Genomic DNA, 1,014,817 nt, shown 5'->3' on the forward strand with positions numbered 1-1,014,817 from the left:
GGACAAATAAATTGCTCTTTTACCTGAAGAAGTGTTTGGAGCCCTGGAATGGTGGGAAGGGAGGAGGTAAAAGAGCAGATATTTCATATCCTGTGCTTGCATGGGAAGGGGAGAGTGTTGGGGGTAATTGAAAGTGGAGTAGAATGCCACTGAGGAACTGCCACCTCAGACGGCCAGAAGGGGAAGATATGTTTGATGTTATCATGCTGGAGGTAGCAGCAATTGTGCAAGATGATTCATAGAATGTGTAGGCTGGTGGGGTGGAAGGTGAGGCCAAAGGGAACCCTTTGAGGTCCTGGGAGGGAGAAAAAAGACTTGTATTTATGTACTGCCTTTCTCAACCACAGGACACCCAAAGAGCTTTACATCTAATGAAGTACTTTTGAAGTGTGACCATGGTAGGAAATGTGGCAGCCAATTTGCAGACAGTTCCCAAAAACAACAGTTAGTGACCAAGTAATCTGTTTTTCTGATGTTGATTGAGGGATAAATAATGGCCAGGACACTGAGGATAGCTTTCCTGTTGCCCTTAGAAATATTGCCTTTGGATCTTTTACAACCACCTGAGTGGGCAGACTGGTCTTTGGTTTAATGTCAGGCTGGCACCTCCAATAGTGCAGCATCCTTGAGCGTTTTTATATCAAATTTCCAGCACCTGCAAGATTTTACTTTTGTAGTCAGCTAGATAGCTGATTTGGCCTAAGGGTTGCTTTTGGTGAAATATGCATCAGTTGAATGTTTTTTCAGTTCATGCAGAATGTGCTTCACTTGGGAAAAGGGTGAGTGAGAAGAGACTGATGACCCCATTTATGCCCTTTAAAATGGCTTATGATTTGGGTAGGGAAGCAAGATTGTTTTGTTGGCTAGAAAGGGGTTCCACCCCTAATCCCTATTCAGCACACATCTATAATTGGATGAAATCACTATTGGGCTTGGCTGATGTGACCCAAAGTTAATTAACTTGTCATTGTTCACTGCTTGGCAACAGCAGAGGGCTGCTGGCATAAGTGGAAGATTTAGCACCTTCAGGTGAAAATCATTGGAGGGGATAGGGAGTGAACATTAAAAAAAGCTAATTGATCATAAAGTTGCTTGCTCTGGATTTTTGATGTGAAAGTTACTCAGCAGCACTATTGAAATTCATTGAATTTTAGGCTAAGCCAAAATTAAGACTTTTACGTGCTCACCTAGGAAAAACCGTTAATCCAATGAAGCATTGCTCTGAGGTTTCATTTTTATACTTTATTTCTCTCAGCCTGCACCTGGAGGAGCTCTAGCTTTGCATACCCCAACACGAAATGAAAGTGCAATGGGAATATATTCTGGTGGTAATGATGCACTGATGAATGGACTAACAAGTCAACAAAGTCAGGTAAAACAAACGAGGAAAGAATTATGTGGTATTGTCTGGACAGACTTTTATTAGCAATAGGGTTAAGAGGAAAGCAGTGCAGTTTATCTACCTCTAAGCACACCATTAAAAAGAAATGTAATGATTAAAATAGATTGGAAAGTTAGCTTAATGTGGGTGGCTGTACCCAAAACGTTAACCTGGTTTTTTTTCCCCCCTTTATGGATACTGCACAGACACAATGGGCCAGATGGCCTCCTGTGCTGTCATCATTCTGCAATTCTGTGAAATGTGTACATCGAAGGTATCCCAAGTATACCTAGGAAAATCAACTCTATGATTAAGTTGCTGATTTGTACTACTTTAGGGGGAGGTAGTGGCATAGTGGTATTGTCACTGGATTGGGATTCTAGAGACCCAGGGCCATCCTCTGGGGACCCGGATTTGAATCCCACATCAGATGGTGAAATTTGAATCCATCAAAAATCTGGAGTTAAAAAGCCTGATGACCATGAAACCATTGCTGATTGTGGTTAAAAACCCATCTGGTTCACTAATGTCCTTTAGGGAAGGAAATCTGCTGTCCTTACCTGGTCTGGCCTACATGTGACTCCAGACCTACAGCAATGTGGTTGACTCTTGCATCGCTGGCTAGGCCAGCATTCCCACATCCCATGAACAAATTAAAAAAAAACGAATTTTGTAAGCCATTTGTTTGGAAAGGGCTGTTTTAACATTAATGCTGCATTGGTAGATAAACCCTGTTAGCATTAGCAATGTAACAATGCACATTAATGAAAATTATTTGATTTTAAACTTTACATGTAGTTCCTTGAGGCATCATGTGCGCGTACGCGCCCAATGGTGAGAGCTTGAACACAACACGCCCGTTGTAGACCACTACTTTGCTATTTAGTGGGATGTAATTCAATATTTTGATTTTAGCTCAGCAGATTTCTATTTAAAATATACGGCAACGATATTTTAAGTGGATTGAAGCAAGGGATATATTAATCCACGTAACTTGTTTGAATTTAGTGCAAACGGGATTTTTATAACAGATTAAATATTTGTTCATTCTAATATCTATGGATAATGTCAACCCAGTTCTTAGTGGGCACAATTTTTTTATTCTTTCATGGAATGCGAGTGTTGTTGGCAAAGCCAGCATTTGCCCATCCTTAAATGCTCTTGAGCTGAATGGCTTGTCACACCATTTCAAAGAGCAGTTAAGAGTCAACCACAAAACTATACAAGGCACGAGTTAGACCACACCTAGAATACTGTGAACAGTTTTGGTTCCCTTTTCTAAGGAAAGATATACTGGCATTGGAGGCAATCCAGAGAAGGTTTGTGAGGTTGATCACGGGGATGGATGGATTTTCTTATGAGGAGAGGTTGAGTCGGTTGGGCCTGTACTCATTGGAGTTTGGAAGAATGAGAAGTGACCTTATTGAAACATATAAGGTTCTTAGCATCTACCCTGTCAAGCCCCCTGAGAGGTTGTTTCCCCTTGTGGGAGAGTCTAGGACCAGAGGGCATAATCTCAGAGTAAGGGGGTGCCCATTTAAAACCGAGATGAGCAGGAATTTCTTCTCTCAGAAGATAATCTGTGGAATTCTTTATCGGAGCGGCTGAAGATAGTCACAATCGTGGGTACTTTACCTCCTCTGACCTTCAGTTTGTTCCTATATTCTGGAACTTCCCTTAAGCTCCTCTTCTTTGCTACTTTCAGAAGCCTCAAACCTTTTAATCACCTTTCCTAACTTAACGATTAATGCTCAGTGTTGAAGATGCAATATAAAGGCTTTTGTACTGCATCAAGCCTATATTGTATTTGTGTGTTTGATATTGTGCACAATGTGGAAACATTTCATTTTCTAGCCCCATTATCCCTTGTTAAGAAATGATCTAAAATGTAGAAACAAGCTTTAGAAATAAACTAAAAATTGAACTTACTGACTTTATTTGTGGTAGCTAACATAATTTTCTTTTCAGGTACTAAGCTTGATTCGAAATTGTCGAGAACAGGAAGGCATGAGCATTGACTACATGAGGAGAACGCTGAAGAATATGACCATCGTTGCCATCAAGTTAGTGCTATTTTGTGCTAATATACTAAGTGTCAAGTTAAATATTCAAAGTCTCATGGCTACAGTTTTGTTTCCATATAGGCAAGCAGTAGAATTTCTGAGCAATGAAGGACACATCTATTCAACAGTGGATGAGGATCATTTCAGGTCAACAGATGCTGAATAAGTAAGGAATGGAGCTACTTTTTAAATGAGAAGATATGAAGCTAAAATTCTGAACTATTCTAAAACCTGCAGAGTCTATCTCATGGTTAGCTGTTCATCTCATGGGTAACAAGAGAATAGTGTCACCCTTCAGTAAGATGTAAATAAAATCCAATTTTAAAGGGGTGAAATGATGATGTGGCTCGTTGTACTTGGATTTTCCATGTTGTTTGATTATAAACAACTGAATTTTCTGTTTTGTAATCCTGCACTTTTATTACTGTAGAAAATAAACTGAAAATTGTTTTTGACCTTAACCATAACCTACTTCTACAATATTGCAGCAAGGAGGCTTGTTACTGTGCCTCTCATCTTATTGGAGGGGCTATACTGTTGCTAATGTTTAGACATAAAATTGAGGTTTTGGTTAAAATTGGGCCATTGTTAGCACAGAAAAATAAGCATCTGTAAATTGTCTTAATGTCCAATGTAATAAAGTTTTTTTTGGATTTAATTGAAACTGTATCAAGTCAATCAAAGACAGCACAAAATATAGTGTGCTGATTTTAAGTGGTCATTTTCTATTAATGTGATACATTTGTTAAGCTTTGCGTGTGCCCCTGTTTATCAAATCTATAATGATGATCTACAATAGTTTTCTGAATCTGGGTATTTCTCTTATCATTCACCAAGCTGGAATGGGTAAAAGGTACATCGGTGATGCATAAAACGTTAGTACCTGCCACTCATTTGTATATAGTATAAGCTGCCCAGAAAAATAGAGACAAGCAAGTTTCAGGTTTTGCATATCTAAATGAAGATAATTGGTAAATGTCCTGAAAGAGCCGGACCCCACTGTTGGATTTGGGGTGTACCCCAACGATGCACTGGGGAATCCCTCTGGGAAGTTCCCAGGTAAGGGTTTGCACAGCAAATGCCCAGAAGTACACACTTCCTCTGGGCAATAGCGCTGTGCTGGGAACCATCTGAAAATACAATTTTTAAATCGCAAATTTTGGATCGTTCCACTGGGGTTATACCAATGGTTACCTAGAAAAAGTTAGAAGAATTAAAACATCTTCTAACTTCTGAGTAACAATTGTAAAGACCCAGGCTGACCCCACAAGACACCCCAACACCCCTGGAACTCTGACTCTCACTCCTCCCCCATCTGTGCCTCCAACTGCCTGCCCCCTGGACACCCCCAAATCCTATGCACTTAGCTTAGACACTTACCTTCCCCTGGCCTGTTAATCTCCCTGGCCTTTTAGCTGCCGTAAAGCAGGTAAGTTTAGTGCTGTAAAAAAAGGGGGCGTAGCCGCCTTGAATACACTGGGGCCTGGGAGGAGTCTTTCGATGCAGGCCCCAAGCAGCTCCGGTGAACGGAAGTGGCAATGTAATTTTCAATACCAGGTAAGTAGGTATTTCTTCTAATTTCTGCGGGCCAGCACTTTCTGGCACTAGTCGGAGGTTACAGCCCATTGCTTCTCTTTGCACCACAGCATAAGCCTGAGAATCAAGTGGTGGCATATTTTGATTGGAATTTAACTGTGTTTTTGTTTAGTCTTTGCTTCTTCCTGCATCTATCCATTTCAGTTCTGTATGGTTGTTTAGAAATATTGAATAAGGAAAGGAGTAATTATGCTGTTATCAGTATAATGTTTGATTTATAATATGTACGTTAGAGTACTAGTGATAAATCAATAAACCATTGTATATTACATACCAGTATTAAATCCTCATTGGCTTGCATATTATACCTTGGTATTTACAAGGATTCTGTAATTTAAGTAAATTATAAATAGTTTAACAAAAGCTTACATTTTTATAGTGCCTAATAATGTGGGAAATCATCCCAAGACACTTCACAGGAAGATGATAAAACAAAAATTGACACTGAGCTGAAGAAGGACATTTTAGGAGACATGGTCAGGGATAGGTTTTAAGAAGCATCTTAAAGGAGTGAGCAACTTTAACTCATCCAAAAGTCTCCTGCCTATAATCTAACTTTCACAAAATCCTTTTCACCCATAAGCCCTGTGCTCACTGACCTACATTGACTCCCAATCTGGCGACATCTCAATTTTGAGATCTCCATCTTTGTTTTAATCTCACCATGTCCTCACCTCCTCCCTAACTCTAACAACCTCCAACTTTACAACCCTCTAATTTCTGTTGCTCCAACCTGGGCTTTTGTGCATCTCTAATTTTAATTGCTTTGTTGGTGGATGAGCTACCTAGTCTCAGCCCTGGAATTCTCTCCCTAAACCTTTCTATCTCTCTAAGACACTGCTTGAAACCTTTTTGACCAAGCTTATGGTCACTATTCCAACACTTACTTACTTGACTCTGTATTGTTTTGTTTAACACTCCTGTGAGCCGTCTTGGAATGTTTTGCTATGTTAATGGTGCTATATAAATGTAATTTAAATTGTTTAAACATTACTTTGAAGGCTTCTCATTATTTCAGTTCTAGTTTGTTAGAGCCTCAACCAGTAGCCACTACTCTCCTGTCCTGTGTCAAGTTCTAATTAGCCATCGTTCCTCACCTTGCTCACTTCTTGGTTCTTGGTTCACAGTGCCTCAAATTAATAATGCATATCTTTGTACTTAAGCCCTATCTATCTTTAACCTCCACCAAAGAGTCTACAGAGGGATATAGACAGGTTAAGTAAGTGGGCAAAAACATTGCAGATGGAACATCATGTGGGAAAGTGTGAGGTTATGCACTTTGGCAGGAAGAATAGAGGAGCTGAATATTATTTAAATGGAGAACATAACTAGGAGCAGGTGTAGGCAATTCAGCCCCTTAAGCCTGCCCTGCCATTCAATATGATCATGGCTGATCTCATTTCAGCCTCAACCCGTTACTAATTTAAAAATCTGTGTGTCTCCTCAAATTTATTCAGCGTCCTGGCACCCACTGCACTCTGAGGTAGTGAATTCCACAGATTCACAACCCTTTGAGAAAAGTAATTCCTCCTCATCTCTGATTTAAATCTACCACCCCTTAGCCTAAAGCTATTACTTCTCATTCTAGAATGCCCCACAAGGGGAGACATCCGCTCCACATCTACTTTGTCTATCCCCTTTAGCATCTTACACACCTCAATTAGATCTCCTTTCATCCTTCTAAACTCCAGCGAGTATAGGCCTGAACTGCTCAATCTCTCCTCATAAGACAAGCCCCGCATCTCTGGAATCAATCTAGTGAACCTCCTCTGAGCCGCCTCCAACGCAACCACACCCCTCCTCAAGTAAGTGGACAAAAACTGTACACAGTGCTCCAGGTGCAGTCTCACCAATGCCTTGTACAGTTGCAACAACACTTCCCTATTTGTATATTCTATTCCTTTAGCAATAAATGCCAAAATTCCATTTGCCTTCCTTATTACCTGCTGTACCTGCATACTAGCTTTCAGCGATTCATGCACAAGGACACCCAGATCCCTCTGCACTGAAGCATTCTGAAGTTTCCATTTAAATAATAAGATACCTTTTTATTCTTCTGACCAAAATAGATAACCTCACACTTATCCATGTTAAACTCCATCTGCCATATTTTAGCCCATTATCTAACCTGTTCATATCCATTTGTATATTTCTTCATTGCAACTTACTTTCCCACCTATTTTGGTGTCGTTTGCAAATTTAGCTATAGTACCTTCTATCCCTGAATCCAAGTCACTAATATAGGTTGTAAATAGTTGGGGCCCAAGGACCGAACCCTGTGACACCCCACTAGTTACAGCTTGCCACCCAGAAAAAGACCCATTTATCCCGACTTCTCTGCTTTCTGTTGGTTAGCCAATCCTCTGTCCAAGCTAACATTACCCCTAAATCCGTGAGATCTTGTCTTGTGTATTAATCTTTTGTGTGGCACCTTACCAAAGGCCTTCTGGAAATCCAGATATACTACATCTACAGGATCCCCATTATCCACTTTGTTTGTCACATCTTCAAAGAACTCTAGCAAATTTGTCAAAAACTATTTACTCTTCATAAAACCATGCTGACTGATGGATTGCATTTTGACTTTCCAAATGCCCCATTACTACTTCCTTAATAATGGATTCCAACAATTTCTCAATGACAGACGTTAAACTAACTGGTCTATCGTTTCCTACTTTCTGGCTCCCCCTCCCCCCCAGCCTTTGAATAAGGGCATTACATTAGCATTTTCCAATCCGCTGGAACCTTTCCAGAATCCAGGGAATTTTGGAATATTATAGCCAATGCATCCACTATCTCTGCTGCTACTTTCTTTAAGACCCTGGGATGTAGGCCATCAGGTCCTGGGGACTTATCTCTCTTTAATCCCAGTAGTTTGCTTAGTACTTTTTCTCTAGTGATGGTGATTGTTCGAAGTTCCTCCTCTATACCCTCTGCACTACCTGTTACTATTGGGGTGGTACTAGTGTCCTCCACCGTGAAAACTGAGGCAAATACTGATTAAGCGTCTCTGCCATTTCTGTGTTCCCCACTATTAATTCCCCATTCTCACCCTCCTAGGGACCAACATTCGCTTTAGCTCCTCTCCTTTTATATACTTATAGAAGCTTTTGCTATCAGTTTTTACATTTTGCGTTAGTTTTCTTTCATAATTTGCCTTTGCTCTTTTTATTTTTTTAGCAACCCTTTGTTGATCTTTAAAGGTTTCCCAATCTTCCAGCCTGCCACTGACCTTTGCAATTTGGTATGCCTTAGTTTTTGCCTTTGTTATCTTTAACTTCCTTGATCAGCCATGGATGTTTTTTCCCCCTCTTACCTCTTTGGAATATATTTTACTTGGGAGGAATTAAATATCTCCTTCAATATCTGCCACTGTTCATCAACTGTCCTACCTTGTAGTCTTCCTGCCCAGTCCACTATGGCTAAATCTGCCCTCATGCCAATGTAGTTACCTTTGTTTAACTCCAGAACGCTAGTATGGGACTCAAGTTTCTCGCTCTCAAGCTGAACTTGAAATTCGAGCATGCTATGATCATTCCTCCCTAAAGGATCCTTTACAAGAGATCATTAATTAATCCCATCTCATTACACAAAACCAAATCCAGAATAGCCTGCTCCCTGGTTGGTTCCACAACATATTGCTCCAAGAAACAACCTCTAATACACTCTATGAACCCTCCCTCGAGGCTACCCTTGCCAATTTGATTAGTCCAGTCTATATGCATATTAAAATCACCCATGATTATTGCCGGGCCTTTCTTACATGCTCCCAGTATCTCCTGGTTTATACTGTGCCCTACTGCTTGGGGACCTCTAGATTATTCCCACCAGGGACTTCTTTCCCTTGCTATTTCTTATTTCTACCCAGACTGACTCTATGTCTTGCTCTCCAGTGCCTATATCATTCCTCACTATAGCACTGATCTCTTCCTTTACTAACAAAGCTACACCACCTCCTTTTCCTTCCTGCCTATCGTTCCAAAACACTGAGTAGCCTTGGATATTTAACTCCTAAACCTGTTCTCCCTGTAACCATGCCTCAGTAATCGCTACCAAATTATACCTATTTATCTCTATTTGCGCTGTTAACTTATTAGTTTTATTCCGAATGCTACACTCATTCAGATACAAAGCCTTTAAGTTTGCCCTAATGTCAATTTTCCCTACTCTTACATGATTCTTTGGTGCAATATGGCATTCACACACTGTCCCTTCCTTTCACTGTTTGGTTACAATCAGCCTCATCACTAACCTGCATTCTTACCCTCTCCTTAAGCTTTGATTTTTTAATATTTCCATGCAACTGAATCCTCTCCACTATTTAGTTTAAAGCCCTATCTACAACCCTAGTTATGTAATTCGCCAGGACACTGGCCCCAGCATGATTCAAGTGAAGCCCGTCCGAATGGAATAGCTACCTCTTTCCCAGTACTGATGCCAATGTCCCATGAATTCGAACCCATTTCTGCCACACCAATTTTTGAGCCACACATTTACCTCCTTTAATCTTATTGACCCTGTGCCAATTAGCTCGTGGCTCAGGTAGTAATCTGGAGATTATTACCTTTTTGGTTCTGCTTTTTAGTTTAGCCCCTAGCTGCTCGTATTCCATCAGCAGAACCTCTTTTTCCTCATTCTACCTATATCGTAGGTACCTACGTGAACCACGACAACTGGATCTTTCCCCTCCCACTCCAAGTTCCTCTGCAGCCCAGATGAGAGATCCTTAATTCTGACACCAAGTAGGCAACACAGCCTTCGACTGAAGAAAGCTGCAGCACAGAGGGATTTGGGGGTCCTAATGCATCAATCCCAAAAAGCTAGCATATAAATTCAGCAGGTAATAGGGAAGGGAAATGGAACATTGGCCTTTATTTCAAAGGGAATGGAGTATAAAAATAGGCAAGTCTTGCTAAGGCTATACAAGGCACTAGTTAGACCACACCTAGAATACTGTGAACAGTTTTGGCCCCCTTATCTAAGGAAAGATATACTGGCATTGGAGGCAGTCCAGAGAAGGTTCACTAGGTTGATCCCGGGGATGGAGGGATTTTCTTATGAAGAGAGGTTAAGTCAATTGGGCCTGTACTCATTGGTGTTTAGAAGAATGAGAGGGGACCTTATTGAAACATATAAGATTCTTAGGAGGCTTGACAGGGTCGATGCTGAGAGGTTGTTTCCCCTTGTGGGAGAGTCGAGGACCAGAGGGCATAATCTCAGAGTAAGGGGGCACCCACTTAAAACCGAGATGAGGAACTTCTTCTCCTGAGGGTAGTCAATCTGTGAAATTCTTTACGCAGAAGGCTGGAGAAGCTGGGTCATTAAGTATATTCAAGGCTGAGGTAGACATTTTTAAGCGGTAAGGGAATCGAGGGTTTTGGGGAAAAAGCAGGGAAGCGGAGTTGAGGATTATCAGATCAGCCACGATCTCATTGAATGGCTGAGCAGACTCGATGGGCTGAATGGCCTATCTCTGCTCCTACGTCTTATGGTCTCATTGCTATGTCCCCACACCATTTTCCAATTCTATGGTGTTGGCCTCTTGTGCAAGCTCCACTGCATCTCTATTAGCAACTGTCTTCAGCCACCAAGGCGCCACACTGGAATATTCTGTCTAAATCACTCTTCCATGATACCATTTAAGTCCCATCTTGGTGAATAATGTTGTCAATACTCCAATATCTTTTGATGTTTCTGTCCATGCTTTTCCATATGCCTCCAAACTTATTGATAAATGCTGGCCATAAAATGAGTTCCTGTGATGGATAATGCCATAAAGATCAAAACTCCAATTTGATTCTTGGTCTGTGCAGAAATTAGCTGGTCTCAGTTACGTTCTTTTGTATATAACACCCCTAGATTATTAAGGGAAAGAGTATGGTTCCTGCTTGTGACACTCTGCCAATGAGTTGTGCTGGAGTGGTGTGTATTTAGATGACAGGATTGGGCTTGGCTGGAATACTTTGTGGCTGAATAGCATGCTTATATTTTGCACGTGAAAAATGGCCAGTTAGGTGTGATAGCAGAGAGCTGCTGCTGCCTGTGGTATCATATCCCAACCAGAGGACCTTTTGACATGATTAGGCAAATAAAATGGAGGGCATGCGTCTGCAAACCGATGAGAGGCTGAATAAATTGGGCCTATGTTATTTGGAATTTTGAATGAGAGGTGATCTCATTGAAGCATACAAGGTTCTGAAGGAGCTCGATGGGATAGACACTGAGTGGTTGTTTCACTGACTAGGGAATCTAGGATGTGGGGATGTAGTCTCCAGATAATGGGCTGACCATTTAGGACTGAGATGAGAAATTTCTTCACTTGGAGGGTTGTGAATCTTTGGAATTCTCTATCCCAGAGGCTTGTGGGTGCTCCATTGTTGAATATATTTAAGGCTGGGATAGACAGCTTTTTGGTGCCAGGGAATCCAGGGATATGGGGAGTAGACGGGAAAGTGAAGTTGAAGCCGAAGATCAGCTGTGTTTGTATTCAATAGTGGAACAGACTCAGCGGATTGTATAGTTACTCCTGCTCCTGTTTCTTATATTCTTAATTAAAACTGACAAGTGCTACTGAACTTGGAATCAAAGTTTGCCACTGTGGCTAGTTGACTATTGTTGGAATTATTCTAATTTTTTTAGACTTTTATGTAGGGACTAAATGAAAAGTGCTTTCCTTGATGAAACATTTTAAAGGTGGTTCAAGTCAAGTCTATAAAGTAGTTATCTATGAAACCAATTTTCAAGGACCTTTCTTAAATGGATTAACTCCTGTTACATGGCTTGTGGGCTGGAACAGGAGGCGGGGCTGTATGGCCACAAGTGCTGTTTTAAATTGGGTGCATTACCCTGCGATCTGAGGTTGGCTCAAGAGTTAAATGGGAATTGTCCAAGGTTGAAGAGTGACATATCTAAATCTTTCCTCTTGGACTAAACCTTGATATGGCCATCTCAGAACATTTTTGTTTGCTACAATGTGGCTGTACAAAACTCCTTTGGGAGAAAGGTTGATGGAATATGAATGAACAGTAAAATTAGAAAATGACTTGATGAAAAGCGATTGAAGTTCCATTTAACCAATTTATCCTCTTCTGCATACATTTCTTTTACTGTTTTGATTTATAAAAAAATATTAAACACTTGAGTACTGATCTTGGAATAAGTAATTTAAAAACTTGAGTGCTCCACATATTTAACATGCAAAGTTCCAGAATCTTATTCCCACAAGTTTCTGAAGGAATGCGGTACTCAGTAGCTTACAGTATGCAATGTTGAACAAGAGACAGACTTGCATATATAGTCTTTCATGACTACAGAATGTCCCAAATGCTTTGCAGGCAACAAAATATTTTTGTTGTGTAGTCACAAGTAATGTAGGAAACACAGCAAATTCCCACAAACAGCAATGATAGTAACTGGATAAACTTTTTAGGGTGCTGATTGAGCCATCAATGGCACTGGAGAGAACTCCCCTGCTCACTCTTGATGTAGTGCTGTGGGATCTTTTGCGCTTACATGTGAGACAGCTGGGTCTTGGGTTTAACATCTCCTCTGGAAGATGGTGTCTTCCATGGTGCACAACACACTCAGTACTACACTGGAGCCTAGATTTTTGTGCTCAAGCCCTGGAGTGGGACTTTAAACTCAACTTTCTCAGCTGACACACAGTAAAGCCAACAGTACATTGTTTACAACCCACTTTAATTCAGTTGTAAGCATTTGAAGCCCAGAAATGAAGCTAGTGTGTGGCTGCTTCATGGAATGGTGGAAACAAGATCCTTCTGGTGATTTTTAGTAGCATCCTTTACAGGCTGGATTTGTTAAATAAATCTGAATAAATAGTTGGTAATTTTAAAGCTGTTATCTGGAAGAAATTGAATTTTTTGTTTAAATAAAATGAAGTTGGACATAGAGTGAGTAGATATCCTCTATTCTCTTCATGTAGCATTCTCAGTTGTCCGAGGGTTGCTCGTTATGGCAGTCTTTCTGAGATGCCATGATATCACAATGGGGCAAGAAGAGGCAGGCCCCATGGGCTACCTCAGCCTCTACAGGGACTGAACCCACACCATCAGTGTTATTATACACTATGTTCTAGACAACTGAGCCAATTGGCCCCCTCCTCCTCTACTGAGCCCATCACTATTAGTCCAGGAAGGCTGATGACATTCCAGCTTCATTAGCCAATGCCAAACCAACACAAACCCATATCCTGGATATTAGGATAGATGCAACCAGCTTGCTAACTTCTGTCATTGCACCAACCAAAGCTTGTGCAAATCAAACTAAATTTGAGGGCTATAGGTGTGCAGTTTTAACAAGTGTCACCCAGAGCTTCGGGTCTCTGGATGGTTGGAGACTGGACGAACCCCTGAAGATGCACTATGGGACCCGCTTGGAAGCCTTAATGCGAGAACTCCGGGAATTGCCCAGGAAGTTTCCCCTGCTCCTCGGCACCTTCCAAAAGACTGTTAGTTTCGGAGCCTTTGGAGGCTTACTTACTGGAATATGGCAGCTAGCACCATAAAAAGAGGGCATGGCTTCTGTGCAGCCAGTTTTGAACGAACCTCCATTGGAAGATTGTTCAGAAAATTGGGAGAAAGGTAAGTGTGTATTATTTTTTTGTCCGATCAGGTTCAGAAATAGGGTTTCCGATCCTGATTGGAAGATCTGGACCTATATGTTCATGCTTACTAAAAGCCATATTTTTGTAAAGGAGGAAAAACCTTTAGGATTGTATATCGAACCAATATTTACTGTTTGTCACTAAAAACCCATTGTGGTGACTGTCATAAAATCTAGTTGTGCGTGTAATTTGCAGTCATGTATATCAAATGTCCTGTACATGTAGGAATGGAACTTCAAGATTTTATGTATTTAAGAATTATAGAGTTATAAATTAAATTATAGAGTTAATTATACATGAGTTCAATTTACTATGTAAATTTTATGATGTATCAAATTTTAGTTAAGGCTATTGCAAGTATTTGGCCATTTCAAGTGCAATAAGGATTGCGCAAGCTGTCTAACCTTTGTTTTAAAGAGTTGGGTTGAAATGCTATTTTTGAATCAACTTGTCATTTAAAAAGGATTAATGCTTGCAAATATTAGGCTTTATTGTGTTTACTTTGATAGTTTTTATTTACTGATCATCAGCTTTCATAGCTGTTTGGTTTTTCTATAAAGTGCTCTAATTGCATCTACAATGACAATGAGAGAAATACACTTAATACATATCCTGAATAGCATCAGATATTGCAGTTAAAAAGAAATCTCATTGCATATTCATCAAATGTCCATTTAAAGCTGATTGGTAGAGATTGTCAGAATTCCTTTTTGATGAGGCATATTTGTTAAATAGCTACAGTCAGTGTGAATGTTTTATGTTCTGTGTGATGTGTGTTGAAGGGAGTTCAGGGAAAGATTTTAGTATTGTCTTGTGAGCTGTACCATGCTCAACCAGACTGCTTGTGCTAGCCATGCAGTCTGTGGAAGGAATGGCCTTAACACAAAAATAATATAGAACAAGTTAACTTTATTTACTACTTCTTATACATAAACCACTTATGAAATGTGGAACTGTGTGAGCGTTTACTCCCCTTCCCCCTTTTGTTAATTTTCTTGTTCGGAAAGTGTTGTATCACAGAACTCTTTCTCATTCCAACCCCACTTCAGTGTTACCTGGTCAACCTTTGAAATTTTAAGAAAGCTGGATCCATGAATCTATAAATGGTTCTCTGCATAGTTATCTTTGGCCTTCCATTTTTTTTTTCTCCTAGAAAGTTAATTCATGTTGAAATATGTTTTTGCAGATTTTGCTTCACTGAAGTGACTTTTTTTTTTACTTTGAAACCCAGGTGGTAATCTGAGCCTCATCTTTTCCTTGTCCACTGCCTCCTTTCATACGTGTCCACCGCTCCCTTCAATTAATCCAAAGTACGTTATTGGAGGTGATCAGGAAATGGGAGCACTGAATAAGATTTCCTTGGATACTGGGACCAATTGTGCATCCATTGCTGTCCTAGCTGGGTTCAACGGAGCAAAGACTAGGATTGGCCAGTAATATCCGTACCATGCTAGTTGTTGCATTTAATCGCTTTGGAGGAGTGTTGTTTGTTGTTTCAGTGCCTGTGAATGTGTAGGTGCCATGCAGTGGGTTTCATAGGAGGAGTTTGGTGGGGTGGCCTACAGGAGAGCACTGATAAACATGCACATTGTGCTGCTTTTTTTCTTTTTTCATGGGATGTGGGTATCACTGGCAAGACCAGTATTTATTGCTCATCCCTAATTGTTTTTGAACTGAGTGGCTTGCTAGGCCATTTCAGAGGCAGGTAAGAGTCAAACACATTGCTGTGAGTCTGGAGTCATATGTAGGCCAGACCAAGTAAAGATGGCAGATTTCTTTCCCTAAAGGGCATTCGTGAACCAGATGGGTTTTTACAACAGTCAACAATGATTTCATGGTCACCATTACTGAGACTAGCTTAATATTCCAGACTTTTTATTAATTGAATTCAAATTCTACCAGCTGCCATGGTGAGATTTGAATCTGTGCCCTCAGAACATTAATTGTCCAGCAATATTACCACTACGCTATTGTCTCCCCTTACTTGGTGCCATGCTTGGTGCGTTGGTAGCCCTTGCACAGAGCCTTTTTTCACTGTCGAGAGAAAAATGAGGGGTCTGACTTCAGTGTAGCACAGGGCATCATGCAGAGTTTGTAGCCCATCTATTCTGGTATGGAACTGGTGGCTAACTCCAAGATGGCACTTTTGGACCCAGCTGAGATGCAGCGTCTTCTGGTTACTGTCTTAGCTTCCAATGTAGCACAAGGGAAAGCCATTCAACATCTCAGTTTTGCAGTGAAAGCTCAGATAGAGGTCATGAGATTCATGCTTTCTGTCATACAGGCTCAGGCTGCTCTATCACATTTGTGGGTGTTAGTGGCCAAAGAGGTGTGCAGGATCAGGTAACAGTCCAGCAATCGTTTCTCTAACAAATTATGAGGATCGGTGAGGCACTGTCCTGGGAGAGTGCCTGTGGTGGACAGGCTTTGGGGAGGCAGGAGGTAAGTTGCTTGCCTCAGAATTCCCAGCCTCTGACTTGCTTTTGTAGCCACTGTATTTATATGGCCGGCCCAGTTCAGTTTCTGGTCAATGGTGACCCTCCAAGATATTGATGGTGGGGGAATTCAATGATGGTAATGCTGTTGGATGGTAATGCTGTTGAATGTCAAGGGGAGATGGTTAGATTTTCTCTTGTTGGAGATGGCCATTACCTGGCATTTGTGTTTTGTGAATGTTACTTGCTGTTTACCAGCCCAAACCTGAATGTTCTCCAGGAATTGCTGTATGCGACTTGAGTTCCTTCAGTATCTGAGGAGTGAAGAATGGAAGTGAACTCTGTGCAATCATCCATGAACATCCCCACTTCTGACTTTAGGATGGAGGGAACGTCATTGATGAACCAGCTGAAGATGGTTGGGCCTAGGACACTACCCTGAGGAAATCCTGCAGCGATATCCCAGGGCTGAGGTGATTGGCCTCCAACAACCATAATCAACTTTCTTTGTATTAGATATGACTGCAATGGAGAGCTTTCCCCCTGATTTCCATTGACTTCAATTTTGATACCACAGTCAGTCAAAGTTGCTTTGATGTCAAAGGCAGCCGCTCTTTCCTTACCTCTGGAACTTGGCTCTTTTGTTCATGTTTGCACCATGGTTGTAATGAGCTGTGGAGCGGAGTGCCCCTGGTGGAACCAAAACTGAGCATCGAAGAACAGGTTATTGCTGAAGTAAGTGCCACTTGATAGCACTGGCAATGACACCTTCCATCACTTTGCTATGATTGAGACTGATGGGTGATAGTTGACCAGATTGGATTTGTCCTGCTTTCTGTGGACAGGACATACCTGGGCAATTTTCTTCATTTTCTGGTAGATGATAGCGTTGTAGTTGTACTGAAACAGTTAGGCTAGGGGCACAGCTATTTCTGGAGCACCATGACAACAGCTGGGATGTTGTCAGGGCCAATAGTCTTTGCTGTATCCAGTGCCTTCAACTGTTTCTTGATATCATGTGGAGTGAATCAAATTGGCTGAAGACTGGCATCTGGGATGGATCATTCACTTGGCATTTCTGGCTGAAGATGGTTGCAAATGCTTTGTTTGTTGCACTGAAGTGCTGGGCATTCCCATCATTGAGGATCGGATGTTGGGGAGCTTCCTCTTACAGTTAGCTTTTTAGTTATCCACCGCCATTTATAACTGGATATGACGGACTGCAGAGTTGAATTGTCATAAGCTAGCTTACATGAACATTCTGGTTGACTTTGATTCATTACAATAACCAGCAGCATGAAGCAGCCATCCCCCTGGGAACAAAGCAAACATTGGTAATTTCCCAATGTCCTTTATAATGAATTAATATAACAATGTATTTTTTTACCTTGCAGTACTACCAGCCATGTGCACACAACAGATACATGAGTTTCAGCTGGGTGAAAGAATCATCACAATGGCTTTGATTTTCAATGTGTTAATCTGTCACCATTCAGCAAACATTATTTTCAAATCTGCAACAGGCTCTGGGATGGGAGTTGATTATTTTTCTTTGATCCATCTTCAAAAGATGTATTTTATTTCTTTCCAAAGCAACAGTTCTTTTGTAATACAGTACTTTGGGTTGGACGATTTGTTTTATATCAATGAAGCTAAGCTTGTAGTCAGCTGGAAGCAGGTTCCTGAACAAGTTGTTCATCCTTGATTCCTAAGGGAGCGATAAGCAAAACGAAAAATAATTATTTTAAAAATTGAAAGTGGATAAATTAAATGTTAATCACTGGAACTCAGCCAAATATAGACTATGGAATTCAGGCGGATTGTAAAATGTAGTCTAGTACAACAGTTAAGCAAAATTTCTGATCTGGAGGCGTCAGGTAGCCTTTCTAATGCTAGTAGAAAGCTATTGTTACATTGATCGACATTTGACTTCCACGAAACATCAAACCATTCGACTACCGCTAAACATCAAACTATTTGCTTTAACCATTCTCTTTAGTTACAAAGATAATACGCAAAATATTAGTCTTGAACTCATATTTGTTGGGGGAACCAATTGGGAGAAAGTTGAAGAAAACCCCGGGGAAGAATACTGGAAACTCCAAAAGGCAGTCAGAGGGGCATGAGGGAACTAGAAATTTGGTCAGTTGTGCAAATACAGCAATAAGAAATTCTTCCATTGTAATAGTAAAAGTGTTATCGAAGAGGAATAGAGATTCCTAATGGAATCAAATCGGATTGAAACGGAGTAAGAACTGATAATATAATTCTAAATGATTACTTCATGCAAGTATTTACTAGGTAAGACCTAAGTAACGTTCCTAATTATAGATATAAAATTTTAAGGAGCAATAAACAGGTGGAAAAAGAGGGTGGCGTGACTATTTTAATAAAGGAATATAACAGTATTAAATGTAAGGATGTTCTGGGGGCTGTATTAAGACAAAATCCAAATGGGTAGAGTTATGCAATAGGAAAGAAAACTGCATACGTTTTTGGTGTGCTTTACAAATCGCAAAACTCCAGACAATGGAGGACATCTGCAGACACTTTGGAGAGATATGCAAGGACAATAGGTAATAATAATAGGTTATCTTAACTATTCCATGATTGTATGTGGTCAAAGTAGGAAAGATACTTTAGAATGTTTCTTAGCTTGCTTCCTGATTGTGTCTCAATCAAACCAGCAAATTTGCTTGATTTGGATTTTGGAAATTAAGTACGATAAATACGTAACCTGAGATTAGGAGGATGAGTGGAAAAAGTAGAACAAGATAATGAATTGTCAAAGAAAAGGTTCAGAATTGCTGAAAAAAGAGACATGTTGTCGAGGCTTTTATTTTGTACTCATCAGGACAATTCGCAAGAATACCAAATGTAAACAACAACAAATTATACTTCATGAGAAGAGAGTGCTAATTGGTTGGACTCTGATTACTAGAGGCATTGCCATTGCCATAGAGAATGCACTAGTTAACTGATGACTGACAGTTAACTACCAAGCTTTGTTTAAATTTAAACCAGGCAGGTAGACTCTGATTGGTTAAGGCATTGCCCTGGGGAATTAACCAGAGAACGGCTATTGCCTATTTTGTTTTGTTGATTAGTTGAAACAGACGCAATGCATGTACATGTGTTTTTTAAATTTGCTCATGGGATGTAGGCATCACTGGCTAGGCCAGTATTTGTTGCCCAGCTCTAATTGCCCTTGAGAATGTGGTGAGGAGCTGCCTTCTTGAACAGCTGCAGTCCATGTGGTGTAGGTACAGTGCTGTTAGGGAGGGAGTTCCAGGATTTTGACCCAGTGACATTGAAGGAACAGCGGCAATATATCTCCAAGTCGGGATGGTGAGTGGCTTGGAGAGGAACTTCCAGGTGGTGGTGTTCCTATGTACCTGCTGCCTTGCCCTTCTAGATGGTAGCAGTTGTGGGTTTGGAAGGTGCTGTCTAAGGACCCTTGGTGAGTTTCTGCAGCGCATCTTGTAGGTGGCACACACTGCTGCCACCGTTTGTCAGTGATGGAGCAAGTGAATGTGGAAAAGGTGCCAAACAAGTGGGCTGCTTTGTCCTGGATGGTGTCAAGCTTCTTGAGTGTTGTTGGAGCTGTACTCATCCAGGCAAATATAGAGTATTCCATCACTCCTAACTTGTACCTTGTAAATGGTGGACTGGCTTTGAGGAGTCAAGGGGTGAGTTACTCACTGCAGGATACCTGGCCTCTGACCTGCTCTTGTACCCACAGTATTTATGTGATCCAGTTCAGTTTCTAGTCAATGGTAATCTTCAGGTGTTGATAGTGGGGGATTCAGTGATGGTAATGCCATTGAACGTCAAGGGATGATGGTTAGATTCCCTCTTGTTGGAGATGGTCATTGCCTGGCACTTGTGACGTGAAAGTTACTTATGAGCCCAAGCCTGGATACTTTGTCTTGCTGCAGATGGACATGGACTGCTTTAGTATCTGAGGAGTCATGAATGGTGCTGAACATTCTGTAATCATCAGTGAACATCCCCACTTCTGTCCTTATGATGGAGAGAAGGTAATTGATGAAGCAACTGAAGATTGCTGGGCCTAGGACATTACCCTGAGCAACTCCTGCAGTCATGTCCAGGGGCTGAGATGATTGACCTCCAATAACCACAACCATCTTTCTTTGTGGTAAGTATGACTCCAAACAGTGGAGTGTTTTCCTGCTGATGCCCATTGACTTCAATTTTGCTAGGGCTCCTTGATCAACTGCTGCCTGATGTCAAGGGCAGTCACTCTCACCTCACCTCTTGAGTTCAGCTCTCTTGTTTATGTTTGAACCAAAGCTATGATGAGGTTACTAGCCAAGTGACCCTGGTGGAATCCAAACTGAGCATCAGTGAGCAGGTTATTGCTGAGTAAGTGTTGCCTGATAGCACTGACAACAGCACTTTTTCCATCACTTTACTGATGATCGAAAGTAGACTGATGGGGCGGTAATTGGCTGCGTTGGATTTGTCCTGCTTTTTGTGGACAGGACATACCACATTGCCAGGTAGATGCTAGTGTTGTAGCTGTACTGGTACAGCTTGGCTAGGGGTGCGGCTAGTTCTGGAGCACAAGTCCTCAGTACTATTGCCAGAATGTTGCACTAGGTTAAAATGAAGTACTTGAATCTGATTTGTTAGCTCCACACAAGCCTTTCCAATTCCTCCTTTTCCATGTATTCAAGCCAACCATAACTTCGAAATACAAAACCTTCTTACAAAAGTATTCCTCTATTATTAAGTTTTTAATGCAATCTTCCCAAATTTCACCTGAAACCAGCAACCTATCTTAGAATTTGGACTGGCTTGTGTATAGCTGCATTATTTATTGCATTGTTTTGACTGCATTATTGATTGAATGATGACATGGATTGCAGCATTACAATGTGCCGATTGCTTACATATTGGGCATACTTTCCTCTGGTCTCTAATGTGCACAAAAAATTGGAGCATGATATTTCTTGTAAACAGGTTATACATTTATGATTTGACTGAGATCTAGATTACAGGCAGTGCACATCTAAGGGAAAATTCTGGAAACACTCAGCAAGTTAGGCAACATCTGTGGTGAAAGAAACAGATTTAGTGTTTCAGGTTGAGGATCTTATGCCAGTTCTCTACAATTGCGCATGTAATGTTAAAACCAAAGAAAGTTTAAGGCACAGAAAGAGGCCACTCAGCCCATTGTGCCTCGCCAGCCTTAAAAAGAGAAAAAAAAAGCTAACCATTCATTTTTAATCCTACTTTCCAGCACCTGGTCCATAGCCTTACAGGTTACAGCACTTCAGATGCAGATCCAAGTACTTTTTTCAAATGAGTTAAGCATTTTCGCCTCAATCACCAATTTAGGCAACGAATTCTAGATGCCCATCACCCTCTGGGTGAAAAAGTTTTTCCTCATGTTCCCTCTAATCCTTCTACCAAACACTTTTAAATCTATGCCCCCTGGTAATTGAAACCCAGCTGGGGGAAACAAGTCTTTCCTGCCTATGCTATCTAGGTCCCCTCAATTTTATACACCTCAATTAGGTCACCCCTCAGCCTCCTCTGTTCTAAGGAAAACAACCCTAGCCTATCCAATCTTTCTTCATAGCTGCAATTTTCAAGCCCTGGCAACATTTTTGTAAATCTCCTCTACTGCCTTCAGAGCAATTATGTTCTTCCTGTAATGTGGTGACCAGAACTGTACACAAAAATCCAGCTGTGGCCTAACCAATGTTTTATACAGTTTCAGCATTACATCGCTGCTTTTGTATTCAATACCTCATCCAATGAAGGAAAGCATTCTATATATTTCTTTACCACCTTTATCCACCTTCAGGGATCTGTGGACATGCACTCCAAGGTCTCTCACTTCCTTAACCCTTTTCAATATCCTCCCATTTATTGAGTATTCCTTTTCTATGTTTGCCCTCCCCAAATGCATTACCTCATACTCTCTTGATTGAATTCCATTTGCCACTTTTCAGCCCACTCAACCAAACCATTGATATTCATTCTGGAGACAACATCTATCCTCTTCACCACTATCAACTACATGGCGAATCTTTGCTTTCCTCTTTATCAGTTCAGATGAAGAGTCATTCTCTGAAGAATTAGCTTGTCTCTTTTCAGTAGCCAGCAGACATACTACACAAGTCCAGCATTTTCTTATTTTATTGTTCATTCACATTCATTGTTGTACTTACCCACCAGGCTGCTCAGCTGGTTTTGCAAATACTAAAACGCCCATCTTTTCACTTTCTGCAAAGCCATCAGGGCAAATCCTTCTTCTATCTGTTCGTAGTCATGATCACTGTCATCATCTGATTCCTCTGTCATTTCAGTGAAGGAAAGAGGATAAGAAAATATTAAAATTGTAAACTATCTGACTTCATTGGTGATCTGAACAAAGTGCATTAGGAAGGAAGTTAAATTTTCTTCACAATTTTTAAAATGGCATTACCTATACTTCTGAACCTGCCTTATTACTATAGTTTGGTTTGAATTGTTTTCCATACCCATCTTTTTTAATTGTCTTCTACCTTACCCATTTCTGTAACATCAGTAGTCAATCATTTCAACACTGAAAAGCTCAAATTTCTCCAGTTTTTCTTCCTCAGTTTTCCAGCTCTAGGGATCAGCCTTGCTATTGTTCTCTGGACTACCTCCAGCACTCATATGTCTTCACATTTAGAACTCAACACGATACCCAAGATATAGTTTGACCAGGGCACTGTGAATGATTTCCTTTTGACTTGCGTCCTGCTGATTAACTGTACAGTTCAACATTCTATTTGTTGTGTTAATTGTTCCTTTGCAATGGTTGGTTGTGTTGCGTACACCAAAACCATTGGATCTCTTAACTTCATCCTTGGCTATTTCAACACTGTCTATGAAGTATGTATCTCACCTTTTTTTTTCCTTCACATGCACTAACTTGGCTTAATTAAATTTAACCTGCTATATTTTGTAGTTCCTGAGCTAACTCCTCAGGGCGAACTGTCCTTCCTACTATGATATCATGGCTAAGAGGATTAAATTATGAGGACAGATTGCATTGACCAAGCTGGTGGTGTTCCCATGAACATGGAAGATTAAGGGGTGATCAAATGAAGATATTTAAGATGATTAAAGGATTTGATAGGGTCACTTTAAAGAAACCGTTTCCCCTAGTTCAGAAAAAGAGGGGCATAATCTTCAAATTGGAACCTGGCTGTTCAAGAGTGATGTCATAAAGTGCTTCGCATGAAGGGGAGTGAAAATCTGGAACACTCTCAAAAAGCTGTCAAGACTAGGTTCATGGTAAATTTCAGAACTGAGATTTTTGTAAGGTAATGGTATTAAAGGTTACAGAATAAAGGCAGATTAATTCCAGGAAGTTAATTGTTAATTTATCCATGCTGGATTCATTGTAAAAACCTGCACTGTGTAAAGAATGGGAAGCAAGTGTAAACTACTGCTGACACTTGGTGATATGGTAGCATAGTGGTCAAGTTACTGGACTCGTAATACAGAGGTATAGATGAATGATGCAAAAAATTTGAGGTCAAAACCCACCATAGCACTTAAGTAAAGTAAATCTGAGATTTAAAAAGCTATATGAAACTATTGGATTGTTGTATAAACCCATCTGGCTCACTGATGTCCTTTAGGGAAAGAACTCTAATAGCCATACCTGTTCTGTATGTAACTCCAGATCCACAGAATTGTGGTTGACTCTTAACTGCCCTCTGAAATGGCCTAGCAAGCCATTCAGTTGTATAGGGATAAACAATAAATGCTGGCCTTGCCAGCAATGCCCATATCATTTGAATGAATAAAACAGAACTGAGTGGTTGCTCTCTATAGGCGAGTGTAATATTTGAAATGGGCATTTTGGAACTTTCAGAACCCCCTCTTGAATTACAATACCTCTAGTTTGTGGGGCCTGAATAGATTTTACAATGTAACAAAGTGGGCTCAAAGATCTCTGCACAGCCAGCCTGTGCTAACCCAAACTTTATTAATCCACAATTGAATGAGTGCAGTATATGAAAAGGCTCCCTCTGTGAACCACTAACCACTAATTGATTGACAACAATTGGAGCGTATTTAATGAACAGCATGCTTTATGGAACATTTATTATCTGTTATATGTGCCACAGTAAACGTCCAAGTTTTTCATAAATTCACACTAAATTAATTTAATAAAGTGTCAAATTTTCTAATAGTTAGACATAGTTAATATTACTTGCTGTCTGTCATTTGTTGACGAGTCTCAAAATTTTGAATCTAGGACTTCTCAGCCAGAAGCAGAAGACCTAATTAACAATGGCATGGAGACAATAAATGATCGATTAGCGTCACCACAAGCTAACTGAACAGGCGATTTTTGTTGCTATGTTTCAATGGCTAATTTCTCAACTAGAGTTTGGAATTTGTCAACTAACTTCTCCAAGCAGCCAGCACAGGGCAGCTTTGTATGTGAATCCGGTTGATGTTAATTTGCTTTGCACAACTGGAAAAGCAAATCTCCTTATAAACACCTGAAAAGAACAATTAGAACTCACTAAAAAGAATCCTTTTCTAGTATCTCGACTTACTTTCAGGGGCTTCTGGAGCCATCTTTGTTTCCCCCTTTTGTGTTTTTGTATATTCATTAGGAGCAGCTTGTACAGATTGTATGGAGAAGGATTTTCTCAAGCTTGGCGGCACTGCTTCATTCTCAGCGATGATGTTAGGTTTTAGGGGCACAGGAATTCCCTTGGTGAAAGAATGAAGAAAGGAGTTAACTTTACTCAGCCATTTCACACTATTTTGATTTCTATTTTTTTACTACGTATTTTCTCATTTCACCTCCTCACCTGAAGTCACTGATTCTTGCTGAGGGTTATAGTTCCAGAAACATCTACAGTATCTCAGCCATACTTTTATTTCTGCATTTGGTGATGAGTATCAGTTTACCCATGGATCTAATCTCTACACACAGGCATTTTCCATCAGGGGTGACTAGAGTGATCTGGACGAAGGGTGTGGCCTGGCCCATTTTCAACTTCCTCGCCAAGTGCTCTTATAGAGTCATTGTCCAGAAGGAGGACATTTGGCCCATTGAGTCGATGCTGGAACTTCGGCCAATTCTGAGGCCATGATTGCTGCCCAGCTCAGATCAGCTCTCTCAACACAGGCTGGGTTCAAATTTGGCAGTTTCTGCATTCTATAATTTAATAATGTGGATGTACCCATTCGGCTCTCAGTGGGAACTTTCAATAAAGTGATAAGCAACTATTACAATCTGAAGTATCCTTCTGCTTTTTCTTTAACTTTTCAGACCTACACTTGAAGATTGTAACTGCTCTATCGAGTTACTTTTTGGTCCTTTTATTTAACACTTTAATTTCCATTCTGTTCTCTGTGCCTTCCAATTCAGACTTCAGGGTGGGATATCTCAGGCTATCTTTCCCTTACATATCGATACACTTTTCTTTTGGGGGAATTCTCTTCCTAAAAGGCTTATGCTTCTCCACTCCCTTTCCTGCTTTAAGACCCGCTTTAAAGCCATCTCTTTGACCAAGCTTTTGGGTGCCTCTCCTATGGCTCAGTGATAATTTCTCTCTTGCCTCTGTGAAGTGACTTGAGACATTATTCCACATTAATGGCACTATGTAAAAGCAAGATGTTGCTGTAACATTCTTCCTGCTTTTTGTCATAATGGTTCTATTACTTAATCAACTTGCAAATTAGATCTTTGGTTAAAGGACATTTACCCTAAAATAAAACTTAGCTTCCTACAACACGGCCACCTCAGAGTAGATACAAGGGTCCTTAAATATTTGAAGCACAGTGTTTAAGATCAGAATTATATTGTTGGAATGCAGAGATCAACCAGCAACTAGCATCAGTTCAGCAGAAATCAGACGGCATTGCTTCATTAACTATTTACTAATGTCTCTCAATAACTTAGTCAAATTTCACACATGGGAGTGAAACCAGACTAGATTGTCTACTGTGAATTGAAAGGAAAAATTCAACCCTTTCTTGTTAGTGAAACATGATCCTTCAGTATAATACATCTATATTTTCCATGTAACTGGGCATAGGGATTTCTAGTCGAACAGAGGCAAAACTCCATCTAGTAGTTCTTCTACCATCCCAGTAGTTGCATGATACAGTGGTAATACCATAGCAATCAATCTCTGATTCGCAAATTTTTCCAGAATTGAGCTTTCATTTCTGGGTCAGTTGATATCGATCCAAAGTGACCTCTTTCCTCCCAAGTTTGCTACACTTGCCACTTGTGTTTCAAGTTACTCATATACTGTAAGATGTATCCCAATGTGGAGAGTGCTAAATCAGAGAAATTAAGAGTATTGTTATATAAACATATTTGCCTCAAATATTGTAATTTGTTTCTTTCTTGTGAACTATTCTGTACCAATCTGTCTATAATGTAATACCATGGAAACTCCTATACCAATCTAAGTTCATTGGTTTTAAAAAAAAGGTATTGAATGTCACACCACTAAGTGGTGTTCCACGCACTGGGAATTTGAATGCCCCAGAATGGGTGTGGGGTGAGTTAAAATTTCCAAAATTGGAAATGTGAACCCAACCCCGCTCCAATGCACCCACAGGAATTCACCAACCCACAACCATTACCATCTAGAAGGACAAGGGCAGCAGATAGATGGGAACACCCCCACCTGGAAGTTCCCCTCCAAGTCACTCACCATCCTGACTTGGAAATATATCACCGTTCCTTCTCTGTCGCTGAGTCAAAATCCTAGAACTCCCTTCCTAACAGCACTGTGGGTGTACCTACACCTTATGGACTGCAATGGCTCAAGAAGGCAGCTCACCACCACCTCCTCAAGGGCAACTAGGGATGGGCAATAAATGCTGTCCTAGCCAGCGAAGCCCACATCCTGTGAATGAATTTTAAAAAAACTTGTGGTTTTAACGATGATGGGGTAAATCATTTAAATATTCTAATGAGTCTGTAGGCCTCATATTTTATAGACTTGCAGTTTTAATATCTGCAGGCTGCGTTTCCAGGGCTTTGGAGGCAGGAAAGGCAAGATCCAGCAGGTAACTGGTTTTCCAGCACCATTTGTGGTCAGGAGGAACAAGAGTGCTTCCTCTCCACTCCCCCAGCTTAACCTGCTTCCATCCCTGTGACCAGCCAACCATCCCCCAGCCTCCACGATGTCCCACCTTGGCCTCTGGGTTGCCTCCACGTTTAACCCCTCCCTGGCCTTCAATATTACCCCCCCGCCCCCCACCCCATCCCATCACCACCTCCCTTCTCTGCTCCCTAACTCTGGCTTTCCAATACATGCCTCCCCTCTCAATCCAATCAGCTGCTGGCAGGAAGTGGATAAAGAAATTCCATTAAATTCAGCAGGACCTCCGCATTACCCACACATCAAGGCTTTCCTGCCAATATGACCCAGCACCATCCCCCCTCCACCACCACCCCCCCAACTCCCTCCCTATAAATATCAGTTTCGCCCACCAGTTGATTCAGTGCTAAAGTACTATATTTCCTTTGTTTAGAATCAGATACAGCTAATTCAGAATGATTGCTATGATGCAAATACAGATAAAAGCTTTACACGTTCAGCTCGGGCAGCATCCGCAGAGAAACACAAATCAGTCAGTATGTTTTCTTCTCATTTTCAGAATACAAAAAAAAAGGGTATGGCCAGTAAGCCAAGTCTCCCTCTACGTCTGCTGTGGTCATAACTATATATATTATTCATAACTATTTATTATATAGTATATATTATACATTTTATATATATATATATATATACACGCTGTATATCTTGACCCTGAAATATGTTGTATGAATCATTAGACTACAAATATTTTAGTGTGTGTGTATATGAACGCTGTTTTAACCTAGAAATTAATTTTACGTGATTAAGTTAGCACTTGTGCAATGTAATTTCAGGGCTTCTGACATCCTTTTTGGTGGATTCAAAACAGTGTTTTTTTATTCATTGGATGTGGGTGTCACTGGCTACGCCAGCATTTATTGCCCATCCCTAACTGCCCTTGTTCAGAGGGCATTTAAGAGTCACATGTAGACAAGGATTGCAGATTTCCTTCCCTAAAGATGAATTTTTACAACAATTGATTCATGGTCATCATTAGATTTTTAATTCCAGATTTTTATTACACCAACTGCCATGGCGGGTTTTGACCCTGGGTCTCTGGATTACTAGTCCAGCAACAATATCACTACGCCATTGCCTCCCCCCATTAATGAGAGAGCTCCAATTGATGATGAAATTAACAGTCTGGATTTAAAAATGTTGGAGAGAGGGCATCTCCATTTTGTGTGAATTAATATAATGCCATATGGTGTGCTTATCCTTTGAGCCATCAGAAAGCAATAGAACATTTAAATCATAACCAATTAAGATAATTACTATGAAAGATAGAATTACATTAGTCAGAATCTGAAGAGGCCCCATCATAAGGCAAGATAAACTCATAATCCTTGTATAGAGCCATCAGAGTCACGATGCTACAAAGACTGTATTTCACCTTCAGATGACATTCAAAACAAATCTGATTTAATTTTAATGCAGCGTAGACTTTAATTGAAAAGCTTGCTGCCCCTTTCAAACTGCAAGACTTCTGATCGGCTCTCCAGTTTCAAGAGTACCCACCATCCTTAACTGGACAGTGAACCTGTCTCCATGCCAATTAGGAAGGCACCCAGTGAAAATCCCAATGATTCCCCTTGCGGGCAGGTTCAGGGCCTGGAAAGAGCCCTTGTCTCTGTTTCCTGTCCCCAGATGGAAAATACAAACATACGAAATAGGAGCAGAAGTAGGCCATTCGGCCCCTCGAGCCTGCCCCGCTATTCATAAGATCATGGCTGATCTGTTTGTGTTTCAAAGTCCATATTCGCATCTACCCCGATAACCTTTGATTCCCTTGCCTAACAAGAATCTATCTACCTCCACCTTAAAAATATTCAATGACCCCACCTCTACCGCCTTCGGAAGCAGAGAATTCCAAAGATGCACGACTCTCAGAGAACAATTTTCTCCTCATCTCTGTCCTGAAAAAGGGCAAACCCTAATCTTATAACAGTGCCCCCTAGTTCTGGACTCACCCACAAGAGGAAACATCCTTCCCATGCCCACCTTGTCAATACCATACTTCAATCAAGTCACCATTTACTCTTCTAAACTCCAGTGGAAACAAGCCCAGACTGTCTAACCTTTCTTCATAAAACAATCCGCTCATTCCAGGTATCAATCTATTATTCTTCATCTCCACCCAAACCGATTCTACATCCTGATCTCCTGAGCCCTGATTTCCTGACACGAATGCTATCCTTGGTGAACGGTCCAGACACCCCCCCCTTTCCCCAGTACTCGTCCCAGTGCCCCACAAACCGGAACCCTCTTCTCCCATACCAGTCTTTGAGCCACTCGTTCATCTCTCATCTTATTTGCCCTTTGCCAATCTGCACGTGGCTCTGGCAATAATAGAGATTATTACCTTTTGAGTTCTTAATTTGGTACCTAGCTTCTCATTCTGACTATGAGAACCTCCTTCCTTGTCCTGCCTATATCATTGGTACCTACATGGACCACGACAACTGGATCCAGTCCAGCATGAAATTCTTTAATCTTTGCCATATGTTTAACAACCAAACACTCAATATTATTCTCTGTGAAGTGACTGCATAATCAGTTTGTTTTGAAAGCTGGTATCAACTAAATGCTTGACTCTGACACTACTCAGGATAACATAACAAGACTGACATAGTGCATTTGACTCTAAGAAGTATATTCTGCTTAAGTGAATGTTTAAAGATTCAGACAATATGCACTTCATATAAACTTTTCAATTAAAGTCTATTAAAATTAAAATGAAATTGAATGTCATCTGAAGGTGAAACGCAGTCTTTGTACTGTCAAGTGAATCTGATAGCGCCATACAAACATATGAGCAAGGAGCAGGCTTCAGCCCTGCCATTTAATAAGATCATGGCTGATCTGATAGTTTTTTAAAAATTTGTTTATGGGATGCAGGTGTCATTTATTACCCATTCTAAGAGTTAACCACATTGCTGTGAGTCTGGAATCACTTGCAGGCCAGACCAACAGATTTCCTTCTCTAAAGGGCATTAGTGTTGTTTTTACAACAATTGACAATGGTTTAATTCCAGATTTTTATTTAATTCAAATTTAATTCTACCACCTGCTGTGGTGAGATTTGAACCCAGGTCCCTAGAGCATTACCCTGGGTCGCTAGATTGCTAGTCCAGCGACAATACCACTACACCATCACCTCCCCTTAAATTTGAGTAACCTCAAATCTGCATCCCACCTACTCCCAATAAGCTATCACCCCCTTGCTTACCAAGAATCTATCCACCTCTGCCATAAAAATATTCAAAGATTCAGCTTCCACCATCTTTTTAGGAAGTGAGTTCCAAAAACTCACGACCTTCTGAGAGAAAAAATTTCACCTCGTCTCCATTTTAAATGGATGACCCCTTATTTTTATACAGTGACCCTTAGTTCTAGATTCTCCCACAGGAGGAAACATCCTCTCCACGTCCACCCTGTCAAGACCCCTCAGGATCTTATGTGCTTCAATCAAATCGCTTCTTACTCTTCTAAACTCCAGCGGATACAAGCCTAGCATGTCCAACCTTTCCTCATAAGAGAACCTGCCCATTCCAGGTATTAGTCTGATAAACCTTCTCTAAACTGCTTCCTATGCATTTAGATCCTTCCTTAAATAAGGTGACCAATACTATACACAGTACTCCAGATATGGTCTGACTAGTGCTTTGCATAACTGAAGCATGACCTCCCTACTTTTGTGTTCAATTCCCCTTGCAATAAATTATAACATTCTATTACTTGCTGTACCTGCATACTAGTGTTTTGTGATTCATGCACTAGGACACCCAGATCCCTCTGCATCTCAGAGCTCTGCAATCTCTCACCATTTAGCTAATATGCTTCTCTTTTATTCTTCCTGTCAAAATGGAAAATTTCATATTTTCCCACATTATACTCCATTTGCCAGATCTTTGCTCACTCAATCAATTGTAGTGTCCTTATGCCCTCTTCACAATTTATTTTCCTACCTATCTTTGTGTCATCAGCATATTTAACAACCGTCCCTTCAGCCCCTTCATCCAAGTAATTTATATAAATTGTAAACAGTTGCAGTTCCAGCACTGATACCTGTGGCACACCACTCATTACATCTTGCCAATCTGAAAAAGACCCATTTATGCCTACTCTCTGCTTCCTGTCAGCCAGACAAGCTTCCACCCATGCCAATATGTTTCCCTCTACACCATGAGCTTTTATTTTCTGCAATAACCTTTGGTGTGGCACTATATCAAATGCCTTCTGGAAATGTAAGTACAGTACATCCACCTTTATCCAAGCCCATGTTATTTCCTCAAAGAACTCCAATAAGTTGGTCAAACATGATTTCCCTTTCACAAAACCATGTTGACTCTGCTTGATTACTTTGGTCTTATCCAAGTGCCCTGCCAAAGCTTTTTTAATAATAGCTTCTAACATTTCCCCTATGACAGATGTTAAGCTAACTGGCCTGTAGTTTCCTGCTTTCTGTCTCCCTCCCTTTTTGAATAATAGAGTTATATTTGCTATATTCCAATCTAATAGGACCTTCCCCAATCTAGGGAATTTTGGAAAATGAAACCAATGCATCAACTTTCTCACTGGCCACCTCTTTTAAGACCCTAGGATGAAGTCCATCAGGACCCGGGCACTTGTCAACCTGCAGCTCCAACAATTTATGCATTACCACTTCTCTGGTGATTGTAATTTTCCTGAGTTCCTCCCTATCTTCCATTTCCTGATTTATAGCTGCTTCTGGGATGTTACTTGTATCCTCTATAATGAAGGCTGATGCAAAATACCTGTTCAGTTCCTCTGCTTTTTCCTTGTTTTCCATGATCAATTCTCCATACTCACTTTCTTTAGGGCCAACGTTCACTTTGTTAACTCGTTTCTTTTAAAAACGTTTGTAGAAACTCTTACTATCTGGTTTTATATTTCCGGCTAGCTGTTTCTTGTACTCTAATTTTTCCCTCCTTATTAATCTATTAGTCATCCTTTGCTGTCCCTTATATTCTGTCCAATCTTTTGGCCTTCCACCTATCTTTGCACAATTATGTACTTTTTCTTTAAGTGTGATACTATCTTTAACGTTTCTAGTCAACCACGGATGCTTTGTCCATCCCTTGGACTTTTTCTTACTAGTTGGAATGTATCTGTTCTGGATATTCTGAAATATCCCCTTAAATGTTTGCCACTGCATCTCTTATCGACCTATCCCTTAACATGGGGGTAGTGGTGGCATAGTGGTATTGTCACTGGACAAGTATTCCAGAAGACCCAGGTTAACTCTCTGGGGACCCAGGTTTGAATCCCACCATAGTATTTAGTGAAATTTGAATTCAATAAAAGTCTGATCATGACCACTAAATGGCCTATAGGTCTACATGTGACTACAGACCCACAGCAATGTGGTTGACTGTTAACTGCCCTCTGAACAGGGGGCATTTGGCGATGGGCAATATATGCTGGCCTAGATAGTGACGCCCATATCCAATGAATAAAAAAAAGGGTTATGAGTTTATCTAGAACTCCTCAGATTCTGATTAATGTAATTGTTATCTTCCATAATAATTATCTTAATTTGTTATGATTTAAATGTTCTGCTAAGGACACCATATGACATTATACATAAACCAGGAGATCTGCAAGAAGAAATCTTCCTGTGTAAGTTCCTTGGGCAGAAGACTAGGTATCCATCGGAAGTACAAGACCTTGGGTGGAATTTTACTCCGACTGGATTTTACAGTCCGAAGTCGATCAGCTTGCCGCATTTTACGGCCCCACTCCTGCCGCGGCGGGGCTGTAGAATTCTGCCCCTTATGTTGGAATCAGCCCTTGCCCCTATAATAACATGAATTGCACTCAATACACAAAGCAACTTGTTCCTCTCTCACTTCAGGTACCATGTGTTAAGAGGGCATTGGCAACCATGGACTTCCATTTGATTTATGTTGGTCCATGATTATGTTTGGTAAGCTACTGCAGTGGTTTGCTGTTGCATTCTGCAGAATGGCTGACTAAGAGACTCTCTCGTTCTTATCGCCTGACGTCAGGTATTGGAAGAATTTACAAGCTGAAAGTCAATCGGTTTGGCCACATTATGCATGCACCTTCCATGGCCATCAAGTCCTGGAGTAGAACCTAAACCCAGAGCTTTTGACTTAGAGACAGAAAACACTACTCACTGCATCACAAGACTTCCCATCAGGTGAGCAATGAAATCAAAGATCTGATCAATGTCATTTATAATTGATGGGCTGGTAGGGCTCAAATATACTTTGTTTTCTCTATACATAGAATCAGGTAGCTGATCTTCGCCATGAAAATGGTAGCAGCACCTTCAAAAGGAAATTGGATATATGCTTGCAAAAGAAAAATTTGCAGGGCTCTGGTGAAAGAGCAGGGAAGTGAGACTAATTGACTCTTCCAAAGATTAGGTATAGGCATGATGGGCTGAATCTCCTCCTGATAAAAACAAAAAACTACTGCGGATGCTGGAAATCCAAAACAAAAACAGAATTACCTGGAAAAACTCAACAGGTCTGGCAGCATCAGCGGAGAAGAAAAGAGTTGACGTTTCGAGTCCTCATGACCCTTCGACAGAACTAAGTAAAAATAGGAGAGGGGTGAAATATAAGCAGGTTTAAGGTGGGGGGAGAGAAGTTGTGGGGGGGGGGGCGGGTGGTTGTAGGGACAAGCAAGCAGTGATGGGAGCAGATAATCAAAAGATGTCAAGGATAAAGGAACAAAGAGGTGTTGAAGGTGGTGATATTATCTAAGAGAATGTGCTAATTAAGAATCGATGGCAGGACACTCAAGGTACAGCTCTAGTGGGGGTGGGGTGGAAAGACTGACAGGGCATTACAGGTAATAGATTTAAAAATAATGGAAATAGGTGGGAAAAGAAAAATCTATATAAATTATTGGAAAAAACAAAAGGGAGGGGGAAGAAACGGAAAGGGGGTGGGGATGGACGAGAGAGTTCAAGATCTAAAGTTGTTGAATTCAATATTCAGTCCGGAAGGAAGATCTTCCTCCCACAGCTTCCAACCCAATAGTCGCCCAACCTCGGACGGCCCGCTTCTACCTCCTACCCAAAATCCACAAACAGAACTGTCCTGGCAGACCGATCGTGTCAGCCTGTTCCTGCCCCACGGAACTCATTTCTCGTTATCTTGACTCCCTTCTCTCTCCCCTTGTCCAGTCCCTTCCCACCTACATCCGTGATTCCTCTGACACCTTACGTCACATCACCAATTTCCAGTTCCCTGGCCCAAACCGCTTCCTCTTCACCATGGACGTCCAATCCCTCTACACCTCCATCCCCCACCAGGATGGTCTGAGGGCCTTTTGCTTCTCCCTTGACCAGAGGCCCGAACAATCCCCATCCGCCACTACACTCCTCCGTCTGGCTGAACTTGTTCTCACACTGAACAATTTCTCCTTTAACTCCTCTCACTTCCTCCAAATAAAAGGTGTGACTATGGGTACCCGCATGGGCCCCAGCTATGCCTGTCTCTTTATGGGGTATGTGGAACATTCCTTGTTCCAGTCCTACTCCAGCCCCCTCCCACAACTCTTTCTCTGGTACATCGATGATTACTTCGGTGCTGTTTCATGATCTCGTCGGGACCTGGAAAAATTTATTAATTTTGTTTCCAATCTCCACCCCTCCATCATTTTCACATGGTCCGTCTCTGACACTTCCCTTCCCTTCCTTGACCTCTTTGTCTCAATTTCTGGTGATAGACTGTCCACCAATATCCATTACAAGCCTGCCGACTCCCACAGCTACCTCGACTACAGCTCCTCTCACCCCGCTTCCTGTAAGGACTGCATCCCATTCTCTCAGTTCCTTCGCCTCCGTCGCATCTGTTCTGATGACGCTACCTTCAAAAACAGTTCCTCTGACATGTCCTCCTTCTTCCTTAACCGAGGTTTTCCACCCACGGTTGTTGACAGGGCCCTCAACTGTGTCCGGCCCATCTCCCGCGCATCCGCCCTCACGCCTTCTCCCTCCCAGAAATATGATAGGGTCCCCCTTGTCCTCACTTATCACCCCACCAGCCTCCGCATTCAAAGGATCATCCTCCGCCATTTCCGCCAACTCCAGCATGATGCCACCACCAAACACATCTTCCCTTCACCCCCCCCGGCGGCATTCCGTAGGGATCGTTCCCTCCGGGACACCCTGGTCCACTCCTCCATCACCCCCTACTTCTCAACCCCCACCTATGGCACCTCCCCATCCCACGCAGAAGATGCAACACCTGCCCCTTCACTTCCTCTCTCCTCACCGTCCAAGGGCCCAAACACTCCTTTCAAGTGAAGCAGCATTTCACTTGCATTTCCCTTAACTTAGTCTACTGTATTCGTTGCTCCCAATGCGGTCTCCTCTACATTGGAGAGACCAAACGTAAACTGGGCGACCGCTTTGCAGAACACCTGTGATCTGTCCGCAAGAAAGACCCAAACCTCCCTGTCGCTTGCCATTTTAACACTCCACCCTGCTCTCTTGCCCACATGTCTGTCCTTGGCTTGCTGCATTGTTCCAGTGAAGCCCAACGCAAACTGGAGGAACAGCACCTCATTTTCTGACTAGGCACTTTACAGCCTTCCGGACTGAATATTGAATTCAACAACTTTAGATCTTGAACTCCCTCCTCCATCCCCACCCCCTTTCCGTTTCTTCCCCCTCCCTTTTGTTTTTTCCAATAATTTATATAAATTTTTCTTTTCCCACCTATTTCCATTATTTTTAAATCTATACCTGTAATGCCCTGTCAGTCTTTCCACCCCACCCCCATTAGAGCTGTACCTTGAGTGTCCTGCCATCCATTCTTAATTAGCACATTCTCTTAGATAATATCACCACCTTCAACACCTCTTTGTTCCTTTATCTGTGACATCTTTTGATTATCTGCTCCTATCACTGCTTGCTTGTCCCTGCAACCACCCCCCCCCCAACTTCTCTCCCCCCACCTTAAACCAGCTTATATTTCACCCCTATCCTATTTTTACTTCATCCTGTTGAAGGGTCACGAGGACTCGAAACGTCAACTCTTTTCTTCTCCGCCGATGCTGCCAGACCTGCTGAGTTTTTCCAGGTAATTCTGTTTTTGTTTTGAATCTCCTCCTGTGCTGTTTTATTCAATGATTCTATGATTAACTGTTCAGTAGTGCAGTGGTTATGGTACTGAATATATAAGTTCGAGGTTGTGTGTTCAAATATCACTATGGTAAATTTAAAACTGAATTCAGTAAATCTGGTAATTTGTGAATAGCGTGTTACCATGTCAATGGCTGGGGGTGGCATTCTTCATACCTATGGTAACTTTAAAAAAAATATATAGTATGTTTTTTGTTTCTACTGGTGGCACACATTTGCAAATTACCTTCCTATCATTGCACATAACAAAACTCATTCCGTACATGGGTAGAAAAAATTAGAGAGACATTGCTTCCAGCAGGTTAATACTATGTAAAGTGTTAACAATTGAAAACACAAGTGATATCAAACCAATTTGTTAATTATTAATTAGCACTTTTCTTAGATAATATCACCACCTTCAACACCTCTTTGATCCTTTTGTCTGTGACATCTTTTGATTATCTGCTCCTATCACTGCTTGCTTGTCCTTACAACCACCCCACCCTCAACTTCTCTCCCCCAGCCCCCCCCACCTTAAACCAGCTTATATTTCACCCCTCTCCTAACTACACTCAGTTCTGTTGAAGGGTCATGTGGACTCGAAACGTCAACTCTTTTCTTCTCCACCGATGCTGCTGAGTTTTTCCTGGTAATTCTGTTTTTGTTTTGGATTTCCAGCATCCGCAGTAGTTTTTTGTTTTTATCTCTGTTGTTAATTATTATGTTCACCTGTTCCTTAATAATTAAATTCAAAGTGTGAAAGGAGTAATGATATGTACAATGGAATCTTGAGCCCTTTGGGACATTCTATTATGTTAAAGATCCTATATAAATGCAAATTGTAGCGGTTGTTACTGAGATTAGCATGGAAGAAGCAATGAAAAATAGAAAAATTCAAAAGGTATCAATTTAAAAAGTAAAATTACATGGTGTGATGCCAGCAAAAAAAGGCATTAATGTGTTTCTTTGATATTTCTTTGTTCCCAGATTTAAAATAAATGAGTTTAATTCCTTCACAGCAATACTGGACAAAAGTTAGTTCTGTTTCAATAACTTTCTGATTTGAGCTGTCCGCCATGCTTGGTGCTCAGTGTCAGGTTCCAAAGGTTCTTAGTTTCTGTGCAGTGTTCTATGTCTTAGTCGTTGGCAACCCCATGTGGAATTAAAGGTCGTCTTTCTGAACAGACTTTTGGTTCCCCTCCTAATCTCTCCCAAATTGTCTCACTGTCCATTCCCTGCCTATTTCTATATGTGAGGATCATTGTGTTATAAAATGTGAGATATCTGCAAGTTGTTTGTTGATGCTTTTTAATTGCTTCACCACATTGCTTGGATATTGAAAACAAATATAAATTCTCACAGAAACGCAATATACTGCACGTGTTAAAAATCAAATAAAAACAGAAAATGCTGGAAATATCCAATTGCTACTTGCCACAGATGCTGCCAGACCTGTTGAGTATTTCCAGCATTTTCTGCTTTTTCAATAAATTCACAGCACCCTTTTCAAATCTCCCTGTGTTGATTTTATTCTGTTCTTCATATACCTTTCTAAGGTATGTGCAGCATTTTATGTTATCAATATTAAACTTAATCTGCAGTTTGTTTGTCTAATTGCATAACTGATTGACATTATCTCCTTTTATATTAAGATCAAGCAATTGAGAAAGCAATTAAAGAGAAAAATCAGTAAATGGAATTTAGAAGCTTTCTGTATGCCAGCATTAACAATTTACATATCTATTGTGTCTTTTGCAAAAAGTTACAAGGCATTATACAGGAAGGGAATTAAACATTGGGGAGAGAAAATTTAGAGGAGGTGACTAAAGAAGTGATCAACAAGATAGGTTTGGAAGAACTTTTAAAGACAATGAGAGGCATTAAGGCAGACAGCCAAAAGAAAAAAATTAGACAGAAACACCCTACCAGTCCTCGGCTTGTTATTTACCTTGGGGGCCCTTGCTATTTTCAGACTTCAGTCAGAATTCACAAAATGAAAGAGACAGAGGTAACTCTTCAGATCTGAAGAAGAGTCATACGGATCTCTCGTGCTCTATAGATGCTGTCAGACCTGCTGAGTTTTTCCATTTCATTTCTGATTCTCAGCATCCGCAGTATTTTGCCTTTATTCACAAAATGAGAGCTTTCCTTTGCTTAAGTGTCCAATTAACACTAAGTAATTGTTTCTCTTCCCACTGGAGCTGTTTGAGTGATTAGCACCTCAAAGCTTGGTGTGTTGACTTTTGAGAGGACTCAGGTGTTGGTAAAGCTGTGGGTGTTATAATGAAAAACACAAAGCCACTGAAAAACGGCCACTTTTCACGTAAACTTTTTAAAAGTTTGATACTTATGTTTTTCAATGCCAATCAAACTAAATTGTCTCCCATTAGTTTACACATGAGGGGAGACAATTATTGGCAGATGTATGTTTCCTGAAAGGAGCTTATAATGACTGTTAGTCATCACAGTGGGTTATCGTTTGTAATACTCTAACTGAGCAAGCAATTGAGCAATGACAATAAAATCAGAATATAGCTTTGCCCTGTCAGATGCAAGGCATTCTTCAGTGCAGCACACGGTGGAAGACTGATTTTGCGCAATGAAGCTGGATAGTATGGTTTACGGAGCCCGTGTTTTAATCTACAAAAGTAAATCTGTAAAAGTACAACAAAAGACACAGCTTTAAAAAAAAGAGCAGAACATAAGTATGTTTTTGATATGCGGTAGAAAATCACAAGGTAATTATTCAAGGAAAAGCCATTCAACTCAAATGGAACATACAGGCTTTAACAGGTAGGGAAGGACAGGTTCTGAGAGGGCTGATAAATCCATTGTGGGATCTGCAGATTCTGCCACATGCAGGGCAGGTGGTGCTCAGGATTGGATAGATGAATTGTTTGGAGGTTTGTGCGCTTTCTCCGACGCCTTTACTCTGTGTGCCCACAACAAAATCTCTTGATGTGTTTGGTGCCTTCCTGAATGAACCTTCTCCATTTGGGCCTGCCACAATCCTGGAGTCCCATGAGTTGGCGGGGATTTTTGACATCTTCAGGGATGCTTTGAGGACATCCCTAAGCTGTTTCTGCTGTCTCCCTAGGAGTCTCCTGCCATGACTGAGTTCCAGATAAAGGTGTTGCTTCAGGTATAAAAACAAAAAACTACTGCGGATGCTGGAAATCCAAAACAAAAACAGAATTGCCTGGAAAAACTCAGCAGGTCTGGCAGCATCGGTGGGGGTGAGGGTTGGGGGGGGTGGTGGGGGGGGGGGGGGGGGGTGGGTTACTGCACCACAAGACCTAAGCTAACTACTTATCAACCTTTCAGTCACCCTCTTGGTATCATCTTTCTTGACTTGGCTTCGTTTTTTTGATTACACCTCCTTGAAGTGCTTTGTTATTTTTTTTGTCTGTTAAAGATGCCATAAAAATGCAAATTGTTGGTGTTGAGATATTTCAGGGTCCCTGATCTTTTCCTTCCATTAACGTGAGCCTAGGTTTTTATCTAAAGGTGTCCATCTGTGCCGACTCCTCTTAATTCTCCGAGAATTCTCTGACAAAATTGGAAAGATGCTAACAAGTTCAGAGCTGGCACAGGTATATGGAAGACCAATAAAATTAAACAACTGTCACGAACTTTACCAAACATGATGTAGGCTACATTGATTGAACCTGTCAGTCCGTAAACCCAAGTGATATTTCCCTGCTGTCAATATTTTAGTGAGTTAATTGAAAGCATCAATGAATGGTCAGACCTCTGTCCCTAATAGTTAGACTGTGACATTTGCCCAATGCAGTCGACAAAAGCTTTGAGATTGATCACGCATTGAGGAGATAATGGGCCTTGTAAGTATAATGAATATGATAAGCCTGTGATTTTTTAAGTTGGAGGTTGATGAGTGGCAAAGAGTTTGAATTATGTGATGATTTATGACTTTGATTTTGTCATGCTTTTCTATTCAGTAGCAGTTACTGTGGCAACCTTTGCTTGGAGCAGTTCCTTCCACACTAGGTTTAGGAGTTCTTTTGACATTCTATCCCTCACAATGATAATCCAGATTTAACCGAAAATTGAAAGACTTTTGTGGAATTTGTGCTGATATCTCAAAGACTGCTGTGCCACACGGGTGTATTAACCTCTAATGTCATTGCCTCTCTGACATGGCAAGTTATGTATTTGGCAAAGAAATATAAATCAGTAACAAAAACAGAATTACCTGGAAAAACTCAGCAGGTCTGGCAGCATCGGCAGAGTAGAAAAGAGTTGATGTTTCGAGTCCTCATGACCCTTCAACAGAACTGAGTAATATTAGGAGAGGGGTGAAATATAAGCTGGTTTAAGTTGGGGGGGTGGGGGGAGAGAAGTCGGGGGCGGGGTGGGTGGGGGGTGGGGTGTTGGTTGTAGGGACAAGCAAACAGTGATAGGAGCAGATAATCAAAAGATGTCACAGACAAAGGAACAAAGAGGTGTTGAAGGTGGTGATATTCTCTAAACGAATGTGCTAATTAAGAATGGATGGCAGGACACTCAAGGTACAGCTCTAGTGGGGGTGGGGTGGAAAGACTAACAGGGCATTAAAGGTATAGATTTAAAAATAATGGAAATAGGTGAGAAAAGAAAAATCTATATAAATTATTGGAAAAAACAAAAGGGAGGGGGAAGAAACGGAAAGGGGGTGGGGATGGAGGAGGGAGTTCAAGATCTAAAGTTGTTGAATTCAATATTCAGTCCGGAAGGCTGTAAAGTGCCTAGTCGGAAGATGAGGTGCTGTTCCTCCAGTTTGCATTGTGCTTCACTGGAACAATGCAGCAAGCCAAGGACAGACATGTGGGCAAGAGAGCAGGGTGGAGTGTTAAAATGGCAAGCGACAGGGAGGTTTGGGTCTTTCTTGCGGACAGATCGCAGGTGTTCTGCAAAGCGGTCGCCCAGTTTACGTTTGGTCTCTCCAATGTAGAGGAGACCGTATTGGGAGCAACGAATGCAGTAGACTAAGTTAGGGGAAATGCAAGTGAAATGCTGCTTCACTTGAAAGGAGTGTTTGGGCCCTTGGACGGTGAGGAGAGAGGAAGTGAAGGGGCAGGTGTTGCATCTTTTGCGTGGACATGGGGAGGTGCCATAGGTGGGGGTTGAGGAGTATCAGTGTCTTCTACTGTAATGCAAGGATTGACTTTGCAAAGGCTATGCAGCTGTATCTTGTTTAAAAATATACCATCCCTGATCACTATCCAATGACCCCCCTGGTGTGTGGTACATTTATGTGAACATGTGGTCAGGATAGGATCAAAATCCCATTATGGTAGCTGGAGAATTTAAATTCAGTTAATTAAGTAAATCTTGAATAACAATCTAGTAACAGTAATGGGGGCCATGAAACTATTGGATTGTCATAGAAATCCACCCAGCTCACTAATGTCCTTTAGGGAAGGAAATCTGCTGTCTTTACTTGATCTGGCCTGTAAGTGACTCTAGACCCACAGCAATGTGGCTGACTTTTTCTAAAGTAGCCTAGCAAACCACTCAGTAGTGTTCAAGAAAGTGGCCCATCACCACCACTTCGAGGGCAATTAGGAATGGGCAATAAATGCTGGCCTTGCCAGAGATGCCCATGTCTTTTGAATGAATGAGAAAAGAAACCTATGATTGACTAGCTTTATATTAATTTCATATTTAGGCTCAAAAGAGGGGAACCGTCATTTAGTTGGGACGGCCTATAGATCAAAGCTTAAGATCAAAGGGAAAGAGGGGAGAAGATTGATGATTTTGTTTTAAAAAGCAACTGTTGGGAAGGTGATCATGATTGCCAGCCACAATCAGTTGTAATTTAACATTTACTTTGTATGGTCCCCAAAGTACAATTCAGTTCTGAATAACTGGTAAACACCTTACATTTGTATTATACTCATCATGGAAAAGAAGATTTCAGATCATCAGTGGATGTAGTATATTTGGATTTTCAGAAGGCATTTGATATGGTGCCACATGAAAAGTTATTGAAAAATTAACGGCTCATGGATTTGGTGGTGATATATCAGCATGGAGAGAGGATTGGTTGAAGGTCCAGAAAACAGAGTAGGAATAAACAGGCCATTTTCAGGTTGGCAGGCTTTTACTAGTGGCAAAAATTGGCATTGGGGCTTCTGCTTTTACAATCCATATTAATGACTTGGATGAAGCCCAAGTTTGCTGCTATCACAAAGTTATGTGGGAAAGTAAGCTGTGAGGAAGACACAGAGTCTACAAAGGGTTACAGATAGGTTAAATGAGTGGACAAGAAGGTGGCAGATAGCATATAATGGGAAGAATTTTCCTGTTGGCGAGTGGGGGCGGGGCCTGCCCGCCAACGCGTAAAATGATGCGCGGTGACGTCGGGCGGGCGTCCCGATGTCACCGCGCGTCTTATGGATTGTCAGTTCGGCGGGAGCGCAGCCGCGTTTGCTGCGTACCCGCCAAACTGTCAAAGGCCCATTAAGGCCATTAACAAAGTCATTAAAGCTGTTAAGAATGCTGAAGGAATCGTTGAATTTGTTATTCATAGTCGGGGGCCCCTAGCCAGGTGGCATGTTGTCTAATTAGCCATTTTTCATGTATAGGACTAGACAGTGGGAATGATTGAGCTATTGAAATGTGAAGGTATCACAGCCACGATGCATCCTGTTCACTGTCACAGCAGCTGCCTGGTTGACTGCAGCTGTACGTTAAACCACAGATGGTGTCCAGGAGCAAAAGCCCCAACAAATTTCTTAACCCACGGGTGTTGTTTTTTCCTATGTCAAAGCATAAATTATATTATTATTCATGAATTACAGTTTTGGTCTCCGTGTCTACGGAAGGATATACTTGCCATGGAGGGAGTGCAACAGAGGTTCACCAGGCTTATCCCTGGGATGGCAGGATTGTTTTACGAGGAGAGGCTGAGTAGATTGAGCCTGTATTCTTTAGAGTTTCGAAGAATGAGAGGTGATCTCATTGAAACTTACAAAATTCTTACAGGGTTCAACAGGGTAGATGTGGATAGGATGTTTCCCCTGGCTGGTGAGTCTAGAAACAGGGGCACAGACTCAGAATAAGAGGCAGGCCATTTTCTTCACTCAGAGGGTGATGAATCTTTGGAATTCTCTATCCCAGAGGGTTGTGGAAGCTCAATCATTCAGCATATTCAAGACAGAAATTGATAGATTTCTGGATACTTATGATATTAAGGGATATGGAGATAGCATAGGAAAGTGGTGTTGAGGTTGATGATCAGCCATGATCTAATTGAATGGTGGAGCAGGCTCGATGGGCCGAATTGCCTATTCCTACTCCTGCTCTGTTGTTCCTAAGAAACAGAGGGCACAGATTTAAGGCACTTGGCACAAGAAGCAATGGAATGAGAGAATACTTTTTCACGCAGTAAGTGGTTAGGATCTGGAATGCCCTCCCTGAGAGTGATTGAGGCAGGTTCAATTGAGGCTTTCAAAAGGGAATTGGATCATTATCCAAAAAGGAAAAATTTGAAGGTCTATGGGAAAAAGGCAGGGGAGTGGCACTAGGTAAATTGCTCCTTTGGGCCAGCACAGACATGACAGGCCAAATGGCCTCCTTCTGTGCTATTACCATTCTCTCTCTCTCTGTCTATATATATATATATATATGTATATAAATAAATAATGAATAATTCCAATAGAGCATTCAGGAGAAGCATCTGTTTTCAGAGAGTGCTAAGAATGTGGAACCCGCTGTCACATGCATAATGGAAGCAAATAGCAGAGATGCCTTTAAGGGGAAGCTAGATAGCTACATGAGGGAGAAAGAATGATATGCTGATGGGGTGAGATGATAGGAGGTATGTTTGGAGCATAAATAATAGCAAAGACCAGTTGGGCTGAATGGCCTGTTTTGGTGCTGTTAATTCTATGTAATTCTGCATTCAACACAGCTGCAGTTCTAACACATAAAGAGCTGGGGGAGCTCATGAGCTTTAGAAGCAACTGCCCTTGGCAACAACACCAACAGGCAGTGCAGGACCGTGACACAGGAATAGTTGTGTATTTTGTTCACACAGGGAGCCTTCTGGAAATCCTAACACACACCTGAGGGCTTCCCCATCCTAAATTCTGAAAGATAATTTCAGCTACCCAAAGGAAACTAGGACAAGGATTAGTGACACAGGATATAAGCATATGTGCCAACTGTGGTTCAATTAGTAGCATTCTGCTCACTGAGTCAGAAGATTCTGGGTTCAAGCCCCACTCTGGGAACTGAGCACAAAACACTCCAGTGCAGTGCTGAGGGCGTACTTCACTGTCAGAGGTGCTGGCTTTTGGAAGCGATGTTAACCTGAGGTCTCATCTGCCTTCTTGGGTGCTGGCCACAAATGATCCTATGGCACTCTTTCAAACAAGAGAAGGGGAGTTATACCCTGTATGCTGGACAATATTTATCCCTCAATCAACATCACAAAATCAGATCATCTGGCCATTATCACATTGCTCTCTGTGGGAGTTTGTTGCACAAAATAGCTGTCGCATTACCTACATTACAAGATGACTACATTTCAAAAGTATTTAATTGGATGTAAAGCACTTTGGGACATCTGGTGGGAAAGGCGGTATATAAATGCAAGTTTTTTTTAAAATCTAAGAACACAGGAATCTGATAACAGGTGGATTCAGGGTCACCTTGCAAATTCCTCGGGGCCCAGTGACTCTAGTTTGGAAACCTACAGTAAGCAGTTATGGGAGATATGGTCAATCAAGTGTTCAAAAGATCAAGGCCATGGGTAAATTTGGATATAAATTTTCCAACAAAATATTTACAAACCCTGTGATGATTGGTTTGGTCTCAGGTGTTAATCAAGCTCCTCTCTGAAGACTATGCAACTTCAGGTTTCTTTTTTCTTCTCCGGGATATGTTTTTGTAGCATAAATGATGAGCTCCTTGAGTTAAAGGTGTTGGGGCTGGGAAATTAAATGTTTTCTGTTTCAGGCATCTGGTGTCAAGGAAGCGCTAGCACTCTGACACGCCTGACCTGGGTTTGCAAAATGGGGTTGCACTCCTAGCCGGCTGCAGACCTAAGTTGCTGCTATGCTGCTCCAACTATGTAAGAACACATTTGATTGCCCGAGGGAGATGTTTTTTTTTAAAAAGAAACCTTCTTTAGATTTTATTAAGTTTCACTGCCGAGCTAACCAGTTTGACAGATCTCTGTGTACGTGTCACAAATCTTAACAAGGTGTCTCAGACTTCATATGTGATTGGAGCAAAGCTGTTCCCATTAAAATAATAATGCCCTGATTCAAACCGCTACAACATAATGAACATGGCATTTGTGGTAATCAAAAATAGATGGAAAAATGATTAACGGTGATGGTTACTTTTACTGTTATTGAATCTACAAGCCCTATTTCCTCATTGTCCACAACTATGGCTCAAAAAATATTTAACAGTAATGAGGCAGCTCCATCAGGTTCAAAAAGTTAAATATCCACATGCTTTTTGGTTAACTTGACTGAAGTTAATCAGATCCTACATCTTCCACCCGCGAGAAAGCTGGATCACTGCAGAACAGGAGTGAGGGCTCCATCGTGCCATCTGAGACTGCAGGAGACCTAAATAAAATGCCTGATTTATTCACAAGTTACTTGAGTGACCGATCATGCAATAATCACCTGAAAATGGGTACATTGCAATATTACAGCATGATGTTATCACAGCAACATTTCTAGGCATTATGGGAAAAATTGTTGCCATTGCTCCAGGGTGATGATCACGTGGAACTGATGGGCTACACTTTATAGAACCCGTCTGATTTTCATTTCAAATGCTTTCAATGGCTGGTGAATTGGACGTGAGAATTGAGTGTTTGTGTCAAAAGCGTGCAAATCAAGCATTTGAGTCGAGTGCTTGTGTCATGTGTGGGCTGAGTATGTGAATTGAGCGTGCAAATCAAGTGCACAAATCGATTGTGCAAATCGAGTATGCAAATAAAATGTGTGAGGCAAGTGTGTGAATCTATTGTGTTAATTGCGTGTGCGAATTGTGTGTGTGAATCGAGTGTTTAGGTCGAGTCATAATGAACCCACCTGGGAACTGTAGTAGCAGAGAAAGATGGCCGGACATCTGGTTGTCAGTCAGGGCTAATTATGAATGTTTGACTGAACTCCAAGTCTCCTAACTGCAGGTATCTGTTTGGACAGACTGAAATGGAGTGTTTACTTTGCTTGATTGATATCTATGCAAGGTTATAATTAGTTATTCTTTCTGTGATCTCTTTTGTCAATGCCTGTATTTTTTTTGGACAAGTTTGAGGTGTGAAGTGATTAAAGCTTCTGTTACTAATCCCACAATAACTCTGTTTGACACTTTATAGGGTTGCAGGAACAGCAGTTTTTTTCGAAGCAGATTTCTGAATGGGTGTTCTTGTTCCCCCTTTTTTCTCTCTCTCCCTATCTCCACAATATTCTTGATATTTGTATTATATGGCTCATTGGTTCTGAAAATAATGCATCCTGGGTGAATAGGCATGGAGGTAGCATGGGGAGTGGGTGTGTGTGAGGGCTAGAGGGCCTAACCGCTTTTAATGCAACTAGGACAATGTGCCAGCGAACCAAAAGGGGCCTTCTAACCAGGCCCTTGGCAGTTGCTCACCTCCATGGTCACCTATGATCTGCATCTGGGGTCGGTTGGCCTAACATCCTCCCACCCCCGCCTCCCTAGAGCCAGGCTTGTGTGTAACTGGGGCCCTTCATAAACAAGCAGCTCAGCCAAGTAGGAAAATGTCGATTCGAGCTGTTTGCCTCCATAGTGAAAATCCAGCTCAAAGTGTCTGCAGAATTTCTAATCATATTGTTTCCTCTAACTTCTATTACACTGTAGTGACCACTTCTTTTGGCATTAACCTATGATCCACAGAATAGACAATGGGTAACAACAACAGCAGCAACGACAATAACATATATTTATATAGCACATTTAATATAATAAAACATTCCAAAGCCCTTCACAAGAGTGTTATAAAGCAAAATTAGATACAAAGACACTTGAGGGATTTTTCAGAAGTTTGCCAAATGCTTGGTAAAGAGTTTGGTTCTAAGGCATGTCTTAAAGGAAGAGGAAGACATGGAGAGGCAGAGCGGTATAGGGAGGGAATTCCAAAGTTTATGGAGCTGAAAGCATGACCCTCAATATTGAAGAAATTAAAATCAGAAATTCTCAAGAGGCCAGATTTGGAAGAGCGCAGATGTCTCAGAGGGTTGTGGGGCTAGAGAAGTTTACAGAGCTAGGGAGGGATGAGGCCATGGGAGGATTTGAAAGCAAGGATGAATCCAAGTATTTGCCTGAGTTATGTTAAATTTTCAATGACACTCTGACTGGCCATGGGAGGTAGGGAGAGAAATGGAACTTTAAGAAGGTTTAAGCAAGCTCTTCTGAGAATGAAAGTAAGGCACATTGGTGGGGTAGAGTTGAGGGACCTTTAATCAGAACCTTACTGAACGGGCCGATCTCTACTAGCGGGAGTCGAGATCTGTCTAACGAGAGCTAGGAAGACTGGGCGCTCAAGTCATGTCAAATCCATCCTCTCAGGTTGTAATAACACAAGCATTCCCCTCCTCACCCCCACCAATTGTTTTAAGTCTTCAACACCAATTTCTTTGTTTCAATACTTTTCTGGCTATATATATCTGTGTCCTTTGTCCACCAGTTTGCTCCTGTGCCCCTCAGCACTCTCTCTCTTTTTCTCTCTCTCTTTCTCTCTCTCTCTCTCTCTCTGATCTCCACAATATTCCCACGGCAGTGCAAATGTTGCAGAAGGAAGGGTAAAAAGTGTTGCAGAGAGAGGTAGAAACAGTGGACTATGAAAGGAAGGAGGAAAAGGAGCGTGCAAGAGAGTTAAGAAAGAAGGCACGGTGAGACAAAAAGAGAGGCGAAGGAGACAGTGAAACATAAGTGAAAGAAGAAAGAGGAACAGAAACAAAGGAAAAAAATTGAGAATGGGGTCAATATAGTTGTGCTAGACAATATTTTGCAACTGATAATTGTGTGTCAATTGAGGGCATTGGTTGGATTGTTACTTGAGCACATATAAAGAGACACCTACTGACAATGTGCCGTGGCTGAGTTAGGAGGTATATACTTAGATTTATTCAGAGTGAAACATTATAAAGTGAGTAAAGATCTCCAGGGAATGAAACTCTAGTCTATGCAAGCACTCCTCATAATTACACCCTTTTAGTTCTGGTATCATTCTAGTGAATCCGTACTGCACTCATTTCAAAGGCCAAGATATCCTTCCTGAGGTGCAGTGCCCAAAACTGAACATTGTACTTTTCAAGACACCAGATAATTCTTACCTTAGCGGGTAAAGGTGGTTGTTGCTCTTCATAATCTGGAAGAGAGCGACAAAGGGGTCCAACTGGGGTAGGGTCTGGTGAGAGAATAGATATGCTATGTCTTTTGGGTGGTCGCGGTGGAGGACACAGAGTTGCAGTAGACAATTTCCGCAGATTATAGTACATGACATCAGTCAACTCTTCCACCGAGGCTGCATTTTTAAGGCTATGGTCTTCTGTAGGACAACCTTCCAGGTGGCAGACACTCATGGTCACCCAGTCGACTGGGATTGAGAAGCACTCAGAAGGGCCGTCTAGAAAACTGACAACCAAATTGGGCACCTTGATTATCTCCTCCAGCTTGATTGTTGGGAAGGATGTTAAAATATCGATTGGTAAAGAAGGATCTCTTGATGTGGCTTTCACTTGAAAAGGGAGTTTGAACTTATCACATATTTCCATTATTTTGTATCTCTTGGTGTCATGGACTTCTTCTACAAATCGTCCCTCCAGGTACAAAGGAAGCATCATAGAGTCATCCTCTTCCTCATCCTCCTTCTCATCCTCATCTTCACTTTCTGGGCTCTTGCTGCACATGAGCACATCAGTATTTTGAAGTACGCCATTAATGGTCATTTGCATAGTAGTCCTAAACATGGTGACTATGCGGTCGCCCACACATAGAGAAGACAACCCATCTTCATTCCACATGCAGTCTTTTGTAACCACAACATTCAAAGGGTCCTCTTGGCTGATGGCGTTGCAGAGATCAAACACAGTCGCGAACTCCCTTGGCCGCCTTTTGAAAGTTCCCTTGTAGGTTGTGCAAATTAAGAAATGCCGGCTGACCTTGTTAAGCATGGATGTAGCGAGGACTTTCTTCAACAACTGCTTCTTGTGAATTTTCAGAACTCTGCCCTTCCTCAGTGAGTGAAAAAACTCTCTCTTAAAGGGGGGCTGCTGTTCTGGGGCATCCAGGATTTTGACTAACATTGGAAATTTCTCATGCGGCTGGTTAACAATATCAGACAGTGACAATGGTTGGATGAATGTCATGTCTTTCTGTTCCTTCGTTACATCCCTCACATCGACCTCCAGAGTTGAGGGTATTTTCACTGTCTCTTTTCTGTCTGCAGGAAAATTTGATAGCTATTTTAATAACCTGCTTCCAGATGTTATGCATAAAACCTCAAATGTCTCTAGCATTATTCACAACATGAAACGTTTTCTATCAAATAACCTCTGAAAAATGCCCAATTATCATCTCTTTTTGCCTTGCACCGTGATCCTTTTTGTCATTTAATCAACCTGTTTCCGCCTTATCACAGATCTTCCCTTTTGTTCTCTCCTCCCCATCCCTCCTCCTTTCCCTCCCTCTGTATTTGTTTAAAATCAGTTACATCGCTAACTTTTTCCAGTTCAGATGAAAGGTCATCAACCTGAAACGTTAACTCAGTTTCTCTCTCCACAGATGCTGCCTGACCTGCTGAATATTTCCAGCATTTAATTTCAGATTTCCAGCATTTACAGTATTTTGATTTTGTATTACTGTATAAGTTATCTGTTGTAAAGTTATAATGTAAAAACTTTTGTTAGGCAATGACACCAGAGTAATAGAATTATGGAATGCACAGAAGGAGGCCATTTGGTCCATTGTGCTTGTGCTGGCTCTTTGAAAGTGCTATCCACCTCCCCTGTACTTAGCCCATAGCCTTGTAGATTTTTTGCCCTTCAAGTATTTATTCAGTTTTCTTTTGAAAGCTACTATTGAATCTGCTTCCACCGCCCTTTCAGGTAGCGCATTCCAGATTGCAACAACTTTGGTGTGTAAAACAATAGGCTGGATTTTATGTGCCCCAGCCGGGCGTGTTTTCAGCGGGAGGGGGGCACATAAAATAGGGCGGGTGCTGACCCCACCGCCTTCCTGCCCACCCCTGAGCTCACCCCCATGCATAGAAGGTGGGTAGGTGCCAAAATCTGCAGCCTGCCCACCATATTAAAATAAATAATCAAGAGCCAATTGAGCTAGTTAAACAAGCAGGAGCGGGCAGGCCGTTTTTGTTAAAATGTTTTTAAAAGGGCGGGATGGAAGTGGGTGGGGGGGGGATACTATCTTCTGGGGCTATCCTTTGCTCATTGCGAGAGCAGCCCCCACCCACCCCCCCCAAGATAGTACCACCCCCTTTCTTCCTACCCACCTATTCTCCAAAAGCCACCAACCCCATCCCCATGCCCCTCTTCTTAAGCTGCCCGAACTCTCCCACCCAATACCCCGGACTTACTCTGGGGCCCATTGTCTTTCTCCTTGGGTGTTGGTGCAGTCCCGGCAACACCCACTAATGACACCTTGGTGCTGCCACCGGGACTGCTGGCAGCTCCGGAGAGTGGGACTTCCTCCCCAGTGAGGGGCAGAAGTCCCACTGGCAGGCAATTTAGCTCCCCCCACAGCACATTATGGCTGCGAGGTGGCATGGAGCATGTTGGCTTTCCGCCAACTTTGCTTCCAAGGAGGTGAGCCATCTGCACCATACCCCAACCCCGCAATATGCAGCCCAATGTTTCTTCATGTTGCAAATCTGGTTCTCATTACAGAAGGGTTATGGAACAAAAGATGTGTTTAAGATAATGATCAGCCCTGATCTAATTGGATGGTGGAACAAACGACAAGGGATTGAATGGCTTACTGGATATAGTTACAAGCCAGGATGATGTGTGACTTGGAGGTGGTGGTGATTTTTTACTCCTTTCATGGGATGTGTGCATTGCTGGCAAGGCCAGCATTTGTTGCCCATCGCTAATTTCCCTGGAACTGAGTGGCGTGCTAGGCCATTTCAGAGGGCAGTTAAGAGTCAACCACATTGCTGTAGGTCTGGAGTCACATGTAGGTCAGACCAGGTAAGGATGGCAGATTTCCTTCCCTAAAGGGCATTAGTGAACCAGGTGGGTTTTTACAACAATCGATGATAGTTGTCATGTTTACCATTACTGAGATTAGCTTTAGATTCTATATTTATTAATTCTATCCCATTTGAACCCATGTCCCCAGAGCATTAACCTAGGCCTTTGGATGACTAGCCCAGTGAAATGACCACTACACCACCATCTTTAAATGGAGTGTTCCCATGCGTCTGCTGCCCTCGTCCTTCTAGGTGGTAGAGTTCAGGTGTTTAGAAAGTGCTGTTCCTATGTTCCTTTGTCACTGTGTAAGTAGGAGACCTGACTGACTGGAGTGGAAGCTGGTGTATGTGAGTGTGCATATGCTTTATTCTCCTAGAGTGACAAACAGCAAGGACATGCAGTGATGTTGAAATCCTGCCTATCTACTTAAAAGGTGCTGCCCAGAGGGTGAATGATAAATCAAATGGGAAGCCTCATTGTTTGCATTGAGTGTTAACAAGCTGAGTAGCCTAAGAGCAAAACAAACTAAAAACTATCCTGATACATTCTGAAAAATATTGAGGAGGGAAAACAATGTGCAAACGCTTTTTTCTCTTTTCCTGTTAAAACGAGAAAGTAATGAACTTTAAATGCAGCATAAAATAATCAAATGAGAAAATATACTTTCCATAATTGTAAGAATCTATTATTCTCAATTTAGTTCCACAATTAGATCATCTGTATTGATTTAGATTAGGCATTGTTTCCATTTATAATATCGTCCAAATGAAGAAAAGAGCATGCATTTATATAATGCCTTTCACATCCTCAGGATAACCTAAAATACTTTTTAAAGTTCATTCTTAGGATGTGGGCACCACTCTCGAGGTCAACATTTGATGCCCATATTTAATTGCATTTGAGAAGGTGGTGGTGAACGGCACTCTTGAAACTGCTGCAGTCCAAGTGGTGTAGGTACACCCACAGTGCTGTAAGGAAGGGAGTTCCAGGATTTTGACCCAGTGACAGTGAAGGAATGGCCGTATAGTTCCAAGTCAGGATTGTGTGTGGCTTGGAGGGTCACTTCCAGGTGGTGGTGTTCCCATGCAACTGCTGGCCTTGTCTTTCTAGGTGGTAGAGGTCATGGATTCAGAAGGTGCTGTCAAAGGAGCACTCTCTCTTTCTCAGATAGCAGTGAAGGCTGGGTCATTGAATATTTTAAAGGCAGAAGCAGATGGATTCTTGTCTAACAAGGGAATCAAAGGTTATCAGGGGTAGGCAGGAATGTGGAGTTGAGGCCACAATTAGATCAGCCATGATCTTATTAAATGATGGAGCAGGCTTGAGGGGCATACTCCTGCTCCTAATTCGTAGGTTCTTATGGACCTTGACAAGTTGCTGCAGTGCATCATGTCAATGATGCACACTGCTGCCAGTGATGGAGGGAATGAACATTGAAGGTGGTGGATGGAGTGCTGATCAAGCGGGCTGCTTTGTCCTGGATGGTGTTGAGCTTCTTAAGTGTTGTTGGAGCTGCACTCATCCAATAAGTGGAGAGTACTTCATCACACTCTTGACATGTTCTTTTCAGATGGTGAACAGACTTTTTGGGAATCAGGAGGTGAGTTACTTGCCCTCAGCCTCTGACCTGCTCTTGTAGTTACAGTATTTATATGGCTGGTCCAGTTCAGATTCTGGTCAATGTTAACCCCAAGCATGTTGACGATGGGAGATTCAGCGATGGTAATGCCATTGAATAATTTATAGCCAATGAATTACTTTTGATGTCTCATCGTTGTTATAACATTGTGTAATGCAGCAGTCAATTTGTGCACAGCAAGGTATCACAAACAGCAGTGTCCAATTTATCTGATCTTTAGTGATGATGATTAAAGAATAAACTTTGGCCATTGTTGCACTGTGAAAACTTTTCTGCTTTTCAAGTAATTCCACGGGCCTGAGTTTGCATCTGAAAAATAGCACCTCCAACAATTCAGCAACCAGTGCTGCACTGAAATGCCAGACAAGACTATCAGCTTGGATCATCCAGATTGGAGTTCAAAAACACAAACTTGGACTGAAGTGAGAGTGTTAACAGTGAACCAAGGCTGATATCTTAAAACAAATTCAAAAATAATCAATTTGTTGCCTGTCTTTTGTTGCATTGTCCGTTAACCATTCAAAGCCTTGTGCCTGTTGGGAAGAATCTTAGCATAAGACAGTACCTTCAGAGGAGAGTAGGAGAGAAAATTGGAGGGTCCAAAGCCCTACAGTTACTGTAATAAAAACAAATTAACTTGTTCTATATTCAAGAGTGTTTGTGAAAATGCCTTCTTACAGAGAGTTAATGGGAAGTAATTAATGTATATTTTTACAATTCATTCACACATTGTGAGCATCACTAGCAAGGCCAATATTTCTTGCCCCATTCCTAATTGCCCTTGAGAAGGTGATGATGGGGAGCTGCTTTCTTGAACACAACTGAATGGCAGAGGACAGTTAAAAGTCAACTGGAATCACGTGTAGACCAAATCTGGTAAGGACAGTAGACTTCCTTCCCTGAAGGACATTAGTGAATTAGGTGGGCTTTCAGCGCAACCCGATATTATCATGGCCACCATTATTGATCCTAGCATTTTATTCTAGGCTTTATTTAATTAAATTTGAGTTCCCCACCTGCCATAATGGGATTTGAATTTATAGGTGATTGTTAGGCTCGACCTATGGATTATAAACTCAGTAACATAACCAACTGCAATAAACCTATTGAAAGCATTGAAGTAACTAGCCGCCAATATAGCAGTGATTTTAGCATTAAGATGTGTTCATTACACTTCTGAAATGCTAAAATAACAGGAGTAGCTGGCCACTTAAAAAGGTTTCGCAGCAGAAACTTGCAATGATTAAAAGAATGATAAGCTAGTGCCCAAACCCAAAACAGAAGAAAGCATAGTGTGGACTGTGAGATCCATTCGTTCACAATCACTTTGCCATTGAGTCAACTCAACCCATTTCAATTCTTAAGGAAATGTCATGCAACCCGTTTTCTTGACCCATAGGAATTCATCAAACAGACTCCCAAGAAATCCATCTAACATTACCACTCCTTGTTCTGATATTTCCAGTAGCTCAATATGTTACATAGAATATTTGACCAGGTTCTTACTGAATGAACAAACTGAGATGTGCCTGAATTACCTTCTTTACCTGTACCTATCTTACGTTCCCCATTTATACCTCTCGCAAGGCAGATTTAGATAAAAAGGCTCTTTAATGCACTTGACCTCATCCATCCACAATATCAATACATTTGCCCATGAAAACACCTCATTACTTCTTTAGATAAAAGCAAAAAACTGCGGATGCTGGATTTTTATTTTTTTCCTATTTTTAGTTAGTTATGTTGAAGAGTCATACGGACTCGAAACGTTAACTGTGTTCCTCTCCGCAGATGCTGCCAGACCTGCTGAGTTTTTCCAGCTATTTTTATTTTTGTTTCACTATTCCTTTAAATAGTTGACCTGGTCTTCCTGGAAACCAACTCCAGCTGTTGATTACTTCATAAGTAAAGAATCACTTTCTGACATCTATACTAAATTTCCCATCCACAATCCTAAAATGTGCATTCTTGCCATACTTCTTTAATGGGTCTGAAGTTTATTTACTTTCCTTATTCCATTAACTATGTTACAGACTTTTATAAGGTATCTCTTCCTAATGTCTCTATCCTAGTTTAGTATATTTAATCAACCCTCTAGCATTGAGAATCAGCCTCGAAGCTCTCCCTTGTATCGCCTTTGGGGCATCAATGGCACTTTTGTGTTGTGCTGGACATGAAGGGCAAGCTTACGGGGGAAGAGTGGTGAGAGTGTCTAGGAAAAGGGGGGCAAATGTCTGGGGAAGAGGGGTTAATGTCCGGGAAATGAGAGGGGTAGAGAGGAGTGCCCGGGAAATGGCGTCGGTGGAGGGGGATGGGTGGAGTGTGGAGAGTGTCTGGGGAAGGGAGAGTTAATGTCTGGGAAAGGCAGGGGATAATATCTGTGGAAGGGGGGGGATAATGTCCGGGGAAGTTGGGTGGGGAACAGTATCGGGGAAGGTGGGAGGGGAGGGGAGTGTTTTGGAGGGCAGGGTCGGTGGTGTTGACGGTTAACTCAGGGTACTGGTGATAGAAGGGAACAGTCACAATCGTGGGATGTGGTAGGATGATAGGTCTAGGATGAGAGTCTGATAGGTGAAGATCTCACCAGGTGAGCCTCAGAGTGGGACAAGACAGGTGGCTTGGATAATGGGAGGGGGCAGGGTCAGGGTGGGCATGGGGACAGTAACAGTTGTCATCTCTGATGAGAGCAAAGGCATGTGGAGGTGGATCATGATAGGCCTAGGTTAGCTGGTGTAGGTTCAAGGGTGGCAGAGAGGAGAGGAATGGTGATATTGGGTAGGTTTATGGTGATGGGGAGAAGTTGGTGGGTGACAGAGTGAGGGTAGAAGGCCGGGGAGCAAGTTTGAAAGGTGACGGGCACCGTTTTTCCAAACTGACCTTGACCACGCAGTCAGTCACTCTAGGTGGGAGGATGGTCTTTTCAGATGGGTGGAGTTCAAAGTCAACACATGTGGTTGACTAAAGGAACACCTTAATAATTATGAGGCAACTTGATGTCAAAGATGCTCAGTTGTGCCCTCCTCTCTATAGTGAAGGGTGCATTGCAGCAGGTTTGTTCCAGGCTCATGGGTTTCATAACATTGAGATCCCAGCAAGGTGCAGAGTTGCCATTCCTGTGCCATTTGCCATCAGCTGCAGTCAGAGACGGGTGAAGGGAGGGAGGCAGGTGGAATGCCTCCAAGGAGCATGGCTGGTGAAGGGCACCAACTTGCAACTCTGAGTCTCCATCCTCCCAGGTGAATGGTCATAGCTGACAAATAATCATGCAGTTAACCTTGCTATGTTGCTAAGGCATTGGTATCTCTATAGAGTTTTGAGGGTGTTATGGCACAGCAAATGGTAAATGCAAAGTTGCTCAAATCCCAAAGGGAAACTTGAAACAACTGCCACAACTGTTTTGCTATTTGTATTTTTATTTTGAAATACGTGCTTGAGTTCAGTAGTAATAAGTTCACTGAGTCTTAGAGGGTTTTTACAAAACTAAATTAAACATTTATTAATAAAAGAAATAATTTTAAGCACATACATAAGTCTACAAATTACTACTATGATAACTCCTAGCTCCTCTAATTAATCTCACTCCCAGTTATGCCTCTATTAATGCAACAGTAAAAACACATTGATTTTAAAAGACCCAGGCAAAGTAACACGACATCCTGAACAGTCGAATTCAAAGTGAGTTTTCTTAACTTCAATTCTTGCAGACAGCAGTTTGGGCACAGAGGCTGGAGGCTTTTTCACACTTGTTAGATCTTAGAATGCCTTCCCTTGCACACAGCCTTCTCTCCTTTATACATGTTTTAATCTTTGAATGTAAATTTCCATTGTTTCACGGGAAAAAATTTCCCCCCGTTGAGGGGTTAGTGTGGGGGCGGGCACGAACCTGATCGGTGCCCCCAATCAGGTCCGCGCTGCCATTTTACGTGGGCGGGCCAATTAAGGCCCGCCCAGCATGACACACACCTGTGAGCGCTGAGCGCTCCCTGTGTGGGAGGGGGAGGATTCGCGCGCATGTGTGCGAAAGAGCACAGAAATCTCCCTGAGGCACAGAGCTGCCTCAGGGAGATTAGTTTAAGTTTTAAACATCTAAATAAAGGAAATAAAAATTTTTTAAGACGTCCCCTCATGTGACAGTGTCACTGAGCTGGGACGTGTCAATGACTTTTTTAAAAAATTTTTATTCAATTTTTAAACACTTCATGAAACCTCATCCCGCCCATGGATGAGGTTCCATGAAAAATGTGAAGGCCGCCTGGGCTCTTTGCCTGCCTGCCAACCTTAAGGTTGGACGGGTAACTCAGTTTATTACTTTAATTACTTTTTAAATGGCCTTAATAGGTCTTTGACAGTTCAGTGGATACGCAGCCGACTCGGCTGCACACCCGCTGAACTGAAAATCTAAATGACGTGCGGTGAAGTTGGGACGCCCGCCCGACGTCACCGCATGTCATTTTACGCGTTGGCAAGCAGGCCCCGCCCTTGCTCGCCGACCCAAAAATTCTGCTCACTATGTTTTTGGACTTTACCTCTCTAATAATAAAAATCTATCATAGTACCAATTTTACCAGTAATCTTTGCGAAAAATTAATGCACTGTTTCTTAACTTCTCCTGGTTAGGTAAAACATCTCACCCCCTCTTTGAATTCAAGCTAATCTGGTCTATTTAAAAATGGAAATTTTCTCTTTACACCTCACATTCTAAAACTTTACCCATGTTTACCTATTTAGCATTTCAAACCTAGCTTCTTTTGTTACATCAAAGCCTTCAGACCAACTGTCTCTAATTCAGTTAAGTCTCTCTCTCTCTCGCACACACACACATACACACAGACAAAGACCACGCTATTATTCTACTTTATAATAAATTCAAATAACATTATGAAAATTTATTATGTCTTCCTGACATTCCCCTCCTTATTGATAAATGAACCATCATAATTTAAAAAGATGGCTTCATTTTATTAACCCATCTTACACTACCTCCTGTACTTATATGTATATTTACGCTATTACATTACCAGATGCATGTATTAACAATATATATAAAAATCCTTCCATCAACAGAAATCATTCCAATTCAGTGTCCCAGGTTTATAAATGTCCAATTTTCCCTTTAAGCCTTAAACTCTTGACAATGCATCTGTAATCCGACATGTATAACCTGTAGATTAAATAGTTGCAGTAATAAACTCCATCAGAATAGCCTTGCACTTCTATTTTGAAATTTGCCCAGAAACTTTAAAGGATTGTGGTCCCTATAAACAAATGTTCCTGACGTATTGTTTGCAATGTAAATTTCAAAATGCTGCAATGCCAGCACCAGACCTAAAGTCTCCTTTTCGATTGTTGACTGTGTTCCCTGTTGTACATTCAACTTCCGTGAAAAATGCCCTATAGGTTTCTCAATTCCAATGTACTTGTAACAATACTTGTAACAATACGGCCCCAATGCCTATATCACTTGCGTCAACGGTCAACTTAAATTGCTTGGTGTAATTAGGTACTGCCAAAACTGGAGTCATAGTTAATACAGTTTTCAAACTGTCAAATGCCTTCTGACACCCCTGGGTCTATTGAAACTTCTTGTTCTTTTTTAATAGTTCAGTCAACGGAGCAACCACACCGCTAAAATTTGGTACAAATTTCTGGTAAACCCAGTCAGGCCGAGAAACCTCAACACTTCTCGTTTTGTTGGGGGCATGGGGAAATCCACACCTGCTCTCTGCCTTTGAACTTCCTGTCCTCCTTATTTCAACTTATGAGCCTGTGACGTTGCTATCACACAATCTGGAAACAATCCAGGATGCTCTCTCTGCAATACTTCTGTTGAAAACACTTCTACAGGCTGCTCAACTACCATAGGCATCACCCACATCTGAGACCCAGCTATATCATGACCCAAAATAAATTGAACCCCTGCAAGGGCAATATTTTCACTGCTCTGACAATCACCTCACCTGTTTTCCACTTACTATTTAAATTTACCTTACACAATGGAATAGGTTTAGCATCTCCATGAACCCCACTTATTATCACCTGTTCCTGCAATACTCCCTCTGAACAACAAATGTCACTATCCCACAACATTAAGGATTGACTAGCCCTTGTGTCTCTTAAAATTTTAACATCTTTACCTACTCCACCCTGTACACATGGAAAGACCTCCCCTTCACATACAAAATCTTTAAACATTTCTGCAATCTGCTCCTCAGAATTCTCTTAGGTAAATTGTAAACACATACCCACTTCTTTACCTATCACTGATTCTTCCTGTTTTACCTGTACACAAACCATTGGTTTTTCCTGTGCCTGAACGTCAGAACCTCCCAGTACTTTTACTTCCAGAACTTTTCTGTATCCCAAATAATCCCAACAGATTTTCCCTGCAATTTCCAACACATTGACTTTGTGTGTCAACTTTGTTACAGTGAAAACACCTCAATTTTTGAGCGTCACTTCTACCCTCAACACCTTCCTTTTTATTCTGAGAAAAAACTTCCTGGGAATTTCCAGCTACTCCTTCTCTTCCCTGACTACCCACCTTCCTTTCACCTTCCCACTTTCTATCCTTTTCTGATTTAAAAGGGTGATGGAAAAAACGTTTAGCTCTATGAACTAACTCAATCATCAGCTATCTCTACTGCTTGTCTTACCATTTCAACCCTCTGTTCCTCCACATGGGTTCTCACTACCAAAGCAATCGAATCTTTAAATTCTTCCAAAAGAATTACTTCTCTAAGAGCTGCATATGCTGTCTCTATCTTTAATGCCCATATCCTCCAGTCAAAATTACTTTGTTTTACTCTTCAAGCTCAATATAAGTCTGCCCAGACTGTTTTCTCATATTTCTAAATTTCTCCCTATATGCCTCAGGAACAAACTCAAATGCTCTCAAAATAGCCTTTTTTTTTTAACCACATCATAGTTCACCAACATTTCTTTTGACAGTGAAGCATAAATCTCATGTGTTCTACCCAACACCCTGGATTGTAACAACAATGTCCAGTTTTCCTGTGGCCATTTCATCTGTTTAGCTATCTTCTCAAATGAAATAAAGAATGCTTCAACATCCCTTTCCTCAAACTTTGGAAGAGCTTGTACAAATTTAAACATCTCCCCACCTGGGTTTTAGGTTTTAGGCTTTTTCATCAGTAGAACTTTCCACGGAACCTGAGATCTCTTTTTTAACTTCCAGCCTTTTAAGCTGGTATTCCCTTTCTTGTTCCTTCTCTCTTTCCCTTGCCTCTCTTTCTTCATCCTTTTCTCTTACCTGGAATTCCTGTTCCAGCTGGTTTTCTTTTTCCTGCCTTTCTGCATACCCCCTTTCTTTTTCTGTTGCATCTAGTTTGTTTTCTTATTTCCGATTCTTTTGCCTTTTTGTTTGCCTCCAATTCAAGTTTTCTCAGTTCCTTTGCTTGTTCAAATTCAAGCCACTTCATTTCTAACTGATGTCTCGCTACCTCCAGCAATGACTCACTAGTGCGAGGTATCACTTCCAATTTCAAATGCTGTGCTATTACTTCAACTATGTCTGCTTTCTTTGCCCCTACAAGTAACCTCAACTGTAACTTATCCACCTGCCCTGTTAACTTGCCCTTAGATACTTTTTGTAACTCGATCAGAATTATATCTTCTACTTCCAGAAAAGTTTTAGCCATGGATACAGCCATTTTTTGCAGTCTCACCACTTTAAAAAATACCTCACACCAACCCCTGAATTCAAAGTGCTTCTCGTACTCGTAACCTTAAGATTCACCAACTCCAAACAAATCAAGGGATTCCAAATACATCCCGCAAAGAGCCTCCAATTTTGTTATGGCGCAATAGATGGTAAATGCTGAGCTGCTCAAATCCCAAAGGGGAACTTGAAACAACTGCCTTAACTGTTTTGCAATTTGTATATTTATTTCGAGATGCATGCCTTGAATTTATTAGTAATAAGCTTACTGAGTCTTAGAGGGTTTTTACAAAACTAAATTAAACATTTATTAATAAAATAAATAATTGTAAACACACACATAACTCTACAAATTACTACTATGATAACTCCTAGCTCCCCTAATTAATCTCACTCCCAGTTACGTCTCTGTTAATGCAACAGTAAAAACACACTGATTTTAAAAGACCCAGGCAAAGTAACACGACACCCTGAACAGTCGAATTCAAAGTGAGTTTTCTTAACTTCAATTCTTGCAGACAGCAATTTGGGCACAGAGGCTGGAGGCTTTTTCATACTTGTTAGATCTTAGAATGCCTTCCCTTGCACACAGCCTTCTCTCCTTTATACATGTTTTCCCTTTGAATGTAAATTCCCATTGTTTCACTGTTTTTGGACTTTACCTCTCTAATAATAAAAATCTATCATAGTACCAATTTTACCAGTAATCTTTGGGAAAAATAAACACACTGTTTCTTAACTTCTCCTGGCTAGGTGAAACATCTCATCTCTTTCAATTCAAGATAGTCTGGTTTATCTAAAAATGCAAATGTTCCCTTTACACCTCACATTCTAAAACTTCACCCATGTTTACCAATTTAGCCTTTCAAGCCTAGCTTTTCTTCTTACATCAAAGCCTTCAGATCAGCTGTCTCTAATTCAATTAAGTCTCACATATCAGAAATACATACACATACATAGACGCAGACGCCCACTATTACTCCACTTTACAATAAATACCACATCACATTATGAAAATTATTATATCTTCCTGACAGAGGGTAGTGGAGATAAGCAGAGAAGTGTCTATGTGGGTCGTCTTGCACAAGGCTGTCATCACCCTGGTCAAAGAGCGATGTCTCCATATGCAGTCATGTATGAACGGGAGGAGCACCCATCTCTGATTCTCCAGGATGTTCTTTACCTGGAAGGGGTGAGGTGGGGATGCCATGTTTAGATGGAGGCTGGATGAAGGGCTTAGAACTTGCCTACTGGCTTTGAGATGGAGGGAAACCTGTAAAGGACATGGCCACTTAATGTATCACTTCAATTCATTCACACATTCACTAAGGCATCGATGATGCAGGCTGCAGGCAATCCTGCCTTGGTAATGGCTCTCATTCAGATGAGGAGAAGGAGGGCCCATCGCAGGTTGGCACAGAGCCAGGAGGAGCAATGGCCTGAGCAGCAAGAAGCAGTGGGGCCTCTATAAGGTCAAGAGGCTGGCGAACATGGGCCACTGCAACAGTGAACATTGGCATGACCATGGGTGTATCGCCAGCAGTGCTCTTATCTACAGGTGAACAAATGGCAACATTAGAGGTACCCTCATCTGCCCTGGAATGTGGTGGGTCACATTTACCAGCTTCTGCAGGAGAAGGACTCTGGAGGAATAGTGCGGAGCTCCTGGCCTGCAATGAGTGAATGTGTGTTCGTGTTCCGTTTAAAAATGCCGCCAAGGCCTTTGACCCCATGAGGTCGTGGCGGGGCAGGTGACTTCCTGCCTGCCCCACCACAAGATTGGCCAAGCTCCTCACAGATACATAATTAATGAGCTAAAAAGTGGAAGATCATGCGTGCTTACCTGCCCCGCCGCCCAGCGGGAATCACATCAATTTTCCCACCCACCACTGGAAAACTCCGCCCATAGAAACTTATGACAGAAGCCATGCCTTTGCTGGTTCTTGGAAAGAGCTGACGTACTTTGTCCCACCGCATCCTTTTCCTCCCCTAGCTTTCTCACCTTTACCATGAATTGTTTTTAAACTGTGCTGCGCTCAGGCTAACCTTAGTTTCTGTTCTCCTTTTTCTGCAGCTAACTTTAGCAACTTCTAACTAGAAATGCAAAGTGGAGGTTTTTATCTCTTAAAATTATTTCCAGAATTTTCTGCAGTTGCTCGTTCATGATGACTGAACAAGTCAAATTCTTGTAGATTTTTACCTTTGCATTTTTGCCCATTTTTCCAGGAAAACTGCAGGTTAATGACGTTCCTTATCATTTTTTCATGCTGTTTTCACATACTAATCTTATTCCAACACCAGTAGTGACATATTCCCAGTAGATAGGCATGGCATTGCCATTCAGCACCACTTGGACTGGCATTGGGCAAAGCTCTGTGCATATATACTCAGGCACATGCACAGAGCATATGGCTTCCAAGTTCTGTGAGATCTTTAACAAAATTTTAGAATCAGCATTTTTTTCTGCAAAGATGGAGGCTGTTCAGTTCACCAGGCTAATGATAGCACTCCGAATCAATAAGCCATTTAATCCTGAACCCCTGTCCTTTGTCCATACTCTTAAATCTTTATTTTTCAACTATTTATCCACGTCCCTTTCAAAAGCTATTGGCCCAGATTATAAGGCGGTAATGACAGCAAAACCCTCCATATTTGCCCACATTACTCCACTGAAACTGACAGCCACTCCTGGAGTCCACGCACATGCAGAATAATGTGGAATTCCAGGAGCTGCAGTCAATGATCTACACTTCTCCAGAGGGTGTGCTGTTGAAGCACCCCCAGATTGCATTCAATGGCAAATCAACTGAATTGACAAAAACATGCACTTTTACACTTTGTATAAAAAAACCTTGTTGAATGAAGTGGAGTTGGGTTTTTAACAGTGTACTAACATCATAATTACTGCCAAACGCCCTCACTGCCCCTGAAATGCTAATTTTAAATTCATGGAATGTCAAATTTCTCCGTAAGAAGTTACAGATATTTTTTCTTTTGTTAAAAGTTTATCTATATTTTAGCTTCTATTCAATTCAATTAATCATTTATTTTGCTATCAGAGAATTTAAATCAAAAGTGAAGGATATTAAGTGCTTTTACCTTTCTGGTTTGCTGTGTTCAACGTGATTGGCTGCTTCCCTTCTTGCTGACATCAATTGCTTGGATGCCTGGAGAACCCCTTGACTTGGAGCCTGATTTAAACTGCCTTCGGGAAGGGGAAAATCGAGCCACAGAGATCATGAGATCTTTGTGGGCAGCTTTCTTTGAGGTCAATGGCGAGTGCCCTTGCTTTGTTACTGACTGCAAATTCAGGGCCTACATTTCATCACCATTTCTGGTTGGGCAGTTTATGTAAAAAATAACCTCCCAATCTCTCCCTTTGCCCTTGTTGTGATGATCTTCAATTTATGCTCTTTAGTTTCCAACACAAGCAGCTTTTCTGAATATACTTTATCAAAATTTTATCTAATTAATTCCGGACACTTCAAAATCTGGATTTCCTCAAATAAAAAGAAGTCTCAGTTCCCCAGTCTCTCCTCATAACTAAATCTCCTCATTAATGGTGGCGGCTGACTGAACCTCTTCTGCATTGTCTCAAGCAACCTAATGTCAGGTGTCCAAAAGGGGTTGCCATAGGTGTCAGTTTGACTTTGGGTGACAGTGGAAAACAGGCGACATTGATTCAGCCATCTGAAAATACATTTCTCTCAATTTTCCATTGAAGACGATGGAAATGGAAATTAGGAGTAATGTATAGATGTTCATTGTACACTGTCGTCTTGAGCCAAAAATACCCCAATATTCTAACTGAGCAATGATTTGCATGCTTTACTTGTGAGAGGCGCTGATGAGATAAGCTTTAGTAAAAGACTGGTGGGTTGCACACTGACATTTATTGTGGAAAGCAGTGGAAGACCACCTCTTTAATGTCGCCTCATCAACAATACCAGTCCACACTGACTACTTTGCAGTGTATTTTGGACACAAGGGCTCACAAACACTTTAGAACACGTAATGAAAACTGTCCATTTTTCTCTCACTCCTGCTTCTCTCGCACTTAAGGTGTAAATAAAATTCTACACTTGAGTCACACAATACAGTTGAACAGTGTTTTTGTTGGGATCAGAAATAAGCGATAAGTGTTGGCAAAATGTTCACTTACAGTGCATAATCACTTGAATCTCATATACAGGTGACAGCACCAGTGCCCCAGTAAAATGCTTGGGCATGCAGACGCCCTTTGTTTCAGCAAGCCTTACTCTCCGTTTTGACAGAGCTTTTGACTCAATGATGTCTTTAAGTGTATATAGATTGTCGTCTTCACATTCATAAAACTCCCCTTTCAGTGTAAATGGTAGTGCTACATGGACCTGCTCAAAATCACCATCGACAATGCAATCTGCGTACATCTGTCCCTCACGGTACTCAGTTGACAAGACTGTTATGGGCTCTCCCTTTCCAATAACAGCATGGTCTGTGGTGATATCTGTGAGGGACTGAAAGGAGATTGTTTCTGAGTTCTGATTTTCAATTCCTAATGACTTGATGATTTCTTCCACTGATGTGAAAGGGAATCCATCAGGAATAAGCTTGAAGTTCCCTGCAAAAAAAAAAAAGAAATTCCCTGGTTGTATAATTGTTGAGAATACGATTGTTTCCCACAACATTACATTATTGATTTTAAAAAGTAACACAGTCAAAAGACGATTAGAGAGTTAAATGACGACCCGGCCTCAATTAATCTCTTTCTGAATTAGTATGAAACCAAACTCATCTGTGGGGAAAGGACTAATTGTAAACAAAGCAATATGAATTGATGGTGCAGTTGCTACAACATTAGGTCCATAAAAGGAAGTGAAACAGCAAATTCCTTCAAATCACTGAGAGTGAGTTCAGGAGTTTAGAACTCACCACATGAGGAACTGTAGACATGACTCCATGTTTTGGCCGTTCAGTGCACAGCATTGCTCCAAGCCAATGGTCTAAATACAGTTTTACTGTGGGAAGGCCAGTAGTGAAATAAACACAAGCCATCTGCCCACATCTTCCTGCCCAACTCCCATTTGTTTCTGAATGGGCTTCAATTTAGGCAACCAACACTCCTACAAGGAACTGGCAGGAACCAGTTAAAACATGAAGATCGAGGGACCTAAACGCAAGGAGGACTCAGATGCCATTTTAGTTTTGGGGAGCACACAATATTTCCCCACTCAACCTCCAACCTGAGGACCCACTCACTGCCCCTGAATGGAACCGCATGACCTGTGTCCCTTAAAGAGATCATTGGAGGCTGTACTGGAAGACTTTAAAAATGTGCTTTGTGAGGCTATTTTTACAGCAGGATCAATATAAGTTCACCTCCTCTGTTGCAATAAAAATTCTCCCAATCATTATCTTTTAAATGTTGGTTTAAAGAATGTAAAAGCAAATATGTATTCCTCAAGAGATAAATGAGGGTCCACTCCAAAAGCTTAACCAGAAAGGGTCATACTCAATAAAGAGGCAAAAAATCCAGCTGAGGAGCCATGCAGTCAAGTAAAACCCACAGCTTGAAACACATAGTAGCTAACAGCTGCTAAAATGTACATTTTCCACAGGTGCTAAGCTGTCTTTTTTCCAGAAGTTGATAGACCTTATATGCACTTCCAGCGTCATCTGTTTATATTTCAAAGTTCCAACACTATTTAATGGCCAAATCGGAATACTCATTACAAAGAAACAAAATTTGATGAGAAGGTGGTGTTAATCTGTGAATTTTAATATGTTCTCTTGGCCTCAGAACCCCTTTGTCCTTCAGGCATTCAGGTCATGGAAGTGACCAATGGCAACACTTTTTTCTTCTGTCGCACTGGAAATAATTACAGCCAAGAGAGGTGTAGGATTCTCACCCTGTGAGCTATCTGGTGGGATGCCTCTCATCTATCAGTATTATATGTCCTGCTTGCATATCCTCTGAATTTCCCTCCCTTGAATGTTCTCCCTTTTCCTCGTGGAAATGCTGATTCTTCTTGGAGTATAGTTCCGCCAGCCCTCTGGTACTTTATGCCCATCCCTAATTGCCCTTGAGAAGGTGGTGGCGAGCTGTGTTCTTAAACTGCTGCAATACATGTGTAGGTACACCCACAGTACTGTTAGGGAGGGAGTTCCAGTGACAGTGAAGGAATGGTGATATATTTCCAAGTCAGGAAGGGGTGGGGGTGACTTGCAGGGTAACTTGCAGGCGCTGGTGTTCTCATGTGTCTGCTGCTCTTGTCCTTAGAGGTTGCAAGTTTGGAAGGTGCTGTCAAAGGAGCCTTGGAGACTTGCTGCAGTGCATCTTGTAGATGGTACACACTTGCAGCCACTGTGTGTTGGTGGTGGAGGGAGTGAATGTTTAAGGTGATTGATGGGCCGTTGATCAAGCAGGTATTGGTTGACAGGCTGCTCAACAATGGAGAGCATGAGAGTTAAGCCTGTTCTCAATTTGCAAGTGTGTACTTTCAGTTGAAGTCATCAGATAATGATCAGGAGTGAGAATCCTAGAAGATTATCCCTCTCTCGTGCCCTAGTCCTCAGACTAAGTGGAACAGAGCAACTGCTGTCCTGGTTGGCAGCACAGACTGCCTTCTCTGGTCTGTATAGTAGCAGTGCATTTCCTATTGAGTTTATGCACTTAGGCAGTGATCTGATTTTACTCTATAAGCACTGATCCCACATTTGTAACAGAGTCTGGTATAAATGTAGGAAGATAGGAACAGGAGTAGACCATTCAGCTCCTTGAGCCTATTCAATGAGATTATGGCTGATCTGTATCTTAACTCCATTTAACTGCTTGGCTCCATATCCCTTCATAACCTTGGCAAGGAAAAAAATCTATAAATCTCAGAATTAGAATCAATCATTAATTGAGTGAGCATCTACTGCTTTTTGTGGGAGACAGTTCCATACTTTTACAACCCTTTGCCTGAAGAAATAATTCCTAACTTCGCTCCTGAAATGACCTGGCTCTCAATTTAAGCTGGTGTCCCTTTGTCCTAGATTCCCCCCACCGGCAGGTTAAGTTTCTCTCCATTTACCCTATCAATTCCTTTCAAGATCTTAAAAAGCTCTGTCAAATCATCCCTTAACATTCTATGTTCCAGGAAATACAAGCTTAGTTTATGTAATCTCGTTTCATAATTTAACCCTTGAAGCTCTGCTGAGTCCTAGTGAATCTGTGCTGCACTCCTTCCAAGATCAATATATCCTTTCTAAGGTGCTGTACCAGGAGCTGTAAACAGTACTCCAGAGATGGGGGTTGGAGAAGTGGTGGGAGATCAATGTTGTAATGCTATCACTGACACATACTTCCTTCTAAGGTGACTCTGCACTGGGAGTGTAGGATCCTGTAAACACAAGGGATGAGCTATCAATAGGAAAATAGGGGAAAAAAATAGATAAATTGGACCAATTAAATGGGAAGGAAGGAATTATAAGTGAATGAAAAGAAACAAAAGAAAAGAAAAAAAAACAAATTTTAAAAGCGTAGAGAGAAATGAAGCATTGAATCTGTATTGCAGAATCCGTGACTAGGGGCAATAAATACGATAGTCACTCATCAATCAAAAAAGGAACTCAAGAGAAATTCTCACCATTGTGAACCCTTTTGAAAAAGAAAGATTTCCAGATGTGGCTATTGTTAACTGCTTCAATGCTCTCCCAACGAATGTATCAACTTGAACAAGGGTACAGCTTCACCAACGCTGCCAGTCCATCAGTGTCTTGTCCAACTGCCAGTTCGTAACTTGATGGGCCGAACATAACAACAAAGTCTCATATTAGGAAAGAAGGCTGAAGGATGACCTAACAGATGTCTTTAAGATTGTGAAAGGTTTTGACTGTGTAGATGTAAAGAGAATGTTCTCACTTGCGGGGAAGAGCAAAACTAGAGGCTATCAATATAAGATAGTCAGCAAGAAATCACTTCTTTACTCAGAGAATGATGAGAACTTGGAACTTGCTACCATTGGGAGTGGCTCAGGAAAATAGCTTGGATGTGTTTAAGGGGAAGTAGATAATTACTTGAGGGAAACAGTAATATATGTTGATAGATTGAGAGGAGAGTGAGTGGGAGGTAGCTCTTGTGGAGCATAAGCACCAGTACAGACCCGTTGGGCTGAATGGCCTGTTTCTGTGCTGTAAAATGCTATGTAATTCTATAAATATTAAGTAGGAAAGCAAACAAACAGAACTGGCTGATACAAAACCAAACAGGAACAGAGTCTGACCAAAAAGTTAAAGGGAACAAGACAGAGACCAGTGAAAACTAAGCAATGCTAAGAAGTTTTCAACAGGCAATCGATGAAAAATCATCTCTCTTGAGGCCACTTAATTGACAAGACACGTTTGAAAAGAAGAACAGGAGTAAAATTGAAATTTTTGATGTCATTTTGTAGGATAGTAAAAGAAAAAAAATCAACACTTTGAAAAAATAACCTGTATTGACAAGGCTTTAACTACAATGGCGAAATAAAATGAAGAGAGATCTGCAGGCCAAAAAGGCATACTTGCAACAAAAAGACAGTGAGAAATGTGTGACATGCAAAGGTCGGTTGAAAATAAGAAATAAAAGTGCTAAAACACCACAATAGAGACATGGATTATAAGCAGCACCGAGCAGGTTTTAGCTACATGGTCAGTCAATGGTTTAGAGGAGTGAGGGAGAAATTGCAGTACAAATAAAAAGGAACAAATGCTGGAAATAAAGAGCAAGCCAGGCAGCAATAGTGAAGAGAAGAGACAGAAAAATATCTCAGTAACCTTCACCATCCATACAATCCTCCGAGGATGAGTTCCTCCAATTCTGGCCTCTTGTACATCCCTGAAATCTTTCTTCCCTGGTTGTATGTTCAGCTGTCTAGGCCCTAAGCCCTGGAATTTCCTTCCTAAACTTCTCAACCTCCCCACTTCTCTTTTGTTCCTTTAAGAGGCTCTTTGGCACCCACTTCTTTGACCACTTGTCCTAATCTTTCTTTGTTGACACAGTGTCAGCCTGATAATGCTCCTGTGAAATGCCTTTGGCATGTTTTACTATGTTAAAGGCGCTATATACATATTTATTTTCATTCACAGAATGTGGGCATTGCTGAAAAGGCCAGCATTTATTGCCCATCCCTTAGCTATTTTCCCTTGAAGAGGTGGTGGTGAGCCGTCACCTTGAACCGCTACAGTCTGTGTGTTGAAGGCACTCCCACAGTGTGTCGAGTAGGAATCTCCAGGATTTTATCCCAACGACAATGAAGGAAGGGCATTATATTTGAAAGTCAGGTTGGTGTGTGCTTTGGAGGGGAACTTGTAGGTGGTGGTGAACACCCTCAACAGAAACTTGCTGAATTGCGTCTTCTTGCTATAGACTCTGTGCTCACAGTTAACAAGCCAGCTCCATGGAAGCTGTGACCTGACCAGCCTAGGAATAAGCTGAAGCTATGTGACCCGTGGTGGAAACACTACAACCAGGCACACTGTATACTTGGCATTGCTATAAGCTGTATTTCCTGTTATTTCCTTTCTTTAACCATGATCCTCAATGTAACCAAGGTTGGGTTTTGAATCTAGTTCTTAATGGGTGTAGCACAGGCATCCATTATTTGTATTGCCTAGAAGTAACACATTATACGCCCTCAAAGAGATGAGAGGATAATTGGTGTTGGGAATGTTACACTGGTGAATCAAAGATTCATAAAGATTAACAGCACAGAAGATGGACATTGAGTTTGGCTGGAGCCCTTTTCCCTGCACCCTTCTATATTTTTCCTCTTCAATGATTGTACTCGAAAGAGTTGCAATCTGTGACTGTTGATAACTCGAAAGAGTTTCAAATGTTAATCCAATTATGTTTTAATTGATGCTTAACTCTACCTCATTAGCAACTGTTGTTAAAGCATTCAGTGTTTCAATAACCCACTGCTTGAAAAAATACCTTCTATGTTTTGGGGTTGTTGGTTGCATGGGGCAGGGCAATATTCAGAGTGTTTCAGTCTGTTCTAGGGCATTCCGTAAACCCGATACAGGAGGAATTCAATATTCACAAAATTTGGAAATTTCAAATCTAAAACATTCCAGTTGACTGTTTACAAAGACTATAACACAGCCTCATTGAAAATTCATAAGTATAAGTCACACATATTGAACAGTATTAGTGACAAAATAATGAGATGGAACAGTAATGGTGTCCTTTCTAAAAGGACAAAGTACCTGAATAGTTTAATGAGAGGTCAAATACGCATTCATTGTCCATATTTTCACAGACTACTTTCTGGAGCTCGACATGTATTATTTTCATTAGCTCTCCTGTTGACAAGCAGCATTCGTTTCCTGATATTTCATAGACTGACCCTGTGGAAGACAAACAACACTCAATGAAAAAGGGAAATCAGTGATGCATGAGAGTGTAACAGTTAGAAACATTTCCAGTACAGGGAGTTTTGCCCAAAGCATCATGAGGTGGAATCGCCTAAACAGTATCACACCATTCACCTGCCAAATTTAGTTTGAGGTGGGAGGCCCTGTGATTACTAGTTCATTTGAAAATGCGTCCTTCAGCCAAATGAGTTTAAGAACCATTGCATTTGAAGATAGTGTTCAAGAAATTTAAGCCTTTCCTGATCTGTACATTTTTGGCCATTTTTTTTTGTCGTCTTGAAGGACCTTTCATCGAAACTGTTTCACAACATCTTGAAAATTTGCCAAAAGTGCAGCAACACATGGAACATTATGCAGTTCTCCATTCTCACTGCGTATATCTGGTGGGTCAGTCAAAGGGTGTCAAGTGTTTAAATTCTGTGAGATGTGTTTGTAGCATCACTTAACCTTTGTTTAACTGTGGAGGAGGCTGATCCATCTGGGCAGACACTTTGTGGATGTGTTGCTAATGTGTACATTTGCTTTGTTGGCAGCCCATCCTGTTTTGACAGGTTTTTGCATGAGAATTTTTTTGAAGTTGGCTTAAGTCCAAAAATGGACAGTGGGAATGAGAAAGAAGGTAAGTGACGAGTTTAACTTTCTAATTTCTAAAGGAAATAGATTTAAGGTAAGGGGCAGGAGGTTTAGAGGGGATGGGAGGAAGAATTTTTTCACCCAGCGGGCGATGGGAATCTGGAACTCACTGCCTGAAAGGGTGGTAGAGGCAGAAACCCTCATAACATTTAAGAAGTATTTGTATGCGCACTTGAGATGCCATGGCATACAAGGCTATAGGCCTAGAGCTGGAAAATGGGATTAGAATTACTTGTTTGACCGGCACAGACTCGATGGGCCGAAGGGCCTTTTTATGTGCTGTAGACCTCTATGACTCTATGAAATGTATAAGGGTGAGAAACTGGATTGTTCAGATTAGATTAGGCAGAAAACATAAGGTTCAAAAAGAGGACAGAAGCAAGAGTGGTTGAGAAAAGGACAACAGACAAGCAAAATCATGTACCTAACATTTTAAACAGAAATAGTCATTTGGTGGTACAGAACTTGAGTATTGTTGAAAAAGAGTAATGTTGTTGAAGCTTTACATCTTGCATTCATCAGGACAGATTCGCAAGCATGTCAATTATAAAGGGAACAACAATTTATACTGCATGAGAAGAGAGCGCTGATTGGTTGGCAAGTGGACTCTGATTGGTAGAGGCATTGCCATGGAGAATGCACCAGGGAACAGTTAACTGCCAAGCTTTGTTTAAATTCAAACCAGGCAGGTCGACTTCGATTGGTCAAGGCATTGCCACGGGGAATGAAACAGGGAATGGTTGTCTCCCAAGCTTTTGTTGAGTTGAAAAAGGCGCAATTAGTGGACATGTTCCTTCCCTCTGCAAAGCTCAGGGCCCTGTGTGTGAATATATGTACTTTCCAGCACTGTGAGCCCGACTGATAATCTTAAATTGGCTGTCAGTATAATTCTTTGCATTCTTGGCGTGCCCCTAGCCAAGCTGTTCCAGTACAGCTACAACACGGCTATGTGAAAAATTGCCCAGGTATGCACTGTACACAAAAAGCAGGACAAACCCAACCCGGCCAATTACCGCCCCATCAGTCTACTCTCCATCATCAGTAAAGTAATAGAAGCAGTCATCAACAATGCTATCAAGTGGCACTTGCTTAGCAATAACCTGTTCATTGACGCCCAGTTTAGGTTTCACCAGGGCCACTTAGCTCCTGACCTCATTACAGCCTTGGTTCAAACATGGAGCAAAAGAGCTGAACTCCCGAGGTGAGGTGACAGTGACTGCCCTTGACATCAAGGCCACATTTGACAGAGAGTGGCATCAAGGAGCCCTGGCAAAACTGGAGTCAATGGGAATCAGGGGGAAAGCTCTCCGCTGTTTGGAGTCATACCTAGCACAAAGGAAGATGGTTGTGGTTGTTGGAGGTCAGTCATTTCAGCTCCAGGACATAACCGCAGGAGTTCCTCAGGGTAGTGTCCTCGGCCCAACCATCTTCAGCTGCTTCATCAATGACCTTCCTTCCATCATAGGGTCAGAAGTGGGGATGTTCACTGATGAATGCACAATGTTCAGCAGCATTCGCGACTCCTCAGATACTGATGCAGTTGATGTCCAAATGTAGCAAGACCTGGACAATATCCAGGCTTGGGTTGACAAGTGGCAAGTAACATTCGTGACACACAAGTGCCAGACAATGATCATCTCCAACAAGAGAGAATCCAACCACCGTCCCTTGATGTTCAATAGCATTACCATCACTGAATCCTCCACTATCAACATCCTGGGGGCTAACATTGACCATAAACTGAACTGGACTAGCCATATAAATACTGTGGCTGCAAGAGCAGGTCAGAGGCTAGAAATCGTGCGACGAGTAATACACCTCCTGACTCCCCAAAGCCTGTCCACCTACAAGGCACAAGTCAGAAGTGTGATGGGATACGCCCCACTTGCCTGAATGAGTGCAGCTCCCACAACACTCAAGAAGCTTGACACCATCCAGGACAAAGCAGCCCCCTTGATTGGCACCACATCCACAAACGTTCACTCCCTCCACCGCCGACGCACAGTAGCAGTTGTGTGTACCATCTACAAGATGCAGGAATTCTGCAGGAATTCACCTAGGCTCCTTCAACAGCACCTTCCAAACTCACGATCACTACCATCTAAAAGTACAAGGGCAGCAGATGGATGGGAGCACCACCACCTGGAAGATGCTCCCCCAGTCACTCACCATCCTGACTTGGAAATATATCGCTGTTCCTTCACTGTCTCTGGGTCAAAATCCTGGAACTTCCTTCCTAACAACACTGTGGGTGTACCTACACCACATGGACTGCAGCGATTCAAGAAAACAGCTCACCACCAACTTCTCATGAGCAACTAGGGATGGGCAATAAATCAGGATTGTTTAGCATGTGTTGTCCAACCGTGCAATCACATCTAATGTTGGACACAATGGGCGGAATTTTCTGCTCCCGTTGGTGGCAGGCTTGTTTGGTGACTTAAACAGACAACATGATGAGAAGGTCAAAAATTGGCTTTACGCCATTGTGAAACCAGTTTGCGATCGTCAGCTCCATCCATCAATGGCGGGGCCGTGTTTACCACCGCCGCACATCAGGAACCTAATTTCAATACTTTAGCATCTTATTTTAGGCCCTGCTCATCAGCTGGATCATCTGGGCGTGTTGGTGTGATTCCACACCAACGTGTTTCTTAACTGTACATAAGCGACGTGCATCTAGCGAGCTGCACATTGCTCGGGATTTCGAGTTTTGTTTGCCTACCTTTCTTTGGGCAGCACTCACAGCCATCAGCACCAGGCTTCGCAGGGAGCTCCACATCACCTTTAGGGGGTCTCACGGACAGGTCTCTATCTACCAGACCAGCCGTAAGGTGCGGGTGGCTCTTAAATAGCTGCAGGGCTAGGGCTTGCTTGGGGAAGGGGGAGAAGTGGCCTCAGGCAAGGGAAGAGGCTGCAGGAAGAGGTTTTACTCGGGAAGGGGGGTATCCCAGGGTGTGTGTGTGGGGGCACATGTTGACCTGTGCAAGTGGCCTCAAGATAGTGAGGGCTGAGGAGGCAATCTCCAAAGGAGATGAGGCCAGATGGAGATGTGAGATTGTGAGTGGTGATGTTCCTTGAGCTGGCAGTGAGTGAGATGCCAGTGAATGTGTGATGGGCTTGTGAGTGTGAGTTTAGAGTGATGAAATGGTTGCCTTACCCTGGCAGCACGGATGAGATCATTCATCCTCTTTCTGCACTGGATGGCCAACCTCTTCTGTGCAGAACAAAAACAGAATTACCTGGAAAAACTCAGCAGGTCTGGCAGCATCGGTGGAGAAGAAATCAGTCAACGTTTCGAGTCCTCATGACCTTCTGCCGAAGGGTCATGAGGACTCGAAACGTTGACTGATTTCTTCTCCACCGATGCTGCCAGACCTGCTGAGTTTTTCCAGGTAATTCTGTTTTTGTTTTGGATTTCCAGCATCCGCAGTAGCTTTTAGCTTTTTGTTTTTATCTCTTCTGTGCAGCATTGGCAGTGACCATCACTGCCACCACCTCCCAAGCCAGAATGGTGAGATTGTCGGACCCCCTGTGGCCAGACCAGGAGTGGAGGACATCATGTCAGGCCTCCAAAAGACATTCCAGTATCAGGTCACTGAATTGTTCTTGGCTTTCAGGGCCATGTTTTCACTGGAGCAGTCCTAGACTGCAAACATTGACAACTGTGTGCATGGCTGCTGCTTAGATATGGCATCCGGAGTGAGGAAACGGTGAGGTAATGGCATGGCGGGCGATTCAGAGGCCACCTACCAGCGAGGCGGCATGTTTCTTGTGGCTGCATAATTAATGAGGTCGGAAGCGAACGATACGGGTGATTCCATCCTATGTTTTGAGTTTTGCAAGCATCGTACTGTTATAATCCCGGCTGATGTTACTACTGGACAAGCCAGATCACAGGGTAGAACCCGGCTTGATAGATCCCAGCTTTTATTTCTTGTTTAGAAAAGAGGAGGGCGCCTACTGAACAGAGTTACAGGAGTCAGCTGATGAGCTTTTAACAAATAATAAAATATTTATTAAACAAGATAAACTGAACTATATTACAATATTCCTTCACCCACAACTGTAACTTTATAGATATATACAGATTCGTAAGGGTAACACAAGTTACAAAAGCTGTCTTATACTCTAATGTTCACACTAAGTACACAGTCCATGTAAACCAATAGGTGACCTGTGGTCAGGCACACCACACTGTAAAGAATATATCTTTTTATTTCTGTTGAACTGTTGTAAAGAACATATATTTTTATTTCTGTTCGACTATAGATTAAAATTACAAAGGCTACAGTTTAAAGGACATGTCTACTGGAACAAGGTGAGGGATCTATACAATGTTGCTAGCCTGGAACAGAGTGTGCCATGAAAGACAGGATGGTGCCAAGGAGGAGTCCGGCCTAACAGGGAACCGCCTGGCAACAACATTTTAATTGGCTCCTAACCAGGTGACCAGGGTTTGTGTGAGAGCTGTGCAGCAGAAAAATAAGCTCCTAGCCTGAAAAGAGAAAAGACCTAAAATCTCTTTCTCCTATGTGTGTAAGATTCCAGTAATTCTACAATAATAGCTGGCTGTTTTTTTTCTTCTCATATCTCTATATCCTGCTCTCTCTCTGAGAAGCCCCTGTCAGTAGGAAAAGGGGAAAGTCACCATTAGAGACATTGAAAAGCAAGTGCTCAAGCAGTGAACTAAAGACTGAAAATGCTGGGAAGACCACCTCGTGTCATCAACAAAGAACTGAAAGGAATTTGGAAGACATCGATCAAAATCAGCCCATCGAATGCTGTACTCTGGAATTGGCGCTATTGAATTGTTTTATCCCACCCTTAAAATCCATGTTTTTGTGTGTCTTATGTGTCTTGTATGTGTGTGTATAGGGATTTAGGAAGAGGTATAGTTTAGGTTATAGAGTTAGAAATTAGCAGTTCATATTTCTTTCTTTTGCCACTGGTTAAAGACAGTTTGTTCGATAAACAGTTATTTACTTATTAAGTTTACAAACCTAGCGCTCGTATTCTGTTAACCTAGCTTAAACAATTATGTGGGTTGATCAAACTTTTCACATTTGTCGCAGCTCGGGGAGCAGCAGGGCTCGATATTGCAGCGCACTATTCCCAGTGAGTCGTGACAAAACTTGGAGGCTCATCCCGAGATATTTTGGGACAAAAGACAACGACAATTTGGGTTAAATTCAGTTAGTAATAAAAGCTAAGAGGAAACACCAGGTTTGTACTGTCAAAAATAAGATGGAGCTGGAAACTGCTAAAGCTTTCCTGCAAGTGGAAGAGATGTCTCCCTGCCGATTTTACAAGGGATCCCTAAAGCCAGGTTAATTGAATTGACAAGTAAATTAAGAGTAGGATTGCCTGTCAAAGCTAGGAAGGCAGAGATAATCGAAGAGATTGCACAGCATTTAAAACTGGAAGGAATACCTGAGAGATTAAGTTCTCCAAGTGGTGATTCATTGGAATGGGCTCAAATTCAGTTGCAAATTAAAAAAATAGGAACTAGAGGCAGCAGAAAAGGAAAGAGAAAGGGCATTCCAAGGGGAACAGGCAGAAAGGCAGGAGAGAGAGAGAAAACAAGAAATGGAAATGTGATAACTTGATCTCCAGAGGGAATTAGAAATGGCGAGGTTAGAAAAGGAGGAAAGAGAAAAGGAGAGAGACAGAGAATTCCAGCTTAGAGTACTGGCAGTTAAAAAAGAGACACCAGTAGGTGACGCAGGACTTATTTCCAGATCAGAACCCAGTGGGGAGATGTTTAAATTTGTGCAAGCCCTTCCAAAGTTTGAGGAAAGGAATGTTGAAGCATTCATTATTTCATTTGAGATAGCTAAACAGATGAACTGGCCAAAGGAAAACTGGACATTGCCCATGCAGATCAAAGTGACAGGTAGAGCACGGGAAATTTATGCTTCACTGTCAGAGGTGGTTTCTAGGGATTATGATATGGTGAAAAAGGCCATTTTGAGTGCATTTGAATTGGTCCCTGAAGCATACAGACAAAAGTTTCAAAATTTAAGGAAACAGCCCAGGCAAACTTACATTGAATTTGAAAGGGTTAAACAAAGTAGTTTTGACAGATGAATATGAGCATCAGGAGCTGAAACTACCTATGAAGTTCTCAGAGAGACCATTCTCTTGGAAGAATTTAAAAACTCCCTACCTTCTGTAATAAGAACCCATGTTGAAGACCAAAGGGTTGCAACTGCTCGACAGGCAGCAGTAATGGCTGACGGTTATGAGCTGATCCATGAAACTAAACCCTTTTTCCATGACCCCCACAAATTGGAAAAGGATAGAATGTGGGAGAGTGAAAGGAAGGCAAGTAGCCAGGGTAAAGAATGGATGACTGGGAATACCTTGAGATCTCCTCCCCAGATCAGGAAGGAAGGTACTAAGGGTGGAGGTGAAACTCAAAGGCCTAAGTGTTTCCATTGTAATAAAGTGGGACACATTCGTTCAGAATGCTGGAAATTGCGAGGGAAGCCCATGAGACTTATTGGAGTTTATGAAGAGTGAGTCTGAAAAGGGAACTCAAAAAGAAAATGCCACGAATCAAATTGTAGCTTTAACTACAAATAAGGGACTTGGGGTAACCACTGCTGTGAATGCAGGTGAAATGAATAAGGTAGGTGAGAGATATAAAGGGTTTTTGTCTAAAGGAAAGATAACCCCTTTTTCATCAAATGATGCAGCTAAACCCATGACTATATTCAGGGACACAGGAGATACTCAAACTCTTTTGCTGGAGAAGGACCTAGTTTTCCCTCCAGAGAGTTCAATGAAAGCTAAAGTATTGGTAAACAGGATAAGTGGAGAGTATATCCCGGTCCCGTTGTACAAAGCGCAATTGGAGGGTGATTTGTTGTTTGGATCGGCGGTTGTAGGAGTGTTTAAGAAATTACCCATGGATGGAGTCGATTTACTCCTGGGGAATGATTTGGCAGCAGTGAAGGTTACAGCTTTGCCCTTAATTACGGAAAGTCCCAGAGAGGCTAAAGAGATGGAGCAGTTACCAGAACAAGTTCCCGGTATTTTTCCATTGTGTGTGGCGACCAGAGGAATGGCTAAACAAACTCCATCATCAGAGGTCAAAGTAATACCACGAGCCGATGTTAGAGTAGCCGAAACTTTATTTAAGGATGAGGATAATTCAAAGGAAGTGTTTGGCATGTCTTCATTAATTGAGGCTCAGAAAGCAGATCCAGAGGTAAACAAGTTAGCACAGTCAGCTCACACTGAAGCTGAGGCGGAAGGAGTTCTGGAGTGCTATTACATTAAAAATGGAGTTCTGGTGAGGCAGTGGAGACATCCTCACAGCCCTGCGGATGATGAATGGATGGTTGTTCATCAGATAGTGGTACTGCCCAAATATCGTAAGGAGATATCGCGAGTAGGAATACGGAAAACCCAAGCATCGATACACAGATATTTTGCCTGGCCAAGACTTCATAAGGACGTAGTGCAATTTTGTAAAATGTGTCCTACATGCCAGGTAGCAGGTAAACCTCAACAGGTAATCAAACAAGCACCTTTAATACCATTTTTGAAGAATCATTCAGTCGGGTATTAGTAGATTATCTAGGACCATTACCCAAAACAAAAGCAGGACATCAGTATACCCTTACAATCATGGATATGACAACCCGATTTCCAGAAGCTGTACCTTTAAAGACATTTACAGCTAAGGTGGTAGTGGAAAAGTTAACTCAGTTTTTCACTTGTTATGGCCTACCAATTGAAATACAACCTGACCAAGGTTCTAAATTCATGTCTAAAGTTTTCCAGGGCATAATCAGCAGTTTGGGTATCAAACAACTAAAGTCTACTGCCTATCACCCACAGACACAGCTTTAGAGAGGTATCATCAGACTCTTAAAACCATGATTAAGACCTATTTCCATGAATATCCAAAGGATTGAGACAAAGGATTAGATTACTTACTATTTGCTACCAGAGATTCTCCAAATGAATCTATTGGATTTAGTCCATTTGAACTGATCTATGGTCATGAAATAAGAGGTCCATTAAAATTAATTAAGGAATAGCTCCTAAAGCAGAAAGAGGAATTCTTCATGTTGGATTACGTGTCCATGTTTCTAGAAAGACTCACAGGGGCATGTAAAGTAGCATGAGAGCATTTAAAAATTTCACAAGCCAGAATGAAAGAATGGGCAGACAAACATGATACAAATAGAACATTCCAAGCAGGAGATTAATTATTGGTATTATTGCCTTTGCAGAGGGAACCTCTGAAAGTGAAATTTGGTGCCCCCTACATGGTAGTTAGGAGGGCTAGCAAAGTGACTTATCTCATAGATATTCCTGAGCATAGGAAGAAGAAACAGTTATGTCACATAAACGTGTTGAAGCAACATCATTGCAGGGAAGATGGTAAGAAAGAGCAAGTGTGCCAGGTAGTAGGAGTAATGGAGGATGACAAAGACAGTAAGAGTAAGGTAGAAGGAGAAGTAGACAGTGCGCAAAGTGAACCTCATACAATTTGACTAGCCAATATGACAATACTGGGACTGTTAGACACTGTGTTCTCATTTAGAGGAAGGACCAAGGAAAGATCTAATAAGGTTACTTAGGAAGTATAAGGGAATTTGTAGGGATACACCTGGATGTTCTACGTTAGCTCAACATGATGTGAATATAGGAGACACAGTGCCGATAAAATAGCGGCACACACGCGATCGGGGGCGCCAATCGGATTCACGCTCGCTCCTGCCCGCCCCCACACAACCCTCTCCCCCAACGGGGGGAAAATTCAGCCCCACGTCTCTAATAGTGATTTTCCCCTTTTCCTCTGACGGGTTTTTCAGAGAGAGAGCAGGTTACAGAGATATGAGAGAAAAAGAAAACAGCTAGCTATTATTGTAGAATTACTGGAATCTTACACACATAGGAGAAAGAGGTTTTAGGTATTTTCTCTTATCAGGCTAGGAGCTTATTTTTCTGCTTCACTGCTCTCACACAAACCCTGGTCACCTGGTTAGGAACCAATTAAAATGCTGTTGCCAGGCAGTTCCCTGTTAGACCGGACTCCTCCTCAGCACCATCCTGTCTTTCATGGCACACTCTGTTCCAGGACAGCAACATTGTATATATCCCTCATGCTGTTCTAGTAGACATGTCTTTCAAACAGCTGCCATTGTAATTTTAATCCACAGTCCAACAGAAATAAAAAGGTATGTTCTTTACATGCCTCTGCCCTTAAAAGAGATGAAACGCCATTTCAAAAATGCATTTCATCACAAGGTGTGTGACACATGGACAATAAAACATGAGACATACTTCCATTCATCCTTCCTTCCCCCTTATACAGTCTTTTACAATCTTCAGCATTTCTTACCACTTCAACTTATTTCAGTATTTTACACCCAGGACCATGCAGTACACCCAGTACATAACTGGTCTGGCCTACATGTGACTTCAGACCCACAGCAATGTAGTTGACTCTCAAATGCCCTCTGGAATGGCCTAGCAAGCCACTCGGTTCTCAAGGGCAATTAGGGATGGGCAATAAATGCTGGCCCAGCCAGCGATGCCCACATCCCATGAGCGAATAATAAAAAAAAGTTTACAAACCTGTTAACCTAAATTAAACAATTAGGTGGTTTGATCAACCTTTTCACATTTGTCACAGCTCGGGGAGCAGTGGGGCTTGATACTGCAGCGCACTATCCCAAGTGAGTCGTGACAATGCTCTGGAACCAAGCGACAGATGTCACCCCAAACAGATGCTAGGGATTTCTCATCAACTCCCCACATAAGCTTGTCACACTGTGAGCCAACCAGTCTCACTGAACTCTGACTTTCATGTTGCCCAAGACACATAAAAGTGATGTCCCTTTTTTGCCCTATCTTATCTATGACCGGTTCTGTACGACATACAAATGGTTGGGTGAGTTGCTACAACCAGTTCTGAGCAAATTTTCCAAATACATGGTGAAGGATTCCTTCACCTTTGTGAAGACCATACAGGACTTGCATATCAATAGCGATGCCATGTCCATATGCTCATTTGACATTGCTAAACTATTCACCAATGTACCACACAAGGAAATTTGCAATGTGTCACTATATCATGGCGATCTAGATGTGCCACCATTGTCTGAATCTGTATTCATTGAACTTATGAATTCAGCAACTTGTGCACTTGAGTTCAGTTTTAAAAACACCATGTTTGCCCAAATAGATGGTGTTGCCATGGGATCCTCTCTAGGCTCAAATCTCACAAATATTTTTGCCGGTTTCCAGGAGGAACACGTCTTCAATGGAATGAAACCTAACCTCCTACCTCTTGCATATTTCTGATACATGGATGATACATTTGCTATATTTGAATCTGCAGCTGCATGTAAGAATTTCCTTAAACACCTTAATGGGCTCCATCCTGCACTCAAATTCACCTTTGTAATGAAGTAGTCAAATGAGGTTCCTTTCCTTGATGTGCTAGTTGAGAAATCTGCCACCATGTTCTCTACTACTGTCTACCGCAAGCCTACCTTCACTGGTCAATATACGTGTTGGGATTCCTACAGTTCCACACACTATAAGATTGGCCTTGTCAGCAACCTCATAAATAGGTCCCAAGTCATTTCCTCACTGTGCGAGCTTGATGCTGAAATAGGGCACATCAAAGCCATCCTGCGGGATAATGGCTACCCCGATCAGATCATTGCTAGCTGCATATTGCACAAACTCATGAATGGGCCTAAGGCCGCCACTTTTGGTCCTGAAAAGTGCCCAGTCAAAAGTTTGAGCAACAGGTGAAGCTAGCCGTTTCACGCTGCTAGTATGCTGACAACACGAGTAGTATTCTCTACTAACAGGATGCTGACATCAAGCCAAAAAGACGTTCTGGCTATCACACAAATCAGCAATGTGGTATATGAATTTCAGGGCTGGTGTGATGCCAGGTATGTAGACCATACGTCCCAATGACTTGCAGACTGTATCAAACAGCACGTCCCTTTTGCTGTTTGTAGTTAAGGCATGCGTATTGCTTTGTAAAATTCCTGATGATGTTTGATGAGCTGAAAACTTTCTAAGCTGACCAGTCCAATTAAAACATTCAATTTCCATGACCATATTAGTACAATTTCTGGATTGGTTTCTAATCTATTCAATAGTTATCATTTTCAGAGGAAGTGAAGATTTGCTGTTGCAATCCATTCCACAAAAAGGGGAACTTGTGGGTGACTTTTCCTGTTCCTTAGCCCAAAGGTTTCAAGGCCAAGTGTGCCTTGGCTGTGATCTTTTGACTCAGCACAGAATTGGTGTTAAACCAGGGAATATAGCAATAACATAATGCATTAGGACACTTGCCACGTTAGGGTGGTAATATGGTTAGAAGGGGCAAAGGTTCAGATTCTGTTGTTCAATCTGAACAACCCCTGTCCTGATTCAAGTAAGCTTAATTGCTAAGGGGAGCTTTCCATCCTGAAAGTTCCTGGCTCAATCCCTGATCTGAGCTGAGCTAGCTGATCTTAGCCACGAAAATAGTGATGGCTCTTCAAGCAGAGGGGGAGTTTCGCCCAGGGCTCATGCTCCAGTTTGATATCTGGAAGCTGCTTCTTGCATTGTGATGAATGTCGGATGCGGTTGTGATTCTCACTGTCATCATGAGGAGAAGGGAAAATAATTAACCAACAAAGGTACATATTGCTCAGCAAAACACAACTACTGTTCTTTGCATAAAGGTATAATCAGAGGTCAGATAACTTTTGAGGGAACCCTGACTAACGTTTCACTGCTTTTGTTGAGAAATTAGCTGCTTGGCTTTAACCTGAGCAAATTTGGGATATGAAAAGATTTTTCTCAAAACTGTTGAATTGTAACTGCATGGTACTTACAGCACAAAAACAGACAATTTGGCCCACCAGATTGACGAGCTGGTTATGTTTCACACAAGCAACAACCCAGATTCATTCCCAGTCTCAAAAGGCATTTGTTAATAATATATTAGACTCTGGAAATTTAATAAGACTGCCTTATAACTATTAGCCCTCTGAGAAACAAAAAAAATCAATTTAGCTAAGATTTGTGTTTCATCTAGTACTGTGTTGTAGCCTAGATCATGATGGAATATTAAAAGGAAATTTAATCGACAGGCAACAAGAGGAGCTGTTCTTCTCTAAACCGTCATCTATTTAAAGTCTAGCCTCCCCACAACTTTATCAACATGAGGAACTTGCACATTTCATGACGTCCCAAAATGCTTCCCACCCAGTTAATGACTTTTGAATTAGTCACCGTTGTTATCATAGTTATAAGCATCTGGCACATATCTGCGTACAGTACCACCTACATAGTGATGTAAGAGAACACATGGCCCACACCCGGGGGTCAGTCTAGTGTTGGACAGAGCCGGGTGCACAAGCAAGCATGGAGACAGATCCTGTCTTGAATCCTTTACTGTATATATGTAGATAGTTCTTGTAGTTAATAAATACATACAGTTAAACTACTTAAGACCACAAAGACTTCACTGAGATCTAGCAAACGGTATCCAAAACCCTACAACAGTTATGTGGGCAAATGCAGAAGAAAATTCCCACACAGCAAGATTCCAAAATGACAATGGGCGGAATTAACCGTGCCCACTGGTGTCGGTAGTCATGGCGGGCGTGAGTGGACAATATGGCGGGAAGGCCAAAAATCGGTTTCACAACATCGTGAAACCAGCTTGCAATCATCCGCTAGGCCCATCAGTGGCCCTGTTTTCCACCGTCAGACATCAGGAGCTTCATTGTACTATATCTGCATGTCATTATAAGCCCAGCTCATCAGAATCATCCCCCAACACTGGATCATCCGAGCATGTCAATGTGATTGCACACTGATGTGTTTCACATCCGCATTTATTAAGTGTGCACCTGGCGAGCTGCACGTTGAGGGGAACTCGGAGGTGAGTGCACAGTAACATCGTGCAGCGCTCGTGAGGGTCGCCTGTTGGACTTCAAAGTTGAAGTGCCGTGCATTCAGGCAAGAGCACAGGCAAGGCACTGGCTGACAGTGCAGTGCCGGGGCAAGGGCTGCACTGCGGTTGGGGCGAGTTGGTTGGGGGAGGGGCAAGGGCTGCCCCGGGGTTGATGGTAGTGCACAAGCACGTGGCGAGGGGGGAATAGGGGTATGGAAATGGCCACGCCTCTAGCTTATCTGCCCACACAAGCAATGCAGAGGCCTGAAAGTGTCATCAAGCGCTCCAGAGCTTTTTACCCCTCGGGCACAGTCTACAAACCAATGAGCGTTTTAGCGGACTGCAGAACAATTGGATGACTGCGCATGTTGTACAATCTCCTTGCAAAAGCTAACCGTGGAGCAGTCACTGGTGGAGGCGCTCACAGCCCCTTGCAACGCCATCAACCCAGTTTGGACCAGTCTCCCACATGGTTCAAGCTAACAGTGCAGCCTTGCAGTGTGGGTTAGGAGAATGCCTGTGCCTGAGCTGAGAGCACAGCATGCAGTCCAGTGGGCAAAGCTGCTGCCAATTGATCAGGTGAAGTGTGGCGGAGTTGGGTGGGGGTGCCAGGCTGCGCACATGCAAGTGGTGGCCAACACGCTATGGGATGCATTAAGGGACCTTCAGACTTAACCAAGAGAGGTTCTTAGGACACCCAAGCTAACCCACGTGTTTCATCCTGCAGGAGGAATATATCAGGAGCTTGGTGACCTAGTGTATGCTTCATGGCTTACAGAGAGCGGAGACAAAGGAGAAGAGAGCGAGGGAGGCGCATGGCTTGGGCAGAATGAGGAGCAGCACCTTCAGGAAGAAGGGGCACCTGGGGCTCCCATGCATGCCGCTGAAAGCCACAGCGAGCAATCACTGGTCGGCACCTTTCTAGATCCAGAGTCTATTGATAACGCGTGTTATTCCCGCAGATGACTGAGAACCAGTGTTGCTGAAGATTGCGCATGTCCAAGGAACTGGTTGGTCACATCTGTCACCTGCTGCAGGGTTTGGTGCCACGAGGACATGGAGGGCATCCACTGCCAGTGGCTGTGAAAGTGAATTTGGCACTTAATTTTCACACCAGTGGCTCCTTTCAGGGCTCCACAGATGTGGGATATCGCAAGCCTTCATGCACAAATGCATCCATGATTTCCATGGACGCCATCTTCATGAAGGCACACAACTTTGTGCATTTAGCCCAGGATCAGGAAATCCAGGATGCAAGAGCACTAAGATTTGCCCAGCTCTCAGATTTTCCACAGGTGCAGGGCGTCATCGGCTGCACCCATGTGGCGCTCAGATTTCAATGGCAACAAGCGGTCAACTATGTCAACCGCAAGAGCTTCTACTTGCTGAATATTCAGTTGGTGTGCGACCACCACAAATGCATCCTGCATGTCTGCGCATGGTTCCCAGGGGGTGTCGGCGACTCCTACATTGTCAGTAGGTCTCAGATCCCTGACGTTCTCCAGGGTCCACAGAGGCTGCAGGGTTGGCTCCTCAGGGTCAAGGGCTACTCGTAGAGGACGTGGCTGATGATGCCCGTGCGATGGCCTCAGACTGCAGTAGAGCGAAGGTATAACGAGGCTCATGCTACAACTCGCACCTTGGTGGAACAAACCATTGGGATGCTGAAAATGAGGTTCCAGTGCCTGGACCAGTCTGGTGGAGCCTGATGCAATACAGTCCACAGAGGGTGTCACGTATCGTCATCACCAGCTGCACCCTTTACAACCTGATGCCGCAACAGGGAGAGGAGCTGGCTGAGGAGGAGATGACTTTGGAGGGGATGAGAGTGAGGAGGTCCTCAAAGATGAGGATGACCATGATGAGGCCATTGCACTGGAAAGATGAGGCAGTCACGCTCGCGAGGACCTCATAGCTGCTAGATTCGTGGAGGATTATGAGGACATGCAGTGAGGAGACATCATGGATCCTCGCATTGCATCTGTGAACGTTTGACTCCAGTCTGGCTGATGGCAGCGCACATACCCTCTGTGATTTGGCTCCAGTCATGGAGACGCAGCGGATGCCCATAGTCACTACATTCCAGGAGGATGATGACGACATGTAGTGAGGACACTCCATAGATCCTCATATAGTTTGTGTGAATGTCTGACTCCTGTCTGGCTGATGGCACCTCACTTGTGCTCTGTGAACAGGGTCATATCATGGAGATGCAGCAGGGAAATTTTAACTTCTATCTATTCTATCCTATGGCGTCCTTTGTGAGTTGAACCCTTCAGGGCCACACTGTCACCGGACACAGATGCTGATGAGATGGGAGGCCAGCTGCACCTCAAAGGTGCTGGGAGCACACAGAGAGAACGATGGAGCTCTGTGCCGCCAACCCAGGACATTCTGGCAGCAATAATAAGCCCCATAGAGGTGCAGGCATGACTGCTGTGTTCAGTGATTGTGAAAGCTCACCATAAGTGTGCTGAGAAGGTTGCAGAAAGCACAGGGAAGAGGCCCTGGACTGAGACACCTGCCTTTATCTTGTGCAGGGACCAGGGTTTCACATCTGAGTGATGTGAACACTGCAGATCAGAACTGGGAGCCCTAGGCAGGGAGACATTCTTGGGAGTTGATGAACAAGGTGAACGTTATGTACAAATGATTAACACCCACATCCAGGCTGTGCAACAGCTGTGGCTCAGTTCATAGCACCCTCGCCTTTGAATCAGAAGGTTGTGGGTTCATGTCCCCCTCCCGGAAACCAAGAACTGTGAATGTACTCGAAAGAGTTACATGCGATCTGTTGATAACTCGAAAGAGTTACATCTTCCTAACCCTGCCGCTACATCTTGGTGATTCCCCCAACATCCACAGTGGAGGTGGAGGCAGCCTGCTGACTGCTACACCCTGTCTGTGATGACCTTGGCAGGCGTCCTCTGAAGGGCCGAGGCCTGGAAGGCCCTGGCCTGCTTTCGGGGTCCTGCTGTATGGCAGTGTCCGCGGCCTGTGGAGCTGGATTTGCTGGGGTCACAGGAAGAGGGGATTTGGATGGGCTGGACACTCCCAGACTCACCTGGATGGATGGCCTAAGGTGTGGATTTGCTGATCCTCCTACGTATGGGTACCCAAGAGCCCCTGGCTGACTCCTTGAGGAGAAGAGGAAGCTGGAGTGAGATTGAGCTGCGGCGCACCCCTCTCATGTTGATACTGTTGGAGGTCAATTACAGCGTCAGTGATAGAGTTCAGCCCATGCAGCAAACCAGGACCGATATCCTGGACCAAGGTCTCCATGGTGGCCACCATCCTACCAGTATCCCATGCTCTGATAATGCCATATTCCAAAAGTACCAACCACCCTGAGGGTCATCCTGCACTAAAGATGCTCACGTCTTGATGAAGGACTTCAGCCTACAGCTTTCTGACTACCACAAATCGTTATAACAAAGCAATATTTCAATAAATCTAGGAATGTAGAATTGCAGAACAAAATACCTCAGAAGTAATAAGATCTCCCTAATAATAACACAGCGAAACCTCTGCACATCACATGGACCCGAGCCCCTGTGCTAACTGAATCACCCACACAAATAAAATATTCCTCTGAGGTTGGGCAAAACCTGTTGGGTAGATCCACCATTCAATTATTTTTTTTATCTCAGTGTAATGTTCATTATTTTTCAAATTTTAGCATTTGACATTAAATAGGGATTGGTCCTGACCAGAAATATCACACTGAGTCGACATGCATTGTTTTACCATGGAATCACTTTGGGACCTGTAGTGGGGGATATGCAAATGGAATGAGAACCCCAGGAGGTGGGTTTTTTCCCCTCATTTTGTCTGTTGCTTTTGTTCGGAGGACCCGATTTCCATATGAGGAGGGCCTGAATCAGGTGAGTGTTTTGGTCACTCAGTGGCAGGACCCTTTTAAGATGGCTGCTGGTCGCTCATCCAAGTTAATGACCCCATTTTGAGGTTGTTCCTGCCTCACTAACGTCAGGCGGAGGGAAAATCAATCCCATTGACATCTGAAATTATGGCTTAGAATTTCCCAGCAAACAGGACAAACTGAATTTGACCTTCCCCCTCTGCCAGGTGGGCACTTTTTACCACATCAGTGGACATTGGACTCATACAACCCACCCTTCCAAGGCTACCAAGAACTTTGCATGGAGACCCACTGCCCAAAGAGTCTAACATAGAACCCGCATGAAACCTTGGCCCAGCTCGATCTTTAAATATATTGTTTAGCAAAATGAACAGATCAATGCTCCAAACATATACATCAGTACCCAGATAAAGAGTAAACAGAGCAGTGATGAAACAAACCCAGGTGTCACAGCAGAAAACTTGCAAGGATGTTGAAAATGACATTGCAGACTTCATTAAAGCCTAAATCTATCTTTGTTCAAAATTATCACTTTGTATTCACCCTTTCAGATCACAGTTAAAGCCACACTTCCATCAATTAGCAGATTCCAGATATATTTAGCCTTTAAAGATTTGCCAGAGTTTCAGAAATTTCATCATGAGAATTTTTTGAAATTGTGAAACGATTATTTCTTGCGTGACCTCAGTCAACATCCCACAAATTTACTGCACTATGCAAATTATACACGGTGTTGCATTCTGTGGATAGCACATGCTGCAACCACAATACGCATGTGGTGGGTAAGCTATATATTGAATCCAATCAGGGTTTACTTGTTCAGAACATCTTTGTATAGTTATAACTGCAGTCACACACAGTATGAGGTGAGACATTTAATACCCAGTTCTATGGACTGGTTTCATTGACTGGAGGGAATCAGAAATATCCTCACAGGGGTATTTGCTAGTATTGTGGGGGAGTGTTTAAACTAGAGTGGCAGTGGGATGGGAACCTGAGCAGGGAGACACAAGAGGGCAACAAAGATAGCGATGAAAGGCTAGAAAAGGAGAGAGCAAAAGCGGAAGGCGGAGGAAACAAGGGCTAGCAACAAATAGGGCCACTGTACAAAAATAGATATGTAAAAATGTTAAAAAGACAAATCTAAAGGCACTGTACCTGAATGCATGGAGCATTTGTAATAAGGTAGACAAATTAACAGTGCAAATAAATGTAAAAGGGTACGATATGATTGCAAGTACAGAGACATGGCTGCAGGGTGACCAAGGCTGAGTACTCAATATTTAGGAAGGACAGGCACAAAGTGAAAAGAGTTGGGGTGGCGTTGTTAGTTAAGGATGAAATCAGTGCAATAGTGAGAGAGGGTATATTGGCTCAGGAAATCTAGATGTAGAATCAATCTGGGTGGAGCTAAGGGCAGAAAACATTAGTAGGAGTTTTCTACTGGCCTCCAAACAGTAGCGGTAAGGTAGGGCATGGTATTAAACCATAAATTAGAGATGCATGTTTTTCTTCATTCATTCACGGGATGTGTGCTTCACTGGCTGGGCGAGCATTTATTGTCCATCACTAGTTGCCCTTGAGAAGGTGGTGATGAGCTGCCCTTCTTGAACAGCTGCAGCCCATGTGGTGTAGGTACACCCACAGCGCTGTTAGGAAGGGAGTTCCAGGATTTTGACCCAGCGACAGTGAAGGATATATTTCCAAGTCAGGATGGTGAGTGGCTTGGAGGGGAACTTCCAGGTAGTGGTGTTCCATCTATATGCTGCCCTTGGAAGGTGCTGTCAAAGGAGCCTTGGTGAATTCTTGTAGTGCCTCTTGTAGATGGTACATACTGCTGCTATTGTGCGTTGGTGGTGGAGGGAGTGAATGGGAAGGCAATGGCATAGTGGTATTGTTGCTGGACTAGTAATTCAGAGGTAATGTTCTTAGGACCCAGGTTCAAATCGTGGGGTGTTCAAAAAAAATCTGAAATTAAAAGTCTAATGATGGCCATGAAACCATTGTCGATTGTTGTAAAAACCCATCTGGTTCACTAATCCCTTTCAGGAAAGGCAATCTGCTGTCATTACCTGGCCTGGCCTGACCTGGTGTGACCTCAGACCCACAGCAATGTGGTTAACTCTTAAATACACTTTGAAATGGCCTAGCAAGCCACTCAGTTGTATCGCTGCTACAAAGTCATAATAAAGAAATTAAACCGGCACTGGAAACGACAACGGCAATCTCAGCCCTGGCGACCCTGCAAAGTCCTCCCTACTAACGTCTGGGGGCTAGTGCCAAAGTGGGGAGAGCTATCTCACAGCCTAGTTAAGCAACAGCCTAACATAGTCATCCTCACGGAATCATACCTTACAGATAATGTCCCAGAGTTGCCCTGGGAGTCCTCAACATTGATTCCTGAAGTCTCATGGCATTAGGTCAAACATGGGCAAGGAAACCTTCTGCTGATTACCGTGTACTGCCCTCCCTTAGCTGATGAATCAGTGCTTCTCCATGTTGAACATCACTTGGAAGACGCACTGAGGGTGCAGAATGTACTCTAGGTGGGGGACTTCAACGTCCATTTCCAAGAGTGGCTCGGTAGCACCACTACTGATCGAGCTGGCCAAGTCCTAAATGACATAGCTGCTAGACTGGGTCTGCGGTAGGTGGTGAGGGAACCAACAAGAGGGAAAAACATACTTTACCTCATCCTCACCAACCTGCCTGCGGCAGATGCATCTGTCCACGACAGTATCAGTAGGAGTGATCATCGCACAATTGTTGTGAAGACGAAGTCCTACTTTCACATTGAGGACACTCTCCATCGTGTTGTGTGGCACTACCACCATGCTAAATGGCATAGATTTCGAACAGATCTAGCAACTCAAACCTGGGCACCCGTGAGGTGCTGTGTGCTGTCAGCAGCAGCAGAATTGTCCTCGAACACAATCTGTAACCTCATGGCCCAGCATATCCCCCACTCTACCATTACCATCAACCCAGGGGATCAACACTGGTTCAATGAAGAGTGCAGGAGAGCATGCCAGGAGCAGCACCAGGCATACCTAAAAATGAGGTGTCAACCTGGTGAAGCTGTAACACTGGATTACTTGTGTGCCAAACAGCATAAGCAGCAAGTGATAGACAGAGCTAAGTGATCCCACAACCAACGGATCAGATCTAAGATCTGCAGTTCTGCCACATGCAGTTATGAATGGTGGTGGACAATTAAACAACTCACTGGAGGAGGAGGAAGCTCCACAAATATCCCCATCTTCAATGATGGGGAGCCCAGCACATCAGTGCAAAAGATAAGGCTGAAGCATTCGCAGCAATCTTCAGCCAGAAGTGCCGAGTGGATGATCCATCTCGACCTCCTCCGGAGGTCCCCAACATTACAGATGCCAGTCTTCAGCCAATTCACTCCACGTGATGTCAAGAAACAGCTGAAGGCACTGGATACTGCAAAGGCTATGGGCCCTGACAATATTCCGGCAATAATACTGAAGACTTGTGCTCCAGAACTTACTGCACCCCTAGCCAAGCTGTTCCAGTACAGCTACAACACTGGCATCTACCCGGGTATGTGGAAAATTGCCCAGGTATGTCCTGTACACAAAAAGCAGGACAAATCCAACCCAGCCAATTACCGCCCCATCAGTCTACTCTCCATCATCAGTAAAGTAATGGAAGGGGTCATCAACAGTACTATCAAGCTGCACTTGCTCAGCAATAACCTGCTCACTGACGCCCAGTTTGAGTTCCGCCAGGGCCACTCAGCTCCTGACCTCGTTACAGCCTTGGTTCATACATGGACAAAAGAACTGAACTCCCGAGGTGAGGTGAGAGTAACTGCCCTTGACATCAAGGCAGCATTTGACCGAGTGTGGCATCAAGGAGCCCTCGCAAAACTGGAGTCAATGGGAATCGGGGGAAAACTCTCAGCTGGCTGGAGTCATACCTATCTTAAAGGAAGATAGCTGTTGTTGTTGGAGGTCAGTCATCTCAGCTCCAGTACATCACTGCAGGAGTTCCTCAGGGTACTGTCCTCAGCCCAACCATCTTCAGCTGCTTCATCCAATGACCTTCCTCCCATCATAAGGTCAGAAGTGGGGATGTTCGCTGATGATTGCACAATGTTCAGCACCATTCATGACTTCTCAGATACTGAAGCAGCCCATGTCCAAATGCAGTAAGACCTGAACAATATCCAGGTATGGGCTGACAAGTGGCAAGTAACATTTGCGCCACACAAGTGTCAGGCAATGACCATCTCCAACAAAAGAGAATCCAACCATCACTCCTTGAAGTTGCACGGCATTACCATCACTGAATCCTCCACTATCAGCATCCTGGGGGTTACCGTTGACCAGAAACTGAACTGGACTAGCCATATAAATACTGCGGCTACAAGAGCAGGTCAGAGGCTAGGAATTGTGCAATGAATAACTCACCTCCTGACGGTAACAAGGGTGCCACAGTAATCATATAGACTACAGTACATATAGACTGGGCAAACCAAATGAGCAATAATTCTGTTGCGGATGAATTCCTGGAGTGTATATGAGATGCTTTTTTGGACCTGTACATTGAGGTACCAACTAGGAAACAGGCTATCCTAGATTTGGTATTGAACAATGAGAAAGGGTTGATTAATAATATTGTTGTGCGGGGTCCTTTAGGGAACAGGAACCATAACATGATAGAATTCTTCATGAAGATGGAAAGTGAAGTAGTCTATCCGAAACTAGGGTCCTAAATCTAAACAAAGGAAACTACGAAGGTTTGAGGCATGAGTTGGTTAAGATAGATTGCGGAACTGCATTAAAAGGCATGGCAGTGGATAGGCAATGGCTAATATTTAAGGAACAAAGGTATGCATTGCAACAGTTATACATTCCTTTCTGGCGCAAAAACACAACAGGTAAAGTGGTCCATCGATGGTTAACAAAAGAAATTAAGGATAGTATTAGATCCAAAGAGTAGTCATATAAAGTTGCTAGAAAAGGTAGCAAGCCTAAGGATTGGGAGCAGTTTAGAATTCAGCAAAGGAGGACCAAGAGATTGATTAAGAGGGGAAAAATGGAGCCTGAGAGTAAACTCGCAAGAACCATGAAAGCAGACTGGAAAACCTTCTATTAGTATGTAAAATGAAAAAGATTAGTGAAGACAAATGTAGGTCCCTTACAGTCTGAAACGGGAGAATTTATAATAGAAAACAAGGAAATGGCAGAGCAATTAAACAACTATTTTAGTTCTGTCTTCACAGAGGAAGACACAGATAACTACCCAGAGATACTAGGGAACCAAGGGTCTAGTGTGATGGAGGAATTGGAGGAAAGTATTACTAAAACAATAGTGCTGGAGAAATTAATGGGACAGAAAGCCAGTGGGACTGAAATGATAATCTACATCCCAGGATGCTAAAGGAGGTGGCCATGTGGATGCATTGGTTGTGATCTTCCAAAATTCTAGAGATTCTGGAACAGTCCCGGCAGATTGAGGCTGGCAAATGTAACCCCACTATTTAAAAAAGGAGGGAGGGAGGAAACAGCGAATTACAGACCAGTTAACCTAACATCAGTAGTAGGGAAAATGCTGGAGTCTATTATAAAGGATGTGATAACAAGACACATAGAAAATATCAACGTGATTAAACAAAGTCAACATGAATATATGAAAGGGAAATAATGTTTGACAAACCTACTGCCATTTTTTGAGGATGTAACTAGCAGAATAGATAAGGGAGAACCAGTGGATGTGGTGTAGTTGAACTTTCAGAAAGCTTTTGATAAAGAAGAGGTTAGTGTGCAAAATTAAAGCACATGGGATTGGGGGTAATATATTGGCATGGACTGAGAATTGGTTAACAGACAGAAAACAGAGTAGGAATAAATTAATCTTTTTTGGAGTGACAGGCGGTGACTAGAGAGGTACCACAGGGATCAATGCTTGGAACCAAGTTATTCACAAGATATTTCAATGATTTGGATGAGGGAACCAAATGTAATATTTCCAAGTTTGCTGATGACATGAAACTTGGTGGGAGTGTGAGTGGTGAGGAGGATGTTAAGAGGCTTCAAGACAATTTAGACAAGTTGAATGAGTGGGCAAATACATGGCAGATGCAGTATAACATGGATAAGTGTGAATTTATCCACTTCGGTAGGAAAAACAGAATGGCAGAGCATTTTTTAAATGATGATAGATTGGAAAATGTTGATGTACAAAGGGACCTGGGTGTCCTTGTACACCAATCACTGAAAGCAAGCATGCTGGTGCAGCAAGCAGTTCAGAAGGCAAATGGTATGTTGGCCTTCATTGCGAGAGGACTTGAGTACAGGAGCAAGGATGTCTTACTGCAGCTGTACAGGGCCCTGGTGAGACCACACCTGGAGTATTGTGTGCAGTTTTGGTCTCCCTATCTAAGATTGGGTATACTTGCCATAGAGGGAGTGCAGCGAAGGTTCACCAGATTCCTGTGGTGGCAGGATTGTCGTATGAGGACAGATTGGGTTGACTAGGCCTGTATTCACTGGAGTTTAGAAGAATGAGATGGGATCTCATTGAAATGTATAAAATTCTGACACAGCTGGACAGACTGGATACAGGAAGGATGTTTCCTCTGGCTGGGGGGGTCTAGAACAAGGGGCCTGGGTCTCAGGATACGGGGTAGGCCATTTTGAACTGAGATGAGGAGAAACTTCTTCACCTAGAGGGCGGTGAACCTGTGGAATTCTCTACCACAGAAGGCTGTGGAGGCCAAGTCACTGAATATATTTAAGAAGGAAATAGCTAGATTTCTGCACTCTAAACGTGTCTAGGGGTTTGAGGAGAGGGCGAGAATATGGCGTCGAGATAGAGGATCAGCCATTGGATGGCGAAGCAGGCTCAAAAGGCCGAATGACCTACTCCTGCTCCTATTTTCTATATTTCTATGTTTCTAGAAAGAAATTTTCTAGATCTTTTCCTCTTATTGTTGGCCATACCTTCAGTTGCCTCTCCGCTCTCCAGTCATAAAAACCGACCTCTTTGACCAAGCCTCTGGTCATCTCACCTAATCTCTCCTTATGTGGCTTGGTGTCAGACTTTGTTTTATAATGCTCCTGAAAGCACTGGGGATGTTTCATTATGTTAAATATAGGTTGTTGAAGTTGTTACTGTCGCTGCACTTTCTGTGTTTTTTTTGTTTCTCAGGAGATTACATACCTGTTGGTGGATTGGATGGGGGTTAGGGGTCTAGTCATGATACTCCAGGTGCCTTGTGGGTCAGAATTGGTGGATCGGACGATCTTTTCTTGTTCATCATTTTTGCATGTTTGTATGATCAATATGGGGGGTCCAATTAGCTCAGTTGGTTGGGTGGCTAGTGTGTGATTCAAAATAACGCTGAGTTCAAGTACCGTTCTGGTTGAGGTAGATTTGGGACCCGCCTTGAGAGTGGACGGCAATAGCCAAACCACCACTGACATAAACTGCCAAGAAAAACAGCTCATGACAAAGTATCAGCAGACAATGAGCCAAGGACCCGTCTTTGGGCAAAGCACTCATGGAATGGAATGATCAATACTATCAAAGTTGAGCATGGGCCAGACGCTAAGGGATTGTGTAAGATAAACTGGATGTTTGCGCTGTCTGGGCTGCAGGATAATGTCATTCGCACAAAATGGTGTTGACTTCAGATGCATCTGCCCTCCTGAGTTAAAGTCTTACTAAAAGATTAAATAAATAATTTATGAAATCTGTGTAGTGCAGCCTTTGAGAGTGGAAACTAACCCAAATAAATATTATTGAACTGATTGTTTGAGCAGTTCTTGTTCACAGTACTCTTGAGAGTTAGCGTTAACGGTCACCAACTATCCGTTCATACTTTTCCCCTTATCTGGGAGCACTGACACTTTGGTTCGCTCTTCTCGGTTTGATTTAGAATCCAATGAACTCATTGTATCTGCTTCATCTTTGTAAACACCAGAAAACCTTTTTTTTTAAATCTTAGCACAAATTAGTTCTTGAAAATTAGTGATGTTCCAAAGAGTATTTTGGAAAAAAATGGCAAGGGGGGAACCAAACACCTCTTCATTCATTGAAGAAGTAAATTTGAAATTTCGTTCCAATTTATTTTCTGTGAAAATATTTTGAATGAGCGGTAAAGATTTCTCAATTGTGAAGAGACATATCTGAAAGCTTTACCGGGTGGTGGATGAAGTGTAGAAACTGAGCAATAGAGAGGACGGGGCCGGGGAGAGGTGGAAGAGCACAAATTGAAGAGAAGGATTTTTAAAAGGCCTTTGAAGGTAGGGAAGGGAGGTAATAAAAGTCTTGGGAATAAGTTCCCAAGGGTAGGAGTATAGTGGCTGATGGAACAGCTGCTGGTGTTGGAGAAGGGAATGAGACATGCGCCAGAATCTTCCGTTTGGCGTGTAAAATGATGCGCGGTGATGTCGGGCGTGCATCTTGACGTCACCATGCGTTATTCCGATCTTCAGTTCAGCGGGCGCACACCGGAGTCGGCTGTGTGCCCGCCGAACTGTAAAAAGCCTGTTAAGGCCATTAATTAACTAATTAAAGTGATTGTCAGGGTTGCCCATCCAACCTTAAGGTTGGTGGGCAGGCGAAGAGCCCAGGCGGCTTTCGCATTTCTCATGAAACCTCATCCACGGGCGGGATGAGGTTTTATGAAGGGTTTACAAATTAAATAACATTTTTTATTAAAATTCATCAACATGCCCCAGCTCATGTGACACTGTCACATGAGGGGATATGTCTGAATAATCTTATTTTTAAAATTTCTAACATCTTTTGAACTGAATTTAATCTCCCTGAGGCACAGAGCTGCCTCAGGGAGATTTCTGCGCTCTTTCGCGTACATGCGCGAAAGAACGCAAGCCCCAATTCTCCCTCCTCCCCCTGCTGCACAGGTAGCGCTGAGCGCTTCCGGGTGCACGTCACGCTGGGTGGGCCTTAATTGGCCTACCCACGTAAAATGGTGGTAATCAGCTCTTTGGCCGCCCGCGCCCACGCCCGACCGGCCCACCCCACGGGGAGAAAATTCTCCCCATAGGCTTACGCTGGAATGAGCGGAATGTCTAATGAGGAGAAGTTAGACAGACTAGGCTTGTTTCCACTGGAGTTTAGAAGAGTGAGGGGTTGAAGTATATAAGATCCCTAAACGGTATTGGCAAGGTTGACGTGGAAAGGATGTTTCCCCTGGTGGGTGAGTCCATTATTAAGGGGCACTGTTTTAAATTTAGGGGTTGCCCTTTTAGGAAAGAGATGAGGAGAATTTTTTTCTCTCAGAGGGTTGTGCGACTTTGGACTCTCTGCCTCAGAAGGCGGCGGAGGCGAGGTCATTGAATGTTTTTAAGGCAGAAGCGGTGGCGTAGTGGTATTGTCATTGGACTGGTAATCCAGAGACCCAGGGTAATGCTCTGGGGACCCAGGTTCAAATCCCATCATGGCAGAATGTGGAATTTAATAAATATCTGGAATTAAAAGTCTAGTCATGAAACCTTTGAAGGACATTAGTGAACATCTGATTCACTAATGTCCTTCAGGGAAGGAAATCTACTGTCCTCACCTATATGTGACTCCAGACCCACAGCAATGTGGTTGACCCTTAAAAAAAAATGCCCCCTGAGCAAGGGCAATTAATGCTGGCCTAGCCAGTGACACCCACATCCCATGAATAAATTTAAAAATGTAGATAGATTCTTGTTAGGCAAGGGAATCAAAGGTTTATCAGGTGGATGAGAATGTGGAATACCAAACACAAACAGATTAGCCATGATCTTATTGATTAAGGGGCTGGCTGGCCTACTTCTGCTCCTATTTCATATGTTCTTACAGATTTGCTAGGAAGGTGCAGTCAGGGACATGTAGCTGGAGGATAGTTACTGATGATGAAGGTCATTAGACCTATCTTCATCCATCCAGAAAGATCTTAAAGTCTTCTTATTTCTTCAACCAATTCTTTCCTAAAAGGTTCCTGGGATTTTGCCTCAACTGGTTTTATCTGGACATCATTCCTGACATAATTTCCTAAATTCACTTTTTAATAGTTTGAATATGCGTCCTCTTGTTCTAAGCTCTCCACTCAGCTTAAAATCATATTCCAGATTTACTTTTCCCTTCCATTAACTTTATCTTATATACCTCTTATATCAGCACTTTGGGCTTCCTATCCAGGCAGATAAGCCCAAGTTTCTCCAGTCATCAATAACATTAACGTAAAATATGATGCCTCTAGCATAGTAAAATGTTCCAAAGCGTTTATAAAATGCATTTGACACTGAACCATGTAAATAGATATTAAGGCGGTTGACGAAAAAAGTGGTAAAGGAGGTAAGGTTTAAGGAATGCCATAAAGGAAGAGATTGAGGTAGAAAGGCAGAGAGGATCAGGGAGGGAATGGCAGAACTTATGGGCTAGAGAGCTGAAGGCTCAGCTGCCCATTGTGGAGTCAAGGAATAGGCCAGAATTGAAGTTATGCAGAGGTTTCGGAGGGTTGTAGGACTCACAACTCAGACATTTGACATGCAGGACCAGCCTTGTGACTCTTTGCTGCACTGCTTCCAATGCTTGTGTCTCAGCTGCTGAAGTTGGGCACGGTATTCAAAATATGATCTAACCAAACAATTATACAGTTCATATAACTTTCCTGTGACTGTTTTGAATGTAGTTCAACATTCCATTGGCTTTGCATTAACTCACTGTGAATTCAAAAATTCCAGAAGGCTATGTTCACACTCTCAGGATTAACTTTCAAATTTTGAGGTTATGCAGTTCAAAGAATGGTATGGCTGTGTACTGGCGATGTCACTATCTAGTATTCTAGAGGCTTGGATTATTGATACAGAAAGAAACTAGAGGCTGGACAAAGTTAAAAAAAAAGGACTGAAAATATGGCAAAAGCAGAATATTGCGCATGTTGGAAATCTGAATTAAAGCCAGAAAATGCTGGAATTACTCAGCAGGTCAGGCAGCATCTGTGGAGAAAGAAACAGAGGCCAGGATTTTCCGTGCCTGCTGGAGTTGAACATGTTCAGTGGTAAGGGTGGACAATATGGCGAGAAGGCCAAAAATCGATTTCACGACGTTGTGAAACCAGTTTGCGATCGTCTGCTCCGCCCATTGACGGAGGGCCGCATTCCCCACCATCAGACGTCAGGAACATCATTGCAATACATCAGCATATCATTATAAGGCCAGCCTGCCGGACTTACCCCCCAACCCCCTGCTCGCTGGATCGTCCGTTCACATTGGCAGGTAAATACTCCAACGTGTTTCACAACAGCATATATAAGGCATGCACCTGGCGAGCTGCACTTTGCTCGGGACTTCGAGGTTTGTTTGCCTACCTTGCTTTGGTCAACACGTGCGGTCATCAGTGCCAGGCTTCACAGACAGCACCACATCACTTTTAGGGGGAGCTCATGGGTAGGTCTCAACCTATCAGAACAGCCATATCTGGGTGGCTTTTCAACAGCTGCAGGGCGAGGGCTTACTTGGGGAAGGGGAAGAAATGGCCTCAGGTAATGGAAGAGGCTGCAGGACAAGAACTACTGGGAAGGAGGGTATCCCAGGGTGTGTGGGGGGGCGGGGGGGGTGGTGGGGGCATGTTGATCTGTGAGTGGCCTCAAGATGGTGAGGGCTGAGGGGGCAGTCACCAGAGGAAATGAGACCAGATGGAGATGTGAGGGTGTGTGTGGGAGAGTGAGTGGTGATGTCCCTTGAGCTGCCAGTGAGTGAGATGCCAGTGAATGTGTGATGGGCTTGAGTGTGCGAGTTTAGAGTGTTGAGATGGTTGCCTTACACTGGCTGCATGGATGAGATCATTTATCCTCTATCTGCATTGGATGGCCAACCTCTTCTGTGCAACATTGGCACTGATCACCACTGCCATCGCCTACCAAGCCGGAGTGGTAACGTAATTGCCCCCTCCTGTGGCCAGAGCAGGGGTAGAGGATATCACAGTGGGCCTCCACAGCGCCCAAAGGGCGCTTGAGGGTTGCAGTCTTCTTGCCTTTCGGGGCCATGTCTTCTTTGCTGCAGTCATGGGCTGGGAGCACTGAGCGTGGTTGTACTTTAAATGTGGCACCTGGCATGGTGAAGTGGTGAGGTGACGGCGTGGCAGGCGAATGAGAGCCACCCACCATGAAAATGGCATGTTTCCTAGGTATGCATAATGGGGCAGATTTGGATGATATGGCGTGAAAACCCGCCATCATGGCCGGTGGGTAAAACGTCCCTTTACCCGCCTGTTACCGCACTTAGTGCAAATCTGGGACAATTCCACCCAGAGTTAATATTTCAGGTCAGGTCAACTCTTGTTCTGACAAGATTGCACTCTGGTTAATGTGCCACGTATTCTGGAAAGGACGAGCCTTAAGGTTTGAAAGAATGAGCTCAATGAAATCTCTGATGAATTAAATCAGTTCAACTTCTTATAATTAGTCTACATTGTAAGAATGCACAGAAATATGTAAACTAAACTGCTACACTGAAGGGTCTTTGCCATGGACTTTTTGTTTGCATGTACATTATTCATCAAGGTCTCATTGACTGTTCAAATGTTGCATTACTTTGTGACCCAAACCATAGCTTCTCTTTATCTGCTGTGCACTGTGACATTTTAATAGTTCCAATTCTAAAATTGAAACAGGGATCTGTGAGTCTGGGGGACTCTTCCTCAAACCTGGAATATTATTCTCTTGATTTCATTCACATATCAACTGCCTTTTCAGTTTTTAGCTCTGAATGCAGATTTGGGATTGGAAGCCTGTTTCTGCATTAATAAGCCTCTTTGTGTGAACCACCCACTGTGCAGAGCAGAGCTGGCGTAATCCCGACAGGAGTACTTTTTGCATCAAAACAAAATTTAACTCTTGAGTTCATTGAGCGAAAATCTTGAAATGGAACAATTTCTTATTTTGTTTTGTAATGCAGTGGTTGTTGATTTGAGTAATTTCTAAAGAAGATTACTCGAAGGAAAAGTCTGCAGGACTATGGGGAACAAGTCGGGGCCTGGGACTAAATGGATCGCTCTTTCCAAGCACTGGCACAGGCATGATGGCTTCCTACATTGCTGCAAGATTCTGTGATTAACCTTATACAATAATCACTTCTCAATATTCTAAACTTGGTGGGGTTCTGATTATCTCTTGAGGCTCGACGTTAATTATAGCACAGCTATCTATAGTTTTACATATCTCACAGCAAGCAATGTGAGGAAGAAGGCTGCTGAATTAACCTGTCCCCCAGTTAACCTTGCCATTTGCAGTAGCTTTTAGGTATTCAGTCTTTGAGCACAATCTCTCCTTTTCCAGCAATGCAGCCACACTTATTCTGTATCCCTTACAACAGGAACATTCAGTTAAACAGATAACAATGGTGGAAAGCTGCTTTGCTTGACTGAAAAGACAGTAAATGAGCTTTCTCTAGGTCTGCACCAGGCCAACTGGATCGGCTATGTGGAATGAATAATGTAAAGTTGAGTAGATTGCAGTGCATACCTGCAGAGGAACCTGTCCAAGCTGACTCAGGGCACCTTCCCCAATACAACAACGTCTTCTATTTGGATAGTTCCTTTAACATTGTAAAATGCCCCAAGGCCCTTCACAGGAGCTTTATCAAACAAAATTTGATATCAAGTCACATAAGGAGACACTTGCCTAGAGAGGTAGATTTTAAGGAGCCTTTAAAAGAGAGAGAGAGGTAGAGAGGCAGTGAGGTTGAGGAAGGGCGTTCCACAGCCTGGGGTCTAGGCAGCTGATGGTGGAGCGATGAAAATTGGAGAGGCACAAGAGACCAGAATTGGAGAAACACTGAGATCTTATAGGGATGGAGCGCTGAAGGAAGTTACAGGGGTGGGAATGGAGGTGTGAGGCTATGGAGGGATTTAAAAGCAAAGATGAACATTTTAAAATTGAAATATTGCTGGAGCAGGAGCCAATGTTGGTCAGTGAGCACAGAGATGATGGGTATATGGAACTTGGTGTGACTGAGTATACGTCAAAGTAAAGGTGCAGATCATTCTATGACAAAACATGCGTCAATTCTCTGTATATTTTAGTCATCAGTGATTGCTGCACAGTCGACTGCTTCTAATAACTATTAATGTCCTCCAACTAAAGAAAAATAGTCTTTTAATATTCTTCTATTGTTAATCCTTCAGCAGATTATTGAGGAAATGGCCCCAGGAGTAGTGAGCCATACTGATGGGATGTTTCCTGTTTCGATTTACACATGGAGGGTGGTGGATGGGGGAAATCCGACTTCAATGGAACAGGAGGAGGTCATTCAGCTTCTCGAGTATATTGTGACACTCAATGAGATCATGGTTGGCTTGAGACCTAACCCCATGTACCCAACTTTGCACCATTTCCCTTAATACCTATGACTAACAAAATTTTCTCAATCTTGGTTTTATAATTTACAATTGATTTAGCATCAATTTTTGTTCACAAAAGAGAGTTCCAAACTTCTATCACCCTTTGCATGAAACATGGTTTCCTTATTTCACTCCTGAAAGGTCTGGCTCTAACTTTTAGTCAATGCCTCCTAGACCCCCCAACTAAATAGTTTCTCTCTATCTACCCTAACTGTTCCCCTTAATACCTTGAAAACTTTGATCAAATCACCCCTTAAGCTTCTAAACTCCAGGGAACACAGTTCTAGTTTTTGTAATCTCTCCTCACAGTTTAACCCGTGGGAGTCCAGCTATCATCCTGGTAAGTCTACACTACACTCTGTCCAAGGCCAATATACCCTTTATAGGGTGCGGTGCCCAGAACTGCTCACAGTACTGCTGCTGTAGACTAATCAGTGCTTTGTGTAGCTGTAACATGATCATTTTCTGGAAAATGCATGTGAGGAGCTGTCAGGTAGAACCAGGCTATCATTTGACCTCAAGTTCGGCAGTAATGCTGTCTATTGCCCAAGGTATTAAAAATTACTATCGGACGAGGTCCTGGTGTTGTTGATGGCACCATAGCATAACAACAACCAATCAATTACATAGAAACATAGAAAATAGGAGCAGGAGTAGGCCATTTGGCCCTTTGAGTCTGCTCCGCCATTCATTATGATCATGGCTGATCATCCAACTCAATAGCCTGCACCCGCTTTCTCCCCATATCCTTTGACTCCCTTTCGCCCAAGAGCTATATCTAACTTCTCCTTGAAAACATACAATGTTTTGGCCTCAACTACTTTCTGTGGTAGTGAATTCCACAGGCTCACCACTCTCTGGGTGAAGAAATTTCTCCTCATCTCAGTCCTAAATGGTCTACCCCGTATCCTCAGACTGTTACCCCTGGTTCTGGACTCCCCCGCTATTGGGAACATCCTTCTTGCATCTACCCTGTCTAGTCCTGTTAGAATTTTATAGGTTGCTATGAGCTTCCCCCCACATTCTTCTGAACTCCAGCGAATATAATCCTAACCGCCTCGATCTCTCCTCATATGTCAGTCCCACCATCTCAAGAATCAGTCTGGTAAACCTTCGCTGCATTCCCTCTATAGCAAGAACATCCTTCCTCAGATAAGGAGACCAAAACTGCACACAATATTCCAGGTGTGGTCTCACCAAGGCCCTGTATAATTGCAGCAAGACATCCCTGCTCCTGTACTCGAATCCTCTCGCTATGAAGGCCAGCATACCATTTGCCTTCTTTACCGCCTGCTGCACCTACATGCTTACCTTCAGCGACAAGAGACAAAAAAAGAAAAATTATTGTAAGATGAAGCTGAGTTCGTGAGAAGGGTCCATCTCAAAGCCTTGATCTATTTTTCATCTTTCAGAGGCTTGTCCTTGACCCTCACCCTGACCCTGCCTCATATTTCCAGCTTTTTCTGTTTTTTATTTGGAAATATGCTGCCTCTTCTTTCCACCTAAATGTTATGCTGTTACTTAGGAACCCACATCCAAAATAATTTAAAGTGGAATGTACAAAGTGGACACACAGCCTCCAAGGCATCCAACAGTATTTCCATCACTCTTCAGCTACATGAAAGGAAATGCTGTACTGGACACTAGTTAGACCACACCTAAGAGTGTGGCTTAGCTGCTTGGGGCTCATATACTGCTAAAAACTTTATCGTCCTTGAGAAAGTTCAATGCAAGGCGCTCGCCTTGTTACAAACAATTACTTGCAAGATGCTAGTGACTCCCAGTTGGTCACGCTGGCACAATGTCCAGGACAGAAGAAAGGCCCACAGTTTGACATGTTTCTATAAAATTTTGAATGGGCAGTTAAATATTTCTAAGCAGTACATCAAGCCCCAAAGTGACTGTGCTTGAAGAATTCACAACCAACAGCTCCAACTGTATACACCCCAATGTGATTCCTTTGCCAACTCCTTTTTTTCAAGAACAATTAAGGACTGGAACAATCTTCCACAAACCTTAATCTTCGAGCCCTCTAAGGATTCATTTAAGGAGAATCTGTTGAACATTCTTAATTAACGTGACCATCAACTGCACGCATTGTGCACCTCCTGTGAAAATTCCCTCGTGGAAGATTACAGAGGAAACTCTTACCAAGTGTCAAGTGTCAATCTTGATATACAGACTTTTTTTTGAAAAACAGAGCAGTGTTCTGCCCTTAAACACATTGCATCTGAGTGGAGTAATATAGGAAAGAGAACAGAACACAGCAAATGGAAATGAGGCCTAATAAATAAATAAATTGTCAAACAGAACACAATTGTAATGGAACTTAAAAGGTGTAAATCGGAGGCAGCCCCTGGTTTTGCATACCTTGGAAATAAACTCCGGAATGGATCTCCAGAATCCTGGGAAGAGTGGAAAGGTCCAAAGAGCAAATATAGTCTTGTAATGAGGTGATCTGTGAATCTGGATAGTAGCAGTCTGCCATTGTACATAGCCTAGTCACACTTGCATTACCAGCTTCTCACCATGCACCTCAGACGTAAGTAAGACAATGTACTAGGAACTCAGTTGATATGATTATAGTTTCAGAGAGAGAAAAAAAAAGCACTTCTGGTTTGAACGCTGATCATCATAAACTACTGCAAGAGATGACAGTGAATCTGGCGACGTGCCAATAGCCAAAAAAAGTACTCAAAAGAGAACCAACACCAGATTGGTTTCAAAATACTAAAATGATTTGCAAAACTAGTGCTTTGCTGTATTATAATTGCAGATGAGTGGCTCCTCCCCCCCCCACCATCACCCCCACACCTAAGCATTTTTCCTTTCCCTTTTTAAAGGCTGGTGTACAGAAGCACAGATGTAGATGTCCCTATGACACCACCTCCCCAAACCCCGCCACCTCAATACTTCACCAGTGTGATTCTTCTACATGAGTAACTCAAGGGTCTCTATTGTGAATATAGCCAATAGCTCACTATTTGGCAATGGGGAATCCCATTGACTCCCAATCTTATCCTTAACCCACTACCAAAAATGAAAACATTGTAGCTGCTAGAAATCTGAAATAAAAACATAATATGCTGGAAACATTCAGCAAGTTGGGCACCATCTGTGGAGAGAGAGAAACAGAGTTAATGTGTAGAATCTTGTTGAAGATTCAGCGGTTTACGCCTGCTGGCTAGAGAGCCAGCAAGAGGTCCGCACTGCCTCTTTTTGCCAAACCACGAGCCAATCAGGCAATCAAGATCCCGGGGCAGAAGCCTTGCCTGCTGGGAGCTGCTGGCCAATCAAAGGCTGGCAGCTCTTGGGATCGGCAGCACTACTGGAGAGGCCATGGTTGCTGCTGGAAGGACAGGCACCAGAGTCCCAAGATAGTGCGGGGGTGGGGTGGGTGTTGGCAGCATGGGCAGGGAGTTGGCCCTCAGCAGCAGGCTCCCTACTTTCCAATGTTGAGTCCCTTGATCAGGCACTGAGTACCTTCGATCGAGGGACCCCCCCGCCCCGGAGGTGATAAACCAGCCGCACGGTTTTAGCTGTCACACACGCTGCATGGCTTCTTGCCTGCATGCAGCTGAGTTAATACCAGGGATGAAGCCTTAAAGTGGTCATTAATTGGCCACTTAAGGGCCTCAGTTGGCAGGGGGCGTGAGGAGGTTGACCGTGGGCCTGCCCCGCCCAGAACTTAATTCTGGCACAGGCGGGAAGGTGATGGGGTTTGGTACGCCACCATACCGCACAATTAAATGCCCTTCCCACCTCCAAGCTCGCCACCAGAGAGAACAGAAGATTCTGCCCAATGCCTCCACATGTTTAAACACTATTACTTATGTAACCTTTTCCAACTCTGATGAAACTTTAATTCTGTTTCTCATCTGCAAATGATGCCAGACCTGCTGAGTGTTTCCAGCATTTTCTGTTTTACGTAAGCACAAACAAAGACTGAATAGCCACTAAGTTTGGCAATGGGGGGAGTGCATGCACCCTGTCTGATCTATTATTTTCCTGAGACTAATTCCAGCACCCTCCCTGTCAACCTAACTATGACCAGCAACTGAGGTCGCAAACAGGGACTGTGTGTGTGGCCTGTATGGTACAGCAGAACAGAAGAGATGTCTTTACTCCCTGAGTTATCGTCAGAGCTGTGGGAATGGCAGATTCAATTGTGGCTTTCAAAAGAGAATCGGATCATTTTCTGAAGAGGTAATATTTGCAGGGCCAAGGGGAAAAGGCAGGGGTGTGCCATTCCTCATGCAGAAAGCTGGCACAGACACAATGGGCCGAATAGCCTCCTTCTGTGCTGTAACAATTCTATGATCCTATAACTAGCTATCCCTAATTGCCCTTCTCAAGGGAGTAAATGCTGGCAATAAATGCTGGCCTAGCCAGTGATGCCCATATCCCATGAATGAATATAAAATAAAACTGCATTAGATGCGGTATCAAATTGTTTTTTTTGGGGTTTGGAGTTCAATGGCTGACCTGCATTTCTGAAGATAAACTTTCCTACCCTGCTGCTAATGTAGTGATTGCACCAGTGGGGGGGGTGGAATTTTCCCAGCCCTGCGGAGGCAGCTTTGGAAGCGGAGGGTGGGAGTGGGGGTGCGGTGTGGGGGTGGAGGAGAGATCAAGAAATTTCTAGAAAAAATGTCCGGATAGCTTCTTGCTGTATTCCTGCCTCCTTGTGATTTTTCTTCAGGCAGTTGACGGCTACCCACCCGGCAGTGACAAGGAGCCAATGAAGGTAATAGTTGAGCCAGCTAACAGCCTTTTAAGGAGGGATTGGAATTTTGCCGGTAGCACACAGGAACCCCACTCTGCCTGCACCTTGCCTGCCGTGGGAGGTCAGAGCGCCATGAGATGCATTTGCGGTGTTCAGTTTGAATGGGTAAGTCTCAGGCTATCCCGTTGGAAAGGCTTCCAAATCCAAGCACTTTGCCACCAGATATTGCTGACTGAAGGATTGCATGCCAGTCCCATCATCAGCATCCCACCCCAATCTGGTGCTTCCCTCTCCTGCTCTATGCAGCTCAGCATCACACATCAGCCTTCATAGCGGGACTGCCACCGGTCCACCCTTCACTCAGGACATTCTGATTGGCCATCCTGCCTCCCTGGGCTAACTTTTCCTCCTGATTGGATGGCAAACACAGAGCTACTTCCCTTAAAATTAAGCCGGTGGCTGTGCTCAGGCAGTGAGCAGGTGGGACCTGGAATTGGGCCTGATTCCTGATATTCAGTCCCACATAGGGTCATGAAAATTTGGTACCCGTACCAAAATATCTAGTTCTGTCAGGTCCTTTGTGGCAGTCGGCTCTCTCTTATTGAAAGCTTAGACCCTGGCCTTAATTAGACCTGGTGTTGGAAACCAGAGCCTGGCATGTCATCGAAATACGACAGACCAGACTTAAAGGTATGAGGACATTAAAGGTAGGTGATCACATCTACATATTAAAGGAAAGAGAATTTCTGCCTTTCTAGAGACTTGAGCACATAATCCAGGCTGAAACTCCCCAGTCTGAGGGAATGCAGCACTTACAGATGAGACGTTAATGTAATCCTTCCTCAGGTGGACAAAAAAGACCTATTTTGAAGAAGAGCAGAACAGTTGGGACAATGTTTTGCATCAAAAAAATCTCTAGACAATGGATTATTTGCTTATTATCACACTGTTTATGGGAGTTTCTTGTGTGCAAATTGTTCCCATTTTCCCACACTACAATAGCGGTTAGACTTCAAAAGTGGTTTGCTTCCGGTTGACCGCTTTGGGTCATTTTGAAATCCTGAAAACACAATGTCCACCTGTAGACAACACCCAGTTCTACCTCAGCACCACCTCACTTGACATCCAACATGTGGTCTGTGTTGTCAGACTGATTGTCCGACATCCAGTACTGGATGAGCAGAAATTTCGTCCACTTAGGTGCTGGAAAGACCAAAGCCATTGTCTTCAGCCCTTGTCACAAAATCTGTTCCTTAGCCACTGACTCCATCCTTTTCCCTGGCAACTCTCTGAGGCTGAACTAAACTGTTTGCAACCGTGTTGAATTAGACCTCGAGATGAGCTTCCAACCATATATCTGTGGATTTACCAAGACTGCCTATTCCCATCTCTGTAATTTTGCCTGACTCAGCCTCTGCCACAGCTCATCCGCTGCCTAAACCCTCGTTCATGCCTTTGCTACTTTTAGACTTGACTATTCAACTGTGGCTGTCCTGGTTGATCTTCTATCTTCACCCTTAACACTCTTGAGCTCATCCAAAACTCTTTTGCCCTCAACCTAAGTTGCAAGAGGTATTGTTCACCCATCACCCCAGTGCTCGCTGACCAATATTGGCTCCTGGTCTGGCAACTCCTGTTTTAAAATTCTCATCTTTGTTTTTGAATTCATCCATGGCCTCGCCCATCCTTATCTCTGTGATCTCTTTCCAGCTCTACAATCCTCTGGGATATCTGTGCTTTTCCAATTCTGGCCCCTTGTACATTCCTGATTTTTAATCGCTCCACTATTGGCAACCTTCAGCTGCCTAGGCCCTTACTTCTGGAATTCCCTCCCAAAGCCTCTCTGCTTCTCTATTTCTCTCTTCTCCTTACAATATAGCTCCAAGACCTTGGCCATCTGTCCAAATATCTCCTTATGTGGCCCGGAGTCAAATTTTGTTCAATGAAGCTCCTGTGAAGTGCCTTGGGATGCATCACTATTTTAAATGTGCTATATGAAAGCTTTTTGTTGTCATTGACTTCAGGAAGGCAACTTGTTTTAAGATGCAAATTGTCATATGTTTTGATTTCCCATACCAGTCAAGCTAACAGCTTGTCCAAGTAAAACAAATTTAGTGCAAATTCATTGCCAGTTATGAATAGATTTGTCCTGAGAGACACCCAGGAAATGGGTTGATCTTGCCCGCTGAGTTTTTATTGAGAACCCTCATGCAGAAAGAGGAGCTTTTCAACTCTTCCATTTGGGCTTTATTCAAACTAAATCCAAGGGGCCCCAATTTACACACCACAACGTGCACTCCCTGGATTGGCTCCTGTTCCCTTTCTGTGTTTCCCTTTATTTTTCCTTCACTGAGGTGAGTGAATACTCACATTGCTCCAAAGTGAACTGGACGTCAGTGGGTTGTGTGCTGACGGGAACTTCTGTGCTTCTAATTGTGGTTTCTGAGTCATTTCCCTTTGCTAAGTGAAAGTTCTGTAGCACCAAGGCAATTCTATCCTAGCTCTCAGCCACACCACAAACCACCATCCTGAGATCATGCATGTTGTTTTCCTAGGGTTATGACAAAACTTCTTTAAAGTTTTGAAAACTGCAGTTGAAATGGCACATTTCTTGTTTTACTGGAAACTTCTGCTTTTGTTGCAAGGTTATAGGAAACGGGTTGCTGCAATCCTGAGGAGCGGCCATTTATTACTTCATTCCTATTCTTGTAGCAGCCCTCAGGACAATGTTTGGAAGGACCTGGGAGTGATAGGGATCTGGGGGCCAGTCAGAAGAGGGAAAGTGATTGAGAAGGGCAAGAGGTGGGGTGGTAAATGAGGGGGAGGGGTCATTCTGAAGAGGAATAAGTGATCAGAGTAGAGGGGGAGATTGAGAAAGAGAGAGAGACAAAGTGATTAAGAGGAGGAAAAGCAATAAGGCAGGAGGGGACCTGTTAATAGATCTGGTAATGGGTCCTCTGTGTTGGTTAGGCCACATGTGAACAATATAACTCCAACTACATTCAGGGCAGTCCAATTTTGGGGCATAATGTCTGTTTTAGGCAAAATAAAGGCATGTGCCCTGGGCACCTCTTTGTCTTCCTTTACTAATATGGTGCATGAACGTACATCCGGCACAAAATGTTTGCGCACATTGTCTTGACATATTGGATACTTTGGCATCCATTTTATGACTGTGGCATCAACCAATTCCCAGGCCAATGATTCCAAGCTTGTCTCTATAGCATTTCTAACACTCCTGGCCTCTGGAATACACATGAAAGTGACATGGGTGCCACAATGTCTACATTTCACTCTCTCTTTCCAGGGAAAAGGTTTGGTCCCCTAGTTGGCGTCATCTCCTTGTCAGCCCAGTTGAGATCAGGGCCTTGGCACATGAGAAATTGGGACAGAAAGCATAATTCTACCACGCTGGCAGCCAGTGAGTTAGAACCCTCAACCCAGAGCATGACTGCTTCCTTGAAAGGGGAATTCTGGAATTTAACTATGAACAAGTGAGACTAAGATAAAGGCAAGTTCCTCCATCCTAATCCCAGAAGATGTGACCCAATCATGATTATTTTTCATTCAGCGGAGGGGTAGGGAGGGGTGAGGTTGTGATCACTGATGAAGTGACAACTAATTGAGAGTAAACAGAGAGCCACTGCACTGGTGAAAAATGTTGTTTTGCTTTCATTGTTTTTGCAAAATGGAAACCATGCCAAAGCACTATGAAACTGTTGTGAAAAGTGATACTAATTAATGATTTGTTCCCACTTTGCATTATTATTTTAGTGCTAAATTAATACAAGTAATTCCATTCTTCATTCATAACAGACCACAAAACTAGTAGGGATTCTCCGAAAGAACTTGTCTGAACCTCCCAAGTGTTTTCTTTCCACAGACTGAAGTCTCTGCAGCTTAACCCAGTGTCTGCTGAATCTGTTGCCATATATAAACTTCTCTGTCTTGTAAAATATGCAAAACTTAGGCAAAAGCTATACTAAAGTATTGCAAAGCATCATCAAATAGCTCTCATGCCCACATGTCCGTCCTTGGCCTGCTGCAATGTTCCAGTGAAGCTCAACGCAAACTGGAGGAACAGCACCTCATCTTCCGACTCGGCACTTTACAGTCTTCCGTACTTAATATTGAGTTCAACAATTTCAGATCGTGAACTCTCTCCTCCATCCCCACCCCCTTTCTGATCCCCCTTTTTCCAATAATTTATAATTTTTAAACAAATATATTTTTCTTTTCCCACCTATTTTTAAATTTATTTCGATCTATTGTTTCATCTCCATCTTTTAGCCCATTTCGATCCCTTCCCCCCACCCCACCCGCACTAGGGCCATCTGCCACTAGCTCGTCCTGCTTTCTACTCTTAATGTCCCCATTAGCACATCCTTTAGATAATATCGCCACCGTCAACACCCCTTTGTCCTTTTGTCTATGACATCTTTGGCAGTCTTTTCTTGGCCTCCACCTATCACTGGCCCCCTATCGAGCTCTACCTGTCCCACCCCGCTCTACCAGCTTATATTTCACCTCATTTCTATATTTCTTAGTTCTGATGAAGGGTCATACTGACTCGAAAAGTCAAGTGTATCCCTCTCCGCAGATGCTGTCAGACCTGCTGAGTTTTCCAGGTTTTTGTTTTTGTTTTAGATTTCCAGCATCCGCAGTATTTTGCTTTTATCTCAGTAAAGGATCTATTCTGCCTACAAATTATGCAGAAATATGACTGCAGTTCTCAAAAGTTCAAAATCAATGAAGACACAAAAAGCATCCTAAGAATAGTGGAAAAGCAGAGGGTAAAAGGAACGGAAATTAAACAATCACTGTTACTAGACAAAAAGTACTAGGAAAACTAATGGGACTAAAGGCTGACAAGTCTCCTGGAGCTGATTTTTTAAAAATTTGTTCATGGGTGTCTAGGCCAGCATTTATTGCCCATCACTAGTTGCCTTTAAGAAGGTGGTGGTCAGCTGCCTTCTTGAACCGCTGCAGTCCATGTGGTGTAGGTACACCCACCGTGCTATTAGGGAGAGAGTTCCAGGATTTTGACCCAGCGACATTGAAGGAAAGGCGATATATTTCCAAGCCAGGACAGTGAGTGGCTTGGAGGGTTACTTCCAGGTGGTGGTGTTCCCATGTGTCTGCTGCTCTTGTCCTTCTAGAAGGTAGTGGTTGTGATAGCCTGCATGATAGCAAGGGTCTTAAAAGGCAAAATAAAGGCACATTTCCTGAGCACCTCTCTAGTCTTCCTGAAAAGAAGTGGATGCATTGATTGTAACGATCCAAAATTTCCTGGATTCTGGAAAGGTCCCAGCAGATTGGAAAACTGCAAATGCAGCACCTCTATTTAAGAAAGGAGTGAGACAAAGCAGGAAACAATGGGCCAGTTATACTAACATCTGACATTGGGAATATGCTAGAATCCATTATTAAGGAAGTAGTAGCAGGGCATTTAGAAAATCATAATATAATTAGGCAGTGAACATACTTTTATGAAAGAGAAATTGTATTTGATAAATCTATTAGAGTTCTTTGAAGATATAACAAGCAGGGTGTATAAGGGAGAACCAATAGATGTAGTGTATTTGGATTTCCAAAAGACATTTGATTAGCTGCCACATAAAAGGTACACAAGATAGAAATTCATGGTATTGGGGCTAATATATTAGTCTGGATAGAGGATTGGCTAACTAATGGGAAACAGACAGCCTGGATAAATGGGATATATGGGTCATTTTCAGGTTGGCAAACTAACTAGTGGAATTCCACGGGGATCAGTGTTGGGGATCAAGTATTTACGACTTATATTAATGACTTGGATGAAGGGACTGAGTGCATTGTAGCCAAATTTGCTGACATTACAAAGATAGGAGGGAAGCATGTTGTGAGGAGGACTCAAAGAATTTGAAAAGAGATACAGCTAGGTTAAATGAGTGGGCAAAAAATGGACAGACGGAATATTGTTACGGCTATGTGAAGTGGGGTAAAAATGACACCCCTGTCATACCACTCCAAATCTGACTAACAGGGATTTTTTTAATGTGAATTTAGAAGGATGAAGGTATTTACACAATGTTTGAGCTTCACCATTTATGTACTGATTCTAAAGAAACTAGTCTGGCAGGTTTTCTTGAGTTTAAAACAAAAAGATTATTTTTTATTGAGTTAAAAATCCACCCAGGTAAGGATATAAAAATATTTAAAAAGGTAAACCCCTGCAACACACCTGTCTTAAGTCAGTGTCTTTCCCTGCTTTTAAAAATAGTCATTTTTAAACAGTTCAATATATGTCTGTTCAGCCAATGAAATTACAGATTGATATCATTCATGGACAAGCCACATCATTATGACAGTATAATGTGGGGTTGCCCACTTTGGTGGGAAGATTGGAAAAGCAGAATATTTTTTATATGGAGAGAGGCTGATACTGCGGTAGAGAGGGATCTGGGTGTTCTTGCACAAGAATCACAAGAAGTTAGCACGCAGGTACAGCAAGTGATTAGTAAGGCAAATGCAATGTTGGCCTTTATTGCAAGGGGGATGGAGTATAAAAGTAGGGAAGTATTGCTATAACTGTATAGAGTATTGGTGAGGCCACACATAGACCAGTTTTGGTCACTCACTTAAGGAGGGATATATTAGCATTGGAAGCGGCAGCTGAAGGCACTGAGGTGCATCCGTGAGGCTGAGAGTTTTGTGGATAGCACGTTTTTAGACGTGGTCACCCCACAGCTTACAGAAGTGCAGACAGAGAGGGAATGGGTGACCATCAGTCAGAGGAAAGGTGTCAGGAAGGTAGTCAGGAAATCCTCAGGGTGCATCTCGCTTGAGAACTGTTTTTCTGTGTTGGAAAATAGTGAGAGTGACGGTTCCTCTGGGGAGTGCAGCCACACTCATGGCACTGTGAGTGGCTCAGCTGCACGTTGGGGGGGGGGAGGAAAAAGAGGGTAAGAGCAATAGTGGTAGGAGACTCGATAGTAAGGGGAACAGGCAGGCGTTTCTGCAGTCGTAGACATAACTCCAGGATGGTATGTTGCCTCCCTGGTGCCAGGGTCAAGGATGTCACTGAATGGCTGCAGGGAATTCTAAAGGGGGAGGGCAAACAGACAGAGATCGTGGTACATATTGGTACCAACGACATAGGTAGAAAGAGGGATGAGGTCATGCAAGCAGAATTTAGGGAGCGAGGAAACAGATTAAAAAACAGGACCTCAAAGGTAGTAATCTCTGGATTACCTCCGGTGCCACGCGCCAGGATATAGGGTCTTCAGGTGAGACAGGAAAGGAGGTAAAAGAGGAGGGGGTATCACAATATTGATCAAGGAATCAATTACAGCAGTAAGGAGGGATGACATCTTAGAAGGCTCCTCAAATGAAGCCATATGGGTACAACTGATAAACAAAAAAGGAGCAATCACATTGCTGGGAGTGTATTATAGGCCCCCAAACATTCAGAGAGAAATAGAAGAGCAGATATGTAGGCAAATTTCAGAGAAGTGTAAAAATAATAGGGTAGTAATAGGGGGATTTCAACTTTCTCAACATTAATTGGGTTAGTCATAGTGTGATAGGTTTAGAGGGAGCAGAATTCTTAAAATGCATCCAGGAGAGCTTTTTAAGCCAGTACATAGAAGGTCCAACAAGAGAAGGGGCGGTCCTGGGCTTAATTTTAGGGAATGAAGCCGGGCAAGTGGTAGAGGTATCAGTGGGGAAGCATTTTGCAGATAGTGATCATAACTCCGTTAGATTCAAGGTTGTTATGGAAAAGGACAAGGATGGGCCAGAAATCAGAGTTCTAAATTGGGGGAAGGCCAATTTTAATAAGACCAGATATGATTTGGCCAGAGTGGACTGGGAGCAGCTACTTTTAGGTAAATCTGCGTCAGAGCAGTGGGACTCATTCAAGATGGAAATAGGAAGAGTACAGGGCCAACATATTCCAGTAAAGACAAAGGGTGGGACCAATAAATCCAGGGAACCCTGGATGTCGAGGGATATACAGGATTGGATAAAGAGAAAAAGGGAGGCTTATGGCAGATACCGAGTGCTCAAAACAGCGGAAGCCCTAGAGGGGTATAGAATGTGTAGGGGGAACTTAAAAAGGAAATTAGGAGAGCAAAAAGGGGGCATGAATAAACATTGGCAGGTAAAATAAAGGAAAATCCAAAGTTATTTTACAAGTACATTAAGAGTAAGAGGATAACTAGAGAAAGAGTAGGGCCCATTAAGGACCATAGTGGTAATTTGTGTGTGGAGCCATTAGACGTAGGCAGGGTTCTAAATGAATACTTTGTGTCTGTGTTCACAAGTGAGAGGGACGACATGGGTATGGAAATCAGGCAGAAGGACTGTGATATAGTTAAAGAAATTAGCATAGAAAAGGAGGAGGTTCTAAGTGGCCTGGCAGGCTTATAAGTAAATAGACCTCCAGGCCCAGATGAAATGTATCCCAGGCTGTTGAGTGAGGCAAGGGAGGAGATAGCAGGGGCGCTGGTAATAATTTTCAATACCGCTCTGGCCACAGGAGAGGTGCCAGAGGACTGGAGGACAGCCAGTGTGGTACCGTTATTCAAGAAAGGAGGAAGGGATAAACCAGGGAACTACAGGCTAGTCAGTCTAACCTCAGTGGTGGGGAAACTATTAGAAGCAATTCTGAGGGACAGAATTAATCTACACTCGGAGAGGCAGGGATTAATCAAGGACAGTCAGCATGGTTTTGTTAAGGGGAGGTCATGTCTGACCAATTTGATTGAATTTTTCGAAGAGGAACCAGGTATGTAGATGAGGGCAATGCATTTGACAATGCCAAATGGACTTCAGCAAGGCTTTTGATAAGGTCCCACATGGGAGACCGATAACGAAGGTAAGACCCCATGGGATCCAAGGCAATTTGGCAAATTGGATCCAGAATTGGCTGAGTGGCAGGAAGCAGAGGGTGATGGTCAAGGGGTGTTTTTGTGACTGGATGCATATGTCCAGTGGGGTTCCACAGGGATCGGTGTTGGGTCCCTTGCTGTTTATGGTATATATAAACGATTTGGACTTGAATGTAGGAGGATTGATCAGTAAGTTCGCGGATGACACGGAAATTGGTGGGGTGGTAAATAGTGAGGAGGATAGCCTTAGATTACAGGAGGATATAGACAGGCTGGTCAGATGGGCTGATCAGTGGCAAATGGAATTTAATCCGGATAAATGTGAGGTGATGCACTTGGACAGGACAAACAAGGCATGGGAATACACAATGAATGGTAGGACTCTGGGAAGTGCTGAGGATCAGAGGGACCTTGGCGTGCATGTCCACTGGTCCCTTAAGGTAGCGGGACAAGTAGATAAGGTGGTTAAAAAAGCATATGGGATACTTGCCTTTATTAGCTGAGGCATAGAAGATAAGAGCAGAGAGGTTATGCTGGAATTGTATAAAACGCTGGTTAGGTAGAGTATTGTATACAGTTCTGGAATCCGCATTTTAGGAAGGATGTGATTGCACTAGAGAGAGTGCAGAGGAGATTTACCAGGATGTTGCCTGGGCTGGACAGTTTTAGTTATGAGGAGAGATTGGATAGACTGGGGTTATTTTCCCTGGAGCAGAGGAGATTGACGGGAGACATGATTGAAGTCTATAAAATTATGAGGGGCATAGATAGGGCAGACAGGAAGGAACTTTTCCTCTTGGTGGATGGATCAATAACCAGGGGGCATAGATTTAAGGTAAGGGGCAGGAGGTTTAGAGGGGATGTGAGGAAGAATTTTTTCACCCAGAGGGTGGTGGGAATCTGGAACTCACTGCCTGAAAGGGTAGTAGAGGCAGAAACCCTCATAATATTTAAGAAGTATTTGGATGTGCACTTGGCATAGCCATGGCATACAAGGCCATGGGGCTAGGGCTGGAAAATGGGATTAGAACAGTTATGTACTTGTTTGACCAGTGCAGACTCGATGGGCCAAAGGGCCTTTTTCTGTGCTGTAGACCTCGATGACTCTAAACAGAATAAGATGGAAATATTCATTTCCATGAATATTGGTTAGGCAGGTCAGGCACAACTGTGGATGAGAAGAACAGAGGTAATGGGGAGAATTTTTACTTCCAGGAGCTAGTGAGTTTGGGTGCCGGCGTGGGATAAAAGCGCTAAAATTGAGAGCTGGATTTTCCCTCCAGCGGCAGGAAACAGATGTCGGGACTGTTCCTTGGTGCTGAACCCACTCCTGGGAGGAAGGGTGTTGGGGCGGAAACAACCACCAGAGGGTAGCCAACTAGATTTTGTGGGGGTGGGGGTTGTGGGGGGTGGTGGTTGGAGAAGTCCCTTTGTGCAATATGGCTTGTCATAGTCTTGTGACCTCTGATGTCATCCTTGGTGTACAAAGGCTTGAGAGCAAATGGCATTTTATTCTCCACATGGAACATGGTGTCAGGAGTGTGCAGTTGAAATTGAGTGGATTTTGATAGCTGTAGGAGAGCCAGCAGCTCTCAGAAACAGGAGGGAATAACTAAAACTTCAGTCTGCAACTTTGCACAGGACATTGGTCACTGGGTAAGTCAGCATGAATATTCCAGTACCAGCTCCTGTGGAGATGAAAGCAGATTTAAAAATAAATTGGAAATTCTTTCAGTATCAATGGAAAAACTATGAAATTACCACAGAGTTAAATAAGAAACCTGAACAAATAAGAATAGCAATTCTGTTAAAACTCTGCTGACAACATCAAGTCTCAAGGAAAAATATATATTGTGACTATTGGAATGATGACTGCAGCAGGAGAGCATCAAGTTAATGTGAAGTGTCAGATAGACACTGGTGCCATGTGCAACATCATGAGCTTTGCAGATCTGTGTGAAGTTGCTCAAGATGGTGACCCTAAAATGAAGCCATCGAAGGTAACGTTGAGGCTATATGATGGAACAATTCTCATGCCAAGACGAGAAAACAAACTGAATGCCCAATGCAATGGAAGAAAGAAGATTTGCAGTTACAAATAGTAAACGCTAAGCAAAATCCACTCGTTGCAGCTGAATCAAGCCAAAAGTTTGGACTAGTAACCCTCCATGTACCAGAAGAGGTTTGCAGTGTTTTGAATGACACAAAGCCATGGACTGCTGAACAAATCCTAAAAAATAACAAAGATGTTTTCACAGATTTTGGATGTCTTCCTGGTGAACATCATCTTGAGGTAGATAAGAGTGTGTGACCAACTCATCATCTACAGCTCTCAAGTCCAGCCTGAAAGACAAGATAGAGGAGCTTGGAAAGATGGAAGTAATCAAGAAAGTGACGACTCGTCCAGACTGGATTAGCAGCATGGTAGCACTGAAGCAACCAAGAAAGCTGAGAATGTGCATAAATCCAAAGGACACCAATAAAGCTTTGAAGAGATATCATTACCCCATACCAACCATTGAAGAAATTTTGCTGCAACTTGCTGGGGCAAAGTCTTTACTACCCTAGATGTGAAGGATGGATACTGGCCAGTGCAGTTGAATGAAAGCAGCAATTTCCTGACTACGTTCTGGATGCCATTTAGGAGGTACAGATGCTTGTGCATGCCATTTGGTTCCATTGTTCTGGAAGAGTATCAACACCAACAGCATGAGATAGTTAATGATCTTCCAGGAGCGGAAGTGACCGTGGATGATCTGCTAGTCTATGGATGTGGAGATATGATGAAAGAAGCCATCGCAGACCATGATCAGAATCTAGTGAGACTGCCAGAGAGAGCTCGCCAGATGAACCTGAAGCTGAAAAAGAAGAAACAGCAACTGAAGATGCCTGAAGTCAAGCACATAGATCATGTACTGATAGTGAAAGGAGGTCACCCTAATTCTGATAAGGTGAGAGCAGTAGAAGAAATGGAACAACCAACAGAGGTGAAGGTGATGCAACAATTTGTTGGGTTGGGAACTATCTAGCAAAGTTCTTGCTCAATTTGTGAACCTCTGCATAAGCTCACTGCAAAGGATGATCAATGGAATTGGGGCACAGAACAAGATGGTCAATGGGATTGGGGCAGCTTTCACTCTCATCAAACAACTAGTGACAACAATGCCAGTGCTGAGGAACTACAAGGTTAACAATGAGGCCACCCTGCATTGCGATGCCAGCAAATCAGGGCTTAGAGCAACCCTCATGCCACAAAGATGACTAGTTGTGTTCGAATCCAGAACATGAACGCACACTATGCACGGATTGAGAAAGAGAGCCTTTTGTTTGTGTGCATTTTAATCAGTGTCCAGAGGCAGGGAACCAGCACACCAGCCAGTGGGGCTAATTTTTGGCACTGCCTGCTTCCAACCCCAGCCCTGGTGGGGGCTGGGAATCCAGCCCTGACAGTGCGTCAGGAAGCTAACTCCAACACACTAACTCCTGCATTTACCTGTGAAGGCATTAGGCTGTGTGCGTGAGCAACCCTCTCAGAAGAGGCAGGCTGGTGATTTCAATATGTCAATCTCTCATGAAGAGAGATTTTAATGGGAGTTTTGGGTTTTAGTTTTGGGCCTTGCAGAACTGATCAGTGAAAACAAGGTAAGAGCACAGTGTACCATATTTCCTTCTGTTCGGCTCCCTTGATTGCTGCCATGTTTTCGTCTTGCTTTCGCTGGCGAGTTACAGGAAAGCCCTGGAAATCCATAGACCCAAATTTAAAGTAGAAATTGCATGTCAATATTGCTCTACTCGAGCAATTAACATATTGAAACTGCAACCCGCCTCTTCCGAGGGATTTACTCATGTAGTTTAACACATTACAGTGAAATGTAGAAATCACTGGATTGGAGTTGCTTCTGATACTGTAAAGTTTGTCAGTTTTAACGCTGCGCACTTAGGGCAGGATTTTTCTGATGGGGTTTCCTGTCTCCCCGCTTGAAGAGTCGTTGGGAAAAGCATCCCCACCATTCACAGCAGCCCTGCAGCCAATTAAAGATCAAAGGAACATTAATTGGCTGGAGGCAGGTCTTCCACCTCAGTGAGGGTGCAAGTCCCACTTCAGAGCTGCAGACCAATCTCTGTCATCCTATTGCAAGCTCTGGAGTGCCAGCAGCATCAGTGGCAGTAGTGGCCAGGACTGGGACTACAAGCAGTACCCAGAGTCCAGGGCTGGGATTTTCCGTGCCCACTGGCGTCGGGCGTGCTCGGTGGTGTGAGTGGACAATATGGTGTCATCGTTTTCACGACAGTGAAACCAATTCGCCGATGGTGGGCCACATCGGGAACCTCATTGTAATACATCAGCATATCATTATCAGGCCTGCCCACCAGAATCATTCTCCACCACCCCGCCCCACCCCTGCTGGATTGTCCGTCCACGTCGGCGGGAAAACACACCAACGTGTTTCACAACAGCACTTAAGCGACATGCACCTGGCGAGCTGCACTTTGCTCAGGACTACAGGGTTTTGTTTGCTTCGGTCAGCACTCGTACTCATCAGCACCAGGCTTCACAGACAGCACCACATCACTTTTAGGGGGACTCACGGTAGGCTTCGATCTACCAGATCAGCCATATGTGGGTGGCTTTTCAATGGCTGCAGGGCTAGAGCTTGCTTGGCAAAGGGGGAGAAGTGGCCTCAGGCAAGGGAAGAGGCTGCAGGACGAGGACTGTACTGGGGAAGGAGGGTATCCCAGGGTGCGTGTGTGGGGAACATGTTGATCTGTGCAAGTGACCTCAAGATGGTAAGAGCTGAGGAGGCAGTCTCCAGAGGAGATGAGGCCAGATGGACGTGTGAGGGTGTGTGTGAGAATGGGTGGCAGTGAGTGAGATGCCAGTGAATGAGTAATGTGCTTGAGTGTGAGAGTTTAGGGTGATGAGATGGTTGCCATACCCTGGCTGCACGGGTGAAATCATTCATTCTCTATCTGCATTGGATGGCAGCCTCTTCTGTGCAGCATTGGCACTGATCACCACTGCCATCGCCTACCAAGCCGGAATGGCAATGTTGCTGCCTCTCCTGTGGCCAGAGCAGGGGTAGAGGACAGTGGACCTCCACGGCGTCCAAAGGATGCTTGAGGGCTGCAGTCTTCTTGCCTTTCGGGGCCATGTCTTCTTTGCTGCAGTCCTGGACTAGAAGCGTGGCTGTACTTTAAATGTGGTACCTGGTGTGATGAAGCGGCGACATGACAGTGTGGCAGAGTGAATGAGAGTTCGCCTGCCATGGAAACATCGCGTTTCCCGGGGATGCATAAATAATGTGGTGGGTTTGGGACGAAACAGTGTGAAAACCCGCCATCGTGGCTGGCCGCTAAAACGTTTTACTCGCCCGCTACCGCACTTAGTGCAAATCTGGGACGATCCCACCGCAGGATGAGGTAAGTGCGGGTGAAGTTTCACAGCAGGGAAGAGGGGTGAGGCCCGAGGGGAGTGAGTTGCCTTGATGGTGAGGACGGGGAGAAGGACCATCGGTTGGGGGTCAGACCTTGAGGTGGAGGGGCACCCAATGAGGAAAGGGACCTTTTGAGGGAGGCACCACACCTGCTTCATGCCTGAGGCCTGAGCAGGTTGACTTTCCAGGCTTTCCTCGTGCCGCTGACCCCTGAACTCCTCCTGCCAGCCTCAAAATTGAGGATGGACCAGGAAGCAGTCCTTAAGAGGCTGGATCTCAATGGGGCGAGGGCAGACAGGCTGTCCCAGGCCCCACTCACCCAGCATAAGATTGCAGACAGGTCAGGGGTGGGTTGGAGGGTGGTGGGAGGCTACCTGGGCCTCTTTTTCTCTTGATAAAAGAAGACTAAGGGGTGACCTAATAGACGTATTTAAAATTATAAAAGGTTTGGATAGAGTAGATGCAGAGAGAATGTTTTCTCTAATGGATAAGAGCATAATTAGAGGCCAACAATGTAAGATAGGCACCAAGAAATCTAATAGGGAATTCTGAAGAAATGACTTTACCCAGCGAGTGGTAAGAATGTGGAACTTACTGCCACAGGGTGTGGTTGAAATGAATGGTATAGAAACTAGACAAGATATGACGGAAAAGGAAATAGAGGATCACGCTGATCGATTTAGATGAGGAAAGATGGGAGGAGGCTTGAGTGGAGCATAAACACTGACATGAACTAGTTGGGCTGAACGCTTTGTTATTTTTGCCTTATATCCTATGAAATACTTTGTAATATGTAATCCCATTCCCAAACCCACACATTCCAGAAATTAAAATTCAGTCCTAAATCTTACCCCAATAAATATATCAGTGACCAGAATTAAATGTGTGTCAGGTGTTTTGTAAGGAGTTACATTCGGCAAGGCAAGCAGGAAAGAGAGTTGTACTTTTTAAATTGAAACTGCATTGAAAATTTCATGTAGATGGAGCATGTGATGAGCACAAACTATTCGTGTTACTCGTAGTCTAGCTTCCTCTAGGAGGAAGGGAACTATAAGGTATAATAGTGTGATAAATTTTCTGTTTTTCTTAGAACTCACTGAAGGTTTGTATTCAGTTTTTACATGTTTGTTTTAGCGCTTGAAACAAGTTATTTCCACGTGTATGGTATACGGATATAACACTAAGGGCAGAATTTTCTGTCTGTCAGGCGGGCGGGCCCAACCCAATCTCCGGCGGGCGGGGAGCCGATCCCCGCCGGAGAAGTGGGCCCCACAGCCATTTTACGTGGGCGGGCCAATTAAGGCCCGCCCAGCGTGACGTCCGGCGGGAAGCGCTGTGCGCTCCCTGTGCAGGCTGTGGTGGGGGGGGGGTGGATTCCCCAAATGTGAGAGTGAGCTCTTCCGCGCATGCGCACGACAGTGCGCACATCTCCCTGAGGCTAAGTGCAGCCTCAGGGAGATCGCTGACACTTTAAAAAATATTAAAAATAGAAAAAAAAATTCCTTAACATGTCCCTCTCATGCGACAATGTCACATGAGATGGGACATTTTCATAATTTACATAATAAGTTTATTAAACTTTTTTAAACCCTCCATGAAACCTCATCCCGCTGGTGGATGAGGTTTCATGTTTTATCTATTTGCTGCCGGGGCTCCTGGCCGACCCGCCAACCTTAAGGTTGGACGGGCAGGTCCTTTAATTGTATAATTGATCCTGTCAATGGCCTCAATTGGCCATGGACAAGTCGGTGGGCCTGCAGCTGATTTTGCTGTGCCCCCGCCTTCCTGAAAATTTAAATGGGGCGGGATGACATTGGGGGTTCCGCCCAACATCATCCCGTGTCATTTTACGTGTTGGCGAGCGGGCCCTGCACCCTGCTCGCCAACGGCAAAAGTCTGCCCTAAGTCTCACAGCACAGAAAGAGGTCATTCAGTCCACCATGCTTATGAAAGAACTCTTTGAAAGAACTATCTAATCAATCCATTCCCCTGCTCTGTCCCCAAATGTTTTCCTTTTCAAGTATATGTCCAATTCTCTTTTGAATGTTACTATTGAATCTGCTTCCACCAATCTTTTGGGCATTGCACTCCAGATCAAAACAATTCGCTGCAAAAAAATTTTGATCTCACCCCTTGGTTCTTTTGCCAGTTATCTTAAATTGTGTCCTTTGGTTATTGACCCTCTTGTCAGCAGTGGAAGCAGTTTCTTCCCATCTAGTGTTTCAAAATTCTTAAACACCTCTATTGAATTTCCCCTTAACCTTCTTTGTTTTAAAGAGAACAATCCCAGTTTCTCTAGTGTCTCCACATAAGTTCTTCATTCATGGCATCATTCTAGTGAATCGCCTCTGCACCCTCTCCAGCCTATCTCAGGCGTGATGCCAACAATTGGACACAATAATGCAGCTGAGGCCTAACCAGTGATTTTTTTTTTCCTGAAAGGTTTATCATAACTTCCTTTCTTTTATACCCTATGTACCTATTTATAAAGTTCAGAAATATTTTTTATTCCAGTCTGTTATTTGAGTTTGAGAAGGCACTATCTGCTTTTTCCTTCAATCTTCTACCCTCTGAAAATGCTCTCATTGGTATAGAATTCCACAGGCACCAATACCTTCTGGTGTTTCTTACAAGTGACTGTCCTTCACATGTGTGCCCTGACAGTGAGGGTCTGTTGCTATCTGACTATAGAGGTAGTGCAGTTGAGCTTGATTCTGTCCTCATCTGACATCCGCTTTCCTTTAAGGATCACTGCATAGTCTTCAGGAGCGAGAATCTAAACAAGATCTCAGTAATCACTTTAGGTGTGAGGGATCAAATGATCCAAAAAGCTTCACCTACAATTCATTTTTAATGTGTAGCGTCTTTTATTATTAACTTAAAATGGTGGCCATTTTCCTCACAGCAAGGTTCCAGAAAGAGCAGAGATAAATAAGGGAGGAATGTTGGCTAGGATACCAGAGGAAATTTCCTGTGTTTCATTGAATAATTGCATAGGATAACTAACATCCTCCTAACTGTTGGAATAGAGAATGTGTTGCTGAGGCAAACTTCGACTGTGTGATACTCCAATCGTGCCATGACTAGAGTGTTAATCCCTCTCTGACTGTAGCCCACAAATATGCTTCAGGCACTTGGGGTCTGAAATTGTTGCCTTTGTTAATTTTTGCTACAAGTTCTGCTGGACCAGGGCCTCCATGGCGTCCGCCATCCTTCCCATGGAGACCATCATACATGCACATGTGGGCACCGCTTCATCTGAGAGCAGACGGATGTACTCCTCCGACTTGCATGCCACTCTGTTGAGGGCTTTCAACAGCTCTGCATGATGTTCCCCCACCTTCTGCTGACTCTCCACAATAAGTTGAAAGACAGAAGCCGGAAGCTCGTCATCTGACTCGGACCCCACAGATGCCTCTTCCCCAGCAGTCCCTCGCGCGCCAGGGAGCTCGGCTGAACTTGCCTCCTCTTGCTGCGGACACTGCCTCCTCTTGCTGGCGGTGACCACCAGATTGTGAACCCGAGCCTGCTCTAGATTTAGGTTCCACCGAGGTGTGTGTTTCTGCGCTGGTGGAGGGTGTGGGTAGGCGCTGTGACGGGTCCTCTTGGCTGGAGATGAGGACATGAATGGAGCTGAGGGACTGGCTGGCTGAGGGCATTGGCTGCCATGGTGGGATTTGATCCCTGTCCCTAGGACATTAGCCTGGGCCCCTGGGTTACTAATTCCAATGACATTATCACTGCACCACCACCTGCCCCATCTTGCATGCTAAATCTTTAAGTTCTTACGAAGAAACGTTCTTGTTTTGGCAGTACAACAAAACTAAAAGCCCTATTTGATCTTCGGTGATCTAATGTATCCAACAAAAACATTGTATCCAATCACATACTTCACTAAGACCACCTATTTCCACCTCTGTCACCTTGCCCAACTCCACCCGTGCGTCACCTGAAACCCTTATCCATGCCTTCGTTACCTCTAGACAGGACTATTCCAACCCACTCCTCGGTCAGCCTTCGACATTCCATCTTTTGTAAACTTGAGGTCATCCAAAACTCATATCCCAACTCGTACCAAATCCTGTTCACCCATCAATCCTGTGCCTGCTGACCTATATTGGATCCCAATTAATCAATGTCTCAAATTTAAAGCTCTCATCCTCATTTTCAAAAGCCTCCATGGCCTCGCCTCCCCCCTCCCTATCTCAATAACTCCTCCAGCCTCACAACCCTTGGAGATATCTGTGCTATCTCTGATTTTAATCACTTGACCATTGGCAGACTTTACTTCAGCTGTCAAGACTGTAAGCTCTGGATTTCCCTCCCTAAACCTTTCCGCCTCTCTACCTCCCTTTCCTTCTTTAAGATGCTCCTTAGAACCTCGTTCCCTGTCCTATTATTTCCTTATTTGGCATGAGGTCAAAATTTGATTGACAACACAACTGTGAAGCACTTTATTGTATTAAAACATGGTAAAGACGCTCTATAAATACAAATTGGTGCTGTTATTAGTGCTGCATTGGCAGTCAGAAATCCCATCAATCTGTAGTGCAAGAAAAGGACTTTGCCTTTCTGGGAACATAGGAACATCATGAGGATTTCCAGCCCCTTAACCCTGTTTCAGAATTCAATCAGATAAGGCTGTACCTTAACTTTATTTACCCACCTTAGTTCTATTTCTTCATGTCTGTGCTTGACAATAGTCCATCAGTCTCAATTTTGACTTTTTTGTGGAGAGTGTTCCAGATTTCCACTACTTATTGTGTGAAGAAGTGTTCCTGATATCACCTAAACTCTAATTTTAAGGTTATATCCCTGTGTTCTGGTTTCCCCCACCAGAGAAACTAGTTTCTCTCTATGTTTTTTTAGTCATTCACGGGATGTGGGCTTCGCTGGCTGGGCCATCATTTATTGCCCATCCTTAGTTGCCCTTGAGAAGGTGGTGGTGAGCTGCCTTCTTGAACTGCTGCAGTCCACGTGGTATGGGTACACCCACAGTGCTGTTCGGAAGGGAGTTCCAGGATTTTGACCCAGCAACAGTGAAGGAACAGCGATATATTTCAAAGTCTGGATGGTGAGTGACTTGGAGGGGAACTTCCAGGTGGTGGTGTTCCCATGTATCTGCTACCCTTGTCCTTCTAGATGGTAGTGGTTGTGGGTTTGGAAGGTGCTGCCTAAGGAGCCTTGGTGAATTCCTGCAGGGCATCTTGTAAATGGTACACACTGCTGCTACTGTGCATCGGTGGTGGAGAGAGTGAATGTTTGTGGATGTGGTGCCAATCAAGCAGGCTGCTTTGTCCTGGATGGTGTCAAGCTTCTTGAGAATTGTTGGAGCTGCACTCATCCAGGCAAGTGGGGAGTATTCCATCACACTCCTGACTTGCGCCTTGTAGATGCTGGACAGGCTTTCGGGAGTCAGGGAGTGAGTTACTAGCCGCAGGATTCCTAACCTCTGACCTGCTCGTGTAGCCACAGTATTTATATGACTAGTCCAGTTCAGTTTCTGGTCAATGGTAACCCCCAGGATGTTGATAGTTGGGGATTCAGTAATGGTAATGCTATTGAATGTCAAGGGGCGATGGTTAGATTCTCTCTTGTTGGAGATGGTCATTGCCTGGCACTTGTGTGGCACGAATGTTACTTGCCACTTGTCAGCCTGTGCCTGGATATTGTCCAGGTCTTGCTGCATTTGGACATGGACTGCTTCAGTACCTGAGGAGTCGCAAATGGTGCTGAACATTGTGCAATCATCAGCGAACATCTCCACTTCTAACCTTATGATGGAAGGTGATTGATGAAGCAGTCATTGATGACACAGTACCCTTTCAACAGTTATAGTAGCTGACTCAGAAGTAAGTCTCATGATCTGGCCATTTAAGTCTTAGAATATGTATTCCTAGCCTATATGCTACATTTCTGAATTTTTTGATTATTCTCCTGCAGACAGAATTTGAAAATAAGTTATTTTTAATGTTCTTTTAAGCAAGGTGTTCCCACAGGTATTTTAAAAAGGTACCTAAATTAAAGTGGTTAATATACCAATGATTTCCCTGAGATTTAACATTAAACAATTCATTCATTTTTCTTAGTAATCAAAGCACGCACCTTCCCATTTATTGTATTAAGAATCCCTTTCTTTCTGTCAAGCGAGAGATAAAAAGTGGCTTTTTGAAACAGGAAGGTTGAACAGGTTAACAACTTTGGATAAAGTGAGTCTTTCACTGAGGCAGACAAGTTAGTTGAGAGACATTTTGTTTCACTGAAATAAGATGACGGGGACTGATGTGAGGAAGCATTGTTTATTCTTTATTTTGTATCAGTACGTGAAGGTGAGTTGCTCCGAGTGAACTGAGTGAATCTATCATAACTGTTGTTCTGTATATTCACTCACTGTGAATTGAAGCAGCTTAATAACGCACCAGAATAACATGGTAGAATATTGCTGTCGGTGTGCTGGGGTCAGGCCCGACACGCCGAGGCATAAAATGACGCGCGATGACGTCGGGTGTGCATCCCAACGTCATCATGCGTCATTTCGATATTTAGTTCGGCAGGTGCACGCCGGAGGTGGCTGCACGCCCGCCGAACTGTCAACAGCCATTAAAAAAGCAATTAAAGCTGTTAACAACGCTGCCCGACCTACCTTAAGGTTGGTGGGCAGGCGAAGAGCCCCAGCGGCCTTCCCGTTTTTCAGGAAACCTCATCCGTGGGCAGGATGAGGTTTCCTGAAGCTTGTATAAAATAAATAAATAAATTTCCGTGACTTCACATACATGTCCCAGCTCATGTGACACTGTCACATGAGGGGACATGTTTAAATAAGTTTTTACTTTATTGCTTAAAAACTTTTATTATCTACTTATTCTCCCTGAGGCAGCTCCGTGCCTCAGGGAGATTGCTGCTTTCTTTCGTGTACATGTTCGAAGGTGCGCAGGCCTCGACTCTCCCTCCCCCCCCCGCCCACACGGGTAGTGCTGAGTGCTACGGAACGCGTATTACGCCGGGCGGGCCTTAATTGGCCCACCCACGTAAAATGGTGGCATGCAGCTGATTGGCTCCGCGCCCGCCCCTGCCCACTCCCACCCAGCCCGCCCAACATAGGTAAGATTCAGCCCCAAATGTTTGCTCAGTCTACCATCAAGATAGATGTGTACAAAAGACACAGATATCTGGTTTCAGTCACAAAAGGGATCATATTGTTACAGCTCAAGTTGTGCTATTCTACGAGTAGACACGGGGAAGCATCAGTAAACTTCCATTGGAAGTGATATCCTCAGATTATTTATAAATGCTACTGATGTTACTGAATCCATGAAAATACGTAAGGCAGACCAAAATTTGTAATATCCAATCATTTCCCCACTCTGCAGTGAAGGTACAGCAAAATTTACCTTGTATTTTTATTACATCTGTTCAATTCAAAAGATGGAAAATATTATACGCTGCACAGCTTCACACGGGTTAAAATGACACATTCGATTTATTTACACTTCTGTAAGGGATATGGGAAGAGAGCGGGAATATGGCGTTGAGATAGAGGATCAGCCATGATCATATTGATGGGGGGGGAAGAGGCGATAGTGTAGTGGTATCGTTGCTGGACTAGTAATCCAGAGACCCAGGGTAAAGGTCTGAGGACCCGGGTTTGAATCCCACCACAGCAGATGATAGAATTTTAATTCAATGAAAGACTGGAATTAAAAGTCTAATGATGACCATGAAACCATTGTCGTAAAGACCCATCTGGTTCAGTGTAATGTCCTTACCTGCTCTGGCCTACACATGACTGCAGATCCACAGCAATGTAGTTGACTCTTAAAATGCCCTTTGAAATGGCCAAGCAAACCGCTACAAAGTCACAAAAAAGGAATGAAATCGGATGGATCACCTGGCCAGGACCATCGACCTAGGCACCGGAAAAGACAACAGCCACCTCAGCCCTGTCGACCCTGCAAAGTCCTCCTTACTAATATCTGGGGGCTAGTCAAGCAAGCAGCCTGACATAGTCATCCTCACAGAACACAGATAATGTCCAAGACATCACCATCCCTGGGTATGTCCTGTAACACCGGCAGGACTGGCCCAGCGGTATACAGTCAGGATGGAGTTGCCCTGGGAGCCCTCAACATTGTTTCTGGACCCCATGAAGTCTCATGGCATTAGGCCAAACATGGGCACGGAAACCTCCTGATTACCACGTACCGCCCTCCCTCAGCTGATGAATCAGTGCCACTTGGAGGAAGCACTGAGGGTGGCAAGGGTGCAGAATGCACTCTGGGTGAGGGAATTCAATGTCCATCATCAAAAGTGGCTTGGTAGCATCACTGCTGGCCGAGCCTTAATTGATATAGCTGCTAGACTGGGTCTGTGGCAGGTGTTGAGGGAACCAACAAGAGGGAAAAAGATACTTGACCTCATCCTCACCAACCTGCCTGCCGCAGATACATCCGTCCATGACAGTATCGGTAGGAGTGACCACCGCACAGTCGCTGTGGAGACAAAGTCCCGCCTTCACATTGAGTATATCCTCCATTGTGTTGTGTGGCATTACCACTGTGCTAAATGGGATAGATTTCAAACAGATCTAGCAGCTCAAGACTGGGCATCCATGAGGCGCTGTGGGCCATCAGCAGCAGCAGAATTGTACTCCAACACAATCTGTAACCTCATAGCCCAGCATATCCCCCACTCTACCATTACCATCAAGCCAGGGGATCAACTCTGGTTCAATGAAGAATGCAGGAGGGCATGCCAGGAGCAAGTCTTAAACTTAAAGTCAATGAGACTACAAAGCAGTCAAATAATTGTGCAGCAGCTAGAAAATTCAAGATAACGTAGAAGAATATCAGAGATTGGAGGAAGCTCTCTATACAGCTTAGGCAGATGCCTAAGAATAAATGTGAAAATAGGGAAAAGCCTAGCATGTGGCCACTGTTGGAAAATTAGGTTACAAAATACGTTAATGCAAATCACCAGAATGGACTCTCAGTTTCTCACAGGTCTAACCGAATGTTCGTCCTGAAACATGCAAGAAAATTAGTTATTGCAGATTTCAAAGTCAGCCCTGGATGGTGACTGAAGACCAAGATTTCACAGAGTCTCCCAGCAGAACTTGATGACAGGCTTATCACATTTCAGCGGTTTGTAATCAAACATCGACAAAAGAATGGATACAGATTGGCCTGTATTGGGAACATGGAGGAGATTCCCATGAATTTTGACATGTTAGCCAGTCAAATAGTGAGCAAAGTTGGAGAGAAAGCAGTGTTAGTGAAGACAACTGGCAATGAAAAGAGTAGATTAACCATTGTGCTGTTGTGTATGTCTGACAAGACAAGGCTTAAGCCAATGGTGATATTCAAGAGAAAAACCTTCCCAAAACAGCAATTCCCAAAAAGAGCAGAGTCGCCCACATTTACGATAAACGATGAATGGATGAAGGTAGCTTGAAAATATGGCTGAGAGCTTCTGACCAGGAGGATTACGGAAAGAGAAAGGTCCGCTCATCTGGGACATGTTCAGATCACACCTTATCGATGATGTCGTTGCTGAAGTTAGATCACAAAACAGTGATATTGCAGTGATTCCCGATTCTCTAAACAGCCTTGTTGAACCACTGGATGTCTCTTTAAACAAGCCCTTCAAGGATCGCATGAGAAAGAAATAGAATGACTGGATGATTGGAGGAGAGGAGGCATTCAACAAGAGAGGCAGCATACAGGCTCTGACGAAAAGCAACCTTGTGTGAATAGACCATAGAGGCCTGGGATGAAATCAGAACAGAGTATGTCATCAAATAATTCAAGAAATGTGGGATATCCAATGCATTAGATGGCACAGATTATTATGTGTGGAATGATAATAGCCAATGACGATGTGATTGCTGATGAAGATGATGTCGATGATCCATATGATGATGCCAGTCAAGAAGCTGATTGGGACGTATTACTTGGTTCTGAGGACATGGAGGAGGGTGATTTTTATAGGTTTTAATTTGCGTTCAGTGCATGCTCTGCTGCTAAGTAGTATTATTTTCCGTGCTGTAAAAAACTGAATGAAATTGCATAAATTTGTATTTATGGCTTTTATTTTTGATGAATTTGATGAATTTAGTGTACACAAATTATGTCTGTCTCCATGGAGGTTATAATTTATTTTATAAATAAAAAATTAATAATAAAAATACTTTTGGGTCCTTTTACTGTTAGGGGGTTGGGCTTGCCGGAACAATCTCCAACCTGGCAACTCTGCGAAAGCGAGACAATGGGAGAGGGTGGATTTCATCCTCTCGAAATTATTACTAGTGTAAAAGCTGGTTTAAAATTTCATTTGGCTTAAAATTTCATCTCAGAAACTTGACTTTTACATGAATATATATGGCATTTATCCAATTGCCTTTTAAAAGTTATTATTGAATCTGCTTCCACCACTTTTTCAACCAGCACATTCCAGCTCATAACAACTCGTTGGGTAAAAATAATTCTCATGTTGGGAAATAGTTTCTCCTTATTTACTCGACCAAAACATTTCATGATTTTGAACACCTCTATTAAATTTTCCTGTAACTTTCTCTAACAGGGGTTAGAACTATCTGTCAAACAGGGAGTAGAGCTATATGCATTGCTGCCAACAACATTGATTAGCAGTCAACAAACTAACTTGGTCAAACATCAAAAGGAACTTCTTGAATACCTTCCAAAGTCACAGAAAGCTGGCTGGCACTTGCTTGAACAAATCAGCAGTTATTTTTAAGCTTTTTTTGGTTAAAGACAATCTTAAGTTATGAAGATAAACACCTGACAGGGCACAATGGTAAATGTACAGGACAGAGACAGAGGTGGTGGGGAGAGGGAAGCTTGTAGATCTGCAGTCCAATCTTAAACTGATTTACCTGCAAGCATGTAGAAGGCAATAGGGTTGACTGAATATAGAGCAGTCACTATGATTGTATGGGAATTTCCTAACGACTTCTTCCAAACCATCTGAATCAACGGCTCCCATTGAAATGATGGGTGTCCCTTTGGAATGTGCACAGGACACTCTGTAATATAGATCACTGGGTCCATGGTACAAAATACATGATTAAACCAATACACAGAACAATCAAGAGCTATCTCAATCCATTCTCTTTTTCAAATATAGGCAATAGAGCAAAGCTTCTAAAGAAACTAATCCAAGCTCCTTGCCTTCCCTTGTGGGGTAAAGAGTTTTTAACATTAGAGGAAAGTGTCAAATCTTGCATAAAATTTCCAAGACTTTAGGAACCCTGATAAAAGTATATTTTCAGATATTTCTCAGAAAAGCGCACTGCAGCCAATCTGAAGTCAATTAATTATGAGATGGCCTCCTGGCTGAAATTCTAGCACTGCTCACATTCAGATCTGACACCCAAGTCACACCATCACTTTCGTACTGATATAAAAAGGTGGCAACTTAACTGCAGGCTAAGTGATGACTTCGCTGTTTATTTTATATCTTCCTGTATATAAAGATCTCCCTTATACACACAGCAGAATGCTGAAAATTGTAAAACTGGATGTTGCATATAAAAAAAATCAGATGAATAGAAACAGAGAATGTTACAATTCTGAACTAAAAGTAGGAAGTACTGAACCTATGCAACAGATCAGGCAACAGTTGAAAGGGAGAACTTAGTTGGCTTTTCAGGGAGAAATCTTTCCCATAAGATCATAAGAAATAGGAGCAGGAGTAGGCCATTCAGCCCCTTGAGCCTGCTCCAACATTCAATAAGGTCATGGCTGATCTGATTGTGGCCTTAACTGCACTTTCTGGTCTGCCTACTATAATCCTTGACTCCCTTGTCGATCAAAAATGTAACTCAGCCTTGAATATATTCAATGACCCTGCCTCCGCTGTTCTCTGGCGAAGAGAATTCAAAAGATTAACGGCCCTCTGAGAAAATAAATCCCTCCTCATACCTATCTGAAATGGGAGTCACCTTATTTTTAAATTATGCCCCCAGCTCTAGATACACCCACAAGGGAAACATCCTCTCAACATCTACCTTGTCAAGCCCCTTCATAATCTTATATGTTTCAATAAGGTCACCTCTTATTCTTCTAAACGCCAATGAGAATTGGCCCAATCCTTTTCATAAGATAACCCCTTTGAAGAGGAGATGTTACACTCTCCGATCCCGCAACGACCACAGAGACTCAGGCTTCCTTTTAACCGGTTTTATTCAAGCTTATGCAAGGGAGCCACAATCATTCCTAAGAATGAAGACCCAGCTCCGTGATTGATTACATTTCACTACTTATGTACTTTTTCTTATCATAGTACATTTGAATACATCCAATCGGTAACTGACACACCGGTTCCATACTAACTCTATCCTAACAAGCACATAAACATGTGATTTTGCTAATCAACTATTCTAAAGGATGTATACATAATTATATTATCCAATCAAAATTAAAACACGTACACAAAGACCTTGGTTCTTACAACTCAAGACTGTGTTTCATCAAAGACCCCTCTTTGTCCATTGTTCATCTTCCCATATCTAAGCTAAAACCATCTGCCCCTTCCCTATCTGAGAGAGGAGTACATTTAATCTAATTTATGTCATATTTTTGTCTCCAGTCTGACTCTCAAGGCAGTGCAATGTTCACCTGGTAATCTTCAATTCTTAATATGTTTAGCAGTCATGTCTGCCTGGAAATTTTAGGGATTTTTCAGTAAATTCTTACTGTATTCTCTTTTAGCATTTTTAATTTCCACCTAACACCTTCATCCAGTAATGAGCCTAGTGAACCTCCTCTGAGCTGCTTCCAATGCAAATATAGAGTCATAGGGGTCTACAGCACAGAAAAAGGCCCTTCGGCCCATCGAGTCTGCGCTGGCCAAACAAGTACCTAACTATTCTAATCCCATTTTCCAGCACTAGGCCCATAGCCTTGTATGCCATGGCATCGCAAGTGCACATCCAAATACTTTTTAAATGTTATGAGGGTTTCTGCCTCTACCACCTTTTCAGGCAGTGAGTTCCAGATTCCCATCACCCTCTGGGTGAAAAACTTCTTCCTCACATCCCCTCTAAACCTCCTGCCCCTTACCTTAAATCTATGCCCCCTGGTTATTGATCCCTCCACCAAGGGGAAAAGTTCCTTCCTGTCTACCCTATCTATGCCCCTCATAATTTTATACACCTCAATCATGTCCCCCCTCAATCTCCTCTGCTCCAGGGAAAATATTCCTAGTCTATCCAATCTCTCCTCATAACTAAAACTGTCCAGCCCAGGCAACATCCTGGTAAATCTCCTCTGCACTCTCTCTAGTGCAATCACATCCTTCTTATAATGCAGATTCCAGAGCTGCACGCAATACTCTAGCTGTGGCCTAACCAGTGTTTTATACAGTTCCAGCATAACCTCCCTGCTCTTATATTCTATGCCTCGACTAATAAAGGCAAGTATCCCATGTGCCTTCTTAACCACCTTATCTACCTGTCCCACTACCTTAAGGGACCAGTGGACATGCACGCCAAGGTCCCTCTGATCCTCAGTACTTCCCAGGGTCCTACCATTCATCGTGTATTCCATGCCTTGTTTGTCCTGCCCAAGTACATCACCTCACACTTAACTGAATTAAATTCCATTTGCCACTGATCAGCCCATCTGACCAGCCCATCTATATCCTCCTGTAATCTAAAGCTATCCTCCTCACTATTTACCACCCCACCAATTTTCGTGTCATCCGTGAACTTACTGATCAACCCTCCTACATTCAAGTCTAAATCATTTATATATACCACAAACAGCAAGGGACCCAACACCGATCCCTGTGGAACCCCACTGGACACAGGCATCCAGTCACAAAATCATCCCTCGACCATCACCCTCTGCTTCCTGCCACTCAGCCAATTCTGGATCCAATTTGCCAAATTGTCTTGGATCCCATGGGCTCTTACCTTCGTTATCAGTCTCCCATGCGGGACCTTATCAAAAGCCTTGCTGAAGTCCAAGTAGACTACTTTAAATGCATTGCCCTCATCTAGACACCTGGTCACCTCTTCGAAAAATTCAATCAAATTGGTCAGACATGACCTCCCCTTAACAAAACCATGCTGACTGTCCTTGATTAATCCCTGCCTCTCTGAGTGTAGATTAATTCTGTCCCTCAGAATTGCTTCCAATAGTTTCCCCACCACTGAGGTTAGGCTAGCTGGCCTGTAGTTCCCTGGTTTATCCCTTCCTCCCTTCTTGAATAACGGTACCACACTGGCTGTGCTCCAGTCCTCTGACACCTCTCCTGTGGCCAGGGAGGTATTGAAAATTATTACCAGCGCCCCTGCTACCTATTCCCTTGTCTCACTTGACAGCCTGGAATACATTTCATCCGGGCCTGGAGATTTATCTACTTTTTAGTCTGCCAGACCACTTAGAACCTCCTCCCTTTCTATGCTAATTTCTTTGAATATATCACATTCCTTCTGCCTGATTTCCATACCCACGTCGTCCCTCTCATTTGTGTTTCTCTTGCTGAAAGTCATATGTTCATTCTAACACCAGTACCTTTTAATGGCTATTCATTTCTGTACAGAGTTAATTGTGGAATATTCAGCAGAAAATTCATGCACAGATCCCTAGTTCTGAAATAAAACAAAATAATGTTGGGACTGCGTAACGAGGTTAATTATCATCTGAAACAGAAAGATAGATTCAGATAGTAAGTTGGACCCTTTACCATTATTGGAAGCTCTTTATTCCTCATTTCAGTTAAAATTCTGTAATCAGACACAACAGTTAGTAAACACATGAATGAGCAGGAAATAACATGGTAATATTTGCACATTTTGTTGCTTGTCACAAACTTGTCCATACATCTTGAAAAGAGACATCTGAAAGGGGCATTGATGCACACACATACTCAATGAGACAGGGGGATTAAATCTGAAATAATACTTCTAAATATCCAAACAGATCACATATTCAGGATTGTGAAGGGCAAGTTTAAGATAGGCACAAGTAAATTCTTTGTTGTACACAGAGCAATCAATAGTTGGAATGAGATGTTAGAAATGTCCATGAGACAAAGATATTGGACTTGTTTCAGAAACAACTAGGTGCTCCAACATGGCTATGTTAGGAATGGGATTCTGGAAGGATGACGCAAAATGGACCAAAGCACTTTCTTCATCCTGACCGGCATTTTGCCATGAGGGATTTATGAAACTGTTGCTGAAGGTTTCTTCCATTCTCTTCTCAGCTGTTACTGTGAGTACTTAACAATGTGACTGTGTGTAAATACCACTATTATAAAATTAACACAGCTAACAAACTGGATCACTTTAAGGATTTACACTGAGCTCCTCTACTGCCTAGAATGTGACTTGATCTGGGGTTGGTTGGGGAGCAGTGTGAATTATCGGAAGCTCCACTAAATTGTGCCATAAACAAGCTGAGCCAGGGAGGGGGGGAAAGGGCAAAGAGAAAAACCCAATTGAATCAGTAACACTCCCTACAACTTCAACTCAATTTAAAGTCAGGAGTCATAAAACTTAAGCATTTTAAAATGTTTTATTGTTTTCCATAAATGAGCAATATCCACCATGAAACAGGTTGCGATTATTCCAAAGGGTTTAACTTACTTTATTTCATGTGTTCAACAATGACATCGGCAAAAATCCAGCATTGATATAGTCACTCTTAGGAAAATACGATTGATGCTATCACTGAAGCAAAAGTATCAGGCCCCTTTAGACAGCACAACAAAGACATCAGCAAAAATCCAGCATTGATATAGTCACTCTTAGGAAAATACGATTGATGCTATCACTGAAGGAAAAGTATCAGGCCCCTTTAGACAGCACAACAAAGACATCGGCAAAAATCCAGCATTGATATAGTCACTCTTAGGAAAATACAATTGATGCTATCACTGAAGCAAACATATCAGGCCCCTTTAGACATCAAAACAATGACACCGGCAAAACTCCAGCACTGATATAGTCACTCTTAGGAAAATACGATTGATGCTATCACTGAAGCAAAAGTATCAGGCCCCTTTAGACAGCAAAACAATGACACCGGCAAAACTCCAGCACTGATATAGTCACTCTTAGGAAAATACGATTGATGCTATCACTGAAGCAAAAGTATCAGGCCCCTTTAGACAGCACAACAAAGACATCAGCAAAACTCCAGCACTGATATAGTCACTCTTAGGGAAATACGATTGGTGCTATCACTGAAGCAAACATATCAGGCCCCTTTAGACAGCACAATTTAAAAAATTTTGCTGAATCAAAACCAAAGCCACAAAAAATTAAGAAAAACATGAATAATTTGTTGTAAAAATTTATGTGTAGAGTGAAACAGATCATCAAATGATAGTGAGATCAATTTTTATCTCAATGTGGGAAAGACCGATATAATTTACCTGTGATGTAAAAATCAAGAAAGATTTTTTAAAGCTCCTAATTTCCCACCATCATTGTATATGTAAGTAATACATATAATTAAGAATTTAATGGTTGAGATAAAAGGCCTGCACAAGACATCAATGGGCATCTTATCCTGCTGCCATGCCCTTAATGGCATTCATCAAAAATAATGTTTGAAGACCTTTTCCAATGTAGGTAAGGCGCCAGTAGTCTTGATTTGCAGTCACTTGCAGAATCCGCCCATTTTCTAATGCATGGCTTCCATCTGAAACGCTGGCTAAGGTTCAATAGTCTAGAGCATATGTGGACTGACATGTCAGATGCAGTTAAAAGGCCACATGAGATGTGTCCATTCAATCCAATCTGTGGATCACCAAGCATTCTTGATAGCTTTAGTCAAAAAAGTACAAAAATACACTTTTAGGTTTTTGGTCACTCAGGGAATACATGTTTTTTGGCTCACCCAATGACAAAGGGTTAAACAGATTATTTATTTGAATCTATCCATTTTCCATTAGCTGTCATATTAGTAGATCTCAAGTTTGTAGTCCAGCGCAATTCAACGTACAGAAAGGGCTAGTGCAGCTGTTTAACGCTTGACTCCAATTGGTCTATCCCACACTATCTGCTTTCCAGGAACTCCATGTAATCAAGTGCTATGTCATAGCAGAAGCAGTACTGTTCCTGAATAATAGAAAACAAAGATACAGATTTAGCAAACTTCTAGATCTAGTTTCACCATCAAACATATCCCAGCACACCCCATTTCCATTTAGTCTTGCTAATTTCCCAATTCACCTTGTCGCCTCATGTTTGTCCTGCTGTACATTTCCAGGGATGCCAGTCATTCTCTGGCACTGAGCTGAAATAGCCAATTTTCACAGGTGAACAAAAGAGTGCAGGTGGCATAGTGGGGAGGACACCACAAGTGACCCTAATTTTGGCTTCATCTGACAACCACACACATGGGGAAGAATTTTAAGGCCCCTCCTGCCAGCAGGATTTTCTGGTCCGCCGAAGTCGATTTGAGTTTTGAATAGCTTGCTGTATTCTCCAGCCCCATCCTGCCGTGACAGGGCCGTAACATTCTGGCCACGGACATTTGACAGAAATCACGAGATAGTGTCAGCAATGGGATCCCTGCATATTATTTTCACTCCCAACCCAAAAAGTGTTCCCAATTGTGGCACTCCCAACTAGTGTCCAATCAGTAAACTCAGCACAGAGTTGTTATGATGCAGTGTCTGAACGGGTGGTGAAAGCAGATGCAATCGTAACTTTCAAAAAAGGAATTATATGCATGTTCAAAAGGGAGAAATTTGCAGGGCAGTGGGGAAAGTCCAAGGGAGTGGACTAATTGGACAGTTCTTTCAAAGAGCTGGTACAGACATGATGGGTTGAATGGTCTCCTTCTGTGCTGCGCAATTCCAAAAAATTGCATAGGTTTACATAGGATATCTGATACTGAAACAGGCCGTTTGGCCTAACCAATCCATGCTGTGGGTGTTTATGTTCCACTTAAGCCTCTTCCCATCTTTTCTCATCTAAACCTACCATCATAACCCTCTATTCTCTTCTTCTTCAAATGCTTGTTTATATTCCCTTTAATGCATCTATATTATTTTCTTCAACCACATCTGTGGTAGCGAGTTCCACATACTCTCCATTCTTTGGGTGAAGGAGTTTCTTCTGAATTCCCTATTGGATTTTGTGCTGACTATCTAATATCGATGGCCTCTAGGTTTTGCTCTTCCCCACGATTCCCTCTGTGTCCACTCTGTCGAAACCTTTCATAATTTTAAAGACTTCTCAATTTGGAATCTGGGATCTGAAATGTTCTTGGCAAAATTACTCAATGGTTAAACAATCTGAGCCAACAAGTGTGAAGAGTCCCTATGAGGAGAGAGACTGTACAAGATATCAGGCAAATAGAAACTCTGAGTTAGTGGTATTTATCAATCATTTATTTTGGAGTGAGTGTTGAGCATGGCGATGACTTTCTGCAAATATCTGATACCCAGCTCCCAGTGACTAAAACTAACCGTCTGCAAAGGGCACCTCGTTTGAAAAGGAAACCACATTCTTTTGAAAACCACAACTGGCACAATTTATTACAAATGAAATCCTTTTATTCTGTCTGTGCTATTTCAAACAATCATGAATTAGGATTTTACTGGTAACAACTAGTTCTATGTTACAATTATCATATAAGCACTCTGTTATAATAGGTAAATACCATTTATTTGGAGTCATGTCAATATTTATTGCTGCAGTCAGTGTTCTACTTTCCAGTGGAACGTTTGCAGGATATTCCTTGTAATTTCTCAGTCAGTTTAGGCTATATCAATGGCAATACAGTGCTACGATTATTTTTGGGCTGGAAAAATATAAACAAAATAATCAGTCTGTACCCCAACCTCTAATTATGATGTGGTGCTGCCTGTCCTAAAGAGTGAACTGTCTCAGCCATAGCTCAGTGGATAGCATTCTCGACTGAATCAGAGGGTTGTAGTTTCAAGCCTCGCTTCAGAGATGTGGGCAGATAACCTAGGGTGACAGTCTGATGAAGTACTGGAGTGCAGCTCCATTTGAGATGCTGTCTTTCCGATCAGATGTTAAACCAAGGTCCTTGTCTACCTTCTCAAGAGCATGTAACAGATTCCAGGGCACTATTCAAGGAAGAACACCAGAGATCACCCTGGTATCCTGGCCAATATTTGTACCTCAACCAGCACCACAAAAACAGATTATTTCGTCATTATCATATCGCTGTGTATAGGACCTTGCTGCACACAAATTGGCTGCTGCATTTCCTACATTACAACAGTTACAGCACTCCTTTATTGATTGTAATGTGCTTTGGGGTACCCTGGGCTCATGAAAGGCACTATGCTAATGCAAGTTATTTATGTCTTTTGTTCTCTGAATGTTCCTTCAGGTCTCTGAAAAATTGGCCCACCCACTCTGTTTACTCTAGTTTAGTTTTAGGGGCAGGGAACTCCACTAATGCCTGTATTTTCACTGTTCTTGGCAACACTTGCTCTTGCTCTATGATATGTCCTAGATAAGTTACTCGCACTTTCACGAATTCACTTTTGGCAAGATTTATTACCAAATCAGCTGACTGTAGCTTTTTAAACAGGGCTTCTAGCTGTTTCAGGTGGTATTTCCAAGTGTCACTATATATTAGTACACCATCAAGATAAACCACAGAGTTAGGAACACTGGTACTACTTGGTTCATTAGCCTCTGAAAAGTTGCCGGGGAGTTTTTTTTTAGTTTGAATGGCATCACTCCGCATTGGAAAAGACTGTCTGGTGTGCCAAGGGCTGATATTCCTTTAGCTCAGGATGTTAAAGGAACATGCCAATATTGCTTTAACAGATCTATTTTGGTAAGAAATATGGCACTGCTAACTCTGTCAATACAGTCTTCCAAGTGAGGAATTGGGTAGGGAATCTGCTTTTTTTATTGAATTGACCTTTCTGTAGTCTATACAGAATCTGGTTGTACCATCCGGTTTAGGCAAAAACAGAACAGGGGGATTCCGGCTGCTTTGGCTGGGTTCAATGAGGTGATCTTCCAACTTGTACTGGATCTCTGCTTTCAAGTGAGCCTCTTGTTTTATAGGAGGGGATTCTCCTACATCCACATCATGTATGACTAAGATTGTACATTCTAGTTTGTCCCTACGGATTCCTTTAAATTCTGTAAGTAATCTCACTAGACCTTCTCATTGTCCTGCCTCTAACTATGAAAATATGGTGCCTAACTGTCTTAATATTTCAGTGTTAGCTAACCAGATAGTCGGAGGTTCAATTTGTGAACTGTCTAAATCTCCTTCTGGCTCACTTTCACTGCTTCTTTCATCCTCCACTGTGCTTACTACCTGATGTACCTGCTCTTTCTTATTCTCCTCTCCACAATGGTATTGTTTCAACAACATAAACAAAAAATGCTGGAAAAACTCAGCAGGTCTGACAGCATCTGTGGAGAGAAAGACAGAGTTAACGTTTCTTTACCACTTTACCGTGCTTTCAGAGGTTCCTCTTGTAAAGGCTATAACACTACCACTTCATCCCATGGTTGCAATATTGGGTCATAACTTGCTTATTTATTCATTCCTCCATCTTTGTTTGTGAAACTTTTACATGTTCTTGAGCCACTTTGCAGGCTTCCATGAGCTATTCCTGGAATACAGACACCTAGGCCAGGATTTTTCAGTTGGCGTGTGGGGATGGGCTCGACACGTCAGCACGTAAAATGACGCACGATGTTTCATTCAGCAGGCGCTAGCCAGAGTCGGCTGCGCGCCCACCGATAACTGATAGGCCTATTAAGGCCATTAATGAAGTAATTAATGTCAAGTTAATGCCGCCCATCCAAGCTTACAGTTGGCGGGCAGGCAAAAAGGCCAAGCGGCCTTTATGTTTTTTAGGAAACCTTATCCATGAGCGGGATGAGCGTTCCTAAAGGTTTTACAAATTAAATAAAAATTTTTCCTGAAAAATAAAAGCATGTCCCATCTCATGTGATACAATCACATGAGGGGTCATGTTTCATTAAATTTTTATTACACTCATAAATTTTTTTCAAAAGCGCTTCAATCTCCCTGAGGCAGCTCCGTGCCTCAGGGAGACTGAAGCGCTCTTTCGTGCGCACGTGTGAAAGAGTGCTGGACCCAAATCTCCCTCTTCCCCCCGCCCACACAGGTAGTGCTCAGCGCTACCGCTCGCGTATTACGTTAGACAAGCCTTAATTGGCCTGCCTGCGTAAAATGGCGGTGTGGAGCTGATCACAGAAGGCAGTCGGCTCCGCAACTGCACCCCACCTCCCCAGCTCCCACCTGACACGGGAAAAATTCAGGCCATAATCTAACATAGAGGATAAGTCCCTCTGTCCTAAAAACTTTTCTTCGATTAATTTCAAAGGACCCTCATGCCCATAAATTAATTCAAAAGGGCTAAAACCAGTAGATTCATTTGGTGAATCTCAGGCTGCAAATAAAAGAAAGTCCAGTCCTTTGTCCCAATCATGGGGATATTCAGGACAATGTGCTTTAACCATTGTTTTGAGAGTTTGATGGTGCCTCTCTAAAGCTCCCTGTGCCTGTTGATGACAATGCTGTGGACTTTAACTGTTTTATACCCAAACTACTCACTATGTTTTGAAAAATATTAGACATAAAATTGAAACCTGGGTCTGGCTGGATCTCCACTGATAATCCATATTGAGTAAAAAATTGGGTTAACTGCTCTACCACTACTTTAGCTGTATTTGTTCTTAAAGGGATGGCCTCTGGAAATCGAATCGTCATATCCATTATAGTAAAGATGTACTGGTGTCCTGCTTTCGTTTTTGCTAACGGTCCCGCATGGTCTACTAGCACCCGAATAAATGGTTCCTCAAAAACTGGTATGGGAATTAAGGGTGCCGGTTTGATTGTATGCTTGGGTTTTCCCACCATCTGGCACGCTTTACAAAACTGCAGCAACTCCTTGTGAAGACACCGCCAGTAAAGCTGTTGGTTTATCCGCCCTTGAGCTTTCCCTATCCCTATGTATCCTGCCATAGGAATTTCATGTGCTATCTGTAATATCGCTTTACAATATTTGGGCAGTACAACTATCTGATGAACAACTGTCCACTCTTCATCTGCAGGTCTATGAGGTGGTCTGCACTGCCTCATTAGTATCCCATTTTCAAAATAATAACATTCTGAAACTTCCTCAGCTTCAGCTTTAGTTTGCACTGATTGTGTTATCTTATCTAACTCTGGATCAGCTTGTTGAACTAGAGAAGATTTATTAAACATTTCTTTCGGATTATCTAAGTCTTTAAAGAAAGTTACAGCTAACCAAATATCTGCCTGTGGTATTATTTTGACTCCAGATGATAGACTTTGCTTAGCCATTGCCCAGGTCGTCACACACAAACGAAAAATTCCTGGAAACTTTTCCTGTAACTACTCCACCTCTTTAGCCTCAGTTGGGCTTTCCAAAATTATGGCAGAAGTTGCTACCTTCACTCTGGGTAAATCATTTCCCAAGAGTAAGTCAACTCCATCTATGGGTAACTTCTGAACAACCCCTACTGTCATTGTCCCAGACATTAGGTCACACCCCAAGTGCACCTGGTACAAAAGTATGGATATAAACACCCCGCCAATACCATTTATTAAAGCTTTGCTTTTAATGCCCTTTCTGAGGGAAATTTTATGCCTTCTCCCAGAAAAGTGTCTGAGTGGCTCCCATATCTCTTAAAATGATTATTGGTTTAGCTATTTCACTTGAGGGGTAAGGAGTTACTTTTCCTCTCAACAATAATTCTTTATAACTCTCATGTATCTCATTCACCTTGCCTGAACTCACAGCATTGTTCACACTTGGTTTCACAGCTGCAGTTAACACTACAACTTGATATGTTGTATTTTCAATTAGGGCTCTTTCTCCTGAATTGCTCTTACATACCCAATAAGTCCCCTGGATTTCCCATGCAACTTCCTGCAATCACCACAAATGTGTCCCACTTTGCTACAATGGAAACATTTAGGCCTTTGAACATCACTTCCACCCTCAGCACCTTCCTTTCTGGTCTGAGTAGAAGTTTCCAGGGTATTCCCAGCTGTCCCCTCTCAAATTCAATATAAGTCTGCCCAGGCTGAATGTCTCAGTGACCAACTCATATGCACTAAGAATAGTCTTTTTACTGCATCATAATCCACAGAAACCTCTTCTGCAAGTGATGCATAAACCCCATGAGCTCTACCCATCAACCTACCCTCCAGGAGCAATGTCCAGTTCTCTCTTGGCCACTTCATTTGCTTAGCTTCCTTCTCAAACAAAATAAAGAATGCCTCAACACACCTTATGTGAGAAATGGATTTCTTTGTGTGCGCGCGCGTGTGTGTGTGATTTAATTAAACTGGACAGAGAATAATAGGAGACAGGTTGTCTAGGGGGCTTAAAACATGAAAAGGATAGAGGTGTTAGGTTTGAGGTACAAGTGAATGGGTTAGACCCAACAGTTGCATTTCTAGACAAGTTGAGAGTTTGTTTGAATAACAAAGAGGAGTCAGAGGTAACAAGAAACATGTTTGCATCTTTCAGGAGTTCTATCGGTGAATAGGAATGGGGATATTATATTTTATTGACCCAAAAGCAAAGATAAGATGGAAACATGAAAGATGTTATAATTGGATTTGAGTTTCAAAGAGGTGTGAGAACAATGGAACCTGAGATGAAAGGGAAAAAAGGCATTTTAGATTTACCATGGAGAGCTTGGGGGGATGCTGTAGCTGTTTGAGCTGTTGAGTCGGAGGTGTGAGATGTAGCAGCTGGAGCTACAGATGGAGCTATGGCTGAGAGAGGATGCAGTTTGAATCAACCGTCAAGGTAAGCCAGAAAAGTCTTCTGCTGCAAAAAGCAGTTATATTCTGAAGTTTGGAATCTCACAGCAGAGTGGAAGAGGGTTACAGGTCATGTAGTATGCCTTTATTGAAGCAGTTTGCCTTGGGTAATATTACTGGATTTTTTTAAACCTAAGCATCTATAAGGGAGTGTTGCCTGGAAGGCGTTTACTTGTGAGTCTGACCAAGTAGAGAATCTTTTTGGTGGAATTTTTGTAAGACTCACTTTGACTGTGTATTTGTAATCTTGTGTGCTTAAGTTTTCTTCTGTTCTTGTTAATAAAACTGTTACTTTTTAATTTTTAAAATTCTTTCAATAAATAACAAACTTATTAGTTTATTATAAAACCAGTCTTGCCGAATAGAAAGGCAAAACTTAATACCATACAGTGTATGGAATATGAAAGCATACTAATTACTCTTTTGAATAACCTAACCTCTAACCTAACCTCTCATACATGCATGCACACACACGCACACAAAAAAAGGAACTCTGCCAAAGGTTAAAAGTCAATGGTTCAAGGGAAAAAGAAAGATGGTGGAGTCCTTGAAATTGCATCCGGGTTATACAGTTGGTCTCACAGCACTGATTGGTGAAACAGTCAATGACTCTTGCACTGCTTTTCAGGTGGACTCAAGGAACACGTGCAGGTACTCTATACCAGCACGTAGCAACTTAGGAGCAGCTTATATTCACTTCCTGTGGACTGGCTCTGGACTGCAAAAAGGCTGCTGTCTTCCTTTCATAAGCAATCGGTCCTATTTCTTTTCAAAGCAAAACCAAAGCCAACTTTTAAACACAGTTTTTCCAGGCATGGGTTTTTTTTCAGAGCAATAAACTACAATGTGTATATAGTTGTAAATAGTTCACCAGGGTCAAGAGGTTTCCAGCTTCTTTAATACTGCTTAGTTACCTTTTCTTGTAAAAGGATGTTTTTTCCAGGAATAGCAATCAGAGTCCAACATTAACCCTTTAAGGGACAGTATCTTTTAAAACACAAATTCTTCCAGAATGTTCTTAGTCCTTGAAAATGAACCATTTTCTGTGATTTAAATGTTCATGACAGAGGGAAAAGCATGCTTCATCTCATCTGCCCCAACCTGCCTGACTGCTGCAGATGCATCTGGCAATGACAGTATTGGTAGGAGTGGCCACCACATAGTCCTTGTGGAGATGAAGTCACGCCTTCACATTGAGGATACCCTCCATCGTGTTCTGTGGCACTACCATTGTGCTAAATGGGAAAGATTTCGAACAGGTCTAGCAATTCAAGATCAGGCATCCATGAGATGTTTGGGCCATCAGCAGCAACAGAATTGTACTCAACCACAATCTGTAACCTCATGGCCCATCATATCTCCGACTCTACCGTTACTACCAAGCCAGGAGATCAACCCTGGTTCAATGAAGAATGCAGGAGGGCATGCCAGGAGCAGCACCAGGCACACCTAAAAATGAGGTGTCAACTTGGTGAAACTGCAACACAGGACTACTTGCATGTCAAACAGCATAAGCAGCAAGCGATAGACAGAGCTAAGCAATCCCACAACCAACGGATCAGATCTAAGCTCTGTAGTCCTTCACACCCAGGCATGAATGGTGGTGGACAATTAAACAACTCACTGGAGGAGGAGGCTCTACAAATCCTCAATGATGGGGGAGGCCAACACATCAGTGCAAAAGATAAGGCTGAAGCATTTGCAACGAACTTCAGCCAGGAGTGACGAGTGGATGATCCATCTCAGCTTCCTCTAGAGGTCCCCAGCATCAACGATGCCAGTCTTCAGCTAATTTGATTCACTCCACTTGACATCAAGAAGTGGCTGAAGGGACTGGATACTGCAAAGACTATGAGCCTTGGCAATATTCTGCCAATAGTACTGAAGACTTGTGCTCCAGAACTTGCCATGCCCCTAGCCAAGCTGTTCTAGTGCAGCCACAACACTGGCATCTACCCAGCAATGTGGTAAACTGCCCAGGTATGTCCTGTACACAAAAAGCAGGACAAATCCAACCCAGCCAATTATCGCCCATCAGTCTACTCTTGATCATCAGTAAAGTGATGGACGGGGTCATCAACAGTGCCATTAAGCGGCACTTGCTTAGCAATAACCTGCTCACAGATGCTCAGTTTGGGCTCCGCCAGTGTCACTCAGCTCCTGACCTTTCTGCAGCCTTAGTTCAAACATGGACAAAAGAGCTGAAACTCCATGAGAATGACTGCCCTTGACATCAATGTGGCATTTGACCAAGTGTGACATCAAGGAGCCCTAGCAAAACTAGAGTCAATAGGAATCATGCGGAAAACCCTCCACTGGTTAGAGTCATACCTAGCACGAAGAAAGATGGATGTGGTTGTTGGAGGTCAATCATCTCAGCTCCAGGATATCACTGCAGGAGGTCGTCAGGGTAGTGTCCTTATCGTAAGGTCAGAATTGGGGATGTTCACTGATGATTGAACAATGTTCAGCACCATTCACGACTCCTTAGATACTGAAGCAGTCCATGTTCAAATGCAGCAAGACCTGCACAATATCCAAGCTTGGGCTGACAAGTGGCAAGTAACATTTGCACTACACAAGTGCCAGGCAATGACCATCTTCAACTAGAGAATCTAACCGTCATCCCTTGACATTCAATGGCATTACCATTGCTGAATCCACCACTATCAACATCCTGGGGGAATGGCTACCATTGACTAGAAATTGAACTGGCCTTGCCATCTAAGCACTGTGGCTACAAGGGCAGGTCAGAGACCAGGAATCCTGCAGCGAGTAACTCACCCCCTAACTCTCCAAAGCCTGTCCACCATCTACAAGATGCAAGTCAAAAGCGTGATGGAATACTCCTGCACTTGCCTGGATGAGTGCAGCTCCAACAACACTCAAGAAGCTTGACACCATTTAGGACAAAGCAGCCCACTTGATTGGCATCCCATCCACAAACATTTACTCCCTACGCCATTGACACACAAGATGCCCTGCGAACACTCACCAACGCTCCTTAGACAGCACCTTCCAAACCCACGACCTCTACTGCCTAGAAGGTCAAGGGCAGCAGACACATGGGAACACCAACTCCTGCAAGTTCCCCTCCAAGCCACACATCATCCTGACTTGGAAATACACCACTGTTCCTTCACTGTCACTCAAAATCCTGGAACTCTGTATCTAACACCATGTGGACTGCAGCTCACCACCCCCTTCTCAAGGGCAAGTAGGGATGGGAAATGAATGCTGTCCTAGCCAGCGTCACTCACATCCCATGAACGAATAAAAATAAACTTATTTTATCCCGAATTATCGTTTTGAGAAACTTTCCCACCTCCGAGTATAAACTCACTGACTTGTAGTTGCTGGGCTTATCTTTACACCCTTTTTTGAACAAAGGTGTAATGTTTGCAATTCTCCAGTCTTTTAGCACCACCCCAAGTCTAAAAAAGTGAAAAATTATGGAGGCCAGTGCCTCCATAATTTCCACTCTCACTTCCCTCAGTATTCTCCATGACGGATATCCTCAGTATCCTAGATTCTCACACTAATCGAGTGATCCCAGTTTTGAAAGTTGGAATTGACCTAGCTTCAGCAGCTTTTTAGGTTGAGATAGTTGCAGAGTTTTCCTACCCTTTGCACCCCTAAATGTAGGATACATATAGACATACATATCCAAACATCTTAACAATTACTATAGCAGTTTCTCATATGGCTCAGAACCAACACAAAGTGCTTCACACACACAGACTGCAGTCCAATTACTTTCAACTTGTGATTGTATAAATCTAGTCATGTTTCTGTGAAAATTTGGTTGATGCATCTTAGAAAGCATTTCTGGTTTGATCTGCACAGCGACCACTCACCAGGGATTCAACCATATTTGGCTTGCTGTTGCGTAATGTCTTCACCGCATGGAAAACATCCACCATCTTTTGGTATTTAATCATCTCCTGGATGATGATAGAGGCACAAAGTGTTCCACTGCGTCCTCCTCCATTCCTAAAACCAGACAGTCAAAGATTATCTAGACCATTTACCTTTCCTCTCTGTTAAATTCCTCCCAACCACCAACATTCTTCCTTCATTTGGGCAGTTGAATACATTTATGACTACCATAAATGCAGCAATGTAATGCATTGACAGACCCTTTTGGCTGAATCTTCAACTCTCACTGGTGCTGGGAACGGAGGTGAGCGAGTGCTAAAAATTATTCTGCTGGCTGATATGCTGGTTTCCCGACTCTATCCCGCCCCTGGGCCATTTTACCAGAGGCAAGATGGGAGGTGGGGGGTGGGGAGGGAGGCAGGAGGCAAGATTACCCGTCTGTGCCTGATGGGTAGCTGATTCAAATAACGAACAGCCACTTAAGGCTAGCTGAAAAAGGCATATGGGACATTTGCCTTTATCAATCGAGGCATAGATTACAAAAGTAGGGAGGTCATGTTGGAGTTGTATAGAACCTTGGTGAGGCCACAACTGGAGTACTGTGTGCAGTTCTAGTCGCCACATTATAGGAAGGATGTGATTGCATTGGAGGGGGTGCAGAGGAGATTCACCAGGATGTTGCCTGGGATGAAACATTTAAATTATGAAGAGAGGTTGGATAGACTTGGGTTGTTTTTGTTGGAGCAGAGAAGACTGAGGGGCGACCTGATCGAGGTGTAGAAGAATATGAGGGGCACGGACAGGGTGGATAGGGAGCAGCTGTTCCCCTTAGTTGAAGGGTCAGTCACAAGTGGGCATAAGTTCAAGGTGAGGGGCAGGAGGTTTAGGGGGGATGTGAGGAAAAACTTTTTTACCCAGAGGGTGGTGACGGTCTGGAATGCACTGCCTGGGAGGGTGGTGGAGGCGGGTTGCCTCACATCCTTTAAAAAGTACCTGGATGAGCACTTGGCACGTCATAACATTCAAGGCTATGGGCCAAGTGCTGGTAAATGGGATTAGGTAGGTAGGTCAGGTGTTTCTCACGCGTCGGTGCAGACTCGATGAGCCGAAGGGCCTCTTCTGCACTGTGATTCTGAATGAGCAGGCTGAATGAGTAGGCCTGCAGGCTCTCCCTGTATGCCTGGGTGCAGCAGAAGTCATTGTAGAGGGGTTCCCCCGCACTCCTAACTACCCCCTCCCCTGCCTCTCCCAGTGTAGACTGGCTGGAAAGGCATTTTTAAAATTACAAATTTAAAAAGTTGGAGAGAGGGCACCTCTGTTTTGAAGTGCTCTCTCCTTCACTTATCTCCCATTACATCCTGCTGCTGCTGTCGAGCTGGAAGGCTTCTGTTTGTCCCTCCAAGGTTAATTCGACATTGAACCTGCCCTCTGGCCAGTAATTGGCCATAGGGAAAAATCACAATGAGTGATTTTTTTTCCCCACACAGTGCAGGCTTCTGACTCCCATGTGAACCCTGCAGAGAACAGTGTTCAGAAACACATAGGGAAAATCCTACTCTCTGTTACTATGCTGTGGGTCTGATATTCCTAGATTTCTCCTCTCTTCCAAAACGGAACTCTGAAGTCCTTCTCTGGTGTCCAGTTTGACAGCCAATAAAAATCACTATATGGGAGGAACAGCTAACTTGAAGTGATTGAATTTTCAACTTGGACTCTACAAATGTGAGCCTAGTTCAAAAACCATGCCAGCATCTGCCAAGCTTAAATAAAGTCTAATAACAACAAATTGAAAAATAAAACAGACTTTAGGTTTTCGCAAGGTGTTTTACTTACTATAGCTTGCTTATATTAAAACTGACAAGGTAGTGTAGATTTTCCAAAGTAGCTTACCTCGTTTGCAAGCATTGTACATTATCAAGTCTTATTTAGGGAAATTGTCTCAATTTATTATTTTCAAGTTCTTCACTGTTGCTGTTAACTTACATCAGGTTGATCTAATCAAAATATTGTCCATAGTCCCTGTTAACTGAACTCTTATCAATCAACAAGTATATTTTTACAGGCTAAGGAGCAGGACTAATCTTGACCCTTCTCTCTCCCTATGTGGTGTAAAACAATGACTAAAAAGCTAAAACGAGGGACAAAATTGATTATGAAAGTAAATTGACAAGAAATATAAAAACAAACAGCAAGAGCTTCTACGAGTGTATAAAAAGAGAGTAGCTAAACTGAGCGTGGGACCCTTGGAGGATGTGACTGGACAATTGATAACAGGTAACAGGGGAATGGCAGATAACTTAAACCAATATTTTGCATCAGTCTTCACAGTGGAGGACACTATAAACATTCCAAAGATATCAGATAAGCAAGGAGCAGTCTCTATCACGAGGGACAAAGTATTTGACAAACTAATAGGACTAAAGGCAGACAAGTCGCCAAGACCTGATGGCCTGCATCCAAGGATTTTAAAGGAAGTGGCTGCAGAGATAATGGAGGCAATGGTCGAAATATTCCAAAACTCACTGGATTCCAGGAGGGTCCCAGCAGGTTGGAAAACCGCTAATGTGACACCCCTGTTCAAGAAGGGAGGGAAACAAAAAGCAGGAAACTATAGACCAGTCAGCCTAACATCTGTTGCTGGGGAAATGCTAGAGTCCATTATTAAGGAAGAAATAGCAGGACATTTAGAAAAGCTTAATGCAATCAAACAGAGTCAACATGGTTTTATGAAAGGGAAATCATGTTTGACAAATTTTCTAGAGTTCTTTGAGGGTATAACAAGCAGAGTTGATAAAGGGGAACTGGTAGATGTAGTGTATTTGGATTTCCAGAAGGCATTCAATAAGGTGCCACATAAAACGTTACTGCACAAGATAGCAGCTCATGGTATTGGGGGTAATATATTAGCATGATGTTTGGTTAACACACAGAAGAGAGTCAGGATTAATGGGTCTTTTCAGGTTGGAAAGACGTAACTAGTGGAGTACTGCAAGGATCAGTCCTAAGGCCTCAATTATTTACTCTCTATATTAATGAATTGGAGGAGGCGGCAGAGTGTAGCGTATCCATATTTGCTGATGATACAAAAATAGGCAGGAGGGCATGTTGTGATGAGGACATAAGGAATCTACAAGAGGATATAGATAGGTTGAGTGAGTGAGCAAAAACTTGGCAGATGGAGTTTAATGTAGGAAAGTGTGAGGTCATGCACATGAGGAAGAATCAAAAGGCAGACTATTATTTAAATGGAGAGAGACTCCAAAAAAAGTGCAGCACAGGGGGTCTGGGTGTTCTTGTGCATGAAACACAAAAAGTTAGCATGAAGGTGCAGCAAGTAATTAAGAAGGCAAATGGAATTTTAGCCTGTATTGCTATTGGGTTGGAATTTAAAAATAGGGAAGTCTTGTTACAACTGTACAGGGTGTTGGCGAGGCCACACCTACAGTACTGCGTACAGTTTTGGTTCCCATATTTAAGAAAGGACAAACTGGCATTGGAGGCAGTTCAAGAGATTCACCATGCTGATTCCTGGATGAGGGGGTTGACTTATTAAGAAGGGCTTAATAGGTTAGGCCTTTATTCATTAGAGTTTAGAAGAATGAGGGGTGGTCTTATTGAAACGTACAAGATTCTGAGGGGGCTTGACAGGGTAGATGTTGAGAAGATGTTTCCACTCGTGGGGGAATCTCGAACTAGAGGACATAGTTACAGAATAAGGGGACACTCATTTAAAACTGAGATGCGAAGGAATTTCTTCTCTCAGAGGGTAGTGAATATCTGGAATTCTCTACCCCAGAGAGTTGTGGAGGCTAGATCACTGAAAGTATTTAAAGAGGAGATAGATAGATTTTTGAAATATTGGGGAGTTGAGGGCTATGAGAAGCTGGCATGAAAGAGGAGTTGAGGCCTGGGCAGATCAGCCATGATTTTGGTGGGGTAGGCTTAAGGGGCCGAGTGGGCCACTCCTCTTATTTCTTATGTTCTTAACACTTGGACAGTCTTTCAGTCAGTCATCCACCTAACAAGTGTACTGAGAGTTTGAATACTAGGCTGAGGTCTTGGTCTTTTGGCTGAATGGTTGTTGCTCTTCCAGTACATCTGCAAGGTTAACATTTGGACTCACCCATCTCAAACACCTAACCTGCAGAATCACCTATTTCAAGCACATGAGAAATAGCTGATGGTTAAATTACTCACAAACAGTGAACTATCGTTCGTCCTTCTCCACATTCTGCCCACCATTTTTCAATTTGCTTCAGCAGATTTAGGAATGATTCCTTGGATTCGGGAACATCTCTGTGTGGAGACCATCGGAGGTATTGGAAATGTTGCATTATCAGTTGACCTTCCTGTAACTTGAGACAACATGAATAACTAGTGTTAAAAGGATAATTTATGAGTTCAATTTAACCTCAAACTGTAATTATGTATGTTATAGCTGCTGAAATAATCCCCCTCTTTTTTCTTAAACTGATTTAATCAGTACATTTTAAAGTGGAAAAAGTTTAAGATTTGTAAAATATTGTTCTGGTTGGATTCAACATGGAGTGAATTTTGAATTGTTTTAGATAAATTAACAAATAAATGATTAACTTCTGCTGTATGATTCTCTTGTTGGCAGTACAAGGGGTTACTGTTAGCTTTCCAATCTTCCTATATTCTCAAGAGTTAGTGGTAGCTCCGTCTCACCAGTCTTCTAGGAAGCAGGCAAGCCAGTTGCACAAGTGAGTGAGTTAGCAAAATCACATGCTGAATTTTCCCCTTATTTTTATTACTGTTGTACAGAGTGGCACTGCAGTATCAAACGGGTTGATGCTTTGGGGGTTAACTCAGATCGAAGTTGACCTCATCTTTGTAATCGATCGAAATCTCTGTTCTGCCTCCTCAGAAGGTGCATCACAGAGGTGGTCAAGGAGTCAAAGATGGTCGAAGAGAGGTAAATTCAGGTTACATCAGGAAAGGCGGCAATGAGGTAGAGATCTGGTTATCATTAGCTGACCCTATGGGCAGAATCTTCACCTTGGCAAGTGGGGGCGGGGCCCGCTCGCTGAGGCGTAAAATGACGCGGTGACGTCGGGTGTGCGTCCTGACGTCACTGCGCGTCATTTAGATTTTCAGTTTGGCGGGCGCGCAGCCAACTTGGCTGCGCGCCCGCTGAACTGTCAAAGGCCTATTAAGGCCATTTAAATATCAATTATACTAATAAACTGAGTTACCTGTCCAACCTTAAGGTTGGCGGGCATGCGAAGAGCCCAGGTGGCCTTCTCATTTTTCATGGAACCTCATCCACAGGCGGGATGAAGTTTCATGAACGCTTTTATAGTGTTTTAAAAGTTTTTGATAAAATGAATGGACATGTCCCAGCTCATGTGACAGTTTCACATGAGGGGACGTGTCCTTAAAATTTTTGTTTACCTTTAATCAATGTTTCATAAGTGAAAGTAATCTGCCTCAGGGAGATTTCTGCGCTCTTTCGCGCACATGTGGTAAATGGCGGTGCAGACCCGTCAGGGGTGCCAATCGGGTCCTCGCTCGCCCCCACACAACCCCCCCAACGGGGGGAAAATTCTACCCTATGTCTACATATGATGTGATCAAGGGGCGGCAAGTGAACGGGAAAAAGAAGACATAAACGGATGGAGCTTGGTGACATGCCAGAAGTGACTGGGCATTCCAGGGAATGTACTTGTTTCATTGGGACAGGAGGGAGTGGAATAAGCTGAGGGCATTTTGATGAATGCTTTTGCGTCCCATTTCTGTTTATAGCTACAGCAAAGCAGCCAGCCGCCCCTCACAATTTTGCCACCTAAAACAATTTCTTGTGCCATATTAATACATGACCAATTTGTTGAAAATGATGAGAAAATTCATCACCTCTATTTTATCTAAAGGAAGGAAAAGGGAAATTGAATTCATATTTTATTGAATACTTGGCCATTAGGTTTCAATGGGTAAAATGGTGGGTAGGTGGGTAAAAATACAAAGTGATCACTGCAATTAGCCCATGCTGAGCTCTTTGGCTTCATGTAATGATTCAGTGCTCCTTCTGAACTGGCATGGCTATTCCATCTCATAGACTCACAGAATCTCACAGTGCAGAAGAGGCCCTTTGGCCCATCGAGTCTGCACCGACACGTGAGAAACACCTGATCTACCTTCCTAATCCCATTTACCAGCACTTGGCCCATAGCCTTGAATGTTATGACGTGCCAAGTGCTCATCCAGGTACTTTTTAAAGGATGTGAGGCAACCCGCCTCCACCAACCTCCCAGGCAGTGCGTTCCAGACCGTCACTAACCTCTGGGTAAAAATGTTTTTCCTCACATCCCCCCTAAACCTCCTGCCCCTCACCTTGAACTTATGTCCCCTTGTCACTGACCCTTCAACTAAGGGGAACAGCTGCTCCCTATCTACCCTGTCCGTGCCCCTCAAAATCTTGTACACCTCGATCAGGTCACCCCTCAGTCTTCTCTGTTCCAATGAAAACAACCCAAGTCTATCCAAACTCTCTTCATAAGTATTTCATCCCAGGCAACATTTGGTGAATCTCCTCTGCACCCCTTCCAGTGCAATCACATCCTTCCTATAATGTGGCGACCAGAACTACACACAGTACTCCAGCTGTGGCCTCACCAAGGTTCTATACAACTCCAACATGACCTCCCTACTTTTGTAATCTATGCCTCGATTGATAAAGGCAAGTGTCCCAAATGCCTTTTTCACCACCCAACTAACATGCCCCTCCGCCTTCAGAGATCTATGGACACACACACACCAAGGTCCCCTTGTTCCTCAGAACTTCCTAGTGTCATGCCATTCATTGAATACTTAATACTCCTTCCAAAGTGTATCACCTCACACTTTTCAGGATTAAATTCCATCTGCCCATTTGACCATCCTGTCTATACATTCCTGTAGCCTAAGATACTCAACCTCACTGTTAACCACCCGGCCAATCTTTGTGCCATCCGCAAACTTACTAATCCTAACCCCCACATAGTCATTTATGTTGTTTATATAAATGACGAATAATAGGGGACCGAGCACAGATCCCTGTGGCACGCCACTGGACACTGGCTTCCAGTCACTAAAGCATCCTTCTGTCATCTCCCTCTGTCTCTTACAACTAAGCCAATTTGGAATCCACCTTATCAAATTACCCTGTATCTCATGTACATTTGCCTTCTTTATAAGTCTCCCATGTGGGACCTTGTCAAAGGCTTTGCTGAAATCCATAATCATTGTCCATTTTAGAAACATGCTGAGAGTATATCCTGAGTGTATAAGCTGAGATTAGCATACTGCAGTTCGCGTTAGGCATCCTGGAATTTAAATTCAAATCCATCAAGTCCACATTCTGCTGAAGTCAAGCTAAAAAAGGCAAGTGATTTTCATTCTATAAGCAAAATCAACGTTTTTTCAAACTTCCACAAAATAATGAAAACCGACAACATGAATAGCAGGATCCAAAATAGCAAACATTAAAAACTTCAAGACAGCAGGCTTCGAGCTAAAAATACATGTAAGAAAATAACAGAAGTGACAGACGGTTAGATTTGAAAACAAATCCATGAGAACAGATAATGAAGGGGAAAGAAAATAAAACAGGTCAAGTCAGCATTAATAAATGAAAAAAAAGATTGAAGCGGAAGCTAAATAAACAACATGGGGCTGTATCTTACCTATGTCAGGCGGGCTGGGTGGGAGCGGGTGCGGAGCTGATCGCCGCGATTGGCTGCATGCCGCCATTTTATGTGGACAGAGCAATTAAGGCCCGTCCAGCATAACGTGTGGCCAGTAGCGCTCAACGCTACCTGTGTGGGCAGGGGGAGGAGAGAGAATCGGGGCCTGCGCTCTTTCATGCATGCCTTAAATAAATTCAAAGACTCCATTACTTTCTGGGGAAGAGAAATCCACACACCAATGAACCTTTGAGTGAAAAAGATTCACTTCATCTCTGTCTTCAAAGGGAAAACTCTAATTTTTAAACTATATTCCCTAGTTTTAGTCTTCCCCAAAAGAGGAAACATCCTCCAGCTATCAAGTCCCTTCAGGATCTTATATGCTTCAATAAGATCACCTCTCATTCTTCTAAACTCCAATAGGTATAGGCCCAACCTGTTCAACCTTTCTTCATAAGACAACCCCTTCATCCCAGGAATGAGTCCAGTGAACCTTCTCTGAACTGCTTCTAAAGCAATTTTTTTTTTAAACAAGGAGACCAAAACTGCACACAGTGCTCCAGATGTGGTCTCACCAATGCCCTGTCAACTGTAACACTTTTATATTCCATTCCTCTTGCAATAAATGCCAACATTCCATTTGCCTCCCTAATCACTTGCAGTACTTGCATATTAACTTAATACTAACACAATGGGCAGAATGGACCCAATCTCCGGCAGGTGGGGAGCCGATCCCTGCCGGAGAAGCGGGCACTGCCATTTTACGTGGGCGGGCCAATTAAGGCCCGCCCAGCGAGACGCCCAGCGGGAAGCACTATGCTCTCCCTGTGCGGGCGGGGGGGATTCCCCAAAAGCGACAGTGAGCTCTTTCGTGCATGCGCACAAAAGAGTGCACATCTCCCTGAGGCTAAGTGCTGCCTCAGGGAGATCGCTTACACTTTGTAAAATATGAACAATAGAAAAAAAAAATTCCCTAACATGTTCCTCTCATGTGACAATGTCACATGAGATGGGACATGTTCATAATTTCCATAAAAACTTTATTAAACTTTTTAAAACCCTCCATGAAACCTCATCCTGCTGGTGGATGAGGTTTCATGTTTTATCTATTTGCCGCCGGGTCTCTTGGCCTGCCCGCCAACCTTAAGGTTGGACGGGCTGGTCCTTTAATTGTATAATTGATCCTGTCAATGGCCTCAATTGGCTTCCTGAAAATTTAAATGGGGCAGGATGACATTGGGGGTTCCACCCGACATCATCCCGCGTCATTTTACACGTCGGCAAGCGGGCCCCGCCCCCTGCTCGCCGATGGCAAAATTCTGCCCAATGTGATTCATGTACTAGGATACCTAGGTCCCTCCATACCACAGAGTTCTTCAATCACTACATTTAAATAGTATACTGCTTTTCTATTCTTCCTGCCAAAGTGAACAAGTTCACATTTACCCACATTATACTCCATCTAACAAATTTTTGCTTACTCACTTAACCTGTCTATATCCCTTTGCAGACACTCTACTTCCTCTTGACAAATTACTTTCCTATATATCTTGGTGTCATCAGCAAATTTAGCTACCATACATTTGGTCCTTTCATCCAAGTCATTGATATAGATTGTAAATAGTTGAGGACCCAGCACGGATCCCTGTGGTACTCCAATAGTTACAGCTTTCCAATCCAAAAAAGACTCATTTATCCCTATTCTCTGCTTCCTGTTAGTCAACCAATCCTTTATTCATGCTAATATGTTACCCACTACACCCTGTTAGTCAACCAATCCTTTATCCATGCTAATATGTTACCCACTACATCATGTGCTCTTATCTTGTTCTCCTTTATCCACCTTGAATGTTACTTTATCAAAAAAACTCTAACAGATTAATTAAACATGTTTTCCCTTTCACAAAGTCATGTTGGCTCTGCCTGATCAAATCGTGATTATCTAAGTAACCTGCTATAACCTCCCTAATAATGGATTCTAGCACTTTTCCTTTGACAGATGTTAGGCTAACTGGCCGATAGTTTTCTGCTTTCTGCCTCTCTCCTTTCTTGAATAAAGGTGTTACAATAGCTATTTTCCTATCCACTGGAACCTTTCCGGAATCTAATGAATTTTGGAAGCTTATAGCTAATGCATCTGCTGCCACTTTTTTAAGACCCTAGAATGCAGGCCATCCAGTCCTAGGGGCTCGTCAGCCTTTAGGTCTAATAGTTTCCTAGCACCCTTTCCCTGCTGATGGTGATTGTATTAAGTTCATCCCTCCCTCTCACCTCTTGATTTTCAAGAATCTTTGGGAAGTTTCTAAGTCCTCTACCATGAAGACAGACACAAAATACCTCTTCAACGCCTCCGTCATTTCCTTGTTTTCCATCATCAATTCCCCAGACTCACTGTCTAGAGGACTAACTCTAGTTTTAGTTACTCTCTTCCTACTCAAATACTTGTAGAAACCTTTACTATCTGTTTTTATATTACTAGCTAGCTATCTCTCAGAATTGGCTTCCCGCCTCTTTATTATCTTTTTAGCCATTCTTTGTTGGTTCTTAAAATCTATCCAATCCTCTTGACCTACCATTAATCTTTGCAGATTTGTACAGTGTTTCTTTCAATTTAATACTATCCTTAACTTCCTTATTTAGCCACGGATAATGCATCTTTCTCAAAGAGTCTTTCTTTCTCATTGGGATAAATCTTTTCTTAGTGTTATTAAATAGCTCCTTTAAAGTCTGCCATTGCAACTCCACTGTGCTACCTTTTAGCCTCGTTTCTCAGTTCACCTTAAGCCAACTCTGCCTTCATACTTTCATAATTTCCTTTATTTAAGTTTTAAACATGAGTCATGGATCTATACTTCTGCATTTGAAACTGAACATGAAATTCTATCATGTTGTGGTCGCTGTCACGTAGAGGCTCATTTACCATGAGGTTATTGATTAATCCTGTCTCATTGTACATTACGAGGTCTAGGATAGCCTGCTCCCTGGTTGGCTCTAGAATGTACTGCTCTAAGAAATTGTCTCTAAAACACTCTGAACTCATTTTCCAGGCTACTTTTGCCAATCTGATTTTCCCAAACTAGACATCCATGATTATCGTGGTACCTTTCTTACACACTCCATTTATTTCTTCCTGTATGCTCTGTCCTATAGTACAACTACTGTTCGGGGGCCTATAAACTATTCCCACAAGTGACCTCTTACCTTTACTATTTCTTATCTCTATCCAAACTGATTCTACATTTTACTTTATCAAGCTAAGGTCTTCTTTCAGTACTGAACTAATGCCATTCTTAATTAACAGAGCTACCCCACCACCTTTTCCTAGCTTCCTGTCTTTCCGATATGTCAAATGCCTTTCATCATTTAGGTCCCAGCCTTGGTCACGTTTCAACCATGTCTCTGTAATGCCTATCAGGTCATATATATTCATCACTTTCTGAGCTAACAATTAATCTGTTTTGTTACAAATGCTATGTGCATTCAGATACAGGGCCTTAAACTCTGTTTTTTTACCCTTTTTGGTTTCACCTGCTGGTGCACTCTTATGATTGTATGTTCTGTCCCTTCCTGTCACACTCTGGAACTCATTACCCAAATTGCTGACCTGTTCCATTTCTTTGTTGTTTCCCTTTACTATATCTCCTATCACATGATCCCTTCCCCCCACTATTTAGTTTAAAGTTCTCTCTCCTGCCCTAGTTATACGATTTGCCGGAACACTGGTTCCAGCACGGTTCAGGTGTAATCTGTCCCAATGGTACAGCTCCTACTTTCCCCAATAGTGGTGCCAATGCCCCATGAATTAAAACCCATTTCTCCCGGACCAATCTTTTGAGCCACGCATTTATCTCTCTCATCTTATTTACCCTACCCCAATTTGCTCGTGGCTCAGATAATAATCCAGGGATTATTACCCTTGAGGTTCTGCTCTTTAATTTAGCCCCTAGCTGCTCATACTCCCTATGCAGAGCCTCTTTCCTTGTTCTATCTATGTCATTGGTACCTGCATGACCATGACCACTGGACCCTCCCCATCCCACTGCAAGTTCCTCTCCAGCCCAGAGCAGATGTCTCGAATCCTGACATTGGCCAGGCAACATAACCCTCTGGACTCACGCTCATGACTGCAGAGAACAGTATCTATCCCCTCTGACTATACTGTCTTCTATCACTACCACATTCCTCTTCGTTCTCTCCACTTGAATGGCATCCTTCACCATGGTGCCATGGTCAGTCTGCTCGTCTACCTCTCAGTCCTTCTCCTCATCCACACAGGTAGCAAGCACCTCATACCTGTTGGACAAAGTCAGGGGCTGAAGTTCCTCCATCCCTACATGCTGGTTGCCCATACCTGCCTGACTTACAGTCACACCCTCTTGTCCCTGACCATTGACTAATTCTAAGGTTCTGCCTAACCTTAGAGGAGTGACTACCTCCTGGAACAAAGTGTCCAGATAACTCTCCTCCTTCCCTTCCACAACTCAGACTCTGGCTCAGCAACTCTGAGCTGAGGTTGCCTAAACTGTAGACACTTTCTGCAGACATGGCTATCTGGGATTGCAGTGCATTCCACAGATTCCCACATGGTGCAGTCATGGCACACCACCAGACCTGCCAGTTCTATCGAATCTTATTTATTTAATTAGTCAATTAGTTGATAATTTACACAGATAAAGTAATAGAAAGTTGCACTCATCTAGCTTGGAGACAAGGAAGAGAACTTACCAACCACTGGAGGCTGAAAGAAAAGTAGAAAAGGGTGCACCTCTTTGCCCCTAATTTCCACCTGAACCAAATTCCCAACTCCTTACTCAATCGTTGTCTCACTCAGTCATAGTCTCATGTCCGCAGAGAGAGAGAGAGAGAGAGAGAGGGGGTCTCTGATGAATCACCAGCTAGCTCAGCTTTCTGCTACAGTAATGAACACCTATTGAGGGTAACTACTTTTATCTGAAATAACTGCCACTTCAGGCAGCTCCCTGTTTAACTAGGCTATTAAACGGACCAAGTTTGAATGTAAGAACCTAACTCTTAATCTACAGTTAAAGTTCAGAAAAGCTTACCAGGATTTTGCACCTGAACCAAATTCCCAACTACTTGGAACTACATCTCACTTAGGCGTAGTCTCGTGTCCGCGCACCCCTTTCCTATATTCCACTGTAAATACAAGCTCTTTCTTTATTCTTATGCACTAACTGGTCATGGACTTCACCAATAAGTCAGTTACAAACACAGCCGGTATATATCATAACTTTAACTTTTAAAGGAGTTTACATAATTAGTTGGAAAAACCTTTCATTTGTTTGGAGAGTGAGAAGACTCAGAGGGGCTAGACATCAATGCCAATGCCAGTGATGAGAGGATGCAGCTTGACAGGATTCTGTCATCTACTTGTTAAACAGGTTTGGACAACACCTTTTAGGTAAAAGCAGTATACCTTAAAATAAACTGCTTCACACTATTAAGAAAGAGTTAAAAACAAATGTAAACCAAAATGTTTGCAGTATCCTATTTAATGTTTTACAGAGCAGTTAAATGGCTACATTCAAATTTTTCAGAACAGGTGAAATTATATAAGTTCAGCTATTAACTTTCTCCTGCACTATGATTCATTCTGTTTCTAGAAACAACTAATGCAGATTTTTGTCACCCCTTCGGCAGTAATCTGGCCAAACATGTCTCCTATTGGTTTTCATTTCATTTTTCCTGAGGAATGATAATTGGGCAGGTTCTACAGCAGGGGTGGAAGGATGATCTGCTTTAGTTTAATAACCAGGCAGTAAAGTTGAAAATTTACCTTATGTTTACTTGCCTCTTGAACCCACTTACACTGTTTACCTCAATCTCTGGCATGCTGCTGGTGAACAAGTTCCATTGACTCTACTTTCCACCTTGTGTCCTCTTGCATATAAATCATTCTAAACAGCTGTGTGATGTTATTACAGATGTTAAATGTGTGCAGATGTGTGTCTGCCACTCTGACGCCCAACAAATTTCCATTTTCAATCATCCTACTGAGTGGGTATTTGATAAATTGATGGGATCCACTTGCTCAAATATATAAAAGCATGAGAACAACTATAAAAGCTTCCATTTTAATAGTGTGTACCACCCTCAAGTTGCACTGCAGCATCTCACCAAGGCTCCTTCGACAGCATCTTCCAAACCTGTGATCTCTACTACCCAGAAGGACAAGGGCCACAGATGCATGGGAACACAGACGACTGCAAGTTTCTCTCTAATCCATGCATCATCTTGATTTGGAACTACATCGCCGTTCCTTCACTGTTGCTGGATTAAAATCCTGGAACTCCCTCCCTAACAGCACTGTGGGTGGACCTACACCAAATGTCTGCAGTAGTTCAAGGTGGTGGCTCACAGCCACCTTGTCATGGTGAAATAGGAATGGGCAACAAATGTTGGCCTCATCAGTGATGCTCACATCCCAAGAAGTAATAAAAATAGAACTATGTCCTTTCACTTGTTGCCTGGAAGCCAGGATTGTAACTCCAGAACAGTTTCCCAGGTTCAGCCAACTCTCCGCAGCCATGTGGGCTGTACATTGGGGGTGCGGCTCATTTTCATTTTGGTGTCAATGGAATGAAAAATTGGACTGGGGTAGAACAGACAGGTGATCCTCAACTGCCCATTTTCCACCTGCATCTAGAGTGAAATTTAACTCATGATTAGCAAATGTGCCAATGGCCTACAGACAACAGAGAGGTGGGCTGCAAATGGACCTTGGTCTATAGTATGAGTACAGTGGCTGAAAACTGAAGCTTAGCCAAACTGTATGCAACAGCTGTATGTTGACCATAGCATTAAAAAACCATTCTCATGGCATTATGGAATAAATACAGGGTATTCCAATTGTATCCTGGATTCCTAATCTAAATACATTATAATATGCCCAGAAACGTTCTTGAAAAAGCAGCACCCAGGGCTCTGAGCCACAGAGTATGTACCATTTCCCTTAAACAAAAGCAAAATACCATGGTTACTAGAAATCTGAACTAAGACCGGAAGATGCCGGAAACACTCAGCAGGTCAGACACTGTCTGTGGATAGAGAAACAGAGTTAGCATTTTAGGTTGGCGATCTGTTGTTGGGTTCTGATGAAAGATGATCAATGTGACACATTAGGCTGCATTTTACATGCCCCAGGTAGGCGTATTTTCATTGCGGGGGGAGGGGGGTGCACATAAAATAGGGTGGGTGCCCACCTCACAACCTTCCTGCTCATTCCCATTATATTAGGTGGGCAGGCGCTGAAATTGGCAGCCTGCCCACCATATTTAAATAAATAATTAAGGGTCAATGGAGCTTATTAACAAGCCATTTGACCCTGATAATGCGCTGCCCACATCATAAAACGGTTGGTCTGGGCAGTTGGGCAGGCCACTTTTTAAAAAAACTTTTTCAAAGGGTGAGAAGGGGAGGGTACTATTATCAGGTGGGGAGGGGAGGTCCTGGTCCCCTGAGATAGTACTCCCTTTCTTCCTACCCGCTGCTGTATGAAACAGTCCACCACACCCCCTCCCTAAACTGCCCAAATCCTCCCTGCCCAAGAGTCTGGACTTAGCTTGCTCATGGGCCATCGTTGCAGTCCTGGCGGTGCCCACTAATGTGCTCTTGGCGCTGCTGGAGCTGCCGGTCAATCAGATTGGCCGACAGGACCACAGGCAGGGCTTGCTCCCCAGTGAAGGGCAGAAACCCCATACTGCCCCTATTTAGTCCATCAACAGCACATTATGGCTGCGGGGCGGGAAGGCATGAAGTAGGTCAGCTACATGCCAACTTTGCTTCGGGGCAGGGGTGGCGTATGGTGATCCGTCCGCTCCCATGTAATATGCTGCCCATTAACTCTTGTTTCTCTGTCTCTCTCTTTATGGACGCTGCCTGACCCATTGTGTCTTTCTAGCATTCTCTGTTCCTATTTGCCATCTCACTTAGTAGCTCTGAAAAAATAAAAGTTACAGAATCTTACCCGGGATAAATTCTTGACACGGAATAAGCGGCTAACCATCTCCTCATTCGTCATGCATGAGATGAACTCCACTTGTACGGGCCCATACTGCTTAAATCCTCTCTCTGGCCAATACTGTAAGCATGGCTGCACAGTGATCGGAAAGAAAAAAAAAGGCCAAGATTACCATGTAAACAAAATACACGGGAAGTTGTAAAAAGGCGATTCGTATTTCCCAAGTCAGGAAGGCAAATTATATTAGATACCACAGTGCAGCAATAATCAGGAATTATAGGATTTTAAGGTAGCAATATATCTGCACCACTATGAAAGTCTAACATTTTCTGTATTATTTAAAAACTATCAGGTTCAAAGGCTGAGTGTATCTTATTGTTATAGTACCCATCTGATTGTATTCTTTTTGGTTTAAAAATGTGGCATATTTTGCAGTGTAAAATAGATCAGTAGAGCTCTACAAGCTGCAAATAGCTGTGTGATATTATCATGTGGGTGTTTATTTCCTGTGCTTGCTATATGCATACAGGGGTTAACCTATTTAAAATAAATTGGTATTGCCTCCCTTAACATAGGCCTGAATTTTACCCTTGGCAGGTGCGCACTTCAGCAGGCCAAGGACCAGTCGGAAAACAGGCAACCAACCACGATCGGCTCACGATTTCATTAAGGTCCACCCAGCGTGAAACGCGTCTTCCCAATGATCAGGAAGGATCAGGCAGGGGCCTGTCGGGCATCGGGTCCAATGGCAGACGGTTTAAAAACAGCACAGGCAACTCCTTGAAGGCTGCCAGGAAAGAATCATATATTCTGCGTTCTGGCCTCAACAGTGGCTGGAGACGCTAGGCGGGAGGGCAGATCGGGTGGGCACTTGGCCCTTCCCTGGTTTTTGGACGAGTGCCTCACGGTGCTTTTGAAGGAGGTGGCTGCCAGGAGGGACACCCTCACTCCCAGACATGGAAGGAGGAGGCCACCGCAGCAGACAATAAAAGCTTGGGATGAGGTGACAGCTGAGCTCAGCAGCCACAACATTGTGCGGCACACATGGGTGCAGTGTTGCAAAAAGTTCAGCGACCTGGTGAATACGATCGTGGTTGGTTGCCTGTTTTCTGACTGGTCCTGGGCCTAATGAAGTGCGCACCTGCCAAGGGTAAAATGCAGGCCTATGTTAAGGGAGGCAATACCAATTTATTTTAAATAGGTTAACCCCTGTATGCATATAGCAAGCACAGGAAATAAACACCTACATGATAATATCACACAGCTATTTGCAGCTTGTAGAGCTCTACTTATTTATTTTACACTGCAAAATATGCCACATTTTTAAACCAAAAAGAATACACCAGAAAGGTGAGTATCGTGTTGGCATGGATCAGTGTTGAGAAATGTTAACATCCCCCCCGTGAAGCTCAGGGATATTAGATAAAAACAAAAAGCTACTGCGGATGCTGGAAATCCAAAACAAAAACAGAATTACCTGGAAAAACTCAGCAGGTCTGGCAGCATCGGTGGAGAAGAAAAGAGTTGACGTTTCGAGTCCAATGACCCTTCAACAGAACTGAGTGTAGTTAGGAGAGGGGTGAAATATAAGCTGGTTTAAGGTGGGGGGCGAGGGGAGAGAAGTTGAGGGTGGGGTGGTTGTAGGGACAAGCAAGCAGTGATAGGAGCAGAGAATCAAAAGATGTCACAGACAAAAGGATCAAAGAGGTGTTGAAGGTGGTGATATTATCTAAGAAAAGTGCTAATTAAGAATGGATGGCAGGACACTCAAGGTACAGCTCTAGTGGGGGTGGGGTGGAAAGACTGACAAGGTATTAGTTGTAGATTTAAAAATAATGGAAATAGGTGGGAAAAGAAAAATCTATATAAATTATTGAAAAAAACAAAAGGGAGGGGGAAGAAACGGGGTGGGGATGGGGAGAGGGGGTTTAAGATCTAAAGTTGTTGAATTCAATATTCAGCCCGGAAGGCTGTAAAGTGCCTAGTCGGAAGATGAGGTGCTGTTCCTCCAGTTTGCGTTGGGCTTCACTAGAACAATGCAGCAAGCCAAGGACAGACATGTGGGCAAGAGAGCAGGGTGGAGTGTTAAAATGGCAAGCGACAGGGAGGTTTGGGTCTTACACCTCTTTGATCCTTTTGTCTGTGACATCTTTTGATTCTCTGCTCCTATCACTGCTTGCTTGTCCCTACAACCACCCTACCCTCAACTTCTCTCCCCCCGCCCCCCACCTTAAACCAGCTTATATTTCACCCCTCTCCTAACTACACTCAGTTCTGTTGAAGGGTCATTGGACTCGAAACGTCAACTCTTTTCTTCTCCACCGATGTTGCCAGACCTGCTGAGTTTTTCCAGGTAATTCTGTTTTTGTTTTGGATTTCCAGCATCCGCAGTAGTTTTTTGTTTTTATCTCTGTGTTTAATTGACTGCCACCGCTCTTCAAGAAATGCCTTCCTTGAAGAAGTATTGCTCTGTTCTCTGACAGGATTTCCGCCTGTCTCTTCTGCCTTGTCCACCTTCAGTACTTTCCATTTCTTTCCTGGTGTTTGACAAGGTGTTTACTAAAACCCGCTTTCACAGTCATATTTCCTTTCTCAGTGACTGTCTCCATCTCCGACTCACCCCACGTGGATTTCAACTGAAATTCCATCCCTCTTGTTTCGAACCCACCCAGGATTACAGGTACCTCCGGGACATAAAACGTTTCTCGGACTGCTGTTCCCGTCGCATTCTGAGATCCACACTCAGTGCCATGCGCCGCCATATGAACACACTCGACCTCTCCCTCCAGCAGCACCGCCGCACCCTTTTTCAAAGCTGCGCGTGCCCCCAGTTTCATTTTATTCTTCGCCTCATCCGACGCCTCAACAAGAAACTTTTTCTCTTTCTCTCAAGTGCTAAGGAACGCAAGCTCCAACAACTCATCGACACCAACACCCATCTGGGACCCTCCACCCCTGCTTGTCCCTCCGTCCCCACCCCATCTTCCAATCCCAGCCCCAGCTGCGTACTCACTATACCCCCTGACCTTCCCCTCTCCGATGCTGAACGTTCAGTGCTCAGCAAAGGACTTAGTTTCAAACCCTTATGCCTTCATCTCAATGAATTTCGGGCTCGGTACGATGCTGAAATCTTCTTCCGCCGTCTTCGTCTCCGTGCTCACTTCTTTGGGCAGGAGTCCTCTCCCCGTTCAACGGATCCTTTTACCCACCTCCAATATTCTCCCTCCACCTGGACCCCTCCCTCTGGTTTCTTACCTTCTCTTGATCTTTTCATTGAGAACTGTCGGCGTGACATTAGCCGTCTCAATTTCTCTGCTCCTCTCACCCATTCTAATCTGTCTCTCTCTGAACTTACTGCATTCCGTTCTCTCAGGTCCAACCCCAACATTGTCATCAAACCCGATGACAAGGGTGGTGCTGTTGTTGTCTGGCGCACTGACCTCTACCTCGCGGAGGCTGAGCGTCAACTCGCAAACACTTCCTCCTACCTCTCCCTGGACCATGACCCCACCACGGAACATCAAGCCATTGTTTCTAGGACTGTCACTGACCTCATCTCCTCTGGAGATCTTCCTCCCACAGCTTCCGACCTGATAGTCGCCCAACCTCGGACGGCCCGCTTCTACCTCCTACCCAAAATCCACAAACAAAACTGTCCTGGCAGACCGATCGTGTCAGCCTGTTCCTGCCCCACGGAACTCATTTCTCATTATCTTGACTCCCTTCTCTCTCCCCTTGTCCAGTCCCTTCCCACCTACATCTGTGATTCCTCTGGCACCTTACGTCACATCAACAATTTCCAGTTCCCTGGCCCCAACCGCTTCCTCTTCACCATGGATGTCCAATCCCTCTACACCTCCATCCCCCACCAGGATGGTCTGAGGGCCCTTAGCTTCTTCCTTGAACAGAGGCCCAAACAATCCCCATCCACCACTACTCTCCTCCGTCTGGCTGAACTTGTTCTCACACTGAACAATTTCTCCTTTAACTCCTCTCACTTCCTCCAAATAAAAGGTTTGGCTATGGGTACCCGCATGGGCCCCAGCTATGCCTGTCTCTTTATGGGGTATGTGGAACATTTCTTGTTCCAGTCCTACTCCAGCCCCCTCCCACAACTCTTTCTCCGGTACATCGATGATTACTTCGGTGTTGCTTCATGCTCTCGTCTGGACCTGGAAAAATTTATTAATTTTGCTTCCAATCTCCACCCCTCCATCATTTTCACATGGTCCATCTCTGACACTTCTCTTCCCTTCCTTGACCTCTCTGTCTCAATTTCTGAAGATAGACTGTCTACCCAATATCCATTACAAGCCTACCGACTCCCACAGCTACCTTGACTACAGCTCCTCACACCCCGCTTCCTGTAAGGACTCCATCCCATTCTCTCAGTTCCTTCGCCTCCGTCGCATCTGTTCTGATGACGCTACCTTCAAAAACAGTTCCTCTGACATGTCCTCCTTCTTCTTTAACCGAGGTTTTCCACCCACGGTCGTTGACAGGGCCCTCAACCGTGTCCGGCCCATCTCCCGCGCATCCGCCCTCACGCCTTCTCCTCCCTCCCAGAAACATGATAGGGTCCCCCTTGTCCTCACTTATCACCCCACCAGCCTCCGCATTCAAAGGATCATCCTCCGCCATTTCCGCCAACTCCAGCATGATGCCACCACCAAACACATCTTCCCTTCACCCCCCCCTGACGGCATTCCGTAGGGATCGTTCCCTCCGGGACACCCTGGTCCACTCCTCCATCACCCCCTACTCCTCAACCCCCACCTATGGCACCTCCCCATGCCCACGCAGAAGATGCAACACCTGCCCCTTCACTTCCTCTCTCCTCACCGTCCAAGGGCCCAAACACTCCTTTCAAGTGAAGCAGCATTTCACTTGCATTTCCCCTAACTTAGTCTATTGCATTCATTGCTCCCAATGCGGTCTCCTCTACATTGGAGAGACCAAACGCAAACTGGGCGACCACTTTGCAGAACACCTGCGGTCTGTCCGCAAGAAAGACCCAAACCTCCCTGTCGCTTGCCATTTTAACACTCCACCCTGCTCTCTTGCCCACATGTCTGTCCTTGGCTTGCTGCATTGTTCCAGTGAAGCCCAACGCAAACTGGAGGAACAGCACCTCATCTTCCGACTAGGCACTTTACAGCCTTCCGGGCTGAATATTGAATTCAACAACTTTAGATCTTAAACCCCCTCCCCCCATCCCCACCCCGTTTCTTCCCCCTCCCTTTTGTTTTTTTCAATAATTTATATAGATTTTTCTTTTCCCACCTATTTCCATTATTTTTAAATCTACAACTAATATCTTGTCAGTCTTTCCACCCCACCCCCACTAGAGCTGTACCTTGAGTGTCCTGCCATCCATTCTTAATTAGCACTTTTCTTAGATAATATCACCACCTTCAACACCTCTTTGATCCTTTTGTCTGTGACATCTTTTGATTCTCTGCTCCTATCACTGCTTGCTTGTCCCTACAACCACCCCACTCTCAACTTCTCTCCCCCCGCCCCCCACCTTAAACCAGCTTATATTTCACCCCTCTCCTAACTACACTCAGTTCTGTTGCAGGGTCATTGGACTTTAAACGTCAACTCTTTTCTTCTCCACCGATGCTGCCAGACCTGCTGAGTTTTTCCAGGTAATTCTGTTTTTGTCAGGGATATTAGAGTCTGAGTGCCAACTGTCAATGATGCCGGAGCTGGCCAAGGGGGTGAGCCCTGGCTACTTGGACTGAGTGCCTTGCAGCTGGAGGGCCATGACTCGGATGTGCCCTGCAAGGTATTCCTCAGGTGGGTTGGCCAGGCTGCAATGGCGCTGCAGGTAGAGAGTGGACTAATCAATGCTCCTCTATCCTTTCAGGAGAAGACAAGCCACAACAACACTGAGGGGACATGGACAGGCGGAGGCCCCCCAAACCTCCTAATATTGACCAGATTTTAGCAGGATGCCTTTGAGCTGGAGAGCCGCCACGCACCTTGTTCAGCTGGTTGTGAAGAGGCTGGGGTGTCTGGCAGAGGTAAGAGTGGAGTGCACAGAGGTGAGAGTTTCAGATGGTGCAAACATCCTTGTGCAGTTTCCTAACTGATGGGAGCCTCAAAATGAGTCCCCATTGATCATTGAAAGATGATGGCACCATGATGCAGATCTCCATTGTCTCACCAGGGTGCCTAGCATGCATAGTGACAGTGTGATGACTTAAATTAATGACATGTCATTGTTCTCCCTTAGATTCATCAGTAGGCACTCATTCGCAGGACCCTGAAAAGCCACCCCTGATGCCAGAGGACCACCGGGCTTCAGCTGCACCTGCGTCACATCCGCTCTCTGAACCAGGCACCAGTGCAGATACCAGCACCTCAGTGGGCGTTAGATCTTCGGCTAGAATGTTGGTGCACAGCGGTGAGGGGACTTCACACTTGCTTAAGGTGCAGGCGGAGGCAGAGTGCCCAGGGCACCAGCAGTCAGAGGGCTGCTGGAGACCAGGATGCTGAGTTGAAGGCAGATGATGATGAGCCTCTGGAGTCGTCAACTAGGTGGCAGATGCTGGATGTTCAGTGGGATGTGCGGGCGGATCTGGCAGAGATCCATGAGGGTATGCATGCCATGGTCTCCGTTATGGAGGAGTCCATGCGGAGCATGAGCACTGCGTTGATCCCCATGGCCGACGTACTGCCTCCTCCATTGAGAGTGTGGCGACTCTCATGGAGAGGCAGCTCCAAGGACAGAATCAGGGGTTCCTAGGACTGTGCTTGGACCTCAGGTAGTCAATGCCAGTGTGGGAGATGGATGAGGCACCCTATCCCAGCTAGGTGCCCATCCCATCAATGGTGAACAGGGAGGTCCAGAGCAACCTCACGTTGGCGCACGAGTTGCTCATCATCTCTGCGGGATCCTCTCAGGCCGCTCCAGATGACGGGAGCAGCTCCTCCACCTCTCTGCCAGTGTCTGTGGCATCTGATGAGGCTGTGATAACTGGGGAGATGCCAGCTGTGGCACTGGCCGTTCCCTCCAGCCACAGCTCCACTGGCCAGGGAGACGACCACCAAGATCATCGATGCTAATTGGACAGCAGAGTAGCAGGCTGCCTCCAATGCTGCTGCCAGCGAAGGGGAGGCACCAAGACCCAAAGAAGATCCCCCACTGACCCCTGGAAAGAGCTGGAGGCATAGAAGTTGAGGGCCACTATGACCTTCAGAGCCACTGGCATGGTGCTTCCACCCACACAGTTGGAGGTGATCTCAGGCCCAATCATCTCACAAATGGAGGTCACGGTCTCCCTGGAGAGGCGGAGCCTCATTCCGCATTGCACCTCGGACATATTGAGGTAGGTGAATCGCTGCCTGTAAACTCTGGCAGTAGGATAGTGGTGTCTTCTACTGCCCCTTCAGCCTTGGTCTACCTGCTGGCCCTGGGCCCCTTGTGCCTGCGCTTCTCCTCCCATTGGTCGCTCCTCTGGAAGCTGTATTGGGACACCTGGCCTCCTCTCCCTTCTGCGCCTCTCTTCCTCCTCAGAGGAGGTGCACCCAGCGGAGACCACAATCCCCATTACCAGGGTAACAGAAGGCTGACTGATACCTCGAAAGCCCCAAACAGACGAAGTCCTCTGGGGACCTTTGAGATACCAGTGAGTCCTGAAATGAATCCTGGAAGTGCTAAGAATGAAGCTCAGAACTGAGATGAAGCTGTGTCAGGAAATTATGATAATTCTCATAATGTTATTGGAATCTATTATAAAATAGAGTAATAGTGCAATGTGTCTATATGTGTCTGTGTGTGTTGGTGAGACTCAATTGAATTAGAGGCAGCTAGGCTGAGTGCTTTGATGTAAGAAGAGAAGTTAGGTTTGAAATGTTAATTCGGTAAACATGGGGAAGTTTAGAAACACAGGTGTCAAGGGAACATTTGCATTTTTAAATAAACCAGACTAGATTTTTTCAAAAGAGGGAGTGAAATGTGTCACCTAGCCAGGTGAAATTTAGAAAGAGTACATTTATTTTTCCCAAAGATTAATGGTAAAATTTAGCGCTATGAGAGATTTTTATTATCAGAAAGATAAAGTTCAAAGACATAGTGAAACAATGGGAATTTGCATTCAAAGAGGAAAATATGTACAAAGGAGCAAAGGCTGTGTGTAAGGGTAGGCAGTCTAAGATACAATGAATGTGAAAATACTTCAGCATTTATGCCTTAAATGGCTGCCTTCAGGGACTGAAGTTAAGAGATAAAAGCAAAAAACTGCGGATGCTAGAAATCCAAAACAAAAACAAAAATACCTGGAAAAACTCAGCAGGTCTGGCAGCATCTGCGGAGAGGAGCACAGTTAACGTTTCGAGTCCAAATGACCCTTCAACAGAATTAAGTAAAAATAGAAGAGAGGTGAACTATAAACTGGTTTAAGGGGTGGGGTGGGACAAGTAGAGCTGGATAGAGGGCCAGTGATAGGTGGAGATAACCAAAAGATGTCACAGACAAAAGGACAAAGAGGTGTTGAAGGTGGTGATATTATCTAAGGAATGTGCTAATTAATGGTAGAAAGCAGGACAAGTAAGGTACAGATAGCCCTAGTGGGGGTGGGGTGAAGGAATAAAAAAGGCTAAAAGGTAGAGATAAAACAATGGATGGAAATACATTTAAAAATAGTGGGGAAAGAAAAATCTACATAAATTATTGGGAAAAAAAGTCTGATGGCTCTCCACTTCTTCCTTGAGCAGTGGCCCGAATAATCCCCATCCATCAAAACTCTCCTCCGTCTGGCTGAACTTGTTCTCAAACTGAACAATTTCTCCTTAAACTCCTCTCACTTCCTCCAAATAAAAGGTGTGGCTATGGGTACCCGCATGGGCCCCAGCTATGCTTATCTCTTTATGGGGTATGTGGAACATTCCTTGTTCCAGTCCTACTCCGGCCCCCTCCCACAACTCTTTCTCCGGTACATCAATGATTACTTTGGTGCTGCTTCATGCTCTTGTCTGGACCTGGAAAAATTTATTAATTTTGCTTCCAATTTCCACCCCTCCATCATTTTCACATGGTCCATCTCTGACACTTCCCTTCCCTTCCTTGATCTCTCTGTCTCAATTTCTGGTGATAGACTGTCCACCAATATCCATTACAAGCCTACCAACTCCCACAGCTACCTCGACTACAGCTCCTCACACCCCGCTTCCTGTAAGGACTCCATCCCATTCTCTCAGTTCCTTTGCCTTCGTCGCATCTGTTCTGATGATGCCACTTTCAAAAACAGTTCCTCTGACATGTCCTCCTTTTTCCTTAACCGAGGTTTTCCACCCACGGTGGTTGACAGGGCCCTCAACCATGTCCGGCCCATCTCCCGCGCATCCGCCCTCACACCTTCTTCTCCCTCCCAGAAACATGGTAGGGTCCCCCTTGTCCTCACTTATCACCCCACCAAACTCCGCATTCAAAGGATCATCCTCCACCATTTCCGCCAACTCCAGCATGATGCCACCACCAAACACATCTTCCCTTCACCCCTTTACCTACTAACTCTGCGATATCATATTAAACAGAATGGCTACAATCCCACGCTCAAGAGCCATAGAATCATTTATGGCACAGAAGGAGAGTAAAGGTCCCTCAAGGCTGCTTCTTAGGAGTTAGGCAACAATTTCACATTTCAACATAAAAATAATAGTCTGAACTAAAAAAAGATGGGAATGCACAGCAGGTCGGTTAGCATTTGAAAGAGAAAGATCCTGCGTGGAATATCATTCACCAGACCATTATGAGTCTTGTTTGAAACATTAACCTGCCTTTTCTTTTTTTTTGTTGCTCAATTCAAATTTGGAACTTTTCTTTCCTTTCATCACCAACTTACCCAAGCGGAGTTTAGCTGGTTAAGTTGGTTCAGCATGATTACTGAAGTACATTTGTAGTCATACACAAGTCTCCAAAAGTCTGTTGTGGTGTTCTGCAGTGGATGTGGGGTCACCACAAAAGCTTCTCCTTGGCTGTAGCTCTAAATAGAAATGGGACACAAAAACATTTCAGAAATTAACCTTTTTTTGCAACCCTACAGTCTTCTTAATTTATGGTTAATTTATTCGGTCCTTCCGTAAAGCTTCTCATCACACCATGCACCAAATTTGGCAGAATTTAATCATTTTACAAGTAAAATGTATCTGATCATTAGGTAAAAGGTTTGTTTAGCACAGGAGGCCTCCAATTGGCCCATTTGTACTGGCTCTTTGAAAGAGATATTCAATTGATCTCACTCACCTATTTTTTGTCCTGCAAATTTTTTCCTTTTCCAAGTATAAATCCAATTTCCCTTTGAAAGTTATTGCTGTATTTACTTCCACCAGCCTGTCAGACAATGCAACTCAGGTCATAGCAACTCAGAGTTCTTCTCATCTCTCCTCTGATTCTTAAATGCGTCTCACTGACAGTGGAAACAATTTCTTCTTCATTACTGTCTCAAAACCCTTCATAACTTTTAACACCTCCATTTAATCTTCCTTTAACCTTCTCTGCTGCAAGGAGAACTATCTCAGCTTCTCCACATAACTGAAGGCCTTCATCCCTCATTCTAGTAAATCGCCTCTGCAACCTCTCCAAGGTCTTCACATCCTTCCCAAATCCTTCAAAACCCCTCCAAAATTTTGAACAACTTTGTTAAATAAAGAATAAAATGATAAAAAAAAGTACCCACATCCATCAAGGCAGCATTGATGTAGTTGTTACTTTCACCATCCACAGCATTGAGGAATGGAAGGCATCTATCAGGAGGGAGGACGTCCATATTACGGTTCTTCTCTTGGTTCCGAGGTAAGAGAGCAATGCTGCACTCCTCAGCATCCAGGTGGGGAGTCACTGAATTAAGGGCCTGAAATTTTAATAAAGGTACATGGTTCAGTGAGCTATCTTTGCGTAATCAACATCTTATTGAGAAGGAAAGCCCAGGCCCATACTTCAAACATGCTGTGGGCTCAGTAGAGGCAGAAAGACATTTATACAGCACCTATCACAACCTCAAGACATTTGTAATGCTTTACAATCACTGAAGCACTCGTGCAGTCCCTGTTGTAATGAGAACCAACCTGTGCACAGTGAGGTCCCATAAATAGCAATTAAATAAATGACTTACAACCTGTTTTAGTTGTTAATTGACAGATAAAGGTTGCCCAGGGCACCGGAAAGGAACTCCCTCACTCTTTGTTGTGCCATGGGATATTGTACATCCACTTGCAAGGGCAAATGGGGTCCGGTTTAAAATCTCATCCAAAAGACTACTTCAGTACTGCATGGTTTATCAGGTTAGATTTTATGTTGAAGTCTTTGGAGTGAGACTTAAACTCACTGCCCTCTCTCTTGGCTGATACAGTACACAGATCAATAGGCAATGCCTTAGCTGATGCAGATTTGGTTCTGAATGAAGTTGAACAGTGAACAGCAAGCACTCCAGCTGGCCACCTTTCTAAAGTGAGTACATAGAAAATACACCATTTGAGCAGGGAATGAGTTCCCTCCCATGTAAATTGTTTAGCACAGAATGTGGTGTCACTCACCTGGAATTCTTCTTTTAGCTGTGAGGAGTTACTCTGAGGGTCTATTCTAACCATTTCTTTGTAAGTAGATTTGAACTCACAGACTGAGATGGAGGTATCACCACACAGGCAGGCTTCCAAGATAGCATCGTGAATGAAAATATACTGCTCCTTTAAATAAGAGAAGTTCACTGTGTTATTATCCAATAGATTTCATTCTGAATACAGCACATCTATAAACTGTATTCCTTTTTCTATTTTCGTAAGGGATGATCTTATACCTTCTTGTGTCTAGGATACTTCAGATGCCACAAGCTATGATCTTGAATAAGGGACTATGACTTGTAAAAGCAAGTGATTACATGAAAGTGCAGTGGGACATGGGTTTGCAACTCAACCTGAGTGCATATCCAACATTCCTTCATTTTAAGTACCTAAAAGCCCGAAGGAGACAAAAGTATCAAAGTTATATAATTCATTTTCCCATAAAATTTAGATTTCTGACACTTGCATTTGCCAGTAATTTAACATCTATAATCAATGAGGGCATTGAATTTATTTAATCTAAATGGCATATTGAAAACTAATCTAATTGTCAATATTTGGAATTTTTTTTATATTTTGAAATTTCTTCCTAGCTGTTAATTTTATTTAAAACAAGTCTAAAGACAAATGTTGGGTTTGAAATCTATTTTATTGACCACAGGACAATTTTTAACTTTAACTTGATACTGTCTCTGTCCAACTGGTGTTGTATTTCTGGGAGGGTCTGAGAACTTTGGAATTATTACATGGAAAATTATGCACTCTAATTAATTTTAAACAGCATTATTTTTCACAATGGATTGTCTTCCTCTTTATAAAAGATTAGAAACCTACATGAAAGACTCGCATTTATATAGTGCCTTTCATGACCTCAGATCATCCCAAAGCATTTTACAACTGATGAAGTACTATAGTTGTAATTTAGGAATAACATCCATGCTTTCTTCAGACCAACAAGACCCAGCTTATACTCATTCTCTTTGCTAATTCACCACCCACCCCACCCCACAAACTGCTGCTACATGTTTCTCCCTTCTTCTCCCCTTCTGAAACTCCCAATGTGCACCCCCACCCCCCCACTTCAGATTCCACCTGTTTTCCCTTGTGGTCCCATAATTATTGCTCCCAATGGGCTGTTCTGTAGATGTTGATGAGAAGAAACCAGCTCCCAAGAAGGGAGCCAAGAAAGCCTTAAAGAAGCCGGCAGCAAAGGGCTGCAAGAAACAGTGAAGGTTGGCGAAGGAGAGTCACTTCATCTACATCTACAAAGTTATGAAGCAGGTTCACCCTGAAACCGGCAACTCCTCCAAGGCCATGAGCATCATGAACTCGTCCGTGAACGATATTTTCGAGCGCATCACGGGTGTGGCTTCCCGCCTGTCCCATTACAACAAGCGCAGCATCATCAGCTCCCGGGAGATCCAGACCGTCATGCACCTGTTGCTGCCCGGGGAACTGGCCAAGCACGCTGTGTCAGAAGCGACAAAGACAATGACCAAGTACACCAGCTCCAACCCCTGCCCCCAAGTACTGCTCCCATCTTCTAATCCCTCTGTCTTCCAAAGGCTGCTCCAAGATTACTCTGTCCATCCCCACACCACTCTGCCCAAGCACTGCTCCTAGCTACTATACTCCTCACATCTCAGATGCCAGTGGTGGATGCTTCCCTCTCTTCGTTTCTGAGAGGCAAAGAGGTCCCTGTTCCTTTCTCCTCCTTTCTCAATTCTCCTAAAAACTGCTGGTTCCCCTCTTTCAGGATCACCATTCACTAAATTTTTACCAATGTTGTTAACAACACACTAAATCATGGACAGGAATCCATGACTTTTCCACAATTCCTAGATAAATGAGAATATAAGAAATAAGATCAGTGGTAAACCATTCGACCCCTCGAGCCTGCTCCATCATTCAATACGATCATGGCTGATCTTCTACCTCAACTCCACTCTGCTGCCCGCTCCTGATCTCCTTCAATTCCAGAGAGATCAAAATCTGTCTAATTCAGCCTTGAATATACTCAACGACGAAGCATCCACAACCCGCTGGAAGAGTGAATTCCAAAGATTCACAACCCCTTGAGTGAAGAAATTTTTCCTAATCTCAGTCCTAATTGATTGACCCCTGATCCTGAGACTGTACTGCACATTCTAGGTTCCCCAGCGAGGGGACAACCTCTCCCTGTTAAGCTCCTTCAGGATCATACAGTGTACAGTGCAGTCAATCATAGTAGGAGCATGAGCAGTGGGATTGCAGCTTGGGGGAGGGGTCTGCCCTGTGATTGCAGAACAATTGGAAAATAGGGCTGACTGTGGTGATCTAGGCCAGGTAGAGGTGGGAATGCTACATTTGGTCACAGTGTCCCTGGACTAAGTGGGTGGAACCAAAGTCAGGCAGGACTCCTAACTAAAATAAAAACAGAAAATTCTGGAAAAAACTCAGCAGGTCTGACAGCATCTGTGGAGAGAGAAACAGAGTCAATGTTTCGAGTCCATATAACCCTCCTTCAGAGCTAAAGAGTAGAATTGTGATGAAATTTATACTGTTTAAGGGGAGTGGAGCAGGTGAAGCTGGATAGAAGGCCAGCAATAGGTGAGGGGTAAGGAAAAAAAGACAAAGGGAGTGTTAATGGTAGTGGTAAGGGCTAAAGACGGTGCTGATAGTGGCATAATGATAAGAAAGCAGAATGTATTAATAGCAGAACAAGGGTGAGCACTCTGTGTAAGAACAACATGGAACAAGTAACAGATGGTCCTTTTGGGGGTGGAGTGGGGTGGGGGGAGGGGGGTGGTGGTTGGGGAAAAAGGTTAGAAAAAGGGATATAAGGGGGGAGAAAGGGGGTATAAAAAGGGGATAAAACAATAAATAAATCAAAATAAAAATAAGTAGATAAAAAATAAAATAAATTTTAAAAAAGGGATAAGAAAGGGGTGAAAGGGTGTAGTCAGGGGACTTCTGGCTATACTGGATATAGTTATTCATTGTCTGTCCAAACTCACATATAGGCAGAATGGCTGATTGAGAGAGCTACAAGCCAACTCTTGGTGCTTACAGAGCTCGCCAATGAATCTGCACCTCAAGGAGAGGAGAAAGCAGATCAAATGCATACAGATTTCAGCAGCAACAATACGAGGAAAACATCAGAGGAACTTTAATGACCAGTTGAAAATGACAGCAGATGGAAAAGAAAAGCCAGCAACTCCTGGCTATTGTGAAGTTTGCTTTTGAACTGCACCTTATGATGTAACTGTGATAATCATGAAGCTAGAGAAAACTTCCCTTCCTGTTAACTCTCTAATTTTAGCTTTTTCATGAAGTATTAGACAACTTATCCATCACACTGTAGGCTCATATTGCCAAATAGCAGCATATTACTTCTATAACCTAGATTTTAACTGCCCGTGAGGGAGTGGACTGAGCTGGGTTAAACCGTTCAACCTCTTGCAGCTCAAGGTACCTTATTTGCATATGCAAGATGTTAACAGGTGTGGGAAAAGGACGCCTATTTTCATTCCTTTCCCAACAGTGGTGGGCCGCTCACTTTTAACCAGAAATGCATGCACGTTTCTTGCCTGTCACATTGGAGGCTTAGCAGAAGAGTTAGCACCTAAAAAACGGGAGATACATGGACCAAATCGAAGATCAATTCCTAAGTGCCTTTTTCCACGCAATTCAAACACAGGTTTCGATGCATGAGTACTTATCACCAATTCTCTGCCACTTCCTTTAACTTCTCTTTTCAAACAATGCCAGACTTACATTACATAGAATGTGGAGCACAGGAAAAGGCAATTCGGCCCAGTTTACCTGTGCTGGCATTTATATTCTGTTAAAACCGGGATGGGAGGAGTGCGCAGTTTGACTAGCCCCACTATTCCACAGGTTGCACCATTAGTTTAAAAGTTTGATTCACTCATCAAAATGGCCAGTTGTTTACCTTCGCTACTGTTACCCAGGATAAGAGACTTTGAACCAGGCTTCTTTTAATAAACAGCAAGCTTATTAGTTTATTATAAAACCAGTCTTGTTGAATAGAAAGGCAAAGCTAATAACGTACAGCATGAAATATGAAAGTATACCAACTCCTCTTGCGGAATACCCTAAGTCTCTCTCACTCACATACACACACACCCCCAAAAAAAAATAGGAAATTCTGCCAAAGGTTAAAGTCAATGACTGGGATTTCCAGTGCCCGCCAGCGACGGGCGTGTTCGGTGGTGTGAGCGGACAATATCGGTTTCACGACGGTGTGAACCCAGTTTGCAATTGTCCGGTGGACCGCGTTTCCTGCCATTGGACATCGAGAAACTCATTGCAATAAATCTGTATATCAATCATTATTAGTCCAGCCCGCCGGAATCATCCCCCTGTCCCTGCTGGATTGTCCGTCCACCTCGGCACTGATGTGTTTCACAACAGCATATAAAAGGCGTGCACTTGGCAGGCTGCACTTTGAGGGGAACTCAGAGGTGAGTGCACAGCATCAGTGTGGAATTCAAGCTTGAGGCGCATTGAGGGGGGGTGGTCAAGGGCTGCCTTGTGGTCGAGGCAACTTGTGGGGGTGGCAAGGGCAGCCCTGCCATTGAAGTGACTTATTGGGGTGGGGGGGGTGGGGTGGGGGCAAGGGCAGCCCTGCTTTTGAAATGAGATGTGGGGTGGGAGGAGGGAGCAGCAAGGGCTGCCTTGTGGTTGAATATAGCGCACAAGCATTCGGGTTGAGAGGAGTGGGGGGGCGGGGGGGGGGGGGGGAGGTGGTGGTGATGGGGTGGGCAAGGGAAGCGGCTATGCATTAGGCATACCTTATATAAAATGACCATTCCTCTGCAATTGAGACGGTTCAAGCGCAGCCATTGATATGACTGGAGCTGGGTTTCTAGCTTATCTGCCCACTCAAGCAAAGCAGAGGCATCAAAGTGCCACCAAGTGCTCCAAAGATTTTTACCTCCCCACCCTCGGCAAACATTGCAAAGTCATAAGCGTTTTAGTGGACTGCAGAACATTTGTAAGACTGAACATGTTGTACAATCTCCTCGCTAAAGCTGGCCATACAGCAGTCACTGCTGGAGGGGCTCACAGATCCTTGTAACGTCAGCATCCCAGTTTGGACCAGTCTCTCCTAACAGCGCAGCCTTGCAGCGCAGGTTAGGAGAGTGCCTGCGCCTGAGCTGAGAGCACAGCATGCAGTCAATGGGCAAGGCTGCAGCCAATCGGTCGGGTGGAGTGGGGCGAAGGTGGGTAGGGTCTCGGGTAGCCATGCAGCTCCAACAACACTCAAGAAGCTTGAAACCATCTCGGACAAAGCAGCACGCTTGATCGGCACCCCTTCCGTAAACATTCATTCCCTACACCACTGATGCACAACGGTAGCAGTGTGTATCATCTACAAAATGCACTGCAGGAATTCGCCAAGCCTGCCTAGACAGCACCTTCCAAACCCACGGCCACTACCATCTAGAAGGGCAAGAGCATGAGACACATAGGAACACCACCCCTTGCAAGTTCTCCTCCAAGCCACTCACCATCCAGACTTGGAAATATATCACCATTCCTTCACTGTCGCGGAGTCAAAATCTTGGAATTCCCTCTCTAACAGCACTGTGGGTGCACCTACACCACATGGACTGCAGCGATTCAAGCAAGCAGCTTACCACCACCTTCTCAAGGGCAATCAGGGATGGGCAATAAATGCTGGCCTAGCCAGCGATGGCCACATCCCATAAATGAATAAAATAAAAACGTAGATCATCTTAGGAGTAGCTTATACTCACCTTCAGCTGTGGCCTGCCACTGGACAGCAAAAAGGCTGTTGTCTTCCTTCTTCTTATCAACCAAAACCAAAAACCAACTTTTAAGCACAGTTTTTCAAGGTATTTTTTTTCACAGAGCCATAAACTACCATGTGACCCCTTTTGCACACAGTCCACTGGGGTCAAGAGGATTCCAGCTTCTTTACATCTGCTTAATTACCTTTTCTTGTAAATGGATGTCTTTTCCAAGAAAATCAATCTGAGTTCTTGCTTTAAGTCTTTAAGGAACAATGTCGTTTAAAACACAAATTCTTCCAGAATGTTCTTAGTCCTTGAAGATGAAACATTTTCTGTGATTGAAACATCCATCACAATTCTGCACGAGTCTCCACCTGTTCCATCTATCCCGTCTCAGCTTTTCAGCATATCTTTCTATTCCCTTTTCTTTCATGTACTCATCAGGTTTCCAATCGTAAGAAGGCTTACTATGTGATGTGAATATCCCTGAAACTGCTTCAATTATGGTGGGCCAGAGGTTCGAAGGCAACAGGCAGTTATTTCACTGCCATAATATCACATTAGAAGCAGAGAATTCAGAAAGGCATTACAGACAGGAGAGAGTGAGTCAAACTGCACTGATTTCCTCTTACCATCTTTCCGTAAGCAGAAGGTGTATTGAATTAATTTTTTTTTAAAGAATAGGTGTCGTGTGTTCCCAATCCCTTTCTCTTTATGATCTAACTTTACTAATAACCCACAGCAAATTTGAGTTAGGATTAACTCAGAAGGTTAGTTTATTTTACTCATTCAGAAACCATGAAAAAGAAGTGTTAGCAATGTCCCACTCTGCACACACACAGTAAAGGAGTGTGGGGCAGGGGGTGGGTGGGAATAGAAAAAGGGAATTTTACAATACAAGGTACAAGGACCATAGAAAAATGAACATTGGTTTATGTGAGTTCCAGAGTTCAAAGTCAGAGTCCAATGAGGAATTCTTTAGTGTAGGCATTCACGTTCAGCTGGGAAGTTGTAGTATTCACTTTTCAGTTGGTGCTGATCACACAAGATGAACTAGGTACGCAGAGATTGAATCAGTTTTGTAGGCGATTATATGAAATCTTCCAGCAGAGCCAGGATAGATGGGCAAGTTGGTGTTGAACTTGGAGGAACCTGCTTCTTGGCTCACCAGTTCAATGTTAAAACAGCAGACTGGCTGTGAAACCAAAGATGTAATTCAAAACTGTTCAAGAGGCCAGAGGCTAAGGTCATGTGACATGTCCTATTACTAGTTAATTGCAGCTTAACAATCAGTTTCTATGCTTCTGGCCAGAATTCCATTTTTTTCTCCCTAGGAGAGAGATGAGGTGGTTAATAGCATCTCTTCCAGTATAATGAGTTTGATCTCCCCCTTTTCTGATAGTTCAGGATGGGAGAGCCAGTTCATCTACCTCCTCTGCTTTTGTTGTTTACAAGGGGTTTGCACAATGAAGTGTGAAATTCCAGAAGCTGAGAAAAGATTTTTTTTGTTCTTGAAAGTCTTGGGGATAGCTCCCAGACAAAGGGCCACCCCAGTGGTCAGCTGACCTGTAGCACCCATTGTTTGTTTGTTTAGCAGAAAAGTCCATTTAAAAAAATAGCAATAAGGATGAAGTTTTCGAACATATAGTGTTGGGTTTCTTTTTATCTCACAGGAACCCAACAAAGGCAATATATGGAAACTTTTCCAAACAATTACACAAAAGTTTCAACCTCACCTTCTGGCAAGTATGAAACAGAAACAAAGAAAATTTCTGCATGATGGCACGGATATTGAGTAACTTCACAAGGATGGCAGTGAGTCAGAATTTAATGGCCAAGCTGAATGTGAGCCTCCCCCATTTCCAGCTGAGGTACAGTGAGCCATTCATCAGATAGCTAGCCATAAGGCCACGAGCCCAGACGATATAATGGCAAAATTACTTAAGATGGGAGGAGAATCGATAGTGGACAGGATGGATAGGCCTGAATTTTACACACATGTGCACGTGCAGTCTGCGGGCATGGAAGCAGCCGCAATTGCCGCTTCCGCCCGTGATCATCAGAAGAACGCGATTTCATGCTGGTCGGCCAAATAAGGGCCGGCCAGCATGAAATGCGCCCCCACATTGGGGAAGGGCTGCAGGCAGGAATGTGGTGGGCACTGGGTCCAATGAGGGCCCAGCAGAGTGTTTTTAAATGGCTGAGGCAGCACCCTGAAGGCTGCCAGAGTTCCACAGGAGGCATGGAGGAGGGGGGGCTGTCCGAATCCGAGCTGGAAGTATGATGTCAGCACCTGCTCAACATGCGAGGCAGGAGGGCAATGCAGTTGGGCACTCTGCCCCCCGCTTCTTGGATGAGTGCTTGTACACTCTCGTGGAGGCAGCGGGTGCCAGGCGTGACATCCTGATGCCACGGGATGGCAAGCGGGGGCCACCCCACCAAACAAAGAATGTAGAGGTGGCAGCCCAGGTCAGTGGGAATGATGTGGTGTGCCACAGCTGGATTCCATGCCAAAAAAGGTTTAATTATCTTCTGCGCGCGGGAAAGGTGAATACCAATTTGGCATAGTACTGTGTGGAGAAATCTTGAAGGGTGGCAGTCCCTCTTGGCACTGAAGGGTGTAAGGCTCAGAGTAACAGAAGCACATATACCTGTACCTGCTTAAGGCTGGGAGATCAGACCGGTAGCCCTGGATGCATATAACGGTGAGGTGTACAAAAATGATGGACACTTCAACCAGCTTCCTGGGGCGGGGCTGGAGGGTGGGGTGTGGGGGGAGGTGAGCATGGTATGGTATTGAAGATAGTGAGTAGACTAATGAATGGACCTTTGTCCGTACAGAAGAGAAGCCATAATGCCACTGAGCACACAAGAATGGGTGGTGTGGTGGCCAATCTGCTCATCCTGAGCAAATATGAGATGGATGCCCTAGACCCTGACTGCGAGCACGCACCAAGGTCATTAGGTCGCAGACAGGCAGGCATTTCGGATGAAGGTAAGAGGACAGATGCAGGACAGGTGGAGACTGCAAACACTGTCAGGTCCTCTCATCTCAGGAATCACCAGTGATGAAGCAATTATGATGGCACCATGATGCTACTGTCCATAGCCTCACTAGGCCGCCTAGCATGCACATTCAATATATGATGATTACACCGCTGACATATTGGGCTGTAACTTCCGACTAGCTTGGGAAAGTGCTAGCCCACAGAAATGAGAAGGAATAAATGCACAGTTATCTGGTCTTGAAAACTGCGTTGCCACTTCCATTCGCTGGAGCTGCATCAAGAGAATCCTCACAGGCCCCAACAAAATCTGGCTTTAACAAATTCAAGGAGGCCACGCCCCCTTTTTACAGCACTTGCTGCCATAAAAGAGTTAAGTTTAAAGGGCCAGGGAAATTGACAGGCCAGGGGAAGGTAAGTATCTAAAGTAAGTAAATAGGATTTGGTTGTTGGATATGTCCGGAATTTGAGGATGGTGTGTGTGTGTGTGTGTGTGTGTGTGCGCGCGTGCGTCCAAAGGTCCGGGGAGAGGATGTGTGTCCGGAGGTCGGGGGGAGAGGGGACGTGTGTGGGTGTGTGTGTCCGGAGGTTGGGGGGGGTGGGGGGGGTTTGTCTGGAGGTCGGTTGGGGGGGTTGGAGGGGGGGGGGAGAGTTGTGTGGAGGTCAGGGTGTCAGAGGCCTGGGGGTGGTGGGAGGGGGGTGTATGTTTGGAGGTTGGGGAGGGAGGTGTGTCCGAAGTCGGGGGGGGGGGTGGGGGGGAGTGGGGCCGTTTGGAGGTTGGGGTGGGTATGGAAGTCTGGAAGTCAGGTGGGTGGGGGGGTGATGGTGGAGGTCGGGTGGGGTTGTTTGGAGGTCGGTGGGGGGGGCGTAGGTTGGGGTCCGGAGGTCGGGGGGGTCCGGAAGTCGGGGTCCGATGTTGGGTGGGGGATCCAATATTGATGGTGGGAAGGGGCTGCTGAAGTCAGTGGGGGAGGGGAGGTGGGGTTGTTGGTGGGAGATTGGGGAAGGGGGGTTGGGGGAGTCCCATGGGGTCAGTCTGGGTCTTTACAATAGTTACCCAGAAGTTAGAAGAGGTTTTAATTCTCCTAACATTTTCAGGGTAACTATTGGTAAACCTCCAGCAGGAACATTGAAATTTGCGATTTAAATCGCCTTTTCAGATAGTTCCCCATGCAGTGCAATTATCCAGAGGAAGTTAGCGCTTCTGGGCAATTGCTGTGCAAACCCTTGCCTGGGAACTTGCCAGAGGGATTCCCCAGCGCATCTTTGGGGAACCCCCCCACCAAATTGCTGGATCTCCAGCAATCCAAATGCTGGAGAGCACGGAAGTTATGGGCCACAGTGTTCCTCCCTCAGATACGCCATTGTCCAGAGGCGCATGGGACCGCGAGGACCTTCAATTGACACCAGAGGCAGAGCCACACACAGGTCCCCTGTGTCACACCCTCTCTCACTACCAGGCACCAGCTCAGATACAAGGACATTGGTGGGCTATATTTTGTTGGCTCAGATGATTGTGCACTATAGGGAGGTCACAGCAAGCTTGCATGATGAGCTGGCAGAGGCAGAGAGTGCCCATGGTGGCAGCTGCTGGAGAACAAGATGAGGCTGAGTCCGAGGCAGATGATGAGCCTCTGGATCATCCATCAAGCGGCAGATGCTGGATGTCCAGCAAAATGTATGGAGAGACCTGGCGAAAATCCTTGAGGGCTTGTGTGCTATGGTCTCTGTCATGGAGGAGTCCTTGAGGAGCTTGAGTACTGCATTAACCCTGAGCACTGAGCACACAGCCTCAACCATTGAGAGTGTGGCAACTCTCATGGTGAGGCAGCTCCAGCAACAGAATCAGGGGTTCCAGGGTTTGCGCTCAGACCTGCAATCCCACACACCGGCAGATGGATGAGGCACCTAATCTCTCTGCTAGCTGCCCATCCAAGAGTGGTGAGCAGGGAAGTACAGACGTGCCTCACACTGGCGGACGAGCTGCCTGTCGTCTCCGGGCACTCCTCTCACAGCGCTCTGGATGAGGGTGGCAGCTCTTTTGCCCCTCTGCCAGTACTGTGGCATCTTTTAAGGCCGCGATGACTAATGAGTGCCCAGCCATGTCGCTGGTGGTTGCATCCCCCCAGGCGAAGCCTGCTTAGGCCCCATCGGCCAGAGGACAACCGCCGAGGTCATCAGGGCCGACAGGACAGCATAGTCAACAATCTGTCTCCAATGCTGCTGCCAGCAAGGTGGTTGGGGGGGGGGGGGGGGGGGGCTGGGGGGGGAGCGTGGGGTGGTAGAGAAACCAAGTCGCAAGCATAAGTTTAAGGCACCATGAGCACAGGTTGAGGCCATCATGAGTGAGATTCTTTCATTTCATCAGTGTTATGTCTTTTGTGTGACAGTAACAACAAAATTATGTTATGTGGCTTTTTTGCAACTCTAAAGATATAAATCTAGATTTTGTTTCAATGCCCTGAGTGTCCTTCATGTTTTCCATGCGAATGCGTGATGACATCGGGGTGTGCGCCCGACATCTTCTCGCAATATCTTACGTTCTTCTGGGTCGGGAGCGTGCCTGCTACTAGCACGTAAAATTCTGGCCAATATGTGTGGCACTGTGGGAGACTGGTGATTGCTGGAGGACTGATTCTACCTTTATCCCTCTTCCAAAGAAAGATGACCCGAAACATTGCACAAATTATAGAACAATTGCTTTGATCTCCCATGCTAGTAAAATCTTGCTTAGGATCACCCTGGAATGGATCTGGGAAAAGACAGAGAGTCCGATGAGCAAGCCAGATTTCAATGCGGAAGAGGAACCAGAGATCAAGTTACTAATATTCGAATCACAAAGTCCAAGAACATCAGCAGCCAATATACATGTGCTTCATTGATTTTGAGGAAGTATTCAATTCGGTCTCACATGAGAAACTCTGGTTGACAATGTTAGGCATATGATACCCACCACATTTAATCAACTTGCTAGCCACGCTTTATCGTGAGCAATGATCTAGAGTCAGAGTTGCCAGTACCCTCTCAGAATGGTTCAGAGTCAAAATGGGTGTTAGGCAGGAGTGTTTATTCAACATCCTAGCATAAATGGTTATGAGAAAGACACTTGGTGGATACAAAGGTGGAATACCAATTGGCGGGCGGCAAGTTTTGAATCTTCAATACGCTGATGATATTATTCTGCTCGCTAATTTAGTGGAGGAGTTACAGGAGTTGATGGGTCATCTTGATCAAGTTAACCAGAAATACAGTCTCCTGATCAAAGGTGATGGGGATGGGTGGTAAAGACCTGCAAGATTCTGATTAACAGAGATCAGCCTGAACAGGTTAATGCCTTCCGCTATCTTGGGTCATTCATCATGGAAGATGCAGAGTCTACCAGAGAAATTTGGGCTAGACTTAACAAGGGTCATGGCGTTATGAACTCATTTTAAAAAGGTATGAAGAAGCTACAGCATCTCGATTAAAACAAAAATTCATCTTCTGAAAGCCCTTCTGCGGCCAGTGACAATGTATGGCTGCAAAGGTTGGACCACCAAGAAGAGGCTTGAATAAGAGCATTTGAAATGAAAGGACTCAGATGGATATTACGTGTGTCATGGACGGACAAGTGGACAAATGAGTGGGTGCCCAAGAAAGCTGGTGTTAAGAGAAACATGTTTGAGGCAATGATATCAAGGAAGCTCATGTATTTTGGACATGTGATATGAACAGGAGGGGAGTGTTTGGAAAAAGAGGTAATGCAAGGCAAAATACCTGGAAAATATGCACAAGGAAGACCCAATATGGCATGGATGGATAATATCAGAACGTGGACTGGCCTCTCTATGGGACAGGCAGTGAGGCAGCAGAGAATTGAAATCAGTGGAGAAAAATTGTTCCTAGTACGGCCAACCCTCGGAACGAGGACAGATGAAAGACAAGACAAGACCATCACGTCACATGTGACAAAGTTTAATTCCAGTGTGACATTTACAAAATTTCAGACAGTTTAATCCCAAATACACCGCTGGACTGGATTTTGGTCATACATGACGGTGCCAAACCAAAATGGATTCTGGTCAAAGAAAATTGGCCCTCGAGCCTCACCAGGATACTCGGTGGGACTTGCTGGTGATGGTCCCACCTCCACAGGTAGCTTTGCCCAAGTGAAGTAATAAATCTCAGGCCTCTTGCCCCACTGACAGCTAGGCCTCAGTTAATTCCCAAGAGGAGAAAGCGGATTAATGGTGGGCGGAGCGGGGGTGGGGATCGATTCCTATGAAGTCAGAGGAGCACCCCTGGGACCTCCTGACATGGGAATACTTTCTTTAAACTGAGTTTTTGTTAGTGGGCGCACAGCCCGACATAGGCCTGAAGCCTGCACTGCTCATTGGTAACAGGTTTTTTGTTGGGATACTGCAGCGGGTGTTAGGCTCTTGATTTACTGTTTAAAGGACACCCAAAAAAAAAGGCCCCATGAATTTAGCACTGGGGCCAATGCCTGTCCAGATTGGATGCAGACAGTCCAACTATAGCGTGCTTTGTGCACATTTTATGCCCCAAAGAATGGGTGCAACACATACCAATTTCTACCTGCCTATGTTTACAATGTTCATAACACAAATGAGAGATAAATATTCCAAATTTCCTCACCTCCCCACATCGCTTCATTTGCCAGGTTAATCAATGTACTAAATGCTTGGGGAGGAGGTTTCATGCAGGCTTTAACCCTTACCTCAGTCTGAATCATGTTAATTCTCCGTGAGTGCAGAGTCTTCACACAGTTGTAAACATCAACAACCCCTTCACACTCTGCCATGTCCAACATCACGTCCAAAATGATGTAGCATCCAGTTCTCCCTGCACAAGTGCTGCAGTGCCCCAAACAAAAAGCAGATATTAAAACTTCTTGAGCAGTAAACTGGCATGTGGTACAGTACTTAACAATCTATTAATACTACCAACATGACATAATTAAGTGTGCCAGTGATTGAATTATTCATTGCACAGAGATTAAATTTGTGAAATATAAACATTTTATCAGCTTGTTAATAAAGTGTCTGCCATTAAATGCTCCGAGATTTTGTAAGCACGCTTATTTACTGCATTGTGGTGATGAACTTGCAATATTGGAATAAAATGGATATTAGTGATCATAGTGAACAAAATGCTGGTGAATGTTTTCTCTGGTACGGTGTTAATTACTTATTTTAATAGTGCTGCATTTATAGAACACAACCGTCACAAGCAATGATGATTCTGCAATTCCCCACTCCAAATCTGCCAATTGATAATAATGTTGCCTGATGTGTGGCCAGCAGAAAATCAACCCTGCTCGGGAAACAAAAGATAGGATTGAATTGGTTGCTAAATTGGCTTTATAAACTGCGTAATACTGTGGGTGGCTCCTGATGCACAAGTCTGGCACAGCAGGTGGTAGCACCTCACGAAATATGCCAGATTCACCAACACCACCCAGAAAAATTATGGGCCCTCCAAGCCACTGTCTTTAGTGACTTTGATAAGTTTACTTTGGGGGCTGTGTGAGGGATTCAGGAGCACTGACATGAGACTAGAATAGCACAAAAGTCAGCTTTAGAAAGGGACTGGAGAATGGTAGTATATAATTTTTTAAAATATGTGTAAGCATGGTTTAAAGGGAGTTAATTGAAAGGAATACTAGGATATATAGTCAGAATAGTAAAGTATAAATCTCCAATGGCTATTCTGATATTGTAACATATACTGGTTAGGCAACCTCTGGAGAATTACTGACTGCATCTAGCATTTATCTGCAGAGCAAAATCAAAAAGAAAGAAAGACTTGCATTTATATAGCACTTTTCAGGACTACTTGATGTTCCAAAGTGCTTTACAGCCAATTAAGTACTTTTGAAGTGTAATCACTGTTTGTAATATAGAAATGCAGTAGCTAATTTGCATGCAGCAAGCACCCACAAACAGCACCAGATATTCAGTTATTATGTTGATTGTGGGATAAATATTGCCTGGACACTGGGGATAACTCCTCTGTTCTTCTTCGAAATATTGCCATGGGATCTTTTGCATCAGCCCGAGCAGGCAGATGGGATCTTGGTTTAACATCTCATCTGAAAGACGGTAACTCAGTTTTGCACAAGAGGGTCAGCCTTGATTTCTGTGATCACGTGGAACTTCAACCTAAAATCTTGTGATTCAGAGGTGACAGTGCTACCAACTGAGACATTGTTGACACATCAGCAGGAAACAAAACAGAAAATGTTGGCCAGAGAGCAGCATTTGTGGAGAGGTCATGAAAAGTCATAAGCCTGAAACGTTACCTCTGTTTCACTCTCTACAGACGTTGCCTGATCTGCTCAGCGTGACCAACATTTTCTGTTCATATTCTTTGGAATACCATATCCAGTTCTGATTGACACACCACATAAAGGATATACGCTAGCATTAAACCGAGTGCAGAAGAGAGCAACAAGATTCATGTCAAGTGCAAAGTGGATGAGGAAAGATTAGCAACACTAAGCTCCACAGTCGAGAAAGAAGACAATTAAGTTGGGAAGTCGATCTCATTGAGTTTTATAAAACATGGTGTAGGTGAGCTGACCCCAGAATTGTAATTTAAATTAATCTTGGAATTCAGGCTAGGGGAAGTAAACTCAAATTTGTGAAAAGGAAAATTAAAATGGATATTGGCAATAATTTCAGAGTGATAAATATTTAGATTAATTGGCGGTGTAAGGTAGCGGTGGACAAGATACTTGAGACATTCTAAACACAGTTTGGCATTCTATTGGAGATTTCATCATAAAACCCTAAAATGATACAGCTCAGGAGGGGACAATTTGGCCCATCATGCTTGTGCTAGCTCCTTGGGAGAGCTATCCAACTAGTCCCCCACCCCATTCTTTCCCCAAAGCTCTGCAAATTGTTTTCCTTCAAATATTTATCTAGTTCCCTTCTGAAATTTATTATTAAATCTACTTCCGCTCTCCTTGCATCCAAGGGTTTCGATAAGTGAAATAACATTTTATTCCTCGTGACCTTTTTGTTTGTTTCTGTGACTTCATCTTGCTTATTTTATTTTTTTAAAATTTGATTTTATTTGATTATGGGATGGAGTTCACGGTATCAGAGTGACAGGCAAGTTAAATTCCACCCGTGCAGTTGTTTGAAATTCACGTTTTACAATGTTATCTTCCAATCACGATTCAGTGGCTGCTGAAGGTCCAAACCAGCCAGGGTTCACCTCCCCAATCCGACATCCACTCCATGTGCTATTTCCAGCAAGGATCACTAGCTATGGAGTGGCAGTGGGAACTTTGGCTGGTTCTCCCATTTCCGTATGGCTGAGGCTAGGTAGCTTCCAAACTGCTACCCAGAAATTGCTAAGATTGGCAAACCCATCACAGAGAAGCAATCAAATCTCAGACTGTCTGGTCTGTGAACAGCTTCGTTACACATCTGGCAGCGCATTTAGCCGAGAAAGCAACAGGAAGCTCACACACTACACCAAGGCCTGAAGCCCTTTCCCTTTCAAATGGCTCACTTCAGACAGGGTAAACAGTTCACTCTTGCTTTAATACAAAAGCCACTTCCTGAAGCTGATGTTTGGTTCATTTGGTCTTTAGTGAGTCACTGACCTGCAGTGAACAACTATTGGCCCTGAGTCAGGAGGATTAGAATTCTTGATACGTCGAAGAAATGCGAGGAGGCCTGTCGCATGATAGGGAACTCCATGTTCTGGCCAGGCTGTGAAATGAAACTGCTGCACTTCATGTCTGGCTGAATAACCTCTCTATAAGAAATAAAAGGGAAACTATAAGTGAGTGTGTCAGCAGTGTTTAAGACAGAAGAAAGGAAGCCCACAAGAGTCACTTAGATCATCAATGCTGGAAGTTAAAAGGACCTAATGATCTTTGAAATGGTTGGAACCAACAAAGGAAAGTTATCAGCAAACATTTTCATTTTCTTTAAACATTGATTCGAATTGCAAACAATTATTTTAGTTTTGAAGTCTATAAATATGAATATTCATTGAGTTGAAGCCAATTCTGATCCTACAGCTTGACATTGGAGCCTCGCTAGAAAGTGGGGAGCAGATTTGCCAACCGAATTGAAAGCAATGAAATTTAGCAAATTTTGGGCCTTATAGGTTGAATTTTGGTTTGTTAATTATCATCAACTCTGATGAAGTTATGCCAGAAACAAATGCACAAGGGCTATTTTAACTTTGGCTGATAGTGAAGTATGGGTAACATCGAGCTGAATGGCCAGTAAACGCCCTGCCCTGAAGTCATTGGTGCCACATAGGCAATTTATGCACAGTTGTATCCCTAGTGGCATTGGTCAAGGGAGGAATGTTCTCTTGGACACTGGTAGGAATGCCTGAGCTCTTTCAAACAAAGCCTGGGACCTTTTGCACCCACTTCAACCCACAGAATATCAGTGTAATGGCTTTTTTGAAAGAGTGATCCTCTGATGACACAGTTCTCTCTTAGTACCGAACTGGAAAGTCAGCCTAGGTTAACGCATTCAAACCTGTAGTGCAGAAATTTGCAGAACTTGCTGCAGAATCTGATATGCCAGATCCTGTCTTAATTATGGAAAATAACCATTTGAGGTGAGTACAAGGGGGATTTGACCAACAGATTTTGTAAAACACAAATCAAAGCTAAGTGAAGACAATTAGCATGGGGATGCGCATTAGATAGGCTGTTACGCAGACAGGTCTGGAGAGCTTTCATTCTGTCGTAGTGCAGAAAACAGATCAAACATATGGCAATTTTTAGGTTAAAACATTCAACTTATGAAGTTTCTTGCCACAGAACTGAACTTTTGACCCTTACCCTTTCAAGAAAGAAGGTTCTGACAGTATATTCTGCTCGAAACTCTGTTTCCATGAGAGTAACCTTTATGTCTCCATACAGCTCTGTGTCATCAGGCCAGTATTTACAGCATTTGACCTGTGGATATACACAAAACACATGGTTTAATCTTTACACAACTCAAATTTGTTTGCCGTTGAAAGCTGTTAAATATGACTATTTTTCACAAAGTTTACACTATGTTAATGAGGAGGAACAAATACACATGGGATGTACTAGAGCGAACAGAAGTACTATTAAACCAAAGATTGTCATTCAATTCTTGACTGCAGACCAATAGGCAGACATATTCAGATTGGTTGCCCTCAAATAAAAAATACTGCCTTGTTAATACAGACTTTTAAGAAGGATCTACTTGGATTCCAGTCTTAAAGGGCAGTCTTTAGATGCCTTTAGATGCCCTTGGAGGCTAGTAGCAAGGCCTGGGATCAGAGACATGCAGAAAGCCCATCCTAGACCCAGATCTCTGATACAGAAGCTTGGTGAAAACGGCTCAAGACTGGTAGACCGTAGAATGGGAGCAGCACAGTGAGGGACAGGGCATATAATACCTAGATTGCACAGGGCAGTAGTAGTAGTAATGAAAAACCTTTGGAAGCCATTGCAAAGAGGAACTAGGGAAAGGCTGGTAAACATGAAAAAGCAAAAGGAAAAGGGAAGGATTCTGAAAAGCAACATATGGCATTAAAGCAGCGCTGTCTTCTTGAAGGTAGGTTTTGAGCATCTTATTTGTGCGGCAGGCAGGAGAGCAGAGTATTGTTTTTTTTTCCAGGATGTCACACACTAGTGATAGAAATGATGTGCCCCAATTGATATTTTACCAGGCATATTACATGCATGAAACTTTGGCTCCACATCCAAGTAGATGAGTTTTCCTGCTGTCAACCTGCCCTCGGAAAGTTACCCCCCCCCTCTCAATAAGTCTCAGTGCACATGTCCTAGGGAAATAAATTGGCTGTCATTCCCACTCCACTTGCAACCTCGTGACCCCTGCTGGGAAGGGCATGAACCCATAGGTGGCAACCTTGATTGCAGTGCTATCTGTGGATAAAGAGTCATCTGGCACTCACTTGAAGAGCTGACACTTAGTGCAAATCTGTTACGATTCTGCCCTAAGTGCCATAGCGGGCAGGAAAAAGGACGTTTTACCCACTGGCCACAATGGCAGGTTTTCGCCCATTCTAGACTCATTAATTATGCATTCCCGGGAAGCACACTGGATGGTTGGCAGGGCATCCTCTGATTTGCCCACCCCGTTGTCACCTCAGGCCTTCAGTAAACTGACCGCCATATTTAAAGGCCCTCCCTGCATAGAGCTAGCACTCTTCAAGGGATAGGAAGCTATTGGGAACTGATGGCTGCCAAAGAGAGGAAATGTGCTCCCCCAGATTAAGCAATGCCTCCCTCAATCGCCTTCTGGACGCAATAGAAGCCCGCCGCAATGTCCTCTAATCACACTGTGGGCGAAGGCCAACAAGTAAAGTCATCAATCCAGCATGAGAGGCGGTGGTAGCGGTGGTCAGCGCCAATGCCCTGCAAAAGAGGACAGCCACCCAGTGCCGAAAGAAGATGAATGATCTCCTCTGTTCCGCTAGGGTAAGTCACTCTTCTCATCACTCACAACTCATGCTCACAAACCCATCACACATCCACAGGGATCTCACTCACTGCCAGTTCAAGGGACATCACTATTCACTCTCTCACACACACTTTCATTTGTCCTGCCGATCGTGTCCTCATCCAGTCCATGGCAGCACTCACCACAGTTATGATACGCAGGTGGTATTTGCCAGGCTGACCAAATCCACAAGGGAAACTAGGCCACGCTATCACAGCAATTTTGCAATTTGTATTTATTATGAGTAGGCTTCTGCACTGAAGTCACGAGTAATGAGTCTACCACCATCTTTAGAGATTTAAAAGATTAAAATTAAAACATTTATTAACAAAAGAAGAACAAACTTAAACACAATACACAAGATTGCAGTTACACAGTTATAACAGTTCGCAAAATTTCTACTGAACCAGGGACCCAACTACACACCCCCTTTAAGGCAACAATCCAAATAGATTCCAAATTTATAATTCTATAAATTTATAATTTCTAGCAATTTTACCACACTGGACAAGCACCCACTGGACAATGGACTTCCAAAGGCTTTTAACACAACTTTGGTTACTGGAACAACAAACTTCCGCAGATTGGCTAGAGGCTTTTCCCAAGTCTGTTTCACATGGTCATCTTTCAAGATCTCACACATCTACACCTCACCAGCCTTCCATCCTTCTTTAAATGTATTTCTCCCTTTTTGATCTGTAATTCCCATTGTTTCAACTTGTCTTTAGAAATTACTTTTCCCAGAATATAACAATCTTTCATGTTATCATTATGGCCAGCACTTCTGGGAAAAATCAATTTAATAACCTTGCCTTATTTATCTTGCCAGTTGTAAACATTTTCCATGTCCCTTTGGAAATCAAACACTTCTCCACTTATCTAAAAATTCAAATTTCATTCACACCATAGCTGCTGAGACTTCACCTGAGGTCATCTCATCTCCATTTCAAATGCCTGTTTTACACCCCACTTCTTTGATAATTTAAATCTTGCAGTCTAACCATCTCCAGTTTAATTCAATTAGCCATACACACACACACATTACACTCTCTCCATCCGTATTCATGCAGGACAAGCTGGCGCACAACAAAAGGAAGAGATCACAGACTGGTGGAGGAATGCCTGAAATCAAGGACCTCACACACTGAAAACAGCTGGCCGATGATGATCTGGACAGTTCCTGTGCTGATGGTGAGGTCGGAGGTGCTCAACCAAGTGAGGATCCAGCAGTGCAACATCCATCAGACAATCATGCTGTGAGTCACTTCCTCTGTTCCGCAGTCCTGTGCCATGCACCAATTATCTCTTCTTGCTTTCACAGGCACATCTGGGAAACAGCCGAGGCGGTCCATGACCCAAGTCCTCGACTCAAGCCCTGAAGAAACCTCGGAAGAAGAATATGATGACACCCTCATTGAAGACCCATTACAGCACTCACCCACACCCTCCACCAGTGTAGAGACACACACCTCGGTAGGACCTAGCTTTAGAGTAACCTCAGGGTCACAATCTGGTGAGCACATCACACTGATCTATAGCAGGCGGTGGCAGGAAATTCCCAAGCGTCCAGCATTCGGAGGACTGCTAGAAAGCAGAAATCTGCTGAGTCCAAGTCAGATGAGGAGCTTCTGGACTCGATCATACCTCAATTGCTGGAGCTGCAAAGGCAAGCTTAGGAACATCAGGAAGGGCTGTCCGCTGCACTCAGATTGCAAGGCACAATGGAGGAGTCCGTCCGTCTTCAGTTTGAGGTGATAGTACCAGCATACCAATGCAGCGAGGTCAACATGGGTAGGATGTCGGCTGCCATAGAGACCTTGGTCCAGGATATCAGTCCTGCAATGCTGCGTGGACTGAATTCCATTGCTAATGCCATAGTTGGCCTCCAACATTGAGAACGCGAGAGGGATGCAGGGCAGCTTGATCTCACTTTAGTTTCCCCATCTCCTCAACAAGTTAGCCAGGCGTCCTTAGGCAACCAAAGGGAGGAGGATCTGCAGGTGCACACCCCAGGGCCATCCACCCAGGTGACTTAAGGAGTGTCCGGGGCATTCCATATCCCTTCTTTCTGTGACCCCAGCAACTCCAGCTCCAAAGGCCAAGGGGGCTGCCACGGTCACACAGCAGGACCCTGAAAGCAAGCCGTGGCCCTCCAAGGTCATCACAGACAGGGTGTCACAGTCAGCAGGCTGCCACCACCTCCACTGTGGATGTCGGGGGAGCATCAAGAGGTAGCAGCAGAGATAGGAAGGTTAAGAAGATGCAGTTGCACAAAACTGGGCACGGGTGTTAATCACTTGTACTTAATGGTCACTATTGTAAATACACTTCCAGGAATGTTTCTTTGCCTATAACTCCTTGTTCTGATGAGCAATGTTTGTGTTACTCAGATGTGAAACCTTGGACCCTGCATAAGATAAAGGCAGGTGTCTCAGGCCAGGGCCTCTTTCCTGTGCTTTGTGCAACCTTCCCAGCACACCGATGGTGCGCTTTCACAATCACTGGACACAGCAGTCATGCCTGCAGCTCAATTTAGCTCATCATTGCTGCCAGAATGTCCTGGGCCAACAGCACAGAGTTACGTCATTCTTTCTGTGTGCTTTCCGCACCTTTGTGGTGCAGCTGACCTCCATCTCATCAGCATCTGGTGACAGTGTGGTCCTGAAGGGTTCAGCTCACGAAGGATGCCATAGGATCAGGAGAAGTTAAAGTTCCCCTGCGGCATTTCCATGATATCAACCTGTTCACAGAGCACAAGTGAGGTGCCATCAGCCAGACAGGATACACATAAGCTTTGTAAGGGTCTATGGAGTGTCTCCACTACATGTTGTCATCATCCCCCTGACACCTAGGGACTATGGCCTTTTGCTGCATCACTATGACAGGAGCCTTCTCACAGAGGGTATGTGCGCTGCCATCAGCCAGACAGGAGTCAAAAATTCACAGATGCAATGTGAGGATTTATGGTGTCTCCTCACTGCATGTCGTCATCGTCCTCCATGAATTTAGCAGCCATGAGGGCCTCCCAAGCACATCATACCCTATCTGGCCTGTACAATGGCCTCATCGCCGTCGTCCTCACCTGATGTCCTCCTCATCTGAGGGGACGTGCAGCCCCTCCATCTCCTCCTCAGTCAGCTCCTCTCCGCTTTGCAGAGACAGGTTGTGAAGGGCACAGCGAGCGACGATGATGAGGACTGTATTGCAGGGCTCCAGCAGGCTGGCCCAGGCACCGGAACCTCATTATCAACATTCCGATGGTTTCCTCCACCAAAGTGTGAGTTGCAGCATGAGCCTCATTGTACCTTCTCTCTGCTGCAGTCTGAGGCTGCCGCACGGGCGTCATCAGCAATGTCCTCTGCGGGTAGCCCTTGTCTTCTAGGAGCCAACCCTGCAGCCTCTGTGGACCCTGAAAGACGTCAGGGATCTGAGACCTATTGAGAATGTAGGAGCCATGGACATTCCCCGGGAACCTTGCGCAGACCTGCAGGATGCATTTGTGGTGGTCGCACACCAGCTGAACATTCAGCGAGTGGAAGCCCTTGCGGTTGACATAGTTGACTGCTTGTTACCATGGAGATCTGAGCACCACATGAGTGCAGTCGATGGCACCCTGCACCTGTGGGAAACCTGTGATCTGCGCAAATCCCAGCGCTCTTGCTTCCTAGCTTTCCTGACCCCAGGCGAAATGCACAAAGTTGTGTGCCTTATGGCATTCGTGACGTCCTGAATGCATTTGTGAGTGGAAGCTTGCGACATGCCACAGAGGTCACCTGCGGAGCCCTGAAAGGAGCCACTGTTGTAAAAATTGAGTGCCAAGGTCACTTTCACGACCACTGGCAGTGGATGCCCTCCATGTCCACGTGGTGCCAAATCCTGCAGCAGGTGGCAGAAATATGGCCTGCCATTGACGGGTGGAGCAGACAATCGCAAACTGGTTTCACAATGTCGTGCCATATTGTCCACTCACACCCACCATGACGCCTGACGCCAAAGGGGACAGAAAATTCTGGCCAGGAGGCTAGTAGCCAGACCTGGGATCAGAGACATACCTCATATTTATAGTTTTTAAGGATGTGAAGTGAGAAAATTGGAAGGTGCAAAAAACCTCATTGCAAAAGAAGGGACTTTGTGAACAGATTTGCAATATGCTACAGCATGGAAAACCCCCAAATAGAAATTGAACAAAAACCATGTTCGAAAGAATCACCGTGGGTCTTTTTCTAACAATTTTCCCGGCAGCTATCGCTCCTCTCTCCCTTTCTGATGGGATGTGGCTCCACAGGCACCTGTGGCTCAAGAAGCAAAGGAAGAGTAGGGGAATAATCGCAGTGTCCTGACCAATATTTATCCCTTAATTAACATCTTAAAAAAAAAAATTATCTGGTCATTATCACATTGCTGTTTGTGGGAGCTTGCTGTGCGCAGATTGGCTGCTGCATTTCTTATATTGCAACAGTGACAACCACTTCAAAAAGTACTCCACTGGCTGTAAAGTACTTTGAGGTGGTCGTGAAATGCACCATATAAATGCAAGTCTTTCTTTCTTTTAATCAGCTGCTTTGATAGTAAGTTGTTGACATGTTCTTTGGCCACAGTGGGAGTCGCATCTCTGTCTGATCCTGACCTGGCCCAGCATTCACTTGTGCACATCTCTAGCAAGTGCTGCTGAATAGCATTCAGAAGGGGAACCCTAGTTGATTTTCCACTCCCTAAACCAGGAGCAGCACCTCTTCTGCCATCTGGGCTGAGATGACCTAATTAAGCATACACCGTGTGGGCGAGGTCAAACTGCAAGCAAACGTTCCTGATTTGAGTGGCTCAGCTACACATTGAATAATATCACAGAGGCAACCATTACAGTTGACTCCTTTTAAATTTTAAAAGAAATTAATTGTTACCCCCTGCAGAGAAGAAAGAACTGCAAGTTTAATTTTATGAAATGGTGCTTCCGGCAGGCAGTTTCCCTCACGAGGTCCACTTAGTAGGAATTCACTTCCAGGGCCTCCTGTCTGGGAAATCATTGTTTCTGCAAGGCTGATTTCCTGATCTGTGCTCTGGGCCATAATGTACCCCAAACGTTTGAGAGTATACACCAAACTCATTATACTGAGAATCATTATACTGATTAGTGGCAGGGACTTTGCCACTGAGTGACATGGTCTGTTCTTACACATTAAAGACTGCAAAGCTGCCTATCTTCATGGCTCTTGAATCCTGTCTACAATTTAGGAGTGTTCTGACACAATACAGATTCGCTGTGGCAGCAGTTTTATTCCATTTACTGTATTGACTATATTAAAAACAAAAGTAAAATTAGCAATTTAGCAAGAATTGTCACATCAAACTACTTATCCCCTCCTCCTATCTACAGCTGGTGCTACACAACACGCCACCAATAGTCACGTGTTGAAGTTCAAACATCAACACAAATGTGCGCACACATCGACACATACATATGCGCGCATGCGCGCACACACACACACGCCAATGCACAGACAAATGCACATGCACTTTTGTCCTTCATGAAGCTATTGGACTGGCTCCAAAACTTTGATCCAAATAACTACCCTTGTGACACCCCACACAGGCTCAATTAAAAGCCCTCCAACACACGCATTGGTTTAGGTTTTCTTTCTCCTATGCCCGGAGTAAGGAAATATATGTTTAGTAGGGCGTTTAGATGGATGGGCATTGAAAGGGTTAAATTGCTTTGGCTTCAGCTGGAAACATTGTCCTCTGTGATCAGCTGTTTTTTGATCAAATGCTGCAGGCACAGGATAGCAAATAGCTGGAGTGACAAAAAAGCTGTAAAACTCTGCACATGGATCTCAAAGGAACAGTTAGTGATTGATGGAAATTTGCTCCATAAAATGGGTGAGAGGAGGGGAAAAGAAGAATACATAAGGAAGTGAATGAGCAGAGGGTCTTGCAGAAAGCTAAATACAGCACCAGGAAAGTGAACAAGAATGAAGCAGAGGAAATGGGAAACAGTCTCAACTACCCAAAGAATAGCAATACAAGACTCAATTGCCTTTTGTAAACCTCTGTTTAAATATGTAGCACATTACTTCTTACTTGTGTCAAATAAAGTCATAACTATTACCACTATGATTTTTCTTATTCACTCACGGGATGTGAACATCATTGGTAAGGCCAGCATTTATTGCCATCCCTAATTGTCCTTGAGAAGGTTGTGGTGAGCCGTCTTCTTGAACCACTCATTGGACCATTTAAGAGGGCAAGAGTCAACCATAATCCTGTAGGTCTGGGATCACATTTGGACCAGACTGGGTAAGGACGACAAATTTACTTCCCTAAAGGGCACCAGAAAACCAGTTGGGTTTTTAATGACAATCTGGTAGTTCCATGGTCACCATTACTGATATAAACTTATTATTCCTGATTTATTTAATTAACTGAATTTAAATTTCCCGGCTGCCATGGTGGGATTTGAACTCATATCACTGGATAATTAGTCCAGACCTCTAGTGAAGTAACTAATCACTATGCTACCATATATACTGTCAGCATCAAACAATTGAACAGAGAATCAAAATTTATACTGGATGCCTTGGGAACAAGAGTAGGCTATTCAGGGGAAGATGGTGGTGTAGTGGTAATGTCACTGTACTGTAAATCCAGAGGCCCAGGCTAATGCTCTGGGGATATGGGTTCAAATCCCACCATGGCAGCTGGTGGAATTTGAATTCAGTTAATAAGTTTGGAATATAAAGCTAGTCTCAGTAACTATCATCAGGCCTGCTCTGCAATTCAATTAAATCATGGCTAATCTGTACTTCAGCTCCACATCCCATAATTACTTTAACTAACCATAGCAAATACAGGAATATTGTGCCCGATTTTCTGTCCATGAATCTGAATAAATGGAAAACTGGCTAGGCTCCACCCACTTGACTATTCTATATTTGTTGTGGCAAAGTGATCCAGGACACACAGATGCAGGATTAGGAAAATCCACCCTGGAAAACCCTTTTGTTACCTCTAGACTTGACTTTCAACTCTCTCCCGACTGGTCTCTTGTCTTCCTCCCTCCATAAATTCGAGCACATCCAAAACTCTGTTGCCCATATTCTAACTTGCACCAAGTTTTGTTCCCCCATCTCGCCTGTCCTTGCTGACCTACATCGCCGTCCGGATCAATGTCTCCATTTTAAAATTCTTTTACTTGTTTTCAAATGCCTCCACATCTTCATCCTTCTTCACTAACTCTGTAACCTCCTCTAGCCTGACAACCCTCTGAAATCTCAGTGCTCTTCCAATTTTGGTCGCTTGTGCAGCCCTGATTTTCATTTGTCCACTAATGACAGCTGTGCCTTCAGATGTCTATGCCCCAAGCTGTGGAATTCTCTCCCAAAATCTATTCATCTCAGCACTTCTCTTTCCTCCTTTAAGATGCTCCCTAAACTCCATCTCTTTGATCAAGCTTTTGGTCATCTGTCCTAATATCCCTTTATGTGGTTCGCTGTCAAATCTTGTTTGATAATGTTCCTGTGAAGCAACTCAGGATGGTTCATTACATTAAAGGCATTATCCAAAGCAAGCTGTTATGTTTTGTTAAGACATAGGAGCTGGATTTTCAATGCAGGGTCAAAAAACATACAATTCCTTCAAGGAGAATTGTATGAGTTAGTTTCAGGACAGGTGCTGTGATGTTAATACCTCCAGCCCTGAAAATGTCAGACACATACTGTAGTGGAAGGGATGTGTGGAATGCAGGGTGGGTGTGATGAGGGAGGGGGGTGGCAAGGAGGAGAATGGAACTGCACAGCACGTTCAAGGCACAACTTAATGACTAGAGAAATTGGAGATTTATGAAACACTGGACAGCAACAAAAACCCTGATATATTGGGAACGTTTTCAGAGTTTAAGACAGACACTGTTAAATTGCAAATGACAGAGGTGCAGCAAACTGGGAGAAGGCGATTAAAAATAATGGGATTTCTCTCACTGCTTTCCTCTCCCACAATACAATTACAGAACATTCTCAATTCCACAAGGCCCCAGTTCCTGTTGGCTTTAGATTGATCTGAGGGATAAATCTCAGCAGATCCAGTTTACTCAGAAACTACATTGGAAATGACAGCATCAGAGAGTAAGAAATGCTTTGAGAATCAGATTCTCTGTCATGTCTGGGCTTCCCAGTCACAGAAATGGTGGGAGATCAATCTTTGTCATGACTTTCATCCAGTGAAAAAAAAATCATTCTTGTTAGTCAACTACTTCTCATGTTCCCGACACCATCAGAGATGCACTGATAGACAGGCAGACAGCTAGGCTCAGTGTATCGATGAGCCCAATCAGACCATTCTCAACGTAACTGCATTATCGATAAGGAGGGAGTCAGAAGTTGTCCAAAATCTTCACTGTGTCAAGGCTTAATGGAAATGAACAATGTTTTTTGTAAGAGAACAAACAGTGTGAGACTTCAACAGTCTTTTGCTCTCTCTGTGACAAATTGTGCTGCACTGTACCTACCCGCCCAACCTCCACCAGCTTGGTAAGCATCACAATACTCAAGCAGCGCTCCTGCCACATCATCCTCCAGAAGTTGTACACCATTTCTTGTTTTGGTCCTAAGAAAGGAAAAAGCATTTCATATTTGAATCACATTTTCAGTTGATAAGCATAGGAACAGGAGGAGGTCATTTAGTCCCTCAAGCCTGTCCAACCATTCAATTAGATCATGGCTGATCGGCGACCTAACTCCACATACCTGCTTTTACCCCCTATCTCTTAATACCTTCGGTTAACAAAAATCAATCAATGTCAGATTTCAAAATTAGCAATTGATCTAGCATCAATTACCATTTGAGGTAGAAAGTTCTAAACTCCTATCACCCTTTGTGTTGAAGTGTTTTCCAATTTCACCCCTGAAACACCTGGCTCTCATTTTTAGACTATGCCCCTTCATCCTAGACTTCTCTGCCAATCAGAAATAGTTTCTTTCTCTAGCTTCCCCATCTGTTCCTCTTAATGTCCTGAAAACTTCAATCAAATCAACCCTTCATGTTTAAATTCAAGGGGATATAACCCTAGCTTGTGTAATCCCACATTTAGTTTAAACCTTGATGTCCAAATAGGTACATTTCGCTGCACTCCCTCCAAGGCCATGGTGTTCTTCCTTAGATGTGGGTCTGGATTTCACAGGGGGCGGGGGGACCTACTGCTCACACCCCCCCCTTTGCAAGAGTCGGCTGGCAGCTGACGCACCTGATAAAAGCCCGCCCCACAGCCACAACAATCTGATTGGCTGGAAGCTCTAGCAGTCCCAGCAGGGCCAGAACTCAGTAGTAGGTGGTACTGGGACTGTAAGGAGGCCCACTGATGAAGAAGGCCTGGATCCTGTAGAGAGGTAAGTCAGGGGTATTGGACAGGGAGGGATCAGGCACACCCTGAAGGATGTAACTCCTCCTTCCTATCCATCTTTTAAACAGTTGCCTGCTCATTCCCACTCACTTGCCTACGCCAAGCATTTTATGGCTTGGGCAGCGTATTATTCAAGTCAATTGGCTTGGTAACAAGCTCAATTGACTGTTAATTATTTATTTTAAAATGTTGGGCAGGCTGCTAATTTCAGCACCTGCCCACCTACCGTGTTATGGGCGACAGCTTGGGCATGGGCAAGAAGGTGCTAGACTTGCCAGCCCTTGTACTTTATGTGCCCCCACCAAGCTGAAAGCACGCCCAGCAGGTGACCATAAAATCTAGCTCATGGCATCCAGAACCAAGTACAGTACTCCAGATATGGTCTACTTGGGGGTTGGTACAGTTAGCATGACTACTTTTTCTTCGTCCATTCACGGGATGTGGGCTTCGCCGGCTGGGCCAGCATTTATTGCCCAGTTGCCCTTGAGAGGTGATGGTGAGCTGCCTCCTTAAACCGTTGCAGGCCATGTGCTGTAGTCACACCCACAGTGCTTTTAGGAAGGGAGTTCCAGGATTTTGACCCAGCGACAGTGAAGGAAAGGCGATATATTTCTAAGTCAGGATGATGAGTGACTTGGAGGGGAACTTCCAGGTGCTGGAGTTCCCATCTATCTGTTGCCCTTGTCCTACTATATGGTAGTGGTCATGGGTTTGGAAGGCGCTGTCTAAGGAGCCTTGGTGAATTCCTGCAGTGCATCTTGTAGATGGTACACACTGCTGCTGCTGTGCGTTGGTGGTGCAGGGAGTGAATGTTTGTGGATGTGGTGCCAATCAAGCGGGCTGCTTTGTCCTGGATGGTGTCAAGCTTCTTGAGTGTTGTGGGAGCTGCACTCCTCCATGCAAGTGGGGAGTATTCCATCACACTCCTGACTTGTGCCTTGTAGATGGTGGGTAGGCTTTGGGGAGTCAGGAGGTGAGCTACTTGTCACAGGATTCCCAGCCTCTGACCTGCTGTTGTAGCCACGGTATTTATATGGCTAGTCCAGTTCACTTCTGGTCATTGGTAACCCCCAAGATGTTGATGGGGGATTCAATGATGGTAATGCCATTGAACATTAAGAGGCGATGGTTGGATTCTTTATTGTTGGAGATGGTCATTGCCTGGCACTTGTGTGGTGCGAATGTTACTTGCCACTTGTCAGCCCAAGCTTGGATATTGTCCAGGTGTTGCTGCATTTGGACATGGACTGCTTCTCCCTCGTATTCTTGCCCTCTAGACATAATGGACTGCATTCCATTAGCCTTTTTGATATTTTCAGTACCTGTCTGACATTTTAATAGTCTATATACATAGACTCCTCAGTCACTTTGGAACTCCAAGTTTCTAGCCTCTCACCATTTGTAAAGTAGTCCATTCTATACTTTTTAGATCCAAAGTAGATGACCTCATACTTGTGACACTGAAATCCATTTGCTACAATTTTGCCTATTCACTTAATCCATTATTATTGCTCTGTAATTTAGTTCTTCCATCTGCACCGTTTACAATAGCATCTATCTTTCATCCATCGGCAAACTTGGAGATGTGGTTCTCCATCCCGCCATCTTAGTCAGCATAGCAACAGCAACCACACTTCAAAATAAGTCAATGGTTGTGAAAAGCTTCGGGTGTCATAATAAGGCATTATAGAATTGCAAACTCTCTTTACTTTCTCTAATTTACCTCACAGGAAATCTCTCATTTAAAAATTAACAACTGCTCCATTTGCTATAGGTTTCCTCCCATCAAACCCCAGCTGATGGTGTGGGATGAAATCCACTCCCTGGCCTCTGCCTATACTAATTTGTGATTCTTCTACTCATGTTGCTTCCCTTCTTGGCTTCTATTTGGAACTTAACTCCAGTGGGTCAACTGATGGCCCCAAATTACATTAAGGTGACTAAAAGCCTGAACTTGTGTCCTACCAACTCTGTCTTAAAGAACACTGCTGCTCGAATGTTACTAATTACTTTGGCATTATTAATACTCCTGTCTATTTTACCAGATGAATTTCAATCTGCTTTGTAATGCCTGGAAAGAGGGTAAGTTGGAAAGGAGTGTTTGGTGTAGAGAAAGAAAGCTACAAAACCACTTGCTTGACAGCCCAGTTTTGACATTACTAGCTTTGTTTATGGTTCATTCAGTCGAGCCACCTCCAGCATGAACTCAAAAGACATTTCCATTGTATTTTTTTCCACTCTTAGCACTCAGCTTCTAATAAATTCATTTTTCATATTGTACATTGGGTAAACAGTGGTTCTCGTCATCATTTCCAGGGCAATATCACAACACCACACCCTTCTCCACACTTTTACAAACCAATTCAAAGGTCAGCCCTTTCAAGGTGGTGAAACAATGAAACTTGCAGATGATCTGAACCCTCAATGAAACTTTTTGGGGGCTTTCACTGCTGCTTGTTTAAAACGATGGTACATCCAGGGGTTAGTCATGTTGGGTTTCCTTATCATTTTTCTGAAGCAGATGCATTGTTTTTTGCAGAGAAGATAATATTGGTTTTACTAGAAGCTCATGTCATTTTTGTAATTAGAAACAAACCCAATAAAATAGCAAGAGGGAGCATGTGGTGAAGATGCAAATGTTACACCCAGTTCTTCAGCGGAACATTGCAGCTTTGGGGACTGTTGGAAGGAGCATTATCCAGTAATTTAGATATTTAATTGGAGACAGTAATTGGTACAGACATACCAAATTCCACTTTTGTGCAATGTAGTGCAACTAGTGAATTTGAAAATCATCCTACTCTGCATGCAGACTCACAATTAAACATGTAGTTTTAATAACAATGTTAAATTTCTGTCATTCTACACAAGAGTTTTGCAGACTTACCTTGTGTTGCAATGAAGTGCTTTGCTTTGTGATAGCCCTATAGAGATTACCAGAAAAACTGTATTAATGAAAATACATTCTGTGTATACTTCAGAACAACTGCATGCACAGGTCTACATAATGCAACCCAAACTGTGTCATAGGTAGACATGCTGGCTTCATCCAATGTTTACCAATACACGTGATGCCTGTAAATGAGGACATAGTTAATGGGCACTTTCAGGAAAACAGCCCATTGATTCTCCCTTAGAACTGATGGGCTTTGATTATAAGGAAATTATATGACCAGTTGCTTCTATTTCTATGACAGTGCCCCAATTAGCAGTTGCATTTACTTTTTCCCTGCAGTGTCTATACCAATACTGAAAAGGCCACAACATTTCAAATGTTCTCCAAATCTCAGTGGCCAAAGACAGTCATTACACAATGACTCAATTGAAGTAAATGTACTGGCTTGGCAATGACTTATTAGATTAAAAACAAATTTTAATCAGTTCACTTATAGCTGTGCAAAGTACAGCAGTGTAACCAATCATTAAATTAGATGTTGGCTAAGCCTGCAAAAAAAAAAATCACATTTCATTCTCGGAAGGGGACCATGAAAGGCATTTTGGGTAATTCCTGGGTGGGAGCGGGTGAGAGAGTGGATTTAATAATGTCTGACTCAATTTGCTCCCATGACTTCATAAAACTGGGCTTTTGAGAGCATGTTCAATGAACATTTTAGAAAATCTGAACTTAAATTAACTGCAATATATATTTTTCCCGAGTCGAAGCAGACTAACAGCCTTTCTTGTACCATGAGTATATCTTAATTTCGGTCCTTTCCAAAGGTTCTACATGCACAGCATATAATGAGATATCAGGCATGTGTACATCAGTGGACTGAAGTAGCTAAGCTTTCACTTAAATAAAGTATTATTTAAACTTTTATAAATGTATTTTCTTTTACTATTTGTAGATTTTCTGCTCTGCGTCATCTAAAGCAGAAAGTGAAATTAAAACAGGCCAAACTATCGTTTTGATCTATTTCAAATGTATTTCTAAATGGGTTAAGTTCACATTCACAGTACATCGTCAAAGTTATTTTAGCTTTGCACTGAACAGGGGTTGAAGTTGAACAGAATTTGACTAGCTACAGTTTGGAATTTTAGCTTCGTTATGACAAATAAAGAATATTAATGGAGACCTCTGTAATGCAAATAGTAAACTGTTCGATCTGAATAAGAGTTGAACTTCTTGCCATACAGGGCTCTGACCAACAATCCCACTCAGTTCAAGAACAGAGATAACACTCGATCTGGAGTGGTACTGACAAGCCAAAGAATGCTGGTCCCAATCACTTTTCATTTTGTGCCAGCTCTTTCAGCTATTACAGCAACAAATGCAAGACCATATTGGAGGAAGGAATGGGAAAGAGGCCAGTCAACCCAACAAGCCTCCTCTATCCACTTGGTCCAAGGGCTCTTTTGATTGTGCATCAGACTCTTGCCATTTTTCACCAAATTTTCAATCAAAGTGTTCTGATAGCAAGTGTGGTTTTGGTTACTTTCTGCCAGGAAAAGTTCTAGTATAGGATAAGAAAAACGGATCCATGATGTTACCTCATGGTGTACTGCAGAATTGAAATTTTTTTTCAAAAAAAGATTTTTTTCCCCCATTTTTATTGTGGGATTAGGGACACTTGAGGATAAATTTGAAAGAAATACCAGTCAAAGATTAAATATTTATTTGCACGGTCCATAACATTGAGTATTGGGAAATTTTTACTTTCTTATGATGCGTTGCCTAGTTGCATAGTGAATCTCATAATCACGACGATAAAGTCTGAATTGTAATACAAGAGACTTTCTAACTCTTGCTTTCTTTACATTTTTATAGTCTTTAGCCAAATCAATAGCAGAATGCACACACCCACAGCTTCCAACAACCACATTGCAACATGCATCCAAGTACTGAATTACCTCCATCAACTTCCATGTGGTTAATGTTCCAAGCAACAATGCAGTTCCTCAGGTCACACAGAACACACTCCTAGTAGTTAAATGCACTCAACTTCGCTATAATATATTACCAAGAACTAACCTAATAGGTTGTAAATGCACCTAACCGGTTGGTGGGAAGCTGATGACTTTGGCTGGATTGCCCATTTTGCATTCCTCCTGATTTCACTTCCTATTGATCACAGTTTCCCATTGGCAGGGTTAAATTAAAATGACTTCCATCTGCTTGACTGCACTGGATGATGCATTCCCAATCTGACACACTGCACCACAATTCGTGTTTCCCAAATGAACACATCACAACTATACCATTGTTCCCAAAATTGCCACATCTCAATTACACTGTAGCTTTCTTCACACAGACACCCTCAGCATCAAGATGCAATTTTAGTATTAACTCAAGGCATCGACAAACATCTTCACATCATAGCATGCATTAAGCAATAACGCTCAAGTGTACGGCCACTATTCTCCAAGTACCACCCAGCTCCCTTACCTACTCCACAATGCACACTTCAAACAATAAATGCACCCTTCAGTCACCCCAAGCACTGATGTAACCGCTTCATGAAATACACTACTTTTGTACTAGCAACAAGTACTCAGAACACAAACATCAGTTGCACGCTAAGCAGCAATATACTATCAACTCCACCGTCATATCAATTGGAAGTCCTCATGCTACCTCAACTCCACCACCGCATATGCCAGGGCACCATCAGTGAATGCATCAATCAGGAAATAGAATTAAGGGCCATTATGAATTTGGTGTCTGGCAATATTAAATCCTGCAACATTTTTGGGTGATGCATTGAATAGCTGAAAAAATAACTGGACAGCCAGTGATTTTAAAGTTGGTGCAGTATTGATTTACTTTGTGTTTTCACTGTTTTGCATGCCTTGCTCATCACTTACAAAGCATACCAAAAACTTGTAAAAGACACAATCGCTTTACTGCATCTACTATTTATTTTGAATCTAATTAGATTCCATGAATCTAATCTTCGATTTGTGGAAATTGGATATGGTAGTCTAGATGGGCTCCTGACTTGAGAAGGTGGATCTATTTGCCTTAGTTATGTGGCAACAATGCTTCTCCAGCCCACCACCCCATCTCACCTCCAGTCCCAAGCTCCACTACATTTGTAGAGCACAACTTTCTTGTAGCTGCACAAACAGCTTTATTCAAATAACTCTCATTACCTCTCACCGATGAACTGCAAAGCAAGAGAAGAATCTGGATAAAAAAATACCAGAGGGGAGGCAGAGGCGGTGGTGTAGTGGTATTGTCGCTGGACTGGTAATCCAGGGACCCAGGGTAAAGCTCTGGGGACCCAGGTTCGAATCCCACCACAAACAATGGTGGAGTTTGAAACCAATAAAAAATATAGAACTAAAAGTCCAATGATGACCACGAAACCACTGTCGATTGTTGTAAAAACCCATCTGGTTCACTAACGTCCCTTTAGGGAAGGAAATTTGCTATCTTTACCTGGTCTGGCCAACATGTGACTCCAGACCCACAGCAATGTGGTTGACTCTTAAAATGCCCTATGAACAGGGGCAATTAGAGATGGGCAATAAATGCTAGCTTAGCCAGCAACACCCACGTCTCATGAGTGAATAAAGAAAACTATCAGGATACTGTTGAATTTAACTGCATTCTTATCGCCCATCCTCCTTTTAATTGAAGCAACACTCAGTGAAAACATCAAAAATGTCATTGACATTCCAAAGCGCTGAACAGTTGAACATATGGGCAGCAGTTACATCAGTGTTTTCCCAGATAGAGAGGTAGTCACATGTGTCAATTTCTAATGGACATGCAACATCAACTCAAAATTCTCCACATATAAAAAGCTCCTTAAACTGGTAAGAATAAACTAAATGTGCACAAATTAAAAAATAAGACAAATATACAAATACATTTCAACCACAAAAACTGTCACATTCTCAATTTGGCACATTGTGTCATACTTACTTCCCCGTTTATCCGTATCTACACTCCAAATGAGGAAGGATTGTAAAAACCAACAAAGACACAAGCATGTAAGTGAATTTAAAGACCATATCCAACACATCATCAAAATAAGGAACGTTCTCATGTCCAATCTATTTTTTTTCCCAGCAGCTGTACAAAAATCTTATATATAACTCGTTGGAGAGCAAATCTAATTCAAGAAGTGAAGTATAGAGAACACAGCAAGAATCACAGCCTTATGCAATGAATCACAGTTGTTAATTGTTTTAGTACATTTTGCACCCTCTTTATTCTTTGAAACTTAGCTAGTGTGTCGCTTAAGTCGCCATTATTTATTGCAAGTCTTGATATGTGTTGACATGTAGTTAAAGCATGGTGGGAAGGGGAAGATTGAGGAACAATCACAGCTCATACTGACTTAATCCAATGCCTACACATGCACTCTCGACAATTATCATTACATAGCATTCAGGAGCAGGAACCTTGATCAATTTTCTCCTCCTTACCGCAATGGTGCTAAGGCCAATTGTGGAATTCCTACTTTTAGTCCAGCTTACTCGGACCAAGAATTGAAGATGAGACAATCCTATTTCTTTGGCTCAATTACTCATTGGATGAACTTGTTCCGAAACATGCATTAAGTTTGTTCATGGAGACCAAGAGGCCCTTGTTCACATTGCTTTGCATCTTGCATATATCAATGCTGAATAGTTAAAAGTGGCATGGGAAGCAAAATCAAGGAATGAATGATATATGTGAATGAATTTTAACTATGCTTTTTATCTAGAGATCTGTATTTTATGACCTTATCCTCACTAATTATAACTATGGGCGGAATTTTCCAGCCCCGTCATGGCGGGGATTGGACCTGGGCTGGAAAATGTGGTGAGCCATTCAAATGTCTATTCACTTTGGCAGGATCCTGCCAGTGGGAGGGGCCGGAAGTTGCCGCCTATATTTTAACAATGATAAACTGCAAAATGAGAACATTCAAATGTCAACTTAAAAGCTTTTCTTTCCCCGGCTTGTTACTTGATCTGCTTTCTGGTTGTTGTGAATAGTGGAGGTTGGTAACACTTAAAGCCCCATAAAACTTCCACTTTTAGATTTGGCACTTCCATAGGTTTTATTAGTCAACGCAATAACCCTTCCCCTTGCAGACTACACTCATGTGAACAGATACATTCCAAAGTCAGGGTGACCTGGCATTCAGGTTTCACCATTGTAAAACAATCCAATTGGTTTTAAGCCAAAGCTGCAGGTGTCTTGATTGGCTTCAGCATCATCAGAAACAAAGTTGAAATAGTCAGAAACTTCATCAATTGCGAGGAAATTAGCTAAAGTTTCTATGTTGACACACTAGTTCGCAATAAGTCAGAAATAATCGTCTGAACAAACCTGAATTGAGCCATATTTACTTCTATTCCAAACACCCTAACCCTGAACAAATTTGGAAATGGAAGTGATTGAGCTAGCCAGTTCCTTTAAAAAAGGAAAACATGGACAGCAGATGGGAAAAATGGTGCTCTCTGTTCCATCAAACATTTGAGTCTTTTAGATAACAAGAACAGAAAATGCTGGGAAAATTCAGCAGGTCTGGCAGCAACTATGGAGAGAGAAACAGAGTTAATGTTTTGCGTCTGTATGACTTTTCTTCAGAGTTAATGTTTCAGACTCGAAGAGTTAACTCTTTTTCTCTCTCCACAGATGCTGCTAGACCTGCTGAGTTTTTCCAGCATTTTCTGTTTTTATTTCAGATTTCCAGCATCTGCATTATTTTGTTTTTATCTTAGTTTTATTTGAGTCTTTTAGGTTTCATGAGCTGGGAATCCTCTGTCATTAGGAAATTTGCAATAATTTTTGATAATTTATTTGCTGGGGTTTGCATGGGTGGCGAAGGAGAGAAATGCATGCATTTGATGATTAGCAATCAAAAGAACTTCTCGAATCTGTTTGTCACTTTCAACCTTCTGTCACTACACAGAGTGGTGCCTGTTTGATTCTCTGGTAATTTGGTGGTGATTTGGATCTGAATTCCTGATATCATTTCAGGAGTCTTTGTAATCTGGCAAGGAACCAGCAGTTCCAAATCTAAAATCTGAACTAAATCCAAGTGTTTGTAACTATCATGACCAAGACATTGAGACTGTGATATGAAGGAGTCAAATTGATTTTCAGCCTTAGTTGCTGATTGGTCATGAGTTAATCTGACGTTTGAGCTTATTTCGTGATCACAGTTATGCATACATATCTGCATGCTAAAGGTATTATTACAGCTGTTAATTACTTGACCCTCTATCTGCCAATAATATTGCAAGTTATTGCATGACTATTATAAAAACAGTGTAACCTCAACTGAAATTTGGCCTTTTGTGAATTAGCAATGCTGAGGAATTTATAAATTTACTTAAAAAGTTTGTGTTCATCTCTAATATTTAGAATACAAAGTAGAATTGTTTGTGAAAGAGTTTAATGAATTTGAAATGGATTATTAAAATGTCAATGCAACAATGAGTGTGGAAGGTGGGGAAGGGGAGCTTTGTCATTGCTCATTGTTAGAAATGCTGAGCAGAATCTTCCAGTCACGTCAGCAGTGGGAGGCTTGGTGGGTGGGGGAACTTAATTTGGCAGGAGCCAAAAATCAGTTTCCAACAGCAGGATGAACTTTGGGAATTAAGTTCTCGGGACTTTAAAGGTGAGTTGAATTTCCCGACGAACAATGTCAGGAAACCCTTTTGCATGCATTAGCAAGTCAAGCATGCTCATTAAAAGGCCACCTTGCCAAATTAAGTTCCCCCTCCGACTTAACTTCCCTGCCAGTGAGAGATTAGAACATTCATATTTATGAAACAGGTGGTCTGGATAACTGGAGGGGTCAGAGTGGGCATAGGGGTGGTAATGGGTGTAGACTCAGAGGGGAGAGAAGGCATGTGGAGGTTGGTGGTTATAGGTGCAAGGGTAATGGGGTGAGGTTCAAGGGTGACAGAGGGGAAAGGAATGGTTATATTGATTGGGTCAAGGGTGATGGGGGGAGTTGGTGGGTGACAGGGGAGGGTAGATGGTGGAGGAGCGAGCCTGAACTGTGACGCATGCCACTACAATGGTGGGCATTGACCCAACCATGGGTATATCATAGGTGGTGCAGCTATCTACAGATGAGTGAAAGGCAATGCTGGAGGTGCTTTCAAATGTCCTGGAACGTGGTTGCGCACTTAAGCCAGCTACTCCACTGCGATTTGCGGCCTCAAGGACTTGGAGGAAATTCCATGTTGGTGGCATTAAAGATCACACCACCTAAAACCTATTTGCCAGTGGCTCCTTCCATGGCTCCACTGGGGACTTGTGCAGCATCTCCCAGTCAGCAACACACGAGTGCACCCAGGAGGTGACAGATGCCCTGTTCAGGACAGCACACCAATTTGTCCAATTCTGCCTGGATCCTAAAAGCCAGGCTGCAAGACTGTTGAGTTTTGCAGCAATCTCAGGTTTCCCGCAAGTAGAAGGGACTACTGAGTGCACTCATGTGGCCTTGGGAGCCTCCTGGCAATAGCCAGTCACATTAATAGGAAAAGTTTCCACTCTTTGAACGTGCAGCTGATATATGGTCACATGAGGCAAATCCAGCATGATTCTGCTCAGTTCCTAGCAAGCTCTCACGACTGACTCCCAGGTGCCAAAGTCTTTTGAAGGACCACAACGATTGCAGGGCTGGCTCCTTGGAGACAAGAGATACCCCCAGAAGACCTGACTGATGATGCTAGTTTGTCGTCCACAGAGTGGTGAGGGAAGGTACAATGCCACACATGCCTTCACTTGGTCCACGATTGAGCAGACGATTGGCCTCCTAAAGATGAGGTTCAGATGTTTGGATCGCTCAGGCTGGGCTCTCCAATACTCACCACAGAATGTGTCCCGGATCATTGTGGTCATCTGTACCCTGCACAACAAAGGGAGGCACAGAGGACCAAGATGGTTCCTCTGATGATGAGGATGGTGAAGAGAATGGTGCTGATATGGGCCAGGATGTCACAAAGTCACATGCGGAGGCCTTTGTAAAGGTACAACACGGTTGGCAAGCCGGTGACAATCTGATAGTTAACAGATTCCAGGCAGAGTAAGTTGCCAAGACATTTCCTTTACTATTTTGTTTTCTATCCTTGCTGGCTCCTTTTTTGGTTACAGACATTAAATTTTGCTCTACTGTACCTAGATTTATGACAGCTGAATTAAATTGCATGACTTAACATCTGCCCTGCTGGTGGTTTGATCCTTTGCATGCGCCAAACATAGCCCTGGCTCTAAACGTACACATTGCAATGTGCACAGCGCTCCGTCCTCCTGCGACCTCTGGCATCTGTAAATAGACCAAGCCTTCACAAAGTCTGTGTGCATGGCAACCTGGAAGCAATATCAAATCTAACCTCAGCAGGGATGCACTGATGTCATCCTCACACCTGCTCCCAAAAGGGGCAGAAAGTTCTTAGGCAGAACCAGATATATGGATCCACAGGGAGGAGCAGCATGAGAACACCATTTGGCTCCTCGAGGTCGCTCCACCATGCAGATTGATCAGGGGGCATCGTGTTCCTACCTCACACCTGCCGGCCCGATTGCCACTCGCCTATAGTAAACCCATATGCTTTGATATTATTATGTCAAAAAGTTTCGAGGTTAGTTTGGCATCCGCTCACAGAGTGCCCCACCTGCATTGTGGGCTGTTAAGTAGCAAGCACTCTGGACCATCCATTCACAGAGACTCATATCGTAGAATTTTTACCTCGGTGGACTGGCGTGCACCCGAATCGCTCGAGCATAAAATGATGCTCATTGCCAGCGGGTGAGCGTCCCAACATCAATGCGCAGTCACGCGATATTTCGGTCGGCAGGCTTGTGAATCAGCAGCACATTCTCCGATAATTAAAAGGTCTATTAAGGCCATTAAAAAGATAATTAACTTAAATTTTTTGCTGCCCATCCAACCTTATGGTTGGCGGGCAGGCAAAAAGGCTAAGCGGCCTTGCATTTTTTGGGAAACCTCATCCACGGGCGAGATGAGGTTTCCAACATCAAATAAAAATAAAATAAATTTTTAAGATTTAATTTATAACATGTCCCTACACAAGAAGGGACATGTTTTATTAAATTTTAAAAACTTAATTTGTTATTTTTAAAACACTTTATCTCCCTGAGTCAGCTCTGTGCCTCAGGGAGATTTTCAAGCACTCACTTGCGCACATGCACGAAGTTCGCCACTTGCCCTCCTCCCCGGCCCGCATAGACAGCGCTGAGCACTGCTGCTTGCGTTTCACACTGGGCGGGCCTTAATTGGCCTGCCAGCATGAAATCGCGGTCTGGCCCTGATTGCAGGCGGCAGTCAGCTCCCCATCTGCCCCCATCCGATAAGGGCAAAATTCTGCCCATAGAGTCATAGAGTTTTACAGCATGGAAAGAGGCCCTTCGGCCCATCGTATCCGTGCCAGTCATCAAGCCCCTGTCTACTCTGATCCTATTTTCCAGCACTTGGCCTGTAGCATTGTATGCTACGGCGTTTCAAGTATTCATCTAAATACATAAATGTTGTGAGGGTTCCCTCCTTTACCACCCTTTCAGGCAGTGAGTTCCAGATACCCACTGGGTGAAAAAAATTTTCCTCAAATCCCCTCTAAACCTCCTCCCCCTTACCTTAAATCTATGCCCCCTGGTTATTGACCCCTCTACTAAGGGGAAAAATTTCTTCCTATCTATGCCCCTCATAATTTTGTACACCCTAGTCAGGTCCTCCTTCAGCCTTCTCTGCTCTAAGGAAAACAACCCCAGCAATCTAGCCTCCCCTCATAGCTGAAACGCTCCAGCCCAGGCAACACCCTGGTGAATCTCCTATGAACCCTCTCCAGTGCAATCACATCCTTCCTATAGTGTGGCAACCAGAACTGCACACAGTACTCCAGATGTGACCTAACTAACGTTTTATACAGCTCCATCATAACCTCCCTGCTCTTGTATTCAATGCCTTGACTAATAAAGGCAAGTATTCCATATGTCTTCTTAACCACCTTATCTATCTGTCCTGTTGCTTTCAAGGATCTATGGACACACATACCAAGGTCCATCTGATCCTCTGTACTTCCTAGGATCCTACCATTCATCGTGTATTCCCTTGCCTTGTTAGTCCTCCCAAAATGCATCACCTCACACTTTTCAGGATTAAATTCCATTGGCCACTGTTCTGCCCATCTGACCAGCCCGCCTATATGGTCCTATAGGCTAAGGCTTCCCTCCTCGCTATTTAACACATCACCAATTTTCATGTCATCAGTGAACTTACTGATCATACCTCCTACATTCATATCTAGATCATTAATACACACTACAAACAGCAAGGGACCCAGCGCCGAACTCTGCAATATGTCACTGGAAAGAGGCTTCCAGTCACAAAAACAACCTTTGACCATAACCCTCTGCCTCCTGCCACGAAGCCAATTTTGGATCCAATTTGTCAAATTGCCATGGATCCCATGGGCTCTTACCTTCTGGACTAGTCTCCCATGCGAAACCTTGTCAAAAGCCTTACTGAAGTCCATGTAGACTACATCAGCTGCAGTACCCTCATCTGCACACCTCATCATGTCCTCGACAAATTCAATCAAATTTGTTAGACATGATCTCCCCCTGGCAAAGCCATGCTGACTATCCTTGATTAATCCTTGCCTCTCTAAGAGGAGATTAATTCTGAATTTTTTTCAAGAGTTTCCCTACCATTGATGTTAGATTCACTGGCCTATAATTCCCTGTTTTATCCTACCACCTTTCTTGAATGATGGTACCACATTAGTTGTCCTCCAGTCATCTGGCACCTCTCCTGTGACCAGAGAGGATTTGAAAATTAATGTTAGTGCCCCTGCAATCGCCTCCCTTGCCTCCCAGGGCAGCCTGGGATACATCTCACCTGGGCCTGGGGATTTATCCAATTTTAAGTCCGCTAAAACCGCTAATACCTCCTCTCTCTCAATGCTAATTTGTTCAAGTATATCACAGTTTCCCTCCCTGATTTCTATACCTACATTATCCTTCTCTATAGTGAACACAGATGCAAAATACTTATTTAAAACCTCACCTACGTCTTCTGGCTCCTCATACAGATTGCCACTTTGGTCCCTAATGGGTCCTACGCTTTCCCTGGTTATCCTCTTGCCCCTAATATACTTATAAAATGACTTTGGATTTTCATTTATTTCACCCACCAGTGTTTTTTCATGCTCCCTCTTCACTCTCCTAATTTATTTTTTGAGTAACCCCCTGCACTTTCTATACTCCTCTAGGGCTTCTGCTGTTTTGAGCCCTCGGTATCTACCATAAGCTTCCCTTTTTTACCTTATCCAATCATGTACATTCTTCAACATCCAAGGTTCTCTGGACTTGTTGATCCTACCCTTCACCTTTATGGGAACATGTTGGTCCTTCACTCTCACTATTTCCTTTTTGAATGACTCCCACTGCACTGATGTAGACATTCCTACAAGTAGCTGCTCCCTGTCCACTTTGGCCAAATCATATTAAAATTGGCCTTTCCCCAATTCAGAACCTTTGTTTCTGTTCCATTTTGTCCTTTTCCATGGCTACCTTAAATCTTACCTAGTTATGGTCACTATCACCGAAATGCTCCCCCCACTGACACTTCTACCACTTACCTGGCTTCGTTCCCTAAAATTAGGTCCAGCATCGTTCCCTCTCTTGTTGGACTTTCTATGTGCTGGCTTAAAAAGCTCTCCTGAATACATTTTAAGAAGTCAGCCCCTCTAAGCCTTTCACACCTTGTCTATCCCAGTTAATATTAAAATCCCTTAATATTATTACCCTATTATTTTTACACTTATCTGAGATTTGCCCACATATCTGCCCTTCTATCTCTCCCTGTTTGGGGGTCGAGAGTACACTCTCAGCAATGTGATCGCCCTTTTTTTTGTTAAGTTCTACCCATATGGCCTCATTTGAGAAACCTTCTAAGATAACATCCCCTTTTATTGCAGTAATTGACTCCTTGATCAATATTGCAACACGACCTCCTCTTTTACACCCCCCGCCACTGTCTCACCTGAAGATTCTATATCCCGGAATATTGAGCTGCCAGTCCTGCCCCTCCCTCAACCATGTCTCTATGATAGCAATGATATCATATCCCCATGTGTTAATCAACACCCTCAACTCATCTGCCTTACTCGCAAGACTCCTTGCATTAAAATAAATGCCATCCAGCCTTGCCATGCTCCCTTGTGCCGTAACTTGACTATATACGCTCTGCCTTCCAGACTGGCTTGGTTTTTTTTACACTTGTCTGTGCATTACCCCCTACTATACCTCCACTTTGTATCCCATCCCTCTGCCAGATTAGCTTGAAAACCACCAACAGCACAAGCAAGCCCCACCCCGTAAGGGAGTTGGTCCCATTCTGGTTCAGGTGCAACCCATCGGACTTGTATGGGTCCCACCTTCCCCAGAATTGGATCCAGTGATCCAGGAATCTAAAACCCTCCCTCCTGCACCAACTCTTTAGCCATGCATTCATCTGCTCTATCCACCTATTCCTATGCTCACCAGCACATGGTACTGGGAGTAATCCAGAGATTACAACCTTTGAAATCCTGCTACCCAGCTCCCTAAATTCTTGTTGCAGGAAACTCATGCCTCTTTCTACCTATGTCATTAGTACTAATGTAAACCACAACCTCTGACTTTTCAGCCTCCCCCTTCAGGATGCCCTGCAGCCGTTCAGTGGCATCCTTGAACCTGGTCCCAGGGAGGCAACACACCATCCTGGAGTCGTGTCTGCTGCCACAGAAACACCTGTCTATACCCCTCACTATTGAGTCTCTTATCACTATTGCTCTTCCTCTCTTTCTCCTCCTCCTTGTGCAGCTGGGCTCTGGCTGCACTACCCAGAGGAACCGTCACTCACACCGTTTTCCAACCGTTCACACCATTTGCCCTCAAGAGTGTGTTGGTCTTGATTAGACCATAAGACATAGGAGCAGAAATTAGGCCATTCGGCCCATCGAGTCTGCTCCGCCATTCAATCATGGCTGATAGTTTCTCAATCCCATTCTCCCGCCTTCTCCCCGTAACCTTTGATCCCCTTACCAATCAAGAACCTATCTATCTTGGTCTTAAATACATTCAATGACCAGGCCTCCACAGCCTTATGTGGCAATGAATTCCATAGATTCACCACTCTCTGGATAAAGAAGTTTCTCCTCATCTCTGTTCTAAAAGGTCTTCCCTTTACTCTGAGGCTGTGCCCTCAGGTCCTAGTCTCTCCTACTAATGGAAACATCTTCCCCACGTCCACTCTATCCAGGCCTTGCAGTATTCTGTAAGTTTCAATCAGATCCCCCCTCATCCTTCTAAACTCCATCGAGTATAGACCCAGAGTCCTCAAACGTTCCTTATATGTTAAGCCTTTCATTCCTGGGATCGTTCTTGTGAACCTCCTCTGGACCCTCTCCAGGGCCAGCACATCCTTCCTGAGATACGGGGCTCAAAATTGCTCACAATATTCTAAATGTGGTCTGACCAGAGCCTTATAAAGCCTCAGCAGCACATCCCTGCTTTTATATTCTAGTCCTCTCGAAATAAATGCCAACATTGCAACTGCCTTCCTAACTACCGACTCAACCTGCAAGTTAACCTTAAGAGAATCCTGGACTAGGACTCCCAAGTCCCTTTGCACTTCAGATTTTTGAATTCTCTCCCCATTTAGAAAATAGTCTATGCCTCTATTCTTCCTACCAAAGTGCATGACCTCACACTTCCCCACGTTGTATTCCATCTGCCACTTCTTTGCCCATTCTCCTAACCTGTCCAAATCCTTCTGCAGCCTCCCCGCCTCCTCAATACTACCTGTCCCTCCACCTATCTTTGTATAATCTGCAAACTTAGCCCAGGATGCCCTCAGTTCCTTCATCTAGATCATTAATGTATAATGATTGCAACTGAACAGCTTGGTAGGCCTTTTAGGGTCAACCACATTGTTGTGGGTCTGGAATCATGTATAGGCCAGATCTGGTAAGGATGGCAGACTTCCTTCTTTAAAGGACATGAACGAATCATAGAACCTTAGAAAAGTAACGGTGCAGAAAGAGGCCATTCAGTCCATCGTGCCTGCGCTGGACCTTGTCCGCAGTCTTGCAGGTTACAGCACTTTAGATGCAGATCCAGGTACCTTTCGAATGAGTTGAGCCTTTCAGCCGCAACCACAAACTTAGGCAGTGAATTTCAGATGCCCACAACCCTCTGGGTGAAAATGTTTTTCCTCATGCCCCCTCTAATCCTTCTACCAATTATCTTAAATCTATGCCCCCTGGTAATTGACCCCTCAGATAGGGGAAACAAGTCTTTCCTGTTTACCCTATCTAGGCCCCTCATAATTTTGTACACCTCAATTAGGTCACCCCTTAGCCTCCTCTGTTCTAAGGAAAACAACTCTAGCCTATCCAATCTCTCTTTTTAATGACAATCTGGTAGTTACGTGGTTACCATTACTGCTACTAGCTTCCTATTGCAGATTTATCTGTTTATTTAACTGAATTTAAATTCCCTGCTGTCATAGTGGGATGAAACTCATACCTCCTGTATCATTAGTCTAAACCTCTGGATTACTAGTCCAGTAACATAACAACTATTCTACTGTACTCCCTTTTTGGAATAGCCAGCTCCCTACTTTCATCCCTTATCATCTGGAGACCTGGTTGTGGTTGAGGCAAGGTTCCTCAAGTGTCGACAGGTATTCTGCACCTTCATCATGCAGCCATTCTCCACACAAGCGCAGTCAGCATTAATCAACAAACTATGCCACTATTGAGGGTAGCACAGCTGAGTCTGAACCTGTTCTCACCTGATGTCCACACTTACGCATTATTACAGGTTCAAAGACTACAGTGTTTCTAGAGTAATGTCTTTAGTGAACTGAATGTCACATGGGTCCACCCAGCCCTGTGCCTCATGGCAGAGGTCACATGACTAGAGCAAGCCAGGACATGTAATAATGATTGTATTTCAAAACTTAAACATGCATTATCCAGCAGGGACTCCTGGGTAGCGATCAGGAATCTTGATTGATTTCACCTCTTCCTTACTCTGGGCCATAAGAGTTAATTGGCCCTATTATTTTCCTGGCCAAGTCCAGCTAGTACTGTGCAAACCAGGGATCGAACTTGGGACCTTTTACTACATCTACCCATGAGATGATTGAGGAAGCATTTATCACACTTTAACATACAGGGTCAGTTCATCACCAAAATTGAATGAAGTTTTAAAGTTTGTAATTCCAAATGAATCAGTTCAGATGATTAAGGGAAAGCAGGTGGCAGTGAGAGCTCATCTGTCTTTCCAGAAGCAGCTTTAATATCAACAGCACAATATCATCCCAAAGTTTTGTCACAATCAGATCATATTTAAATTCAAGTAAAAGATACATTGGTAAACTTCTCATATGTTCGTTGGTTCACTGAATAGATTATTTTCCCACTACAGTGCAGTTAAGGATTTTTCACTTCAGTTTAACTTCACCTAATTAGACTTTACATATGGACAATTTCCCAGTTGATCTCCTTTAAATCACAAGGAGGCTCTGCACTATGTCAGTGGAGTGTCGTTCAAAGGGAAACTGTCTGCAATAGCTCACTAATACAATTAAAATTGATAACTTAATCCAACCAGGAACAGCTGCAATATCTGACTCACTAAAGTTTGATGGAAACCTGAGAAAACCATTTGAAATTATTGAAGTAAAAAAAGTGTTGACAAACACACAGCTGCTTCCTAAGATGGTGGTTTTCCACAATGGTGCAGGTTCTGATCATAGAAATTCTTAATTTATTAACCCTTAGTTTTCTCTGGAACAAATAAACTCTGCTGGTTGGCAATGAGATGACTCATCCATTGGCAACCATTCCAATTTTGACTTGGGCCTAACTTAGTGACTTCCATAAGGTGATCATTCAACCCTCAGGTCTCAGCTTTAAACTGGCTGAAATAAACACACACACACATGAACATTCAAACTTGTTCAGTTGACTGAAAGTTGCTTTGAAATGCACAGTGGGATCCAAGGATAAGAAGTAAAGAAAGTCCCAGGCCTGAATTTTCAGGTGGTAGGGTCTTGCCTCCCGCCATCCAAAGAGTTGGCGGGAAACACATCCTCGCTGAATCCGACAGCCCCACAGCGAATTTATGCTCCAATGAGTGTTGAATGCAGGTGGGATGTCCGCCCCTCACTCGGGAGGAAGTCCCGTCTTAGAGTGCTGCCGGCCAATCTGATTAGCTGTCACCTCTCGAGTCCCTGCAGCGACAGCACTGCAGTGGACAGAAGAGGAACTGCACCAATGAGTGTGAGACTAAGGCCGGAATTGGCCGCTCCTGTTGGCGGCAGGCGTCATGGAGGCTGTGAGCGGACAATATGACAAGAAGGCCAAAAATTGGTTTTATGGCGTCGTGAAACCAGTTAGCAATTGTCCGCTCCGCCCGTCAATGGCGGGCTGCGTTTCCTGCCAGCCAACATCAGGAACTTAATTTTAATGCATTTGCATCTCATCATTGTGGCAGCATGCCGGAATCGTCCTCCCCACTTCGAGTTTACCTCACATGTCGCCGTGACTTCAGAATGGCGTGAGTTATGCCTGCCTTTAAAAGGCGTGCATCTAGCGAGCTGAACTTTAAGGGGAGTTCAGAGGTGAGTGCACACAACCTTGAGCAGTGCTCATGAGGATCGCCCGAAGGGCACCAAGAAGAGGCTCTGCGCGTTCAGGTAGGGCACAGGCAAATTACTTTTTTCTGGCTGTCTTTCAGTGCAGTACCGAGGCAAGGGCTCTAGTGTGGGTGGGGCCGGGAGGCAGGGCAAGGCAGCGCAGACTGAAGGAAGTACACAAGCACATGCTGGGGCGGGGGTAGGGTGAGGGAAGCGGCCATGCACTTGGAAAAGCTTGTCAAAAGCGAGCATTCTTCAGCAGCTGAGGTCATTCAGCAGCAGCTCCATTGACATATTTGGAGTCAGGCCTCTGAAGCATTTCTGCAACTCAAAAGCATGAAAGTGCCTACAAATGCTCCGGAACTTTTCGCCTCTCAGGTGCTGACTGTAAACTAATGTGTGTTTTAGGGGGCTGCAGAATAATTTGACGACTTGGCAAGTTGTAGAATCCCCTTGCGAAAGGTGGCCATGGCGCAGTCACTGGTGGAGGCACTCACAGCCCCTTGCAATGTCTTTATTCAGGTTTGGACCAGTATCCCTCATGGTTCAAGCTAACAGCGCAGCCTTGCAGTACGAGTTAGGGGAATGCCTGTGCCTGAGCTGAGAGCACAGCATGAAGTCAATTGGCTGAAGCTGTCGCCAATTGGTCAAGTGGAGTGGGGTGGAGGTGGGTGGGGTTTCAGACAGCCATGAAGCGCACTTCACACTGGGCATCCAAGTGGTGGCCAACACTCTCCAGCATGCATGAAGAGGCCTTGAAATTTAACCAAAAGAAGTCCTTATCACACATATGCTAACCCACGTGTCTCTGTCTCTTTGATCCTGCAGGAGGAGAACATCAGGATCATGGCGCCTGGTGTTCTAGCAGTATGTCTCATGGCTTACAGGAAGAAGAGAAGATGGAGACAAGTGCGATGGAGGCGCCTGGCTTGCCAATGGGAGGAGCGCCACCCTCAAGATGAAGGGGCAGCAGGGCCTCCTGCACCTATAGCTGAAGATCCACAGTGAGCTGTCGCTCCTAGGCACCTTGCCAGACCCAGGGTCTACAGACGATGCTTATCATTCCTATAGATGACTGCAAATGAGCGTTACTGAATACTACGCATATCTAGGGAACTGTTCGGTCACATATGCCAACTGCTGCAAGATTTGGTGCCATGGGGACATGGAGGGCATCCAGTGCTAGTGGCCGTGAAAGTGACCACGTGCTCAATTTCTACGCTAGTGGCTCCTTACGGGGTTCCACAGGTGACATGTGCAGGATCTTGCAAGCCTCCACCCATAAGTGCACCCAGGGAGATCAAGGACGCCTTCTTCACAAAGGCACACAACTTGGTGCATTTTGACTGGGATCAGGCATGCTTCACACCCAGTCTTTCCTCAGGACTGGGCTCCATTAAAAACAAACATGCAAAAACTCTTCATATATTTGACTTTGCTTTTATAACATGATATTGGTTACCTATTTTCTCCTGTATAATTAACGATTACAAATATAAGACCTCAAATGACATCAGGCTTACCAAAATATTTCTTAAGTACCTGGAATATATGTGCCTTAAAATGACTAGCCTTTCACTCTGTAATCTTTAAAATAGGAAATTTTAACATTGTAAATGCTTAGATTACTCTCTGAAGTGATTCACTAGAGTGATCATTTGTGCACTTTTCAATTCACAAATTCCAGTGAAATAAACAGCGAAATTATAGTGATCTATTTAAATGTCACCAGCCATGTTATTACAATAATCTAATGTAATCCTATATAAATCCTATATCAAACTAAGCACTCAGAGCACAATTTATTTTAAAAAAATATTAAACAGATCAATCCCTTTTGCCTTAATTTCCTTTTTTACCTGCTTTCTTTCTTATTTCTTTCCCCCTACATTACAACAATAACTACACCTCAAAAGCACTTCATTATCTCTAAGGTATTTGGGGGTGACCTGAGGTCATGAAATGCACTTTATAAATACAAACCTTACTTTATTTCATCTCTCCTGCTTCTAACTGTAATTTACCCTTTTCTTCCTACTTTCATTCAATTTTTTCTGAAAAAGAAATTGGGCCCTGAATTTCACGCTCCCCCTCCGCTGGGTTTTTAGGGCGGGGTTTGGGGATATGTGAAATTGCAGGGACAGGATTGCCTCTGGGTTCCCGCCTGCCCCTACTTCACAGTGATTTTACAGGGGTGGTCAAAGCCTCAGATGGGAAGCCTCAATTTTTAGGCTGGTAGGATCATTGCATGTGCCACCAATTTTCCCCTTTCCTCCCCTTAGGACATTGACTCGTGAACAGATCCAATGGTGCAAGCAGCTCATTAGTGCCATGCCCTAATGCCCATTCTTCATTCATGAACTTGGACAACGAATGCAGTCAGACTATTTTCTCTTAATCTAGACATGTAGCAACTTCATTTTCAGCAACTGGGGAAAGTCATGCACAAGTACAAGCTGTATAACTTACATCTATATAGCTCACATTAACATAGTCAGAACTGGAATCTCCCAGCAATGGATGTAACTTGACCCGATGACAATCATCTGTAACACAGTATTTTTAAGAGCTCATTAGAATACAGAGTGTTAATAGTTTGAAGTGGACATAATGGAACTCATACAGATGAGCATGTCTGTGTAAATGTCTGTAGAGGGGATATTCATTATCTATTCTTTAGAAACAAGTGAACTTCTCCCCACTAGAAAATACATGCGTCCTTTTACATTCAGTGCTTTGTAGAGCTCAAAATTCAATCCTGGTGAATAAATATTGTAATGTTTTTGCCAGGAACACAGCTATTGATCAAGAATTTTATTGTTTAAAATGAGCAATTTGCAATCCCATGCTCCTCAGTCCATTTAATCATTTAATGTTGATAAAATTCTCAACAAAATATTCATTTTGTGGAAATGTGATAAGACTTATAAACACACTGCTCTCTCTGGAACAATGATGGAATGGCAACAACTGGATTTAGTGTTGTGACCATTAAAAAAATGCTTCTGGCAAGGCTCATGTGACTGCCTAGTTGGGCAAAGTACCAGAGGGTTACTAATACCCCCAGGGAACCCCAAGTCAGCAGGAATCAGTGTTTTTCGAGGATAAGAGAAAAAGGAGAAAACTTGAACAAAAAAAACTTTACAGATTGACCATTTGAAAGAAAATTAGGAGAGAAAAAACAGGAACTCATTCCCATAAAACCGGGAGCCAGTTCATGACCGTATCAAGATCTTTTCATTTAAATGTTATACATCAGGATTTCAAAACGATGGAAATGAATGAGGTATGCTATAGTGCACTGGAAGTCTATAGCTGGGATTTTATGTTGCAATGTGATGTATGGAAGATTTTGATATGATGAAAATATGTTAAATTTGTTCCAGCAAACTGCAATTTCATGCCTGGATTTGAATTAGTCTGGGATTGAGTTTACATTCACTTGTGTTGCAGACCGTGATGGGTGGAGTGCGCAGTTAATTCTAGCCACACTTCTCCACAGGTCGCAACAATAGTTTAAATGTTTAATTCACTCACAAAAATGGGGAATTGTTTACCTTTGATACTGCTGTACCCAACATAAAAAGTCTTTAACCAGGCTTCTTACAATAAACACAAAATAACTGATTTATTATAAAACAAACTTCTTTTTTAAAACAAGTTGCAGAGCTGGTTAACATACAATTTATATGTGGTAGTGTAACGATTTTCACCTTTTTAAAAAATAAATCCCTACACCCACACACACAAACACAACACAATACAAAACAAACAAGGTCTCTTTAGAGGTTGGAGTAAGGTAATGGGCGGAATCGTCCATGCCCTCTGGCGTCAGGCATGCTCGGCGGAATGAGCAGACAATATGGCGAGAAAGCCAAAAATCAGTTTCACGACGTCGTGAAACCAGTTTGCGATCGTCCGCTCGGCCCATCGATGCCGGGCTTCATTTCCCGCCATCGTACGTCGGGAACCTCATTGTAATACATCTGCATGTCATTATAAGGCCAGTCCGCCGGAATCATTCCAGCTGCCCCTGCTGGATCGTCTGCCCACATCAGCCAATGTGTTTCACAACAGCATATATAAGGCATGCACTTGGCGGGCTGCACTTTGAGGGGAACTCAGAGGCGAGTACACAGTAACGTTGTGCATCGCTCACGTGGGTCGCCTGTTGGACTTCAAGGTTGGGGCGTGTTGGAGGCGTTGGGGCGAGGGCTGCCCTGTGGTTGAGGCACTTTGGAGGCGGCGGTGGGGGGGGGAAAGAGCTGCCCTGCGGTTGAAGGTAGTGCACAAGCACATGCGTGTTGGGGGAGGGGTGAGGGAAGCGGCCACGCATTAGGGAAACCTTGTATAAAGTGACAATTCCTCTGCAGCTGAGATAGTTCAGATGCAGCCACATTGACATGTGTGGAGTCAGCTCTCTAGCGAATCTGCCCGCTCAAGCAACGCAGAGGCATGAAAGTGCCACCAAGTGCTCCAGAACTTTTCACCCCTTGGGCACAGACCGCAAACTAATGAGCATGTTAGTAGACAGCAGGATAGTTGGACGACTGGGCATGTTGTACAATCTCCTTACTAAAATCGGCGTGGAACAGTCACTGGTGGAGGTCCTCACAGCCCCCTGAAATGTCATCATCCCGGTCCGGACCAGTCTCCCCCGTGGTTCAAGCTAACATTGCAGCCTTATAGTGTGGGTTAGGAGAATGCCTGTGACTGAGCTGAGAACACAGCATGCAGTCCAGTGGGCAAAGCTGCTGCCAATCGGTCAGGTGGAGTGGGGCGGAGGCGGTTGGGATTTCGGGCAGCATGCGGCGCACTAAACTCTGGCCATCCAAGTAGTGGCTAGCACTTTATGAGATGCATTAAAGGGTCTTCAGACTTAACCAAGAGAGCTTCTTAGTATACCCAGGCTAACCCAGAAGGAAAAAACAGTAAAAGCTGGGAATTAAGAATACTGGTCCGAATTGGTCTTGTGTACCTTAAAATGGAACACCAGTACAAACTGGGAAATAAGAGTACTGGTTCGAACTGTTTTTTCCTTCTGGGAACCCACACGTATGTCTCTGTCATCCTGCAGGAGGAGTACATTAGGAGCATGGAGCCTGGTAAACTAGCTGTATGCCTTGTGGTGTACAGTGAGCGGAGACGATGGAGGAGAGAGGGACGGAGACGCCTGGCTGAGCAGAGGAAGGAGCAGGTGGGGCTCCTGCACACGCTGTTGAAGGGCCACAGCGAGCCATCGTTAGTCAGCGCCTGGCTGAACCCAGGGTCTGTAGATGCCGTCTTTCATTCCTGCAGATAATAAACAACCAATGTCGCCAAAGTCTGTGCATGTCTAGGGAGCTGGTTGGTCACATCTGCCAGCTACTGCAGGATTTGATGCCATGAGGCATGGAGGGCATCCACTGCCAGTGGCTGTGAAAGTGACCATGGTGCTCAATTTTTATGCCAGAGGCTCCTTTCAGGGCTCCACAGGTGACCTCTGTGGGATATCACAAGCCTCCATTCAAAAATGCATCCATGAGGTCACAGATGCCATCTTCGCGAGGGCACACAACTTTGTGCATTTTGCTTGGGACCAAGAGATCCAGGATGCAAAAGCGATTGGATTTGCCCAGATCTCGGGTTTCCCACAGGTGCAGGGTGCAATCGATTGCACTTACGAAGCGCTCGTATCTCCGTCACAACAAGGGGTCAACTATGTCAACCGCAAGGGCTTTCATTTGCTGAATGTGCAGCTGGCATGCGACCATTTTCAAATGTGTTTCACTACAAAATGTACAGGAAAAACATATAAAACATATATATAAAAATTCAAATGTGTACTCACCCATTCTTACTCACTCCTTATACAGGATCTCTGTATAGGTTCTGATCTTTCTGATTTCTACATTATTTTAATAAAAATTACATTCTGGATAACCACTCCGTCTACAGGTAACTTCTGGGCAACCCCTACCACCACCGGTCCTGACATTAGGTCACACTCCAAGTACACCTGGTAAAAAGGTACGGTTATATGCTCCCCACCAATAACATTTATTAAAACTTTGGCTTTTAATGTGCTCTCTGGTGGAAAAGTTATGCCTTTCCCTATCAAAAGTGTTTGAGTGGCTCCATATCTCTTAATATAATTATAGATTTAGCTGTCTCATTCAAGGGATAAGAGGTTACTTTCCTTCTCGACAAAAATTCTTTATAACTCTCATGTACCTTAGTCACCTCCCCTGAACTCACAGCAGTGTTCACACTCAAAGTCACAACTGTAGTTAATGCTACAACTTGATCTGACGTGTTTTCAGTTGGGGCTCTTTTTTCTGAATCATCCTTATGTATCCCAAAAAGAGCCATGGATTTCCCAATCAGCCTCCAGCAATTTGCCCAAATGTGTCCCACCTTGTTACAATGGAAACACTTAGGCCTTTGAATATTAGCTCCACCCTCAGCACCTTCCTTTCCTGTCTGAGTATGAGTTCCCAACTGTCCCTTCTCTTCCTTCGCTACTTCCCTTCCTTTCACCCTCCCTCTTTCTATCCTTCTCGGGTTTGTGGAGGCGATGGAAAAAGGGTTTGGATTTATGGACCAGCTCAATCACCTGCCATCTCCGCTGTCTGTCTAGCTGTTGTAACCCTCTTGTCTTTGACATGGGTTCCAACTATTGGAGGAAATGAATTTTTAATTTTTCTAGGACGATTATTTCCCCAAGAGATACATACGTGGTATCTATCTGTAATATCCATATCCAATGGTCAAAATTATTTGCTTTACCCCATCAAATTCAATATAGGTCTTCCCAGGCTGTTTCCTTATGTTTTGAAACTTTTGCCTGTCTGCCTCAGGGACGAACTCATATGCACCAAGAATAGCCTTCTTTACTGCAATGTTCTGTTTTCTTTTGGCCACTTCATTTGCCTAGCCACTTTCTCAAAAGTAGTAAAGAATATCTCTATATCCCTTTCCTCAAATTTTGGAAGGGCTTATACAAATTTAAACATCTCCCTTCTGGGCTCTGGGTTGGGTGCAGTCCTTCCATCATCAAAACTTTCCCCAACATCTAAGGCCTTTTTTTAAATTCCAGCCTTCTAAGCTGGAATTCCCTTTCTTGTTCCTTTTCTCTTTCCTCTCTTGGAAATTCTCTCTCTGGAGTTCAAATTCAAATTTTTTCATTTCTCTTTCTTTTTCTTCCAATTTGAGCTTTTTCATCTCCCTTTCTCTCTCAAGCTGCTTCATTTGCAACTGAATCCTATATAACTCTAGCTGTGATATGCCAATTTCGGGTGTCCCCTCTTTTAATTCTAAACACTGAGTAATTAGTTTAATCATATCATCCTTACGAGATCCTGCTTTTATTTCTACCTTTAATTTATCTGCTAACTTTCTCAGTTTAACATTACTCAAGGGTTTCAAATGATCTACTATTATGTCTCCTACTCCCAGAAAAGTCTTAGCAACTTCTAAAGTCATTTTATTTTACTAATGTATAAGAAACCTGGTATCTGTCATTTTATCCTTTTCCAATTAGTATTAATCTGCATCCAATAGAGGATAGAGTAAATAGGGAGAAACTATTTCCACTACTGGGGGAGTTAGTAGACAGGAGGCACAGATTTCAGGTAATTAACAGAAGAACTACTGTAATGAAAGGATTTTTTTTAATGCAACAATTTGTTATGATCTGAAATTCACCACCTGAATGGTGGTGAAAGCAAGTTCAATAATAACTTTCAAAACGGAATTAGATAAATAATTGAAGGGGAAAGAAAGGGCAATGGGGAAAGAACAGGGGAATGGGGTTAACTGGATAGATCTACCAAAGAGCTGGCAAAAGCACAATGGGTAGTCAAATAGACTCTTTCCATGCTGTATCATTCAATGATCCTATATGATAATTTCTGTGAGGGCCTCGCTGATGGGGCATTAAGCAGCCTGGGGCTCTGTGAGGTCATTTTTTGTTAAAAAGGAATGCTACCTGGGCCATTCTTTTCCATTGGATTTGATCAGATTTGTAGTTAGGGCCTTTCTAGAAGCTGCTGTATTTTCTAGTGCATGTGGGTGCCAAAGTATGACATGAGAGGCCTTGTGACAGCTGGCCCTTTGCAAGTGAAGTGCCCTCTCACTGATCTTGCAAATTCCAGAAATGGATCAATGTTGATGGCACCAGCGGGTGTGATCCCAATGCAAAATGGCAGGATTTCTGCCTATGGAAACTTGGAGGTTAACTCGTTCAATAGTGCTTCAAATACATATTCTCTGCTCACTTACAGGTAATGATGTTTTCATGTCGACTTTTAGAACGGTTTTCTTTCTTCTTTGACATTTCCCGAGATGAAACTTGACCCTCAAAGAAGCTCTGGGGACATAAATATCTAGTTAAAAGGCTACACAAGAAAACACACAACCTTTCTCTCTTTCATTTGTTATCGCTTCTTCACCTGATGATGTTGACTCTTGAGGTGGAATTTAATGCCCTCCCCTGAGGTAAGTCTGGAGAGATAGGGCATTTAACCAGGCAGGAGGGTGGGGGTTCCACTGACTTCCTACCTCTGCCCCACTTAAGTCTGGGGTGGTATTCCCACTTAAGGGCCACCACCACTGGCGTCCAACCAGCAGCAGGCGAGGGACGTGCCATGTGGGAAGCCTGAAAAGCAAACCCTATCAGAGTTGCTTGCGGGCTCCTGAGTGGGAGGTCCCTCGTTCAAAGGCACTCAGTGCCTGATCGAGGGCCCCGACATCATGATGGGGACGAAGGGGGCTGCTGAGAGACACCCCACTTGCCCTTGTTTCTAGGGTTGCCAAGTCTCTTGGATTGCCTTGGAGTCTCCAGGAATTAATGTTTAATTTCCAGGACATTGCTACAAGCAATTACAGGAGAATATTCATAGTGCTATTAAAAAGGTTGGATTTGTAAAATTTTCTTTGAACTCTTTTGTTTATTGGCTATAAAGCTGTTGGAGTTGGGAACAAAAAGCTGACTGACAGTCCAGATTTATTTAATTGGATAATAAAGTGTCTACTCATTATCCAATTAGTCTGGGAAGATGGTGAGCCGCATGGCTGGTTATGTCGGCTGACCAATGCAGGAGTGTGGGCAGGGTGGTTGGAGACAGGAGGCCATGTGATGACACCTCCAAGAATATAGCTAAACAGAGTTGGCAACCCTACTTGCTGCTGTCCCTCCTTCTCTCCCCCACCTCTACGATCCCCATCCCGTCCTCACTCACCTTTAGCCTGGGGTCCCTCGGCGATCCTGGGCGCACTGCCAGCAGCTGCCATTGCTCCCACTGGCACTACCTATAATGCACAGCTGCTGTTCTCTGATTGGTTGGCAGCTTTTTGGGGCAGGATTTCTGCCTCCCACTGGCCAATTAAATGTCTTATTCGCAAAGGCAGCGACATGGAGCTCTTTTTGTCATGTGACATCTTTTGGTTATCTCCACCTATCACTGGCCCTCTATCCAGCTCTATCTGCCCCACCCCCCCCTTAAACCAGCTTATATTTCACCTCTCTTCTATTTTTACTTAGTTCTGTTGAAGAGTCATACGGACTCGAAATGTTAACTGTGTTCCTCTCCGCAGATGCTGCCAGACCTGCTGAGTTTTTCCAGGTATTTTTATTTTTGACATGGGGCTCTTGTTGGTTCTCCAGCCGGTAGGTAGGAACCCCACTGACTACATTAAATACTGCCCTTGCTGTGGGTACAATTCCAGAGCAATGATACCCCACTTATACCTGACCCAAGTGGCCTTTATTCTTGTTTACACTCACACACTGTCAGCAAGCTATTTGATCACAAAGGTGTCACAGCTGAACCTTATTCTGGTCTTGCCCGATGTGAAATATGGAACTCTCTTCCCAAAAAGCAGATGAGGCTGAAAATGTCAAAACTTGAGATTTAAAGATTTTTGTTATGTAAAAGCTATTAAGTGATAAGGTTAAGATAGCAGAACAGGTCTGAGGAGATGAATGGGCTACTCTTGCTTCTAGGCTGAATGATGCCTATACCCACTCAGTCATCAAGGAAGCTATCCTCACATGGTAAATCATTTTGGACAATCATAGATAAAGTCACAACATTTTTTGAAGCTTGCCAACAATATTACAAGAGAAACAATTAGTGTCCTACAAAGCACATTGAAATCCAGTGATTAGTTTTTCTAAAATGTTTTAATTATATTCTCAAAGCTGAATGGTGGCCTGCCATTCTTGCTCACGCAGATCAGAAAGCCTTGATCTAATAATTTCCCCAGGCCCAGCACCCCCATAGTTGCCTTTGAGACTAAACAACAGTAATTTTTCCTGATTGTCAAAGAGTTCCAAATGGAGCAAAAAGACATGCAACACTCTTAGAAATCTTACTTTTGCATATAGGGCTGAGAGAACTTATCGAAAAGCATTTGCAAACCAAATGTACATGACGAGAATTGAATGCACAGATGTAAATTTGCCATTGCAAACAGGAAATTATTGGTCAGTTAGGCTGAGGGAGCAGCAAAAATCATTAAATTGTTAAACATTTCAACATATTAAAATGGGATTATAGTGTCAAAAATTAATTCATATGTACACAACTTACGCGCAGTGTACATTTAATTCAAAGTTGCTTAATTCCAGCTATATAAAAATTAAAGTTTTAGCACAGAATTCCTACTTTGCTGTGCCGTTTTGTAGCTGAATTAATATTGGATAATTTATTTTATAACCATAAAACTGACTTTGAATAATCATGAGTAGACTATGTATAATAAAACACAAATGTATCTATAACAGGACACTGTGTTTATTAGAATGCCTACAACTAAATTATAGATGTGAAACTGGTCAATTATCTACCGATAGTCAGTGTTTTGTTGTAAAGGAATGACAAGAACTACATTAGATTTTCATGCTGCTGGCTTGTCTCAATAGCATGTAACCTCCCAGTATAATTGTGCAGCCTTGTTGTTCCCAGATGAAATGGGCAGCCTCAGTTTAGTGGGCAAACCAGTTTACTGGCATTAAATAGGTAACATCACTTACAACAGTTACAGGGGTGAGAAATTAGGGAAATAAATATCTCCCTGGTATAGTAGGGACAGGGAGATGACAACACGGGAATAGGAGCAGACCATTCAGCCCCTTGAACCTGTACCACCATTCAGTCAGATCATGATTGATCCACCTTGGTTCTGTAGCCCTCAATACATTTGTATAACAAAATCTCCATTTTTAAATTTACAACTAACATAACCCCAACAGCTTTTTGGTTTAAGAGCTCCAGATTTCCACTACCTTTTGTTTGAAGAAATGGTTTCTTGGTTCCTGACATCATCCGTGAACTGCTTAGTTCTAATTTTAAGGATATGCCCCTCCCATCACTGCTTCCCCTCCCCAATGCCTCATTTCCATGCTGCAAGCAGAGGAAATAGTTTACATCTACCTTTTAAATCTTTAGTCATCTTAAACACCTCAAGTAGACTATACTCAAGGGAATACAAGCCTAGTCTATGCAAGCTCTCCTTGACCTAGGTTATTTTATCAGAACAAAAACAGAATTACCTGGAAAAACTCAGCAGGTCTGTCAGCATCGGTGGAGAAGAAAAGAGTCGACGTTTCGGGTCCACACGACCCTTCTGTTTTTGTTTTGGATTTCCAGCATCCGCAGTAGTTTTTTGTTTTTATTTTATCAGAAATCAGCTGAGGCAGGCTATCTGGGTGAGTGGGGAGAAATATACTCACCTCCTGGCTGTGCTGTATCTGACCTGGAAGTCCTTGGTCACTTCTGGATATCTGCAATGAGTAAATGTTCCATATCCCCTAGACTAACTTTCCTAACTTTGATGAACCCAAAATTCAGAAAAGAGAATGCTGGCCGAATTAATTTTCCCTGTCAGTGGTCGCAAATCCAGCTCCAGATTTTATCTCTGCGATATATTGTCAGTCTCTTTTTGGAGTAAGACTGAAAACAGACAACCAGAAAAGCATCTTGGGGCCATCACAAAATCAATCCAACAATTTCTATCAAAATCAAGGAGATTTTGTTTAATTCCTTTGAATGGAAACATTTAGTTCAGTGCAATAGATTTGTCCCAAGACATTTGAAACAATCTTTGGACGCAACATGGAAACACAAGCTGGTTGATACTCTCTAAAATCCTCACCTCATACTCTTGCTTGAAGCCATAGCCCTCTGCTGTCTTCATTTGGTTAATGTGCTGTAGGAGGTCAGCTACTCGGACTGCAGGGTGCAGCTGGCCAGTCTGGTAAGGAGAGCCAGCTCGACCACGAGGGCTCAGAGAGGAGCTTCCTAACAAGCTGCTTGATTCATTCATCATATTGTGCTGTTCATCTGTTGGGGAGTTTGGCGGGTTTGGAGAGAAAGAGAAGGGAAGAAATCAGAACTGTTAACAGCTTAAGGAAGCAAAAGCTCACAAAACAGAGCACGCATCACAGGAGGCAGCCCTGACTCAGTGAAAGCACTCTCACTTTTCAGTCCGAAGTTCAGGGTTTTAAAGTGAACTGCATAACATTTTGGCTCTTTGTGACAAGGTCATTAATAAGAATATTTTTAAAAAGCATTTGTAATTTTCTACACATTGCAAAGAGAAAATATTTTCTCCCAGTGTGCCTTAACTTTTCTCAAATTTTACTGAACAATTATGTAAAGGGAGCTGAACTGCATCTAGCCCATGTGGTGTCATATCTGGTCAGATTGGATGATTTTCAACAATGGTGATGTCCCTTAGTATGAATCGTTTACCAAAAAATTGTAATTTTAAAAATTATTTATTGTTGCATTGCTCCTTCCTTAAGATCGATGGAAAATTATCTCACTGCTTATATTCCATTCTTTTAAAGAACATTGATTGAATGTGGTCTCTTAAATGTAACAGCACTGAAATACCAGGATTGAGAAAGGGCAGCTTAGGACAGATGTTGCGGAGCATTTCTTTACGCAGAGGATGATCAAAAGTTAGAATGGATTGTCTGGGAGGGTGATTGAGGGTGTTAGACTCATCTAAGGCGCAGCTCGATTCTATAAGGGGGAAACAGTAAGTTCGTTCTGTAAGAATGAGATCGGCTCAGGTTTGAAAGTTTCAATTAAGAAGGCGAAAAAAATTACTGACATGTCCACTCATGTGCCACTACCACACAAGCTGGGGCATGTCAATTTCTTTTATTTAAACATTTTGTAAAAATTTTAATACCCTCATGAAATCTCATCCCGCCTGTGGATGAGGTTTCATGTTTTTTCAGAAGCTGCCAGGGCTCCCGGCCTGCCCGCCAACCTTAAGGTTGGATGGGCAGATCCATTAATCATGTTAATTACTTTTTTAATCCTGGCATTGACCATCACGCCTATCTACTTCCACTGCCTTCTGCACGAATATCTAGAGGTTCTCCTGTGGGTACTCTCCTACTCCTCTATTTTCCACTTCCCACACAAGGACTCCAGTGCAGTGTATGAAAACTTTGGAACCTGCTCCCTCCAAGAATTTACCATGTTTTACAGGTCATATTCACTTTCTAAATGGCTGCTAGCGTCTGCTCCAGGCACAACGCACCTGCCCTTTAAGAGGCACACATTAGCTTTAAACAGTGCTAGAAAGTTACGATTTTGGGCTCCCTGCTAATGCTTGCAGACAATGTACAGTGAAATTAGCACTAGCTGCACTCAGCAGTCATTCAAATGAGCAGGCAGCATGAGAGTTGGCATGCTGCCTAAATTGACTGGATGCAGGTTAATCATTCTTCGGAATCCTTGCACCCATTTTTGGCGACTTTCCAATTTAGCCCCCATAATATTTAATATGGCTGTTTCCAAGCAAGTATCTGAAACTTTACCAAGATCAATTAAGTATTTCAGAATGAATGGTGATTAAGAACTGTACTCTTTAGCTAAAGCCTACTGTCATTCATGAAGAGAGACATCAGAGTGCAGGGAAGATATTTTTCAGAAAATAATTGGTAGATATAAAAAGGGATGTCCATTAGTAAGAGAGAGGTAGAAAGAATTTATAATAGATGTTACCCTTCTGAGACGGCTTACATCTGGTGCTGCAATTGTATGCCCCAATGAAAGAAGTCTCAAGCTTCTCGTCCTCCTGCAGGGTGCTCTGGTCAGTGAAGCTCCTGTCCATGGCATTCATCATGTGTGTTCTGTCATGGCGGGAGCTTTTCACAGTCTTTTTAATTCGGGTGGGTTTCCTATTAGAATACAGGTAAATCAGTCAGCGCAATGTAGCTTTAAAATATGCAACTCTTTCTACAAGTCAGAATGCAGTGACAAATAAAGGGCATGACTAAAGGCACCGCCAAATAAGTTTATTTTACAATCAATGCAGATTATCAAGGTTTCAAAAAGGCAGTAAAAGAGAATACAGGCACAAGGGGAAAATGCACCAAGGGCTGAATTTTATGGGCCCAGACAGGTGTGTTTACCACGGGGGAGCACGTAAAATGGGGTGAGCGCCCAAATTCACCCCCATAATATGTGGTGGGCGAGGCATGCGCCGAATTCGGCAGCCTGCCTGCCATGTTTAAATGAGCAATTAAGAGTCAATTAGGCTCGTTATCAAGCCAGTTGACCCTGATAATACGCTGTCCACGCCACAAAATGTTTGGCATGGGCAGCAGGGTGTGAGTGGGAAGCCAGATCTTTCACATCAAGTTGTTAAAGGGTGGGAAGGAAGTGTAGGGTGGGGTCGCTCTTCAGGGTTGTCTTTTGCCGATCGCGGAGCAGGCATTCCTTCCTACCCGCTCCCACTACCCCTGCCACTACTGGCCCTCTCCCTGACGTACCCAAACCCTCCCAGCCCAAGACCATGGACTTACCCGCTCCAGGGATCCAAGGCCTTAGGGTTCTCTCTTCATTGGCAGTCCCAGCAGCAGCCACTGACACCTTCCTGGCGTTGCCAGGGCTGATGGAGCAGCTTATCAGGTTGGCCAGCAGCTCCAGAAGGCGGGACTTCCGCCCAAATGAGAGGCAGAAGTCCTACTCGGCCCTCATTAATCAGCCCTGCAGCATTTTATGGCTGCGCGGAGAGATGGCGTGGAACATACGGCTCCATGCCAAAGTAGTTTCCGGGGACATACGGTCTGCCCCCCATGTGTTATTAAGTACCATAACTTTCAAACCAAGCTGGACAATAAGTGTTCTCATGACCAAGGGTAAATGTCATGATGCTGACTACAATCCACCATTCCATTATTAGTTTTGTGCATTTACAAATTTAAAACTAATCTACTTATTTTAGTGTGCTCGCATTTTCATCGACTTTAGGGGAATCAACTTTTAGGGATGCAATTTGTTTATCCCTCTTTGGCTCCCAAAGGAATGGCAACAAACTCACTCCGCGCTTGGAACATAACCTTCCTGCAAAACAGAACCAGTACAGATTACAGGTTATGGCCTTCAGTTCTGTGTAGTATCTATGGTTACAAACCTAACTACAGCATTTTTTTTTTATTCATTGGATGTGGGCGTCACTGGCTAGGCCAGCATTTATTGCCCATACCGAATTGCCCTTGTTCAGAGGGCATTTCAGAGTCAACCACATTGCTGTGTGTCACAGAAGCAGGATTGGAAATAAAGGTGCTGCATGAGACAACAATGACTTGATCTTGGAAGTTCCTCCTCTGCACTTAACCCTCTATTTACAATATTTATACCAAAAATATGATGATTCATTGGATAAATTTTCACACAAAGGATAGTAGAAATTTGGAACTTTCACTTCTAAAGGGAGTGGATATTTGGACAATTGGAGCTCACAAGACTGAGATAGGTAGATTTTTAATATAATGTAAAAACAGAAAATGCTGGAAAAGCTCAGCAGCCTGGCAGCATCTGTGGAGAGCGAAACAGAGTTAACGCTTTGAGTCTGTATGACTTCTTCAGGGGAAGAAGGGTTATAGGGACTCAAAATGTTAACTCTGTTTCTCTCTCCACAGATGCTGCCAGGCCTGCTGAGTTTTTCCAGCATTTTCTGTTTTTATTTCAGATTTCCAGTATCCACAGTATTATGCTTTTATATACAGGTAGATTTTTGTTAGGAATAGGTGTCAAGGGATATGGAGCAAAGGAAGGCAATTTCTTTTTATTTATTCATTCATGGGATGTGGGCATTGCTGGTTATGCCAGCATTTATTGCCCATCCCTAATTACCCTTGAGAAGGTGGTAGTGAGCTGCTTTCATGAACTGCACAGTCCATGTGGTGTAGGTGCACCCACAGTGCTGTTAGGAAGGGAGTTCCAGGATTTTGACCCAGTGACATTGAAGGAACAGTGATATAGTTCCAAGTCAGGATGGTGTGTGGCTTGGACAGGAGCTTGCAATTGCTGGTGTTCCCATGGATCTGCTGCCTTATCCTTCTCGGTGGTAGAGGTTGTGGGTTTGGAAGGTGCAGTTGAAGGAACCTTGGTGAGTTGCTGCAGTGCATCTTGTAGATGGTACACACTGCTGCCAGAGTGTGTCAGTGTTGGAGGGAGTAAATGTTTAAGGTGGTGGATGGGGTACCAATCAAGCGGGCTGCTTTTTCCTGAATGGCATCGAGCTTCTTGAGAGTGTTGTTGAAGCTGTACTCACTCATCACACTCCTGACTTGTGCCTTGTAGATGGTGGACAGGCTTTGGGGAGTCAGGAGGCAAGTTACTCCCTGCAGAATTTCCAGCCTTTGACCTGATCTTGTAACCACAGTATTTAAATGGCTGGTCCAGTTCAGTTTCTGGTCAATGGTAACCCCCAGGATGTTGATAGTGGAAACTTTAGCAACGGGAATGCCACTGAATGTCAAGGGGAGCGGGTTAGATTCTCTTTCATTGCCAGGCATTTATGTGGCGTGAATGCTACTTGCTAAATGGAGTTGAGGTGCAGATCAGCCATGATATAAACCAATAGTGGAGCAAGCTTAAAGGACTGATGGTCTATTCCAGCTCCTATAAGTTGATTAACTGGCAACATAATAAGCAGCATAGGTCACAAAGCTCCCATGTTAGAGCTTGCCTTATTTGTTCAGCTGCGAACACAGCATCTCTCAGCTGACCAGTGGAAGATATCAGGAAAGGTTCAGTGGCTAATGCTTGGAAATGCATGCATGAACTGTCAGAATCATTAGTGGCAGACTCCTACAGTTGATAACAAGCCTGTCAACAAGACCAACATATGAAGAATTGCCAGTTGGCGTGAAGCAGCTGCTAGCAGTCAAGAAACACCCCAGCATGGGTGGAAGAAAGGGTGGAAAATCAAGTAAGAGGAGCAGGTACAGATACTGCATTTACAATTGCTTACGGTAACTTGAGCAGTTGAGAGATTGACTCCAAACCAGTAGGCTGCAAGTTGAGATCATTGGGCTATCTATCATTCTATGACACTCACTTGCGTTGGGCAATGTTTATCACATCACAGCCAAACTGCAAAGTGCAGCAGTGTCCTTCTATTGCAAGGGCAGGGGGGGGAGAGAGAGAGGGGGGTTGGTGGTGGAATCAATAACAGGGGTGGGGTGTTGCGCGGGAGAACATTCATTAAAGCATATTTGGGTAGTTTGCTGAGAGCGATTTGCATCAGTGGTTGGCCACCTACATTGATAGCAGTCATGGTGAAGACAATGACTAGTGTCCATCTTGGTTACTTTTAAAAGCAGGATGGAAAGTTGCCTATCAAAAAGGCAGAAACAATATATACCTGAAACCAAAACTGAAACTGTTAAAGATCACAGGAACCGCTTAACAACAGTAATTAAAATGGAATCAGCACAGTCATGGGCCCTGCATGCAATCTACAACCATGGAGATCAATTGCAAAGGAGAATATTTCTAAATGTTTGTAAGCATTCAATTTTCTGAAAAATAGCCAGCCCAAGAACGGTAATAAGATGGTCAATGAAGTGAATAAAACATTGAGAGAGCCATCATTAGTGATGTTATTTGAATTTTTCTTCTATACAGAACATCATGGATCAAGCAATGAGACAGATCATTACAACCTTGTCCAGGGACAGAAAAATGTATGTGTTTAATCTAACTCAAATTTAACCTTCATGACATCTTGACATCTAGCTTGTCTGTGTACAGGTAAGGAAGTTCGAAAGACTTTAAACCAGCAAATGTATTGCTGTAAACAATGGTTCAGGGCACTTATGGGAAGTAGGAATAGCAAAAGTTGCTCCCCCTGTCAAGTGGAGAGATCAAGGGCAGCAAAGGAAAGAGCAAAAAATTCTCCGTGAATTATTTGAGAACTGATTAATTCAAGAAAAGATGGAAGGCTTGAATGAAGAGTCATTATTGTTTTGAAAATTCTAAAATTTAAACCATTAATGGCATTTTCAATATCCAATCATTGAAATTTGAGCTCAGTTATTTAATATTCAATTATTAAAGGAGTTTTTAAAAATTCATTCCTGGGATATGGGTGTCACTAGCTAGGCCAGCATTTATTGTCCATCCCTAATTACCCTTGAGAAGGTGGTGGTGAGTTGCTTTCTTGAACTGTTGCAGTCCATATGGTGTAGGTACTTACAGTGCTGTTAGTGAGGGAGTTCCAGGATTTTGACCTAGCAACAGTGAGGGAATGGCAATACAATTCCAAGTTCCAAGTCAGGATAGTGTGTGGCTTGGAGGGGAACTTCCAGGAGGTGGTGTTCCCATCTATCTGCTGCCCTTGTCCTTCTAGATGGTAGCAGTTATGGGTTTGGAAGGTGCTGTCCAAAGGGCCTTGTGGAGTTGCTGCAGGGCATCTTATAGATGATACACACTGCTGCCACTGTGCATCGGTGGTGGAGGGAGTGAACGTTTGTGGATTTGGTACCAATCGAGCGGGCTGCTTTATCCTGGATGGTGTTGAGCTTCTTGAGTGTTGTTGGAGCTGCACTCATCCAGGCAAGCAGAGTATTCCATCACATATAAAAACACCAAATACTGGAAAAGCTCAGCAGGTCTGGAAGCATCTGTGGAGCGAGAAACAAAGTTAACATTTTGAGTCCTGAAGAAGTTATACAGACTTGAAATGTTAATTCTGTTTCTCTCTCCACAGATGCTGCCAGGCCTACCGAGCTTTCCCAGCATTTTCTGTTTTTATTTCAGATTTCCAGCATCCACAGCATTTTGCTTTTATCTTAGTACTTCATCACACTCCTGACTTGTGCCTTGTAGATGGTGGATTGGCTTTGGGGATTCAGGAGGTGAGTTACTCACCACAGGATTCCTAGCGTCTCACCTGCTCTTGTAGACACAGTATTTATACGGCTAGTCCAGTTCAGTTACTGGTCAATGGTAGCCCCCAGGATTTTGATAGTGGGGGATTAAGCGATGGTAATGCAACTAAATGTTGAGGGGCGATGGTTAGGTTCTCTCTTATTGGAGATTGTCATTGCCTGGCATTGTGTGGCGTGAATGTTACTTGCCACTTGTCAGCCCAAGCCTGGATTTGTCTGGGTCCTGCTGCATTTGGACATGGACTGCTTCAGTATCTGAGGAATAGCACTGAACATTGTGCAATCATGAGTGAACATCCCCACTTCTTACCTTATGATGGAAGGAAGGTTATTGATGAAGCAGCTGAAGATGGTTGGGCCTAGGACACTACCTTGAGGAATTTCTGCAGTGATGTCCTGGAACTGGGATGACTGACCTCCAACAACCTCAACTGTCTTCCTTTGTGCTAGGTATGACTCCAACCAACAGAGAATTTTCCCCGATTCCTATTGGCTCCAGTTTTGCTAGGGGTCCTTGATGCCACACATGGTCAAATACTGCCTTAACTCTCACCTCACCTCTGGAATTCAGCTCTTTTGTCCAAGGCTGTAGTGAGGTCAGGAGCTGAGTGATCCTGACAGAACCCAAACTGAGCATCAGTGAGCAGATTATTGCTAAGCAAGTGCCACTTGATAGCACTGTTGATGACCCCCTTCTATCACTTTACTGATGATTGGAAGTAGACTGATGGGGCAGTAATTGCCTGGGTTGGATTTGTCCTGCTTTTTGTGCACAGGATATACCTGGGCAATTTTTCACATTGCCAGGTAGATGTCAGTGTTGTAGTTGTACTGGAACAGCTTGGCTAGGGGTGCAGCAAATTCTGGAGCACAAGTCTTCAGTACTATTGCTGGAATCTGGTCAGGGCCCAAAGACTTTGTGATATCCAGTGCCTTCAGCCATTGTTTGATATCAAGTGGAGTGAATTGAACTGGCTGAACACTGGCATTGGTGATGCTGGGGACCTCCGGAGGAGGCTGAGATGGATCATCCACGCGGCACTTCTGGCTGAAGATTGCTGCCTATGCTTCAGCTTTATCTTTTGCACTGATGTGCTGGGTTCCTCCATCATTGAGGATGGGGATATATGTGGCGCCTCCTCCTCCTCCAGTGAGTTGTTTAATTGTCCACTACCATTAACGACTTGATGTGGCAGGACTGCAGAGATTAGATTTGATCCGTTGGTTTTGGAATCACTTAGCTCTGTCTGTCGCTTACTGCTTATGCTGTTTGGCATGCCAGTAGTCCTGAGTTGTAGCTTCACCAGGTTGACACCTCATTTTTAGGTATGCCTGGTGCTGCTCCTGGCATACCATCCTGTACTCTTCATTGAACCAGGGTTGATCCCCTGGCTTGGTGGCATTGGTAGAGTGAGGTATATGCCAAACCATGAGGTTACATATTGTGGTTGAGTCAATTCTGCTGCTGCTGATGGCCCATAGCATCTCATGGATGCCCAGCCTTGAGTTGCTAGGTCTGTTTGAAATTATCCTATTTAGCACAGTGGTAGTGCAACACAACACGATGGAGGGTATTCGCAATGTTGTCATGAAAGTATAATAATTCTCATAATATTATTGTGATTTATTGTAGAAGTAGAGTAATAGTGGAGTTTGGATAGTTTGTGTGTGTGTGTGTGTGTGTGTGAGAGAGAGAGAGAGAGAGAGAGAGAGAGATTGAGAGATTGTGATTTAATTGAATTGGAGACAGCTGGTCTGGAGGCTTTGGTTCATCAAAGGAAGCTAGGTTTAAAATGCTAAGTACGTAAACATGGCTGAAGTCTTAGAATGTAAAGTATGAGGAGAATTTGCGTTTTTAGATAAATCAGGGCAGTTTGAATTTCAAAGAGACGGTAGGACGTTTATACCTACCCAGAGCAGTGTGTTTATTTTTCTCAAAGATTACTGACAATATTAGCACTATGAAAAGATTTATGTTATAAGAAAAGTAAAGTTCTAAAGACATATGAGAACAATGAAATTTAGATTAAAAGGGAGAAACATGTATAAAGGAGAATGAGGCTATGTGTCAGGGAAAGCATTGTAAGATCTCCCAGAAGTGTGAGAAGCCTCTAGTATTTGTGCATTAAACCTGCTGTCTACAGAAGCTGAGGCTGGGAAAAGCCACTTTGAATTCAGTGTTGACTTGCCTGGATCTGTTTAAAATCTATTTTTTTTTATTGTTGCCTAACCGGGGGTATAACTGGAAGCCAGATTAATTAGGGGGTTTTAGGAGTTATTACAGTAGTAATTTGCAGACCTATGTATGTGATTGAAATCTTTTCTTTGTTAATAAATGTTTAATTTAGTTTTCTAAAAAATCTTTGAAATCTTGGTGGACTTATTATTTCTGGGGCAGAATTTTTCTGTTGGCATGCGAGGGGCGGGACCTGCATGCCGACGCGCAATAGGCTTAAGGCCCTTGAAGCTCCAAGTGACCTGGATTTTATGGCGCCCGTGTGATCTTCGGCTCGTTGCACGGGCACAATGGCAGGCAGGTATTTGAAATTTGCATGAAGCTCTTCCACAGGTGGGAGAAGAAGGCTTAGTGGGTTTGCAAATCCAGACATTTAAAAGTTACTGCTCAGAAATTAATGAAACTTGCCTGTGTGAGGTGGAAAAGTTGCAAACGCATAGCAGCTGCTTGGACTGAACTCATAGCCTTCAGGTCAGCACTTTTCAGTGAGGATTTGTTTTGGGGCTTGTAGATTTCAGGAAGCCTCTCTGAGCCTGGGGATGGGAGGTGATCTCTCCACTGGAGACACCTCGTCTGAGGAGGAAGGGAGGGCTAGAAGGGGGAGGAGGCCTGGAGTGCACATTCAGTCCGCAGAGGAACCACCTTTGGGAGGACAGACGCAGGGCCAAGAGGTGGTCCAAGGTGCAAGAGGCCGCAGAAGATGGCACTATCCTGTTGCCAGGGTGTACAGAAGGCGAAACAGTTACCTCAATATGTCTGAAGTGCAATGCCAAAGGAGGCTCTGTCTGTCAAGGGAGACAGTCAACAGTATCTGTCAGGTGATTGGTCCAGAGATCTCAGCGAACCGTGTGGGCGGACACCCCATGCCAATGGCTCTAAAGGTCACAGCTGCCCTCAACTTCTATGCCTCTGGGTCTTTCCAGGGGTCAGTGGGTGATCTTTGCAGTGTCTCACAATCAGCTGTCCACACTTGTGTCAAGCAGGTCACAGATGCTCTGTTCAGGTGTGCATTGATCTTCATCCACTACCGCTGGGGCGAGGCCAACCAGACACAGCGAGCCAGAGGCTTCGCAGCGATTGCTGGCTTCCCCCGCGTCCAGGGTGCAATCAACTGCACACGTGTGGCCATCAAGGCACCAGCAGGTGATCCCGGTGCCTTTGTCAACAGGAAGGGCTTCCACTCCATGAACTTGCAGATAGTGTGTGACCACAAGATGCAGATCTTGCAAGTCTGTGCAAGGTACCCAGGCAGCTCCCATGTTGCCTACATCCTCAGACACTCCCAGGTGCCAGGGCTCTTCAGTGTTCCAGCCCGGCTGGATGGATGGCTGCTGGGTGACAAGGGCTATCCCCTCAGAAGGTGGCTCATGATGCCACTCCTCCATCCAAGATCAGAAGCTGAGTAGCGGTATAATTGAAGTCACGCCTCCACAAGGGCTGTGATGGAGAGAGCAATCGGGCTTCTCAAAATGCGCTTCAGATGCCTGGACCGCTCAGGGGGTGCACTCCAGTACCCCCCAGATCGAGAGTCGCTGATAGTGGTTGCATGCTGCGCTCTCCATAATCTTGCGCTGCAAAGGGGGGACGCTGTGGACGAAGAAGATGTAGACAGAGTGGCTGCGGCTGAACATGATGAGTCCAGCAGCGAGTCCGAGGATGAGAACGCACAGGGAAATGATGAGGGGGCACACGTTGACCCGGGCTTACTCCGGGGAGGCAGGGACACCCGGGACGCTCTAATCCAAGGAACCTTTAGCTAGCACAGAACACATGGATCTCCAACACAAGCCTGGCCTGTAGCCTCCATCCTGGAGACATTAGTGCAAAATCTGTCAGGATAGGAGCATTGACGACGGGCCCAGTCAATAAATGTAAATGGCACACAAATCACTGATCAAATCTCAGGAATCCATGTACCTGCCCAAGTAAAGCGGCACCCCCAGCCATTTTAGATGACATAAATTTAACGCTGTAACAAAAGTCTCTTGACATAACAGAAATAAAATGGTGTTGCACTTCACACACAATCAGAAGGAACTCATAAGGGGGCCAACAAAAAACCACCAGTGATGAACCCGAGCTGTGCCTAAGGTGCCTTCATTTTACATTTGTGGGTGCTACGTCTTCGTGGTGCCCCCTCGCTGGCACTGGCATCTGAGACAACCTGCTCACTCTGCTGTCCTGTTGGCCTCGATGACCTTGGCGGATATCCTCTGACCCGTTGAGCCTCTGCTGGCCCCGCCTGGGAGGGAGCTGCCAGCTCTGCAGCTGGCATCTCCCCAGTTGTCGCAGCCTCATTGGGTGCCGCGGTCACTGGCAGAGAGGCGGAGGAGCTGCTGCCCTCATCCGGAGCGTCCTGAAAGGCGCCAGCAGAGACGACAGGCAACTGCTCCGCTGACGTGAGGTCCGTTCGGCCCTCCCTGCTCACTGTAGATGGATGGGCACCAAGGTGGGATACCTGGTGCCCAAACCACCACCCACACAGGCATGAACCACATGAGGTCAATGCTGCTGTGAGGGATTGCAGATCTGAGGGCAACCCCAGGAACCCTTGACCCTGTCCCTGGAGCTGCCTCTCCATGAGAGTCGCCATTCTCTCTATGGAGGAAGCTGGGTCCTCAGCCATGAGGCTCAATGCATCGGCTACGGTCCGCGTAGACTCCTCCACCACTGACACCAAGCCAAGCACAGCCTCATGTATCTCCACCAGATGGTCCCACACACCCGGCCGCATCTCATCAGTTGGCTGCATAGCCGATGACTCCAGAGGCTCATCATCAGCGACGGACTGAGCATGTGCCTGGGCCCCTGCAGACCTCCGACTGCGGGCACCATCAGCACTCTGACTCTGCCAGCTCCTCCAGCGACTGTGAAATGCCCTCACCGCTGTGACCTGGGATACTAGCAAAGATATGATGCCCACCGGGGTGCCAGTATCTGGTGCCTGCCGGGCAGAGATGGTGTGATGCTTCCGATGGTGCAACTTCATGCCCCTTCGGTGTCAGAGGGGATCCCTGCTGCTTTGGGTCCCGGCTGTGCGCCGCTGATGTCGAAAGGAAGAATAATAACATTCGATCAGTTAGCCTGTGGGCAATGTCAATGTACGTGCCTGTCCCCCGGATCATCATTCGCTCATCATTCCACACGCAATGGGCAAGCCATGTTGGTTACGTCACTCACTCAACAATTAGCATTGCCATGGGTGTTGGGAGGCTACTGGTGACGTGGGTGCTGGCCATACATACCTGCCCGTAGAACCCCAGCCTCTCCGGCTCCAGTGGGCCTGGGCGCATGGAGCCTCCTGCTCAAAACAGCTAAGCAGCAAAATCTGGCCTGGCCACCGCCAGTCCTCAGCTGCTCGGTGTTATGAGAACTCTTCTCCTGGAAATGAAAAAATAGCATTGATAAGTGATACTTGTACCGTCAATCTCCTGGTGGCTGGCCCACGTCAAGCCCAGTTGCCCATTGCAGGGGTGCAATGCATCCTGCCCCTGCTGCAGGCCAGCACTCACACAAATATGCTAGCTGTGTCCTCCCGCCGCCCCCATCCCCTGGCCACATGCTGCCTTCATCACAGTTGGGAGCACACAGTTATAACTGTCATTGCAAGGAGGCACAATGATGTGAAGCGCAGAGGGCAGCAGATCCATCTGTGCCATGCCACCTTGAACATCCCCATCATGTCAGCACCCTGACTTCGACATGTCCTGGAGTTCGAGCAGTGCGCCTAGGTGCAGATCCTCCAGGTTGCCCCCACCACATGCTGCTGGTGCAGAACCCATCTCATCACAACCCTCTCAGGCTGACGAACGCATAGGGGATATCTGTTGGAATGCCCAGCTAAGGACACATGCCGTCAATGACTCATTGCACTCAGGCCACTCAGACATGGGTGGGGCGCCAACAGGGGAGAAGCTTACATGATGGGTGAACTGAACAATGCCAACATGCTACTCACCGTTCCAGTGCGCAGCAGGTCATTGAAGCGATGGCGGCACTGGGTCCATGAGTGCCACACCATGTTGTGGGAGCTCATGCCCTCCACTACCTCCTCCCACGCACGCTTGGTCAAGTGGGGTGGTCTCCTCCTCCCGTCCTCGGGGACAAGCACCTCCCGCCGTGCTGCCACCTCCTCGAGGAGGGCAACAAGGTACACATCTGAAAACCTGGGTGCACAGTGACCACCCGCCCTACCCTCCAGCATGGCTAGCCTTGATGTGCCTTGGCCCAAACCTCTGGCCATGCACAACAGCCTTGGAGCGGCAGCAGCTTGGCCTTTAAACAGGCCACCGGGTCGCCATTCGATTCGGCGGCAATTGCCAATCTGCCTCCGCCCGCCCACTCTCGCTGTCCCCAGTAGTCGCCAAACACGCTGGGCGGGCCTTAATTGGCCCGCCCGCGTAAATGGCGGCGCAGTCCCGATCGCTGCCGGCGATCGGGTCCATTACCACCCACGCCCGCAAGCCCCGCCCAATGTGGGGAAAATTCTCCCCCTGAATTCAGGGCACATATCTCAAAATAAATACAAATTACAAAACCGCTGTGATAGCGGGATCAAGTATCCCTTGTGGATTTGATCCGCCTGGCACACATCATCTGCCACGTTATAACAATATGAAGACAGGACTTTGTCTCCAAAAGGATTGTGCAGTGGTCACCTTCCCACCCTCAGTGTTTCCTGCAAGTGTGTTCAACATGGAATGATACTGATTCATCAGTCAAGGGGGGTGACGGTACGTGGTAATCAGCAGGAGGTTTCCTTGCCCATGTTTGATGCCATGAGACCTTATAGGGTCCGGAGTTGATGTTGAGGACTCCCAGGCAACTCCCTCCCAACTGTATACCACTGTATCGCCACCTCTGCAAAGTCTGTCCTGCTGGTGGGACAGGAAATACCCAGGGATGGTAATGGTGGTGTCTGAGACATATTTGTAAGATATGATTCTGTGAGTATGACTATGTCAGGCTGTTGCATGGCTAGTCTGTGGGACAGCTCTCCCAATTTTGGCACAAGCCCCCAGATGTTAGTAAGGAGGACTTTGCAGGGTTGACAGGGTTGAGTTTGCCATTGTCATTGACAATTTATAAAAATTAGTTGGATGAAGGGGGCAAAGGAATGATTGCTAAGTTTGCTGATGACACAAAGATAGGTAGGAAAGTAAATTATGAAGAGGATGTAAGGAAGCTACATGTGACATAGATAGGTTAAGTGGGTGGGCAACGATCTGGCAAATGTAGTCCAATGTGGGCAAATGTGAAATCATTCATTTTGGCAGGAAAAATAAAAAAGCTTATTATCTAAATGGTGAAAGATTGAAGAGCTCTGAGATTCAGAGGGATCTGGGTGCCCTAGTGCAGGAATCACAAAAGGTTAGTATGCAGGTATAGCAGATAATTATTTAAGCTAATAGAATTTTATCATTTGCTGTGAGGGGAATTGATTACAAAAGTAGGGAGGTTATGCTTCAGTTGTACAGGGCATTGGTGAGATGATATCTAGAGTATTGTGTACAGTACTGGTCTCCTTATTTAAAGAAAGATGTAAATGCGTTAGAAGCAGTTCAGAGAAGGTTTACTAGACTAATACCAGGAATGGACAGGTTAGGCTTGTATCCACTGGAATTCAGAAGAGTAAGAGGCAACTTAATTTAAACCTTTAAGATCCTGAGGGGTCTTGACAGGGTGGGTGTGGAGAAGATGTTTCCTCATGTGGGAGAATCTAGAACTAGGGGTCACTATTGAAAAATAAGGGGTCGCTCATTTAAGACAGAGATGAGGAGAAATCGTTTCTCTCAGAGGGTTGAGAGTTTTTGGAACTCTTCCTCAAAAGACAGTGGAAGCAGAGTCTTTGGGCAGAATTTTGCCCTTGGCGGGGACGTTTAGGAAGCTGACCGCCACCCACGATTGGCACCACACCGTGATTTTACGCAGGCAGGCCAATTAAGGCCTGTCCAGCGTGGAACATGAGCGGCAGTACTCAGCGCTGCCTATGCGGGTGGGGTGAGGAAGGCGAGCGTGCCTAGTGCGAACTTCACACATGCGTGTGAAAGAGCGCTTCAATCTCCCTGAGGCATGGAGCTGCCTCAGGGAGATGAAGTGCTGTTTAAAAAAAACTAATGAACAAAATAAAATGTCATAATACACATCCCCTCATGTAACTTGGTCACATGAGCAGGGGCATATTTTTAATTCAAGTGTAAAACGTTAATTTTATTTTTATTTGCTTTAGGAAACCATCCCGCTAGTGGATGAGGTTTCCTGAAAAATGTAAAGGCCGCTTGGCCTTTTCGCCTGTCCGTCAACTATTAGGTTGAACAGGCAGTGAAAAATTCAGCACGATTGCTAACGTAATGACTTTAATGTGCCTTTTAATTGTTGGCAGGTGCGCTGTCAGCTTTGGCACGCGCCCGCCAACCTGACTATCACGAGAGTGCACGTTGACGTCCATATACTTAGATATACTTAGATAAATACTTGTAGCTTCTGAACTAAGACTCAAGTGTTGAAATATTTTTTCAATACACAGTGATGAAAGACATTGATAGCCTTTTATGTTAAGAATCCTCTCTGGTCCCCTTGTTAAAGCACCTTCCAAACCCTCTTTCAACGAGATGGACAACCACAGCAAACGCTTGGGAACATCGCCATTTGTAAGTTCCCCTCCCAAGCTACTATATCACCATTCCTTCACTGTCGCTGGCTCAAAATCTTGGAAATCCCTTTCTAAAAGCACTGTGGATGTACCTTCACCTTGTACACTGCTGCTGTTCAAGGGGGAGGCTCACCACCTCATTCTCAGGGGCAATTAGGGATGGGCAGCAAATGCTTGCCTTGCCAGCAATGACCACATTCCATCACAAAATAAAAAAAAACTGCAATTTTATTCTTATTGCTTCAACAATCTTGTAGCTAAATCTTGTTATAAGTTCACCATTTGACTTAAGAATGTCAGAACATGTTGGAGGTTGGACCTGGCCCTTGAACATTTCACATCAGTTTTACAAAATGGGCAGTAATTACACTTGGACACTGAAATGTAAAGTTCGGGTCACATGACAAGGACTGTCACATTTTCTAATAATCCTAATGAATTGATCTCTAGTTTTGAATTTATCCTTATTCAGATGGATGGTAGGAATAAAATTATGTCCATAACTGACAGAATGCATAAAGAGTAGATTTTACAAATTCACACTCCCACTGTGCAGCTTCATAGTATTTGGGAAGTCTGATGAATTAGTAAAATTTGACCTAAAGTCGATCTAAGCAATACCTCGTTTGTTGGATTGGAAAGATCTTTGTGTCTTGCTCATAAAATTAACTAGCTAACCAATTCCATTCCATGACTGCTCTGCCCGAAGGCAGGTCCTTGACTGATTGTCTGCTGATGCTTCATCCTGAACCATTTCCTTGACAGTTTGGCCTTTGCCTTCCACTCTCAGGGGCAGAGCAAGGAGACAGGTCCCAAATCTACCTGAACTAGAATGGGTATTGAACCCACGTGGACATTATTCTGAACAGCACGCTAGCCATCTATCCACTTGAGCTAACTGGCCTCCTAGCTAATCAACAGAAGTCTTAAATGTTGTTTATCTGCTTCATCATGCCACAAGGAAGTTGCTTTGACAGCTGAGCATCTACCGTGACATTACAATGAACTTGCGTCCATGCCTTAGCCAGATGTGTGTCATGGTGAATTTTGAATAGAGATTACCCCGCCATGCCAGGAAAAGGGTAAAGGACTGTAGATGAGACAGTTACATAGCATTGCACAGAAAGTACAGCACAGAAACAGGCCATTTTTGCTCCAACTGTTCCATTCTAATGTTTAAGCTTCAGATAATGCTCCTCCCACTCTCCCTCATCTAACCGTTTCCAGATATTTCTTGTTCCCTCATATGCTTATCTAGCTTCCCTTAAAACAAATCTATGCTGTTCACCTAGACTACTGCTTGTGGTGGCGAGTTCCACATTCTAACTACATTCTGGGTAAAGAAGCTTCTCCTGAATTCCCAATTGGATTTATTAATGACAATCTTATGTTTATTATTTATGATGAGACAATTCAGGAATAGTGACTGGGTGCCAACAGGCTTTGGTTTTAAGACCCTATAGATTGCAGGAGAAAGGGCAGACTGTAGACTAATGGGTTAATAGTTATGGTAATGAGATAGTGATGTGTACTGTTATGACCACAGCTGATGCTAATTACTACGCAAGCCAAATCTGAGGGAAACTTAGCTTACGGGCCATACCCTTTCTTTTGCATTTTGAAAACAAGAGGGGACATACTGATCTCAGCGGTAAGAAGTCCAGTAACACTTTGAGGATTAATCCCCAAAGTTTTATTAACAAGAATAAGAGAAAACTTAAGCACAAAAGATTACAGATACACAGTTAAACTTAGTCTTACAAAACATTCCCCCAAAAAGACTCTCTACTTGGTCAGACCCACAAGTAAATGCCTTCCACGCAATATTCCCTTATAGATGTTTAACTATAAAAAATCCAGTAATATTACCCAAGGCAAACTGCTGTAGCTTCAATAAAGGCATACCACATGACCTATAACTTTCTTCCATTCTGCTGTGAAATCTAAACTTCAGGATAAAATTGCTTTTTGCAGCCCAAGACTTTTCTTGCTTGACTGGATGGTTGATTCAAACTGCATCATCTCTCAGCCACAGTTCTAGCCATAGCTCCAGCTGCTACATCTCACCAACTTCGGTCCCAGTTCAATAGCTCAAACAGCTACGTCTCACAGCTCTAACTCAACAGCTTAGCTCTAGCTACAGCTGTCCACAGTAACTCTAAAATACCTTTTTTCCCTTTCATCTCAGATTCCATTGCTTTCACACCTCTTTGAAACTCAAATCCTTCCAAATATAAGATCTTTCATGTTTCCATCTTGTTATTTCTTTCAGGTTAATAAAATATAATAAACCCCCTTTCTATTTACCTATGGAACTCCTGCAAGATGCAAACATGTTTCTTTATACCTCTGACTCCCTTTTGATATTCAAACAAACTCCCCACTTATCTAAAAATGCAAATGCTAGATCTAACCTATCCACTTGTACCTCAAACATAACATTTCTACCCTTCTCATGTTTTAAGCTCCCTTGACAACCTGTCTCCTATTAATCTCTGCCTAGCTTCATTAAATCATACACATAGGTCTGAATTTTTCAGGTGGTGGGTGGGCTCGGCGGGAGTTGGGGGGGGGGGGGGGGGGGGCGGTCGCGGAGCTGATCGCCACCCCAGATCGTCTTTGTGCCGCCATCTTATGCGGGTGGGCCAATTAAGGCCCGCCCAGCGTAATACGCGAGCAGTAGCACTACCTGTGCAGGCGGAGGGAGGGAGAGTCGGGGCCAGCATTCTTTTGCACATGCATGTGAAAGAACACTTCAATCTCCCCGAGGTACGGAGCTGCCTCAGGGAGATTGAATCGATATCAAAATAATTAAATAAACAGTTCAAGAATTTATTTAAACATGTTCCCTCATGTCACATGAGATGGAACATGTTTTATATTTAGGAAATTTTAAAAATTTATTTAATAAAAGCTTTAGGAAACCTCATCCCGCTCGTGGATGAGGTTTCCTAAAAAACACGAAGGCCGCTTGGCCTTTTTGCCTGCATGCCAACCTTAAGCATTAACAAGTACTTCAATTACTTTCTCAATGGTCTTAATAGGCTGTTTACATATTGGTGGGCGTGCAGCCGACTCCGGCGTGCACCCGCCAAATGGAATATTGCGGGTCTGCACGATGACGTCAGGACGCACGCCCGACGTCATCGCGCGTCAGTGTGTCGGGCCCGCCCCCACATGCCGACTGAAAAATTCTGCCCAGACACAAACACAGCCTTTTCACAGAATAACAAAATATTCCTCAAAATATAAAAAAAATCCATTTCTCTCAGTACCATGATGTAATAGTGACATCAACAATCATGTGCAAGAGGCAGAGAAGAGAAGGCAGAATAATCTGTACAAGAGAGAGATGTACTTACCTAGAAGTTTAGAATGTACTGTAGTGTAAATAAAGGAGTTTTTGAAGAAACATACCGGAGTTAGACCTAAGTCACTCATAAGTAACGGGAAAACTTTCTAATCCAGAACAGGCCACAAGTTACCCGAAGAGAGATCCTAATAGTATTCAAAGTGGAAACCAAACCACAAACCAGTGACTGAGCAAATGAATGAGTTCCACTGTTTCCAGATCTCAAGAAATATTGAAGAGTAGAAGCTGATGCCATGAGTCCTGATTCTGACACAGTGTGCAGCCAGGAAAAGAGCATTAATTGAGAATGTTAATAATTATTAGAGCCTTAAGAAATCAATTCAAGTGTTCAAATAATTCAATTCTCATAATGGGACATGCGGACGTAAGTATAATTGTTAACCTCCTGCAGTCAAAAGATGTTAAAACAATATTTATATATGTATATTGTATAATATGTATTTACACCATTCTTGATATTTAATTTCTTATCGCATGGTCATCTCTATAAATTTTATAAAGGGATAAAATCGTCCATCCATCCTCTCCTATCTACAATCTTGGTAACCATTTTTGAAGGGTTTTTCTTGATAAATCAGTCTAAGTTGATGCCATTTCATCCATCATCTGCAAAAGATGGCTCATCTGGCATGGCCACGTCCCCAGCTTCCATCATCGTGGCCTGCCCATCAGGCCATGGAGTGGGCTCCTACTGGACATAGAAGAAGGAGGCGACTCAATTGGCGCCAGACTAATATCCAGCTGGTCAACAGACACTGGAATGACACAAAAACACTGGCTGTGGACAGGAGAGAATGGAGTGCTTTGTCTGCCTGAAGTGTTGCTAGAAGCAGGAGCTACTAAGTCTAAGTTACAGGAGACCAATCAGCAGCTGCTAACATGGATCACTGACAGGCGATTTTTCAGTCATGTTGTTCTCACGGACCAATCAAAATACTCTAGGAAGCCATTGTTCTAAAGCAGAACTCATAGATTGGTCATGTATTTTTACATTAAATCAGTGACTACACTTCAAAATTACTTAATTGACTGTAAAGCACTTTAACACATCCTAGGATTGTGAAAGGCACTATATAAATGCAAGCTTTTCTTTTCATGATTGCTGCTGACCAATAGGGTTCATTGTTGAAAGAACCATGTAATTCTATTAACTATTTATTAGTACTATATACAATTTACCAATGAGATGTTGGAAAATATCAGTCACGTTAGTAATGTTATGTTACTATTACCCAATAAAATTGCTCAAATTTGACACTCCATAAATTCAATGGGTATATCTACAATAAACACTGGGATACCAAAATATTACATCATGAGAATACATCAATTTGTGGTATGAGCTAGATGAAGTACATACACAATGGTCAATCTGGGCATAAGAAAAGTGAAGTACTAACATTTTCTGCAGCAATTTACTTTGATGGCTCATCTCTTACCCTTTCTTGACTAACAAAAAGGTGGTACCAAGAATCAGGATAAACGCTGCCAGGCTTCCAGCACAGATACCAAGGGTCAAACCCATTTCATCAGAATGTTGTGTAGTCTCTTGGCTTCCCTTACTTTCCTTGCAAGCAGCTGCTGACACAATAGGAAAAGGGCAAAAAATGGACAACAATGTAGAATTATTTTTATTGAAGATCATACCAAACGTCCTTGGACTGAGTTTTATTCAGGTGTTTATATAGTACAGTCTGTAGCAGAGTCAATTCTGGATCAGGGAACAGGCTGAAATACAAGTTGGTACTGAAAAGATTTCGTTTGTTCAAAGTCCCCTATGCCAGCATTGAACCTGCTAGAGAGTGCACTATACGAGATTAGTATTCATTGGTTAGACAATCATAGCTATTGTAAAATGTAATATCAATGTATTAATGGCCAATTAAGCAGGTAAAAAACAGGTATCTTTCAAACTCTTACCTTTTTCTGACCTATTACTTGAAGTCATCATTTGAGAGCAATTCAATACAGCAAACTTTAATTGTATTTGATAAATAAGCCTGGCAATTCTACTCAGACTGTTGCACTGTCTGCCTTGATGCTGATTTTGACCCAAATCCTGTGGGCAAGATCGCTGGCATAGCAGGTGGGAAGTGGGTGTACCATTTTATGGGCATCTGAAGTAAATATTTTCTATGTCCTGCAACATGATTTTCCTACACAAGGTATGGGCAACAGTTCCTCCTTCCCATTTTAACACATGTAATTACAGCCATATGCTGGTTTCAGGTTCAGTAGTAGAGAGGCTGAACAACGGACTAAAGCAGAGCCAGAAAGGTTTGTACGAAACATTAGTAAGAACATAAAATTTAGAAGTAGCAACAGACCATATACCCTTTCAATCTTGCGCTGCCATTCAATAAGATTGTGGGTGGTCTTCTAAATCCACTCAAAATTCCCCCACTATTGCCATTACTGTTTTGTTGATGCTTTATAAATTATAAGTGAAAAGCCATTTCCTTCCCTTCGAATATTTCCAATGCAATGAAGACAAAGGTAATACATGAACACAATTACTCTTCCACACATATAGAAAGTACCTCTGTCTTATCCCTCCTCCATCCCACCAATTTTTCCATCAAGGTCCCCACTCTGTCGCCAGTCTTTCCTCTCCATCTGGGGGAATGCTCTACTCCAAGGCACAGATCTTCTCCATATCAGTCTACTCTGCCACTACATGGTGGGAGGAGTGCCTTTTGGCACAATCTTTCACTCATCAATTTTAACTTGAAGACGACAAAGGCTAAAAAAACCCAAAAAAAGTCACACCCCTAAACCCATGCCAAACAAGTGTAAAATGTATTATAGGCACCTACAGCAAAGAGGCTTTCTAAAATAAGCAGGCAGATTGAGGAGTACACAAAATATTTTAATAATCCAGAAATGGAGCGGAATAATTAAATTTCACCTTTCTAGCTTGCCCATTTTTAAAAATAGTCACGTCTCATTAAAATTTCATTAAGAACCAGATCTCAGGTGGAATCATCCTAGATTTGCACTAAGTGGTAGCGGGTGGGGAAAAAAGGACGTTTTACCCGCCGGCTGCAATGGTGGCTTTTCACGCCGTATCATCCAATCCCGCCTCATTAATCATGTATTCCCAGGAAACATGCTGTTTCAATGGCGGGCAGGCTCCGATTCGCCCACCACACTGTCACCAGGTCGCTTCATGATGCCGGGCGCCACATTTAAAGTGCAGCTGTGTGCACATCTCTCAGTGCTTCCAGCCCAGGGCTGCTAAAAGAAGACATGGCCCCGAAAGTCAAGACAACTGCAGCCTCCCCTAGTTTAGTGACGCATCCCTCAAGCACCTTTTGGATGCCATTGAGGCCCGCCGTGATATCCTCTACCCACGCTCTGGCCACAGGAGGGGCAGCAACATTATCACTCCTGCTTGGTAGGCGATGGCAATGGTGATCAGTGCCAATGCTGCACAGAAGAGGTTGGCCATCCAATGCAGATAGAAGATGAATGATCTCATCCGTGCTGCCAGGGTAAGGCAACTATCTCATCACTCTAAACTCACACACTCAAGCCCATCACACATTCATTGGCATCTCACTCACTGCCAGCTCAAGGGACATCACCGCTCACTCTCTCATACACACACACCCTCACACCTCCATCTAGCCTTATCTCCTCTGAAGACTACCTCCTCAGCCCTCACCATCTTGAGGCCACGTGCACAGATCAACATGCCCACACACATCCTGGGATACCCCCTTCCCAGTACAGCCTCTTCCCTTCCCTGAGGCCACGTCTCCCCCTTCCCCAAGCAAGCCCTCGCCCTGCAGCCGTTGAGAACCCACCCTGCCTTATGGCTGGCCTGGTAGGTAGAGACTGGCCTCAGAGCCCCCCCTTAAAAGTGATGTGGTGCTGTCTGCGAAACCTGGCGCTGATGACTGTGAGTGCTGGCTGAAGCAAGGTAGGTATACAAAGGCCCCAGCGAAGTGCAGACCTCCAAGTGCACATTGCTCATGTACAGTTGTGAAACATGTCGGCGTGCAATCACGTGGACATGCTCGGATGACCCGGAGCGGGGGGGATGATTCCAGCGAGCTGGGCCTATAACGATATTCAGAGCTATTACAATGAGGTTCCTGGCGTCCGACGGTGGGAAATGTGGCTCGCCATTGACAGGTAGAGCGGATGATTGCAAACTGGTTTCATGATGTCGTGAAACCGATTTTTGGCCTTCTCGCCATATTGTCTGCTCATGCTACCAAATACGCCTGACGCCAGTGGGCACAGAAAATTCCGCCCCTCGTGTGAAAACTCATTAAAAAGAGAAAGCTTCAGCAAATAAAGCAGTGAAAATGTCAAGCTTTCAATTTTTTAACAAAATTACATGGATTTATTCCACAAGATCTCAGAGCCACTAATTGAGTTAACATGTTACTGTTTATTACATGGTGGGGTGGGGGGGTGGTGATGAGAAGGTGGAGAGGGGGGAAAAATACAGCAGGAAGCTTAAATGCTCCAGATTGAATTACCATGTATTATGGCTTGTTATTTAATCAACCTGTTTGTACATCAGTGTTTATTACCCAAAAGGAAAGCCGAAATACTCAGTTTCTGCATGAAGATAATTTTACTTTAATACAATAAAATAAATTAAATGCTAAAGCAACATTCAGCAACACCACACAGACACATGAATAGCACGAGAAAGCAATGACCAAATAACCTTACCTTTTTTGGCAATTAGTATGCAGTTTGTCTTTGTTTCCTGCATGTAAATGTTAAAAACAAAGTTCTCAGTAACAAACTTCAGTTTAGATTTAGATTGTTATTACAACTATGAATGTAAAATATGCTAAGTGACAGTCTAATAATTCTGCACAGGTTGCACTGAAACACAGCCAAACATTTATAGCTAAAGGGTCTAGCAAACTATTATATTTCGGTGAGTAGAATAAAAAATAAATCTTTTTCCCCCTACATAATGACCTTACTATTCAAATACAACTAAACAAATGAGGTAAACATATTTCAAAACATTAATCTCTTCAATTTTACCTGTGGCCACACACCAATATCAAACTCTGCTTTGAAGTCAACAAAGCATTGGATACATTTCCAAAAAAAAAATACACATCACAATTTCTTACTTCACCTCGACCACAGTTTAGTTACTGTTATTTCCATGGGGGTTCCACTCTTATGTTTCAGAGTTTTCTGGTCCTCTCCAATAGTTTTTGACTACCTTCCATTAACTTACAACAGTGAATACACTAAAAAATATTTCATTGACTGTAAAACACTTTGGGACATCCTGAGGTTATTAAAAACACTATATAAATGAAAGTTCATTCTTTCATTTCCTGACATTACGGTCCATGGAAATCAGTCTTACTCTGGTACAATAATAAAGTGCTGGAAATACTCATCAGTTAGGGCATCCTCTTGTGGCGAGAGAAACAGAGTTAACATTTCGAGTCAAATGTGGCTCTTCTTCGTAATTGTAGAACAAAGAACCCAGTTCTGAAGAAGAGATATATATATGACTTGAAATGTTAACTCTGTTTCTCTCTCCACAGATACTGCTAGATCTATTGAGTATTTTTATTTATTCATTCAGGGGATGTGGGCTTTGCTGGCTGGGCCAGCATTTATTGCCCATCCCTAGTTGCCCTTGAGAAGGTGGTGGTGAGCTGCCTTCTTGAACCACTGCAGTCCATGTGGTGTAGGTACACCCACAGGGCTGTTAGGAAGGGAGTTCCAGGATTTTGATCCAGCTACAGTGAAGGTACGGCGATATATTTCCAAGTCAAGATTGTGAGTGACTTGGAGAGGAACTTCCAGGTGGTGGTGTTCCCATCTATCTGCTGCCCTTGTCCTTCTAGATGATAGTGGCCATGGGTTTGGAAAGTGCTGTCTAAGGAGCCTTGTGAATTCCTGCAGCGCATCTTGTAGATGGTACACACTGCTGCTACTGTGCGTTGGTGGTGGAGAGAGTGAATGTTTGTGGATGTGATGCCAATCAAGCAGGCTGCTTTGTCCTGAATGGTGTCAAGCTTCTTGAGTGTTATGGGAGTTGCACTCCTCCAGGCAAGTGGGGAGTGTTCCATCACACTCCTGACTAGTGCTTTGTAGATGGTGAACAGGCTTTGAGGAGTCAGGAGGTGAGTTAATCAGCGCACGATTCCTAGCCTCTGACCTGCTCTTATAGCCCCACTATTTATATGGCTAGTCCAGTTCGGTTTCTGATCAATGGTAACCCCCAGGATGTTGATAGTGGGGGATAGTAATGCCATTGGATGTCAAGGGGCGATAGTTAGATTCTCTCTTTTTGGAAATGGTCATTGCAAGGCACTTGTATGGCACGAATATTATTTGCCACTTGTCAGCCCAAGCCTAGATATTGTCCATTTGGACATAGACTGCTTTAGTGTCCGAGGAGTCGGGAATGGTGCTGAACATTGTGCAATCATCAGAGAATATCCCCACTTCTGACCTTATGATGGAAGGAAGGTGATTGATAAAGCAGCTGAAGAGGTTGGGCCGAGGACACTACCCTGAGGAATTCCTGCAGTGATGTCCTGGAGCTGAGATGACTGACCTCCAACAACCACAGCTATTTTCCTTTGTGCTAGGTGTGACTCCAACCAGTGGAGAGTTTTCCCATTGACGCCAGTATTTCCAGCTTTTTGTCTTTATTTCATATTTCCAGCATCCGCTGTATTTTACTTTTGCTTTAGCCTTACTCTGGTACTTCACGTGTAGTTGTTATGTGCATAGTCCTAGGCACCACACTATCAGCAGGCTAATTCCACCCAGTCAGATGCATCACTATCAAGTTTGATGAAGCCATGACCTGCTGTCTACAGACAGACAGAAATACATGCACCAAAAGTATTCAATGAACGGCATGACACTAAGAAGTTCTGAGGAACAAAGGGACCTTAGCGTGTATGTCCATAGATCTCTGAAGGCGGAGGGGCATGTTAATGAGGTGGTGAAAAAGGCATACAGGACACTTGCCTTTATCAATCAAGGCATAGATTACAAAAATAGGGAGGTCATGTTGGAGTTGTATAGAACCTTTGTGAGGCCACAGCTGGAGTACTGTGTGCAGTTCTGGTCGCCACATTATAGCAAGGATGTGATTGCACTGAAGGGGGTGCAGAGGAGATTCACCAGGATGTTGCCTGGGATGAAACATTTAAGCCATGAAGAGAGGTTGGATAGACTTGGGTTGTTTTCGTTGGAGCAGAGAAGACTGAGGGGTCACCTGATCGAGGTGTACAAGATTATGAGAGGCATGGACAGGGTGGAAAGGGAGCAGCTGTTCCCTTAGTTGAAGGGTCAGTCACAAGGGGACATAAGTTCAAGGTGAGGGGCAGGAGGTTTAGGGGGGATGTGAGGAAAAACATTTTTACCCAGAGGGTGGTGACAGCCTGGAATGCACTGCCTGGCAGGGTGGTGGAGGCAGGTTGCCTCACATCCTTTAAAAAGTACCTGGATGAGCACTTGGCACGTCATAACATTGAAGGCTATGGGTCAAGTGCTGGTAAATGGGGTTTGGTAGGTAGGTCAGGTGTTTCTCACGTGCCTGTGCAGGCTCGATGGGTCGAAGGGTCTCTTCTGCACTGTGATTCTGTGATTCTGAAAACATGTGCATTCCAGCAGGAATTTACTAGAGAACAGATCAGGAGTGGAAAACCTGACCCCAGATCCACAGTTTGCCATCAGATCAATGAAGCATTGGTGGCCGTTACACTGAAAAAAGCAGGCAAATCGACCGCTAGCAGTTGTGGGCCTCACCTGCCATCCAGGCTGCATGTAATTAGCCGTTCACTCTACCCCAAAATCTCGTAATAAGTTATTCACTTCCCCATCCCCATCAGCTTATAATTGATTGTCTACTATGCACAGGAACATAGGACTTAGAAACAGGAGTAGGCATGTAAGAGATATTAGCACTGCACCATTTGGGGCTGTGATTTGGAAAACTGACATTGTTTGAAGCAAGCTTCCTATTAATCTCATGCAGACATCAGAATCCAGTCCATGCATCAGGAAACAATTTAATACCTACAGCTCAAACATTGACTCATGGCATGCTCCAGGATAGACCCTTGGGAACTAGATTTGATTTTGTTCATCCTGATCCAAATAGACTGTGATCTCAAGGAATCTAAAATCATAAACAGGATTTAACAAGGGATGCTAGGTTGGTTGTTGCTATGATGGAGATTAATATTAATACAAAAATATTAGTAAGTCAGAACCAGTGAAGTGTGACAATGTCAACTGCTCCCAACATACTGAATCCTCACTGGACAATCAATACTGGACATTATACTCTTTCAGCGTTATACCTATACTTCCTCCTTTATTGGTTTTTACAAAAGTCCCCTGGTGAGAGACTGAAGACTGAAGTTCATCAGAAAAGAAAATGCTGGAAAGCATTAATACGTCAGCTAGCATCTGTGGAGAGGGGAGGAGAGTTAAGGGACTGAATTTTTGCCCCTGGGTTCCAATCCCACCGTTGGGACAAACTGTGGGTTGGAAACCCACAAATGCTGACAGCAGGATCCATGGGGAGATTTTGAAGGAGGCGGCTAATTTGGCTGCCCCTGGAAGCCCATCCAATTAGGAATGGCGGGCATGCTCCTGAGTCCGGAGGGTAAATAGAAGAGTGTCCAGAACTAATAGATTGGTAGCTCCACCATCAGAGGTGGAAGCTACTGGAATATGTAGGGAGGCACGAGGGCATCTCTATTCCTGATCACCGGCCAAAAATTAGGTAGGTAGGAGGGTAAGAATTTTCAGGCATCAGGGGGAAGTTCCCCCCCACAGAAACGAGCACTGCCACATTTGTGGCTGATTTTTGGAGTGATGTCTTTCAAATAGATTGGAGGCTACAGCTCCAATATCTACCCGCCCTTCCACTGGGGGGCTGCCACAGTTTCAAGGACAGCCTCCTCTTGCAGCGGGTACCCATTGCACCAGATTGAAAATTTGGTCCAGGTCGGGAGAGTAACCTTAATAAAGCCTTTAGAGGGTTTAACTGGTTACCTGCCACATTATATACAAGGATCCACTATCTCTTCCAAGCTGACTGGGAGGCGAGGCTGCATTGGAAAGCCGGCATGCTACTCAGGGAAGAAAAATTGCGCCTTTCTTGCCTCCGTGCTGCCTCCTCAGCCAAACAAAAATTCAGCCTAATGTACAGAAGTAGAAAAAGTTAAAGATGTATCAGTTTTTAAACTAGTGCAGAGGCAGGATGTGTGTGTGTGTTTTGGGATGAGAGGGTTGCGAAGATGGAGGAGAGGACAAATCCAAAGAAAAAGGTCTGTGATACGGTGGAAGGTAAGATGTGATTAAATGCCAATAAGAAAATCCTGTTTCTCCAGTTTTGAGAGGTCATTAACTGAAACATTAACTCTGTTTCTCTTTCCCCAGCCAGACCTGCTGGGTACTTCCAGCATTTTCTCCTTTCACTTCATATTTCCAGCATCCGTGATATTTTGCTTTCTCACTGAGGCTATTAAGTTTTACTGACATTCATATGGTTGTTATGACCTGTAATCTGCACACAGGGTGCAGCTGGCTGGGGGTTAATAGATTTCTATGTATATGATCAGCAGGGTGACACAAACCCATTAACTTCAGAAGTTACATGTTCATCTTGGTGGCAGTGGCAGTGGTATTTTTTAAAGGCAATTTTCTCTTTTCCCCTTCAGAAATATTATGGATTTGATGTTGGCTTGTATTTTGCACTTTGTTTTTCTTTGTGTGTGCAGTTAGAACCACAAACATAAAACAATGGGCACAGAGGAGGGAGTTGCCAGACAGCAACAACTCACATGCCAGCATAAACTGAAGAGCTTGAGATTAGTATCTGGTACTTAATGCTGTAGATATGCAGCATTTCAAGGGTCCAATAGAACTTAGAATTGGCAGACATGGAGGCAATTTTGGCTGGGTCATGCATCTTTAGCATGTCGAGACTAGTCCCTGGCAAGGTATAATATTGCTTCAGTCAGAGTCATGCGGTATACACATAAGCAAATCACAACACACAGAAATCTACTGTTCAATTTGGATATCTCCCAATCATTTGATGGAGTAATTTTACTATATTTATAGACATATAGACTGGATAGATTCAAGAATTCTGGGGTTGTTCTCCTTGGAGCAGTGAAGGTTGAGGGGAGGCTTAGGTGTTCAAAATCATGAAGGGTCTAGAAAGATTGGATAGAAAGAAACTGCTCCAATTGGTGGAAGGGTTGGGAATCAGAGTGCACTGATTTAAGGTGAATGGCAAAAGAACCAACAGCAACATGAGGAAAAATCTTTTTTAAGCAGTGAGTGGTTATGATCTGGAATGCACTGCCTGAGAGGGTGGTGGAAGCAGATTCAATCGAGGGTCTCAAAATGGATATGAATAAGCATGTGAAGAAAAAAAAAGTTGCATGGTTATGGGGAAAGGGCAGGGGAATGGGACTAACTAAATTGCTCTTGCACAGGCTTGATGGGTCGAATGGCCTTCTTCTATGCTGTAGCCACATTCTATGATTCTATGTGATAAGAAAAAAATCCAGACTGAGTTCTATTTTCTTTCAAAACAAAAACAGAAACAGAAATACCTGGAAAAACTCAGCAGGTCTGGCAGCATCGGCAGAGGAGAGCACAGTTGACGTTTCGAGTCCTCATGACCCTTCAGCAGAACTGTGCTCTCCTCTGCCGATGCTGCCAACTGTGCTCTCCTCCGCCGATGCTGCCAGACCTGCTGAGTTTTTCCAGGTATTTCTGTTTCTGTTTTTGTTTTGGATTTCCAGCATCCGCAGTTTTTTGTTTTTATCTATCTTCTTTCACTCAGGTGTGAAGGATCAACTGAATGAAGGAGAAAACTGGATGTGGAGAATTCTACAGTTATAATAGAATCAGATTTTCCACCCATCAATTTAAATGGAGAAGATTGTGCAGCTTTTTTACAAGGTTGTAATGCTCCAAGCTCTATTCTTCTCATAGCATAGGAATCCCCTACATACAAGTAAAAGCAGAGGAAACGTCACCCCTTCTTCCCCTAAAAATGCTCCTCCCCAGTCTTCTCTTCTGTTGTTGGCACACAGTGCCATGAGATGTCAGAAGCCCTGTGGCACTCTGGTTGACTGATTATTTTTCATGTGTAATAGATAGTGGCAGGAGTAGGTCATACAGCCTCTTAATCCTTCTCGACCATTCAATAAGGTCATGGCTGATCCTTGACTTCAACTCCACTTTTCCACAAGTTGATGGACCATTATATTATGGTGGGGTGGGGGTGAGGTGGTTAATCAGTACTGAACCTAACCCTGTCCTCAACCAACATCCACAAATGCTAATTTTTCGTGAGACATTGGGATGTGAGCAGGACCAGAGTGCTGGCTAATTTTTATGCATCCCCAAAAGCCGGCCACCATAGCATGGACACCAGTTGTGTCATCATTGCTGTTTTGGTTGTGGTCAGCTATCACAGCAGGGATTAGGGATTGAATTTGGTACCTTCTTAGCCTGTGCGTTTCAGTTCTAAACTGCACATGCATTTGACTGAGAGATCAAGTAACAGTGATAAAACAGCTATGGTGAATAGCACCTTTAAGAGGAAGTTAGATGGAGAGGAATAGAAGACTATGCTACTAGGGTTAGATGAAATAGGGTGGGAGGAACCCTTGCGGCGCATAAACATCAGTATAGACTAGTTGAGCTGAAGTCCATATTTGTGCTGTAAATTCTATGTAACGTATGTAAACACACCACCTTTGCTCTCATGGTTTATGGCATCACCTGAATCCCTGCTTGTATCGCTGTCATGTTTCCCACTCCTGCAGCTCTGAAATATCCTTTATTAACCACTGTATAATTATTAATAAGAATGTGGTTTCAACAAGAAACAATGCTTATACAGATGGTCCGAGAAAAATGATAACAATGGTTTGGGCATGTTTCAAGAATGGAAACAGCTGGAATAGCTTTCATGGCCCATCACACAGGTACATGGAGCGAGGAAGACCAAGAAAACACTGGAGAGACAATGTTTAGAGTGACCCATCACAGAAAGGGGTGCAGGTCCTGGCTAGTTCAGAACCGATAATAGTGGATTGAATTCATTCAGCTCCATCAGCGCTGCTGAGATGATGGATGGGATTTTAATAGTTAACTGCAATCACTGTATACTAACCCTTTTGAATTTGCTCATAGCTTGAAAGTAGATGTTGTAGCCCTTTTTGGGTTCCAGTGGTGCATTCCAGTAGCCATTGTAGGTGTTGTTATCTCCAACAGTGAAAGGCTTGGGTTCGCGGAGGCTGCTGGGTGGGAGCTCCGCACTGTAGTAGTGTGGTACACCTTCAATCGCAGCCTCCTCGTGTTTAATGGGGAAAGGAAAGCACTTGTGTGTTCTGGTTTCTCGCTTCACTTTACGTTTCTTGTCCTCTTCCACAACAACCTGGTAAACACTTTAAACATGAAAAACAACAATAGAAATTGATAATTAATAAAGTTGCATGCACAAGTTATATTGAAAACAATTAGGATTGACAATGCTAAACCCTCCTTTCCTAAGATGTTATATGGAGAGACTGGAGAAGCTGGTGTTGTTCTCCTTGGAGCAGAGGTTAAGGAGAGATTTGATAGAGGTCTTCAAAATCACGAAAGGTTTTGATAGAATAAATAAGGAGAAACTGTAACATTGCAGAAGGGTCAGTAAACCGAGGATACATATTTAAGGTTAATGGCAAAAGAACCAGAGGCATTGAGAGAAAACATTATTACGCAGTGAGTTATAATGATCTGGAATGCACTGCCTGAAAGGGCAGTGAAAGCACTTAAACATCTTACATCTCAAAACTATTAATGGCACTGTTCCTCTTTACTGAAGTAGGACATTGCAGGAGCCAGTGAGCAGAGACCGGGTGAACCTCAGAGAGAGGAAGATTCCAAAAGGGACCATTACCCATACCAAGTCTCATGTAAAATACATGGGAAATTTCATTAAAAGCAAATTATATCGTTTTTTGTACTCTTTAGCACTACCGGAAAATTGAACTCTGTTTATAAATCTTTGCTCCCAGTGTAGGCCAGCAAGTGGAAACTATCCCCAAAGAAAATGGCAGATCTTGGCATGATGACCAGCATTGCTGTCTTCAGGGGTGACAACAAAAACTGACCCTTCAGAGGGTCCTGGCACCTTGGTGTGCAATGCCAACCCTTTTACCTTAATGCGCCATGGCCAATATCAAACTTGGGATCATTGTGTTTAATTCAGCATAAGTCACACCCCTGAGCTGCTTTGTGCTATTTAGGTGAACAGACTGTGCTACTTAATCTGTTCCATCTCAAACTAATCCTCTTACCTTCACTGAAAATCACATTTGAGTGTAATGGATTCAGTTGTGCAACCTGATCATCTTTTGATGAACTAAACTGACAAATAAATATGCAATTCTCCTCTTTTATACCACAGCTGCCAAATGGACTCTTGGCACCTTTTGGAAGTGTTTTGAAGTAGGATTACAGAAATGCCTGGGGCAAAAGACTTCTTTTAATTCCCTGCACTCTTGGATAACAGATGTATTGCAATTCTGTTGATTTTTTAAAAATCCTGATGCAGAACTGTCATTACAGACTTTGAAGAGGTAATTGAATAGAAGGGACTGAAAATCATTGATCAACATGTAAAACAGTGTAAGCAAAAAGATAATTCTGAGAAAATAATTCACCATAGAGGGACAATGTGGAACTGGTTGCTATGTATAATCAAAATGTAATCATATGCTTTTTGAATGTGTTTACAGGGTTGCTACTGACAGTATCCAATGTAAATCTCCAACCCCACCCTCTCCACATGCTCCCCCACAATGTGTGCACGCATTTATCGTTGTTTTGCACAATAGGCCACTGTTGGTAGCACAGCCTTGCTCAGTGTGATATCGAATGCTGCATGATATCCTAATTCAAAATCATCTTTATATTTCCTCCCTTAGTGACTTTACTGAAGTCTCCCAGGTCAAAATCAAAGACTAAAGATATTCAGCTTTCCTAGGGTTCATAGATCTTCATGACAGTAATCTGCACGGAGTACACGGCTTGTTGTGGGGTGTAGAGTGGTTTCTTGGCTCTCCACAGTCACACTTCTGTTGTCAGGAGATCTCACCTGACTGGAGCACCTCGGCCTCGTGCCGGCTTCAGCTCCACAGTGATGGTGGTGTCCGTTTCACCCAACGGAGGAGGCATGCTGCTGTAATCGAAGGAGGGAGCTATGGGGGTAAGAAAGTTCAGAAATTCAATCAACTATTTTAAACTGGGACAGGGAACACCCAAAAACCAATCTAAAAAGGTGTCCAGAAACAATCCAGGTTCACACGTATTAACAAATTGCTGACCAATTTTATCACTATTTTACATATTTTGTCGAGATGATATAACAAGGGCGTGTGGGTAATTACTGGTCTTGGGTAAAAAGGTATGGCGGGGTAGTGTTCATGTTAGTGGACTCGTGATGCAGAGGCATGGGCTAATGATGCAGAAACAGGAGTTCAAATTCGACAAGACAGCTGGGGAATTTAAATCCATTTAATTAAATAAAATTGGAATAAAATGCTTGTATGGTGACCATGAAACTATTGCATTATTGTAAGAACCAATCTGACTCACTTATATCCTTTTGGGAAAGAAATCTGCTGTCCTTACTGGGTCTACATATGACTCCAGATCCAAAACAATGTGGTTGACTCTTAACTATTCTCTGAAATGTTCTAGCAAATCACTCTGTTGTATTCAATGTGGCGACTCACCACCATCTTCTCAAGGGCAATTAGAGATGGGCAGTAAATGCTGGCCTTGCCAGTGATGCCCTCGTCCATTGAATGAATACAAAAAGATTGCAATGATTTTTATCCCCCTGAAAATTAGTTTGAAAAGAATGTTCAAAAAACTTCTAAACTAAAAACACAAACAATTGACGAGGAAGGGCAGCTATCATCTGCCTGTTTGCAGGCCATATAGTGCAATTTCTGAGTCGTCTGTGGAAACCTATGTCCTGTGAATAAATCATCAAATGTCTATTTTTTTGAGGTAATCACTATAGTGCACCATTGCACAATTATGTGACAATCCAGCATCCTGGACTAATAATTCAGAGGGTGTGCGTTCAAACCCCACCTTGGCAACTTGAGAATTTTAATTCAGTTTCACAAAAATCTGGAATTAAAGAAGCTGGCCTCAGTAAAAGTGACCATGCAGTTGTCTAATTGGCATAAAAACCCAAAGGGTTGCTGTCCTTACCCAGTCTGATGTATATCTTACTCCAGTCCCACACCTCTCAACTTCCTTGTATTCCTGCACACAGAACACTGCCACATTATACTCCATTTGCCTGATCTTTGCCCATTCTTTTAACCCATAGATATCCCTTTGTAGCCTCCTTATGTCTTCTTCACAACTTATTTTCCTACCTATCTTTCTGTCATTAGCAAATTTAGTAACTATACCTTCGGTCCCTTCATCCAAGTCATTTATATAACTTGTAAAAAGTTGAGGCCCCAGTACTGATTCCTGTGGCACACCATTCATTACATCTTGCCATCCAGAAAATGATCCATTTATGCCTGCCCTCTGTTTCCTGTTAGCTAGACAATCTTCTATCTATGCCAATATGTTACCCCTTACACCATGAGCTTTTATTTTCCACAACAACCTTTGATATGGCACCTTATTAAATGCCTTCTGGAAATCCGTTAAAGGTGTCCTTTTTCTTAGTTTTTCTGCATTCTTGTGAGGATCAGGGTTTTTGATCCAGATGCTACCACCATGAAGAATCTTGCTTCAGACATCATCAAGTCGGCTTCGTAGTCTTGAGTATATTAACATCAAGTCTTTATTAACAACTCATAACGATATACATATACACAGTAGAGGGTACAGGTATGAAGCTGACTCCATCCTAGGGGCCCGCTCGCCGACGCACAAAATGACGTGGGCTGACGTCAGGGGCAACCCCCCGGAGTCATCCCGCCCCATTTAAATTTTCAGGAAGGTGGGGGCACAGCAAAATCAATTGGCCATTGACAGGATAATTAAAACAATTAAAGGACCAGCCCGTCTAACCTTAAGGTTGGCAGGCAGGTCAGGAGCCCCGGCGGCAAATAGATAAAACATGAAACTTCATCCACTGGCGGGATGAGGTTTCATGTAGGGTTTAAAAAACTTTAATAAAGTTTTAGTGAAGTTTATTAACATGTCCCATCTCGTGTGACATTGCCACATGAGGGGGACATGTTAAGGATTTTTAAATTTTTCTATTTTTAATGTTTGAACAAGTGTAAGCGATCTCCCTGAGGCAGCACTTAGCTTCGGGAGATGTGCGCTCTTTCGTGCGCATGTGCGAAAGAGCGCACTCTCGCATTTGGGGAATACCCCCCTGCCCGCACAGGAAGCACATAGTGCTTCCTGCCGGGCATCATGCTGGGGGGGCCTTAGTTGGCCCGCCCACTTAAAATGGCAGCGGGGCCCGCTTCTCAGGTGGGGATCGGTTCCCCACCCGCTGGAGATTGGGTCGGGCCCACTCACCCGGTAGGCAGAAAATTCTATCCATAGTTATACTTAGGGATACAGGGGCTACCCAAACTATTGCTGGGGAAAGGCCTGACTTTTCCACCAGAGAGTTCACTAAATGCCAAGGTTTTGGTGAATGATATTGGCGGGGAGTACATACCCGTACCTTTGCAATGGATGCACTTGAAGTGTGACCTAATGTTTGGAATGGTAACAGTAGGAGCTGTTCATAGTTTGCCTGTAGACGGAGTTGATTTACTCCTCAGAAACGATTTGGTTGGACTAAAAGTAAAAGCTTCTCCAGTAGTCATGAAAAGACCAAGTCAAGTCAAAGAGACAGAGCAGTTGCAGGAAAAGGTTCCAAGAATTTTTCCTTGTTCTGTAGTGACCCGAGTAATGGCTAAACAAATTCCATCATCATAGGGAAAATTGGCACCACAAACAGGAATTTGGCTGTCTGAACCTTTCTTTGCGGATTTGGACAATCTGAGGGATTGGGGGGAGGTGACAGCGTAGTGTGATTATTGCTGAACTAGTAATCCAGGGTAATGCTCTGGGGGCCTAAGTTCAAATCCCACCACAACAGATGGTGGAATTTGAATTCAGTTAAGAACCTGGAATTAAAAATTTAATGATGGAACCATTGTTGAATGTTGTAAACACCCTTCTGGTTTACAAAGATCCCTTTAGGGAAGGAAGTTTGTCATCTTTACCTGGTCTGGCCTACATGTAACTCCAGACCCAGGGCAATGCAGTTGACTCTTGAGTGGCCTAGCAAGCCGCTCAGTTGTAACAAATTTCTACAAAGTCACAAAAGAGGAATGAAACCGGACGGAACACCCAGCATTGACCTAGGCACCGGAAACGACAACAGCAATTTCAGCCCTGTCGACCCTGCAAAGACCTCCCTACTAACATCTGGGGCTAGTACCAAAATTGGGAGAGCTGTCTCACAGACTAGTCAAGCAACAGCCTGACATAGTCATCCTCACAACAATCATATCTTACAGATATCTTACAGACACCCCCATCACCATCCCTGGGTATGTCCTGTCCCACCATCACCATCCCTGGGTATGTCCTGTCCCACCAGCAGGACAGGCCCAGCAGAGGTGGCAGCACAGTGGTATACAGTTGGGAGGGAGTTGCCCTGGAAGTCCTCAACATTGACTCCAGGCTCCATGAAGTCTCATGGCATCAGGTCAAACATGGGCAAGGAAATCAGTGCTCCTCCATGTTGAGCACCACTTGGAGGAAGCATTGAGGGTGGCAAGCGCACAGAATGTAACCTGGGTGAGGGACTTCAATGTCCATTGCCAAGAGTGGCTCGGTAGCACCACTACCGACCGAGCTGGCCAAGCCCTAAATGACATAGCTGCTATTCTGGGTCTGCGGCAGATGTGAGGGAAAAACATACTTTACCTCATCCTCACTCTGCCTGCCGCAGTTGCATCTGTCCATGACAGTATCGGTAGGGGTGACCACCGCATGCACAGTCATTGTGGAAACGAAGTCCCACCTTCACATTGTGGATACCTTCCATCGTGTTGCATGGCACTACCACCGTGCTAAATGGGATAGATTTCAAACAGATCTAGCAACTCAAGATTGGGCATCCATGAGGCACTGTGGGCCATCAGCAGCAGGAGAATTGTGCTCGCAGACAATCTGTAACCTCATGGCCTGGCATATCCCCCACTCTATCATTGCCATCAAACCAGTGGATCAACCCTGGTTCAATGAAGAGTGCAGGAGGGCATGCCAGGAGCAGCACCAGGCGTACCTAAAGAAAATGAGGTGTCAACCTGGTAAAGCGATAACACAGGACTACCAGCGTGCCAAACCGCATAAGCAGCAACTGATAGAAAGGTCTAAGCGATTCCACAACCAACGGATCAGATCTAAGCTCTACAGTCCTGCCCATCCAGTCGTGAATGGCAGTGGACAATTAAACAACTCACTGGAGGAGAGGGCTCCACAAATATCCCCCATCCTGAATGATGGAGGAGCCCAGCGCATCAGTGCAAAAGGCAAGGCTGAAGCATTTGCAACAATCTTCAGCCAGAAGTGCCGAATAGATGATCCATCTCTGCCTCTTCCTGAGGTCCCCAGCATCACCGGTTCCAGTCTTCAGCCAATTCAATTCACTCCACGTGACATCAAGAAACGGCTGAAGGCACTGGATACTGCAAAGGCTATGGGGCCTGACAATATTCTGGCAATAGTACTGAAAACTTGTGCTTCAGAACTTGCCGCGCCCCTAGCCAAGCTGTTCCAGTACAGCTACAACACTGGCATCTACCCGGCTATGTAGAAAATTTCCCAGGTATGTCCTGTGCATAAAAAGCAAGACAAATCCAACCCGGCCAATTACTGCCCCATCAGTCTACTCTCCATCATCAGTAAAGAAATGGAAGAGGTCATCAACAATGCTGTGAAGTGGCACTTGCTGAGCAATAACCTGCTCTCTGACGCCCAGTTTGGGCTCCGCCAGGGCCTCTCAGCTCCTGATCTCATTACAACCTTAGTTCAAGTGTGGACAAAAGAGCTGAACTCCCGAGGTGAGGTGAGAGTGACTGCCCTTGATATCAAGGCAACATTTGACCGAGTGTGGCATCAAGGAACCCTAGCAAAACTGGAGTCATTGGGAATCAGGGGGAAAACTCTCCGCTGGTTGGAGTCACACCTAGCACAAAGGAAAATAGCTGTGGTTGTTGGAGATCAGTCATCTAAGCTCCAGGACATCACTGCAGGAGTTCCTCAGGGTGGTGTCCTCGGCCTAACCATCTTCAGCTGCTTCATCCAATGACCTTCCTTCCATCATAAGGTCAGAAGTGGGGATGTTCGCTGATGATTGCACAATGTTCAGCATCATTTGCGACTCCTCAGACACTGAAGTAGTCCATGTCCAAATGCAGCAAGACCTGGTTAATATCCAGGCTTGGGCTGACAAGCAGCAGGTAACATTCGCACCACACAAGTGCAAGGAAATGATCATCTCCAACAAGAGAGAATCCAACCATAGTCCCTTGATGTTCAATGGCATTACCATCACTGAATCCCCTACTATCAACATCCTGGGGGTTATCATTGACCAGAACCTGAACTGGACTAGCCATATAAACACTGTGCCTCAAGAGCAGGTCAGAGGCTAGGAATCATGCAACGAGTAACTCACTTCCTGACTCCCCAAAGCCTGTCCACCATCTACAAGGCACAAGTCAGGAGTATGATGAAATACTCCCCACTTGCCTGGAGGAGTGCTCCCAGAACACTCAAGAAGCTTGACACCATCCAGGGCAAAGTAGCCTGCTTGATTGGCCTCACATCCACAAACATTCACTCCCTTCACCACCGACACACAGTAGCAGCAGTGTGTCCCATCTACAAGATGCATTGCAGGAATTCACCATGGTTCCTTAGACAGCACCTTCCAAACCCACGACCACTACCATCTAGATGGACAAGAGCAGCAGAGAGATGGAACACCAGCACCTGGAAGTTGCCCTTGAAGGCACTCACCATCCTGACTTGGAAATATATCGCCGTTCCTTCACTGTCACTGGGTCAAAATCCTGGAACTCCCTTCTAACAGCACTGTGGATGTACCTACAGCTTATGGACTGTAGCGGTTCAAGATGGCAGCTCACCACCACCTTCTCAAGGGCAACTAGAGATGGGCAATAAATGCTGGCCCAGCCAGTGAAGCCCACATTCCGTGAATGAATAAAAAGAAGTTCAGCAAGTTGTCTCTGATTAAGACTCAGCAAGCCGATCCAGAGTTAAGCAGACTGGCACATTCAGCTCAAAATGAAGCTGAAGCAAAAGGGGTTACGGAATGCTACTATATTAAAAGTGTGATTCTGATGAAGAAGTGGAGACCTCCTCACAGACCTGTGGATGAAGAGTGGACAGTGGTTCATCAGGTAGTGGTATCACCCAAATATTGTCAGGAAATATAAAGGGTAGCTCATGAGATTCCTATCACAGGACATGTAGGGATCCGAAAGACCCAAGCATGTATAAGTCAACATTTTTACTGGGCAGGTCTTCACAAGGATGTGGTGCAGTTTTGTAAAACGTGCTACACATGCCAGATGGTGGGAAAACCACAACATGCAATCAAACCAGCACCCTTAATTCCCACAGCAGTTTTAGGTGAGCCATTTAGTCAGGCATTAGTAGCCTGTGTGGGACCATTAACGAAAATGAAAGCGGGAAACCAGTATATTACTATTATGGATATGACAACTTGATTTCCAGAGGCCATCCTTTGAGAACTGTTACAACTAAGGTCATGGTAGAGAAGCTTACCCAATTTTTTTTTTTACCAGATATGGAGTACTGATAGAGATCCATTCAGATCAAGGTTCCAATTTTATGTCCAAAATTTTTCAAAACATATTGAGTAGTTTGAGTATAAAACAGTTAAAGTCCACAGCATACCATCCACAGACACAGGGAGCTTTAGAGAGGTACCACCAAACTCTCAAAACAATGATTAAAGCATGTTGTCATGAATATCCCCATGATTGGGATAAAGGACTGCACTTCCTTTTATTTGCCACCTGAAATTCACCGGACGAATCTATAGGTTTTAGTCCTTTTGAATTAATCTATGGGCATGAGATAAAAGATCCTCTGAAATTAATCAAAGAAAAGTTTTTAGGACAGAGGGACGAATCCTGTGTATTAGCTTATGTGTCCATGTTACAGGACTGGCTTACTTGAGCCTGCAAAGTGGCCCAAGAACATCTTAGAGTTTCTCAAGCAAAGATGAAGGAATGGGCAGATAAAAAAACTGAGACCTGAACATTTCAACCAGGGGATGAAGTGTAGTGTTACCGCCTTTACAGGAGGATCCTCTGAAAGCACTGTTCAATGGTCCATATAAAGTAGTTAAGGGTTGGTAAAGTAGCTTATTTGATAGACACCCCAGATTGTAGGAAAAAGAATTGGCTATGTCACATCAACATGTTAAAAGCATACCATTGCAGGAAGGAGGAGAGGAAGGAGCAGGTATGTCAGGTAGTAAGGAGAGTGGAGGATGAAGGTGACAGTGAGATGATGAAGAAGACAGTGAGATGTTGAAGGCAATTTTAACTTAACTGAACCGGTGTTGTATGCCCCTAACTTCACTAAAACCTTTAATGTGCAATCAATGCCAGTGACTTCAGGGTGGGTACAATCTTATTACAAGATGAAGGATCAGGCATAGAAAAGCCAGTGGGATACTTTTCTAAAGGTCAAATCAGCATCAAAAAAGATATTCTACCACAGAAAACGAAACCATGGGATTGTTACTGGCCTTTATAGAAAAGTTTATGACTCAAAATGCCAGACTGTTTTGATGGAGTTTGTTACTAGAGCCTTAAAACTTGAAGGCTGTCCACATTGCTGGAAATGATAATGTTAATTGCTGATGTGTTATCCAGAATATTATTTTTGTTAGTATAATATAGAAATCAAAAGATCAGAACCTATACAGAGATTCTGTATAAGGAGTGAGTGAGAATGGGTGAGTGCATGTTTAAAAATTTTATATATATGTTGTACCTTTTTTCCTGTATGTTTTGTAATGAAGCACATTTGAAAATGGCGATTCATTTCTTATGGCAGGAGGCATGTGAGGAACTCGTTTTTGGAGAATTTGAAGGACATTGAATTTTGGACATTCTTCCTCCTGAATTCGGGGCTTTGAAAATGCCATTCTTAAAGAAACCATGGGTCAAGATAGCTATCCAGTGGGAACACCTGAAGGGAAGAGATACTTTGTATATCTAAGTTAACAAAGAACTGCTGCTGCCAGGCTAAAGACTATTGCTAATTGGTTAAAAGCACCTGGCCTGAGAAAAGTATTCTTTGAACATCTTAGCATTTTTAAAACTCTCAGGCAGGGAGAGTATGGGTGTGTCTTAGAAGTAGATTGCAAGAAAAGATTCTCTCTTTCCCTCTCTCTGCCCCACCTTTGTGTTAAACTTTCCTCAGAAATGTCTCATCGGGATACATCATCTGTTTATTTTGAAAGTCGCAAAGTTGTGATAAGTAAGGGTCATCAAGCATGGTTTCACCAAAAAAATCCGTCTGAGAAAACTTCCACATTTATTGTGACCAGAATTCTGTTAAATCAACGGCGTCAAGGTCTCTTTGAATTTTCTCCTATTAATTGAAACGTTCCCATACCCCAGCCTCTGCAGAGGATTGTGTTTGCTTTGTCCTGTTTTGTGTTTGTGTGCGAGTGCATGGAGGCTTGAATATCTGTATTTTTAAAAAAGGGGGAATTGTTACACTTCTAAACTACAACTTGTAAGTTAATCAGTTTAAAAAGTTTGTTTAATAATAAATCAATTTTTTTGTGTTTACTGAAAGAAGCCTGGTTAGAGTCTTTTTATGGTGGGGATAACAGTATCAAAGGGTAACAATTGGCTAGTTTTGTCGGTAAATTAAACATTTAAACTATTGTTGTGACCTGTGGAGAAGTGGGGCTAGAATTAACTATGCACTCCTCCCATCACAGTCCATAACATACCATTGACCAGAAACTGCTCTGGGTCAGCCACATAAATACTGTGGCTCCAAAAGCAGGTCAGATTCTGAGAACTCTCCAGCGAGTAACACACCTCCTCACTCCCCAAAGCCTGTCCACCATCTACAAGGCACAAATTATGGCATACTCTCCACTTGCCTGGATGAGTGCAACTCCAACAACACTCAAGAGGCTCGACACCATCCAGGATAAAGCATGTCACTTGATTGGCACCCAATCCACATTCACTACCTCCACCACCTGTGCACAAATGGAACAGGATGTACCATATGCATGATGCACTTGCAGCAACTCACCAATGATCCTTCGACAGCACCTTCCAAGCCTGTGATCTCTATCACATAGAAGGGCTAGGGCAGCAGACAAATGGGAGCACTACTACTTTCCCCTCCAAGCCCCACATCATCCTGACTTGGAACTATATAACCATTCCTTCAATGTCACTGGGTCAAAAATCTGGAACTCCCTTCCTAATGGCATTGTGGGTGTACCTACATCACATGAACTGCAGCCGTTCAAGGAGAAGGCTCACCATCACCTTCTCATGGGCAATTAGGGATGGGCAACATGTTCTGGCCTAGCCAGTGACACCCACATCCCATTAAAGAATTTTTAAAAATTGCACGAGTGGGACAAAGTTGCAACATTTCCACATTGGATACAAACTAAACTCGGGACAGAGAATGAAGTCTTACCATTTCAAGTCTAAGTACCCAGTTACAGGTGTGATAAGAGTTAACTACTGTTGATTAACCTCTCTGGCACGGAAAATGAACTATTACCTGCGTGGGGTCTCATTCCTTTAGGTTTTAATTGCTTTTGGAGATTTTAAAACTGTAAAAAAAAATTTGTACACTTTTTCTTTCAGTCTCTTTATCCTGTCTCTTAATCCAAGCTTTTCCCCCTCTTTATTGCTCTTTCTATGCCTGATTTGACATTGGATTTAACCACTTGTTACGATTCCTGTTAGGGATCTCTAGCATTTGAAGAAGGAATCCCTAACACTCAGCAATTAACCAACAGACCTACACCACAAGGTTTCTTGTTCTTTTTTAACAAAAACGATCTTTATTGTAAATCACAAAGATTTAAACAAAGTAAGCATTATTAACTTAATGCTATACCTAATAAAGGCTTAAGTTATAAACTCAGTTCTATTTTTTATTTCACCTCAAGAGTTCCCTTATCATACGAAATCTTTCGAGATCCATTCACTTTTCCTGGGACCAACTCAAAGGCCCGAATTTTTCAGGTGGCGGGTGGGCTCAGCGGGAACGGTTGAGGAGCCAATCGCCACCCGCAATCAGCTCCGTGCCACCATTTTACATGGGTGGGCCAATTAGGACCCGCCCAGTGTAATATGAGAGTCATAGCGCAGCTCTATCTGTGCAGGCAAGGCGGGGGGATGAGGGAGAGTCGGGGTCAGCGCTCTTTCACGCATTCACGCAAAAGAGCGCTTCAATCTCCCTGAAGATTGAATAGATATTGAAATAATTAAATAAATGGTTTAAAAATTTATTTAAACATGAGATGGGATATGTTATATATTTAGGAAATTTAAAAAATTTAATTAATGAAAGCTTTTAAGAAACCTCATCCCGCTTGTGGATGAGGTTTCCTAAAAAACGCGAAGGCTGCTTGGCCTTTTCGCCTGTACGCTAACCTTAAGGTTGGACAGGCAGCATTAAACAATTACATCAATTACTTTCTTAATGGCCTCAATAGGCCGTTTACATATCGGTGGGCATGCAGCTGTCTCTGGCGCGTGCCCACCGAATGAAATATCGTGGGACTGCGTGATGACATCGGGATGCATGGCCGACGTCATCGCGCGTCATTTTATGTGTCGGTGTGTTGGGCCCGTCCCCTGCACGCCAACTGAAAAATCCTGCCCAATAGGTTTATTACTGCTCTCCAGAATTCAGTCTGATTTCTCTTCAGTGTTCCAGCTATTTGCCAAGTTGAATGATTTCATGGGAGTCCTTCCATTAGCTTTTGGCAAAGCAACCCTCCAATGTCCTTATTGACTTCATGACTCTGGATTCCACCACTCCACCATGAGTCTCCCTCTGACTCCTACGCAGGGGCTTAAAACATCAGAAAACACATGGGGCAGAATTTTGCCCTTGGTGGGCGTGCAGGCCCCACCGGCTCGGCGGCAGGCGGACAGCCGACCCCCACCACCGAAACGGGGCCTGCTGCCATTTTGAGTGGGCGGGCCAATTAAGGCCCACCCAGCGGCCTGCAGCCTGCCCGACAGGAAGCGCTACGCGCTTCCTGTGCAGGGCAGAGGAGGGATTCCCCATCTGTCAAAGTGTGCTCTTTCGCGCATGCGCACGAAAGAGCGCACATCTCCCTGAGACCAAGTGCTGTCTCAGGGAGATTACTGACAGGTAAAAAAACACCAAAAATAGAGAAATATTAAAATTATTAACATGTCCCCCCTCATGTGACAATGTCACACGAGATGGGACATGTTGATAAGAAACACATTAACTTTATGAAACTTTTTAAAAGCGGACATGGAACCTCATCCCACCAGTGGATGAGGTTTCATGTATTATCAGAAGCCCGCTGGGGCTCCTGGCCTGCCTGCCAGCCTTAAGGTTGGACGGGCAGGGTCTTTAACAATCTTAAGTACCCTGCCAATGGCCTTAATTGGCGAAATCAGCTGTCCGCCTGCCTTCCTGAAAATTTAAAGGGACCGGGATGACGTCGGGAGTTCCTCCCAATGTCATCCCACGTCATTTTCCCGTTGGCAAAAGGGCCCTGCCCCCAAATCACCGACGGGAAAATTCTGGCCATGGTTTCAAACTGCCAACTAAACTGATTGCTTCCTGAACTCTAACTGCAACAAAGTTAACTGTCTTTTATTGAGGATTACGGTAGATTTCTTCTTTTAGCTTTCAGCTAAACAAATCTTTCAGTTGTTTTTCCCCTTACCAGCTTTGTCTTATACTGAATACCAGATCCTACTCGCAGGCTGCATATGGATGACAGACTTAGCATTTACTCTACTTCAGGTGTAGGTCAGGCTTCATCTCTCGGCTTCCAAGGAGCTAAAGCTACATACGACTCAAAGCTGACACAGTCTTGTAACTGCTTTTCCAAACATTAACCTGTCTTGCCTGTTGGCTATGCTCTAACTGAGTTCAGACAGATAACGCAAAACAAAGAATCTCACTAAGCACCAGCCAACTCGCAATGTGACACACGTCGCCTGTTCTCAGGCCTTATGGCCCGGCATATCACCCACTGCATCATTACCACCATGCCAGGGGATCAACCCTGGTTCAATGAAGATTGTGGGAGGGCATGTCAGAAGCAACTCGAGGCATACCTAAAAATGACGTGTCAATCTGGTGAAGCTACAACTTAGGACTACTTGCATGCCAAATAATGTAAGCAGCATGTGACAGACAGAGCTATGTGATTCCACAACCAACGGATCAGATCTATTCTCAGCAGTCCCTCACATGACAAAGCGTGCCTGGGAGGAGATGGCGGAGGTGGTGAGCTCCCATGACATGGTGCGGCGCACCTGGATCCAGTGCCGTGAGTGCTTCAACAATTTGTTGCGCTCTGGAAGGGCGAGTACCATGTTGGCATTGGGCATTTAACCCAGCAGGTAGCCTTAGCCTTTGAGGCCCCCCCCAAGTCTTACTGTCGTGACTGCATTAAATCATGTTGGGCATTTCTCGTATGCTGGGTGGGCAAGCAGATAGTGACAATGCTTACATCAGCCTCAGTGGTTCATGAGGAGATGGGTTCTCCCCGCACCATGTATTGCTCAGTTGCACATGACTAGTCTGGGGGCAACCTGCAGGAGATGCAGCTAGGCGCATACTCAGAACTCCAACACATGTCCTATTCACGGTGATGAGGTTGTGGAAGGGGAGCCTCAAGGTCTCGTGGCCAAGAGCCATCTGCTGCCCTCGACGCCACATCTAGATGCGCCTCCTTGCCATGGGAGCTAAGACTGTGTGTTTCCTAAAGTGATGGACGCAGAATGTGTCCAAGGTGGCTATTGGGTGGATTGGGTGGGGGGGGGGGTTGGGAGCAGGTGTACTATATTTTTGTGATTGATCAGCAGTCACGTGGAGAGGAGGCACTGGATGCCTGATATGGGCCACTATGATTGGGGTGCGGCGTGCACGTGCAGAGTCCATGTGCGATTAATCGCAATGAATGGTCTTCTCTGTTTCTCAGGAGAAAAATGCTCACAATGCCTGTGAGCATTTGCGGACTGGAGGCGGCCAGGCCCAGCTGATGATTTTGAGCCGATTCGAGCAGGAGGCCCTGGAGCTTGAGAGGCACCATGCGCCCAGGTCCACAATCGGTGAGGCTGGGGTGGAGCAGCCAGGTATTTGAGGCCAACAGTGACATCCGCTCTGTCTTCCCACCATCCATAGCACTGATGATTGTTGGAATCGTTATTGCAGCAACATTGCTCATTCACAGACTGATAGAGTCAGAGGTGTGCGTCATAGACAAAGGTCCCTCGGCCCTTCGAAGATGCGCAGGTCAACCGCCTTCCAAAGTCGCCTTATCCCATTTGTGACCACTATCCCCATGGCCTTGTATGCCATGGCATCGCAACTGCACATCCAAATACTTATTACATGTCAGGAGGGTTTCTGCATCCGCAACCCTTTCAGGCCATAGTTCCTTCAGTTCCTCATCACATCACCTGTCAACCTCATGCCCCTTACCTTAAATCAATGCCACCAGGTTACTCATCCTTCCGCCAAGGGGAAAAGTTCCTTTCTGTTGACCCTATCATAATGTTATAAGGTTCAATAATGTCACCCCTCAATCTCCTCTGCTCCAGGGGAAATATCCCCAGCCTATGCTATGTCTCCTCATAACTCCAACTCTCCAGCCCAGCATGCATCCTGGTCAGCAACCTCTGCACTCTCTCCACTCCAATCACATCCCTCCCGTGAAGCGCATATCACAACTGCACGCAGAATTATAGCTGTGGCCTAGGCAGCATTTTCTGCACTTGCAACATGACCTCCCTGTTCCTATATTCTATTCCTCGGCTAATAAAGGCAAGTATGGCATTTCCCTTCTTAACCGCCTTATGTACCTGTCCTGCTACCTTAACGGGCCAGTCGACAAGCCCAACAAGGTCCCTCTGATCCTCCTTACTTTCTACGATCCTACCATTCCACATGTATTCTCGTACCTTGTTTATCCTGCCCAAGTGCATCACCTCACACTTATCCACATAACATTTGGCATTCCTTAGGCCATCTGACCAGCCCATCTGTATCCGCCTGTAATGTTTGGGTCTCCTCCTGACTATTTACCACCCCACCAATACTCGTCTCCATACGTTCTGGAAGGTTGAGCACATAATGAGCCTGGGGGAAAGGGATGAATTGTGTCATTGTGTGCACGCTAACTGATCCACTGTCCTTGTTATTTTCAGCATCATCAGAGCCTGTCCACCAGGAGCAATTCCAGGTGCCCCTTCTCATATCTGAGGGCCCTCAACTGTCACCTGCATTACACCATTTCTGCGAGGCAGGCACCAGCGCATATCGGTGGGAATTGCAACATCGGCTATTGTCCTGGGGCATAGTGGAGGGGGCACTTCACAATCGCTGGAGGAGCTGGCAGAGACAGAGCGTGCCAATGGCGCCAGCAGCCAGAGAACTGCAGGGGACCAGGCACATGCTGAGTCAGGGCATGATGATATGCCTCTGGAGTCGTCCGCAACGCAGCAGCTGCAGGAAATGCGGCCGGGTGTGCGGGAGCATCTGGGAGTGTTGCCTGAGACGATGCTTCGCTTGGTGTCCGTGGTGGAGGAGTCCACATGGAGCATCAGTGATGCAATGAGCCTCATGGCAGTGCGTCATGCTTCTTCCATGGAGAGAGTGGCGACTCTCGTGGAGAGGGGTTTCCAGGAGAACAAGTCGTCACAGCGCCAGTGGCCACAGCTGGTCATTGCCAATGTGGGAGACGGCGTGCGCTTCAAGATTCCCAGCTCGTTGCCCACCCATCGATGGTGAGTAGGGAGGACCAGGGCGACCTCATGTCGGCAGAGCAGCTGCCTGTCGTATCTGCGGGCTCCTCTCATGGCGTTCCGGATGAGGGCAACAGCTGCTCTGCCCCTCTCCCAGTGGCCACTTCATCGGGTGAGGCTGCGACGACTGGGGAGATGCCAGCTGTGGACCTGGCAGATCCCTCTCAGGCGGGGCCAGCACAGGCTCCACGAGCCAGAGGACGGCCGCCAAGGTCATCGAGGCCAACAGGACATCAGGGTCAGCAGGCTGTCTCAGAAGCCACTCTGAGCGATGGGGTGGCACCAAGACGTAGCACCCGTAAACCTAAGCATAAGGCACCTTAGGCACACCACGGTTCCTCATTGGTGCTTTTGTGTTGGCCCTAGATTAGGGAATTATTATTTGTTTATGGTTGAAAAACGTTCTGCTTTCATTTTGTGTGACCTTATGATGGAGAAAATTAAAACCAGATGTGTTACCATGGCTGAGGGTGGCTCCTTTGTTCTGCATTTGTATGTTTTACATACATGTCATGAGTGTTTGAGTGGACATTGAGGTTTATGTCCAAAGTCCTTAGTTGCAGCTGATGAAGTGGCAGATGTAGCACTGCACTTAAGTGCTGACAATGGAAGGCAGGTCCTCCTGATCCATTTGTGTGGAGCTAGCTGAAGGTTCGTTGGATTAAAGTGTCCCGGGTGTCCCTGCCTCCTTGGTGGAGTCCCAGGTCAGCGTTTAGCCCCTCATCATTCCCCTGTGCCTCCTCATCCTCAGAATCAGTGCTGGACTCATCGTGTGCAGCCGCATCCACTGCGTCAACATCTTCATCATCCACTGCGTCCCCCCTTTCCAGCACAAGATTGTGCAGAGTGCAGCATGCAACCACTATCACACAGACACAATCTGGGGGGTACTGGAGTGCACCCCCTGTGCGGTCCAAGCATCGGAAGCACATCTTGAGAAGACCGATGGCTCTTTCCACCACAGCCTTTGTGGAAATGTGGCTCCTATTTTAGCGCAGCTCAGTTTCTGTTCTTGGATGGCAGAGAGGTGTCATGAGCCACCTTCTGAGGGGATAGCCCTTGTCACCCAGCAGCCATCCATCAAGCTGAGCCGGAGCACTGAAGAGCCCCGGCACCTGGGAGTGTCTGAGGATGTAGGCGTCGTGGGAGCTGCCTGGGTACCTTGCACAGACTTGTAGAATCAGCATCCTGTGATCATACACTATCTGCACGTTCATCGAGTGGAAGCCCTTCCTGTTGACAAAGGCACCGGGCTCACCTGCTGGCACCTTGATGGCCACATGTGTGCAGTCTATTGCACCCTGGACGCGGGGGAAGCCAGCAAAGGCAGCGAAGCTTCTGGCTTGCCTGATCCCAGCGAAAGTGGATGAAGGTCAATGCACACCTGAACAGAGCATCTGTGACCTGCTTGACACAAGTGTGCACAGCTGATTGGGAAACACAGCAAAGGTCACCCACTGAGCCCTGGAAGGAGCCAGAGGCATAGAAGTTGAGGGCAACTATGACCTTCAAAGCCGCTGGCATGGGGTGTCTGCTCACACAATTAGGAGAGATCTCAGGGCCAATCATCTGACAGATATAGTTGACTGTCTCCCTTGACAGTTGGAGCCTCCTTCGGCACTGCACCTCAGTCATATTGAGGTAGCTTCTTCGCCAGCAGGATAGTGGCATCTTCTGCGGCCCTTCCACCTTGTACTGCCTCTTGGCCCTGCACCCCTTGTGCCTGCGCCTGTACTCCCAAAGGTGGCTCCCCTGGAGGCTGATTATGCACTCCTGGCCTCCTCCTTATTCTAGCCCTCCCTTCCTCCTCAGAAGAGCTGCCTCCAATGGACATGTCAGAACCCATACCCAGGCTAAAGGGAGGCCTCCAGAAAGCTGCAGGCCCGATAAAGATTACTGGCTACAGAGTGCTGACCTGAAAGCTCAAAGTACACAGAAAGCTGCTGGAATTCGTTCTGAACTGCTACAGATCGCACAGGCAAGTTTAAAAAACTTTCTGCAATAAGTACTCACAGACCAGATTGACAACCCCACTGAGCCCTCTTATCTCGCCAGCAGATGAGATTTATTAAAAAGTCTCTTACCCGCCTGCCCGTTGCCCCCGTGTGCCAAGCCGAAGATCACATGGGCACCTGAAAATCGGCGTCGATTCCCGATTTAAGGGCCTTAACTAGCCCGTTAATTAATGGCGGGTACGCGTCGAACTTCATCGCGCGCCCGCCCAGCAAAGTATTGCGATGGCGCATGGTGACGTCGGGACGCTCGCCCGACGTCACCGCGTATCATTTTATGCGCTGACATGCGGAGCCCGCCTCCCACACGTCAAGCAGAAAATTCTGCCCTCTGTTTATTTCAATCTGATTGGTTCGGGAGATACACAGTTTGTTGCCCTGTTCACTCAGATCCCCAGTTTCTCTCATTGTAATGTTATCAGTTCGCACTTTCAAAAACTTGCCATGCAAAAATGTAAAAACCAAACATGCATTGGCAGGTATAACTAATGGAAAATGCTGTTAGATGTTTTCTCACAGCAAATTCCGCCCTATTATACTTGGATTAAACTAGGCCCTGATAGCAATATGCTAGATGATACCACACAGCCAGCAAGAACCATCAAAAAGAATTTGGAATACTATACAAAAAAATTATTGTTTCTTTAATAAGAGGGAATAGTGCATTTATGTGATTTGGTCATCATGAAACCATATACTTTGAAAGTCACCTTCCGAGGGGTCACAAGCCCTAGAAGACAAACCCTGCAAGCTTCACCCACATAACTCTATGTACTATGTGAAATGAATCACCTGAAACATTTCATGAGGAGTAAGAGCAGAAAAATGGAGAAGGAAAATATTGTAACTATTCACCAATTAATATTTGCTTGTTGTATGCGATTTGTGGGCAGCAAATTAATCTCAGGGTGCAGCTGATGAATGTATTTGACTGTCTCTCATGGTTTAGGAAGTCATCTGTATTATTGTTTTCATACCCAACTAAATCTACTTCATGTTTTGCTTGGAAACCAAGACGAAATGCCCATAGTGCAGGATACCACCTAGATAGTAAGGAGTGACAAGAACCCAAGGCAAGTTAGGATTAGTGATTTGACAACACCAAGTTTCTGTTTTAACAGCTCAAATACTGAGAGATGAAAGACTGAAGGAGGTAAGGGGTTCCACAGTTTGGAGTACGAGGAAAGAGGAAGTGTCAATGCAACAATTCTTGATTTCAATAGATAAAAGTGCAGAAGAGAGGAAAAGATTTAAAATGCTGAATTTGGCTTGTAAAGAACAAGAGGAGAGCCCAGGAGAACTGACCAAAATAGCATTGTTTAACGAGGTAGAGAGGCTGCAACACGAGAGAAGTTGGAGGGTATAGGTGAGGTAGTGATTGCCTATCAGGTCCTTTAGACTTGGGGAGATTTTTTATCACATTGCAGCACTCCCTTTGACAGGCCCTTACCTATTCTGGTTTTTATTCAAGATTCCCACTGTAACCACAAATTCAGGTTAGTCTCACCTTTAAATTATCCAGCACTCTACCAATTGCAGAAGGCATTAATTGTTTGTATCATACAGTTATATTCCGCTGTTGCAAAAGATTCTCACAATCATATAAACACCAGCATGGACCTGTTGGGCTGAATGGCCTGTTTCTGATTTCTACATTCTATGTAATTCTATTTAAAATCGTTAATGATAGACAGAGATCTAGAGGACTTCAGGGATTATATCAGAATGTAATCTGACATGTGGGCATTGGGTTTTCTGTCTTGAGTGTGAGTTGCTGCAACATTCACACAGAAACCTTTTAATACAGTCTTCCCTCTACTTTCAAAGTGGCTGAGCGGGGAAAATAAATCTGCAGTTTCAAGTCAACTGTAAAATTATGGAACACTTGAGAAAATCTATTGCAGCAGTCGCTCGCATGTTGGCTACCCAATCATAAATATTTACTGCTGCTTTATACAAGATCTGTGGATCTGTTATGGCAGGCAGATGGCAAATGCCAAGCTGCCCAAATCCCAAAGGGAAACTTGAAGCAGCTGCCACAACTATTTGCAATTTGTACTTATTTCGAAATGCAGGCTTTGAATTCAGTAAAAAGGCCACCAAATCCTATAGGTTTTCTACAAAACTAAATTAAACCTTTATTAATAGAAGAAATGATTTTAAGCACATACATAGATCTACAAATTACTACTATGATAACTTCTAAATCCCCAATTAATCTAAACCTCAGTCATACCTCTGTTAAGGCAACAGTGAGACACGTGGATTTTAAAAGGCCCAGGCAAAGTAACACACAATACCCTGAACAGTCAAATTCAAAGTGAGTTTTTCTCAGCTTCAGTCCTTGTAGACAGCAGTTTGAGGCTTAGATGCTGGGAGCTTTTCACACTTGTGTTAGATCTTAGAATGTCTGCCCTTACATACAGCTTTTACACATATTTTCCCCTTTGAATGCAAATTCCCATTGTTTCACTATGTCTTTGGACTTTTACCTCTCTAATAATAAAAATCCATCAGAGTACCAATTTTAACAGTAATTTTTGGGAAAACACACTGTATTTTTCACACTCCTCTCTTTTGAATTCTGGTTTATTTAAAAATGCAAATGTTCTCCTTACACCTATGTTTACCTAACATTTCAAACCTAGCTTACCTTTTTTTTATTCTGGTCTAGCCAGTGGTGCCCACTAATTGTCCTTGTTTAAGAGTTTAACATTTAAGAGTCAACCACATTGCTATGGGTCTGGAGTCACATGTAGGCCAGACCAGGTAAGGGGAGCAGATATCCTTCCCTAAAGGACATTAACAACAATGGTTTCATGGTCATCATTAGACTTTTAACTCCAGATTTTTATTGATTTCAAATTCCACAATGGGCCATGGCAGGATTTGAACCCAGGACCCCAGAGCATTACCCTGGGTCTCTGGATTACTAGCCCAGTGACAATACCACTAAACCATCGCCTCTGTTACATCAAAGCCTCAGACCAGCTGCTTTTAATTCAATTAAGACACACACACACACCACTATTACTCTACTTTACAAAAAAGATTCCAATAATATTATGAAAATTATTATATCTTCCTGACTAGATCGATTATCACAGTGATAAAATTTGATTGGTTATTGACCAGTCATAAATTCCCTGAAAATATCCTGGTAATTTCAAATTGAATTTTGGCATGAGCACTGTTGCAGTGAAAGTGTCTGACTGACAACAATTCACTGCCAAGAACCATCTTTCGAAATACAGTTTTCTTCTCTTTCTTCCGGTTGAGGCGCTGCCTCATGGTGAGGTGTGTTCCTTTGGTGTCTCATTCAAAAGATCACTCTTTGAGAGTAACTCTCAACAGTGATTTGTAGAAAACTATGGCAGCATTGTGCACCATTTACAAGATGCACTGCAGCAACTCATCAAACGTCCTTCAACAGTAACCATACAGTACACCACAGTCAAGCCTGATTCTATCCACTACTGTGCCTTGCACAATTGCTTTGCTTCAGGAACTAATATATAATCTAACCGCACATAGTAATTCCCTTTGCTATAGTTGTCATTCTTGACTAAGTATGGAGTGCATTTATATTTTTATTTTTGTTCATTAACATCACAATCACACAAAGTCTCAAAAGGGTCAAGTGTCACATGATATTTATACACAATCAGCTAGAAAACCTAAGCTTACAAAATAGATGCCTTAATCACATGTTCAGTTCCACACATTTCCTACTGAACAGGCAAGTCATTTTTGATCAGGTTTATTGTTGAACCCACTACTTATTACTCAACCACCAAACAAAACACAATGCATTTTTATTATGCTGATGGCGTTATATGAAGAGAGGTGAGAGGAAGCTCATGCAGAGTACAGGCACTGGCATGGACCAGTTGGGCTGAATGCCTGTTTCTATGTCCTATATTCTATATAATTCAACTTAAAATCCTTAATGGCAGATAGATATCTAGGAGACTTCAGGAAATTTTCTGTGATTAGAATACATCTCAAATTATAGGAGATAGTGGGCCAGGAGATACAAGTGTTGCTTAAAATGTGCTGCATTTCTAACTATTCCCAGTTCTGATGAAGGGTCATCGACTTGAAACACTAACTCTGCTTCACTTTCCACAGATGCTGACTGACCTGATGAGCATTTACAGCATTTTCTGTTTCTACAGATTTAAAGTAATTTGCAAAAGAAGCAAAAGCAATATGAGAAGAAATTTCTTCACGCAACGAGTGGTCAAGGTCTGAAATGCACTGCCTGAGAATGTGGTGGAGGCAGGTTCAATTGAGGCATTCAAAAGGGAATTAGATTGTTATTTAATAAGGAACAATGTTCAGGGTTATGTGGAGAAAGTGGGAGGATGTCACTAAATAAACTACTCATTTGGAGAGCCAGTGTATACACGATGGGCCGAATGGCCTCCTTCTGTGCTGTAAAAGTTCTATGAAAGTCTGTGAAAGGTCATGTGTTATCACTTCCTCAAGCTTCTGAAATTTGCTTGATTGCCTTTGAAGCCAGAGTAAAATTCCCCAGCTTTTTCCTACCTTGGTCTAAGGTTATTTCTCTTTTTCTTTGCCTTTCACAGGAGATAACAGGATGATGGGAAGGGCTCAATAGCACAAAATGGATGGGGCCCATGCTCTTCTTTTTCACATGTTCAGAATGTCCTTGGCTGTTCTACTGCATGACTGGCTAACATTGTTTCGCACAACACATTCAAGGCTATTTCAAAGGAAATAGCAAGTGATTACTGTAGTCACTGCACCGGACCACTTACCTGTTATGTTTGTGGTGACCTCGCTAAGTACTGTCTGGCCAAATCCTTTGCTAGTGGATGCCCTGACCGAGAAGCGATAAGTGGTGCCCGGTTCCAAATTTGAAAACATGTGGTGGGTCTCATTCCGGGGTTTTGACAGAGTTTTCTGTAGGCCAGGCACAATCACTGCCGGATCGGAGGACTCGATGCATTGGTAGCTTATCTGATAGCACAGAAAATATTATTTGAACAACTGGACTCAGATTACATAGCGCTTCATCAGACAGTGCATCCTGTAGAACTCACAGCATCCCAAGTTAGTGAATCATAGAATGGTTACAGCGCAGAAGGACGCCATTTGGCACGTTGCTTCTGTACCAGCTCTCTGCAAGAGCAACTTAACTAGTCCCACTCTCCTGCCTTTTCCCCGTAACTCTGCGATTCTCTGCTCTATCCTTCTCTTATCCTTCTAGATGGTAGCGGTCTTTGGCTTGGAAGGTGCTGTCTAAGGAGCCTTGGTGAGTTCTTGCAGTGGATCTTGTAGATGGTACACACTGCTGCCACTGTGTTTCGGTGGTGGAGGAAGTAAATGTTTGTGAAAGGGGTGCTAAACACCTGGACTGCTTTAATAATAAAAATAAAAAACTGCGGATGCTGGAAATCCAAAACAAAAGCAGAAATACCTGGAAAAACTCAGCAGGTCTGGCAACATCGGCGGAGAAGAACAAAGTTGACGTTTCAAGTCCTCATGACCCTTCAACAGAACTGAGTAAAAATAGGAGGGGGGTGAAATAGAAGCTGGTTTAAGGTGGGGGGAGAGAAGTGGTGGTGGTGGGGGGTGGTGGTTGTAGGGACAAGCAAGCAGTGATAGGAGAAGATAATCAAAAGATGTCACAGACAAAAGAACAAAGAGGAGTTGAAGGTGGTGATATTATCTAAAAGAATGTGCTAATTAAGAATGGATTACTAATTATCCATTCTTAATTAGCACATTCTTTTAGATAATATTACCACCTTCAACACCTCTTTGTTCTTTTGTCTGTGACATCTTTTGGTTATCTGCTCCTATCACTGCTTGCTTGTCCCTACAACCACCACCACCCCCATCCCCCCCAGTCCCCCCACCCCCCCCCAACCTTAAACCAGCTTATATTTCACCCCTCTCCTATTTTTACTTAGTTCTGTTGGGGTCATGAGGACTCGAAACGTCAACTTTGTTCTTCTCCGCCGATGCTACCTGGACTGCTGTGTTCTGGATGGTGTGAAGCATCTTGAGTGTTGTTGAAGCTTCACTCATCCAGGCAAGCGGAGAGTATTCCATCACACTCCTGACTTGTGCCTTGTAGATGGTGAACAGACTTTGGGGAGTCAGGAGATGAGTTACTCGCCACAGGATTCCCAGCCCCTGACATGCTCTTGTAGCCACAGTATTTATTTGGCTAGTCCAGTTCAGCTTCTGGTCAATGGTAACCCCCAGGATGTTGACTGTGGGGGATTCAGCAATGGTAATGTCATTGAATGTCCAGGGGCAATGGTTAGGTTCTCTCTTGTTGGAGATGGTCATTTCCTGGCACTTGTGTGGCACGAATGTTACTTGCCACTTGTCAGCCCAAGCCTGGATATTGTTCAGGTCTTGCTGCATTTGGACATGGACTGCTTCAGTATCTGAGGAGTTGCAAATGATGCTGAACATTGTGCAATCATCAGCGAACATCCTCATGGGAGAGCAAAACCAAACGACTGTTATCATAGTTATTCCTATGGCTCCCCCCCCGGTGGCTTAGAGAGAATCTGGACACTAGCTGGAGATGCGTGGTCTGGAGATGCTGAGAGGAAAGAAAGAACACAAACCGTACACACACCCTTAACACCCATTCATTAATTGCTCTGTTGACTGGATTTGGTTGCGTGAATCCTTGGCTGTCTTTCCAAAATCCAATTGATTCTATTATCCTACCTGTGACCATTAACCTTCAGATATTATAATAAGTTATTTATCACAATAATTACCTCATACTGTGTGATGACACCATTAGGCTCCAGTGGTTCATCCCATTTCAAGAATATCATATCCTCCAGGGGTGTTCCATTGATGGACTCTGCCGGAATTCCACCAGGTACTGAATAGGAACAAAGCCATTGCATGTTACATTCCTGATAAACATTATCAAACTTGAAGGTGCCACATTACATAGAATCTACAGCATAGAAACAGGTCATTTGGCCCAACTGGTCTACCAACTGGTGTTTATGTTTCACAAGAGCCTCCTCTCACCCCTTTTCATGTAACTCTATGAGAATATCCTTTTATTTTTTTTTTCTCCCTTGTACTTACCTAGCTTCCCTTTAAATTAATCTATACTATTCACTACTCCTCTTTCCCGTGCTTCAAGTTTCACATTCTTACCGCTCTTTGAGTAAAGATGTTTCTCCTGAACTCCCCATTGGATTTATTGATGACTATGTTACATTTATGGCTCCTGGTTTTAGTCTCCTGACAAGTGGAAACATCTCTATGTCTAGCCTAACAAATCCTTCCATAACCTTAAAGCCCTATGTAAAGTGTACAGCACATTTACACTGACTACATCAAACAAAGGCAGCAATCTTCTGTTCTCCAGAGGTGTACCCGAGAGGTACCCTGGATGGTACGCTGGGGGACCCCTCAGAAGTCCCCACACAAGGACTGCATGGGAATTGCCCAAGAAGTTTCAACTTCTGTTGAACAAATACCCTGCGTCTGAAACCCTCTGAAACTCCGATTTAAAGTCAGAGGCTTTGGATGGTTCTGACTCACTTCGCATGATAGTTACCCAAGAAAAGTTGGAAACATTAAAACCAGTTCTAACTCCTGGGTAACTATACTATTGACCCTCCCGCCTCCCCACTGGACTCTCTGGCTACAATGCTCGTCTCCCCTCCCAACTTTCTGGCTATCTCTCCACCTCCTGACTACCCACCTGACTCTCCTGACTAAGCCCCCCCACCCCCGACTACACCCGTGACCCTCCCCTCACCACTCTCCTATTCCTCACCCCCCCAACCACCTGACCCACCCTACCCTCTCACCACTTACCTTACACACTTAACTTCTCTCCTAGCTTGTCAAAGTGGCTGGGACATTTAAACTTACCGGACTACACCAGCTAGTGCTGTAAAAAGGGGGCATGGCTTCAATTGTCCGACACTACTGCACTACACTGAAGGACTCTAGGAGCTGCTACACTCCACATTTCTTAGTAGGCCTGGGTCAGAGGTCCGAGCAAGAAATGTGGAACTCCAGTCTAAGGTAGGGAAATGGAGCGGGGTCGTGATTGCAACTCCACAGAAGGTTCAGATGAACTAAGAACTATTCGCATCCAAACACCTAGGCATTATTAGCACACACACAATGCAAAGTAAATATAATGGGCTGAATTTTCTGGCAGGCCTTGGGACTCCAATGTTGGGACGGCATGAGGGGGTGCAGATTCTGCAGATGTCATTAGACAGACAACTGACACAGGAGACGGCCCACCATCTAACTAATTAATTAATAATGGCGTGCGGGAGGCCCAATTGGAGTGCCTGCAGCAAAACCTGGCCATCTGGCCAACAGCCCCTCCAGGGGAAGTGCAAGGGCACCTCAAGATGGAGGTGCTCTCTGAACAGTTCAACCAAGTAAAAAATAAAGATTGGCCACAGCTGTCAGGCCCTCATTGTGGAGGGGGGTTCCCCTCCACTGGGTAGCTTGTGGCTGTGGCTCCATGATTGGGGTAAGTCACAGGAACTCTCGATGTTGCCCCAGCCTGCCTCTGGAAGGCTGCCTCTAGGCACCTGCTGGGCTTTGGCCTCAGCAGAGGGAACTCTTTCGAGTTATCAACAGTCACAGATTGCAACTCTTTCGAGTACAATCACAGTTCTTGGTTTCCGGGAGTGGGACATGAACCCACAACCCTCTGATTCAAAGGCGAGGGTGCTATGAACTGAGCGAGTTGTCCAACGTCAGAAGATCCTGTCAGCTTCATCAATTTTCCCTCAATTGGCACTTAATTGCCCTATAACAGGCAAATAGCCAGTGCCAATTTGATCCTGCATCCGACAGATTATTTAGAGGCGGGAACTTGTCAGCAAGGAAGCCCGACGTGTTATTTTCTCATTTTGCTTCCAGCCCCGTCTCCTACCCCACCTCCATGGGGTAGGGAAAATTCAACCTGAAAACATTATAACATGTTCCATGTAATTGAATAATATAACAGTGGCTTTGACATTTTCTTGAGAAAGATACTGGACAGATCTAACCAGCGTTTCAATGACTTCCAAATGTTGGCTTTCCAGATTTAACATACATTAATACCCATCTGAGAGCATGTATCAGAATTAACTCTGTGATCACTCGAGCTCTACAATAAGGATTTCAAAGGTGTTAGTTTTTGGAACTGCCCAGATGGGTTGCGAAGTTTTTCTATTTCTTTATTCCAATGTATTTTTTCCTAGATGCAGGTCTTGTTTCATTAATTTAATAAAACTTGTTAATTGTAGGATGAATTGTTTGCTTTTTCTTCAATTATGTAACTGCAATTTCAGTCATTACCCAATTTGATGTTAATGCTGAAATTTCTACAGCAGGATTCACTACAATATCAATTCCATCTCTAACATAATGCAGTTTTGAGACTTAATTTATTGCATTCAACTTGAAGATAAACATTTGACTTCAAAGTTTTGTTTTGATCTCTCTTCAGTTCTCTCTGGTCTACCATCCTCTATATTGATCTTGCTTCAATTAACTGCAGTTTTAATTTCTCCTGATGATTAAGTAGTGTCTAGAGGTCTGCTATTCTCTTGTCGTTCAGGCTTCAAAAGCTGATCTCCACCCCTCCCTCCTCTCACAACCAATTAATACCTCAGCTTTTTTACAACCCTAAAAAAGGCAAAATGCTGAAGGTGCTGAAATTAGAAGTAGAAAATGCCAAAAACACTCAGTAGGTTACTGAGCATCTAGGAAAGCAGGGTTACTGTTTCAGGTCAATGACTTTTCTTCAGAAGCTTCACTGTTATATTAACCCTCCCTCTCCTAATAGTTTGTTTGTATTTGTTGCAATCCTAATCTTTCCTAACAATCTACAATATAGCTTGCTGAGCTGGTGCAACAGTCATGTCGATCTGTTGCTGCTAGACTATTTTCCCATGCAAGAGGATTACCACTAAAGTATCAGCTTCCTGCCCTGCATCATCTTGAACAGCTTCTAATGAGTCCAATCCAACACCACCTCAGTGAAGGTCATGGTGAAATATCTGCACACTAGAGGTCACTCATACAACCCACAATAATCCACAGGAAACCTCAGAGCTCCAGTTATTGACACAGATAGACCAAGCAATGTGTCTCCACATTCAAAATTAGAAGCTTATGTGCCTTCCAAAATTGTGAATGTTTTCAAGTAGAAGTGTTAGCTAAAGTTACAGGTTGACAACATTGACACACTATGTAAAAGTGTTCAGTGTGATACAAAATTGTTAATTGCACTGGGCTCACCTGCATTTATGGGGAAACACCATATCTGGAGAACAGCCAAGGCAACATTCTTCCATTGTAAGAACATTGCCAGCTTATCAACTGCCTCACTCCGTACTACTGCTGATACTCTATTTCACACTTCACCATTTCATGGAGTGATTTCTTCAATACTGTTCGCAACAGCTTCTCTCCCCCACTTTGCACAAACTGTTAATGCAGAACTCTTCAGCTCATGTCCTGCCCAGTAAAGCCCTGCACACCCATCACCTTATCCTTTCCAAGCTTCATTACCTCTCTGTTCCCCTGTGACATAACTACACATTATTACATAGAAACATACATTGAAAATAGGAGCAGGAGTAGGCCATTTGGCCCTTCGAGCCTGCTCCACCATTCATCATGATCATGGCTGATCATCCAGCTCAATAGCCTGCTCCCACTTTCTCCCCATATCCTTTGATCCCTTTTGCCCCAAGAGCTATATCCAACTCCTTCTTGAAAACATACAATGTTTTGGCCTCAACTACTTTCTGTGGTAGCGAATTCCACAGGCTCACCACTCTCTGGGTGAAGAAATTTCTCCTCATCTCAGTCCTAAATGGTCTACCCCATATCCTCAGACTGTGACCCCTGGTTCTGGACTCCCTCACCATTGGGAACATCCTTCCTGCATCTACCCTGTCTTGTCCTGTTAGAATTTTATAGGTTTCTATGAGATCCCCCCTCATTCTTCTGAACTCCAGCGAATATAATCCTAACCGACTCGATCTCTCCTCATATGTCAGTCCCGCCATCCCAGGAATCAGTCTGGTAAACCTTCGCTGCACTCCCTCTACAGCAAGAACATCCTTCCTCAGATAAGGGGACCAAAACTGCACACAATATTCCAAGTGTGGTCTCACCAAGGCCCTGTACAATTGCAGCAAGACATCCCTGTTCATGTACTCGAATCCTCTAGCTATGAAGGCCAACATGCCATTTGCTTTCTTTACCGCCTGCTGCACCTGCATGCTTACCTTCAGTGACTGGTGTACGAGGACACCCAGGTCTCGTTGTACATTCCCCTCTCTCAATTTATAGCCATTCAGATAATCTGCCTTCCTGTTTTTGCTACCAAAGTGGATAACCTCACATTTATCCACATTATACTGCATCTGCCATGCATTTGCCCACTCACTCAGCTTGTCCAAATCACACTGAAGCATCTCTGCAGCCTCCTCACAGCTCACTCTCCCACCCAGCTTTGTGTCATCTGCAAATTTGGAGATATTGCATTTAGTTCCCTCATCTAAATCATTTATATATATATATTGTGAATAGCTGGGCTCCCAGAACCGATCCCTGCGAAACCCCACTCGTCACTGCCTAGCATTCTGAAAAAAGCCCGTTTATTCTTACTCTTTTGTTTCCTGTCTGCCAACCAGTCTTCTATCCATCTCAATACACTACCCTCAATCCCATGCGCTTTAATTTTACACGCTAATCTCTTATGTGAGACTTTGTCGAATGCCTTCTGAAAGTCCAAATAAACCACATCCACTGGCACCCCCTCATCAACTCTACTCGTTACATCCTCTAAAAATTTCAGTAGGTTTGTCAAGCATGATTTCCCTTTTGTAAATCCATGCTGACTCTGTCCAATTCTGCCACTGTTTTCCAAGTGCTAGGCTATTAAATCTTTTACAATGGACTCTAGAATTTTCCCCACTACCGGCGTCAGGCTGACTGGTCTTTAATTCCCTGTTTTCTCTCTACCTCCCTTTTTAAATAGCGGAGTTACATTAGCTACCCTCCAATCTATAGGAGTTGTTCCAGAGTCTATAGAATCTCAGAAGATGACCACCAATGCATCCACTATTTCTAGGGCCACTTCCTTAAATACTCTGGGATGCATATTATCAGGCCCTGGGGGTTTATCAGCTCATCCTCCTCTACAAATTCTTCCACAACTTTGCTTCAAATTCATCTCGTTGACGAAGCCTTCAGATGTTCCTCCACACTAAATTTCTACATTTGTGTTAACCAGTGTCCATCTCATTGCCATTTTGAGCATTATTTTACACAAAAGAACCCTATGGAGATATTAATAGCTGTAGCTGGATGTCAGGTGTGTTCATCTGGTTTGACTCTTGTGATCAACCTGCTTACCAGCCCTCTATGCCTGGGCTCACAAATGACAAACAGCCACTTGGCTGAAACAGGTCAGAGGGCTGCCAATGCATTTTAAAATGTTAAGTCTGTGTTAAGCCAGTGTGTTTAGATAACAAGGGAAGAAAATTGGAGGGGGAAAGGCACTAAAGGCAAGAGATGGCAGCTGATGCACGGACCTTTAAAAAACAGGAAAGAATTGTGGTACTGACAAATGTAAGTAATAAGAGTATGGAGGAGATCAAGGTGTAGTGATTCAGTCATTAGACTGTGACAGCAGCTGGGATTATATGCATTGAGGGGTACATTCTGGAGACTTTGACGAATGCAGTGCAGAATCACTTACGTGTAGGTATGGGTGGATGGTTTGTGGAAAGAGTCAGTAATGTAAATTAGAGTGAGGATAGAGTTCTTGAGAATCTTGATGTTGATAGGAAAAGAGTCACAGAGGAAGAAAAGCACCAAAGAGGAATATGGGAGGGAATTGTACAGCTATAACATAGATCAGGCCTTCAACATGGGGGAAATGTCAAAAGCAACTACCTGTCACTTCCTACAGGTTACTGTCTGAGCTGCCTGATATTTTCTCTATGGAGCCTTCTCCCAGCTACTCTTTACAGAATGGACTTCAACCATTGATTATCTTCCTTAACTATCAAAAATAATCAGCACCAATGCCTGGTGAGAATAATAAAACATCAACTGAAACTGGCAACCTCATTAGCAAAACTCTACTCAGCTGTCATTAAGTTCAAATGAATCCAGCAATCCTGCGAACCGACCTATGGAGGAAACAGCTTTAATTTGGTTTTAATCCGAATTAAATTGTTTAATGTCACTTACACTAAAATTCCCAAGGCAGTCTTATTGGATTCTGAGCTCCTGAAGAGATCTTTAATCTTAATCTAACTCAGCATTCACAAATTCTTTCTTCTCTCAGTATTTCCATCAGATAAATACCTAATGACTATAATCATCGATTGTAACTGCAGGAGATTTGGTACTTGAGATGTACCACTGCGTTTCTTCTCTCACCCTATGCATCAGTTCTTTATTTCTACCTCCCCTGAAGAAGCTGGGGTTTATTTTCATAGTTTATTCAAAATAAAGAAATATTCATATAACAAAAAAAGGTACAAAAGGAAATGGTGTAAATCAAACAGTATGGCAAAGGCAATGCATTTGAGAAATGCAATCAGTTAGAAAAAAACCTTTCTAAACCCTGCGGCAGAGTTTCGATTCCTGCCTGATCTGATGGGAGGAAAGTCACTTCTCTCTAACAGCCATGATTTGCAATAAGCACTGGCAGTCTCAACTAAATTGCCAGAGGCATGAATCCATCATACAAAACTGACACTAAATTTCAATCTCACAGAGAAAAATAGTAAGGATCAGTGTGGGAATTGGAAATATCACACTGGTCTGAGTAGTGAGGGTGTTATCAAGGCTCGGTACAATATTAGGATTGATATGATATAATTTTAATTTGCGTGACCCTAAAAGGAGGTGCTCCATGGAACAGAAAAAAAAGCAACGATCGATTCACTGGTATTTATGGCCTGAACTGTGTGCTCATTGGGCACGCATGATCGGTGGGCCTGGAAGTGGTTGCAAAATGCGCTTCTGCCCTCAATTGGCCCCCGACCGTGATCTTATGCTGGCTGGCCAATTAACAGCCAGCCAGCATGAAATGCGCCCAGAGAAAGGCTCGGCACTGCCATTGGGGGCAGGAAGACGGTGGGTGCCGACGTCACTGCGGGCACGGGTGAGCACTTCAAGAGAGCTCTCTGAAGGCAGACAGCTGCCTCAGGGAGCTACAGACCTGCAAGTAAGAAAATAAGCCCAAAAATACTGCAAAACAATATCCATACAGCACCATCAAGCACCTGAAAGCATATCTCATAAAAAAATAGCCCCCCAGATATTTCTTCTTATTTTAGAACCTAACAGAGATTTCATCCCACCCTTGAATGAGGTTTCATAAAAAATATAAAGCCCACCTGGCCGATTGGCCTGTCCACCAAACGTAAGATTGGACAGGCCATGAAAAATCGCTGACAATTGGGATGTTAATAGACTTAATTGCCAGAGGGCGCACTTCCAACTTTTGCGTGTGCCCGCCGAGCGAAATATTGTGTGAGTGCACAATGATGTCGGGATGCTTGCCCCGAAATCTCGTGCAACTTTATGCCCATTTGGGTCAAGCGCGCGCTATCATATATTGATGGCTTCTAGTTGTGCTCTTCCCCATAAGTGAAAACATTCTGTACTCGCTCTATTAAACATTTTGTTATTTTAAAAACCTCAATTTGGTCACCCCTCAAGACTTCTTTTTTCAAGAGAAAAGGGACCTACCCCATCATTCTTTAGTATAGTCACTGAGAAAATGATGCCTGGGACGACAGTATGACTCATCACATCCCACCCAGACTTCATCTATTTTGCTTAATCTGATAATGCATCTGGCCCATCTCAAGTGATCTTCTAAACATATAACAGTGGGTTTCTGTGCAGCAATAAAGAGTACAGTAAATTCTGTATGGTCTAGTAGAACATATGTTTAGAACATTGCCTATTGGTTTGATTGGCTCTGCAGGGTGTTACTATGCATCTAATCAATGTGTAGAAGTACAGAGCTCAATTAAAAAAGAGAGAAAATCTATAGGGCTCTCTTAATCTCCCCTTATAACGTCGGTAGAAATCACAGACAAATAGGGCTGGATTTTGCGGCCCTGTCAGCAGTGGGCATTGTCGCAGGTGGGACAGAAAAATTTGGAGGGTGGCCAAAAGTCAAGAGTTAAAATGTTCCGGAGGCATGAGACTTTAGCAAAAATATTAAAAGGATAAGATCTAGGCTTGTCAGCAATAGAAATCTGTTCCATTTATTGCGGGGGACCTCCAACTTCAACTCTCTTGCTTGTTCATAATCAGATAGGAAAGAAATGAAGCAAAATCTACAGGAGGCAGTGACTGGGGTCTCCACTGACTTTTTTTTATATCGGGCAGAACTTTCTCTGCTCACTGGCATGGGGAGTCATGGCAGGCTTGAGTGGACAATATGGTGGAAAGGCCAAAAATCGGTTTCATGAAGTCGAGAAACCAGTTTGCAATTGTCTGCTCCGCCCGTCAATGGCGGGCCACGTTTCCTGTCACTGCACGTTGTGAACTTTATTGTAATACATCTCCATATCATTATAAGCCCAGCTCGCCGCAATCATCCCCGCATGCTGGACCATCCAAGTGCGTCGGTGTGCGTTTCACAACAGTATTTATAAGGAGTACACCTGGAGAGCTGCACTTCGAGGGGAACTCAGAGGTGAGTGCACAGTAATGTTGCACAGCGCTTACGAGGGTCACCTGTTGGACCTCAAGGTTGAGGTGCCGCACATTCAGACAAGGGAACAGGCAAGTCGCATTTTACCCCCTGGCTGACAGTGTGGTGCCAGGGCAATGGCTTCACTGCAGTTGAGGAGGGTTGGGGTGGGCAAGGGCTGCACTGTGGTTGAGGTGGTTGTGGGTGGGCAAGGGCTGCACTGCAGTTGAGGAGCATTGGGGGGGGGCAAGGGCTGTACTATGGTTGAGGCAAGTTGGGGGTGGGCAAGGGCTGCATTGCGGTTGATGGTAGTGCACAAGCATGTGCCGGGGGTGTTGGTGGGTGGAGGTGAAGCGACCATGCATTGATGAAACCTTGTATAAGGTGATCATTCCTCTGCATGAGAGAGTTCAGGTGCAGCCATATTGACATGTTTGGAGTTGGGCCTTTAGCTTGTCTCAAGCAACGCAGAGGCCTGAAAGTGGCACCAAATGTTTTTCACTTATCATCCCTCGGGCACAGACTGCAAACTAATGAGTGTTTTAGTGGACTGCAGAACAATTGGACAACAGGGCATGTTGTACAATCTCCTTGCGAAAGCTGGCCATGCAGCAGTCACTGGTGGAGATGCTCACAGCCCCTTGCAATATCATCATTCAGGTTTGGATCAGGCTTCCTCATGGTTCAAGCTAACAGTGCAGCTTTGCAGTGCGAGTTAGGAGAATGCCTGTGCCTGAGCTGAGAGCACAGCATGCAGTCCAGTGGGCGAAGCTGTCGCCAGTCGGTCAAGTGGAATGAAACTCTAGCCATCCAAGTGCTGGCCAGCACTCTCTGGGATGCGTTAAGGAACCAAGAGAGGTTCTGAGGACACCCAAGCTAACCCATGAGTCTCTCTCTTTGATCCTGCAGGAGTACAACATCAGGAGAATGGAGCCTGGTGTCCTAGCTGTATAATTCATGGCTTAAAGAGGGTGGATATGAATGAGAAGAGAGCAACGGAGGCGCCTGACTGGGCAGAGGGAGGAACAGCATTCTCAGGAAGAAGGGGCAGCTGGGGCTCCCGTGTATGCCATGGAAGAGCCACAGCGAGGCCTCGCTGGTTAGCCCCTAGCTAGACCCAGGGTCTATAGATGGTGCTTGTCATTTCTACAGGTGACAGAGAGCCAATGTCAGCGAAAACTGCGTATGTCCAGGGAACTGGTTGGTCACATTTGCCACCTGCTGCAGGATTTGACGCCACGGGGACATGGAGGATATCCACTGCCCATGGCCGTGAAAGTGACAGCGGTGTTCAATTTTTACACCAGTGGCTCCTTTCAGGGCACCACAGGTGACCTGTGTGGGATATCACAAGCCTCCACCCACAAATGCATCCATGAGATCACGGACGCCATCTTTGTGAAGGCACACAACTTTGTGCATTTTCACCTGCTGATAGATTTGGGGAGGCACATACCCTCTGTGATTTGGCTCCTGTCATGGAGACGCAGCGGATGTCCATAGTCACTAAATTCCAGGAGGACGATGACGACATGCAATGGGGACACTCCATAGATCCTCATATAGCTTAGCAGAGTGTCTGACTCCTGTCTGGTTGATGGCACCTCGTTTGTGCTCTGTGAAGAGGATCACATCATGGAGATGCAGTGGGAAACTTTAACTTCTCCTGATCCTATGGCATCCTTCATGTGCTGAGCCCCTCAGGACCACACTGTCTCCGGAGACAGATGCTGATGAGATGGGAGGCCAGCTGCACCTCACAGGTGCTGGGAGCACACAGAGAGAACCTCGGAGCTCTGTGCCGCCGGCCCAGGACACTCTGGCAGCAATGATAAGCCCCATGGAGGTGCAGGCAGACTGATGTGTCCAGTGACAGAGAAGGCACACCATCTGTGTGCTGGGAAAATTGCACAAAGCACAGGAAAGAGGCCCCTAACTGAGAAACCTGCCGTTATCTTGTGCAGGGACCAAGGTTTCACATTTGCGTGACACAAACACTACTCATCAGAACAAGGAGCCATCGGGAAGGTGATATTCTTGGGAAAGTGAAAATTACATACAAATGATTAACACCCAGGCTGTACACTACATCTTCTTAACCTTTCAAACCTTGCCACTACATCTTGGTGTTCCCCCAACATTCGCAGTGGAGATGGAGGCAGTCTGCTGTCTGCCATGCCCTGTGTTTGATGACCTTGATGGGCATCTGCCGGAGGGCTGAGACCTGGAGGGCTCGGCTTACTTTTGGGGTCTTGCTGTGTGGCAGTGGCACCTTCCTTGGCCAGTGGAGCTGGATTTGCCAGGGTCACAGGAAAAGGGGATTCGGATGGGCTGGACACTCCCGGAGTCACCTGGGTGGATGGCCCTGGGTTGTTCACCTGCTGATCGTCCTTCCTCCCAGCAGTATTGGACATCCCCTGGCTGACTCCTCGAGGAGAACAGGAAGCTGGAGTGAGATCGAGCTGCCCCGCATCCCTCTTGTGTTGACACTGTTGGAGGCCAACCATGGCATCAGCGATGGAGTTCAGCCCACGGGGTAGTGCAGGACCGATATCCTGGAGTAAGGTCTCCATGGTGGTCCCCATCCTACCAGTAGTGACCTCAGTGCATTGACATGCTGGCGCTATGACCTCAGACTGAAGGCAGACGGACTCCGCCATCATGCCAAGAAATTTCACAAAAGTTGAATATTTTAACATAAGATTTACCATATGTTTGATCTGTTTCCTGCACTGTGACAGGATGAAAGCTCTCCAGACCTGTCTGCTTAACAGCCTATCTAATGCGCATCCCCATGCTAATTGTCTTCACATAGCTTTGATTTGTGTCTTACATGATCTGTTGGTCAAATCCCCCTTGTACTCACCTCAAATAGTTATTTTCCATAATTAAGACAGGATCTGGCATATCAGATTCTGCAGCAAGTTCTGCAAATTTCTGCACTACAGGTTTGAATGCGTTAATTTAGGCTGACTTTCCAGTTCGCTACTGAGAGAGAACTGTGTCATCAGAGGAACACTTTTTCAAAGAAGCCATTACACTGATCTTAAACTCCCCCTCCCCCATCCCCACCCCGTTTCTTCCCCCCCCCCGCTTTTTTTTCAATAATTTATATAGATTCTTCTTTCCCCACCTATTTCCATTATTTTTAAATCTAAAACTAAAACCTTGTTAGTCTTTCCACCCCACCCCCACTAGAGCTGTACTTTGAATATCCTGTCTTCCATTCTTAATTAGCACTTTTCTCAGACAAATATCACCACCTTCAACACCTCTTTGACCCTTTTGTCTGTGACATCTTTTGATTATCTGCTCATCTCCACAATCACCACACCCTCAATGTCTCTCTCTCCCCCTCCCCCCCCCCCCACCTTAAACCAATTTATATTTCTCCCTTCTTCTAACTATGCTTCAGTTCTGCCGAAGGGCCATGAAGGCTCGAAACGTTAACTGATTTCTTCTCCGCCGATGCTGCCAGACCTGCTGAGTTTTTCCAGGTAATTCTGTTTTTGTTTTCCATTACACTGATATTCTGTGGGTTGAAGTGGGTGCAAAAGGTCCCAGGCTTTGTTTGAAAGAGCTCAGGCATTCCTACCAGTGTCCAAGAGAACATTCCTCCCTTGACCAATGCCACTAGGGATACAACTGTGCATAAATTGCCTATGTGGCACCAATGACTTCAGGGCAGGGCGTTTACTGGCCATTCAGCTCGATGTTACCCATACTTCACTGTCAGCCAAAGTTAAAATAGCCCTTGTGCATTTTGTTTCTGGCATAACTTCATCAGAGTTGATGATAATTAACAAACCAAAATTCAACCTATAAGGCCCAAAATTTGCTAAATTTCATTGCTTTCAATTCGGTTGGCAAATCTGCTCCCCACTTTCTAGCGAGGCTCCAATATCAAGCTGTAGGATCAGAATTGGCTTCAACTCGATGAATACTCACATTTATAGACTTCAAAACTAAAATAATTGTTTGCAATTCGAATCAATGTTTAAAGAAAATGAAAATGTTTGTTGATAACTTTCCTCTGTTGGTTCCAACCATTTCACAGATCATTAGGTCATTGTCCCTTTAACTTCCAGCATTGATGATCCAAGTGACTCTTGTGGGCTTCCTTTCTTCTGTCTTAAACACTGCTGACACACTCACTTATAGCTTCCCTTTTATTTCTTATAGAGAGGTTATTCAGCCAGACATGAAGTGCAGCAGTTTTATTTCACAGCCTGGCCAGAACATGAAGTTCCCTATCATGCGACAGGCCTCCTCGCATTTCTTCGACGTATCAAGAATTCTAATCCTCCTGACTCAGGGCCAATAGTTTTTCACTGCAGGTCAGTGACCCACTAAAAACCAAATGAACCAAACATCAGCTTCACGTAGTGGCTTTTGTATGAAAGCAAGAGTGAACTGTTAACCCTGTCTGAAGTGAGCCATTTTAAAGGAAAGGGCTTCAGGCCTTGGTGTAGAGCGTGAGCTTCCTGTTGCTTTCTCGGCTAAATGCACTGCCAGATGTGTAACGAAGCTGTTCACAGACCAGACAGTCTGAGATTTGCTTGCTTCTCTGTAATGGATTTGCCAATCTTTTAGCAATTTCTGGGTAGCAGTTGGGAAGATACCTAGCCTCAGCTATAAGGAAAGGGGAGAATCAGCCAAGATTCCCACTGCCACTCCATGTCTAGTGATCCTTGCTGGAAAGAGCACATGGAGTGGATGTCAGATTGGGCAGGTGAACCCTGGCTGATTTGGACCTTTAGCAGTCACGGATGGTGATTGGAAGATAACATAGTAAAGCATGAATTTCAATAAACTGCATGGGCGGAATACTCTGATACCGTGAGCTCTGCCCCATGATCTAAACAAGCTGGAGTCACAGAAACAAACAATAAAGTCATGAGGATTAAAATGTTGTTTCACTTATCGAAACCCTTGGATGCAAGGACAGTAGAAGCAGATTCAATAATAAATTTCAAATAATAATAATAATTAGGGCATGGCTGTGGCTTATGAAACAGGACACCTCTCTCACAGGATAGTTGCCTGATGGATGTTGCACTGCTGGATCTTCACTTTGTTGAGCACTGCCAACCTCACCGTCAGCACAGAAATGGTCCAGAACTTCGCCGGCCATCTGGATGACTTATTTTCAAAATCCATGAGGACCTTGATTTCAGGCATTCCTCCACCAGTCTGCGACCTCTTCCTTTTGTTGTGTGCCAGCTTATCCTGCATGAAGGCAGATGGAGAGAGTGTAGGCAGGACTCCTGCCAGGCCAGGTGATAAATATGTTTGGCATGTGTGGGTGGTGAGTGGTCCCATGGACGGGATGAGGGCAATGAAGGTGCGTGTTAGAGAGCTAATGGTGATGTCCTTTGGGATGGGATGGATGCGGCTGTGGTTGTTGGAGGTCAGTCATCTCAGCTCCAGGACCTCATGGCAGGAACTCCTCAGGGTAGTGTCCTCAGCCCAACCATCTTCAGCTGCTTCATCAATGACTTTCCTTCAATCATAAGGTCAGAAGTGGGGATGTTCGGTGATGATTGCACAATGATCAGCACCATTTGCGACTCCTCAGATAATGAAGCAGTCCATGTCCAAATGCAGCAAGACCTGGACAATATCTAGGCTTGGGCTGTCAACTGGCAAGTAACATTCGCGCCATACAAGTGTCAGGCAATAACCATCTCCAACAAGAGAGAATCCAACCATCGCCCCATGATGTTCAATGGCATTACCATCACTGAATCCCTCAATATCAACATCCTGGGGGTTACCATTGACCAGAAACTGAACTGGGCTAGCCATATAAATACTGTGGCTACAAGAGCAGGTCAGAAGCTAGGAATCCTGCGATGAGTAACTCACCTCCTGACTCCCCAAAGCCTGTCCACCATCTACAAGTCACAAGTCAGGCATGTGATGGAATACTCCCCACTTGCCTGGGTGAGTGCAGCTCCAACAATGATACAACTTGAGAAGCCGCCATTGCAGCCGGCGGGTAAACCATTCTTTTTAACGCCCGCTATCATACTTTGTGCAAATCTGGATGATTCCGCCCATCACTTTTATCTTTCTTGTTATTACTCTAACCAAATTATCCAAATACAATTTTTGTCATTATAGTGGGGTCCACTCACTAGCTCAAAATCCATATTAAACTTGTCATTTTCAACACCTTTCAATAACATAGTTTTCACTGCAAGTCAGACCAACACATTATTTCAGACAGTGTGTAGGAAATAATCTGATGAATTCCACATTAGTTTTGAAGAGTTGATGCTGGCCTTGACACCCACACAATTTTGAGTTCAGCATTATGAAGGGTTTTGTAGAGTAGATAGAGAGAAACTGTTTCCTCTAGGGCTAGACATGGAGTAGAGCAGGGTTTATTGAGACTAATTGGATAGTTTTATCAAACAGCCAGCACAGGCACAATTGGCCAAATGGCCTCCTTCTGTGCTTTAAGATTATGAATTGTTCCTCTGACAGGAGGGTCAATAACCAGAGTGTACAGATTTAAGATAATTGGGAAAAGAACTAAGGGAGAGATGAGGAGGCATTATTTTTACACAGTGAATCACTATGATTTGGTTGTCAAGAAAATAAGAACTTGCAATATTTTTCTTCTGGTAATAACCCTGGCATATTTTCTTATGTATTGGAAGTCAGGCTGTAATTGGATTAATAGCTAGAGTGACGGCAGGGGTTTAGAGTCAACAGTAAGAAGTGGTTTTGATATGTTAGTGAACCAATCAGAGTTTCACATAAAGCAATAACAGGAATAGTTTGAATTGGGTTGTTATAGTTCAAAGGAGGTTGTAAAAAAGGTGTAAGCAAGGACCTCCAGCAGCACCGCCGCACCCTTTTTCAAAGCTGCGCGTGCCCCCAGTTTCATTTTATTCTTCGCCTCATCCGTCGCCTCAACAAGAAACTTTTTCTCTTTCTATCAAGTGCTAAGGAACGCAAGCTCCAACAACTCATCGACTCCAACACCCATCTGGGACCCTCCACCCCTGCTTGTCCCTCCGTCCTCACCCCATCTTCCAATCCCAGCCCCAGCCGCGTATTCACTATACCCCCTGACCTTCCCCTCTCCGATGCTGAACGTTCAGTGCTCAGCAAAGGACTTAGTTTCATACCCTTACGCCCTCATCTCAATGAATTTCAGGCTCAGCATGATGCTGAACTCTTCTTCCACCGTCTTCGTCTCCGTGCTCACTTCTTTGGGCAGGAGTCCTCTCCCCGTTCAACGGATCCTTTTACCCACCTCCAATATTCTCCCTCCACTTGGACCCCTCCCTCTGGATTCTTACCTTCTCTTGATCTTTTCATTGAGAACTGTCGGCGTGACATTAGCTGTCTCAATTTCTCTGCTCCTCTCACCCATTCTAATCTGTCTCTCTCTGAACTCACTGCACTCCGTTCTCTCAGGTCCAACCCCAACATTGTCATCAAACCCGCTGACAAGGGTGGTACTGTTGTTGTCTGGTGCATTGACCTCTACCTCGCGGAGGCTGAGCGTCAACTCGCAGACATTTCCTCCTACCTCTCCCTGGACCATGACCCCACCACAGAACATCAAGCCATTGTTTCCAGGACTGTCACTGACCTCATCTCCTCTGGAGATCTTCCTCTCACAGCTTCCAACTTGATGGTCGCCCAACCTCGGATGGCCCGCTTCTACCTCCTACCCAAAATCCACAAACAGAACTGTCCTGGCAGACCGATCGTGTCAGCCTGTTCCTGCCCCACGGAACTCACTTCTCGTTATCTTGACTCCCTTCTCTCTCCCCTTGTCCAGTCCCTTCCCACCTACATCCGTGATTCCTCTGACACCTTACGTCACATCAACAATTTCCAGTCCCTGGCCCCAACCGTTTCCTCTTCACCATGGATGTCCAATCCCTCTACACCTCCATCCCCCACCAGGATGGTCTGAGGGCCCTTAGCTTCTTCCTTGAACAGAGGCCCCAACAATCCCCATCCACCACTACTCTCCTCCGTCTGGCTGAACTTGTTCTCACACTGAACAATTTCTCCTTTAACTCCTCTCACTTCCTCCAAATAAAAGGTGTGGCTATGGGTACCCGCATGGGCCCCAGCTATGCCTGTCTCTTTATGGGGTATGTGGAACATTCCTTGTTCCAGTCCTACTCCAGCCCCCTCCCACAACTCTTTCTCCGGTACATCGATGATTACTTCGGTGCTGCTTCATGCTCTCGTCAGGACCTGGAAAAATTTATTAATTTTGCTTCCAATCTCCACCCCTCCATCATTTTCACATGGTCCATCTCTGACACTTCTCTTCCCTTCCTTGACCTCTCTGTCTCAATTTCCGATGATAGACTGTCCACCAATATCCATTACAAGCCTACCGACTCCCACAGCTACCTCGACTACAGCTCCTCACACCCCGCTTCTTGTAAAGACTCCATCCCATTCTCTCAGTTCCTTCGCCTCCGTCGCATCTGTTCTGATGACGCTACCTTCAAAAACAGCTCCTCTGACATGTCCTCCTTCTTCCTTAAACTGAGGTTTTCCATCCACGGTCGTTGACAGGGCCCTCAACCGTGTCCGGCCCATATCCCGCGCATCCTCCCTCACGCCTTCTCCTCCTTCCCAGAAACATGATAGGGTCCCCCTTGTCCTCACTTATCACCCCACCAGCCTCCGCATTCAAAGGATCATCCTCCGCCATTTCCGCCAACTCCAGCATGATGCCACCACCAAACACATCTTCCCTTCACCCCCCCTGACGGCATTCCGTAGGGATCGTTCCCTCCGGGACACCCTGGTCCACTCCTCCATCACCCCCTACTCCTCAACCCCCACTTATGGCACCTCCCCATGCCCACGCAGAAGATGCAACACCTGCCCCTTCACTTCCTCTCTCCTCACCGTCCAAGGGCCCAAACACTCCTTTCCAGTGAAGCAGCATTTCACTTGCATTTCCCCTTAGTCTTCTGCATTCGTTGCTCCCAATGCGGTCTCCTCTACATTGGAGAGACCAAACGCAAACTGGGCGACCGTTTTGCGGAACACCTGCGGTCTGTCCGCAAGAAAGACCCAAACCTCCCTGTCGCTTGCCATTTTAACACTCCACCCTGTTCTCTTGCCCACATGTCTGTCCTTGGCTTGCTGCATTGTTCCAGTGAAGCCCAACGCAAACTGGAGGAACAGCACCTCATCTTCCGACTAGGCACTTTACAGCCTTCCGGGCTGAATATTGAATTCAACAACTTTAGATCTTAAACTCCCCCTCCCCCCATCCCCACCCCGTTTCTCCCCCCCCTGCCCGCCCCCCGCTTTTTTTTCAATAATTTATATAGATTCTTCTTTCCCCACCTATTTCCATTATTTTTAAATCTAAAACTAAAACCTTGTTAGTCTTTCCACCCCACCCCCACTAGAGCTGTACTTTGAATATCCTGTCTTCCATTCTTAATTAGCACTTTTCTTAGACAAATATCACCACCTTCAACACCTCTTTGACCCTTTTGTCTGTGACATCTTTTGATTATCTGCTCATCTCCACAATCACCACACCCTCAACGTCTCTCTCCCCCACCCCCCCCCACCTTAAACCAGTTTATATTTCTCCCTTCTTCTAACTATGCTTCAGTTCTGCCGAAGGGCCATGAAGGCTCGAAACGTTAACTGATTTCTTCTCCGCCGATGCTGCCAGACCTGCTGAGTTTTTCCAGGTAATTCTGTTTTTGTTTTGGATTTCCAGCATCCGCAGTAGCTTTTAGCTTTTTGTTTTTATAAAGAAAGGGTAAGTTTGTTTTTACAAGTCTAAGAGCTAAAGTAAAGCCAAGTCTAATCAAGTCTGGGAAGAAAGCATTTTTAAAGAGACTGGTTGAGACAATGGAGAGATCAAAGGGAAGGAATGCATTTAAGAAAATGCTGATGCCTAGACGGGGGTAGCTGGTCAGATCTCCCAGAAGACAACAGGGTAGCTGGTCAGAACTCCAAATTCGACAGTGTGGAAAAGGCCAGGCCAGAAGACCCAGTTGCTGTCAGCCTAAGAGGACATCCCAAGGGAAAAAGGCCTAGTGTGGTAAAAATTACTGGAATTCTATAGATTTTAAAATCTATAAGGATAGTTGCTGAACAGAAAAGGGAAAGGTTAGCTCTGAAGGTAGTTAAGATTTGTGCTGCTTATTTTGTGAAGCCATTCCTGTGTTTAAATATAATTGTGTTTTTTTTTCTTTATTCTTTTAATAAATGTTTGCTTTACTATAAAAGCATCTCAAGTAGTTGGGGAAATCATTTCCTGATTTCAGAATTGCTCCTCATACTATATAAATTGCAAAAACCATTTTGTCAGGTATTTAAGTTTCCCTTCAGGATTTCAGCAGCTCATCATTTACCATCCGCCGTGCCATAGCAGTATGCACTGCCTGAAAGGCAGGTGGAAGCAGATTCAACAGTAATTTTCAAAAGGGATTTATATAGATACTGAACAAAGGAAAAAACTTTCAAGGTTATGAGAATAGAGCAGGAGAGTATGACTAACTGGAGAGCTCTTTCTTAGAACTGGCACAGACACAATGGGTCAAATGACCTTCTACTGTGCTGCACCATTCTCTATGAGATATTGATATCTAGCATGCAATGCACAGGACCTATATAAGTTAAGAATTAACTTGGAAGTTCCTCAACTTTCTTTCTCCTTGAAGCCTTCATAAAAGCTTTGGAGAGTCATTTATTCCACTTGTCTAGGCAGGGCTAGACATGGAGTAGAGCAGGGTTTATTGAGACTAATTGGATAGTTTTATCAAACAGCCAGCACAGGCACAATTGGTCAAATGGCCTCCTTCTGTGCTTTAAGATTATGAATTGTTGCAGTACAGGGCCCAGCACAGGTTTAGACAAGAAAAATATGGAATTGCAGATAATGAGACAGTGTAAGTTAACTAAGACTGGTTAATCTTTTTGAACCCAAGAATGGGTTAATATTTTGGAGCAGAGATACAGCAATAGACAAACAACAATTGCCGATAGTGGAAAAACTCCCTAAGGGTTGTTATAGTTGCTAATATTGAGTTGCAATACATTAAAAAATATGCTAAAATCATTATGAGACAATCAGGGCCTGTTTTAGGGGAAAGAATAACCTTCAGCTCAGTGGGAATGCAGTCAATATATTCTAGAGTGAGACATTTGTGGAAAAACTGTTTTTGTGATTAAAATGCTTATTAGTTTTCACCATGCAATGATAACAATCACAACATTTGTAGGAAACAGACTGATACCTATTGCTGATACCTTCCCTGTGTTGCCGCTAAAATTACTTTGCATCCCCATTACAGGACGACACGTGGGATTAAACATAGAGAATTTGCAAACTTAACAAGAAATGCAGCTGCCGGCAAGGCACCATTTAATTATCCTGGCCGTTATGAAAAAAGTCATCAACCATTGAGTGTGTGAATCAAATGTCCCATTTACTTCTCAAAAAAGAAAATTGTAACTGTCAAGTGGGATATTCAGTGGGAATGTTTGCAAAATAGAATCAACAGGCTGCCAGATATAAGAGATGTTTGGAGGCAAATTGGCAAGGAGTGCAATAGTTCTTTATAAGGATGGTTCACCTGGGAGGTGAAGGCTGAAATGACCAGCCTCTACATGAGCCTTCAGATCCTTTATAATTTTTATTATTTCAGGTCTACAGCAGATTTCAGCCAAGGAAATGTTGCATTGATCCCACTCAAAGGTTTATAAATCTTTCTTAAAAGCTCTAGTTTTATCCAAACTCCTCCTTGCTAGTGGCTTTCGATGCTCATCACATTGGGCCTTCAACAAAGATTTATGAGCAGCGTGACATAGGAGCGAGTTGGATTGAAGATGTAGTGCCCAAGCACAGCGTCACAGAATACCAGGGTTAGGAAGTGAGGCTCTGCATTTGATTCACGGCTTCCTGATCTTATGAGAGCGGGGGAATGGAGGCTGGCGTAGGAAACGAATTGCTGGGCAGAGGAAGATAAAGTCAGAGCAACCAGCAAAAGCAACTTATATTTATATAGCACCTTTAATGTAATAAAATGCCCCAAGGTATTTCAGAAGAGTATTATTAAATAAAATATAACATCAAGACACATAAGAAGATGTTAGGTCAGATGGCCAAAAGCTTGGCCAAAGAGGTAGGTCTTATAGGAGGAAAGCGAGGTAGAGAGGTGGAGGGAGGGTATTTCAGTGTTGAGGGTTTAGGCAACTCAAGGCACTGCTGCCATGGGGAGGGTCAAGAAGGCAGAATTAAAAGAGTGCAAATATTGCAGAGGGTTGCGGAAAGGAGAGGGAGGCTATTACAGCGATAGGGATGGGAAAGGCCAATGGAGGTGATTTGAACATAAGGATGAAAACTTTAAAATCAAGGCATTGCTTGGTTAGGAGCCGCTGTAGGTCAACAAGCACAGGGGTGGTAAATGAACAGAACTTGGTGCGAGTTAAGACATGGGCAACAGAGTTTTGGATGACCTCAATTTTATAGAGGGTAGAATGTGGAAGACCAGCAGGAGTGCATTGGAAAGTAAAGTCCGAGGCTAACGGAGGCATGAATGATGGTTTCAGTAGCAAATCAGCTGAGACAGTGATGAAGTCGAGTGATGCTACAAAGGTGGTATAACTGGTCGTAGAGTGATGTTACAAAGGTGGTATAAGTGGTCTTAGCGATGTCATGAATAAGAGAATGAATATTGCATGTCTGATGGTGGTCGTGTGGAGCTGGGCGAAGGTAATGATGTAGAAGTCAGACCAGCTACTTTTATTTATATAGAGCATTTAATGTAGTAAATCATTAGACCATGACATGGGACAGGCTCAATGGACTTGCTTGTCTTTCCCTGTCTTTTTATATTCAGATGCTGAAATGTAGAAAGGTAGAAACATTTTTTCACCATTCAGCAGTGTGCATTTCCTTAATTAAAGGGGAAGAGACTTTTTTCCTGAAGTTTGGGAATGAACTGGATCAGATAGTTTCAGATTTCTTATCAAGGCTGTCATTGAGTGAATGAACCCAAAGTATTATGTAGGCTGTAAAGGAATATCATTTTTCCCCTAATATTACTGTGGGATACTGAAGCAGGCTTATGGGGACTGTGTGTATCTACGTTCGTGTGTGTATGTGTGTGTGTGTGTGTGTGTGTGTGTGTGTGCGTGCGTGCGTGTGTCTAGTTTAATTAAACTGCAGCCAGTCAGACTGCAAGGTTTGAATCATCAAAAGGGATTAGGTGTAAAACAGGCATTTGAAATGGAGGTGGGTAAGCTAGGATGAAGACTCAGCAGATACAGTGTGAATGGAATTTGCATTTTTAGATAAATTGAGAGGTTGTTTCATTTGTAAAGGGATGAGATAAGATGTTTACAACTGGCAAGATAAATAAGGCAAAGTTATTAAGTCTGTTTTTCCTGGAAGCACTGGCTATAATGACAACATGAAAGATTTTTATATTCTGGGGAAAGTAACTTCCAAAGAAAGGTTGAAACAATGGGATTTACAGATCAAAAGGGAAAACATATGTTTAAAGAAAGATGGAAAGCTGTGTATGGTGTGGCCATATGAGACCTTGAAAGATGCACTGTGTGAAACAGACCTGTGGGGAAACAACCTCTAGCCACCCTGGAGAAATTTGCTGTTCCAGAAAGCAAGGTTCTGTTAAAAGTTTTGGAATTCCATTGTCGAATGAAAGGGAGAAAGAAGCCATGAAACGCCTCCCTTACAGCAACAGCGGGTGCTTGTGGTAAAATTGCTGGATTATTTTATAGTTTTAAGAATCTACTTGGACTGTTGCCTGAAAGGGGCATGTAGTTGGGAGTCTAGTTAAGTAGAAATCTTGTGAGAACTATTATAAAATTAAATGTAACTGTGTAACTGTAGTCTTGTGTGTTTAAGTTTCTTTTCTCTTGTTAATAAATGTTTTAATTTAATCTTTAAAATCTCTAAAAGTGGTAGTGGACTCATTACTTCTGACTTCAGTGCACAAAACTTCTCGTAATAAATACAAATTGAAAAATCATTGTGATAGCTTGGCCAAGTTTCCCTTTGGGATTTGGTCAGCCTGGCAAATACCACCTGCCATATCATAACAAAACTGGGGGCTCTTTCCAGGATTTTTAAAAGTCCTTGCCTGGCTCGAAGTTGGTGAATCTTAAGCCTACATGTACGAGGATAACATTGAACTCAGGATTTGGTGGTGATGGATTTTAAAGTGGTTAGGCTGCAAATATGGCTTAAACAATTGCTAAGACTTTTCTGGGAGTAGATGTAACTCTGATTGGCTTCCAAAAAGTAACTAAGGCTCAGTTAACAGAATTGGCGGATAAGTTGCAGTTAGAATTAACCACAGGGGTGAAGAAAGCAGACAGAATCTAAGTAATAGCACAGCATTTGAAATTGGAAGGGATACCTGAAACTAGTGAATCACAATTGGAGGTAGTGAGATTTCAGTTACAAATGAAGAAGCTTGAACATGAACAAGCAAAAGAACTGAAAAGAACTGAATTAGAGGAAAAGGAAAAAGAAAGACAATTTCAAAGGGAGCAAGCAGAAAGGCAGGAGAGAGAAAGAAGACAGAAAAGGGGATTGGAAATGAAGATAGCGAAGGAGGGAAGAAGAAAAGAGAGAGAAAGAGAATACCAGCTTAAAAAGCTGGACCTTAAAAAAGACACCTCAGATGCTGAGGAAGGTTCTGATGTTGAAACGACCACTTTCAACCTAAAACCCAGTGGGAGATGTTTAAATTTGTGTAGACTCTTCTGAAGTTTGAGGAAAGTGATGTAGAGGCATTCTTTATTTTGTTTGAGAAGATAGCTAAGCAAATGAAATGGGCACAAGAAATCTGGACATTGCTTTTACAGTCCAGGTTTGTAGGCAGAGCTCATGAGGTATATAAAAAATCGCTATCAGAAGAAGTATCTGTGGATTATGATGCAGTAATAAAAGGCTATTCTGAGTACATATGAGTTGGCTCCTGAGGCGTACTGGCAAATATTTAGGAATATAAGGAAACCGCCTGGACAGACTTATTTTGAGTTTGAGATAGTAAAACAAAGTAATTTTGATCAGTGGATATGGACATTAAAGGTAGAGACAACATATGCAGCTCTTAGAGGAGTAATTATTTTGGAAGACTTTAAAGATTCACTTCCTTCGGTAGTTAGAACTCATGTGAAAGAACAGAGGGTTAAAACAGCTAGGCAGGCAGCAGAGATAGCTGATGATTATGAGCTAGTCCAAAACCAAAAACTTTTTCAGTCACCTTTTTAAATCCAAGAAAGATAGAAAGTGGGAAGGGGAAAGGAAGGCAGTAGTCAGGGAAGAGAAGGGACAGTTGGAAATTCTCAGGAAGTTTCTCCTCAGACCAGAAAGGACAAAAGACACCCGAAGACCTAATTGTTTCCATTGTAATAAGGTTGGGCACACAAAGTCAATGTGTTGGAGGTTACCAGGAAACCCTATTGCAATAAGTGGAACACAGAAGAAATCTGGAAATAAGAGTACTGTGGGTTCTGAGATCCAGAAGCAAGAAAAACCAGTGGTTTGTGTACAGGTGGAGCAGGAAGAATCAGTGGTAGGTAAAGAAGTGGGAGTTTTTTCACAATTTACCCGAGGGAGTTCTGAAGGGCAGGTTACAGAAATGTTTAAAGATTTTGCATGTGAAGGGAAAGTCTTTCCATGGGCAGCATCTTCTGGTCAGCGAGCGGGGGCAGGGCCCACTCGCCGACATGTAAAATGACGCAGGATGATGTTAGGCATAACTCCCAACGTCACCCCACATCATTTCCATTTTCAGGTCAGCAGGTCGCAGCCGAGTCAGCTGTGCGCCCGCCGACCTACCAATGGCCTATTGAGGCCATTGAAAAACTAATTAAGGTCATTAATGGACCTGCCCATCCAACCTTAAGGTTGGCGGGCAGGCCGGGAGCCCTGGTGGCTTCAGAAAAAGCATGAAATCTCATCCACAGGTGGGATGAGGTTTCATGAGGGCATTTAAATCTTTAATAAAGTTTCAATAAAAGTTATGGGCATGTCCCAACTCATGTGACAGTGTGACATGAGGGGACATGTCAGGAAAATTTTTCTATCATTTCTATTACAATTTTTAATTCGGAGCCGATCTCCCTGAGGCCTCAGAGATCAGTGCGCTCTTTTGCGTGCATGCGTGAAAGAGCGCACTCCCGACTGAGGGAATCGCCCTCCGCCCGCACAGGGAAGCGCTCCCTGGAGGACATCATGCTGGGTAGGCCTTAATTGGCTCGCCCACTTAAAATGGCGGCGCGCCCGTGCCCGCACTTCCCCTCCCAGTGGGGGGAACATTTTTCCCCATGTGTACAGGGTGGAGCAGGCAAAGATATTAAAATTTTAAGGGACACAGGGGCTAATCAGTCCTTAATGTTATGGGATAGTGCTATTTGTTGTCCAGAGGGGGCATTGCAGGAGAGAGTGGTAATAAGTGGAATTCATGAAGATGCTAAACCTATTCCATTGTGGAAGGTAAATTTAAAAAGTAGGTTGAAAACAGGCGAGGTCATTGTTGGGGTAGTGGAAAATTTGTCCATTGCAGGGCTCCAATTTATTTTAGTTAATGATATAGCTGGGTCACATATGTTGGTGATGCCTACTGTATTCGAGCAGCCTGTGAAGATGCATTCAACAGAAATGTTGCAGAAAGAGCATCCTGGATTGTTTCCAGATTATGCAGTAATGAGATCACAAACTCACAGGTTGAAACAGGAAGAGGAGGAATCTAAAAGATAGGGAAAGGATGCTGACATCTAGTTAGCTGGACCTGTCATTGAAAAGGTTGTTCAGAAAGAGAACATTGAAGAGAGTGAAGCTGAAGTATTTAGCTCAGTGAAATTGGTAGAGTTACAAGCAGAAAGATCCACGAATAATGCAGCTATACTAGACAGCTTATATGGAAACAGGCAGAATGTATTCCAGAATGTTACTTTTAACTACCTTAAAGGTAACGTGTTAATGAGGAAATGGAGACCATCTCATATGCCAGCAGATAAGAAGTGGGTGGTAGTACATCAAATAATAATCCCATCTGGATACAGGAATGAAATATTGGCAGTGGCTCATGAAATTCCAACAGCTGGACATTTAGGAATTAGAAAAACTCAGGAGAAAATACTGGGCTGCATAAAAATGTAGTCAAATTCTATAGAACATGTCACACATGTCAGGTGACAGGGAAACCTCAAGCAGTGATCAAACCTGCACCTTTAATTCCAATTCAAGCATTTGAGGAACCTTTCACCAGGGTCCTGATTGATTATGTAGGACCCCTCCCTAAGACCAAAAGTGGAAATCACTATTTACTGACAATCATGGATGTGTCTACAAGGTTTCTAGAAATGATACCTTTATGAAATATTACAGCAAAGAGGATTGTAGAGAAGTTGACCAAATTCTTTACAACATACGGGTTACCAAAAGAAATACAGTAGATCAGGGTTCGAATTTCATGTCACAACTGTTTAAGGAAGTAATGAACAGTCTAGAAATAAAGCAGTTTAAGTCATCAGCTTATCACCCTGAATCACAATTAGCTTCAAAGAGATGGCATCAAACTTTGAAAACTATGATAAGAGCTTATAGCCAAGACTACCCACAGGACTGGGATCAAGAGATTCTATTCTTGTTATATGCGATTAGAAATGCCCCTAAAAAAATTCTTTTGAATTAGTCTATGGTCATAAAGTAAGGGGACCACTTAAGTCGATTCAGGAGAAACTAGGGGGTCAAAATTCAGAAACTGCTATCCTGGATTATGTGACAAAATTCAGAGAAAGATTGAACAGAGCATATGAGTTAGCTAAGGAACATTTAAAAATATCACAGCTTGTGATGAAGACAAGTGCAGAAAAGACGGCAAAAGCTCGTAATTTTGTTGCTGGAGAGGTGTTAGTCTTGTTGCTAATGTCAGACAAACCACTAAAGGCAAGGTTAAGTGGGCCTTACTGGATTGAAAAGAGACTGAGAGAAGTAAATTATTTAATAAGTACTCCAGATAAGCAGAGGTTGTGTCATGTAAATATGCTTAAAAAGCACTTTGACAGGGAAGGTAACCAGAAGGAAGTATTAGTGGTGGTAGATAGGGAGAAAGAGGTAGAAATGAGGATTCAGAAAGTGACTTTCCTCTAATTAAATTGGACAATGAGGGAGTACTTAAAATTTAAATATAATACTGAGTTACCTTCCAGATAAGTGTCAAAGTGATTTGAACAAGCTATTGCAGTCGCGTAAAGCTATTTGTGGGAATAAGCTGGGGAAAACAAATTTAGCTACACATGATGTAGGTGTAAAAGTTTCAGTTTCAATAAGGCAACATGCTTATAGATTAAATCCATAAAATTAGCTCAAGTGCAAGAAGAAATCAAATTCATGCTTCAAAATGATATCATAGAGTCTAGTTGCAGTAACTGGAGTTCATCTATTGTGATGGCGCCAAAATCAGATGGAACACAAAGACTATGGGGAGAACTTTCCCCATGTTGGGTGGGTCAGTTGGGAGCGGGTGCAGACCTGATCGCTGCCCATGATCAGGTCCGTGCCGCCATTTTATGCGGGCGGGCCAATTAAGGCCCACCCAGCGTACTTCACGGCTCCCGTGCATAGCAGTAGTGGGCGGGCACGCTCAGCCCACCGGGTCCAGTGGCGACCTGGCAGCCTGTATAAAGGAAGGTCTGGCAGCCTTGGAAAGGCTGCTTGGAATGGCTGGGAGAAGGGGTCTGCAGAGGGGCAATGTTGGTGATGCAAGTCTGGAGGGTGGGTCATCGGGGCAGGCCAGGCCGGAGGGTAGGCTATCGGGGCAAGCCAGGCCAGAGGGCAGGCTAGGGGGGTGATGTGCCCCTCGTTTTTCAGACGACTGCCTAGCTGCCCTCCTGGAGGAGGTGGCAGCGCAGCGGGAGGTCCTTCTTCCAAGGGACAGGAGGCGGAGGCCTTCCCACCTGACCAAACGTGCATGGAAGGAGGTGGCCAAGGGTGATGTGGTGCAGCGCACATGTCTCCAGCGCCACAAAAGGTTCAATGATCTTCTGCACTCGGGAAGGATGAGCACCATGTTGCCTCAAGTCACTTAATGCAGCTGCGTCCTTTCCCCCAAATCCCCCCCCACACCATCTGAGTACAGTAACGTCATTGAATCCCTCACAGCATGTATCCCTCGCTGGGTGTGACAGCAGAGATTGCCCATACCCAGTTCACCCTGAGAGGGTTGAGCTAGGGTGTGTTCTGCATCCGCAGCAAGTGTAACACTGACACTCAGAGTATAGAATGGGGCTGAAAGTCAAGGTCTGCACCAAGGTAGAGTGTTGGAATTGCGAAGCATGTCGAAGTCAAGGTGCTAAAATGCTGGGAGGGGAGCTTCTAGTTGGCGGGGCACCAATCCATCTTCTGGTGTTTGCGCTCCACGTGCTTGTGTCTCCTTGCTTAGCAAAGTGGCACATGTGAAGGAGGCAGCATTTGGCCAATGGTGGGGGGGGGGGGGTGGTGGGGTCAGCCCTGGCTTGTTTGGGTGAGTGTGCGGCAGCTGTGGGGTGACGAAGAACTCCAAAGTCCCAGTCTGGCTGGGTTGGCAGAGATGCGGTGGGAATTTAGGTGCAGGCTGGACTAATCAATGCTCCTCTCCTTTTCAGGAAAAGACTGCACAATGCGTCGGAACGAACGTGGACTGGCGGAGGGCAGGCTCAGTTGGCCATCCTTATGGCTTTCGAGCAGCAGGCCATGGACCTTGAGAGGTGCCGTGCCCCCAAGTCCACCGGTGACGGTGAGGCTGGGATGCCACGGGGTGGTATGTTTGGCGAGCAGTCAGGTCACCATGCGTGTCACAGAAGCTATGGCACTGCTGAATGCTCTGTGATTGAAGTTAGCAACATGGGTTTACCCTTGATTATGGAAGGATGAGCACATAATATCTGGGGGAGCGGCATGCAAGTTGACATTGTCTGCACTGTAATTAATCAAATGTCCTTTTTCTTCCTTTCAGCATCAATGGAGCAGGGCCGGGAGGAGGAGACAGAGGGCCCACCTTTCACCCCTGAAGCCCCTGAGCAAATGCACTCTCCAGCATCATACCATCTCTGCCAGGCAGGCACCAGTGCAGATGCTAGCATCTCGGTGGGAATTAGATCTTCGGCTAGTGTCCCGGGGCACGGCGGTGAGGGCATTTCACACTCGCTTGAGATGCGGGCAGAGACAGAGAGTGCCCAGGGCACCGGCAGACGGAGAACTGCTGGGGACCAGGTACTTGCTCGGTCGGTGGCTGATGATGTGCCTCTGGAGTTGTCCGTGAGGCAGCGAATGCTGAAAGTGCAGCAGGGTATGCGGGATGATCTGGCGAAGATACATGAGGCTATGCGTGGCATGGTGCCCTTGCTGGAGGAGTCCACGCAGAGCATGACCGATGCAATGAGCCTCATGGCTGAGCACCATGCTTCCTCCATGGAGACAGTGGCGACTCTCATGGAGAGGCACCTCTAGGAGAATAATCAGGTCCTTCTGGGGTTACGCTCGGACCTGCAAGCCCTCACAGCGGCATTGACTACAGCTGGTCAGTGCCAGTGTGGGAGATGGTCTGGGCACCAAGTATCCCAGCTCGGTGCCCATCCATCTGCGGTGAGCAGGTAGGTCCAAAGCAACCTCACGTTGGCGCAGCAGCTGCCTGTCATCTCTGCGGGCTCCTCTCAGGGCGCTCCGGATAAGGACAGTAGCTCCTCTGCCCTCTGTCAGTGACCGCGGCATCCGATGAGGCTGCGGCGACCGGGGAGAAGCCAGCTGTAGAGCTGGCCGCTCCCTCCCGGGGGGGGGGCTATCAAACACTCCGCGGGCCAGAGGACGTCCGCCAAGGTCATCGAGGCCAACAAGACAGCACAGTGAGCAGACTGTCTCAGACGCCAGTGCCAGCGAGGGGACAGCGCCTAGATGTAGCACCCGTAAGCCTAAATTTAAGGCACCTTAGGCACACCACGGGTTTCTCACTGGTGCTTTTATGCTGGCCCATAGTACTTAGTTGAAGACTTGGTGTGATGTCCAACACCGTTTTTGTTTTGCTTTATGAATTTACTTTTGTTTGCTCAATAAATTTTGACATGTTGCCATGCCTCAGGGTGATTCCTTATTTCTGCATGTGGACGGGAAGCCATGATGTTATGAGTGAGTTGTTTGATATTGAGCTTTATTAACAAGGGCCTTAGTTAATGTTATTATCCAGGCTGATTTAGCACTCAGGTATTGAGTGTGGAGCCTGCAGCCCTGGCGTGTGTTGAAGGTCCACCTGTGGTGGGCTAGCTGAAGGTTCTTTGGATTAAAGCCTCCTGGGTATCCCTGCCTTCCTTGAGTATGCCTGGGTCAGTGTCTACCCCCTCAGCATTCTTCTGTGCGTGCTCATCCTGGGACTCACTGCTGGACTCATCGTGTGCATCCAGAGCAACTGTGTCCACATCTTCCTCGCCCAATGCGTCACCACTTTCCAGCGCCAGATTGTGGAGAGCGCTGGTAACCACTATCAGCGACACATGATCTGGGGGGTATTGTAGTGCGCCCCCTGAGTGGTCCAGGCATCAGAAGCGCATCTTGAGATGACTGATGGTTCTCTCCATCACCGCCCTTGTGGTGCCGTGGCTCCTATTGTACTGCTGCTCAGCCTCTGTTCTTGGATGGCGGAGGGACATCATGAGCTGCTTTTTGAGGGGATAGCCCTTGTCATCCAGCAGCCATCCATCCAGCCGGGCTGGAGCACTGAACAGCCCCGGCACCTGGAAGTGTCTGAGCATGTAAACATCGTGGGAGCTGCCTGGATACCTTGCACAGGCTTAAAGAATCTGCATCCTGGGATCACACAGGAATCCCTTCCTGTTGACAAAGGCCGGGCGCACCCGCTGGCGCCTTGATGGCCACACGTGTGCAGTCAACTGCACCCTGGACGCAGGGGAAGCCAGCAATCGCTGCAAAGCCTCTGGCTCGCTCTGTCTGACTGGCATCGTCCCAGCGGTGGTGGATGAAAGTCATGCACGCCTGAACAGAGTGTCTGTCACCTGCTTGACACAAGTGTGGACAGCTGATTGGGAGACTCCACAGAGATCACCCACCGACTCCTGGAAAGAGCCGGGGGCATAAAAGTTGAGGGCAGCTGTGACCTTTAGAGCCACTGGCATGGGGTGCCCACCCACACATTTTCCAGAGATCCCAGGGCCTATCATCTGACAGATAGAAGTGACTGACTCCCTTGAGAGATGGAGCCTCCTTCAGCCCTGAATCTCAGACATATTGAGATAGCTGCTTTGCCGCCTGTAAACCCTGGCAGCAGGATATTGGCGTCGTCTGCGGCCCCTTCTGCCTTGCACTTCCTGTTGGCCCTGCACCCCTTGTGCCTGCGCCTCTCCTCCCAAAGGTGGCTCCCCTGGAGGCTGAATGTGGACTCTTGGCCTCCCCCCACCTCCTGGCCCTCCCTTCCTCCTCAGAGGAGGTGCCTCCAGTGGCGAGCACAACTCCCATTCCCAGGAAAAGGGAGGGCTTCCTGAAAGCTGCAGGCCCCAGAAATGATTTCTACTGTAGAGTCCTGACCAAGGCTTTTACTCGTGTCCTAGGAGCTGGGAGGAGTTTTGAAGTCTTTCTGCTCACTCAGGCAAGTAAAAGTTACTTTCACACTTAAATACCTCAAATATCACATTCGTGACTGCACTCACCCCTCTTATCCCGCCCGTGGATGAGGTTTATACAAATGTCTCCTACCTGCCCATTGCGCCCGTGTGACGTCCTGCAGATCGCACGGGCTGCAAAAAATCGAGATCAATTGTTGCCTCAAGGGCCTTAACTGGCCCGTTAATTGATGGCGGGCATGCATCCGAACTTATAGTGCGCCTGCCTTCCCAAATATCGTGATGGCCGTAGTGACGTCGGGACGCTTACCCGACGTCACCATGTGTCATTTTACGCATGGGCATGTGGGGCCCGCCCCCGCACACCAATGGGACAATTCTGGCCTATGTGCGGATTATCGAAAAGCGGATTCATGTCCTATTCCATGGTTGGAAGATTGTATCAAGAAAGTGAGGCAATCAGAATTTATCACAAAGATTGACTTGCTGCGAGGATATTGGCAAGTACCATTATCGGAAAGGGCAACAGAGATATTGACTTTGTAATGCCAGATGACTATATCAGTTTCTGTGGAAGAGAATTCCACATTCTAACAACACTCTGGGAGAAAAAATTCTCCTCATCTCCATTCTAAAAAGGAGACCTCTTATTCTTAAACCATGTCCTCCTAGTTCTAGTTTCCCTAAAGAGGGAGCATCCTCCCAGTATCCACCCTGTCATATTGAGGTAGCTGCTTCGCCGCCTGTATACCCTGGCAGCAGGATAATGGCGTCTTCTGCGGCCCCTTCCACCTTGGACAACTTCTTGGCCCTACGCCCCTTGTGCCTGCGCCTGGCCTCCCAAAGGTGGCTTCCCTGGAGGCTGATTGTCCAGTCCTGGCCTCCTTATTTTATCCCTCCCCTCCTCCTCAGAGGAGCTGCCTCCAATGGAGATGTCAGAACCCATACCCCCTGACTAAATGGAGGCCTCCAGAAAGCTGCAGGCCCGAGAAAGTTTACTGTCTGCAGACTGGTTTCAAAGTACACAAAAAGCTCTTGGAAATCGATGTGAACTGCTAACAAACAAACAGGAAACTTTAAAACACTTTCTGCAATTAAAACTTCATGGAAAACACGAACAGCCCCTCTGAGTCCACATATCCCGCCAGTGCATGAGTTTTATTAAAAAATCTCCTACCCGTCTGCCCGTTGGGCCCGTGCGCTGAGCCGACGTTTGCACAGGCCCCTCAAAATCCTCGACAATTGGCAAGTTAAGGGCCTTAATGAGGCCTTTATTTAATAGCGGGCACTCGTCCCACTGCTGTGTGTGCCCGCCGACTGAAATATCACGATGCCACGCGCTGACATCAGGACGCTCGGGCGACATTTTAAGTGCTGATGTGCGGGCTCCGCCACCCGCACATCAGCCAGAAAATTCTCCCCAAAGAATTTTGGAATATTATAATCAATGCCTCTACTATCTCTGCAGCCACTTCTTTTAAAATCCGAGGATGCTGGCCACCTGGTCCTGGGAACTTGTCAGCCTTTAGGTCTGATAGTTTTCTCAACACTGTTTCCATAGTGATGGCGATTCTTAAGTTCCTCCCTCTTTTGATTTTCAAGTATCCTTGGTGAGTTTTCTAAGTCTTCTACTGTGAAGACAGACACAAATGCCTCCACCATTTCCTTATTTTCCATTCTCAATTCTCCAGACTCACTCTCTTGAGGGCCAACACTCGCTTTTGTTATTCTTTTCCTATTCAAATACCTGTAGAAATTCTTGCTATCTGTTTTAATGTTACTGGCTATCTTTCTCTCATACTCTAATTTCTCCCTCTTTATTATTCTATTAGTAATTTTTTGTTGGTTCTTAAAATTTGACCAATCTTCTGACCTACCACTAATCTTTGCAGATATTATCCTTAACTTCTTTATTTAGCCATAGATGGTGCATCCTTTTCACAGAGTCTTTCTTTTTTACTGGGATAAATCTTTGCTAAGAGTTCTTAAGTATCTCCATAGAAGTCTGCCACTGCATCCCTACAGTCCTACCTGTTAACCTAATTTTCCAGTTCACTTAAGATAGCTCTGCCTTCATACTCTTGTAATTACCTTTATTCAGGTTTAAAGCACAAATCTTAAACGCACACTTCTCTCCTTCAAACTAAACGTGTGATGGAGGCAGCACCCTTGCAACGAGATGGAAGCCATGCCTTGGCAGCCTAGCTGAAGATGCGTTGAATCAATGCGTCCCTGGTGTCCCTGCCTCCCTGAAGGTTCCTTAAGTCTGCCTCCACGTCCTCACCCTGTGCCTGCCCGGGCTCCTCATCAGATCCATCAGTAGAGTCTTCCTCTGGGGCCTGTGGAGCTGCCTTGCTATCCTCATCCTCCAGCAGTTCCCTCCTTGCCAGTGCCAGATTGTGCACAGAGACAACGATAATGATAAGCGACAAGCGCTCCAGAGGATATGGCAGTGCACCCCCGATTGGTCCAGGCATTGGTGCCTCATCTTCAATAGCCTAATGGTCCTCTCAGCCACTGCCCTTGTAGAGGTATGACTCTTATTGTACCTTTCTTCCATCTCTGTCTTTGGGTGTCAAAGTGGCATCATGAGCCATCTTTTCAAGTGATATCTTTTGTCACCCGGCAGCCAACCATCCAGCTGAGCTGGAGCCACAAAGAGCCTTGGCACCTGGGAATGCCGCAGGATGTATGCATCATGGGAGCAGCCAGGGTACCTTGCACAGACTTGCAGAATCTGGGTCACATACTATCTGCATGTTCATGGAGTGGTGACCCTTTCTTTCTATTCACAAAGGCACCTGGCTGACCCGCTGGCACCTTGATGGGGGGTACCCAGAAATTGCTGTAAAGCCTCTGGCTTGCTCAGCCTGGCTGGTTTGGTCCGCCTGGTAATGAATGAATAAATGTGCGGACCCGTCTGAACAGAGCATCAGTGATGAGCTTGGCGCAACTGTGTACAGCGGACTGGGATACTCCACACAAATCCCCCACTGACCCCTGGAAAGATCCAGAAGCAAAAAATTTGAGGGCTACTCTGACATTCAGAGCACTGGCACGGGTGCCCACCCACACAGCTGGAGGCAATCTCCGGTCCAAATATCTGGCATATTGATGTCAAGGTGTCCCTAGAGAGGCTGAGCCTCCTGCGGCGCCGGACCTCAGACATGTTGAGGTAGTTGGATCGCTGCCTGTATACTATGGCAGCAGCGTAGTCTTGCGTGGTCCCTTCTGCTTTACTCTCCCTGCTGGCCCTGCATCCCCTGTGTCTGTGCCTCTCCTTCCAAAGGTTTCCCTCTGCGACACTGCCTGGAGACACCTGGCCTCCTCTCCCTTCTGCCCCTCTCTTCCTCCCAGCAGAGTACACAATCCCCATCTGCTGAAATGGAGATGGCACTGTACTGTCCACTGAAGGCTGCACTTGGCAGAAATGCTCCTGGAGAGTTGACAAAACAAAAGAGTCCTCAAAACAAAGTGAACACAGCAAAAACTTCAGAAGAAACCACTGGAAAAGGTATGAAATCTCAGCAATAAAGCAGCAGCAAGATCTCACTTGATCTCCTTTGTCCCACCCTTGGATGAGAAAAGTGAAAAAATGTGTTAGCCACCTGCCCATGTTGACCATGTAATGGCTGCAAAATTGCACGGGCAATGTAACATTGCCTTCAATTGCCCTTTTAATTACCTTAAGTGGCCAATTAATTGTCAGCAGGCACGCTTCCAACTTGCGCGTGCATCTGCTGACCGTAATATTGCGTGAGTGCTCGATGATGTTGGGACGTGCGATTTTCTCGTGAGGTTTTACACTCTTTCAGGTCGGGCGCACACCCACTGCTACCATGTAAAATTCTAGCCAATGTTTCTGCATTTTGAATATTCTGTTATTATAATAACAGGAAAGCAAACAAAAAATCAGTAATTTTGAATTGTGTCAGGGCTACTGGCAAAATGCTGGTTTATGAGGTGCTTTGTTGCTTAATGAGATACTATATCACCAAATGTTCTGTAAGAAGAGCTTAAAGGGAAGAATTATGTTTTTTTTTCTGACGGTCAATGTTTCCTACAGTAATGCAATCAATCATTGGATCTCACTTACTGGTGGCAACTTCCTGGAGCATCAATTTGAATTCTGTTTAAAATAAATTGAGGGAATTTATCTTAAAATCCACAAGATAAATTGATCATTTGGCAGTATATGAATTGTTGAAGTCTAGAAGTTTCTTTCACTGAGAAATTAACACTGACAATAAAGATGGATGGCATTCCTTGATCTCCTGTTTCAATTGGCCTTAACTAATTCATTTCAAGGGGTTCACAGTCCTTACCCGAGAGGAACCAAATGACCTGTGACAAGAGAACACTAAAAGGCAGGAACAGGAGTAGGTCATTTAGCACCTCAATTGTGTTCTGACATTCAATGAGATCACGGCTGATCTGTATCTTAACTCCACCCATCTACCTTGGTTGCACATACCCTTAGGTAGCAAAATTATTTATTGAACTGGAATCCACTTTTTGTGTGAGAGAGTTTCACATTTCTACCACCCTTTGTGTGAAGGAGTGTTTCCTAACTTCTCTCTTGAAATGGCCGAGCTTTGATTTGAAGGTTGTGTCCCCTTGTCCCTGATTTCCCCAGCAGCAGGAAAACTAATATCTTTCTGTCTATCCTATGAATTCCTCTCAAAATCCTAAAAACCTCAATAAAATCACCCATTATTCCAGGGAAGAGAAGCTGAGTTTATGTAATCTCTCTTCATAATCAAAAAAATGAGTTTATCAGCCATAAGTTTGTAGAAATTGGCATTTTGCTTTTATGCTCTTATATACAAATCTCTGCAGTTTCCTTTCCACCTCTGTTGGGCAACCCCTGTGGCTGAGGGATAGCTTGACATAGATAGCCAGACTAATATGTATAAATTTGAGAGACACCTGCCCAGGGGACCTGGCTGGTCAAGTCATGATCTCAGTCAGTTGGTAGGAGAAGCAGTGAGAAATGAAGAATGGAACCTTCATGAAACTGATTCTCTCTCAGTGCCCATTCACATTTTAGCACCATTTCCAGACCATTTTTCCATCAGTTTAGTTTAGGCTGTTGCTCAATCCACTGAAGGAGAAAGCAACACCCATGCTTGAATGACAAATAAAAAAATAACAAAGAATGCTCTTACCATCTTCATCTGTCTGAAAGATAAGTTCTTTGCTTTCTCTTTTTCCTTCAGGGTTGGTTAGAATCAGCTTGACATAGATGTTTTTGTAAGGCAGGAGATTCTTAATGGTGAGCCAAGAGACCTCTGATTCAGTTCGCTTGCACTCTCTGAAAGTCTGGTTGTGGCCAACTCCAAAGGTGTAGTGATAGCAGACAATGATAGAGTAAGTGTGGCAACGAGTGATGTTGTATCCCAGTGGTTCCCACTGTAGGGTGATCTGTCTTGGCTTGATCTCAGAGAAGGTGAGGTCCTTGGGTGCCCGCACTGGTTCTGTGATTAATAATAATGGCAATGAATTTCAACTCCAGGTCAATACCATCAATTTGATTAACAACAATGAAGTGTTTGCCATCAGGAATTTTGTTTTATTTGCATTGACTTCAGTGAAATATGAAGCAAAACTGAGTGGGATCATGCTGTTTTGTGATGACAGAATCAGCTACAAATATCAAATGTTACATATTTGTGATTTTAGAGGGTAGTCAGAATATTGAGGTCCTTTATTACTCTGCAAGATTCCCGTAACCACAGCCTACAATACTCAACATTTCAAATCCTTGATGTGTACAAGTTGTACAAAGAAAGAAAGAACTTACATTTATGTACCACTTTTGTCTTCCTCATCACTTCACAGCCAACTTAAAGTTGGGCTCCTACATTGCAATTGGGAGTCCAATTTGAAGTGATTGCTGCTGCATGGTTTCCCTGGGGAATAGCAAATTTGGCACTGAAAAGAAGTCAGGAGTTGCCAGTTCCGCAAAATAAGTGACTCCTTGTGGGCCAGGATTCAGGAGCTGGAGTGCTCCCTCTGGACCTCGCAAAAGTTTTTGGTCTCTCCCAGCCCTGATCCCCAACCCTCCCTCAGCTTTCTGACCTCCACCTCCCCACAGCTCCTGCGATTTCCGACCACTCCCATGCTGTTATGGCACAAACGGATGGTAAATGTTGAGCTGCTCAAATCCCAGAGGGAAACTTGAAACAGCTGCCACAACTGTTTTTGCAATTTGTATTTTTATTTCGAGATACATGCTTTGAATTCAGTAGTAATAAGTTCACTGAGTCTTAGGGCTTTTTACAAAACTAAATTAAACATTTATTAATAGAAGAAATGATTTTAAGCCCATACATAGGTCTACAAATTATTACAATGATAACTCATAGCTCCCTTAATTAATCTGGCTCCCAGTTACACCTCTATTAAGGCAACAGTAAAACAACATAGGTTAGACTTTCCCCTCCGTCGGGAGGGAAGTTGAGGGGCAGGCACATGGAGGCATGCCTCCGATCGGTGCCCCCAATTGGGGGCGCGCCACCATATTACGTGGGCAGGCCAATTAAGGCCCGCCCAGCGTGACGTACGCAAGGCAGCGCTATGTGCTCCCTGTGTGTGTGTGTGTGTGGGGGGGGGATTCCCTGAGCCCGCTTGCGTGTGAAAGAACGCACTCATCTCCCTGAGGCTAAGTGCTGCCTCAGGGAGATCGGCTCCTGTCAGAAAAAAATTTAAAAGCATGAGTTGTCACATGAGTTGAAGCATGTCCATCAGTTTCATTGACAATTTTATTAAAAATTTTAAAACCTACATGAAACCTCATCTTGCCCATGGATGAGGTTTCATGCTTTTTCTTAAGCCCACCAGGGCTCCTGGCCTGCTCACCAACCTTAAGGTTGGACAGGCAGGTCCATTAATTACTTTAACTACTTTGTCAGTGGCCTCAACTGGCCATTGACTGGTCGGCGGGCGCACAGCTGATTCTGCTAAGCCCCCGCAGACCTGAAAATTGAAATGAGGCAGGGTGACGTTGGGGGTTCCGCCCGACGTCATCCAGCGTCATTTTACGCGTCGGAGAGTGGGCTCCGCTCTCCCGCTCGCCGACTGGGAAATCCTGGCCATAGATTTCAAAAGACCCAGGCAAAGCACACAATAACCTGGAAAGTGATATTTAAAATGAATTCTCTTAGCTTCGGTTCCTGGAGACAGCAGCTTGGTACATAGTGGCTAGAGGCTTTTCACACTTGTTGGATCGTAGAATGCCTTTTTCCTTACACATAACCTCATCTCCTTTATACATGTTTTTCCCTTTTTAATGTAAATCCCATTGTCCCAATATGTTTTTGCAACTTTACTTTTTCCACAATATAAACCTTTCATAGTGCTCATATTATCAGTAATCTTTGGGAAAAATAACGCATTATTTGGCTTAGCCTCTGTTGGCTTGGTGTAACACCTTACCTTCTCTTGGAAATTCACGGCTCTGGTTTATCTAAAAATGAAAATGTTCTTCACATTCTAAAACTTCAGCCATGTTTACGTACTTAGCGTTTCAAACCTAGTTTCCCTTCTGATACATCAAAGCACCCAGACCAGCTGTCTGTAATTCAATTAAAACACACACACACTTATACACAGAGAAACTAATCCAAACCCCACTATTAACCCATCTTTACAATAAATTACAATAACATTATGAAAATTATTGTATTTTCATGACACATGCCCCAATTCTAAATTGTCAACTGGAACTTCCTCTCACCCCTCCCAATTGCCAGGTACGACCTCAATGTTCTCCAGCTGCAACCTCCTGTCACTGGCTTTTCCTGCTGCCTGCTGGCAGGCTGTCCATTTGAGCAGCTACCAGGTTCGAGGCAGAGCTACAAAATGTTAATGAGTTCCTGCCATTAAGATTGGACTTTCGCCTGCTGGGTTCCTCAGCCTTACTTGCCTCAATTGCAGCCTCCCTGGCAGAATAGGGACCCATAATTTACTTTTGAAGAGCAGTCAATCATAGGTGTACATTGAAAACTACCAGGAAACTCAGTTCTCGAAGGGTCAATGTGCATATAGGCATAAGTCTCCGAGATCCCTTACTAGCATCACTATTTTGAGGACTGTGCTTGGGAGAATTGGTCACAGAGTGTCTTACAAAAGGTACTGCTCAATGGTACTTAATCAATGTATTAAAGTAGGAATTTGTGGAAACTTACTTAACAAGTTCTATAGAATCCTGAATTGCTGCATTACCTTTTAGTATTCATGAAAAAGTACATAAAACAGACATGCACAAACAGCCAGTTCCAAAATCTTACAAGCCGAAGGTTTTGAGGGTTTCTAACCTATACACCCACAAGGGACAGAGCACTGATTTTGCCCACTTTACTCATTCCCTAATGCCATAATAATGTAGGGCACAAACAAACTCATTGAGCGCTGCAGCAAACACAGAACTTCAAAAATTGCCAATAACAAAGGTGAACACAATTACTGAATCTACTACTGGTTGTGTGCATGTACATACAGCTATAGGTTTAGAGAGGTCAAAAGAGATAGTCTGTAAACCAAACTGTGACATGACAACATCACTTCGGTACGGTACTCAAGGGCTAGTCCTACACTTTGTGAAAGATGCTAGCCTTCCACTTCATATAGAAAATACAACAGACAGCTCCACCCCCCTAACAAATTGACAATGATATTACAAATAGGAGTTTGTGGCCTGTTTCCCTTAGTGTCCCTAGGTGAAAAGATGTGTTACAATGGGAGAGGAAAAATGACTGCTATGTTACGAGAATGGCATGCAAGCAACGGGTCTTCGGTCCCAGTGTTTACTTCATTAAGGCAAAGATTATTGATGCTGACCTTCAAGCCTTAGCTGGAGCAATGCTCGATGGCTTCAATATAATCAACACTGGGTCTGCCAATCTCTTGAAGCCAGGTAGCTTTATGTAAGACTATTGAGAGATAGAGGAGTAGAAATTTGTTGGTGCCTGGTTATGGGCGTGAAGATGACAATACACAACCAGTGCCCAAACTGGGAAACCAAAGCTGATCCAAAATTAGGCTTTGGGCCTAAATCATCTGGGCGAGCTGCTGGCGCCTCCAGGGGCAGCTCACCCTTCTGCAATGATTTTTGGGATGCCTGCCTTATCATCAGAGGCCTCAGGTGAGTGTCAGGGGGAATGAGGGGAGGGCAAAGGGTGAGGCGGGTTGATTATGGCAGGAGTCTCTCATTTACAAATCCTTGAGGACCGATGCTTCTTTTATGGAACCATGTGAAAAACTGTTCCACCAATTTCAGGTTGCATGTTGTTCAGAAGTCCTTGAGGTGCAGAACCTTTGGGCGGGATTTTCCAGCCTGGCCAGCGGTGGGCATCATCACAGGCAGGACTGGAAATTTGGAGAGCGGCCAAAAGTCTATTCTGACCGCTCTTCAAATTTTCCTATCACAGCCGTGATGATGCCCGCCGCTGGTGGGGCTGGAATATCATGGCCTTGGTCTCCTGAAATTGGACTTAACTGCACCCATTTTGCACCCTTAAAACAGACACAATGAGGTTCAATTACTACCCAACCAAGTTTAAATCCCAGAACTAATTGGCATTTAAGTTTCACCTTCGAAGGCTAAATGTACCCAGTTCTCACTGAATCCGCTAGACACAGCATTATGCAGTGAATAGCAGTCCCACTTTCCTGTCCCTACCACATGCACCACTGGGTAGTGATAGGTGCAGAAGTAGACACTGAAATGATGGAGTGTTGATTGCTGCAGTCAGTACATCTAGAAACCAAACAGTTCCATGCAGATATTTTCCCGCTACAGGCAAGAGGAGCATTCCATTTGAAAAGCAAGCAGAAATCAATTAGCTCTACTCCACTGAAGTACACTGAGCACCAGCTGATTACAGAGGAACATTGACATTATTTGTGAACAGGTGCCATGCCTGCAATATCCTGCCTTTCCTAGTGAAAGAGAAAATGAAGCGAAAAGAACTCGCAATACGTGAAAAAAGAGAATAGCGTAAAACTTACTGAACTCAAATACCAACAACAGCCAAAAGTCTATTCTGACCGCTTGTCTCAGCAATGGTGTCATGATTGTTATAAAAACCCATCTAGTTCACTAAAGAAATCTGCCATCCTTACCTGGTCTGGCCTATGTGCGACTCCAGACCCACAGAAATGTGGTTGACTCTTAGCTGCCCTCTGAAATGGCCTAATAAGCCACTCAGTTCAAGGACCACTCAATTAGGGCCAGGCAACAAATGCTGGTCTTGCCAATGATGCCCACATACCATCAAAGAATAAAAAAAATGAATAAAAAGCATACTTGAAAGTCATCCAATAACAGCCTTTGGCGTCAAACTAAGCAGATTTCTCAAAGGATGATCCTTAAATTGGTGTTCAGACCAACAGTGGTATATCTCAAACAAAAACAAAAATAGCTGGAAAAACTCAGCAGGTCTGACAGTATCTGCGGAGAGGAACACAGTTAATGTTTCGAGTCCGTATGACTCTTTATCAGAACTAAAGAAATATAGAAATGTGGTGAAACATAAGCTGGTTGAGGGGGTGGGACAGGTGGAGCTGGATAGAGGGCCAGTGATAGGTGGAGGCAAAGAGGAGATTGCCAAAGATGTCATAGACAAAAGGACAAAGGTGTGTTGATGGTGGTGATATTATCTAAGGAATGTGCTAATGGTGACATTAAGGGTAGAAAGCAGGACAAGCAAGTGACAGTATATCTCTAAGAGTTTTCAATGATGTTGTAGAAATGAAAGGATTAAATAGCCCTAATTTATTGAACCAAGAAGTTCTGAAACTCAAGTAGAAATTTGTGCAGAGTTAGCTCTTTTAGAAGAATTGATTGAGGCAAATCTGTCTGCTAATTTTGGCTCCATGCCTAATTCTGGAACTTTTCTAACTTTGAAAGTGGGCTGAGGAAGGACTAGTTTAGTGAATTATTTAAAGTACAACCTTAAGCCTCAAACTAAGGTTTCCGTGAAAGCATACAGAGGAATCCAGAATAATCAGCAAGTAACCTTGCTCATAGCTTTGCTGATATTTGATTGTGTTTTAAATTGTTACAATTTTAGACAAGTAGTGGCGGAGGGGGAGAATCGTGGGTGTTAGCAACATCCAAAATTTCATGGGAACATTTTCTATGATCAGTATTTCTAGCAAAATTCCAGTTTTCTTTTTAGAACAGTGAGCAGAGGAGGAGCAGAGGGACTCATTTCCTCAGTTCATTTCCCACATGCCCACAGCAGTACAGCATCTTTAATATGAAAAATATCCAACGGGGTTTTACAGAAGCTTAAGGATAAATAGTTGGTGAGCCAGAGGAAGAGATAATAGGAGAAATGGCCAAATTTTAAGGAGGGTCTTAAAAAGGAGAGGAAATGTACAGGGGTTTAAAAGAAGGAATTCCCCAGCACAGGGCCTGGGTGGCTGAAGGGACCGCCACTAATAAAGGGGCAAAAAGAGGAGGGATTCACCCAAGACAAGAGTGAAGGAATGGAGAGTTTAAGGTGGAGGTTGTAAGGTTAGAGGAGATAATAGAGGTTTATAGCAGTAAGGCGAACAGGAGATTTAAACATGAGGATGAAAATTCTAAATTTGAGGTACTGGAGAATCAGGAACCAAGGAAAGTTGGTGAGGATAGGGCAAGAGTTTACACTGGATAGGATACAGACAGTGGAATTTTGGTTCAGCTGAAGCTTACAGAAGGTGGAAGACGAGAAGCAGACAAAGGCCAGATTGGGACAGTTGAAACTGGAGGTGATAAGCTCATGGATAAGGGTTTCAGCAGCAGATGGCTTCAGGTGGGAGCAGAGTTGGGCAATATTACGAACATGGATGTGGGCGGTATTTGTAATGGAGAGGAAATAAGACTTGGAATCTCTGCTCAAGGTCTAATTGGACACTGAGGTTGCAAACAACGTAACTTAATCAGAGAAAGTGGTCAGTGAGCAGGATGGTGTTGGTGGTGAGGAGTTTGTGATTAGAGTTGAAGACTGTGACTTTAGTCAGTGCAGCGCTCCCTCTGTGCTGCATTGGAGTATCAACCTAAATTTTGTGTTCGTCTCTGGTTGAGTGGCATTAGAGGAGATGGTATGGTTGACTACTTTAAAGTTTGCAGAGATTTAGGAGGGATAATACACCATAGTCACTGTCATAGAAATTGTCGTTTATTTGGAGCCATTTCAATGTTAAGCAGGGTGGAAACCTACACAGGTTTGGGAGGCAGTAATGTTCAATAACTTTGTGGAAGGAAGTGGGGTGAGGGTTTTCAAGGACAAAGGTGGCTTTATGAGAGGGGTTATGCTCGCAATTTTGAAAGTGAAGGGTACAGTACCCAAGGAGAGGGAACATTTTATACCAGGCTTGTCCAACCCATGGCCCGCACTGGACCCTGGATCGATAGTCGAAAATGCCAGTAAGGCTGCTCAGTGAGTTTGAAGATTTCTTCGGGGGCCTGCTCTTCCAATCGCTGCCTGCTTTTCTCCTACGTCTGCCGCTGATAGGCTCAATAGTGAGGAGCAATGAACACCGGCAACTGTGAGTATTTGAAGCTAGAAAGAACAAGAAAGCCTCTGGAGCACACGTTCACCATGCTTTCCCATGGCTGCCAGTACTCTGGCCCGGCTGCGGCCACTTTCCCTCGTCTGCTGTGCTCTAGATTGGCTGCTTTCGCCTGGCTCTCCCCTGGTTCACCCTGCGTTATCCCCTGGGTGGACATCCACATTCGGCCTCAGGCTTTGCTCCAGCTATCATCGCACCTCACCCCCAAGCCGATTTTGTGATTGATTGTTTGAGTGAGTGAGTGAGGGTGTCTGGGTGAGTGAGCGAGTGAGGGTGTCTGGGTGAGTGAGCGAGTGAGGGTGTCTGGGTGAGTGACTGAGTGAGGGTGTCTGGGTGAGTGAGCGAGCGAGGGTGTCTGGGTGAGTGAGCGAGCGAGGGTTTCTGGGTGAGTGAGCGAGCGAGGATGTCTGGGTGAGTGAGTGAGTGAGGGTGTCTGGGTGAGTGAGCGAGTGAGGGTGTCTGGGTGAGTGAGCGAGTGAGGGTGTCTGGGTGAGTGAGCGAGTGAGGGTGTCTGGGTGAGTGAGTGAGTGAGGGTGTCTGGGTGAGTGAGTGAGTGAGGGTGTCTGGGTGAGTGAGCGAGTGAGGGTGTCTGGGTGAGTGAGGGAGTGAGGGTGTCTGGGTGAGTGAGCGAGTGAGGGTGTCTGGGTGAGTGAGCGAGTGAGGGTGTCTGGGTGAGTGAGCGAGTGAGGATGTCTGGGTGAGTGAGTGAGTGAGAATGTCTGGGTGAGTGTGGGTGGGTGAGTGAGGGAGGGAGGGTGGGTGAGTGAGGGAGGGAGGGTGGGTGAGTGCGTGTGTGCGTGCACGTGACAGAGGGGGAGCGTGCACCTCTTGAGGACCCTAATAAGCTCACCTTACGTCTTTGGGTTGGGCCTTTGCTACAGCAATCTAAAATTAATACAACTGCTCTATCTTTCACAGCACCAAGCTATGGAAAAGCAGGAGAGTAGGACTTATTGGCCCAGATCTTCCTGCTGGGCAGATTGCCGCTGCTCACGAGGTTTTCTCCAACACGACGATACTACCCATTTTCAGCCGTATCTTCCGATCCCAGCTGAAGCAGAAATAGATCAGCACGGCATCTCCAGGGTTAGCCCAGCAAGCATAGGAGAGTTGGGGGAAGAAGCAGACTTGTCCCCTTTTCACAATAGCTGCTGTATTCGCATAAGTTGTTAAAGGTCTCAAGTGGGGGAGTGAATGGGGGAGGTCCATGTGGTGGGTGGGTAGTGGGTTTGGTTGGGGGGGTAGTTGGGTGAGGTAACTGTGTGGTTGAAGGGTAGTTGGGTGGTCAGGAGGTAGTCAGGTCTGGTCTGAAAGGTGGTCGGGTGCTCAGATAGTCGAGCAGGCTTTTATGAGTCAACCAAATTTCTGAGACTTGGATACAAACACCAGTTCTCCGTTGTCACTGGGCCAGTATCCTGGAATTCCTTTCCTAATACCTCTATGCAAGTGGTATTTGCATAAGGACTGCAGCAGTTCGAGGAGAATGCCCATTATCACTGTCTCAGAGTACATAGCATGGGCTTGCCAGCATTACCAATTTCCTAAGAACAAATTTAAATCCTCTTGTTTTCTGCTGCTCCTGTTGAACACAACTATATTGAAGCACATTAGAGATCACCAGTGATGATAAGAGGGAAAATTGAAAAAAAAAAGAATTTTCAAAGTTGCAAATTAAAAATTACATTTAAAAAATGTTTCCTTATCATTAGTATTGTCACAAAGTATCTATGGATTTGCTTCAAAATGACACAGATAATTAAAATTCTGACAGATCTTGGAGTGGGACCAGGAAGCTGGACTCTATTCAGCAGAGAAATTACTATCAGGTTATTTATTTTTGTTTTGAAATGTCTGTTTCAGAATAACACAAAAGTATAACTGGCTTTTAAATCACAGGATTGCCTTGTAAACAGGTATTGGAAATAAAAACAGAAAACGCTGGCAAAACTCAGCAGGTCTGACAGCATCTGTGGAGAAAGAAATGAAGAAAACTCCATTCCGAAGAAGAGTCATATTGGGCTTGAAACGTTAACTCTGCTTCTCTCCACAGATGCCATCAGACCTGCTAAGTTTTCCCAGCGTTTTCTGATTTTATTTCAGGTTTGCAGCATCGGCAGTATTATGCTTTTAAACAGATATTGGAGCTCCTTTCAATGACATCCTGGTAGCTGCCGCAACAAAAGACAGCATTCGGAAGTAGAACTAATGTACAGCATTAACAGGCCCAGGTAGTGGGCATCGAGAGAAGTCAATCGACCTGAATGCTTGCTTCACTTCTGCTTCACGTATCAGAATGTCCCTGGAAAGGGAGCATGTGATGTTCACCTTGAGGCCTTCCATGTCAAGGGGGTATCAGGTGGTGCGGGAGGTAGGAGTTGGGTGGAACTTGAAATGATTCATCAACAACCAGAATCGAATTTGATTTGATTTAAGTTCCCTTTAATTTTTGCTTGTCTTATAGTTTATGAATGATGGCCCTTTAAGAAGGGGGCAGATATTACCTCTTAATTGATAACAACTTCCGTTAACTATTAAAGTAAAAGAGGTAGAACTAACTTTGACAAAAAGCTATTACCAACTAAATGACCAATTCAATATTGCTCATTTGTTAAGTCAGACAACTGTTACTATTGCTAATTATGATAATTTATTAAACATTTCCACACATTTGATCAAATCCCCATAAAGGCATTGAACTTTCTTTAAAAGTTTAAATTTCAACAGCAAGAATGAGACAAAAAATTACACAGAATGTACAGCACAGACCAGGCTATTCAGCCCAATACGTCTAAGCCATACAAGCCATCTCCCATCTCTCTTCATTTAACCCCTGTTATGGCACAGTGGTTGGTAAATGTTGAGCTGCTCAAATCCCAAAGGGAAACTTGAAACAGCTGACACAACTGTTTTTGCAATTTATATTTTTATTTTAAGATGCATGCTTTGAATTCAGTAGTAATACGTTCAACGAGTTTTAGGGTTCTTTTTTTTACAAAACTAAATTTAACATTTACTAATAGAAGAAAAGAGTTTAAGCACATACATAGGTCTACAAATCACTATAATAACTCCAAACTCCCCTAATTAATCTAACTCCCAGTTATATCTCTGTTAAGGCAACAGTAAAACAAAACAGATTTCAACAGACCCAGACAAAGCACACAGTACCCTAGATGGGGATATTCACAATGAGTTTTCTTAGCTTTGGTTCCTGTAGATAGCAACTCGATACCTAGAGGCTGGAGGCACTTCACACTTGTTAGATCTTAGAATGCCTTCTCCTTACACATACCCATATCTCCTTTATACATGTTTCTCACCTTTTAATGTAAATTCCATTGTCCCAATATGTCTTTGCAACTTTACTTTTTTCATAAAATAAATCTTTCCTCGTACTCATTTTATTGGTAATCTTTGGCTTAACTTCTTATGGCTAGCTGTAACATCCCGTCATCTCTTTGAATTCAAACTACTCTGGTTTATCTAAAAATGCAAATGTTCCTCACACTTCACATCCTAAAACTTCAACCATGTTTACCTATTTAGCATTTCAAACCTAGCTTCCCTTTTGATAACTCAAAAGCTCCAGACTAGCTGTCTGCAATTCAATTAAAACCTACACAAACACACTTATACACAGATAAGCTAATCCAAACCCCATTATTAACTCACCTTTACAATAAATCACAATAATATGATGAAAATTATTATATTTTCATGACACCCTGTCATCATAACCTTCTATTCCTTATTCCCTGATGTGTTTACCTAGGTTTCCCTTAAATGTTTCTAAGCTATTTACCTCAACTACTCCATGTGGAGTATCCCATATGCTCTCTGGGTAAGAAGCTTCTCCTGAATTCACTATTCAATTTATTTGTAACTATTTTATTTATGGCCCTTAGTTATAGTCTTCCCCACGATTGAAATAACTTCTCTACATCTACCTTATCAAAACCTTTCACAATCTTAACCAGCAGAGGAGAGGCGATGGTGTAGTGATAATGTCATTGGGTTAATCCAGAGGCCCAGGCTCTGGAGACATGGGTTCAAATCCCACTTAATTAATAAAACTGGAATTAAAAGCTAGTCTAATGGTGACCACAAAACTATTGTTGTTGAAATCTGCCACCTTACCTTGTCTGGCCTACATGTGACTCCAGAACCACAACAATGTAGTTGATTCTGAAATGGCCTAGCAAGCCATTCAGTTGTGTCAAACTGCTACAAAACCAACAGGAAGAAATGAAAGCTGATGTACCATGCGGTATCAAACCTCGAAACTGGAAGCAACAATGGCCAATCCAGCCATGTCAACCCGGAAAAGGCCTCCTTACTAACAGCTGGGTGCTTGAGCCAAAATTGGGAGAGCTGAATTATACCTTACAGACAATGTCCCAGAAACCACCATCACCATCCCTAGGTATGTCCTGTCCCACCAACAGGACAGGCCCACTAGAGGCGGCAGCACAGTGATTATCAGTCCTCAACATTGTTATACAGTCCTTTGTTATTCAGTGGTATAAATCCTCAATTCAAATACGGGCAAGGAAACTTCCTGCTGATTACCACCTAGTGCCCTCCTCACCCTCAGCTGACGAATCAGTACTCCTCTATGTTGAACACCAATTGGACGAACTGTCCTCACTAAGAGTGGCTCAGAAGTACCACTGCTGACTGAGCTGGCCAAGCCCAAAGATCAGTAAAGGGCACGCAAGGAGACAGGCGACTACGTCAAAGTGAGGCGGAGACTGAATGAGTAACAAATTAGGTTCACATGGTAAATTCTGGTAAATTCAGGTTTTAACTATAGATTAAGAATCAAGATCTGACATAGTACTAACCTTCAAGTAAGTTAGGTTAGCTTGTTAAATAGAGAACGGCCTGGAGTGGCAGTTATCTGGCAATCATCTGAAAGCAGTTGGTTCAAGTGGTGTTAATTACTGTAGCAGGAAGCTAAACTAGCTAGTGACTCATCAGGGGGCCTATAAAGCAGACAGGCTTTTCAAACCATACGATCAGTAAGGTGTTAATGAGGAGACAGGCGAATAAGCAGGAGTGGAATGGAGACTGAGGGAGAAGCCAATTGGGTTCATGTGCAAATTTGGTGCATGGGGGAAAGAGGTGTGGTATACATAGGAATTATTCTAAGTTAATTGAGTAATTAAATTCAGTTAACTAAATAACATTAGTAACAATGGCAGGACAGGTGCTATTTTGCAGTCACTAGCGGGAGTGGTCTACAGGCCCCTGAACATTAATCACAATTTAGGGAAAAGTATACCAGAAGAAATATTGGGTGCTTGTGATAAAGGGACGGCAATAATCATGGGCGAATTTAATCTATTTATAAACTGGAAAAATCAGATTGGCAGTAATAGCCTGGATGTGGAGTTCATAGAATATTTTCAAAATAATTTATTAGAGAAGCACATTCTGGAACCAACCAGAGAGCAGGTTATATTAGACTTGGTATTATGTAATGTGACAGGGTTAATTAATGATCTCAGAGTGAAGGCAACCCTAAGTAGCAGCAACCAAAATATGATTAAATTTTACACCCAGTTTGAAAGGGAGAAGAGTGGGTATTTTAAACTTAAATAAGAGCAACTATGTGGGCATGAAAACTGAGCTAGCTGAAGAGAAGTGGGACACTAGGCTAGGGAATAGGTCAATAGAGAAGCAGGGGCAGACATTTAAGGGGATATTTCAGAATACTCAGAATAAATATATATTTGCTACCATAAAGAATAAGTCTAAAGGGAGGGCCCATCATCCGTGGTTAAGCTAGGAAGTTAAGGGAAGCATCAAACTTAAGGAAAATGCATATAACTGCACAAAGATGAGTGGCAAGTCAGATGATTGGTCTGAATTTCAAGAACGGCAAAGAATGACTAAAAGGTTAATGATGAGTAAGAAATTAGAATATTGGATAACATGGAAATGAAGGATGAAATGAACAAATATTTTGCTTCTGTCTTCACTTTAGAGGATACAAAAAACATTCCAGTAATAGCTGTAAATCAGGAGGTGGAAGGGAGAGAGGAACTTGGTGAAATTACAATCACTAGGGAAGCGGTACGGAGGAAACTGATGGAACTGCGGGCTGACAAGTCTCCAGGTACAGATGGACTTCATCCTAGGGTCTTAAAAGGAGTAGTAGATGTGTTGGTGTTAATTTTCCAAAATTCCCTAGATTCTGGAAAGGTTCCATCAGACTGGAAAATAGCAAACATAACCCCTCTATTCAGGAAGGGAGGGAGGCAGAAAACTCTAGGCCAGTTAGCTTGACCTCTGTCATAGGGAAGGTGTTGGAATTAATCATTAAGAAGGTATAGCTGGGCACTTAGAGAAACTCAAGGAAATCAGGAAGAGTCAGCATGGTTTTGTGAAAGGGTAATCATGTTTAACCAATTTATTGGAGCTCTTTGAAGGAGTAACATGCGTTATGGACAAATGGGAGCTTATAGACATGCTGTACTTGGATTTCCAGAAGGCATTTGATAAGGCTCCACTTCAAAGGTTGTTGCAGAAATTAAAAGTTCATGGTGTAGGGGGTAATGCGTTAGCCTGGACAGAAGGTTGGCTGGCTGGCAAAAAACAGAGTATACATAAATGGGTCTTTTTCTGATTGGCAGGATGTGATGAGTGGAGATCCGCAGTGGTCTGTGTTGGGGCCTCAGTTTATTAGAATTTATATCAATGACTTAGATGAGGAGAGTGAAGGCATGATAGCTAAATTTGCAGATGATACAAAGATAGGTGGGAAAGTATGTTGTGAAGAGGACATAAGGAGGTTACAGACTGATATAAATGGGTTGAATGAGTGGGCAAAAATCTGGCAGATGGAATATAATGTGGGAAAATGTGAAGTTGTTCATGTTGGCAGGAAGAATAAAAAAAGCAGTGTATTACTTAAACGGAGAACGGCTGTAGAATTCTGAGATGCGGAGGGATCTAGGTATTCATTGTGCATTGTCATGAAGATATTAATGTATATAATGTTATTGTAAATTATTTTAAATTGGACTTGAAGTAGGGTCTGTCTGTGGGTGTGAGTGTGTGTGTGTCTTAATTGGATTAAAGCCAGCTGGTCTGGATGCTTTTATGTATAGTAGTTTTGAGATGTTAAACAGTAAGGAAGTTAAGGTAAAGAGTACATTTGCATTTTGTTGAATAAACCATTCAAAGACTGGGGGTCAAATCTTGCACCCAGCTAGGAGACACCAAGTAATTTGTCTATATTCCTAATAAAATTGGTAAAGAATGAAAGGGATTTTATTGTTAGAAGAGGTGGAGTTCAAAGGGCCTGGTGATACAATGGGAATTTACATTCAAAGGGAAGGCTAGGTATATACAGAACAGAGTTTTGTGTGTGAGTCTAGAGGCATGTAATATCTAAGCAGCCTGTATGCCCTACCACAGTCTGCGAAGGAACAAATTGAAAGGGACCTCATTTTGAATTCGTAAGATAAAATGTGCTTTGCCAGGTGTCTGTTTAAGTCTATGGGTTATTGTTGCTTTGGGGAAGATTACCTGGGAATGATTAATTTGGGGATTTGTTTAATAGTTATTATGGTAGTAATTTGTAGGCATGTATATGTGTTTAAATTTGTTATTAAATTAATAAATGTTTAATTTAATTTATATAAAAACCTCGAGGCTTGGTGGGTTTCATTTCTGAATTCAGAGCGGCATCTCAAACATACCAATTGAAAATATAGGTTATGATAGTTGTTTAAAGCTTTCCTCTAGGATTTTAAATAACTCCGCCTTTACCAACTGCTGTGTCATAACATGCATGAGTCACAAAAAGTTAGTATGCAAGTACAGCAAGTAATTGAGAAGACTAATGGAATGCTATCCTTTATTATGAGAGGAATTGAACATAGAAGTAAAGATGTTATGCTTCAGTTATACAGGGCATTGGTGAGATCTCATCTCAAATATTGTATACAGTTTTGGTCTCCTTATTTAAGGATGTAAGTAAATGCATTGGAAGCGGTTTAGAGGAGGTTCACTAGATTGATATCTGGAATGAGTGGGTTGTCTTATGAGGAAAGGTTAGACAGACTGGGTTTGTTTCCACTGGAGTATAGAAGAGTGAGGGATGACTTGATTGCAGTTTATTAGATCCTGAATGGTATTGACAAGGTGGACGTGGAAAGGATGTTTCCTCTTGTGGATGAGTCCAGAACTAGGGGTCACTGTTTAAAATTAGGGGTTGCCCTTTTAGGATAGAGATGAGGAGAATTTTTTTCTCTCAGAGGGTTATGCGACTTTGGACCTCTCTGCCTCAGAAGACAGTGGGGGCAGGGTCTTTGAATACTTTTAAGGCGGAGGTAAATAGATTCTTGTTATGCAAGGGAATCAAAGGTTATTGGGGGTAGATGGAAATGTGAAATTCAAAAAACAGATAGATCAGCCATAATCTTAATGAATGGTGGAGCAGGCTCGAGGGGCCGAATGGCTTCTTTTGCTCCTATCTCATATATTTGTATGCTCGTATGACTTAGCTGCTAGACTTGGTCTTCGGCAGGTGGTGAGGGAACTAACAAGAGGAAAAAACGTACTTGACCTCATCCTCACCAATCTACCTGTCTCAAATGCATCTGTCCATGAAGGTATTTGGAGGAGTCACCACTGCACAGTCCTTGAGGTGACCCATTCTCACACTGAAGATACCCTCCATTGTGTTTTGATGCACTACCACCATGCTAAGAGGGATAGATTTCGAACAGATCTAGCAACTCAAAACTGGGTATACATGAGGTGTTCTGGGCCTTCAGCAGCTGCAGCAGAATTATATTCAATCACAATCTGTAACCTCATGGCCCTGTATACGCCCCACTTTACCATTATCATCAAACTGGGGTTATCAACCCCGGTTCAATGAAGAGTGCAATAGGGTGTGCCAAGAGCAGCACCAAGCATACCTAAAAATGAGGTGTCAACCTGGTGAAGCTACAGCACATGACTACTTGCATGCCAAACAGCAGAAGCAGCAGGTGATAGACACAGCTAAGAGATCCCACAGCCAACAGATCAGATGTAAGCTCTGTAGTCCAGCCACATCTAGTCATGAATGGCGGTGGACAATTAAATAACAAATAGGAGGAGGAGGCTCCACAAATTACCCCATATGCAATGGTGCAGGAGCCCAGCATATATAGTGTAAAATACAAGGCTGAAGCATTTGCAACCATCTTCAGCCAGAGATGCCAAGTGGGTGTTCCCTCTCGGTCTCCTCCTGAGGCCCCAGCATCCCAGATGCCAGTCTTCAGCCAATTTGCTTCACTCCACGTGATATCAAGGCATGGCTGAAGGCACTGGATACTGCCAAAGCAATGGGCCATGACAACAATCTAGCAATAGTGCTGAAGACTTGTGCTCCAGAACTAACCATGCCCTTAGACAAGCTGTTCCAGTACTACTACAACACTGGCATCTACCTGGCAATGTGGAAAATTGGCCAGGTACGTCCTTTCCACAAAAAGCAGGACAAATCCAACCTGGCCAGTTACCGCCCAACCAGTATACTCTTGATCATCAGACAAGTGATGGAAAATGTCGTCGACGGTGCTATAAGGCAGCACTTACCCAGCAATAACCTACTCACTGATGCTCAGTTTGGGTTCTGCCAGGGTCACTCAACTCCTGACCTCATTAGAGCCTTGGTTCAAACATGGGCAAAAGAGTTGAACTCCAGAGGGAAAGTGCGAGTGACTGCCCTTGACATCAAGGCAACATTGTACTGAGTGTGGCTTAAAGGAGGCCTAGCAAAACTGGAGTCAATGGGAATTGGGGAAAACTCTCCACTGGTTGAAGTCATACCCAGCACAAAGGAAGATGGTTGTGGTTGTAGGAGGTCAATCGTCTCAGTTCCAGGACATCACTGCAGGAGTTCCTCAGGGCAGCGACCTAGGCTCAACCATCTTCAGCTGCTTCGTCAATGACCTTCCCTCCATCATATGGTCAGAAGTAGCAATGATTGAAACATATAAGATCCTGAGGGGTCTTGATAGTGTGGATGTGGAGAGGATGTTTCCTACCTGGGGGAATCAAGAACTAGGGCTCACTGTTTAAAAATAAGGGGTCACCTATTTAAGACAGGGATGAGGAGAATTTTTTTCTCTTTGAGGTTGTGAGTCTTTGGAACTCTCTTGCTCAAAAGGTAGTAGAAGCAGAGTCTTTAAATATTTTAAAGCAAGGTAGATAGGTTCTTGATAAGCAAAGGGTGGGGGGAAGGCTATCGGATAGGTCAGAATGTAGAGTTGAGGTTACGATCATGCCATGATCTTATTGAATGGCGGAGCAGGCTCGAGGGGCCGAATGGCTACTCCTGCTCCTAATTCATATGTTCATATGATTGCATAATGTTCAGAACATTTTGTGATTCCTCAGATGCTGATGCAGCCCGTGTCCATGTGCAACAAGACCTGGACAACATTCAGGCTTGGGCTGATAAGTGGCAAGTAATATTCATGCCATAAAAGTGCTGGGCAATAACCATCTCCAACAATAGAAAATCTAATCATCCCCCCTTGATATTCAATGGCATTCCCATTCCTCAATATAAGCATCCTTGGGGTTACCATTGACCAGAAACTGAATTGGGACTAGCCATATAAACACTGTGCCAACAAAAGCAGATCAGAGGCTAGGAAACCTGCAGCCAGTAACTCACCTCCTGACTCCCTAAAACTTGTTGACTATTGACAAAGCATAAGTCAGAAGTGTGATGGAATACTCTCCGCCTGTCTGGATGAATGCAGCTCCAACAACACCCAAGAAGCTTAACACCATCCAGGACAAAGCAGAGCACTTGATTGGCACCCCATCCACCACCTTAAGCATTCACTTTTGTCCACCACCAATGCACAGTGGCAGCAGTGTGTACCATCTATAAGGTGCATTGCAGGAACTCAGCAAAACTCCTTCGGCAGCACCATCCAAACCCGTGATCTCTACCAGCTGGAAGTATAGGGGCAGCAGAAGCATGGGAAAACCACCATCTGCAAGTTCCCCTCCAAACTGTACAACATCCTGACTTGGAACTACATCGCCTTCACTGTCACTGGATCAAAATCCTGAAACTCGTTTCCTAACAGCACTGTGGGTGTACTTACATCACACAGACTGTAGCGGTTCAAGAAGACGGCTCACCACCTTCTTAAGGGCAATTAGAGAGGGATGGGCAATAAATGCTGGCCTAGCCAGTTATGCCCACATCCCATGAACGAATAAATATTAAAAAAGTCAGCCTTCAGCCTTCTCTTTCCTATTGTATAGAGTCCCAGCATGTTCAATCTTCCCTCAAAAGAATAACTTCTTAGTTCTGGTATCATTCTTGTGAATCCTTTTTGCACTTTCACCAGTGCCTCTATATTCTTGACCGCACAACAAAACACTAATCTTCTATTGTGCTGACATAATTGTCACCAATTCTGCCTTGTCTTGAGTGTGTCATCTTGACATAGCAATGTTTGGCTCCACATTGATCTATCACCACACTGAACTGCAGAACCATTGCGCCAATGTATGTGACTAACTTGCCATACAGATTATATGGTGAATTTCTGATCTCATCAAGGAAGAGGCACAAATTTGTGTTCATGAAATATTGGCAGAGTGTATCAACTCTGTACACTTCCAAGGAGCTTGTCTGCCTAAGTGGCAAGTTAAATAAGTAATTAGTAAGATTGAGACACTTTGGAATGCCGGAGTATAAATGGACAACAGCACAAGCAAGACACTGCATGTGGATTTCGCACCAGCCTCTGGGTTGGCCACAATTGGAGCCTAAAGACGGTAGAAGGACAAAAAAGCAGGTGGGTAAAAGAAGAGCCAGGGCAAGAATAAACGTCTCTCTTACTTTTCAATGGTAAATTTATTATCTTTGAATGTAATGCTACATGGGCATGATATGCTACATGTTAGGGGCATGCTTACATCAGGGAGTTAAATGTACCAACCAGGATTGTATAAAAGGAGGTACTGCTGTTTCTTGCCACTTTATTCCCCTCACATCAGCATGAATGTTTAGTAGCTTTTGTTTCACATTAAATTGTGAATGCATTGCAAATAAACTTGTAGCATTTTGGCAGATTGTAGCGCTCGCACTTTTGAATCAGAAGGTTATGGGTTCAAGCCCCACTCCAGGATTTGAAAGCAAAATCTTGGCAGACAGTCCAATGAAATACTGCCAGAAGTGCTGTCCCTTTCAAATAAGATACTAAATGGCAGTTATGTTCTACAACAAAAACAGAAAATGCTGGAAAAACTCAGCAGGTCTAACAGCATCTGTGGAGAGAAAAAGAAAAGACTCAACGTTTCGAGTTCATATGACTCTTCTTCAGAGCATCCGCAGTATTTTGCTTTTATTTGGCAGCTATGTTCTGTCTGGTGTTACAGATTAAAGATTCCATGACAATATCTGTAGAAAAACAAGAAGTTCTCCTGGCGCTTTAGCCAAGATTTTCAACTAACGCCACCAAAATACACTGGTCATTGTCCATTCCACCCTGCCCAAAGCAGCGGGACCTAAATTGAAGTCACCAATGACATCTTTTGTGACTGTGACTATTACACTATATCTCTCGTCCTGCTGCATTTGATCACGCCAGTCTCCTCCACCTCTCCTACTTGGTCCACTTTCAGGGCACCACCCTCACTTGGTTCAACTCCCTCCTCTCCCAAGCAGCTTTCACATCTCACACAATGATTTCTCTTTCTATTTCCATGACTTTATTTCAATCATATTGCCACTGAAAACTTCATTTATGTGGTCACCTCAAGGTGTGCATGGGGTTCCATCCTGGGTCTAGTTGTATTCTTCATCTGTATATTGTCCTTTGCTGACACATATAAATACACATGAACAATACATGGCTCCATTTCAGGAACTTCGCTTTGCTGACTCCTGTTACACTATTGTTGATAAGCTTACTCAGCCACCTGAGCTTTCCAGTCTAGAACTCAGCCCCCCACCATCTCGCACCATCCCACTAGCTGCAATTTTCACATCTTCAATCATCTGTTCAAAACAAACCTCTTTGTCTATGCCATTAGTCACTTTGCATAACTTTTCTCCCACTGTTGCTCTGAATCCATTCCAATGTGCTCTGGGAAAAATCTCAGGTTATTTACGATATTAAAGTCATTATATAATAACAACTTATATATAGCATTCTTATCAAAAAAATCTCTTGAGGCACTTTTAGAGTATAAGGAAAAATATAATGCTGAGTTAAAAGAGGAGATAATAGTGCACGTCAGCAAAAATCTTGCATGAAAAGGTGGGTTTTAAGCAAAGTTAAAGGAAGATGGAGAAACAATAAATGTATGTAGTGAATACCGCAGAGTGCAACATGATGCATGTCGATAACTCCAACACCATTGCACTGTCTGTAATGACCATATTGAAATGACTGTAATATTCATTGATTGTATTGAAGCACCTCGTGATCCATGTGTAAAAGTTGAAAATGATTGTACTTTTTGAGATGGTCATTTAGAAATGTTTTGTAATGTTCTTCCAGATATTTTTTGAATAAAGTATATTTTTCAAAAAAGAGGAAGAAAGAAGGGCCAAGATGGCTGAAGGTACAGGTGCTAACAGTGGACTGGCGAGGGTGAGGTGGGGTGGGGTGGGGTTGAGAGGGGACTGGGAGGCGTAACATGGAGGCCACAGTTAAAGGAATGGAGATTTGGAAGAGTGGAGACTATTAGTGATTCTAGAGCTGGTGGAGATTACAGAGATAAAGGAAGAGAGATGTAATGAAGCAATTTATATGCAAAGACGAGAATTTTAAGTTTGAGGCAGTGGAGAACCATAAGTAGATCAGAGAGGATAAGGGTGATTGTTGAATGGGACTGGTTGTGAGATAGAATCCAGATGAGTTTTTTATCGTCTGAATTTTATGTAACGTAGAGATGAGAGGCGGACCAGGGAGCATTGGAATTGTGAAGTTATTGTGTCAAAGGCATGAATAAAAGCTTCAATAGCATAAAGGTTGAGGCAGGGATGTAAGTGAATAATCTTATGGAGAGTGAAGTAGGCAGTGTTTGTACTGGAGAGGATATTTGTTCAGAAATTTGGCTATAGGTCAAATAGGGTATTGAAATTGCCAACAGAATAAAAATGCAAGTTATTGTTGTAGGATCTCACTATATGCTAAATGGTTGTCAAATTGGTCTACGAAACTATCAATGCATTTCAAAGTTTATCATTGTATGGTAAGTACTTTGAACCATTTCTGAAATATGAGATATGATATAAATGCAAGCCTTTCTTTCTCAGCAGATGCTATCAATGCTATATAGAAATCAGATATTCCATTTGCTACCCTTTCAAATGACAAGGGCCAAATTCTGAAACTGAAGGATTTGAACTGATATTGACTTTCCCCTCCAGACCCATCAGCATCAATATCTTCAGTGGTCACTTTATTCTGATTGAATGTTTTAAGGAACTTCTTCTTCAATCAGGACCTTTTGTGAAGGTTTTCAGCCCCTTCCTGTCAGTGAATAAAGATTGTGCACACATTTCTTGAAACAATCTTTGTGTTGTGTGATTTGATTAGATTTCAATCTTCTAAACTCAGTCTGGATACAACCTCTTTGGTACACAATTTGCCAGTGAGGTGATTTTCTCTAGGAGCTAGGATGGCTAACAAAGCCTTGTCTGTCTGCAAGAAGTTGGTCTGTCCTTGTAGAAATGAATTTCTTGACATGTTTTGATAAGTGGGACTTTCTCTTTATTCTACTCAGTTGTCTCTGAGACTAGATAAAATATACAGACAATATTCCTGCATTAAACCACAAAATCTTGTAGTTTGATTCAGAATATGAGGTGTTAATGCTTAATGTGTTTATTATGTATTGTCTGTGCAATACCCTCAAAAATTCAATAAAAATTGTTATAAAATAAATAGTTATGAAGCCTTTGGAGCTTGACTGTGCTGGAACAAATTTTGCCAATCTTCAGATTGACTCTGATCAGGAAGCAGCCCTCTGTCTCTTGAACTTCTCTCTTTTAAGGAAAAACAAAGAGAAAGGGCAGTCAGGACAAGAACACTAGAGCTGCCAAGATAAACTATCAAGTGTGTGAAAAGTTGCAGCTGAAGGCTCTGGGCAGCACTAGGTCAAGATACAAACCTCTGCTTTAGTGACTAGAAGCCAGTGTCCAGTGGCGTACCACAGGGATCTGTGCTGGGTCCCCTATTATTCGTCATTTACATAAACGACATAGATGACTATGTGGGGGGGTAGGATTAGTAAGTTTGCGGATGACACAAAGATTGGCTGGGTGGTTAACAGTGAGGTTGAGTGTCTTGGGCTACAGGAAGATATAGACGGGGTGGTCAAATGGGCAGATAAGTGGCAGATGGAATTTAACCCTGAAAAGTGTGAGATGATACACTTTGGAAGGAGTAATTTGTCAAGGAAGTATTCAATGAACGGCATGACACTAGGAAGTTCTGAGGAATAAAGGGACCTTGGCGTGTGTGTCCATAGATCTCTGAAGGCGGAGGGGCATGTTTGTGAGGTGGTGAAAAAGGCATATGGGACACTTGCCTTTATCAATCGAGGCATAGATTACAAAAGTAGGGAGATCATGTTGGAGTTGTGTAGAACCTTGGTGAGGCCACAGCTGGAGTACTGTGTGCAGTTCTGGTCACCACATTATAGGAAGGATGTGATTGCACTAGAGGGGGTGCAGAGGAGATTCACCAGGATGTTGCCTGGGATGAAACATTTAAGTTATGAAGAGAGGTTGGATATGGTTTTCGTTGGAGCAGAGAAGACTGAGGGGGCGACCTGATCGAGGTGTACAAGATTATGAGGGGCATGGACAGGGTGGATAGGGAGCAGCTGTTCCCCTTAGTTGAAGGGTTAGTTGAAGGAGCTGCAGACCTCCACAGAATAAATGAAACAACAAAAATGCTGTAAAATATGCTCATGCAGCACAATAAAGCACCTGAAAGTATACCTCATAAAAGAAGTCCCCAGATATCTCTTCTTATGTTATTTTCCCACGGAGATTATCATCCTGTCCTGGATCGAGGTTTGAGCAAATGTAAAGTCTGCCTGGCCCGTCTGCCAACCCTAAAAAGTGGACGGGCCATGAAAAATCACTTTCAATTGGCTCCTTGATGGGCTTAATTGCCTGCTTAACTGTTGACAGGTGCGCTTCCAGCTGTCACGCGCTCACGCCGAGTGAGATATTGCGTGAATGCACGATGACATCGGGACGCTCATCTGATGTCATCTTGCGCTATTTCGCAGTCAGACGGTTCAGGCACACGACCACCCACGGGAAGTAAAATTCTGGCCTTGGCAGTTCATCTTAGCAGGTCAGGTGTTCTTGTCCTACCTGCTTTTTCTCTTTATTTTCCCGTAAAAGGGGGAAGTTCAAGAGACACAGAGGGATGCCTCTTGATCAGAGTCAATCTGAAGATTAGCCAAATTTGTCCCAGCTTAATTGGATCTCCATGAGGCTTCATATCGATTTCTTTTATAACAATTTTTATTGTGTTTTTGAGGGTATTATACATAATAAACACATTAAATATTAACATCACATATTCTGAATCAAACTGCAAGATTTGTGACTCAATGCAAGAATAGTGCATCTATCTCTAAAAGAGACAAATAATAGCAGCAGGAGCAAGTAAATTATCTTGTCAACAAGCACGAAGCTAAGGGAATGAGGTGTGAGAATCTATTTTTGAAATACCTATACACACAAACCTGTTCTTTCACTGGAAAGTCAAACTGTGTTGCTTGAAAATCTTTAAATTTTCCACTTGATCTACAGCAGGCTTGTCCACACCCAGCCTGCGGGCCACAACCCAGCCTCCGAAGCCTCTGTATCCGGCCTGCGGACTCGCTGTTCAAACTACGGGCAGGTTGGATGAAAGATCTGCAAGGGGCTGCTCCTCCAATCATTTCTCTCCCGTGTTTGCTGCTGATAGGCTCGCTAGTAAGCCCATCAGTAGCAAATTCGGGAGATAATCAGTCTCTGGTTGGAGGAGCAGTTGAAGGTGACTGGCTGCTCCTTTGCTTTCAGAGCACGTGCTCTCTCTCGCCTTACTGCGTGGCACATGCCCTGAAGGAGCACAGGACCAAGATGGCTGAGCCGGTGTGGGGGCCACAAGGAAAAGCAGAGTGGCACACTTAAAAAAAAAACTGGAAAAAAAAATCAATATACACACTGGCTGAGCTGGGCGGGAACATGAGATGAAATCATGCTGCTTAATGAAAGGGCTGATCGTTTCCTGGGCCTTCCCAAGCAAGTGAAGCAAGCAAGGGCTTGGGAGACAGGCCATAAGAAGGGTGGCAAGCAGGGAGCAACAAGCGTTCAGCAAATGGGTGGAGCTTGGGAAGGTCTGCTGAGTGGGTGGGGGTCGGGAAGGCCTGCCAAATGCGTGGAAGGCTCGCTGCCACCTCCTGATTGATTCCTCCTGAAGTAAAGTGTCCAAACTTCGTGGGCCCGGGTGGAAAGTAAGTCTGTGAATCTGTGTGTGTGTGAGTGTGTGTGTTGTGCGAGTGGGTCTGTGTGTGTGAGTGAGTCTATGTAAGTCCATGTGTGTGAGCAAGGGAGCCTGTGTGAGTGAGAGAATGAATCTGTGAGAGTCGGCGAGTCTGTGAGAGAGAGAGTGAGGCTATGTGAGAGTCTGGGTGAGTGAGTGTATGAGTGAGAACCCTCAGGCTGGAATGAGTCGGACACACACACACACCCTTCCTCCCTCCCCAAAATTCTATCCACAAAGCAGGCCAAGAGAGGAGGAAATTCAGGCTGTAAGGCAACCTGCTTCTGACTCTCACTTTCGTATGAATTCCGCCAAGGCCAGCTCGGAGTTTGTGCCACCCGAGGCGAATGCAAGGTCAGTGTTAGTTAAATCCAACTCCTTAGCTTGGACCCAGACCCACCCCATAGCTGGTGGCCAGGACTTGGAGCCTGGTCTGTCTCTCTCTACCTCTGCTTCTTAAGCGAAAACACAAAAAGGGTTGAATTGGTGAACTCCACTGCTTGGCACTTTTTAATGGGCAATTTTATTAATTACTCTTTTTTCAAATTATCAATTTATTGCTTTGACATTGATTTTTTTTTAAATTCATGTTTAATATTGTGTGAAACATTAATTCATGTTTAATGTTGTGTGAAACCTTATTTTATCAAAATTTGGTCATCAGCCCCTTGAGTGAGAAAAAAATTGAAATGTGGCCTCCACCACATGCAAAGGTTGGACAAGTCTAATAGCCTGATCTACAGAATCCTCCTGACTTGTCCTGAAACAAGGGCCTGTAACGTTCGAGCTCCACAACAGTGTATCTAGGGGGTACCCCAAAGATACGCTAGGGAATGCCCCCCCACCACCCCGAAGTTCCAAGGTAAGGATTGCACAGCAAACGTCCGGGAATTTCAAACGTCCGAACGGCGATTACCCCTGCACTGGGAACCGTCCGAAATGGTTCCGACTGTCTTACAGCAATAGTTACCCAGAAAAAGTTAGAAGAATTAAAACCACTTCTAGCTTCTGGGTAACTATTGTACTGATCTCTCCCGATTACCTTCCACACCCCAATACAGCACCCCTCCACCCCCGACAACCTTCCACCACACCTTCAATGCCCCACACGACACCCGACATGCCGCGGGACGCCCCCTACACCCTCTCCGATCCCCCATGGGACTCCCCCACCGACTCAAGGGACTCCCTGACTGCTCCCCAATAGACCCCACCCCTCCGCCCCCCACACGACACCCGAGCCCCACCCCTGACCTGCATGGGACACCTCAACTGCATCACACCCTCCCCGACTGCATGCTCCCCCACGACTGCCCCCCCCATTAATTACATCCAGAGACCCCGATCCCCGCCACCCTATTCCCCCCCCTTCAACCGCCCAACCCCCCACTCCCCACTACTTATCTTAAAAACCTAACTCCTCTTTGGCTTGAAAGTGGTTGGATCTTTAAACTTGCCCAATTTACAGTAGCTCGTGCTGTAAAAAAGGGGCGTGGCCTCCTTGCATCGGACTCTGCAGTCCTCGACAGAAAGCCTCAGGACTGTGCTACGCTGCACAGTTCTTGTCAGACCTGATTTGGAAGGTCAGGCAAGAAAGGATCACCTGGACTTGTCCAACCTTTGCACGTGGCGGGGGCCACATTTCAATTTTTTTCTCACTCAAGGGGCTGATGACCAAATTTTAAGAGCGGAATGACAAACTGACTCTGATTGTCACTCCGTGGAAATTCAGGCCCAAAGTATTTCATGAGTTTATTTTATAGCTTTTATTTTAGCTAAGTTAAGTAGTGTTATAAGTTGATCCCATTATTCTTTGTGCATTGCCAGTTGTCATTTATGGAGCGATTTTTGGGAACTATTCAATATTAGACCAGCACATCATATTTTGTTAAGTTATATTCTGGATTCCCTTGCACAGCAGGAGCATATCAGATTCTGTGATTGAGTGACCATAAGTAGATGTGAAGGGGCCCATTGCATGCAATAAATTACTTGAGTGAAGTAACAAGCCAACTGAAGTGGAGGGATCTTTCAATGTGCTTACCTTCTAGATTCAGTGGGGTTGGGGTTAGTCCATTCAGTTCTTTATAAACCTTAAAGGCAACATGCCTTCTTTCTCTTGTATGACAGAAGTCCTCATTAACATTGGTTCCTGGCCCAGGACTACCTTGATTTTAAAATTCCTAACCTCGTTTTCAAGCCCCTCCAAGGCCTCATCCCTTCCTACTTCTGTAACCTCCTCTAGCCTACAGTCCTCTAAGATCTCTGCTCCACCAAGATCTCTGTGCTCCTCCAATTCTGTTTCTTTGCAGATCACCAACATTCATTGCTCCGCCATTGGCGATCGTACCTTCAGCTGATTAGGCTGTAAGCTCTGGAATTTCCTCCCAAAACCTCTTGACCATTCTATCTGTTTCTCTCTTTTCCTTTAAGATGCTCCTTAAAACAAACCTCTTTGGAAAAGCTTTTCGTCCCTGTCCTAATATCTCCTGATGTAGCTGGGTTTCAAATTCTGTTTGATAACACCCCTTGAAGAGCCTAGGGACATTGCAAGTTGTTTTTGTATTCTAATGTGGCTTGGAGTCATTTTCAAGAGTGTTAATATGCACTGACAAAGTTCCAATTACACCAATAGGGGGTGATTTTCAATTTGAGGGCACAGTAGGTGAGATGTGTGATGTGCTTACCTAAAGAACTCAGCATGGGATCTATGGCATTTTTGAGGCTCTCGGCCTCATTACATTAATTTGTTGAATGGCCAATTGGACACATCTTCGTGAGAGGCACTTCATCAATCTGGAGGGTGGGATAGTCAATTTTGAAGGGCTTGAGCAACACTTTAAAGGGGATGAGTAGAAAAATTGAGGGAAAGGAAACAACAGTTTTGAGTAGATGTCATGAAGAGATTAATGTACATAATGTGATTTGAAATTATTTTTTAAAATAGAGTTTAGTGGTGTCTGTCTATGTGTGTGTCTTTATTGGATTAAAGCCAGTTAGTCTGGGTGCTTTGATGTATAGAAAGAAGTAGGTTTGAAATGGTAATTAGATAAACATGGGGAAGTTTAGAAACATAGGTGTCAAGAGGGCAATTTGCATTTTTTTAAAAAAGCGTTCAAAAGAATAGGTGAGAAGCTAGAAGATGCCAAGCAATGTGTTTATTTTTTTCAGCTTACGAATAAAATTAGTGGGTTGAAAATGTTATTGTTAGAAGATGTGACATTAAAAACCTAGCAAAACAATGAGAAATTTACATTCAAAGGAAAAGCTAGGTATAAACAGAAAGGGGTTTTGTGTGTGTAAGGCAGAGGCATTTAAGATCTAACCAGCCTGAAAGCCTAGAACTGCGTCTGCAAAATAACCAAATTACAAGGAACCTCATTTTGAATTCGTAAGGTCAAATATACTTTGCCTGGTGTCTGTTTAAAGTCTATTGGTTATTGTTGCCTTGGTGAAGATTTACCTGGGAGTGATTAATTTGGGGATTTGTTTAAAAGTCATTATGGTAGTAATTTGTAGACATGTGTATGTGTTTATTTTGTTGTTAAATTTATTAAATGTTTAATTTAGTTTTATATATAAAAAACCTCTTGAGGCTCGGTGGTATTATTACTGAATTCAAAACCTGCATCTCGAAATATACAAATTGCAAAAACGGATTATAACAGTTGTTTAAAGATTCCATCTGGGATTTGAACAACTCAGCCCTTACCTTTGGCTGTGCCATAACATTTTTGCCGCATCTACAGACTGTTAGGATATTAATTGTATGAAAACTTTAAGAGAGCGATTTTCAGCAGCACGTTCAGGTGCTAACAATCCTCCAAGGTGGCCAAGTTGGGGTGGGGGGTGTTGAACTGAAACGCCTCTACAGCCAACATTCAGTGTAAGACATCACCTTGGTAAAAGAGTTGAAACCAAGTACACAGGCCTTATTGTTTATTTTGTACCTGGCAATTTTTACACTGCTAGGTAGGGAAATCCACAATATTCCCAAATTCTACCATTGAAATCAGAGCAGGAGGATGGGTTGAACAGGATGGATGGAGTTGGACTGGCAATGGAGAACAATTTATTTCCAGCCTTAAGTTGGGCCTGGGACTCTTGGCAGCAGAGGAGTGAGGGATTCATACATCCCTACAACTCCAATTAATTCACACCATTAAAGATGAGTTTCCTTTATGCACTACCATTATTACTGGTCAGATAGTTTCTCAGTTTATTTCCTGATCTTACCATCCCCCTTGAACATGCAAATTTTCCCCTCTCATTGAAGGTGAGCCTTCGCTAAATAGAGGATGGAATGCCCAATTTTAAGCATACATTTTGAGATGTTGAATTCCAGTGGCACGCAAAGCTTCCTATTCAATAATTAGCTCATTCTCTTCATCACAAATACTGATTCTCCAAGTGGTTTCTTTGTGTTTATCAGTTGTAGGGCTTTAAATAAACAGTAATTTGCATTTAAAAGAGAGGGGGTGAAATGTTTCATCTATCCAGGAGAAGTTAAGAAATAGTGTGTGTATAATTCTGGTAAAAGTGGTACTATGATAGATTTTTAATATTAGAGGGGTAAAGTACAAAGACATAGTGAAACAATGGGAATTTGCATTCAAAGGGGAAAATATGTATAAAGGAGAGAAGGCTGTGTGTAAGGGCAGACATTCTAAAATCTGACAAGTGTGAAAAGCCTCCAACCACTGTTTTCAAATTGCTGTCTGCAAAAACTGAAGTTAAGAAAATTCACTTTGAATTTGACTATCTAGGGTGTGTGCTTTGCCTGGGTCTTTTGAAATCTATGTGTTTTACTGTTGCCTTAGTGGAGGTATAACTGGGAGTTAGATTAACTAGGGGAGCTAAGCGTTATCATAGTAGTAATTTGTAAACCTATGTCTGTGCTTAAAATCTTTTTTTATTAATAAAGGTTTAATTTAGTTTTGTAAGAAATCGCTAAGCCTCGGTAGCCTTTTTACTGAATTCAAACCCCACATCTTGAAATAAATACAAATTGTAAATAGTTGTGACAGCTGTTTCAAGTTTCCCTCTGGGATTTGAGCAGCTTGGCATTTACCAACCGCCTGCCATAACAGGCTGTTCTCCTTGGAGAGGAGAAGGCTAAGGGGAGATTTGATAGAGGTGTTCAAAATCATGAGGGGGCTGGATAGAGTAGATAGGGAGAAACTGTTCCTGCTCGTAAAAGGATTGAGAACAAGAGGGCACAGATTTAAAGTGATTTGCAAAAGAAGCAAATGTGATGTGAGAAAAAAACTTTTTCACACAGCAAGTGGCTCAAGTCTGGACTGCACTGCCTGGAAGTGTGGTGGAGGCAGGTTCAATCGAGGCATTCAAGAGGGCATTAGATGATTAATTGAATAGAAACAATGTGCATGGGTATGGAGAAAAGGCAGGAGAATGGCACTAAGTCATAATGCTCATTTGGAGAGCTGGTGCAGACATGATGGGCCAAATGGCCTCCTTCTACACCATAACATTCTGAGATTCTGATTCTGAGTACAATGCCAACAACGCCCAAGAAGGTCGCCACCATTCAGGACAAAGCAGTCTGCTGATCAGCACCCCATCCTCCATTTTAATCATTCTGTCCCTCTGTCACAGGTGCATCATGGCTAAAGTCTGCACCATCTACAAGATACAATGCAGCACTCACGCCAAAGTTTCTATGGCAGCACCTTCCAAACATGTAACCTCTAACATCTAGAAGGTCAAGTGAGCAGTCGTGTGGGAACAGCACCACCTGAAAGTTTCCCTTCAAGTTACACACCATCCTGACTTAGAAATATATTGCCACCATTCCTTCATTATCTCTGGGTCAAAATCCTGGGACTCCCTCCCTAACATTGTGGCAGTACCTTCATCACATACTTCAACAATTTAAGAGAGTGGTTTACCACCAATGTTCAATCCAAGATGTATGGGTGCACAGCTGCGCTGCAACCCAGAAGTTACCACGCAGGCCGCTCATAAGTTATTCTGTTTAAGATACTGAGTGTCGGCAGTTGCACAAAACAATTTAAAGGTACAGCACATTGAAATGAACCCAAAAAAAATAGAACGGCACTGCTCACCACCATCTTCTCAAGGGCATTTAGAGGTGGGCAATAAATGCTGGCCTAGTCAGCAATGTCCACATCCCACGAATCAATAAAAAAGTCCTGGACATACACAAATGAAAATATATAAAAGGGAAGCATGAAACATTCTCATTGTTTTCATGCTGTTCTAGTGTGTTTATGTTTATCTTCAGCTGGGCAAAGCTGACGATCCAGTAGCTTGTCCCAGTGTGCAAAAGAGTTTTGACTACTCCCTATATGATTGAAGGTTGGTCTAGACAGCTCTGATTTCATCAGGCATGACTCTAATGGGTGTGTTGAAGATGCAATTTAGATTAATCCTGTACTATCTCAGAAACCTCACGTGCCAAGCATAGACATCCTTTTGTGAACCCTTCAGTTTCCCTACTTATATTCACAAGAATTGTTATCCTGATATGGTTGTAGAGGAAAAGGAAAAAAGGTTTGCGTTTCCTAATTCACTATTGACATTCAGATTTTCAAAAGTGAAAAATTGTAAGTTTGTTTGGAATACAAGAATGCTCAGCTCCTCGCCTCTGGAATGAAAGATAGTACATAATACGATAACATCTACTCATCATTAAACTGGTCTCTGGTTGACAATCTTTATCCACAAATGCAAGCCACGTCTGTCATATAAAATAGAAAGTAAGATTAATTTTCCCTGATGTGTGTCTTACAAGCTAAAATTCAAATGTAATTTTGATGTTTCTATACAAACTATAGTTTCTGGCTTAGTCCTCATCCATCATCCAGATATTATTAGCTGAGGTGGCAGCTCTCTTTCCACCCTCAGGATATGAATGTCTGGTTCAAAGAATTCCCAATTCTTTGATGATTTTAATCAGCTCAAAGCTTCAAAACTGTTATAAAAGTTTATCCTAGCTTCTTAGTGGTAATAAAAATTGATTTCTCTCAGATTTTTTTTGCGTTCTTCAAAAAAAAAATTTTATTTCACAAGAATAAATTAGCTAAATCCAGCCATACATACCAGATGATCCTATTTTAGATCATCAATTTGTAATGAGTTAGCTTGTTTCACCAGGCAGCTGGCAACTAAATTGCAGTCAGATGCTTAAGGGCTAATTTTTACCCAAATTGCCAGGCTGGAAACCTACAGGAGCGCTTGTTTTACAACCTGTTGAATGGGCTTGATTTTAACCCATTCAAAACCCACCCACCTGCAAAGAGTTAAAATCAGACCCACTATCATTCTCACATGACTTCAATAGAGAGTGAAATTGGCAAGCATAAAACCATTGTTCCAGCTGACCGATTGTCAGTTTCCAAATGGGCAGGTTTGGTTAAAATCAGCCCCTGTGTCTCAGATCCTCCAGGGCAAAAAAAAGTTCAGCATGCATTCTATCCCAGTCTTTCTGCCCTATTAGTAGGTGCTCAGTGTAGCAGTTGGCCAAGAAAAGGTTCAAGCTCACAGTTGGAAACCGTGACATAATAATGACCATTTGGGAAAGGTGACAATAAGCTGCTGATGCCTGTGAAACTGCACACCAGCATCACTCAGTGTCTCCATGATTGAAAATTGGCAGGGAAAATGAAAAATATTCTGAAAATGCTGCACTGTCAACTTCACATTAGGGTACAATAGAACGGTCCAAAATCATGGGGGTAGTATTCCTTGTCCAATATTCGAAGTGGTGCTTTGTTCCGTGGAAACGGTAAAACTACAGTGGCAAAGTGCATCATGCAAAATTCTTGTACTCTTTATAACAGTATTGCCAACCTTGTTATATCATTTGGTGAGCTTTCCCCATTTTTCTGCAAACACATTGCACAATCACATAATGCAAGAATGTAACACCTGAGGGAATCAAGGAGGAACAAATACCATAGCAGAATTTTCTGCTCTTGCCAGAGGCGGGGATCGGGGCCGTAATGTAAGGGTGCATGTGGCCGCAAGAAGGGGAGGGGTCAGGTCGACAAATTGAATAAGGACATCAACGTTAAAGGGTTCAGGAGGGAGAACAGGAATATCCACATGAGCAATAATAGGGTCAAGGGTAACAGGGTGAGGCTGGATAGTGACCGGAGAAATGGGAAAGAGGAAACGGTGAGTATCAAGGAGGATGGGAGAAACCTAGTGGGTGATAGGGGAAGGTTGGAAGCTGGTCTCACGCACAAAAGTCAGCAGCACCATTTTCACAATCAATGAAGAATGATGTAGTTTGAAAAACAAACTACAAGCAAATTGATCAGGGAGGGGGTTTCTGGGCGTGTGGGAGGAGCTCAGCACAAAAATTTTTGGCCGATTGAAGGGCACCCTATAAATTTCCTGCTCAAACCATGCAGGGCATGGATAAGCTGAATGCTGGACTTTAGGGTCTAATGCACAATGAATAAGCTTGGCTCCTATACTAATTTTTATTATTCGTTCATGGGATTTGGGCGTCGCTGGCTAGGCCAGCATTTATTGCCCATCCCTAATTGCCCTCGAGAAGGTGGTGGTGAACTGCCTTCTTGAACTGCTGCAGTGTAGTGTAGATACACCCATAGTGCTGTTAGGGAGGGAGTTCCAGGATTTTAACCTAAATGTTGCACATTTCGGCGAGAATCCATTAAGTTTAGGTGCTGCGGTGCATTTGGTCTTAATTGGCATAAAATCCTTACAGAGACATGTGAGAATGGATGTAAGGTCAAACCATCAAGAGCCACAACTGCTGCTCAGAGGCAACATGGACTCCACAAGCCTCCATGTTCCCAGTGTAGCGGTCGTGGCATTTAAGGCACCGTGCTTGCAGTCATGATGCAAGTGCAAGGATTGGGTATTGATAGTTATTGTCAAGGCCACTGGAGGACCACCACCAGAAGCCTGACTTTGGGTTATAGCAAAGCGCCTCTTAACACTAATTAAAATTCCCATTGTGAATAGGCAGTTCACGTCTGAGGGGAAATCTCAACCACCTGTCATCCTCCAGGATTATGTCATCCTGCGAGGAGCAGCCTTGGTATGCTTTGTACAGACTAAAGGCAATTCAAGGGCTAGAGACCACATTCCTGCCTTGCGTATGGAGGGAGGCTATTCAATGGGAGCTATCATTGACTGCTCAATTGTATCCGTTCACAGATACGAGGAGGAATGCAGAATTCAGGCTGTAGGCAATGCTGCTTTGTTGATAACTATAACTAGAATGAGGAGAAGGGCCCGTTACCGATTGGCACAGCTCAGGGAAGACCTTCACTCTTAGGATCAAGAGTCATGGACCCAGGAAGTCCCAGATGTTGACAAGGAGGGGCCAAATCCACAAAGACATTTGGCATGACCAAGGGTCTATAGAAGACGCAGTTGATATATGGAGGTGAGCAAAGGGTAGTGCCACAGATGCCTTTGCTTTTCTAGGAATGTGGTAGCTCATATTTGCCACATTTTCCATGAGGATCTCATGCCACATGAACTTGGAGAGCACCCAAGGCTGGTTGGTCTGAAGGTTACAGCAGCACTAACTTTTTTTGCCAGAGAGCCCTCCCAGGGCTCCACTGGCGGCTTTGTGGAATCTCACAATCGGTGACACACAAATGCATAAGGAAGGTGACAGATGCCCTTTTCAGTAAAGCTCACTATTATGTGCAATTCCGCATGGATGAAGCAAGCCAGGCTGCCAGAGCTGTGTGATTCGCTGTGATCTCAGGCTTCTCGCAAGTGCAGGGTGCCAATGACTGCACACAACGCTGCACATTCCTCCACCAGGTCCTATATTGAGCAAACTATTGGCCTTTTAAAGATGTACTTCTGATGTTTGGATGGGTCAGGTGGGGCTCTGCAACACTCACCACAGAGTGTCCAACATCATCGTTGTTTGCTGTGCCCTACACAACCTTATGCTGTAAAGGGGGTATGTGTTGCCAGAGGGAGACATTAAGGAGCTAGACGTTTCCGCGGAAAAGGAGGTCTTGGAAGGAGGTGACTCTAAAGACGGTGAGGATTCAGATGAGTCATATGAAGATGCCAGTGCACCGGCATGACACTGCAGACATGCCTGTGACAACCTCATAGCTACAAGATTTCAAGAGGAATAAGATGAAGAGGAGTTTCCACGATCAAAGTTCTTTTCAGGCTTTGCTGCAGGAGACACAACAAAATCTTCATTCTCAGCATCAACATATCAGGAAAGGTCATCAATCTCACAATGATGATGGAGGCAGCACTTCGTCCTTAATGATAGGATCATCCTTGGAAGGTGCAGTAGCTTAGGGAACATGATTAGAACTCCATTAGTGCACTCCCTTAAGCAACTATGCAGAGTGCAGTCGTTTCAACCATGGTGTCAACAAGTCAGTGAGCATGGCAACCTTTTAAGTGGCTGAAATGCCCTTGCACACATGGATGTATTCATGCTAGTATATCAGCAGCTTACCAAGCAGTGCTAGCAGTAAATACATTCATTAATGGTCAGCGCTTGGCTGTCTCAAGAGCGGAGTAACATCCAGACAGCACAATCTCTCCAAATGCCAGCTCTAATGAATAATGCAGAGGCCTCATCTTGCCACTGAGTCCCAAAATATCTTTGGACATCAGTATGCAGTAACCTGTTACTTAACAACATGTATCCAAAGCTGCAAGTTATGTTCGCATTTTCCTCACTAAAAGCAGTTCAGCAGGACCCTTGTTTGATTATTAACAAGCATTCATGACCCTGCCTTCGTCAGATGCCTGCCAAGTCTTGGCCTTGGCATTGCCTTGGAATTTGGGAGAGACGCGGCCCAGTCAGTATTGACACAGGAGTCAATGACAACTTCTTCCCTCATAGATCCTGCTGAGCACTCAGGAGATATGCCAAAGCATCACTTTCATAGCATTACAGTCCTCAACATTGCCCATCTCACAAAGGCCAATCCTTTTTATCTACCTAAGTCAATGAATGCACAGTCATGCAATGAATTCCATATCGAGTTGTGTACCATGCTTTTACAGAAGGATTCTGTAAAGCACCACTAGGCAGCCATTCTGGAGCAAAGTAAGATCGTCACAAGTAAGTCGTCGCCTTCAGCAGGATGAGCACATGCCTCTGGCACCGCACACTCATTCCCCTCTAGCAGACATTTCAAATGTAATTGTGTGGGACCTACTTCAATCATCCAACGTCATGGCTGGAGTGAGTGGGGACTAAGGAAGGGATAATGTTCAGACTTAAACGCAGAGACCGAAAACACACTGCTGGGAGGCATCAAAGGCTATGGTGCTCAACAATGAATACTGCCTTTCCCAAAAACTCTCAAAAATAAACGCCATTGCAAAGTACACTTGAGAGATAAGATTCTAATGTTGGTTGCCACAAATGCTTGTTACATCCACAAATTACAAACTTTAGTATGACAGCATCAGGGCAATCACTAATCCTGATGTGCAATTCTCCTGAGGCCAGATAATGTCTGTCTGAGATATAAGAGTCACAGGTGTATCGTCCAGCCATCATTCTCATATATGAAGTGCCTTTGTTAATGTTGCAGATGTGAAAATAAAGACTAATCACTTTTATGAGATTGAGCAAGAATTAATGGAGCTGAGGATCCAGATGGGAGCTCAATGCGGGGGGATGCATTTTGGACCCTTGAATGAATGCAGGGACTTGCATCTCATCGATTAGCCATTGAAGACCTGAGACTTGGAGAGGGATAAATGCAAACTATATTTACAATAGTGAAGATTATATACAGTGAATGGACACCCGTGCCACCATTGTGCATTCAAAACTTCTTAATTTTTCTAATCCTACCACTACGTCTAGGTGCAGCCCTGACATCCACAGTAGAGGTGGAGGCAGCTGACTGCTGTTCCCTGTTATCTGAGATGACTTTTGATGGGCGTCCTGTGGTGGCCCGGCCTGCTAAGGGTCTCCTGATCTGGGGCAGGTGCACCCTCCTTGGTCTGGCCTGCTGGAGTTGATGGAGTCACTGGCAGATTTGGAGTGGCAGGACACCCCCGGAGTGTCTGGCTGGTGCTCCTCCTCACTTTGGGTGCCCAAGAGGCCCCTCCCTGACCCCTTGAGAAGGAGCACCTGAAGGGAGGTTGAGGTGTTTCATCCCCCCTCTCGTCTAGCCACGATTGGAATGCACTCATGGTGAGAGCAGAAACTGCAGGGCCTGGGTCTCCAAGGCAGCTGCCACCCTTACCATGGACACTTCAATGCACTTGCATGCCAGAGCCACGACATCAGTCAAAACATGGACAGACTCCTCCATCCTTTGTTCCAGTCTGGTGACGGCCTCTGACAGCTCTGCCTGATGCTCCAACATTTCTACATCTCCAACATTTCTCTCAGGGCCGGTTCCAGAGGCTTGTCGGTAGACTAAGCAGGGGCCTGGTCTCCAGGAGTCCTCCCGGTGTCAGAGACCTCGGCTGCCACTGCCTTAGCCTGTTGTGGAGATGTGTTGGTGAGGTGATCATCAAATTGTGAATCCGAGCCTACTCTATTATTAGGTCCCACTGAGGATTGCGTACCTGCGCTAGTGGAGGGTGTAGGTGAACGTAGTGACGGATCTTCGTCAGGTAGGTGTGCAGCATCCTCATCAGTCGTTGTCTGCATGTGGCTAATGTATACTGGATGGACCCAGACTGGCTTGTTGGGGGAGGCTGATCTCGCCCTCTGGGCAGGAATGATCTCTATTCTTTCCAGTGAGCTCTGTCATCTGCTCCTTGTGGGTGGAGAAGGTGCTCATCTCTGGGATGCCCCCTCTGGTCTCTGCTCTCTCCCTTCAGTTGTGAGCAATCTTGTCCTGCATAAAGAAAGATGGATTGACAGTGACCATTATGGATAAAGAGCAGTTAAGAAGCTTGCACACCTGTCATGTGTGCTGAGCCCTCCCCAGTAAGAAATTAAGATGCTGTTTTTGCAAGAACTTACATGAGATGGTGATCTCAAAGTGGCTGGCAGACATTCAGTGATGTCCCATCTGCTGGTAATGTGTGACATCCCTGTGGCCTCTAACCCTTGGACTATCTGATGCCCTTATGAGAGTGTAAGTTTGGAGTGGGTAGTAGTTTCACTTACCTTGGCAGACCACATCAGATCATTCATCCTTTTCCTGCACTGCAGAGCAGTCCTTTTTAGTTTGCCACTGGCACTGACATCCCTGGTGACCTCCTCCCAGGTCAATGTGGTCAGGTGGCAGGATCTCTAGCTCCCATCTTGAGGAAGGAGGGCCTCCCGCCTTTCCTAGATGGCCTGAAGAATTCCCAGGGATGTCTTGCTAAACCGTGCAGTGGAGGATTTGGTTCTTTTGCGTCCCATGAGAACCAGAACAAAACAACACACCTGGCCTGCAGTGAGTGAATGGCTGTGTGGATGCCATTTAAGTATGGCACCAGGACCTTCGACCCCATGAGGTAACAGTGGGGTGGATGAATGCCTGCCTGCCCCGCTACGAGATTCGCTGAGATCCTTGCTGATGCATAATTTATGAGCTGAAAAGCAGAAGATCGTGCCTATTAATCTGATCCAGCGCCCAGCAGGAATCATGCCGACTTTCCCACCTGCCACCACTTATTTTCTAAAATGGAAAATTCCACCCACAGTCACAACTGTCTGACATGAGAAATATGATATGCAGCTTATCTGGGTCCCCTCTCGCCCCACCCCTGATATTTGATAAGAAATGTGTTTGATTTGATTTACACTTAGTAGTTTGACAATGGTAACATAATGCACTGCTGATTCTCTTTACTCTTACTGAGGCTGCAATCATTTAAGAAAATACACTGAAATTCTGATTACCATATTGCTTCATGCCTCTTGGAGTCAGCTAAGTTTCCACCCCCTCCCTGCGCCCTCCCTGGTTCTACACCTGTAGTCATCCCATTCCCTCCTGCCACCCAACCAACAAGATCCAGGTGCATGCTGGTGTGCCACTCCAATAGATGCCACCTTCCAGTAGATGTGCGAGAGGCATCACAATCAATTCCAGCTACTCAGCTGCACATTCTTCAGCTGGGGGTCACATGAATCCAGCCCAGCTGCTCAATTTGAGAGGAACTCATTTATCACATGCCAGGAATAGAACCAGTAAGGATTAACTTCGAATTCTATTTCAACAAGCGGTTTCTAGGTTGAGATTGCTCAGTTGTCAATGCTGATAAATGGAATCTCTAATCTGGTGCAAATGTTGTGTTCTCAGCCTCTCGAGCTTCTCAACATGACCTGACCATGACCAAATTTGGCAATTGTGATCTGAAGACTAATCAAGACCTTTGTGTAATTAGGAAATTCAGTACATGTGAGACAGCGATTAAAGAGTTTATGACTCACGGGCACCAGTTTCTATTGGTGTGTGAGGTGCAGCACACTGTTTCTTATTTGATAAATAATTGGACATCACAGGAGTTGTCTAAGAACAGCTCACTACAGCTTTTTGGATGGTTTATCTACAAAAGGAGTTACACATAAACCTAAAAAGAATGATTTTCTTAAAAAAACAGTGGCCAATCAAGATTGTCACCTTAGCTGCATTCTGAGGCGAGCACCCAAAACATGAGGGCTTAGATTTTCGGCTTTAGAATCCTGGTGTAAGTGATTAGTAAGCGTCCATGATTTGTGAGGCGTGTATGACTAGGTTTCCAATAAGTGCTTGCAGCAGGTGACCCCTTTAATACCTGAATGTCAGCTATGGCTCAGTTGGTAGCACTCTCACCCCTGAATGATATGATTATGGGGTCAAGTCTCACTCCAGGACTTGAGAAATAAAATCAAGGCCGACACTCCAGTGCAAAACTGTCTGAGCTGCACTGTACACTGACTGCACGGTCAGAGGTGCCATCTTTCAGATGGGACATTAAACCAAAGCCGCATCTGCCTTCACAGGTAGATGTAAAAGATACCAGGGTACTATTTCAAAGAAGAGCAGGGGAGTTATCCCTGGTGTTCAAGCTAATCTTTATCCCTCAACCAACATCACAAAAAGAGGTTATCTGTTTATCATCACATTGCTGATTGCTGTGTGCCAATTAATTGCTGCATTTTTAAAAAATATTCATCCATGGGACATGGGTGCCACTGGCTAGGTCAGCATCTATTGCCCATCCCTAATTGCCCTTGAGAAGGTGGTATGCTGCCTTCTTGAACCGCTGCGGTCCATGTGTTGTAGGAACGCCCACAGTGGTGTTGAGAAGGGAGTTCCAAGATTCTGATCCGGCAACAGTGAAGGAAAGGCGATATATTTCCAGGTCAGGATGTTGTGTGATTTGGAGGGGAACATATAGGTGATGGCGTTCCATGCATCTGCTGCCATTGTCCTTCTAGGTGGTAGAGTCGTGTGTTTGGAAGGTGCTGTCAAAAGAGCCTTGGTGAGTTTCTTTTGCTGCAGTGATTCTTGTTGATGGTACACACTGCTGCCATTGTGCATTAGTGGTGAAGGGAGTAAATGTTGAAGCTGGGGGATGGGGTCCCAATCAAGCGGGCTGCTTTGTTCTAGATTATGTCGAGCTTCTTGAGTGTTGCTGGTGCTGCACTCATCCAGGCAAGTGGAGAGTATTCCATCACACTCCTGCCTTGTGCCTTGTAGATGGTGGACAGGCTTTGGGGAGTCAGGAGGCGAGTTACTCGCCACAGGATTCCTAGCCTCTGAACTGCTCTTGTAGCCACAGTATTTATGGCTGGTCCAGTTCAGTTTCTGGTCAATGGTAACCCCCGGGGTGTTGATAGTGGGGGATTCAGCAATGGTAATGCCATTGAATGTCAAGGGGAGATGGTTAGATTCTTTCTTGTTGGAGATGGTCTTTGCCTGGCACTTATGGCATGAATATTACCTGCCATTATCAGCCCATGCCTGAATACTGTCCAGGTCTTGCTGCATTTGGACACGGACTGCTTCAGTGTCTGAGGAGTCACGAATGGTGCTGAACATTGTGCAATCATCTGCGAATGACCCCACTGCTGATCTTATGAAGAAGAGAAAGTTATTGGTGAAACAGCTGAAGTTGATTGGGACTAGGACACCACCCTGAGGAAATCTTGCAGCGTTGTCCCAGGATTGAGAAGATTGACCTCCAACAACCACAACCATCTTCCTTTGTGCTAGGTATGACTCTAACCAGTGAAGAGATTTCCCCCTGATTCCCATTGACCCGAGTTTTGCTAGGGCTCCTTGTTGCCACATTCAGTCAAATGCTTCCTTGATGTCAAGGGCAGTCACTCTTGCCTCACCTCTTGAGTTCAACTCTTTTGCCCATGTTTGGACCAGGGCTGTCGTGAGGTCAGGAGCTGAGTGGCCATGGTAGAACCCAAACTGAGTGTCAATGAGCAGGTTATTGCGAGGTAAGTGCCGCTTGATAGTACCCTCGATGACACTTTCCAACACTTTGCTGATGATCAAGAGTAGACTGATGGGTAATTGGCTGGGTTGGATTTGTCCTGCTTTTTGTGGACAGGACATACCTGGGCAATTTTTCACATTATCAGGTACATGCCAGTGTTGTAGCTATACAGGAACAGCTTGGCTAGGGTTGTGGCTAACTAGTGCACAAGTCTTCAGTACTATTGCCAGAATGTTGTCAGGGCCCATAGCCTTTGTAGTATCCAGTGCCTTCAGCCATTTCTTGATATCACATAGTGTGAATCGAATTGGCTAAAGACTGGCATCTGTGATGCTGGAAACCTAAGGAGGAGGCTGAGATGGATCATCCACTCGGCATCCCTGGCTGAGGATGGCTGCAAACGCTTCAGCCTTGTCTTAACGTTTCCTACATTACAACAGTGACTTCAGTATTTCATTGGCTTTAAAGCTCTTTGAGGCATCCAGTAGTCATAAAAGGCACTATTTTAATGCAAGTCTATCTTTGAATACTGAAGACAAAACCCAGGCCCAATATATTTTTTCACCTCGCTCCAGTGCCCATCAGATAAACCCCCCATTAATGTTATCTGTCATTTGTACATAGGCTTTTATCATTGAGCAAATCCTAAGGTCCATCTTGATTGCCTTCTATATCGGGCTTGTAGAATGATATGATAAAATCATAATTGAGGTGTTGACTAATCATTGCAACTGATCTTTATCAATTAATTTATAATAGATCCAGACATGATATGAAGATATTTACAAATATTTTCATACATATTTACATATATTTAAAATAAATAATTCCACACAGCAGAAGGATCATTTGGGGGATTATCTATTGCATTGAAAAATGATGTAGCTATTTGATGGAAGGAATGGGCAATGGCATGTGGGATTCCAGAGTGGAATCTTCAAACCTTTTAGAGTAGCTTTTCTGAGAATGAAAGATTTTTGCTTGAAATTGATAGAATTTTGATAGGCAAAGATATTAAGGTTTCCAGGACCAATTGGGTAGGTGGAGTTAAGGCACAGATCAGCTATGGGGTGATAGCGGGCGGGAAAAAGAATGTTTTATCCGCTGGCCACAATGGTGGCTTTTCACACCGTATCGTCCCAATCCCGCCTCATTAATAATGCACTCTCGGAAAACACACCATTTCAATAGCGAGTGGGCTCTTATTCGCCCACCACGCCATCACCTTGCTGCTTCATCATGCCGGCTGCCACATTTAAAGTGCAGCTGCGTGAACACCTCTCAGTGCATCCAGCCTAGGATTGCTGTACGGAAGACATGCCCCAAAAGGCAAGAAGACTGCAGCCCCCTGGTTTAATGATGTGTCCCTCGAGCGCCTTTTGGACGCAGTGGAGGCCCTCCATGATTACCTCTACCCCCGCTCTGGGCGCAGGAGGGGCAGCAACATCACTAATTGAGCATGGGAGATGGTGGCAGCAGTAGTCAGTGCCAACGCCCTGCAAAAGAGGACAGCCACCCAGTGCCGAAAAAGGATGAATGATCTCTTCCGTTCCGCCAGGGTAAGTCACTCTTCTCATCACTCTCAACTCTCACACTCACAAACCCATCACACATCCACAGGGATCTCACTCACTGCGGGTTCAACAGACATCACATTCATTCTCTCATAAACACCTTCATTGTCCTCATCCTGTCTGTGGGACCACTCGCCACCCGCACATGCCAGGCATACTTATCTGGCCTGGCAGGCATCCAGCTTACACTCTCTTCATCTCTATTCATGCAGGACAAGCTGGCACACAAGAGGGAGGGATCACAAACTGGTGGAGGAATGCCTGAAATCAAGGTCCTCACAGGCTTTGAAAATAGAGCCAGCCAGGTGGCTGGCGAGGATCTGGACCATTCCTGTGCTGACGGTGACATCAGTGGTGCTCTACCAAGTGAGGATCCAGCAGTGCAACATCCATCAGACAACCATGCGGTGACTGATGTGTCCTGTTTCACAGGCCACTGCCTGGCACTAATTATCTCTCCCTGCTTTCTGAGGCACATCTGGAAAACAGCCGAATGAGTCCACGATCAAGGCCTCCAATCGAGCCCTGAAGAAACCTCTGAAGAGGAATCTGAAGGCACCTTCATTGAAGGCCCATCACAGCGCTCATCCACACCCTTCACTGGTGCGGAGACACACACCTCAGTGAGACCTAGCTTTAGAGTAGCCTCGGGATCACAATATGCAAGCTCATGGCACTGTCTGATCCACAGCAGGCAGCGGCAGGGACTTCCCAGGTGCTCAGCACTCGGAGAACTGCTGGAGGCCAGGGATCTGCTGAGTCCAAGTCAGATGACGAGCCTCTGGACTCGGTCATGTTTCAGTTGCAGGAGGGATGTCTGCTGCAATCCGCAGATTGCAAGGCACAATGGAAGAGTCCGTCCGCCTTCAGGCTGAGGTGATAGCACCAGCATGCCAATGCACTGAGGTCCACATTGATAGGATGACGGCCGCCATGAAGACCTTGCACTGCTGCATAGGTTGAACTCCATCACTAATGCTATAGCTTACCTCCAACAGTGTGCATGCCACAGGGGTGCAGGGCAGCCGGATCTCACTCCAGCTACCCCTTCTCCTCAAGAAGTCAGCGAGGGGCCATCAGACACCCATAGGGAGGAGGATCAGCAGGTGCACACCCTGGGGCCATCCACCCATGTGACTTCAGAGGTGTCTGGCCCATCCGAATCCCCTCTTCCTGTGACCCCAGCTGCTACAGCTCCACAGGCTGAGGAGGGTGCCATTGCCACACAACAGGACCCCGAAAACAGGCTGGGGCCCTCCAGGTCTCGGCCCTCCAGAGGGCGCCTGCCAAGGTCATCAGAGACAGGGTGTTGTGGTCAGCAGGCTGCCTCTATCTCCACTGTGGATATTGGGTGTGCATCAAGGCATTGCAGCAGGGTTAGGATGGTTAAGAGGATGTAGGTGCACAGCCTGGGCACAGGTGTTGATCACTTGTACATAATGTTTACTGTTGTAAATAAACTCCCAAGAATGTCTCCCTGCCTATGGCTCCTTGTTCTGGTGAGCAGTGTTTGTGTCACTCAGGAACCTTGGTTCCTGCACAAGATAAAGTCAGGTGTCTCAGTCCAGGGCCTCTTCCCTGCTTTGCGCAACCTTCAGACCAAAGTGATGGTCCGGCCTCACACTCACTGGACACATTACTGTTGCCTGCACCACGATGGTGCTTGTCATTGCTGCAAGAATGTTGTGGGCAGGTGTCACAGATTACCGTCATTTTCTCTGTGGGCTCTCAGCACCTTTAAGGTGGGGCTGGACCCCATCTCATCAGCATCTGTCGCCAGTGAGTGATGCTGTGCTCCTGAAGGGGTTAGGTGCTGAAGGCTGACAAAGGGTCAGGTGCATTCAAAGTTTCAAGACTGCACCTCCACGATATGACCTTGGTCACAGAGTGCAAGCAAGCTGCCCTTGGCCAGACAGGAGTCAGACATTCACAGAGGCCATATGAAGATCTATGAAGTGTCTTCATTGCATGTCATCACCATCCTCCTGGAATCGAGCATTATCACAGGTGTGCTGCCATAAGCCAGACTGGAGTCAAACATTCATAGATGTAATGTGGGGATCTAGATACTCCTCACTGCATGTTGTCATCGTCTCCACAAATCTAGCAGCTACAAGAGCCTTCTGAGCATGCCTGCCTCATCTGACCAGTGCGATGGCTTCATCGCCGTCGCCTTCGAGGACCTCCTCACCCTCATCCCCATCGACGTCCTCCCCCAACTCCTCAGCCAACTCCTCTCCCCATTGCAGTGCCGGTTTGTAAAGTGTGCAGCAGGCGACAAGGATGCATGACACCCTCTGTGGACTACATTGCAAGGCTCCATCAGACTGGCCCAGGCACCGGATTCTCATTTTCAGCATCCCGATAGTTTGTTCCACCAAGGTGCAAGTTGCAGCATGAGCCTCGTTATATCTGCACTCTGCTGCAGTCTGAGGCCATCGCACGGGTGTCATCAGCCACATCCTCTGCAGGTAGCCCTTGCCCCCGAGCAGCTATCCCTGCTGCCTCTGTGGACCCTGGAAGATGTCAGGGATCTGTGACCGACTGAGAATGTAGGAGTCATGCACACTCCCTGGGAACTGTGCGCAGACCTGCAGGATGCGTTTGCGGTGGTCACACACCAGCTAAACATTCAGCAAATGGAAGCTCTTGCAGTTGACATAGTTGACCGCATGTTGTAACCGAACTCTGAGTGCCACATGAGTGCATTCGATGGCACCCTGTACCTGTGGGAAACCCGAGATCTGGGAAAATCCATTCGCTCTTCCATCCTGGCTTTCCTGGTCCTGGGCGAAATGCACTAAGTTTTGTGCCCTCGCGAAGATGGCATCCGTGACCTCATGGATGCATTTATGGCTGGAGGCTTGCGATATCTCAGAGGGTTCCTGTGGAGCCCTGAAAGGAGCCACTGATGTACAAATTGAGTACCACGGTCACTTTCACGGTCAGTGGATGCGCTCCATGTCCCCATGGTGCCAAATCCTGCAGCAGATGGCAGATGTGGCTGACCAGTTCCCTAGACATGCACAGTCTTTGGCGACACTGGTTCTTGGCCATCTGCAGGAACGAAAGGCGTCGTCTATAGACCCTGGGTCTAGCTAAGCGCCAACCAGCGATAGCTCTCTGTGGCTCTTCAGCGGCACGTGCGGAAGCCCCAGCCGCCCCTTCTTCCTAAGGATACTGCTCCTCCCTCTGCACAACCAGGTGCCTCTGTCACTCTCTCCGTCATCTCTGCTCTCTGTACGCCACGAGGCATACAGCCAAGTCACCAGGTTCCATGCTCCTGATGTAGTCTTCCTACTGGAGAGAGAGAGACACGTGGGTTAGCTTGGGTGTTTTAAGAATCTCTCTTGGTTAAGTCAGAAGGTCCATTAACGCATCCCGGAGAGTGCTGAAAGAGTTCAGTGTGCTGCGTGGCTACCCGAGACCCCACACCTCCACCCCACTCCACCTGACCGATTGGCAGCAGCTTCGTCCACTGGACTGCATGCTGTGTTCTCAGCTTAGGCGCAGGAATTCTCATAACCCACACTGCAAGGCTGCACTGTTAGCTTGAACCATGGGGTGGCTGTTCCAAACTGGAATGATGACATTGCAAGTGGCTGTGAACACCTCCACCAGTGACTGTTCCATGGCCAGCTTTTGCAAGGAGATTCGAAGACTGCGTATATTATACAACTGTTTTGTAGTCCACTAAATCATTCATTAGTTTGTAGTCTGTGCCCGAGAGGTGAAAAGCTCTGGAGCACTTGGTGGCAATTTCATGCCTCTGCATTGCTTGAAAAGGCAGATAATTTGAAGGCCCAACTCCAAGCATGTCAATGTGGCTGCACCTGAACTGTCTCAGCTGCAGAAGAGTGGTCACTTTATACAAGATTTCCCAAAAGCGTGGCCGCTTCCCTCCACTCCACTCCGCAAGTGCTTGTGCACTACCATCATCCACAGTGCAGCCCTTGGCACCCGCACCGCCACCCCACCAACGTGCCTCAACCGCAGTGCCGCCCTTGCCCCAGCACCGTGCTGTCAGCCAACCGAGAAAAAGTGATGCCTTATATATGCTGTTGTGAAACACGTCAACATGCTTGGATGATCCAGAGTGGGGGGATGATTCCGGCAGGCTGGGCTTATAATGATATGCAGATGTATTACAAAGAGGTTCCCAACATCCGACGCAGCCCACCATTGACAGGCAGATCAGACGATTGCAAGCTGGTTTCACGATGTCGTGAAACTGACTTTTGGCCTTCTTGCCATTTGTCTGCTCATGTCGCCAAATACGCCCAAATATGCAGGCATGGAAAAATCCACCCATGATCTAACTGAATGGTGGAACAAACTCAAACGCTGAATAGCCTCCTCTTGTTCCTATCCTATTAGCACTTAATTAATTTCTGAACAGGCTGGTTAACTATTTTTGGTTATTTAGTTTACCAAAAGTTTGCAATTAAGAAAGGAAACCCTATGTCTCTTTGGAGTGCTAAACAGAGTGGGAACACATTCTACTCTTCATAAATACAGGTATTGTTGTTACAAGTTAAGTATACTTATCCCATTAACTCTAATCATTCAGTTGCTCACATTGTGACTTCAGTGCTTAAAAGAAGCCTTTCATTTTTGGGACTTCATTTTTTGGTGTTCAAATTAGACATTTTGGCCCAATTTAAATTGTGTCGTTTTATAATTATTGGCTTGGGTTATTTTAAGTTTCTATTTGCATGTTCTTTAATCCGCCAAATTAGCAAAATGTAAAGTCCCACAGAAAATGCAAAGTAATAGATAAAATACTGTAAAACATGAAAATACATTTCAAGAGCAAAATAGATGCAAAGCACCAGAATTAAAATCCAGTCTACAATTGAACCCTGCACGTACAAATACTGACAGCATCTAACAACCTAAAGATCAGAAGTAATTGATTCTAGTAATTAAATAAGTACATTTTTACATCTCACTATTTAGCAACTTACTGGTACAGTTCAGAATTAGATAGGCAGTGAAGGACCAGGAGCCAGGACTAAATGATAAGACGTTAAGCCAAGTCAGATTTCCAGCATCCGCAGTATTTTGCTTTTATCTTAAGCCAAGTCACAGTCTTAAAAAAGATCCCATTAGATTATTTGAGGAGAAACAACTATCTTGACCAACTTTCAATCATCACTGCCAAAAGCACTAGGTCATATGTTTTCTGCCTGTGGGAATTTGCTGTGTGCAAATTGGCTGCCATGTTGGCCTACTTAACAGCAGTGACTACTTCAAAATAATTCATTGGCTGTAAAATGCTTTGGGGATTATATAAATGCAAACTTTGTCTATTGCACTTGGAAAATATTTTTGTGACAGCTGTGTATATGGCTGTTACAACTCTTTGCCATCTCATCAGTAACAAATGTACTCCTTTAGATTAATTAATTTGTAAAAGCATAAATAATTTTAAGTGTTAAATAGAAACAGAGACATCTTTGAACCATACTGCATAGAAAGAGGCCATTCATTCATCGTGCTTGTGCCAGAAATTTGAAAGAGCTATCCAATTAGTCCCATTCCCCTGCTCTTTCTCTATAGCCATGCAAATTTTCTTTTGAGAACATAAGAAATAGGAGGAGGAGTAGGCCATTCAGCCCTTTGAGCCCACTCTGCCATTCAATGATCATGGCTGATCTTCTATTTCAACACCATTTTCCTGCATTATCCCTGTATCCCTTGATGTTTTTAATATGTAGAAATCTATCAATTTCAGTCTTGAACGTACTCAACGACTGAGCCTCCACAGGCCTCTAGGCAGAGAATTCCAAAGATTCACCACCCTCTGAGTGAAGAAATTCCTCTTCATCGCAGTCCTAAATGACCCACCCCTTACTCTGAGATTGTGTCCCCTGGTTCTAGACCCCTAGCCAAAGGAAACATCCTTCATGCATCTACCCTGTCAAGCCCTATAAGAGTTTTGTATGTTTGAATGACATCACCTCTCATTTTTCTAAATTCCAGGGAATAAAGGTCCAGTCTATTTAATCTTTCCTCATAAAACAATCTCCTCTATCCCGGGAATTAATTTAGTGACCCTTTGTTGCACACCCTCTATGGCAAGTATATCTTTCCTGAGGTAAGGAGACCAAAACACTACACAATATTCCAGTTGTGGTCTCACCAAAGCAGTAAGATATTTTTACTCCTATACTCAAATCCTCTTGTAATAAAGGCTAACATACCATTTGTCTTCTTAATTGCTTGCTGTATCTACCTGCATGTTAGCTTTCAGTGACTCATGAAAAAGGACACCAAGTCCCTTTGAAGTTCAAAACTTCCCAGCCTCTCACCATTTGAGAAATGCACTGTGGCCAAAAATTTATGTCCCGCGGGAGGCCGCATGCCCGACCCGTCTGGCCGCGAAATAGCATGAGATGATGTCAGGTCATGCTCCCAATTCTCTGGCTTGCCATTTTTTTTGGCAACTTTATACGCCTCTTCCTTTGATCTAATGCAATCCTTGATTTATTTCATTAGCCACGATTGGAATACTTTCCTAGCTGAGTTTTTGTGCATTAAAGGAATGTATTTTTGCTGTAAACTATGTATAAGTTTACATGTGTCATTATTTTCTATAATACTATTTTTTTTACTAATATTATGTCTTGCAGTTCCTCGTTTAAATCCATCCTTGGTTCTCCATTACTTTTGGGAGGTTTTCCGTATTTTCCTCTGTGAAGGAATCAGTAATGGTGACCATGAAACTATCATCAATTGTCATAAAAATCCATCTGGTTCACTAATTTCGTTTAGGGTAGGAAATCTGTCATCCTTATCTGGTCTGGCCTACATGTGACTCCAGGCCCACAGCAATGTGGTTGACTTTTAAATGCCCTCAGAGCAAGGTCAATTTGGGTTGGGCTAGCCATCCCATGAATGAATAAAAAAAATTGAAGTCCAGTGAAGTTAAAGGCTTTTGAAGGACAGTGACTTGGATGGCTTTAGGCTGAGCTCGGTGGTCCTTCTGGGTTTGGAGTTGAGGTGATTTAAAGATGTAGATGGATGATTTATCCGTTTTTCTGAAGGAAACAGCTGTGGGATCGAGTTCTTTTTAAAATCTCTGTCTGCAGCACATGGGAGAGCTAAAACACAACAGACAGCTTCAAATCCTGCATGTTGAATGGAAAGAAAGCAAGAAAGAGGGAATCCATTCAGGATATAGCTTCTTCAGCATCTCATTTACTTGTCCACTGGTCTGCAGACAAAACAGGTGCTTAAACTCACAAACTGGCTTGTCACATGGCCCTCCCTCTCCAACTGCCCAATGACCCAAATACGTTCATGGCTAGTGGATTCCTGATGCTTGGCTTACGTGATTAGATTAAATCTGGGCAAATTTCTTTCATTGCAAGAGCCCCACTGTCCAAGTGATTAGTATAATGGTTTTCCTCCACCTACTTGAGTACCTAGATGATTGTCTGGATGCTTTGCTAATAGGCTAGATGGTCCCCATTCATACTCCTTTGGGGCAATTGTTCATGGTGAGGCTTTACACACAGGATGGCTCAATTTCAATGGCTTTGGAATGTAGAAGGTACAGTGATGCAAATGTTCGACCATCCTTGACTGTGATTTCAAGTTATTGGAATGTGGCTTTAGTCTTTTAAAAAATTCAATTAGTCATTGCCAGCCAGCAAATTCATAGTCATAAAGCATGGCTTCAAAACACCTCTGTCAGGTTACTTCTCAGTCTTCTCTTTTCTGCAGTTCGTCTAACAGATACGTGGCAAATAAATCACAGATGCAAATGAGTACCATTCATACCTGTGACTTCCAGCCATTTTTTGTGCTGCTCTTATGTCCCTGGGCTTCAGACAGCTGTATTTACTCCAAATGCATTCCATTAATTTCCCATTAATGTAATTCAATTTCTTTTGGAATAGTGGCTAGTTCTTGTGTTTATTTCCCAGGCTCTTAGAATCAAAAAATAGTACAACACAGAGGGAGGTCATTTGGCCTATTGACTCTATTCCAGCTCTTTTGAAGAGAAGTCCAGCTTCAGTCTTTCCTGATAGTTAGAACCTCTCAATTCTGGTCTCATCCTTGTAAATCTTCTTTGCAGTTTCCCCAAAGTTTCCAATATCCTTTTTGCAATATGGAGACCAGAACTGTGAACAGTGACTGTCCAGTTTAACATAACCTCTCTCTCTGTTTTTGAATTCTATTCCTCTTGACGTGAGAAAACCAGAAAGAAACTTGGAGAAGTTAGTATCCTTCAAAAGGAATTAGGTAAATACCTAAAAGGAAAATAATTGCATGGGGATGGGCAAAGAGCAGGTGAGTGGGACAAGCTGGACTTCTCTTCAAAAGAGCTGGAATAGAGTCAATAGGCCAAATGACCTCCCTCTGTGTTGTACTATTTTTTGATTCTAAGAGCCTGGGAAATAAACACAAGAACTAGCCACTATTCCAAAAGAAATTGAATTACATTAATGGGAAATTAATGGAATGCATTTGGAGTAAATACAGCTGTCTGAAGCCCAGGGACATAAGAGCAGCACAAAAAATGGCTGGAAGTCACAGGTATGAATGGTACTCATTTGCATCTGTGATTTATTTGCCACGTATCTGTTAGACGAATTAAGAAATGCAAATGAAGCCTTCTGTTCCGCAAATTTGCAATTTTTCTTTTAGTAAGCACAATTAACTAACTCCGTGGATCCTCTGGGAGTACAAGTATTAAAGTTTTAATGGTGTCTGATTTGAATGTACTGGCAGCCAATGAACCCACAAAACCCATGAGAACTATGGTTCTAGAATGGAAGCCAAGTATAAAAATATAACATTTGAGACCATCCTGCACTTTCATTTGTTTCTCATCATGACTCACTATCACCCTTCATTGACCATTTCAGATGGACTGCATTTGAGGGCTGCCTGCTCCCCATCAGAAGGTACACGGATGGTGGCTTTATAAAGTTCACCATCTAATATCCCCTTGGCTTCCAATGGAAATTTTCCATCGGTAGAACAACCAAAGCCAAGAACTCAATAAATTGGTGAGTATCCCACAACTCCTCAGCACAACACTGTTCTCCTACAGACTATCAACTACATAATGGATAGTTTGATTATTTGTTTCCAAGAATATCAAAAAAAATTCTCTGTTGGGGCAGGGAGCTGCTGAGCTGGGGAACTAGTCAGATCATAACTCTGTCCAAAGTCTTGCACCCTGCCTGCCCTCTCAGGTGGACATGAAAGGTCCCATGACGCTATTCGAAGAGCAGGGGATTTCACCCCAGTGTCCTGACCAATATTTATCCCTCAATCAACATTAATTACTGAAAACAAATTATCTGGTCATTATCAAATTGCTGTTTGCGGGACCCTTGACGTGCGTATATTGGCTACCATGTTTCCTATAATACATCAATGGCAACATTTCAGAAGTATTTTGGGACATCTTGAGGTTGTGAAAGGAGCTATATAAATGCAAAAAAAGCTGGAAAAGCTCAGCAGGTCAGGCAGCAGCTGTGGAGAGAAACAGAGTTTACGTTTCAGGTCAATGATCATTCATCAGAACACCCGATGAAACATGAGACCTGAAACAACTGAGTTTTTCCAGCTTTTTTTGTTATTATTTTAGATTCCCAGCATTTGCAGTATTTTGCTTTTGTATATAAATGTAATCTTGCTTTCTTCTTTACAGGGCATGGAATAGCCAATTGTCTGACTAATGCATATAATACCATATTATAGGGGGCTGGAGAGCATTGAGTAAGCCAGCTGTACTTTCATTGATAACATGCACTTAATATAACAAATAGTTTACAACATTTCCACATCCATTCAAAGAAGCAGTGGTAAAACGGCATCACATTGGAGGGTTCATCCATTTTAATAGAGTGGTAGGCCCCAGCTCGATTTCCTCACTTGCTCAGGTCATTGCAAGGCAAACTCATCTCCTCTTCGGGTTGGGAATGGAAGGTCTTCATAAGTCATCCCAACCCACTACCTGTTGGCCCAGTCAGAGCAAATGTCTGAGAGCAGCCCACTCACCTTCATAACCACAGTTGGTACATGGTAGGGAAAGGGTACACTCCCAAATCAAATCCTTGAGTTCTGACAAATCTTTTGCTCTATTGATGGCACTATGCGAAAAATATTTCTGAACCTTGTTGCATGAGTTTAAATGCAAATCTGAATCTAAAATTCCCTTCTGGAATCAACATATTCAAAATGCCAATTTCTTCATACTTAGACCAGTTTATAAATATAATTTCAGTCCAATAAGATTAGGTAAAGGGAGAAAAACATCAGTGTGGTCTTGATGAGTTGAATGGCCAGTTTCTGAAATGTAACCTTCTATATATTTTGGAGTTCAACAAATATATTCAAAACTCTGCAACCACATTCCCAATGGTGGGCTCTGACAGCACATGGAATCAGATAAGATTCAAACTGACAAGGTTCTGAAGAACGACAAGGTATTGGAAAGATGCTGATTTATAAATTTGGAGGATCCCTGTCGACAGAAAGCACAATATTAATCAATTTTAGAAACTACTTGGAAGCACTTCCCTTAGGTTCTATCTTAGGAAGCACAGAGGAGAAAATGCAAAGGGAAGTGAAAGGTAAATGATCTTCCCCATTTTTGTACTATATAAATATATGACTTTGATGCGAACTCACTTTCTTTGTAGATTGGGCCGAGCTCCCTTCACTGACCTATGCCTGCCTAGGTTTCAATCCAGATGTGGTTAACCTGTGACCTTGTTTGTTTAGCAATGTTTATTTCTTTGAAAACCATCAATTTATTCTTGCATGATCTAGTGCTAATTAAATGTACATAATCCAGCAGTTTAAATGAAACAAAACAGACTATGCACAAAGCTTGGTCCAGCACACAGCGGGGGTCGATTTCACACCCTACCCGAGTGGACTTCGGATAGCTGGCTAGCAGACCAAATTGCCTGGTTTGTGATTAGGCTCAGACCATTTTAAAGGCTGGTTCTCAATGCCATGGGGAAGATAGCAGCCCAAGGGCTCTGGCTGTCACAATATTTGGGGAGCCCGGATGGCTTTCTGGTGGCAAGGTAGGGTTTGTGTGGGGGTGGGGGGGGGAGGAGGTGTAGCCAAAATGTAGCAGTAGCTAAGGGTGGTTTTATGGAGCCTCAAGGGACACTCATACACCTCCCAGCCCCACAAAAAAAACAAAAAGGAACTTACCTTTGGGATCCCCTTCAGCTGGGCTGGCAGCTGACACTAGTCAGGATCTGCACAGCGGAGCATCCAGCTAGTTCAGTCCAAGAACAGCAATCAGGGTCTCCCAACTATGTCATAGGATCAGGATTAGTATTTCAAATGAGTCACCTGTAGACTCAGGAGGCTACCTGGTGGTAGGCCAACATTGCCATGGCCGAAGCAGTGGCAGCACTGGGGCAGTAGATAGCTGACTTCCCACCAAATTTAGGGCACTGTGGCCTTGCTTCCATGAGTGGGAGGCAAACTCAGCCCAGAATGTCACCATCATCACAATTGACTAGGCAGGTAGGACGTGCAAAGAAATATTTTACTCTTTGTGCATCTGCACCATGATCCTGCTTTCTTGAGACTGTTGCATCCAACTATAACTAGGCAACATTTTCAATGGATTAAGATGCTGCACGGAGTTGCAATCAGACAAAATGGAGATGAAGCTAAAGGCGGAGACATTGGGAGGGGTGACTGAAAGCCTGGTCAAAGAGTTGGATTTTGAAAATGTGCACCAAGTGGGCCTAATTTGGATATTTTTAAATGAGCGAACGATTGTTCAATTTGGGCATTTGTGCTTGCAGTCTCAGGTAGATTTCCACTGCAAGTTTGGTGTTGATGCAAAGCAATTTAAACTTTGCACCAATTCTAACCCAATGTTAACCCGGCATTGAGGTCGTGACCTCACTGCAATCCTGCCTGCTCTCCCAGCATTTTAATCCTTAACTGTTGAAACAGACCTCTGGCTACACCTGTATCCAGGTGTGGGCACTGCTTTCTCTCGGGAAAGAGTGTTCCAGCCAGGCAATGTGAATAGGGTTCTGCCAGGTTCAAACCTAAACTGCAGCTACTCATCTCAGACTCTCGGTGTTAAAATTTTCTTAGTGAAGTATGTGGTCAGATTTACAATCTAATGTGACAGTGGTGGAGGTGTAGTGGAAACATGAAACATGCTGGAAATGCACAATAGATCGAATAATATCTGGAAAGGTTAGATTCGGATGTGTAGCTAAGAAAAACTTACTGTTCAGATGCAGTCTGATTTACTGTGAAATTAGGGTAGTTTCTAGGGGCTCATTATGCCTTGCTATCCTGTCAATTATTTCCTCTCTTAAAAGACTTCTATTGCACCTTTCACAACGTTGGGACTTTGAAAGCACTTGACAGCCGATGAAGTACTTTTAAACTACAGTCATTGTTGTAATGTAAGAAGCTCAGCAGCCATTTTGTGCATAGCAAGCTCCCACAAAAGCAATATGATGACCAGATAATCTGTATTTTTTAGTGATGTTGCCCTGGACACTAGGGAGAACTCTGCTGCATATAAAGCAATAGTGCTTTACGAAGGTGCAGTTCCACAGGACATAGGCGGAATCCTTAATGACCACTATTTTTTAAAAATTCATTCATGGGATGCGGGTGTCGCTGCCTGGGCCAGCATTTATTGCCCATCCCTAATTGCCCTTGAGAACTGAGTGGCTTGCTAGGCCAATTCAGGGGTCATTTAAGAGTCAACCACATTGCTGTGGGTCTGGAGCCACATGTAGGTCAGACCAGGCAAGGACAGCAGATTTCCTTCCAGATGGGTTTTTACAACAATTGACAGTGGCTTCATGGTCATCATTAGACCTTCAATTCCAAATTTTTTTATTGAATTAAAATTTCCCCAGAGCATTACCCTGGGTCTCTGGAGTACTAGTCCAGTGACAATATCACTACGCCACTGCTTCCTGCCTTTTTTTTAGGTGCAAATTTTGATAATGATGCTATTTGGCAATGGAATGACATCATAGCCTTTATAATCTTGTAAATTAACTGTGAAATCACAGAGTAGCCATCAAGAGAGGAAATGCAAGCTGATTTATCCTTGCTTAAATGCCTGACACAGAAATCAATTGTCGAACTCCCTGTCACTGACCCATCTGCAATCAGCTAGCCCAGCATAGGCCAAGCAGGGTTAAACCTGGGACCCTCCAGCTCTGTATGTTTCAGTTATTCATTAGATGAATTTCATGAACCATCCAGGGACTATTTTAATTTAATATTTAACATACTAAACACAGTTAACATTCAATGTTCCCACTGTGCTCCCTTTGAAAATATGCTATGTTCAAAATTCTGAGAGGACTTGATAGGGTGGACATTGAGAGATTGTTTCCATTGGTCAGGGAATCTAAAACAGCGGAGCACAGTCTCAGGACCAGGGGCCAATCATTTGGGACTGAAATGCAGAGAAATTACTTCACTCAAAGAGTTTGCTAACACTCCTGTGAAGCAACTGGGGACGTTCTACTACACTAAAGGTGCTATATAAATGCAAATTATTGTTCTTGTTGGTTCCAGCATTGAATAATATTTCTTCAAGTGCTTATACTGAAGACTATTTAGGTTGATTTACTTTAGAATTAAGTCTCTACGGTAAGAAAGGCTTTTGATGCTGTTACCTCACTGCGTTTCTTTATTAATAAACAGAAGTAGTAGGCTATTAGGCCTATCATACCCATCAATCCTTTTTTAGAAAGAAATCCACACACTTTCTTTGCAAATCTCTCAATTTCCCGGATGGACAAAATTCAAATCGTCTCTCGAGCCCATCCAAATACCACTCACTTCAATGCTGATCCCCAGTAACTGATATTATTTCAGTCCTAAACGATTGGCCCCTGGTCCTGAAACTGTGCCCCGCTGTTTTAGATATAATGTACATGATATTATTGTCTGGTGAAAATTTCTATTAGGCTTCTCTTTTTAATATTAACACCCTCATTATTAACTTATGTCCTCTGACCCTTGAACCACTCACTAACTCTGATGCCTCTCTCCAACATGTACATGCCTCCATAGTACACACAGCTCAGTAAAAGCAATGTCTCATAAAATTCTTGGTTTTATAATTGGTGCACTCCACACACAATCAAATTCAGGCCACAGGCCTTCTTGAATCAGATTACCCAACTATCAAGAAAATTTAACTGCTGCGGGCCGATGTATTCACACAACATCCATTAGGAGGCAACTACATGTTCCCTGAATTATTAAGCAGTCCAGCTGAAATGACAGGAGATGTCAACCCCATTAAATACAAGGAAACTTGAGATCATTAAAAACAAAAGCAGCTGGACACTGATAGATTAGTAATTGGTGGCACTGCCATTAAACATCGATTCAGTGTAATTCATGGGGAGTAATTTGTTTCAAAAGATGTTAAGTGGGATCCATACGTCAGCTTTGCACATAACAAGGCCAAACCCAGTTGCATGATCTGGCCATCCTGAAGCTTAGATGACTCTCTGAAGGAAACTTATTCCCTGTTTACGTAGCAGCTGTTAGGTTTGTATGCAGAGCCTGAATTACTAATCTGTCTACTGAGCAGTCAGTTAAAACAGAATCAGTTCAGAATTGGCCTTTAAAAATAATCTCCCCGGGTTTATTTTATAATATGCGGTGGCGCAGTGGTTTTGTCACTGTACTAGTAATCCAGAGACGCAGGAACCCAGGATAATGCTCTGGGGACCCAGGTTCAAACTCCACCACAGCAAGTGGTAAAATTTGAATTCAATAAATATCTGGAATTAAAAGTCTAATGATGATCATTGTCAATTGTCATAAAAATCCATCCGGTTCACTAATGCCGTCATTATCTGGTCTGGCCTACATGTGACTCCAGGCCCACAGCAATGTGGTCTTATATGCCCTCTGAAATGGCCTAGCAAGCCAGTCAGTTGTATCAAAACCGCTAAAAAGCCTAAGAGGAATGGAACCAGATGGACCACCCGGCATTGACCTGGGAACCAGAAAATGACAATGGCAAATTCAGCCCTCTCGACCTTGCAAAGTCCTCCTTACTAACATTTGGAGGTTAGTGCCAAAATTGGGACAGCTGTCTCACAGACTAGTCAAGCAACAGCCTAACACAGTCATACTCACAGAAACATACTTTACAGACAATGTTCCAGGCACCACCATCACCATCCCTGGGTGAGGTGGAGGCGCGGTGGTATACAATCGGGAGGGAGTTGCCTTGGGAGTCCTAAACATTGACTCCGGAACCCATGAAGTCTCATGGCATCAGGTCAATCATGAGCAAGGAGACCTTCTGCTAATTACCACATACTGCCCCCTCCCCTCATCTGAGGTATCAGTACTTCTCCATGCTGAACACCACTTGGAGGAAGCAATGAGGGTGGCAAGAGCGCAGAAAGTACTCTGGGTGGGCGACCACAATGTCCATCACCAATAGAGCTCAGTAGCACCACTACAGACCGAGTCCTAAAGGACATGGGTCAGCGGCCTGTGGTGAGGGAACCAACAAGAGGGAAAATCATACTTGACCTCATCCTCCCCAACCTGCCTGATGCAGATGCATCTGTCCATGACAGTATCAGTAAAAGACCACCCACACAGTCCTTGTGGAGACGAAAGCACGTCTTCACATTGAGGATGCCCTCCATCATGTTGTGTGGCACTACCACTGTGTTAAATGAGATAGATTTTGAACAGATCTAGCAACTCAAAACTGGACAAGCATGAGGCCCTGTCGGCTCTCAGCAGCAGCTAAATTGTACTCAACCACAATCTTTAACCTTATGGCCCAGCATATCCCTCACTCTACCATTACTACCAAGCCAGGAGATCAACCTTGGCTCAATGAAGAGTGCAGGAGGGCATGCCAGGAGCAGCACCAGGCATACCTAACATTGAGGTGTCAACCTGGTGAAGCGGCAACACCGGACTACTTGTGTGCCTAACAGCATGAGCAGCAAGTGATACAGCTAAGCAATTCCACAACTAGCGGATTAGATCCAAGCTCTGCAGTCCTGCCACATCCAGTTGTGAATGGTGGTGGACAATTAAACAACTCAGAGGAGGAGGAGGCTCCACAAACATCCCCAACTCAATGATGGGGGAGCCCAGCAAAAGATAAAGTTGAAGCATTTGCAACAATCTTCAGCCAAAAGTACCGAGTGGATGATCCATCACGGGCTCTTCCAGAGGTCTCCAGCATCACTGATGCCAGTCTTTGGCCAATTCGAATCACTCCATGTGATATCAAGACACAGCTGAAGGCACTGGACACTGCAAAGGCTATTAGTCCTGACAATAATCCGGCAATAGTACTGAAGACTTGTGCTCCAGAACTTGTCGCACCCCTAGCCAAGCTGTTCCAGTACAGCTACAACACTGGCAGTTACCTGGCAACAGGCATGTCCTGTACACAAAAAGCAGGACAAGTCCAACCTGGCCAAATATTGCCCCATTAGCCTACTCTTCATCATCAGTAAAGTGATGGAAGGGATCACCAACAGTGCTATCAAGCGGCACTTGCTTAGCAATAACCTGCTCACTGACGCCCAGTTTGGGTTCTTCCAGGGCCACTCAGCTCCTGAGCCTTGGTTCAAATATGGACAGAAGAGCTGAACTCAAGAGGTGATGTGAGAATGACTGCCCTTGACATCAAGGCAGCAGTTGACTAAGTTGGCATCAAGAAGCCCTAGCTAAACTGGAGTCAATGGGAATTAAGGGAAAATCTCTCTGCTGGTTGGAGTCATATCTAGCACAAAGGAAGATGGTTGCAGTTGTTGGAGGTCAATCATCTCACTTCCAGGACATCACTGCAGGAGTTCCTCAGAATAGTGTCCTAGGCCCAACCATCTTCAGCTGGCCTTCATTGCAAGAGGACAGGAGCAAGGATGCCTTACTGCAGCTATACAGGGTCTTGGTGAGACCACACCTGGAGTGTTGTGTGCAGTTTTGGTCTCCTTACCTAAGAAAGGATATACTTGCCATAGAAGGGAGTGCAGCGAAGGATCACACTGATTCCTGGGACGGCTGGGTTGTCGAATGAGGAGAGATTGGGCCAACTAGGGCTTGTATTCACTGGAGTTTAGAAGAATGAGGGGGGATCTCATTGAAACATATAAACTTCAGATAGGGCTGGACAGACTGGATGCAGGGATCATGTTATCTCTGGCTGGGGGATCTAGAACAAAGGGTCACAATCTCAGGTTACGGGGTAGGCCATTTGAGACTGAGAAACTTCTTCACTCAGAGGGTGGTGAACCTGTGGAATTCTCTACCACAGAGCGCTGTGGAGGCCAAGTCACTGAGTATACTTAAGGAGGAGATAGATAGATTTCTAGACTCTAAAGGCATCAAGGGGTATGGGGAGAGAGTGGGAGTACGGCGTTGAGACAGAGGATCGGCCATGATCATATTGAATGGTGAAGCAGGCTTGAAGGGCCGAATGACCAACTCCTGCTTCTATTTCTCTTGTGTTTTTATGCTTCATCAATGACCTTCCTTCCATCATAAGGTCAGAAGTGGGGATGTTCGCTGATGATTGCACAATGTCCAGCACCATTCGTGACTCCTCAGAAACTGACGCAGTCCACATCCAAATGCAGCAAGACCTGGACAATATCCAGGCTTGGGCTGACAAGTGGCAAGTAACATTTGTGCCACAAAAGTGCCAGGCAATGATCATCTCCAACAAGAGAGAGTCTAACCATCGTCCCATGACATTCAATGGGATTACCATCGCTCAATCCCCCACTATCAACATCCTGGGGTTTACCATTGACCAGAAACTGAACTGGACTAGCCATTTAAATACTGTAGCTACAAGAGCAGGTCAGAGGCTAGGAATCCTGTGGCAAGTAACTGACCTCCTGACTCCCCAAGGTCTGTCCACCATCTACAAGGCACAAGCCAGGAGTGTGATGGAATGCTCTCTGCTTGCCTGGATGAGTGCAGCTCCAACAACACTCAAGAAACTCGACATCATCCAGGTCAAAGCAGCCCAGGTGATTGGTACCCCACCAACATTCACTCCCTCCCCCACCAACACACAGTGGCAGCAGTGTGTACCATCTACAAGGTGCACTGCAGCAACTCACCAAGGCTCTTTAGATAGCACCTTCCAAACCCACAACCGCTGCCATCTAGAAGGGCAAGGGCAGCAGGCACATGGGAACACCACCACCTGTAAGTTACCACCAAGCTATTCACCAACCTGATTTGGAAATATATCTCCGTTCCTTCACTGTCTCTGGGCCAAAATCCTGGAACTCCCTTCTTAACAGCACTGCGGGTGCACCTGCACCACATGGACTGCAACAGTTCAAGAAGGCATCTCACCCCCACCTTCTCAAGCACAGTTAAGGATTGGCAATAAATGCTGGCCTAGCCAGCGATGCCCACATCCCGTGAATGAATAAAAAAATAAATAAACATCAGGTGTACCAATTCCTTTCAATGCTTTTTTGTATAGAGATGCAACTTCTCTTGCATTAATGAGTTCACTTGCAGCTGAAGTGTGCCATAACATGGAGATTTTGAAGCAGTCATTTGCCCCACTGCTTGAATAGTAAAGTTAATATATGCTCTACCTCTTTCTGACTTGTTGCTCAAAACATTATTTAAAGCTTTGGGTGTTTATGAAATTGGTGATATTTTTCAGTTTGAATTATGAATTTCTTATTGTGGCTAGGTATATTTTGTACAGTATTTTTGGAAATACTCGAGTAAAGTCTGTGGTTGTAAATTGGCACTGAATTACACTGAAGCTCCTAGCTGCAATGCCAACATTTTGTTTCTTTTCCCCTCTCCCTGAAGCACTAACTCGTGCTGGTGGACAGTTCCACTGGTGTCCAAATTACAGTACCACACTCAATTACCTCTACTTATAGGTGCAATTTCAGCTCTTTAATAGCTGGCTAGCTTCACTTGGCTGGCACTGCCCCTGGGATTCACCAAACTCCAATCTTTTCAGTTACACCAAGACATAAATAGCTTCCAGGGTTTCTTCTGAGCCCTAACCCATTCCAGCACAGAATCAGTGACCAGCTGCCACCTTCTCAGCTCCCCAGGACTTCTCCTGAGCCCCAAACTGCACCGAGCTATCAAATGGCTCCTGGGACTTCTTCTGAGCCTCAACTACACAGAACCAGCCAACAGCAACACTTTTGCCACCTAAAGCCTGCTAACAGCAGCACCTTTTCCACTGCTGCAGAACACTTGCTCCCCCAGCAAACACACAGATACATTGAAGCCCTAGAGCTTTCTTAAGCTTCACCTATCTCAATGCTGATGTAGCCTTCCAGGGCTCACTGAATGCTTTTAAATTAATTGTAGCTCAAACTCCCAAAACAAAACTCCTCTCTGGGCTACATTTCTCTACAAGCAGCGTAGACACCTCATTACCTCATCATCATCTCCAATTCTCCAGCTAAGTCCACCTGTTTTTTATGATCATGCCTTTCTAGCTGTTAAGCCCTTAAGTCAACATGGCCCTAACCGTTTAAGTGTACTAGACTTCAAGCTGCTTAGGTTGCATTTATCCTATTTTCTACAGTTAAACTTTAATCTTCCCAGAACTAAAAATTACCTCTAAAATATTACTATGAACCATGAACTAGGTGTTTATAACAGATGTTTTACTACATTAAAGGAGATAAATGAATACAAGTTGTTGTAGTTGTTGGTCCCACTGGCTATAACACTCTCCGTCTCCCAAGCCTCAGGGATGAAGGATGTTGGTGCTGCATAGTGTATCACCCAAATATAATTTATATTGTAAAAGGTAATGATCTTTTGAGTGGAGGACATGATTAAAAGAAGCAATTTTTAAAGATTTATTCCCAAAAACTTATTGCTAAACAATATCTGAACACTTGACCGTCTCACAACTGTCTCTTGTCAACGCAGCCTATGCTTTAAAGCTGCCACTGCGAATGACATAGGAATGTAGGAGCAGGAGTAGGCCATTCAGCCCTTTGAGCCTACTCTGTCATTCAATAAGATCATAAATTATCTGGTAATGGTCTCAACTCTACTTGCCTGTTTGCTCCCCACAACCTTTGACTTCCTTGTCTATCAAAAATCTGTCTAATTCTGCCTTAAATAGATTGATGATCCAGCTTCCACTAATACCTGTGGAAGAGAATTCCACACACTTACAACCCTCTGTGAGAAAAAAAATCCCCTCATCTCTATGTTAAAAGATAGACCTCTATATTCTTAACCATCACCCCTAGTCCTAGGCTCCCCCACAACTGGAAACATCCCTCCGTTATCTAACCTATCAAGTCCCTGTCAGGATCTTATAGATTTCAATAACATCACCTCTCATTCTTCTAAACTGCAATGAGTATAGGCCCAACCTATTCAACCTTTCTACATAAGATAAGCCCCTCATCCCAAGAATGTGTCGAGTGAACCTTCTCTGAGCTGCTTCTAACGAAGCAATATATTTTTTCAAATAAGGAGACCAAAACTGCATACAGTATTCTAGATATAGTCTTACCAAGACTTTGTACAGCGGCAGTAAAACTTTCCTGCTTTTATATTTCATTCCCCTTGCAATAAACATCAACATTCCATTTGCATCCTCATCACTTGCTGTACCTGCATACTAACTATTCAATAGTCATGTACCATAACCCTCAGATCCCTTTGTACCACCGATTTTTGCAATTTCTCTTAATTTAAATTTCATACTGCTTTTCTATTCTTCCTGCCAAAGTGGACAAGTTCACATTTTCCCACATTATACTCCATCTGCCATTTTTTTTTTATATATCCCTTTGCAGATTCTCTATCTTATCTTGACCACTTACTTTCCTACCTATCTTGGTGTCACCAGCAAATTTAACTACCATATGTTCAGTCCCTTTATTCAAGTCAGTGATGTAGCTCGTAAACAGCTGAAGCCCCAACACTGATCCCCGAGGTACTCCATATGGTACAGCTTGCCAACCTGAAAATGAACCATTTATTCCTACTCTCTGCTTCCTGTTAGCTAACCAATCCTTTATCCACGCTGAAATGTTAACCCTAGTATCATGTTCTCTTATCTTGTGCCGTAACCTTTGATGTGACACCTTGTCAAACGCCTTTTGGAAATCCAAGTACTCCACATCTACAAGTTCCCCTTTATCCACCTTGCTTATTACTTCCTCAAAAAACTCTGGTAAATTAGTTAAACACGATTTCCCTTTCATAAAACCATGTTGTCTCTGCCTGATCCCATTATGATTTTCCAAATATCCTGCTATAACCTCCTTTATAATGGATTCTAGCAATTTCCCTATGATAGATGTTAGGCTAACTGGTCTGTAGTTTCCAGCTCGCTATATGCCTCCTTTCTTTGAATAAAGGTGTTACATTAGCTATTTCCCGATCCGCTGGGACTCTTCAAGAGTCTAAGAAATTTTGGAAGATTATAACCAATGCCTCTATTTTCTTTGCTGTCACTTCTTTTAAGATCCCAGGACGTAGGCCATCTTGTCCCTGGGGCTAGTCAGCCTTTAGGTCTAATAGTTTTCCCAGCACCTTTTCCTAAGTGATGGTGATTGTTTTAAGTTCCTCCCTCCTCTCTTGGTTTTCACCTGATTTTCAAGTATCTTTGGGAAGTTTTCTACAGTGAAGCCAGACACAAAATACCTGTTCAATGCCTCTGCCATTTCCCTGTTTTCCATTGTCAATTCTCCTGACTCACTCTGTAGAGAATCAACATGCACTTCTGTTACTCTTCTAAATACTTGTAGAAACTATTATCTGCTTTCATATTATGAGCCAGCTTTCTCTCAGACTCTATTTTCTCCCTCTTTCTTTTGTTTTAGTCAATCTTCGCTGGTTCTTAAAATCTGACCAATCTTCTGACCCACCACTATTCTTTGCAGATTTGTACAGTGTTTCTTTCAATTTGATGATAACCTTAACTTCCTTATTCAGCTATGGATGCATCCTTTTCAAAGAGTTTTTCTTTCTCACTGGTATAAATCTTTGCTGTAAGTTATTAATATCGTCTTAAAAGTCTGCCACCTCATCTCTACTGCCCTACCTTTCAACCGGGTTTCCTAGTTCGCTTTAGCTAGCTCTGCCTTCACACCCTAATAATTACCTTTATTCAGGTTTAAAACACTAGTTGTAGACCCACACTTCTCCCCTTCAGACTGAACATTAAATTCTATCATGTTATGATTGCTGTCACCCAGAGGCTCCTTTACCATGAGGTTGTTGATTCATCCTGTCTCATTGCTCAATACCAGATCCAGAATAGTCTGCTCCCTGGTCAGCTCTAGAATGTACTGCTCTAAGAAATTGTCACAAACACACTCTATAACGCATTTTCGAGGCTACCTTTGCTAACCTGATTTGCTCAACCTCCATGTAGATTAAAGTCACCCATGACCTGGGAATGGAAATTTTCTGCACCACTTTCTATTGTCACATCTTCATCTGCACTGTAAAGTGTGCCTGAGGCTCCCTTATCCTCAAAGCTGAATTCAAATTTAACAACACTGCTACACTGAGCCATACAGAGCAGAGATTCTCAGTCTGTCTGGACTGTGTTGAGTTGCTGATCTCAGTCAAGATGCTGCTCAGTCTTCTTCCTAGCTTGAAAGTATATAAAAAAAATCAGACAGTGATGATCACTCCTGATCAAAGTTCATAAATACCCCCACTCTACCTTGCTAGAAACGCACCTGATGCTGATGAGCATGAGTTCAAACTCAGGTGTGATGTCCTCCATTGCCAACCAGTCTGATCTGCCCTGCCCAGCCTCACAATTGTAGAATGTCAAGTTGGGCAAGAGACTGGAGCCTGCAAAACTGTACTCCGGCCAATGTCAAAGTTCTTTGGAGTCAAAAAATGGGAAAAAACTAGGACAATCCACCCCCCACTGTTATCGGGCAACCTGGGGCGTTGAACTTCCCTGTTGTGACATTATGCCTTATCGCACTAACATGCTGCATGGAAAGTGCTGCTTCCTGCTTCCCTTTGCTCCAATGCTCACACTACTGCTGCTCCAAATGCCGACTAAACATTCAACATTCCAACTGGGAAACATTGCTGGTGTCTTCACATGTAAGAGATGGAGGAGACTAGGTAAGAAAGAAAGGCTGATAGAAGGAAAGAAAGACTTGCATTTCAATAACTTTCTTGACCTCAGGATGTCCTAAAGCACTTTACAGCCAATGAAGTACTTTCAAAGTGTAGTCAGTCACTGTTGTAATGTAGGAAATATAGCAGTTAATTTATGCACACAGCATACTCCCACAAACAGAAATGACCAGGTAATCTGTTTTAGTGATGTCAATTGAGGGATAAACATTGGCCAGGGCACTGCAGATAACTCTCCTGCTCCTCTTCAAAATAGTGCCATGGTATCTTTTACAGCCAATTGACAGGGCAGACAGGGCCTCAGTTTAATGTCTCATCTGAAAGATACTGCATTGCAAGGATGTCAGCCTAGATTCTGTGCTTGAGTCTTTAGAATGGGACATTAACCTTGAATCTTCTGACTCACAGCCTAGCGTGCTACTAACTGAGCCACAGCTGAAATAAAATTCATGTTTGCAATATAAAACATCACTTCAAGGTGGAGAGGAGAGAGAGAGGGAGGGTCTGGTCAGCATCAAACATGTGCTGCTTTACAGTTGACACATTCCTGTCAGCACCAAACGTTTTTCTTGGGGTTATAATTCAATACTATTTCTGACAGCAGACTCAACACGCTTTTGCTGAACTACATTCTCACCCATTTCTCCCCCAGCTCCACCATGGTGTAGAGAACAAATTAATTTGCTAATGACTGACTGGAGGGAATACTCATTTTCAGTAGCAGCATGTGACAGGATTTTTAAAAAATTTATTCACGGGATGTGGGCTTCACTGGCTGGGCCAGCATTTATTGCCCATCCCTAGTTGCCCTTGAGAAGGTGGTGGTGAGCTGCCTTCTTGAACCACTGCAGTCCATGTGGTGTAGGTACACCCACAGTACTGTTGGGAAGGGAGTTCCAGGATTTTGACCCAGTGACAGTGAAGGAATGGCGATATATTTCCAAGTCAGGATATTGAGTGACTTGGAGGGGAACTTCTAGGTGTAGTGTTCCCTTGTGTTACCTCCCTCATAAATATAAAAGCACATCGCAATCATAAAAAAATAAAAATTTTTGAGCAAAGATGACAAATGTGTAAAAGTTAATAACCCCTTGTTTTCCTGCTATATGGAAGGAATCTTCTCTGCACACTGAAGATCTTTATGCATTGCACAGCAATTTGTTTGGATGTGTAGGTTAATGAATTGTTTATTTTTGGTTTGTATTTTGTTTTATTTTCTCTCCTATTCCTTTCTCTCTTCTGTAAACTCTAGTTAAGTACTCAAATGTGGCTCTCGTTATAACCAAAAAAACCACCCAAGAATTCAAAATGTAAAGTGCCATTTTGGATGTCTTACTTTTAAATGAGGTTGCCTTTCCCAGCTTCTAGGATTGAGCAAAATAATTATCCAGCCATTCATCTCTAAAATCTTGTGACACTTCTCCCAGTAAATTGGAGCATATGCTGGTTTATAATGGAAGAAATGGTCTATTGTGCAATGCATCATAAAACACTCATCTTGTTGTGTGGTAATGTCTTGATAGTTCTAATAGGTATAATAGGCATGCATCAGGAAAGCATCTACATCTAAGATGGATCTGAGTCTGATGTCACCTATCCCCTTTAATGCCAAAAAACCTAATTGGTATACCTAGGCACACACTGAAGTCAGTGGGAGATTAATTACTGTTGTTCAAGGAAATCCAGCAGTAGATTGGCGAGTGCTTGTAAATCCCTGGCTACCCACCTCAGTGAATGGCCCAGTTATCCAAAGTCAGGTAACACCTTCAGAAAATAACTAACCTTTTCTCCCCCCAAGACTTTTTTTTCAAGGTATTTATTGTTCATCAGGATCCCCGTCTGTATAAAGGATATTCAAGCCAGTTGAGAGCACGCAGGACCTACACTTTGCACTTGGTGTGGTGTCAAAGGTACAAGACTAGATTCAAGAGAAGCATGACATTGAGTTAGGAAATGAAATGCCAGGAGCTCCTGGAGCTGGTGTTCACATAACAGGCATGACGAGCTGAATGGCATTCTTCTGTGCTGTAACTATACTATGATTCTATAAAAGAAGTGTTATCACCAGGCTTGTTAGGCACTTTTGTTCCAATGTTTTAATCTTGACAGTATACTTGTACGAATCTTTAGATTCACAATTTCAAATTACTTGCACACTTTTGCCATCAGTGACTAACCATAGCCATTGGTTCTTCATCCTAGTGTTATACAACAACTTTTGAATTTATATAGCATATTTAACATAGTAAAACGTCCCGAGTTGCTTTACAAGACCATAATTAGAGCCAGACGTGTAGCACTGAGCTAAAAGAGGAGACTTCAGAATAGAGGGAAAGGAGTTTGGGAGGGAATTTCAGAGCTTAGGACTTAGATGGCTGAAGGCACAGTCACCAATGGTAAGGTAGAGGAAGTAGGGATGCACAAGATGCCAGTGTTGGAGCAATGTAGAATTCTTGGAAGACTGTAGGACAGATTAAGGTTACTGAGATAGAGGGCACATGACACTCTCTTCAAACAAAACCCAAGGTTGGAAAGGGAAAAAAATCTACCGTTGTGTTCAAGTGGGCTTAGCATAACCAACAGTATACTCACTAACCTAGTAAGGACATTGCAAAGCAAAAGCACAAAATGTTGTATGACATAACTCAATTCTTTTCTAAATTATATGGTAATTATGCAAAGGAAAACCATGTTTGTCAATTTATGGTAATATATGTACTGTACTTTTAAACTTCCTTCATGTTTCATTCCTGTAGAACACTGAGGCTGTAAACAGTAATGTTTACACTGATGGGAGTAGTGGCTGATTTCATAACATCACAAGTGAAAACATTGAAGACAAACTAGAAGATTGAAATATTTGACATCCTTGTTAAATTTGTTCAGATCCATTTCCTGCATGATGTTTTAACAGTATCTTATTTCCGTTTATTTTGAGAGAAATTTACAATTTAGTGAAAACACCTTAACTAATTTCTTGAATAAACACAAAGAACAATTTTGAATCCTAACGTGTGTTTGAAATAGATTTAAACATTACTTAGGCGGAGTTGAATGAGAACATACAAAATGGTATGAAATTAAAAAAGGTGTCCCACAGCAAAAAAAAAAGAAAATTTCAATTTTCTAATTGTCTTTCGTGTGGTTAAAGTAAGCTGCCAATCAAGAGATGGTATTTACATAGAATTTACAGGAAAGAGACAGGCCATTCAACCCAACTAGTCCATTTCAGTGTTTACAGTCCACATGAGCCTCCTCCAACTCTGTTTCATCCAACTTTGTTAACATTTCTTTTTATTCCTTCATATATAAACAAAATAAAAACCAAAAATGCTGGAAATACTTAGCAAGTCTGGCAGCATCTGTGGAGAATGAAATAGAGTTAACGTTTCAGGTCATTGACCTTTCATTACTTCTGATCAAACTCAGTTTTTCTCCATACAAACACATGCACGTGTACACGCACAAGAAGGATGATTATTGCACCTCCGAGCCCCACTGATTGGTCCCACCAGCCCACTCCATTGTCAGAGAAATGGTTTGCGATGTGCATCTGGGCTTTTGGGAGGCTGGGTGGTAAAATTTTAATTTTTTTATTTGTGCATATATTTTTTAATTTAGAGAGAGCATAAGAATGAATGTCATCAAATATTAGTGACACAGTTACTGAGTAGTGCACATGGCAATAATCCTGTGTGTTCTTTAATATCTCTTTAGTTCAGTGACAAGATAGCGTAAGATAGGAGGAGGGGTATTAAAACTGGCAGCGATATAGAATCTGAAGGACTATAGAATCAGAGGTCACATGCTGAAGTATTACAAGGCTGCTTTTTCCCCTTTCTGACAGCAGTTTGCCAATTTATAAACTATTCAGTATATATTTCTGTATTTCTGGAGGCTGTGCTTATGATTGAGCATTCAGCATCCTTATCAGATGAAATATTCTTTCAGATAATGAAATCCTTGATATTTTGCGAGAGTTCAGCTCTCTTTCCATAGTCTGCTTTTTATTATGTGATTTTTTCCCCTTTATCTGCCAACTGTGCCAACTCCACCCCACATTGTCCCCTCTTGTCCTGCAGGCAGTAAGTCATGCCTCAGCATGCTTCCATAGATGCTATCAATCATCTGTTCTCTCATACAGGTATTGGTTCTCCAGGTGTTGTTGAGACAATAAAAGACATCACAGCCAAATGTCATCATGCCCTCAGCTGATGTTCACACACAGGCATATTCTGGTAAAGTTTTGTACGCTTAGTACCAGACCAGGCCGTGTATTTAATTACTGAGCCTTTGAGACAATGCAAGTCCCCAATTTCTCTTTGCTATCTCAAGTGACTAAGGTGAAGAATGTTCAATCTGACTAGTTCCCAAATGAGCGTGACTCAAGCATAGCTGCTGCTGTTATTTCCTACTGTTCAATAATTAAGTCCAAAATTTTCTCTTTTCCTCATCTTTCACACCACCTGCATGATGAAATAACTGAGAGATGAAATCAGACTGCCATATGTTTAAATGATGCCCCATTCTTCACAAACAACAACCTTTTTGAAAATCTTAATTCATTGAGCACCTCATGGAAATACATATCAGATTGTGTTAGATCAGTGGTTTGCAAACATTTTAAATGGATTAGGAATCAGAGACCCCCATCTAAACTATAAAAATTATAAAATACTCACAATATGAAAGTGCTCCATGTGAAGAATTTTTAAAAATAATGCTTACAAGAAAATGGAATTTACTCACAGATATCAGTGAGCTGGATGGGTCTGCTTCTCACTGCAGAGCCTGTCTACACTTGGTGTGATCTTCGGCAATGACTCATGTAAATCGTTTTCTTCTTCCAGACAGGACCTGACCTTGTACTTTGCTGTACTTTCTTAATCAAGGCTGAACTCACCTGCTCGCCATCAGACTTGGTAACAGTGGATCTACCTGGCAACCTTCATACCACTCTCAGCGCTCCCCCCCACCCCAGGTGAGGCTGCCAGCCCACTCAGCACTGCCCATGTGCTGGCCGCACTCCGCTTCTGCCTTCTGGCTCACACCAACCCCGCCTCCAATTGCCACTCATTCACTTACTCTTGACCTTGGTGCCCTGGCTGGTCGCCCACCCGTAAGGTTACCCCTGCTTGATAAACATTCTTATTTTGTAGACCCTCTGGAATGTCTTTACAGTCCCTAGGAGCTTGCAGACAACTGTTTGAGAACTGCTATGCTGGACTGCTAATTACCCTTACAGAACCAGTTACCAAACATTTATACCTCATGGAACTGCATCACACTGGTATATCACTTCAAACTGGAACTGGACTTACAGTGACTCATCGCTGAAATGCCACCCACACACATTTATGTTTCTTCAGTCCCAGATTTAAACATTTGCAACAAGACAGCCACTAGGACTTCATTCAAGATCGGATGCCCACAGCTTGCATAAGCAAGTAAGCTAACTCCAATTAAATATGCTTGTCATGAAGTGAAAATCAGCCAAGCTCTGCAAAAATATTCATGTACATTAGTAATGAAATGAGAAACATGCTATAAAAATGAGCCTAGTGATTTTAGTTAGTGTAGGAAGCTTACGTTGTTCTCAAAAGCGAGCACGATAACATAATATTGCTGAACAGTTGTCAGATACCATGTTCCATCACCCACCCTGTCCCAGTTTTCTCCATTTCTCTTCTTGAAATGCTGTGCCTGCTGGATGGTGCTCCAAATGTAGCAGCCACCTTGTGGTATCTTGTCCATTTACCCAATCCTGATGAATCAGCCTATACAGCAAGTGAACTTCAGCAGCCTGAACGATATCATCAGAGAGTCCAATACTGCTCACCCGAAAAGCACACTCACAAGATGTATAAACATAATACACACACAAAAGTAACAGTTGTGCCACACAAGTTCCAGGCAATAGCCATCTCCAACAAGAGAGAATCTAATCATTTCCCCTTGACATTCAATGGCATCACCGTCACTGAATCCCCCACTATCGACACCCTGGGGGTGACCATTGACCAGAAACTTAACTGGACCAGGCACATAAACACTGTGACTACAAGAGCAGGTCAGAGGCTGGGAATTTCGCAACGAGTAACTCACCTCACCTCATGACTCCCCATCACCTACAAGGCACAAATCAGGAGTGTGATGGAATACTCTGTATTTGCTTGGATGAGTGCAGCTCCAACAACACTCAGGAAGCTTGACACGATCCAGTCTGCTTGACTGGCACTTATCCAATACCTCAAACATTCAATCCCTCCACTACTGACACACAGTGGCGGCAGATTATACCATTTACAAGATGCACTGCAGCAACTCATCAAGGCTCCTTCGACTTTCTATTCACTTTAATTGAAACGCTGAATTGCTTGTGTTTTATTTCTTCGCATATTGTTCCAGGATTCATATTCATCTAAAATCTTTAATGAACCAGGGGAACAGTATATCACAAAATCACTTGATAGAAACGAATTGGATTTTACTTATCTGTTCTGGAGGAGCCACAAGCATCCTTAATTAACTGAATCACACTGAGGTAGTCTGGTAGACTAGCGATTGTGTATAAACATGCTGCATCAGTAAAATAGTTGGGTGCAAGTTCACCTCTGTAAATTTTCACCTTTTACTTCTCAATCTCATCAAAGCCGTGAATGGAGAAGAGATTGGAATATGGGGAAGAGCAGGAGAAAAAAAATAAATGGAGAGTTCCCCAGGGAAGCTCTCAGGTAGGTCCTAGTTTCTGATTATAGAACAGATGAGAGCTGGTAACAAATGTGTAAGAACATTCTCATCAATCCCCAAAGTAAGCATGCTGAACTCATTGGTGTTAGTGATGGGAATGGGTGCTGCAATGGTCTGAGTGTCTCTAAGATCAGGGGAAGGATAAAAAGAAATTCAGCCAGAAGGTGAAAGGATACCTGCTCCCGATTGTCATTCAGTTGCTTTTGCTGATGTCGGCTGGGGTCAGGAGCTAGGACCACAGTCAGATGACACTCAAAGGGGAGCTGTCTGCTCCCAGGTATGCTAGATCATCTGGGTGCACTGAATATTGAAATATCAGGCATGTCTGGAAAAGAAGCAATCCAAGAATTTCTTCTGTTAATTTAAATGGAGGGTATTGTGAGAGTACTTTTATAGGTGCACCTTCCAGCCTGCCAGATTTTCCAATGCATGTGGAGTACTATCAATAGAGCTTCCCTGGACAGAAGCCCAGGAAAATCTCCCTTTGAGTGGCTAGAGTCAGACATGAAGAACTGCCTCTTGGGCAAAGTGTTGGGGGGTGACAATGACGGTGGGGTCACATCACAGGAGTCATCACCTACATGAGAATACTGGGGCAGTGGGTGGGGGCAGGCAAAGAAATATAGACTGAAAGTTGATGTTTTGTTCACACATCGGCTCAACCTGGGGAATCCCTTTGGATGTAACAACTGCTCTGAATCAGCGTGTATGGTGTACATAATGCTAATTTGTTTATTCAGATGTTTCACAGCTCATGATGGTCTTACAGCAGCTGTGGAGCAAACTGATGAGTCGCACTAGTGTAAACACCAATGTTTGTGCCTCCCTCATGTCCTTCTGTAGCGTAGGCAGCTAATTTAGAACTGGAGACACTTTTTCCAAATGCTGCTCTATCCCACCCTTGTCCTTCTGTATGCTGCCAAGATTCCCAACAAAATTCCAAGGGACAGGTCCTGTTGCAAATTATCTGAATAAACATGTCACACTGGTTCACCTGTAACAGTTTTTTAAAAGTTTTTTTATTATTTGTTCATGGGATATTAGCAGCTGGCAAGGTCAGCATTTATTGCCCATCCCTAATTTCCATTGAAAAGGTCATGGTGGGCTGCTGCAATTGATGTGGCATAGGTGCACCACAGTGCTGTTAGGAAGGGAGTTCCAGAATTTTGACCCAGTGACAATGAGGGAACAGCAATATAGTTCCAAGTCAGGATGGTATGTGACTTAGAGGGGAACTTGCAGGTGGTTGTGTTCCCATGTGTCTCGTGCCCTTGTTCCGCCAGATGGCAGAAATCGCAGATTTGGAAGGCGTCACCCAAATCAGAAGGTCATGGGTTCAAATCCCACTCCAGAGATTTTAGCACAAAAATCTAGGCCGATTTCCCCAATGCAGTACTGAGGGAGTGCTGCACTGTCAGCGATGCTGACTTTTGCATGAGACATTAAACTGAGGCCCCATTTGCCCTCCTAGGTGGACGTAAAAGTTTCCATGGCACTTTACCGATACACCGTCGCACTGAGAATTCCATTTATAGCACTGGGCAGATATGAACAGCAATTGGGACCAGAGGTAGACACATAAGCCATGGAAAGTAGCAGAAACTGTCACGATTTCAAACAGAGCTGGCATTGTCTCAAAGCAGTTCATGCTCTCTTTGATCTCCAAAGTAACGTGTGTAATAATCCTTCTCCCTCAGCCCACTCAATTTATCCTGGCACCATTCTTCATTCACACTGGTACACCTCCCTATCAGTTTATACCATGAACTGAAATCCATACTGCTGAAATCCTCACTTAAGCACCGATAGTTCCAGACTTGACTATTTCAATGCATTTCTGGCTGGCCTCTCATCCTCTCACCAAACTCTCCTGCCCATGTCCTAACTTGCACTAAGTCTCATTCATCCACCACTCCTGCACTCGCTAATCTACATGGGTTCCTGATCAATTTTAAAATTTACATCCTCATGTTCAAATCTCTAACGTCCTCAAGCCCTACTGTGAGGAAATCCGTATTTTTAGGTTCATACTGTGCATTTTCGGGGCCATGCACTAAAACTCCTGGCATGCTCGGGTTTCTAGTGTGTTGATCTTTTCCTGCACCAGCATTGTTGGGGTCTGTGGCCATTACCCGGCAGAGGTGTCCCAGAGGCAAGTGTTTCAGGAGACACCTGAGATACACGCAAGAGTGTATCCAGGTCAGATTGTACTCTCAGAATGAAAACCAACAGCAGGAATAGCACCTGTTGCGGTGCTTCCATGGCGCATTGCCATGGAGATGAAGGCCGTCATTGACGCAAGAGCAGAGAGAGACAGGGGCATGCTTAAAAGATGGCGGAAAGTATTTTTTTTACCGAAAATTCAGCCATGGGACCTGGGCAGATGGTGTGTGGCCAAAGACCATGGGATTTTTGTGACACACAGTGATTGCTGACATCAGGGTGGGTTGTTGAGAATTTCGTACGATCTGTCCTGGTTGTGTCTGCCATTTAATGTGCAGTTTGTGGTGTTCACCATGGTTTTCCTGTAAATTCATGTTTACCTCATGTTAATTCTGCATGTTAGAGTATAAGATAGATAATATTGACTGCTTTGTTAGTTCTTGTACAGTAAAAATTCTTGTGTTTGTTTAAAACCGTGGAATTGTGCAGTCTACGTCTCTTTGTAAGTAACCTGGGATTTCAAATTTCGTCTACTTTAAACAGAAAGTTGCTGGTCTCTAACTGGGATCGTAGCACGATAACCCTCTGCCCAAATCTGTGTTCCTCTAGCTGTGGCTTCTGGGGCATCCCCACTTCTTTCGTGTCATCATTGATGGCAATGATTCAGTCACCTAGGCCCTGAGATCTGGAATTAACTCCTAAACTTCTCTCCCAATCCCTCCTCCTTTAAGGTGCTCCTTAAAATCTACCTCTTTGAGCATGCTTTTGGTGACCATGTAATAATGGTTCCTTCATTGGTTCAATGTCAATTTTTGTCTGATTACACACCTGTGAAGCTTCTTAGGAAATTTTACTATGGAAAGGCTATATAAATGCAAATTTCTTGTTGTATAGGTAGAGATAATTGGTTTATTGAAAAACCTTCATGGCGGCAAGTGCCGAATTATGATGACAATTCAAATAAAACAAATAATCATAATTCATGATATCGTTAGGGGCAATCATTACAATAAAAATTTATAAAAAAGGATTGCACGATTATGATCATTTCCACATACAAATAGTTACAAAAGGCAGGTCTCCTTAATTTGTGAAATAGACTTGAGAGGTCTATACACCCTGCATTTTGTGGCCAAGTCCATAGTTCATATATATGCACCTTTCAACAGTCTTTTTGCAGGCACACTCAACCACTTCTGCCTTCTCAGTTCCATTGGTATTCACTTTTCCCCTACCCCCACTACGACCTCTGACCCCTACCCACTGCTTGTGGCCAGAAGTACTGATCTTGCAAAATCATTGCAGCAATTCCCACCCATATGAGCAGGAGCTGACCACATTGAGAATAGACGCTCATTTAAGCAGCCTCAGCAGATTGCAAAGTGACCATGATCACGTACATTTAGTTCCATCAGTACACCCTCATGATGCAGCACCACAGGCTGAAATGAATGCAAGCCACTGTTATACAATGATTAGTAGGATTCAATTTCCTATGTATTCATGCAGAGTGAATGGAATTAAATCTCTGGTGTAACGAGGATGCAGTAGATTGCCCCTTGATAAGGATGTTTGTGTTCATAATGGTCCTTCATTAGCAAAGGAGTTATAAAACCTAGTCTAGTTGGTAGGAAAGATCTGCTGAACTTAACACAGTAAATGAGAAAACATTAGTATTGCTTTTGAAAGCTAAATTGACATACAAATTAGAATTCATTGATGAAGCCAGCATCTCCATCAGCATCTGTAAAAAGCAAAGATCTATTCTGTTTCAGATACAGACCTGCCTGACCTGCCTGACATAGATTTTGATGCTGGGGGGGGGGGGGGGGGGGGGGCGCGACGGCGTGGGGTGGGGAGGTGGTAGAGTTGGTGTGGTTAGGCCGGCAAGGCAGGTTAAAAATATGCCCCCCTGCTGCATCAATGAGGGCCATGCAATTTTAAGTTCTGGACATTATTTGAATCCTGTTGAGTGGAAAGTGGAGGACAACTGGATCACCCAGAGGCTAGGTGATGGGATTTGGTTTTGGGCGTATTTTGTCAGGCGTGGTGTTTGGGATTTGGAATAGAAAAGTGAGGGTTACCCCTTATTAGAAAATAAAAACACTTTTCTTTGCGAAATATTGAACTTTCTCAGCTTCTTCTCGGGCTGATCTACTTCTGACCCAACAGGTCATTTTGGACCTGAGGTGCCCAGGTAAAGATGGATCCTGTTGGCTTTAGTCAGGAATCCTTGCTGCCTACTTGGGAGAGCAGGTTAAACTAGTCAACTATCCAGTTGAAAGGTAGGGTTTAAATAGCCTGTTCAATCCCTGTGCCAGTTCTGATGAAGAGTCAACACCCAAAACATCTAGCCTATCCTGATGCTGATGGGCACACTGTATATTTACAAAAGGTCTGGCTTTTATTCCAGGCTTCCGTTGTTTACATTTGTTTTCCATTCATCTTTTTCTCAACTGATAAGAGTGCTGACTCAGGATTAGATGACTCCAGGTGGGCTCACAGACTGACATGAAATTACAGACTCCACTTAAATTTAATGGAGCTGCAGCAGGATAGGAGTTCCTCCTTATCACGGCAGCGCTTTGGGCAGAAAGGAAACACAAAATGGCAGAACCTCACCATGCAAATTTTCAATTTGCATCAACTTTTCACTTAGACTTTGGGTGAGTAATTTGAATACCATATGTTCACCACTCAAGGGGTTCCTTCCCAGTTGAATAGCAATGTAAAGTACAACTGCAACAAAAGCTATTAGGCAGGTAAGTGCAGCAACCCCAAATCCAAAAGAGCCACTTTCAGGCAAAGTCCGCTCATCTCCCCAAGCATCTGAACTCCTGAAACCAAGAACAAACAAACAGCTTCAATCCCTAAAATAAACACTTTTCCCAGTGCATGCATGACACCAAGAAACTATACTATAATCACGTGCCCTCTTAGAATCACAGAATCTTAACGGTATATAAGGAGGCAATTCGGCCCATCACGTTTGCATCGGCTCTCCAATGGAGCATTATGACCTAGTGCCATTGCCCTGCCTTTTCCCCATACCCTTGCACATTAGATGGTTATCTGAATAGAAACAATGTCCTCTTGACATCTGTGTCCTCTCTTTCTTGATCCTTTAACGAATGGGAATAGCTTCTCCCTATCTACTCTGTCCAGCCCCCTCATGATTTTGAACATCTCTATCAAATCTCCTCTTAGCCTTTGCTCCAAGAACAGTCCTAACCTCTCCAATCTATCCTCATAGCTGAAGTTTCTCATCCCTGGAACCATTCTTGTAAACCTTTTCTGCACTCGCTCCAACGTGTTCACATTCCTTCTATAATATGGTGACCAGAACTGTACACAATATTCCAGCTGAGGTCTAACGGGTTATCTTATATAAACTCAGCATAACCTCCCTGCTCTTGTACTCTATGCCCCTATTAATAAAGCCCAGGATACTATATGCTTTATTAACTGCTCTCTCCACCTGTCCTGATATATGCACATATACACCCAAGTCTTTCTGCTCCTGCACCCCCTTCAAAATTTCACTCCTTATTTTATATTGTCTGTCCATGTTCTTCCTACTAAAATGCATCATGTCACACTTCTCCGTATTGAACTTCATCTGCCACCTATCTGCCCACTCCACAACTTGTCTATATCCTCTTAAAGTTCCACGCCATCCTCCTAGCAGTTCACAACACTCCCAAACTTCGTATCATCCGCAAACTGAAATTGTCCCCTGCACACCAAGATCTAGATCATTAATATATATCAGGAAAAGCAAGCGTCCCAATACCGACCCCTGGGGAACTCCACTACAAATCTTCCTCCAGCCCGAAAAATATCTATGACCATTACTCTCTGCTTCCTATTTTTCAGCCAATTTTGCATCCACGTTATTACTGTCCCTTTTATTCCATGAGCAGTAACTTTTCTCACAAGTCAGTTTTGTGGCACTGTGTCAAATGACTTTTCAAAGTCCATGTACACCACATCAACAGCATTACCCTCATCGACCTTTTCTGATACCTATTCAAAAAACTCCAGCAAGTTAGTTAAACACGATTTCCCCTTTAGATATCCGTGCTGGCTCTTCCTGATCAACCCACATTTTTCCATGTGACTACTAATTCTATCCCAAATTATTGTTTCTAGAATCTTACCCACCACTGAAGTTAAATTGACTGGTGTGTAATTGCTGGGTTTATCCTTACAACCATTTTTTGAACAAGGGTGTAATGTTTGCAATTCTCCAGTCCTCTGGCGTGGTGCTAGGGAAGACTGAAAGATTATGGCCAGTGCTCCTGCAATTTCTACTCTTACTTCCTTCAATATCCTTGGATGCATCGCATCCGGTCCTGGTGCCTTGTCAACTTTGAGTACCGACAGTCTATTCAACACTTCCTCCTAATGAATTTTGAACCCTTTTAGTGACAGGGTTTCCTCATCTGTCACCACGGTCTGGGTAGCAGCCACCTCCTTGGTAAAGACATTACACAATCAAAATGTACCCTGGCTTTAAAAAATATGGATGTGAATGTAACCTCTTGTAAAAATCACTCAACAATGAAAAAGTTAGGAACACAGGAGTAGGAGTAGGCCATTTGAACCTTCGAGCCTTCTCCACCATTCAATAAAATCATGACTGAGCTGATTGTGGTCTCAACTTCACTTTCCTGCCTGCTCCCCATAACCCTAGATTCCCTTGTCTATCAAAAATGTATCTAACTCTGCCTTGAAAATATTTAATGACCCAACTTCCACTGCTTTCTGGAGAAAAGGATTCCTCATACTAACAATCCCCTGAGAGAAAAAAAAATGCCTCACTCCAACTTTAAAGGGAGGTCTCATATTCTTAAACTTTGTACCCTAGTTCTAGTCTCCCCAACAAGAGGAAACATCCTCCTGGTATCCACCCTGTCAAGTCCCTTCAGGATCCTGTGTGTTTCAATAAGATCACCGCTCATTTTTCTAAACTCCAATGTGCAAAGTTCCAACCTGTTCAACCTTTCTTCATAAGATAAGCCTTTCATCCCAGGAATGAGTTGAGTGAACCTTTTCTGAACTGTTTTTGATGCAATTATATCTTTTTTCAAAAAAGGAGACCAAAACTGTACACAGTACTCCAGATGTGGTCTCACCAAGGCCTTAAGCAGTAAAACTTCCCTATTTTTAAATTCCATTTGCTTTGCAATAAACACCAACATTTTTTCACTCAGAGGGTCGTGAGTCTTTGGAACTCTCTCCCTGAAAAGGTGGTGGAAGCAGAGTCTTTGAATATTTTTTAAGGCACAGGTGGATAGATTCTTGGTAAGCAAAGGGGTGATAGGTTATCAGCAGTAGGTGGAATGCAGATTTCAGGTTACTGTCAGATCAGCCATGATCTTATTAAATGACAGAGCAGACTTGAGAGGTTGAATGGCCTACTCCAGCTCCTTGTTCGTATTCCATTTACCTTCCTAATCACTTACTGTACCTGCATACTAACTTTTTATGATTCATGAGGATCCTGCTGTACTACCAAGTTCTGCAATCTCTCTCCATTTAAATAGTATACTGCTTTTCTATTCTTCCTGCCAAATGGATAAGTTCATATTTTTCTACATAATATTCCATCTGCCAAATTTTTTCCCACTCACATAACCTATCTCCATCCCTTTGTAGGCTCCTTTCCTCCTCTTGACAACTTACTTTCCTACCTATCTTAGTGTCGGCAAATTTAGCTGCCAAATATTATGTCCCTTCATTCAATCATTGCTATAGATTGTAAATAGCTGAGGCCGCAACACTGATCCCTAAGGCATTCCACTAGCTCCAGCTTGCCAAGCTGAAAAAGACCCATTTATCCCTACCTTTTGCTTCCAGTTAGCTAACCAATCCTTTATCCATGCTAATATGTTACCTCCTACACTGTGTGCTCTTACCTTGTGTCGTAACCTTTGATGTGGCACCTTATTAAATACCTTTTGTAATCCAAGTACTCCATAATCACAGGTTCCCCTTTATCCACCTTGCTTGTTACTTCCTCAAGAAAACTTTAATAAATTAGTTAAACAAAATTTCCCTTTCACAAAACCATGTTGACTCTGCCTGATCCCATCATGATCTTCCAAGTATCCTGCTATAACCTCCTTAATAATGGATTCTAGCAATTTCCCTGTGACAGATATTAGGCTAACTGACCTGTAGTTTTCTGCTCTCTAACTCCCTCCTTTTCTTGAATAAAGGCGTTGCAATAGCTATTTTACAATCCGCTGGGACCCTTCAAGAATCTAAGAAATTTTGGAAGATTATAACCGATGCCTCTAATTTCTTTGCAGTCACTTCTTTTAAGATCTCAGGATATAGGCCATCTTGTCCCAGGGGCTTGTCAGCCTTTAGGTTTAATAGTTTTCCCAGCACCTTTTCCCAAGTGATGGTGATTGTTTTAAGTTCCTCTCTCCCTTTCACCTCTTGATTTTCAAGTATCTTTGGGAAGTTTTCTAAGGCTTTTACAGTGAAGCAAAATACCTGTTCAACACCTCCGCCATTTCCTTGTTTTCCATTATCAATTCCCCAGGCTCACTCTCTATAGAGAACCAACATGCGCTTTTATTACTCTTTCCTATTTAAATACTTGTAGAAACTCTTACTATCTGTTTTTATATTACTAGCTAGCTTTCTCTCATGCGCTACTTTCTCCCTCTTTATCTTATTTTTAGTCATTCTTTGCTGGTTCTTAAAATTTGAGCAACCTTCTGACTTACCATTAATCTTTCAGACTTGTGCACTGTTTCTTTCAATTTGATACTATTGTTAACTTCCTTACTTAGCCATGGATGATGCAAGCTTCTCAAAGAGTCTTTCTCACTGGGATAAATCTTTGAGAGTTATTAAATATCTTTTTCAAAGTCTGTCACTGCATCTCTTTTAACCTAGTTTCCCATTTCACTTTAGCTAGGTCTGCCTTTATACCCTTAAAATTATCTTATTTAGCTTTAAAACACCAGTCTTACACGCCCACATAGAATTTTACATTCAGTTTGAAAGGAAGCTATCATGTTATGTTATGATTACTGTCACTTAGAGGCTGCTTTACCATGAGGTTATTGATAAATCCTGCCTCAATGTTCATTACCAGGTCCTGAATAGACTGCTCCCTGGTGGCTGTAGAATGTACTGCTCTAAGAAATTGTCCAAATACACTTCATCAACTTATTTTCCAGGCTACCTTTGCCAAACTGATTCGCCCAATCTACATGATTATTGAGAACCCTTTCTTACAGGCCCCATTTATTTATTTCTGTCCTTCTATACTCTGTTCTATAGAGTAACTACTGTTATGAGGTGTATAAGCTACTTCCAAAAGTGACTTCTTACCTTTCCTGCTTTCTATCTCTACCCAAAATGATTTTACATCTTACTCATTCAAGCTAAGGCCATCTCTCACTACTGTACTAATGACATCCTTGATGAACAGAATTACCCCTCCAACTTTTCCTAGTTTCCTGTCTTTTTTGAAATGTCAAATATCCTTCAATATTCAGAGTCCAGCCTTGGTCACCTTGCAACCATAAGCGGGGACGGGGAGCGTTTCCCGCCGCAGAGGCTGCCGGGAAGTCATGCTCTATTGCACGACCGCAGCCTCATTAATTATGCAGTCAGGGATTTCCAACATTTTGTGCAGCGGGGCGGGCTGGATGGCTTGCGCCCTGCTATTATATCCAGATGCAATTTTTAAAAGGCATCCAGACATCACTGACCCACCATTGAAGAAAGAAGATGGACCTCCTGAAGAAAGAAGATAGGCCTGCAGAAACTCTGAAGCTGGGAGATGGACCTCTTCAAAGATACTGAAGCTGGGAGATCCACCTAATAGAAGCTTCCCCCACCCATTGCTGCGTCTTCCACAGTCTATGGTTGCTGGAAGCCTTCATTCTGAACTCCAGAGGCAACTTCAGGTAAGTTTCAATATGTACACACCACGTTGGTCCAGACGTGTTGTGGACCAGCATGATTTCCCACTGGCGGCGCGGACAATTGGACGCAACAATTCCAGTCAGGCCTTCATCTGCATCCCATTAGCAGGATGCACATTGGTTTCAAACTGGCCTTTGGTGGAAATTGCGACCTGCCATGGCAGCCAGGTGCGGAAGATCTCACCGTCAGTTTACGCCAGTGTGAAACTGACTTTTGGATCCCCCACCGCATTCTCCGTCCCACCCACCATTAAACCTGCTGCGGGGGTATGGGAGAATTCCGTTCCATGTCTCTGTAATGGCTTTCAGGCCTTACATATTTATTTCTATCTGTGCTAACAATTCATCCATTTTGTTATGAATGCTGCACATATTCAGATACACAGCCTTTAACTCTGTCTTTTTAACATTTTTGCAATCTCTGGCTTATCTTCTAGTGCACTCTTCAGTTTGTACGTTCTGTCCCTTCCTGCCACATTCTGGTCAGCAATCTGATTTACCTGACCTACATGTAGATTAAACTCACTCATGATTATTACGGTACCTTCCTTATGCACCCCATTTATTTCTTCCTTTTTATTTCTTCCCATTACAGTGAAATTGCGATGAGTCAAACTCAGATTTCATGAAATTCCGGTTATGTTGAAGTCGTCAACTATTCCCCCCGCCAGCCTGGCAGAATAGCAAATCCACACAACGATGCCCGTGATAAACTGAAATTCTGAACTGCTAACTCCGGGTTAACTGAACTTGTCTAGTATGACGATGCCAACCAATCAGAGCAGAATTAAACCACACAAGAGCGTGAAATTATAGAGCGCTGGGATATCCATTATTTCATATCAAGATCTCCCTGTGAAAGGATGTGCAAAACCTGCGAGTATGGCTAAACCTGTGAGAAAATTTAAAAGTGCTGTTGCTCAGAGAGAAGGTGAAATTGAGATAGCATGTTGAAAACTGTGGCAGAAGGTGGACATCACGAAGAAGTGGGAGATTCCACCATCGAGTTTATCCACCATTATGAAACACAAGGCAAACATCTTGGAACAGTTTGACTAGCAGGCGTTCTCTCCAGAAAAGAAGACGGTGAGAACAGCTCCCCACCCCGACTTTGAAGTAGCTCAGCTAACTTCGTTTAAGGCAGCCCAAGCAGAGAACGTTCTCATCTCCGGTCCAATTCTCCAGGAAAGGGGAGTTGCCCTGGCGATGAGGCTGGGTCACATGGAGTTCATCTGCAGCAATGAAATGTTGGACTGGTTCAAGACAAGGCACAGCATTGTGTTACGCATAGTAAGCGGTGAGGGTGCAGCTGTTAAAGCTGCAAAGACAGATGATTGGCTCCAAAATGGTCTCACCCACGTCTTGAATGAGTACGCACCACAAGGCATTTTTAATGTGGATGAACACAGACTGTTTTACCATCTTTTGCCAGGCTGCTCTTTGATGTTCGAAGGTGAAACATGTAATAGCGGAAAGTGGAGCAAGGTGTTACTGCTATGGTCTGCACCAACATGTGTGGCATCGAAAAGTTGCCACTTGTGATAGGAAAGTTCAAGAAGTCCCATTGCTTCATGGATGCCAAGACACTGCCCATGCAGTTTGAGGCTAGCAAAACTGCCTGGATGATCTCTAGCATTTTTGAGGCATGGATCAGGAAAGTGAACAAACATATCAGCAAAAGAAAAGGAAGACGGTCATCATTACAGACAGCTGTCCCACACAATCCTGCAGGAATCTATTATTAAAGAAGTCTTAACAATGAACTTAGAAAAGCATAGTATTATTAGAACTAGTCAACATGGTTTTGCTGAAGGGAAATCCTGTTTGACAAATTTATTTGAGTTTTTTTGAAGATGTAACTAGTAGGGTAGGTAGAGGGGAACCAGTAGATATAGTATACCTGGATTTCAAAAAAGGCTTCGATAAAGTGCCGCACAAATGGTGGATAATAGGCAAGATCAGGGTTCATGGAGTTGGGGGAAAATATTAGCAAGGATAGAGGACTGGTTAATGGATAGAAAACAGAGAGTGTGCATAAATGGGGCTTTTTCAAGTTGGCAGGCAGTGAATAGTGGAGTGCTGCAAGGAGCAATGGTGGGGCCTCAGCTATTTACAATCTATTTTAATGACAGATGAAGAGACAGAGAGTAATGTATCAAAGTTTGCCGATGATGCCAAGATAGGTGGAAAGGTAAGCTGTAGGGAGGACACAGAGAGGCTGCAAAAAGATATAGACAAGTTAGGGAAGTGGGCAACAAGATGACACATGGGGTATAGTACAGGGAAGTGTGAAGTTATTCACTTTGGTCCTAAAAATAAAAAAATCAGAATTTTAAAAAAAAGATGAGAACCTTTTAAGTGTTGATGTTCAAAAAGACCTGGGTGTGCTTGTACAAAGAACACAGAAAGTTAGCATGCAGGTGCAGCAAACAATTAGGAAGGCAAATGACATGTCGGCCTTTACTGCAAGGGGATTGGAGTACAAGAATAAGTAAGTCTTGCTGGAGTTGTACAGGGTTTTGGTGATATCGCATCTGAAGTACAGTGTGCAGTTTTAGTCTCCAAATTTAAGATATACTTGCATTGGAGGTGCTACAGTGAAGGTTCACTAAATTGTACCTGGGATGAGGGGGTTGTCCTATGATGAGAGGCTGAGTAAATTGGGCTTACATTTCCTGAAGTTTAAAAGAATGAAAGGCAATCTCATTGAAAATTACAAAGTTCTGAAGGGGCTCGATAGGGCAGATGCTGAGAGATTGTTTCCATTGGTTGGAGAATTAAAAACACAGGGGGCAGAGTCTCAGGATAAGGGGCCAATCATTTAGGACTGAGATGAGGAGAAATTACTTCACTCAAGGATTGTGAACCTTTGGAATTTTCTACTTCAGAGGGTTGTGGATGGTCCCACGTTGAAAGCATTTAAGGCTGGGGTGGACAGATTTTTGGTCTTGCAGGGAATTGAGGGATATGGTGAGCAGGCGGGAAAATGGAGTTGAAGCCCAAAATCAGCCATGATTATACTGAATGGTGAAGCAGGCTTGATGGGGCCGTGCGGTCTACTCCTGCTCCTTTCTTACGTTCTGACATCGCTGGCCTCAAGAACATCAAGCTGATGTTCTTGCCTCCCAACACCACGGCAAAGCTCCAGCCAACAGATCAGAGGGCAATTCGAAATCTACAAACCCAGTACCAACAGCAGCTGATCTCTCAGGTTATCAAAGCCATTGATAAGAATCAGGAGTACAATCTAATGGCTCTAGAGGCCACGTTCATGATGAAGAAGGCATGGAAGATGGTGACGGAAGCCACAATTGCCAACTGCTTCCACTACGCTGGGTCCAAACAGGTTGCCACGGCATAAGGCTTCAAAAATTAGGAGGACAGAGTGAGGCCAACTAACTCGATGACGAGGCACTTTTTGCTTGGCTGTGGGAGTTTGGCACGGAAATTCCAGCAGACACAACTACGGAAACTTAAGTGGAAGTGTATGATGCTGAACACTGCACAATGGAACTGACAGATCGTGCAATTGTAGATGCAGTACGTTCTTCAACTGAGGAGCCCAATAAACCTGAAGGGTCCGGTTAATGCCTGCCCGCACACCTGCCTTTTTCCCTAGCCAATTTCATAAAGGCCATAGAGATACTCCAAGATTTCACACTGCAGCACGAAAACATTGAAAACGTAAGATAAAAGCAAAATATTCCGGATGCTGGAAATCTGAAGCAAACAGAGAAAATACAGGAAAAACTCAGCAGGTCTGACAGCATCTGTGGAGAGAGAAACAGAGTTAACGTTTAGAGTCCGTATGGCCTCTTCAGAGCTAATGAAAACATGTTCAACTGCATTGATGACATGGTGGACTATGTTGCACACAGCCGAAGACAGCACACTAAGCAGAGAAAGATTACAGAGATTTTCTGGAGCTCACCCCCAACATTTTTCAATGCAAAGCTCCAGCCTTTAACAAGGCTAGGCCATTGTAAGGTGTGAACAAATTGAACAAAGACTCTTTCACACATTTACTGCTTTATTGTGTTTTCATTTGGCATTTGAATCTGCTGCATTTGCAGGCATATCGGGTTACACAGAGATACATTCATGAGTGAATGGGGCCTCCTTGGCTATCATGAAACTTCACTTAACTCAAATTTGTGGGCGGATATCCTGGGATTCAACTCATTGGTATTTTACTGTATTTCAATTTTTCTTAAATGTGAAAGGAGAATTTTGTTGCATATGCCCACATTCACAAGTTTCCATGGCAATTTCCTAAAACAAGAATTCTTCTTCCAGACCCCCATTATAATCTCATCTGTCTGGCATCAGTCATTAGGATGTGGATATTGAAGGAGCCAGTCCTTCAAAAGAGATATATGCACCATTTGCATATTCAATATTGCTTTCTCAATATTGCTTAACGAGAACAGTTTGGCGCATGGGCATTTTAACTTTCTAAGTGGTTTTCTTTAACTATGTCACTTGCCATTTGCTTTAAACATTTTTTCTGTTTCCTTTTCAAAGTGTAATAAAAAAGTGTTAGGAAATAGAGATAGTTTAAGTAAGTTTTTTTGGTATTTGTGGGTGTTAGGAATGAGTTTTAGCTTTGATGTTTAAGTTTGATTTGCATTTTTATATGTGTGTTAAGAAAGGTCAAATTGAGTTTTAGTTTCACTTTAAAAAGGTGCTTGCATTTCTAATGAGAGTTTTATGACTGTCGCAACTGAGTAGAAATAAAAAACAGTACTGTTGTCCAGCAAGACAGGTCCCTTCCACAGACACACAGAAAAAACTAAAAAAGCAGTTTTGAGTTCAATTTTGAAGACAGCTGCCAAGCAGAAGCAGCCTAGAAGGGGCAGATAGTCAGTTCCAAGCTAAATTAGGTTGAAAGTAGCTGCCAGAGAGAAACTTGAGCAAAAGGGACAGATAGCAAGTCCTAAGCTAAAGAAAAGACCCCAAAATCCAGGGGAGTGGAACAGCAGAAAGTCCCAAGCAGACCATCTCATCAAAGGACGGACAGGAACCTGGAAAAGGTCCTGTTAAGTGAAGTTAAGAGCGAGGGGCAGAGAGAAAGCCTCCAAGCTTCAGATTTAAAGAGATAAAAGCTGCAAAAAGTAGATTTAAAGCGAGAACAGCTTGTAAGAGGCAAGTAAATCCAAGAAGACAACTGAAGGTCTGTAACTCTTTGTTATGGGCATGTGATGCAGTGGTGTACTGTTGACGGCTGAGTCGGTGAGAGAGGGTACATGGAAGACAGCTTGAATGCATGTAGTGACCCAGGGAAGAAGAACTTCAGGAGGAGAGTTCGAAACCCTTGCAGAAGGCGTCAGAGAAAGCGTCGGTTTGGGAGTAGATTCCAAAGCGAGTTCTTGGAAAATGGAGATTGGAAATCTTCATGTGAAAGACAGAGTTCAGTGAGACTGGTTGGCTCACGGTGGAACGAGCGTCTGGGGGCAATTGAGGAGAGATCCATAGCATCTATCTGGGGTGGCATGTGTCACTTGGTTTCAGAATGTGGTGTGTCTGACCACAGGGTGCCTATTGGTTTAGATGAACTGTGTACTTACTGTGAACATTAGAGTTTAAGACAGCTTTTGTAACCTGTGTTATAATTACAAATCTGTGGGTGAAAGAGTATTGTAATAAATATTTTATGCTTTTGTTAAAAGTTCATTAGCTGACTCCAGTGACTCTGTTCAGTAGCCCCTCTCCACGTACCTAAACAAACAAATAAAAGTAAGGATCAATCAAGCTGGGTTCCACCCTGGGATCAGGCTTGTCCAGTGGTAACCTCACCCGAGGATCAATGCAAAAGACATTCAATTTTTTAAAAATAGAACGTTGATGACAGCATCAACAGGCCTTGCATGCAAGCGTTGTTGAACCTAACAAAGCAAAATGGGTTACTGACGAGCACTGAGACCAATTTTCTTTGCTTCCTTTTAAATAGCTTCTGCATAAAATTACAATTTTTCGTGAAAATATCTCACTATTTAAACATACCACTGGGTAGGATTATTAGATTTTCTCAAAGATATTTTTCATCTATTTAATGGAAGCAGCTGTAATTGTTGAATTATTCCTAATGTATCACTTCATGAGCTACATTCCCTCAATTCATTTTCAAAAAACAAATAGATGGATTGCAGTGGATAGCCCAGTTCTTCCATAGCTTTCAAAGATTGAACTTGCATTCAGAGGCTTGGCATTCCAGTTCTATTGACATCCAAAATCAATTTCCCTCTATCAGCAAAGTCAAGTTATCTCCCTGGTGTTGTGTGTAGTGATGCACATATATTGATAGTGAGAAATAGGAGAAAATAGTTATTAAGACCCATCGTACCTATTCAGGTCAGTCTCTTCCTTGGACTAGTAATGGTGTGAGTGAAATATGGGAAAGGGGAAATTCTCAAATGGAGACTGTCCCCTGTTCTGGCTGATAGAATATAACAAAGGGTAGCAATAGTGGAATATTCCATTTCCTTTCAGCCTGATTTCAGAGAGAGCCCAGCTAGAAAGGGTCCTGCTATTTCTGGAAATTTCCACTGGAGGCATGGTAGCCATTCAATTTCACCAACCAGCTATGAGCAGGCATATCCAAATGTTTGCACATAATGGAATAAAATCAAATGCCACATAAGCTCTCATTTCCACCACAGAAATGTGGGACACTGCAAATACCAGAATGTTACTGATGCTCAGTGTCGCTGTAGGGATTTAAAATATAAAAGATCGTAGGTCCCGCAGAAGCTACTTTCCTTCCCTCTCAAGGCAGGCTCTCCACAGTAGGCTTAAGTCTGCCACAAGTCTCCTAAAATTATCATAACGAAACTGATCCTGGAAAATCATCAAAGCAGAGAGCAGACTTCAATTTGAAAAAACATCCATCAAAAATTTTCTCGCCACAAATGAAACTCAAATTGCTGACTCATTTTTACCATAATGCTTAAACAAGACAATTGGAAGTCAAAGTTTGAACTGATTGTAATAGGTTGTGCCTAAATTGCTGGCTCTGAGTTTTGTTTTGCTCAGTGCCATTAATAGTTACATGCTGCTCAGTCGATCAGGTAAAAATTGCAACTGTTCATTCCTGGTGGCTCTAGGGCGGATAAACAACCTGGGCGATTTTAACTGCTCAGATGCCTAGTTTCCAATGAATGAGTAGGTTTAAAATCACCCCCATCTGCTTCTGGCAACTGACTGAGACTGAGGTAGCGGAAGTGAAAAAAGGCAATGAAAGAAAACTTTTGCTGGCAGCAAAGCTCCCTCACAGGTTTCTGCTATGTTCTCTGGAACTGAGTCTACAGCACTGTCCAGCTGTCACAAGGTGCCATGAAGGTGTAACACAGAGTTCTTGGTTTAAAAAAAATCAAACCTAGCATTGGTGAGGCCACATCTCGAATATTGTGTGAAGTTTTGGTCTCCTTATTTAGGGAAGAATGTAAATGCATTGGAGGCTTTTCCAGAGGAGGTTTACCAGATTGATACCTGGAATGAGCGAATTGCCTTATGAGGAAAGGTTGGACAGACTGGTCTTGTTTCCACTGGAGTTTATAAGGGTGAGGGGTGACTTGATTGAAGTATATAAGATCCTAAACGGTATTGACAAGGTAGACGTGGAAAGGATGTTTCCTCTTGTGGGTAGTCCAGAACTAGGGGGCACTGTTTTAAAAGTAGGGGTTATCCTTTTAAGACAGAGATGAGGAGAAATTTTTTTCTCTCAGAAGATTGTGCGACTTTGGAACACACTGCCTGCAAAGGCAGTGGAGCCGGAATCATTGAATATTTTTTAAGGCAAAGGCAGATTAATTTTGCCTAACAAGAATCTATGGTTATCAGAGGTAGAAGGGAATGTGGAATTTGAAACACAAACAGATTGGCCATGATCTTATTGAATGGCGGAGCAGGCTCAAGGGTCTGAATGGCCTACTTCTGCTCCTATTTCGTATCATTTTCTTTTTCTGATCTTGATTAAACCAATCAGAAAAAGAAAATGAAGGCAAAAAAATAACAATTTATACTGACCTTTGAGAGTAGAAATGAAAATATAGCACAGTAAGTGGCCAAGTCAATTACTTTACAGAGAAACACTATTTCAAATTAAAATATTGTCAAATTAATATTCAAGTATTAAACCTACTGAACAATTACATTATAATGTATGATTGACCTTGACAGTAATGCAATCCTTTAATCCACTAAAAAGATAGGCTAAATTTCAAATTTAAATTGATTCATTAACTTTTAGAAACAAAAGCTTGGCTTAATGAGAAATGTAGAATTATTTCTCCCTGAAGTGGGCCATAAGAAGCAAATCTTTTTGCACTAAAAATGCAATCACAGTGAAATGTCTTATGGTCATCCCACAAGATTAAATTATGTCATACAAAATAAGTCTCAATTCCTTGAAGATTTATGATTTCATATTAACAGTTGTAGTGTTATCAGAAGCTTCTAAATGGCACCTCACTTTTTTTTCAAAACAAAAGGCAAAATCATTTCAGTCGCTAACTACATTTGCAATCCATTGCAGTGCATATGTGGTGTGTATTTATATCATACAGTACTGTAAAAATTATTAACCTTCTCACACAGTGATTCATCTTGTGAATGCTTCCTTTATAGTAACACTCAAAAAGGTGACCAGCTCTCATAGAAGCTATGTATTTCATTAATTAACTTTTTTTTTGGTTCATAATAATTGCTTGTTCTGTTGTGGAGTTCTTAATACTGCTGCCTGCCTGTGCTTGAAGACATGCCACAGTAAGTCCCTGCCACTGACCACATTACCATGTGCTGCTATGGAAAAAAGCCCCAGATGGCGAGCACAAAAGTTGATAACATTGACTAGTATGGTACTGGGTCATAATGGGCCAGGAAGGTCCTAGGTTTGATTCCTGATCTGTCAAGTTAGCTGATCTTAAGCAGAGTAGCAATGAGACCACTAATGCTAGCCTTCACTTATACAGTTAGGGACAGCAAATATCAGATGTGGTTCTCACTCTCAATAGCTGCTCAGTGAGACTTAGAAAGAACGGCTTGCATTTATCTAGTGCTTTTTATGACCACAGGACATCCCAAAGCACTTTATAACAAATTAAGTACTTTTGAAGTGTAGTTGCCACTATAATGTAGGAAACGTGGCAGCCAATTTGCGGACTGAATACTCCCACAAACAGCAGTATGATAATGACCAGATAATCTGTTTTGGTACTTCTGCTTGAGTGATAATTATCGGCCAGGACCCTGGGGATAACTCCCCAGCTTCTATTTGAAGTAGTGTCCTGGGATCTTTTACTTCCATCTGAAAGGGTGAATAAGGCCTTAGTTTAACTTCTGATCTGAAAATGGTACCTCCCACAGTGTAGCAGGCCCACAGTACTCCACTGGAGTATCAACTGTGATTTGTGTGCTCCAAAGTCCTGGAGTGGGACTTGAGCCCACAATCTTCTTCTCAAGGTCAAGAGTGCTATGAACTGAGTCACAGCTGACACACAAACATGGCTTGCTAAAAAGTGTCCATGTCATCAGGCAGGAGAGGATTGAGCTTGATTCTGACAACCTAACAGATTACTTGTATGTTACTCCTCATGAAGAATGACTGCTTGGGTAGCTATTGTCTAAAGAACAAAATCCAGTGAACTGTTCAGGTGAGGAGGAAGGTGGGGGTTGGTGGGGAAGTGGGGAAAAGCGAGGAGAGAGAAGAGAGCAGGAGGGCACAGGCCTTGGGTTAGGCATTAGGTGAACTAAATGTGGTTGGGATGTAAGCACTCAAATTAAAGCTATGACCTTTGAAATATCAAAAAACATTGACCAAACTAATTATTATTTAATGCCTGATAACAGAAATCTATCCTTGAAATACAGAGCAACTTGGAAGAAATAAATGCGGCAAGTTATTTCCCCCTCGTGAGATTGACCCACATCATGATCTGGGTTAAATCAGAAATTTATCTCTTTCCCTCCCCTCTATTTCCTGTTACCTTCTCTGCTCCATTCTGAAGTGCAGCTACTCATGCCAGAATCAAGATATTTCTGCAACCACATGTTTACTTCGTCATTGAACATTGCCAGATTATGATAACTTTAGGCGTTCCTCTTTGTCTTGTCCTGGCTCTTCTATCAGGGGCCTCTAGATTGTGATCAGGCTTGGGAATTTTTTTCCCCCTCATTGCTCCCACCAGCCATGTTTTCAGCAGGCAGGGTGAGGGTTGTGGGAGGGGGGGGGTGGAGTACCTAAAATATGTCGGGCAGCTAGCTCACCCATGAGCTGATAAGCTGGGTGCCGAAATCGGCAGCCTGCCCACCATATTTAGACGAATAATTGAAGGTCAATTAGGCTTGGTAGCAAGACTATTGACTGGGATAATATGCTGTCCAATCCATAATACAGTTGGCATCGGCAGGCAGACAGGAGTGGGCAGGCCATTTTTTGTGGCCTAGATGAAAAATGGCAGGAAGGAAAGTGGGGTGAGACACCCTGTGTCTGTCGGGGGCAACACCCCCAAAATGTCATCCCCTGCCTTCCTTCCTCACCACCTCCAAAATCCGGTCCCCCACTCCCCTCTCCTCACTTCCTGGGCTCTCGGATCCCACCCTGCCCTAAAGGTCCAATTAGATTGGTCAGCAGCTCTCAAGTACGGGAATTCTTCCCACTGAGGAGCAGAAGTCCCACTCTTGGCTAGTTTAGCTCACCCCAGTGTGTTATGTCTACGGGGTAGCTTCTTTCCAGTGTGGTCCGACCCCGCCTGTAAAATGCAGCCCATAGACTCAGATGTTGGAACCAAATGAGACTGCTTCTCCCTCCAACTGGCTGCGGATCTTAAGTGAACAAGCAAGCTAGGCCATTTCCCCTGGCTGGAGAATCTAGAACCAGGGGTTATAGTTTCAAAATAAGAGATCAGCCATTGCAGACTGAGATGAGGACAAGTTTCTTCATTCAGGGGTTCTTTATCACAGAGGGCTGTGGATGATCAGTCACTGAGTATATTCAAGACTGAGACTGATAGATTTTTGGACACTCATGAAATGCAAGCATATGGGTTTACAGCAGGAAAGTGAAGTTGAGGTAGAAGATCAGCCATGATCTTACTGAAAAGCAGCTCGAGTGGTCATATAGTCCACTCCTGTTCCTATTTCTTATGTCTTTTTCCTTACAAAAATCACTCATTCCACTTAGCCAGCTGATTATGCAGCTGATGTTTTGATTTGGGTTTGGTGTTGAACCGGGAAGACCAAATCTGTAGTACATTTTGGGCTTTATTAAGCATTCGCTGGGTATTTGCTAACATTGGCTTTGTCATCTGGCATAGTGGTGGTCACTCAATGAACATTTAATTATCTAAAGGTTCAGTAGTCCCATTGGTGTAAAAGTCATGCCTACAAACTGGCAAAATCTGACGGTCACATCAGCACTCCAGTTCCATCCTCAAATAGCAAGGCCGTAAAAGCCACATTAAGGGGTAATGCATAAAGTTTTACCTACAAGTCAATCTTTTAAATAGGCACACAAACAAAAAATGCTGGAAAAACTCAGCAGGTCTGACAGCATCTGTGGAAGAAAGACAGAGTTAACTTCCAAGTCCATACGGCTGTTCTTCAGAGCTTTTAAATAGGCATGTTGTTGCTAATCAGTTCAGGCAATGTATTAAAATAATTTTCTTTCAGCATTTGTATTTACCAGTTACAAAAACTTTGAGAAAGTTGTTTGACTGATAGTAAAAAATCTATCAGATGATGAAGAATCTGTTTGCTTTGCAATTGGCCATAGGAAAGCAATCCGTGACAATGAACATGTTAGGCAATCAATGTTGGGTGGGGCAGGTGAGGCAGTTAGAGGCAGGAGGTCATGTTATGAAACCTTCAGGAATATATCCAGCCGGAGTTGGCAATCCAAGGGACCACACAAATATCCATGTGAATTCCCGTGCTCCATTACTGTACACAGAAGGATTACAAATGTCATGCACAGACAGACAGCACAAACCATCATTTCCAGGTATAATGATTTGATTCGTTTTTACTTGACTGGAACGAGCAGTAAAGTGCACAAGGGATATGTCCTGACTGTCATATGGATTACACACTAATTCCCATAATTGTTTCTTCTAATTCTCACCTAATATTGCCCTCAGTGAACATAAAACAATTGTGACCACATGATGAATCTGATATCGCCTCATTAAACACTGCTCAGTTTAGGGAAAACTGGTTGGGGAATTATCGTATGGCAATGTAACACTGATGGCACGATACAGGGCTCTCACCAGCACCTTTTACCTCAGATTTCATTCAGATTCAACACATGGAAGCTGTGCAAATCAGAAGAGGTCCAACTGAGCCAAAGTTTTAAAATAACCTCTCATGTCCTGACGCAACTCCAAGCACAGCTGAAAACCTGGTTTACTTTGGACTGCTGGTCATGTTAACAGCTGAATCCAATAACTTGCATTTATGTAGTACCTTTTATATAGTATGATGTCCTAAGGCACATAGTCAGAAAAAAATTGACAATGAGTACAAAAGGAGATGTTAATTAAACAGATAGGTTTTAAGGAGCATCATATAAAGGAGGGAGAGAGGCGGAGATGTTTCGGGAATAAATTCCAGAGCTTAGGGAATAGCTAGCTGAAGGCACAACTGCTAATGGTATAGTGATTAAAGTCGACAATTTCGGAGTGGTCAGAATTGGAGGAGCTTACAGATCTAATGGGATTGCAGGGCTGGAGGAGGCTATAGAGATATAGAGGAGCAAATCCACAGAGGGATTTTGAAAAGAACAATGAGAATTTTAAAACGGAGGCGTGATGGACCGAGAGCCAATGTGTGAGCACAGGAGTGATGGGTGAATGGGATGTGATGAATTGGAATTAAGATATGGGCAGAAGTGTTTAGATGAGCTCAAGTTTATGGAGGGATCAAAGTAGCTGCCGACCAGGAAAGCATTGGAAACCAGGCACAAACAGCTTTACTGACAGGCTCCACCAGCTATGCGTTGAGCATGGAATACTGGCAGCAGCACGGGTATAATTCACTTAAAGACTACATTGCTGCTGTTAGTACTGTCCAACTCTGACTGATCTTACATATTCACAAGTGAACAAAGGCAGACTGGGAGCAAATGCTCTGGATTTGTTCAAGCACAACAGTTTGAGGTATTAAGACAAAACCAGCAAAGGCTGGAAACTGAAATAAAAACAGAAAACTCTTGAGACATGCAGCATCATCCACACAATTTCAGGTGCAAACCCCTTATCAGAATCCTTTACAGAAGGCCTGCACCAGAAGGTTATACACCCTTTTCACTTTACAAATGCCGACAGACCTGTTGTCTATTTACCATTGCTTCTCATTATTTTTCACTCTCAGCTGATCATTTGAGGAGCAATCTTTCTTAGATATGTAGGGATTCTTCCTTTCACCTGTGTATAAAGTTGTACAAAAAAACTCTTTTGCCAAACTGGAGGTGTTTGCAATGTGGGATTGCGATTTGCAAAATTGTCTACAAATCATTAGTTTCTTAAATCATTTGTGAAATCTGAAGCCATCAAAGAACTCAACAAATGGATGTGGTTGACAAACTGTAGCCAAAGGACATATAATGCAGAATGTTGACAAGAGGGGAAAGAGTTGCCTCTGGCTATACAAATGATTTAAATGTGACCATTATCCATGGCGTTGGACATTTCTACCTACTTAGTGACTTTTGCAACAATCTGGAGTGCTACTTTAACACTGAGTGCAGATACTAGGCAATCATGCTGGCTGATGCGTTAACACATGCTCCAGGGCCACATTTATAAAATAATTGTCATCTTCTAATAGATGGAATGAATATTCTAGCAAGTTTTATGCTAGGACAACTGGGACCTCAAGCTCATTAAAAGAATACTCTATTCAGCTCCCAGTCTCCTTAATACAGTGGCAATACTAGTTAGCATTTGGAATATTGCTCACCACTACTTCATAAAAGGGTGCTGCTCTGTTTCTGGTTTCTAACACAGCTGATAAATTGTATCAAAATATGTGGCCACCCACACAGCCCTTCAACTGGACACTCTGTGTTTGTGGTAGGGTGGGGAGGGAAGGGTGGTGTGGCCACTCTGGTATTGGAGGTGGACACTCTGGTTTGTGGGGCTGGACACTGAAAAAGAATTGTCTACTGCAATGTGAAGTGGAACAGGTTTTGCAGGCAGCAATGTCTGTATCAGTGATGTATGGAAGTATCAATGCTCATTAAAATTGATAGTAAGACATTTATTACTCCTAACATCCCGTTCTTCTAGTGTGTCTTATAGTGTGGCTGCTGATAGCAGCATCTTCTACACTTCATGAAGCCTGGAGACATTTAGTTTTACACAGACTGCGCTGTCATTAAGGAGAGGGAAAAATAAGCAAGATTAATAACACTGCTTCTGACAGCAGGCTGTCATTTAGCTGGCTTGGCCAAGGCATTGCTTGACTCTTTAATGATAAATAAATAATTTATTATTATTATTATTCACTATTGTTGTGACTTTACACATGGTTAGGGTTCCCAGAGACCTGGATGCAAAAAATTCATTTCTCAGTCAGTCAACATGAAGGAAGCAGCAGGAATCAAGGAACATGACTACTGTTTTATGAAGTTCATTAGGTGGCAGCTTGTACATTTTTCTTAAATTAACTAGGAAAGTAATTCAGTCTTTGACTTCCAGGTCTGTGAAACTTGAAATGTCAAGGAGCTTCCAATAAAAATGGGTCTTGCAATTATTTTCATGCCCTCAGCATGACATTAAAGCCTATTGGAAATAATGCGAATGATCAAACATTTATATAACACTTTTCATGTTTTAAGGATGTCCCAAAGCATTTTAGAGCCAACAAAGTACTTTTCAAATGCAGTCACTGTTGTAATGTAGGAAAGGTGACAGCCAATTTGCACACAGCAAGGTCCCACAAACAGCAATTAAACAATGACCAAAAATCTGTTTTAGATGTTGGTCAAGAGTTAAATATTGTCCAGGACACGAGGAAACTCTCCTGTTCTTCTTCCAATAGCACCATGGATCTTTTCTATCAGCTTAAGCCTTGATTAAATGGGCAGAATTGTCCCAGATTTGCACTAAGTGCGGTAGCAGGCGGGTAAATGACATTTTACCTGCCAGCCACAATGGCGGCTTTTCATGCTGTATCATCCCAAACCCACTGCATTAATTATGTATTCTCGAGAAACATGCCATTTCAATGGCGGGCTCTCATTCGCCCACACACCATCATCGCGCTGCTTCATCACACTGGGCGCCATATTTAAAGTGCAGCCACACGTACATCCCTCAGTGCTTCCAGCCCACGACTGCTGCAAAGAAGACATGGCCCTGAAAGACAAGAAGACTGCAGCCCTCAGGTTCAATGATGCGTCCCTCAAGGGCTAGCAGGCTCCACCTCCGCTGTGGATGTCCAGGAGAGCCAAAACATAGTGGCAGGGTTAGGAAAATGAAGAAGTAGTTTCACAGCCTGGGCACGTTGTTAATCGCTTGTACATGATGTTTACTATTGTCAAGGAACTCCCAAGAATGTCTCCCTGCCTATAGCTCTTTGTTCTGATGAGCAGTGTTCATGTCACTCAGATGTGAAACCGTTCTGCAGAAGGTAAAGGCAGGTGTCTCAGTCCAGGGCCACTTCACTGTGCTTTGTGCAGCCTTCAGACCAAAGTGATGGTCCGGCGTCACACTCCCTTGACACATTACTGATGCCTAAGCCTCGACAGTGCTCGTCATTGCTGCCAGAATGTTGTTGGCAGGTGTCACAGTGTTCCATCACTCTCTTTGTGTGCTCCCAGCACTTTTAAAGGTGGGGATGGTCTCCATCTCTTCAGAAAATGTGACCAATGATGCTGTGCTCCTGAAGGGGTCAAGTGCTGAAGGCAGACAAAGGATCAGATGCTTTTAAAGTTTCGTGGCTACACCTCTTATGATATGATCCTGGTCACAGAGCGCAAGCGAGCTGCTCTCAGGCAGACAGGAGTCAGACATTTTCAGGAGGTTCTCAGGGGCTATGTGAAGATCTATGGAGTGTCCTCACTGCATGTCGTCATCATCCTCCTGCAATCATGCAACTATTAGGGCCCCCACTGCGTCTCCATGACAGGAGCATTATCACAGAGGGCATGTGTGCTGCGATAAGCCAGACTGGAATCAAACGTTCATAGATGCAATGTGAGGATTTTATAGTGTCTCTTCACTGCATATCGTCATCATCCTCCACAAATCTTGCAGTATGACAGCTTGCTGAGTGTGCCTACCTCGTCTGGCCAGTGCGAGGGCCTCAGCACTTTTATCAGCACCGTCTAGGACCTCCTCACCCTAATCACCGTTGACATCCTCCTTATCGCAGGAGACCTCCAGCTCCTTAACCTCCTCCTCAGCCAGCTCTCCTCCACGTTGCAATGCCAGATTGTAAAGGGCACAGTAGGTGATGAGGATGTGTGACACCCTCTGTGGACTATATTGCAGGGCTCCACCAGACAGGTCCAGGAACCAGAACCTCATTTTCAGCATCCAGATGGTTTTCTTCACCAAGCTGCGAGTTGCAGCATGAGCCTCGTCCTACCTTCGCTCTGCTGAAGTCTGAGGCCACTGCACGGGTGCCATCAGCCACGTCCTCTATGGGTAGCCCTTGTCTCCTAGGAGCCAACCCTGAAGCCTCTGTGGACCGTGGTAGACGTCAGGGATCTGTGACTGACTGAGAACGTAGGAATCGTGCACACTCCCTGGAAACCGTGCACAGACCTGCAGGATGCATTTGTGGTGGTCGCACGCCGATTGCACAATCAGTGAATGGAATCCCTTGTGGTTGGCTTAGTTGATCGCGTGTTGCGATGGAGATCTGAGAGCCACTTGGGTGCAGTCGATGGCACCCTGAACCTGAGATCTGGGCAAATCCAATCACTCTTGCACCCTGCCTGTCCTGATCCCGGGCGAAATGCACAAAATTGTGTGCCCTCATGAAGGGGGCATCTGTGACCTCATGGATGCATTTGCCACCAGGGTAAGGCAACCATCTCATCACTCTAACCTCACACACTCACAAGCCCATCACACATTCACTGGCATCTCACTCACTGCCAGCTCAAGGGACATCACCACTCACTCTCTCACACGCACCCTCACATCTCCATCTGGCCTCATCTCTCCTGGAGATTGCCTCCTCAGCCCTCATCATATTAAATCCACTTGTGCATGTGTTCCCACACACCCTGAGATACCCCCCTTCTCCATTAATTCCCTAGCCCTGCACCTCTTCCCTTGCCTGAGGCCACTTCTCCCTGTTTCCCAAGCAAGCCATAGCCCTGCAGTGTTGAAAAGCGACCCCCGCCTGACGGCTGGTCTCGTAAGTAGAGACCTGCCTGCGAGCCCCCCAAAAGTGATGTGGTGCTGCCTGCGAAGCCTGGCGCTGATGACAACGATGAATGAAAGCGAGGCAAGGTAGGCAAACGAGCCTCAAAGTCCCAAGCAAAGTGCAGCTTGCCAGGTGCACGTCGCTTATGTTCAGTTGGGAAACACATCGGCGTGTGAAACACGAGGCATGATGGATGAGTTATTCATGGCTTTAGGTTGGTGGAGCAAGCCTGTGATAACATGAGACAAATTTATAAAGGAGAAGTGCCCACATGGATTACTGTCATGAAGCTATTAATGTATATAATATTTTGGAAAATATTTTTCTTTTAAAATAGAGGTTTAGTCTGCGGGTGTGTCTTAATTGGATTAAACCCAGCTAGTCTGGGTGCTTTGATGGGTACTAGTTTTGATATGTAAGAGAGATAGTGTGCATTTGCATTTTTTGAATAGATTATTAAAGAAGTGTGGTGAAAACTGACACTTTTCTAGCAGCTACCAAGCAATATATTTATATTACTAATAAAATTGGTACCATGAAAGGGGTTTCATTGTTAAAAGGTTAAGTTCAAAGAGGCTGGTGAGACGATGAGAATTTGAATTCAATCAGCGTTGATAGGTATAACATCAGCAGTTTTGGGTGCGCAGAGCAGTGGCAATGTGAGATCAAAAGGCAGCCGCAAGCCTCCAACTGGCTCGACAGGTTTTGAATTTGTAAAGGGAAAATGTTTTGCCTGGTGTTTGATTAAGTCTATGGGTTGCTGTTGCCTTAATGGAAATTAGTTTGGGAATTTGTTAAAAGTTATGATAGTAGTAATTTGAAGCCATGTATATAACCCCTGTGTAAAATTAATAAAATGTTTCATTTAGTTTAATGTAAAGCCTCGAGAACCGGTGGTCTGATTCCTGAATTTAGAGTCGCACCTCAAACATAGCACTTAAAATTTTGGTTATGACAGTTGTTTAAAGTTTCCCTCCGGGATTTTTAAATAGCTCCGCTTTGCCAACTGTATCAGTCATTAGGATTACCAACAGCGACTTAGAAATATTGATTACATTTAAGAACAACATTACTGTGTGTCAACTCTGCAGTTTGGTAGAGGTATCTCCTTACAGATTGATTGTAAAAGGGAAAGTGTTAAGGTGATGGGATTGGTACTTCACTTTCCGGTAATACCGCATGGAGTGACACCAATTCTGATATATAGGGTGGAGAATATCGGGGTTATATAAGGGGATAATCATATACAGTATTATGATATCTTACTGTATGCAGTGGATCTGGGTGATTATATGATGGCAACCTGTCTGGAGGGTTGTACCACTGGAAAGGGTAAAGTGGTGTGTCCACAAGGATGGAAAAGCATGGTCAGTTGACCTGTGGGTTTAACATCATGGAAGTAAATTGTACCATGGAGATAGTGAAGGCAATCTTTAAGCCTATTCAGGAAGCCGATGTAGGCGGGGAGAGTATTGTGTTACCACGGACAGGAAATGGTATCAGTATGAGTAGAATTTGAAATGCCCAGTAACTCTAATACATTTTGTTTTGCTCCTGAGAGACCTGCGAGGGTTGGGGAAAAAAGAATTGGTGAATATATAGAGTAAAACAGCACTGAAATTAAAGCCTGAAACATGAATGAAGGAGAATTGCAGAAGTATGTGGAAAGATTTGGTTATGATATTCCCCCACTACCACAGAACATTGAGCTGCGGAAGAGATTGGTAAATCCCAGAAAATATATTATCAGTTATAACAGACAAATCATGAGATTGTGGAGGAAATCCAGGCTATTGAGCAATAGTCTTGGTGGGATAGGTCATGGGGAAGTAACATTGAAGTCCATCCTTGGTTATGAATCATTTCTCATGTAATAGTTATTATACAGTTGCTTTTGTCTTGTACCTATTGCATGATTTATGCCACCAGGATAGAGGTAGAGGGCTGAAACAATGGGCTAAAAGCCTACGGGCTGAGCAAGAATAGATTATGTAAGTGTAGTAATGTTCTTAAAAATCAAAATTATACACTTAAAGTGTGGATGCTGTAAGCCAATATATTATTTACCTTTTTAACGTACAATCGCTTTTTAACAATGTAATTGTTTCTTTATTTCTTTTAAATTAACCAACGTATAATGATTCTGGTGCAACCCTGTGTGTGGAGTCTGTTTCATGGAGGTAACATGGAACTTCGAGGTGAAAGAAGAATCCAGGCTGAAGATAATTGAAGAACTGTAGTGAACTACATTGTGGGCTCAAAACGCAAAGCATGATGGTCAATTTGTCAACTCAAAGCCCTGCCAGGGTTAGCAAGGTCTGTAAAATGAATTAAATTGTACAGTAGAATTGGCCTCAAACTGTGAGAAAGATAGACCCCTCTTGTGCTTGTTAGAAGTAGTAAAGGTGTCTGTCTGCACCAGCCTTGGGATTGATAACTATGTAAGAGATAACAAAGCGGAGTCAGGCTGGTTCTAGTCCTTCAAACATGACCTTGTAAGAGGCCCAGAACATAAGAACAAGGGAAAAGGCACTGATATAATTGGAAACCAATTAAAAGGGCTAAAAACAGCTATTACCTTAAACGGCACAGGGGCCATAGCAAAAAAAGGTACAAAGAAGGAGTCCACAAACACGTTTGCTGCAGTGAGTTACAGAGATTTGGTCAGTCATTCAGAGATCGCACATGGAGAATTCGTCAGCGGATTGACCACTGAGATAGACTCCAACTCACAGGGATGCTAAGTAACCAGTATCATTGTGAGTATGTGCTATTGCTTAGCAGTTTAATAAAGGTGTATCACCTTTGGTGAAACCTCATCCAAGTTGTTGTGTACTGTTGTGATCTAGAGTAGAGACAAGAACCTTTAGACCAGGGAAGGGGTCTTACAGGGCTATCTCTCCTCCTCTGCTAATCTGTCTGTCTTTTCAAAATATTATATACCCTGGAATATTTATTTCCCAATCTTGATCACCCTGTAACCATGCCTCTGTAATGGTGAATAGGTCTAAATCATTTACATCTATTTGTGTCACCAGTTCATCTATCTTATTGAAGATGTTTTGTGTAAATAACATTTAATTTCATTTTTTTACTTCTGTGCTCTGCAATGACCTTTATTCACCATGTACAATTTTTGGGGTGCAAAGTGGAGTTGAGACCACAACCAGGTCAGATATGATCTTATTGAACGGCAAAGCAAGCTCTAAGGGCTGAATGGCTTACTCCTGCTCCTAAGTCCTGTGTTCCTACAGAGAGAAAGTGAAGTAATGAGATTAATTTTGGGTTGCTCTAGTAAAGAGCCTGCATGAACAGAATGGCTGAATGGTCTTCTTCTATACTGTAAAATCTATGCTTCCACAGTTGCAGCTGCACCCCCCACCCCCATTTGTGAATATCAAAAACCAACTTGTGCTGACTGCAGTTTTCCAGTACATATGGGATTCCTGCCCTCAGCATACAAAATGACCACCTCCCTACTACCAATAAAGGAGTGCACAGTGGAAGCAACATAAGAACTGACTTAACCCAGTTGATCAAAAAAAATTAAAATTCATTGAATGTGGCCAAGTAGTGAAGAAAATCTGGATACCAGTGGAATTTTCCAACACGGCTACCAATAATTCTGCTGTCAAGGTGTGGTAGTCCATTACAACTTAGTCCAGGGATGTTCCATTTCGAACCCATCAGTCACATATGACCACAAAGTCCAAGCTATGCCATTCTATCTGTGCTTATATTTGATTTTTATCCTATTTGAAAATGAGTGTGTTTGGGAATTTGGAGTGGGCTGTTCTGTGTGTTGCCTCATTGGTATTAAATCCTAAATCAGAGCACCAAGATTAGTTCGCATCAACAACATGAGGTAGATGCAAATTAATAGGAAGGTGGATTGAAACTTTACAAAGGGTAAACTGAGAGGCTGTGCTTCTAGCACAGAGACTTGCTAGCAGCAAGTGGCGATTGGAAAAATCAGGTGTAGTGTGTTGAGGGTATATCTCCACTGCCTCTCTCATCGCTTACTGCCTTCCTACACCCTAGTCAGCGTATGGGTCTTACAAATGAAGATACAATTGAGTATCAGATGGTTCTTCCATGGAAATGTGACCTAGCACTGGTTTCTAACTTCAAGTCAGAAGACCAGGGGCAAAATTTTTAGCTCGGCGGGCGGGCCGGTGCAGGCCCGACCGATCAAGTGTAAAATGACGCACGTTGACATTGGGCGAGCGTCCCGACATCAACATGCAGTTGCACGATATTTCGGTCAGTGGGAGCCGCCGGAGTCAGCAGCACACCCACCGACAGTTAAAAGGCCTGTTAAGGCCATTAAAGTATCAATTGGTAAACATTTTCGCTGCCCATCCAACCTTGCGGTTGGCGGGCAGGTGAAAAGGCCAACCGGCCTTTGCACCTTTTAGGAAACCTCACCCAAGGGCGGATGAGGTTACCTTTAAAAATTTAATTAATAACATGTCCCTGCTCATGTGATAGTGTCTCATGAGGGGGCATGTTTTAAAACATTTTTAATTTCTTTATTTTTTTTTAAAACTCATCTCCTCCCTGAGGCAGCTCTGTGCCTCAGGGAGATTTTCAAATGCGCACACATGAAGTTCACGCTCGCCCCACTTGCCCTCCTCCCCCGCCCTCACAGGCAGCGCTGCCAATTGCGTTTCACACTGGGCGGGCCTTAATTGACCCACCAGCGTGAAATCGCCTTCCGGCCTCAATCGCAGGCGGCAGTCGGCTTCCCGACTGCCCCGCCTGCCCCTGCCCGACAAAGGCAAGATTCTGCCCCAGTAGAAAAGGTGAGGAAATTTGAGGGTAGGAGGGATCTTTTGCCTCTCTATGCCAGCTTTATGATCACTGAAGCTTTTAAGGTACCATGTAGAAACTTAGAACAATGCCAGTGATGTGGCATGAATTGGAGAGCCAGAGGATATTTCCTAATGTGTAGATCTCCTAAATCAACAGAGACAATGGGCAGAATTTTACGTTCGTCAGTCGGGCGGGCCCGACCGACTCGACAGCGGGCGGGCGATTGTCGCTGAAGAAACGGGCCGCCCCGCCATTTTCCGCGGGCAGGCCAATTAAGGCCCGCCCCACGGGTAAGCAACTCCCGTGGAGAACGGGAAAATAGTCGCGGGGGCGGGCGGCCTCAGACTGGCGGTTCCAATGGGGAACCGGCAGCCTGTATAAAGAGTGGCCAGGCAGCCTGCTTGAGGCAGTGCGCCATGGCCACTCGTGGAGAGAAGGAGGGAGGTCCAAGTGGATAGCAACATGAGGAGGATGAGGGGGGCAGTTTGCAGGAGAAGCCAGCGGGTGGGCCACTGTGCCCCCCACGATTTTCCGATGCATGCCTTACTGTCCTCCTGCAAGAGATGGGCATCCGTCGGCACCTTCTGTATCCAGAGGATGGGAGTAGGACGGCCCCCCCATGTCACCAGCCAAGCGTGGGAGGAGGTGGGTGACGCTATAAGCACCCATGATGATGTGCGGCGCACTGGCACACAGTGCAGGAAACGATTCAATGATTTGCTGCGCTCTGGAAGGGTGAGTACCATGTCTGTCCTTGCCATTTGACCCAGAAGGCAGCCTTAGTCTTTGACTCCTCCCCCCACCATGTCTTGCTGTCATTACTGCATAGGGCATCTGTCGCACACTGGATGGGCAAATGGGTACTGACCATGCTTACACCCAGCCTTAGTGGTTGAGGAGAAGAAGAGTTCTCCCCGCAGCATATCTTGGTCTTTGTGGCATTTGAGTAGTCTGGGGGCAACCTGCAGGGGAGGCCACACGACACATACTCAGAACTCCAACACATGCCATATTGATGGTGATGAGATGGTGCAAGGGGTGCCTCAAGGTGTTTTGGGCAAGTGCCATCTGCTGGCATCGGCGCCGTACCTAGTTGCACCTCGTTGCCATGGACGCTAAGAGCCGTGTGATATTCAAAGTGATGGACGCAGAACGTGTCCAAGGTGGCCATTGGGGGAGGAGGTTGGGAGCAGCCATACTACCTTATGGGGACTGATCTCCAGTAGTGTGGACAGGGGCCGCTGGAGGCCTCAGATGGGCCACTGTGGTTGGAGAGCGGCGTGCACGTGCAGACTACATGAGTGAGCAGCCCCAATAAATCCTCTTCTCTGTTTTGCAGTCAAAAACTCACCACAATGCCCGGGAGCGCCAGAGGACTGGTGGTGGGCGTGCCCTCCTGCAGCACCTCACGCCTTTTGAAGAGCAGGCCCTGGAGCTGGGCAGGAGGCAGGAGGCCAGGTCAGCCGGGGACGGAGAGGCTGGGGTCCGGCGGGCAGATGTTTGAGGTCCACAGTCCCATCCACTCTGTCTGCCCACCATCCAAACCACTGATAGTTGCTGCAATCGTTAATGCTGAAACAACGCTCATTCACAGACTGAGACATTCTGACATGTGGGTCATACAGAAGGGGCCCTCGTCCCCTTGAGGAATCGCGTCTCCACCACCTTCCAAAGTCACCGTATCCCATTTGTGACCACTATCACCATGATCTAACATGCCATTGGATCGCTGCTGCACAGCCAAAGACTTATTTCATCTGAGGGGGTTTGGGCCCTCCAGCACCCTTTCAGCCAGTGCGCTCCACATTGCTTTGTCCAAAAGGTCCTCAGCACCTCAGCTGTGAACATCATGGCACTCAACTTAGATGAATGCCACCACGTTACTCATCCCTGCGCCAAGGGGAAATGTTGCCTTCTGCCCACTCGGTCTATGCCCCTCCTTATGGAATGACGGCCAATAATATGACCTCTCAATCTCCTGTGATCGACAGCAAATATCGCTACTGTTTGCGATGTTTCCTCGGCCCCGCAACTATCCAGGCCACAATGCATCCAGGTCAGGTACCTCTGCACTCTCCCCACTCCTATGGTTCATAACATGCCATGTGGCATTCCTGAGGCCATCTGACCAGCCTGTCTGCATGTGTGTTTAATGTTTGGGGCTCATCTTGCCTCTTTTTCACCTCACCAATGTTCTTCTCCTTAGGGTCTTGAAGAGTGAGCAACTTATGAGGCTGGGGGGAAAGAGATGAAAGGTTGAACTGAATGTACACTAACTGATGCACTGTCCTTGTTGTTAATTTCAGCATCACCACCAGAGCGACTCGCACCTCGACCCCGCAGCGCCCCCTCCACACCTGAGGGCCAACAAGTGCAACTTGCGGCACATCATTTCAGCCAGCCAGGCACCAGCGCAGACACACACACCTCGGTGGGGACTTTACCGTCGGCTGGTGTCCCGGGTCACAGTGGAGAGGGCACATCATGATCGCTGGAGGAGATGGTAGGGACAGAGAGTGCCGATGGCTCCAGCAGCTAGAGGGCTGCAGAGGACGAGGCACATGCTGAGTCCGGCACTGATGACGTGCCTCTGGAGTTGTCCCCATTGCAGCAGCTGCAGGAAAGGCGGCAGGAAGTACGTTTGCATCTGGCAGGGTTGCATGAGGGAATGGTTCAGTTGCTGTCTGCGACGGAGGAGTCTAGGCAGATTGCACGCGAAGAATCTGCCCTCAGGGCAGAGCATCAGGATTCCTTCAATGAGAGATTGGTGACTCCCAGAGAGGGGCTTCCACCAAATGAATCAAAATATGATTGGGTTACGCTCTGACCTGCAAGCCCTCACAGCGGTTCTGCCCACAGGTGGTGTTTTCCATTGTGGGAGATTTTGTGGACACCAAGCGCCAGCACTCGATGCCCATGCATCTATGGTGAGCAGGGAGGTAGATTTGGACCTCACGTCGGCGCAGCGGCTGCCTGTCGTCGCTGCGAGCTCCTCTCAGGGTGCTCCAGATGAGAGCAGCAGCTCCTCCGCCCCTCTGCCAGTCAACGTTTCTTCCACCGAGGCTGCGACAACTGGGGAGGTGCCAGTTCAGGAACTGGCCACTCCCTCCCAGGTGGGGCCATCATAGGCTCCACAGGCCAGAGGACGCCCGCCAAGGTCATCGAGCCCAATAGGATACCAGAGTCAGCAGGCAGTCTCACAAGCCACTCCAAGCGATGGGCCGGCACCTAGACGTAGCACCCGAAAACATAAGCATAAGGCACTCCACGGGTATGTCTGGTGATTTTGCGTTGGCCTTAGAATAGTGACCCATATTTTTGTGATCGCTAACAAGTGGTGTGTGTTTTTATTTTGGACAAAATAAAGTCCACCTTTGTTATCATGGCTGAGGGTCTTTTGGTGGGGTGCATTTTTCTTTTTCACATATTTATCATGAGTGTTTGAGTGGACATTGATGTTTTCTGTACTAAGCCCTTATTTGCAGCTGAACAGGTTTTGGAAGATGTGGCACCTAAGTGCCACGTGTGGAAGTGCCAGGCAATGCTGTTCCTGCTGATCCATGTGTGTGGAGCTAGCTGAATTGGAAGTTCTGAATAGCTAGTTGGATTAAAGTCTCCCAGGTGTCCCTGCCTCCTTGGTGTAGTTGCGGGTTGGCGTGCTGCCCCTCATCATTGCCCTGTGCTTCCTCATCCTCTGAGCCACTGCTGGATTCATCATGTGCAGCCTCATCCACTGCTTCAAGGTCTTCATCGTCAACTGCATCCCCCCTTTCCAGAGCAAGATTGTGCAGAGTGCAGCATGTTACCACTATCAGAGAGATGCGATCTGGGGGGTACTGGAGTGTGCCCCCTGAGCGGTCCAGGCAACGGAAGCGCATCTTGAGAAGTCCAATGGCTCTCTCCACCACAGCCCTTGTGGTGCCCTGGCTCCTATTGTACCGATGTTCAGCTTCTGTTCTTGGACGGCGTAGTGGCATCATGAGCCACTTTCGTAGGGGGATAGCTATTGTCACCCAGCAGCCAACCATCCAGCCGAGCCGGAGCACTGAAGAGCCCTGGGACCTGGGAGCGTCTGATGATGTAGGCGTCGTGGGAGCTGCCTGGGTACCTTGTACAGACTTGTAAAATCTGCATCCTGCGATCACATACCATCTGCACATTCATGAAGTGGGAGCCCTTCCTGTTGACGAAGGCACCGGGCTCACCTGCTGGTGTCTTGATGGCCGCATGTGTACAGTCTATAGCACCCTGGACGTGGGGGAAGCCAGCAACGGCCGCAAAGCCTCTGGCTCGTTGTGTCTGGCTTGCCTGGTTGCAGCGGAAGTGGATGAAGGTGGATACCCACCTGCTTGACACAAGTGTGGACAGCTGATTGGGAGACACCGCAAAGATCACCCACTGAGCCCTGGAAGGAGCCAGAGGCACAGAAGTGGAGGGCAACTGTGAGCTTCAGAGTCGCTGGCATGGGGTGTCCACCCACACAGTTAGGGGAGACCTCAGGGCCAATCATCTGACAGATATAGTTGACTGTCTCCTTTGAGAGTTGGAGCCTCCTTCGGCACTGCACCTCAATCATATTGAGTAGCTGCTTTGCCGCCTGTAAACCCTGGCAGCAGGATAGTGGCGTCTTCTGCGGCCCCTTGCACCGTGGACAACCTCTTGGCCCTGCGCCCCTTGTGCCTGCACCTAGCCTCCCAAAGGTGTCTCCCCTAGAGGCTGATTGTCCAGTCCTGGCCTCCTCCTGATTCTATCCCTCCCTTCCTCCTCGGGGAATCTGCCTCCACTGGAGAGGTCAGAACCCATAGCCCCAGGCTAAATGGAGGCCTCCGGAAAGCTGCAAGGCCGAAAAAGAATGATGTCTGCAGAATGCTTTCACTTTACACAAAAACTTCTTGGACATTGATGAGAACTACTAACAATCACAGAGGCATGTTTTAAACAGTTTCATCAATTATAACTTCGTGAAAAACATGAACAACCCCTCCGAGTCCACATATCCCGACATTGCAAAAGTTTTCTTAAATAATCTCCTACCTGCCTTCCCGTTGGGCTCGTGCGCCTACCTGAAGTTCACACGGGCCCCTCAAAATCGTACACAATTGACAAGTTAAAGGGCTTAATGAGCCCTTCAATTAATGGCCGGCAAACTGATCGCGCCCGCCCACTGAAATATCGTGATGGTGCGTGCTGACGTCGGCACGCTCGTGCGTCATTTTACACGCTGACGTGCGGGCTACGCCATCTTCAATTCCTTTGCTGTTTAGGCTTAACATTTCATTTATTGATTCACACCAAACAAAGGCAGTTTCATTATCAGATAGCTTTCTAATGGAAAGGGTAAATGTCATTTGAGAATGAGATGCTGTGAGAAGTGCGTGGCTTTGATTGTTTTCCTTTCCCCCTGCTCCATGTTCAATTTTACCTGTTAAACACAAGTGATCTGTCAGTTTAACGTGACCCCCGATAATATATTTAATTACACATTAGAGACACTCTCGGCATTAAATGAGGTTTCTCTTAGTGTGATCGTTAGTAACTGTCGCTGGGCTTTTTCAACCTGATATGTTAATTCCTTACTCTATTAACCTTCAGAGTCCCTGGGTATTAGAACATTGGTGAAGTAAAGAAGGCTGTGAAAATTAGTTCCTTGCATTATTAAAACACTAAATTCAACAGACTCATGTAGTACTGACCATCTATTTCAACCAACTTTAGTTTAAGGCCACTGCCATCAACAACAATAACTCGCATTTATATAGGACTTTAATTGCTAAATTACAAAGCCTTGTGGTAATCCAGCATTACCCATCTCTCCTGTATAACCTTCAATCTCTGCTGTCTTGCATCTCTTGTTTCTTTAATAGAACCATGTGTTACTGAACAGGTTTTTCTCAGGCTACAAGTGTTTAGAGTCAACACACTGAAGCAAATTCCAATGAGTCAAAGCTGCTCCACTGAGGGCAGGGTAGCAGCACTTCAGATTGGGAATTGAAATTCGGAAACAAAAATGGGGGTTCAGCAGTTTATCTTTATAAAGGATCAAATTGTTCTGTTGGTCCTACTGAATCTGCTGTAGAAACACTGGAGTAAGTGCTCACTTAAATTTTCAATGGACACAAAAATCAGGCAGTGTTTAAGGCGGGTGGACAGTCCTGCCACCAAACCCCCACCACCCCCTCCCCAACTGTTTCCCTCCTAGTGGTAAAGTGAAAATTCACACCAATTGCTCCAAGAGTTTATAACACCATAACTTGTTATGTCTTGGCTCTGCTACATCTATAACCTATCCAAAAGCGAGTGCTATTTGTTTATTGCAGATTACATTTTTAAAAAATTTAATTCAAAGACACGGCAGTTCTTGAAAACTGACCGAATAGAATGCTAAGTAAAAAGCAGCTGAAATTTATTGATTGCCTAGCAGCAGGGAAACAAATAATTGAAGCAGATAAAATATCTGGTCCTGTTGCTAGGTACAACTGGAGGCTGATTGCACAGCCAGTGCATTTTTCTGGTGCAACTGGTATTGGTGATATGCTTTACTAGGATATTTGCTCTAATTCAGTTGTAATACCTCTTTTACAGGTTTGTTGCTGAATAAGTCTTTTGTACTTTCACTCTAATATAATCTTTCACATATAATCCAGGGCTGTTATGCTGAAATAAACACTTATCTAAACAAAGGAAATTTATCATCATATTCTGAGTTATCTGTTTGAAAAGCTTACACCAACCTTGCTAATATATGAGATACTCTGGGTTTTCCGAACGTATCTATTGTATGTATCTGCAATTATAAACAGGCCATACAATGACAGAGCAAAATGACACGCCATAGGGAGCATTACTGCTATTTTGATGCTTAAATAGCCTCATTTTACAGGATTTATGTATAATTTTCTTAGTGTGTGCTTCTGAATATTATCAATAGCATTGACTGTTCTCTGCCATACAATGTGCATTCATAGCCTTCTTTCCATTCAGATGAGTTTGTTATCCCATATAACCTTCAGGCACAGTGGGAGCAACTTAAAGACAGTGGTCAAAAGCAGCTGACAGGATGGATTTAGGACCACATATTTGGCCAAAGCAATTACCAACAAGTAGTGGGGTGATGTTTCTGCTTTCTTTGTCCAATAATTATCTCTCCACCTTGTACAATGCTCATAACAAAACCAAGCTGAGAAGTTTGGTGGGACAAGTAATTCTGGAATGGAGATCCAAATGGGTGCTAACATCTTTCCAAATTTTGCACACAAAACAATATTGCCCAATACTGTCTATAGCATTTATTATAATTCTTTGCATATATCAAACCACCTCATATAGAATATGTATTTCATGCGTTTTTTTTTTGTTTACATCCACCGTCTCTCAAGGAGATGACACAATGTTAGGATGTTGGCCCATGGATTCTAGCAGGCCTCTTTAAATCAATTCTTTTTCATCCAGCTTCAAAGGACTCATGCTGGGCTGTGGTGCCACAGCAGCCCTCTGTCGCCTCACCAAGGTGGTTATTCCAGCCCTACAATCCCAAGGTCTTTGCATTACTTCAATTCTGGCCTGTTGCGCATCCCTAATTTTAATCACTGGGCCCCCAAGCTCTGGAATTCCCATCCTAAACCTCTGCACCTCTCTAGTTTGCTCTCCTCCTCTAAGATGCTTCTTAAAATCTACCTCTTTGCCAAGCTTTTGTTCACCTGGCCCAATATCTCCTAACGCAACTCAGTGTTAAATTTAGCTGATGTCTCTAAGTGCCTTGTGACGTTTTACCATATTTAAGATGCATAAAGGCAAGTTGTTGTTGGATGTACAGCTGGACAGTGAGTTACAGTGGGCCATTTACATGCCTTTATCTACAATGACCAGGTAATTACAGGAATGATTGAGAGAAACAAATATTAAATTTTAAGACAGAAAATGATCATAGTATCCAAATAGTCATTTGGTAGTACAGAACTTGAGTATTGCTGAAAAAAGACATTTTGGTGAAGCTTTTCATCTTGCACTCATCAAGACAATCGCAAGAATACCAATGTCAGGGGAAGCAACAACTTTATACTGTATGAGAAGACAGTGCTGATTTGTTGGCAAGTGGACTCTGATTGGTAGAGGTGTTAGCATGGAGAATGCACCAGTTAATGGTGACTGACAGTTAACTACCAAGCATTGTTGGAAATTTTAAACCAGGCCGCTTGACTCTGATTGGTCAAGGCATTGCCCTGAGGAATGAACCAGGGAATGGCAATGTGTGTACATGTTCTTTCTTTTTGCAAAGAACTGGGCCCTGTGTATTGATATATGTAGCTTCCAGTACGCGCAAATGTGCTACACTGTGAGCACGACTGACAAGCTTAAATTGGTTGTCAGCGTAATTCTTAGTGCACTGAGGTTTGAGCAAATGTTGTCCAATCATGGAATCACATCTAATGTTGGACACTGTTGTCAGAACTTTTCGTGCCCATTGGCATGGGGCGTCATGGCAGACATGAATAGGCAATATGGCAGGAAGGCCAAAAATCATTTCATGCAGTCATGAAATCAGTTTGCAATCGTCTGCTCTGCCTGTCAATGGCAGGCTGCGTTTCCCACTGCCGCACATTGGGAGCTTCATTGTAATACATCTGCATATCATTATAAGCCCTGCTCGCCGGAATCATCCCCCCATGCTGGGTTATCCAGGCACGGCGACGTGTTTCACAGCAGCATTTATAGGACGTGCACCTGACAAACTGCACTTCAAGGGGAACTTGGAGGAGAGTGGACAGTAACATTGCGCAGCACTTGGGAGGGTCATCAGTTAGACTTCAAGGTTGAAGTGCTGCGCATTCAGGCAAGGGCACAGCCAAGTCGCTTTTTCCCAGCTGGCTGACAGTGTGATACCAGGGCAAGGGCTGCCCTGCGGCTTGGGTGAGTTTGGGTGGAAGGGGGGGGGGGTGCAAGGGCTGCACCGTGCTTGATGGTAGTATAGCAGTGCACGAGCATGTGCTGAGGCGGTGGTGGGGGGAAGGGGTGCAAGGGAAGCGGCCACAGATTAGGGAAACCTTGTATAAAGTCTGCCCACTCAAGCAATGCAGAGGCCTGAAGTGCCAGCAAATGCTCCAGAGCTTTTCACCCCTCGGGCACAGACTACAAACTAATGGGCATTTTAGTGGACCGCAGGACAACCAGATGACGGGGCGCATTGTACAATCTCCTTTCGAAAGCTGGCCGCGGAGCAGTCACTGGTGGAGGCACTCATGGTCCCTTGCAATGTCATCATTCAGGTTTGGACCAATCTTCCCCACACTTCAAGCCAACAGCGCAACCTTGCAGTGGGGATTAAGAGAATGCTTGCACCCGAGCTGAGAGCACAGCACGCAGTCCAGTGGGCAATGGGGTTTCGGGCAGCCATGAAGTGCACAAGTGGCGGCCAGCATTTTTTGGGATGCATTAAGGGGCCTTCAGACTTAACCAAGGGAAGTTATTAGTACACCGTGCTAACCCCCACACGTCTCTTCTCTTTCATCCTGTAGCAGTAGTACATCAGGAGCATGGAGCCTGGTGACCTAGCTGTATGCCTCACGGCTTACAGAGAGAAGAGATGAAGAAGAAGAGAGCAACGGAAGCGCCAGGCTGGGGAGAGGGAGGAGCAGCACCTTCAGGAAGAAGGGGCAGCTGGGACTCCAGTGCACACTGAAGAGCCACAGTGAGCCATCACTGGCCGGCGCCAATTGATACCCAGGGGCCACAGATGGTGCTTGTCATTCCTGCAAATGACCAAGAAACAGTGTCGCCGAAAACTGAGCACATCAAGGGAACTGGTCAGCCACATCTGCCACCTGCTGCATGATTTGGCACCACAGGGACATGCAGGGCATCCACTGCCAGTGACTGTGACTGCGGCGCTCAATTTTTATGCCAGTGGTTTCTTTCAAGGCTCCACAGGTGACCGCTGTGGGATATCACAAGCCTCCACACACAAATGTATCCATCACGGTCACGGACACCATCTTCGCGAAGGCACACAACTTTGTGCATTTCGGGATCAGGAAAGCCAGGAAGCAAGAGCACTGGGCTTTGCCCAGGTCTCAGTTTTCCCATAGTTGCAGGGTGCCATCGACAGCACTCACGTGGCCCTATTTACGAGGTTGCCAACAAGGCCAATCTTATAGCGCGATTGGACTTATTGTTAATCTTGTAAATAGGGCCCAAGCCATTTGCTCACCAAGCCATTTGCTCACCATGCAAGCTTGATGCGCATCAGAGATATCCTGATCAGATCATCTCATGGTGTGTATCGCGCAAACTCATGAACGGTCCTAAGGCCGCCACTTTCAGGCCTAAAAAGTGCCCGGTCTACCTCAGATTACCCTGCAAGGGCAAGGTATCTCAAAAATTTGAGGAACAGGTGAAGCTAGCTGTTTCACACTGCTACTATGCAGTAGCAACACAAATGGGTATTCGCGAATAACAGAATGCTGCCATCAAACCAAAAAGATGTTCAGTCTATCACACAAATGAGTAATGTGATATATGAATTTCACTGCCGGTGTGATTTTAGGTATGATGGCCATAAATCCCAAACACTGACGGATCATATCAAACAGCATGTCCCTTCTGCTGCTCACAATGGGCAAGGTACAGACAATACCCAACCAGCCCGTGCTTGCAAAACTCAAAACAGTGTCCAACATTAGATGTGATTCCGTGATTGGACAACATTTGCTAATTAATCCTGTGTGCTAAAAATTACTGACAACCAATTTAAGATTGTCAGTTGGACTCTCAGTGTGGCACATTTGCGTGTACTGGAAGCTGCATATATTAATACACAGGGCCCTGTTCTTTGCAGACAGGAAGAACTGGTACACACATTGCACCTGTTTCAGCTAAACAAAGTAAGTGATAGCTATTCATTCCTCAGGGCAATGCCATGACCAGAGTCAAGCTGTTTAAAATTTCACACAATGCTTGGCAGTTAACTGTCAGCCACTATTAACTGGTGTATTGTCCATGGCAAAGCCTCTACCAATCAGGGCCCACCAGATGGGACAAACAGCAATGGTTTCGTGGTCATCATCAGATTTTTTTTAATTTCAGATTTTTACTGAATTCAAATGTCACCATCTGCCATGGTGGGATTTGAACCCGGGTCCCCAGAGCATTACCCTTGGTCTCTGGAATACTTGTCCAGTGACAATACCACTATGCCACCACCTGCCCCGCCCCTGGCAATTGTCCTGATGAGTGCAAAACCAAAAAGCTTTGACAAAATGTCTTTTTTCCAGCAATACTCAAGGTCATAGTATCCCTGGTTTCACTAGAAATATGATTTTGACTCTTAAAAGAGCCAAGGTGACATTTCCCTGGTGGCATCTTTTGCACAATCGATTTGTAGATGCTTCCCTTCAGTTTTTCACACAACCAGGCCTATACATCTCTTTGCTCTAAGCCAGCTTTATCTAATTTGAATCAGTAGCCACTATAAATAAATGGTGTTCGATCCATTCAGAGAAGCATAGCATAAAACAGGTTTCTGCTTACTGCTAGAAGCCAGGATCCTGGCTCTTTCTCACCCTGCGCGATACGTCATGCATATCCCAAAAGTTCAGAGCTGCTTGGAGATGTGGAACAAATGTCTAAAACATATCAAAATAAATATGTAGGGTGGTCATAGGTGTTTGAGGAATATTGGGGGGGTGGTGGCAACGGTGGGGGGAGAACAACTTAAAGCTGAAACCAAATGCAGTCAAGATTTTAAAAATGGCATAGAATACAGGAAGAAAAAGCAGGCACTAATTTGGTGAATGTGAGAAGTATTAGAGATAAAATGTAAAAACGGAAGATCTAGGAGTGATCAACAGGTATGGCAGCATCTTTGGAGAGAGGAACAGAGCTAACCTTTCAGGTGGATAACTTTTTGAGAGAACTGGAAAAAGTTAAAGATGTGACATGCTTAAACCAAATACAGAGACAGGGAAAGAGGGCAGGGGGATTTTTCCCCATCTCTGTGGTGGGTTTAAATTTGTCACATCTCTAAACTTTTTCCAGCTCTGACAATAGGTCACCCACCTAACTCTGTTCCACTTTCCACAGATGTTGCCAGGTTGGCTTAATAATTCCAGCTTTTTCTGTTCTTATTTCAGATTTCCAGCATCTGCAGTATTTTGGTTTCATATTAGAAATAAAGTGTTTGATTCCAAAATATAAATAGCTACAGGAAATTATGATGTTATAAGGGTTATATTAAACATGATTGGTGAATAGAATGACATCAGCTCACAGATGGGAAGGATAGCAAAGACAGGGGAGGACATGGGGTGATTCTTTATGTAAGGCGGGTGTTAACCGTAGCTTGGTGGTTGTACTCTCACCTGAGCCAGAAGGTTGTAGGATAATCTGCAGCATAAATCTTGGCCAATTTTCCTCTTCAAAGGCTGGAGAGGCCAAAAGTAGCAGTCGAGTGCTGCCACGATTGAGAACGAGTCAATGGAGGTCAGAAATCAAACCCAGGATTCTTTCGTCAACATGATTTACAATTGAGCGGGATAGTGGCTTTATCCACCATCAGGAGAACGAGAAAGAGATTTTCAGCTTTGACTATTGACCACTGATCTGATTGTAAAACAGGAAACAAGCCTTTTTAAAATTAATTTATGGGATGTGGGCATCGCGACTAGGCCAGCATTTATTGCCCATCCCTAATTGTCCTCGAGAAAATGGTGGTAAGCTGCCTCCTTGAACCACTGCAGTCCACGTGGCGTAGGTATACCCACAGTGCTGTTAGGGAGGGAGTTCCAGGATTTAACCCAACCAACAGTGAAAGAATGACAATATATTTCCAAGCCAGGATGGTGAGTGGCTTGGAGGGGAACTTCCAGGTGGTGGTGTTCCCATGTGCTTGTTGCCCTTGTCCTTCTAGATGGTAGTGGTCATGGGTTTGGAGGGTGCTGTCTTAGGAGGTTTGGTGAGTTCCTGCAGTGCATCTTGTAGATGGTACATACTGCTGCCACTGTGCATCAGTGGTGGGGGGAGTGAATGTTTGTGAGTGGGGTGCCAATCAAGAAGACTGCTTTGTTCTGGACAGTGTCAAGTTTCTTGAGTGTTATTGGAGTTGCACGCATCCAGGCAAGTGGAGAGCAGTTCATCACACTCTTGACTTGTCCCTTGTATATGGTGGGCAGGCTTTGTTTGGGGAGTCAGGAGGTGGGTTACTCACCACAGGATTCCTAGCCTTTGACCTGCTCTTGTAGCCACAGTATTTATATGGCTAATCCAATTCAGTTTCTGGTCAATGGTAACCCCATGATGTTGACAGTGGGGGATTTAGCGATGGTAATGCCATTGAATGTCAAGGAGCTGTCATGAAAATATAATAATTTTCATAATATTGTGATTTATTGTAAAGGTAGGTTAATAGTGGGGTTTGGATTAGTTTCTCTGTGTATGTGCGTGTGTGGGGGATTTAATTGAATTGAAGACAGCTAGTCTAGAGCTTTTGAGTTATCAAAGGGGAAGCTAGGGTTGAAATCTTAAATATGCAAACATGTTTGAAGTTTTAGAATCTGAGGTGTGAGGAAAATTTGCATTTTCAGATAAACCTGAGTAGTGAATTTCAAAAAGATGATAAGGTGTTACACCTAGCCATAAGAGGCTAAGCCAAACAGTGTGTTTTTTTTCCCCCAAAGGTTACTGATAATATGGGTACTATGAAAGATTTATATTATGAAAAAGGTAAAGTTGCAAAGACATGTTGGAACAATGGAATTTGCATTGAAAAGGGAGAAACATGTATAAAGGAGTTGAGGTTATGTGTAAGGAGAAGGCATTCTAAGATCTAACACAAGTGTGAAAAGCCTCCAGCCTCTAGGTGTCAATTTGCTGTCCATAGGAACCTAAGCTAAGAAAACTCATTTTGAATATCACAGTCCAGGGTATTGTGTGTTTTGCCTGGGTCTGTTGAAATCTATTTTGTTTTACTGTTGACTTAAGGGAGGTGTAACTGGCTGTCAGATTAAATAGGGGGGCTAGGAGTTATCATAGTAATAATCTGTAAACCTATGCATGTGCTTAAAATCATTTATTTTATTAATAAATGTTTACTTTAGTTTTGTAAAAAAACCTCTAAGTCTCAGCGAACTTGTTAATACTGAATTCAAAGCATGCATCTCAAAATAAAAATACAAATTGCAAAACAGTTGTGGCAGCTGTTTCAAGTTTCCCTCTGGGATTTGAGCAGCTCAACATTTACCATCCAGTGCCATAACAGGGTGATGGTTAGATTCTCTCTTGTTAGAAGATGGTCATTGCCTGGCACTTGTGTAGTACGAATGTTACCTGCCACTTGACAATCCAAGCCTGGATATTGTCCAGGTCTCGCTGCATTTGGACTTGGACTGCTTCAGTGTCAGAGTCGTCGCAAATGGTGCTGAACATTGTGCAATCATCAGTGAATGTCCCCTACATAGCCTGTGACCGCAGAAATTTTCTTAAAGGTTGCAGAGATTTAATAAAGATTCTCAACAAAACAATGACCAGGAGCACACATACAAACATACACAGGGCTGAATAAAACCGGAGGTGGCGGGGGGCAGGTGGATGGCTCATTCCCTGGAAGGCAAGTCAGTGTGGAGCCGACCCACTCCATGCTGGCCCACCCTGCAACATAATGCACTGTGGGTGGGTTTAGCAAGGGCAATGTGGGGCTTCCACCCCTCACTGGGAAGGAAATCCCACCTTGTGGAGCTGTCAGCCAATCCTATTGGCCGGCTGTGCCAAGGACACATTCTTGCCGTCCTGGCCACTAACAAGTTGGAGAAGGCCCAGGGCTCCCCAAAGCCGGTAAGTTCGGGGTCTTGGCCTGGGAGGATTTCAGCTGGTTGGGTTTAAGGAAGGGGGAGGGTGGTTCAATCTCAGGTGGGGCGACCCCCTGATCCACAAAGGTCAGCCCCCGATGACTGAACCTTCCTTCCCACCCTTTGAAAGTTCGCTTTTTAAAAAAAAAAATCGAGCTGCCCTCTCCCGCCCAGCTTCCCATGTCAAATGCTTTACGATATAGGCAGCATATTATCAGGGTGGCTGATTTCGGCACTTGCCTACTTAAATTCAAATGGCACAAATGACTTTTCCTCACTTGAGATTGGATGTGTTGCTTTTTCCAGTGTTATGGGGATGACCTCAGGTGTGGGTGGGAAGATGGTGGGATGGGCACCTGCCCTATTTTACATGCCCCCTGTGAGAAATATGTCCAGCGGGGGCACATAAAATACAACCCACAGTGTCTCAGAAAGGATTCCCATGCAGCCAGAGCCACTATTTGTTTTATTTTGTAGCCTGGGAGAATTCCACCAACTTTCAAGCAAGTTACTCTAATGAGATTAAAAGAAAGATTCTGTTGCAAACTGCTCTCATTTTTATGAGACCAACATCCTATTCCGTTGAAAAAAATGCCTGGCCTCCTTCAAAGAACTGAATCAAGTACTAGCATTTCATTTATCCCTAATGAATTCCAATCTTTTGATCCATCCAGCAATTATATTGATAACACTTTACTTTAAGTGCCTACTGGAAGCAAACCCTTAACATTTAACTAGTCTGCATTCGTTGGAGTATTAAAAAAAGGGCATTTAACACTAATGGCAGACTTATAAATAGTGAAGACATCTTCAATATTAAAGAGCTGCAATATCAGTACAATAAATAATTAGTGTAAAGCACGGTAAATTGGAGACTTATAAATGTTTGATAAGATAATGTAACATGATTTATTAATTTGCAATAAATACTGTCAGACATTATGTAGTGTTATTAATTTTGGTTCCATTGCAAAAAGTTTCTCTCTTCATGCTGAATTATCTAGGATTCTTATTTAGATTATTCCAAACCAAATAAAATTAAATTATAAGAACGTGTTCTGTGGGTTCATTAATGTCACTGTGTCTTTGCATCATTGCAAAAGTGAAACTCAGCCTTTTGGGTGCCCAATGCATTGTTATTGTCAGCATACAGCTTGTTTTAAGACAAAATTTATATACTGTTAATAAACTATTTCTAAAACATGTATTAGAAGCTAAAATTAAAAAAGGGTATGAATCTGCAGTGATTTTGTCAATTTTGAAAATTAATCAAATTTTTTGTAACCAATTATTATTGAAAAATTAATAGCCAACACTAAACAACATTGCCAACTTTTTTCTGCTCATATTGCTGCAGCCACAGCTTCTCCAAATGAATAACACCCAGCTGTATCTCACTATCACCTTTCTTGACTCAACTGTTGCTGAATTATCAGAATGCTTGTCCGACATCCAGTACTGCTAACTAGAAATTTCCTCCAATTAAATACCGGAAAGATTGAAGCCATTGGGCAGAATTTTTCCGTTGGCGAGCTGGGGGCGGGGCCCGCTCGCCGACGCGAAAATGACGTCATCCCGCCCCATTTAAATATTCAGGAAGGCGGGCGGACAGCTGATTGCGCTGTCCGCCCGCCGGCCTGTCAATGGCCAATTGAGGCCATTGACAGGATCATTAAACCAATTAAAGGCCTTGCCCGTCCAACCTTAAGGCTAGTGGGCAGGCCAGGAGCCCCAGCGGGCTTCTGAAAAAACATGAAACCTCATCAACTGGCGGGATGAGGTTTCATGTCTGTTTTAAAAAAGTTTAATAAAGCTTTTGTAATATTTATTAACATGTCCCGTCTCGTATGACATTGTCACATGAGGGGGACATGCTAATAATTTTTTTATTATTCTATTTTTGAAGTTTGAAACACTGTCAGTGATCTCCCTGAGGCAGCACTTAGTCTTAGGGAGATGTGCGCTCTTTCATGCGCATGTATGAAAGAGCGCACTCTGACAGTTGGGGAATCCCTCCCCCCTGCACAGGAAGCACATAGTGCTTCCCGTTGGGCGGCCTGCTGGGAGGGCCTAAAATGGCGACGGGGCCCATTTCAGCAGCAGCGATCGGCTGCCCGCCCGCCGCCGAGCTGGTGGGGCCCACCCGCCCATCAAGGGCAAAATTCTGCCCATTGTCTTTGCTCCACATTGCAAAATCCCTTCCTTAGGGTAGAATTTTCCCCCCATCGAGGGGATTGTGCAGGGGTGGGCGCCGGCCCGATTGGTGCCCCCGATTGGGTCCGTGCCGCCATTTTACGTGGGCGGGCCAATTAAGGCCCACCCAGCATTACGCGTGCCTGGAAGCGCTGAGCGCTCCCTGTGCGGGCGGGATGGTGGGGGGGGGTTTCCCTGAGTCAGGGCCTGCGCTTTTTCATGCATGCATGCGAAAGAGCGCAGAAATCTCCCTGACACACAGAGGTGCCTCAGGGAGATTAGTTTAAGTTCCAAAAATTTCAATAAAGAAAAAAAAATTAAGACATGTCCCCTCATGTGACAGTGTCACATGAGCTGGGACATGTCAATGAACTTTAATGAAAAAATGTATTTAATTTATAAACACGTTATGAAACCTCATCCCACCTGTGGATGAGGTTCCATGAAAAATGCAAAGGCCGCCTGGGCTCTTCGCCTGCCCCGCCAACCTTAAGGTTTGACGGGTTGGACGGGCAGCTTTCTCAATAGGCTTAATTAGCTAATTAATGGCCTTAACAAGCCTTTGACAGTTCGGCACCAAACTGAAAATCTAAATGACGCACGGTGACATTGGGACGCACGCCCAACATCACCCCACGTCATTATACACCTCGGTGAGTGTGCCCTTCCCCCACTCTCTGAGCCAAAGATTCAGCCCTTAGTTACTGACTCCATTCCTCTCCCTGGCAACTGTCTGAGCTGAACCAAACAGTTCACAAAATTGGTTTCATATTTGATATGGAGATAAGCTTCCCAGCACATATCTATGCCATCACTAAGACTACCTCTGTAACATCACCTGACTTCACCCGCGTCAGCTCAGCTTCTGCTGAAACCCTCAACCATCATATCTTTCTAACCTCTGGGCTTGACAATTCCAATGCACTCCTGGCTGACCATCCACATTCTACTCTCCATGAACCTGAGGTTATCCAAAAGTCTGTTGCCCATGTCTTTACTTGCATTAAGTCCCATTCACCCGTTGCCTCTGTCTGTGCTGACCTACATTGGTTCCCAGACAAGCAATGCCTCAGATTTCCTTGTTTTCAAATCTCTCCATCGCCTCGCCTCTCCCTATATCTGTAATCATCACCAGCTCATAATCCTCCAAGATACTGGCAATCATTTGATTCTGGTCTCTTATGCATCTCCGATTTTAATTGTTCCACCACAGGTGGCTGGCTGCCTTCTGCTGTTTTGGCCCTAAACTCTGGAATTCCCTCCCTAACCTTTCCACCTCTCTTTCCTCCTTTAAGATGTTCTTTAAAACCTCCTTCTTTGACCAGGCTAATAGACCTAACATCTCTTTATGTGACTCATTGTCAAATTTTATTTTGTAATGCTCCTGTTAAGCATCTTGGGACATTTTATTACGTTAAAAGTGCTTTATAAATACAAGTCGATGTTAATTATTATTCTATTACAATTTTTAATTCAATTTTTGAAGGATTGTTTTGGGATTTACTTTTTAAATTCGGACAATACAATGTTACAATGCAAGAACTGAGACATTATTTTGGTAATGCACTGCCCAAAGGGTGTAATCACTTGAAAGACTGAGAAAGAAAAACCACGCAGTATTTGTTTCAACAGAGGCTCAGAATCAAACTCAGAGCTGAACAAACATTCAACACTTCAAGGTCTCTGGGTAATGACGGATACTATCTCAATTGGATGACTGTAAGAAGGACAGGGATCTCAACAAAGAACTCCCTATTCTCACACCATTCAAGCGTGGATTCTGGAAGGTAGCCAAAGAATGACACCCAGTGCAACCACTGAAATATACAGGTTGAACCATCTAGATATTCCAACCAACAGGGATAGTGAAGAGCATAGCGGTGGGGGGGGGGGGGGGGGGGGGGGGGAGAGACAGTGGTAGGAGGGTAGCAGATCAAATGGAAGCAAAACAAATTTATTTAAAATGATAACACACACTGAACATTTACGGTCACTCTTGATTCTTGGCAGGAAAGACTCATTTGGCACAAATCCTAGGCCCACACACACTGCCTATATCAACACATCCAATCTCAAATGAGCAAATGTCATCTGTGCCATTTGAATTTAAGTGGCTTCTCTTGATTGTGATGAAAGCCATTCCTCCTGTTACATTACTTCACTGATCTCTCCATTTAATTAGGGCAACTGTTTATCATTCCTCTTCTCAGAATGTACTACAGTCACTTATTCAAGTCACCATCATTCTCATCACATATTTCTCTTGCTTAAAACATGTGTTGTTAAAAGAGGGTTTGTGTGCCTGTGGGAAGCTGCCCAATTAAATCATCATCCTGTTAAAATAACATTTATATAGAACCATTCACAACATCTGAATCACAAAGCATTTTGCAGCCATTTTACCTTACTTCTGAAGAGTTCTGATGTTAGAAATACCACCAGTGACATGAACAGATACAGTACTTTACCTTTAATTCTTTGCAAGAAAATGATGCTACAGACATGAAGATGGCTCCCCTAAAAGACTCAGTGGATAAAGGTATCCCCCAATGGGACAATGAGCCACGTAAGCCAGGAAGCACCAGGTATGATTTCAGCAGGTACAGAGAATTAGCTCATTTTAGTTATCTAGGAATTAGATATATCATTAATATTGAAAGATTTACAGGGTAAGAGCAGGAGAGTGGAACTAATTGGATAGTTCTTTCAAAGACCCAGCACAGGACTAATAGGCCAAATGGCTTCCTCCTGTGCTGTACTAATTCTATGATTTCATGTGCATAAACATGGTGGAATTAAGAAGCTATCCTGGGCTAGAAAATGAAGATTGTTTATCAATTTAATTTATCAATGTAATTTATCAAGGCTTCTGCCGAAGTTGTGGCAAATGATCTGGAAAATCTCTGAGGAAACTCCAATGCTGATCCTGATCGTTATCCAGTGATCCCGCTAGAAAGTGTGTTTGTGCAGGTTGGTGTCAGTGCATGCAGGTCAGTTTGGGTGTGCACACACAATCAATATGTGCATGTTCCGTTGGTGTTGGGATGTACGTGTGCATGTCATGTGCAACTGTGTGACTGTGATGCCCTCCACAATTGAAATGTCTGCTGAAACTCACTTTTTAAGCTCCGTGAGGAATGGCCAGCTGACCAGGGATCAGAAGTGTGGGGGAGGAGAGCATTGGAAAATGAAGTTTATAATTGCAGGTGATTTGAACTAAAAGAAAACCAACCCCACTCTAATCCTAAAATAATAAGAAATGTTCACAATTACTGAGCATAATAAACAAATACATTTGTTCGAGTTCTCTTTCAAGACATATATAAATCCTTTGATGTGTCTATTGAACCTAGCGTGTTCATCTTTTAAACAGCACTGTTTTTATGAAGTGCAGTGCTTTCCCCTTATCTCTTGGATTTCAACAGTGCTACACAGAAAGTAAACAGAAAGTAAAGGAAACAGGATCAAAGCAAGATTTCAAAGGGCTGCTCTCTGAGAGAGGCCACATTAAACTGAAGCAGTTCACTTATCCCAAAGACCAGTACTGTTCTCCCTGTGCACTTCTATTGATTGCACACCTGCATTTCCAACCGCACAAAAAGCATACATTATTTTGCAGAGTTGCAAAACAGAAATAAACCACAATGCAAAGCTGAAGGACAGACACTGTGCTAATACAGCACTCTAAAACTACAGAGTCCCAATGATGCTACATTTCCACCCTCACCACAGACACATATCTAGCTCAGTGAACTGTCTCCCTCTCCAGCAACCTCTCAGAACATTAGCACACGAGGCGGACATTTAACCCATTGTGCCTGTGCTGGCTCTTTGAAAGAGTTACCCAATTTGTTTGAATCCCCCATACTTTCCTTGTACCCCGTAAATTTTTCTATTTCAAGTAACTACTCATTTCCATTTGAAAGCTACGACTGAATCTGCTTAGTTAGATTCTTAGCCGGAACCCAAGAGAGTGTGCTACTATGAGGAAGTATATATATTCTCATGGCATATCTCCTGACGATTGTGAAGTCAAATTTGGTACCTCTTTGCCAGGTATGATTCTGATGACTGACAACCTTTTCTGAAGCTTTTGCTATAAGTAAGGATTAAATCTGTGGGATCAATTTTCATTTGTGGCACAGATGTGCATCAGTCTTTGTTAAGAAATTTAATGACCTCACCAGAACAGCTCTCTTACAAACTCTGCAACACCAGGCCTCAGCCCTAGCAATTCTTCCTTCAACTGCTTCACATGCCTTTCTTCCAATCACAACAGGCAACTTTTACAGTTCCTTCCATTTCTACTAGCACACTCAACATGTGCTAACTACCTCAAAACAATTTAACCACTTGCCTACACCTGCTGCCTCTTCCTCACCACTTGCAATGCTACATTGTTTTGCAACCCTTTAAGAAGGGCCCATATTTGGCCAGGGTCCTGTAATCCTGTGAGCATTGGTCACCACCTAAATTAAAGTCCACCAAAAATTCAAGTTACTGCACTTGAATGGTTGCTCAAAAAGAAGTTAAAGGTTCCATGCACTTAAACAAATCACCCGGGCACTCCAAACTAAAATTAGAGGGTATGTTGATTGTGGCTGATCTGAATTTTAACTCCATCTACTATATTGGTTCCATAATCTTTAGTATCCTTGCCTAACAAAAAATTGATCAATTAATCTTCAATTACAAATAATCAGCCTCAATTATAGGACATCCAATGAAAGAGACAATGGAAACAAATTATGAAATACTAAAGATTCAATGATGTCAGTGAGGAAATACTAAATACATCTTCTGTGATGCATTTACTGAACAAAGTAGAAACGAACCTACCTGCACATTTAGTCTTGCTGATGAGTCGGGGTCCTGGTCTCCCTGTCCCTCCCTCACCAGGCCGGGTCAGTAAGACACTGATCTGGTATTCAGTGTCTGGATCTAGGTGCCACAGCTTATAGTTCAGGCTGTTGACAGCCTGCACTTCTGACCAGGATCCTAAGGTCACCTTGTATTCAATCTCTTTCCGAATAACAGGGCCATCCCCAAATATGGAGTTGGTATTTAGGTGCACCATCAGGTATGTCGAGCCAGCGCGGATCAACTGGGGTGGGGCAGCTGGGATGGGCGGTTCTAAACAGGAAAGGAGAAAGTGTAATTAATTCACCTTATTTACATATTTTCTATTAACCCAATCTTAAGAACAAGAATCAAACTCTGGTTGAATCTCTAAGATGTCTGGGATGGGCCCTTATTTTCACAGTCATGCACTCAATTCCTGATCAGAATTACATGCATCCTTCCTCACCTGAAAGCATTGACTCATGCTTGGGATGAACCCAATGTGCACCAGTTATTGCCCCAAAATGTTGGCCAAGTGGCTGTGAGCCTAGGCAGTGGCTTTTCCTAGCCACTTTACCATGAAGAACATTGCAGCTTGAGTCCGTCCCAATGCCAACATTTCAGCAAAATCCAATGATTGCCAACTGAGACAGAGTCGAGCTGCAATGTTGAGCTCCTTCTCTTTACCCAGGATGCAGCCTAAATTCTAGACCACAGTGATAGGGCACAGACCAGTGATTGAACCAGATGCCTTCCTGATTCCAACTGAGACACTGTGCACTGACCACATTTACCAGTTCTGCTACTGGAGATATTGCATTCTCTTTTCTAAGTGTTATTCACTCAGCCTATGGAGAATTTGGTGGATGGTTGCCCACAAAACCTCAGGATGTCCCAAAGTGCTTTATAGCCAATGAAATACTTTTGAAGTGCTGTCATTGTCATAATATAGGAAACACAGTGGTCACTTTGCACACGGGAAGTTCCCACAAACAACAATATGATAACAAATCACGTGTTTTCGTGGTATTGGCTGAGGGATAAATATTGGCCAGAACATTGTGGAGAATTCCAAATTAGTGTTATGGGATCTCTGGATTTCTGCTTGAGATAGCAGATAAGGCCATGGGTCAACATCTTATTTGAAAGATGAATGAGGGGGAGGTATGGTAGCCAAAATGCATACACAATGGAGAGAAAAATAAGTAGAAAAATTGGTATAAGTCATAGGCTCATTGGAGAATCAGCACACCCACTTGAAGACTATAGGTGCACTGCTCTTATACCTAACTGCCATCTCTCTTCCACCAAAAGAAACTTACCAACTATGATAAGTTGTATTCTATTTTCTAGTTTGAATGTACCTTCATTTGGTGCTTTTATATATAATGGAACATTGAAAGCACAATATAACAAATGGATTTGAATCAAGTTTCTTCATTCCTAATGCAACCACCCTGTCCCATTCAAACAGCTTGGTCAATGCTATTTCACGCATAGAGCACTCTCACCATTCTGACTGCATAAAGTTCTAAAGGATCTCAATTCGTAAGCAAAGAAAATATAGTCTCCACTATTTTTCCCCAAATTTAAAAATCTCTTTTTCTCATTGGTCTTATTGCTGAACTACGAGGTTGTTGGAGGAGAGGCCATGTGATAACACTGCCAAGAATACATCCATCTCGAGTTGGAAACCCTAAGTGGAAGATCAGCGTTAACTCTGGAGAAGCAGCATCAATGGTCATTTTTTTCTGTTGAAGTTACAGTGGGAGATTAGGAGGCCCACCCCTGCAGAAATTCTAACCCCATGTGTCCTGCAGTTTGCTACAAATATTGTTTGCTTTTGTACTTGGCCCTGATCAAAGTAGCTTTTCGTGAGGGGGAGAAGGGAATTTGTGCAGGCAATGTTGTTTAAACTATCATTTAAGTTTAGCCATTGAAATTACAATCATTTCAATCCAATCAATGTGTAACTAAGAACTTCATCATGTCTTGTAATCAGTTAATATTAGCAAGCCAAAACAAAAAACAGCCATTAATTGCCAATTTTTCAATTAGTTGAGGCACTGAGAACTATCATTACTCTTTAATGTGGATTTGATAACAGTTAAAAGCCTTATGCAACCCATTAAAGTAACTAGTAAAACAATTATGATGGTCTTAAGTAATAAAACTGCAGCCAATGGCACAAGGTTGCCACTACCTGCTGCACTTCAAAATATAAACTTGATGTAATTTGCACACAAAATTGTTATTCCATGGCTTTTGCCCTCACCGATGTTTATCCCTCAATCAACATTAGAAAAACAGCTTGAATACTTATCTCATTGCTGTTTGTGGGATCTTGCTGTGTGCAAATTGGCTGCTGAGTTTACATAAGAAATAGGAGGAGTAGGCCATTTGGCCCTTTGAGCCTGCTTTGCCATTCAATAAGATCCTGGCTGATCTGTACCACATTCCCTGCATTACAACAATAACTACACTTCATAAAGTATTTATTTGGCTGAAAAACACATTTGGATGTCCTGAAGGGTGCTATAAAATGGCTTGTTCTTTTTTGCAATATTTGCCGGTCCTGCTTACAGGGAACGAAATGGGTCAAAAGATAAGTGAAGAGGGAGCAGTGAAGGAGCCTGGAAAAGCGCAGCTAACCTGCATACAGCAATGTAAAAACATTTTTATTCTGTTTCAACAAGACTTTAGTGCAGAATAACATGAATGTAGTCATGTTTATTTTATTCTGTGGTGAGTTGTCATAGTCATCAAGGTTAAGGCCATCAATGATGTGGGGTGGAAGGGGAGTCAGTATCAAATGTAGCCAACAAAAACAAAATGGAAAAAACTCAGGTCTAGCAGCATCTGTGGAGAAAGAAACAGAGTTAATGTTTAGAATCCGTTTTTGTTTTTGTTTTAGATTTCTAGCAGCTGCAGTATTTCACCTTTATCAAATGTGGCCAAGTTTGATACAACACAGGCCAAAGGGTAAAAACACATTTCTCCAACAGAGTGCCATCAGTAACAGGTGTCTAATTATCCATCCAGTGACAGGTGGGCAGCTGTTTCTACCCCCCCCATCAGTGACAGGTGGGCAGCTATTCCCCTCATTAGTGACAGGTGGGCAGGTATTTCCCCCCCCCCAATCATTGACAGATGAGCAACTGACCCCCCCCTCCCCCCACATCAGTGACAGGCAGGGCCAGCTATCCCCTCCCATCAGTGACAGGCAGGGCCAGCTATCCCCTCCCATCAGTGACAGGCAGGGCCAGCTATCCCCTCCCATCAGTGACAGGCAGGGCCAGCTATCCCCTCCCATCAGTGACAGGCAGGGCCAGCTATCCCCTCCCATCAGTGACAGGCAGGGCCAGCTATCCCCTCCCATCAGTGACAGGCAGGGCCAGCTATCCCCTCCCATCAGTGACAGGCAGGGCCAGCTATCCCCTCCCATCAGTGACAGGCAGGGCCAGCTATCCCCTCCCATCAGTGACAGGCAGGGCCAGCTATCCCCTCCCATCAGTGACAGGCAGGGCCAGCTATCCCCTCATCAGTGACAGGCAGGACCAGCTATCCCCTCATCAGTGACAGGCAGGACCAGCTATCCCCTCATCAGTGACAGGTGTCTGGCTGTTCATCGATGGTAAAGAGAGGGAAAACACAATTAGAAATTCCAATGAGCCTGATTCACAGGTAACATAGGATAAAGCTGTTGTATTTCCAATTCTGATCACTTGACACCATATAAATCCTCATTACTGCACCCACTATAAACCAAACACTTAGAGGCTCAACTCTATGGAATGCACTTAGGGTAAATGAAAAACATACAATTTATATGCCAATATCTTGTAACTAATAAAGACAGTTAAAAGGATTATGCTGAACTATAGTGTGTTGCACCCATAATTTCCCCATCTTTCTTTCTCTGCAATATCACTTCATCAATATTTGTGTTCCAACTTCAAATAGTAATTTAACACCCTCACACAAACCACTTCACTATGTTGCAATCTCAATTGAGGCTAATAACTTGAAAAAGAAATTCAAACTCCTAGGTTTCAACCGAATGACAAAATTTCATATTTTAAACAAAAACTTTTACTGTACAAGAGTTGTACAAAACAAGCACTACTAACACTATATTTTGTAATCACATACTATCTATCCTAACATCTCAATCAAATGTAAAGTCTTATACTTTAAACCCGCATTACTTTCATTTCTACCAAAAAGATCCCTCTATACTTTGCAAAATCTGGAGGGTTTTTTTCACTGCTCCTGGGACCAATCCAAAGCGTGCCACAGCTCTGAGGAATTCACTTTTGACTCTCCTCAGTTTCTCAGTTTGGCGCTTAGACTTTCAGATCTCTCTCTCTCTGCGAGGATTCCACTGCTAATCTCTTTCACTAGCTTTACCAAGCAGATCTGATCATTTTTAATTCCTCTTAAATTTGGAATTTTCATTCTGAGCATGAGCCCCACTCGCAATTCCTGCTTAGTGACCCCAGATATGGAACACCCCTGATTCCTAATGGCCTCTACGCTCCTTGTTTTGGTTGCTGGCAGATGCAAAACTGCCTTCTCACAGATTGCTCTTTTCTGTGAGAAATCAGAGAGATAAAACCTAAAGCCAAAAAAAAACTTCCCTGCAATCTATCCCCATGGCAACATGGCACACTTGGGATGTCCCAGATAGAGACTTAATTAATCATCTGCAATTTCCAAACTTCCCCTTTGGTCTAGGAAACCATATGAATAACTTAAACTCCTTATGGAGACAATTGTGGACATCCTATCTCTGCTAAGAGAGATTCAGAGTAGTTCATTGTCTAGTCTCCTATACTTCCCACAAAGACCTTATAAAGCAAACAAAGGCCACCTTTGATTTGCAATTACTTTAGGCTCGTTTATCAGATTCTCAAACCAGGTGTTTTCATTTATCCTACACTTAAAAATTTCAATTCCCAAACTAAAAGTTATACTCCTAAAATATATGAATCATAAAATTAGATATTCATAAATACCCTTCCAAGCTATTGCTTTGATGATGCCAGCAGCTTGCAAATGGTTCAACAAAATTTTTTTAAAATCAGAGGGCAGATGAGTGCAATGATATTTAATGCTCTACAGTGCTACTTTCCCTTCACTGTTCTCCTTCTGTTCTGAAAGTGCTTTGTTTCACAGGTGACAGCAGTCACAACTACCATGCACAAGTGGCCATTCATCATCTGTGAGTTTAGACAGTCGGTATCAATGGGCTGTTGACCAAGAAAGATCATAATGTTGAACCTGACTAATTCTACCCCTACTGATGTGTATATTTGAGCAGGAGTCAGCAAATAGGAGCCTGGTTCTCACTCTCTCTCACTAAACAAAGGAGTGAATTAAATTGTCATAAGTCAAATGCTTCCACAGCTAAAATTAATTAACTCAGTGCAAACTGAGGATGCAAACATAGTCAATGTGTAACTATCCTGCACTGGGCAGCGCATTAACTGATCAGCCAGCAGAGGGATAACTGTTTGGTACAATCATTACATACTAAAAAAATCAGTCATGTAAGCACAAATTTCATTGGCTTCAAATTAAGATTATTTATAGATAGAGAGGGGAAGCAAACCATATTAAAGCTGGTAGACAGAGTTCAGTGTATAATTCCTACAGCTATTGTTTAGATCATTCATCAATAATAGAGTGAATCAGTTTGGTAGAAAAACATTCTTCATTTAATGTAAGCACGTAATTTCTGTCTCAAGTAGTTCAAAATAGTAAGAATACGAACTGTCTAGGTTTTGACTGTATATGGTAAGTTTAAAGAAGAGGGCCTTTTAGCCCATTTGATCGCCAATGTTAATCTGATCATCTTTCCACTTCTGGTTGCTTCTCAATGAGCTCCAGTGTGCTGTCTTCAACCACACATCTTTGCAGCCTGTTCCTGTGTTAGTTGCTCTCCATACAAAGACACAGGCCTTGAATTGCCATTGGGGCACCAGCACATCCCAGCTGGGAATTAGTCAGGGAGCAGTGCACTGCAGCCTCAAGGAAATGGTGTGGAACATGAATACTCCAGGTTCCAAACCAAGTACTGACTATTGTGCATGGGTATCGTGGGTCCTTCTTCCACCCCAAGCATATCCCATCACATCAGAGAAGACTTTGTCCTAAACTTCTTGTTGTCTGTCCCTAAACTCATTTCTCACAATATATACTATATATAACAGAAATAGGAAGATGAGATATTATTTTTGTGCTACAATGACCACTTCAGCTGATGCCCAAATACAGTACATTAAAGATTAATTTTTAGGTATTATTGAAAAACAAGGTTCGACGTCGTTCCAATATGCAAGTCCCTGAAGCCACATAACATGCATACAGAAGGAATGACATTTATATAGCTCTTTTCACAACCTCAGGACATCCCAAAACACTTCATAGTCAATGAAGTTCTTTCTAAAGTGTAGTCACTCATGTAATGTAGGAAACATGGCAGCCAACTTCGACACAACCAACTCCCAATAAAAGCATTGAGATTTTGACCAGATAATCTATTTCAGTGATGTTGCTTAATGGATCAATACTGCCCAGGGCCCCTGAGATAACTTCCCTGCTCTTCTTCCGAATGCATTCGCCTGAGAGGGCATATGCGGTTTCAAACTAACATCTTATCCCAAAAGTCAGCACCTCGGACAGTGCAGTACTCGCTCAGTACTGTATTAGAGTGTCAGCCTTGATCTTGTGCTCAAGACTCTGGGGTGCAGCATGAACGCAAAGCCTTCAGTTGGGGTGTTGCAATTGACTTTAAGAACCCTGGCTGAGAAGGAAGAAATAATCAGCCAGTGTTGCCCCTTTCCATCACAATCCAATGACTCTTGAGGGAAGGAGCATCTATTACTGGATGAGGGTAGAATCAAGCCAAACTGTGATGCTGTCCACAGTTATTAACTGTAGTGTCTTTATATTTTTGATTAAATGGAGCTTTTCATAATGTTATTTTCAATCAGCTGAAAATGTTGTAACAAACTCATTCTAGAGCATCTGATATCAAGTTTCCACTTTACTAAAACAAGTTGCTATTTACAGTATATCAAATCTCAGTTTTTTCCATTTCCAGTTATTGATCTGCTTCCCTTGCAAAATTATTCAACTCAAACAGCTATATGCTCAGGTCACTCAGATGCTGTTTGAAATAACATCACTAATAGTCAAGAAGGATTTTTTTTTCAAATGCCTGCATGGTTGTTTAACTCAGTTTAAACAACCTTCGATTTATTGCTATTGTCTTTTCATCACTTTGTGTTTTATGGATTTGCAAGTGGAGTGAATAGCTGATCCTAATGGGTGAACCTCACAAGCATCAAAGTGCATGCTTATCTTGAATTTAAGGAGTTAAAGAAAAGGGGCAGAATCCTGGCATAATGAGATGGCACTCCAAATTCCTGGTCTCTCATTTCCACTCCACCCACCCCACGGCTTCCTGTCCCAACCAGGCATCATCAGTGAAAATGAGATTTCCCACACTTTAGCACCAGGGACCTCTGGGGACTCAGTATTTAGATTTGCAGACAATGAATGTTGCCATATATTGTATTGGGCCCTCTTTCTCCTAGGATTGCAATCGCATGGACTTGCACCAAAAATATTTTTGAAACAAGAAGGAAAATAACATCACAAAAGACCCTTGCATGTTCTGAACCATTTTGACAACCATTCTAAACAAAAACAGAATTACCTGGAAAAACTCAGCAGGTATGGCAGCATCGGTGGAGAAGAAATCAGTTAACGTTTCGAGCCTTCACGGCCCTTCGGCAGAACTGAAGCATAGTTAGGAGAGGGGTGAAATATAAGCTGGTTTAAGGTGGGGGGGGCGGGGGGGGAGAGAGAAGTTGAGGGTGTGGTGATTGTGGAGATAAGCAAGCAGTGATAGGAGCAGATAATCAAAAGATGTCACAGACAAAAGGATCAAAGAGGTGTTGAAGGTGGTGATATTTGTCTAAGAAAAGTGCTAATTAAGAATGGAAGACAGGACACTCAAAGTACAGCTCTAGTGGGGGTGGGATGGAAAAGACTAACAAGGTTTTAGTTTTAGATTTAAAAATAATGGAAATAGGTGGGGAAAGAAGAATCTATATAAATTATTGAAAAAGGGGGGGGGGGGGGCAGAAACGGGGTGGGGATGGGGGGAGGGGGAGTTTAAGATCTAAAGTTGTTGAATTCAATATTCAGCCCGGAAGGCTGTAAAGTGCCTAGTCGGAAGATGAGGTGCTGTTCCTCCAGTTTGCGTTGGGCTTCACTGGAACAATGCAGCAAGCCAAGGACAGACATGTGGGCAAGAGAACAAGGTGGAGTGTTAAAATGGCAAGCGACAGGGAGGTTTGGGTCTTTCTTGCGGACAGACTGCGGGTGTTCTGCAAAACGGTCGCCCAGTTTGCGTTTGGTCTCTCCAATGTAGAGGAGACCGCATTGGGAGCAACGAATGCAGTAGACTAAGTTAGGGGAAATGCAAGTGAAATGCAACCATCCTTCCTTCCTGCCCTCTTCTAGCAATGATTTATTTATCTATCGTATTTAACAATCCAGGGATAATTCTAGTTACTATTTTTGTCAAGTGACCGATAAAATGCAGGTGAGGTGTATTTAACATTAGCTTTCTACAGGCGACATCCTTCTTGTTTATTTACTCCAATCCCAACAAAAAGTGAGAATGGCTTTTAAGGGTAGAAAATTTTATACTGTGATGATATGCTGGGCAATTGCTTGATGACACCACAATTGGCTTTCACTTTTCACCATTCAAGGTCATTTCTACTTCCTGATAAAGTCCCAATCAAAGAATATATAATTCACTCTACTTCATTATAATGAATGACAAACAGAACTGAAGGAAGGTAAAATGTTTCTGAATCCCTAACCCTCAGGATGTGCTGTCAGAGCCACACAAGAAATACTTAACTGGGTTTGTGAGATAGTTCCTGTGTGCACTACTTGGTGTGATTTTGGCCATAATTTATTCCTCACTGTGTCACAGCTGACTCTACTTGTCGATATCCTGACAGTTCTAAATCCTACACTATGTTACAGTTTCAATCTCCATAATATATTTTTCACTACCCCTTTGTTTCATATTTTCCAGAATCTCCCACTTAACAGTTTGGAATAGTGTGATCTTCTGTACAGGCTGAGGTGAAGAAGTGCATATATCCATTTTTCTGCTTTGCCCTCCCTCATATGTTTATTTAGGCACTGAGCCTCTGTCTATATAGGGAAGCATAGGAAATGAGCAAGAAGTGCTGTCCCATTTGGTGCTTGTTTAATCAGTTAAAACCTTGTTTGTGCGCTGTGGTAATCTGAGGTATAATACACCTTTCAAAGAGTGTGAGCAGATTGCCCACATTACTGTAAGACCCAATAGCAGTGTAGCATGGGCTACCATGTAAGTATTAGTTAGAGTAAAGTCTGGCTGGGGAAACACACATCATGTTAATGCTCTGTTGTTTGTGTAAGTAAATAGCAGGTGCTTCATTTCATATTGGTCTCTGCATCTGCTGTATATGTTAATCAACTCGCCTGTCAACAGATAAGCGTGCAACTGGTTAGTGAGCAAAGTGACCCATAGTTAAAACATCATAACTGGCGACAAGACAAAACACCACCAGTCCACGACGCCAAGGAAAGCTGCAAAAACTCAACTCTACTGAAGTAACAGTGCCTGCAGACCGAATGTAAGTAGATTATAATTGTAAACCCTCACCATAGTCGTCGAAGCCATCGCCCTCCAATATGCCACAATTTGGCTACATCGAACCATTTAATCAGTCCACCGATGACTGGTCACATTATGTTGAATGCCTCGTGTTTTTGTTTTTGGCCAATGACATATTGGGGGAAGAGAAGAAGTGGGTGATCCTCTTGTCGACATGTGGCAGTAAAATTAACGGCCTAATTTTTTGTCTATCGGCACCAACTCCCCAGGTTCCAAGAGCTTTGATGAGTTGGTGAGTCTAGTGAAAGGCCATTTCAAACCGAAATCCTCGGTAACAATGCAGCGTTTTAAATTCAATTCGAGGTGTCGCACCCCTGGAGAAACAGTTGCTTGCTATGTGGCAGCCTTAAAACAATTGACAGAGCACTGTGACTTCGGGACGTCAATTAATGACATGTTAAAGGACTGATTAGTGTGTGGAATTAACGAAGGCACCATTCAAAAAAGGTTACTGTCTGAGACAAATTTGGATTTCAGCAAAGCCCTGGAGTTGGCGCTCACAATGGAAAGTGCAGTCAGGGACTCAGAAGAAATCAAGGGAGCACAAAATGACACCATTCTTCACGTCAGGAGGGAGGCACTGGCTAGAAATAGCGCAGAAGTGCAGGGCTCCGTGGAAAGGTGGGAAACAGCCACCATTAACAGACCAGCAAAAAGCAATAGCTTAATGGATAAAAACCACATTCATAATGGCAGAATTGGAACCAGACAAACGAACGTCAATTTAAAAGGATTTGTTTAGGGAAGGTCGTGTTTGACAAATTTGATCAAATTTTTTGAGGAGGTAACCAGGAGGGTTGATGAGGGTAATGCATTTGATGTGGCCTACATGGGCTTTAACAAGGCTTTTGATAAGGTCCCTCCTCATAGCAGACTGGTCAAGCATGCATGCGCGAAAGAGCGCTGGCCCTGACTCTCCCTCCTCCTCCCGCCCGCACAGGTAGCGCCGAGCGCTACCGGCCGCGTATTATGCTGGGCGGGCCTTAACTGGCCTGCCCGCATAAAATGGCGGTGTGCAGCCAAACGCGGGCGACAATCGGCTCCACGCCCACTCCGCCACAATAGGAAAAATCCCCTTTATCCAACTCGCTTGTTACTTCCTCAAAAAACTCTAATGAATTAGTTAAACACAATTTCCCTTTCAAAATGCCATGTTGACTCTGCCTGATCACATTACAATTTTCTAAGTATCCTGCGTTAACCTCCTTAGCAGTGGATTCTAGCAATTTCCCTATGACAGATATTAGGCTAACTGGCCTAGTTTGCTGCTTTCTGTTTCCCTCCTTTCTTGAATAAAGGTGTTCCGTTAGTTATTTTCGAATCCACTGGGACTCTTGCAGAATCTAAGGAATTTTGGAAGATTATATTCAATGCATTGACTATCTCTGCAGCCACTTCTTTTAAGACCTTGGCCAAAATTTTTCGCTGGACGTGTTCCCGACACTTTCGACTGTAAAATGGTGCGCAATGACGTCGGGCAAGCGTCCCGATGTCATCACGCACTCACGTGATTTTTCGGTCGGTGGCACGCATCGGAGTCGGCAGCATGCCTGCCGACAATTAAAAGGATTATTAAGGCCCTTAATCAACTAACTGATTGGAATTTTCAGCTGCCCGTCCAACCGTACGGTTGGTGGGCGGGCGAAAAGGCCAAGTGGCCTTTGCATTTTTGGTGAAACCTCATCCACGGGTGGGATGAGGTTTCAATCAGAGACAAAAAAAATTAAAACTTTTTACAGTCATATTTAACATGACATGTTTTCATTATTTTAAAAATCTTTGTTTTTATTGATAAAACTCTTCAGCTCCCCGAGGCAGCTCTGTGCCCCAGGGAGCTTTTACTGTGCGCACCCGCGAACTTCCGCGCTCTCCCTCTTCCCGCCTCCACCCCAACAGCACTAAGCGCTGCAGCACGCATTTCATGCTGTTTCCAGCCAGCGTGAAATCGCGGTCAGGGCCCAATCACAGGCGGTGGTCGGTTTTCCGGCTGCTCCCAGGCCCGCCCACCCAACAAAGGCAAAATACTTTCCCTTATGATGCAGGCCATCTGGTCCTGGGGACTTGTCAATCTTTACGTCTAATAGTTTTTCCAGCACCTTTTCCCTGGTGATAGTGAATGTTTTAAGTTCCTCCCTATTTTGATTTTCAAGTATCTTTGAGAAATTTTCCAAGACAGTGAAGACAGGCACAAAATACCCGTTCAACGCCTCCGCCATTTCCTTGTTTTCTATTATCTCTCTAGAGATTCACTCTCTAGAGAACCAATGTGTGCATCTGTTACTCTCTTCCTATTTAAATGCTTGTAGAAACTCTTTCTATCTGTTTCTATATTACTAGCTATCTTTCTCTCATATTCTTACTTTCCTCTCTTTTTTTTAAATCATTCGTTGCTGGTTCTTAAAATCTGACCAATCTTTTAACCTACCACTAATATTTGCAGATTTGTACAGTGTTTCTTTCAGTCCAATACAATCCTTAACTTCTTTAAGAATACATCCTTCTCAAAGAGTCTTTCTTCCCTTACTAGGATAAATCTTTGCTGAAAGTTATTAAATATCACCTTTCAAGTTTGCCACTGCATCTGTACTGTCCTACCTTTTAACCTAGTTTCCCAGTTCACTTTAGCTAGCTCTGCTTTCATACCCTTATAATTACCTTTATTCAGGTTTAAAACACTAGTCTCAGCCCTTCAAACTGAACATGAAATTCCATCTATACCTCTATCAGATCTTCCCTTAACCTTTCCTGCTCTAAGGAGAACTAACCTAGTTTCTCCAGTCGTACCACATAACTGAAGTCTTTCACCAGTGCCACTGTTCTAGTAAATCAATAAGGCGGCTCACCATCACCTTCTCAAGGGCAATTAGAGATAGGCAATAAATGTTAGCCTAGCCAGCAATGCCCGCATTCCTTGAACGAATAAATACATTTTTGAAAAGTCTCCCCTGTACCCACTCTAAGGCCTAGACATCCTTCCTGGAGTGCGGTGCCAGGAATTAACCATAATACTCCAGCTGGGGCCCAACCAAAAACAAATCATCCAGGAGTCATTGGGCAGAATTTGGGTGTTATGGCGGGTGTGAATGGACAACATGGCAGGAAGGCAAAAAATCTGTTTCACGCCATCGTGAAACCAGTTTGCGATCATCTGCTCAGCTCGTCAATGGTGGGCCACCATTCCCACCATCGGACGCCTGGAACTTCATTTTAATACATCTGATTGCACGCCGACATGTTTCACAACTAGATTTAAGCAAGGCGCACCTGGCGGGTTGCACTTCACTCAGGGCTTTGAGGCTTGTTTGCCTACCTTCCTTCAGGCAACACTCACAGTCATCAGCACTAGGCTTCGCAGGCAGCACCACATCACTTTCAGGGGGGCTCACAGACAGGTCTCCACTTACAACACCAGCCGCAAGGCGGGGGTGGCTTTTCAATGGTAGCAGGGCTAAGGCATTACTGGGGAAGTGCAGTATCCCAGGGTATGTGTGGGGAAACATGTGGCCTCAAGAGGGTGAGGGCTGAGGAGGCAGTCTTTGGAGGAGATCAGGCCAAATGGAAGTGTGAATGTGTTTGAGAGAAAGAGTGGTGATGTCCCTTGAGCTGGCAGTGAGTGAGACGCCAGTGAATGTGTGATGGACTTGTGAGTGTGAGAGTTGAGAGTGATATGATGGTTGCCTTACACTGGCAGCAAGAATGAGATCATTCATCCTCTTTCTGCACTGGATGGTGAATCTCTTCTGTTCAGCGTTGGCACTGACCATCACTGCCACCGCCTCCCAAGGCAGGGTGGTAACACTGATGGGCCTCCTGCGGCCAGAGTGGGGGTAGAGGACATCGCAGCGGGCTGCAACGGTGTCCAGAAGGTATCCCAGGGATGCGTCACTGAATCAACTCTTCTTGCCTTTTGGGGCCATGTTTTCTGTGCAGCGGTCCTGGGCTGGAAGCACTGAGAGGTGTGCGCAGGGCTGCACTTTAAATACGGTGCCCGGTGTGAGGAAGCAGCGAGGTGATGGCATGCCGGATGAATTGGAGGCCGCCCGCCAGCGAAACAGTGTGTTTCCCAGGAATGCATGATTAATGAGATGGGATTGGGACGATATGGCACAAAAACCCACCATTGCGCCCAGTGGGTAAAATGTCCTTTTTCCCACCCGCTACTGCACTTAGTGCAAATCTGGGACATTTCCTTCCATTGTATTCAAGCTGCACTCTCAGCTGGTGTAAGCAAACCAACAACATTTACACACAGAGAAATTCAGAGAGAAAATGAATTGGCACAAGGCCCTTACACTGCAATGGGATAAGAGAAGTGCTAGAATTCAGCCTAGGCTTCACTGTGGACACATTAAGATATTAATTCCAAGCTTTTCATTGAACACAAAGCTTGATGATTTACTCCAACTCACCGCTTTGTGTGTAAGACCATAATTTTCACAAATTTTAAAGTAATCCCAACATTCTCAGCATATGAGGGAACAGCGTTGTGAATGTTGTCCTGGATGAGTGCAGCTCCAACACTCAAGAAACTTGACACCATCCAGGACAAAGCAGCCCACTTGATTGACATCCCTTCCACAAACATTCACTCCCTCCACTACCAATGCACAATGGCAGCAGTGTGTACCATCTACAAGATGCACTGCAGAAACTTAGCAAGCCTCTTTAGGCAGCACCTTCCAAACTCACAACTGCTACCTTCTAGAAGGACAAGGGCAGATACATGGAAATACCACCACCTGGAAGTTCCCCTCCAAGCCGCTCACCATCCTGACTTGGAAATATATCACCATTCAAGAGGATCAGATCACCCTGCAAACTGTGAGAGTGAAGCTTCAATGTTTGATCAATTATTGTTTGAACCTCAGATAAGCAGTTACATCCTTGAAACAACCACATTTCCACACTGTTGGAGTCGGCGGGATCTGTTACATTCTCCCTTCTCTAAGGCCAGGATTTTTCCTATGGCAGGTGGGCAAGGTGGAAGCGGGCGGGCCATGCGCAGAGCTGATCGCCACCCGTGATCGGCTCCGCACCGCCATTTTACGCGGGCGGTAGGGCTCAGCTGCCTCAGGGAGATTGAATGGATATTAAAATCATAAAAGAATTGATTTTAAAATTTATTTAAATATGTACCCTCATGTGACTGTTTCACATGATTGGGGACACGTTTTTATATTTATGAAAAATAATTTATTTATTTAATGAAAGCTTCAGGAAACCTCATCCCGCTCGTGGATGAGGTTTCCTGAAAAACGTGAAGGCCGTTTGGGCTTTACACCTGCCCACCAACCTTAAGGTTGGACGGGCAGTGTTTTCATGTGGCTCAATTGATTACTTAATAGCCTTAATAGCCATTTACATTTCGGCAGGCGCACAGCCGACTCCGGCGCTTCTGCTGAACAAAATATCGTGACAGCGCGCAATGACGTTGGGGCGCACGCCCGACATCATCGCGCGTCATTTTACGCATCAGCGTGTTGGGCCCGCCCCCGCACACTGACTGGAAGATTCTGCCCTAAAATTTTGTTCTTTTGCCAGTAGTGGATGTCAAAGAATAGAAAAGAGTTATATGATTAAATAAAGATGTGAACATTATTATAAAATCAAAAAACTGCGGATGCTGGTTATCTCCACCTATCACTGGCCCTCTATCCAGCTCTATTTGTCCCACCCCCCCCTTAAACTAGCTTATATTTCATCTCTCTTCTATGTTTACTTAGTTCTGTTGAAGGGTCATTCAGACTCGAAACGTTAACTGTGCTCCTCTCCACAGATGCTGCCAGACCTGCTGAGTTTTTCCAGGTATTTTTGTTTTTGTTTTGTGAACATTATTGTTGTAGCACAAGATCTAACCTACTATGGCACTTTATGCCAAGCTATGTTACACGGAAACAACATCTCCTGTGCATAACATAAATCTATCTGCTAGGAAATGCATGCATGAAGATAATACTAAGGAGGCATACAATTGCATACTGTGTGAAATACCTTTTTTAAGTTATGCACTAAACTCAGATACTTACATTTGTACAGTACCTTATTGTGTTAATGCATAAATTACTTTGAAGTGTTGACAACACAAGCCATTAGAGTATAGTTGAAATGGTTTATAATCATTTTGCAAAGCCCACAAAATGATACACCTGTTCAGTTATCATTCCACGAGTATTCTGAAGTACTTTGAAGTTTTGCTTTGTTTATACTGTATTATTTTAGACTGGACTTGGTAAGACAGCAATGCCCATTCAGATTGCTTCAACATTGAAAAATTAAATTTGTGTCGTGATTACACTACATTTACCAGAAGATAATCCGTCGTTAAATACTAAGGTGACATGCATGCCTTGCAATCTTAATCAGAGCTTTCTACCAATGAACAACATGATAGAAAAACCAGTGGTGTTGGACATACAATCAAGTTAGAAAGATCTTGCTGGTTCTATTGAAAATTGTGCACCAATCCAAAGCAGGGACCTGAATCATCCTTTCAACACATTCTAGGTTGTGGGGATATGATGACATTTACTGAAGTTGATACACTGTTTAATTTGCTTTTCTTATTTCTTCTACCACCGGATAACTTAACTATGCTAATTTGTCAATAACACATGGAATTAACAGCAGATTCTCATGAAAATGCAAATTAGCACAGGTCCAAGAACACATTCCCTTTTTATTACAAACACTACAGTGGAAAGGTGCTCAAGAATAAGGCAGCCAGAGCAAAGTGTCACAAGAATATGACAAAGGAACAGGCAGCTTACAGCAGGATGGCACAGCCACCCAACAAACACTGCCAGGGTCAATCACAGTTGTCTCACTGCTGTTCCATATAAGTATTGGATGCCAACAACATAAAAGCGTATGAGAGCAATAAAGGGGGTTATTCTTCTATTCATCACTTGCGATGAGCAGTGGTGCTCATCTGGAATGCATATTGTGTACATTGCAGGGTGGCAACCTATAATTTTCCATTCATTCATTTTTAATGGGTAGAGAAAACGGACTGCACAAAAGTGAATCATGCTTGCTGCAAGTGCCACTACTCTTCACTGGAAGCACTGGCTCATGGAATTGCCTGCAATAAAGATGAAGAAAGAATCTGCACTTATATTGTGCCTTTCACAAACTCAGGTTGTCTCAAAGCACATCACAGGCAGTGAGGTACCAATGTTCCAATTGATGCTGTTACACAAATCAATTTAAAGTAAAAGCAAACCTGTTATAAAAATAATTTGTTGCATTGCATCTCTTGTGCTACGCAAAAAGCTGGCAACAATAACGAGAAACGTGATTCTATCAGAGATCGCTGATCTCTTTTTGCTTCATAATCCCTTGGTACACAATAGCTGAAATGTTCCTATCATATGGCAGCAAACTGCCAGCCAATCGTGGTTGCTTGGTGAATTCCAGATACAGTATGGGAAAAAACTGCAGGGGTGAAAAAAAAAACCTGACATATTCAAAGAATCCCATATAGACCCCGAACTCAAGACGAATCAGTGTCCAGATAGATAAATCACTAAAAACTAGTAGGCAGGTACAAAAAATAATTTGAAAGGCTGGCTAATTGAATCTTCATCTCAGGGGAGCTGGAATACCAACGGACGTAAGTAAAGCTACAGTTATATAAAGCTCTGGTTAGGCTGAATTTGGAGTAACTGTGTTCAGTTCTGGACACCATACCTCAGAAAGGATATATTGGTCTTTGAGTGGGTGCAGCGCAACTTCACCAGAATGGTACAAGGACTAAAATGGTTAAATAATGAAGACAGTTTACACAAGACTAGACTTCTATTCCCTTCAGTACAGAAGATTAAGGGATGATACGATTGAGTTGTTTAAGATGACTAAAGGATTTCATGAGGAAGGTAGAGAGAATCTATATCCTCTGGCAGGGAAGTCCAGAATCAAGAGGCATAATTTTAAAATTAGTGCTGGACTATTCTTGGATGATGACAGGAAGAACCTCGTCACAAAAAGGATAGTGGAAATATGCAACTCTCTTCCCCACAAAGCTTTTCATTTTTGTTACCCAATGGTATTAAGGGTTATGGAACCAAGTCAAGTAAATGGAGATGATATACAGATCAGCCATAATCTTCTTGAATGCAGAACAGGCTTGAAGGGCTGAATGGCCTCCTTCTGTTCCTGTGTTCCAATGCAAAACTTCCCCAGCAGCTGTGGGAATCTAAACTGAATGCCTCGATGCTCCTTTTGCTGTTTGAAAGATGTTGTCACTACCACAAAGTAGACTAGCCCTTTCTGTAGCCCACTGCAATGACTACTTCAATTTCCAAAGTTATTGAGATGTCACCTTTGTCTACAATAGAAAATGAGCCTCAAAAATGTTTGAAAATTTGTAAAAAAAAACGACTGCCCTGGCCCTGGATTTTATATACAAGTTATCGCATAGAATGTGGTAATCTCAGAGCAAAGAGCAAGTTTGCATTCTTAATGAGTATCATAATTCAATTGTGGTATGAATTTAATACATTCAGCACACAAGCTCCAAAAACAGCAAATGATCTCAAAAGTACAGCATCAAAGGTTATTGTGGAAAATAAAAGCTCATGGTATAGGGGTAACATTTTGGCATGGATAGAGGATTGACTGGCTAATAGGAAGCAGAAAGTAGGCATAAATTTTTAGGTTGGCAAGATGTAACAAGTGGCGTGCCACAGGGATCAGTGCTGGGACCTCAACTGTTTACAATTTATATAAATGACTTGGATGAAGGGACTGAAGGGACTGAAGGGATTAGTTGCCAAATTTGCTGATGACACAAAGATAGGTAGGAAAGTAAGTTGTGAAGAGGACGTAAAGAGGTTACAGACAGATATAGATAGGTTCAGTGAGTGGACAAAGATCTGGCAGGTGGAGTTTAATGCAGGAAAATGTGAAATCGTCCATTTTGGCAGGAAGAATAAAAGAGAAGCATATTATCTAAATGGTGAGAGATTGCAGGGCTCTGAGGTGCAGAGGGATCTGGGTGTCCTAGTGCATGAATCACAAAAGGCTAGACTGCAAGTAATTAGGAAAGCTAATAGAATGTTATTATTTATTGCGAGGGGAATTGGATACAAAAGTAGGGAGGTTATGCTTCAGCTGTACAGGGCATTGGTGAGACCACATTTGGAGTACAGTGTAAAGTATTGGTCACCTTATTTAAGGAAGGATGTAAATGCGTTGAAAGCAGTTTGGAGGTTTGTCAGACTAAGGCCTGGAATAGATGGGTTGTCTTATGAGGAAAGGTTGGACAGACTAGGCTTGTATCCGCTGGATAATATTTTGACAATTACGTTGTTGGGTCAAAATCCTGGAACTCCCTTCCTAACAGCACTGTGGGTGTACCTACACCACATGGACTGCAGCAGTTCAAGAAGGCAGCTCACCACCACCTTCTCAAGAGCAACTAGGGAGGGGCAATAAATGCTGGCCCAGCCAGTGAAGCCCACATCCCGTGGATGAATAAATAAAAACAGGGCAAACTTAGAAAAAAACTGAATTCCCACACCCACACAATTTGCGTCTTTAGTAAAAATTCCTATTATTTAAAAAATAAACAAGTTGTCATTGTCCACTTCGACACTCAGTCAATGCCTGGAATACAAATCGTGTGAAGAGAAGGAAGGCAAGCCATTCCTGCTGAATTTTCTTCACATTTCCTGATCAAAATAATCTGCCTTGTCCCAAGGGCAAGACCTGTAGATTTGTACCAAACTCAAAACTACAAAAGCTTGCTTCAACAGTTTGGAATGAATCATAGAATGGTTAAGCACCGAAGGCCATTCAGCCCATCGTGTCAGTGCCAGCTCTCTGCAAGAGCAACTCAGCTAGTCCCACACCCCTGTTCTTTCCCTGTAGCTCTGCATTTTTAAAAATTCAGATAATTATCCATTTTCATTTTGAAAGCCACTATTTAATCTGCCTCCATCTCAGGCAGTGCATTCCAGATCCTATGTCTTTCTATGTAAAAGTCAATGGTGAGTGCTGGGTATTGATTCCAGTAACCCAGCCACCTCCAAAAAGGAAGAACGGTTTTGGAGGAAGGGTAGTGGGACCCTTGCTGGATGAAATGTCGTCAAAAGGTGGATGAGCTAATTTTTTGAAATGGCCAGTGGCATTCACACCTGCAAGAGGGAAGGCAGCCACAGTGCACATCAAATCAATGAAAGAGCGGATAGTCCCAAAAAACCTCAGGTTTCACATCTCTGCTTGATAAACAAATGTAGAGGTCAGTATGATGATAGAGAGATAGGAACATAGGAGTAGGAGTAGGCCATTCAGCCCATCACGCCTGCTCCGCCATTCAATACAATCATGGCTGATCATCCACTTCAATGCATTTTTCCCACACTATCCCCATATCCCTTTGTGTCATTGGTATTTAGAAATCTATCAATCTCTGTTTTAAACATTCCTAAGATTCACAACCCTCTGAGTAAAATAAAATTCTCCTCATCTTGGTCCTAACTGGCTTCCTCCTTATTTTAAAATTGTGTCCCCTTGTTCTAAACTCCCCAACCAGGGCAAACATCTTACCTGCATCTACTCTGTCGATTCCTTTAAGTATCTTGTAGGTTTCAATGAGGTCACCTCTGATTCTTCAAAACTCTAGAGTATACAGGGCCAGTTTCCCCAATCTCTCTTCATAAGACAATCCCACCATCCTGGGAACAAGTCTGGTTAATCTTCATTGCACTCCCTCTATGGCAATAATATCCTTCCTCAGGTGAGGGGACCAAAACTGCATACAGTACTCTGCAGTCTAACCAAGGTTTCATACAATTGAAGCAAGACTTTGCTACTCCTGCACTCAAATCCTCTTGCGATAAAAATTAACATACTATTAGCCTTCCTAATTGCTTGCTGCACCTGCATGTTACCTTTCAGTGACTGATTGATGAGGACGCCCAGGTCCCCTTGTACATCTACGCTTTCTAATCTCTCACCATTTAATAAATACTCTGCACATCTGTTCCCCCTACCAAAGTGGATAACCTCACATTTTTCCACATTATATTCCATCTGCCATGTTCTTGCCTATTACTAAGTCTGTCCAAATACCCTTGAAGTCATTTTGCATCTTCCTTACAACACATTCTCACCTAGTTTTGTGTCAACCTCGGACTTGGAAATATTACATTTGGTCCCCACATCCAAATCATTGATATATATTGTGATGATGATAATCTAACCTGCTGCTTGCACATTTCAAATCAATTTTCCCTCGTTCAGGAGTTTCAAGATGACCTTCTTTCAACAGAGCTTCAAGTTGACACTTCAAATTAAAAAGTATTCCCAAATAAAAACAGGAAATGCTGGAAAAAATTCAGCAGGTCTGGCAGCATCTGTGAAGAGAGAAACAGAGTTAATGTTTCGAGTCCATTCTTCTTCAGAGCGAAAGAGAAGTAGGAACGTCAAAAATTAGCTCATCACATTCCTACTTCTCTTTAGCTCTGAAGAAGTCATACGAACTCAAAATGTTAACTCTGGCCAGGACTTTCCATTCGTTGGGCGGGCTTGGAGGGAGCGGTCACAGAGCCGACCACTGCCTACGATCGGCTCTGCACTGTGATTTCACATGGGTGGGCCAATTAAGGCCCGCCCTCTGTAGATCATGAGCGGCAGCGCTGGGCGCTGTCTGTGCGGGCAGGGGGAGGTGGGAGAGCCGGGCCTAGCGCGCAGTTTGCGCACGCGCATGAAAGAGCGCTTCCATCCCCGAGGCACAGAGATGCCTCAGGGAGATGGAAGCGCTTTATGAAAAAATTAATAAAGAGCAGAAAAATTCAATGAAATATGTCCCCTTATGTGACTGTGTCACGTAAGATGGGACATGTTTTTAAGTTCAAATGAAACTTTTTATTTAACTTGTTATAGCTTCAGGAAACCTCATCCTGCTCGTGGACGGGCAGCATAAAATTCAGGTTAATTACCTGTTTAATGGCCTTAATAGGCCTATCAATTATCAGCGGGTGTGCAGCCGACTCAGGCGCCCATCTGCTGAACGAAATATCCCAAGACGCACGCCAAATGTAAAATTCTGCCCTCTGTTTCTCCCTTCACAGGTGTTGCCAGACCTGCTGAGTTTTTCCAGCATTTTCTGTTTTTATTTCAGATTTCCAGCATCTGCAGTATTTTGCTTTCATAAAAAGATTTCCCATTTAGTTTCATGGAAAGAGTTACTCAGGTTTTCTGTACTTTGAATATCTGATCATTTAAATTATAAAAGAATTGGTCACTCATAAAAACTGAACCAATTGTACTCTTCTATTTAAAACTTGGATAATGCTGTAACTAAAGCTAGTGTTGGTCATGTATAGAGCGAGTCTGGGGAATTAATAATGGAAAAAACAGAAATAGCAGTGTTATTTTGTGTCTTCCTTCACTGTAGAAGACTTAGAAAAATTCCCAAAAATACGTGAAAATCAAGAGATGAACGGGAAGGAGGAACTTAAAACAATCATCATCATTAGGAAAAAGGTGCTGGGAAAACTACTAGGCCTAAAGGCTAATAAGTCCCGAGGACCAGGTGGCCTGCATCCTAGGGTCTAAAAAGAAGTGGCTGCAGAGATAGCAGATGCATTGGTTATGATTTTCCAAAATTCCTTAGATTCTGGAAGGGTCACAGTTGATTGGAAAATAACTAATGTAACAACTTTATTCAAGAAAGGAGGGAGATAGAAAGCAGGAAACTACAGGACAGTTAGCCAAACATCTGTCACAGGGAAATTGCTAGATCCATTATCAAGGAGGTTATAGCAGGATTGTTAGAAAATCCTGATTATTTTCAGAGTCAACAGGGGTTTGTAACTGGAAATCATGTTTAACTAATTTATTAGAGTTTTTCGAGGAAGTAACAAGCAAGGTAGGTAAAGGGGAACCTGTAGATGGGTGTACTTGGATTTCCAAAAGGCATTTTATAAGGTACCACATCAAAGGTTATCACACAAGATTAAATGGTGCAGGGGGTAACATATTAGCATGGATAAAGGATTGGTTAACTAACAGGAAGAAGAGACAAGGGATAAATCGGTCTTTTTTATGTTGGCAAGCTGTGACAAGTGGAGTGCCACAAAGATAAGTGCTGGGGCCTCAACTATTTACAATCTACATCAATGATTTGGATGAAGGGACCAAACATATGGTAGCTAAATTTGCCGATGACACCAAGATTGGTAGGAAAGTAAATTGTCAAGAAGAGATAGAGAGGCTGCAAAGGGTTGTAGACAGATTAAGTGAGTGGGCAAAAATTTGGCAGATGGAGTATTATGTGGGAAAATGTGAACTTGTCCACTTTGGCAGTAAGAACAGAAAATCAGTATACTATTTAAATGGAGAGAGATTGCAGAACTCGGTGGTAATGGGGGAATCTGGGTGTCCTGCTGCATGAATCACAAAAAGTTAGTATGCAGTAGGTACAGCATGTGATTAGGAAGGCAAATGAAATGCTGGTGCTTATTGCAAGGGGAATGGAAAAATAGGGAAGGTTTACTGCAGCTGTATAATGCATTGGTGAGACCACATCTGGAATCCTATGTACGGTTTTGGTCTCCTTGTTTGAAAAAAGATATAATTGCATTAGAAACAGTTCAAAGAAGGTTCATTCGACTCATTCCTGGGATGTGAAGCTTATCTTATGAAGAAAGGTTGAACAAGCTGGGCCTATACCCATTGGACTTTAGATGAACGAAAGGTGATCTTATTGAAGCATATAAGAACCTGAGGTGATTTCATAGGGTAGATACCAGGAGGATGTTTCCTCTTGTGGGGGAGACTAGAACTAGGGGACATAATTTAAGAATAAGAGATCTACTGTTAAGATGGAGGTGGGGAGAAATGTTTCTCTAAAAGGATTGTTAATCTATGGAATTCTCTTCCACAGAAAGCAGTGGAGGCTGGGTCATTGAGCTTATCCAGGGCAAAGTTAGACAGATTTTTAATAGACAAGGGAGTTAAGGGTTATGGCGGGGACAGACGAGCAAAGTGAAGGTGAGACCATAAGCAGATCAGCCTTGATCTTACTGAATGGCGGAGCAGGCTCTAAGGGCTAAATGGCCTACTCCTGCTCCAATGTTCCTATGTTCTCTCTAGCCTGTAACTGATGAAAGCTTGCAATGATGTCTCAAAAGCTTGGTACAGAGAAATAAACTACCATTCCCTTTTAAATTACTTGTATAATGCAGGAACAGCCACTAAATCAAAACTAGACAAAAAATATATCATTCTGTCACAATAAAAAGTTTCATTTCACAGTCACATGAGGGGACATGTTTCATTACATTTTTCTCAGATTTGCTGCAGGTTTATTGACCAATTAGTCCAAGTTAATGATGACATCCTGTTCACATATAAACTGATTTGCTATTGCGCTGTTCATACAATCTCACGGCACAAAAGGAGGCCATTCAGTCCTTCATTCCTGTGTATGCTGTATTATGGGACAACCTTTCAGTAAATCTGAGTTATTTAAAAATCCTAGAGGAAAACTTTAAACAACTGTCATAACCTATATTTTAACTGGTATGTTTGAGATGCTGTTCTAAATTCAAGAATCAGACCATCAGTTCTCGAGAGGTTTTATATTAAGATGTTTCATTTAGTTTATTAATTTACACAAGTTAAATATGTACACATGGCTACAAATTACTACTATCATAACTTATAACAGAGTCCCAAACTAATCTCCATTAAGGCAACAGCAACCCATAGACTTAGCCAGAAACCAGGCAAAGCATTTTCACCTTACGAATTCAAACTGAGGTTCCTCTCTCTTTGGTTCCTGTGGAGACAGTTGTAGGCCTACAGCTACTTTGATCCTACATTGCCTCTGCTCCCACACACAAAACTGCTGTCTGATATACCTGGCACAGCTCATTGAATGTAAATTCTCATTGTATCGCCTCTTTGAATTCCACCTCTCTAACAATAAAACCCCTTTCACAATACCAATTTTATTAGTATTATAAACATATTGCTTGGTCTCTGCTAGCTAGGTGCCAGATTTCACTCACCTTCTTGAATGCTCTATTAAAAAAATACAAAAGCACTCTAGCTCTCTTACATCTCAAAACTAGTACACATCAAAGCACCCAGACTAGCTGGCTTTAATCCAATTAAGAAACACGCACAGACTAAACCTCTATTTTAAAAGAAAAATATTTTTCAATAATATCATATACATTCATAGCTTCATGACAGCTGTATCATGGCAAACAACACAAAAGAAATATGTGTTGCGAGAAGAAGTAAAGGCCACATAATAGACAGAGGTTATTGCAAGTTGGAGTCAACAATAGTCATTTAGCTTAATGTCACTAAGTAATTCTAGACCTGACAGTGATAGTACCAACAGCAACCCCATGTAGAGTTCAAGCGCAGAGTCCAAGTTCGTCAGGAACAATGTGTGCTTTCGTGTTCATGGCTGCATTGCAAGCTGGGTGCTTATGGATTCAGCAGAAGAAACATCTAGGGAAGAGAACAAAACTTGCAGCCTTCTTCAAAATTCAAAAAATAAAATTAAATGGTACCAAGTTGTCCTGGCCCAATTAGAATCTTTACAGAATTTGATGAGCAATTCCCACTTGAAAGCCAACACCGATTACAGGTAGCAATTCAATACAAAAGTAATTTACAGCAGATTGTTGAATTATGTATTACATGCATGGCACAGCTGGAGAAATTAACCTTAGTTTGTGCTTGGCAGGTGCGAAAGGGACCAGAGCTGAATAAATAAATGTAAGAACACAAGAGATAAGAGGGGTGGGCCACAGGCTCCTCCACCTATCAGTAACATTGTGGCTTGCAACTTAAAGTGGAGGGTGCCAAAGGCAGCGAGAGTGGGGGTTTGGTGGGGGGAGTCTTTCAAAGTTTATGCACCTATTCCTTAATGGTGCGCATGGAATATTTATTTCCCCCTCAAAGTTTCTTCCCTCATTGCCTGAAGATGCTTATTCTTGCTGACACTTGCTTTGTGGGTACAGGCAGCCCATCAGTATCTCATGCCATTCTTCATGTATTACAGCAAGTCTTGCCAGGTTAATCAATAGCAGGAGGAGGCATCATATCCATGCTCACCCGACATTTGTACACATGCACTTTTCCGCAATTAGTAAACCAGAGCAAGAACTCTTGAATTATTTCCACCTTTCCGCCCCCTAATCACTCCCAAGCCCAGGAACCTCATGGCCAATTGTATCACCCCTGCTTGCTGCCTCTGTTGAGATCAGTGTATTGAATACAGATTGCAGATCAAACTTACAACCTGTCTGATCCCTATGGCTGTTGCATGCTGTGCAGTATAGCAAACCACTGAGTATGCACATTTTAAACAAGCTTAAGCATGAATGCAATGCACCATGAACTATATAAAGCCATGAGTTTGTACCCCAAATTAGGGGGAGATGGTGGCGTAGTGGCAACGTCACTAGAATGATAATCCATAATGCTCTGAGGACATGAGTTCAAATCCCACCATAGCAGCTGGTGGAATTTAAAATTAATTATTAAAATCTGGAATTAAATGCTGATCATCAGTAATGCTAACCATGGATATCACTGATTGTCATAAAATGCCCATTAGGGAAGGAAATCTGCCATCCTTATGTGGTCTGGTCTACATGTGACTCCAGACCCACAATGCTCTTAATTGGCCTCTGAAATGGCCCAACAAACCACTCAGTTCAAGGGCAATTAGGGATGGGCCTTACCAGCGACGCCCATGTCCCATGGAATAATAAAAAAAGTTTCCAAATCAGACAGTAATTCATGTCAGCTGTAACATAAGAGGGAAATATCAAAGTGAGGCAAAATTACAAGAAGTAAATGCTACATTATATAAAAGTACTGAAGTTAAAAAGTACTTTGCCAACATTTTGAGGATGAGCAAATCCTTTTATGCTAGACTGTAAGACGTGAAACCCACAGACATTACAGCCTCCCAGTTCTTCCTATCCTCAGTCATGGAGGTCTTAGACGATAGTACATGGGAGAGTCTGGACACAGTGCTAATTTCTGATGAACTGACTAAGGCCCTTGAGTCCTTCAAGAAGGGTAAAACTCCCAGAAGCAACGGCTTACCAGCTGAGTTGTATTCGGCTTTGTGGGACTGGATCGGCCTAAACCTGCTAGAAGTGTACGAGAGTATGCTGGCCGGCAGCATGTCAGAATCTATGAGGAAAGGCATCATCACCCTCATCTACAAGCGGAACGGGAAAGGGAGGAAATTAGAAATTGGCGACTCATTTTACAGTTGAATGTGGACTATAAGATTCTGTCCAAGCTCATCGCCAATCAGGTCAAGTCACCCTGACCAGACCTGCACTCTACCTGGTAGGATGATCTCTAACAGCCTTGTGCAGGGGTGTGGACACCTGCCTCATCAGCCTGGATCAGGAGAAGGCCTTTGACAGAGCATTGCACGCCTACATGGTGGGGTTTGGGGGGGGGAATCCGCAACAGGATCCAACTGCTCTACACTAACATCAGTAGTGCAGTTTCAATCAATGGGCGGGAATCAGAAAGCTTTCCAAATTAAATCTGGAGTCAGGCAGGGCTGCCCTCTCTCCCACGATCCGGGTATAAGAGGAGTGACAATCCCAGGCAGTGGAGGCACTTGGGTCAAAGCCTCCCTGTACATGGACGATGTCACCATCTTCTGTTCGGACCCGCTGTCCATGCGCAAGCTGATCAACACCTGTGACCAGTTCGTTCTGGCCTCAGGAGCCAAGGTAAATCGTGGCAAGAGCGAGGCCATGTTCTTTGGGAACTGGGCTGACTGATCCTTTGTCCCCTTCACCGTCAGGTCAAGCGGCCTGAAGGTCCTGGGGATATTGTTTGGAGAGACCGGGGCATGCGTTAGAAACTGGAAGGAGCAAGTGACTATGGTGAAAAGAAAACTGGGCATGTCGTAGTGACGCTCCCTCTCTATTGTGGGTCATCAGGTATGAGGCACTCTCAGTGTTGCTGTACATAGTGCAGGTCTGGCCCATTCCTCACTCTTGTGTGGTGGAGATCACCCAAGTCATCTTTTGCTTTATCTGGAGGTCGAAAATGGATCTGTGTTCACAGGGACACGATGTATAAGCCTCTAGATAAAGGGGGAAAAAACGTGCCCAACGTTGCCCTCATCCTGATGGCCCCTTTGTGTGCGGCTGCATCAAGCTGTGCGTAGACCCTCGGTACGCAAGCACCAAGTGTCACTACGTGCTGAGATTCTACCTGTCCCTGGTGTTGCGAAGGATGGGTCTGGCCATGCTGCCGCGGAACGCTCCAAGTAGTTGGACTTTGCCGTTCCACCTGTCCCTCGTGGAAAAATTTATGCAGAGAAACGCCTTTGACCACAAGTCCATCAGGCAGTGGTCGGCATGTAATATCTTAGGGGCCCTGCCGGAAAAGGAGATAGTCGAATCTGTCGGATGGTTCCCCGAGTAGACTGTCAAAGTCATTTGGCAGAATGCCTCATCGCCAGAACTTTCCAACAAGCACCAAGATGTCGTTTGGTTGGTTGCGAGAAAGGCCCTCCCTGTCAGATCCTTCTTACATGCCAGGAGTCTCACCCCTTCTGCACGTTGCCCTCGAGGTGGCTGTGGTGGGGAAGAGATCATTGTTCACCTCCTTGTAGATTGTGCCTTTGCAAAGAAGGTTTGGAGAGGTGCAGTGGTTTTTGCCGAGGTTCATCCCGAGCAGTTCCGTGACTCTGTGCTCTATGGGCTGTTCCCAGGGACACACACCGAAACAAACATCAACTGCAGCTGGAGAATCATCAACTCGGTGAAAGACGCTTTTTGGTCTGCCCAAAACTTGTTGGTCTTCCAGTGCAAACAGTTGTCCCCAAACGAGTGTCGCAGACTGGCACATTCCAAAGTCCAGGACTACGTGCTGAGGGATGCACTAAAGCTTGGGGCAGCCGCCGCAAAGGCGCAGTGGGGAAAGGTTGCTGTCTAAGACCTTTCTGCCATAGTGCACCTATGAATTGTATAGACCCCTCAGGCTGTATGACTCACAATGAATGTATGCAGTGCATACTAAATGTATCATAATTGTACTGAAGCACCTCAGAGTACAACATGATCTATGTCTATAACTTGAATACCATTTCACTGACTGTAATGACCATGTTGAGATATCTATAATGTTCACTGATTGTATTGAAGCACCTCATGATCTATGTGGAAAAGTTGAATATGATTGCACTTTTTGTGATGGATGTTTTGAAATGTTTTGTAATGTTCTGTCAGATACTTTATGAATAAAGTATATTTTTCCAAAAAAAAAGATTGTAAAGCACTTTGGGATGTCATGATGACATGAATGGTGCTACAGAAATGCAAGTACTTTTTGCAGATGGTTACCTAGAAGTTTCCCTCCAAGTCACTCACCATCTTGACTTGGAAACATATCGCCGTTCCTTCACTGTCGCTGGGTGAAAATCCTGGAATTCCCTTCCTAACAGCACTGTGGGTGTACCTACACCACATGGACTGCAGCGGTTCAAGAAGGCAGCTCACCACCACCTTCTCAAGGGCAACTAGGGATGGGGAATAAATGCCGGCCCAGCCAGCGAAGCCCACATCCCGTGACTGAATAATAATAAAAAAATCCCTAGTTGCAAAATGGCAGGTAGAGATCTCAAAGCACAGCAGTAAGGTCTTCACTTTGGATCAGGAACACTGCCAAAGATAATTAAAAATAAGCATAATAAGGTAGAACTCATCAAATGCTCCTCACACAGAAAGTTAATATTCTGAGAGTGGATCCTCAGAGCAAAACCATCAAGACCCATTGACTGCAGCGCTTCACTCTATGAAAACGTTATTGGCATAGCTTCTCTATCTGTTTACAAAACAGACTTAAATGATGGAAATCACATGAAAATACAACAGATGTGTCTGTAATTCAATCTGTTGCTCTTTCCTACCCTCTGTTTTCTTGGCCGTGTCCCTGTCAGTTAGAACCATAGAGAAGTTATGGTACAGAAAGAGGCCGTTCAGCCCATTGTGTCTGTGCCAGCCAAAAAGAGAAAAAAAAACTAGCCGTTGGTGGGTCGGGAAAACCCTGCACAAGTAGGAAGAATGCCCACCAGGGGAAGCAGAGTACCACAACTGTGGAAAGTTAGGACATTTTAAAATTGTCTGCCAATCAAAAATACAAGTTACCCACAAAAAGAGAGAGAAAATAACAAGAACAAACCAACTGCAAGAAGTGGAAGAACCATAGAAATGTTAGGGTGCAGAAAGAGGCCATTTAACCCATCATGTCTGTGCGGGCCAAAAAAAGAAAAAAGAAACTAGCCACTCATTTTAATCCCGCTTTCCAGCACCTGGTCCGTGGCCTTTCAGGTTACAACACTTCAGTTGCAGATCCAGGTACCTTTTAAATGAGTTGAGTGTCTCAGCCTCAACCACCAACTTAGGCAGTGAATATCAGGCGCCCACCGCCCTCTGGGTGAAAATGCTGTTCCTCATGTTCCCCTTAATCCTTCTACCAATCACCTTAAATCTATGCCCCCTTGTAATTGTCCCCTCAGCTAAGGGAAACAAGTCTTTACTGTCTACCCAATCTAGGCCCCTCAAAATTTTATACATCTCAATTAGGTCACCCCTTAGCCTCCTCTGTTCTAAGGACAACAATCCTAGCCCATCCAATCTTTCCTCATAGCTGCAATTTTCAAGCCCTGGCAGTTCTATAAAAATGATGCTCTTCAGTCTTATAAAGCCATATCTAATGATCTCCTGAACTACTAATCTGTAATTTCATTTTACTGATCTGTCATACATTTCCTGTTTCCATTCCAAATTTCCAACGTTTCCAGTTTTCTTTACACATCCTACCCAGGAGTATTGCTTGGGTATTACTTTCTCCATATCTTTTTCAATTGGTCATATATCTCTTGAAAATGAACTTTCAACTATTTCATTATTCATTTGTGGCCCTCAAGCAACCCAGACCTGACACACATGTTGCGACACTGAAAAGTTCAAGAGCACTTATTCAGCAGAAGTTTGCAACATCACGAGGCACCATCACTTACTGGGTTGAGTGATTACAATGGCACCAGAGGCTGTTTGATGCCAATTAGTCTGACACTTATAGCTGAGTAATATTAACAATTTTGCTTTCTTGATGCCAAGACAGCCTTGGTACTGGGAAAATTTGATGCAAAATCTCTCCAATCTCAAATTCCAACATGTGGCAGTATTATTCTCTGAATACATGAAGCATTTGCTTTTAACTACTTTCTCTGTTGACAAAAAAATTAGTGGTACACTGATTGCTTCTGAATAGGATCTACATCGCCAGAGAGGAGCATTTATGGCAATAGGTTCACATTCTAGTATTCCTTATCCATTCAGCATTGGTTAACAGTCTAAGGCCTCATCACTCTGTGCTTCACAACCCAGTTCCTGCTTTGGAAAACCCAATGTCCAGAGGGCATCGTGTGGATCGCGCACTATAGCAGCTTTCCCAGTAATGCTCTTCTCCACGTTGTTATCTCTCAGATTTAAGCAGAACTGACAAAACTGGCATCTAAGACCACCAAAAATAGCTGGCATCTATAGCCACATAAGGGAAGGCGGTAGGTTTTATTAATAGCAGCCAGTGGCAGGAAAACCCCACATTTCTGATAAACTGCAGCTTTAAAACGTTGGGACAGAATTTTGCCCATGGTGTGCAGGATCAGCGGGGTTGGGTGGGAAGCCGACAGCCACCCGCGATCAGCAGCGCACCGTGATTTTACGCGGGTGGCCAATTAAGGCCCGCCCAACGTAAGACGTGGCTGGGGAATGAACACGAAGGGGCGGGCGGGGCCGGGTGCTCAATGTCCGCCGGGTCCGATGGCGACCCAGCAGCTGATTCAAATGCGGCCTCGGGAACCCTTGAAAGGCTGTCACCAAAGGACATGGAAGTCGTGTGGAGGGCATTGCAGGTGGACACGGCAGGAAGGAGGGTAGCTCAGTGGGGTATTCGGCCCAGCGTTTCTCCAACGAGTGCCTTGCTGCCCTCCTGAAGGAGGTGGCAGCATGGAGAGAGACCGTTCTCCCCAGGGATGGGAGGAGGAGGCACCCCGCCTCACCAACAAAGGCCTGGGAGGGGGTGGCATCCCAGGTCAGCAGCCACGATGTGCTGAGGCGCACATGGGTGCAGCGCCGGAAGCGCTTCAACGTTCTCCTGCGATCAGGAAGAGTGAGTACTGCATTGGCATGGTTCACTTTGCAGAACAGTTAAGAACTGCCCACCCCCCATGGACCTCCGAGGTGTTAGCGTCTGAGTGACAAATGTCAATGAGGCAGTAACTGGGCAAGGGGGTGAGCCCTGGCTGCTTGGACTGAGTGCCTTGTGGCTCCAGAGTTACAAATCGGCTGAGCTCTCCAAGGTCTTCCTCAGGTTGCGTTGGCCAGGCTTCAGTGGCACTGCCAGTAGAGAGTGGACTAATCAATGCTCTTCTGCCCTTTCATGAGAAAACATCCCATAACAATGCAGAGAGGTTGCGGACTGGCTGGGAACCACCCCACCTACTATTCTTCACTTGTCATGAGCAGGAGGCCCTGGAGCTGGAGAGGCGCCATGCGCCTAGGTCAAGCGGCCACGGTGAGGATGGGGTGCCACAGGGAGGTAAGAGCGCAGTGCACTGAGGTGAGAATGTCGGTAATTGAAACAATTCCACTGTTGTCTCTATATTGATGTGAGCCTTGAACCTGGAATCCCCATTGATAATGGAAAGACAAGGGCACCCTGATGCATATCTCTGTCTAATAAGGCTGCCAGGCATGCACAGTAACAGTGTGATGACTTCAACTAATGACATGTCCTTGTTCTTCCTTTTAGGCTCACCAGGATGAGGAGCCTAAATGTCCACTCCTGAGCCGAGGACCACACTGATCAGAACGCACCTTCGTCACACTTGCTCTCTCAAGCAGGCACCAGCGCAGATACCAGCACCTTGGTGGGCATTAGATCGCCAGCTACTATCTCGGCGCACATTGGTGAGGGCACTTCACACTTGCTTGAGGTGCAGGCGGAGGCAGAGAGTGCCCAGGGCGCCGGCAATCGGAGGACAGCTGGGAACCAGGACTATGCTCAGTTGATGGCTGATGATGTGCCTCTGGAGTTGGTCATGAGGCAGCAGATGCTGGGCGTCCAGCAGGGTGTGCGGGAGGATCTGGCGGAGATACATGAGGTAACGCGTGCCATGGTCTCCATTGTAGAAGAGTCCTTGCGGAGCGTGGGCAATGCGTTGACCCTCATGGCTGAGCGCAATGCCTCCTCCATGAAGAGGGTGGCGACTCTCATGGAGAGGCTCCTCCAGGAACTGCATCAGGGGTTCCTTGGGATGGGCTTGGACCTGCAAGCCCTCACAGAGGCAATGATCTCAGCTGGTCAGTGTCAGTGTGGGAGATGGATTGGGCACACAGTATCCCAGCTAGGTGCCCGGCCATCAATGGTGAGCAGGGAGGTCCAGAGCGACCTCACATTGGCACACTAGCTGCCTATTGGCTCTGCAGGCTCCTCGCAGGGCGCTCTGGATGAGGGCAGCAGCTCCTCCACCCCTCTGCCAATGACTGTGGCATTTGATGAGGCTGTGGCAAATGGGGAGATTCCCTACCAGCCAGGGCCAGCACAGGCTCCACTGGCCAGAGGATGCCCGCCAAAGTCATCAAGGCCAACAGGACAGCAGAGTGAGCAGGGTGTCTCCAATGCCGGTGCCAGTGAGGGGGGACGTAGCACCCACAAGTGAAAAATTAAAGCACCTTAATCACAACATGGCCTGATCACGGGTGATATTTGTTTCCCCCATTTTTCCATTCAGTGTTTATTGGTGTGATGGAAAACATCTGTCAATGTTAATTTGTAGAATGTTTGCCAGGCTCCAGTTAATTAAATATGTTTTCATGCAACTGGCCTCTGGATGCTTCATTAGTTCTGCAGGTGCAGGGTAATCCATGATGGTATGATGGACGTGTTTCTCCTTAAACTTTATCGAAATGGCACATAGTGTATGTTGTTGACCAAGGAACTGGTCCTGTCACAGATAGAGTATGGAGCCTGCAGCCCTGGCATGTGGTGGTGGTTCTCATTTGGCAGGCTAGCTGAAGGAGCATTGGATCAAAGCGTCCCAGGTGTCCCTGCCTCCCTGGAGGTTTCCCAGGTCAATGTCTATGCCCTCAGCGTTCTCCTGACCATGCTCGTCCTCGGACTCGCTACTGGACTCATCGTCAGTTGCCTGTGCAGATGTGTCAAGATCTTCTTCCTCCTCTGCATCCCCCCTTTCCAGTGCCAAATTGTGGAGAGCGCAGCGTGCAACCACTATCAATGACACATGATCTGGGGGGTGGGGGGGTGGGGTGTATTGCAGTGCGTCCCCTAAACGGTTAGGCATCAGAAGCGCATCTTGAGAAGACTGATGGTTCTCTCTACGCCCTTGTGGAGGCATGTTGTTCGGCCTCTGTTCTTGGGTGGCAGAGAGGTGTCATGAGCCACCTTTTGGAGGGATAGCCCTTGTCATCCAGCAGTCATCCATCAAGTTGGGCTGGAGCACTGAAGACCCTCGGCAGCTGCAAGTGTCTCAGGATATAGGTGTCATGGAAGCTGCCAGGGTACCTTGCACAGACTTGCAAAATTTGCATTCTGTGGTTGCACACTATCTGCACTTTCATGGAGTGGAATCCCTTCCTGTTGACGAAGGCATTGGCTCACCCACTGGCACCTTGATGGCCACATGTATGCAGTCGATTGCACCCTGGACACGGGGGAACCCAGCAATCGCTGCAAAGCCTCTGACTGGCTCTGCCTGGCTGGCCTCATCCGTACAATAGTGAATGAAAATCAATGCACGCCTGAACAGAGTGTCTGTCACCAGTATGACACAACTGTGGACAACTGATTGGGAAACTCCAAACAGATCCCCCACTGAGCCCTGGAAAGAGCTGGAGGCATAGAAGATGAGGGCCACTGTGACCTTCAGATCACTGGCACGGGGTGTCCACCCCACAAGGTTGGAGCTGATCTCAGGATCAATCCTCTGACAGATGGAGGTCATGGCCTCCCTTGAGAGGCGGTGCCTCCTTCGGCATTGCACCTCAGACATATTGAGGTAGCTGCATCGCCACCTGTAAAGGCTGGCAGCAGGATAATGGCATCTTCTGCCTTGGACTTCCCTGTTGGCCCTGCGCCCCTTGTGCCTGCGCCTCTCCTCCCACAGGTCGCTCCCCTGGAGGCTGAATAGGGACACCTGGCCTCCTTCCCCTTCTGGCCCTCACTTCCTCCTCAGAGAAGGTGCCTTCAGCAGAGACTACAATCCCCATTACCAGGGTAAGGGAAGGTTGTCTGATACCTGCAAGGCCCAAAGAGGTATGAATCCTTTGGGGGCCTGGAAAACAACACTGAGTCCTGAACTGTAGCCTCTTATTTCTGTCAAAGCAGCTCTGAAGCGAAATGAAGATGTCCTGTTCACACAAGCAACCAGCAGCAAGTTATATCCTAAAATACAAACTACTCACATTTACAAGCCCACTGACCCCTCTTATCCCACCCATGGATGAGGCTTTTGAAATTGTAGCCTGCCTGCCTGCCCGTTCAGCCCACGTGACAGCCTGAAAATAGCGCGGGCTACGTAAAGTCCGAGACCACTGGTGTTTCAAGGGCCTTAACTGGCCATTTAATTAATGGCGGATGCACCTCCATCTTCATCGCGCGCCCGCCTACTGAAATATTGCAAGAGTGTGCATTGACGTCAGCACGCTGAGTTTCTCCAGCTATTTTTGTTTTTGTTTGGGGATACCCTTGCTTATTATTTCTCACTAGTCAGCAGCTTTGATATCACTAGGTGTGATGGTTTTGATCAGCAAGCACTTTCATCAGAATATAAGAAATAGGAGCAGGAGTAGGCCTTTCGGCCCCTCAAGTCTGCCCCGCCATTCAATAAGATCATGGTTGATCTGTCCCAGGCCTGAACTCCTCTTTCATGCCAGCTCCTCATAGCCCTCAACTCCCTGATATTTCAAAATTTATCTACCTCCTCTTTAAATACTTTCAATGATCTAGCCTCCACAACTCTTTGGGGTAGGGAATTCCAGACTTTCACTACCCTCCGAGAGAAGAAATTCCCTCGCATCTCAGTTTTAAATGAGTGTCCTCTTATTCTGTAACTATGTCCCCTAGTTTGAGAGTCCCCCACTATGAGAAACATCTTCTCAACATCTACCCTGTCAAGTCCCCTTAGAATCTTGTATGTTTCAATAAGATCACCCCTCATTCTTCTAAACTTTAATGAATAAAGGCCTAAGCTGTTTAGCCATTCTTGATAAGTCAACCCCTTCATCCCGGGAATCAGCCTAGTGAACATGTTCTGAACTGCCTTCAATGCCGGTATGTCCTTTCTTAAATACGGGGACCAAAACCGTACACACTACTACAGGTGCGGCCTCACCAACACCCTGTACAGTTGTAACAAGACTTCCTTATTTTTCAACTCCAACCCCCTAGCAATACAGGCCAAAATTCCATTTGCCTTCTTAATTAGTTGCTGCACTTGCATGCTAACTTTTTGTGTTTCATGCACAAGAATGCCCAGATCCTGCTGTGCTGCACTTTTTTGGAGTCCCTCTCTATTTAAATAATAGTCTGCCTTTTGATCCTTCCTACCAAAGTGCATGACCTCACACTTTCCTACATTAAACTCTATCTGCCAAGTTTTTGCCCACTCACTCAACCTATCTCTCGCCCCGTGCAGATTCCTCATGTCCTCATCACAACATGCCTTCCCACCTATTTTTGTATCGTCAGCAAATTTGGATAAATTACACCCTGCCCCCTCCTCCAAGTCATTAATATAGATAGTAAATAATTGAGGCCTTAGGACTAATCCTTGTGGCACTCCACTAGTTACGTCTTTTTAACCTGAAAAAGACCCATTAATCCCGACTCTGTCTTCTGCATGTTAACCAATCCTCAATCCATGCAAATGCCCCCAATACCGTGAGCTCTTATCTTGTTCATTAACCTTTTATGTGGCACCTTATTGAATGACTACTGGAAATCCAAAATACACTACATCTACTGGTTCCCCTTTATCAACTCTGTTTGTTATATCCTCAAAGAACTCTAGCAAATTTGTCAAACGTGATCTCCCTTTCACAAAACCATGTTGATGCTGTTTGACTGTGTTAATCTTTTCTAAATGTCCTGCTGTTTCTTTCTTAATAATGGACTCTAGCATTTTCCCAACGACAGATGTTAGGCTGACTGGCCTATAGTTTCCTGCTTTTTGTCTCCCTCCCTCCTTGAACAGGGGTGTCACATTAGTGGTTTTCCAATCCGCTGGGACCCTCCCGGAATCCAGTGAGTTCTGGAATATTTCGACCAATGCTTCCACTATCTCTGCAGCCACTTCCTTTAAAATCCTTGGATGCAGGTCATCAGGTCCTGGCGACTTGTCTGCCTTTTGTCCCATTAGTTTGTCAAATACTTTGTCCCTTGTGATAGAGACTGTTACAAGATCTTTCTTCCCATTAGCTCCTTGCTTATCTGATATCTTTGGGATGTTTATAGTGTCCTCCACCGTGAAGACCGATGCAAAATATTGGTTTAAATTACCTGCCATTTCCCTGTTATAAATTTTTCAGTCGCATCCTCCAAGGGTCCATGCTCACTTTAGCCACTCTCTTTCTTTTTATATAACCACCGAAGCTCTTGCTGTTTGTTTTTATATTTCTTGCCAATTTACTTTCATAATCAATTTTCTCCTTCTTTATTAGCTTTTTAGTCATCCGCTGCTGGTTCCTAAAAAATTCCCAATCCTCTGGCCTATCGCTAGTTTTCACTGCTTTGTATGCCTTCATTTTTGATTGGATACTCTCTTTGACCACCTTTGTTAACCATGGGTGGTTCATCCTTCTCATCGAGTCCTTCTTTTTGACCGGGATAAATTTTTGCTGAGCATTATGAAATGTCTGCTTAAATGTCTACCACTGGTCATCCATTGACATTCCCCTTAGTCTATTTTCCCAGCCCACTTTAGAGAACTCTTTCTTCATTCCTCTGTAATTGCCCTTATTTAAGTTGAGGACACTAGTTTGAGACCCAAGTTGCTCGCCCTCAAACTGAATTCAAAATTCTACTATGTTGTGATTGCTACCCCCTAGATAATCCTTAACTACGATATCACTTATTAATCCCATCTTATTACACAGTACTAGATTGAAAATAGCCTGTTGCCGGGCAGGTTCTGCAACATATTGCGCTAAGCAACAATCCCTGATGCACTCTACAAATTCATCTTCCATGTTACCCCTGCCAATCTGATTTGTCCAGTCAATGTGCAGATTAGAATCACCCATGACAACTGTAGTGCCCTTTTTACATGCCTCCATTATTTCCTGATTTATACTTTGTCCTACAGTGAGGCAGCTTTTTGGGGGCCTATAGACAACTCCCACCCATGGCTTCTTCCCCCTGCTATTCCTTATTTCCACCCAAACTGACTCCACATCACGGTCTATTGCATCTATATCACTAATCACCACCATGTTGATCCCTTCCTTTATTAACAAAGCTACCCCACCTCCTTTTCCTTTTTGCCTATTTTTCCGGAACATCGAATACCTTTGAATATTGAGCATTGACCTTGATTCTCCAACCTTTCTTTATAGCTCATCATGTTATTTGGAAGTGATAGAGTGACGCACTGCAGTGCTCAACATTTCTGCAGATGCTTCACCTGAACTGGAATGAGACATAGCTCGGTACTTACATAGGAATGACCAAAGTTGTTGTTGGCCCACAGCTGGACACAATTCTTGCTGGCTTTCAATGTTCTGACAGCCCTCTGAGAGTTTGACGTGATTTGACAGTGGCAAAATCCAAGGTGTTCTGAGAGGGTGTTGGATGATGGCCTCTGCTATCTGACTTTAACTCCTTCTGGAATTTAGTTCTGCATACATCTTGAAAGGATGTTGAATACTAGCACTAAATGCTCTAAATTTTGGTTATTTCAACTAGTCCTGGGGAAGGCGGCGGCATATTGTAGTGGATTAGTAGTATTCCAGAGATCCAGGGTAAGGCTCTGGGACCCGGGTTTGAATCCCACCATCGCAGATGGTGAAATTTGAATTCAGTAAAAATCTGGAATTAAAAGTCTGATGATGACCATGAAACCATTGTCAATTGTTGTAAAAACCCATCTGGTTCACCAATGTGGTTCACTTTAAGGAAGGAAATCTGCATCCTTACCTGGTCTGGCCTACATGTGACTCCAGAACCACAGAAATGTGAACAGGGGTAATTAGGGATGGGCAATAAATGCTGGCCTAGCCAGTGATGCCCACATCCCATGAACGAATAAAAAGGACATAGTTCAGTATATGATGATTATGGTTATTTCAACATCAACTGTTTCCCATAAATATTTAAGGGTGATTTTAAAATTCCGATCCTTCATGGCCTCATCTGTAATCTCCTCCAGTCCCACAACCCTCCAATATTTCAGCACTAATCTAATTCTGGCCTCTTAAGCATCCTTTATTTTAATCACCTCCATTGGTGGCTGTGCCTTCAGTTGCCTGGGCACTGATCTCTCTGTCACTCCGCCTTGCTTTTCTCCTTTACCTCTTTGACCAAGATTTTGGTCATCTGTCCTATTATTTCCTTATGTGGCTTGGTGTTATATTTTGTTTTATAATGCCTCTGTGAAGTCCTTTGGAAATTTGAATGTATTTAAGCGCTATGTAAGTACAGATGCTGCCTTCTGTTCACTGGCATCTTTTATAGCTGCTTCTAGTTTACTATCTAGGCCTAGGAACTGGACGTATGTTCTGAAAATGGCTTTGGTCTTGTTAGGATGACTATACACCTGACATTTAGGAGAATATCATTGTTGGTGACAAATGGAGAGACAGCCAAAACTGCTAGTAGCCTGCTTTCAACTTGTGGCAACAATTTGTGTATATAATGTACGCTCCTTCTCTGCATCTTGCTTGGTATTAGTTACAGTGAGTGGCTTGGGCGTAGCATGTTGAGCTACAAAATTAGTGATGTCCTCAGCCCTCTCTCTCTCTAGATAATAACTTGTTTCAACATCTGGATTTGGGCTTTGTAGCATGTTTCAGATCCAGGGGACAGTTAACGGTCACATAACAAAACTGGACACTTCAGCAAACAGCACTAGGTCCTGGAAGAATGTACAATCTGTAGATCAGGGAATATGAGGATCAAAGGCTTGTTACCACATGTTGTTGGCCAGAGATGTATAGGTGAAATGGTTACTCAGTCACTTCACTGCCAATTCTTCACACCCATTCTTGGTGTAGTGACCCACTGTGGAATTAAATCATCAACTGGCATAGATCATAGGTCTAGTTGCATCAACATCATCTGTTTGCGTACGAATGGCTCCTAAACCAACTGCACTGCTATCAACATAGATCTGCATTGGTCTACTGGTATCAAATAAATGTATCACAAGATGGCAATTGCCCATTGCTTGGTTTGCAAAAGGTTGTGATTATGTCTATATTCACATTAGAAATGCTTCTGCTGCTCAAGATGCATTGATTTCCATTTGTATCACTGCAGATCAGTATGTTGCATCTGTTGCAATATAATGGCTCCGTTATCAAGCTCTAGCAAGCGATATCCAGATATCAGGTTTAGCTTTGGAAAAAAAAGATGATCCATTTACCCCTGAGAATCTTTCCTGGGTTGGCATATCATGTTGTTTTCATTCAATTGCTTTGTTTGCAATGTACATGTTACAATACTCATTAGGATTCCTGGGATTGAAGACAACTAATTGAGGCAAGACATATTATAAGACTATCTGCATCTTCAGATAGTGCATCCTATCTGCATCCTCCAACTTTTAACTTTGACTTAGTTTTCTTCCTATACATAATGACATACATGCTTATTGAACAGCCAAGCCAGTTCTGTTTTAGTTTTATTCGCCATTTAATATGTAATTTATAGTTTATAATCGACTGCAAGTTGCCTTATAATTCATGTTTAACTTATGTTGATTTTGGGTTTTAGAGAATAGGAAGGTACCTAAGATAGTATTCAGGTATGCTTTGTCTGTCTCTTGTAAAAATTCTTTTGTTTTAAACCATGGAAACTTGTGCCTTCATTCTGTCAGTAAACAACAGGGATTTTGGATTTCTTTTTTTAAAAAAAGTTACTGGCCTCTACCAAGATTGTAACACAAAAAAGAAGAAAGTGTTGCAACACTCGAGTTGTATGTAGACCAAGCAGACAACCAAGCTTTCCATTCACATTGCACACATCCACTGAGATTGTCTACTTGCTACGTTTGCTATGTTTACAAATGGAAGAAACTGGATCTGCACGTGGTATAGCTTCTGTTGAGCATTGGAATGAGCAAACAATAGACTAGTAGCTTGATTGATCATATTTAGGGAACACCTGAAGTCAATGATAACTCTAATCTGTGCACCTTGAAACTCTTTCGAGTTATCAACAGTCACAGATTGCAACTCTTTCGAGTACAATCACAGTTCTTGGTTTCCGGGAGTGGGACATGAACCCACAACCCTCTGATTCAGAGGCGAGGGTGCTATGCACTGAGCCACAGCTGACACCTCATGTGCACCTTGAAAGTGTACTATTATTGGCTTGTTACTGATTACTTACTTGACGGTGTTCTGTTCTCATCTAGTGAATGAATATGCATCATTTGTAGAGGTGTAGACAGTAGGTTCTGATTCAATAACTTGATACATGCTGCATGGTTTTTACCAGCTATATGTTCACCGATAGGCACCTGGGTCACCATGGCTCATCGAATGTTTCTGTGGGAGGTCTATGGTGGGATGACTGACAACACTGAAAGGGGTTATTTTCTTTCCAACATTCAGGACATACTTTGTCTTTTGTTAGAATATTGGCATCATGGGATCATTTCCATGATAGTTATAGTACACACATGACTGGTGGTGTCCTGGCTTGATGGTGGATTTATCTTTGAGATGATGTGATTTGCATTGAACATTTATGCTGTTGATAGGAACTTGTTGCTTAGTTTCCACATTCAGCACAGCAATCAGTCAGATCAAGTGTTCTTGACAGTTCTAAAACATCATAGAAAGTAAATTATTTCTTCAGGGATTGGTGGCACAAATTTTGAGACAAATCGTCTTCTTTAATCCAACAGATTTCATAATCTGCACTGGCAAAATTCCATTTTGCTGCTTAATAATGTAGATATGACAGATTCATTCTTATGCTGTTCAGCACACAGAAATATGTTTAATTCATATGATGCACTTTGCTTGGAAGTGGAATGATCACTTTGGGCTTTCTTTACCTTATTTTATATTTGCATTATGTTCAACATCAGAAAGCATGTTGAATTTGTAAATGTTCTATCCAATAATGCAAAAACAAAGCTCCACCTTACATAGTACCAGTGATAGTAAAACTTATCATGGGACAACGGAACCATTTCATTTGTTTCTCTCACCTTGAAGGAACTAAAGTAGGCTTGTTCGAAAGTTCACATGTGGATACAATGAAACAACCTTGAGGCCCCATTACTAGTATAAGTGAATTGTTACTTAAATGGATTTTGATATATGAAATTTGCTGGATCTATGATTATTGATTCATCCAGACATAATACTGATTTTAGCTAAATAATGCAGATATAACCTACAGCAGTTAATCATCCTCACAGCTCCTCGACATTATTCATAACATCTCACAAGACATTGTCACCACCAAAATGTCATGCTTGTGTCATGGAGATATTAATGTCTATAATGTTAATGGAAATTATTTTAAAATTGGAATTGTAGTAGGGTCTGTGTGTATGTCTGTGTGTAGCTTAACTGGATTAAAACGAGCTAGTCTGGGTGCTTTGATGTATAGTAGTTTGAGATATTAATTAGATAAATGCAAGTTAGAAGGTAAAGAGGACATTTGCATTTGTTGAATAAGCCTTTCAAGAGAACGGGTAAAACCTTGCACCTAACTAGGAAACACCAAGCAATGCGTTTATATTACTAGTAAAATTGGTGGAATGAAAGGATTATTGTTAAGAGAGATAAAATTAAAAACCTAGTAATACAATGGAAATATACATTCAAAGGGAAAGCTAGAGGAGTTTGTGTGTGCGAGTCAGAGACATGTAACATCTAACCAGCCTGTAAGCCTACAACTGTCTGCAAAGGAACCAAATTGCAAGGGACCTCATTTTGAATTCGTAAGGTCAAATGTGCTTTGCCTGGTGTCTGTTTCAAGTGTATGGGTTATGGTTGCCTTGGTAAAGATTTACTTTAGTGATTAATCTGGGGATTTGTTTAGGAGTTATTATGGTAGTAATTTGTAGACATGTGTATGTGTTTAAATTTATTGTTATATTTATAAATGTTTAATTTAGTTTTATGTAAAAAACCTCAAGGCGATTTTATTACTGAATTCAGAGCTGCATCTCAAACATACCAATTGAAAATATAGTTCAGTTGTTCAAGTTTCCCTCTGGGATTTAAACAACTCAGCCTTTACCAACTGCTGTGTCATAACACTTGTCCTTATAAACAGTGATTATTGATTTTCAGGAAAAGACCTTGGTTGTTAAAGTGATACAATCACTGCTTGGTATTTATTCACTTAGGAAGCTCCTAGTTCCCCCTCTAGTGTCTGGGTGACTAGACCACAATGACACTTGCTGAGATAGGATTTCATCAACAGCAGTAAATCCTTTAGTACCTCAGCCAAGTGACTATTCTTCATGCGTAAGCACCAGTGGTGGCTGTGAATGGAATATTTGACTATAGAAAGCAAGGGTGATCCTGTCTCCACCTGACATTAGCAGTACCCACCAGTCACTAGGTAGTGTTCAGGATTTGGAACTCAGGATTATATTTGACCTCCTAATCCAAAGTAACAGAGGCCAATGTAGTTCCCATTCAGTGAAATTTTAAAGAATGACATTTTATTCAATATGAAGCCAATTTTTCATGGTGCCCCATAAGGTAACAGTCACAGAATCTTAAACAGTTTTTTGTGACGTATACAATGGTAAAGACAGGATTGAGATCTAGGAGCCTGAATTTCCTCTGGTGCTAATCCCAGTGGCTATACTTGGGCTGTTCCCAATGGTCCCTTCCAGAGCTGACCCTGGTGGTGGGTGCGAGCACTACTTCAGGCACTTCTCAGATGCTTATCATGCACGCTGGTAACTCTGGCCTGCGTCGTTGCATTTCTCAGGCTCCATAGGCCAGCCATGTTCTCAGTTGGGGGTGGTGGGGGGTGGGGGGATCTTGGCCCTTAGCCTTGGTAGAGACCCTATCATTGATGCCTGTGTACACGTGGCGGCACTACTACAATGTGATCACTGCCAGGCTCAGGAGCGGTAACTCCGAGGTTAAAGAGTCCTCACCTCTTGCTCCACCCTTTGACTATCATTCACCTTGTAAGAGGTAGTCAGAGGTTTCACCCCTTACAAAGCAAAGAGGAAACAAGGCAGACCAGAAACAACAAGGCCCCTCCAATTTTGCTAGGTACACAGTTAGAGAATGGATGGTTTTATTTTTGCCCATCTCTAATTGTCCTTGAGAAGGTAGTGGTGAGCCATCTTCTCGAACCGCTGTAGTCCATGTGGTGTCAGTACACCCACAGTACTGTTGGGAAGGAAGTTTCAGGATCTTAACCCAGCGACAGTGAGGGAATGACAATGTAGTGTGTGTGGCTTGAAGGGGAAATTGCAAGTGATGTCCGCCTGCATCTGTTGTCCTCGTCTTTCTAGGTGGTAGAGGTCATGGGTTTGGAAGATGCTGTTGAAGGCGCCTTGGTGAGTTGCTGCAGTGCATCTTGTAGATGGTACAACTACTACCACTGTACATTGGTGGTGGAGGGAGTGAATGTTGAAAATGGTGGATGAGGTGCCAACCAAGCAGGCTGATTTGTCCTGGATGGTATACAGCTTCTTGAGTTTTCTTGGAGCTGCCTCATCCAGGCAAGTGGAGTCCAGGCATGTATGCTTGGCTAGGAGCCAGGCATCTGTTTGAATAAATGAACACCTGATCTCCAGTGGAAACATTGTTTGAATGACAACACATGCTCTCTGATCTCTGAAGAAAATTTCAGTTAAGTAGATTCGAGTGTTTGTGGTTTATGAAACTTCAAAGGGCCTGGATGACTGACACTTCTATTAGCTTTCAGTCCAGAGCTGTTTCTCCATAGGGGAAATTTATCAATTAAATATATTTTTTCACAGTTTTTTTTTTTACACATCCCACTTTACACTGTGATGTTCATTGGTTCTAGAAAGTTTACAATGGGTCAACGGTCACGGAAGTACCAGAGCATGGCATGAGGGCATTCGGGGACATGCTCAGTTTGGATTCCACCAGAGCTACTCAGCTCTTGACTTCATTACAGCCTTGTTGTAACATGGACAAAAGAGTTGAACTCAAGAGGTAAGGTTAGAGTGACTGGCCTCGAGATCAAGGCAACACTTGACTGAGTGTGGCATCAAGGAGCCCTAGCAAAACTGAAGTCAATGGGAATCAGGGAGAAAATTCTCCACTTGTTAGAGTCATATCTGGCACAAAGGAAGACGGTTGTGGTTGTTGGAGGTCAATCATCTCAGTCCCAGGACATTGCTACAGGAGTTCCTCAAGGTAGTGTCCTAGGCCCAACCATTTTCAGCTCCTTCATCAATGACTTTCCCTCCATTTTAAGTCAGAAATGAGGATGTTTGCGGATGATTGCACAATGTTTAGCACCATTCACGACTCCTCAGATACTGAAGCAGTCTGTGTCCGTAAGCAGCAAGAACTGGACAACATTCAGGCTTGGGCTGTTAAGTGGCAGGTAACATTCATGCCACACAAGTGCCAGGCAATTACCATCTCCAATAAGAGAGAATCTAACCATCTCCCCTTGACATTCAATGGCATTGCCACCACTGGGGGTTACCAATGACCAGAAACTGAACTGGACCAGCCACAGAAATACTGTGGCTACAAAGGCATGTCAGAGGCTGGGATGTCCGCAGAAAGTAACTCACCTCCTGACTCCCAAAAGCCTGTCCGCCATCTACAAGGCACAAGTCAGGAGTGTAATGGAATACCCTCCACTTGCCTGGATGAGTGCAATTCCAACAACACTCAAGAAACTTGACACTGTCCAGAACAAAGCAGCCTGCTTGTTTGGCACCCCATCAACCGCCTTCACCATTCATTCCCTCCACTACCAACGCATAGTAGCAGCAGTGTGTACCATCTATCTGTCAGCAGTCCCTTCCAAACCCACGACTCTACCACCTAGAAGGAAAAGGATAGCAGATGAATGGGAACACCATGACCTGCAAGTTCCCCTCCAAGTCACACATCATCCTGACTTGGAGCTAAATCGCCATTCTTTCACTGGATTGAAATCCTGGAACTCCCTTCCCAACAGTACTGTGGATGTTCCTGCAACACATGGACTGAAGCAGTTCAAGAAGGCATCACACCACCACCTTCTCAAGGGCAACTAGGCATGGGCAATAAATGCTGGCCTAGCCAGCGATGCCCACATCATGTGAAGAAATAAAAAGTGGGTGGGTGGAAGGGCACAGCCTGACATGGGGGCATGAAAGGGCATAGAGGTGGGTGGGGGGGCTTGGGGTGGCATGAATGGGGCATGGGGAGTGTTTGGAGGGTGAAGGGGGTGTCAAGGGTGAGGACTGGAGGGCCTTTGTGTTTTTTTTCCACTGAGACAAGTCCCACTCCACCAAGGCAACCCTTTTACACAGCCAGCCCTGCATTTGGCAGTCCCTGTGGCTGCCTCTGCATTTCCTCCTGGGTCCCCTGGCCCGACTCCAGCCTGCACCCTGCCCCTGCCTTGGCGGGCACTTTCTCCTAAGGCTGGCAGGCCGAGCCAGTAATTTTACCAACTCCCCCTACCCGCCTCAAGGATGAAAATCCAGGCCAATAGATCAGTTAAATGCAACAAAAGGCACTGACTGACTTTTGCCCACTTAAATGAAATCATCGGTTGTAATAAACGAACATTAAATATTTATATATTTACAAAGTGCTTTATCATGCTCCTGGAATGTTATAAAGCAATCCATTATGTTTGGTGAACAATGATTGCTATTTAGACAGCAGAAAATAAATACAAATTTAATAAAATACTGCTCAGTTTTAATGCTGAGGACAACAGCGGGTCAGGGGAGTGAGGTTTGGGAGTGGCGCAAATATGCCAATAGGAAGGAATAAGAGCTGAAAGAGATCTGCAGACCAAAGGTTGGTAAGAGACCTGCCCTGATAAGCTGACAAGTGACATTCCCTGACACAGGGTAAAAGGCTCTGTGCTCAGTTCAACTGCAGAAGAGGAGTCATGGAACTGGGACAAGAACTGATTGGAAAGGAATTGGATGTTAACAGTTATGTGTCAATCTGACACCAGTGTATTGTGCAGGGGAACCTCGAACAGCAACGTTACCTTTGACGATCAGCTCAGCAAAGTTAGATACTCCGGAACCTCTCACAGATCGACTCACACATCGATACAGATCCTGGTCTTTCTTCGTCACCTCATGTAGTTTAAATGTTGCCAGGATACGCTTGGGGCTGGTGCATTTTAGCAGGGCTACTGGGATGGTGAAGCCTCTGTGCTGCCTCTGTGAACAAAATTAATGCGATCATGTTCAAATATAACAGCGGCTTTGAGAAGAAAAGTTGCAAAAAGTTAGTTTAATCAGGAGGCCGCTCAAACCACACATTTTGACCCAATGCAAAGCAGTTTTGCATTGACGTAAATTGAACGGTATATTTTGGATGTAATGTCGCCCAAAGTGCAATTAGGCGAGAGGCGTAAGCTTCATACTGGTACAATCATAGAATCTTTAAGCACCAAAGAAGGCCATTTCACCCAGTTTCTGATATTATGGAGAAGAGGCATCCATTTGGCAGTCTGGGAACTTTTTAAGGGAGTAGTTACGCTACTGTCAGTGTGGATGGGAAGATGCTAGTATTGGAGTAGAAGCAGAAATAATTTGACTCCCCATTGCACTGGAAACTGAAAATGAAACCTCCCCCTGCCCCAAAGAAAATCCCCAGCCACATCGCCAATGTGGTCTTCAGCCTTGTAATTTTGTGATATCAGAATACTACAGGTATTACAAACCTACTTCAGAATGAGGAAGTAAAAACTGATTTGTTACAGGCTGCACAAATGCAGCCTTATAAATGTCAACCATGGCTCAGTCAATAGCACTCTAGCTGGAGTCAGAACATCGTGGGTTCAAGCTCCAATCCAGAGACTTGAGACAAAATCCAGATTTACACTTCATCTTCCTCACTAGATGTTAAACCAAGGTATAAGTTAAAGATCCCATTGCACTACTTTGAAGAAGCACGAGGGAGTTCTCCACTGTGTTCTGGCAAATGTTATCCTCCTACAACAACACTATCATTGTCACACTGCTGATTGCAGAACCTTGCTATGCACAAACTGGCTGTTGCATTTCCTACACCACAAGAGTGACTACACTTCAAAAGTACTTCATTGGCTGTAAAGTACTTTGGGATGTCAAGATCTTTAAGGTGCTATAGCAATGGAAGTCTTTTTCTTCATTTGTCTCTTTCTTCTTTGAACAATTTTTTAATGTGAGCAGGGAGCTGTCTATCCCAGGGGTTCAATGACTGTACTAACAGGCACAGCTCTCTGTTGGGTTCACATCATTGATTAACCAGTTGAGCAGGTGTCAGGTTCAAACAGGTACAAGAACTCCCTAAAGCTTTTACCAAGAACAATCTAACTTACCATTTTCTTATATTGTTACAGCTGTTTACTGACAAGAAAACATTATTAATTGCTTTATTATTTATACTCGAACAGCTGTTACATGCTTCATTTAGTCAGTGTGAGTTTAAATCAACAGACTCACAAATGGTAATCATTTAGACTAAATCAACTTAGCAAGCTGAGCAACAGCGTAATCTTTCTTAATCACATATTTCTCCCAAGTTCATTAAAGGCCCAGAAAATGGATTTTAACCACGCAACAGAACAGGGTTAGAAAAATTAGAGCTATTGTCAAGCTGAGGTCAGAGAAAGCAGGGCTAACATCAACCTGGGGTTAGAGACTGAGCAGGTTTTAACATAAATGTGGGGCCAGAGGGCAAGAATAACATGTTTGGGAAAGGGCTGACTGAAGCCTGGTTGTGAGAGCAGAGTTAAAGGCAGAATGAGGCTGCAGTGAGCAATATTAACAGGGATCAAGGAAACAGCACAGCCAGCAGCACTGTGTTTTTGGAGAAAGCCAGCCTACCAGCAGCGGCCAGAGTTAGCTGGGCTTGCATCACTGTGAGCTCTGAGAAAGCAGGTCAGACAGCAAATTCATAAATTCCAGGTCTGAGCAAAGATCGGGTGAAGCTGCTTTGTACAAGTGTTTCTCAATGAAGTATATGTTGGTGTTTTTTCTAACTCCTGCTTATTCATCATATTATTTAATATTTTTTCTTTTTCAAGCAGCTACCTAATTCTCTTTACAAAGTCTCAGCTTTAACAAATATGTGGTGAAAAATTTAACATCCTATAACCTCTCCTTTTATTTTTTTTGAGATTGTCCTAAATTAACATCTCAACAATGAACAATCCACCACAACTGTCCTTATCATGATCTTTTATAATCCTGAAGACCTCTATCAGATCATCCTTTAACCTTCACAACTCTTGTCTCCCTTTGTAACTATAATCGCTTATCCTTGGTAATAGCCTAATGAACCTATGTTGTACCTTTTCCATTGCTTTTATGCATTTCCTGCAATAACCAAAGCCAAAGGAAAAAAAAACTTGTATTTATATCAAGTCCTTCATCCCCCTCATGACATCCCAAAGTGTTATACAGTCAAATAAGCACATTTGCAGTGTAATTATTGTTGTAATGTAGGAAGCCAAGACACAACTATGGCCTGACGTCTTGTACATGTTCAATATTACTTTCTTACTTTTGTATGCCACATCTTTGAATACAAAACTAAAAATGATCAAGATGGCTGGCACAACACCATACCGAAAGTGTCTGTTGTCTAGCTAATAAAGAAACTGAGATTTGTGATGACAGCTACTGAAAGCTATTACCTGAGTATGAGAACATTGGCTGATATATCCAGGGTTTGCCTACCATGGTCTCATTGCAAAGACGTGAACAACTACTGCTGAAATGCTACACCGTGCTCAAAGGAGTAGGGTGTGTGTCCATGCGATGGTCAACAGGATGGTGCAATGCACTCACCTTTTCATGATGAGTTGTGCTGTTCAGCATACATTTGTGAGGAGTTCTGCATAACTATTGCCCACCTAGCCTGGGCTCAAAGCTGTGCTATTTACTTGTTTGACAATCATCTGATCACTATTTAATTGTGAGAGATAGGCAGAATTAAAGAACAGCTGTCTGAAGAATGGAAGCTTGGAACCAAGTCAATTATCCAAGGCAGGTTTAGTAATCTGATGCCCAAGTTAAAGGGATCTGTAGTATATTAGAGCACAGTGGATAAAAACCAACCAGTTTTATTCACTATTGGAATCAGGAGGCATATACCTGTCACTGGAGGCTGGGGCTCTTCCCTCCAACTCTAGATAGCCTTGCAGGACAATGACTTAATGGGTTATGTGGTCCTAGTTGTACAAGCAGCACAAAGCTGACTGTATTGCTCTACATTAACCGGCATGGACTCCGTGTGCCAAATGGCCTTATTTCATGTCATAACTACCCTGACTTTATAAAGCTTATTAGTGATCAACCATTGCAAGTTGTGTGGTTTTACTTGGCTAAACTCCAGCAGCAACATTGCACACAAAGCTCGATTCTGCTGACTTGTTTTTAACTAAGTCTAACACAATTGAAACAAATGATTGCATTAATTCAAGGTCTTTCACAGGGGTTGGTGAATGGAGAACATGCTGCAGTTTCTATTTCATTTTAGGAGAGGTTGCAATGGATGTTCCTCTAAAAGTGAATCCTTAAATGTTAAAACCATAACTGTTTCGCTCAGAAGGAAAGAGATCCCTTTCTTGCCTCCTGCAACATTAACAGGTAATGAAATATCTTTCTCATTTCACAGCAACTAAAGGTTAGTAAAACAGAAATTTACAATAAGTGTAGTTAACCACTGGAGATGTTAACCATTGATGTCTCTTTGACATATTTTATACTTCCACCTTTTACTGTGATCCACAAAATATGTGGAGATTGAAGGGACAAGGCAAGGCCAATGCAAAATTTATATTTTACATTTGATCGTGAAAGGTTTGATGACCGAAAAATTGACTTTCTTACCTGCAGCAAGAGTCTTTGCGTGTCGGCCATTCGCCCAGCTGCCACACACTGGAATGTTGCATTCTGCCCAGAATTCGTCTCCACATCTCCAAGCCGCAGAAAGTGCGGAGTTTTATCTGCAAACATGAATAGTGGATGTTCATGCTTTCATTGAAAACTCTTCATTGACAATTAGGACAGTGACCAAAAAGCATGTCCAGTTTAGAATTGGTTAAGCCACTTCTGGACTGAGATGCTGAGAAATTTGTTAAATGTAAAGTAGACGACATAATGTAGATTTTCATTCTTTCTTCTGTACACTGTACACATGAGAGGTTCATTATGAAGGCTGTGAAGGTTTTCAATTAAATTCTAATCAAAAGCAAAGCAAATATTAAAATTCAAGCAATAATCCCTCCCTCATGTCCAGTTTTAAAGTTGGTAAATGTAGTAAGCCAATCCCCAATGCTATGTGCCAACACGTGGTTCTCGCACGATTCTTTACAGGTGCAGTACGTAAAAAAGTCAGTGAGAGATTTATAGAAAAAAGCCTCAGACAATTTAGTCTTTAATTTACCTCCTTTTGGGAAAGAAACCTTGGTTTTGCTTAGCATCTCCCTGGTGACCAAGATAACATTTGGAACTCAAAACCATATCCTTAGAACCTGTGACCTAACCACGACACTTACTGAGACCATCCTTGCAGGCCTCACTCTATCTTCTCTTCTCTATTTGTTTGCTAAATTAAAATGGAAATCGAGGTACCAGCTAAACTAAACGAAAAAAGATTAACAATATTTGAAATAATTGAAACATTTAGAAATGAGGATGAGCTGATGGCACAGTGGATTAGTGCCTATGACAGGGACAGTAGGTTGTGGGTTACATTGGAACATACAAACATGGAAAAAGGCACCAAGGATGGTCTCAAAGCTTGAAAAACACAATGGGTTATTTGGTTTCTCTCAGAATTTTACAGCAGAGGAGGAGGATATTTAGCTCATCTCATTGGTAGGTATCCGGGCTCGCTAAAACAAAAACACCCTCCAAAACTCATTCCTTGAAATATAATCCATATCATTCAGTCTTTTTTTTTGCCTGTGTCTCTCCAGTTCGTTCTTAAACTTGCTGTCATGAATTCCTTTACAATGCCCATGATCCAGAAGGCAACTTCCTGATCCCTCAACTATTTCAGAACACAAGTAATACCAGCCACTTTACCAGTGAGAAGGAGCAAGAAAAATAAAACAGGTTCACCCTGGACCACTCTGGAGATCCTTCTAATTATTCAGTGCAGTAAACCTAACACCTACCTATCACAAGATAGACAGTGGGCTATCCAGAATTTTCTGGAATGGAAATCAGATATCCAAATATATTAACAGAATAAAGTCTGAATTTTCCCATTGCTGTGCATTAATTGTGATGTGTAAATGTCACTTATCAGGGTACTTATATCACCAATGAAGCCAACATCACAACTCAAGCCTTGATCTCCAACCTCTCCTTGCCCCATATTATTTTGCTGAATGTCAGGTTTTGTACTTGGCAAAAGATGGCATCCCAAGATTACAGACAGAAAAGTTTGGGAAGAGCAGGGGGAAAATAATATCCATTAAAAAATGCTTGTTATAGTCATGTAACATTCACCACCTAAATTCAGAGCTTGGCTATCAAAGAAGCACAGCAACAAACAACATTGAACATAATTGGCTTGACCACAGACATGATACTGTTAAATAAATTGCATAAGCACTAGGAGTGACTAATATTGTGAAGTCTTTGACAGTAGGGTTGTGCTGATTATTCATTTATAACAGATTATGTATTTTGACAAGAATTTAAATAATTGATCAATCAACTTATCACTCAGCCAGCTGTTAAGAGCACATCACAGCATTCCACAGGCAAAGTTTTGACGCATTTTGATTTGTGAACATGATGATATTTGGCACAGATTTGGCCTATTTTCACTAGGGTCCATGTACACAAACAGCAAAGTTTTTAGTGAGGTTAATTCCAATTGAAAGCAATGTATTTCCAGGAGCATGAGCTACAATAACACAATGACCAGAGAGTTGTTGAGAGATAGTCTAACTTAAGAAAACCTGGGATGGAAGCAGAACTTACAACAGCATTTGAAAGACAAATTGATGGGTACTTGAGGAATAAAAATTTTAAAATGATATAGAAAAAAAGGAAGGATTTGGGAATAAGTGGACGCACTTCCAAAGTGTTGGCAATAGAAACATTGGCAAATGACCTCTCCCTGTGCTGGAAAATTCTATGATCATGATTCTATGGATCAGAGAATAATTGCCTTCTGTGGCATTTCATTGGGTTTTACAGGGGTCAGAAAGATTACATGACCAATCCTTGATCTGTGTTGAGCAAGTTAGCTATGTTCGGCTGGGGAGCAAAATTAAGCAATGTTAAGCATAGTCAAAAAAAAAAACACTGACACTCCAACTAGCTTCACAAAGAAAACCTCACAAATGATGGGCCACCTTCCTCAGGCAAAATACAAGAAGGCTGCCTACATGAGTAGGCACATTTAGCAGATGACGGGACAATGGCAGGGGCAAGTAATGACTAGTTTCACAATGCCCCTCTGCTGGCATGGACCCTTAGTAACATCAAAGCTATTTCATGTATAACCTTCTCACCAACATGTATCCAGCTGCAGTGAATCTCTGCAGCGGAGCTTTGTAAAATGATCATATAATGTAGAATGCAAAGGTTTGAAACACAATGTAATGATGTAGCAGCTAGATAGATTATTTCTCTACTTTCTATGTAAAAGCAGGCAGCACACAAGAGCCCAACTATTAATCCCCTACCCCAGAGAACTTATAGAAGAAATCGGTACTTCATCATCAAAATATGCCAATGACCTCTCTCGGTCCAAAGGGTCAATCAGAATGTTCAGTATATTGTGAAGTCTATCTCAGACACTGCACCTGTTACCCTCTCTTGCTACCAACCAATTACACGCTATGACTTATCTTCTGACTATTTCAGGCATCTGCAGACAAATACTACTGTGCTAATTAGAGGCCAGTTGTCGATGGAACAGCAACTTTTCCTTTAGAATTATCATTGCATAACAGAATAATAAACAGCAGATGAAAAGCACTGGCATAAATCAAGAAATAAAGACAATACTGGGGAACCAAGAAAGATTAAAATTATCACATGATTAGTTTAAGCTTTTGGGGCTATTAGTAAATTTGAAGGTGTGGATGCAATTTGTCATGAGAAATTTGCATTTGTGAACATGCTGAAATTTGACCATGCAAATTAGTCACAAAAACCAAGTCAACAGCTATCATGTTCATTGCAGCAAACCCTATAATACTGTAAGTGCTTAATTTGCAAAAGAAGAAACATATAATAAAGGACGAACCTGGTGATTATAATCAAAGACAGGGGTTAGATATTTCAGCCTGATTATAACAGCAGCATTGAGACCAGCCTTCACTGCTAAATTTATAGAAATGTACATCTGTAAAGAACAATAGTTTACATTAAATTTTAAACCGTACTTCAGTTCCTTCAATCATGAAGAATCCGAATTAGCCCAAGGTTTTTGCCATTAACATTAAATTTTAACATTAAATTTATTATTCCAAAAATTGTTAATTGCTTCATTCCAATCCTCCATCCAATATTCTTTAAAAGTTAGTTCAGCCATCTTGTCTCTGTTGGCTTTCTCTAATTCAGCTCCAATCTTCACCTATTCTAATCGATCTATCCCCTTAATTTATTCAAAATGGTATCCCATCACAATGGTTCAGGCTCTATAAACTGCTCAATGTTCAGTTAACTGCAAATAATTAAATTTATCAAAAAAAGACTGCGGGGAATACTTTGGTAGGTTGAAATAATGGTGTTGGAAGAAGAATGAAAAGAACTAGGAAAATACCACTTAAACACTGGCATAGTGGCTAACTTCTTCAACGACAGGGAATCTATTTTCTCTTGCAGTGATGATGGTGTACCAGTGAAGCATGTGACCACCATAGGCAGACTTCACTTGACAGAAATCTATCTAAGGTCCATTCTATCAGAAATAGGTATCTCTAGTCAAAGAATCTGTGCATTGCTTTTAAACCTTTGCCTTCAGAGCAGATTTTCAAACCCCTTGGGAATGTTTATAAGCTGCTGCTTGTATTTTTGAGGAGGGGGGGAATTACCATTCTCAGTTAAATTGGACCATTTTGTGTTGAGTGCAGCCAGAGCTTTAAATGTTCTAAAGCCATATTGCTGGAAAGAGTGAGCTCATAGGCATATCTTTCAACTGCCAAGTAATAACAAAATGGAGATAAATATATTTGTAAAGCCTTATAACCCACTTCCTATTCAAAGGAGCATCACAGTTTTATTCTGTGATAGTAATACCATTAAATCTCCAGGCCATGCTAACCATCCATTTCACTCCTCCTTGATGCCTTTAAAATCCAAGACTGACTCATTTTCCAATTTTCCATTCAGTAGAGGATATCACAGCAATATAATTTCATAACTTCCCACTCATCCCAGAAGATCAGAGATTCTAAAGTACATTTACTTCTGTGGGCTGTCAAACTTTCTCAATGAGCCAAATGAATGAGGGCCCGGGTCTCAAGGAGCAACTGTCATCCTTTCTTGAGGACTTCATTAATTTTTATTAAATCAATCAAACAGACTATTTCCATGGTTCAGTAAATAAATCGAGTATCAGGAGTGCTCAGAGACCTTTGAAAGACTGTAAGCCAATTACTGGGGATGATTTATATTTGAGGGGTTTCCTTCCAATTAATGGAAATCCTGAGTACAGCTGACATATCATTGCTCTCTCTGTTCACTGTTGCTATGCCCTCCTTCCCTTATCATCTCCACTGCCACCTCCGCCTCACATCCATTGATATCTCTGCTAAAACCCCATAGCAATATATTAAAAGAAACTGCAAAGAGAAAGGTCCTTTCTACAGGTCCTCACCACAGCGGAAATGATCAGAAGATACCAGAAAGTCTGCTTTCCTGAGAGTTGAGAGCTTTTACAGCATTTGACAGAAATGAACCTTGTTCAATTCCACCAGAACCTTTTAACCAATTTATTAAAAATAACACACAGAGAAATTTCTAGCCTACAACAGAGTGAAATGAGAAAATCAGATGAAAATCTGCTATCAGCATTAAATATAGATCCTAAAGCATATTCTTAATCTGAGGACAGTAAAAAGATTCCTAGTCCTATCTGCCTCCTTTTCACCATAAACGTCCAACCTCTCTACACCTCCAACCTTCACCAGGACAGCCTGCAGCCTTGAACAAAGGCCCAACCAGTCCCTACCCACCACCTGGCTGAACATGTTCTTACATCGAACAGGTTCACCTTCAACCCCTGTGGCTCAGTTCATAGCACCCTTGCCTTTGAATCAGAGGGTTGTGGGTTCATGTCCCACTCCCGGGAACCAAGAACTGTGATTGTACTCAAAAAGAGTTGAAATCTGTGACTGTTGATAACTCGAAAGAGTTTCAACCCCTCCAAATAAAAGGTTTTGCTATACAAATCTGGATAAGTCCTGGTTATGCCTGCCTTTTCATGGGATATATGGAATATTTCTTGTTCCAGTCCTACTCGGGTTCTCTCCCTTGCCTCTTTTTCCAATACGTCAATTACTGCGTCAGTGCCAGTCCCTCTTTCCAAGAACTGGAAAACTTCATTGGCTTTTCTTCAATTTCCACTTCTACCTTCACATGGTCCACATCCAACTATTCTCTTCCCTCCTTCGACATCTCTGTCACCATTTCTAGGGATAAGCTGCCAACCAATATCTACTACACGCCCAGCTACTCCCACAGCTATCTGGATTACACTTCTTTCCACCTTGCTACCTCTGAGGATTCCATATTCCATTCTCGTAGTAGCTCGGTCTCTGTCACATGTGTCCTGACCAATGCTTCCGTTATGTCCTCCTCTTACCTCAGTGAGGATTCCCCTCCACTGTACTTGACAGGAACCTCAACCTTTTCAGTCCTATTTCCCGCGCTTCTGCTCATACCCTTTTCCCTCCCTCCCAGAATCACAATTGATTCCCTTTGTCCTCACATTCCACTCCATCAGCCTCCACATTCAATGGATCCTCCTCCACAACTGTCTCCATGTCCACCACCAAATTCATCCTCCACTCCCCTACTGGCATTCTAAAGGGGCTATTTTCTCTAATGACATCCAGGTCCACACTTACAACACCTGCTCTTCTTCCCACAGAAACCTACCCATGGAAGCACAAGAGAAGCAAAACCTGCCTATTCACATCTTCCCTTTGCTGTTGCCCTTCCCCAGACCCTATACTTGAAAGGTTGCAGAACTGAAACATTAACTGTATTTTGCTTTCCACAGATGCTGCCTGACCTGCAGTGTATTTCCAGAATTTTCTGTTTATATCTCATAATAAGAGTGTTATCGAAAAGAGGTGAGCATGATCATTTTAAGGGAAGTGATGGCGTAGTGGTATTGTCACTGGACTAGTAATCCAGGGACCCAGGGTAATGCTCTAGGGACCGGGATTCAAATCCTGCCACGGCAGATGGTGGAATTTGAATTCAATAAAAATCTGGAATTAAAAGTCTAATGATCACCATGGAAATAATGTCGATTGTTGTAAAAACCCATTTGGTTCACTAATGTCCTTTAGGGAAGGAAATCTCTCATCCTTACCAATTCCGGCCTACATGTGACTCCAGACCCACAGCAATGTGGTTGACTCTTAAATGCCCTCTGAAATGGCCTAGCAAGCCATTCAGTTGTATCAAGCTGCTACAAAGCCTAAAAAAAAAGGAATGACAGATCACCTGGCATCGACCTAGGCACTGGAAACAACAACGGCAAACTCAGCCCTGTCGACCCTGCAAAGTCCTCCCTACTAACATCTGGGGGGTAATGCCAAAATTGGGAGAGCTGTCTCACAGACTAGTCAAGCAACAGCCTGGTATAGTCATCCTCACAGAATCACATCTTACAGATAATATCCCAAACACCACCATCAGCTTCACTGGGTATGTCCTGTCCCACTGACAGGACAGACCCAGCAGAAATGGTAGCACAGTGGCACACAGTTGGGAGGGAGTTGCCCTGGGGGTCCTCAACATTCACTCCGGACCCCATGAAATCTCCTCGATTCAGGTCAAACATGGGCAAGGAAACCTCCCGCTGACTACCACGTACCACCCTCCCTCAGCTGATGAATCAGTGCTCCTCCATGTTGAGCACCACTTAGAGGAAGCGCAGAGGGTGGCAAGGGTGCAGAATGTGCTCTTGGGGGGGGAACTTCAATGTCCATCATCAAGAATGGCTCAGGAACACTATTACTGACCAAGCTAGCCAAGTCCTAAACGACATAGCTGCTAGACTGGGTCTGTGGCAGGTGGTGAGGGAACCAAGAAGGAAAAACATACTTCACCTCATCCTCACCAACCTGCCTACCGCAGATACATCTATCCATGACAGTATCAGTAGGAGTGACCACCACACAGTTGTTGTGGAGACGAAGTCCCGCCTTCACATTGAGGATACCCGCCATTGTGTTAGGTGGCACTACCACCAGGCCAAAAGGGATAGATTTCGAACGGATCCGGCAATCAAGACTGGGCATTCATAAGGCATTGTGGGCCATCAGCAGCAGCACTGTACTCGAACACAATCCGGAACCTCATGGCCCAGCATATCCCCCACTCTACTATTACCATCATGCTAGGGGATCAACCCTGGTTCAATGAAGGAGGGCATGCCAGGAGCAGCATCAGGCATACCCAAAAATGAGGTGTCAACTCGTGAAGCTATAACACAGGATTACTTGCGTGCCTATCAGCATAAGCAGCAAGTGATAGACAGGGCTAAGCAATCCCACAACCAAAGTTCAGATCTAAGGTCTGCAGTCCTGCCACATCCAGTCATGAATGGTGTTGCACAATTAAACAATTCACTGGAGGAGGAGGCTCCATAAATATTCCCATCCTCAATGATGAAGGAGCCCATCACATCAGTGCAAAAGATAAGGCTGATGCATTTGCTACAATCTTCAGCCAGAAGTGCCGAGTGGATGATCCATCTCGGCCTCCTCCAGAGCTTCTTGAGTGTTGTTGGAGCTGTACTCATCCAGATAAGTGGGGAGTATTCCATCACACACATGACTTGTGCCTTGCAGATGGTGGACATGCTTTGGGGAGTAAGGAGGTGAGTTACTCGTTGCACGATTCCTAACCTCTGACCTGCTCTTGTAGGCACAGTATTTATGTGGCTAGTTAAGTTCAGTTTCTGGTCAATGGTAACCCCAAGGGTGTTGATAGTGGCATCACAACATCACAGATGCCAGTCTTCAGCCAATTCGATTCACTCCACATGATATCAAGAAACGGCTGAAGGCACTGGATGCTGCAGAAGCTATGGGCCCTGACAATATTCCAGCAATAGTACTGAAGATTTGTGCTCTAGAACTTGCTGTGCCCCTAGCCAAGCTGTCCCAGTACAGCTGCAACACTGGCATCTATCCAGCTATGTGGAAAAATGCCCAGGTGTGTCCTGTACACAAAAAGCAGGACAAGTCCAACCCAGCCAATTATTGCCCCCCATCAGTCTACTCTCCATCATCAGTAAAGTAATGGAAGGGGTCATCAACAGTTCTATCAAGCAGCACTTGCTTAGCAATAGCCTGCTCACTGATGCCCAGTTTGGGTTCCGCCAGGGCCACTCAGCTCCTGACCTCATTACAGCCTTGGTTCAACTATGGACAAAAGAGCTGAACACCCGAGGTGAGAATGACTGCCCTTGACATCAAGGCAGCATTTGACCAAGTGTGGCATCAAGGAGCCCGAGCAAAACTGGAGTCAATGGGAATCAGGGGGAAAACTGTCCGCTGGTTGGAGTCACACCTGGCACAAAGGAAGGTGGTTGTGGTTGATGGAGGTCAGTCATCAGTGCAGGAGTTTCTCAGGGTAATGTCCTAGGCGCAACCATCTTTAGCTGCTTTATCAATGACCTTCCTTCTATCATAAGGTCAGAAGTGGGGATGTTCGCTGATGATTGCACAATGTTCAGCACCATTCGCAACTCCTCAGATACTGAAGCAGCCCATGCCCATATACAGCAACACCTGGACAATATCCAGGCTTGGGCTGACAAGTGGCAAGTAATATTCACGCCACACAAGTGTCAGGCAATGACCATCTCCAACAAGAGAGAATCCAACCATTTCCCCTTGATGTTCAATGGCATTACCATTACTGTATCCCCCAACACCAACATTCTGGGGGGTTACCATTGACCAGAAACTGAACTGGACTAGCCAAATAAATACCATGCCTACAAAAGCAGGTCAGACACTAGAATCGTGCAATGATCAACTCACCTCCTGAATCCTCAAAGCCTGTCCACCACCTACACAGCTTAAGTCAGGAGCGTGATGGAATACTCCCCACTTACCTGGATGAGTGCAGCTCCAACAATACCTGGATAGCGTCCAGGACAAAGCAGCCTGCTTGATTGGCACCATGTCAACAAACATTCACTCCCTCCACCACTGACATACAATAGCAGCAGTGTGTACCATCTACAAGATGCACTGCAGGAATTCACCAAGGCTCCTTAAGCAGCACCTTCCAAACCCACAACCACTACCAACTAGAAGGACAAGGGCAGCAGATACATGGGAACATCATCACCTAGAAGTTCTCCTCCAAGTCACTCACCATCCTGACTTGGAAATATATCACCGTTCCTTCACCATCGCTGGCTCAAAACCCTGGGACTCCCTTCCTAACAGCACTGTGGGTGTACCTACACCACATGGACTGCAGCAGTTCAAGAAGGCAGCTTACCACCACCTTCTCAAGGACAACTAGTGATGGGCAATAAATGCTGGCCCAGCCAGCAAAGCCCATACGCTATGAATGAATAAAGAAAAAAAATTGATACCATGCTATTTGTGAAGCTTAATTTTGGGCTCATAAGGCGATTAAAGATGAGGTAGGCTATTCAGCTCATCCATATGGAATCAACATCTTGCATTTATATAGCGTATTTAACTTAGTGAAACATCCCAAGGTGGACATTTCACAAGAATGCTATCAAACAAAATAAGGGAATATTAGGGCAAATGACCAAAAGTTTGGCTGATGAGACAGGTTTTAAGGAACATGTCATTTCCAGTATTGGCATGTCATATTCTGAACTTCAATCTAATTTTTATTTTTAAAGCTGGACACAAAAGGCTGAAAAGATGGCTACCCGAGGATCACCTGACTTCTTTGGTAGATTGAAACCACTCCCCTGTTTCAAGAAGGAACAAAAGGAACATTCCAGACCAATGTGTACCTATGCCCTTTCCTGAAACCAATCCAGAAGGGCATCATCAAATTCAATGGGTCATTCAAAAACACAGAGAATGAGATGGTCTCAAACACTCAACGGGCTGAATTTTTCCATCGGCGAGCAGGGGGCGGGGCCTGCTCGCCGACGCGAAAATGACATGGGATGACGTCGGGAGGAAACCCCGACGTCATCCCGCCCCATTTAAATCTTCAGGAAGGCGGGGGCACAGCTGTGTGCCCACCGACCTGTCAATGGCCAATTGAGGCCATTGACAGGATAATTAAAACAATTAAAGGACCTGCCGGTCCAACCTTAAGGTTGGCGGGCAGCCCAGGAGCCCCGGTGGGGAATAGAAAAAACATGAAACCTCATCCAGCGGCGGGATGAGGTTTCATGTCGGTTTTTAAAAAGTTTATTAAAGTTTTTGTGCAATTTATTAACATGTCCCATCTCATGTGACATTGTCACATGAGGGGGACATGTTAGTGTCTTTTTTATTTTTCTATTTTTAAAGTTGGAAAACCTTTCAGCGATCTCCCTGAGGCAGCACTTAGCCTCAGGGAGATGTGTGCTCTTTCGTGCGCATGCGCAAAAGAGCGCACTCTCGCATTTGGGGAATTCCCCCCCCCACCCCCAGGAAGCGCACAGCTTAAAATGGCGGTGGAGCCCACTTCTCCGGGGGGGATCAGCTCACTGCCCGCCGGAGATTGGGTCGGGCCCGCCCGCCCGACAGGCAAAAAAATCAGCCCAATACAGGATGCTGGAATCAACATGAACATCATCCTTATTTGGAAAAGGGCTTGGACTTGCAGAAAGTCACATCATGAGACAGCCATGTTTGTTGTCTACTTTTTAAAAAATCAGCACAAGCTGTTTGCAGGTAGTTTCACCAAACCCAGTAAAAACCGCAGGTAATTCAAGCAGCCATGGTAATTAACAGCAATATCTTATAAGCGGGAGATCCCAACAGACAGAAGGGTTCCCCAAACCTTCAGCTAAGAACCAACCTCCTGGAAATTCAGCTACAGGAAACCTCACAATCTGCTGAGAATTCTTTGCTTTACAAGACTTTCGCTTCAACTTTAAAAGCCTCAAAACTATCCAAGAAACTACAGGCCTGCTTCCTGGGAGCCAGAGGTCATAAACCAGAGACTGAGGTAATTGTAAGCTGTAACAGTACATTATCTTCACCTGTATCTAACCTGTGTGTGTGTGTGTGTGTGTGTGTGAGAGTGTGTGTGCGCGCGTGCATGCGTGTGTGCGCATGTGCGCATGAGACATCGCATTTGAATCAGGGTAAATCTGAGAGAATAAATAAATTTATAGTCATTTGGTAGTAAAGAACTTGGGTTTTTTTGTCAAAGCTCTTCGTCTTGCACTCATCAGGGCAATTCCAAGAATACCAGTATCAGGGGAAGCAACAACTTTATATTGTCTGAGAAGAGAGTGCTGATTGGTTGGCAAGTGGACTCTGATTGGTAGAGGTGTTGTCATGGAGAATGCACAAAAGTAATATGGTATACGAATTTCAGTGCCAGTGTGATGCTAGGTGTGCAGGCCGTATGTTCCAAAGACTGTTGAACCCACCCCAGGCCATGCTCGCAAAACTCAAAAAACAGAGTTCAATATTAGATGTGATTCCGTGGTCGGACAAAATTTGCTAAATAATCCTCAGTGCGCTAAAAATTATGCCGACAACCAATTTAAGATTGTCAGTTGGGCTTGCAGTGTGGTGTATTTGCGTGAACTGGAAGCTATATATATTAATACACAGGGTCCTGTTCTTTGCAGAGAGAAAGAACATGTACATACATTGTGACAGTTTCAGCTAAACAAAATAAGTGATAGCCATTCGCTGGTTCATTTTTCGAGAGTCGAGCTGCCTGGTTTAAAATTTCAAACAACGCTTGGCAGTTAACTGTCAGTCACCATTAACTGGTACACTCTCCATGGCAACGCCTATCTCAATCAGAATCCACCTGCTAACCAATCAGCACTCTCTTCTCATACTGTATAAGGTTGTTGCTTCCCCTGACATTGGTATTCTTGTGATTGCCCTGATCAATGTAAGCTTTGACAAAATGTCTTTTTTCAGCAATACTCAAATAAATTGATTTTAAAACTTAACAAAAGCTTACTGCTGGAATTACTTAATTGGGATACACACTCTGAGGGTAAGAAAACAGACATCTTTTTCATTACAAAAAAAACCGATCATGACCAGTAAAGGGACACACACATTCTGTCCGATAAGTATCTTAAAAGAGGTTGTGCCAAAGGCATCCTAAAGGGGCTGTTTTCTCTATGACATCCAGGTCCACACTTCCAACACCTGCTCCTCTTCCCACAGAACCTTCCCATGGAAGCACAGGAGATGCAACACTCCCTGTTCAACCCCTCCCTTCCCTGACTCTATACATGCAAGACAGAGAGATTTAGGGACAGAATTTCAGGGAGTTTAGGGCCTCAGCAGCTGAAGGCATGATCACCAATGGTGGAGTGATTAAAATTGGGGATAAAGACTTCCTCCCTTACCCCATTGTATAATTTAATTGTTTCTCAAATGATTCTAGTAGTTTTGCCTCCACTACTCTATTCAGGAGTTCAATACCGGGCTAGCTCACCCTTTTTATGAAAAGGAACCTCCTCTACTGTCCAAATCCTCTTTCATCACATTGCCATAAAGATGAACTGAAATTGTTATTTGATTTTTTAAAAAAGTACACAAAGCAAATCTTGAATTTTTCTAAATGTTTGATCTGCTTGAATCATCAAAATAAGTTCTGGGTTTCAGTCTTCAACTCAGTTCATAAAAGCATGTAAATGTGGATCAAAAATATTGACTAAGAAATAAATAAAAAGATAAGACAAATGAAGAGATGGAGATAATTATTTATGAATCAATAGAGAGAAAAAGAAACAGGGAAATAATGATACAAAGGACTTAGAGAATATGATAGAAGGAAAGAAAATTGAAGATGGTGGACGGGATTTTCTGCACCTGCTCGCCGCTGCGATCTTCCAGTCCTGCTGCAAGGCGATAGACTTCCGGCTGGGGTGTCACCTCGCCCGTGACGGGGCTGGAAAATCCCAGCCAGTAAGTAGAGAGATAGTAATAGAAAAACAATAGAGTTAAAGAAAGAAACAAATACACAAATGTGTATTCTGTATACATAGAAAATGGAAATACAGGGACAAAATAAAATGCATCATTATTTTTGTAGAAGAAACAAATAACAACGCTGTGTGGCGCTCAACAAATCTCTCTCTCTCTCGCTTCATGTATTATCCTCATTGTGCGAGGAGCTAATCATGGCTCAATGATGTCATAATATCACAATGGGACAAGTAGAAAAGAGGCAGACCCCAAGAACTACCTCAGCTGGTACAGGGATTGAACCCATGCCATCGGCATTATCAAGCCCCACACTCTAACTAACTGAGCTAACTCTCAACAAATCATGAGTAGCAAATGGTCTGATAGGTTAGGAAGATAAACTAATTGGCTTCCTCTTCCAGTTCTTCCATATATATTACATAAAATGTCTGTCACAATAAAACTGTTCACATCATTTTTCCTGGTGAGTATTAGTAATCTTTTATCATCACTTATTCCCCAATTACAGATAGTTCTTCATGTTCTGCACTTCAACTCTTCCCCAATATTATCCACCTCAAATCCTACATAATCCAGATGGTGGGTTTTAGTTCACTTTTGAAAGATTACTTTATTGCTCCTGGATTAAAGGGGTGTATTCCAATTTACTGGGCTTTAAAGTTAAGACTAATGTTATGAATTGTGTGACCTCAAGGTACTTTATTCTGCTAAATAACCACTGTGAATTCATTGGGCAATTACCAAGACAACAGCAAGAACTTGTGGTGCCTATGGTTTGATTTCTCTCATTTATTTATGATTAGAACATGTTCCGTCACACAGGAATCTCAGCCAGACAATAGTTATTTGACCTACATTGGTTCCTGGTTTGTCAATGCCTCAATTTTTAAATTCTCAGCCTGGCTTTCAAATCCCTCCATGGCCTCTCCTCTTTCTATCTCTGTAGCCTCTTCCACCCCTATAACCCTCAGAGATCTGTTCTTCAATTCTGACCTCTTGCACATCTGATTTTATAATCACTCCACCACTGGCAGCCATGCCTTCAGCTATCTCAGCCCTAAGCTTTGGAATTCCCCCGCTAAGCTTCAATACCTCTCAACTTCTCTCTCCTCTTCTAAGTCATACCTTTTAGGTACTTTGACAAAATTATTTCCTTATGTCACTCAGTGCCATGTTTTGTTTGATAATGCTCCTGTTAAGTGCCTTGGGATGGGCATAATATAATCAAGCAGAGTCAGCATGGCTTCATGAAGGGGAAATCATGCCTGACAAATTTATTAGAATTCTTTGAGGAGGCAACAGGCAGGATAGATAAAGGGGAACCAGTAGATGCATTATATTTGGGTTTAAAAAAGGTGTTTGACAAGGTACCACACATAAGGCTACTTAATAGGATAAGAGCCCATGGTGTTGGGGATAATATATTAGCATGGATAGAGGGCTGGCTAACTAATAGAAGACAGAGTTGGGATATGGGGGTGCATTTTCAGGACAGCAACCTGTAACTAGTGGAGTGCTACAGGGATCAGTATTGGGGCCACAATTATTCACAATATATATTAATGACTTGAATGAGGGAAATGAATGTGCTATCGGCAAGTTTGCGGATGACACAAAATTAGGTGGGAAGGCAAGTGGTGAGGATGACACAAAGAGTCTACAGGGGGATATAGACAGGTTAAGTAAGTGGGCAAAAACTTGGCAGATGGAATATAATGTGGGAAAATGTGAGGTTATGCACTTTGGCAGGAATAATAAAGGAGCTGATTACTTAAATGGAGAAAGATTGAAGAAAACTGCAGCACAGAGGGATTTAGGGGTCCTCGTGCATGAATCCCAAAAAGCTGGCATACAAGTTCAGCAGGTAATAGGTAAAGCAAATGGAACATTGGCCTTTATTTCAAAGGGAATGAGTATAAAAATAGGGAAGTTTTGCTAAGACAAGGCACTAGTTAGACCAAACCTAGAATACTGTGAACAGTTTTGGTCCCCTTATTTAAGGAAAAATATACTGGCGTTGGAGGCAGTCCAGAGAAGGTTCACTAGGCTGATCCCAGGAATGGAGGGATTTTCTTATGAGGAGAGGTTGAGTAGTTGGGCCTGTACTCATTAGGGTTTAGAAGAATGAGAGGCAACCTTATTGAAACATATAAGATTCTTAGGGGACTTGACAGGGTAGATGCTGAGAGGTTGTTTCCCCTTGCGAGAGAGTCTAGGACCATAGGGCACAATCTCAGAGTAAGGGGGTGCCCATTTAAAACAGAGATGAGGAGGAATTTCTTCTCTCAGGGGGTAGTCAATCTGTGGAATTCTTTACCGCAGAGGGCTGTAGAGGCTGGGTCATTAAGTATAGTTAAGGTTGAGATAGACAGATTTTTAATCAGTAAGGGAATCAAAGGTTATGGGGAAAAGGCAGGAAAGTGGAGCTGAGGAATATCAGATCAGCCATGATCTCATGGATGGCGGAGCAGACGCCATGGGCCGAATGGCTTACTTCTGCTCCTACATCTTATGGTCTTATGGTTTTATTATATTAAAGGCACTATATAAGTGTATGCTATTATTGGGAGATGGTGTATGAGATTGGATGTCATGTGATGAAACCTCTAGGATGTTTTATCATTGGGGAGATGGTGGCATAGTGGTAATGTCACTGAACTAATAATCCAGAGGCCAAGGCTAATGCTCTGGGGACACGGGTTCAAATTCTACCATGGCAGCTGGTGGAATTTAAATTCAATTAATAAAATCTGAAATGGAAAGTTAGTCTCAGTAATGGTGACCATGAAATTATCAACGATTGTTGTAAAAACCTATTTAGTTCACTAATGCCCATTAGGGAAGGAAATCTACCATCTTTACCTGGTATGGCCTACATGTGACACCAGACCCACAGCAATGTGGTTGACTCTTAACTATCCTCTGAAATGGCCCAGCAAGCCACTCAATTCAAGGGCAAATAGGAATGGGCAACAAATGCTGGCCTTGCCAGCGATGCCCACATCCCATGAAAGAATAAATTTTAAAAAGGATGCTTTCAACCAGAGTTGGTACACAGGGCCCTGGTGAAATGGGGATAGCCTTGCTGAAGCATGATCTTCACTGGAGGTTAGATGCTTTAGTCTCAAAAAATACAATTGCCAATAGGTGCATCTGTGAAAATACCCTCAAGTCAACACTGCCTCCTCCTAGCAAAGGCAAACTTTGAATTTTGATCTCTACATGTGACTGAGGCAAACACCAATTCAAAGTAGAACCTCCCAGCATTCCTTAGATAGTTAGCTGCATGCTCTCCAGTAAAGTATAACGTTGATTGCTTCTTACCCTGACAATAATGTTGCATAAAACAGGTCCAATCACTGACCTTGTTAAAACAAATCTGAAATCTTTCTGTCTGGTCCTCACTTCCTAAACTTACTGCCCTTGATTGTCCAGTTTAAAATTGGATGAGTTGTCACCATCACAACAAAACATGCATCAAAACTACACCTCTCCTCATTCCTTAAGCAATGCACATGTGTTGATGGCAGGAAATGGAAGTTCTCAAGTGCATGAAAAATAGGGATTTCTTCAAAAACACTGCATAATAGATCATTATTACAGACATCAAAACAAAGCTGCGTCAATCAATGCAAAAGCTGAAAAGTGCACACCCTGAAAGAGCGCCAAGCCTGCTTTCGACAGATTTAACTCCAGTCATTCGTAGACATCCTGTCTACACTTTGTTTCACAGTAAAGCCACATGAAGCTAAACAGATTCAAGAATGCTGACAGTGTTTTTACAACAGTAACTCCAGTCACACTTTTGTACTAATCTTCGGCATAATTCTTCTGAAGATAGTGGACAGCTTGACAGGTGTCCTAATTTTACAACAGTCAGCAGGGGTGAATTTGCATTCCATTCTGTTTTTGTTGTAATTCATCAGCAAGAGGTGACATGCTATGAATAAAGATGGTTTAAGTCAACTCAAACATAGGAAAAGGAGTAGGCTATTTATCCCCTTGAGTCTGTTCCACCATTCAAGTAGATCAGCAAATTTCCAGTGGTGAAGGCGAAAGAGTTAGAATCATGAGGGACGACAGCTGCTTTCAGGAGGATCATTCAGGAAGAGTATCTGTGTTTCCTTTACACCTCTCTAATCAAATCGGTCATTGAGGTTGAAAGCGGGAGGCTTCTATGAGCAACTGATGAGAAAAGAGCAAGACCACGGGGTATAGATAAATGAGGAGAGGACCTGCCCTCAGGCAGATCACTGATACTTATCTGTAGCCCAACTCCATCTACCTGCTTTAGTTCCATAACCCCTATCACCCTTACCTAACAAAAATATGTCAACCCAAGATTAGCTTATTGATATCTAGTGCTTGTGCAGCTCTTCGATATAGAGTCATCTATACGGCCCATCGTGTCCGTGCTGGCCATCAAGCACCTATCTGTTCTAATCCCATTTTCCAACACTTGACCTGTATGCTGTGGCATTTCAAGTGCTCATCTAAATATTTCTTAAATGTTCTGAGGGTTCCTGCCTCTACCACCCCCTCAGGCAGTGTGTTCCAGATTCCAGCCACCCTTTGGGTGAAAACATTTTTCCTCAAATCCCCTCTAAACCTCCCGCCCCTTACCTTAAGTCTATGCCCCCTGTTATTGACAGCTCCGCTAAGGGGAAAAGTTTCTTCCTATCTACCCTATCTATGCCCCTCATAATTTTATATACCTTTAACAGGTCCCCCCTCAGCCTTCTCTGCACTAAGGAAAACAACCCTAGCCTATCCAGTCTCTGATATGGCAAAGTTCACTGAGGCATTTCATGAAGACAGTAAGAAGATATTGACTCTGCCACTGTTGATGAGTAAGGTGAGGGGCGGTAGAAGGGGAAGTGCACAGTAAAGAGCAGCTGTACACAAGGCTTGAAGCTTTTACAGAGGTGAGATGGAGCAAGGCTGTGGAATTGTACATGAGGTAAGGATCAAACCTGCTCTGGATGGCTCAAGCAAGTGGGACTTTTATCCACTGAGCCATTAGGGACCAATAACTTTCCTTTTCTATGGTCTGTGCTACTAGTGGGGTTGTCACGTTTTACTAGGATCAGCAACTGCAGATGGGTGAGGTGGGGAAATCAGTCCTCAGGTGTTCAATTTACATTTTCAGAAATTCCTAATGCTGCGCTGGAAAATCGGATGCATGTCCAAAATAACAGTTGTTAAAGCCAGTGATGTAGACACAGCTGTTATGATATAATGCAGATCCAGACCCATGGCAATCCCCAGCTGTGATTGCAACATGAGGTTGCTAGTAGCAGAACGAGTTCCACATGCACTGACCTACATGTTCCCTTAAAAAAAGTCAGGAAATAAATAAACTATTTAATCCATAAACACCTTGTTTGCCTCAATTCACACCAATAATCAGAGCAAAGTTTACTGAATAGGCATTTAAAATGGGAGGCAAAAATACCAACTTTCGACCATTGGTGGTTCAACATTTACCATATGAACATAACCATAGCATCCCCTAACAACAGAATTTCTTCCCACTCCAATACTGTCATCTCCGGAGTCTACCAACGATCTAATCTTGGCGCCCCCCTCTTCCTCATCTACCTACTGTCCCTTGGAAACATCATCCAAAGCCATGGTGTTAGCTTTCCTGTTTATGCTGATGATTTCCTGCTCTACCTTTCCGCCATCTCTCCTAACCCCTCATATTATCAGGTTGCTGTTCAACATTCAATCCTGAATAATCTCAGCTTCCACTAGCTCAATATTTGGGAGACTAAAGTCACCATTATTAGCCCCAACTTTACTTTTGCTCCCTTGCTATCAATTCTATTTCCCTCCCTGACAACTGTCTCAGGCTAAATCAAACTGTTTGAACCCTTGATATTCAATTCAGCACTGATGTTCAGACTCCATATCCTCCTCATCACAAACAGTGGCAACTTCTACCTCTATAACATCAATCACGCCCTCTCCCACCTCTATGTTGTACCTCAGCCTCTCTGTCAGTGAAACCCTCTTACAAGCTTTAGTAATCTCCACACTGAATTATCCCCAAGCTCTCCAAGTTGGCCTCTCATCCATCACCTTGCACAAATATCAACTGTGCAAAACGTGGTTGCTCATATCTTATTGGGCTTCATGTCCCATTTGCCTTTTGGGTGAGAGACCAGGAGGAGTGATGTGGAGATCACGTAGCTCCAGTTGTAAGCGTAGGTTGACAGATCACAGGAAGGGAAGCAGATGCTGTTGGAGGACTGGGAGAAGCAGCTCTACTCTTGCTGACTCTCATGCAGTGCTGGAAAGGCACTTACCTATTGGATTTGGCAGTTCCTGCCTCCCTTCAGCTGCTGGACTTCTTAAGTCCTGGGAAACCTGGTCCATAGCTGTTAAATTTAAACACAACTAGAATTTGAGGCCATGCAGCCTCTTTAGAATATTTAAATTAGGGAGCTGCCACTGGAGAGCAGGTTGTCACCACCCTCCAGCACAACCGCCCTCCCATTCCTCCCTCACCATCAACCCTGTCCAAACTAACTCCATTAAAATCAGAATTGGGTGTGTTGGAAGCAGGTTGGAGTTGGGTTTCCCAGTTTAGAATGTTTAACCTACCCTTTTACTGCCTGCCCTGAGGGTTAAATCTCCTCCCACATTGTAACTTCTCTCATCAGTCTTTGCCCAATAGTGATATGTTTGCCAATAAGGTCATGGTACATCATCCCATTCTGGCATGTGAAATATTCTCTCTGAAACAGGCTTCCCTTATTTCATAGCAGCAATCTTTATTGAAGTACACCTGTGTGACAAGTCTGTATTCAGAGAGAGTTTCACCATTCTGTGAAATTTTATTCAATGTAAACATAATTGCAGTGAATGGCTCGAAATAAACTCTAATCTCACATCAAGCATGTTCAGGTTTCCCTCTCCACTGAAAATTGACACGAATATCAGTTTCACACAGGGCACAGAAAGTCGGAAAGTTTTCGGCTCTGACCAAATGTGCTTTGACCCTTTCTTCACTCTTTAGAGCTCCAGCAAGCTGATCATTTTTCTTGTCACCAAGAATAATTAGATTTTCCTTGTTAATGAAAGTTTTTGTCAATAATATAGCTATACTTGTGGTCAAGGTCAACCCAAGCCAATTGAAAAATTATTATTAGCAGGCTCAAAGTAAGGAAAATGTTGGGAAAGACAATTAACTTCCTGAGGTCGGGAGCAGTGTGACCTTTGCAGGATCGGCCACTAATTTACAAAATGATTGAAAATCAAAAGGCATTGACCGCAGGGATAAATTATGAAGCATCAGTAACTTTTGCACTGCATCGCAAGGTGTAATTTACAATGTCACAACAGGAATCCAATGAAGAAAATCATTAGTATAAAGTTACCTTCCCACCTTGTGTGGAAATTAACTCTTCTTTAGTCACTCGCCAACTGATGGTTGAAGAGTTCACTCTTCAGTGTTTAGTGCCCCTATTTACAGGAAATCAATAGCTCTCGCATCTTTCACAGTGACAGATTTGGAAGCAAAAGGAACGATCAATAGCTCAGCCTATTAACACGTGGTGTGCCCTTTGTGGAGAGCCCTTTGTGTTGTTGAGAGTTTGTAGATCAATAGAAACAAAAGATAGAGTTTGAATTACAACTGTCAGATCCATCTCCACTTCCAACCAAAATTAGACTTCCGCAGAACATGTGGATGGATAAATTGGTTTATCAAATTAATTGTTTCCCGATATGCAATGATCAACTGCTGTTACACATTCAATGTCAGATGATACTTCTTCAAACAGCAAGCATTGGTTATTGGGGCTCCTGTGCATACACTCCATGGTGTGCCTGGACAGTGAGTGTTGTCCAGCTATTCACCATGGAAGAAGTCATACCAAGCCCAACCCTGTTCTCATCTGATATCCCAGGCATATAGGGCTGAATTTTATCAGCCCAATGGAGACAGGCTGGAAGGTGTGGAGGGTGGGAAAATGGTGGCCAAAGGCACCAGTAGCGAAGCCTGATGAATTTCCACCACCATGGGATTATATCAAAGATGGGAACCGTGGCGGCTCGGCCACCCTCTTTATCAATGTCATCTCTATCGGTTGTGCACACGAGACTGCAGGTTCTGTGGTTGGGCTGGCAGCTCGGAGAGGAAGGCTGCCGTTCTTAATGGTCCCAGCTGTGGCCTCTCAATTGGCCACTGCCAGTAAAATCCTGCGGTCCCGTTATCTGCCCGCGAGGGCTCAGGATGGGAGCAGCCATAGTAATTTTTCAGCTAGTCCATAATCAAGGGTCTAGATCTCCTTCATTGTCCAGCAGCATCTCCCACTGGAAGCTCCCATAATTGGGCATTCTGGGCATACACTATCCATTCTTTGCTGATAATTAAAATTAAACGTGCACCTTACTGACAACACTCAGCAACCTTAGAGCGGAGAACTCACTTCCCTGCCCACCACCCCAAACCCCAACCTCTCAAGCTAGTAGGAGGATCAATGGAAACTGGAGGTTTTGATACTGTAATAAAAGCAAAATACTGCGGATGCTGGAGATCCAAAACAAAAGCAGAAAGTGCTGGAAGAATTCAGCAGGTCTGGCAGCATCTGTGAGACAGAGAAACACAGATAACATTTTGAGTTCAATATGACACTTCTTCGGAATTGGCAACAGGGAAACCTGCAATAGGGAAAAGACGGGAGAATGGGACTAGTTGAGTTTCTCTTAGAGAACTGGCACAGACACAATGAGTCACATGGCCTCCTACAGTGATGTAACCATTTTATGATTTTATGGAACGATTGCAGCATAGGAGGAGGCCATTCTGCTCATCATGTCTGTGCAGTTTTTACCTCCAAGATCTCAAGGCTGAGGATGGAAATCATTATTTGCAGTCATATCAATGTCCTTTAGAGAGGAAACCTAAATTAGGCATCAAACAACCACCATTTTGTGGTTTTTCTGGTCTTCCCTCCCACTTTTTTCAACCTTTGGGGCCTTCTGCTGTGCATGCTTTGAGCCTTCAGTCTGGTTTTGAAAACACAATATTTCCCCAGGGCGAAAGGACTACTTGCAAAAGAAAATTGCCAGAATACAAGTGCAAATTTGAATGACCCACAGGTTTGGTTTTTTTTAAACTGCTGAATTAATCCTTAATCTGGCAGTTTGTCAAGACCAAACTATCAATAAGGAAAAAGGAAGGCCCACCAGCCTCTACCAATAATCTGTGAAAGTATCTGAACAGTTTAAAGCAATTGTTTAGATACAAGTATGAACTCCTGTGCCACTTATGAGTGGAAAATAGTTCCATCAACATTTCACCATGGGCTTTGGACAGACATAAAACAATAGATCACCGAAGGGGGCCATTAGGCCCATTATGCCTGTGCCAGCTCTTTGAAAGAGCTATGCAATTACTTTCACTCCCCTGTCCTTATCCATAGCCTTACAATTTTTTTTTCTTTCCATGTATTCATGGCTATTAAATCTGTTCCACTGTGCTTTCAGGCAGTGCATTCCAGATCATTGTAACTCTCAAAGCAAAAAAATTCTCTCCTCATCTCTCTCCTCAGGCTTTTATTCACAACACTATAAAAATACAAGAAATTGTATACTTACCGCAGGGGTAATTTAAGATCAGGACATCATCGATTCCGATGTAGCCTCTTTGTTCTGTCGAGACCACTGCTTCAAACATGACCTGGTATTAATGAGAATCAAAACACGTCCTTAAAGTCACATCATTCTCATGGTGACAGACAGATGGACAGATATGGAAAATTAGTAAATAACAGCTGATGAGCCCAAAGGCTATCTGAGATTAGCAGTTTTGTGTCAACCATTTAGTGATACGATTGCTAATAATGAAAATCTACTGCTAATAATTGGCCCAAATCTTTAATTTCTTAATCCTTTCATCCTCAGTTACAAAAAGCAGAGTATTCCGAAGAGTGCAAAAGCAAGTGAGCGAGCGAGTGGGCAAGAGAAAGAGTGAGCAGGTGTGCTAGAAAAATAGGGAGTGCCAGAGAAAGAGGGAGCATGAGAACGCAAGTGAGACAGAGAACAAATTGAAATGTTTTGGAGAAGCATGATAAAATGATATATAAAGGCAAGCATAGCTTTCTTTTACATTTGGTTGTTAATCATTATACTACAGAACATCAGCAACAAAAGCTCCATGCTTCACAGGGACAAAGGACTTAGGAGCAGAAATAGGCCATTTAGTCCTTCGACTCTGTCCCACCATTTGATAAGATTGTGGCTGATCTGGTTATGGTCTCAATTCCACTTTCCTGTCTGCCCCCCCCATCACCTTTGACTCCCCTGTCTATCAAAAATCTACCTAACTGAGTCTTGAATAAATTCAATGACCCAGCCTCTACTACTTTCTGGAGAAGAGAATTCCATACTAAAGATCCTCTGAGAGAAAAGGTTTCTCCATCTTAAAAGGAAGACCTCCTATTCTTAAACTGTGTCCCCTAGTTCAAGTCTCCCTGACAAGAGGAAACGTCCTCCTGGTATCCATCCGATCAAGTCCCCTCAGGATTTTATATGTTTCAATAAGATCGCCTTTCATTCATCTAAACTTCAATAGGTATAGGCCCAACCTGTTCAGCTTTGCTTCATAAGATACACACTTCATCCCAGGAATGGGTCGAGTGAACCTTCTCTGAACTGCTTCTAATGCAATTATATCCTTCCTCAAATAAGGAGACCAAAACTGTACACATTGGCCCGTAACTTCCAAGCTCCGCCTTGGGAGGTACCCCAAAGATGCGCGGCGGAATCCGTCTGGGAAGTTCCCAGGAAAGGGTTTGCACAGCAATTGCCCAGAAGTGCACAATTCCTCTGGACAATTGCTTTGCACTGGGAACCATCAGAAAATGTGATTTAAATCACAAACTTCAGATGGTTCCGCCAGGGTTTCTTTCTCTATTCATTCATGGGATGTGGGTTTTGCTGGTTGGGCCAGGATTTATTGCCCATCCCTAGTTGCTCTTGAGAAGGTGGTGGTGAGCTGCCTTCTTGAACCGCTACAGTCCCTGTGGTGTAGGTACACCCACAGCGCGGTTAGGGAGGGAGTCACAGGATTTTGACCCAGCAACAGTGAAGGAACAGCGATATATTTCCAAGTCAGGATGGTGAGTGACTTGGAGGGGAGCTTCCAGGTGGTGGTGTTCCCATCTATCTGCTGCCCTTGTCCTTCTACTTGGTAATGGTGGTGGATTTGGAAGGTTCTGTCTAAAGAGCCTTGGTGAATTCTTGCAGTGCATCTTGCAGCTGGTACATACTGCTGCTACTGTGCGTCGGTGGTGGAGGGAATGAATGTTTGTGGATGTGGTGCCAATCAAACGGGCTGCTTTGGCCTGGATGGTGTCAAGCTTCTTGAGTGTTGTGGAAGCTGCATTCATCCAGGCAAGTGGGGAGTATTCCATCACACTCCTGACTTGTGCCGTGTAGACTGTGGAAAGGCTTTGGGTAATTAGGAGTTGAGTTACTTGTCACAGGATTCTTAGCCTCTGACCTGCTCTTGTAGCCACAATATTTTCTGGCTAGTCCAGTTCAGTTTCTGGTCAATGGTAAGCCCCAGGATATTGAGAGTGGGAGATTCAGTGATGGTAATCAAGGGGCGATGGTTAGATTCTCTCTTGTTGGAGATGGTCATTGCCTAGCACTTGTGTGGCACGATTGTTACTTGCCACTTGTCAGCCCAAGCCTGGATATTGCCCAGGTCTTGCTGCATTTGGACATGGGCTGCTTCAGTATCTGAGGAGTCGCACATGGTGCTGAACACTTTGCAATCATCAGCAAACATCCCCACTTCTGACCTTATGATGGAAGGAAGGTCATTGATGCAGCAGCTGAAGATGGTTAGGCCTAGGACACTACCTCAAGGAATTCCTGCAGTGATGTCCTACAGCTGAGATGACTGACCTCCAACAACCACAACCATCTTTCTTTGTGCAAGGTATGACTCCAACCAGCAAAGAACTTTCCCCCTGATTGCCAACGACTCCAGTTTTGCTTGGGCCTCTTGATGCCACACTTGGTCAAATGCTGCCTTGATGTCAAGGGGAGTCACTCTCACCTCACCTCGGCAGTTTAGCTCTTTTGTCCATATTTGAACAAAGGCTGTAATGAGGTCAGGAGCTGAGTGGCCCTGGCAGAACCCAAACTGGGCATCACTGAGCAGGTTATGGCTAAGCAAGTGCCTCTTGATAGCACTGTTGATGACCCCTTCCATTACTTTACTGATGATTGGGAGTAGACTGATGGGGCAGTAATTGGCTGCGTTGGATTTGTCCTGCTTTTTGTGTACAGGATATACCTGGGCAATTTTCCACATAGCCAGGTATATGCCAGTGTTGTAGCTATGTTGGAACAGCTTGGCTAGGGGCACGACAAGTTCTGGAGCACACGTCTTCAGTATTATTGCCGGAATACTTTCAGGGCCCATAGCCTTTGCACTATCCAGCGCCTTCAGCGCTTCTTGATATCACATGGAGTGAATTGAATTGCTGAAGACTGGCATCTGTGTTGCTGGGGACCCTTGGAGAAGGCCAAGATGGGTCATCCATTTGGCACTTCTGGCTGAAGATTGTAGCAAATGTTTCAGCCTTTTCTTTTGCACTTATGTGCTGGGTTCCCACATCATTGAAGATGGGGATATTTGTGGAGCCTCCTCCTCCAGTGCATTGTTTTAATTGTCCACCATCATTCACGACTGGATGTGGCAGGGCTGCAGAGCTTAGATCTGATCCATTGTTTGGGGGATCGCTTAGCTTGGTCTATCACTTGCTGCTTATGTTGTTTGGCATGAAAGTAGTCCTGTGTTATAGCTTCACCAGGTTGACACTTCATTTTTAGGTATGCCTGGTGCTGCTCCTGGCATGCCCTCCTGCACTCTTCATTGAACCAGGGTTGATCCCCTGGCTTGATGGTAACGGTAGAATGGGGGATATGCTTGGCCATGAGGTTACCGATTGTGTTTGAGTACAATTCTGCTGCTGCCAATGGCGCATAGTGCCTCATGAATGCCCAGTCTTGAGTTGCGAGATCTGTTCGAAATCTATCCCATTTGGCATGGTGGTAGTGCAACCTAACACAATAGAGGGTATCCTCAATGTGAAGCCGGGACTTCATCTTCACAACGACTGTGCGGTGGTCACTCCTACCGATACTGTCATGGACACATGCATCTACGGTAGGCAGGATGGTGAGGATGTCCTTTAGGACTTGGCCAGCTCGGTCAGTAGTGGTGCTACCGAGCCATTCTTAGTGATGGACATTGAAGTCCCCTACCCTGAGTACATTCTGTGCCTTTGCCATCTTCTGTGCTTCCTCTAAGTGGTGCTCAATATGGAGGAGCACTGATTCATCAACTGAGGGAGGGCGGTACGTGGTAATCAGCCGGAGGTTTCCATGTTTGACCTGAATCGATGAGACTTCACGGGGTCTGGAGTCGGCGTTGAGGACTCCCAGGGCAACTCCCTCCCGACCGTATACCACTGTGCCACTACTTCTGCTGGGTCTCTCCTGCCTGTGAGACAGGCCAAACCCAGGGGTGCTGATGGTGGTGTCTGGGACATTATCTGTAAGATATGATTCTGTGAGGATGACTATGTCAGGCTGTTGCTTGACTAGTCTGTGGGACAGCTCTCCCAATTTTGGCACTAGGGAGGTCTTTGCAGGGTCGACAGGGCTGGGTTTGCCATTGCCGTTTCCAGCGCCTAGGGCAATACCAGGTGGTCTGTCTGTCTGATTTCATTCCTTTTTTTGGGGGCTTTGTAGCGGTTTGATACAACTGCATGGTAGGACATTTCAGAGTCAACCATATTGCTGTGGGTCTGGAGTCACATGTAGGCCAGAACGGGTAAGGACAACAGATTTCCTTCCCTAAGGGTCATTAGTGAACCAGATGGGTTTTTACAACAATCGACATTATGGTCATCATTAGACTTTTAATTCCAGATTTTTACTGAATTCAAATTCCACCATCTACTGTGGCGAGATTCGAACCCAGGTCCCCACAGCATTACCCTGGATTACTAGTCCAGCGACAATACCACTACGCCATCATCTCCCCCACCTCAGAAAAGGTTAGAAGAATTAAAACCTCTTTTAACTTCTGAGTAATTATTGCGAAGACTCAGACCGACCCCACAGAACTCCCACACCCCTGAACCCTGAACCCCCACCGCCCCACAGGACTCCCCCCACCCCCAAAAACCCTCCGACCCCCGACACATGACATCCCCGCCCCCCAACCTCCGACACCCCCCACCACCCCGAACCTCCGACACCCCCCATGACCTCCGAAACCCCTCACCCCCTCGACCTTCGACACCCCCCACTCCCTTCCTGAGGGCCAGCACTTTCTGACACTAGTCGGAAGTTACAGCCCAGTTTTCCAGATGTGGTCTCAACAAAGCCCTGCACAAGCGTAGCAAAACCTCCCTTCTTCTATATTCTGTTCCACTTGTTTATCCATACTGAAATGTTAACCCCAGCACAATGTTCTCTTATCTTGTGGTGTAACCTTTGATGTGGCACCTTATCAAATGCCTTTTGGAAATCCAAGCACTCCACATCTACAGGATCCCCTTTATCCAACTTGCTTGTTACCTCTTCAAAAAAAACTAATAAATTAGTTAAACACAATTTCCCTTTCACAAAACCATGTTGGTTCTGCCTGATCACATGACGATTTTCTAAGTATCCAGCTAAAATCTCCTTAATATTGGATTCTAACAACTTTCCTCTGACAGATCTTAGACCAACAGGCCTATAGTTTCCTGCTCTTAGTCTCCTTCCTTTCTTGAATAAAAGGTGTTACATTTGCTGTTTTCCAATCCATTGGGACCCTTCCAGAATCTAAGTAATTTTGGAAGATTATAACCAATGCCTTTACTTTCCCTGCAGCCACTTCTTTTAAGATCATAGGAAGAAGACCATCTGATCCCAGGGGCTTGTCAACCTTTAGGCCTAATAGTTTTCCCAGCACCTTTTCCCTGGTGATGATGATTGCTTTAAGTTCCTCCATCCCTTTCATCTTCTGATTTTCAAATATCTTTGGTAAGTTTTCTAAGTCTTCTACAGTAAAGACAGACCAGGAAATATCTGTTCAACACCTCCGCAATTTCCTTGTTTTCCATTAACAATTCCCCAGACTCACTCTTTAGAGAGCCAACACTAGCTTTAGTTAATCTTTTCCTATTCAAATACTTGCAGAAACTCTTACTATTATTTTTATATTACTAGCTGGCTTTCACTTGTACTCGACTTTCTCCCTCAATTTTTTTTAGTCATTCTTTGTTGATTCTTAAAATCTGACCAGTCTTCTGACCTACCACTAATCTTTGCAGATTTGTAGAGTGTTTCTTTCACTGTTTCTTTGATACTATCCTTAACTTCCTTATGTAGCCATGGATGATGCACCCTTCTCAAAGAGTTTTCCTTTCTCACTGGGATAAATCTTTGCTGAGAGTTATTAAATACCTCCTTCAAAGTCTGCCACTGCATCTCTACTGTCCTACCTTTTAACCTAGCTCCCAGTTCACTTTAGCCAGCTCTGCCTTCACACCCTTATTCAGGTTTAAAACACTAGTCTTTGACCCACACTTCTCCCCTTCAAACTGAATGCGAAATTCTAGCGTGTTATGATCATTGTCACCTAGAGGCTCATTTACCATGAGATTTTTGATTAATCCTGCCTCATTGCACATTACCAGGTCTAGAATAGCCTGCTCCCTGGTTGGCTATAGAACATACTGTTCTGAGAAATTGTCTCGAGTACACTCTTATGAGTTTATTTTCCAGGCTATTTTTGTCAACCTGATTCACCCAGTCTACTTGCAGATTAAAGTCACTCATGATTATTGCTCTATCTTTCTTACACGTCCCATTTTTTCTTCCTGTATACTCTGTCCTACAGTGTAACTATGGTTAGGGGCCAAATAAACCACTCCCACAAGTGACCTCTGACCTTTCCTATTTCTTATCTCTACCCAAACTGATTCTACATCTTGTTTTTTGCGAGTTAAGGTAATCTCGCACTAGTATACTATACATACATTTCATACATGGCCGAACGTCTCCAATTACTTGTAAAATAAAGAAAACTTGTATTCCTATAGCGCCTTTCATGACCTCCGGACATTCCAAAGAAGTACTTTTTATGTGCAGTCACAACTGCAATGTGAGAAACGTGGCAGCCAAGATGCACAGCAAAGGTCCCACAAACATCAGTATAATAAAGACCAGATAAGGAGGGGACACTAATGGATTTGTATCAAAAGATTATCATCACTTGCAGCTGTAGAATAAAAACAACAAAAATGCCGCAAAATATGTTCACGCAGCACAATCAAGCACCTGAAAGCATACTACATAAAAAAAAGTCCCCATATATCTATTTTTATGTTATTTCCTAACAGAGATTTTATCCCACCCTGGATCAAGGTTTGAGCAAAAATATAATGGCCGTCTGGTTGATTGGCCCGTCCGCCAACTGTAAAAGTGGACGGGCCACGAAAAATTGCTTTCAATTGCCTCCTTAATAGGCTTAATTGCCCGTTTAATTATTGGCAGGCGCGTTTCCAACTGTCATGCTCGCCCACCGAGCAAGATACTATGCGAGTGCATGATAATGTTGGGACACTCATCTGGCCTCATCTCACGCTATTTCACGGTTGGACAGGTCGGGTGCGCGTCGGCCCACAGGATATAAAATTCTGGCCCATGTTCCACAGTTTTAAAATTCTCATCCTTGTGTTCAAATCCCTCCATGCCCTTGCCGCTCCCCATCAATGTAACATTCTCTAGCCCAACAGCCCCCCAAGATCTCTGCACTCTTTCAATTCTGGCCTGTTGGTCATCCCAAATTTTCTTTGCTCCACCATCTGTGGTCATGTCTTCAGCTGCCTATAGGTCCCAAGCTCTGGAATTTCCAACCTAAGCCTCTCTGCCCCTGTACCTCTCTCCCCACTTTTCAGCTGCTCCTTAAAACCTACATCTTTGACCATCTTTTTAGACATTCTTTGTTGCTCAATGTCAAAGTTTGTCTGGTTACATTCTTGTGATGTACACTGGGGTATTTTTACTATGTTAAAGATGCTATTATGGATGAAATGATCTTGCCAGAATTTCCCTCCTTAAATGACTGAAAGCCAGCATGTTTTTGAATTTGTTAAAGGTAAATCGTGCTTGACTAACTTGTCTGAGTCGTTTGGTGAAGTAACAGACAGGATTAATGAGGGTTTTGTGGTCGATGTTGTGTATATGGACTTTTGAAAGGCATTTGATAAGGTGCCACAAATAGACTTGAAGCCAATGGGATAAACGGGAGATTGAGTGGATACAAAATTGGTTAAGGGCCAGAAATGACTCAGACTCAGACGTTTACAGCACAGAAGGAGGCCATTCAGCCCATCGTGTCCGTGCCAGTCAACAAAGATCTGACTACACTAATCCCATTTTCCAGCGCTTGGCCCATAGCGCTGGAGGCTATGGCAACACAAGTGAATATCTAAATACTTTTTAAATGTTACGAGACTTTCTGACTCAACCACCCTTTCAGGCAGTGAGTTCCAGACTCCCATCACTCTCTGGGTGAAAAGATTTCTCCTCAACTCCCCCCTTAGCCTTCCATCTGTTACCTTAAATCTATGTCCCCTGGTTATTGACCCCTCTACTAATGGAAAAAGTGTCTTCCTATCCACCCTATCTATGTCCCTCATAATCTATCAGCTCTCCTTTCAACCTTCACTCCTCCAAGGAAAACAGCCCCAGCCTATCCAATCTTTCCTCATAGCTCAGACCCTCCAGCCCAGGAAAATTCCTGGTAGATCTCCTCTGTACTCTCTCCAGTGCAATCATATCCTTCTTTTGGAAGAATTTAAAAATTCAATCCCCTCGGTAGTGAGAACTCATGTAGAGGAACGGAGGGTTGATTCTGTAAGACAAGCAGCAGAGATAGCTGATGATTATGAGTTAGTTCGTAGAGCTAAACCTTTTTTCCATCACTTTTTCAAATTGGAAAAGATAAAAAGTGGGAAGGTGAAAGGAAGGCAAGTAGTCAGAGAAGGAAGAGAAGGAGTAGCTGGAAGTTCCCAGGAAGTTATTTCTCAGAACAAAAAGGAAGGTGCTGAAGGTAGAAGTGACATTCAAAAATTGAGGTGTTTTCATTGTAATAAAGTGGGGCACACGAAATCAGTGTGTTGGAGGTTGCGGGAAAAATCTGTAGGAATTATTGGGGTACAGAAAAGCTCTGGAAGTAAAAGCACTGTGGGTTCTGAAGTTCAGGCACAGGAGAAACCAGTGGTTTGTGTATGGGTGAAACAGGGAGAATCAGTGAAAGGTAAAGAAGTGGGAATGTGTTCACAGTTTACTCAAGGTAATTCTGGGGAGCAGGTTGCAGAAATGTTCAAAGACTTTATGTGTGAAGGTAAAGTCTTTCCATGTGTACAGGGTGGAGTAGGTAAAGATGTTAAAATATTAAGAGACACGAGGGCTAGTCAATCCTTAATGTTGTGGGTTAGTGATATTTGTTGTTCAGAGGGGGTGTTGCAGGAGAAGGTAATAATAAGTGGGGTTCATGGAGATGCTAAATCTATTCCATTGTGGAAGGTAAATTTAAAGAGCAAATGGAAGAATGGTGAAGTTATAGCTGGAGTGGTGGAAAAATTACCCATTGCAGGGGTTCGATTTATTCTGGGTAATGATATAGCTGGATCGCAAATGTGGGTGATGCCTGTGGTAGTTGAGCAGCCTGTAGAAGTTTTACAACAGAAGTGCTACAGAAGGAACATCCTGGATTGTTCCCCTATTGTGCTGTAACAAGATCAAAGGCCCATGGGGAAGAACAAAATAAACAAGAAAAGCAGGTAGTTCAAAGGCAAGAAGGCAATGTTGAAATCCAATTAGCTGGCATTATATTTGATAACATCATTCAGGAGAAAGGAATGCAGTTCAGTTCAGTTGAAATGTTTAACTCAAAGAGGTTAGTGGAGCTATAGAAAAATGATTTGCAATTAAAACAGTCATATGAGAGCTTTTTCAGAAACCGAAGCAAAATGTATTCCAGTATGTTGTTATCTTCAAAGGAATATATTAATGAGAAAATGGCAATCGGATTACGTCTCAGCAAATGAAAGCAGGAGGGAGGTGCATCAGAAATGAGATTCTGAGAATTGATCATGAATTTCCAATGGGGGGACATTTAGGAATTAGGAAAATACAGGAAAAGGTAGAGATTTTTTTTTGCTAGGATTGCATAGAGATGTAGTCAAAATTCTGTAGAACCTGTCATATATGTCAAGTAACAGGAAAAGCACAAGCAGTGATTAAGTCTGCGCCTTTAATTCCAATACCAGCCTTTGAAGAATCTTTTACCAGGGTGATGATTGATTGTGTAGGACCCCTCCCTAAGACTAAAAGCAGAAATCAGTATTTATTAACAATAATGGATGTGTCTACTAGGTTTCCTGAAGCGATACCTTTAAGAAATATTACAACTAAGAAGATTGTGGCGGAATTAATTAAATTTTTTATAAAATATGGTTTACCTAAAGAAATACAATCAGATCAGGGGTCAAATTTCAAATCACAGCAAGTGATGAAAGTGAAAGCAGATAAGGTGGCTAAAATTCAGTTTTGTTTCTGAGTGAAATTATTAGTTTTGTTACCAGTTCTAGGCCACAGGAGATCCACCAGAGTCAACAATATGACCTGGGAGGCAGTGGCAGCAGTGGTCAGCGCAGAGGAGGTCACCCATCCAGTGCAGGAAGAGGATGAATGCTTTCATCCATTCCGCCAGGATAAGTCACTCTTCTCATCATTCTCAACTCTCACACTCACAAACCCATCACATATCCACAGGATCAAGGGATAGCACCACTAACTCTCACACAAACCCTCACATCTCCATCAGGCTCAAATCCTCTTGAGCTCACGTCTTCATCCCGTCCATGGCTCCACCAACCACATAAACATTCCACGCAGTGCCTTGTGTCCTGCTCATCATCAGTTTTCATGCAGGAGAAGCTGGCTCAAAGCAGCAGGGAGAGGTCCCAGACAGTGGGTTTGGGGGGGGGGGGGGGGGGGGGGGTGGTGGAGTGGTCCATATTAGGCCCCTCACTCACTTTGAGGGGAATGCCATCGCACTGACTGGGGAGGATATGGACCTTGCCTGCAGCAATGGTGAGGTCAGCAGCAAACATCATATAAGATCCTGCATCAGATCATCCCTCTCTCGACGCAACTGTGAGTGCTCTCTCTCCTGTTTTTGACTCTGCTGCCATGCACTAATTATCTCTACTTTGGTTCACAGGGAGCTCTGCCAAGCGACCAATGCCCTCAGCCAGCCAGTCACTCAGCTCCATTCATGTCTTCACCTCCAGCCAAGAGGACACTTCCTCCATTGAAGAACAGGAAATAAGCAGCCTGGAAGACCCACCACAGCGTATCCACACCCCAACCAGTGCAGAGACAACACACCTCGGTGGGACCTAGATCTAGAGCAGGCTTGGGTTCACAATCTGGTGGTTACCGCACAGGCACGTGCCCGCAGGAGGCGGCAGGGTCAGCCGAGCTCCCAGCACTCAGAAGACTGTTGGGGAAGAGGCATCTGTGAAGTCCGGGTCAGATGATGAGCCTCTTGCTTCGGCCTTCCAACTCATCGTGGAGAGTCAGCAGAAGGCGGGGGAACTTCACACAGAGCTGCTGGAAGCCCTCAACAGAGTGGCATGTGAGTTGGAGGAGTGCATCTGCCTGCTCTCTGATGAAGTGGTGGCCGCATGTGCGTGCATGGAGGTCTCCATGGGAAGGATGGCAGACGCCATGGAGACCCTGGTCCAGCAGAATGTGGAGATGCACGCAGACCTGCACTCCATCACGGTAGCCACGGGTGAGTTTCTGCAGTGGCAACACAAGGGAGAAAGAGGGCACTTCAACATCCCTCCAGGGGCTCCCTTCCCTCAAGGAGTCAGGCCGGGGCCCTTGGGCACCCGAAGGGAGGAGGAGCGGCAGCTGGACACCCCTGGATCATCCACTCAGGAATCTCAGAGGCTGTCTGCCGCCTCCAAGCCCTCTTTGCCTGTGACCCCCCCCCCCCACTCAACCTAGTTCTCCGTCACCACAGAGGGGGTAGCTGGCCCACAGGAGGACAGCCAAAGCAAGCTGGGGCCCTCAAGGCCTCAGTTCTCCAGAGGACGCACACCAAAATCATCAGAGGTAACAGGGCCAACCATTGCACAGATGGTCTCCATCTCTGCTACGGATGTCAGGGCAGCACCTAGAAGAAGTGGTAGGCCTAGAAAAGTTAAGAAATTCTGAACAAGTGGTTGCACGGGTGAACACATTTCATCACTTAATAATCTGAAAAAATGTTCACTTTTACTGAATAATGCGTAATGGTGTCTTTCAGCTTCATTTACAGGCTTCGCAAGTCTTCCACCTGCAACCCCCCCGCCACCACTTGGGACAGAACGACGCGGGATGGCGTCAGGAGGAACTGGGTGGACAGCGAAATCAGCTGTCCGCCCACCGACCTGTCAATGACCAAGTAAGGCCAGTGACAGGGTAATTAAGCTTGTTCAATGCCCTGCCCGTCCAACCTTAAGGTTGGCGGGCAGGCCAGGAGCCCCAGTGGGCTTCAGATAATACATGAAACTTTATCCACTGGCGGGATGAGGTTTCATGTCCGTCTTTAAAAACTTCAATAAAGTTTATGTGCTTCTTATTAACGTCCCATCTCGTGTGACATTGTCACATGAGGGGGACATGTTAATAATTTTAATATTTTTCTATTTTTAAAGATTTTTATATTGTCAGTAATCTCCCTGAGACAGCACTTAGTCTCAGGGAGATGTGCGCTCTTTGACAGATGGGGAATCCCTCCATCCCCGCACAGGAAGCGCATAGCGCTTCCTGTCAGGCAGGCCACTGGGCGGGCCTTAATTAGCCCGCCCACTCAAAATGGCGGCGGGCCCCGTTTCGGCAACGGAGTTCAAGGTAAAAATTCTGGCCTTGCAGTTCAGCTGCACGCAGCCAGACCACAAATGATTTTGGAGGGAGAAGTGTCTGTGTGTGGCAGGGCCTTTCGGAGCCTTGTGCAAGCACTCTCACACGCAAGCAGAGCCTTCCTCCAACACACTCACCTCAATGTCCCCGAGCATTTTCAATAGTGTCTGCTGGGGTTCACTTTCAGTTGTCCATCCGAGCTGACCTGCATCTCCGCCCACCCACTGAATGCACTCTTGTGCAGTACCTGTGCCCATTCAACTTGAGGCTCCGCTCACTTTCACTGTATCACAGTATCTTTACAGTGCAGAAGAAGGCCATTCGGCCCATCAAGTCTGCACTGGCTCTCTGAAAGAACATCCCACCTAATCCCACTCCCCTGCTTTATCGCTGTAACCTTGCACATTCTCTCTTGTCAGGTAGCAATCCAATTCCCTTTTAAATGCCTCGATCGAACCTGCCTCCATCATCCTTTCAGGAAGTTTGTTCCAGGCTCCAACCACCCTCTGGGTGAAAAAAATTTTTCCTCGCATCACAGTTACTCCTTTTGCCAATTATTTTGAATCTGTGCCCTCTAGTTCTTGATGTTCTCTCGAGTGGAAACAGTTTCTCATTATTTACCCTGTCCATACCCCTTTCGATTTGAAAAACAAAGTCGTAGTCAGCTTTTTGATCAGCTCCCCTGTCCTCTATCCTCTCCCAGTCACCCATGTTATTTCCCCCCATCACAGTCCATTCCGGGGGCATCGCCTTCCACCTCCCCACCATTACCCTACAGCCCGAACCTTTGTCATTCTAGGATGCCCAGGTGAACGTGCACATTCCCTACCTTTCTGAAAATCACACCGCCATTCACACTAACCTCCCTCCTCGTACTTCCCAGCTCCAGGGTCAGTGTTTGTCTCCATGTCCCCACCAACAACCCTTGCCGCCCCTTCTACTTGCACCGATGCACCCTCACCCTCCCACCCTACCGGCTCCTTTGCCCCCTCTCACATTCACCATTCCCTCCTACCACGTCCACCCTGAGTTCACACCCCAGGAGGCATTTATTGACTCCACAGACCCCTCTTTACATGTTCACCTGGGCATTCCACCCCCCTTACTCCTTCCTCCACCCTTACTCCTTCCAGCCCCCTTCCGAACTGCCTCCACCCTCCAGACACCTTTCCTCCCCAACCCCCTCATCCCCCGACACCGTCCTTCCCCAGAACACCGTCCCCCGTCCTTAGTCCTTCCTTCCCATACATCTCCCCCCCCTCCAAACTCCCTCCTTCCTCGGACACCTTCCCCCTCCGTACTTCCTCCTTCCCCTGACACCTTCTCCTCTCTTCAATCCTTCCTCCTCCTAGACACTTCCCCCCACCTCACTCAACTGCCTCCTTACCCCAGACACCTTCCTCCATCTGAACTCCCCCATTTACAACTTCCTTCCCCATTACACCTACCTCCCCATTTGCAGCATTCTCCCGTTACACCCTTCTCCCTAACCTCACCCCCCAGACACGTTTGTCCACCCAACCTCTACCTCCTAATATCTCCATCATTCCCCCAACCTCTCCCCCACCTGACACCTTCATTCCCCCCACAACTTCTCCCCCCCGCTGACACCTTCATCACCGCACCCACCCCCCCTCCCACAACCTCTCCCCAACCCCCCCGAACCCCACCCCAACCCCGGTACACCTTCCTCTCCTACTCACGCCTAGTCCTTCCTCTCCCACCCACCCACTCACTTCGCAGATCATCCATACCAGCTCATGGCGAAGTCCATGAAGTTCCAAAGCAAGCCCGGAGTACGAATGGAGACCATGGAAGATGGTGCGAGCCCATGGCAAAATCTGTGAAGGACCGAAGCCTCAGCGAAGTTGGAGCTGCTGCATGGGGATCTCCCACCCTCCAAGAACTGCTTTGCAGCGGAGCCATGTGCATGAGGATCTACTTAGCATGCTATACGCATATTCCTCCAGGGTCTGGTAGCTGTGTGGCTCCAGCATCATCTTCTCCTCAGATGGGTGTGATCTGAGCAAGGCCCTAAAGTCCCAACTTCTGCATGTCACATTTGTCCAGAGGTGTTTTGGGCCAGCTTGTCTTTCCACCGGCATAACGGTAAACTGGGCATGGGAGGACGATTCCAGTCAGGCCTTACTTTGCATTCCATTAGCGGGATGCAGATCGGCTTCACACCGGCCCCCAGCAGGATTTGCGTTGCGCCATGGTGGACACCATCAGATGATCCCGCTTCAATTTCAGGCCGGTGTGAAACCGATGTTTGGCCTTCTTGCCATTATGTCTGCTCACTAATGGCATGACTCCCGCTGCCAATGGGAGTGGACGATTCCAGCCTTTGTTCCAGATGACAGTCACGCCTGTTAGAATAGGGTCGTCTGTTTTGGTCAGCAGTGAAAGACAGGAGGATGTGACCATGAGTGAGGCAGGTAATGGGACAGAGCAGACACTTGTGGAGGAGCCTCAGGCTTTGCAATTGTCGAACAGGTTTGAAGTGCTCACAACCCGTGTAGACAAAAGCGAGGTATGCAAGGTGGATGAGCAGGCTGGCCATGGCACCATGGTACAGGAAGCCATTCATGCGAGGGCAACAAACAAGAATGTAGTGGTAGCAGGGGACAGTATACTTAAGGGGATTGACACTGTTCTCTGTAGCAAAGATGGAGAGTCCAGAAGGCTGCGTTGCCTGCCCGGCGCCAGGGTTCGGGACATCTGCTCAGGGCTGAAGGGGAACTTGCTGTAGAGGGGGGAAGGATCCAATCGCCATGGTCCATGTAAGTACCAACACATAGGCAGGACAAGGAAGGAGGTTTTGCATAGTCAGTATGAGAAGCTAGGTACCAAATTAAGAAGCAGAACCTCAAGAGGTTCAGCCAGCGAAGCCCACATCCCATGAATGAATAATAAAGTCTCTGGAGTATTACCTGAGCCGCGTGCAAATTGGCATAGGGCAAATAAGATTAGAGAGATGAATGCGTGGCTCAAAGACTGGTGTGGGAGAAGTGGGTTCCGGTTCATGGGGCACTGGCACCAGTATTGGAGAAAGTAGGGCTGTACCATTGGGACAGTCTGCACCTGAACTGTGCTGGGACATGTGTTCTTGCAAATCACACAACTAGGGAAGTAGAGAGCATTTTGAACTATACAAGGTGGGGGCTTGAGGGATCAAGCTTGGGTAGCTGTGGCAAATCAAGGAGTAGATTCAAGGCAGGAGACCATAACAGTCATATGGGAAATGAGGGTCATAGAATAGCAGGATGGGACAGAGAGATAAAACCTAAGAATATACCAATAGTCAAGACTAGATGTTAGAAAGATAACAAAAAGACAAAAACTGAAGGCTCTGTATCTGAATGCGCATAGTATACATAACAAAGTAAATGAATTGGCAGCCCACATTGAAGTAAATAAATATGATCTGATAGCCATTACAGAGATGTGGCTGCAGGATGACGAGGATTGGGTCTTGAATAAGGAGGGGTATTTGATATTCAAGAAGAATAGGAAGCCAGGTAAAGATGGAGACGTAGCATATTAATTAAGGATGGCATTTATGCCAGGAGATTAGGGTTCAGAAGATCAGGATGCAGAATCCGTTTGGGTGGAGATGAGGAATAGTAGGGGAAAGAAGTCACTAGTGGGAGTGGTCTGCAGGCCTCCTAACAGTAGCCACAATGTAGGACAAAATATACAAGAAGAAATATTGGGTACTGTGATAAAGGTACGGCAATAATCATGGGCAATTTTAATCTAATATAAACTGGTAAAATCAGATTGGCAGTAGTAGCCTGGATGAGGCACTCGTAGAATGCTTTTGAGGTAGTTTGTTAGAGCACCACGTTCTGGAACCAACCAGAGAGCAGGTTACGTTAGACTTCGTATTGTGTAATGTGACAGGATTAATTAGTGACCTCAGAGTGAAGGCAACCCAAGGTAGCAGCGACCACAATATGATTGAATTTCACATCTAGTTTGAAAGGGAGAAGAGTGGATTTAAGACAAGCATTTTAAACTTAAAGAAGGGCAATTATGTGGGCATGAAAGCTGAGCTAGCTGAAGTGAATTGGGATACTAGGCTAGGGGATAGATCAATAGAGAAGCAGTGGCAGACATTTAAGGGGATATTTCAGAATTCTCAGATAAGTATATTCTTACTATAAAGAAAAATTCTGAAGGGAGGACCCATCATCCGTGGTTAACCAAAGAAGTTAAGGAAAGCATCAAACTTAAGGAAAAAGCATGTAACTGCGCAAAGGTGAGTGGCAGGTCAGATGATTGGCCTGAATATAAAGAGCAGCAGAGAATGATGAAAAGGTTAATCAGGAGAAACAAATTAGAGTATGAGAGGAGGCTAGCTGGAAATGTAAAAACAGATAGCAAGAGTTTCTACAGTTATTTAAAAAGAAAAAGAGTAAGTAAAATAAGTGTTGGTCCTCTAGAGAGTGACAGTAGGGAGTTAATGGTAGATAATAAGGAATGGTGGATGAAATGAACAAATATTTCACTTTTGTCTTCATTGTAGAGGATACAAAAAACATTCCAGTAATAACTGTAAATCAGGAGGTGGAAGGGAGAGGGGAACTTGGTGAAATTACAATCACTAGGGAAGTGGTACTGAGCAAACTGATTGGAGCTGCAGGCTGACAAGTCTCTGGGTCCTGAAGGGCTTCATCCTAGCATCTTAAAAGAGATGGCTAATGAAGTAGTAGGTGCGTTGGTGTTAATTTTCCAAAGTTTGTTAGATTCTGGAAAGATCCCATCAGACTGGGAAGTAGCAAATATAGCCCCTCTATTCAAGAAGGGAGAGTGGCAGAAAACAAAATTATAGGCCAGTAAGCTTGAGGTCTGTTGTGGGGAAGGTGTTAGAGTCAATCATTACGGAGGTTATAGCTGAGCACTTAGAACAGCTGGGAAAAAACAGCATGGTTTTTTGATAGGGAAATCACGTTTAACCAATTTATTGGAGATTTTTGAAAGATCAACATTCGCTGTGGATAAAGGGGAGCCTGTAGATATGCTGCACTTGGATTTCCCAAAGGAATTTGATAAAGTGCTACACCAAAGGTTATTGCGGAAAATAAAAGCTCATGGGCCTGAATTTTTCCTTCATTGGGCGTGCGCAATCGGCGGGCCCGGGACCGGTCGGGAAACAGGCCTCGAATGCGACCACGGCTGCAATTTCACACTGGCTGGCCAATTATGGCCCACCCAGCATGAAACGCATCTTCTGAATGGTCAGGATAGGCCAGGTGGGGGTTCGGGCCTGTCAGCCACCGGGTCCAATGGTGACCTAGCGGGTGGTTTAAAATGGGCAGAGGCAGCTCCCTGAAGGCTGCCGGGGGAGAATCTTTCTACGGTCTAGAAACTGGAGCAATGGCCTCACCAACTGCTGGAGACGTCAGGTGGGAGGGTAGGTCAGGTGGGCACTCGGCCCTCTGTTTCTTGGGCGAGTGCCTCGTGGAGGGGCTGGGTGACAGGTGGGACACCCTTCCCAGGGATGGCAGGAGGAAGCCACCGCATCAGACCAAAAAAGCTTGGGAGGAGGTGGCAGCCAAGGTCAGCAGCCATGGCTTCGTGAGGCGCACACGGGTGCAATGCCGCAAAAGGTTCAATGACCTGCTACAGTTGGCAAGGATGAGTATCACATTGGCATGGATCAGTGTGGTGAAGTGTTAAGGGCTGGCGTCCCCCTGTGGAGCTCAGGAGCATTACAGCCTGAGTGCCAACTGTCAATGACGCTGGAGCTGACCAAGGCGGTGAGCCCTGGCTGCTTGGACTGAGTGTCTTGTGTCTCAAGAGCCATGACTTGGATGTACTCTGCAAGGTGCTGCTCCAGTGGGTTGGTCAGGCTGCAATGACGCTGAAGGTGGAGTGTGAACTAATTAATGCTCCTCTGTCCTTTCAGGAGAAGAGGAGCCATGATAACATAGAGAGATCAAGGACAGCTGGAGGCCCCCCTAAACCTCCATGACAAGGTTTGAAATGAACGCTTTGGAGCTGGACAGCCGCCACCCACCTCGGTCAGCCGGTTGTGGAGACGCAGGGGTCTCTGACAAAGGTAAGAGTGCAGTGCACAGAGGCGAGAGTTTCAGATTGTGCAAACATTCTTGTGTAGTCTCATCATTAATGGGAGCCTCAAAACTGGAGACCCTATTGATCATTGAAAGACGATGGCACCATGATGTAGATTTTATTTGTCTCACCGGGGCGCCTGGCATGCACAGTGACAGTGTGATGACTTAAACTAATGACATGTCGTCGTTCTCCCTTAGATTCGCCAGCCCGCACTCCTATGCAGGACCTTTGACGCTAGAGGACCGCCGGGCTTCAGATGCACCTGCGTCACACCCACTCTCTGAACCAGGCACCAGCGCAGATACCAGCATACCAGCACCTTGGTGGGCGTTAGATCGTCAGTGCACAGCGGTAAGGGAACTTCACACTCGCTTGAGGAGCAGGCCAAGGCCAAGAGTGCCCACGGCGCCAGCAGTCAGTGGACTGCTGGAGACAATGACAATGTTCGGTCGAAAGCACACAATGAGCCTCTAGAGTCGTCCATTGGGCGGCAGATGTTGGATGTCCAGTGGGATGTGCAGGAGGATCTGGCAGAGATCCATGAGGGTCTGCATGCAATGGTCTCTGTTATGGAGGAGTCCATGCAAAGAGCATGAGCACTGCATTGACGCGCATTGCCGAGCGCACTGCCTCCTCCATTGACAGACTGGTGACTCTCATGGCGAGGCAGCTCCTGGGGCAGAATCAGGGGGTTCCTGGGGTTGTGCTTGAACCTGAGAGCCCTCACAGAGGCAATGACCTCAGGTGGTCAGTGCCAATGCGTAAGAGGATCAGACATCCAGTATCCCAGCTAGGTGCTCGACCATCAATGGCGAGCAGGCAGGTCCAGAGCAACCTCACTTTGGTGCACGACCTGTTCGTCGTCTCTGTGGACTCCTCTTGGGGCGCTCTGGATGACGGCAGCTGCTCCTCCGCCCCTCTGCCAGTGACCGTGGCATCTGATGAGGCTGCAATGACTGGGGATGACTGGGCTCCCTCCCAGGCAGAACCAGCACAGGGTCCCCTGGCCAGAGGACGACCACCAAGGTCATTAAGGCCAACAAGACAGCATACTGCCTCCAAGGCTGCTTCCAGCGAGGGGAGGGGGCACCAAGACGCAGCACTCATAAACGTTAAGTTTAAGGCACCATGAGCACAAGAGGGACTGGTCACGGGTGGTCTTCTGTTCTGCCATGTTTTGTTTATATGTTTACTGGTGTGAGCATTAACACCAAATATCGTAATGTTAATTTGTTGTGAGTGTCAAAATTATATAAAGTTTGCTTTTGTCTTAATGGCCTGAGTATGCTTCACCTTTTTTTTTGGTGCAGGGCACGCCAGTGTCTAATGCTAGATGTGAGTGGCTCTAAACTTTATTGCACAGGCACTGAGTGGACTTTGGGTCCAAATGAAAGGGTCATTTCAGACATCCGGGATGGAGGCGGCAGCCCTGGCATGAGGTGCAAGCAGATTTTTGGTAGCCTAGCTGAAGGAGAGTTGGATCAAGGCATCCCTGGAGTCCTTGCCTACCTGTAGGATAAAGAGGTCTGTCTCCACACCCTCAGCATTCTCCTCACTGTGCTCCTCTTCTGACTCACTACTGGATTCATCCTCTGTGACCTGTGGAGCTGCCTCAAGGTCCTCTTCCTCCAGTGGGTCCCCCCTTACCAAAGCCAGATTGTGAAGAGCACAGCATGCAACAACTATCAGTGACAGCCACTCTGGGGATGGGTATTATAGTGCTCCCCCTGAATAGTCCAGGCATTGGAATTGCATCTTCAAAAGACCTATGGTCCTTTCTATCACTGCCCTTGTGGAGGCATAACTCCTATTATAACGCTGCTCTGCCTCTGTTCTTGGGTGGCAGAGAGGAGTCATAAGCCACCTTTTCAACGGATAGCTCTTGTCACCTTGCAGACATCCATCCAGTCGGGCTGAAGCACTGAATAGCCTTGGCTGGGAGTGTCTGAGGATACAAGCATAATGGGAGCTGCCAGGGTACCATGCACAGACTTGCAGAATCTGCATCTTGTGGTCACAAACTTTTTTTTTTAAATTCATGGGATGTGGGCTTCGCTAGCTGGGCCAGCATTTATTGCCCATCCCTAGTTGCCCTTGAGAAGGTGGTGGTGAGTTGCCTTCTTGAACCACTGCAGTCCATGTGGTGTAGGGTCACGCACAGTGCTGTTAGGAAGGGAGTTCCAGGATTTTGATCCAGTGACAGTGAAGGAATGGCGATTTATTTCCAAGTCAGGATGGTGAGTGACTTGGAGGGGAATTTCTAGGTGGTGGTGTTCCCATCTATCTGCTGCCCTTGTCTTTCTAGGTGGTAATGGTTGTGGGTTTGGATGTTCATCAAATGGAATCCCTTCCTGTTGACGAAGGCACCCAGCTGACCTGCTGGCACCTTGATGGCCACGTGTGCAGTCGATTACACCCTGGATGCAGGGGAACCCAGCAATTGCTGCAAAGCCTCTGGCTTGCTCAGCCTGGCTGGCCTCATCTGTACAGAATTGAATAATTGTCATTACCTACCTGAACAAAGCTTCTGTCACCAACTGTGGACAGCTGATTGGGACACTCCACAAAGGTCCCCCACTGACCCCTGCAAAGAGCCAGAGGCATAAAGGTTGAAAGCCACTGTGACCTTCAGAGCCACTGGCATGGGGTGTCAACCCACACAGTTGGAGGTGACCTCAGGCCCAATCATCTGACAAATGGGGGTCACAGTCTCCCTGGAGAGGCGGACCCTCCTTTAGCATTGCACATTGGACATATTGAGGTAGCTGCACTGCTGTCTGTAAACCCTGGCAGCAGGATAGTGGCATCTTCTGCAGCCCCTTACGCCTTGGACTACCTGCTGGTCCTGCACCCCTAGTGCCTGCACCTCTCCTCCCACAGGTTATTCCCTTGGAGGCTGCATTAGGACACCTAGCCTCCTCTCCCTTCTGCCCCGCTCTTCCTCCTCAGAGGAGGTACCACCAGCAGAGAGCACAATTCCCATTGTCAGGGTTACAGAAGGCTGTCTGATACCTGGAAGGATCCACACGGTCAAAATTTTCCAGGGGACTTGGGGACACCAATGAGTCCTGAAATGAAGCCTGGAAATGCTAAGAATGAAGCTCAGGACAAAGATGAAGCTTTCAAGTTCAAATAAGCAACCAGCAGCAAACTTATCTCCCAAACACCTCACTGCTCAAAATGGCAAAGCTGCTGACCCTTTTTATCCCGTCCTTGGATGAGGTTTTGTAACAAGTAGGCTGCCCATGTGATGAGCGCGAAATTGCACGGGCAATGTAAAATCATGAACAATTGCCTTTTTCATGGCCTTAGTGGCTTTTTAATTGATGGCGGATGAGGCTCCAACACCTGCGCATGCCCGCCGACCTGAAGATTGCTCGCGTGCAGGATGACGTTGGGACGCTCACCATACGTCATCTCATGCGATTTTACGCCCCATCGGGTCGAGCGCATGCCCGCCCGTGGAATTCTGCCCAGGGTGTAGGGGCTAACATATTAGCACGGATAGAAGATTGGCTGGCTGGCAGAAAGCAGAGAATATATAAATGGGTCTTTTTTTGATTGGCAGGATATGACAACTAGAGTCCTGCAGGGATCTGTGCTGGGGCCTCAACTTTTTACAATTTATATCAATGACTTAGATGAGGTGAGTTAAGGTATGGTAGCTAAATTTACAGATGACACAAAGATAGGTAGGAAAGTATGTTGTGAAGAGGTCATAAGGAGGTTTCAGGTGGACATAGATAGGTTCAATGAGAGGGCAAAAATCTGGCAAAAGGAGTTTAATGTAGGAAAATGTGAAGTTGTTGCCTTTGACAGGAAGAATAAAAAAGCAGAGTATTACTTAAACAGAGAACAGCTGCAGAAATCCAAGGTGCAGAGCGATCTAAGTGTTCTCGTGCATAAGTCGCAAAAATCCAAGGTGCAGAGCGATCTAAGTGTTCTCGTGCATGAGTCGCAAAAAGTTAGTATGCAGGTCGCAGCAAGTAATTAAGAAGGCTAACGGAATGCTATCCATTATTACAAGAGGAATTGAATATGAAAGTAATGATATTATGCTTCAGTTATACAGGGCATTGGCGAGACTGCATATTGAATATTGTGTGCTGTTTTGGTCCCCTTATTTAAGGAAGGATGTAAATGCTTTGGAGGCAGTTCAGAGGAGGTTCACTAGACTGATACCTGGAATGAGCAGGTTGTCTTATGAGGAAAGGCTAGACAGATTGGGCTTATTTCCACTGGAGTTTAGAAGCGTGAGGGGTGACTTGATTGAAATATATAAGATGCTGAATGGCACTGACAAGGTGGATGTTTCCTTTTCTGGGTGAGTCCAGACCTAGGGCGCACAGTTTTAAAATTAGGGGTTGCCCTTTTAGGGTAGAGATGAGGAGAAATTTTTTCTCTGAGGGTTGTGCGACCTTGGAATTTTCTGCCCATGGAGGTGGTGTCATTGAATATTTTTAAGGCAGAGGTAGATAGATGCTTGTTAGGCAAGAGAATCGAGGCTTATTGGAGGTAGATGGGGACGTGGAATTCGAAACACAAACAGGTCAACCATGATCTTATTGAATGGCAGAGCAGATTCGAGGGGCCAAATGGCCAACTTCTGCTCCTATTTTGTAATGTTTCTAGGTGGTCAAAATGAAGGTTTTGAAAGGGTAAATAAGGAGAAAATGCTTAAAGCGACAGCAGGATCAGTTGGCCACAGATTCATGGTAAATGACAAAAAAGGTGGAAAAAATTTACGCAGTGAGTTATGATGATCTGGAATTCATTGCCTGAAACGGTGGTGGCGGAAGCAGGTTCAATAGTGACTTTCAAAAGAAAACCAGACAAATGCTTGAAGGAGAAAAATTTCAGGGCTACGAGGAAAGGAAAGGGAAGTCAGACTAATTGAATAACTTGTTCAAAGGCACAATGGCCCCTCCTATGCTGTGTCCTTCTCTGATTCCATGAAAGCCCCGGGAAATTGTGTTGGTCACAGCTTTTTAATTTAAACTGACACCAATCATCATGCTACATTCTGTTATTTAATCAATTAAATGCACAATTTGCTACATCTTCCTTTATCTCAATGAAATTCAATTGGTCGTTTGGTGGTACAGAATTTGAGTGTTGCTGAAAAAAGATCTTTTTCCGTCAAAGTTTTTCATCTTGCACTCGTCAGGACAATTCACGCAAGAAAATACCAATGGCAGGGGACAAAACATATCTATACTGTATGAGAAGAGCGTGTTGATTGTTGTCAAGTGGACACTGATTGGTAGAGGCGTTGCCATGTAGAATGCACCAATGATGGTGACTGACAGCTAACTGTTAAGCATTGTTTGGAATTTAAACCAGGCAGCTTGACCCTGATTGGTCAAGACATTGCCCTGAGGAATGAGCCAACGAATGGCTGTTACTTATTTTGTTTAGCTGAAACAGGTGCAATATGTGTACATGTTCTTTCTGTCTGCAAAGAACCAGGGCCCTGTGTATGCAGCTTCCAGTACACATAAATGCTTCACACTGCGAGCCCGACATTTTTTTAACTTCATTCACAGGATGTGGGCTTCGCTGGCTGGGCCAGCATTTATTGCCCATTCCTAGTTGCCCTTGGGAAGGTGGTGGTGAGCTGCCTTCTTGAACCGCTGCAGTCCATGTGGTGTAGGTACACCCACAGTGCTGTTAGGGAGGGAGTTCCAGGATTTTGACCCAGCAACAGTGATGGAATGGCGATGTATTTCCAAGTCAGGATGGTGAGTGACTTGGAGGGGAACTTCCAGGTGATGGTGTTCCCATATATCTGCTGCCCTTGTCCTTCTGGATGGTAGTGGTCGTGAGTTTGGAAGGTTCTGTCGAAGGAGCCCTGGTGAATTCCTGTAGTGCATCTTATAGATCGTACTCACTGCTGCTACTGTGCGTCGGTGGCGGAGGGAGTGAAGGTTTGTGGATGAGGTGCCAATCAAGCCGGCTGCTTTGTCCTGAATAGTGTCAAGCTTCTTGAGTGCTATGGGAGCTGCACTCAACCAGGCAAGTGGTGAGTATTCCATCACACTCCTAACTTGTGCCTTGTAGATGGTGGACAGGCTTTGGGGTGTTGGAGGTGGGTTACTCATCGCACGATTCCTAGCTTCTGACCTGCTCTTGTAGCCACAGTATTTATATGGCTAGTCCGGTCCAGTTTCTGATCAATGGTAAACCTCAGGATATTGATGTTGGGGGGTTCAGTGGTGGTAATGCCATTGAACATCAAGGGGCGATGGTTGGATTCTCTCTTGTTAGAGATGGTCATTGCCTGGCACTTGTGTGGCACAAATGTTACTTGCCACTTGTCTGCGCAAGCCTGGATATTGTCCAGGTCTTGCTGCATTTGGACATGGACTGCTTCAGTATCTGTTTAAGTCACTGTCTGGTTGGACATACTAGCAGATTGCTGAGAACAATAAGTCTAAGAATCTTAGATGAGTTGTTCTAAAGTTAAAGTAACAGTGAACGTCGAATCAGTTCTGGATCTCAAGGGAGATACCGAGTTGTCAGCAGTCAGCTAGGAGAGGGAACTGCAGGCAGCAGGTCCTAAAGGGAAAAGAAGAAAGTCCCAGGAAGACCTTCTAGTTAAAAGAAAAGAACAGGAATCTGGAAAAGGCCCTGTTAAGTGAAGTGAAGAGTAAGGAGCAAAGAAAGGCTCCAAGCTTAAAGGGAGAAAGCTGCAGGACACAGAATTCAAGTAAAATATGCTTGTGAGAAGCCAGAAGATCCAAGGAGGAGCCAAAGGTCTATAGTTTTACAATGGGCACATAAAGCCATGGTGTTCTGTTGACATGGCTGAGTATCGGAGAGAGAGTGCGTAGAAGGCAAAGCTTGAATGCACGTGGTGATCCAGGGGAGGGGAACATCAAAAGAAGAGTTCATAACCCTGGACGTGGACCCTTCTGAAAGTCACCTGAGGGAGAGTGTCCTTTGGGAGAAGATTCCAAAGCGAGTTCCTGAGAGTGGAGATTGGAAACCCTCGTGTGAAAGACGGCAGTTCACCGGTTGGCTCACTGTGTATCAAGCGTCTGAGGGGAGGTGATAAGGGATCCATAGCATCTGTTTGGGGTGCCATCTGTCTCTTGGTTTCAAAATGTGATGTGCCTGACCACAGGTCGCCTATTGGTTTACATGGATTGTGTACTTACTGGGGACGTGAGAGTATAAGTTATTTTTTGTAACTTGTGTTATCCTCATGAATCTGTATATATCTGTACAGGTGAAGGAGTATTGCAATATAGTTCATCTTTTCTTGTTGAATAAATGTTTTCTTCTTATGTTGAAGATTCATCAGCTGACTGCTGTGACTCTGTTCAGTAGCCGCCCTCCACGTTTCCAAACAAAAAATAAAAGTTAGGATTTATCAAGCCGGGTACCACTTTGAGAACTGGCTTGTCCAGTAATAACATCAGCTGGGATCATAACACTGTCTTCTTAAATGCACGGTAGCAATTTCGTAACAATACCCAAGCTTCAACCAGTTCCATTAAACTACCAAAAAGGGGGTAAAAACCTTGCATTTATATAGCACCTTCCACGACCACTGAATATCTCAAATCGCTTTCCAGCAATGAAGTACTTTTGAATTGTAATCATTGTTGTATTGCAGGAAACACAGCAGCCAATTGGCGCAAGGCAAGCTCCTAGAGGCAGCAACAGATAATGACCATATAATTCTGTTCTTATAACACTGATTGAGGATAAACTAATGGCCACAACACCAAGGATAATTCCCCTACTCTTCTTCTAAATACTGTCATGGGATCTTTTACGTCCACCTGAAAAGCAGCCTTAGTTTAACGTCTCTTACAAAAGTTGGCACGTCTGACAGTACAGCATACCCTCAGTATGATATGTCAGTGTAGATTTTTTTGCTCAAGCCTTGATATGGGACTTGAAACTGGAACCTTGTGACTCAGGGGCGAGAGTGCTACCAACTGAGTTATGGCTGACATTCCATAACAGTAACTTGCATTTATAAAGCACTCTAATGTCATCAAGCAAACTTCTACACCAGACCTCATAAGAAGATATTTAGTTCCAAAGAGGAGTCATATTGGACTTGAAACATTAACTCTGTATCTCTCTTCACAGATACTGCCAGACCTGCTGAGTTTTTCCAGCACTTTGTTTTTATTTAAGAAGATATTAAGCCAGATGACCAAAGCTTTGTCAAAGATGTAGGTTTTAAAGAGCAATTCTAATTTTTTCGTATAATTATAATCTCAAGGGATAATTATATTCACCTTCTCTTTTCCAAACACAATCTTCAAACCAGAGGGTCTGCAGTGACACTCCTAATCACAGTTCTTTGCAAAGATGCCTTGGTAACTACTGGTTTGAATAATTGAAGGAAGAGCACTCTGCCCAGAGGAATGATGGCTAGCAGAGTAAAATTCACAGTTAATAAGGGAAATAATGTCTTGAAAGGAAAAGCTTTCTATAGTGAGGCTTAGCTCCCTCTCAAAATTTAAATCCTTCACTTATTTTTATGGACATTAATGGAAATGGAAGCTTTTGCAGCCTTTTAGTTCCTGACTTAACATAGTTTCACTAGACACAACACACAGGATGCTTTCGTCTTTTCAAGGTCATTATAATTTTTGTCTTCCTTGATAAGAGCTTCAACATTTTGCAAAAAAATGTATTTGGAGAAACTCTAAGATCATTATCCTTAATCTTTTCTCCCAAAACGCCAAAAGAAAAAAAATGTTTAATGATTTTACTCTAGGCCTTGCTTCAGTGCATCGATGATGAGGAAAACAGCTATCATGTATCTCAGTAAATTTTGTTTGATTATGCTCCTGTGAAGTGTGTGGGGTGGTTTACTACGATTAAGTCACTATTTGAATACAGGTTGTTGTTATATGTTGGTGTACCATTTTATCATCCTCCTAAGGTTACTAGAGGATGAGGAATCATGTAGTTCGTCAATGCTCCCAACAATGAAATCATGTCCTTTGCCCCACCATTGATTGCAGCTGTGCCTTAAGCTGCCTATAGGCCCTAAACTATGGAAAAGCAGAATACTTCGGGTGCTGAAAATCTGAAATAAAACAGAAACTGCTGAAAATACTCAGCAGGTTATGTGGAGAGAAACAGAATTAACATTTCAGATCTGCGACCCTTTATCAGAAAGCTATGGAATTGCCTTCCTAAACCTCTCCATCTCTCTACCTCCCTTTCCTCAAAACTGACTTGGGTTTCTCTCTCCACAGATGCTACCTGACCTGCTAACTGTTTCCAACATTTTCTACTTTTATTTTACATTCCCTGCATCTGCAGTATATACTGTTCCTGTGTATCTGTTTTCTAGCACAGTACTCAAGACCAAATGCAGATTTTGAAACTACCCATTGAGGGGAGAACTTGTAAAACTGCTTGTTAAGTAAAATGCATTTTCAGGTTAGGCATACTCCTTATTTCTTTTAAGCAGGTCTAAATTCCTTAATTTTGAACAGCATGCTTCTATTTTCAAGCGATCTAATATCACACACGGCTTCAGTGGTGCTGCGAGCAACAGAGCACCACGCTGGTACTGAGGATTACAGGAGAACATCAGCACCAAATTAAATAAGGGATGTCTTCTAACACCTATCAAGTGACTTGATCAGTGATGAACCGAGCAGGATTATTGGATACACGCCAGCTCCTGCAGGTAATCCACGTCACAGCCAATTTACATTTTCTGGTGCCAGCCCCCTCCCATCAAGGTGCAAACAATTTTCACAGATGTTTTCCTATCATCTTCAGAACACAAGACCAGCAGATAAATGTTCTTGTTTGTGTAGAGGTAGGATCAGGCTTGTATCTATGAACTTATTTCACAGTCACTGACATCGCTAGGTGACTTATCAAATGACAAATAAGAGCCGCACAGAAATTAAGGTTTGAACAATCTCATTTTGTTGTCATTTTAGATGCTGGAAAGGGTTTGCATAGAGCTAATGCAACTCAGAGAATGAAGGGCAAGGCAACCTAGGGAGGCTTGCAGCGCCTGTTCACTTGTAAAAGAAGCATGCAGCTCACCAGGGCTTGGAAATTTATATTTCTTTTCAATAAAACCTGAATTTGAATTTCTACAATGTGGTTATTCCAACTTTCTTCAATGGGAAGACGGTGAGAACTCAGTGTTTGGGCAAGAATTGAAACAAATCATTAAAAATCTAACAATATATTTTGCTCACTGATGTTTCCCTCTTTCCAGAAAATGTAGGTTCATTGCTGGGATATCATTCCACAGGTGTCAGACACCCTCTAAAACCTTGCCAAAAGGGCCGTGAATCACGTGTGAGCCACTAAGTAAGGCTATTTAACGGGAGAGACGTCAAAACCAGTCCACTCCTATCCTCATACAACATCTACATAATAATAATAACTTGTAATTTTTTTGGTACATCATCCCAAGATACTTTGCACAGGGATATAATCAGACTGACACCGCTAAACAACATTGACACCAAAAGAAAAAGATTCCATCTTGCTCTCCTCTTTTAAGATACACCTACAATGCTCTATTTGACCGAACTTTTAGTTAGCTATGACTCACGAGGTAACCTTTTAGGAGCATCTTAAGGGAGAGACAGAGACAGAGAGAGAGAGGGGTGGAATGGCTTAGGGAAGGAATTTCAGAGAATTTGGAATTTTAGAATTCCATTAGTGGTGAGGAAAGGGACATGCGGGGTGCCCATGAAGTACAGTTGCAGAGATCTCAGATGGCTGCAGGGCTGGAGGAGGTTACAGAGATAGGGAGGGGGTGAGATCATGGAGAGATTTGAAACATGAGTATGAGAATTTTAAAATCGAGGCATTAGTCGCCCAGGGCTGATATTTGTCAGTGAGCATAGCGTGAACAAGGCTTGATGCAAATTAGGATACAGGGAAGCAGAATTTTGGATGAGCAAAATTTTATAAAGGGCTGAAGAAGGGAAGCTGGTACAACTTGTACTTGTCACTAGAAGGTGATCAAATGGTTGATTTTCTCCATCCTATACAATGGTCGCTAAGGCCAAATTCTAGTACTCTGCCTCTTGTGCACTTGAGACTGTAGAACTGGGGATCAAAACTGGAACTGTCCTAGTTTTGCATAGTTCATCAACTCAGCCATTGAGAAAGCAAAACAGCAAATTTTAAAAGGTGGGATTTAAAAAAAAAACCTCAGAATGTTCATGGTTTTTTTGCATTCACCCAATCATATTCTCCAATTTATCATCAGCAGTTCATAGGAAGGCACTCCAATAGTTCAGTTAGTAAAGATAGCATGGAATTAACCCATGGAGATCAAAAATGTTGTAGGTTTGATCGGTCAGCTGTGCTGAGTTGGCCTGTCAAGATGGCAGTCAGACAATACAATTATCTTCAGTGACTCTGAACAAGGTGGTGAGGGAGAGGGGGTGGGGTGAATGAAAATCTGAGCTCCCATTGCTGATATGTTTTCCAGTTCCAGTTTTGACCTCTCCTCCTTTTCTTACTGTAATACTTTAAGGATAATGAATGACTTTCAGGTCTATATGCTGGTTGAACTGCATCAATAAATTGTGTATTAGCAGCTGAAAGAAGCTTTTAAAATTTAAAGGTTGCAAAGCATGGGTGTGGAAGCCATCATAAATATTTCTTGGCACTCTGTTCCCAACCTATTCTTGGTTAAACCACTTAGATGCAGATAAGGATTTGTGCCAAGGTTCTTTCATATCTTGTATCAATTGTGGAAATATCAACAATGGATTTCCTGGAATATTGACACCTTTTAGTGGGAAGCAGAGAACAAGTAATGCAGGGATATCAGCTTTTCAGCACATGAGGACTGTTAGCCTCTAACCTATTAACACCAGGACTTTCTTGAATTTGTCTAGGAAAGTCTATGTACATAGGCTCTGATTCACCTGGAAGAGAGCAGCAGAGAGGACACTGCGTACCACAATCTGACTGTATCAAAGTTACAGAGCAGACATAACACTACCAATGACTGCTAAGATCATTTAAACCTTTGCCTTTTGACATCGTAGGAGTTAGCCTTGCTCAGTGGGGGATGACAGTGGAGTAGTCATAATGTCACTGGATTAGTAATCCAGAAGCCCAGAGCTCAAATTCCACCACAACAGCTGGTGGAATTTAAATTCAATTAACAAATCTGGAATAGAAAGCTGAATATAATGGTGACCATGATAACCGTCATCAATTATTGTAAAAACCCATTTGGTTCATTAATGTCCTTTAGGGAAGGAAATCTGCCATCCTCACCTGGTCTGGCCTACATGAGACTCTAGACCCACAGCAATGTATTTGAACCTTAACTGTCCTCTGAAGTGACCTAGCACTCAGTTCAACTGCAATTATGGATGAGCAACAAATGCTAGCCTTGCCAGCAGTGCCCACATCCCATGAAAGAATAAAGAAAGAAACTTCAAAGACTTCAGCATACGCAATCCCCACTGTCATTTCAATGCAGTACTGAGGGAGGGCTGCACTGCAGGAGGTGCAATCTATCATCTCAGATGGATATGAAAGGTCCCACGCCACTATTTCAAGAGGAAAAGTGGAGTTTGTCCGATGTCCTGGTCAATATTTATCCCTCAAGCAACACCCACCAAAACAGATTATCTGGTCATTTGACTGACTATTGTTTGTGAGACTTCTGCAAATTAATTGCCATAATATTGGTGACAAAAAATAATTAATCAACTGTGAAGTGCTTTAAGACATCCTGAGACTGTGAAACATTCTACATAATTCAAGTTCTTTCTTTCTATGAATAACTAAGCAAGTGAATTGATCAGGGAAAATTGCATGCTATTAGCTCTCTACAGTTCTGGAAGGTTTAAACCTGTTATTAATCATTTCAGACCAAAACTTGGCAGAACCAGGACATGAAAATCTGCCTTTCATGCACCAGAAGTGAATACTTGAGGGCAGAATATCGGAAGGCTGCCAACCCAACAAGAAATAAGACCTATGGGAAGTCAGGATTGAAATTGGGAACTAATCTTTCTTCAGAAATTCAGACATTTTATTTTCATGCAGGCAGAAGTTATGAAGCAAGCTCTTTCAACTATGAGCCATCAAGAGTGGCAGCCTGTAAATGGTTCATTTCCATCACCATTCAAAAGCAACAATATACCAGCTAGGCTTCAAGTACTGTGCTCAAATTTAACACCAAATTTCTAAAAATCTACAAACACAATGTAAATAAAGCAACAACATCACTGCACATATTCACCTTTTAAATTGATTTTGGCTACATCAAAAAAGGCAATTCATTATTAAATATAATCTCGAGAAGTGCAAGCTAATACAAGACTGGTCACCTTGACCCTGTAATTACACCAGGTTCCATGTTGAGATTCAGGTGATTATTAGAGCTGTGTTTTCTTGGACTGGACATCAACCAAATAGTTGAGTGCATGTGTGTTCATCCATGGATTACAGTAGAGAAGTGGAACTGATTCCTACTTATTGAATCCAAATCATGCTCAGATAAAACAGTTCTTACTCGTTCCCTACAGATCTGTTCTCTTAACTATCTGATGCTCCAAATTGCTCTGATCACACCTATCTAATGTGCCCAGTAAATGCTAACATACCACACATCCTTATATATGCCTCGCAGCCTTTCATAATATACACTGTATTCTCTTTCAGTAAATACTATATACTTTTGTAATATATACCATCATGGCTTTTACATGGGCACCCTGCACGTCCCTTTCCTCACCACTAATGGAATTGCAATCCAGGAATTGAGTGTGGAACCTCCTGGACCACGTGCCTTAGTGCCACACTGGGATCAGCTAGCCTTTCAATGTTGAGTGCCCCACTTTAGCCTAACATCTCCTCAATTTTGATTGAACAATCCTATTCTTCCACATATAACTGCAACTAAAAGTCTTTTAACCTTTTAGTTTCAATCAACAGTTCCTGGTCCTCAAGTTGTTCAGTTAAAAGAAATAGCCCTTCCATACAATTTCGTCTTGCTTCTGATTGAAGTTTGTCAATTCAGAAAGATTTCATTCAGCTTTTCAAGAGCTGCTACTACGTTCCAGTTCTGTACTCTGATAACTTTCACAAATTTGCCCCTTCAGATTACTCTTCTTCAAATTGAAGAACATCTCTACAAAGGCACTACTGTTATTTTAACCTCCTTGCTTTGGATGGTTCTTATGGACTTACCCTTCGGTAGGTTTTAGCGGCCAATGCAATATCCTCACCCTGTTCATTTCTCCTTACTTCTTCTTGCGTGCTTTGGAGTTTCTTTGATCAGCAAATAATGTCGTGCGCACGGACAGACTTTACGGATTGCCCCTTTCTAATCCTCAGCTCTTTGTCTGCTGAATTTGCAATGTATTTTCCATTACCTGATCACAGTAGTGAACAGAACAGGCAATAAGACCCAACTACCAACTCAAAACTAATTTCTGCCCTCTCAAAAAAGATTAATCATCTCTGTACAAGGCTCCAACCAAGGCCCTTGTTCTTCATCAGCCCCTGTATTTCCTACAATCCCATTCTCTGGGATGGATTTAATGCTTAAAATGATAATAATTAAAATGACCAACTTTAGTCAGTAGAGCCAAGCCAGGACCATAGCTCAAATGCATTCACAAAGACAAGGGACACCTCCAGTTTGTGATGATGGGGATGTGAACTGACAACTGTGAGCCTTCCAACTCCCATCACCGCAATAGAATTTCAGGGAAGTGTATTGGTGAGTCATGAGATTCTTTTTGTAGTTGCATTATTTTATTTAAACAGTGCAAAACACCCAGAGGGAGAATCATGGATTTTTATCCTGCCAATCTTGAGTCAGATCCAGCATGGCTTGGGTCCTGATAGTGTAGAGAGCAGTTTGAGATGATGGATTAAGAGCAACATATAAGCTATGTATCTACTCAATGTTAAAGTGTGCTTTCCCCTATAGCATATTGGTACCAACATGTTGAATGTGCCCAGTGACAATAATCTATATATAATGACATGTTATTCTAGGTGATTTCACATACATACTGTACTTGAAAAGAGCGTGCATTCAATTTCTCATACACCTGATCCTTGCAAAGGTTACAAACTATAGCAAACATTTTCTCATTAACCCCTCACAATGCTAAACTCTTGGGTCAGAATTGTACGTTCCCCACTGGTGGGCTTGTGGGCTGGGTGGGTGGGGTTTCTGTAAAATTTTTCGGGTAGATTTCCCACTGGCCTCCCACCTGCCCTGACCCCAGGAGTACAACAGATAGATTCAACAAAGGTGTTGGCAAAACAAAGACACCCAGAACTTCTACTCCTGGCAGCTAGTAAGTAACCCATGTTGGAAAATGCAGGCTTGTAGACTTTTGGTGAGGACAGATCAAGGCACAGCTGCAGCTCTCTTCCTCTGGACCCCACATCCATCATAATAGTCTCATCCCATTATTCGAGGCTTCCACTGTTAACCCAACTATGGGGAATGGCCACTTGGCTGAGGTAAAGAAGGTAATGAATTACAGCCTTCATGAGAGGAGGACTGGGGAGGGGGAGAAATTCCAAAAGGTAGTGTTGATGCAGTAGCTGGTGCTTTTTCAGCATCAAGTGAAATCACATTACTTGAGGGCAGCAAAATGGGCTTCATTCCAATTCTAATGCCTGCTACACTCAGAGGTATGTGCTTAATATTTACATTGGGAGAAAACATTATTCTTGAACAATGGCATTCACTACCTTGAAGAGAAATAAAAAATAACTTGTTCACATAACTCAAAAGAAAAGAAATTTACAAGCTGTAGCATATATTTAACATGCCTAGAGTGCTTCAAGAGGTACTGTTGATCCATCTTCAATGAACTGATTTTTTTTTTAAATCCCTGGCCACATCGAACCGCAAGAACATTTCTGCAAACGCCTGGAGCTATCTTGTCAGAAATACTCAAGGATCACAGTTCAGATGCGATTATCATTTTATTTACCCCTCAACGGGAGAGCTAAGCTTAATACCTGATACTCGTTTGGCCAGAAGGTACTGACGGCGAGTTCGGCCTGGAGCCACTGCTGCCCGTGAGATCCTGACACATTCCAAACTGAGTCACCAACTGGCCCATTGTTGACCCTGATGAAGACATGGAGTGACCCAGGGCTACGCCCATCTCTGATGTAGAGGAAGTAGCTGAACTGGATGCAGTGAGTATCGTTTTCACTCAAAGACGGGAGGATGAAGTGAGCTTTCTGGCCTGGATCATGCTGCGAAGAGTTCACCATCATGTAGGAGCCTAAAGAAAGAAGAGTATATTTTAGAGAGAAAAAGGGAATTGTGACAAATCTTTTTCTGGGAAGGGAGTAAAGTGTGGCTTTATTCTTGTTGGAGTGACATTACATCAACAGATGCAATGGTGCATCTTGATACAATTACATACTTCTCTTAAAATGCTTACAATTTTCATAATAATTCCCTGTATAAATGGGCCATTTAGCTCCTTTTTTAGGAAACAATTAGTTTGAGCAGTGGCTGAATAGCATGTTTTGTAAAAAAAAAAATGAAATAAAGAGCAAAACACTACAGATGCTGGAAATTTTTTTTAAAAAATTAACAGATCTAGAAGCATCTCAGGAGAGAGAAATAGAGTTCGTGTTTCAGGTTAGATTTCTCTCCACCAATGCTGCGAGACCTGCTTAATATTTTCAACATTTTCTGTTTTTATCTCAGTTTTGTTGAAGCCTGAATCACGCAGCAGAAATCTGTCACAGAAATCTGCTCTGGTAGATTGCACCTATTCACAGGCAATATTAATTGATCATTAATATATCAATAATACGCAGCAGTTCTTCACAACACTTTAACAGAATAACAACCTGCACAAATCAGGCAATGATCTCTTCCTATTTCCATGGACACCCATTTAACAATAGTTATTTCATTTCAAAGCAACTCATTGCATGCAAAGTGCTCCTGAGCAACGTGATAATATATTATATAAATTCCACTTTGTATCGTGCTATGTCTTTGCAAACAACCACAAAAGATTTCTCAAATGTTTGCTGTGAAGACTTTGTCTAATTTTTAAAAAATATATTAAACTTTCTTCAAAGAACCAGAGGACACTGATTTAAGGTGATTAGCAAAATAATTAACAGCAACATGAGGTTAAGATCTGAAATACACCACCTGAAAAAGTGTGGTGGAGGCAGATTCAATTGTGGCTTTCAAAAGAGAATTGGACAATTATCTGAAGAAGAAAAATTTGCAGGGCTACAGGGAGATCAATGGGCTGAAAGGCCTCCTTTTATGCTATAACCATTCTATGATTCTACCTATGCGATTAAATTGTCCAGCTACTTCCCCCAAACCCTCACTCTATGATTCTGGACTAAGCATCAAGACAGGAGGGTGCAAACAGGAACCAAGTTAAAAGATGAGGGGTGTAATTAATGGATAACTTACTACAATTTTCTGCTGTCCGAATTTGAGTTTGCTCAAATTCAGTAAGAATCTTCTGTATTGGAAGGAACAAAGGCTTGGAACACTGACGTTTCACATAGTAAAAGGTCTGCCAGGAAAGATTGTTGACCTCAGGACACTGGACATTGTTTCACAAGAAACAACTGGGTGGTGTAATGGGAAGATGGTTGGGTTCATTTTTGATGGTTGATAGATGTGATCATCGATTGGGCTAGAAAGTCATCTTCACCTAAATGCACTTCATGGCTAAGTGATCACTCTTTGTGTCAATTCTCTTTGTTCATTCTCTTTATATTTAGTACAAAATTGTAAAAGCAAACACTACTCAAACCGATACACTTGAAGGAGATATTTTCCATGGTTCTGCTCCTGGCATGGAACCTCATGTAGAGTGAGTGCAGGTTGGAAAAAGGGGGACTACAAAAGTTACAGCTCAATCATCCAGTTATGCTTTGTGATATCCAGAAGTTCAAAATAATTGCACTTTTAAACTTAATTGTTGGAGCTTCGTCATGTGTATTTCTCAGAATACACCATATGCTGCGGACTGACGCATTGTCGGTTCTATACACAGACTGTAGCGCAGTAGCGAGTGACATAGCACTCCGAATACTGCATGAACATGTTGTTCCTACATCATTCTGGAATAATATAGAAATGTAACACATCCCAACCCCACTTACCGCCAGTGAGCCCCACCCACTGCCTGCAGATCCCTTGCCCTGTAAAAATCAAGCCTCCTGAAACAGGGATGGAAAAGTTTAAAATAAAAGCAAAAGCGGATGCTGGAAATCCAAAACAAAAACAAAAATACCTGGAAAAACTCAGCAGGTCTGGCAGCATCTGCGGAGAGGAGCACAGTTAACGTTTCGAGTCTGCATGACCCTTCAACAGAACTAAGTAAAAATAGAAGAGAGATGAAATATAAGCTAGTTTAAGGGGGGATGGGACAAGTAGAGCTGGATAGAGGGCCAGTGATAGGTGGAGATAACCAAAAGATGTCACAGACAAAAGGACAAAGGTGTTGAAGGTGGTGATATTATCTGAGGAATGTGCTAATTAAGGGTAGAAAGCAAGACAAGCAAGGTACAGATAGCCCTAGTGGTGGTGGGGTGGGGTGAAGGAATCAATAAAAGGCTAAAAGGTAGAGATAAAACAATGGATGGAAATACATTTAAAAATAATGGAAGTAGGTGGGAAAAGAAAAATCTATATAAATTATTGGGAAAAAAAGGGGGGGAATCGGAAAGGGGGCGGGGATGGAGGAGAAAGTTCATGATCTAAAATTGTTGAACTCAATATTCAGTCCGGAAGGCTGTAAAGTACCTAGTCGGAAGAGGAGGTGCTGTTCCTCCAGTTTGCGTTGAGCTTCACTGGAACAATGCAGCAAGCCAAGGACAGACATGTGGGCATGAGAGCAGGGTGGAGTGTTGAAATGGCAAGCGCTGGAAAAGTTTAGAATACAGGAAAAATGACGTGTTTTATTTCAACAATACTTGGGGATATCTTTTATTGGTACGATAAATAAGAAAAAATATGTAAATACAAAAATATATATGCCCTTAAGATAGATACTGAAAAATAAAAGTGCTTTGGATTTTATTTAAAGAAATTCCAATTCTTTAAAGTAAGAATGGAAACTTGACAAGAATCACATATTCATTACTCTTAATTTTAATATTAAGTTGAAGGGGGAGGGGTGCTTCCACATAAATAAATTGTGTAGTCAGATGTGAAATTCACACACAGAACATCCAGTAGAGCATTAATATCATTTCTCCTTCAATAGTTTCAGGTTGTAGCAAGAGGACGCAGGCATCGCATTGTTACACTGCAATGCATTCTACAACAGTCAGTATGCTTCACAGAGTGTAATACAAACTTAGTTTTAGGGAACAACATCAAATTAATTACTGAAAATGACAGATAACTGCAAAAGAAAAACAAAAGCTTATTTTCAAAAGGTAAGGGAAATGAAGTGTCAGAAACTCTTTCCATATTGGCACATTCAGTGGTTATCTCCTAGAATTCACATGACAGAAATGAAGCATCAACATAGAACTTTGAGTTATAGTTTGACTCGCACAACTGGATTGAGGGAGATGGATGCAAGTACAGAAACACCTTTCAGAAAGAAAAGGTGAATGAAAAACTGTGAAATTTAAAAATTTAAAAATTAAAAAGACATCACACTAAGCTCTGAAAATCATCATTAAATTTGCTTATATTCCCAAAATACTTCAGATGTACGTGAAAAAAATCACAGAAGTGACAACACATTTGGCTCGTCTATGCCAATACTTCAACTGAAGCTCTCCAAGCCAAATTTTCCATACTTCTTGTCAAATGCTTATCTCATTCATTTTAAAAGATGTTACAGGTCTCTAGCTCAAGAAACAGCTTGTGATAAAGCACCCATTGTGAGATTCTTCGATCTTTTGTTCTCAATTACTCCCTGTTACTGATTTGCTAAACAGTGGCAACAATGCTCTACCATTTAGCCTGTCAAAACCTTTTATAATTTTGAATGCCTCCACTAGTTCCCCCACTGACCACTTCTGATCTGGTTAAAAAGCTCCAATTTTAAAGCTTTGCTGTATATCTATAACCTTTCATTCCAAGTGTCATTCTAGTGAATCTTTTCTATACAGGGTGCAGAGAACTGCAAGCAATAATTCATCTTGCCATCATCTTGTGCAAATTCAAAATGATATTCTTGCTTTTATGTTTAAAATCTCGATGTAAAATCCAGAATCTCACTTATTGTTTTTATGGCCTTTTCAATCTGGGCTTCAATTTTCTGTATCTGTACCCTCAGTCTTTCAGTTGTTAACAATTTGGGCATGCTTCCTTTCACTATCCTTCCAAAATACGTTGTTTTGTATTTCTCTGCACTGAACTGCACCTGTCACCTATCTGCACAATCTGCTTCCCAATGTTTTCCCATAATCACCAGCATTCTCAGTTTGTCATGCTCCCCAATTTGGTATTATTAGAAACAAATGGAATTGGATTTATATAGCGCCTTTCATGACCTCAGGTCATCTATGGAACCACAGAACCATAGAAAAGTTACAGTGCAGAAAGAGGCCATTCAACCCATCTTGTCTGCACCAGCCAAAGAGAGAAAAAAAGAAATTAGCGGCTTATTTTAATCCCACTTTCCAGCACCTGATCCATGGCTTTTCAAGTTACAGCACTTCAGATGCAGATCCAGGTGCCTTTTAAAGGAGTTGAGCATTTCAGCCTCAACCACCAACTTAGGCAGTGAATTCCAGACACCCATCACCCTCTGGGTGAAAAAGATTTTTCTCATGTTCCCTCTAATCCTTCTACCAATCACTTTAAATCTATGCCTCCTCGTAATTGACCCCTCAACTACGGGAAACAAGTCTTTCCTGTCTACCCTATCTAGGCCCCTCATAATTTTGTACATCTCAGTTAGGTCATCCCTTAGCCTCCTCTGTTCTAAGGAAAACAACCCTAGCCTATTCAATCTTTCCTCATAGCTGCAATTTTCAAGCCCTGGCAGTTCTAAAAAAAGGAGGCTCTTCAGCCTTATAAGGCCATAGCTAATGAAAGGTCCCTCCTGAACTATTAAATTGTGATTTCATTTTACTAATGCTCACTGATATGTCATGCATTTCACGTTTTCATTTTAAATTTCCAAAGTTTCCAGTTTTTTTCACACGTCCTACCCAGGAGTATTGCTTGGGTATTACTTTCTCCATATCTTTTTCAATTGGTCAGATATCTCTTTAAAATAAACTTCCAACTATTTCATTATTCATTTGTGGCCCTCAAGCAACCCAGACCTGACACACATGTTGCGACACTGAAAAGTTCAAGAGCACTTATTCAGCAGAAGTTTGCAACATCACCAGGCACCATCACTTACTGGGTTGAGTGATTACAATGGCACCAGAGACTGTTTGGTGCCAATTAGCCTGACACCTATAGCTGAGTAATATTAACAATTTTGTTTTCTTGATGTCAAGACAGTCTTGGTAGTCTTGCTGGGTCCTGGGAAAATTTGGTGCAAAATCTCGCCAATATCACATTCCAACATGTGGCAGTATTATTCTCTGAATACATGAAGCATTTGCTTTTAACTACTTTCTCTGTTGACAAAATATTAGTGGTACACTGATTGCTTCTGAATAGGATCTACATAGCCAGAGAGGAGCATTTATGGCAATAGGTTCACATTCTAGTATTCCTTATCCACTCAGCATTGGTTAACAGCCTAAGGCCTCATCACTCTGTGCATCACAACCCAGTTCCTGCTTTGGAAAAATGTTGGAATGTGGGATTGGAGAGATTTTGCACCTGAAGTGCTTTACAGCCAATTACAGCCACAGAATCACAGAACTGCTACAGCACAGAAGGAGACCATTCTGTCCATCATGTCTGCACTGGCCTTAAGGTTGGCGGGCAAGCCAGGAGCCCTGGCGGGCTTCAGAAAAAGCACGAAACCTCATCCACGGGCGGGATGAGGTTTCATCTGGGTTTTTTAAAATTTAATTAAAGTTTTTTTAAAAAGTTATGGACATGTCCCAACTCATGTGACAGTGTCACATGAGCGGACATGTCAGGGCTTTTTTTTTTTATTTTTAATATTTTTTGTTGTAGAGCTGATCTCCCTGAGGCAGCACTTAGCCGCAGGGAGATGAGTTGCTCTTTCGTGCGCATGCGCGAAAGAGCGCACTATCGGGTTTAGGGATTTCCCCCCCCAGCACAGGGAGTCCACAGCACTTCCGTGCGGACATCATGCTGGGCGGGCCTTAATTGGCCCACCCACATAAAATGGCGGCACGCCCCCGATCAAGGGCGCCGATTGGAGGCGTGCCTCTTGCACACTCGCACTTCAACATCCCCCCCACCGACGGGGGGAAAATCCTGCCCACAGTGTCGAGCAATGCCAAAGAAGAGCTAATCACATAGTTAATCTGTGCTCAAGGGGTAAAGTCAGACACAAATTAAAAATTCAATTCCAATGCCTCAGGTGATTCTAAATTTTGCTTGTCAGGGTTTAGAACTGGAAATACATCCTGAAAATAATTACAGAATTTCTTTCAGCACCAAAAAAAAGCCAAAATCTAATTAGCCCCAGTCACCCGCATTCTCACTATACCTCAATCTCATCTGTCCTCAGAAATGAGCCCAACTTTCTCAAATGTATTTGTATTCTCTACTTCAGTAGACTGCGCTACAGGAAAAATGCCTTCTCCCCACCAGAGCTTTAATTATTGGCTGACATTCATAAGCAAGGTTCAGACATGAAGAGAATGAGGTACCATATGAACTCCAGCACTGCGGACATGTGTCCTTCATTGTGGAGTTTAGAGGGTTAATTTATGAGAACAGGTTGTATTAACTTGGCTTGTATTCCGTTCAGTGTAGAAAATTAAGGGGTGATCTAATCAAGGTGTCAGAAAAAGGTGGACCAGGCTGGAGCTCTTTACTCCAGAGAAGAGAAGACTGTGAGGCATTGTGGTCTTTAAGACTATGAAAGGTTTGATAGGGTAAATGTAGACAAGATGGCTCCACCTGTGCAAAGACCAGAGCTAGGGGCCATAAATAAGATAGTCACTAATAAATTCAATAAGGAATTCAGGGGAAACTTTTTTTTTAAAAAAACCTGCGACAGCGATAGAATGTAGAGTTTGCTACTACCATTGGTAGTTGAGCCAATTTTTTCTGAGGGTTGAGAGTCATTTGGAACTCTCTTCCTCAAAAGGCGGTGGAAGCAGAGTCTTTGAATATTTTTAAAGCAGAGATGTATAGATTCTTAATAAACAAGGGGGTGAAAGGTTTTCGGGAATAAGTGGGAATGTGGAGTTGAGGTTACAATCAGATCAGCCACGATCTTATTGAATAGCAGAGCAGGCTTGAGAGGCCGAGTGGCTTATTCCTGCTCCAAATTCATATGTTCGTAACTAGAATGAATACATCCAAGGGGAAGCTACATAAGCATGAGGGAGAAAGGAATAGAAGGAGGATATACTGGTAATATTAGATGGAGAGGGGCAAGTGGAGACTTGGGTGAAGCATAAACACTGGCAAGGATCTGCTGGGGGGGACTGAGATTTGTCAGTGCTATAAATGCCATGTAATAGAATGCTGCGTGAAATTATTTAATAGGGCAAAAAAAAATAGGTAGAAACAATTTCCTCTGGTCGGGGAATGAGGATTGAAGGCACATAATCTGAAAATCAGAGCTAGGTTTTTTAGGAGGAAAATCAAGATGCATGCCTTTCACAGAAAGGGTAACAGAAATCTGGAATTCTGTTTCCCAAAAGGTCATGGATGCTGGGGGGGACTGAGATTTTTGTTATGTAAAATTATCAAGTGATGTGAAACTAAGAAGGGTCGATGGAATTGAGATACAGGTCTGGAATGATCTAACTGAATGGCAGAGCAGCCTCAAGGGGCTGAATGGCCTTGACCTGTTCCTAAGCTCTAATCCCAATGAAAGGGCAGGTGGAGGAAACCCGAGAGCAAAATGAAAAAGCAGTATCAAATGGAAAAACAAAAGCTAATTGTCAACAAAATACCAGAAAAAAAAGTAAAGATGGTGACATTTCTGATCAGGGCCCTTGTCAAAAAAGCGTAGAAGTAAAGAAGAACTTGAATTTTAAAAAAATGAAGTCACAAAATCTTTAAATAACTGTGGTGGAACATCAGTCACTATAGCTGCATCTAATTGCTGTGTACTTGCCTGTCAGTAAACAAGGTCCCTGTCCGGCACCGATATGGGCATGAAAACTCTAGTAAATATTCAGCCTCTAAACCTTTCATTATTTTGCATCAGAATTGCTGCAGCAAATTCTGATTATGATTGGAGAAAGGAATGGGAAAAAAATAAGGATATGGAATATTAATGCAGCCCAACCCTGGTCAGCACTTAACTGGAAATGATACACTTGAGGTCCCAGATTGCTACCTAGAAACAGTAGATGTAAAACTGCATTTGAAAGTCATTCATTCACCAACTAAATCTGAACAAAAAACAAAAGAAAGTACTGTACAAAATTGCAGCATCGTTATGGTCATTTTCACAACTCACCTATTGCTGCCTCGGGACAACGTTTGGCAGATGACTTTATTTAATGTACTTATTTTTAAAAGACAATTCACACAAAAAGCACCCCAGGTTTAATCACCATCTACTTCTCAGTTAGATAATCGCAGGTGAGGAAGGAAGAGGTGGGGTATAAGGTTGCCATAATTAGCTTCATAGGCCTGGGATAGGAAAGGAATGGTGGGGGGAGGAGTCCAATTTAGGGTCCCAGTCCCAAAACATTGACCCTGCTGGGAAGTGCGAGAGTGAAGATTAGACCAGGGTCAACTGTGATGCCTTGCATGATTGAACAGCTTTTTGACACCCATTACATCACCTCACAAATGGCCATTTTGGTGAGATGATGATGATTTCATTGTACTGATCACACACTTCCTCACCTTGTAAGTGAGCCTCTGACGAACATATCCTCCCTCCCATGCCAAGTCAGGGAGTTACTGTTCATTTTCTGCGCAAGTCCCTGACTAAGTGTTCCAATTTCTGATGGTTTAAAGAACATAAGAGCATGCAAAAACAGGAGTAGGCCACACAGCCTCTTGAGCCTGCTCTGTCTTTCAGTGAGATCACTGGAGATTTTCTATCTTGTTACAGCCACATGAGTGGAGTAAAAATGACTCCTCTACTATACCACTCCAAGTCTGACCATAACAGGGTTTTTTGAGCAAACACCTTCATCCTGGTTAAATTCACAATGTATGTGCTTAACCATTTACGTGCTGAATGCAAATAAATTAGTCTGGAAGGCTTTCATGAGTCTAAGACAAAAAGGGGTTAGCTTTTATCATGTCAAAAATCCACCCAAGCCATATCTGACCTTTGCAACACACACGCACACAAGCATGCAGAATTACAAATTGCACAGTGGATAGTTACTTCCTTTGCCAAATTAAAGTTCAATGCAAAAAGAAAAAAAAAAGTTCACTGTTTATGAGACCTTTGCATCAACAAATTTTTCTCCATGGTGATCTTGAAATTCCAGGAGTTGAAACCCATGTAAAACTGCATATGCTGGAGACAATTTCTTTTTAGAACATAATCCATCTTTTCCAAAAGTTAATGATTTTTGCACCCAAGGTTCCCTTCAATGAAAGATTCTTTATCTCTGTGCTGGATTTTAAACTGGAATAGAAATAGGGCCTTGAACTTAAGATAGAAGGAGAGATGCAGTTATTACTGCCCCACTGGCAGATTCTTACAGACTACTTCTTAGCAGCTTGTATGTTGTAATAAAAGAGGTTTCAAAAATGGTTATTCTAGTCACATGACCTCTCTCCCCATAATGATTTCAGAAGGTATTCCCTTAGATGATGTCTGAAGAGACCGTAGCTATTGTTTCATGGCCAAGGTGACTAGATTCTGTAATGACCCAGCCATTAACTCGTGCAAATTCCATTATCTCATCCTGATGAGACAGGAAGAACAGCTTCCCATATAGCTATTGTGCTGGTAGACTGTTTCCGTTTAAGAGGTAGCCTTATAGAGATGCACATGTGAGGTTCAGTGCAATTTCAGTAATTTTCTGCAGGTGGGCATGTCTTAATGTACGTCACATTGGAGCCTTCCAGAAAACTGATAAACTTGTAATACCAGACATCCGGTGACTTGTGGCAGCCATTTTAAGTCAGTGTCTTTGTTTGCTTTTTAAACAGTTCACTATGGGCAAAATTTTCCCCCCGTTGGGGGGTGGGGAGGGGGAAGTGCGGGAGCAGGTGTGGACAGGTGGCCCTCTGGGCGCACCGCCATTTTTCATGGGCGGGCCAATTAAGGCCCGCCCAGCATGACGTCCGCACAGGAGTGCTATGCACTCCCTGTGCAGGCGGGGGGGGGGGGGGGGGGGAATTGCAAAAGCGGAAGTGCGCTCCTTCGCGCACGCGTGCGAAGGAGCGCTCCGATCTCCCTGAGGCTAAGTGTTGCCTCAGGGAGATCTGTTCCCAAAGGGAAAAGTTATCCTTTCGAAAATTTCATTTACCATCTATGTCCCCTCTTGTGACAATGTCACATGAGTTGGGACATGGACATAAAAGTTAATCCTAATTTTTAAAATTCAGTCATGAAACCTCATCCCACCCATGGATGAGGTTTCATGCTTTTTCAGGTGGCCGCCAGTGCTCCCGACCTGCCCGTCAACCTTAAGGTTGGATGAGCAGGTCCACGAATTCCTTTATTTCCTTTTCAAATGGCCTCAATAGACTGTTGACAGGTCAGCGGGCGCACAGCTGACCTGAAAATACAAATGACGTGAGATGACGTTGGGAGTTCTGCCCGACATCATTCCACGTCGGCAAGCGGGCCCTGCCCCCACTCACAAATGGGAAAATTCTTGCTTATATGTTTGATCAGCTGATGAAATTAAAGGTTAATATCACTCATGCACAAGTCACATCATCGTGGCAATCTCAATTCCACTTTCTCACCCTTTCTCTTTATCCCTAGATTCCTTAGCATCTATCAATCTAGGTCTTGAATATACTCAATAACTGAACACCCACAGCTTTCAAAAATTGGATGCTTTAACAGACTATTGGGAAGCTCTTGGTTTTAAAATAGCCCTGCGTCTATCTGTACAGGGCATTGGTGAGACCACACCTAAAGTACTGTGTATAGCTTGGTCTCCTTATTTAAGAAGGGATACACTTGCTTTGGAGGCAGTTCAGAGAAGATTCACAAGGCTAATTGCTGGGATGAAGGGATTGGCTTATGAGGAAAGGTTGAGCAAGTTGGGCCTATGCTCATTGCAGTTTAGAAGAAAGAGAGGTGATCTTTTTGAAACATATGATTCTGAGGGGGCTTGACAGGGTGGATGCTGACAGGATGTTTCCCTTTGTCAGGAAATCTAGGACTAGGGGGCACAATAAGACAGTGATCAGAAAGAACTTATTCTCTCAAAGTGTAGTTAATGTTTAGAATTTTCTATCCCAGGGAATGGAGGCTGGGTTATTGAAGATGACTGAGTCAGACCGATTTTTTATCTCCAAGGTAATAATGGCTTATGGGGCGTGGGGGAGGACAGGCAGGTAAGTGGAATTGAAGCAATGATCTGATCAACCATTATCTTATTGAATGGCGAAGCAGGCTCAAGGGGCCAAATTGCCAACTCCTGCTCCTATTTCTTATGTTATGTCCCCTCCCCTGATGAAGCAGCAAGGCATTGCAATGAATTCCCGCAGGGTAGGTGGCCTGATTGTGCTGATGGTTGATCCCACAGTGTCCAAGCCAGATCAGATTGGCTAATGGAACTTCTGTCCCACCTCTGCTCTATGGTAGACTATGCCTTGGGGAACTGCAGACTCAGTGTTCTACCTCAACAAAAACAGAACTACCCGGAAAAACTCAGTAGGTCCGGCAGCATCGGCAGAGAAAAAAAGAGTTGACGTTTCGAGTCCTCATGACCCTTCAACAGAACTGTTCTGTTGAAGGGTCATGAGGACTCGAAACATCAACTCTTTTCTTCTCCGTCGATGCTGCCGGACCTGCTGAGTTTTTCCAAGTAGTTCTGTTTTTGTTTTGGATTTCCAGCATCCGCAGTAGTTTTTTGTTTTTATCTCAGCGTTCTACCTGTTGGGCTGTCCAGTGGCCCCCACTACTTATCAACTAAATTACATCATTTATACAACTTTCGATTTACAATATTATAAACGGTTCAACTAGATTTTTCAAAGGGTAAAGTTCACCAGTGCATAAATCAAATAAGTGGAGAAAACAAACACACACACAAATAAGAGTCGAATGGTGACAATATCCTTGACAAAATCTGATGAAAGGTGTCATTAGTAAATTGCACAAATGCGGCTATGGGCACACACGCCTGCAAACTGTTATAATCTGAGCCCTGATGGATTATATAGGGATGTATTAAAAGCTCTCTTATGAGCAACTGATAATCAACATGTGTGCCATTGTCATCCAAAAAGGCATGGTTCACTTCAGAATAGCACAATACATCAAGGCTGTGAATCAGCACAAACTGATATTTAAATTGTAATAACATGCCTTTTGTATAATACACATCATTATTTCATTTTGGGATCATATCTGGCTGGTGAGGCATTTTTATTAGTTCAGATCTCTCTCATACAATATATAGTCATATAGTGATCCAATGATGCTATTTAGTTGTGTTTTTTTTAAAGAAAATAGGTATGCACTTAGTTATAACCCATTGTCTGTGTGGCCTTCCACATCCCCTTAATTTCCCAGGGCCAGAAATTTCCCCGTCAGGAGGGTTGTGCGGGGACGGGCACAGACCCAATAGGCGCTGCCATTTTACACGTGCGGGCCAATTAAGGCCCACCCAGTGTGCCGCTCGCCTGGAAGCGCTGAGCGCTCCCTGTGTGGGCGGTGGGGTGGGGGGTAAGGGGTGTTCCCTGAGTCATTCACCACAGAGGTGCCTCAGGGAGATTTGTTTAAATTAAGCTATGTAAATTTGAATAGAGGTGGGAAAAAAATTTAAGGGCATGTCCCCTCATGTGAAACTATCACATGAGCTTGAACATGTCCATTATTTATTTCAAAAACTTTTATTTAAATAATAAACCCTTCACGAAACCTCATCCCACTAGTGGATGAGGTTTCATGAAAAACGCGAAGGCCGCCTGGGTTCTTCGCCTGCCCGCCAACCTTAAGGTTGGATGGGCAGCTCAGTTAATTACTTTAATTACTTCTTAACAGGCCTTACTAGGCCTTTGACAGTTCGGCGGGCACTGAACTGGATATCGTGCGGTGACGTTGGGACGCCCACCCGACATCACTGCGCGTCATTTTACGCGTCGGCAAGCAGGCCCCACCCCCCGCTCGCCGACAGGAAAATGCTGCCTCAGAGAGCGATGATATCCCAGTGAGGAACTGAGCATAATGCTTGGGACTTGCCCTTGACAAACAGAGGGAAAAGCCGACTGAAGGTTAGTTATCACCACCCAACATTCATTCAAAGTGCCTTTTTCAACCGGGGTTACTGGATAACAAAGATGAGCAAGAAAGCTCAGCAGTATTCCCCTCCCTAACTGAGGCACAGCAGATCAGAATCTAGGAAGCTACAAAAACTGTTTCTCAACACCCAACTTGTTTGGTACTAGCATCAATGAAGTTGCAAAATTGAATTTCATCTCGTTAGGCGGTATTTGTGTCTGAGCTCCGTGTCTTTCAATTTCATTCAGATCATCAAAGGACATTCTGCTCGAGGCTGAACAGCACAGCACAGTCATGGTCAGGATTTCATGAAGCTTTGGAGGTGTACAGGGACTTGTGAATAAGCTAGGATAGACAGTTTGCCAATATAACTCAAAACTCATGAATAATAAATTAGGAACCAGCCACAACATATTAACTGCCACCAACATTTTCCAAAAGATAAGCTGTTCAGACTCCATCTCATTGTAACACAACCAGTAAACAAGATGGTGGCTACAGCAGGTTTCAGTGTCTTTTCATGACCCCACTGAATGTTGCTTTACTTCCCATCTCATTCTGTAGTTCCATATGCCTCGTCTGCTTAACTTTTCTATCCCAAATATTGCCAATTGGCCTAGGCACCAGCTGTTGAGAAATCCTAGGAATGAAAGTTCTGTTGCAAGCCAAACAGCAGAGCCATCACCTGAAGACAAAAGCACAAAATATGCTTAAATGCAATAGCTTGTAACAGGGAAAGATAGCCCAGTGGTAGTTACCTTTTCTCATTTCTCATGTGCCCACCCTCCCCCTATAATGGGGAGCAAGAGAACACTTATGGAGGTAGGACTATCCCAGCAGCCATAGCAGCAATGAAAACCTCTATTAAAACAATAGGATAGTCTCACTTCCAGGAACGGAAAACAACAAAATTGCTGGGATATGCCAGTAAATGCAGGTATGACATGAGGAGGTTCCTGAGGCAGAGAATTGGAGGGCTGTCAACTGATATTGAATTCCAAAATACATTAGCTATTTCCAAGGGAGCAGATGAGAATTTCACAGACACATGTACAACTCAACTCACACAAAATGGCAAACATGAGTAATCTGAGAACATATCAATTTGCTTGACATAAAACCATAAGATCTGATTCAAGGCCTGTTATGTAGTCTTGTCTCAGAATGGTTAGGTGTACTCTTTTCACATATTCCATTTGCTGTCCAAAATCAGGTTGACATAAAGTTGAAAAACTTCACATCAGCAGTGCTTGACCAAAGCAGACAACAACAGGAAGACGACGACAGACTGCATGTCCCAACTCCTGCAGCAAAATCTCTACAGAATCAGTACAGCTGTACTGAGTGTGGGAGATTAGGGCATGTGGTGCTGCAAATTGCACTGTGAGACATTATCATGCAATTGTTCAAGCAATTCACATAAAACTCCTCTGTCCACTGTTTTAGAGATGTTACCACTGGAAAATAAATGGTTTAATGCCTCAGTTAAAATAGCACACAGAAATTGGATATGAGCAAGTCTTAAGCAGTTGTACAATAATGAGAGGGATTATAGTAGCATTGCAATTATGCTGCTAGACTAGCACTCCACTCAGTGTCTGATCGAGGGATTTGACATCAGGAAGGGGGGCCCCGCTGCTGCCCTTGCTGTTAACACTACACCCTTCTCCCCAAGACCACCACCCCCAACATTACTTACTTGTGGTCTAGGTCAGTCTGCAATCCTGGGACCCCAGTGCCTGTCATTCCAGCAGAGGCCACCACCTCCCCTGTGGCACTGCTGTGCACAAGAGCTGCTGGCCTCTGATTGGCTTGCAGGTCTTGGTTGGCGAGACATCTGTCCCCAGGGTCTTGATTCCAGGGGAAGGCCCGCTGGTAGCCTTGCTACTGCTTGATTGGCTTGTGGTTTGGCAGGCTTTCCCCAAAAGGGGTAGTACGGGTCTCTCACCGGCTCTCCAGCGAGCAGGCAAGACCCCTGCCTCAGCAAGATTCCACCCCCTGTTTCTAAATCTCTGGAAGTAAAATTGCATTAATAAATTTGTTGTTTCACCCTTCCACACTCAAGCAGGTGTTTTGAAGCCCTGGTCAGCTGAATGATGAAGAAGGGAATGTGGTGACAATTTGCTGTTCAGGTTGGGTGCACAGCAAAGGCTCTCAAAAATATTCAGTATTCCACTATGAAATAAAGACTTGCATTTATATAAGTGCCTTTCAGGTCCTCAGGAAATACCAAAGTGCTTTACAGCCTAATGAAGTACTTTTGGAACATCAGTCAATTTGTGCACACAAGGTTCCACAAACAGCAAAGTATTATTGACCATAATCTGGTTTAGTGCCGACTGACCAGAATAACTTCCTTACTTTTTTTTGAAATAGATATGGAGTCTCTTACATCCACCTGAGGGGTCAGACAGGGCCTTGGTTAAAAGTTTCTTCCAAAAGATGGTACTTCCAATAGTGCAGTACTCCAAATCCACAACCTTCTGACTTAGTGAGTGTGTAACCAACTGAGCCATAGTTGACACCTTGAACCAAAGACCACTGCCAGACAGCAACAAAAAGCTAAATCAATCTGGGACAATTTTTCATAGAAAGACGTTCAGATTTCAGAACCAAATTTTAATTCAAAGTTGCATATCGCATCATGGATTTCAAGAATTATTCCACAGGTTGAAATCAGTGGTGTTGGTAGTGCAAAAGAACGTCAATACAGGGTGAACGTGGTTAAGAGCAATTCAAACAACCACATCTGAAAAGTTTTAAGGGCTGTTAAGAAACACCGATTGTTGGAGAGCTTGGTGTTTATAAATTATGAGACTGCTGTACTTAGGGAAACAATAAAAAGCTTAGTATTTCTGAAGTGATAATGAGAGTCATTAAGTTTACAAATCTGTGTAATGGCACAAATGTGCAACCTGAATACAATGTTTTACACGCCACACAGCCTTCATCCACAGACAGAGAGTGTTTTCTCCCCTTTTATTCACTCCTCTCCTGGAGATGCTGTGGCAGATTTTACTATTTCCCTCCATCCTGTAAAACTATGCGGTCCAAGAGGAGGTATTTCTCATTGTGCCTGTGCCAGCTTTTTGTTAGAGCTGCTCTTGTACAGCCCTCCTCCTCCCTGTCCACCCCTACCCCATGCCACATACAACTACTTCATCAATGACCTACCTTCAATCATAAGGTCAGAAGTGGGGATGTTCGCTGATGATTGCACAATGTTCAGCACCACTTGTGACTCCTCAGTTGGTTGATACATAAGCTGCAAGATCGACAGCCATTCCACTATATCATAACACAAACAGTAATACAACCCCATAAAATGACATTACCGTGTGATAAATAAGCCTTCATAACCCAATGTCAGTGATCATTGTGGAATAGGTTCAGCATAGGAAATGTTACATTTGTTAGGTTTTTTTCTCATTTAGTTCTGGCCTTAATCACATTCCTCCATGTCATTTATCTCTCTCAGCACTAAGATGCTTGCACTTTCCATCATTCCATATTTAAAATTTTCATTTGTTGCATATTGATCCCCTGTTATGTTTTGTGCAGAAATATCAGTCATTCAGAATTTTCTTTGGTGTACAAAAAGATAACAAACCATTCCTGGAGTTTAAGATGTTGGCAAAGGATGGAAGTAGAAAAATTAAGTTTTAGGTTATCTGTGCTACAAAGCTTGACACCATCCAGGACAAAGCAGCCTGCTTGATTGGCACCCCATCCACCACCTTAAGGATTCACTCCCTCCACTACCAGTGCACAGTGGCAGCAGTGTGCACCACCCATGAGATGCACTGCAGCAACTTGCCAAAGCTCTTGTGACAGCACCTTCCAAACCTGCAACCTCCACCACCTAGAAGGACAAGGGCAGCAGATACATGGGAATGCCACCACTTGCAAATGCCCCTTCCCTTCAAGTCACACTCCATTTCTTCATTGTCACTGGACCAAAAGCCTAGAACTACCTACACCACATGGACGACAGTGATTCAAAAAAGCGCCTCCTGACCACCTTCTCAAGACCAATTAAGGGTGAACAATAAATGCTGGCCTTGCCAGGAATGCTCACATCCCAAAAGCGAGTATTTAAAAAAATTGAATTCAGCAACTAAGCATAACATAGACTGCTCTACATCCTAAGTAAAGATGGTTTCTTCCTGGCCATATCAACACAGCTATATCTAGGCATACACATGGAGGTGCAGTCCAGTGACTGGCCTAGCTTTATGAGCTTTCAAATAGTTTGGATATTTGAGCCCAGCTCACATGTTCACAGTCCAACGACTTCAGCACAAAATCCAGGTTGACACACCAGTACAGTAATGAGGAAACCGTGCATTGTCAGTGGTGCCATCTTTCAGGTGAGGCATTAAATTGAGACCCTGTCCATCTCTCAAGTAGATGTTAATGATCTCATGCCACTATTTTGAAGAGTAGGGAAGTTATCCCCGGTGGCCTGGCCAATATTTATTCCCCCAACCAACACCTAAAGCAAATTAATATAAAAGCAAAATACTGTGGATGCTGGAAATCTGAAATAAAAGCGAAATGCTGGACAAACTCAGCAGGTCTGGCAGCATCTGTGGAGAGAGAAACAGAGTTATGTTTTGAGTCCATATGACTCTTTTCTTCAGAATTCTGAAGAAGTCATACAGACTTCAAAACTTTAACTCTGTTTCTCTCTCCATAGATGCTGCCAAACATGCTGAGCTTTTTTTCAGTATTCTGTTTTTATATCTAAAACATATTATCTGATCTTTATCACACTGCTGTTTTTGTGGCCTTGCTGAATGCAAACTGACTGCATCATTTGCAACAGTGATGACACTTCAAAAGTACTTCATTGGCTGTAAAGTGCTTTAAGATGCCGTGAAGTTGTGAAAGGTGCTATATAAGTTCAAGCTCTTTCCTTGTTGATGAAAAGCTGTTTGGTAGAGTGGGCAAGAGAAGTTGCAGACCTCAAACAATGCAATAAAGGAAGAAAGCAGAAAAGAAGAAACAGCAATAATGATATCTCCTTGCACGCTGACCTAAACAAATCAGGAAAATTCTCAGTTTGATTCCTTATCCGTGTCGAGCTAATTTCTGTTCAGATGACTGGAAGAAATGCTAAGAAAACAACACTGAATGGTGCATACACATATCTGGCTGATGTCACACTGCACAAACTGTTCAGGTTGACTGTAACAAAATGATTACACATCTGTCATTTGGCTAGAAATCAATAATCTAATAAAACTGATTTTTCAGCATAGAAACAGTGAAGTTTAACAAGTGACTTAGAGCTATTAAAGAAAATTTTACCATTTGCATCCTCAAGGCCTTGTGGGGTTCCTGCAGTAGAATTCCATTCTTCCACTAACAATATTTGACTGTAATGAAACATTATATATGAACTAAGTAGTTCAGTAGATATTAGATATTAGTAGATATTAATCGTCCTTCAACTCTAAGCTGAATTTAATTTTGATGACTTTCGCAACCACAGAACTACATCCTGAATACTTCATGGTACATTAACCAAGTTCTTAGATTCAAATCCAGTTAAACTGCAAAAAAGAAAATATCTTAAAGGAACTAGGACTGACATTGTATCATAGGTGTAAATATTTACAACAGAATCTGGGATATTTTTACTGCAGGAAAGGCTTTGGAAAATGCAACTCGTTATATAATAACATAACAAATAGGAGCAGGAACAGGCCATTCAGCTCTTCAAGCCCACTCCTCCATTCAATGAGATCATGGCTGATCTTCCATTTCAACACCATTTTCCTGCACTATTCACGTATCCCTTGATGTTTTTAATATGTAGAAATCTATTTCCGTCTTGAACATACTCAACGACTGGAACTCCGCAGCCCTGCAGGGAGAGAATTCTAAAGATTCACCACCCTCTGAGTGAAGAAATTCCTCCTCATCTCAGTCCTAAATGGCCTACCCCTCATTCTGGGGCCCTGTCCCCTGGCCCTGGATGCCCCAGCCAAAGGCAACATCCTTCCGCATCTACCCTGTCGAGCCCTGTAAGAATTTTGTATGTTTGAATGACATCACTCTTCTAAACTGCAGAGAGTAAAGGTCCAGTCTATTTAATCTTTCCTCATTAGACAAGCCCTCCATCCCAGAAATGAATTTAGTGAACCTTTGTTGCACTCCCTCTATGACAAGTATATCTTTCCTTAGATAAGGAGACCAAAACTGCATACAATAATCCACAATTATCAACTGATATTATGCATTCATACCGTAGAGGGGCATACGCTACATACCACCCTGTAAAAGATCTTACAGTACAATTTAAATGGTGTAGTGTACATGTTCAGTGATATTTGGCCTGGGGAAATGAGGGGAAGACTTTAAATGTAAGAAACTGCTATCAAACCATAGAATTGTACAGCAAAGGAGGCCATTTGGTCCATTGTGTTTGTGCAGGTTCTTTGAAAGAGCTAACCAATTAGTCCCACTCCCCTGCCCTTTCCCTGTAGTCCTCTTCAAGAATGTATCCATCTGCCTTATGAAAGTTACCACTGAATCTCCCACTCGCCTTTCAGGCAGCGAGTTCCAGACAACAATAACTCACTGCATAAAAATAATTCTCATCTCTCCCATGGTTCTTTTGCCAATAATGCTAAATCTGTGTCCTCTGCTTACCAACCAGTGCATTCAACATTAAATTGAGATGCTGGGCATTACTGAAAATGCAATAATCTTCTAATTTGCATCATCAAGAGGTGTCAATGCTGACTCTCCTGCCAATCCAAACAGTTTTTCCCCATCTCCTCAATCAAAAGTTTCATAATTTTGGATGAAACTTTTAAATCCTTAACCTTCTCTGTCCTAAAGAGAACTAATCTCGCCATCCTTGGTATGATTCCAGTAAGCCTCTTCTGCACCGTCTCCAATCACAGAATCACACAGTGCAGAAGAGGACTTTTGGCCCATCAAGTCTGCACCAACACGTGAGAAACACCTGACTACCTAATCCCATTTACCAGCACTTTGCCCATAGCCTTGAATGTTATGACGTGCCAAGTGCTCATCCAGGGATTTTTTAAAGGATGTGAGGCAACCCACCTCCACCACCCTCCCAGGCACTGCATTCCAGACCGTCACCACCCTCTGGGTAAAAAAGCTTTTCCTCACATCCCCCCTAAACCTCCTGCCCCTCACCTTGAGCTTATGCCCCCTTGTGATTGACCCTTCAATTAAGGGGAACAGCTGCTCCCTGTCCACGCCTCTCATAATCTTGTACACCTCGATCAGGTCACCCCTCAGTCTTCTCTGCTCCAACGAAAACAATCCAAGTCTATCCAACCTCTCTTCATAACTTAAATGTTTCATCCCAGGCAACATCCTGGTGAATCTCCTCTGCACCCCCTCCAGTGCAATCACATCCTTCCTATAATGTGGCGACCAGAACTGCACACAGTACTCCAGCTGTGGCCTCACCAAGGTTCTATACAACTCCAACATGACCTCCCTACTTTTGTAGTCTATGCCTCGATTGATAAAGGCAAGTGTCCCATATGCCTTTTCCACCACCCCACTAACATGCCCTTCCGCCTTCAGAGATCTATGGACACACAGCAAGGTCCCTTTGTTCCTCAGAACTTCCTAGTGTCATGCCGTTCATTGAATACTTCCTTTTCAAATTACTCCTTCCAAAAGTGTATCACCTCACACTTTTCAGGGTTAAATTCCATCTGCCACTTATCTGCCCATTTGACCATCCCGTCTATATCTTCCTGTAGCCCAAGACACTCAACCTCATTATTAACCACCCAGCCAAATCCCTGTAGTACTCCACTGGACACTGGCTTCCAGTCACTAAAGCATCCTTCTGTCTTCACCCTCTGTCTCCTACAACTAAGCTAATTCTGAATCCACCTTATCAATTTACCCTGTATCCCATGTGCATTTGCCTTCTTTATAAGCGTCCCATGTGGGACCTTGTCAAAGGCTTTGCTGAAATCCATATAAACTACATCAATTGCACTACCCTCATTTACACACCTGGTCACCTCCTCAAAAAATGCAATCAAATTTGTTAGGCATGACCTCCCTCTGACAAAGTCATGCTGACTATCCCTAATCAAACCTTGCCTCTCCGAGTGGAGATAGATTCTCTCCCCCGACTGCCCATTGCAGAACCAGTCACAGTAATTTTAACTACCATATTTTATTGCAAGTCCCTGGTCAACTTGCCTGGAATGGAATGGAAGCAGGTACTGGCTTGAAGAAATTCGAGCAATCCTTGGCTGCCTGCTGGCATTCAGCTAAATGTGGGGGTCATCAGGTCTTATGCCAGCAGGAAAACACATTGGCCCAGAACACATCTGGACAAGCGAGACATGCAGAAGTCGGGACTCACCTTTAGGGCCTTGCTCAGATCGTGGACATCTGAGATGATGATGCTGGATCCCTACAGTTACTGGATCCTGCAGGAACATGTGCACCGCATGCTGGGTGGATGGTGGATTTTCATGGACATGGCTCCACCACAAAGCAGCTCACAGAAAGTGGGACATCTCCGTTGATGCCTTGGATCTGCTTTGGAACATCATGGTCTTGGCCATGGACTGCTACGGATGATTGGTGAGGGAGATGGAGAGTAAGGTCTAGCTGTGAGTGGAAGAGGTCTAGGTGTGACTGGAAGAGGAAGGTGTACCAACCGGGGGGATGAAGGTGTCAGAAGGCTGAGGTTGGGAGGGGTGGGATGAGGTGTTGGTATTGGTGTTGGTGTTGGGGGGGAGGGAGAGAAAGTAGGAGGCAGAGAAGGGTGTAACAAGGGAAACTGCAACTTGTGGGGAGTTAGGTGTAAGGTGGGGGGGGTGTGGAATGTAAGGCAAGGGAGAGTGTTCTCGGTGGGGGGGGGTGTTTTGGGAGGGGGGAGAGAAGGTGTCTAGGGGAAGGAGGAAGTGGAGGGGGTGGAATGTCAAGGTGAACATGCAAGGTGGGGGGGGGGACCTGAGGAGCTAATGCCCAACTCCTGGGGAGCAAACTGAGGGTGGGCTTGGTAGGAAGGAATGGCAAGTATGAGAGTTAGCAGAGTGAGCCGAAAGGGTGGGAGTATAGGGGTGCAACAGTAGAAGGGATGGTGAGAGTGGTTGGTGGGGACTTGGAGGCAGACATAGATTCTGGGGGTGTGAAGGGAGGAGGTCGGGGAAGTCAATGTGGATATAGGTGGGATTCTCAGGAAGGTAGGGAATGTGCATGTTCACCTGGACATCTTGGAAAGGTTTGGGGTGGTAGGTGACGGTGGAGAGGTGGAAGGTAATGCCAGGGGATCCACAGTGATGGGGGGAAAGGACATGGGTAACAGGGGAAGGGAAAGAATGTGGGGGGTGGCGGGGGGGGGGGAGCTGATCCAAACTTCACTACGACCATGGCTGTCAAAATCGAGAGTGAGCAGAGCCTTGTGTTGGATGGGCACAGGCGCTGCATGGGAGTGCAGTGAGTGGGTGGGCAGAGATGCAGGAGAGCTCAGAAGGAGAACTGAAAGAAAATTCCAGCAGGCAGCACTGAAAATGCTTGGGACAATGACCATGATGGATGAAGGCTCGCTCTCTCATCACATAATTAGAGGCATGTACAACAAATAGAAGTATCACTCCTCAAAAAGGGACTGTAATACCAGATAGAAATGTTTCTAACACATGCTGCATGTTAATAAAAGGTCAAGAAGCTTTTCTTTAAAAAAAAGTCTAATGTTGCAAATAAAAAATGCTTGGAAGCCAACTAATTTGCAGTTCAGTTTGCAAATAGCTGAGATTTGAGATAGCCTGTTGTTATTTCTTGTTTTGTTGACACTGTAATCATCATATTTACCTGCCCTAATCATGCATTGGCCATGACAGCTATGTGTCAGCAGGTAGCACTCACACCTGAATCATAAAGTTGGGGCTTTCAAGCCTCATTCTTGAGTACTACAATCTAGTCTGACACTCAGTGAGGACTGAGGGAGTGCTGTTATGTTGGAGGTGCTGCCTTTCAGATCAGATGTTAAACCGTGGCTTCGTCTGCTCTCTCAGGTACATGTAGAAGATCCCATTGCACTATTTTGAAGAGGAGCAGGGGCGTTATCCCCATTGTCCTGGCCAACATTTATCCCTCAACCAATAATCGCAAAAAAGGGATTATCTGGTCACTATCATATTACTGTGCACAAATTAGCTAGTGTGTTTCTTACATTATAATAGTGGTCATATGCTTCTTTGACTGTAACATGCTTTGGGATGTACGGTGGTTGTGAAAGGCGCGATAGAAATGCACGTCTTTCCCTTTATCTTTTCCAAGCCCCACTATTGCTTTGTCTCTGAATTTTTGCAAACTGTACCTTAGTAGAATTAAATTGAATATGAGTGAGAACAGCAATTTGCAATTATATAACACAATTAATGTAGTAAAATATCCCTTAACAGGAGCATCAAACAAAACTTGACACCCAGCCACAAAAGAAGATATTAGGGCCGGTTACTAGTCACAGCGGTAGATTTAAGTGTCTCAAAAGGAGATGAGAGAGATTCAGGGAGGGAATTCCAGATCTTACGGCCTTGGTAGCTAAAGCCATGACTGTCAACAGCAGACTGATGAAAATCAGGGATATGCAAGAGGCCAGAATTGGAGGAATGCAGAGATCGAAGATTTGTAGGGCTGGAGAAGATTATGAGGGAGCAGGAGGATGTTTGGCAGGAGACCATAGAAGGATTTGAAAACAAGGATGGGAATTTTAAATTCAAGGCGTTGCTAGACTTGGGCCTAATACAGATCAGTGAGGATTGATGTGTGACAATCTGGAGGTAACAGTGAAAGAGTTGGCATAGATTGCACAGTTGTAGTACATGACCATATTGGTAGAAATCTTTGGGCCCGGACACACGTTGGCATGGTCGCATTTTTTGCCCATCCCTTGTTACCTTGAGTAAGTGTCAGTGGGCCTTCTTGAGTCAAACTTTCTCTCACAGAATGAGGAACTGGAATCACCCTTAAGTGACAAACCCACTTCCCTGAAGAATGTTAACCTAAAAATGACCAAATTTACGTTTCATAACTTACCATTTGAACTTTTCCAATTTTTAAAAAAATTATTCTTTTATAGGATGTGGATGTTGCTGGCAATGTGAGCATTTGTTGCCCATCCCTAATTGCCCTGAGTGGCTTGCTAGGGCATTTCAGAGGGCAGTTAAGCATCAACCACATTGCTGTGCATCTGGAGTCCTAACCAAGTTAGGATGGCATCCTAAAAAGGGATTAGTGAACCAGATAAGTTTTTACAACAAAATAAATGTTTCATGGTCACCAATACTAAGACTAGCTTTCAATTCCAGATGTTATTAATTAAATTTAAATTCCACTCGCTGCCGTGGTGGGATTTGAACCAACATCCCCAAGAGCCCAAGCCTCTGGGTTACTCGAGTGACATTACAACTACACCACCATCTCCCCCACAAAAAAATGATCTTGGAGTTGCTAGTCCAGTAAAATTGTTATAGTCTGGTACTATAACCACTCAGCTATCATCACCATTGAAATGTAGGTCTCTCCAAATTTGGAAAAAGATCAAACAGCTCAATATTTCACAGATAGAGGAAATATCAAAGCAATAAATTTTTGAACTATAGAATTAGGTAGGAAGAACTACATGGTATTGTTAAATGGCATCAGTATTAGCAGTTGTGTCTGAGTCAGGAGGTTGTTGACCCACTCCAGAGACCGGGGCACATAATCTAGGCTAGCGCTCCTGTGCAGTAATAAAAACAGAAATGCATTTTGTATTCATTTCAGATTTCCAGCATCCACAGTCACTCCTGTAATTGTAGAACTCAACAGGCAACTTGTGCACAGCAAGGTCCCACAAACATCAATGTGATATTGACCAGATAATTTGTTTTAGTGATGTTGATAGAAACATAGAAATGTAGAAAATAGGAGGAGTAGGCCATTCGGCTTTTTGAGCCTGCTCCGTCATTCATCATGATCATGGCTGATCATCCAGCTCAATAACCTGCTCCTGCTTTCTCCCCATATCCTTTGATCCATTTCGCCCCAAGAGCTATATCTAACTCCTTTTTGAAAACATACAATGTTTTGGCCTCAAATTACTTTCTGTGGTAGCGAATTCCACAGGCTCACCACTCTCTGGGTGAAGAAATTTCTCCTCATCTCAGTTCTAAATGGTTACCCCCTATCCTCAGACTGTGACCCCTGGTTCTGGACTCCCTCACCATCGGGAACATCCTTCCTGCATCTATCCTGTCTAGTCCTGTTAGAATGTTATAGGTTTCAATGAGATCCCCCCTCATTCTTCTGAACTCCAGCAAATATAATCCTAACCGCCTCGATCTCTCCTCATATGTCAGTCCCACCATCTCAAGAATCAGTCTGGTAAACCTTCGCTGCATTCCCTCTATAGCAAGAACATCCTTCCTCGGATAAGGAGACCAAAACTGCACACAATATTCTAGATGTGGCCTCACCAGGGCCCTGTATAATTGCGGCAAGACATCCCTGCTCCTGCGCTCTAATCCTTTCGCTATGAAGGCCAACAAACTATTTGCCTTCTTTACCGCCTGCTGCACCTGCAAGCTTACCTTCAGTGAATGCCGTACAAGGACACCCAGGTCTCGCTGCACATTCCCTTCTCTCAACTTATAGCCATTCAGACAATAACCTGCCTTCCTGTTTTTGCTACCAAAGTGGATAACCTCACACTTATCCACATTATACTGCATCTGCCATGCATTTTCCCACTCACTCAGCTTGTCCAAATCTGCATCATCTCTGCATCCTCCTCACAGCTCACCCTCTCACCCAGCTTTGTGTTATCTACAAAGTTGGAGCTATTACATTTAGTTCCCTCATCTAAAAGCATTAATATATATTGTGAATAGCTGAGGTTCCAGCACCAATCCCTGCGGTGCCCCACTAGTCACTGCCTGCCATTCGGAAAAAGACCCGTTTATTCTTACTCTTTGTTTTCTGTCTGCCAACCAGTTTTCTATCCATCTCAATACACTAACCCCAATCTCATGCGCTTTAATTTTACATGCTAATATCTTTTGTGCGACTTTGTCGAAAGCCTTCTGAAAGTCCAAATAACCCACATTCACTGGTTCCCCTTCATCAACTCTACTAGTTACATCCTCGAAAAATTCCAGTAGATTTGTCAAGCACGATTTCCCTTTCGTAAATCCGTGCTGACTCTGTCTGATTCTGCCACTGTTTTCCAAGTGCTCAGCTATTAAATCTTTTATAATGGACTCTAGAATTTTCCCCACTACCGACATCAGGCTGACTGGTCTATAATTCCGTTTTCTCTCTACCTCCTTTTTTAAATAGTGGGGTTACATTAGCTACCCTCCAATCTGTAGGAACTGTTCCAGAGTCTATAGAATCTTGGAAGATGACCACCAATGCATCCACTATTTCTAGGGCCACTTCCTTAAGTACTCTGGGATGTAGATTATCAGGCCCTGGGGATTTATCGGCCTTCAATCCCTTTAATTTCCCCAACACCATTTCCCAATAATACTGATTTCTTTCATTTCCTCCCTCTCACTAAACCCTGTGTTCCCCAACATTTCTGGTATGTTATTTGTGTCCTCCTTTGTGAAGATAGAACCAAAGTATGTATTTAGTTGGTCAGCCATTTCTTTGTTCCCCATTATAAATTGCCCTCTTTCTGACTGTAAGGGACCTACATTTGTCTTCACCAATCTTTTTCTCTTCACATACCTATAGAAACTTTCACGGTCAGTTTTTATGTTCCCTGCAAGCTTACTCTCGTACTCTATTATCCCCTACTTAATCAATCCCTTGGTCCTCCTTTGCTGAATTCTAAACTGCTCCCAATCCTCAGGTCTGTTGTTTTTTCTGGCCAATTTGTATGCCTCTTCCTTGGATCTAATACTATCCCTAATTTCCCTTGTAAACCATGGTTTGGCCACCTTTCCTGTTTTACTTTTGCGCCAGACAGTAATAAACAATTGTTGCAGTTCACCCATTGATTGAGGAATAAATATTGGCTAGAACTCCCCTGCTCCTCTTCATATAGTGCTATGAGATCCTTTACATTCACCCGAGAGAGCAGAGGGGGTCTCAGTTTTACTCATCCGAAAGAAGGCTCCTTTGACAGTGCAGCATACCCTCGTACTGCACTGGAGTGAAAACAAAATACTGTGGAAAATGCTTCAAAAGTATTTCAAATGTAAAATCCTTTTGTATATCCAGAGGTTGTGAAAGGCATTATACAGATCCAAATCTCTTATTTGAATACCTTGCATTTCACCACATTTCAGTTAATCTACCTAACACCCTTCCCCGTGTGTAGTTACCTACCCCTACTTGTGAGCTTTACTGAGATTCTGAGCAAGGCTAATTGCTCACCATAAACAGAGATAGAGGAAGGCTGGGAGTACTTTCATATTCTAGGAATTCTTTACTTTCAGTGTGCGTACATCAAGTTTCAAATGTCACTTCAAAAGCAGAAATTAAAGCCTTTTTTGCTGCACTGATGGTCAGCCCACTCAGTGTGAAAATTTTTAAGTTGCACCATATTGCTCATTGCCACAACTTAACAAAACTGTAGCCATCTGTCGTGCAACATTCTACACAATCCATGTATGCACTGACATTATAGTCATGTCTTTAAAGACATTTGGTGACAAAATAAATATTAGTGCTGTGTATCAACAATCTTTAAGCATGTTACTTTCTCTACAAAAGGAAAAAGCAGAGTCATTGGGGTATACCAAGCCACTTGTGCCACAGGAAGATTAAAAAGCGTAGTTCGGGACAAATAACACTGCTTCTAATGAGAAGGAAGATGTTGAAACTGATCCTTGTTGTTGGCTAGTTGTCAGCCTGCCAGTGTACTAATGACACTCGAACTCCCAGTAACTTCCAGTTTGTGTCTCAAACAGGACATTTCATTACTTGAGTTATATCAATGTCATTACCACTATGCCTTTTATATTATTGTTCCAGTCTTTCAGATCCCTTGTAAGGCACTAATTTGAGAGTTAAGCCCCATGACAAGTTCCTCACTTCAGGCAGCAGCTAACATACTCTGTTGCCCTGGTTACTGGCCCTGGCCCAGCTAGGAATCCAAGAGCTTCCTTCCATTGGCTCTGAATGGAAACTTTACCACAAATGCTAGATGGATGAGGGAGGCGTGTTAGACTTTCTCAGGCTTTGTAGCTTGGAAGTATTTGTTTATCGAGTCCAAAAACAAATGCAAGAAACAAGAATTTTTTAAAATTTTGACAATGCTACATTTCACCTATCACCCTGAACCATTCAGATTTTAGGCTTGTTTTTAAATGAAACATGGCTCAATCACTTGTGAAGTGCAGCACTCACCTTGAAAAAAATACCACTGTCTTTAGTTAACGTTTCGAGCGTTAACTGATTTCTTCTCCGCCGATGCTGCCAGACCTGCTGAGTTTTTCCAGGTAATTCTGTTTTTGTTTTGGATTTCCAGCATCCGCAGTAGCTTTTAGCTTTTTGTTTTTACCACTGTCTTTAGCTTATCTTCACTGGACAGACACCCAAGCAGGGGTAGTAAAATTAAATGAGGCCAGCCGTGGCCAGCTGCTGCCATAGAAACTGATCATTTGGCTTCACTTGACTGCATCAAAACTACACTGAAGGTAAACATGTTTTCCAAACCCCTTGAAAAAGAAAGATCGAAAATAGGCTAAAAGCTGGCTAAAAATTATTTTTTAAAAAAATTTATTTCCATTCATTATTTTATCCCTAGCTTTTAGCCTATTTTCGATCTTTCTTCCCACCACCGCCCCTCCCCCCACCTCACCCCCACTAGGGCCATCTGTCACTTTCCAGAGTGCTTACCTTGGTCCAGCCATTATCACATTTTGCTTTCTTAATGTCACCATTAGCACCTCATATAGCCAGTACTACCACTATTAACAATTCTTAGACCTTTTGTTTATGACATCTTTTGCCATTTCTCCTTTGCCTCCATCTATCACTGGACTCCTATCCAGCTTCACCGCTTCCACCCCCCCTTAATCAATATATATTTCACCACAGCTCTACTTCCATTTAGATCTGAAGAGTCATACGGACTCGAAACATTATCTCTGTCTGTCTCTTCACAGATGCTGTCAGACCTGCTGAGTTTTTCCAGAATTTTTTGTTTTCGATATAAATATCATAGCTTGACTTAAATAATGAGAAGTGCAACAATGTTTAATTTTTCAATTGTTTAGAGGCTTCAATATAGCAATTTGCTAGATCTATTGCTCTACCCACAAGTGGAAAATATAATTAGTTACATCCCTTCAAACACTGAGTAGCCACCAACCGAGCCCCCAGTAACATCCACCAATCAAATGTCCAGTTACTACTGTAGTATAAAGGGTCTGCACATACAGGGTTAGTATGTGGTACTGAGTTCAGTACCACCCACACAGCGATATAAAAAGGTACATGACCCAGACCTAGGGTCAGTGTGGTGTTGAGGAGAGACATGTTAACACCTAGACATGGAGATAGCTACTTGACTGTACCCGTTACTATATGTATTGTTACAAGTGGTTAATAAATACTTGCTGTTACCATACAGAACACTAAGAACACTTCTTTAACAAACACATTCTGTAACTAATACCATCCCAACATGGTGCCAGCTCGGGATCAAAAACCCTCAACCTCACAGAAAGATTAAGAAAAGTTAACCTTCAACAGAAATTCTGACCTGAAAAGAAGCTCCCACTGAAGCTGAAGATGCTAAGAAAATTCATCAGATAAAGCTCCAGAGAAAAGAAGAGCCTGGAAGTTGAAAGCAGAGATTTTACTGCAGTAGAAGAATCCATAGGATCCCCCTTGGAAGTCCAGTGTCAGCACTCAGAGTCCACAGCTTGCAAGGGTGAGCCAGATCTTTAAGTTCCAAGCTGCATCTAGTCCTGAGAGCCCCTTTTACTAGTCAAGAGTCAAAAGTGCCATTTAACAAAAATGCATCACTAAACCCAGTCCCCGACTCCGAGCTTCAACACATGGCCTCAGTTTGAAAAGAAAAAATAAACTAATTAAATTACTCAGCCTCTTGGAAACGTTGTGACCATCCAATTTGTAAAACAGCAAGCCTGTGTTGAATTTGAACGTCTCAGCAACTCGTAAAAGTAAACTGCTGAACAAAATAAGTTGTCAGACAGCTGACCCACATAGCCATTGCTAAAAATCTTTCTTCCAGAAGCATGCCACCATCATTTTGGAGCCCGTTAAAACCGGCAAGCACAGGAAATCTTTTGTAGTGCAGTGAATGGCAACATCATCTTGGAAGTCTGTTAGCTCTTAAAGCTGTACCCACACTTTAAACATCTTTAACATGGACCATCATTCCATACTTGCAACTCCACTTGGACCAACCCAAAGGCCAAATCCAACAGGGCATTTGGCATCCTTAAGAAGCAGCTTTTCAAATTACTGAGACCTAATGTATCCAAGTCAAAAAAAATCAGTGGAAGACCAGATTATTGTTTTTTTTTAAAACTGTTTTGGTGATCTTGCGAATTACATTGTCCTGACGCAAGGCATTGATGAATCTGAACCAGCCTCCATGAACTATTAACAGTCTTTGATGAATATCTTAATCTTCAAGCTGAGGAGAGTTCAGAGCTTTAAAAAAAGCATAGGAAACTCCCAGCAAAGTGGCAAAAAGAGCAAAAGCCATCACCTGAACAAAGCACACAAGGATCAGAGAGGCAGAGAACATTCCGGAAGCCCCAGTATTATATCTTTATGGGAAGCCCCAAGGCAGAAGTCCTAAAGGGAATTCCCTTTTGATGACTCAGAATTGTTTCCAGAATTGTAACAGCAACTGATAGTGACAGACAAGAAGAAAGCAGAAGTACAGGAAGAACTCAACCTGAAGTACAGCCAGGCATGACAGCAAAGAAGAAGGTACCTTGAAAGACTTTGAGAGGCCAATATGTGCCCCTGAAAATACACAAGAAGTTAAAAAAGATGTTGAATGTTACTCCTGAAAAAGTTGTGTTGCAGCTATCAGTAGTGACAAAGCAATACACTGCAACGCATCATGAGCGGACAAGTGTTGAACAATTCGGTGTCTGAAATTGACGTTGAAGGTGGTTGAAGAGAAGAAGAAGATAAACAGTTGAAAGAACAGCTAATTGTCCTTCAAGATAAAAATCAAATAGTACCTAACCAACAGCAACACGACGGAATAAAGACCTTGAGCTACAGAATGGCAGAACAGCAGAACAATGAGACTCAACTCAATGAGACTCTAGTAAATTGCAAGAAAACTCAAGACCAAGTAATTGAGCTTCACAACAAAGAGGAAAACCTGTTGAGGGACCTTCACACACGACAAATACCCCTCAGGACAGAATTTGTTCCCCTGGATCATTAAGTTAAGCAAAATACATTTACCATCACTCTGAAAGAACTCTGAAAACTGACTTGTCAGAAGACTCAAGAATTTTCAATATTCTGGGAGGAAGCCAAAAAGGTACAAGAAAGAGACTGCAGCGCTGCAGGAATCAGTTGCACATTTGGAAAAAACCCTGGAAAACCATTACATTTCCAAGGATATATACGAAGAGACGAAAATCAAGAACATAGAATGACAAAGGTAGAAGTTCTCACAGAAGATCATGCAGTCTCAAAAACAATTGGCAGAAGAGCAATTACAGAACATAATAAGCTTGAAGGTTAGCACAGAGGAATTATGCTCTGCCAAGAAAAGGCTCTGCCAGTGTAGAGAATCAACTTTCCGGTACCAAAGATGAGTTTACAAATAGTCGTCTGGTAGTACAGAGCTTGAGTATTGCTGGAAAAAAAATACATTTTGTCAAAGCTTTTCATCTTGCGCTCATCAGGATAATCGCAAGAATACCAATGTTAGGGGAAGCGACAATTTTATACTGTATAAGAGAGTGCCGATTGGTTAGCAAATGGACTCCAATTGGTAGAAGTGTTGCCATGGAGAACCCTTGACCAGAGTCAAGATGCCTGGTTTAAATTTGAAACAATGCTTGGCAGTTAACTGTCAGTCACCTGTAACTGGTACTTTCTTCATGACAACACTTCTACCAATCAGAGTCCATTTGCCAAGCAATCGGCACTCTATTCTCATACTGCATAAAGTTGTTGCTTCCCCTGTCATTGGTATTCTTGCGATTCTCCTGATGAGTGCAAGACCAAAAGCTTTGGCAAAAATGTCTTTTTTCAGCAATACTGAAGATGAGTTTAAAGAAAAACGAGAACTGATGAGAACACTGGAGTGCTGCTCACAAGAAGTACAACACTTGAAAGAGGACATGAAACACTTAAGTGCTGAACTTGTACAAATAAATTTAACAAAGGTAGACCTTCAATTATAACTTTAACTTCAAGTATTAGTTGTCTCTAATAAACATCGTGAGAAATGCCTGGAACCACTGAGGTATGGCAGCAAACAGGTCTTTGCACTTATGAACCCTGGATCTCCTCCAAACAGCAGAGGGTGTCAAGACCACCGCTGTCATTAGTCAGCCAGAACAACACAGTCCTGAGTATTCAAACACTAAAAATATTCAGACTCTGATTTCACCTTCGATCTCTCTTCTCTCTTTGTGGAGATTTGTGCACTATCATCCCTAATCCTGGAAAGTCCCCAATGGTCAGACTAACCTGCCACCCACCAGATTACCATGCCGCCACCAGTGGAAGCAGTACCAGATGATCAACAATTTGAGAAGCCTCTACCTCCAACTATGACAGTGGTACAGCTGGTCGACACAACAACCACAGTGCACATATTACAACTTCCAGCCAGCATGCCACAACCATAAGGGATGCTGGAACCTGGTAATAATCTCTCACCATCGACAACAAGAAGCAGAGGTGAGTGTACCACTAAACCCTCTTCTCGCCGCAGGAACAGTCTTCCTCGGCGTCAGAGGGCTTCGAGATGGCCCACGCGGGGGAAAAAAGAAAAAGCAGCGCCAAGGAGATGAATACCATGTTCGTCCACCCCACAAGAAATGCCAGCAGCCATGGATCAACACAACAGCCAAACTGACCAGGTGTAGTTCAACATAAAGCAAGGGGAAAAAAAATGAAAGCATACCCAAATGCCAGTCCAACCTCCCTGCCAAGAGCAAGAACAGAACCAAAAGAGCCTACCACTTCTCCAACAGAAGGGTGAACAAGATGTGGAAGGGTTATAAGGCCTCCAAAGCCACTTGAACCTCTAACTTCAAGGACTCGAAGGCAGGAGATGGGGTAGTAAGAATGTTGTAATAATGCTAATACAGTAATGGCAATCCTATTAGAATAGCATTAAGGCAGTAACAACAAGGTAAATGCAACTACATACTCATGGGATAAAGACTAGGGGGAAGGTGTAGTACAAGAGTCTGGCACATACAGGTGGGACTGAGTACAGTACCGCCCACACAGTGATGTAAAGCGGCATATGACCCAGACTGAGGGTCAGTGTGGTGTTGAGCAGAGAAAATCCAGGGAATGAAAAGAAACAATTAAGAATTTCCCAACTTTCTTTTCCTCCCTGGAAATGCCCTATATTTTTTCAACAGAGAACCACTTAGACTGAGTGAACAGCTGTATAGGAATTCACTGCATCAATATATTTTCAGGATCTGGGTGTTGAACAGCGAAATGCTATGCAGCAAAGATGTAAAATGCTGATAATATACAAAAGGTCCAGCCACTGAAATGAGAAAAAACAAATCAATTTCAGTTGAGACCCTTTGCCAGAGTTGGTGCTCTGGTACTGGATGTCAGACATTGCTGACCAGTAGCCAAAACTGTAACTCTCTAGAGTTTGCTAAGTCTGTGTTTGTATCAGCTGGAGGAGTACAGCAACAAATATTTTGCAGGAAGCTTTTAAATCATTTTTTAAAATATCTGGATGGGAAGGAAATTACTGATTATTATAGAGAACATCTCAAGCAAGCCCAATCCTGTCCTTTGACATCTCCATATATGCACATTTCCAGCAGGGGTAACTGGGGATTCACTTACCAATCACAGGAATTGGGAATCTAACCAATTTGCACACCCCAAATGAAAGGTGCAGAGGTGAATCGTAGTGGCCCTTTCACCACCTTAGCTGAGGTCAACTAATGCAGCACGTCAAATATCCAACCCAGGATTCCTTTGGTCTCTTGTTATGACTGGGATGGGAGGAGTGCGCAAATTATCAAGCCCCACTACTCCGCAGGCCGAACCATTAACTTAAATGTTTAATTTTCCTCACCGTAATGGCCAATTGTGTATCCATACCTCTAGTACCCAGAAGAAGAAAAAAGAGACTCTGACCAGGCTTCTTTCAAAAAACTCAGAATGATTAATTTATTTCTAAAACATAACTTCCTTTTAACAAGTTGCAAGTACTGGTTAATACACATTGTAATTGGGAAGCATAACTATTCATCTCTTCCTAAAGAATTCCCCCAGCACACACACAGACAAACAAAGGACAAACAGAGTCTCTCTGCAGAGATGGGTGATATAAATTAAAGGATAAAGTCCACAGGGTCTCGACGCTGTCGACCTGGAGTTCTCTCGTGTGTAGATGAGCCGCTGGTCCCGGTAGATGCCTGGAAGTTCCCACCAGCTGATCTCAGCTTTGCAGGTCCTAATGGAGATTCACACTCAGATAAGGGTTCTCTGGCTACAGTTTGATAGCGCCACACAATTTTAGGCAAGATAGAGAGAAAGAGAGGGAGCCTTCCTTTCTCAGCTTGTTCTCCTGCCTTCCAAAACAAGCAGGTTCACAACTTTAGCTTTTTTCCTCTCTCCCATGCAATTCCCAGCATTAGCAACCTTCCTTCAGTTTTTTCTCTCTATCAATTAAAATGATTGCAGTCTAAGCAACCAGGTCTTCCTCAAGTACCATAAAGGTCAGATGATTTCTTGGAAAAGGCCTATGTGCTGACAGTTCCAAGGTGAATTTATGACCTTTTGAAAAAAAAATCGCAGATTAACATCCAAATGTCCAGATCATGCCATGTCCTTCCATTTTGTAAAAGAAAAATTCAGTCTTGAGAGATATGATTCTAACACTCTGCACTCAGCAACTCACTGCCTGCACTAACTGATCCATTGCAGGGGCAGCTAACAGCTCTAACAGAGCCAATCTTCCAGTCCTCAAGGTACGTCAACTGTTCGTCATCTAAATGACCATCATGTCAAGACAACAAGCATTGGTGGACTCTGATCCCATTGGAGGAGGAGAGGGCTCATCGACAACTGCCTGCCAGCATTGGGCATGTTCGGTGGCGTGAGCTGACAATCTGGCAAAAAGGCCAAAAATCCGTTTCACGACGTCATGAAACTAGTTTGCGATTGTTTGCTCCACCCGCCGATGACAGGTTGCATTTCCTGCCATCGGATGTCAAGAACCTCATGGTAATACATCAATATATCATTACAAGGCCAGCCTGCCGCACTCATTCCCCCTCCGCACTGGATCACCCATCCACGTTGGCGGGAAAACACACCAACGTGATTCACAACATCATTTTTAAGGCGTGCACCTGGCAGACTGTATTTCACTCGGGACTTGAAGGTTTGTTTGCCTACCATACTTCAATCAGAACTCGCAGTAATCAGCGCCAGGCTTCACAGACTGCACCACATCACATTTAGGGGGGGCTTAAGGGTAGGTCTCTACCTACCAGATCAGCCATATGTGGGTGGCTTTTCAATGGCTGCAGGGCAAGGTCTTGCTTGGGAAAGGGGGAAGTGGCCTCAGGCAAGGGAAGAGGCTGCAGGATGAGAGCTGTATTGGGGAAGGAGGATTTCCCAGGGTGTGTGTGGCGGGGGGGGGACATGTTGATCTATGTAAGTGGCCTCGAGATGGTGAGAGCAGAGGAGGCAGTCTCCAGATGAGATGAAGCTAATTGGACATGCGAGGGTATGTGTATGAGAATGGGTGGTGATGTCCCTTGAGCTAGCAGTGAGAGAGATGCCAGTGAATGTGTGATGGGCTTGAGTGTAAGAGTTTAGAGTGATGAGATGGTTGCCATACCTTGGCTGCATGGATGAGATCATTCATCCTGTATCTGCATTGGATGGCCAACCTCTTCTGTGCAGCATTGGCACTGATCGCCACTGCCATCACCTACCAAGCCGGAATGGTAATGTAGCTGCCCCTCCTGCGGCCAGAGCGGAGGTAGAGGACATCACAGTGGGCCTCCACAGCCTCCAAAAGACGCTCGAGGGCTGCAGTCTTCTGACTATTTGGGGCTATGCTTTCTTTGCTGTAGCCCTGGGCTGGAAGCACTGAGCACGGCTGTACTTTCAATGTGGTATCTGGCGTGTTGAAGCGGCGAGTTGATGGCGTGCTGGGCAAATGAGAGCCTACCCGGCATGAAAACAGCGTGTTTCCCAGGAATGCATAAGCAATGCGGCAGGCTTGGGATAATATGGCATGAATACCCGCCATCGCAGCCAACAGGTAGCGGGCAGGTAAACGACATTTTACCCGCCCACTACCGCACTTAATGCAAATCTGAGATAATTCTGCCCTAGGTCTTTCCAAAACAACTGCACAAGCATGATTGCCAGAAGCGGACAACGGATAGCAGACAAGAGGAACAATCCTGACTGACTATTTGCTTCCCGAATCCAGGTACACTGAGGTCAGTTAATGCAACTTTTTCTTTGCCATCGCAGTAACGACCACTTAACTCAGTGCAGACCAGGGAACAATTAGAAGATCTACTTGTTCAGACAGATCAATGCAACATCATGAATGTTCTACTATTAATTTTGCTTCATTTCTGTTTTGAATCTCTCAAGCCTGTGCCTGCGAGATCAGACTCTCTTCATGACTCAATCTGGTAAGTCTGATTTTCAGAAAAGGAAAATAAAAATTCTAATTCAACAATTATTGAAAACACTAATCAACTCCAATTAAATACAAGAGAATGATAATTATGTGACTCTAATGGCTCTGAGTAATGATTCATAAAATTGAGACAGATTAAATGCAAACACAAGTGTGACAATATTTAAATATGCCAGCATGGAGTTATTCAACAGTATTAGCTGATCTAATTGCAAATCACTTTAAAGCAAACTTGCCGTTTTTAGATTCAGCTACTTCAAATCTTCATGTCAAAGCTAAATGCTAAATTAATGTAAATCCATTAAAACATAGCTTGCCTGATTCTGAGTCATTGAACATGCATTTTTCAAACCAAAACTACATATTCATGGCCTTTTGTCTCCCTTCTGACCTCCTCCAGCACTACAACTCCCACACCAACCCATCACCGCCCCACCCCCAAACCCCGAACTCTACCTAATTGCCAACTGACTGTGCCTTCAGCTGTCTAGGCCCCAAACGCTGAAATTCACTCCCTAAAACCCTTTGCTGGCTTAAGACCTTTCTTAAAACCCATCTCTGTGTCCACCCTTCATAATATCTTTTCATTGGCTCTGCATTTATTCAGAACTTCAACTTTCAACATAGCCCAAATTCAATAAGTTGCCTTTCCACTGCAAAACAGAACAGAACCAACAGAAATAAAGGAGTTAACGCAAGACTTCAGCTTTGCTTGATAATATGGGTTGTGTCTTCATTTCCTTTCAAGTTAAACATGCTCAACACCTAACCATTGAGCTAATAGTAAAGTTGAAATCTCTGAACAAAAGGCTTGACTGTGCATCCATCTATTCCCAAACAGAATAAATCCATTATAACACCCACAATGCTGTCAAACACAATCTCTTAACTACCCCTGCTAACATTTGAAAAAACAGCATGGTCTGCCTTTTACAACTGAACATCCAGGGGTATTCAGTATTTAGGAAGGACAGACAAAAAGGAAAAGGCGGTGGAGTTGCATTGCTGGTTAAAGAGGAAATTGACGCAATAGTGAGGAAACGTATTAGCTCCGACGATGTGAAGTCTATATGGGTAGAGCTGAGAAACACTAAGGGGCAAAAAACGTTAGTGGGGGTTCTATATAGACCCCCAAACTGTAGTGGTGATGTTCGGAATGGCATTAAACAGGAAATTGGAGATGCATGCAATAAAGGAACATCTGTAATTATGGGTGACTTTAATATGCATATAGATTGGGCAAACCAAATTAGTAACAATACCGTAGAGGAGGAATTCCTGGAATGTATACGGGATGTTTTTCTGGACCAATACGTTGAGGAACCAACTAGAGAACAGGCCATCCTAGACTGGGTATTGTGTAATGAGAGGAATAATTGGCAATCTAGTTGTGCGAGGCCCCTTGGGGATGAGCGACCATAATATGATAGAATTCTTCATCAAGATGGAGAGTGACGTAGTTGATTCTGAGACTAGATTCTTGAATATTAATAAAGGAAACTACGATGGTATGAGGCACGAATTGGCTATGATGGATTGGGAAACGTTACTTAAAGGGATGACGGTGGATAGGCAATGGCAAACATTCAAAGATCGCATGGGTGAACTGCAACAATTGTTTATTCCTGTCTGGTGCAAAAGTAAAACAGGAAAGGTTGCCAAACCATGGCTTACAAGGGAAATTAGAGTTAGTATTAGATCCAAAGAAGAGGCATACAAATTGGCCAGAAAAAGCAACAGGCCTGAGGATTGGGAACAATTTAGAATTCAGCAAAGGAGGACCAAGGGATTGATTAAGAAGGGGATAATAGAATACGAGAGTAAGCTTGCGGGTAACATAAAAACTGACCGTGAAAGTTTCTATAGGTACGTGAAGAGAAGAAGATTGGTGAAGACAAATGTAGGTCCCTTACAGTCAGAAAGAGGGCAATTTATAATGGGGAACAAAGAAATGGCTGACCAACTAAATACATACTTTGGTTCTATCTTCACAAAGGAGGGCACAAATAACATACCAGAAATGTTGGGGAACACAGGGTTTAGTGAGACGGAGGAACTGAAAGAAATCAGTATTAGTAGGGAAATGGTGTTGGAGAAATTGAAGGGATTGAAGGCCGATAAATCCCCAGGGCCTGATAATCTACATCGCAGAGTATTTAAGGAAGTGGCCCTAAAATAGTAGATGCATTGGTGGTCATCTTCCGAGACTCTATAGACTCTGGAACAGTTCCTACAGATTGGAGGGTAGCTAATGTAACCCCACTATTTAAAAAGGGAGGTAAAGAAAAAACAGGGAATTATAGACCAGTCAGCCTGATGCCAGTAGTGGGGAAAATTCTAGAGTCCATTATAAAAGATTTAATAACTGAACACTTGGAAAACAGTGGGAGAATCGGACAGAGTCAGCATGGCTTTACGGAAGGGAAATCGTGCTTGACAAATCTACTGGAATTTTTCGAGGATGTAACTAGTAGAGTTGATGAAGGGGAACCAGTGAATGTGATTTGTTAGGACTTTCAGAAGACTTTCGACAAAGTCCCACATAAGAGATTAGCATGTAAAATTAAAGCGCATGGGATTGGGGGTAGTGTATTGAGATGGATAGAAAACTGGTTGGCAGGCAGAAAACAAAGAGTAGGAATAAATGGGTCTTTTTCCGAATGGCAGGCAGTGACTAGTAGGGTACCGCAGGGATCGGTGCTGGGACCCCAGTTATTCACAATATATATTAATAGTTTAGATGAGGGAACTAAATGTAATGTCTCCAAATTTGCAGATGACACAAAGCTGGGTGGGAGGGCGAGCTGTGAGGAGGATGCAGAGATGCTTCAGTGTGATTTGGACAAGCTGAGTGAGTGGGCAAATGCATGGCAGATGCAGTATAATGTGGATAAATGTGAGGTTATCCATTTTGGTAGCAAAAACAGGAAGGCAGGTTATTGTCTGAATGGCTATAAATTGAGAGAGGGGAATGTGCAACGAGACCTGAGTGTCTTCGTGCACCAGTCGCTGAAGGTAAGCATGCAGGTGCAGCAGGCGGTAAGGAAGGCAAATGCTATGTTGGCCTTCATAACCAGAGGATACGAGTACAAAGAACAAAGAACAAAGAAAAGTACAGCACAGGAACAGGCCCGTTGACCCTCCAAGCCTGCGCCGATCATAATGCCCAGGTACAGGAACAGGGATGTCTTGCTGCAATTGTACAGGGCCTTGGTGAGACCATACCTGGAATATTGTGTGCAGTTTTGAGGAAGGATGTTCTTGCTATAGCGGGAGTGCAGCAAAGGTTTACCCGACTGATTCCTGGGATGGTGGGACTGACATATGAGGAGTGATTGAGTCGGTTAGGATTATATTCACTGGAGTTCAGAAGAATGAGGAGGGATCTCATAGAAACCTGTAACATTCTAACAGGACTAGACAGGGTAGATGCAGGAAGGATGTTCCCGATGGTGGGGGAGTCCAAAACCAGGGGTCACAGTCTGAGGATATGGTGTAGACCATTTGGAATTGAGATGAGAAATTTCTTCACCCAGAGAGAGGTGAGCCTGTGGAATTCATTGCCACAGAAAGTAGTTGAGGCCAAAACATTGTATGTTTTCAAGAAGGTGTTAGATATAGCTCTTGGGGCGAAAGGGATCAAAGGATATGGGGAGAAAGCGGGAGCAGGCTATTGAATTGGGTGATCAACCATGATCATAATGAATGGTGGAGCAGGCTCGAAGGGTCGAATGGCCTACTCCTGCTCCTAGTTTCTATGTAACTCATTTCAATGTGGATTAAGAGCAAATGCAATCAATAAGTAATATCAGAAATACCATAATAATAGCTGCAAGGCTCAATTCTTACTTGCTGCCAACAAGCACCTGTATTCTGTGCAGCTGCTCAGTTCATAGCACCCTCGCCTTTGAATCAGAGGGTTGTGGGTTCATGTCCCACTCCCGGAAACCAAGAACTGTGATTGTACTCGAAAGGATTGCAATCTGTGACTGTTGATAACTCGAAAGAGTTTCCCCGTTACAGCCACATTAGACATCAGCACTAAGCATTCACCATCTGTCTCACTTGAAAGATACAATCTTCCTGGAATAACAGCAGTTAAAATACCGAAATGGATTAATTGAACAAATGTTTTGTTGGACAACTGACTAATTGAAAATTAGACAGCCTTCAATGATCATATTACTCTCTCTAATTGGTCATTCAATCACACCTGCCAAGATTTCTCAGCTTCTAATCAGCTACCAATTCTCCAGCTGAATTCATGACTGAGCATAACTGGCCAAACCCACAGACTCCCCAAGTGGTGCTTCCTCAGCGCATGTTCTGCATTTTGTGGCAAGTCCAAATGTTCTTCATTCAACATCATGGTCAACAGCAAAGTGGGGAGCAGTTTCCCTATAGCATTAAAAATGTCATGTGTCACACACTTCAGACAAGTGCATCGTGTCCCAGTCTCAGTGCCACAATGGAACCAATCACAAGGAGATGTCTGAAAGTAGCTATTTGCCAACATTTTCCTTCCTCTCACCCTATTGACACAACAGTAAGAGCCAAGCATTGCTGCAATAATCTATTTGTAAATCTGATTCCAAAATAACTAAACAGTAAATGTTGAGGCCAGTGCTGGTCAATAATGAGCCAGGTATACTACATGGGTTACATTGATGCAAAGCAGTTTTAGCTTCATGATAACATACTGGGGTTTGTTCCTTGCCACACCACCAGGGGACTAAGTTGAGGAGTGCAGATCACAAACTCCTGATTAGAGCTGTCTGATTTTTCAGTCCAGTGAAATTAAGTGGAATGAATATCAGGTTGGTGCCATAAGAAATAGAAACAGGAGGAGACCATTAGGCCCCTCGAGCTTGCTCTGTCATTCAATAAGATCATGGCTAATCTTCTTGTGTTTCGATTTCCACATTCCCATCTAACCCCGATAACCTTTGATTCCTTTGCATAACAAGAATCTATCTACCTCTGCCTTAAAAATATTCAATGACCCTGCCTCCACCACCTTCTGTGGCAGAGAATTCCAAAGTTATACAACCCTCAGGGAAAAAAATTCTCCTCATCTCTGTCCTAAAAGGGTAACTAATTTTCAAACAGTGTCCCCTAGTTCTGGACTCATCCACAAGAGGAAACATCCTTTCGAAGTCCACCTTGTCAAGGCTGTTCAGGATCTTGTATACTTCAATCAAATCATCCCTCACTGTTCTAAACTCCAGTGGAAACAAGCCCAGTCTGTCCAATCTTTTCTCATAAGACAACCCAATCATTCCAGGTATCAATCTAGTAAGCCTCCTTTGAACTGCCTCCATCCTTCTTTAAATAAGGAGACCAAAACTGCACACAGTATTCAAGGTGCGGTCTCACCAACGCCCTGTATAATTGAAGCATAACATCCTTACTTTTATGTTCAATCCCTCTCGTAATAAAGGATAGCATTCCGTTAGCCTTAATTACTTGCTGTACCTGCACACTAACTTTTTGTGACTCATGTACTAGAACACCTAGATCTTTCTGCACCTCAGAATTATGCAGCCATTCTCCATTTAAGTAATACTCTGTTTTTTTGTTCTTCCTGCCAAAGTGAATAACTTCATATTTTCCCACATTAAATTCCATTTGCCAGATCTTTGCCCACTCACTCATCTATATCCATCTGAAACCTCATGTCCTCTTCACAACATACTTTCCTACCTATCTTTGTCTCATCTGCAAATTTAGCTCCCATGTCTTCACTCCCCTCATCAAAGTCATTGATGTAAATAATAAAAAGTCAAGGCCCCAGTCCAGACTCCACTTGTCACATCCTGCCAATCAGAAAAAGACCCATTTATGCATACTGTCTGCTTTCTGCCAGCCAATCTTGTATCCCTGCTAATATGTTACCACTACACCATGCGCTTTTATTTTCTGTCATGATCTTTGATGTGGCACCTTATCAAATGCCTTCTGGAAATCCAAGTACAATATGTCTACAAGCTCCCCTTTATCCACTGCAAATGTTACTCCTTCAAAAAACTCCAATAAATTGGTTAAACATGATTTTCCTTTCACAAAACCATGCTGACTCCTCCCTATTGCCTTGAGGAGGTATAACCTCCTTAATGATTGATTCTAATAACGTCCCCATGACAGACGTCAAGCTAACTGGCCTCTCGTTTCCTGTTTTCTGCCTTCCTCCCTTCTTGAATAGAGGGGTTATTTTTGCTACTTTCCAATCTGATGGAACCTTTCCAGAATCTGGCAAATTTTGAAAAATTAACACCAACGCATCAAATAGCTCATTAGTCACCTCTTTTAAGACCCTAGGATGTAGTCCATCGGGACCTGGACACTTGCCAGCCTGCAGCGCCGTCAATTTGCTCAGTATTGTTTCCCTACTCATTTCAATTTCACCAAGTTCCTTTCTCCGGTTCATCTCCTGATTTGCAGCTATAAAAGGGCATATGATTTGCCTCACTAGATTAACACCCAAGTGAAGATGAAATCTAATCCATTACTTTATTCAATACTAATAGATGCTCTCACATTATATCACAGAAATAATATATTTTGTTATAGTTCCATAAGGGATGCACTTGATCCAACAGTGGCTCAGTGAAGATAAAGGGTATTATAATAGAAATATCTCACTATAACTGCAGTCTGATGTACAACCTAAGATTTATTTCCATTCCTTAGAGATCTAATGGGCTCAACAATTAAAACATAGCTGGTGTCCGAATGACAGTGAACAGAGCTCTGCAAAAATGCCTGAACACACACAGAGCTCCTCTGGCATTCAGGTAAATGAAACACCAAAGCCAAGTAATACTGATGCCTATCTCCTATGTTAAACAGTACAGATAAGGGGGCATCTTTACCTGTAGTACAACTGGATCCAATTGTAGTCTTTTTTGGAAAAGCAAGCCAATACAAGGAGAACTGCTAACAGAAGTTTGGAGGGAAAGTTTGTGATCAAACTGATGAAAGTTCTAGTGACTTAACTTATGAAGTAATAAGAAATCTTTTGTCCAGTACTTAGGATTTCAGAGCAGCAGTGAAGTTTCTAGTGTTGTCCTTGTGAGGAGTTGGTTCATGTGTAATTATTGTAACACTGCACTGCCAATTTCATTCCAATCCAAGTAATTCACTAGTAATATTTTCCATTTCTGGTCTCCTCAAATAATGGATTTAGTGCAATGGTACTAAAATGAAAATTCTTCTGTCCTTCTGCAAGAACATTGAATTTGCCATTTGAAGGACAAATCAGAGCCAGAGCCAATCAGCCAAGTCTTAGAACAATCTCTTAACAAACTGAAGCATACTTAACTTTCATACTTATCTTGTCAATGACCAAGAGTGTAAAATCCCATTTAGATTAGCTACTGAAATGAGATGTTTCCATTATAATACCCTCTATTTTCACTGAGTCACTGTTGGATCAAGTACATCCCTTATGGAACTTTAACACAATATATTATTTCTGTTTGGGTGAAATCTCCTTCAGTTTAATTACATGTCAGCTCAATGTGCTATTTACATTCTTATCATATATCTTGCACTTTGTTATCTTTTTTATCCTTACCTATAATGTTTCACAAGTAAAAATAAAACTTAGATTGTGTTGTGTCAAAGTGAAAATATCACTGGTTGTTCGAAATGCAAGAATTTCCAACTGCACTCAAAGAAATTGCTCATCGTGCGACCAACTTTGGGAAAGGGGATGGATGAAATACAAGAAAAGACTCAGAGGCTGAAATCTTGCAATCTCCATGATGTCGCTGTCTCCTGAAAAATCTCAGGACTGAGTATATCCATCAACCCAAAAGAGAGCGAAATGAAATTTTCCCAATAACTAAATGAATAAATGCACAACCTGGTACAGTACTAGATATACGGACCCGAACACTTTGGATTCAACCTTAATGTCCTTCCCTTTACTAATTCACCTGATCTTAGCCCTATCTGTTCAAAATCTACACAACTACGACAGCTGAAGCTCTTATAAGGATATGGCTTGGAATTTCCTCGTTGCTGGTCCAGCTCTGTCCAAAATTGGCAATTGTGGAAATCCAATGAAAGAGAAAAAGATCTGCAATTATACAGCATCTTTCATGACTTCTGGGTATCTCAAGGCACTTTACAACTTTTAAGTCTAATCATTATTGTGTTGTCCTGACATTCTTAAAGAAGTGAGAGTGCATGTATTTGCCCTTTATTTTGGCTTCTGACTTGTGCTCATAATGACTCTTGCTGCGGTAGTAGTTCCACGGGTGCCTTCCCATACTTCACTCTAATAGTTACTCTTCATGTCAGAATCTAAATACACAGAGCATCAGCCAGCTGCATTATAACAAAAGGGTATCATTGATGAGCCATTATTATATCCTCACCGAAGATCCATACGTTCACACTATCCAGCAGGAATTATTAGGTAGTGATCATGAGCAGGAATCCTGGACGATCTATGCTTTCCACTCTGGGAGCAATAATCTTTGGTCATGGTGCTGTTTTGTGCTATGGGCCTTGTTCCTTGACCTTGTTTTCTCAATTATTAGGACAATGTACTTTTCAGAGATGGTCCATAGCAACCCAGGTGATAACATTCTGTTGGCTCCATAGTTTACACTTCCATTTGAACATATCTAAAAAGTTGCCAGTGCCTGAAAATAGTATATTAGCATCTAAGTGAAAAGCATAAACAGGATGAATTAACTTCTTTGAAAAATATTAGATAATTCAACAACTGTCAAAGAGTTAGTTCTGAAATCTCAAGTTTTAGTTATTGAACAAAAATAACTATTAAAGTGTCTTCAAAGAAACCCTGAATGATATAGTCTTAAAATCTTCAAAGTCAATGAGCACTCTCTTAATCGACTGTCATATTTCCAAGCATGCTCGAGGCTTAGCTTTTTAGTGGGTTTTGATATGGTTTCAAGTATTTGAAAGAAACTCAAGGAAAGCAGTACAAAAGGGGAATTTGTGAACACATGGTAAACAAGATTTATCATGAGAGGGCTCAAAACTCAACTTCAAAAAAACTTTTAGAAGTTAATTAAATAAACTCTAATGCAATTTTTGCTTCAACGATTTAATACCCTCTTCTCCTGGCTTGTCAACTATTTGTTAGGATGCAGTTCCACAGTGAGCCTCAAAACCCTAACCCAGTGTGAATCCAGATAGAGAATGCTAGAAAGCAATGACAAACAGCATCAGAGTCAAGCAACACCCAGGCTTCACCCAGTCTCTGCCCACTGTCAGGAAGATATAATCATTTTCATAATGTTATTGGAATTTATTGTAGATTAATAGTGGGGTATGAGTCTATTGGTTTTTGTGTGTGTGTGGTGGGAGGGGTAGATTTAATTGAATTAAAGGCAGCTAGTCTGAAGGCTTTGATGTAACAGAAGATAAGTCAGGTTTGAAATGTTAAGTAGGTAAATATGGGAAAAATAATTTCCCCCCGTTGGGGGGTGGGGGAGGAGTGTGGGAGCGGGTGGGCACGCCCGCCGCCATTTTACATGAGTGGGCCAATTAAGGCCCACCCAGCGTCACGCTATACACTCCCTGTGCGGGCGGGGGGATTCCCTCAGCCAGGCGTGCGCTCTTTCGTGCATGCGCACAAAACAGCACACAGATCTCCCTGGGACTAAGTGCTGCCTCAGGGAGATCGGCTCAAAATTAAAATTTTTAATACAAATGTAAAAAAATTTCCCGACATGTCCCATGTGACACTGTCACATGAGTTGGGACATGTCTATAACTTTTATTGAAAGATTTGATAAAAATTTAAATACCCTCATGAAACCTCATCCCACCCATGGATGAGGTTTCATGCTTTTTCCGAAGCCCGCCAGTGCTCCCGGTCTGCCCGCCAACCTTAAGGTTGGACGGTCAGGTCTATTAATTACCTTAATTAGTTTTTCAATGACCTCAATAGGCCGTTGACAGGTCGGCGGGCACACAGCAGGCTCAGCTGCACCCCCGCCGACCTGTAAATGGAAATGACACTGGGTGATGTCAGGAGTTCCACCCGACATCATCCCGCGTCTTTTTACACATTGGCGAGCGGGGCCCCACCCCCGCTCGCCAACCAGAAGATCCTGCCCATGGGGGGAGTTTTAGGATGTGAGATGTAAAGGGAACAATTGCATATTTAAATAAATCAGACTAGTTTGAATTCAAAAGTGGGAGTGAAATATTACATCTAGCCAGATGAAGTTGAGAAACAGTGGGCTGAATTTTGCCGTCAGCGAGCAGGGGATGGGGCCCGCTCCATTTAAATTTTCAGGGAGGCAGGGGCACTGCAAAATCAGCTGTGCACCCGCCGACCTGTCAATGGCCAATTGAGGCAATTGACAGGATCATTAAAACAATTATAGGACCTGCCCGTCCAACCTTAAGGTTGGCGGGTAGGCCAGGAGCCCCGGCAGGCAATAGAAAAAACATGAAACCTCATCCACCGGCGGGATGAGGTTTCATGTAGGGTTTTAAACAGTTTAATAAAGTTTTAGTGTAATTTATGAACATGTCCCATCTCATGTGACATTGTCACATGAGGGGACATGTTACGGATTTTTTTCTTCTATTTTTAATGTTTCTAAAAGTGTTAGCGATCTCCCTGAGGCAGCACTTTGCCTCAGGGAGATGTGCGCTCTTTTGTGCGCATGCGCGAAAGAGCACACTCTTGCTTTTGGGGAATCCACCCCCACCTGCACAGGAAGCGCATAGCACTTCCCACCGGATGTCACGCTGGGTGGGCCTTAATTGGCCCACCCACGTAAAATGGCGTCAGGGCCCGCTTCTCCAGCAGAGATCGGCTCCCGCCAGGCAGAAAATTCTGCTAGGTGTGTTTATGTTTCCCAAAGGTTACTGGTAAAATTGGTACTATGATAGATTTTATTATTAGAGAAGTTAAAAGTCCAAAGGCATAGTGAAACATTGGGAATTTGCATTTAAAGGGGAAAATATGTATAAAGGCTAGAAGGCTGTGTGTAAGGGAGGGCATTCTAATATCTAACAAGTGTGAAAAGCCTCCAGCATTTAAGCCTCAATCTGATGTCCTCACAGAACTGAAGTTAAGAAAACTCACTTTGAATTCGACTGTTCAGGGCATTGTGTGTTACTTTGCCTGGATCTTTTAAAATCTTGGGGCAGAATTTTGCCCTTGGTATGCAGGATCGATGGGGGCAGCGGTTGGGAAGCCGACTGTGATCAACAGCGCACCGTGATTTCATGCTAGCAGGCAGCCCAGCATGATACACGAGCAGCAGCACTGAGCACTTCCTGTGCCGGGTGCGGTGTTGGGGGGGTAAGAAATGTCATAAAACATGCCCCCTCATGTAATTCTGTCACATGAGCTGAGACATGTTTTTAGTTCAAGCATAAATTTTTTATTTGATTTTTATTTGCTTTAAGAAACCTCATCCTGCCCATGGATGAAGTTTCCTAAAAAGTACAAAGGCCACTTGGTCTTTCCGCCTGCCTGCCAACTGTAAGGTTGGACGGGCTGTGTAAATTCGAATTTAAGTACCTTTTTAATGGCCTTAATAGGCCTTTTAATTGTCGGCAGCGCGCCTACCGAACAAAATATTGTGTGACTGCATGATGACATTGGGACGCTCGCCCGATGTCATCACACGTCATTTTACGCTCAGCTGGGTCAGGCGCGCACCTGCCCGCCGAGTTCAATATTCTGCCCTATGTGTGTCACTGTTGCCTTAACGGAGGTGTAATCGCGGTTTAGATTAATTAGGGAATTTAGAAGTTATCATAGTAGTAATTTGTAGATCTATATGTATTTAAAATCATTTCTTCCATTAATAACGGTTTAATTTAGTTTTGTAAGAAACCTATAAGACTCGGTGGTCTTATTACAAATGAATTCAAGGCACGCATTTCAAAGTATATTCAAATTGCAAAACAAGTTTAGCAGTTGTTTCAAGTTGCCCTTGGGGATTTGAGCAGCTTGGCCTTTACCATCCGCCTGCCATAACAGAAATTTGGGGCTTTTTACGGGATATATTTGAGATTCCTTGATTAGTTTAGAGCTGGTGAATCTTAAGGTTACCACTATGAGAAGCACTCTGAATTCAGGAGTTGGGGTGAGGGATTTTAAGTGGTGACACTGCAATATGGCTTTGGCAGTTGCTAAGACTTGTCTGGGATTTGGAGTTATAACTTTGGCTGGTTTACAAAAGGTAAATGAAGTTAAGTTAATGAAATTGGCGGATAAGTTACAATTGGGATTACCCGCCGGGGCAAAGAAAGTAGATATAATTGAAGGTATAGCACAGCATTTAAACTTGGAAGTGATACTAGTGAGTCACAGCTGGAGGTAGTGAGACTTCAGTTAAAAATGAAGCAGCTTGAACTTGAACAAGCAAGGGAAATGAAAAAATTGGAACTAGAAGCAGCAGAAAAAGAAAGGGCATTTCAAAGGGGTCAAGCGAAAAGGCAGGAGAAAGAAAGGAAGCTGGAACTGGAATTCCAGACAAGAAAGAACGATAAAGAAAGAGAGGCAAGGGAAAGAGAGAAGGAATGAGAAAGGGAATACCAGTTTAAAAGGCTGGAAGTTAAAAAAGTGATCTCAGATTCTGAGGAAAGTTATGATGAAAAAAACCTTTAACCTGAAACCCAATGGGGAGATTTTTAAATTTGTACAAGTTCTTCCAAAGTTTGAGGAAAGGGATGTTGAAGCATTCTTTATTTCATTTGAGAAGATAGCTAAACAGATGAAATGGCCGCAGGAAAACTGGACAGTGTTGTTACAATCCAGGTTGATGGGTAAGGCACATGAGGTTTATGCTTCACTGTCAGAAGAAATGTCGGTGAACTGTGATGTGGTTAAAGAAGGCTATTTTGAGTGCATTTGAGTTGGTTCCTGAGGCATATAGGCAGAAATTTAAGAATATGAGAAAACAGCCTGGGCAAACATATATTGAGTTTGAGAGAGTAAAACAAAGTAATTTTGACTGGTGAATACAGGCATTAAAGATAGACAACATGTGCAGCTCTTAGAGAAGTAATTATTTTGTGAAAGTTTAAAGATTCAATTCCTTTGGTAGTGAGAACTCATGTGGAGGAACAGAGGGTTCAATCAGTAAGACAAGCAGCAGAGAAAGCTGATGATTATGAGTTAGTTCATAGAGCTAAATCGTTTTTGTCACCCTCTTAAATCAGAAAAGGATAGAAAGTGGGAATGTGAAAGGAAGGTGGGTAGTCAGGGTAGAGAAGGAGTAGCTGGAAATTCCCAGGAAGATTTTTCTCAAAATAAAAAGGAAGGTGCTAAGGGTAGAGGTGACATTCGAAACTTGAGGTGTTTTGATTGTAATAAAGTTGGACACACAAATTCAGCGTGTTGGAACTTGCAGGGAAGGTGTGCAGAAAAATTCTGGAAGTAAAAGTACTGTGGGTTCTGAGGTTCAGGCACAGAAAAAAAACAGCGGTTTGTATACAGGTAAAACAGGAAGAATCAGTGATAGGGAAAGAAGTGGGAATGTGTTCACAATTTACCCAAGAGAATTCTGAGGAGCAGGTTGCAGAAATATTTAAAGATTTTGGCCAGAATTTTTCCCTTGTCGGGCAGGCTCGGTGGGCACGAAAGAGCGCTTCAATCTCCCTGAGGCACGGACTGAAGCGCTTTTCTAAAAAAATTAATAAAGACAGTAAAAAATTTTTAAAAACATGTTTTTAATTCCAAAATAAAGTTTTTATTTAATGTTTATTTGCTTTAGGAAACCTCATCCCGCTTGTGGTTGAGGTTTCCTAAAAAATGCAAAGGCCGCTTGGCCATTTCGCCTGCCCGCCAATTGTAAGGTTGGTCGGGCAGCGTAAGTTTGATTTTAATTAGCTCGTTAATGGCCTTAATATGCCGTTCAATTACTGCTGACTCTGGCGCGTGCCCGCCAAACGAAATATCACACTAGTGCGCAATGATGTTGGGATGCATCGGTGTCATCGCAAGTCATTTTACACTCGGGCGTGTGTGAATGGAAAGTCTTTTCATGTGTACAGGGCGGAGTAGGTAAAGATTTAAAAATTTTTAAGGGTAGAATCTTCCGGTTGGCGTGCTTGGGGGGCGGGTCCGACACACCGAAGCGCAAAATGACGCGTGATGACGTCGGACATGCGTCCCGACATCATCGCATGTCATCACTATATTTCGTTCAGCAGGCGCGCACCGGAGTTGGCTGCTTGCCCACCAAAATGTTAACGGTCTATTAAGGCCATTAAGGGATTAATTAAAGTACATAAGAACGCTGCCCGTCCAGCCTTAAGGTTGGCGGCAGGTGAGAAGCCCAAGCGGCCTTCGCATTTTTTAGGAAATCTCATCCACGGGCGGGATGAGGTTTCCTGAAGCTTCTATAAAATTAATTAATTAATTATCTCAGCTTTACAAACACGTCCCAACTCACGTGACATTCTCACATAAGGGAACATGTCCAAATAAATTTTTGCATAATTTATTGAACTTTTTTATTGTCTATTCAATCTCCCTGAGGCAGCTCTGTGCCTCAGGGAGATCGCTGCGCTCTTTCGCGCACATGCGTGAAAGAGTGCAGGCTCCGACTCTCCCTCCTCCCCCCACCCGCACAGGTAGCGCTGAGCGCTACCAGCCATGCGTTACGCTGAGCGAGCCTTAATTGGCTTGCTCGCGTAAAATGGCAGCACGCAGCCAATCGCAGGCAGTGATTGGTTCCGGCCCTCCCCCGCCTGCTCCTGTCCAGCCCGCCCGCCATAGGAAAAATCCAGGCCTAAGACACACAGGGGCTAGTCAATCCCTAATGTTGTGGGATAGTAACAGTTGTTGTGCAGAGGGAGTATTGCAGGAACAGGTGATAATAAGTGGGGTTCATGGAGGTGCTAAACCTATTACATTAAACAGGTGGGGTGATTGTTGGAGAGGTGGAAAAATTGCCCATTGCAGGGGTTCAGTTTACTTTGGGTAATGATATAGCAGGGTCCCAGAAGTGGGTGATGCCTATGGTAGTTGAGCAGCCTGTAGAAGTGTTTTCAACAGAAGTGCTACAGCAGGAACATCCTGCATTGTTTCCAGATTGTGTGATAACAAGATCACAGGCTCATAGGTTGAAACAAGAAGAGCAGGAAGTTCAAAGATAGAGAGAAGGTGTGGAATTCCAATTAGCTGACTTGATAAGGTTGCGAAGAAGAAAGACTGGAAGGCCATGCAGCTGAAGTGTTTAACTCAAAGCAGCTAGTGGAGTTATATTAAAAGGATTCGCAAATAAAACAGTTACATCACACAGCTTACTCAGAAATAGGGGCAAAATGTATTCCAGAATGTTATTACCAGAAGGGTAATATTTTAATGAGAAAATGATGGCTATATCATGGAGAGAATTTTCTGCATGTCGGGCTGGCCAGTGGAGAGCAGGCTGATCACTAAGGCCCGCCCAGCGTGAATCGTGGCTCCCGAGGGCAGCAGGAGGGGGCGGGTGGCGGCAGGACTCCAATGACCACTGGGTCCAATGTTTAAAAACCGCGCAGGCAGCCTTCCAAAGGCTGGCAACGATGGCGACCAGAAGGGTTTCCAAGACTGGTCTCGGAGAGCAGGCCAGGCAGGAGGGCAGGTCAGCGGGGCACTGTACCCCTCGATTCTCGGATGAGTGCCTTGCTGCCCTCCACGAGGAGGCGGCAGCATGGTGTGAAATCATCGTGCCAAGGGACGGAAGAGGAGGATCCCCCACATGACAAAACATGCCTGGGAGGAGGTGGCAGGAAGCGTCAGCGCACACGATGTGATGCGACGCACCTGGGTTCAGTGCCACAAGAGCTTCAACGACCTGTTGCGATCGGGTAGGGTGAGTACCATGTTGGCATGGGTCACTTAGCGCAGCAGTTAGGTTGGCTCCCCTGTGCACCCCCCGCAAACTCTGAAAGTAGTTACTGCATTGAATCATTCACGGCATGTGGTCTTCGCTGAGTGGGCCAGCATTTATTGCCCATGCCTAGTTGACCATGAGAGGGTGGCGCTGAGCTGGCTTCTGTATACACTGCATATAGTACACTTACACCCACAGCACTGTTTTGGGGGCAACCTCAAGGATCTGTACCTAGGTGCAATGCTAGAACGCTGATTGACTGGGAGGGGAACTTCCAGGTGGCGGGGCACCCATCCATCTGCTGCCCTTGGCATTCTAGGTCGTAGTATTTCCTTGCTTTGGAAGGTGATACAGTGTGGGTGGCAAATGTGATGGAGCATCTGGGCAAAGGGGTCAGCCCTGGCTGCTTGGAGTGAGTGTATGGAGGCTCCAGGGTCTCGACTCACATGAGCCCTGCAATGTCTCACTCAGGTGGGGGTGGCAGGGCTGCAATGGCAATCCAGGTACAGGGTGGACTCATCAATGCTTCTCTCTCCTTTTCAGGAGAAGACTGCACACAATACTCTGAATGGATGCAGACTGGCGGAGGGCAGGCACAGTTGGTGATTCTCACCAGATACGAGCAGGAGGCTCTCAAGCTGGAGAGGCACCATGCGCCCAGGTCATCGGTCAACCGGTAGTGGTGAGGTTGGGTGCCAGTGGGAGGTAAGAGTGCCGTGCACTGAGGTCACAACGTCTGTCATTGCAACCATTCCACTGTTGACTGTAGTGAATTCAGCATCCAACATGGGTTTCGCATTGATTATGGAAGGAGGAGCGCATCCTGATCCGGGGGCCAAGCTTGCACATTAGCAGTGTAATGACTTCAAATAATCAAATTCCTTGTTCTTCCTTTCAGCCTCACGAGAGCATGCCCGGAACGAGAAGGCAGAGGGCCCACCACTAACACCTGAGGGACCTGCCAAGTTACAAGCACCAGCGTCACACCATCTCAGCCAGACAGGCACCAGCGCAGATACCAGCACCTCGGTGGGGATAGGATCATTGGCTAACGTCCCGGGGCACAGTGGTGAGGGCACTTCACACTCACTTGAGGTGCAGGCGGAGACAGAGAGTGCCCATGGCACCGGCAGTCAGAGGACTGCAGGGAACTAGAAACATGCTCAGTCGGTAATTGATGCTGTGCGTCTGAAGTCGTCCCTGAGGCAGCAGACGCTAGAGGTCCAGCAGGGTCTGCGGGAGGATTTGGCGGAGATACATGAGGCAATGCGTGCCATGGTGTCCGTAATGGAGGAGTCCATACGGAGCATCAGCAATGCATTGAGCCTCACGGCCGAGCACCATGCTTCCTCCATGGAGGCGCTCCTCCAGGAGAATAATCAGGGCTTCCTGGAGATGCGCTCAGACCTGCAAGCCCTCACAGCGGCATTGACCTTAGCTGGTCAGTGTGGGTGTGGGAGATGGACTGTGCACCAAGTATCCCAGCTAGGTGCCCATCCATCAATGGTGAGCAGGGAGCTCTGAAGCGACTTCATGTTGGCGCACGAGCTGCCTGTCGTCTCTGCGGACTCCTCTCAGGGTGTTCCGGATGCGGGCAGCAGCTCCTCCGCCCTTCTGCCAGTGACTATGGCATCCGATGAGGCTGCAGCGACTGGGGAGATGCCAGCCGTGGCACTGACCTCTCCCTCCCAGGCGGGGCCATCACAGGCTCCACGGGCCAGAGGTCATCAAGGTCAACAGGACAGCAGAGTGAACAGACTGTCTCGAATGCCAGTGCCAGCAAGGGGGGAGCACCTGGACGTAGCACCCGAAAATGTAAGCGAAAGGCACCTTAGGCACACCATGGACTTCTCACTGGTGGTTTTCTGTTGCCCCGGTATTAGTTGATTATTAGTCAGTGTGCAGCTCAACACCTGTGAATTAACTTTCTTTTCGGTTTTGTTTAATGAAAACATTAAATGCTTTAGTTCTGAACAAGGCGAAGGGTGTTTCCTTACTTCTGCAGGTCTACGCGAAGCCATGATGTTAGGGGTGACTTGTTTGTCACTGAGCTTTATTGACCAGGCACATTGTTAATGTTCTTAATCAGGCAGATGTTGCTCTCAGGTATCAAGTGTGGAGCCTGCAGCCCTGGCTTGTGTTGGAGGTCCATCTGTGGTGGACTAGCTGAAGGTTCGTTGGATTAAAGCCTCCCGAGCGTTCCTGGCTCCCTGGGGGTTGCCTGGGTCAGCATCTATCCCCTCAGCGTTGTCCTGAGTGTACTCGTCCTTGGACTCACTACTGGACTCATCATGTGCAGCCAGAGCATCTGCATCTACATCTTCATCCTCCACTGCGTCCCACCTTTCCAGCACCAGATTGTGGAGAGCGCAGCATGCAACCACTATCAGTGACACACATCTGTGGGGTATTGCAGTGCGCCCCTGAACAGTCCAGGCATTGGAAGCGCATCTTGGGAAGACCAATGGTTCTCTCTACCACAGCCCTTGTAGAGGCATGGCTCCTATTGTACCGCTGTTCAGCCTCTGTTCTTGGATGGCGGAGGGGTGTCATGAGCCCTTTTGAGGGGATAGCCCTTGTCACCCAGCAGCCATCCATCCAGCTGAGCTGGAGCACTGAAGAGCCTCAGCACCTGGGAGTGTCTGAGGATGTAGGCGTCATGGGGGCTACCTGGGTACCTTGCTCAGACTTGCAGAATCTGCATCCGAGGGTCACACACTATCTGCACATTAATGGAGTGGAAGCCCCTCCTGTATGATGAAGGCACTGGACTCACCTGCTGGTGCCTTGAAGGCCACATGTGTGCAGTCTATAGCACCCTGGACGCGGGGGAAGCCAGCAATTGCTGCGAAGCCTCTGGATTGCTCTGTCTGGCTGGCCTCAACCCAGCGTTAGTGAATGAAAGTCAATGCACACCTGAAGAGAGCGTCTGTCACCTGCTTGGCACAACTGTGGACAGCTGACTGGACTCCGCAAAGATCACCCACCAATCCCTGGAAAGAGCCGGAAGTACAGAATTTGAAGGCAATGACCTTCAATGCCACTGCCGTGGGGTGCCTACCCACACTATTGGTGCTGATCTCAGGACCTATCATCTGACAAATGGAGGTCACTGTCTCCCTTGAGAGATGGAGCTTCCTTCGGCATTGCACCTCAGACTTATTGAGGAAGCTGCTTCGCTGCCTGTAAACCCTGGCAGCAGGATAGTGGTGTCTTCTGCAGGCCCTTCTGCCTTGCACTTCCTGTTGGCCCTACGCCCCTTGTGTTTGAGCCTGTCCTCCCAAAGGCGGCTCCCCTGGAGGCTGAATATGGAATTCTGGCCTCCTCCCCCTTCTGGCCTCCTCTGAGGTGCCTCCAGAGGAGGGCACAACTCCCATTCCCAGGGTAAGGGAAGGTTGCCTGAAACTTGCAAGGCCCCAAGAATGATGTTTACTCCAGAGTCTTGACCTGAAGCCTGTTATTCCTGTGCAAGCAGCTCTGGAGAAATTTGAAGTTCTCCTGTTCAGACAAGCAAGTAGCAGTAAGTTTAAAAAGTTAATGTCTAACAAATAGCACTCGTGAGCCCACCCACCCCTCTTATCCCGCCCGTGGATGAGATTTTTAAAAATGTGGCCTACCTGCCCGTCCGTTGCGCCTGTGCAACACTGTGAGGATCGCATGGGCTCCAAAAAATCTAAAGTCTTAATGCCTCAAGGGCCTTAAGTGGCCCATTAATTAATGACGGGCGCACATCAGAGCTCATAGCTCATAGTAATGAACATTTTGGGAATAAAACAGTTTAAGTCAACAGCTTACCATCCTGAGTCACAAGGGACTTTGGAAAGATGGCATCAAACTTTAAAAAGTGTGATGAGGGCGTAAAGTCAGGATTATCCACAGGATTGGGCTGGGGGAATTCCATTCTTGTTATTTGCAATTAAGGACACTTCTAATGCATCGATTGGTTTTAGTCCTTTTGAACTAGTTTATGGTCATGAGGTGAGAGGACCACTGAAATTGATTCATGAGAAATTGGTGGGTCAAAATTCAAAAACTACTCTCCTGGAATATGTATCAAACTTCAGAGAGAGATTGGACACAGCATGTGAGTTGGCTAGGGAACATTTAAAGATATCACAGCAAGTGATGAAAGTGAAGGCAGACAGGAAAGCTACAGTTCCTGGTTTTATTGTTGGGGAGAAAGTGCTATCTCCGTTGCCAGTATTGGGTGATTCTTTAAAGGCAAGGTTTAGTGGGCCTTACAGGATTGAAAAGAAACGGAGTAAAGTAAATTATTTAATAAATACTCCAGATAGAATAAGCAGGGGGTGTGTCATGTAAATATGCTTAAAAAGTACTTTGAAAGGGAAGAGGACCAAAAGGAGGTATTAGTGGTGGTAGATAATGAGAAAGAGGTAGAAATGCAGGATTCTGAAATTGATTTTCCTCTAATCAATTTGGATAATGAAAGGCTACTTGAAAATTTAAAATGTAAATTCAATGTAATATTGTAATATTTAAATGTAACCTTCCAGACAAGTGTCAAAGTGATTTGGAGAAGTTATTGCAGTCACACAAAGACATTTGTGAGAAAAAGCTGGGAAGGACGAATTTAGCTATACATGATATACGTGTAGAAATTTCATCTTCAATAAGGCAACATCCTTATAGATTAAATCCAGCAAAGTTATCACAAGTAGAGAAAGAATTCATGCTTCAAAATGATATTGAGTCTAGTTGCAGTAACTGGAGTTCGCCTACTGTGCTGGTACAGAAGCCTGTGTGTGGACCATTGAAAAGTGAATGCAGTGACAAAAGCGGATTCATGTCCTTTACCATGATTGGAAGATTATATTGAGAAAATGGGACAATCAAAATTTATCACAAAGATTTGACTTGCTGAGAGGATATTGGCAAGTACCTTTATCGGAGTGAGCACAGGAGATATCGGCTTTTGTGATGTCAGATGGACCATATCAGTTTAATGTTATGCCATTTGTTATGAAAAATACACCTCCAATATTTCAAAGACTGACAAAATAATTGCAGGTCTGAGCAGTTGTGCTGTGTATATTGACGACTTGATGGTTTTCAGTCAGACATGGGAGGAGCATTTACAACATCTGGAAGAGCTGTTTACTCAAATACATGAAGCTAATTTGGTGATGAACTTGACTAAAAGTAAATTTGCAAAAGCACAAGTTACGTATCTAGGTCATACCATTGGAAATGGTAAGGTGGCTCAGAGAGATGTGAAAGTCAAGGCTATCATGGATTTCCCCGTGCCTACAACAAAACGAGAAGTTTTGATATTTCTGGGCATGAGTAAGTTTTATCGGAATTTTGTACCAGATTTTAGCAGTATGGTTGCTCCATTGATTGAATTATTAAAAAAGAACAAGATGTTTCAATGGACGCAGGAGTGTCAGAAGGCATTTGACAGTTTAAAAACTGTTAACTACAACACCAGTTTTGGCAGTAACCAATTATACCAAGCAATTTAAGTTGGTCGTTGACGAAAGCAATATAGGCATTGGAGACTTATCGTTACAAGATGATGACACTGGAATTGAAAAGTCAAGAGGGTATTTTTCACAGAGGTTGAACGTACAAACAGAGAAGATATTCAACGATCAAAAAGGAGACTTTGGAGTTGGTGTTAGCATTGCAGCATTTTGAAACTTATGTTGCCAACAATTCATCAGAAACAATTGTTTATTCAGACCACAATCCTTTAAAGTTTCTGGACAAATTTTGAGACAAGAGTGCAAGGCTATTCAGGTGGAGTTTAATGCAGCAACCATTTAATCTACAGATTATACATTTGGCAGGATGCGAAAATCTGATCGCAAATGCATTGTCAAGGTTTGAAGCTTAAAGGGAAAATTGGACATTTAAAACTTTGAATGATTTCTGTTGATAACAAGGATTTGCATATATATTACGTTAATGCATGCGTCTAGCAATGTAGTTGTGTAATAAGTATAGGAGGTAATGTAAGATGGGTTCAGAAAATGAAGCCTTTTTTAAAAATTGTGTCGGTTATTTTTAATAAGGTGGGTGATGTCAGGAAGATATAATAATTTTCATAATGTTATTGGTATCTATTGTAAAGTAGAGTATTAGTGGGGTCTCTGTGTGTGTGTGTGTGTGTGTGTGTGCGCGGACTTAATTGAATTAAAGGCAGCTGGTCCAAAGGCTCTGATGCAACAGAAGATAAGCTAGGTTTGAAATGTTAAGTAGGTAAACATGGGGGAAGTTTTAGAATGTAAGGTGTAAAGGGAACAATTGCATTTTTAAATAAACCAGACTGGTTTGACTTCAAAAGAGGGAGTGAAATATTACATCTCGCCAGGAGAAGTTAAGGAACAATGGGCAGGATTTTAAGTCCCCACGGGCAGGTGTAAACCCGACCTGATCGGGCATAAAATAGCACGCGATGGCATCGGGTGAGCGTCCTGACGTCATCGCGCTCTCACACGATATTTCGGTCAGCTGGCACGTGCGAGAATTGGCAACGCGCCCGCCAACAATTAAAAGGCCTATTAAGGCCATTAAGTTATCAATTGTGCTGAATTTTACACTGCCCGTTCAATCTAACAATTGACGGGCAGGCGAAAAGGTCAAGTGCCAGGCCTTCCAACATTTTCTGTTTTATTTTGTATTATACTAGAAGTTATTTGACACTTTGCTAGGCATTCATTGTTACAACAAAACAATTAAGGCCCGCCCAGCGTAATACGCGAGCAGTAGTGCTCAGGGCTATCTGTGCGAGCGGGGTTAGGAGGGAGAGTCGGGGCCAGTGCTCTTTTGCGCATGCATGCAAAAGAATGCTTCAATCTCCCTGAAGCACAGAGCTGCCTCAGGGAGATTGAATCAATGTTCAAATAATTAAATAAAAGATTTAAAAATTTATTTAAACGCATCCCCTCATGTGACACGGCTGCATGCCCGCCAAACTGACAATCTAAATGACGCGCAGTGATGTCGGGCCGCCCGCCCGGTGTCACCGCACGTCATTTTACACATCAGCGAGCTGGCCCCGCCCCTGCTCGCCGACTGGAAAATTCTTCCCTATATTTCTAGCTAGCTTTCTCTCGTACTCTAATTTCTCCCTCCTTATTATTCTTTTAGTCATCCTTTGTTGTTCTTTATATTCTGTCCAATCTTCTGACCTGCCACTCATCTTTGTGGAATTATACTCTTTTTCTTTCACTTTAATACTATCTTTCACTTCCTTAGTTAGCCATGGGTGGTGCATCCTTCCCTTAGAGTCTTTCTTTCTCACTAGAATGTATCTTTGCTGAGTATTCTGAAATATTTCCTTAAATGTCTGCCACTGCATCTCTACTGACCTATCCCTTAATCTAATTTCCAAGTTCACTTTAGCCAGCTCTGTCTTCATCCCCTCATAACTGCCCTTGTTTAATTTAAAATACTAGTCTTAGATCCGATCTTCTCTCCCTCAAACTGAATCTGAAATTCATTCATATTAGGATCACTGCTACCTAGGGGCACCTTCACTTTCAGGTATTAATTAATCCTGTCTCACTGCACATTTCCAGAGCTGGTATAGCCGGCTCTTTGGTTGGCTCTAGAAAGTGCTGTTCTAAGAAACTATCCCAAAAACGCTCCATGAACTCATCATCCAAGCTACCTTTGCCTATCTGATTCGTTCAATCTATATGTAGATTAAAATTACTCATGATTATTAGCATACCTTTCTAACAAACCCCCATTATTTCTTCCTGTATACCCCTTCTTACAGTGTGGTTACTGTTAGGGAGCCTATAAGCCATTCCCACAAGTGACATCTTACCTTTACTATTTCTCATCTCTATCCAATCTTGATCTCCAGAATTAAGGCCATCTCTCTCTGTTGTACCAATGTCATCCTTAATTAAAGGAGCAACCCCTCCACCTTTGCCTAGCTTCTTGTTCTTCCTAAATGTCATGTATCCTTGAATATTCAGGTCCCAGTCTTTGTCATCCTGCAGCCATGTCTCTGCATAGCACTATCACCTCTGAATCACAAAGGGGGGGGAATCTTCCGGTCGGCGAGCAGGGGTGGGGCCTGCTCCCTGATGCGTAAAATGACGCGGGATGACATCGGGTGGAACTCCCGATGTCACCCCACGTCATTTCCATTTTCAGGTAGGCGGGGGCTCAGCCGAATCAGCTGCGCACCTGCTGACCTGTCAACGGCCTATTGAGGCCATTTAAAAAGTAATTAACCTCATTAATGGACCTAGCTATCCAACCTTAGGGTTGGTGGGCAGGCCGGGAGACCTGGCGGGCTTAAGAAAAAGCATGAAACCTCATTCACGGACAGGATGAGGTTTCATGTGGGTTTTAAAATATTTAATAAAGGTTTCAGTAAAAGTGATGCACATATCCCAACTCATGTGACAGTGAGTGTCACATGAGGGGACATGTCAGGGAAATTTTGCTATCATTTGCTTAACATTTTTAAATTTGGAGCCGATCTCCCTGAGGCAGCACTTAGCCTCAGGGAGATCAGTGTGCTCTTTTGCGTGCATGCACGAAAGAGCGCACTCTCAGCTGAGGGAATCCCCCCCTGCCCACACAGGGAGCGCATAGCGCTTCCTGGCAGATGTCACGCTGGGTGTGCCTTAATTGGCCCGCCCACGTAAAATGGCGGTGCGCCCCCAATCGTGGATGCCGATTGGAGGCGCGCCTGCCCATGCCCGCTCCTGCACTTCCCACCCGACGAGGGGAAAATTTTCCCCAAAGTTGTGACTTCAAATCTAATTCCATGGCCTGAGCACAAAAATCAAAGCTGACACTCCAGTGCAGGAATAAGGGAGAGCTGTATATTGGAGGTGCCAGCTTTGAGATGAAATGTTAAATTGAGGACCCAGCTGCCTGCTTGGGGATGGATGTAAAAGATCCCTTGGCACTCTTTCAGAGGAGAGCAGGAGTGTAATCTTCGGTGTTCTGAGCAATATGTATCCCTCAATCAACATCTCAAAAACAGATTATCTGGTCACGATCATACTGCAGTTTGTGGGAGTTTGTGGTGTGCAACATTTCCTACATTACAGGGACCACACTTCAAAAGTATCTCATTGGTCCTAAAGCACTGCGGGACATCTAATTGTCATGAAAAATGCTATATAAATGCAAGGCTTTTTTTTTTTAAAGTACATTGAACAGAGAGTGCATGAATCCACAATTTACTGACCAGCAGGACCAGTATGATCGTTTGATCATTTACAGGCTGATATTGAGCCTAAATTTGCCCCCATCCTCCCCCATCTGAGAGCAACTAATCAAATACAGATCAACAACAATACCTTGCATTTAAATAGCACCTTTAATGTAGCAAAATATCCCATGGTGTTTGTGGGTCAATTAACAAAAATTTCCAACTTGTAAGCCAAATGTATTAATTAAGTAGGAAATCTCTTTGAATGCTGAAAACACACCAACGGAAGTGTTTGTTCTTACTAAGGCCTTTGCCACATTTCTTTACCTAAATTTGAGACACGAGAAAATCTAAATTAGTGCTCAAGATTGACACTGGAAGCAAATGCATCTTTCAATGTGAAACTGAGCCATAGAGAACAGAAGCATCAAAGGTTCGATCTCCAGCTTGCGTTGACTGAGATGATGTGAGCCACGATGGTGATTTGGAGATTTAACTGGATACAATGGAAGTGAAACTGATCTTTGCACAACATGAGCACTGGCAAATCAGCATTCTGTTCTACACCCCAATGACGGGTTACAAATAGGATTGGCAATCCTCCAAGCCTGTCTCTTTAAGGGGTATGAGGAACATTCTTTGTTCCAGTCCTACTCCGGCCCCCTCCCACAACTTTTTCTCCGGTACATCAATGATTACTTTGGTGCTGCTTCATGCTCTCGTCTGGACCTGGAAAAATTTATTAATTTTGCTTCCAATTTCCACCCCTCCATCATTTTCACATGGTCCATCTCTGACACTTCCCTTCCCTTCCTTGACCTCTCTGTCTCAATTTCTGGTGATCGACTGTCCAGCAATATCCATTACAAGCCTACCGACTCCCACAGATACCTCGACTACAGCTCCTCACACCGCGCTTCCTGTAAGGACTCCATCCCGTTCTCTCAGTTCCTTCGCCTTCGTCACATCTGTTCTGATGATGCCACTTTCAAAAACAGTTCCTCTGACATGTCCTCCTTCTTCCTTAACCGAGGTTTTCCACCCACGGTGGTTGACAGGGCCCTCAACCGTGTCCGGCCCATCTCCCGCGCATCCGCCCTCACACCTTCTTCTCCCTCCCAGAAACATGATAGGGTCCCCCTTGTCCTCACTTATCACCCCACCAGCCTCTGCATTCAAAGGATCATCCTCCGCCATTTCCGCCAACTCCAGCATGATGCCACCACCAAACACATCTTCCCTTCACCCCCCCTGGCGGCATTCCGCAGGGATCGTTCCCTCAGGGACACCCTGGTCAACTCCTCCATCACCCCCTATACCTCAACCCCCTCCCACGGCACCTTCCCATGCAACCGCAGAAGGTGCAACACCTGCCCCTTTACTTCCCCTCTCCTCACCGTCCAAGGGCCCAAACACTCCTTTCAAGTGAAGCAGCATTTCACTTGCACTTCCCTCAATTTAGTCTACTGCATTCGTTGCTCCCAATGCGGTTTCCTCTACATTGGAGAGACCAAACGCAGACTGGGTGACCGCTTTGCAGAACACCTTCGGTCTGTCCACAAGCATTACCCAGACCTCCCTGTCGCTTGCCATTTCAACACTCCACCCTGCTCTCATGCCCACATGTCTGTCCTTGGCTTGCAGCATTTTTCCATTGAAACTCAACGCAAACTGGAGGAACAGCACCTCATCTTCCGACTAGGCACTTTACAGCCTTCCGGATTGAATATGGAGTTCAACAATTTTAGATCATGAACTCTCCTCCATCCCCACCCTCTTTCCGATTCCCCCCCCTTTTTTTCCAATAATTTATATAGATTTTTCTTTTCCCACCTACTTCCATTATTTTTAAATGTATTTCCATCCATTGTTTTATCTCTACCTTTTAGCCTTTTTAGATTCCTTCACCCCATCCCACCCCCACTAGGGCTATCTGTACCTTGCTTGTCCTGCTTTCTACCCTTAATTAGCATATTCCTTAGATAATATCACCACCTTCAACACCTCTTTGTCCTTTTGTCTGTGACATCTTTTGGTTATCTCCACTATCTCTGGCCCTCTATCCAGCTCTACTTGTTCCACCCTCCCCTTAAACCAGCTGATATTTCACCTCTCTTCTATTTTTACTTAGTTCTGTTGAAGAGTCATTCGGACTCGAAACGTTAACTGTGCTCCTCTCCGCAGATGCTGCCAGCCCTGCTGAGTTTTTCCAGGTATTTTTGTTTTTGTTTTGGATCCTCCAAGATCGTCCTGGAGTCCCCAGGAGTTGCAGGTTAACCTCCTGGACACAGCTGTGTGCGACCCAGGAGAAAAACCATAGGTGTATTAAAAAAATACTTTAAGCACTTTTATTAGTTATAAAAGTGTTAGAAATGGTGAAGAAAGAGTGTTTGACTGGCAGGACAGTTGGACACAAAACCTTTAGCGATCAGTCTAGCCAGAATTTGCATCCCTCAACATGAATGGTAAAGAAAATCAAGCACAACAGGTTGCCAATTCATGAGCACCAAAGTCCAATTTTAGCCCCAATGTTCCAGGGTTAAGGGAAGAGTTCCTGCTTTCTGATCAGGACTAGCCAGCAACACTGCTTAGAAGCACTGTGCATGTGGGAAGCAAAGTAATGGAGGAAGACACCCATGAAACCAGACAGGACCCAGTGCCTTCAGGAGAGCACAAAAAAAAGGAATGATTAAAACAAGGGCCGAGTGATAAGGAGTTTGATAGCAAAGCGAGTTGATTTGGCTGCCCTGATCTTGAAACTGAACCGATCCTGGGAATTTCCTGTGTCGAGCTGTTACTTTATTTCACTATTAATGGTCGTGTGAGAAACAACATTAAAATGATCAACTCTGAAATGCCATTTTCCACTTTCATGTTCTTTATGATGAAATGAGAATATCAAGCAAACAGCGTGAAGATAGAGATAAAATGTGTTGCGTTCTCTCCAGTAATGGGTTGATGATGAATGCTTTTCACTCACTTGCTTAGCATCTACAAAAGTAATTGCACTACTTATAATTAAAATAAAGTCAGAATAAGATACAGAGTGTGTCATTTATGTTGGTTTGTTGACTCTGCATAGTGCTAAGTGGCCATTACCTCAAGCAACCACACTGATGTAGCAACTGCAGAATATCATGGAAACCGAAAGTGCTACACTAATACACCCTGAGCCCATCTGCAGCCTGACTTCTTTTCACTTGTGACTCTCAATAGCTCAGAGTTGTGGCCTACTCAGCCATAGGAATTTGTCTGAGCTGTTGATTGCAATTCTTAACTCTAGTTGCCAACTCTAGTTGGATGTAACCCTGGAAGTTTCATCACTAGACCATTGGCTCCAAACATCCTGCCCAGTTAAGTAGTCTTCCTCACCATTGACAAGACTTTTAAAACTAATAAAGTGTTTGATGAAAGAACAGCACCATTTGTTTTTAAATACACATCACTTTTCTTCAGGGTTGCTTGCAGCAATGTGCAGGAGATTAATTTTAGTTGTTGGAGATTCCAAGGCAATTTTATATAGTTTGCAACTGTCTTTACTAAACAAAGGAAATAATACAACTCTATCCCAGCTTTAAACATTAATTGAAAGGGATTACTTGAAATGGAGCAACTGGGGCTGAATTTTCGTCTTGGTACGCTTTGGTGTGAGAATGGTCACACTTTTTTTGTCTGGCTTTTTTGCAGATCAAGAATGCCCAGTGTGCAAAACGCAGACTCGAGCCCACTAAAGTTCCCCATTTCAAATGGGGGACAAAAATCAGATTTCCTCCCACACACCATTTTTGTCTGGTGGTGTGGGGCTTTGGAAGCCCATTAAAAGCACACCAAGTTTGACAGTTTGTGAAGAAAATGGAAACGTGCTAATGCGTTGGGAACATTCTGAAAGGTAAGTGTAAAATGCTTTGATGCCTTCTTATTAGGTGCTTTGTCGCAATGTAGATATGTAGATGCATCATACGGATCTGTCCTACAAAGATAAGTTGACCAGCATTGTTTAATTTTTGACAAGCATTACAGTACTTTTTTCAATGGACAAAGTACCATAATGTATTAAAAAATGTCCTCTGCTGTCATGTCATCGTGTTCTGATTTAATTGGACTGGCAGATCTTGCTGTTTAAAAATGAAAACCTGCTTTGGAAGATAGAAAAAATGGTCTGCACCTGCTCCCCCTCCACTGATTAACAGACACTCTACTTTAAAATGGAAATTGATATCTGTTCTGTCAGTGGAGCCCAAAACTTTTATTATGACAGCTGTTCCATTATGAATTCTTGGTTGGGTTTCAAAAGTTTCAGTCTATTAGGTGGTCTTATTGTTCCAAGAATAATTGAAACTTTTATAAGTCTATAATAACAGATCATGTCTTTGATATGGCTTCTTGTTTGATTACAAACCTACAGGCACTTCAAGGGTCACAGTTATTTCTCCCTTGAGTTTTTTTGAACCAGTATCAATGATAGTGATTTGAATTCAGGGTTTTCTTAGAGTGTTGGAGGTTTAATGGTTTTCCAATGACAATTCCCATTACTATGGCATGGCTCCTGACAACTGTACATAGTGCACAATAGGTGAGTGACAATGAAGGATACATGGCAGGCACAGAGGTGGCATGAGGAATGTGAGGGGACATAGAGGAGCCATGGGGAATATGAGGGGGCATGGTGTGGCATCAGGGAATGTGAGTTGGCATGGGGAATCTGAGCGGGCATGGGATGGCATCATGGAATGTGAGGAGCTAGGCTGCTGCGTTTGAGAACCGAGATGGACGTTTTAACCAGCCCACCTCCACATCCACACTCCTTATGCATTCTATCATGGCCCACAAAATGCACTGCAAACCTGAACCATGTGAAAAGACAAAAATCCCTTGTAAAGTCACACATGGGTCAGGTGTGCATTTTGCGTCGCAAAAGGGCACGGGTCGGTTTTTCCTGAGCCCAGACGAAAATTCAGCCCCTGATCTCTGTGGTATTTTTTGTCCTTTTTTCCCCCCTCAGTTGTCTTCCCTCCTTCTCTCCTGATTCTCTGTGGGAAAACAATTCCACAGGAACCTGTCACCATTTGGTACCTCACACAAAAAGGCATTTTTTAAAAATCGTAAACGCTTAGAAAATATTGGGAAATTAACAGACACAAAGATATCACAGTCAAGCCTGATCCTGCCCTTAATTAACATGCTTTCCCCCACCCCCACAGCCCTCCACTCCATACACACTTCTATCAGTAATTGTTGGTGATTTTTCCATTCGTTCTTGGGAAGCAGGCATCGCTGGCTAGGACAGCATTTATTGCCCATTCCTAATTGCCCTCGAGAAGGTGGTGGTGAACTGCCTTTTTGAAGCGCTACCGAACATGTGTTGTAGGAATGCCCACAGTGCTGTTAGGAAGGGAGTTTCAGGATTTTGACCTTGCAACAGTGAAGGAACGGAACTACCCTTACATTTTATTTGTGTATGTAGGGAGGGATGTGCAATGGTTTACACTGACAGCAGCACTATGAATAAACTGTCCTCCTTTAAATTAAGGAATGACAGTTTCCTTAGTAAGTGCACTTCTACAAGTACAATTACAAAAAGATTTGCACTATATTTAAGCTCATGTTCTTAGCATTACTGAAAGACTTTGTCAGTACCTATCCAAGATCTCCAGATTTTGCTTTGGTAATAAGACTTTGAAATTAAACACACTAACACCTCTGTCAGCAATACTAAGAACATAGTTGTAAAAATAATCTAGGCAGCAAGCGGTTCAATGCAGGATCCAGATTCGGCCTACCAGAATGTATGGCACCAACAGCTTTACAAATCTTCAACCAAACACTAGACATTATCACTCAGACAGTTATGCAATTGATTCAATATCATAAAAGCATAGAATAGTTATAATACAGAAAGAGGCCATTCGGCCCATCATGTCTGTGCCAGCAGTGCCTTTGCAAGAGCAATCCAGCTCGTCCCATTCCCCCTCCCTTTCCTCACAGCCTAGCAATTTTTTTTCTCTTCAGGTGCTCATTCAATTTCCTTTTGAAAGCTATGATTGAATCTGCCTCCACCAGATTTTCAAGCAGTGCATTCCAGGTCTCAACCACTCACTGCATGGTAGTTGAAAGTAAGAAGAGCTCAGTATTTGATTAAGCATAGTGGATCAATGCATTCTCTTGGTTTTGTGCAGTTTGGTAGAAAGAACAGATTCTGACTGACTGACAACAAGGAATAAAATATCTTTGGAAAGAGAGGAAATCATTTCAATTGTTTCATGTATCATGGCATCTTGCTCCTATCGGTAGCTGGCAAAAGTATTCACAATTTAGAGTCTGTTCCATCCAATGGAGCTCAATGGTCCAAAGGGAAAAGTAGTGGATGCCAAATGGAAGCAGAGGAAGAGTTGAGCCAGTGAGAGTCGGCATGGGCCAGGAGATTTTTCAAAATAGTAGAAAAAATATGGTGTCAAGTCTATTGGCAGAAATCCTATTGGGTAGATTTTTGTCTTCACTACCTGGGCATAATCTGGCAGGGTAAGTTGCCACCTATTGTTGAACCTGCCTGATTGTCATTCCATTGATGGGTTTGGCAACAGGAAAGTGATTCATTCTGCCAGGTAATGCCATTGCAACAAAGACAAAAATTATTTCCCTATGCGTATTAATAGACCATTTAATGCAGCTATTTCTGATCTCTAAAAACCCTTTGCTTCTATCAACTATGAGGCCTATGGCTGTTGCTAGCTTGGGTGCACCAGCAATAGGTCTGGAAGAACTTTTATTGCTGTACAGTAACATTACTAACCACTGTCACACTAGGAAGCAACCAACCAACTGTGCATATGTTAAATGCTCATCAAGGACAAGTTACAGCCCCAAAACATTCAACTTAATTCAGAAAGGAGATTATAATGGTAGCAATGGTTGAACCAACAATTCTAATTCACATCACTGATATTTTAATCACCAATTTGTGCTCTGCCGATGATATGCTAATTTTTTGCAGAAAATAGGCAATGTCCATCAGAAATACTTTAGCCCCTTTACTCCAAAATGGCATGAGAATCAATTGGTAAAAGATAAAATCAACACATTCATCTACAAGCCAGAAATGACTCCATTAAATGCATCCATTGATTTACTTTGGTACTAATATCTCCACCAATACCACAGAAGTGAACTGAAGAATCAATCTTGCTGCATTCATTGGGCTGAATTTTCACCTGTTGGAATCAAAAAGCACCCTAAAAAATTGGAGCAATGGCCTACTACCTATTGCCAACATCACTGTGGCCACAGCAATGTTTCTCCAGGCATAACACTGGAGTCACCCCGAGTCAGGCTGGAAACCAATTTAATTACTAATAGGGTTCCCTATAACATTTATGGAACCCTGTTGCTATTCTTATACTGAACTAGGTGGAAGGTGTGCTGTGCAGTCACCTACCAGTGTCAGCTGGTGGCACAGCTGAAGAAAATCCCAAAGATAAGCTCCTCTTTATATTTTTGAAGCTGGGAGGTGTAAGAACCATGGAACCATTGAAAAGTTACTGCACAGCAAGAGGCCATTCAGTCCATCTTGTCTACACCAGTCGAAAAATAAAAAAATAAAAAACTGGCTATTGTCATGAAGCTATTAATGTATATAATATTTTGGAAAATATTTTTCTTTTAAAATACAGGTTTAATCTGCGGGTATGCCTTAACTGGATTAAAGTCAGCTAGTCTGGGCGCTTTGATATGTACTAGTTTTGATATGTAAGAGAGAGAGCATGCATTTGCATTTTTTGAATACAGCATTCAAGAAATGGGGTGAAAGCTTGATGCTTGTCTAGCAGCTACCAAGCAAATGTTTATATTACTAATAAAATTGGTACTATGAAAGGGGTTTCATTGTTAAAAGATAAAATTCAAAGATGCTGATGAGACCATGAGAATTTGAATTCAATTAGTGGTGGTAGGTATAACCTCAGTAGTTTTCAGCTGTGCAGGCAGAGGCAATGCAAGATTAAACGGCAGCTGCGAGCCTCCATTGGCTCCATAGTGAATGGCCTCATTTTGAATTCGTAAGGTGCAAATGCTTTGTCTGGTGTTTGGTTAAGTCTATGGGTTGCTGTTGCCTTAATGGAGATTAGTTTGGGAATTTGTTAAAAGTTATGATAGTAGTAATTTGTAGCCATGTGTACATATATTTTAACCTGTGTAAATTAATAAAATGTTTCATTTAGTTTAATGTAAAACCTCGAGAACTGATGGTCTGATTCCTGAACTTAAGGTCACATCTCAAACATAACACTTACAATTATAGGTTGCTTAAAGTTTCTCTCTGGGATTTTTAAATAACTCCACTTGACCAACTGCATCAGTCATAACAATATCCATTCCAATCCCACCTTCCAGCAACCGGTCGGTAGCCTTGCAGGTTACAGCACTCTAGGTGCAGATCCAGGTATCTTTCAAATTAGTTGAGGGTTTCTGCCTCCATCACCAAACCAGGCATCAAATTCCAAAGACCCACCACCCTCTGGGTGATGAAGCTTTCCCTCATGTCCCCTCTAATCCTTCTACCAATCACCTTAAATCTGTGCCCCTCGGTAATTGACCTCCCCGCTAGGAGAAACAGACAATCCCTGTCTACTCTATCTAGGCCCCTCAATCTTGTGCACCTCAATCAGGTCACCCCTCAGTCTCCTCAGTTCCAAGGAAAACAACCCCACCTATCCAATCTTTCCTCATAGCTGCAATTTTCAAGGCCTGGCAACATTCTTGTAAGTCTTCTCTGTATTCTCTCCAGAGCAATTATGTCCTTCCTATAATGTGGCAACCAGAACTGTACACAAAATTCCAGCTATGGCCTAACCAGTATGTTACACAGTGTTATGACCACAGCCAGTGTTAACTGCTGTGCAAACCAAATCCCAAAGGGAAACTTGGCTTATGGGCCATACCCTTTCTTTTGTATTCTGAAAATGAGCAGATGATGTACTAATCTCAGCAGCATGAAGTCCAGTAGCACTTTTCGGATTTTCAAAATTAAAAATAAAAGTTTTATTAGCAAGATTAAAAGAAAACTTAAGCACACAAGAATACAGTTGCACAATTAAAATTAGTCTTGCAAAACATTCCCCCAAAAACTCCCTACTTGGTCAGACACACAAGTAAACACCTGCCAGGCAAAACTCCCTTATAGATGTTTAACTATAAGAATCCATTAATATTACCCAAGGCAAACTGTTGTAGCTTTAATAAAGGAATACCACATGACCTCTAACTCTCTTCCACTTTGCTGAGCCACTTCAGAACAAAACTGCTTGTTGCAGCCTAAAATTTCTCTGGCTTGACTAGACGGCTGATTCAAACTGTATCTTCTCCCAGCCTAGAGCTATAGCTAACAGCTCCCAGCTACATCTCAACGCTACAAACAGCCAATCATAGTAGCTCGGAAATACCGTTTTTCCCCTTTCATCTCAGGTTCCATTGATCTCACACCTCTTTGAAACTTAAATCCTTCCAAATATAAAATCTTTCATGTTTTTTATTTTGTCTCTGCTTTCAGGTCAATAAAATATAATATACCCTCTTCTATTTACCTATGGAACTCCTGCAAGATCAAACATGTTTCTTTTTACTTCTGACTTCCTTTTGATATTCAAACAAACTCTCAACTTATCTAAAAATGCAAATATTAGATCCAACCTATTCACTTGTACCTCAAACCTAATACCTCTGTCCTTTCACGTTTTAATCCCCAGACAACCTGTCTCCTAGTAACATCTGCCCAGCTTAATTAAATCATTTGCACACACACACACAGGCACATAGCCTTCTTTACAGAATAACACAATAGTTCCCAAAAATATTAAAAATAACCCCCATTTCTCACAACTGTTCCATCATTACACCCCTGCTTTTGTACTCTATACCCGTCTAATATAGGAAAGCATTCCATATGCTTTCTTCAATACCTTATCCTACTGGCCTGCCACCTTCAGGGACCTGTGGATATGCTCACCAAGGTCTCTCACTTCCTCTACCCTTCCCTATATCCTACCATTTATTGCATATTCCCTAGCTTTGTTTGCCCTCCCCAAATGCATTACCTCACACTTCTCTGGATTGAATTCTATCTGCCACTTTTTCCACCATCTCAACCAAACCATTGATATAATTCTGGAGACAACAGCTATCCTCTTCACTATCAATTACACGGCCAAGTTTTGTGTCATCTGCAAATTTCCCAATCAAGCTACCCATATTTAAGTCCAAATCATCAATATATACAACAAACAGCAAGGGACCCAACACTGAGCCCTGCGGAACCCCACAAGGAACTGTTTTCCATTCGCAAAAATATCCATCAATCATTACCCTTTGTTTCTTGTCGCAGAGCCAATTTTGCATCCAGCTTTCCACATTCTCCAGCATCCTATGGGCTTTTACTTGTCTGACCAGTCTGCCATGTGGACCTTGTCAAATGCCTTACCAAAATCCATGTAGACAACATCCTCTGCACTACCCTCATCAATCCTCCTCGTTGCTTCTTCAAAAAATTTGATTAAATTAGTCAGACACAACATTCCCCTAACAAAATCACGCTGACTATCCCTGATTCATTCTTTCCTGTCTAAGTTGACAGTTTATCCTGTCTCTCAGAGTTGATTCTAATAATTTGCCCACCACCGCAGTCAGACTGACCGGCCTATAATTATTTGGTCTATCCACTGTACCCTTATTAAATAATGATACAATGTTCACAGACCTCGAATCCTCTGGTACTTCACCTGTATCTAGCGAGGATTGGAAAATGATCCTCAGGATATCCGCTATTTCCTCCCTAGCTTCCTTTAACAGCCTGGGATACAATCCATCCAGCCCTGGTGATTTATCCACCTTCAAGGATGACAGTCCCTCCAGTAATTCCTCTCTCACTATGCTTATTGTATCTAAAATTTCACATTGCTCCTCTTTAACTAGAATATGTGCACCATCCTTAGTGTAGACAGAGACAAACTACTCATTTTGAACCCTGCCCACATCTTCAGCATTAACGCACAAGTTATCATGTACATCTCTGATAGGCCCTACCCTTTCCTTAGTTATTTTCTTGTTCTTAATGTACAGGTAAAACATCTTTGCATTTTCTTTGATTTTACCTGCCAATATATTTTTGTATCCTGGGCTATTTCTGCTCTAGTTCACCTAATATTGCAGCTGCCTAGAACTGGCAGGCTTCCCTTGGGGTTCAAACTCTAACTGTAGCCAGTTGCTCTGATGCTAATGAGGCTTCTTAATTATGTTTAGCTGTATGCAGGTGATGGGCATTAACTGGGGATTCACCTGTGCCCCCATAAATACATACAAGCTGAAACTGGTTGTTGGTTAGCAGATATCAGCTCGTAATATGTAACTCTAAATAAATTCTTATAAAAGCGTGTAAAGATTGACTCCAATTCTATCCTTTAACTGACTTCCTGGATTCAAAAAAGGTGTGGTGTTAAAGTTGAGTTCTGGGTAGCCAGTGGTGCATTTGATAATTCAGCAGTCCAAAGTCTGCTTGGCTTGGGTTGGGTTGGGGTGGGGGAATCCACACCATTGTGTCCAGCCTTCAATCTTAACTATGGAAGACTAAATCACTCAGATTTGATCCTTTCACCCTGGCACATTACAGAGCCTCTTGCATAGTGCTGAAATTACAATCCTATCTAGTTCAGCGGCAGTGACTACAGTATCAGCCTTTGAGATGCAACACCAACCGTGCCATCTGTTCCACATCAAACAGCATCAATACATCACAAATGTCACCACCGACAAAGGACCAATGCTCACCCATCACCCGCAACAGTGACCAATGAATTGTTACACTATTACAGCATGTTGTTTGACATCCCTTCAAAGCAGTGGTTAACCAATCCTCTGCCCACATGTGGTGCACAATGTGGAAGCATGCGCAAGGTAATCAGGCTGAATTGATAAGATCATCCAAAGAAACAGTTTGATCATCATTTCACAGAACAGAAACAACTATTGTTACCATGTTTGTGAGTCCATTACAAATCTGTCAGCCACATGTGGAATTGATCAATTAAGTCACCATCTGTTAACACTAAAATAGTTTGGCAAGCTTGCAGAAGTTTTGCCTCCCATTTTTCCAGCACTTCTGGCTGTTCAGTTGTGGTTCTTTTATTTCTTTCCTCAACTTTTCTCTTCTCATCACCATCCTCTCCTAAAGATGTCGATTCCTTGCTGGAGTACAGTTCTATGGGTACCTTCAAGTGCTTTAGACAACAGGTAATGGCAGGACCTTATCTGATAATCATCACAGTCAAGCTCTATTCTGATATCACCAAACATCTGCAGCATTCACTGGGTAGCAGTCAGGCTTTTTGCCCTTCCTGGGACACTGAGGTCAATCGTTGCAACACCAATATCATGTTCATGGGACAAGTCTCATGAATGTAAATATCATGACAAATCGTGAGATTAAATTCAATAAATCAGGTAATTTGTGTGCTAGCACCAGACGGCAAACCTGCTAAATAAAAACCCCACTGGTTCATCAAAGCTCAAGGGAATCATCCCTCCTACCAGATCTGGGCTATGTGACTTTAGACCACCCTAAAAACTTGATAAGTTAACTGCTTTCTGTCTCCCTCCTTTCTTGAATAGAGGAGTCACATTTGTCATTTTTCAATCTGATGGAATCTAAGAAATTTTGGATATTTAAAATCAATGCATCTACTGTCTCAGTAGCTACTTCTTTTAAGATCCTCGGATGCAGTCTATCAGGACCTGGGATCTGTCAGCTTTTAGTTCTACTAGCTTTCTTAGTATCTTTTCCCTACTAATTGTAATTTTTTAAGTTGCTCCCTCCCTTTCACTTCCTGATTCACAATTATTTCTGGGACATTATTTGTATCCTCTACAGTGAAGACAGATGCAAAAGATCTATTCAATGCATCCGCCATTTCCTTATTTTCCATTGCTAATTACCCAGACTCACTCTTAAGAAGACCAATGCTCACTTTACTTACTCTTTTTGTTTTCAAATACCTGCAGAAACTCCTACTGCCTGTTTTTATATTTCTAGCTAGCTTTCTCTCATAATCTAATTGTTCCCACCTTATTAATCTTTTAGAAATCCTTTGTTGCTCTTTATATTCTGTCCAAACTTCTGGCCTGCTGCTCATCTTTGTGGAATTATACACTTTTTCTTTCACTTTGATACTACCTTTAACTTCCTTAACAAAAACAGAATTACCTGGAAAAACTCAGCAGGTCTGGCAGCATCGGTGGAGAAGAAATCAGTTAACGTTTCGAGTCCTCATGACCCTTCGGCAGAACTGAGTATAGTTAGGAGAGAGGTGAAATATAAGCTGGTCTAAGGTGGGGGGGCGGGGGGGAGAGAGAAGTTGAGGGTGGGGTGATTGTGGGGATAAGCAAGCAGTGATAGGAGCAGATAATCAAAAGATGTCACAGACAAAAGGATCAAAGAGGTGTTGAAGGTGGAGTTATTATCTAAGAAAAGTGCTAATTAAGAATGGAAGGCAGGATACTCAAGGTACAGCTCTAGTGGGGGTGAGGTGGAAAGACTAACAAAGTTTTAGTTTTAGATTTAAAAATAATGGAAATAGGTGGGAAAAGAAGAATCTATATAAATTATTGAAAAAAAAGGGGGGAGGGGGGAGAAACGGGGTGGGGATGGGGGGGAGGGGGAGTTTAAGATCTAAAGTTGTTGAATTCAATATTCAGCCCGGAAGGCTGTAAAGTGCCTAGTCGGAAGATGAGGTGCTGTTCCTCCAGTTTGCGTTGGGCTTCACTGGAACAATGCAGCAAGCCAAGGACAGACATGTGGGCAAGAGACAACCACCCTGTTCTCTTGCCCACATGTCTGTCCTTGGCTTGCTGCATTGTTCCAGTGAAGCCCAACGCAAACTGGAGGAACAGCACCTCGTCTTCCGACTAGGCACTTTGTCAACAACTTTAGATCTTAAACTCCCCCTCTCCCCCATCCCCACCCCGTTTCTCCCCCCTCCCCGCTTTTTTTTCAATAATTTATATAGATTCTTCTTTTCCCACCTATTTCCATTATTTTTAAATCTAAAACTAAAACTTTGTTAGTCTTTCCACCCCACCCCCACTAGAGCTGTACCTTGAGTATCCTGCCTTCCATTCTTAATTAGCACTTTTCTTAGATAATAACTCCACCTTCAACACCTCTTTGATCCTTTTGTCTGTGACATCTTTTGATTATCTGCTCCTATCACTGCTTGCTTATCCCCACAATCACCCCACCATCAACTTCTCTCTCCCCCCCGCCCCCCCACCTTAGACCAGCTTATATTTCACCTTTCTCCTAACTATACTCAGTTCTGCCGAAGGGTCATGAGGACTCGAAACGTTAACTGATTTCTTCTCCACCGATGCTGCCAGACCTGCTGAGTTTTTCCAGGTAATTCTGTTTTTGTTTTGGATTTCCAGCATCCGCAGTAGCTTTTAGCTTTTTGTTTTTATCTTTAACTTCCTTAGTTAGCTACAGATGGTGCATCCTTCCTTAGGGTCTTTCTTTCTCACTAGAATGTATCTTTTCTGAGTATTCTGAAATATTTCCTTAAACATCTGCCACTGTATCTCTACTGACCTATCCCTTAATCTAATTTCAGAGTTCACTTTAGCCAGCTCTATCTTCATGCCCTCATAATTCCCTTTATTTAAGTTTAAAACACTAGTCTTAGATCCACTCTTCTCTACCTCAAACTGAATGCAAAATTCAATTATATTATGACCACTGCTCCCTTGGGACGCCTTCACTATGAAGTCATTCATTAATCCTGTCTCATTGCACATTACCAGATCTAGTATAGTCTGCTCTCTGGTTGGTGCTATAATATGCTGCTCCAAGAAACTGTCCCAAAAACACTCCATGAACTAATCACCTAGCTATCTTTGCCAATCTGATCTGTTCAATCTATGTGTTCATTAAAATCACCCATGATTATTGCTGTACCTTTCTCACAAGCCCCCATCATTCTTTCTGTATACCTCGCCATACAGTGCGGTTACTGTTAGAGGGCCTAATGAACCACTCTGACAAGTGCTTTCTTACCTTTACCATTTCTCATCTGTACCTAAACTGGTTCTACATTTTGATCCCCAGAACTAAGGTCATTTATCTCTCTATTGCATCAATGTCATCCTTAACTAACAGAACTACCCCTCTACCTTTTCTTAGCTTTCTGTCTTTTCTGAAAAGTCATGTACCCTTCAATATTCTTTGTCATCAAGTAGAGCAGTTGCTTCGAGGGTCTGGTGCCAGGATATGAATGACATGTCCTGCCCAGAGGAGCTGGTTTTGAGTGATTAGTGCCACAATGCTAGACATGTTGGCTCTGGATAGAACACTGCTGTTGGACCATCTTTCTTTCAGGGAGCACAGTATAAATCATTGACAGACACTTAATTTTGATAAGGTGATGATGATCAATTGTTCAGATCAGTAAAGTTCAGGTCCACAGTTAAGGCACCAGTGACATATTCTAATAAGCAACTAGTGAAGAACTCAAAATTAATGCATCTATAACTGCCTCACATTGCCATCTTTGCAATCGAATAAATGAGTAAGCTCAGCATGCAAGGTACAGTACACTATTAATATATCCACCGTGGACCAGTGCTATCAACAGCAGAACAGTAATAAAATGCTTCTGAGAGGTGGTTCTACCGGTTCTACCAGCCTGTCCACAGGCACCAACAATGCCCAATTGCCAATGTAAATATCACTGCCAACAGCATGAGCTTTCTATCTTGAATGGTTCAGCCCAGCCTACCCAAGTCGGTCAACAATAGGTTTTAGTCATTTGCTGGTCTTGATGTATGTCCCCCAACCAACCAGACAGGTAGAAGACAAAAATGTGCAGTTGTGTTCTCCGTTGTTGACAATTCCTGTTGACTGACTCCCATAATATAAACATGGTTATTGCCCCATAACCAAACCCAGCAACATGGCAGGACTGCCCCTTGAAATATCAGTTCTCTATAAATGCACACAGCAAGGGATGCAAAGCCTGACTGAACATACACTTTTAATAATTACTGTTGATATCTTTGAATGCACATTTAATGGAATCATACCATATTCCCTTCTCTACCATTTAAGTGGGTAAATAAAGAAAAAACTGGTACAGACAGTGCTACTGCTACTGTCATAACATCACTGGCAGTAAATTCTATCATTTCCAAACTGTCCTTTGTTTAAATGTACAGCATCAATTTGCTGCCTTGCACACTTGGTAAAATAACTATTTAAATTCCTCACCAGGAAACAACCTTCATCACCAACCATCCCAAAGAGATGTTATGGCTCTGACAATCACATATTTCCATAATCCATGGAGTGGAAATAGAGGGGGATAAAATAGTAGCAACTCACCTCGAAGGAGATCAGGCGTCTGTTGAGATGGATCATGAATCCCAATGAGTTGCCAGTCAAAGTCATCATTAGTGCCTTGGACATATTCACACGGACCAGATTCTTCATCAAACGTGCACTCTCCTGTTGACAATGAAGGAGACAGTTTATAGTTTTCCTGTGGAATTTTCAGAGATCTACCCAACTCATTGAACCAAGCCAGCAAAAACCAATATAAGATCTTCAACCAGAATCACAGTGCAGAAGAGGCCCTTCGGCCCATCGAGTCTGCACCAACACGTGAGAAACACCTGACCTACCTACCTAATCCCATTTACCAGCACTTGGCCCATAGCCTTGAATGCTATGACATGCCAAGTGCTCATCCAGGTACTTTTTAAAGGATGTGAGGCAACCCACCTCCACCACCCTCCCAGGCACTGCATTCCAGTCCATCACCACTCTCTAGGTAAAAAAGCTTTTCCTCACATCCCCCCTAAACATCCTGCCCCTCACCTTGAACTTATGCCCCCTCGTGACTGACCCTTCAATTAAGGGGAACAGCTGCTCCCTATCCACCCTGTCGGTGCCCCTCATAATCTTGTACACCTCGATCAGGTCGCCCCTCAGTCTTCTCTGCTCCAACGAAAACAACCCAAGTCTATCCAACCTCTCTTCGTGGCTTAAATGTTTCATCCCAGGCAACATCCTGGTGAATCTCCTCTGCACCCTCTCCAGTGCAATCACATCCTTCCTATAATGTGGCGACCAGAACCGCACACAGTACTCCAGCTGTGGCCTCACCAAGGTTCTATACAACTCCAACATGACCTCCCTACTTTTGTAGTCTATGCCTCGATTGATAAAGGCAAGTGTCCCATATGCCTTTTCCACCACCCCACTAACATGCCCTTCCGCCTTCAGAGATCTATGGACACACACACACCAAGGTCCCTTTGTTCTTCAGAGCTTCCTAGTGTCATGCCGTTCATTGAATACTTCCTTTTCAAATTACTCCTTCCAAAGTGTATCACCTCACACTTTTCAGAGTTAAATTCCATCTTCCACTTATCTGCCCATTTGACCATCCCATCTATATCTTCCTGTAGCCCAAGACACAGCCTCACTGTTAACCACCCGGCCAATCTTTGTGTCATCCGCAAACTTACTAATCCTATCCCCCACATAGTCATCTATGTCAGTTATATAAATGACAAATAATAGGGGACCGAGCACAGATCCCTGTGGTATGCCACTGGACACTGGCTTCCAGTCACTAAAGCATGAACATTAACTCTCTCTACAGATGCTGCCTGACTAAAGTATTCCCAGCAGTTTCTCTTTTTATTACAACACAAAGGGTTCTTTTTTTTAAACCTATGCTTGCCCATTCCTGAAAGCATCGACTCCTCCCTGGGGCAAAGTTCCAAAGGTACCTATTGCCCTTAACTTTGTCCAGATAATCACTACTCATCTACAATTCTGGATGGACTGTATTGAGAGGTATTTTATCACAGGGACATTGACTGCAAAGCTTCACACTGTGTTCACCCACTAACCCCACATATGCACACACACAGGCACACACAATTTTAGCAGACGTTGATGGATAACAATTACAGGTAAACCCCGATTAATTTTTCTCTCCTTAACTCAAGTTAATAATAGCCCCTGCCTTATCACTGACACATCCCGCACCCGGCCCCTCAACCAGCATCCTGTATGAAATCAGGTAACCATCACAGAGCCTAAGGATGACCTGGTCTTTGTGCTTAGCTACTCACTGAAATAAACCAACTACCTTGCTGGTGTAGAGAAATTGATATTTAATGATTAGTTTTAGTTTAGATCACACAATCTGAGTATATTGATCGATTAATCTTATGGTATACTATCCTTTTAAATTGGAGTTGATAGAAAACTCCAGCGTTTAATATCATGTGACTCTGCTTAGCTTCATTTGACAGAGAAAGGCACCATGGGATTTTAGACACAATGAAGTAACATACTAATGAGTTAGTTACAGAACAACTGCTGAAGAGGCCCCAGTTGCACTTATCTCCATATCACAGAGCCACATTGACTTGCCGCCTTCAAGCTTACATCCCCTCACATCGTAAAACCTTTTCAGAACCTGGCGCTACCGGAAAAGGAAAGTTAGGAGGGATTTAATATATAGAGAGGAGGGAAATAATAACAACAGCTGTGTTCCACATTTAGTGTTAACTTGTAGTGTTTTAGAAGAAAGCAATTATATTTGGATCAATGTATTTTTTGTATTAAGAGTAAACTTTTCTAACAGTGTGTTACTAGTTTTGTAACTGTATAATATTTTTAGACTTTTATCACTCAAGGCTATGTATTAATTGAATGTATGAGACTTTACTACCTTACATTTTAAACACTGATTGCTGCTGTACACTTCAATTTTATACACACTCTGTATAACTTTTAAGTACTACCTATTTTGTATTCGTTTGTATTAGTACTTTGTAATCTTTTGCATTAGGCAGACATAGTTTTAAAGTTACAAGCAACTTTTCCAAATCATCCTTTTGTTTTAAAAGTAAAATAACTCTTTCCAATTACCAACAACCACAGAAATAAAAACAGCGCCGAGCAGATGACCTGCAAAGGCAGTTATTGATAAAGGTTCTGATTTAATGAGGATTTAATTAAATAGTCTGAGATGATGAGCTCAAGGTATCATTCATGAAGACATGACAGCATACCTCCCCTACCGTAAACAAATAGTCAAAGGAAGATACCATAAAACACCCTTTTGTCTGAACAAGAAGTTATTAAAATAACAGAAATAAACTTTAATGAGGAAGATGGTCCTGCAGGTAATTGGCATTTTAAGAAACCAGTCAGAAAAAACTGAGAAATTACATCAATTGACTGCCATCATGCTTGGTGCCAATCACAGACTGATCGCGCACCCCTTAAGCCAATTAGAAAATAGCCTCGACTCGGTTAGGCCAATCAGAATAGAATATCATTGATCACGTTGTGGGTTATGGCTTGGAAAGAGTTAATAAGCAGCAACTTTCACTGATAAACATGCGCTGAATTTGAAACTGAAGACTGCTTGTCAGCTGAAAGCAGAAGATCAGAAGACTCCAGAGAGAGAGAGGAGTGTCAATCTGCACCCAAAGCTGAACCGGGAAGCAAGAACTGAAGTACACCCGTAAAGTCGCTGCCCTGCTGTGATAAGTATTAACTTATAACTTATTAAAGTTTCCTGAGTTAGTTCACTAAGCTGTCTCCTGTTGCCTTAATGGTTAAAGTCTCAAATGAACAAAATTGGAATTTAAGTTCAAAGAACTTACGCTGGGCCATCAATATACAAGGGACTTCTAAAGGAGACTAAAGAAGCTGGGATTGTTCTTCTGAATGCAGTGAAGGTTAACAGGAGATTTAATAGAGCTGTTCAAAATTATGAAGAATTTTGGAAGATAAGAAAAAAACATTCCCGTTGGTAGGAGGGTTGGTAACCAGAGGAAACAGATTAAAGATAATTGGCAAAAACAGCCAGAGGGCAGAAAAGGAGACATCTTTTCACACAGTGAGCTGTTTGAATCTGGATTGTGCTGGCTGAAAGGATACTGCAAGCAGATTCAAAAGTAACTTTCAAATGGGAATTGGATTATATACTTGAAGTGGAAAAAGATTATAGGGTTGTGGGTAACGAGCAAGTGAGTGGGCTTAATTGGATAGCTCTTTTGAAGAGTTGGCAGAATTATGATGGCTGCATGGCCTCTTTCTGTGCTGTATAATTCTATGAATTTACATTATAGGAGTGCAGCTGATGGTAGGTTCATCCATGGCTTTCTCTCGTCAGCTTTTTTTTATTCTTTCACGGGATGTGGGCCTTACTGGCTTGGCCAGCAATTTTATTGCCCATCCCTAATTGCCCTCGGGAAGGTGGTGGTAAGCTGCTTTCTTGAATCGCTGTGGTCCATGTGTTGTAGGTAAACCCAAAGTGCTGTTAGAGAGGGAGTTCCATGGTTTTGACCCAGAGACAGTGAAGGAATGACAATATAGTTCCAAGACAGGGTGGTGCGTGGCTTGGAGGGGAGCTTGCAGGTGTTGGTGTTCCCATGCATCTGCTACTCTTGTCTTTCCAGGCGAAGAGGTCACGGGTTTCGAAGGTGCTGTCGAAGGAGCCTTGGTGAATTGCTGCAGTACGTTTTATAGATAGTACACACTGCTGCTACCGTGCATCAGTGATGTGGAGAGTAGACATTGGAGGTGATGGATGAGGTGCCAATCAAGCGGGCTGCTTTGTCCTGGATTGTGTCGAGCTTCTCGAGTGTAGTTGGAGCTGCACTCATCCCGGCAAGCGGAGAGTATTCCATCATACTCCTGACTTGTAAGTCAGGGGGTGAGTTACTCACCACCAAATTCCCAGCCTCTGATCTGCTCTTGTAGCCATAGTATTTATGTGGCTGGTCCAGCTGCACTCAATACTATAATGGTCCCTAAATTTGGACAACTAGCAGGATTTAGACCTAAGAAGACTGTGAGCCAATGATTACGTCCCCAGATTAAAGGAGTGGATGAAAGGATTGAAGGGATGGTTGCCAAATTTGCTGATGACACAAAGATAGGTAAGAAAGTAAGTTGTGAAGAGGACATAAGGAGGGTACGAATAGATATAGATAGGTTAAGTGATTGGGCAAAGATCTGGCAAATGGACTATAATGTGGGAAAATGTGAAATTGTCCATTTTGGCAGGAAGAATAAAAGAGAAGCATATTATCTAAAAAGGTGAGACCGCAGAGCCCTGAAGTGCAGAAGGATCTGGGTGTCCTAGTGCATGGATCACAAAAGGCTAGTATGCAAGTACAGCAAGTAATTAGGAAAACTAATAGAATGTTATCATTTATTACGAGGGGGATTGAATACAAAAGTATGGAGGATATCCTTCAGTTGTACAGGGCACTAAGACCACATTTGGAGTACTGTGTTCAGTATTGGTCACTTTATTAAGGGTGTAAATGCATTGGAAGCAGTTCAGAGATGGTTTACCGGACTAACACCTGGAATGGGTGGGTTGTCTTATGAGGAAAGGTTGGACAAACTGGGCTACTATCTGCTGGAGTTTAGAAGAGTAAGAGGTGACTTGATAGGAACCTTTAAGATCCTGAGGAGCCTTGACAGGGTGGATGTGGAGAGGATGTTTCCTCTTGTGGAAGAATCTAGAACTAGGGGTCACTGTTTAAAAATAGAGGTTCGCCCATTTAAGACAGAGATGAGGCAAAATCTTTTCACTCAGAGGTGTGAGAGTCTTAGGAACTCTCTTCTTGAACAGTTGGTGGAAGCAGAGTCTTTGTACATTTTTTAAGGCAGAGGTGGATAAATTCTTGGTAAGCAAGGGGGTAATAGGTTATCAGTGGTAGATGGGGTGCAGATTTCAGGTTACTATCAATCAGCCATGATCTTATTAAATGGTGGAGCAGGCTCGAGGGGCTGAATGGCCTGCTGCTCCTTGTTTGTATGTTCGAGTAAGTTTCACTAAATTAAGGGCAGGATTTTCCCGTCGGCAAGCGGGGGGTGGGGCCCGCTCGCCGTCGCGTAAAATGACGTGGTGACATCGGGCGGAACTCCTGATGTCACCGCGCCCCATTTAAATTTTCAGGTAGGCAGGGGCGCATCAAAATCAGCTGTGCGCCCGCAGACCTGTCAATGGCCAACTGAGGCCATTGACAGAGTCATTGAAGTAATTAATGGACCTGCCCGTCCAACCTTAAGGTTGGCAGGCAGGCCAGGAGCCCTGGCCGGATTTAGAAAATGCATGAAACCTCATTCACGGACAGGATGAGGTTTCATGCAGGTTTTTAAAAATTTTATTAAAGTTTTAAAAAAAATTATGGACATGTCCCAACTCATATGACAGCTGATGTGGGGTGGGGAGGTGGGGAATAAGGGGCCCGGGAAGAGAAGGAGTGCCCATGATATCTCTGCCTTGCCCTGTGGCCAACTGTAGTTCCTCCACTGTCATGGAGATCAAAACTGCTACTTTCCTCTTGTAATGTTCAGTATATCCATCACTGGGGGTTTGGAGAAAAATAGACAGGGAAGGAAAGAGGATTTTGCTTTACTGTGCAGTCAGTTGGATACTGCAAATCATTTCATCTCATGTCCCAAGATATTATCAAATAGTAAAGTTTTCATCTCTGAATCAGAAGGTTCAAGCCTCACTCTACCATGTGAGCACATAATCTTGCCAAACATTTCCAGTGCAGCACTCAGGAAGTGCTTGCATTGTTATCTTTTGAGTGAGATGTTAAGCTAAAGCTCGGTCTGCCTGATCAGGTGGAAATTAAAGAGCAGAGAATTCACTTGGTGCTCTGGTCAACGTTCTTCAACCAACATAACCACACACAAAAAGCGAACTAATCATTTATCTCATTTGGTGTTTCTAGTACTTAGCTCTGCATAAATCCACTGCCATATTTGCCCATACATAAGTGACTAGTTGCAAAATAATTTGTGGCATGCTGAGCAGCTAATAAGGCACTAAACAAATGGAAGTTCTTTCTTTCTTTCACTTGTTAGTTTTTTTTTTAATTCATTCTCGGGATGTGGGCTGCGCTGGCTGGGCCAGCATTTATTGCCCATCCCTAGTTGCCCTTGAGGTGGTGATGGTGAGCTGCCTTCTTGAACCCCTGCAATCCATGTGGTGTGGGGACACCCACAGTGCTGTTAGGAAGGGTGTTCCAGGATTTTGACCCAGCGACAGTGAACGAACGACGATATACTTCCAATATACTTCCAAGTCAGGATGTTGAGTGACTTGGATGGGAACTTCTAGGTGGTGGTGTTCCCATCTATCTGCTGCCCTTGTCCTTCTAGATGGTAATGGTCATGGGTTTGGAAGGTGCTGTTGAAGGAGCCTTGGTGAATTCCTGCAGTGTATCTTGTAAATGGTACACATTGCTGCTACTGTGCGCTGGTGGTGGAGGGAGTGAATGTGGTGCCACAAGCGGGCTGCTTTGTCCTGGATGGTATCAAGCTTCTTGAGTGTTGTGGGAGCTGCACTCATCCAGGCAAGTGGGGAATATTCCATCATACTGCTGCTGACTTGTGCCCTGTAGATGCTGGACAGGCTTTGGGGAGTCAGGAGGTGGGTTACTCACCACACTATTCCTAGCCTCTGAGTTGCTCTTGTAGCCACAGTATTTATACAGCTAGTCCAGTTTAATTAAATTATATTGGTATTTGTAGGTGTTAGGAATAAGTTTTAACTTTAAAGTTTAAGTTTGATTTGTATTTCTGTATTTGTGCGATAAGGAAAGGTAAAATTGAGTTTTAATTTCACTTTAAGAAGGTGCCTGCATTTCTGAGAGTTTTACAGCTGCTGCAGCTAAGTTAAACAAACCAGAGTAGAGAAACTCAGAAGTTGCCTAGCAATGGGGGTTGAGAGGCAAGTCCCTCTCACAGACACACAGAAGAAACTAGAAACATCAGTTTGATTTGGAAGCTGTTCGAGTTCAGCTGGTTTTGAAGACAGCTGCCAGGAGAGACTGGAGCAAAGGAGACAGATAGCAAGTCCCAAGCTAAAGAAAAGACCCCAAAATTCAAGGAACAGGAGAAAGTCCCCAGAAGACCTTCTAATCAAACGGAGAGGAAGATGGAAAAGGTCCTGTAAAGGGAAGTTAAGAGCAAGGGGCAGAGAGAAAGGCTCCATGCTTCAGGTTTAAAGAGACAAAAGCTGCAGAAAGCAGATTTAAAGCAAGAACATCTTACAAGAGGCAAGAAGGTCCAAAGAGACAAATGAAGGTCTGTAACTCTTTGCTATGGACATGTGAAGCAGTGCTGTACTGTTGACAGCTGAGTCGGTGAGAGAGAGTACATGCAAGAAAGCTTGAATGCATGTGGCGCACCAGTGGAGAAGAATATTGGAAGGAGAGGTCGAAACCTTGGAGGCGAACCCTTGCGGAAGGCGTCTAGGAGAAAGCGTCATTTTGAGAGAAGATTCCAAAGCAAGTTCTTGGAGAGTGGAGATTGGAAATCCTCGTGTGAAAGACGGAGTTCAGTGAGACTGGCTGGCTTATGGTGGGACAAGCATCTGGGGGAAGCTGCTGAGAGATCTATAGTATTTAATTGAGATGGCATGTGTTACTTGGTTTCAGAGTGTGGTATGTCTGACCACAGGGTGCCTATTGGTTTACATTGACTGCGTACTTATTGTGAACATTAGAGTATAAGATAGCTTTTGTAACTTGTGTTATCCTTACAAATCTGTATATATCTGTAAAGGTATACAAGTGGATGAAGGAGTATTGTAATATAGTTCATCTTTTCTTGATGTATAAATGTTTTATTCCTTTTTTAAAAAAGTTCATTAGCTAACTCCGGTGACTCTGTTCAGTAGCCCCTCTCCACGTAACTAAATAAACAAATAAAAGTTAGGATCAATCAAGCCAGGTTCCACCCTGGGATCAGGCTTGTCCAGTAGTAACATCAGCTGGGGATCATAACAAAGTCCATCATGGAAGAACAGCCTTTGTGTCAAGAATGCCATCAAGGCTTGATCAGCCAAACAAAACTTGGGCCAGGACTTTATGGCTCTTCCCACCCAGCAGGATATTATGGTCCCACTGAACTGAATGGAGATTTAAATGGCTAGCCACATCCACCGGGAGAAGACACGCCACGGCGAGGCTGTAAAATCCTGGCCAGGGGATTGGGAGGAAGTCAGGAGAATATAATTTCAACAATAAGACTACCTACACATAAAACTAAAACTTTAAAATTAGTCCAACATGGAAACTGGGACCAATTAGCTCACAATTTACCTCACAATGTGTTTCCAAAAGCAAATTTTTTTTTTAATTGAATTATACACTTGAGAGCCTTTTGAAGCATATCTCAATATTGTCATAAAATACCAAACAATTGGCTTCAAAATTGTCATGGTAACATAACACCATCTACTTGAAAGTATATACCACAAGTATTTTTCAGGTCAAGCACAATTTCTTTGCGATTCTGTGAAACAGCACTCCCAAAGGGTCGTAAATTACAATTAATTTAAAACTTTTATGGGTGAAAAAATTCTCATTGATGTACTTGAATCAATCATGTTAAGAGCCCTAGGTCTCATTGTATCCAAAAGTATCTGGGCACTCTCTCAAGGAATATTTATGTGATTGCATTTAAAGTTATTGTAAACTAACATGTATAATTCTTTCTTCAAACTAAACATATGTGGGGCAGGGGCAGGAGCTTTACATTTTAATTTTATATGACTTCAGACAGAGTAGGACTTCAGCCAGCTTCTGTGACAAAGGTGACCCATGCATGTAAACTGGCTGTACAGTCAGGCTTGAGGCAAAGGGAGATGTCTTTGTTGATTATATTCCCCCTCTTTGTTTACGTCAATACCTTCTCCTCAAAATTTAAGTTAAAAAATTGCTTGATGGCTAGGACTGCTTGTTGATCATGTCCATATATGCAGGTTAACAGGCTATGAAATAGTGAAAATCAATTGTTTCAACTGCTGAACCATTAAAGCAGGATACCAGCAGGAAATCAACATGCTTAATTTAACACAAAAATAAAAATACCTGGAAAAACTCAGCAGGGCTGGCAGCATCTGCGGAGAGGAACACAGTTAACGTTTCGAGTCCGTATGACTCTTCAACAGAACTAAGTAAAAATAGAAGAGAGGTGTCATAAGCTGTCATTTTACATTCTGGCGTGTCGGACCCGCGCCCGCACGCTGACTGTAAAATTCTGCCCAGTGTGTTTATTTTTCCCAAAGGTTACTGGTATAACTTAGTGCTATGAGAGGGTTTTATTATCGGGGAGATAAAGTCCAAAGGCATAGTGAAACAATGGGTATTTGCATTCAAAGAGGAAGATATGTATAAAGAAAAGACTGTTTGTAAGGGAAGACATTTTTAAGAGCTTGCAAGTCTGTGAAACAGCCTTCAGCATCTATGCCTCAACCTGCTGTCTTCAAAGGACTGCAGTTAAGAAAACTCACTTAGAATTCGACTTTTTCAGGGTATCATATTTCTTTGCCTGGGTCTTTTAAAATCTATGTGTCTCACTGTTGTCTTAATGAAAGTATAACTAGGAGTTGGCTTGATTAGGGGATTTAGAAGTTATCATACTAGTAATTTGTAGATTGATGCATGTATTTAAAATCATTTCTCTTATTAATAAATGTTTAATCTAGTTTTATTAAAACCTAAGACTTGGTGGTCTAAGGCACAACATCAAGGCACCATATCTCGAAATTTATACAAATTGAAAATTAGTTGTGACAGTTGTTTCAAGTTTCCCTCTGGGATTTGAACAGCTCAGCATTTACCATTAGCTGTGTCATAACAGAAGTCAGTGTCCTGACTTGTTCGTCAGCAGTCACTTTAAACAGAAATATTGACGGGAAACTTGGAATTAACAGAACAAAACTAAGTAATGCTGGAGATGTGAGACTCATTTCCAATAAGTTACCTTGTGCCAAGTAGTTAGAATTTTCATTTTGGAAATGGAGTATGGGAGATTTATTTATAATAAAACTCTTACTTACAGAGTCCAAGTTAAAAGATTTAATTATATACGACATGGTGAACAGTCTTAGATCTCATGCCCTCATGTCCGTCCTTGGCCTGCTGCAATGTTCCAGTGGAGCGCAACGCAAACTGGAGGAACAGCACCTCATCTTCCGACTAGGCACTTTACAGCCTTCCGGACTTAATATTGAATTCAACAACTTCAGATCACGAACTCTCTCCTCCATCTCCACCCCCTTTCCGATCCCCCTTTTTCCAATAATTTATAATTTTAAAAAATATATTTTTCTTTTCCCACCTATTTTTAAATTTATTTCCATCTATTGTTTTAGCCCATTTCAATCCCTTCCCCCACCTCACCCCCACTATGGCCATCTGCCACTTGCTTGTCCTGCTTTCTACCCTTAATGTCACCATTAGCACATTCCTTAGATAATATCACCACCGTCAATACCTCTTTGTCCTTTTGTCTATGACATCTTTGGCAATTTCTTCTTTGCCTCCACCTATCACTGGCCCTCTATCCAGCTCTACTTGTCCCACCCCCCCTTTACCAGCTTATATTTCACCTCATTTCTCTATTTCCTTAGTTCTGATGAAGAGTCTTACGGACTCGAAACGTCACCTGTATTCCTCTCCGCAGATGCTGTCAGACCTGCTGAGTTTTTCCAGCTATTTTTGTTTCAGATTTCTAGCATCCACAGTATTTTGCTTTTTGCTTTAGTCTTAGATCATGTTCCATGGCATGAGACAACCCTCGACATTTTGGTCAGACTACAATGGAGCTGCAGCATTGCAGAGTGTTGAAATCGCAGCATGGTGACTGCACAGATAGACTTTGAAAACAGTGTCGGGATAGTGCTTAACGTAAGAGCCGCTAAGCAGACGGGTCCTTCATGAAGAGTTTGCGGTGCACAGCCTGTCAGTTCAGTGAATGGGACAGTGCCTCGGGAAGACTAACACCAGGTTATCTCAATCAGGAAAGGAAGGACCAGGGTGTGGGCCAGATCGAAGCAAGCAAGGGGGAATAAAACCAAAAAAAGTCATAAAATTGGGCCAGAGAAGCTTGTGATTATAACGGGTGGAGCTTTAAAAAAGCACACGAAAGCGGCTATAGTGGCACTCATCCTAGGCACTAAAGGAGATGGAAGGTCAAAACGTACATTGTCAGAATGTCCACAAAATTCCCCAGTGTGAATTGGGGTGTAGTTGACCTACTATCCAAATTCAGAATGTTTAAACAGCGTACAGGGCAATGGTTTCTTGATTCAGGTGTGTTTGACCCAGACAAGCAGGCCATAAAAATTCACCTTGCAATTAGAAATGAAGGTCTACAGGCTAAACATATCAGGATTAACAGAAGAGCTAAGTGATCCCCACAAGATATGGGCTGCATCAGAACACCAGTTCAATATCAGGTTAAACTACTGTATTTATTGACTAGAGTTCATGTAATTTCGACAACAGCCTACAGAATCCATTTACCGCTTTGTCAGCAGATGCGGAAAAAAGGATACGTACTGTGATTTTTCAAATGCAGAGCGAGCAGACATTGTTGAGTTGATGATCGCATCCACTCCCATGGAAGCACTGCAGAAAGATCCGCCAGACAAGCCCAAAACATAGCATCAAAGAACTATTTAAGGATGGACGTAAGTACGAAGCGATCCTCGCAGGTCGATGAAGTTTACAGGTTCTAAGTACAACCCCAATATTTGGTGCATTTACTAAAACACCCAAACCTAGCAAGAATGTGAAAAGTATGGCCTTCTGCGTGTATCAAGGGAATGCCCAGCTTTTAATCAATTCTGCAAGGCATGTGGCAGAAAAGCCCTTGGCAGTGGTAGTGCACTAGAGCAAAGGCTGGTGCAGCTACAAAGAGCCATGCACTGATCGAAACAGACTGTACACAGCAGGTGCCTTGTAGCAAAAAAAATGACCATGCGGCATCCCGTCAGAAGCATATACACAAGGTGACTGACAAACCAGAAAATGAAGATGATGTGCACAAAGAGACGAAGATGAACACATGTTTCACAACGTCCATCTCATGGAAAACATTGATACTGTCGCACCATCTGAAATGTTTGCCAAGATTCAAATTATCTGCCCTAGCAAAGTTGGTAACTACTCATTATTAGCCAAGATTGACGCAGGGGCAAGTGCCAACATACATCTGAAGAAGGGTCATACGGACTCGAAACATTAACTCTGTTTCTCTCTCCACAAATGCTACTAGACCTGCTGAGTTTGTTCAGCATTTTCTGTTTTTGTTTCAGATTTCCAGCAGCTGCAGCATTTTGCTTTTATTTTGCCAACGTACTACCCCTGAGAATTCTAAAAGACATATTCACAGAAGTGGAGGGCCATGGCAAAAACTACTACTGTAAAACTTTCAGCATCCAACAGCTCACTGATTCCATGCACAGGATCCATAGTCCTAAAGTGCAATTACAATCAATCCTCCTGGGTGTCACAGATGTTCTACATCATGGAGACTAAAGGCCCAGCGACTGCAGGCCTACCAGCATGCTGTGACTTTGCACTTGTGACAGCCTATGGAATCAGTCAGACCTCAGAAACTACTCCTATCACCTTAGTTCATGACTTATCAAAATTTCCAGAATGTTTTGACAAAATTGGCAGTTTCAAGGGAGCTGCAACATTACGCTTGCAGGAGAATGCAAGTCTGTCAACTGATCTGGTACATTTTGCACAAATCAAATGCCAGCAGCTACAAGAAGAAATGGAGAAAGATTCTACACTACAGCAACTGAGGAAAACCATCATTGAAGGATGGCCTGATTCAATTCAGCATGTCCATAAATACATGAGACTATTTTGGCCTTACAAGTACGAGCCAGGCATCTCTCGGGGAGTCATTTTTAAAGGCAGGCAGGTCATTGTACCATAATCTTTGCAACATGATATTCTTCAACAACTTCATCGCTCACACATGGGCACAGGTCAGAAAAAAAGACTTACAAGAGAGACAATCTGTTGGATGGGTATGAACAATGACATTGAAGTCATCATCAAGAAGTGCGAGGCATGTCAAGAGCATACCTGCTCCACTCTCTCAGAAACTAGAGAGCAACTTTTAAAACTGCAAGAGATGACCAATGTGCACGATAATGTGGTAGAGAAATGCCATGATTATAGTTAGGACAACAAGTTTGCATCCAAGATCCCACAGAAGGTACATGGCGACCAGCTGAGGTGACAAGGATTTGTTTGGAACCAAGGTCCTATGAAGTCATTGCACACAAAAGGTGCAACGGTGAAGCGTAACCAAGGAAAAATCAGATCCATCCCAGCTCCTCAACCACCATGCAGTTCCATTGCATCGAGGACTAGATCCCAAATGAAACCAGGGACAACGTCCAAGAACGACAATCCCACAGATCACTGTGAACAATTAAAGAAGCCTCCAGACAAGGTTACCATTACAAGGTCTGGGCGTACCAGCAGATTACTTCTACATTTTAGAGACTCAGATTCACTAGTCCTATACACTTATGTAATGGTAACTAAATACGAACATGTATTTTAAATAGTTGTACTTCTTTGGAACGGGGGAAACATCTTTAAAAAGAAAGGGGGATGTTGTAATACGCCTTTATGGGATTGCAGCATGACATCACCAGAAAGAAAGTGTCATGCGACCCAGTTTTAGTTTTGCTTTTGAGCAGACACACAAGACACAACTCTGTTGCTGATGGGTCTTCAAGCTTCATGACTCTGTAAATATGTTCCCATGTGCCTAGTCATTATATCATACATAACACCCACCTTCAGTGGTGGAGGTAACTAATTGATTCTACCCTTACCCGAAAATTTGTAGTTAACTCCTTTAAACAGAAAATATGATTGGTGTGATATTTCCTCGGCTTTCATTTTGTTCACTGAATGTTAATAAAAACCCTTCCAAATTCACTTATCATCACACCATTACGGCCATCATCACAATGATGGTTAACTGCCTGTAATCAGCCAATATAATCTGAACATTACTTTCAACATTTAGGGATTTGACAGTCAGACATGCCTTGCTGATTGCAGGGATAATGACTTTGGACTAAATTAAAAATCAGAAACAAACTGACAGTTTTGTATAGCAGTTTGCATTTCACTACTAAATATTGATAATGACTGATATCCTAAAAATCCTTCATTCCATATTTATTCTAGAACTGTTCAATCTGCTAGGGAACGTTGGCAGTTTTATCCACTCTATTCTGGGATTTTATGGTTTTTAAGTGTTGAGACACTAAAATGGAAGATTTAGGGTAATAACTTTTAGCCACCATTTCCCCACATTCTGGACTCTTTCCTTTACTTTACTGCCTGAACATCTCTCTCCTCATCTTCAACAGCCTCCTCAAAACCTCACTTCTCAACAGCACCTCTGGGCATGTCCTGTAATTTCTCTCCCAATTCCTGCTTTGGTGTTCCGTTATCTCTTGTAAAGTGCTTTCAGATATTTGATTTGTGAAAACTACCACATGCTGTAGATTTTTATTGATTTGAACAATTAGGAAAGATAAACTTTAATGGGCTGAATGGCAATTCTGGCCTTTGACTGGTCTTAAGCACACATCACTCTTTTTTAAAAAAAAAATTATAAATTAACTATGTTTTTCTTCTCTCTGTCAAATGACCAACTTCCATGGGAAAAAGCAAGGGAAAGTAAGAGGTGCATCTTTGGAGACAAGGTGGCTTTAAAATGACACAGGTAAAGAAGTTTTTGCAGATCCAGTATCAGAGCCAGAAAGATCCACAGTACTGCACGCAGTGCAGCTCATTATGGTATCTGCAGGGTAAGCCTGTCATTGGAAGCTCAGATTCTTCTCACTCAACTCCACGTAACGCTTTAAGACAATACCCTAACAAATAGGTTAGCTCTGGTTGGCTAGAAGCAGGGAGCTCATCAGTGTTCTGCGCAAGTGACTAATTGGTTTTAACTGGCCAAACTTCAATAGAAACCCTGCACTCCGAGAAGGAGTCTCTAAGACGTAGCTGTTACAAACTTCAAATCCAAAGTCACTCCAAAAGGCAATAGTTCACAAGATGCTAATTATTAAATGGTTTGGAGTGAAAATGCTGTGAAAGCTTGACCCTTCTTTGTGATGGAACTCTTAGAGTTCTGACAGATGTGAAAGCTAGAAGCGCCCACCCGCACCCTCACTTTTGTTGGCACCCGCCTCTTCCCGCCCCCCTTGGCAACGCTGAGGCTTTCTCAATGCGTGTTTCTTACTGGCTGGCCATTAATTGGCCAGCCAGCAAGAAATTGTGTTCGGGGACTGATCACGGGCAGAAGCACATTCTAAAAATGTTTGGTTTTTGGACAGCCTTGTATTGTACAAGGTTCCTCACCTGGGAGTTATGTGACGAAAGTCATGTCATTGACAAGGCAAGTTCATCAGTTTCCAGCTCTGATTGGCAAATGAAATTCAGGAGCAGGGAGAGCCCTGGGAATGAAGCAGAGGAAAAGGAAAAGAAGGTAAGATGACCAGGCCACTGTCATTTATAGAAGCTTTACTCCAGTCAGCCCCATCATGGAGTGGTACTGGCAGCAGCCTTGAAAAATTCTATTAGCCCCACATCTGGTTGAGAAAGATAAAGATTCGCATTGGAGTTGGTTGTGAAGCAGCCTCAAAGTTATTTTTTTGTATTCAGCATGGAAAACCCTCTGAGCTGAGTGGTATGATGTAATATGGTAATGAGCCACACAACCCAAGATTGTCCCAGTTTTACATCTGTATGGAGTTAGTAGACCTCAGTCATGGCAGCAGTGGGGGGCAATTTTGCATCAGCATTCCATATAGAGGGGGAAAAATTAGCACTGATTACCCCTGCTGGGAAGTGTTAGTGTGTCAACATTGGATGAGAATAGGGATCAGGCTTGGGTATGATGCTCCCATGGTACAATAGCACTGACTCTCATTGATGAGGCCTACACAACGTTTAAAATGTGCCTATAATGTAGTAAAACATACAAAGGACCTTCCCAGGAGTATTACCAAACAAAATGTGACACTAAGTCTATGGAAGAAGACAGGTGAAGAGGCATGAACATACAAACATATGGGTGTAGGCCTTTTGCCCCTTGAGCCTGCTCCGCCATTCAATAAAATCATAGCTGGTCTGACCATAGCCTCAACTCCACATTCTGCCTACTCCTGACGAGCTTTGACTCCCTTGTTAGTCAAGAATCTACCTGCCTCTGCCTTAAAAGTGTTAATTGACCCTGCCTCCATCGCTCTCTGGGGAAAAGCTCCAAAGATTCGTGACCCTCAGAGAAAAAAATTTCTTCTCTTTTCAGTTTTAAATGGGAGACCCCTCATTTTTAAACTGTGTCCTGAAGTTCTAGTCTCTCGCACAAGGAGTAACATCCTTTCAGCATCTACCCTGTCAAGTCCTCTCAGGGTCTTGTATGTTTCAATATGATCACCTCTCATTCTTCTAAACTCCAGGCCCAGCCTGTCCAGCCTTCTCTCATGAGATAACTCCACCACCCCCAACCCAAGTATCAGTCAAGTGAAGCTTCTCTTAACTGCTTCTAATGCATCTATATCCTTTCTTAAATAAGACGACCAAAACTGTACACAGTACTCTAGATGTGGTCTGTGCAATGCCCAGTATACAACTCTAGCAAAACATCCCTACTTTTATATTTCATTCCACTCACAATAAATAACAAAATTCCATTTGCCTTCCTAATCATTTGCTGTACCTGCATACTAACTTTTCCTGATTTATGTACCAGGACACCCAGTTCCCAATTACCTCAGTTCTGCAATCTCTCTCCATTACAATAATATGGTGCTTTTCTATTCTTCCTGCCCAAGTAGACAAATTCACATTTTCCCACATTATATTCCATCTGCCAAATTTTTGCCCACTCACTTAATCTAGCTACGTCCCTTTGCAGACTCCTTGGCCAGATTTTCGGGTCCCACACCACCAAAAGTCAATGGGCATTTTGCTACTTTCCTACCTATCTTTGTGTCATCAGCAAATTTACCAAACATACATTCAGTCCCTTCATCCAAGTCATTGATATAAATTGAAAATAGTTGAGGCCCCAGCACTGATGCCTGTGGCACTCCACTCGTCACACCTTGCCAACCTGAAAAGAACCATTTATCACTACTGTCTGCTTCCTGTTAGCTAACCAATCCTCTTTCCATGCGCTATCTTGCTTAGTAACCTTTGATGTAGTACCTTACTAAATGCCTTCTGGAAATCTAAGTACAGCATATTCACAGGTTCCCATTTATCCACGTTACTTGTTACTTCCTCAAAGAACTCCAATAAATTAGTCAAACATGATTTCCCTTTCACAAAGCCATGTTGACTCTGCTTGATTGCACTGAGATTTACTAAGTGCCCTGCTCTAACCTACTTAATAGAGTCCAGCAATTTCCCTACAATAGATGTTAAGCTAACTGGCCTGTAGTTTTCTGCTTTCTGTCTCCTTCCTTCCTTGTGAAGAGTCACATTCACCATTTTCTAATCTGATGGGACCTTTTCAGAATCTAGGGAATTTTGGAAAATTAAAACCATTGTATCTAATATCTCCATGCCAATGCATCCACAACCTCCGTACCAATGCATCCATTCGGTTTTAAGGAGCGCCTTAGAGGAGGAGAGAGGAGTAGAGAGGCAGGAAGGTTTAGGCAGGGAACAGGCATTTGGGTGAGGACTGTACCCCAGCAAGAGTCAGGACTTTAGGATCTGAGAAGAGGGGAGAAAATTGGAGACAGAGGTAGAAGTGCAGGGGAATGGAAAGATTGCCACAATTTTGATTTTGATTAAACCACAATATGTAAACTTCATATTACAACAATATATTTTACCTAACATGATAATTTAATAACTCATTTTGTAATGCGGGTACAGTTGATCATTTCACTGCCTGCCAGATCAATCTTTGTGTCAGATGTGTGAAGGCTAGAAATTATTGATATCATCCACAAAACACTTCAGTTCTCAGCATTTCACAATTCACTTAAAAGGAACAGTGTTGCCTGGAACAGTTTACTCCAATGGAGTAGAAGGGAATGAGTTTATTGATGCAAAAGCCCACATGTGGAGTTTCTGCTTTCGGCCATCTCATTGCAGAGAGATGCTAAACTGAGCCCTGTTCACATGAATGGCCACAGACTGCCGCATGTCACTTTGTGATTGCTGTAGCATAACCAGATCTCAACATACTCCATCCAAGAGGACATACTTCAGACTAAGATCCATGGGATGGGACATTGATAGATGAAAATAAATGTACATTACTAAAAGAGAAGTGCATCATGAGTGTAAAACTTGGAATACATTTGCTTTGATGTAAGGTTTAGTGAGAAATTGTTGTTGCAGAGAGCCAGCGTGGACTCAACGGGTCGCCTGGTCTTCTGTGTTGTAATAATTCTATGATTCCAACTTATCTGGAATATTCTGCACCGTTTTGCTCCACCAACTTCAAGATCATCAATGCTCTGGAGATGTAACAAAGAGTGATAGTGAGGATTGCCCCTGGCCTGCATGTTGAGCTATGGAGTTTAATTTCATGGTTTGAATTTAGTGTCATTGCAGGTGCGTAGACTTAGGCAAGAATTTTCCTGTCGGCGAGCGAGGGTGGAGCCCGCTCGCCAACGCATAAAATGACGTCGGGCGGAACTCCCGACGTCATCTCGCATCATTTGCATTTTCAGGTCAGTGGGGGCGCAGCCGAGTCAGCTGTGCGCTTGCCGACCAGTCAACAGCCTATTGAGGCCATTCAAAAATCAATTGAAGCAATTAGTGGACCTGCCCGTCCAACCGGGAGCCCTGGCAGATTTAAGAAAAAGCATGAAATCTCATCCATGGGCGGGATGAGGTTTCATGAGGGTTTTTAAATATTTAAAAAAGGTTTCAGTACAAGCTATGGACATGTCCCAACTCATGAGACAGTGTCACATGAGAGGACATGTCAGGGAAATCTTGCCATCATTTGCTTAACATTTTTAAATTTGGAGCTGATCTCCCTGAGGCAGCACTTAGCCTCAGGGAGATCAGTGTGCTCTTTCGCGCACATGCGCAATAGAGAGGCTGAGAGAATTGCCTCCCCCCCCACCCCACACGAGGAGCGCATAGCGCTTCTTGGTGGACGTCACGCTGGGCGGGCCTTAATTGGGTTATAGTTACAGAAGTTGGCCCAAAAAATTGGGAGCAGTCCACATAAGTTGTTTTTCTGTTCTGAGGCAAAGTTCCAAAATGTAAGGTCAAAACATAATTGAAGTGAATGAAACCCAGATATAGTCCAGAACTTGAAAGGCATTCTTATGGGTGCAAATTCACATTGGGCTACACTTATCAAGAAAAGGACAGAAAGTGCTTATATATATTAAAAGCCATACAGAATATTCAGGCCTTGGTGGGTTAAAGTTAAGAAAGTTGTGTAGGAGGCAACCATTCCAGAAAGTAGTAAAGAGCAACATAAGGCACAAGCCAAGCTCATAAAAAGAAATCAGTTATGTTTAAACCTGGGGGAGAAAAATGCCAAAATGCTGTAAATGCTGCACCTGGGCAGAAGCCTCCCATAAGTACAGTAGCGGGCATGAAAAGGTCGTTTTACCCAGTGGCTGCAATGGCCGGTTTTTGCGCCGCATCGTCCGCTTCCCGGCGCGTCCCACCTCATTAATGATGCATTCATGGAAAACATTCCTAGCCAGTCCACCAACGATCCGGATTTACCCGCCACGCCATGATCTCAGTGCTTCCTCACTCCGGGTACCACATTTAAAGCACACCAGAACGGCGCAGCCAACTTCATGCCTACAGATTGGGACTGGTCCAGGCGACAGATGGCCCGAAAGCAAAGAAGGCGGCAGTGCCCAAATTTAGTGACGCCTCTCTTGGGCACCTGCTGGATGCTGTGGAAGGCCACTGCGATGTTTGCTACCCCATCTTGTGTCGCAGAGGGTCCACCAGAGTCATCAATCCAGCATGGGGGGGATGGTGGTTTACTTTGGTTCACAGGGAGCTTTGCCAAGCAACCAACACCCTCAGCCAGCCAGTCCCTCACTCGCAGCCAAGAGGACACTTCCTCCATTCGAAGAGCTGGAAATAAGCAGGCTGGAAGACCCATCATAGTACTCATCCACATCCTCCACCAGCGCATAGACACACACCTCGGTGGGATCTAGATCTAGAGCAGGCTTGGGTTCACAATCTGGTGGTCACTGCAAGGACACATGTCTGCAGCAGGAGGAGGCAGGTTCAGCTGAGCTCCCTGGCACTAGGGAGACTGCTGGGGAAGTGGCATCTGTGAGGTCCGAGTCAGGTGATGATCCTCAGGATCATCACCTGACTTTCCAACTCATCAGCAGGAGGGGGAACATCACGCAGAGCTGTTAGAAGCCCTGAAGAGAGTGGAACGGTAGTCGGGGGAGCGCATCTACCTGCTCTCTGATGAAGTGGTGCCCACATACGCGCACATGCAGGCTTCCATGGGAAGGATGGCGGACGACATGGAGACCCTGGTCCAGCAGAATATGGAGATGCGCGCAGACCTGCACTCCATCAAGGTAGTCATTAATGACTTCCCGCAGTGGCAACACAAGGGGGAAACGGGGCACCTGGATGTCTCTCCAGGTGCTTGTTCCCCTCAAAGAGTCAGGCCGGGGCCCTCGCATGCATGACGGGAGGAGGAGCGGCACCGGGACGCCCCTGAGTCATCTACTCAGGAATCTCAGAGGCTCTGTTTCCTCAGAATCCCCTTTGCCTGTGACCTCCTCATCCCTGTCCTCTGTCACTGCATAGGGAGCAGCTGGCCCACAGGAGATCAGCCAAAACAAGCTGGGACCCTCAAGGCCTCAGCTCTCCAGAGGGCCCATGCTCATCAGAGGCAACAGGGCCAACGATTGCACAGGCTATCTCCACCTGTGCTGCGGATGTCAGGGTAGCACCTAAAAGAAGTTGTAGGCCTAGAAATGTTAAGAAGTTCTGATCACAAGTGGTGAACACATTTTCTCACTTTATAATCTGAAAATATATTCACTTTCACTGAGTAATGTGTAAATGCTGTCTTTCAGCTTCATTGACAGGCTTTGCAAGTCCTCCAATCCAAACTTGCTCCTCCATGCGAACTCCTTCCCCCTCTGAACTCCTTCCCTTATACCTTCCTCCCCCCTCGCTTTATTCTCCCACGTTACACGCTCCTCCCCTCATACTGCCTCCTCCCAACACCTTGGTTCCTCCCCCTCAACCTCACATCCCCAACCCCCCACACCTTCGTTTCCCCACCGTTCCCAACCTCCCACCTGCCTCGGTACACTTTCCTATCCCAATCACAGCTAGGCCTTCCTCCCCCGTGCCCACCACTTCACCGATTATCCGTTGTAGCCCATGGCCAAGATCGTGATGTTCTGAAGCAGACCCAAAGCATCAATGGAGACCTCCCACCTTCCATGAGCTGCTTCATGGCAGAGCCATGTCCGTGAAAATCTACCCAGCACGCGATGCACATGTTCCTCCAGGGTCTGGTAGCTGTAGGGCTCCAGCATAATCTTTTCCTCGGATGTCCACGATTTGAGCAAGGCCCTAAAAGCGAGTCCCAATTTCTGCATGTCACACTTGTCCACACACATTCTGGGCCAGCGTATTTTCCTGCCAGCATAACGGTAAATCGGGCGTGGGGGGAATGATTTTGGTCGGACCTTACTTTGCATCCCATTACCGGGATGCAAATAGGGTTCACACCGGCCTCCCACTGGTCATTGAATGATCCCACTGTGCTTTCACGCCAGTGTGAAACCAATTTCTGCCCCTCCCGCTACCTGTCATGTTGCCCATCACCAACGGGAACAATTCCACCCCCCTGTCGTTGTCCGATCCCATACCCAATAAGCATACATGTAACTAAGAAAAGGAAGTGGGCGGCAACAATACACACAGGCACAACAATTAGCACGCACAAAGTGACAAATTCTTTCTTAAAAAAAACCGTACCAACTATAATTTGGTATCGACAAAACTTATTCCAATCTGCTTACATCCCCTGATCAGGCCAGTGGTACTTATCAAATAATGCTGTCCTTTTCCACTCCACAGTACTCAGCCCCATGGGATATCCTCTACTTATTGGCTACCACCATCAATTATGAGCAATCTGACTGCTTAAGAGTGGTATGTAAATGAACAGGTCACATCCTCAAAACAAAGAACCCCTGTAATGATATGTCTACACTGGAAGAGAATGAAGCTTAGTCAAGATAGCACAGTGCACTGTTCCCCAAACCCCACACCATCTCTGCTTTCCAATTTTGGACTGTGCACATCTCCTAATTTGATTCACTCCACCCTTGGCATCCATGCCTTCAGCTGCCTAAGCCCTAAACTCTAATTCTCTCCCTAAACCTTACTGCCTCACTCTTCCTTTAAGATGCACCTCAAAACCTATCCCTTTGATTGTACTTTCAGTCACTTGTCCTAAAAGCTCCTTTTCTGACTCAATGGCAAACTTCGTCAGATAACACTCCTCTAAAGCACCTTGGGATATTTTGCTATGTTATACTAACATCAGAACAAGGAGCAGGAGTAGGCCATTTGGCCCCTCAAGCCTGCTCCACCATTTAATAAGATCATGGCTGATCTAATAGTAACCTCAAATCTGCATCCCACCTACCCCTGATAACCTATCACCCCCTTGCTTACCAAGAATCTATCCACCTCTGCCTTAAAAAATATTCAAAGACTCTCTTCCTGAAAAGGCGGTGGAAGCAAAGTTCCAAAGACTCACGACCCTCAGAAAAAGTTTTGCTTCATCCCTATTTTAAATGGGCGACCCCTTATTTTTCAACAATGACCCCTATTTCTAGATTCTTCCACAAGAGGAAACATCCTTTCCACATCCACCATGTCAAGACCCCTCAGAATCTTATATAGTTCAATCAAGCCATCTCTTACTCTTCTAAATTCCAGCGGATACAAGCCTGGCCTAATAAAACATATAGTATTCTGGGCTTTATTAATAGGGGCATGGAATTAGAGTACAAGAGCAAGGAGGTTATGCTGAATTTATATAAGACACTCATTAGACTTCAGCTGGAGTATTGTGTACAGTTCTGGGCACCACATTATAGGAAGGACGTGAATACATTGGAGAGAGTACAGAAGAGGTTTACAAGAATGGTTTCAGGGATGAGAAACTTCAGCTATGAGAATAGATTGGAGAGGTTGGGACTGTTCTTCTTGGAGAGAAGGCGGCTGAGAGGAGATTTGAGTGAGATGTTCAAAATCATGAGGGGGCTGGACAGAGTAGATAGGAGGAAGCTGTTCCCATTCATAAAAGGATCAAGAACAAGAGGGTTCAGATTTAAAGTGATTTGCAAAAGAAGCAAATGTAAGAAAAAAAAACTTTTTCACACACGGATCTGGAATGTACTGCCTGGAAGTGTGGTGGAGGCAGGTTCAATCAAGGCATTCAAGAGGGCATTAGATGATTTATTTGAATAGAAGCAGTGTGCAGGGGTACGGAGGGCATTAGATGATTTATTTGAATAGAAATCGTGTGCAGGGGTACGGGGAAAAAGCAGGCCAATGGCACTAGGTCATAACGCTCATTTGGACAGCTTGTGCAGACACGATGGGCCAAATGGCCTCCTGCTGTGCCATTAAAATTCTGTGATTCTCTGATATATTTCCCTCTCCCCCACCCACCTCCCACTAACCCATTATTTCCTATTTTGCTCTCCTGAAAATGCTTTTCCTCATTTCAGTGCGGCCTTCCAGTCTCTGACCCAATTGCCATCCTCTATGTGTGAGCCGAGATGGCAAGAGCTGACAGGATATTCAATAATGGAAGGCATCACAACTGTATTAATCTATGGCAAATGCAGAGTTAGATTAAACCCATTCACTTTGGGAGTACTTTTAACTCACTGGGCTGGCAAGTTACGGGATGGCTGAAATTGCCAGTGTTACTTTCTGTCCATTATTGTTCTCCACTGACTTCAATAGAGAGCAAAACCAGTGTTGCGCCCAGTCTTTTCAAGATTCCTGACAGTCAGGTAAAATTAGAATTGCCTCCAGTTTATGTCAAGTATAAATTAGGATGAAGAGGATATTAGGAACAAAATCTGTAGCACCCCATCCCCAAGTTTTACAAGAAGAATGGTCACTAGCCAACAATTATTCCAAAGCAATAATGTAATTAATGGAGGTAAAAGGATGTCAAATCATATGGAAGCCCGAGCAGCCTTTATTCCTGGTGATTAGCTTTCAGCCTGAAATTTTTCCCTGTTTTGTTTAATTCTTGGAGATTTATTCAGATTTTGAATTGACAGTGATGGGCTGCATCAACACAGTTTGATGAGCTCCAACTCATTTTATAATGGGACAAAGATCAAAGATGGAGATTATTGCAGGTTTCATTGAGAAGTAAACAGTAAATTGTACATTTGGCACACTGTTTTAACAATAGCTATTGTACCTGCACACACCAGATGCTGTAATAAGGACAGGTAGGCTTGATATTCAGAAAGGATACAATCAAATCAACTGGGACCTTTTGCATCAAACCACATTCTTTGTGACTGTTTGTAATAACCCATGGGACCCCTGTAGCTCTGTTTGTATTCAGTAATCAGCCACAATTTTGTTGTCATGTTTCAACACAAAACTTGCTATTAGCACTCACCACTATTATATGTGAGAATCAGACAGCAATTTCTCATGCATGTACTGTAAAATGTGGAAATCCAGGATTGGCCATAATGCTGGAATAGCCTGTCAATATTCGCTGTCTCAGCTGATGAATGACCGCTCAGGAGGGTTTTGAGAGGGCTGTTTAACAAATTATTACTCAGCAAATTATAAATCATGTTTCAGTACCTGCCTTTGGAACACACAGATATATCTAGCGTTGCCACAGTTGTGTCAGCCACTGAATTAAAATTCCTAAAAATGATAAATAGTTTTGTCCACACTTTCTACACAAAAAGTAATTGTACTCAACATTGAAGTTCAGACACAGCTGCTGGATGAGTCTGTGATCTGAAGGTTCGACTGGATCCCATTTAGTTGAAGGATTTATGAAGAGAATGAAAAAAGTAGTGATGACAAGAAACTGAGGAAGCTGTTGGTCTGCAATCAGTGTTGCTGATCCTGGATTAGTGTTTTCTCCAGAAAGATGAAGGTTAGAAACATTCAAATTTGAATGTTTCCATAAAGAGAGTATAATAAAAAAAAATTCACAATCGTCATTGAGTGTGAAAAATATTAATGTTTTTGATTCTCAAATTACATGTCTTGTTTGCACCCCTCCCTCTCTCTCCAAAATGAATTCCCTTCTCTCCACCCTTGTAGGTGCTGACTCATGCTAGAAAGCTGTTCCCAGATTACAGTTGCTGTCTGGTATCTCACCAAAGTTCCCACCCTCAATGTGCAAAACTGGACTGTGTTAGAAGGAATGACCAGCTTGCTGCCCTGCCCTCTCTCCACACAGCTAACACTGTCAGCATAGATCACAGGAAGCCAAACAGATTAAGACCAATTCTGTCTTGGCAGAGACCAAATAATTTACACAGTCCACCACCTTCCTTCTTATATCTACATGCAAGATGCACAGGGTTGCAAACCCTGGACGGGCATATTCCTGTAGGCTGCATCACATGACCTACAACTGCTCGCCCAGTCAACACATCCTGCCCCCCATCAACTCCAATGTTATAATAAATGAAAGAAAATTAGAAGTAAATGAAAACAGAACACAAATCTTTCTCAATACTTCTACGACTTTTCTCCAGGATTTGCTTGCTAGATTGATCTTGAATTCCTGGAGGCTCTGGACAATCCCCAATGCTTGGGAACCCTAATTATACAGTTAGCAATTGTACTTGAATAGAGTAGTAAATTGTTGCCTTAGGGTTATAACAGTGGCAGATAATAAGCTTCTGACAGTGATTCATACTCGAGGTCAAGGCCATGTGGCTTCTCCTGCAGCAGCACCCCTGCTGTCATATTTGTGCAGTTCCACCTTAAGGGGAGCAAATGTATTTAACAGTCAAAATGTTTCTATTTTTTATGTCTAAACGACACCATCTGTTGTGTAACAACAGCAGGCAGTAGTCCTTGTTATGTTCACAACATCAAGAGGCAAGGGCAAAAACTGACTTACATTTGCAACTCGATGCAAACAGATGCTCAACTGTTTCCCCAACCCATTTCCAGTACTTCTGTTCTCACCCTTCCCCTCCCTCCCAGAACCATGATAGTGTTCCCCTTGTCCTCACTTTCCACCCACCCAGCCTCCACATTCAAAGGATTGTGCCTTGCCATTTCCACTACCTCCAGCATGATGCCACCAGCAAACACATCTTCCCTTCCCCTCCTCTGTCAGCATTCCAAAGGGGCTGTTCCCTCTATGACACCCTGGTCCACTCCTCAAATCACCCCCAACACCTCATCCCTTTCCACAGCACCTTCCCATGCAATTACAGGAGGTGTAACACCTGCCCTTTTACCTCCTCTCTCCTCATCATCCAAGGTCACAAACACTCCTTCTAGGTGAAGTAGCGATTTACTTGTGCTTCTTTCAATTCAGTGTACTGTATTCAATGCTCACAATGTGGTCCCCTCTACACTGGGGAGGCCAAATGCACATTGGGTGACTGCTTTGCAGAACGGCTCTGCTCAGTCCGCAGTCCGAGCTTCCAGTTGTTTGCGATTTTAGTTCACCGCCTTGCTCTCACACTCATTTCTGCCCTCAAGCTGCTTCAGTGTTGCAATGAAGCTCAACCCAAGATCGAGGAACAACACCTCATCTTCCGATTAGGCACTTTACAAGCTTCTGGACTCAACAATGAGTTCAACAATTTCTGATCATGAACACCGTCCCTCATTTTGGTTCCTTTTTTTTTGTAATATGCTGGTTTGAATCTTGTTTTTCATGTTTTTGCTTTCAGACGTTTACACTCACTCTCGACCAATGTTTTGTTTTTTATTACAACCATTATTACAACCTTTGCTCCATGGCAACTTTGTCATTTAATCCCTCCCACCCTCAACCCTGTCTTAGACCTTGGCCAGAATCATCCCAAATTTGCACCAAATGCGGTAGTGTTTGGGTAAAACGGCCAGCTCCGATGACAGGTTTTCACACCATATCGTTCCAAATCCACCGCATTACTTAAGCATTCCTGGGGAACACATCATTTCCATGGCAGGTGGGCTCTCATTCGTGTGCCACGCCATCACCTTGCCACTTCATCACACCGGGCGCCATATTTCAAGTCCGGCTGTACACACACATCTCAGTTCTTCAAGCCCATGACTACTTCAAGGAAGATGTCCACAAAAGGCACAAAGATTGCAGCCCGCAGGTTTAATGACGTGTCACTGAAATGCCATTTGGACGCAGTGGAGGCCCGCCGTGATGTCCTCCACCCTCTGCTCTGGCCGCAGGACAGGCAGCAGCATCACCAATCCAGCATGGCAGGCAGTGGCAGTGGTGGTCAGTGCCAATGCTGCACAGAAGAGGTTGGCTATCCAATGCAGAGAGAGGGTGAATGATCTCATCCGTGCAGCCAGGGTACGGCAACCATCTTGTCACTCTAAACTCACACACTCAAACCCATCACACGTTCACTGGCATCTCACTCATTGCCAGATCAAGGGGCATCACCACCCACTCTCACACGCATACCCTCACATGTCCATCTGGCGCCATCACCTCTGGCGACTGTCTCCTCAGCCCTCACCATCTTGAGGCCACTTACACAGATCAAAATGTGTCCCACACACACCATGGGAAACCCTCCTTCCCCAGTACAGCTCTTGCCCTGCAGCCTCTTCCCTTGCCTGAAGCCACTTCTTCCCCCTTCCCCAAGGAAGACTTTGCCCTGCAGCCATTGAAAAGCCACCCGCATGTGGCTGATCCGGTAGGTAGAGACTTGCCTGTGAGTCCCCCTAAAAGTGATGTGGTGCTGTCTGTGAAGCCTGGCACTGATGACTGCGAGTGCTGATGAAGCAAGATAGGCAAACAAACTTTGAAGTTCCGAGTGAAGTGCAGCCCGCCAAATGCACGTCACTTATGTGCTGTTGTGAAACATGTCGGTGGGCGGACGATTCGGGATGGGGGGTTGATGTGGCAGGGATGTGTCCAGCAGGTTGGCCTTATAATGATATCCTGATGTATTACAATGAGGTTCCCAACATCCGATGGCAGATGATTGCAAACTGGTTTCATGCCATCATTCAACCAATCACGCCATATTGTTGGCTCACACCACCAAACACACCCGACGTCGGCAGGCAAGGAAAATCCTGACCCTTCCCTTTGGTTCTTCCTTCCCTTCTCCCCTTTTGAAAGCATATAACCCATCACATATCTACTCTCCTTCAATTCTGAAGGAAAATCACATTCGACTTGAAATGTTAACTCGGTTTCTCTCTCCACAGATGCTGCCAGGTCTGCTGAGTATTTTCAACAATTTGTTTTTATTCTGATGCAAAGAGACATCCTCGATCAGCTACAGTCAAGGGTGAACAGGCCAGAAGCGTCACCAACCCAAATACAACCAACAACTTTTCCATCGAGTTAACACCAGTGTCTCAAACACAAGAGCCAGAAAAGGGATTCAAAGATTTTTTTTAAAAATCACAATGAGTTATAATGATCTGGAACTCATTGCCTGAAAGAGTGCAAATTCAACAAAAACTTTCAAAATTGAATAAATACTTGAAAAAGAAAAAATGCAGGATCATGGGGATAAAGCAGGGGAGTAGGATGATCTGATAGCTCCTTTAAAGAGCTGGCACAGGCAGAATAAGCTAACTATCCATCTGTGATGTACGATTCTATAATTCTTTGATTCTGAGAAGTAAATGCTACCCATGTGCACTCCGGGTCTCTGCATCTATGGAAGTAGCCTCACAAAGGGAATACTCCAGTACACAGGATCCTAGAGCCCAATGTCAACATGCAATTTAGAGCTCCTACATCATTCTTAGGTTTTTTATTTTGGAACGTGCAAGTTAAATCCATTGCTATAGCTACCACAGAATAGCAGCTGTTATTCTGTATTAAGAACACCTGAGCATATCTTAATCCTTGTACTTTTAACCTTTTAGCTTGGACCTCCTTTAGAGATTGTAGATCCTGAGGCTGTGATTTCATCTTGCAGATATGATGACATTCACAGGGCCACATAAACTTTGTGATGTCATTGTAACCCCTAGATTATGTTATAGCATTATTCTTCAACATACCATTTACATACTTCATGATAACATTTCCAATACCAGGAAAATCACAAAAATGCTTTGCTTATTAGCTTGAGTAATAATTCACCTTAAGATACAGAGCATCAAAAGCTGGTTGTTAACTTTTTACACTTCAGGAGGACTTTCTAGTACTTTTTAAATCCAAGACTACAATGCTCTATCATAACCTACTTCACATAAAAGTACTTCACAGGAACATTATAAGCAAACATGGACAATGAGTCACCGAAGGAGATATTAGAGTGCTACTTCACATAAAGTACTTCACAGGAACATTATAAGCAAACATGGACAATGAGTCACCGAAGGAGATATTAAGAGTGCGTGACTAAAAGCTTGGTCAAAAAGGCAGTTTTTAAGGAGTGTCTTAAAGGAGGAAAGAGAGGCAGAGAGGCTTAGGGAAGGAATTCCAGGTCATAAGATGAGGACCTCGTTCCCACCAATCTATCTGTCGCAGATGCATCTGTCCATGACAGTATTGATAGGAGTGACTGCCGCACAATTGTGGAGACAAAATCCATCTTCACATTGAGGACATTCTTCACCATGTTGTGCAGCATTACCACTGAGCTAAATGGGATAGATTTCGAACAGGTCTAGCAACTCAAAATTGGACATCCATGAGGTGCTGTGGGCCACCAGCAGCAGAATTGTATACAACCAAAACCTGTAACCTCATAGCCCGGCATATCCCACACCCTACCATTACCATCAAGCTGAAAAGGATGTGAAAGGTCAGAACAGATGAGAGAGGGAGACCATTCAGCCGCTCTATCTCGTCCTTCCAAAAAGGAATTGAAAGTCCCTGGATTACAGAATTTAACTCCATCTTGAATGATTTCAGCTTTTTGGTTCCATAGCCTGACTGCTAGGGGCCGGTTAGCTCAGTTTGCTAGATGGCTAGAGTGTGGGACAGAATGACACCAACAGTGCAGGTTCAATCCTGATACCATGGTAGCTCGTGGAGGCCTGCCTCTTTGCCTTGCCCCATGCTTGATGCAGCGTGGTGTCCCTCAAGCTATATAAACACTTGCCTCTCTCTAACAGAGAGAGTTGCCTATGGTCCTGTGCGGAACTTACCTGCCGTATTGCAAAAAGCAGCTCAGGTTTTGATTTCCCACTTTGCATAAACAAGTGCTTTCCGACATCAGTCCTGAAACTGTGTTGCAAGAACAATCATGAAGATTTCTAATCAATATTTCTGGCAGATTTGTGAACACAAGATTTTTTGGTGATATATTTACAATTTTCCTAGAAATGCAAGCCAGAAAACTTCAAAGGTATTTCTAATGTAGCTATATGTACCAATCAGAAAAATTCTCTCTCTATGGTTTTACAATTTAGCACAAATAGTGTTGTGATGCATTTGTAGTAACAGTACCACAAAGCACATGGGATAACACCAAGGTGACCCTTAGGACCAAGCCGATGGTTTATGAGGCCTGTCTTCTCATCACCTTGTTCTACAACTGTGAAACATAGGTGACTTGCAGCTACCAGGAAAAGAAGCTCAACAATTTCCACCTTCATTGTCTGCGACGCATTATGGGTATATCCTGGCAGGACAAAATCACAAATTTGACAGTTCTCTCAAAGGCAGATCTCCCAAGTGTATTGGCACTAATCAAACAGAGGTGGCTTCAGTGGATCGGGCACGTCCGCAGGATGGAAGACAGTCACATACCCAAGGACCTTCTGTATGGTGAGGTTAGCAGAGCCAAATGACCAGTGGGGTGCCCAAAACTCCACTTCAGGGATACCTGTGAGCATAACATGAAGGCCCTAAACATCAGCTATCGCATCTGGGAGTCATTAGTTGGCGAAAGAGGGAAATGGCAACACCTCCTGTGGGCTGGCGTGCACTACCACAACAACCAGTGGCTACAGCAGCTTAGCAACAAGCACTATCGCCAAAAACAACACACAATGTCACTTATTTCCGTGTTTGGCACTTGTGGCAGAAGCTGCCTCTCAAGGATTGATATTCACAGCCATCAGCAAGGGTCCACCAAATGATGACATCCAACAAATGGATTGTTTGCTGCATGTCCATCATCTCTCGCAGATGGAAGGATGTTAAATCAACCACAAAGTGGGACAATACCCTTTTGTAAAGAAAATGACCGAAATATTCCCAAAATTGACTAAAAAGAATTTGAACAATTCCAGAGACAGCACATGTTATCTAACATAATTTAGGAGTTAGATTAGAAAGGTACACCATATCACAAATTTGTAACTCCATCTTTCCCATTACATTATCGTAATATGTATAATAAAAGGTGATGATGTTTTGAATTGCTAATAGGTTTGAAGTGTAAACAGCAGATTGTCCCCCATACTGAATAAGAATGCTTTTTCCAATGCAATTCATTGGCTGATAAAGTAAAATATATAGTGAAGCTACAGAGACAGAAATGCATCATCAGTTTCTATACAGATGTAACATTAAACTGCATGTTATGGTGTGTATTTTAGAATTACAGTATTAATAAGCTCTGCCTGTTTTTTTTTTAAATTGACATGAGTTCAAAATACAATTATATGCTATTGAGTCTTTACTGGCTTTCGCCTGGAAAGAAATTGCTGGAAAATATTCCAGGATGGATGATTCTGACACTCCAACAGGTCAAAAACAGTAAGGAATCACAATTAAGTTTCTGAGCTTTGGGATATTCTTTGCTGGAGTATACTCTGTAATGAAAGGTTCACAATAGGAACATCATGGGGTTGGATTATACGCTTGAGGGTGGGCTCCCCAAACCCCAACGTAAGTGTTGGGCACAAGCCCATTTCCACTTAGCTGGCTCGTCCCACCTCAATTTTTCGAGCAACGGTCCTTTAGTTAGTATGAGGTGAGACTTCCATCCGTCTCCAGGAGGAAGTCTCACCTCATAGAGCTGTCAGTCAATTTGAGACTGGCTGTTATCACACAACAGTTGGTAAAGGCTGAGTTATTTAAATCCCAGAGGAAAACTTGAACAACTGTCATAACCTATATTTTCAATTGGTATGTTTGAGGTGCAGCTCCGAATTCAGGAACAAGAGCACCGAGACTCAAGACTTTTTTAATATAAAACTAGATTAAACATTTATTAATCTAACAACAAATTAAACACATACACATGTCTACAAATTATCATAACTTTAAACAAATACCCAAATTAATCACATGCAGATAAATCTTCATCAAGGCAATAATAACCCATAGACTTTAAAACAGACACCAGGCAAAGCGCATTTGACCATACGAATTCAAAATGAGGCTCCTTGCAATTTGGTTCCTTTGCAGACACAGTTGTAGACTTACAGGCTGGTTAGATCTTAAATGCCTTTGACTTGCACACACAAACTCCTTTCTTTTTATACCTAGCTTTTCCTTTGAATGTAAATTTTCCATTGTATCCCTAGGCTTTTAACGTTACATCTCCTAACAATAATATCCTTTCATTCCACCAATTTTATTAGTAATATAAACTCATTGCTTAGCGTCTCCCAGCCAGGTGCAAGATTTTACTCCCAATCTTGAATGCTTTATTCAACAAATGCAAATTTACACTTTACCTTCTATCTTCCTTACATTTATCTAATTAACATCTCAAAACTACTATACATCAAAGCACCCAGACAGCCTGGCTTTAATCCAATTAAGACACACACAGTTAAACGCATAGGGCAGAATTTTGCTGCCGCTCGCCGACACGTAAATTGACGCGGGATGATGTTGGGCGGAACGCCCGACGTCATCCCGCCCCATTTAAATTTTCAGGAAGGCAGGGGCGCAGCAAAATCAGCTGCGGGCCCACCGACCTGTCAATGGCCAATTGAGGCCATTGACAGGGTCATTTAAACAATTAAAGGACCTGCCCGTCCAACCTTAAGGTTGGCGGGCAGGCCAGGAACCCTGGCGGCAAATAGTAAACACATGAAACCTCATCCATCGGCGGGATGAGGTTTCATGCAGGGTTTTAAAAAGTTTAATAAAGTTAGTGTAAATTATGAACATGTCCCATCTCATGTGACATTGTCACATGAGGGGGACATGTTAGGGAATTTTTTTTTTCTATTTTTAATCTTTTTCAAAGTGTCAGCGATCTCCTTGAGGCAGCGCTTAGCCTCAGGGAGATGTGCGCTCTTTCATGCACATGTGTGAAAGAGCGCACTCTCACTTTAGGGGAATCCCCCCCCCGCCCACACTGGAAGCGCACGCTTCCCGCTGAGCGTCACGCTGAGCAGGCCTTAATTGCCCCAACCACGTAAAATGGCAGCGGAGCCCACTTCTCTGGCGGGGATCGGCTCCCCGCCCGCCAGAGATTGGGTCGGGCCCGCCCGACAGGCAGAAAATTCTGCCCATAGATACAGACCCCACTACAATTCCATTTTAAAATAATTTCCAAAAAATTACAGACATTAATATCCCTTCATGACACTGGCATAGCACTATGAGCGGTGGCCACTGCTGGTATTGCAGGTAGGCCAAAGGCATTCAGCAATGGACCTAGACATTCAGGTACATCCGGGATCTTGCCGGGGCATGGGTCATGTTGGACAGTAGTGGTGCAGTTGAGGTTTGGGGGGGGCAATGGTAGTGTGATCGTGGGGAGGCAAAACTGTGTGCAGGGGCCTCTAATTGGCGCCAGGGGACGATGCAAGAGGAAGTAAGAGGGTGCTCCCCTTTAACTGGCCTGCAGGGATTAACTTGCTGGGCTGTACATTGAGTGCCAGCCTCTCCCACCATCCATCAAATCAGAGCAGTGCTGGGATGAGGCCCTGAATTGGGCATTAATAGCCCACTTAAATGCCTCAATTGGACCATAGCCTCCCCTGCCACTTGTAAAATCACGGTGGGGGGCAAGTACGCCACCGCCGATGGCACGTGCTGTAATTTATGGGTCCACCCACATGCTTTCCCACCTGCGGATAAAACTCAGCCCCATAATTCAAAACTGAAGAATTCAAGAGGACAAAGACAAACAGAATTAAGATGCTTCTTGAAAGGGATAATTAACTCAGTGTGAACACTGCACATTATATTTGTGCACTGCAATGCAGATGCAGTATTTGCTGAAATATTTGGTGCCTCACACTTCTATTTCATTGAAAATAAATCCTTTTAGTTGCCCCATTGCCTTTACAAGGTCTTGCCTATATTTACAGTTCAGTGGCTGTTGGGTGATAGTGCCACCAGGCATGGCACTGAACAATTCAGATCAGAAGGCTTGCTCGCTAGGCTTGGATTTTTAGGCCCCAATGGGGGTGAGCATTGAGGGCATGGAATTTTGCACCACCAGATAGCAAGTCAGTTTTACAGCACCAGCCCACTCCTGGGCCATTTTCCTGGAGAAGGGCTGGGGAGGCGCGGCAGGACTACCCAATCACAAGTGATGAGAAAACCACTTGCAAATCTTGAAAGGATATAAGGCCTATTGTCAGAGGGCTGGTGGACTGGGTACAGTTGTATAAAAGTATAAAAATATGTTACTGGACTAGTAATCCAGAGACCTGGGATAATAACCAAGAGAACGTGTGTTCAAACGCCACCATGGAAATGTAAGAATCTATAAAAGCTGGTATCACAAAGTGTCCATGAAGTGGTTAGATTGTTGTAGGAACCCAACCGGTTAATTAATGCCCTGCAGGTGACTCCAGCCCACACCAACAGGTTGACTGCCCTCTGAAGTGGCCTAGCGAGCCACTCAGTTACATCAAACCACTACTAGCAGTTGAAGAAAGCCCAACACCACCTTTTCTGGGCAACAAAGGCATACATCATCCACAACATGAGAATACATTTTTAAGAATTCACGGTCTACAAACCAACTTGCATTTATAATATCACCTTTGTAAAACGTCCCAAGGTTCATATAAGCAGCATGGCTGCTCTCTTTTAGCAACTAAGAACTGCAGATAGTTGTACAAAAGGAATTTACAACTTAGAAAATTTTGCACAATGCAAGAAATTACCCAATTAGAACAACTTAAAAGTCAAATTTCACCATTTAATTTAGAAACATAATTAAGAAGTAATGCTTGCTCAGAACTGCCTTTTAAACCAACAGGAACAGTAAGCATTAGTAACTCTGCACTCTCAGTAATCTAGGCCAAAGTTTTTCACTCGGTGTGCGGGTGGGCGCCTGACATGCTTGAGCATAAGATGATGCGCGATATTTCGGTCGCCAGGTGTGCGCGGGAGACAGCAGCACTCCCGCCAATTAACAGACTTATTAAGATCATTAAAGTCATAATTAAAATTACAGTTGGCAGGCAGCCTTTGGAATTTTTATGAAACCTCATCCACGGGTGGCATGAGGGCTCCAACAGGAATTAAAAACAAAATAAAAATGTTTAAATCTCATTTATAACATGTCCCTGCTCATGTGACAAAGTTACATGAGGGGACATGCTCACCTTATTTTTTAAATCTTTATTTGTAATGTTATAAACCTTCAGCTCCCTCAGGCAGCTCTATGCCTTCAGCAACCATTCACTGCATGCACCCACGTTCATGCGCAAACTTCAGCGCTTGCCCTCCTCGCGACCCCATCCATTAGTACTGAACGCTGCAGTGCGCGATTTACTCTGGCTGGCCATTAATTGGCCAGCCAGCATGAAATCGCAGTTGGGGCCCAATCGTAGGCGGCGGTCAGTTTCACGGTCCCTCCCAGGCCCACCCGACGAGGTAAAAATCCTGCCCCTAGTGTCTTATTAAACAATGCAACAGGGTTTTTGCTGCCAGCCATATAGGACCAATGCCTGTTGCAACTAGCACGGACAGAAAAGACAGTACTAGTTGAGACAAATTATTTGTTGTAAGATTTGTCTTTTCAATAGAACTGAAAAGAGGTGTCTGGGCAGTCTTTCATTGGCCATTATAGGGATGATGCAACATTGGCGGGATAACATTGAGCACCACAATGAATGCTGGTGCTCAATATGTTCCTGTTGTTTTATAATGTTCTCAATTAGTCTGCAGGAAACATCACTTGAGAAGAAACATTTATTTTTCAGCAACTGGCACCTGAAAACTCAAAATCACCAAGACTTTAAATCGAAGCTGAAGCTTCTGTATATAAATAATTCATTTCAAAGGATGACCTGGGAAACACTGAACAGCTAAGGCTCTAATTAGTTCAATTCAGTATCTGCCAAGTCCCTGAAATCTGAAAGTACCCAAATGTGATAAAGATGTTCTTCAATCCTCCAGCTTTAGGAGACATTTGAAACTCCACTCTCTCATTTCCCGGTGATCTTTGAAGAAGAAAAACAAACGAAACATGATTCAATTGTCTCCCAACCTTTAACCAATGGATACTCTGTTCTGATTTTGCTTCCTTTGGTCATATAACCAACTACTTGGGGTGGTGGGGGTGCAGGTGAGGGAGTTATACAGGTAGAGTTGCCAATTCTCCAGGGTTACCCTGGAGTGTCCAGGAATTAAAAAAGATTAATGTCCAGGGCAACCTCACAGTATCTTTATGGTGCAGGTGAAGGCCATTCGGCTCATCGAGTCAGCACTGGCTCCCTGAAAGAGCATTCTACCTAGAGCCACTTCCCTGCCTTATCCCTGTAACCTTGCACATTTTTCAGATAGCAATTGCTTGATCAAACCTGCCTCCACCACCCTCAAGTTCATTCCAGACTTCAACCACCCTCTGGGTAAAAAAAGTTCCTCACATCATTTTACTCCTTTTGCCATTTATTTTGAATCTGTGCCCTCTCGTTCTTGATGCTCCCTTTAGTGGGAACAATTTTTCACTATTTACCCTTTCCATACCCTGCAGGATCTTGAATTACCTGCACCAACTCTTCTCTCAGCTTTCTTTTCTGCAAGGAAAAACAGTCCCTACCTCTCCAATCTATCCTCATAGCTACAGTTCTTCATCCTGGGAATCATTCTTGTGAATCTCCTCTGTACTTTCTCCAATGCCTTCACATCCTTCCTCAAGTATGGCGCCCAGAGCTGGACACAGTACTTCAGATGAGGTCCAAATAGTGTCTTACACAAGTTCAACATGACCTCCTTAATCTTGTACTCAATGCCCCTATTAGTAAAGCCTAAGATATTATATGCTTTATTAACTGCTCTCTCAACATGCCCTGCCATCTTCAATGACCTATGTACGTATACACTGAGCTCCCACTGTTCTTGCACCTCCTTTAGAGGCTTTCCCTTTATTTTGTACTGTCTCAATATTCTTCCTGCCAAAATGGACCACCTCACACTTCTCTGCATTGAATTTCAGCTGCTACTGGTCTGCCTAATCCACCAACATGTCTATGTCCTTTTGAAGTTCAAGATTATCCTCATCACAGTTGAACAATGTTTCCAATCTTCGTATCACCTGCAAATTTTGAAATCATGCCCTGAACACTACAGTGTAGGTCATTAATATATATCAGGAAGAGCAAGGGTCCCAACACTGACCCCTGGGGAACTCCACTACAGACTTTCCTCCAATCTGAAAAATAACCATTTATCACTACTGTTTCCTCTCACTCAGCCAATTTCTTATCCAAGTGCCTACTTACCCTTTTATTCCATGAGCTAGAATTTTGTTCACAAGTCTGTTGTGTGGCACTGTTTCAAATGCATTTTGATAGTCCAACCCTTAAAAAAGTGTTTTGTCTTTGGTTGGGATTTTCCGTGCCAGCTGGCGTCGGGTGTGTTTGGTAGTGTGAGTGGACAATATGGCGCAATCGGTTTCACGACGGTGTGAAATCAGTTTGTGACTCAGCCTGCCAATGGCAGGATACATTTCCCACCATCTGACGTCGGGAATCTCATTGTAATGCATACGAAAATACTAATAAGGAGCAGGAGTAAGCCATTCAGTCCCTTGAGCCTGTTCCACCGTTTAATAAGATCATGGCTGATCTGATAGTAACCTTAAATCTGCATCCCACCTACCGCCGATAACGCACCACCCCCTTGCTTACCAAGAATCTATGCACTTCTACCTTAAAAATATTCAAAGACTCTGCTTTCATCACCTTTTTAGGAAGAGAATTCCAAAGGCTCACGACCCTCTCACCTCATCTCTGTCTTAAATTGGCGACCCCTTATTTTTAAACATTGACCCCTGATTCTAGATTCTCTCACAAGAGGAAACATCTTCTCCACACCCAACCTATCAAAACCCCTCAGGATCTTAAAGGTTTCAATCAAGTTATCTCTTGCTCTTCTAAACTCCAGCAGATACAAGCCTAGTTTGTCCAACCTTTCCTCATAAGGCAACCCACCCATTCCAGGTATTAGTCTGGTAAACCTTCTGTGAACTGCTTACAACACATTTACACCCTTCCTTAAATAAGGTGACCAATACTGTACATGGTACTCCAAATGTGGTCTCACCAATGCCCTGTAAAACTGAAGCATATCCTCCCTACTTTTGTATTCAATTCCCCTCGCAATAAATGATAACATTTTATTAGTTTTCCTAATTACTTGCTGTACTCACATACTATCCTTTTGTGATTCATGCACTAGGACACCCAGGTCCCTCTGCACCTCAGAGCTCTGCAATCTCATCAGCATATCATTATAAGGAGAGCCAGTCAGAACATCCCTCCCACTGCTGGATCATCAGCCCACGTCGGCGGGAAAACACACTTGACGTTTTTCACAACAACACATAAGCGACATGCACCTGGCAGGCTGCACTTCACTTGGGACTTCAAGGTTTGTTTGCCTACCATGCTTTGGCCTGCACTTGCAGTCATTAGTGCTAGGCTTCACATACAGCACCATATCACTTTTAGGGGGGCTCACGGATAGGTCTCCACCTACCAGATCAGCCATATGTGGGTGGCTTTTCAATGGCTGCAGGGTAAGGTCTTGCTTGGGGAAGGGGGAGAAGTGGCCTCAGGCAAAGGAAGAGGCTGCAAGATGAGAGCTGTACTGGGGAAGGGGGGTATCCCAGGGTGTGTGTGGGGGCACACGTTGATCTGTGCAGGTGGCCTCGAGATGGTGAGGGCCGAGGGGGTGTCTCCAGAGGAGATGAGGCCAGATGGACATGCGAAGTTACGTGTGTGAGAATGGGTGATGTCCCTTGAGCTGGCAGTGAGTGAGATGCCAGTGAATGTGTGATAGGCTTGAGTGTGCGAGTTTAGAGCGATGAGATGGTTGCCATATCCTGGCTGCAGGAATGAGATCATTCATCCTCTTTCTGCATTGGATAGCCAACCGCTTCTGTGTGGCATTGGCACTGACCACCGCTGTCACTGCCTGCCATACTAGATTGGTGATGCCTCTGCCCATCCTGCGGCCAGAGTTGGGGTAGAGGACATTACAGCTGGCCTCCACGGCGTCCAAACGGCATTCCAGTGACACGTCGTTAAACCTGGGCTGCAATAATTTTGCCTTTTGTGAACATCTTCCCTGCAGTAGTCGTAGCCTGGAAGCACCAAGATGTGTGCGCGCGGCTAGACTTTAAATATGGCGTCTGTCATGAAGAAGCGGCGAGGTGATGATATGGTGGGTGAATGAGAGCCCACCCATCACGGAAGCAGTGTGTTTCCCAGGAATGCATAACTAATGCGGTGAGTTTGAGACGATATGACATGAAAACCCGCCATTGCAGCCAGCGGATAAGAGGTAATTTAACCCATTCGCTACTGCACTTAGCGCAAATCTAGGACGATTTCACCTCTTTTCTTGGAACAATTTTTTTTTATAATTTGTAAAGGGAGGATGATTTGTCACTTGATAGGGGAATTTGGACCCCTCCCACTGTGTCTGTACTATGTTGGATGAAAGAAATTTCTTCCAGCTAAACATTGTGATAACTGAAGCCCCAATCACCAATTTACATCCTTGCTATCAATTCTATCACCCTCCCTGGCTACTGTCTTAGACAGAACTAGACTATCCTATTCAATCCTGAATAGCAAGGCAACAGTGCAGTGAGGATAAAGAGAGGTCAATTAACTACCCCATTCTAAAAATTAATAGGACTTCCAATGCAGCAATAGATATACCAAATGATAGGCATGACCTCCTGCAGTATCAGTGCCCAATAAGAATTCTCCAGCCGTTCAATCTTCTGAGGATTCTGCATTTCTCCAATTGTTGCCTTTTGTGCATCCAGACTTCCTTCACACCAACACTGGTGGCTGTACCTCCAGCTTAACACCAAGCTCTGGAATTCCATCCCCAAATCCCTCCATCGCTCTCTCTCCCTGTTTAGAGCTTTCATTAAACCTCTCTCTTTGGCTAAGCTTTTGGTCACCAACATCCTTCTTCAGCTCCATGTCAAATCCGATTACACTCTTGTGAAGCCCCCTACGACGTTTTACATGTTGACATGTCCAAATCCAACTGACTGGAATCTAACTTCCCAAATGATGTATTCATCTCAACTAACCAACCAACCTACAATGAAACATCAGCAGTCATCCCTCTGCCAGATAGGCGTTGGTTGATAACCTAGTATTTATAAACCTTGCACTCCTGCTTAAAAGATATTTAATAATGATCACCTGAAGTCACAGGAATGTTAACATGGTGAAGAAAAGATGCAACATAATAAAAAGGATAATGGCATAAATTCAAGCCAAGTATTCTCTCAAGGGCAATTTCATACTAACAGTAAAAATTGATTACAAGACAAAACGAAAACCAAACCTCTCCAAATATCCAAAACTATTTCAAAACATGAACAACTTTTATTTCATTCAAAAACTCCCTATTTCTAATGTGGATTCTGAAGTAAATGAAGTAGAACTGAAGAAATGGACAAATTATTTTGTAACATATACTCAAAAGTTTTTTTTAAAATCACTGGTGCTTTCATAAACTGCTTTGGTAACACTTAGAAGAAGCACGTGAAATTAAAACTCTGATTTAAACGACAGGCATTTAGTTCCTATTATTGTCTCCTGCCCTTTCCTGAACATGCTGACTTTTTCTGGGGTGCGGCACCTTGTGCGCTCATACCACAAGCAGCTGGTCATTCTTCATAAATAAGCTTAAATAGTGTTGGCAGTCTATTGCACTATGTAATGCATCACCCAACATCCACATTCCAGAACGAGTCATTGGATAACAATCAGGAAGAGGAACTTTGACTGATTTCTACTCCTCTGCTCCCCCAACTTAAGTGCAGGGATGTTGAGGCAATTACAACACCCTTCTACCTCCTATAGCTTTTAACTGCAGCTGAGACTAACTAACTCAGCAAACACAAGGGATCGAGGACACTGTCATGAGAAGCGGGTCAGGTATGCAGGCAGCTGGCGTCTTTAGAACTGTGTTTCAGGCAATTCCTACAAGAGGAGAGGAGAGGAGAAACGAAATTGAAGATGTCTTCCTTTTCCACATCCAAAAAGGTTTCTTTTCTGCAGCACAGGTGCTGACAGAGATTTCAAAAGGCTAATAAATCAGTGTGTAGGCAGCAAGTAATAACTGTCAGAATTCAATTCTTCCAAACAAATGTCTTGGAAATTCTCCATCAGAGAGAACAGTTAATTTGTTTCATTTTGCCTTTTTTTTTTAAAGCATGCTGGAGTTTAAGTATTGCAATTTAAAGATGGCAGCCACGTGCTGATGTATTCTTCAATGCAATCCTCTTTGATGTGATTTACTTAAAGCTATATTTCCCTGAAAATTTAATTTCTAATAAATCAAAGATTAAATATTACATTATTCCTTTTTTGGTAATAGGTTCGATCAACATTATTTCAATGTATTTGGTTAGAGATATTAAAATGGAGGGACAGTTGAATCAACTAGAATCTGTGACAATTTCCCTGCCGTCGTGACAAAGTCAAGTTCAGGAAGTTAATAACTTCACAATAAAGTGGAATAAAATGGGGATTGTTTCCCTAGGATAAAGGTTTGAAATCAAATAATAATCACTGTATAATATTTGGATTTGAGAGAAACACCGTCTGGAGCCTCTAGTTAGATGCTTCCTTCACATTGAATCAGTAATGCGTCACATATTTTGCACTCCCTCAAATAGTGACACTTAGGAACTATGAAAATTCAAGATACTGCTAGGGGTACATTTGTTTGCCTTCTTACATTGCCATGTGCTGTTGGCAGCAGAAGTACAAGATGGACACCATCAAGACTAAATGAAGAAAATTAAATTGCCCTTAAGGGCACAAAGCAGTATCCAAATTGGGACTTCTCACGAACTTATCTTTTGGAGCAATTTAATTTGTATGACGTGCACAACTTGATGTGTATATCTACTTCAGCTTGGATTGGATTTTTGAGTGTCTATGCCTTTCAAAATGATTTATAAACACAAGTGGTGTGATCGCATCAGCTGTTTTCTTTTGTTAACACTAGCAAGCATCTTTGCTTAGACTCTCACCATGTGAGTTTGCTCTTCCCAATGATTTGAAAACAAGCTGGAAAATGAATTTAAGAAGTTGGTTTTTTGGAGTAAAACCTTCACAATACAATTTCTTCCAATTGATTTTTACTTCAGAGGAAAGAGTGAAAAAAATAATGCACGCGATTACAACCCCTCTGCTCTTTTTCTTTATACTGAGCATTTCAGAAACAATTATAAACAATCCCTCTTAACTCAAATTCTCTCATTTAAATTATCTGACAGTTCTTTCCAGCATTAAATTTGGCATTTGCATTTTTTACATTGTGTAATTCAAACAATTGGTTGATTCATAATTTAACAGCAAAAAATGATTTTCAATTATCAGTAGATTATTGTTTGTAAATATTTAATTATTCATCTGTCCTAGCTAATTCGCATGGCCAATCCCAAATATCTTCCCTCCCACATACCAAACTCCATATCACTGCTTTCTTTCCAAAATTGCCATATATGAGGGTCAGCCTTCTGCAGTACTACAACATGCTAATATTTCATTCATCCTCAATGCTTCTAAACCCCAAGATGTACTAAACCCCATCTCTCCCTTTCCCTAGTGCTCTCAAATGTCAAAACCCCCTTCCCAGTACAAGAGTCTCCTCTAAATCAGTACAACAGATCTACCAGCAATATAACAGTGCATCCAGCAGGCGTTCCCTGTCTTGTCACAAGGCAAGTATCAAAACTCAAAATTTCTGCATGACATTTTGAATAAAAAAAACAAAGCGCGTCATTTGTAATCTACATAGAAACTCTCCAGCAATAGGAAATAACAGTCACATACGAGCAAAAAAGTCTACGTTATGTAATGCACCTATCTGCAGAAACTGTATTCCATAACTTATGAGCGGTATCATTGCTGTTAAAAAAAAAGTTGAGACTTGTCTGTTGCATAAATATCTGTGTAACCATCAAAGAAAATCAAACATAACTAAAGCCTTTTTTTGTTGGCTTAATCTAACCTCTGCTTAATTTCTGGATCTATCTAAAAACAACCAGAGTTCATGTTGTGCCATTAATGTAGCTAAACGCCCCAAGGCGCTCGACAAGAGCGATATCAATAAACCATTTTTGACATTGAGCCATAGAAGGAGATATTAGGACAGATTATCAAAAGCTTAGTTAAAGAGAAGGTTTTTATCAGCATCTTAAAGGAGCAAAGAGAGGTGGAGAGGTTTAGGGAGGGAATTTCAAGGTTTAGGGCCAAGGCAGCTGAAAGCACAGTGGTGGAGTGAGTCGTTAAAATCTGGGATACACAAGAGGCCAGAATTGGAGGAACGCTGATATTGCGAAGACTTGTAGGGCAGCACGAAGTTTCAGAGATTGGAAGGGGCAAGGCCACGGAGGATTTTGAGGGATTGTCAGACTGGTAGCCATTGTGGGTCAGCAGAGGGAGCAATGAGTGAACAAGACTTGGACCAAGTTAAAATATGGGCAGCAGAATTTTAGATGAGTACAAGTTTAGGGTAGAAGATGGGAGCCAGCCAGGAGAAAAGACTGTAATAGTCATAGAAATAGCAATAGCAAAGGCATAGGTGAGGGTTTCAGTGGCAGATGAGCTGATGCAGAATCTGTTGGGCAATGTAAATGGATGTGGAAGTAGGCAGTCTTGATGATGGAGCAGATATGTGGTCAGAAGCTCATTTCGGGGTCAAGCACAATACCAAGGTTGTGAACAGTTTGGCTCAGCTTAGGCAATTGCCAGGGATGGAAACAGTAGCTAGGGAACAGAGTTTGTGGTGGGATAGAATGACAATGACTTCAGTCATTAACTTCTAATTGATCTCAGGAACATACAGTAATAGATCTTGAGGTCTTAAAAGAACACAATTCAATGCTGTACCTAAGCAGCAGAATACTGCACTGATATGTGATACAATCCTCAAGTCCTTACAAAAGAGCAGTCTTTGACCTACCAGAGAGAATGTTTTTTAAAAAATACATAATTTGTGCTTATCATATTGAGGAATTTCTATGTTGGGTTATTTAATATTTTTTAACCTTCAAGTGTTAGCATCAAGAATCCCAAGGACAACTATAGTGTTGTTAGATGTACATCCTGCCCAATAATGTGCCTTGGTCCAATCTCAGGAGAAGATACATTGGTACATTGGTGCTTTGGAATTACATTTCCTTTATATTTGCACAAAACTTCTTCACCTTTCATCAAGACAATGGCTAGAATTTTCCCCCCGTTGGGGGTGTTGTGCAGGGGCGGGCGCGGACCCGATCGGCGCCCCCAATCGGATCCGCGCCGCCATTTTACGTGGGCGGGCCATTTAAGGCCCACCCAGCGTGATGTGCACCCGGAAACGTTGTGCGCTCCCTGTGCGGTCGGGAGAGGGGGGGTTCCCTGAGTCTGGAGTGCGCTCTTTCACACATGTGTGTGAAATGAGCGCAGAAATCTCCCTGAGACACAGAGGTGCCTCAAGGAGATAAGTTTTAAGGTTTAAAAATTTTAATAAAGAAAAAAAAATTTAAGACATGTCCTCTCATGTGAGTGTCACATGAGCTGGGGCATGTCAATGAACTATAATGAAAAAATGTATTTAATTTATAAACCCTTCATGAAACCTCATCTCGCCCGTGGATGAGGTTCCATGAAAAATGCGAAGGCTGCCTGGGCTCTTCTGCCTGCCCGCCAACCTTAAGGTTCGACAGGCAGCTTTCTCAATAGGCTTAATTAGTTAATTAATGGCCTTTACAGGCCTTTGACAGTTCGACGGGCGCGCAGCCAAGTCAGCTGTGCGCCCGCCGAACTGAAAATCCAGATGACGCGTGGTGACGTCGGGATGCATGCCCGGCGTCACCCCATGTCATTTTACACCTCAGCGAGCGGGACCCCGCCCCCGCTTGTCAAGCCAAAGATTCAGCCCTATGACACCATTGTTGATATTCAACTGCCAGGGCAATAAGTTGATTTCCACTGTCTTTCCCAAGTTCCATTATCTATGACTGAGTAGAGACAGCAAGGATGGAATTTTTCATATGGTGGCCGGGCTCGGCGGGAGTGAGCAGGGACGGGGCGGAGCCAATCGCTGCCTGCGATCAGCTCCACACCACCATTTTACGCAGGCAGGCCAATTAAGGTCCGCCCAGCGTAAGACGCGGCCAATAGCACTCAGTGCTACCTGTGCAGGCTGGGGGAGGAGGGAGAGTCAGGGCCAGCATTCTTTCATGCATGCGCTCGGAGCTGCCTCAGGAAGATCAAATTGATATGGAAAAAATTAAATAAATGGATCAAAAATTTATTTCAACTTGTCCCCTCATGTGACTGTGTCATATGAGATGGGACATGTTTATATATGTGTGAAAAAAATTTTATTTATTAAATAAAAAGCTTTAGGAAACCTCATCCCACTGTGGATGAGGTTTCCTAAACAACGCGAAGGCTGCTTGGCCTTTTCACTTGCCCGCCAACTGTAAGGTTGGACGGGCAGCATTAACAAGTACTCCAATTAATTTCTTAATGGCTTTAATAGGCTGTTAACATATCAGCAGGTGCGCAGCCGACTCCGGTGCGCGCCCGCCGAATGAAAAATCACAGCTATGTACGATGATGTCGGGACGCACGCCTGACATCATCGCGTCATTTTACGTGTCAGGCCCATCCCTGCACGCCAACTGAAAAATTCTGCCCCAAGTGTTGGTGAGCTATTTGACAGTGGTGGTGGTGGTGGGTGGACAGCAGTGCATTACACTTGAGCCCTATTCTACCCTGACCTCATGTCCATACACAGACTTACAGCATGTCACAAAATGGAGTCCAGGAGCAGGAGCAAGCACCCTGACCGATATTCCAGGAAATAGGATCAACTGCAACACTGCCGCCTTGATTAAGATCAGAGTTCAAACATGGGGCCTTCTTGGTTTATTTAACTCGGAACCACATTTGGCACAGGATTTAGTACTGGAGCAACCAGATATATTTTTCATCATAAGTATTTTGTATATACATAAGGGGAAAAGGGGATATGAGGTCAGATCCTTCAAGGCTTGGGCCTTGAATAAAGCCACAAAGCTGTTCAAAATAACACATTACAAATGGGTTATCACCCTCAGGCTAATGCAATCAGGGCTTGTATAAACAAAATGCTAGTGTAGATGTTTGCATTTAACCTCAGCTGGCGAATTACCTTTGCTCATTTCTTGGCATCTTACTTTTTAGGCCAATTTTAGTCACAGTTAAGATTATGCAGAACATTACAGACAATTATGAAATACTAAAGATGCCCAAAGGTGCACAATTCTTAAGAACCTGACCTCATATCCCCTTATCCCCAGCTGCACTGCTTAGTTCAACCTCATGTGTATTATTCCACAAGTGTGTTCTGTAAACGGGTTGACAAGAGTGCAAGGGACAGCTTTATATTGACGTTACAAACGTACAATAAGCTCTCAGTTTGTAGGCTGCATATTAGGCCCTCATTAGGCTATTCATAATTGAGCGTGTAAGGAGAGTTAAGAAACCAAAAACACTTTGGGCAAGAGCAGAGTTACACAGCTTTGAGATTGGCATAGGTACTATTCAGTGCCTGGCTTCCCAGAACTTGTGCCCATTCATTTCTGCAATGAAACATTGATGTTTTCACTTACTACATGTTTCCATTTCTCCCATGGGTAACACATTAAGCGTTGGTAAATGCACGCGACAGCAGGCAACAAAATTTCTTCTAGCTATCAAATACATGTGATGACAACCAATCTAGGTTTCTTCTGCAGGAACAGACCAATCCTTTCTCATACCAGCCAGCAAAAGCACTAATATACACTCTTCTTACAGAATGTCAGCACAAGGGAAAATGTTCTCTCCACAACAACCTGCATATAGCACCTTCAATCTATTAAAATGACCCAAGGCGCAAACAAAAATTCAAGTCACATAAGCAGAGATTAGGACAGGCAACCAAAGATGCAGGACTTAAGGAGCATTTTAAAGGTAGGGAGAGAGGTGATACATACAAAAATTCTTCAATACAAAAACATACATACGTCTGGTATAAGGACACACTCAGCTGCTGGAAAGCTTTGCAGGTCGAAGTTCAATTCTTATACTGATTTAGCTGGTCACAGTGGGAATGTTGCATTTGGCGCAGGGTGAAACATGGGGGGGATGATAGGAGGATGAACAATCTTACAAACAAAAGCAGAAAGACCACAAGAATCTTTAAAAGCATCAGAAAAGCACAAAGTTGCTGCAAATTTGAACATTGTGGGAGCCAGATTCCACAACAGCAAGGATCTCCTTCTCTCTAAAGGGGTGTTAATGTCCCCTGTGGCTGCAAAAATCAAATTCCAAGGAAACCCACAAAGACCCTTTACATTTCTAAGGCAGAGCTCTGACCAACGGAGATGATACCTCTGCGAGGACAAAGGGGCCTGAAACCACTGAAACTTATTAATAGATTCAACATTAACCAGGTCAAGAATCCAGACCAGGAATATACATCTTTCGTCCAAACCAAGAGGAAGAACTGGGAGTTATGTCACATGACCCCCCACCCCCAAAAAGCTGCTAGAACCTATAATATTGCCTCATGGAGCCAAATCCAGGCAGTCTGCCATCTTCCATCACCAAAGCAGCAGCAGAAACAGAGCTCTGTCCAGATTTAAATTGCCTGGCCCTCATCTATACTGTTTTCTACTGGAATGTCTGAACTTTTGTACCAATGCCTATTGCAAAACTGATTCAGCTCTACATGCTTCTCCCATCATGGAAGTCAGCAGTACTGGAAAAGTGGATCACCCCGCATCAGCTTCAGTCAGCTAACCTCTCTGAAGGAATACAGCATTGAACTTTTGATTCTGGACTCTGGACTCACGTGAAACAGTAATTCTTATTTTGTCTATGGTCCTTGCCCAGTACCTCTCTTTCCTTCATCCCTCTTTTATTGTGTGAATGCACCCCCTTGAGTATGTGTGAAATAAACTAACACTATCTTGTGTTTGCTGTGGGGTTATTAATACAGGATCACATCACCCCAAAAACTGATGGGTTGGGAAAAATACGCCACCACATATAAAGGGGGAAATCAAAAGTCAAAGGCGCCTTTCTGTTTACGGATGGGTGGTGAGAGGAGAAATCAGGGCTGTTTTAAATTAAGTCCCCTCCTGTCCATAACACACATCATATCAAAGACATTTTAATGTAGAGGTTAACAAACAAATTTTGCCACATCCCCCTTGTGCGATTGATATCCTACACACCTCCTCAAGCTCATTGTAAGAAAGAAACACATTTGAGGTGTCAAATCAGTAAATATGGTACTCAGGTGCAAATTGGAAGGATTCTATTTCCTATTTCAATTTTGCCTGGCTTGCTTGTCACTTTCCTTTGCTCAACATCTTCAGCTTTTAAAAAAAAATCCATTCATTCAAACACCAAACATCACATTTGCATTCATTGTGGAAATATGTGGCAGCTAGGGGCCATTGATGTGATCTGGGCACCTTTGTCAATAATGCTTTGGTACTGTGCGCCAGTAGTCTTGAAAATTGTGGGACAAAACCAAGATTTTCTCATGCCCCTCAGCAGACCTCAACGTCTCTCCCCACAGCCCCACCCCACCCCACCCCAGTTTTGTGGGGGGCTCTCCTCTTCGACATGATACTTAAACCACACAGATCCCTGGTTCAATCCTGTCTGTTAACTAATTTAACGTGGACTGGCACAATTGACCTTGGATCCTCAGCCCAAGAGAGGAGCTATAAACCTTTCATTGACCTGTTCATCATTCTAGTGATTCTGGCTGGAAAGATTGGCAATGCTTGTGTACCCCTAGACGTACACATAGCTAATGGAAATATCCAATCCAACTGCTAAGAATCAGTCTAGGCTCATATAAGGAGAGAACAAGCTTTCATAACATCTTCCATGACCTCAGGGCATCCCAAAGCACTTGACAGCCAAAGAAGTGTTGCCATTGTTATAATGGAGGAAACAACAGCAATTTCCCACAAATAGCAATGTGATAAGTACCAGATATTCTATTTTTAGGTGTTGGTCGAGAGGTAAATGTTGACCAGGACATTGAGGGGGAATTTTGCTGCTATTCTCCAAAACAGAGTCACGGGAGATTTTATGTCCACCCGAAAGATCAGACAGGGTTTCAGTTTAACATTACATCCACGCATCACCAATGGTGCAGCACTCTAGCCAGCCTGGATTTTGAGCTTAAACTTTCTATGGAATGGGACTTGAATCCACAGCATCCTGACTCAGAGGCGAGTGCTAGCAACACGAAAGCAAAATACTGCAGATGCTGGCAATCTGAAATAAAAAAAGTAAAAACAAAAATGCTGAAAATATTCAGCAGGTCAAGCAGCACCTTTGGAGAGAGTTGAGGACCTTTCATCAGAACTGATAATGGTCATTTGGAAGAGGACTGTAAGGCTCACTTACTCAGCAAGGAGTCATCCTTCTAGGGAAAAACACAAAATTCTGATGAGACAGAAACCAAATATACACATAAACATGCGAACCTAAACAGCGACACAAGGACAGAATAATATACAGTCAGGGAAGCGTCTGGAAGATCGCTGCATTAAAATAAATGGTTTTTAAAATCTTGCACCACAATCAATACATATGAACGAAAAGCTGATAAAAAAAAAGGGCAGCTATTTCAGGCAGAAATCTATTTTATTACAGATACCTTCTGGTATAAAATGTGCCTGGCAGCGAATCGAATGAAGACCCGATGTTGGATGGTGTTTTAACCGGAAACTCGCTCCACTTTGCCCCCCTCCACCCTCCTCTTGCATCTGAGACAGAAAAACCGGAGGAGGGGTAACTTAAAATCAATTTCTCCACAAGAGGCACCGCATTTACAGCGCAGGGGCGGACCTTTTTGGCAGGGAACCAATGTATGTGTTGAAGAGTTTTTCAGTTCGTTGTGTCAGCATTTTAATCAGAATTGAGAAACACGCCCACCAGCTCTGATCGTGTAGCGGAGACTGTGGCTCGGGGAACGTGTTGAATAGCCTCTTCACAAAGAAGGGGAGAAAAAGGAAGAGATTTGGCTTTTCAAAAGCCCAGTGGTTTATGCATACACATTGCAGGCTGTGGAGCTGGAAACTATGCACGGCTAGCTCATTGGTAGGAATTTTTTAAGCTGGCTGCCTCCAAGTCAGGAGAGAATTATGTGCCAGTATTAGGAACGCGCCTGATGTCGGCCAGCAAAGATCTATTACTTGTGCACATATGATTTCGCAATTTGTTGTCCGACCTGCAGCCCGCACACAGACCCGTGGACTCACATTTGGTCAATTTGCATTCTCTTCACCATTGTGTTCTTCCTACCCAATTGCACAGTCACCTTGGCTTTACACCACAATAAACACAGAATTACCTGGAAAAACTCAGCAGGTCTGGTGGCAGCATCAGCGGAGAAGAAAAGAGTCGACCCTTCAGCAGAACTGAGTCAAGTTAGGAGAGGGGTGAAATATAAGCTGGTTTAAGGTGGGTGGGGTTTGGCTTTACACCTCTTTGAATCACAGCGCTATTACCAGCAATCAAAACTTTTAGGTTTTACATGATTTTAATATGATTTATGGGTTATGCCGATACAGAGCTGAACTGACTTTGTATGTTTCTTTTGCAAATGCTGGGGAATCTCATGAGTGACTCCAAGCTTCTTGTCCATTCCATCAGGATTACAGGTACACACAGTTTACAACAATCACAGAATTGTTACAGCACTAAAGGAGGCCATTTGGCCCATCGCCTTGGCATCTGCTTTCCGAATGAACAACTTACTTAGTGCCATTCTCCCACCTCTCTGTAACCCTGCACGTTCTTCCTTCTTAGATAACAATCTAATTCCCTTTTGAATGCTTCAGTTGAACCTGCCTCAACCAAACTCACAGGTAGTGCGTTCCAGACCTTAACAATGGTGGGATGGGAGCTGTACTAAGTTATGCTGCACTCCATTTGGCAATGGAGGGCCTGTGGTGAAAAGATACAACTTGCATTTATATAGCATCATTCATGACCTCAGGATGTCTCAAAGTGCTTTACAGCTAATTAAGTATTTTTCAAATGCAGTCACTGTTCTAATGTAGGGAAAGGTGGCAATCAATTTGGAACGACAAGCTCCCACAATCAGCAATGTTATATTGGCCAGATAATCTACTTCAACACTGTTCGCTGAGGGATAAATCAGGCCACTGGGGAGAACTCTCCAGCCCTTCTTTTAAGTATTGCCACGGGATCTTTGTTGGCCTACCTAAGAGGGCACCTGGATATTGCAAAGTTATTTTAAACAATAATAATTGCAGACTAGTGTCCTGCATTAGTGCCCTAGCAGCCCTTATCCCTGGAACAGTCACCTTCATGAATGCTAATAGAAGTAAATATGATTAACAGCCTCCTACGCAAAGACGGCCAGGAATCAACTGCAGTGCAATGCTATTTTTTCCTCAAATACACCTTCTGTAAAACAGTCAGATACTATCCTATGCGTCTAAGACCTATACAGCTCTATGGGATTATTGTATGGTTTACTGACAAAAGCTAGGAAGTTGCTAGGAGTTTTGATTATGTCCTCAGGGCTCTATTTGCACTGGGGGTCAGTAGAGTCAATGCCTGTAAACAGCTAATGCCTGACCAGGCTGGTTGCTCCAATGAGAGCAAGTGACCCTAAGATTGCCACCAACTTTATTTATTAAACCCGCAGAAATTCTTATCAGGAGATTTTTCACTCTCCAAGTTTAAAACAAAATCTGTAAATCAATCCTCAGTGCACATGTTTTTAAAATTCATCAATTTATTTCACCTCAGTTCTTGGCAACATCAATTTTCTGTGGAGATCAAAGGCTGAGTGCAATCAAAGACTCGACAGTTGCTGGCCCTTCTTGCCCTCTATTATTACCACCTCACATCTAAATCAAAAACCTGAACATTGGCAAATTGCCTACCTTCAGAGTATTTTTAAAAAAGAAATAACATACTTCAAAGAGACCATTGGGAAATATACAAAATCGAGCAAAGTCCACAGATTTCAAAACTGCAGCAATCAACCTCAGGTTACTCAAATACAGTATGTCAGAAGAACTTTTATCACCTGCAACAGAAAATGATATCAGGATTACAGATGCTGTAACTTCATAGAAATAAGCGTCTGGGGTAGGGTGGTGATGAGGGGGCAAGGGAGAGATGGAATCACACCAATCTGTTGTTATCCAGTTTAGAAATTTTCTCAACAACCCAAAATAGTCTATACACAGTAGTGGTGGCAGCCTTCCATCTCATAAGACAATGGTTTGTGTTATGGTGATGTGTTGAACATTGCCTGGTACAACTCAGGAACCTCATATTGGCATGACAGCCTATGCCATATTTGCTGCAGATAAGACAGTGGGCTGAGAAGGTGCACAATTCACTGGCCTCTGCTTTTTCTGGGCCCTCTTCTCGGCTAGCTGAGCTTTTCATTTCTCTATTCAGAAAATACATAAATACGGTATGATGTCCAAAATCCAGCCTCTTGGGACCAAGAGCGCACCAGATTTTGGGTTTTCCCAGATTTTGGATTTCGGACCATAAACTTGGAACCCTATCCTAGGCCAAATGCAATGAATAAGATAGACATGAAATAAAGTAAATAAGTTTTTTAAAAAAAAAGAACATTATCTCACACTCTACATTTTTATAAAATATATATAGGTATCCTTATGGCTAATTTCTAAAATTTTAAAAACTGGTCAAAGGACCTTTTTAAAATGGCGAAGCTATGTCTGTCTGTGACACTCAAATAATAAGAGCTAATATGGCAGTTTCGCAGGAACTGACACCTCGTTATCTCCGAAGAGATCCTATCGAACCCCTGTGGGCTACAGAGGCCAAATTCAAAGGGAACTATTTAGAAGCCATCCACATTTTATAAGCCAGGCCTGGCCAACCAGAACCGATTCATCTGCTAGGACAAAGGACCCCGCAACCTCCCTTTAAGACTTAATGGTTCGAACATTAACAATCTCAGGGACACAGACAAAGGGATACACACCCTTTGTCAAAGCCAGAGTGGAGAGACGGGAGTCATGTAATATGATTTCCTCACCCAGTTGGCTGAACCAGTAATATTGCCTTCTGGAGCTGCAAAGCTCAGTTTGTCGTTTTCTATCTACCAAGCAGCAGCCTAAAAAGGAACTCTGTCTGGGTTTGAATGCCTGGCCCCCATCAACACTGTTTTGGCTGGAACCTTGGTACTATCGCCTACAAGACTCATCTCTGCACGCCTATCTTGTCATGGAAAAGTGAATTATCCAGCAGCAGTTCAGCCTGCCAACCTCTGTGAAGGAATATACCACTGGACTTTGATTCTGGACTCTGGACACATATGAAATAATAAATATTTTCTCTGTGGTCATTGCCCTGTAAATTTTTCTTCTCTATGCCTCTTTATTGTATGAGTGCACAGGGGGCCTCATGGCGACACCCCTCCCCCCACCCCTCACCCCCAGGGCTTGAGCGTTTGGAAATAAACTAACTTCTGAATTCATCCACTCATGAGTTTGCTATGTTATTAATTGAAAATTAGATCACACCAAAACTGTGGGGTTGGAAATACACTTGCAAAGGAGGAAGCAAATCAAAACACCTTCCTGTTTATGGATGGATGATGGGAGGAGAAATCAGGGCTATTTAAATTAACTCCCCTCCTGTCCATAACAACATATAATAGTAAATAAGTGAAGTTTGAAAAAAATAATCAGCAGGATTTTTCAGTCGGCGTGCGGGGCAGGCCCGACATGCCGACGTGTAAAACGACACGCGATGACGTTGGGCGTGCGTCCCGACGTCTTTGCACGGTGCTGCAATATCCCGTGCCCGCCGATATGTAAACAGCCTATTAAGGCCATTAAGAAAGTAATTGACGTAATTGTTAACGCTGCCCGTCCAACCTTAAGGTTGGCGAGCAGGCGAAAAGGCCACACAATGTGCAGCAGGCCAAATGGCATCCCTCACTGAAAATTGTTTTTGGAATCCTGCTATTCCCAGGCCTCAGTTCACAGCATTAAGCATGCTCCTCATAAGTTTGTCTTTATACTTAGACTTCATGGACCTTAAAATTCCTTGGTTCATTGGCTGTATCAGTGATGTTACATTCAAAAGTAAATATATGCCAAACGTGGGCAGGATTTTCCAGTCCTGCCAATGGCATCATTGCAGGTGGGGTGATAAAATTTGGATGATGCCTGCCGCTGGTGGGACCAGAAGATCCCAGTCATCCTCTTTCATGAGAAATTCAACATCAGAACGCACTGAGCAATTATCAAGCAACAACAATATCTTACACTTCTCATCAAGCCCAACTCACTTACAATGAGCACAAGCCTCGGGAACAAAGTTTCTTAACTCAAAGCTTCTTAAACCAGTCCAAACAAATGTGCCTAGTTATGTGAACAAGAGAGCATGGATAATGATGAACTTGAAATATTCTTACCCCTTTGAAACATCTTGGACGCCTGCTTTTTCCAATACAAATCAGCTTACACTTGTGTCCAAGCCACATTAGCGCAACCAAGCATAATAAGTCTATCTTATGTGTCTTTTACACCTGTTGGTGCCCTCTCATCAGCTGTCACTGAGGTTTTCCTGGGTATGGAAAGCCAAAATAGGGATATTTCAAAGGCATTATAGATTTGTTCAGCAGAAAAATTTTCATCAGTAGTTAATTTGGCAAACTTGTCTATATTATTTTCGGCTGCCTCAGAAACTGCTGGGACTTTATCTCCATAAACGTTTAATTGATTTATTCCATGACACCCTTCAAATTTGGTTAATCAACCTGAAATGTAGTCACATGAAGTTGAAATATTGAGTTACTCATGGAAAATCTTGGCTTGCATAATCAACAGCAGCACAGTCAATGGCATCCTCTCACTCCTCTGTGGAACGCACTCCATCATCACTCAGCTAAATCATCACTTTTCAGTTATGCATCGCTTTTTGTTTATTAATTTCTTTCGGAACATCATTCTCAGATCTGTTATTTCTGCTTCTTTAAATCGTAAATGGTGGAGATACTCAACCCATGCTTCTCAATCAGCATTTGCATTGGTGCACCTCTATCTAATTTCTGCAATAATTGACTTTCTTGGCAATAGACAATGAATTATGCTTCCTTTTGCAGTATCACAGTATCTTTACAGTGCAGAAGGAAGCCATTCGGCCCAACAAGTCTGCACTGGCTCTCTGAAAGAGCATTCCACCTAATCTCACTCCCTTGCCTTATCCCCGTAACCTTGCACATTCCCGCTTTACAGGTAGCAATCCAATTCCCTTTTGAATACCTTGATCAAACTGCCTCCGCCAGCCTTTCAGGAAGTTTGTTCCAGACTCCAACCACCCTCTGGGTGAAAAAAAATTTCCTCACATCACATTTACTCCCTTTGCCATTAATTTTGAATCTGTGCCCTCTAGTTCTTGATGTTCTCTTGAGTGGGAACAGTTTCTCACTATTGTCCTATCCATACCCCTCAGGATCTTGAACACCACTATCAAGTCTCCTCAGCCTTCTTTTCTCCAAAGTAAACAGTCCCAACCTCTACAATCTATCCTCATAGCTACGGCTCTTCATCCCGGGAATCATTCTTGTGAATCTTTCTGTACTCTCTCCAATGTCTTCACATCCCTCCTCAAGTATGGTGCCTAGAACTGGACACAGTACTCCAGATGAGGCCTAAATAGTGTCTTATACAAGTTCAACATGATCTCCTTACTCTTGTACTCAATGTCCCTATTAATAAAGCCTAAGATACTATATGCTTTATTATCTGCTCTCTCAACATGCCCTGCCATCTTTAATGATCTATGTACGTATACATCGAGATCCCTCTGTCCCTTTATTGTTCCCATTGGAATATCTGCTGACCAATTTGACATGATTGCAATGGCAGCACTTTATCACTATTACAACTTATAATTTTTTATTATCACAGAAAATGATACAGGTCAGGCGGGTCGAGAGAAGTCAACTTGGAGTATGGGAACCAGACCAGCGCACCACTGTAAACAAAGTGGCAAAGCCAGCATGCTACTAAGAATCAACGCCCAACCAAACTGTCCCAGATAAGTCTGAATTACATTAAACTAAAAATAAAATGGAAGGTTTTGGAACATTTTCAAAAATATCCAGTTTTCGGACAATTCAGGTTTTCGGACATCATACCTGTATACATAAATATTCCCTATACAGTTTCTATATACAGTAAATTGGATACATACTTGAAAAGGAAACATTTGGAGTGCTATGGCAAAAGAACAGGGGTAACATATTAGTACAGATAGGAGATTGGCTGGCTGGCAGAAAACAGAGAGTATGTGTAAATGGACCTTTCTTGGATTGGCAGGATGTGACGAGTGGAATCCCACAGGGGTCTGTGCTGGGGCCTCAACCTTTTACAATCTACATCAATGACTTAGATGAGGGGAGCGATGGCATGGTAGCTAAATTTGCACATGACACAAAGATAGGTAGGAAAGTATGTTGTGAAGAGGACGTGAGAAGGTTGCAGATGGATATAGATAAGTTGAGTGAGTAGGCAAAGATCTGGCAAATGGAGTTTAATGTGGGAAAATGTGAAGTTATTCACTTTGACAGGAAGGATAAAAAAGCAGAGTACTACTTAAATGAAGAACTACTGCATAATTCCAAGGTGCAGAGGGATCTAGATGTTCTAGTGCATGAGTCACAAAAAATTAGTGTGGAGGTACAGCAAGTAATTAAGAAGGCTATTGGAATGCTATTCTTTATTACGAGAGGAATTGAACATAAAAGTAAGGATGTTATTCTTCAGTTATATAGGGCATTGGTGAGTCTGCATCTCGAATACTGTGTGCCGTTTTAGTCTCCTTATTTAAGGAAGGATGTAAATGCGTTGGAGGTGGTTCAGGGGAGTTTTACTGGATCAATACCTGGAATGAGTGGGTTGTCTTATTAGGAAAGGTTGGACAGACTGGGCTTGTTTTCACTGGAGTTTAGAAGAGACGGGTGATTTGATCGAAGTATACAAGATCCTGAACAATCTTGACAAGGTGGACATGGAAAGGTTGTTTCCTCTTGTGGGTGAGTCCAGAACTATGGTGCACTGTTTTAAAATTAGGGGTTGCCCTTTTAGGGCAAGAGATGAAGAGAAAGTTTCTCTCTCAGAGAGTTGTGCGACTTTGGAACTCTCTACCTCAGAAGGTGGTGGAGGCAGAGTCAATGAATATTTTTAAGGCAGAGGTAGATAGATTCTTATTAGGCAAGGGAATCAAAGGTTATTGGGGGGTAGATGGGAATGTGGAATTCGAAACACAAGCAGATCAGCCGTGATCTTATTGAATGACGGAGAGCAGGCTCTAGGGGTCGAAAGCCTAATCCTATTCCTAATTCTTATGTTTCTTATGACTAATTGGATAGCTTCATAGAGCCACCGAAAACACGATGGGCCAACTGGCCTCCTTCTGTACTCTATAATTCTGTAAGCCTATTTAACAAATAGATCACCTGCTCTAGAACCACGGTAGTGGCCATCTTAAGTACTGATGATACTACTAAAATATCACTGAATATCTAATTTTAGATTTCCAAACATATCATATGGCCATAAGTGATCCTTCAGCCTAGCAACCAATTGGCTCCATTTTACTTATGCTTCTATCTCTTATGTCTTGGTTTGCTCTAATTAAACCTAATGGGGTCTGGAGATTTGGGAAGGTCCAGTTTTCATTCTATCCCTTCAGTAGTGGATAAGTCCAACATCTGAACACTTAGATCTGTCAGTATTTGCAACTTGTGAAGAATGGAAATGAACAGGAACACTAATTTAAACTTCATAAGTCACCCATACCTCTGTGATATACATCAAGCACCTAGAAAGTCTACAGGGCCAACAATCTCGACACTTGATTTAACTCAGCTCTCCAGCATCAACTTAGCATTTGGGGAAAAAAATTGTTTTTACTATATATAATCATTTCGTAAAATGACAGAACTTTCATTGCAATCACCCCAGCTCTTGTCCCTGCCTCCGAAACTAAGGAGGGAGTTAAGTTCTTAAACTATAAATAAATGTTTTATAATAGGGGGAATGGAAGGTGGGAAGAGGGAAATAGAAGCTTCCCAAAGTAACAGAGCATGGCAAATGTAAGATTTACACGGTGCTACATCTGCTCTTGTGTTATCTTAGAAGGAACAAGAAACTGAGCAATCCAAAGGAGGCAGATTTCATTTTTCTCCAGAGAGAACTTGCAATTCAGGTTTCACCCTCATTTGTTGCTTGGCCTGTAGAACCCCACTGTTGTAACTATTTTGATGTTTATCAGTCGGGTCCAGTTACCAAAAAACACACCAAGATCAGTGCAACATGATATAGATCCAAGAAAAAATAGAAAGCTTGCACTTCTGCCACATTCATGTTACAAAAGTGCTGCCTAAATCAGTCCTAAATCTAACAGTAATGTTGTAATATAAATGAGCTTGTGTGGAACCACCTCTCGAAGTAGGTTTTCTTTATTCTGCACAAGGCTGTTAATTAGTAATGGTCACTGGCAAACTGATCTCTCAGCCTATTTATGCAGGCCTACATTGGCCTTCAAAACTCATTCACCAGATTGTTCACCAACAGAACTTCTCTTCCATGATATTGTGGAAGGTCGACAACCAAAAAAAAAGGCTACGATGTTTCAACACATGTCATTGACATTCAGGCTCTGAACCTGCTTTGTAATACAAATGGAATGCATCGCTCAACAGTAGCAGTTAAAGATTGTTTCTAAATGGTCCTAGTTCTTGTGGACAAGGCTAATGAGCCTATGATGCATTCAGTGTAGAGGAGCAGGGATCTAATCCGTCCACCTGTTCCCATAGAAAGATTGGCAGACTGCGTGGTTGCAAATTAGCTCATGCTTAAGCTTCCCAAGGATATATTCATCCTGATGTACTTCAGACAGCAGCTACTACCTTAGCAACACAGCCTCTGTCTGCAAAAATGATCCAATTACATAATAAAAGTAAAATACTGCGGATGCTGGAGATCTGGGGGAAAAAACAGAAAGCACTGGAAAAACCCAACAGGTCTGGCAGCATCTGTGGAGAGAAAAATTAACATTTCAAGTCCAGTATTGTTAATGTCTTGTCAGTTACATTGTTAAGGTTTGTTAATATCATGTCAATTACAGTGTTAAGGTTAAGAGAAACAGGCTATGGGTAATAATTGTCTTTCAGCACATATAAATAAGGGATAGCTGGGACACTGGGTTGTGTGGAAGGAGAGTTGTGAGACTGAACAAGTCAATAAACTCTTTCAATAAAGAAAAGCTCTTTGTCTTAGTTTCGACTTCACCAATCAGCTTGGATACTATTAACACCAGTAGCAGAGGATGGTTGATCTAAAGGTGACAATTGGAAACTAAGACTTATTTTCAGGCAAAAGGCTGTAATTGGAGTTGCCTTGGAGAAAAATGGCTAAAACCAAGGGTATGATTTTCCACTACTGTCCTATGAAGCTGAAGCTTATGACCAATGGAAAAATGAAATGGATACATGGACATGGGTTACTTCCTTACAAAAGTAAAAGCAAGGTACAGCCTTGGCACTTTTGCTTCCCACAGAAGCAGGATCAGGTGTAAAGTATTTTCGGAGCTAAAGGCTCGTCATTTGGACACTGAGAAAGGTTTGGACAATCTCTTAAAATTTATGGACAAAATTTATAAGAAACATGATCTGTTAAATGCATACGAGGCATGGCTGGACTTTGATAAATTTAGAAAGATGAGCAATTATTCCATGGAAGAATATATCATGGAATTTAGAAGATTGTATACAAGATTGCAGAAATTATATTTGGAGGTTCCAAATTCAGTGCTTGCTTTCAAATAATTGGATTGTGCTAAAATATTGAACATGGATAGGCTCCCGTTCTTAACTGGAGTTAGATTCTCAGAAAGAGATACACTTTTGGAACAGATATCTGAAACTTGAAAAGAAAATCCCTAAGGAAACATTCATTTCCAATTACTTTCGAGGTACAAATGGGACCTTCAGCGGTAACACAAAAGATGAAGAATTCAATGCTAGTGGCACTTTGAGACCGTTCAGATATGGGGCACGAGCATCAATACAAAGAAGAACCACAAACAAAAGGAATGAGGATAGAGACCCTTTTGGCAGTTCTACAGATGACAGGAATTGGGTAAGTGTAGCAGAAGAATGAACCCCAGGAATAACCGAGGAATGGTCAACAGGTGTCTCAGATGGGGCTCAATATTATTATGCGATGAATTGCCCAAAATAGAATAACAGGGTTTTTGAAATAACACATGACCCGGAAGGTTCAGAAGGGGAATTTGATGATACTGATCAGTCAGAGGGAATTGTACTGATCACAAGAAGCTTTATTCAGATAATGGGTATTCTAGTTGCGGATTCATTCAATTGCGTCGTGTTAGACAGTGGTTCACGTCCACAGTATGTGGAATGTATTGGTTAAAATGTTACCTGGATTCTCTAAATAGTAAAGAGTGAAGTAAGATTAAGGAATATGAAAGCTCTACTTGCTTCAGGTTCGGGGATGATAACACTTTAAAGTCTCGGAAAGGAGTGGTGATGCCATGTAACATAGCTGGGGTAAACAACTTTATTAGCACAGATGTAGTACCCAGTGAAATACCTTTACTGTTGAGTAAGTCGTCTATGAAAAATGCTCAAATGAAATTAGATATGGAACACGATGAGGCAATTGTTTTTGGGAAATCTGTGGATTTACAGTTTACATAATCAGGAAATTGTTGTATCCCCTTAACAAGACCTAACATCTCTAATCAAAATACTAAAGAAGTTTTGGTGGCATCAGGGGTAGGAGTTTAAAGGAAAAAAGGCAAATTGTTTTGAAACTACATTGGCAGTTTGCCCATCCATATTGCTATACATTAAAAATCCTACGAAAAGATGCAGGGGTAATGGATGATGAATATACTAAGCTTATAGAAGAGATCAGTGAAAAATGCAATGTATGTAAAAAAAAAGGCGGACACCATCAGGGTCCGTGGTGAGTTTCCCATTAGCAAGAGACTTTAATGAAGTTGTAGCAATGGATTTGAATGGATGGATTGAAGACAAAAACATTTTCCTCTTGCACATCGTAGACGTGGCAGCTAGATTCAGTCTGTCAACAGTAACATATAGTAAAGACAAAAAGGTAATTGTGGACAAGATAATGGAAAAATGGATAGGAACTGGACTGAGAGCACTGGCTAAATTCCTAACTGACAATGAATGGGTGGATGTTTGCCATGATGAATTTAAAAGTGTGTGAAAATATGAACATCGTAGTAATGAACACAGCAGCAGAAAGTCCCTTTAGTAATGGGGCTTCTGAAAGCAATCAGGCCATAATTAATGAGATGCTTCACAAAGTCTTTGCTGATCAACCAAGTTGTAAACTGACATCTGCCCTGGCATGGGCAGTCCATGTGAAAAATTCACTTCAAATGGTTGGGGCCTACAGAGCCCTCTATTGGTTTATAAGGGAAATCCAAAAATACCTTCTATGATGTGGGATCATCTCTCAGTGTTAGAAGGGTCTACAATTGGTTCAATTTTTTCTGAGCACTTGAGTGCCCTGCATGCAGGGTAAAGGGCATTTATCAAGGCTGATGTTGCAGAGAAAATTCAGCAAGCCTTACGACACCACGTAAGGTCATCAGAAATAAATTTTAATTCAGGGGACATGGTATATTACAAAAAAGGGTAGAAAAAGTGGAAAGGCCTAGATAAGGTTATAGGCAGTGATGAAAAAAGTGATTTTACAACATGGAAATCAAATTCCTCGAACTTAATTGACACTGATGATACATTTATGGAATCTGAACAAGTAATAGATAGTGATGAGGTACCATGCACTTCACATACACATTTGTTGGACAATTATGAGGAGCAGATTATGGTAGACAAAGGGCTGACTGAATAAGGACAAAATGATACTGAAGTGCAGGATCAGGCTATTTATCCCAAAGGACAACTACCAAAAGTTGGCACTAGAATAACATATATGCCAGAAGTGGCCAGTGAATGGAGGGATGCCACCATTATAGGGAGAGCAGGAAAAGCCACCGGCGAACATTAGCTTAATGTGCAAAATGAAGGACAGAAGGTAAGATCCATGGATTGGCAAAATGAGATAAGATGCAGAAGGCCAGAAAACGCAATGTGAGTTCTGAAAGTGGACTGGGAAGTGGACTGAATCTAGCTGCCATGTCTATGACGTATAAGAGAAAAATGTTTTTATCCTCATCCCATACACTCAAATCCATCGCCACAATTTATTAAAGTCTCTTGCTAATGGGAAACTCGCTATGGACCGTGATGGTGTCCACCTTTTTTTCACATATATTGCATTTCTCACTGATCTCTTCTATAAGCTTAGTATATTTATCATCCATTACCCCTGCATGACTCTAGGAAAAGATAACTGATTTGCGAAAGGAACTCTGATAGTAGGAGGGAGAGAAAGTATATCAGTTGTCCAGAAAGAGTAGGAGGGCGCATAGAGGTCATAGTTGGACAAGAATAAGGACCATAGAACAGGCTACGAATGCCACGGGAAGTAGAAGCCCTTATGATCGAAAAGTTTATTGGCTACTAACAAATTGGAAGATAAGTTGGTAAAAGATGCCAAACAAAAAGAGTTGGAAAGTTGGAAAAAATTTGGTGTATACACTGAAATGCCAGACAGGGGACAGTCAGCCTTGTCACGCAGGTGGATATGCACAGAAAAGTTACTTCCTTATGGCAAGTATAAGGCTAAAGCCAGACTAGTGGCTTGGGGTTTCGAAGAAAGACTTGGTGATCAAGATGTTAGAGTGAACTCCCCTACTGCAGGAGAGGTAAGCTTGAAGATTTTCTTAGCTCTTTTAGCAACATATTCCTGGAATGTAAATTGATTGATATAAAAACTGCAATTTTTCAGGGTGAGAAATTTCAAAGGGAAGTGTTTTTAAAACCACTCAAAGAAGCTGGCAATAGAAGGGGAACTGTGAAAATTAAACAAATGTGTTTATGGGTTGAATGATGCATCAAGGGTGTGGTATTTCTCAGTTGGATCCATCTGCTGAAAACGGGTTGTAGTCAGATAAAAGCAGACCCAGCAATGTTCTATTGGTATCACAAGGAGAAACTAGCAGACATCTTTATGATGCATGTTGATGATTTTCTGTGGAGAGGTTCTGCAGAATTTGAGCAATGGGTGATTGGAAGTCAAGCTTTGGGGGCCTTTAAATATGTGGGTTAGATATTAAGCAGAATAAGTCAAGAGTGACTTTGAATCAACAATCTTACTTAGAAAATGTCAATTGCATCCCAATAAATCGGGCCAGGCCTTCACAAAAAGAGGATCTTGCATCCAAGGAAGAAACAGATCAACTAAGAAGTTTGATTGGACGGTTGAACTGATCGTGCACTTTGACTAGACCTAATGCCATTTATGATGTATTGGAAATGAGTACTTTGATGAAACATGCTACAATTAAGGAGGTTCTGAGAGCAAATAAAACATTAAAGAAATTAAATTCAGAGAAATGCACACTCAAATTTCTAGCCTTGGTTGACCAAAAGGTATGAAGTTAGTAATTTTTAGTGATGTTTCATGTGTTAATATTCTAGATGGATATTCTGATATCGCAGGGTTTATCATATTCTGAGTGGGAAAGAATAATGGAAAGCCAAGAAAATAATAAGGGTAGTTAAAAGCATCTTAGTTGCTGAAACACTGGCGCTATTGGATGCAATAGATATGGGGGTGTACTTATCAAATATTCTGAAGGAAATCCTATACGAGAGGCAATCTGAGAGAAATATGCCCATAGAATGTTATGTGGATAACCGTCTCTTTGGGACAATGTTCATTCGACATAGGGTGTCACTGAAAAAACGTTGAGGATTGACCTTGCCAGCAGAAAGGAAATGTCAGAAAGAAGAAAGATTTCTAAAATAAAATGGGCGAATGCCAGACACCAGCTGTCAGACTGTTTTACAAAAAGAAGTGCTTGCTCCAAGAAATTATTAGATGTCCTGGAAGAGGAACACGTTGTGTTATAATGAGAATGTGGAAAACCAGTATTTTCTTTGATTGCTTTGTATTATTTAAACATGTTTTTAAAAAGCTTTGTTTAAAGAAAGGGGAATATGGGATCCATTAATGGTTGGTTGTACTATAATGTGAAACATAGAAAATGAAAAAAATAGTTTTGTTTCTTCTGTGTTAGTTTTTTTTGAATATTGTCCTTGTATTTTCAAAAGTTTTAATTTAAAGAAACAAGGGAAATCTGTTAATGTCTTGTCAATTACATCATTAAAGTTTATTAATGTGATGTCAATTACATTGTTAAGAGAAACAGGTGATGGGTATTAATTGTCTTTGAGCACATATAAATAGGGGATCACTCCATTGCAGCTATGTTTACAGCCGGGTAGCCCTGGAGAGGGAGCACGCAGTGTCCACTGGTACACTGGGGTTTATCATCACCCCTGGAAATGATATTTTGATTTGGTTTTCTAAGTTTCGTTTCACATTTTTTGTTTCAGTTACAGCGCCCAACCAGGTCCTGTCACACAGCCCCCCCCCACCATCCCCCCCACCCGCCATTTAATTTATTGATTATTGTTTTCCTTAAGAAGAGTATAAATAGGGGATTCCCTCTATCATGACTATGTTCACAGCTGGGTGGCCCTGGAGAGGGTACTAGCAGTGTCCACCAATAAGCTAGAGACCTTCCGTGAGCGGTGGGTAACTGGGGAGGCTGGGGTGCATCATCATCCTCGGAAATGACATTTTGATTTGATTTTGTAGGTTTCCTTTCACATTTTTGCTTTAGTTACAGTGCCCCACAGGGGCTGTCACCCCCTCTGACTTATTGATTTTTTTAGTTTATTTCATTGATTTTGTTTCTAAAAGGAGTCTATAAATAGAGGATAACTGGGGCACTGGGTGTTGAGGGAGGAGAGCTGTGAGACTGGACAAGTCAATAAACCCTCTCAAGAAAGAAAAGCTCTTTGTCTTGGCTTCAGCTTCATTAATCAGCTGGATCCTATGAACAAATATGACTCTTCTTTGGAACAGGTCTAATTACAGTAACCAGATTGCAGTTTACCCAAGCTGAAAGTTCATCTGGACACTCAACCTACAAAGCCCCAGTATTTGCCCATGATGCAACAAGGTTTATAAGCATTGACCAAAGACTGGAGAGATAGATCTTATGCCCTGAATGATAAATTACTATTGTTGTATTCTACAACAGATCCTAGTAAGGATATCACATTTCCATCTGACCAAATTTACTTATAGTAAATGTGTTCTTCAGTAACTGTAAGGGAAGAAAAATAGTGTGTTCATATATCAAGTCCAAGGTGGACCAGGTTAGAACTTGCTCACTCTACTCTGACGGTTCATGGAGAGCTCATGTTTTCTCTTTCAATATATTGTACCAGATCCCTGAGAAGGATCATTCAGAATTGGTTGTGGAACTTTGGAATTCTCTACTCCAGAGAGTTGTAGATGCTCCATCGTTTAACATATTCAACACTGAGATCAATAGATTTTTGGAGACTAAGAGAATTAAGGGATATGGAGATAGTGTGGGAAGGAAGAATAGAGGTAGATCAGCCATGATCATATTGAATGGCAGAGCAGGCTCAAAGGGTTGAATGGCCTACTCATTCTCCTATTTCTTATGTTCAACATTCTAAGTTCAAGTCTCCAGGGTTTGAGCACAAAAATCAAGGCTGACGCTCCAGTGCAGTACTCAGTGAGTACTGCACTGTTGGAGGTGCCACCTTTCAGATGAGACGTTAAACTGAGGACCCATCAGCTTGCTTAGCTGGATGTAAAAGACCCCATGACATTATTTTGAAGAAGAGAAAGGGAGTTATCCCTCATGACCTGGACAATATCCACCTCCAAACATCACAAAAACAAATTATCTGGCCTTTATCACATTGCTGTTTGTAAAAGATTGCTGTGCGCCAGTTGGCTGTCGCATTTCCAACATTACAACAATGACTACATTTCAAAAGTACTGTATTGGCTGTAAAGCACTTTAAGACATCTGATGCAAGTTTTCTTTTCTTGTGTTTATATTCCTATGTTCTCTTCACCAAGACTTTCCTTAAATTTCAGTGTCGCTTAGTTCGTAATGATTAGGAGTTGGTGGATTCATTCTCTATATCAGAAATAGACACAATCTAAGCCAAGATTTAACTACGTAACTGCTGCAGTGTAAGAAGTGCTGCCTTTCACTATGAAATTACACTACTTCCTCTCCCTTTTCAGTAGTGAATCAGATGGAGATTAAAGATCCCATGGCACTGTTCCAAGAGGAGCAAAGAGTTCTTCCGGCTCCATGGCTAACATTCATCTCCGAATTAAGATTTTAAAAATACCAAATGATCTCATTCTTTGTGAAGTAACTGATGGTGTGATGTGTTGCTACTCAGTTTCTTCACTGAATTTAGAAAATAAATCATTGTGTGAAACAATTTTGAGAACTTTCCATGCAACATAAATTTATTTTCTCCTTTCCGGAAGGTGGCAACTCAAGTGATCAGAGTTCCATCTCTCCATTGTCATGTCTAAGTGAGCATTCTTTGTGTGTGAGCTTAGACAGCAAGCTATTCACCAACAGAAGGCATATCACTATAAAGCCAGATCCTCTGGTCTCACTAACCATCCACCAATATACATTTTCCAGCATTACTGGAAGTCCATCTGATCCATCTCCATGCTCACCCAGACAAGGACACATCCAATCCCAGTTGATATCAGCTAACTTTGTGTGGATCAGAGATTGAGCCTGGGGCTTTATGGGCTCAGTAACTTCTAATTACCCACTGAACCATAAGGACAGCTCTGCTAACATGCATGATTTGAAAAGGGAGATAAGACAGTGAGTCATTTTCAGAACATCACCACTATCCATTGCAATTTGCAGCTTTGCACTGTGTCCCTTTGCTATCATTAGGGACTTCAGCAACTGATGAACAGAAATATTATAATGTGCATATAATGGCTTTATGCTGCGCTGTCTGTCCCACATAAGAGGGCCCTTCCATCAGGCATTACCGAAACCATATTTTAACAGTCAGTCGTGGTAGCAGCAAAAATGGAAATCAATTTTTAAAATATTGCAAAATCGAAAAATGTGCTTTCTGTCCTGCTCGCAACAAGTGATAGGGAAAAACTGAGAAACTGGACGGAATTCATGTCGACTCAACTGAACCTCAAAATGAAATCTAATTTTGTAACATCAGAAAAGGTGGAAACGAGTGGTCAGTGTGATATCTAATGGAAGAATTCTGCACTTCAACATAAGCCATCTGAAAAGAAAAGCCAGAAAGCAGAAAACGGGATTGTAATACATTTAGCAGTTTTGGGCCAATTTTACTCCCTACCATTCATTAATTCGTATTAATTTGTGAATGAAGTGTGCTTGTATAATTGGCGTAAAGGGGACTTGGGGCTGCATGGAACAGCTATAAGCAGTTCATTTTGATTAAAAGATGTAACCAATTTAAATATCTCATGGAGAAGGAAATCCCACTGCACATGTTTAAATAGGGTTCATAAATCTCACCTGTAGCATTACTCTGATGTTGACAGTTCTGTTAACAATAGGTATTCCATCTGTACCTGGGAATGTTGTAAATGAGGACTAAGTGGCTATCTTAAGTCTGTACATGTTTGCTTGCTTTCTGAAAAGAATCACAGTACACTTAAATCCTTCGCAGCTAAAATACTAAAGCGAGGGCTGATTTATGCAGCATTTATGCTGAGGATGTGTGTGAATTCTTCTGTAACACAACAGTAAAATAATTTGGAAGAAAAATTGGGTTTTGACACACACTTTTTGAGAGCTATTACCAGGGAGAGAATTTTCTCCCTGTCGGTCAGGTGGTCCAGGGGCGGGCGTGGGCGGAAGTGGTGCCGATCGGCTGCGCACTGCCATTTTGTGTGGGAGGGCCAATTAAGGCCCGCCCAATGTGAAGCGCACCCGGAAGCCCTACCTGTGTGGGCAGGGGGAGGAGGGAGAGTCGGGGCCTGTGCTCTTTTGTGCATGCGTGCGAAAGAGCACGGGAATCTCCCTGTGGCATGGATCTGCCTCAGGGAGATTAATTTAAGAATCAAACATTGAAAAAAAAATTACTCAGACATGTCCCCTCACATAAGCTGGGTCATGTTTATGTATTTTATGTATTAAATTTTATTTAATTTATAAACCTTTCATGAAACCTCATACCACCCATGGATGAGGTTTCATGAGAAATGCGAAGCCCACCTGGGCTCTTCGCCTGCCCGTCAACCTTAAGGTTGGACGGGTAGCCCAGACAATCAGTTTAATTAGGTGATTATTGGCCTTAACAGGCCTTTGACAGTTCGGTGGGCATGCAGTTGACTCCGGTGCGCACCCGCCGAACTGAAGGTCGGAATGATGAGCGGTGGCGACAGGACACATGCCCGACGTCATCCTGTGTCATTTTACGCGTTGGTATTCAGGGCCCGCCCCCGCACGCTGACCAGAAGATTCAGTCCCAAATGTTTTTAAAATAAGTCTGACAGTGTGCCAAAAGGGGGTGTTTCTCCTCTACCCACCCAACACTTCCTCAATGGTGACTTAGAATATGCATCATCTCATGCAATCTTGGGGCAATCTGATGATTTTAACTGCTCACATGTGAAGTCCAAAGGCTGAGAGAAAATTACTTCCATTTACCTCTATTCATGACTTTAGGTCATTCTAAATTCCTTTACAGCTAAGGAAATACTTTTGAAAGTGTAGTTGCTGTTGTAATGTAGGAAACATGACAGCCAATTTGTGCACAGAAAGATTCCACAAATAGCAATGTGATAATGACCAGATGATCTATGATGTTGATTGAAATGTTGATTGAAGAAGACATTGGCCAGCACACAGAGTATAACTCCCCTGCGCTTCTTCGAAATAGTGGCATCTTTTACATCGACCCAAGAAGACAGATTGATATGTTTATTGGTGGGAAATGCCTCAGAGATTCATTAGTTTATTAATTTGGTTAATTTTTGCTCATTTATCTCATCCAAATGACAGTAATTTTGACAGTGCAACACTCCCTCAGTTCTGTACTGGAGTATCAGCTTGGGCTTTGTGACTTTGTGTTCATGTCTCTGGGGTGGCATATGAACCCACATGTATATACATTGTTACAGTTTACCACTTTCATGTGTAACTTCTGCAAATCCACAGTCCACAACGGCTAACCGAAGTGAAGTAGAGAAGAGTACCTACTAAAACCACTTGACCACGGGTCAGACATACTTTTAGTACATCAGTGAAAATTTGTTCTCTCCCAAAAATGGAAAGTTAGTACATCTCCATATTTGTTAATAGCAGCACTGGGCAGAATAGAGATTATAAATTATGATTTAATAATCAGCTTTGTCTATTTGCTTAACAAATGTACAAATTTGTTTCTCTGCTGATAATGCTGGGGCAACCATTTTGAGGATTAAATGAAAACAGGCCTCATAAGGATAAATTGTCACAACTAAAATTTTTTAAAAGTATATAAATATTGCAAAAACTCCATAAATGAGCAAAACTTATCAAATTAATAAACTATTGAATTTCTGAAGCATTGTCCAGCAATGCACATTTTTCCTCCTGACTTACCAGCTACATAAAAAATAAACCTGTTTCACTCCCACAAAATTAAAAAAAATAAGCCATGCAATCTGCTTCTAACGTTCATTAGATACAGTAGCGGAGGAGCCTCAGACTTTGCAATTGTCAAATAGGTTTGAGATGCTCACAACCTGTGTGGATGAAAGCGAGATCTGCAGGGTGGATGAGTAGGCTGGTCATGGCACCATGGTATAGGAAGCTTTCAAGCGGGGGAAGAAAACAAGAATGTAGTTGTAGTACTGGACAGTATAATGAGGGGGATTGACACTGTTCTCTGCAGCAAAGAGCGAGAGACCAGAAGGCTGCGTTGCCTGCCAGGGTTCAGGACATCCGCTCAAGGCTGGAGAGGGGACTTGCAGTGGGAGGGGGGCGGGATCCAGTTATTGTGGTCCATGTGGATACCAATGACATAGGGAGGACAAGGAAAGAGGTTCTGCGGAGTCAGTATGAGGAGCTAGGTACTAAATTAAGAAGCAGGACTTCAAAGGTAATAATCTCTGGATTATTGCATGAGCCGTGTGCAAATTGATATAGGGAAAATAAGGTTAGAGAGATGAATGCATGACTCAAAGACTGGTGTGGGAGAAATGGGTTCTGGTTCGTGGGGCACTGGCACCAGTACTGAGGAAAGTGGGAGCTGTACAGTTGGAATGGTCTACACCTGAACCTTGCTGGGACAAGTGTTCTTGCAAATCGCATAACTAGAAAAGTAGAGGGGGCTTTAAGCTAAAAAAGGGGATGGGGTGAGGATCAAACTTAGGTAGATGTAGCAAACCAAGGGGTAGAGTCAAGGCAGGAGAGCAAGATAGTAATTTGGGAAATGAGGGTCAGAGAATGGCACGAAGGGGCAGAGAGAAAAAACCTAAGAATACACAAAAACAGTCAAGACTAGATGTTACAAAGATAACAAAAAGACAAAAATAAAGGCTCTGTATCTGAAGGCGAATAGCATTCATAACAAAATAAATAAATTGATAGCGCACATTGAAATAAATAAGTATGTTCTGATAGCCACTACAGAGACGTGGCTGCAGGATGACAAGGAATGGGTCCTGAATATTGAGGGGTACATGATATTCAAGAAGAATAGGAAGCTAGGTAAAGGTGGAGGCATAGCACTGTTAATCAAGGTATTACTGCAATAGTTAGAGATGACCTTGGTTCAGGAGATCAGGATGTAGAATCGGTATGGGTGGAGATGAGGAATAGTAGGGGAAAGAAGTCGCTAGTGGGAGTGGTGTACAGGTCCCCTAGCAGTGACCACAATATAGAACAAAGTATACAAGAAGAAATATTGGGTGCTTGTGATAAAGGGATGGCAATAATCATGTGTGACTTTAATCTACTGGAAAAATAAACTGGAAAAATCAGATTCGCAGTAGTACCCTGGATGAGGAGTTCATAGAAAGCTTTTGAGATAGTTTCTTAGAGCAGCATGTTCTGGAACCAACCAGAGAACAGGTTATATTAGGCTTGGTATTGTGCAATGTGACAGGATTAATTACTGACCTCAGAGTAAAGGCATCCCTTGGTAGCAGCGACCACAATATGATTGAATTTTACATCCAGTTGGAAAGGGAGAAGAGTGGGTTGAAGTACTTTAAACTTAAATAAGGACAATTATGTGGGCATGAAAGCTGAGCTAGCTGAAGTGAACTGGGATACTAGGCAAGAGGATAGACCAACAGATAAGCAGTTGCAGACAGTTAAGGGGATATTTCAGAATACTCAGAGTAAGTATATTCCTACTGTAAAGAAAAATTCTGAAGGGAGGACCACCATCTGAGGTTAACTAAAGATATTAAGGAATGCATCAAACTTAAGGAAAAATGCATATAACTGTGCAAAGATGAATGGCAGGTCAGATGGTTGGTCAGAATATAAAGAACGGCAGAGAATGACTAAAAGGTTAATAAGGAGAAAGAAATTAGAGAATGAGAAGCTAGCTAGAAATGTAAAAATGGATAGCAAGAGTTTCTACAGATACTTCAAAAGGAAAAGGGTAAGTAAAGTGAGTGTTGGTCCCCTTGATAGTGAGAATGGGGAGTTACTAGCAGATAATAAGGAAATGGCGGATGAAATGAACAAATATTTAACTTCTGTCTTCACTATCGAGGATACAAAAAACATTCCAGTAATATCTGTAAATCAGGAGGTGAAAGGGAGAGAGGAACCTGGTGAAATTACAATCACTCGGGAAGCGGTTCTAAGCAAACTGATGGAGCTGCAGGCTGACAAGTCTCTGGGTCCTGATGGACTTCATCCAAGGGTCTTAAAAGAGGTGGCTAATGAGATAGTAGATGCATAGGTATTAATTTTCCAAAATTCGCTAGATTCTGGAAAGGTTCAATCAGACTGGAAAGTAGCAAATATAACCCCTCTATTCAAGAAGGGAGGGAGACAGAAAACAGGAAACTATAAGCCAGTTAGCTTGATGTCTATTGTGGGGAAGGTGTTCGAATCGATCGTTAAAGAGACTTTTGCTGGCACTTAGAAAAATTCAAAGTAGTCAGAAAGAATCAGCATGGTTTTGTGAAAGGGAAATCATGTTTAACCAATTTATTACAGTTCTTTGAAGAAGTAACCTGTGCTTGGGTAAAGGGGAATTTGGAGACGTACTGTACTTGGATTTCCAGAAGGCATTTGATAAGTTGCCACATCAAAGATTACAGCAGAAAATAAAAGCTCACGGTGTAAGGGGTAAAATATTAGCATTGGATTGCTGGCAGAGAACAGAGAGAATGCTAAATGGGTCTTTGACTGACAGGATGTGATGAGTGGAGTCCCGCAGGGGTCTGTGGTGGGTCCTCAACTTTTTACAATTTACATCAATGACTTAGATGAGGAGAGTGAAGGCATGGTAGCAAAATTTGCAGACAACACAAAGATAGGTAGGCAAGTATGTTGTGAAGATGACACAAGGCATTTGTGGATGGATATAGATAGGTTGAGTGGCAAAAAATACGGCAGATGGTGTATAATGTAGGAAAATGTGAGGTTATTTACTTTGGCAAGAAGAATAAAAAAGCAGAGTATTACTTAAACGGAGAATGACTGCAGAATGCCAAGGTGCAGAGGGATTTAGGTGTTCTGGTGCAAGAGTCACAAGAAGTTAGTATGCAGGTACAGCAAGTAATTAGGAAAGCTAATGGATGCTATTCTTTATTAAGAGAGGAATTGAATATAAATGGAAGGGTGTTATACTTCAGTTATACAGGGCATTGATGAGACCACATTTCAAATACTGTGCGCAGTTTTGGTCTCCTTATTTAAGAAAGGTTGTAAATGCGTTGGAGGCAGTTCAGAAGAGGTTTACTAGATTGATACCTGGAATGAGCAGGATAGGTTGGAAATACTGGGCTTGTTTCCACTGGAGTTTAGAAGAATGAGGGGTGACTTGATTGAAGTATATAAAATCCTTAACAGTCTTGACAAGGTGGAAGTGGATTGAATCCTTCTCTTGTGAGTGAGACCAGAACAAGAGGGCACTGTTTTAAAATTAGGGGTAGCCCTTTTAGGACAGGGATAAGGAGGATTTTTTTCTCTCAGAGGGTTGTGTGGCTTTGGAACTCTCTGCCTCAGAAGCAGCGGAGGTGGGGTCGCTGAATATTTTTAAGGTGGAGGTAGATAGATTCTTGCTAGGAAAGAGAATCAAAGGTTATCGGTGGTAGATGGGGATGTGGAATTCAAAACATAAACTTTCCTGGATGAATACAGCTCCCACAACACTCAAGAAGCTTGACACCATCCAGGACAAAGCAGCCCATTTGATTGGCACCACATCCACAAATATTCACTCCCTCCACCACTGACGCACAGTAGCAGCAGTGTGTTCCATCTACAAGATGCACTGCAGGAATTCACCAAGGCTCCTTAGACAGCAGCTTCCAAACCCACAACCGCTACCATCTAGAAGGACAAGGGCAGCAGGTAGATGGGAACACCACACCTGGAAGCTCCCCTCCAAGTCACTCACCATCCTGACTTGGAAACATATCGCCGTTCCTTCAATGTCACTGGGTCAAAATCCTGGAACTCCCTCCCTAATAGCATTGTGTGTGTAACTACACCACATGGACTGCAGCAGTTCAAGAAGGCAGCTCAGTACCGCCTTCTCAAGGGCAATTAGGGATAGGCAATAAATGCTGGCCTAGCCAGTGACGCCCACATCCCGTGAATATTTTTAAAAAGGGAAAAAGTCCTCTCAGCATTCACCCTGTCAAGTCCCCTCAGGATCTTTTATGTTTCAATAAGATCACCTCCCATTCTTCTAAACTCAAATGAGTATAGGCCCAACCTGCTCATAAGATAACCCCTTCATCCCAAGGATCAGCTGTGTGACCCTTCTCTGAACAAATTTGAATACAATTATATCCTTTCTTAAGAAAGGAGACCAAAGCTGTACACAGTACTCCAGATGCGGTCTATCTAAGGCCCTGTACAACTGTAGGAACAGTTCCATACTTTTATATTCAATTACCTTTGTAATAAACGGCAACATTCTCTTTGCCTTCCTAATCATCTGCTGTACCTGCATAATAACTTGTAATCCATGTAACAGGATATCCAGATCCCCCTGTATACTAGAATTCTGCATTCTCTCTCCATTTAAATAACATACTGCTTTTCTATTTTTCCTGCCATAGTGGACAAGTAGACATTTTCCCACATTATAGTCCACCTGCCAGTTTTTTTATCCAAGGAGGTCAATAGGTTCAGGGGACTTACAGTCTTTAATTCTAAGAGTTTTACTAATACCCTTTCTTTAGTGATTGTGGTTGTCTTACATTCCTCCCTCCCTTTTACCTCTTGATTTTTACATATTCCTGGGAGGATTTTTTTGTGTCATCTACAGTGAATACAGAAACAAAGGCCGGGATTTTTCATTGGTCGGGTGGGCTTGGCGGGAGTGGGCGGCGGCAGTCGGGAATCCGACCGCCACCCACAATCGGCTCCGCACCTCCATTTTACGCAAGCGGGCCAATTAAGGCCAGCCCAGCGTAATACGCGAGCAGTAGCGCTGTGCGGGCAGGGGGAGGAGGGAGAGTCGGGTCCAATGCTCTTTCACGCTCATGCGTGCGAAAGAGCGCTTCAATCTCCCTGAGGCACGGAGCTGCCTCAGGGAGATGGAAGTGCTTTTGAAAAAAATAAATAAAAACAATAAAAATTTAATGAAACACGTCCCCAGTCACATGAGATGGGGCATGTTTTATTTTTCAGGAAAAGTTTTTATATAATCATTATAAGCTTTAGGAAACCTCATTCTGCTCGTGGATAAGGTTTCTTAAAAAATGTAAAAGCCGCTTAGCCTTTTCACTTGCCCGCCAGGTTGGACAGGCAGTGTAACATTCATGTTAATTACCTGTTTAGTGACCTTAATAGGCCTATCAATTATCAGGGGGCGCACAGCCAACTCTGATGCATGCCCGCCCGCCGAACGAAATATCACAAGACAGCGCGGTGATGTCAGGACGCACGCCTGACATCATCGCATGTCATTTTACATTCCGGCATGTCGGGCCCACCCCCGCATGCCAAATGGAAAATTCTGCTCAAAATATCTGTTCAATGCTTCCGCAATTTCCTTGTTTCCCATTATTAATTCCCCATTCTCACCCTCTTAAGGGTCCAACGCTCACTTTAGCGACTCTTTTTCTTTCCAAATGCCTGTAGAAACTCTTACTATGTGGTTTTTAAAATATATTTCTAGCTAGCTTTCTCTCATACTCTAACTTCTCCCTCTTTCTTTGTTATTCTTTGCTGGTTTCTAAAATCTGTCCAATTTTCTGACTTGTCATAATCTTCACAGTATTGTACACTTTTTCATTCAATTTGATACTATACTTAACTTTCTTACTTAACCAGGGATGACACATCATTCTCATAGAGTCTTTATTTCTTAATGGAATATATCTTTGCTGAGGGTTATGAAATATCTCCTTAAATGCCTGCCAGTGCTCCTCTATCATCCTACCTTTTAACCTATTTTCATAGTTCACTCTAGCCGGCTCTGCCTTCATACCCATGTAATTGTCTTTATTTAAGTTTAAGACACTAGTCTTAAACCCACACTCCTCACCCTCAAACTGAATGCAAAATTCTATCATGTTATGATCAGTGTTGCCTTGAGGCTCATTTACTATGAAGTCATTAATTAATCCTTTCATTGCACATGACCAGGCCTAAAATAGCCTGCTCCCAGGTTGGCACTAGAACGTACTGCTCCAAGAAACTGTCCCAAATACACTCTATGAACTCATCTTCCAGGCTACGTTTGCCAATCTGATTCATCCAAGCTATATGAATATTAAAATCATCCATGATTATTGTAGTATCTTTCTTACAAACCTCCATTATTTATTTCTGGTTATTTTATCTTACAGCGTAGTTAGCCCTACAGTTCATATCTAACACAAAGGAAGATAGTTGTGTTTGTTGGAGGTCAATCACCTTAGTCCCAGGGCATCACTGCAGGAGTTCCTCAGGTTAGTGTCCTCAGCCCAACCATCTTTAGTTGCTTAATCAATGACCTTCCCTCCATTATAAAGTCAGAAGTGGAGATATTCACTGATGATTGCACCACATTCAGCCCCATTTTCAATTCCTCAGATACTGAAGAAGTCTATGTCCACATGCAGCAAGACCTGGGCAATATTCAGGCTTGGACTTATAAGTGGCAAATAACATTCATGTCACACAACTGCCAAGCAATAATCAGCTCCAACAAGAGAGTATCTAACCATCTCCCCATGTCGCCGTAGCCCCTCCATCCTGGGGGTTACCATTGACCAGACACTCAACTGGATCAGCCATATAAATACTGTGGCTACAAAAGCAGGTCAGTGGCTGGGAATTCTGTGATAAGTAACTCACCTCCTGACTCCCCAAAGCCTGTCCACCTTGTGCAAGGCGCAAGTTAGGAATGTAATGGAATACTCTCCACTTACCTGGATGAATGCAGTTCCAACACTCAAGGAGCTTGACACCATCCAGGACAAAGCAGTCCCCTTAATTGGCACCCCATGCACCACCTTAAACATTCACTCCCTCCACCACCAAGGCAAGTGGCAGCAGTTTTTACCATCTACAAGATGCACTGCAGCAACTCACCAAGGATCTTTCAACAGCATCTTCCAAACCCATGACTTCTGCCACCTAGAAGGACATGGGTGGCAGATGCATGGGGACACTGGGACCTACAAGTTCCCTTCCAAACCACTCACTGTCCTGACTTGGAACTCTATCACCATTCCTTCACTGTTGCTGGGTCGAGATCGTGGAACTCCCTTCCAAACAGCACTGTGAGTGTAACTACACCACATGGCCTGCGGCAGTTCAAGGAGGCAGCTCAGCATCACTTTCTCTAGGGCAATTAGGGATGAGCAATAAATGCTAGCTTAGCCATCAACAACCACACCCCATGAAAGAATTTTTTAAAAGTTACTATAAGGGGACCTATAAACCACTCCCACAGGTGTATTCTTATCTTTACCCAAACTGATTCTACATCTTGATCTTCTGAAATAAAGTAATCTCCCACTACTGTCCTAATGTCATCCTTAATAACAGAGCTACCCCACTGCCTAGCTTCCTGTCTTTCTTTTTTGGTCATTTTGCAACTATATCTCTGAAATGGCTATCAGGTCATACATATTTATTTCTATTTGTCTATCAATTCGTCCATTTTGTTATGAAAGCTATACACATTCAGGTGTAGGGTCTTTAATTCTGTCTTTTTTTAACCATTCATGCAAACTCTGGCCTTATCTGTTGGTGCACTCTTAAGTTTGTATGCTCTGCCCCTTCCTGCCACACTCTGGATATCATTCCCCTTATCTCTATCCTGCTCCTTTCCCTTGTCCTTTCTCTTTAATTTTCTACAACTCCTCTCACATGATTCCTGCCCCACTACTTAGTTTAAAACCCTCTCTACTGCCCTAACTATACCTCTCGCCAGAACACTGGATCAGATGAAGCCCATTCCAACAGTACACTCCCCTTTCCCCAGTGCTGGTGCCAGTATCCCATGGATCAAAACTCATTTCTCCCGTATCAATCTTTGAGTCACACATTCAATAATCAAGTTTCCCTATGCCAATTTGTTCATGGCTCAAGTATTAATTCAGAGATTATTACCTTTTAGTTCTGCTTTTTAATTTAGTCACTAGCTGGTCATAATGTCTAAACAGAACTGCTTTCCTAGTCCTATTTGTGTCGTTGGTACCCAGATGGATCACGACAGCTGGATCTTCCCCCTCCCACTGCAAGTTCCTCTCCAGTCCTGAGCAGCTATCACGAACCTTGGCACCAGCCAGGCAACATAGCCTTCTGGGCTCACACTCTCAGCTGCAGAGGACTGTGTTTATCCCCCTGATTATACTGTCTCCTACTACCACTATTTACTCCCCCGACTTGAATGGCTCCTTGCACCATTGTACCATGGTCAGTTCGCTCATCCACCCTGCAGCCCCCGCTCTCTTCCATACAAGCTACAAGAATCTTGAACCTTGAACAATTGCAAGGGCTGAGGCTCCTAAACCTCTATCTTCTCGATCCCCATACCGCACTTGCAATCACACTCTTCTGTCCCTGACCATGGACCAAATCAGAAGTACCTAGCCTAAGGGGTGTTGCCTCCTGGAATAAAGTGCCCAAGTAACTATCCCCTCTCTGATGCATCGCAGTATCTGCCTTCAATTCATCAATTCTGAGCCGAGGTTTCTCAAGCCGCAGGCACTTATTGCAGATGTGGTTTTTATGAATCACACTGGCGTCCAACAGCTCCCACATGCAACAGCAGCTGTGACACATCACTTGCCCTGTCATCCCTGATGTTTTAATTAACTAATTAATTATCTCAATTAAATTTTAATTAATACCTTTACTCCTGCTTGTGCTTGGATTCTTCTTATTTCAATTAATGTTCTACTTACTGAAGAGAAAATACTCACTAACCAACCACTTACCTGCTTCCCTGTGATATCATACCGTGAATTTTCTTCCCGAATGTGGGCTCTGCTGTTGGAGACGTTCTAAGTTGTTTTTAAACTCTCCTCTCCTGATGTGCTTTACTGCTCTGATGTTGCTGCAGTTCCTGTGCTGTTTTTAAACTCTCTCCTCTCTCTCCCAATGTGCTCTACTGCTCTAATATTATTACATTCATGTAGACATTTATATTCATTGGCAGGTTGACAGGAGCAGAGGACTATATATTTTTAGATAAAATCAGAGACTTAAATATGAAATACTTTTGTTGTACATAAGTTGAGAAATGAAAGTGGTGACAGTTTACACACACAGGATATAAGATATGCTAACTATCCAATTAAAGAAATGTTTGGTTTCTTCCCTGTTGTGCTGTAGTTGGAAAGGATGACAATGCCTGGTTAGTTTTGCTGGGTATTAACATTTCAGAGCTAATTACCATATTGGCAAAGATGTCACCTGATGAGTGAAATTAAATGAAAGCGTCATCTCCCTTTTCAGGTGGATGTAAATATTTCCATGGCACAATTGAAAGAGGCAAAGGGAGTTTGGATAGGGTGTTGGCCAATATTCTTCCATCAATGATTGCCTTCTAAACAAATTAATTGGTTTATCATTACATTCGTTGTTTGCTGTGTGCAAACTGGTTTGCGAATAGCAGTGACTGTACTTCAAAAAATGTTTGTGAAGGAGTGGGTTGTCCCGAATATACAACTACTTCTCATAACCTCAAACATAGAGAAGAACTAAAGCAATGTTGTACAAACATCACCTTCGAGTCACACACCAACCTGTTCCTTCATTGTTGCTCAGTTAATATCCTGAATTCACTACATGACACAACTGTGACAGCACCATCACCACAAGGACTCCAACAGTTCAAGGAGATGGTCTATCACCACATCGTCAGGGCAACTAAGGGTAAACAATAGTTGCAACCTTGCCAGTGTTACCCACAGCCTAGGAATGGAGCCCTAGGTTTTTGTGACTCTGCATGTGTGGTGTATCACCAGCCTTGGTTGCTTTGTAACTGAATGGTTTGTTAAAGTTGCCACATCTCCAAACCACAAATGATCATTTATAATGTGCAGTGGGAAGTACATCAAATCCCAGGAATTGGCTGACCTGAGATGCCACAAGCAAACATCATGCATGACTAATAGTCAAGTAACACTACTGGGAAGCCATAGTTAGCAACTCATGGGATAAATCTGTCCTTTATTTACTTTTTGTTAAAGGGTTCACTGTTTTAGAATCTGCAAGAAAAAAATACTAAAATGCTCTGACCTTAAGCCAATCCCTAGGATGCCATCACTTTCATTTTATTCCCCATTCCAGGAGGTGACAGCCACTCTGTAGCATTATAAATATTAGGCCAAAGGGAATATTAGCTATTGTTCCTGGCTCTCAACTGCTTTCCAGTGTTCAGAAATGTGCATATAGATATAATTCTGCATTCCTGCATTACAACAGTGATTCTCGCTCTAATCAGTTACCATGCCCTAAGAGCGTGTTGGTGACCATGGATATCCATGTGTCAGTCCATGGTTATGCTTGGCAAGGTACTGCAGTGGTTTGCTGCTTTGCAGGTTTTGGCTGACCTGGAGACTCCCTCACTCTTAACACCTATCATAGGCGTATTGGAAGGATTTGCAGGTTGATAACTAACCTGTTTGGTCACATTATGAACACACCATCTGTAGCCATCAAGTCCCAGAGTGGGACTTGAACCTGGAGCTTCTGGCCCAGAGGTAGGGATGCGACCACTGCACCACAATACACCCTACAACAGTGTTTAAACTTCACAAAGTACTTCACTCGACATAAAAGCCCTTTGGGACATCCTGAGGTTGTGAAAGGTGCCATGTAAATGTACGTTTGTCTTTCTTTTTACTTCATACCAACAACATTGATTTCAAAATGTAAAAGGTTTCCATTCCCATTCATTCTCACCTTTTTTAGACAAACAACAATAGAAGGAAATTAAAAATAACAAATTTCCTCGAACAGGAGATTCTAGTGTATACAATAATGTGGCAGGAATTTCAATGGCCATGTTGTGGTCAGGACTACAGGGGATTTTTTCAAACTATGCCATCCTACAGGCTCCCTTTCCTCACGAGAAATTGAGTCACCCAACGCCCCTTACACTGTATCTTGGAACTCCTATTTATCGAGTTTCCCCTTCTTCCTATAGCCTACAGGCTTATAAAACCTGATCTTGATGTCACCCAATCATGATTTCCTGATTACTCTCCTCTGTCTCACTCTTTTCTGCCTGGCTGATGCCCTGCACCACAAGCCTAAACCAATTGGGCACATTTCTCAATACAAAGAAACATCACACAGTCACTTAGCTTGCTCTTGCCCTTTGCTCATTCTTTGTGTTCCTTTCTTTAGGTTTTGTTACCCAACTTGGGAGAATCCGAGATCTAGAATTTTATTGGGTATGCAGCTTACATGTGACCTAAAAATTCCTTGCAAAGATCAGGTCTGAGGCCCTTGGAGTTGTTCCAGGTTTTGTTTTGCTTTCAATGCTGTTTAAACACACACATACAAAAATGATAGATATCTGGAACATTCTGTGATAACATGATAACAACAGGAAAAGCAGGACATTGCATTATCTCCCAATTATATCTTTAAATTGAATTCTGGATTTCAGCTAAAAAGAAAGAACCATTGAGTCAAGGAGGGTCCCAAAGGACTGGAAAATCACTAATGTAACCCCCCTGTTTAAGAAGGGAGTGAGGCATAAGACAGGAAATTACAGGCCGATTAGCCTGACCTCAGTCGTTGGTAAGATTTTAGAGTCCATTATTAAGGATGAGATTTCAGAATACTTGGAAGTTCATGGTAAAATAGGGCAAAGTCAGCATGGTTTCATCAAGGGGAGGTCATGCCTGACAAGTCCGTTAGAGTTCTTTGAGGAGGTAACGAGTAGGTTAGACAAAAGACAACCAATGGATATTATCTACTTGGACTTCCAGAAGGCCTTTGACGAGGTGCCGCACAGGAGGCTGCTCAGTAAGATAAGAGCCCATGGTGTTAGAGGCAAGGTACTAGCATGGATAGAAGATTGGCTGTCTGGCAGGAGGCAGAGAGTGGGGATACGGGGGTCCTTCTCAGGATGGTGGCCGGTGACTAGTGGAATTCTGCAGGGGTCAGTGTCGGGACCACAACTTTTCACTTTATACATTAATGATCTAGATGAAGGAACTGAGGGCATCCTGGCTAAGTTTGTAGATGATACAAAGATAGGTGGAGGGACAGGTAGTATTGAGGAGGCAGGGAGGCTGCAGAAGGATTTGGATAGGTTAGGAGAATGGGCAAAGAAGTGGCAGATGGAATACAACATGGGGAAGTGTGAGGTCATGCATTTTGGTAGGAAGAATAGAGGCATAGACTATTTTCTAAATGGGGAGAGAATTCAGAAATCTGGAGTGCAAAGGGACTTGGGAGTCCTAGTCCAGGATTCTCTTAAGGTTAACTTGCAGGTTGAGTCGGTAGTTAGGAAGGCAAATACAATGTTGACATTTATTTTGAGAGGACTAGAATATAAAAGCAGGGCTGTGCTGCTGAGGCTTTATAAGGCTCTGGTCAGACCACATTTAGAATATTGTGAGCAATTTTGGGCCCCGTATCTCAGGAAGGATGTTCTGGCCCTGGAGAGGGTCCAGAGGAGGTTCACGAGAATGATCCCAGGAATGAAAGGCTTAACATATGAGGAACGTTTGAGTGCTCTGGGTCTATACTCGATGGAGTTTAGAAGGATGAGGGGGGATCTGATTGAAACTTACAGAATACTGAAAGGCCTGGATAGAGTGGACGTGGGGAAGATGTTTCCATTAGTAGGAGAGGCTAGGACCCGAGGGCACAGCCTCAGAGTAAAGGGAAGACCTTTTAGAACAGAGATGAGGAGAAATTTCTTTATCCAGAGAGTGGTGAATCTATGGAATTCATTGCCACAGAAGGCTGTGGAGGCCAGGTCATTGAGTGTATTTAAGACCGAGATAGGTTCTTGATTGGTAAAGGGATCAAAGGTTACGGGGAGAAGGCGGGAGAATGGGGTTGAGAAACTTATCAACCATGATTGAATGGCGGAGCAGACTCAATGGGCCGAATGGCCTAATTTCTGCTCCTATGTCTTATGGTCTAAGTTAACCATTCTCGATGTTGCACAACTAGGCTGAAATCCTAGGCTTTCAAGCTGTGTGTCAGTTTTACTACAAACAAAACTGACATGGAAGATTTACTCGCACTTGAGAAATAGATGTACTAGTCTCTAGGGCATCAGAGTAGGAGTGGAATGAAAAGAAAATGGGAGCATTTGGGAATGCAGACACCACCCTTTTGCTTCCCCCTTCTCCACTGGCAGCAAACACAGTAATACAAAGAGTTCCTGTCTCTTGTGCCTTTTTTTAACCCCTGCACCACTTTTAGTGGTTTGTCCAAGAGTCTGGTCTTCAAACACAAGTTCAGATAAAGAGTATCGCCAGGTTATTTCATTGCCACAGCCGAATCCCAATCCAGTATTCATGTCCATAATTATCCCCCCATCAGCATCACTAAAACCAAGTATCTGGTCATTGTCACATTGTTGTTTGTGGGAGCTTGCTGTGTGTAAATTAGCTGCTGCCTATACTACAGCAGTGACTTTTTAAATTATTCATTCTTGGGATGTGAGCATTGCTGGCATTTATTGCCCATCCGTAATTGTCCTTGTGAGGTTGGTGGTTAGCTGCTTCCTTGAACTGCTACAGTGCATGTGGTGTTTGCAACTATTCATAGTGGCTTGAGGTCCGATAACCAGAGAACACAGATTTAAGCTGATTGACAAAAGAAGCAGAGGTGACATGAGGAAAACCATTTTTATACAAAGAGTAGTTAGGATTTGAAATTCGCTGCTTGATAGGGTAAGATTCAATAGTAGCTTTCAAAAGGGAATTTCGTAAATGCTTGAAGGAGAAATAATTGGAGGGATATGGGGAAAGAGCCTGAGAGTGGGACCTACTGGATTGTTCTTCAAAAGAGTGAGGCTGAATGGCCTCCTTCAGTGCTATACCATTCTATGATTCTATAGGTACACCCATAGCACTGTTAGGAAGGGAATTACAGGTTTTTGACCTAACAACAATGAACAAATGGCGATAGGCTTGTAAGTCAGCATGGTGTGTGATTTGGAGGGGAACTTGCAGATGGTGGTATCCTCGTATGTCTGCTGTCCTTCAAGATGGCAGAGGTTATGGGTTTGGACAGTGGCAGTATACTGTTTTGGGACAACCTGAGGCCGTGAAAGGTACTATATAAATGCAAGTCTTTTCTTCATACATGCTTCCCAGGAGTGCTCACTAGGAACTGTCTAAGAGTTGTCCTTTCTCTAGGGAAAGAGGACTTGGCTAATTCCCAATCTCTATGACCTCCTCCAGCCCTACATACACCCACACTGACAAACTGCATTCCTCCAATTTAGGCCTCTTGTCCAACCCCAATTTCCCTCACCCCCACCACTGCCTTCAGCTTTTTAAGGCCTAAGCTCTGAAACACCATCCCTAAATCTCTCCACTTCTCTCCCCTCCTTTAAGTGGTTCACCAGAGTACATCTACTCACAAAGTCATGGCAGAGCCATTCTAGCCAATGTCATTTCAAACTCATCTCAGATATTTGTTTTTTTAAATTCTTTCACAGTGGGCGTCACTGACTAGGTTTATTGCCAATCCTTAATTGTCCCTGAAAAACTGCTGCAGCCCACGTGGTGTAGGTACATCCACAATGCTGTTAGGAAGGGAATTCCACAATTCTGACCCAGCAACATTAAAGGAATGGCGATATAGTTCCAAGTCAGGATGGTGTGTGGATTGGAGGGGGACTTGCAGGTAGTGGCTTCCCATGCATATGCTGCCCTTGTTCTTCTAGGTGGTACAGGCCGTGGGTTTGAAAGGTGCAGACAAAGGAGCCTTCGTGAATTGCTGCAGTGCATCTTATAGATGGAACACACTGCTGCCATTTTGCGCCAGTGGTGGAGGGACCGAATGTTTAAGATGGTGGATGGGGTGCCAGTCAAGTGGGCTGCTTTGTCCTGGTTGGTGTAAAGCTACTTGAGGGTTATTGGAGCTGCACTCATCCAGGCAAATGGAGATTATTCCATTACGCTCCTGACTTGTGCCTTGTAGATGGTGGACAGGCTTTGGAGAATCAGATTAGTTACTCATAGCCTCTGACCTGCTCTCATAGCCACAGTATTTATATGGCTGGTCCAGTTCAGTTTCCGGTCCATGGCAACCCCCAGGTTGTTGATAGTGGGGGATGCAGTGATGATAATGCCATTGATTGTCAAGGGGAGATGGTTAGGTTGTCTATTGTTGGAGATGGTCATTGTCTGGCACTTGTGTGGCACGAATGTTTCTTTCCACTTATCAGCCCAAGTTCAGATCTTGCTGCATGAGAGCATTGCTTCAGTATCTGAGAAGTTGCGAATGATGCTGAACATTGTGGAATCATCAGCGAACATCTCCACTTCTGGCTTTACTTTGGAGAGAAGGTCATTGATGAGGCAGCTGTAGATGGCTGGGCCTGGGACACTACCCTGAGGAACTCCTGCAGTAATGTCCCGGAACTGAGATGATTGACCGCTAACAACCACAAGCATCTTCCTTTGTGCTATGTATGATTCCAACCAGTGGAGAGTTTTCTCCCTGATTCCCATTAATTCTAGTTTTTCAAGGGTTCTTTGATACCACACTCAGTCAAATGCTACCTTGATGTCAAGGACAATCACTCTCGCCTCACTTCACCTCTAGAGTTCAACTCTTTTGTCCATGTTTGGACCAAGTTGTAATTAGCTCAGTGGAGTTCAGTGGCCCTGGTGGGACCAAAACTGAGCTTCTGTGAGCTGAGTAAGTGCCACTTGATTGCACTGTTGGCGACACCTTCCGTCACTTTACTGATGATCGAGAGTAGACTGATGCGGTGATAATTGGCTGGGTTGTATTTATCCTGCTTTTTGTGTACAGCATGTCTGGGCAATTTTCCACATTGCCGGGTAGATGCCAGTGTTGTAGCTGTACTGAAACAGCTCGGTTAGGGGAGCAGCTAGTTCAGGAGCACAAGTCTTCAGCACTATTGCCGAAATGCTGTCATGGCCTAAAGCCTTTGCAGTATCCGGTACCTTCAGCCGTTTCCTGCTATCACGTAGACGGAATTGAATTGGCTGTAGACCGGCATCTGTGATGCTAGGGACCTCCGGCGGAGGCCAAGATGGATCATTCACTTGGCACTTCTGGCTGAAGATGGTTGCAAATGCATCAGCCTTCTCTTTTGTACAGATGTGCTGGGCTCCCCCATCACTGAGGGTGGTGATATTTGTGGAGCCTCCTCCTCCTGTTAGTTGTTTAATTGTCCACCATCGTTCACCACTGGGTGTGGAGGGACTGTAGAGCTTAGATCTGATCCATTGGTTGTGGGATTGCTTAGCTCTGTCTATTGCATGCTGTTCCACTGTTTGGCATGGAAGTCGTCCTGTGTTGTCGCTTCACCGGATTGACACCTTATTTTTAAGGTATGTCTGGTGCTGCTCCTGGCATGCCCTTCTGCATTTTTCATTGAACCAGGGTTGATCCCCGGCTTGACGGTAACGGTGGAATGGGGGATAATCCGGACCATTGCCAGGTCTGTTTGAAATCTATCCCATTTAGCATGGTGATAGTGCCACCCAATACGATGGAGGGAATGCTCAATGTGAAGGCGGAATTTTGTCTCCACAAGGACTGTGCAGTGGTCACGCCTTCTGATGCTGTCATAACAGATGCATCTGTGACAGGTAGCTTGGTGAGGACAAGTTCAAGTCGGATTTTCCCTCATGTTGGTTCCCTCACCGCCTGCCACAGACCCAGTCTAGCAGCTATGTCCTTCAGCAGTAGGCCAACTCGGTCAATAGAGAGATTCTATTTCTCTCTACTGCTATCAGTTGCTTATTTGCAACCATTTAATCCTGGTGGCTCCCTTGAAGTGGCAGGCTCTCAACTATTCTGATTAATTTATAGATAAACTAATGCAAAATACAAATAATAAAAGCAGAGCACTAAAAAATTAACTGGCAGCTCAACATAACACTTATGTCATCTCCTTGTTGCCAAAACTTGTTTTACTTGCAGTGGGATACAGTATTTCTCCCCATCACAACCACCAATTTGATTTCTTTTATGCAGAGGGGAAAATAGGCAACCAGAATAAAACAAAAATAAACAAAAGCAGGTGAGAAGCAACTTGACAATCTGAAAGTATGGAGCATATGCAGAATTCCTATGAGCCCTGATTTCAGGCAAAATAATAGCTTGTAGCGTTCAAGCAAAAACAGAAACAAATGTAAACAGGGAATTGAGAAACTGAGTCACTGAATTAGCAACAATAATCCAACAGCATACACAGTAATGCCAAGAATGTGCTATTCCACCGCCCACCCCCCAGCCCCCGGCCCCATTCTTTCTGTCTGATTGGTCTTGCTAATAACTTATTCCAGCAAAGTTGGCAGCAACAAGATGTATGCTGCAAACATGATTTGCTGCGATGGGTACATGTTATGATTTTGCAAACCATGAAACACTAATAAAGCTTTCGCAGAACAAAAATCATGTGAAGGTTATAAGAGACAGATACTAAATATACCATTAATATCTCACCAGTGCATATATAGGCAAGACAACTTACTTTATGCTGAAGTATTAAAAAGTAGGCTTTTTTTTCAAATCAAATCCCCTTCTGAAGGGAGTACAGTACCCCCTCCATTGATCATATATTTCACCAGGATCATACCTAATATGATCCCAGCCACAACACAGTGCACACTGGTTCACTTCCTAAGTCTCACTGGGCAACAACCAAGAGAATGATTACATAAAGTTTACAGGACAGAAACAAGCCATTCAGCCCAACTGGTCTACACCAGTATTTATGATTTGTGGGAAGACAGTGGCATAGTGGTAAGGTCATTGGACTAGTAATCCAGAGGTCCAGGCTAATGTTCTGGGGACATGGGTTCAAATCCCACCATGGCAGCTGGTGGAATTTGAATTCAAGTAATAATCTGGAATTGAGATGCTAGTCTCAGTAATGGTGACCATGAAACTATCAATGATTGTCATAAAAATCCATCTGTTCACTAATGTCCTTCAGGGAAGGAAATCTGCCATCCATATCTAGTCTACATGTGACTCCAGATCCACAACAATGTGGTTGACTCTTAACTGCCCTATGAAATGGTCTGGCAAGCCACTCAGTTCAAGGGTAATTAGGGATGGGCAACAAATGCTAGCCTTGCCAGCAATGCCCACATCCCATGAATGAATAAACAGAAAAAAAATGCTCACACGCTTTCTCACCTCATCAGCATATTTTTCTAACCCTTCTCCCTTGTCTACTTATCTAGCTTCCCCTTAAAGATCTCTATGCTTTTCGCCTCAATTGCTCCTTGTGGCAGCAGGTTTCCACAATCTCATCGCTCTTCATACTAACTGTAGTCAATAACCCAGATGTGATCTGCTAAACCAAAACAAAAAAATGCACATTTCAGCAAGCTTTTGAGTGGTGCAGCAGCAGTCCATACTGTGGAGAATCTGACTGATTGGTGAGGTGGTCTCTTGGAGTGCAATAAATTTGAATTCTTTAATTATTAAATTACAGAGAAAAGAGTCACACTTTAAAATAGTTTCTATGCATTACTCAAGATACACCTTGTTTTTTCGTTCACCCCCTTTGAAAGGGTGCTGGACCAGTTTTAGGTTGGGCAAAGATCACAAACAGTTAACACAGCTGTCAACATGATCTCCTGAAATGGTTTGAATCGCTAGGGTGGAAGGTTGGAGAGGAATTCTCTGCCTTTTAACTCTGGGCTCCTTTAAATATTTTTTTGGCCAGGATTTCCAGGTCGGCAAGCGGGGGGCGGGGCCCGCTCGCCGACGCGTAAAATGACGCACGGTGATGTCAGGCGGAACTCCCAACGTCACCGCGCCCCATTTAAATTTTCAGGTAAGCGGGGGTTCAGCAGAATCAGCTGTGCTCCCGCCGACCTGGCAATGGCCAATTGAGGCCATTGACAGAGTCATTAAAGTAATTAATGGACCTGCCCATCCAACCTTAAGGCTGACGGGCAGGCCAGGAGCCCCGGCGGGCATTTGAAAAAGCATGAAACCTCATCTACAGGTGGGATGAGGTTTCATGTAGGTTTTAAAAAATGTAATTAAAGCGTATGTAAAAGTTATGGACATGTCCCAACTCATGTGACAGTGTCACATGAGGGGACATGTCAGGGGTTTTCTTTTCTCTATTTTTAATATTTTTTACTGTAGAGCTGATCTCCCTGAGGTAGCACTTAGCCTCAGGGAGATGAGTGCACTCTTTTGTGAGCATGCACGAAAGAGCGCACTCTCGGTTTTGGGAATCCCCCACCACCCGCACAGGGAGCGGACAGCGCTTCCGCGCAGACATCATGCTGGGCGGGCCTTAATTGGCCCGCCCATGTAAAATGGTGGCATGCCCTCAATTGGGGACGCTGATCGGAAGTGCGCCTCCGCACGCCCGCTCTTCAACTTCGCCCCCGATGGGGGGAAAATTCTGCCCTTTGTTTCTCCCAGGAGATGACATGGCTGCTGAAGGTAGAAGTCTCTTGTCAAGATGCTCAAGCAGTCTTTTCCTTCCCACCATTTCCATACATTCATCTGTTCTTAACGGGCCTTTGGGTCCATGTAAACTCCAATTCGATGAATCTCCCTTTCGGTTGCCCACTGGAGGATGCTAGTACTTTAAATCCACGTATATTGCTGCCAGAGATTTTTCAGGTTTAGGAAAATCTGAGCTTGGTTTCCCGACAAGTCAAATGCATCACTTGGATGGGTACCAGTCAATCCTTTACATAATGATTCAAGATGTTACTAAGCAGTTATTTTTTGTTTCATTCATTTTACAAGCATAAATTAAATCATGACTTCATATTTACTGGATTTGTTTTATTTTCAACTCTCTCGATTCCACCTAAACTAATTATTCTTTCTGCTTCACAGTGTCTGTGTTCACATGCAGATTGAGGGGGCATACTTTCACTTAGTCTGTGCTCTTAGGAAACTGCCCCAGTTATGACACAGGGAAGCTCAAATCTATACAGTGCAATTGAGCAGTACATGGCGCTTGAGAGACTATTGTATTTGCCAATTTTATTGAGAATGTCTTGCTGAGATAACAGCACAGTTCTCATTGTATACCCTGATATTGTACATAGCTCTGTGGGTAGCACACAGTTAGCAAGTACAATTGGTAATTTATGTTATGCCTGTATCTTAAAGGCCAACTTTCCCCAAACAATTGTATTCACTAAAACAGGCTGCTAAAAATCACCAATTAAGATTCAAACAGAATAAATTTTCCCACATTTGAAGGTCAAAGCAGCCTGTGGAAAAATTGATTTGGTTTTTATCAAGATTTAAGCTCTGAAAATTATTTAGAGCCATTAATCTATTACAGCTCTGAGGCATTCTTAATGATTTATCGCTGATCATAGGGATTGATTTCCATATGGTAAATCAGACTTAGACCAAGCTTTCCACTCACTCTTATTCTCTACACACATTCACTACAATGCACATCACATGTCAGACTATTCCTGCACAGCTGTATCATCCTTTATCCCTAGAATGTTTTTCTCTATACAATCTATGACTTGTCTACAAATTTTCATTAACTTTTCACATAGGAGCCACTAAATAACTGCCAACTGAAATGATTTTCCCTCTCAGTAGCCAAGGGGAAGTTTATTGCTCCCCAGTGGAAATCAGCTAATTCTGTACAGACCACGAATTGGAGCTGGGGCCTTATAATCTGTGTGATTCAATCCTTATTGGCAAGATTATTAAATGATTAAGGAATTTGATAGAAATAGGGACTGAATAATATAAGGTGCCAGATTCCCCAGCCCAACCTGGCTGAAAGATGGAACACTGGCTATCCCGCAGCCACTTAACGGCTGATTGGGTGTTAATAGGCTGGAGACGGGATTTCCTCCCTTCTGGATTAGAAAGTCCCACCTCAGAGAGTGCTGACCAATCAGAGGCCGGCAGTTCTCCAATACTTTGGGACAGAAGTGTACGTCATTCGATCAGGATTTGGTTAAGAGTTTGGGTATCTCATCAGGTGCCAAGCTGGCAGGCCCCAGTGAGGGACTGGGGCCTGTGAAAGACAGCGTGAAACTATGCCCTCTCAATCTGCACGTGAAATGCAGACAGACACTGAAGTTGGTGGCTGGGGTTTCGGAGGCCATGAGGGGAAGGGAAACTGGGGCTGTGGTAACACCTGGGGGTGGGGCCATGAAGGAAGGTGCCCCCTGTCATCAGCCCGCATGGTGAAAACTGCCAGGCTGGGTACCTGGCAAGGGCCTGTCCCGCTGCCGGCCAAATCCCTTAAGTGAGAATTAATTTCCCACAAGGCCCACAAATAGTCCACTGGCAGGCAGGTCACCCAACATGCTCTAACAAGCGTTGATTGACTGGCGGCGAAGCAGCTACCTCAATATGTCTGAGGTGCAGTGCCAAAGGAGGCTCCGTCTCTCAAGGGAGACAGTGACCTCCATTTGTCAGATGATAGGCCCTGAGACCAGCGCCAACTGTGTGGGTGGGCACTCCATGCCAGTGGTGTTGAAGGTCACGGCTGCCCTCAACTTCTATGCCTCCGGCTCTGTCTAGGGGTCGGTGGGTGATCTTTGCGGAGTCTCCCAGTCAACTGTCCACAGTTGTGTCAAGCAGGTGATAGACGCTCTGTTCAGGCGTGCATTGACTTTCATTCACTACCGCTGGGATGAGGCCAGCCTGGTGACCCAGAAGCTTCGCTGCGATTGCTGGCTTTCCCCATGTCTAGGGTGCAATCTGCTGCACAAATGTGGCCTTCAAAACGCCAGCAGTGAGCCGGGTGCCTTTGTCAACAGGAAGGGTTTCCACTCCATGAACATGCAGATAATGTGTGACCATAGGATGCAGATTCTGCAAGTCTGTGCAAGGTACCCAGGCAGCTCCCATGATGCATACATCCTCAGACACTCCCAGGTGCCAAGGCTCTTCAGTGCTCCAGCCTGGCTGGATGGATGGCTGCTGGGTGACAAAGGTTATCCCCTCAAAAGGTGGCTCATGACACCTCTCCACCATCCAAGAACAGAAGCTGAGCAGCGGTACAATAGGAGCCATGCCTCCACAAGGGCTGTGGAAAAGAGAACCATCGGTCTTCTCAAGATGCGCTTCCAATGCCTGGACCATTCAGGGGGCACACGGCAATACCCCCAGATCATGTGTCACTGATAGTGGTTGCATGCTGCGCCAACAATCTGTTGTTGAAAAGGTGGGATGCAGTGAAGGAAGAAGATAGAGACGCAGATGCTCTGGCTGCACACGATGAGTCCAATAGTGAGTCCGAGGACGAGCACACTCAGGAAAACGCTGAGGGGATAGAGGCTGACCCGGTCAACCTCCAGGGAGGAAGGGACACCCAGGAGGCATTAATCCAACGAACCTTCAGCTAGCCCACCACAGATAGACCTCCATCATGTGCCAGGGCTGCAGGCTCCATACTCGATACCTGAGAGCAACATCTGCCTGGTTAGGAACATTAACAATGTGCCTTGTCAATAAAGCTCAATGACAAACAAGTCACTCATAACATCATGGCTTCCCGTACACCTGCAGAAATAAGGAATCACCCTGAGCTCATGTGAATCGTGATCCTGGAGCCACCGTACACTCACTCCAAGCAACCAGGACTGACCCCTTTGCCCAGATTCTGCCTCCATCACATTTGCCACCCACACTGTATCACCTTCCAAAGCAAGGAGGCACTATCATGTAGAACGCCAAGGGCAGCAGATGGATGGGTGCCCCCCCACCTGGAACTTCCCCTCCCAGTCAGTCAGCATCCTGACTTTGAAATGCACTGCGCCTAGGTACAGCTCCTTGAGTTCGCCCCAAAACAGTACTGTGAGTGTAAGTGTACAATGCAGTGGCTTTTGAAGCCAGCTCAGCACCACCCTCTCAGGGTCAACTAGGCATGGGCAATAAATGCTGGCCCACCCAGCGAAGACCACACGCCGTGAATGATTCAATGCAGTAACTACATTCAGAGTTTGGGGGGTTGGGATGGCGGTGGCCAGGGGGGCCAACCTAACTGCTATGCTAAGTGACCCATGCCAACACGGTACTCACCCTTCCCAATTGCAACAGGTCGTTGAAGCGCTTGACGCACTGAATCCAGGTGCGTCACATCACATCGTGTGCGCTGACCCTTTCTGCCACCTCCTCCCAGGCATGTTTCGTCATTGGGAGGTGGGGGGCTCCTCCTCCTGTCCCTCAGCATGATGGTTTCACATGGTGCTGCCGCCTCCTCGAGGAGGGCAGCAAGGCACTCATCCGAGAATCGAGGGGCACAGTGCCCCACCGACTTGCCTGGCCTGCTCTCCAAGAGTGCTCTCGGGAACCCTTTTGGTCGCCATCACTGCCAGCCTTTGGAAGGCTGCCTGCAAGGTCCTTAAACAGGCTGCTGGGTCGCCATTGGACCCGGCGGTCATTGGAGTCCTGCCACTGCCCGCCCCCTCCCGCTGTCCTCGGGAGCTGCGATTCACGCTGGGCGGGCCTTAATTGGCCCGCTCGCGTAAAATGGCAGTGCAGAGCCAACCGCGGGTGGTGATCGGCTCTGCGCCCGCTCCCGACCGGGCCGCCCGACCCACCTGACGCAGAAAATTCTCCCCAATGCCTTTTTCCTAAGTCTGCTATTTTATAACGGTAAATAAAACTATTAAAAAAAGATTAACAATTATTATAATGCTCTATGATTCACCCCCTCCCCAGAACACCTCCAAACCCACCCACCCGTGCCTCCCTCCCTTTATCCCCCAGCCTCGCCCCTCAACCACCCCACCAGGTTGCTCACAAAAATGTTCTGGAGATTAAAGCTTTAATTCCAGGAGAACATTGGAGGGTTGGTAACCCTATTATAGGCACAGCAGGGACTCTAAAAGATTTCCCTCCCTAACTTAGAGGGACTGAGACCAATTATCATTCTCCTGCTGGTGCCCAAGTTGACCTAAGCAAATTCAACATAGACCAAGAACTGAATCTTAGGCACTCATGGTCTATAAAACTCAGCCACTCATAGGCAGAAACGTCATGAACCATCAGGAGAGCCTTGGGTTTGTGCTTTGAAACCATTTGTCAAACTAAAAAAAACAATTATCTGGAATTGTAACTTATTGATGTTATTTCTATTGATATTCCAAAGAATCCAGGAATAATGTCATGAAACTCCACTAAAATAGTGAAGACGACAATTCAAAGTGCTTTGGGATCCCAAAACAATCGTAGTGAATAATTTATCTGCTTAAAGGTCAAAATTAGCAGACAGATTTGCCTCAATCAATTCTTCTAAAAGAGCTAACTCTGCACAAATTTCTACTTGAGTTTCAGAACTTCTTGATTCAATAAATTAGGGCTATTTAATCCTTTCATTTCTACAACATCATTGAAAACTCTTAGAGATATACTGTCACTTGCTTGTCCTGCTTTCTACCCTTAATGTCACCATTAGCACATTCCTTAGATAATATCACCACCATCAACACCCCTTTGTCCTTTTGTCTATGACATCTTTGGCAATCTCTTCTTTGCCTCCACCTATCACTGGCCCTCTATCCAGTTCTACCTGTCCCAGCCCCCTCTACCAGCTTATATTTCACCTCATTTCTCTATTTCCTTAGTTCTGATGGAGAGTCATACGGACTCGAAACGTCAACTGTATTCCTCTCCGCAGATGCTGTCAGATCTGCTGAGTTTTCCCAGTATTTTTGTTTTTGTTTAAGGTTACCACCATAACTGAGCACTGGATTTTTCCTCTTTTAATGACATCCAACAAGATATTACAGAGACCTTAATGAATTATGAAAGAAATATGCTTTAGTCTAGAGAACTGTGACTAATCTCTTATAGATCTACTACCTAGACTTGCCCTGGCTTTCAAGGTCATCTAGGAAAAAGCAGTCTCTTAGCATGAATGGATTTGGCTGGGCTTTAAAGACAACCAAACAAAAATTGCTAACTAGTTCCAATTAAATGCCTCATAGTCAATTTGGCCCATGGATGACTGCTCAATCTTCTTTTGTTGATCTCATTCAATGGGACCTGCTGGTTCAAAGCTAATTAGATTACTTAAAAACACGGCACAGCCAACTGTACCAAGGGACCTGCAGGAATTTAATTTATACAAATACACTGTACATCTACAGATACATAAACACATTAAAGGGATTTACAAGAACAAAGTACAAATTATTCTAAAAGGAGCATTGTAACATTTCCTTTTTGCTATTCTTTCTTACAGGTTTTCATTTTAATTTTTGATTTCTTTGCAGCACCTCCTCTGATGGTGGTGCTGGCTCCTTCTGGGGAGCTTCCCCCACCCCCCAGCAATCCTCCGAGATATTTGTGCTTCTCTAATTCTGGCCTTTTGCGCATCCCCGATTTTAATCGCTCCACCATTAATGGCAGCCATGCTTTCAGCTACCGAGGCCCTACACACTAGAATCCCCTCCCTAAAAATTCAGCCTCTCCATCTCTCTCTCCTCCTTTAAGATGCTCCTTAAAGCCTATCTCTTTGACCAAGCTTTGGTCATCTGTCCTAATATTACGTTATATGACTCAGTGTCAAATTTTGCTTGATAAGGCTCTTGTATAATTCATTCCAAGGTGATTCACATTAATTTTCAGGCAATGATCCCTTCCTCTGCACTCCCCAACATGTTAGCTTCTCTCTATCACCCTATTTCCTCAGCTGCTTTAACCATCTTAAACACCTCAATTAAATCACCCTGAAAAGAGAGTGAACAAGCATCAAATTTTGCCTTATTGACTATTTCACATTGATCTACATCGTTATGTGGACTTGTATAGAAGAGTCTGCAAGTTATCAGTGTGTTTCATGGGCATTTCCTCTAGGGCTCCATTAAGCAATAATGCCCCTCGAAAGAGAATAGGATATCTAGCACTGTTTAACAGGCCCATCTGTCATTAGGTGTCCGTGAACGTTACATCATTAGAAGAAGCCAATTCCATGTAGTGCTCTTTAACATTAAACATCACGGTGTTCCACATTTTTAATGTTTTCAATGCCTATTAAGAACGACTGTAAAGAGGAGGAGATGGTTAGTTCAGGAAGATGAGATAAAGGGGTTACATTATAAGTTCTAAACCTGGCATCAGATGAGCCACTTGGGTAGTAGGTTGGACTTGGCAGTTGGCAGTAGACCACATTGATTCACTGGTGGTCTGAGATTACTTCTAATCGGGAAGAAAATCTATTAGAATTTTCAGCATCCTGTGGGAACATCACAAAAGCAATTGTTCTGAAATACCCAATGCAAGCATAGATTTTTCAGTTTGTATATTTTTCCACTGCTGATTAATGTCTGAAAATCTATGAGACACATTTTAAAGTATTTTTCACTCTCTCCAATTTGCTACATCCTTCTCTGAAGACAGTGAGGTAGTCTTCCTTCACAAATACAAAAGCAAAATACTGTAGATGCTGGAAATCTAAAATTAAAACAATTAATCCTGAAAATACTCAGCAGGTCTACCATCTGTGAAGAGGGAAGCAGAGTTAATGTCGCAGGTTGATCAGGTTATTGACCTGGAGCATAAGATCATAAGATAAGAAAAAGGAGAAATAGGCCATCCAGCCCCTTGAGCTCCACCATATTATAAGATCACATTGGGCTGAATTTTTCCCTCGTCAGGCGGGCGCGTGCCTGACCCGAACGAGACTAAAATAGTGCGTGATGGCGTCAGGCGAGCGTGCCGACGTCATCGCACACTCTTGCGATATTTCGCTTGGCGGGCACGCGCAAGAGGTGGCAGCGTGCCCGTTGACAAGTAAGAGGCCTAGTAAGGCCCTTAATCAATTAAGCAATTTGAATTTTTCGCTGCCCATCCAACTGTTCAGCTGGTGGGCAGGCAAATAGGCCAACCGACCTTTGTATTTTTGGCAAAACCTAATCCCACCCGTGGATGAGGTTTCAACCAGTGATTTTAAAAACTTTTAAAACTCATTTAACATGTCCCTGCTCATGTCACATGAGGGAACATGTTTTCCTTATTTTTTAATTATTTATTTTTATTGTTAAAAATCTTCCGCTCCCTGAGGCAGCTCTGTGCTCACTGTGTAAGTGCACACTTCAGTGCTCGTGCTCCTCCCGCCCTCGCCCTGGCAGCACTGAGCACTGTAGCGTGTGTTTCACACTGGCTGGCCATTAATTGGCCAGCCAGCGTGAAATCGATGTCATGGTCCAATTGCAGGGCAGCGGTCTTCTTCGCGACTGCTCCCGGGCCCGTCCACCGCACCCACCCGACAAGGTAAAAATCCTGGCCATTAACTTTCTTTCCCTCTCCACAGATACTGTCAGACCTGCTGAGCATTTCCAGCATTTTCTGTTTTTATTTATGGGTAAATCTTCCTTTCAGGTACACTCTTCGAAGTGTTCAAATAGAATCAAAATAACATACAATGTTTTTAATGCTTCCTTTGATTTTTCCTCAGCTTGTTCACAGAAGTGTCCAGGAGATGAATGTTTAACTCCTGGAAACTCCAGGACAATCCTGGAAGGTTGGTAACCACACAGTTGAGGTCACCTAAGTCCATATAGAACAGAAACTTTCCAAACATGTACAGCATTAAGCCATCCCAGAACCAGGTAATTTATGTTGGGTTGTAAAATCTCTAATGATGCTAATGAAGGGTGATTGTAACAACAACAACCTGCATTTTTAGAGCACCTTTAATGCGGTAAAACGCCCTAAGGCACTTCACAGGAGCATTATCAAACAAAATTTGACACTGAACCACATAAGGAGATATCAGACAACCAAAAGCTTGGTCAGAGGTGGGTTTTAAAGAACGAGACGTAGAGAGAATTAGGGAGGGAATTTCAGAGCTAGGTTCTGAATTTAGCTGCCAATGGTGGAGTAATTGAAATAGGTTAGCACAGGAATTCATAATTGAAGCAGCGCAGATAGCTCAGAGGGTTCTAGAGTTGGGGAAGGATATGGCAATAGAGAATGGTGAAACTATGGAGGGATTTGAAAGCAAGGATGAGAATTTTAAAATTGAGGCATCGCCCCACTAGGAGCAAATGTAGGTCTCAGCACAGGGGTGATGTGTGGACAGGACTGACTGCGAATTAGAGATACAGGCATCAGAGCTCAAATTCATGGATTGTAACTGTTATTCACCACAATTACAGTTCTGTAATTTAAAGACTTTCATTTATAATAAACACCAACAAGATCTTTTTGAAGTCCAAAAGAAAACAGAGTTGAAGCAGGTGCTGGCCAAGAAAAAAACAAACCTCTCAAGCCTCAAATGTTTGACTTGTGCTGGTATTCATCAAACATCTCTAATTGTTACTGTTCAGCATTGCTCCAGCAGGAAGTTGTGTGCTGAAATGACTGCATGTGTCAAATCCTTTTTGTTTGAGATGGTATTGAAACTGGAAAACAAAAGCAAATTTTTGATTCCAGCACTTAGCCCGTTTAAAGCCTGGAGTGATTTCAATCCAGCTTGTGTCATGTCATGTCCCACTGGAAAATGGGTGGAAGAGGGAGTGGAGCCTGCAGGCAACAAAGATTGCTGACCTTTTCACTGCATTATTCCATTTTATGCAGGAAATCCTTTAGGAGATTTTTTTGTAAGTTCACACAATGATGAAATGGATGGTAGGTAGTTAATGAATTTTTTTTGTTCTTTGGCTTAACAACTGAGGAATTTGTTGATAAATTTAAAAGCAGTCAGTCAAAAGGATACTAGCTGCTAAACACACCTCAACCCCAACTTCTCACATTCCTAAACACATTCTTGTCAGGCTATCATATGGTCCTATGATGCATGTTCTACATTTACAATGTAGCTTTTTCTTTAAAAAAAATAGCTAAAATAATGGTTGTGGCTGGGGTGTACTTAATCTGGAACAAGAGTAAAAAATGCTGGAAATACTCAGCAGGTTAGGAAGCATTTGAGGAGAGATGAAAAGTTATCTCAACTTGAAACTTTGACTCTGTTTCTTTCTACTGACACTGCCTGATCTGCTGAATATTTCCAGCATTTATTTTTGTTTCAGATTTCCAGCATCTGCAGTATTTTCTTTTTGTACTTAATATGGATTCAGAACGCTGAACTGACATCTTAGCAAAATAGAGATTTTTCACCAGTGACCCGAAATGATGAATGTCAGCAAGATACTGGGGTATGGAAGGCATCATATTTAAATCCAATTCTACTCACACCTTATCTCAAGAGCTCTCTTACAGGTACTCACACTCACAGGTACTGAGAGCCATCCAGTATCCAATTCAACTGACAGCCCATTTCTTTTTTGTTACAAACAAGCTGTTAACATCCTGGGGGTTACCATTAACCAGAAACTGAACTTTACTAGCCATATAAATACTGTGGCTACAAGAGCAGGTCAGAGGCTAGGAATCCTGTGGCGAGTAACTCACCTCCTGACTCCCCAAAGCCTGTGCACCATCTACAAGGCACAAGTCAGGAGTATAACAGAATACTCTCCACTTGCCTGGATGAGTGCAGGTCCAACAATACTCAAGAAGCTTGACACCATCCAGGTTAAAGCAGTCCGCTTGACTGGCACCCCATCCACAAACATTCACTCCCTCCACCACTGAGGCACAGTGGCAGCAGTGTGTGCCATCTACAAGATGCAATGCAGCAACTCACCAAGGCTCCTTAGACAGCACCTTCCAAACCCATGACCACTACCATCTAGAAAGACAAGGGCAGCAGACACATGGGAACACCACCACCTGGAAGTTCCCCTCCAAGCCACACACCATCCTGACTTGGAAATATATCATCGTTCCTTTAGTCGCTGGGTCAAAAACCTGGAACTCCCTCCCCAACTGCACTGTGGGTGTACCTACACCACATGAACTGCAGCGGTTCAAGAAGGCAGCTCACCACCACTTTTTCAAGAGCAATTAGGGATGGGCAATAGATGCTGGCCGAGCCAGCAACACCCACCTCCCATGAATGAATTTAAAAAAAGCTGGGCCAGTGAGGCTATTCAACCATGGAGATCATCACCCTTAAGGCTGATCACACCATACAACTTAACCCAACATCCACATTCCAAAAGGGAACACCATACAGTCGTGCACAGCGGGAAACCTGGAAGATTTTTTTATTTCCCCCCCACCACCCATTACCTAGCCCACGTATAAGAATTCATTTTGGGTACATTTCTTGTTCATTAAAAAATTACATATAAATAATAACAATAAAAGAAAGAAAATTACCCTATCACAGAGGTCGAACTTAATTTTTTTTATATTCATTCATGGGATGCTGGATAGGCCAGAATTTATTGCCCATTCCTAAATGTCCTTGAGAAGACGGTGGTGAGCTGCCTTCTTGAACCACTGCAGTCCATGTGGTAAGGGAACACCCACAGTGCTGTTAGGACGGGAGCTCCAGGACTTTGATCCAGCAAGAGTGAGGGAATGGCGATATAATGACAAGTCAGGATAGTGTGTGGCTTGGAAGGGAACTTCCAGGTGGTGCTCCCATGCATCTATTGCTCTTATCCTTACAGATGGTTACGGCAGTTGGTTTGGAAGGTGCTGTCTAAAAAGCCTTGGTGAGTTCTTGCAGTGCACCTTGAAAATGGTACACACTGCTGCCACTGTGTGTTGGTGGTAGAGGGAGTGAATGTTTGTGGATGGGGTGCCAATCAAGTGGGCTGCTTTGACCTGCATCGTGTCAAGCTTCTTGAGTGTTGTTGGTGCTGCACTCATCCAGGCAAGTGGAGAGTATTCCATCACACTCCTGACTTGTGCCTTGTAGATGCTGGACAGGCTTTGGGGAGTCAAGAGGTGAGTTACTTGCCACAGGATTCCTAGCCTCTGACCTGCTCTTGTAGGCACAGTATTTATATGGCTAGTCCAATTCAGTTTTTAGTCAATGGTAACGCTAGGATGTTGATAGTGGGGAATTCAGCGATGGTAATGCCATTGAATGTCAAGGGGCAATGTTTAGAATCTCTCTTGTTGGAGAAGGTCATTGCCCGGCACTTGTGTGGCACGAATGTTAGTTGCCACTTGTCAGCACAAACCTGGATATTGTCCAGGCTTTTTCAGCTGCATTCGGACATTGCTTCAGTCCATGTACTAAATGTATTAAAAACTATTCCAATGCAGTAAGTCCCACCTTGTGTGCATATCGTCTTCCATTCAACAAATTTCTGTTAAAAGTTCTCATACAGAAGGGTACAAACAAGTTCAAGAACCAATTTGTCCTGCATCTGATGGTTTTTATGCTTTTTCTGAATGCATTCAACAATTAACAATTGATCTAGCATTAATTTCCCTTTGCAGAAGAACGTTCCAAATATCAACCACCTTATTTATTAAGTTTTTCCTGACTTTACATCTGAAAAATCTGGCTCTAATTTTTAACTATGCACTTGCCCCTGGAGTCCCCAAATAGCAGAAATAATTTTTCCCAATCTACCCTTTCAGTTCCATAATATCTTGAAAGTTCAACCAAATCACCCTTTAACCTTCTAAATTCTAGGGAATACAACCCAGGTGTATGAAATCTCACAATTTAAAGCTTGGAGTTCAGGAATCATTCCGGTAAATCTACGCTGCACTCCCTCCAGGGTCATACCTAAGGTATGGTGCCCAGACAGCCTGCAGTAGTCCAGCTGTGGTCTAAATGGGGCTTTGTACAGCTTAAGTACAGCTGAAGCTTCTGACCCCTTGTTTCCTACTGCTTTAGATATAAAGGCCAGCATTTCATTTGTCTTTTTGATTATTTTCTGTATCTGTCCGGGGCATTTTAATGTACAGGGGTCCCCTCAGTTTCTTTGGATCTGCCCTGTTTCTAGCTTTTTACCATTTAGAAAGTACTCTATTCTGTCTTTTTTAGATCCAAAGTGGATGATCTCACATTTGTTTACATTGAAATCTATTTGCCAGTTTTACCCATTTGCTGAATCTATTAATATCCCTTGGTAATTTTATACTTATCATTCACACTGCTTACAATGCTGCCTATTTTTCTGTCATCAGAAAACTTAGATATGTGGCTTTTTATCCCCAAATTGTTAGAAATTTATCAAATGTCTTCTGGGAGTCCATCAACAGGCATTTCCCCTTTCCAGAAATTTACTCATCTCAAAACAATTCATCTGGTTTGTCAAGCATGATCCACCTTCTACAAATCCATACTGGAGCTCTCTGAGCACCTGAAAATTTTCAAGCCATTCAGTCGCTGCATCCTTAATTATTAACTCCAGTAATTTCCCAACAATAGATGTTAGGCTAACTGGTCTATAATTCCTTGGTTCCACTCTTTCACCTTTCTTAAACAGCCAAGTAAAATGCAAAATTTTCCAAACTAAAAGAAACACTTTCCAAATCAAGAGAACTTTGCAAGATTATATTAAGACATATACAACACAGGTTGAGTATCCTTTATCCGTAAATCTGAAAACTGAACACATCCAAAAACCACACTTATTTTGAACCTCATCGACCTTTAGTGCGGGAAGTCTAGTTGTTTGTCAGCACTGTTTACCTTGCGATTTTTGTGGTGAACATGTCAAAAGGAAACCTATTACAGGTACCCTGTATTTATTATTCAGTAATACATCTTACTTTTCTGACCATTTTGTTTAGTTTAGACTATAGCTAGCCTAGACTTAGGCTACTGTAATGTAAGTTCACATGATGCATCAGAAAACCAAAATGATCAGACATCCGAAACGCAATTGGCACCGAGGGTTTCAGACAAAGGATACTTGACCTGTATTCTTACCTATTTCCTTTAAAACCCTAGGATGGAAACCATCTGATCCTGCATTATTTTTCTCATTACTTTTATTTAGCTTATCTTGTCCAAGATTATGGGAGAGGTGCTGAAGAAAGAAATATTAGCATTTACATGGCACCTTTCATGACCACAGGACATCCTAAAGTGTTTTACAAACCAATTAGGTGCTTCTGAAGTGTAGTAACTATTGTAATGTAGGGGACACAGCCGCCAATTTGCACAGCAAGATCCCACAAATAATGAAATTACAACATCTCCACTTAGGATAGCAACATTCCAAGGCTTGGGCCTTGTATAGAGTTACAGGCTGATGAGTACTCAAATATTTGAGTTGTTGAGAGGAACCACGTCTTGTAAAAATGAGAAAGCCAAGCTTCTTGGGGAAGTTTTATTGATGAAGGAGAGACAATGGTTCCAGAACAAAAACAAAAATACCTGGAAAAACTCAGCAGGTCTGACAGCATCTGCGGAGAGGAACACAGTTAACGTTTCGAGTCCGTATGACTCTTCAACAGAACTAAGGAAAAATAGAAAAGAGGTGAAATATAAGCTGGTTTAACGGGGAGGTGGGACAGGTAGAGCTGGATAGAGGGCCAGTGATAGGTGGAGATAACCAAAAGATGTCATAGACAATGGTTCCAGTGTGGCTAGGGAAAGTTAGTGGGGCCAGGAATGCTGACAGACTTAGAGTTATTGTAATGAGACTTCACCTAACTATAGCCCTCAATTTTGAAAAAAGCTGGTAGAAACGTAGTGCCAAAGTTATGATATGTAATTGATGGTTCTGTTTACATATGTCAGACCATTTTTAAATTCATCTTCCGTAGAGCTCAAATGTGACAGCCAGTTGTCAGCAAATAGCAGCCAATTAACTTAAATTGCCTCCTCAAAAACATTGTTTAGACAGCTCATTTCACTTGCTGGAATCAGATAACATCTGATATTTTTATTGCCTATATATATGCAAAGGTTGAGAGAGGAAGCAGAGGATTCAAATTAAAAATTACTGTAAAGTTTCTATTGTTAGCTTGTGAAAGGGTGTTTTTTTCCCTTTCACTGCTTTTCTCCTGCAGGTGGACAGCAGTTCCCCAGATTTTGAGGGACTCTGACAGTCAGCCACTAACACACTATCTGACCACAGGGGTATCCCATCCAAACACAATCACCCAACTTTATTTTCATACTGCCATGACCTCTGAACTATCAGAATGTCTCCTGCTCTTACATCAAAAATCAAATGATAGTTATCTTAAGTAAATATGCGGCCCCACTGAGCCAGCAGTGCCTGTGGTCCTTAAAAATTTCATCTATAGCTTCAGTTTTGAACATTTTGCTGGTGAAGAGATTATTTGGCAAGGGAGTAGGAGGTAGGTGCCTTGTGATGACCACTCCACAGTCGAAAGTTGGCAATCCTACCCCTAATCTACTGAAGCTATTGGCAATCAGCTGCCAGCTACGATGTTGGATATGGGTGGTCATGAGCCTGCAATGCAACTTTTGATTTGCTGCACCACGCAGATGTTTAAACACACCACAAGGGCACAATTTTAATTTAACTAAAGCTAAAGGGAGCCTAAGACTCAAATCCCCAACCAAACTGCATGTCCGAATCTATGAAGGAACTTCTTAAAAACAATGCGAACCGAAGGAAATTACTTTCAACAAATAAATCCTTATGTTTCCTGGTTCCCAGGGCTGGGTAAAACAGAAAGCACAGAATGGAACCCTTTAAAGGATCTAACTGCACAGGAGTCTTTGGAGGTCTGTTGTTGAATCTCATTTCTGTGCATTTGTTTCACATGTAGGTAAACAATTAAGAGATTACGTGGTGATATTTCACATTCATCATGTGGTATGGTCGATTTGAAATGTTTTTCATTAGAGAGAGGCCTTTAATATTATGAAAGGATTTGATTGGGTAGATTTGTTGAAGGTGGTCCTACTTGCAGGGGGGACCAGAACTAGGAACTATAAATCTAAGATCATCGCTAATAAACCCAACTGGGAATTCAGGAGAAACATCTTTATCCAGAGAGTGGCTAGAATGTGGATTTTGCTACCACAAGGAGTAGCTGAGGTGAACAGCATAGATCTGTTTAAGGGGGAACTAGATAAACACACAAGGGAGAAAGGAATAGAAGATTATGCTGATAGCGCAAGATGAAGTATAATGGGAGGAGGCTCGTGTGGAGCATAAAAATCATCATAGACCTGTTGGGCTGAATGGCCATTTTCTATGCTGTACATTCTAAGTAATAAGGTGTATGACCACCACCCACCCACAGTATCCTGGCTAGTTTACACTCTTAAGTCTCAACTGCACACATAAACTACCGTGCATTTTCATCTCAAGGTCACAGCCTCCCCCTGCTGTGAATGTGGTCAGAAATTTATTTTGCTACTGGTGTTTCCACTGCTCCTGGCAGTTTGTGGGATAAATCCTGCACGAGATGAATCTCTGTGCTGCCTTAAGGTATTAACCCTCCCTCAATTATAGTACCCCCCGCTGAAGTTGAGGCTGCCTCCAGAGGCCAGGCATACATTGAAGGGGAGAAAAGAAGCTTTCACAGAGAGGAACATTTGTTCTGTACTATTAGCTGCAATGTCCGCATGTAGCCTTTTCAAGCTCCCATGTACTCAAGTCTTTTGCAGTTAGTTGGCAGCAATCCCAAAATGAACTTTCCAGATTGGCTAAGGCTGATGGCTTGGGGAAATCCTTTGCTTACATTTTCTAAAAACTAAACCTTGCTAGAAGCCAATTTGAAGTGAATTTGGCAACTTTTCTTTGCAGTTACTGGCAACGCGTGTATAGTGACTGCCGGTGTTGCAGAGTCTCCACTAAATCCACTCATATAAAAGCAACTTAAACTCCAAGAAGAAACTGAATACAACAGAGATCCCTAAGCCTACAATACCTCAAATAATCTGCACAGTCACTTGACTGTGAGCACCTCTGCTTGGGCTTTCATTTCCACAGCTAAAGAAATTCATAGGGAAAAACTTTCCCCCCATTGGGGGGGGAAGTGCGGGAGCGGGAGCGGGCGCGGGCGGGCGTGCCTCCAATCGGTGTCCCCAATTGGGGGCGCGTTGCCATTTTATGTGGGTGGGCCAATTAAGGCCCGCCCAGCGTGACGTTCGCTCGGAAGCGCTATGTGCTCCCTGTGCTGGCGGGGGGTGATTCCCTTAACCGGGTGTGCGCTCTTTCACGCATGCATGCAAAAGAGCGCACAGATCTCCCTGAGGCTAAGTGCTGCCTCAGGGAGATTGGCTTGGAATTAAAATTTTTAATACAAATGATTAAAAAATTTCCCTGGCATGTCCCCTCATGTGATACTGTCACATGAGTTGGGACATGTCCATAACTTTTATTGAAAGATTTGATAAAAATTTAAATACCCTCATGAAGCCTCATCCCGCCTGTGGATGAGGTTTCATGCTTTTTCTGAAGCCCGCCAGGGCTCCTGGCCTGCCCTCCAACCTTAAGGTTGGACAGGCAGGTCCATTAATGACCTTAATTAGTTTTTCAATGGCCTCAATAAGCCATTGACAGGTTGGCGGGCACACAGTTGACTCGGCTGCGCCCCCACCGACCTGAAAATGGAAATGACGCAGGGTGACGTCGGGAGTTCCACCCGACATCATCCCACGCTCACCGACCAGAAGATCCTGCCCATAGGTCTCGAAATTACTCTTAGGTTTGGTATTGTGACCCATTAATTCCAGCCTGCTCAAAGTCACCCAGTGACATACCAAATCTATTTGACATATGCGCCAGACTTCTCTGACAGCATTGTCAGTAAATTCACCATCAGACTTCCAGCACTATCTGTGGTTACTCAAAGTCTTATCTATTAGCATACTTTCAGATTTCCTAGCAAGTATAGGAAAATGCAACATACGAACAAGGAGCAAGAGTAGACCATTCGGCCATTATTCAACAAGATCACGGCTGATCTGATGGTAAACTCAAATCTGCATTCTGCCTATTGCCGATAACCTATCACCCCCTTGCTTACTAAGAATCTATCCACCTTTGCCTTAAAAATATTCAGACTTCGCTTCCACCGCCTTTTCAGGAAGAATTCCAAAGACTTACAACCCTCAGGGAAAAAATTTCGCCTCATCTCCATTTTAAATGGGCAACCTCTTATTTTGAAACAGTGACCCTAGTTCTAGATTTTCCCACGAGAAGAAACATCCTCTCCATACCAACGCTGTCAAGACCCCTCAGGATCTTATATGTTTCAATCAAGTTGCCTCTTACTCTTCTAAACTCCAGTGGATGGAAGCCTAGTCTGTCCAACCTTTCCTCGTAAACCAACCCATCCATTCCAGGTATTAATCTGGTAAACTTTCTATGCTTCCAACACATTTACATCCTTCCTTAAAAAGGGTGACCAATACCGTACTCCACACAGTACTCCACATGTGGTCTCACTAGTGCTCTGTATAATTGAAGCACAATCTCCTGCTATGACAGTGCAGATGGTAAATGCTGAGCTGTTCAAATCCCAGTGGGAAACTTGAAACAAATGTCACAACTAATTTTCAATTTCTATAAATTTCGAGATGCATGCCTTGAATTCAGCAGTAATAAGACCACCAATTCTTATAGGTTTTTACAAAACTAGATTAAACATTTATTAATAAGAGAAATTATTTTAAATACATTCATAGGTCTACAAATTACTATGATAACTTCTAAATCCCCTAATCAATCTAACTCCCAGTTACACTTTTGTTAAAGCAACAATAAGACATATAGATTTTAAAACACCCAGGCAAAGAAACATGATACCCTGAGCAAGTTGAATTCAAGGTGAGTTTTCTTAACTTCAGTCCTTTGAAGACAGCAGGTTGAGGGATAGATGCTGAAGGCTTTTTCACATTTGTAAGATCTTAAAATGCCTACCCTCTCACACAGCCTTCACTCCTTTATAAATATTTTCCCCTTTGAATGAAAATATCCATTGTTTCACTATGTCTTTGGACTTTATCTTCCTGATAGCAAGAACCTCTCATAGCACTAAATTTTACCAGTAATCTTTGAGAAAAATAAACACACTCTTTCTAAACTTCACCTGGCTAGGTGGCACATTTCACTCCCTCTTTTGAAAATAATCTAGTCTGATTTATTAAAAAATGCAAATGTTCCCTTGACACCTATGCTTTTAAACTTCCCCAGTTTACCTAATTAACATTTCAAACCTAACTTCTCTTCTTACATCAAAAGCATACTCTATCACTCCATTTTAAAATAAATTCCAATAACATTATGAGAAATATTATACCTTCCTGACAACTCCCTACTTTTGTATTCAAATCCCCTCATAATAAATGATAACATTCCATTAGCTTTCCTAATTACTTCCTGTACCTGCATTCTAGCTTTTTGTGATTCATGCATGAAGACACCCAGATCCCTCTGCATCTCAGAGCTCTGCAGTCTTTCACCATTTAGATAATATGCTTCTCTTTTATTCTTCCTGCCAAAATGGACGATTTCCCAGTTTCCCACATTATACGCCAACATTTTAAGAACAAAACAGTTGTGGGCAATGCAGAATGCTAACATTCCAGACAACACACAGTGGCCCTGTACAAGGACTATTAGCACCATAGTGCTCCAACTCCACTAAGTAGTAGGTAGCACCCAATTTTCATGTTGTATAAGAGGGAAAGTGGCTATGAGGGCAAGTGTAGGTGGGGAGGTGTGGGATTAGAGCAAGCATAAAAGATACAAAAATTGCCAGCCAAAGGAAGACACAAATATCAAGTAGCTTAATGATGGGCCCAGCTCTGATTTACACCAACGAGATAACCGATTCAGCTCTGAGGTCAGTATGGCTGCATACTGCATACATGGATTTTCATCAATCTCAGTGCCAATTTGGACATAGGAATTCAGCAGTTTTCAGCAACAAATTCACATAGCAGGCAAAGTCAGACAGATTTAAGGTGTTTGGCAGAAGGATTAGAGGGGGCGTAAGGAAAAACCTCTTCACCCAGAGGGTGGCGGGTGTTTGGAATTCACTGCCTGGTTTGGTGATGGAGGCAGAAACCTTCAGCTCATTTAAAAGGCACCGGGATCTGCACCTAAAGTGCTGTAACCTGCAAGGCTACGGACCAAGTGCTGGAAGGTGGGATTAAAATGGGCAGCTACTTTTTTTTTCTCTTTCGGCTGGAGAAGATACGATGGGCTGAATGGCCTCTTTCTGTGCTGTAACTTTTCTATGGTTCTACAAAAACTTGCATTAACATAGCATCTCTAACATAGTAAAAAGTCCCAAGGTGCTACACAGATTATTTGAGGGGAGATGGTGGCATAGTGCTAATGTCACTGGACTAGTAATCCAGAGGCCTGGGCTAATGCTCTGGGGATATGAGTTCAAATGGCAGCTGGTGGAATTTAAAATCAATTATTAAAATCTGGAATATAAGGCTAGTCTCAGTAATGGTGGCCATGAAACTATCACTGATTGTCATTAAAAATCAATCTTGTTCACTAATGTCCTTTAGAGAAGAAAATTTGCCATCCTTACCTGGTCTGGCCTACATGTGTCTCCAGACCCACAGCAATATGATTGGCTCTTAACTGCCCTCTGAGATGCCTTAGCAGGCAACTCATTTAAAGGGAAATTAGGGGTGAGCAACAAATGCTGGCCTTGCCAGTGACGTCCAGATCCCATGAAAGAATTTTTAAAAAGCTTAAATCAGATAAAAATTTACACCAAGCTAAAGAAGGAGGCATTAGAATGACTTGGTTTTTTTAGGACAGGTGATCAAACACGAGGCTAAAGAAGTTATTTTAAGCAGTATCTTGAAAGCAAGAAAGAAAGATGGAGAGGTTTAGGGTGGAAATTTCAGAGCTTATGGCCTAGACAGCTGAAAGCAGTCACCAATGGTGTGGCAAAGGAATTTGGAAACAAATCTCACCTTTTGTCTTTATGCATTACTTATGAGACACAATATATACATCTAATCTAAAAATCAGCTGGCACCACTCCAAACTTGGATTGCTGCCATAATTGAGGTTGCATTCTATGTCATTTTGGAAGTAACTTCCTTGGCAGGTTGTGGAAATTGAAGGATAATTTGAGTATCCCCAAATTTTTGGACAGGTGCGCATGGTACAGCAATAGCCTCAGAATAGGAATCAGGACAGTTACAGTACAAATGACAAAGGAGGCTACTAAATAAGGTAACATCTCAGGCAAGGAATTATCCTGAAAAATAATTCGCGACAGTAGATAATAGGAGTGAAGATTCCACTGCAAATGGAGTGGAACTTTTCTTCCCTGTTTTTGTGAACTTGCTCAATGAGAATCGATTGAAGGGCATCAAAATCACTGTTCAAAAATAAAACAATTCAGCAAACCAGGGCAAAGAGGTTTGTGAGAGAGCTCTGATTTTCTGCTGCCCTCCTAACTAAACGAAATTGAAAGACTGCTGAAAGTAACATTCGTGGAATTGAATGTGGCTGAATTTTTAAAAATTCATTGACGGGGTAAGCGTCGCTGCTAGGCCAGCATCTATTGTTCATTGCTAATTGCCCTCGAGAAGGTGCTGGTAAGCTGCCTTCTTGAACCACTGCAGCCCCTCTGGTGTAGGTATATCCACAGTGCTGTTAGGGAGGGAGGTCCAGGATTTTGACCCAGCAACAGGGACAGCGAAAGAACAGCGATATATTTCCTAGTCAGGATGGTGAGTGGCTTGGAGGGAAACTTCCAGTGGTGGAGTTCCCACATATCTGCTGCCCTTGTCCTTCTAGATGGTAGTGGTCATGGGTTGGGAAGGTGCTGTCTAAGCAGCCTTGATGAGTTTCTGCAGTGCACCTTGTAGATGGTACATACAGCTGTCACTGTTCATTGGTGGTAGAGAGAGTGAATGTTGGTGGTATCAGTGCCAATCAATTGGGCTGCTTTGTCCTGGATGGTGCCAAGTTTCTTGAGTGTCGTTGGAGCTGAACTCATCCAGGCAAGTGGAGAATATTCCATCATACTCCTGACTTGTGCCTTGTAAATGGTGGACAGGCTTTGGGAAGTCAAGAGGTGAGTTACTCGCCGCAGGATTCCTAGCCTCTAACCTGCTTTTGTAGCCACAGTATTTATATGGCTAGTCCAGTTCAGTTTCTGGTCAATGGTAACCCCCAGGATGTTGATAGTGGGAGATTCAACAATGGTAATGCCATTGAATGTCAAGGGGTAATGGTTAGATTCTCTCTTGTTGGAGTTGGTCATTGCCTGGTACTTTGTGTGGCACAAATGTTATGTTTCAATAAATATTGTAATTTATTTTTGTTTTAAAGGTAGCTACACAGAGACACAGAATTGTTACAGCATAGAAGGAGGCCTTTTAGCCCATCGTGTCTGCACCAGCTTTCTGAATAAGCAATTCACTTAGTGCTATTCTCTCACCTTTGGAGAAACTAGAGTAACTTTGGAGATTTTATTCAAATAAGCTTCATATCCCTGAAAGGTGTAATGTCAAGTTAGCTGATCTCAGCCAGGGTGGCCTTATAATTGGCCTCAGCATTCTGGGGCTGAGAAGGTTGGGATTTGGGAAAGGAAGAGAGGTGCTCAGATCTGCCAGGGCTTGCATTCCTGATAATCCTTTGGTGACTGTAACTCCTCCCTCCATCTCACCTCAGGGAAATGTGGGTGATGAAAGTCAAGTAAAGAGAAAATTGAGGCAAAATACTGCGGATGCTGGAAATCTGAAATGAAAACAAAAACTGCTGGAAAATCTCAGGAGGTCTGACAGCATCTGTGGAGAGAGAGACAGAGATAACGTTTCGAGTCCATATGACTCTTCTTCAGATCACAAAGTTGAACTTGATTGTGGTGCATTTGATTGTAAGATAGCTCAGTGACAGTCACAACATATGTAAAGAAGAAGAGCTGGGGAGGAGGGATGAAGGAGGGAGATGGGAAATGAAAGAGTAGGAGGGGAATGGAAAAGCAGCAATGTAGAGGGAAATGGGAGGAGGTGGAAGGGGAGAATGGAAGAAGGGAGGGAAAAACAGACCTTTGATTTCTTTTTAAGACACATGCTTATGTGCTAGTGCAGCAGCAGCAACAATTATTTGTATTTATATGCCACCTTTAACAAAATAAAATTTTTTAAGGTGCTTCACAGGAGCATTTTAAACAAAAAATTGACACCAAGCCACATAATGGGATATTACAGCAGATGGCCATTAGCTTGATCAAGGGTAAGTTTTAAAGAGCATCTTAAAAGAGGGAAAAAGAGATCGAGCGAGACAGAGAGGCTTAGGACCTAGGTAGTTGAGGGAACAACCACCAATGGTGGAGCAATTAAAACCAGGAATACTCAAGAGGACAGAATTGGAGGAGCCCAGATATGTCAAAGGTTTGTGGGGCTGGGAGAGGTTACACAGATAGAGAAGGGCAGGGCCATGGAGGGACTTGAAAAAAGATGAGAATTTTAAAATCACGATGTTACTTGATCAGGAGCTAATGTAGGTCAGTGAACACAGGGGTGATGGATGAATGGAACTTGGCACAAGTAAAGACACAGGCAGGAGAGTTTTGGATGACCTCAAATTTACAGAGGGTATAATGTGGGAGGCTTGCCAGGAATGTATTAGAATAGTCAAATCTGGAGGGAACAAAGGCATGGGTAAGGTTTTAAGCAGCAGATGAGCTGAGACAGGGTGCAGTCAGGCAATGTTTCCAAAGTGGGAATACGTGGTCTTAATGATGAAGTGAAAATGCAGTCAGAAGTTCATCCTATGGTCAATGTCACCAAGGGCTGAATTTTTCCGTCGGCGAGAAGGGGGCGGGGCCTGCTCGCCAATGCAAAAATGACGCAGGATGACATCGGGGGATCCCCCCGGAGTCATCCCGCCCCATTTAAATCTTCAGGAAGGCGGGGAAACAGCGCGATCAGCTGTCTGCCCGCCAACCTGTTATTGGCCAATTGAGGCCATTGACTGGATAATTAAAACAATTAACTGCCCATCCAACCTTAAGGCTGGCGGACAGGCCAGGAGCCCCGGCCGGCTTCTGAAAAAACATGAAACCTCATCCACCGGTGGGATGTGGTTTCATGTCGGTTTTTAAAAAGTTTATTAAAGTTTTTGTGCACTTTATTAACATGTCCCATCTCATGTGACATTGTCACATGAGGGGGACATGTTAATTATTTTTTTATTTTTCTATTTTTAAAGTTGGAAAACCTTTCAGCGATCTCCCTGAGGCAGCACGTAGCCTCAGGGAGATGTGTGCCCTTTCGTGCGCATGCGCGAAAGAGCGCACTCTCACATTTGGGGAATCCCCCCCCCACCCACACAGGAAGCACACAGCGCTTCCCAGTGGATGTCACGCTGGGCGGGCTTTAATTGGCCCGCCCACTTAAAATGGCGGCGGGTCCCGCTTCTCCAGCAAGGATCGGCTCTCCCCCTGCCGGAGATTGGATCGGGCCTGCCCGCCCAACAGGCAAAAAATTCAGCCCCAGGTGTGTCGTTCAGCCTCAAACGGTTGCCAGAGAGAGGGATGGAGTCAGTAGCTAGTGAATGCAGTTTGTAGTGGAGGCCAAGGGCAAAGGCTTCTGTGCTCCCATTATTGAATTGGTGGAAATTTCTGCTCATCCAGTACTGATGTTGGGCAAGCAGTCTGACATGCACATAGAAGGATTGTAGAATGAGATGGAGATGCCTCCAGAATCTCTGCTTGTCGAATTTAATGGATACGCATTGCAGACAATGTATTACAGTGTTAATCAAACACTCAAATACCCAATACCCAACGCAGTAGGTGACCTTGCTTGTAGTCTTCGTTACTCTATTTGCAAACATGGAAAATGACCCCAATTTCTGATTAGCTTTACACTTTTCTCCTGCAATGGATTATAGCCCCAATTAAAATTTAATTGGAACTAAAGCATGCTAATGCTATATAATTTGGCCCTTGTCCAAATGGAAACACATACTTTTCTGCCAAGTGCAAATTCAGTTAGATTTGAAGCACCAGCTAAAGTAAATGAATTAATCAGAACTGAATTTGGGTCTTTCTGTGGAATTTCAACTAAATCCAAATGAAAGGTGAGCCTCAACAACTGAAGTAAAATTGTATCTGTGTAGCAGAGCTCCCTGATGACTCAACGTAAATAGCCTGTCACATTACTGTATTGTCATTCAAATGGGAACATTCCAGCTTTGATTTCTGGTCTGTGTTGAGTTACCTGATGTCACCTGATATTTATTTCTTATTTTAAAAACAGCCTACTTATTACCCAGGAACCAGTCACAAAACACTTTGGCCCCGAAATTTATGGGGAAATGGAGAGGGAGTGCAAGAGGCCATACAAAAATATCTGAAGCAGATTTATCAGCCTAGCCCATTGTCACACCTAAAATAACATTACACTACAACGTTAGCAATATTCACTGAATCTGTGAGCTCGTCAAAAATTAAATATTTGTTATTCCAGGCTGTTTCAGGCAAGCAGCCCCAGTGACTAAAATAAAAGCAAAATACAGAGGGTGCTAGAAATCTGAAATAAAAACAAAGTGCTGGAAATACTCAGCAGGTCTGGCAAAATCTATGGAGAGAAAAATAGAGTTGACACTTCAAGTCGAAAGTGATTTCGTCAGAACTGAACCCTCGGTGACTACATGTCATGTGATTCAATGCAATTCATACCAGGCGCACTTTCAGGGTAAACTGGGCGCAGGAGAATGTAACCCGAGTTTAGACCCCATTTCACCTACTTCACATCCAATTTCTCCAAAGAATGTAAGATAAATATTGGTCATGATACTGGAGTTGGTGGCAGCAGAAAGACACATAGGGAAGGCTAGATGAGGATGAGAGAAGACTGACAAATTTTTTTTTACAATTTTGAACATTCTGCTTACATAATCAGCTAGTAGTAAATGAGCCCCAGATTTCATGTACTGATTTTTGAATTTTATTTCTGAAGAACACTTTCTTTCTCCAAATACAAAAGTTTCCCATTGAGCTTTCTCAAATAATTGGAAATAGAGTCATTCAGCTTGAGGAGATTGCTCACTCAGCCAATGCAAGACATTGGCAATTGTCCTGCATTGGTACCAATCTGAAAGTGCGATTTAAATTGCAAACTTGAAATGGTTCCAAAAGGGTTATCCCAATAGTTACCCAGAGAAAGTTAGAAGAATTGAAACTTCTTCTGGGTAACTATCACACAGACCCACACCAACCCCCTACAAGACTCAACCCACTCCCACATCCCCCCCACAGGACTCCCCCACACCCCCAGGATACCCCAGGGTTCTCCCTCTGCCCCTCCTGGCTACCCACATGGGTCTCCCCCTCCACACGGGACTCTTTCACCCGTCCCGCCAGGCCCAACTCTCACCCTTAGCCCCCCAGCCCCCGAGCCCCATACCCCCTCACCCCCAAGGCCTGACATCCCCACCAACCCAAGGCCTGACCCTACCCAACCTGACCCAACCACCCCCCACCAGGCTCAACCTGACCTGACACCCCCACCGCCCCCCCAAAGGCCTGATGCCTCCCGAACTCCTGGAGCCCCAACCACCCAACCCCACCCCTACCTGCTCCCGGGGCCAGACTCCCCCAACCATCGAGGCCTTCCCCCTCCCCCCATCCACCCACCCCAACACCCACCGAGGCCTGACCCCCAAACCCCCACCCACCTTGTGGTCTGAACCCCCCAACCACTACACTCCACCTCCCCCAGAAGGCTCGATCCTTCCACCCCTCCCCCCGAAGCCTGATTCCCCCCCACCCCCAAATCCTATACACTTACCTTCTCCCTGGCCTGTCATAGACCTTTAAACTACTGGGCCTTTAAACCTACCTGCTTTATGGCAGCTAGTGCTGTAAAAAAAGGGGCATGGCTTTCTTCCCTTCGACTGAGCTGCACTTGACGCTGGACCCCGAGCATGTGCCGCACCACCCGGATCTTGCCCGGCCTGAGTCAGAAGGTCAGGTGAAACAGGGTGGATAAGTAACTGGGATCAAAGTGGCAATCCGACACTGATTGCCATCCAAGGAAGCTCAGGCCCTCTGAAACTGGCCGGTCACCAGTCTTGCAGACCACATTCCTCTAACTCATCAGCAGACTACAGTTGCTGCAATGCCTAACATGGAGGAAGGTTTTAGTGGGACCTATTACAAAATTGGCTTCCTGAGCCACCATTTTACATGTAACCAAGACGCACTGAACTGAAGGTAGTTCCACTGATGAGCACTGATATTGAACATTAAAGCACTTGAATTTCACTCTGGCAAATGTTGATGCCGTCTGGACCCTTGAATGGGTTAGTGTTGCATAATTCACCAAGAGTTAATGATTACCACTGATATAAGTGTTCTTCATGGTAGCAGACATTTAGGTACCAGTATTAACACATGGATAACCCACTGTGTTGCATCATTAGAAAGCATCAGTCAAGTAAAAAGAGAAAAGCCTAAATTTGTCGCAACTCTACGGCAGACATAACACACAAGAATATTGAGAAATCAGACTGTTTGAGTCTACCTACTGGAGGGTATGAAATTACGGCGGAAGTATAAGATTTCTCTCAAAGTATAAATTTGAATATATTTAAAGGTTTATTTTCTACCATTTATAAGAATTTTGCTTTTGTACTCGGAATAATGATTCATCAACAACTTGGGCCTGAATTTTTCAGGTGGCAGGCGGGCTTGGCGGGGGCGGTTGCGCAGCTAATCGCTGCCTGTGATTGGCTCTGTGCCGCCATTTTACGTGGATGGGCCAATTAGCTGCCTCAGGGAGATTGAATCGTTACTGAAAATATTAAATACATGGATTAAAATTTTATTTAAACATGTCCCCTCATGTGACTGTGTCACATGAGATGGGGCATGCTTTTATATGTAGGAAAAGATTTTTATTAAATTAATAAAAGCTTTAGAAAACCTCATCCCGCTCGTGGATGAGGTTTCCTAAAAAACGCGAAGGCTGCTTGGCCTTTTTGCCTACACTCCAACCTTAAAGTTGGGCAGGCAGTGTTAACAATTACCTTAATCACTTCTTTAATGGCCTTAATAGGCCGTTTAAATATTGGCACGCGTGCAGCCGAATCTGGCGCGTGCCTGCCAAACGAAACATCGCGATGACGTCGGGACACACGCCCGACGTCCTCCCGCGTCATTTTACGTGTCGGCACGTTGGGCCTGCCCTGCACGCCGACTGAAAAATCCTGCCCTTGGATTTATATAGTGCCATTCTCATAAAAGTATCAGTGGTAACAGCGGCTTAACAACAGGCACCAACACTGAAAACAACAACCCACAACAGCAGCTGATAACCACCCCATAGACAGCATTTGTGGCAGAACCTGCATCTCACAGATTGGTCTCATCAGCCATCAGCAAAAGTGCACCATATGAAACAACCTATCCCCAACAGATTTGCTGCATGTCCATCCTCTTATGTAGATGGAAGGATGCGGATGACAAAATTATCATAAACATCCCAAAGGCTTCACAGAAATGTTTTCAGACAATAATTGACACCAAGTCAAAAGAGAAGACATTACGCAAGATAACTCAATCAAAGAGGTAGGTTTAAGGGGAGTCTTAATGGAGAACAGAGAGGTGGAGAGGCAGGGGGATTGGGGAGGGAATTCAACAGGTTGGGGGTAAAGGCACAGCTGCCCATATTCATTGAAAGCAGTGATCTGAGAGTTTCACCACTGACTCTGTAGGTTAAAGAACAATATGCGAAGATACAAGTCAGAGAGAGCAGAAAATTACTGGGCTCAATCCCTGATCAGAGATGAATTAGCTGACCTCAGCTTCAAAATTGCTGGAGTGCTGACAATCAGCCAAGACTCATATTTTTAATCATTGTGTGATGAATTCTGCTTGAAAGAGTGTGAGAGTACAAACATCCATCTCAAGTAACAAGATAATCAGACTAATCTGCAACATGATCCTTCCACTGCCCAGTCATGTAGTCTGTTTGACACTCGCCTCTTGGTTTAATGCATAAAGAATGCAGGAAACCTGCCAGCATCTGTGGAACCAATATTACCAGTCACTGCCTTCAGGAGAAGAGGAATTGGGCAAACAAAATTCAGTAGCAGATTGATTGATTCAGACAACAGGGAGTGGGCTGGTGTTAACTGACAGATTGTAAGGACAAATTTGGTTGCTTGCAAATGAAAATCTCACCAGCATTTGCAGATTGTACTAGCAAGTGAGATTCTACAGGCAAAGTGTAGACATGTCCCCACAAAATAAAAAGTAGTACTGCCAAATCTAGAGTCCCCTGGTTATCCAGAAGCATATAGGCCAAGATAAAGCAGAAAAAGAAAGCTTATGACAGTCATAAAAGACTCAATACTGTAGAAAGCCTGGAGGAGTATAGAAAGTACAGAGGTGAAATAAAAATGGAAATTAGTAAATGAAAGAGAGATTATGAAAAATATTGGCAGGTAAAATCAAAGAAAGCCCAAAGATGTTTCACCAGTACATTAACAGCAACAGAATAACTAAGGAAAGGGTAGGGCCTATCAGAGGTGTACATGGTACCTTGTGAGTTGATGCTGAAGATGTGGGCAGGGTTCTCAATGAGTACTTTGTCTCTGTCTTCACTAAGGAGAAGGATGATGCAGACTTTCTAGTTAATGAGGAGGAGTGCGAAACATTAGATACAATAAACATAGTGAGAGAGCAAGTACTAGAGTGACTGACACCCTTGAAGGTGGATAAGTCACCAGGGCCGGATGAATGTATCCCAGGCTGTTAAAGGAAGCCAGGGAGGAAATAGCGGATGCTCTCAGGATTATTTTCCAATCCTCACTAGATTAAAAAAAACTTTAGTGGAAATACAGTTACAACAGAGGCAAATAGAGTTATAACTCCAAACATTGGAAAGACAGTTAGAAGAAAGATAATGGAGAAAGAGGAGGCTTTCTGAAGAAGACAGTGAAGAAGGGAGATAAGACTACGTGAACAACATCGGGAGGTTGAGGCAGCCAGGGCAGGCTGGAGAATAATACTCCTGAAAAATCAAGGATAGTCCAGAGAGGCTGAAAAGTCTGGAGAAAGCCAGCAGGAATCTGCTGAAGTGTAGGGGACCAACAGAGGTTCAGAATCCCTACAGGGGGTGATAGAACAGGAAGCTACCAAAGTGCAGGGAACAGCGGGAGGTTCAGAAGTCCTACAGGGGGCGATAGAGCAAGGATCTACCGAAGTACAGGGAACCATGAGAGGTTCAGGAGCCCTTCGGGGGGGTGACAGAGCAGAGATCTGCCGAAATGCAGGAAACTGATAGAGTTCCAGAAGCCTAACAGGAGCCGATAGAACCCATGAGGGTTGTACTGGCTAGGGAAGGCTGAAAAAAGGCTCAAGCTAGGCCAGTAGAAGTAAAAAGGTCAGGATAGGATCCATGAGAGTTACGGTAGCTAAGGAACTGCCATTTGAAGTTAAAAGGGCTGAAATCAGGCCAGCAGAATTAAAAGAGATCCATGAAGGGCCCATAAAAGTTAAAAAGGATGAGGGAAGAGAGCCAGTGATCTGTTTAACAGACACCTTCATAGCAGTTTTAAATGCGGACCATGGAAGTTCCTAAATAGACCAAGAAAGAGCGAGGGTGATGCCCCACTCAGTTGAAGAGACACAAGGGAATACAACAGAAGCTGAACATCCACTTGTGGGCAGTACATTGCAGGGCGCATGGAACAGGTTAGGGGAAAGCCCATTCCCAAAACAAAGGAGGAAGTGAAGGGAATATTCCTTAAAATGAACAACACTTGCAGAGATCACAAGGGGAATAGCAGTGAAAGCCATGCAGGGTTAACCACTGGTAAGGAAACCGAAACAGATCAAGTTTTAAACCTCAACCAGGGCAGCAGTATTGATGGAAAATTCACTAAAAGTGAAGTATTGGATGCCAATCCAGAATTCCCACAGGAGACAAAAATCAAATTTCAGCCCACTTATCTCCTAGAAATCAGAATTGTAAAAGTGCCTGGGTTTGAACTAATAAATTCACAGGTTATAGGATTGGAGAGTGAGAGGTTAAAACTGATCGGAGAAGACCAGGCTAGCGATTAGGAAACCATGCATATTAAGAGCCTCTGTGCTCAGCAGCATGAAGGCTTAACCAATGTGAGGTACAGAACACCCCTACGCCTACAGGTAACCAGGAGCCTGGGAGCTAACAGTCATGTAAAAAAAACCATACTACTTAGACGATACTTAATCCAAACTTACAGTAGGGAAAAGGCACAGGGTTTCTGACAAAATTATCTGTCATACCAAAGAATAAAACAAAATCAGAACCCTGATAAAAGTTTAACCTGTGCAAATAAAGACAGGTTTTGTTTGTGACCACTACCTGAAAGGGAAAAGCAATGTCAGAGCATGTCATCTAGAGTCTAATGCAGTTTAGGATCATCTGGGTATCAAAAGTAGAACTGAACAGATGTAATTAGGTTAAAACTGTGAATGGGTGTGCAAGTGTAACACTTGGACAAATGTAATTAAACACTCATTGAAATCTCATTTCATTTCTTGCGAGGTGGAGGTGTCACAATGATGTAACTTGTGCTTGAGTGATATCAATCTGCAATTTCACTGGCTGATCAAACATATATTGAACTGTACAAAAGAGGACTTTTTAAAAGCAAGAAAAGACTGTGACTTAAGATGGCTGCCACAAGTCACCTGACATCTGGTGTTGCAGGTTGGGAAGGTCTCTGGAAAGTTTCAATATGAACTATAATTCAGACATGCCATGACATCCTTCTTTGGAATTTCACACATACTGTTGTCGAGCACTCCTTTAAAAGGGTTTACTGAAAACTGCACTGGACTTCACATTTGCATCTCTATAAGGCCATCTCTCAAGCAGATACTCAAAGTCTACCGGGACAATAGCTGCATAGAAAGGTGTTCTGCCTATCTCATCAAGATGGATAATGGATATTCAGGGTTTAATGGCTGGGACATTACAGAATCTAATCACTCCAGCCATGATACAAAAGTTATGGTCATTTCAGACAACAGATAAGCAAATACCTTCTGAAATCGTTATGGGGAGAGAGGATCATGTGGCTGGAGTAACCATTTTTGAATACAGCATGCAAGCTAACATAGTAGTCAGGAAAAAACCTGCCAGTGGGGCAGTAATATTCTCCCCCTTCTCTTCCCCCTCAAGTCAAGGCCCTATCTCTATTAAAGTTAAAAATACAGCACAGAGATAGGGAATTTTTCATTGAAAGGAACCTCATGTGCAAAAATCAGTGGCTTTTTGGATAAGACGGATTACATCTTAAAAATATATTGCCTTTGACAATTGCAGTTTTACATAGGCTTCAACTCCACCCCCTGAACATACTAGATCAACGTGAAACATTTCTGCCGCAGCCACAGACATCAGCAAAGGACTCATAAATAATGGGCTCTCAATTTTTTTTTAACCATTCAGCATTGAACTCTAATTTGGCTAACAAAGTAACTACCTACAGTATAACTTGTAAATTTTGCACACTTGTGTGTGTGTGAATGTGGATTGCAAAGGTTGAGATGCATGTTTACCTTTTTAAATATTTTATATCTTTATCTGGGTGGCTTTTTAACTCATTAAAACCTAGTCTCTCTTTATTTTAAACACAAGAAAGCCTGGCAGACTCATTTCTTTGCAATCAGCATGTAAATGATTAAGCACACACAATAAGTGAATACCTTCATCCTTCAAAATTCCCCCAAAAAAAGCCCCCATTATGGTCAGACATTGGAGTATGATAGAGGAGTCAATTTTACCCCTCCTCATGTGGCTGTAACATAGCCTTAAATGTATTCAATGATGGTGCATCCACAGCCCTCTGAGGCAGGGAATTCCAAAGATTCAAAACCCTTTGAGTGAAAGAATTTCCCTTCATCCCAATCCTAAATGATCAGCCCCTTATCTTGAGACTGTGCCCTGTGTTTTAGGATCCCTCTACCAATGGAAACAATCTCTGAGTGTCTATCCTATCTAGTCCCTTCAGAATCTTGAAAAATAGGAAGCAGGGAGTAATGATCAATGGATATTTTTTGGGCTGGAGGAAGGTTTGTAGTGGAGTTCTCCAGAGATTGGTGTGGGGACCCTTGCTTTTCCTGATATATGTTAATGATCTAGATCTTGGTGTGCAGAGGACAATTTCAAAGTTTGCGGATGATACGAGGTTTGGGAGTGTTGTGAACTGTGAGGACGGTGTGGAACTTCAAGAGGACATGGACAAGTTGTTGGAGTGGGCAGATAGGTGGCAGATGAAGTTCAATGTGAAGAAGTATGAGGTGATGCATTTTTGTAGGAAGAACATGGACAGACAATAGAAATTTTGAGAGTGAAATTTTGAAGGGGGTGCAGGAGCTGAAAGACTTGGGTGTATATGTTCATAGATCATTGAAGGTGGCTGGACAGGTGGAGAGAGCAGTTAATAAAGCATATATTATTAATAGCGGCATAGAGTACAAGAGCAGGGAGGTTAAGCTGAATTTATATATGATACTCGATAGACCTCAGCTGGAATATTGTGTACAGTTCTGAGCACCATATTATAGGAAGGATGTGAACACATTGGAGAGAGTGCAAAAGAGGTTTACAAGAATAGTTCCAGGGATGAGAAACTTCAGCTATGAGGATAGATTGGAGAGGTTGGGACTATTTTCCTTGGAGAGAAGAAGGCTAAGAGGAGATTTGATAGAGATGTTCAAAATTGTAAGGGGGCTGGACTGAGTAGATAGGGAGAAGCTATTCCCACTTGTAAAAGGATCAAGAATGAGAAGGCGCTGACTTAAAGTGATTTGTAAAAGAAGCAAGTGTGACGTGAGAAAAAGCTTTTTCATACAACGAGTGGTTCTGGTCTGGAATGCACTGCCTGGAAACGTGGTGGAGGTAGGTTCAATCGAGGCATTCAAGAGGGCATTAGATGGTTATTTAAATAGAAACAATGTGCAAGGGTACAGGGAAAAGGAAGGGCAATGGCACTAGGTCATAATGTTCATTTGGAGAGCCCGTGCAGACATGATGGGCCGAATGGCCTCCTTCTGTGCCATTAAGATTCTGTGATCTTGTACATTTCAATGAGATCACCTCTCATTCTCCTAAACTCCAGAGAAACTAGACTGAATTTGTTCAGTCTCTCATCAAAGGCCAACCCCCTCATCCCAAGGACCAATTTAGTCATGGAATGCAGCCTGAACCAAGAAGAAGAATGCTACCACTGAACCAAGATTGGCTCCAGTATTTCTTGAAAAGGAGCTACCTGAATTTCAGGAAATAATTTTCATAATGCTGTTGTGTTTTCCTTTGTAATCAGGCAAGTTTTTGTTTATAAAATCCTTCAGTTGATCAGTGCCGCATCCCATCACTGGTCTTGGAAAAGAACAACTTGCTCTCACAGCTAATTTTTTTAAAAAAGCATAAATTACTGCAGTTTAGATCAGAATTGTCTGAGAGCAGAATTCAGCCAATGCAATGATTCAGTTCTTTTTTGAAGGATTGAGACTATTAGGCAGTTTGGTACCCAAATAGCACAGCCCAAAATCCATCCCAAAGTATACAGATGACATGGAGAGTTTGCAGCTGAGTTATTCCAGTAGAAAGAGTACCAGACTGCAACTGGAACCTAATAGACCTACTAAGCTGCTTTATAATTATAATGAGGAACCTATAGGCATTCTAATTTAGTCCACATCTCGTATTTTTCAATAATGGGGATGGAGAGGAGGAGATGAATAGCACTATTTTCTATTTATCATGTGCCTGGGAGCACAATTGCATGGAATATTTCACTGGCAATGTGAAGATGGCTGAGCCTCATCTCAGTGCTGAAACACACACTGCCAACAAGAACTGGTTGAACAGAATTTCCCCCAGGTTTTGTTACAAAATAATTACTATTTTGCTCAGAGTATCTTAGCAACTCCACTGGAATTGCAAACACCTCTGGCTGATTATTCACTTGTTATTCAAATTCCATATTTCTAAAAGCTTTCCGATCTCACCAAGGGTCTCTTCCCAGCACCCTGAATTCATCCATGTAATCAAGTACAGAGTCCTCTCCTTACATTTTTTTACTTCATCATATAGCTTTCCAAATAAAGTTACGTTCAGATGATAGCTAACTTTTGGCTGGCAGTCATTTGGTGAGATTCGTCCAGCGGTTTGTCAAGAGTTATCAGAGCTAGATCTTAAATGAAATCCCACTTGACACATCAAGATCCAATTTGTTAAGAAAATAATATGTTCCATCAGCAGAACAAGTCAACGCATCAACACATTTGAGTCAAAGGATGGTAGGGCTTGTAATGCATCATTCACTCTCATCAATGGTAAGACCACAGCACAGATCAGTCACTCTTCTATGGGGAGGGGTCAGATCTAGTTCTCATTATTTTTGTCTCTTTTGCCCAGATCTATACAGAGATCAATTTCACTGTGCAAGAATTTGTAAATAAATATTCAGTAGATGCAGAATTCTTTCAGTTTTGGTTAGTGAATTCATACAGTGATAGAAACTTACAGCCCCCAAGATTCAGCTTGTCATGCCTGTGCTGGCTCTTTACAGAGTACTCATGCATGGTTCCACACCCATTTTTTTGTCTGTAACATTATGTTCCTGATTCTCAAGAACATGTCCAAATCTCTTATAAAATTATTTATGGAATCTACTTCCACCACCTGTAGAACGTTCTAGATCCCTACAACTGAGTGAAAAAATTCTCATTTTCCCTCCAGATCTTTTCCCAATAATTTTAAATCTATGACCTCTCGTTAATGATCCAATGGCTGAAGGGAGCTTATTGCCAACTTTGATTCATGGTCTGTGCTGTTGGCCAATCTCAGAAAGTAAACACACAGAGTGAAGCAAAATGGAATTCTGTAATCTTACTCTATATCTATAAGGCTGATGTATGTAAGATCATTTTTATCTTTATTTGAGAGCCTTAAGTCTAATTAGTTAAGTATGAAAGTATTAAATATTAACCAGTATACCTCTGAAAACCCACTAAGAAATGCCCAGCCAACACTGTACCTTTAACAGTTGTTTTTATTCTCTCCAAACCAGTTAGGGACTATCTGGTATACCTGTACTTCACATAGGCTCACAAAACAATTCCTAATTTGTCAGCTTTTTTTGAGGCCATTATCAGTTTTTGCTAGTTTCCAGATTGGAATGTATACTGAATAGATACTTGGCAGAGAAACATGATTGATTGTTAGAAGACTCTGAGCAGTATATACTTTTGAAATTTTTTAATTGATCAAATCAGCCTCAATAAATCTTGCATTGCATTTACAGCATGGATACTCGCCTTCAGCCAAACTGGTCCATGCCAGTGTTTATGCTCCACACCAGCTTATTCCCACCCTATTCATTTCACAACATCTACAAAATCTTCTTTTTCTTTTTCCCTCCTATGTTCATCAAGCTACCCTTTAAATGCATCTGTGCTATCACTGAGAAAAAGAGACATGTCGAAGCATTTCATCTTGCACACATCAGGGCATTCACAAGAATATCAAATGTTAAGGGAACAACAATTTATACCTCATGAGAAGAGAGTGCTGATTGGTTGGCAAGTGGATTCTGATTGGTTGGGGTGTTGCCATGGACAATGCATCAGTTAACTAATGACTGACAGTTAAAAGCCAAGCTTTGTTTAAATTCAAACCAGGCAAGTTGACTCTGATTGGTCAAGGCTTTGTCCTGGGGGGATGAACCAGAGAATGGCTGTTGCCTAATTTGTTCAGTTGTAACAAGCACAATGAGCATACATGTTCTTTCTGTCTGCAAAGAACAGGGCTCTGTGTATTAATATATGTAGCTTGCACGGTGCACGAAAATGTGCCAGACTGCGAGCCTGGTTGATAATCTTAAATTGGCTGTCCACATAATTCTTAGGCATAATTCTTAGGCACCCAGGATTATTTAGCAAGTGTTGTCTAATCACGGAATCGGATCTAATGTTGGACACTATGGCTGGGATGTTACCTGCACACCAGCATTGGGCGTGTTCGGTGGCGTGAGCAGGCAATATGGCGAGAAGGCCAAAAATCTGTTTCATGACGTCATGAAACCAGTTTGCGATGTCCGCTCTGCCCACTGATGGCGGGCTGCGTTTCACCATCGGACATTGGGAATCTCATTGTAATATATAAGCATATCATTATAAGGCCAGCCCGCCGACACATCTCCCCTGCTGGATCGTCCACCCACGTCAGTGGGAAAACATGCCGATGTGTTTCACAACTGCAAATAAGTGATGTGCATCTGACGGGCTGCACTTCACTTGGGTCTTCAAGGTTGGTTTGCCTACCTTGCTTCAGTCAGCACTCAGTCATCAGCGCCAGGCTTCACAGACAGCATCACATCACTTTTAGGGGGCTCACAGGTAGGTCTCTACCTCCCAGATCAGCCATATGTGGGTGGCTTTTCAATGGCTGCAGGACAAGGTCTTGCTTGGGGAAGGAGGAAAAGTGGCCTCAGGCAAGGTAAGAGGCTGCAGGACGAGAGCTGCACTGGGGAAGGAGGGTATCCCAGGGTGTGCGTGGGGGCATATGTTGATTTGTGCAGGTGGCCTCAAGATGGTGAAGGCTGAGGAGGTAGTCTGCAGAGATGAGGCCAGATGGACATGTGAGGGTATGTGTGTGAGAATGGGTGGTGATGTCCTTTGAGCTGGCAATGAGTGAGATGCCAGTGAATGTGTGATGGGCTTGAGTGTGTGAGTTTAGGGTGTTGCGATGGTTGCCATACCCTGGCTGCACAGATGAGATCATTCATCCTCTATCCGCATTGGATGGCCAACCTCTTCTGTGTAGCAAATTGGCAATGATCAGCGCTGCCACCGCCTGCCATGCTGGTTTGGTGATGCCGCTGCCTGTCCCGCAGCCAGAGCGAGGCTGGAGGACATCACGGCGGGCCTCCATGGCATCCAAATGGCAGTCCAGTGACGCATCATTAAACCTGGGGGCTGCAGTCTTTTTGCCTTTCTTCCCCGCAGTAATCGTGAGCTGGAGGCATTGAGGTGTGTACACGCTGCTGGACTTTAAATATGGCGCCCAGCGTGATGAAGTAGCAAGGCGATGGTGTGGCGGGCGAATGAGAGCCCGCCCACCATGGAAACGACGTGTTTCTCGGGAATGCATAAGTAATGTGCCGGGTTTGGGACAAACGGTGTGAAAACCTGCCATTGCAGCAGGCAGGTAACCTGCTCGTTACCGCACTTAGTGCAAATCTGGAATGATTCCGTCCTGTGTTTTGAATTTTGCAAGCACGGGGCGATGGGTAGGGTCAGCATATTGCCTACTGCGAACAGCCAAAGGGGCATGCTGTTTGATACAATCCACCAGTCTCTGGGATGTATGGCGTCCCAATGCTATTTACCTCAACTATTCCATATAGTAGTGAATTCCACTTTCTAACCACTCTCCGGGTAAAGGATTTTCTCCAGTATTCTGTATTAGTGTCTCTCTCATGTTCATAACCCTGAGACATTCAGCAGAATTTTCCAAGCCCGCTGGCGGCGGATGTGATAGGTGACGTGCGCGGAAAATATGGTGGGACCCACTTCACGACGACATGAAGGCAGGTCATGATTTTCCGCTCAGCCCGCCGATGGCGGGTAGCATTTCCCTCCATCAGTCAACAGGGAGCTAATTGTAAAACATTAGCATATAATTAAAAGGCCATCCCGCCAGGTTCTTGGAACCCCGTCCATCCATGTCGACAGGAAAGCACGCCGACGTGTTTCACAACAGCGCGCAGGCGATATGCACTTGGCGGCCTTCACTATGGGGGAACTGAGGTGAGTGAGCAGCAGCGTTCTCCACAGCTCGCCCATTGTTTACAGGCGTCAGGGGCACTGGGAGGCGACTGCTGAGGGGCGGGGGGGGTGCCCAGGGGCAAGTGCTGGCCAGCTTTGGAGGCGACTGTTGAGGGTGGGGGGTCAAGTGCTGGCCTGGCGCTGCATCTTGCGCACAGGTGGGGGGCAGGGTAAGTGAGGGAAGTGGCCATGCATTCGGGACACCTGTATAAACTGACCATTTCTCTGCACTGAGAAGTCAGGCGCAGCCACAGTGATATGGTTGGGGGTCAGGCTCCTAGTCTGCCCACCCATGCAAGCAATACGGAGGTACCAGAGGGCCACCAGGCACTCCATACCTTACCGCCCCCCTGCCCCCCGCCCTCCCCGGCACAGACTTCAAGTCCGCCCCCACTTGATTGTATCGTGGAGGAGTTGGACTGCACACATTGTACAATCTCCTCGCCAATGCTGGCCATGTATTAGTCACTGCTGGGGACACTCACATCCCCTTGCAATCTCAGCATCCTGGTTTGGGCCAGTGACTCTTATGTCGCAGGTTGACAGGGCAGCCATGCAGCGCACTCATCTCTGGCCATCCGAGGGGTGACCAGCATTCTCCAGAAAGCACTGAGGGGCAGTCACACAGGGCCAGGAAAGGTGCTAAGTACAGCCATGATAATAACGTCTCCTTCTCTTTCATGCTACAGGAGGACCACGTCAGGATCATGGATCCTGGCGATCTAGCTGTATGCCTGATGGCCTACAGAGACCGTAGAAGACGGAGGAGAGAGCGACTGAGGCACCAGGCCGCGCAAAGACAGGAGCAGCAACCTCATGAAGAAGGGGCAGCAGGGGCTCCCGCACACGCTGCCCAGGAGCGACAGCGAGCTATGGCTGGTCCGCGCCTCGCGACACCCAGGGTCTACTGACGCCGCCTGCCATTTCTGCAGATGACTGAGAACCAGTGTCGTCGATGACTACCCATGTCTAGGGACCTGGCGGCTCACATCTGCCACTTACTGCAGGACTTGGTACCAAGGGGACATGTAGGGCATCCACTGCCAGTGGCTGTGAAAGTGGCTATGGCGCTCAATTTGTATGCCAGTGCTGCCTTTCAGGGCTCTACTGGTGACCTCTGGGATTTCACAATCCGCCACCCACAACTGCATCCATGAGGTCATGGATGCCATCTTCTCCATGGCACACAACTTTGTGCATTTCACCCGGGACTGGGACAGCCAGGATGCAAGGGCCATTGAATTCGCCCTGATCTTGGGATTCCCACAGGTGCAGGGTGCGATTGACTGCACTCAGGCCTCCATTGCTACACTCAATGGAGTTCATCAACCGCAAGGACTTCCTCTCACTGAATGTGCAGCTGGTATGCAACCACTAGGAACAAAGCCTGCAGGTATGTGCACGGTTTTCAGGGAGTGTGCAAGACGCCTACATCCTGAGTCACTTGCAGATCTCTGCAGTCTTCCAGGGTCCACAGAGGCTGCAGGGTTGGCTGCTTGGGGACAAAGACTACCCACAGTGGCCGTGGCTGATGACACCCGTGCAGTGGCCTCAGGCTGCAGCAGAGCGACGCTATAATGCGGCTCATGCAGCAGCTCGCAACTTGGTGGAGCAGACGATCGGGATACTGAAGATGCAGTTCCGGTGCCTGAACCGGTCTGGTGGATCCCTGCAATACAGTCTGCAGAGGACGTCACGCAGCATCACCATCTGCTGCGCCCTTTACAACTTGGTGCTGCAACGGGGAGGAGGGGATGGAAGAGCTGCACGTCTCCTCCGATGAGGAGAATGCTGACGGGATGAGGGTAAGGGGGTCCTCGGTGGTGACGACAACGGGGTTGAGGCTCTCGCGCTGGCTAGACAAGGTAGGCATATATGGGAGGCCCTCATAGCTGCCAAATTTGTGGAGGGTGATGGCAACATGCAGTGAGGTGTCCCCGTAGATCCTCACATTGCAGTTGTGAACATTTGAATCCAGTCTGGCTTATCACAGTGCCAATACCATTTGTGAGAATGTTCCTGTCATGGAGATGCAATGGAGGCCCTAATAGCCGCTCGATTGCATGAGGATGATGACAACATGCAGTGAGGACACTCCATAGATCTTCACATAGCTTCTGAGAATGTCTGACTCCTGTCTGGCCGAGGGCAGCTCACTTGCGCTCCATGATCAGGGCCATCTCAGAGACCCAGCTATGAACTTTAGGCGCATCTGATTCTGTGTTCTGATTCTGCCTTTAGCACCTCAGCCCTTCAGTAACTGGTGCACAGCATCGCTGGTCTCAGATGCTGGTGTGATGGGGGCCAGCCCCACCTTAAAGGTGCTGAGAGCACACAGAGAGTATGAGAGAACTCTGTGGTGCCTGCCCACTACATTCTGGCTGCAATGACTAGCACTGCCGAGGTGCAGGCATCAGTAATGTTTCCAGGGAGTATGAGGCTGGACCATCAATGTGGTCTGAAGGCCGCACAGAGCACAGGGAAGAGACCCTGGACTGAGACACCTGCCTTTTATCTTTTGCAGAAAGGTTTCACATCTGAGTGACAAGAATTCTGCTCATCAGATCAAGGAGCCATAGGCAGGGAGACATTCTTGGGAGTTTATTGACAATAGTGAACATTATGTGCAAGTGATTAACACCCATGACCAGGCTATGCAACTAATTCTCCTTAACTGTCCTAACCTTGTCGCTACGTCTTGGTGCTCACCGGACATCCACAGCGGAGGTGGAGGCAGTCTGCTGACTGTGACACCTTGTCTGTGATAACTTTTGTGGGTATTCTCTGGAGGGCCGGGATTTGGAGGGCCCCAACCTGCATGCGGGGTCCTGAAGTGTGGCAGTGGCACCCTCCTCGGCCTGTGAAGCTGGATCTGCAGAGGTCACAGGAAGAGGAGAGTCAGATGGGCCAGTCACTCCCAGAAGGCCCCTGCCTGACTCCATGAGCAGATGGGGTAGCTGGAGTGAGATCGAGCTGCCCAGCACCTCTCTCGCATACATACTGTTGGAGGCCAACTATGGCATCAACAATGGAGTTAAGCCCGCGCAGCTGTGCAGGAGCAACATCCAGAGTAACATCCTAGACCAAGGTCTCCATGGCGGCTGCCATCCTGTCAGTGTTGACCTTAGTGCGTTGCAGTGCCGGCGCTATCACCTCAGCCTGAAGACGGACAGGCTCCTCCATCATGCCTTGCAATCTGAGGAGTGCAGTGGACATCCCTTCCTGTTGTTCCCTAGCTTGCCTTTGCAGCTCCAGCAACTGTGACATAACCGAGTCCAGAGGTTCGTCATCTGACTCGGCCTCCAGCAATCCTCCGAGTGCCGGGGACCTGGGAAGTCCCTGCCTCTGCCTGCTGTGCATCAGAAAGTGCGATGTGCTCACCAGATTGTGATCCCGAGGCTACTCTAAAGCTAGGTCCCACCGAGGTGTGTGTCTCTGCGCTGGTGGAGGGTGTGGGTGAGTGCTGTGACGGGATTTCATGGACGGTGCCTTCAGATTTCTCTTCAGAGGTTTCTTCGGAGTTGCTTGGAGGCCCTGGGTCATGGACTCCGTGGGCTGCTTCCCAGTTGTGCCTACGAAAGCAAGGGGAGATAATAAATGCATGACAGTGGCCTGTGAAAGAGGACACATCACACATGGTTGTCTGATGGATGTTGTACTGCTGGATCCTCACTTGGTAGAGCAGCACCGACCTCACCGTCAGCACAAGACCAGTCCCAGTCATTGCTGGCCAGCTGAATGGTTCTGTTTTCGAATTCTATCAGAACTGTGAATTCCGGCATCCCTCCACCTTTCCCTCCTGTTGTGAGCCAGTTTATCCTGCATGAATAGAGATGGGGAGAGTGTATCAGGACACCTGACGGGCCAGATGATAAGTATGTCTGGCCTGTGTGGGTGGTGAGTGGTCTCATGGATGGGATGAGGACAATGACGGTGTGTGTGAGAGAGTGAATGGTGATGTCCCTTGCACTGGCAGTGAGTGAGGGCCCTCTGGATGTGTGATGGGTTTGTGAGTGTGTGAGTTGGGAGTAATGAAAAGAGTGACTTACTCTGGCAGAACGGAGGAGAGCATTCATCATTTTGTGGCACTAGATGGCTGTCCTCCTCTGCAGGGCGTTCGCGCTGACCACCGCTGCTACCGCCTCCCAAGCCAGGTTGGTGACATTGCTACCCATGGTGCGACCAGAGCGGGGGTAGAGCACATCCCAGCAGGCCTCCACGGCATCCGTCATTGAAGCGGGGGGCTGCAGTTTTTTTGCCTTTGCTGGCCATGTCTCCTAGGCAGCAGTAGTGAGCTGGTGGCAATGAGCACTTTGCTGTCGGCTGCCTTTTAAAGATGACGGCCGGCGTGATGCAACAGCAGGGTGTTAGCGAGCGGGTGAATGAGAGGCCACCCACCACGGAAACGGCATGTTTCGTGGGGATGAGTATATAATGAGGTGGGCTTGGGAAAATATGGCGTGAAAACCTGCCATTTTCATCGGTGGGTAGGACTCCATTTTACCCGCCCGCTACCACACACAATGCAATTCTGGGAAAATTCAGCCCATTCTCTCTTCGTGCACATTTTAATAGAATCTGTGATTTCAAAATTTTTAGTTTTTGAGGCAGACCCTAACTGAAAACGAAATTGAAAACAGAAACTGAAACGGGAAACTGAAACAGGAAACAGAGAAAGGAAACTGACCTTCCCAGTCGAAAACTGAAGTTGTGTTAAGAAACCACTGGGAGACTGAAACTGGTTGAGGCTATGTAGAAGGATGCAGAGCCATCCAAGTTCAGTCGTAGCAGTTGATGAGTCCAGTGATGAAGTACAGGCAAGCTGAAGAAGACAGAGGCCAGATCCAGAAGCTGAGAATAAGTTGTTGCAGCTGTTTTTGTTACTCGAAGTTAACATTTGTGGATCTACACCATTAAGACCAACCTGAGGGGCTTCTGCAGACACATGCCATTTTTGGTGAAGACCAACTGTGGTTGGTTTTGCGCTACTGTTGGCTGGGGATCAAGCTACATGCTAGAAGAGGTGCTGAAATTCTCTGTAAGGAAGACAATTTTGAAGGACTTTGTGACTAAAATTGATGACATATATGCTGAGTTAGTTGTAACTGTTATTTAAGGTGTAATTTATAGTATATAATCAGCTGCAATTTGCCTAATAATTCATGTTTATGGTGATTCTGGATTTAGGGTATAGGAGGTTACCCAAGATAGTATTCAGTATTTGTTTAATCTTACTATTGTGTAGTAAAAATTCTGTTTTAAATTGTGGAATCTTGTGGCTTCCTTCTTTTGGTGAATAACTCAGATTTCAGATTTCTTCACTTAAAAAAATAGTTGCTAGTCTCTACCAAGATCCTAACATCATTCCTGTATCCTATGATATAACATACCAAAATGGATCCTCAGAATTTGCCCTGTGTCCCTTTTAAATGGAGGTGATGCCACAAAAAGTATGATATCTCTCTGCTTCATCTGTATCTCTAATTTGACTAGCTAAAGGATACTGTGTGGCAGCTGCTTGTTTGTTCATGATTAATAAAAGCTATTCCTGTTATTTGCAAGTCTGATCATATGCAAAACAGTCTTTGTCCAAACCTGATGTGTTTAGCAAGGTTTCAATTCATGGTATCTCAATTGAATTGTTTAATCAAGTCAATCTGATTAAATGTCAAATGTCACAACCCCAATCACCATTCCATTATAAAAGAACAAATTTTAATTTATTTGGCATCCTCTTGGATCCCAATGCACTATGTATAAAATCAATTGCTTTAAAGTGCAATTGCTGTTATGTGAGCAAACATGCAGTCATGCTTTACATTGCAAAGTTCCACATGAGATGAATGACCAGTTCATCTGTTTTTGATGGTGTTGATTGAAGGAACAATGCTGGCCAGGGTACCACAGGAATCCACGGCTCTTCTTCAAATGCTGCCATTTTTAAAATCTACCAGAACTAGGATTGCCAACCCTCCAGAATTATCCATAATTTCCGAGACACTCCAGAGAGCAATCCAGGGGAAAACGCAATGGCATTAAAACAAATTGGGTGTGCTATTTTCCGTTTTCTTTGAGCAATTTTTTATGAGGTGACAGGGGAGATAAAGTGCTGGTTGACTGGGCGGAACGGTTGCGAAACGAGAGGTGGGGAAACCTCCACGGATACACGCAACCAGATTTGGCAACCCCAGCCAACATGTAGACAACCCAGTTTGACAACTCATCTGTGACAGTGCAGCACTACCTCAGTCTTCTGCTGCATTAAAGTGTCAGGTCAACATCATGCGCAAGTCATGGATTGGTGGTGCCAAACAAGCCTAGTTGACAGTCAATCAGTTCGCAGGGCAAATTCCTAGATATCAAATTTTTCTCCAACAGCAAGCTACAGTTCAAGGTTACAATGAAGTTTACTTTAGGCTTTACTTAAATTGAATTTCAGCAGTTTCCCCCATGACATTTGTCCCCAATTGTCCTTGTTGAGCCTGCATGAGATAGCTGGCCTGTGAATTACAGATCTGTCCATTTGTGGCCTACTGTGTATAATGCCACTTAAATCATATTCTCGTCCAGCTACTGCCTCCTCACATCAGCGGTGCTGAATTTCTTAACCCTTGTACTTTTTAAAAAATCTTTGTGATTTTATTATTTTCTGTTTGATTTCTTCACTCCCTCAGTTTTTTGCTGTCATAAACATGGCCTTAAAAGCGTTCGAGCCAGATAGCCGTCCCACCTAGACAGTAGTACTGAGGGAATGCAGTATCGGAGGTGCCATCTTTCGGATGAGTAGTTAAAACAAGGCCCTATCTCTCTACTCAGGTGAACGTAAAGGATACCATATCACTATTTGGAGAAGAGCTAGGGACTTCTATGCAAGGTCCTACTTAATATTCATACGTCAGCCAACGTCATTAAAACAGATTATCTATTTGCTGTTTGTGGGATCTTGATGGGCACAAAAAGTCTGCTGGATTTTCTATATCACAACAGTGACTATATTTTAAAAGTACTTCACTGGCTGTAAAATGCTTTGGTACCTCTAGAGGTTGTGAAAGGTGCGTTGTAGTGCAAGTATAATGATTTTCATAATATTTTGCTGGTTTATTGTGAAGTAGGTTATGGGAGTAAGTACAGTTGGGTCCATGTGTGATTTAATTACATTTGGAGTCAAGTAGACTGCAAGTTTGAAATCATCAAAAGAAGCTAAGTGAGCTAATGCTAATGAGTAAACATGGATGCTGTTTTAGCATATAAGATGTGAAGGGAATTTGCATTTTTAGATAAATGAAGGGATTATTTGGATTTCAAGGGATCTTAGTCTGTTTACAACTAGCCAGATAAGCAAGGCTAAGGAGAGTGTTTATTTTTCCCAAAGGTTACTGACAATATATTGACAACATGAAAGTTTTATATTATGCGGAAGTTACAGTTTCAAAGACATATGGAACAATAGAATTTACATATTAAAAAGAGAGAAACATATACAAAGGAGAATGAAAGGCTATGTGTCAGAAGGTCATGTAAGATCTAACAGGAGTGTGTGAAATAGCCTTAATGAAGCCTCCAGCATTTGTGCATGAGTCTGCTATATAAGGAAACTGAAGTTGGAGAAAAGCCATTTGGAATACCACTGTCAAGTGAGCAATGTGTTAACTTGCTGGTTCGATTTGAGGTCTAAAATCTATTTTGGTCCTTTGCCTTAAAGGAAGTGTAACTGAGGGTCAGGTTAATTAGGAATTTTAAGAGTTATTATAGTAGTAAGTAATTGTAGTCTTATGTATGTGCTTGAAATCTTTTATGTTTTGTGATAAATATTTTAATTTAATTTTTTAAATCTCTAAAAGTCTTGGCGGACTTATTACTCCTGAATTCAGTGTACATATCTCATAATAAATACAAATTGGAAAACTGTTGTGATAGCACGACCAAGTTTCCCTTGTGGATTTGGTCCGCCTGGCTGACATCATCTGCCATTTCATTACACTGTATAAATACAAGTCTTTCTGGTACGTAGATCTAAGAAATCAATGACGCTATGCAACTGGTCAGTGCAGGACCAGTTGATATTGTGAATCCCACTTGCACTTTCCTCTTCAGCTGACAGGGATGAAGTTGGTCTCCATTAATTGCTCTTAATGATCCAACTGGGTTGAAAAATTCACTGGAGGAAAACCATCTATGCAAGTCCATTTTTTCATGGTACTGGCCATCAGTTATCCAGCGTGCACCATAATGGCAGGATATTGCACAGTATAGGTGTTAGCTAGGAGTGACAACTAAACAGCGAACTATTCAACTGAACGGAGATGATATATATACATACATACATACAATAATGGATAACGTAGGAGTGGGTGGTTCTTTTATAATGATGGACTTTTAAAAATATTTTTGGGAATATGGTGGTGTTCTGTAAAGAAGGCTGTGAGAGAGAGTGTGTGTGTAATTAAACTGGGGGAAGGTTAATAAACACAGCTTGTCTGTGGGAGTAGAAAATTGAAAGGTAAATGTGCCAAGCATGCATTTGTAATGAGAGGTTATGGTGAAGATGAATGTACGATTAAATAGAAACAGAATTACCTGGAAAAACTCAGCAAGTCTGGCAGCATCGGCGGAGAAGAAATCAGTTAACGTTTCGAGTCTTCATGGCCCTTCGGCAGAACTGGAGCATAGTTAGAAGAAAGGAGAAATATAAATTGGTTTAAGGTGGGTGGGGGGGGTGGGGGGGGGGGAAGAGACACATTGAGGGTGTGATGATTGTGGAGATGAGCAGATAATCAAAAGATGTCACAGACAAAAGGGTCAAAGAGGTGTTGAAGGTGGTGGTCTTTGTCTGAGAAAAGTGCTAATTAAGAATGGAAGACAGGATATTCAAAGTACAGCTCTAGTGGGGGTGGGGTGGAAAGACTAGAGGTTTTAGTTTTAGATTTAAAAATAATGTAAATAGGTGGGGAAAGATGAATCTATATAAATTATTGAAAAAAAAGCGGGGGGGGGGGGGGAAGAAACGGGGTGGGGATGGGGGGAGGGGGAGTTTAAGATCTAAAGTTGTTGAATTCAATATTCAGCCCGGAGGGCTGTAAAGTGCCTAGTCGGAAGATGAGGTGCTGTTCCTCCAGTTTGCGTTGGGCTTCACTGGAACAATGCAGCAAGCCAAGGACAGACATGTTGGCAAGAGAACAGGGTGGAGTGTTAAAATGGCAAGCGACAGGGAGGTTTGGGTCTTTCTTGCGGACAGACCGCAGGTGTTCCGCAAAACGGTCGCCCAGTTTGCGTTTGGTCTCTCCAATGTAGAGGAGACCGCATTGGGAGCAACGAATGCAGTAGACTAAGTTAGGGGAAATGCAAGTGACATGCTGCTTCACTTGAAAGGAGTGTTTGGGCCCTTGGACGGTGAGGAGAGAGGAAGTGAAGGGGCAGGTGTTGCATCTTCTGCGTGGGCATGGGGAGGTGCCATAAGTGGGGGTTGAGGAGTAGGGGGTGATGGAGGAGTGGACCAGGGTGTCCCGGTTGATTAAATAGGTTGGGTTTAAAATTTATGCTATAAAATAAGTAGGAATTTGACTTTTCAGCTGTTAAATTTCAAAGGGAGTTTAGAAGTGACAAGGGACTTTTACACTTACAAAGGTTTCATAGGTAAACAAGGGAAGGTTATTAATTTTTTTACCCAAAAGTGGAGGCAATAGGAAAACATGAAAGATTTTTATGTTTTGGAAAAATTCAAAGAGGTACTTAGAACAATGGGATCTAAGGTCAAAGGAGAAAAGGATATTTAAGGAAAGATGTTTACTTAAGTTATGTTGGCTGTATGAGGGAGATTTCTGGAGGCCAGCTCTGTGCTGAGAAAGTTGTGAATTTGAAGCATCCATCCAGTTTCAAGCCAGAAAAGTCATTGCTTTCAGAACGCAATCTGGTTCTGAACTTCCTTCGGTTTTTACACAACAGAGTGGAAGAGAGTGAGAAGTCGTGTGGTATACTTTATCAAAGTAGCAGCTGTTTTGGCTAAAATCTATCAGGGAGCTGTTGCCAAGTAGTTTACTTGTGTGTTTTCACCAAGTGGGGTTTTTTGGGGGCAAATGTTTGTAGACTGTTTCAACTGTGTAATTTTTAATCTTGTGTGTTTATGTTTGTTTTTAATCTATGTTTCTGGGATCAGTAGCTTTCCCCTTGTGAGAATGGATTGGATGGCGGCGGTCGGGGCCAATTAAGGCCTGCCCAGTGTGAAAGGGGTATGGGGAATCAGCGAGAAGGGGTGGGCAAGGGTGGGGGGCATGATGTCTGCCGGGTCCAATGGCGACCCAGCGGCTGAATTCAAAACCAGCCCAGGCAGCCCCTGGAAGGCTGCCATGGAAGGGCACTGAAATCTCCATGGATCCTGTTGTGGTTGGATATGGCAGGCGAGAGGGCAGGTCAGTGGGGCAGTCGGCCCTGCGTTTCTCGGATGAGTGTCTTGCAGCCCTCCTGGAGGAGGTTGCAGCCAGGAGGGAAACCCTTGTCCCCAGAGATGTGAGGAGAAGACCCCACACCTCACCAAAATGGCCTGGGGGGAGGTGGCATCCACGGTCAGCAGCCACGATATGGTGAGGTGCACATGGGTGCAGTGCTGGAAGCACTTCAACAATCTGCAGCGATTGAGAAGGGTGAGTACCGTGTTGGCATGGATCACTTCACAGAACAGTTAAGAGCTGGCCATCATCCCGTGGACCTCAGAGGTGTTAGAGTCTGGGTGGAAAATGTCAATGAGGCAGGAGCTGGCCAAAGGGGTGAGCCCTGGCTGCTTGGACTGAGTGCCTTGCGGCTCCAAGGTCATGAATTGTCTGAGCCCTGTGAGGTGTTCCTCAGGTGGGATTGGCCAGGCTGCAATGGCGCTGCAGGTAGAGAGTGGACTAATCAATACTCATCTATCCTTTCAGGAGAAGACATCTCAAAATAATAGAGAGGCCGTGGACTGGCGGGAGACCCCCACACCTCCTAATCCTCACGCATTACGAGCAGGAGGCCCTGGAGCTGGAGAGGTGCCACGCACCTCGGTCAAGCGGCTGCGGTAAGGTTGGGGTACCAGATGAAGATGAGAGTGCAGTGCACAGAGGTGAGAATGTCCACAATTGCAATCATTCTAGTGTAGTCTCTATATTGATCGAATCTGGAAACCCCATTGATAATGGAAAGACGAGGGCACCATGATGCATATATCTGTCTCACCTGGGTGTTGGCATGCACAGTGACAGTGTCATGTCTTAAACGAATGACATGTCCATCTTGTCCCTTTTAGACTCGCCAGCAGGCGGCTGCTATGAGGAGCCTGAAGGCCCTCCCCTGACCCTGGATGACCACCATGCTGAGCATGCACATGTGTCACACCCTCTGGGTCAAGCAGGCACCAGCGCAGAAACCAGCACCTCAGTGGGCATGAGATCGTCATCTAGTATCTCGGCGCACAATGGTGAAGGCAGTTCACACTCGCTTGAGGTGCAGGCAGAGGCAAAGAGTGCCCAGGATGCCGGCAGTCGGAGGACTGCTGGGGACCAGGACAATGCTCAGTTGATGACTGATGATGGGCGTCTGGAGTCGTCCATTCGGCAGCAGATGCTGGAAGTCCAGCGGGGCGTGAGAGAGGATCTGGCAGAGATACATGAGGGAATGCGTGCCATGGTGTCTCCTGTGGAGGAGTCCCTGTGGAGCATGACCACTGCGTTGACCCTCATGGCCAAGCGCATTGCCTCCTCCATGGAGAGAGTGGTGACTCCCATGGGGAAGCTGCTCCAGGGACTCAATCAGGGGTCCCTGGGGGTGCACTCGGACCTGCAAGCCAACACACCAGCAATTACCTCAGCTGGTCAGTGTTAGTGTGGGAGATGGATTGGGCACCCAGTATCCCAGCTAGGTGCCCAGCCATCAATGGAGAGCAGGGAGGGCCAACGCAACCTCATGTTGGTGCACGAGCTGCCTGTCATCTCTGTGGGCTCCCCTCAGGGCACTCTGGATGACAGGAGCAGCTCCTCTGCCCCTTTGCCAGTGACCGTGGCATCTGATGAGGCTGTGGTGACTGGGGAGAGGCCAGCCGTGGCACTGGCTGCTCCCTCCCAGGCACACAGGCTCCACAGGCCGGAGGACGACCGCCAAGGTCATCAAGACCAACAAGACAGCAGAGTCAGCAGGCTGTCTCCAATACTGGTGCCAGTCAGGGGGGAGCAGCTAGACGTAGTACTCGCAAACGTAAATGTAAGGCACCTTAAACACAAGACCGACTTATCACGGGTGATATTTTGTTCCCCCAGTTTGTTTTAAATTTTTTCATGGTGTGATTAAAATCACCGATTGATGTTCATTTCAGCTATGTTTCACATTCACAATTAAATGAGATGTTATTTTGTGCTATTGGCCTCTTTATGCTTCATTTGTTCTATAGGTGCAGGGAAGGCCATTATGTAATGATGGACGTGTGTCTCCTGAAACTTCATTGCAAAGGCACAGAGTATATGTTGTTGGCTAAGGAAATGGTCCTGTCAGGGATCGAGTATGGAGCCTGCGGCCATGGCATGTGGTGGTGGTTCTTATTTGGTTGCCTAGCTGAAGGTGCGTTGGATCAAAGCGTCCCGGGTGTCCCTGCCTCCCTGGAGGTTACCCTGGTCAGCATCCATGCCCTCAGCATTCTCCTCACTGTGCTCGTCCTCAGACTCACTACTGGACTCATCATCTGTTGCCTGTGCAGCTGCGTCAAGACTTTCTTCCTCCAGTGGGTCCCCCCTTGCCAATGCCAGGTTGTGCAGAGCACAGCATGCAACACTATCAGTGACACACGATCTGGGGGGTATTACAGTGTGCCCCCTGAATGGTCCAGGCATCGGAAGCGCGTCTTGAGAAGTGTCATGAAGCTGTTAACTTATATAATGTTATTGGATGTTATTTTTTTTAAAAATAGAGGTTTAGTCTGTGGGTGTGTCTGTGTGTGTTTTAATTGGATTAAAGCCAGTAGTCTGAGTGCTTTGATGGAAACAGAGGTAAAGGTATACCTCTGGTTGCGGTCTAACGGGTTGCGATGGAAACAGAGGTAAAGGTATACTTGCATTTTTTTGAATACATCATTCAAGTGTGGGAGTGAAATCTTGCACCTAGTTAGGAGACACCAATCAATGTTTATATTACTAATAAAATTGGTACTACGAAAGGTGTTTTATTGTTAGAAGAGGTGGAGTTCAAAGGGGCTGGTGATACAATGAGAATTTACGTTCAAAGTGCTGGGTATAACAGAGGGAAGTTTTGTGTGTGCAGGGCAGAGGCATGTAACATCAAAGCCTGTAAGCCTACAACTGTGTCTGCAAAGGAACCAAAGTGAAAGGAACGTCATTTTGAATTTGTAAGGTGAAAATGCTTTGCCTGGTGTCTGCTTAAAGTCTGTGGGTTGTTGTTGCCTTAATGAGATTAATTTTGGAACTTGTTAAAGTTATGATAGTAATAATTTGTAGCCATATGTACATGTTTAACTTGTGTAAATTAATACATGTCTCATGTAATTAGATACAAAAACCTCTCGAGAACTGATGGTCTTTTTCCTGAATTTAGAGCTGCAACTCAAAACATATCACTTGAAAATATAGGTTATGACAGTTGTTTAAAGTTTGCCGCTTGGATTTTAAATAACAGCCTTTACCAACTGCTGTGTTATAACAGAAGACCTATGGTTTTCTCTACCAACGCCCTTGTGGAGGCATGGCTCCTGTTGTACCGCTGTTCGACCTCTGTTCTCGGGTGACGGAGAGGCGTCACGAGCCACCTTTTGAGGAGATAGCCCTTGTCAACCAGCAGCCATGCATCCAGTCGGGCTGGACCACTGAATAGCCTCGGCACCTGGCAGTGCTCAGGATGTAAGCGTCATGGGAGCTGCCAGGGTACCTTGCACATACTTGCAGAATTTGCATCTTGTGATCACACACTATCTGCACGTTCATGGATGCCTTTGTCCACTTCTGTGGACAAAAGCACCCGGCTAACCCGCTGGCACCTTGATGGCCACATGTGTGCAGTCAATTGCACCCTGGATGTGGGGGAATCCAGCAATCATTGTGAAGCCTCTGGCTCACTCTGCCTGGCTGGCCTTGTCCGTACGGTAATGAATGAAAGTCAATGCACGCCTGAGCTTCTGTCACCAGCTTGACACAACTGCGGACAGCTGATTGTGAGACTCCACATATATCTGCCACTGAGTCCTGGAAAAAGCAGGAGGCATAGAATTGAGGGCCACTGTGACCTTCAGCGCCACTGGCATGGGGTGTCTACCCGCACAGTCGGAGCTGATCTCAGACCCAATTCTCTGACAGATGGAGGTCACTGTCTCCCTTGAGAGATGGAGCCTCCTTCTGCATTGTACCTCAGACATATTGAGGTAGCTGCATCACAGCCTGTAATCCCTAGCAGCAGGATAATGACGTCTTCCGCAGCCCCTTCCGTCTTGGACTTACTGTTGGCCCGGCCCCCCTTGTGCCTGCGCCGTTCCTCCCTCAAGTCGTCCCCCTGGAAGCTGCATTGGGACACCTGGCCTCCTCTGTGAGTGGCTCAGCTGCATGGGGGGGTGGGGAGAAGAGCAATAGCGGTAGGAGACTCGATAGTAAGGGAGCAGACAGGGCGTTTCTGCAGCCGTAGACGTGACTCCAGGATGGCATGTTGCCTCCCTGGTGCCAGGGTCAAGGATGTCACTGAACAGCTGCAGGGTATTCTAAAGGGGGAGGGCAAACAGATGGAGATCGTGGTACATATTGGTACCAAGGTAGAAAGAGGGATGAGATCCTGCAAGCAGAATTTAGGGAGCTAGGAAACAGATTAAAAAACAGGACCTCAAAGGTAGTAATCTCTGGATTACTTCTGGTACCATAGAAATAGGAGGTTAGTCCAAATGAATGCATGGCTGGAGAGATGATGCAGGAGGGAGGGCTTTAAATTTCTGGGACATTGGGACCGTTTCGGGGGGCAGTGGGATCTGTATAAGGTGGATGGTTTGAACCTGAACCGGAATGGGATCAACATCCTTGGGCGGGAGGTTTGCTAGTGCTGTTGGGGAGGGTTTAAACTAACTTGGCGGGGGGATGGGATCCTGAGAGGAGGTTCAGCAGGGGGAGATGCACAGCCAAAATTAGAAGAGAGAGCAAGTGAGTCTGGAAGGCATAGAAATTATAAGCCAGTTAAGGCACAAGGGAGTTTGGCAAGGTTGGATGGTATTTATTTTAATGCAATGAGTCTAACGAATAAGGCAGATGAGTTGAGGGCACAACTCATCTCAGGCAAGACAGGGAACGAGGTAAAAGAGGAGGGAGTATCACAATATTGATCAAGGAATCAATTACAGCAGTAAGGAGGGATGACATCTTAGAAGGCTCCTCAAATGAAGCCATATGGGTAGAACTGAAAAACAAAAAAGGAGCAATCACATTACTGGGAGTGGACTATAGCCCTCAAACAGTCAGAGAGAAATGGAAGAGCAAATATGTAGGCAAATTTCAGAGAAGTGTAAAAATAATAGGGTAGTAATAGTGGGGGATTTCAACTTCCCCAACATTAACTGGGTTAGTCATAGTGGGATAGGTTTAGAGGGAGCAGAATTCTTAAAGTGCATCCAGGAGAGCTTTTTAAGCCAGTACGTAGAAGGTCCTACAAGAGAGGGGGCGGTCCTGAACTTAATTTTAGGGAATGAAGCCGGGCAAGTGGTAGAGGTATCAGTGGGGGAGCATTTTGCAGATAGTGATCATAACTCCGTTAGATTCAAGGTTGTTATGGAAAAGGACTAGGATGGGCCAGAAATCAGAGTTCTAAATTGGGGAAGGTCGATTTTAATAAGACCAGAAATGATTTGGCCAGAGTGGACTGGGAGCAGCTACTTTTAGGTAAATCTGCATCAGAGCAGTAGGACTCATTCAAGAAGGAAATGAGAGTACAGGGCCAACATATTCCAGTAGAGACAAAGGGTGGGACCTACAAATCCAGGGAATCCTGGACATCCAGGGATATACAGGATTAGATAAAGAGAGAAAGGGAGGCTTATGGCAGATACTGAGGGCTCAAAACAGCAGAAGTCCCAGAGGAGTATACAGTGCGTAGGGGGGGAACTTAAAAAAATTAGGGGAGCAAAAAGGGGCATGAAAAAACATTGGCAGGTAAAATAAAGGAAAATCCAAAGTTATTTTGCAAGTACATTAAGAGTAAGAGGATAACTAAGCAAAAAGTAGGGCCCATTAAGGACCATAGTGGTAATTTGTGTGGAGCCGGAAGACGTAGGTAGGGTTCTAAATGAATACCTTGTGTCTGTGTTCACAAGTGAGATGGACAACGTGGGTATGGAAATCAGGCAGAAGGACTGTGATATAGTTAAAGAAATTAGCATAGAAAGGGAGGAGGTTCTAAGTGGTCTGGCAGGCTTAAAAGTAGATAAATCTTCAGGCCTGGATGAAATGTATTCCAGGCTGTTGAGTGAGGCAAGGGAGGAGATAGCAGGGGCGCTGGCAATAGTTTTCAATAGTTCTCTGGCCACAGGAGAGGTGCCAGAGGACTGGAGGACAGCCAATGTAGTACCATTATTCAAGAAGGGAGGAAGGGATAAACCAGGGAACTACAGGCCAGTCAGTTTAACCTCAGTGGTAGGAAAACTATTGGAAGCAATTCTGAGGGACAGAATTAATCTACACTTGGAGAGGCAGGGATTAATCAAGCCAGCATGGTTTTGTTAAGGGGAGGTTATGTCTGACCAATGTCACTGAATTTTTTGAAGAAGTAACCAGGTATGTAGATTAGGGCAATGCATTTGACATAGTCTACTTGGACTTCAGCAAGGCTTTGGTAAGGTCCCGCATGGGAGACTGATAACGAAGGTAAGAGCCCATGGGATCCAAGGCAATTTGGCAAATTGGATCCAGAATTGTCTGAGTGGCAGGAAGCAGAGGGTGATGGTCAAGGGGTGTTTTTGTGACTGGGTGCCTGTGTCCAGTGGGGTTCCACAGGAATTGGTGTTGGGTCCCTGACTGTTTGTGGTATATATAAACGATTTAGGCTTGAATGTAGAAGGGTTGATCAGTAAGTTCACGGATGACACAAAAATCAGTGGGGTGATAAATAATGAGAAGGATAGCCTTAGATTACAGGAGGATATAGATGGGCTGGCCAGATGGGCTGATCAGTGGAAAATGGAATTTAATCCGGATAAATGTGAGGTGATGCACTTGGGCATGACAAACAAGGCATGGGAATACACGCTGAATGGTAGGACCCATGGCATACAAGGATCAGAGGGACCTTGGTGTGCATGTCCACTGGTCCCTTAAGGTAGCAGGACAGGTAGATAAGGTGGTTAAGAAGGCATATGGGATACTTGCCTTTATTAGCCGAGGCACAGAATATAAGAGCAGGGAGGTTATGCTGGAGCTGTATAAAATGCTGGTTAGGCCACAGCTAGAGTATTACGTGCAGTTCTGGAATCCACATTATAGGAAGGATGTGATTGCACTAGAGAGTGTACAGGGGAGATTTACCAGGATGTTGCCTGGGCTGGAGAGTTTTAGCTATGAGGAGAGATTGGATAGACTGGGGTTATTTTCCCTGGAGCAGTGGAGATTGAGGGGGGACATGATTAAGGTGTATAAAATTATGAGGGGCATAGATAGGGTAGACAGGAAGGAACTTTTCCCCTTGGTGGAGGGATCAATAACCAGGGGGCATAGATTTAAGGTAAGGGGCAGGAGGTTTAGAGGGGATGTGAGGAAGATTTTTTTCACCCAGGGGATGGTGGGAATCTGGAACTCACTGCCTGAAAGGGTGGTAGAGGCAGAAACCCTCATAACATTTAAGAAGTATTTGGATGTGCACTTGCGGTGCCATGGCATACAAGGCTATGGGCCTAGTGCTGCAAAATGGAATTAGAATAGTTAGGTATTTGTTTGACTGGTGCAGACTCAATGGGGCGGAGGGCTTTTTGCTGTGCTGTAGACCTCTATGACTCTAATTGCCTGCTGACCTGCATGTTAGCCTTCAGTGACTTATTGACGAGGACACCCAGGTCCTTTTGCACATCTACACTTTCCAATCTCTTACCATTTAAGAAATACTCTGCGCATCTATTCCTCCTACCAAAGTGGATCACCTCATATTTTTCTATATTATGTTTCATCTGTCATGTTCTTGCTGATTCATAAAGTCTATCCAAATCCTCCTGAAGCCGCTTTGCATCTTCCTTGTCGTGACAGCGGATCACAGCCTGAATTACTTAGACATATTGAACTTTTTGAGGAAGACATATGTTTTTAAAAAGGACAAACAAGCAAAAGCTGGCTAAGACTGTAAAGTAACCACTTTCTGGAAAATTCCTATGTGGATTATACTTGACTGACTAGTCCAGAGAGGCCCTGGAATGGCGCACCTAAAAAGGTGTCAATGTCCACTTCAGACAGAGACACTTGAAAGGTAGAGACGTAATGCAAAAGACTGAACTGTAATTTCCTGTGGTTGCGGAGACAATGGAGACTGATTGTCATCTCAGCGGAAACCATCTCCTGTTGAGTTAATTTCAGAATGTGGACATGATCTGAGTTGAAAGAAAGCAGATTCTGGGCGAAAGACATGTTTATTTTTCCTTCCAGGAATACACAAGGAAACGGGTTAAGAAGCCAGGTGCAAACCTGATTGGTATGTTCTAGTTCTGGTGTGCTACTGTGTGCTGTGAAGGTCACAGCAGAAGAACAGCAACTAGGCATCCCTTCAGCTTGCAGGTAAAAGTCTCTCTCTCTCTGTTGCTGGAGGCAAGTCACAAGTCAGCAAAGCCACAGTCAAAAAGCAAACAGGACACCTCCTTCAGCTAACCTGCAGAACCAAGTGTCTCTAAATCAACTGCCAAAGTCAGCTCTACTGGAACCACCAACTTAACGGCTGCAACGTTTTGCCATCTACGCTTCATGGACAAGCCAAAGACTGGTTTGTGTATTTTTTTAAAAACTTTTATTTTCGGACTCAACTTCTCATTTCTGATCTGTGTGTTGCATTTTTATTTTTTCTTGGATTTTAGTAACGAATAAACTCATTCTTTCTTTGACTCAAGAAAGCCTGGTTAAATTAGCTCCTTCTAAAACATAAATACATTTGGACTGGGAAAAGGTATCCACAAGGGAAGGGATCCTTTTTAAATTAATCTTGTTGTGACCAACCGAGTTAGGGTTAAATAAAGAAGGGGAGTCAGATCATTCCTCCTCACTGGGAGCATAACAAAATTGGAATCCCATTCAGGAATTTAACAATTTGGGGTATCTTGTCCAGGATCATAACAAATTGGGGGACCTCATCTGGGGACCAGTTGTAATATCCTCACAATACATATTCCCAACTAGCTTTGTGTTTTTTCTCTATATGGATACAGACATATCTGCTTTTTCTGGTTTTACTTCAGTTCTTTTTGTGGCTCTTAGTAGATGGCAGAGCCTTGAACCCTCTTCCTCGAAACAGATTGAACCGAAGTTTCCTATCGGAAGTGTAAAATGTAGCCACAAAACTGTGTCACTTTGTCTTTACAATTGACCACTAAACAGCACTGTTGTATCATAACACACCACCTGATCCCTCTGCTCTATTGAAACATTGGTTTATATTACAGTGTATTGCTGCAGTACATCCTCTAGATAGTCTAATGAAATTAAATATTACCCGAAATTCATGAAAATTTAAGTACAAATTATGTTTGGTGCAAATTGAGATCCTGTGCTATTTTGCACTAGTTTCAAAAAAATCACATTGAAAGCCGGTCCTGCCCACACGATTAACTAATAATCACAATTGGGAGCTTCAGCTAACTGCACTTGCAAGCCTTCGATGGGCCTCTAAAAGTTAGTTCTTTTAGGCACAATGACGTGAATAGGTACATTTTAAAAGTTTTTTGAATGCACCTTTTATTAATTTACTGAGAAATTGAAGACTGTATCCCAAGATAATTAATCAAATGGCTCTGTATATTTTTTCTGATAAGCTTATTTTTAGCTGCATTAATCCAATGGCACCAAGTTACCTTCCCAAATATATCAAGGGGTAGAATCTTGCCCTTGTCAGGCGGGCTCAGTGGGGGCAGTTGGGAAGCCGACTGCCACCCGCGATCGAGGCCGGAAGGTGATTTCATGCTGGCGGGCCAATTAAGGCCCATCAAGCTTGAAACGTGAGTGGCAGCGCTCAGCGCTGCGAGGAGGAGTGCAAGTGGGGCGAGCGTGAACTTTGTGCATGCGTGCGAGCGTGCGCTTGAGAATCTCCCTGAGGCACAGAGCTGCCTTAGAGAAATGAAGAATTTAAAAGGAACATGTTATTATTAATTAAATTAAAAATTTTATTTTATTTTTATTTGCTTTAGGAAACCTCATCCCACCCGTGGATGAGGTTTCCTAAAAAGTGCAAAGGCCGCTTGGCCTTTTCGCCTGTCTGCCAACCGTAAGGTTGGATGGGCAGCAAAAAATATCAGTCAGTTGATGCTTTAATGGCCTTAACAGGCCTTTTAATTGTCGGCGGGGAAGCTGCTGATTCCCGCATGCACCCGCCAAGCAAAATATCATGTGACCGCGCGTTGACGTCAGGACACTCGCCTGACGTCAACGTGTGTCATTTTGCGCTCGAGCAGGTCGGGCGCACACCCGCCCGCCGAGCTAAAAATTTTGCCCAGGATTATAAGTTTGAGAAAGTACCAATCTCTGAATTTGCTGTGCTTTTTTGTGACAACAAAGGATTACAGGAATAATTTCAGAAGTGTAGGTCACCTCTAACAATGAGACAGCCTTCTCAACTTGAAATTGTTAGCGGTGCTAAGGAGCATGTTCTTTGCAGATAACAGCATATTGAAGCACCATTTCTGTGCAACTATTCCTCAGAGGTTCGAAGTTCGATTCCTGAAATCTCTGCTCCAATTAGTCATTGCAATGCAAATACTCTTTTTGAGCAGATTTAATCCATCCAAATCCTCTGAAATGAAATATCTGGAATCTCAGAATATTACTAAGAAGCAAAAATAAATCCCACAGGCAAACTCCATAGACAATTACATATTGCAGTTTGTATGGCAAATAAATGAAAAGCATAGTTTAATCACGGTGGTAATCTATATGGGCATGCTGGGCACTAATAAGCTAAATAAGCACAAAGCTAATTGACAAGATTTAATAGAAAGGATTCATTTAATTGTGTAGAAGAGAGTTCTTTATCCTCTGTGCCTTCCAGGAGCTCGGAGGCATCTCGTTAGCTCTGATTTCCTGAATGAGTTCAACAGATTTTTTGAAGAACGGTTGCCAAAAGTTCACAAAAGCAAAGCCTCTGCTTGCAAAATATCTAATCTCAATGCTAATGCTGGCATCGAGTTCATTCACTTTTATATGAACAAGCGTTTCTTTCTCCCTACCCTCACCCCAGAATTTGTCTCCTGCATTCCATGACTAATGTTGGGGTACATTCCGTATACATTAATGCTTTGGACTTTGAAATTAGAAGTATAATGTCGAAAATTGCAGAGGGTACCAAATTTTGAAGGGGTGGGATGGGGTGGGGATGGAAAGGAGAGGCAACTGCAACAGGATACAGGAAGACAAACAGGCTTACAGATTGGACAGATAAATTGTCAAATTCAATTCAGGATAGAAGCGTGTGAGGTAGAAGGAATCAGGAGGCCACTTACGCTTTTCAAGGCAAGAAGCCAAATGGGAAAATAAATTAAACAAACCAAACTAAATGGGGAAAAAACCTAAATGAGGAGCAAAGAGGTATGAATAAATCAATTGTTAAAAGTAGTAACACAAGTTGATAAGGTCATAAGGAGCTCAAAATACTTTAGTTCATTTCTAGCAGAGTAAAATACAAAAGCAGAGAGAACTTTGGTTAAACCACTCTTAGGAGTACTGTACATCACCCTTCTGGACTCCACACTACAGAAAAAATACTGAACCATTACAGAAATGCAGAAAAGATTTACAATAATGTCATTGGAATTGGGAGGATGCAACTATCAGGAAAGGCTAGGTGTTGTGAAACTATGTTTTATATCGTTAAATGATTCTGAATTTACTGGCTGGAAATCCCTAATTGATTTCTTTTTAAAAGACTAAAGCCACATTTCGGTGACTTGGGCTCACAGTCAAAGCTGGCTGCACATTTGCATCACTGTACCTTCTGCATTCCAAAACTATTGAAATGGAGACAACCTGTCTGCAAAGCCATACCAGGAACAATGGCCTAGGAAGAGTATGAATGGGGGCTATCTCCTATCCCATTAGCAAAGTGTCAAGATAATCATCTGGGTACTCAACTGGGTGTTGACAAACCATTAGACATAATCACTTGGACAATGGGACTCTGGATAAGAGAAATCCCCAGCCATGATTTAATTAAGGTAACGGGAATACACAAGCCACGACCATATTTGGGTCACTAGGCAGTTGGAGGCAGAAGGTCGTGTGACAAGCCAACCTTTTGTTTGTTTAAGCAACTGCTTTCTCTGCAGAACTGAACAAAGCAACTGAGGCGCTGAAGGAACAACACCCTGAATGGGTTCCGTTCCCATTTCGCATTCCAACTCTTCCCCAGTAATGTCCTAGCTCTGCAGCCTCTTCCCTTGCCTGAGGCTACTTTTCCGCCTTTCCCAAGCAAGCCATAGCCCTGCGGACATTGAAAAGCCACCCCGCCCAACGGCTGCTCTTGTAAGTAGAGATCTGCCCATGAGCCCCTAAAAGTGATGTGGTGCAGCTGGAAGCCTGGCATTGATGACCGTGAGTGCTGCCCAAAGCAAGGTAAGCAAACAAACCTCAAAATCCCAAGTGAAGTGCAGCTCACAAGGTACATATCACTTATATTGTGAAATGCGTCGGCATGCAATCACACCAACATGCTTGGGAGATCCAGCGTGGGGTTGATTCCGGCAAGCAGGGCTTATAATGATATGCAGATATATTAAAATGACATTCCCAACGTCTGATGGCGGGAAACATGGCCCACCATTGACAGGTGTAGTGGACGATCGCAAATTGCTTTCACAATGACGTGAAAATGATTTTTGGCCTTCCTGCCATATTGTTTGCTCACGCCCGCCATGACGCTCGATGCCAACCGGGACAGAAAATTCTGCCCGTTGTCTTTAACAAAGCTAGCTCAATGGGCTAAATGGATTTGAACCCAGGTCGTATAGCTGAGACAGAGCTTTCTTAGAGGATGCTTGTGTATAACAAGTACAGTACAATAAGTTCTTGCAGTCCGGTACCAGCAGCCAATGAGTAAATGTTGGGAGTACAAACTTCACCTTTACTAAACAGTTCAGGGATAAATGCAATGAATGATATAGTTCTGCAATCAAAGTAGAAGTGGTTGCTTTCCGATTTAGGGATGCTGAAGGCTTTGTCACACACTTGTTAGATCTTAACAATGCCTTCCCTTACACACAACCCTTGCTCCTTCTTTATACATATCTTCCTCTTTGAATGCAAATGCCCATTGTTTCATTATGTCTTTGGGCTTTATCTCCCTGATAATAATGCCCTCTCATAGCACTAAGTTTTACTTGTAATCTTTGAAAAATAAACACATGCTTCTAAACTTCACCTGGCTAGGTGACACATTTCACCCCTCCTTTGAAAACAATCTAGTCTGGTTTATTTCAAAATGCAAATATTCCATTAAAACTCATGTTTACCTAATTAACATTTCAAACTTAACTTCTCTTCTTAGATCAAAGCACCCAGACAAGCTGCCTCTAATTCAATTGAATCTCTCACACATACACAGGCACACATAGACACATCCCAGTATTACTCTATTTTACAATAAATTCCAATAACATTATGAGAATTATTATATCTTCTTGACATCCTGTGAAGTGGGTTTTCTGATTTTGGTGAAAGTTAAAAGGGGAAAGTTCTGTTCTGTAAGTAGAAGTTGTCTATAAAAAAAACGTGTTTAGTTAGAAGTGCTTTTAGTTTGTATGTTACGGTAAACGTCTTAAAACGTGAAATCTTATTGTGTCATCCTTTCAGCTATCAACTGGAAGTTCAGATGTCCTTTTTAAAGTTACTAGATTGAGACCGTAACAATACCTGTACTGTGTTTAGAAAGGAAGACATTGGATAAATTTAATCTTTAGTAGCCGTAATATTTCCACGATAGTTTCCACACATTATTCTGTAAACAAAATACACAAGGCAGATGGAATTTTCCAAAAATTTAAACAAAATCTATAATTAAAAATTAGCTGCAATTTAGTGTCACAGGCAACACTTTGGGGACTAAGGGGGAGAGGGGGAAATTAGCATTTAGTCACATTCTGAGACTTGTTACATGAGAAGAGGTTGATGGTTTTCTACACTTGTATTTGGCTGCTTCATTCCAAAGAATAAAGGAAGTTGCTTTCAGCTTTTGTGAATCCGGTGCTGGTTTGGGATCCAAACAATTATTTTGGAGAGACTTACTTCACCAGAATTACAGATTATAGGGTCAATGTGAAGGAAAAGTCAATAAGGGAGTTTATAAATTAGATAGAAACAAAGTTCATGGAAAATAAATCTTACATTCCAACAGGTAATGTCAGATGTATTCGGCATATAAAAAGTTTTGGATCACTGGGTCAGAAGGTTCAATGGCTTGCAACAAACATCTGTGAAACATCAGGAAGACTTTACATATAACTAGAACAGTAGAGATCATAAGGACATAAGAAATGGGAGCAAGGGTAGGCTATTCAGCCTCTCAAGCCTGCTCTGCAGTCATTAAGGTCATAGCTGACCTACTTCAATTCCACGTTTCACTAAGAAGAGCTACACATCAATATCAGTCCAACATTTTGATCAGCACGAGCTGTGCTTATACAAATTTCATCAATTCAAAACTGATCATGATTTCTACATCCAAAGTTCCACAAGTAAACGACAGAAGGACTTGAATTTACAGAGCGCCTTTCACAACCCCAGGACGTCACAAATGCTTTACAGCCACTTAAGTATTTTTGAAGTGTCGCCACTGTTGTAATGTAGGAAACACAGCATCCAATTTGTACTCAGCAAGATCCCACAAACAGCATGTGAAAATGACCAGGTTATCTGTTTTAGTAATGTTGCTGGAGGGATAAATATTGGGGACAGCTCTTGGTCATCTTCAAAAGAGTCTCATGGGATCTTTGACAGTCACCTAAAAGGGCAGATGGGGCCTAGGGTTAAAGTTTAATTTGAAAGTTGCCTTTAACAGTGCAGCAATCCCCAGTACTGCGCTGAAGTGTCGGCCACATTTTGTTGCTCAAGTCTTTGGACTGGAACTCAAATCAAAACTTTCCAAGCCAGAATGCTACCACTGAGTCACAGCTAACATCCAGAAATGCTATAAAGCAACAGGCTCAACATATCCTTAACAGCTCATCTTGTAAATATATTGTTCAATGGGGAAACAGTCCCAGCAGATAGATGGGTGGATGGATGGGACGGGTTATGGAAAGCCAGCTATGCTGAGTTAAGGAATCTCAGACAGGGTGCTGATAATGGTGCTAGGGCTGCTACAAAAGACTAAATGCTTTTGGACTAGGGAGAAGAAAAATCAGTTTAGATTAACATTCCTAGTAGTTATCCAGTGATTTTTGCTAGGAGGCGCATGTGTGGCTATCAATTAAACTTTACTGCGAACACCCAGCCACACCGCCCCCGACCCACCATTGCTCCAAACCTATAATACGACACTCCTATAAATACTCACTAAAGAAAATTGGTCACTTGGCTGAGATGCTGAAACAGAAAAAAAGATTTGGATTGCTACAGTGCCTTTCACAACTTCAATATATATTTTAAAGTGGGTTACAACCAATTAAGTACCTTTTGAAGTGTAGTCACTATTATATTGTAGGAGAGCAGACAGCACAAGTCAGTACTTTTAACCCAAAGAGAAACTGAATAAAAACATCTATAATTCATTTCAGAAACTACAAACATTTTTTTTGTTCCTTTTTTTAGCTCTTGTGATACTCCTGGAGCACAAAGGGTTAAACAGACAACAGTGACAAGTGTAAAGGAGACCTCTATCTAAACAACAGACATAGGATCTGGTGACCCTAAAATTGAATCCTTCCAATGGCTTGCGTTTGTTTATATCTGAATTAACTAAATCTTTCTTAGTCTAATCCCAAGAGTTCCACCTGTAAAAGAATTGTGGGGTATGAACCCTCCAAACTAATATCTCTGGTTTCTAATTGCTGTACTGCTTTCTCCACCTATTACTGTGGTAATAAATCTATATACACACAGGTAAAGCGTCCTGTGCTCTTTCAATTTTTTTTTGCCTTTCTTCACAGCGCTGAAGGAATTAGAAATTATAATTTCAGTTCTTCGTAAGTCAAAGCTTTGGGGTCAGTTTCTCGTCTTTGCAGCAGTTCCTATTGTTAGCACTACTACTAGGTTCTCAGTCTGTTTCTTGAAATTAGAGTTAGCTCCAGTTCCTGCAAGTCACACATTTCTACTGCACAACATAAGCAGAAACCAAATGCTATCTTATAGCATCTTTCACAATGAAACATGCAACAATAGTAACTTGCATTTATATAACTCCTTTACCATGGTAAACATCCCCAATGCACTTTTAAAAAATTAATTCATGGGATGTGGGCTTCGCTGGCTAGGCCAGCATCTATTGCCCATCCCTAGTTGCCCTCGAGAAGGTGGTGGTGAGATGCCTTCGTGAACCGGTGCAGTCCATGTGGTGTAGGTACACCCACAGTGCTGTTAGGAAGGGAGTTCCAGGATTTTGACCCAGCAACAGTGAAGGAACGGCGATATATTTCCAAGTCAGGATGGTGAGTGACTTGGAGGGGAACCTCCAGGTGGTGCTGTTCCCATCTATCTGCTGCCCTTGTCCTTCTAGATGGTAGTGGTCATGGGCTTGGAAGGTGCTGTCAAAGGAGCGTTATCAAACAAAATTTGTCACTATGCCAGAAGAGGAGATATTGGGGCGGGTGACTGAAATCAAAGGGGTAAGCTTTAAGAAGCACCTTAGAGGAGGAGAGGAAAGTAGAATAGCGGAGAGGTTTAGGGAGGGAATTTCAAAGCTTAGTGGCATAGCAGCTAAAGGTATGGCTGCCAATGGTGAACAAAGAAAATTGGGGATCAGCAAAAGACCAAAATTGGAGGAGTGCAGGGAACATGCAGAGTTATAAAGCTGGAGGAGCTTACCGAGAAGAGAGGAATTTGAAAACAAGAATGAAAATTCTGATATCCAGGTGTTGTCAAACCAGAGACCAATATAAGAGATTTGATGGCCAAGGGCAACTGGTGGAGTACATGCGTAGAAGCACAAAATGTTACAAGACAACAACAGCCTACGGGGAGAGAGGGAGAGCTCAGGAATTTTAAGATACTAAAGTAGAAGGAGTAATTAATTGAGGCCAAAAAGGAAGGTGCAAGGGGATATTGATGAGATAAGATAATAGAATGGGCCAGCTGACATGTAGAATTCAATATAAATATGATGCAGCGCATCTTGGTAAAGAAAATCAAAGGATTGGGGTAAGGCTAGGTAATGTGGAAGTTTAAAGGGATTTGGGGTTCAAGTTAACCAGACACTAAAAGCAGCACCTCAAGTGAGTAAGAGCCTAAAAGAAGCTGATGGATTCTGATGGATTACTGGGCTTTATGGTGAGATAAAGTACCTGAAAATCCCAATGTAATGGCACACTATGGAAGAGTTAAGTGGTGAGAGAGGGCTGGGAGTCATCAGGGTACATGAGATTACTGCCCCGGAGCGACATTTCGGTGATGAAAAGAAGGGGGCTCTAAGTTAACACTGCAAGGCAGAAGTCAAAGTCATTGCTGGAGTAGAACCAAGTGAGGACAGTCCCATTGAGCTGGATAATGGAGAAAAACCTTTGGATGATAACAATGCGATTGACTACATCAAAGGCCCAAGATAAGTTGAGGAAAATTGCACCACAGTCACAATCAATGAAGATGTTATTTGTGAATTTCATTAGGGCAATTTAGTACCATGGCAGAAGAGATTCAAGTAAGGAGTTGAGAGAAAGATGAGCAGAGGTCAGGGACCTGACAAGTTCAAGGACTTAGTAGAGGAAGGTGAGATTGGAGATTAGCTGTAGTTTGCAAGGACAGCAGAGTTAAGTGGGTCTTCTGTGGAGGGATGGTTCATATTCTTTCTGGCAGTATTTAATGAGACGAAACCATTTATAATGTTAAGTTAACATGCATGCCAAGAAGGGAAGTTGGATCATTCTGAAATAATCCAATATTTTATTTTCAGCTTTGTAGAAATGTTCAATTCAGGATGAACAGAAAAACAACTTGGCCTGACAATGTGGGTGTGAGAGGAAGGGGAATTAACAAAATCAAAAAGGGGTGGAGGGGGAGCAGGGGGGGATAAAGTTCTTTTGCAACAGTTCGTAAGTCCTGTGTGAAACTAAGCCAAACAAACAAGGAGGATCCTGTATTTCCAGCATTTTCCGTTTTTATTAAGTAAAATGCCTTGATGATTCATGTTTTGAGGAAAAGGGTATTTGAGGACCATGAATTCAAATCTGAGACTAAGGTCATGGTTTACTGGGCAGCAGTGATCCTCGTGCTCCTATATTCTGCAGAGACTTGGAGAACCAACAGCAGATACCTCAAAGCACTGGAGAAGTACCATCAGCGGTAACCTTCGTAAGATACTCTAAAGCTGGTGGCACGAAAGGCAATATCCTCTCCCAAGCCAAGATGCCCAGCAGCGAGGCGCTAATCCCTCAAAACCATTTTGGCTGGTGGGGTCCTGTCCCTCATATGTCTGACACCAGACTCCCGAAGTAATTGCTCAACTCAGAGCTTGGTCACAACAGGAGACTCCCAGGAGGACAGCGGAAACGCTTTCACAGTGTCCTGCCGACTCATCGGAGTCCCTGGTCTGTGACTCACCAAAGTGGAGACAGTTTATTTAGAAAGGCTTCAAACACAGAGAAACTTCATCATAAGCACGCAAAGGCCAAGTTGAGGTGTCACAAACCCCCAAACACCTCATCTGCCCAATCCTTCAATCACTACCTGCCCCACATGTGACAGAGTCTGCAGAACACATATTGGACTTATCAGCCATCTCAGAACCCATTAAACCAGAGTGGAAGCAAGTCATCCTTGATCCTGAGGGACTGCCTAGGGAGAAGAAGTATGGAGTTAGCTGAACTCAGTTACAGAAATTGGAGTGCTGCAATTGAACAAAGAACAAAGAAAAGTACAGCACAGGAACAGGCCCTTCAGCCCTCCAAGCCTGCGCCGATCATATTGCCTATCAACTAAAACATTTTGCACTTCCGGGGTCCGTATCCCTCTATTCCCATCCTATTCATGTATTTGTCAAGCTGCCTCTTAAATACCACTATCGTACCTGCTTCCACCACCTCCTCTGGCAGCGAATTCCAGACACTTACTACCCTCTGCGTAAAAAACTTGCCTCGCACATCTCCTCTATAGTTTTCTCCTCTCACCTTAAATCTATGCCCCCTTGTAATTGACTCTTCCACCCTAGGAAAAAGCTTCTGACTATCTACTCTGTTCATGCCACTCATAATTTTGTAAACTTCTATCAAGTCACCCCTCAATCTCCGTTGCTCTAGTGAGAACAATCCGAGTTTCTCCAACCTCTCCTTGTAGCTAATAACCTCCAAGCCAGGCAGCATTCTGGTAAACCTCCTCTGCACCCTCTCCAACGCCTCCATATCTTTCTGGTAATGTGGCGACCAGAATTGTACGCAATATTCCAAGTGTGGCCTAACCAAGGTTCTATACAGCTGCAGCATGAAAATCTCAAAATTGGTCTCAAAATTCACACATTAAGGAAGGTGGAGGGGAGGGGGGTGGAAAATCAGTGTATGCAATCCTGATAAATAGGCTGTCCTCCAGGATAACACCATATCCCTGCATGAAGTAACATCATCAAAAGAGGGAAGATGATAAGTTGGAGGAGGTGGAGGATGGAAAGTAGGGTGAATACTTTGAATATAAAGTCTACATTAACATTGAAAATCCAAAGTACTCCTTGTTGCAAACGCACCAGATCTTTAATGGGAGAGCAGAAAGCAATATGTAACAACATGAACCTGTGAAGTGCACAGACACAATCTCCTGTGACAGTAAAATGAGATCCTTTCAATAGCTTTCTCCTCTTGTTTTCTTAAACTTACTAAACCTTTGCAGTGTAATCCCCTGGGCCCACCAATAATGGAGCAGAATTGAGTAAACCCTAATTAAGGCCTCATCTCAGTGTTTCAGACATGATTTGGCAGAAAACTAATCCATTTGTAAGTGCTCATTAGTTTGTTAGATACTTTGAAAACTGTTCTTTAAAAAGACATTTTCACTATTTTGTCTGCAGGCCTGGCTAGATTTTGAAAGTAACAAACAGCAGCTAATCTATCCATCATGAGCTGATTTGGTTAGCCTGTCACTTACAATCATTTCTATTGTTGGAATACAAGTTACAGCACAATGTTAATTAATACGCGAGAGTTAATAACAGAGATCAGAATTTAACCCCAAATGGGAGGTGTGCAGTCAGGAGCCCAAAGCAGATTGTAAACCATCTGATTCCTGTGAGGCCCAGAAGATTTTATTCTTCCAACCCTTACTGGATGTTTGCCATTAGTATTTTGCCTACAGCGTTAATTGACTGGTTGAGAAGAGGGTTGGTATCGCAACATAGTTGGGGATGAGAAGTCCAGGGCAGGGCATGCCAACGGTTCTCTTGTGGGGCTCAGAGGAGCCTTTTGCATCTCCTGGGCTACAGGGAACAAAATTAAAACAAAACAACTTACATTCCAGAGCCTCTTCGGGCATGGGATCCACTTGCCACTGGTTTGGCCATGCTAAAAATCCATGACGGTCCTCCACCTCCCACTGACCTCACTCAGACCTGGGGTTAAAATTGCAGCTGGGGCCCCACGTTAAAGGCAGAACCCTACTGTCTTCTAACAGGTACCACTTGCCTGCTAAAATAGCAGGGGGAGTTTGCCTAGGCCATTGGAGGCAGGTCTTCCCCACCTCCTTCTATCTTTCCCGGGCAAGCCACGTGTCAAGAAGGTAATTTCAGTATTTAAGGAAGCAACTGAGAGAGATATTGCACCTGCAATTTGCCAACAGTAACAGGTTACTGTGATGAAACCTATATTTGGTTTGTTGACTTCAGAGGTCAGGAACTCCAATTCCCGAAGAACCTTGAGCCTTCCGCACATGCGCTGGCCAGGAACTGGCCACACATGCGGTTTGGTTATGTTGTGTTCTTCAGGCCGAGAACCAGCCCTGTGCACAAGGAAGAACGACACGAGAGGGTAGGTCAGATGACCTGAAATGGAGTGTCAGTTTTGAGTGAGTGACCCAGTGAGCTGGACAGGAGAGACTCCAAACCAGGGAGGAGGGCAGGGAGAGGTCCCAAAAGGAAGTCCCAGGTAAGGGATAAAAGACAGGGGACAGAAATATGTCGCATTAAGTTAAAAGGAGCAGAGAAATTAGGCTTGAATTGAATAAAGAGTTACAGAGGCCAGACATTAAGCGAAGTGGGCTTGAGAGAAGCCCTGAAGATCTGAGAAGGTAGCCGAAGGTTGGTGGACTGTGCTGCGGGCCACTGGGGCAAGGGTACCCCTTTGGAGAGGTGGTGTTCTGCTTGCCGCAGCTAAAGATCTGAAATTGTGCTAGGAAGGTGAAGCTTGAGTGTACTCAGAAATTCAGGGAAAGGAATTGCGGAAGGCGAGATTGAAACCCTGTAAGGTGGGTTGTTGTTGAAGCCATCTGAGTGGGAGCAACTTTTGGAGAATTCCAAGGCGAGATCAAGTCTGGAGATTGGAAACCCTCATGAGAAAAACAAAGTTTTAGTGAGATTGGTTGGCTCACGATGTGACAAACGTCTGGGTGGTTTTCTGAGAAATCCATGAATCTATTTTGGTTTCATCTGTCATTTATTGTGTAGTATGTTGTGTTTGACCACAGTTTGCCAATTAATTCACATGTACCCCTTGCTTACCCGGAATGTTAGAGTATAAGATAGATGTTGTAAATTGTTTTATCTTTCTGAACCTGCGTAGTAAAATTTATTTTTGTTTATTCAAAACCCGTGGAATCTTGTGGCTTTATTCACTTAGTAAGCGTCGTGAATCTCAAACTTCAACTAATTTAAAACGTTATTGGTCCCTCACCGGATTTCTCCCCACAACCCTGGGTGTGGCCTAAGATCATAACGTCGCACAAAGAATCTAGAACACGGTAGCTTAAAAGAGTTGAGCACACAGTGAGAAGTCATTGAGGTCAGCCACAGGCAGAGCTTGTGATGACAGGGGCAGGTCATTGACGCTGACATTAATGATAGTGGTCTTGGTGAGGAATTGCAGGCAGTTCCTGCAGGAACAATTCAAAAGGGTTACAGATCTTTCCATTTTTTGCAGAAGTAGCTCCTCCAAGTCACCAAGCACAAATCAATGTTCAGCCACTATGATGGCTACCAGAGGACACTTAAATTCCTGCAAAATCAATTGTGATCCTGACTCACCATATCACTTGCCATCCCTAATCGGGCCGCAACCCCAGAAGCAGGTTCCTAATTGGACGCCTTCTGGAACGTTTGACTAGAAGGCCTGATACTCGCACGTCTGAGTTCACAACCTGGATACACTAAGACAGCAAGTTTTCGGACAGCAAGTCAAAAATACATCCCACATGAGTGAGATCAGAGGGGGTAAATTACTACTCCAATTTTAACTGTCCTCACATCTGGTTTCTGCCAGGCAGGTAGGGTTTAAAATCAAACCTAATTTGTTTTCATATTTCAAGGAAAATCTAGTCACTTAAATACAATATTTTACATTTTAATTGAAATGCTCTGCCTCCTTCACAGTTAGCAATATAGTTCACATTTCAACAATTTGAAGCTTAGGACTTAATTATAAGAATGTCATGAAACGACATGGAGTTATGAAGTTGGAGTGTTTCACAAAATGGGCCTCAGTTTTTTTTTTAGATATTCCCCCTCTCTCTTCTGGAAGCATGCCTCATGAAGAATGGTACCTTCTCATGACCAGAGGGCTGCTCACACCACATGCAACCAAGGCCTGGCAGGAACAAGAGAGGCTCGGAGAAGGATGGAGGATAAAGATATCTTAATCCATAGGCACTGTCACATGTCCTCGCCATGGTTACAATTCAAATGAACTCCAGATAATTATTTTCATGCCCAGTGCAAAGGACTACTTCAACAAGTAACCCCGCACTTTCTATAAATTAGCACGTGTCTTCAGCAGCTGATGTTAAGCATGTGAAAAGTGATCTGGGCCACACAGTGAACAAAGAACTTTCTTACTGATAATGCACATAGTGACGTTATGATCCTGGATCAGACACCCAAGTTCTTCGGACAATCTAGTTAGGGACCAATAACTTTTTATTTAAAGTAGGCTAAGTTTGAGATTCAAGACACTTGCTAAGTGAATAAAGCCACAAGATTCCAAGGGTTTTGAACAACAAAAATAAACTTTACCACACAAGGTCAGAAATATAAAACAATTCACAATATTTATCTTTTACTGCAACATTCAAGGTTAATGTGGCATACATGTGAATTAATAGGCAACCTGTGATTGAACACACCACACTGCACAATAAATGGCAGAGGCAACCAAGACAGGTTCCACAGATTTCTCAAAAAACCTACCCAGATCTCAGTAAACATGGAGTCAACCAATCTCATTGAAACTCTTGTCTTTCTCAAGAGGGATTCCAGATCTAAACTGGAATTCTCTCCAGAAGTTGCTCCAACTCGGATAACCTCAATGACGGCCCACTTCTCAGGGTTTCAATCTCGCCTCACAAGACTCCATTCCCCTGGATGCCCAAGTATGCACTCAAGCACCAACTCACAAGCACAGCTTCAGTTCTTCAGTTGCGCCAAGCAGAATACCACTGCTCCAAAGGATTACCTTCACCCCAACAGCCCGCAGCACAGAGTCACCAACCCTCTGCTGCCTTCTTCGTTTGCCACGGCTTCTCCTGAACCCTCTTCGATTGCCACGGCTTCTCCTGAGCCTTCACCACTTCTTAACTGCTCCTCTCCCTTCTTAACTGGGACCTCTCCCTGTTATCTCTACCTGGGACTTAATTTCCAATATGGCACCCCGCTTCTGGGTCACATGACCCAGTTTTTTCACACTGTTTTTCTTCTTGCGCCAGTGCACTGGGCCCATGTCCTCAGCCCGAAGAAATTCCTGGTCCGTGCTTGAACAGAAACCCCCAAGGGCTGTCGGGACTTTGAGTTCCCGGCACCCCCGCTCTCCAACGATGTATGTCTGGAGTTCGTAACATTGGACATAGTAATGATGATCACAGAATGTTCATTTAGCTGAGTGCCTGACAAACAGCACTGCAAACCACATATCTCTGGCAAAAATTTATAGATTTATTAAGAAATAAATTGAACAGAAGGGCAGAACAGGCCAGATTTCATTAAATTAAAAAACTTCCCTTTTTAAAGGCTATTGCAAAATATTAAGTAAAAAGCCTTCAGCAGTTTTCTGCAGTACTTTAGATAGTAAACAGGTTATCACTTCAGGAAGCCAAACTGACAAAATCTTTTTGGGCAACAACACAATCCAAAGGAAACTAGTTGACTAACAAAGAGCTGCAGTCTTTATTTCTTTTAGGCATGCTCTGAGCATGACACCATTAAGCTGTATCAGTAGCAGACAGGCTGGATGGAATGCCTACTAGAACAGACTTGCACCTTCAGTGAATGTGCAATCACAAACAATTAGCTCCATCTTCCTGCTTATAGCCTGGCAAGTTCTTAAAACAGTTAACAGCAGAGCATTAAACAACTACGTGTCAAATCCTCTACCCTATTGATTACTAGATGATTGATTACCTTAGTGTTTTTATTGCATACTGTCTCATTTTCAGAACTCACTTGTAAATAACAAGCTAAGGAGGCTTCTAGCCCTCCATATATTTTGCCTCTTAACTAGATCTGAAGATACGAGAGAGAAAAGGAGAACATTTCAGCTTTGCTACAATCTGTAGATGAGGATTGTGTTCCAGTCACTGTGCACATTCTACACAGGCAGACAGTTTGCTTTCAGTTGTGCAGTAACAATCTTTGACGTACTTAAGGTAAGCTAGACAAACACATCAGGGAGAAAGGAATGGAAGTGCAATGGGGGAGATGAGTGGGACCTCGGCATCCTGACTTCCGATGTCGGCGCAGAGCTGGATTCTGGGCCCTACCCACTGTGGGGCAATCCCAGCAGGGCACTGGGTCCCCATCAGCAGTGGTCACTGGCCTATGGGGGGCATCGGGCAGGGGTCAACCCTGTAGCCCGCCCTCAGAATGCAAAGTGATGCCTTTAGCAGGCTAGGGGCAGAGCCTGAAGCCCTGAGCATAGGCTGAAAAGGAGGTGGAGTCTGAAGCCTCAGAGAGCAGGGCAGCAGCAAGGAGCATAAGTCTGAGACTGGTGAGTCACGGCATCAAGGTGCCAAGACCACGAATAGTCTCTGACGGTGGAGAAAGAACCGGGATGTGTCAGCAGAGCATGCAAACAGCTGCTACAGAGTAGGCGGGCCGCCAGGACAGAGTTAGAGGCCCTCAGAGAGTAACATCACCTTCGTGTCTGGGTTACAAGGTAATCTGGGTCATGTTGTCACAGGAAATTAGCAATAGGAGCTCCACCAACTGAACTCTGCTACTCAGCTGGTTAAGGAGTTAAGTTCTCAATAGTCTCCTGGTGGATCTGGAACATCAGCCATGAATATCCATTGTAAATAGTGATGTTCTTCCAGAATGTTTAAAAAGATCTGATTCTAGTGGAATAAAGAATCCCTGTTTCATAATCTTCTTGCAGTAGGTATGCTTGAATGCCATGTTACAAAATGTAATGCTGTGAGTTAGGTGAAGAGGAATGGGGGGAGGCTCATGTGGAGCATAAATATTGCCATAGACCACTTGGGGTCTATGGCCTGTATACTATACATTCTGTGTAATACTATACATTCTGTGTTTACTTCAGAAGTAAAATAGAAATATTGGGCAGAATTGTCCCAGATTTGCACTGAGTGTAGTAGTGGGTAGGAAAAAGGATGTTTTACCCGTTGGTCCCCATGGTCCAGCAGAACATGGAGATGTGTGTAGACCTGCACTCACAGAATCACACAGTGCAGAAAAGGCCCTTCGGCCTATCAAGTCTGCACCAACACACGAGAAACACCTGACCTACATACCTAAACCCATTTACCAGCACTTGGGCCATAGCCTTGAATGTTATAACGTGCCAAGTGCTCATCCAGGTACTTTTTAAAGGATGTGAGGCAACCTGCCTCCACCACCCTCCCAGGCAGTGCATTCCAGACCGTCACCACCCTCTGGGTAAAAAAGTTTTTCCTCACTTCCCCTCTAAACCTCCTGCCCCTCACCTTGAATTTGTGTCCCCTCATGACTGACCCTTTAACTAAGGGGAACAGATGCTCCCTATCCACCCTGTCCATGCCCCTCATAATCTTGTACACCTCGATCAGGTCGCCCCTCAGTCTTCTCTGCTCCAACAAAAACAACCCAAGTCTATCCAACCTCTCTTCATAACTTAAATGTTTCATCCCAGGCAACATCCTGGTGAATCTCCTCTGCACCCCCTCCAGTACAATCCCATCCTTCCTATAATGTGGCGACCAGAACGGCACACAGTACTCCAGCTGTGGCCTCACCAAGGTTCTATACAACTCCAACATGACCTCCCTACTTTTGTAATCTACGCCTCGATTGATAAAGGCAAGTGTCCCATATGCCTTTTTCACCACCCCACTAACATGCCCCTCCGCCTTCAGAGATCTATGGACACACACGCCAAGGTCCCTTTGTTCCTCAGAACTTCCTAGTGCCATGCCGTTCATTAAATACTTCCTTGTCAAATTACTCCTCCGAAAGTGTATCACCTCACACTTTTCAGGGTTCAATTCCATCTGCCACTTATCTGCCCATTTGACCATCCCATCTATATCTTCCTGTAACCCAAGACACTCAACCTCACTGTTAACCACCCGGCCAATCTTTGTGTCATCCGCAAACTTACTAATCCTACCCCCCCCACATAGTCATCTATGTCGTTTATATAAATGACGAATAATAGGGGACCCAGCACAGATCCCTGTGGTACGCCACTGGACACTGGCTTCCAGTCACTAAAGCAGCCTTCTGTCATCACCCTTGTCTCCTACAACTAAGCCAATTTTGAATCCACCTTGTCAAATTACCCTGTATCCCAAGTGCATTTGCCTTCTTTATATGTCTCCCATGTGGGACCTTGTCAAAGGCTTTGCTAAAATCCATGTAAACCACATAATCGTGATAGCCATGGGTGAGCTCTTGGAGTGGCAATGTGAGAGGGAAATGGGCACCTTGACACACCCCACCCCCACCCAACGTGCTCCTTCCCATCAAGGAGTTAGGCCGGGGCCCTGGGACGCTCGAAGGGAGGAGGAGCGGCAGCTGGACAACCTGGGTCATCCACTCAGAAATCTCAGAGGCTGTTCTTTCTCTCCGAGTCCCCTTTGTCTGTGACCCCCTCAAACTTGTCCTCTGTCATCACAGAGGGAGCAGCTGGCCAACGCGAGGACAGCCAAAGCAAGCCGGGGCCCCCAAGGCCGCAGCTTTCTGGAGGACCCATGCCGAAGTCAACAGAGGCAATAGGGCCAACCATTGCACAAGCTCTCTCCATCCCTGCCGTGGATGTCAGGGGGGCACCTGGAAGTTTAAGGCGTTCAAAAGTTAAGAAATTCTGATCACAGATGGTTGCATGGATGAGCACATTTTGTCACTTTACAATCTGAAAATATATTCAGTTTCACTGAAAAATGTGTAATGGTGTATTTCAGCTCTATTGACAGGCTTTGCGGGTCCTCCCGCTGCATCTCTCCCTGCAACAACCCCCCCCACAACTAGCAGTTCAGCTGCATGCAGCTGCCCCATTAGTGATTCTGGAGGGAGAAGTGTGTGTGAGGCAGGGTCTTTCAGAGCCTTGTGCAAGCACTCTCCCACACATGTGGATCCTTCCCACATCACACTCATTCAATCTCCCGGACATTTTCAAAGCTGCCTGCTGGGGTTTGCTTTCAGTTGACCATCTGAGCTGAACTGCATCTCCGCCCACCCACTGATCACTCCCCCATGCAGCAGCTGTTCTTGCCCACCATAACTCTCATTTCACTTTCAATTTAGCAATCATAGTAGCGCTACAGTTTTTCTTGACCTCCTCCATCCTTCTCCATACCCCAGTCACCCATTTCCTTTCCCCAATCACTGTTGACCCCCCTGGTAGCACCTTCCACCTCCCCACTGTGACCTACCAGCCACAATGATTTTCTTTCAGGGATGTCCTGTTGGTGAACGTGCACATTCCCTTCCTTCTCGAAAATCCCACCCCCATCCACATTAACCTCCCCGACCTCCTTCTTCCCACCCCTAGGGTCTGTGTCTGCCTCCAAGTCCTCACCAGTCACCCTCTCCCTCTCCGTCCCTTCTACTAATACTTTTGCACCCTGACCCTCCTACCCTACCACCTCACTCTGCCTTCGGTCATTCTCACCATTCCCTCTTACCATGCCCACCCTCAGTTCGCTCCCCAGGAAGCAGTCACAGACTCAACAGAGCTTTCCCCTTACGCATTCCCCCCTCCGGACTCCTTCCACCCTTGGAACTCCTTCCCCCACCCCTTAGTCCTTCCTCCACCCTTACTTCTTCCCCCCTCCGGACTCCTTCCTCCAGCCTTACTTCTCCCTCCAGCCTGACTCCTTCCTCCATCCTTACACCTTCCCCTCTCCAGGCTCCTTCCTCCCCCGGACTCCTTCCTCCCCCTGGACTCCTTTCCCCCTCCAAACTCCTTCCCTTACATCTTCTTCCCCCCTTACACCTACCTCCCCAGTTGCCTTCTTCTCTCCTGATACTCCCTCCTCCCCCTATACTCCCTCCCCTCTACCAACCACACCTCCCCACACCTTCGTTCCTCCCTCCCAACACCTTCGTCCCCTCCCTCCCAATCTCACCACCCACCCCCGACACAACTTGCTCTCCCGGTTGATCCCAGACCTTCTTCTCCCACCTGCTGATATATCTTCTTCTCCCAAATGCAACTGGACCTTCCTCTCCACCCCCTCGATGATCATCCGTTGTGAGCAGACCCTCAACTGTGACTTTCCACCTTCCATGAGCTGCTTTGTGGCGGAGCCATGTCTATGAGAATCCACCCAGCATGCGACAGACGCACCTCCTGGGTCCCATTGCTGTCGTGCTCCAGCATCTTCTGCTCCTCAGATGTCCACGATGCAAGCAAGGCCCCGACGGTAAGTCCTGACTTCTGCACATCACACTTGTCAAGGCTTATTCTTCACTGGCGTGTTTTCCTGCCAATGTGGGAGGATGATACAGTGTGGGGGGGATGATTCCGGCGGGATGGGCTTATAATGATACGCAGATGTATTACAATGAGGCTCCCGATGTCCGACAGCGGGAAACACGGTCCGCCATTCACGGGCAGCGCAGATGATTGCAAACTGGTTTCACTGATGTCATGAAACCGATTTATGGCCTTCTTGCCATATTGCCCACTCATGCCACTGAATATGCCCGACGCCAGTGGGCAAGAAAAATTCTGCCTTTGTCTTTTATGGTTCAAAATTAAACATCTCTGATTAGTCACAAATAAACACATTGGGATTTTCCCCACCCTCCTCCTAAATCCAGCTTTTCCTTCCCTTCAACTCCTTACGGGAATGATTGGTATTTAAACAGGAAGCTCACAATCCAAAGTGTCTTCAGGCTTGTTGTCCTCTGCCTTGCAACCAGTTAACAGGACATAGCGCTATCAATAACTACTGCACAATTTAATGAGGCAAGTGTTCAGAAATCATTCAGAAAATCTGTGTGCATCAGGCAAAGCAAAATCATGCAGGCTGCCACCAAAAGATTAACATATCTGTTTTCTTCTTGAAGCATGTTGGCAATGATTTTAAAAACTTCATTTGAATAGGAAGATCATTAGGAAAAATCTCATTACATTTGACACACAATTGCATTTTACTCAATGAATTACTTTTATTCAATGTGTCTGACTTGGTGACAAGCATTAAGTGCAACATAAATAGCAACTGACTGGTCCCTGTTTATTTTCCACAGAAAAACTCTTTCATCTTCCGCTCTGTGCAGGCAGATACTACAATTACTTTTTGCAGAGAATGCAACACTTCAGAATTCCTTCCCTCCCTGACTTCTTCTCCTGAAGATACCGATTCATACAAGTCCACGGACATTCTACACCCTCCCCATTTTTATCCTTGTGACCACTCCTCATACAAGTCTTGGCAGTGAGGATCGGCAGGTTGCCTGACCAGGGAAGGCTTCACATTACCATCAAGCTCTGTTCTCACCCAACATCCATCCATACATGGCTGCATTCCCAACAAGAATCAAAAAGTAGCAGGAACACTGACTGACTTTTCCCCCTCTAACGCCGGGATGCTAAAATGAATTGCAACTAACCAAGAAGCCCTAGAGCCTCGCACTGCTCAGAGCCCCTAGCTCAGCAGAATGGAAGGTGAACCTGGGACCTGCCTAATGTGCACAGAAAGAGTTATTTCCAATTTCATTTTTCCAAATTGTTCCCTACGTCAATCCCTGGCAGCAGCATTACCGGCATTGGTTTGGTTTAAAACCCCACAGTCTCACCATGTGCAGGACCGGGTGTTAAACACAATTTAACTGAGCCAAAATTCCTTGTTGCAGAAAAGAATCAATATACTTTGGTTTATTGCAAGTGCACTGTAGACATTAAAATTGATGGGTCATTAACAGATAATGACCCAAAAGGGAGACCTTAATGGCTGTAAGGTGTATCAGGCTGAGTAATCAGAAAAATTAAATGCAGCATATTAGTAAACTGGATTTAATTATTGGAAATGATAAAGGTCAGCACTTGCATTGTATGCCTAACTGTACGCAGAGTGGTATTTCAAACTGTAAGAGAGAATTCAGTTTATAACCAGTCTGCTAAGTCCTGGAGATCACTAGACAGTGATACTTAGCAATCAATGGGTCTTACAATAAATTAAGTTAATCTTTTAAACCTATTTTTGGTACATTACTGGTGCAGATTAAAGTATCCTCTATATAATAACTGCAAAAAAAAGATTGTTCGTATTATCTGAAAGATCTGTAAAGCCCATTGTTATGACGTAGCAGATGATGAGTGCTAGTTCGATCAAATCCACGAGGGAAACTTGATCGCGCTATCACAACGGTTTTGCAATTTGTATTTATTTTGAGATGCGTGCCCTGAATTCAGAAGTAATAAGTCCACCAAGACTTTAGAGATTTTTTTAAAAACTAAAATTAAAACATTTATTAACAAAAGAGAAGATTTCAAGCACATACACAGAACCACAAATTACTATGATAATAACTCCTAAAATCCCTAATTAACCTGATTCCCAGTTACACCCCCCATAAGGCAATGATCCAAAAATAGATTTTAGATTTTAAACAGATCCAACAAATTAACAGAATACCCTGGGACAGTGGAATTCAAAATGGTTCTCTCCAGCTTCGGTTTCTGTAGACAGCAGGTTTATGTACAAAATGCTGGAGGCTTCTCACACTTCTGTTAGATCTTACAATGCCTTCTCTGAAACATAGCCTTATTCTCCTTTATACATGTTTCTCCCTTTTTAATATGTAAATTCCATTGTTTCCATATGTATTTAGAACTTATACCCTTCTCTTAATATAAATCTTTTCATGTTGCTAGTATTCTCATTAACCTTTTTGAAATTCAAATCTGCCTTCATCTATCTAAAAATGCAAATTCCCTTTACATCTTACATGCTAAGACCCCAACCATGTTTACTCATTAGCATATTAAAGACACTTCTTCACCTCAGTTCTTGCGATAACTTCAACTTCTAGTCTGCTTGGCTACAAAATGTAATTAAATCACATACACAAACAAGACAACACAACCCCCCATAAGCCTACTTTACAATAAACCAGAAAAATATTAGGAAAATTATTATACTCTCATTACAACATGCCAATGGATACCTTAGAGGCTTTTTCTTGTTCCTTCTAACTATGAATTTTGCAATTCCTTGTTCAATTACCCATCCCAGCCTTCATTAACTCCTAACCCTGTCCTGGCTCTAAACTCTCCATCCCTCAATGCCTCTGTCTCAATTTCTGATGATAGACTGTCCACCAATATCCATTACAAGCCTACCGACTCCCACAGCTACCTCGACTACAGCTCCTCACACCCCGCTTCTTGTAAAGACTCCATCCCATTCTCTCAGTTCCTTCGCCTCCGTCGCATCTGTTCTGATGACGCTACCTTCAAAAACAGCTCCTCTGACATGTCCTCCTTCTTCCTTAACCGAGGTTTTCCATCCACGGTCGTTGACAGGGCCCTCAACCGTGTCCGGCCCATATCCCGCGCATCCTCCCTCACGCCTTCTCCTCCTTCCCAGAAACATGATAGGGTCCCCCTTGTCCTCACTTATCACCCCACCAGCCTCCGCATTCAAAGGATCATCCTCCGCCATTTCCGCCAACTCCAGCATGATGCCACCACCAAACACATCTTCCCTTCACCCCCCCTGACGGCATTCCGTAGGGATCGTTCCCTCCGGGACACCCTGGTCCACTCCTCCATCACCCCCTACTCCTCAACCCCCACTTATGGCACCTCCCCATGCCCACGCAGAAGATGCAACACCTGCCCCTTCACTTCCTCTCTCCTCACCGTCCAAGGGCCCAAACACTCCTTTCAAGTGAAGCAGCATTTCACTTGCATTTCCCCTAACTTAGTCTACTGCATTCGTTGCTCCCAATGCGGTCTCCTCTACATTGGAGAGACCAAACGCAAACTGGGCGACCGTTTTGCGGAACACCTGCGGTCTGTCCGCAAGAAAGACCCAAACCTCCCTGTCGCTTGCCATTTTAACACTCCACCCTGTTCTCTTGCCCACATGTCTGTCCTTGGCTTGCTGCATTGTTCCAGTGAAGCCCAACGCAAACTGGAGTAACAGCACCTCATCTTCCGACTAGGCACTTTACAGCCTTCCGGACTGAATATTGAATTCAACAACTTTAGATCTTAAACTCCCCCTCCCCCCATCCCCACCCCGTTTCTACACCCCCCCCCCCGCTTTTTTTTCAATAATTTATATAGATTCTTCTTTCCCCACCTATTTCCATTATTTTTAAATCTAAAGCTAAAACCTTGTTAGTCTTTCCACCCCACCCCCACTAGAGCTGTACTTTGACTGTCCTGTCTTCCATTCTTAATTAGCACTTTTCTTAGACAAATATCACCACCTTCAACACCTCTTTGACCCTTTTGTCTGTGACATCTTTTGATTATCTGCTCATCTCCACAATCACCACACCCTCAATGTCTCTCTCCCACCCACCTTAAACCAGTTTATATTTCTCCCTTCTTCTAACTATGCTTCAGTTCTGCCGAAGGGCCATGAAGGCTCGAAACGTTAACTGATTTCTTCTCCGCCGATGCTGCCAGACCTGCTGAGTTTTTCCAGGTAATTCTGTTTTTGTTTTGGATTTCCAGCATCCGCAGTAGCTTTTAGCTTTTTGTTTTTATGTTCTCAGAGACTACTGTGCTGTGGGAATTCTCAGCACAATTACTTATTCCATAGCCAGTTGCCCAAACCTTGGTTGATTCTCCGTGATAATCACATAGGAGAGGGGGCAAGATCAAAAGAACACAAAAACCCATCTACCATTTTGTTGCTCATTTCAGAGTCATTGACCATTGGAAAGGAAGTGATTTTTCACTGGACTCCGGCCCAAATTCGGACAAACGCAGCATCCGTTTTGCACGTACAGGAAAATGTTCCAATCTGCTGAATTTGCCCAAAAGCTGTGGGCAGACCGACTGTGATTTCTGGACCTTTTTGTAAACGAACATATTAGACAATTGCCACAAAAGACCTGGGGTCAAGTTTTCAAAGCGGGCGCCTCAGCTGAGCCTCGCAACGCTATTTTTAAATTCTAACGGCCGGACAGGTGAGGGCTCGCACCCAGGGAGTGGCGCCAATCTCGTGCCTCCACGAGCTGCCTCGCTGAGGAGAGCGGGCAGCTCCTCTGAGGGCCAGCGGCAGTGTCCACTGTGATGAAAGGGGCCATGCAGCAAAAAACGAAGAGCTTATCCCTCGCACCGGTACAAGTAGATCTATTTAAAAACAGGTTTAAGACAAATTCATTGTGCACCACACAGTTCTTGGTTTCTGGGAGTGGGACATGAACCCACAACCCTCTGATTCAAAGGCGAGGGTGCTATGAACTGAGCCACAGCTGACACTTCGCACCACGGTTTTGAAAGCGCGCCCAGAATTGATCCTTTTGAACCAGCCACAGACGATTGGTCTTGTTACATAGAAAGCCTCATGTTTTTTTTTCAAGCGAACGAGATTACGGGGGAAGAGAAGAGGCAAGCGATCCTCTTAAGTATTTTTGGGAGCAGACTGCTGTCATTAAAAGGATGGAAATATTTCCCCTTGTTTATGTCAGAAAGTTATGAAAGTAAAAACGAATCATGGAATCTTATAGCATGGAAGGAGGCCATTTGGTCCAACTGGCACTCAAAACTAGCCAATTGGTGCCAGCGGCCAACTTTCCCTTTTATCTTTTGAACGTTGGGATTGAATTGGCTTCCATCATCCTTTCAGGCATCCTATCCCAGATTATAGCAACTTGTTTAAAAAAAGGTTCATTGTATTTCTTGCAATTATTTAAATCTGTCTCATCATCATTGGGATTATAAAGGAGAGGAGGGTACCTGCCAAGGAGAGCTACATCTGCCACTTGTCAGTAGCTACCACTCTATGACAGCAAAAGTAATTATTTGTCAATGTGTTTTATTGGTGTGAAACAACATTTTCCATCATTAGACTTATTTTTGACACTGAGATACTTGGAATCATTCTTATGCTAACTGTTGGCAAATCCAAGAAGTGCACCAAGAAAATTTAGCCAAATAGCTTTCAAAGATTATTTAAATTTTAGTTTTCTTCCAATGTGATCTTCTGAAAGAAAGCGCTTGCATTTATTTAGTGTAATAACAAATCCCTAGGACATCTTGCAAGAGTTTACAACCCAGGAATTAAGTTTGAAGGGCAGTTCCTGTTATGTAGGCAAATCTGTGAAATTCTTTACATTATTGAATTTTTAGTTTTCTTCCGAACTTCCTCTGTCTTTTTCTGAGAGCTTGTACTTATGTCGTGTCATACCACATCCTCAGGATATGTTGGTCGTGTTTTACAACCCAGGAATTAAGTTTGAAGAAGAGTTCCTGTTATGTAGGCAAACGTGAAATTATTTCAGTGACCGAAGAGCAATTTTCTAAAATAATGTGCCATCTGATGGATGAGAGTCTGATGAAAGACTATGGATGTATATAAGAAAATACATGCACTTATATAGCACATTTCATGGCCTAAGGATGTTCCAAAGCACTCTACAATCAATGATATACTTTTGAATTGTAATTACTATTGTATTGTGAGAAGCAATATCCCATAAACAGCAGTGTGATCATGAACAGATAATTTATTCTTTAAGTGATGTTGATTGAAGGATAAATATTGGTCAGGATAATGAGGGGAACCCTCTAGCTCTTCTTAGAATAGTGCCATGGGGATCTTTTATGTCCACCCAATAGTGCAGACAGTGTCTCAATTTAACATCTCATCCAAATAATGAGATATCAACCCAGATTTTGTGCCCACTACTCAATCTTCTGACTCCAAGGTGAGAGTGCTACCAGTTGAGCTGCTGTTATTAGGCAATAATAGTATTTGTCAGGAAGATATAATAATTTGCATTATATTATTTGGAATTTATTGTAAAGTAGAATAATAGTGGGGTGTGTGTCTGTGTGTGTGTGACTTAATTGAATTAGAGACAGCTGGTCTGAAGGCTTTGGTGTAAAAAGAGAAGCTAGGTTTGAAATGCTAAATATGCAAACACGGGGGAAGTTTTAAAATGTGAGGTGTAAAGGGAACATTTGCATTTTTAAATAAACCAGAGTAGCTTGAATTCAAAAGAGGGGATGAAATGTTTCACCTAGTCAGGAGAAGTTAAGAAACTTAACTTGTGTGTTTATTTTTCCCAAAGGTTACTAGTAAAATTAGTACTGTGACAGATTTTTATTATTAGAGAGGTAAAGTCCAAAGACATAGTGAAACAATGGGAATTTGCATTCAAAGGAGAAAATATGTATAAAGGAGAGGAAGCTGTATGCAAGGGAAGGCATTTTAAGATCTAACACGTGTGAAAAGCCTCCAGCATCTAAACCTCAAGCTGCTGTCTACAAGGAACCAAAGCTGAGAAAAACTCACTTTGAATTTGACTGTTCAGAGCATCATGTTACTTTGCCTGGGTCTTTTAAAATCTATGTGTTTGTCTGTTGCCTTAACGGACGTGTGATTGGGAGTTAGATTAACTAGGGGAACTAGAAGTTATCATAGTAGTAATTTGTAAACCTATGTATGCGCTTAAAATCATTTTTTTATTAATAAAGGTTTAATTTAGTTTTGTAAGAAACCTATAAGACTTGGTGCTTTTAGTAATACTGAATTCAAAGCCCACATCTCGAAATACATACAAATTGCAAATAGTTGTGGCAGCTGCTTCAAGTTTCCCTCTGGGATTTGAGCAGCTTGGCATGTACCATCCGCCTGCCATAATATATTACATTAAGTCCCTATTTTAAGTTGCCTCATTCAGCGTTGTTCCGCTTTAGCATAAAGGGGCCGGTATACAGACATAGCGTGGGATTTCTGTTTTAGTGTAATTTCACGCCGGGGCTGATGGAATCGCCCCATCGGTGCCATTTTGGAACAGCCTTTCCTGCTCACTGTTTCCCTCCCCAAAACTCCCACCCCCAGCTTCTCTCACTTCCTCCCTCTTGCTGCCCCTCTCCCTAGCCCTCGCTCACAGCGAAGATTCAGGAGAGGGAAGTTGGGCACAAAAGGGTCAGCCAGTGGGGGAGGGAAGCGACAAGCGGGAGGTAAGGAGACAGAGTTAGCATAAGACCATAAGACATAGGAGAAGAAATTAGGCCATTTGGCCCATTGAGTCTGCTCCGCCATTCAATCATGGCTGATATGTTTCTCAACCCCATTCTCCCGCCTTCGCCCCGTAAACTTTGATCCCCTTACCAATCGAGAACCTATCTATTTCGGTCTTAAATACACTCAATGACCTGGCCTCCACAGCCTTCTGTGGCAATGAATTCCATAGATTCCCCACTCTTTGGCTAAAGAAGTTTCTCCTCATCTCTGTTCTAAAAGGTCTTCCCTTTACTCTGAGGCTGTGCCCTTGCTCCTAGTCTCTCCTACTAATTGCAACATCTTCCCCACGTCCACTATATCCAGGCCTTTCAGTATTCTGTAAGTTTCAATCAGATCCCTCCTCATCCTTCTAAACTCCATCGAGTATAGACCCAGAGTCCCCAAACGTTCCTCATATGTTAAGCTTTTCATTCCTGGGATCGTTCTCGTGAACCTCCTCTGGACCGTCTCTAGGGCCAGAACATCCTTCCTGAGGTATGGGGCCCAAAATTGCTCACAATATTCTAAATGTGGTCTGACCAGAGCCTTATAAAGCATATTTCTTTCATATTTTAAAATTCATTTTAAAAGTTATTTTATTTACAAATATAGGGATTTAGGAATGTACAGTATTTCAACTTACAGAGTCTGATTTATTTTTCTGACAAGAAGTCCTACAGAACCTAACTATAGATTTTACATTGATTGTAAGGGGAAAATCTGATTTGCTTCAAGTTATTTCACTTAAAGTTGTACTTTTCAGGAATACAGCGATGAATTTCTGTACTGCACGAGGAGTCAAGACCAAATATAGTCTTGAGGTGAAGGGCTGGGTACAGTTGAACAGAATGTACAGGTGTAATTCAATCATTTTAAGGTCATACTTTGTTTTTTTTCTGTTATATTTCCATGAGAAATTCCCATATCCACATTTATAATGGAAACTTCCTATGTGAACTTGTCATACTGCAATTACACCCTCCAACCAATGGTGGCAGCCCCTGCACTGAAGGGGAGGTTTAGATGAAACAGTAGCTACAGCCTAACAAGTTTTGCATTTGCAGTTTAACATAAGAACATAGTTCAACATAGATGAAGGCCATTCATTCAAGTCCCTTCCGCCATTCAATTAGATCATGGCAGAAAATATATGACAGAAAAACATTAAAATTGTTTGTCACATCTTTACAATAAGGAGGTGGAAGGGGGCAAAGACAAAAGACTCAAGGTTTCGCAGTTTACTGTCAGTGTCTTCAGAAGATGATTTAAAAAAATGATATAAACTATTAAATAGTAAAAGGGTAGTCACTGTTCTCATGTATACGGCAGTTAATTTTCACACTGCAAACTCCACAAACAGCAGTGAGATAAATGACTGCATTATCTGTTTTAATGATATTTGTTGAGGGGTAAAAATTGGCCAGAATGTCATGAAGACTCCCCTGCTCTTCTTCAAGATGGATCTTTTATGCCCAACTGAGAAAGCAGAATGGTTTAAAGTTTCATCTGAAAGACACCACCTCAGACTAGGAATGTGTGCTGCAAATCGAGTGGTACTTGAAACCACAATCTCCTGATTCAGAGGTGACAGTGCTATCAATGAGCCAAAGCTGGTACTAACATTGACTTCTTAATGGGATATGTTTGATCACTGGTTGCCTGCTGGTAGCCTTGTCTCAATGGAAATTATTCATGAGATTCTGGACCAACAAGTACTATAACAGAAGTGTTATCCCATGCCCACCTGAATGCCACATTCTTACTCCAAAACATCAGGGGCAGGAGGAAAGGCTAATAAACTGGACAGTAACTTGAAGTAAAAATTCTGACTAATTTTCCTCTTCTTAAGGAAGAGCACAATAATATCAATTTGTCATGATGGTTAGAGTCAAACCACAGAGAGACATGGTCTTGATACCCTCATGGCCACTGATGGAACTGAAGAATTCTGGATACCTGACTAACTGATGACAGCAATGTCAAATATAAACCCAGATGAATGGCCATCCTAATTCTGCAGCTCATTACCATGGAGAGTATACATGCTTGGGGGCCCATTACTATGTAAGTTAGGCACGGGGTTGGGGCTAGAGCCGAGATGGCAGCCAGTGAGGTGAATGCGTCAACATTTGTGGGCCAACAACCCATTTTGGGGCTGAATCCCTGTGGGTCTGAGCAGCAGGGGAGCCAGTTCAGCATGCCAGGCCAGCAAGGAAAGGACAAGTACAGGCCACTGCCAGCGCTTCACCTGCATTGTTGCATTCCGACATTGTGCTTTTAATTTCAAATTTTAAGTTTTTCTTTCTTCTTTCTCTTTTCACTGAATTAGTAGCACTGAGAACAACACAAGCCCTCAAAAATCTGGAATTTTCCCACTCACTTTAGAGCTCCAACCAAAGGATGGCAGATTCAAAGGTATCAAGTTTCACAATGAGCATCATAACCAGGGCAAGATTACAGTACAGAGAGCAAACTAAACCAGGGAACTGATCCAAAGCACCTCCCCCAAACTTTTACAACCAGAAAAATCCATGAAATGCACATTGGAAACCTTCCAAATTGTGTTCTGGGTCAGAGACAGAGAAAACAATCCTTCCTGCAAAATCATAGCTTTGAAGCATCGCCGCACCCACAGTGACGGCAATAGGTTATTGTTCCAGAACACAACCAGGCACTTTGGGTATAAATAAAAAGGTTTGTATTAAAGATCAAAAACAATTATAGACCAGACGTTTGTTGTAGCTAAAATTGAGAGTGAATTGTCTTCAGTGAGCATTTACCAAAAAAAGCAGTAGGTGTGCATGTGGGGTCACTTTTCCCTAAATATTATTGACTGGAGAACTTTCACTCCACTCCTCATTCCTTTGGTAAATATTCATTGCTATATTACTTTGTGTAGCACTGTTTTGGCATAAGATTCACTCCCATACCTCACAAGACTTTCTGCAGGGCTCTGGTGAAAAAGAGAGAGAGAGAGACAAAAACACACACAAACGGAGAACAAGACAGATAGAAAGTCAGACAGATAAACCCAAAGGGCGGAATTTTCCCAGAATTGCACTAAGTGCAGTAGCAGGTGGGTAAAATGGAATCCTACCCGCTGATGAAAATGGCGGGCTTTTACGAGCCTGCTTCATTATTTATGCATTCCTGGAAAACACACCATTTCCATGGCAGGCAGGCTCTCATTCGCCCGCTCGCCATCACCCTGCTGTTGCATCACACCGGCCGCTATCTTAAAAAGGCAGCCGCCAGCAAAGCACTCATCACCACCGGTTCACCACTGCCGTCTGTGAGACATGGCCAGCAAAGTCAAAAAGACTGCAGCCCCCGGCTTCAATGACAGGTCCCTCGAGCGACTGCTGGATGCCATGGAGGCCCAACGGGACTTGCTCTAACCTCGGTCTGGCCGCAGGATGGGTAACAATGTCACCAACCCGGCTTGGGAGGCAGTGGCAGCGATGGTCAGCGCGAACGCCCTGCAGAGGAGGGCAGCCACACAGTGCCGCAAATGGATGAATGCTCTCCTTCGTTCTGCCAGGGTAAGTCACTCTTTTCATCACTCCCAACTTACACGCTCACAAACCCATCACACATCCACAGGGCCCTCACTCACTGCCAGTGCAAGGGACATCACCATTCACTCTTTCACACACACACTGTTATTGTCCTCATTCTGTCCATGAGACCACTCACTACCCACACAGGCCAGGAATACTTATCATCTGGCCTGGCAGGAGTCCTGATACACTCTCCCCATCTCTATCCGTGCAAGACAAACTGGCTCAAAACAGGAGGGAAAGGTCGTAGACAGGTGCAAGGATGCTGGAAATCAAAGTTCTGACAGAATATGAAATCAGAGCCATCCAGCTGGCCGGTGATGACCGGGACCAGTCCTGTGCTGACGGTGAGGTCGGCGCTGCTTTACCAAGTGAGGATCCAGCAGCACAACATCCATCAGAAAACCATGCCATGAGTGATGTGTCCTCGTTCACAGGCCACTGCCATGCACCAATTATCTCCCCTTGCTTTCACAGGCACATCTGCCAAACAGCCAACAGAGCCCATGACCCAAGGCCTCCAATCCAGCCCTGAAGAAACCTCTGAAGAGGAATCTAAAGGCACCCTCACTGAAGTCCCTTCACAGCACTCACCCAGCGCAGAGACACACACCTCGGTGGGACCTAGCTTTAGAGTAGCCTCAGGATCACAATCTGGTGAGCACATCGCACTTTCTGATCCACAGCAGGTGGAGGCAGGGACTTCCCAGGTTCCCGGCACTCAGAGGATTGCTGGAAGCCAGAACGTTGCTTACTCTGAGTCAGAAGACGAGCCGCTGGACTCCGTCATATCACAGTTTCTGAAGCTGCAAACGCAAGCTAGGGAACAATAGGAAGGGAGTCCGCTGCACTCCTCAGATTGCAAGGCATGATGGAGAACTCAGTCCGTCTTCGGGCTGAGGTGATAGCGTTGGCATCGCAATGCACCGAGGTCAATACTGGTAGGATGGCGGCCGCCATGGAGACCTTGGTACAGGACGTCACTCCTGCATTGCTGCGCGGGCTTAACTCCATCGCTGATACCGTAGTTGGCCTCCAAAGTGTGTACGTGAGAGGGGCGCTGGGCAGCTTGATCTCACTCTAGTTACCCCTTCCGCTCACGGAGTCAGCCAGGGGCCCTTGGGAACCCATACAGAGGAGGATCAGCAGGTGCATGCTCCAGGGCCATCCACCCAGGTGACTCTGGCCCATCTGAAACCTATGTTCCTGTGACCTCTGCAGATCCATATTCATAGGTCGAGGAGGGTGCCACTGCCACACAGCAGGACCCTGAAAGTAGGCCGGGGCCCTCCAAGTCTCGGCCCTCCAGAGGACACCCGCCAAAGTCATCAGAGACAGGGTGTCGCAGTCAGCAGGCTGCCGCAGTCAGCAGGCTGCCTTCACCTCTGCTGTGGATGTCCGGGGAGCACCAAGACATAGTGGCAGGGTTAGGAAAGTTAGGTAAAAGTAGTTGCACAACCTGGCCACGGATGTTGATCACTTGTATATACTCTTCACTATTGTCAATAAACTCCTAAGAATATCACCCTGCCTGTGGCTCCTTGTTCTGATGCACAGTGTTCTTGTCACTCAGATGTGAAACCTTTCTGCATGAGATAAAAGGCAGGTGTCTCAGTCCAGGCCTCTTCCCTGTGCTCTGTGCAGCCTTCAGACCACAGTGATGGTCCAGCCTCACACTCCCTGGAAACATTACTGATGCCTGCACCTCGGCAGTGTTGGTCATTGCTGCCAGAATGTACTGGGCAGGTACTTTGTGCTCTCAGCACCTTTAAGGCGGGGCTGGCGAGTTTCGTGTTGGCTCGGGTCATGTCAGCTCAGAACAGGGACATCTCAAGTTAAAGGTCGATGAAGTTTTTGGGTGCGTTTGGTTTTCGATTTAGGGATAAAGGATTTTAGACCTGTAACATTTGAAGCATATGGTACATTCAGGTGGCGAGTAAGTTTTATTGAAATCATCTTTATATGGCAGAAATGTAGCCAAATGGACCATGTGTAGTTTTTCCTTGATAATGGAAATACTCGGACATTCAGGGAAGTGATTGCATTGTAGCTCAATCAAAATATGGATTAATTTACTTGGACAAGTGCTTTGGGTCATTTTATGTTAAAGGTACTACACTTATAAGTTCCAATAGGAAATTTAGAGAGAGTGGTCAGAATGTAGAATGCGCTCCCATAAGGAATAGTTAAATGCATCTATGTTATTTACATCAAGAAGCTAGGTAAAAACACAAGTGAAAAAACAAAGGATATGCTGGTGTTTGTGGAGCATGAACACTGGTCTAGACCATTTGAGTCGAGTGGTCTGTATCTATGCTGCAAATTCAAAGCAAGTTGTTGTTTGGCTATAGGAGTCAGTTTAAATGAAATCAGGAAGCCAGTTCCTTGCTTATGTAGCAGTTATGACTCTTCTTTCCACTGTGGAGCACAGTACAATTGGTATCTCATGAAAGCGGGACAGCAGCACACAGAAATCTCCCAAAAATGAATAGGACCAGTGAAGATATACAATGTTAATTATTAATTATGGAGGACCCCAGAATGTAGTGAGATGCCATTGTCTGCATCTATACTTGAATGCTCTGTTGGTTTTATGTCAGTATTCTGATGTTAATGCCTCTTCATTTACAAATAAAAAGACACTTGTGAACTTTGCACCAACAGTAAGGAATAGAGTGAATAGGAAAACCAGTCATTACTAATTTTAGCATAATTTTTCAAAGGTTGGAGAAGGGGGAAAGAGTGGAAATTAGTTTCCTTGCCAACTAAAATTCTACAAGTAAAAACAGGCAAATGAATGTTTACATAGCAACGGTTACATAAATCTTCAGCCAAAAGCTGAAACCCCTCCAAACTCAATTTTTAATTACATATTACAAACTTCAAAGTGTTGTAACGACTGCAGCAAGTTTTGAGGCATTAATGTGTCTGAAGTCAGCAGGCTGGTGAAATAGCTGAAAAAGTCTGGAAATTATTAATCATTTTCTGGGCTCGAACAGTGCAGTACAATGCCCTCCCATGAATAGGTAGCTGATTTTTTTAAAAATGCATCTTTAATGGAACATTTGCTGAAGAACAGATTTACCTTCCCACAAATGTATTTTTTCTACCTCGTAAAATCATCACTCTGTCATACTCCATTCTACAGCCTCAAGGGTGGACAGGTAACCATTTGCCAAAATAATTTTGTAATCAACTGCTGGATGTGCAGGTGTCTTTATGTTCTGGGGAGTATGGACAATGTGCATGCACACAAATACTGCCATTGACTACATTTAGAAATTTAAAAGCATCACTGTACCTTCTTCTTGTGGTCTTGTGAACCATTGCATGCTCAGATTCCAGTTAACATTCAAGACCTGTGCTGGAATTTTCCATCCCCCCACACTAACAGGGTCTTCCAGTCCCGCTGATGTGAACCGAGATTTCAATGGCTCAGCGCCCCCCACCCCCCACCCCGCCGTTCCCCACCATGGGGGTGCTGGAAGATTCCAGCCCTGGCTATCTCTACTCTCTGAAAACTGAGGCAGCAATGGAAAGTTGTTCCAGTCAAAATTTTTGGCTATGATACTTCCTTTGTTTGAGGAAAGGACAAGGCACTTGTTTCTGTGCCACCATCTCAATGTCAAGTTCTTGATCACAGGTGAAATCCACGTTCTACCACTTGACACTATGGGCAGAATCATCCGGTCTCGTTGGTGTTCGGCATCATGGCAGGCGAGGGGGAACAATATGGCGAGAAGGCCAGAAATCGGTTTCACAGTGTTGTGAAACCAGTTTGCGATCGTCCGCTTCTCCCATCAATGGTGGGCCGCGTTTCCTGCCACCGCATGTCGGGAACCTAATTTCAATACTTTAGCGTCTCCTTATAGGCCCTGCTCACCAGAATCACCTGTGCACGTCAAATTTACCGCCCATGTCGGCGTGACTTCAGACTGCCGTGCTTCATGACTGCCTTTAAAAGGTGTGCACCTGGCGAGCTGAACTTCGAGGGGAACCCGTAGGTGAGTGCACATAACCTTGCGCAGCACTCTCAAGCATCGCCCATAGGACACCAAGGAAGAGGCGAGGTGCCGCGCATTCGGGGGGCACAGGCAAGTCACTATTTCCCAGCTGGCTTTCAGTGCGGTGTCGGGGCAAGGGCTCCACTGTGGGTCAGGCTGGTGGGATATAGGCAAGGCAGCACAGTCTGAAGGAAGTACACAAGAACATGCCAGGGAGGTAGGGGGGGCCAGACAGCACAGGCCATGCACTTGGAAAAGCTTGTCGAAAGCGAGCATTCTTCCACAGCTGAGATCATTCAGCTGCAGCTCCAATGACATGCTTGGAGTTGGGCCTCTGAAGCTTTTCTGCCCACTCAAGCAAAGCAAAAGCAAGGAAGTGCCACCAAATGCTCCAGAACCTTTCACCCCTTGGACGCAGACAGCAAATTAATGTGCGTTTTAGGGGGTAGCAGAATAATTGGGCAACTGGGCAAGTTGTAGAATCCCCTTGCGAGAGGTGGCCATGCCACAGTCAATGATGGAGGCGCTCACAGCCCCTTTATTAAGGTTTGCACCAGTATCCCTTATGGTTCAAACTAACAGTGCAGCCATGCAGTGCGGGTGAGGAGAATGCCTGCGTCTGAGCTGAGAGCGCAGCATGCAGTCCAGTAGCCAAAGCTGCTACCAATTGGTCAAGTGGAATGGGGCAGGTGTTATGACCCAGTAGTTGGTAAAGCTGAGTTATTGAAAAATCCCAGAGGGAAACTTTAAACAACTGTCATAACCTTTATTTTTAAGTGGTATGTTTGAGATGCAGTTCTAAATTCAGGAATCAGGCCACCAGTTCTCGAGAGGTTTTATATTAAACTAAATGAAACAATTTATTAAGTTACACCACATTAAACACATACACATGGCTACAAATTACTACTATCATAACTTTTAACAAATTCCCAGACTAATCTCCACTAAGGCAACAGCAACCCATAGACTTTCAGCAGACACCAGGCAAAGCATTTTCAACTTACAAATTCAAAATGAGGTTCCTTTCACTTTGGTTCCTGTGGAGACAGTTGTAGGCTTAAAGCTGCTTTAATCTTACACTGCCTCTGCCCAGCACACACAAAACCGCTGTCTGTTATGCCCAACACAGCTCACTGAATGTAAATTCTCATTGTATCACCAGCCCCTTTGAACTCCACCTCTTCGAACAATAAAACCCCTTTCATAGTACCAATTTTATTAGTAATATAAACGTATTGCTTGGTCTCTGCAAGCTAGATGCCAGATTTCACTTGCTTTCTTGAATGCTCTATTCAACAAAATGCAAATGCACTCTACCTCTTTTACACCCCAAAACAAGTACACGTCAAAGCACCCAACTAGCTGGCTTTAATCCAATTAAGACACACCCACAGACTAAACCTCTACTTTTAAAAGAAAACTAATAACCAATAGTATTAATAGCTTCATGACATCCCCCTCCCTATCGAAAAATGAACCATCATAATTCTAAAAGATGGCTTCATTTTAATAATGCATATCACACTATCTCCTATATCTATTACACTATTACATTGCCAGATGCATGCATTAACATAATATATACACAAGTCCTTGGTATCAACAGAAAACACTCCAGTTCAGTGTCTAGGTTTTTTTTTAAATGTCCCATTTTCCTTTAAGCTTCAAACTCTTGCTAACGCATCCGCAAACAGATTTCCTCTTCCAGTAATATGTATAAGCCGTAGATTAAATTATTGTAATGAGACTCCATCTGAAAAGCCTTGCACTTATGTCTCAAAATTTGTCCAAAATCTTCAAAGGATTATGATCTTTTGAAGCATGAAATCAATTCATTTTTATACTTGTGATAACTTTGCCGGATTTAATCTATAATATTGTTGCCTTGATGAAGATAATATATCTATACACACACATCATGTAAAGATAAATGTGTCTTTTCCAACTTATTTCCACAAATAGGTCCGTGTGACTGCAAATAGCTTTTCCAAATCACTTTGACATTTGCTTGGAAGGTAATTCGATATTTCATTTAAATTTTCAAGCATCCCCTCATTATCCTATTTGATTAGAGGAAAATCAATTTCAGAGTCCTGCACTTCTACCTCTCTCATCATCCACCATTGCTGATACCTCTTTTTGTTCCTTTTCTCTGTCAAAGTACTTTTTAAGCGTATTTACATGACACACCTTCTGCTTCTTTCTTCTATCTCGAGTATTTATTAAATAATTTACTTCACTTAGACCATAAGACACAGGAGCAGAAATTAGGCCATTCGGCCCATCGAGTCTGCTCCGCCATTCAATCATGGCTGATAAATTTCTCAACCCCATTCTCCCGCCTTCTCCCAGTAACCTTTGATCCCCTTACCAATCAAGAACCTATCTATCTCGGTCTTAAATACACTCAATAACCTGACCTCCACAGCCTTCTGTGGTAATTAATTCCATAGATTCACCACTCTCTGGCTAAAGAAGTTTCTCCTCATCTCTGTTCTAAAAGGTCTTCCCTTTACTCTGAGGCTGTGCCCTCGGGTCCTAGTCTCTCCTACTAATGGAAACATCTTCCCCACGTCCACTCTATTCAGGCCTTTCAGTATTCTGTAAGTTTCAATCAGATCCCCCCCTCATCCTTCTAAACTCCATCAAGTACAGACCCAGAGTCCTCAAACGTTCCTCATATGTTAAGCCTTTCATTCCTGGGATCGTTCTCATGAACCTCCTCTGGACCCTTTCCAGGGCCAGAACATCCTTCCTGAGATACGGGGCTCAAAATTGCTCACAATATTCTAACTGTGGTCTGACCATAGCCTTATAAAGCCTCAGCAGCACATCCCTGCTTTTATATTCTAGTCCTCTCGAAATAAATGCCAACATTGCATTTGCCTTCCTAACTACCGACTCAACCTGCAAGTTAACCTTAAGAGAATCCTGGACTAGGACTCCCAAGTCCCTTTGCACTCCAGATTTCTGAATTCTCTCTCCATTTAGAAAATAGTCCATGCTTCTATTCTTCCTACCAAAGTGCATGACCTCACACTTCCCCACGTTGTATTCCATCTGCCACTTCTTTACCCATTCTCCTAACCTGTCCAAATCCTTCTGCAGCCTCCCCGCCTCCTCAATACTACCTGTCCCTCCACCTATCTTTGTATCATCTGCAAACTTAGCCAGGATGCCCTCAGTTCCTTCATCCAGATCATTAATGTGTAAAGTGAAAAGTTGCGATCCCAACACTGACCCCTGCGGAACTCCACTAGTCACTGGCTGCCATCCTGCGAAGGACCCCCTTATCCCCACTCTCTGCCTCCTGCCAGACAGCCAATCTTCTATCCATGCTAGTACCTTGCCTCTAACACCATGGGCTCTTATCTTACTGAGTAGCCTCCTGTTTCACCTTACGAATTCAAAATGAGGTTCTTTTCACTTGGTTCCTGTGGAGCCAGTTGGAGGCTTACAGCTGCCTTTTGATCTCACATTGCCTCTGCCCTGCACACCTGAAAACTACTGAAGTTATACCTACTACTATTGATTGAATTCAAATTCTCATTGTCTCACCAGCTTCTTTGAACTTCAATAAAACCCCTTTCATAGTACCAATTTTATTAGTAATATAAACATATTGCTTGGTAGCTGCTAGATAGGCGTCAAGTTTTCACCCCATTTCTTGAATGCTCTATCCAAAAAATGCAAATGCACGCTATCTCTCTTACATATCAAAACTAGTACCCATCAACGCACGCACTGGCTGGCTTTAATCCAATTAAGTCACCCCCACAGACTAAACCTCTACTTAAAAAGAAAAATATTTTCCAATAATATTATATACATTAATAGCTTCATGACAATGTCCCTTTAACTGGCAGTGAGTGAGATCCCTGTGGATGTTTGATGGGTTTGTGAGTGTGTGAGTTGAGAGTGATGAGAAGAGTGATTTACCCTGGTGGAACGGAGGAGATCATTCATCCTCTTTTGTAGGGCTTTGGCACTGACCCCCGCTGCCACCGCCTCCCATGCTGGATTGGTGACCTTGCTTGTTGGTCTTCGGCCAGATTGGGGCTAGAGGACTTCACGGCAGGCCTTCACTGCATCCAGTAGGTGCCCGAGGGAGGCATCGCCAAATTTGGCAGCAGCATGTTTTCTCCCTTTGACAGTCATGACTTTCCAGCAGCTTTTGATCCCTTAGAGAGTGCCAGCTCTGTGCAGGGGAACCCTTTAAATATGGTGTCTGGATTATTGAAGGCCTGAGGTGATGGCGGGGCAGACGAACCAGAGGCCACCCGGCCAGCGATCCAGCGTGTTTCCTGTGAATGTATTATTAATGAGGCTGGATGCGCCGGGAATGGGATGATACGATGTGACAACCCACCATAGTGGCTGGCAGGTAAAACGACTTTTTTCACGCCCACTACTGCACTTAGTGCAAATCTGGGACGATTCTGTCTTATGTCACTATTTAATTCATCCCCCCCTTACCCAACTTTTCATAGCCTCCAAGTTTGGCTGCTCAAAAACTGTCACCACTAGCTCCATATAACTTATTCAAACTGTATCACTCACATATCCTGCACCAAGTCCCATTTACCCATCATCTTTGTCCTCAATGCCCTGTGACTCACCCTTCCCCAGTGCATGGAATTCAAAATTATCAGGCTTGTTTACAAATCCCTCCAATGTCTCACCCAAACCTTCTCCAGCCCAACATCCCATATTCTAGTAATCAATCCTGCCCCAATATGTCCTCTGCTGCACCATCAATGACAAACTCTTCAGGGATCATCAGCCTACTTTGGAACACATTCTCCAGCTTCAAAAGGTCCCTCAAACCTCTCTCTGCAACCATGCTTTCAATCACCTTCCCATAGCTCTTCTATTGCTCCGCTCAGTAAAGTGCTTTGGGACATTTATTGTGTTATGATGCTGTATAAATACATGATGTTGGGTGTTGCAATTAAAAGACTTCAATTGGACTGGGTAAAAAAAAGTTTAAAGGAGGCCTGGACGTAAATAATCCATCATTTCAAGGTTTTTAAAAAAATCAAAACTCAAACCACTGGGACTTGCTAACTGACACACTAGACCAGAAAGTACAGGAAATCCAAGTATTTATCTGGTAACGAGGAGATATCTTAAACTCTCAATTACCAAGTTAAACATTTTCCTGTTATGGGCCATCTCAGCAAGTCCACTGTTGATACACACTCACGCTGAAGTCTGTTCTCAGTTCACAATTGAATGAAAAGCTCTCATAGGTTTTATCCAAGTTGTGATTTGCAATTAAGGTATAAATGAAAATAGTTCACTTTTTGAGTAACATGTTCATTGGTCATATCATTTATAAAGTACGCAAATAATTGCCTTGGATATGACAGCAAAAACAGCTTAATCTGTGAATTAAAAGCACAACATAGCTAAAAAAGAGCATTTAATAATTTTGTTTGTCCCCAAGAGTGGTGCAACAGAGTATAATTTGGGGATTGCGATTATTTGGGGGGGTGTGTGTGTGGGGGGGGGGGGCGGGGGGGGTGAAGAAGTAACATATTCCAGTGTATTGTTCTGGTATGTATTTGCTTTGCCTAATCATTTCAAGAAATGGAAGAGGCTGATCTGCAATATAACCCATGGGCCCTGATGATGTGGAATCATCCGTGTCCTTGTTACCTCCAGACTTAATTATACCATTGCTTTCCTGGGCAGTGTCTCATCCTCCATAAACTCAAGCCAAAACTCTGTTGCCCAAATACCAGTTAATTATCACTCCTGAACTTGCTGACCTACACGTACTCCCGGAAATTCTCATCTTTCTGTTTAAACCTTTGATTAGCCCTCCCTATCTCTGTAACCTCTTCCAGCCCTACAACCCCTCACATCCCCAAACTCTCAGCTTGTCCCTCCAGCAGCAGCCTTCAGCCACCTAAACTTCATTTCAAATAGTTAAACATAGTTTTCTTTGATAAAGCTATTTGGTTTAGGTAGGAGTTTCAAGCTCATTCTCCTTAAATCCTTTGACTCTCTCAAAATCCAGTGAAGATTGAGCATTTGGTAACCCCTCCCAACATTGCTGCTGTTGTTGAATCAGTCACGTTTATATTGTTGACGTTTCGAGTCCTCACGACCCTTCAACAGAACTGAGTAATATTAGGAGAGGGGTGAAATATAAGCTGGTTTAAGGTAGGGGGGTGGGGGAGAGAAGTTGGGGGGTGGGGTTGTGGTTGTAGGGACAAGCAAACAGTGAAAGGAGCAGATAATCAAAAGGTGTCACAGATAAAGGAACAAAGAGGTGTTGAAGGTGGTGATAATATCTAAGAGAATGTGCTAATTAAGAATGGTTGGCAGGACACTCAAGGTACAGCTCTAGTGGGGGTGGGGTGGAAAGACTGACAGGGCATTACAGGTATAGATTTTAAAATAATGGAAATAGGTGGGAAAAGAAAAATCTATATAAATTATTGGAAAAAACAAAAGGGAGGGGGAAGAAACGGAAAGGGGGTGGGGATGGACGAGGGAGTTCAAGATCTAAAGTTGTTGAATTCAATATTCAGTCCGGAAGGCTGTAAAGTGCCTAGTCGGAAGATGAGGTGCTGTTCCTCCAGTTTGCGTTGGGCTTCACCTGGAACAATGCAGCAAGCCAAGGACAGACATGTGGGCAAGAGAGCAGGGTGGAGTGTTAAAATGGCAAGCGACAGGGAGGTTTGGGTCTTTCTTGCGGACAGATCGCAGGTGTTCTGCAAAGCGGTCGCCCAGTTTACGTTTGGTCTCTCCAATGTAGAGGAGACCACATTGGGAGCAACGAATGCAGTAGACTAAGTTAGGGGAAATGCAAGTGAAATGCTGCATCACTTGAAAGGAGTGTTTGGGCCCTTGGACGGTGAAGAGAGAGGAAGTGAAGGGGCAGGTGTTGCATCTTCTGCGTGGGGAGGTGCCAAAGGTGGGGGTTGAGGAGTAGGGGGTGATGGAGGAGTGGACCAGGGTGTCCCGGAGGGAGAAGTCCCTATGGAATGCCGCCAGGCGGGGTGAAGGGAAGATGTGTTTGGTGGTGGCATCATGCTGGAGTTGGCGGAGGATGATCCTTTGAATGCGGAGGCTGGTGGGGTGATAAGTGAGGACAAGGGGGACCCTATCATGTTTCTGGGAGGGAGGAGAAGGCGTGAGGGCGGATGCGCGGGAGATGTGCCGGACACGGTTGAGGGCCCTGTCAACCACCGTGGGTGGAAAACCTCGGTTAAGGAAGAAGGAGGACATGTCAGAGGAACTGTTTTTGAAGGTAGCATCATCAGAACAGATGCGACGGAGGCGAAGGAACTGAGAGAATGGGATGGAGTCCTTACAGGAAGTGGGGTGTGAGGAGCTGTAGTCGAGGTAGCTGTGGGAGTCAGTAGGCTTGTAATGGATATTGGTGGACAGTCGATCACCAGAAATTGAGACAGAGAGGTCAAGGAAGGGAAGGGAAGTGTCAGAGATGGACCATGTGAAAATGATGGAGGGGTGGAGATTGGAAGCAAAATTAATAAATTTTTCCAGGTCCCGACGAGAGCATGAAGCAGCACCGAAGTAATCATCGATGTACCGGAGAAAGAGTTGTGGGAGGGGGCCGGAGTAGGACTGGAACAAGGAATGTTCCACATACCCCATAAAGAGACAGGCATAGCTGGGGCCCATGCGGGTGCCCATAGCCACACCTTTTATTTGGAGGAAGTGAGAGGAGTTAAAGGAGAAATTGTTCAGTGTGAGAACAAGTTCAGCCAGACGGAGGAGAGTAGTGGTGGATGGGGATTGTTCGGGCCTCTGTTCAAGGAAGAAGCTAAGGGCCCTCAGACCATCCTGGTGGGGGATGGAGGTGTAGAGGGATTGGATGTCCATGGTGAAGAGGAAGCGGTTGTAGCCAGGGAACTGGAAATTGTTGATGTGACGTAAGGTGTCAGAGGAATCATGGATGTAGGTGGGAAGGGACTGGACAAGGGGAGAGAGAAGGGAGTCAATATAACGAGAAATGAATTCCGTGGGGCAGGAACAGGCTGACACGATCGGTCTTCCGGGACAGTTCTGTTTGTGGATTTTGGGTAGGAGGTAGAAGCGGGCCGTCCGAAGTTGGGCGACTATCAGCTTGGAAGCTGTGGGAGGAAGATCTCCAGAGGAGATGAGGTCAGTGACAGTCCTGGAAACAATGGCTTGATGTTCAGTGGTGGTGTCATGGTCCAGGGAGAGGTAGGAGGAAGTGTCTGCGAGTTGACGCTCAGCCTCCGCGAAGTAGAGGTCAGTGCGCCAGACAAAACAGCACCACCCTTGTCAGTGGGTTTGATGACAATGTTGGGGTTGGACCTGAGAGAACGGAATGCAGTAAGTTCAGAGAGAGACAGATTAGAATGGGTGAGAGGAGCAGAGAAATTGAGACGACTAATGTCACACCGACAGTGCTCAATGAAAAGATCAAGAGAAGGTAAGAATCCAGAGGGAGGGGTCCTGGTGGAGGGAGAATATTAGAGGTGGGTAAAAGGATCCGTTGAACGGGGAGAGGACTCCTGCCCAAAGAAGTGAGCACGGAGACGAAGACGGCGGAAGAATAGTTCAGCATCGTGCCGAGCCCGAAATTCATTGAGATGAGGGTGTAAGGGTATGAAACTAAGTCCTTTGCTGAGCACTGAACGTTCAGCATCGGAGAGGGGAAGGTCAGGGGGTATAGTAAATACACGGCCGGGGCTGGGATTGGAAGATGGGGTGGGGACGGAGGGACAGGCAGGGGTGGAGGGTCCTAGATGGGTGTTGGTGTCGATGAGTTGTTGGAGCTTGCGTTCCTTAGCACTTGAGAGAAAGAGAAAAACTTTCTTGTTGAGGCGTCGGATGAGACAAAGAATAAAATGAAACTGGGGGCACGCGCAGCTTTGAAAAAGGGTGCGGCGGTGCTGCAGGAGGGAGAGGTCGAGTGTGTTCATATTGGCGGCGCACTGAGTGTGGATCTCAGAATGCGACGGGAACAGCAGTCCAAGAAACGTTTTATGCGCCGGAGATACCTGTAATCCTGGGTGGGTTCGAAACAAGAGGGATGGAATTTCAGTTGGAATCCACGTGGGGTAAGTCGGAGACGGAGACAGTCACTGAGAAAGGAAATATGGCTGTGAAAGCGGGTTTTAGTAAACACCTCCTTCACCTCCGTCGCATCTGTTCTGATGATGCTACCTTCAAAAACAGTTCCTCTGACATGTCCTCCTTCTTCCTTAACCGAGGATTTCCACCCACGGTTGTTGACAGGGCCCTCAACCATGTCCGGCCCATCTCCCGCGCATCCGCCCTCACGCCTTCCCCTCCCTCCCAGAAACATGATAGGGTCCTCCTTGTCCTCACTTATCACCCCACCAGCCTCCGTATTCAAAGGATCATCCTCCGCCATTTCCGCCAACTCCAGCATAATGCCACCACCAAACACATCTTCCCTTCAGCCCCCCTGGCGGCATTCCGTAGGGATCGTTCCCTCCGGGACACCCTGGTCCACTCCTCCATCATCCCCTACTCCTCAACCCCCACCTATGGCACCTCTCCATGCCCACGCAGAAGATGCAACACCTGCCCCTTCACTTCCTCTCTCTTCACCGTCCAAGGGCCCAAACACTCCTTTCAAGTGAAACAGCATTTCACTTGCATTTCCCCTAACTTAGTCTACTGCATTCGTTGCTCCCAATGCGGTCTCCTCTACATTGGAGAGACCAAACGTAAACTGGATGACCGCTTTGCAGAACACCTGCGGTCTGTCTGCAAGAAAGACCCAAACCTTCCTGTCGCTTGCCATTTTAACACTCCACCCTGCTCTCTTGCCCACATGTCTGTCCTTGGCTTGCTGCATTGTTCCAGTGAAGCCCAACGCAAACTGGAGGAACAGCACCTCATCTTCCGACTAGGCACTTTACAGCCTTCCGGACTGAATATTGAATTCAACAACTTTAGATCTTGAACTCCCTCGTCCATCCCCACCCCCTTTCCGTTTCTTCCCCCTCCCTTTTGTTTTTTCCAATAATTTATATAGATTTTTCTTTTCCCACCTATTTCCATTATTTTAAAATCTATACCTGTAATGCCCTGTCAGTCTTTCCACCCCACCCCCACTAGAGCTGTACCTTGAGTGTCCTGCCAACCATTCTTAATTAGCACATTCTCTTAGATAATATCACCACCTTCAACACCTCTTTGTTCCTTTATCTGTGACATCTTTTGATTATTTGCTCCTATCACTGCTTGCTTGTCCCTACAACCACCCCCCTACAACTTCTCTCCACGCGCCCCCCCCCAACTACCTTAAACCAGCTTATATTTCACCCCTCTCCTAATATTACTCAGTTTTGTTGAAGGGTCGTGAGGACTCGAAACGCCAACTCTTTTCTTCTCCGCCGATGCTGCCAGACCTGCTGAGTTTTTCCAGGTATTTTCTGTTTTTGTTTTGGATTTCCAGCATCCACAGTAGTTTTTTATTTTTATCTCTACGTTTATATTGTGTTGGCAGAACAAAATGGCTTTCTAAAAGTAATGTTATGATAATTTCTCATCAGTATACCTTAGACTGGCAAAATGCTTTTGGTTTCAACATTAAAAAATGCTGGCCTAAACAGAAGGGTTGAGGTGCTCAGTGTGCTTGAGTCAAAAATGAAGCTGCTTGCATGCTCCTGCAGCAATATATGCATTGAACATTTGGGTGGGGGGGCAGTGGTTGTGGAGGAGGGGGTGGCGTACCAATAACATTTAAAGTCTCCATTGCTTTCCGAAAGTTTTTGTTCCAAGGGAAGGACCTGGACAAAGCAATGGGAATTACTAATTCAATATTTGACTGAATCTGGCCAGAGAAAAACAAACACGCACACCCTTTCTTTCATGTGCCAAAGGAAACCTGTCAGACCGGAAGCTGAATTGTATGCATTTTACTGAAAGCAGAAATCTGCACTGAGATGCGAAGTTGGTCAGAGTTTGGAGAACTTTCACCTTCAGCTCACTGGGAAACATCAAAAAATATTAATACAGTGAGATAAAAGCAAAAAAACTGCAGATGCTGGAAATCCAAAACAAAAATAAAAATACCTGAAAAAACTCAGCAGGTCTGGCAGCATCTGCGGAAAGAAAGACATTTAACGTTTCGAGTCCGTATGATGCTTCAACAGAACTAAGTAAAAAATATTAATACAGTGTCTGGTTGTCAAACCAAATAAAGATGGAAGCAGAATTCTACAGTGTTAGAATTGCGATCCTTATCCATTGATAAATCCACTGAAATTTGGATTGGTCTCACCTCCTAGAGCCCACTCCAATCAGAAGATTGTCAGCATTAAAACCATTGCCAATACTTCAATTGAACAGCCATTCCTATTCTAAGGATCCATATTTAGGATAAATGACTTATCAGGAAGATGAGAGATTTTGAAGGGCAGGCTAGCTTTGTCGATTCAGCCTAATTTGCAACTGTTTTATACAGTAATTTGTGTGGTAATGTAGGAATATTGGCAAAAGATTTTATTATGTATTTTCTCAGAACAGTACAGAAGCAAGTACTTTAATGCCCCTGCAATCACCAACCTCCACCTCCCTGCATATAGTTAGCATGATTCTTCACAAATGTATAACCATCTGTTCTTTCTAGAGGTGATTTGAAAGGAAAAAGCAGAAAACAATCTTTCAGTACAAAGATTGAAGGCCTTCTATAGATCGGCACAATTCCTAAATTATAACATGGTAAGAAGTTCCTAGAAACTCTTTCAAAAAAGATGAAAGGCAGGGTCCTTTTAACCACCGCAGGTCTTTCAACATTTTGAAAAGTTCAGCTAACAGGCAGTATATTCGAGTAATTGCATTAAGCAGCATGGTTTCAGATGATATACCTGACATGTTAGAGGGGCCCAGCTAAACATGTGAAAACTAATCACCCAGATTGGATAGTGTTCATTTGAAAAAGGTCAACCAAAGGGAGGGGGAAAAGATTCTGAATCAAACAGGGTACATGCTGAGAGGTTGTTTCCCCTTGTGGGAGAGTCTAGGACCAGAGGACATAATCTCAGAGTAAGGGGTTGCGCATTTAAAACAGAGATAAGGAGGAATTTCTTCTCTGAGGGTAGTCAATCTGTGGAATTCTTTACCGCAGAGGGCTGTAGAGGCTGGGTCGTTATGTATATTCAAGGCTGAAATAGACAGATTTATAATCAGTAAGGGAATCAAGGGTTATGGGAACAAGGCAGGGAAGTGGAGTTGAGGATTATCAGATCAGCCATGATCTCGTTGAATGGTGGAACAGACTCGATGGGCCGAAAGGCCTACTTCTGCTCCTACGTCTTTTGGTCTTATGGTCTAAGGTGGTTACAGCTCGCTGCCTCTGACCAAATTCTGCAGCAGTGGCAAAAATTAAACAGCACCTTGGAAGCACACAGACAAAGGCAGTTGTTTTGGGATCTGCTGCTGGCTGGCCCAAACATTGATGTTTCAGTATTGGGGGAAACTGTGTGTGACACTTCACCAAAGCCAGACAGTCAAATTACACATCTGACTTTGCATTGACTATACATGCTCAAGACCTCTGTTGTAAGTCTTCCAGTAATTTAAAAAAGTGCTGCTTTTGGACTCACCTAATGTAAGCTAAGAGAAAACAGTAGCATTCAGTTAACTACTGGACACCATTCCTTTTAGAATCATGGAAATTTGTGGTTAGAAGGAGGCTGTTCAACCCATCATACCTGTGCAGCTGCTGGCTACAGTTTGAAGCTATCTCTTCTTAATCCATTTCCCTGCTGTAACCTCATATTCCTAACATGTGAAGTTTGAGTAAGGATTAGATGAAAATCCATCATTCAATGTGCAAATCAAAGTTTAACTTTATTTTCTTGTCTTTCATTCCTTAAAGATTTAAGCCTGTTCTGGCAGTTTACCCAATTCCCTCTTAAGTGCAATGAGAGACTCAGCATTTTTAGAGATACTTGTGGTCATACATTCCACACTGAATAATACTCTATATACACTCGATGCGTTGATCAAATTAATATACGTCCTTTCTGTCTGCCTCACCTTACTCAAATATGGTATGGGCACACAGAGTACATGAGTTCATTTCCACGATTCTCCTCCCTGCAAGCAGGAGTCTGGACAGTGAGTTCGAGAAACATTAGGCAGAGACCAGTCATTACTAGGAGCTTGAGCAGGAATGTAAAATTTATACTGGTGGGTAAATTACCTTGGTCAACTTTCGTGGGCCTCTCAACAGAAGGAGCATCAGTAAGCTGCGTTGATGGCCTAATGGGTAAAATAATTCCCCTGACATTGTAGTACACTGAATCGTTTGGGGGATAAAATTGACTACAGTACCTCATATAAACATACAAATCAGGAGCAGAAATAGGCCATTCAGCCCCTTAAGCTTGCTCTGCAATTTGATAAGATCATGCCCTGATATTCTTTGACTCCCTTGTTAGCAAAGAATCTATCTTCCACAACCTTAAAAATATTCAATGACTCTGCCTCCACTGCTCTCCGGGGAAGAGAATTCGATACCAACGGCCTCTGGGAGAAACATTTATCCTCATTTCTGTCTTAAATAGGAGACCCCTTATTTTTAAATTGTGTCCCCTAGTTCTAGTCTCTCCCACAAAGGGAAACGTTCTCTCAGCATCCACCCTGTCAATTCCCCTCAGGATCTTGTACCTTCCAATGGATTCAGACCCAAACTGTCCAACTTTTCCTCATAAGGTAACCCCTTCATCCCAGAAATCAGTTGAGTAAACCTTCTCTGAACTGCTTTGAATGCATATCCCTGCTCTAACAAGGAGACAAAACTATACATGTTACTCCAGGGCCAGGATTTTCCAGTCATCGGGTGGGCTTCGTGGGAGGACCCGGGAGCGGTCAGGAAGCCAACCATTGCCTGCAGTCAGGCCCTGACCGCGATTTCACGCTGGCTGGCCAATTAACAAATGGCCAGCGTGAATCGCGCGCTGCAGCGCTCACACTGCTGGGGTGGGAGGGGAGGAGTGCAAGATCAGAAGTTCACGCATACATGCGGGTGCGCACAGTATAAGCTCCCTGAGGCACAGCTGAAGATTTTTAAAATAAAAAATAAAGATATTAAAAATAACGAAAACATGTCCCCTTGTGACTCTGTCACATGAGCAGGGACATAGTAAATATGAGTGTTAAAAGGTCTTTTTTTAATCACTGGTCGAAATCTCATCCTGCCCATGGAACACTCGCCCAATGTCATTGCGCGTCATTTTATGCTCGTTCGGGTTGGGCACGCGCCCGCCCAACAAGAGAAAAATTCTGCCCCAGATGTGGTCTCACTAAGGCCCTATACAACTATATCAAAACTTCCTTACTTTTATATTCCATTCCCCTTGCAATAAACACCATTCCATTTGCCTTCCTAATCACCTGCTGTACCTGCATAACAACCTATTGAGATTCATGTACCAGGACACCCAGATCCCTCTTTACTGCAGAGGTCTGCAATCTCTCTCCATTTAAATAATATACTGCTTTTCTATTCTTTTTGGCAAAGAGGACAAGTTCACATTTTCCTACATTTTTACTCCATCTGCCAAATTTTTGCCCATTCACTATCTAAATCCCTTTGTGGACTCTTTATATCCTCCTCAAAATTTACTTTCCTGCTTAACCTTGTGTCATCAGTAAATTTAGCAACCATACATTCGATATTGGAAGGAAGAGGTTGTGGTGGTTTAAAGAGGGTAACAAGCAAGCAGTCAGGGTTTTTACTCCAGGGGACTAATACGCAAATGTGCACATACAGATATCAAGGAGCAACGGGATCAAACTCAACTGTTATGCCTTGCACATTTCAATAATTTGCTAACAAACCTGGATAATTTGGACAATGAATAAGTAGAGTGATTTGGCTGAAGTATTGCACATCTGGCAATGATCAACGTTTTCAGGACAGGGAAGAAAATTGGCAAGAAAACAATTCCTTCTGCTGATCACAAGTTTCTTACAGTACATTAGTGACGCAGCTTTACAGTATTGGTGGATTTAGTTTGTCTGCAGGAGATCTGATCTGCTCCCAGCATCTCCAGGAATCAAAGGATGACAGAGAACTTGAAAGCACAAAACTGGTGTGTACTCTACAGAATTTATGAATGTAAATGATGATCCATTCAGCTACATGGCACTGCCTGTCAGTGCTTAACTTGTCATAAATATAAGTTAAAGAGATTGTAAAGTGCCACCACCTATTGTAAGAGTTGCCAATCAGATTAGGGCTGCAAAATGATATTTTCCCAAAATATATTAATAGGAACATAACATCATCAAAGTTGCACTGAAGTCGCATCTGCCTTGGCATGAAAATGCAATGCTGGCCAATTTGAATGCAATGCAAGTTAATTTTTCAGAGCAAATCATTTATCATGGGCTGTAAAAAAAAGCTTGTTAAAAATCTCCTCCCCAAATATTGACACATTGCCACTTCAACCAAGTCAATTGAAAGTGGCAGCCCTACAATTCAGTGCAAAGGTCAGGATTTCCAATATCATGCCCACCCAAATCACCAAGACAATTTGAAAACTTCCACCTTATTCGCTATCTCCTCACTTGTCACAATTCAGTGAAATGGTTCAACTCTGGGTTTTCTTTCTGTTTCCTTTAAGTAAGCAATAAAAAAATCACAAGATTTAAGAATGCCTACAGCCTTGCTCTATAATCAAGTCACCCTTTAATCAAAGTGATCAAACCCATTCTTCTTCGTGGCTCCTTTTTGTTTTCCCTGATTAACTATGCAGAAGAACAGAGAAATTGTCTCATTCTCATCAGTCCCATAGGAAACTGTCACGGCTTTCATTAACATGTCTATAAAAACCTGCTGCAAAAATCCTAAAATAAAACAAACAAACAATCAGTTAAGGGTGGAGAAGTAGTAAATAAGATAGTACGGTATCAGAATTATTACACGTTGAACAGGCAAGCAGCTTTGTAGAAAGGTGTGAAGGACCAGTTAAGAGAACAAGCATAACTGCAAGGATGAAGCAATTAAGGATGGAAAATGAAAATTTTATAACTGTGATAAAAATTGTGTATATTTTAACACTAAACCTTCCAAAAATCAGTGCTTTACAGAACTCTCATACCAATTCTTAATTTGAAACCAACCTTCAAGAAGCTTGTTTTGTCTTTCTCTGACATAATGTACTGCAACTGCTCACTTAAGAATGCAGATATGCAGGTTGATCACCAAGTGCTACATTAAAGACAATGGGCTTATAAATAGAGTGAGGAATTATCCTTTTTATTGCAAGTTAACAGACAGTATAAGCTAGCGATATATGATACCTATCTGCCTCAATTGAACAATTACTTTACTGTGTACTAATTGGACTGAAACATCAAAGCACATGGTGGAACTAAGCACATATCCAGCATTCTATCACACATAGAAAGAGTGAACACAAACTAGTTTCCAACTCAAGATAGATTTCAACATAACTGAACCAAAGGTGAAAGCTCCATTTGCGGGAGTGGAGGTAGTGAAACACATACCTTTAACATAAAACACACTTTAAAAGCACACTTACTCTCAAATACTGACATAGATGTGTAGTCTGATTCTTCAGCAAGTGTCCTCCCTAAAATATAAAATAAAAGCCTTCAATGAAGAGAAGGTTAAACTACAACCCAAATTATTAGCACACAAGATTGAGAGAATGATACCTGCTCAGGTGCTGTTTGATAGAAAAAAACAAAATTTAATTTATTTAAAAGATAAAAGTTAGGCTGAAAAATGACAAAACTTCTTTTGCTTTTGCAAGATTAGGATAAAAGGGAGAATTTTTAAAAATATATATTTTTGATAGGGTCTTGTATGCAAATGTTGACTGTCATACTTCAATAAAACCTTAATCACAATCCTGCGTAAGAGGGCTGGACTTTCCAGGACACACAAGAGGAAAAAGGAGGGGTTTTAAAAAAATGGAATTGGGAGACAAAGAGGAAAAAGAATGGCAAATGGGGGCAGAATTTAGCGGGATGAGCAGAGAATAAACAAAGTGGAGAGACAAAAAGCAGAAGAGATATTGCATTTCTATATTTCTGCATGTGAAATGTCACTTTGCAGGGCAAAGTTGAAATCAAATAGCGAGGAAAAAAACTTGGGGTAAAGAGACGCAAGTCCAAAAAACAAAATAAGTTTTTCAGGAGGAGGAAAGAATTCAAGGGCATGAAGAGTTCAGATTAAACGTTGTTTCTGATAGTAGATCAGAGAGGGGGGACTAACAAAGAGAATAAAATCAATAATACAAAAAGAGGAGCAGAGGACCAGGGCCCAGACAGATGGCTGGAGAAGACAATTCATTGTCTGAGTTGTCAGGGCGCGGTGAGGCTGTAGATAGAATTTAAAGTAAAAGACCAAAAAATCTTTTGAGTTGACTACCTGGCGAAAGGGAATCAATGTATCTTGGCTAAGATGGGGATGGTTGTGTATAGTTGAACTTTGCTTTTCGTTCTCTAATTTTTAATTTCTTGCAGTGAAACGCTTTGAAACGCTTCAAAACGCTTTAGTTATCGGACCTTTCAGAGAAAAATAAACTTTCTCATTCAGCACTGCAATTAAGTATTTTAATTGATTTGTTCAGAACAAGTCAGTCAGACTTGAGCGATATGCAGTTGAGCTTCTGTGTGATACCAATTAGGATATAATTTAAGATGTGGATCTAAACCAAAAAAGGTAATCTAACGCAGCAACATCATGAGCTACAATTTGTCTGGAAGTCTAGATAGATGCAAGATTGAAGATAACAAGATGCAGCTTTCCCAAAGTGGGGAGAAAAACAGCCATTAAATTCCTAGCTGCATTCCCCCAGATGAGTACTTTGATATCTTATCACAACAGCTTGGCTGTATGCAGGGAGCAAAGTCATCACCCTAGACTTTACTTTTGCCACTGCATTTCAGGGCCAAAGAACCTGCAAACTGCTGTGGAGTGATCTCAATCAAATGCGACAGTAATTGTAATAAGTCACCCATAACAGGAAGCACTGGATATTCACTGACAATGTGTGAATCGTGCATTCCTAGTCCAACTATAGGTCTATTTCAACCTGACACAATTTAATCAATTCTTTTGACTTACAGGTTTTGAGTCATCCAGTTGAAACAGCAGATAGATAAACAGAATGGAAATCAGACCATGTTGGATGTTACAAATACATAGAAAGTATATACGTTTCAAGACTTGGATCCTTTAAGATTTAATAGCTGAGCACTTGGAAAACAATGGCTATAAATTGAGAGAGGGGAATGTGCAACGAGACCTGGGAGTCCTCGTACACCAGTCGCTGAAGGTAAGCATGCAGGTGCAGCAGGTAGTAAAGAAGGCAAATAGTATGTTGGCCTTCATAGCGAGAGGATTCAAGTACAGGAGCAGGGATGTCTTGCTGCAATTATACAGGGCCTTGGTGAGACCACACTTGGAATATTGTGTGCAGTTTTGGTCTCCTTATCTGAAGAAGGATGTTCTTACTATAGAGGGAGTGCAGCGAAGGTTTACCAGACTGATTCCTGGGATGGCGGGACTGACATATGAGGAGAGATTGAGTAGGTTATACATTTATTATTTAATAATGTATAAAAAGTCTGTATTGCAAAGATTGTGTTAAAATAAGGATGGAATGCGGTTACTAAAATGGAGCTTTAGATTTGAGATATTCTGATAGTTGTAAAGCCTCTGCAAATGAAACAAAACTTGCACAAATGTACCTAAGTTTCTACAGAAGCTGACAAGGTAGGATTCTCTTATTTAAAAAAACTTTATACTTTTCTTCAATTGGGAGTAGGGCAGTTCCCTTTTAGGTCACAAATTCTAATTGTTGTTAAGTAAACACAGGCTCAGGTTTAGAGCTTGTTGTTTGGTTAGGAAAATTGCTGATTGCAGCATGGTCAGTTTCAATCCGCTACAAAGCAGCAGAATTAAGGTTCAATATACAATAAAATATGACATCCAAAATGTGACAAATAAGATATTAAATATGTTTTAATATTAATATGGACAAATTATAGAGATGGCTTACATAATTTTAAAAATTAGATTTAGCACATATCTAACAAACTCCAACTGTCACACTTGATTAGGGATACAAAATAATCTTTAAAAAAAAAATTGACCTGGAACCTGAAATTCACGAGCAACTTAATGACCTCTAATTCATCTTGGGAATTTAAAATCAACTATAGTTACTTGAATTGTCATAGAAAATTGCTGAACAGTGGTCTGAAAGGACTAGCTCAGATTAGCATGTAAAACATCACAACTGATTCTAGAACCAGGCTATGCTCAAGCAACACCAGAGGAAATCTGCTGCAATGTTTACAAAATAGTTTACAAACTCCATGCAGAAGACAGTCGGGATTAATGGATCTTTTTCAGGTTGGAAAGACATAACTAGTGGAGTGCCACAAGGATCAGTCCTAGGGCGTCAATCATTTACCATCTATATTAATAACTTGGAGGAGGGGGCAGAGTGTAATGTATCCAAATTTACTGACGAAACAAAAATAGGTGGGAAGGCATGTTGTAATGAGGACATAAGGAATCTGCAAGGGGATATAAATAGGTTCAGTGAGTGGGCAAAAACTTGGCAGATGGAATTTAATGTAGGAAAATATGAGGTCATGCACTTTGGTAGGAAGAATCAAAAGGCAGACTATTATTTAAATAGAGAGAGACTCTAAAAAAGTGCAGCACAGCGGGATCTGGGCGTTCTTGTGCATGAAACACAAAAAGTTAGCATACAGGTGCAGCAAGTAATTAAGAAGGCAAATGGAATGTTGGCCTGTATTGCTAGGGGATTGGAGTTTAAAAATATGGAAGTCTTGTTATAACTGTATAGGTTGTTGGTGAGGCCGCACCTGGATTATTGTGTACAGTTTTGGTCCCCGTATTTAAGAAAGGATATAGTGGCATTGGAAGCAGTTCAAAAGAAATTCACTAGCCCAATTCCTGGGATGAATTGCAAAATTACAAAAGTCAGTGGCAGGCTGGAAGATTGGGAAACTTTTAAAGATCAACAAAGGGTTACTAAAAAAATAATAAAAAGAGCAATGGTAAATTATGAAAGAAAACTAGCGCAAAATGTAAAAACTGATAGCAAAAGCTTCTACAAGTATATAAAAGGAAAGAGAGTAGCAAAAGTGAATGTTGGTCCCTTGGAGGACGAGACTGGTGAGATAATAGTGGGGAACGCAGAAATGGCAGGGACGCTTAATCAATATTTTGCCTCAGTTTTCACAGTGGAGGACACTAGTACCACCCCAATAGTTACAGGTAGTGCAGAGGATATAGAGGAGAAACTTAGAACAATCGCCATCACTAGAGAAAAAGTACTGAGCAAACTATTGGGGTTAATGGGTGACAAGTCCCCAGGACCTGATGGCCTACATCCCAGGGTCTTCAAGGAAGTGGCAGCGGAGATAGTGGATGCATTGGCTATAATATTCCAAAATTCCCTGGATTCTGGAAAGGTTCCAGTGGATTGGAAAAATGCTAATATAACACCCTTATTCAAAAAGTGGGTGGGAGGCAAAAAGTAGGAAACTATGGACCAGTTAGTTTAACGTCTGTCATTGGGAAATTATTGGAATCCATTATTAAGGATGTAGTAATGGGGCATTTGGAAAGTCAAAATGCAATTCATCAGAGTCAGCATGGTTTTATGAAGACTAAATCATGTTTGACTAATTTGCTAGAGTTCTTTGAAGATGTGACAAACAAAGTGGATAATGGGGATCCTGTAGATGTAGTATATCTGGACTTCCAGAAGGCCTTTGATAAGGTGCCGCACAAAAGATTAATACACAAGATAAGATCACACGAAGCTAGGGGTAATATATTAGCTTGGATAGAGGATTGGCTAACCAACAGAAAGCAGAGAGTCAGGATAAATGGGTCTTTTTCTGGGTGGCAAGTTAAAAGGAGTGGTGTGCCACAGGGATCAGCGCTTGGTCCTTGGGCCCCAACTATTTACAATCTATATTAATGACTTGGATTCAGGGATAGAAGGTACTATAGCTAAATTTGCAGATGATACCAAAATAGGTGGGAAAGTAAGTTGCAATGAAGAAATAAGAAATTTACAAATGGATATGGACAGGTTAGGTGAATAGGCCAAAATTTGGCAGATGGAGTTTAACGTGGATAAGTGTGAGGTTATCCATTTTGGTCGGAAGAATAAAAAGGCGACTTATTATTTAAATAGAGAGAAACTTCAGAATGCTTAAGTGCAGAGGGATCTGGGTGTCCTTGTGCATGAATCGCTGAAAGCTAGTATGCAGGTACAATAAGGAAGGCAAATGGAATTTTGGCATTTATTGCTGAAGGAATAGAGTATAAAAATAGGGAAGTGCTGTTGCAACTGTACAAGGCATTGATGAGACTGCAGCTGGAGTACTGTGCACAGTTTTGGTCCCCTTACTTGAGGAAGGGGACTGTTGCACTGGAGACGGTTCAGAGGAGGTTCACTAGATTGATTCCAGAGATGCGGGGCTTGTCTTATGAGAAGAGATTGAGCAGTTTAGGCCTATACTCGCTAGAGTTTAGAAGGATGAGAGGAGGCCTAATTGAGGTATATAAGATGCTAAAGGGGATAGACAAAGGAGACATCGAGCGGATGTTTCCTCTTGTGGGGCATAGTTTTAGGCTAAGGGGTGGTAGATTTAAATCAGAGATGAGGAGGAATTACTTTTCTCAAAAGGTCGTGAATCTGTGGAATTCATTACCTCAGAGTGCCGGGATGCTGAATAAATTTAAGGAGGAGATAGACAGATTTTTAATTAGTAACGGGTTGAAAGGTTATGGGGAGAGGGTGGAAAATTGGAGTTGAGGCCGAAATGAGATCAGCCATGATCATAATGAATGGCAGGGCAGGCTCGAGGGGCTGAATTGCCTACTTCTGCTCCTAGTTCTTATGTTCTTATGCAGGGGTTGACTTATCAAGAACGGCTAAACAGGTTAGGTCTTTATTCATTAGAGTTTAGAAGAATGAGAGGTGATCTTATTGAAACGTACAAGATTCTGAGGTGGCTTAATAGGGTAGATGTTAAGAAGGTGTTTCCACTAGTGGGGGAACCTCAAACTAGGGGACATAGTTACCGAATAAAGGGACACTCATTTAAAACTGAGATGCGAAGGAATTTCTTCTCTCAGAGGGTAGTGAATGTCTGGAATTCTCAACCCCAGAGAGTTGTGGAGGCTAGATCACTGAAAGTATTTAAAGAGGAGGTGGATAGATTTTTGAAATATCGGGGAGTTGAGGGCTATGAGGAGCTGGCATGAAAGAGTAGTTGAGGCATGGGGCAGATCAACCATGATCTCATTGAATGGCACCTAACAGTTTTATTTTTTAATTAACCCGTTTGAAGGCTATATCCATCAACTAACTCCCTATGATGACTGGAATATCTGCTGTGTCGCTCCTCCCTGCTCTTTTGTCAATTTTCTTTTCCTGACTTTAATAAAATGATTGCATGTGTCTTTTAATTTCCAATCCTGGTGAACATGACACCCCCAAAATGCTCATTTATCCTTTTCTCTTTACAGATCTCGAATAGCCTGTTGCTCACTTTCATTTTATGGTGCAGATTGAAATTGGCAGGTATGATGTGGTGGGCATCACGGAGACATGGCTGCAAGGGGATCAGGACTGGGAGCTAAATATTCAAGGATATACATCCTATCGAAAAGATAGGCAGGTTGGCAGAGGGGGTGGGGTTGATTTGTTAGTAAGAAATTAAATTAAATCGATAGCAAGAAATGACGCAGGGTCAGATGATGTAGAATCCGTGTGGGTAGAATTGAGGAACCGCAAAGGTAAAAAAACCATAATGGGAGTTATGAACTGTAGTCAGGACGTGGGGCACAAGATATACCAGGAGATAGAAAAGGCATGTAAGAAAGGCAAGGTTACAGTGATCATGGGGGATTTCAATATGCAGGTCGACTGGAAAAATCAGGTTGGTAGTGGATCCTAAGAAAAGGAATTTGTGGAATGTATACGAGATGGCTTTTTGGAGCAGCTTGTGGTGGAGCCCACTAGGGAACAGGCAATTCTAGATTTAGTGATGTGTAATGAGGCAGATTTGATGAGGGAGCTTAAGGTGAAGGAACCCTTAGGAGGAAGTGACCATAATATGATAGAATTTACCCTGCAATTTGAGAGGAAAAAGCTGGAATCAGATGTAACTGTATTACAGTTGAATAAAGGCAACTACAGAGGCATGAGGGAGGAGCTGGCCAGAATTGACTGGGAGATGAGCCTAGCAGGAAAGACAGTGGAACAGCAATGGCAGGAGTTTCTGGGAGTAATTTGGGAGACAGCAAAAATTCATTCCTAGGAAGAAGAAGCATACTAAAGGGAGGACGAGGCAACCATGGCTGACAAGGGAAGTCAGGGAGAGCATAAAAGCTAAAGAGAAAGCATGCAATGTGGCGAAGAGCAGTGGGAAACCAGGGGATTGGGATGCCTACGAAGACCAACAGGGGACAACTAAAAACAAAATAAGCAGGGAGAAGATTAAAAATGAGGGTAAACTAGCCAGTAATATAAAAGAAGATTGCAAGAGTTTTTTAGATATATAAAGGGTAAGAGAGAGGCAAAAGTGGACATTGGGCCGCTGGAAAATGACGCTGGAGAAGTAGTAGTGGGGAACAAAGAAATGGCGGAGAAACTGAATAAGTACTTTGCATCAGTCTTCATGGTGGAAGACACGAGTAACATCCCCAAAGTTCAAGAGAGTCGGGGGGCAGAGGTGAGTATGGTGGCCATTACCAAGGAGAAGGTGCTAAAAAAACTGAAAGGTCTGAAGGTGGATAAATCACCTGGACCAGATGGATTACACCCCAGAGTTTTGAAGGAGATAGCTGAAGAGATAGTGGAGGCATTAGTGGTGATCTTTCAGGAATGACTGGAGTCAGGGAGGGTCCCAGAGGACTGGAAAGTCGCTAATGTAACCCCCCTGTTTAAGAAGGGAGTGAGGCAAAAGACGGAAATTACAGGCCGATTAGCTTGACCTCGGTTGTTAGTAAGATTTTAGAGTCCATTATTATGGATGAGATTTCAGAATACTTGGAAGTGCATGGTAAAATAGGGCAAAGTCAACATGGTTTCATCAAGGGGAGGTCATGCCTGACAAATCTGTTAGAATTCTTTGAGGAGGTAACGAGTAGGTTAGACAAAGGAGAGCCAATGGATGTTATCTACTTGGACTTCCAGAAGGCCTTTGACAAGGTGCCGCACAGGAGGCTGCTCGATGAGACAAGAGCCCATGATTTTAGAGGCAAGGTACTAGCATGGATAGAAGATTGGCTGTCTGGCAGGAGGCAGAGAGCGGGGATAAGGGGGTCCTTCTCAGGATGGCGGCTGGTGACTAGTGGAGTTCCGGAGGGGTCAGTGTTGGGACCACAACTTTTCACTTCATACATTAATGATCTAGATGAAGGAACTGAGGGCATCCTGGCTAAGTTTGCAAATGATACAAATATAGGTGGAGGGACAGGTAGTATTGAGTTGGTGGGGAGGCTGCAGAAGGATTTGGACAGGTTAGGAGAATGGGCAAAGAAGTGGCAGATGGAATACAACGTGGTTAAGTGTGAGGTCATGCACTTTGGTAGGAAGAATAGAGGCATAGACTATTTTCTAAATGGGGAGAGAATTCAGAAATCTGGAGTGCAAAGGGACTTGGGAGTCCTAGTCTAGGATTCTCTTAAGGTTAACTTGCAGATTGAGTCGGTAGTTAGGAAGGCAAATGCAATGTTGGCATTTATTTTGAGAGGACTAGAATTTAAAAGCAGGGATGTGCTGCTGAGGTTTTATAAGGCTCTGGTCAGACCACATTTAGAATATTGTGAGCAATTTTGAGCCCCGTATCTCAGGAAGGATGTTCTAGCCCTGGAGAGGGTCCAGAGGAGGTTCACAAGAACGATCCCTGGAATGAAAGGCTTAACATATGAGGAACGTTTGAGGACTCTGGGTCTATACTCGATGGAGTTTAGAAGGATGAGGGGGGATCTGATTGAAACTTACAGAATACTGAAAGGCCTGGATAAAGTGGACGTGGGGAAGATGTTTCCATTAGTAGGAGAGACTAGGACCCAAGGGCACAGCCTCAGAGTAAAGGGAAGACCTTTTAGAACAGAGATGAGGAGAAACTTCTTTAGCCAGAGAGTGGTGAATCTATGGAATTCATTGCCACAGAAGGCCGTGGAGGCCAGGTCATTGAATGTATTTAAGACCGAGATAGATAGGTTCTTGATTGGTAAGGGGATCAAAGGTTACGGGAAGAAGGCGGGAGAATGGGGTTGAGAAACGTATCAGCCATGATTGAATGGTGGAGCAGACTCGATGGGCCGAATGGCCTAATTTCTGCTCCTATGTCTTATGGTCTTATTATATTCTGCTTTTATTCAAAACCTCCCACTGTATTTTTTCCACATAACCTTAGGCAGGCGAAATCATGAAATTGAAATGAACACCAGATAGTTGTATCGTTTTGGAGTTTACTCATTCCTAGCTGAGAAGTGGGATGGACGGGGAAAGAAATTTTCTCCAGAGTTATCTGCGATTCCATAGGGGCACTCTATGGGAGAACTTTCCACAAGAAAGTAATTCCATGAGCTCACAAGGTAATTGCATCATAAATTCCTTCACATTTCTGGCATACAAGTGTGTAGACTGAAATTGGAGCCAAACATTGAGAGCAAGCAAACTGTTTGATATGTAAATCAACTGGCAATAGCAAACAAATCCAACCCAAGGATAGCTGGAAAACTGCATGCAGTTTATATTCAGCTCGAATGATAAAACAGATTAATAACATAAAATAGCTATCTAATGGGAATAAACTGCTTTGATATTTTGCACTGTAATCTATTTTGAAATCCCGGAATAGAAAAGTGTAAAATTTCTCTCTGGTTCTGCATTTTCCTGACTGTTTCCACAATGCATAAAATGGAGGGACTCCATGGAGTTGAGCGTTCATCAGAGACTCAGTTTAAATCTTCTGGACAGGACTGCTAGGACAATGGACTCTTGTGCTGTTTTGAAGCTATTTAATACAGTGATGTAATTACTCGAGTTGTGTTCTTTTTCTTCAGTATAATTGTAGTGTGAGAAAATAAGTTTAGATTATTGTCCTTAGCCTGAAAGATAGTTTGTCAGTGAGCTGCCTGGGGTGTACAATGATAAGTCGCACAAACTCTGGTGTGATGCACTGAAGCAAAACAGTAATTATTAGTCCCGCAGTATATTATTCGCATTCACAATGTGATAGAGAGCAACTGTTAGTTTATAGGCAATATGAAATTGCCATTTAACATGATCCAGGGTTGAGCACGTTAGGAGGAAGCCCTAGTTAAGAAGCCATCAAATGCTGAGTGACATAAGTTAAAAATGAGGAAGTTAGAAGAAATAAAGTGGGATTGTTCACCCAATGAATAATAGGATGATAAAATAAGGGTAATTGAAGGAGGAGAATACCTGCTTGAAATAAAGATAAAGACTAAGACTGGCTTCTTGCAACAGAGTTTTATTTTTGGTCCATAAAACTCTACCGAGAACTTGTTGTTTTCTCTTTTACTCTTTTGAGCAATCAATTAAACTAATCAAATGGGTACTTAGCTAGTTAACTGATAATTACCAATTGGAATCCTTGTGAGGTAACTGTTCCTTAGGTGTCAGCTGTGGCTCAGTTCATAGCACCCTCGCCTTTGAATCAGAGGGTTGTGGGTTCATGTCCCACTCCCGGAAACCAAGAACTGTGATTGTACTCGAAAGAGTTGCAATCTGTGACTGTTGATAACTCAAAAGAGTTTCAAAACCGTGGTTCTGGAGGCAGTCTCGGGATCCTGACGCCTCCGGGACAGATTGAAATTTTGGAGGTGTCAGCTGTGGCTCAGTCCATAGCACCCTCGCCTTTGAATCAGAGGGTTGTGGGTTCATGTCCCACTCCTGGAAAACCAAGAACTGTGATTGTACTCGAAAGAAGTTGCAATCTGTGACTGTCGGTAACTCGAAAGAGTTTCCCCAACAGTTTAGCCTGTGGTGCGATTGGAATTGCTAAGAATGAAATGAATATATCTGTGTAATGTTGTAAATTAACAGAAAGCACATCATGCCTGTGGGAGCTCTCTGAAAGAGCTATCAGTTAGTCTGATTCCCCTATTTCCCCACAGCCCTGCATTTATTTCTTTTTAAAGTATTCATCCAATTCCATTTTGAAAATTATAATTTTAAGTGCTTCTGCCACTCTTTGAGGAAATACATTGCAAATCATGTAAACTTGCTGTGTTTAAAAAAAAATCAGAATCTCCACCATTCTGCTGTAAGATGTGATTTAGCAGAACAAAGAGGTTGAGTTATTGACTGATACGAAAAGTACCTCTTAAAAAGCTTAGCAACTTGGGTTTACAGTGCCATTCTCAAAATATGCACTTGTGACTCTTCCAAGTTGTCATTACTTCCAGTGATTCTGTTTAAAATACTTGATATGCACATGTGCAGTGAAAAACAGTGGAATCCAAGAGCTGAGGCTGCACTTTTTTTTCTTTCAAACCACTGATCAATACAAAGTAGTAAGCAAATATCATGCACACTGCACTAATCTAACTGCACACAGAGAAACACAATGCACACACAGTGCAACTTTCTGGCAGAGCTTTTGTTTGGCCATTAAATGGGATTTCATAGTTTTCCCTTTTGTTCTTACAAAATAGAACATGAACACAAGCCTGCTGGACTAAGTTAGATTGCAGAGAGACACTGTGAGCCTTGTTCACAGAACAAGCCTCTCCAGCTCACACCCCATCCATATATCTCCCTTTCATTCAACCCTGGTTTACTGTGCCTTTTCCTCACCTGCACTTTCCTCCATCATCAGTGTCAGAGCATTCAGCCAGCATGTCCCTGCACCCGAGAATTCCTTCCCCAAGCCTTGCTCAATCCCATCACAAAAAATAGCCTACTCAAAGTTAATTCTTCAACACAATCTTTGGTCACCTCCACTGCCTGTTCAGTATTCACCAATCCCCTTGCCTAGCTTTGATAGCTTTCTTCTTTCTTTGAAAAAACCTTTTCAAAGTCCCTCTCTCTTCAACTAAGCTTTCAGCTCCCTCTTCAAATCTTTCCTTCTGCTCAATGTCTTAATCCCTCTGATTATAAGGCATGTGGGCCATGCTTCTACGTCAGCAACGTATACAGCATATTGCTGTACCTCATACCAAATGACTGGCATACCCCAATCTTGCTACCAGAGTTAAGAGCCAACTCTCAAGCTATCACATTAGCAGCAGCCATCAGCATTCCGAAACACAGGCACTTTGAATACAAACAGCACAACAAACAAATGTACACTCTGCAGTGTCATAATTATGGAATGAGGCCCATGCATGAGATTTCCCTTCCAGCTTCATTTCCTGATGCTATGCTGCTGGGATGGGCTTAAATATACTAGCAATCCATTTGGGCAATGGCCATGTATCTCCATCCAGAGCATACACAGCGAGACCCTGGCGCAGTGGTAACATCATTGACTAGTAAATCTAGAGGCCCGGGCTTAAATTCTCGGGACAGGGGTTTAAATCCCATCATGGCAGCTGGCGGAATTTATATTCAATTAATAATTTGGGATTAAAAAGCTAGTTGCAATAACGGTGACCATGGGCAGAATTTTCCATGTGGCTGGCAGGCTCGGCAGGAGTGGGCGGGGGGCGAGCGCGAGGCCAATCGCTGCCCGTGGTTGATTCCGTGCCGCCATTTTACACAGGTGGGCCAATTAAGAGCCACCCAGCATAATATGCGGCCGGTAGCACTGAGCGCTACCTGTGCAGGCGGGGAGAGCAGGAAGAGTCGGGGCCTGCACTCTTTCGTGCATGCACGCGAAGGAGTGCTTCAACTTCCCTGAGGCACGGAGCTGCCTTAGGGAGATTGAATTGATATTAAAATCATTAAATAAAGGGTTTAAAAATTAACTTAAATATGTCCCCTCATCTGACTGTGTCACAGGAGTTGGGACATGTTTTTATATTTGTGAAAATTTATTTATTTATTTAATAAAATCTTTAGGAAACCTCATCCCGCTCCTGGTTGGATGGGCAGTGTTCACAAGTGCTTCAAGTAATTTCTTAATGGTCTTAATAGGCTGTTTACGTTTCGGCGGGCGCAAGCCAGAGTCGGCTGCGCGCCCTCAGAACAAAGTATCGCGATGGCGCGCGGTGACATCAGGACGCACACCTGATGTCATCGCGCATCATATTACGCGTCGGCGTGTCGGGCCACCCCTGCATGCTGACGGAAAAAGTCTGCCTCATGAAATCATTATTGTAAAAACCCACCTGGTTCAATCATGTCCTTTAGGGAAGGAAATCTGCCACCCTTAACTGATCTGGCCTACATGTGACTGTAGACCCACAGCAATGTGGTTGACTCTTGACTGCCCTCCGAAATGGTGTGACAAGCCACTCAATTTAAGGGCAATCAGGGATGGTCAATAAATGCCGGCCTTGCCAGCAATGCCCACATCCCATGGAAGAATAAAGAAAGCCTGTTCAATTCTGGGAAGCTTCATGTCACAGTATTCACCCAAATGTCCCCACATGTGGACTTCAGAGCATGGATCAATAGTTAACCCTGTCAGGGATGTCAAAAACAGTTGCCTTCTAACCTCCACCACCTAATTCAAAGAGAGAATTTGTGTTTCATTACCTCAGGACATCCAAAAATACTTTGCATTTAACAAAGTAATTTTGAACCGTCATCACCGTTGTAATGTAGGAAAGTCAGCAGCTGGTTTATGCACAGCAAGGTCCCAGAAGCAACAATGAAATAAAAGCCGGATGGTGTATTTTGTTGTTACTTGAAGGATTAATGTTGGCCAGAACACTTCTTCAAAATAGTGCCATGAGATCTTTAATATCCATCCGAGAGGGCGAAGTGGGTAACGATTTGCCCACCTAAAAGACATCACTCCCTCAGAATTGCATTGGAGTGTCAGCATAAATTATACACTCAAGTCTTTGAAGTGGGACTTGAACCCACAACTTTCTGACTCAAATTTGAGAGTGGTGTCAGTGACCCATGACTCAGAACACTAATCAAACCTGGGGTTTTCTGATGTGCACGCAATAGTACTAAAAAAAATTCATACAGCACTGGCCCAACTATGGAATCAAAGAATGGTTACACCATAGAAGGGGGCCATTCAACCCACTGCGTCCGTGCCTGCTCTCTGCAGGAGCAATTTTTTTTTATTCATTCATTCACGGAATATGAGCTTCGCTGGCTGGGCCAGCATTTATTGCCCATGAGAAGGTGGTGGTGAGCTTCCTTCTTGAACCGCTGCAGTCCTCGTGGTGTAGGTACATCCACAGTGCTGCTAGGAAGAGAGTTCCAGGATTTTGACCCAGTGACAATGAAGGAATGGCGATATATTTCCAAGTCAGGATGGTGATTGACTTGGAGAGGACGTTCCAGGCGGTAGTGTTCCCATCTATCTGCTGCCCTTGTCTTTCTAGATGGTAGCGGTCTTGGGTTTGGAAGGTGCTGTCTAAGGAGCCTTGGTGAATTCCTGCAGTGCATCTTGTAGATGGTACAAACTGCTTCTACTGTGCGTCGGTGGTGGAGGGAGTGAATGTTTGTGGATGTGGTGCCAATCAAGCGGACTGCTTTGTCCTGGATGGTGTCAAGCTTCTTTAGTGTTGTGGGCGCTGCACTCATCCAGGCAAATGGGGAGTATTCCATTACACTCCTGACTTGTGCTTTATAGATGGTGGACAGGCTTTGGGGAATCAGGAGGTGAGTTACTCATCACACGATTCCTAGCCTCTGACCTGCTCTTGTAGCCACAGTATTTATATGGCTAGTCCAGTTCAGTTTCTGGTCAATGTTAACCCCCAGGATGTTGATAGTGGGGAATTTAGTGATGGTAATGCCATTGAACATCAAGGGGCAATGGTTGGATTCTCTTTTGTTGGAGATGGTCATTGCCTGACACTTGTGTGGCGTGAATGTTAATTGCCACATGTCAGCCCAAGCTTGGATATTGTCCAGGTCTTGCTGCATTTGGACATGGACTGCTTCAGTATCTGAGGAGTCACGAATAATGTTGAACATTGTGCAATCATCAGCAAAGATCGCCACTTCTGACCTTATGCTGGAAGGAAGGTCATTGATGAAGCAGCTGAAGATGGTTGGGCCTCGAACACTACCCTGAGGAACTCCTGCAGTGATGTCCTGGAGATGAGATGACTGACCTCCAACAACCACAACCATCTTCCTTTGTGCTCGGTATGACTTCAACCAGCAGAGAGTTTTCCCCCTGATTCCCATTGACTCCAGTTTTGCTAGGGCTCCTTGATGCCACACTCGGTCAAATGCTGCCTTGATGCCAAGGGCAGTCACTCTCACCTCACCTCTGGAGTTCAACTCTTTTGTCCATGTTTGAACCAAGGCTCTAATGAGATCAGGAGCTCAGTGGCCCTGTCGGAACCCAAACTGGGCATCAGTGAGCAGGTTATTGCTAAGTAACTGCCGCTTGATAGCATTGTTGATTACCCCTCCCATTACTTTGCTGATGATCAAGAGTACAGCGATGGGGCGGTAATTGGCTGGGTTGGATTTGTCCTGCTTTTTGTGTACAGGACATACCTGGGCAATTTTCCACATAGCCGGGTAGATGTCAATGTTGTTGCTGTACTGGAACAGCTTGGCTAGAGGGCGTGGCAAGTTTTGGAGCATAAGTCTTCAGTGCTATTGCCGGAATATTGTCAGGGCCCATAGCCTTTGCAGTATCCAGTGCCTTCAGCCGTTTCTTGATATCACGTGGAGTGAATTGAATTGGCAGAAGACTGGCATCTGTGATGCTGGGGACCTCCGAGGAGGCCGAGATGGATCATCCACTTCTGGCTGAAGACTATTGCGAATGCTTCAGCCTTATCTTTTACACTGCTGGGCTCCTCCATCATTGAGGGTAGGGGAATTTGTGGAGCCTCCTCCTCCTGTGAGTTGTTTAATTGTCCACTACCATTCACGACTGGGTGTGGCAGGACTGCAGTGCTTGGACCTGATCTGTTGGTTGTGGGATCGCTTTTCTCTGTCTATCACTTGCTGCTAATGCTGTTTGGCACACATGTAGTCCTGTGTTATAGCTTCGCCAGGTTGACACCTCATTTTTAGGTATGCCTGGTGCTGATCCTGGCATGCCCTCCTGCACTCTTCATTAAACCAGGGTTGATCCCCTGGCTTGGTGGTAATGGTAGAGTGGGGGATATGTCAGGCCATGAGGTTGCAGATTGTGTTCGAGTCTAATTTAGCTGCTGCTGAAGGCCCACAGCGCCTCATGGATGCCCAGTCTTGAGTTGCTTGATCTGTTCGAAATCTATCCTATTTAGCGTGATAGTAGTGCCACACAACACAAATTCACCTAGTCCCACTCGCTTGCCTTTTTCCCTGCAGATCGGTAATATTTTTCTCTCCAAACTCTTATAGACAAGAAAGATTCTGAGTGAAGTAAGCACAGTAACAAAAGCAAAAGTCCTTTAGCCAGATAGCAAAATATAAAAATCTGTAAAACCAGAACTTTTCATGCATTAGACCGTCAGCAAAGGGATTAATGTAGAATCACAGAAGGTGACAGCATAGAAAGAGGTCATTTGGCCCATCATGTCTGTGCTAGCTCTTTGAAAGAGCTCTGCAATTAGTCCCACCTCCCTACCCTTTTCCCACAGCCCTGAAATTTTCACCCCTATATTCTTCAATGACAAATAGTCTTCCTCACTTTGACCTGGAATTTCTAAAACCAAATTTTCCCAGCTTTAAAAAAGGTGTACTAGCACAAGCTAGCAGATAAATCACACTCATCTAGAAATCCAGCTGCCATACTCTGTATATCATTGCGGAAATTTGCCAGATGGAACCCATTTGAAGAAAGAAATATATTTCTAATATATTAGTAGGGGAAATCACGATTACATTTAGACAGATCAGATCACAAGCCTAAAAGACAAGGCATTTTATAAGTATCGAGGAGGGAAGTGGGAAAAATTATTCAGCAGCAGCTGCATAGAGCACCAGTTTCAGGAACCTGCCAACATCAAACCGACATCAACTAGAGCTTCTCCAATGGCTCATCTGGTTAAAGGTGTGAGCTACAATCTCACCTAGATCAGCCAACTGGCAGCCATGCAAACACATCCCATGTAACAACCCTAAAAAAGTGGGCTGTGGAAAGGGAGGCTTGTGATTCCTCCCACCCCCAGGGAAGGGGAAGTTGGATGTTTACTAGGCAGCAAGGTGGAAGAGAGTAAGATGTTATCGCAGTGGTTGCACAAACGTTGTCACAGACACAAGCACACTCGATCATGATCACAAGTGTGTGGTCACATGTGTACACACTCTCTTCGGGAAGGGCTAACTGAATAATGATCATAAATGGGAAGCGTTGTTGATTTTCTCCTCCAAAATCTAGGCATGCCTCATGTTCAGATCAATGAGCTCAACTTATCCTAGGAATCAAATCTGTGACCTTCCGCTCATCCAGCCACAATCTTCATCATTAAGCAAAGCACTAAGAGTGTGGTCAGGCACTCAAAAGTACCAAGGGCATCCACTGCATCCAGAATAATTTCCAGCTGCCTTGACTTTGTCCTGCTATTGGGCTCAGAGGTGCCAAGATGAGAGAGTGAAGTTGACGCAGCACAACTTTCCCTCACCATAATTTATTTCATGCACGAGTCATGGCATCACCCACCAATTCAATCATCATGGTCATCACCTACACACCTTCACCAACTGAACAAGAAAAGTTCCAAGAAAATTTTTACTCAAACTTTGTTAAGTTTTGGTTTGATGTAGTTTGATGCAGTTCCTATTTTTTGCTTTCCACGATTTTTGGCTTGGTTTGAATTTTGAAAATTTATGACACAACACAGTTTAGCCAAAGGATCAAGGGTTACAAGGGAATGTCTAAGGGCACAAAGCTGACTCTGATTGTTCTGACACCATTAGCAGGCAGAAAAAGGCAGCATATTTGCACTTAGCTAAAACAAACTTGTCAAATTTCAGCCATCAAGAGTGAGGTTCACTCACTCTGATTTTTCAGGGATTTCATTCTGAATAATAACACAGCGACACCTCATAAGAACACAATCTGTGGCAAAATCCATGAAGCCCACTCCAGCCAGGGTACCTCAGAGGTATTCTATCAGATTTCCCTCTCATAATAACATTCCTATTTTAAAATTACATTGAGTTCTATTCTCTCATCCACTTCCTTAAAAATATTAAGCTATGCTATTAATATCACCTTAAAATCTTTTCACGATATGTCAAACCAGCCCCCTTTAAAATATGTCAATTGACCCTGCATTAAATTCCTTTCTCTGGCATTCAGATCCAGGTTAGATCTGTGATCTCTCCCACTATTTCTGATCATCAATTTATCTCTCAGTTTTCTGATGTTAACAACTCTGCAAATGGAATTGATGGAGGGGAAATCCATCCTCTTCCTCTCCCACCTGCAGTCAACCAGCTACAGTAAATTGAGATGAATATTTGATAAAAAGGTATGCAGATGCTTTTTAATTTTAATTCCACTCTTTATTTCCTTCTGAAATATTTGCTTTTATGGAGAGGAAGATAAAAATGGTAGCTATTAGGAAGATTACCATCCAAACACCTTCACCACCCCCAAATAGTGGTTAGTTTAAGACTACAGTCTAAGCAATAGCAGCACAATAGTGAAGAATCTTGAACCTTTACTCGAGGCTACATAGTCATGTTTTTATTGAAGCAACCATGACAAGATGCACTGGGGCACAGCAGTAGAAGCCACTGATATAGCTGAGTGCTCATGGTTAATGTGGGGCAGGGGAAAGTAAAGAGGAGAAAATTACATTATGTTTAGTTATCTCAGCCCATCCTATAAAGGTGCACAGATGTTACCAAATTGTCTGCTGAACCCTGCCATGATAGACAACATCATTAGGCTGATTGCCAGAACTGGCATTTAATAGAAGCTTAGACTGCTGCATACTGCCTGCAGTTTGACTTGATTTCCTATGCCTGTCTGGCTATCTGATTCAAAATTATTCTAGACCACACTTAAATGAGTGTGAATTCCTCCATCACTAACATAATACATAGCACAGGGGCTCTTGAAACTAAGAAGTCAGCCATACCAATACTGTGCACGTTCTATTATCACCAAACTGACCACCTGCTATATTGTTCAATGTGCGAAGGAGGCCCTGGCCTTGTAAATTGGAAAAGTTTTTAAAAAAAGTTTCCATCAAAATCCATGCAGACTATCCCTGATCAAACCTTGCCTCTCTAAGTGGAGATAGATTCTCTCCTTCAGAATTTTCTCCAATAGTTTCCCTACCTCTGACACGAGACTCACTGGCCTGTAGTTCTCTGGCTTATCTCTACAACCGTTCTTAAATAGCAGAACCACATTAGCTGTTCTCCAGTCCTCTGGCACCTCCCCCGTGGCCAGAGAGGAATTAAAAATTTGGGTCAGAGCCCCTGCGATCTCCTCCCTTGCCTCCCTCAGCAGTTTGGGACACAAATCATCTGGACCTGGAGATTTGTCTACTTTTAAGCCTGCCAACACCTCTAATACCTCGATAAAAGCAAAATACTGCAGATGCTGGAAATCTGAAACAAAAACAAAAATAGCTGGAAAAACTCAGCCGGTCTGACAGCATCTGCGGAGAGGAATACAGTTAATGTTTCAAGTCCGTATGACTCTTCATCAGAACTAAGGAAATATAGAAATGAGGTGAAATATAAACTGGGACTGGGGCTGGGACAGGTAGAGCTGGACAGGATTTCCGCTTTGTCTCTTTTGCCCTGTTCACCTTCATTGCTTTCCATTTCTTTCCTGGTGTTTGACAAGGTGTTTACTAAAACTCACTTTCACAGCCATATTTCCTTCCTCAGTGACTGTCTCTGACTTACCCCATGTGGATTCCAACTGAAGTTCCATCCCTCATGTTTCGAACCCACCCAGGATTACAGGTATCTCCAGGACATACAACGCTCCTCAGGCTGCTGTTGTCGTCGCATCCTGAGATCCACACTCAGTGCCATGCGCCACCATATGAACACAGTCGGCCTCTCCCTTCGGCAGCACCAACTCACCCTATCTCTAAACTGTCCTTGCCCCCAGTTTCATTTTATTCTTCGTCTCATCCGACGCCTCAACAAGAAATTATGTCTCTTTCTTTCAGGTGCTAAGGAACGCAAGCTCCAACAACTCATCAACACCAACACCCATCCAGGACCCTCCAACCCCGCCCATCCCTCTGTCCCCATCCCGTCTTCCAATCCCAGCCCCAGCCGTGTATTCACCATACCACCTGACTTTCCCCTCTCTGATGCTGAACGTTCAGTGCTCAGCAAAGGACTCAGTTTCATATCCTTACACCCTCACCTCAATGAATTTCAGGCTCGGCGCAATGCTGAATTCTTCTTCCGCCGCCTTCGTCTCCGTGCTCACTTCTTTGGGCAGGAGTCCTCTCCCCGTTCAATGGATCCTTTTACCTGCCTCCAATATTCTCCCTCCACCTGGACCCCTCCTTCTGAATTCTTACCTGCTTTTGATCTTTTCATTGAGAACTGTTGGCGTGACATCAGTCGTCTCAATTTCTCTGCTCCTCTCACCCACTCTAATCTGTCTCTTTCTGAACTTGCCACACTCCATTCTCTCAGGTCCAACCCTAACATTGTCATCAAACCTGCTGACAAGGGTGGTGCTGTTGTTGTCTGGCGTACTGACCTCTACCTGACAGAGGCCGAGCGTCAACTCGCAGACACTTCCTCCTACCTCCCCCTGGACCATAACCCCACCACTGAATATCAAGCCATTGTTTCCAGGATTGTCACTGACCTCATCTCCTCTGGAGATCTTCCCTCCACAGCTTTAAACCTCATAGTCGCCCAACGTCGGACGGCCCGCTTCTACCTCCTACCCAAAATCCACAAACAGGACTGTCCCGGCAGACCGATCATGTCAGCCTGTTCCTGCCCCACGGAACTCATTTCTTGCTATCTTGACTCCATTCTCTCTCCCCTCATTCAGTCTCTTCCCACCTACATCCGCGATTCCTCTGACATTCTACATCACATCAACAATTTCCAGTTCCCTGGCCCCAACCGCTTCCTCTTCACCATGGACGTCCAATCCCTCTACACCTCCATCCCCCACCAGGATGGTCTGAGGGCTCTCCGCTTCTTCCTTGAACAGAGGCCCGAACAATCCCCATCCACTACGACTCTCCTCCGTCTGGCTGAACTTGTTCTCTCACTGAACAATTTCTCCTTAAACTCCTCTCACTTCCCCCAAATAAAAGGTGTGGCTATGGGTACTCGCATGGGCCCCAGCTATGCCTGTCTCTTTATGGGGTATGTGGAACATTCCTTGTTCCAGTCCTACTCAGGCCCCCTCCCACAACTCTTTCTCCAGTGCATCAATGACTGCTTCGGTGCCACTTCGTGCTCTCGTTTGGACCTGGAAAAATTTATTAATTTTGCTTCCAATTTCCACCCCTCCATCATTTTCACATGGTCCATCTCTGACACTTCCCTTCCCTCCCTTGACCTCAATTTCTGGCAATAGACTGTCCACCAATATTCATTACAAGCCTCCCAACTCCCACAGCTACCTCGACTACAGCTCCTCACACCCCGCTTCCTGTAAGGACTCCATCCCATTCTCTCAGTTCCTTCGTCTCCGTCGCATTTGTTCTGATGATGCCACTTTCAAAAACAGTTCCTCTGACATGTCCTCCTTCTTCCTTAACCGAGGTTTTCCACCCACGGTGGTTGACAGGGCCCTCAACCGGCCCATCTCCTGCGCATCCGCCCTCACACCTTCCACTCCCTCCCAGAACCATGGTAGGGTCCCCCTTGTCCTCACTTATCACACCACTAGCCTCCGCATTCAAAGGATCATCCTCCACCATTTCTGCCAACTCCAACATGATGCCACCACCAAACACATCTTCCCTTCACCCCCAGCTGGCGGCATTCCGTAGGGATCGTTCCCTCCGGGATACCCTGATCCACTCCTCCATCACTCCCTACACCTCAACCCCCTCCCACGGCACCTTCCCATGCAACCGCAGAAGGTGCAACACCTGCCCCTTTACTTCCCCCCTCCTCACCGTCGAAAGGCCTAAGCAGCATTTCACTTGCACTTCCCTCAATTTAGTCCACAGCATTCGCTGCTCCCAATGCGGTCTCCTCTACATTGGAGAGACCAAACGCAGAATGGGTGACCGCTTTGCAGAACACCTTCGGTCTATCCACAAGCATGACCCAGACCTCCCTGTCGCTTGCCATTTCAACACATCACCCTGTTCTCATGCCCACATGTCCATCCTTGGCCTGCTGCAATGTTCCAGTGAAGCTCAACGCAAACTGGAGGAACAGCACCTCATCTTCCGACTAGGCACTTTACAGACTTCCGGACTTAATATTGAGTTCAACAACTTCAGATTATGAACTCTCTCCTCCATCTCCACCCCCTTTCCGATTCCCCTTTTCCAATTATTTATAATTTTTAAAATATATATTTTTCTTTTCCCACCTATTTCCATTATTTTTAAATGTATTTCCATCCATTGTTTTATCTCTACCTTTTAGCCTATTCCGATCCCTTCCCCCCACCCCACCCCCACTAGGGCTGTCACTTGCTCATCCTGCTTTCTACCCTTCAAGTCATCATTAGCACGTTCCTCAGCTAATATCACCACCGTCAACACCCCTTTGTCCTTTTGTCTATGACATCTTTGGCAATCTCTTCTTTGCCTCCACCTATCACTGGCCATCTATCCAGCTCTACCTGTTCCACCCCCCTCAACCAGCTTATATTTCACCTCATTTCTAAATTTCCTTAGTTCTGATGAAGAGTCATACGGACTTGAAACTTTAACTGTATTCCTCTCCGCAGATGCTGTCAGACCTGCTGAGTTTTTCCAGCTATTTTTGTTTTACCTCCAATATCTTGTCACTCCCTATATCAATTTGCTCAAGAACCTTGCAGACTCTCTCCCCGAGTTCGATACCTTCATCCTCATTCTCTTGGGTGAAGACGGATGTGAAGTATTCGTTCAACACTCTAGCGATGTCTTCTGGCTCCACCCATAGATTGCCCCCTTGGTCCCTTATGGGCCCTACTCTTTCCTTGGTTATCCTCTTCCCATTGATATACTTATAGAATATCTTGGGATTTTCCCTACTTTTACCAGCCAGTGCTTTTTCATATCTCCTCTTTGCTCTCCTAATTGCTTTCTTAAGCTCCACCCTGCACTTTCTGTACTCCACTAATGCCTCCGCTGATTTGCTTCCCTTGTACCTGCTAAAAGCCTCTCTTTTGCTTCTCATCGTAATTAGCAATTAATTAAAAGTTGCTGTTAGGGTTGGAAGAGAGAGAGTTTTAGTTCAGCCTTAAAACTGAGCTCATACAGGCTCTGCTTGCAGCTGCAATTAGTTAATTAGATAACTCGCTTAATCAAGTTTTCAAAGGCTAGGTTCAGAGCGTATAAAAGTAGGCTATCTTATAGTGCTGACTTTGTCTGCACTGGAGTGCTGTTTTTGGCTGCAGTCAAGTGCTTTAGTTGGAGTTTGGTAACTGAAGGAGTTTAAGGGTTAAGTTCTATCTGAAGCCGAGTCTTTCTTTAATTTAGCAACTAACTAAAAGTTGCTGTTAGGGTTGGAAGAAGGTGAATTTTAGTCCAGCCTCAAAACAGCTGGAATTCTCCAAGGCTTCTTCAACAGCACCTTCCAAACCCATGACCACTACCATATAGAAGGACAAGGGCAGCAGATAGTTGGGAACAACACCACCTAGAAGTTTCCCTCCAAGTCACTCACCTTCCTGGCTTGGAAATATATCACCATTCCTTCACTCTGGCTAGGTCAAAATCCTGGAACTCCCTTCCTAACAGCACTATGGGTGTACCTACAGCGCATGGACTACAGCAGTTCAAGATGGCAGCTCACCACAACCTTCTCAAGGGCAACTAGGGATGGGCAATAAATGCTGGCCCAGCCAGCAAAGCCCACATCCCGTGAATGAATAAAAAATAACAGGGCACATAAAGGCTCTGCTTGTAGCTGCAACTAGTTAATTAGATAACTCGCTTAATCAGGTTCAGAGAGTATAAAAGTAGGCTATCTTATACTGCTGGCTTTGTCTGCACTGGAGTGCTGTTTTTGGCTGCAGTCGAGTGCTTCAATTGGAGTTTGGTAACTGAGGGAGTTTAAGGGTTAAATTCTATTCAATGTCTTGTCTTTCTTTAATTTAGCAATTAACTAAAAGTTGCTGTTAGGGTTGGAAGAAGGTGAGTTTTAGTCCAGCCTTAAAACAGGGCTCATGCAGGCTCTGCTTGTGGCTGCAACTAGTTAATTAGATAACTGGCTCAATCAGGTTTTCAGAGACGAGGTTCAGAGAGTTTTAGTCCATTTTGTCTGCACTGGAGTGCTGTTTTTGGCTGCATCAATTGGAGTTTGGTGACTGAGAGAGTTCAGTGAGAAGGAGGTGCTCCTTTCTTTTTCTACCTTACCTCAGAAAGAAGAGTGGTGGCCTTGGTATGTGGGAACTGGTGAGCAAATTATAAAAGTGTAATATTTTTAAACAAGTTGCTATACTTGGATTTAACCGAGAAGCGTCAGGAATAAGGGAAATTTAGGGCCAATATGATAAAACAATATAAATAATCCAAAGTAGAATAAAGTTAATGTAAGGGAAGTAGAATTAAGACATGGCAGGGCAGCTCAGTCGAGTGGAATGTGTGTCTTGTAATATGTATGAAGTCATGGATGCTACTGGTGTCCTAGCTGACCACATGTGCAGAAAGTGCTGTCAGCTGCAGAAACTTGAGTTCCAGGTTTCAGGGCTCCAGCGGCGACTGGAGTCTCTGTGGCATCCGTGAGGCTGAGTGATACATGGATAGCACATTCAGAGAGGTGGTCACAATGCAGCTTAAGAACCTAGAGACTGAGAGGGAATGGGCGACCACCAGGCAGTCCAAGAGAAGTAGGCAGTGTAAATAACCTAATTTTTTTTTCTCGGACTATAGCTTTAAAATTGGACTGTGGCTTTAAAAACTACCACGGCTGCAGTTGAAAGACCTGTTCACTGGAAAAGGATGAAGAATATATACAATGTTGCTATTCTGGAACAGAGGGTGCCATAAGAGAACAGGATGGTGCTGGAAAGGAATTCTGGACTAGGGGGAACTGCCTAACGACAGCATTTTAATTGGCTCCTGACCAGGTAACCAGGGTTTTGTGTGGTAACAGTGCAGGCAGAACAGCTCCTAGCCTGCAAAGAAAGAAGACCTGAAACCTCTCTCTCCTGTGTTTGTAAGATTCCAGTATTTCTGCCATAATAGTTAGCTGGCTATCCCTCACACATCTCTGTAACCTGCTTTCTCTGAAAACCCCACTCAAGAGGAAAAGGGGAAAAAAAATCACCAGTGGAGCCATTAAAAAGCAAGTTCTTCAACCATTGAACCACAGACTGAAAGTGCTGGGAGACCACCTCGTGTAATCAATAACAAAAATGCAACGAATTTTGAAGACATCAATCAAAATTAACTCATCTAATCCTATCCTCCGGATTGGTGCGATTGAACATTTTATCTCACCCTTAAAATTAATGTTCTGTGTGCCTTATGTCTGTGTGTGTGTGTTTGTGTATAGGAGTTTAAGAAGGGGTAGAGTTTAAGTTATTGAGTTAGAAGTTAGCGGTTCATATTTCTTTCTTTTGTCACTAGTTAAAGACAATTTGTTCAATAAATAGTTATTTACTTATTAAGTTGACAAACCTGGTGCTTGTATTCTGCCCCAATTCTACCTAACTGTTTAATTTAGGTTAACAATCTGGTGGTTTGGTCAAACTTTTCACATTCGTCGCGGCTTGGGGAACAGTGGGGCTTGATATTACAGCGCGCTATCCCCAGTGAATCGCGACAGCAGGTACTGCAGGAGTCCCCTGGGGTCCCACCCATAAATCAGTTCTCTGTTTTGGAAGCCAGTGAGGGCATTGGTTCCTCAGAGGAGTGCAATCAGAGCCAAGTTTGTGGCACCACAAGCAGCTCAGCTGTACATGAGGGGAGGGTGAAGAAATGAAGAGCTATAGTGATAGGGGATTCACTGGTTAGGGAAATAGACAGATGCTTCTGTGGCCGTAGACATGACTCCAGGATGGTATGTTGCCTCCCTGGTGCCAGAGTCAAGGATGTCACAGAGCGGCTGCAGGATATTCTTCTGGGGGAGGGTGATCGGCCAGAGGTCATGGTCCACATTGGTACCAATAACTTGGGTAGGAAGGGGGATGTAGTCGTGCAATCAGAATATAGAGAGTTAGGTAGAAAATAAGCAAGCAGGACCTCAAATGTAGTAATCTCTGGATTATTCCCAGTACCACGTGCCAGCGAGTACAGAAATAGGAGGATAAGGCAGATGAATGTGCGGCTGGAAAGATGGTGCAGGAGGGAGGGATTTAGATTCCTGGGACACTGGGACTGGCTCTTGGGGAGATGGCACCTGTACAAGCCGGACGGATTGCACCTGAACAGACCTGGGACTGTGTTCCTGGTGGGGCGTTTTGCTCGTGCTGTTGGGAGAGTTTTAAACTAACTCGGCAGGAGTGTGGGAACCAAGAGAAAATATTAGAAGAATACCAGAGTGCACAAAATATTGGGAGGGACAGATAGCACTAGTATGGAGATAGTAAGTTAATAGGTAAAGTTGGGGCAAGGGAGAAAGTAACAAAATCTAAATCGTAGAAAAGCTCAAGGTAATCCCGAAGAGTCAGTATGGTTTTATGAAAGGGAAATCATGTTTAACCAATTTATTAGAATTCTTTGAAGGAGTAACATGTGCGGTGGACAGAAGGGAGCCTGTATACATACTGCACTTGAATCTCCAGAAAGCATTTGATAAGATACCGCATCAAATGTTATTGTGGAAAATAAAAACTCATGGTGTAGGGGATAACATATGAGCCTGGATAGAAGATTGGCAGGCAGAAAACAGAGTATGCATAAATAAGTCTTTGTCTGATTGGCAGGATGTGACGAGCAGAGTCCTGCAGGGGTCTGTGCTGGAGTCTCAACCTTATACAATTTACATCAATGGGTATTTGTACTAAGTGTTGTAGCAAGCAGATTTTCGTGATGTATTGTCCCAAACTCGCCGCATTGTTTATGCATTCCTGGGAAACATGCCACTTGCCAATGAGATGGTAGTCAACATGTTAAAATCCTCCTTCAGTACGTGTGTCCTTGTGTCTGAAGAAGAAAATAATGCCATTTCCATGGCAGGCAGGCTCTCGTTCACCCACCACGCCATCGCCTTGCCGCTTCATCATGCCAGGCACCACATTTAAAGTACAGCTGCGCTCAGTACTTCCAGCCCAAGACTGCAGCGAAGAAGACATGACCCCGAAAGGCAAGAAGACTGCAGCCCTTGAGCGCCTTTTGGATACCATGGAGGCCCGCTGTGATGTCCTCTACCCCCGCTCTGGCTGCAGGAGGGGCAGCCACATTACCACTATGGCTTGGTAGGCAATGGCAGTGGTGATCAGTGCCAATGTTGCACGGAGGTGGTCGGCCATCCAAATGCTGATAGAGAATGAATGATCTCATCCGTGCCGCCAGGGTATGGCAACCATCTCATCACTCTAAACTCACACACTCAAACCCATCACACATCTCACTCACTGCCAGCTCAAGGCACATCACCATCCATTCTCACACGTATACCTTCATATCACCATCTGGCCTCATCTCCTCTGGAGACTGCCTCCTCAGCCCTCACCATCTTGAGGCCACTTACACAGATCAACATGTGCCCCCGACACGCACCCTGGGATACCCTCCTTCCCAGTACAGCTCTTGTCCTGCAGCCTCTTCCCCTGCCTGAGGCCACTTCTCCCCCTTCCCCAAGCAAGTCCTTGTCCTGCAGCCGTTGAAAAACCACCCAAATATGGCTAATCTGGTAGGTAGAGACCTGCATGTAAGCCCCCCTAAAAATGATGTGGTGCTGTCTGTGAAGCCTGCCGTGCTGATCGAAGCAAGGTAGGCAAACAAACCTTGAAGTCCCAAGCAAAGTGCATTCTTTCCCCACACTGATAAGAGTTGCTTCTCTTATTCCTTCCGGTTTCTTGTTTAACTCTGTAGCAATTTCATAGTTCTGCCATTGAGATTGGACGAATTGAAATTGGAAGCCTGATGATTGGGAGCAGTTTAGAATTCAGCAAAAGTGGACAAAAAGATTGATCAAAAAGTGGAAAATAGAGTAGGAGAGTAAACTTGCAGGGAACATAAAAACTGACTGTAAAAGCTTCTATAAATATGTGAAGAGAAAAAGATTAGCGAAGACAAATGTAGGTCCCTTACAGTCAGAAACAGGGGAAATTATAATGGGGAGCAAAGAAATGGCAGAAGAATTGAACATATATTTTGGTTCTGTCTTCACAAAAGGGGACACAAATCATTTCCCAGAAATGTTAGGGAACCAAGGGTCAAGTGAGACGGAGGAATTGAAGGAAATCAGTATTAGTAAAAAAAATGGTGCTCGAGAAATTAATGGGGTTAAAGGCTGAAAATCCCCTGGGCCTGATAATCTACATCGCAGAGTACTAAAGGAAATAGCCCTGGAAATATCGGATGCACTGGTGGTCATCTTCCAAAATTCTATAGACTCTAGAGCAGTTCCTACAGTTTGGAGGGTGGCAAATGTAACCCCGCTATTTGAAAAAGGAGGGAGAGAAAAAATAGAATTACAGACCAGTTAGCCTAACATCAATAGTGGGGAAATGCTAGAGTCTGTTATAAAAGATGTGGTAACAGAACACTTGGAAAGCATTAACAGGATTAGACAAAGTCAGCATGGGTTTATGAAAGGGAAATCATGCTTAACTAATCTACTGGAATTTTTTGAGGTTTAACTAGTAGAATAGATAAGGGAGGACCAGTGGATGTGGAGTATTTGGATTTCAAGAAGGCTTTTGATAAGGTCCCACATAAGAGGCTAGTGGGCAAAATTAAAGCACATGGGATTGGGGGTAATATACTGGCATGGACTGAGAATCGGTTGACAGACAGGAAACAGAATGGGAATAAATGGGTCATTTTCTGGGTAGCAGGCGGTGACTAGTGGTGTACCGCAGGGATCGGTGCTTGGGCCCCAGCTAGTCACGATATATATAAATGACTTGGGTGAGGGAACCAAATGCAATATTTCCAAGTTTGCTGACAACACAAAACTGGGCGGGGTTGCGAGGAGAATGCAAGGAGGCTTCAGGGTGATTTAGACAAGTTGTGTGTGTGTGTGTCTGTGTGTGGGCAAACACATGGCAGATGCAGTATAACGTGGATAAATGTGAAGTTATACGCTTCGGTGTGAAAAAAGAAAAGCAGAGTATTATTTAAGTGGTGATATATTGGGAAATGTGGATGTACAAAGGGATCTGGATGTCCTTGTACAATGAAAGTATACAGGCAGGTGCAGTAAGCAATTAGGAAGGCAAATGGTATGTTGGCCTTCATTGCAAGAGGATTTGAGTTCAGAAGTAGGGATGTCTTACTGCAGTTACACAGGGCCTTGGTGAGACCACACATGAGTATTGCGTGCAGTTTTGGTCTCCCTACCTAAGAAAGGATATACTTGTCATAGAGGGAGTGCAGCAAAGGTTCACTAGGCTGATACCGGGAATGGCAGGACTGTCGTATGAGGAGAAATTGGTTCAACTGGGCCTGTATTCACTAGAGTTTAGAAGAATGATTGAAACGTATAAAATTCTAACAGGGCTAGATCCAGGGAGGATGTTTCCCCTGGTTGGGGAGTCTAGAACGAGTGGCCACAGTCTCAAGATAATGGGCAGGCCATTTAGGATTGAAATGAGGAAAAATTTCTTAATTCAGAGGGTGGTCAGTCTGTGGAATTCTCTACTACTGAAGGCTGTGGAGGCTGGATCACTGAGTACATTCAAGAAGAGAAATTGATGAATTTTTTGATATTAGGGGCATCAAGGGGTATGAAGAGAAAGTGGGAATATGGCGTTGAGAGAGGATCAGGCATGATCATATCAAATGGCGGAGCAGTTGCGAAGGGCCAGATGGCCTACTCCTGCTCCTAGTTTCTATATCTATGTCTAATTTCCAATTCATTTTCAAATCTGCTTTCATCTCCAGAGGAGCAGATAGTGGCATATTCAAAGTTATGCTGACTCACCCAGCTGTCAATGTTCTGTACAAAGTTGCAGGCTGAAGTTTTAATTATTCTTTGCTGCTTCTTACGGCGGCCGGTTCTCTTACAGCTATCAAAAGCTACTCAGCTGCACAACCCGGACACCATTTGACATGTGATAGATAAAATGGCTTCTGCCTCAATCCTTTGTTTGACCAAGAATGATCACAGAGGTCACATGTCTATGACAAGCCACAGTATTCAAAAGGCAGCAGTGCAGAAAAGCATTTCTCCAAACAAAGAGGGTTAGAAAGAGAAAATAAAACTGGAAAATACTACGATGGGGAAAGTGTATGTAAAGTGCAGGATTGTTTTGCAGAGGCATAGACTTTAACAGCAGCAGCATTCACCAATCAAAGGATTACTGGGGTAATGTATACAGGTTGGAAACTAAGGAGTTAAATCCTCCTCAGACTGCGTGATAGAACAGTCAGTTTAGAGGGCAGAGCAGACAAAAAAAAACTATTTGTGCAAGTGTATCTTGCTGCTGTGCAAACAAAAAGCTAATTCATTCTTTTATACTCTAATAAGCTGACATGATCATTAACATTCTCGCTTTCACCATCCTGTTCAGCAAACACACGCTGTTTTTTGGCCGGGTGGGGGGGGGGGCGGTGATGGTGGTAGGACAAATAGACTTTGCATTATTTGCTTTCTCCAGTAGACTGAACAGGGGAGCACTGAAATTCCTTTCTGGGGCTCTGAATTAGACAGTCACTCTCCCGTCTCAGAATGCCAGCACCAGCCTTCGCTGAAGTGAGCAACAAGACATCAATCAAACATTAAAAATGAAGCCCTACTTAAGATAGTTATTGACACAGCGTCAATGATTCCAGCTCACTACTGGTAGGAGGTGGACTGCAATCGACTGTCATACCAATGCCAACGGAGAACCAAGTATTCAGGGCAAATATGTAAGTTTTGAAAAAGTAATGAGCAGGGCCAAGCATCACATTGGATGAACTACACAAGCAAGTTTATACTATTCAAAGACCTTCCCTTAGGTTGCCAATTAGAAATTCAGCAATTTAATTCAGCAATTTTTAAAAGGAAACAGTTGCTATAAATTGAACAGAATTGACAATACAGTCTCCGTTGTTTAAAATCTCTGCCATAATTAATTTTTCTGATACAAGCTGGAGTGGCGGAAAATCCTGCTCAACTTATTAAGGCAGAGATAGATAGATTCTTGTTAGATAGATACATAGACTTAGAAAATAGGAGGAGTAGGCCATTCAGCCCTTCGAGCCTGCTCCGCCATTCATTATGATCATGGCTGATCATCTAACTCAATAGCCTGCTCCCGCTTTCTCCCATATCCTTTGATCCCTTGCGCCCCAAGAGCTATATCTAACTCCTTCTTGAAAACATACAATGTTTTGGCCTTAACTACTTTCTGTGGTAGCAAATTCCAGAGGCAAGGGAATCAAATCAAAGGTTATCGGGGTTAGATGGGAACATGGAAATCGAAACACAAGATGATCAGCCATGATCTTATTGAATGGCAGAGCAGGCTCGAGGGGCTGAATGGGCTACTGCTGTTCCTATTTCTTATGTTCTTATTACTCCAATTGAAAGTTTTGTTTCCCTCTCAAAGTGGTTCATATCAGCATGTCTGATGTTATTTTTCCTTCTGTCAATCATAGAGACAGGAGTCAACAGAGGGTGATCAACAGAACCTGCACACAATCATTCCAGAAACAATAAAATTAAGCAGTGAAGAATATCAGAATCTGTGCAAAAAATTAGAAGAAAAAGCTATGCAAATAGGTCACTGGTTCATTATGATGGTTTCATAAAAATATTTCTTCAGTCTGTGCCTCTGAAGTGAGACAATAAAAGAAAAATAGAGAAGTCATGAGGATGTAAAAGATGCTATTCGCTTTACAGCCAACACAGTACTTCGAGTACTTAGTCACGATTGCAAAGTAGGAGCTGAGGATCCCTCTCAGGGGGCATAAAGGATCCCTTGGCAATCTTGTGAAGAGCGGCAGTTAAGAATCATTGAATGGTTAATTGCAATCAGCTCCAGAGGCTCGGTGTCTGGCTGTGTGGAGTTTGCATGTTCTCCCTGTGTCGACATGGGTTTCCTCCGCGTGCTCCGGATTCCTCACACCGTCCAAAGACGTGCTGGTTAAGTGGATTGCCTAACAGCACTGTGGGTGTACCTACACCACATGGACTGCAGCGGTTAAAGAAGGCAGCTCACCACCATCTTCTCAAGGGCAGCTAGAGATGGGCAATAAGTGCTGGCCCAGCCAGCAAAACCCACATCCCCTGACTGAATAAAAAAAAATGTTCGTCAGTGTGTGTATATGTGTGCCTTGTGATGGACCGCTGTCCCGTCCTGGGTGTACCCTGCCTAGTGCCCGCTGCCTGCCAGGATAGGCTCCGACTACCCGTGACCCTGAATTGGATGATGTGATTCTAGAAAAGTGAGCGTGAGGCGAAGAAGAAAGGCAAGGGGCCAGAATTGGAAGAGTATTATGGGGTTGGAGGATATTACAGAGGTAGAGAGGGGCGAGGCCATGGAGGGATTTGAACAGCATGGTGAGAGTTTTAAAATTGAGGCATTTGGGGACCAGGTACCAATGTAGGTTAATGAGCACAGGAGGAAATGGCTGAACAGGACTCGGTGTGAGTCAGGGTATGGGCAGTAGAATTTAGTTGGAGCTCAAGTTTATGGAAGATGGAAAATGGGAGGCCAGGAGAGCACTGGAATAATTGTGTTGAGACAACATAAAAATCTGCAGATGTCTAAAATGACAGCCCTGGCAGAGAACTTGTTGGACCAGGAATAACATGAGAAAAAAATCTCATGAATTAACACAAGATACCAGGTTTAATGTGACTCTTTTGCAGCACTCATAAGCACCTACATAAGAGGCCATTCCTGTTTACTGAAGTGGTAGCATGGACAGTATTCTGTGATGTTTACATCTCATGGCTGCATAAGTGCACAGAACCAACAGATTAGGAGGGTCTCAGGAGCATCTCTGCTCCATAGCATTAGAACCTGCCACAATTGACCTTAAGGATCCCCCAAGGCTAGAGTTGAGAGGGAATTTACACCTCTCCTGTTATCCAGCCAGAGCTGGACTTGCAATGTCCAGCAGCCTGCCAACAAACCTTTGAGGGTTCCCACATGAAGAAACAGACACTTGAAGTTTTGAAGAAAGGCATCTGTCAATGCATTCCTTATCAACAAGTCACAGCCTTCCAAAGAGAGGCAAAAATCTGATAGTGGTTGTAGGAGGATATAAATATGATAGGGATAAGGACTTAGGGGGAGATGTAGAGTAAAGGGTTAACATCAGAAGCATATGATGCTAATGTAATGATGATGTAACATCACATGATTGATTAGCAGAGATCTGGAGGAAGGAGAAGTTCCAACCTCCTGCAGAGTTCCCAATATGTACATAGTAGTTGTAAATAAAGAATAGTGGTTTTAACAAACTAGTCTCCAGGAGCTTACGTGGGGAGAATAGGTAAGCCAGAAGAATCCCATCTAGACCCTGAACACACAACGAAAGATGGTGGCAGTGCTGGTGGCAGCAGACGGTGATTAAAAGACCCAGAAAACTTGAAGAAGCAGCTATAGACCTGGCAAGTCAAGAAATCCTTGAAAGAAGGACGAAAGGAACAGATTCAAACTCACCAGTCGGAACATCGCAGAAGCAGCAGGTGCAAGGTGATACACAGACTTTGAGTCTGAACAGCAGTGAGCACAGATCCAAAGCAACAAGCAGCACCAGTGAAGCAGCAACAATTCCAAGGCTCAGTAGAAGCATGGAATCAACACTACTACTCCCAGAACCATTTCAGAGTGCTGAAAGCTCGCAACAGGCCCAGAACTGGGACAGCTGGAGAAGGAAGTTTCGAGATATAGAACTGCTTCTGGCTTACACAAAAAAAATCAAAAAGATCAGGTCAGTACATTACTTGATATGGTCGGATCTATTCCTGATGACGTGACAGCAAGACAGGGGTTAATGAAGAAGTCCTACAAGAATTTGATTCATATTTCAGCATCTGCAGAAACTTAATTTTAGAATGGGCAAAATTTAACAAGAGAAAGCAAAGACCTGGCGAAAGCATGGATTTGTTCATTGATGATCTATACAGGCTGGGAGGGAACTGCGATTACGGAATCTTAAGAGAGGAATTGATTTATGACAGAATCATCATTGGGGTCCTAGACAAAGCACAATCAGATCTCTTACAGAGGAGAGAGGATTTAACACTAGTCAAAGCACTACAAATACATACGAACATACATATGAACAAGGAGCATGAGTAGGCCATTTGGCCCCTCGAGCCTATACCACCATTCAGTAAGATGAAGGCTGATCTGATGGTAACCTCAAATCTGCATCCCGCCTACCCCTGAAAACCTATCACCTCCTTGCTTACCAAGAATCTCCCAAACTCTGCCTGAAAAATATTCAAAGACTCAGCTTCCACTGCCTTTTCAGGAAGAGAATTCCAAAGACTCACAACTCTCTGAGAGAAAGAATTTCACCTCATCTGTTTTAAATGGGCAGCCCCTTAGTTTTAAACAGTGACCCCAGTACTAGATTCTCCCGAAGGGAAAACATCCTCTCCACATCCACCCTGTCAAGACCCCTCAGGATGTTATATATTTCAATCAAGTCACCTTTTACTCTTCTAAACTCCAGCGGATACAAACCTAGCCTGTCCAACCTTTCCTCATAAGACAACCTTCCCATTCCAGGTATTAGTCTGGTAAACCTTCCCTGAACTGCTTCCAAAGCATGGACATCCTTTCTTAAATAAGGTGACCAATACTGTACACAATATTCCAGATGTGATCTCACTAGTGCTCTGTATAAACGAAGCATAACCTCCCTACTTTTGTATTCAATTCCCCTCACCGCTACAAAGTCACAAAAAACGAATGAAACTGGACGGATCACCCGGCATCGACCTAGGCACCGAAAACAACAACAGCAATCTCAGCCCTGTCAACCCTGCAAAGTCCTCCTTACTAACATCTGGGGGCTAGTGCCAAAATTGGGAGAGCAAAAAACTGACATAATCATCCTCACGGAATCATATCTTACAGCATCCCTGTCCCACCGGCAGGACAGACTCAGCAGAGGTGGTGGCACAGTGGTATACAGTCAGGAGGGAGTTGCCCTGGGAGTCCTCAACATTGACTCCGGACCCTATGAAGTCTCATGACATCGGGTCAAACATGCGCAAGGAAACCTCCTCCTGATTACCCCACCTCAGCTGATGAATCAGTGCTCCTCCATGTTAAACATCACTTAGAGGAAGCACTGAGGGTGGCAAGGGCGCAGAATGTACTCTGGGTGGGGGACTTCAATATCTATCACCAAGAGTGGCTCGGTAGCACCACTACTGACCGAGCTGGCTGAGTCCTAAATGACATCGCTGCTAGGCAGGTGGTTAGGGAACCAACAACAAAAACATAACTTGTCCTCATCCTCACTAACCTGCCTGCCACAGATGCATCTGTTCATGACAGTATCAGTAGGAGTGAACACCACACAGTCATTGTGCAGACGAAGTCCCGTCTTCACACTGAGGATACCCACCAGCGTGTTGTGTGGCACTACCACCGTGCTAAATGGGATAGATTTCAAACAGATCTAGCAACTCAAGACGGTATCCATGAGGTGCTGTGTGCCATCAGCAGCAGCAGAATTGTACTCAAACACAATCTGTAACTTCATGGCCTGGCAAATCCCCCACTCTACCATTACCATCAAGCCAGGGGATCAACCCTGGTTCAATGAAGAGTGCAGGAGGGCATGCCAGGAGCAGCACCAGGCATACCTAACAATGAGGTGTCAACCTGGTGAAGCGACAACACAGGACTACTTGTGTGCCAAACAGCATAAGCAGCAAGTGATGGACAGAGCTAAGTGATCCCACAACCAATGGATCAGCTCTAAGCTCTGCAGTCCTGCCACATCCAGTCGTGAATGGTGGTGGACAATTAAACAATTCTATGGAAGAGGAGGCTCCATAAATATCCCCATCCTCAATAATGGTGGAGCCCAGCACATCAGTGCAAAAGATAAAGCTGAAGCATTTGCTACAATCTTCAGCCAGAAGTGCCAAGTGGATGATCCATCTCCGCCTCCTCCGGAGGTCCCCACCATCACAGAAGCCAGTCTTCAGCCAATTCGATGCACTCCACGTGATATCAAGAAATGGCTGAAGGTGCTGGATACTGCAAAGGCTAATGGCCCTGACAACATTCTGGCAATAGTATTGGACGCTTGTGCTCCAGAATTGGTGAGCCCCTAGCCAAGCTGTTCCAGTATAGCTACAACATTGGCATCTACTTGGCTATGTGGAAAATTGCCCAGATATGTCCTGTACACAAAAATCCAATGCAGCCAATTACCATCCCATCAGTCTACTCTTGATCACCAATAAAGTAATGGAAGGGGTCATCAACAGTGCTATCAAGCGGCACTTGCTTAGCAATAACCTGCTCGCTGACACCCAGTTTGGGATCCGACGGGGCCACTCAGCTCCTGACTTCATTACAGCCTTGGTTCAAACATGGACAAAAGAGCTGAACTCCAGAGGTGAGGTGAGAGTGACTGCCCTTGACATCAAAGCCGCATTTGACCGAGTGTAGCATCAAGGAGCCCTAGCAAAACTGGAGTCAATGGTAATCAGGGGGAAAGCTCTCCGCTGGTTGGAGTCATACCTAGCACAAAAGGAGATGGTTGTGGTTTTTGGAAGTCAGTCATCTCAGCTCCAGGACATCACTGCAGGAGTTCCTCAGGGTAATGTCCTCAGCCCAAGCATCTTCAGCTGTTTCATCGATGACCTTCCTTCCATCATAAAGTCAGAAGTGGGGATATTCGTTGATGATTGCACAATGTCCAGCACCATTCGTGACTCCTCAGATACTGAAGCAGTCCATGTCCAAAAGCAGCAAGACCAGGACAATATCCAGGCTTAGGCTGACAAGTGGCAAATAACATTCGCGCCACACAAGTGTCAGGCAATGACCATCTCGAACAAGAGGGAATGCAACCATCGCTCCTTGATGTTCAATGGCATTACCATCACTGAAACCCCCACTATCAACATCCTGGAGGTTACCATTGACCAGCAACTGAACTGGACTAGCCATATGAATACTGTGGCTACAAGAGCAGGTCAGAGACTAGGAATCGAGTGACGAGTAACTCACCTCCTGACTCCCCAAAGCCTGTGCATCATCTACAAGGCACAAGTCAGCAGTGTGATGGAATAATCCCCACTTGCCTGGATGAGTGTAGCTCCCACAACACTCAAAAAGCTTGACACCGTCCAGGACAAATCAGCCCGTTTGATTGGCACCACATCCACAAACATTCACTCCCTCCACCACAGACGCACATTAGCAGCAGTGTGTACCATCTACAAGATGCACTGCAGGAATTCACCAAGGCTCCTTAGACAGCACTTTCCAAACCCATTACCGCTACCATCTAGAAGAACAAGGGCAGCAGATAAATGGGAACACAAGGCCTGGAAGCTCCCCTCCAAGTCACCCATTATCCTGACTTGGAAATACATCACTGTTCCTTCACTGTTGCTGGGTCAAAATCCTGGAACTTCATTCCTAACAGCATTTTGGGTGTACCTACACCACATGGACAGCAGCGGTTCAAGAAGGCAGCTCACCACTACCTTCTCAAGGGCAACTAGGGATGGGCAATAAATGCTGGCCCAGCCAATGAAGCCTACATCCCGTGAATGAATATTTTAAAAATTGATAACATTCTATTAGTTTTCTTAATTACTTGCTGTACCTGCATACTAGTCTTTTCCGATTCATGCACTAACAGACCCAAATCCCTCTGCATCTCAGAGCTCTGCAATCTCTCACCATTTAAATAATATGCTTCTCTTTTATTCTTCCTGCCAAAATGGACAATTTCACATTTTCCCACATGATACTCCATTTGCCAGATCTTTGGCCACTCATTCAACCTATCTATATCTTTCTGCAGCCTCCTTATGTCCTCTTCACAACTTACTTTCCTACCTATCTTTGTGTCATCAGCAAATTGGCAACCATCCCATCCATCCCTTCACCCAAGTCATTTATATAAATTGTAAACAGATGAGTTCCAGCGCTGATCCCTGTGACACACCACTCCTTTTAACTTGCCAACCTGAAAAAGACCCATTTAAGCCTACTCTCTGCTTGTTAGCCAGCCAATCTTCTATCTATGCCAATATGTTACCCTCATTTGCCATAATAGCCTCTGTTATGACACAGCTGATGATAAATGCTGAGTTGTTCAAATCCCAAAAGGAAACGTGAAACAGCTGCCACAACTTGTTTGTAGTTTGTATAAATTTCGAGATGCGTGACTTGAATTCAGTCGTAATAAGACCACCAAGTCTTATATGTTTTTATAAAACTAGATTAAACATTTATTAATAGAAGAAATGATTTTAAATACATACATAGATCTACAAATTACTACTATGATAACTTCTAAATCCCCTAATCTAACTCCTAGTTACACTTTTGTTAAGGCAACAGTAAGACACATAGATTTTAAAAGACCCAGGCAATGAAATATGATACCCTGAACAAGTTGAATTCAAAATGAGTTCACTTCAGTACCTGGAGACAGCAGTTGAGGCATAGATGCTGAAGGCTTTTTGACACTTGTAAGATCTTAAAAGACCTACCCTTACACACAGCCTTTGCTCCTTTATACATATCTTCCTCTTTGAATGCAAATACCCATTGTTTCACTATGTCTTTGGACTTTATCTCCCCGAAAATAAAACCCGCTCATAGCACTAGGTTTTACCAGCAACCTTTGGGGAAAATAACCACACTCTTTCTAAACATCACTTGGTTAGGTGACACATTTCACCTCTCCTTTGAAAACAATATAGTCTGGTTTATTTCAAAATGTAAATGTTCCCTTGACACCTATGTTCCTAAACTTCCCCATTAACATTTCAAACCCAACCTCTCTTCTTAGATCAAAGCACCCAGAATAATTCAATTAAGTCACACACACGCACACACACACACACACACACACACACACATACAAACACATCCCACTATTACTCTATTTTGCAATAAATTCCAATAACATTATGAGAATTATTATATCTTCTTGACAGCTCTGATGTGGCACTTTATCAAATGCCTTCTGGAAATCTAAGTACAGTACATCTACCAGTTCCCCTTTATCCATAGCACATGTTACTTCCTCAAAGAACTCCAATAAGTTGGTTAAACATGATTTCTCTTTCACAAAACCACATTGACTCTGCCTGATGACCTTGAGCTTATCCAAGTGCCCTGTTATAACTTCTTTAATAGTAGCTTCTAACATTTTCCCTATGACAGATGTTAAGCTAACTAGCCTGTAGTTTCTTGCTTTCTGTCTCCCTCCCTTTTTGAATAGTGGAGTTACATTTGCTATCTTCCAGTCTAAAGGGACCCTTCCCAAATCTAGGGAATTTTGGAAAATTAAAACCAACACATCAACTACTTCACTAGCCACTTCTTTTAGGCCCCCAGGATGAAGTCCATCAGGACTCGGGCACTTGTCAGCCCACAGGTCCAACAATTTACGCAGTTCCACTTCTCTGGTGATTACAATTTTCCTGAGTTCTTCCCTTTCTTCCATTTCCTGATTTATGGCTGCTTCTCGGATGTTACTTGTATCCTCTGTAGTGAAGACTGATGCAAAATACCTGTTCAATTCATCTGCCATCTTCTTGTTTTCCATAATCAATCCTCCAGATTCACTTTCTATAGGACCAACGCTCACTTTGTTAACTCGTTTTTTAAAAAATATTTATAGAAACTCTTACTATATGTTTTATATTTCTGGCTTGCTTTATGTCATACTCTCATTTTTCCCTCCTTATTAATCTTTTAGTCATCCTTTGATGTTCCTTATATTCAGTCTGCTTTTTCTTTAAGTTTGATACTATCTTTAACCTTTCTCGTTAGCCACAGGTGATGTGTCTGTCCCTTGGACTTTTTCTTCCTCATTGGAATGTATCTAATCTGTGTATTCTGAAATAAATGTTTGCCACTGGATCTCTATTGACCTATCCCGTAACCTAATTTGCCAATTCACTGTAGCCAGCTCTGCTTTCATGCCCTCATAATTGCCCTTATTTAAGTTTAAAAACATGGTCTTGGACCCCCTCCTCTCTCCTTCAAACTGAATATAAAATTCAATCATATTATGGCATTCCTTCTGCACAATCTATCACTGCTATTACAGCCTGGGAATAAGAATCTCCTGGTCAGCCCTCACTGGAATTTAAAACTCCCACCAGTGCCTTTTGTTGCGGTGACACATTTGCCCAAACCACAACCACCAAATGATAGAATAACTACTGGGCTCAGATGCACAGACTAACAGGATCATTGTACTACCTCCACAAAAAAATAACACATATGGTGAGATAAGACCCTGCTCTGTCACAAGAATGAAGCTTGACTCACTCACCCATTTAATCTACACTGGTGGCTTTCTAGCTATGGGCCATGAGGCAGAGAGAAGGTGGCAAGGGGGAATGGGAGAAAAAAATTCTCTTCTACTTTCATCTTTTAAAAATTAGAAAGTTATCCAACAATTCCATGGCTCCTCGAAGCATGTATTCTGCTTTTGCCTTCAGAAAAATCAGCCACGACTTCCATAACCTGTCATGGGTCCATCAGAGATTGCTTTATATCTCTGCCTCCTCAGGTTGGTCCAATTTTACATCAGAAGATTGCAGAAAGCTCAACTAATAATTTAAACTGGCACTTAATGGAAGGAGTGCTGCATTGATGGATGAGATGGGACAACTTACTCCAGTGATTCAGGCTGATTTAAAAGATTCCCAAGGTATTATCTGAAAAAGAGCAGGCAAATTTTTCAATGTCCTGGCCTCTCACCTCAACCAGTACAATCAGAAACAGATTAACTAGTCATTCATTTTGTTATTTTTGGGATCTTGTAGTCCACAAAATGGCTTTGCTGATGGTCTGCTCAACAACAGTCACTGCACTCCAGAAATAATGTACTGATTGTGAAGGACTTTTAGATATTTTTGACAGATGCAATAATCTGGCTATAAATGCAAAACTTTCTATCTTCCTCCTGGCTCTAGTTCTCCCCATCCAAATATACAGGCACAATTAGACAGCAGAAATTCCCTTCAGCATTATAGAAAAAACTGCAGAAACCATTCCTCCATTATTTTAAGTTAACTGTCCCACTAGCGTCAGATCTCAGACCTGATGCTGAAGCATTGCTGGTCAGCGACAGTGCCTCTTCCAAAATGGTTGTAAGTGATTCAAAATAGATACATGAAGCTTGTTGTTTCTTTTTAAAAAAGATATAATGTAGCCAAAGTACTTACCATACTTTTTAAAAGAATTCTATTTCTTCTCTTTCATTGTCAATTTTCACCCCTGCCCTTCTCTACTGAAATAGTGCACTTTAGCAGCGTTTAGGTTCCATGGGCATCAGTCCCACATCTCCAAGTGCCCATTATTCTATGAGCTTTGACAATGAGTGTTTCAGGAGACTATCCAACTTTGCGGGGAATTACAGCTGAGCTCAAACCTGTGCTCCTAAGAGGTCCATCACACAGACACCTTTGCTCATCAGAGGTCCATTCACACAGACACTTCCAGCATAGGTTAAGAAAACAAATACAAGAAGAATAAACTATACAGCTACTCAACCCTGCTCTCCCTCTCAATATGATCATGGCTGAACTTCCACATTCGTACCTGATTCCCATATTCCTTGATTCCCATAGCACCCAAAAATCTACCGATCCCAGCCTTAAATATTCTCAATGGCTGAACATCCACAGCTCTCTTGGGTGGAGATTGCCAAAGATTCACAACGCTGATTTTTAAAAAAACTCATCATCTCAACCGTAAACGTTCAAGTCCTTATCTTAAGACAATACTCCCTAGATCTAGACTCTCCAGTCAGGGGAAACAACCACTCAGCATCATTGGTGTCAATTTCTCTAACAACTTTATACATTTCAATGAGATCACCTCTCATTTTTCTAAACAATGAAAAAATAGGACACAAAAAACAGAAAATGTTGGAAAAGCTCAGCAGATTTAACAACATCTGTGGAGAGTGAAAAAAAGTTAACATTCCAAGTCTGTATGACCCTTCTTCAGAGCTCTTGTTATGACGTGGGAGGTGATGTGTGCCAGGCTGATCAAATCCATGAAGGAAACTTGGTCACACTATCACACAGTTTTGCAATTTGTATTTATCATGAGATGCGTGCACTGAATTCAGAAGTAATAAGTCCACCAAGACCTTTAGAGTTTTTTCAAAAAAATAAATTAAAATATTTATTAACAAAATAAAAGATTTTGAACTCATACATAAGACTACAATTACTACTATAATAATTCATAAATTCCTAATTAACCTGACTCCCAGTTACACCCCCCTTTAAGGCAACTGTCCAATATAGATTTTAGATTTAAAACAAACTCAGCAAATTAACACAATGTCTGGACAGCGGAATTCCAAATGGCTTTTCTCCAGCGCAGTTACTATTAAACCCAGCTCAATCTCTTACATGACAGCCCTCTGATCACAGGAATCAGTCTAGTGAACTTTCATTGTACCTCCTCCAAGGTAAGTATATTGTTCCTTAGGTAACAGGACCAAAACTTTTTCTTTATTCATTCACAGGATGTGGGCTTCACTGACTAGGCCAGCATTTATTGCCCATCCCTAGTTGCCCTTGAGAAGGTGGTGGTGAGCTGCCTTCTTTACATTTGCAACCTTCACCCAGTTTTGCATGCCAGTACCTGCTCTCCATTCTTCTGACAGTCCAGACTAATGTTTATATCACCTCCCTCCAACCCCATTGTCAGGGGTAGAGTTTTCTTAATGCTACACTCTGGGCTCTCCCTCTCCACACCCTCACCTTGATATCCGTTTCCCAAGGCCTCGTGAAAACATCTCTTTTCAATTCAGTGACACGCCCTAACTTTTACAACTAAGATCCACTTTTAAGTCCTCCATGCACATTTTCTCTGTTAATGGTATAAACACTCCTTAAAACCAGCCTCTTTGACCTGTCTTAATGTCTCCTTTTTTGGCTGTGTAAATTTTAGTCTGATAATGTTACTATGAAGGATCTTGGATGGGTGAATGCTAAAAAAGGCAGAACCTTTGGAAAAGCCACAAAGGAACCAAATAAAATGTGGTACTGAAAGAAAGGAAACGATTTACATTTATATTGCACCATTCCCAGAAACCACACATACAGCAATTAAATGAATGTTTATCTGTGATGGGAGTGTTTCAAGTGAGAAATGCAGTCTAGGACATAGGACATCCTCCTTTTGTCTGAATAATGACATAGGAAACAGCAGTCAGATTCACTGTTCAATTTCTTCAGCACCAAATTAGAACACTGGCCTAGATAATGTATTCATGGACACAGCACATATAACTTTTTATAAAATAGCGATAACTCTCCCCAGGAACTAGAGTAGCAACAAAAACAAAGCAAATTTTTCCAAGAACAGCTTCAATTTTAGAAGAACTGAAAAGTGGGGATGTTATGTTAAACGTGAACAGGTCTTTGGTTAGACCACACTTGGAATACCGTGAACAGTTCTGGTCTCTATAATGATAATTATGCCCATCAGGAATTCACCAAGGCTCCTTAGACAGCACCTTCCAAATCCATGACCACTACCATCTAGAAGGGCTGTAGATAGATGGGAACACCACCACCTGGAAGTTCCCCTCCAAGTCACTCACCATCCTGACTTGGAAATATATCACCGTTCCTTCACTGTTGCTGGGTCAAAATCCTGGAACTCCCTCCCTAACACCACTGTGAGTGTATCTACACCACATGGACTACAGTAGTTCAAGAAGGCAGCTCACCACCACCTTCTCAAGGGCAGCTAGGGATGGGCAATAAATGCTGGCCTAGCCAGCGAAGCCCACATCCCCTGAATGAATAAAAAAATGGACAGGGGAGCTGGAGAGCTGCAAAACAGATTTACAGTGTACAAGAATGATACCGGGAATGAGAAGTTATACCCATCAGGAAAGACGGAACAGGTTGGGACACTTTTGTCTAGAAAGAAAACCTCTTATCAGGTCATCCATCAAGTTAAGATTATTAAAGGGCTTAATTGGTAGACATAGAGAAGGTGTTTCCACTTGCAGATGGGACTAGAACTATGGGCTATAAATATCAGATTGTCATTAATAAACCCCATAGAGAATTCAGGAGAAACATTTTTACTCAGAGACTGAAACTCACTACCACTGGGTGTGATTGAAGCAAATAGTATAAATGTATTTAAGGGGAATTTAGATAAGAACAAGAGAGAAAAGGAATAAAAGAAGGATAAGTTATGGGGTTAGAAAAGGGACGGGAAGAGGCTTGCCTGAAGCAATTAACATCAACACAGGCATTGGGTTGAATGACCCATTTTTGTCCTGTAAACACTTTGTAAGGAAATAAGAGAAACTCAACAGGGAAATACAATTTTTTGCTGCAGGCCAGTGAATTTAAAAGAGTCACCATTTCCCTCTCAAATAGTTGGATAAATGGCCATAAGAAGTACTGCACCGTGCTAATCATGTGTACTTCAATTATCAAAGAATGAGCTGAGCTACAAAGGTTCAGGTGCCTATGTAGTAATTATGTCAGAAACATCATTTATTTGATGAATAGGGGATGCAGCTTTGACACAATTTCATAAGTAATATAAGGAGATTTTAGAATATTTTCTGACACAATCCTTTCATTAGTTCAGTTTTATCAATGAAGTCAAGTTAAGATGTTTAAAGTACACTATTCGAAATCCAAACTTCGGGTTTGTTGACGGGTATTGCTCAAAGAAAAGATTTATAAGGTTTTTAATGTATTGTAAAACATACGTACATCCATCCAAGGATGATTTAACACAAGTTGGACTGTTTTTATATAAATGCTGTACATGAGAATAGAGACATGAAGACCCTCGGCTTAGTATCAAAGCCAGTTCAGGTGCCTAGTAATAATAAATGCTGAATCTACTCCAAATCCCCATGTAAACTCCTGATAGGCCCAAAACCCTAACTCCAACCCCTTGGGCAGAATTTTGCCGTCGGTAAAATGACATGCGATGACGTCGAGTGTGCATCCCGATGTCACCGCGTGCCATCGCAATTTTTCAGGAGGGTGGGCGCGCTATGACTTCCGAGGTGCACCTGCCATTAATTAACAGGCCAGTTAAGGCCCTTGAGGCAATAATTGACAGTGACTTCTCACAGCCTGTGCGATTTTCAGTGCGTCACACGGGCACAACGGGCAGGCGGGTTGGCCACATTTTTAAAAACCTCATCCACGGGTGGGATAGGAGGGGTGAGTGGGCTTGCTAATGCGAGTTGTTAATACTTCACTTTTTAAACTTACCGCTACTTGCTTGTGTGAACAGGACAAATTTAATTCTCTTCAGAGCTGCTTTGACAGAAAGAACAGGCTTCAGTTCAGGACTCTGGAGGAATCATAAGACTTGGAGCCTTCCAGGTGTCAGCCTTCCCTTACCCTGGGAATGGGGACTGTGCTCTCCGCTGGAGGCAGTTGTGTCAAGCTGGTGACAGACGCTCTGTTCAGGTGTGCATTAATTTTCATTCACTTCTGCCTGGATGAGGCCAGCCAGGCAGAGCGAGCCAGAGGCTTTGCAGCGATTGCTGGGTTCCCCCAGGGTGCAATCGACTGCACACATTTGGCCATCAAGGCACCAGCGGATGAGCTGGGAGTCTTCGTCAACAGGACGGGCTTCCACTCCATGAACGTGCAGATAGTGTGTGCCCATAGGATACAGATTCTGCAAGTCTGTGCAAGATGCCCAGGCAGCTCCCATGACACCTACATCCTGAGACACTCCCCAGTGCAGAGGCTCTTCAGTGCTCCAGCCTGGCTAGTTGGATGGCTGCTGGGTGACAAGGGCTATCCCCTCAAAAGGTGGCTCACGATGCCCCTCCGCCATCCAAGAACAGAGGCCGAGCAGCAGTACCACAGGAGCCACGCCTCCACAAGGGCCATGATTGAGAGAACCATCAGTCTTCTCAAGATGCGCTTCCAATGCCTGGACCGTTCAGGGGCCGCACTGCAATACCCCCCAGATTGTGTGTCAGTGATAGTGGTTGCATGCTATGCTGTCCACAATTTGGTGCTGGAAAGGGGGCATGCATTGGAGGAAGAAGATGTAGACACAGATGCTCTGGCTGCAGACGATGAGTCCAGTAGTGAGCCTGAGGACCAGCACGCTCAGGAGAACACTGAGGGGATAGACGCTGACCCGGGCAACCTCCAGGGAGACAGGGACACCGGGAGGCTTTGATCCAACACTCCTTCAGCTAGCCTACCAAAGATGAACCTCCAACACATGCCAGAGCTGCAGGCTCCATACTTGATACCTGAGAGCAACATTTGCCTGGGTAGGAACAATAAAGCTCAATAAAGCTCAATGACAAACAAGTCACTCATAACATCATGGGTTCCCATTCACCTGCAGAACTAATGAAGCACCCAGAGGCTTGTTGAGAATCAAAACATTTAATGATTGCCAACTTACACACAGAAATGAAAGTCTATTAAAAGGTTGAACAGCACACCTACTGAAAAACAACTGAAACGGGGGTCAAAAGAAAACCACCAGTGATAAGCCCATGATGTGGCTAAGGTGAACTATGTTTACGTTTGCGGGTGCTACTTCTAGGTGCTTACCCCTTGCTGGCACTGGCATTTGAGACAGCCTACCTAACTGCTGTGATAAGTGACCCATGCCAACACGGTACTCACCCTTCCCGATCGCAAGAGGTTATTAAACCGCTTGCAGCAATGCACCCAGGTACGTCTCACCACATCGTGGGGGCTGACCCTTTCCGCCACCTCCTCCCAGGCACGTTTTGTTAAATGGGGGGGCCTCCTCCTCTCGTCCCTTGGCACAAGGATGTCACGGCGTGCTGCCACCTCCTCGAGGAGGGCAGCGAGGCACTCATCCGAAAATCTCAGGGCACACTGCCCCGCCGGCCTGCCCTCCTGCCTGGTCTGCTCTCCGAGAGCACTGTTGGACATCCTCCTGTGCAACATCGGTGGCAGCCTTTGGAAGGCTGCCTGGGCCATTTTTGAATAGGCTGCTGGATCGCCATTGGACCCAGTGGTCATTGGACTCCTGCTGCCGCCCGCCCTTTCCCGCTGTTCTCCGGGGCCGCTATTCACGTTGGGCAGGCCTTAATTGCCCCACCTGCTTAAAATGGTGTCGTGGAGCCGATCACGGGCGGCAATCGGCTCCACCCCCACCCATGCCCGCTTCTGACCAGCCGCCTGCCATAAGTAAAATCTTGGCCCATAGTAGAATATTACATCCACTACTTAATTACAACACTCATCGTGCTTTAGTAGAAACCACCTCAAGGCAGTTAACCCAGTGATCACAGATACACTTGCACATTTCCTAAACCACATTACTGGAATCACCATAAAAGTCAACATTTTCACAACTGCCTCACTCAGTTGGGTGCAGATACAATCTAGTTTGAAAGTAAAGTATACATAATTTAAAAATCTAAGCTTCAATACTGGTGGTAAGTGTAGAAACATGTTCTGGGAGGCTTCTTAGTCAAACAAAACAAACTTTGACCCCTATTCAGTTGACAGTCATCACAGTAAGGTTTTAACTTATGGGACTATTGTAATTGAGCATGGATTATGGGGCTCCCATTACTGATCATCATCTCAATTTTTCAGGAAAGTAAAGTCCCTGTGGTCAAATAATTTGCCATCACCCACTGAATTCATACATGACAAGTGGCTGCCTGGGTAATTAAGGCCATCAGGATTCATGGAACTGTATGCCAGTCTGAGTCAACACCTTCAGGAGAGGAAAAGATAAATTTGAAAATGAAATTTATGTTTAAAATATCTTAAAAAGATTAAAGAGGTAGCTTTATTATGGACAACGAAGGGCATATTACAGACAGCTCATTGCTTGGTCTTAATAATGCTTGGCCCTTTCAAATGCAAACAATGTGCCATAGATCGTTCTGGAACTAAATCACAACGCTGATTTAAACATAATGTCATGATTAAATAAACTTCCATTTTTCTGTCAAAAGAATGCAAGTAAGACTTTTGGCACTTTTGTTTCCAAACCAATTCGTACAGAAGCCAGAGCTATCAGCTCGAAAAATTTGAAATTACAGGAAGTGCTATTGACAAAGCTTATGTAACCACCTGAAGCATTATGTTAATTATACCGCATTATCTAGCCTGCACAAAAGTAGCTCTATTTTCCCCATTGTTTATCATTACCCAAATATTCAACTGAGTCCACACATGGGGTAGAATCTTACCTATGTCCGGCGGGCTGGGTAGAAGTGGGCGGGGAGCCAATCGCCACCCGCGATCGGCTGCGCGCCGCCATTTTATGCGGGCGGGCCAATTAAGGCCCACCCAGTGTAACACACGGCCAATAGCACTCGGCGCGACCTGTGTGGGCGGGGGAAGGAGAGAGAGTCAGGGCCTGCGCTCTTTCGTGAAAGCGTGCGAAAGAGCGCAGCAATCTCCCTGAGGCACGGAGCTGCCTCAGGGAGATTAAGCACATAATAAAAAATTTTAAATAATAAAGTAAAAAATTATTTAAGCATGTCCCCTCATGTGACAGTGTCACATGAGCTGGAACATGTTTGTGAAGTCAATAAAATTTATTTATTTTATAGAAGCTTCAGGAAACCTCATCCCACCCGTGGATGAGGTTTCCTGAAAAATGCAAAGACCACTTGGGTTCTTTGCCTGCCCGCCAACCTTAAGGTTGGATGGGCAGCATTGTTTACAACTTTAATTGCTTTATTAATGGCCTTAATAGGCCGTTGACAGTTTGGTGGGCACGCAGCCACCTCTGGCGCGCGCCCGCCCGAACGAACGAAATATCGAAATGACACGCGATGACATCAGGACACATGCCCGACATCATCGCGCGTCATTTTACGCATCGGTGTGTCGGGCCCGCCCCTGTGCGTCGATGGCAATATTCTGCCCATGAAGAAACATTACAATTTATGTCATTCAAGCAGAGTTACATTACAAGTGTTATGAAATAGAGACAGTTTAAGTAAGTTATATTTGTATTTGTGGATGTTAAGAATGAATTTTAGCTTTAAAATTTAAGTTTGATTTGTATTTCTGTATCTGTGTGTTAAGAAAGGTCAAATCGAGTTTTAGTTTCACTTTAAAAAGGTACCTGCATTTCTAATGGGATTTTTTACGACTGTAAGCTAAGGTAAACAAACAAAGATGGAAGAATTGGGCTGTCCAGAGAGGCAGGTCCCTCCCCCAGACACACACACAAAAGCCAGAAACAGCAGTTCTGTTTTGGAAGCTGTTGGAATTCAGCAGGTTTTGAAGATAGTTGCCAGATAGGAGCAGACTGGAAGGGACAGATAACAAGTCCCAAGCTAAAGAAATACCCCAAAATCCATGGGAATGGAAAAGGGGAAAGTCCCTACCAGACCTTCCAGTCAAAGGAAGGACAGGAACCTAGAAAAGGTCCAGTTAAATGAAGTTAAGAGTGAGGGACAGAGGAAGGCTCCAAGCTTCAGATTTAAAAAGACAAAAGCCGCAGAAAGCAGATTTAAAGCATGAACAGCTTACAAGAAGCAAGAAGGTCCAAAGTGACAACTGAAGGTCTGTAACTCTTTGCTGTGGCGCTGTTGATGGCTGAGTTGGTGAGAGAGAGTGCGTGGAAGACAGCTTGGATGCATGTGGTGACCCAGGGTAGAGGAACATTGGAAGGAGAGTTTGAAACCCTGGAGGTGAACTCTTACAGAAGGTGTCTGAGAGAAAGCATCGGTTTGGGAGAAGATTCCAAAGTGAGGTCTTGGAGAGTGAAGATTGGAAACCCTTGTGTGAAAGATGGAGTTCAGTGAGACTGGTTGGCTCATGGTGTGACAAGAGTCTGGAGCGGCAGTTGAGGAGAGATCCATAGTATCTGGTTGAGGCGACATCTGTCGCTTGGTTTCAGAATGTGGTGTGCCTGACCATTGAGGGTCTATTGTTACATGGACTGTGTAGTTACTGTGGACATTAGAGTATAAGATAGCTTTTGTAACTTGTGTTATCTTACAAATCTGTATATATCTGTAAGGCTATAGTTGTGGGTGGAAGAGTATTGTAGTTCATCTTTTCTTGTTGAGTAAATGTTTTATCCTTTTGTGACTCTGTTCAATAGCTACTCTCCATGTATCTAAACAAACAAATAAAAGTTAGGATCCATCAAGCTGGATTCCACTCTGAGATCAGGCTTGTACAGGGGTAACCTCAGCTGGGATCATAGTACAATATAATATAGAGATGTCTGTCAAAATACACCTGGACTATTACGACTCAGCTCAAACTCACTTTAGTTTTTGATGAATGGAAGATTATATTCTCTCCATTAAAAAAAGCTTCCCTCCTACCAATGTACATGGGGAGACAAGGCCAAGTGTACTTTCCAAGAGAAACAGGGCAAGAGGTTGGAGGATAATTGGACCAATACAAACAGACAGAATTCAGCCACCATTATGAAAATCATACTTTTGGGCTTTAACCTTATTTCCATTTGTAAATTTGGATATAGAAAGTCAGTATAATAGTCCTAATGCAGTCCTAGGTTTGTGTATATGAGATACACACACACGTACGCCGATCCCCTCAATCCAATGATAATTAATCAAATTTTATTTCGGGGGTTTCAGTACAGATGTTAAACGGTCAGTACAGATATTAAACGGTTAACTGAGATGCTGTGAAGTGGCCACTGGCCAGCATTGAGATTGACTAAAATCTCACAATCAAAAGCAGTCTTAGCAAGAAAGATAGATAAAAATTTTAGTCATAGCGGCAATGAACCATTCCACATGTGAGCTTGGTGAATAGTCCTGTTTTAACCATGGTGCAAGAGTGACTGCCAAAAAAGAGGCAGCTCTTGCCAATGACAGCAGGATTTTTTTTAAAGTAAGCAAACATTTTTGGACCAGGCATCGCAGTAAACCAACAATTATAACACTGCAAAATACCATCATGATTTTTTGAAAGCTGGAAAGAATGATTCAGTTAAAAAAATCAATCTCTAATTGAAAAGATTATAACCAAGTACAAACTTAATTTAATGAGTATACAACTTCTTGGGTTGCAGATGGTATATTTCATCTTACGCAGTAAATACTGGCAGACTATGCAAAATCCTCAAGTGGAAGACTATGCCTGGAGGGCAGATTGTTCTTTAACAGAGATTGTATGTTGAGCATGGATTGGGAAAGGAGGTGTGGGAGGCAAAGTCAGGGATCACTAATACTGGCATAGACCAAGTGGTCTGTCTGTCTCTTTCTCTCAGGTCAGAGAGACAGAGAGAGGCCAATCCCAGCTTCAAAGGGAGATGTAAAATTAAATTTTCTGGGGATGTATGGAAAATGAATTCTATTTAAAACCCCTTGGTTGATTGTCACCATCTTGCAGAAAAGCAGTTACCTCTTATATAAGACAGTGTGGTAAAGCCCATTGACCCAGATCAAAACAGTTAGTGGCCAATGGACAGTTACTGGTAACAGAAAACAAATTTGTCAATGCCATGAGAGAGGGAAAAAAAACTTGGAAGCAAAAATGGTCCTCAAGCTGCTTTTGCGAACCTGCCAGTCAGACAGCATTGGCAAAGAGCTAAGAGGTCAGCAGCAGCACATACACCCTGACTAGGAGTGAAAAAATAAGAGAGCTGGGTATTTATTGAAAGAAAGGAGGTTTAGGATTCAGATGGCAATCAAAAACCACCCGGGAGCATAAATAAAGATATAAAGATATTAACAGAAAACATTGGGAATCAGAAATCGAAACAGAAAATGTCAGTATTAGATGGGCAAGGGTGTTCAAACCTAAGAAGAGGGAACATAGGTCACTGCTTCAGCTGGAAATCACATTTAGATACTGGAAAGTTTTATGCCCAAAATGTCCTTTTCTTCTGAGAGACCTGTTGTCTTTTTTTCATTCATTCATGGGATATGAGCAACATTGACTAGGCCAGCAGTTGCTGCCTTTGAAAAGGCGGTGGTGAACCACCTTGTTGAACCACTCCTCCAGACCACAGTTCATGTGTTGTAGGAACACCCACAGTGCTGTTAGAAAGGGAGTTCCAGGATTTTGACTGACCGACAGTGAAGGAAAGGTGATATCCTTCCAAGTCAGGATGGTGAGTGCTTGGAGGGGAACTTGTAGGTGGTGGTATTCCCATGCATCTGCTGCCTTTGTCCTTCTAGGTGGTAAGGATCACAGATTGGGAGGTGCTGTCGAAAGAGTCTTGGCGAGTTGCAGTAGTGCATCTTGTAGATGGTACACACTGCTGCCACTGTGTGTTAGTGGTGGGGGGAGTCAATGTTTAAGGTGGTGGATGGGGTGCCATCCAAGCAGACTGTTTTGTTCTGCATGGTGTCGAGCTTCTTGAATGTTGTTGGGGCTGCACTCATCTAGGGAAGTGGAGATTCCATCACACTCCTGACTTGTGCCCTGTAGATGATGAACAGGCTTTTGGGAGTCAGAAGGTGAGTTACTCTCCGCGGAATTCCCAGCTCTGACCTGCTCTTATAGCCAAAGTATTTGTATGGCTGGTCCAGTTCAGTTTCTGGTAACTGCCAGGAAATTGATAGTGGGGGATTCAATGATGGTAATATTATTGAATGTCAAGTGAAGATGGTTAGATTCTCTCTTGTTGAAGATGGTTATTGCCTAGCATTGTGTGGCGCGAATGTTACTTGCCACTTAACAGCCCAAGTCTGAATGTTGGACTGCTTCAATTTGTGAGGAGTCGTGAATGGTGTGGAACATTATGTGCAATCATCAGTGAACACCCCACTTCTCACCTTATGTTGGAGGAAAGGTTATGGATGAAGCAGCTGAAGCTGGTTGGCCTTGGATACTACCCTGAGGAACTCCTGCAGTGATGTCCTGGGACTGAGATGATTGACCTCCAACAACCACAACCATCTTCCTTTGTGCTAGGTACGACTCCAACTAGTGCAGAGTGTTCCCTGATTCCCATTGACTTCAGTTTTGCTGGGGCTTCTTGATGCCACATTCGGTCAAATGTTGCCTTGATGACAAGGGCAGTCACTCTCACCTCACCCCTTGAGTTCAGCTCTTTTGTCATTGTTGGATCAAGGCTGTAATGAGGTCAGGAGCTGAGTATCCCTGGTGGAGCCCAAACTGAGTATCACTGAGTAGGTTATTGCTGAGTAAGTGCCGCTTGATAGCACTGTCAATGACAGCTTCCATCACTTTGCTGATGATCGAGAATAGGCTGATGGGGCGATAATTGGCTGGGTTGGATTTGTCCTGCTTTTACTGGACAGGACATTCTGGGCAATTTTCCACATTGTCTGGTAGATGCCAGTGTGGTAGCTGTACTGGAACAGCTTGGCTAAGGCTAGTTCTGAAGCATAAGTCTTCAGTACTATTGCCAGAATGTTGTCAGGTCCCATAGCCTTTGCAGTATCCAGTACCTTCAACTGTTTCTTGATATCACATGGAGTGAATTGAATTGGCTGAAAACTGGCATCTGTGATGCAGTAGATCTCAGGAGGAGTCCGAGATGAATCATCCATTTGGCACTTCTGCCTGAAGATGGTTGCAAATGCATCAGCCTTCTCTTTTGCACTGCTGTGCTGGGCTCCCCCATCAATGAGCATGGGGATATTTGTGGACCCTCTGCCTCCAGTTAATTGTTTAGTTGTCCACCACCATTCATGACTGGATGTGGCAGGACTGCTGAGCTTAGATCTGATCTGTCGGTTGTGGGATCACTTAGCTCTGACTACTGCTTCTGCTGCTTGGCATGCAAGTGGTCCTGTGTTGTTGCTTCACCAGGCTGATATCTCATTTTTAGGTATGCCTGGAGCTGCTCCAGGCATCCCCTCCTACACTCTTCACTGAACCAGGGCTGATCCCCTGGCTTGATGGTAATGGTAAAGTGGGGGATATGAAGTTACAGACTGTGGTTGAATACAATTCTTCTGTTAATGGCCCACAGCATCTCATAGATGCCCAGTTTTGAGTTGTTACATCTGTTCAAAATCCAGCCCATTTAGCATGGTGGTAGTGCCACACAACACGATGGTGAGATCCTCAATGTAAAGGCGGGATTTCATCTCCACAAGGACTGTGCAGCAGTCACACCTGCCAACATTATCATGGACAGATGCACCTGCGACAGGTAGTTTGGTAAGGATGAGGTCAAGTAGGTTTTTCCCTTTTCTTGGTTCCCTCACCACCTGCCGCAGACCCAGTCTAATAGATATGTCCTTCAGGACTCAGCCAGCTGAGTGGTGCTACTGAGCCACTCTTGGTGATGGACATTGAAGGCCACCACCCAGAGTATATTCCATGCCATTACCAACTCAGTGCTTCTTCCAACTGGTGTTCAACATGGAGGAGCACTGCTTCATCAGCTGAGGAGTGGTGGAGGGTGGCAATTGGTGGTAATCAGCAGGATATTCCCTTGCCCATGCTTGACCTGATGCCTTGAGACTTCTCGGGGTCTACAGTCAATGTTGAGGACTCTGAGGGCAACACCCTTCTGACTGTATGCCACTGTACCGTCAACTCTGATGGGTCTAGTCCTACCAATGGGATAGGACATACCCAGGGATGGTGATGGTGTGTTTGGGACATTACCTGTGAGGTATGATTCCATGAGTATAACTATGTCAGGCTGTTGCTTGACTAGTCTCTGGGACAGCTCTCCCAATTTTGGCACAAGTCCCCAGATGTTCGCAAGGAGGACTTTGCAGAGTTGACAGAGCTAGATTTGCCATTGTTGTTTTCAGTGCCTAGGTCAATGCCAGTTTCATTCCTTTTAAGCTTTGTAGCAGTTTGATACAACTGGTTTGCTTGGCCATTTTTTTTTCCTTAATTTTTTCATGAGTTGTGGGCATCGCTGGGAAGACCAGCATGTGTTGCCCTTCCCAAATTTCCTTGGAGTTGACTGGCTTGCTGGGCCATTTCTGAGGGCAGTTGAGAGTCAACTGCATTGTTATGGTCACATGTAGGTCAGACCATGTGAGGATGGCAGATTTCCTTCCCTAAAGGGAATTAATGAACCAGATGGGTTTTTAACAACAATCGATGATAGTTTCTTGGTCACTATCACTGAGACTGAGATTAGAGTTTCATATTCCAGAGTTATTAATTGAATTTAAATTCCACCAGCTGTCATGATGGGATTTGAACCCATGTCCCCAGAGCATTAGCCTGGGCCTTTGGATTACTAGTCTAGCGACATTACCACTACACCACCACCTCCCCATTTCCAATAGGCTGTGTTTGAATTACAGAAAGGCAAGTGTCTCAACTCGGATTTTCTTTAGCTTATGGTACTTTACAATACATGATGCAATGCTACAATATCATACATAACCGCTTTCTTGTATCAGGATAAAGCCAAACACTCAGCTTTTTATTATTATACCGCCTAAGGAAAGCATTTTTTGTAATCAAATCAACTCCCTTGTAGGTGGATTGTATTTGTAGGGAATAGCTTCTGCTGTTAAGTAGCCAAGAAAGTGTGAATCTAGGCACTTAATGAAGAGTCATGATCTGGCTGAGATCTTCCTTTTTATAGGACTGAGTGAACAGACCATATGGCAAAATCCTCACTATCGCAACACCATTAGGTCCTTTTCATTGCTGACTTGCTTCTAATGACTCATTTGCCTTTAGGGGCAACTGTATAGTTCTTTTCTGATCAGTACTTACAGCTCCCCAATGAAACTGTTGCTGGTCGACAAAACTCCCACTGGTACCATTTGACTTAATCAATCTATGTAGATTAATGTAGTAATATATGAGAGTGCTTACTTGAAAATTGCAAAGTGATTTGAAAAATTACTAGCAACCAACGATAAATTTATGCTGTTTTTATGGGTTAAAGAGTCAAAGGAAACTTGCATTTCAAATTGGAATATTACTACAGGAGGGTGGAAGGGAGAATATCAAGTAATGACTTTATACCTTCCAAAGCCTCAATTCCCTGCACCCCGATCTCACCCCCTCTCCCTGTCCCAAAAATCACATCTCCTTCGCGCCCCCCGCCCCACAATTCCCTTGTGTATTTTGTGGATAGAATGCTCGTCTAAAAAACATGTTTACAGGGTGCCAATTTACAAGGCTAACAATGATTCTTTTCCAGAACCTGTTAAAAGACACTAAGCTCCATTGGTATCTAGAGACCTTTCCAGATAAATATAGCAGTCATGCTTGCGTGCACATGAAAAACCAATGACCTATTAACAGCAATGTAGCAGCCATTTCATATGGGGCTACTCTCACGACCACAAATGTGGGAGACAGGGTCTGGAAACGATCACAGCCAGGTCACAATCAGATTTAATCTGTGGGCTATTGGTTTTCCTTCCCCGTGTGTTTCCTTGTATATCAAAAGGTGATATTTCACAAATTTTGCAAATGATAAAACTGTTGAAGCGTGAAGAAATACAAGTTACACTTGGTTGAGATTGATATGACTCGTTAACCTGCAAGTGTCACTTGTTCATTTAGCCCGTAATTTAAAATTGCTGGTCCGGACATGTGCTGGTTACATTCTCAATAATCTTCAATGTTGCATTCCATGCCTTCTACAATGGTCCACTTTTAAAATCACTATGAACTTAATAATGAGATATTGACAACATCAACACAATCTGCCTCTCTCTTGTAAATAATCAACTTTCTTCAGTTCCTGCCACGTATTATTGTAAGGAAAATGGTCTGTGTATTACAGTAATACAAGTCAGTAGGAGAGTCATTGCTTTCCCCTTTCTCCACACAGTAACATTATACAGCATGCAATTAATTGGTGCAACCAAATTAAAAATACATGGGGCAGAATATTACGCTCGGCATGCGGGTGTGTGCCCGACACGCCTGAGCGTAAAATGACGCACGATGACACCAGGCATGCGTCCTGACCTCATCGTGCAGTCTCGCGATATTTCGTTAATAAAAGGTCTATTAAAAGTAAAAATAGTTAAAAGGCCTATTAAGGTCATTAACAATCTAATTAAATACAAATTTACGCTACCTGCCCAACCTAACAGTTGACGGGCAGGCGAAAAGGCCAAGCGGCCTTTACATTTTTTAGGAAACCTCATCCATGAGCAGGATGAGGTTTGCTAAAGTAAATAAACATTAAATAAAAACTTTTATTTTTGAATTAAAAATATGTCCCAGCTCATGTGACAGTCACATGAGGGGACATGTTTTATTAAATTTTTATTCCCTTCCTTTTTTTTTTACACAGCGCTTCAATCTCCCTAAGGCAGCTCCGTGCCTGCCTCAGGGAGGTTGAAGCGCCCTTTCTCGCGCATGCACAAAGTTCGCGCTCCGCCTGCTCACCCTTCTCCTCCTGCCCGCACAGGCAGCGCTCAGCACAGCCGCTCGTGATCCACGCAGGGAGGGCCTTAATTGGCCTGCCAGTGTGAAATCGCAATGCAGAGCTGATCACGGGCAGAAGTAGGCTTCCCGACCACCCTCGCCTGTCCCCACCGAGCACCCCCTCCAAGGGCAAAATCCTGCCCATGGTCTTTTCCTAATCATCCTGTCTAAATGAGTTCCAGTTTAAAAATGTGCTGTTTTGCAGTGAGTTGCCAACTGACAATCATTCACTGATCCAGGTCAGTCTTGCTAAATAGTGATAAGATTGCCTGATTGAGGCTTTAAACTAAATTGGAAAAGAGAACATAAAAGTTGAAACTTTTTTTGACATTGGTAAGACAACCTGCCTACACTCACTGTCCACCCATGCCTACATATAACAGCCACTTGTATCAGTGCCCATGGAACTGCGCCCCAGCTGAAGTCAATGCCTTCAAGAGAGCGTACAGAAAATTGCAAAACAAAGCTTTAGCTTACAGCAACTGGCATTCCATAGCATGTTTAATCTTGACTAATTTAGGCAGACTATTTGAGGCTAAAACAGTTACAGACTGAAATAGAAGTGATGTGTGATAAATGCTCAATATTGCCTAAGAACCTGTTGAAGCAGATGCTGCTTAGTCTGTACAAAGCAACAAAAAAATCCCCCAAAATGCCCCTTTTAACTCTTTGATGACTGCAGACTCCTTTAGCTTAAATAGCAATTCCCTGGAGGCTGTGTTCCCCTTGTATCTAGCCCAAGTGACATGGACAGTGCATAACAAAAACAGAATTACCTGGAAAAACTCAGCAGGTCTGGCAGCATCGGCGGAGAAGAAATCAGTTAACGTTTCGAGCCTTCATGGCCCTTCGGCAGAACTGAAGCATAGTTAGAAGAAGGGAGAAATATAAATTGGTTTAAGGTGGGTGGTGGGGGGGGTGCGGTGGAGAGAGACATTGAGGGTGTGGTGATTGTGGAGATGAGCAGATAATCAAAAGATGTCACAGACAAAAGGGTCAAAGAGGTGTCGAAGGTGGTGACATTTGTCTGAGAAAAGTGCTAATTAAGAATGGAAGACAGGATATTCAAAGTACAGCTCTAGTGGGGGTGGGGTGGAAAGACTAACAAGGTTTTAGTTTAGATTTAAAAATAATGGAAATAGGTGGGGAAAGAAGAATCTATATAAATTATTGAAAAAAAAGGGGGGGGAGAAACGGGGTGGGGATGGGGGGAGGGGGAGTTTAAGATCTAAAGTTGTTGAATTCAATATTCAGCCCGGAAGGCTGTAAAGTGCCTAGTCGGAAGATGAGGTGCTGTTCCTCCAGTTTGCGTTGGGCTTCACTGGAACAATGCAGCAAGCCAAGGACAGACATGTGGGCAAGAGAACAGGGTGGAGTGTTAAAATGGCAAGCGACAGGGAGGTTTGGGTCTTTCTTGCGGACAGACCGCAGGTGTTCCGCAAAACGGTCGCCCAGTTTGCGTTTGGTCTCTCCAATGTAGAGGAGACCGCATTGGGAGCAACGAATGCAGTAGACTAAGTTAGGGGAAATGCAAGTGAAATGCTGCTTCACTTGAAAGGAGTGTTTGGGCCCTTGGACGGTGAGGAGAGAGGAAGTGAAGGGGCAGGTGTTGCATAGGCTATTCTATCGCGGGTCGTGAAGCAGTCTAATATCCATACAAAGCACTTCCAGCAGGAGAGCAACAAGAGCAATTCTAATTGCCAAACCTCCATCCTTCCTTATCCAGGAGTCCCTAAGCCAATTATGCCAATGCTGAAATTAATTAACTTTGCATAAAAAGTCAAAGCTGACAATAGAGCCCGTAGTGTTATCTTTACTATCAGGGAGACAGAACATTGCATTTGTAGAATATATCAGTGGCAAATGGAATTTAATCTGGATAAGTGCACTTGGGCCAGACAAACAAGGCATGGGAATACACGATGAATGGAAAGTACAGAGGATCAGAGGGACTTTGGTGTGCATGTCCACTGGTCCCTTAAGGTAGATAAGGTGGTTAAGAAGGCATATGGGATACTTGCCTTTATTAGCCGAGGCATAGACTATAAGAGCAGGGAGGTTATGCTGGAACTGTATAAAATGCTGGTTAGGCCACGGCTAGAGTATTGCGTGCAGTTCTGGAATCCGCATTATAGGAAGGATGTGATTGCACTAGAGAGAGTGCAGAGGAGATTTACCAGGATGTTGCCTGAGCTGGAGTGTTTTAGTTATGAGGAGAGATTGGATAGACTGGGGTTATTTTCCCTGGAACAGAGAAGACTGAGGGGGGACATGATTGTGGTGTATAAAATTATGAGGGGCATAGATAGGGTAGACAGGAAGGAACTTTCCCCTTGGTGGTGGGATCAATAACCAGGGGGCATAGGTTTAAGATAAGGGTCAGGAGGTTTAGAGGAGACGTGAGGAAGAATCTTTTCACCCAGAGGGTGGTGGGAATCTGGAACTCACTGCCTGAAAGGGTGGTAGAGAGAGAAACCCTCATAACATTTAAGCAGTATTTGGATGTGCACTTGCGATGCCATGGCATACAAGGCTATGGACCTAGTGCTGGAAAATGGGATTAGAATAGTTGGGTACTTGTTTGACCGGTGCAGACTGGATGGGCCGAAGGGCCTTTTTCTGTGCTGTAGACCTCTATGACTCTATTTGAAGAATATGATATAACATATTCAGTATAGGTTTTTTTTAATAATCAGGTTAATTAGGACAGTCACAATGATAAAGAGCCAATGTTGACATTTGGTCTTAAGCAAATTTAATCTCATCCATTCCTCAAATCCCTTAAATTCGGTTTCTACTTCTACACCCTGAACAATTTGCTGATGTGCCTATTCCACCCTTAATTAACAAAATTAGTTTGAGCCACGCTATAGGGAAGATTGGGCAGGTTAATCTCTCTAATTTTGCATTTCTTCTTTAATAAGATTTTTTTTATAATTGGAATGTTTAACTAGTGCAGACTGAGCAAAATTGACCTTGACTGTTTATAATCGATACAATATCTTATCTATGAATCCCAAACCTTTTATTGGCTACAGGAAAGATCAATGGCACATGTAACGGATAACAAATAACACTAGTTGAAGTCTACAGCACTCCGTGCCCCTGTAACTTTGCAGAGCAGATTGAGGAGAGGCTTAAAAAGCCATCAGCTATTACCATAAACAAAAATATTCTACCAACGGTGGCGAGAGCCTGCTGAAAGGCTATTGTAGTTCATGTTTCACCCCACTTGTCTGTTAAACACTATAATGCAATGCTACAAATAGTTTCCCGTAAACATTTTTAGATCTTACTATGCGACTGACTATTCCAGAAATAGATTCACAAGCATAGATATGAGAGAAAGCAGTAAATGGATCCAGCAACCGGAACCATGCCCAAATCTTCTTGCTGTCATAATGTTCCAAATGTTCTCATATAAGCTCAGGCGAAGTATTTTCACCCAGAAAATTAGCCATTTTCTCTTTTCATATGCTGGCTGATTTACAATGCATTTCCGTTTATTTCGCACGTCTTGCGCATGCCACTGTCTTCCTCTCAGCCTTATTCCCAATTATCTCCCAGGAAAATTTCCGCCAAAAATAATCTCCCTGGCTCGCAAAGGAAACCCAATACAACTTCAGAATTTCTGTCCAGTCGCTCAACCCACATGATTCAACCCTGCCCTGTTGCTTTTCACACACGCTCCGAGGAGTCATGTAATTCAGTTACAGGTGTGAGAAAGTTGGCTCCTTTCAAAAGTAAATATCAATGCACCTGCGGTTACTCAAAACAAAAATGATTTTGCCTCTTGACTCAGAGAACAGCTAGGTGCCCGGCGTTACCGATGAATGAACTTGAACGTGGGAGGATCTGTAATCCTAAATTTAAACTGATGTGAACCCTGTCTGACTGCCAACTTTGAAGCAAGCACCAATCCCGAACTCACCAGACCTAATACACGATTGTATTGGCAGATTCGATCACACTCTAGATAAAAACAAAAAACTACTGCGGATGCTGGAAATCCAAAACAAAAACAGAATTACCTGGAAAAACTCAGCAGGTCTGGCAGCATCGGCGGAGAAGAAAAGAGTCGACGTTTCGAGTCCTCAAGACCCTTCAACAGAACTGAAGTATAGTTAGGAGATCACACTCTGCACAAAGTTAACCTTCCAAACTAGAAACATGTAATCATCCCAGTGTTGACACTGCACAGAAATATTCCCACTAAAAAAACTAAAGTGAAATTATTTTTGATTGGCCGAAAAATAAAATGTGGCGCATCAACCATAAAAGGAGGGGACATTAAAGGCTTTAAGTGTCAATTAACATTTAATTTTAAATGTTTTCTACTGGTATTTAAAAACCCACAACGAATCTGTTGAGTCGGGATTTTTTTAAATTTTAAATAAACCTGCAGGAGGATTAGTGGGAGTTTGCTTTAAAAGCTATCACTTTTTTGCCTGCTCTCCCCAATGAACAGGTCATTTTATTTTATTTTGTGTGTGGCTTTTGAAAACTCAGATTCATAGCATGTGAATGAGGTGTGTCAATGTCAGCAGCAAAAAAAAAGCAAAAAAAAGACTCAAAAACACAGCAAAAATCGACGAGGCTTTTTCTTGGACAATCCGCGGGGACAATCTCACGGCAACAAGCCACACAGACTGCTTCAGTTCGCAGTGTGTGGCTCCCCAACCTAAGTGGAGAAAGTCATAGATCACATTCCAAGGCATACAGCCAAACTTCCCCGCAACGTAAACAAGTTTGCGCATCGGATTTTCTCTTTTTCTGTTATTGCGGTTGGAGTTTTCTCTCTTACCTAAATAAGGGTCGCTTCTTATTCTGCTGAAGTGAGCGACTATGAGAGAAATCACCCAGAATCGGTTCATGTTGTCGCCCTATCCTCTCGCGGTGATAGCGATCATACAGGACAAAGTTACATTAGTTCCGATCGAGTCCCGATCGGACGAGAAGTGCAACTGTGATTTAAATATATGCGGAAGAGAAAGACACGGCGAGCGGGCCTGACGTCAATAAAATAAACCCTGCCAAAAGTCTACATTAAAACCGCAGAAACCTGCCTTCTGCTGGGTGCTGCCAGGAGCACAGGCTAGGAAATTCTCCTCTGCGTAGTCACTAACCTGACTGTATCTTGTAAGATAAAAGCAAAAAACTGTGGATGTTGGAAATCGAAAACAAGAACAAAAATACCTGGAAAAACTCAGCAGGTCTAGCAGCATCTGTGGAAGGGAGCACAGTTAACGTTTCGAGTCTGCATGACTATTCAACAGAACTAAGGAAAAATAGAAAAGGGGTGAAATATAAGCTGGTTTAAGGGGAGGGGGGAAGGGGGTTGGGACAAGAGAGCTGGATAGAGGGCCAGTGATAGGTGGAGATAACCAAAAGATGTCACAGACAAAAGGACAAAGAGGTGTTGAAGGTGGTGGTATTATCTAAAGGAATGTGCTAATTAAGGGTGGAAAGCAGGACAAGCAAGGTGCAGATAGCCCTAGTGGGGGTGGGGTGAAGGAATCGAAAAGGCTGAAAGGTAGAGATAAAACAATGGATGGAAATACAGTTTTTCCAGGTATTTTTGTTTTTGTTTTGTATCTTATAAGCACTTCTGTCGAATCCTGAATATCTGTTGTCTTTGCCATCAGTTGCTTCTCGCCACGGAAAGTCGCCTCCGTCCCCACATCTTTCGTAGATTTATGTTTTTAGAGTCTATAACTGAGGACATATTTGCATTTCTCAAAAGGGTTTCATAGCATAACAATTAGAGCTCTGTTCAATGATTACTGGGAGTCACAAATGGATGAAACAGTTTATTGTGTATGTGTTTATGGCTAACCATGCCATGATTTTTTTTATTATGCAAATACGTTTTTTGGCATGCTTGTGTAATTTCATGAGAATAATCTACCGAATGTATAATATATCAAAAATTGCAGTCATATTGCATGTTAATTTTTTTTTTACAGATTTACATTTGTTTAAATAAAAGTTTCTTCCAACTACTAATAAGTTAGGCACTGATTAATAATGGATGTTACAGTACCTGTATGTGTGAGTTGAATGATTGCTTGTGAATGCATGCCACGCTATTTACACAGGCAAGAGGATTGAATCTAATTTATCTACTAATTGTGTATCTCACAAACAGCAAAATTATTTCCCTCCACCTTGCAGATCATTAGATGCTGCCAGGCTTCATTATAGTTTCAACTCCTACAACAGCCGCTAATTGTAATAGAACACATTGTACAGGATAGTCCAAAATTAAGGACTACTGCTTCTCAATTTACTCCATTCCAAGGTGATTGCAGCCTTGCCAAAGACAGTTCTTCTGTCGATTAGTTGTGGAGAGCTATTAACTACAATCACGGGATGTTTGCAATACAGACAATTGCCCAGGAATTTGAATAAATTAATGTTACCTTTCGTATCTATTTTTGGGAAAGTGTCACGGACTGGAATCAAATGGCAGAACCCTATGTTTGTATTGCCTAAGGATTCTCTGAAAAAATTTTCAGAGTCCTCAGGACAGCCTTTTCTATGTTTTTTAATGTTGACAGTCAAGTTCTTGGTGAGCCATAGGAACATGTACCCCATGACCTTGTACAGCCATTCAAGGAGATCATGTAACCACCTTTTCCCCATATCTCTTAATACCTTTGGATAACAAGGATCTATCAATCTCATATTAAAAGTTAATAATTGATCTTGCACCAATTGTCATTTGTGGAAGAGAGTTCCAAACTTCTACCAATGTGTCCAGAACTGTTTCCTAACTTCACTCCTGAAAAGTCTGGCTCTGATTTTTATGGACTGCCCTCTAGTGCTAGAATCCTCAACCAGCAAAAATAGTTTCTTTCTATCTACCCTATCTGTTCCCTTTAATACCTTGAAAGCTCCACTGGACTCAGTGCTCCTTGGCTAGGGTTGAAGATACAACAGCTTGGAAGGATTGCTCCTGATCAATAATCAGTGAATTTTGTTGGAAGAACATTATGTGAAGGAAGCATTGGGTCAGCTGCGATGTATTCTCTGAACAGCCGGTGGACACTCCCTCTCCAGGCTTTCACATGAAGAAGTGATCACTTAGGTCAAGATATGAACTGGAGGCTGTAGTGCAGATGCCTGAGGTGCTATGCCACAATAACCAGGATTGGGCACCAAGTAAGGAATAAGCCAGAGATAGTACTGATATGTATTTGTAGGCCCTTCATCGATATCAGTTACATTTCAAATTATCTTTCATAAACTATGATAAATGAAAAGTCATCTGATGTGTCTGGACACTTGCAACTATTAGCACAGGTTCAGTCTCAGTTGTGGAGTTACTAAACTAGAATTATTGAATAGTGCCCTGACGTTTGTGCTCAGGCCATCTGCTGATATTATTATCAGAGTTTAGCTCTCTGGACTAACTTTATTCAACTAGAAGCAATCCAAATGACAAATAAAATGTGATACACGCTATGATAGGTACCAACAGAATTTTTAGTCACATTAATCTATCTTAGAGCAATCAATCAAATGACTTGATCCATTTATATAAATAAGGCTAGTGTCTGAATATTTAATTTCTCCCCTACAAGTCACAAATTTGCAATCTAAGTAGTTGGTTGCTGCAATTAATCTCAGTGTTAGGGAGAAGAGATACATCTAAGTTTCCCACACCAGTGATGCTTCCTGGAAAGAATCTGAAAGTGGTCATTTTCACATTGCTGTTTATGGGACTTTGTAGTACTTTCTTATATATATATTCATTCATGGTATGTGGGTATTGCTGCCTAGTTCAACATTTATTGCCCATCCCTAACTGCATTTGAGAAAGTGGTGGTGAGCTACCTTCTTGAAATGCTGCAGACCATGTGTTGTAGGTACACCCACAGTGCTGTTAGGGAGGGAGTTCCAAGATTTTGATCCAGCGACAGTGAAGGAACGGCAATATAGTTCCAAGTCTGGATGGTGTGTTACTTGGAGGGGAACTTGCAGGTGGTGGTGTTCCCATCCTTCCGTTGTCCTTGTCCTTCTAAGTGTTAGAGGTCAAGGATTTGGAAGGTGCTGTCAAAGGAGCCTTGGTGAGTTGCTGCAGTCCATCTTGTAGATGGTACACACTGCCACTGCGCATTGGTGGTCAAGGGAGTGAATGTTTAAGGTGGTGGATGGGGTGCTAATCAAGTGAGCTGCTTTGTCCTAGATGGTGTTGTGCTTCTGGATTGTTGTTGGAGCTGCACTCATCTAGGCAAGTGGAGAGTATTCCATCACACTCCTGACTTGTGCCTTGTAGATGGTGGTCAGATATTGGGGAGTCAGGTGGTGAGTTACTCTCTGCAGAATTCCCAGCCTCTGACCTGCTCTTGTAGTGACAGTATTTATATGGCTAGTCCAGTTCAGTTTGTGGCCAATGGTAACCCCCAAGATGTTGATTGTGGGGGGATTGTAATGTCATTGAACTTCACGGGGAGGTGCTTAGATTTTCTCTTGTTGAAGATGGTCATTGACTGGCATTTGTGTGGTGTGAATGTTACTTGCCACTTATCAGCCCAAGTCTGAATATTGTCCAGGTCTTGCTGCCTATGCACATGGACTGCTTCAGTACCTGAGGAGTCGAGAATGGTGCTGAACATTGTGAAATCATTCATGAACATCCCTGCTTTTGACCTTATGATGTAGGGAAGGTCATTGATGAAGCAGCTGAAGATGGTTGGGTCTAGATACTACCCTGAGGAACTCCTGCAGCAGTGTCTTGGGACTAAGATGATTGACCTCCAACAACCATAACCATCTTCCTTTGTGCTAGGTATGACTCCAACCTGTGGAAATTTTTCCCCCTGATTCCCGTTGACTTCAGTTTTGCTTGTGCTCCTTGATGCCACACTCAGTCAAATGCTGCCTTGTTGTCAAGGAAACAGCTTGACTAGGATGAGCCTAGCTCTGGAGCACAAGTCTTAGCACTATTGCTGGAATATTGTCAGGGCTCATAGCCTTTACAGTATCCAGTGTCTTCAGCCATTTCTTGATATCACATGGAGTGAATCAAATTGGCTGAAGACTGGCACTTGTGATACTGGGGACCTCAGGAGGTGGTCAAGACGGGCACTTCTGGGTGAAGATGGCTGCACATGCTTCAGCCTTGTCTTTTGCACCGATGAGCTGGGCTCCCCCATCATTGAGGATGGGGATATTCGTGGAGCCTCCTCCTCCAGTTAGTTGTTTAATTGTCAACCACCATTCATGACTGGATGTGGCAGAACTGCGGAGCTTAGGTTTGATCCGTTGGTTTTGGGATCACTTAGCTCTGTCTATCGCATGCTGCTTTCACTGTTTGGCATGTAAGGGGTTGATCCCCTGCCTTGATGGCAATGGTAGAGTAGGGGATATACCATGCCATAAGGTTACAGGTTGTGGTTGTATACAATTCTCCTGCTGCTGATGGCTGACCGCGTCTCATGAATGCCCAGTTTTGAATTGCTAGATCTGTTCGAAATCTATCCCATTTAGCATGGTGGTAGTGCCACACAACACGATGGAGGGTATCCTCAATGTGAAGACGGGACTTCGTCTCCACAAGGACTGTGTAGTGGTCACTCCTACCAATTCAGTCATGGACAGATGCATCTGCGATGGGTAGATTGGTGCAGATGAGGTCATGTAAGTTTTTCCCTCATGTTTGTTCCCTCACCACCTGCTGAAGATCAGTCTACAGCTATGTCCTTTAGGACTTAGCTAGCTCAATCAGTAGGGTTTGATATCATTGAGTGGCTTGCTAGGACACTTCAGAGGGCATTTAAGAGTCAACTACATTGCAGTGAGTCTGGAGTCACATGTAGGCCAGACCAGGTAAGGATTTCAGATTTCATTTCCTAAAGGACATTAGTGAACAATATGGGGGTTTTTACAACGATTGATAATGGTCTCATGGTCACCATTAGATTAGTTTTTAATTCCAGATGTAGAAATTGAATTTAAATTTCACCAGCTGCCGTGGCGAGATTCAAGGCCGTGTCCCACAGTATTAGCCTGGACCTCTGGCCTACCAGTCCAGTGACATTACCTCTATATCACCGCCTTGCCTAGGCTTTGTTGTACGCAAGTTGGCTGTTGCATTTTCCTACATTATGACTGACTACATTTCAAAAATATTTAATTAGCTGTAAAACACTTTGGAACATCCTGAGGTCTTCAGAGCACCATATAAATGCATGTTCTTTCTTCCTTTCTTTCATGAGCATTGGTAACCTGTTATCTTTAGGACAAGAGTAGTAAATGGTGGAAAAGATTTCTCGTCCTTTCTGGAACCTGCCTGATTTTCACTCCAGTGCTTTTTATTGGCTGTATTCTGTAACAGTTGAGCAATCTGTTCCACCTGATTATGACCTAGAGGATAAAGACAAACATCTATCCCACTGAGTTTGGAACAGGATCAGGCCACCTATGGTGCCTTCCACAATCAAAAGATCTATCAGGACTATTGAACGTGTACTTGACGAAGGCTAATTTGCAGGGTTGTGAGGAAAAATCTGGGGGGAGGTGGGGAATAGGCACAAAATTGGATAGCTCTTTCAAAGACAAAAGCTGTAAGATTCTACAATTATATTCTATGATTCACTCATTGTGCAAACTCAGATGTGAAGAATGAACATTTGGGTGAGATACCATAGAGCTTTAGTGGTCATGAGGTGGGCACTATGGTTCTTTCCAAAATATGATTAGGTTTTCTTTGAACTGGTCCTCTGTGAGATATCTCTTACCCCCCCTTCATTCTCTCATCATAAAACATGCGGGCACCACTGCTCAATGCTGCCAAACCTTCCTTTGAATAATATACCACAGAAGCTGTCTCAATGGTTCTGTGGGTAAAAACACTCTTTGATATAGTACTGACCCATGTAGATCAGAAGATCTCAGATTCAATCCCTGGCTTGTGCAGAGGTAGCGGATCTCAGGCAGGCAGTATCTCTTTATTAATGAAGGGTAAAAATTAGGAATTCTTGCTCCTGTTCACTATGTCTATCGACATCGAATTAGAACCAAGTCAAATTTGGCTGTGATGCATCCATAGTTGAATAACATGCCACTAACAGCTGAGGAGGAGAAAATCTTATATATATATATATATATATATTGACAGTAAGGGGGTGAATTAATGACAGTGTAAACCATGATGACACCTTTTTAGTAGGACCTCCACTGTTCTTCCAACAAAGTCATAGGAGCGGAAGAAACCAAAACCTTGTTGCAGAAATGCAATCCCTATGAATCTTGGCTGTCATGTCTCTTGGGATAGGTACTGGAGAGAAAATAATGGCTGTGAAAATGTAACACACCACTCTCTGCAAACAGTGGAAATAATCTGGGAAGAATAGACTGCACATTTTCTCACTGCATTGAAGCAGTGACCAGCATTTAGAACTAAAATTACATAATTGCGCAACATTGTACTATATTTTTATCTTATGATTTAACAAACTTTAATCAATGCTCCTAAAAGAATGATTTGGGGATTCGGATCATTTTATTATTTTAAAAAGCAATATAAAAACTTAGCTCTCATCTATGATGTTTATTCTTGCACAAATATGACTTGACATACTATATTTATTGTCTGATAGGATTAACATTTGAAGCTGTATTCCCATTACCAATAAACAGTTGGAAAGCTTCAAATTGGCACTTTTTGTTATAATAAAAATCTTAAATCTTTGAGTCCAGACTGATTCACAATGATGATCATTTAGCTGCGTGCAATCATTATCACTTAACAGGGGAAATGTAACCTGGATGCAAAGAATTCTAAGATTGAAAGGGATGAGATGCATTTGAGCAACCCAATCATTCATAGTCCATCAAGACATCAGCAAATCTCGGTTTTCCCTTCCTCCCCATCTTTGAAAAGTGAATAAGATGGGGCATTTTCTGAACAAAATGCATTACTCCAGTGAAGAGTAGCTGGCCTGTCACTTATTTTGTTGTTCCCAACTGGCATTGATGAACTACTTCGACAAAAACAGAACAACTCACTCTGAGCTCATCAAACCCAACGGATAACAGTAATGTCTGTTGCTAAGTTGTCATCAAGGAAAAATAAGTAGTAAAAATAATAGGCTCATCTGGTTCAATAAATGTACCATCTAATATCCATCAATTCATCTGTGTAATCATGACTTCTTCTTCTACCTATGTAGAAATTCAGATTCCTCTCTTCCTCTCTTTGCACCACCAACTTGTGACAATAATCAGCTCGTTTAGGGAGCAAAAGCTCACCTTATGGAAACTTTCAGGCTGCAATCCACCCTAAATCTGTCTTTACAAGAGTCCAAAAGTAACTATACTTCACAAGTACTTCATTGGTAATAAAGCACTTTGGGACATCCTGAGGTTGTGAAAGACGCTATTTAAACACAAGTATTTTTCTTTTCTAAATCTGTAGTAATCATGAACTTCCAGTGTTCAACTCATAATGATCTGATGATTATCTCAGACGCCTAGATTTTCTTTTGTAGCTTTTAATCTAGACTCCTGCCAGAGGAAGGAGACTGCCAATTAGTCTGTTCACTTAGTTTGTTTGTGAATTGTCTGTTTGTGATATACCATGGGACATTTCTTACATCAAAGACGCTTGTTACATTTTTTCTTTTTTTCTTTTTCCTTTACATCAGATAATTGTTTTGGTTCACTGCGATCAACCGCTCCCATAAATGTACCTCACGTCCTCTCCGAACCAGTGTCTGGCATAACTTATCCAGTAACCCGATACACAGACGATGGACATTAACCACTGTTTTCTAATTCATTGCTCTGATTAACACCAATGTGACTAGAGAAGCCTCTATCTGTGCATATGTCCACACCTGTCAGGAGCAGTCATTATGCACTTATGGGAGGGTTTCACTCTACGCATCAATAAAAAAGAAAGCATTGCAGGTATATTGCGCCTTTCACAACCGCAAGACATCCCAAAGCACTTTACAACCAGTGAAACACTTCTGAAGTGATGTGATTTAAGAAAGGGAGAAATGAATGGCCAGATCTTTTCTTTAGGGGTTGCTTGAGGAATACATATTGGCCAGGAGAAAATTCCCTTGCTCTCCTTTGAATAGTGCCATGAAATTTTTAATATCCACCTGAGAAATATAGAAAGGGCTTTGGTTTAATACTTCATCCAAAAGATGCACCTTGAACAGCGCAGCATTCCTTTGTATGAAGATATTAATGTAAATAACGTTATTGGAAATTATTTTAAATTGGACTTGCAGTAAGGTCTGTGTCTGTGAGTGTGTGTGTGTCTTAATTGGATTAAAGCCAGCTAGTCTGGGTGCTTTGAGGTATAGTTGTTTTGAGATGTTAAACAGTAAGGTAGAAAATACATTTACATTTTGTTGAATAGACCATTCAAAGACTGGGGGTGAAATCTTGCACCTAGCTAGGAGATACTAAGAAATATGTTTATATTACTAATGAAATTGGTGCTATGAAAGGGGTTTTATTGTTAGAAGAGGTGGAGTTCAAAGGGCCTGGTGATACAATGAGAATTTGCATTCAAAGGGAAGGCTGGGTATAGACAGAAAAGAGTTTTGGATGTATAGGTCAAAGGCATCACAGAATCAGAATCACAGTGCAGAAGAGGCTCTTCGGCCCATCGAGTCTGCACCGACACGTGAAAAACACCTGACCTACCTACCTAATCCCATTTACCAGCACTTGGCCCATAGCCTTGAATGTTATGACGTGCCAAGTGCTCATCCAGGTACTTTTTAAAGGATGTGAGGCAACCCGCCTCCACCACCCTCCCAGGCAGTGCATTCCAGGCCATAAGGCATGTAAGATCTAAGCCTGTAAGCCTACAACTGTGCAAAGGAACAAATTGAAAGGGACCTCATATTGAATTTGTAAGATAAAATGTGCTTTGCCTGGTGTCTGTTTAAAGTCTGTGGGTTATTGTTGCCTTGGGGAAGATTACTTGGGAGTGATTAATTTGGGGATTTGTTTAATAGTTGTTATGGTAGTAATTTGTAGACATGTGTATGTGTTTAAATTTGTTGTTAACTTAATAAATGTTTAATTTAATTTGTATAAAAAACCTCTTAAGGCTGGTGGTTTTATACCTGAACTCAGAGCTGCATCTCAAAAATACCAATTGAAAAGATAGGTTATGGCAGTTGTTTAAAATTTCCCTCTGGGATTTTAAATAACTCAGCATTTACCAACTGCTGTGTCATAACACCTTCAATACTGCATTGAAATACCAACCTAAATTATGTGCTCAAGTCGCTGGAATGGGACTTGCACCCATAACTTCTGACTCAAAGCTGAAAGTGATACAACTGAGCCATGGCTGACACCTGGAACAAAAACACCATTGAAACTGCAGGATCAACTTCAATATGACCAGTTCCCTCACAAACTAATGCCGGACAAGAGTAGAACAGTAATCTAACAGAATTCAGTTTGTACCATAGCAGGAAGAACCTGAAGAAATTCTACCTCCCTTTGAAAGCTGGGTTATTTATTTAGCATGTGCATAGTCACAGAGCCAAGCAATAGCCTTGTCAGTGGCTAGGCAGGAGTTCTTTAAGCCTCTCTTCAAGTTTAGTCAGTGGACACTGCTTGGCAACGTGTCATTGTTTGGACTACACCATACCTGCACCTTGGATGGTCTTGGTGACCCCACTGATGTTGGGTGGCTGCACAGAGGCCTTGGCCAGTGTGGAAATGGTTTAAAAGGGCTTACTTTCATCGTGGGAGATCAAAGTAAGGTGGACAAGCAATAGGGTCTATGAGAAGAGAATACTTTCTGGTGGGTGTTTTCTCCTGCCAATCCTCCTGTGTAGGACCTCAGCTGTTACTCCTCGGCATGGTGGGTTTAACCATATGGAGTGGCGTGAGGGAAGGAGTACTGCTGGTGGGTTGAAGAGGCATTGAATAAGGGCAGGCTTGATTGGAGTAGACCTTATCCAGTAGCTTGCCTATTTCAATTACCCTCCTGATGTGGTGGTGGGGGACAATGTTGCTCAGGACAGGGGGAGATGGGTTGGTCAAAGAGTACCTGTGATGATGCACATTGTTGAGTTGAGTTGGATAAATTTGGAGTGGGCAAACTGGTACCATACTGGGACACAGTATTCTGCAGTTAAGTATGTGAAGGTAAGAGCAAAGGTCCTTGGGATCTTGGCCTATGAACCCCGTGCGGTACCAGCCAGTTTACTGAGGAGGTTGTTGTGTGTTTTAGTTTTTTCTCTTGATGAGGTACTGCCTGTACCTGAGGGTTCTGTCAAGGATGATGCCTAGATAAATAGGTTAGAGATCATACTTCAGTCTCTGGCCATTCAGGGTTATGTTCAATTCCCTCTTAGTGCTGGCATTGTGAAGGTAGACTATACTAGACACTGTTTTATCACTGCTTGGTTTTAGGCAGGAGTTGGCCAGCTTTGCAGTATCGTTGCAGTATCATATTTCACCCCTCTCCTAACTATACTTCAGTTCTGCCGAAGGGTCATGAGGACTCGAAACGTCAACTGTTTTCTTCTCCACCGATGCTGCCAGACCTGCCGAGTTTTTCCAGGTAATTCTGTTTTTGTTTTGCAGTATCGTTGTTTAGTGTGTCTCCTAGCTCAGAGAAAGTCTGAGCCTGTACATCACACTAAAGATTAGCTCTGAAGAAGAGTTGTGTGGACCCGAAATGTTAACTCTGTTTCTTTCTCCACAGGTGCTGTCAGACCTGCTGACTTTTTCCAGCATTTTCTGTTTTCATTTCAAATTTCCAGAATCCGCAGTATTTTGCTTTTAGATTAGTTAATCTACCGTTGCTGAGGTTTAATGACGGAGGAATGTTAGCTAAGAGAGCAGGATAATTCCTTGATCTTCTTCCAATACAGCCTTAGGATCTTTAACATCCACATGAATGCTAGAATGGGCAGATCGGGATATGGTTTAACAACAGTAACAAAGATTTATATTTATATAGCATCTTTAACATGGTGAAATGTCCCAAGGAGTTTCACAGAAGTGTATCAAACAAATATGACACCAAGGGTGCTGCAGGGGTGGGGCTGGAAAATGAAGCGAGCTATTCAAACATCCATTCACTTCAGCAGGACCGGAAGATCCCGCTGACGGGAGGGACCGGAAAATTCATGCCCGAGCCACATAAGGAGAAAGTAGGATAGATATTCAAAAACTGGGTCAAAGAGATAGGTTTTAAGGAGCAGCTTAAAAGACATGAGAAAAGGTGGAGGTTCAACGACGAGGTTCAAGGAGGGAATTTCAGAGCTTCGGGACAAAACAGCTGAAGGCACGACAGCCAAGAGTGAGGAGAACGAAATCAGGGATGCTCAAGAGGGTGTCACATCAGAAGAACAATGCTTGTGACAATGCAGCACTCCTACATTGAGTGTGGTAGCCTAGATCATTGACTAAGGCTTGGAATGAAGCTTGAATCCACAATCTACTCATTCGGAAACAAGTTGTAACAACTAAAGCAAACAGATTCAAGAAAAGTTGGATACCTTAATCTTCTTTGCAGCAAACACCTTGAAACCGTTTTTCCCAAAGACCCATTCAAAGGGAATGCTGATGAGATCTTTTCACAGATATAGTTTTAATGAATGTTAAACCCATTATAACAAAACGAGGTCCAACTTCACTCTGTTCAAAACTATTAAAACAATGGGAAATAGTTATCTTATTAAATAACCTGGCACAAAGTGATCCTACATCACTCTGAACTTGTTATGAACCCTTGCTAAGAGATACAATCTTAGGTGATCAAATGAGGTTTCACACTTGGAGCCTCCTGAGATCAGGGATAAACTCCACAGTGGCTAGAGACATATCGAGCACAAAGGAAGATGGTTGTGATTGATGGAGGCTAATCATCTGCGGGAGTTCCTCAAGATAACAACTTAGGTCTATCTTCAGTTGCTTCACCAATGGCTCTCTCTCCATCAAAGGTCAGAAGTGAGACTGTTAGCTACTGATTGCACACTATTAAGCTTTATTTGCAATTCTTCAGATAATGAAGCTCTTCATGTCACATGCAGCAAAACCTGGGCAACATCCAGTCTTGAGTTGATAAGTTTCAGGTAAAAATTGCAGCACACAAGTGTCAGGCAATAACTGTACAACAGGACTGTCTAAACACCTCCACTTGACGTTCAATGGCCACGAACCATCTCCAAATTCCCCCATCTGACAGTCACCAATGACCAGAAACTCAAATTCAGCTCACAAGAATGTCATTCCAACTAGTGCAGGTCAAAGATTGAGATATGAGTTGCTCATTTTCTAGCTCCTCAAAGTTTTTCTACCGCTTACAAAGTACAAGTCAGTCATGTGATGGAATATTCCCCACTTGCCTGGATGGGTGCACCTGCAAAAACATTCAAGAAGCTTGATGCTATCCAGAGCAAACAATCCGCATGATCAACTCTTACTCCATCACCTTAAACATCCACCATCAGTGTACTGCGGCAGCAGTGTATATGATTTATACTGGGAAGCTCTGGAGCAATTAATTAAGGCTTCTTTGGCCGCACCTCATAAATCCATGATCTCTACTACCTAGATGTATAAGGCAGCAGGTGCACGGGAACCATCTCCAAGTCACACACCATCCTTACCTGGATATATATGGCTGTTCGATCATTGTCACTGGGTCAAAATCCTGGAACTTTCACATATCAGCATTGTGAAGGTGTCTTCACCACAATCACTGCAGCAGTTCAAGAAGTAGTCCTACACCTTCTCAAGGGCAACCAGGATGGGCAGCAAATGCTGGTCTAGCCAGTGATGTCCTCATTCCAAGAATAACATTTTTGCAAAAAGGGGTGCACTTTTTGATGCACCAAGGTATAATATTAATCCAGTTATTTTGCAGTTTCTCCCTTTCTCTTCTGAAGGCACTGGTTTTTGCAAAGTTACAATTTAGATTCTTAAGGGAAACAGAAATCAATAAGGATTTGAAATTTTTCTTTACTATTTACTATCAGTGTACTTTGTATTCAAGCCATATTACCATGATAGATTTTAATGGTGTAATGACTGAGACAACAAGGTATTTGTAAGGAATGTAAGCATATGTGCTTTGAACATTAGTGAGATTTGTTGAGTACAGTGCACAGATTGGCTGGCTGGCATAGAGGCAAATAATTAAGTATTATTGTGATTAAACAGGATTCATATAAAGAGCAATGTAATAGGCAATGGCCAAGGCTTATATTATATTCTTAAATGATGTTCCTCTCTTATCCCTATTGTCATGAAGAGATATTAATGTCTATAATGTTATTGAAAGTTATTGTTAAATTGGAATTGTCGTAGGGTCTGTGTCTATGTGTGTGTCTGTGTGTGTCTTAATTGGATTAAAGCCAGCTAGTCTGGGTGCTTTGATGTGTAGTAGTTTTGAAATGTTAATTAGATAAATGTAAGGAGGAGAAGGTAAAGCGCAAATGTGCATTTGTTGAATAAGCCATTCAAAAGAATGGGTAAAATCTTGCACTGAGCTGGGAGATGCCATGCAATGTGTTAATATTACTAATAAAATTGGTGGAATGAAAGGATTATTGTTAGGAGAGGTAAAATTAAAAACCTAGTAATATAATGGAAAATTTACATTCAAAGGGGAAGCTAGATATAAACAGAAAGGAGTTTGTGTGTGTACGTCAGAGGCATTTAAGATCTAACCAGCCTGTAAGCCTACAACTGTGTCTGCAAAGGAACCAAATTGCAAGGAACCTCATTTTGAATTCGTAAGGTCAAATGTGCTTTGCCTGGTGTCTATTTAAAGTCTATGGGATACTGTTGCCTTGGTGAAGATTTACCTGGGAGTGATTAATTTGTGTGGAGATGAAGTCCTGCCTTCACATTGAGGATACCTGCCATCGTATTATGTGGTACTACCACATTGCTAAATGGGATAGATTTTGAATAGATCTAGCAACTCAAGACTGGGCAACCATGAGGCGCTGTGGGCCATCAGCAGCAGCAGAACTGTACTCGAACGCAATCTGTAACCTCATGGCTTGGCATATAACTGACTATACCATTACCATCAAGCCAGGGGATCAACCCTGGTTTAATGAAGAGTGTAGGAGGGCATGTCAGGAGCAGCACCAGGCATTCCTAAAAATGAGGTGTCAACCTCGTGAAGTAATAACTTGCATGCCAAACAGCATAAGTAGTGAGTGATAGACAGAGCTAAGCGATCCCACAACCAACTGATCAGATCTAAGCTCTGAAGTCCTGTCACATCCAGTCGTGAATGGTGGTGGACAACTAAACAACTCACTGGGCAGGATTTTACACGTCAGTGAGTGGGGGCGGGGCCCACTCACCGACGTGTAAAATGATGTGCAGTGATGTCGGGGGGAACTCCCAACGTCACCGCGCCCCATTTAAATTTTCAGGAAGGTGGGGGCGCAGCAAAATCAGCTGCGCACCCGCCGACCTGCCAACGGCCAATTGAGGCCATTGACAGAGTCAATTATGTAATTAAAGGACCTGCCTGTCCAACCTTAATGTTGGTGGGCAGGCCAGGAGCCCCAGCAGCAAATAGAGAAAACATGAAACCTCATCCAGCGGCGGGTTGAGGTCTCATGCAGGGTTTTTAAAATTTTAATAAAGTTATTCAGTAAATTATGAACATGTCCCAACTCATGTGACATTGTCACATGAGGGGGACATGTAAGGGATTTTTTTTTCTATTTTTAATATTTTTCAAAGTCCAGGCGATCTCGCTGAGGCTGCACTTAGCCTCAGGGAGATGTGCGCTCTTTCGTGCGCATGCACAAAGAGTGCACTCTCGCTTTTAGGGAATCCCCCCGCCCGCACAGGGAGCGCTTCCCGCTGGATGTCACCCTGGGCGGGCCTTAATTGGCCCGCCCACGTAAAATGGCAGTGCGGCCCGCTTCGCTAACGGGGATCAGCTCCGCACCCACCAGAGATTGGGTCTGGCCCGCCCACTTGACAGGCAGAAAATTTTGCCCATAGATTTTAAAAGACCCAGGCAAAGAACATGATACCCTGAACAAGTCAAATTCCAAGAGAGTTTTATTAACATCAGTCCTTTGAAGACAGCAGCTTGAGGCATGGTTGCTGAAGGCTTTTTTTCACACTTGTAGGATCTTAAAATGTCTACCCTTACAGGCCTTTGCTCCCTTATACACATTTTCCCCTTTGAATGAAAATACCCATTGTTTGGACTTTATCTCCCTGATAATAAAACCCTCTCATAGCACTAAGTTTTACCAGTAATCTTCGGGAAAAATAAACACACTGGGCAGAATTTCCCCCTCCCCCCATCGGGTGGGGGGGGAGATTGATGGGCAGGCGCGTGCATGCACGCTTCCGATCGGTGCCCCTGATTGGAAGCGTGGCACCATTTTACGTGGGCGGGCCAATTAAGGCTATGCACTTCCTGTGCAGGTGGAGGGAATGCCTAAAATCGAGATGCCTAAAATCATCTCCCTGAGGCTAAGTGCTGCCTCAGGGAGATCGCCTCTACTTTCAAAAATATTAAAAATAGAGATAAAAAAATTTTCCTTACATGTCCCCTCATGTGACACTGTTACATGAGTTAGGACATGATCATAATTTCCAAAAAATCTTTATAAAATGTTTTAAAACCCTAAATGTTTTTTCTACTTCCCACCAGGGCTCCCGGCCTGCCATCCAACCTTAAGGTTGGACGGGCCGGTCCACTAATTACTTTAATTGCTCTGCCAATGGCCTCAATTGGCCATTAACAGGTTGATGGCCGCGCAGCTGATTTTGCTGTGCCCCCGCCTTTTTGAAACTTTAAATGGGGTGTGGTGACGTCGGGAGTTCCACCCGATGTCACCGCACATCATTTTATGCATTGGTGAGTGGGCCCCGCACCAGTTCGCTGACGGTAAAATCCAGCCCACTGTTTCTAAACTTCACCTGGCTAGGTGGTACATTACACCCCTCCTTTGAAAACAATCTAGTCAGGTTTATTTAAAAATGCAAATGTTCCCTTAACACCTGTGTTTCTAAGCATCCCCATGTTTACTTAATTAACATTTCAAACCTAACTCTTCTTATGTCAAAGCACCCAGACTAGCTGCCTCTAATTCAATTAAGTTTTACACACACACAAGGACACATATAGACACAGATACACATTCCACTATTACTCTATTTTACAATAAATTCCAAAAACATTATGAGAATTATTATCTCTTCTTGACATCCCACTCTGTATTGAAAAATGAATTGTCATAATTTAAAAAGACGACTTAATTTTTATTAACCCATTTTATACTATCTCCTATACTTATCTATATACTTACACTATGATATTACCAAATGCATGTATTAACAAAACAACATACATACAAATCCTTCGCATCAACAGAAATCATTCCAGTTCAGAGTCCAGGTTTTTAAATGTCCCATTATCCCTTTAAGCTTCAAACTCTTGATAAAGATTCTGAAATGAGATTTTCTTGTCCTGCTACATGTATAATCTGTAGATTACATGGTTACAGTAATAAATTCCATCTGAATAGCCTTGCACTTCTGTCTCGAAATTCACCTAGAAACTTTAAAGGATTGGGGTCTGTATAAACAATTGTTCTGATGAATTGTTTGCCACATAAATTTCAAAATGCTGCAATGCTAACACCAAACCCAAAGTCTCCTTTTCGATTGTTGAATATCTTCTCTGTTCTGCATTCAACTTCCGTAAAAAATATCCCATCAGTTTTTCAATTCCGGTGTCATCCCCTTGTAACTCTTTCGAGTACATTCACAGTTCTTGGTTTCCGGGAGTGGGACATGAACCCACAACCTTCTGATTCAAAGGTGAGGGTGCTATGAACTGAGCCACAGCTGACACCTCTGTGTCATCCCCTTGTAACAGTACAGCTCCAATGCCTATATCATTGGTGTCAACGGCCAACTTAAATTGCTTGGCGTAATGGGGTACTGTCGAAACTGGTGTCATAGTTAACACAGTTTTCAAACTGTCAAATGCCTTCTGACACTCCTGTGCCCATTGAAACTTCTCGTTCTTTTTTAATAGTTCAGTCAGTGGAGCAACCACTCTGCTAAAAGTTGATACAAATTTCTGATAAAATCACTCACGTCTGGAAATCTCAATACATCTCGTTTTGCTGTCGGCACTGGGAAATCCATGATAGCCTTGACTTTCACATCTCTCGGAGCCACCTTCCCTTATAATGTCCAATGGTATGGCCTAGATACATAACTTGCACTTTTGCAAATTCACTTTTAGCCAAGTTCATCACCAAATTAGCTTCTTGTAATCGAGTAAATAATTCTTTCAGGTGTTGTGAATGCTCCTCCCACGTAGGACTGAAAATGATCAAGTCATCAATATAAACAGTACAATTGCTCAGACCTGCAATTACTTTGTTTGTCAGTCTTTGGAATGTCACAGGTGCATTCTTCATATCAAATGGCATGACCTCAAACTGATATAGTCCATCTGGCATAACAAAAGCCAATATCTCCTTTGCTCTCCCCGATAACGGCATATGCCAATATCCTTTTAGCAAGCCAATCTTTGTGATAAATTTTGGTTGCCCAACTTTCTCAATACAATCTTCCAACCATGGTATAGGGTATGAATCGCGTTTGTCACCACATTTACCTTTCAATAGTCCACACAGTCTTTGTGTCCCATCTGGTTTCGGTACCAGTACAATAGGCAAACTCCAGTTACTGCAACTAGACTCAATGGGCAGGATTTCCCCCTGTCGGAGACCGAAGTTGAATGGCGGGCGCTCATTGTTGTGCTTTTGATTGGCGCCCATTTTACATGGGCGGGCCAATTAAGGCCCGCCCAGCTTGAGGCTAAGTGCTGCCTCAGGGAGATCGGCTGTTCTGTGACAAATATTAAAAATAGAAAAAAAAATTCCTGACATGTCCCCTCGTCACATGAGTTGGGACATGTCCATAATTTTTACAAAAACTTTAATAAATATTTAAAAAACCTACATGAAACCTCATCCTGTCCGTGAATTAGGTTTCATGCATTTTTTAATTCCCGCCGGGGCTCCTGGCCTGCCCGCCAACCTTAAGGTTGGACAGGCAGGTCCATTAATTAGCTAAATGACTCTGTCAATGGCCTCAATTGGCCATTGACAGGTCGGTGGGCGCACAGCTGATTTTGCTGCACCCCCACCTACCAGAAAATTTAAATGGGACGCGGTGATGTTGAGAGTACCACCCGCTGTCGCTGCGCATCATTTTACGTGTCGGCGAGCGGGCCCCGCCCCCGCTCACCTATGGGAAAGTCCTGCCCAATGATTCCATTTTGAAGCATGAAGTTAATTTCTTTCTGTACTTGTGATAATTTGCCGGATTTAATCTATAAGGATGTTGCCTTACCGAAGATGCATCTTCTACAGACATATCATGTATAGCTAAATCCGTCCTCCCCAACTAATTTCCACAAATAGCTTTGTGTGACTGCAGTAGATTTTCCAAATCACTTAGACACTTGTCTGGAAGATAAGTCAATATTACATTAAATTTTCAAGTACCCCTTCATTATCCAATTTGATTAGAGGAAAATCAATTTCATTTCCTGTGGTTCTACTTCTTTCTCCTTATCTACTACCACTAACACCTTCTTTTAGTTCTCTTCCCTGTCAAAGTACTTTTTAAGCAAACTTACATAACATACCCTCTGCTTCTTTCTTCCATCTGGATTATTTATTAAATAATTTACTTCACTCAATTTCTTTTCAATCCTGTAAGGCCCACTAAAACTTGCCTTTAATGAATCACCCAGGACTGGTAACAGAAATAGCACTTTCTCTCCATCAACTAAATTCCAAGCTGTAGCTTTCCTGTCTGCTTTCACGTTCATTACTTGCTGTGATATCTTTAAATGTTACCTAGCCAACACACATGCTCGGTCCAATCTCTCTCTGAAGTTTGATACATAATCCAGGAGAGCAGTTTCTGAATTTTGACCCACCAATTTCTCATAAACCTATTTCAGTGGTCCCCTTACCTCATGGCCCATAGACTAGTTTGAAAGGACTAAAACCAGTTGATGCATTAAGAGCGTCCCTAATAGCAAATAACAAGAATGGAATTCCTCTATTGCAATCGTATGGATAATCCTAACTGTACGCTCTCATCATAGTTTATGAAGTTTGGTGCCATTTTTCCAAAGTCCCTTGTGACTCAGGGTGATAAGTTGTTGACTTAAATTGTTTTATCCCCGAACTGTTCATTACTTCCTTAAACAGCTGTGACATAAAATTTGAACTCTTATCTGATTGTATTTCCTTAGGTAAACCATATCTTGTAAAAAATTCAGTTAAGTTTCCACAATTCTCTTTGTTGTAATGTTTCTCAAAGGCATTGCTTCAGGAAATCTGGTAGACACATCCATTACTGTCAGAAAGTACTGATTTCCACTTTTAGTCTTAGAGAGGGGTCCTACACAATCAATCATGATCCTAGTAAAGGATTCTTCAAATGCAGGAATTAGAATTAAAGGTAACAGCTTAATCACTGCTTGTGGTTTCCTTATCACCTGACAGATGCAACATGTTCTATAGAATTTGACTACATCCCTATGCAATCCAGGCCAATAAAAATGTTTTTGTATCTTCACCTGTGACTTTCTAATTCCTAAATGCACCCCCCATTGGAATTTCATGCACTATCCTCAGAATCCCATTTCTATACCCAAATGGGAAAACAATCTGATGCACCTCCCTCCAGCTTTCATTTGCTGAAACATGATACGGCCTCCATTTTCTCATTAAAATATTACCCTTAAGGTAATAATATTCTGGAATACATTTTGTCTCTGTTTCTGAGTAAGCTGTCTGATATAAATGTTTTATTTGCAAATCTTTTTTCTGTAACTCCATTAACTGTCTTGAGTTAAACACTTCAGCTGAATTGTTTTCCAGTCTTTTTTCCTGAACAATGTTATCAAACACATTGTCAGCTAATTGGGGTTCAACACCTTCTTCATGCCTTTGAAATGCCTGGGAAACAATCCAGGATGCTCTCTCTGTAACACTTCTGTTGGAGACACCTCTACAGGCTTCTCAACTACCATAGGCACCCATATTTGTGTTCCACCTATATCATTATCCAGGATAAACTGAACTCCTGCAATTGACAATTTTTCCACTTTCAACAGTCACTTCGCCTGTTTTCCACTTTCTCTTTAAATTTACCTTCCACAAGGGAATAGATTTAGCATCTCCATGAACCCCACTTATTATCAACTGTTCCTGCAGTACTCCCGCTGAACAACAAATGTCACTTTCCCACAACATTAAGGATTGACTAGCCCCCATGTCTCTTAAAATGTTAACACCTTTACCTACTCCACCCTGTACACATAGAAAGACCTTCCCTTCGCATACAAAATCTCTAAAATCGCTGTAACCTGCTCCTCAAAATTCTCCCGGGTAAATTGTGAACACATTCCCACATCTTTCCCTATCACTGATTCTTTCTGTTTTACCTCTATACAAACCACTGGCTTTTCCTGTGCTTGGACTTCAGTACTCGCAGTACTTTTACTTCCAGTACTTTTCTGCACCCCCGTAATTCCAACAGATTTTCCCTGCAATTTCCAGCACACTGACTGAGTGTGTCCAACTTTATTACAATGAAAACACTTCAATTTTCGAATGTCACTTCTGCCCTCAGCGCCTTCCTTTCTATTTTGAGAAAAAGCTTTCTGCAAATTTCCACCTGCTCCTTCTCTTCCCTGACTACCCAACTTCCTTTCCTCTTCCCACTTTCTATCCTTTTCCCATTTGAAAGGGTGACAAACAAAAGATTTAGCTCTATGAGCTAACTCATAATCATCAGCTACCTCTGCTGCTTGCCTTGCAGATTGAACTCTCTGTTCCTCCACATGAGTTCTCACAACCGGAGGAATTGAATCTTTAAATTCATTCAAAAGAATTACTTCTAAGAGCTGCATATGTTGTCTCTATTTTAATGTCCCTATCCACCGGTCAAAATTATTTTGTTTTACTCTTTCAAACTCAATATAAGTTTGCCCAGGCTGTTTTCTCATATTCCTAAATTTCTGCCTGTATGCCTCAGGAACCATATGAACTCAAAATAGCCATTTTTACCACATCATAATTCACCGATACCTCTTCTGACAGTGAAGCATAAACCTCACGTGCTCTACCGACCAACCTGAATTGTAACACCAATGTCCAGTTTTCCTGTGGCCATTTCATCTGTTTAGCTATCTTCTCAGATGAATAAAGAATGTTTCAACATCTCTTTCCTAAAACTTTGGAAGAGCTTGTACAAATTTATACATCTCCCCACTGGGTTCTGATCTGGAAATAAGTCCTTCCTCACCTACTAGCGTCTCTTTTTTAACTGTCTGCATTTTAAGATGGAAATCTCTCTCCCTCTCTCTTTTTCTCTTTTCTCCTTTTCTAACTTCGCCATCTCTATTTCCCTTTCTTGTTTTTTGTTCTCTCCTGCCTTTCAGCCTCTTCCCTTTGAAATGCTCTTTCTTTTTCTTTTTCTTTTGCCTCCATGTCAAGTTTTTTCATTTCCTTTGCTTGTTCAAATTCAAGCCTCTTCATTTCTAGCTGGAGTCTCACTACCTCCAGCTGTGACTCACTAGTGTGAGGTATCACTTCCAACTTTAAATGCTGTGCTATACTTTCAATTATATCTGCTTTCTTAGCCCCTGCAGGATCCCCAATTGTAATTTATCTGCCAATTCCATTAACTTCACTTTCTTTACTTTTTGTAGACCAGCCAAAGTTATAACTTCAACTCCCAAACAAGTCTGAGCAACTGCCAAAGCCATACTGCCGTCTTACTACGACAAAAAAACCTCACCCCAACTCCTGAATTCAAAGTGCTTCTCGTACTTGTAACCTTAAGATTCACCAAGTCCAAAAAAATCAAGGAATTTCAAATATATCCTGCAAATAGCCCCCAATATTTGTTATGTCACAGCCAATGGTAAATGCTGAGCTATTCAAATCCCAGGAAGAAACCTTAAACAATTGTCACAACTAATTTTCAATTTGTATAAATTTTGAGATGCGTGCCTTGAATTCAATAGTAATAAGACTACCAAGTCTTATAGGTTTTACAAAATTAGGTTAACATTTATTAATAAGAAAAATTATTTTTAAATACATACATAGATCTACAAATTACTACTATGATAACTTCTAAATCCCCTAATCAATCTAACTCCCAGTTACACTTTTGTTAAGGCAACAGTAAGACACATAGATTTTAAAAGACACAGTTAAAGAACATGATACCCTGAACAAGTCGAATTCCAAATGAGTTTTCTTAACTTCAGTCCTTTGAAGACAGCAGCTTGAGGCATAGATGCTGAAGGCTTTTTTTCACACTTGTAAGATCTTAAAATGCCTACCCTTACACACAGCTTTTGCTCCTTTTTACATGTTTTCCCCTTTGAATGCAAATACCCATTGTTTCACTATGTCTTTGGACTTTATCTCCCTGATAATAAAACCCTCTCATAGCACTAAGTTTTACCAGTAATCTTTGGGAAAAATAAACACACTTTTTATACTTCACCTGGCTAGGTGATACATTACACCCCTTCTTTGAAAACAATCTAATCTGCTTTATTTAAAAACACAAATGTTTCTTTGACACCTATGTTTCTAAACTTCCTCATGTTTAGCTAATTAACATTTCAAATTAACTCCACTTCTTACAGCAAAGCACCCAGACTAGCTGCTTCTAATTCAATTAAGTGTTGCACACAGACACACATAGACACAGAGACACATCCCACTATTACTCTATTTTACAATAAATTCCAATAACATTATGAGAATGATTATATCTTCTTGACAGGAGATAAAGGGCTGGATTTTCTAAGTGGGGTTTGAGAACCTGACACCCAAATGAATTCCTGGTCCTGACCATCTACCTCACAGCATCTCTTTCATAAAGCAATTTTAAAATTTAAATGGTTTAATTGGTCTGGAGGTGAGCTCGGCACCCAATCTGTGGTGCCGAACATGTCCAGGAGGTAGGAGTAAAGGTTGGTAGCAACCATGTTGGAGGCCGCCACTGCCCTGTTGGATAGATTAGGTAGTTCCTTGGAAGGCCAGGAGATCCAACACGGCAGGAAGCGGCCTTGGATGACAAGGTTTGGTGCAGCGCTCATGGTGCTTTTGTTGGCCCCACACATTTGCTCTCAAAACAATAAGTGAAAATTACTTGGGCCCCTTAGCAAACCCCAACAGCTCCGCACTTACATGCACCAGAAAAAATTTTTATAATTGCACGCCAAATGGACAGGCCCCTCAACAAGCTCCTTAAGGAGCTTAACGGGCTGCTAATTGGCAGCAACCACATTTCACAGTCCTGGCCTCTGACAGCCTTTTGAAAATTCAAAACTGTTCCAGAGGCATCGGGATCCCGATACAACCTTCAGATCTGCGATTCTGAATTCCCACCCACACCAGGTCCTGACCTTGTGCCCCTTTAAATGCCGCCCCAAAGAGTAGGCATAAATGGGTATGTATTCCAAATGGCAGGATATGACGATAGGTGTTCTCCACTCAAAGACAGCTGACTACATTTTATTCTCTCTTGCCAGAACGCAGCAAATGGTGTGAGCAGACAACTTCACAAGGATTGTAGACTTTCCCATTGTGCAGGGTGCCATTAATTACACACATGTCGAAATCCTGGAACTCCCTTCCTAACAGCAGTGTGGATGTACCTACACCACATGGACTGAAGTGCTTCATGAAGGCAGCTCATTGCCGCCTTCTCAAGGGCAAGTAGGGATGGGCAATAAATGCAAACTCGCCCTCTTGATCATTCCCTTGGTGCCTGTCTTTGTGTGCCTTTGACTGGCCCAGTGCTACTGCAGTGACTGCAGTATTTGTGATGGAAGGCTGCTGACTTTCAGTGAGGGAGACTGCAGATAGCCTTTGAGGGGAACCTCAAACAGCTCTGTGCCTAGAACATCTGGCTTCAATCCGTATCATCTCGTCATGGGTGGCAGCAGGCTGATAGGTAACAGCAAGGGTACTGGCCGTGGCAGTTTTGGGAGGAAGAATGCTGTCATCCTGAGGGACAGCAGCAAGTTCATGCTCCACTTCTTCAGTGTGAAGCTGGTCTGAGGCCACAGGCAGCGCATGATGCAGATAAATCCCCATTATCTTGGCAATAGTCCCAGTTCCTTAATCCAGCAGCAATACTCCATGCCACCTGTATTTGAACCACTATGGTAAGGCAAAGGCTGGCTACTGTGTGGCAAGAATTATCAACTGATGATATGGGAGGAGCTCTGCTGTACTCAGCTAAGAAGTATAAGATTTGTGGTAGTATGCTGCATGCTGCACAACATGGCCATTATGAGGGAACAGCCCTTGCCACTACTTAGCAGGCGAGAAGATGAGGAGGAGGAACATGTGGAGGAGGGGGAGCAGGAGGAAGTGGAACAGACAATGCAACTGAAATGGTGGAACAGGAAAAGAAAGGGAGGCTATAATGTAGACAGTCCCTTTCTGCCTGGGATCTATGTAATGAAAAAAATAATGACCATCACATCATCCTCCTTCTGACAACACAAAACTAAACACCACTAGAAAAATCACATTGCAATCCAATCATGAAATAATGCATACAAAAATAAGCTCATCATCCTTGTGCATTAGTGCCTGCCTTCTATGTATCTTTGGCACTCCTTGTGCTCCTGTGAAGTGCTTCCCCAATGGCTGTGGTATGGGTGATGGGCCAGAGGCCTCCAATTAAGGGGATGGCCGATGGCCTTCTAAGTGACCTTGAGCAGCTTTGGGCCAAGAACAGCCAGTTTTAGACTGCACCATTTCAGCCGGGCTGTAATAATCTGGGTTGATTACAATTCTATCATTCTATGATGATGGCTTTCTGACCCAAAGTAGATCCAATGATATACTTTAGAAGTTCAGTCACAGCTGTTATGTGAGCAAAAGTTAAATTAGGGGCAGATGTGTGCTGTATTCCACAAGGCTGCACTGACACTACTGAAGCTGATTTAAAACTTTTTTTTCCTATTTATTGCTGGGAGTGAGGGCACTATCAAGGCAGTATCTGTTGCACTATCTAGGTGCCCTGCAGCTTGCACTCCTAAATTTTACATTCCGCGCACGTTTAAGAAACAAAGAGAAAATACTGGAAATACTTAGCAGATCCAGTAGCATCTGAGAAGAAAGAAATAGAGCCAATATTTCAGGTTGACGACCCTTCATCGGAACTTGAGGGATCTCTGCTAAAATGTGCCAGAAGATGTCTAAGTCTGGCAGGTGAGAAGACAGGCATGTTCATGCCTGATTCTCTGCTCTCCAACCGTAGCCAGAAAGAAACGCTGGACTCTGAATGATGCTTGATACTTGTGGCCTGGAAAAGGCCATTTTCTGTCACTCATGATCTTCAATGTCAGAATGCAACTGAGTTGCTAGAAGTCTATTGCAAATATTAATTTAGATTCAGAGCTTTTGGATCTTGGACCCTCTAGATCTGAGATTCAGATATATGCAAACATTGACCCCATTACTTATTACAACAGGTAATCAATACATAAGGGCCCAGATTTTGCAATGGTAATGACGGCAAAACGGTAAAGTGTTCGCTGTCATAACCCCACTGGAACTGACAGTAACTTCTGGAGTCCATACATGCACTAACGAATGTGGAAATCCAGAAGTTGCTGTCAGTGATTCTACGCTTTGCCAGAGCTGTTGAGGCATCCCCAAAAGACAATCAATGGCAAATCAGTGAAATTAAAATGATACACTTTATGTTATTGTTAGTCTCACTGTAAAAAACCTTCGTAAAAGTTACACCTTGTTGAATGAGGTGTAACTGGATTTCTAATGGTGTCGTCGTCATCAGCTGTTCCTCAATTTGAGGATGACATCTTCATAGAGTTGTGAGTTTCTGCCATGGGTCTTCACATGACTGAACAGGCCAATTCTCAACCTGCAGATCTTTGGGCACATGGAGCAGGATGTCCCATGAGGGATCCAGGGTGCAGGATTTGCTCCTTTTTCTTTCCTACTCTGTCACCACTGTGCTTGATCATTAAGTTGTTGTGATCAAAGTGGCTCAATGGACAAGTTGCTGCCATTCTGAACAATTGGTAGCAAGTTCCACCCAGTCATAATGTCAATACTGTCAATGCTTCAAGGAGAGCTTCAGAACGTCTTTGAAGCGTGTTCTCCCCAGAACATTGGGAAAACAGGAGGAGATCCTATTTGCGGAGATCGCGGGGGAGATGCCTTTCGGCCATCAGGAAACAGTGACCAATCCCTTTAAGTTGATTTTGCAGTTTTGCCTGAATGCTTGTAGAACTGGCTTCAAGAAGGACACTAGCGTTTCTTTTGGTGCTCTTATGTGTCGCTGATACACAGTCCAGGTGTCACTGCAGTACAGGAATGTGGTGATGATAACTGTTTTGTACACTAGGACTTCTGCTGACTTTCAGAGACCATTGTTGTCAACACTCACTGCAGTAGTTTGTAGAAGGCTGAGCTGACATGGCTGATCCAGTGTTGGATCTTCTTGTTAATGCTAGCCTTTTGAGAGAGGTGGCTGCCAAGGTATGGAAGTGTTCAACATATTCCAGAGTCTTTCCTTCAACATATATGGGAGGTGGAATATTTGGCTGCTAGCTGAGGATTGATATATGAGTTTTGTTTTGGCAACATTCAAGGAGAAGCCAAATTTCTTGTATGCAGAATTGAAGAGATTGAGACCGGCTGGCAAACCTGGTGCAGAGTGGGCAACGACACTGCAGTCACCTGCAAACTGTAGATCATGTATTTTTCTGTTGGTCAGTTTAGTTTTGGCATGGAAGTGACTGAAGTTTAAGAGTTTTCCATCTAAGCAATATTTAATACCAACACCAGAGGGCATTTGATCTTTGATAAGGTGGATAGCTACTCTAAGGCAGATTGTAAACAGCACAAGAGCTATCACTGTTATAACAGTGTACTAACTTCATAATTACAGTTAAACAGCCTCACTGGTCCTTGAAGTTATATTTGTGGAATGTCAAATTTCTCACAATGATAAAAAGATTTACATATTTTCTTTTCAAAACTGTTCTTTTTTTTAAAAATTGCTTATCTTTAGTTTACCTTGCTTGCTGACATTACTGCTGTTGCATGTCACAGCATTCCATTGATTTGGCGCCATATTTAAATTGCAGTTGGGAAAGGGGAAATGCATGCCAAAAAGACTGCTGGATCTTTAGGTGCAGCTTTCTTTGAGGTCAGCAGCAAACAACCTAGCTTCACTGTTGATAGTAAAATCTGAATCAAGAGTTTCTCAGCAGGTGACAATGATGGAGAACAGTGAATCATATGAAATCATATGGCAGCCCACGGGCTAGTTGAAACAGTGTATTCCCTGAAAATTACTCTTTTTCAAGTATATATCTTGTTTTATTTTGAAGGTTACAATTGAATCTGCATCCACAATACCACAGTAGATTAAATATTGAATGCTGCATAATGAAGTTCCTTAATAAATCAGTCTATCAATCTGTTCCATCACTCGTTCAAGGAAAAAAGTTGCCTGTGGATCTCCAGATAATATTTATTTAAAAGCCTAGAACAAACAAGTCATTCTTCATGACAGGATCTCTCAAAAGTTCAAAATCACTGCTGTTACTCTTTAAGTCTCACTAGCAAAAAAGCATTTAAGTAATTAATTGGTTCTTTGATAAAGAAATCTCCTACTGCTTTATTCCTTTTCAGCCAGCTTTTAGAAGGTATGTATTCTGCAGAAGAACATGACACTTACTTAATATAGTAAAAAGGAAAATTCTCCAAATGTTCAAGTGAATAAAAACATTGACTGAAGTAGCATTTAGCTTTACAAACACAAGCTAGGAAATTGTTCTGTTGAAGGGTCATGAGGACTCGAAACGTCAACTCTTTTCTTCTCCGCCGATGCTGCCAGACCTGCTGAGTTTTTCCAGGTAATTCTGTTTTTGTCTAGGAAATTATAGGCCTATTAGCCCAATATCTGATGTGGAGAAGTTACCAGAATCTAGTGATGGAGTGTCATGTGGACAAATAATGACTGATCAGAGAGTTAGCATGGATTTTTAAACAATAAATTGTGTCTAACATATCTAGTTGCATATTTTGTGTAGACAGATATAGATAAGGAAGTGTCTACGGATGTTAATTATATTGAATGCCGTAAGGGATTTGATAAGATTTCACATAAATACTGGTAACATAAACAAGAGCATATTCAGCTTCTATGGTGGCACATGAAAAATGGCCATTGTGTCAGTATTCATAGAATCATGGATCGGAAGAGACTACTTCAATAGGGGAGAGAAGAGAGCTCCTGTCTTACCATCTTATAAAAGATTCACAGACTTGGTTAAAGATACCAATTGAAGAAGGTACTCCCTCCAATCCAGCAACTACCACAGAGGCCAGTTGAAGAGGAGAAATTACAATCCCCGATCACACAGCGACCACAGAGACTCAGGCTTCCTTTAACCGGTTTTATTCAAGCTTATGCAAGGGAGCCACAATCATTCCTAAGAATGAAGACCCAGCTCCCAGATTGATTACATTTCATTACTTTTGTACTTTTTCTTATCACAATACACTTGAGTACGTTTGAATACATCCAATTGGTAACCAACACACAGGTACCATGTTAAAACTATCCTATTGAGTACATAAACATGTGATTTTGCCAACCAATTATTCTAGAGGATCTATACATAATTATATTATCCAATCAAAATTAAAACACGTACGCAAAGACCTTGGTTCACACAACTCGAGACTGTTTGTGTTTCATCAAAGCCCTCTCTTTGTCCTTTGTATGTCCTCCCATATCTAAGCTAAACCATCTGCCCCTTCCCTATGTGAGAAGGGAGTACGCCTAATCTAATTTATGTCCTTTCTCGTGTCTCTAGTCTGACTCTCAAGGCTGTGCAATGTTCATCTGGTAATCGTCAACTCTTAATATGCTTAGCAGCCATGTTTGCCTGGAGATTTTAAGTATTCTTCAGTAAATTCTTACAGTGTTCTCTTTTAGCATTTTTAATTTTCCCCGAACAGATACCAGAAGAGAAATTGGGCTCTGTAGCTCCTGTTTTTTCAGGTGTTGCACAGCCTCTTAAAGGTCAAAAATATCATTTGATAATTGCGTACACTTCCAACAGGAAATAGTCTAGACACCATCTTGGTAAAGGTGTTTGTGCGGCACACTCCTAACAACCACCAGGAGCGAGCAGTGCAGGCAGATTACTGTATCAATCAGTGTTCAATGCTGTTTTGATGGCAGCATTGCCATTTTTGACTGCCACGTGCCAGCCTACATCTGTCTTAACCCCACCCAGTTGAACACAATTTTAAATATGATGAAGGATCCCCCCACCAGTGTTACTTAAAGGGATCAGGAACTACTTAGAGGGTAATTGCTGGATTATTTCTTCTGGCAGATGATGCAATTGTTATGTGCTTTTGGAGCTTTCCTATACTTGTCTTTCCTACACTTGCTTTTGTTCACTTCAACAGTGAACAGGGAGTGGTCAGGCTGGTGCTCAGGTACATTTTTGTTCATTTAAAAGATTGTACTGAAGCAATTTGTTTCGAGGCATGAATAGCCTAGTTGGTCTTTCCCTTGGAATTCAGCATGACTGGGAGAATGTATAGACGAAACAGAGCATGACAAGCTACAAGAAGAGGGAAGAGGAGGAGGGGAAAAAGGGCTTTAGACTCATTGCTAATTCCATCAGCTTGCTTTTAACCAAATTGCTTTTAAACTGTGCCTTTGTAATTGGTATTGAACTACTTTTCCATCCAAGAAGGTCAGTTAAAGTTCCTTTAGGATTTACTATTTTAGGTTTTAACACCGGGGTCTTGGCCTCCACGCACCAGGCCGAAGCGGAGCACAGGGCCTCAGAGGGTGGTTGGGTGGGGGCCCGGGATCCCTTTTGCATCCCCCTCTGTCCCCGTTCCCCCTTACTCCGCCCCCACACCCCTACCCAGTCCCCCTTCTCTCCCAGTTCCTCTTCCCCCCCAATCCATTCCCCCCCTAGTTCCCTTCCCCCCCCAGTCACCCTTCGCCCCCAGTCTCCCCTGCCCCAGTCCCCTCCCCTGCAGTCTCCACTCCCTCCCGCAGTCGCTCTGCTTCCCACAAACATCCTCCGCCTCCCCCAGTCTCCCTCCTCACCACCCACCAGCCCCATTCAACCCTTCCACCGGCACCCCTCCTGCCTCAAACCTAGTATGCCTCCCCCTCCCTACCCAGTGTCCATTACCCCGCCCCTCTCCCCACTCCTTCTCTCTCCCCCCCACCTTCACATTCAGGATACCCTCCATCGTGTTGCGTGGCACTACCACCGTGCTAAGTGGGATAGATTTTGAACAGATCTAGCAACTCAAGACTGGGCATCCAAGAGGCGCGGTGGGCCATCAGCAGCATCACAGATACCAGTCTTGAAAATTTTTTCAATAATTTATATAGATTCTTCTTTTCCCACCTATTTCCATTATTTTTAAATCTACAACTAATACCTTGTTAGTCTTTCCACCCCACCCCCACTAGAGCTGTACCTTGAGTATCCTGCCATCCATTCTTAATTAGCACTTTTCTTAGATAATATCACCACCTTCAACACCTCTTTGATCCTTTTGTCTGTGACATCTTTTGATTATCTGCTCCTATCACTGCTTGCTTGTCCCTACAACCACCCCACCCTCAACTGGTCTCTCCCCCCGCCTCCCACCTTAAACCAGCTTATATTTCACCTCTCTCCTAACTATACTTCAGTTCTGTTGAAGGGTCGTGCGGACCCGAAACGTCAGCTCTTTTCTTCTCCACCGATGCTGCCAGACCTGCTGAGTTTTTCCAAGTAATTCTGTTTTTGTTTTGGATTTCCAGCATCCGCAGTAGCTTTTTGTTTTTATCTCAGACACAGTATTACTCTATTTTACAATAAATTCCAATAATATTATGAGAATTATTATCTCTTCTTGACATCCCCCTCCATATTGAAAAAAGAATTGTCATAATTTAAAAAGATGGCTTAATTTTTATTAACCCATTTTATACTATCTCCTATACTTATCTATATACTTACCTATGAAATTACCAGACGCTTGCATTAACAAAACAACATGCATACAAATCCTTCGCTTCGACTGAAATCATTCCAGTTTAGACTCCAGGGGCTGAATCTTCTGGCTGACATGCAGGTGGTGGAGCCCGTATGTCAGCGCTTAAAATGTCGTGCCAGCGTCCCGACGTCAGCACGCGGCATCGTGATGTTTCGGTCGGCGGGCGTGCTATGCAGCGCGACGCGTGCCCGCCATTATTTAAAGGCCTTGTTAAGGCCATTAAGTCACCAATCGACAAGGATTTTGAGGGGGCCATGCGAACTTCGGCTCGGCAAATGGGCCCAACAGGCAGGCGGGTAAGTGATTTTTTTTACAAACATCATACAGTGACAGGATGAGGTTTGATATCGGAATTAAAAAAGTGTAATAAAGTTTTTGTGTATTTCATTAACATGTCCCATCTCGTGTGACATTTTCACATGAGGGGCACATGTAAATGATTTTTTTACTTTTCTATTTTTAATGTTTCACAGCCTTTCAGCGATCTCCCTGAGGCAGCACTTTGCCTCAGGGAGATGTGCGCTCTTTCGCGCGCATGCGCAAAAGAACGCAGTCTTGCAGTTGGGGAATCCCCCCCGCCCGCAAAGGGAGCGCATAACGCTTCCCGTCGGGCGACATGCTGGGCGGGCCTTAATTGGCCTGCCCACATAAAATGGTGGCGGGGCCCGCATCGGCAGCGGCAATTGGCTGCCCGCCTGCCGCCAAGTCAGTTGGGCCTGCCCACCCATCAAGGGCAAAATTCTGCCCCAGGTTTTTAAATGTCCAATTATCCCTTTAAGCTTCAAACTCTTGATAAAGCATCTGCAATGAGGTTTTCTTGTCCTGCTACATGCATAATCTGTAGATTAAATGGTTGCAGTAATAAACTCCATCTGAATAGCCTTGCACTTCTGTCTCGAAATTCATCCAGAAACTTTAAAGGATTGGGGTCTGTATAAACAATTGTTCTGATGAATTGTTTGCCACATAAATTTCAAAATGCTGCAATGCTAACACCAAACCCAAAGTCTCCTTTTCGATTGTTGAATATCTTCCCTGTTGTGTATCCAACTTCCGTAAAAAATACTCTTATCAGTTTTTCAATTCCAGTGTCATCTTCTCCTAACAGTATTGCCCCAACGCCTATATCATTGGTATCAACGGACAACTTAAATTGCTTGGCGTAATTGGGTACTGTCAAAACTGGTGTCGTAGTTAATGCAGTTTTCAAATTATTAAATGCCTTCTGACACTCGAGTGTCCACTAAAACTTCTTGTTCTTTTTTAATAGTTCAGTCAGTGGAGTAACCACACTGCTAAAATTTGATACAAATTTCCGATAAAACCCACTCATGCCCAGAAACCTCAATACTTCTTGTTTTGATGTAGGCACTGGGAAATCCATGATAGCCTTGACTTCACATCTCTTGGAGTCTCCTTACCATGTCCAATGGTATGGCCTAGATATGTAACTTGCGCTTTTGCAAATTCACTTTTAGTCAAGTTCATCACCAAATTAGCTTCCTGTAATTGAGTAAATAATTCTTCCAGGTGTTGTGAATGCTCCTCCCACGTAGGACTGAAATAACGGCACATGCCAATATCCTTTTAGCAAGGCAATCTTTGTGATAAGTTTTGATTGCCCCACATTCTCAATACAATCTTCCAACCGTGGTATAGGATATGAATCCGCTTTTGTCACCGCATTCACCTTTCGATAGTCCACACAGTCTTTGTGTTCCATCTGGTTTCAGTATCAGTACAATAGGCAAACTCCAGTTACTGCAATTAGACTCAATGATACATTTTGAAACATGAAGTTAATTTCTTTCTGTATTTGTGATAACTTTGCCGAATTTAATCTATAAGTTGTTGCCTTACCGAAGATGCAACTTCTACAGACCTATCATGTATAGCTAAATCCGTCCTCCCCAGCCTATTTCTACAAATAGCATTGTGTGATTGCAATAGATTTTCCAAATCACTTTGACAAATGTCTGTCAGGTAACTTAAAATTACATTTAAATTTTCAAGTACCCCTTCATTATCCAATTTGATTAGAGGAAAATCAATTTCATTTCCTGTGGTTCTACTTCTTTATCATTGTCTCCCACCACTAACACCTTTGTTTGGTTCTCTTCCCTGTCAAAGTACTTTTTAAGCAAATTTATATAACACACCCTCTGCTTCGTTCTACTATCTGGATTATTTATTAAATAATTTACTTCACTCAATTTCTTTTCAATCCTGTAAGGCCCACTAAAATTTGCCTTTAATGAGTCACCCAGTACTGGTAACAGAAATAGCACTTTCTCTCCATCAACTAAATTCCAAGCTGTAGCTTTCCTGCCTGCTTTCATTTTCATTACTTGCTGTGATATCTTTAAATGTTCCCTAGCCAACACATATGCTCGGTCCAATCTCTCTCTGAAGTTTGACACATAATCCAGGAGAGCAGTTTCTGAATTTTGACCCACCAATTTCTCATAAATCTATTTCAGTGGTCCCCTTACCTCACGACCATAGACTAGTTTGAAAGGACTAAAACCAGTCGATGCAGTAAGAGCATCCCTAATAGCAAATAACAAGAATGGAATTCCTCCATCCAAATCATGTGGATAATCCTAACTGTACGCTCTCATCATAGTTTTCAGAGTTTGATGCCATCTTTCCAAAGTCCCTTGTGACTCAGGATGATAAGTTGTTGACTTAAATTGTTTTATCCCCGAACTGTTCATTACTTCCTTAAACAGCTGTGACATAAAATTTGAACCCTGATCTGATTGTATTTCCTTAGTTAAACCATATCTTGCACAAAATTCAGTTAAGTTTCCACAATTCTCTTTGTTGTAATGTTTCTCAAAGGTATTGTTTCAGGAAATCTGGTAGACACATCCATTATTCTCAGTAAGTGATTTCCACTTTTAGTCTTAGGGATCAATCATGGCCTGAGTATAAGATTCTTCAAATGCTGGAATTGGAATTAAAGGTATTGGCTTAATCACTGCTTGTGGTTTCCCTATCACCTGACATATGTGACATGTTCTATAGAATTTGACTACATCCCTATGCAATCCAGGCCAATAAAAATGTTTTTGTATCTTCACCTGTGTCTTGCTAATTCCTAAATGCCGCCTCCCCCGCCCCCCCCCCCCACCCCCCTCCCCACCATTGGAATTTCATGAGCAACCCTCAGAATCCTATTTCTACACCCAAATGGGATAATAATCTGATGCAGCTCCCTCCAGCTTTCATTTGCTGAAACATGATACGGCCTCCATTTTCTCATTAGAATATTACCCTTAAGGTAGTAATATTCTGGAATACATTTGGCCTCTGTTTCTGAGTAAGCTGTCTGATATAAATGTTTTATTTGCAAATCTTTTTTCTGTAACTCCATTAACTGTCTTGAGTTAAACACTTCAGCTGAATTGTTTTCCAGTCTTTCTTCCTGAACAATGTTATCAAACACATGGTCAGCTAATTGGGTTTCAACACCTTCTTCCTGCCTTTGAAATGCCTGTCAACCCTTGAGCCTGTAATCTCATTATCACACAATCTGGAAACAATCCAGGATGCTCTCTCTGTAACACTTCTGTTGGAGACACTTCTACAGGCTTCTCAACTACCATAGGCATCACTCACATTTATGTTCCAGGTATGTCATTACCCAGAATAAATTGAACCCCTGCAATGGGCAATTTTTCCACTACGCCAATAGTCACTTCGCCTGTTTTCCACTTACTCTTTAAATTTACCCTCCACAAGGGAATAGGTTTAGCATCTCCATAAACCCCACTTATTATCACCTGTTCCTGCAATACTCCCTCTGAACAACCAAACGTCACTTTCCCACAACATTAAGGATTGACTAGCCCCCATGTCTCTTAAAATGTTAACATCTTTACCTACTCCACCCTGTACACATAGAAAGATTTTCCCTTCACATACAAAATCTCTAAAATCTCTGTAACCTGCTCCTCAGAATTCTCCTGGGTAAATTGTGAACACATTCCCACTTCTTTACCTGTCACAGATGCTTCCTGTTTTACCTCTATACAAACCACTGGTTTTTCATGTGCCTGGTCCTCAGTACTCATAGTACTTTTACTTCCAGTACTTTATTGCACCCCTGTAATTCGAACAGATTTTCTCTGCAAATTCCAACACACTGACTTTGTGATTCTAACTTTATTACAATGAAAACACTTCAATTTTTGAATGTCACTTCAGCCATCAGCACCTTCCTTTCTATTCTGAGAAAAAGCATCCTGTGAATGTCCACCTACTCCTTCTCTTCCCTCACTACCCAACTTCCTTTTGCCTTCCCACTTTCTATCCTTCTCCGATTTGAAAGGGTGACAAATAAAATATTTAGCTCTATGAGCTAACTCATTATCATCAGCTACCTCTGCTGCTTGCCTTGCAGATTCAACTCTCTGTTCCTCCACATGAGTTCTCACAAACGGAGGAATTGAATCTTTAAATTCATTCAAAAGAATTACTTCTCTAAGAGCTGCATATGTTGTCTCTATTTTTAATGTCCCTATCCACCGGTCAAAATTACTTTGTTTTACTCATTCAAACTCAATATAAGTTTGCCCAGACTGTTTTCTCATATTCCTAAATTTCTGCCTGTATGCCTCAGGAACCATATGGACTCAAAATAGCCATTTTTTTCCACATCATAATTCACCGATACTTCTTCTGACAGTAAATCATAAACCTCATGTGCTCTACTGCCCAACCTGAATTGTAACACCAATGTCCAGTTTTCCTGTGGCCATTTCATCTGTTTAGCTATCTTCTCAAATGAAATAAAGAATACTTCAACATCTCTTTCCTAAAACTTTGGAAAAGCTTGTACAAATTTATACATCTCCCCACTGGGTTCTGATCTGGGAATAAGTCCTTCCTCACCTACTAGTGTCTCTTTTTTAACTGCCTGCATTTTAAGATGGAACTCTCTCTCTTTTTCTCTTTTCTCCTTTTCTAACTTTGCCATCTCTATTTCCCTTTCTTGTTTTTTGTTCTCTCCTGCCTTTCTGCCTGTTCCCTTTGAAATGCTCTTTCTTCTTCTTTTTCTTTTGCCTCCATGTCAAGTTTTTTCATTTCCTTTGCTTGTTCAAATTCAAACCTCTTCATTTCTAGCTGGAGTCTCACTACCTCCAGCTGTGACTCACTAGTGTCAGGTATCACTTCCAACTTTAAATGCTGTGCTATACCTTCAATTATATCTGCTTTCTTAGCCCCTGCAGGTAACCCCAATTGTAATTTATCTGTTCCATTAACTTCGCTTTCTTTACTTTTTGTAGACCAGCCAAAGTTATAACTTCAACTCCCAAACAAGTCTGAGCAACTGCCAAAGCCATACTGCCATCTTACCACAACAAAAAAACCTCACCCCCAACTCCTGAATTCAACATGCTTCTCGTACTTGTAACCTTAAGATTCACCAAGTTCAAAAAAATCAAGGAATTTCAAATATATCCTGCAAATAGCCCCCAATATTTGTTATGTCACAGCCAATGGTAAATGCTGAGCTATTCAAATCCCAGGGGAAAACTTGAAACAACCATCACAACTAATTTTCAACTTGTATAAATTTTGAGATGCGTGCCTTGAATTCAGTCTTATAGGTTTTACAAAATTAGACTAACATTTATTAATAAGAAAAATTATTTTTAAATACATACATAGATCTACAAATTACTACTATGATAACTTCTAAATCCCCTAATCAATCTAACTCCCAGCTACACTTTTGTTAAGGCAACAGTAAGAAACATAGATTTTAAAAGATGCAGGCAAAGAACATGATACCCTGAACAAGTCGAATTCCAAATGTGCTTTCTTAACTTCAGTCCTTTGAAGATAGCAGCTTGAGGCATAGATGCTGAAGGCTTTTTTTCACACTTGTAAGATCTTAAAATGCCTACCCTTACACACAGCCTTTGCTCCTTTATACATATTTTCCCTTTTGAATGCAAATACCCATTGTTTCACTATGTCTTTGGACTTTATCTCCCTGACAATAAAACCCTCTCATAGCACTAAGTTTTACCAGTAATCTTTGGGAAAAATAAACACACTGTTTCTAAACTTCACCTGGCTAGGTGACACTCCTTTGAAAACAATCTAATCTAGTTTATTTAAAAACACAAATGTTTTCTTGACACCTATGTTTCTAAACTTCCCCATGTTTACCTAATTAACATTTCAAACGAACTCCTCTTCTTACATCAAAGCTCCCAGACTAGCTGCCTCTAATTCAATTATGTCTTACACATGCACACACACACACAAACACACGTACACACACACACACACACACACACACATAGACACAGAGACACATCCCACTATTACTCTATTTTACAATAAATTCCAGTAACATTATGAGAATGATTATATCTTCTTGACAGGAGATAAAGGGCTGGATTTTAAAAGTGGGGTTCGAGAACCTGATACCTAAATGAATTCCCGGTCCTGACCATCTGCCTCACAGCGTCTCTTTCACAAAGCAATTTTTAAATTCAAATGGTTTAATTGGTTTGGAGGCGAGCTCGGCACCTAACCAGTGGTGCCAAGCACCTCCAGGAGGTAGGTAGCAGCCATGTTGGAGGCTGCCAATGCCTTGTTGGATAGATTAGGCAGCTCCTCAGAAGGCCAGGAGTTCCAACACGGCAGAAAGCGGCATTGGATGACAAGATTTGGTGCAACGCTCATGGTACTCTTGTTGGCCCCACACATTTGCTCTCAGTGAAAATTACTTGGGCCCCTTAGCGAACCCCAACAGCTCCATACTTACATGCACCAGGAAAAAAATTTACAATTGCCATGCCGAATGAACAGGCCCCTCAGCAACCTCCTTAAGAAGCTTCATGGGCTATTAATTGGCAGCAACCACATTTCACGGTCTTGCCCTCTGACAGCCTGTTGAAAATTTAAAACTGTTCCAGAGGCATCAGGATCCCGATACAACCTCCAGGTCTGTGATTCTGAATTCCCACCCACACCAGGTCCCGACCTCGTGTCCCTTTAAAAGCCGCCCCAAAGAGTAGGCATAAATGGGTATGTAATGCAAATGGCAGGATATGACTATAAGTGTTCTTCACTCAAAGACAGTACCTACACCACATGGACTGAAGGGGTTCAAGAAGGCAGCTCACTACCACCTTCTCAAGAGCAACTAGGGATGGGCAATAAATGCTGACCCAGCCAGTGAAGCCCACATCCCGTGAATGAATTTTTTTAAAATGTAATTTTGTGGGCACTGCATATCAGTCTGAGGCTTATTGCAACCAAATGGGATATCATTTCCTCAGTGCCAGCTGGCATGCATCCACACATAACAAATCATGTTAATCAATGCCTGGTATCCTAGCAGCAGCCACGATGTCTTCATTCTACAGCAGCCCACTATGCCATCTGCATTTGAGCCACTATGACAAGCCAAGTGGTGGCTATTGGCTGACAAGGGCTATCTGCTGCCCCATGGCTGAAGACTCCAATGTTCAACCCACACACACACACACACACACGGGCAGCATGTATACAATGAAAGCCATGCTGTCAAAGGAAATGTGACAGAGCAGACCATTAGCGTGCTCTCCTGGACTGCCCTGAAGGACTGCAGTACTCGGCAAAGTGGGTGTGAAGATTTGTGGCGATCTCTTGGACGCTGCACAACCTCACTCTTGTGAGGACACAGCCCTTTTTACCAGATATACGGTGAGCAGCTGAGAAATAGGAGGAGGAACAGGAAGCGAGAAGTCAACCTAGAAAGCCACCTTCAGGCAAGGCAGTCCATGATGAGCTCATTCCTTTGCAACACCAGTAAACACAACACCAAGTCCTATTCACAAGCTGTCCCATACCTTACCTTCCCTCTGTTATTTGATTGGCACCATATTCACAAACATTCACTCCCTCCACTACCAACGCACAGTGGCAGCAGTGTGTACTATCTACAAGATGCACTGCAGGAATTCACCAAGGCTCCTTAGACAGCATCTTCCAAACCCATGACCACTAGCATCTAGAAGAACAAGGGCAGCAGATAGATCGGAACACCACCACTGGAAGTTCCCCTCTAAGTCACTCACCACCCTGACTTGGAAATATATCGCCGTTCCTTCATGGTCACTGGGTCAAAATCCTGGAACTCCCTTCCTAACAACACTGTGCGTGTACCTATACCACATGGACTGCAGCGGTTCAAGAAGGCAGCACACCACTACCTTCTCAAGGGCATCTAGGGATGGGCAATAAATGCTGGCCCAGCCAGCAAAGCCCACATCACGTGAATAAATAATTTTTTAAAACTTGGCCTCCACTTTTAACAGGAATTGCCAGCTATGGATAAAATAGCAAGGGGAGGACATCAAGCTTTGGTCAGCAATCCACCTAGCAGAGGAAATCTCTGAACCAAACCTATGGCTTATGTACCTTGCTGCTGCTGTCCTAGTTCACTAGACCATGACAGATGAGCTCCAGGCTTAAAGAGTGGGGACAGTCAGTGCAGGCAGGAAGGAAAGACACCACCCCAACTGCAACTCAACAAGCAAGGCCTGTGGCGATGGGAAAGTGGTGAAAATGGCAGGTGTAAGATGACACTGGAAGCTGCGGTTCCAATCCTGCATGCAAGCAGCTCAGGATATTGTTCATTTTGTTGGTGATCTAGAGACGACATCATCATCTGGAAGCACCCTGAGTGACCAAGCAGCCTTTTTGAAGGACAGTACTGCTTGCACCTGAACTGGAGAGGGGCCTAGGAAAGGTAGCCTAAACAAATGCTCATTTCACCATCACCTAGTTGGCCTGCCATGGTCAATGGGCATCTGTTAAAGCGGCCAAACTGCGACTGAGAAGAAATCACCAACTCCTAACCTACCTCCTAACCTCACTACAAAAGGTGGGAAAAGAAGAAAAATTCTGAAATTTGCCTGCTCGAACGTGAGAACAATGCTCGACTCTGATGATAATAGTCACGCCCAATGATGCTCAGTCCTTGTGGCCCATAAGCTAGCCAGACTCGACATCAATATAGCAGCCCTAAGTGAGGTCCTCTTCTCAGAGCAAGACAGCCTGATAGAACACAACACTGGCTACACTCTCTACTGGTCAGGCAGACCCCAAGGTGAACAAAACTTCTTCAGCGTTGGCTTCATGGTGAAGAAGACTATCACCACTAAATTTTCAAGCCTGTCAATTGTTCATTCTGAACACATCATGTCACTGCCCCTCCTCCTCCAAGATCAGCAGCATGCAACTCTCATCAGCATAAATGCTCCAACCCTGAAGGCTAACTGAGCAGACAAAGATAAGTTCTAAACTGATCTCTGTGAACTCGTCTAGAATGTCCCTCCCAAGGGCAAAATTGTCGTCCTTGTTGATTTCAACGCCAGAGTTGGCTGTGACAGCCTGACTTGGAAGGGTGTGCTTGGAAACCATGGTGTTGGAAATTGCAATGAAAACAGACATCTACCCTTGGAACTCTGTGCAGAGTGTCAGCTGTGGCTCAGTTCATAGCACCTTCGCCTTTGAATCAGAGGGTTGTGGGTTCATGTCCCACTCCAGGAAACCAAGAACTGCGATTGTACTCGAAAAGAGTTGCAATCTGTGACTGTTGGTAACTCAGAAGAGTTTCCCAATTCCTTAGGCCAAGTGCTGCAACCTGTGTGGCGAGGCAGGTCACCTCTACAGGACCTGCCCCAAACGCTGCCGTACTTATGCACAGGCAGCCAAAGCCGACCAGGGGGAAGCAGAAGAAATGTTTCGTGTCACTCCAACCACCAAGTCCCCCAGGGAGCTCAACGGGACAAAGGAGGACACAGAGAGAGACAAGGTGGAGAAAGAGATTGAGGCAACAGAGAGCCAATCAACAGCACTACCCCCTGAACCTCCCAGTCCTCAGGACAGCGAATCAATGGAGGAGGAGGCAGCAGTGGAAAAGCAGCAGGGGGAGTGGCGGACGGTGAAGAACAACAAAAGTAAGAAGGAGCGAAGAAGAAGCAAAGCCATTTCCCAGAGAAGCGGCAAGAGGCGTCTCCCATCCGACACGGATGACAAGGGCAGCAGCTCTTCGGATGATGAAGTGCCAGGGCGGCACCGACAGAAGAGGCGGCAAAGCTCCAGGGCGTTGGAGGACGAGACACCCGAGCTCCAGAAAATTGGAGACAACAAGGAGACCAGCGCACCCCAACTTTGCCTGCAACCTGAGGAGGCCAGTGCACCACAGCCCCTGGAATCTGGGAGCAGTGAGGCAATCATCGCACCCCAGCTCCAGGAAGCCGGGAACAGCAACACCCCAGAGGGGGTGAGTTTTGGAGAAGCTTCTCCAGCAAAGGTCATCTCAAAACCCGCTCTCTACGTGAACCTCCAGATGCCACTGGAGCAGAACACGGCCAAGGAGATCTACCTCAGCCCATCCAAAGTGAAGGAATTTGAGCTCACTACGGGTATGAAGGAGCAGACTAAAGGTCTGGGACTCTCAGAGACAGTGGGTTTGGTAGGAGAATAAATGCTTTAAAATGGGTTTAAAGATTGTATCCATAAATGTGCGTAGCATTAAATCTACTACGCGATGTGTTGCGACCTTGGACTACCTAGCCAAGGTCAAAGCTGACCTGTTGTTTCTGCAGGAGTGTGCGATACCGCACCTCAGCTCCTACAGGCAATGGTCACGATGGTGGTCCCATGGGCCATCGATCTGGTCGGGCGGAAACGACTCTCGTTCCTCCGGCCTGGGTATTCTGCTGCGGGGAGGCAACTTCACCGTCTCCGAGGTTAAGGAGGTGGTGGGCGGGCGACTCCTCGTAGCAGACGTAATGTACAAGAACGCTCCACTCCGGTTAATTAACGTGTATGGCCCGGCACAAGGGGCTGAGCGGCTGGAGGTTTTTCAGCAGCTCCCACTGCTGCTGGCGACCTCCAGGCCGGTCATTCTGGGCGGTGACTTCAACTGCATCATCGATGCGGCTGGACGATCCGGCAGGGCCGGCAGCAGATTGGACGCTACGTCCAGATCCCTGATGGAAACAGTTAAGGATGCCAAGCTGCACGACGTCTTCAGCAACCCTGCAGACGGAGCGCAGCGTAGATACACCTGTTCGCGGCCAGACGGGTCCATTCGTTCCAGGATGGACTTCCTGTTTGTGTCCCGTGCATTCACAGTCAGATCCACCGAGGTCAAGCCGGTGTTCTTCTCTGACCACTGCCTCCTACTGGCGGACTGCCACTTGGAGAAGGACCTGAGGGTGGGCAGGGGGGCATGGAAGCTAAATGTGCAACTGCTGACCCCAGAGAACATTGAGGAGCTCAAGAGGGATTACAAAGGTTGGAGAACCGTGAAACCCCTCTTTGAGTCCCTGACACACCGGTGGGAAGCGATCAAGGGAAACATCAAGAGGTTTTTCATCCTCAAAGGCACCCAGAAAGCTAGAAAGGAACAGAGGGAAATGTCCCGACTCCAGAAAAAGATGCAGAATCTGCTCCGGCTGCAGTCGATGGGGGTCGATGTCAAGGAGGAGCTCCAAGAGGTGAAGGGCCAGCAAGCCTCGCACTTTGCCTCGGAGGCCTCCAAGATCATCTTCCGTTCCAGAGTCCGCTCCGTGGAGCAGGATGAGACGTGCTCACGTTTCTTCTTCCAAAAGGTACACAGAGAGAGCTCTGTGATCAGCAGCCTGAAGGAAGAAGACGGCTCAGTAAAGTCATCACGGTCCGACATTCTGAGGATCAGCAAATCCTTTTATGCCGGATTGTATGACGTGAAGCCCACGGACAGCACGGCCTCCCAGTCCTTCCTGTCCTCTATCACGGAGGTCTTAGACCACAGTACGCGGGAGAGCCTGGACAAACCGCTAACTCCTGATGAACTGACTAAGGCCCTTGAGTCCTTCGAGAAGAGTAAAACTCCCGGAAGCGACGGCTTGCCGGCGGAGTCGTATTCGGCTCTGTGGGACTTGATCGGCCCAGACCTGCTAGGAGTGTACGAGAGTATGCTCCTGGCCGGTAGTATGTCAGAATCCATGAGGAAAGGCATCATCACCCTCATCTACAAGCACAAGGGGGAAAGGGAGGAAATTAGAAATTGGCGACCCATTTCACTGTTGAATGTGGACTATAAGATTCTGTCCAAGGTCATCGCCAATCGGGTCAAATCCGCTCTGGAATTGGTGATTCACCCTGACCAGACCTGCTCTGTGCCAGGCAGGAAGATCTCTGACAGCCTCGCGCTGCTCAGGGATACGATTGCCTATGTACAGGACAGGGGTGTGGATACCTGCCTCATCAGCTTGGATCAGGAGAAGGCCTTTGACAGAATATCGCACACCTACATGGGGGATGTGCTCTCCAAAATGGGGTTTGGGGAGGGAATTCGAAATTGGATCCAACTGCTCTACACTAACATCAGTAGCGCAGTCTCAATCAATGGGTGGGAAACAGATAGCTTTCCGATTAAATCTGGAGTCAGGCAGGGCTGTCCTCTCTCGCCTGTCCTTTTCGTGTGTTGCATAGAACCCTTTGCCGAGTCCATCAGGAAGGATCCGGGCATAAGAGGAGTGACGATCCCAGGCAGTGGAGGCACTCAGGTAAAAGCCTCCCTGTACATGGACGACGTCGCCGTCTTCTGCTCGGATCCGCTGTCGGTGCGCAGACTGATCCACATCTGCGACCAGTTCGAACTGGCCTCGGGAGCCAAGGTAAATCGTGGGAAGAGCGAGGCCATGTTCTTTGGGAACTGGGCTGACCGATCCTTTGTCCCCTTCACTGTCAGGGCTGACGGCCTGAAGGTGCTGGGGATATGGTTCGGAGGGACCGGGGCATGCGTTAGAAACTGGAAGGAGCGAGTGGCTATGGTGAAAAGGAAACTGGGCATGTGGGAGCGACGCTCCCTCTCCATTGCGGGTAAGAACCTGGTCATGAGGTGTGAGGCACTCTCCCTGTTGCTGTACGTGGCGCAGGTCTGGCCCATTCCAGACTCCTGCGCGATGGCGATCACTCGAGCCATCTTCCGCTTTATCTGGAGGTCGAAAATGGATCGTGTCCGCAGGGACGCGATGTACAAGCCTCTAGATAAAGGGGGAAAAAACGTGCCCAACATCGCCCTCATACTGATGGCCACCTTTGTGTGTGGCTGCATCAAGCGGTGCGTAGACCCTCAGTACGCAAACACCAAGTGTCACTACGTGCTGAGGTTCTACCTGTCCCCGGTGTTGCGAAGGATGGGTCTGGCCACGCTGCCGCGGAACGCTCCAAGTAGTTGGACCGTGCCGTACCACCTGTCCCTGGTGGAAAAATTTATGCAGAAAAACACCTTTGACCACAAGTCCATCAGGCAGTGGTCAGCACGTAACGTCCTAGAGGCCCTGAGGGAAAAGGAGAGGGTGGACCCTGTGGGATGGTTCCCCGAGCAGACTGTCAAAGTCATTTGGCAGAATGCCTCATCGCCAGAACTTTCCAACAAGCACCAAGACGTAGCTTGGCTGGTGGTGAGAAAGGCCCTCCCCGTCAGATCCTTCCTACACGCCAGGAGTCTCACCCCCTCTGCACGTTGCCCTCGAGGTGGCTGTGGTGGGGAAGAGACCGTTGTTCACCTCCTTGTGGATTGTGCCTTTGCAAAGAAAGTCTGGAGAGAGATGCAGTGGTTGCTGTCGAGGTTCATCCCGAGCAGTTCTGTGACACAGGACTCTGTGCTCTACGGGCTGTTCCCAGGGACACACACCGAGACAAACATCAACTGCAGCTGGAGGATCATCAACTCGGTGAAAGACGCGCTTTGGTCTGCCCGAAACTTGTTGGTCTTCCAGCACAAAGAGTTGTCCCCGACCGATTGTTGCGGACTGGCACAATCCAAAGTCCAGGACTACGTGCTGAGGGACGCACTAAAGCTTGGGGCAGCTGCCGCAAAGGCGCAATGGGGAAGGGTCGCTGTCTAAGACCTTTCTGCCACAGCGCACCGAGAGACTGGGAACTGTTTAGAGCCCCTCGGGCTGTACAGCTCAAAATGAAAGGCTGTAAATGATTGTAATATTGTTTGTATTGATGCACCTGGTGATACATTTTGTAAAAGTTTAACCTGGATTGTACCCTTGTAAATGTGTTTTTGAAATGGTTTGGAATGTGATTGAAGATATTTTATGAATAAAGTATATTTTTGCAAAAAAAAAAAAAAATTCCTTAACTTTTCCTCACCAGGTACTTCGATAAGGTGGGGAGCGGCACCGAGATTCGAGACGAGTTGGGGATCTGGACAGGCAAACGCCTGTTTAAGGTCACGCTAAAGACCGATGGTAAGGGAGCCATTTTCCACCCTCCTTCCAGTTTCGCTATCGGGGGAAACCGTGGCTACCTGGTCTACGCTGGGCAACCCAAGCATTGTCGCTCATGCGGCAAGGCTGGTCATGTGGCGGCCAACTGCAGCGCCTCCCTCTGCAAGATCTGCAAACAGGAAGGGCACCAGACAAAAGACTGCAAACAGGCCAAGTGCTGCAACCTGTGTGGCGAGGCAGGTCACCTCTACAGGACCTGCCCCAAACGCTGCCGTACTTACGCACAGGCAGCCAAAGCCAACGAGGGGGAAGCAGAAGAAATGTTTCGTGTCACTCCAACCACCAAGGCCCCCAGGGAGCTCAACGGGACAAAGGAGGACACAGAGAGAGACAAGGTGGAGGAAGAGATTGAGGCAACAGAGAGCCAATCAACGGCACTACCCCCTAAACCTCCCAGTCCTCAGGACAGCGAATCAATGGAGGAGGAGGCAGCAGTGGAAAAGCAGCAGGGGGAGTGGCGGACGGTGAAGAACAACAAAAGTAAGAAGGAGCGAAGAAGAAGCAAAGCCATTTCCCAGAGAAGCGGCAAGAGGCGTCTCCCATCCGACATGGATGACAAGGGCAGCAGCTCTTCGGATGATGAAGTGCCAGGGCGGCACCGACAGAAGAGGCGGCAAAGCTCCAGGGCGTTGGAGGACGAGACACCCGAGCTCCAGAAAATTGGAGACAACAAGGAGACCAGCGCACCCCAACTTTGCCTGCAACCTGAGGAGGCCAGTGCACCACAGCCCCTGGAATCTGGGAGCAGTGAGGCAATCATCGCACCCCAGCTCCAGGAAGCCGGGAACAGCAACACCCCAGAGGGGGTGAGTTTTGGAGAAGCTTCTCCAGCAAAGGTCATCTCAAAACCCGCTCTCTACGTGAACCTCCAGATGCCACCTGAGCAGAACACTGCCAAGGAGATCTACCTCAGCCCATCCAAAGTGAAGGAATTTGAGCTCACTACGGGTATGAAGGAGCAGACTAAAGGTCTGGGACTCTCAGAGACAGTGGGTTTGGTAGGAGAATAAATGCTTTAAAATGGGTTTAAAGATTGTATCCATAAATGTGCGTAGCATTAAATCTACTACGCGATGTGTTGCGACCTTGGACTACCTAGCCAAGGTCAAAGCTGACCTGTTGTTTCTGCAGGAGTGTGCGATACCGCACCTCAGCTCCTACAGGCAATGGTCACGATGGTGGTCCCATGGGCCATCGATCTGGTCGGGCGGAAATGACTCTCGTTCCTCCGGCCTGGGTATTCTGCTGCGGGGAGGCAACTTCACCGTCTCCGAGGTTAAGGAGGTGGTGGGCGGGCGACTCCTCGTAGCAGACGTAATGTACAAGAACGCTCCACTCCGGTTAATTAACGTGTATGGCCCGGCACAAGGGGCTGAGCGGCTGGAGGTTTTTCAGCAGCTCCCACTGCTGCTGGCGACCTCCAGGCCGGTCATTCTGGGCGGTGACTTCAACTGCATCATCGATGCGGCTGGACGATCCAGCAGGGCCGGCAGCAGATTGGACGCTACGTCCAGATCCCTGATGGAAACAGTTAAGGATGCCAAGCTGCACGACGTCTTCAGCAACCCTGCAGACGGAGCGCAGCGTAGATACACCTGGTCGCGGCCAGACGGGTCCATTCGTTCCAGGATGGACTTCCTGTTTGTGTCCCGTGCATTCACAGTCAGATCCACCGACGTCAAGCCGGTGTTCTTCTCTGACCACTGCCTCCTACTGGCGGACTGCCACTTGGAGAAGGACCTGAGGGTGGGCAGGGGGGCATGGAAGCTAAATGTGCAACTGCTGACCCCAGAGAACATTGAGGAGCTCAAGAGGGATTACAAAGGTTGGAGAACCGTGAAACCCCTCTTTGAGTCCCTGACACACCGGTGGGAAGCGATCAAGGGAAACATCAAGAGGTTCTTCATCCTCAAAGGCACCCAGAAAGCTAGAAAGGAACAGAGGGAAATGTCCCGACTCCAGAAAAAGATGCAGAATCTGCTCCGGCTGCAGTCGATGGGGGTCGATGTCAAGGAGGAGCTCCAAGAGGTGAAGGGCCAGCAAGCCTCGCACTTTGCCTCGGAGGCCTCCAAGATCATCTTCCGTTCCAGAGTCCGCTCCGTGGAGCAGGATGAGACGTGCTCACGTTTCTTCTTCCAAAAGGTACACAGAGAGAGCTCTGTGATCAGCAGCCTGAAGGAAGAAGACGGCTCAGTAAAGTCATCACGGTCCGACATTCTGAGGATCAGCAAATCCTTTTATGCCGGATTGTATGACGTGAAGCCCACGGACAGCACGGCCTCCCAGTCCTTCCTGTCCTCTATCACGGAGGTCTTAGACCACAGTACGCGGGAGAGCCTGGACAAACCGCTAACTCCTGATGAACTGACTAAGGCCCTTGAGTCCTTCGAGAAGAGTAAAACTCCCGGAAGCGACGGCTTGCCGGCGGAGTCGTATTCGGCTCTGTGGGACTTGATCGGCCCAGACCTGCTAGGAGTGTACGAGAGTATGCTCCTGGCCGGTAGTATGTCAGAATCCATGAGGAAAGGCATCATCACCCTCATCTACAAGCACAAGGGGGAAAGGGAGGAAATTAGAAATTGGCGACCCATTTCACTGTTGAATGTGGACTATAAGATTCTGTCCAAGGTCATCGCCAATCGGGTCAAATCCGCTCTGGAATTGGTGATTCACCCTGACCAGACCTGCTCTGTGCCAGGCAGGAAGATCTCTGACAGCCTCGCGCTGCTCAGGGATACGATTGCCTATGTACAGGACAGGGGTGTGGATACCTGCCTCATCAGCTTGGATCAGGAGAAGGCCTTTGACAGAATATCGCACACCTACATGGGGGATGTGCTCTCCAAAATGGGGTTTGGGGAGGGAATTCGAAATTGGATCCAACTGCTCTACACTAACATCAGTAGCGCAGTCTCAATCAATGGGTGGGAAACAGATAGCTTTCCGATTAAATCTGGAGTCAGGCAGGGCTGTCCTCTCTCGCCTGTTCTTTTCGTGTGTTGCATAGAACCCTTTGCCGAGTCCATCAGGAAGGATCCGGGCATAAGAGGAGTGACGATCCCAGGCAGTGGAGGCACTCAGGCAAAAGCCTCCCTGTACATGGACGACGTCGCCGTCTTCTGCTCGGATCCGCTGTCGGTGCGCAGACTGATGCACATCTGCGACCAGTTCGAACTGGCCTCGGGAGCCAAGGTAAATCGTGGGAAGAGCGAGGCCATGTTCTTTGGGAACTGGGCTGACCGATCCTTTGTCCCCTTCACTGTCAGGGCTGACGGCCTGAAGGTGCTGGGGATATGGTTCGGAGGGACCGGGGCATGCATTAGAAACTGGAAGGAGCGAGTGGCTATGGTGAAAAGGAAACTGGGCACGCTCCCTCTCCATTGCGGGTAAGAACCTGGTCATCAGGTGTGAGGTACTCTCGCTGTTGCTGTACGTGGCGCAGGTCTGGCCCATTCCAGACTCCTGCGCGATGGCGATCACTCGAGCCATCTTCCGCTTTATCTGGAGGTCGAAAATGGATCGTGTCCGCAGGGACGCGATGTACAAGCCTCTAGATAAAGGGGGAAAAAACGTGCCCAACATCGCCCTCATACTGATGGCCACCTTTGTGTGTGGCTGCATCAAGCGGTGCGTAGACCCTCAGTACGCAAACACCAAGTGTCACTACGTGCTGAGGTTCTACCTGTCCCCGGTGTTGCGAAGGATGGGTCTGGCCACGCTGCCGCGGAACGCTCCAAGTAGTTGGACCGTGCCGTACCACCTGTCCCTGGTGGAAAAATTTATGCAGAAAAACACCTTTGACCACAAGTCCATCAGGCAGTGGTCAGCACGTAACGTCCTAGAGGCCCTGAGGGAAAAGGAGAGGGTGGACCCTGTGGGATGGTTCCCCGAGCAGACTGTCAAAGTCATTTGGCAGAATGCCTCATCGCCAGAACTTTCCAACAAGCACCAAGACGTAGCTTGGCTGGTGGTGAGAAAGGCCCTCCCCGTCAGATCCTTCCTACACGCCAGGAGTCTCACCCACTCTGCACATTGCCCTCGAGGTGGCTGTGCTGGGGACGAGACCGTTGTTCACCTCCTTGTAGATTGTGCCTTTGCAAAGAAGGTCTGGAGAGAGATGCAGTGGTTGCTGTCGAGGTTCATCCCGAGCAGTTCTGTGACACAGGACTCTGTGCTCTACGGGCTGTTCCCAGGGACACACACCGAGACAAACATCAACTGCAGCTGGAGGATCATCAACTCGGTGAAAGACGCGCTTTGGTCTGCCCGAAACTTGTTGGTCTTCCAGCACAAAGAGTTGTCCCCGACCGATTGTTGCGGACTGGCACAATCCAAAGTCCAGGACTACGTGCTGAGGGACGCACTAAAGCTTGGGGCAGCTGCCGCAAAGGCGCAATGGGGAAGGGTCGCTGTCTAAGACCTTTCTGCCACAGCGCACCGAGAGACTGGGAACTGTTTAGAGCCCCTCGGGCTGTACAGCTCAAAATGAAAGGCTGTAAATGATTGTAATATTGTTTGTACTGATGCACCTGGTGATACATTTTGTAAAAGTTTAACCTGAATTGTACCCTTGTAATGGTGTTTTTGAAATGATTTGGAATGTGATTGAAGATATTTTATGAATAAAGTATATTTTTACAAAAAAAAAAAAAAATTCCTTAACTTGCACTCAGGTAAAAGCCTCCCTGTACATGGACGACGTCGCCGTCTTCTGCTCGGATCCGCTGTCGGTGCGCAGACTGATCCACATCTGCGACCAGTTCGAACTGGCCTCGGGAGCCAAGGTAAATCGTGGGAAGAGCGAGGCCATGTTCTTTGGGAACTGGGCTGACCGATCCTTTGTCCCCTTCACTGTCAGGGCTGACGGCCTGAAGGTGCTGGGGATATGGTTCGGAGGGACCAGGGCATGCGTTAGAAACTGGAAGGAGCGAGTGGCTATGGTGAAAAGGAAACTGGGCATGTGGGAGCGACGCTCCCTCTCCATTGCGGGTAAGAACCTGTGCATCAGGTGTGAGGCACTCTCGCTGTTGCTGTACGTGGCGCAGGTCTGGCCCATTCCAGACTCCTGCGCGATGGTGATCACTCGAGCCATCTTCCGCTTTATCTGGAGGTCGAAAATGGATCGTGTCCGCAGGGACGCGATGTACAAGCCTCTAGATAAAGGGGGAAAAAACGTGCCCAACATCGCCCTCATACTGATGGCCACCTTTGTGTGTGGCTGCATCAAGCGGTGCGTAGACCCTCAGTACGCAAACACCAAGTGTCACTACGTGCTGAGGTTCTACCTGTCCCCGGTGTTGCGAAGGATGGGTCTGGCCACGCTGCCGTGGAACGCTCCAAGTAGTTGGACCGTGCCGTACCACCTGTCCCTGGTGGAAAAATGTATGCAGAAAAACACCTTTGACCACAAGTCCATCAGGCAGTGGTCAGCACGTAACGTCCTAGAGGCCCTGAGGGAAAAGGAGAGGGTGGACCCTGTGGGATGGTTCCCCGAGCAGACTGTCAAAGTCATTTGGCAGAATGCCTCATCGCCAGAACTTTCCAACAAGCACCAAGACGTGGCTTGGCTGGTGGTGAGAAAGGCCCTCCCCGTCAGATCCTTCCTACACGCCAGGAGTCTCACCCCCTCTGCACGTTGCCCTCGAGGTGGCTGTGGTGGGGAAGAGACCGTTGTTCACCTCCTTGTGGATTGTGCCTTTGCAAAGAAAGTCTGGAGAGAGATGCAGTGGTTGCTGTCGAGGTTCATCCCGAGCAGTTCTGTGACACAGGACTCTGTGCTCTACGGGCTGTTCCCAGGGACACACACCGAGACAAACATCAACTGCAGCTGGAGGATCATCAACTCGGTGAAAGACGCGCTTTGGTCTGCCCGAAACTTGTTGGTCTTCCAGCACAAAGAGTTGTCCCCGACCGATTGTTGCGGACTGGCACAATCCAAAGTCCAGGACTACGTGCTGAGGGACGCACTAAAGCTTGGGGCAGCTGCCGTAAAGGCACAATGGGGAAGGGTCGCTGTCTAAGACCTTTCTGCCACAGCGCACCAAGAGACTGGGAACTGTTTAGAGCCCCTCGGGCTGTACAGCTCAAAATGTAAGTCTATAAATGACTGTAACATTTTTTGTACTGATGCATCTGGTGATACATTTTGTAAAAGTTTAACCGGATTGTACCCTTGTAATGGTGTTTTTGAAATGGTTTGGAATGTGATTGAAGATATTTTATGAATAAAGTATATTTTTGCAAAAAAAAAAAAAATTCCTTAACTGGGTTAACTTGGGGAGGGAATTTGAAATTGGTTCCAACTGCTCTACACTAACACCAGTAGCGCAGTCTCAATCAATGGGTGGGAAACAGATAGCTTTCCGATTAAATCTGGAGTCAGGCAGGGCTGTCCTCTCTCGCCTGTTCTTTTCGTGTGTTGCATAGAACCCTTTGCTGAGTCCATCAGGAAGGATCCGGGCATAAGAGGAGTGACGATCCCAGGCAGTGGAGGCACTCAGGTCAAAGCCTCCCTGTACATGGATGATGTCGCCGTCTTCTGTTCGGATCCGCTGTCGGTGCGCAGACTGATCCACATCTGCGACCAGTTCGAACTGGCCTCGGGAGCCAAGGTAAACCGTGGGAAGAGCGAGGCCATGTTCTTTGGGAACTGGGCTGACCGATCCTTTGTCCCCTTCACTGTCAGGGCTGACGGCCTGAAGGTGCTGGGGATATGGTTCGGAGGGACCAGGGCATGCGTTAGAAACTGGAAGGAGCGAGTGTCTATGGTGAAAAGGAAACTGGGCATGTGGGAGCGACGCTCCCTCTCCATTGCGGGTAAGAACCTGGTCATCAGGTGTGAGGCACTCTCGCTGTTGCTGTACGTGGCACACGTCTGGCCCAATCCAGTCTCCTGTGTGAGGGCAATCACCCGAGCCATCTTCCGCTTTATCTGGAGGTTGAAAATGGATCGTGTCCGCAGGGACGCGATGTACAAGCCTCTAGATAAAGGGGGAAAAAACGTGCCCAACATCGCCCTCATACTGATGGCCACCTTTGTGTGTGGCTGCATCAAGCTGTGCGTAGATCCTCAGAACGCAAACACCAAGTATCACCATGTGCTGAGGTTCTACTTGTCCCTGGTGTTGCGAAGGATGGGTCTGGCCACACTGCCGCGGAACGCTCCAAGTAGTTGGACCGTGCCGTACCACCTGTCCCTCGTGGAAAAATTTATGCAGAGAAACAGCTTTGACCACAAGTCCAACAGGCAGTGGTCGGCACGTAACGTCTTAGAGGCCCTGCGGGAAAAGGAGAGGGTGGATCCTGTGGGATGGTTCCCCGAGCAGACTGTCAAAGTCATTTGGCAGAATGCCTCATCGCCAGAACTTTCCAACAAGCACCAAGACGTAGCTTGGCTGGTGGTGAGAAAGGCCCTCCCCGTCAGATCCTTCCTACACGCCAGGAGTCTCACCCACTCTGCACATTGCCCTCGAGGTGGCTGTGCTGGGGACGAGACCGTTGTTCACCTCCTTGTAGATTGTGCCTTTGCAAAGAAGGTCTGGAGAGAGATGCAGTGGTTTCTGTCGAGGTTCATCCCGAGCAGTTCTGTGACACAGGGCTCTGTGCTCTACGGGCTGTTCCCAGGGACACACACCGAGACAAACATCAACTGCAGCTGGAGGCTCATCAACTCGGTGAAAGACGCTCTTTGGTCTGCCCGAAACTTGTTGGTCTTCCAGCGCAAAGAGTTGTCCCCGACCGAGTGTGTGCAGACTGGCACATTCCAAAGTCCAGGACTATGTGCTGAGGGATGCACTAAAGCTTGGGGCAGCCGCCACAAAGGCGCAATGGGGAAGGGTCGCTGTCTAAGACCTTTCTGGCACAGTGCACCGGGGGTCTGGGAACTGTTGAGAGCCCCTCGGGCTATACTGCTCAAAATGAATGTTTGCAAATGATTGTATTCATTGATTGTATTGATGCACCTCGTGATACATGTTGTAAAAGTTGAACCTGATTGTACCTTTGTGATGGTGATTTTGAAATGGTTTGGAATGTTCTTCCAGATATTTTATGAATAAAGTATATTTTTCCAAAAAAAAAAAAATTCCTTAACCAACACAGGAGTCTCACCCCCTCTGCACGTTGCCCTCGAGGTGGCTGTGGTGGGGAAGAGACCGTTATTCACCACCTTGTGGAATGTGCCTTTGCAAAGAAGGTCTGGAGAGAGATGCAGTGGTTTCTGTCGAGGTTCATCCCGAGCAGTTCTGTGACACAGGACTCTGTGCTCTACGGGCTGTTCCCAGGGACACACACCGAGACAAACATCAACTGCAGCTGGAGGATCATCAACTCGGTGAAAGACGCTCTTTGGTCTGCCCGAAACTTGTTGGTCTTCCAGCGCAAAGAGTTGTCCCCTACTGAGTGTTGCAGACTGGCACATTCCAAAGTCCAGGACTACGTGCTGAGGGACGCACTAAAGCTTGGAGCAGCCGCCGCAAAGGCGCAATGGGGAAAGGTCGCTGTCTAAGACCTTTCTGCCACAGTGCACCGAGGGGCTGGAAACTGTTGAGAGCCCCTCGGACTGTACAGCTCAAAATGAATGTATGCAGTGAATACTAAGTGTATTATAAATGTATTGAAGCACCTCAGAGTGCAACATGATGTGTGTTGATAACTGCAATATCTTTGTCTGATTGTCTGCATTGACCATATTGAAATGATTGTAATATTCATTGATTGTATTGATGCTCCTTGTGATATATGTTGTAAAAGTTGAATCTGATTGTACTTATGTGATGTTGATTTTGAAATGGTTTGGAATGTTCTGCCAGATATTTTATGAATAAAGTATATTTTTCAAAAAAAAAATCCTTAACCAACACCTACTTTCAACAAAAAGATCACTTCAAGACCACATGGATGCATCCCTGCTCCAGACTGCTTGGATGCCTATATAGGTTCCTGGCCATGGTGAAGCAGATTCACAAAATCAGTATGGACAAGTCAAGCACAACAGCGACCTCTCCAGCCCCTTCCAAATCTCCAATGGTGTGAAGCAGGGATGGATGCTGGCCCTGACCTTATTCACCATCTTCCTCAGCATGATGCAGCAAGCAACGGAAGACTTTGAGGAGGGAGGTTACGTACGCTTCCAGACTGATGGAGGTCATTTCAACCTTAGGCGTCTTCAGGCTCACATAAAGACACAAAAGAAGCTCATCTGTGAACTTAATTTCGCTGACGACTGCGCTCTCTAGGCCCACAGTCAATCAGACCTGCAACACATAACAACACATTTCTCCGAGGCAGCACAACTCTTCGGGCGAAAAATAAGTTTAAAGAAAACTGAAGTCCTGCATCGGCCTGCGCCCCAAGAAGGTTATAAATTGCCAAGTATTGTTATCGAGGGAACCAAGCTGAATGCCGGCAAGCAATTTACCTATTTGGGGAGCGTCATCTCTTTTGATGCCACGATAGACAAAGAAGTGGAAAATAGGCTTTCAAAAGCAAACAGTGCATTCAGCAGACTCTATAAACAAGTGTCGAGCAACCACAGCCTCAGATCATAGACAAAACTCAAAGGATATAAGGTCGTAGGCCTCATCACCCTCCTGTATGGCATCGAGTCTTGGGTCCTGTACCACCGTCATGTACACCTTCTAGAGCACTTCCATCAGCGCTGCCTCTGTAGCATCCTCAAAATTCGCTGGCAGGACCACTTCACAAACATTTAAGTCCTGGAAACAGCTAACATCACTGGCATTGAAGCCATCCTTCTGCGAAGTCAACTGCATGGGGCGGGTCACATTGCCTGGAGAACAACAGCTGCCTGCCGAAGATCATGTTGTACGGACAGCTGACCACTGGCAAACAGAAGAGGGGCCTACGCAAGGGTTTCAAGAACTCCTTGAAAAAGCCCCTCTCCATGTGCCACATCGACCATCACCAGTGGGAAGCGCAAGCCCCAGATCATGCCGCCTGGAGATGCTACAGACACTTTGAATCTGAGTGAAAAACCAACATGGAACAGGAGGAGAAGGAAAGATCAAAATGCCCCCAGCAGCAACTGCACCTTCACTTGCACACACTGAGGGAGAATCTGGGGTCACGGTTAGGTCAGATTAGGCACGAGTAGGCCTGCAATTGTTGAGCACAAACCATCCAAAATCTTCATCTACGAAGAAATGTCGAGAAACATATCTACCAACTGTCTCTTGGGTGTCTTCACTTCACTAAAGATGCTGTGACTGAAATCTGCCAACTGCTGCCCCCACAACTGCAAAGCAGCGTAAAGACTGCATGGCCTGTAGCAATCAAGGTGAGTGTGGCTCTTAAACTTGTATGCAATTTCCAGGCTGCTGTTAGAGATATAAACAAAATCTCACAATTGTCAGTACACTGCTGTATAAGGAAGGTTACTGAGACTCTCTATACAGAGAGAGATAACTTCATCCCATTCCCCCTTGGCAGAGACAAGCAAGCAGAGTGAGCATGAGGTTTGCACGGATTATAGGCTTTCCTATAATGCAGAGTGCTACTGACTGTATGCACCTTGCCATGTGTGCATCTCATGTGAACTCAGCCATGTTTATGAACCAAAATGTATTGCACTTTATAGTACAGAACGTGAACATTACTGAAAAGAGTGACAAGTTGCTGAAACTTTTCGTCATGCACTCAGCAGGCCAAACGCAAGAATACCAAATTTCAAATGATCATATCAATTTATAGTATATGAGTAAATAAGCACTCCTTTTCTCCTGTACTATAAATTGCATTTGTCCTGATAAGTACAAGACGAAAAGCTTCAGCTTCTTTCAGCAAAATTGCAAATCCTTAATGTAAAGGTGATGTATGACCGCATGTAACACATTATGCAGATGAATGCCGTTTATCCTGGTGGCAGTCTCAGTTCCTTCAGTTTTTCAGCAGTCCTCTTGCCACCTGTATTTGAAACACTGGGCAGATTCATCCCAGATTTGCATTAAGTGTGGTAGCGGGCGGGAAAAAGGACATTTTACCTGCTGGCCACAATGGCGGCTTTTCACACTGTATTGTCCCAATCCCGCTTCATTAATTATGCATTCCCAGGAAACATGCCATTTCAATGGCAGGCAGGCTCTCATGCGCCCGCCACGCCATCACTTTGCCGCTTCATCACGTATTTAAAGCCCAGCCACACGCTGTGTTTCCAGCCGAAGACTACTGCAAAGAAGACATGGCCCTGAAAGGCAAGAAGACTGCAGCCCCCGGGTTAATGATGCATCCCTTGAGTGCCTTTTGGAGGCAGTGGAGGCGCGCCGTGATGTCCTCTACCTCCACTCTGGCTGCAGGATGAGCAGCAACATCACAAATCCAGCATGGGAGGCGGCAGCCACTGGTGTAAAAATTGAGTGTCACGGTCACTTCCTCAGCCACTGGCAGTGCATGCCCTACACGTCCCTGTGGCACCAAATCCTGCTTTAGCTGGCAGATGTTTTTTTTAAATTCATTCATGGGATGTGGGCATCTCTGGCTCAGCTAGAATCTATTGCCCATCTCTAATTGCCCTTGACTGGTCCAAACTGGAATGCTGACATTGCAATGGGCTGTGAGTGCCTCCACTGGCCAGCTTTTGCAAGGAGATTGTACAACATGTGCAGTCATCCAACTGTTCTACAGTCCACTAAAACGCTCATTAATTTGCAGTCTGCCCGAGGTGTGAAAAGCTCTGGAGCACTTGGTGGCAATTTCATGCCTCTGCGTTGCTCGAATGGGCAGATAAGCTAGAGGCCCAACTCCAAGCATTTCAATGCAGCTGCGTCTGAACTGTCTCAGCTGCGGAGGAATGGTTACTTTATACAAGGTTTCCCTAATGTGTGGCTGCTTCCCTCTACCCCACTCCACAAGTACTTGTAGACCACCATCAACCACAGGGCAGCCCTTTGTCCCCCCCACCCCCCAAACTCGCCTCAACTGCAGGGCAACCTTTGCCTACCCCAACGTTCCTCAACCTTTAAGTCCAACAGGTGACCCTCGTGCGTGCTGCACAATGTTACTGTGCACTCACCTCTGAGTTCCCCTCGAAGTGCAGTCATTCAAGTTCACATCTTATATATGCTGCTGTGAAACATGCCAGTGTGCTCGGATGATCCAGCGTGGGAGGATGATTCTGGCGGGCTGGGATTATAATGATATGCAAATGTATTACCATGAAGTACCCGATGTCAACGGCAGGTAATGCGGCTCACCATTGACAGGCAGAATGGACAAATTGCAAACTGGTTTCACGACGTTGTAAAATAAATTTTTGGCCCTCTCGCCATATTGTCCGCTCATGCCGCCGAACACGGCCAACGCCAACCAGCATGGAAAATGCCGCCCACTGTGGCAAATTAAATGGGCTATGCCCTCATAGTTAGGTCTCATCTGGAGTACTGCGTCTAGTTCTGGGCACCATACTTGAGGAAGGATGTGAAGGCATTGGAGAGACTATAGAGGAGATTCACAAGAATGATTCCAGGGATAAAGAACTATAGCTATGAGGATAGATTGGAGGGGTTGGAACTGTTTTCCTTCGAGAAAAGAAGGCTGAGAGAAAACTTAAAAGAGGTATTCAAGATCCTGATGGGTATGGACAGGGTAAATAGAGAGAAACTGTTCCCACTCAAGAGACCATCAAGAACTAGAGGGCACAGATTCAAAGTATTTGGCAAAAGGAGTTAAAGTGATGTGAGGAAAAATGTTTCCTTCCAGAGGGTGGTTGGAGTCTGGAATGAACTTCCTGAGAGGGTGATGGAGGCAGGTTCAATTGAGGTATCCAAAAGTGAATTAGATTGCTATTTGAAAAGAAAGAATGTGCAAGGTTACCTGGTTAAGTCAGGGGAGTGGGACCAGATAGAATACTCTTTCAGAGTCAGTCCAGACTCCAGGGCTGAATGGCCTCCTTCTACACTGTAAAGATTCTGTGATTTCTGTGATTCATGACATGGCTCATGGCTCCGGTCTGGGACCCATGCACACGTGCACAGCAGACATACAATGAGAGTCATGCTGTCAAAAGAAGCATTATAGGGCACACTATTGTATTCTCAAGCAAAGCACCACTGCCTGGACTGCACTGAAGGAGCCCTGCTGTACTCAGCTGAACAGGTGTCATAGGATTCAAAATACAAGGGGCGGTGGGCGAATTCACCCTCGAAACCTCACAAACAACCTGAAAAAATTCAAACATGGGACGAAAAATTCATAATACGGAAAGGTGACCCCCCCCCCCACCCCCCCCCAACTCCGTACATACACTATGACCTCTCCAGTCCGGAACTCCGAAAGCTGGAAACACGAGTTATCTGTGATCCCCACCACCCCCCGCAAAGCTGGCCCCGCAATTCTCAGGCTCATCACTTGGGACACTGCAGCAGTCCTGGACTCAGGATCGACGTGGCTGCGTCAAACGTTGCTATGTTTCTGCTCCTTGTGTTTGTACCAATCCAATGTCTCTAATGTTGAATCCTCTCCAGGAATCTTTGCACTCACAACTGGATGGCTGTGCTGTAGTGCTACTTCTGCAAGTTTATGCATTGCCCTCCTCCTTCCCTCCCAAGTCTGGGCTGCTGGTTAATCGTATTATTTTCATCTCATTGTAAACTGCTGATGGTTCTCTCTTTCCCACCCTGGTTTGTTGCCGAGGCCTTGTAGGTTCAAGAAGATGAAATTAACATTAGCCAACAAGCAAAGCGTTGCTTCCCCCATGGCAATATGAGTAGAAAGACAGCGCACTCTTTGTAATTTTAAATATGTATGTGTTTGTACATGCTCTCTTTCTACTTGCATTGCATGGGGGAAGTAACGCTTTAATTGATGGTTGATGTTAATATCATTTTTTCAGACAGGTTACACCTTAGCAGGACCAGGCCCAATATCAGCACCAGGTGATTTGCTAGTGATCTTGTAAAGGGTTTAAAATAGCTTTGCAGGGGTATGGGAACCAGAGAGGGAATTCAGATTGGAGTGAAACAAAGCTGGTAATGCTAGGAAGAAAAGTAGTGAGCGAAATTGGAAGGCAGCAGAAACAAAGGCCAACATCAAATAGGGTCAAAATACAGAAAAATATTAAAAAGGCAAAATTAAAGGCACTCTATCTGAATGCACGCAACATTCAAAACAAGGTAGATGAATTTATGACACAAATAGAAGCAAACAGGTATGATCTAATTGCCATCTTGGAGACATGGCTGAAGGGTAACCAAGGCTGGAAACTGAATGTTCAAGGGCATTCGACATATAGGAAAGTTAGGCGACAAGGAAAAGGAGGTGGAGTTGTGCTGTTAATAAACGATGGGATCAGAACATTAGTGAGAGAGGATCTTAGATCAGAAGATCAAGATGTAGTTTGGGTGGAACTAAGAAACAGCTAGGGGCAACAAACATTGGTGAAAGTTATTTATAGGCCACCACACAGCATTGATAATGTAGGGCATGGTGTAAATCAGGAAATTAGAGGTGCATGTAACAAGGGTAATACAGTAATCATGGGGGACTTCAATCTATGTGTAGACTGGGTAAACCAAATTGGCATGAATGCTGTGGAGCATGAATTCCTGGAATGTATACAAGATGGTCTTCTGGACCCATTTGTTGAGGAACCAACTAGGGAGCTATTTTAGATCTAGAATTGTGAAATGAGAAAGGGCTAATTAATACTGTCATTGTAAAGGAGCCTTTAGGGAAGAGTGACTATAATATGATGGAATTTTACATTAAGTTTGAAAGTGATATAGTTCAATCCAGAAGTAGATCTTAAATCTAAACAAAAGAAATTACAAAGGTATGAGGGGCAAGTTGGCTGTGGCAGATCATGAAACTACATCAAAAGGTATGATGGTCAACAGGCAATGGCTAGCATTTAAAGAATACAGAAATATACATTCCTTTGAGGCACAAAAATCAAACGGAAAAGTGATCCAACCATGGCTAACAAGAGAAATTAAAGATTGTATTAGATCAAAGGAAGGGGTTTATAAATTGCTAACAAAAAAAGTGGTAAGCTTCAGGGTTTGGAGCTATTTAGAATTCAGCAAAGGAGGGCTAAGAAACTGATAAAGAATGAGAAAATAGAATATGAGTATACTAGTGAGAAACATAAAAATGGACTGAAAAAACTCCTATAGGTATGTAAAAAAGAAAATAATTGCAAAAACAAATGTGGGCCCAATACAGGCAGAGACAGGAGAATTTAGAATGGGGAATAAGGAAATGGCAGAGAAATTGAACAAATACTTTGTGTCTGTCTCCATGGAGAAGATATAAAAAATCTCCCAGAAATTCCAGAGAACCAAGGGACTTGTGGGAATGAGGAAATGAAAGAAATTAACGTCATTAAAAAGAATCTTCCAAAATTTTATAGATTCTGGAATGGTTCCTGCAGATTTGAAGGTAGCAAATATAACCCCACTATTTAAGAAAGAGAGGGAGAGAGAAAATGGGGAACTACAGACCTGTTAGCCTGACATCATTAGTAGGGAAAATGCTAGAATTTATTATAAAGGATGTGATAACTGAAAATTTAGAAAATAATGGTATGATTGGGCAGAGTCAACATCGATTTATGAAAGGGAAATCATGTTTGACAAACCTGTTGGAGTTTTTTGAGGGTGAAACTAGCAGAATAGATAAGGGAGAACTAATGGATGTGGTGTATTTGAGTTTTCAGGAGGCTTTTGATAAGGTCCCACTCAAGAGATTAGTAAACAAAATTAGAGCACATGGGATTAGGGAGAATATACTGGCATGGATTTAGAATTGGTTAACAGACAGAAAACAGAGAGCAGGAATAAATGGGTCATTCTCGGGTTGGCAGGCTGTGACTGGTGGGTTACCACAAGACTCAGTGCTTGGGTCCCAACTATTCAAAATCTATATCAATGATTTGAATGTGGGGACCAAATGTAATATTTCCAAGTTTGCTGATGACACAAAACTAGATGGGAATATGAGTTGTGAAGAGGCTGCAAAGAGGCTTCAAGGGGATTTAGTCAGGCTAAGTGAGTGGGCAAGAACTTGGCAGATGGAATATAATGTGAAAAAACTGAAGTTATCCACTTTGGTAAGAATAACATAAGTGCAGAGTATTTTTTAAATGGTGAGAGATTGGAAAGTGCTGATGTCTAGGACCTGGGTGTTCTTGTTCATGAATCACTGAAAGCTAGCATGCAGCTGCAGCAAACAATTAGGAAGGCAAATGTTGGCCTTTATTGCAAGAGGATTTGAGTACAGGAGTAAAGATGTCTTGCTGCAATTGTATAGAGCCTTGGTGAGACCACACCTGGAGTATTGCATACAGTTTTGGTCTCCTTACCTAAGGATGGATATAACTGTCATAGAATGAGTGCAACAAAGGTTCACAAGACTGATTCCTGGAATGGTGGGATTGTCCTTGGAGGAGAGATTGAGGAGACTGGGCCTGTATTCTCTAAAGTAAAGAAGAATGAGAGGCAATCTCATTGAAACATACAGGAGTCTTACAGGGTTCGACAAGGTAGATGCAGGAAGTATATTTCCCCTGGCTGGAAGGTCTAGAACCATGTGACACAGTCTCAGAATAAGAGGTAGGCCATTTAGGACTGAATGAGGAGGAATTTCTTCACTCAGAGAGTGTTAAATCCTTGGAATTCTCTATCTCAGAGGGCTATGGAGGCTCTGTTATTGAGTATATTCAAGACAGAGATTTCCAGAGATCGACAGATTTCTACATACAGGTACTGGACCCCATATGCAGGAAGTTTGGGATTGGACATGTGCTGGATTTGGGGATTTTACGGATTTTGGATCCTAGGCTCAATAATACATAAAATAAAGTATGAAGAATAAAGAGTTTATTCAAATTACTACCCAGGGCACCAGCTTTGAATGTAGCCGATTTTCAGATCCTTCCGGATTTTGGGACGCTGGATACGGGTCTGGTACCTGTTGTAAAGACACCAAAGGCTAGGGGGATAGTGTGGGAAAATGGCATTGAGGTAGGAGATCATTTCAAGAATTCAAGAATTGAATGGTGGAGTAGGCCCGAGGGGCTAAATAGCCTCCTCCTGCTCCTATTTCCTATGTTCTGTAAACTACAAAGCCCTGGCAACAAACCAGAGAGGGAGAGAGAGAGCCATCAGCAGTTCACAATGAAATGAAATTAACATGAGCAACAAATAGCCCAGAATTGGGGAGGGAGGTGGGCAATGCTTAATGTGTGTGTATGGTAGGGAGAGGGGCTGATTACTGCGTGTGTTAAAATGGGCTCAGGCTGGTTAGTAAAAATGAAGAAGTAGCCCCAGAAAACCAAAATGTAACCCCCGAAAATCAAAACATGGCCCTCATCAAAATTAAAATAGAAAGTGCTGGAAAATCTCAGCAGGTTTGACAGCATCTATGGAGATAGAACCAGAGCTAACTCAGGTCGAATTCAATATGTTCTGAAGAAGTCATATTGGATTCAAAACATTAACTCTGTTTTGCTCTTCACAGATGTTACCAGACCTGCTGAGCTTTTCCAGCACTGTTTTTATTTCAGATCTCCAGCATCTGCAGTATTTTGCTTTACTCGACAAAATTCAACTGGGCAGTTTTCTTTCTCAAAAAATATTAATTTGACCTGAGTTGGTGGTATGCTGCACAGCCTGGCCATTATGAGGGAACAATCCTTGCCACTACCTATCAAGCAGAAATTAAGGAGCAGGAGCATGAGGAGGAGAAGGAATATGTGGAAGAGGAGTAAGTGCAATTGGAAATGAGGAACATGTAAAAAGCCCCTTTCAGCCCAGCCTTTATGTGATAATTAATTATTGAATGATACCTATAACCTCAACTGTACCTCCCCATTAATTAATGGACGAATGCTCCTTACCTTTACCATAGAACATTACATCTTCATCTTTCTGGACACTCAAAAATAAACACCACCAAAAAATGCACATTGCTATCCAAATTTATTAATTCCAACTTGACATAATGCATGCAAAAGTAAACTAATCACGCTTTTGCATTCTTTTTAGTGTGTATCTTCGATGTATATTTGCCTCTTCCAGTGCTCCTTAGAGGTGTTTCATCAGTGGTTGCAGAATGAGTGGTGGAAAGCTACTGATCTATAATTGAAGAGATTGCAGATGACCTTGGAGGTCAACCTCACAGCTCTGGGCTTCGAAGGGCTGGCCTCTGACCACACCATTTCAGTGTGGGAGGTAGTAGTCTGAGCTGACTGGTTAACAGAAACAGCAAGGGCACTGTTGGAGTGACAGCAGTGGCATCACAAATGCTGTCATCCTGCGAAAGGAAAGCTGGATTCCTGGAGCCACTGCAATTATTCCAGGTGGTGCCTCAACAAATCTACTGATCTATTCAAGAACAAAGTTATAGACTGTTATGATGCCCTTGAAGCCCCTTTGAACAATGGTACCCTGAGCCATGATGGCAACAGTCTGAGCTTCCACTGCCACATTGGAACAATGGAAGCTGCAACATCAGTCATCTGATGTTGCATCATGCTGGGCTCTACATGTGATGGAGGTGATCATCAGTTCTATATTGGGAAGGATGGGTTTCAAAGCCAATGAAAGCTCTATGCCAAATTGGTGCTGGGCTCCTCTAAGTACCTTGATATTGAGCACAGGTTTTCTGGGAGGCTTTCCAGTGCACCAAGCATTTGGCTACATACACCCATCAGCCTTCTTCTGTAGCCTGGCCCACTGAAGTCCTCATCTGAGTCCTCTACAATAAAATTAGTGTGCAATCCAGTGAGCTATCAATTAATCTATCCTTTTCCTTTGCCCTGCAAATCACTCCTATATCCAAGCATCCAAAATATGTCCAGTATCAGTATCTGAGCTGGTGGCTGCAATGGTAAGATCGAGCAATAATGTCTCTTCATCTTCACTGTCTTTTTCCTCTTTCTCCACTGACTGGGATGGCTCTAGTTCTTGAGTAGCTGAAATGAAAAGGAGGTAAGTGTTGAGCTGTGATGAAGGAAAAGGAGAAAGTAATAAAGCATACTTACACCATCTGCAGCTTCTATGGCAGAAGAGATTGAGGGATGAGAGACAAATGGGATGACAGGATGTCTACAAATGAAGATACCCTCATAATTTATCACCTTAGTGCCACCAGTGGCATGTACTCAGTGATGCCCCTTCTGTGATGGCCAGTACAGTCTTCTTCATCGGGGTTAAAACATGCAGGCATGCTTGTCCTCCTCCAGTTCTCTGCCTGCTGTTGTGTACCACCTTCACCTTTAAGAAAGAAAGTAGTGCATCAGTGAGTGTCCTGCAATATGTTTGGGTGATATGACTGTCATGGTTGAATAGCTACCAGTGAATGTGAGCTGTGAGTTGTGAATGCGAGGCTTGCAAAAGTGCTAAGTGGGTTAGGTGGAGGTAAAGATTGTGCTTTTGAAGGCCTCAGTTGAATTCGCCTCCACAAGATTCCAGATCCTAACCCCTCACTGTCTCATAGTTTTTTCCTCATGTCTCCATTGCTTCCTTTGCCAATCACCTTAGATCTGGGCTTTCTGGTTCTTGTTCCTTCCACCAATAGGAACGGTTTTTTCCCCTATCTAATCTGTCCGGACTTGTGCATTTAGGTTTGTGCATTTTAGGTTTGAGTACCAATTCATAAAGATTGTTGGTAGATGTATGATGTGGGTGCAGAGAATTGAGCTGCAGATGAGGCTGGAGGTACAGGTGGTAGGATATGCCATTTGAAAATGAACTCACTCACATTGGCAACTTTTTTGAGACTGTTAAGCAACTTCTTGCACTGATTCCATGTCCTTGGAGCAACATGCCTGGGATTGACCTACACCGCTACTTGTTTCCAGTACATCCTGAGCATTTGCCTGGAGGGAAGGAATCTTTCCTTTCCACCTCTTCCAACATGACCTCCAGTGGAGTGTCTCAATAACTTGATACATGTTATCTAGCATGTTCAGCCATTCCTCAAAGTATCAGAGTACAGATTCAGTTTTCAATAGACTTTTTTTAAAGAGGTGCTGGCTGCCTTTAAACAATGCTGTCCATTCATAATATTGGGCCCAATGTTAATGCGTGCAGCCAATGAACAAAGCAGTTAGTCATATATGCATACAGAAATCATGCACAGCAGTAGGCAGCACAAATTTACCATGCGGCCTGCTGCTTAATGAACAATTGTAACGATCAATTGTAAAAGTCAGCAGGCTGCTGGAAAATATTTTTTCAGGGAGGAACTGGAATAATAGGGCCCATATTTCAACCCAGTAAAATGGCACAATTACTTTACCTCAAAGCTCAATACTTGCTTGTTACACACAGTATAATAATAATTAGACCAAGCAGTTAATCTTCTATTTATTTTAAGAGACTAAATGCTGCAGTGTCTTGATGCATGATGCAATGTGCCTCGCACTGATCCTTGCAATTCTGCCAGGGAGAGGCTGAGCCATACTGAGTGAAAGATAAGAAGTTCTCTCCGGGAAACTGAGTACAGAGTCATCCTCAGCTATCTCATGTTCTCCTAATGGCCAGTTCAAGAGTGATCTAATAAGCCAGAATTTGCTGGAGCATGCACTGTTAGTTAAACTTTGTTTCTCACACTCCAGCTCAAAATCTTGTTACGGATAGGGGAGAGAGGCAAACAAAACTCCTTTATTTTCTCACCATCTGTCTGTAAGCAGAGGTGTTTTAATTTTTGAAATAGGCTAAGGCGTGTCTCCCCAAACCCTCTGTCTGTGCAGTCAATTTCAAAGTGACTCGCAGCAAACTCTCTGCAGGGTTAAATCAGAAGTATTGTTTATTCATACATTCAAACCCGGGGTATGGTCCGTGCAACTACACACACACACAAGCAGGAGATAGGAAAGAAAGGTTTTACAGCTAGGAGTAACTTAAAACAAAAAAAAAATTATGGATAATGATTCACATGAATGTCAGAGTCCAGTGAAGGTTCCTTCATGTAGAAGTTAAATTTCAAGTGCATTCAGCTAGCTGAAAGCAGGAGTTGCCGAATTCCTTCAAAGTTGGTGATGGCACAGCAAGATGAAGTTGGTATCCAGAGACTTGGTTCACTCTGCAGGTGATGGCAGGAATCTTTCAGAGAACCAGGCTTCGAGGAAGTTTAGACTTGAGGCAGGCTTTGTTGTCAGCCTGGAGTCCTGTTTTCATGTTGACAGATTGGATGTTAACATTTTTTTTTCAATCTATTAAAGTAATTCATTGCTTAATACTGAGGTAGGAGCTAAAAAAAAGTATAGAGTAGCACTGTACAAGTATAATTAGCGAGGTGGTCACACCGCAGGTGAAGATTACACAGGCAGAAAGGGAATGGGTGACTATCAGGAACAGTAAAAGACTCAGGAAGGTAGTGCAGGAGTCCCCTGTGGTCATCCCCCTCTCTAACAGATATAACGCTTTGGATACTGTTGAGGGGGATGGCCTCTCAGGGGAAAGCAGCAACGGCCAAGTTCATGGCACCGTGGGTGGCTCTGCTGCTCAGGCGGGTGAGAGGAAAACAAGTGGCAGGGCTATAGTGATAGGGGATTCAATAGTTAGGGGCATAGACAGATGTATATGTGGCCGCAAACGTGAATCAAGGATGGTATGTTGCCCCCCTGTTGCCAGGGTCCAGGATGTCACAGAGTGTTTGCAGGACATTCTGGGGAGGGAAGGTAAACAGCCAGTGGTCGTGGTACACATTGGTACCAACGACATAGGTAAACTAAGGGATGAGGACCTGCAAGCTCAGAACAGGAAGTTAGGAGATAAATTAAAATGCAGGACCTCAAATGTAGTAATCTCAGGATTACTCCCAGTTCCACGTGCTAGCGAGAGCAGGAATAAGAGGATAGACCAAATGAACACGTGGCTGAAGAGGTGGTGTAGCCGGGAGGGATTCAGATTCTTGAGGCACTGGGATCGATTCTGGGGAAGGTGGGACCTGTACAAACTGGATGGGCTGCACCCTGGCAGAGCTGGGACTAGTGTCCTTGCGGGGGCTTTTGCTAGTTCTGTTGGGGAGTATTTAAACTAGTGTGGCAGGGGGATGGGATCATAGGGGTTGGATCAGATAGGTAAGATTCAGGTCAGAAAAATGGAGGTAGAACATTAGCTAGGGACGTCGTGATAGACATGGAGTTAAGGAGAAGCAAAGTTTAAAAAGTGTCCAGCAAGGGACATTGACAGGGTTAAACTGTTTATACTTCAATGCAAGGAGTATTACAAACAAGGTAGATAAATTAAAGGCACAGGTAGACACATGGCAGCAGGCTGTCATGGCTATAACGGAGACCTGGCTAAAGGGGGGACAAAACTGGCAGCTTAATATCCCTGGTTTTGGAGTCTTCAGACACGATAGAGTAGGATTTAAAAAAGGTGGGGAGTGGGGTAGCACTAATGGCTAAAGAATCAATTCCAGTTGTAAGAAGGGATGATATACTAAATGGGTCAACAAACGAGGCTTTATGGATTGAGCTTAGAAATAAAAAAGGGGCAGTCACGCTACTGGGAGTATACTACAGACCCCCAAATAGTGAAAGGGAGATAGAAGAACAAATATGTAGGCAAATTTCTGCTTGTAAGAACAAGAGGGCAATAATAGTAGGAGACTTCAACTATCCTAATATCAACTGGGGTTCAAACAATATAAGGGGCACTAAGGGAGAAAAATTCATGCAGTGTGTCCAGGAAATTTTTTCAACCAATTAGTGACAAACCCAACGAGAGGAGATGCAATTCTAGACCTAGTCTTGGGGAACGAAGAAGGGCAAGTGAGTGAAGTGACAGTTGACGACCATGTTGGGGACTGTGATCACAATTCAGTTAGATTTAGCATTACCATGGAAAAGGACAGAGATAAGGCAGGAGTAAAAGTCTTGAACTGGGGGAAGGCAAACTTTGCAGAAATGAGAAGGGACTTGGCTAAGGTGGACTGAACAGCACTGCTGGAGGATAAAACAGTGGAAAACCAGTGGGAAGCACTAAAAGGTGAGATCCTAATTGTACAAAGTAGACATGTCCCCTACAAAAATAAGAGTGGTACTGCCAAATCTAGACCCCCACCCCCTGTCTCCGTGTTTACAAAGGAAAGGGAGGATGTAGATATAGTAGTCCAGGAGGAACACTGCGAGATATTGGACGGGATAGTCATAAAGAGAGAGGAAGTACTCGAAGGGTTGAAATCCTTGAAAGTTGATAAGTCACCAGGGCCGGATAGATTGTTTCCGAGGCTGCTGAAGGAAGTCAGGGAGGAGATAGCAGATGCTCTGAGGATGATTTTCCAATCTTCACTAGATACAGGGGAGGTACTGGAGGACTGGAGAAATGCAAACGTAGTTCCATTGTTTAAAAAGGGATCAAAGGAAATGCCAAACAATTATAGGCCAGTTAGTCTTACATCGGTGGTGAGCAAATTAGTAGAATCAATCCTGAGAGATAGGATTAACTGTCATGTGGAAAGGCATGGACTAGTCAGGGATGGTCAGCATGGATTTGTTAAAGGAAGGTCTTGTCTCACAAATTTGATTGAATTCTTTGAGGAAGTGACAAGAAGGGTTGATGAAGGTAGTGCAGTGGATGCTGTGTACATGGATTTTAGCAAGGCATTTGACAAGGCCCCACATGGCAGATTGGTCAGGAAAGTAAAAGCCCATGGGATTCAGGGAAATGTGGCAAACTGGATAAAAGGTTGGCTTTGTAACAGGAAACAAAAGGTAATGGTCGATGGATGCCCTTGCAAATGGAAAGTTGTCTCAAATCGTGTTCCACAGGGCTTGGTGTTGGGACCCTTGCTGTTTGTGTTATATATTAACGATTTGGACGTGAACATGGGGGGCACAATTGGGAAATTTGCAGATGACACAAAGATTGGCTGAGTAGTGGATAGTGTAGAGGATAGCCATAATCTCCAAAACGATATAGATGGGTTGGTGGAGTGGGCGGTAAAGTGGCAGACGGATTTTAACATAGAGAAATGTGAGGTCATACACTTGGGGAGGTCAAACAGTTATAAGGATTACACAATAAATGGGAATATACTAAGAGGGGTAGATGAAGTGAGAGATCTTGGTGTACAAGTACACAGGTCCCTGAAGGCAGCAGTTCAAGTAGACAAGGTTGTAAAGAAGGCATATGGAATGCTCTCCTTCATTGGCAGAGGTATAGAATATAAAAGTAAGGATATAATGTTGGAATTGTATAAACACTGGTGAGGCCACAACTGGAGTATTGTGTGCAGTTCTAGTCACATTACAGGAAGGACGTAATTGCTCTGGAGAGAGTGCAGAGGAGGTTTACAAGAATGTTGCCAGGGTTAGAAAAGTGTAGCTACGAGGAGAGATTGGATAGGTTGGGGTTATTTTTCTTAGAACAAAGAAGGCTGAGAGGTGACCTGATTGAGGTGTACAAAATTATGAGGGGAATAGATAGAGTGGACAGGATAAAATTGTTTCCCTTGATGGAGAATTCTAGAACCAGGGGACATAGATTCAAGATAAGTGGCAGATGGTGTCGGGGGGACATGAGGAAGAACTTTTTTACGCACAGGGCAGTGGGTGTCTGGAATTGCTGCCCAAGTTGGTGGTAGAGGCAGAAACTCTAAACTCTTTTAAAAAGTACCTTGGTCTGAACCTTAAGTGCTGTAAGCTGCAGGGCTATGGGCCGGGTGCAGGAAGGTGGGATTAGAAAGGGCACCTGGGTGTCCTCGGGCTGGCATGGACAAGATAGGCCAAATGGCCTCCTTCTCTGCTGTAACTTTTCCATGGTTCTTTGGTTCTATAGTAGACTGTGCTGGGAGTCCAGAAGCGTAACATTAAAACTTTCCAAAGGCCAAAGGAGCTTAGGTCATGCGGTGTTGGCCAATGATGTGTCAGTTTCAGGTTAACAATCAGTTTCTATGTCTCTGGGCAAAATCCATTGTTCAACTTAGGAAATAGATGCTGGCTATTAGCGCTTCCACAGGTAAAATGAGCTTTAATGGCTCTCTCTTTGTTATAAGTCTAGGTTGGGGAGACAGATCATCTGCTTCTCCCTTGTTTCATTGATTATAATTGGTTCACACAATGATAGATGTGAGCTAATAGGGTAAGGTGATGACATAGTGGTATTGTCGTTGGACTAGTGATACAGAGATCTGGGGTAATCCTCTGGAGTTTGAATCCCGCCATGGCAGATTGTGGAATTTGAATTCGATAAAAATCTGGAATTAAAGTCTAATGATGACCATGAAACAATTGTCGATTGTTATAAAAACCCATCTGGTTCACTAATGCCCTTTAGGGAAGGAAATCTGCTATCCTTACCTGGTCTGGCCTACATGTGACTCCCGAGCCACAGCAATGTGGTTGGCTCTTAAATGTCCTCTGAACAAGGGCAATTAGGGTTGGGCAAGAAATGGTGCTAGCCATTGCTAGCCAGCAATGCCCACATCCCATGAATGAATAAAAACAAATTCCACAAGAATGAGGTTTGGAAGTTTTCAGAACTGTAGCCAACTTGCAAATCATGGGGAGAATTTTCTCCCCGTCGGTGGAGTGGGGGGTGGGAGTGGGCCCGGGCGCGCGCACAGCCAATCGCCACCCGCAATCGGCTGTGTGCCGCCATTTTACGTGGGCGGACCAATTAAGGCCCGCCCAGCGTGACACGCACCCAGAAGCGCTGATCGATCCCTGTGCGGGTGGGGGGAGTAGGTTGAGTTGGGGCTGAGTCAGAGCTGCCTCAGGCGGATTAGTTTGATTGTTAAAAATTTAAATAAAGGAAAAAAAATGAAGACATGTCGCCTCATATGACAGTGTCACATGAGTTGGGACATATCTATGAATTTTATTGAAAATTTTTATTGAAGTTTAAAAACCTTCATGAAATCTCATCCCGTCAGTTCCATGAAAAATGCGAAGGCCACCTGGGCTCTTCGCCTGCCCGCCAGCCTTAAAAACCAGCTTATATTTCACCCCTTTTCTATTTTTACTTAGTTCTGTTGAAGGGTCATGAGGACTCGAAACGTCAACTGTGCTCTTCTCCACCGATGCTGCCAGACCTGCTGAGCTTTTCCAGGTATTTTTGTTTTTGTTTTAGTATATATTTGTACTGTTATATATTTATATATAACACATATTTGTACTACAGAGCTTTACAGGGATTCGTTATCACAATGGATCGAGCATTTTTTTTTGCTGCTTTTCTAACAATGGTGTGAATCCTTCATGGTTCTAAAGCAACATGAATTGGATCACTGTTAGCTGAATTTTTAATTGGTAGGTGTGCACAGAATAAAATTGCCCCTCCTTTGAATTGCTTCTTCCTTTGTAATGAATTGAGTGCAGATGAATTGTAGAGGACAGGGTTTGGAGAGAGAGGTGAAGATGTATTAGCTACTATTTCCATCCTGTATAGTGCAGAGGTGTCACAATCAATAGTCTACCAATGGGTAAAAATCCATTAGAACACCATTCTGTTCAAGATTCCTGTTATTACTATTTGCAGTCCATCAGCCCAAAAGGAACCTGCAAATGTCAATGACAATGTTTCCACTCCAGTATGATGCAGTGCTAGTTAGAGAAAAAAAAACACGAACATCAGGGCAAAGTCAGTTACAAGAACGTTAGTAAAAGATAAAAAACAAGAAAAAGTAATTTGGTTTATCAAAGTTCAACCTAAGTGGCTTAGCACCCAACTGCAATTTGTATGCTTTTGACCAATGGGTTTACCAACAATCTTTGTTGCAGACTATTCTAAATAATTTTCATTTTTTGAGGAAAGTTTTGCTAATATATATTTTAAATCTATCTTTCACTAATTTAAATTTATGCCTCTTGTCCCACTGTCCTAAAATTACCTTGAAGCGACTTCTGAGTGGATTTTCTCTGTACCATTTAATATTTTATAAACCTCAAGATGCCTTTAACCGGTTTCCCTCTAGAATGTACAGGTAAAAACTTCTCTAATCTTTCTGTATGGTTTATCTACTTTACACATCAGATCATTCTTGTTGATCACCCCTGAACCTACTCCAATGTATCTATGGTTAGTGACCAAATTTGTGAACTGCACCTGAAGTATGGCCTGAGCAGTGTACTTAGTCACGCTTTGCCGTGATTACAAAGTTTACAAATATACAGCTGCATGTGACTGAAAATTATAGCATGCCTATTTAGTAGATAAATACTGTGGCTACAAGAGCAGCTCAGAGGTTGGGAATTTTGTTGTGAGCAACTCACTTTCTGACGCCCCAAAGTCTGTCCACCATCCACAAGACAAAAGTCAGGAGTGTGATGGAATACTCTACACTTGCCTGGATGAGTGTAGCTCTAACAACATTCAAGAAACTCAACACCATCCAGGACAAAGCAGCCTGTTTGACCGCCACCCCATCTACCACTATAAACATTCACTCCCTCCATCACCGGTGCACAGTGGCACCAATGTGTACCATATACAAGATGCACTGCAGCAACTCTCCATGCCTCCTTCAACAGCACCTTGCAAACGCACAATCTCTACCACCTAGAAAAACATGGGAACACCACAACCTGCAAATTCTCCTCCAAGTCGCAGACCATCCCAACTTGGAAATATATCATCGTTCATTCACTATCACTGCGTCAAAATCCTGAAATCTCTTCTCTAACAGCACTGGGGGTGTACCAACACTAGGTGGACTGTAGTGGTTCAAGAAGGTGGCTCACCACAACATTCTCATGGTAAATTAGCAATGGACAATAAATGCTGGACTTGCCAGCAATGCACACATTCCATAAAAAAATTAGTAGGAATGTTACAGCGGATATATGGCACAGAAACAGGCCATTCAACCCAATTAGTCCACGCCGGTGTTCATGTTCCAATCAAGCCTCCCATTTTTCCTCATCTAAATCTATCAGCGTAACTTTATATTCCCTTCCCCCTCATATGCTTGTCCAGTTTCCCCTTAATCTATATTATTGGCTTCAACTATTCCTGTGGTAGTAAGTTCCCCAGTCACACCTCACCTTAAAGAAGTTTCTTCAAAATTACATATTGGATTTCATGGTGACTATCTTATATTAATGGCCTCTGGTTTTGCTCTTCGCCACAAGCTGGAACATTTGTTCTGTTTCCACTTCTTCAAAACCTTTCATAATTTTAAAAACGTCTCTTCGGTCATCCCTCAAATTTTTTTCAGGTGAAAAGAGACCAATCCATTCCTGATATGTTTACCCACACATTTCTGATATCATCCTTGTAAATTTTCTCTGTACCATCTCCAGTGCCTCTAATTCCTTTTTACAACATTCTATAACGTAGCTAGTTAAACTGAAAATTTGCAAGGAAATGAGAAACTGGGTGTGACGATTGATGCACGAGGGTGTATCTGGGACAGTGAAAGAGGGGGTTAGTAAAGAAGTTATAGATTATAAGAAAAATAAAACAAAAAGATTACATGAGTCAGCCTGTTGCAGCTAGCATATTCTCTCTCCCAGCATGGTGGCATCTTTGCATAATCCATAATTTTCTCTACTGTGTTTGGCTTGGCAGCATAAACTCTGAGCAATTTTATTTTCATTATATCAATTCTAAATTTACTTTTCACTCATTTTCATTTATGTCCTCCAGACATACTTTTTGTAATATTTCTAGGAACAATGTGGGTTAATCATCTATCTAATACATTTAGTATGCTTTGGTGAACTCTTCTTTTTCTTTAATGCCTCGTATGTAAGGTCTGCTCTTCTGGACCCTATGGTGTTTCCATTATTTATATCAGGTGGAAGTGGGTACTTCTAGAAATTACATTTGCTCTTGGCATAAGGCTTATGGCCAGATGAACAGCATTGGGAAGATTTTTAAAAATGTATTTATTCAGTTTCAGGATGGGGGTGTTGCTCCAAGTCCAGCATTTTTGCCCATCCCTAGTTACCCTTGAGAAGAAGGCGGTGAGCCATCTTCTTGAACCACTACTAATCATTGAATGGTTACAGCCCAGAGAAGGCCATTCCACTCACTGTGTCTGTGCTTGCTCTCTGAAGGAGCTAAAGGTGAAATGAAGGTACTCCCACAGTGCTGTTGAGTTGGAGTTCAAGGATTTTGATCCAGTGACAATGAAGGAATGGTAATACATGTCCAAGTCAGGATTGTGTGGAACTTGGAAGATAACTTGCAGATGGTGGTGTTCCCATGCACCTGCTAGCCTTGTGCTTCCAGGTGGTAGAGGTTGCAGGTTTAGAAAGACTGTCAAAGAAGCCTTGGTAAGTTGGTGTAGTGTATCTTTTGGATGGAAAGCACTACTGCCACAGTGCGCCACTGGCAAGGAAGTGAATTTTTAAGGTGGTGGATGGCATGCCGATCAAGCAGGCTTCTTTGTCCTGGATGGTGTCAAGCTTCTTGAATGAAGACTATTCCATTACTCTTGGATTGTGCCTTATAGATGGTGGAAAGGCTTTTGGGAGTTAGGAGATGGGTTACTTACCGCAAAATAACCAGCCTCTGACCTACTGTGGTAGCCGCAGTATTTATATCAATGGTCCAGTTAAAAGTTTCTGATCCATGGTGACCTGCAGGATATTGATGGTGGGGGATTTGATGATCGTAATAGCAGTGTAAGTCAAGACAAGATGGTTATATTGCGATGGTCGTGGCCTGGCACTTCTGTGGCTTGAGTATTACCATTTATCAGCCCAAGTCTGCATGTGGATATGGACTGCTTTTTCTACCTGAGGAATAACAATTGGAACTGAACACTGCACAATCATCAGCAAACATTTCCATTCTGACCTCATGATGGAGGAAAGGTCACTACTGGAGCAGCTGAATATGGTTGGACTTAGGACACTGGCCTGATAAACTTCTTCAATGATGTGTCGCAAATGATCATGTATGACTCCAGTCAGTGAAGAGCTTAGCCATCAATCCCTGCTGACTTCATTTTTATAAGGACTCTTTGGTACCATTCTTGGTCAAATGCTGCTGTGATGTCAAGGGCAGTCATTCTCACCTCATCTCTGGAATTCAGCGTTTTTGTCCATGTTTGGATTGTAATGAGGTCTGGAGCTGTGCGGTTCTGGTGGAACCCAAATTGAGCAATAGTGAGCAGGTAACACCTTCCATTACTTTGCTGATGATTGAGAGTAGGCCGATAGGCAGTAATTGGTTATTTGTCCTGCTTTTTGTTGACAGGATACACATGAGGAATTTCCCACTTTTGCCAGTGCCTGTGCTGTAGCTGTACAACTTGGCTAAAGATGCAGGTGGTTTAGGAGCATAAGTCTTCAACAAGTCACTTGGGAAGTTGTCAGGGCCCACAGCCTTTGCTGAATCTAATGCACTCAGCCACATCTTGAGATCATGTGGCGTGAATTGAGTTGGCTGACGACTGATATCTGTGATGCTGAGGACCTCAAGAGGAGGCCGGGTGAATCATCCACTCAGCACTTCTGGTTAAAGATGGTTGTGACACATCAGTCTTGGCTTTTGCACTTATGTGCTGGGCTCCATCATCGTTGAAGGTAGAGGTGTTCATGGAGCCTCATGCTAACATTAGTTGTTTAATGGTCCTCCACCAATCATGACTGAATGTGGCAGGATTGCAGAGTCAAAGGACACTTATACACAGATGAAGTGTATGAGCTAAGGAATGGTAGGTAGAATTCAATGCATGTAAATATAAGGCCATGTTCAATTATTTTTGGTCTTTGGAAGAAATTTCATAGTGTAATTTTCTTTAAAATTTTACCTAAGATTATTCACTTCTGTAACAAAAATTAAGTTCAGTAGACCCCATGAGATTGCAAATTGCACAAGTATGAATAATTCAATTGACTAATTTATTTCACATTAAGCTTGTGCAATTTGTATTTACTATTATGTCTTAACTAATCGGTAGCATCAGCCTCCAGAGACAAGCCTAAAAGTGAAGACCCACAAGCTTGAGTACTCTGTTCATGGGCTAACCATGCAATTCCTTAAGATAAGTATCCAGCTTCTTGTCAGATAATTTAATGCATCTTGACTAGCCAGTCTCTTCAGCAATGTTCTGCAATGTTCTGATCAGCAATTCAATCCCCCTCATAAATAAAGAGACAAACAATGCCATGGCTCTTTGTGCGTAATTGAAATTTGGTGGCATCAAGGAGCACTAGCAAAACTGGAGTCAATAGAAATCAGGGGGAAAACTCTTCACTGGTTGGAGTCATACTGAGCACAAAGGAAGATGGTTGTGGTTGTTGGAGGTCAATCATCTCAGTTCCAGGACATCACAGCATGAGTTCTTCAGGGTAGCGTCCTAAGCCCAACCATCTTCAGCTGCTTCATCAATGACCTTCATTCCATCATAAGGTCAGAAGTGGGGATGTTCGCTGATGATTGCATAATGTTCAGCACCATTCGCGACTCCTCAGATACTGAAGCAGTCCATATCCAAATGCAGCAAGACCTAGACGGTATCCAGGCCTGGGCTGACAAGTGGCAAGTAACATTCATGCCACACAAGTGCCAGGCAATGACCATCTCCAGCAAGAAGGAATCTAGCCATCGCCCCTTGACATTCAATGGCACTACCCCCACTATCAACATCCTGGGGTTACCATTGACCAGAAAATGAACTGTACTAGCCATATAAATACTGTGGCTACAAGTACAGGTCGGAGGCTAGGAATCCTGCGGCAAATAACTCACCTCCTGACTTCCCAAAGCCTATTCACCATTTACAAGGCACAAGTCAGGAGTGTGATGGAATACTCTCCGCTTGCCTGGATGAGTGCAGCTCCAACAACACTCAAGAAGCTTGACACCATCCAAAACAAAGCAGCCTGCTTGATTGGCATCCCTTCTACAAACATTCATTTCCTCCACCATTGACACACAGTGGCAGCAGTGTGTACCATCTACAAGATGCACTGCAGAAACTCACCAAGGCTCCTTAGGCAGCACCTTCCAAACCCATGACTGCTGCCATCTCAAAGGACAAGGGCAGCAGGTACATGGGAGCACCACCACCTGGAAGTTCCCCTCCAAGCCACTCACCATCGCTGTTCCTTCACTGTCACTGGGTCAAAATCCTGGAACTCCCTCCCTAACAGCACTGTGGGTGCACCACAGGGACTGCAGCGTTGTCCTTATTATGTCCTCCGAAGAGGCAATGTTTAAATTTATGGCTTTGATATGGCGGCAAAGACCATTGTCATGTTTTTTGATAAAATATTTTCTTCTTGGAGAAGATTTGAAATTGAGTTACATTTTAAGTGCTACGTATCAAAACAAAGTGATTTTGTACCGGTTTAGAAAGCCACAAACTGCACATGCTGAGGCAAAGGGTATATGCATTAACAAGGCAGGCATTGAAGATGTGTACTAAAGTTAACTGAGCAGGTTTGTGGAGATGTGGGTCATTTAATTCCTCCTGGATCACTGACCCAGGTTTATCACTATTCATTTAGAGAGCTGTTGGAGATGTTTTCATTAGACTGAAACACAAAAGGGTGGTGGAGAAGAAGCAGCGGCTTTATTGACAGATCTACTAGCAAGTCATTGAATGGGGAAAATGTCAAAGAGAAAACTCTCTCACTTGCCAGGAATACAGGGAGAAAAGAACAAAATAAGCACTTAGGGTTTTAAACCAAGATGTGCAGAGCTGGGCATGTGGGAAGTCAGTTTTAGAAGTCAGTCCAGAGGAGCGTCTGATGGGGTTTATATCTCACATTTATCAAGAGAAGTGAAAATTGAAGGGACAAGTGAAGTTTATTTACAAGTGTCAATTGTATTCACTTGCTGTTGACAAAATAAAGATTTGTATTTATTATAGCCCCTTTCACAACTTCAAGACATCTCAAGGGGCTTAAGAGCTGCTGAAGTACTTTTGAAATGTAGTCACAGTTGTAATGCAGGGAACAAGGCAGCCAATTTGCACACACTAGGCTCCCGTGAATAGCAATGTGATAATGTCTAGGTAATCTGTTTTAGAGATGTGATTGGGGGCTAAATATTGTCCAGGATACTGGGGCTAACTCCCCTGCTTTTTTTTTTGAAAAAGTGCCACGGGTTCTTCTACATGAACCTGAGAGCGTAAACAGGAGCTTGGATTAACATCTCATCAAAAAAATCTCATCCAACAGTGCAGCACTCTCTCAATACTGCTCTGGAGTCCCAGACTTGACTTTTGTGCTTATAATTCTGGATCCACGACCTTTGACTTAGAAGCAAGAGTGCTATCCACTAAGCCAAGGTTGACATAAACAGTTTAATGATTCACAGTATGAATTACTTCAATAAAGTGTTTCAGTCCAGTGACTGAAGATTGAAAAAGTGCTTGCGACAAAATGTGTGAAACTGTTACACCGCTGAGTTATGCAATTATATATTTAGATAGTGAGCGGAAAAGGCTCACCCCGAACATGAGACCCTCAGTCTGGTGACAAGAATGGCCTGCACTGTTGTATGCTAGAATACGTAAGGAAAACCTGAAGCTTGTATCATTGAATTATTTTCTTGTTATTCAGTGTTTAACTGGTTTACGCCCTCAAAGTGAGAGTGATTTTCTGCTCAGTATCTTTAACAACCTCAGCAATGCTTTGAGATTATATGATTTAGTAATTAGCCACAAGAGTTATCTTAAATTTCTATCTTAGTGCAAAAAAGATTTACAAGGTTGACACCAGAAACGAGGGAGTTGAAATATCAGGAAAGACTGAACAGGCAGATCATCTTTTCTCTAGAAAAGAGAAAACTTAAAGGTGACCTGATAGAGATCTTTAAAATTTTGAAAAGGTTTGATAAACCAGAGACCATAAATATAAAATAGTCATTAATAAAGCTAATAAGGAATTTAGCAGTAACTTCTTTACTCATAGAGTGGTTAGAGGATGGAACTCACTGCTATATGGAAGGATTAAGGTGACAAAGCATCACTGCATTTAAGGGGAAGCTAGATAAGTACATGAGGGAGATAGGAATTGGAAGGAAATGGCAATAGAGTGAGTTGAAGTAAATAGACTAAGAGGATATGTTAATGTTATGTTAATTGTGCTGTTAAGGTTAAAGATAAACAGATGGAGGCTATTGATTGATTAAATATCTTGATCACACATAAAGAAAGATTGCTGCGACAAGGAGGAGTTAGTAAATAGGAGACAGAAATACGTAATGCTCCATTCTGTAAATAAATGAATCATCAAGAAATTACTGAAAAAGAGACATGTCAAAGCTTTTTGTCTTGCGCTCGTCAGGACACTTCACAAGAATACCAATATAAAGGGAAAACAACAATTTAAACTGTACGTGAAGAGAGTGCTGATTGATTGGCAAGTGGACTCTGATTGGTGGAGGCATTGCCATGGAGAGTGCACCAGTGATGGTGACTGACAGTTAACTGCCAAGCATTGTTTGCAATTTAAACCAGGCAGCTTGACCCTGATTGGTCAAGGCATTGCCCTGAAGAATGAGTCAGCGAATGGCTGTCACTTATTTTGTTTAGCTGAAACAGGTGCAATGTGTGTACGTGTTCTTTCTATCTGCAAAGAACAGGGCCCTGTGTATTAATATATGTAGCTTCCTACATGCAAATGCGCCACACTGTGTGTCTGACTGACAATCTTAAATTGGTTGTCAGCTTAATTCTTAGCACACTGAGGGTTATTTAGCAAACTAAGTCTAATCACGGAATCACATCTAATGTTGGACACCATGTTTTAAGTTTTGCAAGCACAGACTGGTTGGTTACGGTCTATACCTTGCCCATTGTGCACTGGGACATGCTGTTTAATGCGATCTGCCAGTCTTTGGAATGTACAGCCTACATACCTAGCATTACACTGGCACTGAAATCCATATACTACATTACTCATTTGTGTGATAGGCAGAACTTCTTTTTGGCTTGACGACAGCATGTTGTTAGTGGTGAATACCACTCGTATTGCTACTGCATAGTAGCAGTGTGAAACAGCTAGCTCCTAATTGCTCAGATTTTTGAGATACCTTGCCCAGCCAGGGTAATCTGAGGTAGACTGGGCACTTTTCAGGGCTGAAAGTGACGGCCAAAGGCCCATTCATGAGTTTGTGAAGTACCATCAAGAAAATGATTTGCATCTAGTTTCATACTTCACCATCTGACTAGGGAACCCAGGTCTTTTCTTGTTGGATTGGACACATATTGCTGTCGAAAATTCTCCTGAACGCAATCTAGGCGCTTTTACCCCTCTCTGCCCTTTACACTACCACAGTCCCAGTCTACATTTAGATTAAAGTCCCCCATTATAACTATTCTATAATGCTTGCATCTCTCTGTAATTTCCCTGCAGATTTGTTCTTCTACGTCCTTCTCACTATTTGGCGGTCTTTAGACTATAGCGAGCAATGTAATTGCATACTTTTTGTTCCTTAGTTCTAGCTAAATTGATTCTTTCCTGGAACCCTCTGGGACACCCTCTTTCTCCAGCACTGCAATGTTTTCCTTAACCAATACCGCCCTCCCTCCTCCTTTCCTATCTCTTCTGGATACCTTGTACCCAGGAATATTTAACACCCAGTTCTGCCCTTCCTTGAGCCAGGTCTCTATTATTGCCACAGCATCATATTTCCACATGAAAATCTACACCTGTAACTCCCTAATCTTATTTACTGTACTCGGTGCATTCACATACATGCATAGTAACCCTGATTTAGATTTTGTTACTTTCTCCCTTGCCCCGATTTTACCTATTAACTTACTATTCTCTATACTAGTGTTATCTGTCCCTCCCAGCATTTTGTACACCCTGGTACTCCTCTCTAATATGTTCTCTTGGTTCCCACACCCCTGTCGAGTTAATTTAAAGCCCTCCCAACAGCAGTAGCAAAATTGGAACTCAGTCCCAAATCTGTTCAGGTGCAACCCTTCCGGCTTGTACAGGTGCCATCTATCCCAGAGCCAATTCCAGTGTCCTCGGAATCTAAAGCCCTCCCTCCTGCATCTTCACACAATGAATGGTTCAAGTCTGGAATGCACTGCCTGGAAGCGTGGTGGAGGCAGGTTCAATCGAGGCATTCAAGAGGGCATTAGATGATTATTTGAGTAGAAACAATGTGCAAGGGTATGGGGAAAAGGCAGAGCAATGGCACTAGATCATAATGCTCATTTAGAGAGCTGGTGCAGACACGATGGGCCGATTGGCCTTCTTCTGTGCAGTTAAAATTCTGTGATTCTGTGGGATCCATTTATCAGGATGCTTATGTAGAGTTTAAACACAGGCGTTGAATTTACAGCACAGAAACAGGCCATTTTATGCATTTCCATGTATTTGTCATGAAGAATAGCAACTGGCTCAGATTACTGCAGGGCTGCTAGGGCAGTGGAGCTGTCTCCCAGGAAGAATCAAGAGTCATTAGGAAAAAAGAAAAACACTAGGGAGGGGGGTGATTAATGTCAAACAACAAATAAAGTATTACATCTATGAAACACTTGAACTGAGAAAACTAGATGATAATGCTGTTAGCTTGTCTTCCCCAGTCTCCTGTAACATCACAACTAAAGATGGAAGACTGAATAGTGGTAACTAATCCATAACAACTTTGATAATAATCAAAATGGCAGGGGTAAAACTGGGAAAACTCATCTTGCTGGAGTCAAATCTTGAAAATCATCTTCCCAGGGTCAGGACAACTCTTTCATATTTTATTTAAGACCAATTGATCTTATCTATCCTAGTGAGGCACACGATAACTTAATTCTACAAGGTGATGTATTGAGAAAATTGATTGCAAAGTGTTGAAGGGGCTAACCCATTGACACATCTGTATTCCTAATTATCTGTTACCCATGTCTTATATAAAGTTAGACATTCTTGTGTTTGGCCAGGGGATACAATCAATTGACCTCTGAATAAAATATGATGGTGTCCTCTTATTTCACATCTTCTAATTCCAAGGAGTTTGTTGCCCAAATTTCACACTGCCAGATAAAAATATAAAGATTCCATGCTGGTTTTAATAATTAATTAAAAGATGAATATACACTGGATGGTACCTTGTATGGTACTCTGGTCATGAACTCTCATTCAAACTCTTAGACCCTTTTACAAAAATCTGGGAAGAACAGGTACAACCTCCCGACTTCCGCAATGCCTTCATTGTTTCATTCTTCGAGAAGGATAATGAATCTAATTGTGTGAACTATAGAGGCATATCCCTTTTGTCCACTGTGGGGGTGGGGATGATTTTCACATGAATCCTCCTGGACCTCTTCCTACCAGTCGGCGAAAGACATCTTTTCAGAGTTTCAATGTGATTTCTGACCATCCAGAGGAACAATAGATGCAATCTTTGTCACTCGACAAATCCAAGAAAAGTATCTGGAATAAGGCAAACAGCTCCACATGTTCTTTATTGATCTGTCAAAGGCCTTTGATTCCATCAACCATGTAGTCCTTTGGAAAGAACTCCAGAGACTTGGATGTCCAGCAAATTCTGTTACTATTTCGTGCGACTCCTGCACAACAGTATGATGGCAACTGTCCTTTGCAATGGATTGGAGATTGCGCCCTTTCATATCCAGATGGGCAGCAAGCAAAGTTGTGAGACTGTGCCAATTCTCTTCACTACCTACCTCAAACTGGTCATGGAGCTCATTCGTGACCAACAAAGGGGTCATGATTGAGTTTTGTCTCAACGGAAACTTTTCAATTTCAACAGGCTGAGAGCCAAGACTAAGGTGACCCTTCAGCATATCTATGACTTACAATATGCCAATGACTGTGCAGTTGTGGCCCACACTGCAAGTGACACTGCAAGATTTCCTTCAACCTCTTCAACTCTGCATACTCTGCAGGTGGGGTTGGCCTCTCACCCAACATCAGCAAGACCAAATCCTCCACCAGCCCTCCTCCAGGCAATCACATACACTTCCAGCTATTGTTATTGATGGGGAGACTTTAGAAGTCATTGAACAACACTTCCCATTTCTACAGCTACCTTTCTCAAATGGTCACCACTGAAGAGGAGATCCAGCAAAGAATCAGCTGTGCCAGTGCAGCTTTCCAAAAAGTGCATAACCAGGTCTTCAACATCAGAGATCTCCATAACAGGACAAAGGCTTCAGTCTACACGCTGTTGTTGTCACCACCCTTCTATATGGCAGTGAGATTTCAGTCACTTACCAAAAACACCTCCAGGTGCTGGAGAATTTCCACGCGTGGTGTTTTCACAGGATATTCAAAGTCAAATAGAAAGACAGGCATACAAACTCCAGCATTCTCACCGAAGCCAATTCCTCCAGCATTGCAAACACGATCATACAAAATCAGCTCTGTTGGTCTGGACACTGCATCCGCATGTCAAATAATCAGCTTCTGAAACAGACCCTCTTTTCACAGCTTATGCATGGCACCTGATCTCAAGGAGCACAGAGAAAACATTTTAAGGACACTTTGAAGGTCCAAGTGAAAAGGCTGTGCCTTAATTAACAAGCCACCATGTTCACCACACACCTGCATCACATCCTCTGTCAAGCAGGCACCAGCGCAGATACCAGCACCTTGGTGGGCATAACATCGCCGTCTAGTCTATCGGTGCACATTGGTGAGGACACTTCATACTCGCTTGAGGTGCTGGCAGAGGCAGAGAGTGCCCAGGGCATCGGCAGTCGGAGGACTGCTGGCGACAAGGACAATGCTCAGTCGATGGCTGATGGTGGGCCTCTGGGGTCATCCGAGGCAGCAGATGCTGGATGTCCAGGGAGGATCTGGTGGAGATACATGAGGGAATGCGTGCTATGGTGTCCGTTGTGGAGGAGTCCATGCGGAGCATAAGTACTGTGTTGGCCCTCATGGCCGAGCGCAATGCGTCCTCCAGGGAGAGAGAGTGGCGACTCTCATGGAGAGGCTCTTCCAGAGACTCAATTAGGGGTTCCTGGGGATGCGCTCAGACCTGCAAGCCCTCACACCGGCAACTACCTCAGCTGGTCAGTGTCAGTGTGGGAGATGAATTGGGCACCCAGTATCCTAGCTAGGTGCCCATCTGTCAATGGTGAGCAGGGAGGTCCAAAGCGACCTGACTGTGGTGCACGAGCTGCCTGTCATCTCTGCAGGCTCCTCTCAGGTCTGGATGATGGCAGCAGCTCCTCTGCCCCTCTGCCAGTGACCATGGCATCTAATGAGGCTGCGGCGACTGGAGAGGTGCCAGCTGTTCCCTCCCAGGTGGGGCCAGCACAGGTTCCACAGGCCAGAGGATGCCCACCAAGGTCACCAAGGCCAACAAGACTGCCGAGTGAGCAGGCTGTCTTCAATGTCGGTGCCAGCGAGAAGGGAGCACCTAGACGTAGCACCCACAAGCGAAAACTTAAAGCACCTTAAGCACAACATAGGCTTATCATGGGTGATATTTGGTTCCCCCATTTTTCTTCATTTTTTAATTGTGTGATGGAAACACCGTTCATGTTCATTTCTGCTCCTTTTAACATTCACAAGTAAGTGATATGTTATTTTGTGCAACTGGCCTCTGTATGCTTCATTTGTTCTGTAGGTGCAGGGTAGGACATGATGTTATGATAGACATGTGTCTCCTGAAACTTTATTGCAAAGGCGCATAGTTTATGTTGTTGACCAAGGAACTGGTCCTCTAAGGGATCGAGTATAGAGCCTGCAGTCCTGGCACGTGGTGGTGGTTCTTATTTGGTAGTCTAGCTGAAGGACCGTTGGATCAAAGTGTCCCAGGTGTCCCTGCCTCCCTGGAGGTTTCCCAGGTCTGCGTCTATGCCCTCAACATTTTCCTCACCGTGCTTGTCCTCGGGCTCACTACTGGACTCATCAAATGTTGCCTGTGCAGCAGCGTCAAGATCTTCCTCCACTGCTTCCGCCCTTGCCAGTGCCAGATTGTGGAGAGCACAGCATGCAACCACTATCAGTGACACACAATCTGGGGGGTATTGAAGTGAGCCCCCTGAACAGTCCAGGCATCGGAAGCACATCTTGAGAAGACCTATGGTTCTCTCTACCACTGCCCTTATGGGGGCATGGCTCCTGTTCTACTGCTGCTCGGCCTCTGTTCTTGGGTGGCAGAGAGGCATCATGAGCCACCTTTTGAGGGGATAGCCATTGTCATCCAACAGCCATCCATCCAGTCGGGCTGGAGCACTGAAGAGCCTCGGCACCCGGGAGTGCCTGAGGATGTAAGCGTCATGGGAGCTGCGAGGGTACCTTGCACACAACTGCAGAATCTGCATCTTGTGATCACACACTATCTGTACGTTCATGGAGTGGAATCCCTTCCTGTTGATGAAGGCTCCTGGCTCACCCGCTGGTGTCTTGATGGTCGCATATGTGCAGTCGATTGCACCCTGGACACGGGGAAACCCAGCAATCACTGCGAAACCTCTGGCTCGCTCTGCCTGGCTGGCCTCGTCCCTACGGTAATGAATAAAAGTCAATGCACGCCTGAACAGAGCATCTGTCACCAGCTTGACACAACTGTGGACAGCTGATTGGAACACTCAACAAAGAACCCCAACTGACCCCTGGAAGGAGCCGGAGGCATAGAAGTTGAGGATCACTGTAACCTTCAGCACCACTGGCATGGGGTGTCCACCCACACAGTCGGAGCTGATCCCAGGGCCGATCCTCTGACAGATGGAGGTCACTGTCTCCCCTGAGAGATGGAGACTCCGTGGGCATTGCACCTCAAACATATTGAATTAGCTGCATCGCCACCTGTTATCCCTGGCAGCAGAATAGTGATGTCTTCTGCGGCCCCTTCCACCTTGGACCTCCTGTTGGCCCTGCGCCCTGGAGGCTGAATAGGGACACCTGGTCTCCTCCCACTTCTGGTCCTCTCTTCCTCCTCAGAGGAGGTGCCTCCAGCGAGATCACAGGATAAGGGGAGGCTGTCTGATATTTGGAAGGCCCCACGCGGTGTGAATTCTCCAGGGGCCTGAACTAAAGCCTCTAAAATCTCTGAATGTAGCTCTGAAGTGAGATGAAGCTGTTCTGTTCACAGAAGCAACCAGCAGCAAGTGATATCCTGCACTCTTCACTAATCGCTTTGACAAGGCCACTGACCCCTCTTATCCCGCTCGTGGATGAGGTTTTGCAAATTGTGGCCTGCCCATCTGTCCATGCGACGTCCTAAAAATCATACGGGCTTCATAATGTTGCAGACGATTGGTCTTCCAAGGGCCTTAACTGGCCACTTAATTAATGGCGGGCATGCCACCGTCTCCATTGCGCGCCCGCCTAGTGAAATATCGCGACAGTGCGCATTGATGTCGGCATACTCCGCCGATGTCAACGTGCTTGATTTAATGCTCGAACGTGTCGGGTCGGGTGCACGCCCGCTCGCCAAGCTAAAAATTCTGTCCAATGAGTCTATGAGTTCACCATTTTGCAATTTTTCATTCAGTGCTGTCTGGTAGGGGCCTGAGTTAAACAGACAAAACAGGTCCCTCTTCCATACTAAGAGATGGAGGGAGGTGTAGGGGAGGATTCCATTCGGGTTCATCGTGGGCAGCTTTGGCAACCAATTTTCATCACAAGTTGGAGTGCATCAGAGAACAGTTTTTCTCTGACTCTGATCACGTGTTCTCTTCATCAGCATAATATATTCTAAAATTTTTAAAACGCAAAGCCAAAGCTACAACTAGTATGTAATCAAAACAGCATCATTTTCTCTCTTCTTCTCTCTCTATCTCACTGTTGTGAGGATGTGCTTTTTAAATATACAATTTACGAATAGGAGCAGATGTAGGCCATTTCAGCCCCCCAAACCTGCACCACCATTCAATAAGATCATGGCTGATCTGTTTGTGTTTTGAGTTCTACATTCCCATCTACCCCTTTTTCTGGCTGGATTTTTAAAAACTGGAACCCTTTAGAGACAATGAAGAAACTGTTCAGACTGCTACAGTACACACAATTTCACATTCCACCATGTTGGATGAAAAGCAGACACTCAATCCTGGGAAGCATGAAAGACCCCTTGCCCTGTCAGCTTCACACCATCCTGAGACTTTTGAAATGTTTCTGAGATGAGACATCAAAATGCAATTACCTGCTCTGAAACAATAACTGCATCAGACATGAACTAATAGAGTTTCTCTGGAATACCCAGCCAGCAAGATGCTTGAAGGACTGCTTATCAAGCAGAAAAGGTAACAAAAAACAAGGCAATACAGACTGCCCCTCTCTCTCGGAAGTATTGTGCCTGGTTTTGCAAAGTAACCATGCTGAAAAGAGAATTCTACTGCAAACTGAGATCTTCTGGGAAAAAAATGTGGAAAGTGGCATATAACTACATCCTTGAAGACAACTGAACGAAATGGCCGCAATGTGGAATCACCGCATCGTGACCAGCCAAGAACAGTTAACCACACACTCCTGTTTGTTTTTCATGATCTGTAAAAATCTTTTAAGCCTTTCCTCTTACTCTGCCATCTCTACTAGTGTGTTAATGGGCTCAGACAAATGCCTGTGATTTATGAATGGTGGTTGCAATTTACTTAGTGTTTTTTTAGTTCGGGAATTACTTTCAATACATTTTTCCTGTTCTTTGTGTGAGCGGACAAAAACCTCACCCTGTATATTTTTATAAAATCTATAGAGGTATGCTCATTGCTATCTCTAAAAATTTAAAACTGGACAAAGACTTTAAAATGGCTGAATCTATGTCTGTTTGTGACCCCTGAACAAAAGGAGCTACCTGGTAGTATTGGAGAAACTTGCACCTCATTATTTCCAAAGAGCCACTAATGACACATTGTGGGCTGCACAGACCAAATTCAAAGAGCCATCTGCGTTTCATAATTCAGGCTGGCCAACCAGAGTCTACTTGTCTGCTAGGACAAAGTACCTGAAAATCTTCCTTTCAATTCTTAGCGGTTGAGACATTTAAAATCTTGGGGACCCAGATGAGGGACACTTGCCCCATCTACACTGCTTCTACTGGAAATCCTGTACCATCACCTTACAAGACTGAGTCATCTCTGCATGCCTATCTCGTCGTGTGAAGTCAACACCACCGGAAAGGTGAATTAACCAGCATTGGTTTTCAGCTCACAGACCTCCATGAAGTAATAACTCATTGGATTTTGATTCTGGCCTCTGGAACCCCATGAAACACTATTTCTTTTCTCAGTGGACCCTGCACTGTAAATCTTTCTTTCCTCTGTCCCTTTTTCACTGTATGAATGCAAAGGAGGCAACATTGCAACCCTCCTCCCATGTTTTGAGTGTGTGCAAATAAACTAACCCTTTGAGTTTATGCTATCTCGAGTTTTCTTTGGGGTTATTAATAGAAATTGAATCACACTCCAAACTGAAGGGTTGGGATACATGCCACCACTTACAAAGCGGGATGCAAATCAAAAACATCTTTCTGTTTATGGGTGGGTGGTGACTGGAGAAATTAGTGCTGTTTAAATTAACCTCCTTCCTGTCAGTAACGTTTTTTTAACTTAAGAAAACCTGTCTAATTCTTTATAACTTAAAAGTGTAAATAATGGGAATCTTACAGAATTGGCAAAGTGCATCTTCTCTAAACTCACAATAAAGCCCTGCTACGGTCAAAGCTGGAGTAGGAGAGGAAGGGAGTCATTTCGCACCTCCTCATGTGGTCGTAACAATCATGCACACATACTCTGCTTCATTGTTTTAAAGAACACAACATATGCTTCACAAAGCTTTTAAAGTTTGTTTACTCGTTTTTCAAAATTATTTGAAGAAAAGCTGTTTTGCAAAAACAGAAGCTAAACAATAAAAATACAGCCAGTATAACTGGCTGAATTCTGGGGTGCATCTGACAAATTCTGACAGGTAGTTTATATGCTTAACTTATACAATCCAAATTTAGCACAGTCACAGCTCTACACAAAATACCAAGTCCAATCCCACACTTTTGAGAGAAGCTGAAGCTTTCAGGTAAAACATTTAATCAAGGTATTTCAAAAACAAACTGAATTATCTTATGCTGTAAATTAAGTAATTTAAGTAAATCTAGGAGGCATTTCTTTGTGCAATTTCAACTCAAATTAATTGATCATTCACATTACAGAAATTTAAATTGAGTGTGTTGTATACGCACATACAAACCTATCTATATACATATAAATACATATTTACACACATATCTGTAAGTCCATAACTGTCTACTCATATTGTTATGACCCATCAGTTGGTAAAGCTGAGTTATTTAAAAATCCCAGAGGGAAACTTTAAATAACTGTCATAACCCATATCTTAAGTGGTATGTTTGAGATGCAACTCTAAATTCAGGAATAAGACCACCAGTTCATGAGAGGTTTTATATTAAACTAAATGAAACATTTTATTAATTTACATAAGTTAAATATATACACATGGCTACAAATTACTACTATCATAACTTTTAACGAATTCCCAAACTAATCTCCATTAAGGCAACAGCACCTACAAACCTAACCAGACACCAGACAAAGCATTTTCACCTTACAAATTCAAAATGAGGTTCCTCTCACTTTGGTTCCTGTGGAGACAGTTGTAGGCTTACAGCTACTTTGATCTTACATTGCCTCTGCCCTGCACACACGAAAACTGCTATCAGTTATATCCAACACATCTCATTGAATGTAAATTCTCATTGTATCACCAGCTTCTTTGAACTCCACCTCTTCTAACAATAAAACCCCTTTCATAGTACCAATTTTATTGGTAATATAAACATTGCTTGGTCTCTGCCTGGTCAGGAACTGATTCGTCTGCCCCACCATTACCTGATGGGGTCGAAGGTCTGGGCGCCATATTTAAGTGGCACCCAAACACACATATTCACTTTCTCCAGCCCAGTTATCTTCAGGAGACATATTGAGAAGTCTGCACAGAAGAAGAAGGCTGCTACAAAGTTTAGCAACAACCCCTTGAGGCTTTGATAAGAGTGCGCCAACACCAGGATGTCCTCTACCCCAGGGATGGCTCTAGGATGCCCGCCTGCCTCACCCTGCCGGCCTGGGAGGCAGTTGCAAGGAAGGTCAGCTCATCTGGCACCTGCCCCTGGAACACCATTCAGTGCAGGGAGAGGATGAATGATCTCATCCGTTCCTCCAGGGTAAGTCAACCTTCAGCTCACTCCAATCTCACACTCTCATTATGGCATCATGCACTTAAAGGAAATACACTGCACAGGGATCTCACACAATGTTTGTGGGAGATACATCAGCATTGATTCTCTCAAGGACACTTTAACATCACCAGCTTCTCATCTATCATGCTGCAGTAACTCCATCCTCAGCCCTTACTGGGAGGGTTCACGATACACAGGAGGCATGCATGCTTCCCAACGTCTGCTCCATCCCTTCTCGCCTGGGTCTACACCTAAAGTGCTGTGGCCTGCTACGGACCAGGTGCTGGAAGGTGGGATTAAAATGGGAAGCTAGGGTTTTTTTTGCTTTTTCGTCTGGCACAGACACGGTGGGCTGAATGGCCTCTTTCTGTGCTGTAACTTTTCTATGGTTCTCATCGCATTCCATCCATTTGTCTTCATGGAGGCCAAGCTTGCCCACAACAGGAGGGAGAGATCCCAGACTGGAGAAGGGATGGCCAATATCCAGGAGCTCACTCCCTTCGAGGAGGATGCCGCTGAGTTGGGAAGGCGAGATCAGCCTCTCTCAGCAACCCAATACGATGCGGCCTTCGTGAGTTGATCACATCCTGACATTCACAGGGAGTGACATGCAATCTTGTATTCAGCCTGTTCATGAACTGAATCTATCTTCTCTCTCTTACAGGCACCAGCAGATCCAGGCAGAGGAGTTGAGCCAACATATGCCCCAGTCCCCCGCCCACTCAGGGGAGAATGCTGAGGAGCCATCCAGCGTGGATCCATCACTGCGGTGGCTCATAATTCTAGATTAAGCTCGGGGTCACTTTCTGGAGAACACCTCATTGACACATCTCCACAGCAGTCGAGGGTAGTGACGGCCTAGGACTCTGCCACTCAGAGGACTGCGGGGGATCAGGCACCCGCTGAGTCCCAGTCAAATGATGAGCTTCTGCAAGCGGTCACTGAAATAATGCTGGAGATGCAACAACAGGTGGGGGAACATCAGGCAGAGTTGCGAGAGGCAGTCAACAGATGGAGGAGTGCGTCCACGCTCTGTCTAATGTCATGGCTCCGATATGCGAGTGCCTCAAGGTCACCTTGGGAAGGGTGGCGTCCACCTTGGAGACCTTAGCCAGTTTTGTTGGATATGCGCTCGGACCTGCACTCCAAGGCTATAGACATTGGTAGGATCCATCAGTGGTTAGGCGAGAGGGGGGCAGGGCACCTCGATCTCCCTCCAGGTGTCCCTTCTCCTCAAGGTGTCAGGGAGAGGCCCTCAGGCACCCATAGGAAGTATGAGCATCAACCGGCCACCCCAGGGCCTCCACACTGGGCACTCCAAGGGTGTCCAGCTGCTCCAAATCCTCTCTGCCTGTAACCCCATCAATTCCAGGTCAAGGAGGGTGCATCTGCCTCTGAGCAGGAGACCCTTGTCAGGTTGGGGCCATCCAGGCCACGGGCCTCCAGTGAATGTCTGCCAAGATCATCTCAGACAACAGGGCATAGCAGCCAACAGGCTGCCTCCACCTCTGCTGCGGATGTTGGGGCTGCACCCAGCTATAGCAGTAGGGTTAGGAAAATTAAGAAATATTGACATCAATTCTGGGTCACGGATGTTCAATCACTGTATATATCTTGCACACTTATAATACATTTGCTGTTCATGAGAATTGTCTGGTCAATTTGAAAGCGTTCTGCACGTGCATCTATGTGACCTCTTATTGTGAGGGTGAGCCATCTTCCCACTCAGTGATTGCCTCCCTTTGCGAGCCTCAAATTCATGTGTTGTCTACCTGACTCAAGATAGTTACTAGGCCCTTGTTTTATGACAGGGAGATGTCTCAACCTCTTTAATGAAGTGTGTCCAAAATGCATTAGTAACCGTTACTCCTGGCAACAAGGGCTTAGGCCTGCTCAATAGCCTTGGAGGGTTAGCTGCAGTTGCATCTCTTCATTGGGAGTGCCAAAGCACAAGACCTGCAGCCATGATGATCTCTCCAACCATGCATGTAGCTCAGTGACCGCTGAAGCTTCTCATTGAGGTGGTGACGACTGCATCAAGTCCTTCGACGCAGCGTGCATGCTGTTGTGCCAACTTTCACTTTCCAGAGCGCATGGATACAGGGTTCACCGCTGACCCTTCCAAAGATTAAGGTCTGGTGAACCATGAAGGTTGAAAGTGCAAGTTCGAATGCTGAACCTGCTCACAATGTCACTGGTTGTAAAGGCCTTTCAGTGCACTGGCATGGCATTAAGGGGCAGGAGGAATGTGCCTGTCTCCTGTTGCCTCCACCTTAATCCTCTCAAAATTTTGTGGCTATCAATGTGGCATGGGCACGTCTTCCATGCCGTGTTTCTTCGATAGCATCGTCACGTGGAAGCTGACCCTCATCTCCCACTTCAGGTTCTTGCCCTTCCTGCTGTTCATCGTCCAAGGAGTTATCAGCCTCCTCCATGTCTCCCTCTCGTAAGGTATCTCCCCTTATAAGCACCAGGTTGTGAAGGGCACAAAAGGCCACGACTATGTGGGACACCCTCTCTGGAGAGTACTGCAGAGTTCACCTGAACGGTTCAAACATCAGAAGCGCATCTTCAGGATACCAATGGTCTTTTTGATGATGGGTCATGTGGAGCTATGTGCCCTGTTATACCTCTCCTCTGAAGACGACACGTGGGTGTCAGGAGCCATTTTTTGAGCAGGTACCCCTTATCCCCAAGCAGCCAGTCCTGTAATCGCTGAGGACCTTCGAATATGTGAGGCAACTGGAAATGACTCAGGATGTATGAGTCATGGGAACTCCCAGGGTACCTGGCAAAAACATGCATTATGTGCGTCTAATGATCACACACCAGTTGAATGTTCAGGGAGTGAAACCCTTTCCCGTTACTGAACATCAGGGGCTACTGCCATGGAGCCCTCAAAGCCATATGTGTGCAATCTATTGCATCCTATACTCTAAGGAACCCTGAGATAGCTGCAAACCCATGAAATCTAGCATTCTGGCTAGCTTCATCGAGTGTGAACTTGCCTGTGCAGATTCTCTTCCAGTTTCGATTTCAAACTTCGTGGATTCAAGATGCTGGCACTCCATTTTTATTTTGAGACCAGCTTCGACCCTCCCCCTGTCAGTGTTCGGATCTCTTCAATCATCCTGGAACCTCACAAAGTGCAGGTGGAGCTCCCTCCGGTTATTCTCCAGCCTCCGCCAATAACCCTGGATCTCATTGTCATTGTGGTGGACATTCCAGCCCTCCCCACTGAACCCATCACTAATGACATGCCCATGTTCCATGTGGACCTCAATCCTCCCCATCTTGAGGCAGAAGAGAGACCGCCCCGCACCCCAACCCCCCCACCCACCCACGCTGAGAAGAGCTTCGAGTACCCCCTTTATTATGTTTTCCCCAACTAGAGGAGGCAGATGCCTCCCCTTATCCTGACCATTCTATCTGCAGCTCAGTACCGAGCCAGACAAGCCCATCGCCACCAACTGTGAATATACCCTGCACACCAAGTTGTGCTTTATCCCAATTGTGCACACAGGCCTGCCCCTCCCTGGAGCGGTAGTACAACGTGCGTGCCATGCATAGCCCTGTAGCATGGCCCGCAAAGTCCCAAGGATTTAATCTCTCACACTGACTGTGAGGTACACAAAGCCCTAGGACTGCCTTTAATCTCTCACTCTGACCTGTTGGCCCCAGGCCAGGAACTATGATTGTCTTTCAATAAGCTGTCCCTTTCCCTCATGGCTGATTACAACAGTCTCCTTCCACCCTCCCCCACAACCCTCCCCCACCCCACCCATGAGTCTCTGTGTGACCCATCCTTCTTGTGCCACACTAACGCACACACCCCTTCCTATTCCAGAATCTGCGTACATCCCCTCCCATTCATTTGATTCCCATCCACCCCCTTGTGTGTCTGCGTTCTAGTCTTCCATGTTGGGCTCCAGCTTCCCCGCCCTCGGTCTCCTCTCTGCCTCCCATCATTCTCCCTTCCAACCCGTCCAAAACTCATTGCCCCATGTGTCCATCATCCTTCCCCATCCACGCATCAGGTTGCAATGCTGGTCTCTGCTTGAGGGTGCAGCCCTGCCTAAGGACTGCTGCACAGTGGTGTCCTCCAAGAGTACGGAGACCCACAGTGAGCAGACCAACCCTACACCCCTACTAGTGTGGCGTTACACTGCCATCGCTAAGAAACCGGAGCAGCACTGTTGCAGGTAGGCTCTGAATATTGCACTCCCATCTTCAGCTGCTTCATCAATGACCTTCCTTCCATCATAAGGTCAGAAGTGGGGGTGTTTGCTGATGATTGCACAATGTTCAGCACCATTCGCGACTCCTCAGATACTGAAGCAGTCCATGTCCAAATGCAGCAAGCCTAGACAATATCCAGGCCTGAGTGGACAAGTGGAAAGGGTTGGATTGGAAGAGGGAACATGATTCTGGCAAGTAACATATTTAATGAGCAATCATGAGATGGTAATGCATGCAAACGGCATTCCTGACACTGATCAGTTGGATACCCAACCCACCATCAACACACCATGAAAGAAATAAGAGGAAAATGCCAAACTGTTTTCCTACCAGCGAGAATCCGATTTTTGGCCTCTCTCCAGATTTTCCACTCCTGCCTGCCACGAAACCCACTGCAGGCAGGAGGGGAAAGTTCTGCCCTCGCTTTCAGTAATGGTGACCATGAAAGTATCGGATTGTCTGGTTCACTGACGTTCCTTAGGGAAGGAAATCTGCTATCCTTATCTGGTCTGACCTACAGGTGATTCCAGACCAATACAACATGGTTAAATCTTAACTGCCCTCTGAAATGGCCTAGCAAGCTATTCACCAACACCAAACCAATACAGAAAAGTAAACAGGAATAAATCTGGATGGAGCACCCTGCATCAACCTAGGCACCGTTAATGACAATGGTATACCATGCCCAGTTGACTCTGCAAAGTCCTTCATTGTTGCGGTCAAAATCCCGGAACTCCCTTTCCAACAGCACTGTAGGTGTACCTACTCCAGATTGACTGAAGCGGTTCAAGAAAGCGGCTCACCATTACCTTCTCAAGGCAAACGCAGGACTTGCCAGTGATGCTCACATCCCGTGAAAGAATATATTTTTAAAAAAGTAGCTAGCCTGCACTACTTAAAGCCAGCTGATACCTTTTAAAGGGAACATACATTCTGGTTGCAAAATGCAGTGCAAGTGGCTGAGGAAAGTATCAAAGCAGGAAGAACACTGAATAATGATGAAATAGAACAGAATGTGTGCTCTAAAGATCTCTGACACAGCACTGGAAGCCTTGCTGCAGGAGTTGGACAAAAGAATAGAGGTCCTCTATCCACAGGGGTCTACAAGGGCTGGGACCAGATAGCCTTGGTTGCCAAGGTCAGCAGTGTAGGCCCGATGACCTCATGTAGTGCCACAAGAATTTCAATTACCTCACAGGAGTGGTCAAGGTGAGTGAAAGCATCTTCAAATGGCATATTCTGACAACTGAACCACTAGCCTCATATATTACTTAATTCACCATTTTCCATTCACTAGCCATTCACAATCTCTATCAGCCATGACTCATATCTCAGATTAATAGCTACACCTCACCCTCAAACAATTAGCACGGTTGCAAGCCTCACACCAACATCTCATGCTCACACACATTGCCAGCTGTTTAACATGACAGGCACATCACCCAAAAAGACTGTACCACACTCATTGACAACCTTGTCTCTCTCTACCTTGCAGGGTAAGGTAGCACACAACCCCAGGCTCCAGCACCTAACAAGCAAGGGGCAAACACAGCTGCATGTCCTTACCCTGATGGGGGAGACAGTGCTTGCCATCATTGGAACAGCCATAACTAAGGGCATGGCCAGTGACTGGGCTGAAATCATTGAAGATGACGTGATGCTCACATTTAATCTTCCTTCTTACATCCCACGTACCCTTTAACCCATACTCTCTTCTGATTTACAAGCTGCAATTGGGCTTTCGTATGCTTTCCTCCACTAATCTCAGCACAATCCTACCCCCGTGCCTTTCTCCTTTCAGATACCTGAGAAATGCAACCTGGCCAGGCAGTGGTGAAAATGCTAGAAGTGGAAGAGGAAGAAGAGATGAAGAAACATTGTCATTTGCAGCTACCAGCTCAGATACTGACACTGCACACACTTTAGTCAGAAAGTTAGAGGTGCACATGGTGAGTCACTGGACACGATTGTCCTGCCCCAGTCCAGGGAGGAAAGGGCAGCACTGGAGCCAGCTCAATGGAGGGTGAGGTCATACACTTGAATTCTGCTGCAGAGGATTCAGATGAAGACTTCAATGGAGTGGCCTATGGAAAAAGATTGATGGGTTTGCATTCAGAAATGTTTGGTGCATTGGCAAGCCTGCCCGAAAACCTGCAGTCAAGGAGCATGGAGGATTCTGGCACCAACCTTGCACAGGGCTTTATACAGACCTTGGAGCCCATCCTTTCCAGCATAGAAGCGGTGGCCAATTTCATTACCACATTTGTGGACCCGACAATGATGCAGTGTCTGATGTCTCATCCTCCGTTGCTGTGCTGTACAAGCAGAAGCAACTCAAGTTCTGAGTGCTGCAGTGAAAACTCAAACTGAAGTCATGCAACCTCATCTTGATGACATGCAAGAGCAGCTTGTTGCCATGGAAGTTCAGTTTGTTGCCACGCAAGCTGAGATTGCTGTCTTAGAGGCTGCTGATCTCAGTCTTCAAAGGAGTTTACCAGGTCCAAGAGCAGCCCAGCAGTCTGTCCTCCAATACATTGCTAGGGTTGCTGAGGCACCAGCAGAGTTTTGCGGAGGGGGACTTGGGAGGGTATGGGGAAAGTGTTGCAGTTTTCCCATGGAGAATGAATCTGCTGTCCTCTCTTAGGATGACAGCATTTGCCCTCACACCACTGTCAACTCCGCCAGCGCCTATGCTGTTGCCTGTCTGCCAGTTGAATGCTGCCACTCATGCCGAGGTGATGTAGTCCAAAGCCAAGCCAGAGATACCCGAGTTCATCCTGAAGGTCATCTGTAGTCTCCCCCAGCAACCTTCCACCAGACATGCTGTAGCCACAGGGGTAACACTGCATATAAGCACCCAGACAAGCAAAGGTACAGGGAAGACAGGCACTAGTGGGATTGCATGTGGGTGATTAGATGATTTTTGTATGGGATACTGGATGGTTTGATCCATAAAATTCATTTGGAATGTATATTAAATGGTGGCTTTTATTTCCAACATTGTGGTCATGAAGATGCTGTGATGGTCAGTAACAGAGGTGTGGGATTATTGGTGATTGTGGAATTGGGACGGCGTTCACTGATGCCACTGTCAGATAAGCCGATCATAGGGAGTTAAAAAGGGGATGTGTTGTTTGCTGCCTCCTTTCAGCCTCCTCTTCGTCCTCTGCTGCTTATCATATAACTGGTGGTAAGAGCTTGCCCTCATGATGGCAAGGTTCTGCAGGATGCAACAGACCACAATGACATGCTTTGGCGAATACTGAAGGTTCTATGAAGAAATGTTACTTAAGCACCCCAATGATCTGCCCAACAACATTTTGCGTGGCAGCATGGCTCTTGTTATATGAATGCTGCCTACGTGTGCCTGGGTTATCACCAGAGTCATCATGAGCCAGGTTGTCAACAGATAGGGCTTCTCACTCAGTTTAACCCTCTGATTTCGCATGGAGCTCAAATGCTAATGGTAAAGTGGACTGCAACAGAATAAAGGCATCATGATTGCTGCCAGGATACCAGGTATTAACTTGCATGATGTGCTAAGCAGGGTTGCACACCTGCTAGACACTGACGGAATGGTACCCCTACCAGTTCTGGGACATCTCTGAATTTACCTGCGGCAACTGCAAAGTGACACGTGTGAGTCTAGCATCCTGCACCATGGAGAAACCTACAACACTGGCAAAGCCATGTGTTCACTCTGTTTGCTTCTCTCTGGCAAAAGAGAATGAAACCTCTTCTGCTCTCTTTGGATACTCCCTCATGCAAAAGTGGACAGCAAACTGGGAGATGTTGCAAATGTCATCTGCTACAGCCTGTAAAGAGCTCGACACAAAATAATTAAGAGTCACATGCACAACCACTGCCAATGCCTCCTCACTCTGCTCTGGCGCTGCAACTCTGCCTGCAACTGGTGACAGGTTTCAGTAAGCGTCTCCTTCGGAAGTGGAAATGTCACACACACTGTTCCTTGCGAGCTTGAGGTTGGAGAATTGCTCCCAAAAGACCCTGGGTGTATGTGGCCTCCTACTGAGAGTCTATCTCCCTCTCCTCATCCTTTCTCTTTGAGCAGCCTGCCCTCCTTTGTGTTGCCTCTGCTCAATCTCACTGCCATGCTGCAGGCCAAGAGGGATAGAAACTACTCACCTATGACTGGAGAAAATGATCTCAACCGAATCCTCAACGTCAGAGTCCAGGTCATAAGACCATAAGACATAGGAGCAGAAATTAGGCCATTCGGCCCATCGAGTCTACTCCGCCATTCAATCATGGCTGATAAGTTTCTCAACCCCATTCTCCTGCCTTCTCTCCGTAACCTTTGATCGCTTTACCAATCAAGAACCTATCTATCTCAGTCTCAAATACACTCAATGACCTGGCCTCCACAGCCCTCTGTGGCAATGAATTCCATAGATTCACCACTCTCTGGCTAAAGAAGTTTCTCCTCATCTCTGTTCTAAAAGGTCTTCCCTTTACTCTGAGGCTGAGCCCTCGGGTCCTAGTCTCCCCCACTAATGGAAACATCTTCCCCATGTCCACTCTATCCAGGCCTCTCAGTATTCTGTAAGTTTCAATCAGATCCCCCCTCGTCCTTCTAAACTCCATCGAGTATAGACCCGGAGTCCTCAAACGTTCCTCATATGTTAAGCCTTTCATTCCTGGAATCGTTCTCGTGAACCTCCTCTGGACCCTCTCCAGGGCCAGCATATCCTTCCTGAGATATGGGGCCCAAAATTGCTCACAATATTCTAAATGTGGTCTGACCAGAGCCTTATAAAGCCTCAGCAGCACATCCCTGCTTTTATATTCTAGTCCTCTTGAAATAAATGCCAACATTGCATTTGCCTTCCTAACTACCGACTCAACCTGCAAGTTAACCTTAAGAGAATCCTGGACTAGGACTCCCAAGTCCCTTTGCACTCCAGATTTCTGAATTCTCTCTCCATTTAGAAAATAGTCCATGCTTCTATTCTTCCTACCAAAGTGCATGACCTCACACTTCCCCACGTTGTATTACATCTGCCACTTCTTTGCCCATTCTCCTAACCTGTCCAAATCCTTCTGCAGCCTCCCTGCCTCCTCAATACTACCTGTCCCTCCACCTATCTTTGTATCATCTGCAAACTTAGCCAGAATGCCCTCAGTTCCTTCATCTAGATCATTAATGTATGAAGTGAAAAGTTGTGGTCCCAACACTGACCCCTGCAGAACTCCACTAGTCACCAGCTGCCATCCTGAGAAGGACCCCTTATCCCCACTCTCTGCCTCCTGCCAGACAGCCGGTCTTCTATCCATGCTAGTACCTTGCCTCTAACACCATGGGCTCTTAGCTTACTGAGCAGCCTCCTGAGCGGCACCTTGTCAAAGGCCTTCTGGAAGTCCAAGTAGATAATATCCATTGGCTCTCCTTTGTCTAACCTACTCGTTACCTCCTCAAAGAATTCTAACAGATTTGTTGGACACGACCTCCCCTTGATGAAACCATGCTGACTTTGCCCTATTTTACCATGCACTTCCAAGTATTCTGAAATCTCATCCTTAATAATGGACTCTAAAATCTTACCAACGACCGAGGTCAGGCTAATCGGCCTGTAATATCCCGTCTTTTGCCTCACTCCCTTCTTAAACAAGGGGGTTACATTAGCGATTTTCCAGTCCTCTGGGACCCTCTCTGACTCCAGTGATTCCTGAAAGATCACCACTAACGCCTCCACTATCTCTTCAGCTATCTCCTTCAGAACTCTGGGGTGTAATCCATCTGGTCCAGGGGATTTATCCACCTTCAGACCTGTCAGTTTTCCTAGCACCTTCTCCTTGGTAATGGCCACCATACTCACCTCTGCCCCCCGGCTCTCTTGAACTTTGGGGATGTTACTCATGTCTTCCACCGTGAAGACTGATGCAAAGTACTTATTCAGTTCCTCCGCCATTTCTTTGTTCCCCACTACTACTTCTCCAGTGTCTGGTGTATCTTGTGCCCCACATCCTGACTACTGTTCGGAGGCTTGTACATAACTCCCATTATGGTTTTTTTACCTTAGCGGTTCCTCAACTCTACCCACACAGATTCTACATCATCTGACCCTACGTTATTTCTTGCTATTGATTTAATTTAATTTCTTACTAACAAAGCAACCCCACCCCCTCTGCCAACTTGCCTATCTTTTCGATAGGATGTATATCCTTGGATATCTAGCTCCCAGTCCTGATCCCCTTGCAGCCATGTCTCCGTGATGCCCACCACATCATACCTGCCAATTTCAATCTGCGCCACAAGCTCATCTACCTTATTTCGTATACTGCATGCATTCAGTTACAACACCTTCAGTCCTGTATTTCCCATCCCTTTTCTCATTGTCGTCCCTTTATCTGATGTGCTTGAAGTTAGATTCCTAGCCCTTTCCAAACACTCTGTCCTATTTTGTGTTCTGCAGACTTTAATAGCCTCTCCTGGGCTCTCCTTTCTTTTCAGTTTTTTCATAATTTTCCATGAAGTTGAATCCACCCCCCCACATGCTAACCTGCTGCATTGTTTCCCATTAGTCATACTTCTTGGAGTTTTACCCTTCCCTCCCCCCACCCAACTTTCTAGTTTAAAGTCCTGTTGACCACCCTATTTACCCTTTTCGCTAGAACATTGGTCCCACATCGGTTCAGGTGGAGACCGTCCGAACGGTACAGATCCCTCCTGTTCCAATACTAATGCCAGTGCCCCACGAAATGGAACCCCTCTTTCCTGCACCACTCCTTTAGCCACGTGTTTACTTCCCTTATTCTCGCGTCCCTATGCCAATTTGCATGTGGCTTGGGTAGTAATCCGGAGATTATAACCCTTGATGAGCTGTTCTTTAATTTAGTTCCTAGTTCCTGATAATCCCCAAACAGGTCCTCTTTCCTAGTCTTACCTATGTTATTTGTCCCGACGTGGACCACAACAACTGGATCCTCCCCCTCCCTCTCCAATATCCTTTCAAGCCGGTCAGAGATGTCCCTCACCCTGACACCGGGCAGGCAACATACCATGCGGGACTCTCGATCCTGCTTACAAAGGATGCTATCGATTCCCTAATTATAGAATCCCCTACAACTACCATTTGTCTTTTTGCTCCCCTCTCTTGAATGGCCTCCTGTGCCACGGTGCCGTGGTCAGCTGGCTCATCCTCCCTACAGCCCTGATCCTCATCCACACAGGGAGCAAGTACCTCGTACCTATTGGACAAGGTCAAGAGCTGAGGCTTCTCTGTTCCTGAACACAGGATCCCTCTACCTGCCTCACTTGCAGTCATACCCTGCTGACCCTGACCACTGACCGAACTTGAGGTACTTAATCTACCGGGTGTGACCGCCTTCTGAAACAAAGCGTCCAGGTAACTCTCCCCCTCCCGGATGTGCCGCAGCTTCTGGAGCTCAGACTCCAGCCCATCAATTCTGAGCTGGAGTTGCTCCAGCAACCAACACTTGCTGCAGATGTGGTCACCGCGGCTCGCAATGGGATCTGCCAGCTCCCACATCATATAGCTACAGCACATCACCTGCCTAGCCATCTCGACTAAGATAATTAATTTATTAATTAGCTTTTCAGTGTTTTTTTTTCAAATTTGGTGCAGATTTCCTACCAACCAATCAGGTCACAGCTTTCCTGTGATATCACTTTTTCAGTTTTGGCTTCAGTTACTTTGTGCCCCGAGATCACAGCTACGGTGCTCCTCCCTCAGAGTCTGCTCCCTGGAGACAAGGCTGCGAATCCCTGAGGTAAGCTAGATTTATACTCACCGCTCCGGTGCTCCGCCCTCCGAGCCTGCTCCCTGGAGACAAGGCCGCGAATCCCCGAGGTAAGCTAGATTTATACTCACCGCTCCGGTGCTCCTCCCTCCAAGTCTGCTCCCTGGAGACAAGGCCGCGAATCCCCGAGGTAAGCTAGATTTATACTCACCGCTCCGGTGCTCTTCCCTCCGAGTCTGCTCCCAGGATTTACTCACCAATCAGCTGCTTTTTCTTTAAAATTCACTTTCAGTGTCCCTCGCAGGTCTGGTGCACTCCTGAAGGCACTGCCTCTTCCTCTCTCTCTCTTTTTTTAGGTTTGAGGAGGAGGGAGGGATGGAAACACTACAGCAATGTAATGTTTGGGGCTATTCCGTTCTTTGATAGTGGGTCCTCCTCGATTCCCTCCTGAGTCGCGGTGGCTGCGGTGACTTCTCCCAGAATGCTTCAGTCACTTCTCACCAGCGCCCTCTGTTGGATCAGGTCTTTACCATATGCTACACATGCCCTGTAGACTTCAGCAACTTTAAATACCTCTACAAAACACTAAGCAATTCTACTAACTGAGCAACAGTCAGCAACTAATCTAAAAATAGTTGACAATCCCTTTAAATATCATTGGTGAGAGGTGTAGTATGAGGGTCTGACACATACAGGGTTAATGTGGGACTGAGTACAGTACCACCCACACAGTGATGTAAGAAGGCACATGACCCAGACCCAGGGTTCAGTGTGGTGCTGAGCAGAGAAGGGTAAAGACCTAAGCACGGAGATAGCTCCTTGCCTGTATCCTTTATTGGACATGTGTAAATAGTTCTACTTGTTAATAGAGACTTACAGTTAACCTACTGAAGACTTCAAAGACTTCTTTAAGAGACACCGTTCTGTAACCAACACCCTCCCAAAAGGGGGAGCATTCTTCCTGCTGCTGAATGCATGTTTTGCTGTGCGAAATTAAGCTGGAGTGTTCAGGTTAAATGGCACCACTGTTGTCCAATCAATCATGTTGTCAAATAAATGCTGAATGACGTCAGAATCTGCCTACTCAGCATAGTTCTGACACTTGCTCCCAGTGCCCGTACTAACGACCTACACAAAATGGCATCCCTGCTGTGGCCTGCACCAGACATATCCATGCATGACATGGACACCATTTTGGTATTGAAACTGTCCCATAGTGCCAAAAATGCAGGAGTTACACAAGCAAATTTTGCAGCTAGAGAATCTGATGGACTTTTTTCTTTGATTAAAGTACGTTTCACTAAAAATAAAAGACAAAAATAAACATATACACACAAACACACACAAACTTTTAAACAACATGCTGCAATGTTTAGAACTCAAATATATCTTTCACATAAAAGTTAAATTTATACTAGATATTCTGTTACAGGCCACTGAAGTTAATATTTCAATGAATGAATAAAGTTTCCTCTAAATCAATGAAAAGTAACCTATTTCATCCTACAGTGCTCCCCTCCACCCGACCCCACCCGACCCGGTTGCTCTTACCTACTGGGCTCCGAGCTTGTCATCCAATGCTACTCAGTTTTACTTTGCTGCTCTGTTGTTTCTGGGCAGCAATATGCTCTCTTCTGGGCTGAATTCCATTTTCATGCTGGCTTCTTTCCTTTACTGTAACTGTCTTCTAGTGAGACTAGACTCTGCTGAATTGCCTCTATTCGACTGACTGGCCTACTTCTGCATCCTCAGTTCCTGCTCCTCCCCAGGACATTACATTTTAAATTCAGCTAACTCTGTTCCTTCTGAATTCCATCCTGTTCTAGGTGCTGCTGTCATGCTATCAGTGCTTTGCCTGCTTTCTGTTGCCGTTGACTCTGCTCTGCTCCACTCACTGTTCACTACTCCATCTACTGGCTGGTTCCTGCTGGCTCCTAATATACTCTTTCGAGTTATCAACAGTCACAGATTGCAACTCTTTCGAGTACAATCACAGTTCTTGGTTTTCCGGGAGTGGGACATGAACCCACAACCCTCTGATTCAAAGGCGAGGGTGCTATGAACTGAGCCACAGCTGACACCTCTAAAGTCTCTTACTGGGGAAACTCTTCCGAGTTACCAACAGTCACAGATTGCAACTCTTTTCGAGTACAATCACAGTTCTTGGTTTCCGGGAGTGGGACATGAACCCACAACCCTCTGGCTCCTAATATGGTGCACCCCTCAACCCAGCTATCTCAACTACATTAATGACATGGATTTACTCTTCATCCTCTCCCAGTTTCCCAGACTTCACTGGTCTTTGTTCTTTGCTGTGGTTCCCTCTCCAACTGCTGGTATTTCAAATACACCACTAAATATCTCAGATGCACACTTGGCACAACTTCTGCTGGCTCGTGGTCAACAGCACATTCCTGCTCAGTCCTCTAATTCCACTCGACAATCTTAACTTGCAAGCATGCCCCTTGAATTTGTGTCCTATCCTTTGCCCCCTCCTATTTCTCGCCTTGGCGATATCATCTGAAAGCACATTAGTTTCCTCATGCATAATGATAACACCCAGCTCTACCTCACCACTACCTCTCTCAACAGCTCCTATATATCTGAATTGTCAGAATGCTTGTCTGCCATCCACTACTGGATGATCAGAAATTTCCTCCAAATAAATATTTGGAAGGCTTAAGCCATCTTCTTCGCTCCCCGCCACAAACCGTGCTCCCTAACTACCAACTCGATTACTCCCTCTGGCAACTGTCTGAGGCTGAAGCAGACTGTATTCAACCTTGGTGGCTAATCTGGTTCCAAGATTAGCTTCCAATCACATATTGTCATCATTAAGGTCGCCTATTTCCACCCCCATAACATTGCCAAACTCCACCCTCTGCTTCAGCTCATCTGCTGCTGAAACCTTCATTTATCTCTCGGCTGTTTCAATGCATTGCTGGGCAGCTCCCACATTGTAGCTTCCATAAACTTGATGTCACCCAAAGGTCCATTCCCTGTGTCTTGGTTCACACTAAGTCCTGTTCACCCATCACCATTGTACTCACTGACTTTACATTGGCTCCAGGTTAAGCAACACATCGATTTTAAAATTCTCATCTTTGTTGACAAATCATTCCATGGCCTAGCCCCTTCTTGAGCAGCATTTTTAGCCTCTTATGGGGGTGAGCATGGAGGGGTGAAAATCTGCACATTAGCTGGCATGCCAGCACCATCCTGCCCGCCAGCCATTTTCTAGGGATAATTGGTGTCAAAAGGGCTACCCGCCTGAAAACAGTAGGTAGCTAATAAATGGCATAAAATAGCCACTTAAAGCCTATTGTCAGAGGAATTTTCCAGTTGACCTTTGGGACCCCCGAGGCATTGAGGGCTAGGCCAGTTGCCTGGAGACGGCCTCCCAGTGGCAGACTGGGAAGGCCAGTCCTCCAGGCAGGCTTTGAGGCCCTCCTCATTTGGTCATAGCTGTGGCCAAAGTCTGCCCTGCCCCCTTCTGCAATGGTGGCCCAGCTGCTAATTCCATTTTTAAATTGAAAAGTTTAAAAAGTTAGAAAAAGGGTGTGTCAAAGGGAAAAATCCTACCCCTATCTCTGTAATCTCTTACACCCTACAACTTTCCAACATATCAGCACCCCTCTAATTCTGGCCTCTTGAACTTGACCAATGGCTGCTGTGCCTTCAGCTGCTTGGGACCTTATTTGTGGAATTCCCTCTCTAGACCTCTCTGCCTTTCTACCTCAATTTCCTCCTTCAAGACACTCCTTAAAACACACCTCTTTGACCAAGCTATTGGTCAAGTGCCCTAATATCTCCTTGAGTAGCTCGGTATCATGTTTCATTTTATAATTCCCCTGTGAAGCACCTTGGGATGTTTTATTGCGTTAAAGGAGTTGTTGTTGAATTCCTTCAGGGTCACTTTGTCTCCACCACTATCTTTGAACTTGGATATTGGTTTACGCACCTTCCAAACTGACTCCACCCTATCCATAAGTCCACTTTACCCCAACATTTGGCCCCCTACCTCCTGTCTCATCTGCTTCCTGTCACTCAGCTATGTCACCTTTCATTTGTCTCCTCTCAAGTAATTTCCCCACCCCCCCGCCCCCATCCCATCATTCTTCGACCTTCCCACTCTCCTGCCACTATCGCAGGCTTGAATTTCCCTTTAATAAACTCACAGCTACTCTCTGTGCTTATCTTGCCATTCTCTAGAGGGTCCATCGGGCACATGATGCTGCTTTATTCTGAGCAGCATCTCAACTGCCACATCATCCTTTTTTGCCAACCTTTCTGCCCAACTTGCCTGCCCGAGTTCACCTCATTAACCCAACCCACCACTCTTCCCTTGGGCTCAACAATCACTACCCCACCTATCCCACTCCACTCTACTCTATAATGTCCATTCTTACACAAACAAAATTCTTGCTAACTATAACCTTGCGCTGGATGGCTTTGACTGAAACTTGGCTCACAGGTAGTGGCACCTTGCTGATTACTGACACCTCCCTCCATGGCCATATGTTCCACAATGGCCTTGCCAAACCAGCTGATCTAGCACAGTGTCATTAAGTCACACTTTGGTTTCCATCCCTACTCCACTGGCACTTTCTCCTCCTTGAAACATCTCACATTGTTCCATCTCTCTCTTTTCACCCTTAAAATAATTGTCTACAGCTTCTCCAAGCTCCAATCGGAGTTTCTTTTAAAAATATTATCCCTGCATATTCCCTCCACCTTTGCACTGAATAATTCCATACCCTTAATGATTTCAGTATTCATCTCTGTTCACCTTGCCCTCTGAAGTAATTACCTTAACTCAAATCTCTCTCTCTC

General features: G+C 43.7%; 3 protein-coding genes across 6 annotated transcripts in view; 1 reads left to right on the forward strand and 2 right to left on the reverse strand.

Annotated features, from left to right (window-relative positions):
* rpa2 (replication protein A2) overlaps positions 1 to 4,102 on the forward strand; it is a 14,153-nt gene extending 10,051 nt beyond the window's left edge. The window contains exons 7-9 of the mRNA XM_078567352.1: positions 1,256 to 1,372; positions 3,350 to 3,444; positions 3,526 to 4,102. Of these exons, the coding sequence (XP_078423478.1) occupies positions 1,256 to 1,372; positions 3,350 to 3,444; positions 3,526 to 3,610 (297 nt within the window). The 3' untranslated portion in view covers positions 3,611 to 4,102. The remainder of the gene's footprint in view (positions 1 to 1,255; positions 1,373 to 3,349; positions 3,445 to 3,525) is intronic.
* A 10,453-nt stretch (positions 4,103 to 14,555) lies between these two features.
* On the reverse strand, positions 14,556 to 105,661 carry themis2 (thymocyte selection associated family member 2). Its single transcript, XM_078567338.1, has 7 exons — positions 105,461 to 105,661; positions 71,099 to 71,239; positions 65,049 to 65,486; positions 48,693 to 49,801; positions 24,678 to 24,837; positions 22,302 to 22,427; positions 14,556 to 17,806 (listed from the first exon to the last, which is right to left on the reverse strand). Exons 1-6 carry the CDS (start codon positions 105,576 to 105,578, stop codon positions 22,333 to 22,335), a joined length of 2,061 nt encoding a protein of 686 aa, XP_078423464.1. The 5' UTR covers positions 105,579 to 105,661; the 3' UTR covers positions 14,556 to 17,806; positions 22,302 to 22,332.
* Positions 105,662 to 137,649: 31,988 nt separating this feature from the next.
* ptprub (protein tyrosine phosphatase receptor type Ub) lies at positions 137,650 to 907,565 on the reverse strand. Of its 4 annotated transcripts, none has more exons than XM_078567333.1 (30): positions 907,380 to 907,565; positions 645,577 to 645,699; positions 566,877 to 567,148; positions 532,413 to 532,494; positions 509,353 to 509,468; positions 505,512 to 505,689; positions 458,297 to 458,590; positions 331,385 to 331,693; positions 294,655 to 294,764; positions 292,666 to 292,867; positions 270,890 to 270,992; positions 268,919 to 269,192; positions 261,439 to 261,475; positions 258,186 to 258,327; positions 239,306 to 239,481; positions 237,435 to 237,622; positions 233,559 to 233,646; positions 227,766 to 227,842; positions 208,574 to 208,610; positions 204,796 to 204,893; positions 194,639 to 194,755; positions 193,433 to 193,587; positions 190,532 to 190,667; positions 177,024 to 177,173; positions 176,168 to 176,341; positions 175,334 to 175,474; positions 165,489 to 165,614; positions 154,017 to 154,174; positions 149,798 to 149,933; positions 137,650 to 139,216 (listed from the first exon to the last, which is right to left on the reverse strand). In XM_078567333.1, the coding sequence occupies exons 1-30, from the start codon at positions 907,447 to 907,449 to the stop codon at positions 139,154 to 139,156; spliced, it is 4,332 nt and encodes a 1,443-aa protein (XP_078423459.1). In that variant the 5' UTR covers positions 907,450 to 907,565; the 3' UTR covers positions 137,650 to 139,153. The 4 variants fall into 4 exon arrangements, with proteins under 4 accessions (XP_078423459.1, XP_078423463.1, XP_078423462.1 ...); XM_078567337.1 differs by having other exon boundaries at positions 239,324 to 239,481; positions 258,186 to 258,324; positions 505,512 to 505,678; positions 509,345 to 509,468; XM_078567336.1 differs by having other exon boundaries at positions 258,186 to 258,324; positions 505,512 to 505,678; positions 509,345 to 509,468.
* Between the last annotated feature and the right edge of the window lie 107,252 nt (positions 907,566 to 1,014,817).

This window comes from Cetorhinus maximus, chromosome 21 (assembly GCF_964194155.1).
Source record: "Cetorhinus maximus chromosome 21, sCetMax3.hap1.1, whole genome shotgun sequence".
Taxonomy (NCBI): domain Eukaryota; kingdom Metazoa; phylum Chordata; class Chondrichthyes; order Lamniformes; family Cetorhinidae; genus Cetorhinus; species Cetorhinus maximus.

Bases quoted from the DNA above. Each gene is read 5' to 3' on its own strand.
- themis2 (XM_078567338.1), bottom strand. From the start codon at position 105,578: ATGGCAGACTGCTACTATCCAGATTCACAGATCACCTCATTACAAGAC. The intron at 49,802-65,048 runs GTAAGTGAACAT...ATTTTCCTGCAG, and splicing joins GATTCAAGTGATTATGCACT to ACAGAAAAGAGACAGTGAAA. The intron at 24,838-48,692 runs GTAAGAATTATC...TCTTTCACCAAG, and splicing joins AACCACCTTTACCCGCTAAG to GGAATTCCTGTGCCCCTAAA.
- ptprub (XM_078567333.1), bottom strand. From the start codon at position 907,449: ATGAACCGATTCTGGGTGATTTCTCTCATAGTCGCTCACTTCAGCAGA. The intron at 233,647-237,434 runs GTGAGGATTTTA...TTATGTCCCCAG, and splicing joins GCTTCAAGCAAGAGTATGAG to AGCTTCTTTGAGGGTCAAGT. The intron at 204,894-208,573 runs GTAAGTCTGCAA...TTCCTTTCTTAG, and splicing joins GCACTTCATTGCAACACAAG to GACCAAAACAAGAAATGGTG.